At 46.3% G+C, this 1,087,364-nt stretch overlaps 373 protein-coding genes across 373 annotated transcripts in view, besides 3 other annotated features; 198 read left to right on the top strand and 175 right to left on the bottom strand.

The window, feature by feature from the left end:
* Positions 1 to 751: 751 nt before the first annotated feature.
* N7479_010151 (uncharacterized protein) lies at positions 752 to 2,219 on the bottom strand (the record flags this gene model as incomplete). The annotated part of the gene is made up of 3 exons (XM_057257844.1): positions 752 to 1,903; positions 1,970 to 2,077; positions 2,136 to 2,219. 3 exons carry the CDS (start codon positions 2,217 to 2,219, stop codon positions 752 to 754), a joined length of 1,344 nt encoding a protein of 447 aa, XP_057105302.1.
* Positions 2,220 to 4,983: 2,764 nt separating this feature from the next.
* On the top strand, positions 4,984 to 6,506 carry N7479_010152 (PPIL4 family peptidylprolyl isomerase; the record flags this gene model as incomplete). Its single annotated transcript, XM_057257845.1, has 3 exons — positions 4,984 to 5,063; positions 5,137 to 5,837; positions 5,890 to 6,506. The coding sequence occupies 3 exons, from the start codon at positions 4,984 to 4,986 to the stop codon at positions 6,504 to 6,506; spliced, it is 1,398 nt and encodes a 465-aa protein (XP_057105303.1).
* Positions 6,507 to 6,977: 471 nt separating this feature from the next.
* N7479_010153 (UDP-N-acetylglucosamine diphosphorylase) lies at positions 6,978 to 8,615 on the top strand (the record flags this gene model as incomplete). The annotated part of the gene is made up of 3 exons (XM_057257846.1): positions 6,978 to 7,691; positions 7,758 to 8,492; positions 8,544 to 8,615. The coding sequence occupies 3 exons, from the start codon at positions 6,978 to 6,980 to the stop codon at positions 8,613 to 8,615; spliced, it is 1,521 nt and encodes a 506-aa protein (XP_057105304.1).
* Positions 8,616 to 9,552: 937 nt separating this feature from the next.
* Positions 9,553 to 10,596, top strand: gisB (putative zinc knuckle nucleic acid binding protein; the record flags this gene model as incomplete). The annotated part of the gene is made up of 6 exons (XM_057257847.1): positions 9,553 to 9,607; positions 9,660 to 9,695; positions 9,765 to 9,776; positions 9,832 to 9,873; positions 9,929 to 10,047; positions 10,111 to 10,596. 6 exons carry the CDS (start codon positions 9,553 to 9,555, stop codon positions 10,594 to 10,596), a joined length of 750 nt encoding a protein of 249 aa, XP_057105305.1.
* A 756-nt stretch (positions 10,597 to 11,352) lies between these two features.
* Positions 11,353 to 12,756, top strand: N7479_010155 (recombinase DMC1; the record flags this gene model as incomplete). Its single annotated transcript, XM_057257848.1, has 7 exons — positions 11,353 to 11,394; positions 11,469 to 11,561; positions 11,644 to 11,843; positions 11,912 to 12,339; positions 12,401 to 12,423; positions 12,483 to 12,636; positions 12,689 to 12,756. 7 exons carry the CDS (start codon positions 11,353 to 11,355, stop codon positions 12,754 to 12,756), a joined length of 1,008 nt encoding a protein of 335 aa, XP_057105306.1.
* A 154-nt stretch (positions 12,757 to 12,910) lies between these two features.
* Positions 12,911 to 14,049, top strand: N7479_010156 (putative ribosomal small subunit assembly protein; the record flags this gene model as incomplete). Its single annotated transcript, XM_057257849.1, has 2 exons — positions 12,911 to 13,975; positions 14,041 to 14,049. 2 exons carry the CDS (start codon positions 12,911 to 12,913, stop codon positions 14,047 to 14,049), a joined length of 1,074 nt encoding a protein of 357 aa, XP_057105307.1.
* An 803-nt stretch (positions 14,050 to 14,852) lies between these two features.
* N7479_010157 (general transcription factor IIH subunit TFB6 family) lies at positions 14,853 to 15,840 on the top strand (the record flags this gene model as incomplete). Its single annotated transcript, XM_057257850.1, has 2 exons — positions 14,853 to 15,246; positions 15,377 to 15,840. The coding sequence occupies 2 exons, from the start codon at positions 14,853 to 14,855 to the stop codon at positions 15,838 to 15,840; spliced, it is 858 nt and encodes a 285-aa protein (XP_057105308.1).
* A 3,816-nt stretch (positions 15,841 to 19,656) lies between these two features.
* N7479_010158 (RNA-binding protein) lies at positions 19,657 to 20,993 on the top strand (the record flags this gene model as incomplete). Its single annotated transcript, XM_057257851.1, has 3 exons — positions 19,657 to 19,952; positions 20,006 to 20,152; positions 20,207 to 20,993. The coding sequence occupies 3 exons, from the start codon at positions 19,657 to 19,659 to the stop codon at positions 20,991 to 20,993; spliced, it is 1,230 nt and encodes a 409-aa protein (XP_057105309.1).
* A 1,322-nt stretch (positions 20,994 to 22,315) lies between these two features.
* Positions 22,316 to 24,146, top strand: N7479_010159 (uncharacterized protein; the record flags this gene model as incomplete). Its single annotated transcript, XM_057257852.1, has 4 exons — positions 22,316 to 22,656; positions 22,713 to 22,756; positions 22,909 to 22,920; positions 22,972 to 24,146. The coding sequence occupies 4 exons, from the start codon at positions 22,316 to 22,318 to the stop codon at positions 24,144 to 24,146; spliced, it is 1,572 nt and encodes a 523-aa protein (XP_057105310.1).
* A 2,908-nt stretch (positions 24,147 to 27,054) lies between these two features.
* On the bottom strand, positions 27,055 to 29,778 carry somA (putative cAMP-dependent protein kinase pathway protein (Som1); the record flags this gene model as incomplete). The annotated part of the gene is made up of 5 exons (XM_057257853.1): positions 27,055 to 27,386; positions 27,446 to 27,700; positions 27,772 to 29,011; positions 29,090 to 29,241; positions 29,305 to 29,778. The coding sequence occupies 5 exons, from the start codon at positions 29,776 to 29,778 to the stop codon at positions 27,216 to 27,218; spliced, it is 2,292 nt and encodes a 763-aa protein (XP_057105311.1). The 3' UTR covers positions 27,055 to 27,215.
* Positions 29,779 to 30,496: 718 nt separating this feature from the next.
* N7479_010161 (uncharacterized protein) lies at positions 30,497 to 31,197 on the bottom strand (the record flags this gene model as incomplete). Its single annotated transcript, XM_057257854.1, has 4 exons — positions 30,497 to 30,630; positions 30,761 to 30,793; positions 30,847 to 31,012; positions 31,186 to 31,197. Coding segments are annotated over 4 exons (345 nt in total), but the record flags the coding sequence as incomplete, so codon positions are not given.
* Positions 31,198 to 31,742: 545 nt separating this feature from the next.
* On the bottom strand, positions 31,743 to 32,538 carry N7479_010162 (TRAPP complex core subunit BET3; the record flags this gene model as incomplete). The annotated part of the gene is made up of 3 exons (XM_057257855.1): positions 31,743 to 31,862; positions 31,934 to 32,125; positions 32,185 to 32,538. 3 exons carry the CDS (start codon positions 32,536 to 32,538, stop codon positions 31,743 to 31,745), a joined length of 666 nt encoding a protein of 221 aa, XP_057105313.1.
* Positions 32,539 to 34,368: 1,830 nt separating this feature from the next.
* Positions 34,369 to 35,690, bottom strand: N7479_010163 (WD40 repeat domain-containing protein; the record flags this gene model as incomplete). Its single annotated transcript, XM_057257856.1, has 4 exons — positions 34,369 to 34,421; positions 34,476 to 35,231; positions 35,298 to 35,481; positions 35,553 to 35,690. The coding sequence occupies 4 exons, from the start codon at positions 35,688 to 35,690 to the stop codon at positions 34,369 to 34,371; spliced, it is 1,131 nt and encodes a 376-aa protein (XP_057105314.1).
* A 3,155-nt stretch (positions 35,691 to 38,845) lies between these two features.
* N7479_010164 (glycoside hydrolase family 47 protein) lies at positions 38,846 to 42,264 on the top strand (the record flags this gene model as incomplete). Its single annotated transcript, XM_057257857.1, has 4 exons — positions 38,846 to 38,919; positions 38,984 to 39,345; positions 39,433 to 39,974; positions 40,027 to 42,264. 4 exons carry the CDS (start codon positions 38,846 to 38,848, stop codon positions 42,262 to 42,264), a joined length of 3,216 nt encoding a protein of 1,071 aa, XP_057105315.1.
* A 202-nt stretch (positions 42,265 to 42,466) lies between these two features.
* Positions 42,467 to 43,462, bottom strand: N7479_010165 (sugar phosphate isomerase/epimerase family protein; the record flags this gene model as incomplete). The annotated part of the gene is made up of 1 exon (XM_057257858.1): positions 42,467 to 43,462. The coding sequence occupies one exon, from the start codon at positions 43,460 to 43,462 to the stop codon at positions 42,467 to 42,469; it is 996 nt and encodes a 331-aa protein (XP_057105316.1).
* Positions 43,463 to 47,273: 3,811 nt separating this feature from the next.
* N7479_010166 (gamma-glutamylcyclotransferase family protein) lies at positions 47,274 to 47,999 on the top strand (the record flags this gene model as incomplete). Its single annotated transcript, XM_057257859.1, has 1 exon — positions 47,274 to 47,999. The coding sequence occupies one exon, from the start codon at positions 47,274 to 47,276 to the stop codon at positions 47,997 to 47,999; it is 726 nt and encodes a 241-aa protein (XP_057105317.1).
* A 414-nt stretch (positions 48,000 to 48,413) lies between these two features.
* On the bottom strand, positions 48,414 to 49,080 carry N7479_010167 (adenine phosphoribosyltransferase APT1; the record flags this gene model as incomplete). Its single annotated transcript, XM_057257860.1, has 2 exons — positions 48,414 to 48,559; positions 48,615 to 49,080. The coding sequence occupies 2 exons, from the start codon at positions 49,078 to 49,080 to the stop codon at positions 48,414 to 48,416; spliced, it is 612 nt and encodes a 203-aa protein (XP_057105318.1).
* A 2,046-nt stretch (positions 49,081 to 51,126) lies between these two features.
* Positions 51,127 to 53,021, top strand: N7479_010168 (uncharacterized protein; the record flags this gene model as incomplete). The annotated part of the gene is made up of 2 exons (XM_057257861.1): positions 51,127 to 51,279; positions 51,465 to 53,021. 2 exons carry the CDS (start codon positions 51,127 to 51,129, stop codon positions 53,019 to 53,021), a joined length of 1,710 nt encoding a protein of 569 aa, XP_057105319.1.
* Positions 53,022 to 53,412: 391 nt separating this feature from the next.
* Positions 53,413 to 54,171, top strand: N7479_010169 (YjgF/Yer057p/UK114 family; the record flags this gene model as incomplete). The annotated part of the gene is made up of 4 exons (XM_057257862.1): positions 53,413 to 53,458; positions 53,575 to 53,588; positions 53,739 to 53,912; positions 54,025 to 54,171. The coding sequence occupies 4 exons, from the start codon at positions 53,413 to 53,415 to the stop codon at positions 54,169 to 54,171; spliced, it is 381 nt and encodes a 126-aa protein (XP_057105320.1).
* Positions 54,172 to 54,531: 360 nt separating this feature from the next.
* On the bottom strand, positions 54,532 to 58,759 carry N7479_010170 (C2 domain protein; the record flags this gene model as incomplete). The annotated part of the gene is made up of 4 exons (XM_057257863.1): positions 54,532 to 56,016; positions 56,071 to 56,539; positions 56,595 to 56,780; positions 56,862 to 58,759. 4 exons carry the CDS (start codon positions 58,757 to 58,759, stop codon positions 54,532 to 54,534), a joined length of 4,038 nt encoding a protein of 1,345 aa, XP_057105321.1.
* A 791-nt stretch (positions 58,760 to 59,550) lies between these two features.
* Positions 59,551 to 60,147, bottom strand: N7479_010171 (uncharacterized protein; the record flags this gene model as incomplete). Its single annotated transcript, XM_057257864.1, has 3 exons — positions 59,551 to 59,577; positions 59,644 to 59,955; positions 60,025 to 60,147. 3 exons carry the CDS (start codon positions 60,145 to 60,147, stop codon positions 59,551 to 59,553), a joined length of 462 nt encoding a protein of 153 aa, XP_057105322.1.
* A 473-nt stretch (positions 60,148 to 60,620) lies between these two features.
* swr1 (putative SNF2 family helicase/ATPase (Swr1)) lies at positions 60,621 to 65,654 on the top strand (the record flags this gene model as incomplete). The annotated part of the gene is made up of 1 exon (XM_057257865.1): positions 60,621 to 65,654. One exon carries the CDS (start codon positions 60,621 to 60,623, stop codon positions 65,652 to 65,654), a length of 5,034 nt encoding a protein of 1,677 aa, XP_057105323.1.
* A 2,892-nt stretch (positions 65,655 to 68,546) lies between these two features.
* Positions 68,547 to 69,721, top strand: N7479_010173 (Clr5 domain-containing protein; the record flags this gene model as incomplete). Its single annotated transcript, XM_057257866.1, has 2 exons — positions 68,547 to 68,677; positions 68,752 to 69,721. 2 exons carry the CDS (start codon positions 68,547 to 68,549, stop codon positions 69,719 to 69,721), a joined length of 1,101 nt encoding a protein of 366 aa, XP_057105324.1.
* A 468-nt stretch (positions 69,722 to 70,189) lies between these two features.
* Positions 70,190 to 71,266, top strand: N7479_010174 (NADPH:quinone oxidoreductase family protein; the record flags this gene model as incomplete). The annotated part of the gene is made up of 2 exons (XM_057257867.1): positions 70,190 to 70,222; positions 70,274 to 71,266. The coding sequence occupies 2 exons, from the start codon at positions 70,190 to 70,192 to the stop codon at positions 71,264 to 71,266; spliced, it is 1,026 nt and encodes a 341-aa protein (XP_057105325.1).
* Positions 71,267 to 72,552: 1,286 nt separating this feature from the next.
* Positions 72,553 to 75,300, bottom strand: N7479_010175 (uncharacterized protein; the record flags this gene model as incomplete). Its single annotated transcript, XM_057257868.1, has 2 exons — positions 72,553 to 75,156; positions 75,211 to 75,300. The coding sequence occupies 2 exons, from the start codon at positions 75,298 to 75,300 to the stop codon at positions 72,553 to 72,555; spliced, it is 2,694 nt and encodes an 897-aa protein (XP_057105326.1).
* A 751-nt stretch (positions 75,301 to 76,051) lies between these two features.
* On the top strand, positions 76,052 to 76,999 carry N7479_010176 (SSH4 family protein; the record flags this gene model as incomplete). The annotated part of the gene is made up of 1 exon (XM_057257869.1): positions 76,052 to 76,999. The coding sequence occupies one exon, from the start codon at positions 76,052 to 76,054 to the stop codon at positions 76,997 to 76,999; it is 948 nt and encodes a 315-aa protein (XP_057105327.1).
* Positions 77,000 to 81,425: 4,426 nt separating this feature from the next.
* Positions 81,426 to 83,250, top strand: N7479_010177 (glycosyltransferase family 2 protein; the record flags this gene model as incomplete). Its single annotated transcript, XM_057257870.1, has 4 exons — positions 81,426 to 81,463; positions 81,514 to 82,383; positions 82,543 to 82,834; positions 83,137 to 83,250. The coding sequence occupies 4 exons, from the start codon at positions 81,426 to 81,428 to the stop codon at positions 83,248 to 83,250; spliced, it is 1,314 nt and encodes a 437-aa protein (XP_057105328.1).
* Positions 83,251 to 84,330: 1,080 nt separating this feature from the next.
* On the top strand, positions 84,331 to 89,946 carry N7479_010178 (ATP12 ATPase F1F0-assembly protein; the record flags this gene model as incomplete). The annotated part of the gene is made up of 7 exons (XM_057257871.1): positions 84,331 to 84,628; positions 84,722 to 85,494; positions 85,815 to 85,870; positions 86,041 to 87,245; positions 87,319 to 88,703; positions 88,758 to 89,111; positions 89,176 to 89,946. 7 exons carry the CDS (start codon positions 84,331 to 84,333, stop codon positions 89,944 to 89,946), a joined length of 4,842 nt encoding a protein of 1,613 aa, XP_057105329.1.
* A 325-nt stretch (positions 89,947 to 90,271) lies between these two features.
* On the top strand, positions 90,272 to 91,982 carry N7479_010179 (putative mRNA processing protein (Mss51); the record flags this gene model as incomplete). Its single annotated transcript, XM_057257872.1, has 3 exons — positions 90,272 to 91,148; positions 91,240 to 91,897; positions 91,952 to 91,982. The coding sequence occupies 3 exons, from the start codon at positions 90,272 to 90,274 to the stop codon at positions 91,980 to 91,982; spliced, it is 1,566 nt and encodes a 521-aa protein (XP_057105330.1).
* A 717-nt stretch (positions 91,983 to 92,699) lies between these two features.
* N7479_010180 (putative extracellular serine-rich protein) lies at positions 92,700 to 93,113 on the bottom strand (the record flags this gene model as incomplete). The annotated part of the gene is made up of 1 exon (XM_057257873.1): positions 92,700 to 93,113. One exon carries the CDS (start codon positions 93,111 to 93,113, stop codon positions 92,700 to 92,702), a length of 414 nt encoding a protein of 137 aa, XP_057105331.1.
* A 956-nt stretch (positions 93,114 to 94,069) lies between these two features.
* Positions 94,070 to 94,942, bottom strand: N7479_010181 (uncharacterized protein; the record flags this gene model as incomplete). Its single annotated transcript, XM_057257874.1, has 1 exon — positions 94,070 to 94,942. One exon carries the CDS (start codon positions 94,940 to 94,942, stop codon positions 94,070 to 94,072), a length of 873 nt encoding a protein of 290 aa, XP_057105332.1.
* A 1,176-nt stretch (positions 94,943 to 96,118) lies between these two features.
* N7479_010182 (putative Ras family GTPase (Rab4b)) lies at positions 96,119 to 97,348 on the top strand (the record flags this gene model as incomplete). Its single annotated transcript, XM_057257875.1, has 4 exons — positions 96,119 to 96,175; positions 96,228 to 96,292; positions 96,369 to 96,403; positions 96,498 to 97,348. The coding sequence occupies 4 exons, from the start codon at positions 96,119 to 96,121 to the stop codon at positions 97,346 to 97,348; spliced, it is 1,008 nt and encodes a 335-aa protein (XP_057105333.1).
* A 274-nt stretch (positions 97,349 to 97,622) lies between these two features.
* On the bottom strand, positions 97,623 to 98,802 carry N7479_010183 (NAD(P)-dependent alcohol dehydrogenase; the record flags this gene model as incomplete). The annotated part of the gene is made up of 3 exons (XM_057257876.1): positions 97,623 to 98,549; positions 98,608 to 98,730; positions 98,788 to 98,802. The coding sequence occupies 3 exons, from the start codon at positions 98,800 to 98,802 to the stop codon at positions 97,623 to 97,625; spliced, it is 1,065 nt and encodes a 354-aa protein (XP_057105334.1).
* Positions 98,803 to 99,550: 748 nt separating this feature from the next.
* On the top strand, positions 99,551 to 101,563 carry N7479_010184 (FAD-binding oxidoreductase; the record flags this gene model as incomplete). The annotated part of the gene is made up of 4 exons (XM_057257877.1): positions 99,551 to 99,782; positions 99,859 to 101,133; positions 101,197 to 101,372; positions 101,471 to 101,563. 4 exons carry the CDS (start codon positions 99,551 to 99,553, stop codon positions 101,561 to 101,563), a joined length of 1,776 nt encoding a protein of 591 aa, XP_057105335.1.
* A 71-nt stretch (positions 101,564 to 101,634) lies between these two features.
* N7479_010185 (Het-C domain-containing protein) lies at positions 101,635 to 104,428 on the bottom strand (the record flags this gene model as incomplete). Its single annotated transcript, XM_057257878.1, has 4 exons — positions 101,635 to 101,875; positions 101,935 to 103,810; positions 103,867 to 104,039; positions 104,097 to 104,428. The coding sequence occupies 4 exons, from the start codon at positions 104,426 to 104,428 to the stop codon at positions 101,635 to 101,637; spliced, it is 2,622 nt and encodes an 873-aa protein (XP_057105336.1).
* A 1,168-nt stretch (positions 104,429 to 105,596) lies between these two features.
* Positions 105,597 to 106,892, top strand: N7479_010186 (uncharacterized protein; the record flags this gene model as incomplete). The annotated part of the gene is made up of 1 exon (XM_057257879.1): positions 105,597 to 106,892. One exon carries the CDS (start codon positions 105,597 to 105,599, stop codon positions 106,890 to 106,892), a length of 1,296 nt encoding a protein of 431 aa, XP_057105337.1.
* Positions 106,893 to 107,475: 583 nt separating this feature from the next.
* On the top strand, positions 107,476 to 109,331 carry N7479_010187 (Clr5 domain-containing protein; the record flags this gene model as incomplete). The annotated part of the gene is made up of 2 exons (XM_057257880.1): positions 107,476 to 107,591; positions 107,654 to 109,331. The coding sequence occupies 2 exons, from the start codon at positions 107,476 to 107,478 to the stop codon at positions 109,329 to 109,331; spliced, it is 1,794 nt and encodes a 597-aa protein (XP_057105338.1).
* Positions 109,332 to 109,681: 350 nt separating this feature from the next.
* N7479_010188 (WD repeat protein) lies at positions 109,682 to 112,494 on the bottom strand (the record flags this gene model as incomplete). The annotated part of the gene is made up of 3 exons (XM_057257881.1): positions 109,682 to 111,366; positions 111,422 to 112,143; positions 112,202 to 112,494. 3 exons carry the CDS (start codon positions 112,492 to 112,494, stop codon positions 109,682 to 109,684), a joined length of 2,700 nt encoding a protein of 899 aa, XP_057105339.1.
* A 351-nt stretch (positions 112,495 to 112,845) lies between these two features.
* N7479_010189 (DNA-directed RNA polymerase core subunit RPB10) lies at positions 112,846 to 113,231 on the top strand (the record flags this gene model as incomplete). Its single annotated transcript, XM_057257882.1, has 4 exons — positions 112,846 to 112,881; positions 112,936 to 112,994; positions 113,050 to 113,136; positions 113,189 to 113,231. 4 exons carry the CDS (start codon positions 112,846 to 112,848, stop codon positions 113,229 to 113,231), a joined length of 225 nt encoding a protein of 74 aa, XP_057105340.1.
* A 1,521-nt stretch (positions 113,232 to 114,752) lies between these two features.
* On the top strand, positions 114,753 to 117,029 carry N7479_010190 (uncharacterized protein; the record flags this gene model as incomplete). The annotated part of the gene is made up of 7 exons (XM_057257883.1): positions 114,753 to 114,838; positions 114,888 to 115,080; positions 115,133 to 115,234; positions 115,289 to 115,393; positions 115,454 to 115,598; positions 115,667 to 115,678; positions 115,738 to 117,029. The coding sequence occupies 7 exons, from the start codon at positions 114,753 to 114,755 to the stop codon at positions 117,027 to 117,029; spliced, it is 1,935 nt and encodes a 644-aa protein (XP_057105341.1).
* An 18,218-nt stretch (positions 117,030 to 135,247) lies between these two features.
* Positions 135,248 to 135,253: a sequence feature (Short protein (N7479_010191, KAJ5951778.1) was converted to a misc_feature.).
* A 1,641-nt stretch (positions 135,254 to 136,894) lies between these two features.
* Positions 136,895 to 136,954: a sequence feature (Short protein (N7479_010191, KAJ5951778.1) was converted to a misc_feature.).
* Positions 136,955 to 145,433: 8,479 nt separating this feature from the next.
* Positions 145,434 to 147,964, top strand: N7479_010192 (uncharacterized protein; the record flags this gene model as incomplete). The annotated part of the gene is made up of 2 exons (XM_057257884.1): positions 145,434 to 145,437; positions 147,855 to 147,964. 2 exons carry the CDS (start codon positions 145,434 to 145,436, stop codon positions 147,962 to 147,964), a joined length of 114 nt encoding a protein of 37 aa, XP_057105342.1.
* A 4,153-nt stretch (positions 147,965 to 152,117) lies between these two features.
* N7479_010193 (uncharacterized protein) lies at positions 152,118 to 153,115 on the top strand (the record flags this gene model as incomplete). Its single annotated transcript, XM_057257885.1, has 6 exons — positions 152,118 to 152,138; positions 152,237 to 152,401; positions 152,479 to 152,562; positions 152,673 to 152,802; positions 152,845 to 152,939; positions 152,960 to 153,115. 6 exons carry the CDS (start codon positions 152,118 to 152,120, stop codon positions 153,113 to 153,115), a joined length of 651 nt encoding a protein of 216 aa, XP_057105343.1.
* Positions 153,116 to 206,726: 53,611 nt separating this feature from the next.
* N7479_010194 (ubiquitin-specific protease UBP14) lies at positions 206,727 to 209,377 on the bottom strand (the record flags this gene model as incomplete). Its single annotated transcript, XM_057257886.1, has 6 exons — positions 206,727 to 206,871; positions 206,930 to 208,613; positions 208,667 to 208,940; positions 209,014 to 209,154; positions 209,216 to 209,283; positions 209,347 to 209,377. 6 exons carry the CDS (start codon positions 209,375 to 209,377, stop codon positions 206,727 to 206,729), a joined length of 2,343 nt encoding a protein of 780 aa, XP_057105344.1.
* A 149-nt stretch (positions 209,378 to 209,526) lies between these two features.
* Positions 209,527 to 209,580: a sequence feature (Short protein (N7479_010195, KAJ5951782.1) was converted to a misc_feature.).
* A 247-nt stretch (positions 209,581 to 209,827) lies between these two features.
* N7479_010196 (Nucleic acid-binding OB-fold) lies at positions 209,828 to 214,955 on the top strand (the record flags this gene model as incomplete). The annotated part of the gene is made up of 8 exons (XM_057257887.1): positions 209,828 to 209,871; positions 209,936 to 210,087; positions 210,144 to 210,234; positions 210,281 to 210,827; positions 210,879 to 211,777; positions 211,841 to 211,930; positions 213,412 to 214,734; positions 214,799 to 214,955. The coding sequence occupies 8 exons, from the start codon at positions 209,828 to 209,830 to the stop codon at positions 214,953 to 214,955; spliced, it is 3,303 nt and encodes a 1,100-aa protein (XP_057105345.1).
* Positions 214,956 to 215,121: 166 nt separating this feature from the next.
* On the bottom strand, positions 215,122 to 216,876 carry N7479_010197 (uncharacterized protein; the record flags this gene model as incomplete). The annotated part of the gene is made up of 4 exons (XM_057257888.1): positions 215,122 to 215,611; positions 215,647 to 215,967; positions 216,031 to 216,794; positions 216,856 to 216,876. 4 exons carry the CDS (start codon positions 216,874 to 216,876, stop codon positions 215,122 to 215,124), a joined length of 1,596 nt encoding a protein of 531 aa, XP_057105346.1.
* Positions 216,877 to 217,456: 580 nt separating this feature from the next.
* N7479_010198 (OST3/OST6 family protein) lies at positions 217,457 to 218,632 on the bottom strand (the record flags this gene model as incomplete). The annotated part of the gene is made up of 4 exons (XM_057257889.1): positions 217,457 to 217,638; positions 217,719 to 218,074; positions 218,136 to 218,233; positions 218,288 to 218,632. The coding sequence occupies 4 exons, from the start codon at positions 218,630 to 218,632 to the stop codon at positions 217,457 to 217,459; spliced, it is 981 nt and encodes a 326-aa protein (XP_057105347.1).
* A 391-nt stretch (positions 218,633 to 219,023) lies between these two features.
* Positions 219,024 to 220,688, top strand: N7479_010199 (uncharacterized protein; the record flags this gene model as incomplete). Its single annotated transcript, XM_057257890.1, has 3 exons — positions 219,024 to 219,056; positions 219,119 to 219,409; positions 219,468 to 220,688. 3 exons carry the CDS (start codon positions 219,024 to 219,026, stop codon positions 220,686 to 220,688), a joined length of 1,545 nt encoding a protein of 514 aa, XP_057105348.1.
* Positions 220,689 to 230,328: 9,640 nt separating this feature from the next.
* On the top strand, positions 230,329 to 231,515 carry N7479_010200 (RlmE family RNA methyltransferase; the record flags this gene model as incomplete). Its single annotated transcript, XM_057257891.1, has 6 exons — positions 230,329 to 230,502; positions 230,568 to 230,618; positions 230,672 to 230,698; positions 230,782 to 231,198; positions 231,255 to 231,416; positions 231,471 to 231,515. The coding sequence occupies 6 exons, from the start codon at positions 230,329 to 230,331 to the stop codon at positions 231,513 to 231,515; spliced, it is 876 nt and encodes a 291-aa protein (XP_057105349.1).
* Positions 231,516 to 231,586: 71 nt separating this feature from the next.
* On the bottom strand, positions 231,587 to 234,060 carry N7479_010201 (putative autophagy ubiquitin-activating enzyme ApgG; the record flags this gene model as incomplete). Its single annotated transcript, XM_057257892.1, has 7 exons — positions 231,587 to 231,667; positions 231,718 to 232,080; positions 232,134 to 232,601; positions 232,660 to 232,804; positions 232,873 to 233,642; positions 233,712 to 233,820; positions 233,870 to 234,060. 7 exons carry the CDS (start codon positions 234,058 to 234,060, stop codon positions 231,587 to 231,589), a joined length of 2,127 nt encoding a protein of 708 aa, XP_057105350.1.
* A 747-nt stretch (positions 234,061 to 234,807) lies between these two features.
* Positions 234,808 to 236,222, top strand: N7479_010202 (deoxycytidine monophosphate deaminase; the record flags this gene model as incomplete). The annotated part of the gene is made up of 5 exons (XM_057257893.1): positions 234,808 to 235,184; positions 235,265 to 235,664; positions 235,696 to 235,977; positions 236,033 to 236,083; positions 236,145 to 236,222. The coding sequence occupies 5 exons, from the start codon at positions 234,808 to 234,810 to the stop codon at positions 236,220 to 236,222; spliced, it is 1,188 nt and encodes a 395-aa protein (XP_057105351.1).
* Positions 236,223 to 236,715: 493 nt separating this feature from the next.
* On the top strand, positions 236,716 to 238,503 carry N7479_010203 (imidazoleglycerol-phosphate synthase; the record flags this gene model as incomplete). Its single annotated transcript, XM_057257894.1, has 3 exons — positions 236,716 to 236,838; positions 236,913 to 238,355; positions 238,414 to 238,503. The coding sequence occupies 3 exons, from the start codon at positions 236,716 to 236,718 to the stop codon at positions 238,501 to 238,503; spliced, it is 1,656 nt and encodes a 551-aa protein (XP_057105352.1).
* Positions 238,504 to 242,050: 3,547 nt separating this feature from the next.
* Positions 242,051 to 244,126, top strand: N7479_010204 (cleavage polyadenylation factor subunit MPE1; the record flags this gene model as incomplete). Its single annotated transcript, XM_057257895.1, has 4 exons — positions 242,051 to 242,243; positions 242,320 to 242,617; positions 242,672 to 242,772; positions 242,835 to 244,126. The coding sequence occupies exons 1-4, from the start codon at positions 242,072 to 242,074 to the stop codon at positions 244,124 to 244,126; spliced, it is 1,863 nt and encodes a 620-aa protein (XP_057105353.1). The 5' UTR covers positions 242,051 to 242,071.
* Positions 244,127 to 244,845: 719 nt separating this feature from the next.
* Positions 244,846 to 245,786, top strand: N7479_010205 (ornithine decarboxylase antizyme; the record flags this gene model as incomplete). Its single annotated transcript, XM_057257896.1, has 4 exons — positions 244,846 to 245,002; positions 245,060 to 245,069; positions 245,113 to 245,463; positions 245,570 to 245,786. 4 exons carry the CDS (start codon positions 244,846 to 244,848, stop codon positions 245,784 to 245,786), a joined length of 735 nt encoding a protein of 244 aa, XP_057105354.1.
* Positions 245,787 to 246,197: 411 nt separating this feature from the next.
* On the top strand, positions 246,198 to 246,896 carry N7479_010206 (yippee/mis18 family protein; the record flags this gene model as incomplete). The annotated part of the gene is made up of 1 exon (XM_057257897.1): positions 246,198 to 246,896. One exon carries the CDS (start codon positions 246,198 to 246,200, stop codon positions 246,894 to 246,896), a length of 699 nt encoding a protein of 232 aa, XP_057105355.1.
* A 284-nt stretch (positions 246,897 to 247,180) lies between these two features.
* On the bottom strand, positions 247,181 to 248,578 carry N7479_010207 (uncharacterized protein; the record flags this gene model as incomplete). Its single annotated transcript, XM_057257898.1, has 2 exons — positions 247,181 to 247,447; positions 247,514 to 248,578. 2 exons carry the CDS (start codon positions 248,576 to 248,578, stop codon positions 247,181 to 247,183), a joined length of 1,332 nt encoding a protein of 443 aa, XP_057105356.1.
* Positions 248,579 to 248,975: 397 nt separating this feature from the next.
* N7479_010208 (DNA polymerase epsilon noncatalytic subunit) lies at positions 248,976 to 251,249 on the top strand (the record flags this gene model as incomplete). The annotated part of the gene is made up of 1 exon (XM_057257899.1): positions 248,976 to 251,249. One exon carries the CDS (start codon positions 248,976 to 248,978, stop codon positions 251,247 to 251,249), a length of 2,274 nt encoding a protein of 757 aa, XP_057105357.1.
* Positions 251,250 to 251,466: 217 nt separating this feature from the next.
* N7479_010209 (mediator of RNA polymerase II transcription subunit 14) lies at positions 251,467 to 254,761 on the bottom strand (the record flags this gene model as incomplete). Its single annotated transcript, XM_057257900.1, has 2 exons — positions 251,467 to 254,016; positions 254,069 to 254,761. The coding sequence occupies 2 exons, from the start codon at positions 254,759 to 254,761 to the stop codon at positions 251,467 to 251,469; spliced, it is 3,243 nt and encodes a 1,080-aa protein (XP_057105358.1).
* Positions 254,762 to 255,182: 421 nt separating this feature from the next.
* Positions 255,183 to 255,437, top strand: N7479_010210 (uncharacterized protein; the record flags this gene model as incomplete). The annotated part of the gene is made up of 2 exons (XM_057257901.1): positions 255,183 to 255,229; positions 255,296 to 255,437. 2 exons carry the CDS (start codon positions 255,183 to 255,185, stop codon positions 255,435 to 255,437), a joined length of 189 nt encoding a protein of 62 aa, XP_057105359.1.
* Positions 255,438 to 255,800: 363 nt separating this feature from the next.
* atg22-1 (putative autophagy protein Atg22) lies at positions 255,801 to 257,646 on the top strand (the record flags this gene model as incomplete). The annotated part of the gene is made up of 2 exons (XM_057257902.1): positions 255,801 to 255,933; positions 256,007 to 257,646. 2 exons carry the CDS (start codon positions 255,801 to 255,803, stop codon positions 257,644 to 257,646), a joined length of 1,773 nt encoding a protein of 590 aa, XP_057105360.1.
* A 637-nt stretch (positions 257,647 to 258,283) lies between these two features.
* On the top strand, positions 258,284 to 260,011 carry pdiA (protein disulfide isomerase PDI1; the record flags this gene model as incomplete). Its single annotated transcript, XM_057257903.1, has 4 exons — positions 258,284 to 258,660; positions 258,719 to 259,097; positions 259,164 to 259,603; positions 259,660 to 260,011. The coding sequence occupies 4 exons, from the start codon at positions 258,284 to 258,286 to the stop codon at positions 260,009 to 260,011; spliced, it is 1,548 nt and encodes a 515-aa protein (XP_057105361.1).
* A 306-nt stretch (positions 260,012 to 260,317) lies between these two features.
* On the top strand, positions 260,318 to 261,555 carry N7479_010213 (uracil-DNA glycosylase; the record flags this gene model as incomplete). Its single annotated transcript, XM_057257904.1, has 3 exons — positions 260,318 to 260,685; positions 260,739 to 261,198; positions 261,265 to 261,555. 3 exons carry the CDS (start codon positions 260,318 to 260,320, stop codon positions 261,553 to 261,555), a joined length of 1,119 nt encoding a protein of 372 aa, XP_057105362.1.
* A 379-nt stretch (positions 261,556 to 261,934) lies between these two features.
* N7479_010214 (transcription factor domain-containing protein) lies at positions 261,935 to 264,059 on the top strand (the record flags this gene model as incomplete). Its single annotated transcript, XM_057257905.1, has 3 exons — positions 261,935 to 262,021; positions 262,078 to 263,272; positions 263,332 to 264,059. 3 exons carry the CDS (start codon positions 261,935 to 261,937, stop codon positions 264,057 to 264,059), a joined length of 2,010 nt encoding a protein of 669 aa, XP_057105363.1.
* A 206-nt stretch (positions 264,060 to 264,265) lies between these two features.
* On the bottom strand, positions 264,266 to 266,938 carry farB1 (putative C6 transcription factor (Ctf1B); the record flags this gene model as incomplete). Its single annotated transcript, XM_057257906.1, has 3 exons — positions 264,266 to 266,427; positions 266,509 to 266,675; positions 266,733 to 266,938. The coding sequence occupies 3 exons, from the start codon at positions 266,936 to 266,938 to the stop codon at positions 264,266 to 264,268; spliced, it is 2,535 nt and encodes an 844-aa protein (XP_057105364.1).
* A 3,230-nt stretch (positions 266,939 to 270,168) lies between these two features.
* Positions 270,169 to 273,441, bottom strand: N7479_010216 (uncharacterized protein; the record flags this gene model as incomplete). The annotated part of the gene is made up of 1 exon (XM_057257907.1): positions 270,169 to 273,441. The coding sequence occupies one exon, from the start codon at positions 273,439 to 273,441 to the stop codon at positions 270,169 to 270,171; it is 3,273 nt and encodes a 1,090-aa protein (XP_057105365.1).
* A 681-nt stretch (positions 273,442 to 274,122) lies between these two features.
* Positions 274,123 to 274,500, bottom strand: N7479_010217 (uncharacterized protein; the record flags this gene model as incomplete). The annotated part of the gene is made up of 1 exon (XM_057257908.1): positions 274,123 to 274,500. The coding sequence occupies one exon, from the start codon at positions 274,498 to 274,500 to the stop codon at positions 274,123 to 274,125; it is 378 nt and encodes a 125-aa protein (XP_057105366.1).
* Positions 274,501 to 274,723: 223 nt separating this feature from the next.
* On the bottom strand, positions 274,724 to 275,374 carry N7479_010218 (Tetracycline resistance protein TetA/multidrug resistance protein MdtG; the record flags this gene model as incomplete). The annotated part of the gene is made up of 3 exons (XM_057257909.1): positions 274,724 to 274,911; positions 275,121 to 275,177; positions 275,233 to 275,374. 3 exons carry the CDS (start codon positions 275,372 to 275,374, stop codon positions 274,724 to 274,726), a joined length of 387 nt encoding a protein of 128 aa, XP_057105367.1.
* A 74-nt stretch (positions 275,375 to 275,448) lies between these two features.
* Positions 275,449 to 275,723, bottom strand: N7479_010219 (uncharacterized protein; the record flags this gene model as incomplete). Its single annotated transcript, XM_057257910.1, has 2 exons — positions 275,449 to 275,588; positions 275,651 to 275,723. The coding sequence occupies 2 exons, from the start codon at positions 275,721 to 275,723 to the stop codon at positions 275,449 to 275,451; spliced, it is 213 nt and encodes a 70-aa protein (XP_057105368.1).
* A 1,180-nt stretch (positions 275,724 to 276,903) lies between these two features.
* sip5 (Sip5p) lies at positions 276,904 to 279,390 on the bottom strand (the record flags this gene model as incomplete). Its single annotated transcript, XM_057257911.1, has 4 exons — positions 276,904 to 278,720; positions 278,769 to 278,812; positions 278,836 to 278,966; positions 279,022 to 279,390. 4 exons carry the CDS (start codon positions 279,388 to 279,390, stop codon positions 276,904 to 276,906), a joined length of 2,361 nt encoding a protein of 786 aa, XP_057105369.1.
* A 1,095-nt stretch (positions 279,391 to 280,485) lies between these two features.
* On the top strand, positions 280,486 to 282,087 carry N7479_010221 (uncharacterized protein; the record flags this gene model as incomplete). Its single annotated transcript, XM_057257912.1, has 1 exon — positions 280,486 to 282,087. One exon carries the CDS (start codon positions 280,486 to 280,488, stop codon positions 282,085 to 282,087), a length of 1,602 nt encoding a protein of 533 aa, XP_057105370.1.
* A 274-nt stretch (positions 282,088 to 282,361) lies between these two features.
* Positions 282,362 to 283,115, top strand: N7479_010222 (uncharacterized protein; the record flags this gene model as incomplete). The annotated part of the gene is made up of 4 exons (XM_057257913.1): positions 282,362 to 282,452; positions 282,546 to 282,821; positions 282,905 to 283,011; positions 283,068 to 283,115. 4 exons carry the CDS (start codon positions 282,362 to 282,364, stop codon positions 283,113 to 283,115), a joined length of 522 nt encoding a protein of 173 aa, XP_057105371.1.
* Positions 283,116 to 283,933: 818 nt separating this feature from the next.
* Positions 283,934 to 284,773, top strand: N7479_010223 (uncharacterized protein; the record flags this gene model as incomplete). The annotated part of the gene is made up of 1 exon (XM_057257914.1): positions 283,934 to 284,773. The coding sequence occupies one exon, from the start codon at positions 283,934 to 283,936 to the stop codon at positions 284,771 to 284,773; it is 840 nt and encodes a 279-aa protein (XP_057105372.1).
* A 406-nt stretch (positions 284,774 to 285,179) lies between these two features.
* N7479_010224 (putative G-patch domain protein) lies at positions 285,180 to 286,337 on the bottom strand (the record flags this gene model as incomplete). Its single annotated transcript, XM_057257915.1, has 1 exon — positions 285,180 to 286,337. One exon carries the CDS (start codon positions 286,335 to 286,337, stop codon positions 285,180 to 285,182), a length of 1,158 nt encoding a protein of 385 aa, XP_057105373.1.
* Positions 286,338 to 287,252: 915 nt separating this feature from the next.
* Positions 287,253 to 288,974, top strand: N7479_010225 (uncharacterized protein; the record flags this gene model as incomplete). The annotated part of the gene is made up of 3 exons (XM_057257916.1): positions 287,253 to 287,465; positions 287,520 to 287,879; positions 287,934 to 288,974. The coding sequence occupies 3 exons, from the start codon at positions 287,253 to 287,255 to the stop codon at positions 288,972 to 288,974; spliced, it is 1,614 nt and encodes a 537-aa protein (XP_057105374.1).
* A 265-nt stretch (positions 288,975 to 289,239) lies between these two features.
* Positions 289,240 to 292,022, bottom strand: N7479_010226 (snoRNA-binding rRNA-processing protein NOP14; the record flags this gene model as incomplete). Its single annotated transcript, XM_057257917.1, has 2 exons — positions 289,240 to 291,681; positions 291,735 to 292,022. The coding sequence occupies 2 exons, from the start codon at positions 292,020 to 292,022 to the stop codon at positions 289,240 to 289,242; spliced, it is 2,730 nt and encodes a 909-aa protein (XP_057105375.1).
* Positions 292,023 to 292,168: 146 nt separating this feature from the next.
* Positions 292,169 to 293,395, top strand: N7479_010227 (uncharacterized protein; the record flags this gene model as incomplete). Its single annotated transcript, XM_057257918.1, has 5 exons — positions 292,169 to 292,211; positions 292,268 to 292,387; positions 292,438 to 292,498; positions 292,555 to 292,691; positions 292,749 to 293,395. 5 exons carry the CDS (start codon positions 292,169 to 292,171, stop codon positions 293,393 to 293,395), a joined length of 1,008 nt encoding a protein of 335 aa, XP_057105376.1.
* A 142-nt stretch (positions 293,396 to 293,537) lies between these two features.
* Positions 293,538 to 295,994, bottom strand: N7479_010228 (uncharacterized protein; the record flags this gene model as incomplete). The annotated part of the gene is made up of 8 exons (XM_057257919.1): positions 293,538 to 294,513; positions 294,562 to 294,683; positions 294,733 to 295,006; positions 295,059 to 295,198; positions 295,249 to 295,483; positions 295,536 to 295,618; positions 295,666 to 295,878; positions 295,935 to 295,994. 8 exons carry the CDS (start codon positions 295,992 to 295,994, stop codon positions 293,538 to 293,540), a joined length of 2,103 nt encoding a protein of 700 aa, XP_057105377.1.
* Positions 295,995 to 296,162: 168 nt separating this feature from the next.
* N7479_010229 (pentatricopeptide repeat protein) lies at positions 296,163 to 298,742 on the top strand (the record flags this gene model as incomplete). Its single annotated transcript, XM_057257920.1, has 1 exon — positions 296,163 to 298,742. One exon carries the CDS (start codon positions 296,163 to 296,165, stop codon positions 298,740 to 298,742), a length of 2,580 nt encoding a protein of 859 aa, XP_057105378.1.
* Positions 298,743 to 300,273: 1,531 nt separating this feature from the next.
* On the bottom strand, positions 300,274 to 301,264 carry N7479_010230 (Sec63 complex subunit SEC66; the record flags this gene model as incomplete). Its single annotated transcript, XM_057257921.1, has 3 exons — positions 300,274 to 300,648; positions 300,745 to 301,052; positions 301,159 to 301,264. 3 exons carry the CDS (start codon positions 301,262 to 301,264, stop codon positions 300,274 to 300,276), a joined length of 789 nt encoding a protein of 262 aa, XP_057105379.1.
* Positions 301,265 to 301,818: 554 nt separating this feature from the next.
* N7479_010231 (chromatin segregase YTA7) lies at positions 301,819 to 306,810 on the bottom strand (the record flags this gene model as incomplete). The annotated part of the gene is made up of 2 exons (XM_057257922.1): positions 301,819 to 304,721; positions 304,776 to 306,810. 2 exons carry the CDS (start codon positions 306,808 to 306,810, stop codon positions 301,819 to 301,821), a joined length of 4,938 nt encoding a protein of 1,645 aa, XP_057105380.1.
* Positions 306,811 to 308,572: 1,762 nt separating this feature from the next.
* On the top strand, positions 308,573 to 309,014 carry N7479_010232 (uncharacterized protein; the record flags this gene model as incomplete). The annotated part of the gene is made up of 3 exons (XM_057257923.1): positions 308,573 to 308,713; positions 308,774 to 308,900; positions 308,959 to 309,014. The coding sequence occupies 3 exons, from the start codon at positions 308,573 to 308,575 to the stop codon at positions 309,012 to 309,014; spliced, it is 324 nt and encodes a 107-aa protein (XP_057105381.1).
* Positions 309,015 to 309,206: 192 nt separating this feature from the next.
* N7479_010233 (putative C2H2 finger domain protein) lies at positions 309,207 to 311,517 on the bottom strand (the record flags this gene model as incomplete). Its single annotated transcript, XM_057257924.1, has 5 exons — positions 309,207 to 309,741; positions 309,801 to 310,409; positions 310,462 to 310,725; positions 310,782 to 311,452; positions 311,512 to 311,517. The coding sequence occupies 5 exons, from the start codon at positions 311,515 to 311,517 to the stop codon at positions 309,207 to 309,209; spliced, it is 2,085 nt and encodes a 694-aa protein (XP_057105382.1).
* A 1,530-nt stretch (positions 311,518 to 313,047) lies between these two features.
* On the bottom strand, positions 313,048 to 316,593 carry N7479_010234 (putative C2H2 finger domain protein; the record flags this gene model as incomplete). Its single annotated transcript, XM_057257925.1, has 1 exon — positions 313,048 to 316,593. The coding sequence occupies one exon, from the start codon at positions 316,591 to 316,593 to the stop codon at positions 313,048 to 313,050; it is 3,546 nt and encodes a 1,181-aa protein (XP_057105383.1).
* A 2,129-nt stretch (positions 316,594 to 318,722) lies between these two features.
* Positions 318,723 to 320,376, top strand: N7479_010235 (ammonium transporter; the record flags this gene model as incomplete). Its single annotated transcript, XM_057257926.1, has 5 exons — positions 318,723 to 318,734; positions 318,792 to 319,006; positions 319,069 to 319,249; positions 319,307 to 319,627; positions 319,693 to 320,376. 5 exons carry the CDS (start codon positions 318,723 to 318,725, stop codon positions 320,374 to 320,376), a joined length of 1,413 nt encoding a protein of 470 aa, XP_057105384.1.
* A 1,176-nt stretch (positions 320,377 to 321,552) lies between these two features.
* On the top strand, positions 321,553 to 323,869 carry N7479_010236 (putative nucleoside diphosphatase (Ynd1); the record flags this gene model as incomplete). Its single annotated transcript, XM_057257927.1, has 4 exons — positions 321,553 to 321,562; positions 321,614 to 321,648; positions 321,704 to 321,830; positions 321,897 to 323,869. 4 exons carry the CDS (start codon positions 321,553 to 321,555, stop codon positions 323,867 to 323,869), a joined length of 2,145 nt encoding a protein of 714 aa, XP_057105385.1.
* A 752-nt stretch (positions 323,870 to 324,621) lies between these two features.
* On the top strand, positions 324,622 to 325,609 carry lea1 (U2 snRNP complex subunit LEA1; the record flags this gene model as incomplete). Its single annotated transcript, XM_057257928.1, has 4 exons — positions 324,622 to 324,700; positions 324,796 to 324,836; positions 324,886 to 325,146; positions 325,247 to 325,609. The coding sequence occupies 4 exons, from the start codon at positions 324,622 to 324,624 to the stop codon at positions 325,607 to 325,609; spliced, it is 744 nt and encodes a 247-aa protein (XP_057105386.1).
* Positions 325,610 to 327,267: 1,658 nt separating this feature from the next.
* On the top strand, positions 327,268 to 327,740 carry N7479_010238 (uncharacterized protein; the record flags this gene model as incomplete). The annotated part of the gene is made up of 2 exons (XM_057257929.1): positions 327,268 to 327,445; positions 327,631 to 327,740. The coding sequence occupies 2 exons, from the start codon at positions 327,268 to 327,270 to the stop codon at positions 327,738 to 327,740; spliced, it is 288 nt and encodes a 95-aa protein (XP_057105387.1).
* A 697-nt stretch (positions 327,741 to 328,437) lies between these two features.
* N7479_010239 (uncharacterized protein) lies at positions 328,438 to 328,899 on the bottom strand (the record flags this gene model as incomplete). The annotated part of the gene is made up of 2 exons (XM_057257930.1): positions 328,438 to 328,597; positions 328,682 to 328,899. The coding sequence occupies 2 exons, from the start codon at positions 328,897 to 328,899 to the stop codon at positions 328,438 to 328,440; spliced, it is 378 nt and encodes a 125-aa protein (XP_057105388.1).
* Positions 328,900 to 331,003: 2,104 nt separating this feature from the next.
* N7479_010240 (MFS transporter) lies at positions 331,004 to 332,512 on the bottom strand (the record flags this gene model as incomplete). The annotated part of the gene is made up of 1 exon (XM_057257931.1): positions 331,004 to 332,512. The coding sequence occupies one exon, from the start codon at positions 332,510 to 332,512 to the stop codon at positions 331,004 to 331,006; it is 1,509 nt and encodes a 502-aa protein (XP_057105389.1).
* A 1,702-nt stretch (positions 332,513 to 334,214) lies between these two features.
* Positions 334,215 to 335,558, top strand: N7479_010241 (metal-dependent hydrolase family protein; the record flags this gene model as incomplete). The annotated part of the gene is made up of 1 exon (XM_057257932.1): positions 334,215 to 335,558. One exon carries the CDS (start codon positions 334,215 to 334,217, stop codon positions 335,556 to 335,558), a length of 1,344 nt encoding a protein of 447 aa, XP_057105390.1.
* Positions 335,559 to 335,759: 201 nt separating this feature from the next.
* Positions 335,760 to 336,770, bottom strand: N7479_010242 (uncharacterized protein; the record flags this gene model as incomplete). The annotated part of the gene is made up of 2 exons (XM_057257933.1): positions 335,760 to 336,095; positions 336,132 to 336,770. 2 exons carry the CDS (start codon positions 336,768 to 336,770, stop codon positions 335,760 to 335,762), a joined length of 975 nt encoding a protein of 324 aa, XP_057105391.1.
* Positions 336,771 to 338,572: 1,802 nt separating this feature from the next.
* Positions 338,573 to 339,326, bottom strand: N7479_010243 (uncharacterized protein; the record flags this gene model as incomplete). The annotated part of the gene is made up of 3 exons (XM_057257934.1): positions 338,573 to 338,789; positions 338,886 to 339,256; positions 339,318 to 339,326. The coding sequence occupies 3 exons, from the start codon at positions 339,324 to 339,326 to the stop codon at positions 338,573 to 338,575; spliced, it is 597 nt and encodes a 198-aa protein (XP_057105392.1).
* A 383-nt stretch (positions 339,327 to 339,709) lies between these two features.
* Positions 339,710 to 340,280, top strand: N7479_010244 (uncharacterized protein; the record flags this gene model as incomplete). Its single annotated transcript, XM_057257935.1, has 3 exons — positions 339,710 to 339,714; positions 339,762 to 340,094; positions 340,145 to 340,280. 3 exons carry the CDS (start codon positions 339,710 to 339,712, stop codon positions 340,278 to 340,280), a joined length of 474 nt encoding a protein of 157 aa, XP_057105393.1.
* A 1,337-nt stretch (positions 340,281 to 341,617) lies between these two features.
* Positions 341,618 to 342,810, bottom strand: N7479_010245 (uncharacterized protein; the record flags this gene model as incomplete). Its single annotated transcript, XM_057257936.1, has 3 exons — positions 341,618 to 342,032; positions 342,094 to 342,367; positions 342,423 to 342,810. The coding sequence occupies 3 exons, from the start codon at positions 342,808 to 342,810 to the stop codon at positions 341,618 to 341,620; spliced, it is 1,077 nt and encodes a 358-aa protein (XP_057105394.1).
* A 463-nt stretch (positions 342,811 to 343,273) lies between these two features.
* N7479_010246 (uncharacterized protein) lies at positions 343,274 to 344,190 on the top strand (the record flags this gene model as incomplete). The annotated part of the gene is made up of 2 exons (XM_057257937.1): positions 343,274 to 343,820; positions 343,940 to 344,190. 2 exons carry the CDS (start codon positions 343,274 to 343,276, stop codon positions 344,188 to 344,190), a joined length of 798 nt encoding a protein of 265 aa, XP_057105395.1.
* A 543-nt stretch (positions 344,191 to 344,733) lies between these two features.
* On the top strand, positions 344,734 to 345,446 carry N7479_010247 (uncharacterized protein; the record flags this gene model as incomplete). The annotated part of the gene is made up of 2 exons (XM_057257938.1): positions 344,734 to 344,979; positions 345,045 to 345,446. 2 exons carry the CDS (start codon positions 344,734 to 344,736, stop codon positions 345,444 to 345,446), a joined length of 648 nt encoding a protein of 215 aa, XP_057105396.1.
* Positions 345,447 to 348,604: 3,158 nt separating this feature from the next.
* On the top strand, positions 348,605 to 349,645 carry N7479_010248 (uncharacterized protein; the record flags this gene model as incomplete). The annotated part of the gene is made up of 1 exon (XM_057257939.1): positions 348,605 to 349,645. One exon carries the CDS (start codon positions 348,605 to 348,607, stop codon positions 349,643 to 349,645), a length of 1,041 nt encoding a protein of 346 aa, XP_057105397.1.
* A 3,696-nt stretch (positions 349,646 to 353,341) lies between these two features.
* On the top strand, positions 353,342 to 353,812 carry N7479_010249 (uncharacterized protein; the record flags this gene model as incomplete). Its single annotated transcript, XM_057257940.1, has 1 exon — positions 353,342 to 353,812. The coding sequence occupies one exon, from the start codon at positions 353,342 to 353,344 to the stop codon at positions 353,810 to 353,812; it is 471 nt and encodes a 156-aa protein (XP_057105398.1).
* A 1,331-nt stretch (positions 353,813 to 355,143) lies between these two features.
* Positions 355,144 to 358,197, bottom strand: N7479_010250 (MCM DNA helicase complex subunit MCM6; the record flags this gene model as incomplete). The annotated part of the gene is made up of 4 exons (XM_057257941.1): positions 355,144 to 355,266; positions 355,341 to 356,333; positions 356,395 to 356,530; positions 356,585 to 358,197. The coding sequence occupies 4 exons, from the start codon at positions 358,195 to 358,197 to the stop codon at positions 355,144 to 355,146; spliced, it is 2,865 nt and encodes a 954-aa protein (XP_057105399.1).
* Positions 358,198 to 359,537: 1,340 nt separating this feature from the next.
* N7479_010251 (uncharacterized protein) lies at positions 359,538 to 361,326 on the top strand (the record flags this gene model as incomplete). Its single annotated transcript, XM_057257942.1, has 3 exons — positions 359,538 to 359,643; positions 359,724 to 360,046; positions 360,169 to 361,326. The coding sequence occupies 3 exons, from the start codon at positions 359,538 to 359,540 to the stop codon at positions 361,324 to 361,326; spliced, it is 1,587 nt and encodes a 528-aa protein (XP_057105400.1).
* Positions 361,327 to 363,093: 1,767 nt separating this feature from the next.
* Positions 363,094 to 365,887, top strand: N7479_010252 (uncharacterized protein; the record flags this gene model as incomplete). Its single annotated transcript, XM_057257943.1, has 4 exons — positions 363,094 to 363,135; positions 363,185 to 364,982; positions 365,044 to 365,699; positions 365,759 to 365,887. The coding sequence occupies 4 exons, from the start codon at positions 363,094 to 363,096 to the stop codon at positions 365,885 to 365,887; spliced, it is 2,625 nt and encodes an 874-aa protein (XP_057105401.1).
* A 762-nt stretch (positions 365,888 to 366,649) lies between these two features.
* On the bottom strand, positions 366,650 to 370,026 carry N7479_010253 (DEAD/DEAH box helicase; the record flags this gene model as incomplete). Its single annotated transcript, XM_057257944.1, has 13 exons — positions 366,650 to 366,949; positions 367,019 to 367,671; positions 367,726 to 367,903; positions 367,952 to 368,039; positions 368,091 to 368,190; positions 368,257 to 368,414; positions 368,466 to 368,585; positions 368,643 to 368,724; positions 368,780 to 368,864; positions 368,917 to 368,937; positions 369,026 to 369,466; positions 369,487 to 369,534; positions 369,643 to 370,026. Coding segments are annotated over 13 exons (2,658 nt in total), but the record flags the coding sequence as incomplete, so codon positions are not given.
* A 1,245-nt stretch (positions 370,027 to 371,271) lies between these two features.
* On the top strand, positions 371,272 to 375,660 carry N7479_010254 (putative SNF2 family helicase; the record flags this gene model as incomplete). The annotated part of the gene is made up of 14 exons (XM_057257945.1): positions 371,272 to 371,858; positions 371,906 to 372,617; positions 372,675 to 372,695; positions 372,745 to 372,829; positions 372,881 to 372,962; positions 373,018 to 373,137; positions 373,186 to 373,343; positions 373,405 to 373,504; positions 373,562 to 373,649; positions 373,709 to 373,907; positions 374,035 to 374,790; positions 374,851 to 374,996; positions 375,048 to 375,224; positions 375,286 to 375,660. The coding sequence occupies 14 exons, from the start codon at positions 371,272 to 371,274 to the stop codon at positions 375,658 to 375,660; spliced, it is 3,606 nt and encodes a 1,201-aa protein (XP_057105403.1).
* A 904-nt stretch (positions 375,661 to 376,564) lies between these two features.
* On the bottom strand, positions 376,565 to 377,809 carry N7479_010255 (uncharacterized protein; the record flags this gene model as incomplete). Its single annotated transcript, XM_057257946.1, has 3 exons — positions 376,565 to 377,340; positions 377,416 to 377,606; positions 377,805 to 377,809. 3 exons carry the CDS (start codon positions 377,807 to 377,809, stop codon positions 376,565 to 376,567), a joined length of 972 nt encoding a protein of 323 aa, XP_057105404.1.
* Positions 377,810 to 379,726: 1,917 nt separating this feature from the next.
* N7479_010256 (uncharacterized protein) lies at positions 379,727 to 382,266 on the bottom strand (the record flags this gene model as incomplete). Its single annotated transcript, XM_057257947.1, has 3 exons — positions 379,727 to 381,870; positions 382,024 to 382,097; positions 382,172 to 382,266. The coding sequence occupies 3 exons, from the start codon at positions 382,264 to 382,266 to the stop codon at positions 379,727 to 379,729; spliced, it is 2,313 nt and encodes a 770-aa protein (XP_057105405.1).
* Positions 382,267 to 385,083: 2,817 nt separating this feature from the next.
* Positions 385,084 to 386,859, bottom strand: N7479_010257 (putative amino acid permease; the record flags this gene model as incomplete). Its single annotated transcript, XM_057257948.1, has 4 exons — positions 385,084 to 385,871; positions 385,926 to 386,037; positions 386,101 to 386,307; positions 386,368 to 386,859. 4 exons carry the CDS (start codon positions 386,857 to 386,859, stop codon positions 385,084 to 385,086), a joined length of 1,599 nt encoding a protein of 532 aa, XP_057105406.1.
* Positions 386,860 to 387,588: 729 nt separating this feature from the next.
* N7479_010258 (uncharacterized protein) lies at positions 387,589 to 388,873 on the top strand (the record flags this gene model as incomplete). The annotated part of the gene is made up of 2 exons (XM_057257949.1): positions 387,589 to 388,189; positions 388,242 to 388,873. The coding sequence occupies 2 exons, from the start codon at positions 387,589 to 387,591 to the stop codon at positions 388,871 to 388,873; spliced, it is 1,233 nt and encodes a 410-aa protein (XP_057105407.1).
* A 774-nt stretch (positions 388,874 to 389,647) lies between these two features.
* On the bottom strand, positions 389,648 to 391,085 carry N7479_010259 (MFS transporter MCP family solute carrier family 16 member 10; the record flags this gene model as incomplete). The annotated part of the gene is made up of 2 exons (XM_057257950.1): positions 389,648 to 389,795; positions 389,878 to 391,085. 2 exons carry the CDS (start codon positions 391,083 to 391,085, stop codon positions 389,648 to 389,650), a joined length of 1,356 nt encoding a protein of 451 aa, XP_057105408.1.
* A 431-nt stretch (positions 391,086 to 391,516) lies between these two features.
* On the top strand, positions 391,517 to 392,953 carry N7479_010260 (FAD-dependent oxidoreductase; the record flags this gene model as incomplete). The annotated part of the gene is made up of 3 exons (XM_057257951.1): positions 391,517 to 392,214; positions 392,307 to 392,485; positions 392,526 to 392,953. The coding sequence occupies 3 exons, from the start codon at positions 391,517 to 391,519 to the stop codon at positions 392,951 to 392,953; spliced, it is 1,305 nt and encodes a 434-aa protein (XP_057105409.1).
* Positions 392,954 to 393,760: 807 nt separating this feature from the next.
* N7479_010261 (uncharacterized protein) lies at positions 393,761 to 394,337 on the top strand (the record flags this gene model as incomplete). The annotated part of the gene is made up of 4 exons (XM_057257952.1): positions 393,761 to 393,836; positions 393,898 to 394,035; positions 394,101 to 394,248; positions 394,313 to 394,337. The coding sequence occupies 4 exons, from the start codon at positions 393,761 to 393,763 to the stop codon at positions 394,335 to 394,337; spliced, it is 387 nt and encodes a 128-aa protein (XP_057105410.1).
* A 2,355-nt stretch (positions 394,338 to 396,692) lies between these two features.
* On the top strand, positions 396,693 to 397,239 carry N7479_010262 (putative carbonate dehydratase; the record flags this gene model as incomplete). Its single annotated transcript, XM_057257953.1, has 3 exons — positions 396,693 to 396,806; positions 396,867 to 396,952; positions 397,011 to 397,239. The coding sequence occupies 3 exons, from the start codon at positions 396,693 to 396,695 to the stop codon at positions 397,237 to 397,239; spliced, it is 429 nt and encodes a 142-aa protein (XP_057105411.1).
* A 272-nt stretch (positions 397,240 to 397,511) lies between these two features.
* On the bottom strand, positions 397,512 to 398,253 carry N7479_010263 (carbonic anhydrase; the record flags this gene model as incomplete). Its single annotated transcript, XM_057257954.1, has 2 exons — positions 397,512 to 398,052; positions 398,108 to 398,253. 2 exons carry the CDS (start codon positions 398,251 to 398,253, stop codon positions 397,512 to 397,514), a joined length of 687 nt encoding a protein of 228 aa, XP_057105412.1.
* Positions 398,254 to 400,748: 2,495 nt separating this feature from the next.
* On the top strand, positions 400,749 to 401,255 carry N7479_010264 (uncharacterized protein; the record flags this gene model as incomplete). The annotated part of the gene is made up of 1 exon (XM_057257955.1): positions 400,749 to 401,255. One exon carries the CDS (start codon positions 400,749 to 400,751, stop codon positions 401,253 to 401,255), a length of 507 nt encoding a protein of 168 aa, XP_057105413.1.
* A 512-nt stretch (positions 401,256 to 401,767) lies between these two features.
* Positions 401,768 to 402,984, bottom strand: N7479_010265 (uncharacterized protein; the record flags this gene model as incomplete). The annotated part of the gene is made up of 2 exons (XM_057257956.1): positions 401,768 to 402,366; positions 402,429 to 402,984. The coding sequence occupies 2 exons, from the start codon at positions 402,982 to 402,984 to the stop codon at positions 401,768 to 401,770; spliced, it is 1,155 nt and encodes a 384-aa protein (XP_057105414.1).
* Positions 402,985 to 403,590: 606 nt separating this feature from the next.
* On the bottom strand, positions 403,591 to 405,317 carry N7479_010266 (cytochrome P450; the record flags this gene model as incomplete). Its single annotated transcript, XM_057257957.1, has 5 exons — positions 403,591 to 403,695; positions 403,748 to 404,494; positions 404,548 to 404,666; positions 404,725 to 404,968; positions 405,021 to 405,317. 5 exons carry the CDS (start codon positions 405,315 to 405,317, stop codon positions 403,591 to 403,593), a joined length of 1,512 nt encoding a protein of 503 aa, XP_057105415.1.
* Positions 405,318 to 406,894: 1,577 nt separating this feature from the next.
* N7479_010267 (uncharacterized protein) lies at positions 406,895 to 407,200 on the top strand (the record flags this gene model as incomplete). Its single annotated transcript, XM_057257958.1, has 1 exon — positions 406,895 to 407,200. The coding sequence occupies one exon, from the start codon at positions 406,895 to 406,897 to the stop codon at positions 407,198 to 407,200; it is 306 nt and encodes a 101-aa protein (XP_057105416.1).
* Positions 407,201 to 409,025: 1,825 nt separating this feature from the next.
* N7479_010268 (NPA1/URB1 family protein) lies at positions 409,026 to 412,528 on the bottom strand (the record flags this gene model as incomplete). The annotated part of the gene is made up of 3 exons (XM_057257959.1): positions 409,026 to 409,349; positions 409,413 to 412,321; positions 412,375 to 412,528. 3 exons carry the CDS (start codon positions 412,526 to 412,528, stop codon positions 409,026 to 409,028), a joined length of 3,387 nt encoding a protein of 1,128 aa, XP_057105417.1.
* An 846-nt stretch (positions 412,529 to 413,374) lies between these two features.
* On the top strand, positions 413,375 to 414,148 carry N7479_010269 (GNAT family N-acetyltransferase; the record flags this gene model as incomplete). The annotated part of the gene is made up of 2 exons (XM_057257960.1): positions 413,375 to 413,831; positions 413,883 to 414,148. The coding sequence occupies 2 exons, from the start codon at positions 413,375 to 413,377 to the stop codon at positions 414,146 to 414,148; spliced, it is 723 nt and encodes a 240-aa protein (XP_057105418.1).
* A 2,396-nt stretch (positions 414,149 to 416,544) lies between these two features.
* Positions 416,545 to 420,240, bottom strand: N7479_010270 (uncharacterized protein; the record flags this gene model as incomplete). Its single annotated transcript, XM_057257961.1, has 1 exon — positions 416,545 to 420,240. The coding sequence occupies one exon, from the start codon at positions 420,238 to 420,240 to the stop codon at positions 416,545 to 416,547; it is 3,696 nt and encodes a 1,231-aa protein (XP_057105419.1).
* A 17,650-nt stretch (positions 420,241 to 437,890) lies between these two features.
* N7479_010271 (ATP-dependent RNA helicase SUV3) lies at positions 437,891 to 440,284 on the bottom strand (the record flags this gene model as incomplete). Its single annotated transcript, XM_057257962.1, has 2 exons — positions 437,891 to 438,962; positions 439,017 to 440,284. 2 exons carry the CDS (start codon positions 440,282 to 440,284, stop codon positions 437,891 to 437,893), a joined length of 2,340 nt encoding a protein of 779 aa, XP_057105420.1.
* Positions 440,285 to 440,622: 338 nt separating this feature from the next.
* On the top strand, positions 440,623 to 443,079 carry N7479_010272 (Sec1 family protein; the record flags this gene model as incomplete). The annotated part of the gene is made up of 7 exons (XM_057257963.1): positions 440,623 to 440,656; positions 440,721 to 440,758; positions 440,826 to 440,913; positions 440,969 to 441,115; positions 441,175 to 441,377; positions 441,430 to 441,896; positions 441,954 to 443,079. 7 exons carry the CDS (start codon positions 440,623 to 440,625, stop codon positions 443,077 to 443,079), a joined length of 2,103 nt encoding a protein of 700 aa, XP_057105421.1.
* Positions 443,080 to 443,503: 424 nt separating this feature from the next.
* N7479_010273 (putative G-patch domain protein) lies at positions 443,504 to 444,286 on the bottom strand (the record flags this gene model as incomplete). Its single annotated transcript, XM_057257964.1, has 1 exon — positions 443,504 to 444,286. One exon carries the CDS (start codon positions 444,284 to 444,286, stop codon positions 443,504 to 443,506), a length of 783 nt encoding a protein of 260 aa, XP_057105422.1.
* A 178-nt stretch (positions 444,287 to 444,464) lies between these two features.
* N7479_010274 (putative oxidoreductase) lies at positions 444,465 to 445,795 on the top strand (the record flags this gene model as incomplete). Its single annotated transcript, XM_057257965.1, has 2 exons — positions 444,465 to 444,641; positions 444,698 to 445,795. 2 exons carry the CDS (start codon positions 444,465 to 444,467, stop codon positions 445,793 to 445,795), a joined length of 1,275 nt encoding a protein of 424 aa, XP_057105423.1.
* Positions 445,796 to 446,034: 239 nt separating this feature from the next.
* Positions 446,035 to 447,354, bottom strand: N7479_010275 (NAD-dependent epimerase/dehydratase family protein; the record flags this gene model as incomplete). Its single annotated transcript, XM_057257966.1, has 4 exons — positions 446,035 to 446,429; positions 446,497 to 446,953; positions 447,030 to 447,264; positions 447,326 to 447,354. 4 exons carry the CDS (start codon positions 447,352 to 447,354, stop codon positions 446,035 to 446,037), a joined length of 1,116 nt encoding a protein of 371 aa, XP_057105424.1.
* Positions 447,355 to 448,138: 784 nt separating this feature from the next.
* N7479_010276 (deadenylation-dependent mRNA-decapping factor PAT1) lies at positions 448,139 to 450,737 on the bottom strand (the record flags this gene model as incomplete). The annotated part of the gene is made up of 3 exons (XM_057257967.1): positions 448,139 to 448,262; positions 448,324 to 450,552; positions 450,610 to 450,737. 3 exons carry the CDS (start codon positions 450,735 to 450,737, stop codon positions 448,139 to 448,141), a joined length of 2,481 nt encoding a protein of 826 aa, XP_057105425.1.
* A 765-nt stretch (positions 450,738 to 451,502) lies between these two features.
* N7479_010277 (glycosyltransferase family 15 protein) lies at positions 451,503 to 452,828 on the top strand (the record flags this gene model as incomplete). Its single annotated transcript, XM_057257968.1, has 4 exons — positions 451,503 to 451,550; positions 451,600 to 452,361; positions 452,420 to 452,708; positions 452,761 to 452,828. The coding sequence occupies 4 exons, from the start codon at positions 451,503 to 451,505 to the stop codon at positions 452,826 to 452,828; spliced, it is 1,167 nt and encodes a 388-aa protein (XP_057105426.1).
* Positions 452,829 to 453,535: 707 nt separating this feature from the next.
* N7479_010278 (mitochondrial 37S ribosomal protein uS12m) lies at positions 453,536 to 454,346 on the bottom strand (the record flags this gene model as incomplete). The annotated part of the gene is made up of 3 exons (XM_057257969.1): positions 453,536 to 453,601; positions 453,685 to 453,785; positions 453,905 to 454,346. 3 exons carry the CDS (start codon positions 454,344 to 454,346, stop codon positions 453,536 to 453,538), a joined length of 609 nt encoding a protein of 202 aa, XP_057105427.1.
* A 330-nt stretch (positions 454,347 to 454,676) lies between these two features.
* N7479_010279 (proteasome maturation protein) lies at positions 454,677 to 455,498 on the top strand (the record flags this gene model as incomplete). Its single annotated transcript, XM_057257970.1, has 3 exons — positions 454,677 to 454,679; positions 454,832 to 455,279; positions 455,348 to 455,498. The coding sequence occupies 3 exons, from the start codon at positions 454,677 to 454,679 to the stop codon at positions 455,413 to 455,415; spliced, it is 519 nt and encodes a 172-aa protein (XP_057105428.1). The 3' UTR covers positions 455,416 to 455,498.
* Positions 455,499 to 456,542: 1,044 nt separating this feature from the next.
* On the bottom strand, positions 456,543 to 457,549 carry N7479_010280 (uncharacterized protein; the record flags this gene model as incomplete). Its single annotated transcript, XM_057257971.1, has 3 exons — positions 456,543 to 456,700; positions 456,764 to 456,847; positions 456,970 to 457,549. The coding sequence occupies 3 exons, from the start codon at positions 457,547 to 457,549 to the stop codon at positions 456,543 to 456,545; spliced, it is 822 nt and encodes a 273-aa protein (XP_057105429.1).
* A 1,108-nt stretch (positions 457,550 to 458,657) lies between these two features.
* On the bottom strand, positions 458,658 to 460,180 carry erg8 (phosphomevalonate kinase; the record flags this gene model as incomplete). The annotated part of the gene is made up of 2 exons (XM_057257972.1): positions 458,658 to 459,765; positions 459,837 to 460,180. The coding sequence occupies 2 exons, from the start codon at positions 460,178 to 460,180 to the stop codon at positions 458,658 to 458,660; spliced, it is 1,452 nt and encodes a 483-aa protein (XP_057105430.1).
* An 809-nt stretch (positions 460,181 to 460,989) lies between these two features.
* Positions 460,990 to 462,165, bottom strand: N7479_010282 (class I SAM-dependent methyltransferase; the record flags this gene model as incomplete). Its single annotated transcript, XM_057257973.1, has 1 exon — positions 460,990 to 462,165. The coding sequence occupies one exon, from the start codon at positions 462,163 to 462,165 to the stop codon at positions 460,990 to 460,992; it is 1,176 nt and encodes a 391-aa protein (XP_057105431.1).
* A 2,091-nt stretch (positions 462,166 to 464,256) lies between these two features.
* Positions 464,257 to 466,202, bottom strand: N7479_010283 (uncharacterized protein; the record flags this gene model as incomplete). Its single annotated transcript, XM_057257974.1, has 2 exons — positions 464,257 to 465,682; positions 465,763 to 466,202. 2 exons carry the CDS (start codon positions 466,200 to 466,202, stop codon positions 464,257 to 464,259), a joined length of 1,866 nt encoding a protein of 621 aa, XP_057105432.1.
* Positions 466,203 to 467,480: 1,278 nt separating this feature from the next.
* N7479_010284 (uncharacterized protein) lies at positions 467,481 to 468,382 on the bottom strand (the record flags this gene model as incomplete). Its single annotated transcript, XM_057257975.1, has 3 exons — positions 467,481 to 467,669; positions 467,722 to 467,947; positions 468,009 to 468,382. 3 exons carry the CDS (start codon positions 468,380 to 468,382, stop codon positions 467,481 to 467,483), a joined length of 789 nt encoding a protein of 262 aa, XP_057105433.1.
* A 4,013-nt stretch (positions 468,383 to 472,395) lies between these two features.
* On the top strand, positions 472,396 to 476,202 carry N7479_010285 (pentatricopeptide repeat protein; the record flags this gene model as incomplete). Its single annotated transcript, XM_057257976.1, has 1 exon — positions 472,396 to 476,202. The coding sequence occupies one exon, from the start codon at positions 472,396 to 472,398 to the stop codon at positions 476,200 to 476,202; it is 3,807 nt and encodes a 1,268-aa protein (XP_057105434.1).
* Positions 476,203 to 476,574: 372 nt separating this feature from the next.
* On the top strand, positions 476,575 to 478,968 carry N7479_010286 (pyridoxamine-phosphate oxidase PDX3; the record flags this gene model as incomplete). Its single annotated transcript, XM_057257977.1, has 5 exons — positions 476,575 to 476,899; positions 476,982 to 477,984; positions 478,254 to 478,382; positions 478,510 to 478,603; positions 478,732 to 478,968. The coding sequence occupies 5 exons, from the start codon at positions 476,575 to 476,577 to the stop codon at positions 478,966 to 478,968; spliced, it is 1,788 nt and encodes a 595-aa protein (XP_057105435.1).
* Positions 478,969 to 479,730: 762 nt separating this feature from the next.
* Positions 479,731 to 480,138, top strand: N7479_010287 (uncharacterized protein; the record flags this gene model as incomplete). Its single annotated transcript, XM_057257978.1, has 1 exon — positions 479,731 to 480,138. One exon carries the CDS (start codon positions 479,731 to 479,733, stop codon positions 480,136 to 480,138), a length of 408 nt encoding a protein of 135 aa, XP_057105436.1.
* A 1,000-nt stretch (positions 480,139 to 481,138) lies between these two features.
* Positions 481,139 to 482,281, top strand: N7479_010288 (F-box protein; the record flags this gene model as incomplete). Its single annotated transcript, XM_057257979.1, has 1 exon — positions 481,139 to 482,281. One exon carries the CDS (start codon positions 481,139 to 481,141, stop codon positions 482,279 to 482,281), a length of 1,143 nt encoding a protein of 380 aa, XP_057105437.1.
* Positions 482,282 to 482,478: 197 nt separating this feature from the next.
* Positions 482,479 to 483,324, bottom strand: N7479_010289 (uncharacterized protein; the record flags this gene model as incomplete). The annotated part of the gene is made up of 1 exon (XM_057257980.1): positions 482,479 to 483,324. One exon carries the CDS (start codon positions 483,322 to 483,324, stop codon positions 482,479 to 482,481), a length of 846 nt encoding a protein of 281 aa, XP_057105438.1.
* Positions 483,325 to 483,608: 284 nt separating this feature from the next.
* N7479_010290 (amidohydrolase family protein) lies at positions 483,609 to 484,789 on the bottom strand (the record flags this gene model as incomplete). Its single annotated transcript, XM_057257981.1, has 3 exons — positions 483,609 to 483,757; positions 483,820 to 484,297; positions 484,352 to 484,789. 3 exons carry the CDS (start codon positions 484,787 to 484,789, stop codon positions 483,609 to 483,611), a joined length of 1,065 nt encoding a protein of 354 aa, XP_057105439.1.
* Positions 484,790 to 486,192: 1,403 nt separating this feature from the next.
* N7479_010291 (uncharacterized protein) lies at positions 486,193 to 487,475 on the top strand (the record flags this gene model as incomplete). The annotated part of the gene is made up of 6 exons (XM_057257982.1): positions 486,193 to 486,222; positions 486,278 to 486,458; positions 486,511 to 486,578; positions 486,629 to 486,941; positions 486,992 to 487,052; positions 487,112 to 487,475. 6 exons carry the CDS (start codon positions 486,193 to 486,195, stop codon positions 487,473 to 487,475), a joined length of 1,017 nt encoding a protein of 338 aa, XP_057105440.1.
* A 920-nt stretch (positions 487,476 to 488,395) lies between these two features.
* Positions 488,396 to 489,054, top strand: N7479_010292 (uncharacterized protein; the record flags this gene model as incomplete). The annotated part of the gene is made up of 2 exons (XM_057257983.1): positions 488,396 to 488,528; positions 488,603 to 489,054. The coding sequence occupies 2 exons, from the start codon at positions 488,396 to 488,398 to the stop codon at positions 489,052 to 489,054; spliced, it is 585 nt and encodes a 194-aa protein (XP_057105441.1).
* A 545-nt stretch (positions 489,055 to 489,599) lies between these two features.
* Positions 489,600 to 491,835, bottom strand: N7479_010293 (AMP-dependent synthetase/ligase; the record flags this gene model as incomplete). Its single annotated transcript, XM_057257984.1, has 2 exons — positions 489,600 to 491,402; positions 491,458 to 491,835. The coding sequence occupies 2 exons, from the start codon at positions 491,833 to 491,835 to the stop codon at positions 489,600 to 489,602; spliced, it is 2,181 nt and encodes a 726-aa protein (XP_057105442.1).
* Positions 491,836 to 495,022: 3,187 nt separating this feature from the next.
* On the bottom strand, positions 495,023 to 497,934 carry N7479_010294 (chloride channel protein; the record flags this gene model as incomplete). The annotated part of the gene is made up of 7 exons (XM_057257985.1): positions 495,023 to 495,937; positions 495,997 to 496,351; positions 496,403 to 496,728; positions 496,781 to 496,858; positions 496,911 to 497,270; positions 497,332 to 497,399; positions 497,454 to 497,934. 7 exons carry the CDS (start codon positions 497,932 to 497,934, stop codon positions 495,023 to 495,025), a joined length of 2,583 nt encoding a protein of 860 aa, XP_057105443.1.
* A 414-nt stretch (positions 497,935 to 498,348) lies between these two features.
* On the top strand, positions 498,349 to 499,080 carry N7479_010295 (histone-fold domain-containing protein; the record flags this gene model as incomplete). Its single annotated transcript, XM_057257986.1, has 4 exons — positions 498,349 to 498,406; positions 498,462 to 498,547; positions 498,602 to 498,692; positions 498,752 to 499,080. The coding sequence occupies 4 exons, from the start codon at positions 498,349 to 498,351 to the stop codon at positions 499,078 to 499,080; spliced, it is 564 nt and encodes a 187-aa protein (XP_057105444.1).
* Positions 499,081 to 499,377: 297 nt separating this feature from the next.
* On the top strand, positions 499,378 to 500,500 carry rip1 (ubiquinol--cytochrome-c reductase catalytic subunit RIP1; the record flags this gene model as incomplete). Its single annotated transcript, XM_057257987.1, has 4 exons — positions 499,378 to 499,804; positions 499,946 to 500,034; positions 500,107 to 500,257; positions 500,319 to 500,500. 4 exons carry the CDS (start codon positions 499,378 to 499,380, stop codon positions 500,498 to 500,500), a joined length of 849 nt encoding a protein of 282 aa, XP_057105445.1.
* A 735-nt stretch (positions 500,501 to 501,235) lies between these two features.
* On the bottom strand, positions 501,236 to 502,899 carry she9 (putative mitochondrion biogenesis protein (She9); the record flags this gene model as incomplete). Its single annotated transcript, XM_057257988.1, has 2 exons — positions 501,236 to 502,098; positions 502,170 to 502,899. Coding segments are annotated over 2 exons (1,593 nt in total), but the record flags the coding sequence as incomplete, so codon positions are not given.
* Positions 502,900 to 503,371: 472 nt separating this feature from the next.
* On the bottom strand, positions 503,372 to 508,013 carry N7479_010298 (uncharacterized protein; the record flags this gene model as incomplete). The annotated part of the gene is made up of 4 exons (XM_057257989.1): positions 503,372 to 504,083; positions 504,162 to 504,710; positions 504,770 to 507,732; positions 507,804 to 508,013. The coding sequence occupies 4 exons, from the start codon at positions 508,011 to 508,013 to the stop codon at positions 503,372 to 503,374; spliced, it is 4,434 nt and encodes a 1,477-aa protein (XP_057105447.1).
* Positions 508,014 to 510,161: 2,148 nt separating this feature from the next.
* Positions 510,162 to 510,695, bottom strand: N7479_010299 (putative stress response RCI peptide; the record flags this gene model as incomplete). Its single annotated transcript, XM_057257990.1, has 2 exons — positions 510,162 to 510,565; positions 510,638 to 510,695. The coding sequence occupies 2 exons, from the start codon at positions 510,693 to 510,695 to the stop codon at positions 510,162 to 510,164; spliced, it is 462 nt and encodes a 153-aa protein (XP_057105448.1).
* A 1,377-nt stretch (positions 510,696 to 512,072) lies between these two features.
* Positions 512,073 to 513,750, top strand: N7479_010300 (SH3 domain protein; the record flags this gene model as incomplete). Its single annotated transcript, XM_057257991.1, has 3 exons — positions 512,073 to 512,167; positions 512,230 to 512,313; positions 512,367 to 513,750. 3 exons carry the CDS (start codon positions 512,073 to 512,075, stop codon positions 513,748 to 513,750), a joined length of 1,563 nt encoding a protein of 520 aa, XP_057105449.1.
* A 758-nt stretch (positions 513,751 to 514,508) lies between these two features.
* Positions 514,509 to 515,345, top strand: N7479_010301 (glutathione S-transferase family protein; the record flags this gene model as incomplete). The annotated part of the gene is made up of 2 exons (XM_057257992.1): positions 514,509 to 514,661; positions 514,788 to 515,345. 2 exons carry the CDS (start codon positions 514,509 to 514,511, stop codon positions 515,343 to 515,345), a joined length of 711 nt encoding a protein of 236 aa, XP_057105450.1.
* A 1,040-nt stretch (positions 515,346 to 516,385) lies between these two features.
* N7479_010302 (actin-binding ADF family protein) lies at positions 516,386 to 517,088 on the top strand (the record flags this gene model as incomplete). The annotated part of the gene is made up of 5 exons (XM_057257993.1): positions 516,386 to 516,391; positions 516,454 to 516,464; positions 516,543 to 516,788; positions 516,850 to 516,898; positions 516,954 to 517,088. The coding sequence occupies 5 exons, from the start codon at positions 516,386 to 516,388 to the stop codon at positions 517,086 to 517,088; spliced, it is 447 nt and encodes a 148-aa protein (XP_057105451.1).
* Positions 517,089 to 517,637: 549 nt separating this feature from the next.
* N7479_010303 (cytochrome c oxidase subunit IV family protein) lies at positions 517,638 to 518,706 on the top strand (the record flags this gene model as incomplete). Its single annotated transcript, XM_057257994.1, has 4 exons — positions 517,638 to 517,669; positions 517,771 to 518,165; positions 518,334 to 518,527; positions 518,617 to 518,706. 4 exons carry the CDS (start codon positions 517,638 to 517,640, stop codon positions 518,704 to 518,706), a joined length of 711 nt encoding a protein of 236 aa, XP_057105452.1.
* A 1,098-nt stretch (positions 518,707 to 519,804) lies between these two features.
* Positions 519,805 to 521,815, top strand: N7479_010304 (F1F0 ATP synthase subunit beta; the record flags this gene model as incomplete). The annotated part of the gene is made up of 6 exons (XM_057257995.1): positions 519,805 to 519,815; positions 519,878 to 520,047; positions 520,188 to 520,273; positions 520,337 to 520,379; positions 520,503 to 520,819; positions 520,883 to 521,815. 6 exons carry the CDS (start codon positions 519,805 to 519,807, stop codon positions 521,813 to 521,815), a joined length of 1,560 nt encoding a protein of 519 aa, XP_057105453.1.
* A 1,076-nt stretch (positions 521,816 to 522,891) lies between these two features.
* Positions 522,892 to 525,357, bottom strand: N7479_010305 (1,4-alpha-glucan branching enzyme GLC3; the record flags this gene model as incomplete). Its single annotated transcript, XM_057257996.1, has 8 exons — positions 522,892 to 522,918; positions 522,996 to 523,626; positions 523,680 to 524,015; positions 524,071 to 524,762; positions 524,817 to 524,929; positions 524,979 to 525,078; positions 525,129 to 525,253; positions 525,312 to 525,357. The coding sequence occupies 8 exons, from the start codon at positions 525,355 to 525,357 to the stop codon at positions 522,892 to 522,894; spliced, it is 2,070 nt and encodes a 689-aa protein (XP_057105454.1).
* A 1,359-nt stretch (positions 525,358 to 526,716) lies between these two features.
* N7479_010306 (uncharacterized protein) lies at positions 526,717 to 527,211 on the bottom strand (the record flags this gene model as incomplete). Its single annotated transcript, XM_057257997.1, has 1 exon — positions 526,717 to 527,211. One exon carries the CDS (start codon positions 527,209 to 527,211, stop codon positions 526,717 to 526,719), a length of 495 nt encoding a protein of 164 aa, XP_057105455.1.
* A 675-nt stretch (positions 527,212 to 527,886) lies between these two features.
* N7479_010307 (ankyrin repeat domain-containing protein) lies at positions 527,887 to 529,808 on the top strand (the record flags this gene model as incomplete). The annotated part of the gene is made up of 2 exons (XM_057257998.1): positions 527,887 to 528,254; positions 528,308 to 529,808. 2 exons carry the CDS (start codon positions 527,887 to 527,889, stop codon positions 529,806 to 529,808), a joined length of 1,869 nt encoding a protein of 622 aa, XP_057105456.1.
* Positions 529,809 to 531,137: 1,329 nt separating this feature from the next.
* Positions 531,138 to 531,896, top strand: N7479_010308 (LITAF-like zinc ribbon domain-containing protein; the record flags this gene model as incomplete). The annotated part of the gene is made up of 3 exons (XM_057257999.1): positions 531,138 to 531,165; positions 531,224 to 531,668; positions 531,734 to 531,896. 3 exons carry the CDS (start codon positions 531,138 to 531,140, stop codon positions 531,894 to 531,896), a joined length of 636 nt encoding a protein of 211 aa, XP_057105457.1.
* A 325-nt stretch (positions 531,897 to 532,221) lies between these two features.
* On the top strand, positions 532,222 to 532,917 carry N7479_010309 (uncharacterized protein; the record flags this gene model as incomplete). The annotated part of the gene is made up of 1 exon (XM_057258000.1): positions 532,222 to 532,917. The coding sequence occupies one exon, from the start codon at positions 532,222 to 532,224 to the stop codon at positions 532,915 to 532,917; it is 696 nt and encodes a 231-aa protein (XP_057105458.1).
* Positions 532,918 to 533,902: 985 nt separating this feature from the next.
* Positions 533,903 to 536,008, top strand: N7479_010310 (uncharacterized protein; the record flags this gene model as incomplete). The annotated part of the gene is made up of 1 exon (XM_057258001.1): positions 533,903 to 536,008. The coding sequence occupies one exon, from the start codon at positions 533,903 to 533,905 to the stop codon at positions 536,006 to 536,008; it is 2,106 nt and encodes a 701-aa protein (XP_057105459.1).
* Positions 536,009 to 537,010: 1,002 nt separating this feature from the next.
* On the top strand, positions 537,011 to 538,825 carry N7479_010311 (Regulator of G protein signaling superfamily; the record flags this gene model as incomplete). Its single annotated transcript, XM_057258002.1, has 3 exons — positions 537,011 to 537,499; positions 537,564 to 537,898; positions 537,955 to 538,825. 3 exons carry the CDS (start codon positions 537,011 to 537,013, stop codon positions 538,823 to 538,825), a joined length of 1,695 nt encoding a protein of 564 aa, XP_057105460.1.
* Positions 538,826 to 539,282: 457 nt separating this feature from the next.
* On the bottom strand, positions 539,283 to 540,750 carry N7479_010312 (Dehydrogenase multihelical; the record flags this gene model as incomplete). The annotated part of the gene is made up of 3 exons (XM_057258003.1): positions 539,283 to 539,843; positions 539,935 to 540,452; positions 540,495 to 540,750. The coding sequence occupies 3 exons, from the start codon at positions 540,748 to 540,750 to the stop codon at positions 539,283 to 539,285; spliced, it is 1,335 nt and encodes a 444-aa protein (XP_057105461.1).
* An 804-nt stretch (positions 540,751 to 541,554) lies between these two features.
* On the top strand, positions 541,555 to 542,421 carry N7479_010313 (class II fructose-bisphosphate aldolase; the record flags this gene model as incomplete). Its single annotated transcript, XM_057258004.1, has 1 exon — positions 541,555 to 542,421. The coding sequence occupies one exon, from the start codon at positions 541,555 to 541,557 to the stop codon at positions 542,419 to 542,421; it is 867 nt and encodes a 288-aa protein (XP_057105462.1).
* Positions 542,422 to 542,724: 303 nt separating this feature from the next.
* N7479_010314 (uncharacterized protein) lies at positions 542,725 to 543,336 on the bottom strand (the record flags this gene model as incomplete). Its single annotated transcript, XM_057258005.1, has 1 exon — positions 542,725 to 543,336. The coding sequence occupies one exon, from the start codon at positions 543,334 to 543,336 to the stop codon at positions 542,725 to 542,727; it is 612 nt and encodes a 203-aa protein (XP_057105463.1).
* Positions 543,337 to 545,687: 2,351 nt separating this feature from the next.
* Positions 545,688 to 547,488, bottom strand: N7479_010315 (cytochrome P450; the record flags this gene model as incomplete). The annotated part of the gene is made up of 5 exons (XM_057258006.1): positions 545,688 to 545,862; positions 545,916 to 546,082; positions 546,156 to 546,266; positions 546,338 to 547,206; positions 547,281 to 547,488. 5 exons carry the CDS (start codon positions 547,486 to 547,488, stop codon positions 545,688 to 545,690), a joined length of 1,530 nt encoding a protein of 509 aa, XP_057105464.1.
* A 1,176-nt stretch (positions 547,489 to 548,664) lies between these two features.
* On the bottom strand, positions 548,665 to 549,610 carry sdh2 (succinate dehydrogenase iron-sulfur protein subunit SDH2; the record flags this gene model as incomplete). Its single annotated transcript, XM_057258007.1, has 3 exons — positions 548,665 to 548,985; positions 549,036 to 549,187; positions 549,268 to 549,610. The coding sequence occupies 3 exons, from the start codon at positions 549,608 to 549,610 to the stop codon at positions 548,665 to 548,667; spliced, it is 816 nt and encodes a 271-aa protein (XP_057105465.1).
* Positions 549,611 to 550,257: 647 nt separating this feature from the next.
* N7479_010317 (uncharacterized protein) lies at positions 550,258 to 551,286 on the bottom strand (the record flags this gene model as incomplete). Its single annotated transcript, XM_057258008.1, has 1 exon — positions 550,258 to 551,286. One exon carries the CDS (start codon positions 551,284 to 551,286, stop codon positions 550,258 to 550,260), a length of 1,029 nt encoding a protein of 342 aa, XP_057105466.1.
* Positions 551,287 to 552,057: 771 nt separating this feature from the next.
* N7479_010318 (uncharacterized protein) lies at positions 552,058 to 552,606 on the bottom strand (the record flags this gene model as incomplete). The annotated part of the gene is made up of 1 exon (XM_057258009.1): positions 552,058 to 552,606. The coding sequence occupies one exon, from the start codon at positions 552,604 to 552,606 to the stop codon at positions 552,058 to 552,060; it is 549 nt and encodes a 182-aa protein (XP_057105467.1).
* A 504-nt stretch (positions 552,607 to 553,110) lies between these two features.
* N7479_010319 (uncharacterized protein) lies at positions 553,111 to 554,530 on the bottom strand (the record flags this gene model as incomplete). Its single annotated transcript, XM_057258010.1, has 3 exons — positions 553,111 to 553,624; positions 553,680 to 554,188; positions 554,312 to 554,530. 3 exons carry the CDS (start codon positions 554,528 to 554,530, stop codon positions 553,111 to 553,113), a joined length of 1,242 nt encoding a protein of 413 aa, XP_057105468.1.
* A 1,260-nt stretch (positions 554,531 to 555,790) lies between these two features.
* On the top strand, positions 555,791 to 557,604 carry N7479_010320 (putative amidase; the record flags this gene model as incomplete). Its single annotated transcript, XM_057258011.1, has 2 exons — positions 555,791 to 556,086; positions 556,149 to 557,604. 2 exons carry the CDS (start codon positions 555,791 to 555,793, stop codon positions 557,602 to 557,604), a joined length of 1,752 nt encoding a protein of 583 aa, XP_057105469.1.
* Positions 557,605 to 558,781: 1,177 nt separating this feature from the next.
* On the top strand, positions 558,782 to 560,097 carry N7479_010321 (polysaccharide lyase family 1 protein; the record flags this gene model as incomplete). The annotated part of the gene is made up of 4 exons (XM_057258012.1): positions 558,782 to 559,116; positions 559,175 to 559,300; positions 559,368 to 559,698; positions 559,759 to 560,097. 4 exons carry the CDS (start codon positions 558,782 to 558,784, stop codon positions 560,095 to 560,097), a joined length of 1,131 nt encoding a protein of 376 aa, XP_057105470.1.
* A 1,228-nt stretch (positions 560,098 to 561,325) lies between these two features.
* N7479_010322 (uncharacterized protein) lies at positions 561,326 to 561,838 on the bottom strand (the record flags this gene model as incomplete). Its single annotated transcript, XM_057258013.1, has 1 exon — positions 561,326 to 561,838. The coding sequence occupies one exon, from the start codon at positions 561,836 to 561,838 to the stop codon at positions 561,326 to 561,328; it is 513 nt and encodes a 170-aa protein (XP_057105471.1).
* Positions 561,839 to 562,588: 750 nt separating this feature from the next.
* On the top strand, positions 562,589 to 563,511 carry N7479_010323 (ankyrin repeat domain-containing protein; the record flags this gene model as incomplete). The annotated part of the gene is made up of 2 exons (XM_057258014.1): positions 562,589 to 562,974; positions 563,034 to 563,511. The coding sequence occupies 2 exons, from the start codon at positions 562,589 to 562,591 to the stop codon at positions 563,509 to 563,511; spliced, it is 864 nt and encodes a 287-aa protein (XP_057105472.1).
* Positions 563,512 to 564,186: 675 nt separating this feature from the next.
* Positions 564,187 to 564,476, bottom strand: N7479_010324 (uncharacterized protein; the record flags this gene model as incomplete). Its single annotated transcript, XM_057258015.1, has 2 exons — positions 564,187 to 564,362; positions 564,452 to 564,476. The coding sequence occupies 2 exons, from the start codon at positions 564,474 to 564,476 to the stop codon at positions 564,187 to 564,189; spliced, it is 201 nt and encodes a 66-aa protein (XP_057105473.1).
* Positions 564,477 to 564,906: 430 nt separating this feature from the next.
* N7479_010325 (putative sexual development protein (LsdA)) lies at positions 564,907 to 566,018 on the bottom strand (the record flags this gene model as incomplete). Its single annotated transcript, XM_057258016.1, has 2 exons — positions 564,907 to 565,614; positions 565,671 to 566,018. The coding sequence occupies 2 exons, from the start codon at positions 566,016 to 566,018 to the stop codon at positions 564,907 to 564,909; spliced, it is 1,056 nt and encodes a 351-aa protein (XP_057105474.1).
* A 1,180-nt stretch (positions 566,019 to 567,198) lies between these two features.
* Positions 567,199 to 569,210, bottom strand: N7479_010326 (putative MFS hexose transporter; the record flags this gene model as incomplete). Its single annotated transcript, XM_057258017.1, has 9 exons — positions 567,199 to 567,451; positions 567,507 to 567,744; positions 567,802 to 567,904; positions 567,955 to 568,286; positions 568,345 to 568,455; positions 568,508 to 568,654; positions 568,709 to 568,812; positions 568,861 to 568,986; positions 569,044 to 569,210. The coding sequence occupies 9 exons, from the start codon at positions 569,208 to 569,210 to the stop codon at positions 567,199 to 567,201; spliced, it is 1,581 nt and encodes a 526-aa protein (XP_057105475.1).
* A 1,348-nt stretch (positions 569,211 to 570,558) lies between these two features.
* On the top strand, positions 570,559 to 571,585 carry N7479_010327 (uncharacterized protein; the record flags this gene model as incomplete). The annotated part of the gene is made up of 2 exons (XM_057258018.1): positions 570,559 to 571,074; positions 571,130 to 571,585. 2 exons carry the CDS (start codon positions 570,559 to 570,561, stop codon positions 571,583 to 571,585), a joined length of 972 nt encoding a protein of 323 aa, XP_057105476.1.
* A 245-nt stretch (positions 571,586 to 571,830) lies between these two features.
* Positions 571,831 to 573,611, bottom strand: N7479_010328 (uncharacterized protein; the record flags this gene model as incomplete). The annotated part of the gene is made up of 3 exons (XM_057258019.1): positions 571,831 to 572,478; positions 572,533 to 573,282; positions 573,351 to 573,611. 3 exons carry the CDS (start codon positions 573,609 to 573,611, stop codon positions 571,831 to 571,833), a joined length of 1,659 nt encoding a protein of 552 aa, XP_057105477.1.
* A 1,538-nt stretch (positions 573,612 to 575,149) lies between these two features.
* On the bottom strand, positions 575,150 to 576,413 carry N7479_010329 (uncharacterized protein; the record flags this gene model as incomplete). The annotated part of the gene is made up of 2 exons (XM_057258020.1): positions 575,150 to 576,213; positions 576,377 to 576,413. 2 exons carry the CDS (start codon positions 576,411 to 576,413, stop codon positions 575,150 to 575,152), a joined length of 1,101 nt encoding a protein of 366 aa, XP_057105478.1.
* Positions 576,414 to 577,121: 708 nt separating this feature from the next.
* On the bottom strand, positions 577,122 to 578,200 carry N7479_010330 (SDR family NAD(P)-dependent oxidoreductase; the record flags this gene model as incomplete). The annotated part of the gene is made up of 3 exons (XM_057258021.1): positions 577,122 to 577,268; positions 577,335 to 577,657; positions 577,774 to 578,200. 3 exons carry the CDS (start codon positions 578,198 to 578,200, stop codon positions 577,122 to 577,124), a joined length of 897 nt encoding a protein of 298 aa, XP_057105479.1.
* A 284-nt stretch (positions 578,201 to 578,484) lies between these two features.
* N7479_010331 (uncharacterized protein) lies at positions 578,485 to 581,980 on the bottom strand (the record flags this gene model as incomplete). Its single annotated transcript, XM_057258022.1, has 6 exons — positions 578,485 to 578,647; positions 578,716 to 579,075; positions 579,131 to 580,260; positions 580,314 to 581,661; positions 581,721 to 581,753; positions 581,814 to 581,980. 6 exons carry the CDS (start codon positions 581,978 to 581,980, stop codon positions 578,485 to 578,487), a joined length of 3,201 nt encoding a protein of 1,066 aa, XP_057105480.1.
* Positions 581,981 to 583,681: 1,701 nt separating this feature from the next.
* N7479_010332 (RlpA-like double-psi beta-barrel domain-containing protein) lies at positions 583,682 to 584,254 on the top strand (the record flags this gene model as incomplete). Its single annotated transcript, XM_057258023.1, has 2 exons — positions 583,682 to 583,803; positions 583,900 to 584,254. 2 exons carry the CDS (start codon positions 583,682 to 583,684, stop codon positions 584,252 to 584,254), a joined length of 477 nt encoding a protein of 158 aa, XP_057105481.1.
* Positions 584,255 to 584,398: 144 nt separating this feature from the next.
* N7479_010333 (HesA/MoeB/ThiF family protein) lies at positions 584,399 to 586,039 on the bottom strand (the record flags this gene model as incomplete). The annotated part of the gene is made up of 3 exons (XM_057258024.1): positions 584,399 to 585,440; positions 585,498 to 585,711; positions 585,799 to 586,039. The coding sequence occupies 3 exons, from the start codon at positions 586,037 to 586,039 to the stop codon at positions 584,399 to 584,401; spliced, it is 1,497 nt and encodes a 498-aa protein (XP_057105482.1).
* Positions 586,040 to 586,264: 225 nt separating this feature from the next.
* N7479_010334 (sugar porter family MFS transporter) lies at positions 586,265 to 588,026 on the bottom strand (the record flags this gene model as incomplete). Its single annotated transcript, XM_057258025.1, has 4 exons — positions 586,265 to 586,606; positions 586,672 to 586,980; positions 587,065 to 587,894; positions 587,951 to 588,026. 4 exons carry the CDS (start codon positions 588,024 to 588,026, stop codon positions 586,265 to 586,267), a joined length of 1,557 nt encoding a protein of 518 aa, XP_057105483.1.
* A 1,275-nt stretch (positions 588,027 to 589,301) lies between these two features.
* Positions 589,302 to 590,886, bottom strand: N7479_010335 (uncharacterized protein; the record flags this gene model as incomplete). The annotated part of the gene is made up of 3 exons (XM_057258026.1): positions 589,302 to 590,462; positions 590,519 to 590,713; positions 590,785 to 590,886. The coding sequence occupies 3 exons, from the start codon at positions 590,884 to 590,886 to the stop codon at positions 589,302 to 589,304; spliced, it is 1,458 nt and encodes a 485-aa protein (XP_057105484.1).
* Positions 590,887 to 595,001: 4,115 nt separating this feature from the next.
* N7479_010336 (uncharacterized protein) lies at positions 595,002 to 595,886 on the top strand (the record flags this gene model as incomplete). The annotated part of the gene is made up of 1 exon (XM_057258027.1): positions 595,002 to 595,886. The coding sequence occupies one exon, from the start codon at positions 595,002 to 595,004 to the stop codon at positions 595,884 to 595,886; it is 885 nt and encodes a 294-aa protein (XP_057105485.1).
* Positions 595,887 to 596,742: 856 nt separating this feature from the next.
* On the bottom strand, positions 596,743 to 598,863 carry N7479_010337 (uncharacterized protein; the record flags this gene model as incomplete). Its single annotated transcript, XM_057258028.1, has 1 exon — positions 596,743 to 598,863. One exon carries the CDS (start codon positions 598,861 to 598,863, stop codon positions 596,743 to 596,745), a length of 2,121 nt encoding a protein of 706 aa, XP_057105486.1.
* A 1,566-nt stretch (positions 598,864 to 600,429) lies between these two features.
* On the top strand, positions 600,430 to 602,257 carry N7479_010338 (MFS transporter; the record flags this gene model as incomplete). Its single annotated transcript, XM_057258029.1, has 3 exons — positions 600,430 to 601,482; positions 601,533 to 601,939; positions 601,996 to 602,257. 3 exons carry the CDS (start codon positions 600,430 to 600,432, stop codon positions 602,255 to 602,257), a joined length of 1,722 nt encoding a protein of 573 aa, XP_057105487.1.
* A 427-nt stretch (positions 602,258 to 602,684) lies between these two features.
* Positions 602,685 to 603,665, bottom strand: N7479_010339 (serine protein kinase; the record flags this gene model as incomplete). Its single annotated transcript, XM_057258030.1, has 6 exons — positions 602,685 to 602,827; positions 602,880 to 603,016; positions 603,262 to 603,312; positions 603,336 to 603,464; positions 603,535 to 603,556; positions 603,602 to 603,665. Coding segments are annotated over 6 exons (546 nt in total), but the record flags the coding sequence as incomplete, so codon positions are not given.
* A 1,166-nt stretch (positions 603,666 to 604,831) lies between these two features.
* On the top strand, positions 604,832 to 606,706 carry N7479_010340 (NCS2 family permease; the record flags this gene model as incomplete). The annotated part of the gene is made up of 3 exons (XM_057258031.1): positions 604,832 to 604,921; positions 604,992 to 605,906; positions 605,969 to 606,706. 3 exons carry the CDS (start codon positions 604,832 to 604,834, stop codon positions 606,704 to 606,706), a joined length of 1,743 nt encoding a protein of 580 aa, XP_057105489.1.
* Positions 606,707 to 607,330: 624 nt separating this feature from the next.
* On the bottom strand, positions 607,331 to 609,509 carry N7479_010341 (uncharacterized protein; the record flags this gene model as incomplete). Its single annotated transcript, XM_057258032.1, has 8 exons — positions 607,331 to 607,569; positions 607,619 to 607,685; positions 607,737 to 608,217; positions 608,290 to 608,571; positions 608,625 to 608,727; positions 608,793 to 608,970; positions 609,029 to 609,065; positions 609,118 to 609,509. 8 exons carry the CDS (start codon positions 609,507 to 609,509, stop codon positions 607,331 to 607,333), a joined length of 1,779 nt encoding a protein of 592 aa, XP_057105490.1.
* A 2,280-nt stretch (positions 609,510 to 611,789) lies between these two features.
* Positions 611,790 to 612,947, top strand: N7479_010342 (serine hydrolase domain-containing protein; the record flags this gene model as incomplete). The annotated part of the gene is made up of 1 exon (XM_057258033.1): positions 611,790 to 612,947. One exon carries the CDS (start codon positions 611,790 to 611,792, stop codon positions 612,945 to 612,947), a length of 1,158 nt encoding a protein of 385 aa, XP_057105491.1.
* Positions 612,948 to 613,128: 181 nt separating this feature from the next.
* On the bottom strand, positions 613,129 to 614,329 carry N7479_010343 (uncharacterized protein; the record flags this gene model as incomplete). The annotated part of the gene is made up of 2 exons (XM_057258034.1): positions 613,129 to 613,930; positions 613,998 to 614,329. The coding sequence occupies 2 exons, from the start codon at positions 614,327 to 614,329 to the stop codon at positions 613,129 to 613,131; spliced, it is 1,134 nt and encodes a 377-aa protein (XP_057105492.1).
* Positions 614,330 to 614,658: 329 nt separating this feature from the next.
* On the top strand, positions 614,659 to 616,116 carry N7479_010344 (uncharacterized protein; the record flags this gene model as incomplete). Its single annotated transcript, XM_057258035.1, has 2 exons — positions 614,659 to 615,367; positions 615,437 to 616,116. 2 exons carry the CDS (start codon positions 614,659 to 614,661, stop codon positions 616,114 to 616,116), a joined length of 1,389 nt encoding a protein of 462 aa, XP_057105493.1.
* A 203-nt stretch (positions 616,117 to 616,319) lies between these two features.
* Positions 616,320 to 617,529, top strand: N7479_010345 (SDR family oxidoreductase; the record flags this gene model as incomplete). The annotated part of the gene is made up of 2 exons (XM_057258036.1): positions 616,320 to 616,686; positions 616,748 to 617,529. The coding sequence occupies 2 exons, from the start codon at positions 616,320 to 616,322 to the stop codon at positions 617,527 to 617,529; spliced, it is 1,149 nt and encodes a 382-aa protein (XP_057105494.1).
* A 2,229-nt stretch (positions 617,530 to 619,758) lies between these two features.
* On the top strand, positions 619,759 to 620,265 carry N7479_010346 (uncharacterized protein; the record flags this gene model as incomplete). The annotated part of the gene is made up of 2 exons (XM_057258037.1): positions 619,759 to 619,781; positions 619,830 to 620,265. 2 exons carry the CDS (start codon positions 619,759 to 619,761, stop codon positions 620,263 to 620,265), a joined length of 459 nt encoding a protein of 152 aa, XP_057105495.1.
* Positions 620,266 to 620,576: 311 nt separating this feature from the next.
* N7479_010347 (aminoglycoside phosphotransferase family protein) lies at positions 620,577 to 621,200 on the bottom strand (the record flags this gene model as incomplete). Its single annotated transcript, XM_057258038.1, has 1 exon — positions 620,577 to 621,200. The coding sequence occupies one exon, from the start codon at positions 621,198 to 621,200 to the stop codon at positions 620,577 to 620,579; it is 624 nt and encodes a 207-aa protein (XP_057105496.1).
* A 2,593-nt stretch (positions 621,201 to 623,793) lies between these two features.
* N7479_010348 (zinc finger CCCH domain-containing protein) lies at positions 623,794 to 625,617 on the top strand (the record flags this gene model as incomplete). The annotated part of the gene is made up of 5 exons (XM_057258039.1): positions 623,794 to 623,991; positions 624,049 to 624,096; positions 624,153 to 624,453; positions 624,515 to 624,873; positions 624,934 to 625,617. The coding sequence occupies 5 exons, from the start codon at positions 623,794 to 623,796 to the stop codon at positions 625,615 to 625,617; spliced, it is 1,590 nt and encodes a 529-aa protein (XP_057105497.1).
* Positions 625,618 to 628,014: 2,397 nt separating this feature from the next.
* On the top strand, positions 628,015 to 628,242 carry N7479_010349 (uncharacterized protein; the record flags this gene model as incomplete). The annotated part of the gene is made up of 2 exons (XM_057258040.1): positions 628,015 to 628,170; positions 628,213 to 628,242. 2 exons carry the CDS (start codon positions 628,015 to 628,017, stop codon positions 628,240 to 628,242), a joined length of 186 nt encoding a protein of 61 aa, XP_057105498.1.
* A 295-nt stretch (positions 628,243 to 628,537) lies between these two features.
* N7479_010350 (MBL fold metallo-hydrolase) lies at positions 628,538 to 629,452 on the top strand (the record flags this gene model as incomplete). The annotated part of the gene is made up of 1 exon (XM_057258041.1): positions 628,538 to 629,452. One exon carries the CDS (start codon positions 628,538 to 628,540, stop codon positions 629,450 to 629,452), a length of 915 nt encoding a protein of 304 aa, XP_057105499.1.
* A 215-nt stretch (positions 629,453 to 629,667) lies between these two features.
* On the bottom strand, positions 629,668 to 630,396 carry N7479_010351 (glutathione S-transferase family protein; the record flags this gene model as incomplete). The annotated part of the gene is made up of 2 exons (XM_057258042.1): positions 629,668 to 629,950; positions 630,011 to 630,396. 2 exons carry the CDS (start codon positions 630,394 to 630,396, stop codon positions 629,668 to 629,670), a joined length of 669 nt encoding a protein of 222 aa, XP_057105500.1.
* An 813-nt stretch (positions 630,397 to 631,209) lies between these two features.
* N7479_010352 (glycoside hydrolase family 35 protein) lies at positions 631,210 to 634,267 on the top strand (the record flags this gene model as incomplete). The annotated part of the gene is made up of 5 exons (XM_057258043.1): positions 631,210 to 631,753; positions 631,819 to 631,942; positions 631,994 to 632,102; positions 632,162 to 633,962; positions 634,050 to 634,267. 5 exons carry the CDS (start codon positions 631,210 to 631,212, stop codon positions 634,265 to 634,267), a joined length of 2,796 nt encoding a protein of 931 aa, XP_057105501.1.
* Positions 634,268 to 634,414: 147 nt separating this feature from the next.
* Positions 634,415 to 635,658, bottom strand: N7479_010353 (putative glycosyl hydrolase; the record flags this gene model as incomplete). Its single annotated transcript, XM_057258044.1, has 3 exons — positions 634,415 to 634,826; positions 634,882 to 635,138; positions 635,188 to 635,658. The coding sequence occupies 3 exons, from the start codon at positions 635,656 to 635,658 to the stop codon at positions 634,415 to 634,417; spliced, it is 1,140 nt and encodes a 379-aa protein (XP_057105502.1).
* Positions 635,659 to 637,594: 1,936 nt separating this feature from the next.
* Positions 637,595 to 639,739, bottom strand: N7479_010354 (Major facilitator superfamily domain general substrate transporter; the record flags this gene model as incomplete). Its single annotated transcript, XM_057258045.1, has 10 exons — positions 637,595 to 637,795; positions 637,846 to 637,895; positions 637,958 to 638,040; positions 638,096 to 638,163; positions 638,224 to 638,497; positions 638,555 to 638,741; positions 638,798 to 638,829; positions 638,895 to 639,208; positions 639,268 to 639,420; positions 639,482 to 639,739. The coding sequence occupies 10 exons, from the start codon at positions 639,737 to 639,739 to the stop codon at positions 637,595 to 637,597; spliced, it is 1,620 nt and encodes a 539-aa protein (XP_057105503.1).
* A 1,161-nt stretch (positions 639,740 to 640,900) lies between these two features.
* On the top strand, positions 640,901 to 642,076 carry N7479_010355 (DODA-type extradiol aromatic ring-opening family dioxygenase; the record flags this gene model as incomplete). Its single annotated transcript, XM_057258046.1, has 5 exons — positions 640,901 to 641,123; positions 641,192 to 641,220; positions 641,295 to 641,581; positions 641,649 to 641,895; positions 641,963 to 642,076. The coding sequence occupies 5 exons, from the start codon at positions 640,901 to 640,903 to the stop codon at positions 642,074 to 642,076; spliced, it is 900 nt and encodes a 299-aa protein (XP_057105504.1).
* Positions 642,077 to 642,791: 715 nt separating this feature from the next.
* On the bottom strand, positions 642,792 to 644,987 carry N7479_010356 (uncharacterized protein; the record flags this gene model as incomplete). The annotated part of the gene is made up of 4 exons (XM_057258047.1): positions 642,792 to 642,982; positions 643,062 to 643,138; positions 643,208 to 644,229; positions 644,316 to 644,987. The coding sequence occupies 4 exons, from the start codon at positions 644,985 to 644,987 to the stop codon at positions 642,792 to 642,794; spliced, it is 1,962 nt and encodes a 653-aa protein (XP_057105505.1).
* Positions 644,988 to 646,725: 1,738 nt separating this feature from the next.
* On the top strand, positions 646,726 to 648,838 carry N7479_010357 (GMC family oxidoreductase; the record flags this gene model as incomplete). The annotated part of the gene is made up of 7 exons (XM_057258048.1): positions 646,726 to 647,033; positions 647,088 to 647,202; positions 647,261 to 647,340; positions 647,393 to 647,700; positions 647,748 to 647,882; positions 647,932 to 648,691; positions 648,742 to 648,838. 7 exons carry the CDS (start codon positions 646,726 to 646,728, stop codon positions 648,836 to 648,838), a joined length of 1,803 nt encoding a protein of 600 aa, XP_057105506.1.
* Positions 648,839 to 648,889: 51 nt separating this feature from the next.
* On the bottom strand, positions 648,890 to 650,643 carry N7479_010358 (fungal specific transcription factor domain-containing protein; the record flags this gene model as incomplete). The annotated part of the gene is made up of 3 exons (XM_057258049.1): positions 648,890 to 649,529; positions 649,596 to 649,995; positions 650,049 to 650,643. The coding sequence occupies 3 exons, from the start codon at positions 650,641 to 650,643 to the stop codon at positions 648,890 to 648,892; spliced, it is 1,635 nt and encodes a 544-aa protein (XP_057105507.1).
* A 577-nt stretch (positions 650,644 to 651,220) lies between these two features.
* N7479_010359 (polysaccharide deacetylase family protein) lies at positions 651,221 to 652,317 on the top strand (the record flags this gene model as incomplete). Its single annotated transcript, XM_057258050.1, has 4 exons — positions 651,221 to 651,276; positions 651,335 to 651,529; positions 651,613 to 651,793; positions 651,847 to 652,317. The coding sequence occupies 4 exons, from the start codon at positions 651,221 to 651,223 to the stop codon at positions 652,315 to 652,317; spliced, it is 903 nt and encodes a 300-aa protein (XP_057105508.1).
* Positions 652,318 to 652,852: 535 nt separating this feature from the next.
* N7479_010360 (cytochrome P450) lies at positions 652,853 to 654,535 on the bottom strand (the record flags this gene model as incomplete). Its single annotated transcript, XM_057258051.1, has 3 exons — positions 652,853 to 652,992; positions 653,055 to 654,148; positions 654,207 to 654,535. The coding sequence occupies 3 exons, from the start codon at positions 654,533 to 654,535 to the stop codon at positions 652,853 to 652,855; spliced, it is 1,563 nt and encodes a 520-aa protein (XP_057105509.1).
* Positions 654,536 to 655,178: 643 nt separating this feature from the next.
* N7479_010361 (putative GABA permease) lies at positions 655,179 to 657,350 on the bottom strand (the record flags this gene model as incomplete). The annotated part of the gene is made up of 5 exons (XM_057258052.1): positions 655,179 to 655,246; positions 655,337 to 655,457; positions 655,687 to 656,409; positions 656,461 to 656,810; positions 656,876 to 657,350. The coding sequence occupies 5 exons, from the start codon at positions 657,348 to 657,350 to the stop codon at positions 655,179 to 655,181; spliced, it is 1,737 nt and encodes a 578-aa protein (XP_057105510.1).
* Positions 657,351 to 658,118: 768 nt separating this feature from the next.
* N7479_010362 (uncharacterized protein) lies at positions 658,119 to 658,553 on the top strand (the record flags this gene model as incomplete). The annotated part of the gene is made up of 1 exon (XM_057258053.1): positions 658,119 to 658,553. The coding sequence occupies one exon, from the start codon at positions 658,119 to 658,121 to the stop codon at positions 658,551 to 658,553; it is 435 nt and encodes a 144-aa protein (XP_057105511.1).
* A 333-nt stretch (positions 658,554 to 658,886) lies between these two features.
* Positions 658,887 to 660,125, bottom strand: N7479_010363 (Peptidase C45 acyl-coenzyme A:6-aminopenicillanic acid acyl-transferase; the record flags this gene model as incomplete). The annotated part of the gene is made up of 4 exons (XM_057258054.1): positions 658,887 to 659,576; positions 659,628 to 659,773; positions 659,852 to 660,026; positions 660,090 to 660,125. The coding sequence occupies 4 exons, from the start codon at positions 660,123 to 660,125 to the stop codon at positions 658,887 to 658,889; spliced, it is 1,047 nt and encodes a 348-aa protein (XP_057105512.1).
* Positions 660,126 to 660,941: 816 nt separating this feature from the next.
* Positions 660,942 to 661,397, top strand: N7479_010364 (chitinase A1; the record flags this gene model as incomplete). The annotated part of the gene is made up of 1 exon (XM_057258055.1): positions 660,942 to 661,397. One exon carries the CDS (start codon positions 660,942 to 660,944, stop codon positions 661,395 to 661,397), a length of 456 nt encoding a protein of 151 aa, XP_057105513.1.
* Positions 661,398 to 665,936: 4,539 nt separating this feature from the next.
* On the top strand, positions 665,937 to 666,905 carry N7479_010365 (zinc-binding dehydrogenase; the record flags this gene model as incomplete). Its single annotated transcript, XM_057258056.1, has 1 exon — positions 665,937 to 666,905. The coding sequence occupies one exon, from the start codon at positions 665,937 to 665,939 to the stop codon at positions 666,903 to 666,905; it is 969 nt and encodes a 322-aa protein (XP_057105514.1).
* A 736-nt stretch (positions 666,906 to 667,641) lies between these two features.
* Positions 667,642 to 669,507, top strand: N7479_010366 (flavin-containing monooxygenase; the record flags this gene model as incomplete). The annotated part of the gene is given in 4 exon segments (XM_057258057.1): positions 667,642 to 667,852; positions 667,895 to 668,088; positions 668,107 to 668,739; positions 668,788 to 669,507. The coding sequence occupies 4 exon segments, from the start codon at positions 667,642 to 667,644 to the stop codon at positions 669,505 to 669,507; spliced, it is 1,758 nt and encodes a 585-aa protein (XP_057105515.1).
* A 914-nt stretch (positions 669,508 to 670,421) lies between these two features.
* N7479_010367 (uncharacterized protein) lies at positions 670,422 to 671,438 on the top strand (the record flags this gene model as incomplete). The annotated part of the gene is made up of 1 exon (XM_057258058.1): positions 670,422 to 671,438. The coding sequence occupies one exon, from the start codon at positions 670,422 to 670,424 to the stop codon at positions 671,436 to 671,438; it is 1,017 nt and encodes a 338-aa protein (XP_057105516.1).
* A 1,116-nt stretch (positions 671,439 to 672,554) lies between these two features.
* N7479_010368 (uncharacterized protein) lies at positions 672,555 to 672,998 on the bottom strand (the record flags this gene model as incomplete). The annotated part of the gene is made up of 2 exons (XM_057258059.1): positions 672,555 to 672,575; positions 672,633 to 672,998. The coding sequence occupies 2 exons, from the start codon at positions 672,996 to 672,998 to the stop codon at positions 672,555 to 672,557; spliced, it is 387 nt and encodes a 128-aa protein (XP_057105517.1).
* Positions 672,999 to 675,353: 2,355 nt separating this feature from the next.
* N7479_010369 (uncharacterized protein) lies at positions 675,354 to 677,396 on the top strand (the record flags this gene model as incomplete). Its single annotated transcript, XM_057258060.1, has 5 exons — positions 675,354 to 675,428; positions 675,499 to 675,890; positions 675,954 to 676,158; positions 676,231 to 677,157; positions 677,208 to 677,396. 5 exons carry the CDS (start codon positions 675,354 to 675,356, stop codon positions 677,394 to 677,396), a joined length of 1,788 nt encoding a protein of 595 aa, XP_057105518.1.
* Positions 677,397 to 679,410: 2,014 nt separating this feature from the next.
* On the top strand, positions 679,411 to 681,046 carry N7479_010370 (Cytochrome P450; the record flags this gene model as incomplete). The annotated part of the gene is made up of 3 exons (XM_057258061.1): positions 679,411 to 679,689; positions 679,768 to 680,862; positions 680,927 to 681,046. 3 exons carry the CDS (start codon positions 679,411 to 679,413, stop codon positions 681,044 to 681,046), a joined length of 1,494 nt encoding a protein of 497 aa, XP_057105519.1.
* Positions 681,047 to 682,218: 1,172 nt separating this feature from the next.
* On the top strand, positions 682,219 to 682,580 carry N7479_010371 (uncharacterized protein; the record flags this gene model as incomplete). The annotated part of the gene is made up of 2 exons (XM_057258062.1): positions 682,219 to 682,326; positions 682,347 to 682,580. 2 exons carry the CDS (start codon positions 682,219 to 682,221, stop codon positions 682,578 to 682,580), a joined length of 342 nt encoding a protein of 113 aa, XP_057105520.1.
* A 144-nt stretch (positions 682,581 to 682,724) lies between these two features.
* Positions 682,725 to 684,196, bottom strand: N7479_010372 (uncharacterized protein; the record flags this gene model as incomplete). Its single annotated transcript, XM_057258063.1, has 2 exons — positions 682,725 to 683,489; positions 683,561 to 684,196. The coding sequence occupies 2 exons, from the start codon at positions 684,194 to 684,196 to the stop codon at positions 682,725 to 682,727; spliced, it is 1,401 nt and encodes a 466-aa protein (XP_057105521.1).
* Positions 684,197 to 684,586: 390 nt separating this feature from the next.
* Positions 684,587 to 685,741, bottom strand: N7479_010373 (Aldo/keto reductase; the record flags this gene model as incomplete). The annotated part of the gene is made up of 1 exon (XM_057258064.1): positions 684,587 to 685,741. The coding sequence occupies one exon, from the start codon at positions 685,739 to 685,741 to the stop codon at positions 684,587 to 684,589; it is 1,155 nt and encodes a 384-aa protein (XP_057105522.1).
* Positions 685,742 to 687,233: 1,492 nt separating this feature from the next.
* Positions 687,234 to 687,853, top strand: N7479_010374 (uncharacterized protein; the record flags this gene model as incomplete). Its single annotated transcript, XM_057258065.1, has 2 exons — positions 687,234 to 687,324; positions 687,369 to 687,853. The coding sequence occupies 2 exons, from the start codon at positions 687,234 to 687,236 to the stop codon at positions 687,851 to 687,853; spliced, it is 576 nt and encodes a 191-aa protein (XP_057105523.1).
* A 378-nt stretch (positions 687,854 to 688,231) lies between these two features.
* N7479_010375 (GNAT family N-acetyltransferase) lies at positions 688,232 to 688,729 on the top strand (the record flags this gene model as incomplete). The annotated part of the gene is made up of 1 exon (XM_057258066.1): positions 688,232 to 688,729. One exon carries the CDS (start codon positions 688,232 to 688,234, stop codon positions 688,727 to 688,729), a length of 498 nt encoding a protein of 165 aa, XP_057105524.1.
* A 579-nt stretch (positions 688,730 to 689,308) lies between these two features.
* On the bottom strand, positions 689,309 to 690,598 carry gprC (the record flags this gene model as incomplete). Its single annotated transcript, XM_057258067.1, has 1 exon — positions 689,309 to 690,598. One exon carries the CDS (start codon positions 690,596 to 690,598, stop codon positions 689,309 to 689,311), a length of 1,290 nt encoding a protein of 429 aa, XP_057105525.1.
* Positions 690,599 to 693,729: 3,131 nt separating this feature from the next.
* On the bottom strand, positions 693,730 to 694,797 carry N7479_010377 (Gfo/Idh/MocA family protein; the record flags this gene model as incomplete). Its single annotated transcript, XM_057258068.1, has 1 exon — positions 693,730 to 694,797. One exon carries the CDS (start codon positions 694,795 to 694,797, stop codon positions 693,730 to 693,732), a length of 1,068 nt encoding a protein of 355 aa, XP_057105526.1.
* A 587-nt stretch (positions 694,798 to 695,384) lies between these two features.
* On the bottom strand, positions 695,385 to 697,838 carry N7479_010378 (uncharacterized protein; the record flags this gene model as incomplete). The annotated part of the gene is made up of 1 exon (XM_057258069.1): positions 695,385 to 697,838. One exon carries the CDS (start codon positions 697,836 to 697,838, stop codon positions 695,385 to 695,387), a length of 2,454 nt encoding a protein of 817 aa, XP_057105527.1.
* Positions 697,839 to 698,327: 489 nt separating this feature from the next.
* N7479_010379 (putative pre-mRNA splicing factor) lies at positions 698,328 to 699,422 on the bottom strand (the record flags this gene model as incomplete). Its single annotated transcript, XM_057258070.1, has 1 exon — positions 698,328 to 699,422. One exon carries the CDS (start codon positions 699,420 to 699,422, stop codon positions 698,328 to 698,330), a length of 1,095 nt encoding a protein of 364 aa, XP_057105528.1.
* A 101-nt stretch (positions 699,423 to 699,523) lies between these two features.
* N7479_010380 (uncharacterized protein) lies at positions 699,524 to 701,068 on the bottom strand (the record flags this gene model as incomplete). Its single annotated transcript, XM_057258071.1, has 1 exon — positions 699,524 to 701,068. One exon carries the CDS (start codon positions 701,066 to 701,068, stop codon positions 699,524 to 699,526), a length of 1,545 nt encoding a protein of 514 aa, XP_057105529.1.
* A 586-nt stretch (positions 701,069 to 701,654) lies between these two features.
* Positions 701,655 to 703,741, bottom strand: N7479_010381 (gamma-glutamyltransferase; the record flags this gene model as incomplete). The annotated part of the gene is made up of 6 exons (XM_057258072.1): positions 701,655 to 702,103; positions 702,156 to 702,289; positions 702,342 to 702,502; positions 702,560 to 703,353; positions 703,411 to 703,444; positions 703,505 to 703,741. The coding sequence occupies 6 exons, from the start codon at positions 703,739 to 703,741 to the stop codon at positions 701,655 to 701,657; spliced, it is 1,809 nt and encodes a 602-aa protein (XP_057105530.1).
* A 642-nt stretch (positions 703,742 to 704,383) lies between these two features.
* N7479_010382 (uncharacterized protein) lies at positions 704,384 to 705,364 on the bottom strand (the record flags this gene model as incomplete). Its single annotated transcript, XM_057258073.1, has 2 exons — positions 704,384 to 704,774; positions 704,835 to 705,364. The coding sequence occupies 2 exons, from the start codon at positions 705,362 to 705,364 to the stop codon at positions 704,384 to 704,386; spliced, it is 921 nt and encodes a 306-aa protein (XP_057105531.1).
* A 1,297-nt stretch (positions 705,365 to 706,661) lies between these two features.
* On the bottom strand, positions 706,662 to 707,480 carry N7479_010383 (uncharacterized protein; the record flags this gene model as incomplete). The annotated part of the gene is made up of 1 exon (XM_057258074.1): positions 706,662 to 707,480. One exon carries the CDS (start codon positions 707,478 to 707,480, stop codon positions 706,662 to 706,664), a length of 819 nt encoding a protein of 272 aa, XP_057105532.1.
* Positions 707,481 to 708,162: 682 nt separating this feature from the next.
* N7479_010384 (uncharacterized protein) lies at positions 708,163 to 712,313 on the bottom strand (the record flags this gene model as incomplete). The annotated part of the gene is made up of 4 exons (XM_057258075.1): positions 708,163 to 710,112; positions 710,189 to 710,918; positions 710,985 to 711,671; positions 711,778 to 712,313. The coding sequence occupies 4 exons, from the start codon at positions 712,311 to 712,313 to the stop codon at positions 708,163 to 708,165; spliced, it is 3,903 nt and encodes a 1,300-aa protein (XP_057105533.1).
* A 2,808-nt stretch (positions 712,314 to 715,121) lies between these two features.
* On the top strand, positions 715,122 to 715,975 carry N7479_010385 (uncharacterized protein; the record flags this gene model as incomplete). Its single annotated transcript, XM_057258076.1, has 2 exons — positions 715,122 to 715,812; positions 715,896 to 715,975. The coding sequence occupies 2 exons, from the start codon at positions 715,122 to 715,124 to the stop codon at positions 715,973 to 715,975; spliced, it is 771 nt and encodes a 256-aa protein (XP_057105534.1).
* Positions 715,976 to 717,459: 1,484 nt separating this feature from the next.
* N7479_010386 (uncharacterized protein) lies at positions 717,460 to 717,912 on the bottom strand (the record flags this gene model as incomplete). The annotated part of the gene is made up of 1 exon (XM_057258077.1): positions 717,460 to 717,912. One exon carries the CDS (start codon positions 717,910 to 717,912, stop codon positions 717,460 to 717,462), a length of 453 nt encoding a protein of 150 aa, XP_057105535.1.
* Positions 717,913 to 719,085: 1,173 nt separating this feature from the next.
* On the bottom strand, positions 719,086 to 720,918 carry N7479_010387 (MFS transporter; the record flags this gene model as incomplete). The annotated part of the gene is made up of 6 exons (XM_057258078.1): positions 719,086 to 719,340; positions 719,416 to 719,988; positions 720,042 to 720,103; positions 720,162 to 720,564; positions 720,605 to 720,831; positions 720,903 to 720,918. The coding sequence occupies 6 exons, from the start codon at positions 720,916 to 720,918 to the stop codon at positions 719,086 to 719,088; spliced, it is 1,536 nt and encodes a 511-aa protein (XP_057105536.1).
* Positions 720,919 to 722,108: 1,190 nt separating this feature from the next.
* Positions 722,109 to 724,105, bottom strand: sit2 (putative siderochrome-iron transporter; the record flags this gene model as incomplete). Its single annotated transcript, XM_057258079.1, has 3 exons — positions 722,109 to 723,046; positions 723,101 to 723,714; positions 723,780 to 724,105. The coding sequence occupies 3 exons, from the start codon at positions 724,103 to 724,105 to the stop codon at positions 722,109 to 722,111; spliced, it is 1,878 nt and encodes a 625-aa protein (XP_057105537.1).
* A 1,367-nt stretch (positions 724,106 to 725,472) lies between these two features.
* N7479_010389 (uncharacterized protein) lies at positions 725,473 to 726,693 on the bottom strand (the record flags this gene model as incomplete). Its single annotated transcript, XM_057258080.1, has 5 exons — positions 725,473 to 725,768; positions 725,847 to 726,041; positions 726,091 to 726,204; positions 726,252 to 726,398; positions 726,456 to 726,693. The coding sequence occupies 5 exons, from the start codon at positions 726,691 to 726,693 to the stop codon at positions 725,473 to 725,475; spliced, it is 990 nt and encodes a 329-aa protein (XP_057105538.1).
* A 2,715-nt stretch (positions 726,694 to 729,408) lies between these two features.
* N7479_010390 (Alpha-1-2-mannosidase) lies at positions 729,409 to 731,839 on the top strand (the record flags this gene model as incomplete). Its single annotated transcript, XM_057258081.1, has 2 exons — positions 729,409 to 731,183; positions 731,233 to 731,839. 2 exons carry the CDS (start codon positions 729,409 to 729,411, stop codon positions 731,837 to 731,839), a joined length of 2,382 nt encoding a protein of 793 aa, XP_057105539.1.
* Positions 731,840 to 732,401: 562 nt separating this feature from the next.
* N7479_010391 (flavin-linked sulfhydryl oxidase ERV2) lies at positions 732,402 to 733,261 on the top strand (the record flags this gene model as incomplete). Its single annotated transcript, XM_057258082.1, has 4 exons — positions 732,402 to 732,622; positions 732,708 to 732,836; positions 732,914 to 733,183; positions 733,246 to 733,261. 4 exons carry the CDS (start codon positions 732,402 to 732,404, stop codon positions 733,259 to 733,261), a joined length of 636 nt encoding a protein of 211 aa, XP_057105540.1.
* Positions 733,262 to 734,678: 1,417 nt separating this feature from the next.
* On the top strand, positions 734,679 to 736,407 carry N7479_010392 (LYAR-type C2HC zinc finger protein; the record flags this gene model as incomplete). Its single annotated transcript, XM_057258083.1, has 3 exons — positions 734,679 to 734,699; positions 734,769 to 734,891; positions 735,001 to 736,407. 3 exons carry the CDS (start codon positions 734,679 to 734,681, stop codon positions 736,405 to 736,407), a joined length of 1,551 nt encoding a protein of 516 aa, XP_057105541.1.
* Positions 736,408 to 737,278: 871 nt separating this feature from the next.
* On the top strand, positions 737,279 to 740,785 carry N7479_010393 (putative NF-X1 finger transcription factor; the record flags this gene model as incomplete). The annotated part of the gene is made up of 1 exon (XM_057258084.1): positions 737,279 to 740,785. One exon carries the CDS (start codon positions 737,279 to 737,281, stop codon positions 740,783 to 740,785), a length of 3,507 nt encoding a protein of 1,168 aa, XP_057105542.1.
* Positions 740,786 to 741,082: 297 nt separating this feature from the next.
* Positions 741,083 to 741,460, bottom strand: N7479_010394 (uncharacterized protein; the record flags this gene model as incomplete). Its single annotated transcript, XM_057258085.1, has 1 exon — positions 741,083 to 741,460. One exon carries the CDS (start codon positions 741,458 to 741,460, stop codon positions 741,083 to 741,085), a length of 378 nt encoding a protein of 125 aa, XP_057105543.1.
* Positions 741,461 to 742,504: 1,044 nt separating this feature from the next.
* Positions 742,505 to 743,607, top strand: N7479_010395 (ATP11 family protein; the record flags this gene model as incomplete). The annotated part of the gene is made up of 2 exons (XM_057258086.1): positions 742,505 to 742,680; positions 742,737 to 743,607. 2 exons carry the CDS (start codon positions 742,505 to 742,507, stop codon positions 743,605 to 743,607), a joined length of 1,047 nt encoding a protein of 348 aa, XP_057105544.1.
* A 1,522-nt stretch (positions 743,608 to 745,129) lies between these two features.
* Positions 745,130 to 746,221, bottom strand: N7479_010396 (alpha/beta hydrolase; the record flags this gene model as incomplete). The annotated part of the gene is made up of 4 exons (XM_057258087.1): positions 745,130 to 745,289; positions 745,342 to 745,467; positions 745,521 to 746,033; positions 746,085 to 746,221. 4 exons carry the CDS (start codon positions 746,219 to 746,221, stop codon positions 745,130 to 745,132), a joined length of 936 nt encoding a protein of 311 aa, XP_057105545.1.
* A 379-nt stretch (positions 746,222 to 746,600) lies between these two features.
* On the top strand, positions 746,601 to 747,551 carry pre3 (proteasome core particle subunit beta 1; the record flags this gene model as incomplete). Its single annotated transcript, XM_057258088.1, has 5 exons — positions 746,601 to 746,640; positions 746,691 to 746,736; positions 746,811 to 746,825; positions 746,889 to 747,164; positions 747,227 to 747,551. The coding sequence occupies 5 exons, from the start codon at positions 746,601 to 746,603 to the stop codon at positions 747,549 to 747,551; spliced, it is 702 nt and encodes a 233-aa protein (XP_057105546.1).
* Positions 747,552 to 748,750: 1,199 nt separating this feature from the next.
* N7479_010398 (putative cyclin-dependent protein kinase complex component) lies at positions 748,751 to 750,271 on the top strand (the record flags this gene model as incomplete). The annotated part of the gene is made up of 2 exons (XM_057258089.1): positions 748,751 to 749,926; positions 749,984 to 750,271. 2 exons carry the CDS (start codon positions 748,751 to 748,753, stop codon positions 750,269 to 750,271), a joined length of 1,464 nt encoding a protein of 487 aa, XP_057105547.1.
* Positions 750,272 to 753,114: 2,843 nt separating this feature from the next.
* Positions 753,115 to 753,735, bottom strand: N7479_010399 (uncharacterized protein; the record flags this gene model as incomplete). The annotated part of the gene is made up of 4 exons (XM_057258090.1): positions 753,115 to 753,168; positions 753,363 to 753,439; positions 753,526 to 753,602; positions 753,659 to 753,735. The coding sequence occupies 4 exons, from the start codon at positions 753,733 to 753,735 to the stop codon at positions 753,115 to 753,117; spliced, it is 285 nt and encodes a 94-aa protein (XP_057105548.1).
* Positions 753,736 to 753,990: 255 nt separating this feature from the next.
* N7479_010400 (uncharacterized protein) lies at positions 753,991 to 754,794 on the bottom strand (the record flags this gene model as incomplete). Its single annotated transcript, XM_057258091.1, has 1 exon — positions 753,991 to 754,794. One exon carries the CDS (start codon positions 754,792 to 754,794, stop codon positions 753,991 to 753,993), a length of 804 nt encoding a protein of 267 aa, XP_057105549.1.
* Positions 754,795 to 756,461: 1,667 nt separating this feature from the next.
* Positions 756,462 to 761,697, bottom strand: N7479_010401 (nuclear pore complex Nup192/Nup205 family protein; the record flags this gene model as incomplete). Its single annotated transcript, XM_057258092.1, has 5 exons — positions 756,462 to 756,512; positions 756,583 to 756,851; positions 756,900 to 757,055; positions 757,111 to 761,445; positions 761,511 to 761,697. 5 exons carry the CDS (start codon positions 761,695 to 761,697, stop codon positions 756,462 to 756,464), a joined length of 4,998 nt encoding a protein of 1,665 aa, XP_057105550.1.
* A 284-nt stretch (positions 761,698 to 761,981) lies between these two features.
* Positions 761,982 to 771,021, top strand: atmA (DNA-binding protein kinase TEL1; the record flags this gene model as incomplete). The annotated part of the gene is made up of 7 exons (XM_057258093.1): positions 761,982 to 762,060; positions 762,113 to 762,155; positions 762,221 to 768,334; positions 768,391 to 768,781; positions 768,846 to 769,907; positions 769,965 to 770,940; positions 771,002 to 771,021. 7 exons carry the CDS (start codon positions 761,982 to 761,984, stop codon positions 771,019 to 771,021), a joined length of 8,685 nt encoding a protein of 2,894 aa, XP_057105551.1.
* An 851-nt stretch (positions 771,022 to 771,872) lies between these two features.
* Positions 771,873 to 772,416, top strand: N7479_010403 (uncharacterized protein; the record flags this gene model as incomplete). Its single annotated transcript, XM_057258094.1, has 2 exons — positions 771,873 to 772,028; positions 772,195 to 772,416. The coding sequence occupies 2 exons, from the start codon at positions 771,873 to 771,875 to the stop codon at positions 772,414 to 772,416; spliced, it is 378 nt and encodes a 125-aa protein (XP_057105552.1).
* A 1,160-nt stretch (positions 772,417 to 773,576) lies between these two features.
* Positions 773,577 to 774,846, top strand: N7479_010404 (zinc-dependent alcohol dehydrogenase; the record flags this gene model as incomplete). Its single annotated transcript, XM_057258095.1, has 4 exons — positions 773,577 to 773,701; positions 773,750 to 773,798; positions 773,854 to 774,010; positions 774,074 to 774,846. 4 exons carry the CDS (start codon positions 773,577 to 773,579, stop codon positions 774,844 to 774,846), a joined length of 1,104 nt encoding a protein of 367 aa, XP_057105553.1.
* A 798-nt stretch (positions 774,847 to 775,644) lies between these two features.
* Positions 775,645 to 776,580, bottom strand: N7479_010405 (uncharacterized protein; the record flags this gene model as incomplete). The annotated part of the gene is made up of 1 exon (XM_057258096.1): positions 775,645 to 776,580. One exon carries the CDS (start codon positions 776,578 to 776,580, stop codon positions 775,645 to 775,647), a length of 936 nt encoding a protein of 311 aa, XP_057105554.1.
* Positions 776,581 to 779,026: 2,446 nt separating this feature from the next.
* Positions 779,027 to 780,574, bottom strand: N7479_010406 (uncharacterized protein; the record flags this gene model as incomplete). The annotated part of the gene is made up of 2 exons (XM_057258097.1): positions 779,027 to 780,040; positions 780,131 to 780,574. 2 exons carry the CDS (start codon positions 780,572 to 780,574, stop codon positions 779,027 to 779,029), a joined length of 1,458 nt encoding a protein of 485 aa, XP_057105555.1.
* Positions 780,575 to 781,459: 885 nt separating this feature from the next.
* On the bottom strand, positions 781,460 to 781,696 carry N7479_010407 (uncharacterized protein; the record flags this gene model as incomplete). The annotated part of the gene is made up of 1 exon (XM_057258098.1): positions 781,460 to 781,696. One exon carries the CDS (start codon positions 781,694 to 781,696, stop codon positions 781,460 to 781,462), a length of 237 nt encoding a protein of 78 aa, XP_057105556.1.
* A 154-nt stretch (positions 781,697 to 781,850) lies between these two features.
* Positions 781,851 to 782,057, top strand: N7479_010408 (uncharacterized protein; the record flags this gene model as incomplete). The annotated part of the gene is made up of 1 exon (XM_057258099.1): positions 781,851 to 782,057. The coding sequence occupies one exon, from the start codon at positions 781,851 to 781,853 to the stop codon at positions 782,055 to 782,057; it is 207 nt and encodes a 68-aa protein (XP_057105557.1).
* A 1,103-nt stretch (positions 782,058 to 783,160) lies between these two features.
* Positions 783,161 to 786,576, bottom strand: N7479_010409 (uncharacterized protein; the record flags this gene model as incomplete). Its single annotated transcript, XM_057258100.1, has 2 exons — positions 783,161 to 786,301; positions 786,454 to 786,576. 2 exons carry the CDS (start codon positions 786,574 to 786,576, stop codon positions 783,161 to 783,163), a joined length of 3,264 nt encoding a protein of 1,087 aa, XP_057105558.1.
* An 804-nt stretch (positions 786,577 to 787,380) lies between these two features.
* On the top strand, positions 787,381 to 790,353 carry N7479_010410 (uncharacterized protein; the record flags this gene model as incomplete). Its single annotated transcript, XM_057258101.1, has 1 exon — positions 787,381 to 790,353. One exon carries the CDS (start codon positions 787,381 to 787,383, stop codon positions 790,351 to 790,353), a length of 2,973 nt encoding a protein of 990 aa, XP_057105559.1.
* Positions 790,354 to 790,734: 381 nt separating this feature from the next.
* N7479_010411 (aldo/keto reductase) lies at positions 790,735 to 792,223 on the top strand (the record flags this gene model as incomplete). Its single annotated transcript, XM_057258102.1, has 5 exons — positions 790,735 to 790,853; positions 790,916 to 791,002; positions 791,084 to 791,306; positions 791,397 to 791,535; positions 791,640 to 792,223. 5 exons carry the CDS (start codon positions 790,735 to 790,737, stop codon positions 792,221 to 792,223), a joined length of 1,152 nt encoding a protein of 383 aa, XP_057105560.1.
* A 292-nt stretch (positions 792,224 to 792,515) lies between these two features.
* On the bottom strand, positions 792,516 to 794,088 carry N7479_010412 (mitochondrial 37S ribosomal protein mS29; the record flags this gene model as incomplete). Its single annotated transcript, XM_057258103.1, has 2 exons — positions 792,516 to 793,378; positions 793,443 to 794,088. 2 exons carry the CDS (start codon positions 794,086 to 794,088, stop codon positions 792,516 to 792,518), a joined length of 1,509 nt encoding a protein of 502 aa, XP_057105561.1.
* A 272-nt stretch (positions 794,089 to 794,360) lies between these two features.
* Positions 794,361 to 795,125, top strand: N7479_010413 (ribosome biogenesis protein RRS1; the record flags this gene model as incomplete). Its single annotated transcript, XM_057258104.1, has 2 exons — positions 794,361 to 794,425; positions 794,519 to 795,125. The coding sequence occupies 2 exons, from the start codon at positions 794,361 to 794,363 to the stop codon at positions 795,123 to 795,125; spliced, it is 672 nt and encodes a 223-aa protein (XP_057105562.1).
* Positions 795,126 to 796,085: 960 nt separating this feature from the next.
* N7479_010414 (uncharacterized protein) lies at positions 796,086 to 798,125 on the bottom strand (the record flags this gene model as incomplete). Its single annotated transcript, XM_057258105.1, has 2 exons — positions 796,086 to 797,533; positions 797,588 to 798,125. 2 exons carry the CDS (start codon positions 798,123 to 798,125, stop codon positions 796,086 to 796,088), a joined length of 1,986 nt encoding a protein of 661 aa, XP_057105563.1.
* Positions 798,126 to 800,755: 2,630 nt separating this feature from the next.
* N7479_010415 (Rab geranylgeranyltransferase subunit beta BET2) lies at positions 800,756 to 801,972 on the top strand (the record flags this gene model as incomplete). The annotated part of the gene is made up of 5 exons (XM_057258106.1): positions 800,756 to 800,854; positions 800,911 to 801,196; positions 801,256 to 801,704; positions 801,753 to 801,877; positions 801,930 to 801,972. The coding sequence occupies 5 exons, from the start codon at positions 800,756 to 800,758 to the stop codon at positions 801,970 to 801,972; spliced, it is 1,002 nt and encodes a 333-aa protein (XP_057105564.1).
* A 494-nt stretch (positions 801,973 to 802,466) lies between these two features.
* On the top strand, positions 802,467 to 804,200 carry N7479_010416 (uncharacterized protein; the record flags this gene model as incomplete). Its single annotated transcript, XM_057258107.1, has 1 exon — positions 802,467 to 804,200. One exon carries the CDS (start codon positions 802,467 to 802,469, stop codon positions 804,198 to 804,200), a length of 1,734 nt encoding a protein of 577 aa, XP_057105565.1.
* A 1,873-nt stretch (positions 804,201 to 806,073) lies between these two features.
* Positions 806,074 to 806,568, bottom strand: N7479_010417 (uncharacterized protein; the record flags this gene model as incomplete). Its single annotated transcript, XM_057258108.1, has 1 exon — positions 806,074 to 806,568. The coding sequence occupies one exon, from the start codon at positions 806,566 to 806,568 to the stop codon at positions 806,074 to 806,076; it is 495 nt and encodes a 164-aa protein (XP_057105566.1).
* Positions 806,569 to 807,654: 1,086 nt separating this feature from the next.
* Positions 807,655 to 811,155, top strand: msh3 (mismatch repair protein MSH3; the record flags this gene model as incomplete). The annotated part of the gene is made up of 3 exons (XM_057258109.1): positions 807,655 to 808,441; positions 808,501 to 809,594; positions 809,647 to 811,155. The coding sequence occupies 3 exons, from the start codon at positions 807,655 to 807,657 to the stop codon at positions 811,153 to 811,155; spliced, it is 3,390 nt and encodes a 1,129-aa protein (XP_057105567.1).
* Positions 811,156 to 812,665: 1,510 nt separating this feature from the next.
* On the bottom strand, positions 812,666 to 813,776 carry N7479_010419 (40S ribosomal eS28 domain-containing protein; the record flags this gene model as incomplete). Its single annotated transcript, XM_057258110.1, has 4 exons — positions 812,666 to 812,909; positions 813,101 to 813,184; positions 813,338 to 813,481; positions 813,749 to 813,776. The coding sequence occupies 4 exons, from the start codon at positions 813,774 to 813,776 to the stop codon at positions 812,848 to 812,850; spliced, it is 318 nt and encodes a 105-aa protein (XP_057105568.1). The 3' UTR covers positions 812,666 to 812,847.
* Positions 813,777 to 814,052: 276 nt separating this feature from the next.
* On the top strand, positions 814,053 to 815,210 carry N7479_010420 (ATP phosphoribosyltransferase; the record flags this gene model as incomplete). The annotated part of the gene is made up of 4 exons (XM_057258111.1): positions 814,053 to 814,069; positions 814,132 to 814,185; positions 814,252 to 814,769; positions 814,837 to 815,210. The coding sequence occupies 4 exons, from the start codon at positions 814,053 to 814,055 to the stop codon at positions 815,208 to 815,210; spliced, it is 963 nt and encodes a 320-aa protein (XP_057105569.1).
* A 491-nt stretch (positions 815,211 to 815,701) lies between these two features.
* Positions 815,702 to 818,518, bottom strand: N7479_010421 (uncharacterized protein; the record flags this gene model as incomplete). The annotated part of the gene is made up of 1 exon (XM_057258112.1): positions 815,702 to 818,518. The coding sequence occupies one exon, from the start codon at positions 818,516 to 818,518 to the stop codon at positions 815,702 to 815,704; it is 2,817 nt and encodes a 938-aa protein (XP_057105570.1).
* A 533-nt stretch (positions 818,519 to 819,051) lies between these two features.
* On the bottom strand, positions 819,052 to 819,664 carry dprC (the record flags this gene model as incomplete). The annotated part of the gene is made up of 2 exons (XM_057258113.1): positions 819,052 to 819,204; positions 819,272 to 819,664. 2 exons carry the CDS (start codon positions 819,662 to 819,664, stop codon positions 819,052 to 819,054), a joined length of 546 nt encoding a protein of 181 aa, XP_057105571.1.
* Positions 819,665 to 820,112: 448 nt separating this feature from the next.
* Positions 820,113 to 821,236, top strand: N7479_010423 (MDR family NADP-dependent oxidoreductase; the record flags this gene model as incomplete). Its single annotated transcript, XM_057258114.1, has 2 exons — positions 820,113 to 820,931; positions 820,991 to 821,236. The coding sequence occupies 2 exons, from the start codon at positions 820,113 to 820,115 to the stop codon at positions 821,234 to 821,236; spliced, it is 1,065 nt and encodes a 354-aa protein (XP_057105572.1).
* A 648-nt stretch (positions 821,237 to 821,884) lies between these two features.
* N7479_010424 (SDR family NAD(P)-dependent oxidoreductase) lies at positions 821,885 to 822,827 on the top strand (the record flags this gene model as incomplete). Its single annotated transcript, XM_057258115.1, has 2 exons — positions 821,885 to 821,948; positions 822,001 to 822,827. 2 exons carry the CDS (start codon positions 821,885 to 821,887, stop codon positions 822,825 to 822,827), a joined length of 891 nt encoding a protein of 296 aa, XP_057105573.1.
* Positions 822,828 to 822,994: 167 nt separating this feature from the next.
* On the bottom strand, positions 822,995 to 824,365 carry N7479_010425 (uncharacterized protein; the record flags this gene model as incomplete). Its single annotated transcript, XM_057258116.1, has 2 exons — positions 822,995 to 823,123; positions 823,184 to 824,365. The coding sequence occupies 2 exons, from the start codon at positions 824,363 to 824,365 to the stop codon at positions 822,995 to 822,997; spliced, it is 1,311 nt and encodes a 436-aa protein (XP_057105574.1).
* A 1,268-nt stretch (positions 824,366 to 825,633) lies between these two features.
* Positions 825,634 to 828,441, top strand: N7479_010426 (cation-translocating P-type ATPase; the record flags this gene model as incomplete). The annotated part of the gene is made up of 1 exon (XM_057258117.1): positions 825,634 to 828,441. One exon carries the CDS (start codon positions 825,634 to 825,636, stop codon positions 828,439 to 828,441), a length of 2,808 nt encoding a protein of 935 aa, XP_057105575.1.
* A 23-nt stretch (positions 828,442 to 828,464) lies between these two features.
* N7479_010427 (Na/K ATPase alpha 1 subunit) lies at positions 828,465 to 828,923 on the top strand (the record flags this gene model as incomplete). Its single annotated transcript, XM_057258118.1, has 1 exon — positions 828,465 to 828,923. The coding sequence occupies one exon, from the start codon at positions 828,465 to 828,467 to the stop codon at positions 828,921 to 828,923; it is 459 nt and encodes a 152-aa protein (XP_057105576.1).
* Positions 828,924 to 829,767: 844 nt separating this feature from the next.
* On the bottom strand, positions 829,768 to 832,091 carry N7479_010428 (putative TBC domain protein; the record flags this gene model as incomplete). Its single annotated transcript, XM_057258119.1, has 2 exons — positions 829,768 to 830,837; positions 830,894 to 832,091. The coding sequence occupies 2 exons, from the start codon at positions 832,089 to 832,091 to the stop codon at positions 829,768 to 829,770; spliced, it is 2,268 nt and encodes a 755-aa protein (XP_057105577.1).
* Positions 832,092 to 834,535: 2,444 nt separating this feature from the next.
* N7479_010429 (uncharacterized protein) lies at positions 834,536 to 836,047 on the top strand (the record flags this gene model as incomplete). Its single annotated transcript, XM_057258120.1, has 1 exon — positions 834,536 to 836,047. The coding sequence occupies one exon, from the start codon at positions 834,536 to 834,538 to the stop codon at positions 836,045 to 836,047; it is 1,512 nt and encodes a 503-aa protein (XP_057105578.1).
* Positions 836,048 to 836,393: 346 nt separating this feature from the next.
* On the bottom strand, positions 836,394 to 840,365 carry N7479_010430 (telomerase reverse transcriptase; the record flags this gene model as incomplete). Its single annotated transcript, XM_057258121.1, has 7 exons — positions 836,394 to 838,307; positions 838,370 to 838,442; positions 838,484 to 838,812; positions 838,865 to 839,220; positions 839,278 to 839,520; positions 839,585 to 839,858; positions 839,916 to 840,365. The coding sequence occupies 7 exons, from the start codon at positions 840,363 to 840,365 to the stop codon at positions 836,394 to 836,396; spliced, it is 3,639 nt and encodes a 1,212-aa protein (XP_057105579.1).
* A 1,312-nt stretch (positions 840,366 to 841,677) lies between these two features.
* Positions 841,678 to 847,429, top strand: N7479_010431 (putative Rho guanyl nucleotide exchange factor; the record flags this gene model as incomplete). Its single annotated transcript, XM_057258122.1, has 2 exons — positions 841,678 to 846,222; positions 846,275 to 847,429. The coding sequence occupies 2 exons, from the start codon at positions 841,678 to 841,680 to the stop codon at positions 847,427 to 847,429; spliced, it is 5,700 nt and encodes a 1,899-aa protein (XP_057105580.1).
* A 1,367-nt stretch (positions 847,430 to 848,796) lies between these two features.
* Positions 848,797 to 849,944, top strand: N7479_010432 (Ulp1 protease family protein; the record flags this gene model as incomplete). Its single annotated transcript, XM_057258123.1, has 6 exons — positions 848,797 to 848,832; positions 848,883 to 848,910; positions 849,059 to 849,108; positions 849,168 to 849,187; positions 849,263 to 849,814; positions 849,890 to 849,944. The coding sequence occupies 6 exons, from the start codon at positions 848,797 to 848,799 to the stop codon at positions 849,942 to 849,944; spliced, it is 741 nt and encodes a 246-aa protein (XP_057105581.1).
* A 1,946-nt stretch (positions 849,945 to 851,890) lies between these two features.
* Positions 851,891 to 854,767, top strand: N7479_010433 (cullin family protein; the record flags this gene model as incomplete). The annotated part of the gene is made up of 5 exons (XM_057258124.1): positions 851,891 to 852,589; positions 852,649 to 853,729; positions 853,783 to 854,208; positions 854,269 to 854,629; positions 854,704 to 854,767. 5 exons carry the CDS (start codon positions 851,891 to 851,893, stop codon positions 854,765 to 854,767), a joined length of 2,631 nt encoding a protein of 876 aa, XP_057105582.1.
* A 1,747-nt stretch (positions 854,768 to 856,514) lies between these two features.
* Positions 856,515 to 858,486, top strand: N7479_010434 (uncharacterized protein; the record flags this gene model as incomplete). The annotated part of the gene is made up of 4 exons (XM_057258125.1): positions 856,515 to 856,521; positions 856,580 to 857,090; positions 857,174 to 857,802; positions 857,858 to 858,486. 4 exons carry the CDS (start codon positions 856,515 to 856,517, stop codon positions 858,484 to 858,486), a joined length of 1,776 nt encoding a protein of 591 aa, XP_057105583.1.
* Positions 858,487 to 859,276: 790 nt separating this feature from the next.
* N7479_010435 (mRNA splicing protein SMD2) lies at positions 859,277 to 860,010 on the bottom strand (the record flags this gene model as incomplete). Its single annotated transcript, XM_057258126.1, has 4 exons — positions 859,277 to 859,319; positions 859,400 to 859,648; positions 859,886 to 859,918; positions 859,982 to 860,010. 4 exons carry the CDS (start codon positions 860,008 to 860,010, stop codon positions 859,277 to 859,279), a joined length of 354 nt encoding a protein of 117 aa, XP_057105584.1.
* A 758-nt stretch (positions 860,011 to 860,768) lies between these two features.
* Positions 860,769 to 862,633, top strand: N7479_010436 (uncharacterized protein; the record flags this gene model as incomplete). Its single annotated transcript, XM_057258127.1, has 3 exons — positions 860,769 to 860,808; positions 860,874 to 861,027; positions 861,091 to 862,633. The coding sequence occupies 3 exons, from the start codon at positions 860,769 to 860,771 to the stop codon at positions 862,631 to 862,633; spliced, it is 1,737 nt and encodes a 578-aa protein (XP_057105585.1).
* Positions 862,634 to 862,731: 98 nt separating this feature from the next.
* Positions 862,732 to 864,453, top strand: N7479_010437 (uncharacterized protein; the record flags this gene model as incomplete). Its single annotated transcript, XM_057258128.1, has 1 exon — positions 862,732 to 864,453. The coding sequence occupies one exon, from the start codon at positions 862,732 to 862,734 to the stop codon at positions 864,451 to 864,453; it is 1,722 nt and encodes a 573-aa protein (XP_057105586.1).
* Positions 864,454 to 865,478: 1,025 nt separating this feature from the next.
* Positions 865,479 to 866,713, top strand: N7479_010438 (uncharacterized protein; the record flags this gene model as incomplete). Its single annotated transcript, XM_057258129.1, has 6 exons — positions 865,479 to 865,508; positions 865,635 to 865,720; positions 865,773 to 866,044; positions 866,098 to 866,206; positions 866,249 to 866,315; positions 866,369 to 866,713. The coding sequence occupies 6 exons, from the start codon at positions 865,479 to 865,481 to the stop codon at positions 866,711 to 866,713; spliced, it is 909 nt and encodes a 302-aa protein (XP_057105587.1).
* A 402-nt stretch (positions 866,714 to 867,115) lies between these two features.
* N7479_010439 (putative ssDNA binding protein Ssb3) lies at positions 867,116 to 867,665 on the bottom strand (the record flags this gene model as incomplete). The annotated part of the gene is made up of 3 exons (XM_057258130.1): positions 867,116 to 867,180; positions 867,264 to 867,318; positions 867,429 to 867,665. 3 exons carry the CDS (start codon positions 867,663 to 867,665, stop codon positions 867,116 to 867,118), a joined length of 357 nt encoding a protein of 118 aa, XP_057105588.1.
* An 856-nt stretch (positions 867,666 to 868,521) lies between these two features.
* Positions 868,522 to 869,982, top strand: N7479_010440 (microfibrillar-associated 1 family protein; the record flags this gene model as incomplete). The annotated part of the gene is made up of 1 exon (XM_057258131.1): positions 868,522 to 869,982. The coding sequence occupies one exon, from the start codon at positions 868,522 to 868,524 to the stop codon at positions 869,980 to 869,982; it is 1,461 nt and encodes a 486-aa protein (XP_057105589.1).
* A 477-nt stretch (positions 869,983 to 870,459) lies between these two features.
* N7479_010441 (trafficking protein particle complex subunit 5) lies at positions 870,460 to 871,338 on the bottom strand (the record flags this gene model as incomplete). Its single annotated transcript, XM_057258132.1, has 2 exons — positions 870,460 to 870,946; positions 871,067 to 871,338. The coding sequence occupies 2 exons, from the start codon at positions 871,336 to 871,338 to the stop codon at positions 870,460 to 870,462; spliced, it is 759 nt and encodes a 252-aa protein (XP_057105590.1).
* Positions 871,339 to 872,504: 1,166 nt separating this feature from the next.
* N7479_010442 (putative NAD+ kinase) lies at positions 872,505 to 874,282 on the bottom strand (the record flags this gene model as incomplete). Its single annotated transcript, XM_057258133.1, has 5 exons — positions 872,505 to 872,661; positions 872,726 to 873,002; positions 873,106 to 874,108; positions 874,163 to 874,207; positions 874,259 to 874,282. The coding sequence occupies 5 exons, from the start codon at positions 874,280 to 874,282 to the stop codon at positions 872,505 to 872,507; spliced, it is 1,506 nt and encodes a 501-aa protein (XP_057105591.1).
* Positions 874,283 to 874,893: 611 nt separating this feature from the next.
* On the bottom strand, positions 874,894 to 876,188 carry N7479_010443 (uncharacterized protein; the record flags this gene model as incomplete). The annotated part of the gene is made up of 9 exons (XM_057258134.1): positions 874,894 to 874,977; positions 875,033 to 875,059; positions 875,117 to 875,251; positions 875,302 to 875,393; positions 875,467 to 875,677; positions 875,732 to 875,765; positions 875,834 to 875,905; positions 875,972 to 876,059; positions 876,164 to 876,188. 9 exons carry the CDS (start codon positions 876,186 to 876,188, stop codon positions 874,894 to 874,896), a joined length of 768 nt encoding a protein of 255 aa, XP_057105592.1.
* A 315-nt stretch (positions 876,189 to 876,503) lies between these two features.
* Positions 876,504 to 878,024, bottom strand: N7479_010444 (rRNA-processing protein LAS1; the record flags this gene model as incomplete). The annotated part of the gene is made up of 4 exons (XM_057258135.1): positions 876,504 to 876,993; positions 877,100 to 877,537; positions 877,688 to 877,827; positions 877,905 to 878,024. The coding sequence occupies 4 exons, from the start codon at positions 878,022 to 878,024 to the stop codon at positions 876,504 to 876,506; spliced, it is 1,188 nt and encodes a 395-aa protein (XP_057105593.1).
* A 478-nt stretch (positions 878,025 to 878,502) lies between these two features.
* On the bottom strand, positions 878,503 to 879,588 carry N7479_010445 (uncharacterized protein; the record flags this gene model as incomplete). The annotated part of the gene is made up of 1 exon (XM_057258136.1): positions 878,503 to 879,588. One exon carries the CDS (start codon positions 879,586 to 879,588, stop codon positions 878,503 to 878,505), a length of 1,086 nt encoding a protein of 361 aa, XP_057105594.1.
* A 6,271-nt stretch (positions 879,589 to 885,859) lies between these two features.
* On the bottom strand, positions 885,860 to 886,405 carry N7479_010446 (uncharacterized protein; the record flags this gene model as incomplete). The annotated part of the gene is given in 2 exon segments (XM_057258137.1): positions 885,860 to 886,054; positions 886,072 to 886,405. 2 exon segments carry the CDS (start codon positions 886,333 to 886,335, stop codon positions 885,860 to 885,862), a joined length of 459 nt encoding a protein of 152 aa, XP_057105595.1. The 5' UTR covers positions 886,336 to 886,405.
* A 3,227-nt stretch (positions 886,406 to 889,632) lies between these two features.
* N7479_010447 (nuclear transport factor 2 family protein) lies at positions 889,633 to 890,151 on the top strand (the record flags this gene model as incomplete). Its single annotated transcript, XM_057258138.1, has 1 exon — positions 889,633 to 890,151. The coding sequence occupies one exon, from the start codon at positions 889,633 to 889,635 to the stop codon at positions 890,149 to 890,151; it is 519 nt and encodes a 172-aa protein (XP_057105596.1).
* Positions 890,152 to 890,277: 126 nt separating this feature from the next.
* Positions 890,278 to 890,985, bottom strand: N7479_010448 (O-methyltransferase; the record flags this gene model as incomplete). The annotated part of the gene is made up of 1 exon (XM_057258139.1): positions 890,278 to 890,985. The coding sequence occupies one exon, from the start codon at positions 890,983 to 890,985 to the stop codon at positions 890,278 to 890,280; it is 708 nt and encodes a 235-aa protein (XP_057105597.1).
* Positions 890,986 to 891,653: 668 nt separating this feature from the next.
* N7479_010449 (MFS transporter) lies at positions 891,654 to 893,521 on the bottom strand (the record flags this gene model as incomplete). Its single annotated transcript, XM_057258140.1, has 4 exons — positions 891,654 to 892,812; positions 892,884 to 892,986; positions 893,042 to 893,411; positions 893,465 to 893,521. The coding sequence occupies 4 exons, from the start codon at positions 893,519 to 893,521 to the stop codon at positions 891,654 to 891,656; spliced, it is 1,689 nt and encodes a 562-aa protein (XP_057105598.1).
* A 449-nt stretch (positions 893,522 to 893,970) lies between these two features.
* On the top strand, positions 893,971 to 894,672 carry N7479_010450 (Short-chain dehydrogenase/reductase SDR; the record flags this gene model as incomplete). The annotated part of the gene is made up of 1 exon (XM_057258141.1): positions 893,971 to 894,672. The coding sequence occupies one exon, from the start codon at positions 893,971 to 893,973 to the stop codon at positions 894,670 to 894,672; it is 702 nt and encodes a 233-aa protein (XP_057105599.1).
* Positions 894,673 to 894,879: 207 nt separating this feature from the next.
* N7479_010451 (questin oxidase family protein) lies at positions 894,880 to 896,390 on the bottom strand (the record flags this gene model as incomplete). Its single annotated transcript, XM_057258142.1, has 2 exons — positions 894,880 to 896,180; positions 896,231 to 896,390. 2 exons carry the CDS (start codon positions 896,388 to 896,390, stop codon positions 894,880 to 894,882), a joined length of 1,461 nt encoding a protein of 486 aa, XP_057105600.1.
* Positions 896,391 to 896,702: 312 nt separating this feature from the next.
* Positions 896,703 to 897,626, top strand: N7479_010452 (Serine hydrolase FSH; the record flags this gene model as incomplete). The annotated part of the gene is made up of 1 exon (XM_057258143.1): positions 896,703 to 897,626. One exon carries the CDS (start codon positions 896,703 to 896,705, stop codon positions 897,624 to 897,626), a length of 924 nt encoding a protein of 307 aa, XP_057105601.1.
* A 430-nt stretch (positions 897,627 to 898,056) lies between these two features.
* N7479_010453 (Acyl transferase/acyl hydrolase/lysophospholipase) lies at positions 898,057 to 905,070 on the bottom strand (the record flags this gene model as incomplete). The annotated part of the gene is made up of 5 exons (XM_057258144.1): positions 898,057 to 900,102; positions 900,159 to 900,710; positions 900,773 to 902,936; positions 902,987 to 904,452; positions 904,510 to 905,070. 5 exons carry the CDS (start codon positions 905,068 to 905,070, stop codon positions 898,057 to 898,059), a joined length of 6,789 nt encoding a protein of 2,262 aa, XP_057105602.1.
* A 1,101-nt stretch (positions 905,071 to 906,171) lies between these two features.
* On the bottom strand, positions 906,172 to 907,803 carry N7479_010454 (Monooxygenase FAD-binding; the record flags this gene model as incomplete). Its single annotated transcript, XM_057258145.1, has 1 exon — positions 906,172 to 907,803. One exon carries the CDS (start codon positions 907,801 to 907,803, stop codon positions 906,172 to 906,174), a length of 1,632 nt encoding a protein of 543 aa, XP_057105603.1.
* A 475-nt stretch (positions 907,804 to 908,278) lies between these two features.
* On the top strand, positions 908,279 to 909,919 carry N7479_010455 (cytochrome P450; the record flags this gene model as incomplete). The annotated part of the gene is made up of 1 exon (XM_057258146.1): positions 908,279 to 909,919. The coding sequence occupies one exon, from the start codon at positions 908,279 to 908,281 to the stop codon at positions 909,917 to 909,919; it is 1,641 nt and encodes a 546-aa protein (XP_057105604.1).
* Positions 909,920 to 911,145: 1,226 nt separating this feature from the next.
* N7479_010456 (Zn(II)2Cys6 transcription factor) lies at positions 911,146 to 912,387 on the bottom strand (the record flags this gene model as incomplete). Its single annotated transcript, XM_057258147.1, has 1 exon — positions 911,146 to 912,387. The coding sequence occupies one exon, from the start codon at positions 912,385 to 912,387 to the stop codon at positions 911,146 to 911,148; it is 1,242 nt and encodes a 413-aa protein (XP_057105605.1).
* A 2,689-nt stretch (positions 912,388 to 915,076) lies between these two features.
* N7479_010457 (putative ABC multidrug transporter) lies at positions 915,077 to 920,033 on the top strand (the record flags this gene model as incomplete). Its single annotated transcript, XM_057258148.1, has 11 exons — positions 915,077 to 915,298; positions 915,361 to 915,889; positions 915,940 to 916,166; positions 916,228 to 916,372; positions 916,440 to 916,574; positions 916,638 to 916,871; positions 916,928 to 917,634; positions 917,692 to 917,854; positions 917,917 to 919,255; positions 919,329 to 919,806; positions 919,875 to 920,033. The coding sequence occupies 11 exons, from the start codon at positions 915,077 to 915,079 to the stop codon at positions 920,031 to 920,033; spliced, it is 4,338 nt and encodes a 1,445-aa protein (XP_057105606.1).
* A 204-nt stretch (positions 920,034 to 920,237) lies between these two features.
* N7479_010458 (uncharacterized protein) lies at positions 920,238 to 921,971 on the bottom strand (the record flags this gene model as incomplete). Its single annotated transcript, XM_057258149.1, has 1 exon — positions 920,238 to 921,971. One exon carries the CDS (start codon positions 921,969 to 921,971, stop codon positions 920,238 to 920,240), a length of 1,734 nt encoding a protein of 577 aa, XP_057105607.1.
* Positions 921,972 to 922,213: 242 nt separating this feature from the next.
* Positions 922,214 to 923,410, top strand: N7479_010459 (uncharacterized protein; the record flags this gene model as incomplete). Its single annotated transcript, XM_057258150.1, has 1 exon — positions 922,214 to 923,410. The coding sequence occupies one exon, from the start codon at positions 922,214 to 922,216 to the stop codon at positions 923,408 to 923,410; it is 1,197 nt and encodes a 398-aa protein (XP_057105608.1).
* Positions 923,411 to 924,002: 592 nt separating this feature from the next.
* N7479_010460 (uncharacterized protein) lies at positions 924,003 to 924,612 on the top strand (the record flags this gene model as incomplete). The annotated part of the gene is made up of 2 exons (XM_057258151.1): positions 924,003 to 924,082; positions 924,153 to 924,612. 2 exons carry the CDS (start codon positions 924,003 to 924,005, stop codon positions 924,610 to 924,612), a joined length of 540 nt encoding a protein of 179 aa, XP_057105609.1.
* A 387-nt stretch (positions 924,613 to 924,999) lies between these two features.
* Positions 925,000 to 925,827, top strand: N7479_010461 (OBAP family protein; the record flags this gene model as incomplete). Its single annotated transcript, XM_057258152.1, has 3 exons — positions 925,000 to 925,213; positions 925,290 to 925,745; positions 925,802 to 925,827. 3 exons carry the CDS (start codon positions 925,000 to 925,002, stop codon positions 925,825 to 925,827), a joined length of 696 nt encoding a protein of 231 aa, XP_057105610.1.
* A 686-nt stretch (positions 925,828 to 926,513) lies between these two features.
* N7479_010462 (putative mitochondrial inner membrane protease subunit 1) lies at positions 926,514 to 927,120 on the top strand (the record flags this gene model as incomplete). Its single annotated transcript, XM_057258153.1, has 2 exons — positions 926,514 to 926,873; positions 926,935 to 927,120. The coding sequence occupies 2 exons, from the start codon at positions 926,514 to 926,516 to the stop codon at positions 927,118 to 927,120; spliced, it is 546 nt and encodes a 181-aa protein (XP_057105611.1).
* Positions 927,121 to 927,311: 191 nt separating this feature from the next.
* Positions 927,312 to 928,634, bottom strand: N7479_010463 (mitochondrial 54S ribosomal protein mL38; the record flags this gene model as incomplete). The annotated part of the gene is made up of 2 exons (XM_057258154.1): positions 927,312 to 928,036; positions 928,103 to 928,634. The coding sequence occupies 2 exons, from the start codon at positions 928,632 to 928,634 to the stop codon at positions 927,312 to 927,314; spliced, it is 1,257 nt and encodes a 418-aa protein (XP_057105612.1).
* Positions 928,635 to 929,549: 915 nt separating this feature from the next.
* N7479_010464 (mitochondrial 54S ribosomal protein uL4m) lies at positions 929,550 to 930,558 on the top strand (the record flags this gene model as incomplete). The annotated part of the gene is made up of 2 exons (XM_057258155.1): positions 929,550 to 929,633; positions 929,707 to 930,558. The coding sequence occupies 2 exons, from the start codon at positions 929,550 to 929,552 to the stop codon at positions 930,556 to 930,558; spliced, it is 936 nt and encodes a 311-aa protein (XP_057105613.1).
* A 182-nt stretch (positions 930,559 to 930,740) lies between these two features.
* N7479_010465 (mitochondrial 37S ribosomal protein mS47) lies at positions 930,741 to 932,517 on the top strand (the record flags this gene model as incomplete). The annotated part of the gene is given in 5 exon segments (XM_057258156.1): positions 930,741 to 930,978; positions 930,989 to 931,041; positions 931,094 to 931,255; positions 931,313 to 931,840; positions 931,888 to 932,517. 5 exon segments carry the CDS (start codon positions 930,741 to 930,743, stop codon positions 932,515 to 932,517), a joined length of 1,611 nt encoding a protein of 536 aa, XP_057105614.1.
* Positions 932,518 to 932,834: 317 nt separating this feature from the next.
* On the top strand, positions 932,835 to 934,664 carry N7479_010466 (putative iron-regulated transporter; the record flags this gene model as incomplete). The annotated part of the gene is made up of 5 exons (XM_057258157.1): positions 932,835 to 933,189; positions 933,273 to 933,436; positions 933,526 to 933,565; positions 933,623 to 934,317; positions 934,395 to 934,664. The coding sequence occupies 5 exons, from the start codon at positions 932,835 to 932,837 to the stop codon at positions 934,662 to 934,664; spliced, it is 1,524 nt and encodes a 507-aa protein (XP_057105615.1).
* Positions 934,665 to 934,825: 161 nt separating this feature from the next.
* N7479_010467 (Zn(II)2Cys6 transcription factor) lies at positions 934,826 to 936,931 on the bottom strand (the record flags this gene model as incomplete). Its single annotated transcript, XM_057258158.1, has 3 exons — positions 934,826 to 935,818; positions 935,871 to 936,878; positions 936,926 to 936,931. The coding sequence occupies 3 exons, from the start codon at positions 936,929 to 936,931 to the stop codon at positions 934,826 to 934,828; spliced, it is 2,007 nt and encodes a 668-aa protein (XP_057105616.1).
* Positions 936,932 to 937,581: 650 nt separating this feature from the next.
* On the bottom strand, positions 937,582 to 938,979 carry N7479_010468 (uncharacterized protein; the record flags this gene model as incomplete). Its single annotated transcript, XM_057258159.1, has 4 exons — positions 937,582 to 937,621; positions 937,644 to 937,792; positions 937,820 to 938,181; positions 938,208 to 938,979. 4 exons carry the CDS (start codon positions 938,977 to 938,979, stop codon positions 937,582 to 937,584), a joined length of 1,323 nt encoding a protein of 440 aa, XP_057105617.1.
* A 292-nt stretch (positions 938,980 to 939,271) lies between these two features.
* Positions 939,272 to 941,187, bottom strand: N7479_010469 (arylsulfatase; the record flags this gene model as incomplete). The annotated part of the gene is made up of 2 exons (XM_057258160.1): positions 939,272 to 940,973; positions 941,030 to 941,187. 2 exons carry the CDS (start codon positions 941,185 to 941,187, stop codon positions 939,272 to 939,274), a joined length of 1,860 nt encoding a protein of 619 aa, XP_057105618.1.
* A 423-nt stretch (positions 941,188 to 941,610) lies between these two features.
* N7479_010470 (sugar porter family MFS transporter) lies at positions 941,611 to 943,453 on the top strand (the record flags this gene model as incomplete). Its single annotated transcript, XM_057258161.1, has 2 exons — positions 941,611 to 941,884; positions 941,973 to 943,453. The coding sequence occupies 2 exons, from the start codon at positions 941,611 to 941,613 to the stop codon at positions 943,451 to 943,453; spliced, it is 1,755 nt and encodes a 584-aa protein (XP_057105619.1).
* Positions 943,454 to 943,833: 380 nt separating this feature from the next.
* On the bottom strand, positions 943,834 to 944,811 carry atfB (bZIP transcription factor atfB; the record flags this gene model as incomplete). Its single annotated transcript, XM_057258162.1, has 1 exon — positions 943,834 to 944,811. One exon carries the CDS (start codon positions 944,809 to 944,811, stop codon positions 943,834 to 943,836), a length of 978 nt encoding a protein of 325 aa, XP_057105620.1.
* Positions 944,812 to 945,383: 572 nt separating this feature from the next.
* N7479_010472 (uncharacterized protein) lies at positions 945,384 to 947,532 on the bottom strand (the record flags this gene model as incomplete). Its single annotated transcript, XM_057258163.1, has 3 exons — positions 945,384 to 946,081; positions 946,136 to 946,447; positions 946,503 to 947,532. 3 exons carry the CDS (start codon positions 947,530 to 947,532, stop codon positions 945,384 to 945,386), a joined length of 2,040 nt encoding a protein of 679 aa, XP_057105621.1.
* A 679-nt stretch (positions 947,533 to 948,211) lies between these two features.
* Positions 948,212 to 949,708, bottom strand: snf4 (AMP-activated serine/threonine-protein kinase regulatory subunit SNF4; the record flags this gene model as incomplete). Its single annotated transcript, XM_057258164.1, has 6 exons — positions 948,212 to 948,394; positions 948,458 to 948,924; positions 948,984 to 949,133; positions 949,216 to 949,339; positions 949,502 to 949,628; positions 949,659 to 949,708. The coding sequence occupies 6 exons, from the start codon at positions 949,706 to 949,708 to the stop codon at positions 948,212 to 948,214; spliced, it is 1,101 nt and encodes a 366-aa protein (XP_057105622.1).
* A 213-nt stretch (positions 949,709 to 949,921) lies between these two features.
* On the bottom strand, positions 949,922 to 952,755 carry N7479_010474 (uncharacterized protein; the record flags this gene model as incomplete). Its single annotated transcript, XM_057258165.1, has 7 exons — positions 949,922 to 950,072; positions 950,127 to 950,441; positions 950,506 to 950,793; positions 950,852 to 951,191; positions 951,455 to 951,657; positions 951,730 to 952,335; positions 952,406 to 952,755. 7 exons carry the CDS (start codon positions 952,753 to 952,755, stop codon positions 949,922 to 949,924), a joined length of 2,253 nt encoding a protein of 750 aa, XP_057105623.1.
* Positions 952,756 to 954,347: 1,592 nt separating this feature from the next.
* N7479_010475 (uncharacterized protein) lies at positions 954,348 to 956,327 on the bottom strand (the record flags this gene model as incomplete). Its single annotated transcript, XM_057258166.1, has 1 exon — positions 954,348 to 956,327. The coding sequence occupies one exon, from the start codon at positions 956,325 to 956,327 to the stop codon at positions 954,348 to 954,350; it is 1,980 nt and encodes a 659-aa protein (XP_057105624.1).
* A 990-nt stretch (positions 956,328 to 957,317) lies between these two features.
* mdv1 (uncharacterized protein) lies at positions 957,318 to 959,531 on the bottom strand (the record flags this gene model as incomplete). The annotated part of the gene is made up of 4 exons (XM_057258167.1): positions 957,318 to 957,593; positions 957,654 to 958,714; positions 958,775 to 959,369; positions 959,448 to 959,531. The coding sequence occupies 4 exons, from the start codon at positions 959,529 to 959,531 to the stop codon at positions 957,318 to 957,320; spliced, it is 2,016 nt and encodes a 671-aa protein (XP_057105625.1).
* A 538-nt stretch (positions 959,532 to 960,069) lies between these two features.
* On the top strand, positions 960,070 to 961,097 carry N7479_010477 (chorismate mutase ARO7; the record flags this gene model as incomplete). Its single annotated transcript, XM_057258168.1, has 3 exons — positions 960,070 to 960,140; positions 960,301 to 960,952; positions 961,020 to 961,097. 3 exons carry the CDS (start codon positions 960,070 to 960,072, stop codon positions 961,095 to 961,097), a joined length of 801 nt encoding a protein of 266 aa, XP_057105626.1.
* Positions 961,098 to 961,288: 191 nt separating this feature from the next.
* Positions 961,289 to 962,252, bottom strand: N7479_010478 (protein-transporting protein BCP1; the record flags this gene model as incomplete). Its single annotated transcript, XM_057258169.1, has 3 exons — positions 961,289 to 961,834; positions 961,888 to 962,121; positions 962,181 to 962,252. 3 exons carry the CDS (start codon positions 962,250 to 962,252, stop codon positions 961,289 to 961,291), a joined length of 852 nt encoding a protein of 283 aa, XP_057105627.1.
* A 433-nt stretch (positions 962,253 to 962,685) lies between these two features.
* N7479_010479 (uncharacterized protein) lies at positions 962,686 to 963,417 on the bottom strand (the record flags this gene model as incomplete). The annotated part of the gene is made up of 1 exon (XM_057258170.1): positions 962,686 to 963,417. The coding sequence occupies one exon, from the start codon at positions 963,415 to 963,417 to the stop codon at positions 962,686 to 962,688; it is 732 nt and encodes a 243-aa protein (XP_057105628.1).
* An 863-nt stretch (positions 963,418 to 964,280) lies between these two features.
* On the top strand, positions 964,281 to 964,708 carry N7479_010480 (uncharacterized protein; the record flags this gene model as incomplete). Its single annotated transcript, XM_057258171.1, has 2 exons — positions 964,281 to 964,535; positions 964,607 to 964,708. The coding sequence occupies 2 exons, from the start codon at positions 964,281 to 964,283 to the stop codon at positions 964,706 to 964,708; spliced, it is 357 nt and encodes a 118-aa protein (XP_057105629.1).
* Positions 964,709 to 965,540: 832 nt separating this feature from the next.
* Positions 965,541 to 967,031, bottom strand: N7479_010481 (alpha-mannosyltransferase; the record flags this gene model as incomplete). The annotated part of the gene is made up of 1 exon (XM_057258172.1): positions 965,541 to 967,031. The coding sequence occupies one exon, from the start codon at positions 967,029 to 967,031 to the stop codon at positions 965,541 to 965,543; it is 1,491 nt and encodes a 496-aa protein (XP_057105630.1).
* An 879-nt stretch (positions 967,032 to 967,910) lies between these two features.
* N7479_010482 (Zn(II)2Cys6 transcription factor) lies at positions 967,911 to 970,322 on the top strand (the record flags this gene model as incomplete). The annotated part of the gene is made up of 1 exon (XM_057258173.1): positions 967,911 to 970,322. The coding sequence occupies one exon, from the start codon at positions 967,911 to 967,913 to the stop codon at positions 970,320 to 970,322; it is 2,412 nt and encodes an 803-aa protein (XP_057105631.1).
* Positions 970,323 to 974,698: 4,376 nt separating this feature from the next.
* N7479_010483 (uncharacterized protein) lies at positions 974,699 to 975,937 on the top strand (the record flags this gene model as incomplete). Its single annotated transcript, XM_057258174.1, has 1 exon — positions 974,699 to 975,937. One exon carries the CDS (start codon positions 974,699 to 974,701, stop codon positions 975,935 to 975,937), a length of 1,239 nt encoding a protein of 412 aa, XP_057105632.1.
* A 2,860-nt stretch (positions 975,938 to 978,797) lies between these two features.
* N7479_010484 (potassium channel family protein) lies at positions 978,798 to 981,024 on the top strand (the record flags this gene model as incomplete). Its single annotated transcript, XM_057258175.1, has 3 exons — positions 978,798 to 979,087; positions 979,143 to 979,281; positions 979,333 to 981,024. 3 exons carry the CDS (start codon positions 978,798 to 978,800, stop codon positions 981,022 to 981,024), a joined length of 2,121 nt encoding a protein of 706 aa, XP_057105633.1.
* A 1,262-nt stretch (positions 981,025 to 982,286) lies between these two features.
* Positions 982,287 to 982,630, bottom strand: N7479_010485 (uncharacterized protein; the record flags this gene model as incomplete). Its single annotated transcript, XM_057258176.1, has 2 exons — positions 982,287 to 982,314; positions 982,347 to 982,630. The coding sequence occupies 2 exons, from the start codon at positions 982,628 to 982,630 to the stop codon at positions 982,287 to 982,289; spliced, it is 312 nt and encodes a 103-aa protein (XP_057105634.1).
* A 750-nt stretch (positions 982,631 to 983,380) lies between these two features.
* Positions 983,381 to 984,085, top strand: N7479_010486 (uncharacterized protein; the record flags this gene model as incomplete). Its single annotated transcript, XM_057258177.1, has 1 exon — positions 983,381 to 984,085. One exon carries the CDS (start codon positions 983,381 to 983,383, stop codon positions 984,083 to 984,085), a length of 705 nt encoding a protein of 234 aa, XP_057105635.1.
* A 2,369-nt stretch (positions 984,086 to 986,454) lies between these two features.
* On the top strand, positions 986,455 to 987,468 carry N7479_010487 (transcriptional regulator family TF; the record flags this gene model as incomplete). The annotated part of the gene is made up of 2 exons (XM_057258178.1): positions 986,455 to 986,935; positions 987,050 to 987,468. 2 exons carry the CDS (start codon positions 986,455 to 986,457, stop codon positions 987,466 to 987,468), a joined length of 900 nt encoding a protein of 299 aa, XP_057105636.1.
* A 417-nt stretch (positions 987,469 to 987,885) lies between these two features.
* On the bottom strand, positions 987,886 to 995,348 carry N7479_010488 (type I polyketide synthase; the record flags this gene model as incomplete). Its single annotated transcript, XM_057258179.1, has 7 exons — positions 987,886 to 989,604; positions 989,664 to 993,757; positions 993,818 to 994,233; positions 994,292 to 994,600; positions 994,672 to 994,755; positions 994,825 to 995,215; positions 995,276 to 995,348. The coding sequence occupies 7 exons, from the start codon at positions 995,346 to 995,348 to the stop codon at positions 987,886 to 987,888; spliced, it is 7,086 nt and encodes a 2,361-aa protein (XP_057105637.1).
* Positions 995,349 to 995,891: 543 nt separating this feature from the next.
* Positions 995,892 to 997,205, top strand: N7479_010489 (SDR family oxidoreductase; the record flags this gene model as incomplete). The annotated part of the gene is made up of 9 exons (XM_057258180.1): positions 995,892 to 995,935; positions 995,990 to 996,042; positions 996,112 to 996,280; positions 996,338 to 996,345; positions 996,397 to 996,570; positions 996,631 to 996,703; positions 996,760 to 996,896; positions 996,956 to 997,053; positions 997,158 to 997,205. 9 exons carry the CDS (start codon positions 995,892 to 995,894, stop codon positions 997,203 to 997,205), a joined length of 804 nt encoding a protein of 267 aa, XP_057105638.1.
* A 703-nt stretch (positions 997,206 to 997,908) lies between these two features.
* On the bottom strand, positions 997,909 to 998,594 carry N7479_010490 (cupin domain-containing protein; the record flags this gene model as incomplete). Its single annotated transcript, XM_057258181.1, has 3 exons — positions 997,909 to 998,072; positions 998,130 to 998,301; positions 998,367 to 998,594. The coding sequence occupies 3 exons, from the start codon at positions 998,592 to 998,594 to the stop codon at positions 997,909 to 997,911; spliced, it is 564 nt and encodes a 187-aa protein (XP_057105639.1).
* Positions 998,595 to 999,472: 878 nt separating this feature from the next.
* On the bottom strand, positions 999,473 to 1,000,593 carry N7479_010491 (uncharacterized protein; the record flags this gene model as incomplete). The annotated part of the gene is made up of 3 exons (XM_057258182.1): positions 999,473 to 999,602; positions 999,672 to 999,944; positions 1,000,007 to 1,000,593. 3 exons carry the CDS (start codon positions 1,000,591 to 1,000,593, stop codon positions 999,473 to 999,475), a joined length of 990 nt encoding a protein of 329 aa, XP_057105640.1.
* A 553-nt stretch (positions 1,000,594 to 1,001,146) lies between these two features.
* Positions 1,001,147 to 1,002,752, top strand: N7479_010492 (cytochrome P450; the record flags this gene model as incomplete). The annotated part of the gene is made up of 3 exons (XM_057258183.1): positions 1,001,147 to 1,001,579; positions 1,001,646 to 1,002,218; positions 1,002,283 to 1,002,752. The coding sequence occupies 3 exons, from the start codon at positions 1,001,147 to 1,001,149 to the stop codon at positions 1,002,750 to 1,002,752; spliced, it is 1,476 nt and encodes a 491-aa protein (XP_057105641.1).
* Positions 1,002,753 to 1,003,297: 545 nt separating this feature from the next.
* N7479_010493 (SDR family NAD(P)-dependent oxidoreductase) lies at positions 1,003,298 to 1,004,234 on the bottom strand (the record flags this gene model as incomplete). Its single annotated transcript, XM_057258184.1, has 3 exons — positions 1,003,298 to 1,003,557; positions 1,003,615 to 1,004,142; positions 1,004,192 to 1,004,234. The coding sequence occupies 3 exons, from the start codon at positions 1,004,232 to 1,004,234 to the stop codon at positions 1,003,298 to 1,003,300; spliced, it is 831 nt and encodes a 276-aa protein (XP_057105642.1).
* Positions 1,004,235 to 1,005,584: 1,350 nt separating this feature from the next.
* On the top strand, positions 1,005,585 to 1,007,389 carry N7479_010494 (FAD-binding oxidoreductase; the record flags this gene model as incomplete). Its single annotated transcript, XM_057258185.1, has 5 exons — positions 1,005,585 to 1,005,869; positions 1,005,923 to 1,006,136; positions 1,006,212 to 1,006,612; positions 1,006,682 to 1,007,058; positions 1,007,137 to 1,007,389. The coding sequence occupies 5 exons, from the start codon at positions 1,005,585 to 1,005,587 to the stop codon at positions 1,007,387 to 1,007,389; spliced, it is 1,530 nt and encodes a 509-aa protein (XP_057105643.1).
* Positions 1,007,390 to 1,008,009: 620 nt separating this feature from the next.
* N7479_010495 (FAD-dependent oxidoreductase) lies at positions 1,008,010 to 1,010,595 on the bottom strand (the record flags this gene model as incomplete). Its single annotated transcript, XM_057258186.1, has 3 exons — positions 1,008,010 to 1,008,745; positions 1,008,811 to 1,009,909; positions 1,009,977 to 1,010,595. 3 exons carry the CDS (start codon positions 1,010,593 to 1,010,595, stop codon positions 1,008,010 to 1,008,012), a joined length of 2,454 nt encoding a protein of 817 aa, XP_057105644.1.
* A 1,445-nt stretch (positions 1,010,596 to 1,012,040) lies between these two features.
* On the bottom strand, positions 1,012,041 to 1,012,802 carry N7479_010496 (uncharacterized protein; the record flags this gene model as incomplete). Its single annotated transcript, XM_057258187.1, has 1 exon — positions 1,012,041 to 1,012,802. One exon carries the CDS (start codon positions 1,012,800 to 1,012,802, stop codon positions 1,012,041 to 1,012,043), a length of 762 nt encoding a protein of 253 aa, XP_057105645.1.
* A 483-nt stretch (positions 1,012,803 to 1,013,285) lies between these two features.
* Positions 1,013,286 to 1,014,798, top strand: nscD (prenyltransferase nscD; the record flags this gene model as incomplete). The annotated part of the gene is made up of 3 exons (XM_057258188.1): positions 1,013,286 to 1,013,471; positions 1,013,554 to 1,014,092; positions 1,014,165 to 1,014,798. The coding sequence occupies 3 exons, from the start codon at positions 1,013,286 to 1,013,288 to the stop codon at positions 1,014,796 to 1,014,798; spliced, it is 1,359 nt and encodes a 452-aa protein (XP_057105646.1).
* Positions 1,014,799 to 1,016,010: 1,212 nt separating this feature from the next.
* N7479_010498 (uncharacterized protein) lies at positions 1,016,011 to 1,016,401 on the top strand (the record flags this gene model as incomplete). The annotated part of the gene is made up of 2 exons (XM_057258189.1): positions 1,016,011 to 1,016,021; positions 1,016,089 to 1,016,401. 2 exons carry the CDS (start codon positions 1,016,011 to 1,016,013, stop codon positions 1,016,399 to 1,016,401), a joined length of 324 nt encoding a protein of 107 aa, XP_057105647.1.
* A 2,709-nt stretch (positions 1,016,402 to 1,019,110) lies between these two features.
* Positions 1,019,111 to 1,020,026, top strand: N7479_010499 (YoaK family protein; the record flags this gene model as incomplete). The annotated part of the gene is made up of 2 exons (XM_057258190.1): positions 1,019,111 to 1,019,312; positions 1,019,422 to 1,020,026. The coding sequence occupies 2 exons, from the start codon at positions 1,019,111 to 1,019,113 to the stop codon at positions 1,020,024 to 1,020,026; spliced, it is 807 nt and encodes a 268-aa protein (XP_057105648.1).
* A 1,551-nt stretch (positions 1,020,027 to 1,021,577) lies between these two features.
* N7479_010500 (uncharacterized protein) lies at positions 1,021,578 to 1,021,826 on the top strand (the record flags this gene model as incomplete). The annotated part of the gene is made up of 1 exon (XM_057258191.1): positions 1,021,578 to 1,021,826. One exon carries the CDS (start codon positions 1,021,578 to 1,021,580, stop codon positions 1,021,824 to 1,021,826), a length of 249 nt encoding a protein of 82 aa, XP_057105649.1.
* Positions 1,021,827 to 1,022,719: 893 nt separating this feature from the next.
* On the top strand, positions 1,022,720 to 1,023,038 carry N7479_010501 (uncharacterized protein; the record flags this gene model as incomplete). The annotated part of the gene is made up of 2 exons (XM_057258192.1): positions 1,022,720 to 1,022,833; positions 1,022,886 to 1,023,038. 2 exons carry the CDS (start codon positions 1,022,720 to 1,022,722, stop codon positions 1,023,036 to 1,023,038), a joined length of 267 nt encoding a protein of 88 aa, XP_057105650.1.
* A 964-nt stretch (positions 1,023,039 to 1,024,002) lies between these two features.
* On the top strand, positions 1,024,003 to 1,024,299 carry N7479_010502 (uncharacterized protein; the record flags this gene model as incomplete). Its single annotated transcript, XM_057258193.1, has 1 exon — positions 1,024,003 to 1,024,299. One exon carries the CDS (start codon positions 1,024,003 to 1,024,005, stop codon positions 1,024,297 to 1,024,299), a length of 297 nt encoding a protein of 98 aa, XP_057105651.1.
* A 1,152-nt stretch (positions 1,024,300 to 1,025,451) lies between these two features.
* On the top strand, positions 1,025,452 to 1,025,697 carry N7479_010503 (uncharacterized protein; the record flags this gene model as incomplete). Its single annotated transcript, XM_057258194.1, has 1 exon — positions 1,025,452 to 1,025,697. One exon carries the CDS (start codon positions 1,025,452 to 1,025,454, stop codon positions 1,025,695 to 1,025,697), a length of 246 nt encoding a protein of 81 aa, XP_057105652.1.
* Positions 1,025,698 to 1,026,317: 620 nt separating this feature from the next.
* On the top strand, positions 1,026,318 to 1,028,341 carry N7479_010504 (kinesin-3 family protein uncB; the record flags this gene model as incomplete). The annotated part of the gene is made up of 2 exons (XM_057258195.1): positions 1,026,318 to 1,026,597; positions 1,026,672 to 1,028,341. 2 exons carry the CDS (start codon positions 1,026,318 to 1,026,320, stop codon positions 1,028,339 to 1,028,341), a joined length of 1,950 nt encoding a protein of 649 aa, XP_057105653.1.
* Positions 1,028,342 to 1,028,770: 429 nt separating this feature from the next.
* N7479_010505 (translation initiation factor eIF2B subunit delta) lies at positions 1,028,771 to 1,030,570 on the top strand (the record flags this gene model as incomplete). The annotated part of the gene is made up of 3 exons (XM_057258196.1): positions 1,028,771 to 1,028,804; positions 1,028,875 to 1,029,503; positions 1,029,578 to 1,030,570. Coding segments are annotated over 3 exons (1,656 nt in total), but the record flags the coding sequence as incomplete, so codon positions are not given.
* A 666-nt stretch (positions 1,030,571 to 1,031,236) lies between these two features.
* N7479_010506 (uncharacterized protein) lies at positions 1,031,237 to 1,031,476 on the top strand (the record flags this gene model as incomplete). The annotated part of the gene is made up of 1 exon (XM_057258197.1): positions 1,031,237 to 1,031,476. The coding sequence occupies one exon, from the start codon at positions 1,031,237 to 1,031,239 to the stop codon at positions 1,031,474 to 1,031,476; it is 240 nt and encodes a 79-aa protein (XP_057105655.1).
* Positions 1,031,477 to 1,035,265: 3,789 nt separating this feature from the next.
* N7479_010507 (uncharacterized protein) lies at positions 1,035,266 to 1,035,811 on the top strand (the record flags this gene model as incomplete). Its single annotated transcript, XM_057258198.1, has 1 exon — positions 1,035,266 to 1,035,811. One exon carries the CDS (start codon positions 1,035,266 to 1,035,268, stop codon positions 1,035,809 to 1,035,811), a length of 546 nt encoding a protein of 181 aa, XP_057105656.1.
* Positions 1,035,812 to 1,036,132: 321 nt separating this feature from the next.
* N7479_010508 (DNA-directed DNA polymerase alpha subunit POL12) lies at positions 1,036,133 to 1,038,229 on the bottom strand (the record flags this gene model as incomplete). Its single annotated transcript, XM_057258199.1, has 3 exons — positions 1,036,133 to 1,036,306; positions 1,036,377 to 1,037,682; positions 1,037,733 to 1,038,229. 3 exons carry the CDS (start codon positions 1,038,227 to 1,038,229, stop codon positions 1,036,133 to 1,036,135), a joined length of 1,977 nt encoding a protein of 658 aa, XP_057105657.1.
* A 258-nt stretch (positions 1,038,230 to 1,038,487) lies between these two features.
* On the top strand, positions 1,038,488 to 1,039,669 carry N7479_010509 (CRAL/TRIO domain protein; the record flags this gene model as incomplete). Its single annotated transcript, XM_057258200.1, has 2 exons — positions 1,038,488 to 1,039,280; positions 1,039,338 to 1,039,669. The coding sequence occupies 2 exons, from the start codon at positions 1,038,488 to 1,038,490 to the stop codon at positions 1,039,667 to 1,039,669; spliced, it is 1,125 nt and encodes a 374-aa protein (XP_057105658.1).
* A 674-nt stretch (positions 1,039,670 to 1,040,343) lies between these two features.
* Positions 1,040,344 to 1,042,345, bottom strand: N7479_010510 (FAD-binding 8; the record flags this gene model as incomplete). Its single annotated transcript, XM_057258201.1, has 7 exons — positions 1,040,344 to 1,040,358; positions 1,040,411 to 1,040,826; positions 1,040,891 to 1,041,469; positions 1,041,522 to 1,041,814; positions 1,041,880 to 1,041,899; positions 1,041,958 to 1,042,087; positions 1,042,143 to 1,042,345. 7 exons carry the CDS (start codon positions 1,042,343 to 1,042,345, stop codon positions 1,040,344 to 1,040,346), a joined length of 1,656 nt encoding a protein of 551 aa, XP_057105659.1.
* A 1,904-nt stretch (positions 1,042,346 to 1,044,249) lies between these two features.
* On the bottom strand, positions 1,044,250 to 1,045,540 carry N7479_010511 (FTR1 family protein; the record flags this gene model as incomplete). The annotated part of the gene is made up of 4 exons (XM_057258202.1): positions 1,044,250 to 1,044,775; positions 1,044,830 to 1,045,275; positions 1,045,332 to 1,045,453; positions 1,045,510 to 1,045,540. 4 exons carry the CDS (start codon positions 1,045,538 to 1,045,540, stop codon positions 1,044,250 to 1,044,252), a joined length of 1,125 nt encoding a protein of 374 aa, XP_057105660.1.
* Positions 1,045,541 to 1,046,247: 707 nt separating this feature from the next.
* N7479_010512 (multicopper oxidase) lies at positions 1,046,248 to 1,048,077 on the top strand (the record flags this gene model as incomplete). The annotated part of the gene is made up of 1 exon (XM_057258203.1): positions 1,046,248 to 1,048,077. One exon carries the CDS (start codon positions 1,046,248 to 1,046,250, stop codon positions 1,048,075 to 1,048,077), a length of 1,830 nt encoding a protein of 609 aa, XP_057105661.1.
* A 2,382-nt stretch (positions 1,048,078 to 1,050,459) lies between these two features.
* Positions 1,050,460 to 1,055,971, top strand: N7479_010513 (uncharacterized protein; the record flags this gene model as incomplete). Its single annotated transcript, XM_057258204.1, has 4 exons — positions 1,050,460 to 1,050,616; positions 1,050,728 to 1,051,051; positions 1,051,121 to 1,051,311; positions 1,051,376 to 1,055,971. 4 exons carry the CDS (start codon positions 1,050,460 to 1,050,462, stop codon positions 1,055,969 to 1,055,971), a joined length of 5,268 nt encoding a protein of 1,755 aa, XP_057105662.1.
* Positions 1,055,972 to 1,057,245: 1,274 nt separating this feature from the next.
* N7479_010514 (uncharacterized protein) lies at positions 1,057,246 to 1,059,198 on the top strand (the record flags this gene model as incomplete). The annotated part of the gene is made up of 5 exons (XM_057258205.1): positions 1,057,246 to 1,057,317; positions 1,057,366 to 1,057,608; positions 1,057,657 to 1,058,304; positions 1,058,360 to 1,058,576; positions 1,058,645 to 1,059,198. The coding sequence occupies 5 exons, from the start codon at positions 1,057,246 to 1,057,248 to the stop codon at positions 1,059,196 to 1,059,198; spliced, it is 1,734 nt and encodes a 577-aa protein (XP_057105663.1).
* A 681-nt stretch (positions 1,059,199 to 1,059,879) lies between these two features.
* Positions 1,059,880 to 1,061,379, top strand: N7479_010515 (GDP-Man:Man(1)GlcNAc(2)-PP-dolichol alpha-1,3-mannosyltransferase; the record flags this gene model as incomplete). The annotated part of the gene is made up of 2 exons (XM_057258206.1): positions 1,059,880 to 1,060,714; positions 1,060,772 to 1,061,379. 2 exons carry the CDS (start codon positions 1,059,880 to 1,059,882, stop codon positions 1,061,377 to 1,061,379), a joined length of 1,443 nt encoding a protein of 480 aa, XP_057105664.1.
* A 192-nt stretch (positions 1,061,380 to 1,061,571) lies between these two features.
* N7479_010516 (uncharacterized protein) lies at positions 1,061,572 to 1,063,607 on the top strand (the record flags this gene model as incomplete). Its single annotated transcript, XM_057258207.1, has 2 exons — positions 1,061,572 to 1,063,419; positions 1,063,497 to 1,063,607. 2 exons carry the CDS (start codon positions 1,061,572 to 1,061,574, stop codon positions 1,063,605 to 1,063,607), a joined length of 1,959 nt encoding a protein of 652 aa, XP_057105665.1.
* A 539-nt stretch (positions 1,063,608 to 1,064,146) lies between these two features.
* Positions 1,064,147 to 1,066,121, bottom strand: N7479_010517 (MFS transporter; the record flags this gene model as incomplete). The annotated part of the gene is made up of 3 exons (XM_057258208.1): positions 1,064,147 to 1,064,812; positions 1,064,879 to 1,065,785; positions 1,065,874 to 1,066,121. The coding sequence occupies 3 exons, from the start codon at positions 1,066,119 to 1,066,121 to the stop codon at positions 1,064,147 to 1,064,149; spliced, it is 1,821 nt and encodes a 606-aa protein (XP_057105666.1).
* A 1,678-nt stretch (positions 1,066,122 to 1,067,799) lies between these two features.
* N7479_010518 (inositol polyphosphate kinase KCS1) lies at positions 1,067,800 to 1,071,853 on the bottom strand (the record flags this gene model as incomplete). The annotated part of the gene is made up of 2 exons (XM_057258209.1): positions 1,067,800 to 1,069,711; positions 1,069,779 to 1,071,853. 2 exons carry the CDS (start codon positions 1,071,851 to 1,071,853, stop codon positions 1,067,800 to 1,067,802), a joined length of 3,987 nt encoding a protein of 1,328 aa, XP_057105667.1.
* A 1,980-nt stretch (positions 1,071,854 to 1,073,833) lies between these two features.
* On the top strand, positions 1,073,834 to 1,075,318 carry N7479_010519 (DUF614 domain protein; the record flags this gene model as incomplete). The annotated part of the gene is made up of 1 exon (XM_057258210.1): positions 1,073,834 to 1,075,318. One exon carries the CDS (start codon positions 1,073,834 to 1,073,836, stop codon positions 1,075,316 to 1,075,318), a length of 1,485 nt encoding a protein of 494 aa, XP_057105668.1.
* A 1,364-nt stretch (positions 1,075,319 to 1,076,682) lies between these two features.
* On the top strand, positions 1,076,683 to 1,077,987 carry N7479_010520 (uncharacterized protein; the record flags this gene model as incomplete). Its single annotated transcript, XM_057258211.1, has 6 exons — positions 1,076,683 to 1,076,865; positions 1,076,918 to 1,076,954; positions 1,077,006 to 1,077,073; positions 1,077,148 to 1,077,521; positions 1,077,573 to 1,077,643; positions 1,077,701 to 1,077,987. The coding sequence occupies 6 exons, from the start codon at positions 1,076,683 to 1,076,685 to the stop codon at positions 1,077,985 to 1,077,987; spliced, it is 1,020 nt and encodes a 339-aa protein (XP_057105669.1).
* Positions 1,077,988 to 1,079,434: 1,447 nt separating this feature from the next.
* N7479_010521 (uncharacterized protein) lies at positions 1,079,435 to 1,080,033 on the top strand (the record flags this gene model as incomplete). Its single annotated transcript, XM_057258212.1, has 2 exons — positions 1,079,435 to 1,079,443; positions 1,079,500 to 1,080,033. The coding sequence occupies 2 exons, from the start codon at positions 1,079,435 to 1,079,437 to the stop codon at positions 1,080,031 to 1,080,033; spliced, it is 543 nt and encodes a 180-aa protein (XP_057105670.1).
* Positions 1,080,034 to 1,080,668: 635 nt separating this feature from the next.
* On the top strand, positions 1,080,669 to 1,081,809 carry N7479_010522 (uncharacterized protein; the record flags this gene model as incomplete). The annotated part of the gene is made up of 2 exons (XM_057258213.1): positions 1,080,669 to 1,080,918; positions 1,080,968 to 1,081,809. 2 exons carry the CDS (start codon positions 1,080,669 to 1,080,671, stop codon positions 1,081,807 to 1,081,809), a joined length of 1,092 nt encoding a protein of 363 aa, XP_057105671.1.
* A 583-nt stretch (positions 1,081,810 to 1,082,392) lies between these two features.
* On the top strand, positions 1,082,393 to 1,083,189 carry N7479_010523 (MscL family protein; the record flags this gene model as incomplete). The annotated part of the gene is made up of 4 exons (XM_057258214.1): positions 1,082,393 to 1,082,529; positions 1,082,604 to 1,082,804; positions 1,082,873 to 1,083,017; positions 1,083,067 to 1,083,189. The coding sequence occupies 4 exons, from the start codon at positions 1,082,393 to 1,082,395 to the stop codon at positions 1,083,187 to 1,083,189; spliced, it is 606 nt and encodes a 201-aa protein (XP_057105672.1).
* Positions 1,083,190 to 1,083,403: 214 nt separating this feature from the next.
* N7479_010524 (putative ABC transporter) lies at positions 1,083,404 to 1,085,600 on the bottom strand (the record flags this gene model as incomplete). The annotated part of the gene is made up of 2 exons (XM_057258215.1): positions 1,083,404 to 1,084,851; positions 1,084,904 to 1,085,600. The coding sequence occupies 2 exons, from the start codon at positions 1,085,598 to 1,085,600 to the stop codon at positions 1,083,404 to 1,083,406; spliced, it is 2,145 nt and encodes a 714-aa protein (XP_057105673.1).
* Positions 1,085,601 to 1,086,470: 870 nt separating this feature from the next.
* N7479_010525 (CAIB/BAIF family enzyme) overlaps positions 1,086,471 to 1,087,364 on the top strand; it is a gene marked incomplete at both ends in the record, with an annotated part of 1,897 nt that continues 1,003 nt past the window's right edge. Inside the window, 3 exons of the mRNA XM_057258216.1 lie at positions 1,086,471 to 1,086,840; positions 1,086,899 to 1,087,197; positions 1,087,254 to 1,087,364. The exon at positions 1,087,254 to 1,087,364 is cut by the window's right edge and continues 390 nt beyond it. Of these exons, the coding sequence (XP_057105674.1) occupies positions 1,086,471 to 1,086,840; positions 1,086,899 to 1,087,197; positions 1,087,254 to 1,087,364 (780 nt within the window). The remainder of the gene's footprint in view (positions 1,086,841 to 1,086,898; positions 1,087,198 to 1,087,253) is intronic.

The following is a 1,087,364-nucleotide window of genomic DNA, read 5'->3' on the forward strand; positions in this document are numbered from 1 at the left end:
TGGTTGTTGCTGGGAGAGATAAATACTCGAGCGAGGGAAGATGGAGTAAATAGATAAACACATTACTTTCAAATAAGCCAGATAAATAAGGAGCCATTCGCGCTTTGAAGGATAGAAGACAGATCGTTAGAATCAATAAACTCCCCCGGACGTCGGAGCCATCTGTTGATGATGCGGAGATATTATCACCATAGACAGACCAGAGAGCGCTTCATAGTAACAACAGAAAATAAGATATTCCACCAAAGACTAGACACATAGCATGAAAAAAAAAGCATATATTTCAAATAAGACATAAACAGATATGAATCCCTGTATAAAGCCACTCTGGGTATTAGGGAGTAATCTTGGACGGGTGTGCTAGAATGGGCTTCGTCCATTGGATTTCTTTTTCTCTTTTGGATGAACATAAGCAGACAAGAAAAGATGAAAGAATAAATCAAAACCGAGCAGAATAAAAACACAGAAAAGACTAAGATGATGAACAAAAACAGACAGACATGAGAAAGACATTACATTGACAGAACAAAGGCAGATGTAAACGGCCTTGATATGGGTATCTCTTTTGTGCATCTCGTGGGAAAGAAAGAAACCAAGCAAGAGACCGACCGGGGGGGGGGGGGGGGGTGGAAACACGAGAACAGCGAAGACCAGAAAATCAGGATCCAAGAATCCAACCGGCCAAATATTCGATACAACGACACCAAAAGACAGACAGACTTTCAAATGTCAACCCACAACCAAAATGAACTCAATACGCCCCCTGGTGCCCCAAGGGTGAAATGGGAGGACGATGCAAACTATCAACCGAACGCCCATAATCAGACAAGTTATCAGCCAAAAAGCCATACGGCAGACCAACCGCAGAGTCTGCATGGCGCACACGCGTATAAGGCAACCCATTAATAAGAGTAGGCGCCGAGCAGCGCACATCAGCACCCTCGAAAACACCCCTGGACTTCCTGCGCTCACTGCCGGAATACCCATACACATCGGGCGAGCAATCAGAAGTCAGTGCGAGCATACGCTGTCCGGCGCCGCTTTCGCGCGAGAATGTGCGTCCCACACGCGCATCAGACGTGTTGTACTCACCCATGAGAGTAGTCTCTATCGTGTCTAGGGCTGGGTAAGGGGGGTTTGCAGCGGAGGAGGCTATGGAGGATGAGGATGAGGCTGGTGGAAGTGGGGAGGGATCCTTTGTAGTAGACATAGGGATGTATCCGAAGACGAGATCGGGTGTTCCATCGTCCGAGTCTGTTGACTTGATGCGTGCTGATGGGCTGAGATTGTAGATACCGTTGCTTGGGACGGTGGCCATTGGAACTGTCCTGTTCCAGTAGCCCTTTGCATCGGGGGCTAGGGTCATGCCTGAGAGGCCATCTGGGAGGGTTGAGAGGTTGATGTTTTGCTGGGGCTGGGGTTGGCTTCGCCAGGTTGGGGGTGTAGGGAGGGTGCGGTCTACGGCGTCGGTATATGGCGTTGTCATGGCTCCTGTTGACTGGGGAATTTCGGCGGACATGCCTTGGCCTGGGAGAACAAAGCCATATGTACCTTGGCTCATGTTGCTGTTTTGTTCTTCGAAGAACTCACCATTGGGTCTGCCGTTGAGATCCCAGGCTCGGTTGCCCCATGTAGTGCCATAGTCGAGCATTGCTCCAGGATTGCTGGACAGCATGTACCCTGGCGATGTCTGGCCGTGGTAGTTGGCTGACTGGTCATCATAGGAGTGGTCTATGCCAACGGGTTGCCGTGAGAAGTTGGACTGGATATCCAGCTCGTACTCCTCTCGCTGATATGGAGCCCGCATTTGAGGAGAGCCCATGAGGATTGATCTTCCCTGGCCCTTATTTGCATAAAGTCTGGCTGCTTCTCTAGCAGCGTCTTCGGGGGCCAAAGAGTTGACCTGAGCAAAAGGAATCTAGGTTAGTGTGACTCTTCCACGCTGTAGATATTATAGACTCAGACTTACTCGTATGTACTGACATTCGGTGGCTCCAACACTACGGCAGCTGGAGCAAGCCAGGCCAGTGTTAAGATCACCATTACACTTGATTTTTCTCTTCCGGCATCGATTGCACTAGTGGAGGTTAGAAATCGCCGCGTGACCAAGATGTCACGATGAAGAGTGTACTTACTGCGACTAGGGCTCGCTTTCTCTGTTTCCGCGGCTTTTCATCTCGCTCTACAACAAGACTGCGCTCTTGCTTGACCACGCGCATTGAACGAGCCATAGAAATGGTTGAATTATGCCTGGCTTGATCTAGTCCAGACAGATTGTCGTATTGATCCATGATAGTTGCAAAGAACAACCGGATAGTTTCACTCAGCAAAGTAGAAATCCAAAAGGAAGCTATGAATGGCTATAAGTCAATGTTCATGAGAAGAAGAAAGTAGAAGATGAAAGATGTCTCTGGGAAATAGGGCTAGATTTAAGCCATGTTTTGGTAACAATCGGTGTGATTGATTGCCTTCCTTTTTTTTTATAAAAATATATAGAGATGATGCGATATTTTTGCCCCCTGCTTTTTTTTGTTTTCTATCTTTTTATTATATGTGTTTAGATCTGGGGAGAGAAGACATACACAGTACATAGGCTAAAAGTAGCCTGGACCTGGCTTTCCTTTCTTTTTTTTTTTGGCCCTCTTCTTTTTATTTCTTATTTCTTATTTGTATTCTTATTTTTTACTGTTTCGTAATTATTTTCTAGTTTTTTTTTTTCCAAGGGGAAATGATATGCAATGTTCCGCATACCCAAATTCCCCCAGTTGCCCCCCCCCCCCCCCCCCCCCCCAATACTGTATATATGAAAGACAGAAAATGCATTTTTTTTAATAAAAAAGATGTTTCACAACGTAACGTCACACGGACACCTTATAGCCATGACGAGAACAGGAGAGAGAGAGGGAGTCTCTGGTAGGTAGTGTTTCAGCCGATTTGAAGGCAGTTTTTTCCTTTTTATGAAGCAATATCAAGAACTTGGTGTATCTCAAGATCTAGATAGAGAAAACGGGCAACTGCCGACCTACTGTTTGCAGACGATCCGCGGGGGAGTATGTCCGACGTCCGTGAACAATGTTTGCTCGATAGTGTATAGTTGTGTCAAAATAGTCCGAACTTCCTCGAGGTCTGGAACATAAGTCATCTTGCAAACGCACGGTCTTCCAAAGAGATGGAGAAAAGAAGAAAAAAAATAAAACAAACGCCTGTCTCAGGATGCTTCAAATGTCTCAATAGAGAAAGAGAAGAGAAAAAAAAGAAAATATAGGAAATTCTCTCATGACACCTGTCACTTTGACAAGCGCACGAGTTAACTTCCCCAAGCCAAGCGCGCTCTACGGAAAGCCCTAAAAAGCCCTCCAGGGATCAACGGTCTAAAGGGCTGATCAGCGACATGGGTGTGTTCTTTAGCGCTTCCGATAAGCAGCTAGATCGAAATGGAAAAAAAAGCAAAATCATGTCCATAAAATGAGAGAGGGATATTCACTACTTACGCAATGTACTCTTGTGACGTCTTATACCAGATCTTGATCATCGACGCTAGAGGCTAAAAGGGGAAACTTAGAGGCGACCGAGATGCATGAACTTCTGGGATACTTACAAGGTTCACACATTGCTTGAGGCTAATGTGAAGTGGTTTCGCGTTACATTATGATATAGGGCAAAATAATTAGAAGAGTTTCTCCAATATTAGTATAATTCTCATTCCAATATACTCATCATGGTTTAAGATATCCAGTGTCAGGATACGAGACACATAGAAAGAGAGATAAAGAAAAAAGAGACCAGCACAGTGGGGAAGGCAATCAAAGTCCGGGTTTCAAATAAAAATCTAGACCCCATGGAGTCTCTAACAGTTATTTAGACAAGTCTCCGTGCAATTCAAGGTTTGACGATGCACGACATCCGGGGGGAAGTAGGAATTGAGAAGAGTCAGGAGAAACAAGCCCTGAAGGCTACGCCAGCTGACTCTGAGTTGACTCGCCAGGAACACATGTTGAGATTGAGACTGGCTTTTGTTGCAGACGATACGGTGGAGGCATCCCCTGGTTGCTGACCAGAGCTTACCCAGATTGAGAAGCCGGGAGGTCAACCTTGGAGGCAAGAGGCTGATCCAGGATCGATCATCTCCCATCCCACGTGTGTGGCTCTTTTCCAAGAAGTTAAGGTGTGGTGGTGATGATACCCGTTGGATCCTGCTGCAGGAGGCCGCCCGTTTCCCCTTCCCAACGTCTCTGCTGTGGAACAGCTCACGGGGAAAGATTGTGTTCTAGCATAGGAGGACCGTGTACTTCCCGTGGAAGCGATACGGTTGACATGATCTTTAGTGGGGAAGGAGAGAAAAGGCGAAACAGTACAACAGAGTGTGGCTTGGGCAAGGATTGACAGCAACAATCACTCTCGAACTGTCTGCTAAGAAGAGATACTTCTTTTGGCTGGGGCCGCGGCTGCATGAGGGATATAAGCACACAAACAGTTCAAACTTGGAATCCCAGGGTCGATCAAGGCCCTTAATAAGATCCGCTGCATATTGATCTCAAAAGCGTAAGGTTATGTCCATATTATGTCCAACGGGGACATTCGGAAGATATGCCGCTCGATTGACAAGCACCGTTTCACAAGTCTCCCGGGTCGATCATCCGGAGCTAGAGCTGTTGCGCAGCACGTACCCATCGGATTCGTGGGAGAATAAAAAAAGTGTGTAAAAATAGGGGGACATACTAGTAAGGAAAATAAAAGGAAAGAAGAAAGAAAACACTGCGAGAGGCTCAGATTCTCTCCGGTTGGAGATCCCCGCGGGCGGTCATTGGTCGAAGCTCCGGCGATCTTCTTCTGCATTTCGCATTTCTCGGACTTTTTACATTCACACTCTCTCTGTCTCTGTCTCAGTCTCTACAGAGTACTCACCTATTACCAAATTAGTTTCTCTTCCAAGGTCGTCCAAGCGCCTAATTCGGCGTCTTTCCCGCGACCCGATTCCCCGCCATGAGCGCGCTTTTAGAGACCTCCCTGGGCGACATTGTAATTGACTTGTTGGTCGACGATGCACCCAAGGCGTGTGACAAGTGAGTGGCTCCATTCCTTGGCTTTCCCCAGTCTGCTGAAACCTGAAACTAAGCTCATTTTGTGTGCTTCTAGCTTCTTGAAGCTATGCAAGCTCAAGTACTACAATTTCTCGCCCATCCACAGTGTCCAAAAGAACTTCACCTTCCAGACTGGCGACCCGCTCGGCCCTGATGTACCCGAGAGCGATGGAGGATCTTCAGTATGGGGTCTGCTGGACGGACCGTCGAAACGAACATTTCCCCTCCAGGTATCGCACAAGTTGAAACACTTGGAACGCGGCACGGTGAGCATGGCGACGGTACCGGCTAAGAACGATCCCGACCAACGATTAGCCGCCAGTCAATTCATCATTACACTTGGAGACAATCTGGATTATTTAGATGGAAAGGCCGTGATTTTCGGCAAGGTCGTTGAGGGCTTCGATGTCCTGGAGAAAATCAATGATTCCTTTATTGACGACCGAGGTCGACCACTGAAGGATATTCGCATTCGTCATACGACTGTCCTTGACGATCCCTTCGATGACCCGCCAAATTTGGTTGAACCACCTGAAAGCCCGGTACCCTCCAAAGCCCAATTGGCCACGGTCAGAATCGCGGACGATGAGGACTTGGATGATGATATGGATGAAGAGGCTATGGACAAGCTGCGTCGCGAGCGTGAGGCTCGCGCGCAGGCGCTAACATTGGAAATGGTGGGAGACCTGCCGTTCGCTGACGTCAAGCCGCCAGAGAATATTCTTTTCGTTTGCAAGCTCAACCCGGTCACACAAGGTTTGTCGCGCATTCCCCCACGAAACTGTGAGATTGTGCTAACCAATGCTAGATGAGGATCTAAATCTTATTTTCAGCCGCTTTGGAACGATCTTGTCTTGCGAAGTCATTCGAGACAAGCGCACCGGTGACAGTCTACAATATGCATTTATTGAATTCGAGGAACAGAAGGACTGTGAGCAGGCCTATTTCAAGATGCAAGGTGTCTTAATCGATGACCATCGGATCCATGTAGATTTCTCACAGAGTGTAGGAGCTTCTTGTCCCTATTGTCTAGACCAATATGCTAATCCATCTCAGGTATCCAAGTTATCTGAAAGCTGGCGCAATTCCACTGTCACCAAGCGCCGACAGAGAGGCGGATTTGGTGGTGTTGCAGATCTTGAAGCGAAACGCCAGTACCGAGAGCTGGACGACGCGCCTCCAAGTGAGGATGATTCTAGGTACCGGATGATGTTTGACAAGAACAAGAAAAGGGGCGCTCCAGCTCCAATCCGCGAGGCTCCGCGGGGGCCTCCGTCGGATCGTACTCGCGTTCCTGGTCGAGATCGAGGGAGCCGAAGCCCCCGTCGAGATGAACGGGATCGATACCGTCGTCGATCGTATAGTCGGAGTCCACGAAGAGATTCACGCAAGGAAGGCCGTTACAATAATCGTGATCGAAGATAGAATTCAAAATACTATCCCCTATTCTACAAATAAATACGAAGTCCGTGAATAACCTTGGAAATATCCACTCAACTTCGCCCCCCTGGCAACAGGCCAAGGCCCCGCTATGACTAGCGTAATAATTTTCCAAGTGGGCAGGTCTCAGATGGCGCTCGCTAGCGACTTTCTTGTATGGACAGCTCGCTATTATTCGCCTCTGCAGATCCCTAAAAATAAACTGGAGCCCACTAGATTCCAAATAGTGTGAGATATATTAGCAAACTGGAGCACTTTTACCGTCCACGGGGTGTTATAAGGCCGGGGTACGGTGCCCAGTGTACCTAAGTACTTACCTACTTAATCAGCTTGAGCTTCACCCCACGCTTCCTTTTTTTTTATTTACTTTTTCTCCTTCCTCTCTACTTTTCTTCTCCTCCTCCCAATTTATCTCTCTTCTTTTCTTTCTCGTCTCAAGAAATATCCACATCCAAAATGGCAAGCGTTATCAAAGATGCTGTCTCCAACGTTCTTGGAAAACTCCAGGGCACCACGTCAGAGGTTCCCCGTGAACCCTCAGCTGAGGAGTTCCAAACACTACAAAAGAAATACACAGACGCCGGACAAGGACATGTCTTCGCCTTCGTTGACCAATTGACCACCGTGGAGAAGTCACAGCTCTTCCACCAGCTGTCCAACTTTGACCCCACTCGGATCAACGAGCTGGCAGACAAGGCTCTCAACCCTCCTCCAGCTGAGCAAGGGACTGTGACTCTCGAGCCCCTCCCCGAAGCCGCCACAGCCTCCATCCTTGACTCCGACCCATCAGATATCCAGAAATGGTATGAAGCTGGCCTGAAGGAAGTGGCAGCAAATAAGGTGGCCGTTGTCTTGATGGCTGGTGGGCAGGGTACCCGGCTCGGCAGTTCTGCTCCCAAGGGCTGCTTTGACATTGGCCTATTGAGCGAGAAATCGCTATTCCAGCTGCAGGCTCAGCGTATCGCCAAGCTACAGTCTCTCATCGGTGATCAGAACGTAGCCATTCCCTGGTACGTCATGACGAGTGGGCCTACACGCAAACCCACGGAGGAGTTCTTTGAGAAGAACAACTACTTCGGTCTCGACAAGAACAATGTTATGGTCTTCGAGCAGGGTGTTCTGCCTTGTATCTCCAACGATGGCAAGATTCTGCTCGAGAGCAAGGGCAAGGTATGTAATATATACGGGCGTAGCTCAAAACACATGTAGAAAGAGCTTTGTTGACCCTGAACATAGGCCGCCGTGGCTCCTGATGGAAACGGTGGCATCTACCAGGCCCTCGTGGTCTCCGGTGTGCGAGAGGACATGCGTCGCCGTGGCATCAAGCACATCCACCTCTACGGGGTGGACAACTGCCTTGTCAAGGTAGCTGACCCGGTCTTTATTGGCTTTGCAGCCTCAAAGAATGTCGACATCGCGACCAAGGTGGTGCGCAAGCGCAACGCCACCGAGTCCGTAGGCCTGATCCTGTTGAAGAACGGCAAGCCCGACGTGGTCGAATACTCTGAGATTGACCAAGAGACTGCCGAGGCTAAGGATCCCAAGCAGCCCGATGTCCTCAAGTACCGTGCCGCCAACATCGTCAACCACTATTACTCCTTCCAGTTCCTTGAGTCGATCGAGAATTGGGCTCACCAGCTCCCCCACCACGTGGCGCGCAAGAAGATCGCCTGTGTCGATATCGAGACTGGTAACATTGTCAAGCCTGAGAAGCCTAACGGCATCAAGCTGGAGCAGTTCGTCTTCGATGTGTTCCCGATGACTCCCCTAGAGAAGTTCGCTACCCTTGAGGTGCACCGTCACGACGAGTTCTCGCCTTTGAAGAACGCCCGCGGTACTGGTGAGGACGATCCTGATACCAGCCGTGCGGATATCATGGCCCAAGGTCAGCGATGGGTTGAGGCTGCTGGTGGTATTGTTATTACTGATGGCGAGGCCGTTGGGGTCGAAGTTTCTCCTCTGATCAGCTACGTATGTCTCTCACTATCTCGTCCCGTCGATCTCAACTAACATGTATGACAGGGCGGTGAAAACCTGGAATTCCTCAAGGGACGGGAAATTAAGGCCCCGGCCATCCTGGAGCGGGAAGAGTAGATTAAGATGGGCTAACCAGTCGGATCTCGCGGAGATCTCTTTGGAACGAAGAAATGAATTGCATTGTGACACTTTCTTTTTTTTTTTTTTTGGAGAATGGATCTACTTGTAAGAATGTAGGGGTCGTGGAATTCTAGTAGAGTATTCAAAATATTGAGAATACTCAAGAATTGAAGCATATATAAATTATACCACGTAGAATACAGAATACAGAATATAATATATATAATATATACACTCCGTACTACCTATGTTGTATAGGTACTCTGCATACAAGATATTATAAGTAAATAAACGCCTTACGCAATACGGAAAAGCCCGGGAGCTAAAGCCGTTTGACGAGTTTGTCCTTTTTCTACCTTTTCCTCCCTTCTTTGTGTGCATTCTCTTATTAAAAAGAAGTTGGAGCTGTTGAGAAGAGGTTATTGAAGTTGTTGAGAGTTGTAAGTTCTATTTCTTCTTTCGTTCTTTTTTTGCTTTTTTTTTTTCTGTGTGGTTCCCCCTCGTGTGTCCCACTTTTTTTTTCTCGAGTGGGCTGTCAGAACGTGCCTTTTCTCCAAAGGTTCTCAAGCTGACCAAAAGGATAGAATTTGACAAGGATTTGAAGAATTACTGTGAGGGTGAGTGAGAAAGGGTGTTTCGTGTTTCGCCGTTCGAGCTCGTGCTCCTCCCCCCGCCGATCTACGTCTTCCCCTCTTTCGCTTGCAATTTTTGGGACCCCAACGAATGCAACGAATGCAACGAATGCGATTGTGCTCGACTCGGATAACGTCGGATATATACACCAGATCTGCAAAAAAGACCAGATGAAGCATGATTATCATACAATTCCAATTCGACAATCCCAGCAATGGAGGGGAAGACGCTGCTTATCGACGGAGCTATACACCATAACCCCAGCACCGGGCTGACTCGCGATGAATAGATTACCGCCAGAATGATGTTGTCTCGTCGCGCATGCTACAAGTGTGGCACTATCGGCCACTATGCTGGTTAGTATAGCTGGAAGCTTGGTTACCCGGGGTCAAACTAATTCCTCGGTAGAGGTCTGCTCTTCCACTGAGCGTCTCTGCTACAACTGTGCGTAAACATCTCCCCGAGAGCTCATACTCTTGTTTTTTCACAATGCTAATTTATCTCGTCTTACAGGCAAGCAACCCGGTATGTTCGATCTTGAGTCATAGTACTTAGAGCAAGCTTCTAACTTATCATATAGGCCACGAGTCCAGCGCCTGCCCTCTGCCCCGTACCACTGAAAGTAAGCGATCACTCAATATCATCTCTCGCCATTCTAGGCCGCTAACCTCATCCAGCCAAGCAGTGCTACAACTGCCAGGGTCTCGGCCACGTCCAGGCTGACTGCCCCACCCTGCGCCTGAACGGTGGTGCCAACGGCCGCTGCTACAACTGCAGCCAGCCCGGCCACCTTGCCGTAAGTTCTAACCCTCAAGCCCAGGACTTGACCCTTCGAAGTAGTCACTAAACCCTACTATAGCGTAATTGCACCAACCCCCCTGCTGCCGGAGCTGGTGCTCCCCCTACCGGTCCCGCCGCTGGCCGCGGCGCCGGTGGTGCTCGCGGTGGTTTCCAGGGTGGTTTCCGCGGTGGATTCAGCGGTTACCCCCGTGCTGCTACTTGCTACAAGTGTGGTGGCCCTAACCACTTCGCTCGTGACTGCCAGGCTCAGGCTATGAAGTGCTACGCCTGCGGCAAGCTCGGCCACATCTCGCGTGACTGCACCGCGCCCAACGGCGGTCCCCTCAGCTCCGCCGGTAAGGTCTGCTACAAGTGCGCCCAGGCTGGCCACATTTCCCGCGACTGTCCTACCAACGATGGTGCTGCTGCTCCTGTTGCTGCTGTCGAGGCTGTTCCCGTTACCACCGCCCCCGTTGTCGCGGCTGCCCCTACTGTCGTCGCTGTTGAGACTGCCACTGAGGCTAACACTGTCCCTGCTGCGGCTCCTACTACCGCCGTCGCTTAAGTGTGTTCGGGCCCTGTCTCTCTCCACCGTGCATCCGCCCTTGGAGGAATGCCTGGAGTTCCTTTTCTTCCTTGATTCTATACGGTCACTTTTCCCTAAACCTCTCCGCCATTTCTTCCTTTGCATATATTTAAATCACGCCCTCCGATTTGGGGAACGGGTCTGGTTCTAGACCTGAAAAAACAAAACAACTTTTGATTTCCCTTTTTTCCCTCCCATTTTTGAACTTGTTCTTTTTTTTTTTTTTATCTTATTTCTTTTATCCCCCCTATCATGTATACGACGAACAAACAGAAAAAGTTCTTTTCGGTCTTGTTTTTCGCTGAGTGACCCTCGACTTGACTTTCTCAAGTACGATTGATTGGCGTCTGTCTATTCTCATGGATTATCTTTCTTGGTTTTCAATCGACTCTTGGTTGCGGTTTTCCCGAATGGGACCAAGGAGAGAACGAGATGAAGTGTGGCAATGAGAGGATATGTTGAAGCTGAGTGGAATTGGATTCGGGGACCGTTGCAACTGGAAAGAAGGACTTCCAGATGGAGTCCTGAGAAAATTTCGAGAGTCTAAAAAAGAAATATCTCAATCATCTTGTTTCTTGTAGTCCACTGCACGTACAGATGTGGTGTGCTTAGTAGCAGTCTGAACCCGTGACCTTGAACACTCAGGTCGAGTCTCCCCTTCACATCTCTTGTTCACTCTACAGCTCTCCCCCATCATTCACCTTCACGTAGCCATCTCCAATTGATCCCACCAAGATGCCAGGTTCGGTTGGAAGTGGTGAATTCGGCGATGAAGAGGTACAGTAGACCCCCATCCCCATGCCCATCTTGGAACTACCAATCTAATCAGAGTAAATATTCTATAATTGCAGAATTTCATTCTGGACATCGACGGCATCCAAGCCCATGGCATTGGCGCAGCAGACATCACCAAGCTGAAAGCCAATGGATTCTACACTATTGCTGTCAGTGCCTCAACACCCGACCTCATCTCCGAACATACTCTAAGCCCATGCCATCTCCCACCAAAACTAACCACTCACCCAGTCTGTCCACGGCGCCACCCGAAAGACCCTCTTGAAAATCAAAGGATTCAGCGAAGTTAAGGTGGAAAAGGTCAAAGAAGCGATTCAGAAATGCCTCCCTACAGCCTCGGGCTTTATCACAGCCATGGAACTCCACCACCAACGCAAGAAAGTTGTCCGTATATCTACCGGTAGCAAGCAGTTCGACTCGATCCTCAACGGGTAAGTACACAATATAACCGATTCCAAACACCAAAGTCACCAGTAGAAACCATTTAACACCGCGTCAGCGGCTTCCAAAGCATGAGCATCAGCGAAGTCTTCGGCGAATTCCGCTGTGGCAAAACACAACTTTCACACACGATGTCAGTAGTTGCTCAACTACCCAAAGAAGCAGGCGGGGCAGCTGGCAGAGTCGCCTACATCGACACAGAGGGTACGTTCCGGCCCGAACGCATTGCTCAAATCGCCGAACGGTTCGGAATTGAACCCGACACGGCACAGGAGAATATCTCCTACGCGCGCGCGCTGAACAGCGAGCACCAGCTCGAGCTGCTGAATACACTTTCTCAGGCTTTTGCGGGTGGCGAGTATCGGTTGCTTGTTATCGACAGTATCATGAACTGTTTTCGGGTTGATTATTGTGGGCGTGGGGAGTTGGCGGATCGGCAGCAGAAGTTGAATCAGTTTTTGATGAAGCTGGCACATATGGCTGAAGGTGAGATTTATTGTCCTGTGTATTTTTCTAGTTGCTTTGGCTAATTTTATTGGACTTGCAGAGTTCAATGTCTGTGTCTTGATGGTGAGTGCCATCTTGTGTTTCGAGGTGTTGTAGCTCACGCTTTGGTTTAGACAAACCAGGTTCAGAGTGATCCTGGTGCCAGTGCGCTATTTTCCGGAGCTGATGGCCGCAAGCCAGTTGGTGGACATGTGCTTGCTCATGCTTCCACTACTCGTGTGCTCCTTCGGAAGGGTCGTGGTGATGAGCGTGTTGCGAAGATCCAGGATTCTCCTGGTGAGTACTGAGATATATCTCGGGCTTTATCACTGTTCTAACTTATTTTAAGACTGCGCTGAACGAGAAGCAATCTATGTTATTACCAATGGCGGGATCAATGATCCTGATAAGGCTTGAAGATGGTGGTGCGGTTGAGACGGTCCATCGATGTCGAGGGAAATGCTCTGCAATCACGATATTCATGATGCATCAGGTCCATGCTGCGATAGTTTTATACCATTAATCAATTTATATCATAGATAATAGGTTAGAATGCTAAAGAGTTCATGTTATGTACATAGTCGAAGCCCTAACTAGGGAGTTCACCGCTTACACCGCCGCTCTGACACCCCCGGCAAAATTCTGTGCCAAGAGCAAATCTGCAGAAAAAGTTGAGCTCGATCAACGCAACAATCCAGGAATCAAACCTCCATTCAAAATGAAGGTCGAGTCCGTGCAGGTAGAAGGGTACGCCATCCTACCGGTGCAACTCCCAACAACACCCCTCTTCCCAACTCCCGCGACACATTACCTCTACCTCCGACCACACGAGCCCAGAATCCCAGACCCAGATTCTACCCGCTCCCTCTTCATCGTCAACGTCCCAATCGACACCACAGAAGCCCACCTCCGCCACCTCTTCGGCACCCAACTTGCCTCTGGCCGTGTGGAAAGAGTCCAATTCGAAGATGTGCAAAACAAAAAGCGCGCGGCGGCAACAACCACAGAAACAAACCTAAGTCAATCCAAAAAGAAGCGCAAGCGCGTAACCGCCGACGACTTCGAACGCCACCTAGATGAAATCACTCTTCCATCAACCTGGGACCGCAAACTTCAAAAGAGTGGCGCCCACGCAATCGTCATCTTCGCCGACAAGCCCAGCATGGAATCTAGTCTGAAAGCTGCCACCAAGGCCTCCAAGCGCGGCACCACCATTGTATGGGGCGAGGGCCTGCCGACAGACCGCATCCCTGTACTTGGGCTGAACCGATACGTCGCACACGAGCGCATGCAGTACCCTGATCGGGGGACATTGCTGCGCACGGTGAATGAATTCATGACTACGTTCACACAGGTGGCTGAGACGCGCAAGCGCGAGGATCATAAGCGTCTTGCTGTGCCGGATGAGGATGGATTCGTTACCGTTTCGCATGGACCGAAGTTGAATTCTGTGGCGCGTGAGGATGAGATGAGGGAGCTTGTCGAGAAGCAGAAGAAGAAGGGTGTTGGATTAGAGGACTTCTACCGATTCCAGTCTAGGGAGAAGAGGAAGGAGAGACAGAATCAAATGCTTAGACGCTTTGATGAGGATAAGAAGAAGTTGGCGGAGATTAAGGCTCGGAAGGGCAAGATTCGAGTAGGTTTTCTATGTTTTACTTGTTCGACTGGTCTTTGAGAGTGGTATACTGACTTTTTACACAGCCTGAGTGATCTAGCGCATGATAGCATGGCGTTCTGGGTGTATTTTTTTTCGATGACAGGACAAAAGGTTCGAGGTGTCGTATGTACATGTGAGTTTTCCGTTTGCTTTCCTTCTTTTTATTCTGTTCGCTCCGAGGATGAACACGCTGGGGCCATAGTAGCAAAACGCGTTTTGCCCGCTGTTATGCTATGCCTGCAAACACCAGCATATTTATATCTTCTCGCCTTCTGAACTGGAGTTTATGTCTTATCGGGATTTATTGTTTCTTCTTGTGCCAATGTGCTAATCGTGGTTCAAAATAGGTCAGATACATACATACATGTTATCTCAATATCAATAGGTTATGATCCAATTGTATATATATATATATGTAGTTCACATGTAGTTCAAATTTCCGTATCATCCATAGCCAATCTTGGAACCCATCGATATCTCTAATTCCGGATCTCCCGCACAGACCAACGCTTGGCGTGACATCCCACCTCTGGAGAAACGAAACGCATTTCTATGGATAGGGTTGATAGCTCTGCCAAAGTATAGAACAATTTGAAGGGACCAGGGACAAATAACTACAGTTGGATGTATCATGTGATATTACCCTCGGCTAAACCGCATTCTCTAAGCACAGCCTGACGCAAAAGCTTCAACGATATATCCAGCAAAAGCAACCCTATCCCACTGGCATAGAGCACCTTTTAGGGTATTTTTTTACTCTTCCTTTCTATTGAACTTGGTTCAAGATTGAGCATTTTGATCATTGGACCCAGCCCCATTCTATCCCTATCAAAAGAAATCAAACCAACCCCCCAAGATGTCCCCCGCCTCAATCCAAAATGATCAAGACATCGACTCCGACTCCAACGTGGAGTTTGAGGATGTCCCGATCTCCCTTCCAAACAGATACAGAAATAGGGAAGATGCAGAAATTCCGATAGTCATCCCCTCAACCCGACAACCACAATGGACTCCAACTCTATCACTCCCGCAACAACGGAGCCAACCCATCACCTCGGGCTCCGAGGAAGAAACCCAGCTCCGAGGCCAAATCAGTACCGGCATAGAGAGAGTCAGTTACCGCAAAATGAAGTCCGACATGGGCATGGATGCACCGGGTACACCTGTTTCGGCACGCAAGTATGAGAGCTTCAAAGAGCTTGCTGCGGATGTGGAGGGTCTTGTTGATACGCTCTGGATTTCGGCAACACGTGAGTCTCATATTTTATATTTCATACATACGTAAACTATGTTGTAGAAGGGAGGATCATATATGCTGTATACATATACTATGTTCATTATCTTCCTGTGTTTTCTTACATTCTAACCAACTCCATCTAGCGGCAATCCAAACAGAAGCCCTCATAACCCTAGCAGGCCTAACCCAAACCTCTCTCCCAGCCTTCCCCTTCGATGCCCTACCGACCCTAAACATCCTACATAAGTTCGACTCCATCTTCGCAGCACTGTGTACAGGTACACACCCGCTCACCGGCACCGTTCTCCCGGGCGGACAGCCAGGCCAGTCCCTCGCGACAGAGACACAGAAAGTGCGGATCCGGAGTTTGGCAGAGAGGACTAGATATGAAGTTTTTTCTTGTTTGGGGAAGTCGAACAGAGGTAATCTTGCTGCTACTGTTGCTAATGGTCATGGTCATGATTATGGATATGGGGATGAGGATAGTGGTGATGAAGTCGATGAGCCATGGATGTTGGAGGCTACGCGAGTTTATGAGAAGAGTCTTATGTTGCTTGCAGAGCAGGATCCCGAGGTGGAGGAGATGGATGAGTTTAATTGTTTGTAGTAGTATGTATATTAGATCCTGAGGCCTGACGCATATTGCCTATGTGGCTCCAACTATTTAAATGAGGATATTTTTAGAATCTCGATTATCTCCGTTGGATGTTGTAGGTAGTATATAGGCAGACGCTCAGGCCACACACAAAATAGTGACATACCGTTCCGGAGAACCTTGGAAGTCCCACTCTATTTTTGCATTACTAATAATATATATCTAGGTAACTAGTTAACTAGCCCTGGAGGTGTACATAATATATGTACATAGTACTCCGTAGATATTTTATATATTAGTAGATATTTATCTATGGATCTAGATATTTCTTCTAGAAACTTCTAGCTCATAATAGAAAGAAAAAAAAAAAAAAAAAAAAAAAAAAAGAGTCTTAGCAGCCAGTGGGGTCGAGGCGAAAAAAAAAAAGTGGTCGATATATTATTAACTCCCATACAAATGCCGACTTGAATCGGTAATGAAGTAATGGAGTATACAGGTAAACATTCCCGTACATCGAATTCAGGTATCAGTCACAGCCAGAGCTGACATTCTCTTTGGCCAGAACGTAGTGAACTAAGTGGATGTGAGCCCTGAAAGTGGGGGGCCATTGGGGCCAGCTAGTGGCCTGGGGTGCGCAGCTCGGGGGCTGCAATGACCAGTAGTATGTCCGAGGGCCTAAAGTTTAGATGTACTTTGTACATCATATACGGATGTGTAGTTCACTATGCTTTGGTTTATTTCTTCCATGTGAAAGTGAAGAATGTAGTGTGATATGACAGGAGATATATATGTTAGATGTTATTCCGATAGAAAGGTGTTGCGTTTGTTTCTATGGTGGTACTGAAATATAAGTTTGGACTAACTATTATAGCATGTTAGAAATGACCTCAGAAGTTGCATATATTCCTGTAGATATAGAATGATTTATGTTGTACGGAGTCCATTATATATAACAGTCTATACACCATATATAATTGTTTAGGGCTAACGAAGTACTATACCTTCAAATGTTAATTAACTCCAAAGTACTCCGTACTCCGTTACTCTTTACAAAGATCCTCAGCTGTGTCTCACCACGCAAGGGTTGGATTAGCTTATTTTCATAAAGCAAAGAGGGCTTAGATCTGAAACCTACATCCCACATGAATAAAATCTATCCCTTGCACACCCCCCTTCCATATAATATATAAGTAGAAACATTGAACCGTATGTCATAAATATGGATAATTCTTAAAAACGCGTCGCGTACCGCGTAGAATAAAATAAAGCCAAGTAGCAAAATGAAAAAAATCTCTGTTGGTAAAGCAGTAATTCTAATACGAGCGGCCCCCCAAGCCCGGCCAATAAGAACAGAATTTCGCATAAGAAGGCTTCCATGGTTCAGATGGAGCTTTTTGTGTTTTTTTTTTTGTGTTTTTCTTCAAAAGTCTTTTTCTGGTATTTCTTTCATGACCGGACATGCGCGGGTGATGTATTATGGACTAAGGGACCTAAATCCTTGCTTGAGGGTAGTTACATGGATTAGAGAACCTTGCTTCGAGAAGATTGAGAGCTTATACTACCTTTCAGCTTTCAGGGCTGCAGGTTATACGCACTATAGACGGGGTATCTGGGTGACCTTGCTGTATTGTGGAAATATAATTACCGTATGGGGCTGTTGCCTTCCATGGTTCTGTGGCGTCTGTTTCTCTTCCAAGGTTTCTCTTGCTTACTATCATGTATGATATTACATATGTACATAGATACAACATAGTTATATATACATCTATGTACTTACCTAGACTCGTGGAGGTAGATATAATAACCGTAGAACATCCATTTATATAGATATTCTTAGGAATAATAGCCTGAGTTTCATATATAATATGAGATATCAGATTTACTAACCACCGCCTACAGGAGTACATGTGAATATGTACCCAACAGGTACCTGATCCTGCTTCGCCTACTATTAGGCTCCAGGGCTGTGAACAAACAGATTACCTCAGCATATGACGATGATGGCCCACGGACCTAGTCAGTTGACAAGTCACATTTCGAGGATCGCGACAGATCCTTGCAGATTTCATGCATTGGGGCTTCCTGCCCCTTGTTCTTCTGTATTTTATCGATATTTATATAGATGTATAATTTGTTTTGGTTCCTTTACATGTTTGCTGTTGATTTTGAGCATACGGACAGAAGGAAGAACCGACGCTAAAAAAAAAAAACTAGGGTCGATCATTGGAGAACTTGGACGTAGACCTCGGGTCATAGGCTATGATGTATCAACTTCGATTCTCCCGGCTTCCCGGGATCCTGGAACCATGAAGAATCTAGCAAGCCCCCCGCATGATTGATATCATGCAGTATTGACAGGAATCTGGGGACAACCTGGGTACATAGTAGTATAAGTACTATGTAGGTAGTTTATAGATTATAGTTATTCTGTACCTGCTTTAGGTAAATAAAGAAGGAAGTTCTGATCGACAAGAGGCAAGGCACTCTGCACTACCGGGTTAAGATGTACGACTAGTAGATGCTATATACTATTGATACATAGATATACACAGAAAGAGGCTCAAATGTTTAATATATCTTAGATACATTCCTATATACTATGTACTAGTTATCTAGTTATATAGTAATATGTTGTTGATGCTACATACTTGGAACGGAACATACCAATACCTTGTAATACGCATACCATACATCGACTCACGTAATGCGTTTTCCCACTTCCCCTCTCTCTTCATCTCGCGAGATTTCCAATTCTTCATTTTCTTCTTTTCCCCCTCTTACCTTCCCCTCCCTTTTCTTATTGTTCGAAGATCTCGGTTTCAATTTTCTGTTTAGTTATCGGGAGTTCTGCTTTTCCTCCCTTGTTGCCGATTACTCTTTTTTTGCCTCGCGCATTTCCAGTGTTTTCCCAGGTTTTCCTCTAGGTGAGTTTGTCTTTTTCGCATATCGCTTGGCCCAAGCCTCTTTCATCATTCGAACTCCAAATGCCTTTCCCCCATATATATCAGCAATCTGGCGCAGCACTGCGCAAATTGGCCTTGGATCGCAGGGTTCTTTGCAGGGTTTTCTACGATTTTAGTATGGTGATTCGCCTACGCTTCAACGACTTCGCCTTGACCAGCGCTTTCGGGAAATTGAGCCAATTATCTACCGGTCGCACGTACCCCAACCTCAAAATCATCGCCAATATGAGGAATCGGTCAGATATGAATGCTTGAATTACCCGCAAACCGTGCTGGATCGAGAGGGTGGACGGTCGCATTGGGACATGAAACCGGGACGACGGAAACGGTCGACGCATGATGATCGCCCAGCATCCGAGTGGAAGCATGCCTATTTTCATCTCGCGCATTCGATTTTGCTCTTTGCATTGTTCGTCTTCGGCCGATCCACTTTCCAATCATTACTACCATCTTATTAAGATGAGATGCTACCCAAAGCACTGGTCTTGGCGATTTCCGGCACCTATTTTTGAGGCTCAGAATCATATATGCGCCTGAAGAAACCAGCTGCAAAATGCTGCCTACCCGCCTTTCCCCCCTTCTTCCGCATCGTTTTATTCACTTGCATGGATTGATTGCTTTGTCTGCTTTTCCCTTTTTTTCACTTCCTTTTCTTTACTTGCGCATGTCCGGATCTTCTTGGATTTCAGTCAAAATTGATAAAAATCTAACTTTATATCTGGAGCAGCCTTTCACGCCCGTCCTTTGCTTGGCTTCGTTACGACTTGATCTTACGCCGGTCTTTCTTTAACGACTCCACGAAGTTCTAGTCGCTCAGCTATCTTATATTCTTACATCGACTTTCCGGACTTTGATTCTTGCAACCATGTCTTACAACAACGGCTACGAAAACTTCCCTCAGCAGGACCCTGCCGCCGCTGGCGCCCCGGCCCCTGTTGACACCAACATGACCGGCCAGGTCGACCCCTCCGCCGCTCAGTTCCAGGGCCCCCCTCCTGGTGAACCCAACTCTGCTTCCGTCCCCCAGCAGGGTGCCGATGGCAAGACCACCCTCTGGATGGGTGAACTCGAGCCCTGGATCGACGAGAACTTCATTCGCAACCTTTGGTTCCAGATGGGTGAACAGGTCAACGTCAAGATGATCCGTGACAAGTTCTCTGGGTAAGACACTATACTTGTCATTTGATTTCCAAGATTGTTTCTAATGTGGGTAGTAGGAGCAATGCTGGATACTGCTTCGTCGACTTCGCTTCCCCTGCCGCCGCTGCCAAGGCCCTTTCTCTGAACGGTACTCCCATGCCCAACACCAACCGGGTCTTCAAGCTCAACTGGGCTACTGGCGGCGGCCTTGCTGATCGCAGGTAAGCGATAATCCCATTGGTTTCCTCCCGGCCCTGAAACTGACTCCGTCCCAGCCGTGATGACCGTGGCCCCGAGTTCTCCATCTTCGTTGGTGACCTTGGCCCTGAGGTGAACGAGTACGTCCTCGTCTCTCTCTTCCAGAGCCGCTTCCCTTCTTGCAAGTCTGCCAAGATCATGACCGATCCCATCAGCGGCATGTCCCGCGGCTACGGTTTCGTTCGCTTCTCTGACGAGAACGACCAGCAGCGTGCTCTCACCGAGATGCAGGGTGTCTACTGTGGCAACCGCCCTATGCGTATCTCTACCGCTACTCCCAAGAACAAGGGCCCCGGTGTTGGCGGCAATGGTGGTCCTGCCATGGGTATGCCCGGTCCCGCTGGGATGTATCCTCCCATGGGTGGCCCTCCCATGCCCTTCTACGGTGCTCCCCAGCCCATGAACCAGTTCACAGACCCCAACAACACCACTGTCTTCGTCGGTGGTCTGTCTGGCTACGTCACCGAGGATGAGCTCCGCTCTTTCTTCCAGGGCTTCGGAGAAATCACCTACGTCAAGATTCCCCCCGGAAAGGGCTGTGGTTTCGTTCAGTTCGTCCAGCGCCACGCTGCTGAGATGGCCATCAACCAGATGCAGGGCTACCCCATTGGCAACTCCCGCGTTCGTCTGAGCTGGGGCCGCTCCCAGAATAACTCCGGCCCCGCCGGCAGCCCCTACCGCCCTGCTCCCCCGCCGCCTCCCATGTACCCCTCCATGGGCATGCCCCCGGCCCACCAGTATGGCGGGTTTGCCCCCATGAAGGTGAGCGATCACCCTGGCAGCCCGATCCCGGATCAAATGTGAAGCAGGCGGTCGGCTGACACTCTTCCAGTAAGCGTTTCCCTTTGATTGAAAGCACCAGCAGGAGTTATTTGTGTCATTCCAATGATGATTTTATTGTGTCATAACAAATTCGTTCCCCTGGTTTCTGGCCAAGGCTATAGCTCTTGATGAGCATTTGTCTCCTGTGCTACGCATTTCCTTTTTACGTGAGCGCTATTACCTTAGCAAGATCTGAGGTTTCTCCCCTTTCTGATCTGTCTTGTTCTTATGTATCTTTCCTTTTTTTTTCACCCCCTCTCCTTTTTCCTCTCTCTCTCTTCCCCCTCCTTTGCACCCTTCGTATTTTATTATGTTTCTTTATCTTATTTTCGATGTCTCTCTGCCCTTATGCTATCGGGTCTTTCCCGCCACTGGGTCTTTGTCTGCGTGTAATGGAAGTCCGAATTGTCATGCGCTTCTTTTTCCCTTATACTCCTTGGGCAGGCATTCTGCGAAAAGTTCCATTTCCCCCACGTTACCACCTTATTTTCCTTTGTTCCTTTTTTTTTCTTTTTTTTCTCTTTTCTTCGAGCAGCTAAATTGAATTATGTTCGCTTTGAGAAGTTTTGCGTGCTTTCTTTTCCCATTCCTTTCCTGTTAAGACTGATTGCCGGCTTGTACAACACGCTTTGTTTCGTGCGCCTCAGCGTTTGTCGATTCTAAACTCCTTTGATCGTATGCCATAATGTCCTGTACGCTCGTTTGGTGTTTGCATTGCACTACTGCCATCAAGCTTTCTATTTCCCTGGTATTGTATTGTCGGCCATTTGCTTCTGGGTCTTCTACCTATATAAACATCACGCCCTGTGGCTGGTCCCATAGGTGGAGGTTTGGGTGGATTTGAGCATATCTGGTTGCTCTGGTAGTTGGTTCCTGGGTTGGTTGTCTTGCTGTATTACTGTCTGATGTCTTGATGTCTTGAGAGAGGTCTTCTGCTTGGTTAGGGCTGGACTTGAAACTGGGCAGATTCTGAGACAATTCTTCTGGATCATTGTAAACTCATTAATTCCTGGATAGAATCTATTTAGGTACGGCTCTTCATCTTAATGTGGATAGATCAAGAGTGGTTCTTCTAAGATGAGGGCTAACTGCAGAGTCACTGCATCAACAAGTGAAGTACAAGTGATGTACAATATGCTATCCATACCGCCTACCCTTATTGATTATACTACTTGGGGAAACAACGATGTTCGTGATATACCGCCTACATGACTTCCATTCCTGTCCGGTCGATACCACCCAAGTAACTTCGACATGAGAAATTCATCATCCTACTCCTTCTCCTTTATACACTCAACGGCATCATGCGCTACAGAAACTGGGATGTCCTTCTTTTTCCTGGAGGTTCGAAGGTTCCTATACAAGAGTTTAAGACGCAATGCTTTGTGACCAAGGACAAAGACTCGCCCTATCTCCACAATGAAGTCTTCCTCGGCCCTCATGCACACCATCCAAATCCAGGTATCTTTAACCAGCTGCCAGTCCTCACGACATTTATCCCAAGTCTGCCCAAAGACACTCCGTTCCAAGTCTCTGTTCATAGTTGGGAGAAACCACGCCCTAGTGTCCAGATCGAGTCAAACATGGAACCAGAAGATGTCTTACTTTTCGAGGTGCGGATCTTCATTGACGGGGTCTTCGTTGCGTGAGTAACTTGTAATCTATGCCCTCCGTTAGGTGGATTGAGCTGATTCCTTGCAGTGGTAGTATCTATGGACAGAGAACTAGTTGGCCACAGATTATGGGTACGTTGCGCACACGATTACATCGTTGTAATGCTTACATAGGCATAACACGATTCCAACATGCCCCCCCTCGGCTGCTTGTTTTTTCTTTCCTATATATTCCCTTGCCTTGTTTATTATTGCATAGCCATGTACTGACATTGATTTGGCAGATCTGGGTTCTAGTATGTCATTCCTTCTTTTTCTTTGATTCCAAATTCTCACAGCCCGAGCAGATCTTGATCGAGATGGAAACCAAGATACCCTTCGATTTCCTCCATTTCATTCTGAGATACTACAGCAGAGGCATTGGGATGCCGGAGATTCTCAAGGTAGAATCAAGACTGTCATTGCTGAAGGTTTCTCTCGTCCCAATCGCACGCCCCCTTTCGAGCGATACAAGCATGTCACTGTTTTCTCTTTCCAGCATGCACCACTAGATGTGTTGGAATTCTCCGACATTGCTTGGCCCAATCCCAATATGTGGCTTGCTATGCCCAATGGATCCCGGTACGGATCGGCAGCGAGATACAGTGCCTCCAAGGTGGTTGCTGATGGCGATGGCACCCATGGACATTCGCCAAGCAAGACTAGCAGACCCGAACATCGAATCACGATCACGGCGAACACGAGTAGTCAATCTAGCAGCAATGCAGCTACTTACAGCGGTAGTACTCCGTCAACCTACAATGCCTGGACCCCTCACCGTGGGCTTCCTATCCCTTCCACACAATGGAACGGCTATTCGCAGGAACCTCGATGGGAGCCACAGGATGCATACATCGTGGAACCTGGAATGGATTCTTTCATTGATGATACAGCATGGCGGCAGCGTGGTGCTCGATCATCTCGTGAGGATGTTCCAATGCCAGACTATGCCTCCACTGGATCGACGACCAGCAGCCGGGCCATCTCCAGCATGACTGGGATGAGCTATGAACACAGCAAGCAGCCCAGCATCAATTCCTGTCTTGACGATGAGCAATACAATGAGTTGATCCAAGCTCTGACTCCAACTAAGGCGCCTCCAGTGGGTACTCGTGCTCCCTCTAATACTCCATCCACTGCCGCCACCACAATGTCTGCCTCAAAGCCTTCTGCTGCAGCCGAAGCTCGATCTGCAAGTTACAAGTCTCGAAATCGCCGTTCATCCGCTCTCCGGGAGATATCGCAACCAAGCACCCGCGATGTTTCGGGATCGAGTGAGCCCAAGGACTTGACTACATCCAAAGTAGGGGCGAGTCCAAGCGAAAAGGTCCGGAGCAAAAAGGAGAATCAGAAAGAGGCCAGTCAGGAGACCCCCAAAGCGAAGTCCAAAGGTAAGGGCGTTGCAAAGGAAAACTGCAACTTCAAGGAAGCTGGAAATGCGCTGGACGAGAATTTGCAGGACGAGAATGAGTCAATGTTGTAGGATTGAACTGGCCATGATCATGCTTTTCAACTTATACTTACCTACCTCATTCACTTGTTTCAGTCTTGGTATGAAGTCAGCATGTATTCTTTATACATGCTTCAATCAATACACTTTTTACTCTATCAAGTCGACAAAAGTACTATTGTATACAAACTAAGGACTTTTGAACTTGTTTCCTCTGCAGGGATTATGAATCTTCCCAACAATGTCAACTCATGTATGTATGATATAGCTGGATGTAAAAAAAAAAAAGTCGTGAATGAAAAAGCCCAGTTAAAAGTGTTACACATTGAAATGTTATTGTTCATATTGTGGATATGTGGAAATGCCTTAGACCAGGTCAACACCAGAATCTCTACAAGAATGCATCCTGTTACAAAAGAAAATATGGAAAATCCAAAAAAAAAAAAAAAAAAAAGATTCAGATATTATCAAAGGCTAGGGGGCTATCCCCAGCGAAAAGGTTCAAGAAATGTTTCATGAGATAGAATACACAAGTGAAGTCCTACTTGCACAGTGCAAGTTCCGTCTCATGACAAGCGAGATTCAAAGTGCAATGAATCAAGCTTTTTAAAATGCCCTCAGAATTCTCTTCATTGGACAATTTTTTTTTTTAAAAAAAAAGGTTACCAGAGTGCTGTCTCCGGTGAAAAAGTTCCAAAAATTTGGAGTTGGATGGCGTGGCCCCCCATGGGTTCAGAGAATCCATGATGCCCTCATAATTGCTTCTTCGGGTCCCCCTTGCTATCCTCCGCCTCCCATCTCGTAGAACATAGTCATAGCCCCGGTGGGTGACTTTGTCAATAACCCCGGTGGGCGACCGTCCTATATCCTCCCCCTGTCTACCATCGGAGTCCTCCTCCTCTGGGACGAGGCCACGCCGGGTCTCAGTTAGCCCATCCTCCACCTTCCCGAAGGCGTGATACGCTTGCGCGCAGTCAGACGTCAAGGAAGCCCTCAGAATGATCTTCACTGGGCAATGCACTCCTCTGGGTCGAGGCCACAGTGGGGCTCAGATAGCCCATCTCTCCCTTTCCTATAGACGTGATGTGCTTACGCATAGTCATACGTCGAGTAATGCCCTCAGAATTCTCTTCACGGGGCAAACCCATATTTCTACTCAAATGTCTGAGGATTGGTGGATGGGTGTACCTGTGAAAGGAACAATGTCAGCCATATGTCGTCTTGTGAGTGCAAGACTTGCCAATGATTCTTTAGGTGGTAGAAAAAGACTTATAGTTCCACCAGAGCATGCAAACATCATTGGAAAATGCCATCAGTGGCAGACCCCAGAACATGAATCTCACAGTGACGATGTGCCCTCGAGGGTTATCTCGGAAGCTGTCTCCAACCAAAGGCCAGAAGACCAAGATGAGTGTACCTGGTGAACCCAGTGTGAGCAAGTTAGCATCTTATGTGCAGAAGGAATGTACCATAGATATCCTAGATGCATGCAAATAGACTGATATCTCACACAAATCCAGTGTTTGAAGAAGATGGCAGAGTATCTAAACATCAGGGCAAGGCTGACAGGAAAGTCTCCATTACCCCGAAGATCATCAAATTCTAGGAATGGGAGAAAATGGCGAGACATGCGTGTTTCGATCTTTGTGGGAGTAGCGAGCTGCTATATGGCCTGCAGAGAAGAATGGAACAGACAACGAGGGGAATAAACAAAGAGTATTCTTTATAGGACGGATGGAGGATGGAGGATGGAGAGGGATGTGGTATGAATAAAGAGGAAGAGGATTGGAGTGGAAGAGGATGCAAGAGGGAAGATGAAAAGGGAGAGAAAAAGAAAAAGGAGGGAATTTATATGTGAAGCTGGACCCTTCCCAATTAGGAAAAGTAGTATTTTACCCAGTCCGACTCCCAATATAATGTCTGGGACTATTAACAATTATACTAATTGTTACAAGACTCTTATTGGTTATAATTCTATAGTTCATGGTCTATATTTGACTCCAAGGTCAATAGACAGTTCCAGATCCATATGGATATAGATATATGCTATAATGACTCTATACCGTCATGAAGACTGTCTACATGTACTCCCACTATAGACGAAAAAACCGAGAACTGAACCCAGAAAACTGTCCATATATGAATTCGGATCCATATTTTAAGAAATAACATGAAACGCATAACCATAACGACATCGAAACTCCTGGAATCTGCTAGGGGAATATCCAAATCCAATAATCCGGTCACATCCCATCAACATACCAACACCAACAGCCACAATCATCCAAGTGGTGCGAAATTCCTGGTTCTTTTGAGTTCCTTTTTGTGTCCCCATTTCCGATCGGCTCACCCCTGTCTCCGGTTTCAGTGATGACACGGGCTGATCGGGGTATCCGGGACTGATCCGAGAATACAGGTAAAGTATAGAAGAAAAAGAGAAGAGAGAGGGGAAGAAAACCACAGGCTATACGCATAGCCTATGGTGATAGAAGTGGGGAGGTGTAAGAGTCGACTACCAGTAACACTGGTAACAAAAGAAAAAGAAAAGAAAAGAAACGGCCGGCATTTGTTGAAAAGGTTGTGCGAGATCAAAAGAGGGGTGACAAAAAAAAGGAAAAGGAAATCGTTGAAAATGAAAGGATAAAAGTGCACTGGAGCAGCCGTAGGGAATTGGACTTCATACTGAGAGTATCAACGTTGCCCATACAATCAAGGCAAAAGCAAAAGGAATTAAGTAACCACATCCACAAGTAATAATAGTAATAATAGAAAGAAAGGAAGAGAAGCCAAGAAAACTCGTAGGTCACAGTGCACTAATCTCGAATACAGAAGAGCCTCGGTCAATCCAAGCAGTCCCTAGTATCAGTTCAAGAATGCTGGCTTCCTAAGGACGAGCAATGGGAGAGAGAGGATGCGACAAGGTACACCAACGCCAATTCTCACAGCACACGCGCAGAACACACATATCCAGGTAATTGGGAGACAAGAAGAAAACAGAACAGGTCGAGTATCCGCGAAAACGCACTAGAGCAATGATCAAATGTACAAACAAGGGTATATCGGAGGTGAAGCACCTTAAGGACCGTTAAGACTTTTACACGTTCACAGGCCGTCACCGGCACCTGTCTCAACACCATCAGCCGAATAGGATATGCTGGGATCAAACCCAAAGGTAGTGGCGTCGGCATCCGTGTTGAGGAATGTGTCAAAGTCAAAGTTCTCCAGAATGTCTGGATTTTCCAGTGCGCTGAAGTCAAGGTTGAATGCGGAAGCCTTTTGATATAAACGGTCAATAAATGCATACTGTAGAAGAAGAGATGGAATAAACATACATCAGGAATGCTGAGGTCAGTGAAGGATTGCTGTTGGTCAGGAGGCGGCTGCACCATGGTCTGAGGAGCAGGTACCGAGGTAGGCTGCGCCGTTTGAGCTGGCCCGGTCACTCCATTTACTCCATTCTTGTTATTGAAAGAGTTGGGATGTTGCGGCGTGACGGGGGTCGATGGTGTCGGTGGCTCTGCGGCTTCGGTAGATGGAGTCGTCCCTGCGGCCGCAGCAGCAGCAGCAGCTTGCTTCTTGTTGGGTCGCTTGAATTCAAGTTAGCAGATACCCCCCAAAAAAATAAATAATTACAAACAGCATTTGAGAGTATACAAACCTTGCGGGTGTCCTTGGTATCCTTCTTGCCCTTTGGTCCAGCCTTGGTAGCCTGCTGGGGTGTTGGTGGCGCGTTGCCAGCCGTCTGAGGTGACGCCGGCTGGCCACGACCAACGTTAGGGCCCGTGACGGGTGGCGCCGAGGGCGGAGGCATCGCGCTTCGTTCCTGTGGGGTTCCAGCCTGGGGCTGGTTCGCAGGCGAATGCTGCGGAGGCATCTGCGGTTGTCCTGGCTGCCATTGTGCACTAGCCATACGCTGGCCGGCATTTGCTGGAATCGGCTGACCCATTTGAGCTCCAGTGAAAGCAGGGTTGGAGCTAGGAGGTCGCATATTCGGCCCAGGGAAGAACTGAGCCTGCATCTCTGGCGGTATCGGACCATTGAGGTTCATGGATCCGGGTGATCCACGCTGGGACATGTCGCCGGCGCTTGGCGAACCGGGAAGTCCAGTCGGAGGCATTTTGGGCGTGCCTCGTTTCATTTGGTCGCTAGGATTGGGGGATGCGCCCGCCCTGCTGCCCGGGGATGTACCTGGCGGTAAAACTCCTTGGCCGGGCATCGGGGGCTGGCCGTCAGCGCGGGCCATGCTATCCTGCTCTTGACGAGCCATCATCAAGCGCCGCTTATTCTGTTGTTCAAGCAGCATAAGCTGCATCTGATAATCTTGAAGAGCATGGTTACCATGCTGAGTGCCAGGTGTCTGTAAACCACCGGGTCGGACCTGGGCGAGTTGGCCGTTTGCACCGTAGTACTCAGGACCGCCAGCCATAGGATACATTCCTTGGCCATCCGGCATCGGCACCAGATCCGCCTGATTCGCCATAACACCGGGATTCATCATGCCACCATTCGGGATACCCTGGGAATTCGATGCTGAGCGAGAGTGATGAAGGGCCAAGTTTTGAGCATATACCTGCATAGATTTCTGTTGCGCAGCTTGTCCCTGGAACTGCTGGAATTGAGCCGGAGTCATTCCCCTCTGCATTCCATTCTGCATCATTATAGCCTGCTGGTTGGGCTGTCCAGGCATTCCTTGTCCCTGTACACGGCCATTTGGTGCCAGCTGTTGTCCGTTGACAGCGCCTTCAAGGCGTGGGCGTTTCGACGGCGAGGGGGCGTTGTCGGCAGACGCTGGTGACTGTGGTCGATGTCCACCCATCTCCATGTCTGGATCCCGTTGCATTTGCATCATTTGCATGTGCTGGTTCTTTTGGTACTGCGCAATTTGCTGCTGTTGGGAGCTAGAAAGAATCTCATCAGCACGTCCACCCCCAAGTCAACACTCCGCATGGGGAAGAAGATATTCAGATAGAGCATACAGTCCAGTGGTGTTGTTCTGCAGCACTGTTTTCTGCAGGTTAGGAGGCACCATGCCGCCATTCTGTCTTCGGAGCTGATTCATCTGGCCGGGCATCATGGGTTGCTGCCTCATAAATTGATTGTGTTGCTGTTCTCGCAAACGCATGAAGTTCTAGATTTCAGGATTAGTCTATGATCCACATCCTCGATGAAGATGAGATGATCGTCCACGCACCTGGTTGTGCTGAAGGTATTGCCTAATATCATTGCTATTTCCCTTCTTGCGCTGAGCCCAGAAGAACTCCCAGAAAAGGCTGAACCAATCGAGGAGGAATGACGAGGGACTTTCGTTGGGAATGTTTGGACGAGGGAGATCATCTGGAATCTTGATCTTCTCACCATCCTTCCCATCGGTCATCATAGCATCAGGGTCCATACCATTGACATCGCCATCACGTCGATTTCCGGGACTTGTCTTGTTATCGGTGTTGAGTTTGATGTTTTCATCTTGCAAGAGAGCGCGGGCGCAGTCATGGTACCCACGCTTCAAAAAGTAATCATAGATATACGTGTTGAGGTTGTTGATCATGATCTCGGGGTTGTTCATAGTGCCGTCGTTACGAGAAGCTGTGGATCCGTTGTTGATCATAGGAACACCACCCACAGGGCCCCCAGCCCCGGGGTTCATCCCGATATTCATTTGGTTCATGGTGGCGAACGGTGGGACTGCAGCCACCCTTGCCTGTGGTATGTGAGATTTCCAAATCGGATATGTGAGGCTTGCGACGCGCGACCTCCGTTTCAGGCTATCAAGCCTAACGCGGGGTGATAGAAGCGACGCGTGGGAATGGATGCGGAGGTAAAGCGGTCAGCACTTTCGAAGGAATATCGAAGGCTTGCAGCAACACGTGTGCGTAACAGCGCAAATCAAACGGGTATATGATCGCGAAGTATGAGGAATTTCAGAATTGCTGATGGCACCTTCTTCCGGAGAAACCACGCGACGGGGTAGAAACGAGAGGGTGGAGGCTCGAAGGCGCAGATGAAGTACGCTCGGTGTCTTTTGACTGGAGAAATTGGTGAGCGGTTGCTTAGAGAATTAAACACTTCCAATGACCAAGTGTAGGAGCAAGTGCGCAGTCTATATGGGGTGGGCGATGCTGGAAAGTACAAGGAGGCGGAAAAAGCGCACAAGTGAGGTGGTTGGTATTTGGGGGGGGGGGGCGGCGCCAGACACCCGATCGGGCAGAATCGCGGACAGGAGAGCACCAAGCCCGTGTACAAGGAAATAGAAAACCCAAGGACAAGAAACAGGGAGGGGGGAAGAACAGATTAAGAATAAGAAAGGGGAGCTTAAGAGATGTGGATCTCACAGTAGGAAGAGGAGGACGGGATTCAGTGAGAGAGAGCCTGGGGGGGGACGTACAGCGACAGGCGCTGCGCTCTGCGGGAGAATCGCTTGTTCGGAGCGGATCAACTTGGTCGGAGGTCGGGGCTGGGGATGGCGCTGTCAGGCGTATTTCTGGGAATGCACCGATCTGATAACCATTGAATTTGCGGTCTGCGACAAAAGAGTAACAAGAGTTAGAGAATTAGAGAAGAAGAATGGAGAGAAAGATGTTGAAATATGATGTGGTTTGAACAGATAGTAGGAAAAGAATCAAAGGAAAGCCAGAAGGATGATATGATACCTGATGGGCCCTGCGATGGATCCCAGCGGGAGTCTAAAAAGTAGGGTAAGCCACTATTCTGCGACCACCACGAAGGTTTGATATACTGAAGATGGATGGATCTAATAGAATTGACCAAATTGAGAGGAGGATCAATTGCTGTGGAAAAGGGCAGTCTAGGTTGGAGGTTGAGAAAAAGATGGAAAGGAGGGAAATTCGATCTGTAAAAGAGTTGAGGGGCGGCGGAGATAGTGGTACAGAACCAGTATGGCTCTATGTTTATGACATACAGTACTTGACAAATACAATAACTTAAGACGTTGTATTGACCGCTTAGTTTTACCTACAAGGTGTCTAGAGTAGAGGTTAGTACTGATTAGAACATATGTACGGAGTACATAGCCATTATATATATATCTTGCTATTGACCAAACTTTCACATTTACCTTATAATACATGTTTGGTTATTACCATACAGATCAAGCCGAGCGGCAGATTCACCGAAGATCTACACGTATAAAAAAGGGAAAAAAGGGAAAAAAAAAAAAGGGAGATCATGCAATTTTCAAGTACATACTATGTATATATACATACATTGTACTAACTGGAGGTACCTACCTACATATATAATAGGTACATAAGTACATAGGTACCTAGATTGATTACTTGATCCAACCTTGCCCTAATTTCCAGTTCTTATAGATCTAATTTCTTATAAAATGTATTGGTCCCCTATGCCAGTGATAAATCGCGTGGTTTAACGCAGGATACATCACAAAGCCTAATTTACTAAAAGACAGGTGTACAAATACCTATGTTGTACTCCGTACTCCGTACTCCGTAGAGTGATTATCAGAAATAACAAGGACATAAAAAAAAATATAATAATAAAGAGAAAATCCATCCCCCTAAGAAAGAAAGGAAAAAAAAAAAAAACATAACCAATAAGGAGCCCCAGAACGCCCATTCTTCAAGTAGTGTAAATGCACAAGATCTCAGATCATTACTCTTCCTCCGGTGGCATCTCATCCTCTATGTATCGTACGAGGGAGACCCGCATCTCAGTGGTATCATCTCCGCGCAATACATCACTGACAAAGTGTGCCTCAATCTGCATTTGAACCTGAAAATCGGGTCAGTGAATAGAACCCAGAACAAGGGAAACCCAATCTTATTGACTAGCTAGTAACTTACCATCTCTAGGGACCCTCGGAGGACACCACACAGAATATTGGAAAACCATAGCTCATCCTGGGCCCGCCCATCATCAGGAAGCTCCACGAAGTCTGCCAGGGGGTTGTCTTCAAAGATAAGAGAGAACTGGGTGTTGTCACTCGTCCAGTTTGTGACCATGGGTGTGACGTTCAGGAAGATCTTAAAGCCAACCTGATCGGAATGTCAGCCATCATAACATTATTATCTCTGCATCCTAAAATGAGGCCCACCTTTGCAATCATATCAGCTGTCTCCCGGAAGTTGGCGCATCGGCCAACGCCTGACTTGGCTAGGAAGTCTTCAACGAGTCGCATTCCGATATTGTATCCCATCTTGTCCAATTGCTTGTTGACATCCTGGTAGTTGCTATCGTAGTCTTGACATAATTGTGCAACAATGGTTCCGTAGGTTAATGTGACCAGCTCCGCGTTGACTTTATCGACTCTTGTTCTGCGCATGTGAATAAAGCCGATTAGTCTGAGATTCAACAGCGATGCAGCCGCGAAGTCAATCGGTCTTCGCTTCTCGGTACCAGTAAATGGGCACTGGGGCTTACTGACTTCCATATTCTGTTCGAAGTCCATTGATTAGTAGAAGATCCACTGGCTAAGGCATCCGATCTCGGGAGTCCACCTACTCTTCCCCTATTCTTGAGGTTTTCGTGGATGACATCTTTGGGATTATGCTCTGATAGCTCTGGTTGTTGGTAAAATAGAAAAAAGTAATAGTATCCAGACAAACGCAGCTAAATGTGAGAGTCAACTGTTGATCAGGGTGTGATTGTGGGGAGTCCGTGATTGTTTGAGTTGCTGATTGTACACAGTTTACGGCCGACGAAACCGACCATGTTGGACTTGGATTTTATTGGTTGGTTTTATTTGCCGCTTTTTTCTCCGCCTTTCGATCGATGCCACTCATCACTCATGGGTGAATAGTTAACGGTTGCAGAGTTTGCTATTCTTTATGGTGCTTATACCGCCTTTGTGGGCTTTTGTGGTACTTCATTGGTTGAAATCCACCTTACCGTCTACGGGTAGTTCTGCCAGCCATACCCCATCAAACTTATCTGTTGTATTTTATCATGTGTTGGGACCAGCGTGGACGGTCAGGTGACCACTAGTGTCACGTGATCTAGACCCCCATAACTAGACTACTAGACGTGTAACTAAGTCTATATACATATAACTATGTATATATAAAATAACTATATACTCCGTACTTATATAATCACATATCGGTACGTAAAGCTTGATTGGAGGAAGATGATGGATTCAATAATAACCATGTTGTATTTCTGATTGTATTTCTTATTGTATTTATTTAAACTCTCACATTATGTATGCTTTCTGGTGTACAGGTGATGAAGTATGCCATTTGAGACTTAATTTTCACTGGTTTATGCTGCTTGGCCAAATTTATCCTAGTCCCCTCGAAGCATCGCCTATACGTCTATTGCTATCGCAAGGCCTTATAAAGCGGTCGACTATTCAAGGCGATTCTTATATTTAGGGGATTGGTAATTTAAACACACCTAAAAATAGCAGTTTTAACGCGTTTGTACGAGTATTTTAGTAGGATATCTCTACATACTATATAATATCGTTACTAATTAACTTTATCTCTCTATTAGGGACCTCGTTTTCCAGGCCTATCAGGATTAGAGACCTGATACACTTGCTAATCGTGCAACTGGTACACAGCGCTCTCGTGGTGTGTACTCCTACCCTAGGCCTAATTTTTTCTGAGGCATTTGACCTTTGGATGATTAAAATACTGCCTGGCAATATTATCCAATGAGAGAGTTCAGTTTCGATGGCATACTTAGTCGCCCCTAAGGTGAGCACTAAAACGGAAAGGGAAGGAAAGGTCTCGAGTGCCAGGCATTATCCGGTACATATGTATGTACTTCTCACTGAATTCTACAGTCTGCCAATTATTTAGGTACTTGAAAAATTATTGGAAAAGGCGTCGTAGTAGTTCATGGGTATTTAATATTATCTCGAATATATATTTAGGTTATCTAACTCCTATATTTTCCTGAGGCCAGCCTACATTGTATAAGCCCCTCTAGATTGATGAACTAAGTGTATCTAGAGAGAAGTAATGTCTACTAGAAATCCAGAAAGTAAAACAAAAGTACTGTGGAAGAGACGTTAAAAGGTGGCTAGATTGTAGCATAAAACTGTTCTTGAAGATAATCAGAAATATTCAAGAGCAAGATTACTTTTGAAATTAGTTCTTATTGTACAATTCATAGATCCGGATATATAGCCGGACAACTCACGACTTCTGAAAGTCGGGAAAATGCTCTGACTTGGTAGCACAAGCCACGTCTAGATCGGGGATGGCATGTTTGAAAAAATGAATTTGACGCCCGCTGATCTTCATTAAAAAATTAATACCTATCTTTATGCTTATTTGCCCAACTCTCCAAGCATCAGATTGCGATCGGAGGAGCAAGAAACGACTGTGACGATGTTAGCAATTGTGGGCTTGCTTGGAAGACGGGGTATCAACTCACTGATTGGCTCATCATTGGGAGAGAAGCGCACGTCATTGACAGTGCCCTTGTGGCCAGGAAGTTTGTACAACAGTTTACCAGTCTTGGTATCCCAAACAACCACACTTCGATCACCACTGCCTGCAGCGATCTTCTCACCCTTGGGATCCCAGCTGGCACGGATGAGATTCTTCTCCAGTCCGACAGGAGCGCCATCGTAGGTCTTTACTTGCCGATTGGTAGGGGCGAAGGGACGAATGTCCCATGTGCGAACAGTAGAGTCATGGGAGTTTGACAGCAAGGTCTGTGAGTCTGGCGAGATTTGTAGCGATGTGATGGTATCTGTGTGTCCGGCCATGGAGTAGACTATGGCCTTCTTCCGAAGATCCCAGACGTGGATTGTGTTGTCAATACCCCCACTGTAGATTTCGTTGCCCGCTTCAGACAATGCCACTGCAGTGATGGGGAGCTCAGTCTGGAGGTAGTCCAGAGCATCCTTTTGCCGAGGATCCCAGATGCCAATACAGCCATCGTCGCTACCACTGACCAGAAGTTCTTGTCCTCTTTTGCTAATATCAAGACAGTTGATAACCTCCTCATGGCCCACATGACGGCGTACTCGTTCTCCAGTCTCGACATCCCAGCTACCGAGGGTCATATCCGCGGATGCTGAGAACAGTGCCCGTGAATCGCGTGACCATTGAAGGTCCAACACAGCTCCTCGGTGACCTGTCAATTGGCCGTAGTTTTCGCATTGCCCGTATGTATTCCACAGTGCTATCCAATAAATCCCAGTCAGTTACATATTCGGCGGCCGCATTACCGGATAAAGACAAGACATACAGATGGAACGATCCATGGATCCAGATGCGATATGTTGCGCGGTAGGGTCGAATCGAACTGCAAAGACTTCACCAGAATGGCCTAGTAGGTTCCTTCTATTAGTGCGTGTATAGTAATAGACCGACGATAGTTTCTCACCTGTGAGCTCCATGATAGGAGCATTCAAACCACTCGTGCGAGGAACCTGTAGACTCGAATTAGCTGGCTATATTCTGCAAAAGCGTCTTGGGCTTCGAGGGTAAACTTGGCGCGTACAGATTGAATGAGAGCTCCATTTTGGGACGAGCCCTTCACAAGCTCGGTCCCTGCGTTTTCGGCAGCTTTATTCCGCTTGACCACGAGCTGGTGCGAGGTTCCAAAGCCCTCTGGAGCAGGGCGCTTTTCACCAGACATTGTCACAGCAAGAACCTCGGTAAATTTAGAGAAGTAAAATAATTGATTGGGGACCAATCGCGACTTATGGCGAAAGTAGTGGAAAGCAAAAGTTCAGGGCGAGAAGCTGCCGGGAAGAACGATAATCCCACCTAGGCTCGGCGGTGAACAGGCTGTGTCCAGTCGACGAAAGCGACCATCAAGGCTTGATCGTATTGGGCTGTCTTTTGTCGGGCAGAAAATAACATGGTCGCTCACCCCACTCACACATAAGAATCACCTCGAATAGTCGACCGCTTTATACGGCCTTGCGATAGCAATAGACGTATAGGCGATGCTTCGAGGGGACTAGGATAAATTTGGCCAAGCAGCATTAACCAGTGAAAATCAAGTCTCAAATGGCATACTTCATCACCTGTACACCAGAAAGCATACATAATATGAGGATTTAAATAAATATAGGGGATTGTTGATGGGACCTCCATGCCTGATTTTTCAGGTTAAATACACCTCCTTCTACACCGCCATCGTAACAAACTAACCATACAATAGTAGTAAGACAGTAGATACCTGCAATTTGTATATGAAACCCATACAAAATTAAGTCACTTTCGTCCTATACACTAGATAGATCAAATAAATTGATACTCTAATTCCAGTTTGCACCCATTAATCTCCCTGCTTCCAACCCATTTATCCATCACGTGGACGTGAGGAAAGCGCGCGGGGAAATGCCTGAGAAGTCCCTGAGAAGTAGCATAATTAATTTGTAGAGTAGCTCAATACAGAAATAAATGAATTGTACGATCTTTCCTGATTACAATTGTGTATTTTTTTACTATGTAAACCAGAATTACTATGGTGGTGGCAGAATATATGGCAGTATAAAAATGGAGCGGCAGAAATTATGGCAGAATTATTGATCGCGCCTAATTGGGAAGACGGTATTAAAAAATCAGGCAGGGGTCCCATTAACAATCCCGTATATATATCAATATCTCACTACTACTACTAATACTACTACATACCACTACTACAAAAACTACTGCAAACATTACCTTATTTCCTACTTGTTTTATGGGATTTATATAGTAAACAGTATAAATAAGAAGCAAATCATAACATAGTAATAGTAATTACTAATGAAAGGTGAGAAATTGAAGTAATAAATTTCTGTAATTCTGACTAGGTAGTATATATCTTTATATATTACTATTTTATCCACCTAAAATAGGAAATTTAATAGGTACAATATTGAGGTAATACAAATCGCGTAAAGTGTAATACCTAGATTTGGAGAATATGCTGGTTCGTTAAAGAGAGATAATCTTATATTTATAAGGGTTAAGATCAATGGTTGGTCGCACATTACGAAGTATATAGGTATACAAATTAAAGAATAAGTTGAAATTAAAATTACTATTGTATACATATACCTAGGCTTTAATGGGGCGGTGAGGCAGAAATGCCGATGGCGTACTTAGGTAGTCGCCCGTAGGGGGGTGGTACGTGCGTCGAGGTCTTGGCCCCACTTTTGTTGTTTACACTCGTGCTCGAACTTCAAAGCTGGGAATTCCTTCCTGGGAAGAAGGTTAATACTAACTCAGTATTAGGTCAACGTATTAAGAGAAAGGCGCCGAGAAGGCGCGTGAACAATTAGTATGCTAAGGCTAGGACATGGTTCGCTTTTATATTTGAGATTTCGAGCTCGAGCCACAATGAGAATTCAGAAAGAACTCTTGACCGCGACATTATGAAACAGATGAAGCCCCCCACTTTCTCCTCGCCCCATCACTCTACCACCAGTGGACCGTGGTCTGGATGTTGATGTACATTTCGTTGCTCCTGGGTAAGCCAACCTTCCTGGGTATGAAGAAAAGATTTCTGATGAATGAAGGAATGGTGAGTTATAATGGCTCTATGTTTTCAATGGATGTTCTGTCACTGATATATGAGCTTACAGCTTCCAAGATTTCTCGGTTGTTAAGTGTCAAGCAAGGAATATTTTGAAGGCATCTGGTTGTATTTCAATTTTATACATGTATCTATAGGGCATCGGCAAGTCAGATTGATGGTAGTCCCGAAGTGACCTCTCATGTTAACCCCCTTCCTCAATCCCAAGTGTACTTTTTAGATTTCTTCTTGAAAGTGTAATCTCGCCTTTCCTTCAAAATGAGTAATGGTCTTGATATTTATCATAAGGTCAGTGATGTTAGGATAGCGGCAAAAGCAATATTCTTCTTCTTCTTCTTCTTCTTCTTCCTCCTCCTCCTCCTCCTCGGTCCAAGGAATGGCAAACGACATCAAAGAAAGCCCTGCAAGAATTCAAAAAAAAAAACCAAAAAAACATTGCCAATCCTTTTTCATCAATTGACTAGGATAGCATATAATTCGTTGCTCTATCGTAGGCTAGCTAACCTTGGAGATGACTAGGCCCCTAGAGTACCTAGAAGAATAGAAGAAACAAATATCTCCAGCTCTATGTCTTTCAATCCAAGATATTACGTTTAATGGACTTCACCGTGGAATTTAAGACTTTTGATATTACATATGTATTACTGCGTAGCTTTTGTGGCTAACTGTCTAGCCATAACGAGTTGTATGAGTATCGTGGATTCCAAGAACTTTTACGGCGAATTATGGAGCGCTGTGTAGATAAGGGGCGTTTCATTGATTGAGCATAGCAATCCACCTCTTTTCTAATTCTTCTTACTCGTTCTCACCAGGATGATCCTGTAGGAAATGCCGAGCATATGGCAGGGTATATATAACCAAAATGGCCAAATTTGACCACTTCTCATATGGCATTTTACCCAATAGATCATATATGTGTGTTATGAAATTTCAATATAAAAAACAAATGGTATAAGTATTACTTATAAGCCTCGTTAAAACTCCTATAAATATAATTATACAGCCTTGAAGTATATGGAATGATGCAATAAGCGGAAAAAAAAAACCTTAGAAAGATTCCCCAGAGGCTTATCTGGCCGAATCCCCCCCCCAATTTCTCACTCCACTCGAACATGCCCGAGTGCCGAGAGTTCACCTCATTAAAATAGTCTCTTTTCAGAGGTCTTGAATAAAAGGCCATCTGGCGCCCATGACCCCCACCGCGCTCAGATCTGCTCGAAGCGCACGCGACGGAGGTGATGTTCAACCTCCGTTCCGCCTGGATGGTGGTTTGGACCATCTTCTTATGGATCACAATCGCTTATGGCATGCGAGACAGTCAAGTCAAAGAACTAAGGTACAGTTACGCCCGTTCCCATTCAAAAGCCCAAATCGACTAATGCACCTTTGTCCTCCTGCAGACAAGAAACTGAGCGCATGTTCTTCCATGGCTTCGAGAACTACCTCCAATACGCATTCCCCGAAGACGAATTACGCGCCCTGACATGTGGCCCTCTTGTTCGCGACGAGAAGAATCCGGAGAATAATGATGTGCTGGGTAATTATTCTCTAACCTTGATTGACAGCTTATCGACGCTAGCCATCCTATCCTCGAGCCCAGACGGTGGGGAGCGAGCCTTGGCGCATTTCCAGGATGGCATCGAGAGTTTTATTAGGCTGTATGGCGATGGCTCAGATGGTCCTGCTGGTCAGGGTGAGAGGTCAAGGGGATTTGATCTGGATAGCAAGGTACAATTGTTTGAAACTGTGATTCGGGGACTGGGTATGGTTTCTTCCCCTTCGTGGCTTATCAATCTGTCATATGTGCTCGGTTTCTGGCTTCTCGTGTCCTACTGCTAATTTGTTTCAGGTGGATTGCTCAGTGCTCATCTTTTCGCCGTCGGCGAGCTACCCATTACCGGATACGAGCCATCAGAAGCGGAAGCTGCATTTGCCAGCGCATGGGATAAAAGTATGTTTACAAAAAGTGACCATGGCATTCAATGGGGCAATGGCTTTGTCTATGATGGCCAACTGCTTCGACTTGCTGTGGATCTGGCCCACCGTTTGCTTCCCGCATTCTATACAGAGACTGGCCTTCCCTACCCTCGGGTCAACCTGCGCCATGGGATCCCATTCTACGAGAATGCACCTTTGAACCTTAACGCCCGAGATGCTGACGGCAATCGCAAATCCAAAACTGCGGCATCTGAGCCCGCTGAGACTTGTAGCGCCGGTGCAGGCAGTCTAGTCCTTGAACTGACCGTCTTGAGCCGACTCACCGGAGATGGGCGGTATGAGGACTTGGGTAAGAGGGCATTCTGGGCTGTCTGGAACCGCCGGAGTGATATTGGGCTACTTGGGTTTAACATTGATGTCGAATCAGGGAAATGGGTGGGACCATGGGCCGGAGTAAGCATGATTGCCATTTTGTCAATTCCAAGCGTAGACTAATTTTCAATAGATCGGTGCCGGCATCGACAGCTTCTATGAGTATGCCGTCAAAGCTTATGTTCTCTTGTCCGAGGGCGAGCGTGTGCCTTTCGACCCCGACAGCCCTTGGGCAGTATTGGATTCGTACTATGCTCCTCTAGCGGACTACCAGCATACTGCTAAGGCATTCAGACAAGTTTGGGAAGAATCACATGCCGCAATTAATCGCCACCTATTCCGAGGTGAAGGTTATCAACACCCCCACCTTATTGTAGGGGATGTAATCACCGGTGCCACGCGAGCTTTCTGGATCGATAGCCTGAGCGCTTTCTATCCGGGAGTTCTTGCCCTGGATGGAAAGCTAGATGAAGCTATCCAGATTCATCTACTGACTACCGCCATCTGGACACGCTACTCGGGCATCCCTGAGCGATGGAACGTGGCTACTGGTGACATCGAAAATGGCATGCCGTGGTATGGAGGTCGGCCTGAGTTCATTGAGTCCAACTACTACATTTATCGTGCAACTCAGGACCCTTGGTATCTGCATGTCGGAGAAATGGTTCTCAGCGATCTCAAGCGGCGTTGCTGGACTAAGTGTGGCTGGGCTGGTATTCGAAATGTTCTGACTGGCGAGCTCATTGACCGCATGGAAAGTTTCTTCATTGGAGAGACAGCCAAATACCTCTATCTGCTGTTTGACCAGGGCCATCCATTGAACAAGATCGATGCCCCCTGGGTTTTTAACACCGAAGGTCATCCTCTCATAATCCCGAGAAAAACGGCATCTGCGCCTCGCCAGCAGCAAAACACCCCACCTCAGGGCCAAGACATCACCGGGGGAGTATGTCAAATTATTCCGTCGCCATTCTTCGGTGTGTCTTCCACTGCGTCCCGTTCGGATATCTTCCATGCTGCCACCTTGGCACGCCTGGATCTGATGCCTGATCGAGGAGTGGCTGCAAGTCCTATTTTGGAAGACTCGACTGGACATCAAAGTGTCTTTGTGTCTGACCTTTCATCACCAACCAATTACACATTCTACCCATGGACACTGCCACCTCAGCTGGTCCCATTCGATGCCACCAGCGCGCCTATGGCCGTTCGGCCCACGTTCGATATTTCATTCCCGTCACTCCCAGGCGGTGTAAATATGGGACCTGGAGCGCTAGAGCGCGTCCGAGACGGGGTACTTGTAAAAACAATTGGAGGACTCCGGTTGAGTATGGTTCAGGATGTACGGTTGGAAAACCCAACACCTACGACAGGGGATGAGGAAGACGGATACCGGGTGCAGGTGATCAACAATGTGCCATTAGGCAAAGATGAGAAGGTATATCTCTCTCGTCAAATCACCTTTGATGTCGTTGATCCGTACGATCCGAATTTCACCCGTGTTCGCGACAATGCCATGCTTGACCTCGTCATTGACGTTCTCCCAGAGCCCTCTCGCCGACATAATGATTCGGCTCATCCACGAGATGAACAACCTCAATCAGAAAATCCACATGCGCCAGAGCCCCGTCTCGCAGGCCACAGCCCCGCCTCATCTGTCGACGATGCCGCCATCGTTGACTCCCCGGACTCAACCGTAAGGGCCATACTATCGTCTCTGATGAACTCGGTGTCGTCTTTGCTTCATACCGAGCGGACTGAACCTGCTGCTCCACTCAGGTTGAGTCTCCCTGCTGCTATTTCTACAGGCATTGGGGCCAGCCCGCTTCCAGATCTTGAAGATGCAATTACCATGTCCTTGTTCGGCACCCCATCCACAGACCGCCTGTCGTGGTCAAGTACATACTTCGCCGGCGAGCTCTGCAACGAGCGAATTCTCCGTGAAGTCGCCCATAACCACGAAGTCCTTGTCATCAAACGCGGCGGTTGCACCTTCTCAGAAAAGCTCCGCAACATCCCCGCATATCGACCAACGCGATCCGCACTGAAGCTAATTGTCGTCGTTTCATACGATGACATGCCACCGCACGGCTTCCACGGGCAGAAGAAAGAGAAGAAAGAATCGCCGAATCAACCCAGGTCTCGCTCTGCTCTCGCCGCCGTCCGCGCCGAGTCCACTCTCATCCGTCCACACCTCGACGAAGCTCAAATGACAGCTAGCGGCATTCCACGAAATTACCTCATTAGCATGGTCATGGTCGGTGGTGGAGATGAAACATACGAGCTCCTACGCCATGCAAGCGGCATCGGAGTCAAGAGACGATATAGCATGCGCTCTCGCGGCGTGCCAATCACGAATTTACACATTATCTGAATATTCACACAGATATACTATACCCTTTTGGAATACTCTCGGATCATTTGTGGCCAGTTTGTCTTATATTTTTGCAGATGTACATAGTTAGACTTGAATATAGTCAAACCTTCCAGCTCACAAATAATCGGACTGGATTTATTTAACAATCTACATTCACCATACAATATAGTTCTATGTACATACAACCCAACCACGCCCCTCAAAGCCTCGACTTACTCTCTATCTCAACCTGAACCTTCCTCCAAGACTCAACCGCCCTCTTAGCCGCCATCTCTGGGGTGACCTGCCCATTCACCATTCTCCGATCGAAAGTCTCCATAGAAATCCACCCCTCAAATCCAACGTCAACAATCCACGCCCTGGCAATATCTACAACAGGCAAATACGCCCCAAACTCAACCTCCAAAGGGAAAGGTCTCGCATGCTTCGACCAAGTAAACTCCTTGGCCTCACCGGGCAACGCCCACGGATGCGCCAAAGAATAAGGCGTCTCAAAGCGTTCCGCGTCAGAAAGCTGCACATAGAATATCTTATCCCGTGGACAATCCCGCACAAACCTGCGCAGCGAATCCCGCAACTTTACTTCCGCATCCATCTGCATCCCGCTCGGAGAAGCATTATCACCCCACAACTTAGTCCCTTCATGGAAGGTATCCAGACACAGTCCGAAATTCGCACGCTCAACCCGCTGCACGATCGAAAGGGCGCCTTCCCAGGTTGAGCAGTTCGTTCCCCATGACAGGGGTTCGTAGGCGATTGATACTACTGGCTTTGCGGAGCTGGCTAGGTCAGATAGCCGTTGAAGGTCGGATATGATTGTTTTCTCATCACGGCTACAGTCCGTTGTGTAGATTGATGGGATTTGTAAGTATGGTGCGTGTAACAGACGGGCTATTTCGAGCCAATGTTGGCCGAGCGCGAGTCTTTCTTTTAGCGGGGTTGTTGCGCCTTCATAGTTTTCGAAGGGGGCGAGGGAGAGGACTTGGAGGTTTGTTTCCAGGCAGAGAGTGTGAATCTTTTGGGCTGCGGCTTGGATGGAGATGTTTTGAGTCTTGCTGTAAGTAAGGAGATCGGAGTAGACGATTTCGATTCCTGCGATGCCAGCTTGGGATGCGGCGCGGATTTTGTGGTCGAGGATGTGGCCTGGGTACTGGCTTAGGGAGACACTGGCGATTGCTAGTTTGTTGGGTGCCATTTTGAGGTTTTGAGGTTTTGTCTTGGATTTTGTTTTGGAATTGAACATTGAATCCTTCTAGGGGACTTGATATATCCAATTAGAGCGGAAGTCGGTTTCCGGTATGTGGATGATTCACGAACAACCCCGCAATTGGCGATTTATTCCTGTCGATGAATATATTTATCGGTCATTGATGACCGAAGAGCGTGAACTGTGGTTGATCATGACCTTTACAGGGGCTATATGTTGTATATTGGAACTATAAATCCGGGGTACTTAAGCCTCAGGTAAGGATACGATATGATAGCTTCAAATACTCCAAGCATATAGATAGACATATAACATATAAATTACAAGGCACGGTTAGCACATTAGAATATAGCAGATTCATCGACGTCCAAAAATCCTTTAATATATCAGTGTCTTGTAATTTTGTTACGATTATGACTTGTGCACAAAAGTTGGCTGGTGACTTCACACTGGTGTGGTATTTTGTTTCCGGACAACTCATGAGGAATTGAAATTCTTTGGGAAATATATGCTTCCGAGCTTTAATAGGAGGATATCATAGCTGCCGGGAGTTGCCACTCCATGAATACGATGCTAAGACAGGGACAGATCCATGTCTACTAACCCCCCATGGGGTGTATACCCTTTTTTTTCCGGCTTCTGACCCATAAATATTGTGCAATAAGAGAGGGCTTGGATAATCCGGGAGAAAGACATTATTGCTTCTATTTGTGTAGCTGTTTTCCCTCTAATTGAAATATAGATGGATTTACTTGGAAGCAATAAATTCATATTCTTTATTATACCGTGATAGTTGGTATGATGCCCAGGTGGGTCGATCTTGATAGCAAACTATCCATATACCGGGTATATCAAACCGTATCTTCCAAGCCATGTATTTCGATGTTTTTATAGCCAGCAAACATGAGTGGAGACCATATAGCTTTAGCAAGCCCATCAACTTATTCATTCGTGATCATTGCAGTAGGAGTTCCAGTCATCTTGCTGATGACCCAAAAATCTGTGAACTTGGACTTCAAAGAAGTAGGGCTCTGTATGTTTTAGAGAGAACAATGAGTTCTCATGTTTATCCCACCCTACAAATGCCATTCCAGCATCGCTAAAGAACTACTTGGGTCATTTCCTGGGGTTGCCAAGTGAATAGGTAGGAAATCCCGTCTTCCTCTTATCCATTTCCATGGGAAAATGGAACTTGTAGACGTTCTGCACGCATCAATCGGGTGATTGTTGGCTTAACCCAAGGAAAGTCACAATTTCAACTTTAGCATGGTGACTAATGACTTCGCACTGGTGCGACAATTGGTAGCCACTACCCTATCGAAGCCCATACCAAAAAAAGCCATCCGGTGGTGAATTTTGGTTTAATCTGAGATCTTCCGCGATGCGGGCTCGGTCTTAAAACGAGATTCTGCAGCAAGGACAAATATCAACAAGACCAGCGTAAGATATATATTGCATTTTAAACAATCTTCGGCATTCAGAGCATTCGTGGGCGGCCTGCTCCCATGCTGAGTGTGGATGAAGGTTCAAGCACTCGATGCAACATTTCCAACGACGGTTTTCTAAACGACGGAGTAACTGGGTTCGATCTCTCAAAACGAGATCGATCTTGCGGCATAGGATATGGTTTTGCCTTGGGAGCAAGTGTTTAGGAAGACTCCGATCCATAGGTTTGGTTTTGAGAGATATGATGAAATGGGCATAGAGACTTTTGCAAGTCAGTGCAAAGCAGACCCGGTCTACTGCTAGTAGACGGTCGAAAATAATCAACAATATCTCTGATGAAAATACCCAGATGGCAAATTCAGGCTCATAGATGGTCGAGGCTGAGAAAGGCTCTTGCAGGGTGGTCATATTGGAGATGTGGAAGGGGAAGAGAGATGTGAGAATTATGAGTGAAGCTATACATATGCACATTGAGGTATAGTACTTCATACTTCCCTAGATATGAATTAGCGGTGGGTACCATGCGTATATTAGCGTCTCGGCTCCCCGAGCTATTATCAAGAATGTTTAGCTGGAGAGAAATAAGGTCTGGTTGGTCACACCGAAGGCTGAAGGCTATGGACGAGGTCTCTCAGAGTAAAAATCGCACTCGTACATGGACTCCTTTCTATGCTCAGACATTCTAGACCCACTAACCCCGATATTTCAAAAATAATACTCTGGTCAAATAGTCAAATATTGTCATTAATTAACAAGAGGCATGCAGAGACTCATAGGGAATTAGTACATGTTTAGTTCGATAGTATTAGACTTGGTTTATTACTGCATCAGTGTATTGTCTTGATTGTATTCAGGTGGAAACCCAATCCCAAGGACAGGGATATCTAATACTAGACCAAGTTAAACCTGTGCTCGTAGATAGCTTTGGATACCGATCACTGAAGTATATTCCATATTCATTATTTATCTAAGCTTGCGCATCACCTACAAGGGGTTAAAAACCGAGCATTTCTCAAGCAAATTATCGTGAATCAGAATTGATAAGCCAATATCTAGAAGCTATTACTCAAATCGAACAAACCCCTAGGTAAATGTGTCAAGTCCTCTATATAACCTTGAAAAAAAAAGCAAATAAAATAAAATATATAAATAAATATATTATACATCAAAATCAAACTTCACTAAATTGTTATCTACCATAGAAAATTTTGGTGTACACATGCATTGGTTAGCATAGAATGCCAGCAGCATCCTTTGTTGGATCGGACGAATAGCCGTGACATGGTCAAATTCAGGCATGGCGGCCCGGCTTAATATCGCTCAGACCCCAAAAGCTGCTGTCGGCTATATATTAGTTCCTTGCGCCCTAAATTGTGTGGATACCACTATTATACGTTGATTCCCTGAAATCACTTTCCCCGGACAGTATGTTGACCATACTGGATCGCTCATTTTAACTCTCCTGATCTCAATGTTATTGGCTATGTTTCCAATACGATGCGCGTCCCCCCTCTTCTTGGCGTTTTGCCTATTGCAACCATCAGTATTATCGAGTTCTGATTGTTTGTTCCAAAGATGATCAAGCTGAGTATATTGCGAGCAAGGAGATATTAGTAGTAAGGTTTATCTTTAGTAATAATTTCGCCATCGCATCGGCCACGGCCATAATCTCTGCCTAAAAAGCTCCATTGGGCTGATCATTTATTAGGTGAATGTTTACACTTCATTCTAGAGAGGTATCACATGTATAACTACAAGACAATGAATGCCCCGCAGGCTAGGACTTTTTGATCAACGGTAGAAGTAATATGTCAAGGCTGGTTCTCGATACATGCCTATGGAGCCATTCGTACTTTGTATAGAGTCAACTCTTAGATCATTTACACGGAGACCTCTGCTATCTCATCGCATAGATGATCATTACGAAACCTCTATATCGCCATCTAACACAGATGATTATCTCTATATGCCAGTTATACGGTGATATCTACAGAACGAATAATAGAGAATATTAATTCACTGGTATAGGACTAGAGTGACTGCCCATGTGGTATACAGGGTTAGCTTATTAGCTCACTAATAACCAAAGTGGCATATATGTATAGCTTCTTATCTTATAATCAAGTATCCAAAAGGGCTTCATTTTCAATATCTGGATAGGATTCTTAGCTAATAGTTCACAAAATACCTTGGAAGAGATATGTAGAACTTGATGGTGCAATCGAAGCTAGACTTCTCCTTACTTCCCTTTACTTCTGACTCATTCCCTTCGACGGGGTACCTCTCATCTCTTTCATCCAAATCCTTTCGTAATTCCACAATGCATATAACCCAATCATCACCATCGGAAACAATGCTTTCCAACGCAACCACCCTCGAACCAGCAGAAAGACACACCAATGCCCTCCCGACACCCACCCCGCCAACCACAAACCCACCCCAATACCCAAAATATCTCTATTTTGCCTACGGCTCCAACCTCTCCCCATCCCAAATGAAATTACGCTGCCGCATAAACCCCGCCCACTCCGCCATCCCACTAGCAATCGCAACCCTCCCAAACTGGCGCTGGCTAATCTGCGAAGCGGGCTACGCAAACGTCCTTCCACGACCGGGTCTGCGCGTCGCGAACCAGGATTCCGAGACAGCACATAAAATTCCCATTTCCGGGTCCGAGGACGCGGTCTACGGTGTTCTTTACCAGATGGATGTTGGTGATGAGGGGATTCTGGATGGCTATGAGGGTGTTGATACATGTGCTGCTGTTGCGAAGCCTGGGGATGGTGTGCCGGTTTCTGTTAGACCTAAGGTGCAGGGAAATGGATCTTATAATAAGTGGTTTGTTGAGGCGGAGGTTGTAAAGTGGTTGGATGGGGCTGAGGGGGTTGGGGCGGGGCTTAGGGATGGAGAGGGGAAGGTGCCGGTTCTAGTTTATGTTGATGAGAACTGTGTTAGGATTGCGGAACCGAAGTGTGAGTATATTGCGAGGATGAACCGGGCTATTCGGGAGTCTGTAAATTTGGGGGTTCCCGTGGGATGGGTCGAGGAGGTTATAAGGAAGTTCATTCCTAAGGAGTAGAATACTGAAATTGAGGCAGATTGATAAGATGGATGCGTTTGTAGGTATATCAAGAATTCCAAGGTTGGTCACGTCAGGTTCAATTGATAGGAAGCTACTCTATTAAGATAAGTAAATGTGATTAGCCAGTCTATACACATATCAAGTTGCATTGATAAAAGCTATTTGTCTATATTGGATATTATCCGGGCAGCTCTGCGCCAACTGTGGCGCGGGTGCCGTCGACCAGCGAAACGAGGCCCCAGACTCGAAGTTCGAGTGAATTGTTTGATTGGGCCCGGGAGGAGCGGGTGACGCTCACCGCAATATCGGGTGTGGTCGGGCTTTTGAAAGGATGGGGTCATTATAATCGGCAGTTGAGATCGTCGCAGAAAGAATGATTTTTTTTTAGAAGGGGGGAAGCGGTGTGTATAATTAAGCCTGGCCAGTCAGGAGAGTGTAAACCGGTGCGGGGAGCTTGTCGCGTCCGTGAAGGAACTCAAGCTCGAGGAGGAAGATGAAACCAAGGAGCTCGCCGCCCATCTTCTGGATCAGCTCACCACCAGCCTTGGCAGAGCCACCTAAAAAATAGTTTATCAGTATGAAGTATCCACCGAGAGATTCTTTATCACATACCAGTAGCAATAATGTCATCAATGACGAGGACCTTCTGGCCGGGCTTAATGGAACCGGCCTGCATCTGGAAGAAATCCTGGCCATACTCCTTCTCGTAGCCCTGGGTCTCACAAGGACCGGGGAGCTTGCCCTGCTTGCGCACAGGGACGAAGCTGGCACCCAGACGCAGCGCCAAGCTGGGGCCCATCAGAAAGCCACGGGCCTCGAGGCCGACAATGACATCGGGCTTCTGGCCACCATAGTTGGCGATGATGTGAAGTTCCAGGGAGCGGATCAGAGCCTCGTGCAAAGTAGGGTCGGCGAAGATGGGCAGGATATCCTCGAACAAAATTCCCGGGGAGGGGAAATCCGGGAACTGGCGCAGAGCGCCGCGCAATCTTACCTTAAGACTGGCGAGTTCGGCGGCGCTGGTGGCATCGGAGGCGGGGAGTCCGACTTTGGAGGCATCTGGGAGAGTGGAGGACATGATGAGGAGGGAAGAAAAGAAGAGAAGAGAGGGGGGGGGGGAGAGGCTTAGAAGTAAAAGGTAAAAGGTAAAAATGAAAAAAAAAGACCAGAAAATCTTTAGGAGAGGGGGGGGGGGAAAATAGGAAAATGGTAAAATTACAGATAAGCAGATAATGGGTTTTTTGCCCCTCAGGTCTAGATTTGTTACTGTTTTGGTTTTTTTTGGGGGTTTTTTTACCTATGTAGTTACTATATATTGTAAGTATATATTCTACATATCATATATTATATTATATTTATGTATATTAAGTGATACATTATGTGCTCATTATCATATGTTATCACATATCAGAATATGATAAATATACTCCATAAGTCTATATCAGGTTCTATACAAAAATCAGCGGTCAGATCACAATTAAAATACTATATAATACTGTGTCACGCAATATTCTTCTAGAAGACAAAACTACATACTATGTACTCTACTAGTAGTATACTAGTATACTATACTCCGTACTCATACAGAATAGTTCTTAGATATGACCCAACCCGGTTCAGATGAGACCCTAATTGATTCCGTAAACTTAGTGCTCAGTCCCCCTCAATCGTCAGGGACAAATTGTGTCGCAAACTGATACTTCTTCGTCATCCCTTCCCAAAAGCCTAGACCGTTGAATTACCTGAAGTGTATGGTTACTTTATAGAGACCCAGAGGATAAGCAGAACCCGAGAAACTAAGAACTACACTATTAAGGGATCCTCATAAATGACTCACCCTGGATTTAGCATCGCATTGGATCAGACCATTTCAACGGATATACACCGGACCTGTAGCTTTGACACATCGTACAGCCAGTACACCTAACCCCGACCAATGGAATGTCTCAAGCCACGACGTGATCTGAAACTCATCACAGTCGCTTTACTGGAAACAGACATGCGTGCTGCATACCGGGATGTCTGTTGTGCAGATAGTGGGGGGCATTTGTCCGTTGTCCGTGTACTCGCATAATAATCCGCCCCTCGTTTTAAAGGGGGAGAGCAAAAGTACGAGGATTAAAAATATTTAAAATAAAAAAAACACTAGAAAAACATCATCAAAATTATATACATCACGTCTGTACTCCGTACTCCGTATTTCAATAGGAAACTAAATAAATTAATTTAATAAAAAAGAAAAAGAAATCTCAGGTTGGGTTTTTAGGAATAGCCGAACGCGGGGGTCGAACCCGCAGCCTTAAGATTAAGAGTCTTACGCTCTACCGATTGAGCTAGCCCGGCTGGGCTGTTGAAGGGGTTTCTTTTTAGCGAGACATAATCCTAAAACAATCACCTGGAGTTGAATTAAAAATTACTCAGAAGTGAGACTAAAATTATTGTGTAGGAATTATATTTTAATGTTTCTGGTTAATTTTATCATCTATCTTTGTTACCGATGTCATTTTTCCTTTTCATTATATGCCTTGCCTTGGCCCTATACAAGTATATATATAGATGATAATATATATACACACACCAATCGACAGGCGTCGGCTTTACGATTTCCTTTCAAGTTATAATCGTACTCGCTCGCCTATACTATGCATCACATATAAACATGAGTAAATACTGAAAAGCATCAAATCAATAACATGTTCATTTGAAGTAATATCCCCTGGATACCTCTCAAGTGGGCAGGTTGACTGTACTGACTCATTGTCTTACAATTATACTCTACCCGACACTACAAACTCTCATCATTCATAACCCTAGTCAACTGTCATCTGAATGTACCTGCATCTAGATACTCTATTATATGTTGAACAAGGGAGAATCGATGTATTTCCAAGCCCCCTAGGTGTGTTGTACATCAAAGTATACTCGGCCTCGGCCCAAGCCTAAAACGGATAGTCCCTCACATGATCCGCACAGACCATCTCGCTTCAAGTTTTTCCGGTGTCGACCCATCGCTATAAATCTGCCTGTTTTCTTCTTTCCCATCTCTCATGCTTTTGAAGTTTGAGCCTCCACAGGCCACTTCCATCTCAGATGAATTCTTTCTGATACTGTAATACATTTGCTCATGTCACCTGCCGTGATTGCCGAGATGCAGCCGGATCATCATGACCAGCTCGAGGCCGTCGGCAAAGCCTTCGATGCACTCCTACTAACCGTGTACCAGCTGACACATAGACAAAATGAGCTGTTACAGCACATGGATAATGTCTTCAAAGAGGTAAATAGCACACTACATCCTCCCTTCTGCCCCCGCATCCTGGTCTCGCATGACGAAGAAAAGCTCTAGATCAGGAGTCACTTTTGTGGCGATGACGGATTAACATGTATTATCTGATTGAGACTATGACTGCCTTGCTGTTATGCATTTGACAAGATGAACATTGCTAACTTTGTATCTTGTAGTACACAAATGTGATAGAAATTCTGCCTCCTCAAGATAGACATCATGCACAAGACGTTCAATTCAAGCTGTTCGCTCAGCAAGAAGAATATCGTCAGGGCCTCGTACACAGCAAGCCTCGAGTGGAGGAACAACCGTTGAATTCCATGGATGTAATCAAGACTCTCGTTTCACATCAAAATGTAGACGAAAATACTTTATCGGCCATCAAGAATGGAGTTAAAGGGTGCAAACATCTGCTCCGTTCTCAAGATAGCCCCTCCCAAATATCCTCCAACTCGTGCATCCTCGCGCAAGCACCGGCTCCAGTAATCGCGCTGGAGAAGGACTTCACAACGAATGGCACCCAGGGAAATCTTCATTGCCCCTTCTCCAAACCGAATAAGATGCAGAGCACAAATGGCAGCGAGGCCCCCAGTGGGAGAAACTCTGCCCCGAAGATCCAGATCGAAGCTACCTGTGGCCACGAGCATCTGGATCCTATCAAGGCTGAACAAGACGAACGACGCTCTAGCCACACCCCATCAGCTCCGTCATCAAAAGGAGCGTGCCCCGTCTCCCGATGCCCAATCCGATTTCTAGATCAACACTCCCCAGAAGAAATCGCCGAATACGTTGAACGACACAAACATGAGATCCCCCGCAGCCACGCAATTTGCGTCAATCGCTATCAGCGAAACCCACGGGATATGAGACAATTGGATGCAAAATACGGCGGCCTGACCAGTATGATCGCTGGCCTAGGCGTCAAGCACCAAGCCTTCCTGCCTGACCGTCAGACCAACGGCGAAGGCCACTCCTCGCATTCTGTGTCGACTGAACGTGTTGAGAAATGGGCCGACAACGTGGATCCCAATACGCCCAGTGCCGAGATCGAGAAGGAGAACGAGAACGAAGAGGATAACGAGGATGATAACCGCCAGAGTCACTTCGACCGTCCCCTCCGTGAAGTCCGCGTGGGTGAATCCCCAAGCAGGCCTTGGGGAATTTCAGTGCCTGTCACACATCTACCTCTCGCCTCAGCGCCTTTATCTGGCTCGGCGTCTATTCCTACTATATTCTCTGACCCTCAAACCGACAAACCTAATAAAGCCGCCAATACAAACTTCCTCGATGATAAACCTGCTCACGGCTGTCCATTCGGCCACGGTAAACCAAAGCCCGAAGTCCCAAAGCCTGAAACGGAAACAACTGGGGGCGGTGAAAGTCCCAAGGACAAAAATGTTATTACCCAAGAGAAACCTGGTTGTCCATTCGGCTACAGCAAATCAAAGGCTGAAGTTTCAAAGCCTGAAACCGAGCCCCCCTGGACTGGTGACTGGCCTAAGACCTGGCCTAAGGATCAGGACGTCATAGCTAAAGCACCTGCTCCTGCTCCCCAGGTCGCTTCTCACGCTCCAACTGCTCCTGTGAGCAAGGACTCGACTACGAAACCCGGCATCCCCTCAATATTCTCAACCCCTTCCCACATCACTTTCAATGGTCCCCTCTTCTTCGGGTATTCCGCCGAGGAGACTGCCAATTTATTACAGCAGTTCGGCAACCTGGGCAAATCATGACCACGAAGAATCTTCTTTTGTACAGTATGTTCATGGAAGGCGCAAGACATCTAACGCATCACGACGAAACGACATGAATTTTTTTTTAAGCAAGTATTGTCACTATATTAGCCCAATTGAATCCCATTTTCATACAAATTTCAATGTGAGATCTATAACATTTCGACGCTAGAATAACAAAATTTCGAATGTAAAGTAAGAAAAAGAACCACTCCATCGGGGAGCATTGACACTCTCCGAGGGAAACTCGCAGAGCGGGGCACCTTCGTTATCATCACGACCTTCCCATATATAACTTCCTCTTTCCCCGATGCTGCGAACTACTTCTCGTCTTCTATCTCTATCCAGAACCTTTCATCCTTCAATTCAACCCCAATCCCATTCCCCCATAATGTCTGCCAACATGTCCATCATCTCCGCTAAGGATGCCTGCCCTCGTAAGTCAACTCCCGCCATGAGTCCTCCTCTGCTTCTTAGACAACGAAAGCACATTCAATCCAGGAAAATGAACCAAAACAAACAAAGAATAATAGCTAACTCGCATCTATTATAGCTGCCGGCCCCTACGTACGTCGTCCTTCCCTCAATCTACATCTACAGCTTAATTTACCTCGATAGCGACCCCTCCACCCCGGAACAATCCACTCCGAGACACCCATTCCACACTTACACACATCGTACAAACTGTAAAAGAATCAGCTAACAAACCAATTACAGTCTCAGGCCATCCGCGCCAACGGCCAGATCTTCGTCTCCGGCCAGATCCCTGCCGACGCCTCCGCGAACTTGATCGAGGGTAACATCGGCGAGAAGACCCAGGTTTGCTGCGATAACATCAAGGCTATTCTGACCGCCGCTGGCTCCGATGTGAGTAAGATTGTGAAGGTCAATGTAAGTGTCCCCTCCCGGCTTTGCTATTGTGGTGTTTCTGGTTTTGGCCTTGCCAGGGAGAAGTATACGCAAGTTATGAGAAGGGCTTTGCTGATATTGATTTCTTTCTCAGGTCTTCCTGACTGATATGGCCAACTTCGCCGAGATGAACGCTACTTACGAGAAGTTCTTCGTTCACAAGCCTGCTCGTAGCTGTGTTGCTGTTCACCAGCTGCCTAAGGGTGTGCCTGTTGAGATTGAGTGCATTGCTCTGGAATAGATTAAGGAATCTATTTAATTTCGGTATTACTTCTATTTGAGGCAATAAAAACAATGTAATATTTTACAATAATAATGAGAATGAATTCGGATTATTTTGTGAAATCCTCGCGGAGACCTTCATCTTGATTAGTTCCATTTCTGATCTCATTTCCCTCAAGAAACATACATGCGCGAGTACAAGCAGATGCCAAATTGGGAATCATAAGAGTTGAGGGTCCATGCGTAATGAGACAGGATGCAGGAGACGAAGGAAATAGAGAACAGAGAAAAAAACACAACATTGCTGACTTGATGTATAAAGGAAAATAGGAAACATAAAGAGTCAACAGGTAGAAGAGATTGCTCGACAGGTGCATATTCACCTACCGCGGGGGATGGTACCGCTCATGCGGCTTCCAGCACCGGCCATCAGACTCTGTTTCACGATAGCGTCGGCAGCAGCAGCAGCGGCAAGTCTTTCCTTCTGACGGCTACGGTCGCGGAGATAACCGGCCGCTTCGGGGCGCATGCGAAGAATGCGCAGGATCATATCATCGTTGGGATCAGCCTGCGCCTCCCGCCGCTTCTCTTCCTTGGCCTTCTTCATAGTGCCTAGGTTGCGGGAAAGCATGATACTCTTGGCGCGACGGGCAGCGGGAAGACCCAAGCCGCCGTGGCTGGCACCTGTGGCACCGAGGTGGGCAGGTGCGGAAGTGCGATTGCGGTTCGCTTGTTGGCGGTTGACAGTCGCCGAGGCCATGCGTTCGGAGGTGCGAATGAGGTGCTCCGTTGGTTCGAAGTAGAAGAAATTCAGAGACTGGATTTCGTGATATTTGGGTGATTTCAGGATATCGATTGGGACACCGTTTGCTTCACCGGTTTCGTCGTCAATCGCATGGAAGAAGCTCAATAGTAGCACGAGCCAGCGTGATACGATGTCGACTTCCTGGATGGTTAATGGCTTCTGATGGGACGGCTTATCCGACAGAGGTGGTACGAGTAGGCTCTCGATAGTAGCGAGCACTTCCTTCCATAGACGGGCCATCACCATCTTCATAGCTTCGGGTGTGAGGGTTTTGTTCATGATGGCGAAGTTGTCATTGAAGTAATTAAACAGAGGAGTCAGTGCATTTTCGACGTCTGCCGGTGTGGGTCCGGCAGGGGCTGGCTGCGCTCGGTTGCGATTCAAGAAGCTCGAGACACTAGATATACTGAGTCCGCGAGAGAGTAGAGATTTTAGTGTGCGCCGGGAAAGGCAGTGACTGATGTACGCCGAAAGCTTCTCTGTGATCTTCCGAGTCATATCCCTTTCAGTTCGTTTGAGCGTACGGAAAGCCTTGCCGAAGTAGAACTGGATGTCATCTCGCTCGCCTTCCATACTAACTCGGAGTAGAAGCCGACCCTGAGTATCCAGGTCGAGCCAATATTCTCTTGGCAAAAAGTCACTGAAGTGAACAGGATCTAACTTGATCGACGTGCGACCAACGTAGTCGTGATCGCCCACCGCATCCCAGTCCCAGATGGTAGCAATGATATTCAGAGGGCCTTGTGTAGTTAGATCCACTGCATCCTCCCACCGCGGATTAAGATTATTGTAGATGATGCGAGTTTTAGCGATTCTTTTCTGATATTCGTCCGTCAAGACGACATATGGATCGCTACCACCACCAATATCGCATGCTTTCAAGTCCTCTGCTTCCACTACCTTGATTGTAAAGACATAGGTGGTAGACTTGCGGACCTTCTTGAGCTGCGGTGGGGTATTTCTTGCAATGACTTCGGCGCACGCATCAACGTTGATATCATTTTCGAGTTTGTCGAGTTGAGCAAGTGCATACTCAATATTGTTCAGTTTCACCAGTGACTATGGGAAATGTTAGCTGCAATATGTACCCAGTTGAAATACATAAGAACATACCTCAGAAGAGAATTGGAAGGGCTCAATTTTATCCTTATTTGTCCAGGTGTCTTTGGCGAACTGCATTAGTTTTTCCTGGGTGGTTTGATTCAATGCTGCCTCCTGCTCAGGTGTGAGACGATCCATCTCCCGCGCGAACATCTTCTCTAAGGAGTCGCAGTACGTTGCCACACCTTTCCCAATTGAATTAGAGAGATGCGTCATGAACTTCGCATATTGAAGATCATCATCCCACTCTAGTTGTACCATATTTTCAACAACTTGGTTGAAAGATCGGAAAATATCAATAACCGATACACTGTGACGATCGTCCTCAGGCGCGAGCTCTGTCGCTCCATCTGCACGAACGGTGAATGCATCTTGCCTTGTAGCTTGGTTGACCCAATCCATGACCTTTTGGTCAGTCAGGCGAAGCCATCTCCAGACAAAGTCCTGAAGGAGACTCTCCACATGGAATGGGAATGGAGCACTAAGATAAGTTAGCTGATTTCATAGGAACAGCAGGGGAGTCTAGGAGAGCTTACTCCTCATGAGTGTTATGGAATACCCGTCTGATAGTTGCAAGCTGCTTATATAGGTCGAAGCCATCTTCAATAGCGATCTCCTCGCCTCTCGCTTTTGCCTGCTCGAGAATCCTAATGATCATTTCATGTGCATCCTCAGCGAACATAGGAAGAACGTTGTGGCACAAGGTGGTATAGGGATTTACACTATTTGTAAGTTAGGGACTAATCGACTAGATAGACGAGAAGAGAAAAACAAAGAAAAAAAAAAAGAGAAAAAAAACTCACCCCATGATCTCCGGGTTATTGCGGTAGCGTTTCTGGATCTTTAGTGCAAGCTTCGAGATTGCATCTCCAAGCTGAATGACATGGTCGGGATCCCAAGCCTCTTGTTCCACGGGGATTAGCTGGCTAAGGAGGGTTTGATACTTCATTGTTGCTTTTTGGGCAAGTCCTTCTTGCACATACGTGCTGAATCGGTCGATGTCTTCAGGGTCCTCAATATAGTTGGGATCCATCTGGACGTGGGTATCAAGAACGTACATAACTGGGCCGAGAGGGCGTGGCTTTGCCTCAAAGCAGTCCATCATAGCCTCATATAGCTCCCGGAGCAAAGCTTCATGAAGTTTAGACAGCAGAATTTGCATCACTTCATGATCATGTACGGTCCATCGTTGCCGATCAAAGACCGTGGAAGCCACAAAACTACTGCGTTTGCGGTTCTCGCCCGAAGGCATTTCTTTCACAAAAGTAAACGCCGAGTCAAGAGTAGTTAGATCAATTTCATTGTCGACAAATTTAGTCTGAGCCACCTCAAGGAACAGCACGACCCGAGAGAAGGTTGGAATCCGCCAGCGGAGACATATCTCATTAAGCATTTCCGTAGACTGCTTTGAAAGCAGTTTCATTGAAGGCACGTCAGATGTGGCCTGCGTAGCTTCAAGCTCCCGGTCTCGCAGATCATGGCTCAAGGTCTGGGACAAGATGTATTTGTACAAAGACCTAGGGTCAGACGGTATGAATGTATATGTATCGGATTCATCTGACTCTTCTAGAGAAAGCCCACTTAAATCAACAGGCTGATCAATGACATAAGATGTCCTTGACAAGTCGGGATTCTCATGTGGACTAGAATTAAACTGAGGAAGAGACCCAGGAGTGCTTTTAGCCAGTTCGGGATTGGACTGCACGATTGCGAGCATCATCTGTGAAAGATCAGGACCTTCGCTCTTTTTCCAGCCATCATAACTCTCATCCGACTCAAAATCATCTCTTGACAATGTTTTATGTGTCTGGAGATTTAGGTGGGCTTGATAGGTCTTTAGGTCCTGCAGAGCCGCCTTTTCGGTCCATATGGATTTGTGTTTATCGATTTCGGATTGTGCTTGGGATGTGGTCATCCCAAAGATCTTGGCCACATGTTGTACCAGGGGCATATCCTTCACATTATAACTCAATGCACCAACACTCTCTGTCGCAGACGTAGGCCCATTCGTCTGCATGAGGTCCTGATCTTGTAGGAGAAGCTTGTTTTCTAGCACCGTCAATCGATTGGCTAATTCTGGGCGATCCTTGGACCACTCGTGATCTTTCAAGGTCAGCGCAAGGAGTCGGACAAAAAGCGCAACGTGCCGATCCACCATAAGTTTCCAGCTGTCATCGTCGTGCTCTTTGCCCTTGCCCAGCTCTTTGACTGCATTGGAGTAGAAAATCAAGAGCAGATCTTCAGCTCGTCGGTCCTTCTCCATGCGTTTCCGGAACGAGTCCTCCTTCAGAACATTGAGGAAGACAGCAAATGTGCGTACCACTAGGTGATCTTGGTATTCCTTTCTTTTCTCCTTTCCCATCAACACAGCCGTCAACCGCTTCTCCAGCTCGGACAAGAAGCCATGGGGAACCCTGGTGCTTTTAGAGTCCCTGACTAAGGAGAAATCGCTCATCAAGTCATGAATGGAGGTGGATGATCGTTTTGGCCGCGCCAGCGCGACAGGGGCATTTTGGATGCGACGAGAACGAGGGTGGAGGAGATAGGCGAGGTAGGCGACCCGAATGGCATGGCTGTATGCAACGTTGGCGTTCAAAGGGCGGCGGCGCGATGTAGAGGGGTTGCGCGAATGGCGACCCTCATTTTGGAGGCTGTTAATCCGTCGGTTGACTCCTCGGGATTGGCTAGATGCTGTCGACATGGAGTTCTCAATTAAATTCGTGTAGCGTTAGGAGGTGACAGATAGCGCGGGAACATGGAGAAAAATGGGGAAGTCCAGCACCTGGAAGAAGCTTTTCAAATGACTTTTCTTCTTCTTTAAGACCGAAGTGGAAAGCCGTCACAAAGCTGGAGGGGTGTGGATTGTTTATTGAAGGGGATAGGGAGGGGGGAGGTGAAACAAAAGCTACCGAACCAACTGACGTATAGGCATCCCGCCTAAAAATAATGCTATGTACTATTTACTGTCTGACTGTGATCTGGAGTTGTTATCAAGATTTTTCCCCCTCTAATTTTCCTTCTATATACCAAGTGCTTATTGTATAGTGTTAGCAGGGAGACCTGCTACTTGTTTTTCCTGAAGTAAAGCGGCAAGGGTGTCGTGGTTAGTATTTGGGATGATAATACCGACATTCAGTCAAAGCATACATCAACAAAGGCATCTAAAAGAATATCTCAAAGACACCCAAAAGGATATCTAAGAGGATCCCCAAAAGGCATCTAAAAGGACAACTCAAACGGGCATCATAGTGTTGTCCCAAATATAAAACGTCCATAGGTACGTGATATAAACGGATCAATGCGATATATATCGCATGGCACATACGACAAACACAAAAGTATTTTTAATCCAAATTCATTCCGAACATGCGATCGGGCTTTTTCGGGTTCTGATGAAACATAGGGCTGGTGAATCGATCACCAGTCCTCAAAGACGCCGAATATAGAAAATCGTACTGATATTTACACAAACAAAAAGAAGCTAGATGTCAATCACCATTTGTCTCCCGACTTGCGAGCCTAAAGTAAGTAGTTAGCTCTTTGCCCTTGTAGGAGGTTCCTGCGAATGTCATGTCCAATACATACCGGCAAAGCATTGGGACCTCCCAACTCCTTCTCCAGACCATCGACGTAGGTCTTAGGAGCACTGGGCTTGTCAGGGTAGTTGAGACTGACAACCCCAACCAGGCCAAGGAAAGCAACAATGAAGCATCCGAGGTGGAAGAAACCCTTGCCGGCCGTGACGTGGGTATATTGCTCGGGACTGAAGACACCGAGGATTTCGTTATCCTCGTGCACAGGCTCGCCAAAGTTGCGCTTCTCTTGCGCATCCCACCAGCCGCCGTGAGGATCTCTGTGTGCCCGCTTCACTCGGGGAGGGTTGGGGTAGTTGTTGTTCTGTCTGGGGGGTTAGGTCCCGGATGCCATGTAGGGAGACGGCCTCTGTGCCATGTGTGGATGCTATACCTGTAGAGGATCTTCAATCTCAGCAGCACGGAGAGCTGGGATCTGCGAGAAGGATGCGCGGGGAGCAATGACTCGGGCGGCAACCTGGGGAAGGCGCCGGGCCAAGATCCGTTGAGACAGCATCTGGAGGAGGAATTGAAGGTCAGAAAGAGTTGGAGAGTATTTGAAGATAGAATAGAGCTAAAGAAATGGACTCACGGTTATGCTGAAAGATAAGCAGTAAATGAGTTGTCAAAGGAAGGCAAGAGAGCCAATTGGGTAGAGGGGGTTGAATATCGATGATGAACGGATGGAGGTTTGCGGAATGTTTGGCCTGAGGCATACAGTCACAAGACTTCAGGCATCCACGCGCCGGCGCGACACAGGTAATCGCTCGCCTGAACGAAAAAAACCACTCTCCACGTATTCTCATCATCTCCGTTGTTTTTCGTCCCCATCCACGCTACAACGCCGATAAGCATGTTAAACTTCTTGTAGTATCTCTACTTGATATTCCCTATTTGCTGATGCCAAAATCTTCTACCCCGACTGCGTCATTGTTGGGATAACTGGGGTCACCTGCCGCCAACGGCCCCTGTCGTCTGCGGCTACAAGTCATGCAAAACGGCACCCCCAATGGCCCATCACCCCAAGATGAACGTATAACACCTGTGGCCGATTATATACCCCTCAGCGGATCTGTGATCGAAAATCCATCGGATTCTGCCCCCCATGAGTCGATTCCTTCCGAACCGAAAGACATCGAAGCTGTACATCAACCCGAAGAACCCCCATCGAAGAAAAGAAGACTCACAGATTCCTCCTTGTCGCAACGTTCCACCCCCAGACCACCATCGCCGCCATGGAAAAAGGCTGGCTTTGAGGGACCCACATCGTTCCTCTCTGAAGGCAAGCGCAGGTCTTCGCGGACAAACGCCGTCCCGATCGAATTTCAAACTGGGTCTGACAAGAGACACACGCGGGGGGCCCAGAACAAAAATGTAGGCAAATCCGCTCGTGATGGAAGCAAGCCGGCCACATCCTCGCCGCTATCGGTGACGCAGTCACGCGCCGACATCAATGGAAAACTGGGTGGGAAGGCCATTGCCAATGGATCGCCTAGGGCGTCGTCGCGCGGGGCCAACAAGCCCCAGCGTATCTCACAGACTCCAACATCAAAACCTAGCTATTCACGCGCCAAATCTCGCAGCTCCGCTACCCCTCGTGCATCTAGTGCCAACGCGAACGGCACTAGTTCTCGTTCGCTTCGTGATCGCCCATCCCTTTCGAATCTGTCACAGGAGGTCAATGGAGCTTCAGATGATGTCAATATGGACGACAAGGAACTTGAACAAGGATTACTGAAAATTCCAAAATTGCGCATTAAATTGAGCAAGCCTGTCCTTCCTATTCGACACCCTGGCCACATACCGCAGAAGAAACACACGTCTTTCAGAGAATGGGTATACCAAAACGATAATTCAAATATATTGTCGGAGGATGAGGCTGCGGTAGAGGCACGCAAACGGATTGAAGTTATGACTGCCGCTGAGCCTGGTGGACCATTGAGTTCGCAAGTCTGCTCGGCATATATCACAGAGCAGCAAGAGGAACCTCCACCACAGTACTCGCACCAGGATCACTTGGTTTCCCACGCGCTCTATTTCCAGAAACTCCTCGACAAAGAGCACAAACGCCACCGGCAAACAGCCAAACTGTTTGCGCAGTGGTGTGCTGACGCTTATCGAAAACGCCACAAGAATCCCGAAGATATTCTACGTGAACAGCAGGAGGAAATGCGTGGGAAACGCAAACAGCTGTCAAAGGATCTTCAGAAGATGTTCGACCTGACACGTGCCGATATTGATCGGGTCCGCCTAGCACGTTGGGAAGAAGAGCGGAAAATGGAAGACCAGCAGGCTCTTGATCGCGCTATCAAAAAGTCTACTATGCTCTTCGAGAAGCGTCGATCAGAGATTTTGGGTGAATTGCCCAGCGATGCTCCGGTGACGAGTGATGATGAGGACGGTGCATCGGACCTATCATCTGGATCAGGCGAAGAAGACGAGAGTAATATGTCGGATTCTGAATCCGGAACAGACGACGAGGCTAATGTGGATGACGATGCCACATTGACCGCAGAAGAGCTCCGGCTGAAGTACGCCAACCTACCGGCTGGGGACTACACCGACCGGATGTCTATAGCCTCAGATAGCACGGCAATGACCGACCCCAACGAATCCTTGGATCCTGAAGCTGTTTTAGATGACCTCGGTTCACACGCCACTCCCCAAGATAATCAGCTAGATGATGTCGATTCAGTGTTGATGGATGATAGTGATGCCTCCACAGACATGGATGATGATATGGGTGATAGTGACGAAGAGGAAGAATACTCAGGTGAGGAGGAAGAGTCAGATGAAGATGAGAGCGGATCTGGCTTGCTGGGTTTCTTCTCAAAGAATGAACTCCCTATACTAAAAGTTGGCGAAGAAGGCGATGGAGCTTCTGCTGTGGACCACGAGCAAGACATCGATATCAAATCGTTATCGGAGGGTGAAGATGACATGGAATTCGAAGATCCCGATGAAGTCTCCCTAGTTCCAATTGGACCAACGACCGGCGTGGGCACTTTAACAGAAGGCATGCCCTTGCATATCGTCGATGCCCCCGAAGCCTCTCCTCCCTCTAGAGGAGAAATACCTGCCATTGATACCCCAATGGAAGAAGAGCTCGCCGAAACTGAAGCTGATGCCCAGGATGCACCTTCTGCTGGTGTCGTATATGACATCGACCAACTTCATGACTCAGAGTCCGCTAAACCAGAGACCGAGGCTGCAACTTCTGCCGACATCGTAGATGACATTGATCGCCCCCAATCTATGGAAGTAGATAATGTTCATGCAAGCCGAGCAAGCGGGGATATGTCCAGTGAGCCATCGCCGGAAACCTTTGCAACCAAGCCATCCGAGCCTGATTCAGTCTCATCGCTTGAGCCTGCAATCGAAAAGGCACTGCAAATAAGCCACTTGCCCGCCCCAGGTCTGCAGACACCCATTCCATCGATCTTGCGTGGTACGCTACGTGAATATCAGCACTACGGATTGGATTGGCTTGCGGGCCTCTACAATAACCGCATCAATGGTATCCTGGCAGACGAGATGGGTCTGGGCAAAACGATCCAAACCATTGCTCTTCTTGCTCACCTTGCCGTGGACCATGGTATCTGGGGGCCGCATTTGGTAGTTGTTCCCACCAGTGTTATGCTCAACTGGGAAATGGAGTTCAAGAAATGGTGCCCAGGGTTCAAGATCATGACTTATTATGGCAATCAGGAAGAACGAAAACAGAAACGCCGAGGCTGGACAGATAACAACTCTTGGAACGTGTTGATTACATCGTACCAACTCGTTCTGCAGGACCAAATGTCGCTCAAGAGAAAGGACTGGCACTACATGATCCTTGACGAGGCACACAACATCAAGAACTTCCGCTCACAGAGGTGGCAAGCTCTTCTTACGTTCAAGTCCCGTGCTAGGCTCCTTCTTACGGGCACACCACTCCAGAACAATCTCACGGAACTGTGGTCTCTTCTGTTCTTCTTGATGCCTTCGGATGGTACAAATGGTGGCGTCGAAGGGTTTGCTGATTTGAAGGATTTCTCTGAATGGTTCCGGCGCCCCGTTGAACAAATTCTGGAGCATGGCAGGGAGACTATGGACGAGGAGGCCAAGGGCGTGATCACCAAACTTCACACCGTTCTCCGCCCGTACCTTCTTCGTCGCCTGAAGGCCGATGTCGAGAAGCAGATGCCTGGCAAGTACGAACATGTGGTCTACTGTAGGCTATCAAAGCGTCAGCGATTCCTTTACGACGGCTTCATGTCGATGGCCCAGACCAAGGAGACGCTCGCGTCCGGAAACTTCCTTTCCATTATCCACTGTCTGATGCAACTTCGTAAAGTGTGCAATCACCCCGATCTCTTCGAAACCCGTCCAATCTCCACCTCCTTTGCGATGCCGCGGTCTGTGGCTATGGACTTCAATACCAAGGAATCCCTCGTTCGAAGACGACTCCTCTTTGAACACCCACTCACCAAGATCGACTTAGATTTCCTCAATCTCGCACCTATATCACGGGAAGATATCTCACGGCGGCTGGCCGACGACAGTATCAGGCTGATGGCTATTGGCCCGTTCAAGACTCTCCGAGAACGCCAGTACAACCGGACTAACTGGGAGATGGGCTTTGATGGGTCTAACATGCAGACTATCTTAGAATCATTAGAGAACGCCTGTCGGAAGAGACGAATGGCCGAATTAGAGCGGTGTCTCTATTTCGAATCAAAGCGGCACGGCCGGCGGCCCGTATACGGTAGCAGCCTTATCGAATTCCTCCGAGCTGGGACCAAGGAACACGCGCTATCCAATGCACCACTGCGGAAGCGCTCAATGGCCGACTGGTTGTCAAGCCGGTCCTCCGTCCTCGCGTCGATGATTCTGACCGTTGAGGAGCGGGCCCTCGAGATGCATGGCTATGTCCAGAGATTCGCCTGTGTCACCCCCGCCGCCGTCGCTGCAGGCATGAACGAAGCCGCCTTGACTCCCATCGAGACCCGGCTTTTAACCAATAATCGCCCAAACCCGCCATACGACCCTTTCCATGAAGCCCGGATGCGCCTCTCTATTGCGTTCCCGGATAAGAGATTGCTTCAATACGACTGCGGCAAACTGCAGCGCCTTGATAAACTTTTACGTGACCTCAAAGCCGGCGGTCATCGGGCCCTGATCTTCACTCAGATGACCAAGATGCTCGATATCCTCGAACAGTTCCTCAATATTCATGGCCATCGCTATCTCCGACTCGACGGAACTACGAAAGTCGAGTCCCGACAGATGCTCACGGAACGATTCAATAGTGACCCACGCATCCTCGCTTTCATCCTATCGAGTCGATCCGGTGGTCTTGGTATCAATCTCACGGGCGCTGACACGGTCATCTTCTACGATCTAGACTGGAACCCTGCCATGGACAAGCAATGCCAGGATCGTTGCCACCGCATCGGTCAGACACGAGATGTCCATATCTACCGCTTCGTATCCGAGTATACCATTGAATCCAATATCCTCCGCAAAGCCAATCAGAAGCGGATGCTCGACGACGTTATCATCCAAGAAGGAGAGTTCACCACAGAATACTTCACCAAACTCAACGAGCCAGTGATAGCCGAAACCGATGAACGCGACGGCCAAGACGAAGCCAGTGCTGCCATGGACCGAGTCCTCGGCAACCGCATCGGAGGCGGAACCCGGGTCTTCGAAGCAGCCGAGGACAAGGAGGACCTGGATGCGGCAAAGAATGCCCAGAAAGAACAGGAGCACGCCGACGATGGCGACTTTGAGGAGCACAGCGCTTCGCATGGAACACCGGCCCAGGCTGGAACGCCCTTAGCCATGGAGGATGGGACTGACACTCCAGTTCCGCACGTGCCTGGTGACCCCGAAGCAGAATTGGAGCCCGGTCACATCGATGACTATCTCTTGCGCTTTATGGAGTGGAACATGAAGGATGAACCCCTAGTGTTGCCGGCAGATAAAAGCAAGAAGAAGTCTAAAAAGGGCAAGGAGCATCATCTCAAGAGGCGTCGTTAGAGTGATCAATGCTTCAATGCCCTCATTTTTGACTCCGACCGTTTTACGTTTTAATATTTCCCCTCTCAATTGACTTGTTTCGTTCTTGGCTATCAGCTTGTTGTAATAATTTCTATTAAATGTGTATACTCTAGGCGTTGAGAGATGTTATAATGTTTTGTCTTGTTTTTTTGTTTTTTTTTGTCTTCTTTCTTTTCCTGTGTTAATCCTATATTAACAAAAGACCAATAGAAATCAATTAGCAGAAATAGACCTGTTTTCAAATCAATAGTTGATTGCCCGGAGATTATGCCCAACTAGTTAAGTGGATCGGAATCCATCCGGGGTTTATAGCAGAGATCATCTTTTACTCCAAGCCGTCAGAAAATAGAATGGATCTCAAACTATTGGGATTTACAGTGTTTTATATTAATATCAATAGTGTGAGAGAACCAGGGAATTATCTATTGTTATTGATGAAGGCAAGGGATGTTATATATGTTGTATATAGCCAATAGTCTATTTACCTTGAGGAATGAGTGCATAGGATGTAGATGGAAAGAATGTACTACGGAATACTCCGTACTTTGAGAAATATATATGTATCCCAGGAACTTGTACTCCGAAAAGTATCAAGTGGAAGAAGGAAGATCATCTCGGGAGGCTTTTCCCCCCTATTTCCGTCTGTTAGAAGTCTCCAATGAGGATCCATATGGCGATCCAAGCCAATTCCCACTTATTTAGTGTACCTCGGCCAAGTTTTGTGAACAATATTCAAGGGTAATAGGAGCAGGTAGAATCTCATCCCATAGTTCTATATGATTTGGAGAATAATTTCAAAAAGAAAGCATAGAGAATGAGCATGCTAGTATTCCCCGATATGTTGACTTTGATTTGGCCGGGCTCCACTGTTCTCTCCAAATGTTCCCCGAAGGACCGGAGATGCGAAAGGAGATACTCCGTGTTCTATTAAGCTTTGTAAGAGGGCTTCGGAGAAGATCCATGGTGATCCGGGGATGTCTATGTCTACGGACTTGATATATCCTTGTTAACCGGGATCATGTTTTTGAAATATTGTGTCATTGGACCGGGGGAAAATGTAAATGAAAGAAAAAAGAAAACATGCCATGCTTTTTTTTTTTAACAGTCCAGAGCACAGAGAAGTTTTTCACTCTTTATAACGAGCGGCTGTAGATACGTCAAAGAAGTCATCCTTTTAGAATAGAGGCGCGCGGGTGAAAATGCCGATGCGATATGTGTTATGTATACGCTTTGGATATGGCCTCAATGCCTCGTTTGGAAAATTTGTACAGAATATATTATAAAAGGATCAGATTTCTGGTGTCTGCACCCGCATAATAGGTGTCATTTCTCTAAATTCTCATTCCTAGATAAGACGATATAGAAACCCCCATGGGTCAAGGTGAAGTTATCCAGACATCTGCAGTTCAAGAGATGTGACATATGCAGGTCGAAGAACGCAAATGATGATTGGCAGAAAGCAGAAGCTCGTGGGCACTCTTCATGCAGCGTGCAGTGTCGGGCCCGTGCTTTTTTTTTGTTTGTTTGATCCTCAGTTAAACTGATGTCTCTCAGGTCTTTCTCGACGATTAGAGGCAATGGTGCTGGTATGAGAAATCCCGTTTAAGGGGGCAAGTCAACGTGGAGCCCAATAAATCCACTATTGAGGACCCGGGCAGATCGTCGCCGATCAATTTACCAGATCGATTGGCGCTCGCACGAACTAGTACTCCATGGGCCTCACGCTATTGGTGTGAGTTGAGAGGGGGCTTTACACTAGTTCTGACACCATGTGCCTTAGCGGATTCACCTCCAGCCGTAAGAGAAAAAAAAAAGCATTGGTGCCTTGGGGTCCGGGGGAGAGATACTGGTTTCCCAATTCAGGGCTCCATTCAAATAGTGTTGGATCTGAGCACATGATGTGACGATACTGCTCTGTCAAAATTTGCAGCAGTTGTTTCCAAGGCTTCCCATCCATAGAACATTCACATCTCTACTTCTGGATAGACGTCCGGTACAGAACCTTCAGAACTGTGCTCCATACCGTCAAAACCGGTCCCCTGAGGATACCTGAGATGGCGATGATCGGCGACCATGAGGTCCAGGACGCCATCAGGTGAGAGGAGGGCTTATCTGGCGTTGGAGTATGACCGTATTGGGATAGAACTGGGGCCCTAGCCGGGCCCCAATGCACAGTAAATCACTGCTGGGGAACTATAGGCCGTGTGTCTCGGTATAACCGTTGTGCTGGGAATTCCCACCGCCCTCTCCCCCGATTTTCGTCGGATTTGATCGGGTCCGTCCAAAGGGAATTACACACATGGGTCTGGATATCTCGATAGGTCGAATGTTGGAAGAAAGAAAATGAAACAGCTAAACCCCGTAAAGAGATGATCAATCGAATTCCGATATCCGCTTTGTTCAAACGCGCCAAGCACTCAACTGGGGATAGTAAGACTTAGTAGATGAGCTGTTCCGCTTGGATGATGTGATCTACTTGGAGTAATGACATCGCACCTAGGTAGCCTTGATGATCGTCACCCATATCCAATGAGGGTTCCCCAGCGAATCTCGTTCATGATCGCCGCGTGCTGAACGCCACGGACGCTAGGACCCAATGGATCCTAATGAGAGATTGTGCGACTGGAGGGTCCATAATGACAGAACCAAGACAATGGAGATCTGTGGGAGAATTTTGGAACTGGGAGAGATGGCTAGGTGGGAATGGCCCTAACAAACCACTCTTATTATTCTTATTCTTATTTTTCCCCCCCCTAAGCTATTTCCCTATTTCTACATATAATTATTGTCTCGCCCGTTTCCTGTCTCTTTCCTGTTGATCACCTTGATCTTCATACTACCTCCTATTTCCACTCCCTGGACTGTGCGTTGATGATGAAGACTTCGATTTCCTCCGATGTATGGGAGAAGAAGAAGGCGTTGATCTCCAAGTTGTATATGGAAGAGGAATGGCCCTTGAAGCAGGTCATTAAGCAGATACGTACCGATGATTTCAATCCTAGGTAAGTGCATTCATATTTATGTCCGATACTGGACTCTATCATGAATATCATGGACTATCGACTAACACCTCCAGTGAAACCCAACTACGAAGCAGACTGAAGAAATGGCGTGTAACCAAACCATCCCGCCAGACTCGAAAGAAGAGTCTGGCTTCGGCCTCTGGAGAAGAACCAGACGCAGACAAGGATGTGCACAAAGCATCCATCCAAAGACCACTGCCATCATTACCGACAAAAGAGACACTGACACCTCACCATGAATGGCCCATGATACAACCCATCTATGGACAAGCGTCCATTACCCATCACCCAGTCCCAGAGCAGGAGCGAAAATGGAGCTCTCCCATGATCCAACGACTCACCCCGAGCCCTTCCGACGAGCACATCCTCGTCCCAGGCCGCACAAAAGCCGTCTCTTACCCAGATACTAGCCCAACAACAAAATCATTCGACCACACCTCCCCAGTGGGCGAGGGTCTCATGGTGAACACAACCTCCGCCATAGTTCCATCTTACCCAGCCTACCCACTCTCACCCGAATCGTGCCTGCCAAGCCCAGGCACGACAACGACCCCCGGCGGTATTGGCTGGTCGCCCCGCGCTGTCTCAGTAGACTACGGCCTCAACCCAGCTCAGTGGTACTCCCTGCCCTTTGAAGCCATCACCCCCCCAGCCGCCACCCCCCAGTCCACGGCTGCTCCCATGGCGCCTTCAATCAACGGCTACCTCCCCCAAGCCCAGCTCTATCATTCCCACTACCAACAACACTATAGCGAAGCACCGGAGTACCCCAACTGCTATGATGCCAAGAACTGGAAGCGCGCTATGTCATTACAGTATGATATGGCCGGTCATCTGGCTGCCCGGCCCGAGCATGATATGAAGCAGATGCTCCCGCATACACAGCCTCATGAACAGTCGCATACTATGGCGTCACCCTCACATGCTCAGTCCGGTGGGCCTCATTCGGTGATGTGTGCTCCCATCATGTCTTATATGGGCCATGACCATCATGTGCAGAAGCCTCCAGGCATTGGATATTAGGTAGTAACTTGCACACACGCTCTTCTTTCTTTTAACTACCTGTTGTACCTTGATACCTTGATACCTTTTTGTGCGAAATATGGGTGGGTTGTTTGTGTTGCCATACCCGATATGTTTGGTTTTTGGGAGTTTGGATGGAAAGGAAACTGTATATGTTGATACCTATTGATTAATTGAGCTTGACACATCTATACTATGTATATTTATAGTATATATAAATATATATATCAAATATATGTACGGAGTACCGAGTACCGAGTACGGAGTACAAGTAGAAGTGTAATAATAGATGCCAAGACTCGTCAGTTACCCGAAGAGGAACCTCGGCATCTTGCGGGGAAACCCCATATCTCAGCCCTTCCAAAGTTCCTTTTATTTGAACGAACCCTGATCACTTTTATCTCTTCATCCTACAAGCTCAAAAGATATCACCTCAATCCAAATCTACATCCCCCCACCACCGCTACGATGCGTGCCGTCCAAGTTAGCGAATACGTCGAAGTACTTACAACCCCAAACCTCAACCCGAACTCAAACTAAGCACTTCTACAGGGCCCCTTAGACCTAAAAGTTACAACAGTCCCAACGCCAGCGCCAACGCCTGATAAGTACCTAATCGAAATCCACTCTGCCGGCACAAACTTCTTCGATATCCTCCAAATCCAAGGCAAATACCAAAACCAACCACCGCTCCCCTGGATTGGCGGCGCTGAATTCGCCGGCACAATCATCTCTGTTCCAACCTCCTCAAACAACCGCTACAAACTTGGCGACCGCGTCTTCGGCGCCACACAGGGCGCCTACGCAACACATGTCCTAGCCACAGAACAAACGCTCCTCCCCGTGCCAGAGGGGTGGAGCTTCGAAGACGCGGCGGGGCTCTTCGTCACGGCGCCGACCTCATATGGTGGTCTTGTTCAACGCGCTGGCGTAAAGGCTGGCGACTGGGTTCTTGTTCATGCTGCTGCGGGCGGAGTCGGACTTGCTGCTGTGCAGATTGCCAAGGCCATGGGGGCGACTGTTATTGCTACTGCGGGCACGGAGAGGAAGAGGGAGATTGCTAGGGAGTTTGGGGCGGACTATGTGGTTGATTATATGGATAAGGCGTGGCCGGAGGTTGTGAAGAATATTTGCAAGGAGAAGAGACAGGGGAACGGGGCTGCTGGGGTGGATATTGTTTATGATCCTGTTGGGATGATTGAAGCGAGTTTGAAGTGTGTGGCGTGGAATGCGCGGTTATTGGTTATTGGATTTGCGGCAGGGAAGATTGAGAAGGTTGCCCTTAATCGAGTGCTGTTGAAAAATGTGAGTATTGTTGGCTTGCATTGGGGACAGTATGCCAAGTTTGAGACGGAGACTGTGGGCCAGGTTTGGCAGGGGATCTTTGACCTTGTTAAACAAGGGAAGTTCAAGGGGACGGCGTTCAGCGATGAGATCTTTGTTGGGTTGGAGAGTGTGCCCAGGGCTTTGCAGGCGTTGGGTGGGAGGGAAACTTGGGGTAAGGTTGTTGTGAATATTGTTGGTGACGTGAAGAGCAAGCTGTAATCTTGAAAGAAATATTGATACATGTGAAAGCAATAGATTCGATTCGATATTAAACTGATAAATGTAGATGCGCAAGGAGTCATGCTCTCGTAGACAAAGTGAAATCCCCGAAGGGAAAGACTCGAGCAAGTATAACATGAACTATGAAGGCCCTTTTCTTACTCTGGCAACTTTTGTATTTCAAAAGTGAGCATGAGCACCCGAAGGTACCCAGCTCGCAATCCAGCTCCAGTCGGTCACGGCTACAAGACGTAGCGCTGTGGTGACTGTTCTCCAGAAAGAGAGCCCTTGAGGATGTCCACATGGACTGAGGCAGCTGGATTGAGGAGTTGCGGACAGAATGTGCTTGGGGTTTGTTACATAATATGTGATTCGGTTAGTGTAAATACTGGTAAGGAGTATAGATACCATAAATCAGAATAGCATTGAATTCTGAAGAATGAATTGAGGGTGAAGGGATTATTGTCCAGAAGAATAGAATGTTCAGAGGAAGACGTCAATGCAAAAAGAAAAAAAAAAAAAAAAAAGGCACGGGAGCTCCTTAAAGGATGACTCAGCAAATATATACCGCCGAGTTTCTGCCACTTGGAAGATATAACATTTATGTACATACCGTGTATGGATATATATGTACGTTGGTGCTCCGCACGGAATACTACTGGAGCAAATAGACGAGTCCAAAGTCGAACTTGTTGCATTTCGATTTGATATAGCCTGCCATCTATAGTTTAGAGAAATTGACACCCATAAATCCCCTCATCTTTTATCTTTTTTTTCCATATCATACCTCAACTTTCTTGATCTGATAAGCTTTTATCACTGAATATACTAAACGAATATCACAATCAACGGGTGCTATTGCTCAATCTAGAAGCAAAATTCTTTGTGACTTCCAAGGAGCTCGGGTCTATAGCTAGTTGACGAGTCCACGGAATACATTCAAAGTGGGGGGTGGAGGAGAGGCGTTTGTTTAATCTTAACCACACCTCTTTTTCATTGTACAGTTAGTACTAGTCACCTAGCTGAATACGTTTACAGTCGAATAGATGTAGGTTTAATCTAAGTCATTTTCAACCCACATACATTTAATTCAATTAATTGATGGGAAACTGTCTGTAAGAGAGCCCAAGGATCGTAACATCAAGGACGCAGACGCAGATGCATATGCATATGTATATGCAGAAATCCCAAACATTAGACATGAAACTGAGAAAACGAAGAAGGAAATCATAACATCATGGTGATCGTTCATATCAATCATTTATATCATAGGCACGTCTTTTCAATCAATGATGACGCTCACGCATCTCAACAACAGCAGTCCAACCCTCGCAACAAGATCGGCTCATATTATGTCCACACCAGCAGCAGGTGACCTTGCGGGGTAGAAGAGGCGCAGGTCGTAGATCGGGTGCGCCCTGGGCAGTGTGGGGGGCTGGGAATTGACCGAATGGCAGCGATCGTGAACCTGTAAGCTTGCGGGTACCACTATCGGGTTGTTTCTTGGAGCGAGATCCACCCAGCTTGGAATCCGACCCTAAGCGCTCGGGGCAGGCGAGACGCGCGTAGACTTCGGAGGGTAGGTCGTGCCAGTACTTGCAGCGGCAACAGATTACGAAGATCTTGGCGATAGTTTGTGGATTGCGGGTTGCTTTCGCTTTTTGGGATCTTCTTTTGAGAATACTCATGGGACCTGGTCGGGTTTGAGGGCTGTCGGGATGGAAACTCGGTTGAGTGCTGGGCTGTATGCTGGTATGAATGTCAGGCTGAGTGCCAAGTTGAGGGCTGTATTGTATGCCACGATAGGTATCGGGATGAGAGCCAAGCTGCAGGGTATGCTGCAAGACAGGCTGAATACTGGGTTGGATTCCAGGTTGAATGCTAGGCTGGGCGCTGGGTTGAATGAGTGGGCTAACGGGAACTCCCTGTACAACCGGCACTTCAACAGTGGGAATCGAGCGGCTGGTATCCACTCGAGTCAGTGAGTTTCGTTTCAATCCAGGTGATTCAGGTGTATCTTCATCGGCAGTGTCATAATTCGAATGACCATCGTGGGAGGAGGCGTGTGAAGAAGTACGGCTATGTCCTGGTATGAACCCCCCAGGTCCTCCAATGGCAAGGATATTCCCTGGGAGTTTGGTGGAAGTGCGAGAGGCTCGACGGGGAGATCTCGCAGGAACATTGTAAGTGCCATCCGACAGGTCTTTTGACGTTCGGCTGTTTCTCTCGCTGGGCGAAACACTTCCTGTGTGGAATGGAGATCTGACAGCTACCTGGAAAGGAGAGACAGGGATATCTCTGAGCGTATCGGTTGACGCAATTGGCATTCTCCGATTCTCTTGACTCCGTCTTTCGCTCTTGACTGGGATCTGTGGCAGTTCGGTCGACTGTGGGGTCTCTTGGAAGTTTTCCTTGAAACGACTTCCGGTTCGTTTGGGGGTATGCGACGAACCGATAAGCAATCGGCTTCTTCCTCGATCCTCGGGCTGCGGTTGAGCGGGGGAGTGCTGTGGTTGGGGTGGGTCTGCATGGGTAAGATTCTGTGCTGTCAGTGCCCTTGGAATCCTAGAATCATTCTGGGACGATTCATCTGTATTTGCAGGGTTCAGCGCGAGGGGAGACGACTTGTATGCTCGTGGGAAGGGCTCCACCCAATTCTTCCTGGCAAGGTTCCCCATGGAGCTTGTTTGTGCTGGGCTGAGTGGTTGGTAAGACCCGGCGCTGGCTGGACTTTCTGGGGTTTCCGGGGGTGTTATCTCTTGCAACTGACGAGCCGTGGTGACTTGAGTAGGCGAATCAAGATGACCAGGTGGATAAAAGTTAGGCTGGCTCAAGTTTTGCGGCATTGGCATGCTAGTAGCCCTAACGGAACGGTCATGGCGAGTCACACGATCAAGAGGGTTTTCTGTTGCAGGGACACTCTTCCTGTCATGTTTCAGAGCTGCGGAAAACAGCTCTCTATCCAGATCGCCCGAGGATGCTGGTGTCTCGTTGTTTCGAGCATTGTTTCCAACAATGGACCGACTACCGTTGGGAACCTGCTCCGACACTGATCGATTGGACTCACGTCCGTCCTTTGTCTTCCATGCTTCAGCCATCTTCCAGTTCTCACGAAGATCATCAGACTTTGCCGAAGCGTGCAACGAACGGCTATGCTGGGTTGGGTTGGGCATTCTGTGCGAAGCGGATAGGTTCAACGCGGTACCATGCTTGGACTGTAGCTCGCGGGTGATGGCCGTTCCAAATCTTTCTGGTAGAGTCAAAGGTAGAGAGGGTGGATTTGTATCTGTCCTGAGCTGGCTAAACTCGGCAGATGGAAAGTCTAGGTCACTCGAATTTGAATTCCGACGTGATCGCCGGAATATCGAGGAAAACCCACTTGACGATCTCGGACGTTCTGCATTCGCACTGGAGCTTCTACTTGAACTACCCACCGGTTGTTTCTTGGTCAGACGGCGAGAGGATCGTTCATAGATTCCGAGGTTGGCCTTGGATTGGGCAGCCTCAAGTGCTAGCAAGCGCTTCTCGAGTTCCTTTCTCTCGGCTTCAAGGCGTTTTGTGACACGCTTTTCTTTCTTTTTGGTTTTGTCCCAGGTTGGCGATTTGCAGATATTGTCTCCATCTTTATTGGGATGGTTAGGCAAGGGCGTCATCTGTTGGGTTGGAGTATTATCCTCCATAGGGGCCCCATTTGCGACTGATAGACTTGAGCCAGGTGTACCGGTAGAGGGCAAACGAGAGTTGGAGGAGTAAGAGAGTGAGCTGGGCCCAGTCTTATCGTACAAGGAGTGCCTCGCATAGGAATCATTGTCGGCTGCCTCATGTGCGAGAGCTTCTCGGGCGAGAAATGGAACTGGGGGAATAAACTCGGCATTTTGGCTGTGCCGTTTCTTCGAAGGGTCAAATCAAGTTCCTCCTTTTTCTTTTGGCTATAGTTAACTTACATCCATAGATTTGTTAAATACGCGGTGGATGTGCTCCGAGATGGATGATCGACGGGCCTTGCGGGGCTGATCGGCAGAAAAGGCCTCCATTGGAGTTTGTAAACTGATTTAACGAACTTCTGATCCAGAGAAAAAAAGAAGAAAACAGCGAGTGACATTGAAGGAAACAAATTCAGAGATTGAGAGATCGTGAGATGTGAAACATGAGAGGTGAGTTGTGAGCCGAGTCGTAAGTCATAAGGCAAGAGAAACAAAACAAAACAAAAAACGAGAGACAAAGGCCAAAGACCAAAGGAAAATACAAAACAAAAAGAGAAGAAGAAACAGAAGAAACAGAAGAAAAAGTAAAAAGCGTTAAACAGTCGAGAATCGAAGAATTTCCGAATCTGCTTAGTATTGGCTGCATCTGAAACCTCAGGGCTATTCTTAGTTTAGTGTTGTTTTTTTTTGTTAGTGTGTCTAGGATTTGATAGATTTGTATACTCCCAATATACGGAGTATACTGTTTTACTATGTAGATCTATAATTTGTACAATTTATATAGATATGAACAAGACTCGAAAGGAAAAAAAAAATCTCAACTAATTAACTATACAAAAAGAAGCTGGACCTTAGTTCAATTCCAAACTCATCAATTTGTGAAACACTGTCAGAATGAGAGAATCATCCGGAGCCCAAAGAAAGCGCGGAGTCATCCCTCGCTTGGCATCAAAATCAAAATCTCACCTTTACATCTCCCCAATTCAAAACTACACTGACCAGCCTTAAAAACCTGTTACTTTGTGATACAAATATACAAGGTACTACAGGGTACTACAGGGTACTACTCCATGCAGACACAATGTCCAACCAACCCCACGACTCACCGCCAAGTTATGATGCATCACAGCAATCCTGGGGGAACTACGACATCCAGCCACACACTTCAGCCTCCGATCCACCCCCATATCACAACTGGCAAGAAGCAGTCCCAGACACAGCCACATTCCCACCACCCCCAATCGCCGGCTACCTAATCTCAGGTACAGGAAACGCTTCCGAAGATGACGCCCAACGTGCCCACGATTTCTGCAACTCCGTACCTCTCTGGCTCCCAACCGAGCCCTCATCTGCCGTCTATCATGACGTGCAGAACCACGATCTTCGACCCGTGCAACCAACCGAGCTGCGTGGCCATGTCTCGGCTGTTGCGCCCGGCCACTGGCGCGGACACAGCGTCGACAGGAATGGGGATTGTGTCGTGTTGACCCAACTTCCCCTGTATTTCCCCACTCTAGACTCGCCGTTTGTACGCGAGCAGAAGAAGACTATCTACTTTGAGGTGAAATTGTTGGCGCTGAGGGCCGGACCGACACCGCAGGATTGTAGTGGGATTTCCATTGGGTTTGCTGCGCAGCCTTATCCGTCGTGGAGATCACCTGGTTGGGAAAGAGGTGGGCTGGGAGTGTTTTCAGATGATGGGTGTCGGTTTGTGAATGATTCGTTTGGGGGTCGGGATTTTACCACGGCGTTCAAGGTGGGTGAGACGGTAGGCCTGGGAATGGAGTTCAAGCTGCCAGAGAATATCTGCAGTGGGGAGAATAAAAGTAAGAGATGCAAGGTGCATATCTTCTTCACGCGGGATGGATGCCGATCTGGGGGATGGGATCTGCATGAGGAGGTCGATGCGGATTCTGGGGGTGTTGAGGGCCTGGAAGGGAACTATGACCTTTATGGGGCGATTGGGCTGTTCGGTGGCGTCGATTTCGAGTCTTGTTTTGAGCCTGCAGGCTGGTTATGGAAGCCTTGAGTGAAACCTGTGATGTCTTTTCGAATATGCTAAGTAAGGAGGGCCAGGTCATAGGGCTGAACCTTTTTATTTTTTATTTTTTATTTTTTTAACGCGATGGCTTAATGGCTTTATAGCTTTTATATGTTGGTTTAGCTTCTAGCTTGGTAACTATAGATATAGCTTTGATATGAGCATAGAGAGCGGAAACACCTAAGAAAAAAAAAACCCATATAAAAGCCAAGCTTGGAAGAGAAAACAGTCAACATATCTATGCCCATGGACTAATTTGCACAGCCTATTTCAACGGCCAACGCCGAGGCTACCCTGCATGGCCATAAATGGGATTCTGCACATTTGTTCTGGAAAGGGTATTTTTTTAAAAAAAATTTACATTTATTATTTACGGCCACCATATTCCTGGTAACTGCAGCGCATTAGTGTCCGGGGGGATGCACGAGGTGCATTTCCGTTACGACTGTCCTTCCGACGTCTGATGAGCAGGTGCATCTCTGCTGCTTTTCCGTATGGTCCCCGGTCTATCCCAGCTGCATGAACGGCAGGAAATCGTTCTATTTGACGTCAGGATGTGCCGAGCGCATTGCGATCTTTGTCCTTTTGCATATTGATGTAGATTTGGGCGTTTGGATACGAGAAAGGAATTGGTTTCGGGGGAGTTCTTTGTTGGAGTCTTTGATATCTATAACATGTGTACGTATAACAGTAAGAATAGAGATAGATAAAGATGGACCAGGTTGATATAACGAGCAGAATATGGAGTACAAATGAGGCTGATACTTGAAATAATATATGGTTACAGGGTACTATACTTGAGCTCGGGACTTCGGTACTCCGTACCTATGTAGGAAATGTAGAAAAGAGTAAGGCGCATTGACAGCAATAAGGAGATAAGCCTGCGCTCGGTGCTCCCATAAATGACCGTGCTGGTACGCGACCATGTGTCTATCTAAGTCGTGCTTGTATCTGTATATCAATGAAAGTCGGCTTCCACATGGGACGATTAGTATGATTGAAAGAGGACATATAACGATGTTAAGGTCTGAGAATTGGCCATTTCAAACGTTTGAAAAGCCAAAATCAAATATAGGAATATAGATAATATGATTGCGACATATGTATACTCAGATAGTTGGATAGATACATATATCTATATAGAATTAGGCTCTAAACGGAGAAGCCGTGGATTTCCAAGCTAAAACATTAAAATACATCGTAAATGAAATACCCCATAAAAAGTTAGTGGAGAACCGAAGTCGGTGGTAATCCCGAGACTATCAGCGATGGTTGCAGCAAAATGTCAGCCACCAAGCCCATATTTGCTGCAGCTAACCCACCAGAGAGCGGTTAGAATGGCACGGATGTTTTTTTACGATCAGACCAATTATACTCCGACATATTTGCAATTCTCATATTTGCCAGTTAAATATGGAATACCATATTACATCCATAGATAGATATATAGGTTTAAATCCAGTAAAGAGAAAAACAAATTCACTATAGGTTTGTATTTTTTTTTAAAAAAAAAGGTACATATTCCCCACAGCCGATCTAAATTTCTGAATAATATGCATGGAGTACGGAGTACGGAAGTAAAGAGTAACTGACTACGGAGTAGAGCTGGACTAGAGCTGGACTAGAGCTGACTAGAACCGACTAGAACTGACTAGGTAAGAGTGTCGGCTGTATTCATCTTGTTGAAAAGGAAATTCTGATCGACTGCATGTCATCGCCCCTTTTTCCCGTGACAGACGATCCCGTTTGGCCCCCATTTGATATCCCGGAGTCATTTCGGGTCTATGCGCAAAAACCCACACAAATCATATTGAACGTGAAATAGAAATCCGGCCATTCCCGGTAGTGGAGTTGGAGTTCTCAAATTTAATAAACTGTCCGTGCAGCCGAGATACGCGTCTGTTTCACTCTCAAGACGTGATCTGGGCTCGGTCGGACACCGTGGTACTTTTCAAAGTAGACCTTTTCGGCTCGGCCGGGAGAGGGGAAAATAGTGCTAAATATACAAGGTACGAAATATATGTGCATATGCAAAGAACCCAGATAGAACTGTTGCAGATAAGAGAAATCCCTCCAAAAAAAAAAAACTATGGATTGCCACTTGTAGAACCCTATAAAGAGAAAAGAGAGGTCCTAGCCATTCCCCCCCCCCCCCCCCCCCAAAAGTACCAGATTGCGAGTCTGGACGATCACGACCAAGAGATATCCATATTGGGCCTTCTGCAGATGCATTAATCCCATCCTCTCCGGCCGTGCCCCCATTCCGTTAAGGCTGGAACATCTTTAGACGCCAAAGCGACACTGGCGCGAAAGCCAGCGGTTGTCCATCTGTGAAAGGAAGGAGTGGGTTAATGATAAGACCAATCATAATCCTAGTTTCATTAGGGGATGTGTCTGAATGGAGGATATGCTACATATATACTCCGTAGATGTATAGAGTATGAAGTACGGAGTAGTATAAGAGAGAGAGAGAGATATATACATATATCTAGTTAGGGTATACATTCGATATCAGATTCTTATGCTAATATGAGCCACTATACTAAGATAGATAATACGCCTGGCTTTTAGTTACTCTTTTCCTTCACTTTTAATTCCACATTCCAACAGCTAATATACTCGTGATCGGGGTTTTTTTTACCTTCACGCCACCAAGGCAGCTGGTTGCCCTTTAGTATTAAACGCGCAATCAGGCGATCTGTATTCGCTTTCTTCCCCTCCCTTTTCCTCTCATTCTCTAATTTCCTATATTGTATATTCCGAACTTTTAGTATAAAAATCCAACTCCATACCGGTTATTTTGCCCCACCTTTTGTCAAGACAGGCTGTTACATGGGCACTTTAGCGATCGCCACTAGGATTACTCCGTATTTCTTTTTCTTTTCTGTTTTTCCCACTGCGAGGCTATTTGACATATTTTGTAGAATATGAATATAATAAGCATTTGTCTTCAAGTTACACCTAGTTTGTTCCGATCAATATGCAAAACGTTTTTCTCTTCAAATCGGTCCAATCTTTCGAGATAGGAAATAAAATCAAAGGTCTTTATAAAGGTACTTTTGGAATTTATCATCCCGAATGGACTTCGGACCACGCTAATTAGTACATGTATTGTCAGAAAAGTCGCAATTGTTCCACAAATCACCATTTTATCAAAGCTATAGAAGTACATAATTATCATAGGCAATATATAAATAGAGATATTTCATGTCTATGCAGAGTTCCGGTCATTGCCTGGGCACCAATGAATCTTTCGAGTTTCAAGGCGAAAGGTATGATCGTGCATGTCGGATATGTTCTCCATTTGCTTTCCTGTTGCCTTTTTGCCGACAATATCAAAACAAAGGGATTTGATTGTACCTGGGACCAAAGTACCTCCCGTTGGGTTGCATTGCTTGGAAGAACTTGACTACCAGGTATCTAGATATGCATCCGACCTAAACGGTTGCCTATTATCCATACAACATATCTTATTTTTACAAACTAAACGAGTGAATATAATCAGAAGCCAAATATCTCTTCCTAAAAAAAAAAAAACCACAAAAAAATAAGAAAGGTACATGCATATGTATAGGTTGAGTATGCTGAATAGACTGAACAGGCATTACCATTTGACTCGATTCTACTATAGAATATATAAATCCCTATGTCCACATGATAATATATCACATCAAAGGTAAAGATACGTAAAAAAAAAAAAAAAGAGGATAATATACACACATATACACACACATACACACACATACACACACATACACACACATACGCATATATACGCACATATACGCACATATACACCAAATATCCACACACATATACGCACATATACACCAAATATCCACACACATATATACACAACCAAATATCCACTCGCATGGGCCGCCAATCCTCTCTCCACCTTTGGACTGCCTCTAGATCCAGGGTCTCTGACGCACGAGGCAAAAACTACACCTGCAGCACACTCAAAACGACAACGAAGACTGGGGCATAGCTTTTTTAGTTCGGTCTTTTATTTTATTTGGTTTTTTTGTTTATCGGGGTTTTATTTCATTTAATTCCATTAATATTATAATTCTTGATGGAATATATATTATTATATTATTCTATTTATTGTTTAGTTCGCATGTGCTGCCTTTCTTCCTACTTTAATCTCTGCTCCCCTTCAATCAAAGTACCAATCTCTTTTTTCTTTTTCCCTCTTGTCTTTTCCTTTTGAATTGAAGGAAGCATTGTCTCCTTGGACATTCGTTTTGACTTGGATTGCCTAACCCTAGGCAATTGACCACTTGGACTTGGTCAGGTATAGAACGCATTGAGTGCTTATACCTCCCTGTCTCTCGAAGAGAACGCCCCCTCCCCCCCCAAAAAAGAAGGAATTAGTCAGGGTTCCGTGAGGACAATCGAGTTTCACACCATGGCATTCCCGTTTCTGCGAGCATTCGTCACACTCTTGTAAGTACATGTTTGGAGTTCAATCCGAACACTAGCTAACCAGTAACAAGTCTCTATCGCTATACCCGGCTTGTGTTCAACTTGTTCTCCTTTTGGACCTTCAAGCCAATCCCACCCCCGGAGAACCCCAAATTGACCTCACAAGATGTGACGGTGATCATTCCATCCTTGGAGGGCTGTGGCACTGAGCTGGTGGAGACGATCCGGACAATTCTCGATAATCAACCCTTCGAATTGCTCCTGGTGACAATCGAGGCCAATCGCATGAAGGCTGAGCAGATGCTGAACGCTATGCCAGCATCGCAATCTCGAATCCGATTGTTCACAGTCGAGCATCCCAACAAGCGTCGTCAAATGACTCAAGCTATTCCCGAGGTCCGAACGGCCATTACCCTTCTGGCCGATGACGACGTGAGCTGGCCACGTACTCTCCTCCCCTGGATTCTGGCCCCCTTTGAAAAGGACGAGAAATACGGCGGGGTGGTCACCTGCCAACGATTGCGCCGGGCCATTAAGCCGAGCCTCTCACAGCGAGTCTGGGGATTCTTGGGCGCTTTGTACCTAGAACGACGCAACTTCGACTGCGGCGCAACTACCCATGTAGATGGCGGACTTCCCTGCATGTCAGGGCGGACGGTTGCGTATCGGACGCAAATTTTGCAGAATGAGACCTTCACTTATGCGTTCACCAATGAGGAGTGGTGGTGGGGGAAATATCAACTTAACGCCGACGATGATAACTTTATCACCCGTTGGATGGTCTCGCACGGATGGGAAACTTACATGCAGTACCACCCAGAGGCAGAGGTGCTGACTACTCTTGAGGACAACCCTCGTTTCTTGAAGCAATGCGCCCGCTGGTCAAGAAGTAATTGGCGGAGCAACCTGACTTCCATGTTCCACGAGAAGCACATTTGGTAGTAAGTGCAACTTTTCTCTCACCCCATCTCGGCGAAAGAGTCAAAAAAGAATTTTGACTCTTTTTTGACTCTAGGTCTCTCCGAGTCTAGGTGCGACCTTTTAAGAAAAAAAAACAAGGAAACTACTTTCTTTTAGAATAGAGCTAACGTTTTCTATAGTCGTCAGCCTTGGAGCGCTTATGCCGTTCACCTGACTACTTTGTCGCCGCCTGCCTTTTTAGGCGACATTTTACTTTTCTGGCTGTGCCACAAGGCCACTGGAACGTGGGGAGAGCCATTGCACGATCAATCCATGACTATGCTCTGCATCTGGATCTTCACTAGCAAGTGGATTAAGCTGTTGGGTCATTATCTTCGCTATCCAGTCGATGTGCTGTTGCTACCAATCTCCATCCTCTTCGGTTATTTCCACGGCGCAATCAAGATGTATGCCGTATTGACATTGAATGTGGTATGTATAATTCTCTTGTCCTTTTTCTTTTGCATATTTTGCATTTCTTGTTTTTTTCTTCCCTTCCTGTCTTATCTGGTGCATATATGCCGTGTGTATCAAAGCGCAACTCCCTCCTATGGCAGCCCAGCATCACAACGCTTTGATCCTCGTCTCCTCCCGCTTGCAGCGGTGTTTATCCACTATTTCCCCCGATTGTTTTAGATCGTGCAAGTCTCTGCCGTTCTAATTTGATTTACCTTTTTTTTTCGTATTGACTCTCGAGCTGGACTGACTTCGAGCCCTTTTTTTTATTTTTACAGACAACATGGGGTAGCCGTGATGGCGCCGATGATTATGATGCTGAGCGGATGAAGAAGCGGACGGATGCTGATCGAATGAAGCAACCATACTATCCGCAATATCTCATTAAATGAGTTCTTCGATTTTTTGATTTTTTTACCGAATACCCATTTCCTGTTCTCTTTTCCTTGGAGATCGGTCCTCGCTACCATACTCCCTTGGATTTTACTGGGAACAAGGGGGATGGGAAGGTGAACTTCTAGCCCATTGAGTTGGTCCTTTATATCATTCATGATGAAACGCCGTGACGACACCCACTCTGCTTTGATTCTAGATCTGCCATCGTTTTATCCTTTTTTTTTTTTCCAAACCTTCCACCTGTGTCGCCAAGTTGTCGAGAGTGATAGCAACTTCGAAGTGACAATCTTCATTCCTCTCCAACGTCAATCCCTCACGAGTGATACTATTTCGTTGCTGCCTTTTTCTTCTGCCCTTGTTTTTATTTTCTCTGCACATTGCCTGGTTATCAAAAACAAAATGGCCGGTCTCGATCGAGGCCTTATTCCCCTCCCTTCCCTTCCCTTCTTGTAAATTACAAAAGCATGGGTGGATGTCGTTGTTTTGCGATTGTTCTGCGCTTGACTCTTTGCATCTCAGTTTGCTTTTCGGCTTTTGATTCCCCCGAGTTTTCTGTGAGAGCCTTTGTCCTTTTTTTGCTCTTAGATGCAAGGTGGTATTCTGAAATTTTAGTCGTTCTTTCCCCGTTTTGCTTTCCCCAAGCTGCAGATAATTTCTAATTGATTGGAATATACGCACAATATGACCATTGGCCTATATAGAGAGAGAGAAATACGGAGTGGAGCCCTAAAGCTACCTAGATATATGTACCTAGGAGTAATGGATCCTATCATAGGTAGTTTATGACTCTGATGCCATGCAGATGATTTGGTCTAGAACCAGTCCACAGAGACTTGAATTCCAGAAAATAGCAATTCTGATCATCAATATATATTTAATTTATGCGAAACAATGTATTCACGTATTTTGTACATGTAGATCCCATTGGGGGGGGATTAAGATGTGGCGCGTGTGGCGAGCCAAGACTTCGGGAAATGTTCGAGTTCCAACCCTCCAACTTTGGATCCAGGAACCAAAATTATCCCCCAACTCTCTAATATAATCCATTGATTAGGGCCTGGTCCTTCGTCTAAGAAATGGTCGCTTTTGCTCGCGCTGCGCTTCCATCGCAGCTATCCGCCATCGCCCGTCACTCTGTTTCGCTATGTCGGCGCATCCACTCGTCTCCCTTCAGATCAGCTGTTGCACATCCAGTCACTGCACATGGCCCTCCCCCTACAGCTCCGGCTACCCCTTCAGTGGAGTTCAAGGATACCTCAAAATTGAACGATGTGGAGCTCCCAGCTTCCGAGGGTGAAGCATCATCGCGATACAATCTTACTGCTGCGCTGAAGAAGCGGTTTTGGAAAGATGTCCATGTGCATGGAAAGTCAGGTATGAGCAGAAAGGGAATTGACGATCTCTCTTATTGATTGATCTAGTCCTCCGGTAATATGCACGAGCTAACTCATCCACTTCTCTGTCCAGACGAATATCAAGTCCTGCTTGACAAGCGACCTGTCAGAACTCCGGCGAAAGAAGTCCTAACCATTCCCTCTACAAAGCCTCATCTCGCCCACGCTGTTGCACTGGAGTGGGATGTGATGACTTCCGCCCAGCAGGCTCTTAAAGGCCATCTGATCCCCATGACTTCCCTCGCAGCTCGCGCCACCGATATCGCCCGCGAAGATGCCGAGGGCAAAAGCACCACTAGAAAACAGATCATCACAACTGCCATGCGTTACCTAGACACCGATACTCTACTCTGCTGGGAGCCCGAGCGACAAATGCACGTGTTGGAACGAACGGCGGCTGACGGAAAGCCCATCGAGAGTCTTCGCCAGATTCAAATGAGAATCGCGGGGAACATCATGAGCTTTTTGTCTACTAAGGTCTGGCCTGGCCTTGAAATCGTCCCTATTCTTGACACAAATAGTATCCTCCCTCTCTCTCAGCCGAAGGGTACGAAAGACAGTATCTGCACCTGGGTCTCAGAACTGTCTGCATATGACCTGGCCGGTCTTGAGCGCGCAATTCTTGCTTCTAAGAGTCTTCTTATTGCGGTCCGCTTGGTGGTGGAATGGAGTGAGAATTTCCGCCACGTTCAGCGACCCGAGACCAAGAAGTTTGGTATCGAGGAGGCTGCTGAGGCGTCGAGCCTGGAGGTGACCTGGCAGACTAATATGTGGGGCGAGGTTGAAGATACTCACGATGTTGGCAAGGAAGATCTGAAGCGACAATTGGGCAGTGTCGTCATCTTGGTTAGTGGGGAGACTCGATAAGCTACGTCTGTATATTGGGTATACTGTATGATAGATATGGCCTGGATGGCCTCTGTATAAATGTGATTACAATGAATACTACCATCTTAACTTCATCATATCGACATACTTTGTAATAAAAATAACTCGAAGGGAACACCCTCATGCCAAGGCGGAGATCAGCGTCATTTCTTCCCCCCCCCCAACAAGGGCCCGAGGCCCCCCAATTTCATCCCAAGTACTCTCTCAGTCTTGAGACCACATTTGATGTATATTGGATATAGTCTGGTATACTATAAGGATGTCTGACAAACCTGAAGGGTAAGAGTGCGCTTGTTCTCTTCCCAAGGATGGTACTAGGATCTCTCGATCCATGGTTCATTGTGCACCATGACGCTGTGAGGCCCCGGGGAATACCTTAGGCTGCCTTTGATATATCTGCCATGAGCCTGTGACCTTCGAAATAGTCCCATGTGAATGGTGTACATGGTGTACATGGTGTACACGGTGTACGGACTTTTGTACTGACATACCACTGTCTTTCAGGCACAAACGCTCTCGAAGTGCAATAGCACTCGCCCTTCTCCATCGCGACAAGTCCAAAGGGGAAGACAAAGACCCCGATGACAACGGAGACAACAACTCGATCGCCTCTACCTCCTCAAGCCCCGGCTCATTGAAACACACCCGCAGCAGCAGCCGCCACAGCCGTCGCAAACAAGCCCAGGACCCGAGTCCGCCGCCGGCCATTCAAGAATCCGCCGAAGATATAGACAAATTTGAAGATCTGCCTTCCTTGAACCAAATGGAGACTGGTAGCATGTCGCTCGAACAGTCCGTTCGCACCTTTCGTCTCTTCGAGATCTTACGCAGCGGCGATACCACTGCCATCTCCAACGCCATTAAGGATACTGTCGACCCGCACGGTGTGAGCAGTCTCAACGGCACGACCGTCCTCCATTTGGCTTTGCAGTGCGCCGAACCCCAGGTAGTGGAATATGTGCTATCCACCGCAGACCTCGATATCAACTCACGAGATCGTGATGGAAACACGCCACTTCACATTGCTGCCCAGCTGGGCCGAGGTCCGCTCGTTCGCGAATTGCTGAACCGACCGTCTATCAACGATTCTATTGTCAACTATCGGGGTCAGACGGCTCTTGATTTGGCCCGTACCCCTGAAATCTTCCAGCAACTTCAGCTGGCGCGGTCTCTCTTCATCGATAGCAAGAACCAAGAAATCCAGGCTTTGATTGCAAGTGCCGATTATAGGGGGTTGGAAGCTTTGCTGGAGGAGCCTAGAGTGGAGGGTATTATGGATGTGAACAGCTATGATTTGGTCACTGACCCGACGACAGTCCATTCTGGTGGTACGCTTCTGCATGAGGGTGCTAGAAATAAAGATGCGCAGCTCATTGAGATCCTTCTAACACATGGCGCGGATCCTTTCCGTCGTGATAAGAAGGGGAAGCTGCCCCAGGATGTGACCAAAGATGATAAAACCCGCGCTCTCTTGAAGAAATCGCCGGCTGCTGTTATCGCTCAGCGTGGTATTCAGGAAAGGGCTATTCTCGGAAATAGTAATGCTCAAGGTCTTGCAGGGCGCGTTTCGGTTGGTGACGCCCCGCTAGCAGGCAAGGATGCCCGTGAGATGAGAGGCTATCTCAAGAAATGGACGAATTACACAACAGGATACAAGTTGCGCTGGTTCGTTCTGGAGGATGGGGTTTTGAGTTATTACAAGCACCAGGGTAAGTATCAAGGTGCATCCTCAGTCTTGCTATCGCCTCTCGTGCCGTCAACCCGTGCTAACTCTCTATGCAGATGATGCAGGCTCTGCCTGTCGCGGTGCGATCAACATGAAGATAGCTAGACTGAGCATGGATGCGCAAGATAAGACACGCTTTGAAATTCACGGCAAGTCATCGGTCAAATACCACCTTAAGGCCAACCATGTTGTGGAGGCAAAGCGTTGGTTCTGGTCCCTCAACAATGCTATTCAGTGGGCAAAAGATGAAGCGAAGGAGGAGGAGCGTCAGCGTTCGAAGAATGCAGAGGTGCTTCGCCAGGCTAAGATCGGCCAGGCAGAAGGACGCCCTGCGGATACACCATCAGAGTCTGGCCTTTCCCACAAGCCCAGCACAAAGGGTCTTGCTCCTCCGTCTTTGGGTGGTGGCAGCAGCAGTGGCACACGGCTCAGCACATATGCATCCCGCACCACCCTGGATATTCCAGCTGGTGACGAGGATAGCTCCGCTTATGGTGGTTCTTACGACCAGATCATTGCCCCAAACGACATGAACCGAGTAATCAGTCATGTCACAACCGCGCCGGACGGAGAGGGCGAAGATGAAGAGTTTGTCGACTATGGTTCAAGCCATGAGAATGAGATGCCAGCCGCTGATAAGGATGCTCTCAATATCACCGCTCAATCTGCGAAGCTTCAGTTGGATCTTCTTGCAAATGTGGCTGCCTCGATACAGAGCGAGAGATCCAGGAATCCAGAAATTACCATCGCGGATCCGGCCCTCGAAGAGGCCCTCGGTGCATATGAAGCTGCAGTCAGCAGCCTCAAGGGTCTAGTGCAAAATCTGCTCAAGATCTCACGGGACCGAGACTCTTATTGGCAGTCTCGTCTCAGTAGAGAGGAGTCCATTCGCCAGATGTGGGAAGAAAGCATGGCCCGCGTGGCCCGTGAGCACGAGGAGCTGCAATCCAAAATGGGTGAGTCTGAAGAGAAGAGAAAACGGACCAAGCGGGCTCTGAAGGAAGCCCTGGAGAGCCAAACAGGCAGTAGCCGTTCTCTCGTCGGTGTTCAACCCCGTTTGGCAACAGAGAACCAGAATCTCGAGGTTAGCCAAACTGAAGGTAGGGCTGCCGAGACAATGGATGAAGCAGACCAACCTACACAGAAACTATCCACGAAACCTGGGCTCTCTCGCAATCCATCGACCTATTCCAAGCTCAGCAGTCTCTGTGGTTCGGAATCGGACGGAGAAGAATTCTTTGATGCCATTGATGCCGGTGAAATCGAGGTAGAGGATTTCAACAACGCCGAGGAGAACAATATGGAACCACCTAAAGATGAAAGTGCTGAGCTTCGGGCTGTGAAGAGTACCATCATTGCACCCTCTTTTAAGGGCTATGAAGATCCCATTAGAGAGCGACTTAAAATGGATGCTGATGATCGACCAAAGATCTCTTTATGGGTAAGATGTGGTTTTCGCTTCTTCCTTTCTCTGCCAATGCTAACTACTGTTTAGAGTATCCTGAAATCTATGATTGGAAAGGACATGACAAAGATGACGCTTCCAGTGTCCTTCAACGAACCAACTTCACTGCTCCAGCGAGTGGCTGAGGATCTTGAGTACACCGATCTTCTTGACATCGCTGCTGGTCGGACCGATTCAATGGAACGCCTGGTCTATGTCGCCTCGTATGCTGCAAGTGAGTATGCCTCGACTATCGGCCGTGTCGCAAAGCCCTTCAACCCTCTTCTGGGTGAAACATTCGAGTACGTGCGTCCGGACAAGGGCTATCGATTCTTTGTAGAACAAGTCAGCCACCACCCACCAATTGGTGCTGCGTGGGCCGAGTCGCCCAAATGGGACTACTGGGTAAGTGCCTTTGATTTCGTAACCAAACGTCTGTTAGCAGTGCTAACCAAAACTACGTGCGCAGGGTGAATCCTCCCTCAAGTCCAAGTTCTACGGTAAATCCTTCGACATTAACCTGCTGGGCACGTGGTTTCTGAAGCTGCGACCCTCCTCCGGTGGCGAGGAGCTTTACACGTGGAAGAAGGTGACCTCTTCGGTCATTGGCATCATCACTGGTAACCCCACAGTGGACAATTACGGTCTGATGGAAATCAAAAACTGGACCACCGGCGAAGTTTGTTATCTCGACTTCAAGCCCCGTGGCTGGAAGGCCTCATCGGCCTACCAGGTGACAGGAAAGGTCGTTGACAGCGAAGGCTCCCCTAAGTGGAGCATTGGTGGCCGCTGGAACGATAAGATCTACGCGCGTCACACCCCCGGCTTTGAAGCACCTGTCTCCGGCCAGGATCCCGAGTCTGCCAAGACCTTTTTGGTCTGGCAGGCTCATGAGCGTCCTACCGGTATTCCTTTCAACCTTACTCCGTTCGTCATCACGCTCAATGCTCTCCCTGAGAGCTTGAAGGGCTGGTTACCTCCCACCGATACCAGACTGCGACCCGATCAGCGTGCCATGGAAGATGGTGAATATACTTTAGCTGCTGATGAGAAACACCGTGTTGAAGAAAAGCAGCGTGCTAAGCGCAGAGATCGCGATACTAACGGCCTTGTCTACGCGCCGCAATGGTTCACCCGTGACAAGTGTCCTATTACCGGAGAAGAGTTCTGGGCTCATAATGGAAAATATTGGGAGTCCAGAGATGTGCATGATTGGAGTCGATCTGAAGATATCTTCTGAGCGGTCCTTGGCTTGTTTTTTTTTTTGACTTGGTTGTTTCCAATGTACAAGACTCGCGATTGTCATAAATAAACGAATCAATTCTAAATAGCTTTTGTGTTGACATGAGGCTCATTTGAGTGAAATCTGGTATTGAATGGTATACATATAATTAGGTGAAATCCACCTAATTAATATTAATACAAAAAAAAAACAACAATTCAAAGCGAAAGCTGAAGATACCTTCGTTCATAAATGGTGGTTATCAGTCACGTGTCGCCGTAAAAACATCCCCAGAGCTATCCGTGGTTTGATCAATTCTCCTCCACAACCAATTGATATTGCAATGGCAGGATACACTTGTGTCCAATGCCTTCAGGTCCTCCGTCAAGGAGCCCGTGCTTTAGCCCCTCAGGCTCGCCTACAGAGCTTCTCAACCGCGCGAAGAAGAAGCCCCATCTCCCCGTCTTTCATCCGCAGTTTCGGCTCGCAACGCAATAGTCGATCGCTGGGCAGCTCCCCTGAGCAGCCCAAACATACACACAGCCAGTCCTGCTGTGTCCCCAAGTCCTCACCTTTGCCCCTTGCCCAGCGAGCAGCTCACACGGCAAGCAGGTCCTCCATCAAAACTCGGGTCAACCCTCAGGCCATCCTAAAACCTGATAACCTATTCCATTCCTTCTCGGACTCGCCTTCGCCGGCAATCCGCAAACGCGCCGAGTTTATCAAGCAGAATGCTTTCTGCCCCCACCCAAGCCATCAGCAGACCCGCGCGCCCGTCTCGCCGCACGACCCCGAAGCCAGAAAAACTACCGATGATGCAAACCTGCCCCCGGCCCATTCGCACTTCGAGTGCCCCGACTGCGGTGTGCCAGTCTACTGCTCCGAGGGCCACTGGATGGATGACTTCGAGGCTCACCTTGAGATCTGTGACACTATGCGCCAAATCAATGAGGACGACCACGACCTGAACTCCGGCCGTTTCTTCCCTGAATTCCATTACCCCGGTCCTCAGGATGATAACTTCGTTATCAACATGACCAACTGGGATACTTACCTCTACACCCGTGAATTTGCGGCTATCAACGACGACCGCTCCATGCGTCAGGTTACCCGCATGCTCACCTACCCCCAGACAATCGGCAGCGTCCTGCACGAACTTAGCCCGTACAGTGTCCGTTCCGGTGGACGACTCACACCGGAGGGATTGAAGAGTATGAGTGGTAAGTTCCCGGCCCTACACAGCAGTAGAGGACTGCTAGCAGTATCCTTCCCCGCTTCAATCCCCCAGATAGCAAACTAACCCATCCCCAGCCCTCCGCTACACTCTCCACCCCCCTAAATCCGGCGAAGGCATCGACGCTAAAGGCCTCCGCCTGCACGCGCCCCCAGTGCGAATCTTCATCCTTGGTGCCCGCGCCGAGTCCTCCCTCCCCCGCGACGTCTGGCTGCAGCTGCAGTACATGTACCCGCGCGCCCTGCTGCACATAATCTTCATCGGACCGGAGAGCATGGCGAATCGAGATGGGGAGTATCCTCTTCCCGAGCGCACGCCCGAAAACCCCTTCGGCGGCATCGTCGAGGACAGACTCGGTGGCCAAATGAAAATCACTACTTATGTGGACTACTTCCACACTATGAACAAAGCCCAGTATTTTGGTCCCTTCGATCCTTACCTCGATTGCTTTATGCTATTCCATCCTGGCCTGGGTCACCCAGCTAGCTCTCATGAGTGGGAAGAGACACTGCCTCAGTTGCTTGAGACTAAGGTTCCTATCATCTGCACTGGATACACACAGTGGGATCTAGAGCGTGATATCAACTGGGTGGGTGAAAAGTGTCGTGGGGAGTTTGATGTGCTTCTTGAACCCGGAGAGAATATCTTCCGCAGTCTACGCTGGGATCTGAATGACCAGGATCCTCATGATGTTTCTTGTGGAAACTGGGGATTGTGGGCCTTCCGAGGCAAGAGGTATGTCATGTATTCTTTGCGAAGTAGAGGGATGTTGGCTAACTTTCTCGACAGATACGAGGCTTCTTTCTCCAAGGAAGAGTAGGCTAGTTGTAGCGCTTCTGCCTGTACGATATTTTTTTGGGTACCCGTTCTTGGGGTCGTTGTAGTAGATAAGATCAGTTTCAGTCCTATCCCAAGTTATTCGCGATTATCGATGTGCTTGATTCAGCCAACCTTTTTCTTCAAGGTCAAGCATACGTACATGAAGCCATAGTTAAGCTCTCATTTAAAGCTAGGAATCCATACTATGTTTATACATAAGAGTGATGGAGGATTACAGATTCAGCCAAGGTCAAATGTATGTAGCCACAATGAATTGTATGAATTGCACAAAAAGTAAATCTTCCAAGTCTTACACTCGTTAAGTAACAGTAGTATGACATCCAAGAACAAAGATGCAAGCATCAATGAGAAAGAATCCAAAGTCAACCAAGACAGAAAGGAAGGAGCATTAACATCAGAAAATGCTTTGATGAGATCAAACGGGGAGTTGAGGCTCCGAAAAAAAAAGGGGGGGGGGGGTATAAACATCAGGCAATCGGCGAACACACAAAAAGTCACCGTAACCAAAAAAGCAAGAAGGTTTAAAAAACGGTATGTCAAGAAAGAATATGTAAAGAAAAGCATATCCCAAAAAAAAAAAAAAAAAAACCATAGGCAGGACCAAGGCTGAGACTGGATGCAATGCGACAAACGTCAGGACCAAAATCGGGGGATGTAGCTCAGTATTAACTCGTTTAAACGAGTCAAGGAATGGAGTTTAGACCATGAGAAGGCCCCCAATGGCAGCTGCACCAGCAACCATGAAACCAGAGAGGTGGATTGAAGCAGCACCGGCGGTAACAGGGGTGGAAGGAGTAGCCGAGGCAGTCTCACCGGCGTGGGAGCTGGTAGTGGTAGACTTGATCAGGCGGGTGGAGGAGCTGGCGATGCGGCTCACGGAAGGGATAGCACTGGAGGAGGAGGGAGTGCTAGTAATAATAGGGGTCCAGGTCGACGAGGGCTCAGTCGAGGTTGTGGTCGGGATAGGAGTCGCGGTGGACGACGGGGGAGGAGTGTAGCCGGATGGCACCAGAGTGATGGTCTTTGTGATACATTCGGCAGAGGCAGCTTCAGTGGCGAATGCCATGGGCGCGAGGGCCGAGAGGAAGAGGAGAGCCTTGATGAAGTGCATTGTTGATGTTGGTTTCAAAGTTGGGATATTGAGAATTGCCAACTGCAAATTGCAAATTGTGAATGGCAAATTGCAGAGAAAGGGTAATTCGAGCTAAAGGAGTGAATACAGTTGAATTGATAAAAGAATGTGAGAACGAAAGAGTGACACTGTTTAGAACAGGAGAAGTCGCAAGTTGGAGAGAGGAAAAAGGGAATTCCAAGGCGCTTGTATTGTTTGGGTAACTATGGGACGGGATAGACCAAGGTATCAAGGCACTAAGGCACCAAAGTCATCAAGCACCTTCCTAATTGGAACCTTGGAATGTCATTCCATACCTATGTAGGTAGATTCATATAGATAAGAGACCATACCTCGATATCTCTTCCTTTTCCTTTTTTTTTTAAGACACCTGATTCCTCTTATTCTATTCCTCGCTCTGTTATTTAAAAATGGTACTCGTTTCTAGCAGTACAACTACATATGTAGCTAGTCCAATTTAGGAATATCCTGGCGTCCTGTTTGTTATACTTCTCAAAGTATTCGCCTTCCTTTTCTTCCTATCTGAGAAAGAAACTCATTATGACTACAGAGTAGACTCTTTGAAGATGAACACAAAAGCGTACTCACGTGGTAGCTTAGCGAAGAACTTAGCATAATAACGATCTCATTCAGTAAAAGTTATGCCCGAAACTCTCCTTGTGTAGCCAATGTATAAAGTAGCTTTACAATCTACAATTTCAATGTTCAATTCACACACCCCTTAACATTATCAGAAGCAAAACGCTTATGGATATAAACAATACTGTTGTACAGGCCAAGGGCAAGTTCCCAAATCAGGGTATCAAAGTTGCAAGCAAACATCCATCCCAATCATCTCTTATTATAGCATTAAGGCCCATCATCAACACCAGCCGGGTTGACCCAGGTTGAGCCATCAGTTAAAAAGCAGAAAGCAAAGATCATATCGTCAGCATTTAGAATCCCCAGACGGCGGCCACTACCACAGCAAGAGTCACCCAGTACCCGCTGGCATGCAGGACTATTGCAATAGGCCCGGACGCCGAGGAAGTATTAGTCGAGTTTCCGTCAGCGGCAGTGGTACCGTTGGGCAAGGTGCCATTGATGTAGATGGTCTTAGTGCCGTTCACATCAGCCACGCGCACAATACTGGAGTTCTTGGGCACGGTGCCGTTGAAGAGAGACTCGTAGTAGGTGCTGTTATTGTTGTTGTCGCAGCCACACTCCGAGTACTCCTGGCACACACAGACAATGGGAAGCGACTCGTTCTTGTGGGCATTCTCATTGTAGTAGTTGTAGTGGTGACTGTAGGGGTAGGCGTAGGCGCTGTACAGCCAAAGACCTGGGAAGACGCCTAGTGCAGCTCCGCCGAGTACATATGGGGCGATGCCTCCAACGGACCGGGAGCCAGCCTTGTAGGGAGTACGCGCGCCGCCGGCATAGTAGTTGCCTCCACCATAGGTTGCTCGAGTGCCAGAACCGGCACTGGTTGTACCACCAACATTGCTTCCCGAACCACTGCGACTGCTTCCACTTGAGCCCGAAGAACCAGAGGAACCAGAGGAACCAGAAGAACCAGAAGAACCAGAGGAACCGGTGCGGCCTCCACTGCTTCCTCCGCTACTGGATGAACTGCCACCACCCCGGCCTCCACCACCACCACGCCGTTTCTCGAGAGTCATAATATCTTTGGTATCCTCGGTATACTCCAGGGAGTCCAAAGAGTCTACATCTCGTTCAATGAGATAGGTAGACTCGGTTTGAGGGATAGTCAGGGATGTGACCCTGGTAGAGAGTAGAAGGAGCGCTGTCGCCCAAGTGAGCTTCATGCTGAATCCGAGTATTGAGTAATAAAATAGGAGAATAGGAGAGTAAAAGGTGTTGAATGGTGTAAAGTTGTAAGAATCAAAGTGAATCAAAGTGAAGGGTGGGATGACGAAATTCTGATGAACTCCAGATGTCCCGATTCTCCAGGAGATTTCGGGCTTTTAGATTAAAAAAAAATCTCAAAATCTTCACTCCGTAGAGGGTTTTTTTAGATTTAAGCAAAGGAAATGAGATCATATCAGAAAGAATTTTTTATTTAAAAAGTCAAAAACAGCCTCGGGCAACTGGACCCCCCTTAGCGGGCTTATGAATACGAATGGGAGTATACTGCTTATACTATGTATACTCTTTATTACTATGTATATATATATATATATATACACGAAGTACTCCGTACTATAGACTATATGGACTAGTATGTACAAAGAGGCACATCTCATTTCTTCCATTCCTTCTAGAAAAATTGCCACCTTAAAAAGTGATGAGATAATGATATGTACACTGTAGATCTTTCAATCCCTGTTTCCCACATGGATATGATCTGTATAAAGATCTAAGGCTTCAAGTATGTACTCCGTACTCCATACTTTCTCTCCACCTGCTTAGCCTCAGTCTGTACCCAAACCCTATATATCATTCGATAATATACCAATCACAAACACCAACGGCGCTATTACCCCAACCTGCGCCCCGTATTATTATATTATTGTTATATTTCTTTGTATTCCAGCCCCGGACTAGTAAAATGAGCCTCACTCCAAAATCCCCGAAGTTGTAACTATACATATACGGAGTAGATCCTCTATGTTCCTATAGATTATCTAGGAATTTATATTTATATTATATACAACAATTTAAACGCTAAGGCAAAATGTGCTTTGTTTTAAATACTAAAATAGAGTGAGGTCTTAAAGAACTGGGTAAATATGCACTTAAGTGGTCATTAGCCATTCTCTTTTCCCAAGTTCTATATTTTGTCCAGAAATATGATGCTATACATTTGAAATGTAATAGTTAAATAATAACCCCATTTTTAATAAAACTAGTTAGTTAATAGGTAATAGTTAATAGGGGAGAGCACTCCCGGTCGGGCACCCAACAGCTTTCCTCCCCCCAGTTAAAGCTACCTTTCTCTCATATCTCCCCTAAATAACTCATTCCCCTACAGCCTCTCTCTCATGGCACGTCAAAGAGGTCTTTCAAATGCCTCTTCCACTTCCTCGGTCCCAGACCAGGTATATGAATCTCCCCATTCCCAGCCCCCGGAAGATGCTAATTCAGTCATAGGAACTGGGGAGCATGTACGATTACCTCGCCAAAGTCATCCTCCTAGGACCAAGCGGTGCTGGAAAGTATGTACATACTACTATATCTTATATAGTACATACCAAGCTTAGATCATCTGCTGACATCGGATCCTTGAATCAGGTCTTGTGTACTACACCGCTTCGTGAAAGATGAATGTACAACCACCTCCAAACCTCACCTGGCGCTCTCTCTCTCTCTCTCTCCCTCTATCTCTCACGCACACGCGCTAACATATCTTTTCTCCGTTAGGGCGAGTATTATCCTCCCAGACCATTGGTGTAGAATTCGCCTCGCGTATCGTGAAACTCGGCACGGGGTCACGTCGGAGACGCATTAAACTCCAACTCTGGGATACAGCAGGCACAGAACGCTTTCGATCCGTTTCAAGATCATACTATCGTGGCGCAGCAGGTGCAATCCTCATCTACGATGTCGCTTCCTATGCTTCCTTCACCTCCCTCCCGACTTTCCTCATGGACGCCCGCGCCCTCGCTTCCCCGAACTTGTCCATCATCCTGGCCGGGAATAAAGCTGACCTGACCTTCGACGCTCAGTCCGATTTCGAAGATAACTCCCGCCCGCCTCCGACCCCGTCCAGTACTTCCAGCAGACAGTCGTCTATCCCCTGGGATGTGAATGGGTCGATTCGCTCGACCAGCATGATGGGGACGGGAACTAGGTTGACTGCTACTCGTGCCTCGGAAGGTAGAGAGGTTAGCTCCGAAGAGACATCCAACTGGGCTGCTAAGTCGAATATACCCGTCGCTGTGGAGATCTCGGCTCTGACGGGGGATGGTGTGGAGGAAGTGTTTAATCGGCTGGCGCGTATTATCTTGACCAAGATCGAGCTCGGTGAGATCGACCCCGATGACCCGCAGAGTGGGATCCAGTATGGGGATGGAGGTATATATGGCGGCAGTGATGCTTCGAGTATCAGAAGTCGGGCAACGTTGGACGATAATTCCGTGCCCCTCCAGCGCAGGACTCGTCGAAGAGGCAAAGCTCCTGGCACGGGACATAATTGGAAGAGTGGGATGAGGGAATGGGAGGATGTCTTCCGCTTGGGCTCTGGAAGTCACCCAAATCAAGGGTGTTGTTAGCATTATTGTATCACCTTTGGTACATCTGGGGGTCTTTTATTTTTTTTATTTTTTTCTTTTGACACTTGGTCTTTCGTTTACTACATTGCACGATACCCCCCACTGTTGACCTTTCTCATTTCTACATATCTTTGTTTACTCAACAGCTCAGAACCCCAGGAGTTATTGCATATCAACTTTTTTAATTCATCTCTCGTTCAAAATTTGCCAAAAATATAAAAAATAAAAAATAAACGCCCCGTCTATCCCCAATAGTTCGTTTTTATAACGAAATTTACACATCAATACCAGCAATCAAGGTCTTAATGCCCTTGCCAGCCTTGACCTCAATAAAGGCCTGCTCAGCTTGGTCGAACTTGACCGTGCCGGTGATCAACTTCTTAACATCGACCTTGCCAGACGAAACCAACCCAACGGCAAGCTTGTAGTCTCCGCTACCATACCGGAAGCTACCTTTGATGGTCAGTTCCTTGGAGCAAGCCGCCATGATAGGGAACTGGATCTCGCTGCGGCCCATGCCACCCTGCACGTAAGTGCCTCCGTTTCGCAGGACATGGATTCCCGTGTGCACAGAAGGCTCAGCGCCTGAAGCATCAATCGCCACATCAGCACCAGCACCGAGCTCATTCTCTTGTCTCAGACGCTCGGCGTTCTCAGTAGCTGGGGCCTTGCCGGGCATGAATGTCGAGGTCGTGGCATAGTTCTTGGCAAAGTCAAGACGCTGCTGCTGGATATCGACGGCGATGACCTTGGAGGCACCGAACGCAGTCGCCACGGCGCAGCACAGCAAGCCCACGGGGCCGGCGCCGAATACAACCACCGACTGGCCCGGGTTAACGCCGGCTTGGCGCACGATGTGCACAGCAACACTGAGAGGCTCCATGAGCGCTCCCTCCTGCAAGGAGATATGCTCGGGGAGCTTGTAGCAGAAGTCCTCGGGGAGAATGTAGTATCTGGCGAGGGTGCCGTCATAGGGTGGGGTCGCGGCAAAGCGCATGTCCTCGCACAGGTTATACTTTCCAGCCTTGCAGGGCTCGCATCGGCGACAGGAGGTGCCGGGCTCCATGGCGACCCGGTCGCCAACCTTTAGTGTCTTGACGGCTGATCCGACTTGGCTGATGATGCCTGCTGATTCGTGTCCGAGGACCATGGGATCTTTGACAACGAATGAACCGATCGAGCCGTGTTCCCAGTAGTGCACCTATTGCGGTGATTCATCAGTCTTGTGGGTCATACTGTTTCTGGAGAATGATACGTACATCACTGCCGCAGATACCGGTGTACTTGACGTTGATGATGACATCGTGGGGGTTCTTCAGCTCGGGAACCGGGCGGTCTTCAAACTTGACTTTGTGGATGCCCTGAAGGACGAAGGAGAGGTTCTACATGACTGTTAGACTTGCCCTGTGCGTCATTTTAAGCGGTGAATTGAGTACTACCTGAGCTGTGGCCATTCTGTATGTGTTTAAAGGGGAAATGGTGGGAATCCTGGGAAATCGGCAACAATACGGGGATGGATAGGAGAGTATGAGGAGAGAAAGAGGGAATTTACAAGACAGGCGGGAATATATAGTAACTCTTAGTAGACGAAAAGGATGAACCGGGAGAATCCAGTCGAAGTGAATTGAACCGAACAACGCAGAGCTCCCCGCAGGTCCAGACAAGTTCCACTTCGGATGAGATCAAATGTGATGTGGATCGGTGTTTTTCTCTTTTTTAGCCGCGATATTAACCGGACATTCTTTTGCCCCCTTTGGCGGGAATATCTTTCCTCTGAGAGGTCACAAGAGGCAATTTAAATAAAAAATATCGGACATGTGACCCGTTATAAGGTCAAGTGACATGTTTGGAAGGAGTGGGGTTTTTTAGTATAATTTCAGCTATCTACTTAACTACTCCGTAGCATATATATATATATATATATTAACTTATATAAGAAATAGGATATTTAGAACATAGTAAACCTATATCCAGAGTAGATCCATATAATACATATAATATACTACTTTTTACCCTGTATATCTATATCTAATAGTATAGCGAATCAAGCCGGTTCAAACCCCCCCCCCCCCCCCCCCCCCCCCCAAAAAAAGTACATATCGGCCCGGAACGCCAAGATCGCGGAATTCGGTCCCGACCTCCTCTCTCCCTCTTTCTCTCTGATAGCTTTAAAAGAGCTTTAAGAGCTTCGCCTCCTGTACAATGGTCTTCAACATTCTCGCCCTAGGAGCGCGTAGTCTTCGTACTCGATCGTCACCCCGTATCCTACGCCATTTCGCAACTTCGGCCAAACAAGCCAAGGAAAACCAATCATTCAAGAGTCAACTATACGAAAGCACCCAGCAGCGTCTGAAGCGCGAGCGTGCCGAGCAGGAGAAATTCGCCCAATATCAGACCCAATCCCCCGGGGGTCGCTCTGCCGCCTTGGTCTTCGGTATGCGATGCCGAGATAACCTTGCATTTTTCTCTGGATAAATCATTGGCTAACTAAATTTGTAATCGCGTTGTAGCTTTGGTCTTCTTCTCAACTGGTGCTTACTACCTCGGATCCATCAAGCCCGCGGCTTTGCCCTCCTCATCTACGACTCCCCTCTCCGAGATCGAACCTCCGAAACACAACGTCTCTCCCTCCAACCTCCAGGCAGCATGGGCTGATTTCGTCGAGATCTTGGGCAAGGAGAATGTGTCGACTGCAAGTAATGACTTGGAATCACATTCCGGATCCGATTGGTCCTCCTACTCGCAGAAAGAAAATGAGAAGCCCTTCTTGATCCTCTACCCGTCAAGTACCGAGGAGGTCTCGCGCATCATGAAGGTCTGCCACCAGCGCGTTATCCCCGTCACCCCGTACTCCGGCGGCACGAGCTTGGAGGGTCATTTTGCGTCTACAAGAGGTGGCGTGTGCGTGGATTTCTGTCGCATGGACCGCATCTTGAAGCTCCACAAACGTGATTTGGATGTTGTTGTTCAGCCTGCTGTTGGATGGGAGGAGTTGAACGAGGAGATCGCTAAAGATGGGCTTTTCTTCCCCCCGGACCCTGGTCCCGGTGCAATGATTGGCGGTATGGTTGGAACAGGATGCTCGGGAACTAATGCCTACCGGTACGGGACAATGCGTGAGTGGGTGCTGTCGCTCACTGTTGTCCTCGCTGATGGCACCATTATCAAGACTCGGCAGCGACCGAGGAAGTCTAGTGCTGGTTATGACCTGACCAAGCTCTTTATTGGCAGCGAAGGCACTCTTGGTTTGGTAACAGAGGCGACCTTGAAGCTGACGGTCAAGCCCCAGAGTGAGAATGTTGCTGTCGCAAGCTTTGGCTCTATTCAGAATGCTGCCGAGTGTGTAACCAATGTGGTGGAGGCCGGTATCCCTGTCGCTGGTGTTGAGATTCTGGATGACATCCAGATGAAGTGCATCAATGCCAGCAAGACTACTAGCCGCCAGTGGAAGGAGTCCCCTACCCTGTTCTTTAAGTTCACTGGCACCCCAAATGCGGTTAAAGAGCAGATTAGTATGGTGCAGAAAATTGTGTCTAGCACTTCGGGCAATACTTTCGAGTTTGCTCGTGGCAAGGCTGAAATGGCAGAACTCTGGAGTGCTCGCAAACAGGCGCTGTGGAGTGTCATGGCGATGAAGAGAAGCCCAGATGACCACGTATGGACAACCGATGTCGCGGTCCCAATGAGCAAGCTGCCCCATATTATGGAGGCAACTAAGGAGGATATGACTAAGAATGGCTTGTTGGCCGGAATATGTGGCCATGTTGGAGATGGCAACTTCCACGGTAAGCTATTACCCTGATTTCGACATACCCCAAAATCATTCGACATGTACTAACAGCCGACAGCAATCATCCTCTTCAGCGACAATGAGAAGGAGATAGCAGAGGGAGTCGTGCACCGTATGGTGAAACGCGCCGTGGAGATGGAAGGCACTGTCACTGGGGAGCACGGTGTTGGTCTCGTCAAGCGAGACTATCTCGAGCACGAGTTGGGTGAAACTACAGTTGACACAATGCGCCGGGTAAGTCTTGACATGCATTCTCATTTAACTTCCAAATCCAAATATACCTTGTCTACGCCAATGGAACACACCACTAATACTCATATCTGCATTTCTAGCTGAAATTGGCTCTTGATCCACTCCGCCTGCTCAACTGCGACAAGGTTGTTCGCACTGAACAACCGGTTCCCGGGGAGATTAAGGAATGGTAGATGTCGTCGCCGGCACTGCGACAGGATCTATCACCAGCCCAAGCCTATATCCGGGGCATTGCTGAGGCTACCTAATCCGAATCCGAACCAGACCGTTCATGGTGTCGGTGGTGTCGGTGGTGTCGGTGAGAATGTTCCTCCTCATCGCTGCCACTGCGAGAATCCGAACGGTACCTGGTGCGCTCTTCACTCTCATATTGTCGCTCAGGGCGGTATCCATCGCCGCCCTCTCGCTGACCATATCCTTCCTTATAGTCAGAATTCTCAAATTCATTGTAGCCAGGCTGAGATCTACCATATCCAGAGGACTCCCTGTATATTGTTGTCAATATAAGAGACTAGCAAATAACAAAATAATCAAGTGAACTTACTGTCCATATTCCTGACGGGAAGGCGGGCTTCCGTATCCATACTGTGTCTCTGTACGCTGATATTCCGATTGGCCACTTTGGTAGGTCTCCCGTGTCTGTTCCTGATAGTAACCCTGGCTTTCCGACTGGTATTGATAGTGCTCCTCGCGCCGGAAATTCTCCCCTGGGGGTGCGTAGCCAGAGTACTCATCGCGACGCGCAGGTGGCTGCCCATAGACAGTTTCACTCTGGTATTCATATCCGTCGGGCCGGGGACGGTATTCTTCGTGATGAATCGGAGGCTGACCGTAGCCTCCGTAGCTTGATTCGCTTGGCTGTCCATATCCACTCTGGTGAGGAGGCTGCATTTGATTGTATGAATCTCCTCCGTATTGCCCCTGGCTCTCATATTGGGGTCGACTCTGGTAGGAATTCCCACTGTCGTAGATTTGAGGCTCTGGGCTCTCCCGGTCAGGCTTTGAGCCGCTGTTGTTGAGAAGTAAAGAGCCCATGCCCCCTACGAGTCCACCGAGTATACCGCCAAATGCGCCTCCTCCCAGAGCCTCGGAGGCAAGGTTCTCAATGCCAGCATCACCAGAGCCACCGGACACTTGGTCTTCGCCAGAGCTGCTGTGAGATTTGGGAAGAGCGAGCGGCTTGCCACATCCATGTCCGCAATCCTGCACGCCATCTTTATGGTTTCTGCCTTCAAGGACACCATCGCGGCTCAGTTGCTCGCGGAGGATGTCACGCTCCTCGTCATCCTTTTCGCTCCACCATTTCTCAACCGTGGAGAACATGACTTGACGCATATCGGCAGCTCCATCATGTCCAGACTCACGGAGAGCAGGGTGGTGGAAAACACCAGAAATAATTCTATCAAGAGTTCGGTTGATATCGATATTTTCATCGTCCCAGCATGACATAATCTGAGGAACCGACCATTTAACAACAGCCGATGCAATACGGCCAGCGGGCTCATTGAGAATGTTTGAAAAGTGGTCCTTTGAGAGCATTGAGTGAGTCGGATTTGAGCAGTCATCATCGTTGAATACAATGTGCTGCTGCTCGCGGCTGCTCTGAATCACTTCGGATGAACCGGTTTCGAGCTCGGACTTGACCTGCTTGATAATAGGAAGAACATATGGAGCTAGAATAGAAAAGACAAAAAGAGTGATTTGATCCTGAATTTGCTCGATCAGGTCGGGTAAGATTGGGATCTTTTCGATGGCTTCACTGATTTGTTTCAGCAGAGTGTCATGCCACTCAAGGACTGGGTAAATCTGCTTCTGAACATTGTCCAGGTAGAGAGCCCAATCTTCAGGCTCACGAGGATTGACGTTCTCGCCGTCATGTTTGGCATCATCTGCCTTTGATTTGAAGTCGTCCATCTTGCCGGTCTGATCGTTGCTATCCCCAAGCAGTCCATCGGGAACCTTGCTCAACAGAGTCTGCAGGAAGCTCTCGGATGAATCCTGGTTCTCCGATTGGGCAACGACATTCTCCAAGCCCTCAATTTCAGACTGCATTGTCTTATCAGATAACTCTCCCAGTACAGAATGGAAGAAATCAACTCCGCCAAAGGTACCGGTCACGATTGGATAGACCTCGTCATCAACACCGCGAACCTGCAGTTTGGTGTCGCGTCCGACGTGAGGAAAGACCTCCGTTTCTCCCATTTCAATTAGACTGAGCTCGGTGTAATTAGAGTGAGCAGCATAATCTTCCAGGCAGTGCAATCCCGTGCCCAACAGTCGTAGAGCTTCATATAGGTCGTCCTTGTTCCCGGATTGCCTGTAACGACGACCCATCTGAATGGAGCGGCCGAACACACGGCGAATCAGTGCAGCCGATGTATCGATACCCAAGTCCTCCGTTGCGATGTAGTGTTTCAAGCCTGGGTTTCGGTTTTGGTTAGTCCAATATCGACCACCCCATGATCAGACTTCATACCGGTGCGGGGGTCCACTGAAAGCTCTCGCTCTTCGTCGACGGGGCCACGCAGTCGACGATCATAGTCACGCGCATCCTCGCCCGTGGCATAACCTAGGGGGTTATCGATATGCTCGGTAGGTTGATAACATCCCAGCCGTTCTGTCGTAACCTCAAATTCTTTGGTTCCATATCTTCCGTAGATCTCAGCGAAATGGCCAATAGTATGTACATCCACTCTCACAACTCACCCAAAGCTCATGAAACCCAGTACCCAGAGTAGGATACGGATGGCTTCAGCACTAACATACTTGACGGTGCCCACATCGACTGCTTGGCTGTAATCACGCAACCAGTTACCGAAGTAGACCCGCTTCACGTCCAGCTTGCCAAATTTTTTACCACCAGCGACTCTCGCCATATAGAGAGTCAGAAGCGTATCCTCAATATCTCCATGGCGCCAGTTTTGACCTTCGAGACGGGAAAGAGAGGCGATATTACCAGCGCCAAATGCATATGCCTGACCGGAGAAAGCGACCAGTATCAACAGTGACAACCCCAGGTTCTGCAAAGACACACCCATGGTTGAGAATATGGGTACGACTTCGGGGGTATATGTATATTTTTTTAAGAAAAAAATGTGCAAGAAAGAATAGAAGAGAAGAGAGAGAGAAAGAAAAAAAGAAGGAAAAAAAACATCAAACAAGTCCACCCCCCACCAAATGTACAACACAGAATGTCAAACACACCTTGGTGGGGGAAGATCATTTGTGCATGGGCTTGGCGTGTACATACATGTAGGTCATGGTAGAGGTATCAATTATGAGTATTTACATATGTAAGGACATTATAGTTATATTATTGTATACCTATATGTCGGTAGACACATTGCTGAGTAGAATATGATCAATAAGTACTCTGTACAATAGTCGGCTTATGTGATCTCGTGATATCTTCCTGGTATTCTTTATTTGTCACCTTTCTCGGCTTTATAGGTAGACGACGGAAAAAGGCGGACACAAAAGACTTTATATGTAAAATCAGGGATTGAAGGGATTATCACAGTACAGAGTATAAGTATATCGTAGACAACATGGACGGAATTAGATGAACAATAATAGGGGATCCATACTCCGTATGTATTATTGTATTAGGGGGGAGAAGGGGGGGACGGTATAGGAAAATATATTAAAACAAGATGAGAGAAGAACAAACCAATCAAACCAATTGAACTAATTGAACTAAACCAATTGAACTAGAAGGATTCAAAGATCCAATAATAGGAGAAAAGGGATGTAATACGGAGTACGGAGTATAGGGGAAAGGAGAGAGAATAGGAGAGTCAAAGCCGCATGCGGTCTCGATTTCCGTCTGTCTCCGGCTTCACCGCCGACTCCTTTTTTTCCTTCAACTTGAAATATATCTACTCTACACTCTCTTTATTCTCTCTACCCTTTCTGCTACTTGGTTTCTTCTGTTCTACCTCCACCCGCCTTCTACCCCGTCGACATGTGAATGTCAGATCCTTTATCTCTCCTTATCTTAGTCTTCACTTTCCCCGCTGATGCGCTGATGCGCCCCCTCAAACTCGATCACTGAATACTATCGGGATCTCTTACGATCTCTTCCTTTCTCAATCTTCCTCGATCTTGAATTTTACTCCCATACTCTGGTTTCCATTCAGCTGGTGTTGACAATCATGCATCACACGGTTCACTACTAAAAAGCTGTGACTTAAAAGAGGCCTGACTATGGCGCACGCCGGCGATTCATACTCTCGTGAGTCGGCCTTTCCCGTGAAAAACCGACCGGGGGAATCCAGTGGATCTCAGCGCACGAAGGCGAGACCAGGCATTGAAACTGGACGGACTGCCTCCTATCATATCTTTCCGTCTCAAGATCTTAACAATCCCCATGACCAATTCCCCTTTCCCGATGCTTCCGACAGCTCGCGTTATCCTATCAATCTGAAAAAGCGCAGCTCTATAGCTTCAAGAACGACTAAACATGGTACTACACCAGGCGAGCAACCGTGGAACTCGGAACAGCAGTCGATGAACGCTATTGAACACAATATATCTTCTGAAGCTCTCGACTCTCGTTCTCACAAAAGCAAATCAATGAAACCCAAGGTCCATATCAAGCCCATTTTGCGAAAAATCTCCCGTGATGATGCGCCGTCGACCTCAATTGATCTGTCCCGATCGTCCACTGACCAAGAAGGGTTGGGAATTTACATGAACTTTGAGCGGGAGCGCTCAGGCAGCGCATCCCTCACGGGCGTGACATACAAGAGAACACCTTCCGGTCTTCACAATAGATCTACCAGTGGAACATCTCAGTTCTCAAATGGCTCAGGCTCCAGTGCGAGCAAGCCCGGATCACAGTACGTGCATCCCATGCGACAGACACCTCGAGCGTACACCCCACCACTGGGCCAGTCCTACGAGGAGTCGAGCCATGACAGTGAGGAACTGGCCGAAAGCCCCGAATCGGATCCTGCATTTATCCAAGAAACTCGTCCAGGCCCAGCCCTACCTCGGCTGTCATTGCAGATCCAGGATGATTCTTTCACCCGTCTCCCCGGAATTTCACAGACCAATGTGACCAGTCGACCGTCCTTTGGATACTCGCGAGAGACTGATGGTACTGCATCTCCGATGTCCAGAACGTCTCTCGACTTCGTTTTCCGGTCCCGAACTCGAACTAGCACAGATCCCATTTCTCGTGCAGCCACAGTTCAGGCTGCCCGTCAGGCATTTGAGGATAAAGAGGCTGCCAAGAACCGCCGGCTTGAAAAACAACAGATCAAAGCCGAAGAGAGGGGCTCCCGGCGTCGCTTGAAACGACATATGTCGGAAGAACATGAATCTCCTGTGCAGTCTAGAGAGGAGATCTCTGAAAAGCCCCGAAGTTTCCCCGTGCATGGGAGTGTAGAGGCGTCGGCCTCATGGAAATCACAATCCAAAAGCACATGGGTTCTCTTCATGACCTGGCTTCGAACTCGAGTGTTCAAACTGCGACGAAAGATCAAGAAACTTCATTGATTCCAAAATCTTTCGTCCTTTAATTTCCTTTGTTATTTTCCTTTGTTTCACCCCATTGTGCTTTTGTTCCAAGTTCATACTTCAAATGAGCGAGCGATTTATCTGTTCCCCTGATGTTTCATTTGAGAGTCCTTTTTTTTGCACCTTTATGGGAATATCGCTCAATATGAGCAGGATACACGGCGTCTGGATTGCTGTCTTTGCAACGCATGCGTCGGACATCTCTAGGCAATCGCAGGTCGAGTGTCCTAGAGATACGGACATAGCATTTCCGAGGGCATTTCATTATGCATTGGGAAACGACAAATATGGAATATGATTCCCCAATGGTGCCAGACCAAATCATGAAATGAAATCCATAACATTCTTCAATTGTGCTCTGTAAATGTAAATGTTGTGTTGTCAAGGGGTATATCCCGGTAGTCACGTGTCAAAACTGCGCTGTCCGCGTCTTCTCCAAATTTCCCCCGAAGGGCTACGGCGCACAGCAGCGACAACAACCGCCTGATAAGCTCCACATCTTCTAGCTCTATCTATTTCTTCCAACAGACGCGCCTCCACAGAGGGGAGCGTCTGCTTCATCATGGTGTACGATTGGTCTGGCAAGCGGGAAATCTGCTTCCAGATGTACATCGAGGAAAAGAAGGCGTTGGAGGAGATCATGGACTACATGCGGACTGTCTGTCAGTTTGCGCCAAGGTAAGTATATATATCCTTGCTTCTATCTGTTGGATATCAATTGATTTTCGTCACTTCTCTAGCAAACGTGCCTTTCAGACTCAGTTCAAACGATGGGGTTTTCCGTCGAAACAAAATCCAGCGCACAAGAATATGGAGCTCGTCGCCCGAGTCAAACAGCTTTGGGAACGGAACACAAGCCAGCGGGATATGCTTCGCATCTTGAATGATGAAGGGTTTGAGATTAAAGAGAGGGAATTAATGCGAGTGCGCGCAAAGAATCGCTGGCTCCTACGGGTCCCCAACGGAATGAAGTCACAGTCAAATGTCGAAGAACAAGCTGTCCAACCGGAGGATGAGGGGCTCCTCGCTTTGCAACAGGAGGTATACAAGGTCGAAAGCGCACTAGATGATCCACACCATCTCCCTACACAACCAGATGCTGAACGCCCAATCACTGAGTCCCCCGCTCTCTCGCCAGAGATCATCGCAAAACGCCAAGAGCGACTGGACCGCCTAAAAACCGAAAGTGCAGAACGTTGGGCATCGCGAAAACGTCGCCGTCGAACTCGAGGATGGGCTGGGCTGCCGGCCGACCCTCCGGGGCCTCCACGTTTTCCGTCGGAGACAACTATTGATGAGAGCAAGCAGTATCTTAACCTAGACAACACTATGTACCGCCAGACCAGGGACCATTTCCAGCGAATCTGCGAAGAAGCAGGCTTCATCAAGAAAACTGCAGCTGGTCCTGAGAGATGGCAAGCCGCGAAAGACAAATTGATTCAAGAATCCGCCCACCTCCAACAGGTGTTTAATACAGACCCTACTCAACGCGACGCAAAAGCACTTGCACTCGACGTTGTGTGCACCGATGTCACCAAACGAATGCGGACCCTGGAGAGACGCATGACAATCGCAGAGGCGAAGAATGCCCTGGGGATCAACCCGGAAGAAAGTCGACAGATTCGAAATGCGTTCTATGACACCTTGAAGGTGGATCATTTCACAAGCAAATTAGAGGCTGGCGACGAACACTGGAGAGAGCTCAAAGAGCAATGGATTGCGAACTCAGAGCTGCTTCAGCAAATCCTCGCACCTGGGCCAGCCGATCCGGATCACGGCAACAAACTCAAGGCCCTGGAAGTACTATGTCGCGATGTCATGAAGAGACTTCGAGACGACCAGACAAAGCGAGATCCGGCACGTAAGAGATCATCGACACGTACCGAGTCTCGAAACCAAACCCCAACAACCTCCTCCATGGGCGGCATGTTGGGCAACGAGATCAGCAATGGAATTAGCACTTTGGCCTCCCAGGCGCTGGCCAGTGCACCCATTACTGCTACTGAGATTAGCGACATGCAAATTGACCCTTCACTACTCCAGGCTGCGAATGACCCATCCTTCTCAGCCAATCCGCACCACGACGCAGGCAATGGCTTCGAATATGTGGATCCTATGCTAAGTTCTGCACTACTACATACCCCCGTCTGGTTCCAGATTGGTTCGAAGGAGCAATCGCAAGAAATAACCCAAAAACCCTGGCTCGAAAAGCTAGCCACACGAACAGTGGAAGAGCTCCGGCAATTAATCGGCTCCAGGTATCCCTATTCAATCATCACCCGAATCGAGGGCATTGACAGGGATGAGGAAGCAAATGAGATTCCATTCTCAATCGACGATGATCACGAATTAGATGCATACTTGACTCATGTCCACGGGAGGAAGGCATTGCTTGATTTTACATTGGGACAGATCTGAAAACTGTCTGCCCTGGTGGCAAGGCATAGATTCGATTTAGCCAAACAGCGTTATTACAAACCCTTCCCCTTTCAAAATTATATCTATGATCACAAATGAAGTTTTACTGTAAGGAATAACATTATTAAGAATATTGTTTCTTTTAGGTGGTTACAAAATGGTCGATACCACTGTGTAGGCCTTGTGTAGTAAAAGATTTTGGGGGGATGGGGGGAGGGCCGTTACCTAAGGTGACCATATACATATACATTGTTCGCTGTTCACAATTCCAATGTTCAAAACAGAAAATCCCTGTCAACCGCTACACCTGTGCACCGAATAAGAAACCTCCGTGGACCAAAACCATCAGCCTAGTTGTTGGCGCTGAGGGTTTGGACCACGTTCCTGAACAGTACCCCAATAGCAGGCAAAGAGAATGATGGAGTCTCACCAAAGACACTAGCCAGTCCCTTGGTTTGAGCAGAAAACTCTTCTTCCATCTCGTCAGATTGAGCGAGGGACCTCTCCGGTCCCCGGTTGAAGAGAGTTGCCAATCCATTATCGATTTGACCGGTCACATCATGAGACTGGTTGTTCTGGCTCTTCTGGGAAGCCTTGTCCAGACAACCAAGTCGCTGCACAGTTGCTAATGCATCAACGACGATGTAATCACCGGAATAAGCATCGGATAGCAATGCAACCGGGGAGGTCTGCAGGATTTCCTCGAAGACCACCTCGAAGGATGGGACGTCGTAGATCTTGATTTGGAATCGAATTTTACGTCGTTTCTTGTGTGACGAACTCGTAACAATTGCCAATGAATTTGTTCTAGCATTCACAGCAATGAACTGTGAGTTCCCGGCAGGCGAATCCACAGACTCTGACGACTGGATAGTCCTGATGACATCATCAACTGTGTCCCAGACAGTCACGGAGTGAGTGGAAGCAACTATCAAATAGCTTCCGAGAAAACTCGTTGAGCAGGGGTTTCCAAGGAAAACACCAGTGCGTCGGTAGTGCACAGAGCAGTTTCGTGCATCGATCAGGAGAACAAGACCCTCATTTGCAGCCGACGTCAACGGCAGGCAGACGGCCAGTACTGAGCCATCCTCGGAGAAACTCATACAAGCCGTATCCAGAGGAGAATCTTCGGTGGAATTGAGATATCCCTCCAGGTCAACAGTACCACGGCACTTCCACGTGTTCAGAGGCTGCTCTGGTTGATCTTTGGCCTTCAGACCGCTTCGATATTTTGCAGTTGGACACCAGAAGCGGAGAACAGAGTCGGAGCCTAGGGTTACAAACTCATGGGCACCGGGCCGAGACACTAGGCTAAGTACAGCTGAGTGGTGATTCTTGGAGAAATGAGGACCGTCAACACGTGTGACCAGTTCCCATTTATCAGAGGAAGCGTCCCACTTCCAGAACTTCAAAAAGACCTCTGGGCGGAGGGTGGCAGTGGATTTAGTATCAGAAGGGCGATCTAGGGCTCCAACATCCTGAGGATGAGGGGCCCAGGTATCAACCGTAGCCAGCCACTTCGCATCATGCACTAAATCTAAGTGCTTGACATCGGGTGCGACAATCTGAGACCCTTCTGGACTAACGCTCAAAGTGGTCGCATTGGTTCGTGCAAGAGCTTGGCGGGAGATATTAGCGTTGGCACGGATATCATATGTTTGAAGCACAGCCGCATTTGTAGGCTGAGAGCCATGCTGGTTTTGAATAAGCTGGTGGGAAGCTGGGACGGCCATAATTAACCGCTCTGGTTGCTGTGGGTGCAATTTCGCCACAACACATCCCTTTGAGGGTTCCACAGATCCTGGCATGCCTGGACACAACTGCAATCCTGTGATGGTAGTGAGAGGTTGCAATTCTCTCGTCGACAAGATCATCACAGAGTTATCAGCCAATTTAACCACATATGAGCTGCCACGGGTGGAGACTACGATGTTGCAGATAGGAGAGGAAAGATGGGGAAGGAATTGCTTCCGGCCAGTGTCCAATTGCCAGAGAACCATGACCGATTCCTGGCCACCAGAGATAATGTAGTTTCCTGATGAATGTGAGCAATCCCGCTCTCGAGAACATGTGTATACAAGTGGACATACCGTCTTTAGACCAACGCACGGTGTTCACAGAGCCTCGGTGCCAATGCAACTTCCTGGGCGAAGATCTCTTATCACTGAGATCCTTGCCGAAGAGGGTATTCAAGACATTCTGGTAGATCAGGATAGAACCGCAGATCTCTCCTACTGCTAGATCAATAGATTCCGAGCCTTGGATCTGCATATCAAAGCAAGTCGCATTGACAGGAAGGGCCGCCTCGCGCCAGGTGTACTGGACAGTTTCAAGGTTTTCAAGCTCTGCGTTGGTTGTAGTACCCATAAAGAGATGCTTACCATCACTAGCGATGATCACTCGGCCGTCGTGCGTGACCTTGACGCTATTGATCTTCTGGTTGGTCTCAAGGACAGTGGTACCTTGGATCTTCTTATCCCCCAGCATGTTGATCAAAATTTGTCTTTTTCCATCCTTTTGCGAGACGATAGAGAAGGAAATAGCAGATTTGCTTCCTTCTTTACCCACTGAGGCTAGGCTCATTGAAATAGTTGTGCAGGTAGTCTCCCAGCGTGCAATGCGCTTTCCGGAACTCCAATTCCATTTGCTGATAGAGCCTGAAGACGTGAAGATATAGAGGCTTTCCTGGTCCTCAGGGCAGATGCTAAACCCAATGATCTGTTGGCCAGACTCCATTTGCAATGTACGTGACAGGCGAGAGGTTGATGCTGCGAATACTTGAACGGCTGTGTCGAGTCCAACGAGGAGATATCTGTAATTAAAAAAGGTCAGAATACGTCTCACCGTCTATCGACAGAAATAGTCCTCACGCTTCATCGTCGGTCAGAATTGGATCTAAATTGTTGTAACGACCACCAACAGGGCGCGAGAAAGACCATGGCGCGGGGCTTTTTTGCTTAGTCTCAGCATCTTGTGTCTGGACATCGTTGGAACGCCCCTTCACGCCGTCGGTTGGCTTGATTTTCTGCAGATTTTGGTTTTCATTGGCTCCGGAGACTCTGCGCCTTTTGGGTCGTTCTTCGTTGGACCGGGCAGGCTTCTCGGAGGCCGCATCGCTAAGCCGAGATCGTTTTTGCTGTCGTGCCGACTGATTGGCCACCATTTTTGCGGGTGATGCAGGATCGAGAAAGAGAAGAGAGAGAGAAAAAAAAAGAAGGTTCAAATGTGAGTTATGTGACTCAGATAATCATGGCTCTTGCAAATTGGTGGCACGGCTGTAAAGACTTTGACTCTTGAGGATATCCATGGCAGATCCATCTACTTTTTTTTTCCCAAGAGAAAAATAAAGCGGGAATCTTTGGCAGAAAACTGTAGTTCTCCTGATTGGGTTAGTTCGACCTTCGATCTTCGCGGGAAAAAAAAAGTCTGGCTCAAAGCGACATCATTCACCTCCAATCGACATTGCTTATTCATTTTTAATTATCTGAACCGTCTGCTAACTCAAATTGCCGAAATGATTATCCCTGTCCGTTGCTTCTCCTGTGGCAAGGTAAGCAGCTGTTTTTGAGTGATGTATGATTCTTCACTAAACTCTTGATTGTAGGTTGTCGGTGACCTCTGGGAGCGTTACCTGCAGCTTTTGGACGACGGTGTTCCAGACGGGTATGGCAGCCTTCAGTCTATCCCATCTGTCTGTGGCTGACAAAATCTTCTACAGCGACGCTATGGACCAGCTTGGCTGCAGACGGTACTGCTGCCGACGAATGATTATGACCCATGTTGATCTGATCGAGAAACTTCTTCGGTATGTCTTTTGAAAACTTGTTGTTTCAGGAATCGTTGCTCATTTTGCACAGGTACAATTCCGCCGAGAAAGATCGCTCTAAGGCTCAAGTATAAGCCAGTCAGTTTCTCGAGTCAACCTGTTGTCGACTTGGATAGAGCCAAGGCTTTCCTGTCCCCCTCCCCTCCCCCGCCCAAAAAAAACACAAATACCCTATCCTCCACTACTTCCCGGTCATGCTGGGCCGATCATCCGCATTTCTACGTTCTGTTGGGGAGGAGACATTGGGAGCATATTGAAGTTTGCAAAAGAAGAAACTCCAGCATCTTAGGCTTAAATGGCACGGCCATTGGTCTTGGCTGGTCTCTACATTCGAATACCGCCAGTTTGGGATTTCTCTGGGGTCAGTGAAGTGGTGGTTTGAGATGCGACGGGTGATCCAGGCTCTGGAAATGGGACGATGTTCCTTACAGGTGTTTCCTTACAGTATTTGCATCTAGGGCAGCGTTGCGCTCTACACATATGGCGTCAAGGGAGGTGTTTGCGTTTTTGGTTATTATTATCAATGAATTTTACAGCTCAGCTGTTTGCAGTCTGACCCACCACCAACATTGGGCAAGCATCATTTGTAGCCCAACTCGGTTTTTACCCAAACGCCACTTCTTGGTTCTTTGTCTCTCAAGGAACTTTGGGTCGTCGATTTCTCTCATTTATAGTGGCCCTCTTACTAGGAGTACAGTCGTTGTCAAGGCTTACATGGTTTTGATTCCCTGGCATACTTAGAATGTTAAAAAGGCATTGCCGTGTTCCTAGCAATAACCGAGTCGATTCACACCCATAGAGAAAGAATGGGGGGAAAGGCATATGCAACATCTGTGTACGTAGTACTTACTCCGCACAGGGTATACATTAGATGAGTTTTTCCCAATAGTCTAGCCCGATATAAGCGGGCAAATTCCCCGCTTGAACGCCTCCGACGATCTTAAAAAAGCTCAAGACCCATTCTATATTTGCAATACACCCAATAAACATGGATCTATCTCGGTTTTTTGGGCACGCACTGTTAATTTCTACTATTAGATTTATTTTATAGGATCCGCAAAACCCAACGCATTTACTCCATATGCAATCCGAAGAACAAAACCAATCCTTGAATTCTTGAATATTTTCCCCTACCCGAGGGGTCAAATAAGCGCCGTGATGAGCATGCATCTTGACCTTGATCAGCCACTCATATCGAGGGGAACTGCATCCAACTATACCGCATCTAGGACAAAAGCGCTTCCATCAGTTTCAGCCAATCGGAGAGTAAAGATGTATTACAACAATAGCTATACAATTGCTTCACAGTACAATTTTCTCAAGGCCTTTCTTGCTGCAATTGGCCCTCGATTTACATATTAGAACATTGTCAATATCAGATATGGTCTCCACATTCAGCGCCATATCTGATATGCCCTCTTCATGTCCTAACCATCTAAGTACGAAGATGTATTGAAGAAACATATATCACGTGTAGTATGCACTAAGTAAGCGATAAGGGACCGGGCTCAGCTCCCTCAAGTGTTGCTCCCCCCAACTTTTTTTTTTCCCTTTCACTTGAGCTTCATTTTCTTATATTCCATATACATTGGGCCATGGCCGTCAGGTCACCGCTATCTGTCCTATCATATCGCGTCAACTCCACAACTCCGGCTTACTATTCTCCGCGCTCGGGTTCAATGTAAGACAGTCACTGGTTTCTCATAAGAGTATGGCTGATGCGTAAACAGGTCTCTTGACGGTGTGCTCAAGGGGAATGAGAGTTCCCGCTTCTCCGCTTCCGAGCCGATAAGCAAATTATCAGGGGCCTCGGCCAATGAAGAGGACTGCGATGACTGTGATGATTGCGATGATTCAAATGGAGATGATAGCTCTCCTGAACCTATACGTGGATCCGGGGTTCCTTCTCAGCCAGAGCTTACAGTATGTACAATTTTTGCGGGCCATACACTTCAGTTGAGCTCACATTATATAGATTCAAACCGAATACCCAAATCAGATGGGCAACAGCACAAAACCGGACGACGATGAACCTCCGCAATCGGTGATACATGCTCCTCCAGGATTCGGTGATTTTGTACGGATCCCATCGGGACTGTTGCCGCGTTAACTAATGGTGAAATTTACCTAGGCGCTAATGGAGCACACTTTCGAAGTCACAGCAAAGTCACAGTCGCCATCAGTCAGTTCAGATGAGCAGACTGGTATAATAAATGTACCTACAAGGACGAAAAAGGTGTTTTCATGACAGTTCTCTCCCGTTTATATATGGTGTTAATGAATTTGATCTATACAGTTTGGTAATAGTCCAATATCGCCGCCTCCATTGACAACATCACTCAGTTTCGCCAACGATGGTACCGAACGAGCAACGCCACGTGCACAAACAAGACATGAGTTTGAAGAATTTGAGAGACGCACTCGTTCGAGCAGCTTGCAAGGTACTACAGCCGATTTCTTTCAAGTCACGCTTTGATCCATGAATAGCCCTTGCTGACCCTATTTCAAGATATCCCTGAAGGTATAACTATGAATGCAGATGCATCTGAGCTTTAGCAAATAATACTAATTATAATACAGGACTAACCAGCAAAGAGGCCGAAATCAATGCCCTAAGGGCTGCTCTCGACGAATGTTGGACACTATGCAATACGCTGGCCAATCTTAGTTATATCCATCGAGAACGTCTCCTTAAATCACACAATGATGATATGCAAGAGGATGCATGGCGGTCATGTTGGAGACTTTGCCAGAAGCTTTATGACACACGCGACGACGACTATGCATTGCAAATTCATCCGACTCTCGACCTCTGTCGAGACTTTTGCCAGGCGCTATTTGAAGCCCGTATTCGCGACACTGACCTATCTGACTCGGTCTTACGGGTGAGTTTTGAATTGAATAATCATCTCTACAACACTCACGATCGAAACCTGCCCGATGCCTTCCGCGAAAGGACCTTGGATTTTTATATTACCTTGTGCCACCGTCTTATGAAGCAGCGAACCCGCATCACGGAGACGGACTCTCTACTAAGTGCATGTTGGACATTAGCCGAGATGCTGTTCAGCATTCGCCAGAGCAAGAGGGAAGAGAAGGCACTGGATGAGGAGTTGTTAGGGTCTGCGGTTCAAGCCTGCTGGGAGCTTTGTGATCTCTTCCGCGAGGGCTGGACCCTCCATAATTTGCGCAACTCGGATCGAGGAACACCTCGGCCGAGCCAAACCACGTTCTCACAGGCGTTTCATCAAACTTCGCAGCAGTCGGAGCTGGATTTCGGTGATGACCCAATGAACCAACTCGGCAACCCGGAGACTCCAACCACCATATTTGAGGACATTGCAACAACCTCGCCCGACGAGGCTCCGATTCCCAATATACTCGTATTGGGTTATGGGAATGGACATAATAACCCTCATACCAAGTGGTCATCTAATGCATCCAGTATTTCGGAACAATCCCGGTCTTCGAGTCATACGGCATCCTCGGCCAACACCGTGACCACTATCTCGGAAGACCCGAACCTCACGCGACTAAAGATTCTGATCACCAAAGCTGCTATCATCAGTGGCTACCAACGGGGCGGGAACCAGAACCTGTCGTCTTTTGTGAAATCACTTCCCTCGGATGCATTTGGCTCCGCGGCGTGGCAGACGTCGTTATTGAAAAATTACAGAAAGGTAGTGGCTTTTGACCCAACGTTCAGAAGCGTTGGTCTGCAAGCTCGGGTGGGTGCCATTGATGTCGCGCATGCATGTCAGGCAATGCTGCAAAGCGGCCAGTATTCCTGGCTCCGTGACCTCTACCGACTTGTTTTTGGGTTCCATATTGAAGAAGCGATGGGCCGCAAAGGTGTGATTATCCAAACTTAGCGTCTATGCCCGTCATAGGTTGTCATTTTGCACTCTTTCCTATGGAAGGTGCTCGGTTCCCGTTGAAAGGATGAGCTAGAAGCAATTCAATGTCGAGATTCGAATTGGGGACTGGGAGCGAGGTTTCTCTCACGCTCGCTCCTATTCTGTACAGGACCAGTGATTTTATTATACTTATTATTCCTTATTTTGGGGGTATTCTCGCTCTATGGAGTTTTGTCGGTGTTTAGGCTTGTGTTATGGTTATGTCCATAGCTCTGGGGTGGAATCTCGATCTGGTTTTCAACCTCTTTCAAGATAAAAAGGCATACTTCGTATGTTGTATATATTTTTCACATCATTATTTTGCCAAGACTTCTAGTAGAGATATTATATCAGATTTAATCAATTTCACATGATTACTTACTTCCATCATACCTACCTACCTAGGTACATAAGTGTCGGAATATAACATAGAATAATCGTGCCAAGCACCCAACACACCTATAAGAGGTAATAGGGGTGGAATGGTGGGAAGGTACATTGAAAGGTAAAAATACAAGTACATAATTAGAATTGAAGAATATAAGCACTTTAGCAGATGATTTGCGGAGCGAAGCGAAGCAATACTACTATTTGACAGCCCCCAGGGGTGTGGTCCCTAACGGAAGTTAGGACCTAAATATAACGTATTTCACATACGAGCGGCGCACCCCACCCAACCCATTGGATTTAAATGTAAATATCTCAACCAAAACGCCATTAAATTAAATCCACTAAAATCATCTATCTAGCTGGACACCTATTAAATCTATGTCCAGTCTCTCTGCATCCACTATATGTCGGGTCACGTGAGTGTCACATACTGGATCATATGACCGTTCCAACCCAGACTCGAATATCAAAATAGTTAGTATTCTCGATCCTAGTTAGTCTGAAGCAATCAATCGATTATTATCAAGATCTACTGTGTAGCAGGATCACCGCACCAATAGATATATCTGATTCTATTGTATCCGCTGATAGGTTATAAGCCCTTTCTAGCTCTCACTGAGCAGTGTGACTCGTATTTTTTAATCGCTAAGACCCAGAGTGGACCAGTCTAGACTGCGACATCGCCCGTCCATGGGCACTAGAAAGTGTCCACGGCCCGTGGGCCTTTTGAAATTTGACGCCCATCGCCCACCGTTATGCAAAATTAATGCAAAAATTACCCTATTAGGCTATTTTATATACATAACTAGTTCTTGGCAGTATCCACCTTGCCAAGAGTGCCCGCATATGTCTTGGCGACGCTAAAAGTGTCTCCACTTTGGTGGGCGTTGTCGCAGTCTAGACCAGTCTATAGGACGGCCCGAGCCCTACCTATAGTCCCCACAGGTCTACAGGACGTTTTTGCGACGTTACCAGTTATCTAGAAAACCCTCTGATCCGTACCCGAGAGCTTAGAGACTTATAGGATCTCTGTGGTCCTAAGTATCCAGTGTACAGGAACCCCCTTATCGATAGGAAGCCACTAAGGTTTTCAACAGACAATATTCTTAGACTGCTTCTTCTGTATATTACCTTTACGTAGATAGGAGATTCAGCTAACTATAAGCTATAGAGCTATTTAGACGATACAGTGTTACCTTTACACTGTGTTTTTGGCCTACTTAGTGTAGAATTTTCAGATCACGTGATCTAGGTGCAGAGTTTTCGCCTAGTTACGTAACGTAAATATTGTAAATATCAGAGTTTTATCAACGGGAGGGAGTAGATCCGATCTTCTCTTCTCTACAATTCTTTTATTAACCAATCCAATCAAAATTCTTAAATCTTTTTATCCTTTTTGATACTTTTCTATTATCTTTTCTTTAAAGACTCGTAGAAAACGTAAGAATTTATCTAAATTTTAACAAGACAGTTTCGAAGTCCCTATTATATTTTTTAAGATATCGTTACACTAGGGCGATAACGATACTACTTTAGGTGCTAAAGATTAAGGAATACGTGATATTATCTTACGGTCCCGTGATTAGCTAAGTGGATCTCGAAGATCTCGCCGATAAAGTCGATCTCTAGAATATACTGACTAGGAACCCTACGCTAACCCTACCGACCGAGCGAATTCCGCTGACTAAGCGAATCCTACTAACCGAGCAAAAAGAGTATACCGGTCCTCGTTACACTACAATATAATATCTAAAGAAAATAATTCGGAACAAGAAATTCCTAACAAAGACCTAACGTAGGCCTCTTTTCTTCTATAAACCCAGAAAATTAAGCTACTCCGAATTCAGAAGCTTAAGCTAGATAGTTCAAACCTTATCCGATAGCGTAGATTTATTTATAACGCGCTGGAAATCAACAGTATTGAAGTAGTAATTAACTCTTCGATATCCTATCCGAAGAAATCAGATAAAAGATACCTAAGATAGAAATATTGGTCTTTACTTATTTATAGCTGGATCTAGGCCTAAGTGGATAATTGTATTATCGATATTCTTAAGGGAGGAGATTCCGACTTTCCTACTCGCACCGATAATCTAATAAGGGAGATTAAATTGTCTATTTGTAGCGAGAATATCACCGAAAATATTCGCCGAGAAGTTATCAAATTTTATTTAATTAAGAGAGAAAACTATATAACTATAGAAAGCTTTATCTTAGCTTATTAGAATCAATATAATAAACTTTCTCGCTTTAATATAGAAGTTCTACTATTCGATATACTTTTCTAGCTACTTAGCTAACTCGAAGATAAATTCCGCTCGGTTAAACACTACTATAAAAATATAAAGAATATCGTTCCGAAGACTTATACTAAGGACGAATTTAAAAGAACAGTTACGAAACTAGCTCTCGAGTCTTATAATAAACTGACTTCGATAGTAAAGCCTACTTAAGACTCGAAGAAATCTAAAATATAAGAAGAGAAATCAGCGAAGGGGAAGAGTAAGAAAGAAGATTAAAAGGATAAGTCTACTAAAGATAAGTCGAAACCTCGCTGGAAAGATACTCCTCTAAAAGGTACTTCTACTAAAGACTAGGCCGAAGAATAATATAAGTAGAACCTATAGTATAAAAAGGGTAAATATTCTTACTGCGGTGTTACTAGTTATATAGTAAGGAGATATTTCTACCTTATAGAGGAATTAAATTAAGGTTTTAAACCTTATAAAGGAATTTAGTGTTTTACACTAGTAAAGAAGCGCTCTTAAGATAGGGGAAAAGTAATAGTCGCTTATATAACCACTGCTAAGAAGATATAGGATTAGCTAAATCTAGAATACTTCTAGATAATTAATTATAGCTATAGTAAGCTAATTACTCCTTATAGGACAGATTTCTACGAAATTTATATATATAAAAAGGGAGAATAAGTATATACCTATACTAGAGTGGATAGAAAATCTACTAAAGCTAAGGGTATTAGAAAACTCCCGATTAATTTCTACAATTTAGAAGGTAGTATCTCGACTGTTATTATCGAAGGGTACTACTCTCCTAAAGCTAATTTAAGATTAATAGTACCGGAGATACTAATTAAGAACTTCGGTTATTACCTAGATATAATCCTTTATACGCTTATAAATAAGGAACGTAAGATTATTAGATATATAGTGAAAATTAATAGTCTTTACTACCTTAATAGACCTCTATATAATAGAGATAATGATTCGGAAGCCGATTTTTCGGATAAAAACAAACCGGATATTAAAAGCGAACTAGATAACACTAACGGGATTGCGAATTATACAATTTCGGTATATAAGATTTATCGAAGACTAGGATATTCTAGGAAGCCGAAAGTTAAATTAACTCTAAAGAATATAGTTCTAGTAGACCTAAACGATAAAATTACTAACTAGGAATTTACCTATAAACCTTATAAACTAGGGAAGTCGAAAAGACAGATTTTACAAACTCCCTAGAAGAGATATAGTTAACTAGGAGTTAAGTTCTACTATAATACTTAAGAAATTTAACTAGTTAGTATTAGTAGTAAGCGCTACTATATTCTAATTATTAACGATACAACTAGATATATTAATACAATCACTCTTTAGATAAAATATTAAGTCTCTAAAGCTCTAATTAAGTACGCTAAACGATAGCGTTTACTAAGATAGAGATTACCTACCTTTTTCCGCTGCGATAGTAGAATAGAATTCTTTATTTTTAAGAAATAGGGTAAAAGTGAAGGTATAGCTATAGAGATTTCTCTACTATATACTCCCTAGGTAAATAGAAGATCAGAGAGAATAGGTAGTGTAATTAATAAGATATAAAGGACAATAGGTCTAGACGCTAAGCTTCCGGATAAACTGTAGCCCCTCCGAGTGGAAACAGCAGCCTATATCTATAATAGATTAGCGAATCTATACACTGGACTAATTCCGATCACTGAGTTTCGGAAGGGATAGGATCCACTTTACGATATAATAGAGCCTATTAATCTCTCTTTTCTTCGCGCTTAGGGTAAAATAGCTTTTATATATATTCTAGAGGAAAGACAAATTAAATCCTAGAAATCGGAACTATAAGTAACTAAGTGCTACCTTATCGGTTATAAAGGAGACAATAACTATATCTACTAGGTATAGGACCTAGAGATAAATAGGATTTATCGATCGAGGGATATTACTTTTCCTTTTATAGATTATAGAGACAATAATCTAAAGGGGGATACTCCGAGAATAAAACCGAAACCTAAGGATCTAGATTCCGATAATTAGGGTATAGAAGCTATAGTTTTTAATACTTTTAAAGAAAAGAAGCGATATCCTTTTAGGATACTATAACCCCGACCTAGGATATAGGAGATTGAAACTGATTCCGACTTAGAAGAGGAAGTAACCTAGAAGAAGCTCCTAGAGCGGACTTCGATTGGCCTAGACACTCTAGGAACAGTATAGACCCTTAACCCGACTCTATAGGTTCCGAAAAGGTACTTTACTATTTAGACTAGTTCTCCTTTAAGATAACTAATTTTCTAGCCTTATTAGTTAAATATCGAGGTAGTTATTCTAAAGAGACTAGTCCTAAATAGCTAACTAACTAGATCTTAGATAACGTACTTCACCACCGAGTGGTCCACACCCCCGAGTGGTCCATCGCAGAATATATAGTAAATACAACATATTCAACATTTATATCTTAACAACCATATTTGTATTTTGGCTCTTTGTTTGTCGATAGTCATTGATAAGACTTATTAGTATTTTATATCAATTTTAAAGAAAGTGGAAAGTTATGTACCTATCATTTCAAAATTTACCGATAATTACGTTGCAAAAAGCCCAAAATATATATACCTCAATCAACAAGTTATATAGATTCCTAAAACTCCGTAAAGAGACAATATATTACTTCAAAAGCATAAAGATATAAGTAAATTGCTATATAGACTACTGTTGTTGAGATATGATGTTGTAATTTATCGCATTTACTATGTGTTTTGTGGTGGACCACTCGGGGGTGTGGACCACTCGGTGGTGAAATACGTTAGCTAGTTCTCTTAAAGAATTAACTAAAGACCTTAGAGAGAGAGTTAAAGTAAACAGGAAGCTTTATAAATAAGTTTATAGACCGAATCCGGTGAACCCTCCGGAGATATATCTACAATATAAACAGTCGAAAATTAATCCTTTACCGAAAATTCCCCCTTAGCCTAGGAAAAGACAACAGAAAGAGATATAGGTTCTTTCTCTAATTCTTAAGGACCCTCCTAATATCCCAATCCCTTCTATTAAACGGTTAGAGATACCTAATTTTAAAATTGTTAGGGTTTCTAAGACCCTATAACTAATTCAGAAATAGTTCTTAAATCGATAGTATCCTAAGGAAGTGATATTATTTTAACCTACTAGGACTTCTTATACCTAGAAGAGGAAGAATATATAGGATTCTAGTCTAAAAAGACCCCGCTAATTCCTAAATAAACCTAGGAAATTCCTAAATAAGTATAGGTGATTCAGCCTATATAAATTTAACACTAACTAGAGAAATAGAACAAAGAAGGATTAAATAAGGGAGGAGAAGAACTAGAGAGTTCGCTATCTTTAGTTCTAATAATAAGAGATTCTTTAGCTCTCTCGATAGAATCTTCCTAAACAATTCTATATTGTTTATCCTATATTCGCTGTTCTCTAGAGCGCTATATAGATCTAAACCTACCTTCTCTACTAATAGAACGTCGAAAGAGAGAAAGTGCGGAGAGGAGACTATCTAGGAGCAGAGAAATATCTATCTAGGTAAAGGAAGAAGAGGAGGAATCTATCCCTTCTTTCTCTGCAAAACGAGCGGTATCTAGATAGACTTATAATAATCCTTTTATCTACGATAGAAAACCACTTCTAGTCAAAGATATATAGATCCTAAAATCTATTGTATAAGTAATAAAATATAAATTCTCCGATAGATAGACTGCAGCAATAGCAGATTAAATTAATAATATTACTATAAAGGCGACTTATAAATTTATAAGAAAACCTAAGGGAGTAAAGGCTCTACTAAGCTAGTGGGTTTTTAATCTTAAGGTAAACTATAAAAATAAGGTTTACGGATTCAAAGTAAGATAGGTTATCTATAGAAACTATTAATAAAAGAAGGAAGACTCAATCTTCTATTCGCCGGTTATCTCGAATACTCTTATTAAGATTATTTTTACAGTTATTACGCAGCGAAACTATACCTAGAAGCAATTTAACGCAGTTATAGTATACCTTAATACGTCAAGGGAATATAAGGAAGTTATTTACGTTATATAACTACCTAGTTTTAAATACAGTGAGCTAGAAATTAGTCCTAAAGGCTAGGTTTATTAGCTAAACTAGGCGCTTTACAGACTATATAATTCGGCGAAGCTATAGAATAAAGACTTAAATATAAAACTTAACAATATAGGTTTTGTACCTCTTAACAACGACCCCTATATATATATAAAAGGTTCGGGTAAGACAGCCTAGTACCTAATTGTATATATTAACGATTTTATTGCTGCTGCTCTAACTAAGGAAGAAGTAGACTAAATCTTTAAGGAAGTTTAATCTAAATTCGATATTAAGGATATAGGTGAACTATTACGTTTCCTTAGAAGTGCAGTTATAAGAGATTATAAAAATAGAATAATCACTCTTTCCTAATAAGTATATATTGAAGAAATTCTTCGACTCGTAGAAATACAGAATTATAAGGAAGTAGAAATCCTACTTTTATCCTCCTAGATCTAGGATAATAAAAATAAAGACCCGGAGACACTTCTTTACGGAAAAGAATACACTAGATATAGATCAATAGTAGGACGTCTTAATTAGTTAGCAGTGGAGATAAGACTAGATATTAAGTTTGTAGTTATAAAACTTTAATATCGGGCTACTAATCCCACCGAAAGAGATCTCTAGGCTGCTCGATAGGTCTACTGTTATCTAAAAAGAATAAAGGAGTTTATAATTACTCTAGGATATATTAAGGACTAACGCTTTTACGCCTATACAGATACTTCCTACAGAGACTAGCTAGACAAAAAGTTAACTAAAGGGACAATTTAGTTCTTTACTAGTGCTCCGATTATCTAGAATTCAAGGAAACAGACTATTAATATACCTTTATTAACTACCTCTGAGTGGTATATACTTAATAGACCCGTAAGAGATATACAATAGCTAAAGAAAATTGCGGAGTCTCTTTAACTAGAAGATACTAAAAAGCCAATTATTATCCTAACTAACAATATCAATACGCAGATTCTGATAATAAAGAAGGGTGCTAAGAACTCTACTCGTTAGATAGATCTTAAATGGTTTTTCGTTAAAGATACGGTTTATCTCGGAAAGATTAATATTCTACGAGTTAACACAAAGAGGAATATAGCTGATAGACTGATAAAGCCACTGGAGAGAGAGCAATTCGAAATATTTATTAATATACTCTATCTCTGTATTTGAAGTATACAATAAAAAAAAAAAAAAAAAAAACAACAATAAAAGGAGACAACTGGATTTTTATAGAGAATTGTCTTAATAAGATTAGAGTCTGAAGGGGGATATTGGGTTACGTGAGTGTTATATACTGGATTATATGACTGGTCCAACCCAGACTCGAATATCAAAATAGTTAGTTAGCATTCTCGATCCTAGTTAGTCTGAAGCAATCAATCAATTATTATCAAGATCTACTGTGTAGCAGGATCACCGCACCAATAGATACATCTGATTCTATTGTATCCGCTGATACTATACCTTGGTGTAGCCCGCGTACGTGGTTCTAAAGCCGGTTCTTTATATATACCGGTACTAGGTAGAGGTGCTTTATCTGCTTCTACCGGCGTAGTAGGTAATTGAGAAGCTTCCTATACTGATAGGCCTACTTCCGCCTATATCTGCCTCTAGGACCTAGTTCGCTTTTACTTCTTCTTCTCGTTTTCTGTGTGTAATTCCTTATTTTCTTTCGCTAGTAAGATAGCGCCTTATATTGTAAGACAGAAGCCTTTTATAAGCTGGTTTAATATACGATCCGATAGGCTAGGCGGACTTCGAGATCTTATACGAAGTAAAGCTTTAATTGACAAAGCTTATCGGTATAGTTCTTTCTCTGTAAATAGAGTTTTTAGGGTAAAATTCCGGCTTAATTCGCTCCCCCGGCTTAGGGGGGGGGGGGGGGGGGGGTATTCGAAGACGAATATTTAGCTTTAAGATAACTCGGTCGGGTATAAAGGGTATTAAACCAGCTGCTCCGAAGCTATTTTTAATAGTCTCCGATTTAAAAGCTTTAATTCGTGAAAGGGGGTATACTTCTAGGAAGTTAAGTTTATTAATATAGTTGATCCCACTCCGTATTTTTGTCTTAACTCTCCGGCCGTAAGAGCGTTTTAACACTGTAAAATAACTAATATTAAGAGGTTATAAAAGATAAGATAAATACGCTGGTATATAAATTGGTATTATATTATTTTACTCGCAAATTTCGTTAAATTTCGGTGTTAAAGAACTTCCGTAGCCGTTAAGAATTAAAAGCCGGTATACTCCTTTTGTATACGAAGAAGTTAAAGGAATAAAGAGCTTTTAAAGCTAGCGAAGTCTAATTTTATCAGAAGTCTAGCCGTTAGGACTAACTTTAAAGCGCTAATCCTCCGGGAGGTTATCGAACTAAGATTCAATAAAGACTTTACCTTTAAAAATTATATACAGAGGAAGAACCTAACTAGAAGTATTTATACACTTAATAATAGTTACCTACTCTCGATTTCTAGGTTATAAAAGTAATCGCCGACCGTAGTATTCACTCCTTATAATAACCTTTATAGTTACAATTACTCCTATTGCAAAACCAGTCTTATCGAAGTTATAGATATTATCGGGGTCGATTCCGAATTAAAGGATCGTTTTTTTAACTAAATTAAACCACTCCCTAATGATTTTAGGATCTTTATATTTCGCGCGCTCGTAGTTATATCGTTTAGAGAATCGAGAGGAGATAGAAGGATATCTTTTTATAAAGTTTGTAACCCAGTTATAGCCGACCGAAGGAACTAGTATAGTTCTACGCTTTTCGAGAAGAAGATTCGCTATTTCTCGTACAGTAGTAGACCGGGGAGCCGCTCTATAAGAATCAAGAGAGAAAATCTATTTTTGAAGAGATTACTCTTTAATTTCTGTCAATTTATACGAATTAGCGCGAGAAATCGCGCAGTGTTGAACACCCCGGAGGCGGCGGCGTAATATAGTATCGGATATATTAAAACGGCGCGCTGCCTTACGAATTAAAGAGATTTCTTTATTCTTAAAAGCCTAGATAGCTAGTAAGATCCTACCCTCTTGCTCTATTGAATTTATAGAGCTTCGGGAGCGAATTGGTGGTATAGTGGGTGGTTGAAATAATAAAGTGCTAATTCCTAGACGCGTTTTAGGTGGGGTGCGCCGCTCGCTTATATACGCCGCTCGTATATAAAATACGTTAGTTATATAATATAAATATTGTAAATATCAGAAGTTTTATTAATAGGAGGGAGTGGATCCGATCTTCTCTTCTCTATAATTCTTTTATTAACCAATCCAATTAAAATTCTTAAATCCTTTTATCCTTTTTAATATTTTTCTATTATCTTTTTATTAAAGACTCGTAGAAAAAGTGAGAATTTATCCAATCTTTTAATAAGAGGATAGTTTCGAAGTCCCTATTACACTTTTTAAGATATTGTTACACTAGGGTAATAATAATACCACTTTAGGTACTAAAGATTAAGAAGTACGTGATATTGTCTTACGTTCCCGTAATTAACTAAGTAGATATCGAAGATCTCGCTAATAAAGTCGATCTCTAGAATATACTAACTAGGAACCCTACGCTGATCCTACTGACTAAGTAAACTCCGCCGACCGAGCGAATTCCGCCGACCGAGCGAATCCTACTAACCGAGTAAAAAAAGTACACCAGTCCTTATTACACTATAATACAATATCTAAAGAAAACAATTCGGAATAAGAAATTCCTAATAAAGACCTAACGTAGGCCTCTTTTCTTCTACGAACCTAGAAAATTAAACTACTCCGAATATAGAAGCTTAAGCTAGATAGTTCGAACCTTATCTAATAGTGTAGATTTATTTATAACACGCTAGAAATTAATAGTATTAAAGTAGTAATTAACTCTTCGATACCTAAGATAGAAATATTAGTCTTTACTTATTTATAGCTAGATCTAGGCCTAAGTGGATAATTGTATTATCGATATTCTTAAGGGAGGAGATTCTGTTTTTCCTACTTAAGCTAATAACCTAATAAGGGAGATTGAATTGTCTATTCGCGGCGAGAATATCACCGAAAATATTCGCCGAGAAGTTATTAAATTTATTTGATTAAGAGAGAAAACTATATAACTATAGAAAGCTTTATCTTAGCTTATTAGAATTAATATAATAAACTTTCTCGCTTTAATATAGAAGTTCTACTATTCGATATACTTTTCTAGCTACTTAGCTAACTCGAATATAAATTCCGCTCGGTTAAATACTACTATAAAAATATAAAGAATATTGTTCCGAAGACTTATACTAAGGATAAGTTTAAAAGAATAGTTATAAAGCTAGCTCTCGAGTTATATAATAAACTATCTTCGATAGTAAAGCCTACTTAAGACTCGAAGAAATCTAAAATATAAGAAGATAAATCAGCGAAGGGGAAGAGTAAGAAAGAAGATTAAAAGGATAAGTCTACTAAAGATAAATCGAAACCTCGCTAGAAAAGCGCTCCTCTAAAAGGTACTTCTACTAAAGACTAGGCCGAAGAACAATATAAGTAGAACCTATAGTACGAAAAGGGTAAATATTCTTACTGCGGTGTTACTAGTTATATAGTAAGGAGATATTTCTACCTTATAGAGGAATTAAATAAAGGTTTTAAACCTTATAAAGGAATATAGTATTATATACTAGTAAAGAAGCGCTCTTAAGATAGGGGAAAAGTAATAGTCGCTTATATAACCACTACTAAGAGGATATAGGGTTAGCTAAATCTAGAATACTTCTAGATAATTAATTATAGCTACAGTAAGCTAATCACTCCTTATAGGATAGATTTCTACGAAATTTATATATATAAAAAGGGAGAATAAGTATATATCTATACTGGAGTAGATAGAAAATCTACTAAAGCTAAGGGTAGGAGAAAACTCCTAATCAATTTCTATAATTTAGGTAGTATCTCGACTGTTATTATCGAAGGGTACTACTCTCCTAAAGCTAATTTAAGATTAATAGTACCGGAGATACTAATTAAGAACTTCGGTTATTACCTAGATATAATCCTTTATACGCTTATAAATAAGGATCGCGAGATTATTAGATATATAGTGAAAATTGATAGTCTTTACTACCTTAATAGACCTCTGTATAACAGCGATATTAATTCGGAAGCTGATTTTTCGGATAATAAACTAGATATTAAAAGCGAACCGGATAATACCGATAGGATTATAAACTATATAATTTCGGTATACGAGATTTATCGAAGACTAGGATATACCGGGAAGCTAAAAGTTAAATTAACTCTAAAGGATATAGTTCTTATAGATTTAAACGATAAGATTACTAACTAGGAATTTATCTATAAACCTTATAAATTAGGGAAGTCGAAAAGATAGATTTTATAAACTCCCTAAAAGAGATATAGTTAACTAGGAGTTAAGTTCTACTATAATACTTAAGAAATTTAACTAGTTAGTATTGGTAGTAAGCGCTACTATATTCTAATTATTAACGATATAACTAGATATATTGATATAATTACTCTTTAGATAAAAGATTAAGTCTCTAAAGCTCTAATTAAGTATACTAAATAACAGTGTTTACTAAGATAGAGATTACCTACCTTTTTCCGCTGCGATAGTAGAATAGAATTCTTTATTTTTAAGAAATGGGGTAAAAGTAAAGGTATAGTTATAGAGATTTCTCCACTATATACTCCCTAGGTAAATAGAAGATTAGAGAGAATAGGTAGTGTAATTAATAAGATATAAAGGATAATAGGTCTAGATACTAAGCTTCCGGATAAACTGTAGCCTCTCCGAGTAGATATAGTAGCCTATATCTATAATTAATTAGCGAATCTATACACTAGACTAATTCTAATCACTAAGTTTCGGAAGAGATAGGATCCACTTTATAATATAATAGAGCCTATTAATCTCTCTTTTCTTCTCGCTTAGGGTAAAATAGCTTTTATATATATTCTAAAGGAAAGACAAATTAAATCCTAGAAATCGGAACTATAAGTAACTAAGTGCTACTTTATTAGTTACGAAGGAGACAATAGCTATATCTACTAGGTATAGGACCTAGAGATAAATAGGATTTATCGATCGAGGGATATTACTATTCCTTTTATAGATTATAGAGACAATAATCTAAAGGGGGATACTCCGAGAATTAAACCGAAACTTAAGGACCTAGATTCCGATAATTAGGCTATAGAAGCTATAGTTTTTAATATCTTTAAAGAAAAGAAGCGTTATCCTTTTAGGATACTACAACCCCGACCTAGGATATAGGAGATTAGAACTGATTCCGACTTAGAAGAGAAGTAACCTAGAAGAAGCTCCCGGAATAGACTTCGATTAGTCCGGATACTCTAGGAACAGTATAGACCCTTAAACTAACTCTATAGGCTCCGAAAAGGTACTTTACTATTTAGACTAGTTCTCCTTTAAGATAACTAATTTTCTAGCCTTATTAGTTAAATATCGAGGTAGTTATTCTAAAGAGACTAGTCCTAAATAATAGCTAACTAACTAGATCTTAGATAACTAGTTCTCAAAGAATTAACTAAAGATCTTAGAGAGAGAGTTAAAGTAAATAGGAAGCTTTATAAATAAGTTTATAGACCTAATCCGGTGAATCCTCCGGAGATATATCTACAATATAAACAGTTAAAAATCAATCCTTTACTGAAAATTCTACCTTAGCCTAGGAAAAGATAACAGAAGGAGATATAGGTTCTTTCTCTAATTCTTAAGGACCCTCCTAATATCCTAATCCCTTCTATTAAACAGTCGGAGATACCTGATTTTAAAATTGTTAGGGTTTCTAAGACCCTATAACTATACCTTTTAAGGGATAGTCTTTCTCCTTTATTAAGAATAAATTAGAAGTAGAATATTTCTTTGGTAAACACTGTTGGCACAGTCGAAAACACTACTGGCACAGACAGCTAACCCTTTTAGGATAAGTCCTTCTTGGCGCTAGATTTTCGACACGAGTGCCATTTACTATGGTATCACCACTGTAAAAAACACAGCCCCCGAACCACTCCAGCCACATAGTACTTCAATGATCTGCTCTATACCTGGCCCCACATTAATTCTCTGCATTAATGCTTCTATCTTATGTCTCCATAAAATCACATGACCTGTATAGGGCTAATTTACTAGGGCTACCCCCCCAAAAAAAAATCACCTGATCTCTCTACACCAGCCCCCTCCCCCCAACCCACCAATTAAATCACATGACCTGGAGGAGTAATTTGTTTGCTAACTAATTCATCTGATAATTCCAGTCCCCCTATATAAAAGCTGCCATCTTCTTCATCTATCTTCTTCATCTATCTTCTTCATCCATCTTCATCTATCTCTGCCTGCCTGCCTGCCTGCCGAAATACCTGCCGAACTACCTGCCGAACTGCCTGTCGAACTACCTGTCGAACTACCTGTCGAACTGCCTAGGCAAATGCTTCCACCACCAGTGAATGGACGAGAATTCGAAACAATTGCTGCAGTATAGGACTGGATAGGTGATTGGGCAGCTATACAGGGGTATACAATTTCAAAAAAACGCTCATACACTGATCGCAATAGTGTAGTCCCTAAGGTATAGTTTCATTGCCAGCGAAGCCAGGCCTATAGGGACCGGAGAAAAAGACCAGTTAATAGTATTAAGCCCTATCAGACTACTTATCTTACGACCAGCTGTCTATTTACCGGTACAATTTGTCTCTCTAGGCACAAATTTATTATCGATATTGCCGATAGGAGTTATAATTATCCCCCTACACCAAAGGAAGCTTAGACTACCTATCGCCAGCGAGAATTAAGGGACTGTAAAGCACAGGTTACTGGTCAGACAAACTAGTACCTTACTAATCGAGCGATTCTTGATTTTTGCCGTATAAATAACCAATCCTCCTGTCTCTTAGACAAGGATCTAGAGAATCTAAAGCAGCGTTTTCAATAAGAAAAGCTTAGTGGTAATACCCCTCTATAGACCCTTCTCGATCAGCTTCCACAATATAGTGATTAGATTATTCGCTATACAATAAAACCCGGTACAGATACCCTTATATTACTATTTCTGATATATAGAAGTAGCCTAGCTTTACTACAATTGTATCTATATATTCTATAGATAGATTGTATATATAAGACAAATTACTTCCGTATACCAGTTCTAGATATTGTTAGGTTAACTGCAACGAGGAGGACTTTTAACGCTGGGTTTTACTTTATATATAAAGAAAAAACTAAGGTGTATATTGATACGCTTCGGTTTTTATAGGGTATCTACTAGTCTTTTACTAGTAGTATTCCTAGTCCCCTAACTATCCTTACGGATAAAGAGAAGGCGCTTATAGCGGCGATTAAAGAGGTTATTCTTCTACCCCCTTTAACTATATAATTTATCTATTATTTACTAATAACTTATAATTTTTAAAGGTCTTCCCCGATACTAAGAATATACTTTGTCTCTAGTATATTTCTAACTATATTGAGAAGTATATAAGACCGGCTATCTATAACTTTGTCGGTCGGACTATCTACAAAGGCGAGCCTAGATACTAGGATAAGGTCAATAAAGTATAGGAGACTATAAAGGAAAATTGGTATAGCTTAGTTTATTCCTACTCTAAAGATACCCCTAAGCTCTAAGGTAAATTCAAAGCTCTATACCCTAGGTCTAACTTCTAAGTATTCCTACGCTATATTAAAAAAGAGTAGCTATCCGAAAGTATAGATTATACTAAGCACTTCTTACACCGTTATACCTAGTACTACTTCTACCTTAACGAGATAACTACTTTATATATTAAAGGTACCTACAATAGTCTAAAAATCAACCTATATACACCAAAATATAACCTTTTTACCTCAGCCTAGATTATTGGTACAGCGATCCTACGACAAAATATAAATATTATATAAGAGATAGAGCGGTAGAGAACCTAGCGCTATTCTACACCAATATATATTTTTTTAGATATCGAACGGGTGGTTTTAAGATAAGCAGTGAATAAAGCAATTCGTATCTTCGAATCAGCTTTAATATCACTAGCTTCAATATCAACAAATTCAAGATCACCAGCTTCAATATCAACAAATTCAATATCACCAGCTTCAATATCAACAAATTTAATATCACTAGCTTTAATATCAACAAATTCAATATCACCTGAATATATAGGCCTCTCTCTAGCAGGGAGAGGCCTACTATATAGGTATACAATATCTAAGGCTTAGGAGAGGGGGTAAAGCCTCTCCCTAGCTAATTTCTATCCCTAGTGGTATCTCTAGGTACTAGATATTCAACAACCAGTACTATTCTACCTTAGGATTTAAGATCCAGATATTGTACGGGCCTGTGGCTGTCTACCCACAGCACTATTATCCCAAGAAACCACTCGGCGAGACCTAATATTACTTGAAAGGTACTATCGATTAGAGACAGCAGCAGTACAGCGATCGCAGCGAGAAAGCTAGGCGAGACAGTTCCACAGCGATAAAATAACACAGGGGGAGACTACCGATAACGAACTTAGTCAGTAGGTACCAAGAAGGGTAGCCCCGTATACTGTACGGCGGGGGAGGGGGAGGGGGAGGGGACACTGATATCTGCTTTTATATTTGCTTTGTATAGTCGAAATACACTTTGAATTTGTATAAAATATATTGTAAACTGGAGTAAAAACTGGAGCAAAAACTGTAGGAGACATAAATTCATCTGAGGATTTACACCTACAGATTTTTTATTTGTGGGGTGGGGGGTGGTGTAGAGAGAGATTAGGTGATTTCTTTTTGTAGGGGGGTAGCCCTAGTAAATTAGCCCTATACAGGTCATGTGATTTTATAGAGACATAAGATAGAAGCATTAATGCAGAGAATTAATGTGGGGCCAGGTATAGAGCAGATCATTGAAGTACTATGTGGCTGGAGTGGTTCGGGGGCTGTGTTTTTTACAGTGGTGATACCATAGTAAATGGCACTCGTATCGAAAATTGACTGCCAAGGTGTACTATACTAAATGCGGTTAGCTGTCTGTGCCAGTAGTGTTTTTGACTGTGCCAACAGTGTTTACCTATTTCTTTACCTTAACCTAAGGAAGGTTAACAGTTTCTTTAATAAGAAAAGCCTATACTTTAAGTTATAAAATAGATAGTAGATATTAAAGTTCTAGACTAGCGAGCCTCTTACGATAAGGAAGATCCTTATATAGAACCTATAACTAATTTAGAAATAGTTCCTAAATCCACAGTATCCTAGGGAAGCGATATTATTTTAACCTACTAGGATTTCTTATACCTAGAAGAGGAAGAATATATAGGAGTCTAGTCTAAAAAGACCCCGCCGATTCCTAAATAAACCTAGGAGATTCCTAAATAAGCTCGGGTAATTCAGCCTATATAAATTTAACACTAACTAGAGAAATAGACCTGAGAAGGATTGAATAAGGGAGGAGGAGAACTAGAGAGTTCGCTATCTTTAGTTCTAACAATAAGAGATTCTTTAGCTCTCTTAATAGAATCTTCCTAAATAATCCTACGTAGACTGCGGCACGATCCACAATATCTGCGGATATGGATATTTTTTGATATCCAAGATCCGCAGCCTTGCGGATTTGGATATAGACCTTATATCTATTGGATATTTGCGGATATCCAATGGATATCAAACAATACAAATATACCTAGACTCGTGACCTCGAGGGGTGTACATTAATTTTATGTTTTCCTCTGTATTTTTCGTGTAATAGTATATTATATCAAATAATCAAAATCTGGATCTTTTAGGGGTTATATAAATTTAAATCTTCTTATTTATTTATATATACTATTTATAGATCTAACTGTGAAGGGCTACGGTCGAATTAAGTTAATTAAACGGCGCCTATATACTGTTTAGCTAAAGTTTAGGAGTTTTACTATATAGGAACTCCACGATAGTGTTATATATTCTTAAAGTTGTAGGGTAGTGAGCGCCGGTAGTTCCTAGGCCCAGCGCCTATTCTCTGACCTCAGTTAGAAATCCTCTTATAGTAGGGGTCTCTCTCTCTTTTATAACCGTGTTCAGAAACTTAGGCTGGGGGGAGACTAGCAGTGTGTATAGGTAAAGCCCGAGCTCTAATACTAGTACTATCCTATTATACTAACTAGAAGCTATCTAGTAGCCTTAGCTATTTTCGAATCTACCCTGAACGGCCTAGTATACTCCTATCTACCGGTATCTCTAGAAGCTTATTATCCTCTTTAATAGCGTCGTATAGTTATTTTTGAGGTTATTTTCCTTTTACCCGTCTACGTCGCTCGGCACTATTATTATCCGAGTTATTATTACCGCTCTCAGTGTGCTAGGTAGCCTCGAGTCTAGTCTCTTAATCCTCCTCCTCGTTATCACTAATAGGCTCTAAGACCTTAAGCTGTGGTAATAATCTCCGGGTTTAATCTAGTAAAGTAGCTTTACCTTAGGATAGATACTCTTTGATAATCCCTAGCTCCTTATATCTAAGATCAAAGTTAGTAGCAAACTAATACAGTATTAGGCTACAGATTGTACTCGGCTTTAATTGACCACGACGGTAATAATAGATATCACGAGTACAATTAAATAGTCGTTTAACACCAGTACTACTAGTAGGGATAGATAGAATATCCCTTACTATCCTTACTAGGGTCGGGAAGCTCTACTTATATTCCTTCTAGAAAAGTCGAGGTTTCTATCGCTTAGTTCCACGAGTAAGATATTGTGCAATCTTGTTATTATCTGGTTTTATAAGCTCTTCTAATAGCTGGTTTTACGATATATAAGCAGTATCAAGATCACAGTTATTATTCTTATTAATAGCTACTCTAGAAGTCTCTAGTGCCGCTAGGTTATTGGTATTATAGGTAAGTATCTTCCTATATCGATTAAACTCTCGGTTTAGGACCTCTTAATAACGATTTATATAATCAATATCGCCCTACTAATCAGTCGAGGAAAAGTACCGGACCTTCTTTAATAGAGAGAAGATTGTTACTAGAGCGTAGATATCACTATAAGGCTTATATTCGGTGGTAGTGTAGTACTTAGAGAGCTTTTTCTTTACTGTTTAGAGTACCCGCAATATCCGTTTCTTCTAGATTATACCTTTATTCTTAAGCTTCGCCTCGGCTATATCGAGATAGGAGAAAAGCTTATTATAGATACTGTAGATATTGTATGCGGTAATATCCTTAGTCTTTAACAGTATTATTGTGAAATCAAAGAAGGGCTTTGTTAGAAGAAGATATTCGACTTAACGCAACTCTTCTTAATCGAGTTTGAAATAAAGATATTGATAATTAGTATAATACTAATTATAGAATAGCTAGAGCTTCTTAGCCCGGTTAAGTATTAGAAATATTGAGTTCTATTATATCCGAATATCTTAGATTAGAATCAATATAGGCTCCGGCTGTAGGGCTATAAATACCTCCCGACGTTGTAGGCTTATATTAATAAAGACTGCTAGTCCTCGGATCTTCTATACTTTTATTAGTCTAGCTATTATAAGGATCTAGGGGTAGAAGATATACCTTTTTCAATATATCTGTGATCTAGATACCGCTGGAGATATTGCGCTTATTCTGGAAGGAGTGGGTTTTTTCGTTAGACCACTCTAACTCGATCTCCTTATTACTTAGCACTGCCTTAAGCTTCCTCAGAAGCTTATTGAGACTCAGTTGGATTATATACGCGATATATAGGACGTGGAAGATCGAGATATCTGATAAATACTGAGACTGAAGGTTCTCCTAGATACTCTGTATCAAAGTATTGTTATTGGTTGCGTTATCTATAGTCACTGAGAGGATACGATCCGAGATACTATATTCTGTTTGGATCTAGGTCACGGTTTTACTGAGATTTTCACTAGTGTGGGAGCTATAGAGAGGCTTAAAGCCTAGAAGAACCTTACAGTAATCCTAGTTATAATCGATAAATGTAACGGATAAAGATCCTTATAACCTGGAGACTGACAATACAGGAGTCAGCTGATATAGGACCAATATATAATCAGCCAAGTATCGTGACCTGATCGTGAGGGGTTCGTCATATGACGGCCACGTCAGTCGATCAGATGGTTTACCCTATAGTCTGGGATCCCCCTGGATTCCACTTACTCCTGTAAGAATTAGTCTTGAGACAGCTCCACACAATACATTGTATTCGTCTCCTCTCATAGAGTCCTTGTATCTTACCCGGTTGACAGGCCTTACACCTAAGACCAGTATACCTTTACAATAAAGTAACCAGTGATAGCTATAAAGGCCTACTGGAAAGGAGAAGTCTAGCAATCTAAGGCTATCGATAGCCGGTACCCCTCTAGAAGTCTCTATAGGATCCCCTTCTAGTTATTCTGGACTGTAATATCGAGATAATATCGAATAGTTCGTGCTAATAGAATCGTAAGTTTAGTGGATAATTGCTGAGCAACCTCTAATATACGGTGGAATTGGGGGTGTTCGATCACTCGAAAGGGTAGATATACAGTTGAAATAAATCTTAGAATAGTATCGGAGAGACAGTCTTAGGTGAATAATATACTAGTAGTACCTAGCTAGATTGTAGTACTTAATATTAGCTACTAAATTATAAAGAACTTACCTACTGTAGTAACGCCAGTTAAGTAACCCGGTTAATATACTATTCTTTTGATAAGCTAGTCGATTCTCGGGCCACTTTTCTTTAAATATACTCCAGTTTTAAGGTACGCTATTATAGGCGAAGAACCAGCACACCGGAATCTTAGATAGCTAATTATATAGAGGTATACCTTATATATAACCTTCGGCTTTCTATTTTTGTTATTCGTAACCTAGTAGAAGCTGTCCTAGATATCCGATTTACTTTTTAATTCCTATCGAATTGTATTCTTTATATCAGACTAAGATCTATACTCAGTTGTAAGCTACTAACTAACGAATTTATTCCGTAAGTCCTCTATATTATTATATATAGAATCAGATAGATATAAAACCCAGTGCTTTTGAAGGGGAGGTCCGACGCGAGTAAGGGATAAGGGTGTAAAGATTAAACGAGTTAAACGAGTCGGCGATATCGATAGGACCGGTGTTTAGATACCCAAAAAATCAGAGAAGTTGTTAGGATAAATCCGATCAGAAGCTAAATCTATATCCGAATTGGTGAATAAGAACTATAATTGAGATATTGAGAAGTTAACAATTATAATATATAATATAGTAGGGTGCTTAAAAGAATAGAGAGGCTTATATCTAAACTAGTAGAGGTTTTCAGGGGTAAAGTAAACGTACTAGGATATTCTAACTTAGACTTACTTTTAATATAGTTTACCTAGATAATTAGCTGTGTTATATATTAGTACAGATAATTAGAGGATATTGCGGATATCTTACGGATATTTTGTGGATATTTTGTGGATATTTTGTGGATATTTTGTGGATATTTTGTGGATATTTTGTGGATATTTTGTGGATATTTTGTGGATATTTTGTGGATATTTTGTGGATATTTTGTGGATATTTTGTGGATATTTTGTGGATATTTTGTGGATATTTTGTGGATATTTTGTGGATATTTTGTGGATATTTTGTGGATATTTTGTGGATATTTTGTGGATATTTTGTGGATATCTTATAGATATCCGTAAGACCTCGAAACTCGTTAAGTCCGTATTTCGAGAACTTCTATCTCGGATTTCTTAAGTTCTAGTAGTCGGAACAAATTAAAAAAATAATTAGTAGATAGATAGGACTTTTAGCTTTTATTTGAGCCTAAAACTAAAAGAATTTATCTAATAATAACAGTTTTGATTTTCTATATTCTGTTTCCTACGAAGTTTATTATAGTTAACAGTAGGTAAATATATATTTCTACGTGTAACTTACCACAAAATCGTTAATCTACGGCCACCTTTACAATATAACGTCGGACTAAGAAAACTATAAGACCACCTGCAAATGCTGTATAAGGAGACCTTCGATATATATCTATTTCCTAAAATTTTAAAGTACCGACCGTCGATTTAAGGGGTTGGTTCTGTCAGGACTAAATATACGTTTATTTCAGTGGTAAGGAAATATTGGTAAGCTGTATTAAGATCATATGATAGGCTATAAGGGGGAAAGTAAGCGAGAGTTATGCTAGTGCGGATATAAGGATCAATCTGATATCCATTGGAGCGGATATACCGCAGTCTAATCCTACGTTATTTATCCTATATTCACCGTTTTCTAGAACGTTATATAGATCTAAATCTACCTTCTCTACTAACAGAACGTCGAAAAAGAGAAAGTACAGAGAGGAGACTATCTAGGAGTAGAGAAATATCTATCTAGGTAAAGGAAGAAGTGGAGGAATCTATCCCTTCTTTCTCCGTAAAACGAGCGGTATCTAGACAGACCTATAATAATCCTTTTGTCTATAATAGGAAACTACTTCTAGTTAAGGATATATAGATCCCAAAATCTATTGTATAAGCAATAAAATATAAATTCTCCGATAGATAGACTGCAGCAATAGTAGACTAGATTGATGATATTACTGCAAAAGCGACTTACGAAGTTATAAGAAAACCTAAGGGAGTAAAGGCTCTACTAAGCTGGTGGGTTTTTGATCTTAAGGTAAACTATAAAAATAAGGTTTATAGATTTAAAGTAAGATAGGTTATCTATAGAAACTATCAATAAAAGAAGGAAGACTCAATCTTCTTGATAGAGATATGAGATCTACAATGAAAGTGTAGATATAACTGGAAATCTCTGAATTGCGTGTAGAGAGAAGGAAAGAAACTATCTATATACTAAGACTAAAGTACTGGGAGCAATAAGTGGCAGGTCACGTGACCTCCCTATCAACACCCCCTACGACTAGTATCTATGGTCGACAGTATAGTTTAAACAAACCTAACTATCAAGAGATAAAAACCAGTATTTAACTTCTTTATCAACCCCCTATTTGTAGTATACAAATCGTAAATCAATGACCTAGCGCTTCTTTATAGGCCGTAAGACCTATCTGTGTAATCCAGCGCTTAAATAACGTTTTCGCAAGGGGTTTTGTAAGTCTATCAGCTGCTATATCAGCGGTCGCAATCTTAATAAACTTAATATTTCCTACAGCAACCTCTTCTCGTAGCCTATAAAATCGAATAGCGATATATTTTGTTACCGTATAAAATTCTGGATTCGAAGCAAGAGCAATAGCTCTATTATTATCTGTATAAATCGGAATTAGCTTTTTAAGAAAACCTTCAATTCCGAGTTCCGTAAGGAGTTATATTAACTAAATTGCTTCTTAAACTGTAAGAGCTTCAGCAATATATTCGGATTCAGTCGTAGAGAGAGCGATATAGGGCTACTTTTTTGATATCTAGGAGATAGCTCCGCTAGCTATCTTAAATAAAAATCTAGAAGTAGATAAGCCCTTTTCACTATATAGTCCCGCCCAATCGGTATCGTAGTATCCGTATATCGCTGTATTCTCTATACTAGGATAGAAAGAAATTGTAAGAGATTTAGTGCCAGTAAGATATCGGAAGACACGTTTTAAAGCTTAAAAATATAACTCGCTAGGATCCTTAGCTTATTTAGCTAGCTTGATTACAGCAAAGGAGATATCCGGCCTAGTCGATACTATTAACCAGATCAATATACCAATTTTTATCTGAAATTTATATATCTGTCCCTTTATCGCTATACCTTTAAAAGGAATTAGTGCCTATTTCTTATCTATAGGCGTAGTAATAGATTTGCAGTTCTTAAGACCGAATCGAGTAAGGATCTTATCGGTATAATCAGCTTATAATAAGTGTATTATACTATTAGTATATTGAATATTGATCGATAGATATCGTTAAAGTTTACCTTTATTAGAAGTATCGAAGTGCTTTGAAATAGTCTCTTTGAACTATTAAATAGCCTCTTCTGATAGAGAGAGAACTAGTAAATTATCTACGTAAGCTATAACGTAGAGAGGTGAACCACTGTATTATCTCTTAACAAAAATAGAGTGGTCTGATTGAGTACAACTAAAATCTATTGATACTAGTATACAAGGGATCTCGGTGGCCTTAGGCCTCCGGATAGTCATCGCGGAGCGAAGCAACTAGTTCTAATTTCAAAGGTCACGTAGTAATAAGTAATAGTAAGCGATCCTCTCTGGGAAGGCTCTTATAGGGGGAGAGAGGAATACGTTAGGCCACGTAATAAATAGCCTTCTCCTCTATATATTATTTATTTTCCTCTCCTTTATATATCTTCTATACTTCCCCTCTACTACTTCTTTCTGTATACCTACTTCAGCGCCTCCTATACACTTCCCTTAAGGTAAGAAATATATCCCTACTACTCCGCCGCTAAGCGAGGTTCTTAACGAAATTTCTAGCTAACTTAAAAGCGGGGCTCTTAGCTAATTAAAAAATAAGGCTTATACCTAAATTCCTAGCTAAATCAGAAGCAAGGTTTCTTATTAAATTTCTAGCTAACTAAAAAGCGTTGCTAGCTGATTAAAAAGTAAGCCTCTTAGTTTAATTCCTAGCTAAATAAACAGCGAGGCTCTTAGCTAAATTTCTAGCTAATTTAAAACCGAGGCTTCTAGCTAAATTTTAAGCTAACTAAAAAGCGAGGATTATAGCTAATTTAAAAGCGGGGTTCCTAGTTAAATTTCTAGCTAACTAAAAAGCGAGGCTCCTAGCTGAATTCCTAGCTAATTGAAAGCGGGGTTCCTAGTTAAATTTCTAGCTAACTAAAAAGTGAGGTTCCTAGCTAGACCTAAGCTGGATTCTAAGCTAGATTATTTACTAATTAAAACTAAGGTCTATAGATCTATTCCTAGCTAGGATTCTAGCTAGTTATATAGAACGGTATATAGTACGTAATAGTTAAGTACCTAAGGCCCCCTCTACGAAAATAGTAGTTACGTAACCCCTACTAAATTCGGAGTAGAACGGTATATATCACGTGATATATACTGTTAAAACGTCTGTAGTAAGTCCCGAGGGGGGTCACGTAGTAGTATAGATTAGGTATAGTGTATATTTATTCTGCTGGCTATTTTATTCTGCCGTTTCTCACCGATGACATTTTCACCGCATTAGAACTCTATGGATTTGAGACCTATTAGGGATCCCTAGTCACGTGACACCCGACCCCTTATGATTTAATTGCTTCCTCCGCAATTAAATAAGGAGATATCTCTCGCAGTCTATTATCTACTCCTTCTTCCTCTTTATTATTACTAATTAGGCTAAGCTCAGTATCCTCTGTATATTTATTGTTCTGCTCCTTCGCTGACTCAATCTTAGCTAGTGTAAAGAACTACTTAAGCTCCTTTACCTCAGAATCCTTAATATTAAATCTTATTATATATAGAAACAATATAAGCTCCTCGATTGTTTCGGACTTTAGATAACTACAGCGGTAGTAATAAATATCCCGAGTAGTATTAAAGAGCTGTTCGACACTAGCACTAGTTACTGGGATAGAGAGAATATCGCGAGTAAGTAATATAATCGTAGGGAAATAAGATTGGTTCTCCCGCTAGAATTAAAGAGATTTAATATTAATTAGATCTAGTAGTATAAATATATTAGTATTATCCTATATAGGGAAGAAATAGATTATAAATATACTACTATCGAGATATTAAGTTATCTTATCACTAGCTGGTTTTACGGATATCTTATTACTCTTTAGTATTATATTTAGCCTAGAACTAGATAATACTATTATTAGAGTATTAGTCGATCCTTGATTTATTATAAGGCGCTCTTAATATAGAATTAATAATTCCTAGAATAATTTCCGGTAGGTATTACGCTAGTGAGGCTCCTAACTATTAGATAGAAAGAACTAAAATCTGCTATTAGGTACTAGTATTGTCCTAACTATATAGATATATCCTTTAAGATTATCGGTTTAAGAGTAGTACTTATTAAGTTTTAAGCGACTAGCTATAAGTACTTTAAGTATATCTGATTTCTATAGAATACGCTTACGTTTAAGCAGCGCTTCTACTTCAAAAAAGTAATCAAAGAGGGTATTGTAAATCTTAAAGACAAGATATATAGTGACCTCCTTTGTCTTCGAGAGCTCTGTTATATAGTTAAAGAATAGCCGAGTGATTTATAGAAGATAGTTAATTTAACGCTATTCTTAAGTATTAAGTAATATCTCCTTACAGTTATACTCCTTATAGAAGGGCTAGAAGAAACTACGTAGTCTCTTTGTATAACGAAGTATTAAGAAGGTAGAATTCTACCGAGTCTTTATATTCTAGATTGGAATAAGCTAGGATCCCTTTTCTTAAAGTCGGAGAAAGGCCGCCTAGCGTTACGGACTTATATAGATATATATAGCTTACTAAGATAACGGACCTTATTTAAGGTATATAAGATCCTCTATATCTAGTACTAAGTATTTACCTTTACTGTAGATAACTTCTAGTTAGTCTACTTTGTTTCTGTATTCTTATTTAGAGGGATAGCCTTTAAACGATTAAGGAGCTAGTTTAAACAAAGCTAGATAATATAGGTAAAATAGGGTATTCGGATTACTGTTATATCGCTAGAGAGCGCCTACTAAATAGCCTTGACTATTGTCTTATTATTAATTATATTATTAGTTATAACTCTAAATACCCGATCCTAGATCTTATACTTAACTAGAGTTTTGAGGAGTATACTACTTAGATTTAAACCGGTATAGGAGCTATAAAGTAGTTTAAATCTAAGTAGAACCTCTTAGTATACCTAGTTACTGTTAATAAAATAGCTAGTGATAGCTATAAATACCTAGTTATATAGAGAAGTCTAGCAATCTAATATAATCGAGATTTTTATATCGTTAGGTAGTGTTTAGAGGATAGATTTCTATCGTTCTATAATTATATTACGTAAACAACGATATATTGTGGTAGCAGAGGGTATCGGAGGGAGAGATAGTGTAGAGCGGGCTAATCGGAATAGCTTATAAAATATTGGATATTCGATAAGGTAGAATAGAAGTCGATTGAGGGTAAGAAATTGGAGAAGATACTCTTCCTATACCGATTATAAAAAAGGAGCCTCTAGTAAACCGTGATCCTATATATCTAGGAGTGTTAGGGAAATTAGATAGCTAAATAAAGAGGTAAGGAGATACTACTTTTTAAAGGAACTAGGTAATTTCTCCTTTCCCTCCCTATTAAGCTTTACAATAGCCTACTGTCTTTAAATACTTTAATATTATTAATATACTATAACAGCCCTTTCCGCTAGGTAATAGAGAATAAGGATACTCTAGGATCTTTAAGCAGCGCTTATATATTACCTTTAGCGCACTATCTTTAGTATAGGTAACTTAGTTAAAGTTACTCTATATATTTAAATTACAATTTAAATCCTAGGAAATCTTACTTTTCTACCTATAGTCGGTTTATAGCCACTACTTAACCTATTCTTTATATACTATATTGTTATAAAGTATATATACCTTTCTCCGATCGGGGCTAACGCGAGTAAGAGAGTGTAGAATTAGTAGAAGGTTAGAGGGCCGAAGGAAGTCAGTATCAATAGTATTAAAAGGCTTAATTATAAGCTAGCTACTAGATAGGGTTAGAACTTAAGAAGAGAGTATAAGATAGCTAAGGTTATCTATATCTATATTATAAAGAGTAGGTAAAAAGTCAGAATACTAGCTTTAGGATATTATAACCGAAAAGGGGAATACTATAAAGGTAAGGGGGAAAGGCAGAGAGAGTATATACTTATAAGAGAAGGGTATATAAATAGTAAACACCTTAGTCCTATAGTAAAGTAGATAGATTAAAAGGTATAAGCTATAATATTATTTGATTGGCTATATAAGCTCTATTTAAATAGGTCTAACCTAAGAGAACCTAAGAGAACCTATTTATAACCTATTAAAACCTAAGAGGACCTATTTATAACCTACTCCCCTAGAAGATCCCTCAAAAATATTTTATTTACCCTCCTAGAAGAGCTTTTCTAACCGCGGTTAGAGATAATAATATATATATCTACCCCCCCAGAAGAGCTTTTCTGACCGCAGTCAGAGATAATAATATATATACCTACCTACCTCCTAGAAGGGCTTTTCTGACCGCGGTCAGAAATAGTAATATATATACCTACCTCCTAGAAGTGATTTTCCGACCGCGGTCAGAAAATACAATTCGGAGTATATATAATAAGTTAAATATAAGAGAAGAGAAATATAGCTTTAATATAATATTAATTGTATATAAAATCAAATAAGAATAAGATATTTCTATTTATATTTATAGTTATCCTATAATATATATATATACTCCCCTCTACTATAAATATATAATTTTAATAGTCTACAGTCAATAAATACTTAAATTAATAGAACACCACTATACTATAATTAATATAAATTTTTATCGGTAATCAATATAATATAAAGCCTATTAGCTTCAAATTCAGGGTAATTATATAAATTTTCTAACTTAATATTGTGATAATATAGCAATATTCGATGAATAAACCAGAACAGCTGTAAAAAACAGTAATTTATTTAAATGACTTAGTATTGTTATAAACGCTAAGACCTATATTTTATATAAAAATAGGTTCAAATGGGTTATTATTGGGTTATTGGGTTTAACCTATTGGGTTTTGGGTTGGGTTGGGTTTTGGGTCAGAGGTTCCGACCCAAAATGGGTTCTGCCGAAGTCTAGGGGGGTGAGAATAGACAAAGGGGGGTGAGAATAGGCTGGGGGGGGGGGGGGGGGGGGGGGGGGGTGAGATTAGCAACTCCCTTTAAATATAAAGTTATTTTGAAGAGATCTCAGTGTCCCCTTCCCTATCTCCTTCCCCTTCCCCGTCGTATAGTGTAAGAGATCACTCTTCGTAGTACCTACTGACTAAGTTTATTATCAGTAGTCTACCTTCCTCTATATTGTTTTATCCTTGTAGAGCTACCTTATACGCCTTTCCCGCTACGATCGCTGTATAGACACTACCTCCTACAGCCGGTATTTCTTAATTTCTAAGAGATCTCGCCGAGTAGATTGTTAAGAAGACAATTAAGCAGAAGATAATTAAGAAGAAGATAATAGACTATTCTAAGATAATAATAGACTATTCTGAGATAATAATAGACTATTCTGAGATAATAATACAGCTATTAGATAACCACGCGCCTATACAATAGCTGGATCCTAGAACCTAGAGATCCCACTAGGGATAGAAGTTAGCTTAGGAGAGGCTTTACCCCCTTTCCTAAGCTTTAGAAATAGTATATTTATATAGTAGACCTCTCCCTACTAGAGAGAGTCCTATATATAGCGATATATTAGCTTATTAGAGAATAGCCGATTTATAGATATTAACTGATTTATTGATTGCTTACTGTGAAACAATACGTTTAACGTCCTTAAAAATAGATATTGGGGTAGATCGGCGCTGGGTTCTCTGTCGCTTAATATCCTATATTGTATTAGTATTTTACCGCTAAATTGCTGTACTAAGGATCTAAGTAACAGTCAATAGATTATACTTTGCTGTATAAAGATTAATCTTAATACTATAATAGGTACCTTTAATATAGGAGGTTATTATCTAATTAAGATAAAAGTAATACTTTATATACCGGTATAGGAAGTACTCAGCGCAGCCTATATTCTTAGATAGCTATTCCTTTTCGATATACTGTAAGAAAACCTAGAATTTAGGTATAGAATATTACGCTTTAAATTTATCCTAGAGCTCCTCGGTATTATCGGAATAGGTATAAATAAGTATATACTAATCGTTCTTTAAAGTATCCTATACTTTATTGACCTTATCTTAGTATCCGGGCTTACCTTTATAGATAGTCCGACCGATAAGGTTATAGATAGCTAGTTTTATATACTTCTTAATACAGTTAGCAATATACTAGAGACAAAGTATATTCTTAGTATTAGGGAAGACCTTTTAAATCTATAATTTGTTAGTAAATATCCTATAGGAACTAAAGCGTATCAATATACACCTTAGTGGTCTCCTTATATATAAAACAAAACCTAGCGTTAAAAGACCTCTTTATTATAGTTACCCTAACAATATCTAGAACTAGTATACAGAAGTAGTTTATCTTATACGTACAGTCTATCTATAATATATATAGATAGGCCTATAGTAAAGCTATACTACTTCTATATATCAGAAATAGTAATATAAGGGTATCCGAGCCGGGTTTAATTGTATAGCGTATTACCTAATCTCTATCTTACGGAAGCTGGTCGAGAAGCGCCTGCAAAGGGGTATTTCTACCTAGTTTCTCTCGCTGATACCGCTGCTTTAGATTCTCTATATCTCTCTCAGAGATATAGCAATTTTGATTTATCGTACAGCAGTGGTTAAGAATAACCCGATCAGTAAGATACTGGCTTATCTAACTAGTGATCTCCGCCTAGCGCTCTCTTAATTCCCGCTAGCGATAGGTAGTCTAAGTTACTATTAGACTAGTAGGATAGTTATAACCACTATCGGTAATATTAACAATAAATTTACTAGCGCTATTGGTATAAATTATACCAGCAAATTAGTAATTAGTAGCAAGGTACGTAGTCTAACGGGGCTTAACACTATAAACTAGTCTCTTACACCGATCCCTATAGGCCTAGCTTCGCTGGTAGTGAAACTAGACCTTAGGGATCTTACTACTATATAGACTGCGACATCGCCCATAGACGGGCGGGTGGGCAGTGCCCACGGGCCTTATATAAGCGGGCGATAGGCACTATTGTTGGATGCCTCAGGCATCACATGTAAGATAGAACCCACAGATAGTTTCTCCTCTCTCTCTCCCTCTCTTCTCTCCTCTTTGTCCGCTTCAATACATACAGTTTTCTCTAAAAGATCTACTTGTATCGTATCAGGTTATGAGCCCTCTCTGCTAGTTGGACCACTAGCAACTCTTTTCTCTGAAGCTATTTTTATCTAAAGAATTTTGACGATTCGACTCCACAGTGTATCCACCCCAATACGTAGGACAACATACGGACCCGAATCCAGCCAATAACATTCAGGAAATCCTTCGAGACCCCGCCGGTAAAAGCTCCGTCTAGCTTTATATTAACCAATTATAACAGACGTCGACACAGGAAATGTGGGGGACAACAACCCGCAACCTTCTCCTCCCGATATATCGATTGATCCCAACGAAATCCCGTCCTTGAACAATCCGATTTATTTCGCCTAAGATAATAGCGATAGTGAGGATAAGAACAAGCCGTCCTATTAAGGATATAGTCTGCCTGCGATTGCGATAACCAAAATTTAGAAAGTTAGGATACTGGAGTACAATAACACTGATCTAAGTGGTTAGAAATAGGTATTGGCTTACCAGTTGATCCTATACGCCTTGGAATAGTTGCTAGAAAGCGATATTCCTCGACCTTATAAGTTATATACTTCGTTCGAAAGGTGGAAGTACTAGTCGCGCCTAGTTATAAGCTGGATATATAACCAAATTGATATAACACTATAAAATAAGCTACAAAATCTGTTAAAAATACCTAAGTATACCGATAATCTATACGATGAGCTTATAGTAATAACACAGGGCAGTGATCTGATACAAACGGTATTTCTCGAGATACGAAAGTTTGATAAAATAAAACGATCAGACTATAACTCGGTAAGCGAGTATATAGAGGAATACCAACGCCAATATTATATACTTACCAGATTTAAAGCGGCACTATATCCGGCACACGGCTTATCGTAAGTCCTTTAAAACCTCGAATTGGAAGTTAAGAAGGTTCAGTTTATCAGAGAAGAAGTCGTAAATCTGGAACCTAAGAAACTTAATCTTAATAAAGTAGAGGAGTATTAGAGAGCACTCCGTGCGGTAGCTGATATAGAAGGTGTTACTAATACTGTCTATAACAATAATAATTCCGGCTGAGGACGAGGCAATAGAAGAGGTAGTCGTAAAGGAAACCGAGGTGGTAGAGGTGGTCACAATAGCGGTTACAATAACGACAATATATAGACAGAAAAGGACGTTAACGCTATCGAAGATAAAGCAGCCACTGCTAAGAAGAAGAAGAAGAAGGGTCTTCGTAAGCAGCCTACGGATAGTAAAGATATTTATAAATACGTAAAGGAAATACGCAATAGTACACAAAAAGATAACAACGATATATACTTATTCTGTGGATTTAGACTATACACTGCTAAGAGATACACCTATCTCAGTAATAACCCTCCAGCTTTATAGGAGCTATCTAGGAATTTATAGGCCTATTCAAAGGCTATTTAAAGAGCTTAACGTTAAGACGGACAGAACAATATAGTTATCGCTGCTGTCAATTCGCTTAACAGGAAGAACGATTGGTTGCTAGATACCGGTTCGGACAAGATATTAACGTATAATCCCGAAGACTTTTATATATATATTTAGGATCACCCTAATACTGTATATATATACAAAGACTACTCTAGGAATAGAGTCGTTACGCTAGGCTATAGTGAAGTTATCGTGAGAACAGCCTTACTAGGACTAGATAGAAAGACGTACTCGTTTATAATAACTAGCTACTACACTCTAGGAGGACACAGTAAGCTGTTTGGTATATAGAAACTTCTTAAAGAGTAAGATATTTCTTACAATACACGCACTAAGTATCTTACAAATAGAAAGGGTGATATCCTAGGATACGTAGACACTTTAACTAGTGTTCCGTACCTAGTTAGTCCAAAGGATAAAGATAAAGACGATCCTAATAAGGATAAGACTAACGCAAATTCTGATAATAATAAAACCGGATTCGTGAGCAAAGTGACAGCTTACGAGGTTTATAGACGTCTAGGATATACTAGAAAAGCTCGAATCGCTTCTACACTATAGTACACCGAATAACTAGGTGATAATAAGTAGTATAGTACAGAGAACTTCGACTGTGATACCTATTTTCAAGGTAAATCAAAGCTCAAAATTTCACGACAACCTTAGGTAAGGGTATAAGATATAGCGTGGAAGTTTTACGTTGATATACAGCCAATAAAGCCTATAGGACTAAATAGGGAGAATTACTAGCTACTAATTGTTAATAACGCTTCTCGATTTATCGAAGGGAGTATACTAAAGAATAAGTCTGATACTTACTATAAGCTTACCGCGTTCTGTGAGAAGATTAAGTTACTCACTGGTAGATACCTAGGTGTCTGGCGAATAGATAGAGGAACAGAGTTCAAAGAGTTTATTAAATAGGGTAAGAAACGTAGTATAACTTTCGAAATAACACCTCTATACACTGCTGAGCCGAATAGAGCAGTTAAGCGTTTCGGTGGATATATCAATAATATTTAAAGAACGATAATTATCGATACGAAAGTGTCGGAAGAGATATAGCCGTATACAACAGACACGGCTATTTATATCTATAACAGACTAGTCAACCCGAAGACTAAGAAATCGCCACTGACTTACTGGCGCGAAGAACTCGGGATTCCTAATCTATAACCTTCTCTGAAGTACCTTAAGCTATAGGGGATAACTGTATACGTTTATATTCCAAAGTCTAAGAGAACGTAGGCTAGGAAAGCAGCCCCTAGAGTATAGAGAGGAATACTTATCGGCTATAAGGGGGACGGTAGTTACGTCTATAAGATATAGGATCTAAATAATAGGAAATTGGTAGTATCGCGTGATATAGGCTTCCCTTAACCCGGAGATAATAATAATAGGAGACCGATATCGATCGATAAAGTACCTGTAGATCTATAGGACCTAGATAACGACGATATTGTTGGATTTATACCTGTCTTATTAATATAAGATAATAAGATCTCTAAGACACAGTTAAAACAGCAGTAGGTAGTGTATCTATTGCAGCTATAGATACCTATATAAGAGACAATACAAATACCTATTACACCGTCTACAATCTATCTTCCGACAGTTCACAGCAGTGCGTTAATAATACCTAGGACACTATAGAAGACAATTGCTCTACCAATAAAATAGCGTAAGCTCTTCTAAAGCTTTCTACCAGCTGTAAGTGAGGAGCCGATAATATTAGGTACTAGGATCACTGAGATCACAAATTCTTCTACTGAGAATACTTTATAAGCTTTAGAGGATATAGCTCGGAGGAGAGAAGATCTTAGAAGGAGACTTTAACAGTTAATAAGCTAGGTATCTCAGCTATCAGAGAGTATAAATAATATTCGACGAGATACAGACAGTATCGAGTCGAATATTGCTAGAGAATCAGATAAAACGGTTAATTCTTTAGAGAGACAGAGAACACTCTACGAATACCTATTCTTATCTCTAGTGCAACGAGCCAGTATATTACCTAGTCGTAAGATTACACAGGATATCTCAGTCAGATAGGTCAGTGTGTCACTAAGTCGTAAGAATATATAGACTGCTAAACCAAACTCTAAAAATATATCGGTTACAATAAGATCCGGGGTGTTACCTAGTCGAGAGATTATCTTAATCGAATCGTCACTAGATCCTATTAGTTAAGACGTAACAGAGCCGTCTGCACCGCTACTACGACGATCGAGACGCGCGAATATCGGGATTCTACCCGAAAGATACCACAACCCAAAACAAAAACACCTCGCAGTCGAGTACAAGAAATAAGACCGAGATATTCAACGCGCAGCTATAAGGGTAAAGGCGAAGGATTTAGGCGGTAATAATCTAGAGGAGGGTGTTAGATAGGGGTCTACGGGACCTAGTGCGATATCTACAACGAGTGATATATCGATAACAAAGGTTAATATTGACGAACCGTTTCTCTACAACGAAAAGCTATTATATACAAAGGACGTTGACTTACTATCTATATTCAAATAAGTATAGAAAAGCCCTTTCTGGCCTCAATAGATAGAAGCTATACAAAAACAACTAGATAATTTAATAGCTAAGAATATATAGAGTCTAATTCCTAAGCCACCAAAGGTAAAGATACTGCCAGGACAATAGAGGCTTACTGTTAAGTCTAACACCAGAGATAAAGTCTATAAATTCAAGGTACGATAGGTTATATACGGAAACTTTCAGGATAAGAATAACGGAGAAATATATACTCCGGTTGTCGCTGAATGTATAATTAAGATTGTCTTTACGCTGATTGCGGTGTACGGTCTAAGATAGAGATAAGTTGACTTTACGGCTATATATCTCAATACCTCACGTGAAGATATAGAGACAGTCTATATAAGATAACCGACTAGCTTCGAGTATACAGATACGTAAGGTGATAAGAACTAGTGGGTATATACAATCAATCAAGCACTCTTCGGGCTATATAACTCGGCTTTTCTATAGAATGAAGAGATAGACTGCAGGCTACACCAGATTGGCTTTTATCTATTGGATAATAACCCTTATGTTTATATCAAAGGAAAAGGTATGAATTTAACGATTATAATAATATATATCGATGATTTTATTATTGCAGCACCCACAGACAAAGATATCGAGGATATTATCAATAAACTACGATAGTTCTACGATATAAAAGACCTCGGTGAACCGAAGCAGTATTTGAACTGTGCGCTACACAGGGACTACGATAAGCGTACAATCACTATATCACAGAAGGTATATATACAAAAAGTCCTACGGACTATAAGTGCAGTATCTAGCTGGAAAGATACTCTATTGCCAGCAGTATAGAGGGAGTCACCTATCAATATATCTAATGTACTGGACGATAATATATTCGATCAATATTAATCTGTTGTTAGTATATTAAACTGGCTCGCAGTCAAAACCAGACCGGATATTTACTTTACAGTTACTTATCTACAATATCGTTTAGCGAAACCTACGTTTAAGGACCTTTAAGCTATACAATACGTTGTTAAATACCTAAGATATAAGCCTAATATTGGTATCACGCTCGGTCGCACTTAAGAACTCCGGTTTTATATATATATAGATATATCGTATACGGACTGGGAGGACAGCAAATCGACTGAGGGAAGTATATAGTACCTCGCTGGATCACCTGTTATATAGTTTACGAGGAAGCAGACAATTACGGCCAATTCGACAACTGTCGCTGAGTGGTGTGCTCTAGATCAACCTACTCGAGATACGATATAGTTGAGTAAAGTGGCTCACTCGTTTATACTACCAGAACAACGTCCTATTGAAATCTATACGGATAATATCAATTCGCAACTCCTACTCACTAAGAAAGGAGGTAAATCCGCGAACAGATAGCTTGATCTACAATGGTTTTTCGTTAAGGATACCGTTGCACAAGGATATATAGATATACGACGTGTGGACACGAAAAGAAATGCAGCAGATAGATTCACAAAGGCACTGCCGAGGGAGCAATTTGAGATATTTGTTGTCTTGATTGGTATGATTTAAATGTATAATTGTGGTGTATGATTTACAGAGTTTTACTATGTGTGTTAGAATTGGAGACCTTGATTAGACCTTGCCAACTCCCATGGACCCACTCCCATGAGAAAGTCTTGGCGGTCAAAATTAATGCCAAGCCCGACTATCACTGCCTATTTAGGTAATATAATTCCCTAAATAGGCTTAGCCTAGTCCCATGGGAGTGATTTTACTCCCATGGGACCAGGATATGGGACCAAAATTTTCTTAGTCCCATGGGAGTTGGCAAGGTCTAACCTTGATAGAGAGTGCTGGCAGGATTCTATGAGGGGGATATTGGATGCCTCAGGTATCACATATAAGATAGAACCCACAGATAGTTTCTCCTCTCTCTCTCCCTCTCTTCTCTCCTCTTTGTCCGCTTCAATACATACAGTTTTCTCTAAAAGATCTACTTGTATCGTATCAACTATCTATACGCCTATAGACGGGCCCTACCCTTAGGGCCTATTGTCTATAGACACCGTGGGCGCCTATAGGCCTTTTTAGTAAGCAGAATTTCTTGACCTCGTGACCTATATTATTTGTGCATTTTTTCTCTGTATTTTTGAGTAATTCGATTATATATACAATAACTTAATACTACTGTCAATTTTCTGACCTCGCTTAGAAAAATAAACTGTGGAAGCCTTTATACAATAACTCAATACTATAGTCAATTTTCTAACCGAGGTCAGAAATAAGCTTTAGAAGCCTTTATACAATAACTTAATATATTTTCACTTTTTGGACCGGGGTTAGAAATAAGCCTTAGAAGCCTTTATATAACAGCTTAGGTATTTATTATATTTATATATTCACACTAATACGATATAAATTGATTATTATTAGGTTTACTATACTTCCTTACTTCTCTTAAACCAGGGCGCTTTTAAGTGCTACCCTTATCTCTATAATAAGGGAGATAAGGACTACTCTTATCTTCGCTGTTGACTAGCTTACTTCTCTATCGCTTCCGTATACTTAGCACTATAAAAGGATAAGGAAGCTAACTCTCTATTATAAACTTACACTCGATTGGTCTAATAGGATTATTATCCTCGGAATCCTCACTATCGCTAATTGGTTTAGTTATACTAGTAGTAAGCTAAGCCTCTCTCTGTTTATCTGCTTCTTATATTAAATCTAAGGATATATCCTTATTGGGTAGTTCTTCTATTTTAATATCGAACTAGGTTTTACACCGGAATATTATAATATCCTAGACTGTCTTTATACTTAGCCGCCTATATCGGTAGTAGTAGATATCCTATACTAAATTAAAAAGATATTTAACTCCAGCGTCTATTATAGGAATAGAGAGAATATCGCGAGTAACACTTAAAAGAATTAGGAATTTATTCTTATATTCCTTCTAGAATTATAAAGGATCGACCTTTCTCCTTGCTATTATAGGTATTAGTATTCCCGCTTATAATAATAGTGAATATAACGTACACTTTTTAAGGTATCTAGTAAGTTTATACTCCGACGTTAATAGATTAAAGTGGATATAAGGTAGAAGGTTAAGGAGGGTATCTAGGTTACTTATACTGGCTGAGTGATACTTAGGGGGTTACTCTTCTTATAGGGACTATATCTAAGTGTATCTTTAGGCGTAAAGAGCTATAAACTAGCGAAGCGTTTCCTTATACTAATTACTCCAGTTTATATTATTCTCCGATATACCCTACGCCTTACTTAAGAAGAAGTAAAGCTTATACTAGGGTATAAGAATTGTTCTAATTATATAGAGACTACTATAGATCTCTTTCGTCTTTATATAGTAAGAGGTAAGCTTTACTATCCTAGTATTAAGGGCTTATAGTATCGCCTTCTTCTAAGGTATAGTTCTCGGGGTAAGTTATACAATTAATTCCTCGAAGTACTTAAAGAGGGTGTTATAAATACTAAAAATATAATATACTGTTATCTCTTTAGTCTTTAAAAGTACTGTAGTAAAGCGATAGAACGGCTCTATAATATATAGAATATAGTCGACCTACCGCTATTCTACTTTACTCAGTTTATATCTCTAAGTCCCAATATTATCACAGTATTTATTGTAGGGCTTACTAAGGCGTTTCGTATAACAAAGTATTAAGAAGGTAGAATTCCAGCGGGTACAGATATCTTAGATAGGTATAAGTTTTACTCTATTATTCTAGAGATAAAAGAAATTATCGCGACGTTAGGGGCTTATATTAATAAATACAGTAAGCCCTCGAATCTAGATAGTTATTAGATATATTAAGTGATAAATAAAGTGATATATTTACCTTAATAAGGGTTTATACAATAACTTATTCACTCTGTAAAGTACAGAGCGATCGAGCTTAGGCTTAGGCTTAGATATTAGAAATATTCCGATTTATAGTATTATTCTAGGGATCGGCCTTCACCGATCTAAGTAGCTTACAAAGGCTTAGCTAGATAATATATATAAGATAAGGGATTCGAATAACTACCGGGCTATTCGGTAGTTTAAGGGAGTTAATAGAGTCTTAAACTACCTATACTAAAGTTATATTATTTAACGCGTTATCTAATATAATCGCTAATATACGATTAGTAATATTAAGCTTCTTAAAGATCTCTATAAGCACTTCACTTAGATTTACACTAGAATATACCCTATTAAGTGGTTCGAAACTAAGTAGGAGCTTATAGTAATTCTAGTCTCGGTCGATAAAGTACCCTATAATTGCTATAAATACCTACTGAAAAGGCGATATCTAGCAGTCGAGGGCGATTAAGAGCTTCGTATCTTATAGTAAGGTAGCGAGAATTATATATTACTCCTTATCGACTAATTTCTTAAGCCGGTATTAAGTAGTGCGAGGATAAAGTAAACTAGGTTTAGCTAGAGCCTTTTATACTATTTAAATTAAGGAAGTAAATTACTTCCTCTTAAGTATCCGGAAAGGGAGGTTTAGACTAGTAAGATATTTAATCTACTCTCTTTCCTATTTATTATTCGAGAATTTTAAGTTATAAGATAACTCCAGTACCTAATATATAATATATTAGCTATCTTAAAGGGTATAATTATATAAGACTTACCGGTATATACTGTATAGTCTCCTTAATCGACTATTATATAGACTTACTTTTACTACCCTTTTAGTATTTACCTAAGGCTAGATACCGCTTAAGTGTATTGGTACCGCTTTGCTTTATACTTAGATAAGGTAATATAACCCTATACGTCCGATATATAACCAAAGGTTCGCCTATAATATAATATACTACCTAGTCGAAGTTCTCCTAGATATCTAATATATATTTTATATCCTACCGTAGCCTTTGTTATATCTTAGTACTGCTGCCGCGTACTGTAGTATACTACTACTCGATAAACTTTACTTTAGACGCGTTATTTACCGCGTTATAGAGGATAAACTACTTTCTCCGATTAGGGCCGATACGTTTAAGAGAGTAATTAAGAATAGCCGGTTAAGTAAACTCGGACTCTATTAGTAAGATAGAAGTCTATTAGCTATTAAAGAGACTAGGATTAATATTTAGATTAAGGTTAGGATTAAATATATCGGCGATATAGGAGAGGTCTAGTTAGTAGCTCGGAGGAAGTAAAGAAGGCCCTACGGTATAGGCACTAGGTTAGGATATAGTTAATATAATATAAGGGATAATATAACGACTATAGGAGAGTGAGTGATCTAAACTTACAATAGGTAACTTACGACTGTATAAAATAAGGATTACTAGTAAAAGGGGTGCTTTATATAGATCTAATAGATCGTAAATTAAGTGTAGACCCACTATATATTATAAGCTGATTGGCTATAAGTATCTTTATCTATAGGTATACCCGTAGGTACACCTATAGGAATATACCTAAACGCCTATCTTAAGTTATAATCGAAGGATTTAAAACTCCTAGAATAATAATATAAGTCTTTAAGTGATATAATTGACAGAATTTAGTGATATAAGCTTATAAAATAAGAATTATACTAATTATCTTTCGATCTACCTATAAGAAATATACCAGAGTGAGAGATAAAGTAGAATCTATAAATAGTATTTCACTTATAGAAAATACCAGATATAGACCACTGACTTGAATATATATCTTCAAGCTGTTACAGTATAATTTGATAAGTTAATAAAAATACCACACAATATAATATATTTCGATTAAAATTTTATTCTAAGTCGTATTAGATATATACTAGTTTCTTATATATATAGATATTTCAGTAAAATTTATAGATATTGTAGATTAAAACTGCTATTTTATATAGAGTTAGCAAAACAGGTGTAAATAACAGTTATTTATTATACAAAGTCAGCGAGTTATACGTCTATTTTGGGTGACTTTATACAATAGTGGGTATTGTGGGTATACCCGTGGGCCTTGGGCGTTATAGACGGGCACTCGAAAATCCAAACAGCCCAAGGCCCACTGTGGACGGGCCTTGGGTACCTCCTAGGTGCCCATGGACGGGCGATGTCGCAGTCTACTACTATAGGTAGTAAACGAGCGCTTTTTTGAGACCGTATACCCCTATACTGTAGCCCAATCGCGTATCCAGTCCTAGGCCTCAGCAATTGTCTCGAATTCTCGCAAATCCCTCAGCGGGGGGAGTATTTGACCGGGGGTAGGCGGCTCGGTAGGTAGGGTGGTAGGCAGCTCGGTAGGCAGGAGGGTAGGTATAGCGGTAGGCAGGGTGGTAGATGAAGAAGATAGAAGGAGATGGATGAAGAAGATAGATGAAGAAGATGGCAGCTTTTATATAGGGGGACTGGAATTATCAGATAATATTGTTAGCAAACAAATTAGTTAGCAAACAAATTACTCCTCTAGGTAATATGATTTAATTGGGGGGAGGGGGGGGGGCTGGTGTAGAGAGAGAGAGAGATCAGGTGATTTTTTGGGGGGGGGGAGGTGGTAGCCCTAGTAAATTAGCCCTATATAGGTCATGTGATTTTAATGGAGGCATAAAATACAGCATCAATGTAGAGAATTAATGTGGGGCCAAGTATAGAGCAGATCATGGAAGTACTACGTGGCTGGGGTGGTTTGGGGGCTGTGTTTTTTACAGTGGTGATACCATAGTAAATGGCACGTGTATTGAAAATTGACTGCCAAGAGAGACCTATCCTAAATAGGCTAGACCGCTGTGCCAGTAGTGATTCGAGCTGTGCCAACAGTGTTTACCGATTTTTAATTATCTTAAAAATTCAATCTATTAACTCCGATAAAAGAAGGTACCTTAGAAGTAGTTAATACTTTCCTCGCTTAAGGCTATATAATTTAATTGCTTCGCTTCGCTCCGCAATAAGAGAAGCTATTAAAGTACTACGCTATAATAGATAGTATCGAAGGCGATCTCTACGTAATTAGTATAATCCTAGCGCTAGTAAATAAGCTCTAATTCTTCTTAACTAAGGACTAGGAGTCCGATAATCTAGAGAAGGACTATAAAAGCATCTACTGTAATAGTCTTAGGTCTCTCTTTACCTTATATAAGAAGAAACGTCTAGAAGAAAGGCTACGATTAGATATAGTATTATTGATAACGATAATAATAGACGCTAATCTACTATTTAAAAACTCGTAAGCGTCGCTACCTCTATAATAGGATAAGCTTATAAGGTACCTTAAAAGTTATATATACTCTCTTCTCTTCTTACTATATAATACTAACTCTTTCTTTTAGCGACTGTATAAGGCTCCCCTCGGGTCTTTTAGAAAGACTATAAGTTTTCTATACTTATAAGCTTTACCTAGGATATCATATCAATCCTAGTAACTAGAGTAGAAGTAGAGTGTCTCTTTAACTCCGCTCGGGATATCTATTATTATCGATAAGGGTCTTTAAAGCTAAAGATTATCCGGGATATTATACTATAGATATATATAATAAGATTTAACCTCTAAGTAGAAATAGCTTATACTATAGAAGTATCTTTTATACTAAGAGATCGTAGCTATAATAGAGGCTAATAAAATATAGAATAAATTATTTAATCCTATCAGCGATACCGAGGAGGAGATAGAGGATATAGTGTATAAGACGGAGTGTATATAGCTACCTAATATATATCAGCGGATACAATAGAATCATATATATCTATTCGTGTGGTGATCCTGCTATACAGTAGATATTGATAATAATGATTGATTGGTTGAGACTAACTAGAATTGAGAATACTAACTACTTGATATTCGAGTCTGCACTAGAACGGTTATATAACTCAGTATATAATACTCACGTGATCCAATATCCCCCTTCAGACTCTAATCTTATCAAGACAATTCTCTATAAAAATCCAGTTATCTCCTTTCGTTGTTTTTATTTTTATTTTTTATTTTTATTCTATTGTATACTTTAATTGCAGAGATAGAGTATATTAATAAATATTTCGAATTACTCTCTCTCTCCAGTGGCTTAGTCAGTCCGTTAGCTATATTCCTTTTCGTATTAACTCGTAGAATATTAATCTTTCCGAGATAAACTGTATCCTTAACGAAAAACTATTTAAGATCTATCTAACGAGTAGAGTTCTTAGTACCCTTCTTTATTATAAAAATCTGCGTATTAATATTGTTAGTTAGGATAACAATTGGCTTTTCAATATCTTCTAGTTAAAGAGACTCCGCGATTTTCTTTACCTACTGTACGTCTCTTATAGGTCTATTAAGTATATACCACTCCGAGGTAGTTAATAAAGGTATATTAATAGTCTACTTTCTTAAATTCTAGACAATCGGAGTACTAGTAAAGAACTAAATTATACCTTCTGTTAACTTCTTATCTAGCTAGTCTCCGTAGGAAGTATCTATATACGCGTCAAAACGTTAGTCCTTAATATATCCCAGAGTAATCGCAAAGTCCTTTATTCTTTTTAGATAATAGTAGACCTATCGAGTAGTCTAGAGATCTCTTTCGGTAGGATTAGTAGCCCGATATTAAAGTTTTATTTTTGAGAAGAAGATTCGCTATTTCTCGTATAGTAGTAGGCCGGGGAGCCGTTCCACGAGAATCAAGAGAGAAAATCTATTTTTGAAGAGATTGCTCTTCAATTTTAGTCAATTTAGAGCAATTGGCGCGTGAAATCACGCGGTGTTATATCCTATTAAGTCGGCGGCGGAGAGTTGTACGTGGGACATTGAATGTACGTGCAGCAAGAGCAATAGAGCCGATATCTCTATTTTTAAAAGCCTGGATAGCTAATGAAAGCCTACCCTCTTGCTCTATTGAATTACTAGAGCTTTTAGAGCGAATTGGTGGTATAGTAGGTGGTTGAAGAGGAAGTGCTTTAATTAATTGACGCGTTTTTTGGTGGGGTGGCCACTCGCTTGTGGTGGCCGCTCGTATGTGAAATACGTTATATAGATTCGCTAATCTATTATAGATATAGGCTGCTGTTTCCACTCGGAGAGGCTAATAAGTTTATCCGGAAGCTTAGCGTCTAGACCTATTATCCTTTATATCTTATTGATTACACTACCTATTCTCTCTGATCTTCTATTTACCTAGGGAGTGTACAGCGGAGAAATCTCTATAACTATACCTTTATTTTCACCCTATTTCTTAAAAATAAAGAACTCCGATCCGCTATCGCAGCGGAAAAAAGTAGGCAATCTCTAAGTAGACGCTATCGTTTAGTGTACCTAATCAGAGCTTTAGAGATTTAATCTTTTATCTGAAGAGTAATTGTATCAATATATCTAGTCGTATCGTCAATAATTAGAATATAGTAGCGTTTACTACCAATACTAACTAGTTAAATTTCTTGTGTTACAGTGGAACTTAACTCCTAGTTAAAGTAATCACTAATAGCACAGAATACTATACCCTTTTAGCATAGTGTCTCTTGGTATATGATTATATAATTATTTACAGTATAGTATAGTAAATATTGTTACGTGATAAGATATACTCTTTCAATTTTTGGGTAAAGTCAAGATTATCACGTGATCTCGGTTTTAAATCAAGTGATTCCAAATAATAAGTATAGTATAGATTATAGCCCTATTACGACGTATATACTTCCCAAAAGAGTTTTAGGGCTTTAATTTATATAAAAAAAGCCCTATATACAGCCCTAAATACTCAAAGCTAGATTCTGCAATAATATCACGTGATTGTTATATTTTGTCACGTGACCTATTACTTCTATACTTCGAACTTATTTTTGACGAGAAATATTTATCACGTGTTATATCATACTATACTATACCGTAAAAAATTAGGTAATTATATACCAAGATAAACTTTCCCAAAAGGGTTAGGACTTCTGTGCCATTAGTGATTACCCTATACCAATAGGGTTTACCCCTGGTTAACTATATCTCTTTTAGGGAGTTCGTGAAATCTATCTTTTCGACTTCCCTAATTTATAAGGTTTATAGGTAAATTCCTGTTTAGTAATTTCGTCGTTTGGGTCCACTAGAACTATATTCTTTAGAGTTAATTTAACTTTCGGCTTCCTAGTATATCCTAGTCCTCGATAAATCTCGTATACCGAAATTGCACGGTTCGTAATCCTATTAATATCGTCCGGTTCGCTTTTAATATCTAGTTCGTTTTTATCCGAAAAATCGGCTTCCAAATTATTATCGCTGTTATACAGAGGTCTATTAAGGTAGTAAAGACTATTAATTTTCACTATATATCTAATGATCTTACGTTCCTTATTTATAAGCGCGTAAAGGATTATATCTAGGTAATAACCGAAGTTCTTAATTAACGTCTCTGGTACTATCAATCTTGAATTAGCTTTAGGAGAGTAGTACCCCTTAATAATAATAGTTAAGATACTACCTTCTAAATTGTAGAAATTAATCGGGAGTTTTCTAATACCCTTAGCTTTAGTAGATTTCCTATCTACCCTGGTATAGGTATATACTTCCTCTCCCTTTTTATATATCCGGATTTCGTAGAAGTCTATCCTATAAGGAGTAATTAGCTTACTATAGCTATAATTAATTATCTAGAAGTACTCCGGATTTATCTAACCCTATATTTTATTAGTAGTAGTTATATAAGCGACTAATACTTTTCCCCTATCCTAAGAGCGCTTCTTTACCAGTGTATAATACTATATTCCTTTATAAGGTTTAAAAACCTTATTTAATTCCTCTATAAGATAGAAATATCTCCTTACTATATATCTAAATATCGCAGTGAGAATATTTACCCTTCTTATACTATATATTCTATTTACGTTGTTCTTCGGCCTAGTCTTTAGTAGAAGTACCTTTTAGAGGTATATTTTTCTAGCGAGGTTTCGACTTATCTTTAGTAGACTTATCCTTTTAATCTTCTTTCTTACTCTTCCTTTTCGCTGATTTATCTTCTTACGTTTTAGATTTCTTTAAGCCTTAAGTAGACTTTACTATTAAAGATAGTTTATTATATAAGTCGAGAGCTAGTTTTATAACTATCCTTTTAAACTTATCCTTAGTATAAGTATTTAGAACTAAATTCTTTATATTCTCGTAGTAGTATTTAACCGAGCGAAATTTATCTTTAAGTTAGCTAAGTAGCTAGAAAAGTATATCGAATAGAGGAGCTTCTATATTAAAATAAGAAAGTTTATTATATTAATTCTAGTAAGCTAGAATAAAACTCTCTATAGGTATATAGTCTTCTCTCCTAATTATATACTATTTAACAATCTCTCGGCGGATATTTTCGGTAATATTCTCACCGCGAATAGACGATTTAATCTCCCTTATTAGGTTATCAGCGCGAGTAGGAAAGTCAGAATCTCCTCCCTTAAGAATATCGATAATATAATTATCTACTTAGGCCTAGATCTAGCTATAGATAAGTAAAGACTAATATATCTTTTATCTAATTTCTTCGGATAGGGTATCGAAGAGTTAATTACTACTTTAATACTATTAATTTCTAGCGCGTTATAAATAAATCTACGCTATCGGATAAAGTTCGAGCTATCTAGTTTAAGCTTCTAAATTCGGAGTAGCTTAATTTTCTAGGTTTATAGAAGAAAAGAGGCCTATATTAGGTCTTTATTAGGAATTTCTTATTCCGAATTGTCTTCTTTAGATATTATATTGTAGTGTAACGAGGACCGGTGTACTCCTTTTACTCGGTTAGTAGGATTCTCCCGGTCGGTGGAATTCGCTCGGTCAGCGGAGTTTACTTAGTCGGTAGGGTTGGCGCGGGTTCCTAGTTAGTATATTCTAAAGATCGACTTTATCGGCGAGATCTTCGAGATCTACTTAGTTAATTACAGGAACGTAAGATAATTGTTGACAGGTCATGTGACTTGCATATGATCTCCCAGTACTTTAGTCTTAGTATATAGATATTTTCTGCTCTTCTTTTCTCTCTTTACGCGCAATACAGAGATTTCCAGTTACCCCTATATCTTCATTGTAGTTACTGTATATCTCTCTCAATAATATTATATACTCCTTAATCTTGAGTACCTAAAGTGGTATTGTTATCGCCCTAGTGTAACAATATCTTGAAAAGTGTAATAGAGACTTCGAAACTATCCTCTTATTAAAGATGAGATAAATTCTCACTTTTTCTGCGAGTCTTCAATAATATCATATTTTATCAAAAAAAATTTATATATCATATTTATAGTTTTAGATTTTTACTATAAAATTTTGTAAATAAATAAACAATACAAAAAGAGAAATAAATAAACAATACTAAAAAGAGAAATAAATCAGCAAATAAATAAACATAAAAACAAATAAACAAAAACATAACATTAAAATAATACTATTATAAATATAAAGACATTGTTACTATAATGCTATTATTCTCATAATACCATTATTGAAACAATGCTATTATGAAATAACAATGCTATTATGAAATAACAATACTATTATAAAATAAAAATACTATTATAAAATAAAAATACTATTATAACTATAATGCCATTATAAGATGAAATATAATTATAAACTATATATAACGATTACATCTTAATAAATGTAACTATAACTATATATAATGATTATATATCATGATCTAATAAATGCAACTATAAAAGTTACATTCAAAATTATAAAGGTTACATTTAATCTGAAATAATGATTCATTAAACCAATACGATAAAGAGATAAAAGGATAAAAAATCCCAGTAGTTTAAAAAATTATTAAGATTTTCATAATATCTTTTACTATAATTCAATTTACTCTTTATCTTGATATCTTTACTTCTACTTCATTTTTACTTTTATAGTTACATGTTTTTCTACTTTAGTTTACCTTTCACTATTTTACTCCTATAACCTCTCACAGAAGAAGGGAAACTATACCGATTCGATAACGAATCAGTTCCAATCTAATACCTTATTATTAGTAAACTCTAAGCCCTATAGGGGATATAGGGGCTTTAGAAGTACAAACCCGAGAGAAAGAGGCTAATCTAGAGGCCGGGGTAGGGGTCGTAGAGGATTAAAATCCTACGCCTCCGGTATAAACACTACCCCCACCGAAAGAGGAAATAGTCCCGATTCGATATAGGCTGGCGCTTATTACCTCTGTAGAGATAAGGGTCAATAGGCGAACGAATACCCCTAAAAAGTAACAGTACAATCACTTATCAAAGTATTACACTCTAATACCCTAAGGCAGTCGGGAAAAGTAGAAGAGCTAGGGTAGACCCCGACGCACTAGCTCTGTACCCACTAATTAGGACCGTAATACACCTATATACACTAATTACTCTCGATAACGGTGTCGAAACCTATACAGACCTAGATACTAGTACTGAATATAACGTAGTTAGTAAAGAATTCGCTTATAAGAATCGATTACTCGCCGCTCTATTTTTGTCCCTATCTCTAAAGGGTATCTATCGCTCCTAAAAGACTCTGTACCTATAGAGTATTCTAGGTCTCCTTTTTAATAAAAAACTCTAGAGGAACTAAGAAAATAGTTAAAAGGCCCTATATAGGTATTAAAAGGGACCCCTATATAGAAGGGAGCCTAGTACTATTATCCTATACCTTTATTAATAGATTTGATATAATCCTCCGTCTTAGTATAGATAAGTGGTAGTTCGGAATCAAAACTTTTGAACTTATAAAACCCTACTGTTTCGCAAAAATATTAAGGAATACAGCTATTGTTTACGCCCTTATAAAAATACCGGCGTAAGTCTAGCTTCTAAACGAGAACGGGGATTACCCCTACCTTAACCTATTACGAGTACCCCCCGAATTAGAGGTATATCTCGATATATTCGACTACGAAAAAGTAGGGGAACTACTAATTATAAAAGCTTGCGATTATACAATCGAACTTAAAAAAGGGAAAACCCTACCTTATAGTCTAATCTATCCCCTTTCGCGCGTAGAACTAAAAGAGCTATAGGCCTACCTTATAGATAATATTAAGAAAAAGAGGATCCGACCGTTAAAGAGTCCCGCCGGAGCACTAATCCTCTTTATTCTAAAAAAGGACAGCGGATTACGCTTATATATAGACTACTAGGGCCTTAACCGCGTTTCGGTTAAGAATCGCTACCTATTACCTCTTATCTCTAAAATCCTAGATAGACTCTTAGGTACACAACACTTTAGTAAGGTTAATATTAAAGATATCTACTATTGTATTTGTATATAAGAAGGTAACGAATAGAAAACCGCTTTCCGAATAAAATATAGCTATTTTAAATATATAGTTATACCTTTTAGTCTATCTAATACACTAGCTACCTTTTAGAGTTATATCTATACAGCACTAAGTAGGCTAGTCGATATTGTTTATATAGTATATCTAGATAATATCTTAATCTTTATACCCGACCGGGAATCCTATATAAAAGTAGGTAAACCCTATTGGCACAGAGTAATCACTAATAGCACAGAATACTATACCCTTTTAGGATAGTGTCTCTTGGTATATAATTATATAATTATTTACAGTATAGTATAGTAAATATTGTCACGTGATAAAATATACTCGTTCAATTTTGGGTATAAATATCCAAGTCAAAATTATCACGTGATTCCAAATAACAAGTATAGTATATAATATAGCCCTATTACGGGGTATATACTTCCCAAAAGAGTTTTAGGGCTATTTCTAACCCTCAAACTATCTATACATTGGGGCTTTAATTTATATAAAAAAGCCCTATATACAGCCCTAAATACGGAGTGCTTAAAGTAGATTCTGCTAGAATATCACGTGACCTACTACTTCTATACTTTAAACTTATTTTTGAAGAGAAATATTTATCACGTGATATATTATACCATACTATACCGTAAATAATTAGGTAATTATATACCAAGATAAACTTTCCTAAAAGGGTTAGGACTTCTGTGCCATTAGTGATTACTCTGTGCCAATAGGGTTTACTATAAAAGTACTATACTAAGTCTTCGAATAACTATAAAAAGCAGAGCTTTACGTAAAACCTTTAAAATATACCTACTAAAAAGAGGTTAAATTTCTAGGATTTATTGTCAATAGCGATAGAGTATAGATAGATTAAGACTGTATTCGTGTTATCTAGGAATAGGAGGAACCGAAAAGTTACTACAATATCTAGGTATTCTTAGGGTTCTATAATTTCTACTATCGATTTATTAAAGGATACTTATATATCTCTTTACCCCCTACAGCAATACTAAAGGGGTTAAAAAATAGAAAGAAACCTAGAAAAGTAGTACTTAGCGACCGCGAATCGATAGTGTTCCTATAACTAAAATAGACCTTTTAGTCGGCGGACCTATTATACTACTTTAATCCTAAAAAATAGATTAAACTAGAAACTAACGCCTTAAATAAAGGAATAGGAGGGGTGATATCGTAGCCTAACACCGAAGGAAGAAATTCTCCGGTATAGAGCTAGACTATATAATACCGGATTAGGAGCTATTCGCTATCGTCTACTCGTTTCAATATTAGAGGCACTATCTTAATAGTAGTAAATACCCAATAGAAGTACTATCCGACTATATAAATCTATATACTTTTATAATATAGTAGAAACTTAATAGCCGCTAGGTATATTAGTATATATTTCTAACGCCTTTTAACTTTATAATAAAGTATAGGCCTAGAAAGATAAATCCTATAGATAGGCTTTCTAGAATTCTAAACTCCGAGTAAGCAGCTTCTAGAGCGGAATTAATAACCCCGATTTAAGATCGAATTATAGGCGAAGAGCTCCCGCCTTAAAATCGAGATAAGGATATATCGACCCTTACAATACAGAGTATTATAGGGATAAATAATCTAGACGTAGATTATAAGTATAATTTATAGGAATATAACTCGAAATTCCAATTTAGATAATAGGAAAAACCTAGATCTAGTGTACCTATAGGTATAGATATAAGAAGTACTAGTACAGAATTAGATAATTAGTCTAAATAGAGAGAACTATATAACGAATTAAATATACTATTCGACGTCGGGGATACTACTATAGTGGTAATCCAGTCTATTAGTATAGACACTAAAGATATTCTTAAATAGGTAGAGAGGCTATAAGCCGAAGACCTAGAGACTATCCGCCGAAAAGGGGATATCTCGGTATAGAAACTTAGTAGTAAGGGCTGGTTAGTCGACGACCTCGGTGTACTAAGGTACCGGGGATATATATATATCCCGAAAAAGGAAGGGATTCGTACTAAGCTACTACAAATATATTATAATAACCCTATAGCCGGCTATTTCGGCCGCGCTAGAACGGAGGAATTACTAAAACGTAATTACTATTAGGTATATATATAAGAAGACGTAAAGAAATATATTAAGTTTTATAGGATCTACTAAATAGTGTAGACACTAAGGTATCGGCCTTTCGGTAAGCTCGAATCACTACCGATCCTATCTCGACCCTTTACCGAATTGTTAATAGATTTTATCATAGGATTACCGCAATCGATCTAGAAAGGAAGGATAGTTAATACTATTTTAGTGGTTATAGACTGTTTTTCGAAATAGTGCCTTTTCTTCCTAGTTTTAACTATAATAGACACTGTAGAATTAGCTAAACTATTCTATTAAGAAGTTAAACTAAAGTATAGACCACTAAATAGTATTATATCCGACCGGGGATCTATCTTTATAAGTAGATTTTGGTTAAAACTATAGAATTTATCCTAGGTAAAACTAAGGTATTCGACCGCGTTTTACCCTTAAACCGACGGGTAAACGGAATAAATAAACTAGACCCTAGAGTACTACTTATAATACTTTATCGATAAACAATAAAAAATATAGCCTTTATTACTAAGAATAGCTAAATTCGCTTATAATAATACTATTAGTGCTATAATAGGAATATTACTATTCTAGGTACTATTAGGCTTTAACCTAAATTTTTAAATATACACCGAAGATAGTAGTGTAGAAAGGGAGGTACTAGTAGTATTAACTTATATCTAAAAGCTTATAGAGCTATAAGAAAAGCTATAGGATTTATAGCGAAAAGCTACTAAGTTATAAGCGACTAACTATAATAAGAGATATAAGGAAATATTACTTAAAAAGAACGACCTTATAGTCCTATCTATAAAGAATCTATACCTAAAAGGTATAATAAAGAAGCTATCCCTATAATAGATCGGCCTATTTAGAATCCTTAAATATATCGGAAAGTAGGTATATCGCCTCCTACTCCTAGACCAATATACTGCGATTTATAATATATTCCCTATCTAGCTCCTATAACTATAGTAGTAAAGAGAAGGGGAACTAGAGAAATTACCCCTACCGGAATTAGCTAATAATAATAAATAGGAGGTTAAAGAAATAAAAGATAACTGGATAATCGAAGGAGGACTACACTATCTTATAAAGTAGATAGGATAGCCCTCGGAATATAACTAATAGGTCCCTAAAGACACTATAGCGAATACCCCGAAAGTTATTATAAGATATAAGAAATCTTAGAAGAAATAATAACCTTAATTAGAAAAGAGGGCTACCGAATATACTAAGTATCGGTACCGAATAGACAGCGAAATAAAGGGAATCTAGAGATACCTCACTACACTAGGAACCGGAATATAAGAAAAACAAAGTATATATAGAGACTACACCGAATCGGTATCCGAACAGCCCCGTTATAAACTCTAAGAGAAAGGAAAATCCTATATTAAGGAATCTAACTAGGCGCGAATACCCCTAGTAGCCTTAGACTCGGTAATAGTAGTCTTACAGCGGGAACGGAGAATTATAACAGCACTGTACTAGATAGAGACCGACTCCTTATCGTTAATTAGCCGAACCTAAGTCGAGGCCTCCGTATAAGAAGAAACTATAAAGTAATATTAGACCGGCACCGACTCGGTATAAGAATAATAGCCTTACTAGTATAAGAAGAACACGTTACTATTAACGAAGTAAGACTATGAATAAAAGTAAGAGATATATAGGAGGGAAAGTAGAAAGTTAAAAACTCTTGAATTAAAAACAAAACTCTACGCGTAAAGATACTAAACAGTAAGAGTATACAAAATATAGTAACTACCTAAACCGGAAGTTATACCTTCCTATCGGGACTAGATATCGAAACTACTACCAATCCTTAATATATCGACACCGCCTTATCTAACTCCTTTATAACTCCGGTATTGGAAGAGAGAACGTATTTATATACGCGTCTAATATAGTCTAAAGGACTAAGGGCCCTCCGACAATAAATAACGCCCGGATAGTATTATAGTATTCCCGTAATAAATCACTCTTCGAGACTGACTATTATATATATCCCTTATCTCCTTCCTAGAGATACTAGCCGGACTCTATACGATATCGGTGCTAAGCTAATATAGGAGTACCCTAGGTAGGCTGCGTTAAAGGATTAGGATAGACTATACTCCGGCCCTCTATATATCTATAGTATCGGAATAAGGCTTTCTAGGATTAGTTAGCGAGTCGCTAGCGAACTAGTATTAACTCTAACGTATTTCACCACCGAGTGGTCCATACCACCGAGTGGTCCATACCACCGAGTGGTCCACCCCACCCAGCCTACCAATTTTAAATACATTCATCTCAACCAAAACGCCATTAAATTAATTCAACTAACTAAGTGGTCTATCTGGATATGTTTCTCTTCTATACCCTGGCAATCTGTATATTCCACACCCCCGGGGGGGCCGCGTACGTGGCTGAATAGCCGATTCTCTAGGTATACCGGGGCCGGGGAGAGGTGCTTCAGTTGCTTCCTGTTGCTGTATAATTAATACAGAGGCTTCTTAAACTGAAAGGCCTTCTGCGGCGGGTATCTACCTTCGGGATCGAGTACGCTTTTGCTTCTGCTTCTCGTTGGCGGTGCGTAATTCCTTGTTTTCTTTGGCGAGTAAGATAGCACTTTGTATTGTAAGACGGAAGCCTTTTATAAGCTGGTCTAATACACGATCTGATAGACTTAGTGGGCTTCGAGATCTTGTACGAAGTAAAGCCTTGATTGATAAAGCTTAACGACGTAGTTCTTTCTCTGTAGCTAGTGTTTTTAGTGTAAAATTCCGGCTTAATTCACTCCCCCGGCTTAGAGAGGGGGTAGGTATACGAAGTCGAATATTAAGCTTTGAAATCACTCGGTCGGGTGTAAATAGTACTAAACCGGCTGCTCCGAAGCTATTTTTGATAGTCTCCGATTTAAAAGCTTCGATTTGTGTAAGGGGGTATACTTCGAGGAAGTTAAGCTTATCGATGTGGCTGATCCTATTCCGTATTTTGGTTTTAACTATCCGACTGTACGATCGTTTTAACACCGTAAAACAGCCAATATCTAGAGGTTATAAAAGGTAAGAAGAGTGCGCTGGTATATAAATTGGTATTACCTTGTTTTACTTATAAATCAAATCAAATTTAGGCGTTAAATAACTTCTGTGGCCGTCGAGTATTAAGAGCCGGTATAACCCCTTCGTACACAAAGAAGTACTCGGAATAAAGAGCTTTTTAAGCTAACGAAGTCTAATTTTATCGGAGGTCTAGCCGTTAGGACTAACTTCGAAACGCTAATCCTCCGGAAGGCCTTCGAACTATAATTTAAGAAAGACTTTACCTTTAAAAATTATACACAGAGGGAGGGCCTAACCCGAAGTATTTGTACACTTAATTGTAGTCACCTATTCACAATTTCTAGGTTGTAAAAGTGGTCGCCGACCGTAGAATTCACTTCTTATAATAACCTTCGCTGTAGCTATTAACCCTATAGCAAAACCGGTCTTATCAAAGTTATAGATATTATTAGGATCGATTCCGAATTGAAGGATTGTCTTTTAAACCAAATCAAACCACTCCCCAATGATTTTAGGGTCTTTATATTTCGTACGCTCGTAGTTATACCGTTTCGAGAATCGGGAGGAGAGGAGAGGACGTCGTTTAACGAATTTCGTAACCCAATTTTGGCCGACCGAAAGAACCGGGGTAGTTCTACGCTTTTCGAGGAGAAGATCCGCTATTTCTCGTACAGTAGAGGGCGGGGGGCTACTCTACGTAGATCTATAGAGAGGATCTATTTTTTAAGAGATTGCTCTTCAATATCTGTCAATTTAGAGCTATAATTAAAATCCTAAACTATCTTTATTATTGAGAGAGATATACAGTAACTACAATGAATATATAGGGGTGACTGGAAATCTCTGTATTGCGCGTAAAGAGAGAAAAGAAGAGAAGAAACTATCTATATACTAAGACTAAAGTACTGGGAGATCATATACAAGTCATATGACCTATCAACACCCCCCACGACTAGTATCAATAGTCGCCAGTATAGTTTAAACAACCATAACTCTTAAGACATAAAAACCAGTTTTTGACTTCTTCAATAACCCCCCATTTGTAGTATATAAGATATAAATCAATGCGCTTCCTTATAGGCTATAAGACCTCTTTGAGTAATCCAGCGCTTGAATAACGTTTTTGTAAGAGGTTTTGTAAGTCTATCAGCCGCTATTTCAGCGGTCGCAATTTTTATAAATTTAATATTTCCTGCAGTAACCTCCTCGCGTAGCCTATAAAATCGAATAGCGATATACTTTGTCGCCGTATAAAATTCCGGATTCGAGGTAAGGGCAATCGCTCTATTGTTGTCTATATAAATCGGTATTGGCTTTAAAAGAAATCCTTTAACTCCGAGTTCCGTAAGCAGTTAAGTTAGCTAGATCGCTTCTTAAACTGCTAGAGCTTCGGTAATATATTCTGATTCCGTAGTAGATAGAGCGATATAGGGCTGCTTTTTTGATATCTAGGAGATAGCTCCGCTAGCTATTTTGAATAAGAAACCAGAGGTAGATAGGCCTTTTTCACTATATAGCCCCGCCTAATCGGTATCGTAGTGTCTATATATTGCTGTATTTTCTATACTAGGATAGAACGAAATCGTGAGAGACCTACTGCTAGTAAGATATCGAAATATACGTTTTAAGGCTTAAAAATATACCTCGCTAGGATTCTTAGCGTATCTTGCTAGCTTAATCACGGTAAATAAGATATTAGGCCTAGTTAAAACTATCAGCTAGATTAATATACCGATTTTTGTTTAAAATTCTTTGATCTAAAGCTTAGTCCTATCGAATAGTATTAAAGCCTACTTTTTATCTATAGGAGTGTATATAGGCTTGCAATTTTCTAGACTAAAGCGGGTAAGAATCTTAATAACGTAGTCATATTGAGATAAGTGAATTGTATTGTCTTCTTTATTGTAAAAGATATTGATCGTAAGGTATCTTTTAAGAAGACCTTTATCTGTTATATCGAAATACTTCGAAATCGCTTCTTTAAACACCTAAATCTCTTATTCACTGGACAAAAGGACTAGTAAATCATCAATATAGACTATAACGTACAGTGAATTGGTCCTATATTTAACAAAAATTGAATAATCAGATTGTGTTCTAACAAAGCCTATTAAGACCAGTATATCGTGTAGTAGTAAATATCACTTACAAGGACTCTGCTTTAGTCTATAAATTGTCTTTATAAGAAGACTAATTTAATTAGGGTATTCTTCCTTCTGTCCTTTAGGGAGTTCGATCTCAATTGGTTCCTTTAATTCAGCGTAAAGAAAAGCTGTTATAATATCAATATAATATAGGAACCAGCTTTTCGCCGCTGCAATTGCAATAAAGATCTTAAATAATATTGGTTTTATAACTACTGTATATACCTCGTGGAAATTAAGGTCTTTAACCTAGCGGAATCCTCTAGCTACTAGTCTAGCCTTATAGTACCGTTATATTTGATTTTAAAGACCCAGCGTAGAGTTAGAGGCTTTTTTTTGCTACGTTTAGACTCTCTTAGAATTATCCTCTAAGTACCGTTAATAATCTATCTTAATAGCTCCTTATATACAGTAACTAGCCACTTATCTTTCTTAACGTAAGATATAGCTTCTTTCTAGCTATTGGGTTCGAAACCGATATCTTTGGCTGTTAGTTTTGAAGGTATATACTTCTCTTCGAATCTAGAAGTAGCTATTGTATAGTAAGTAACTAGGATATCTAGAAAATCCTAGAAGAGTTAAAGTATATTACTGTCGAAAAAGGACTTACTAGTACTAGTAAGGCTTTCGATATATACCTAGCTAGGTTTTCTAGTCCTAGTAGAGCGTCTCAATTGTCCACTGTCTTATATAGGTTGAGAAGAAATATAGCTCCGATCTTATCTATTATCTAGAATAGGGTCTAGGTACGAAAAGTCTAATTAAAACCCCTCCTAATCACTTTGTCGAGGTGTCTCCTAGGTAATATCCTTATTAATAACCTAGTGGGAAGTAGGCTGTGGCTCGATAGGAGCCCCTCGCCTACCTACTTTAAAGTGGGCACTAGAATCCTCCCGTTGTACCTCTATACTAATACTAATACTACCCTCTATTTTAGCTTCGTTCAGTAGTTCGAAGAAATCGGGATTAGGTAGCCGCTCGGATTCGAAGTCTTAGATTTATTTAAGAACAAAAGGGTATAAGGAATCGAGAGGTAGACTCGCCTATACAAAAAGGCTTTTATTAAGCTTATCTTTAACTATCGGTGGTAGAGGTATCTATAAGCGATATCGGTAAGGGGATAAAGATCGAATTGGGACCTATTCCTGATTATCGAAGCTAAAGCTCGTATTTTTATAATACTATATAGGCACTATATATTGATCGTAAATATTGAGAAAATCAATTAGGATATAACGATCAGAGGGAGAAGAAGAACCTTATTCCTATAGGTGACTATCGATAATATCGAGGTTATAGTCTAGATTCGGTAGCGCAGTTAGACTAGGATTCTTATTAAAAATAATATTCCTAGAGCGTTCAATCTTCTTTGTATATATATTGTATAGTATATAATTATCGCCTTTATTGCAAGCAATCAGTCTAGCTTCCTCTATATATAGATTAAGCTTTATATTTCGCTTCTCCTTTAGAATCAGGAACCAGCACTGATAACTAAGAGCTCGAAGATTGTTGAGATTGGGCTTCTTTCCGAAGAGAGCTTTATAGGGAGATATTCCTATTTTTGAAGCGTAAAGCCGATTTATCGTGTAGTTAATACCTCTAAGAAGTAAACCCTAGAGATACTTTAGAAGCTGATACTCCGATATAACAGTAACTAATAGTTTAATAAGGTATCTATTTTTAATCTTAGCTACACCGTTTAGCTGTTTAGTGTAGGGAGGAGTTAGATCCTAGACTACCCCTTTAGACGAGAGATAGGTAGCTAGCGGCTTATATTCTAGAGTATTGTCTCTGTGAACCCTTTTTACTGTATAGCTAAACTAGGTCCTAAGATAATTCTCTAGTTAAATATAGACTTTAGTTACTTAAGAGCGTGACTTTAACAAATAAAGCTAAGTAAAACGTATCGTATTGTCCGTGAATATTATAAAGTAATACTCTCCACTATAAGATACAACAGAGATTGGTCCCTAGATATCTAGATAAATAAATTTACCTAGTCTTGATCTAATTGATCTTACTTTTCCGAAAGGTAGAGTATAACCCTTACCCTTAATATAAGGAATATAAGGAAAGGGGATATCTACTCCCTTTTTCAATTTACCACCTTCGGTAAAAATCTCTATCTTTCGTATACGATCTTCTCCTATATAATAAGTACAGCGATATATAAGATTAATTAAGATCGGTGTAATTACAAATAAAGAAGATAAAATAGAAGAACGTATAGTAAGAACTGAATTAGGAGAACCAGTTACTAGATTGCAATTAAGTATCTAATCGATCTTACTAATACTAGCACAATTTAGCCAGTAATATTCTCCTTTATATATAGTAAAACCAATAGTAGATTCTAGACTATATAGATCCTGATATTTAAAAGTTATTATACTATTCTTAGTCTATATACCGATATCTGTCTTATCGAGGGCTGATATCGAGATCAGACTAGAGTGTAGATCTAGAGCTAGCTATACCTTATATAGGACTAGTAGAGTAGCAATCTGCTCTGTAGAGTCTTTATTTAGAAGATATAGAATAATATCTCTATATTCCTCAGTGTAAAAAATATCTCTAGTAGCAGTAGATACTAGTAAGATACACTGTCTAAAATTAACAAAGATAGGTCTATATAGTGTTATATACGTACTAGTGCCTAAATCGATTATCTAGCGTGTAGTATTATTGTTATTATTAGCCAGTTAACCCTATTGAGATAGTAAGTGATAAGCCTAGATAGCAGAAATATTTACCTAGAACAGTGTATTTGTAAAAAGTGTATTGTATCTAGTAAGGGGATCGCTAGAGGGAGGACCTTACTGTGGTATAGATACAAAAGATACCGGTGTATACACTGTATTTATACCCTATCGAGGCTATTAATACTAATATTAATACTATTGAGATTACTGTGAATACTGTTATTATAGTAACGACAGTATTCGTCCCTAACTATTAACCTATCTAATAATCTGTCCTAGCTGAGGGACAGAAACTTATTAAAAATACTGCTGAGGTTACTGTATTGTAGTAGTATTGATAGAATTGTTTAAGTAAAGGATATCTATTGGAATAGTGATTTCCTAGTGTCCTATAATATTTGCAAAGTATAACGTTTTCCTCTCTTACGAAGTCGGTCTTCTTTTTCGAGGATTCATCTTTACTATTACTCTGATTTAACTGCTTATTATTCTTCTTCGAGTCCTTCTTATTATTAGATAAATAAGAATCCTTCGAATTTATGGAGGTTATAGTTGTATTTACAGAGGAAGTTAGATTCGATCTAGCTATAATCCTTAAGGAACCTTCTGTAAGAATAAATTCTCGATAAACCTCTACTATAAAGTTAGAGTCTCGGAGGTTAGGTTTTAAAGCTTAGATAAAAATATAATAGCGAGGGTTATTTTAAATAGTACGTATAAAGAAGTTATGAGTAGTATTAGTATTAAGCTTCGAACTACGTTAGTGTATCTTAAAAAGAGCTTCTTTAAAGCTATATATAAAATCCTAGGGATTGTTCCCTTTATACTGAAGTACACAAAGGTTTTCAAACCGTTTAAAATTCCACTGCTAGGAGGGGGTACTGTATTCAGCGTAAAGAATCCTGTATATATCTCTTACTATTTCGACTTTGTCAATCAGCGAAGTAGGAACTAGATTAAGAGTGCTGAATATTATATTATACACTCTGGTGTTATATTACTCCTATTTATCTAGCTCTTTCTACTAGTCGGAGCGTAGATAAGTGTTTTGAAGTTATCTATCCTTTCTTATTTCTCGGACGACAATATCGGTAATAAGTTAAGGATTTTCTCCAGCACTGATTAGAAGAAGTTAACGAATAGTGCTTTCTGAAGTATTAAAGTAATTAGGCTGTATAGGACGAGTGTTATCCTCTCTAATCACTCTGATATAAGCTTTGTTGTTTTCTTTAAGGGCTATATAGAATCGGTGTTCCCAATTGGCCCAATTAGACTCTCCCTTTAGTTTTAGAACGATCTTTTCGATATCGGTTTTACTGCGGCGATCAAAATTGAACTCAAACGTAGTAGGGAGAGAGGGTCTCGAATATCTCGCCGGAGCGGGAGCTAGAGTAGGTTCTGGTGCGGGTGTAGGTTCCGGAGCCGGAAACACCGGCGGTGATCCTTCTGGAGTGTCTAATATTGTGTATTAAACAGTATCAGTAAGGGTTATTAAGGTATAAATCTTGATAGGATAATTGGTAGAGAAAACTATATTGTGGAGTCTTGTAGAGACACCAGCAGAAATCAACACCTAGGCGGGACGCGATCCGCCAATCAGCTAAAAGCCGGGGAACTCAAGACTTGCAGTTATACAGAGAGCTTGAGAAGACCGGGCTTATAACCTGAGAGAGATATACAGTAACTACAATGAATATATAGGGGTAACTGGAAATCTCTGTATTGCGCGTAAAGAGAGAAAAGAAGAGAAGAAACTATCTACATGCTAAGACTAAAGTACTGGGAGATCATATGCAAGTCACATGACCTGTCAACAATTATAGTATAATTAAGACTAGTGATAAATACTAGGTTAGCACTGAAGTATCTATTCGCGGGGTATATATCTAGGCGACCTATTCGAGTATCGCTTCTAAATCGGTAGTATTACCCTATATCCCCTCAGTAGGACAGTCGTAATTTACCTTTCGCTATATACACTGTTAGTATTTCTTAGTACCTTCCTTATTTAAGTAACACTCGATCTTAAGGACCGCTGTCGCTGTAGTTAGATCGAAGTCACTTATTAAAGTACGTAGGCACTTTATATACTAAGTGTATTTTAACTAGATACAGTTAGCACAAATAATAGGCGCTATAATAAGGATAATAAAGATAAAGTTAAGAGTCTATTCTGTATAAGAAATAGGGTGGCTAAATAGTTCCTATAGAATAAAGAAGTTTTACCTATAAGATTTTCTTTAAAGGGCGGCCTTATCCTAATTATATCTCTTTACTAGAATCCGCCACTGTTTTAACAGTAAAACGTCTTTAATTGCAGAGACTCGCGGATAGGGATATCCACCTTAAGAGGAGATAATTATGACGGATAAAGATCCTTATAGCCTAGAGACTAACAATACGGGAGTTAGCTGATATAGGACTAATATATAATCAGCTAAGTATCGTAATCTGATCGTAAGGGGTTCGTTATATAACGGCTACGTCAGTCGATCAGATGGTTTACCCTATAGTCTGGGATCCCCCTAGATCCCACTTACTCCTATAAGAATTAGTCTTGAGACAGCTCCACACAATATATTGAATTTGTCTCCTCTTACAGAGTCCTTATATCTTACCCGGTTGACAGGCTTTATACCTGAGACCAGTATACCTTTACAGTTTACCCTTTCTCTAGGCTATATATATATCCAACGATATATAGATTAACGCTTATACTTCTTATATCTCTCGCGACCTCTATCCTATAGTCGGTGAGTAGGACCGGCTTACTATAGAGGCCTCGACTCGGGTTCGGCTAATTGACAATAAGGAGTCGGTCTCTGCCTAGTATAGTGCTGTTATAATTCTCTATTCCCGCTATAAGACTGCTATAACTAAGTCTAGGGTTACTAGGGGTATTTATACCTAGTTAGATACCTTAATATAGGATTTTCCTTTCTCTTAGAGTTTATAACGGGGCTGTTTAGATACCGATTCGGTGTAGTCTCTATATATACTTTATTTTTCTTACGTTCTAGTTCCTAGTGTAGTGAGGTATCTCTAGATTCCCTTTGTTTCGCTGTCTGTTCGGCGCCGATACTTAGTATATTCAGTAGCCCCCTTTTTTAATTAAAGTTATTATTTCTTCTGAGATTTCTTATATCTTACAATAACTTTTAGGGTATTCGCTATAGTGTCTTTAGGAACCTATTAGTTATAGGGAATTGATTCTCGCAACCCCCCCTGCCTGATTTTTCAGTACCGCCTTCCTAATTGGGTACCGCTTTGGCCTCGCCGCCTAGACCTACCTACCGCCCTCCACACCGCCTTCTAAATTTATCCACCGCCTTCCTGGTAAACTCCCTATACAATAGTAGTAGACAGTAGGTACCTGCAATTTATATATAAACCCCACACAAAATTAAGTCACTTTTGTTATATAGACTAGATCAAACAAATTGATACTCCAATTCTGGTTTACACCTATTAACCTTTATCAATCTCTTTATTATTAACACTATCAATTCTATCAATTCTATCAATTCAATATCAATTCCATCAAAATCACTATACAAAATGGCCTCTTTAGGCCTCGATTACCTACTCTCGTCTAACTCCGAGCCAGAAATAGTTCCCGAGTCTCCACCGGGTACTGTACCAATCAGCGAGACTCCTATAGTACCTAGTACCGAGTACAGCCAGCGAATCAGCGAGTCCCCTATCGCCGAGCTAATCAACGTATCTCCTATAACCGAGTCTGTACCCACGGAGCGATTCAATATCCCCCCCCCCCCCCCCCCCCCCCCCCCCTTCCCTCTCGATTTGTACAATACAGCCGAAGCCGGGATAGCTGCTATTGATACCTATAGCCGAGTGTATAGCTATATATTGGTGAGCCGGCGTTCAAAAAGCACTAAAAGGGGGATTAAGAAGACCGTTCGGCTCCGCTGCGATCGGTATAGCGCGCTACTAATTGAAATCGACGAGAATCCTATCTCTAATACGAACCGTACACGGAATACCACAACAGTCGGTAATACGTACCTATTTGCAATCTCCCTTCGGCTCCAATATAACACCTAGATCTAGTACACTGTAATTGAGAATATATCCTATAACTATCGACTGTCCCCTACAGAGACCTATATTATTTACCGCTAACGCGACTGTATAAGTAACTCAGATCAGATAAAACAGCAGCTTCAGTAAGGCCTCCTAACCCGTTAAATCCTTACTACAATTCGAGAGAATAACCCTAATACCGCTATAATACCCCGTGATATCTATAACTACAGGAAGAAGCTGAATATTGAATTTCTCGCCGGACGTACTCCCCTTTAAGCGCTACTTATAGAACTTCCGAAGGACAGTAACTGGATATTTAAATACGAAGTTGACGATAATAACTATATAACTACCCTCTTCTGTGTATACAAAACTAGTATTGCTATACTAAGGTCAAACCCTTAGGTGATTTCTATAGACTGTATATATAAGACTAATCGCTATAGACTACCCCTTCTTGATATTGTCGGATCCGCGGCTACTGGTTCAACCTTTTACCTTAGATTCGTATTTATTAAGGACGAAAAAGAAGATACGTACTAGTTTATTTTAAGCTGCCTAGCTGATATTTATAAATCCCTTAGACTCGAACCCCCCCCGTACGATTCTGACCGATAAAGAGAAAGCGCTGATGGCTGCTATTGAAGCTATCTTTCCTGACACAAAGAATATGATCTGTATCTGGTACATCAATATATATCTCTTGAAAAAAGCCCGTCCACTACTCAAAGAACAAATCCTCAAGGCCTAAAGAGAAGAAGCTTCCCAGCAAACCAGTACCCAGTAAACCAGCACCCAGTCAAAGACAAAGGCGCAGCGAGATAGGGAGCTCCTCGAGAAGGTTGATAAAGGCTGGAAGTATATACTTCGACACTGGAATCGTGTTGTTTATACAGTAGACACCGATAAATACCACTGTCTCTGGGAAGTATTTAAAGAGCGGTATAAGGATCCAATCTCCCAGCCGCTAATTAATTATATTCAAAAGGAGTGGCCAGACGACTGCCCTAAAAGGTTTCTTTATATTTATACAGCCCAATATCTCCACCTCGGTAAGATAGCTACCTCTCGTACTAAAGGTACTTATACGATTCTGAAGAATAAGCTTTAAGTATCAATCAGTGATCTCCTCCTTATTCTTCAGACGTTTAATCGTATAGTTAAAATCAGGCAGGGGGGTGCGAGTATCCAAGGGGGGGGGGTGCGAGAATCAATTCCCTAGTTATATTCCGAGGGCTATCCTATCTACTTTATAAGATAGTGTAGTCCTCCTTCGATTATCTAGTTATCTTTTATTTCTTTAACCTCCTATTTATTATTTATTAGCGGATACAATAGAATCAGATATATCTATTGGTGCGGTGATCCTGCTATACAGTAGATATTGATAATAATTGATTGATTGCTTATAACTAACTAGGATCGAGAATACTAACTATTTTGATATTCGAGTCTGGGTCGGAACGGTTATATAATCCAGTATATAACACTCACGTAACCCAATATCCCCCTTCAGACTCTAATCCTATTAAGACAATTCTCTATAAAAATCCAGTTATCTCCTTTCGTTATTGTTATTGTTTTTTTTTTTTTTCTATTGTATACTTCAAATACAGAGATAGAGTATATTGATAAATATTTCGAATTGCTCTCTCTCTAGTGGCTTAGTTAGTCCGTTAGCTATATTCCTTTTCGTATTAACTCGTAGAATATTAATCTTTCCGAGATAAACTGTATCCTTAACGAAAAACTATTTGAGATCTATCTAACGAGTAGAGTTCTTAGTACCCTTCTTTGTTATAAGAATCTGCGTATTAATATTGTTAGTTAGGATAATAATTAGCTTTTTAGTATCTTCTAGTTAAAGAGACTCCGCAATTTTCTTTAGCTATTGTATATCTCTTATAGGTCTATTAAGTATACACTACTCAGAGGTAGTTAATAAAGGTATATTAATAGTCTACTTTCTTAAATTCTAGATAATCGGAGCGCTAGTAAAGAACTAAATTGTACCTTCTATTAACTTCTTATCTAGCTAGTCTCCGTAGGAAGTATCTATATAGGCGTAAAAGCGTTAGCCCTTAATATATCCTAGAGTAATCGTAAAATCCTTTATTCTTTTTAGATAACAGTAGACCTATCGAGTAGCCTAGAGATCTCTTTCGGTAGGATTAGCAGCCCAATATTAAAGTTTTATAACTGTAAACTTAATATCCGGTCTTATCTCTACTACTAATTAAGACGTCCCACTATTAATCTATATCTAGTGTATTCTTTTCTATAAAGAAGTGTCTCTAGGTCTTCGTTTTTATTATCCTAGATCTAGGAGGATAAAAGTAGGATTACTGCTTCCTTATAATTCTATATTTCTACGAGTCGAAGAATTTCCTCAATATATACTTATTAGGAAAGAGTGATTGTTCTATTTTTATAATCTCTTATAACTACACTTCTAAGGAAACGTAATAGTTTACCTATATCCTTAATATCGAATTTAGATTAAACTTCCTTAAAGATTTAGTCTACTTCTTCCTTAGTTAGAGCAGTAGTTATAAAATCGTTAACGTATACAATTAGGTACTAGGCTGTCTTACCCGAACCTTTTATATATATATAGGGGTCGTTGTTAAGAGGTATAGAACCTATATTATTAAGTTTTATATTTAAGTCTTTACTCTATAGCTTCGCCGAATTATATAGTCTATAAAGCGCCTAGTTTAGCTAATAAACCTAGCCTTTAGGACTAATTTCTAGCTTACTGTATTTAAAACTAGGTAGTTATATAACGTAAATAACTCCCTCGTGTTCCCTCGATATATTGAGGTATACTATAACTGCGTTAAACTACTTCTAGGTATAGTTTTATTGCGTAATAATTATAAAAATAATCTTAATAAGAGTATTCGAGATAACCGGCGAATAGAAGATTGAGTCTTCCTTTTTTTATTAATAGTTTCTATAGATAAACTCTTATACTTTAAATCTGTAAACCTTATTTTTATGGTTTACCTTAAGATCAAAAACCTACTAGCTTAGCAGAGCCTTTACTCCCTTAGGTTTTCTTATAACTTCGGAAGTCGCCTTTATAGTAATATTATCAATTTAATCTACTATTACTGCAGTCTATCTATCGGAAAATTTGTATTTTATTACTTATATAACAGATTTTGGGATCTATATATCTTTAACTAGAACTGGTTTTCTATCGTAGACAAAAGGATTATTATAAGTCTGTCTAGATACCGCTCGTTTTATAGAGAAAGAAGGGATAGATTCCTCCTCTTCTTCCTTTACCTAGACAGATATTTCTCTGCTCCTAGATAGTCTCCTCTCTGCACTTTCTCTTTTTCGATATTCTATTAGTAGAGAAGGTGGGTTTAGATCTATATAGCGCTCTAGAGAACAGCGAATATAGAACGAACGGTATAGGATAGTTTAGGAAGATTCTATCGAAAGAACTAAAGAATCTCTTATAGTCGGAACTAAAGATAATAAACTCTCTAGTTCTTCTCTTCCCTTTTACAATCCTTCTTAGGTCTATTTCTCTAGTTAGTGTTAAGTTTATATAGGCTAAATTACCTATACTTATTTAGGAATTTCCTAGGTTTACTTAGGAATTAGCGGGGTCTTTTTAGACTAGAATCCTATATGGTAAACACTGTTGGCACAGTCGAAAACACTACTGGCACAGACAGCTAACCGCATTTAGTATAGTACACCTTGGCAGTCAATTTTCGATACGAGTGCCATTTACTATGGTATCACCACTGTAAAAAACACAGCCCCCGAACCACTCCAGCCACATAGTACTTCAATGATCTGCTCTATACCTGGCCCCACATTAATTCTCTGCATTAATGCTTCCATCTTATATCTCCATAAAATCACATGACCTGTATAGGGCTAATTTACTAGGGCTACCCCCCCCCCCCCCCAAAAAAGAAATCACCTGATCTCTCTCTACACCAGCCCCCCTCCCCCCAACCCACCAATTAAATCACATGACCTGGAGGAGTAATTTGTTTGCTAACTAATTTGTTTGCTAACAAATTCATCTGATAATTCCAGTCCCCCTATATAAAAGCTGCCATCTTCTTCATCTATCTTCATCTATCTTTATCTTCATCTATCTATCTTCATCTTGATCTATCTCTGCCTGCCTGCCTGCCTATCGAACTGCCTATCGAACTGCCTGCCGAACTACCTGTCGAACTACCTGGGTAAATGCTTCTACCACCAGTGAATAGACGAGAATTCGAAACAATTGCTGCAGTATAGGACTGGATAGGTGATTGGGCAGCTATACAGGGGTATACAATTTCAAAAAAACGCTTATACACTGATCGCAATAGTGTAGTCCCTAAGGTATAGTTTCATTACCAGCGAAGCTAGGCCTATAGGGACCGGAGAAAAAGACCAGTTGATAGTATTAAGCCCTGTCAGACTACTTATCTTACGACTAGCTATTAGACCTGGCAGTGACCCTCCATTTGGACCCGCCAAGGCGCTAAGGAGGGTCTAAAGTCAGGAGACCCGCCAAGAAAATTATGTATACATAACCTATCCTAAATAGGAAATATCATGCTTATAAACCATGTTTTATGTATATTTATGTAGAACTCCAGGTCTTGGCGGGTCGCTGGACCACCCGGAGGGTCACTGCCAGGTCTACTAGCCATCTATTTACCGGTACAATTTGTCTCTCTGGGCACAAATTTATTATCGATATTGCCGATAGGAGTTATAATTATCCCCCTGCACTAAAGGAAGCTTAGACTGCCTATCGCCAGCGAGAATTAAGGGACTGTAAGGTATAGATTACTAGTTAGATAAACTAGTACCTTACTAATCGAGCGATTCTTGATTTTTGCTGTATAAATAACTAATCCTCCTATCTCTTAGATAAGGATCTAGAGAACCTAAAGCAGCGTTTTTAATAAGAAAAGCTTAGTAGTAATACCCCTCTATAGGCCCTCCTCGATTAGCTTCTACAATATAGTGATTAGATTATTCGCTATACAATAAAACCCGGTATAGATACCCTTATATTACTATTTCTGATATATAGAAGTAGCCTAGCTTTACTACAATTGTATCTATATATTCTATAGATAGATTGTACGTATAAGACAAATTACTTCCGTATACTAGTTCTAGATATTATTAGGTTAACTACAACGAGGAGGAGTTTTAACGCTAGGTTTTACTTTATATACGAAGAAAAAACTGAGGTATATATTAATACACTTCGGTTTTTATAGGGTATCTACTAGTCTTTTACTAGTAGTATTCCTAGTCCCCTAACTATCCTTACAGATAAAGAGAAGGCGCTTATAGCGGCGATTAAAGAGGTTATTCTTCTACCCCCTTTAACTATATAATTTATCTATTATTTACTAATAACTTATAATTTTAAAGGTCTTCCCCGATACTAAGAATATACTTTGTCTCTAGTATATTTCTAACTGTATTAAGAAGTATATAAGACCGGCTATCTATAACTTTGTCGGTCGGACTATCTATAAAGGCGAGCCTAGATACTAGGATAAGGTCAATAAAGTGTAGGAGACTATAAAGGAAAATTGGTATAGCTTAGTTTATTCCTACTCTAAAGATACTCCTAAGCTCTAGGGTAAATTTAAAGCTCTATACCCTAGGCCTAACTTCTAAGTATTCCTACACTATATTAAAAAAGAGTGGCTATCCGAAAGTATAGGTTATACTAAGTACTTCTTATACCGTTATACCTAGTACTACTTCTACCTTAACGAGATAACTACTTTACGTATTAAAGGTACCTATAATAGTCTGAAAATCAACCTATATACACTAAAATATAACATTTTTACCTTATAGTACAGCGATTCTACGATAAAACACAAATATTATATAAGAGATAGAGCGGTAGAGAACCCAGCGCCGTTCTACACCAATATCTATTTTTTTAGATATTGAACGGGTGGTTTTAAGATAAGCAGTGAATAAAGCAATTTGTATCTTCGAATCAGCTTTAATATCACTAGCTTTAATATCAACAAATTTAATATCACCTGAATATATAGGCCTCTCTCTAGCAGGGAGAGGCCTACTATATAGGTATACAATGTCTAAGGCTTAGGAGAGGGGGTAAAGCCTCTCCCTAGCTAATTTCTATCCCTAGTGGTATCTCTAGGTACTAGATATTCAACAACTAGTACTATTCTACCTTAGGATCTAAGATCTAGATATTGTACGGGCCTATAGCCGTCTACCTATAGCACTATTATCCTAGTAAACCACTCGGCGAGACCTAATATTACTAGAAAGGTACTATCGATTAGAGACAGCAGCAGTACAGTGATCGCAGCGAGAAAGGTAGGCGAGACAGTTCTACAGCGATAAAACAATATAGGGGGAGACTACCGATAACGAACTTAGTCAGTAGGCACTAAGAAGGGTAGCCCTGTATACTGTACAGCGGGGGAGAGGGAGGGGGAGGGGACACTGATATCTACTTTTATATTTACTTTGTATAGTCGAAATACACTTTGAATTTGTATAAAATATATTGTAAACTGGAGTAAAAACTGGAGCAAAAACTAGAGTAAAAACTGTAGGAGATATAAATTTATCTGAGAATTTACACCTACAGATTTTTTATTTGTAGGGTGGGGGGTGGTGTAGAGAGAGATCAGGTGATTTCTTTTGGGGGGGGGGGGGAGTAGCCCTAGTAAATTAGCCCTATACAGGTTATATGATTTTATAGAGATATAAGATAGAAGTATTAATACAGAGAATTAATGTGGGGCCAGGTATAGAGTAGATCATTGAAGTACTATATGGCTGGAGTGGTTCGGGGGCTGTGTTTTTTACAGTGGTGATACCATAGTAAATGGCACTCGTATCGAAAATTGACTGCCAAGGTGTACTATACTAAATGCGGTTAGCTGTCTGTGCCAGTAGTGTTTTCGACTGTGCCAACAGTGTTTACCATCCTATATATTCTTCCTCTTCTAGATATAAGAAATCCTAGTAAGTTAAAATAATATCGCTTCCCTAGGATACTATCGATTTAGGAACTATTTCTAAATCAGTTATAGGTTCTATATAAGGATCTTCCTTATCGTAAGAGGCTCGCTGGTCTAGAACTTCAATATCTACTATCTATTTTATATCTTAAAGAGTAGGCTTTTCTTACTAAAGAATCTATTAGCCTCCCTTAGGTTAAGGTAAAGAAATATTCTACTTTTAACTTATCCTTAATAAAGGAGAAAGACTATCACTTAAAAGATATAGTCGGGGAGTCAAAAACCCTAATAATTTTAAAATTAGGTATCTCCGACCGTTCGATAGAAGGGATCGGGATATTAGGTAGGTCCTTAAGAATTAGAGGTAGAACCTATATCTCCTTTCTGTTATCTTTTCCTAGGCTAGGGTAGAATTTTCGGTAAAGGATTAATTTTCGACTATTTATATTGTAGATATATCTCCGGAGGATTAACCGGATTCGGTCTATAAACTTATTTATAAAGCTTCCTATTAGCTTTAACTCTCTAAGATCTTTAGTTAATTCTTTAAGAGAACTAGCTATCTAAGATCTAGTTAGTTAGCTATTTAGGACCAGTCTCTTTGGAATAACTACCTCGATATTTAACTAACGAGTCTAGAAAATTAGTTATCTTAAAGGAGAACTAGTCTAAATAGTAAAGTACCTTTTCGGAACCTATAGAGTTAGGTTAAGGGTCTATACTATTCCTAGAGTATCTAGGCCGATCGAAGTCCGCTCTAGGAGCTTCTTCTAGATCTCTTCCTCTTCTAAATCGGAATTAGTTTCAATCTTAGATCCTAGGTCGGGATTATAGCTTCCTAAAAGGGTAACGCTTCTTTTTATTAAAAGTATTAAAAACTATAGCTTATATACCCTAATTATTGGAATCTAGATCCTTAGGTTTCGGTTTAATTCTCGGAGTATCCCCCTTTAGATTATTATCTCTATAATCTATAGAAGGAAAAGTAATATCTCTCGATCGATAAATCCTATTTATCTCCGGGTCCTATACCTAGTAGATATAGCTATTATCTCCTTTATAACCGATAAACTATACTTAGTTACTTATAGTTCCGATTTCTAGGATTTAATACGTCTTTCCTCTAGAATATATATAAAAGCTATTTTACCCTAAGTGTAACGGATAAAGATCCTTATAACCTGGAGACTGACAATACGGGAGTCAGCTGATATAGGACCAATATATAATCAGCCAAGTATCGTGACCTGATCGTGAGGGGTTCGTCACATGACGGCCACGTCAGTCGATCAGATGGTTTACCCTATAGTCTGGGATCCCCCTGGATCCCACTTACTCCTGTAAAAATTAGTCTTGAGACAGCTCTACACAATACATTGTATTTGTCTCCTCTCACAGAGTCCTTGTATCTTACCCGGTTGACAGGCTTTACACCTGAGACCAGTATACCTTTACAAGGGGCTGTGTTTTTTACAGTGGTGATACCATAGTAAATAGCACGTGTATTGAAAATTGACTGCCAAGAGAGACCTATCCTAAATAGGCTAGACCGCTGTGCCAGTAGTGATTCGAGCTGTGCCAACAGTGTTTACCTTAAAAATCCTATTATAGAAACTAAAGACTAGATAAATACTTAACGTATTTCACCACCGGGTGGTCCACCCCACCCAGCCTACCAATTTTAAATATATTTAGGGGATTGATCCAGACACACCCCCCTTGGATAACCACACACCCCTTTGGATAGTGGCACACCCCTGTACCTGAAATTTAAGGCCCTATACACCGCCCTATACACCGCCTTAGTGTCACACTCCTATACAAATCTAGTAAGACAGTATATACCTGTAGTTTGTATATAAACCACTAACAAATTTAAGTCACTTTTGTTATATAACACCGCTTGTAGATAGGATCGAACAAATTTATATTCCAATTCTAGTTTATATATATTAACCTACTATCTTCCTACCTATTTCTTTATCACTTTCTTTATCAAATTTATTATTACTATCGTCAATAGAGCCTCTTTAGACCTTATATATCTAGACTCAGATCTAGATTCCGATTCGGAGATTATTCCGGAGTCTCTACCCGCCCTACTGAGCTATCCTAACGAACTAAGCTATCCTACAATTTTAATACCCCTTCCTCCCCTCGAGTAGCTATATAATTCCTTAGATAAAGGAATAGCGGCAATTAATTCGTTCGCGCTTCTATATAGCTATACAGTTATAACCCGACGCTTAAAGAGTAGGAAAGGAGTAAAGAAGACAGTTTACCTTAGCTGTAACTGTAGCGGTACAATTAAGGAATATACTGAGGAAGAATCCTATATTCCTAAGAAGCGATAGATAACTATATATACGAATAATTACCCCTTTTCTATAACACTTCGCCTCGATCAGTAAGTAAATCTTTAGCGTCTAACTGTTAAGAACCCTTCCTACAATTATAAGCTATCGCTACTATCTACCTATACTACTTAGCGGGCGCTCAAGCTTACCTATAAGAAGGATAAGATTGAGAATACACTTCGATAAGGCTGTATAACCCGCTAGATTCTCACTAAAATACGTAAGGCTAATCCTAAGAGTACTCTTATTACGCGCGATATTTATAATACCCGGAGAAGGTTAAACTAGATATTTCTTACTAGAAGAATACCCCTTTAGGCCCTACTATAAGAACTCCTAAAGGATAGGGATTAGATCTTTAAGTATAAACTAGACAATCAAAATTATATATCTGTATTATTCTATATATATAAGTCTAGTGTTAAAATACTATAAATAAACCCCTAGGTTATTTCTTTAGACTATACCTACAAAACTAATTAATATAGGCTGTCTTTACTCGATATTATTAGCTTTTCCTCGATAGGATCTACTTTCTATCTTAGATTTATATTTATACGAGATAAGAAAGAGGGTATATATAAAGTTATACTTTCCTACCTCTCAGAAATATATAAATCCCTCGGCCTCGATACTCCCTATACAATTCTTACCGATAAGGAGTAAGCCTTAATAAATACTATTAAAACGATCTTCCCTACTACTAAAAATATGATTTATATATAGTATATTAATATAACTATTATAAAAGTTACCTACCTACTTCTTACTAATTAGCTCGCTCAATTATATCCTAATTAACGCTGTACTTCCGCCCAACGTAAAGAAGACTATAAGAAAGTAGAGGAAGGTTAGAAGAAGATACTTAAGCGATAGAACCGAGTTATCTACGCTCCTATACTTAATAAACTTAATATATAATAGGAGGTATTCAGAGAGAAATACACCGATCCGATTTTCTAACCGCTTATTGAATATATATAGAGCGAATAGCTAGATAACTACTCTAAAAGGTTCCTTTATTTCTACATTAAGCAATATCTTTATCTCTACGAAATTGCTACTTCTTATATAGAGGGAGCCTACTAGTTACTTAAGTATAATCTTTAAGTCTTAATAAACGATTTACTACTAATACTTCGCGCCTTTATATATAGTAAACCGTTGGTTCTCAAAAATTCAATATAGGATTGCTAATTAGAAGATTTTATAGCCTATAAGAGTAGTCCTACAGCTTTACTAGCTACTTACTAGGTATATCTCAGTGCGGGTAATTACCCTTATAAGGGAGGTTTACGATAGATACCTTCCTAAAGGAGCCGAAGGTAAATAACCAATTCCCCTTTATTATACCTATAACTCGAAGAATACCTCTAGAATTCTATATATTTATATCTAACAGCGGTACGATAATAATTATAAGTAGCTTAAACCCGACCTTTTCTATTAGTATTAGCACTTATATAGTGTTAAAGATACCCTACTAATCGATCCTACCCTTCTCATCTTGGATCCACTTTATACTTATCGATAAGGATAAACCCGAGGTACTAGGAACTAACTAAGCACCTAAGATACCTAGTCTTCCCCCGATCTATTGATATAAGATAGCTCTATTTACCGGGATCTATTATTATAGGAAGTAAGCTGAGGCCGGGTACGTGGTATAGGACGAGGATAAGTACAGAGATAGGGACAGGGACGAGGATAAGGACGAGACTGTGGCTGTAGCGAGGTATAGGAAGCCGAGTAAGTATTGTAGAGAGAAGAGAATTGTTATATAGAAGTAAAATATATAAAATCAACCGAAATAAGTATTTAATTCTGACCAGAACGGTGTATTTTTTTACTATATAAACTAGAATTCACAAGTGTAGAATTAAGTCTGGCAGAATATATTGATACCTAAGAAGACAGGCAGAATCAGGTAGAATCAGGCAGAAATCAGGCACAGGGGTGTGCCACTATCCAAAAGGGTGTGTGGTTATCCAAGGGGGGTGTGTCTGGATCAATCCCCTATATTTATCTCAACCAAAACGCTATTAAATCAATTTAACTAACTAAGTGGTCTATCTAGATATATTTCTCTTCTATACCCTGGCAATCTGTATATTCTACACCCCTGGGGGGGGGGGGGCGCGTACGTGGCTGAATAGCCGATTCTCTAGGTATACCGGGGCCGGGGAGAGGTGCTTCAGTTGCTTCCTGTTGCTGTATAATTAATGAGCACGACTACCGATACAGTGTTTTTACTACCGACACACAATGACTAGCTACTTTGAGTAAGTCCGCTAGTGGTCACTAATCTCAACCAGCCTGTGTAAATTAATATAGTACCCCTATAGTATTTTACATAACTATTATATAACTTATAACCCTATAATAACACCACCTAAGTACTCTGAAAAATCTCAATCAGCGTTATATTAGTAAACTGGTGATAGATAACGCTATCAATCCTACCACCATTATTATTAAATTTGAAGTAGTAAAATTACAAAATCAGTACTATCGGAAAGAGTATTTAATTCCAGCCAGTATACTATTTTTTAAATATCAATTAGAGCTATATTTATAGAGTAATAGGTGGTTAAAAACTATAGGATAAAGAAGTGTAAGGGGGTACAGAGTTATAGGGTAATTTTCACCCTACTAGTCCGATTCGGTTAATTTTGTCTGGTTTTTACACCACTAAAAGTGTAGTTTTTGAAGATCTAAAAACGGGATATTAAATATAGAGGGCTAATTTATATAGATTAATTATCTCCGATTAATTTATCGAGTTTTTAATAGATAAAAAGTGAAGTTAAAAAGTCGAATTTAGTAGTGTAGAATAAAAAGGCGGTATATAGAGTTTTTATCCCGAGTCCCTATATAAAACAGCCTCTGCTTTCAATAATAGTACTAATCGACAGATCTTTCTCTCTCTCTCTCTCTACTCTGTATATAAATTTTCTGATACTTTTATTATCAATATAGAGCACCTCCCACCGAGTATACCCCCGTTCGAAACTATCAGCGCGACTACTAATAACGAAGAGGCTATAGACTTTCTTAATAACTAGTCTATACCCCTTAGTTTTATTATTTTAACCAAAATATCTAATCCCACAGCGCTATATTTTTAATACTTAAAGGGCTATAATTACTGTATAGACCGCGCCCCGGTAATTCGGCAGCGGAGGTCTTAGGACCGATATACTAATTGCTAATTCTAGGGTATCCTCCGGTATTCTCGGGTTAAAATATCGACGTTAATTATCGCCCACCGGCGCGAGATACAGCTTATTGTACTAGCTATTACCGCTTAGTTTATAGAGGGTACTGCTAACCGGTTTATCCTAAGCGGTATACAATAGATAGTAGTAGCCTAAGGGGAGGAATCAGTGCTCCGACTAAGGGATATCTCGAATTACCGGTTAAAGCTAGTACACTAATATCTTAAAGGCTATACCCTAGCTTAAGCTCTTCTTATAGATCTCCTAAAGGATAGTTCTTAGGTTATTCGGTATAAGGTTAATATATATAATAACTCTCTGAGTTATCCTTTTCTTATATATGTCTAGTATCGAATTACTACGGGCCTATCTATATATCTTATAGATAGACTGTATATATAAGCTCAATAAGTAGAAGATACCACTTCTTAATATTATAGGATTGTCCTCGGTTAGTAGGATATTCTACGCTGCGCAGGCTTTTCTCAGCAATAAAAAGGAGCTCTTATACCGTAAGGTACTTACCTAGCTTTATAATATCTATATTGTAATTGGTACTGATACTAATATTCTACCTATCCTCCGTTTAACTACCGATTTTATCCCGGTAATACCTATATATATCGATTTTAACGCTGAGGTTGACCTAGAGGCTAAGACCGATAATCCTCGAATATCGCAGGATAGTATACTATTATCGCAGGATAGTATATAATAGAGTAACCTCGAGACTTTATACTAGAATCGCTTTCCTAGAAGTACAGATACAGCCCTATTACCAGTGAATACAGCTCGCTTTAGCCTATAGACAATCTTAATAGATAAAGAGTAGGTACTTCGGAATACTATCGAGAAGGTAAAAACAGCCTCTATTTTTTAAAAATATCACTAATCGATATATCTCTCTCCTAGGTCTTCCCTAATACCAATACTATACTCTATATCTAGTATATTACCTACAATATTGAGTACCGCGCCCGGCCTACTATCCGCCGTTATTTAAACCGAAACCTACCTTAGCCCCTATAAATTTATACAGTAGATAACCTCCGCGAGGAAATCAATATATATTAGTTAGAGATAAGAGATACCTAGCACTTAGTTATATACGTAAGAACCGGGGATAACGATAATATTAGCGCTTTTATAGAGGAACAATAGGCTGCTTTTAAAAAGTATATATACTACCCTAATTTACTCCGGTATATCAATAGGGAGTGGGTATAGGGTTATAGTAAGTATTTCCTACACTGCTATACTAGTAAATTCTTCTATTTAGATAAGACCTTAACCTCCTGTATTAAAGCAGCCTATACCTCTCTTAAGCGCGATCTCGATATATCTATAAAGGATCTCCTTACCCTAATTACTACCTTCGAGCTTACAATTAAGCGCTAGGTTATCGAGATTAATCGTAAGATTAATAATCAGCGGGGCCGGAGAGAGCGGGGTAGTTTATTCCTTTTTACTGGAGTTAAAACCCTAGTTTCCGAAGAAGTAATTTATCGAGTAAGGTAGGTATTTAATTACTATCTACCACTAGGTAAAGGTAAACCAGCTATATAAGATAGATACTTAGGTCAATTAGTGAATACTAAAGGTATCTAATATATTTATCGTATTAACTATATATAGGAGAGGGGTTAGAGTCTTACCTAGGTAGATTTTTATCCTTATTAATGGATTCGCCTAGTAGAAACCCGAGCACTTGAAATTTAGGTATAAAATCCCTATATTGTATAACCCTATAGGCACCCACTAGTATTATCGTAGAATAGTCTAGTATTATCGCAGTAAGTTCCAATAGCTTTATCGCGAGCTTCCTAGCGTTTTAAGAACTCTGTTCATCGAGAGTTATCGTAGTTCGAGTATACTTAATAGGAGGAAGCGGTCTATATATAACAATCGGGGAGGGTACCGGCGAAACAGCGTTATTAAGAAGACTATATAATATAAGGGGAGATAACTAAATTATCTATAGATAAAATTGCGGTTAGCTAGAGTATAACTAGGAGGGGGAGGGGGGGAGGGGGAGAGAGCGAGATCTAGCGATTGGAAGTATCTCTAGGAACAGAGGCTATTTTGATTTATATAGTAAAAATACAGTTAAATTTATAAATTTAAAGTATAGCTGAATTATATAAAGAGTAGATAGTGATTTTTACTGTAGGAGATCGGAAAGAGAGAGTAAGATCTATCGATTGGTACTATCTTTGAAAACAGAGGCTGTTTTATATAGGGACTCGGGATAAAAACTCTGTATACCGCCTTTCTATTCTACACTACTAAACTCGACTTTTTAACTTCACTTTTTACCCGTTAAAAACTCGATAAATCGATCGGAGATAATTAATCTCTATAAATTAGCCCTCTATATTTAATATCCCGTTCTCAGATCTTTAAAAACTACACTTTTAGTGGTGTAAAAACTATACAAAATTAACCGAACCGGACTTTAGTAGGGTAAATACCCCGCTTTTAAAAACTCTGCACCCCCTTATACTTCTTTATCCTATAGTTTTTAACTACCTATTACTCTCTGAATATAGCTCTGATTGATATTTAAAAAATATATACCGGCTAGAATTAAATACTCTTTCCGATAGTACTGATTTTATAATTTTACTACTTCAAATTTAATAATAGTGGTGGTGGGATTGATAGCGTTATCTATTACCAGTTTACTGATATAGCGCTGATTGAGATTTTTCGTACAGAGTACTTGGGTGGTGTTATTATAGGGTTATAAGTCATATAATAGTTGTGTAAAATACTATAGGGGTACTATATTAATTTATATAGGTTGGTTGAGATTAGTGACCACTAGCGGACTTACTTAAAGTAGCTAGTCATTGTGTGTCGGTAGTAAAAACACTGTGTCGGTAGTCGTTCTTATAATTAATATAGAGGCTTCTTAAACTAAAAGGCCTTCTGCGGCGGGTATCTACCTTCGGGATCGAGTACGCTTTTACTTCTGCTTCTCGTTAGCGGCGCGTAATTCCTTATTTTCTTTGGTAAGTAAGATAGCACCTTATATTGTAAGACAGAAGCCTTTTATAAGCTGGTCTAATATACAATCTAATAGACTTAGTAGGCTTCGAGATCTCGTACGAAGTAAAGCATTAATTGATAAAGCTTAACGATATAGCTCTTTCTCTATAGCTAGTGTTTTTAGTGTAAAATTCCCGCTTAATTCACTCCCCCGGCTTAGAGGGGGGGGGGGGTAGGTATTCGAAGTCGAATATTAAGCTTTGAAATCACTCGGTCGGGTATAGATATATTGAGGGTGGTCATATGACCGCCCCACTCTCCTAGCTTTAGCTATCCTCCCATTAGATAGTTTCTTTTCTTCTCTTCTCTCTCTACGCGAATAAGAGTTTTCCAGTTACACCTACATCTTCATTGTAGACACTGCTACTCTTCTCAGGTTATAAGCCCTTTCTTCTCAAGCTCTCTGTATAACTACAAGTCTTAAGTTCCCCGGCTTTTAGCTGATTGGCGGATCGCGTCCCGCCTAGGTGTTAATTTCTGCTAGTATCTCTATAAGACCCCACAATATAGTTTTCTCCACTAATTATCCTATTAAGATTTATACCTTAATAACCCTTACTGATACTGTTTAATACACAATATCAGACACTCTAGAAGGATCACCACCGGTGACTCCGGATCTAGCTCCGGAACCTACGCCCGTACCAGAACCTACTCTAGCTCCCGCTCCGGCGAGATATTCGAGACCTACTCTTCCTACTACGTTCGAGTTCAATTTCGATCGCCGCAATAAAACCGACATCGAAAAAATCGTTCCAAAACTAAAGGGAGAGTCTAATTAGGCTAATTAGGAACACCGATTCTATATAGCCCTTAAAGAAAACAATAAAGCTTATATCAGAGTGATTAGAAAGGATAACACTCGTCCTATACAGCCTAATTACTTTGATACTTCAGAAAGCACTATTCGCTAACTTCTTTTGATCAGTACTGGAGAAAATCCTTAACTTGTTACCGATATTATCGTCCGAGAGACAAGAAAGGATCGATAACTTCAAAACACTTGTCTACGCTCCGACTGGTAGAAAGAGCTAGATAAATAGGAGTAATATAACACTAGAGTGTGCAATATAATATTCAGCACTCTTGATCTAGTTCCTGCTTCGCTGATTAACAAAGTCGAAATAGTAAGAGATATATATAGGATTCTTTATACTAAATACGGTACCCCTTCCTAGCAGTCGAATTTTAAACGTTTTGAAAACCTCTGTACTCTTTAGTATAAAGGGAACAATCCCTAGGATTTTATACACCGTTTTAAAGAAGCTCTTTTCGAGATACACTAACGTGGTTCGAAGCTTAACGCTAACACTACTCTTAACTTCTTTATACGAGCTATTCAAAACAACCCTCGCTGTTATATTTTTATTTAGGCTTTAAAACCTAATCTTCGAGACTCTAACTTTATAGTAGAGGTTTATCGAGAATTTATTCTCACAGAAGGTTCCTTAAGGATTGCAGCTGGATCGAATTTAACCTCCTCTGTAAATATAACTACAACCTCGACGAATTCGAAGGATTCTTATTCGTCTAATAATAAGAAGAAGGACTCTAAGAAAAATAATAAGCAGTCTAACAATTCGAATCAGAATAATAAGGATAAATCCTCGAAAAAGAAGACTAACTTCGTAAGAGAGGAAAACGTTATCCTTTGCAAATATTATAGAATACTAGGAAATCACTACTCCAATAGATATCCTTTGCTTAAAAACAATTCCGCTAATACTGCTACGATACAGCAGCAATATCCTCAGCAGCTTTTTTAATAAGTTTCTGTCCTACAGCTAGGACAGATTATTAGATAGGTTAACAGTTAAGGACGAATCCTATTGTTACCTTAGCAATAAAATTCACAGTATCAATAGTATTAACAGCCTCGATAAGGTACGAATACAATGTATACACTAGTATCCTTTACACCTACACCGCAGTAAGGTCCCTCTTCTAGAGATCCTCTTACTAGGTACAATACACTCTTTACGAATACACTCTTCTAGGCCGCTAAAGGCTATTATACAGTATCTTAACAGGGCTAACTAGCCAATAACAATAACAACACTATACGCTGGATAATCGATTTAGGTACTAGTACGTATATAACACTACACAGATCTGTCTTTGTTAATTTTAGAAAGTGTATTTTACTAGTATCTACTGCTACTAGAGATATTTTCTACACTAAAGGATATAGAGATATTATTCTATATCTTCTCAATAAAGATTCTACAGAGTAAATCGCTACACTATTGATTCTTTATAAGGTATAGCTCGCTCTAGATCTTCGCTCTAGTCTAATCTCGATATTAGCTCTCGATAAGACAGATATCGGTACATAGACTAAGAATAGTATAATAACTTTCAAATATTAGGATCTATATAGTCCAGAATCTACTATTAGTTTTACTATATATAAAGGAGAATATTACTAGCTAAATTGTGCTAGTATTAGTAAGATCGATCAGATACTTAATTGTAATCTGGTTACTAGTTCTCCCAACTCAGCCCTTTTATTTGCAATTATACCGATCTCAATTAATCTTATATATCGCTGTGCTTATTATATAGGAGAAGATTGTATACGAAAAATAGAGATTTTTACTAAAGGTATCAAATTAAAGAAGGGAGTAGGTGTCCCCTTTCCTTATATTCCTTATATTAAGGGTAAGGGTTATACTCTACCTTTCGGAAAAGCAAGATCAATCAGATTAAAACTAGGTAAATTTATTTATCTAGATATCTAGGGACCAATCTCTATCGTATCTTATAGTGGAGAGTATTACTTTATGATATTCACGGACGATATAATACAATTTACCTAGCTTTACTTACTGAAATTACGTTCTTAGGTAACTGAGGTCTATATTTAACTAGAGAATTATCTTAAGACCTAGTTTAGCTATACAGTGAAGAGGGTTTATAGAGACGACGCTCTAGAATATAAGCCGTTAGCTACCTATCTTTCGACTAAAGGGATAGTCTAGGATCTAACTCCTCCCTACACTAAGCAGCTAAATAGTGTAGCTAAGATTAAAAATAGATACCTTATCGAACTATTAGTTACTGTTATATCGGAGTATTAGCTTCTAAAGTATCTCTAGGGTCTACTTCTTAGAGGTATTAACTATACAATAAATCGGCTTTCCGCTTCAAAAATAGGAATATCTCCCTATAAAGCTCTCTTCGGAAAGAAGCCCAATCTTAACAATCTTCGAGCTCTTAGTTATCAATACTGGTTCCTAATTCTAAAAGAGAAGCGCAATATAAAGCTTAATCCTTATATAGAGGAAGTAAGGCTGATTGCTTACGATAAAGGTGATAATTATATACTGTACAATATACGTACAAAGAAGATTGAGCGCTCTAGGAATATTATTTTTAATAAGAATCCTAGTCTAACTACGCTACTAAATCCAGACTATAATCTTAATATTATTGAGAATCACAATCTTCTACAAGAATAAGGTTCTTCTTAAGGATCTACTTCTCCTTCTAATCGCTATATTCCACTTGATTTTCTCAATATTTACGATCAATATACAGTGCCTATACAGTATTATGAAAATACGAGGTTTAGCTTCGATAATAAGGAACAGATTCTAATTCGGTCTCCTTCTCCTTTTCGATACCGATAACGCCTTTAGATACCTCCACCGATAGTTAAAGAAGAGCTTAACGAAAGCCTTTTTACACCGGTGAGTCTACCTCTCGATTCCTTATACCCTTTTGTTCTTAAATAAATCGAAGATTTCGAATCCGAGCCGCTGCCTAATCCCGATTTCTTCGAACTACCGAACGAAGCTAAAATAGAGGGTAGTATTGGTACTAGTGTAGAGGTATAACAGGAGGATTCTAGTACCTACTTTGAAGTAGGTAGGTAAGGGGCTCCTATCGAGCTACAGCCTACTTCCCGGTAGGTTATTAATAAGGATATTACCTAGGAGATACCTCGATAAAGTGATTAGGAGGGGTTTTAGTTAGATTTTTCGCACCTAGACCCTATTCTAGATAATAGGAGATAAGATCGGAGCTATATTTCTTCTTAACCTATATAAGATAGTGGACAATTGAGACACTCTACTAGGACCAGAAAACCTAGTTAGGCGTATATCTATAGCCTTACTAGTAAGTCCTTTTTCGACAGTAATATACTTTAACTCTTTTAGGTTTTTCTAGATATCCTAGTAGCTTACTATATATCAGCTACTTCTACTTCTAGATTCTAAGAAGAGAAGTATATACCTTCAAAGCTAACAGCTAAAGATATTAGCTTCGAACCCAATAGCTAGAAAGAAGCTATATCTTATATTAAGAAAGATAAGTGGCTAGTTACTATATATAAGGAGCTATTAAGATAGATTATCAACGGTACCTAGAGGATAATTCCACGATCAAAAGGTAAAAAGAAACCTCTAACTCTACACTAGGTCTTTAAAATTAAATATAACGGTACCTATAAGGCTAGACTGGTAGCCAGAGGATTCCGCTAGGTTAAAGACCTTGATTTCTACGAAGTATATACAGTAGTTATAAAACCAATATTATTTAAGATCTTTATCGCAATTACAGCAGCTAAAGGCTGGTTCCTATATTATATTGATATTATAATAGCTTTTCTTTATACTAAATTGAAGGAACCGATTGAGATCGAACTTCCTAAAGGACAGAAGGAAGAACACCCTAATTAGATTGGTCTACTTATAAAGACAATTTACAGATTAAAGTAGAGTCCCTGTGAGTGGTATTTACTACTACACGATATACTGATTTTAATAGGTTTTGTTAGAATACAATCTGATTATTCGATTTTTATTAAATATAGGACTAATAGAGTATATTTATTGTATATTATAGTCTATATTGATAATTTACTTATTCTTTTGTCCAGTGAAGAAGAGATTTAGGTATTTAAAGACGCTATTTTAAAGCACTTTGATATAATAGATAAAGGTGTTCTTAAGAGATACCTTACGATCAATATCTTCTATAATAATAAGAATAAAAACGGTTCAATTTATTTATCTCAATCCGACTATATTGTTAAAATTCTCACCCGCTTTAGTCTTGAAAATTGTAAGCCTATATACACTCCTATAGATAAAAAGTAGGCTTTGATCCTATTCGATAGGACTGCGACTAAGCTTCAGATCAAAGAATTCTAGATAAAAATCGGTACTTTAATCTGGCTAATAGTTTTAACCAGGTTGGATATCTTATTTATCGTGATTAAGCTAGCAAGATATACTAAGAATCCTAGTGAAGTATATTTTTAAGCGTTAAAACGTGTATTCCGCTATCTAGTAGGATCAAAATACCTTACAATTAGCTTTAGCCGCAATACAGCTCTGTCCTCTCTAGACAATATTTTATCTATATCTCTTTACGGATACTACGATATAGACTGGGCTGGTCCCTACAGCGAGAAAGGACTTTCTACCTCTGGATTTATATTTAAGATAGGGGGTAGACTAATCTCGTAGACTTCGAAGAAACAGCCCTATATAGTATTGTCTACTACAGAGAGTGAGTATATTGCAGAAGCACTAGCCACTTAGGAGGCTATTTAGCTTTTTTAACTGCTCACTAAACTTAGGATTGAAGGCTTTCTCGTGAAGCCTATTCCAATCTATATAGATAACAATAGTGCTATCGCTTTAGTATTAAATCCAGAATTTTATACAGCCACAAAGTATATCGCGATACGATTTCACCGGCTCAGGGATAAAGTGGTAGCTGGAAACGTGAAATTTGTGAAGATCCCCACTGCTGAAATAGCAGCTGATAGTTTAACTAAACCACTCGGCAAAGTGCTCTTTAAAAGGTGGATAGGCCAGATAGGTCTACACGAATATCGGAAGAACTGATTTCTGATTTACACCGAAAAAGGCAGACATTCATGGGATTTAAAAACTGGTTTTTTACATAGGGGATTTTTACTATATATACAGGATACTCGCTACTCGTGGGGGGTGTTGAGGGTGGTCATGTGACCGCCCCACTCTCCTAGCTTTAGCTATCCTCCCATTAGGTAGTTTCTTTTCTTCTCTTCTCTCTCTACGCGAATAAGAGTTTTCCAGTTACACCTATATCTTCATTGTAGACACTGCTACTCTTCTCAGGTATACTATCGTTCCTTTATTGTATCCTATATTTTATTGACTTTATCTTACTATCTAGGCTCGCTTTTGCGGATCTTAGTGCAGTTAACGAAGGTATAGATAGCCGGTTTTATATACTTCTCGATATAATTAGCAATATACCAGAGGTAAAGTATATTCTTAGTATCGGGGAAGACCTATTTAATAAGCAATATATTAGTAAATAATAGACAAAGGGGGATAAAACTGGAAGAGTAACCTCCTTAATCGCTGCTATAAGTACCTTCTCTTTATCCGTAAGGATAGTCAGGGGGGCAGAGATATTACTAGGAAAAGACTAGTAGATATCCTGTAAGAGCTGAAGTGTATCGATATACGCCTCGGTCTTCTCTTTATATATAAAGCAAAACCTAGCGTTAAAAGTCCTCTTGTTACAGTTACCCTAACAATATCTAGAACTAGTATACGGAAGTAATTAGTCTTATACGTACAGTCTATCTATAGGATATATAGATAAGACTGTAGTAAAGCTAGGCTACTCCGATATATCAGAAATAGTAAAGTAAGGGTATCTGTACTAGGTTTTATCGTATAGCGAATAATCCAATCACTATCCCTTAGAAGTTAATCAAGAAGTGCCTATAAAGGGGTGTTTCTACTAAGCTTCTCTCGCTGGTATTGTTACTTAAGATTCTCGAGATCTTTCCCTAAGAAAGACACCTATTTAGTTATACAGCAGTTATTAAGAATAACGCGATTCGCAAGGTATTAGCTTATCTAATAGGTAACCTCTGGTTAAAGCTTCTTTAAATCGCGCCGGCGATAGGTAGACTAGGCCTCTTTTAGCGCACCTAGATAGTTATAAGTACTATCTTCGATACTAATATAGTACCCCCTAGCACCCGAATTAAGATAGATCGTACCTGCAAACTGACAACCAGTAGAAAGGTAGACAGTCTAGCGGGGCTTAATACTACTATCAATCAATTGGTCTTTTTCGCCGATCCCTATATACCTAGCTTCGTTAGCAGTGAAACCAAACATTAGGAACAATACCGTTTAGAGCGGTATATAACTTTTTCTTCGAGACACTATACCCCTGTATAGCTGCCCAGTTATATAGCCAGTCCTATATATTATCGATTGTCTCGAAGGCTCGCCTATTAACTGGTGGTAGGAGCATCAACTATTAACACTCCGTGGAAGGCGCGGTGGCGGTATCGTAGAGGTGCTCGGTGGCAGGTATATTGTATACAAAGATAGAGTATAAAAAAGTAAAGTAAAAAATACAGCTTTACTATAGGAGATCAAAATTAATCAATATATAATAATTGATATACAGAGTTTTCATTGTGGATACTCGGTGAACCCTAGCAAATTAGCCCTATACAGATTAGGTGATTTTATAGAGGCATAAGATAGAAGCATCAATGTAGAGAATTAATGTGGGGCCAAGTATAGAGCAGATCATTGAAGTACTATGTGGCTGGGGTGGTTCGGGGGCTGTGTTTTTTACTATAGTGATACCATAATAAATGGCACGTATATTAAAAATTGAGTGCCAAGAGAGGCCTTGCCTAAAGGGGCTAGCCACTGTGCCATTAGTGATTCCTGCTGTGCCAATAGTGTTTACCAATAGATATTTATTAATCCGGCTAGGTTTAATCCGCTAAAGGTTTTCTAGTACTAGGAGCACTAGCTATAGAGGAATAGAGGAATTATTAAGTATTATATTAAGTAAAGGTTAACTTAATAGAAATAGACTTAAGAAAAAAGTATTATCTAGGATAAGATATAAGAGATCTTCTATTTCTACCCCCTTAGCTATTAAAGAAGGATATCTATCCGAGAGTTAAGATATAATTTATAGATAGTTTATAGGGAATCTAAAGAATAGGACTTATAGAAAGTAAATAGAAAAAAGCTATTATACAGTAGGAATTAGTTTACCCTAGTCGCGAGAGGATATAAAGTTAATAGACTATTATCTTATCCGATTAGCTAGTATAGAGGGTATATATAGGTAAAGAGGGTCGCTCTAAGGGTTACCCTAAGGGTTAGTAAAGGTTACCCTTATCGACTCTCTAATTATATTATTTTTTTTTTAATAATAGAAATTGTTAAAGTCTAACAATCGATTTCTTTAGTCTTCTTTTGTATAAGATCTAGGGTAATTAGAGGTAAGCTAAATTAGTGGAAAATTTAATAAGACTCTAATTAGTTAATTACCTAAGATAACTTAATATTTAATATTTATTTATATTAAAACTAAAAAGACACTTTCTTATTATATAATATAACGTATTCCACTACCGAGTGGGCCACCACTACCGAGTGGGCCACCCTATCTAACCTACCAATTTTAAATACATTTATCTCAACCATAACGCTATTAAATTAATTGAACTAACTAAGTGGTCTATCTGGATATATTTCTCTTCTATACCCTGGCAATCTATATATTCCACACCCCCGGGGGGGCCGCGTACGTGGCTGAATAGTCGATTCTCTAGGTATACCGGGGCCGGGGAGAGGTACTTCAGTTGCTTCCTGTTGCTGTATAATTAATACAGAGGCTTCTTAAACTGAAAGGCCTTCTTCGGCGGGTATCTACCTTCGAGATCGAGTACGCTTTTGCTTCTGCTTCTCGTTAGCGGCGCGTAATTCCTTATTTTCTTTGGCGAGTAAGATAGTACCTTGTATTGTAAGACGGAAGCCTTTCACAAGCTAGTTTAATATATAATCTAATAGGCTAGGCGGGCTTCGAGATCTTATACGAAGTAAAGCTTTGATTGATAAAGCCTAACGATATAGATCTTTCTCTGTAAAAGGGGTTTTTAGTGTAAAATTCCGGCTTAATTTACTACCCCGGCTAGCTAGGGGGGTTAGAGTTCGAAGCCGAATATTAAGCTTTGAAATCACTCTCTCCGGTAAAAAGGGGACTAAACCGGCTGCTCCGAAGCTATTTTTAATAGTCTCCGATTTAAAGGCTTCAATTTATACGAGGGGGTATACTTCGAGGAAGTTAAGCTTATCGATATAGTTAATCCTGTTCCGTATTTTGGTTTTAACTATCCGACCGTACGATTATTTTAATACCGCAAAACAGCTAATATCTAGAGGTTGTAAAAGATAAGATAAATATACTGGTATATAGATTGGTATTACCTTATTTTACTTATAAATTTCGTTAAATTTAGGCGTTAAATAACTTCTGTAGCCGTTAAGTACTAGAAGCCGATACCCCCCCTTTGTACACGAAGAAGTACTAGGAATAAAGAGCTTTTCTAGCTAACAGAGTCTAATTTTATTAGAGGTCCAGCCGTTAGGGCTTACTTCGAAACGCTAGTTCTCCGGAAGGCCTTCGAACTATAATTTAAGAAAGACTTTACCTTTGAAAATTATATATAGAGGGAGGGCCTAACCCGAAGTATTCGTACACTTAATTATAGTCACCTATTCACGATTTCTAGGTTATAAAACTCCTCTTCGACTAGGTAAATCACTTCTCGTAATAACCTTTATAGTTAAAATCACTCCTATAGCGAAACCAGTCTTATCGAAGTTATAGATATTATCGGGATCGATTCCAAATTAAAGGATTGTCTTTTGAACCAGATTAAACTACCCTTAAATAATTTTTAGGTCTTCGTATTTCGCACGCTCGTAGTTATACCGTTTTAAGAATCGGGAGGAGAGGAGAGGATACCGTTGTACGAATTTCGTAACCCAGTTTTCGCCGACCGAAGGAACCGGGGTAGTTCTACACTTTTAAAGAAGAAGATCCGCTATTTCTCGTACTATAGAGTACCGGGGGGCCCCTCCACGAGAATCTATAGAGAGTATCTATTTTTGAAGAGATTCCTCCTCGAGTTCTGTTAATATATAACTATTGGCGCGTGTTTCAGGACGAAAGGTATCACTAGCGAGGCGGCGTTGTAAGGTAGAGCGGGGGACTTCGAAACGGCGCGCTACTTCACGAATTGAAGAGATTTCTTGATTCTTAAAAGCCTAGATAGCTAGTAAGATCCTACCCTCTTACTCTATTAAATTTCTAGAGCGTTGAGAGCGAATTGGTGGTATAGTGGGTGGTTGAAGAAGAAGGGGTTAAATTAATTGACGCGTTTTGGATAGGTGGCCCACTCGGTAGTGGAATACGTTATACTACTATTAGTCTACTTTAAAAATATATTTTAACTACTATACTATAAATATTTTATATTATCTATTAAAACTAACCTTTAATAAGATTTTTCTACTCGATACTAAGAAACCTAAGGTAACAATATATAAGGTATTAGCTTACAATTTAATTTCTTTATATTTCGAAAGTCTTTATAGTAAAATATAAGAAAAATTTAGAGGTACACTAGAATAGCTGTAAATAACAGTATTTTAAGAAGCTAAATTATCTAATTTATATGTCCGAAATAGGAAAGGCGGGGAGAAATTATATATTTGAGGGTCGATAAGGGTCGATATAGGTGACCCTTAAGGGACCCTTAGAGGGTCAGGGTTAGGGTCAGGGTCGGTAAGGTTAGACCCTAACCCTCTGAGGTGTAGGTAGAGGTTCCTAATCTCGGACCTACGGGGCGGGTGAGTGCTAGGTCTACTTCTACCCTAGTCTCGCTTAGGAAGAACCGGACGAACGGGGTATATAGGCAGATATAGGCTCACTCCTGCCCTACCTGTACAGGGACTCCCTGTGTCAGTCACCACTGAGAACACAATATAACAACAAGGCTACCTAGGTTCAACTTGAGTACGAGGCTTATATAGGTTTAACAGGGTCTTTAACTGGTAATAACAATTCAATTAAAAAAATCTCCTAGAATTAAGAATACTACTGGTGATCTGGATTTAAATATGCTCCAGATTCTGTCAGCTTTTCCCGCCTTTCCGGGTTAGATAATCCTTCCACCTTTCACCCCGTGACATTGGCGAGGACCGGGTACTCCTCTCACTCTGATTGATATATATGAGACCCTACATGGTGGGGTCTTCACACGTTGCTCCCCTCTATCGCTGTTCAACTTGCCTAACTAACAGGAACCAGCCTGCAAGCTATCATATATGTAGTATTATTTACAGTATCAGAGAATACATGATTCTCAACATACCAAAAATACGTAGAGTAGAATGGAGACGAACGTAAGATAAATTTATCCGCATATTCTAATATCTCAATAGAACATGAGTGCACCGTTATGTACCATCCGTAGACCCTTACCACTAGACCCGTGTGAAGAAGTAAAGATATGCGGTTTTCTTCATCGCTTCGATATCTTCAAACTTGACAACCTTTTCATCATTGAACATCACCCATGACAGGCCACTTTGACCTGACAATGCTTTGCGAATCAAGGCAACATAATGTCTAACATGTGTTAGTCTAACACAAGGAAATGGGAACAGAGACATATCAGGCAACTCACCCTGCATGGACGGATGTGCCTTTATGGCATACAATCGACCTTAATTCATAGCGAGCAGGTAGGCTGGTGAGTCCAACCAAGCCACCATGAGACTGTGTGTTGTGGTCGTCGACACTCAAGTTTTCCTTTTTCTCCGCATCATCCGGGTGAGTAAAAACCCAATCTAGTGCCCTGTTAACATCGCCGTCGGTCGCCGCCAAGGCTCGCTGGGCACGAGACGCCTCAATACCCATATCTCCTAGCTGGGCAATTTTTGTGGCGTCTTGCTCACTAGTACTAGAGATACCGACTCGATCAAGGGCCAGCGGTTCATCAATGCCTGGATCCTCCATGTGGGCAAACAGCCAATTCATAGCAGTTTCCGGATCCAAGTTACCAGTGGCATGCAAGGCTTTCTCACATCTCACAGCAGGGAATCCCATGCCCATGAGTTGGTTGAGAGCTTCCGGATTCGGGACAAATGTGGTGGATTCTTCGATATCCGGAAGTAGCTCCTCACCTGAATCGTGCTCACCAGCAAGGTAAGAGCTGAAATCCAGTGGCTTATCGTCGACCAGCACAGGGATATCCAACTTTGTAGGAACCCAGTTGATGAGCTCAAAGCGACGAGCATTGACCACCAATTCCCGAGGCAATGTTTTGAAAGATGACTGTTTCGAAAAGCCACCTTGGCTGCCACAAGCAGGACATGTAAGCTCCACAACCTCTGCTGAAGTAAAGATATCCAGACACTCTGACAAATTCACCGGCTCGTATTCCTTTCTTGTTTCGTCAGAAGTGGTAGTACGACGTGCGGGAACAGCAACCGAAATGTTATCTTGCTCATCCACTTTATAGCGGACTTTCTTGCAATGCAAACACTGAAGACGCTGCTCAACCTGGAAGCGAAAGTGCTCTACCGGGTTAATCTGCGGACTTATGTGTTTTGACAGGGCGACCGACTTGAACAGATGAAGAAGAAATTCAAATGCATCTTGTTGCCTCATGGTTGCAAACTCCTCATGACCTTGTCCAATAAGATACTTGAACATTGCTGGTGCTAAACCTTTCTGATGAGCGACTTCCGGAATGTCCGTGGACAACATAACACGAGAATCAGGTCGAGAGTACCGGCCTGAGAGTAGTCCATCGGCAAGCTTTTGCAATTGTGTCTCAAGGTCCCGTGCTGGTTCTTGGCAGAGCGGTGGTTCTCCTGACAGCTGATAGTATCGCTCACGAAATCCACTCACCGAAAATATGCATTGCATAATACTGGAGAGATAGCAGCTGTTTCCGAGATTTGCTAGGCCTGTGAATGCAGGTCCAAAGACTGGAGCTAGCTCTCGACCATCTTCGGTCGTCATAGAAAATTCCCATTTTAAATTGTGCTCAACCTGCATCTCCATCAAACTCTTCTCTGTCTTCTCACGTCCAGCCAAGTAGATTCCCCAGTGTGCAAGGTGCGTCGCCAGTTCTGGATCTACCCTTTCCTCGTTGCACTTATAGCAGTAGACATCAGCGGAGCCTTCTGCTGTGATGGAGCCCAGCTTGACAGCAACACCATGTGATGTTGAGTCTGCGTGAGTAAGCCCATGTGAGTTTCCCTTGCTTCCACCAAATTGGTTTCGCCCACAACCTTTGTTCCCACATTCCAAGCACAGCCAGAGGTTTTCTCCCATGTCACATTCTGAACAATGGTTTAAATCTGCAATTTTTGGTTAGCACAGAGCCTAGTTGAGCATTGCAGGCAATGAATACCCATTGACGCAGCTTGCGTGTTATCCTGTTGAACCAAACAGAGTGTATGCTCGCAAGGAACAAACTCTTGCTCCCAGGCTTTGACCTCTTCCTTTTTTGAGAAAGTCATTGCAGTCATGACACCTTTGATGACAGCGGGAAGCTTGCCACTGGCTTTGTCCACATTGTCCTGAGAGCATGAATAGCACACCACTGATGTAGAAATGTCATATCTATCTTCTTCTGTTTCGGCTGCAATAGAAAGTTTTGAAATCTTTGGTGGAGGCTCGTCGCGCTATAAACCAGAGGTGTGAAAATCATTGGTCATAAGTTCAGGAAGGGGGTTCAGGAAGGGGTTGAGGCTGTACCTGCACTTTCTTAGGGGTCCTTCGAATGTTCAAAGCCAGTGAATGACCAAATCTCTTATAGTGAAGTAGTGCATGGTCTCTATTTCCAGCACATCCACCATTAAAGCAATAGAGACAAACATTTAGACCGGCATCATCATCCTTGCAATGTCAGAGTCAGACCAGATATGGAGCAGTATAGGAACCAAGGTGGGTAGCATACAATAGAATCAAAGCACTGAGTGCAGTCTTCTCGATAAACAGCTTGCGAAGATCCTGGTGGATTCAGATCTATAAAGGAGTGTTGTCTATTAGCTCCATTTGTCCTTCAGCTATTAGGATGATGTCACAAACCCGCAGCACCGGTATGGACACAAGAGGCCATATCCAGAGAAGAAATCTTGGGGACTCAGCAAAGTGTCAACAAATTCCGCTTGGCTTTTAACAGAGGCTGTAGAAGGTGTGATAGTATCCCATTGAAGGCAAAGATGTGAAAAGATAATATCAGACACCGTAGATTGAGCCAAAGCTACAATGCGTGGGGTTACTCTTCACCGCCTGCACGTGCTTTTATCAATGTTGTCCTGAGGCATCAAGAAAGTCATGTGGTGGGGGAAGTTGTGCCACTTAACGCGTTATTTTTCTTAACACGCGTTCCCAACCTTGTACCTATCACCTACTTTGCAACTACATCTGGACTTGCTCTGTCAAGTTCAGTCTTCTTTGCTTCCTTTTTTTCCCCACCCCATTTATCCCTCCACTCCATATTTTTTAGATTTTCCCCTGTGCTTCTTTCTCAACCGTGTCAATTATCGAAAATTGAAGTCATCATATTATGGCTTCTGAAGCAGCATCCCAAGTCACCATTGGGGCTTTAAGGTTTGTATCTATTTGATATGAAGATTCTGTATAGCAGTATATATGTTAATCGCTTGTTTAACAGTGCCATCTTTGATGAAACCAAGCCCCAAGTACGGGAGCCGATTGTTCAATGCGTTCAGATCAAGGCATTGCCAGCTCAGCCGAACCAACCAGAACGATACCGTGCTGTTTTCAGTGATATTGCGAATTATGTTCAAACTATGCTTGCTACTCGTATGTATTGTCCTTCTGGTACTCGTAACTCATTGGAACTGACTGACCGCTTTAAGAAGCCAACTCGGTGGTGACGGATGGATCTCTCCGGAAGGGTTCTTTCGTGCGACTCAAGTCATTTCAATCAAACTCAGTCAAGGGCAAGAAGTATGTAAGGCAATTCTATTGATTTTGATTGTGCTAATTATCACAGGATCCTCATCATCTTGGACCTTGAAGTTCTAAAGGAACTGGGCGAGGCTGAAAAAATTGGTGAACCCAGACCACTTGAAGTCAAAGCCGAGGAACAGGAAGTCAGCCAACCGACAACAATATCCAGCAATGGGTTTTACGGCTCCAAGATGGAGGGTGCACAGGTTCAGCAGAATAACCGAGCCCAGGCAATGTCTGCCCCTATTTCTACTTCTTCTGCTCATGCCACGATCTACCCGATTGAAGCCATCTCCCCCTATTCTAACAAATGGACGATAAAAGCGCGATGCACGACCAAGTCTAGCATTAAAACATGGCACAACAAGAATGGTGAGGGTAAACTGTTCAGTGTGAATTTACTGGACGACAGTGGTGAAATTCGTGCAACTGGTTTCAATGAGCAGTGTGATATGCTCTATGAACTCTTCCAGGAGGGAAGTGTTTATTACATTTCGAGTCCCTGTCGGGTTCAAATTGCCAAGAAACAGTTCACAAATCTCAATAATGATTATGAGCTCACATTTGAGAGAGATACCGTCGTCGAGAAGGTAATATCTCTTTCTTTATACATCAGATGCGTTGCTCACATTCTATGATAGGCCGAAGAGCAGAATGATGTTCCTCAGATCAGATTCAACTTCACAACCGTTGCTGATTTGCAGACGGTTGAAAAAGACACAACTACTGATGTTATTGGCGTGCTGAAGGACGTTGGGGAGACATCCCAGATTACATCAAAAAGCACTGGCAAACCCTATGACAAACGCGAGCTTACGCTGGTCGATAACACAGGATTTTCTGTCCGCTTGACAATTTGGGGTGCATCTGCCAAAAATTTTAGTGTGGCGCCTGAGTCTGTTGTTGCCTTCAAGGGAGTCAAAGTCTCTGACTTCGGCGGAAGAAGTCTGAGTCTTCTAAGCTCAGGCTCAATGACTGTTGACCCTGACATCGGGGAGGCTCACCGACTCAGAGGTTGGTATGATGCTCAAGGCAGGTCAGAGAACTTTACATCTCATGCTTCATTGTCAAATGCGATCAACTCCACAGGCAAAAGGGATCCCTACAAAACTGTTGCGCAAGTTCGCGAAGAGCAGCTTGGCATGTCTGAAACTCCTGATTACTTCTCTCTGAAAGCAACTGTGATCTACATCAAGCAGGATTCCACGTGGTGCTACCCTGCCTGCCTTTCTGAAAACTGCAACAAAAAGGTAACACAACTTGATTCAGGACGGTGGCAGTGCGAAATGTGCGACAAGACCCACCTGAAGCCAGAGTACCGTTTCATTATGCCTATTAGCGTCAGCGACCATACCGGGCAACTTTGGCTCAGCTGTTTTGACGACACCGGAAGAAGCATTATGGGTATGTCTGCTGATGAACTGATGCAACTTTGTGAAGACGATCCGGGTGCTTTTGGTGAAGTCTTCCAGGGAGCCAATTGCCAGACCTGGAGCTTCAGGTGCCGAGCCAAGATGGACAATTTCGGCGACCAGCAGCGGTAAGAGTGATCGAATGACTACAATTCTAATAACGTGAACATGATGCTAATTGTGCCATCCAGTGTGCGATATCAAGTCTCATCCTCTCAGGCAATCAATTACTCGGATGAAGCCTCTCGCCTTGCTGATATCATTAACTCTTACAGCATTGAGTAGACAAATTGAGAAGTTTTTTTTTGTTCTTCTTTGCACTAGTTTCAATATTTCCACATGCGCTCAGAGGCTCTTTTTTTTACCAACATTCATATGTACTCTTATGCTGCGTATGCCACACTATGATCATCTCATTCACAGCCTCTCATCTTGACCTTTGTTCTTTTTCTCCTATTTAGTATTTAGTACTCTAAGAAACAACAACTAGTCATTTTCCGATATTATCTTCTCGTCATCAATCTACAATATGGGTTATCCCTCCATCTGGGCAGGGCATCACTACGGACTATATATACCTGGTGCGAAGTAAGGTATGGTATGGTCAATAAATATGTAGGATATGACAAAATCCGCCTTTCGGACAATCCATAGATCCATCTGCGCGGACATCGTTGACTAATTGTAAATACACTTTGTACATAACGTATTTCACATGCGAGCTGCGCACACAAGCGAGCTGCGCAGTCGAAACACCATAGTAAAATCGATGTATGCTACACTTATATCTCCACAACCAAACGTTTTTTATTAACAGTAGTTTGCCGATAGAGATTGATAAGAATTTTTAGTGGTATACATCAATTTCGAGTGGATTAAAAACCTGCATTATTATGGTATCGAAAATTACGTCTCTAACTCCTGTGAATTTATATATCTCAGTCATGAATTTCTTAACCTTGCTTAAATTCCCCCAAACTCCTAAAAGGAGCAAGATATTACATGAAAAGCATTAGGCTATAAGGAAAAGTTCGCAAAGACAAGCATTGTTGAGATATCTAGTTGTAATTTATCGCATTTACTATGGGTATCGGACTGCGCAGCTCGCTTGTGTGCGCAGCTCGCATGTGAAATACGTTAACTACTAGTAACTTTGGTATGCCGGGTACTGGTTGTCACCTGGCATTCTCAGCTACAATACCCTGTTTTCATTTAGTATTACATGTTACAGTAGGACCTCCGAAATATTGGGCCAAACTAATGTACCCTTATACACCGCCTTTTTATATTCTGCCGGTTTAAACCCTCCATATATTAAATGAACTAATTCAGGACGCCGCCGGCTCCGGCGAGGTAGAATTTTAATGTGAGGTATAACTGGCATTTAAATAAAGAGAAATTAATAGAGGAACGAGCGAAAACGCGGAGGGGACGCGGTATATACTTGGCATGGTAGAGGCTGGCAGTATATCTAATAGGCAGGCGGTATATAAAGGCGGTCTATATGGTACTTGAGTTTGGCCCAATATCTCGGAGGTCCCACTGTACTCCGTATATTCCGACATGTTATGAGGCGGTAAACCAACCAAGGCGGAAATAAATGGCAATACACTATAATTGGTTTCCCTTTTCCCTTTTTTTTCCCTTTTTTTTTTCTGCTGGAACAATCCAGGCAGAGAATTCAGTCCTCTTTATCTTTTGATTCCAATAATATTCTGTTATATCCTATTTCTAAAAAAATTCTCATCATGGGTAAGCGAAGCCATCTGGAGCCAACTGAGCAGCGACCGAAGAAAAAGTCCAAATCCGAGAAGCCCGAAAAAGCTTCTAAAGATAAGCAGAAAAATGGAGATGAGAAGACTGCATCTTATTCTGATGCCTTTGCTCTATCCGAGATCCCTCAGTCAGAGATTGACAGTTTCTTGACCGAGAACGTGATTAAAATCGTTGATCCCTCCTCACCCGACGCCTCCCAATTCCGCCCAATCCTTTCGTTTGATCACCTACCTGAATGTGATGCTGGTCTGTATACTCAATTGAAGTCTTTCCCTAAGCCAACGCCGATTCAATCCACTACCTGGCCGCTTCTTTTTGCTGGTCGTGATGTGATCGGCATTGCAGAGACTGGAAGTGGCAAGACCCTGGGTTTTGGCTTGCCATGTCTGAAGAAATTGATTGACTCCAAGTCAAGCAAGAAGCCTTGCCAACCCAAGGCAGTCATTATCTCACCAACACGAGAGCTTGCAATGCAAATTTATGACCAGCTTGTTAAATTCGGCGGCACCGAGAAGACTCAGGTGACATGCATTTACGGAGGTGTCGGTAAAGATGAACAGCGTCGAGCCCTTCAAAGGGCCGCTATTGTGGTTGCTACCCCTGGCCGTCTCAAGGATCTCCAGAGTGATGGTTCCATTGATCTTGGAAAGGTCCAATATCTCGTCTTAGATGAGGCCGATCGCATGCTTGATAAAGGATTTGAGCAGGATATCAAGGATATTGTCAAGCCAATGCCCGTCTCCAGGAGACAGACTGTCATGTTTACGGCAACATGGCCCCGGTCGGTTCGAGATCTTGCAGCAACCTTTATGAAGACCCCGGTGACTGTTACCATTGGCGGAGACCCATCTGCGGATCCCCGAGCCAACTTAAGGATCAAGCAAGTCGTCGAGGTTGTTGATGGCCGAGACAAGGAGGGCCGACTCATACAACTACTCGCTAAATCCCAGCGTGGTCATCAATTGCCCGAGAAAGTCCTGGTATTCTGCCTCTACAAGAAGGAGGCTATGCGCATTGAGAATCTCATCAGAAACAAGGGATTCTTAGTCGCCGGCATCCACGGTGATTTGAACCAATCAGATAGATTCCGTAATCTTGATGCTTTCAAGAAGGGCACTGCTACTGTTCTTGTCGCAACAGATGTGGCAGCGCGTGGCCTGGATATCCCGAACGTGAAACTGGTGATTAATGTCACCTTCCCTCTTACCGTTGAGGACTACGTGCACCGGATTGGAAGAACCGGACGTGCTGGAGCTGATGGTATTGCCATTACCATGTTTACTGAGACTGACAAAGGACTGTCCGGCGGGTATGTCACTCATATCTCTAATATTCTTGACAGAGATGATCATAGCAATGCTAATTGTGAATAGATTAATCAATGTTCTCAAGGCAGCTAAGCAAGATGTGCCAGAGGCATTGTTGAAGTTTGGCACAACAGTGAAGAAGAAGCAGCATGATGTGTACGGTGCCTTTTACAAGGACGTTGATATGGACAAAACAGCGACAAAGATCACATTCGATGATTAATTGGTTCATACCGACTTGGTGTCTTTGCTGGAGGATCTGGAGGATAACATGTGACGAAGCCTTGTCAATTGACCCATCAAATATTCCCTTTCTATATAGACTCTGTTGTTTTTATCGGTTAGGCGTTAAGAACAAATTAACATCATATCAGATCAGATTCAGGTGCTCACATTAGCAGAGTGTAGGTGCCACCTAAGGCACATGCTTCGATAATTCCCAGTTTCAGGCCAAATCCGCGACGCAAGAGCAAACTTGCCAGAGCACACAGAAAGAAGCTAGCAGGTCGAATGGCCACTTCACTCGTATTCAGGCTACATCCATTTCGATGGAAGTACGATTTGATAAAACTGTAACTCCAACAGGTTCGAACCATCATGTTCACAATGTTGGCCAGGACCAATCCATATGCACCCAGGTCTCCAACTTCTAGGAACATATAGGCCGCTAGGGCATAACAGGCGGAAAAGACACCCATCCACGCCGTTTGCTTCCGTATCTGTTGCGAACTTGCTGCAGATGATACGAACGCTTCGGTGATCCCATTAAATGCCAAAAATGGAATGTAGTAGCAATAGACAGAGAGCAGGTCCCCGATCTTGGGGAAGCCCATTGACGGCCTCCCAAGATATACAGCAATTGAGGAACCATCAATGGGCCTAATGGAAATATCAGAATTGACAACAACTGGTACGCGCGTAGAATATCTATGAGGTGGTCTCTGGTAGTGCTGATATGGACACTCTTCGGCTTTCCATTCTCATCGGAGATGAGTAGGGCTGAGAATAAGTTTCGGCTGCTCTCCTCCAGCGGCTGGAAGATGATCCGTGCAATGAGCCCACCATAGTTTGATGCAAGAGAATATATGCCTTGATCTTCTAGCCCTGAAAGGGCTGCAAGCATCATAGTGTCGCCCTGCGTGAGCAAATGCTTCACCAGAGATTGAAAAAAGACATTTGCAGCAAGTGACATTAACTGGCGCGAGAATCGTCCTAGCAAGTAGTTGGAGGGGTCTCTATAAATTGTTACCATGTCATTCTTTTATCCTGTATCTCGGGCGAGATAAGGACACTCTTACCTGAATTGTATACGTGTCAATAAGAAAGAGAACCGGGATGCGTTGGTTCCTCTGAGTAGGGCTAGCGAGTAGCCACAAATGAGGGCCAACGAGTAACTGAGATGACCGAGAGCAAATGGTAACACACCGAGGTCATAGTTGACTTGAGAGGCGTATATAAAGGCAGAGGATGTCACCGCACTTCTCAAAAATGCCGCTGGCATTTCAACAGCAGCGCGTTTCTCATAAAGCATATGTTGCTGTACTACCGAAAAAAAAGGCTCGATACTGAGTTCCATGAGAGATGCAGCCCCGATCAAGACCATACTGTGGTAGAAGAAGGCGGTGTTTGATGCTTCCTCGGGGACAAAACGCTGGTACAACATACTAAATATAAGGCTGGAAGGAAACCCAAGTGCGAAGCTCAAGTAAGACATGTTCACTACTGTCTGAGATGCCACAGAGTGCGAATCGAACGTTGCAGTATCTGCATCAGGAGAAGGATTTTTGCAGTCGGGCGAAGATGGAATAGGCTGCCTTTGGATGGCCATCCGAATACTTTCCCTCGAGAAATACAGGATCGAAACTTGGAAGAGCTCCAATTGTGCCGCTATTCCCAGCACGACCGGCGAAAGGGTGCGCAAAATCAATTGATTCGAGGCAAAGGTAAAGATCCTAGACGCCAATTGAATCAAGATCAAAAAGCTTGTTCCCGTGGCTGACGACGCCAGAATCTTGCCCATGCGGGCATCGTCAGATTTGCTCATGTCCATGAATGGACCCAACTATGGTAGTGAGTGCAAGTGGTATGTCAAATCAAGGAGATCAAGAATATCTCAAGCTGACCATGGGAGGTGTAGGGTTCATGGGAAGGGGTTGTAAATGAAAGGATGTGGTGCCTAGGTGGGGCCTACTCTAGGGACCTGACACTTTTTTCCCTCTTTATCTTAATTCCTTGAATGGGAGATACATATTTGCTAGATGAAATCAAGAACTGTCTTGAGCCTGTGAAATAGATGAAGGCATAGCATATATTTATGGGGGATCAACAATCTCCTTCGATGTTAGGATTCCATTTGGCCAGGATACTTGCTTACGGTCAGCCCTCCAGGTCCCTCCAGGGCTGAAACCCTACGTATATACCTCTAGGGATAGGTAAGGCTAGGCATGGTTGCAGGCTAATTGTGAATTTTCTTTCAAAAGAACCCTCTGTGATGTCTTTGGTATGCAAAATTTTCATGGTAAAGAGAAAGAATTACTATGGGTCAAAATCCGCAAAGCATGATGCTTCTTCCCAAGGTCCTGATCCATGTCAACTTTTGTCAATCATTATATGCAGGAATTTCTGGAGAGGTCTAGCCACTAGAATGTCAATGATAGTTTGAGATCAATCTGTTTCCAGGTGTTGCCACCTTCAGGCTGTTGATCAAGTAGGCTCTTGAGCGCGCTAGAATGGAGGCAGATAGAATGGATAGCCACCATTCTTGGTTTTGAAGACACTGAGAAGGAAGCTGTACATTGCAAAAAGAACAGTTGCCCAGATCAAGACAGCCAGTTGTTGACCCTTCACATCTTCCATCCGGGGAACCTTTAGTGCGAGTGCGATCGTAGCAAAGGAGAGGACAGCATCTGGGAGAGCAAAACGTTAACCTAGGAACTCGGCATGGAAACGACGCTCAGTATCAATAAGCTTCACGATTATCACTTACAGATGGCAGCCACAATTTGAGTCTCCATACCGAATTGATTCTGGAATCCACCGGCAAAATAGCTAATGCCACCTTGGCCATCACCAGCAACATATGGAACCTTTCGGATGTGATTGAACATTTGACCACTGGTGAATAGAAGAATAGCGATAAGGCTAATTGCAGCCCAAAGGTTTCGGTTCTGGACAATTGGCAGCAGGTAGGGGGAAAGGACCGCAATTACAGTCACAACTGCCATCAGAATGGTGATCGCTGATACAATTCGCATGTAATTGATGGGTCGAACTAGTTGCGGCTTGGGGCCTTCGGGCAAGTTACGTCCAATCCAAGAGTAGACCTGCTCGGCTGAGATCGGGCTGTTTGGGATGAAGGCGTTAGTTCGGGGCTGGTCGCATGAGCTTTGGTAGAAAGACATACCCTGTGAAATCGAACCGGATGGGACTCCCTTCAACCTTGGCAAACGGACCGATGGTAGGAGGGAAAACAAGGAGTACGGGTGCAGTTTGAAGCATGAGCTGCTTAGGTTAGTCGCATGACATAAAGTTCAGTCTCAAGTAAAAATGCCCTACCTTTTGGAAAATGGCCTTGCCATTATCAAAGTCGAGTGTTCCAAAGACTACCTTGAGGTCATCAGACTTCGTACCTTTGATCCAGCTTCGGGCGATCAGGTCCCATTCAGATTCAAAGTCACGGCATAGAAGGCAGCCAAAGCGAGGGTCCGTGGCAGTCAGGATAACCACAGCATAGTAATCTCGAGGCGTTGAGGTGAGTTCTTCATATGATGCACTGTCTAGATCAACAAGCCCCGAACGAGACAGGGATTGATATCTTGCAAACTTGTCTGGTGTTGAACTCGCAGACAGGACACCAGACACGAACGAGAAAAAGAGAAAAAGGGCCGTCCAGGGCTTCATTTTGGCATGACAAGGAGCTTTGCAGCTTTGAAGAGGTTAGTTATAAAGCGCAATTGATTAAAAAAACTACCAATTGCAATCGAAGATGTTTGAACACGTTTGTGATAAAGTCCAGGTGTCCACTATCAACGTAATCGCCCCGGGCCCGGGGCCCGTTATATCAGCTTACTTAATATATTCGGGTCAACCTTCCTTTCCCGACACCCCAAACACTGGCGCGTCTTCCTTTGTAACCATTTATGTCATACTTTGAACTAGCATTGGATACAGCACCACATATTTTACCTAGGTATTTGTTTTGCTCTAGACAGGCATAATTTAATCTATAGGCTTTTTCGTTTATTTTCTTATATCGAAGGACTCCCGTCTTCTTGTCGTGGACACTGTCGTCATGGCAATGGCCGAAGAAGCATACGCCTTGGATGTATGTGGCTTCCCCGGTGGGATCGATGGAGATATGCTCAAAATGCTAACTTGATTATGTAGTTTGAAATGACCATTAGGACTATGCGCCTAGAGAAGGAGTATGAGAAGACTCTTTCGGATTCCGCTCGTCTTCTGGATGGCGAGAGGGACCGGGTACAACGCATGGAGCTCTTGCTCTCGAAATTTGAGAATGAAGCTCTCCGATTCCAATTAGAGGAAGCAAATAGGCATCTTTTGGGATTCACAGGTGCTGATTCAGAGGCATGTGTTCAACTTCAGGAGGCTTGCCAGGAAATCGATCATTTGGAGCTTCAAGCACAGGCATTCGCGAGTGAGATTGACCGACTCAAAGTAAGCTTTAACTCAATATGGAGGCTGGATGCATAACCCGTTATGTTGACAGCAACAGGAGGCACTCTCGACCCAAAAAAATAATTCGACTAGTTACAATGCTGTCCTTGCAGAGAAACTCCATCTCTCTAGAGATATTTCAACTCTACAGTCAGAGCTTGAGCAGTTCAGATCGCAGAGCGCATCATATCAAGCCATCATTTCCGAGAAACACGAGATGGAACGGCAAATAAACTCGCTGGAGCTTCAACTTGACAATGAAAAACATGCCCATGAACGCACTCAGGCTAAGGGATCACATCAAATAACAGAGATCACCCGGCTTTCTGCTCGGGTTGAAGGGTTAAGGAATGAGCTAGCGGAGGAATTGCGAGCTAAACAGCAGCAGGAACGGGACCACCACCATCAGAACTCGGCATGGGCTAATCAGCGAGCGACGTTTGAAGGAAAGATTGATTCGCTCAAACAACAATTGCGGTCAACCAAGGACAAGCTCCAGGAAGCCCAGGTTGAAGTTCAGCAGCAACGCAGCCTCAAATCACACGCAGGGAATGGCTCTGAATCCGGTTCTCGAACAGTCCCGCTTCAGCGTCCTGGCCCGAGTTGTCCTACCGGCGTGACGATTGCAACACCTGGGGCTGTGCGTGTACACGAAAAACTGAAGAGGGATTCGGCTATGCCTGGTGATAAGTCGGCATTTTCCATCACTCCATTCTTGAACCGTACAGGCGCAGCTTCGGATTCGCCAATGGGCTCAGTTGGAGACGAAGACGACATTCTTGGAGATATTGACACTCCTCGTGGACCACTTGGCAAGCAGGGCACTTTTGTCGAATCAAAGCGTATCGGTTCTGCCCTCGGGCGTCAACCATCTCCAACAGAAGACCGCATTCCAATTACGAACCTCACCAAACCAAGGGTATGTGAGGGAAAAATGCCTGTCTCGTCACCAGAAAATGAGACAAAGAACCCAACGTATCGCCTAGATCGCAGATTGCCACCCACTGAGACCAATGAGTCACGTGAACAGTCTCAGCATGAACAGGCTAAGCCGAAGAAACGCAAACTTGGTGGCCAGCGTGATCGGAGTTTATTCGAGGAGGATGAAGAAGAAGAGCTGAACCCAAACAAGAAATTTGGACGAAAATTTGCGATAGGAAACGGTCGGGCTTCAACGCTGGGGAGTAAAACACAACCTAGTAGTCTGCCACGGGCGCTCGGGCTTGGGGCAGCACCTGTGGGATTTTCTCCCTTGAAAAAAGACCGCAAACGATTTTAATGGATATGATAGAAGATGCGACAATTTATTTTGATTGACCAGACTCCACACGGTGCATTTAATAGGCATAGTACATATACAGTAACTACGCATAAGTCTTAACACCTCTGTCCCACTAGAGTAGTTATATAATGTTCTGCCGGTATAATTATCTGCCCAAAATTCACTAGGTAGCTATTACGGCCGCCTTGTCATGCCAAAATTTGCCTTAATAAATAGAAACTAATATTAAAATTCTAGAGGCAATTTCTAACAGGTGCTTCAGATAGTTATAGTGATTGGGTGTCTTATGATATAAATTGTACTCCGTATAGGCGTTTGGTATGTAGGCGGTAGAGGACGGGTAGAGGACGGGTAGAGGACGGGTCGCAAATTGGTGTTAACACTTATAGCCGTCCTACCGCCCCTATACCTAGTATAGGTCCGTCCCACTATCCAGAATTTTCCCACAAAACGGAATTTTTTCAAAAAAAAATATGTATTCAATATCAATTATCTCGGCACCCCAGTAGTATCAATAAACCAATTTCCGTATAGGCTATCTCTAGCCGCTAATCTAGCTTGATACTTATTTTCTTCAGTATCCCTTACCAATTGAGCGCGCTGTTCTATCTTAAGATTCTTAGTATATTTTACCTATAGCCTTAACAGCTTCTTATAATCGGAATCCTACCTTTTCCGTATTAATCTATTAGCTCTAGCCGGTAACAATACTAAAGTGCCTATATTGAGAATCGACTTACGATTTATAGGAGTATTAGCAGTAGATTTGTTGTATTAGGACTTCTTTAAAGATACTTTATAAATTTCTAGGCGCTGAGATAAAAGTTGATTTACAGATATACTCCGATAAATATACTTCCGTATACTGTTAGAGAGCTTACCTAGCTCCTCTAGTTTACTGAGCAGCTTATTATTAAGCTTATTGACCTATATAATTGAATTGGGAGGCGAATTGATAGCTGAGCTTAGGATCTCCGGGGGGGGGGGGAGTATTAATAATCCTAAGATTATCGATATCGTTGAATTTCTCCTATAAAGGTGTAAGAATAATCTCTAGATCTAAAGGGTATATACCCCGAGAGCTGAAGGATAATTTAATAGTCCTTTATATAGGGGGTTGCTAATCTGACCCCCCCCCAGCCTATTCTGACCCCCCCCCCTGCCTGAAATTTCAGTCACCGCCTTACAAATTAGGTACCGCTCTCCACACCGCCTTCCTGGTAACCTCCCTATACAATAGTAGTAGACAATAGGTACCTACAATTTGTATACAAACCCTATACAAAATCAAGTCACTTTTGTTATATAGACTAGATCAAACAAATTGATACTCCAATTCTGGTTTACACCCATTAAGTATCATCAATCTCTTTATTATCAACACCATCAATTCTATCAATTCAATATCAATTCCATTAATTCAACACCAATTCTATCAATTCAATACCAATTCTATCAAAATCACTATACAAAATAGCCTCTTTAGGCCTCGATTACCTACTCTCGTCTGACTCCGAGCCAGAAATAGTTCCCGAGTCTCCACCGGGTACTGTACCAATCAGCGAGACTCCTATGGGACCTAGTACCGAGTACAGCCAGCGAATCAGCGAGACTCCTATAGTACCCAGTACCGAGTACAGCTAGCGAACCAGCGAGACTCCTATAGTACCCACTGAGACCGAGTCTTTTACCTTTCCGCTACCCCCGTTAAACCAGCAATACCGTATATATAGACCTTGCCAACTCCCATGGACCCACTCCCATGAGAAAGTCTTGGCGGTCAAAATTAATGCCAAGCCCGACTATCACTGCCTATTTAGGTAATATAATTCCCTAAATAGGCTTAGCCTAGTCCCATGGGAGTTGGCAAGGTCTACGTATATATAAGGAAGGGAGGGAAGCAGTGAATACCTTCGCTCGGCCCTATAGCTATACGATCACAAGTATATATTTAAAATTCACTAAGAAGGGGGTAAAGAAAACTGTACGGCTAATTTGCGACTGTAGCTGTATACTGGATAAGATAGAGGGCGATAAGCCTACACCTCAAAAACGCTAGAGCACTACACTTAGGCTTAGATATCCCTTCCAGATAGCTCTTCGACTGGATCTACAGATAGGTCTTTGGTATCTTACCGTTGAGAACCCGATATATAACTATAAATCCTCACCGGTATCAACCTATCCTATCCAACGGGCCCTTGCCTTTATATATAAGAAGGACGAGGTCGAGAACGCGCTTCGACAAGGACGTATAACAAAATAGATTATAACTGAGCTACATGAAGCCGATCCCGGTACAATTCTGATTCCTAAGGATATTTACAATATACGTTAAAGGCTAAGCCTAGAATTCCTAGCTGGCTGTACCCCCCTCTAAGCTCTGTTAATAGAGCTTCCTAAGGATAGTCGCTGGATCTTTAAGTATAAGCTAGATAACGAATCCTATATATCTGCTCTATTTTGTATATATAAGATAAGTGTTATATTGCTTTAGGTTAACCCTTAGGTGATTTCGATAGACTGTACCTACAAAACCAATCGATATAGTCTTCCGCTGCTTGATATCGTAGGCTTTTCTACCACTAGTTCGACTTTCTATATAGGATTTGTATTTATAAGAGATGAAAAGGATAAGTTATACAAGGTATTTGGAACCCTAATAACCCGATAATCCTATAATCCGATAATCCTATAATCCGATGATCCTAATACTAATCTATATAATAGAATTACTAGGTAATTCTTAACTACCTTACCGAAGTCTATAAGTCACTTAGCCTTCTACCCCTGTGTACGATTCTTACGGATAAGGAAAAAGTATTGATAGGAGTAATTAAGGTTGTTTTTCCGTATACAAAGTATATGATTTATATCTAGTATATTAATATAAATATCTTGAAGAAAGTATACCCCCTCCTTACTGATTAAGTCGTATAAGCCCGTCGAGAAGCCCGTGGAGATAAGCCCCCCCGCCGCCTTACCCCCGCTGAAGCCGAGGAAGACCGTTAGAAAGCCGACGAGGGCTAGAAGAAGATACTCTACCGGTGGAACCTAGACCTTGCCAACTCCCATGGACCCACTCCCATGAGAAAGTCTTGGCGGTCAAAATTAATGCCAAGCCCGACTATCACTGCCTATTTAGGTAATATAATTCCCTAAATAGGCTTAGCCTAGTCCCATGTAGACTGCGACATCGCCCGTCCATGGGCACCTAGGAGGTGCCCAAGGCCCGTCCACGGTGGGCCTTGGGCTATTTGGATTTTCGAGTGCCCGTCCATAACGCCCAAGGCCCACGGGTATACCCACGGCGGGTATACCCACGATACCCACCATTGTATAAAGTCACCCAAAATAGACGTATAACTCGCTGACTTTGTATAATAAATAACTGTTATTTACACCTGTTTTGCTAACTCTATATAAAATAGCAGTTTTAATCTACAATATCTATAAATTTTACTGAAATATCTATATATATAAGAAACTAGTATATATATAATACGAATTGGAATAAAATTTTAATCGAAATATATTATATTGTGTGGTATTTTTATTAACTTATCAAATTATACTGTAACAGCTTGAAGATATATATTCAAGTCAGTGGTATATACCTAGTATTTTCTATAAGTAAAATACTACTTATAGATTCTACTTTATCTCTTACTCTGGTATATTTCTTATAGGTAGATCGAAAGATAATTAGTATAATTCTTATTTTATAAGCTTATATCACTAAATTCTGTCAATTATATCACTTAAAGACTTATATTATTATTCTGGGAGTTTTAAATCCTTCGATTGTAACTCAAGATAGGCGTTTAGGTATATTCCTATAGGTGTGCCCACGGGCGTACCTACGGGTATACCTATAGACAAAGACACTTATAGCTAATCAGCTTATAATATATAGTGGGTCTACACTCAATTTACGATCTATCAGATCTATATAAAGCACCCCTTTTACTAGTAATCCTCGTTTTACACGGTCGTAAGTTACCTATTGTAAGTTTAGATCACTTACTCTCCTATAGTCGTTATATTATCCCTTATATTATATTAACTATATCCCAACCTAGTGCCTATACCGCAGGGCCTTCTTTACTTCCTCCGAGCTCCTAACTAGACCTCTCCTACGTCGCCGATATATTTGATCCTAACCTTAATCTAAATATTGATCCTAGTCTCTTTAACAGCTAATAGACTTCTATCTCACTAATAGAGTCCGAGTTCACTTAACCGGCTATTCTTAATTGCTCTCTTAAACGCGTCGGCCCCGATCGGAGAAAGCAGTTTATCCTCTACAACGCGATAAACAACGCGTCTAAAGTAAAGTTTATCGAGTAGTGGTGTACTATAGTACGCGGTAGTAGTACTGAGATATAATAAAGGCTACGATAGGATACAAAATATATATTAGATATCTAGGAGAACTTCGACTAGGTAGTATATTATATTATAGGCGAACCTTTGGTTATATATCGGATATATAGGGTTATATTGCCTTATCTAAGTACAAAGCAAAGCGGTACCAATACACTTAAGCGGTATCTAGCCTTAGGTAAATACTAAAAGGGTGGTAAAAGTAAGGCTATATAACAGTCGATTGAGGAGACTATATAGTATATACCGGTAAGTCTTATATTATTATACCCTTTAAGATAGCTAATATATTATATATTAGGTACTAGAGTTATCTTATAACTTAAAATTCTCGAATAATAAATAGGAAAGAGAGTAGATTGAATATCTTACCAGTCTGAACCTCCCTTTCCGGATACTTAAGAGGAAGTAATTTACTTCCTTAATTCGAATAGTATAAAAGGCTCCAGCTGAACCTACTTTACTCTATCCTTATACTACTTAACACCGGCTTAAGAAATTGGTCGACGAGGAGTAATATTTAATTCTCGCTACCTTACTATAAGATACAAAGCTCTCAATTACCCTCGACTGCTGGATATCGCCTTTTCAGTAGGTATTTATAGCAATTATAGGGTACTTTATCGACCGAGACTAGAATTACCGTAAGCTCCTACTTAGTTTCGAACCACTTAATAGGGTATATTCTAGTGTGAATCTAAGTAAAGTACTTATAGAGATCTTTAAGAAGCTTAATATTACTGATCGTATATTAGCGATTATATTAGATAATACGTTAAATAACACAACTTTAGTATAGGTAGTTTAAGACTCTATTGACTCCCTTAAACTACCGAATAGCCCGGTGGTTATTCGAATCCCTTATCTTATATATATTATCCAGCTAAGCCTTCGCGAGCTACTTAGATCGGTAAAGGCCGATCCCTAGAACGATACCACAGATCGGAATATTTCTAATATCTAAGCCTAAGCCTAAGCTCGATCACTCTGTGCTTCACAGAGTAAATAAGTTATTATATAAACCCTTATTAAGGTAAGTGTATCACTTTATTTATCACTTAATATATCTAATAACTATCTAGATTCGAGGGCTTACTGTGTTTATTAATATAAGCCCCTAACGTCGCGATAATTTCTTCCGTCTCTAGACTAATAGAGCAAAACTTACGCCTATCTAAGATATCTATACCCGCTGGAATTCTACCTTCTTAATACTTCGTTGTACAAAACGCCTCAGTAAGCCCTACGATAAATACTGTGATAATATTGGGACTTAGAAATACAAACTCAGTAAGGTAGAATAGCGGTAGGTCGACTACCTTCTGTATATTACAGAGCCGTTCTATCGCTTTACTATAGTGCTTTCAAAGACTAAAGAGATAACGGTATATTATATTTTTGGTATTTATAACGCCCTCTTTAAGCACTTCGAGGAATCGATTACACAACTTACTCCGAAAACTATACCTTAGAAGAAGGCGATACTATAAGCCCTTAATACTGGGATAGTAAAGCTTACCTCTTACTATACAAAGACGAAAGAGATCTATAGTAGTCTCTACGTAATTAGAATAATTCTTACACCCCAGTATAAGCTTCACTTCTTCTTAAGTAAGGCGTAGGGTATATCGGAGAACAATATAAACTAGAGTGATCAGTATAAGGAAACGCTTCGCTAGTTTATAGCTCCTTACGCCTAAAGATACACTCAGATATAGTCCCTACGAGAAGAGTAACCCCCTAAGCGTCACTCAGCTAGTATAAGTGACCTAGACGCCCTCCTTAACCTTCTGCCTTATATCCACTCTGATCTATCAACGTCGGAGCACAAACTTACTAGATACCTTAAAAAGCGTACGTTATATTTACTGTTATTACGAGCAGGAATACTAATACCTATAATAGTAAGGAGAAAGGTCGATCCTTTATAATTCTAGAAGGAATATAAGAATAAATTCCTAATTCTTTTAAGTGTTACTCGCGATATTCTCTCTATTCCTATAATAGGCGCTGGAGTTAAACGTCTTTTCAATTCAGTATAGGATATCTACCACTACCGATATAGGCGGCTAAGTGCGAAGACAGTCTAGGATATTATAATATTCCGGTGTAAAACCCAGTTCGATATTGAAATAGAAGAACTACCCGATAAGGATACGTCCTTAGATTCAATATAAGAAGCAGACGAACAGAGAGAGGCTGAGCTTACCACTGATATACCTAAACCAATCAGCGATAGTGAGGATTCCGAGGATAATAATCCTATTAGACTGATCGAGTATAAGTTTATAATAGAGAGTCAGCTTCCTTGTCCTTCTATAGTGCTAAGTACGCGGAAGCGACAGAGAAGTGAGCTAGTCGACAGCGAAGATAAGAGCAGTCCTTATCTTCCTTATTATAGAGATAAGGGTAGCACTTAAAAGCGCCCTGGTTTAAGAGAAGTAAGGAAGCGTAGTAAACCCAATAATAATCAATTTATATCGTATTAGTGTGAATATATAAATATAATAAATACCTAAGTTATTATATAAAGGCTTCTAAGGCTTATTTCTAACCCCGGTCAAAAAAGTGACAATATATCAAGTTATTATATAAAGGCTTCTAAAGCTTATTTCTGACCTCGGTTAGAAAATTGACTGTGGTGTTAAGTTATTGTATAAAGGCTTCTATAGTTTATTTTTCTGACCGAGGTCAGAAAATTGACAGTAGTATCAAGTTATTGTATATATAATCGAATTACTCAAAAATACAGAGAAAAAATGCACAAATAATGTAGGTCACGAGGTCAAGAAATTCTGCTTACTAAAAAGGCCTATAGGCGCCCACGGTGTCTATAGACAATAGGCCCTAAGGGTAGGGCCCGTCTATAGGCGTATAGATAGTGCCCATCGCCCGCTTATATAAGGCCCGTGGGCACTGCCCACCCGCCCGTCCATGGGCGATGTCGCAGTCTAGTCCCATGGGAGTGATTTTACTCCCATGGGACCAGGATATGGGACCAAAATTTTCTTAGTCCCATGGGAGTTGGCAAGGTCTAGTGGAACCGAGTTATATATACTGTTACGTTTGAGGAAAAGGATTAACAATAGAGTAATTTTAGAGAGCGATATACGGATCCCCTCTTTGCGCTATTACTAGATTATATCCAGGATAACTGGATAAATAACTGCCTAGAGCGCTTCCTTTATTGCTACACCTCGCAATACCTTTACCTTAGTGAGATCGCTACTTCCCGTATAGAGGGTGCGTATTAGCTACTTAAGAGTGGCCTCTAGACTTTAAACAATGATTTACTAGTAGTACTTCGCAGTTTCGACCGGTCGGTTAAGTATTAATTCGCTAAGGTCCAGTATAGAATTGAGAATCAGAAGGTCCGGAGGCCAGCGTATATTCTACAGCTTTATAAGCTCCTTTATACCCGGATCTCTATATAGGTAATTTAACTTACAAAGGAGGTATACGCTAGGTATCTTCCTAAAGGGGAAGGTAAGCGAGAGATTCCTCCTGTATATACTTGTAACTCAAAGGAAACCGCCGGCTTCCCGTGTATCTATATACTCCAGCAATACAAGGGTGAAGGGAGATCTCTTAAACCAGAACTATACTACCAGCACTGGTATTTATACAGTGTTAACGCCCCCCTATCGATCTATTACTCCTAGTATAGGACCCCCTTCCTATACGATAACGAGGGCGCCCTCGAGGTGCTAGAAACCTCCTAAGTAGACTGCGACATCGCCCGTCCATGGGCACTAGAAAGTGTCCACGGCCCGTGGGCCTTTTGAAATTTGACGCCCATCGCCCACCGTTATGCAAAATTAATGCAAAAATTACCCTATTAGGCTATTTTATGTACATAACTAGTTCTTGGCAGTATCCACCTTGCCAAGAGTGCCCGCATATGTCTTGGCGACGCTAAAAGTGTCTCCACTTTGGTGGGCGTTGTCGCAGTCTAGAAAGAAGTAGTAGAGGGGAAGTATAGAAGATATATAAAGGAGAGGAAAATAAATAATATATAGAGAAGGCTATTTATTACGTGGCCTAACGTATTCCTCTCTCCCCCTATAAGAGCCTTCCCAGAGAGGATCGCTTACTATTACTTATTACTACGTGACCTTTGAAATTAGAACTAGTTGCTTCGCTCCGCGATGACTATCCGGAGGCCTAAGGCCACCGAGATCCCTTGTACCTTTTATACCCGACCGAGTGATCTTAAAGCTGAATATTTATCTTGGAATACCTACCCCCCCCTAAGCCGGGGGAGCGAATTAAGCCGGAATTTCACCCCAAAAACTCTATTTACAGAGAAAGAACTACGTCGATAAGCTTCGTCAATGTAAAGGATATGCCTGGGCGCACATCCTCCAACTCGGCCAAAAGACCATTATGTCAGAGCTCACGCTCTGATATGCCCAGGACCAATATATATAGTAGCGCACATAGTTTATCCGTGACAGTCAATCAAAGCTTCACTTCGTATAAGATCTCAAAATCCGCCTAGCCTATCGGATCGTGCATTAAACCAGCTTATAAAAGGCTTCCGTCTTACAATATAAGGCGCTATCTTACTAGCGAAAGAAAACAAGGAATTACGCGCGGAAAACGAGAAGAAGAAGAAGTAAAAACGAGCTAGATCCCGGAAGTAGATATAGGCAGAAGTAGGCCTATCAGTATAGGAAGCTTCTCAATTGCTTAACAGGCCGGTGGAAGCAGATAAAGCACCTCCACCCAGTACCGGTATGTATAAAGCACCGGCTTTGGAACCACGTACGCGGGCCACACCAAGTTGTAGTGGATGCAGAGAGACTGGGTATAGATTTAATAGATGTCCAGCTAGATAGATGATTTTAGCGGATTTAATTTAATGGCGTTTTGGTTGAGATATTTATATTTAAATTCAATAGGTTGGGTGGGGTGCGCAGCTCGCTTGTGTGCGCAGCTCGCTTGTGAAATACGTTAGGTAACTAGATTGTGAAAACCTCGGATTTTGTCACTTTTAGTTATGTACATAGTTAGAGTACAAAGTTACAAGTACATAGTATTTATTGATCTTACCATACCTTGCAATACATCTTAATTCTTGTCATATATGTATACATACTCCGTACATAGATATCCATTGGATGCCAAGGTTAGGCCAGTCAGAGCTGTCCGACGTGAGTCCTTTCTGTTTTGCCGGCAGAAAATAAAAAGCTTCCCATTGTTCTCAAGACCTTACTACTATTTCCCCTGACGTTATTCAATTTGCATTATGTTTGCTTTACATTCAACTCGATTTTGGCGGAATGCCTGTCATCAACAAGCAATTGGTCAAGCAAGACATGCATCATCCAAGCGCTGGCAAGCCCGGCAGCAAAAGGATCAATTCACCAGAGAGGCAGCTGTCCAAGGGCTGAAAAGCCGTGCTGCTTTCAAATTGCTCCAGGTAATCCAGCACCAACATTACCATGTTTCCCTAGATTTATCTAATACACTAGTACCTATGGTTAGATTGATGAGAAATATCGAATCTTCAAGGGTGGGCAGACAGTTGTTGACTTGGTATGCTAGTCGTTCAACATGAACTCGGATCATTGTCTAATTGTTGCATTTAGGGTTATGCTCCAGGATCGTGGTCGCAGGTGTGTTGGTCATTCTTCTCTTACCTTTGACTTATCTTCTCCCCTTTTGTTGTGAAATGGGCCGTAATTAACTGCCAGAGAAGGTTGCTGCAAGCCGTACCCAACCACATGGTCGAGTTCTCGGTGTCGATATCATCCCAGCCCAACCACCGAAAGGAGTGTCTACAATCCAAGGCAATTTTCTCGCACCCGAAATTCAAACATACATCCGAGACTTTCTCCGCAGTCCAGACAGAGGCAGGCCGCGTCAACCCGGCTTTCTAAACGATTCCAATGCCAGTATATTGGAGCCAATCTCGGATACTGGACACAATATTGAGGCCGAGAAAACGGATATGAGGGGTGATAAAATACTTGAAAGAACGGTAGATGTGGTTCTTAGCGATATGTCTGCTCCCTGGCACCAGACCTCAGGTTTCTGGAAACGAAGTCTAAGTGCTCCTTATAATAGGATGATGAACACCAGCGGTGTTAGTTTCAGAGATCATGCTGGAAGCATGGTATGAATTCTTCTTACTAAAACTGATAGGTGTGATACGCTTCTGACTTTACGCAGGATCTCTGTTATGCGGCTTTGCGCTTCAGTTCGGACGTTTTGAAGGCAGGTGGCCATTTTGTCTGCAAATTCTACCAAGGCGCCGAAGATAAAGAACTGGAGCAACAGCTGAAGGAATTGTTCAAAAAGGTTCATCGTTTGAAACCCGAATCGTCTCGCAGTGTATGGTCTGCCTTGCCCAGTTTATACACACCCATCAACTAAAACAATTGGCAGGAATCCAAGGAAGCCTTTTTCATTGGCCTGGAGCGAAAATCGTGAGAATAAAGCTATTTCGGACTTACATATCGGCAGATCACAGTGCAGTCGAACAGCCGAATCATGCTGTGTGTCTAAATGATCTCGATCTCCTCGTCGTCAGATGCCTCATCCCACTCAATATCAGCTAGTGCTGCTTCTGCCTTCTCATGAACCTTCCTATGTGTCAGTTTAGGATTGAGTAGTTTTATAGGTGCTGGCTGACCTCTTTCAGTCCACTCAATTCTTCGACATATCCATCTTCATTCAAGGCTCTTCGCACGAAGTCCCAACCCTGTTCGCGGTATGCACTGACGATTTTAGTCGAGCATGCACTGCAACTCGAATAACTTTTGCCGGTGACAGACAAGTTCTCGAATTTAGAGAGAAATCCTCGTATTTGATGGGGCACAATGCCTAAAGGATGATCATCACGCTCGGTATTGCGGGAAATGGGGGCCGGTGCAGCAGCGCCTTGGGGGTGCTGAAGGAGTGACACAAAAAGCTCCACCAAAAGTGCAGAGGCTATAGGAGCCACTCCAGGACGTGTTACTGTGCATTGCTGGTCGAGAGTTTGATCTTTGATGGACTATCCCGCAGTCAGTTCTGTATAAAGCACGTCCCTCCTTTGGATAATCTTACATTAGCTGGTGCTACTACATCGTTGCAGAAATAGCACCCAAGCTCAGCTGGCATATTTCCATTCTCCATAATGCCATGGCGCATCACCACAAAGGAATCAAACCCTAGGGCTGCATTCATCACGATTTTCCCTGCCGCCTTCCCCATCACTGTAGGCAGCCATCGTGATTCTCTGGTATCCATAAGGAGGAAGATGGCATCATGTTCATCAATCAATATTTTGAGATGATCAAAATCGGCCCTTATCGCCTTTTCGTCCATAATAGGGTGTCCTGCCATGGGCACAGAGAGCACATGACCTGTAGTCTCTACTCCTGGGTAAATTTGGGTTAGGGCTTCGGATGCCCGATGTGCTTTTCGAACGCCACCATTCAAGCAGTCTTCAAAATTGAATAGTGGTTGCCGAACAGGGTTGGAAAATGAAACGGTTCCGTTGTCAACGAAAGTGATATTCTTCACGCCCCAGCCCTATACAGTCGATGATCAGAACAATCTTTTCCGAGTGCAGAGGTTGACGTCCACATACGAGCAGATTTCGGGAAACATAGCTACCTAATGTACCAGCTCCTAGCAAGAGACATTTGGTGTGCTTGATTTTCTCAAGATCGAGCGTTGGGCTGATCCGCCATTTGATGAGTTTGAGGTTGAGATCAACCGACTGATCTGCTAATCTTTAGGGGAAAAAATAAGCTTCCTTGATCAAGTCTTTGGGACGGATATCTCCAAATTAACGTCATACCTCTTGGGATCCATGTACTCTGTAAGATTGACAATCCTCCCTGCCAATTTCCCAGTCGAGTTACGTTCCCAGCCGGTCACCTTTGGCAACGGCGACGGCCCTTGGTTCTGCCGTGATTCCGGGGTCTTGGGCTCTTGTTTTGAGCTTGACTCTAGCTGAATCACTGTACTGCGCCCTTGATCACGCTTCGCGTGCACGTCGCGATAGCGTATCAACTGTACCCGTTTGAGGCCCCATCGCTGCTTTATCAGGACGAGTAGGTTCCTCAACATCCACCCTGGGGCCTGTTCATAATTTGATGGGTCTGAGAAACAGAAATAGCGGTCTTTAGCAGCGGCATCCTTGAAAAACCCATTTTCGTATTCGGAAAGTGACGCTATCTGCCAGTTGCTATTTGATGTATCATCTTCTTGGCTGCTCTTTGTCTCGGGGTCGTTATCGGGGCGCTGTCTGGTTTTTCGAGCCAAAAAGAAGCCTCGTTGCCGATGGTCCACAATATATGACCATGTTTGCACTGCTTCCACTAAGGCAGTGCTCTCATGCGGATGTAAGTGTGTTCCCTTCAGACTGTTAATATCAAGATCCTGGTTTGGGTGGGATACTTGATTTATTGGTTGCATGGGGATCCATTGAGTATCCGAATGGATTGCCGGAAAAGCAAACCAGTAGTAGAAGTTGTATTTTTTGAGGTCGGCAAAAGATACAATAAAGAAACTGCAGAGTAAGGAAGGGCATGAAAGTATTGTTCCATCGTTGATGGCATCCCATATCTTGGAGTTTTCATTAGTACACCTCTTTCTCTTCAGGCAGTGAGTTGGTTATGGGTTGGTTATTCCTACCATTTGTCCGGCTTGATGGAGCAGTTTGGATCTGTCCATGTTTCGATATTCTTCAACGGTATTGACGTTTTTGATCATGCCTTCTGCTCTGTAATAACCAGCTGGTGCCCTAATTTGCTGTTAGAACGGCTTTTAGAACCATTTCATTTTTATCTTACTCGTTGCCGGCGAGGGCGTTCCCATGAATTTGGATTCGACATGACGCAGCCTCGGGATCAGAGGGACGGATCTCGTATAATCCCAGAACGGGCCGGGTGGAGTCATCTAGTTTGTCATGGTTGATCTTATGGGACGCCAGTGAAGTATAGAAAGGTAATTCGATGTCGGAAGCAAAAGGGGTGTACTGCATCTTGGAGGAATAGGGGGAGAAAGAGAAGAAGAAATTATCAAGACTCCGATAGTGATACAGACTTGGAACTTTGTAGCCGTTAAGAGGGGTAGAAGAGGATGTAAATGTGTAAAGGTGTAAAGGAAGGTGAGAGGAGGTGAAAGGTCCTCTGACTGAGATGTCACGAGAGAAGAGGGGTGAAGGCTTATCTATCATTTACCTCTTGTGTCTTCTTTGCTTTCTTCCAAGGTTATTTCTTGACTTCAAAACATTTATACAAGACTTTTACCACTATATGTAATATATATATTATATCTAGTACTACCTACTACTTTGTAACCATGTGGGTATATTCTTGGATCATCAAGGTATAATCGCTAGTTATCTTGTGAGATTAACAGCCGACTCGCGCTGACCATGCGACATCTTTAAATATGTAGCCTTCTAGGGCTATATTATACATACTAGGAAAATTGTAATTGTTTTACAATTATGTTTGTAGTTAGTTACCTACCCGTAGGGCTACCAGGGCTGCCCAACATTCCACATATGTGTACATACCCAGCCAGGTGGATTTGGAAGCTTGGACATCCTATCAGGCCGATAAGATCAGGCCGATAAGATCGCGTCGCGACTTTCCCGTTTACTCTGCCCCGCTGCTTCTTTCTTCTCTTCTTTTCCACTCTACAATCATTAAACACCTGAAAATGCTTATCGGCTTATGTGGAGGTCAGCAGATATTGTCGCAAACCAAACCCTGGCCCCTTAATGCATAAACTAACGAGGATATACGTCAAAAAAGGCATTTGCGCTGGCAAACATGCAATTGCCGAGTACCTGATTCAGCAAGGATTTCAGCTTCTTGAACTCGCTGGAAAATCCCAATCCAACATCACCGAGCTGGGGGATGAACTGCGACTACAAGCATCAGAGATCAGAAAGAAAGAGGACCCCAAGTCGTCAGAGCTTGCATTTCAAGATGCCGACTCTCTACTTGACTTTGCAACCAAAAGATGGCAGGAACGCTGGGTTACCACAGACATCGCAGATGCCACTACTTTAGATCGATTCCTCTTGCGCCCTTTTTTCCTCCTTGTGAGTGTCGATGCACCAGTTAGCCTCCGATGGAAGCGATTTGCCGACAGGTTCGTGATCATACTTGTGACCATACTTGTGACTGAAGCCCGAGAGCTGACAATTTTTTTGCTTCTTTCATTTATAAAAGATGTTGGAGAAGACAGCTGGATCCTCCCGAGCTTGAAAAGTTCGTAATGTGGAACGACCATAATCTCTATGATAAAGAGATTGGACGCGTATACTTGACCGATAAAGCCCAAGTGCGCCTATTCAACTCTTCATCGTCCCTCAAGGAGCTACACTCAGCTTTGCAAACACTTGACCTGGCCGACGAACAACGGTTGAGGCCAAATTGGGACCAGTATTTCATGCAGCTGGCTTCTCTTGCCGCCCAAAGAAGTAACTGCATGAAAAGGAGAGTGGGATGTGTGCTCGTTCAAGATAGTCGTGTCATCAGCACAGGGTATAATGGGACACCACGGCATCTCCAGAACTGCAACCAAGGTGGATGTACGATGCAGACCAGAACCCACCCCAATGCTTCTATTGTTCATTTTGCTCACCAGAAATCATTTATAGGCCCACGGTGTAATCGTGGGGATGGAGGGGGAGTCGGTCTCTCAACCTGTCTTTGCCTTCATGCTGAAGAAAACGCATTATTGGAAGCAGGGAGAGAGCGGATTCGAGAGGGGGCGATTCTATATTGTGATACGCAAGTCCACTCGATCCTTCAATGAACTGTGCCAAAGACAAAATCTTACTGTGGATCCCAGATGCCCTTGTTTGACTTGCACTGTCAAGATAGCCCAAGTTGGAATTTCGGAGGTTGTGTACTCTCAAGGATACAATATGGATAGTGACGTAAGCCAATGCTTGTCAGATCCAGAGGTTCTAATAATCTAATTTGAATATACAGAGTGCAGCTATCTTACAAGCAGCAGGCGTGCGGCTACGGCAATTCCATCCGGTACCTAATCTTCCTTTGAAATCCTTACCTATTTTATACATAACTGACTGCAAGCTTACAGCCTTCGAATGGACTCATCTATCTCCAGGAGTCCGAGAGAGCGGTCACAACTGAAAATCAAGAGCCTACAATACGATAGTGAAGGCGTGGGGTAACCTAAGCTTGTGAAGAGAAATATGCATCTGCATTAGTACACATTTGCATCACCCCGGAGCTATATCAGTTATTGTACAAAGTAACACGTCCAGATAACATTGCAATTCAAGAGGGGATCCATGATGGAAACTAAATGCTCTCAGGGCTATGTGGTATGCCACAGGGGTACTACAAAATACATATGATATAACTCAAAATGTATTTATAAAGTACAAAAAAACTCGTAAATCGCATAGTAATCACTCCGTATACGTTATAAAGAAGTAGGGTAATGTGCCTTCTTTCTCCGCATTTTATCTGGCAGAAAAAAAAGGTATGACTCAGCGCGCGAATTTTGGCGGGGTCCTCAAGGAACCCCTCGACGGTCTTTATAGCTGGATCCAATACCGTTTTGGTAGCTCAACGTCGATAATCCACTACATTGCCCGCTGCCAGCTGCAATTTGTATTGTGTCTCTGGCCTAAGTCCCTACAGCCATGCCTACTGTCCATTTGCTAGACTACGTTGCGGGGAACATCCGTTCCTTAGTCAATGCGATCAACCAAGTCGGATATGATGTCGAATGGGTTAAATGTCCCGAGGATGTGAAAAATGCTGACGTTAGTCAAATACCCAGGACCAATTCTACTATGGCTGGCTCACAATGATGCCATTGCTAACAATAAATCCCCAGAAACTGATACTCCCTGGCGTTGGCCATTTTGGCCATTGTCTATCCCAACTGGACAAAGGAGGATTCTTGGAGCCTATCCGGCAGCATATCGAAGCAGGGAAGCCTTTTATGGGGATCTGTGTTGGTCTCCAAGCCCTTTTTCAGGGCTCGGAGGAGGATAGCGATGTTCCAGGGCTTGGAGTGATTCCTATGCGCATTCAAAAATTCAACGACACCTCGAAGAGTGTACCGCACATTGGATGGAATTCGGCAATCGACACTAGATCTGATGGCACAAAGAATCAAAGCTTTTATGGCCTGAGGCCGACCAGCAAGTATTATTACGTCCACTCCTATGCGGCCCCCTACAACCCAGGTGTATTGGAAAGTGACGGCTGGTCTGTGGCTACAGCTACGTATGGCGAGGAAGAGTTTATTGGTGCTATCAGTCGAGGTAACATCTTTGGCGCCCAATTTCACCCAGAGAAGAGTGGCGTGGCTGGGCTGCGAGCCATACGCGCATTCCTGAATGGCGATCAATTCCAGTCACTCTCACAGGACCTGGTCACTGGCAAAGAAAATGGGCTCACTCGTCGCATTATTGCTTGCCTTGATGTTCGGACAAACGACTCCGGTGACTTGGTTGTCACCAAGGGTGATCAATATGACGTCCGAGAGAAGAGTGGAGCAGACGCCGGCGGCAGCGTTCGAAATCTCGGTAAACCTGTTGACATGGCTAAGAAGTATTACGAGCAAGGAGCAGATGAAGTGACCTTTTTGAACATCACCTCTTTCCGAAATTGCCCCATTGCTGATACGCCCATGCTTGAAATTCTGCGACGCACATCAGAGACGGTCTTTGTGCCTTTGACCATTGGCGGAGGAATCAAAGACACTGTCGACACTGATGGCACCAAGGTCCCTGCTCTGGACGTGGCAACGATGTATTTCAAGTCTGGGGCCGATAAAGTCAGCATTGGCTCTGATTCTGTCTTTGCCGCTGAGGACTATTACCATGCCGGCGAGAAGTTGAGTGGCCAAACCGCAATCGAGACGATATCAAAAGCCTATGGAAAGCAGGCTGTTGTGGTGAGCGTCGATCCCAAGCGGGTATATGTGGATAAGCCAGAAGACACCCACCACCATACAATTAAGACCCAGTTCCCCAACACAGATGGGCAAAACTTTTGCTGGTACCAGTGCACTGTCAAAGGTGGCAGGGAAACTCGCGACATCGATGTGCGGCAACTTGTGCGGGCTGTTGAGGCCATGGGAGCTGGTGAAATTCTTCTGAATTGCATTGATAAAGATGGAAGCAACAGTGGATTTGATCTGGAATTGATCAAAGATGTCAAAGCTGCGATCAAGATTCCGGTCATCGCTTCAAGTGGGGCTGGCGTACCTGCCCACTTTGCAGAGGTCTTCAACAAGACCACCACTGATGCAGCATTGGGAGCAGGAATGGTAAGCTTGCATTCTTCCAAATAGTTTTCTCACAACAGAGTCTCTGACAATGTCCCAGTTCCACCGCAGTGAATATACCGTAACGGAAGTGAAAGACTACCTTCAAACCAAGGGATTCCTGGTCCGCCAATTTGAAGCTGAAATCTGAAGGGCTGTGTCAAAGGTGTGATATTTTATCATGGGCATCTTTTGCAATTTTTATGTTTTTATACGAGAATAGAGAATAGAGATCATGAGGGCCAACCCCATTAACTAAGATACATATACAGTTAAAATGAAGCAACCTTGGAAGTGAAAAAAGGGGATAAAAAACAGTTTAATATACACAAGGTAGACAGTCTCTGTCCTTAATGACGTAGAACTTTGATGTTTTAGATTTATCTGGCTCAAGATGGTGCCAGGGTCGTTATATTAAAATACCACTCAAATGTCATTTTTCGGATATTTTTTTTCCTTCACGGTGGTCCAGCTGGAAGGATAATCATTAGCTATAGAAGACATATCGGGCTTGAGATGGTAGAATTCTATACCCTGAATAGTCGAAGGGCCCTAGTGCCTCACAGAGTACGGAGTAGTATGCAGCGAACACAGCCATGGATATAATGATGATTAAATAATCAATATACCTGTGAACAATTTTATTTCAATTGTATATTCAATAATAATACATATATCGAGTATGTAATACGGTAGATGCGGATTCCTGGTGTGGTCCCTAATGAATATTAGGGCCTGGTATAACGTATTTCATATGCGAGCGGCGCACCCCACCCAACCCATTGAATTTAAATGTAAATATCTCAACCAAAACGTCATTAAATTAAATCCACTAAAATCATCTATCTAGCTGGACACCTATTAAGTCTATGTCCAGTCTCTCTGCATCCACTACACCTTGGTGTAGCCCGCGTACGTGGTTCCAAAGCCGGTTCTTTATATATACCGGTACTAGGTAGAGGTACTTTATCTGCTTCTACCGGTGTAGTAAGCAATTAAGAAGCTTCCTGTACTGACAGGCCTACTTCCGCCTATATCTACCTCTGGGACCTAGTTCGCTTTTGCTTCTTCTTCTCGTTTTCCGCGCGTAATTCCTTGTTTTCTTTCGCTAGTAAGATAGCGCCTTGTATTGTAAGACAGAAGCCTTTTATAAGCTGGTTTAATATACAATCCGATAGGCTAGGCGGACTTCGAGATCTTATACAAAGTAAAGCTTTAATTGACGAAGCTTATCGGTGTAGTTCTTTCTCTGTAAATAGAGTTTTTAGGGTAAAATTTCGGCTTAATTCGCTCCCCCGGCTTAGGGGGGGGGGGTAGGTATTCGAAGACGAATATTCAGCTTTAAGATCACTCGGTCGGGTACAAAGGGTATTAAACCAGCTGCTCCGAAGCTATTTTTAATAGTCTCCGATTTAAAAGCTTCAATTTATAAAAGGGGGTATACTTCTAGGAAGTTAAGTTTATTAATATAGTTAATCCCACTCTGTATTTTTATCTTAACTCTCCGGCTGTAAGAGCGTTTTAACACCGTAAAATAACTAATATTAAGAGGTTATAAAAGATAAGATAAATACGCTGGTATATAAATTGGTATTATATTATTTTACTCGCAAACTTCGTTAAATTTCGGTGTTAAATAACTTCTGTAGCTATTAAGAATTAAAAGCCGGTATACTCCTTTTATACGCGAAGAAGTTAAAGGAATAAAGAGCTTTTAAAGCTAGCGAAGTCCAATTTTATTAGAAGTCTAGCCGTTAGGACTAACTTTAAAGCGCTAATCCTCCGGGAGGTTATCGAACTAAGATTCAATAAAGACTTTGCCTTTAAAAATTATATACGGAGGAAGAACCTAACCAGAAGTATTTATACTGTAAAGGTATACTGGTCTCAGGTGTAAGGCCTGTCAACCGGGTAAGATACAAGGACTCTGTGAGAGCAGACGAATACAATGTATTGTGTGGAACTGTCTCAAGACTAATTTTTACAGGAGTAAGTGGGATCCAGGGGGATCCCAGACTATAGGGTAAACCATCTGATCGACTGACGTGACCGTCATGTGACGAACCCCTCACGATCAGGTCACGATACTTGGCTGATTATATATTGGTCCTATATCAGCTGACTCCCGTATTGTCAGTCTCCAGGTTGTAAGGATCTTTATCCGTTACAAGAGGCTAGATATTATCTAGAAAGGATTAAGCTATAAGGAACACCCCTTACAACCAACCGTTGTTGAGAAGTGAAGTTGTAATCTATTATATTTACTATATGTTTTTGGGATGGCCACTCGGTTGTGGTGGCCGCTCGCTTGTGAAATACGTTAACGTATTTCACATGCGAGCTGCGCACACAAGCGAGCTGCGCAGTCCGATACCCATAGTAAATGCGATAAATTACAACTAGATATCTCAACGATGCTTGTCTTTGCGAACTTTTCCTTATAGCCTAATGCTTTTCATGTAATATCTTGCTCCTTTTAGGAGTTTGGCGGAATTTAAGCAAGGTTAAGAAATTCATGACTGAGATATATAAATTCACAGGATTTAGAGACGTAATTTTCGATACCATAATAATGTAGGTTTTTAATCCACTCGAAATTGATGTATACTACTAAAAATTCTTATCAATCTCTATCGGCAAACTACTGTTAATAAAAAACGTTTGGTTGTGGAGATATAAGTGTAGCATACATCGATTTTACTATGGTGTTTCGACTGCGCAGCTCGCTTGTGTGCGCAGCTCGCATGTGAAATACGTTAACCTCTTTGTGGGATTACTAAGCCCTGCCTTTAGTAATCCCTCTTGCTGAGAGCACTTCCTTGGCGCGACCAAGTAATCGGCCTCAGGCACCAAACAGTAAGCAAACCCTGCAAACTGCTTGGGAGCACAGTACGCCTCGCCTGTGGCCACGTGATATACTGGATATAGGTATAATCCTACTCATAAAAGCGGTCTAGAAGGCGGTGGAACCAGAAGCAAATCATCTGACTTTTCCTCACTTGCCACTTCTTCACCTTCTCCTCTCCGCAGACGACACATCCGGTGCTACGAAACTTACATCCTCACCATACACGGACATTATTTCTCCTACTTCTTTCCGTCTTTTGTCTCCCTCTTTTTTGATACCCTGTCCAACCGTGATTATCAAATCACATTACCGCGACGCTTCGGTCTCGTTTGATAGTGAATTTGCTCATTCCTAACAGGTGTCTCTATAACTGGATTTGGTGTGTGCAAGGATCTCCAGACAGGTCTGATCACAAGTCAGGGTGCTAGGGTGGTTGCAAATCACTTGAAGGACGGGGCAGACCATCAAATCTCTCTTGAATACACCTTTTTTTAATATTCATCACCAGTGTTCCTTCGATCATCGTATTCATCCATTCTTTGATCTCCATTTGTATGCAGTGACCTGAACACTCACCATTCAGCATTCAAAAAGATTCATTCACACATTCTATTGTTCAGTGGTCTATTGATCCCTGCTTTTTTTTCTAAAATATCTTGTGCTTTCTCTGTTATTTGAACAGATACCATCTGTTGCCCGAGTTTCTTTGTTGTTACTGGTGATACACCAGTTTCACATCATCCCACGATTTTTTCTTTGCTCTCTATTATCCCCTATTGCTCATTGTACACAGCGGCGGTGCCCCTAAATTTGGGTCTTAATACACCCACAGCCATCTTTGTTGCATCATCCCCCTTCCAAATTGAATACAATGTCATCGTCCGTTCATTTCAAGTTCAAGTCCCAGAAAGAACCCTCACGGGTCACATTCGATGGCACTGGTATTTCGGTCTTTGAGCTCAAAAGAGAGATTATCAGCCAGAGTAGATTGGGCGATGGGAGTGACTTCGAGCTGTCGATCTACAATGAGGACACCAGAGAGGGTAAGTTACCTAGTTACCCAATTCCAATATGCTCCATTTGTTCCTGATTAACATGAACCTCTCTGACTTCCAACAGAATACGACGATGACACCACTATAATCCCTCGGTCGACTTCTGTGATCGCCCGTCGATTGCCTGCAGCGCGCCCTGGTAAGGGCGGTGCCGCTCGTTATGTTTCAGGCAAGATGCCAGTCAACGCTCGCAGTACCCCTCGCAATGAACCATCGATGAGCCGAGCAACACCCGGCACGGGGCAATCCGTGAACAACAATGTTCTCGAACTCAATAACGCCCAGACGGAAGAAGAGAAGATCAATGCTCTGTTCAACCTGCAGGCTAGCCAATGGCAGGAGCAACAGCAAGAAATGGCAAAGTAAGAGCATCCCAGCCAGACTTTAATTATGTTGGAGATATTGATTCAATTTAGCGCAACACCAGTACCATTTGGTCGTGGTAGAGGGAAACCTGTCAATGTACCCGACCACCCTCCGCCTCCAGGGTATCTTTGCTATCGTTGCCGGGAAAAAGGTATGTTCCTCTGGCTAAATCACATACTTTACCTACTACAGACCACTAAACTTCGTATGCAGGTCACTGGATCCAAGCCTGCCCTACTAATAATGACCCCAAGTTCGACGGCAAATATAGAGTCAAGCGATCAACTGGCATACCACGTTCACTTCAAACCAAAGTCGACAAACCAGAATCCCTAGCCCCCGATGGCTCCACTGAAGACTCAAGGAATACAGGGGTCATGGTGAATGCTGATGGCGACTTTGTCATTGCAAAGCCAGACAAGGCAGCCTGGGAATTGTACCAAGAGAAGGCGAGGGCATCGGCGGCAGCAGCTGCCGAAGCAGCAGCTGCCGAGGAGAGCAAAGCATTGCAAGCTCGAGGTCTGGAGTGCCCAATTGACAAAAGGATGTTTTTAGAGCCAACAAAGACACCATGTTGTCAGAGGACATATTGCAATGATTGTATTTCAAATGCTTTGATTGAAAGTGACTTTGTTTGCCCGGGATGTGCTACAGAAGGGGTTTTACTTGATAATCTCATTCCCGATGATGAATCTGCGTCAAAAATTAAAGTATATGAAGCTGACAAGGTCGAAGCCAAGAAAGAGAAGGAAAAAATCGCCGCAGGCCCGGATGGTATTCCTGTACCCGAAGTCTCCCAAACTGAACCCAAGGAGCCTTCCGCCAACAAAGAGCAAAGTCCGCCCAATCAAGTCCAGGAGACCGCGCCCACACAATCCAAGAAAAGATCTGCCGAGGACGAGACTACCAGCCTGGGTGAAACTGCAACCCCCGAGGCGGGTAACGTGCCAAAGAAACAGAAGGCAGATGATGGTCACTCCGACGTTTCGACCCAAGCTAATAACGTCCAAGATGGCGCGCCTGGTGTTGCCCCAACAAATTTTAATAATCAGGATATGCCCTTCAACGGCTTTGGACCAATGCAAGGCATGCCTATGATGCCCTTCTCGGCTCCTGGATTCGGCAATGAAACCATGGGGCTTATGAACCCGATGGCGATGGCGTCTGCCAATGGCTTTCCTAGTGGCATGGCCCTGGGATGGAATCCCATGAATATGCCCTTCAATCCTCTTCAAGCTGGAATGTTCGATCAAAGCAATGGTGGCATGTCGAACGGATTTTCCAATATGTTCAATGGAGACCCTTCAATGATGTTCCCCATGGCTCAAAATGGGTTCCAAGGACCGAGCTCTGGAACGAACAATTTCTCAAATCAGCAGCGGACAGCTTTCAGCACACCATACTCACGGGAAGAAGATTCACCATATTTCCGTCAGCCTGTGAATCCGCAACGTCATCAGGCTAGAAACCGACGAGTTCGACCTAGCGATTACAGGGAGCTTTGAATAGATAAGTGCTGGCTATGGCTTAGATGGATTTGCATTATGGTTTTATCGGTACATTGTGTATATGCATGCATACCATTTAGAGCGGCTTTTTTTTTTTGCCCCTTTTCTCATTCGCTCGTGTCATCCTGAGGAGTTCTTTTTTTCGCCTCCTTCAGAATGTGTACTACTACCATAGCTGCAATAGGAATAATCTAATTCTTATTATTTCTCACCTCTCTGAATACTTTTGGGCAGGGATTAGGCATTAATAGCATTGGCTGCCTATGATGGCCTTGAGGTCTGTTCAATTAGTAAAAGCCTTACTGTTAGAAATTAATACCTCTTATCACCTATAAATTGATTTGGTTAGCAACTAGTAAAAATCATGTATAAGAGAGATAAAAAAAAGAGCTCAAGGGAGAAAGGTGAGGATATATAACAATAGTTATATTTCCATATACATACAACATAGAGATAGAAGGTCAGGTGACTGGGGGAAATTGCTCACCCCCTCCCATTCACACCGTCTCTACTTTGGACTTCCACAACGCCCACATCATCACTGTCCATTTCCTGTTCAACATCTGACTCGCTTTCTTCCTCGCCAAAATATCAACCGTCTTCATCGTGTCTTCTCTACTCACTTCAATTTTCAATTTTCGATTTAGGTCCATATCTTGACCTACGTTGTTCATCAAATACCTCACAGAAATTACCTGAAAGATCCGCCGGCTATCATGGCGAAATATATGAATAACCACAGTAGTAATTGCAATCAAACGCAGCGGTTCCTCGACCAAAACTCCCAGAGCACCGTTCTCGCTACTTGCTACAGTGTTGACCCGTCGACCTCCAAGGTCCACGGCTTCCACTACTGCACTACCCTGGGCGCCGGTATGTAACTTGTAACCCCAAATCGAGTTTTGCTTGAGATCTAATCTTCAAATTTAGGGGTACAGTGGTATCCCTGAGGTCCCTTCGGGGACTAAATCGTCTCTTAAAAGTCCTCCCCATGACATCCTCGATTCCCGCGCGGAACGAACTTGGCCTGAAAACAATTGGCCAGAGCACAAGGGGGAGGCAACGCATAACATCCCGGAAGAGTGTGAGAGACTCTTCTGTGACAGACTGTCTGCGACATTCCTGGGTGAGAGGAATTTCGTAGGACAGGAGTCACTGGGGATGGATGCGTTCCAAAATATCCAGTCAAATCAAATCGGAATCCAGCGATGGATAGAAGTGTGGGATTATTCAGGCGATGCTATCTACCGCGGATTTGTAGCTGAACACAATAAGGAGCGGACTTTGTTCGTCTTCTTCGAGGACCGTGCGCTTGAACATGGTCTCAAGTCAGGGTATGTACGCCCCTTGTGTTTCCTAGACCAGTCAAGGCTTTCCCCTTTTGTTTAGTGACAATCCTTCATGTCTTTTTTATACATCTGCTGATCTTTGCCCCTTCAGCCTGATCGCACTGTTTGAACTTGCCGATATTGCCACCTTTGGGTGCTCGCAGATAGTTGCCTGTGTCAATCGCTCCCAGCGCACAGATGAAATGGAGCTTGTGCGAAGTCTAGGATGGTGTGGATTCGGCCTCACCACCTTGGCACCCTGGGTCTCATGCGATGACCAAGGGCCTTGCCTTAGTAATAAATGGCTTTTCTTGGTTGCTGAGGTCTAACAATACCACACATCATCACATTCATTCATTTTGTTTGGATTGGAGTTACATGTATTTCTTTTATGTCTTGGTGCTTCAACTGTCTTGTTTATTTAGAGTATCGAGTGTGTCGAGTATTTCTTTACATATATATATACGGAGCACATGTATGTACGGAGTATGTACTGTTCTGATGAGAAGGACCAGTTCCCCCCACTTTAACAGAAAAAAAAGGCTGCGATGGTAAGATAAGAGATAAGCCATGTACACAGCGCCCTACCTATGTAGGTAGAGAGCTGCCTACATAGGTACATGTAGGTATGACCTCATATTCAGCTTTCACTTAGGCATATCCCTTCCAACCTTAGAAAGCCCTTCAAGATCTTTCCAGAGTGAAGCAACCTGAAGACACCTGTTTAAATCTCTCCCAGAATGTCCAAGGAGCGTGTCAAAAACCTCCAGTTCCCCAAATTCCTCCTTCCCTCCGTGTTTTCTACGAAACGCAGTGCGGGGCTTTCTCCAACGGACCATAGACCACAAAATACGAAAATCGAGAAGTATCTCGACGGCCATGTTTCCTATCTGCGCTGTGCAGGCTGTGCCTCCCATCTTTGTTGGACTTCCCAAATTATTAGCAAAGGGTTTACAGGTCGCCATGGCCGTGCCTATCTTGTGTCGGCGGAGCCAGTAGCCACTGCTGTGTCGGTCAGTGCGTCGTCTTCGCCTACAGCCTCACTCCCCAATACGATATTGCAGCGTCCAGTTCCTCGCCAGCTTGTTACAGGAGCGCACACAGTTAGCGACGTTAGCTGCTTATTCTGCGATAGTGTCCTGGGCTGGAAGTATGTTGCAGCCGAAGAAGAATCACAGCGGTACAAGGTTGGCAAGTTCATCCTGGAAACTAAGAAAATCGCCACCTCTTCATGCTGGGAATCTCCATCCGGTATGGATCATGCTATGCAAGCCAATCACCAATATGAAATCGAGTCTAGGCCAGTAAATACAGAATTCGACAGCCAGGACGAAGATGAATGTGAGGACCTGTTCGCTGGGATCTGGAGCCCTGGACTTGCTGCACGTCGAAGAAACCGTGAGATTAAACGTCGACCCGCAATTTGGGGAATCTCATAAGCCGCAGGAAATCCTGGGGATGGACCTTGTGGGATGAGGCCAATGCATAATGTGACATGATACCCTTTTTAACAAGATCCTTACTTTTTCTCTACTACATGAATCAACTATAATACATATAGCTCGCGATTCATGATTAATTTTTTTTGGGTGTGAAGTCCGGCATTTCGCACAAGACCTGGTTCGTTGAATTCATCAACACCCCGGTAACTTAGATGGGTTCTATGTAGGGTGGATAAAAAAAGGAGGGGATGGGGCCCGGGGGAAGTAAAATTCCGATTCGTTCAAACACGAGACCGTTTGGAGTTATTCTCTGTGGATTCCTCGGCAGGTCTTTTTGAGGCAGTTTCGGCTTGCTGGGTTGGCTGCTTGGCAGGCTTGCGTTTGACAAGGGCAGACAGATCTGTTGCTCCCTTGCTAGCTGCATCAAGCTGAGCTTTTTGGTCCGTTGCTGATTGACCGATAATCTGACCCAGAACTCCTTTTAGCATAGCCTGATTGGCTTGGTCGTTCTGCTCAATTGAGATAGGTGGTCGGCGCAGATCACGTAGCTGATTTATTTTATTATTGATGAGTTCAGGCAATACAAAAGGAAAGACAGAAGAAGAAATACCTACCCTTTGCTCCATCTCAGTCACGATCTCCTTGACATTTGTGATCTTCCGCTTTGTTGCAGTTGCTTTGTCTTCATCCCCATCCTTCTCAGCCTCAAATTTCTTCTCCTCTTGGGCCATTCGGAGTTTACAGCTCGCGATGGCATGTTCCATCTGGGTGGCAGCTTCTTTCCTCATCTTTTCATCAACTCTGGTTTTAGTGTTGCCATCCTCCTCATCACCTTGCTGGGCCGATGCAAATTCCAGGGCGAGGGAGAGCTTGTAATGGCACTCAGCAACAGAGGGGTCTTCTAGAGAATATAGCGAGTATCTCAACTCGAGAACAGTTCTCAAGTCGGAAACCGCATCATTGAATCTCTCTGCTTCTAGCGAGATTTCAGCTTGAAGATCATGTGTGTCTGCGATTCTTTCCTTGATGTGCTTTGTGTCCGATGATACCACAGTCGATTTTCCTTTGTCGTCATTTTCCTCTGCAGCACTTAGCTTCTTGAGGTATAGCACACGGGCAAGATCTAGGACCTCAAAGGCATTGGCAAAATCGTCGTCCTCTTCATCGTCCTCCGCTTGCTCAGCAGTTTCCTCATCCTCGTCTTCAGAGTCAACAAAGTTCTCGTCTCCTGAAAACTGGAAGAATGGCTTAGATTCGGTGGATTCTGGTTCTTTGTCTGCGCGCTGGGTGGAAGGTGGCTTTCCGGCCATCGAATTCGCAATCGCGTCTTGAACAAGGGAATCACTAGTGGGGTTCGACCCAGCGGAAGATATATTTGTTGAAGATGCGGTGCAGGATTGTGACTGTTGCTCGCCGGCTACCTTGGAGCCAAGGACATCACTTTTACTCACAGCCACATTGTATAATGACTTTCCGTACGCATAGAGTAAATCAGCATTCTCGGATGACAATTCGCCGTTGAGTTCGGCCTGAAGCTCAGTAGCTTGGGAGTACAGCTCGGAGGCAGAATCGTGGTCTTTGATTGCATCTTTTGCAGCTGCGCGTGTGATCAAGTCATCGAGTTGGGTTCGTTTTTCCTGCTTCGAGGCGGGAGATTGAACATCTTGTGGGTCAGCCATAGTGGATGCAATTTTAGTGAAGAGTAAGTAGTGAAAGAAGGAAGAAACAAATCGAAAAATCGGAAGGATAGCTTTTCCTAAGAAGTCAGAATAAGACTAAAGTATGAGAGTCGAGTGAAGTGGGAAAGAGAGAGAGAGAGAGAGAGAGAGAGAGAGAGAGAGAGAGAGATTTGAAGAAGCTTTAGCTCCGGCGCGCGTGTCACGCGTCTTCGATTTAATTGAATTCTTGTATCTCTCCCTCTCTTTTTCTCTGTCTCTCCACATCTCCTCTATTTCTGTGCATTTACTCTATTTTTTTACTAGAGCCTTTTCTATTCTCAATTGATTTCCGCTTGAGCTTCTGAACCGAGACCCAATTTATAAGGCTTTGTCGCGTTCCTTGAAGTCCTGAGACAATATGGACGCCTCAACACCGCGACACCCTGATCGTTTCAGAATGTTGACAGAAGACCCTATTCCATCATCCTCCCCTGCATTTGGGACACCAGCACGTCCATTTCGAATACCCAAGGGAAATGTGCCTCCCCCCAAAACTTCAATTTTACCAATCTTACTACCTCCATCAACTTTACGCCCAGTAGCCTTTCGAACCTTTACCCGCAAACATAATCTCACAATATCATCATCTGCGCTTCAAACATTAGCAGTGTTTGTGGGCAAAAACTGTGGCTCGGGATGGCGCGAGGAAGGCCTAGCAGAGCGAGTCCTAGATGAGGTTGCGAAGATATGGAAAAGAGCCGGCGGAGGTGTGATTGTCGAGGAAGGGAAAGGAGCATCCCTAAAGACAATACTGCAAACTCTCGAGGGCAGTATGAGTGGTGGTAGGGTTGTTGTTGGGAAAATGACTTCCCAGGATGGTACCTTAAAGGCATCCACCCTGGGTGTAGACGATGGGCGGATTGAAACAGCAGTTGTTACCTCAAACCAAGGGACCGCTGAGGAAGATGACACACAGCTGTCACTTCACCCGAGATATTGGCTCAAAGTAATTGACGCCTTTGATCTTCCGCGTTTGACGTATAACGTTGACAAGAAACACTTCGAAGCCATGAAGTCAAAGCCATCCTTGTTTCCATCACCATCTCACAAAACTGCACTATTCCGAGATCGGTACAATCTTGTCTATCAGCGATTGCTCCGCAATGAATCTTTTCAGAGCTCATTGGGTGTCGCTGGTATTCCTTCACTGCAACGTTCATCGTCCAATTTTGCCCACCGACAATCCTATAAACTGACACCAATCGCAAATCTGTTGGGCAGAAGTGGGACCTCACATCTACTACTAGGGCTGCTTGCAATTTCTCCTACTGGAGATCTGTCTATGGTGGACTTGACTGGGAGTGTAGCATTAGACTTGAGCCATGCCCGGATGATACCAGAAGATGGCGCATGGTTTGCGCCGGGTATGGTTGTGCTCGTCGATGGCATCTACGAAGAGGAAGAGGTGGTAAAGGGTGCTGCATTGGGAGGGAATACAGGAGTTGGTGGTGCAATTGGAGGTCAGTTTGTCGGCATATCAATCTGCGGACCTCCCTGTGAGCGACGTGATATCTCGCTAGGAACAAGCAACCGCCACGACAGCGGACAGATAAGTTCCAGTGGTGGGTTTGGGTGGGTGGACTTTCTCGGATTGGGAAGTGAACGTGCCCAGGGTGCACGAATGAGAAGAATCGAGGAAAAATGCCTACGAGGAGACCAGGACGCCCCAGAAACGACCAGGCTCAAAGTTGCTATCATGAGTGAAGTCAATCTAGACAACATGAAGACACTGGACGCTCTGAAGAAGATCTTCACTACCTACAATGATCTGTGTCTTCCTGCACGTCCACAAGCCTTTGTTTTGATCGGCAATTTTGCGCAGAAAGCTATCATTAGTGGAGGTGGCCGAGCTGGGAGTATTGAATACAAGGAATACTTCGACTCATTGGCACTTGTTTTGTCCGATTTCCCGGCGTTGCTACAGCACTCCACCTTTGTCTTTGTGCCTGGTGATAATGATCCTTGGGCATCGGCATTCTCTGCTGGTGCGGCCTCAACAGTACCACGCCAACCAATTCCCGAATTGTTCACCTCTCGAGTCAGACGTGCATTTGCAGCAGCAAACTCGGAGTTGAATAAGTCACAAACTCCTGAACCCGCGGGTGATGCAATTTGGACCTCAAATCCGGCACGTCTTTCATGGTTTGGGCCAGTGCATGACATCGTCATCTTTCGAGATGATATCTCAGGAAGACTGAGACGTAGCGCTGTCAACACCACCCTTGACAATGAGTCATCGAACAGTGCTACTGGTGATGCAGTCTTCGCCACGGGTGAGAGCCAGATCGAAGACATGAGCCAGCAACAGGGCACTAAGGCAGAAACCGCATTATCTGGAGCGTCAATGGCTCGTAGACTCGTCAAAACCATACTGGACCAAGGAACAATCTCCCCATTTCCGTTGCCATTGCGGCCCGTTTTATGGGACCATGCCTCAGCCCTACAGTTGTATCCGCTGCCAACCGCATTAGTACTTGCAGACCCCGATGCTGCACCGTTTTGCATGACCTATGAGGGCTGTCATGTCATGAACCCCGGCCGCTTGCTACCGGAAGGTGGTACTCCCATGGCCAGATGGGTCGAGTACGATGTGTTACGCAACAGAGGAAAGATCAGAGAAGAGCGTTGTTAACCTAGCTGTAGGAACGATTTAATTAGAATTTCACGTATCATGAACAGAAATACATTTAGATGCTATGTCATATCGAGACCTAAGAATACACCGTGAAGAGAACATTGTAGTTGCTCTTGCATTGAAACGGAAAAGGCTCAAAAAAGGTATTGAGCTACACCGAAGCCCTGGAGAGGACGGAGATAGAAATCTTTGGATAAATAATCACAATGCTCACTTAGTCAATGGTGATGACATCAGTACTTCCCCTGGCTTGTGGAGGGGCAGATGTCGAGCTTTGGATATGCAATTGTTTTGGGATTTGCTCAGATTTGGCTTCCACTCCTTTATCGAGTTGAAGATGGGGAGCGTTAAGGTACTCATGCAGCTCGAGTATGAGGTTTCCAACCTTGTTGATACTCGCTACTGCTCCATCCCCAAGGCCGTTCCAACCATCGCCTTTTGACTGATAGAGTTTCTCTTGTATAAAAGCTGCGACCTGAGCCCGACCAGACTGGTCCATTCCGTTGGCATCCCTTAACATCCAGACCAAGCGGTCCTGGTGCATCACTGCACTCAAGTGGAAACGAGACCTTAGTTGAGGATAATGAATTAGGTATACAGTCGGTTTACGCACGATGATCTGCACAATTGACAGATCTGTCTGGCTTGACTGAGGAGTGATCTGATCTAATGATCGTAGCAGAGGAAGCGTGGTAGCCAAGAGTTGGAGGGTTGATTCAACACCGGCTTCAGTGAACCGCTGGTTCAAAGCCACAGTGAGGGGCTCCTGAATCCTGCGATGAGGGCTGGAGCTTTCGAATTTGATGCCCAGTTTCAGTTGGAAAAGAGGCTTATTCTTTGAAATAGCATCGGCGACGTCAACATAGTCAGACAAAGAAGGTCCCTCGGCGCTGATATCAAAGAAAGCAGAAAATTTGTTCTCCGGCCCGTAAGCAAAATCGATTCTTGACAAGGACAAAGACTGGGGCTCCATTCCCTTCCGTATGAGGGACTGAAGAATAGAGAGAACACACTCGAGTCGCTGCAAGAGTTCGAACAGACAAGCAACAACGGAATGTCCAGCTGGCACAAGCAAACGAAGTGCGAAGCCAGCACCCTTGTCTTCAATAATTAACGAAGAATCCATCTTTGAGACGAGGGGCACCAAGGATTTGATGCGGGTTTTCAAAGTGCCATGAGCCATCATTATGACAGAGCGGCTCTGGCTGTCAATTCCATGGAAAGCTAGCCGAATCATTTCTTTGAATTGCGACTGCTTCTTTACCCCGAAGGGCAAGGTGACCCGGAAAACAGGTGGAAGTGTGGACGAGCTGTAGTTGAATAAGAGATCCGGAACTGTGAGATCCTTTTCTAACTGCAATTCCTTTAACGATGGCCAGAAATGCATGGCTGGCAAGTCTGCTAGATAACGCGCATTGGCATGGATCGTTAGTATTCCAGTGAGACCATGGACTAGCTCGGCACATGTTGTGTAATTGAGCCGTCTCTGCGGAGAAACGAGAGCTTCGCTGACGACGTGGACCTGCGGAACACTCACACCATGATCGCCAATACTATAAAATGGTCCCATTTTCGCTGCTTCGGTTGGCCGAAGTTGAACAAGCCACCAGCGGTCACCATCCATGCTGCTGGTCGCTGCAGCGACCCAGTGTCGGTTCCAAAGCCGATGGGTGAAGAAAGCAGTCCGCATTACACCAGGAGGGAACAGCTTGCGGGGATCAACCCCAAGAACTCTTTGATTCACAGATTCGAGACCGAGTGCCTTTGTGGCGGAATCAATCTCATCCACCGCAATGATACACCGCAGTCGGGCAACACGAGATAATATCTCTTCTATCGATGATTTATAGAGCCCTCGATCACCGTCGAGGCGCTCCAACACATGTGGGGTCCCGCACAGGGTAATGGATCCTGACATAGGCTCAATAGAAACCCGAAGAGAACGTGAGCCTGTAAGTTGCACATCAAGGCGACAGTCTCCGGGTTCTGTCGGTGATAGCTGAGCCTGTAGTGATAGTGTGTGGTTTGAGAAAAGAGTATGCTTTTTGAGGGTGGTAAATGCGGTAGAGAGAAGATGTGACACGTGTAATGCGATGACGCTTCTCAAAATAAGCTCCATAGATAGATCACCTGGGCTGAACCTGATCGGATCACTGCTGACCTGCTGGCCGTCACGCATCCATCGGAAGCCAATATGAGATATCCCAGGCTTCGGGTCGCTACAACTGCCACCATAGTGACCACTCTTCACTCCGATTTCGAGCCAGCTCTTCGGTCCCGATCTCTGAGGCCAATACTGGACAACAAGTGTTCGATGTAATAGCTCAATACGCAACGCATCTGCCCAGAGGCCCCGAGAAAGGTCCACGGCTTGCTTGAAGAGAATGTTAATTTTGTTCGTAAGAACGAGACCGTGGAGAAATTGGAAACATCCCATCAAGCCATCATCACGAAGTAGATCGTTGATTTTACCGTCAAGTTCATTGAATATTCGACCTTTTGGTATAGGTGATGATGGCGAGAAAAGAAAGCGAATGTCCACGAAAAAAAACTGCGATGCCTTTGACTCTTCGGCAACTGAGAGATCAAGTTCAAATTCACCAGAAATTGTGAATGTTACCCGGCCATCATGGACCCGGTAATTGCGCAGTGGGGGCGGCACTGAATCATGTAATGCCAATCGCACGCTGATGATTCGGTTGAGTTTAAGTAGCTTTTTGAGCGTTAACCGTGCTGTCAATGGTGTGGGCGGTTTGTAACCGAGCTGATAAATATGTTAGAGTATTACATGTTGCCAAACAATTCGGGAAACTCACGTCTGGCAAAGAGGCTACTCGCCCCTTTGATAATACCTCCACCGCTGTTTTTAAATCTGGGTTGGCGACTTGCGCTCGAACAAGATCTCGCTTCACTTCACCGACATACTGGAGAGCTGCGTCGTATGATTGGTGTCGTGTGCGAATGAACCCTTGAATATCAATGAGTCTGCTGACATCTGCAGCTTGTCGACTCCATTGCGAGAGGACCAAAAGTTTGATGAACTCAGCTCTCTTGGCATGAGCGAAATCCAAGAACCGTAACTTCTTATGCACATTCTCAGATGACTGGTTGCCGGTTGGTTTTCCATTGGTTGGCATCGAACCACCCGAAGCTGGCACTTGTATCGTAGCCAATTCTGTAATCAACTCCGACAGCTCATTCCAACATTCCTGTACTGATCGATTGACCAATGTCCCGAACGGAAAGAACCCCTGTGTGATATGTGGCAGTATGAATGGCGTTGTCGGCACAGTTTCCTCTGCCTTATCTACGAGCGTGCTTGGATGTTGATTCGAAGCAGCAATCCCGCTCGATGCGCCGTTGAGATAAACCGATCCATTCATGCCGGAGGACTGAACAGACTTGTCGGTAGTACCAAAGACATTAGGCGCACCATTTCTGGCCTCATTGAGGCCTGGCCGCCGGACAGATCCCTCAATGTTGACATTGTCCATGACGACACCGGGCATTTCTGGAAGTACAGGCTAGCTGCGTTATGATTTTCCGTCCAAGCTTTCCTCCCCCTCGGCCCTCTGCACGGCGCAGAACAAGCGACACAGCACAGGCACTGTTCCGGGTCCGGTCCAGTCAGCGCTGGGGTAGGAAGGGAAACCGAAATCAAAGATAACGCCACAGATAGGTCCTCGATCTGTTGCCACGTGTTTCACGGACCGTGCAAACAAAAGGCCACGCTCATAATCGGAGGAGCTTAGCGCACGGCTTGGGATTCAAATGGGCCTCAAACGGTCGATCGAGGCTCGGGCGAGGATGGCAACGGATCGGGATCGGAATCAGTGTAAAAATTGCTCCGTATCGCACAGGTTTCAACTTCGATATGTCTAGTAGCTAGGTGTGACGAGGGTTGCCATGGAGTATCTAGATATTTCAAGGATGATAGCAGGGTTGTCGCAATGCGAGGAACGCAGCAAACCAGTCCGGTGGGCAAGAAACGAAGGGCAGAATAACTGTCAAAGTAACTAAGGTGAATTTGAAGCTTTTTTTAGAGAGTCTGGAAAAGAAGCACCTGAGAATAAAATGAGTGCCCAGAAGAGGACTGGGTTAACAATATCTCAAGCCCAAGATGATTTGATCAAAGCGCGATGCGCTGCATGCATTTACCCTACCGCCTTCCAGTGGGTGCCTTGATGCCTGGTATATGATGTATGCCTTTACATAGTACATATAGGTACATACAAAGTAATATATTTCGTATTATTAGAAGTACCAGTACAACCATTACGGCACAATTTAACACTGACCTGAGGTTCTCAGTGACTTCTTAGATACCATACCTTGTAATTGAAGAACCTCTGGGGTTCTCCCCAGACATGTCAACATTGGTCCTCATATGACCTCACCTCTTTGATACCACCTGGGCATCACCCAACACTACCACCTATGAAACCGCTAGCCCAAGTGAATTTTAACTGGGATTTATTACCTTGCAATACTATATGCTTCCATATTTGATTCATTTCTGGCCATGAAATTGGCTTTCCCATACTAGCCATGAGTATACAGGAGAATGTCGAGTCTCTTCCTCAATATCCTGGCGATGACACTCGGCCGACCAGCAAGAGGGAGCTTGCCGGCTGGTATTGTTATGGCTGGGCTGCCGAGGTTTTTGTGGTATGTGCCATGGGTACGTGTGATTCTACTTTCATGGATCCTCTTTTTTGGATCTTCACCACAGACTTTATCTGACCTGAGAAAAGGTTCATTTCTTCCGATAACGCTAGAGCAGATGGCTCGAGATCGGGGCGTGCTGCTGTCTGACAAAACTACGCCATGCAGCGCAACTTGGAGCCCCTCGCCGCCATCACCAGGCTCAGATACACCGGTACCCCAGGTATCAAATGGTGGCCAGTGCATCATTTACTTCCTCGGCGCTGAAATCAACACAGCAAGCTTTGCCTTGTATACCTTTTCATTGAGCGTCTTAGTCCAGGCAGTCCTGATAATTTCAATGTCAGGAGCCGCTGACCACGGAACCTATCGCAAAACACTGTTGATTATTTTTGCTTTCATTGGCTCAATTGCGACTATGTTGTTTTTGATTGTGGTCCCTAGAATTTACCTCCTAGGTGGATTGCTTGCAATAATTTCAAATACTTGCTTTGGTGCATCTTTTGTTCTTTTGAATTCGTTTCTGCCTGTTCTGGTCCGCCACCACCCCTCGCTCAAGGAAAGTGAAGAGGCGACACCGTCGGGTGATAATGTTGCAAGCCTCAGCGGTGACTCTTTGTTTTCTTCAGCCGGAAATAATGACTCAACGAACGTGGATGACCTCACGCCGTTACTCGGGCCTGACAGGGAAGTCACAAAGGCGTCTGCTGCCACTACCACTTCCCTGGAGCTCAAACTTTCCACCAGAATCTCGTCCAATGGCATTGGTATAGGATACATTGGTGCAGTAATTCTGCAGATGTTTTCTATCTTAGTTGTTGTGGTCGTGCGTCCATCAACATTCTCATTACGCCTTGTGCTCTTTTTAATTGGGTTATGGTGGTTTGTTTTTACTATCCCGGCAGCCTTCTGGCTGCGCACTCGACCAGGTCCACCTTTATTGGGCAGTGATGGCAAACCACTTCATTCATGGATCGGATACATGGCATATGCCTGGAAATCTCTTGGAAAAACCGTGACGCGGGCACGGCAACTGAAAGATATCGTGATCTTCCTTGCCGCATGGCTCCTTCTCAGTGATGGAATTGCCACTGTCAGTGGTACTGCTGTACTGTTTGCAAAAACCCAACTGAATATGAAGCCTGCTGCCCTAGGATTGATCAATGTGATCGTCATGCTTGCAGGAGTGTTCGGTGCGTTCTCTTGGAGATACATATCAAATTTCTTCAATCTACGAGCCTCGCAGACAATCATTTCCTGCATCATCCTGTTTGAGGTCATCCCGCTATATGGTCTTCTTGGGTTCATCCCGGCCGTGCAACGCGTAGGACTTGGTCTCCATCAGCCTTGGGAGATGTATCCTTTGGGGGCCGTTTATGGCCTTGTCATGGGTGGACTGTCATCATACTGTCGAAGTTTCTTCGGGCAACTTATTCCCCCAGGTTACGAAGCGGCTTTCTACGCACTTTATGCAATCACCGACAAAGGGTCTAGCATTTTTGGGCCAGCCATTGTTGGCGCTATTACGGATCGCTACGGTGAGATTCGACCGGCGTTTGTATTCTTGGCAGTTTTAATCATTGTGCCACTGCCACTTATGCTTTTGGTGGATGTTGACCGTGGGAAACGAGATGCTTTAGCATTGGGAGCCGAATTGGATGGCTTACAACAGGGACCTGAGTATGGGATCATATCTGACGGTCAAACGGAAGATCCGATTGAAGACTAAAGTATGTGACTGTGATTGTGATGTATGAAGTAGGAGAATTGCTTTTTTTTTTCTCCTTCAGTCTTCCTTTTCTCCTTTTCTTTTCTCTTTTTTCTTTCTTTTCGGGGTATATTAGTAGACCAGCGCTCTTCGTCTTGGGCTATACAGAAGCAAATATAGGGGTTTAAAGGAAATAAGGGTACTCTCATAGATTCTGTGGTTTTTAGTAGGGGAGTGTGTTGTATAGTCAATAAATATAAATAAAGGCCACTTGTCAACAATGCGTACATTATATACCACATGTACCGAATATCAAGGGCATATGTCCGTTACTATTATAGAAGTATTTGTATGAAGTACCACATTATATATTATAGTAGGGAATAAGTGCCCAGTACTTGAATTTCCATATAAACTGGGCTAGTCGTGGAGGTACCAGGTACCTGATGGAACCAGGTCCGCCCTTGCAGCCCTGCATAGCCCAGTCACAAAGCTCCACCTTTAGTGAACAAACTGTCCTCAAGTTCATTCTCCCCCCATTAAATAAAACCTTCCCTCTCTGGATATTTTAAGCTTGCCTCTAATTCATTCTTCACAACTTTCGACCTTGAGAGAGAGATATTCGGGTTTTTGTTTGATTTAACATCTCTTCATAATTATGCGGTCTTTCGCCCCCCTAGTCCTGAGCCTCCTTGGAGCTACTGCGGCAGTTCACGCTGCGGAGCCTGAAGTTGTCGACGCTGACGCCAATGTCGTCACCTTGACAACCGATACCTTTGATGACTTCGTCAAGGAGCACCCTTTGGTGCTTGCTGAGTTCTATGCGCCGTGGTGCGGTCACTGCAAGGCCCTTGCCCCCAAATATGAAGAGGCTGCCACAGAGCTGAAGGCTAAGGATATCCCCGTCGTCAAGGTGGATTGCACCGAGGAGGAGGAGCTGTGCCGAACCTACGAAGTTGATGGTTACCCTACTCTGAAGGTCTTCCGTGGCCCTGATTCACACAAGCCCTACGCTGGTGCTCGCAAGGCTGACGCGTAAGTCATTATGGGTTCCAGATTCTTGTACTTGATAATTAACGCATGTGTTCGATAGAATCATCTCGTACATGACCAAGCAGTCCATGCCTGCTGTCTCAAGTGTGAACGAGGAGAACCTGGAGGAATTCAAGGCCTTGGACAAGATTGTGATTATCGGATACGTGGCTTCTGATGACAAGACCGCCAACACGAGCTTCACTTCGTTCGCTGAATCCCAGCGTGATAACTTCCTCTTCGCTGCCTCCAATGATGCCGCTCTCGCCAAGGCGGAGGGTGCCAAGCAGCCCTCGATTGTTCTCTACAAGGACTTCGATGAGAAAAAGGCAGTGTACGACGGAAAGCTAGAGGAGGAGGCAATCCTCGAATGGGTCAAGACCGCTAGCACCCCTCTTGTTGGCGAGCTTGGTCCCGAGACTTACTCGAAGTACATGGCGGTATGTCTAGCTTTGTCTGTTCCGTATGTTGTGCAAGAAAGAAACTGACTGTCTACAACGACTTAGGCTGGTATTCCCCTGGCTTACATCTTCGCCGAGACCCCCGAGGAGCGCGAGCAGTTCGCTGCTGATTTCCGTCCCATCGCCGAGAACTACCGTGGAGCTATCAACATTGTTACACTTGATGCTAAGCTCTTTGGCGCTCACGCTGGCAACCTCAACCTTGAGCCCGAGAAGTTCCCTGCTTTTGCTATCCAGGACACCACCAAGAATGCCAAGTACCCTTACGACCAGAACAAGAAGGTCGATGCCAAGGATGTCGGAAAGTTCATCAAAGACGTCCTTGACGGCAAGGTTGAGCCTAGCCTCAAGTCGGAGCCGATTCCCGAGACCCAGGAGGGATCTGTTACCGTTGTTGTTGGCCGCAACTACCAGGAGGTTGTTATTGACAACGAGAAGGACGTCCTAGTTGAGTTTTACGCTCCCTGGTGCGGACACTGCAAGTCGTAAGTTTTCTACAGCTCATCTATCTTTTGTCGCATCTCTAACTCATTATCACCAGTCTCGCTCCTAAGTACGAAGAGCTTGCCGCGCTGTACGCCGATGTTCCCGAGTGGAATGAGAAGGTCACTGTCGCTAAGGTTGACGCGACTGCCAACGATGTGCCCGATTCCATCACTGGCTTCCCCACTATCAAGCTTTACCCCGCTGGTGCTAAGGACTCCCCTATTGAGTATGCCGGTTCCCGTACCGTTGAGGACCTGGTCACCTTCATCAAGGAGAACGGCAAGTATCAGGTGGACGGCCTTGCCGATGGCGCCAAGAAGCCTGAGGAGCGTGCTGAGGTCACTGCTGCCCCAAAGGCTACTGAAGCTCCTGCATCCGATGAGAAGGATGTTCACGATGAGCTTTAAGCCCTGCTCGTTTTTTTGAATCTGTAACTCAATATGTTGTATTCTTTGAACTCGAACTATATTCGATATCACGTTATTCCCTGTATTAAAATCAAGACTCGTAGTGGCTGGTAGGAGTCAATTATTCAATTATTCTCTAAATTCTACTCCGTACTCTCTACAGAGTATTTCATCACTAAATCCCAGCCTTGCAGATCAGTCGCGTCGCGTGAAACGCGTCGATCGCTTATCGCCCCGGGTCCTCCAACAACTTTGGAACTTCTGGGGTACAATCCTTCAATTTTCCTATGTATTTGCCCATCCATCATGGTCAGCCCTGCCATAAAACGAAAATCGGATAATCTCTCCACCCCTGACTCGAAAAAACCCAAAGGTAGAAGCATCACTGCATTCTTTGGAGCCCCAAAGCCGAAAACCCCGAGCAACCAGTCAACTTCAACTTCAACCGGAACCCCACGGTCAAGCAGCTTTGATAAAGTAAAATGGGTTGCCTCCCTGACACTGGAACAAAAGGAACTATTGCAGCTGGAAATTGATACCTTGGATGAGAGCTGGCTCGCGCACTTGAAAGATGAAGTTGTCAGCACTGAGTTCTTGAACTTGAAGCGATTCCTGAAGAAGGAGAAAGATTCCAATGTCAAGGTTTTTCCACCAGAGGAGGATATCTATTCTTGGTAAATTGGATTGCCTTACTTGGGCCAAACCTGTTGTGCTGATCAGACCGTAGGTCCCGGTATACACCCTTGCACAACGTCAAAGTGGTCATCATCGGCCAGGATCCGTATCACAATCACAACCAAGCTCATGGGCTATGTTTCTCCGTCCGCACTCCTGTGCGAGCTCCGCCATCATTGCTCAATATCTACAAGGGTATCAAGATTGACTATCCTGACTTCGAGTCACCGCCCGATAAGGGAGGGCTACTCACACCATGGGCTGAGCGTGGCATCCTGATGCTTAATACTTGCCTTACTGTTCGTGCCCACCAGGCAAACAGTCATTCCAACAAGGGCTGGGAGAAATTCACACAGAAGGTTATCGACCTCGTTGCTCGGGCACGAACCAACGGCGTCGTCTTCCTTGCTTGGGGCCGGCCTGCTGGAATCAGGGTGGCGAAAATCAACAAAGAGAAGCATTGCATTCTACAATCCGTGCATCCAAGTCCTCTGAGTGCGCATAATGGCTTTGTGAGTATATCAATCGCTAGAGATTTGTCCTTGAAACAGTTCTTTGCTAATAGGATGGATATACAGTTCAAAAATGGACACTTCAAGAAGTGCAATGATTGGCTTGCTTTGCGGTACGGAGAAGACGAAATCATTGACTGGAGCTTGGTGCCATCTAAAAAGTCTCCGTTGGCTCCTTGCGTTTCTGACAAAGAGAATTCGACCGCTTCGGCCAACAACCTGCCAGTTGAGCCTCAATCTACCAAGACCGAGAATGTCAAAGTCCAGCCTGGAAATGTGGATGAGTTTGATGATGATGACGCCGTTGAAGCCCTAGTGGCGGCTGAAGCAGCGGAAACTTCTTCAGATCCAGTTTAGACTTGTCACATGTATATCCCGATGTCACTTTGCTGGCTTAGAAAAGTCCTGTGTTGGCTATGTTTGTTTCCGTATTGTTTCGGTCGGATATTTAAGGAGTTGAGAAGCCGGGCGCATTTATGGATGGAATTTTAGATTGATTTCGGACACATTCGCATACACACACTAGTTAATTGTCATTTTAATTGATATGTGTAGAAAAATGCATACACGATGTACATACTCCGTAAGCTTAAGCTCACTACTTGGTCTCGGGACTGACTCCAGGTGGGCAACCTTTCTTGGAAGCTCCTTATCGATAAGCCTATCTCCCAAGGTCCGTTTCTTTCTCTACTGAAATCTCCCCTATAAAAACTTATAATATAAATAGTTTTCCTAGATGGAATTCACTTGGCTTCCGGATATCCCTCAGTCCCGGAATCGCACTCGAGCCTTGCGGGCTTGTCCCAAGTGCCAACGATCAAAGGTGCGTATACGATGGGAACATTAAACCCAGCAATCATCCATCTAACATCACAATAGAAACGGTGCCGACATTTGATCCCCAAATGGGAACCCTCCGATGATCCAAATCGACAGTCATCACCTCAACCGAGCAATGACCCTGCGAGGCCCATTCACAGAGAAGTCTCGAATCGCGAACAGTTTCCTACATCCGCGCACAGAAACCGAGCGCGGACAACACCCGACAGTCCAGCTTTGTTGCCGGTTCCTGTCACTGAGAGATTCGTGGGAGATCTCAATCCAGAATCTTTGATTCGCGAAAGATTAGATGAGCCAACTGGGAGCCCTCTGCGTGATCGTATCGGGCTTTGGATCAGCTCCTCAGCTGCGCAGAAAGCGAAGCTTCGAAAGCTCCAGGGGGTACAGAGAGGACAAACCACAACCGAGGAATATGTAGCCAATTCTCCGGCACAAACGGCAATCAATGGTCAAGCCATTGCATCGTTACTTCACCAACGGTTTGCCGCGGGGATGCAAGCATGTGAACAACTGCCCCTCAGGACAAGGCAGTCTTTGTCGGCTATCTACTTCTCCAAGGTTAATCATATTGTGCCAATAGTCGACCGGGATTTTATTCAAGCTCAAGCAGAAGGTTTGGCGTCGGTGTTTCTAGAAAACGCCATATGCCTCGCCGCAGCAAAGACCCACGCGAGCAACCCGTACTTACGCCTTGTATCTGGCGGCCCAATTCTACCGTCACGTCAATTCTGTTCTCAGATTTATAAGGGGCTTGTTGTCGCTATGGACACAGAGCTAGAGCCGGATCGGTTGACACGGATCCGTATTCTTGCACTAATGTCCTTGCACTGCGAGGGCCTTGAAGGGGCTGAGGCGGCATCTCTACACCTCTGCCAAGCCATCCACCAGGCCCAGACGGTAGGATTGCATCTCGGCCGGCCAAATCAAACCTCCACAGATTCCCTGACTAAACTATTCTGGTGTTTATGGACATTAGACAAGATGCATGCAAGTATCGGTGGCCGGCCGGTTCTTCTAGCTGACCGCGATATCGGGGTCGTAAAGCCCAGTGTCGGCACTCAGACTTCAAGAGGGGCATTTGAGGTGTGGCTTGCTGTGTCGGATCTACTGGCAACTGTGATATCATTTTATCGACCATCCGCAGAAACCACAAGCGGGTGGGAAGAGGGGTTCCCTGCATTTGAGGATATTGTGGGGGAAGATACTCAAGACGATCTAGACTTTGCTACTCTAGGTATGGAGATCTCTGCTAAATCATCCGGGCTTTATACTAACCACGAGAAGGCTTCTTAGAGCTTTATTATCATTCTGTTGCTATTTTGTCCTGTCGATATAAACCTACCGAGAACATCGATAACACCAGGCTCTCGTCTGTCAGACAAGGACTAGCAGCTGTTCGCATTCACTCCATCGTCGCATCCGAATGTGGGAATGAACTACCACCTCTCCCAATTGTGCCATACTCTGTCACCTTGTCGATGGGTGTCTCATACCGACAACTCCGCTCGAGCCGACTTATCACGCACCTCAACCGAGCGAAGGCTAGTCTTGAGGCGTGCCGCTCTGTTTTAGATAATCTTAGTCCATACTGGTACTCCGCCGAGGCCATGGCCCGGCTAGGCCAAAAAGCCCTGTACCAGATCCAAGGCAAGCCACAATCCTCTCGGACAAACCCTACGAGTCTACCGTATGTGGCAGAGCCCTCGCAGAAACAAGTCAATGCCGACAGCTCGGTAGCAGAAGGGCTAGAGATAGTTGATTCCGCGCCCCAAGGCAATGATGCCCCCCGAGCCAAGAGGCAGCGCAACAACGGCCATGGAATTGCAGCTATGTCTCCGGTGCCAGAACTTGCAACGAACATCATCCAACCCCCGGTGGGCGATCCGGATACATCTATACAAGACGGGTTTACAGACATTGACACACTGTTTGGAGAGTTCCTAGATATCTCTCTACCCACTAATTTCTGGGATCCTATTTTTATAGAGACTCAAGGACAAACGAATGATCCGCAGTCATAATCATCATCATTATAAGTATATACTGTGTATAAAAAAAAATGAAAAGAAACTATACATGATGCAACATGGATTTTGGTGCCGGGCCATTCGCCTGTGCAACTGTCCAATAGGTAAAATATACCTGGAGCACGCGAAAAACTGTTAATTGTATTTACAGGCTAGATACTGACTGTATCCAAGCCCGAGTTACCTTTGGAATATGGTATTCAGTCTGAAATCTTCATAGGCTCATGCTCGGACATGCCGTTGTCCGCCAGATGGGCGAAATCAACGGCCTTGTTATCAGTATCAAAGCCCATCATGTTCACATTATCCACGTCAAAATCAAACCCCTTCTCCCGAGCCGGGGCACCACCGTTTTGTGGGGTATTGTCATCAACAAAGAAATCGGTATTTGCCGGATCGTCGAAGTTAATGAGGGCATCGAAATCATTCTGGGTAACCTCGGCATCATTCGCCAAATCCATGAGTTCGGTGAGACTCATTTCAGAGGGCATAGCAAAGGCATCATGATCCTTGTTGCGATTTGCATTGAGATTGAGGTTATTGGTGCTACCATTTTCACTTGCATCGGAATGCGGCGGCGTCGAAGCGAAAAGATCTCCGGTGGGCCGTCCGCCTGCGGAAGGACCGGAGAGTTTGGGGTATGTAAGGTCCGGGATCTTTTGGGCGAGGGAATCTGGTGGTGGCGTCAAGGTGTGTAAGCGGGAGGCGATGGTGGAATCGAAGGAGTCTGAGGATGTGGTAGGTTGATCGCGGGGATATGATGAGGCAGAAGAAGACTGGACGTCTTGTGGGGAGACGGTGAGCTGGATGCCTGCTTTTCGGATGGCGGCTTCGAGGAAAGAGGTGGCAAAATCCGCAGAGGCGTAGATCTCACGCAGGCGCTGAAGGATGCGCATGCATTGATAGAAGCGATGGAGGCTTGTCATGCGGATGCTTGGGTCAGTCGACTTGATGTCGAGGAGATGGATGATGACTGCTGGTAGGAGGACTGTGACACCGGTGGTGGGGTAGTACCGAGTCAGGTCGAGGCAATGCAGGTCTTGGGCGATGGCAGTGATCTCGACTGCGGCGAATCGCACCTTGTTCCGGGACATGTCTTGAAGTTCGGCATCTGTGGATGGGTAGGGGATGGCGGGGAGGACTTGTGGGCGGTGCAGAGCGCTAGATGTGGTAAGATAAACCATCTTCAACAAGGCACGGTGGGAGTGCAGCACTTCGTCTGCTTCGGATAGCTTCGATCCACTAGAGGCTGCATATTGGGCTTCGACAGGGAGATTGGCCAGCCAGTCCTCTAATTCCTGGTCACAACTTCGTACCTCGAAGGTCTCTGCGGTGGATTTCTTCGGGACGAGCATCATCGTGGTCTCCATGGTGCCGCCAAACTTGTGGCTGAGAACTGAGTACTGGGCAGATAATACATGGCTGACGCAGAGACAGAGCTTCGCCTTCTCGATGAACATCAACGCGAGCTCACGTTGATGGCTGACACTCTGGAGAATCTCCGAGTTGCCAACGATAGCCACAACCTCGGGGGAGTAAGGATGGAATTCAAAGTCATCGAGACTCAGCATGGGCACATCACAATCGTCATCCTTGACACGCATGGGCCGTCGCATACCCAGGGCGATCAGCCGGTCACGGGTGTAGGTGCTCCACCAGATCCGCTTCCACATCCGTTGGCGACGCACATCCATCCGCGAGTTTCCGGGATCCCGATGCAAGCCGATCGTGTGGGCCAAGGACAGGCTGACACCCATCCAATGCCAGGTATCCTTTTGATCATCGGGGGTCTCGTACCAGTAGGTCATGAGCAGAAGCGACTGCACGAGCGAGATGCGATCCACCTCGTAGTCAAAATCATACAGAAGGCGAGCACGTTGGAAGAAGACCTTCCGGGCGACCTTGCGGGTCTGGTAGCCAGCGACCTGTAGATGCTTCATATCAATGAAGGCCACACCGGCGAACATGACGGCCTGGAAGAGTAGCAGACTGATGCGGTGGATTCCATCGTTCTGGACGATATTCTGCAAGAACTCCTCCAGGTCGAGCAAGGGCATATAGGTGTGAACATAGTGGATGTAGCTCTTCAATAGTTCGTTCCGTAATGTCACGTCGGGGATAGTTAAGGCACCCTTGACGGCCAAGTAGTCAATATCCTCTTTCTGGAGTCGTGCGGGGAGTCCTCGGATGTAATCCGGGAGGAAGCCACTGGCGGATCGTGTATTGCCAAAATTGGGATCTAATAGTTGTTGGATTTGCGAGGTCACATTGGCTAATGGCATAGAAGCGGGAACTGCTGGGTTCGGGGCCATGCGGCGTCGATAGTTGTCATCAGGGCCGATGCGTTGAGCCTGGTTTTGATCTATTATCATTATTATCATCATTAGTTTGCTTGTCGGTCAAAATGGAGTAGTTCGTGGGAGTTCCGAGGGAATTGACGAACATAGCAGATGAGGCATATGTTGGCTCTGATCCAAATCCACCGAGGCCTGCGAGGGAGATGTCGGCACCAAATCAGCCAACCCTGAAAGGTCACTGAGTTGGTGGAAAGGATTCTCCTCCGAGGCCTCCGGGGATTCGGAGTGGTTCTCTATCTCCACGCGAGATTTCCTAAATCACATGTCAGTTGACAAGTTTATATATAGATTAATTTTCGATTCCACAAACTTTCTGCGTTTACTCTCCGTGACCACACATTCAACCTGATCTAAACGGCAGTTCGTGCATGGAGAGCCATTCTCAACCACATCACAGCGCACTTTGCGGGCACGACAACAGCAACAGGCTTTCGAGGCGCGTCTCTTTACAGGTCGATTATGACCGGAGATTCCAGCCGTGGAGGCCTTTCGTTTTCCAGATTCGGTATCAGTCATGTTGTGTTATTGCGTCCGGGGGCGAACGGGGAACATTCGAGTTATATAGAGATACTGAGCATGTGACAAAAAGCCGAAAAGGGAAGAATGTCACGATATGTGAACATGTGAAAAAGGGGAAGGAAATAGAAAAAGGACCAAAAATCAGAGAATTAAGGGAAGAGAGAAAGTAAGAGAGGAAGAGAAAGAGAGATCCTTTTTTTTATTTTGAAATCCTGTGAAGGTTTTTTTACATAAGTATGCCCCAGGTTCCCACAGTTTCACTTACCATGGTTTAACCCGCAAATAGCCAAGGTTTTGAGGGGAGTAGATCAAAATAAATTACTGGTTCTACACCTAGTTATTACCAAACTATACCTAGTTATACCTAGCCTTGTATATGCAAATGATAATTACTTAATTAGGTAATATGCCACTACGGTCCCTCGGCCCCCGTGAATGTGAAAGATGATATCATTCTCTTCAACACATAACTATGTACTCCGTATACATAATATATATACCCAAGTCGGCTATATACTTCTCATTATATGAGTTTGAGAATTCATATTAAATCTCTTAAAAACTTCTTTCAATCCCCTGTTATTGCTCTTTTTCATTCCTTTTACAAAGTGGACCTCCGTCCCTCCGAGAAACACCGACAAAAAAGACTAAACTTGAAAAAAATAAAAATAACAAAAGAGTACTCCGTACGGAGTAGTGAAGATCCTAAATTGCGGGTCGTTGAAAAAAAAAAAAAAAAAAAAAAGGGAGTTTCCAGGATTTTCCCACATTCCCCCGACTATCCCGGACTGTTCAGCCAAGACAGTTCTCCAGTCTCCGACAAGCGGAGCCCATGTGGAGGAGATTTTTTGGCCTTTTGAGGCGCATGCCTGGACGTCTGGACCGATGAGTAATACGATCAGCACTATTGGTTTCAGCATTTTCAGTGAATGTCGATATATTTATCCAAATTATGTACAAAGTACAGAACAGAGTACATTCCAGTTGACTATATACTTTATCATATTTGTACAAAGCTGTACTCTATACTCTGCGCAATTATAGATCAAGGCGTTGATGTTTGAAACTGTATAGAACGTCAATTGATTCCTTACATGGTAATATCATAACCCGGTTATACGTCGTAATAGCACGGTCCTACATCTATCCATAATATGTTATTATTAATCTTCCGTGGCTAGGCCTAGGGCTCAGTGGAACGCCGTTATGCTTGAGACAATTGCACAAAAATGTACTCTGTACTACTACATATATCCAAAAATCAAAATAAATGATATACAATATACAATACACAGTATACAATATAATAGCCCGGAATCATGGAGTACCCCCTGAATGGACCAAAATACTATACATTTCATATGCCTCGTTTCATCCGAGTTCGTCCCCACGTGGACAAGAAGTGCCGATTTCCGGAAGAATGCTCAAAGTACTACCTATTACTCCGCGTATACTACGGAGTATACGGAGTATACGATCTATTCATCTCTTTCTTTGTTTCATTTTCAAATGCACATGACGCCATACCCCACAGTCGCAAACTGGAATTTAAGAGAAGAATATTCTGTTTTCTACCAATCATGGACATGGCAAAGGTCAAATTTTGTGATTTTGCATTGGAAATTATCTTCCCGGCATATCCCGTGAATCCTGGGGTAGAGGCTAAAATCACCATCACCAGATCTACTACGGAGTACTTATATTTCAAAAAAAGACTCAAAAGTGAAAAAGCTTATATAAATTACCCTATGAAGTCCCAACGGAAGATGAGGTTATATATATACTTGATCTTTCTAATCTATCCCCACGAGTACTCCGTAGCGTGGTAGGATAGATCTGGTCTCCATCTAAATCTGATCCGGCGCTTAAACTAGGCGTCTAGAGTGGCTTGCATCTCGGTCCAATGCCGATGGATTCGAATATTCGCTTGCGGGAAATCGAAATAAAAGCTCATATAAATTAGATATGTTACTCTCACGAAGCTTTACGCAAATGCAAATTATTAGGATCATGGATTGCGATTGCGGAGCATAATCCCCTCGGGCAGGTCATCGGCAATAATAATGATTGACCAGATTAAAATAACTCAAGTCTAGTAATCAAATTGCCAAGAAATACCCCAGTGGAGGGGGAAAAAAAACCACGGCAGTCCGGCATGAGTTCACCCCACGTTTTGCCAGTCCGGGGAGAAAGCCGAGGCCACAGCCAAGATAACATGTCAGCATAGCCCTCTTTTCTTTTTCTTTTTCCAATGGGAGACAGTTCGGTCATGGCGTACCCCTCTTAAGGGGAATAATAAATGGACAAAGTGGTAGTTATACAAAGGTATACAAAATATAATATAGTTATATGGTGTACATAATTGAATACGGAGTACCTACATGTGTAATTATAATGTACAGCCCTGGAGATATATATATATATATTTTGGAATCGGGCTAAAGTACATCCGCATTCCGACATTAGTAACTATGTACATATATGCGGTGTATTACTTCCACTCTTCACGTAGTAGATAACATAACTAAATAACTACATATGTATCCATGGATGTTGTAGTCCATGGGGGAAATGAACTTTGGTCTCGTATTATTTTGGGGTTTCAAAGAATTCCATTAAACGTTGTATCTTGTATTACATTACTGCCGAGGTATAGGAACGGAGTAAGCTCGGAAACCCATCCTGAGGTTGCCACTTACACTACGGCAACACACATTGCAAAAAACCAGACAGATGTAGCTGTCTCAGCCATGCATGAGGCTGTATTTCTATGCTTGATTATGTATATATATATATATATATGTCAAAAGTAGGGAACGGGAGGCTGAAAATACCTAGAGTTACTTCAAAATGAGCATACTTTGTAGGGACTGGACTTGGCATCCAAGATTCCTCTGATGCTCCAACCACACGGCGACACTAAAATTCCTTACATATGTACACACTGCCTAGGATGACCTTGAAAAGTATACAATGGACCTATTGAATCGTCACATCATTTCATATCACTGTTCAGTGATCCAATTAAAACCCCCCTTTGTGTGAACCAATCCTAGCAGACGCCGAGAAATAGAAGTAGACATAAACATCATAAACCAATTTTAGGTAGACCACATTTGCCGGGGAATCGAGATGGGGAGTACCCATGAAGAAAAACAAAACACAAAACACAACGAATCGAATCGAAAAATTCGAGAAGGATAAACCCAAGTCAAATCCCAGAAAACCTAAACACCACCTCGGCCCATCCTCTCGATTGAACTCATGATCCCACCTCGGCCGGGAGTAGGCATTGCAATACCAGATCTGCCACCGCTATTACCACGAGAATGGCCGGCGGGAGCACCGAATCTAGGGATTCTCTTTTCCATAGTGGCAGGGGGGCGGATGCTTCCAGACATAGAGCGACTGACACTGCGACGGAAGTCATCCGGGGTGGCCTCGCGAGATGGCTGAGCTGGCTCATCAATGTGGTCATTGTGCACAGAAGATACCACAGAGGGCTCGCGGTCTCGAGGCTGATATGGGGCGGGTGCCTGCTGCATGGCTAGCCACTCGTCAACAGCAGCAACAAGTTCACCCTTCTCGGCGCGTTCAGACTCTAGATTTGCATGAATCCGCTCGGTCTCGTCCTTCAGAGCAGCCATTTCTCGCTGCAGACCTTTGATCTGCGCCTCCATGGCACGCTTCTCGGTCTCGTGCTCCTCATTCTCGCGAGCGAATAGACTGGCGTTAGCCGCAGCCATTGAATCGGATTGCGCAGTATCACGTTCGACACGAAGATGTTCGTTTTCTTCAAGTGCGGCAGTGAGCTTCTTCTCCACCTCACGCAAACGCTTCTCCCAGCGAGACTCGTAGCTCTTTTTCAAGGCCGCAACCTTGGTCTCATGCTTGTTCTTGTAGAGCACATGAAGCTCACGAGCGACCTTTTCAACGGCATCCTGAACTTCTCGGGCAGTATCTTCAGTCGAGTTGGAAGACTGGTGAGATGAGCTAGCTTTACTAGTGTTAGATACAGCCGCAGCGCGTGCAGCGGAAAGCTTGCTTTTGAGCTCAACAACTTTTCCTTCCAAATTCTCCTTGTTTTTTTCAGCCTCTTCTGTCTTTCGAGACAGACGTTCACGCTCGCGCTCTCCCTCCACTAATTCGGAGCGGGCGGACCGCAGAACAGTTTCCATCTCATTGGCTCGACGTTCCCACTCGGCCTGTTCCATCTCCAGCACCTCTTTTCCGGCAGCTTCGTTACGTACCTCTTCCAGAGCTTCACCGACACGTCTCTCCGCGTCCGCCACTGCTTGTTTTAGGCTGGCGACCTCGGCCTCTTTGCCACTGAGAGTGGCTTTGAGCGAAGATATGTCAGACAAGAAGCCGGACTTCAGTGACTCTAATTCACGAGGAGTGACCGTGGGAATGGATCGAGGGGTAGGCGCAGCCGGAATATCAAAGTCCAACAACGACGACATCTTCCCGGGAGATCGAATAGATTGTCGGGTCGATCGCATAGGCGAACGCCGCGAGGGGGAAAAACGGGCACCTTGCATGGACTGACGAGGGAAAAAGTTCATTTGATCAGTGAAATCAAGCAGATTGGCAGAGTCAACTGGATGAGCCATGTCCCGAGGGCCTCTGGGTCTCGGCGTAGGCGATCCCATAGGCGAATTTCCATCTAGATAGACGCTCGCTCTGTATGTCCTGCGCCCTGTGCCCGGCGTGGCCGGATCGACATTTTGTCGATGCCCATCCATAATCGGAGCTGGGCTGGGGCCGACACTACCTCGCATTGACTTCATCAGTGACTGGGCGCGGGGCTTTGCAAATGTAGTCATATCAGGCATGGCGGAAAATGTGCTCAAGCAAGTGTCATCCATTGAGTCGTCGACCATCGAGTTCTCGTGTGAATTATTCTCTTTGTCGCCGTCTTCATGAAGTACTGTGCTCATCCCTTCGTTGTGTCTTTCCTCTATCATGCTGTTGCCAATTGCTGATCGGTTGTGCTTGGCACTTGTAGCAGAAAGGATGCTCTGGTCATGGAGTACGCTAGGCTCCTCTTCGGCATCAATGCGAATCTTTGGTGCGTCTGATCGGCTCACCATGCCCTTCTTACGGCGCTCCTTCATCTGCAAATCGTCCTCCACGTCCTGGGGTGTTTCATCGTAAGATCTTTTACGGGGAGTTGCTGCAACCGAACGCTGGTCACTCAGTCCAACTGATGCACAAGAAATCCGGCGCGACTTATGAAGATCAAGGGTGGTTTCTTTGGGATTCTGCCGGAAGGACGAAGTAGGAACTGGAATAGGGGAAGAGGATTTGGATGCTATCGGTGACTCTGTATGCGCATGTACCTTGGGAGAATCAACTCTCCCTAGTGCTTCGTCGCGGATGGGCAAGTTCGACTCCGCAGCAAAGGATGCACGCTTAGTTACGACAAGTGGGTCTTGCTTCAACTCACGCAGCTTTGGTGAATCAGCCGTCTCTTGTGCTTCAGGGCGGATAGGCAAATCCGGTACCATAACGGGCGAAGGATACTTAGACACCATTGGTGTATTTTGTTGCATCTCATGTAGTTCCAATGGATCGGCTGTCACGTTTCTTGCTTCATGGCGAAAAGGCGAACTAGCGGGATCCGGCAATGGCCGCGCTTTAGGAATTGGCGAGTCATTCTGCATTTCGCGCAAGCGATCAAAGTCTACCATCTCTTCCCGTGCATCAAGGCGGAATGGAGAGCTCGTTGGCTCCTCTAAAGCTAACCGCCTTGCCATTCCAGGGGACATAGGCTGTACCTCGCGCAGTCTTAGGACCCCCGCTGTCCCTTCTCGGACATGAGGTCGGAACAGGGAACTTCCCGGGCTCTCCTCCTCCAATGACTCAAGTTGTGGGTATGGCAGAGGAGACGACTCTTGCTCTTCGTGTCTATTTTGGAAATCAACTGTATCCTCACTAGCGTTAGGACAGAAGGGAGAGCTCATTGGCTCCCTCAGAGCCAGCCGCTTGTCCAAGCCAGGTGACATAGGCTGCACTTCACGCAGCCCTTGGAAATCCACTGTCCCCTCTGTCACATGTGGACGGAAAGGAGAGCTTACAGGGCTCTCATCCTCTAGCGGTTCAAGTTGTGGGTGTGATTGGGACGAGGTCTGTCGCATTTCGCGCAGCTTCTGGAAATCCACAGTGTCTTCGCGTCCATCGAACTGAAACGGTGAGCTAGCACCGTGCTTATATGATTCGACATCATTGAAATCATCATTCTCGTGTTCATTCTCATGTTCGTTCTCGTGTTCATTCTCGTTCTCATGTTCGTTAGGGTAGTAGGTTTCATTTTCATCATAGGCATTCGGGCTCGGCACGGCGTGATCTGCCCATCTCTTCTTTAATGGCCTTGGGAGAGCGTCATTTTCTGAGGGCTGATAAAGAGTCTTGTGAAGAAGGGGCGAAGAATTCGCCATTTGAGATTGTGCGCGCGCGTTTTGGTAAGAGGACGAGAGGGGCAAGAGTGGAGTTGACATAATTAACGCAAGAGAAGAAGAAGAGAGGAAAAGAGTTGGTCGTAAGATATCGTCTCTGGTTTATTTTCAGAACCTGTTCAGTTGAATGAGAAACAAGAAATCAGATTAAGGCAGAGTTTGTGTATACAAAAACGAGTTACTGTGTCGACGTTGCTGGGTAAACAAAACTAGTCCCAATTGGGAAAGGTGCATCCAACCTATCTAATTGGACTATGTTTATATTCAATTCATCCTTTACAATTGTCTTTGTGGATATCTCTTTTTAGATGTTTTATCAAATATACATATGTATTCAAAGATAATACATACCCTGTATTATTGATGTTTAGCCACTTGTGTGGTGAAAAATGGGGAATATATATATATATAAGCTTTTATATAGTGCTCTAGACAATGCCATTGTCGATCACCTTATAGAATCTATGATTATATGAGTATAGAACTTGACATAGGAAAAATAAAAAACAAACAAACCAATCCAGCTTTCGTCTCCTAGTCAGACAAGATTACTGCTTCTATGTGCGCATTATCTCTCTATTAATAATGATATGAACGACTTCGTCATGTGGCTGCTCTGGAAGAGCAATATGATGACAAGCATCTGCTGGTTCCACGGTTGCCGATGAATGTTTATCGTACTGGATAAACCACAGCTGTAAAGCGCCGAATAATGCAACACGACTACTCCCCTACCACGCAGCCAATCCTAGCCCTAGAACTGTAAAGCAAGCCAGCAATCGGAGGAGCGAGAGCTCGAGACGCAGCCCCAGCGGAAGCAGCGAGGCCATTGATTTTACCCATGATAGAATCCGAGGGACTGGCTTGCTTGATGAGGACCAAGAGGATAGGATAGTCGATAATGGACAGGATATTGCGAACGATCAAACAAGCATAGATACCGACATAGATGAGTTGGCCTGGTAAGAAGACCAAGAGAGGAACCCTGAAGTATGCGATTGGATGGAGTACTGTAACGATGATGAAGAGCCGCCAGATTCGTAGATAATAAGCCAACACGGGGGAAATGATGCTTTGGATCACGAGGGCGATGATGGACATCATCGGTGGACATGATCACACCCACAGCTCAAGTCGAAAGACCGATCCCACCTGGGATATCAAAGGGAGAATCGTGCGGACGTGATAACCCTCGGGGGTCTTTATCTTGCAAGAAGATGGGCAAGATATGGCTATATGTCATCGAGTGATAGGTAAAGATAGCCAAGGCAACCACAAGCATAGCGGCTCGCCAGGTAAAAGCCTTCAGTTTTTTTAACTTCTTCTAAGTGCACGAGGAGCCATCAGCTTGCACATTCCAACTCTTATCATTATGCAGATGAACCCGATTAAAAGTCCCGTAAGACTCCGCTCGCAGGTTCACACCAGCACTGGCAGCTGCGCCAGATGTAACCAGGAGCGACTGCTCAAATGCCTGGTCAAACTGTCTATGGGCCTTGCCGGGTTGCATATCTGGATGAGGAGAAGCCAGCTACCGACAACGCTAAGGAGAAGTAAGATACAGCAAACGAGATTGGGAAAAAGGTAAGGGAACTATCCAAAGAGACCATCGGCTGGGAACAAGGAAGAATATCCTTCAGTGGGCTTTGCTAGCAAACCTTGAATAGCTGAATGGAATTAGTATTTACAGTAGAATTCCGTTTTGGAAAGACTATACATACTTGGACCGATAATCGTTCCAATTGACCAAACAAAAGGTATGATGGCATATGCTCGAGCTAGATATAAGATTAATACCCAACATTAGATATGACAGAATGATGACAAACTCACGTTCATGTTCAGGTCGCCCGATGAGCTCACTAACCATTGTTTGAATTGCTCCAATATTCCTATTCAGGGCTCCACCAAGAGCTCTACAGGCGAGCGCGACCCAGTAGTTCCAGGTTATCCCCACCAGGATCAAAGAGGCCATAGTGCCTATGCAGCCAGATAGGAGGATATGATTCCGACCCAGGCGATCCGAAAGAGCACCCCAGAACATACTGGTCAAGGCCTCTGCGAGTGAATCAGAATGCCGGCATAGAAGGAGGCATTGTTGCCATTATCCATGTGAAAGTCTTTGATCATCACCCACGAGTAGGGGAATATGGAAGTCAAAGCAGTGGGCTCTGCAACTCGACAAATTGCTGTTTTCTTGTGTTAGCCATTGCCAAGTACTTGGAACCTTGAAAACTCGGGACATGCATACCTAGGAAGAAAAGCTGTGCTGTGGAAAATTTGTCAGGCGATGAATGTGATATTGCCTGTGGTATCAATAGCATAACTCTTCAGAACTAAGTAATATCTTATGACAATCTATCCGACAGTTGTTGAGTTGATCTTGTCTATTACACTGCCCGTACCTTAGGAGCGGAGAGCGAGGTTTGCTTTCTGTTTCTGTTTCTTTCCCTCCCCCTCTAGACTGTCAAAGTATATGTTTGTCTCAAATTATAGCGTGAGTATCAAGACTGAACAAGAAGGGAGGTTGAAAGGTTGGAGGAAAGAACCTTGGAAAGAGGGTTTTTATTTTCCACGTCCCAGAACGAACAATATCTGGCCCTGATACCCTACCTAAAGGAATTGAAGACTCTTGATACTATCATAAATAGCCTTGTCAATAGTATAGATAGCACATATAGATCTATATAGCTTAGTTTTGGGAATATTGTTTATACACCTTTCATAGCCCTTCATATGATAAAACATCAAAAACCTTCGGGTGGCGAACGATATTCGGATATCTCGGTAATAGTCTATATCTACGATATCGGATATTTCATATACAAGTTAATAATATAACATAATATAATGTACCTATATAATAATCCAAAATTATACACCATGATGACCTTGGATGAAATAAACAACATGGAAGTTCTCCAAGGTTCCCCACTATGTTTTCTTAAATCATTCTCAACCAATCAAAGACCACAAAATCATTTGAGTTGGACCCGCAGATCAGCCTAGGTATTTCACGATGTTATACAGCATGCATTTTGTAATGAGAGATATTGGAGAAAATTTGTAGAAAATTTGGTTATAATGTCCGTTATATGATCTTAAACCGCCTGGGCATAAGCGGCCAACTATGCAAGGTTATACTTATTTACATAGTTGTAGTAGCTACATATGTACCTGCCCGTGGGAATCTTACGGTATGTAAGTCGAAGAAATCAGAAATCTCACCATTCACCGATCTGAATGCTAAACACAAAGAATTTCTATCCTTAAACCAGAAAGTAAGAAATGATGATATGGAAGGCCCAATGTGACAGAAAAGGGAGGGGGAAAAAACAATGAGCATAAAAAAGATAAGCAGCCCTGGAGAGATGCCTTCACCAGTGACTAATCCCCTACGCCGGCTAATCCACACATGCCATGCGGACCGGATTGTATCTAAATACCAAACAAAGAATGCCAAACTGAAAGAAAAGAAACAGAAAAGAAACAAAACCAAGAGTTTCACGAAGTAGGTTCCGGATGCGTAGGGGAACTGGTGATCTCGATAGAGCGAGTCTCAAGTTCCTTGGGAAGGGTACCAGAGTCACCACGAGCCTCCAAACGAGACTCAACAATAAGCGCCGATTCAGGGCTCACATCCATGAAAGGCTGGTGGACTGACGGAGTGGCACTCGAGGAAGATCCCTCGGTCTGTGGTTTTTTGGAGGTAACCTCAACATGTTCCGCAGAGTCATCCACTTTCTCCTCGTCTCCAATTACAGCAGCTAGACTGCGGAAATTGAACATTGGCTCAAGAGAGTTGGTGGTGCCCTCTCCAGCAGCGGGACCGCCTGTGCTATCCTCCGGGGTTGTTTCCATGACAGAGGAGAATGATGAAGAGGCGCTGGAGACCTGCCGCAGGTGAGATGGTCGTGATGGTTCGGACTGATCTGCCATTTGGCTTGCTGCTACTGCTGGATTAAGCAGCATAGGGGGGTTCCTCTCTTCTGCGGTCGATGGCCATGCACGGTCAACTCCCTTACCTTTATTACCAGCAGCGATTTCTTCACCGATGACATCCTCGCCCATGACAGAGGATGAGCTACTAGTCCCCCTACCTAAATTGAACTCGCCAAGGACATCCAAAGCGGAGGCGCTAGCATTATTGCTATACAAGCCAGTCTTGCGAGCCGCCTTATCCGCCTTCTTAGCCTCCTTCTCTTTCTCCTTCTCCCTCTTCTTGGCGTCCTTTCTTGCCTCTTTCTCCTCTCGTCTGAGGCGCTCGTCTTCACTAGCCAAGCTCAGTCGGATAGCTTCCATCATCATCATTTCCTCAAGATCGTCAATTCGATTGCGCCTCGAGCTCGATCGAGGGGCAGTTGGGTTACCTGCTCCTTCTTCAGCAGAAGCAGAATCGGTGTCTTGTCCAGTTACTCGAGGCGTCCGATCAGCACCGGTACGCTCTGTCAAGAAAGCCAATGCGTTGAGGGCAGGTGAAGCGGTCCGGCCGCCATACCCTTCTCCGCCGGTGGCTCTTCGCATTCCTCGTCGTCCGATGCCAAATCCACGCGACTCACCCCCAGTTGCACTGGGGTTGATTAAATAGGCCGCAGTGTGAAGGGCGGTTGCGGCTGCAGATCGACGTGCCGCGTGGGCTCGTGCATTCGATAATTTGGTGGCCCAGTCCGGCCGAATCCTATCCGTAGTCACCACTGTGGGATCAGCGGCGGATAGTGAGGTCGCACGGCGGCGACCTGGCACGGGTGCAGTGGCAGATGATAAGGAGGAGGTGGAGGATACGGGGGAAGTAAAGTTAGGTGAGAGTCGAGCGCTGGGTTCTGCAGCATAACTCAAACCCCGACGGAACGAGGGCGATGAATAGGTGACTCCGAACTCTGGCTGGACACAGAAGGGGCATGCCGAGGGCTCGGAGACCAATTGTGACTCAGTCGACTCCGTCTGCCCACCCTCGGCTGAAGAAGCATTCGCACCAGGCTCTCCGTGTTCTGGGGGGTGCGGGTCCGGGCGCTTAATTTGCACGAAGCACTCGGAGCAAATAGGCTGGTCGCAGCATCGGGTACGGTTTAAGTAAGGCGGATAGTAGAGAAAACAGATAGGACATTCGCTTGCGTCTTTGTACAAATTGACTTCGATCGGCTGTCCATTGACAAATGGGTCCTTGGGAAGCTGCAATTCCCGGGGCGTGAGATCTGTTTGTGAATTATGTTTGGAGGTGGTCAAAGCAGCTAAGGTCTTTGCTCTTGTTCGGAAAAGAGGGGAGGTGGATGTCCCGGATGGGATCGGAGATGCAGAGGGTAATGATTGAGGGGGTTGGATGACTGCGAAACATCTGAATTATAAGATTGCGATCTGGATGTGATCGGCACTGTCAGATGCTGGATATATGTCGGATCGGCAGAGGCTTTGTTGTCTGTGATCTTGGATAATTTGTACTCCAACTCAGGTGGGATCTCATCGGGACGGGGGATGGGCATGCCGCGTGCAGCTGCCATAATCTGATGCTCAGCCCACGATTCCGAGAAGTCATTAAGACCTCTCCAGAAGGGAGCCAGTCGACGTTCAATCTAGCCCGCTTGTCAGTCTCTAATTTGCATGCAGGGAGATCTTATGCAAACCTACCATCAGTTGGCGCACCACTACCTTATTGTAGTCTTCTGTCCCCACATAGACGCCCTGTGTTACGAGATAGCCTCCATCGACATGCTCCTCCTTCATACTACGCTCCCTTTCTTTGAGACGAGCCACCCGTTCTTTCTCCAAGCGACGGACCTCGCGTTCTTGTTTTGTCTCCCGCCGATGTTCTAATGTGGCCACCTCTCGATCATGACTGCTGCCAATTCCAAGAATCGAAAGGTCAGGCCTACTGCCTCTTGCTGACCGAGAACCTTGATACGGCCGACTTGATGCATCGGAAGCGCCCGGAGATAATTGACTTCGATGACTTGACGGAGCTGTGGAGCGTGACTCCTTGGTCTGGGAGTTTCCCATGTTGGAGCCCAGATGGATATGGTGAGGGGAAGGATGGTGTGATGTTGAGTTAATCCACGACAGTCCCAGTCACAGTCCAGTCACGGTGATTAACTCCGAACGGATAAGGCGGAAAGGGCCCCCAAAGGGGGTATGGAGTGGTGCAGTAGAAATGATAAAGAAGATGGAGAGTTAAGGCCAGAGAGTGGAGGTAAGAGGAGTAACTTGAGAGCGGGGGGGGGCGGTTGTGATCTGTCCGGAGTAACTGGGGAAAAGAGATCGGTGAGGAATTTCTGGGACACCAACCCCCGCGAAGCCGAAAGAACTTTTTTTTTTTCTTTTCAAGAAAGAACTGTGTACAGATTCAAAAAATACCTATAAAGATAGAAAGAGAGAATTATCGGATATGGCGGATGTTATTTTTTGTTTCTTTTTTCTCTTAAAATTTAAAGGTAAGTATACCTGTTTATCTCATTCCTGAAAGGCCTGGACTATGTGGTTTTACTATATACATTTATTCCTAACAAGAGTACAGAGTACTGAGTACTATATGTACATAGTAATAACAGTTATTAATAAATTATATATATTGTCAGACCTTTTACTACAAAGTAGTCCTTAAACCAGGGTCATCGTCATCGTCAAGTCATGGGCAGATTTAATATATACAATACGTATATATATATATATATATATATATGTATACATCATAGGTAGGTTTTTCTTTTGGTCCTCTGCAGATCTCCCCAAAGTATTGAGTACTTAATTGACTGTGGTATCGAGTACAGGAAGTGAAGTCATTAGGTACATGTGCAACATTATTAGGACTTTCAGGCAGACACAGGCAACAAGGCAAATCCAGGCCAATTCAGGCTAACGTTTAAGGCCAACTTATGATCAACCTCGGAACCATCCCAGCCAATAGATACCCCTTTTCAAAAGGCGGTGGCATTAAATCAGTCTGTGCATTATTTTTGCTCCCCAAAAAAAAAGATTCGAGCGGAGTTGAAGCTTTGGAATCTTCTCTAAATTTACCGTGAAACTTTAACATCCTTCATAGGTCATGCATTAGTGATAGCCCTAATTGCTAGCGCGCCTACCAATAATCTTCTGGCAATGACTGAAACGACCAGACTGCATATCACGCCTTTCACCCAGGACATCCTTCCATCGGTGCTGCCAGCATCTATTCGCAACTTGGCCACAGAGATATCTTTTCACGAGATTTCCACCTTCCCTGAGAATAACTACGGCTACGTGACTCTGCCAAATATGGAAGCAGAGAAGATCAAGAAGAAATTGAACGGCTCGATTCTCAAGGGCAAGAAGTTCAAGGTCGAGGCCGCTCGCCCTCAAAAGAGACACCGGGAGGAAGAGGATGTGGTGCCTGAAGCCCCCTTCAGTGCCAAGAAGAAGTCCAAGAATTCCAAGAAGCAAGCGCCCGAGGATGGTGTAATGGACGGCTTTGAACTTCCAGCAGACCGCAAAGTGAAACGAGGCTGGACTGAGTCCAGTGATGCCAAGCAGGAAAGACGAAAGTCGGAAAAATCCGAGAAGAGAGAGAAGAAGGGCAAGGAGGAGAAGTTGCAACCCAAGTCCAAGTACACCGACAAATCCGAATGCCTGTTCCGAGCAACAATCCCACCCAACCGAGCATCCGACGCAACTTCCGACGATAAGAAAGCAAAGAAGAAGAAGAAGTCCAAAGACAATGTCATTCATGAATTTGAGAAAACGGTGGCGCAGCCAAGCTTCCTGCGCACCGCGGAGGAAAGCGCAGCGCCTACGGCTACATTTGAAGATGGAAAAGGCTGGGTGGATTCGACGGGAAACATGAAAGAACCAGTCAGCATGAAGATTTCGAAGGATAACTATCAGCCTGGTCAGATTCCAGGGGCCAAGGAGAAGCGCCGAGCTGTCAAATCAGCTGCCAAAGACATGAAAAAGCGTCCGCGTAAAGAAAAGACTCCAGAGGTATCTTCCGAATCTGAAGATTATACCTCATCGAGCGGCTCATCTTCAGATGATAGCAGTGATTCAGAGAGCGAGGTGGATAAGAAAAAGGCGGATAATACCCCTGAAGATCCACCTGCATCTTCTGACGAGGAGGATGTCCAGCCACAAACCCAAGAAGAGACCACCAAGTCTACAGAAGCTAATAATGCTGATGCTGGTACATCGAGCGAGTCAAACTCGGATGAGATACCCACGGAGGCTGCGCAAAAGGTGAAGCAAGATTCATCTGCCAAGGAAATTCACCCCCTTGAAGCCCTTTTCAAGCGGGCCGCCCCGACATCATCCGATAACCAGCCAGTTCCAGAGGCTGAGGCTGGATTCAGCTTCTTTGGTAATGACATTGAATCTGAGGACGAATCTGAAATGGCTGAGCCACAGACACCTTTCACACCCTTCACGAAGAACGAGCTACAAAACCGAGGTCAGCGCAGTGCAGCTCCCACCCCCGACACTACTGCGGCCACCCGGCACATGACATTCAACGAAAGTGAGGACTCGGATGATGAGGGCGTTTCAATAGACAGCCCTGTCACAAAAGCTCGCCCGGAAGCCGGTGCAAGCATGGAAGAAACTGAATTCGCAAAGTGGTTCTGGGAGAATCGCGGTGACAACAATCGTGCTTGGAAGAAGAGGCGACGTGATGCTGCTAAGGAGCAGAGACAGAGAGATAACCGGAAGAAGGGATTCAAGGGAAAGTCATAGATTCGAGACCCAGTTTTCCGGGAAGCTGAGTGATATGTATCTAGACTCCGATATGGGTGCTTCTACATAAACGAGGCTGCCAATAGCCTTTCAACGACACAGATACCAAGTAATTCAAGCTAACTGTCTTTGATCGAATATAAATCTAAAAATACATATCAACCACCCGTCTTTTGCTGGTCTTTGTATTGCGTATACGGTCATGTGACCCGCGTCTATCATCATTAAACCCAGCCAAACCAGGACTTGTCGCATCGTCCACTGCACGCCCAGGATGCTTTCTATCTGGTCCTTACAGCGAAACATGCGGCTGCTGTTGCTTCTCTTTACATTTCTATCTCTCACATCATTGGTAGCGGCTACTAGTAAGTGCTAGCCTCTTTTCTCCGATGCCGCCAGGTGGGAAATGGAAATGTCACACCATCCTCTTTGTTGATACTAATACTCAATGATTACAGCACCGACATCTTTCTGCAAATGCACTTGTTTCTCCAATAGTACGATCATCCCTCTCAACCCCGCCAAGTCCGAAACCTCCTCCGGCATCGACCACGTCCGATTTTACGAGCGCGACACTGTCAGCTCCAAGCTTGAGCATACCGAAGAATACAGCAAACGAGCTCCGAAATACCGATCCCTGAATTGTAATGATTGCAATCGCAAATTCTGTCTCGACTATGAGCTACCAACATGCAAAGGCGCTAAGGAGGAAGATGTGTACACGACTTGCTTCCGTAAGTGATTTGTCGGGGGACCCGTGAACTAGCCCAAACCGAATTGGATGATATAAAAGATGTGCTGATGAGGTCTACAATAGAGCGTGATTCACGGAAAGACGAAGCGGTGGTATTTATTTTTATTTTTGCTACAGGTGGACTACTAGCCTGGGCAGCCTGCAAGCCATGGATTGAGCGATATGTTGAGGTAGGCCAATACTAGTGGGTATACATATCTCGTGGGAGCCCGACTAACTGATTTAGGCTGCACGAGAACGCAGGTCGTATATCCCCGTTGCTGAAGATCATTAAATGTGAAATGATTTGAAATGATTTGGAATATCTGAAATATCTGAAATATCCAAGACTATCATTACTCCGTACTATTAACACCTTAGCAAAAGGCCTAAAAAAGAAAAATCCCAGACTAAATCCATCCACTTATTAGAAATGCTGACATTGGGAATTTGAGAGATCGACATAGATAAAAGTGACTAAGTATGCACCTGGGCAAGAATACTAAGGCGGATATGATATCTGTGGAATGTATACGGAGTACGGAGTACAGAGTATAAGACTAGTATAATACATATATGTAAGTCCAGGGGTAGCACATATAAACTATGGATAGTTAATGGATCTATGCATCTATTATTAATCTACAATATACCTACGGAGTACTCCGTAGTTAGATAGATCTATTTTCTTAGCGCTTTCAAATTACCATAGATCCAATACTCATCTGAAACATAGTAGATTAGAGGAGTTAGGTCGGCCATGGATAGCCAATAGATCAGAGAGGAATGCGTATTATAATATGTTTAATAGGAACAGGAATCCCCCCAATACTCCATATATATATATATATTCACTGAATCGGCTCTATTGGCTGGATTCAGAGAGAAAACTTGTAAATTAATTTTTTTTTTTTTTTTTTCTCTTTTTTTCGGTTTTAATTTCCTCAATTTCCCTGGACTTTCCCTGGACTTTTCCTCTTATTCTTCCCAAGATTCTCTCTTCTTGAATTACTCTTCCGTCTTCAAGAGGCTTGATCCCTTGCTCATATTGCCCCTGGTGGCGTTGATTTTCCTATACCGAGATAGTATATACTCCGTACTGGAATTCGCAATATGGCAATCTTCGATTCAGAGAAGCGCCCTCGCGGTCTTCGCGTGCCTTCTCTTGCAGCATTGAAGTCTTCCGCAACCGCGAAATCGCAATTCTCCTTCCAAAAGAAACCGTCTGACTCTGCGCCATCTGACGAGTCAATCTCACCCGAAGCCTTTTCTGCCCCTCCACCACCAAAGCCGGCGCCTCCGTCGAACAAGGAACTCCCATCCCCCCCGAAAGTGGAGTTACCAGCACTCCCGGCCTTATCCAACAACCCATACTTTCCTCCAATCTCCCAACATGCAGTTCCGGAAAGGCGCCCAATTGAGCGAGTCCCTGTCCCAACGCAGTCTCCTACCTCTCGGACGACGGGAATGCGAAGCAAGAAATCACAGCCCGATTTCCACGCACCTCAACAACAACCACCTCCAGTGACCATCTTTCCCCCACCGCAAGTTCCAACCCTAGTCCAGGCTCCAGCTCCAGCTCCGGCCGACGAGGCCAACTCCCCACAGCCGGAAGACTTCATCCCGACCCCAGACAGCGCCGAACCGCCACTAGCAGTAGCAGAACTGTCACGTGAAGAGATGGGCCCCTCGCCCTTCATCCCTCCGGATGTTGAACCCGTGGCACCAAGTTTGAACGAGATCCACCTAACATGCTACCAGCAGCACCGCGCCATGCCCGTGGCGCAGAACACGTGGTGTCCGATGCCGTGCATGACCTGTCAGAAATTTGACATTGAGATCCGGCACCGCTGTGTGTTCTGCTGCCTGCGCATCTGCGAGTCGTGCTATCAGACCCTACAGAAATGCAAGAATCGTTCGGTGGAGGAGTTGGTGGATCGAATCGCCGTCTGATTTGTTGATATCCTTCTCATTTCGAGGTGTTGATATAATTGTGCGTTGGGTACGAATGATCTCAGCATATATTGCATGATCTTTGCGCAGGCAGTATACTTCCTGTTAAGGTTATTAGTTACGTTTTTTTCTTTCTTTTCTTATCTGTGTGCCTTTTTTTCTCTTCATATGATACCAGGGACCTCGTGTATATTATGGTTTAACCAGGAGGACCGAAGCTGCATGTTTCTAATGAATACCTTTTATACTCCGTGTATATATATATATATATATATATATTTACGTTCGTGACATAAGTGTAGCATTTCGTATTCGTAAACGCTGGAGGCCTATGTGCTAGGTATGCCAAATCGTCAGCTCATTGCTGTGTCAAGAAGACTCCCATATGGTACAAACGGCTCATAGATCAATCATGATCCTCCTCGGTCAGGCCAGGACACCCTCCCAGCTCAAGATCCGTTTCGTAGGCATATTTACACCAGAAACAATAGCGATATTTCTCGCGCAAAAATAGAACCAGCTTGCGTAACCGCTCAGCTGGCTCTAATGCATTAAAGGCATCGAGCTCCTCGTCGTCTTCTTCCAGCTCTATCTCCAGTGTGGAGGTATTCTGATCAAATTCACTGCCAATGGCTTTTTTATCCTCGCGGTCCATAGTCGGGTCATCGTACTCTGGTAGCCGTGCTTTGGGGAAAAAAGATGAAGGGAGTGATGATTGGAAAGCATGGCGTGTCTGGCGGTCACTGTCATTCCGTTCGCGCTCACGGATGAGACCGCGGTAGAGGACGTTGATGTGGGAGGTGAGCTTAATTGGCTTCTTATTTGTGGCTATATCGGGTCCGTCGCGTGGTTGACTAGGATCTGTGGAGTCATCACCTTCTTTGTTGCACTTGACCAAGGACCCTGTTCCTTGTTCTTTGTCTTTGTCAGTGGTGGCCCCACACTCTGATTCTGCATCCAGCCTCTCTGCAACTTTCTGTGCAGCGCGCACTTGCGCTTCGATGCGTCTCAACTCGCGCTCTTCACGAACGCGATCTCGGTAACTCCCCTCCTCATTTTTAAGTCTCTTTGCTGCTTCTTCTGCTTTCTCGCGGAGCTTGCGCTTTTTCTCGGTGTCCAATCCAATTCCGCCACGGTTTTCTTTCAGGGTTAGGCTTAGCGGTTCAACGCACGCCTTCGGGAAAGAGTCGGTAGTATCGGAGTCGCTGGCTGCAACAGGTTTGCCAAGTACACCACCAGGTTTGAACCCAAGTTTTGCCATCATTTGGAATCCTTTGTTGGTGGGGTTGAGGGTGCTCGTGGCCAAGGCTTCCTCTCGGCGGGCGGCTTCTCGAGCGGCGCGTTCGGCTTTGGACGGGACTCGACCCCGGGCTTCGGCCTGCATACGGAATAAAATGTTAGAATGGGGTTGAAATTTAGCCGAAGACAGATGTGGTGTTGGGTTAGAATGTGGAAGACAGGGTACCTCTCGTAGCTCGCGGCGCTTTTTTTGTGCGAAGGTCTCCTTTTGAGTGGGCTCCTCAATCACCATATTCATGTAATCATCTTCATCCTCGGAAGCCATTATCTCGGTTGTCAAGAAACAAGTTATGGCGTAGAAGCTAAGAAAGAGCAAGGGGAAGAGAGAGGGGTCCGCAGATGGACAAGAAAACGCATTAGGTTTTGCGGGGAACTACGGTGGGGCTTGCCTAGGCAGATGGATTCTAGGGCGGGCTAACTACCTAAGTATTAGTTAATCAAGGCTTGATTATTATGTATTAGGTACACTATAATACATATTTAAAACATACAATAAGTTGTTAGATGCTAGAATTATATCATTCAAGTGTACAGAGTGGTCTTTTCTAGGGTTATTGGGGAATGAATGTGGAAGATTGGTTATCATGTAAATATGTAACTATATGCTGAAGCACCAAACAAAGAAGCTATATATGCCGACCCCTAGAATTTGTCTCTCTTTGTCCAGGGCTTTAGATTTGACGGTTTCAGATATCTCTCCATGTCTCACTACACCTCGTACAAAAATGTGTGGTACAGAGAGTGTATTTGACCACATGGTTGCGTTTATAGCACAAGCATTTCCGAGGCCGATCAATCATGAACTGTTGTTCCTATTAGCTGCTTCTGATCGCTAAAACATGCAGTTTTGTTTCTGCTGACTATCTCTGAACCTAAATAGCTCACTGTCGGGTAAAAATACCCATCTATTATGTCTTTCATGGATGTTGTTCTTCCCGGTAGAGCTAGCTCCCTTGCAGTACATGTGACACAACCCTGCAAGCGTCTAGTGAGCACATCTCAATAAAGAAACAGCTGCGCAAGGGTTTTGTCCCCGTGGCACTCCCCAGCGGGTGATTGCGGTGTTGTTACCATAACTTCGATGGACAAGGATCGGCTTTTTTTTTTTTTTTTTTTTTTTTTGTCCCGGCCCTTTATAAGCCATGGCATCGACCGGTTCACAATCAGACTGTGGGTTATCATGGCTATTTTCTTGTACATCTGCTCTTTGCTATCCCTATCAACAGCTTCTACAGTGGTGGATCTAGGCTATGCGAGCTATGAGGGCCGCACATTATCCAGCGGAGTCACACAGTGGCTCGGTATGCGGTTTGCTGCTCCTCCTGTAGGAGATCTACGATTTGCTGCCCCGCAGGATCCTTTGTCTGTCAAGGGAATACAGCAAGCAATCGAGGTATGAATCTATTGTTGTTCATCTCCCTATATGTGGCCATTGACCATCCAACAGCATGGAAGTATATGTATCCCCACCGCAAGAAGTGAAGGCAATGCAGTCCCAGCAAGAAGTTCGGAAGACTGTCTGTTCCTTGATATCTACGCTCCTACAGCTGCACTCAAGGACTCGAAGAAATTACCTGTCTACTTTTTCATACAAGGAGGAGGTTTTGCGGGAAATTCAAATGCCAACTATAACGGCACTGGGTTGATCAATGCATCTGGAAACAATATGGTGGTGGTTACTTTCAACTATCGAGTTGGTCCCTACGGATTTCTTGCTGGAAGAGAGATCGAAAAAGGAGCCAGTCTGAACAATGGTCTAAAAGACCAACGCAAGGCACTCAAGTGGGTTCAGAGGCATATCAGCAAGGTAGGTCGAGTTGTCATTCCTCGTTCTTCTGACTTCGTTTGACACTGTCTCTAGTTTGGCGGAGACCCCAAACATGTTGTCCTTGGTGGTGATAGCGCAGGTGCTGCCTCAATAACTCTCATGCTCTCATCATATGGCGGCAAAGATGAGGGCCTTTTTGTTGCCGCTGCTGCAGAGTCACAGAGCTTTGGTCCGGTGCTTAATGTCACCGAAAGTCAATTTGCATATGACGAACTGGTAACTGCGACTGGATGTGGTGGTAGTCAAAATACCCTGGCATGTCTGCGCAGCCTCGACGTCAATGCTTTGCAGCTGAAAAATGTCAACAGACCCTACCCAGGAGCAACAGGGAAACCCTTATTCCTGTACGGCCCCACAATCGACGAGGACCTGGTGATAGACTACACGTATCGCCTCTTTCATGAAGGTAAATTCATCAAGGTACCAGTGATATTCGGCGATGTCACCAATGAAGGCACGAATTTCGTTCCCAAGACCACCTTTAGTGTTGGCGGGGCTGATACATTTATTCGGAACCAATTCCCATCAATAAAAGAGGCACATATTTCTTGGATCAACAGTATGTATCTGAATGCAAACCAGACGGAGAAATTCTTTGGCACTGGGTCCTACTGGAGACCAGCAAGCACGGCTTATGGAGAAATGCGCTACATCTGTCCTGGAATTGACATGTCTTCAGTCTACGCTGCGGCAGGTGTCCCAAGCTGGAACTTCCACTACGCAGTTCAGGACCCCGCCAACGAGAAATCGGGGGTGGGCACATATCACACCGTCGAACTGAATGCGATCTGGGGTCCGACCAATACTCGTAACAAGGCTCCAGCTTCGTACTATACCACCAACGCAGATATAGTGCCTCTGATGCAAGGCTACTGGACGAGCTTCATTACCTCCCTGGATCCGAACACCAAACGTCTTCCTTCGAGCCCGAAATGGGAGACTTGGGGTCAAGATGGTGATGGATATCGGCGGATATTCATTCGAAGTAAGGAGACTAAGATGGAGACAGTGCCACAGGGACAGAGGAGTCGATGTAAATATTTGACTAGTATTGGTGTTGATTTGCAGCAGTAGCATGTATATATTATAATATACCCATTGGAAGTACATAAATAGAGTGATAGTCTTGATCTACTCAAGCTTCTGACTAGGTAGTCGGTTCATTACTAAAGAGGGACAAGTGGATTGTGTAGATCTGATCTTAATAAACTTGACTTTTATTCCCAGCCTTACGCCAGATAAACAATGATGTATATACCAGCCCAACGACGTAAAAACAAGTGTGACACATGAAAAACAGACAAATAGAAGTTGAAATGCAGATTGTAAAAATGCAAGATTACCGCCTGCCACGCGCTCGTTCGTACTCGTTGGCGGCCCGGCCCTCCTGGCTCTGAATCTCCGCAACAAGGCGCTTGTACTTCTTCTCGTACTCGGAGTCGCGCTCTTTCTTCTCGCGCAGTTGCTCGCGAGCAACGAAGCTGGCATCCTTGCGGAGTTCGCGCATCGCGCCCTTGCGCTCGCGCTTGAACTCCTTCTTGAGGCGGTTGGATTCGGCACGCTCGCGGTCTGGATCGTAGTGCTTGTCTGGGTTGAAGTTCTCCTCGAATTTTGGGATGGCTGTCTTGATGGCCAGGGGTTTGTGGTCGTGCAGGAACAGCGGGCGACGAATGAGACGAGCCTGTGCGAGCTGGGAATCGATTTTGTCCAGGGTGCTCTCGATGGGTTCTCGAGCTGCTGAGTATACCTTGCCCTTGAGGGATTGGCGGAGGTACTGTAGAACGGCACAGACCGGTGTGAAAATCTCGGTGAAAGCAGATTTTTCGGACCAGATGTCGGAAGCAGAACCAAGGAGAGACACGAGAGTAATGAGGAGGGAGAGCTTGAGTTCCTCTTGCGCCTGAGGATCGGAAGGAGAGGTAGTTACATCGCGGAATTGCAGCTTGCGAGGTGTGACCTTCTTGCAGGGCACGAGCTGCATAGGTTCCTGTGACTTTCTGTAGGGGAAGGCTCCAAACTTGACAGTCGGCTCCGTAGGGGCAAGATTGCAGAGAGCATTTAGAGTGTAGTTGACAAACTCGGGCATATATCTCTTCGAGGCCTGTTGATATTGGAGGCAAAGACTTGCGGCAAATGTACCACTTGCAAGGTCTGCGAGCGATGTGGTGGTGCACTGGCCCAGGTACCGTGCCAGGCAGAGATGAGCGGGTGTAACCGTCGTATGGAAGTGATCTGATGTGGGGAAGAAGGTTGAAAGGCCGGTAAGCAAGATGAGGTCGCCGGGTAGCAGATTGAGTGGGCGTTCCTTGCCAATCTCACGAAGTTGCGCTCGGCACGCGATTGTCACGTTCAAAGGATGGGTCTTGGCCAGAGAATGGATGTGACGAATGATATTCTCCAGAATGGCAAATGGAGGTTGTTCAGTCTTGTTACCCATGTAAGAAACATGTTCAACAAGAACTTCAGCAAATCGACCGAGCTTGTCCTTGTTGCCAGGTTTAAGTCGGGGATGATGCAATGCTCGAATACGCTGGATAACTGTCGGGATTTCCTCGACAGGCACGTTCTTGGTGATACTCAGGAAGTTTTCGTGGTCTTTTGGACAAGGATACGTGAATGCAAGCTTTCCGTTTGCTTCCTTGTTCACCTCGGCAGCAGTCGAAGCGGCAGCAGAATACTCTGTCGGGAGTGTCATTCCGTTGATGAGCTCGTCCTCCCCATCTGGCCCGTCGGACTCATCGCTCGACAAGTCCTCCTCCTCTTCAATGTCACTGTCACTGTCACCCATGTCAAGGCTGGCATTTGAATCCGTCTCGACCAGATCTTCGTCGATGATGAAATCATCTTCATCTTCAACGCCGAGTTCAGGACGTGTTTCAGTAGGGTAAGCTGGAAGGCCGAAATGCATAGCATCATCAATTTCCGACTCATCATCCTCGGGCATTTCGTCCTGGTCCATATTTTCCTCCTCGTCGTCAGTGAGCTGCTCTCCACGCATTCGTCGAAGGCGATCGTTCTCGAGTTTCTTGAGCCGCTCAGCCTCCTCCTCCACCTTCTCCTCTTCGGTCTTTGTGCGATCTGTGGGTCTTGATCGCTGATCGAATGTCATCTGCCTGAGGCGCTGATCATATTCCTTCTCTGGATCTTTGCTATTTTGCAACTCTTCCATCATGGCAGCGCGCTCTGGGTTCATCTCTGAGAAATCGTGTTGCGGTGCCTCTGGCTTGGTCGCCTTGGCTGCAGGCTTAATGCTCCGCAGAGCGTCGAAAAGATCAGGAAGTTCCTTATCCAACGCTTCCCGTAGATCTTCATCTTCATCCTTAGCCTGCTGCCGTTCCGCTTTGTAGAACTTAGACTTAGCAATGACTTCTTTCATAACCTCCGCCTTAGTCTTTTTGCGCCCTGGTTGCTCTTCGTCTCCATAATCGATGAAATCCTCTTGGTCCTGGCCCTGATTTTCATCGCCATCGGGGAAGCGTTTCCGTTTCCGCGACGCTTCCTCGTCGGATTCCGCGGCATCCAAGTCTCCGGCCTCGAAGTCGTCTTGGTTCGTTCCGTCGAATGACAAAGATTGACCCATGTGAGTAAGCTGCATTTCATCATCATCGTCCTCGAGGTTGAACATGGACTCCTTCCGCATCTTTCTCTGGCTCTCTCTCGCAAATCTCTCCGCGGCCCGTTCCTCGGGTGTCATGGTGGGATCATTCTCACCGAACCGGCGATCGACGAGTCCACCGATCTTGTTTCGGCTATTCATCTCTTTCAAGAGAGTGGCGCGTCGCTATTTAGGTCAGCTTTTTACTCGTAATACTTGAGGAAAGCAAATAAAAGTACTCTTTCTTCACCCAGTGATTTGGTAACACCTGGGCGAGCACCACCTCCAGCGGTTGTGTTGCCGTCTCTGGTTGTGACATCGAATTTGCTGGATTTGTTTATCGTTTTGATCTCGAAAGGGTTGAAACGATCTCGAATGGCTTGCAAGGCGATCTCGCGCTGGTTGCGATTCTTCGCACCAACTCCGGTCTTCGCATTTTGTCGTTTTTCTTTCTTGGACTTCTGAGGACCAAGGACTCCGTTTTCACGGAGTGAAGCTTTCAGCTGTTTGAGCTGAGAAGGCGGCATTGTGTGTGGTTAGGTTTGAATTCGAGAGTTGGAGGTTTTTCCGGTCGTGATTCTCATCAAAAAAATCAGGTATACCGCCTCCGCGGCCTGCGCCGATCAAGATTCTGCCGACTGTGTTCTCCACATCTCCAGCTCTCATAACCATTATGGCTCCCTTTTCTGGGGATGGTGTGCTATGGCTATGTCTAGGTATCAACGAATCTGCCTGACGAATCAAGTTTGACTCATATGATTAATTTATATAGGGGTCTCGTTGTTCTTTGCTATCCGCGGTATCGCCACAGACCTCCGCCAAGTCGTTCATCTGACAGAAATCAAACATGTTGAGAAGGAAGACAAGATAATTAGCGAGGGAACAGAAGAAGGTGTGTAGATAAATATATCCAGCATGCCACTGTACTAATGAATCCTATAGCTCTCAAGTTAGATACCCTCTTGAAGCTTTCTCAAAGCACAAGCCATGACCTCCGAGCTGCGTACGCCAAAATAACGACCTCTCAAACCATTTTGTGCGTCATTTAATTATTTCTAGGGCCTTGCGCATCATTTCAGAACGATCTACCAAGGGAGATACTCGTGACTTGCTATTGGAGGAACTTGCATCCAGGAACAAAGTTTACCAACGGCGAGCTCTGAATGCATTGAACTTCCTAGTTTCCAACCGAGCCCGTATGCTACCCATTCTGCCTCATTTGGACATATAGGAATGCTCATACTATTCTGCAGTCACTCGAACGTTGATTTGCACTCGACTCGCCGACGTGCCCACCTTTACCGCAATCATCAACTGCCTTTGCAACTTACTAGAAGAACACGTGGAGAAGACATCTACGACCAATTCGCCCATTTTGCCAAAGACACGGCCGATGGGAGAAAAAAAGGCGCTGAACATTCTGAATGTCTTGTTGCCAGAGAACATACCTGGCGCACTGGAGGCGGGGATCATCAGCCGATGGCTTTCTAGATATCCATTCCCGTGTGCAATAGCCGAACCTTCTCGCCGGCGGGATGTGGTAATCCTCATGAAAACATGGTGGTCGGATGACATAGTCATGAGCTCGATTTTCAGCTCGCTTTCTTCGCACCCAGATGGGATCAAGCAGCTGCGGAAACATGGACTGATGGGCAGCATGATTGAAGAAAATGACCACGACGATGAGGATGACGCAGACAGCGATGTTTGGATGGTAGATGCGGATGACGCAGGGGGTACTTTTGGACGAACCCCTTCGCGTAGGCTTCAGGAGGGGAGTACCGAAGAGCAAGCGCTTCGCCGACGCAGGAGAGAAGCTATGGTTTTGAGCGACGGTGGACGGCCAATTGGAAATGATGACATAATCCAACGATCTATGGATGGATCCATGATTGATTGATCGTGGTGCTCTTTATGATCTTCAACTTGTCTGTAATACCAGATAACCAAGTTTCAAAACTAGCTACTGTATTTTTATGTTTATGATACCCCACGCCAGAAATATGATATGCCATGAATTTTGTTTGAATCCTAATGAAAAACTAAAGCCCCATCCATGCTGATTTGGCCAAGTGGTCAGTCTTCTTCCGACTATTCTTGATCACACCAAACGCCTTCAATTCTGAGAGAGCGCCATAGAACAGAGACATTACGACTCGGTCATCACAGCCACCAGCCTCTTCAGTTTCAAATACACCATAGAAAGCCTGCCAGAGATCATGAACGTTCACGAGAGCGCCCGAATCAAGGTACAATTGATAAAGAACCGCGGTGGCAGGTTGCTTGGCCGAGACCCCGGTCATAGTGATATCCGACGAGGAAAGTAGGTAATCAAAGGGAGTAGCCAGGGCACGCTCGGTTGCAAAGCGCGGTCGAGGGGCGAATGTTTCTTTTAGTGGATTCCGTAGATCAAACAAGAAGGCTTCATGCAAAAACAGATTTTGTGGGTTGATAAGGGTTTCTGTGAGATGAACTTGTAAAAGAGCAATCACTCGATCGACGATGTTGGTATATTCCACGGCTTGTTCCGAGAGATCAGCCTGGCCTTTGCTTAGCCGGATACGTTGCTGGACGACAGTGGTTTTTGTGACAGTGCTGTTGATATTGTATCCACTGCGCAGTGGGCCAGACTCTGAGCACCTGTCCAATAAAGTACTAAGTTCTTCTTGAATCGCATCGACTTCTGGACTGATCATAATCCCCTGAAGACGCACGAGGAGTTTATCCAGCTTGTCAGAATCGAGAGTCTTCGCCGTGGCGAACATTTCTTCCACGATAGTAGACTCAGGCAGTTCGCCAGAGAGTGCGCGAACGGAAAGGTCTGACACATTGGGTTTTTTTGCGCTCTGTGTGTATTGAAGGCAAGCATGCACAACACGGACTGCCTGGAACATTTTTTGCATTCTTTGTTGGTTTGCATCCAAGTACTTGGGCGTCTCTTGAATAAGATATTCGTCGTCTTCTAGCATATCCCGCGCTTGCTTGGTGAATCCTTCTTCGATTAAATCCTCGCAGAGCCTTGGATCATATTAGCTGAGACATAACTTCAAAATTGGAGTCCCTTACATTCGGAATGATGGCAGGTTTCTGATGGCCTTGCAAAGCTTGCTTTGGGTGAGAACCGTAGAATCTGGGTTGGCTAATAGTACTGCCAGAGGATTTGCGAAGAAATGAGACATATATGCATACTGAATGAATTAGAATTCTGTTTTTAATGCAATTGGGGGCAGTTCTGACCTTGACCATGCGACTGAACGCCTCCGGACTTTGGAAATAGTCACTTGTGTTTTCAAACAGAGTGCTGGTAACGTTGCGACCCAGCCAAAGACTGGTGTTTAGGTCGGCCTGGATAGTCTCATAAATGCGGTTGACACAGTTCCCGGCCTCTTGGACCTCGAAATGCTTTCCTTGAAGAAGAGCAACACACGAGCGAGGTAGTCTACCTTCAAACAGCTCTACGGAGGTAGAAATGCCTAGTAAGACTGTGAATGGTATACGGTCAAGCCAAGATCTAGTAGAAGGTCAGTTGGGAGATCGACTAAAGTCTGGAATGTCAATCGCACTTGAATAGAGACAAAAGATCGGTCAAAAGGCCAGGGTCAAAAGCCTCGCTATCTCGAAGAGCTAGGACCAATTTCTTGGTCCCCTTTCTCTGCACATAGTCGTGAAGAAGGTCCAGATCGTAACCGAGAAGTCGAGGTCCCTGGTGAACTGTTAGTACAATAATCCGATGTTTTTGATACCAGCACATACAGCACGATCTATAAGGAACTTTTGATATCCATCATTGCCATCCGTATTTGTCACGGTAGCTCGGATAATGTTCTTTAACGTTGTTTTCAAATTGGGAGCATCGCCTGATTCCAATACCACGACACTGCCTTCTTCGGTCGATATCAATTGACCATTAAGCCGTGATAGCAACCTGCTGAGTGAGGACACATTTGAGCCAACTGTTACCAAAGCCGTAGGAATACATCCATTACATCTAACTTCCTAGTTAGAGCAAGTTCTTAGATCGCATTGGGATATGAACGTACGTTTGAGGTGAGGTGCTTCTGATAAAGGACAACACATCCATCAAAACCCCAGAATCGACATCCTCCAGGATATCCTTGAGACCCTGTGAGCGATGTATCACTATGATCGTCCAATAATTGCCTGACTAACCTGGATCTTGTTTTCTTGCTTCGACCAGAGCTCCTGATAGGTATCGTATCGCAGTTGAACGGACTCAGCCTTCTCATCTCCGTTCAAAAGAGGTACAAAGTGCTGTCGATCAGCTCGCTTATCCCTGCTGGTGGTTGACAAGACTTTGCGGCGCTTTGAGGGTCGCTCGCCTGTTGATTTTCCATGTTTGGGAGGTTGATAGATGTACGCACCCTGCGATAATTTGTTAGAGCACAACCCCAAGGATCATACCAGATCTCATCACAAACCAGAGTTTGGGACTTGTCATTTGACAAGCCCAAAGCATCGTTCAATCCATCAGTATCCATGCTACTGCTCGAGAGGACTTGGTGAACGCAATGGGGATGACTTCCAAGGGCGGAAGCGCGACAGGCGCTAAACCCAATCAGGCGATAATTGGTTCTCTTCCGAACTTGGACTTGTTCACTTCTCCAACTTTTCTGGTCGCATTCGATGACCGTTTGACTTCAGACTTCATGCTGCGCCAGGCTATTCAAGGAGCCCGATGGTGTCAGCATGTGGCCCGCAGCCCATCGACACGCGCTTCGCGCCGGGCCTTCTCCGCCGTAACTCCGCGGCGTCTTAATTTTGGTGGACCGAACGACAAAGTCTCATTCTACGAACAAGAATCCCTCGATAGCAAAACGCGACGCAAAATCGATCCCGAAGCCGAAGAAAACGAGGAGCGAGATGAGGTCAAAAAGGAGCTCATCAAGCTCCAGGATGAATTAAAGATTTTGGCGGAGGGGCCTTTCACCCCCAACAGCCCTTTTATCAAGAGTTTACCAGAAGAAGACCGGAAGATTGCCCTAGAAGCTCTGAAAAAATTTGACGAGGAAAATCCTGAGCCTGCAGACGATCCCGGGCTGGATCAAGTTTTTGACAAAGAGCTTGATGATATGCTACGAGAGGAGTTTGAAGGCCTTGCGATGGAAGAAGAGAATTGGGAGGATGGTGTCAAGAGTCGGCGAAGAATCGCTGCCAGAAGATCTGCTGCAGCAAAGCGTGCAGGGGCAGACTCTCATCCTTACGCTATAAAATTCAACAATTCCCTACGACAACTCCAAGAAAATATGTCAGACGAGCGGGCTCGACAAGACTTATGGAAGTGGTACCGACGATGCAAGCAGAACGTCCCAAGCTTTTTGGCAACAATTGCCGGGGACGCAATCGAGACAATATGGAATTCACAAGCTATAGGCGAGTCCGACCAGGCTACACGCTCAACACATTTACAAATCCTGGTCCGGGACGCTACATCTATCGGCCAAGAACTTGCTACTCCTCAAATCCTGTTTTACATCACATCTCTACATGACAGTGGCGCGACCAACCTTGCACTGGAACAATGGGAGGCATACCAAGCAGAGTTGTCCCAAAAGAAGGAGGATTTGGAAGAATACTGGAAGCTTGGAGTGCGATTATTTGCTGCAGACAACAATCCACAACGAGCTCAAGATATTGCTTTAGCTTTCCTGGCAAACGATCGAACTCGACAGCCGCGTGTACTCATTCCTGTCATCATAGCATGGGGAAGACTGCCTGGAAAGGAAGCCGAAGTGAAAGCTTGGGCACTTTATTTGCAGTTGAAGACATTATTGGGCTCAGATATGACCATGGAAGACTATGATCAGATTAGCATTGCTCTTCTCACGGCTGGTCGATTGGATACTGCAGTTGCAATATTCAAGGATATGATGGTGACCGGAAAAGACCCGGCCAGTGATTCGACTGCCTTATATAAAGCTGCGTTGGGTCTGGCGGGTAACCTTCATGCGTCGAGTATCAATGAAAATGAAGTGAACAAGGTCTCTTTATCAGCACTCAAGGTGTTGCCTCGCCAGTTCCAGAATCGGTTCTTCTATGCAAGTTGGATGAAGAAGCTCATTGGTATGGGCGAGGTCGACTCTGCTGCTCTGGTCATTGAACTTATGTATGAGCGGTGTGTCAGGCCTGATAGCAAGCACTTGAATGGAATCATTGCGGGTTGGCTCCGTGACGGAAACACAAGTGCGCGCAACAAGGCAGAGCGACTTGGGTGGGCCATGATCCAGAAGCGTATTGATGTTGTATGGAGGCGATACCAACCAGTTGAGAGCTCTCCTCAAATTCAAGTCAAGCGTGAGGAGACAGAATCTGTACGCATGCCTCGGTTTATGCAGAGAGAGGTCCCTCCTGCGAGCATCGAGACATTCTCTATCCTTCTTCTTCATTACACACGCCGAGGCGACGACGATATGGTCAAATACTTGGTGAAGTGTCTTGGGGATGCACATGTCAGGCCGAACTCTTACTTCATGAACCACCTTCTATATGCAGAGCTCCGAAAGCAAAATGTGAAAAAACTCTGGATCAAGTTCCAAACAATGTCTACCACCATCCGGCCCGACGTGGAAACATATGCTTGCCTCTGGGACTGTGCCAAGCTCCAATATGACCGTGGGCGCACTGCCTTCGATGCGGGCTTTCCATCCGCACGTCAGCTCTATGCTAACATGATATCCTGGTACTCTGAGCTATCTCCTCGCACCCAGAAAAACATTCAAGTACAGTTTCCTAGAGCTCTCTTTGATCAGATTGTGCGATGTTTCTGTCTCTCCAAAGACTTGCCCGGCACATTGGTCGTCATACACTCGATGCATTCAGCCTTTGGCTTCACACCTGATGATACCACCGCCCGCATGATAGTACTTCAAATTGCGCGACTGGCTGGTGTACCGGCCAATACTCCGAAACAGCGTCTCCGCCGCTTGTCTTCGACGCCACGAAGCAAAGAGAATATCGGCCAAGTCAGCCGTTTGCTGGAACTTTTAGGTGACCGCAAAGCCGAGAACCTGCGATTGCAAGGATTGAGTCTTGAACAGCTAGATCCACGTGAGATGGAACAGTACCAACTGGAGATCATGGCCAGTCTACTACGGATTGTGATGAGCCGAGCAGATGCCTTGGACCCAGTTCAAGTCGAAAATAAACTCGAGACAGCGGCAAAGGAAATGTTAGCTGAACATATCGACTTAGGGACGCCCTTGGGGGTAGACGATAGCAAGCTTCTGTGATTGAGTCAGATATTTGGCATCTCCATTGCATTGGATTTACTCAGAAATCCTGGTGTTTCGCGGCTTGCTTCACGGTTGGTTTTATTCCCAAATTAGGGCTATGTATATTATTGTCCGTTGTATTTAAACATAATGCACTTACATCGATGTAGGTCTACTTTTTTCCTGGATTATCTATCTAAGCCGCTTTCATTGGGGTGCATAGGCTCAGTACATTTGTTCAGCCTTGCTACTTCTGCTCCTCTCTCTTTCTCTCTCTCTCTAACTTAGCTCGATCGATACATATGTATTGTTCTTCCCCTTTCCCCTTCTCTGGAAATTTCCAACCCTTGGCGATTGTCGCACTAAACTGTCCGCTAGCCGGTCTACCCAAACCTCTACAGTCAGACGATGGATATACAGGCTTCCCTCCCATAATTTTTCGGTTCGATTAAACTAATGCGGCATAACGAATTTTGCCCGCAGTGGTAATATCTGCCATATGCGTATTCTGTCGGAGTATAATATGTCATACTAGATGAAAACAGGGTACCCGAGAATATCAGGTGACAACCAGTATGTAATATGTATATAACTCAATACTACACATACCCGTGGACTCTCTATATATAATGAATCCACCTTTATAACGAACTTGCCTAGTCTTGTTAGTCACATATAGGCCCTATACGACTAGGGAAGGTATCTAGAGAGGGTAAATAAAAGAAATTATACCTTCTTTGGCAGCTGAAAGACTTCAATTGCCTAGATTCCCAATCATTTGACAAATCCGATAAGTCTATCCCATACATCCATGTCTGTTGCACCATGCTGATATTGCGAGCTGTAACCTTGGAATCCCCTTTACAGTATTAATTCTCTAGCTTGCGGCTACTTATTTTCATCCTTCTAACCATAGTAATGAAAAAGGAAACGAAGACATACAAAAAAAAAAAAAAAAAAAAAGGCTACAGCGTCGGTTAAAAAAGTTAATGTACCCAATCTAAGCTTAAAGCTATGAATAGTAAAGTAAGCCTCTGAGCTGCATTACTCGCAAAAATCTGACATGGTTGTCATGACAAAATATGATTTAGGGGAGCCGTTGTAACGAGATCTGGAAAGTGTTTTTTTTTTTTTGATCAGTTGCTAGAGGAAGGGCAGGGTTCGAATTGCAATTTGCCATCTGACATACTCATGGAAGGCTTTGACCCCAAGTCTTTGAAGACAGTCGGGATAGAGAAAAATTGATTTGCAGTCCTTGGTAAAGAGACCTGAGGGCGCCATCGCCTCCTTGTTTTTCGGCATCTGTGGCAAAAGGAGAGCCAGGAAATAAGGAAAACAGAGTAGGGATATGAAAAATAGCGAATGACTAAATGGGGGTTCGAGCATAATTTCAACATCATTTGACCAAAACCGGAGTAGTACTTTGTCATCGATAAGTCAAGTGGTATAATAATTCTTCATGCAAGACCCGTAGCCCAAAAACACCTAACAATGAGAGTGTATTTTGAACCCCAGATAAACGTACAACTAACACCAAAACAATTCATATCTATTTCTTGCCCTTGCCCTTCTTCTTCGCACTCGGCGGAGAAGCAGGCATACTCGAGGTTTCCGCCTCCACAAGAACAGCATCATCATCGCTGCCCTGGACAGAAACAGGGCCAGCAGGGGTCGTGGATGTAGCCTCCAAGGGTTTGGCTGTGTTATTGGTAGTCTTAGCTGCGTCGGTAGAAGCCACTGAGCCCTCATTCAGCTCCTTCATAAATCCCTCCTGGATACTCGTCTTCTTCTTGCTCCACCACTGGCGCTCCTCTTCCAATTTCTTTTGTTGATCATCCATGCGCTTGCGGTAAATATCGTTATTCATCATTTCGTTGGCGGACTGGAAGATAGTCTGGCCCCAGCCAGGGACATATGCGTTTGCCTGTTTGGATTTTGGTTAGAAAAGCACAAAACATACATTCATTTGTTCACCGAGAACAAAGGTTTCTAGATAACGAGAGAACGGAACTTATCATACCTCTGAAACTACATCCTTAACCTCGTCTTCCATCTCCTTCTCTGCGCGCTGGAATCGCTGCCAGAGATCATCACCGACACTACCACGTTGGACGAGGGTTGTGAGAGCTTGCTTCTGGCTACGCAGCGCCATAATGCGACGGATATCCTCCGCTGCGCGACGGAGAAGAGAAGCCTTGAAGATAGAATCTGGGATGGCAGGGGCCTTCTCTTTTGTGGAGGCTATTGAGGGTTCAAGGTGAAGAAGCGAGAAGTAGATATCGCGCTGGAGGTGGGCGGGGAACCATGGCTCTAGAGATGCTGCCTTGTCTAGAATGATTCAGAAATCATATATTAGCGTTGAAGGACAATTGGACACATTGGCGCATGAATGGTTGGATTGTGAAAGGAGGTTTTCTGGGGATATTTCACATACGGGACTTGCGCTTGCGATATAGGGAGGAGAATGTGGCAAGCGATCCCAAGAGAATGCCTAGGTAGGCGATTGGGACGGCAAGACTGAGCCAGTCTACGTCGAACATTACAGCGATGCAGTTTTTGGGGGCAGGGGTATATGAAGGGATTGAAGGTCCGGGGAGAATAGAAGATAGAATTAATCAAACTATCATTAGCGGTGAGGTAAGATGAAGAAAAGAAGGTCTTGAAATGCGAATGGTGGAAGTCAACAAGCTGGAAAGGCCAGGGTGTTTAGTGGGTCACGTCACATGTTCACTCCCAAGTATAAAACAAAGTGTAGATCTTTTGAGAGTTACAGTTGCGAAGAGAAAGAAACACTTTAGACCATTGTTCTCATAGTCTACATACATTTCCTATGTCAAATGACCCGCTGAAACTAATTTTTGCATAAAACAATTAAAGGGTAATTGACACATTTGCTCCCCCCTCCCCCAATCCATCCATCTCGCCGCAAAAAAAAAAAAAAAAAAAAAAAAAAGAGAAAGAGAAAGGAAAAAAGCCATCGCCAGATCAGAGGGGAATATGAACCAAGCCAACATATTGACAAAGTAAGAAAAGGAACAAAGAGACAATGAAAAAAAGAAAACAATGAAAGTATGGAACCCCCATCAGACAGCTCTCACTGGAAACTCAGGTTGGCCAAGATAGCCTTGGTCTGTTGGCTGATGGGCCCGATCTCCTGCATCTCCTGCATGTCTTCCAGCACTGCATTGTATGCTTTGCCGAGACCATCGGCGACGCCAGTTCGGTTCCATTCTCCACGCATGTGCCACACGTAGTCCATCAGATTGGTGTTGATTTGTTCCAGTTGCTCCACTGAAAAGCCGCTCGTTGACAAGGTTAGCTGCGTGTGCAAACGCTCAACAACCTCAAGATCGAGGACAAATGGCTCATGAGGTTCTTCATTCAGAATTGATTGCAGGTTAGCCGAAGCATTGGTTGCTGGCATGTTGGGTGCATCGAAGAGCGGAGGTTGTGGCTTTGACTGCGACTGCGACTGGCTTCCATTCAAACCACTGTTCTCTTGGGTGTCCGTATTGCTAAGCAGCGAGTCCCGGGGACGGGGGGAAGGTTGACTACTGTCGTTTTGCTGGGTATCGGGTAGGTGGTCTTCCTGTGACACGCGATCGGGGTATTGAGTAAGGTCAGGGTATTCGGTTCTTGAGACATGAGGACTTTGAGTGTGGTAGTTTTGGTTCGACAGATGTTCAGAGGATTTCTTATCAGAAGTCGTCTGAGTGGTAGATGCTTCATTGATGTAATCAGCTGGCTGGGATCCGGGGGCCATTGGAGTCATGGGGCCTCGCTGAGAGAAGCTGGAAATACCAGATTCTTGACGAATCTGTTGGGAAGGTGCAGTGTGGGAATAAGGAGGCTTGGGCTGTGCAGATGGCCCGAATGAGCTTCCCTGGGTGTCCTTGCTACCCGAGTGATCATCAGAATTGGACATGAAAATGTCGCCGTCCCCATCTCCATGAGTACCATTGCTCGCGCCGACAATATGGGAACCAAACTCGTTGAGATCCGAACCACCGCCATGATGATCTCCGTTGACGAAACTCAAGTTGAACTGGGATTTGGGCGTAACGGGGCGCGAGGCTTCTTTTTTATCATCCCCATCGTCGGGGAACACCTCGCCGAGTTGAACTGGGCCAGTCGATAGGCCCGATTCAGTGTTGCCGCGTGATACATTGGTGGGCCGAGGGGATGTATTCTCCACCTGGGCATGCGCACGTTTCTCACGCTCCGCTGCCTCCTTTTCGCGGGCCATCTCACGCAGATAGATCTGTTCACATTCCGCCATGAGAGCTGGTTCGGCTACCAGAACACCGGCGATATCAACTTCGACATTAGTCAAAAGTTCACTAGACCGCAATATACGTTCCGGGTCACCAGTTTGACGAGCATCTTTGACCATTCGCTTGATATCCGCCACAAAGTCGATGGCGCGTTTGTAGTATCCGTTTGCAAGGCGTTTTTCAATTGTCACAATCTCCAGGTTATAGTAGAACTTTCCAGTGGCAGTTTCACGGAGACCCAACACGCCGTGTTTGTCGTATGCTTTCTCATAAGGCCGGAAAGTATTTTGTTGATCCGGGGGAAGATCACTTGTGACAATGTTGGGGTCTTCTTCTTCCCATAAGTATCGGATTTGGGATTCATCGACCACGCCCGACCTGAAACGCTTGTACCTCTTGACTTGATCCATGATAGGTTGAATTCGAGTTTTCAAAAGATTCAAGGATATGTAATCTTTCTTCCTCTGAGCCTTGATCTCCTCTTTGGTGAGTTCTGCCTCAGGCTTGGGAGGCGGAGGTGGCGCGACTTCCAATTGTTCCAGTTCACGAAGTTTGCGATTTTCTGGGTTCGGGAATCCTTTCGGAGGAGTTTTGACGAATTCAATGATCTTTCCAAAATATTCACGACGAGCGTCATGATTTGGAGCAGATAGATCATACAAATTCTTCTTGGAAAAACCAAACATGTTCTTCAGTAGACTATCATCTACTTCCTCTTCTTGTGATTCAACGATACCAAGCAAAAGAACTGGATCAGAAGGTGGCACCGACCGCAGAAGGCTCATGAAAGTAGAAATCACAGTAGGTCCGACAGTTTGGAGCCACAGTTGAATGTTGGGAATGTAAATTACACTCGGCTTGTGTCGCTTGACCTCCGTAAACAGCTGGATGACAGCTGCCTCGGGGGAGCGGGTTGAGTCACTCAGCAAAGTGGGGAGATCGAAGGCTTGCACATGCAGACCCTCAAACACATGCAGTAGCGCGGCCGCGAGGTATTGCTGACCCATGCCGTGGGGCCCCCGAAGGAGCAGTCGGGGTCGGAAGACACGCGAGCGATCAAACTCCTGCAAAAGGAGCTCTCGGGTGAAGCCTGCACCATCATCAGGCTCCTCGTATTGAGCCTCCTCGAGAGCAGTAAGTTTCTTTCGCTGTGGAAGAATTTCGGATAGCAAAGATTTGATTTCGGACAATGGATGACGAAGCAGGGGTTCAATGTTCGGAGGGAGGGCAGTTGCACCAGATGAGGTAGATCGCTCTGAAGAGGGAACCATCTTCTTGATTGCCAGCATAAAATCCTTGGGGGCGACATCGATTGACTTCGGATCAATCACGAGCTTTTGGTCTGATTTGTAGATCTGCGGGTATCTTCTTTGTACGGCATTGATTGCAGCCTCAGTACAAAGCGCCCGTAAGTCAGCACCGCCATAACCCTTGGTCATATCCGCCAGTTCATCTTTGATCTTGTCTGGAAGAGGAGGATCCCATTCCTTGGTGTGAATATCGAGAATAGCACGGCGTGCCTCGATATTAGGCAGCGAGAAATAAAATTCGCGGTCAAAACGACCAGGGCGACGAAGAGCAGGATCAACAGAGTCAGGTCGATTGGTAGCACCGATGACAACCACTTGACCACGACCATCCATGCCGTCCATCAATGCAAGTAGAGTTGAGACAATCGAGGCATGGATTTGTTCTTGTTTGCTCGATCTCACGGGAGCCAAGCCTGATATAGAATATTAGCGACTACAAACAATGCGTTCAAAGGGGCCCGTCTTACCGTCAATTTCATCAAAGAAGATGATACTAGGCTGGTTCTTGCGAGCTTCTTCAAAAAGAAGCCGAAGCTGACGCTCAGCCTCACCGACCCATTTACTCAATGCATCCGCGCCCTTTCTCATGTAGAATGTGACTTTGCGTCCTTCCGAGCTGACACTGTTAGCTAGAGCCCGAGCCATAAGCGTCTTTCCGGTACCAGGAGGACCGTGGAATAAAACACCACGAGGAGGAGTAATTTTGAAACGCTGGAAGATTTCTGGGTACAGCAGCGGCAAAGAAACCATTTCTTTCAACTGGTCAATGTGCCCTTGCAAACCACCAACATGGTCAAAGTTAACATTCATATCAACCCCCAGGGGATCCGCATCAGCCAAAGCCTGCTTGTTATTGAACTTGCCGAGGTTTGCAGGCGTGCCAGAAGAGTTCTGAGCAGGGTCAGCCGACTGGTTGTGAGTGGCTGCAACTCCAACACCAGGAACAAGACCAGTGCGATTTAGCTGTTGGGCACCTTCATCGTCACTGCTATCGCTGTCCGCTCCTCCGACCGCAGTAGGACCCCCAGGAACCCCGAGAATTGCTGAATTACCACCACCACCGAATGGGCCCAATGTGGAGAACAAAGTACGCTGCCAACCTCCGCCTCCACCTCCACGACCACGTCGGGATGGAGATCCGGTCACTTCGTTGTCGGTGTCTTCATTAGGTTGAAGTATTTCAGGTCGAATAATACGATAATCAACGTCCTTGCGGTTGCGACGCGGTTTCTCGTACACGACTGCTTGTTTCGCACGACGACGGGCACGGCCAGTAAGGTCTTCCAATTCTTCAGCGAGTTCTTCAGCTTCCTCTGAGGGGGCACGGGTTCGAGAAGGCCGTTGGCGCAGGCCAGGGCGCCGACTGGCAGAACTATCCTCGGCTTCCTCGCGAGCTTGCATTTCTTTGCGAGGAGAGGCACGACGCGATTCAGACTCCGAGTCTTCCTCCTCGTCATTCGACGGCTCTTCCTCTGGCTCAAAATCACTTTCTTCATTTTTGCTTTTGCGCTGTGAGCTTCGAGACGGCTGCTTACGACTGGATCGACGTAGCTGCGACTCTTCATTCGTCTCCACGTCTTCCGTGACATTCTCTTCCATAGGTTGCCCGCGGGAGAGCCTGCCTCGTTGTCGAGATGTTAGGACTTCATCGGGATGTTCGGAATGGTCATTCTTCGCATCGCCATTTTCCGATTCAGGGACAACGTCTTCATCCGGCATTTCTTCGTCAATTGGATCGTGGTCTCCATCATTCGCTGGCAATGTAAAACCTTCAGCGTCGCCTTGAGGCAAGTCACTTTCAACTATCTCCATCTGCGAGCCCTGAATAGTCGTTTCGTTGATGACCTCCTCGGTATCCTCATGTTCTTCGGCGTGTTCAGCGTCTTCATCTTCTTCATCAACGATCGTACGCTTGGCCATGCGGTCGACTCTAGCAATGCGGCGAGACGGGGTTGGAATCTCGGCTTCTGGAGTATGTGTACCTCGCTCAACGGTCTGTATATGACGACCGGAGTTGGTAAGGGCATAGATATCCTCAGAAGCGTCACGGGTACGACGGGTTACACGTTTGGAGAAAGCCAAGTAATTAGGCGGGAGTTTCAACTTGAGAACGGTGTTCTTGCGTGGAGGAGCTCGAGTCTCATTCTCGCCATCATCATCGACTAGCCCGTCATCCGAGTCGGGTTCCTCGTAGTGCGGGCGACGGCTCTGGGTGGTTCGTCGACGCGCTGTTCCTCTAACATTGCGTTCAACTTCCTCCTCCGATTCTTCTTCCACCTCGTCGAAGTCAAAATCCTCAGACAGTTCTTCCTCGTCCGAGGTGAGACCGTCGTCTGAGCTGCGCCGTCTCTTCTTTGGGGCGGACCGCGACTTTTTCTTGGGGCTGGGCTTCGACTTTCGGCCAGTCGAACGTGAGTAGCGAGCGTGGTCACTGTAGTCCTCGTCGTCGGAGTCGGACTTGTTGGCGGCCTCGTCCAGGGTACGCTTTGCGCCACGAGCCATGGCGCAGTATTGGGAATTAGGGGATCACTTTGAAAGCCCAAGGTCAGCACAAACCATTTCAATCTGGGGTATACAATGATGACACAGTGAATGGGGTCAAAGGCAAAGATGACGAGCATGATACAAAGAGGTGAAAAGACGGGTCGTCGACGTTTCGCAATGCGGGTAGGAGGGACAACACTTACGAATGGTTCAGTTGTCGCCAGCAACAGCTGGACCACTCGATCAAAGGAAAAAAAACCTGCCTGTTACGGCAACAGCCTTGACACTTTCTTCCCGACAATTGCTGATCAATATGTTAGCGGAGACGGCACGGTGGTGGAGCGCAATTGGGGGAGAGGTGGAAGGGTCTCACGGACTCGGGAACGCGTGAGAAAACAAAAGTGTTGGAAAGCTATCAGCCACCAGGACAAATGCGCAATACACGGAAGGAATTGTTGAAAGTAAAAGAAAATAGAAGACGATGGGAACTCGAGGAACAAAGACTTCAGGGAAGAAGGGCGGAAAGGACTCGCGCTCATTGGGGCTGACTGGCTTGAATGGGTCAGCCACTTATTGTGGCGCACCCATTAGTCAAGAAGGCGCACGTGCCACCCATCTCTCAATGGGGGGAATTGCTTCAATAGCCATTGTCACCCTTCAGCCCATGAACCAAGCTGCCATGACAAGATATTGTAGGGCTTCATTCTCCTCCTAGATAGATTAAATAGATTCTTTTAATCATTTTGATGCCCCGATACGGCAACATTCAGGATTGATGGAGATGGGGAAATGACATGATACAATGATGATAGGAGGTTGTCAGAGAGTAATTAGGGACAAGAAGACGAGAATAGGGCCCATTGTTTTTTCCTTTTGGTTGACCTTTTTTTCTGCGATGCTTTCGACTGGACCTGATATCATGTGCCGCTGACTCAGCAGTGGCTCGTGCTGCCCAGACTAGTACTTAGTTAGTTATGTAGTTAGTTAGATATCCCGAGTTCTCACCATCTCTAAAGCGCCCCTCCCGCCAGACACACTCACATGAGGATTCAAATGAATCCCGTGAATCGAATATCAGCTTCCAGGGGGAGGATGACGTTGAGATGATAGGATAGGCTGGATGAGATTGCCCTGACCACCAATAATTAGCCGCACAACCAGATTGAAGGGACAACGAGCTTTTCAGGTGCCTTTGATGTACACAGGTTTGATTTCGCACACATATTTCCCTCGTTTTGAGACTTGATAGGGTTTAATCCCCAAAGACTCCATCTCGCAGAAGATACTGGAGGATAGGTTTTTGGAGATGAATGAACCCAAAATGAAGTTAATCTGGAACCATACATTATCTACATCATGGACTTTGTAAATACCACATCATTCAGTGGTCAAGCGTCGATGCCCAAAACAATAAACTCGATCATAAGTATACATGATCAGACGCCCAGACTTGAACCCATATTTACATATGTAATGCCGCGAGAATCACTCGAGAGTAAAGTACAGATTCTTTCCACCCCATTTCTAGCAAATATGTGCCAGCTAAAAGCTATTTAATTGGCTTTGAGATCGACTAAATAGCTTGTAGCTCGACTTACTTTTGATATAGCCTATATAATTACGAGAGAAAGAGAAGGAGACGATATAATGGTGATGGATTGACACCTGAGGAATCAACGCCAAGACCGTACCCGAAATGGAACACGAACTTCGACATCACCCTGGCTTGTCACCTCGATCAACAACGAGAAAGAAAGCAACCACTTCTTAAAATCAGAATATGTTTTCACAAATAGCTCATCGGGTTACACCGGCCCTGATGACTTTCCAATCCGCTCGAGCTCCAATGGGCCGGCGTACCTTCACCTCCACACAAGCCATATTCAACTCATCTCAGAAGCCAAGTGCATATAAGGAAGGGGTCTGTATATATTTTAACAGACAGCAGTATTAAATTGAAATGTTCTGATTTTCTATCTAGATGAATCAATATCGAACCTTTACTGGTCCCTTTGCCAAGGTCTTCTTGGGGGGCGTGTTCGTCTATCAAGTTCTTTATTGGACCTGGTTGAAGTTAGAGATGGATGAGATTAAGGTGGCAAAGAATGGTGAGATCAACGAAAATTAATGCATCGCCCCATTCCATCTTGCTCACCCTTCCTGCAGAGAAAGTGGCTGTGCTAGAGAAGGAGGCTCGAGAGATAACCAGCACCCAGAAATGAAATGCATCTTGAGAAAATCTTGGAGAAAAAAACATGTACCATATTATATTGCGGCTTTGAATAATGCCATGGCACTTTCAAAATTGGAGATACATTCATTGTCTTGTCTTGATGGTCCCAATAAACCAAACATTGCAGAATATTCCGATTATATTACGGCATTGGGATGCCGATATCCAAAAACCCAACATGTCATGCTGCAGCATACTTGCGCTTCCGCTCTCCAGTCGTTGCAGCCTTCCGGCTATAGTCAAACCTCTGTATGGCAGTAGCCTTGGTCTGGTCCATCTCGTCCCCATCGAGCGATGAAGACGGGAACCGCCAGTCCTGACCCCTCTCTCCTTTCTTGAAATGCTCAATATCAATATGATTGAATCTCTCATCCAGGGCTTCAGAGCCATGGTTCGTTAGTGGGACTCTGCGATTACAGAATCCACACCAGAAATGCGACTGACCCTCCAGATCAAGCCGGTTATGGCTAGCCGAAGCTGCGACTTCATATTCATGAATTCCATGCTGGCGCAGGTGCTGCATATATATCTCGGGTCGATCGAACAGTCGTTCGCACGAGGCACCTGTTTGCACATCGTGTTTTGTGCAGAACCAACTTGGCACACCAAGATGTTGGGAGGTCTCATGTCGCTTCCAATCGGCTTTGCTACCAAAGGACTTGGCGCAGTGAGGGAACGTACAGCCGTAGGGTCTTTCATGACGTTTCTGATGCTTCCTGATGACGGATATAGTTAATACCCTGATAAGAATACAAAATAGTTCGGGGTGGCTTACTTCATTTCACAGCGAAGCCGGGTCTGCTTTGGGCACACGTCACATTGGAACCAACCACGTTTTTCGCTATCTGGATCTTGTACAGTGGTTTCGTTGTCGTCGGATAACCTTTCCAAAGCCACCGAAAGCACCTTCTGCAGCATTTGCCGCTGGGGCTGGGAGAGGCGAGTAGCGTCGGTTTCGAGGTCAACCCCCTCGTCGATATTTTGACTTAATCTCCGCCCGCGGTTGTTCATCATTTTCGTCATGGCGTTAATTAAGTTATCAGCCACGTCTATAACTGATCCATCGGGCTTTGCGATTCCGCGTTCAGCGGAAACATCTTGACTAGTTTTTGACAGACCCAGATAGCCAAAAGCGGGAAACTGAGACGGTGAGTCTGCAAGAGAGGGTGTACCATACTGAGGGGGTCTCGGCGTGGCAACACCAAACGTGAAGATATCAGACTTTTGTTGCGACATTGCACCATATTCCAGTTCGAGCTCGGTGGTCGGCTGGACGGACGCCTCGTCTTCTTGCGCTTCGAATACTGACTCATCTCTTGAGCTATGGTCGTCGCAGCTCTGCTCTGGTTGGCGGCGGATGACTCTCTCATACCAATCCATGGACCTGCTCATAAATTAATGGTTGGAAAATTGAATTACCTTATTTTAAAACTCACTTTTTCAAGAGGGCCTCCCCATCCTCTTCATTATGCATGCGGTTCAGGTGTTGCTTGAAATTATCTAGGCGCGGCCACCTTTTGTTCGGGCGCGGGCAGTTTGTCCCGAAACACATGTACATCATCTTGGGCCCACGCTCGGGCTCTTTATTGTGAACGCATTTCTTATGACGGGCAAGATCATTAATGGTACCAAACCCGTCCTTGCGCGGGCAATTTGGAACGTCACATTTAAAGAGCTTCTTGTGGCGAGCCTCGTGTTTCCTGCGTGAGTTAGTTTCTGCCATCACAAGGCTCAATTCGGAGCTACAAGGACGTACCTTTTGTCCGATGGGCATTTCCCAACCCACTTGCACGACGGATGTTCGCATCGCATCGAGACATCAACCAGCTGCGACGGGGAGTCTATAAACTCTGATGTGTACGATGCCTCAGACACAGAGCCATACTGGGGACGATCAAACAGAGGCCTTGACTCGGCGGACATGTTGTCTGTTATGTCGATCTGGGGGCTCGATGAATCCACGCTGTATGAAGAAGCAACAACAGATTGTGTTGTACAGCTGGTACCACCGTATCCAGAATCAGCAGAGTAGCTATCCATGTACTGACTCCCGTTTTCAGAGGGCTCGCTATAGTGATGTTGCGAGAAGCAGCAATCCTGGTCGGATATCTGGGCAGGCATGTTCATATGCGAGATGGACGAGGTGGGCGGGACACCGGTGGCCTGCAGCGGATTCCAGGCATCTTGGTTGTCTATCAGACGGGAGTGAGTGTATTGGGAGTAGTATGGGTCTCGTGGGTGTGAAGGCCATTGGCTTAGAGAGTGGGTAAGTGTTGGATCGAGCGATCCGAGTTGAAGGTCTAGTAGTGGGTTTGCGGCGTCAAAGGGAAGATTTGAGGATTTAGGATCGGACGGATCGTGTCCTTCATGTCGGCCCATGATGCCTTGGAGAACATCTGTGGAGTCATTCCAGCCCAGCTGTGTTTCCTAGGGCAGAGTTAGATTATTGATTATGGAGAGCCGAGTAGAATAAGCAGAACACGAACCTCCATTATAAAGAAAAAGGTCAATTTCGTAAGGTCAAGAGAGAATAAGCCAGTCAAATGGGAGGGGCACAGTATTAAAAGGTTCACGATGCATGCAAATGCCAAATCCTACACGCGAGAGAGACACGCAAGCTCCACACTCTCGCCCCGAGCCGGTTGACTTCACCACGCGATAGGCGATTCAAGGGTTGGAATGTGTTAACCGAAACTGCATGATTGGGAATATGCCCCAAAAGATGATATATAAAAGAAAAAGAAAGGAAAAAAAGCAATACGGAAATTTGAGAGATAAAAGCTAAGACAAAATTCACCCTCGCGTGTTGCCAGCGTGGAATGCAACATGTCATCCCTTGATTGCACAGCCCACAGCCCCCTCCCCAACACCTTTACCCGGGCAAATACTATAATTTGTACGGAGTACTCCGTATGGAGTATAGGGCTACGGAGTAAATTGTGTGATGATAATCTTACACAATATGGGGCTGATAGTTAACCTCCAATTACGGCCCTAGATCAAATCACCTTAATCCCAAGCCTCGTCGGGTTCATGATCGGCCACCGATACTCATCTCCCGGGGTTGGTTCGGCCCGCTTCTGCCATTATTTCAGATATATAAGGAGTGCGGAGTAGTAGAAAACGTATCACACACCCACCACCACGCTCACAGATAATGTCGTTAGTCCCCCTGCACGAGGCATGCAAGACAACCTCAGCCCCTCATGAAGATCTTACGATATGCCCCCAAAGGGGAGGAGGGGGCTGCAAGGAAGCAAGGACCAGATTGGGCTGTGACAGGACAGACGATCGACATGCCTGATCGGCAGCGATATTCGCTTGCCATGTCGCGGCGCAAGGGATAAATAAGATGAATGTGCACGTTTATATAAGATATGAGCATGTTATGCAGTTTCGGGTTTCGGGTTCGGGTTTAGGAGTTAGGGGTATGTTTGACGATAAAACGAGTTGGATATATTGGATCTTTATAGACTTAACTTCATAGCTAAATACTATTCCCAAAGGTGTATGTCTCGGATTACTACCTAGGTACTCCGTACTCTATAGTGTACTATTGATCTCGGGATATAGCGGGTACTTTATGTTATGGGCCGTGGAACCATATGTCCAAGTGGGAACGGCCCTAGTACAGAAGAGGAAAAGCCAAAACATAAATCTGATCTCTCATATGCCATGCACATCGCCGTTTAGCAACGCTACTCTGAAACAGAATTCCCCCTCGAAACCCCCCCCGAAATATGTACAGAGATTGCACATGTTAAAAAAAAGAAAATCAGGTTAAATCATTATCATAACCATCATTCCGGAAATGCATAAGATTGGGACCTGCTTGCATAGCATCTGTTTGATGCTAGGAAAAGAAAAAAGGTACAGCAATTACTAATGATCACGAATCCTTTATTACAATACAGCTGATATGGAAGAACTGGCAGCAGAATAGATGAGGGGAATAGGCAGTAAAGAAAGGGGAGAAAAAAGAAGTTGAAGGGGGGGATATCAAGGGAGAATAGTATCTATAGTCACATTCGGGAGGGACATCCAGAAGAGTAGGTTGCCGAAGTGTAGGGAATGTTAGACTCCATAGTTTGGTAAGCCGGGTAATTCCCATCTGCGGGGTACAGAGAGGAATGAGGGAGAAACTGGGCGAGAGGATACGAGTGCTGCAGCATGGCATCTACCTCCGGGGATCTCGATCTCGGAACTGCGTTATAAGGCGGTGGGTACGTCACCGAGTTCTGATGTAGGGTATAGGCCTGGGCCTGAGCGGGGTGGAGCGTAGTTTGACCAAATTGACCCGTCGCGTGTGTATATGCTGGGAACTGATCAGAGGCAAGAGAGTCCGAGATGGACTCTGGCTCCATAGAAAGTTCGCCGCCAGATATAGTGGAGTAATTAGCCAGCGGAACGTTGTTGATTGAGAACACAGGGTTAGCGGGCGTGCTAGTGTTTCGGATCGCATACTGTGGCTGCAGATGTGTGGAGGCCAATTCGGGACCTTCGTGTCCATGGTGATATGGCGCGACAGAAGGATAGGTTGCGGCGGATGATCTACGAGTCGGCTCCACTTGGCTGGGATTGGCGACATGGGTTGCGGTATTGCTCGGCTTCGCTAACCGTAAAACGGGCAAGGCTAATTGCTCCAGGTGTTTGCCAAGGTGGACTGACAACTTTCTCCACTCGTTACAGACATTCCCACAGAAGCGACATGGCTCCTCCTGGGGAGCTTGGGCGGTGTCATGCCGACATTCTTCGACCATTTGCCATAATCGCTCAAGCTCCTGCTCCCTTCGGCTAGTCGGCACAGTCTCAGCATCCCCAGTACTAGAGGCTTTCCCCATCTTTTTGATCTTGGGCTCTGGCATTTTGTGTTCCCGGACCAAATGCTGAACGAAATTGTCCTTACGATAGCATCTGTGGTTGCACTCGAGGAATGTACAGGTCCACCACTCTAGGTGCCGGTGCTTCTCGTTCTCATGGCGAACCCAGTCTGCTTTACGCTTGAATGACTTGGGCTCGGTGCAGTGAGGGAATGTGCAAGTAAATGGCTGCACATCTTCCTGTACGTGTTTGGACCAGTCGGATGGTTTTTGGAACGTTTTTACTTCGAAGCAAATGGGACATTCAAACCGAGCGGGAAGACGACTGACTGGCGGAAGGGGCACACCAGAAGGGAACTGTGCTGCGGCCCCCGTACCATCGCCTGAAGTGTACTGTTGCTCGTGCGCATAACTGAAATTTGTCACTTGGAATTGGATCTGTCCTTCCTCGGGCTCGTTGGGGCCTTTGAGGTCATGCAACAGAGTAGGTTGCCCTCCCTGAACAGTACAAAAGTTGCCAGATTTACACGTGTGGTTGGCAGTTGCAATAGAATGCTTCTGCTGCAAACCAACCAAGATCTTGTATCGACGATTCTGCTCGTGTGCCAGGCGGTGAATCAAAGCTGGCTCAAGCCTTGGATTCAATTGCATGATCTGCGATCTGAACCCTTCGATTGTTGGCACTGGGAGACTCTGAACAGCAGGGAAATCCATAACCACGCCTTTGTTATTGCCGGTGTCAACATCGTTCTCATCTTCAGCGCCTCCGGTTTCAGGGCCCATCGGTGTGCTTCTGGGCGTTTGGTCGGCGTCTGAACTGACTCGAGGCGATGTGATGTTTGGAACTGGCGGTCCACCATGAGCGGTCATGAGATTTATTAGCCCGGGACTACTTGGTCGGGGGATCTCGCTTCTGCTTCGACCTCGGCCCTTAAATTGGATGTTCAAGGAACTCCTCTCCGGATTCGATAAGGGTGCAGGCGACACTGCTCGGACAGGCTGGCTGCCCCCGACAGCCGCCATTTGGCTGGTCATTGAAAGAAGTGCGTCACTTAAGCTTGGCGACCGCGAATGACGACGGTGTAAGAACCCATTCCGTGGTGAGTAACTCGGCTTTGCCGGTGGGTCCACTGTATCACGCTGCGAAGGGCCGGGATAGCTATTAGATTGACCGATAGAAAGGTCAGATGCTTGACGCTTTAGAATTGAGGATGCCTGCAAAAATTGACGCTTAAAGAGACTAGTGCGTTTCTTGGGTTGTTCGGTAAAGGAAAGGTTCTCGAGAGATGTGGCAACATTGATAATACTATTAGTATCAATTGTTGCTGCGAGCGATGCCGTTTCAAGATCCCGTACACGTCTATTAAAAGCTATCATGGCGTCGGTAGAGCTATCCGGCTGCATCGCTTGCAATCTGGGCGTCGCATCGCGAGGGGGATCATGCCAGGGGTAAAGACGGATACTTTCATCAGCTTTCGTCGGCGAGAGAGATGAGTAGACCTCGGGGGTGCTGCGATCATATCTGCCAGGTTCATCTACATTGGCTGAGGGTTCGTCAGAGTAAGTGCCAATGCTTGCTTCATCTTCGCTGAGACTGTCGCTGCTTTCATGAACCAATACTCCGGGCCCAGGGAATGATCCATCTCCGGTCCGAGATTTTAAGTTGAAATAATCTTCTTGTTTCAAAGGGTGATCACCAGTACTCCTCGCTCGAAGTCTCCTGGAAATATGGTGTGGGCGTGGACGCGGTGGACTGGGCGAGTCCCCGTCAGCATCACTGTTGGCTGCACTCACAGAGACAGACCAGTAGGAAATGTCCTCATTTTTCTCGTTCCTTTCTCGTTGGACATAGACGTCATTAGGACTTGGCACGAATTCGTTTCCGCGAGACCTTGGGTCAATGCCAGCTAATTGGGTCGATGGATTTGGAATCCATCCGCCATCCTTAGATCGCTTCACGGGAATAGACGAGACCGACTGATGATCGCTATCATCCTCGTCTTCCAGCTCGCTTGGATTAGCAGATAGATGTGCAAAGGAGCTGGGACGTCTTTGGGGCGACGTGCTGCGTTCCTTGGGCGAATCGCCTCGAGAGAAGGTTGTAATCTTGAAGACAGGGCTTCTTCCCCTGGTTGCGCTCGATGCCAGCTCGGTGGTCAACTCCTCGTTAGCCAAGACACCAAGTCTAGATGGCTCGGTGCCTACACTAAAGACACCAAGCCTAGACTGGTACGAGGTGGGGATTGATTGCTGCGTGCTAGAATTGCCTTGAGGCTCTAGACCTGCCAGCGTGGATGGTGGACTTGTATTCGAATTGTGAACTGAGCTCGTCCACTGAAAGACATTGGGTGCCATGGATGAAGCCCATGCCGGATTGACGGGCACATTGTACGATGGCAGGTCTCCATTCCGCCAGGTCGAACCACTACCCAGTTCGATATATTTTGGCTCCACGAAGACACTTGTATCAGAAATAGGGGAGGTACAAGTGCTGGGGTCGGTATACTCATTTGCTCTCGGGTCCAAATAGCCCTGGATTGTGGAGTCGATCCGAGCGTCCTCATGAGGGGACGAACCAGGTCCCGCACTGTTCCCAGGACTCCCCCGCGGCGTTAGTCGAATGGCACTGGCTTGAAAGAAGATTTCCTCTGGATCGGACGCGGCTGAAAGGTAAGGATCTGGAGCATATCGATCTTGGATGGCATCTGGGGATTGCCCCTGAGTGCTGGGTGGGGAGGCGCGCGACATCTTCAAATGGCGGTCAATTAGCCTAAGATTGACCGCGAAAACGAGAGGTATCAAATGGTTAAGCCGATTAAAAAAGCATCGAGTGAGGTGATTGTATAATCTATGCAAGCAGGTCTGCGATTATATTGGAGATGCCCAGGTGGTTTCCCAGGTATGTTTGCTGTCCTGTTCTGATCACCTTGATGTCCCGTAGTCTGTGACGGCCCCCAACCTTGAAATACACAAGGTAAAGCTTGGATGGAATCCCAAATAATAGAGTTAAAAGTTGAGAATCAGGGATCAAAGAGTAAATGAAAGAGAAGATTTCAATTTTTTTTTAAAAAAAAAGCGATGGGGGCCGGAAGATCAGTCGGAGATGAGGGGGGAACAGCTGAACAAGCGCCGGGCGCATCCCTCCACTTATGATTTTATGCAAGACTAATAAGAACACCAATAAGACAATCTTAGACTATGACAGTAATCCCGGCCTGTCAGCCTTGTTCAAAGAAGAAACAGGATGAAAAATGCTCCGCTTTTCACGGAGCCTCACTAGGGACGGCTCGCAGCAAGACCTTGTGGCTGTGCAAGTTTCCCTCTTTGTATCAAGTACATGTAAGGACGACTTATGAATTATGGAGTAACTATTCCATATGAAGTATAAGTACATAGGCTTATTGTATATAGGCGCCCTAGCCACATCATTCCATTTCTATTCTTATCTTCTCTGGACTCAGCCTCACATGGGGTCCATCAGAGCATGATAGGGCTGAAATTGGATCGTCTGGCTAAATCCAGTGGATTTACCATTGAACAATGGCTTAAGAGAAAGAAATTGCTCAATATGAAACCAGTTTATGCAACATTCAGATTCCCAGGTTCTATCTATGTATTTAACCAATGTCGATACGCAAGGCCTAATAATAGACCCCTCGCTACGCGCCCACTAATATAAATATAAACCACAGGCCTATAAATCTTCCCCTTGATAAGCTTGTCAAGGTCGCTTCAATGTCGGAATCCTACATGGTTACGAACAAAAAGGCAATAATGTCAGGCCTTTTGACGTTAAAGCAAAACCAGTGCACTTTACCAGACTGCACATGGCCCATTCCTCCCGTAATACACATATTTCATGACCATTGAGGTAGATCTTGTATCATCTGAGAATACTCCATAGGGTATGGAACTTGTGGTTAGAATAAAAGCTGTGGGGCTTTCTTATTATTGAGGCTGAGAGGTTACTGCGGGGCACGGATCTAAGACAATAGACAGCCAGGAGCCCAAGTCGAGAATTGAATCATTCCAACATGTCATTTGGTGCCTAATGGTGTAATCATGATTTGATCGTTGTATCTTTGCCTGAAGGAGTTTCAATATTCATTATGAAATCTTAGCAGGAAGGGTGTAAATATATGCAAGGAATGTTATTTATAATCACGATGTTTGTTTTGGCCGTGGCATAATTCGCAGTTCATTTGCTGTGATCACCAAGGGCTAAAGAGAATAGAACTATTAGAGCCGCAAGGAATATGGGGCTATGGAGGCATTTATGCAACATACATACATATACTACAACCTCGGCCCCCGTTTGACACCCCACCCTGTTTATAATCAAACACTCCCTTTAATACTCTGTGTAAGAGAGACTACTCCGTATCATTTCCACGAATAGCTATAGTATAAGTATTCCCGAGGTCATATTCTAAGACATGTGTAAGCCGTATGCCAAGACCATTCCCCAGATAAGATAGGTGATAACAAGAGCCTAAGCCCTAGAGGGATGTAAGATCCGGGGTCAACAGGAGAACAAGACGTCATTGGATGATTGAAACGCTATTAAACTCATTTTCTCGGATCGTTATCTTAGATCAGATGGAATCAAGTTCCCTTATCGTAAAAAAACTAATCTGACAGTCATAGAAATTCAGGGGAGTTGGGTATTTCCCATGAACTGTGAGCGACTACTATAGATCCAAAGCTCCCCATTGATACAACGGAGTCTTGGCTGCTGTCATGACATAGATAAGAGGCTTGGGAATCTTTGCTCTGGCTACTATGAGCTATGTGAAGGTCCACTCTACCAGAGAATATATGTGCTGTGGACCCTGAACCAAAGAAGGATCTAGGAGCGATCCATTCTAGTTCTCATTATGGCCGACTCTGTAAGTCTAGTATGATTGGAATTACATGAAAATAGCTAACGCAATCATATAATATAGCCAGTATACAATGCGTCTACCCCAACAGGTGGAGATCCACTCAAGGTCGATGTAAATGCTCAATATGCAGGCGTCGAGTGGAACTATACCTATATCATCCTTTGCTCGTTCATTGTTTGGTTGATCATCCCCGGAATTGGTCTTCTTTACAGTGGCCTTGCACGGAGAAAATCAGCACTGGCTTTACTCTTCCAGGCGTTCATGATTGTGGCTGTGTATGTTGATGTCTTCTTCAAAACACTAGCGTACGTCGTGCTGACACAAAGGATCCCACTAGAACAACGTTCCAATGGATATTCTGGGGTTACTCATTGGCCTATGCACGGGATGCAAGTCCATTCATCGGAACCCTTAAGAACTTTGGTCTGAGAGGTGTGATGGTAGCACCATCGCCTGGCTCGGCCGATCTCCCTGAGATTGTATTCTGCTTTTATCAACTTCTATTCTGCGCGTGCACGGTAAGTAACACTTGACAACACAATGTCGCGGAATTAAAGCTAATGGAATCTTGATAGGTTATGATTGTCGTTGGCGGGGCATTCGAACGAGGTAATATGATTCCCTCGCTGATCTTTAGTTTCTGCTGGGCGACTGTCGTCTATTGCCCCCTGGCCTGTTGGACCTGGAATAGCAACGGGTGGCTGTACAACCTCCCGTCGCTTGATTTCGCCGGTGGCGGCCCGGTTCACATCGCATCTGGCTGGTCCGCATTGGCTTATGCATTTGTTCTGGGAAAACGTAAGAATATCGACCAGCCTTCACATGCGAAGCCCCACAACACCACCTTGGTCTTCTTGGGGACGAGCCTGATCTGGTTTGGATGGTTTGGGTTCAATGTATGTCACACATGTGACTTTTCCCCACGCCTCTCTTAACTCATCCTGACAGATATTCTTTTTAGGGCGGCTCGACTCTCAATGCTAGCGTGCGGGCAATGCTAGCGGCATTTAACACCAACACTGCGGCTTGCACGGGAGTACTAGGATGGGTGCTGGTCGACTATATCAAGCACCGTGGGAGGTTCTCTATAGTAGGAGCGTGCGAAGGCGCAATCGCCGGGCTCGTTGGCATCACGCCAGCCGCCGGATTTGTGTCCGTATGGCTTGCTGCCCTTATCGGGTTCTTCACGAGCATCGTTTGCGCTCTCCTCCAAGACATCAACGAGTGGTTACACATAGACGAGGGGATGGATGTATTCAAGCTACACGGTATCGGCGGGATGGTGGGGGCATTCCTCACGGGGATCTTTGCGTCGCAGTCTATTGCGGCGTTGGATGGCGTGACCGAAGCCAGAGGGGGGATTGATGGCAATGGAGTGCAAGTTGGAAAACAATTGGCTGAGGTGTGTGCTATCTCGGCATATTCTTTCATTGTTTCGTGTGTCCTACTCTACATTCTCAAGTTCTTGCCGGGGATGCAATTGCGCGTGCATGAGGAGGTGGAAATGATTGGCTTGGACCGTTCGCACTTTATCGATGAGCAGATTGGTGAGCGGGCGCTCCGAGATATCTGTGGGTCTTCATCCCCGAGCGTGCTTAATGGACAGGTTCCTGTAGTGGTTAGTCCTCAGGAAACGAAGAAGTGATCGGGTTACCCCGTAATTTGTACAGCCTCGTGACTTGAAACCCCATAATTGTATGTTGTATGTGTAGAACATGCAACTTGTCTCGGATCCACATTGTTTTATTACTTCAACATTTCTATTTTAATTTCTAAGCTTTTATTATTATTATTTATTTTCTACCAATATCTTAATGAGAGATATCTAAGAAGAAAACTTGTGACTTGGAATTTGAACAGAATCTGAGTTGATACATATGTGCATGTATATGTACCAACCGGTAGTCATTTCTCTACACATATTACTGGGAATATTGGGGAAAACATAAAAAGTCTTGGCCAAGACATACAAAGTACCCTTGTTCACCCATAGTGACGCAACACTCCGGCTTCCAAGGCCGGGGAAGGGGGTGACGTATACTCTCCCCTCAGTGTTTTAGTGTAAGCCCTGTAGGGTCAATTTTTTTTTTCTATGACGAGGCTGGAATACATATCCGATTGCCAATGTACTATATACTCTGTACGTACAACTTATATATATTATCATACAATACTATAATAAATGAAGTTGAGATAGTCAAGATCTTCAGTGGAACTGTCCCTGTCAAGATCAAAACAACGTGATCTGCATGCCGCAGACGTGTACATATCTGCAAGAAAATAAGTGTACACTAGAATATAGTACGGAGTACAATATAGAGAGATTTTAATATATTGTACAATATTGTAGACATTCGACTGTATATATATATATATATATATATATATATATACTATTACTCCGTTCATATTGTATGGAGTGTACATTGAAATAATCCTATAATTCCAAGTTTGGAAATAAGCTAAAAAGTTCAAAAAAAAAAAAAAAAAAAAAAGAAACTTTGTTACATACAGTTATATTACCAATAAATTACCACACTTTTCCTAATGCAGACCGAACTGGGCCCACTTTACCGTTGAAGAAGTTCCAGTCTGGCCTGTCATGTTTCGTATCGCCCCGGAGTCGTCGCGTCCAGGCCGCTTTTGGAACTCTCCCTTATCTTTCTTGGCTTCGGCCCTCCCTCTCTTCTCTCTCTTCTCTCTTCTCTCTCAAGTCTTCTATTACTTCCTGTCATTCGTTTACATATTCTTGAATAAATTGTCCTCTTTCCTTTGACAAGTCTGTCATGATCTCATGATCTGCGAATAATCAAAAGTCCAAATGGGCAAATGTAGTGTCCCACCTCAACTTTCATTATGCGGTAAATTAACTTTTCTATTAGGGCGTTATGGTGTAGTCCTAGACGCGGGCTCGTCTGTATGTCAACCTGGTTTCGGAGACATGGGAGTCATGCAACTAATCAACCACATAGGGGACTCGCGTACATGTTTACCGATGGCTACGAAATTCTGCTGCACGAAAGAACGCCCATGTGGAGGAGTTGAAATCGCTGCCGGAAATCAAAACTAAGGAGGAATGGACGAAGAAGATTCGCCCTGGTGAGCTTTGCTTGAGTCAATAATCAACCTACCAACAACCTGACACTAACCCACCTGCGCAAAAAGGTGTTTCTTCATTCGCCAACAGACCCGAATTGGTTGGATCAGACCATCTCGCTCAACTATTAGACCATGCCAAGGGTATCGTCCCTGCCGAGGATGCCAAGCACACTCCCATCTTTCTTCTCGCCACTGCGGGCATGCGGCTGCTTGGAAACCTTGAGCGACAATTACTTCTGGATCAGATATGTTCTTATGCCCGTAAAAACTCAGAGTTTCTGCTTCCGGATTGTGGTGTTCACATCCAGGTGATTCCAGGTGTGACCGAGGGGCTATACGGATGGATTGCGACAAACTACCTGATGGGATCCTTTGATGCCCCGGAAAAGCATGACCATGGAAAGGGACACAGCACCTACGGATTCCTCGATATGGGTGGCGCGTCGGCCCAAATTGCGTTCGCTCCCAATGTTACGGAGACAGAAAAGCACGCCGAAGACCTTAAATTGTTGCGATTGCGGAACATCGATGGATCAGTTCAAGAGCACAGGGTGTTTGTCACTTCATGGTTGGAATTCGGCGTGCATGAAGCCCGACGACGCTATCTGGATGCTTTGCAGACGGCAACTGGGCCAGGTATCAAAGAGTTGCCTGACCCTTGTCTCCCTAGTGGATTGCGTACTACACTTGACGGCAAAGTCGCACCGGCGAGCGAGACGGAAACCTATCTACTAGGTACAGGGAAATTTGATGAATGTCTTCGTCAGACGTTCCCATTGCTGGACAAGGATGCTCCGTGTGCGGATGAACCGTGTCTGCTCAACGGTATCCACGTTCCAGCTATCGACTTCGATGTTAACCATTTTATCGGAATCAGCGAGTACTGGCACACCACTCACGAGATTTTCGAAATGGGATACAAGGACAAAGCATACGACTTCAACACATATCAGGAACGGGTCCAAACGTTCTGCTCTCAAGATTGGGACTCCATTGAGCATGGTATTGAGCAGCACAAATGGGGAAAGAAAGTCGATCACCAAAAGGCCTACGAAGTATGCTTCAAGGCATCATGGATCATCAATATGCTGCACGATGGCATTGGAGTGCCTCGCGTGGGGTTGGAAGATACAACTGGCTCTTCTCACAACGGCACTAAAGAAGTCTTGGCTCATGGAAAAGAAAAGGGATATCTTGATGCTTTCCAAGCGGTTAATAAGATTGACGCGACCGAAGTGAGTTGGACTTTGGGCAAGATCGTCTTGTACGCATCTTCTCAGGTTCCTCTAGAGATCGAAGACCAAGGTCTTCCAGTGGGCTTTGGCAGCAATGTTCCTGGTGTCCCGGCCGACTTCCAGTATCCCAGTGTTCAGCTATTACCAGACTCAGATGGCTTCCACAGTGAGCACTGGCATGACGCATTATTTGACGGTGATTCTCCGCGCCGGATTCCAGGCTTCATCCTCTTCATGCTCATTGTTGTCGTGGCTGCCTTCTTCTTGTGCGGACGCAGTCGTCGATCGCGGGTTTTTAACCGTATAACCAACGTGTTACGCCGTGGTGGGCCATCGCACCCCAATCATCCGAAGAAACGAAAGGCACTTAAGTCGATGTTGCCATTCATCGGTCGAAGTACCCCCTCTTACGAGCGAGTCCTCGAGGACGGTGCTCAAGATTACGAACTTGATGCCGTTGAGTCCGACGGGAGTGAGGATGGTGGACGTCTTTCTGAGATAGACTCAGATAGACTGGGACCCCCAAAGCGAGCATCAAGCTGGGGCAGCAACAGCAATCCTCCCAGTTTCAAATACGCGTTAGACAACAGTTCGACCGGGACGATTGGTCTTGGGATCAGCGGCGGCGGCGGTGGCTCGGGCATCGCTATGGACCGAGCAGGCTTGGTAGTCAGGACGGAGAGCAGGGACCACCTGTCTCCCATTGCTCTAGGCCCTACAACCAACGGCCGTCGATCAAGAGCCGGCAGTCCGACAAGATCCCACCAAAAATCACCTAGCATGACGCCCCTGGCCGACGACTAATGCGACATATCCACCTGATCTGAATTTTGCATAATCACTCACACTGCATCGCATTTTCACTTGGAGTTTGATTTCTTGACATGCATCGACTCATGTCGGCGCTGTTTTGTTTTTCATATGCAAAGGGAGTTCACATCTTTTTATTGAGGCTTTTTATCGAGTCGCGTGCTTCGTGGCAGCCTGCCTTCGATTCTTCATATCATATTTCAACCCTGTACTCTGGAGTACCTTTTTGTTTGTTGGTTGCGGTGCTTTGGGTCTCAGGGAGGTGGTTTACACGTAATAAGGTGTGTACTATTAGAAGATGTCGTTCCTGAATATAGATTAATACATTGCCAAGGCCTACTCTACGTTTAAACTACATATCGATAGGTACATACATCCTAGTACTGATAAGCATAGCCTCATCAAATGCTACCTACCTACCTAGTAGCCCCGATAGTTACCTAATACTGTTTGCATGTTAAATCACTAGCTACACATGGATGGATGAGTTGGTTAAATATGTACTCTGGAACAGTTATGGATATTTGTACCATATTTGCAAGGCAACAAAGTGTCATGTGATAGTGGTGTCACCGCCTGGCAAAAATGATGTAGAGAGAAACCGGCGCATCGAGCTTCTGATTCATTCGTTGCATTGATTCACCAAGCTTGTTCAACATACTTCCACAGCACTCCATCCATGTCGGCACAATAAAACTTACATTCTCATACACATCCTACCCCCAGAAACAGCCACCACCGCCACTATGCGCTTGACTGCTGAGCTTATCCAAAGTTCCCTAACATACATCAATCCGCTCACAGATCGCGAGCTGGATCTCCGAGGTGCGTTCACCCACTACACACCTACCTGAAAAGAACAGGTACTACACTTTTGATTAAGAGCTGGATTGATATCGTCTTTTTGTGTGGTCGTGTAGGTCACAAGATCCCCACAATCGAGAACTTGGGTGTCGCCAAAGTAAGTACTGTTTCTTCCAACCAATTGATCTGATGTTGACAGTTCGTAGGATCAAGATGCAATCGACTTCACCGATAATGACATCTCCTCCCTTGGAAACTTCCCTCACTTTCCTCGCCTCCGCACCCTCCTCCTCGCCCGCAATCGTATCAATCACATCCAACCAGCACTCGCAACTTCAGTGCCTAACCTAACCACTCTGGTTCTGACTGCAAACAATGTGTCCGAGCTTGCCGACCTAGATCCGCTGCGGACATTGGGACGGTTGACGCACTTGACCCTTTTGCAAAACCCGGTGACACGCAAAGAGGTTTGTCTAGCCCTCAGCCCATAATATACTAGTCAGACCTGGCTCATATGTGGTATGGCCTGGACTCTGTTGGAAGATAAGCTAACTGGTTTTCTTGTAGAACTACCGCTACTGGACTATCTGGCGCATTCCCTCCGTCCGATTCCTTGACTTCCAGAAAGTGACCGACGCCGAGCGCGCTACAGCTAAAGAGCTCCTCGGTACCTACGAGGAACCGTCATCCCTCGCATCCAAGATTATGGGTGTCAAGTCCCGCACTTTCGACGTCTCCACCCCAGCTGGACGTACCCCCGCCGAAAAGGGTGTTCGAGTACAACTCACCGACAAGGAGCGCAAGCGTGTTGAGCAGCTGATTCGCGACGCAAAGAGTCTGCAGGAGATTACGAAGTTGGAGAAGGAGCTTAACGAGGGACGTATACCCGGTGGAGCTGATTTCGATGGTGACGAGGCCATGCAGATGTGAGAGGTGAGGTTTGGCTTTTTCTCACGGATTGTATCGCGGATCATGAACTTAAAATCACGTTTTATTGTCTTCCTCTTCTTCTCGTCTGCGGCTTAGTTTTCTGGGGGTTCTTTTCTGGCCGGGTGGTGTTTACTGTGTATCGTGTATAGGTAATCAGTTATTCATGGGCTCCTAGTTTGGGATTAGAAAAAAAAAGATCCTTGCTATGAATTGTGCGCATGTCGAATCCAAAAGTCCATTCCTTGGTCTTTTTCCAACAGAAAATATGCAGTTAGTCTATCGGGCTGTGTCTGGAGTAGCAATAATCAACGTACTCTACACAGCATTAAGCCTAAATGTTCACTTGCTAGCTATTCTTTGCTTGACGGCCTCGCGACGCATCCATCGGCCAATGGTTACAGATACCATTGATCGGCGTACGGATAGACATCGTCTGGGTTAGTCCATAGCGTGCGCCATAAGGGGGCATTGGACAAGTCTAGCTATCTTTAAGGATCTTACATTTTTATACATTTATTATATATTGAATTTCGCATTTCGCATTTCACGTATCACGCTATTGAGTCCGAGGAGAAAGTAGGATTGTCTTTGCTCTCTATAGCTTCACCACTACTGTCTTGTATCACTTTAATCCCTGTGACATCCCTGTGAAGTATTGAGTTTGAATTGATTAACTAGAGACGTAGTTTCAACGCAAAAATTAAACGATACATGCCAAATCCTACAATTTTGCTTCAGCTCCAAATACATAGGCCATTATGATACTCCGGGATCATTCATACTTAGGATCTTCGATCCTAGCCTTGTAGAATTCGGCATCATTCCACCCTCTCTTGTCCATCACTGTCTCGGGTGTGCTTACATCACTAAACGACACATACTGTCCCATATCACCTTTTGCCCCTCGTACCCAGGCATACTCCCCAGAAGGATGTTTATCAACCCGCATGAGGCCATCAAAGTCCCCACTATTTGTGTTGTATTGATACGTAGCGGCTGTATAGCAGAATGTCATCATCCTTGTAACTAGTAGAAAGATCGTGACCATTTCTCGCCCTGTATTTCACTTTAGATAAAGGGATTGGCTTTCCATCCTTCCTCAGTTCGATTTCCTTCCCTTTTCCCACCCCCATTATACTTGCGCAAGTAATCTCCTCGATAGCCCACACCTTGTCACCATACCAGAGCACCCCATAAGCCTTCAGAACAGTATATTCATGGCTCTTTTTGATTTTTTTAGGTTTTTGACATCTGACGCATTGGTTGGAACGTACAACATTAACTTATGGGAGGCCGAGCTTGCGGCAACAGATGCTGGGAGATAGGAGATTTGTTCGAGAGAATGCGGGTTGCCATCGGGTATTGCTGACCAGACGAAGTCGTCTATCGTTGTGATTTCTGCCCTGATTTGATATCTATCATGCGAAATTTGCCTCCTGGTGCGGCAAATAGAGCAACTAGGCCCCGGTCAGCTGTCTTCCGGATTTTTATTTCAGAAAGGTCGGCCAGAACGTCCTTTTGCTAGGGCTATATGGGTGTTCTGTGTCTGTTTTAAGCTGATCGGAGAAAATGGTAGCTTGGTAATCGCCCGTATTCGATTACCTCGGCATCCTGACACTCTGCAAAATGTAATTGAGGCCGACGACCATTACTCTAGTATGTGCAAGGTTTCGGCCATGCGTTTTGTGCAGCAGCAGCTTCCGGCGGTAGTTGTACCTCAAGTGTATGCTTATGAGGGACCCGGATCATCACTGGCTATCGATGCTGGCGCAAGCTATATGCTTTTAGAGAGTTTCTACGGGAATACCTTACAGGATACTGCTTTTGATATTTGCAGTCTGTCTGTAAGTGAAAAACTTCTTGCCGTGTTTTGCAATTTATCATATTATTCCCTTGGTAATATACTTCCCAAGTCTGTTATAAGATACAAAAAAGGCTCTAGACTGAAATTCAAGAGCATATCACTATTCAGTGGACAAGTGTCCAGGTCTAACTAGCAAGTTTGACATATCCACTGATAGGCTCCATCCCTTCCATCACTGAGGCCGGAGAGCCTGTTACTGAGAAGTTGTCTATCGCGGCCTCCGAGGGACTTGTCCCTCCCGGGCCTTTCTTTGATACCAGCGAGTAATTTACCGCTATGGGACAGGCTGTACTCCGCAGAGCGGATTGTCCTGATATGAGCCATAAAAAAGGCTCTAGTTATGCACTTTGTCAAACTTGGGGCCTTGGTCTTCCTTGACATAGTTCGAACCACCCATTTGTTCAAGACATCTCTTACCAAAATATCCACTTAACTATATGGATATGGAGACACAGAATATCCTCGTTGACGATGATTTCAACTGAATGGCCCTAATTGACTGGAAATTCGCGCAAACTGCCCCTTGGGAAGTCAACCATTACAACATGCCTTTCCCACTGCTGGATCTAGACGAAGACATTCGAAACATTTTGAATGACCTAACGTATCCCGCGTGTGGCAATGTATCGCGACAGGATTTGACCCGCAGACTGTACTGCCGAAAATTCCAGGATGCCAAAACGACACTTGAAGGGGAGGGACGGTTCCTTGATTCCTTGACAAGGAATTTGGCGAGGTATTGGAAAGTTCAGCATCAAGGATTTACGCTTGTTTCACAACCCTCCGGGGGTCTCCAGAGAGTGATAAAATCTATGTTCGTGTGATGGTGCAGCTGGCATTTGGGGTTGATAATGAAAAAAAAAAAAAAAAAAAAAAACTGATCAGTACCTGAAAGATATGGAGTGCATTTTGGAATGAGCAGAGCAAAAAGTGGGTACATGACGATGACAAGATCCTGATACAATTAAATGATAAAGGCCAGGAGTCTTTCCTTGTTGAGAATTTCTCCTTCCACTAATCTGCCCGTCTCAGTGACCTCGCCATTGACTTGCTGATAGCGTACCAGGGCGGGAATATTTTTAGTGTCCCACGTTGTTCGATAGAAATTATGAGGGTCCTTCCATCTGATAAATATTAGCTTAACGTACCAGAGAACATGTTTTCAATGTAATTTGGAAATAAGATATTGTTTAGATGGTAAAACTTACTCGGGCTTTTGTCCAACCTCGACAATAGCTAATGCCGGCGCATCATCTCCAGCAAATGCGTTATTGATATGTGGCAGAGCATCCCGTACATCTGGACACCAAGGTTGTTTGGTAATTGGATCTGGTGAAGATATGAAAGCAATGAATAATTTTGAGTTCGGGCTTAATGCCAGCTTCTTCGCCGAGCTTGGCAGTGTGAAATTCTTGATGATTGGCATTCTTGCTTTGGCGTATTTAGTTCGAACTTGGGTCCAGAGCGTGCAAGAAGTAGACAATAAAGATTTGTTCAAGATATGAAGTCGAGGTATTTACAATCAGATAGGCAATTGTGGCTTTTGCTGACTTTATGACTAAGCAAATCACAACTGGTGCGTGAGGCTTTCCTTTTGCAACCTATGCACTTAGTACAACTGTCAATCTAACCTCTTCATATAGTCAAGCCTTAGGGTTCAGTTGCCTCTAGCTATGAAATCTATTTCCTGATTTTTATTGGACTATGATCTACATATAATGCATGTGCTGAAATATGGATATGCTCGTATTCTGGAAGACCTTGGGTTCAGTCCCAGCCCCTAGCGTGTTTTCCGCCCTCATTTAGATATTGGATCAAAATTGTCAGCCGTAGCATTCAACTTGTCCACCCTGGATGAAGTCACCGGTTTCTGTGCACAATCAATCCATCAGACTTATTCTCAATTCTCTTGATTATGGGTAGGGAGATCATTGGGCTTTGGATTTTTCACGAAGGGACAACTTCGGCACTTTCTTGAATCGACACTTGAGGCTCGTGGCAACGTTGTGTATTTTGTTTCGCCTCAATAATATCCTTAATAGGGCCACCCTTACCTTTGAAATATCCGTCAGTTTGAGTCTCCATCATTGCATTCTTTTTGAATTCGGCCTTCGGCGCTCTCTTATGTGGATTTCAATGGCCGTGGGTCGAGGAATGCTTCTCGGTGCTGGACGTAAGGAAAAATACCAGACACTTATGTACGGACTTCTCGTCAACCAGGCCATCCCAATAAAAAATACGAAGTAGCCGATGGTTTGTACAGGGGAAGGTCGCCAGGATAGTGGAGTGAAAGCTTAATCGGATTGCTTGCCTTTTTCGGTGGTAGGTTTTTGTAGATGGGAAGTTGTGGCTCAATCTTGATCGTTCCACTCGAGTCCCGTGGTGAGGGACATGTTGTGCTGCGAGTATAAAATGCTGTGCATACTAGGATCGTCTAGGCGAAGTGATATGATAGGACGGTAGTTAATGCCACGAAGGCACTCAGCCCTGACATAGCTGCGTTCGCGGTCCACTTGACGAAAAGATCATGTCTTCGAGGCTGTGGTTGTGTCCATGTGGGAGACACTAGAAACCAGATTACCGTTGTACTACCGTTGAAATACTAAAATTCGTAATACTATGGTAGTAAGTGCATTGTTTATGGAATACTAAAGTTATACGGTATAAATATTAATACTATATGCTCTTCCTAAATACCCTTCAAATACAAATGTCAACGGCAAAATACCCTATAAATGCGTATTTTCTATCAACTCGTAAAGTATGATGCTAAAATACTAAAATTTAGTGAATTAAATACTATAAACTAATAAAATACTACTCAAATACCTTGGGGAGTATGAATACTATTAGTCATCCCATACAACAGCTCCTTCCTCCAGAGTAGTAGATCAACAACATCAGCTCTCACCTTCGCAAATTAGGGACAGATAGCTCAGTTAGTTAGATAGCCAATATTAATTCCGCAGCACGCGGGTTCGAGTCCAGCCATTACCAAAAAAAAATAAAAAATAGAAGTAGTCTGTAGTAGTAAATAGAGAGTAACAAATATAAAGTACACTTGATATTAGACCCCCATAGTAAAAGTACGTACGTAAAGTATACGTAGTAGTAATCTAAAATTAGAATACATCCATACATTATGTAGGTATGTATTATTTTTGAAAATCTAATACTAGTAGAATACTAGTAGAATGCCAGTAGAATGCCAGTAGAATGCCGTCGTACTACCGCATTGTAGGTAGAATACGTATTTATCTAGGCAATATATAATCTATAAAATACCGTGTTTACCGCATTCTTAAAAGATTACTGTATTAAACTAAATACCAGATTACCACTATCACTATACTGGTATTTCGTTTTTTAGTGTCTCCCGCATGGGTCAAAGTAATGTGAAGACTTACATATATACGAACAGGGGAGGAGCGATAAGCCGACTTCCACACCTGGGCAGAAAAGTGAGGCTGATATTCCATTTATTTTCGATAGAATTGGATATTTGAGTATATCTAGATCATAACTTATTTTCAAGCTTCCTCACTCTTGACATTCACTGACTGTCTCTCGGCTTGCCAACCATTAAATGCGTAGATCGCACTCAGGAACATCCCCAGCCCACCAAGACCAACGGCTAAATATAACGCGCCCCTGTATCCTTTCAGAACATTGTCCGGAGTGTGGCCTCCATTGTTGACATGGACTTCCACAGTTCCGGCGAGTCCCAAACTCAGCGATATACTGTAGTTGACAACAGTAGTCACCAGTGATGCAGCGACACCCTGATGCTTGCGCTCAACTGCATTCGACAACATCAGAGTCGCCGCAGGGAAAGACATATCCATACCCCAAGGGGTAACCAACAAGCAAACAAATGTCAGTGCCCAATAGGTTTGGTGCACTGGTGCTATCGCTATCAAAACATTGCCTAATGTGAATGCACTCATCGACAACACCATGATCAGGGCGGGGCGCATCCGGCCCATCAGCCACCCGGTAACAACACATGCGGCGATACCCACAGGGCCAACGGGAACGAAATGGGCAGATGCTACGAGAGGAGTCACCTGGCGGAACACCTCTTCAAATCGCCAGAAGTAGTAGATCCAAATCCCAAATGAGCCCCAACCGCAGGCGACACAGCCAAGGACAAACGAGACATCGCGACTGAATGCGTGGAACGGAATGAGGGGATGTTCAGCCACTCGGAATTCGACATAGAAGAAGGCGGCAATCAGCAAAATTCCAATGATCAGAAGGATGTAGATGTAAGGCTCGCTCCATCCCACGATAGGCGCCTGGTTCCATGCAATGTTTACAAGCACTAGGCCACCGATACCGCAAGCTCCACCGAGTAAATCGAGAGCTTTGAGTAGCCCCATGAATGATTTGTTAAAGGGGGTGCCATGGTGAGTGGACGGGATCACAAGCAGGCCTAATGCTGCGCAACAGAGGGCAACAATAGCCTGTGTCCAATATGTCCAGGGCCACCAAGCCAACTGAGAGAATATGGCACCGAAGAGAGCCCCCAAAAGGGCACTGTTTGGGGCAGTGGCCCCAAAGACGGCGAAAACCATATTCTTTCTCTTCCCTGGTTGGTATGTAGCTCCAAGAAGAGCCAATGCGTTGGGCATCAGCAATGCGCCACCGATGCCTTGGAAAACACGTGCAAAGATGAACAGGATATAGTTCGAATAGACGCTGAGACCTGCGACAAGAGACCAGAGCGCAACCCAACAAAATCCAATGATAAAAATTCGACGATAACCGAAGAGATCGCCGCACCGGCCAGACACCAAGATGAATGTGCCAACAGTCAACGAGTACCCAGCCATGAACCAGCTCAAAACGCCAGGGTCATCGATACCAAAGCTCTCGCCGATAATATCAAGTGGCGAAAGACATACTCCGATATTGGTTTGGGTCATAAATTGACCCATGCAAACAATGGCAATGAATAAGACCTCGTGTATGGGCGAGAAGGTTGAAGCGAGGGATTGCGCCGACTCGACTGGGTTTAAATTCATGTCGTTCCCCATGATGAATCACAAAGATAAATATAACCTCTCGAGGTGTTGGGAAAAAGAGTGAATAGTGATGAAGGGGAAGAGGATTTGAGTCACGGTAGTTCTTTCTTGAATCAATCTCGTATTTTGTTGGGTTGCCACCAGCCCTATGGCGTTTGAAAAAAAAAAAAAAAAAAAAAAAGGGTCTCCCAAGGAGATGAAGATAATAATATTGCTGATTAGTAGTCCTGTCAAAAATCACAACCAACACCCTTTTGTGGGCCACATGGTCAATTTGCTCCACCGTTGACCGCGAAAGATGTTCGGCTTCGGAGTTAAGTTGAATCATATCAGCAAGATCAATTCCGAGACTCCCAAACACCACAATGAGGTTATTCTGGTTACTCAGTAAGTATATCCGCATGTTGGAGAAATGGAGAAAGTTAGAAAAGTCATCCTTCATTGGATGGCGTTGGGTGCCGATATTTCACGGAATCTATGGTATCCGATGCTTCGGAAATCCACGTTCGTTTACGCGACAGTAATACCCAAATGCTTCTCTAGACTTTGATTCTATCACATATTTAAAAAGCATTGTAAATTTACATCTATGAAATCACCTGACCTATTTGCAATCCGACAGGGGACCTCAGGAGTTCCTGATTAATAACGAGAATATCACCTGGGCAAGGGTGACTTCTCGTAGCTTTCAAGGTAAGTTCTAAAAAAAATCAGCTAGGTTGGAAATGGACGTATCTGATCTCTCTAGTGCCCTAGACACGTTCAATCTATGGAGAAGATTCATATTTTACACCTTTTTCGCCTATCTTCTATATTTTCCTCTAGCTATAAGAAGGGAGAATATTTTTTTAAAAAAAAAGAAGAGAAAAGAAAAGAAGAAGAAAACACGACAGTCCTAAGCCGTATAGATGAATTACTATAATTATGCTTTGATATTAAGGATGTATGTTGGAAAACATTTGTATCTATAGACCTGAAGTATAAAACAGCCTATAGAAGGTGAAACACGGGCCAGGATCTTACATTTTGTATTTTAGGCATGCTGAAGGATTCGACACCTATGCCGACCTCGGGAAAGAATAATCTTGGAAGGATCGGTAGGCAAAATGAGTACTACTTGTCACCTTCCGGAGATTGAGAACGTCTAGGGATGCTAACTGAAACCATCTTCTTCTCATTTTGGCCAGTCCGAGGTTGAGATAAATGGGATATCAAGTGGTAGACAGTAGGTTCTTTTCCCTAAGTACATTATTCTGATCTGACACAAAGGGCAAAATGACCAAGTTAATTTTGAGTAGGACGACTTTCTCTTGATGTATAATTCCCACGAAACTCTTACATTTGGCCGTTCGTCTGATCGGCATTGTCGGTGCTCGCAGCAAGCTCCTCTAAGTGTGCACCTGATGCCCCTAGATATACCAATGAGATCTTTTATTTAGGCAAGTTCAGATTTCAACAAAATAATAAAGACAAGAAGGTTCAAGTAAGGGAAAAGAGCTAGCTTGCCTCCGGATTTCCCATCTATAAAAGAATATTAGAGGATTTATCTCTGATATGCGGAGAAGTGCATCGATGGTGTCGGCAATCTGGCGACCAATTTTCCGACTGTGAGAGAGCTTCCCCGCAACTTGCCCTTGTTTCTCTATTTAAACTCGATATCTTAGCTTACTGTTCCTTACACCTCATTCTCTCATCCTATTATATCCTAGAAACAATGTCGCAAACCACTCTTCCCGGCTCGGACATTAAGCCATGGATGCGCCCCGCACCGCAGGGATATAAGTTCATCAACGCCAACATCGTCGATGTCGAATCAGGCACAATCAAAGAAAACGCAACCATCATAACTACTGAAGGGAAAATCACCTACGTCGGCTCAGAATTATCTATCCTAGTCTCACAAACCAACCTCAAAATAGTAGACTGCGAAGGTAAATACCTCTGCCCGGGCCTGTTCGACGCCCACGTACATCTATGCGCAGTGCCAGGTTTTACCGACTTATCCAAAGCCTTTGGAAACCCAAATGACGTTCATCTGTTGCGGCAGCCATACACAGCCTCGCAGATGCTGCATCGCGGCTTCACCAGCGTCCGTGACTGTGGCGGTGCCCAGCTCGCCCTGAAAGAGGCAATCGAAGACGGTGTCTTCCCCGGCCCACGCCTCTTTATCGCATGTCATGCCCTCTCGCAATTCGGTGGACATGGCGATCTGCGCGGCCCACATGAACCTACAGTATGCTGCGGCGGCACACACAGCAATAACCGCTTGGGCCTCATGTGTAATGGCGTGCCGGAGTGCATTGCTGCCGTTCGTGAGGATATTCGCTGCGGCGCTGACTTTATCAAAATTATGGGCTCGGGTGGTGTGGCTTCACCAACGGATAAACTGGAACATCTGCAGTTCACAGTGGCCGAGATTCAGGCTATGGTGGAATGTGCCACTAATGCTGGGACTTTTGTCACAGCCCATGCCTATACCGCCAAGGCTATCCGGCATTGTATTGATAATGGAGTCCGCGGTATTGAGCACGGGAACTTTGTTGATCTACCCACTGCCAAGCTGATGGCCGAGAAGGGGGTCTACTTGACGCCTACGCTTATCGCATATGATCAAATGGCTTCCGAGCGGTGGAAGAACTATCTGCCAATAGAGTCCCAGAAAAAGAATGAGATCGTGCTAAAGTCTGGTCTTGAGGCTTTGAGGGTCGCCTCAGAGGCTGGTGTGACTATGTGCTACGGCTCCGATTTGCTAGGTCCGCTGGGCTCTGCGCAGACCCATGAATTTGCACTGCGGGCGCAGATTTTGTCATCGCCCGAGGTCTTGCGCAGTGCAACTTTTAATCCGGCGAAGATGATGGGATGCGCGGATGAGCTGGGTCAAATCAAGGAGGGCTTCCATGCTGACGTTGTGATTCTAAATAAGAATCCGCTTGAGGATGTGACCGTCTTTGATAGGCCCGATGTACATGTGCTTGGGGTAATGAAGGATGGCCGTGTCTATAAAAGTAGGTGGGATGCATTGCTAGAGGATGCTCAAATTCCTGTGAGAGTACAATGATTATGTTTTTGTGTACTGCATTGCATTGCATATTGCTATAAGAGTTGCCGGTTTTTTAAGTGAATATAGAAATAGAATAGTAGAGAACAAGAATAGTCGGCCACTTATGCGGCCTTGTCATACCTTTTTAACGGTTGTTTTGGTAGTCCTAAGAGAACTGCCTAGGAGCTAGAAGCTAACAAGAAACACAAAGCAATAGAATTAAGGAAGGTGTAGAGATACCGAGTCATCAAGTCTCGGCTTCATGGAATCTATGATATCAGGCATAGTCAAGGCTACCGCAACAAGGCTGCACCCGTCCCAAACATCCGCGAATAACAGGCCCGCAACAGCTCCGTGTTCGTCTAGCACGAATGATCCGGAGTCATCTTTCTCATCAAATGGACCATTGACAACAATAATAACGTATTCCTCGGTTTGATGACTTTTCATGTCAACGCCATTGCCGCCAATATCGTGCCGAAGTTGACTAGCCCAGTTGCAGACAGCCTTCACACCGTTGCACACTCCACCTATCACATCAGCGGTGCCGCCTTTCTTGATACAGTACGTATCTGACTGTCAAGTCCCAACCTCCATGATAGGGCTGTCGGCTGGAAGGAAAATTCTCGCAAATTGATCAGAGGAACGACTGCTTGGCTTTTGGTTACGCGGAATTTCTGGCATCCGATTGGCTCGAAAGTATCCTTCCTCGGCTTCTGGTGTGAGCTTGATGAACGCCAAACCCAGGAGTCGTTTACCATGAATTAAGAGCCCCGATGCGAAAAGGACTTCGCCTAGAACGTGTGGCATTGGTTTCATGACTTCTCGTGTTGCGATGAGACTAAATTTGCAGGTTTCCAAGATTTCCAGCTGCCGATGGGAGAGGCACCACGTGCATTCTCCCAACAGCAGCCGATTCTGGATAGAAGATGTGAGGCTAGCCTTCCGTGAGTCGAGGCTGTCGAGTTGAGAGTCAATATTGACTAGTGCAAAGTCCCGGTCCTTTCTAGCCAACGACTCTATACCGATTGCCCTTTGATAGGCGACAGGCGAACGAGGGGAAATGTCATGAGGATCGATGACTTCGACTAATTGATGGAGGGGTGAAGGCCTAACGACATGATAGTTTGTCAGGAGCCCACGATGAGTGCCGCCATGATGTCGTAGCTCCATATAGCCACCCAAAGTGCCGGCGTTCTTGCCGCCGCAAATCCCGATAGAATGATGCATCTTTATATCACCCGCGCTATTCATTCGGTCTCCAAATGAGACAGCATCATTTCTCCCTAGTAGATTGAGGTTACCAGGTAGAAATTCGACATCAGCAGGAATAGGAGAGTCATGTGATGCAAATTTATATCCAATTTGAGCATGAATTCGAACCCGATTTGCTTTTATTGATGGCTTAACGAAAATAAAAAGATCTGGCTGGGTTGAGCACAAATCGCGCCCGATATTAAACGGACATAGTAGTTGCCAGTTTATACCAAGAGATTGGTGAAGAAGCCGTCCAATTTCTTCTTTGGGAATCTCGTACGCTGCGACTAGCCCATTTTCTGCAGAAATTAAGAATAAGGAGGGATGGTAGAAGTGGCCTGAATCAATAATCTCCACGTGCATCTGAGAGAGGCTATGTTGGCGAAGGAGCCGGATGATGTCGTCTTTAATGGGCCCTAAGCGCACCGAAGACGAACCATCCCCTGAAACCATAACACATAGCAAATGAAATTGGTCCCCACTGAGACTTGCTTTTACCACAGGGAGAATCGAATCTGAAGGCAGATTATGCCGATCGAGGACGGCGTGGATCTCATGGTGGAGATCCTCAGTCGGGTCTTCCTGAATAGAGAGATATTCTTTTTTAAGTGACTTTGGATCGGGATTTGAAAAACTGATGCTTCGAAACGGATTGGTGCGGCAAATTTACTGTTCAATGCTCATTTCCCCTTCTGTGTCAGAGGCGGCGTTGTTTCCGGGGACTTGATGGGCCTCGAGATGGGGAAGGATTTCGAAACAGCCTAGGCCATAAATCGAAACATTTCTGTGAGATTTAGTGAAGGTAGAAAGAAGGAAACAGATCGAAAGGAATTGGATAGATGTAATATGAATCACATTCGTCGACATTATCGAATAGGAATTAAGGCGAGCACCTAGAAACCGTCCACTGGAACCATCCATTAGTAATATAAGGAAGGCTCCAGGGCTATCCGGAAGAATTTACCATTTATATCTTGACATCATGAAAACATATAAAAAGGATATCCGAGAAGACTACTAAAGGCTGCATAAGCGACTATTCCTGTCCTCATATAGATTGAGAACAATGGCACGTTCGCTGAAGAGGTTAGTTTGGATGGTATCGAATCAGACATCAGCACAAAGCAGCATCTTGAACAGAAGCTGATCTATTCCTGTATCATATTAGAAACACTTTTTTCGCAAAGCCCGTAGACTAACTACCTTCCAAACATGTAGGGCAAGTTCCTCGCAAAGCACCGTTGACATCTTATCGGTGTTGACTCTCCACACTTGCTTTTCTTGGCCTTGCAGCGATCGCATCTGGGCCCATTAACTGGATACGCCTCATCACGAATAGATTATGCATACGCCCAGGGTGCCCTTTTACGATTCTCGTCGGCAAAACGCTTTCTCCGTCGTCGGCTTGAGACAAATTCAATTCGAATTAATTTGGAAGGCTATCTGAAGGGGCTATAGAGGAGGGGAGAAGCAAAGGATAGGAAAAGGACAATTTACCGAAACTCGGCAATTTGGCCGCTTTATCTACCCCTACACTCCTAAGCATTGGCGGAAGGTTAAGAGGTTAAGAGATTAAGAGATTAAGGATACAAGAGAAGTGGGAAATTATATTACAGTGATCTGGCTAATAGGTGAATCGTGAAGACGATGGTAACGTTGTATTTGCTTGGAAGTATTCATCTTTGAGATATCCTTTTCCCTTTGGATGCTTCAAGAATAGAATTGCAAATTACGATACTGTTCAAATTGGCCCTTTTACCATTGCTGCCTCCTTCTCAGCTTCTAATTGAGTAGGAGTACTGTGTATTGTCATCCTTCTGGATTCCGCTGATCCCCATGAAGTCCTGATACCATAGCCAGAGCATATCCTGTTGCTCCTGGTTCAACATAAAGAATTGCTTACGCAGTTGAATCTCAGCCGAGCTGCGTAGTTTCAACAGCCGCAGTTCTTCATCTCGATTTTCTCGCATCAGCTGTTGGATGGACGGTAGCCTGCAAAAGACATCGGTGATGTTCGCTTCCACTCCACGTACCCGGGCAAGTGCACGGTGGGAATTTTCAATGTCAAATAGTAAAACCTGGAATTACTTGAAAGGAGTAGTGGGAGCATGCGATATTTCTGGAGGAATGGCAATTTCGAGATAGAAACGGAGGTCTTCCTCATAGTACTGCAGCAAGCCGTGTTGGTGTTCAGGAGAAAGAGCTTCGAATGTCGCTTGGGCTTTTTGCACGGCCTGACCAGCGTTCTTTTTCTGATCTTGTAAAAACCGAGCCACCTTTTCAATAGCTCTCTGTATTTCCGAGTGTTGGGTACTCTCCGACCGTTGGGTACTGAGGTGTGGGAACGAGTCCAGAAAGCGAGCAGTAGTTAAGCAGCAATTTGAAGAATGAACGGCGGTTCTTAGGACATCAAGAGCCTGGCAAAGCTCTGGAGCCAAGCATCGCTCATCAGTTATCGACTATATCGGAAAACATGTTAGTGTAAGTTGCCTAGGTGGTTACCTAGATAAAGGTACACACTCCAGCCATCTGTATGGAAGTTTGAAAGATAGTTCTGAGTTAGATGGAGAATGAAGATGAAGTTCTCAGGGACTAGATTTTGAGACAAGTTTTTTGCCCTTGGAAATTAGATTTATCTCAAAATATTCAGTAAAGTGTAAAACCGCTCATCCTCAATGGCTAGACATTCAATTCTCTTTCCTATTTTCCTAGTACTTTTGAAAATAGAATGACAATTTATCGTCAACGTCTGGTATAAGTTCAAATGTTCCCCTGTACTCCGTAGATGCAGATACCCGTGCAGGTGACTTATAAGGTTTCAAGGTTGCGGCTGCCTAACTTCACCTCTTCCAACGAGGTCTCTTAATTTCCTTTCTTCCACCTTGATCCCTTCTCTCAACACATCTTCAGCTATGGGGTCAGTCTAGCCATCGGTCAAAAAGCAACTTGCTAATAAGAACATAGTTACACACACTACTACGCCATTATTGGCTGGGATACACCTGAATGGCAAAAGGCCTGGGCCCAACTCATCAAAGATGTCCCCAACATCATCAAAGAAGCCCGGGTTCCTCTCAGCGGCCCAACCGAGGATGACGACAAGATCACACCGGTGGTCACGGACCTTGAGGATGGCATATACCTGAACGGCATTAGAGGAAATGCGCATGAACTATTCAGGCTTTGCCAGCCGGGTACATGGACTTTCTGCAAGACTGCTCAAAAACCGTACGATGTGGTCGTTTCATCCATCCTTCTTAGGATTTGGATGCTGGCACCGAAAAATCTCGATCTTGGGTATGTTACATTTTACATCCCTCTAGAGAATCCATTCTAACGATTTATAGCTCTGATGGAGGCTATGAAGACTGGGCTGATGCGCGTGACCTTTGTGCCACCTTGTGGCCCGGGGAGCCTACCGATGGCCTGTGGGTGAAAAATGACGAGGGAGATGACATCGAGGCCAAAGACGAAAGCGACTAGGTCAATTAAATGCGCGGGTTTTGCTTTTAGGGGCCATTAAGTTCTTTTATGTTTTATTTGGCGCCACATATGGCTCAGGTTGATGACCTTCACTTGTGTACGCACGAAGTTGGGAATTTATTATTTTCTTTTTCTTTTTCGGGCTTACATTAAAATTTATTTTACGCCTATAATATTAGGTCTACCGATTACTTCCCCTGGATTACCCTCGCTAGACAAATTTAGCCAATCTCGGCTCTTGGACACTGTCGACGGTGTAGGCTGTGTTGCCTGCGCGGATGCGATATATTACACCGTTTGGGTCCTTGTATTGACAGCCCCTTGTGACGTTCACTTTTGTTTATTTTTAACACTCTACACGCTACTTTGACAAGCGTCACAGCTTGAGGGAAAATGGATCTTCAACACTTGCATCGTTATTGAGCACCCCAATAACCTGCGCTTATTCCCAGCTTATACCAATTTTTATTCTGTTGATGACAGGAAGTTGCGCTGCAGTCTTAGCGATTACACTCCCAATAACCTTGTCACAGAATGTGGTCAAAAATGGCTGCCGTTTGCCAGATACAAGTAAGATGTTTGATTCATGTCTGCTTGTCCCAAGAATACCACAATTCAAACGGCCGTCGTCTCCTTTCTCATAAATCTTCGTGTGATTCTACTAGATTCAAAAAGATGTGCTGCGGTCGAGACGCAGCTTGTGAGTCCATGCTTTATACTCTACAATTGGTGTGGATGCCCAGACCTAAACCCGCAACAATACAGCCAATATACTCTATAAACTCCGCCAACTTCCAAAACGCCCTAGCGGGGATCGATATATATGACAGTCATTTGACGGCCCTATTAAGTTCTTAAAAAGTCCATGGGGTCCAATCTGGAGGTGTTCCAGTTGAATGACCACTGTTCTTTCTCCTCGTCCTCTTTCCTCAACCAAGTTGGATTTTAGGGTATACAATTTGTACACGGTATGCCTATCACAATATACTAACAAAAGTCCTATCAAGACTGTCAGCCGTAATGGTCCAACTGCGCGCACGACATATTGTCCGCAAAGCTCTCCCTCCCACCCTCATCTGTCTTGCATAATATTACCTTTGCTGGACCCTTGCGAGAGTTGCCAACATTCCTACGTGATATTCAAAGTGTCGACAAAAGTCAGTTACCCACTAGAAACCTTCTTTTCCAGAGCACCACTCGCCCTTCTTGGTACATTGTTAGAAGCGATAGATGACTTTGTCAATCTCTTATTCAAACAAATAGACGCGAAAGGACCGATTACTAATAGAGCCCGCTTCCCGAGGTCAAGATAGATCTGATCCAGAAAATAAGAGGTTTTATTGTCGATATCGTGGAGTCCACTGACTCCACAGTTCAACACCACACATGAAATATCCCAGACCTTTGCTGTACATCTCCAGCTCGTGTGTCAAGCCTTCCGTACTATTGTGGCGAATTTCATCGTGGGATTGCTTGAGAGTGAGCTCCAATTCCCGACAGTAGCTATACATTAGCCTCTTGCAAGCTGTATACGACAGTCCTGTCTCGTTGGCTAGAATGTAGATGGCAGAGAACGGCTGCGCACCATCGGTTGGGTTCGCCTGGTATATTCTCCATTCCCGCTCCCAGCTATAGATATCATTTATAACGCTGAAGTGCCGAAAAGCGATGCTTTCCAAGGTGGCGGTCTTTTTGAGTTCAGCGGAAGTGAAATAGAGCTTGGCACCGAATCTAATGAGAGCTGTGTAGAGTCTAAATAGCCGTCAGTACTCAACAATAATATCCAAAAATGAACAGAAACGACACCACCTACGGTCTTCCCACATCTATTTCCCTGAATTTGAGATAGGATCCGAGAGTTTTGATTGTGGTCCTCTCCTGAGATGTCTGGGCCTGCAGAAGTTGACAAAATCCCTGGGCAACATCATTTGCCAAAACCTCGTCCATACTTCGCATGGCCATGACAGTATCATGCAGCATCCATTCAAGACAGATACTTTTATCGGGTCTTGCTGTTCCGAGGGCAACTTTCATGACCCGGTCTTGATATGACAGCATCTGTGTAAAACTCATTTCTTCAAGTTGGTCTATCTCGAAGGTCAATAAGTTTCCAAAACCTGACCTCAGGCCATGAGAACTCACCATCAATGAGTAAAGACAAGTAAAGCATCTTGCATGTCACATTGATGCGATCATCTAGCGTCAATGGGAAAAAGTGACTAAAGGCGCGGGATAATCCAAGACTAAGGAACCCCTTTTTCTCCTTGTCGCTGGCAAACTCCCAATTGTTACTGAAATAAGGCTCAACCTGAGTTTGAATTGTTTCCCAACCTAGTGGATGGGTTTTGGACTCCAGTTGGCTCGCTGGAATATCGCAAGGGACATTTTGTGCTCTTGAGTACTGCCTGACCCATTTGTTTGTGGAGTAGATATAGGATGAAAACATCGGCTGATTGACAATCAATCTCATCTGAAATCGGCGTCCATTTTCCAATTGCTTCCAGACGCATACCCTTTGAAATTGATGCATTGCAATTTCTGTTAATTGAATACCATGTGGCCGGGAGCTTTTTAGTTGGCAATTGTGAGTCTTCACAGATGCTGCAAACAATTACGCACGGACCATCGAAACGTGATGTCACCGACGTCAACCGTGGTCCATGTCACACTTCTTTTTACGCTTATCTCTAATTCTACTCCAGGTTTGCTTCGTACAACATATGTGCGCAATACCCACGTTTTCTCCTTCTCAAGCTCCCATCTTTCAGGCTATTAGAAATCAATTGTGTCCCTACCAATCCGATCGTCGGTGTGCGAGAGAGAGAGAGAGAGGCCAAGCAAGGCCTTTATACTAAGAACATATGGTTCCAGCTTCCGCTTCTATCGGCCATCAAAGTTCTCTGCAGGTGGCCCTACGGCGCCTCGGTGCAATCAAAGCAAACAGTGGGATATCTACCAGCAATTCTTTAGGTCTCTCAACAAAGGCTGTCACGATGAGCACACCGTCAAACAACCCACAGCGTGCTCCCTGGCGCGATCTCCTTGACTCTCATCTCCAACAAACACCTGGATATGAATTCACAATTGCAACAGTTGGCTACGATGCTCAGCAACGTCCTGTACCTCGCCTACGGACTTGCGGCTGTCGTGGTTTCTTCCCAGAACTCGAGCTCCATGCTAAAGGCCAGGAAGCTATGGATCAGCAGGTAGAAGGTGGCGGTAATCCACCCATATTTGAGAGTGACATGCTGTCCTTTACCACTGATGCTCGAATGGACAAGCTTCCTCAACTGGAGTCCTCGGGGCATGCGATTGAAGCCGTGTTCTGGCTGAAGGATCTTATGACTCAGTGGCGCATCAAGGGGACGGCATATGCAATTGGCAACCCAAGCGGAGAAGATGCACCGGAAGAGAAGACATCCAGAACTGAGATAACAAAGGCACTGAGGGTAAAAGGGGATACTGACAGCGATATTGCAAAGTGGACATGGCAAAATGCTGTCACAAAGTACTTTGCAAACCACTCCCCTGTCGCAAGAGGTACGTTGTCTATTTCTTGGTTCTTGGGTACAAGTTTTTTTATTACTACATTGCTCTTATGCTAGATCGTAAAGCCCTGTTTGTCTGTCATCGCCAGCTTATGCTGACGAGGAATCTAGGTTCTTTTCGAAATCCTCCCCCTGGACAACCTAGATCCTCGAATCCCAACCAATCGGATCTCAAACTGGGCCAAAGTGTTTTTGACCTCCATGACCCTGTTGCACGAGCCAATTTCCGAGTTGTCGTCATTCGACCTGAGGAGGTTGAGTGCTTAGATCTTACTGATCAAGAGGACGGCAAACGATGGAACTGGACATTGATTGGGGGAAACGATGGTTCCCAGTGGAATGAAGTTGAGGTATGGCCGTGATTCTATCAATACTGCAAAAACGTATGTTTTCGACGCATCTGGATCAACGTATATCCAAATAATGTCTTTCATCTCTACCTTGTTTTGATATTTCCACAAAACGGGCTACCTATCTATGTTAGATGTTCTCACCCTATAGTATAAGGTTTTGTATCTATAAGCTTCAATAGAACACTGAATATCTTCAAAATAAAACCAAGCAAACTGTTAGTAGTTACCGTGGAGTCCGGGTTCACAGATGTGCTGAGTGACCGGGCCTTCCAAATTTGCTCAGTTTGTCGTTTTGCTGTTTTGCCTTATGGTTGTCCCCTGCTTAAAAGAACCTTCACTTCTGCCAACTCGTCGCATCTCGCCCACTGCGCTCAAGTCGCGTCATACGCACGACAGATAACCTTCACTTATCATCTCATCCTATCTGTTTTGACTTCTCATTTCATCTCATCTCATTACCAAAAGTGACTTTCCTCAAACCGCCTCTTCTTACCCACCTTACCTCAACATAATACTAACAACCGGCACGTGAAAACAGTGTCTGACACCGAGATGCCTAGCGATAATCCTGCCTGTGCTGACTGTAAGGCCAAGAAGAAACGGTGCATGCACCGTAACCAACCTGTGAAGGTCGCCGAAGCTGAAGTCACCTCAGCCAACATGTCTGACCCCTGCGCTGCCACTCCCGCTCCCACCCCTTCTCTCACCCCTGCTGCTACTCCGGTCCCTGCCACTGTTCCCGGTGCTGCCACGAGGGGTCGCCGCAAGGCTGCTGAGGCTGCTGAGGCCAAGCCCAAGGTACATAACATGACATCCTTCTCACTTCTCACTAGCTTTATCACCAAACTAATCCTTGGATATAGGAGATGAGCCCCGCTCCCGCTGACTCCAGTGACGAGCTTTCTTCCGTGCCCTCTGAGGCTGAGCAGAAGCCGGTGGTCAAATCCACCAAGCGTAGTCGCCGCGCCAAGACCTCCGCCGCCGCCGCCAGTACCACCACCGCCAAGGCCCAGGATGAGGTGCCTGACCTTCCCGCCGAGTCCCAGAGCGAGGTTCCTGACGACCTCCCCGCCGACCTTGTCAATGCCGCTTGCACCATGTCTGTGCACAGCATCTGGGCCCGCAAGCTTCAAGCCAACCTCCAGGAACTGGAGGCCAATATGCAGGCCGCCAATGAAGCTCACCGGGTTACTATGGCCACCGCCCAGGAAATTCAGCGCACCGTTGACGGCTGGATTCAGACTTGGACCGCTACTGGCCGTTAGGTATTCGTCGTTGTGCTAAGAGCGTTGGGAGGTTTATCTTTTTTTTTCTTGTACTTCAATCCTGCCAATTGAACTGATGACTATGAATTCTTAAACCTGTGTTTACACCTCGAATGTGAGAACCTGTAGAATTGACGCCGAAAATGACCGCTTTTGAAGCCAGAAACGGCTGCCTTTCCACGCGTAACTTTGATAGCTGTCCGTTGACCGCCTACGGTCCTGTAACACCACTATTCTGCACCCGCCTAGCACTCTTGGTGATAGGGTTATTTCCCTTGGTGGATACGGAACAGAGAAGGAGGTAGGTTGTAGATGTAACGGTTCAGGACGGCACTGATGCCAATCCCAATGTACATTCGAGCCACTGACCGACGTTTAACGCATCTCACTAGATAGATATATTGGATCTTCGTTGGTTTTCAAGAATGCAGTCCCTTGTTGAAGCACATCAAGAAAGGTGAGAGCTCAGGCCATGACCCAGAGGGTGATGACGGAGCCCGACTGCAACGCGACGGAGAGTCGCTGTGTATACGTGAGATAGTCCAATTGGAAGGGCTTATTTCTATCCATGGATATGTCGACGGGTACCTAGATAGGTTGCCTACATACCCTGTCTTACCTCAGCTAGTTCATCCATATGGATCCAGTAAAACCACCCCAATGTCCACCTGACTAGAAAAATGTCGGTTTGGTTTCTGTTGCCAACTCATTTCCTTGAACGAAAACGGCCTCTGCTTACCGTTTGTGCGTCCAACCATGCTCTAGACTTTATCGCAGACCACGTCATTCAGTATATGGGAAAGAACGATTCCCTCGTCATAGGCTTAAGTACTGTACCGTACTCACTCGCAAAATCAACCTTCAAAGCTCACCGAGAAACATGATAGTCAGACAATCCGAACTGTCTCTCAAGGAGATTCCTTCTAAACACGAAGTCTAGTGCCTTGCACGGCATCAAGTATATCGCCCACACAGAGACAGCTTCTATCTGCGAGATGATGGTTTATAACGGGCGACCTCACATGGAATCAAATGTGCAGCGCTGAATAACAGGCGACATTTGCAAGCATGTGAGTGAGCAGTATCGTGATGGTCGCCTGAGTTGGCCCCAGTCTAGACGTTTACATTGACCTCCTTTGCGAAATGGTGGGAGATAGGAATGCCTGAAAACCTGCGCAATGCAATGAGGATCGAGTTCTCTAAGGAAATGGTAGAACTCTTCCACTGTACTCCTAAGACATCGTTTTTCTTCTCAGTCGCAAGGAGATAACATCACTTCTAAATACAGAATAAGTTAACTTCATTTTTAACTAGGTTATGGCAGCTTAAGCACCCCAGACGCACGAGGCTGGACTACCGCGAAACGGGAGAAGAATACCCCGGCGGAGTACACGGAGTACGAATATAGTAATCCCCCACCATCCAAAACAGTTCCAACGCCTTGGTCCTAATTTCTTTGGTTCTAAAGCTTTAAAGGTGCAAGCAAAATATACTTGCAGCCAGTGAATTTGTTCTTTGGGGAGGGAATCCTTTGATCTCGATATGGGACGTGTCTGGTCGACACTCATGGATTGGCTTTGTTTTATTCTTTTGTTCTCGAGCAACCCCGAGGTGTCCCTCGACACCTCCTTAATCCATAGATTTTTGAGATCGAATTGGACCTTGTAAGCATGTAAATTCAAGTATCTTGTTAGACTGTAATGATTTGCATCCAATCTTAGACATAAGAGTCATTCTGTTCTTCTATGTCACGTGTGAATCCTAGACCTAGAAACTTCAGTGGATACTCCGTAGCAAAGTGTTTAAAATGTTTATTTGAGAGGGGAAGTCTGGAGGATCGGGGACCTGATATTAGTACAAGGAAGTACCCAGTACCATCTATTGTATTGACGAATAGAGTAGCAGTTTTTAATACCGCCCCTAATAGATTCTCGATTTACACCGATCAACCAACCATAGCTACCCATCAAGCGGTGGGACCTTCCACTGCCCTTCTGCCAACCCCTGTCAACTCCCCAACCACGGAGTCTCCTGGGTCTTCCGAAGGGATCGCCCGGCTCCCAAATAGCTTCCCTCCAGGGGTCTTTCTCTTTGGTATTTGATTTTCCACTTCATATTCCCTGTGATCCCCGAATCCCCGACTTTTGGTCCCCGAAGGGAACAAGCGGCCGTTACATGTCAGACCTCTCTTAGGAAAGGTACCCGTTTGATATCTAGATTTCTTGAATTAGACTCTTTTCTGTTCGACCTGGAGAATAATTTCCAAGAATCTCCCCATATCTTTCGGTTGCTGGGAGACTCGACCTTCCGAGGAATGAGTGGCTTGGGGCGTTTCTTTAGGATCTCCTGTCACATTGATCATCAAGGGGGTTTTTTTTTTTGGGCACTTGTTCCCACGTACAGTTAACTAGAGCAAGCTAAAGTAGTGTTGTACGGAGTCCCTTATGGCAACTCTTCGCTTTGCGTAAACTGACACATGCAGCAATCCTAACTCACCGCTCTTCAAGTGATTATAGTGCAAGTGATCCAATCATATATGAAGACAAGTTGCAGATGCACCTGGTCCTAGGAAGTGGAATTTTATCAAATACATCACACAGGATCTTTTTTCGTACCAAACCTGCCTCAGTGCTACTAGCTCCATATAAGTTCATACCATTTGATACCATTTGGTACAATATGTATGGTACAATATGGTACAATCCGGTACGGACCTAATAAAGACTATTTACCATAACGGTACCATAACAATACCATACTTGCTCTTGGATTTACTCAATTCCAAAGGATCACTTTTTTTTTCAAATGTCTTTTTTGTGCTTCACTTCCCCTCCTAAGACTCTGCTTCACCGTCACTTGCATTGTCAACTGCAGATCCTATTCAACGGCTTATCATTGAAGGGGTTACTAAAGAAACCCCCGTCTTCTCTTCCAACCCGCACCCGTACCCGCACCGCGATCCCGTCTTCTCCGTGGCGCATGCCTTTTTGTCTCTTCGCCAACCCTTCACGATTCTGGTCGAACTCACGATTAACGACGAAACGAACACCGGGAATACACCCTCAGAGATAATACTTTGACCTTTGATTCTTTGATTTCGACCAGCGCAAGCGTGGAAAGCCCAGGGGGACTCAACAGTCGAATCTTTGTTTTTGGCCATGGCATCAATGGATGCTCTAGGGGCCTTCACCCACATGAAAGACAATATTCCCAGATGGATCACTCGTGTTTCAGAGCTTGCTACGCACACTCATCAGAAGCACAATGAATACTCGGAAGCTTACAGACGACACGCCAATTTCAAGCCCCGCCGACAGAAAAATAGTTCCGTTTGCTCCATTCATATCGATGATCTCGTTCCGATCGCACAAAGAAAGGGCCCCAGCCCAGAACCTGCAGTAGTGGAAACACCACTGGATGCGCCCGGGCAAGGTCAGCGTTCAGATCGCAAGCGCACTACAGATGAAGCCCCATCAGTCAAGTCCAATGAAGAATACGCGTGGGTAAGCACACGGCACAAGGTCATCATCGAGTATGATGGCCATACACAGCAGACCCTCGAGGCAATTGTGCGGGATATCGGGATGGCTAGGAACAACATCCGACGAGGACAGATGGCATTGATGCCGCGTACAGGGTTGCGCGCAGGCTTGTTGAGCAAAGGCATGAACTTGAACTTGAATATGAATATGTCCAGTGGACTAGGACAGACAGGACCACTCTCTTGTGTTCGCAGCACCCGGACCACAGCTGGACTTGTCGGTGTCTCTGGAACTAGCACACTTCGGAAAGACTCCCCTTTCGACTTTGCAGACAAGCAACTGGAACTTGCCCATTCGCTTTGCGAGACTGCAGCTTACCAAGTCCTTCGATCTGGCGACTGTGGAACAGAACTGGATGGCGTAGAAGAGAAGTTCAAGATGCTACTTGAGGCGGCTATCAACGAGGTTGACCGTCTTGTGGCAGAAAAGAAAATGCAAGAAGAGCACAAGCAAAAACAGCAAGATGGGACCGCGGAAGAAGGACCTCCCAAACCGCCACCTACCCCTTCCGCGGCGCGACTCGCAAGGGTTGCTGCCATTGCGGCCAACAAGCCCTCAATGACCACCTCAGGCGCCATTGAAGTTGATGATAACTCGTCTCTCTCGGCTGAGTCGATTGACCTATCTGCATTCCGAGCCTCCCGGATCCGAGTGTAAACATTGGCATAGCCAACACTTGACCTCATATTAGCGATTTAGCGTGTGTTGCAATCCTTCCAGCAAGACCTTACAGCCCATTGATACCTTTTGATCTGTTGAGGAAACCATTTCTTTCTCTCTGATTGGCCTCTTATTTATCTCGTTTTTTTTTGGCCATTCTGCATCTTTGATCCCGATCTAATTTGCAGTTATGGGGCCACGCATATACCAATGACACCATTCATTCCCTTATTTGCGATATTTTACTCCTTCTTACTGTCTTTGATCACATCTTTCAATGTTGTTATTGTTTGAGATACCTATCTCCTGCCTGTCTCTTGCATCAGCTCCTGACTCATTCCCAAGGGAGCACGGCGTTGGAATCGGCGTTTTTATTTTTATTATGTTTCTACTTGGGTCTTTGCCGATGGAGTTTTCTAGGTCCCTTTGCGTTCATTACAACCATTCTTAGTAAATATCTATGGCAGGAATTTGACTTTTTTTTTTCGTGGATTTTCGGCTTCATTGTCAGAATCGCCTCCATACGGGGTCATTTACAACCTACAGAAGAATTACTATGTTGTACTAAATTAAAGGCATAACGGCCCCGTTATTTTATGGCCGATTGAGTCAAGCTCTGCCAATATGTGAAATGTACAACTGAATTTTGGTTCATATTGGTCTTCACTTCCTGTAATCCCAGACATATGTAGCTTGCCAATATCCCAATGCATGACCGTTACCGTTCCCTGTCGGCACGGCAAGGCAACGGGTTGCATTTTTCTTTCACTGATTTGTCAAGCAAGCGAAGCCACCAGGATCAAGGGCAGCTCCATTGTGGGGTCCGAGAGCCATTTGGGGGGATTGATACCCAAAATCTTCCTAATTAAGTAAACAGTCTCTGGTAATGTAGTTAGTAGTTATATAGCGTGGAGACAATTACAAGTGGGGGGTCCATTAAAACCCCCCGCCTTCCCCCTTTAAGGGGGGCAAAGGGGGGGACTTCAACCCTACAATATAATTTTATACTCTATATGGAGTACAGCTGACGAAGCACTCATTTGAGTGAATTCCAGATCAAATCATCTTCATTATTGCCCACGGTTGGTATGGTATGGTTGGTGAGGTCAGCATCCATAGTGGCTGTTGAGGTAGAAATTTCCTGCTGTGTTTCGCATTCAAAGTGTGGGTACGTGTCCTGTCTACTACATATCACCAAGAAATGATATGCGCAGTATGCATGGCACATACTACGGGGTATGAAATACCTTCCACAATACATTTATTACTCTGTGCTTAGTAGAAGCCATGTTTTTCTGCAAAGTGTGAATTACCATGGATGTATTGTTCTATATGCATTAAAGACACTTTCACCAAGGTATAGTAACCATAGGATACAGGGCGTCGGAAGCTAAAATGGGAGGCGTTTTTTAGTACAGATAATATGAGGTGTGGAGATGAGATTACCCTAGACATTCCTTTGGTCGATCGTGGATATGGGATAATTTAATATGGTGGCTTCCACCTGGCAAGCTGCAGGTGCAGGGTTCTTGCTTCTCGAATATACAGAGTACAAAATACATTGAATACAGACTCTGATTAGTATTACATGTGTATTATATTCCTTCTTCATGGACTTATCACTCCCTAGAAGACAAGTTCTATATTAGAAGACCTCAATCCAACCAATCTAGTAGAAATATATAATATATTAAGAAATATGAAGATACTTAATATCAAAGCAGACACTCTCTCTATTATGATATTAATACATACAGTACAGTAAATCAATACTATGTAAGTAATGAATGTTAAAATCGGTATGCACTACTCCGTACTAACCCCCAGTTCTCCCCTCAGATGCCGATCAACTCACTGTGGCCTTTTCTGTTCCCTTTTAGGTGGCGCGGAAAATTATTCCAGTTGTTGTTTTTTTTTTAGAAAAAAAAAAAAAGACAAAAGTACGATGCAGGAGGGGGTAGAACCAAGAACGACAAATTTGAGTCTTTCTACATTATAAAATTTGGGGGGGGTTTACAAAATTCAACATATACGTATACTACGGAGTACAAAGTATATATATATATATATACACATCCTATCCCTTAATAGAAAATGCGAATTTACAGTCTACTCCGTACATAAGGTAAACAAGCACAAGGCACCCTTTTGTATTTTAATTTGATATTATGGACCCCACTTCTCCTAGCCAGAAGTGACAGGTGTCAAAAACGCAGCAAGCCACAGTATCCTGGTGCCAAATAATCTTAGAAAACAAGGATCCATGACACTCAACGGAAGTGGTTCTTTCTTGATTACCTAGCGTGAAATTCACAGGGATGTGAACAAGGCGCATATAATATAGTAGACTCCTACCCTTCTAGGCAAGATGGCCGCAGTATTGAAGGATGCTAACAGGGAAGATTCCTCCCATATTCATTATTATAATTGTTTCATATTGGTATTTCTGGGAATGTCTGAATTATAGCAGAATCAAATCTGATAAATATACTGTGAGATACACATAGAATACAAAATATTTAAATACGACGTAACAGATTAGAACAAATATATGTATTAATGACCTGGTCTTAGCAAAAGTACCTATTGTACCGAAGGTCATTGGTCGTATCTATGATCGTCTATGATACTCCGTACCCTGCAGCATAGTTCAGGGATGCTTCAGTAATATAGAGTCGGATCGTTGATACTTCTCAATCCGATGGCCGTATTCATTTAGTTTGCAATAGGCTTCTCAGTCTTCTTGGTCATATACAATATATAGAGTAAAGTAAGAATAGAAAGATAACTAGGTAGTTACCTTCCAAGGTTGGAAATTAACAACCTCACTAAGCCAAGTTCCTATCGGTACGAGGTACTTTTTGTACAAATGAGATTGAATTGAGCTTGCGTTCCATAGTAATTAAAAAAAGAATGATTCTTTGTACTCCGTAAAAAATATAGGTTTTAATGCATTGACGGGGAATCGAACCCCGGCCACTACTTAACAACACTTCAGAAAAGTGATATGGAAGAGTAGTATTCTACCACTGAACTACCAAAGCGATTTTGTTGATTGTGCTTCCTTGTAACGTATTATGACCTCTTAAAATATGAAGCATTATCCCCTCATTTGGTCTGGTTCCCCTGGCTTTAACATTGTAGGTGTTGGAGCTTGAACCTCCAAATGAACAACCATCTACTACCCTTCCCATACAACCTGTCAGGACCACCAAAATGGCTGGAACGTGTAGTACAGCCGCTCTGGGATGTCCTAGTGGGAGGACCCACGCAGTCCGCACCACGAAAACCATCGACAACGTCGATTCCTCTTCAAAATAACCAAAGCCTCCCTCCAATCTGCATAATATACATCTCAGACACGCACAATGCAACCCCTCTTCTGCCACCCGGTGACATCCTAGTCCACCCGGGCGATTTAACGGCCCATGGCACCTTTGACGAGGTGCAAATGCAGCTCTGCTGGCTGTCTTCTCAACCACATACCCATAAGATTGTCATTGCGGGAAATCATGACCTTATTTCTTGATGAAGCAAGCGAGATGAAGTTTCTTACGCGCGAGGGAATTAGTGCGGAAGGAACTAGATTGGACTGGAATTCATTATTTGCAAGACGAAGCAGTGACACTGGAATTACCAGTCAACGCTGCCAGGGAGCAGCAAGTGCGCAGGGTGAAAATATACGGGTCTCCAATGACTCCGGAGTTTGGCCTTTGGGCCTTTCAGTATCCTTTGATCCGCGACGTGTGGACTGGGCAGATCCCCGATGATACTGATATTCTGGTGGTGCACGGCCCTCCGGCTCTATATGGTGACTGCGATAGCGAGAAGGGACCGGATGGAAAGATCAAGGTTAAAGGGGATGGGTATCTATTGCGTGAGATACAAAGAGTGAGGCCCAAAATGGTTGTCTGTGGGCATATCCATGGGGCATTCGGTGTTGCTGTCATCCGGCACGATGGAATCGAGGACATTATGAACGGGCTGCAGATGCGATGGGAAGGTTACAGTATCGTTGGAGCTCTCAAACAGACTCTATGGAGCAAGATCACTATGGGGAGAAATTTCGAGCGCCTAGAAGAAACACTCGTCATCAACGCCGCTGTTGCACCAAGTGGGTTGAGAAGCGAGGATAAAAGCGCAATTGCTATCGATTTTCACTGAGGGCAAATATTTATGAGGGCAACAATCCACCACGTCATAATTCATTGGAAAACAAAAGCCGACAGCTCCAGCCTTCAAATAAAATGGATATGCGGTTGCCAATGTAGGATGTTTTTCGTTGCCAGCTGCTCACTGGCCCTTTGGTCCTCGAACGACCCAAGAACCTCTTAGTTATCATGTGGAATTACTAAGGAATCTTCTAGCCGTGCCACCTGGTTTGTCCACTCTGGGGTCAACTCGATATTCTCTCCTCCTTTTGGTACTGCCCCATTTCTTCGCGCGACATGATGGGGTCGGCTTTGCGTGGCAGACCCAGCTCAATACGCTGGTTGAATGACTCGACTAACAAGGCTGGGATAGCAGAAAGAACTGCGTAGCGAGATTCAGAGGGACCCTGTGAATCATGAATAGAGGCAATTGGCCACTTTGTGTACCAAAAATATCCCACTTGGTTTCGCAAACCGATGTTATCGCTTAGAGCCAAGTGCTCATAGAGTCGATATAGTGAAAACAGTGGGGTGTAAAGCAGAAGAAACTGAACGTCAGTTTTACTAGACTCCCACCGGTTCACCAAAACTTCCAGCTTTTCATCTCTAGTGCCAGAACGCGCAAGGAAATCGTGACTGATCCCCGAACTGACAGATGTTTCGACCTTTCCTCCAAGAGGTCTTTTTGTATGTCCTTTGTTCCCATTATTATAAATCCAGGTAGGCCACTGCCTCGAATGAATGAAGTTATGGTGCAATTGGAGCAACTAGGGAAGAATTTGGCCAAACACCCGACTATGTATATGTAACCTGAGAAGGTTAGGGATGAGACAGCTGCGGAAGTACAGAACGACAGCGCGGTGCGATGGATGCGACCTCAAGACGCTATCTGGATGATTGGCTTGATTCGACTTCAATCATTTCTACGAATTCGACTTTTTCAGAACGTCTGATTTTTCTCAAACTCTGAAACAAGGAGATAAATGCCTCTATGGGGTTGTAGATGCCAAACTAAAAAAAAAAAAAAACAGATGCTGGAACAAGACAGCGCATCCCCTCGCAACTGCAACGCCGGTCACGATCACCAGCAGGAATGGAAGACAAAAGAACAGGCATTGACAAAATTATTTCTTTTTGGAATATAATTTGGACTCGTTTGAATTCAGTCAGTATGTTTATGTCCTATCAAACAAACGCAACTAAACGGATATCATCACTCGTAACCCCTTGCTCCTTTTATTTAACCCATTGAAAATGCTTAACATAGCCCAGCCCTGGAAGACAGACAGTATGAAATAAGAAAAAAAAAACACATAATCGAGAAACAAAAAGCACAATCTCGTCTCACATCTCCTCAAATGCACAATCCGGATGCAAGACGAAAAGGACCTTTCCATCATTTTGCTGGGCGTCACTGTCATTGCTATCTGTGAGGCCGGACCCAGAGATACGCAGCAGCATTTTGTCCTACAGAATGAGTTTGTCAGTGATATGCGCTTGGTAGAAATTTACAGATATTGCCATATCAAAGAGCGACTAACCTTGACCATGCGTTTCAAGACCTTGCCTGCCAACTCGCGCTCGCGCTCGTAATCTTCTTGGGTGTTGAGTTCACCCTCAATTTGCTCCAAGTACCAGAGTACAAGATCTTCTTGTTCGACACCTTCACCCGAGTTCACCTCGTCCTCGTGTACCCGCCTGACGATCTGGTTCAGGATCTTGGCGTACTTGTCATAGGTGATCTTGGTCTTCTGGCGTTCTGGCTGGGCAGGAGCTTGAACAGGCTCTGCAACATCGCGCATAGGGCTGTCACCCTCGTTGTCGCCATCGCCCATTTCATGATCTTCGTCGACGTGAGTGGTGTGAGTAGGCATATCGTCATCTTCAATCTCGACATCGTCTTTCTCAACAGTTACGATACTCTGGCGCAGAAGATCGTATGCCTCAATGACGAACTTGGGAATGACCTCCTCGACACAGTTGGCCTTGGCGACAGCTTCAGACAAACGGATCAAAGATTCCAGCTGACGAACGGTGATACGGTATGAAGAGCGGCCAACACCTCCCTGGGCGTCGTTGGCGCGTAGCTCCTTGTATTTCTCAACCAACAGTGTTTTCGCCTCGTCAGTGAAGACGGGGCGGAATGTGCGTGCGAACCGGATGTAGCGCTGCAGTTGTTCAGTGCTCAGCTCAGGCTCAACAGCCTCGTCGCGGTTCATGTGTACGTTGACGATGTGTTCAGCTAAACTGCGGTCAACCGACTCCTTTGGATCATCACGGATAACAAAGAAGACATCGAAACGACTCATAATGGGAGCGCTGAAGTTCAAATTGTTCCGAAGGGTTTGCTTCGGGTCGTAGCGACCGTTAACGGGGTTGGCAGCAGCGAGAATGGATGCGCGGGCATTGAGAGTAGTATGAATACCGGCTTTGGCAATGGAGATAGTCTGCTGTTCCATGGCTTCGTGAATAGCGACCTGATCGGCGATATCCATTTTGTCGAACTCGTCAATAGCACAAATACCACCACCGTTCTAAGGGAAAGATATCAGTACTGAGCCCATGCTCTGAATCGGAGCCAAGTTTGGAACATACCGCAAGCATCAGTGCACCGGCTTCAATGGTGAACTCGCCTGTCTCGGGATCCTTCACCACCGAGGCAGTCAAACCAGCTGCAGAAGAGGCTTTACCACTGGTGTATACTGCACGAGGGTGTAATGAGCAGACGTATCTGAGAAGCACTGTCAGTAAGTAATGTCTATGTGTATGAGTTGTCAAAACTTACTTTAAGAACTGACTCTTACTGGTCGACGGATCGCCAACAATACAGATGTTGATATCACCACGAAGCTTCATGCTCTCAATCGATGTCGACTTGCCAACACCACCAATCAACTGCAAAAGCAGACCCTTCTTGATCTGGCGATGACCCCAGATCATGGGGGCAATCGAGTCCACAAGCCGGGCGTAAATATATTCGGAGTGCACCAGTCGCTTGAGATCCTGGACTTCGGCCGGGGTAAGACTTTGTAAGAAAGCTTCTTGGGCCGATTCATCTCCAAGATCATCCTCCTGATTTTGATTCAAGGAAGCCAGGATATTATTTGACTGGCCACTAAGCTGCTGCTCCGGCTTCTGGCCAGGAGTCGTTGTGTCTGGAGTAACCATGCAAGAAAGGAAGGCCAGTCTGTAAGTCAGATCACGCACACCCAGAGCCTTCAATCCAGAGATTCCGCTACCACCGGCCTCGTTACCCCGGAAGGAATTGTTATCGCGGACAGCTTCAGGGCGCACACCAGGAAGACCCAACTGACTGACATCAGGAACGACAATCAAGGTGCCCGTAAAGACACAGCGTTCACCAGCTTTGGCGCGATCAACCATCTCACCACGCAAGATGACATCCATTGTGCGTGGCATACTACCAGTCGGGATTTCGTGTGACGATTCCTGGAGCTTGACTTTTTGCCAATCGACAAATGTACTCTTTCCGATATCTAAGCGCCATCCCACGCGGTTGCCGCACGTATTATTGGGGCACTCCGTTGGCTCCGTATATTTGAAAGTCTGCTCAACATTCGGGACGACCGTCTTGCAACCTTCGCAGATAAAAGTTCCTAGCGACAATTCTGGTCTGACCTCTGAAGTCCTCGTCACAGTTCCAGAGACAGAAAGTAATTTTCCGATCTGATTTGTCCGAAGTTGTCGCAGTCTGGAAACCAAAGGTAGGTTGTAAAATGCAAGGGCAAACAATTTGTCCGTTTGCTGGTGACGAGTCTTCTCGCGGATTTGACGCTCGAGGTCGGGGTTATCTGAAACGCCCGCATATGCCGAGGCAACTGAGGTACTGGCTCGTGAAGAGGCGCTGGCAGTCATTCGGTGAGAGACGAAGTATTCTGGTTCGTACTTGGCGATGAGATTGTGCAGTCCCTTAGTGAGGAAAGGTTGGAATCGATAGTATTGGCCGGCAATCGCATCTGCCAAGACGGGATTATGGATGTGTGTGAAATCAACGTAGAGAGTCGAGAGCTCGAATTTTTTCATCCCCTTGATCTGAGCGATATAATACTTGTCACTAAGAAACTCCCCTGATGAGGGAGGCGCAGAAGACGAGGGTTCATCGATGTATGACTCAAGTAGCTCTTCAAATGCCTGTTGAACTTTCTCTGCCGCCTCATCGACCACCGGCGGGGGGCCAGGAGCATATGGATTCCGCATACGACTGACTGCTGAGCTTCCCCCTCCGACGACTTGGTCATCTGGGAAGGCATTCATATCACTCATAGGGCCATTGCTCTCTGAGCGTCGGGAACTGGGCAGATTGTCGGATCGGAGGTTCTCACGAGAAGGCGCAGAGCCCAACTCGGACTGAATCACGGCATCGAAAAGGGAAGACATGGTGAAGAGCTAATGGCCTAAAAATGGCCAGTGCAAAAAAAAAAGGGTATTAAGCTCTCACACGTCTTGAGAGGGGGGGGGTAAAAAAGGAAATGTGGAGAGATGATATCTGTAGTCTCAATTTGCTATCTTAGTTTTTCGTGGGTCTCCTTCGCGGGTCTCCTTGGGCAACTAAAGCGCGACGCGAACGCGTATTCGGAAAAACAGTTGATCCTGTAACGACGCGTTAAGTGGTTTACTTATGTAATTATCTAGGCTAACCCGTATAGGTTGTAGGTCCCCTTCATCTTCACTGCAAATAACATTGAGCGTTCTCCTTAGCGCCCCCACTATCGTTCATACGAGGCACACAAATGTTAGTCCCCGGGTTTCCCGAGGTTGTGGCTTGGCTTTTGGATTTTAAATCCCGATACTCCGTACATGTTCATCTTATAACATACAAGCCTACGATCAAAGAACGAACAAGGTAACATATACTTGAAAATTGCATATTTGGTCAGTTTGGCCCCTTTGACCTGAATTATTTGTCAATCCTAATATTAAGAGCTGTAAATTCTAAGCGGGCTTCTGGCTGAGGGAGCTCCGGGTCTTATATCCTTATTTGTCACTTATTGGCGAGTGAAAAGGGGTCTTGTGATTTGATATATCCCAAATCCTGGATACTACTTTACAGTCCGGAGTACAACGTAATATATAACTAAAATGAAGTACATATACACCTCCATACAGATGTAAATGCGACGTTATTTTAAGCACACCGTATGGAGTATATTTATAAACAAGATATTCAAAATCATGCATCTTTCTACGCAGTATGTACACGGTAAAAGTTAGGAAGTCCTAATTATATCACAAGTTGACGGAGATAGGAAGCAATACCACCTCAAGGACAGCGAACAGGTCAATAAAGTATGTTTATGCTTGTTCGGACATACCTATGTATGCTTACTCCGTATAGGCAAATTAATTAAATTGCGCCGGGGCCGGTGTATCCCATTTGGTAAATGGTTGATACTTGGCGCTTATATAAGGCTTCTCCTCCTCCCCCGGGGTGCCCGCACTCGACCATCTGAAACCATCCCATTATTCCCTCGCTGGGAATTAGATTTCCCTCGCGTTGTATTGCTTCGTAAGTTGAAATATTCCGTGCAGGTATGCTTTCTTTGACATCTTTTCTTCCGGGCATCTCCTTCCTGAGTTTCTGACACTGTTCATGACATAGGACTTGTGTGTCTTGCGATGGTTTCTTCCAAATCCCGAGTCCTTGGCTGGAGGAATCTTGGTGACCATCGGTTGGCTATGCAGTTTTGACTGCTTTATTGTGTCGACAAAGGAAATCTATGTTTCCGCAGCTCGACATGTCTGAGAACGAACGACGGTTAGTATCGACACTAACCAGGCCAAGCGCTATCCCGCCGTCGGGCCCGCCTGACACGGATGCATCGGGTATGCCCCTTCCTGCCTTTATCGGACAACCTCCAGGGCTCTTAAGTTGCATGAACACATTAGCTAAAGCTTCCTCGTAGTACCATCTGCCTCGGGCCATGGGCCTCAAACCACCAAACCCGGAAGGCGACGACGCGCCGCCGAATCAAAGAACAAATCTCCCAAGAATCAACACTTCTACTTTGTTGATCAGAATTCGTCATCCAAAGAAAAACGTGCTCATGTTATGCGCCACCATGTACAAGAAAAAAAGAAACAGCGCAAAATGTCGGGCACACTCTCGACAGAGCAAATACCAGACCACACCTCATATCCGGCAAAGAAAGAGACAGGAACTGTCGAAGAGACTCGACTGGGGTCACCCTCGACAGCTGCGCAAAACTTCCCCAGCGGAGAAACTTCGGTACGGGAATCACTTTCCTCTAGTCAAGTATCTAGGTCACAGCCAAAGCTAGACAATCTCTAGGTGTAGGCTTAGTTGCAAAGGATGTTGGATCTAGGTGCTAACACTATGTTGTGCTACAGCTTCAAATTAGATTCTCAAATATGAGATCACAACCTTATACTTCTACACTACCATACATTGGCTCGCCAATCACGATACTCGATGCTTCGCGAAGGGATCCGTTTGCGAGTCTGCCAATGCAATATGACAACAGCGATATTCAATTGGCTGACTATTGGAGGGATAAGTTGATGTACTGGTCTGGACAGAACCTTCATGTGAAGAACCAGATTTTCCGCACGGCTATGGGAAACCCTCTTTCATTCAAAGCAGTAGTCCTGTCATACTGTGCGCGGTGGAAAGCGCAGCTGTACAACATGCCCGATAGCAGCGACATTCAGCGTCATGTTGGTCAAGCCGTGAAACTCATCGATGATGTTAGCTCAGGATCGGCATTGATCAGAGCGGATGATCTGACAATGGCCTTGAGTGGAATGGCCTTGCACGAAGGGCGCTTTGGGAACAAGCAACTGGCCCAGGTATATGTTGACCGCGCGGTCCAGGTCATGCGACCGCGAACAGGAACCAACAGACCGGTGGAAGTGTTCCTTCACTACGTCCGATATCTTATGACCCCAGAAGGCTCCTGGATCGGTTTGGTCGAGCAGCAATGGCTGGTCAGTTTTCTCCGCGGAGCTGAAGATCTCATGCGGCAACACAGCTCCCCCGACTACCTCCTCCAAGCACCCCATAGGCTCAAGGCTTTCCAGATGGAAAGTCCTCTATTTTCCTTACTGTCTAGTGGACCCCGGCCCTCCCAAGTGCCGCATGCGTCACGTGTATATGTGGTTCGCGATGCGCATACCCAAGAGGTCAGCCAAACGGCTTCACTCATTTATATTACGGCTGCACTGTGGACTTTCAATGAGTCCCCAGATAAAACCGACCGGTTCCTTCAGTTTTTGTGTACCACGGTAAAACAGCACCATCTCGATCGGGATCCAGCTTGTGAAACCCTTTTGTGGTTACTGTTGGAGGAAGGATATGATTCCGATTTACAAGACCCTGAACGTGCATGGTCCACTGGTGAGCTACTCAAGGCGCACAAACAGCTACGGCCGGATCTCCAGTTCCAGTTCAATGAGATTCTCATGAGTTTCTTATCTTTTCAGACACCTATCCGTGGAGTCACCGCATTTGAAGAAGATCTTCGACAAAGTCCACATAGTTCTCAATGACATATTTTATTATTTTAATTCAACACATCTACTCTGTACTCCGTAGTCTATACAGGAATATAAATACGGAGTAAGGTATCGACACACAAAATTCAGGCACGAGTGGAATGTCTTGGCAGCGCTGGACCCGAGTACCAGGATAAGTCTAGTCATTCCCAGTGGAGAAGACAAAGGGGGAAGTTCCAGGGCTGCCTTTTATATATATATTTTTTTCCATATTTTCAGACCATTTGATATGGATTCTTTGCATACTTTGTATACTTTATATACTCTGTACATAGTACTATACAATATAAAAGAAAAATAGAAAACATCCTTTGCCACAACACTTGGCAAATCTCCATTTGAGTAGCACTACGTAACGCCGAAGTATCTCCACAGCAAAACCGACCAGATTACCCGTACCGCGTCACACCTCCACTTATGAGATCAGATCCATACAGTAATTTGCTGACTCTTAACATGTATACGAATGTTGTAGGTATGTTGTAGTAGATCGTCGGTGCTAGGATAGACCCTAACCTTTACATGAAAATGAATTTTCCCCCCCTCTGGAATATATTATTATTAGTATTAGTCTTATTTTAGTAAATGCCTTTATCTGGGGGCGCAGCTGAAGTTCAAGTAAAAGCGTCAACTCATTTTTGCTCGCTAACTTTACCTACACTTCTATATGGATACATATTCCGCACTGATTTGACTCGCAAAGGGGGTTTCATGCAAATCTGGACCCACCGAACACACGGATCCTGGTCAATAGTGCAACTAGCTACGCTTTAGCGCCTATTCGGTGGCCAAAAAAAAATCCCGATCTACAGGAGTTATTGGGTTACAACTCATGAGATTATCATTTGATCGCCTCATGACTGGGAATTAGTATGCAACCGCAATCATGTTGATCGGAAAACAAAGCAAGAAGTACTCCGTATTTCGTAAAATAAAAATAAGCAATACAAACTTGTGTCCTTCCAGACTGGGACTCTGACCTGTGGAGACACAATATACATATATACCCCTGGATTCCCTAAGGGCCGAATATTTGCGAGGATTCTGTACGGAGTACGGAGTACTTTCGTACAGAGCACGGAATATTTTGAAGTTTTTTTTTTTTGTCTCACAGTATCCCTTGCACGGTTAATTAACATCCCTGTTAAATGCCCAGGTAAGCGTCATGATCGTCATGGGGTGAAGGAGCTCATGTTCGAAGATGTGGCTGGGGATGTGTGGCGGACATCTCCGAGTCGGAAAGGCTGGAGAAAAAAACAAAAAGCATCGTCCCATGTGATTTCAAAAGAAAAGAGGGTCATTGAAGGCGAGGAAGAATTGGATCTTTGGTTCGAATCTGGACCATTGCGAGAGAAAGACTGGAAAAGCCCCCCACTTATACTTGCCACCCATGGATTGCCTAACGCTAGATATCATATTAAGTTCAGCAGAAAAAAGAAAAATAAATTGAAAATTAGAAAATCCCAAAATCGGAAATTTATCCAAATAACACGAAAAATGTAATCTAAAGATACTCCAATTACGTCGCCAGATCGCAGATCCTAGCCCCTCTTCTCGCTGTTGTCCCATGGGTCTCTTTACTAAACTTTAAGCTTTCTCTTTTTTTGTTTTTTCTTAATCTTTTCTTTTCTTTTCTTTTTTCCCTCTTCTCACAGACATTCGGGGAAGACTTAACTTCCCTTCCCCTTCCCCTCAACACTTCACATATGCATTTGTATCGTGATTTGGACATTTGAATATACCATCGCAAATACCACAACGATGGCTAACGATGCCGTTCACTGGCTGGGTGCCAGGGATGAGGTAAGCTCTACACATCTGTGTAGTTGGTTGTTTACTAATACCGATTTAGATCTCCGAGGAGGACAACTCGCCGTCGCTCTCTTCCCTGCTCACTGTCCTGATCCCCGCCCTCATCTCCTTTGCTGTGATGGTGTGTCTATTCATCATCCTGCGCGGGAGCAATCGCAGAATGTACATGCCTCGAACCTATATTGGATATCTCCGTCCCTGGCAGCGCACCCCCGCTTCTCCGACTGGACCCTGGAATTGGATCAAGGCCATGTATCAGCTTCCCGACACCTACGTTCTGCAGCACCACTCAATGGATGCCTATCTCATGCTTCGTTTCCTGAAATTGTGCTCCATGATTCTGTTTGTGGGTTGCTGTATCACTTTCCCTATCTTGTGGCCCGTCAATGCCACAGGTGGTGGTAGACAGATTCAACTGAACCAGGTGACCATTTCAAATATTCACGAATCTCAATACGGACGATACTACGCGCATTGCTTCATTGCCTGGATCTTTATCGCCTTTATCTTTTTCACGGTGACCCGGGAGCATCTATTCTATATTAACCTACGCCAGGCGTACCTTTACTCGCCCGCCTACGCTAGCCGAATCTCATCTCGCACCGTTTTGTTCACCGCCGTTACCCAGGACCTCCTGAACAAGGACAAGCTTCGTACCATGTTCGGCCGCGAGAAGGTCAAGAATGTCTGGATTGCCACTGATACCAAGGAACTCGAGGATAAGGTCAAGGAACGTGATTCTGCTGCGATGAAGCTCGAGGGTGCCGAGACCAAGCTCATTATGCTGGCGAACAAGGCGCGCAACAAGGCTCTCAAGAAGCAGGGCTCCACCGAGAACCCAGAGATCGAGATTGGCGATGGTCAGTTTGATGATGAGTCTGGCTCCGTCGCTGCTCGTTGGGTGGAGGCTAAAGACCGTCCCACCCACCGCCTGAAGATGCTTATTGGTGAGAAGGTCGACACTATCAATTGGGCTCGTTCGGAAATCGAGCGTCTCTCTCCCGAAATCGAGGAATTGCAGGCTAAGCACCGTGCCGGTGAAACCAAGCTGGTCTCCTCGGTCTTTGTCGAGTTCTACCACCAGGCCGATGCCCAGTCTTCCTACCAGTCCGTCGCCCATAACCTTCCCCTGCACATGAGCCCTCGCTACATTGGTTTGGACCCTACTCAGGTTATCTGGTCCAACCTCCGCATCAAGTGGTGGGAACGCCTCGGTCGCCACACTGCTACCGTTGCCTTTGTTTGTGCTATGATCATCTTCTGGGCCATCCCTACTGCAGTTGTTGGTGCGATTTCCAATATTGACTCTTTGACCAACATGGTTCCTTTCCTGAAGTTCATCGACAGTGTTCCCTCATGGATTAAGGGTGTCATTACAGGTCTTTTGCCCACTATTATGATGGCTGTCCTTATGGCACTGGTACCTATCATCCTTCGCCTAATGGCTAAGTTGGGAGGTGATCCTTCTCTCGCCGCTGTTGAACTTACCGTCCAAAACTGGTTCTTCGCTTTCCAAATCGTTCAGGTTTTCCTCGTGGTTACCATTGCCTCAGCGGCAACTAGTGTCGTGACCGCTATTATTAACAACCCCGCCTCAGCTGCCTCGCTGCTGGCCGAGAAAATCCCTAAAGCGTCCAACTTTTACATCTCCTACATCGTTCTCCAGGGGTTGTCTTTCAGCGCCGGCGCTCTTCTCCAAATCACCGGTCTGATCCTCGGCAAGGTCTTGGGTCGGTTGCTGGATAGCACCCCTCGCAAAATATATACTCGTTGGTCAAGCTTGGCTGGTCTCGGATGGGGCACGGTCTACCCATCCTTCACATTGCTGACTGTTGTCGGTATGTTGAAAAACCCCCATGAGCGATTTATTTTGATTTTGATACTAACTTTTGTCAATAGCAATCGTTTACTCTTGCATTGCGCCGCTTGTCATGGGCTTTGGTACCATTGGTCTCTACCTGTTCTATTTCGCCTACCGCTACAACATGCTGTACGTGTCGAACGCAACCATCGACACCCAGGGTAGGTGTTACACCCGTGGTCTGCAACATCTCACTGTCGGCTGCTACCTTTCCATGGTTTGTCTGATTGGTCTGTTCGCCATGGGCTCCGGTGCCAATAGGATGGCTCTCGGTCCTCTGATCCTGATGATCATCTTCCTGATCTTTGTCATCCTGTACCACCTTGCGATGAACAGTGCCATGGAGCCCCTCCTCAACTACTTGCCCAAGAACCTTGAGGCAGAGGAGGAGAATCTACTCGCCGCTGAGAGGGCCAACGTCGCTATCTTGAACGAAAAGTCCAAGTCCGACGATCAGACCAGCCCCAGTGACTCTACCTCAGCCCCTCGCGACAGCGGCCTCGGAAACGTGGACTCTGCCGAAAAAGGTCTCACCGAGACCTCATTGCCAGCGCCCAAGCCAAATATTATTACCAAGTTCCTGCGCCCGGACCTGTATAGCAACTACCACGAGATGCGCAAGCTGGTCCCCAGTGCCGCAGACATCGTCGTTTACCCCGCTGAGGCTGAGCGTGATGCCTACTGCCACCCAGCCGTTAACTCGCAGCCCCCCTTCTTTGGATTCCCCGCGATCCGCTCGGCGTCAGCTCCCAGGAAGTCGCACACACCTCGCGCGTTATCCCCATCACCGATGAGGATGCTTATCTTGACGAGAACTGCAAGATCCAATGGAACGAGGAGAAGGGCGAGCCTCCCATCTACGAAGAGAAGATTGCCTACTAAATTTCCTTTCTCTTTACACGCTTGACCTCGACCTAGTTCTCGTTCGAGTGTCTAGTCAACTCTATGTCTCACCGGCCGGCGAATGTATTCTGTCTATATACCCTGTATACAGACATGTCATTGCCGACCCGGTTTCTTTTGGTCTACTGTGATACCCAGCCGGCTAGTCCAAGTGACTGGCTGGCTCCAACCTGGGCATTTTGTTTTTTTTTTTTTTGTTTTTTGTTTTGTCCATCTACGATTAGTCTGGAACTTACACACCTTCCGGGCCTTTCGCTTCTCTTTTCTATAATCTTTTAAAGTAATCAATTGGTGGTGTTTGTTCCCGCCTCATGTCGATGATGTTATGCGAGGATCTTGACCATGAAATTGGAAATCTTGACCATGCTTGATGATTCTTTTGGAGTATTTATTGTATTATATTCACCCGGCCACTTTTGATTTGCGTTGTGAATGATATGGATGATTTTTTTCTTCTTTTATCTTTCTGTCCCACGTACTTAGTTCCTTACTCTATCTATACTATAAGTTTTATTCTAAAATTCCAAGTCTCGTCTAATCTAGTGCGATATTATGCTCTATGCAGACCATTGACTAAAAAAGAGCGTCGCTTTTCGTAAAATGAGTGTAGATGTCTCCCAGGAAAATCATCTGGGCAGTACAACCATAAGAATAAATACCCTTCGCAACTGAATCAAGCCACCGGTCAAATCCATTGTTCTGCACGCTTTCCCTGTTCTTTCCCAGTCCATCCCTGTCCACCTACGCTTCTTCCGAAGGATCCACCTCTTCAATAATTCCTGATTCAACGAACTGTGCCCATGAATGGACATACTTGTTTCCTTTGCTAGAGATGATCGAAAATCCACCATTTGGCTCCTCGCGGATATCCCCGGAGAGACCCAGTATCTCCTTGAGCGAGTCTGTACTAAGCACCTGGCGAATGTTCTGGGACTTTTCTTCCTGTAGACTGATCATCCATCTGTCAATGGATGCCTTGGCTACAATTTGGACGTACTCAACTGAGCGCGGTTGTCCAATGCGGTATAGACGACAGTACGCCTAACAATTTATGGTTAGCCTGCCAATGGCCTTTTATTCCTTCTGAGATCTGGATCTCGACTCTCTTACCTGGTCTTGAACAGCTTCATTCCACCAAGGATCCACGAGGATGCACTTGTTTGCCATAGTCAAATTGAGACCAACGCCGCCAGTCTTTAGTGAAGAAATCATAACCTTGATATCGTTGTCTTTGCCGAATTTCTCAATCTCTTTCTCGGAGTATCCGGCCTCTTCGATGGGTTTGGTACATTTGCTGCAGATGCGGGTGACAGCCTCAGTTTTTCCATCTTGGTCGGGAAGTTCATCAAAGCAACCTTTGCAATAAACGTGTTCACAGGATGTGACCACAAATGCCTTCTTTCCTGATACGAGTTCCTCGCAACGAGGGCATTTCCTGCGGAGAAATTCGGCAAAAGATCCCTCTTCTTGACGGATGTCCACGATTAATTTGTTGTATATACCAAGAAGATCATCAAAATCTCCTGGAGGCTTTGGTCGGAGAGCAATCCTATCTCCAAGTTCGAGAATCGAGTTGATGATGACTGTTGATGGGGTCTTGGCCACACCTTCTTGTGCCATGGCTTTGAGCTCTTCAACGACACGTCGATTGAGCACGGTCTCGAGGAACTTTTGGGTGAGGAGCGGGTGGCTCACAAACATTCTCAGCATTGTTATCACTGCCAAGATGCATTTGCATTGCTTGTGCTTTGTGTCGGCCAAGCCTGATAGACAGGGTTAGTGCTTAGTTTCTTCCTCACTGGTATTGCCAGACCTACCATTGATCATTGCAATACCAAGCTCCTGAATTTCCCTGTAAAGAAGCTGTTCAGCTGAGCACAGTTCGACCTCCATGACTCGGTTGTGAATGCCCGGAAGCGTGACGATTGGCTTGCCAAGTATCCAGGTACTGTATGTACTGCGATGCAGTACGGTCTCGAGAATGTGATCCAATCCCTGAGAGGTTAGTTTTGGATTTTAAAATAAAGGCCACACGCGACTAACATTGGAGAATTTTCTCATGAAGGTCTCGTATTCCATTCTTTCTGATGTGTAGATGAAATGCAAGTACGGGTAAAGTTCTTCAACGCCGCTAGAATATATAGTCAGTACGAAGAATTCCGGTCATTTCAAAGCTGCTTACTTGTGCAAAGGTGTTCCGCTCATAACCCATTTGAATTTGCCCTTCAAGGCTCGGACAGCGATAGAGGTCGCGCAATCTTTGTTCTTGATCGAATGAGCTTCTACAAAGCGGAATTAGTACCAACAGCCATGTATGTGTTTATAGCAATGCCATGTCATGGGCATACCGTCAAGAATAATCCGGCGCCACTCAACCTTGTGAAAAGGTCCAGCTCTGCGATCGTATTCCATTTCTCTCCAAGCCTCAAGCTCTTCAGTAGACTTGAGGTCTACCGGGGGCTTCAACTTCGGATGTGAACTGCAGACTTCGTCATATGTGGTGATACTAAAAGGTCAGTGAACATGAGACAGTGACTGGCTTTAAATGTTAGCTTACACAATGAGGTTTTTTTGCATCGCTTTCGCAATATCATTCGCGCCTATTCGTGAACCAGCGTAATACTGAAGAACCCCTTTGCTTATCTTTTCCACGCAATGCACAGAGATTTGGTCGATCCTATAACATTCGAGTTAAAACACACCTCTTATTTTGGAGTCGAGGGATGAGACATACCACTGTGTAATCAAACTTCTCGGAGCAATGATCAGTGTCGGGGCCTTTGAACGACCTGAGAACTTCTCATGCGCGATAGTTGCTTGCGAAAAAGGGTGAGCTTTCTGACAATATGAGTGTAAATTCTTTGTTCTTACTGAGAACTGTAAGGGTTTTCCCAAGACCCATCTCGTCGCAGAGTAAGCCTCCATTTGGCTCCTCTTTCGAACTTTCCCGAACACGCTATGCAGATCAGCTAAATATGATACCATAAAACCTGGAGTATAAAGCTTACCATCCACGCAGCGGCTTTGAGCTTTTTCAATGGTTAGTCACATATCAAAAGTTGGGCTTGATAGATTTCGAACCTGATGGTGCTTCAAAAGGGTTGTAAGACCTCTAACCTTCCAGTCCATGTTGACAATTGACGCCGAGGGGTTGAACTTCTTTGAATCCTCAATCAACGCCGTTGCATCTTTTCTGGCCTGTGGCTGGTCATCAATTGGGAGCTTTGCAACTTCCTCCGCGAGTGCCTTTGCCTTGTCCTTTTTTTGCGACACTGGGATAGCCTGCTCAAAATTGCTAGCATTTTCCTTCGCAACACTGAGAATATTGCTGGTCATCAAGCTCTTGACTTTCTCTTCTAGGGTCGATGTGGTCGTCGCCTTGTTCCCCTTGGCGCGTTTCTTTGACCGTGCTGCCCTTGCTGGCTTGGGAGAATACTCCATTGGCTCAAAGTCGCTATCATTGTCAGAAGAAGGGTCCGAAGTCTCGGAATCACTTGATGTCTGGTCGTCGGAGGCCTTGAACTCGTCGTCAGAAGGCTGCCCATCATCGAGGCTTTCCTTCGAGTTTTTTTATCCACTAATTTCTCGTCGGGTGACTTGGGCAAATCCTCTGGGTCGAAGTAATCCTGGCCCTGAACTATTTTTGAATCGGAATCTGCTATGCGCAGTTCCTGGCTTGGACTGCAAGCTAGGATGCCACCATCAAGGCTTTCTTTCGAGTTAGATTCATCTACCATTGTTTCCTCAGGTACCTTGGGCACATATTCCAGTTCGAGGTCATCATGGCGATGGTCATTCTTTGAATCGAGACAAGCCATGTGCAGTTCCTGGTTTGGCTTGCAAACTGAGATGCAGACTTCCAGGCTTGCCTCCTTCTCCACATTGCTCACCAGATTCTCTGGTTCCGTCTTCAAATTATGGATAGGAGTTGGGATGTCTTTTGGAGCCTCGTCAACTGGATTCGTGATGTTTTCAGTGGGTCCATCCATTTTGGACTGAGTTTGCATGTTCAAAGCACAAGATAGATCAGGCATGATGCTGTAATATCGAGTGACAAGGTCAAGATAAGACCCAAGCACAAACAGGGACCGTTCTTCTTTGTGCTTCTGCTTGGGGGCCTTTGGGTGGAATTGCAATGAGAAAATTGGAAGATTGAGCGATCAAAGTTAGGTAGAGAGGTTGGATGGGTGCGAACTTAAAATGGAGGATGAGGAAAATGAACCCAGTGAGCTGTTTTAGAGATGAAGCAAGGATTCAAATATAGCAATGAATATGGTCCTGAAGGCTGATTTGAAGAAGATATTTAGAACGGAAGCGCGAAAAGAATTGAGTTGAATGGGTTAAAATGAGACAGAGGGAGACAGAGGACGGTGAGAGAATGGTGGTTGGGTATCATAAAGGTGGAAGAATCAATTAGCATATATGGAGAAAGGTTGCCGGTGACGAAGAGAGTGAAGGAATAAGAGGCAAAGGTTGAGAAAATGAAGAACAAGGAGGTATGGGTTGGGTATAGAGTAGAAGGATACTGAGTGATGGAATGGATGCTGTGAGTCTGACAGAGATGGAATAGATGTTGATGGAATAACTTACAAGGAAGATAATAAAAAGAAAGATGGTTAGAGAATGAAGGAGACGAGAAGAGATAGTTCGAAAGCAAATTATATGCGCCAAGATGTTCGGATTTGGTTAAGTAGAGTGAAGACAGCGAAGATTAAGGATGTTAAAAGAGATGAAGTTGGCAAATAAACGTCTTGCCTGATTCGGTTTATGACTATTCATGAACGATTGAGTGGCAGCTTTTTAGGCAACTCAGGTTTGAAGTTATATATGTTAACTACATTATGTAGAGATAATCAGATTATGAGTTGAAGTATAACATCTCTGATATCCCCTTTTTTATATTCAATGTCTTTTTGGACATCTTCCTCGATGTCCTGTTTGATATCTTATTTAATATGTTGGAAGGCGTCCTTTTGGATATCTTTTTCGATATTATTTTCCACATTTCTTTTTTAAATACTTTCTTCAACATCTTTCTGGGTGTCCTTTTGATATCCTGGACAATGTACATACTATATATTCCCCCTCCTTCACACCATCCATCCTTCATATTTCCTGTTTTAGTTCTTATTGCTAGCTATACTGTCCTCTACAGCACAGCTTATGCTTGTATTTTTTGTTCTCCAATTAATCTCATTACCTAGGGTGAGGGTTATAAAAGATTCTTGCTTCCTTCGCACCATTCATCCTTCACATCCCCTACTGCTGCACTATTCTCCACAACCCCGCTTGTACTTTTTCTTTCTCCAATTACCCTCTCCATATACTCGTCCTTGTTTATCCGCGTTCTTGACACTCCCAAAATGCAATCGTCTGAAAAGGAGAAACGACTCTATCATGATAGGGCCCCTGAAAGTGCTAAGTCCGAGCTCAATGTAAGCGACGGAAACCTCACTTTTGGGCCGGCCAAGGAGATGTATAACGTGTCCAAGCCCCCAATTTACCCAGTACTACAAAGCTCGGGTAATGATCAATCTACCTCCGGTGGACTGGATTGTCCGCGGATCAAGAAAGAGGTTCCTGATGAGAATGGCCAGGCGATCAAAACCTGGGAAATATTCAAGCCAGTGACAATCAAACAAGAACCGGGCATCAAACATGAACGATTCATTAAGATGGAGCCACAGGAGTCCAACAATTCCCAGCGAGTTCAAGACCGTTTCATCATTGATCTCACAGAAGAAGAGGATTCATCCCAAAAACGACCAAGGCCGCGTGCGGAATTATTGGCGGCCATTTACCAGCACCGGAAGGCCGCCGCGACCAAGCCAATTGAAATAGTTGAACAACCAGTTGAAAGTTTGTTCGTGCAAGACCATGATTCCTCACGCTCTATCACACCCAAGGCTAGCGAGTTGTTCCTTGAGCTAGCCGAAGATGGCATTTCAAGGTAAGTGTCAAGAAAGCCTCATGGGGATGATGATCTAATGAGCCTAGATTCAATGAATATCAGAAATGGTTCCAAAGCCTGCAATCCCCTTCAATCGAGCAGCAGGTTGAGTTCGAAAAGCGGAGAGAGGAAGAGCTCGAACGAAGGAGAAAAGTCAAGAACGACAAGCTTTGTGGCCTGCATGTCCAAGTGGAATCGGAAGGGGAAACAGAGAGCGAGAATATTTCTTCTTCTGGCTTGAAAGAACAGCCTCAGCCCGAAAGGAAGACTGAGGCAGACTTGAAAAAGACTGCTATAGTAAAGCCACCGGGTACACGACTATCAAAATTGCGGATCAAAAAGGCCAAAGAAATCGGCCTTGCTCAGCTGCTTTCGAAGGAAGGGGCTCGAAAGCGTGCTAAAGCTAATGAAACCGAGCCTGAAACGGAGCAAGCATCTGGCCCAACAGAAAAGGAGGGAAAGGTTCGACGTCCACCCACGGTATTGTCAAAGGAAGAAGTCCGAAGCATTTTCGAAAATGATGGTGGTCGCAGAGATGGCAAAGATCCATTACCGCCTGGGTTCGTCTCCACAGAGAAAAACAAGCAAAAGGCATTTAGAGAGATGCTTGCTAGTATCCCAGTTTCAGAGAAAGCCGGAGCACGTGCAGACATATCCGTCCTGGATGAAGCAACACGGACTTTCAATCCATCCGCAAAATCAGACGGACAAGGCAAATGGAAGGTCAGAGGGGTGAAAACGAGCCTCATGGTGAACCAGGTTTGTGTCCACTTCCACATTCACATTTATAAAATGCAGCACTAACTTTGAGGGTAGATTCTGGCTACTTCATGGATGGTGAGTGAGGATTTCTTTCTTCGAACCTCAAATTTACTAAGCAATATAGTGCAAACGTGAAACCTCTTCGAGCAAGCCGAATGGCGGCTTACTCTGCGATGTGATGGGCTTTGGCAAGACGCTGTCAGCACTAGGTGCGAAATAAAACTGTGTGACTGTGGCAATACAGAGCTAAACATTTCTAGCCTGCGTTGTGAACCGAAGGGTGCCATCTGAGCCCGAAGGTCCGACTCTGATTGTTGCCCCCAGAAATTTGATACAAACCTGGTATGGCCTCTTATTCGGGCATATTAAACATTACACTTTAACACTGATGTCGCAGGATGTCGCAGATTCGGCAACATTGTGAGCCCGGGGCAGCCGGAAGCGTTATTGCATATTACTCTGGTGCACGTCTGGAAACCGACAACCTCACCTACTATCTAAAAAATCACGGCATTGTGTACGTATTCCTTTTAACCCGAGATAACGTAAAGCTAACAATGGCTAGTGTGACAACATACCAGGAGATATCCTCCTCCTATCCTGATCTCAAAGCGCCCACCGGACTCAAGACAGATGCCGCTGTCAAAGAGTGGTGGGAGAGTGAATATGATAAGAAAGTTGGAGCCTTTCATCAAATCAACTGGCACCGAATCATTCTCGATGGTAAGGAAATAATGATTGAAACATGGTACCTAATAAGACAGAGACTAAGTAAAGTCTATAGAAGGGCACATTATCAGGAACAGGACGACCAGAACGTCGATTGCGGTTCGTGCTTTGAGTGGGAATTTTAAATGGGCTTTAACCGGAACACCTTTGCACAAGTGAGTACAAGTGTTGTCTAAATCCGAAAAGGAATCGAAGCTAACTTTTAAGAATAGCTCTGTTGATGAACTTTATGCTCTCTTTTCATTTGTTGAGGTGCCCAACAGCCATCCTTACCACATTTTCATGCACAACTTTTGCGACGTAAGTTGTTTTGTTCCAGTGCAGAGAAGTGTATATTTAACAATACTCGGTCAATCTAGGGGACGGAAGTTGCTAAAAAACGTTTGATCAATACGCTTCGCGCCATAATTCACCGCAAGACCCACGAAAGCCGTTATATGGGAAGACCCTTTATCGAACTCAAAAGGTTCGATCTCAAGGAAGTCAAGCTTGAGTTTTATCCAGCCGAAAAACAAATCTATTCCGCAATCGCAGAGAGATTCATCGCGAAAGTCAATAGTGAGTTTTGAAGCCCTCCGATGTTGTAATCAATCGAATTCACTACTAATGTGGCTATAGCTATTCAACGGAAAACACAGAACAAATGCATTTTGACGATGATTCTAAAGCTGCAGATGTTCACCAGTCATCCATCCACTTGCCGCAGAAGATTACCTCAAGCGAGTCTGCAACTTCAACAAGGGCCTGGATGCAAAGCTAAAGAGTTGGGTGAAAGATGAAACGAGTCCAGGAAAACCGTCTCCTTCAAGCCAAATTGCCAGATGCTGTATTTCAGGGACATACCAAACCAATATGCCTATAGCTCCTCTGCGATCTAGAGCAGAGAGCGAAAATCTTCGACCACGTCCGGCTGGAAATTGCGCGAAGCTTGTTTCCAAGTTCAAGTATAAAATTGGGGCACTCTTTAAAAATGGGGGCTGGTATGAGGGTGATCATCGCACCTGGTTCTGTCCTGGCTGTGAGGGACTCCCAACAAGGGCAATTATCACGGACTGTCAGCATCTTTATTGTGAAGAATGCTTTGATGCACTGGGGGACGAAAATGGAAACACCGATGGTATCGCTCGATCGTGCTGCTCTTGCAAAATTCCCATCAAAAAGGCTGCGTTCTATGGACTCTACGATGACTTTGATAAACCTCAAATGGAGAATACCGAGTCTTCTCTTGAACCGGCGAGCCAGCAAAAGCGACCGGCCGCACCAGGGATAAGACCAGCAAATAAGACTCAAACCAAAAAACGTCGAAAGGGTAAATATCCTGGTCCCACTTTCTCGGAATGGCTTTTGGACGATGAAAATCAAACTCCATTTGACGACGAAAGCGAACATGAAAGCCAAGACGAGGCGGAAGACGAAACCTCTGATGAAGGCGATGTTCCCTGTGAGGAATAGATTGACCAAGGACAGGATTGGATATCGACATTTGGGAGAACCATGCCAGGCGCCAAATTTGATGCAATCACGTCTCAAGTCAAAGATTGGTTTGAAAAAGACAGCACAGCCAAAATCGTAATTTTCACACAGTATGTCAACAGCACCAGGCTTTTGCGTTACTTGTGTGAAGAGAAGGGCTGGAAATACTCCCAAGTAAGTTCTTCAAGACAATGAATCACCACAGCGCATACCTAATTTCGCCAGATTACCGGTCGAATGGCTAATAGGTCACGAGAAATTCATCTGGACAGATTCCGTGACGACGATGAAACCAAGATTATGATTGCTTCAATCAAAACGGGTGGCCTAGGTCTTGATTTGTCCGTGGCCAACAAATGCATCCTAGTTGATCTATGGTGGAATGAGGCTGTCCAAGACCAGGTATGTGGACATGGGTGAATGAAAACCTAAAGACTCCAGTGTTCTAACCATGCAATGGTAGGCATTCTTTCGTCTTTGGCGTCTTGGCCAACAGCGAAATGTCGAATGTATCATGCTCATAGTCAAAAGTTCCATTGACGAATGGATGGATAGTATCCAGAAGCGAAAAGCTAAAGAGATCGGCGAGATCATGAGTCAGAATGTACTCATGGACCGAAACACGCTCAAAGAACTACTTGAGATGTTTGGTGAAGTTACTGAGGACCCAACTACGGGATACAGGGTCAGCTTAGCCAAAAGTGCTCCCGAAGTCACGCCCAAAGGCACATTCAAAGGCACATCCAAAGACACATCCAAAGGCCCTTCCAAAGGCCCTTCCAAAGGCACTACCAAGGGAAAAGCTGCTCGGTCTGCGCCTCCTAAGAAACGGAATTAGCTTACTAAAGTCTTCACAGGCATGGGCAAGAAGATGAGAAAAGAATGACCAAAAAAAAAAAGAATGAAAAACGAAAACCATCAAAAAAAAACCCCCCCCGATGATACGGCCAATGGCATTATGCGTCGCAGGGTGGATTTGAGATGAACTGCTTATGGCTGGAATGGGTATTCATTTTAGTGGGGGGACATTTTCCAGATTCCAGGGCTCTACTCAGTGTAATTACCATAGCAGAAGCGACGCCCATTTTTCGCCGGTCAACATGAATGCCAATATCACATTAAGCCTAGGAAACCTACACAAGTAGAATAAAATATTTCAAGTTCCCAGCTGTGGCTATCTTGTTCTCCGGATTTACCCTGTAAAATGACATATATGTAGATATTTCAAAAGACATTTCAAAAGATGTCATCCTTGTCTAAATAAGTATTATATACCTACCTCAGTGGCTCAGTGGATGGAGCATACCTTAACATCTGGTGTGGGGGATATAGGATATTCCCAACCCTGTGTGACTGGTAACCTGCACCCTGGAAATAAATTTGCGTGCTCTCCTATTTGTCTTTTTTGAATATAACCCGTGGGGATCAGAATTTGCTAAATTTGGCACATCTTTTTCCACCATTGTAGATATACAGTGTCTTAGATCTACAAGAATGTTTACACAGAATAAATTTTCTGCTTGAAAAAGAATAGAAAAGATTCATCGACTATCAATAAGCTAGTCATACATGCCGTGAATCTTGAAAACATATTCGAAGTAAAAACACAAATCCGAAGATAACAGATTGTGTCGAACAGGCTAGAGTCTAGAGATTTTCACAAGATAGAGTGGATATCATGTGAGGCCATCATAATGTTAGATCGCAAACAATCTCAGATCAAGAAGTAACTCTTCCCCAGACTACTGGCCCTGTTCCTCCTGCTCCTCGTCCACATTGTCCTCGGGGGTGATAATGGTAACCTCAGGGGAAACACCTCGGCCCTCGTGTCGTTGGAATTGGAGGACGCGGCGAACATCAGTGTTGAAGTTTGTGTGAGCCTGAACGGTAGTATCATCGCGCAAAGCCTGGTGGCGGCTAGAGCGTGCCCTGCTAAGTTGTCCTCGCTGGTAGCTTGCTTCAATTTCCTCAATCTCGCGAATCTGGGTATCAGACAGCCTGCCATCATGCAGAAAACGATCCTCTTCCTCAGTTTCCTGTGTCTCATCAACCCAGATGGTTCGCAGAATCTCTCGACCGCGGCGCATGTGACGCTCGTGAGATGGGCTATCGTGAGGTTGGACGAAATCAGACATATCGCGGTTGAGTGGCAGACCGAAAGCATCGCGAGGGCCGGTGGAAGCTTCATTCCAAGCCAAGTTGTGATCATCATCTTCCTCTTCATCAGAGGAGCTATCAAAGTCTGAGCGACTGACATAGATGTTCTCCTTATCCTCTTCCACGGTGTGGAAACCTTCCTGCAGAGGGCTGGGCTTGGGTGTCTCCTTGTCCGGTGGGTCTTCATAAATGGTAAAGTTCAAGTTCGAGGGTCGGTGAGACTCCCAAACGCGCAAGCTGGTCTTTCCTTTGCTGTCAGGCAGCTCGAGGGGCTCCATGGGAGCCATCGCAGCAGGAAGAGCCGGAGGGCTGGGAGTCACAACAGGCTTAGCGTCTTCAACCTCTTCGGGTAGATCGGTTCCTAGATTTGGAATAATGAGCGGCTCGTCCAATATTTGGGAATAAACACAAAAAGGAATGAGATAGAGAGACTTACCAGATGGATTCATGCGAGACATCTCATCCTCAGGAGCCATGCTAGATTCGTCGATGGCAGGAGTTGATTCCAGTGAGTTGTTTTCATAGTAAGAAGGATCGAGGTACCAAGGGAGGGGAGGTTCACTGATCTCCCGACGTCTCTGCGTGCGTGGTGATGTCACAGAGTCGCGCTTATGCTTGTGATTCAATCTGATGGAAGGGGACGAAATGAAAGCACCGGCTTCAATGTCCTCTTCTATCGAGGGTAGCACGAATGGGAATGGAGGATTAGTGCAGATGTGGGCGAGCTAGGTGGTGAACGCGGAAGAGCGTCAAGTGTTAGCTTGATGGGAAAACAGATGGATAGCGCGCACCCAAACGGGGAGAAACGCCGAGAGAATTACTTACCCCATCCTCGTTCACTTCAAGACTTACCTCCACTTCTACAGGTTCCGTTTTTCAAAGTCTGCATAGCCATTCGATTAGCTTACAATGCCATTCGTGAACGTTGCAAGTCTTTCTGTCGCGAATGTCTCCAGCCGACCAATTTGTCTGACTTATACCTCTTTTGAAGGGAAATTGTACCTTGGAGAAAGATATGTAGCAATGTCGTTGATTCGCGTGGCCGGTTGGTTCAAGCACTTCGGTCGTGTCTCGAAGATGTTAGCATGGGACCAAACGATAGTTCAAAGGCCGGGGTCAACACAGGGAATATACTTGGCTGCTTGAATTACAAGATGATACAGCTCAAAGCTGTGTTAGTATCTGTCCTTGATACTCGATAGCCTAACCTAGTACAAGGTATTTTCGGCGTTCTCTCGGGTAACAATGAAGACGAGACAAGATCGGAGACACGAATTGGATTATATAGGCATCGGTTTTCTAAGGTTCTCATAAGAGCTGTTTGTTACGCTTAGTCGTCCGCTGCTTAGTCGTTATTCGACTCGCGGGGCCGGAAGGTTAGTCCTCACTCGAACTGGCTGCTGACCAGGGCTGGAGATGAGTAACTTGACGATCTTAGAATTTGCATTTGGATTCCATCCTGTCTAGACTCTAACATAGTAGGGCATCCAAACTTAAACGTTCTTTCATCAATTTTATAGCTATTAAATATATTTGAATTGCTTGGATTTTGATCTGTGCTCTAGGAGAACAAGTGGTCATTTATAGTTCATTTTTATAGATCGATGGGGGCAAAGCCTATCACGTGTAATCACGTGATCCACATATCAGCATTTGCTATAGGGAAACAGATCGCTATTACACTTCACAAGTTATGCCGCATAGTAGACTTGCATGTGGTGCATGTGTAGTGGCCGTCCGACCCAACGATACCATGGGATATTCACACAAGTCTACGACTGAATACAAACAAATTAATAAAGACTCCGAAGAACGCAGCGAAAGCACGAGCGAGACCAGAGGAGATTACTGGACATATATGATATGTCATTAAAAAGGGAACATGTTAGAATTACTGTGAATTATTACAGTCCAGAGGAGAGTGATACGTTGGCTTGCTCATAACCGAGAAAAGGAGTAGATAGTATGTATGTAGTAAGGTGTGGCTTTTAGAAAAGGATATGGTCAACTGTCGGGTTCATATAGTAGTTCATGACAGAAATTGTTGAGATCGGGACGAGACACATTAATTACCCTACCTACCAAGCCCTTCATATATTTGATCATGAAACAAACATTTTACAAAAATCCCAGTCCCGAACAAGTGATGAATAGATTGAGGCTGGTCAGCTATCTATGGAAACAAAACGAATCTACTGGCAACCAGCGGAGAACAGAGATCCAATAAAGTCATAGTTAAAGACCGACCATCCATCACCTTATCGAGGTATATTGTCAACCCCCAGTTACAGTCATCACGACATACTCATCGGATCCAGTACCAGGAGACGCGGAACGAACGCATCGCCCCTTGAGAGATTTCAAGAACACCAGCAAAAAATATGAAGTGGAGAGGGAAATAAAAGGCCCGGTGATAGATGCAGCAGAATCACACCAGAGAGGCCAAAGCCAACGCAGCAAAGGCTCAAACGCTGAGTTATCGAACACCGGCATCACTTTCCCGAAAGAGCATGAGCAAATACATTGAGGAAAGAAAAAAACAAGAAAATGGGTATTTTGTTCTCTCAAAAGGAATTGCGACATTGCTGTGTGATCTGGTTGGATAGAAAATGAAAAACGAAGATCACGAGCCCCTATACATCGACTTCACCAAGCTAGCGTAAATAATCATAAATGGTCATTGAGCAGTGGTAAATAGTGCGTAAATGTAAGCGAGGCGATAAAAATCCATCTCCAATATTTTTCGTCTATCTGAACTGACCGGGACCGACCATACCACCACGGACGTCGCCGCCGTTGGACTGGCCGAACATCTCCAGGAGGTGTCTAGACGAGGGGGGAGGGCCCTGTGGGCCAGGGTTTCCAGGTCCAAAGGGACCCTGAGCACCGGGACCAAGTCCCATCATGGCCTCAGGGTTTGGAGGCATGGGAGGGAAGCCTGGGGGAGGGCCATTCATATAACCCGGAGGTGGCATCATGCCTGGAGGTAGGCCGCGAGGAAATCCTTGACGCTCATTCATTGGAGGCGCGTTGCCGGGCATAGGAAGCATGCCAGGGGGGAAGTTGGGGTTCATGCCGCGGCCCGGAGTAGATATTCCAGGAGGGCCCATAGGGCTTGGTAAATTTCCCTGCTGCGGGACAGGCTGGCCGGCCCATCCAGGGGGTGGTAGATGCTCAAGACCCGGGGGTCGCTGGAGCGGCATGGGAGGCTGGTTCGCGCCTTGTGGAGGTCGCGAGCCACCCGGAGTCATGGGACCTTGATTACCCTGAGGGAACGGCATATCGTCAAAGAATCCCATAGGCGGACCATTTGCAGGTCGCCGGCGGAGATGCTCACTATCCGGTCGCTGCATGTTTGCAATTGCCGGGTCATCAAGGAAAGCCGGTGTCTTTTGGGCAGAAAGCCCCGGTGGAGGACGTGGCATGCCTTCTGGCATCAGACCTGGAGGAGGGGCAATACCCGGGTTGGGAGACTGCTGGGATAGATGACCTGCAGACGGTGGACCGACTCGAACTTGCTGCATCAAACGAAGCAAGTGGGCCCTCTCTAGCGCCTGGGGATCCTTGGGGCCAACTTGGGCCATGGGATTCTCGGGACCAGGGCCCATGTAATCGGATCGATGAAGGTGTTCCCTGGAGGGAGATGGCAGAGATAGGGCGGCATGTTGCTGCTCCGCGTGCATCATGGACATCGTCCGTTGCTGATGGGGCAAGCCCATATCGTGAGGCGTAGCATTCTCCGAACGTTGTCCGCCAAGCATCTGCAGAATACGTTGAAAGCCTTCTTGGTCCGCACTGTGGGATGGGAAAGGCATACTCTCAGGTGCTGGCTGGGGCTGTTGATAATGCTGGGGCTGGGGTAGCGGGGCACTAAAATAAGGCATCGGCTCGGGCTCTCTGGCAGGGCTCTCCGGCATGGGGCTAAAGAGACCTGCAAAACGAGATGATTTTCCAGGCTTTCCGGGAAAGGGGGAGGGTTCCTTCTTGGCAACTGGATCAACAGCCATAGGAGAACTGACTTCCGGAGTCTGAGGCTGAGCCTTCGAGTCGCCCAGGAGCCCGAAGAATCTTTCCATCGAATCATCGGACATGAACTGAGCACCGGAATTGCTGAAGATCTCACCATCGGTACGGCGGGTCTCCGCCTTCTGATATTCAACATGTGGCTCTTTCTTCTCCTCAGCATGTGCCGGGGGCTGTGCGGATGGCCCAGATCCAGCCTTCATACGCTCTTTCCAACGTTCAAAGTCCTCCTGGGTATGTGCTCGTCGTGGTTCATCTCGTTCATTGGCATCCATCCATTCAGGGTCTTGTTCAAATTTGGCGCCGCGGTTCCATTCACGCTCGGTGCCGTGTCGGGTCTGGTTTTGGCGCCATTCTCGGTTGCGCAACGGCGGTTTATCATCATCAGCAGCATCAGCGCCCTCCTGAGCCTGTTCATCCCGGAACCAGCTTCCTTCATATTTGGATCGTGGGGGCTGTCCTTCTTTCCGAGCGGGGAATCGGCCATCTTTGTTGTCACGGGGAACCCGTTCAGCGTTGGGATCGCGAGGTCCTTCCTTGTTTTCCCATCTGTCAAACTCGCCGTTTCGTCTAGGCTTACGCTCCTGCTCCTCCGGGCCGAATGTGCGACGTGGGCGCCCGGCATTCCAGTCTTCTCTCTCACCACGCCGGGCACTCAGTGGCCCTGGCTTGGCCTCCCGTCGATCTAACTCTTTATCCGGTGCATCACGGTCCTTGAATAACCTATCTCTGAAGTTGAATCGATCGTTCTTAGTCTCATCCGAATCATTCGGCCGCGCTGCTGGTCGGTCTGTCAGGTCGAGCGAGCCTTTACCACCAATGCGAGATGAGGCGAAGGCGGTTTTTGGGGGACCGAGTACAATGTCCTCTGGAAATATAATGAATCCACATTAGCAAGTGCGTTCATTGCAGATTGATCAAGATACTTGATGATTGACAGAAAGGGAGATAATAATACCAGAATTGGAACCCCGAGAGATATGTTTGGCCTCAAAAAAGCTAGGCCTTCTGTTCGTAGTACCAGTCTCAGCTGGATTGTTGGCATCACGGGTGTTGTGGGGTTTTCGTTGTGTGGTTGTCGGGTCAGGTTGAGGCCTAGAGGTTGCGGTCAGTCTTGACGTTAATAGTGCGGGACAGCCGAAGAATTGAGAGTATTGGAGCTAACATACATCCATTCTTCAATTGGAGGCAGGCCAGGAGGCTTTGCGACGAGGGGCGAGCCGCGGAGCCATATCAGCTCATCGATCTCGTACCGTCGCGCCATGGCGGCTCGGTCTGTGAGGTTGTGTGTGCGTGTGGTCTTCTTCACGGTAATGATTGGTTCATTGGTCGAAGGAGTAACAAAACTGGACAGAGGATTCAAATAGGGTATATGAAGATATGGGATGTTTCAAGCAGAATATGGTGAATAGGAAGCAGGCAGTGTTGGGTGGTTATGGAAAAGAGGTTGGATGAGGAGAAGCACACAAGCCACCTTGTGGCGATGGCGGTGACCAGTGTCTCTCTCGGGAGCCAACTTTCTACTCGCCAGTTGCTGTTCAACAATGCGACCAGTACATTTAGATCACATTTTATATTCACACCTAGACATTAATTTTGAGCATCAAACGTGATCTAAAAATGTGTGTCTTACATAAAATTAGATCCCTTTTCGTCTTTTCACCTAAAAACCATTGCAGAATAGTAAATGCGACCTATAACGGTGCGAGCGCTATCCAAGGAGCTCACTTCTTATCTTCGTGTCTCAGATATATATATTTCCTTCAGTCTTACCGGGTGTGATTTTGATGTTCTAAACGCAGCACCGTCATACAATAGCCCAAGCCACAGATAGTCACACTGCCCGCTATTTTCATGTGCAATAAGTAACTAGGTGCCATAAACCTATAAGACAAACGAACCCAGATAATGAAAGAAGTGTAGATGTAGCCTCCCCTCACTAGGACAATTTTCTGGTGCGAACTATACTTATAAATGTGTGAAAAAACCAATATTGAGTCGTAGGACACCCTCCATATTGCACAGACCGGAGCTGTATGTGTTAAGAAAGTACTACGAGGGATATGAAACGCGGTATAGGCGTTGGCGGTGACTGTTTTATTGCAACTCAAAGTAAAAATCTCTTAGGGCTCTAGGCGTGTGCCTTGAAGGTAGTAATAGATTACTGGATAGGACTAGCCTCCCCTTGAGGCAAAACTAGAATATTCGACGGGTAATAATGAATATCGGAGAAATTTATATTGATAAAATGGACATCGGTCTCAGTAGAGGGTATATGTGTGAGGAGTAGCATGATATGGTAGGGCCGAGAGCTGGATCTTGATAGGGGTCAATATATGTACCGGGGGAGTAAATCTCAAGACTGTTCATCCTTATATATCGGAAATAAATATATCACTTGGACGAACTTGTGATGTTAGAAACCTGACTACAATCTAAGACAGCACAAATCACATATAATCAGATCGCTCATCAGATTCATATTCAAGGATCACAAGTATCTTTAAATTTGATTAGATATAAAATTGATTATCAAACGTGATAGCAATCTGGAAAAGTGAGCCATTCAGACTTTACATATTGTATCTGAAAACCCATCCGAAAAGACTTCTGGAAATGGTGTTTGCTGGTAGACCTTTGCGGCTTTGATAAGGACATCATCAAGGATTCTTCCCATCACTGACCTGGACAGCCCTAGAGATAGGAGGTCATCTTATGCCTCGCCAGTGACACCAAATATTTCTCAGCTATCGTGCTCCTTCTGCTGCTCCAAGAAGTCCACAACTTGATACTGGAATCAAACACAAAGTCAGAATGAGCGAGAACACGAGCCGCATTTTACGCCAAGTTCGATTAGGAAAATTTAGAGAAAATTTAGAGATTCAGATGAAGAGAAGAAACCAGTCATGCGTAAGGAGCTGGTAAGTTTTGCTATATCGCATGTAAAGAACAGTATGCGAAAACTGGGTACTAGTCTGCTTTTATGAAGTGTTCGCTGATGAGAGCAAGCTGCCAGTTCTGTTGGTCTATAGGGCAATATATTTTTTTCGCCGCCCTCCTTTTATTTTTTATTTTATGATGTTTATTCTTTTTTATTTTCGAACATATATTCTGAGCTCTGTATAGATCTCTGCAGTTCAACATATAACTATACACACTGGGCTCTTTTGTGCGCAACATCGTGTAAAATATCTGGTCAATCCATAGCGATATTCAAATCCTGCTCATTACTCTTCATATAAGTCAAGACATGACTAGCCAGCTATTTGTGCAGCTTGGGCTTTTTCAGTTCCTTTATATCTTCATAAAAATCTTCAAGGGCTCCTTTACTCATGGCGATATCCCTCGTGAATTGACCGGTAAGCTCTATCTATCCCAATATAAGCGAGGAATATCTTAAACTTCAGTAGCAGTCGAGAACTAAACGGTACACCTGGCAATTGCCATTAACAAATAGAACGATTTTGATGAAGATAAGTGTATACTGATGGGTTCAATTGTCCTATTTACTGTAGCTCTTTTTAGATCGCTCATAGAGCGTGGACTTCATTTTATAGTTAAGTAACTTCTTCATCACCACCAATGCATTTACATGGGTAATATAATTTCCTCTTATACAAATCCTAATACATACGACCATAGGGTGTGGAAAACAGGGCTTCCCGTCCGCTCAGCCGTACTTAAGCCACACGCCGGTGAGTTAGTAGTTGGGTGGGTGACCACCAGCGAATCCTCACTGTTGTATGTTTTTGTTTTTGTATATTTATTAGATACTAGATAGAGTATGTTTGGATAGGAAGGGACCACAACGTGGCCATGACACTCGGAAGCAAGGTTGCTACAAGGGGAAATTGATATAGTATACCTATTTCCAACTCGTGTGGTCAACTATTGCGCCTCCTACCACTGATTGAATGCTGGCACATAATCATTTCGGTGCGTGTGAAGCCTTATTTCTACAATCATATGTACATGATTCGCTATTGAAAGGAAGATGATACATAATCAGTTGGCTAATTACTGAGAAATGCAAGAGTGTGAAAAACTGGGATCTAATCTTCATTTCGAGACCTATTATACCTCAATCAAACTTCTTCGGTTCCACAATATACTGCCCCTGGCCCGTGACATCTTCCTCCGGACCGTTCCTGGCAGAGAGATGCTGGGTAACGCCAATATAAGTCTTGCGGCCGTATGCGAACCATGCGATTGTAGGAAGAAACACAGATCCAAAGACCAAGACGGCCGGAGCGTAGTTAGCATTGAGGGCTGTTGCAGGCATCATGGTCGGCAAACACATGAACACGACCAGGAATACGCACAAAACCAGCGAAATAATGGCTAATGGTTTGCTGAAGCGCCCCAGAGTGAAAGGTCCTTTCTTCAGGTGGCTTTGCTCCATTCCCCAAATAACCCTAACTCCAAGAGGAAAGCAGTAGCCCACAATATAAACCACAGCACCACTAGATGCAAAACAATAGTAGGCCGTCTCATTGCCGATGTATATCAGGGGGATAGTGGCCATCAAGCCATACGAAACGAGAATGGCATAGATCGGCACATTCCATGTCGCATTAACCTTGGCGAAAATTGGAGGAAATGCACCCTCTCTTGCGAGGGAGTAGATAATTCGAGAGGTTGCCGAGATACATCCCGGTCCAGCGATGGTGAATCCCATCACAGGAACAAATACTGTCATTCCCACGGTTGCTGAAAAGCTTCCCCCTGATACGTTGTACATCAATTGGACCAGCGGGCTTAATCTGGCAACGGGGCCCCCGAGGAAAGCCGTGATATCAGGGATGCAGAACATCAACGCAATGACCCATGGGAATGTAACAACGCCAGTCACTAACACTGTGATCCACACTGCAGGCATTGTTAGTTACTGGTGTTTTATAACCTCCTTCACTGCGCGCTTACTTGTCTTCGGGAGATCACGGGCGGCATTCTTCATTTCCTCGGCCATATGTGTCGAGCTATCCCATCCAACGACGGCGGCAGCAGGGGCAAGAAGTCCGATGCACCATGCAACCTTTCTCATATGATGCATGTTAGCACGTGTTATTTGGGGGAGGGAGTATCATTAGGAGCTTACGCCATCGCTCTCCCATCCAGTGAGGTTGGAATGGTTGGTAAAGACATATGTTGCGGAGGATCTGGGATTGGTGTGGACAAGCAGGTAAATTATAATTGCGAGGAATCCGACAGTATGGGCGGCCATAGCAATAAAAGAAGTGTGGTGAAGGTATTTTATACCAAAGATGGACGCGAATAAGTAGAGGGTCATCAATATGAGCATAGTCTGTGCTTTGTGTTAGGAATAGTTTGGGAAGAGAGAGAACATTTTCAGGCTAGTACTCACCACAGCAGTGTGCCATCGTTCATATACATAGCCCTCGCGGAATAGAATCATATAGGATGATATTTGCATGCAAGTAGCAAAGTTTCCTGCAACACTTGACAAAACCCAAGCCCAAGTCGTGATCCATCCGGCGTACCAGGAAAATATTCTCCGAAATCGCGGTGGCGACATATATGCAACGTAGTGATACTGGCCTCCGGCGGTGGGGATCATGCTTGCATATTCGCTGATACAGAGAGAGATAATCAAAGCACCAATGGACATGAGAAGGTAGCCATATACCATGCTAGAGCTACCACCTGATGTCAGAGCTTGAGCCGAAGAGGCCGTAAATGCTTCCCAGACTCCATTGTTGCAAAAACACATGAAGGCCAAAGACCAGGCATTGAAGTTACGTTTCAACTCCTGCTTCTCAACACCCAACCTGGCAAGATCAGCTGCATCCTCATCGAAGTCGGATGGAAGCGGCTTCCGAGTTTCATCCAGAGACATGCTTGGAAGATGGAGAATAAGCGTGCTAATGTCAGGCTGGAGGGAATTGGTAATAATTCTGGCTGGACCATCTATGCTTTCTTTATATATCTGTCTTTCCAACGTGATGCTTTCCCCATACTCCAGGGGGCTCCACAACCTCTTACAACATAGCAACTAAACTCGGGCCTGTTATGATAGCCGTATATTGATAGAGTAGATTTGCTTTTTCTAGCCTATTATACCCCTAGCATGCGGGAAAAGATCTCAATGGCCACAGTGAGACGTGAAGGGCGGGGTAGGCTGAACGATCCAATCTCCGCGATATCCGGAATCATCTAGTGAGAAGGCGTTTTCCACACAAAAATATATAATATCAGGGGACAATCTAAGCGGCATGGTTGGTCTCCGTAAGCCTTAATTTGCCAAATCCGGTAGAGATTGGCGAAAAGGCGATAGGTGCCAAGTCCGGGGAATATACATACGTAGTCCGGGGAAAACGATCCATGCATGTGCCAATTGCTTAATTATCCGGTTATCATGAGCTCAGCTCCGTTACTTGTCGAAGAGCTTGGCTCCATATCTCGGTGCTGGAGGGTAAATGAATTATCTATATACCAGGTCCCAACTTATCGCAAGCCCCTAAACTGTGTCTTCTATTCCCGCTAGTCCCAGTTCGCCTCCAAGATTAAACCCAACGATCCCATTTTGGCTTATTCAGCGGCCCAACTTCTAATAAAATCCGACAAGATGCACGTCATAGTGGTTGGTGCAGGCTTTGGTGGACTGGCCTGTGCAGTTACCTGTGCCCAGCAAGGGTTAAAGGTCACTTTGCTCGACCAAGTACCGGAGTTCCTACCAGTGGGGGAATTGATTGGCCTCGGCTCAAATGTGGCCCAGATCTTCAAGCTCTGGGGCATTTTACCTGCCATGAAGGCAATCCGCCAGGATGCACCGTTTATGACATTGCACAACTACGATGGGAAAGTCCTCGCGGTGGACAACACCCTTGGCGAGGCGGAAGAAAAATTCGGTGCGCCCAACCTCAGCGTGTTTCGAGGGGAAATGCACGCCATTCTTGTGGAATACGGTAAAAGCTTGGGTATCATATTCAGGAACGGCTGTAAAGTTGTTGATTATGATGCTAATAAGCCAAGTGTTATCCTGGCTTCCGGGGAGGAGGTTGAGGGCGACGCCGTCATTGCATCGGATGGAATCAAAAGTATCGCCCGGGGCAAGGTGTTAGGGGATTATGAAGAGCCCCTTGATACTGGATATACTGCACTCCGAGCATATGGTGATGCAAGTTTGATAGCCGCTGATCCAATCGCGAAACATCTTGTCGAAAACGGTAAGTCTTGTCGGTTATTTCTTTCGGTCAGCATGCTGACTATGACTCACAGGAGACTCTGTGTCTTTATGGGTTGGCCCTGATCTTCATGGCATTGCTCTTGCACTCCGCGGTGGCAAGGAGCTGTTCACGACTATAACCTACAAGCGGACGCCAGGTCAGCCCGAGATAGAAAGCTCGGCGCAGGTTTTGGAGCTTATCAAAGACTGGGATGTGGTCTTCAAGCGAACGTGGGAGCTCTTGCCTGACGAGCTCAATATTTGGCCCCTGGTCTACCGGAATTGCTCTGAAAAATGGGTATCGGATTCGGGCCTGATTGCTTTGATCGGAGACGCTGTACATCCTTTCCTGCCTTCTTCGATGCAGGGCGCCGGCCAGGCAATGGAGGATGGTGCAGTACTCGGTCTTTGTCTTGCTAAGGCTGGTAAGGGGTCTGTGCCTCTGGCATTGAACACATTCTTCCGACTCAGACACGATCATGTTGTGGAAGTTCAAGAAATGGGTATCGAGCAACGGGAATACTGGCATAATAACCACGACGAGTCGGGAGAAATGGTCAAAAAACCCGATGATACTCATGGTGCTGTGAAAACCCAGAAGTTCTGGTCGTACGATTGTGTGAAGGTTGTTGAGGAAAGCTGGGAGACTGTCTCAGCCCAAGTGGCTGCAGAATTGGGGCTCTAAAAGCCAAATATATGAACCGGTGTCCTGGGTGTTGTTTTGTGGGATATAGAATGTTAGAAAAAGCAGAATATTGAATAGCAAGTCTCATGGTGCCTACAACTTTCCTACAACCCTTTCACCTTCCTTATATTACCTAGTTAGGGTGGATAGCCACATTATCAAGGGGATATGTTGATAATTCTGAGAGCCATGAAGGCTACCAGAAACTCCAGCATCCCCATCTAGCAGGGAACCACGGCGAATAGACCCTCCACAAAGGAGCTTTTATTGATAAAGAGGCTGTTGTATCTCATAAATATGTCGCCAATGTGAACTGAACTGGTAGTGGGGGGCGGAGTGATGAGCAAAAATGGAAGGCGAGTCGAGGGTTCCTCGGTGGAATTCAACATGACTCTGATTCAAACAAGAGCAGCTGAATCCTGGAGTGCAGAACGTGTGGAGCGGGGAGCGTGGTCACTTCAGGAAGTTTAAGAGCGGTTAAGAGGATGATGGCCTATCCTGCCGCTGGAGATTTCTAGTTAGTCATTGGGAGGTGCTGGGAGTCTGGCTAGTTGACTATGAAAAGAGGCGCCAGTGGGGCGCGGGAAGTTCAGAGAGCTACGAAGAGCCCATTTCTGATCGAAAGGTGCGTGCAGAAATGGCCACGCAGAATCGCATAGTAGAATGCGAGAAATGAGAGAATCAAGAGCTGTGAGAGAGAATAAAAGATAGGATATTGAAGAAACTATCTGTAAGACAGGGAACTGGGCATGTAACCCCAGTATTTTAAGCAAATCAAGAACTCAGAGTTTTGTTCTCAAGTTCCACCCACCCCGAAGAATCCTCAAACTTGTCCAGCATAGCAAAGCTAGGCCATACGATAGTCCAGCAAGGATTATCAATGGCCTGTACGATGCATTTGGTAGCTGAAGAAGCAGACCACCTACAGGAATACCGATAAGAGACCTGAGGTGAGCAGTAAATTAGCAAAAGTAACAAAATTTCAATTAGAGATCCAGTCATACCCAATGCTAGAAAATGCAAACAATGTCCCAGAAACCTTTCCATAGTTTTCTGTCTTGCACAGTCGGGACATACAGACAGGTGCTAGGCTTATTGATGACCCACTGCAGAAACCAAACAGGATGACAAATAACCAAAGGAAATTAGGATTGGCCTCTGCAGGAAGCCAAATACCAAGGATTGAGGTAGTGGATAAACCGAAAATGATTATTTGCGTGTTAAACCATCCAATATGATCACCAATAAACCCAGCCATACAGCGGCCTAGCAATGAACCACAACTCATGGAAGTGATAAGATAATAGGCAATTGATAGTGACATATCCTGCTTCAAGGCGTACGAAGTAACATATGTCATTGGGATGAACATGCCGAGTTCTCCGAAAAGAAGTCCGAGAGCCATGAGAAAGGGCTGAAGGTCAAGTAAGAGTCGAAGACTAGGCATGGCTTTCCAACCATCCGCTCTCAGACTTTGGCGACGCTTGGCGCTCAGAGCCGGAGTTTTCATGAGAACGACAGCAGCAATTTCAAATGGCAGAAGAACGACTGATACTGCCAGGGTCATCTTCTGAAAGCCGATCTTCGGCAATATCGAGCTGATTATAAGGGGTAGAACAATTCCGCTAGCACTTCCACCGGATATCGCAAGCCCCATGGCAAACCCACGTCTATGGAAGAACCAGTGCTGGATAGTACCAATGGCGCAAGTGAAAAGAACACAGGTACCTATACCTCCGAGGATACTGATGCAGAAGAAAAACTGCCAGTAAGTCTTGCAAAAGCCTAGAAGGATATATTGGGCCAGTAGAAAGACAGGCCCAACAGCAGACAGTGGGCGAGGGCCGTAAGAATCAAAAATTGGCCCAATGAAGAGGCTTGCCACAAATGTTAGAAAATTATAGAAGCCAAAGATCCATCCAATATTTCCCGCTCCTTCGGCCTGTAACTGATGCGAAGCTATCCAGGAATGGTATACACTGATTGAATTCATGAAGGACAGGGCAGAAAAGAAGGCACAGAAACAACCAAAGACCACAAGCCACGCTTTCAGCCCACCATCGGGATAAGATTCGTATTCCGACACATCTTCAGAGCAAGCTGCCCCAATCTGGGATTCAGGTGATTGAGGAAGGAGAGTATCGCTTAGTGATTGAGAGTCTATTGTTCCATAGCCATGAGTTTTTTTTCCATGGTGTTGACTGTCTTCCATTCCTGTTCTCTGAGGGTCGCAAAAATAGGTCAAGATAACTGGTAATCTTTCCGTGGTATATATCCAAAATTCTTTAGTCTTTTCAAAGTTAGACCATAGTCACATGATGGACCTGTATTTTCGTCAATCACACGGGAAAAAAAAAATTCATCATGCCATTTGATTGCGAAAAGAATTTTGAATTGAGGGTTGATATTTATCCTATCACGAATTATTCCGTTGGATGGATCTGAGGGCGGAACAGCAGTGATATCGCGGAATCGCCCCGCATCAGATAGAAGAATTATCTCAATAGTTTCAGGATAGATAACTGTTTCACATTTAAAGATATGAACAACGAAAGAATCGGATAGATTTACAATATTTTTTTTGTGTGTTCTCTCTTCCTCTTCGCTACATGGTTTTCCCTTAGGAAATTGCCATCGTCCACCATGTCCTCAGACAATCTTCGCATTATTGTTGTCGGCGGCGGCTTCTGTGGCCTCACGGCGGCCATTGAATGCAAACTTCGTGGTATGCATTCTATTCTTGTCGAGGCATACTCCGGTGCAAGCTCTCATGGCGACCTCCTCGATTTCACCCCAAACGGCGGCAACGTGTTTGAGTCTTGGGCAAACGGACGGATCGGTGCTGCTCTCAATGCCTCTGGAGTGAATGCGGCAAAGTCCTTGGATTATTATAACTCCCAGAATGAGTACCTGCGTTCAGGCCCCTGGCCTCAGACAAAGTTCTCCAAGGGTGTCTTCGCGGGACACCGTGGAGCTATGCACGAGATTATTTACAACTATGCGATTGAAATTGGTGTCGAAATGCAGTTTAATAAGCGTGTTGTATCCTATTTGGATACAGACCAGGAGCGTGGAGTAGTCCTCGCAGACGGCTCAAAGATTCTAGGAGATGTGGTCCTGGCCTGCGATGGGCCTAAATCGCTGGCTCGTGAGCAACTCTTGAACTTGCCGGAGAGTCGTGTCAACAGTGGCTATGCCATTTTCCGTGCTTTCTTTGAGATCTCGGATGAAATACGCCAGAACCCTCACCTCAAGGAACTTGTGGACCCGGAGGAGGATAAGACACGCTTTTGGGTTGGACGTGATTTGCATGGATTTATCTACACCTGGAATAAGGGACGGTATGTCACATTTCTTTCTAGCTGATCACCTCTTGTCATAAAACATAAGGCGGTTTTCTTTTTCGGACTCAGCTAATTGGAACCATTATTAGCGATTGTGCTTGGGTCCTTACCCATTTGGATGATGCAGATATTGGGGAATCCTGGTCGTTGCCTGGCAATAAGGAAGACGTGGCCAAGTATTTGGAAAAAGCAGGATTCCCTACGACCTGGAGCGAGCTCCTTAAAGTCACTCCAGCGAGCCGCTTGACAGATTATAAGCTGGTGTGGCGTGATGCTATCGATACCTGGCTGTCACCTTCCAACTTCAGGTCAAGGTGCTTGCCAAGCTGTTGAGGATGCTGTGACTGTTGCAATCTGTTTGCAGAAGTCTGGAGGAGATGTTGAACTTGCATTGCAGGTCTTTGAACGAATTCGGTTCAACCGATCCCACGTGATTCACCAGGGATCAATTTCTACTCGCGACATCTACCACAAAAATGACTGGACAGTGGATTTTGTTCGCGAACACCCGAACTCTCTGATTATGCCTTTCTTTTCATGGATCGTCTGCCATGATGCTATCAAGAATGCCGAGGATAACTTCGATCATTTGGCAGCGGACGTCAAATGCGGCAAGCAAGGAACTATTCAGGAGCTGGCCTTACCGGCGGGTAGCAATTATGATGCTATGAGCATTGAAAATGCTGGGTCTGCCGAGGATGGATTAGTGGGATTGGGGGCTATTGGTTCGGTCTGAGGCTAGCTATGCCCTAATTTAGGATGGCTATATATATCTATATCACAAGAAAAGAAATTGAAGCACAAATGGACTTTATTCGCACGATACAAGTTAGGTATTATAATTCCACCTACGTATGTAATAAGATAAATAATCCTAGGTACAGTCAGTGGACACAAATAATCCCCCCCCCCCCCCCCCCCCCCCCCACCTCCCCAACAACCTTGGAATACTCCGTAGATCTCGACTATACCAAAAATGACTGTGTGCATACATTCAAGCATCTCATTACTTATCCCGCAGACTAATAACAGCCAAATCATCTTTTGTACATATGAAACCCAACTTTTGATTTATTAAACCGTTGTCTAGCTCTCCAATCATTGCTCTTACCCCGCAAATCCGTCCAAGCAGAACAGATTCTCCAATGAAAAATTAATCCGTCTATTCTCTTCCCACACTTGTAAAGTAGATCATTAGTTCTTCCATAAAGTGAGATCTTATTGTATTTCCCTTGGATCCGGAGAACTGACGGATGTAGGTCGCATTGGCTGAAAGGTGGAGCTTATAAATCGAGCTCACAAAAGTCATTGGTGCACATTCAACGTTGTGAAAACAGGGATATTTGCGGAATAGCATCAATAATCTGCCTACTCTGATCTAGCGCTGGCGTGACACGCACAGTCTGATAAATAGAGCTGGTGATATGATGTTACGACTTCGGGCTATATAAGTAGCCCCATCTTCCATTCTACCTAGCTAGGAAGACCACATCAATTGAATCACTTTTTCTATCCCATATTTACTCGTTGTATTCTTTTCAAAATGGTTTTCGAGCACCTCAGCGAAGGGAAATTCTTCAAGATTCCGAAGATTCCGTTTAATGACCACGTCCTCTACGGTGCGAACCCATCCTGGTAAAATACCGCTTCAGCTCACATCTAATCTGGACCTATACGTAGATGACGTTTACACCTCAAAGGAAGGCACTAGTCCCGAAAACTCACTCACTGGATCTTTCTTTTTCATTGAAAAGACTGATGTCCCCGAGGGAAAACTTCCTGCGTATATTGCAGATGAAACCGGCATTGTCGTGCGAGGTCAGGCCATATCCACAATTTAATTCAATACCCATTAATATGGCTCAAAATTAATTTTGATCTAGGAACTGTGAATCTGGAGGATGAGACGGGTAAGAAGGTCACCTTGAAAGCTGGTGACACTTTCTTCATTCACCGAGGCTCCCAAGTTGCTTGGAGTAGTGATGACTATGCCGTATGCTTTAAGGCTGGTAACAGAGCGAAGTTTGATATGTAAGTAATGTTCAAAGTTTGGATCATGAGTAGTTCCTAGGATATGACTGATGAATCATGGCAGGAATGAGGACCCCCACAAGAATTAAACGCTGGTTTTACAGAGTGATGAGCACAGCGACCTGATACACCTTCTTCCCTTGGAATAGTTATAGTTTACAACAATATATCTTCAGCCGAATCTTTTTTATCGGCATATCCTTGATTCTCGAAGAAGCATGGAGTATGAAATCTAAAAAGAAAGCGTGGTTTTATCTCAAATATAACCTCTTCAATATCAGCTCGAACCAATTAGATATTCGAATGATCCAAGCGTTGCATCTTTAAATACAATGGCCGAATAAGCAACGATACTCTGGAAAAGGCTCTGTGTTGCATGAAAAGAAGAAGAAACTATCTACTGGCCATTGGAAATAGGTGCGCGGGAGAAAACGGAGGAGTCACAGTACCATTGACCAGCGGGGAAGAGACATCAAATGAAGGGCATCGTATGAAGGATTGTGATGGCTGAGGGTCTGAGGGACGATCTCGAGGTCGGAATTGGAGAGCAGATACTCTAGTTTCAAAGAAGCCATCGAAGTTATTTTGATCGTTCAAAGAAAGCTCAAAACCTCAGCCCAAGGAAATCACAACCCTAATTAGATTTCCTCTTTATGTTTTTGTCCCATCTCACAATACAAATGCAAAGTAAAAGTTCATCGCATCTCCGTAGGGACGGCTGCTACATAAACCAGTTCCGCGTTTAAACGTTGTGCTTGGATTATCGCGAGACAGAAAATCTTAGGTGGATGAGGCACCTTCCAAGGTTGCTTCTACGGGTCTGTATCGTGAGTGCCGTGGCCACATCAACCATGTCTCTCCAATACAGGCTGTACCTCAGCATAGACGAAGCTCAATTTATTAGAAACTAAAACATAGGTTTCCCTCCAAGGGATAAAGCTCCAGGGTATTATAACCTTTTATCTCCGCGATACATCATCAATTGCAGTGGTAACTCAACGGTAGAGTGTGAGATTTGGGGACAACGGCTAGATCACTGATTACGCTCTAGCAAGGCTGTGCATAGGTGCTAAGAGATAAATATTCCAGAGTTGCAGGCATACCCAACGATATATCACTGTAGTATAGCGGCCTGAGCTGCCAATGCGCTGACAGAGGATTATGGCCCCTCCCACGTACCCCACGTGCGGAACTATACAGAGCGGACACTTTCACAACCTCGAAGCTATGAATAAGTGACTTTGATTGAGTGTATGAGTTGCTGGATATAGGCTTCCACCCCATATTATTTTCAAGGATAAAATCTTGAATTTGGTGAGCATAGGCGGAAGGTCTCCTGCGTGATTAGATCGTTAATATTAGTCCATCCATGGCCCCAGGGCTAAACGAGATGTGTATTCCGAATATATCGCTCTCGAAAGGCAGTGATTGCCTTCTCGTGCTCGACAGACACAGTAGCCATATAACACCAAAATTCGACGGATTGTGCAGCGAATAACATTATTTCAATCTACATGCTTCCACATTTTTCAAATATAGTGAGTGATCCCATCCCCATTGATCGTTTGCAAATGGAGCAGTTGTTTGATAGCCTATCATGGTATAAATCTCCAGCTCCTATATACATAAATTGGATATTAGAGAGATATTCCTTCGGATAACCCGTGGATGTACTTCCCGAGCTGCGCAGTCTAGCTCCTTTGGGGAGTTTTAGAAAATTGAATAAATGAATGACTCTGAGATCTATCTATTTCTAGACCTTAACGATGTAACTCTCGATACCGTGATAATGCAGGGTTTCGATTTACTCAAAACTGATATACAGTACTGAGAAAGCCTATCGAAAGCTATCGGCTCACAATAAAATAAATAAAGTCGTCGTTGTTGAGATATCAAGTTGTAATTTAGTGCATTTACTATGTGTTCTGGACTGCGCAGCTCGGGAAATACATCCACGGGTTATCCGTTTTATTATATAAGCGGACATCACATCCATTGGATTGCAAACTTTGCAAACCTCCAGGGCTGCACATGTGCCCAAGTTGTGTACATAAGGTACGTATCACCTGACCTGGTTCAACTTCCACGTGCTTTCGGCCGAACCGGCATTGTCTCGGATTACCCGGGTCCGGCTCAGCATATCTATAGATACGATCGGCAAGTGGCATTATTCCCTTCCTTTTAAAAAGTCTATGCTTTGTCATACATCTATCTTTTTGCTCTTCTTTTTTCCCCCTTTGTTTTTCACACATCTCTTCCCATAGTCCTCTGGAGCATTTCCCCAAGATTCAATCACTTGAGCATATCACTGCTTACTCCTTTCAGGCATGACTGTAGAGCTGTTGACAGAACCCCTCCAGGCAAACTATATACATAGCCTACAACAGGTAACCCCACAGATTTTGTGGATTGGGTGCTGTGATAGTAATTCCAAGGAATCCACTATGCTTGATATTCTCGACGACGAGTTGCTTGTGCTCCGAAACCTTGGCAATATGATCATTGATGGCGACCTATCCTGCGAGATTACTATAAAATATGCAGTCGTTGGCCTTCAGGTCTGCCCTTGATCCTTGATCCTCAATCTATTGGTAAGTTACCTGTCTTACTTTTTTTAGGTAAAACATATCGTCGTTTGCGGCCATTATGGATGTCACACTGTAAAAGCAGTTTCGAGAGATGGATTAAATGGTCCATGGTTGAGGTAAGTCCCCCCTGGCTTAAGCCCTTGAACTTCCCCGAAGTTACTAATGGTTATATAGCAAACTCAACGCTCTTCATTCAGCGTACGAAGAAGATATTAATCAACTGCCATTGTGCGAGCGAGATCGCTCTTTTGTTGAATTGAATATTCTTGACCAGATGCGTTCGCTTCGCAAATATCCCGAAGTGACTGATGCAATCACGCAAGGGCGCTTATATATCCATGGACTAGTGTATGACTCCCAGACCGAGAAGATCTCTCGATTGTTGGGGCAGCAGAACCACTAGAACAGGCATTGAGGTATCAATTTATTCCATGCTTTCTTTTCTTTCCCATTTTTGACTTCACTATACGGAGATTTTATCAATTCCGCATGGGCTAATTTGGTGTTATATATATATTTACTATGTGGTGCACATGATGTCTACTGCCTGCAAGGAAAAAGAAAAAGCAAAAATGTTTGATAAAAAGGGAAAAAAAACCCCCAACACAGCCGGAGCAACAAAAAAACTGCACATCTGAGCCGTGACTGGCATTTGACAACTATGGTCTTGATCACTCAATGTTCAGAATTGGCACCAGACGACAGACAATATATCTTCTTCACATCCTCCAACTCAGCCTCGAAATCGATCTTGAGGTCTTTCAGTAGGCCATCGCCGAGATCGAAAACCCATCCATGAACAATGGGATAATGGTTATCCTCATAGCTTTGCTGGACAGCCGCAGTCTTGATGACATTCCTACAGGATTCCATCACGTTGAGTTCAATCAAACGATTGTATCTCGCGTGCTCATCGGGGATTTCGTCAAGTTCCTTCTCATGCAAGCGATACACATCGCGAATGTTTCGGAGCCATGGGTTGAGTAGACCCAAGTCAGCAGGAGTCAATGCCGCCTTGACTCCCCCACAATTGTAGTGGCCGCAGACAATGATATGCTTGACCTTCAAGTGGCGCACAGCATAGTTGATCACGGACATGACGTTGAGGTCGACATTGGGCACTAGGTTGGCGATATTACGGTGGACAAAGACCTCGCCAGCCTCCAGACCCATGATTTCGTTGGCGGGGACACGGCTATCGCTACAGCCTATGTACCTGTTCCCGGTATGAATATTTTTGACGAGAATGAGGCCACAGTGGTGTTACTTACAGATAGTCGGGCGATTGACCAGCAGAAAGCTTCTCAAAAAAGGAGGCATCTGTCTCTTTCTTCGACGAGACCCATTTCTTGTTGTTTTGGAATATATGGTCGAGCGACTGTTTGAGATATTGATGCATTTCGGTTTTGGAGGCCATTTTGTCACGTTGTACAAAGACTTGGCGAAATTGACTAGCGATTCGAGGGTTTGGTAGTCTCATGAGAAGGCAGAGTAAGCAGATATTCCGAATTCGTTGGGATCTGACAGGAGATCCACCGGTCGAGGGGTTGGGTTTATGTAAGCACGTGCCAAGACCAAGGTAACTACGGAGTATGCAGGTCTAATGCGAACATTGGAAGTGATATCCCTGCAGGTTTCTTATCTTACTTATTCTACCAGATGATTATCTACCTACTCTTGAGATTTTGCCATTTGGTGATACTGACTATAATTTCCTAATTGTCTTTCAAGGAAGTTTTGTGCGACCCCACGAAAGCCGACAAGGGCGGTACCAGCAGTAGCTAAAAGTGATGTCCGCACCACTAACAGCACAATCTAGGCTCTATGTTCTATGGATATGACCCCCTCAGGACCTCAATCTCACCATAATTGCATCGGCCTCGTCTACCCCGACACATCGAGCGGTATCATTGCCACTTAAGCTTCCACTGACTACTCATGGTTGTCCAGTTGCATGGTGTCCTCCTTCATTAAGCACATTATACACCGTGACTACCCCATTGAACATCCAAAAGCCAGCATCATACTGTTACCGCCATTGAAGCCTGTCACAGTCGCGAACCCGGTCCCCCCCACCCTTCCATCTCGCGCCGCCCAGGCACCGGCCTGCCAGCAGATCGCACACCTCGACCACCATACCAGAGAGGCGGACAATCAGGCGGCAGTTTGGTGAAATGGTAAGCAGGAACAGACCGGCGCCAGGACGCGCAGATCAGAGGTCGTAGCTCTTCTCGAGCGGGCCCGAGCCCGAGTGTGCTAGAGCATAACGAGCCGAACCCACAAATATGCCACGCGGCCACCGTCCGAGGAGATCTGTAGAATAATGGTCGGGTAGTGGTGGGAAGATGGCACGCAGAAGGTCTTAAACATGTTCCCTATGCTTGTAGGGGATGTGCGCCCTGGAGACTAACAATACGGGAGTCAGCTGATATAGGACCAATATATAATCAGCCAAGTATCGTGATCTAATCGTGAGGGGTTCGTTATATAACGGCTACGTTAGTCGATCAGATAGTTTATCCTATAGTCTAGGATCCCCCAAGATCCCACTTACTCCTGTAAGAATTAGTCGTAAGATAGTTCTATATAATCCATTGTATTCGCCTCCTCTCACACAGTCTTTGTATCTTACCCGGTTGATAGGCTTTACACCTGAGACCAGTATACCTTTACACCGTGGGAGTTAGTAAGGTCTATATATGCTGAAGGTGGTGATGCTTCTATCGCCCTAATATCTAGTGTGTATGAAGATACCGTGGCTAACTATAACAGACGCTAGTGTGCGGTTTTATGTGTATATAGTTATCCACATGATATATATATATATAGTTATTAAAGACAACTTTCAGCCATTAAGCAAAAACAATTGAGGTTTAGGGCTTTCAGGTAACTTGTTGCATTAAGAAACTATGAGCATTTCCAAATTCATGGATATAATATAAAATCACGCAATTAACTAGCTTCTTACCTAGTTTATACCCGCTCTTTTCAACACCCAAATATCTCAGTCGGTACCTATTTACTACCCAATTATTTACAGTATATCTTTTTTTCCCGTGCATCTTTAAGAACATACGACCATAGGGTGTGGAAAACAGGGCTTCCCGTCCGCTCAGCCGTACTTAAGCCACACGCCGGTGAGTTAGTAGTTGGGTGGGTGACCACCAGCGAATCCTCACTGTTGTATGTTTTTGAATTTTAGATTCGTCGAGAATCCCCTTGCCGCCCTACTTCAGTCCCTTCCGTTCACCGGAATACTGAACACCACTCTTTTACACCTGAAGGAGGCCTTCCGACCTCGAGACCATGCCTCCCCAACATCATAGATGAAAGCTGCGGCTTAAGTCCGCTGTAAAATGTAGTGATCTAGCTCCGAATTGCCGAGGGTGGAGGACGTTAATAGCAACCTAAGCCATTCTTCGGGCTATAATCGTAGTCCCCGCGATTTAGGCTTGATATCGCGCTGTGATTCTATTCCTTTGAGTCGCCGACTCAGAGTTGCATGAAGTAGATATTTGCGGTAGCTTAGACTTAATGTTGGTGATCGCGTTGCGGCGATTTGGTGTCTCACCCGGTTATCACGCACGTTATTTGATCACTAATTGACAAATATTCATTTCCCCTTTATGTAGGATGCCTATAATAGTATACTGCATCTAGTCCTCTGTCTTATAATAGAAGCTGGCTTTTTGTTTGGGCATCATTGCAATTTCAAGCCGGTATACTAGTAATGAGATAGTAGTTGGCGTTGGACCACGCACGTCCTTCGCTGTACACTAACCTAGTTAGCGCTATTTGCCTCATTCAATTCACATGAGTGTGCTCCGTAGGTTTCTTTCATGACTTTTGGCAAGTCACAAATAAATAAAGAATCAATATCTCCTCATTTAACAATCTTCAACTCACATAATCATGCTTACCCGTTTTAAAAACCCATTCACTCCCTCCACCACTCCTTCTGCACTCCTTATCATTGGCAAGGTTGGGGCCACAATCCATGTTCTTTATCTGCTACCCGAGAACGACACCATCGAACGCTTCAGCCTCATAACCCCTACTTCTACCACCACCTTCCGACACGGCGGAGCCACAGAGCAGGCGCGCGAGCAGATCGGCGCGGTCACACTTCACATTGCAGATGGCGAGACTGCCGACAGCTTCCCCGACGACGTTGAGGCACGAATCCGTAAGCTACGGAATGATTCCCTAAGCTCGAGCCCGGCACAGCTACAGATAGGTAGTGTTGAGGTAACTCAGCTAGTGCAAAACTTCCTTCAGCCCGCGGCGCTCGATGCAATTCACGAAAGAGAGGAGCGAGCCCGCTCTATACACGCGACGCAGACGTACCCTGTTTTTATTGTTCACATTATGCGCTCGAGGGCAAGAATGATCCCGACTGAGCCGACAAGCTTTCCTTAATGTGTTGCTATTAGTTCTTGCGCTCAAGATATGAATAGTAGTTGTCATTTGTTAGGAACATGCGGTGAGCTCCTTGAGAACACACTTTTGGGGCGAGGGTGCGGTGAAGATAACTTCTGTGCCCAAGTAAAGCTCAGAGTACATACCCGAGAATAGACATTGTGCTATGTTGAAAAGAAAAGAAGGATGTGAGTAAATAGGAAAATGGACAAGAAGTGATAAAAAGATTAAATTACAGATGAGCCCTTCCTTCGGGTTCTCTTGGCCTGGTATACCAGGTTTGGTGTAATATCTGAAAATCAGGAGAAAGAGAAAAAAGAAAACACAGTGAATAAGAACACTATCATGTAAATTGTCACTTTGTGACACTAAAATGATAAGATTGATACCTACATGTATCTAGTCATAGCAACAATTAGCCCGGTGACAAGACAACCTTGAAACATTGATATATCACAATTAAATAATCCAAAATTATAAACATCCTCCCACCTGTTGTCATCTGGGTCCTTTCAGAAAAGGTTTAGATCATTTTCTTCCTGCCGTCTCACAGTGAATCCGTTTGGAATATACGGATCAACGCCTTCAAAAACCTTCAGTCCTGGCAGTTTCGCATCTTTTTCGTGCGCCAGTTGCGTAAGTTGGGCATCAACATCCAGATCAGGTTCGTAATCCAGAAAAGGAGCACCTGCATTCACGGCTTGTCCGTGCTCGTAAATACGGAGAGACTCTAGGGTAGACGGGATATGATCAACCAGATTGAAAGGTTTTGAGTCAATTGGGCCCTTGCCATCTCCTGCACCACGAGCTAAATAGCATAATGCATGGGCTCCAATACTGAGATGCTTGAGTTGTGGAAAGTCTTTCAAGGAGGCGCGCTGTGGTGTGATTTCTGGGGTAGCTATCTCCCGCAGCTCGTCCGCCCATTGCTCCTCATATTCTTTCTGCGCGTCCTCGGTCATCCCTTCTCCTTTACTAGCTGAATATTCCTCGTCATAGAGTTCCTGTCGAGGTGAATGGCCCTCCATATCCAGATTCAGTTGTTCTAGGGTCTGGCGATGGATCAAAAGGGACTTGAATATCGGGGTTACGCATAACGTGGGTATGCCCCCTTCAGGATAACAACGAACCCCCACAGTGGAAGTAAAACTGATCAAAATCTTGGCGGATTACGGCAAAGGTCCCAAGTGTTCATCGCAGAGTGTGTAAAACTAATATTGGTGTAGTTCGCGGAGCGGGGAGGAGGCGGTATTCCGGCTTCATTACTCCAAGTTGCTAGCTTGAAAGCTACCGATTCAACGGCTGATAGCTTGCGAATCATGTTGAGCCGATGATAATATGGATCTTCCTCATACTCGTTCCATTCGTTGAGTGCATCGTCTGGGCGGAAGCTAATATTCCGTAAATTCTGGCAGTATGGTATCGACTCTGGAAAATTGGAAGCATGAGATAGCAATCTTTCGAGAAGATTTACGCCTTCATGAGTCTTAGAGGATGGAAATAGAGAATATCCTAGTAATGGATACATCGAAATAGATTCAAGATTCGGGGCAGCTGCAACTAGCAGCATAACAAGGGCATCCTTGAACTCAAGTGCCTCCGGAACTTCCGGAGTTACAATCAAACTGAATAATAGCAGTCCCGTAGAGGTCCAAACGATGAAGATAATTTCCAAGGGTGGGTGTACGTAAAATCGCAAGCAATGTGTCCAGGCCAGCTTGGAGTCCATCCTCTGAGCTCTGAGGGTACTTCTCTTGACCAAACTGCAATTAGTGATATTCCTGACGATTTTTCATATCACGATGATCATGTATTCCACGGCTTTGTTGCGACAGGTTGTTGTATACGAAAGGTCTATTGGTCACGTTGAGCAGCACTATATAGGGAATGTTCCGAAGGGCCCGCATTTGTATCATAGCGAGGCCGCGTTGCATCATGGGGGAACACAAAGCTCGGGACATCTTTGCGCAAGTCAAGTATAGGAGAAGATGAAAAAGGCCTGAAATTCAGGTCTTGGTGCGATAATTGGCCCCAGAAATCAGGCCACTCTATAACTAGTGCAATCGTATAAAATTCGATGTTGGTAGAAGAAATTCTCAATTAACCTACCTCAACGTGTGGTATTTGTTGGACGAGAACTGAGATACGTCACTATATCACCGGCTACACATAGGAAAGTTCTTCTCACCTTTCTAGCTATGAAACCGATAAGAAAATATATGGAGAAGGAAAGGTGGGAAAGAAATCGTGTGGTCAATTGAGCAAATTGCTGATGTCAAGAAGGAAGACCAATCCAATAATTTGAAGTAGTTCGCAAATCCAGAAAGATCTAAAATCAAAGGGTATATGCCCGCTCCTCCAGGCAGACAGGAATGTTTTTCTGTCGAATGAACCACGAGTTTGTGAGCTGCCACTCATGGTCGCCACTCGGGAGCTTCATCTGTGCCAATTAGTCAATATGATTTCAATCCAAAATATAAATGTTAACTTACGTCAAATGTGTTGAAAAGTGTCGCAATCAGCTTGAAACTTTCTAGCTGTGAGAGGTACCGTCCCAAACATGCACGTGAACCAGCACCGAATGTGAAATCGGTGCTTTTCATCTTAGAAAAGCGCGCCTGGAACTTCTCTTCAGGCTCCCCGGGGGTTTGAAGCCAGCGCTCGGGAATAAATTCTTGTGTTTTGGCACCGAAAACCCCCTCGTTTCTATTGATCACCCATGGATTCATGCCCACAGTGGTCCCCTCGGACACGAAGCGTCCGTCCGGCAGAGTGAGACCATCTTTCGGAACAATACGCTCAATCATGAGGCCAACCCCAGGATTAATGCGCATTGCCTCACGCATCACGGCTTCAAGGTATTTCAGTCCCTGGATTTCTTTCCACTGAACGGGAAAAGAGAGGTTAGCGGTGCGGAGTTCTTCGCAAAGTCTCTTACCAACGGCAGGGTTCTTTAGGACGTGGTAAATTGCCGCGCACATAGTGCTTGCTGTCGAGTCACTACCTGCAAGTACGTTGGATAGTAGCCAGAGGACAAGAATGTTGTCGTCGACAAGTTCGGGATTCTTTTTCTTAACCTGGAGGAACTTAGAAAGGAAATCGCCGTCGCGGTTTCCTTCTTGGTAGCGTTTGTGGAGTTGCTCAAGACTGAAGATAGTAGCCCAGAGAGAAGTCGGGGGTCCAATGCGCTTAATTGGGTTCTTGTCGAATAGATTGTCCAGAAGAGGAATTTGGCAGATCTGTACAAATGTTAGAATGGCTCTCTTATTATGCAACAATTATTTCACTGAACTGCAGCAAAGTAATCAAGCGTCTTAGTTGACTTTCTAAGGAAACCCTTATGGTCACTACCAGCCTCGAGGATACCAAGATCTTGCGAGAATGTGACTTGGCTCATAGTATCCCATGCAACTAAATTGCGGATCAGTAGGTTTCTATCACATTCTCTGAATCAAATATCAATACTCACAGAAGTTGATCCAATCAGACATCTCGCAGTTCTTACCTAGGCCGACAAACCGCGCCCGGAGCTTGTCAACTAAGAGCTTGATAGTAATATCTATATTATTCTCGACGTCTTGAACTTTGCTCATAGAGTATAAGTTCTTGACTGGACGTATATAAGTTGAGTGCCAACTCTCATTCTGATTCGAGAAGAGATTTTTCAGTCGAACACCACCGATGACAATGTCGCTGACATTGTACATATCACTCTATATAGTATATTAAAACGCATGTTCCTCTGTTCTTGACATGGAATTTTACCTTAAGCCAGGGGTTCTTAGTATTATAAACAAGGCTGATTAAGTTGGGATCGGAGAGACTGAGGATGTTCGGTCCCATACGAACAGCGGGCCCGTACCTGCGGTGCAGCTCGCTATGCGTGACATGACAGCTACCCTTGGATACATTTCGCATGCGCCATATGTTCGTGAAACTCGCTAGACTAGGACCGGGAAAAGTCTTCAGTGGGGACCGAAGATAATTCCATAGGAAACGAGAAGCGAAGAGAAGTGCAACGAATAGCGTGAGCTTTGCTATGAGTTCTAGAAGAGAAATCATGATTCTTCAACGTTATCTACAAAGAGTGTATAGAAATATCGAGTAGGCGTTCCTCCATCCCGTTCCTTCAACGATCTTAATAACCCAATGCATTCCACGCTCAGCTCATCTTCCCCGCTTCAAAGCCGCATAATAGCCATCGAAGAAAACGCCACGACAGTAGGCAAGGAGGCAATCACATGAGTAAGATAGTGGACAACGGTGTAAGGCCCAATTGCCAGACCTCAAGGTGCATTGAAAATGGACTCGCACTAGACTGAAAGAGTAGGAAGCCAACTGCGCCCAGCAATACGTGTCCACGAACTATGTGACAGTTGACAACATGTAGATATCTAACATTCTTGGTGTCCGAGTAATCACCAATTCTAGTATATCAAACTGGATCTGGTTATATAGTTTACAAAGTAGATTCGGAGGCTTGGCACGATTATCCGAATGACTATTTATTTGATGCAAGCCCCCGAGATAATTGAATTTCAGTGTGGATTTCTCAATTCGCACCATTTCCTGTTCGATAACTGGATATACCCGATTGAAATTATCAAGGGTGAACTAATTTAGGTACAGATATGCCTTTGATTGAATGTGGGAGTGCCCTTCCTAGTGTGGCAAGGGGTATTTGAGCTCTGCGCACGGGCAGTAGCACCAGCCAGAGCCTTCGTGTGATAGGAGGGAGGCGATTAGCGGTAACACTACCAAGTACTCTGTATCAGCATTGTGACGCATTGTGATGCGAGAAGATATGTACGGAGTACAATTCCCAACTATTGGCCTGCACAGCACGGACCAAATGCCAATAAACAGGAATTTTCAGCCGTTACGACGTATAAAGTAGGTATACGCCCAATGTGATATTTGGGATTTTATATTTATAATAAGGACATAAAAACTAACTATACACTAGATAGATTAATTTTCTATGTATGACCTTTAATGAATGGCCCGATCAGCGCAAGCACGACCTGTCCAGTCTACTTCTCGACTTGTTCGCCAACTCATAACAGAGACCGCCTTTTAGTTGGATTGATTTGTTTCATTAAAACCACTAGCAAGAAAAATAATTGATAGTGACTCAAGCATTATTACCTTGATATCGCTCAGCTGCCCATAGCTATACCCGTGGCGAGACCTTCCTCTTGATCTCAATTCTGCTGTGCTTACGGCCTAGAAAATGGAAAGACTGGTCTTATAAAAATTTCGGAACAGAATTTACTCTTATATTTGTATATAACTAGTTGTGGTCACTGCCAATATACATCGAAAATACACAAATCCAATACCCATACATTCTCATTCTATTAAGTTAGCAATTCTACACCTCGCTATTATTCATAGATATATTTACAAGTATATTGGGAGGTTCTACTGTACCGTAGCTATCATATCATATACCGTACACGTATTCGATGTAACTGCAGTTAAACGACACGGAATGGTACTGCTTCCCAATAAGCAGCAGTACGATCTTCCTTCTATACGAAAACTCGGAAAAGCCAGACTCGGAATATCGGCCCTTCATCAGCCGCAAGTTTACTCCCTCCTTGGAAGGATCATGCGCCATCAACGCTAGGCGAATAATGCTTGAGCTCGGCATCATTCTACTCGAGCTATGGCAGGCACAGACATTTGGCTCATACGTAGGAAAATTCCAAAAACCCTATGAGACCCTGGGACCTCGGTATGATACGGCACGCAACTGGCTGGAGGCCAGTATAGGCGAGATTCTCCTAACCTACGCCGAAGTGGTTACCAGGTGCATCGAGTGTACCTTTGCGATGAGTACTGTAGATATGAAATGGAATGACAAAGAATTACGGAAATCGGTCTATCGCTATGTCGTTAAACCACTTGGAAGCCTTGTTCACCCAAATCTCGGAGAATAGAGACTGAATATACGGAGATAGAGATGAAGATCTTATTATACACATTTCTACTATGGCGCTTCTGTGTTCAGGAATTTGATAACATCGCAGTGGTCTAGGGGTGGTTTTAAAACAATTCTGATAACTGGGCAGCAGCTACATTCAGCCCATACCTCTTCAATTCCAGTTAATCTTTTCTTATCTATTTACCTCTTCAGTACTATATCAACCACATACGACCATAGGGTGTGGAAAACAGGGCTTCCCGTCCGCTCAGCCGTACTTAAGCCACACGCCGGTGAGTTAGTAGTTGGGTGGGTGACCACCAGCGAATCCTCACTGTTGTATGTTTTTTGTTCTTGTTTTTCGTCCCGCCGCCCTACCTCACTCAGTTCAGCCATTCAACCTCTCTTCACCTGACCTCAACACCATTATTTTGCACCTGAATTTCCTATATAGCGCTGAAGCACTTATATGGCATTCCCCTTCTTTGCTGACTTTTCCCTATTGCCTTGTTTCGGTTACAACTCTTTAGTCTGATTTTGGTACATCTTCCACAGGTCTATTACCATCATATCCCCGTTTGGGTTAGCCGGTAGGTGATGTCAGTAGTGAAATGTTTGAGATAAAATTCAATCCTTTACCTAGCAACTTCCATTGCATGTAAAACAATACTACCACATACAGAAGGGAAAGAAAAAAAAAAAGCGTTACCGAGAAGTTTCGGACTCAGCATATTGTAGTTAAATTATCGTCAAATTATCGTCGGGAAAGCTTTCAGGGTAATCACTTCCTGAGGAATAGCATGAGGTGAATGTCAAGATATTGGCCTCAGGCATCAGACATGATGCAAACCCTAGAAACCGCCCGGTTAGTACCTAGCTCGGACACCTGCGTTGCTCTGAATTAACCGTGTCAAAAATCACTTCGACTACCTCTTACTTGACGTTATCCATTACTATAGTCGTGAATACCGTTTATCGATTGATTCTGCTTCAGGAAATCACAATGTGAACTCCAGATCCGAGGAAAGAGGCGTAGCACCTACTCCGCGGTTCACATCTGAAACTTATCTCGACCAAACAGTCAACTACTCCATCTCTTTAACACTACCTCCAGACATGCAATCAGATGTTCTATTTTCAGAAAGAATACTCAGCGAGTCAGAACTCTGGGTCCCAGAGAATGCAGAACAGTTCTATACCTGCAGCATACCTCAAGCGCGGAAGAAGATTGCTCGTATTCAAGCAATCCTTGACACGAATGTCAACACATGCGATCAGATGTTCTATTTTCAGAAAAAATACCCAGCTATTCAGACTTATGGGTTCCAGAAATACCGAAGAGTTTTATACCTACAGCCTACCCCAAGCGCTGAAGAAAAGTGCTCGTATTCAGGAAATTGCCGATACGAATGTCAACACGTATGATCACAGCCTCCTAATCTCTATTCTCGGAAAGCAAGCAATTCGCCAACTTCTACAAAAAAGCCATAGTGACACTCGGGCTACTTTCACCGACAAGAAAATTTTATTCCAAATCATGTCAGGAAATGCGCATGAGCAGGTTATCGTGTTCTGGTATGAACATCAAATGCCATGCATAAAAAGACGTTTGAAAAGAACATCCAAAAACACATCGGATTATTCATATGTACATACATCCCAAATATACCTATGTCCTCCAGGACAGAGGCCACATAAGTAACCGACTGTTCTTGTAGTACTATATTAGAAAAACAAACGGGAGCATGTTTGGTTGAGTTAATTTTGGTTAACTACACATGCCCAGAAAGGCAAGAACGCCAATGATCTAATCGATCTGCTATTGTACAAATTTCAATACCTCAAACTTGCGCCTGAATCTCATCAACGACCCGCCCAAGAGTCCCATTACTCCAGCCATCAACCCGATCACGATCACATGTCTCATACAAAGCACGTGCAAGCGCTGCAAGCTGAGCAGCCTCCCTGGCATCAGCCTCTGCAGCTTGGATCTGTATCCAACTGATGATACCAGAACGGGTGATCAAGGTAGTACTACCACCGACCTGGGCGGCGCGGTAGACAATGTGCAGGATCTTTTGTCGAGCTCCTAGGCCGAGAGTTGGGGATTGGTAGAGGGAAAGAATACGCTCGAAGACATTGGCTCGACGGTAGACCTCCATATCCTAGAGTCAATGTATTAGAAATCGGGACTTGAGAGTGTAGAAAACAAAAGGGTAGCAACTTACAGCCTCGGTGCGGAGTGCCTTGATAAACAGGTTCAGGAGCCAGTCGATCTCATCGAAATATCCATCATCCAACTCAGGCTCGTGCAGGAGGATTTTGTCGACCCAGTATGTTGGGATCTTCTCAACTTCCCAGGATGGTGCCTTCTGCAGGAACTTGTTGACTTTGCCGTAGACCTTGTGGAGGGGGTCTGTGAGAACCTCCAGGCAGTTTGCGGCGCACTCGCCAACAATCCGAGGAACGGGCTTCTCCATGCCAATGTTGTTGACTGTTTCGAGGAGCTCTCCGGCTAGAGTAAACACTGTGCGCCATTCTGCGTAGGTAGATTCCTTGACTTTGGCCATGAAGCGAATAATGTTGGCGAATGCCTGTCTTCGGACCTCTTCATGCTGAGAACAAAGGCAGAGCATCAACTCGGCGACATGACCCTGGTCCACTGCTTCTGCGATGTCTTCTCTTTCCCATTTGTTGAGGGCATTGTGGGTCGTGCCTTCGGTGGGCAGGAATCCAAAGATCTCATCGAGATCAACGGTAGAGGCTTTGTTAGACGAACGAGGCACGTTAGAGCCAGAGTCAATGTCCATTTTATCTTCATCATCGACATCATCTGCCTCCTTCAGGGACTTCTTAAGAAGAGACTTGGCTTTCTTGGTCTCAGTTGCTTCAACAAACGCATCCCGAGCAGCTTTGAGTACCTTGATGCTCTCACCGGCCTGCTTCAGATTACCCAGAAGGCTTGCAATCCAGGATCCAACGGCAACTTCCGTGGATGCATCTCCACCCTTGACGACAAATGGCCATTGCTCAACAATGGCAGCAACGAGCGCACTGGTAGTTCTGGACACATCCTCGGATAATGATAGTAGCAAATCCTGGTAGTGAACTGGCTTCTTGGCGACACGTGAGACACAGTTATCGAAGAAAACTAGCTGTTGATGCAAAGCATCGGCGTCAGAGTTCTCAAGGCTTGACAAGACAGATGCGAATGCATGTGGGGAGCTTTGCAGAACAGAGTTATCAACCAGAACGGTTTTGAGCAGGGTAGAGATACGTCGCGAAGAGTCCTTATCTGAAGTATCCATGAGAACCTTGAGAATCGAGGTGAAGGGTGAGTATTGCATGGATGCTGGCTTTTGCCACCAACGCAACGAGGCAGACTGTTGTGCAATCTGGAGGATGCTCTGAAGTTGACTCAAAAGCGATTCGGAATCGTCAGCGCTAACGTCTGGGGCTTCCAGTCGTTTGAGAACATCCACCAAGACTAGTGAGACGTCAAAGTTTTCCTCTAGAGCAATGTCCGGCATCACTTCATAGTAACAGGTCAAGAGCTCTGCAACAGCCTCCTGCTGGGTCAGATCATCCTTGTCTGTTCTTCGGAAGAGGACAACTACATCCTTGACAGCAGGGCACCGACGAGAGAACTCTGCCAACAACTTTGCAGAAGCCTGGTTCCAGAATAGCTGACCTTGGTCGTGATCGGCCTGGAATATTTTGAGGACAGCTCGCAGCTTGGTGAACGCGAGAGTCAGAATCCGCACGGCAAACAAAGTGATGATCTCCGCATTCTGGTTGAGACAGCGGGTCATAATCTTCTGGCCAAGAGGACGAGGGAGAATACTTTCAATGACGATAGAAACCGGTGGTGGCAGGATAGGCTGCTTATCCTTCCAGCCACAGTTTGCAGGGACGGGTAACTGCACAGTTGAGAAAAGGAAAGCCGACTCTGCCATCCATGAAGGGGTAACTTTAGGATCTGAGATGAACATAGTTTTCCTCGAGAAGTAATCAGCAACCAGCTCTGGTGCTACCCTGAAGATTGACACCAGCAGTTCAATCTGGAGACTATCCACATCAGGCCGGAGACACTGGATGAGGAATGAAAGGGAACCATTTCGCACGGGGACAGAGTCACGGTATTTGTCGACATAGATGGGGGAATCAAGGCCCAATTCAATGCATGCATCATCATCAACAGCCAAGGTCTCTGGGTCGGTTCCGACAGGATACCAGCCAGTCTCGGGCAAGAGAACGCCGAGACCGGCGGTCTTGCAGACATTCATCATGACTCGGTGGATCTCGTTAGCGATGATAATTCCTCCGGCATTGGGTTCATCTGATTCCCGATCGTAGCCATAAAGCGTCACCAGTCGTTCGAGGTTGTGTCTGTTGAAAAACTTGCTCTTCGATTTGCGAGGCAGAGCCGAATCTTGTACCACGTCCCTCTCAATAGCCTTGATAATTTCTAGTACAGTATCCCGCGAATCCTTCCGGATATATTCGAGGAAAGACCTGGTGATCTTGTGCTGTTCGATGATATCGCCTTTCTCAGAAGCAGCCTGAACTCTCAGGTTCGCTAGCAGGTATCGCTGAGCATTGCGTCTGAGGGTCGACTTCTGGGCCTCGCCCTCTAATATTTCCTGTGCTTTGTTGGGAGTCAAGAAGACCTCCAGTCGCTTAAATGTAATGTATCGCCGAAGGTACAATTGTCGGGCTACTGCTCCTCCGTCAAAAGTCACAATCTCCGTAAGCAAACGCAGACATGGTGAGATCAAGTGCTCTTTGGATTTGGTTGCCGTCAGACCGCGGTTGAATAATCTCAGCTGGTCTTTCTGCAGCAAATGCTTGCACAGGGCAATTCCGAATTCTCGGAACTCCAGTTCCGACGAAATTGTCTTCAGGAAGATCGCAAGAACAGAAGGCACACTTGTCAATAAAGGTTCATTGTTATTGGCATCGCCAAATGACCAAGATTGGATGAGGTCTGCAAAGCAAACTGAGGTCTCATCCTCCTTTCCGGAGTTGGTGATTTGCTTATCGCAATATTCCTTGAGGACACGCAATTTCTCTGCTTTGTTGCTTTCTTCCTCCGTGTGTGCAATCGACACTAAGAACTCTTTAAATTTGATTATACCTATTTGGCAGTCAGTTTTGGCGTAGCTTTAGATGCCTTCCGATCTGCCTCACCTTGCTTTGCCAACGGGGCATTTTGCTGGACAGCCAACAGTTCGCGTAACGAAGCAGCAGACTTGATATTAGATGTGACGACCTGTTTCTCTGGCTTAGGATCATCAATCTTTCTTCTCTTCGCCCGAGAGGGATGTTCTGTGATGTGCGACATAATTTGATGGAGTGGTGTTGTAACTTATTTTTTTTTTATCTTGAGATCCGATACCATCGACATTTCCAGCTCGTTGATTGGCCGAAGGCTCCCCGCCCGGGACAAAAGTGTGGATACACCGCCTCTTTCTGCTGGATTAATATATAGGCGGTGTGCTATTAGCCTGCAATAAGTGGAGACAACATCATTTACATCATTCGCTATAGTTAGTTAACTAGTTAACTAGTTAACTAGTCAACTATAACTAACTACCAAGTAGAATCTATAAGGGTCAATTCTCTCTGTCATTCGTATGATATCTTTGAAATGATAGCTTAACCGGGTTGGCAGCGATGTTCATGTACGGGAACGATACTTAACCCTCTATTGACGGTGATATGAATGCCCCAATATGTACAACCTCATACGACATTACCAAAGCTGACGGGTTGTTTTAACTCCGTGTCTAATGCCGAGCCGAGCTTATATACTAGTCGTAGATACAATTCCCAGGCAACTAAGTCAGCCACGCTACCTAAAAGGGGCTAGGTCGAGGGATTGTGCAATGTTTGACTGCTACCTAGAGCCCCCTGCACATTATTGCCCACGCTGAAACGTGTTAAAATACTTGCTGTATGGCTTTAGGCCCCCAATTTGGTCAGGACTTTTCATGTAGTCATATAGCTCCCCCTTCCATTCTTCTTCTTCCTTACTCTCTCCGTTATTTTTGATAGTGAATGCCACCATTCTTTCCATCGAAGTCCATTATTAGGTAGCATTTCCTTAGAACACTTTCTCTTTACATCCACCAGCTCATCCTCTCAGTCAGAATTTAACGGCCATCAAACTTTCTCCTTATTCTTCATAATGGCATTTGTCATTCAGCCCTGCTCCCCGGAAGATGCGCCGGGCCTTGCAGCGTCTATGATGCGTGCTCGACTCACCGATCCTCACTGGAAGTGTCTGTGGGAGGACCCATCTGCCGAAAATATTATTCCTAGAGCTATCAAGCGCCTTCCTTGGACTTTGACGACTAATAGAGAAATCAAGCGGCACCAGAAGGCTATCGATATCGAGTCTGGTCAAGTGGTGGGGTATGCTCGATGGTCCCTCCCTCCAACCCTGGCAAAGAAGGGCGACGTCTGGCTTGAGGCACAGGTAACTGAAGGCACTCCCGCAGATCGTGCAGTGTATGAAAAACAGTACCAAGAGAACACCCGGGATGGACAGCCTATAGGCATAAAGGGCGGGGAGATGATGCGTTATCGCAGTGCGCCTCTGGAAGAAGCAGATGCTCGAATTATGCTAGATGGACCCTTTCTGAGTAAGATGCACACCGATCACATAGAGGTGGATGGCTGATAACACTCTCCAGCTCTTGATTATTTGACGACAGACCCTTCTTTCTGGCGCCGGGGTATCGGGAAAATGCTTGTACAAAGCGGACTGCAGATCGCAGATCAACAAGGAATAAAGTCCTATGTTATGGCAGAGCTGCCCGGATTAAAGTTATATCTCAGCCTTGGCTTTCAACTAGTAGAGACAGTGTCAGTGGATTACACCCAGTATGGCGGAACGGAGCCCATGGTGGTGTATTTCCTTGTTCGCCAGCCATGTCAGCTAGAGTCCGCGAGTGCGTGATGATAACGCAGAATATCTACTCTTTTTCGTATTGTTTTCTCATTTCATATCCGCTTCTCCCTTTAACAATACTAAAGGCTACCCTATGCTACAATGGCCTCGAGAATTTAGACCTCTTAAATACTTTTCTTGGCTTGACAAGCAAACGATTCCCGTCGGTTCTCATGATTATGGTCACCAATGGTGGCAGTGGAGTTGTTTGCACTCGTTGGCTGTGTAAAAATTCAAGTTACGAGAAGTTGGCGAGCAACATGTGTTATGATGCTGAGTACTACGAATGAAGCTTTGTCACAATTCTGTATATTCTCTCGTCTTTATCTACCTAACACTTGTGCATCGCTTATCTTCTGTTGCCACATATTAACCATATCACAGCTGTATCTCTATGATATCGATGTGAATTTCATTTCTATATTTCCGAAGTCTCACGTTTCATCCCATCCCACAAACCAGAAAACAAATTTGATGGGCTGTTCATACCATCTCATTCTTCGATATATTCCTTTCCACTCTCGCTCCCCAACTTCTTTATCACGAATTACCACAACAGCGATGTCATCCAAAGCCAAATGGTCGAGCTGAACAACCCCATAAAGGATGTTACAGTCCTCGATACCAAGATGATTAGCACTGCTCTTCGTTAACGGATTGGATTATGCCAGGAGAGGATGGGCAAGACCTCGAATGGAGACTCCTATGGAACACATTCAGCGCAAGATCAATAAAATGTACTTCCATCACAAAAAGACCCAGATTCGCCAGCCTTACTAAATTGCAAAAGCCAGAGGCTGTACAATGGATGGGTGCAATATTAAGCACACTACAATAGCCGCTGCTGGCACGACAATTAAAGTCCCCAAGCACAGAGATGATAGACCTGTAAGCGACAAGAACATTTGACAACCCTACTACTCCGTAGAATCTACTGACATGACTAGATGAATTCCGCTTTGGGCGATGAGTAGGTTTTTGCTGCGAAGTATATGGACTCATCTATCTAGGAGTATTCATTGGGCTTCCATCTATTCTATAGTCTGATTTCAATACATTTTGGCTATTTGTCATTCACCCTCTTCTGTGGAAAAGACTATCCTGTATTGGCTCTGAGTTGACTTAACAGAAGACTCAAGCAAAATTTCCCTTCTATCCAACAAGAGTAGTCGGCCGTGTATGTGGTCTCTTCCCTCAAGGATGTATGAATTGAATAGTCCGATTGGCTGAAAATGATATAACTGACATTGTATGTAAAATAATACTCCAATCCCTGTTTTGTATGTTCTCTTTGGACGCCTTTTTAGATTTCTTTTTTTTCTTTTCTTTCTACATTTTCCCCCTCGGCTTATCATTAAAATTATAATGAATAATACTAGTACGGAAGAGCGCCGGAGGCATGCCGGGCTTATTACTCTACAATATGCATACAAAAGACAGTGAGACTGCTGCCTGAAGCTGCCTACATAAATGAGTTAGATACCTAGTAACCTAGGCAGATAACTTCCCTTTAAGACATAACCTGATGCCTAGTGAGGCTCCTTCCATTTTGGGCCACTCGTCCCCTACCCCCATCATCTTAAGCCACTGAGAAATTATAAATACCTTCCTCCTCCCCACTTTCTTCCTTCTTCCTTTCTTTCCCCATAGCTCCGGGTTCTATTGCCTGCCCCCAACGTGGTTCCTGTTGTCCTGTGAAGAATTCCACACCTCTGAGGGCACTGGGCGTCTTTGCCGCGGCTTGGGTACCGACTGCCAGACTAGGGGCAACCCTAGTCTAAATGACACGAAGTATGTTGTGGCCCGGAACAGTCCCGTATGGGACTTAGTACCCCCACGACCTCTGCGGATACATTACGTCACTTCCCACTCTCTCCATCGCGTATCTGGGAGCTTCCCCCCCGTGTTCAAAGAGCTTGGTCATTGAACCAATTTTTGGAACCTGTCTTAACAGAGATAGCCCTCTGTTTCCCTATGAAGAGTACTCTGAGGGTATTTCTAAGGTTCCTTTCTATGGTTCCTTGTCTTTGAAATCGTCTACAGAGATAGTCCTCTGTTTCCCCATGAAGAGAATTCCGAGGGTATTCTTCTCTTCTTTTGAAGGTTCCTTCCAAGGTTCTTTCATGGTTCCTTCATGACTGTGCTGCACTAGATAGGGAGGAGGGCTTGATGTATTTACGATGAAGGCTTTGTACTACTATTGTCTACGAATCATATGTGTTGAATGGAACAGACATTTGATTGTTCCCATCTAGATATCATACAAGAACTAGGTTCAGAACAAATAACTCCGATATTTTAAGCTAAGTGATTCATGCAGAAGTGCAATGGTAGAGAGACATAAGACGCAAAAAGGAAAAAAAAAGCACCATTGCAACCATAGCTGGTATCTTGGAAAACAAAAATCAACCCCAAGTTCCACCACCACCGCCTCTGCCCTGTCGGCGCTGGGCAGAGATACGCCAATCGTCTTCGCCAGCAAAGCGGTTGTGCAGAGGCTGGATGCGCTCGGCCTTCTTACGCTTCGACAATCGATCCGTAGGCGCAACCTTGAAGAAAGTGGGCGCCGCCTCGACAAGCCATTTCGGCTCAATAGCAGTAGTACAGTGCATATACTCCTTGCTTGTAAGGACCAAGGTGTGGTAGATAACGTGCTCGGCCGGTTTGCCAAACATCGCGGAACTGGGATGCATATACACAGGTGTTCCTTCCACCAGGGTCTTGTATCCTTCCTGGGGGTCTTTGCGCGCTGCGTTGCGGAAGAAGCCGGTGCACAGGGACTGTCGCACTTTCATGGTATCCCGGCCACACGAGACGATGCGGTGCTTGTAGCGGTTCATGATTCCCAGCAGCTGCTGGCGCACATCTTGGGCACGCTTGATCTGTCGTGCTTGGATGAAGTTCTCGAAGCACCAGGAGTTGTTGAAGCCAGCCTGTTTCCAGCCGTTGTAGACGTTGAGGAGGGTTAGATGATCGCCATGCGGATCGTGGAATTTGGACTTCTTCTGGTCTGCTTGTTGCTGCTTTTCTTTAGGGCGGTAGAACACAGACTGGATTGACAGCATGGCGACAATGCTGAGCATTTCATCGGAGCAGCCCGAATCCACGGATGCAATGAGCACCTTGGCAAGCGCAGGCTCCATGGGGAAATCAGCCATCTTTCGTCCGAGCCGAGTCAAAAGACCCTCATCATCAAGTGCTGACAAGGCATACAGTTCTTCAAGCGCTGTCAACATGGTGTTGGTTGGTGGTGGGTCCATGAAATCGAAGTGGAGGAGGTCGTTGATACCCATTGCCTTGAGCATCAAAATGGTATGTGAGAGGTTCTGACGCTGAATTTCGGGAATGGATGTTGGAAGCATTTCGGACTGATAGGCAGCCTCCGTATACAATCGGAAGCACTTTCCTGGTCCTGTTCTTCCGGCACGGCCAGCTCTTTGCTTAGCTTGCGCTTGGGAAATTGGAGTCACCACAAGGGAATCCATGCCGAGCTTCGGATCGTAGGCGTTCTGCTTCACGAAACCGGGATCAATGACGTAGTAAATCTGATCAATTGTGATCGAAGTCTCCGCAATATTGGTGGCAATGACGACTTTACGTCCACCTGGGGGTGCCGGATCGAAAATCCTACTCTGCATCTCACTGGGTAGTGCAGAGTAGACAGGTAGGATAACCAGTTCAGGGACAGAAGGCCCCAAAGCTTTCATGCGCTCGAATAAGATCTCGCATGCTGTATCAATCTCTTCTTGGCCAGTTAAGAAGACCAGAATGTCACCTTGTGGTTCTGTCAAATGAATTTGCATGACAGTGATAAGTGCAGCATCCAGATAATCAGATTCAGGCTCCTTGGAGTACATGACTTCGACAGGGAAAGTTCGGCCGGGGATGGAGAAAATGGGACAGTCGTTGAAATATACGGAGAACTTTTCAGCGTCCAGTGTGGCGGACGTGATGATCAATCTGAGATCAGGTCTTCGTTTGACTGTCTTTTTTAACAATCCGAATAGGATATCAGTCGCGATTGTCCGCTCGTGCGCTTCGTCGAGCATGATAACGGAATATCTCTTGAGATCTGGATCCAGAAGAATTTCTCTCTGGAGCATTCCATCGGTCATGTACTTGATTTTGGTCTCTGGGCTGGTACAATCCTCGAAACGGATGGTATATCCAACCTCTGCTCCGAGCTTGCAGCCAACTTCCTCGGCCACACGTTTAGCCACTGACATGGCAGCAACACGACGAGGCTGGGTGCAACCAATGATTCCGTTGTTTCCGTATCCGCCCTCGGCTAGGTACTGTGTCAACTGGGTGGTTTTTCCAGAACCTGTATCTCCGACGACAATCATCATTTGATTGTCCTTCACTGCGTCCAGCAATTGTTTCCGGAACTTGTAGACTGGCAGACTTTCGCGTTGTTGTTTTATGGACATGTTTGTCCGCTTTCCAAATGATGCGTTCTTGCCCATCGTCGATCTCTTCCACTCCGGTACAGCCTCGTCCTGTTTGGGCTGCTGAGCAGTTCGAAGATCAGAAGCAAACTTTCTTTCTTCCGGTGCAACCATGGGGTCCTGCCATTGAGCATTAAGATCGACGTCCGCCGCCTTTTCGGCCGCTCTGTCTTGTGCTTCCTGCTGCTTCAATTCACGTCGCTCCTTGGCAAGGTTAGTGCCTGCCATTGCAGAACGGTTCATTGAACCATCGGGAGCCTTGACAACACGGATAGGAGAAAGTTCAAGGGATTGTTTCGTTTGGCCAGCCAGGAAAGGAGGCTCCTCATCTCTGACCTCAATGTCGATATCTTCCTCCTCTTCGAAAGTGCCCTCGCCGGTGAGCGTTGCATTATATTCATCATCGATGTCGGGATAATCTGCTGCAGAGGCAACGCCGGAGGCAATCAATTGTCTAATCTCCCACCGCTCTGGCGAAGTCATGCGCTTTCGGTTCCTCATTGGCCGACCTACGGACCCTTCAATGACGGGCACATCGGAGGCGAGGCTACCGTAATTCTCATCCGCGAATCCACCATCGAGACGTTCCATATTTGCACCAGAGGCAAGGCGCTTCTGGGGAACAAGATCCCTGCCCGTCACCTGATCCACCTCCTTCATAGACAGTCCAATGCGAGTGCCTTCGATACTAGCCACTTTGACTTTAACTGGTTGTCCGCGCGAGACCAAATCAGATGGATGATTCACGCGTGCTCCTTCTTGCATTGCTGAAACGTGCACAAGACCGTCCACCTTCCCCTTGACGCCCCGTAGATTTACGAAAGCACCGAAGTCCTTCACACCTGTCACAGTTCCATCATAGACCTTGAAAAGAACGGGGTGGTCATCCAGCTCGACAGGGGGAGGACGGCGGAAATCATCGTCGTCGTCGCGATCACGGTGTCTCCGACGGTCACTATGGCCATTGCGACGGCTGTCTTCCCGATTATTGTATTTTCCAATCGATCTACCAAACTCGTCCACGAGGTCATCGTTTTTGTTATACCGCGTGGCACTTCGAGACCTTGATCGCGAGCGGTATTTGTCTCTGCGTCGTCCGCGGCCGTAATCGTTGTTCTCGGGGCTGCGGCTCCGCTTCCTCGTCCCGCGATCGTTTCTTGATGCATGTGGTTTGTCCTCCTTCGCTTTTCCTGCCAGACCCTCGAGCATGGCAAAAGTGTCATCCATCGCCCCTGCTTGTGCATCGGCCTCGTCTACCACTTGGCGATCTGTGTAGTCTTCTTCCTCCCAGCGCTTTTCCGTATCTGGAACCGCAAGGCCTTTGAACACGCGGGACTTTTGCTCCAGAGAATCAAGCAAATCCATGTCTTCGTTGCCATGAGAAGTTCCCTTGTCGTTCTCCGGTTTCTTCCCTTTGTACTTGGGGTGCATCGTGAGCACCATGCGGTCGACACTCTCCAGGAGACTCTGCGGGAATTCGCCGCCCATGTCGTCGAAAAATTTCTTGAAATCGGAAAACTTGCCATTGCATTTGAGGTGCTGATCGATCACGAACTCTGCGAGGGTCTTGTCGGCGATTCCCAGGTGATTCTCAAACTCGTTCGTCACGCGCGAGACGAGCGAAAACAGCTCAAGAGACTCTAGGTCATCCATGATGGGCGGTGGGACAAAAGAGATCCAACCGGTTAAAAGTTAGGGCCAGCAGAACTGGACAAGTAACGTGTAAATCGGCGAGCGCGCAAAACACTGCTACCCTGTTCGGAGTCGCAGCTCGGGATCTTGAAGGCGGAAAATTAGTACAGCCGAAGTTGCCACCGATAAGATAAGGCGGTATACACCGGGATTCATACATTGTGACTACAGCTCGGTTCATCGATGACCTGAGAGCTCAGTTCACCAGATGACTAATAATGTCACGTGACTTTGTTTGTTATATGACGCCTGGTGAACTGAGCTCTGGATTTTTAATACCCTTTCAAAACATTACCCTCACCGCTTCCTTTACTAGTTCATACCCAGTTCATATATTGACACCGCCTTATTTCTGCCTGGTTTTTAATATATCTACGCTCAGATCTTATGTAAGTGATACCTCTTGATAGAATTAGATAAAAAGGGGTCAAAAACTGATGAATTTCCCTTGTGGGCAGCCTACTTATAAGTGGTACCTTACACAGTCTAAGAGGACTGCTGAGGGCGCGTGGACTGATATAACACGTAATATAAGTGGCTTAACTAGTTCTGGACTAGTTCTCTGCGATCAAATCACTAATTAATATAGCTATAGGCTAGTAACGAATAGGTTATCTATCCTAGTGAGAGGTAGTGCCGTTACCCGGGTTGTTTACACCCTGTGAGTTCTATCTGAGAGATATAGGGCCTTCTGAACTAGTTTAGAACTAATTCTGGTTTCTATTAGACTACCTTCGGTGATACGAATAAGCTTAAACACTATATTAATAAGAAGTATATAGTTACTGGTACTGATACTATAGCGCGGAGTGCTGGTAGTTCCCCCTCACTGGCTTTACTTCGGGAGGTAAATAGTAAGTGCGGTAAGCTTTATATTTTTGTCTAAACTAATTACTAACTAATTCAGATAACTTCTATAAGGTTATACAGATTCGGTTTAAGCAAATTTATACTAGGGAAACTGAACACCGACCTATCCTTCCCTTAAAGCGAAATAGTGAAGTAAGTATCTATCAAAACTAGTCCTAAACTAGTTCCTAACCTTAAATAGGTGAATATAACCGAAATACGTATAAAACTCCGTAAGATAGGTTATACTGGTACCTATATATTATATAAAGCTGATTCCGCTTCGAAAGGTAAGTTTCCCTTAGTTTTGACCTACTTAAACTAGTTTATAACTAGTCTTCCGCACGACCCAGTAAAACCCAGACCCAACCCAGACCCAACCCAGTCTGGGTTGGGTTTTGGGTCGAACCCTTCGACCTAGTACTGGGTCTGGGTCGGACTGGGTGACCCAGTACTGGGTCTGGGGCCCCAAACTAGGTTACAAACTAAACAAATATGCTAAGGATTCTAAATATATAACTTATGCATTTATTCGCGGTAATTTTGAGTATTTGCTTTACTTGATTATATCTAATTTTATTTGTAAAAAGGGTAAAAGAGATACGTATAATTGAGGATTCTTTGTCAAGCAAGCTAATGGTATTCAAATAAATCATCTTCCCTGCTTTTACGTTTTCTCCCTGATGCTCGTATCTGTGTACAGGTTGGTGGTAATGATAGCGAGCAAGGACGACTATATTCACTTGTAGGTAAGGGCCTCTCCTCCGGTATATCCTCTGGTCTATCCTCAATTACAACCTCAATTGTATCCCCTGGTTTATCTTCCGGTTTATCCTCCTGCTCCTCTGTATCACTAATTGGATCAACCTCAATCTCACTAAGCTTCTCTTCCCTCTCCTCTTTTACCGCCTTAAGCTCATCCTAGGAGAAGAATTTCTTAAGAAGTGTTGCTTCCTGCTCCTCTATATCAAATTTCGTTGTACAAAGAAATATCATTAATACCTCGACAGTCTCACTCTTTATTCTACCACGACGATAGTGACAAATATCTCGAGCGGTATTAAAGAGGCGTTTAACTCCTGCGCCAGTTGCTGGAAATAAGAGTGTATCTCGCGCAAGGGCAGCAATAGCCGGAAAGCGAGCCTAGTGCTCTTTCCAGAAAGTAAGCGGCCTAACAGAAACAGTATCTATATATATATTAGTATTATTATTGTATATACTCTTTGTATTTACTTACCGCTATCAAGATATTGACTGATTTTATCAGTAATAGCTCGTGGTTGTATATCCCTTCTATTAAGTATCTCCTCTAGCCTTGAGCTTAGATAGGCTATCGTTAGATAGCTTTGTAGATCACGACTACTTGTTCTAACTTATACTTAATATAGAATAAGGGCTTGTTCAAAAGTAAGTCGATAGGTATCTCGCTATTTCTGATCCCAATCACTGGAGAGGAAGAATTTGAATTTGTTTACCGGTGCAAGTATTGTACTGATTGTATAGATATTCCCTCGAAGATCATCAGCTTAGGAGTAATACTTATCAAGCTTAGACCGACCAGCTTTAAGGGCCTCTAGTATCTGTTTCTTCTATAGGACACGCTTTCGGCGTAGCTGTGCCTGTAATCGCTCAAGATAATCGAATAGTTTGTTGTAGATCTTGAATATATAGTGGGCAGTGATATCTCGAGTCTTTAATAGCTGTGTTATATAATCAAAGAAGGGCTCGGTGATACAAAGAAGATAGTCGATCTGACACCACTCTTGCTCGCTGAGTAGTATCTCCTCACAATCATACTCTGTACAGAATAAAGAGAAGATAGCACGTAGCCTCTTTACCCGGCGAAGTATAAGGAACGTAGAATTCTATCGTGTCTTTATATCTTGGATTGGAACGATCTTGATATTAGTTGTCTGAAGATTGTAAAAGGTCTCTCTGCGCTGGGGACTTATATTGACGTAAATCGCAAGATAACGGACTTTGTTCAGTGTAGAGGAGATCTGACTTTACTTCGTATTTTCTTGGGCTAGCCTTGACTGCTTCTCTGTCTACCTTGTCTCGGCTGATTCATTTAATAGAACTGCCTTAATCCGAGTAAGAAGCTGATTTAGGCTGAGCTAGATAACGTAGGTAAGATATAGTATTCGGGTGATAATAGTATTATCTGACAAAGCCTGTTAGAGAGCAGTAGCTAATATCTTATTGTTTGATACATTATCTGTTGTTAACCCGAATACTTTATCTTTAATATTGTGCTCCACTAGGGTTTCTATAAGAACACTACTTAGGTAAGAGCCGGTATATATACTATAAAGCGGCTTAAACCCAAGTAGTACCTCACGATATACCCAATCACTGTCAATGAAATAGCCAGTAATAGCTATAAATACCTGCGAGAATAGAGATATCCAGTAGTTAAGCGCAATAGATATCTTTGAGCCAGAAGGCAGCGTACGAAGGATACGCTGCTACCGGTCTTTAACTAGACTACCCAATCGGCGACGGATGGTATCGGTAGATAGGATCACTAGAGGGGATAGGGCGGAACGAGCTTTATTGATAATACGTTTGAATGATAGATACTCGATCAGATAGAATAGGAGCCGGTTGAGAGTAAGAAATTGGAGGAGATCCTCCTCCCAATCTTCTTGTAAGAAGGGTATACTTACTGAAACCTCTCCCTAGAATAATAATAAATTAGTATAGTTACTTAGTTTTATAATATAAAATATACCTCTCTTTGTAGGAAGTTTGTAATCTCTGCTTTCTTCCCCTTTTCCGACCGTAAACAACCAGCCGTTTTCCGATGTTTCTGGATGGTTAATGTGCCATAATACTGCGCTTTACCTGTACTGTTCGGGCTTAGTGTATAAGGATGCTCTAGGATCTTCCCACAGCGCTTGTATATAACCTTTGGTGCGCCATCAATACCCTAAGCTACCTAATAGTAGCTATTCCAGATCTCTGTATAGCGGTTCGAATCCTATTTAAGCTTACTTTTCCTCCCGTAGTCAGTCTCTAACCACCAGTCTATAAAATCGTTATATAACATTGTATCGTATAGAATAAACCCTTTCCTACGGTCGGGTCCAACGCATTTCAATAAAGGGGGGATTAGGAGGGGATTATCTAGTCTTCGGAAGTTTGAGTCGATTGTGTGTTGACTTGCGGATAGTGTGACTTGTCCAGTTAAAATATATAAGAGATCGTTAAGATCACCACTATAGAGCGACGATACAAAGTCGGAAAGTTAGCTTTGAGACATAATATAAGAATGATATATAATATATACAAAGGGATATAAGGGGAGAAATTCTTTAACGTACAAAGGAAGAAATACACTAAAGTTATAGAAGTGTCTAGGAATATTGATATATCAAATATAGTAAATCATCCTACTCTTGTTGATTGGTCTATTATACTAAAATTATATAGGTCTAAAGAAATACCCCTGAGATAACCCAGTCAAGACCCAGTTATAACCCATTTAACCCAGTAAGAACCCAGTAAGAACCCATTTAACCCAGTAAGAACCCAGTAAACCTAGTAAAACCCCAGTCAAACCCCAATTCCCACCCTAGTTCTATTAATCCTTCTCAAAATATTTCTTCCTACCCTCCCTTCAAGTCGTATATACCAAGTAGATTAAGAGGTAGTAAGTAGTTTTGAATGTAAAGGTTTACTAGATATCTATCCATAGTTATATAAGCTCTAAAATTAAACAGAAGAAGAGAAATAAATGAATTCAAAAATTATTTTACTCTATAGATAAAAATATATATTATATTGATATATATTGAATATATATATCTACAACTTAGGGTATACTTTGTATTTTAAATGGAATGCTATCGTACGCTTAAGAAAACCAGCAGCCAACATATACCACCTTTCTATATGAAATAAAGCATTTGAAGAAGTAATTAATCTTGAACCAGATATATTGCTTTGAAGAACGAGGTAATTTCTTAAAATTTCCTTTCCCTTGTTGGTAGAGAGTGTAGCATTTCGATGTAGAAACCATAACAGGGGAAAATGACAGTATGTTATTTAAATATTTATGCCATAATTTATGCAGAAACTGGGTCGAACTGGGGCTATACTGGGTTTTCTGGGGCCCCAGTCACTGGGTCTGGGTTGGGCCTGGGTTATGAGGTTTCGACCCAGACCCAGACTGGGTTGGGTTCTGGGTCGAGACCTTCGACCCAAACTGGGTCGTGCGGAAGTCTATTTATAACTAATTTATTATTAACTTAGCTTAATGTACTTATACTCGTCAGTATAAGTGTGATTACTGTAATGGTATACTGGTCTCAGGTGTAGGGCCTGTCAACCGGGTAAGATACAAGGACTCTGTGAGAGGAGACGAATACAATGTATTGTGTGGAACTGTCTCAAGACTAATTCTTACAGGAGTAAGTGGGATCCAGGGGGATCCCAGACTATAGGGTAAACCATCTGATCGACTGACGTGGCCGTCATGTGACGAACCCCTCACGATCAGGTCACGATACTTGGCTGATTATATATTGGTCCTATATCAGCTGACTCCCGTATTGTCGGTCTCCAGGTTGTAAGGATCTTTATCCGTTACAATTACTTTAAGTATTTTTCTAATAATAAACCTAAGGAAGATATTGAGGAAGGCAGTAGTTATAGTGGAGATAGTGACACTGCGGAGTAGTTAAAAACGGCCTCTAGTAACTAGTCTTAAACTAGTTCTCGCCCTAATTTATAAGCCTAACGAAATAAATACTACTTTATTACAATAAAAAGTCTATAAGACTCTAAAATAACACTAGAAATAGTTCTGAACTAATTCACAAACACTATTAAATACACTTTAACCTATATATTTAGCCTATAATAACTAGTATAGAACTAGTTTAAAGTAATACTTTATAGCTCCTCGCCCTCTATTTCCTCACTTGTTTCTTCCTTAGTTGTTTCCTTAGTTATTTCCTCGGTTATTACCTCAGTTACTGCCTTAGTTCTTACCTCTTTAACGGGTTCACTGGTTTATATTCCTTATATATAAAAAGTATAAGGATTAATCGGCTTAAAATACTTAAAGTTATTGCAACAATCGCGATTCTGCTCTTAGCAGCAACCTATTCGATCGTTCGTATCTTTGCAAGGTTTATAAGGTACCTTACTACCTTACTCCTTCGCAATAGTACGTATACGAGTAAGATAGATCTAAGAGAACTAGTTAGAGACTAGTTATAGACTAGTATAATAGTAGTTACTCACTGTCTGATCCCGCTTACGCGGGATCTCTAGGATATTATCACTATATTCTGCCTAGTATCTATTTTGAATCCTAGTATAAAATACTAAAGGGTAAGATTGTTAGTTAGATCTATTTTACTAGTTTATAACTAGTTAACTTACTAATTGCAGCTTAATCTTCTGCTAGACTAGGCGCACTACCTACACCTACAATCTTAAACTTATTTGGCTGTTATATACTAGGGGTTATAGGGCGATATTTCTAGCGGTAGTGGTGTCTAAGATTGTTAGTATTGCTTAACGGTTTCTAGGAGTACTAGTTAGTAACTAGTAAATAACTAGTTTAGTATACTTATAACTTTAGGATATCTAGGAACGCGGTAAAAGAGCTCGCTAAGGTATAGACGGCTTATTCTATCTACCTAAACAGTAAAAGGGGGGAGATTAAGTCTCTCCTTACTCTTAAGACTAGCGTACCAGATAAAAGTATCGTAGCTTTTGTATCGTAGAGCTATTTTAGAACTAGTACCGAACTAGATCTAGAATTAAAAGAGAACTAGAATAATATCCTTTACAGAGGTATTAATATAGTTTATATATCTAAGTTCTTAGGGATTCGGCTTCTATCGGGGGTTAAGCTTTCTTTGAGCTCTTCGGGAGGCTTTCTTTAAGCCCTTCGGGGATTCGGCTACTATCGGGGTTTATTTCTTTAATATATAAAACGACTAAAATATAGTTTTTTCAAAGAATCTATAACTAGTTACAGCCTAGTTTAAGACTAATTTTAGGCTTATAATATATACTAAGTAACGTATACTATACCAAGCAATATATACTAAGTAAAGCTGAACTTCTATTTTAGGAATTTATTGAAATATTACCTCCTATAGTATTTAAGGTAGTTATAGGTAAAGATAATAATAGTATAGGAAGAACTAGTTATATATTAGTTAACTACTAGTTCAGAGCTCTAGAAATACAGTTAAATAGAAGTTATCTACTTATAAAAATATATATCGAAGTTAGATATATATTTGCAAAAATATATATATTGTTATACTGTATATATATATATTAAATATAACGAAACTTAATTGAAAAATAAATAAAAACTAGATATAAACTAATTCAGCTTATCTAAATTAAGTCTTATACGCAACTGTCTATTTTCTAACTCTATACACTTAGTTTCAGCCCGAAATCGTCGTTCTTACTCAGCTATACTAATACTAACTCCTCCGCTAGGGTAAGCCTACGTATATTGATTATTACTAGCAGTACGTCGGAGATCTCTGTATAAATATTATTAGTATTAGACTAATTTAGAACTAGTTTACTTACCTATTCCGCGAGAACGATCTTAAACCTCTACCCCGACCTCTACCCCGAACTAGAGACAATACCTAAGAGCTAGGGGGTGTAGCAGTACGTTGAATATAGCCCGATAAACTTAACCCAATAAGGATCACGTTATCTAGATTATCCGTAGTTTCAATCTCTCTTAGGCGTTTTTTTTAGGATATTATAACTATTAAACTAGTAAGTAACTAGTTCAAACCTATAAGGAAAAAACTTACGCTCGCGGGCTAGATAGTTATAATACCGTGTAGTAACTCTATTAGATCGGTATTGACCAATTACGCCAAAACTGGTCCGTAGATTATATTGTTTACAATCCTAAATATTAAGGACTTTAGAACTAAGAAGGATTAGCTGATAACTAGTTAAGAACTAGTTTAATAACTTACCTATTAATTACCCTAAGTAACGATATATAAGTCCCTATCCAATAGGACTTATAATAGGATTATTCTACCGTATTTGTCGATATACGTACTTAATCGAAGAAGTTGGGTTTTATAAGAGAGTAAGCCTTACAAAGCCCTACTGCAATAATAGGGTACCTTTTATAGACTGCCCAATTCCGGAGGTAAGGCTCAAATTCTAATAATAAGTTAGAAAGGAACTAGTAATAGACTAAATAAGAACTAGTTCACTTACTAATAATCAGCTAAATTAGCTGAAAATAGTTATCCTCTGTCTCACAGTCTAAAAGACTAAGTATTCTTATACGCGCAGATACAAATCTTTCACCCTAGCGAGTAGGAATAAGCCTAGAGACTGTTCGTATAAAATAAACACAGTAAAATATAAGAATATTTTTACAATACTATCTCTAGTTATACTCCGTATAGCCTTGCTCCTAAAGGTATAAACTAAGCCCTAATATTAGTCTATAATTAGTTTATAACTAGTTTATAGTTATCGATTATTTATATACCTTTTATCTGTAAATAGTCTATATCAACAACGATTGCCCGAAAGCCTATATTATAAAGATAATAGAATTTTGTCGGTGTCTCCAATATATCTGCTAGAAGCTAGAAAACGTAGGTAAATATTATCTTATAGGCGATTGGGTTCTCTTGATCTATAAAGACACAGAGGAGTGTTATAACTAGTAGAGAATTAGTATTATACTAGTCAAGAACTAGTTTATACTTACTTTTACTATAGGTAGGTAGAAATATAGCGAAAATAACTTCGTTAAAGTTACCTTTTACCCGCTTATACGATATATCGACTTCAAAAGAGGTTAATATACTGAAAATACGGATCTACTTATCTAAACCACAGACAATAATAGTCCTAAAGGTTAGATCTATATAGATTCGATAGGTATAATCCTAGATAACTAGTTAGTAACTAGCTCAGAACTAGTTTATAAGAACCTTACCGTGAATTTTAGTGTGTTTTCGTATACAAATATAACCCTATTAAACTACCTCCCTTAAGGAAATTCGAGAGCTCGCTGTTTTACAATAATAGCTGAGACTCGATCGAGATTCACAAAGCTACTATATATATTAGAAAGAGATCTCTATCTATACTCCTTAAGGAACTCCTTTAGCGCGGGGCTATTAAGGAATATACCTAAACAAAATTAGTAACGAACTAATTTATAATTAGTTTACTTACTCCGTATAAGATTTGTCCCTTATATACTTTGTATAAGCTTAGTTATCTTATCTAGGTAAAGCTAAGGTAGTTTGTTTAGTAGTGGTGGAGGATATATATACTTTCCCTTAGAGTAAAATATTGTATATAGATATACTGTAAAATCGATAGGGATAAAGCAATATATATATAAACTATATAGAATATTAACAATATCTCTAAACCCCTACGGGTAGGTAACCACTAGAAGTAGTTAGTAACTAGTATAGAATATATAGAACTAGTATAGAACTACTTACTGTATTTCTTACGACGTAATATTTGTTACTCTATAGCTATATAAGTCTCGCTTTGTATATACAGTACTTAGTTAACTAAGTCCTTAAGAAATTGGAGATCTAAAGTCTGTCTCTTCCCTACTAAGTTATAAAAGAAATAATATGGCCTTATAGAGCTTAAATTTGAATATATAAGGTAGGGGGAAAAAACCCCAGCGATATTCTAAACTAGTTAGTAACTAGATTAATATTAATATAGAGGACTTATACTTACCGGTTTAGGGAAGATACGCTATACTAAAGAGTATAAGTCTTCCTACCTACTATAAGCTTTCTTCTCTTAAAACCTTCGAGATACTGAGTTATAGAGACTAGTAAAGTATTCCTTAGTTAACTATAAACCAGTTTAGAACTAGTTCACTTACCCTAGACTGTATCTTAAATATTATATATTAACCTCCCGAGTTTAGAACTCTCTCCTTTTAGCCTCAATTTATACCTATAATAGTATATCAGCCTTATAGTGAGATATATCCCTAAGTTCGGGATTAAGAAACTCGTATACTTTAATACCGCTGCAATAAAATATTCTTTTCTCTGTCTCGCAATTAAGGAGAGAATTAAAAACTTTTGTAACTAAGCCGACTATTGAAGTAGAGTATTGTATCTAAAAATTAGTATTAAACTAGTTCAGAAGTAGTTCTGAACTTAACTTATATCTCTTATTATATTAACTACGTTCTCTCGAGTAACAGAATAGAGATCTTTGAAATTGATAATATAGGTATATCCTTTTTTATAGGACTTAGGATAATTAGGTAGCCAATATATATATTCAACCGAGAAAGTATCTACCCACCCGTTTAACACAAGAGGTGTCAATATACGCTTTAAACTAGTTAGTAACTAGTCAAAAGCTAGTTTAGAATCGAACTATACCTCTTTATCTCCTACACCGGGAATAGCACGGTTCCGATTATATAGAATTTTAATCGGTTTAAGCGTCTAGCTCTGGGGAGTGCCTCCTATTATCAGGAGGATTAAATTCGATCAATTTATCAAGAAAATACAAATCAAGATCAAGCTCAAACTCGGAAGGGGCGGGGATACTTATATTGTTGATAAAGTAGTTGTGAACTAGTTCTAATAGAGGGGTAGAGAAAGAGGCAGAATTTTCTTTTACTAAAGAAGTAGTTTCGAACTAGTTCAAATTCAATGGTAATTGGCAAAACAAAACAAAAACCTTTTAATACAGGAGCCAGTGAGCCGAGCCCTTAAGTCACATAACATTATTAGTCATCTGGTGAACTGAGCTCTCAGGTCATCGATGAACCGAGCTGTCTTCTGTCATACATTACGGGAGGAATGGGGTTTCAGAAAACGGTTGGTCGAGCACTGTTCTCGACCAACCTCGAATAACCTTGCGAAACCAAATAATGACAGTTGCTTTTTAAAACTATTGGTAATAAATTGAGGTTTTTTTAAAATAACATTGTTTTTAAAATGAAGGTTTTTCTCTTAAGACGTCGTCTTTTATTTTTACTATTGTGACAACTTGGATGTTTTATACGACGCTTCTTAGAAACAACAAGCGACCAACCATTATTTGTATAAAAACTGGAAAAGTTCGGTTAGGGTAAAAGAGGAAATTGGAATAAAGTCTGTATACCTTTATTTCCATTTATATCTTGGGTTACTGTCTTTTGTATTTTAAATAGACGTTTATACGCCAGCTTTAGAATACGAAATTAGAAAAATATTTCACGTTTATTGTTTTGGAGTCGGTAATATATCCTATATTTTGTAATATTAGTACGACAAATAATATATATTTTATTTATATTTTATTTATATTGTTACAATACTTTGGCTGTTTTATAGTATTCCAGGTATTAGCTGTTTTTTTACGGTTATTCAATAGTTGTTTGATAGTTAGGTGTATATTGGTATACAGTTTACAGTATATTGACTCAATATTAGTAGAATAATATTAGTTGGTCGCTAGTTTTATTGCTTCTAACCTTATAAGAGGGTCTCTTACTAGCTAGTTAGTAGTTTATTATAAGTTAGGCTTATATTACTATAGAGTGTGTATACATTTATATACTTAGAATATAATATTTCAATTATATATCGGTAAAATATATTCTAAGAGTATATAAATAACACTTACAGTTATCCAGACTATAATCTATTAAGAGATATTAACTAATAATACGTGTTCTTCTTAGGGTAACCTAAGCTTTCTGTTAGAAAATCAAGTTTAGGTAGCTATATTGCACTAATGTCCCTCAGAGCTCCTAGAGTCGGTAGAGATATCCGTATTATCAAGGTACTTATATATCTCTCGTCCAATACGTACCTAACCCTTATGTGACTTAGGATCCCACTCTACAGTTAGGATTATAGCGGGTCTGCTAAGTGAGGCTAGATACTGGAAGAGTATCTTGATATCAGAGTCGTCTTTGAGTTATACACTATAAGTTACAGTCTCGAGCCAGCAAAGTATACGTTCGTTGATCTCTTATACTGTGCAGCTCACAGTCTAGTCCCGAAGACTGTGAAAAGGCGCCCAGTAATCTTCTATATAGTGACTATCAAACACTGCGTCGATAATGCGATATCTTAGGTCATCTTCAGTAAAGAACTCGTCTCTATCGAAAGATATTGGAGTTAGGGCGTAGGCGGACGGGGAGATAATCAATTGGTTGCGAAGGAAAACACGGGAGTCCGAGATAGTATCCGGAGGTAAAGAGGAGGCCACTTCTTAATTACATTGTTCGTAAGTAGAGAGGTTTACTGCTGTCTATTTAAAGATAATCTTGTTAGTCTTATTACCAATAAAGTTCTAGTTATAGGAATCTTACTAACATATTGGAACAATTCCTGTCTGGCTGTGGCGGGGGGGGGGGGGGGGGGGGGGGGGGGGGGGGGGAGCTTATAGAGGTGTTTCCCCTAAACGGCGCGAGGACCGTAGATAGACTGCGCCAAAACCCGCAAACCCGCAAACCCGAAAAACCCCAACCCGCAAATGGGTCGGGTTTCGGGTCGACTTTCATAACCCGCAATGGGTTTCGGGTTTACTTGGGTAACCCGCGCGGGTTTTCGGGTTACCTATACGGGTTACTAAACAGTGCAAATATAGGAAGAGTCGTATCTATATAAATTATGCATCTCTTACCTATATCTTATTGTATTTCCTTTTTACCTTAAGGGGGTAAAAGCTCCTACAGCCCGCTCTAATTCCAATACACCACTACTATTTCTAACGGCTATCAGAAATTACTTATACGTGAAAAGCCACTTTAGCCTATACTATTTCTGACCGCGGTTAGAAATAGTGCCTAAAACCTTCTTCGACTGCTACTATTATACTATATTTCCTATATATACTTAGATTGTAAATAATATAGTTATCAATTTAAAGCTAATAGTATTCCTATTTATCGTTATCCTGCCTTATATATTTCCGGGATCTAATAAATCTACGTACCTAAGTATTCCCTTCCTTAGGTATAGGTAGTGGGATATTACACTCTGGAACGTGATCCTCGTTACTAGTTAATAGAGTAGGCTGCTCGTCCTCCCTTCTATTACTGATCTCTACTATTATCCTATCTTCCTCGTTATCGCTAATCGGATTAAACTCGTATATATAAAGACTATTATTCTGCTCTTCGTTGGCTGTCTCGACCTTATCGCGAGAGAAGAATTCCTTCAGAAACGTATACTCGGCTTCTTCGAAGTCAAACCTCGACGTACAAAGATATATTATAAGATCCTGAATAGTGTCGGTGTTAAGTCTACCTCGGCGGTAGTGATAGATATCCCGAGCAGAGTTAAATAGCCTTTCGACGCCCGCCCCGGTTACTAGAATCGAAAGTATATCTCGGGCTAGGCTTAAAAGAGCTAGGAATCGATATTGGTTATCCTTCTAGAACAGAAGGGGGGATATATTGATAGTATCTATTATATATTAGTACTATATTTTATAATTCTAGTGGTCACACTTTATATATACCACTTTCAAGATATTGTAAGAGCTTATTACGCGATAGGTTATTAGGTTACTGACTTCCGAGTATTATATCGAGGCGAGACCCTAACCTTTTCGAAGACTGGGACAGTAGAGACGTCTGTATACTTCTAAGACGTATCTTATATAGTATAAGGTAGTCTTAAAAGCTACGTCGATACCTCTGAGCCTATTGCTCTTCCTATTTATCGGTTTAAAAGAACCGAAGCTTATTGGTAGGAGTAAGTATAGTTCCAATTGTATAAAGATTACCTCGGATATTATCTATTTCGGTATAATAGTCCTTAAGTTTCTGCTGTGCAGCTTTAAGAGCCTATAGTATATTTATTTTCTAAGGGACCCTTTTACGTCGGAGCTATATAACAGATTGCTTAAGGTACTCGAAGAGCTTATTGTAGATCTTAAATATATAATAGGTAGTGGTATCCTTTGTCTTTAATAGTTTAAGGGTGAATTCAAAGAAAGGCTGGGTAATCCAAAGAAGGTACTTAATCTGTCGCTATTTATCGTTATCTAACGTAAGGTCCGATCGCTTATACTTATTATAAAATAGCGTAAAATAAGGGCGAAGCCGCTTTATACACCGGAGTATAAGAAAAGTAGAGTTCTATCGCGTTTTGATATCTTGTATTAGCGCGAGTTTAGCTGATTCAGTCTAAAGGGTATAAAATATATCCCGTCGCTAGGGGCTTATATTCACGTATATAGCGAGGTTTCGAACCTAGTGAAATAGTTAGTAAGGTATAAGAAACGGTATCAATATTATAAAATTAGATATAACTGACCTTACTTAAAGTGTTAACAATCTCTCGCTTATACTACCTCGCGTTCGTTTAGGCGGACTGAGACCGCTGTTCTATCTACCGAGTCTCTGTTAACTTATTTACTGGGCTCGCTTTTATATATCTAAGTAACTTATTGAGATATAGCTGGAGGATATAGGCAATATATAGAACTCTAACAATAGTGGTATCTTCTGGTATTGCTTACTGGAGACTTTCGACTAATATTTTATTGTTCGAAGTATTGTCGGTTATAATCGTAAGTACCTTATATTTAATATTATACCTCTCAAGAATATCTATAAGTATAACACTAAGGTTTACACTAGAGTAGGTTCCGTAGAGAGGTTCGAATCTAAGAAGGATCTTACAGTACTACTAGTCCTCGTTAATAAAATAGCCAGTAATTACTATAAAGGCCTATACAAACGGTAAGGTCCAGCAATTAAGTGCAACGGAGAGTTTTGCACTAGGAGGTAGCCTCTGTAGTATACTCTGCTGGCGCTCTTATATAGTACTTTGAAGACAGTGTCTGATTGTTTTCGCGGAGGGGATTTTAGGTAGGGAATCCGCTGCTTATATAAGTGCGACTAATATATAAAATTCAGGGTGCTTAATCAACCGGAATAGGAGGCGAGCGACTGTAAGAAATCGTAGTAGCTGGTCCTCCTAGGCTGTCTAGTTAAACGTTATCTGTGCTAAGGAATCCTAGTTCTAGAAGGTAGATATATTAGTAATAGTAAAGTACTAAATAAGAAAGGTATAAGTATACTATAGCCTTTATAAATCGAGTGATCCCCGACTTCTGTGTACAGTGTCGAGCTGCCTTAGTACAGCTAGTACCTTTAAGGTGCTTTCCTATTGTAGAGGTACCTTAGTGTACTGTTATCCCTGATAATAGGGATTGAGGATACTCTAAGATTGCTCTATATCGCTTATATATTACCTTTGGTACGCTATCGGAGCTATATACGACCTAATCGAATTTATCCTAGGATTTTAACTGATACTTCGAGTCCTATTTAATCTTAGTATTACCAGGACCCCTATATTATATTCTAATCCACCAATCTATAAATTCTTTATCAACTATTTCGTTATAAAGAATAAATACCTTTCTACGGTCCGGTCCTATACGTATAAGACCTTTAGGGACTAGGAGTGGAATTAGTGGGTGTAGAAACTCAGGGTTAAATAAGTCAATTGTAAGCTGGCTGGTAGAGAGTTCGGAAATAGTAGCGAGCTACTCGTTCTTAGGCGTAAGGTAGGTAAGGTTGATATCACTATTATATAGAGATAATAAAAACGCGTTAGAATATTGGCTTTGAGATATAGTATCGAGGAAGGGTAGAGTTAAAGATTTTAGTAGAAGGGCCTTACGTATAGGAAGAATCTTAAAGACCCTAGCAATCTATCCTAGGGTACTATATCGCGTTTAAATACGGGTTGATATATCGTAGTACTAAACCTCTACACAATAATAATTGGCTTATCTGATTCAGCTTTAGTGGGTAGAGCCCGCAGAAACCTATATAAAACCGCAGAAACCCGCGTTAATACCTATAATAACCCGTAAACCCCGCAGTATAACCCGAATAACCCGCGAAATAACCCGCAGAAACCCGTATAAAAACCCGTAAGAACTAAGAAAATCACGAAAACTACAATACCCTGTCAAAATATATATCTACAAAATATATATCTCTAACTCCACCTATAGTTTCTTACTTACAGTACAATAACCCTAATAAAGACGTAATTTCTGACCGCGGTCAAAAATAGTAGTATTCTTAAGGGATCTTCAATATATAGATAGTTTGTGACCGCGGTCAAAGATAGTAGTATTCTTAAGGGATCTTTTAATATATAGATAGTTTCTGACCGCGGTTAGAGATAGCAGTAGTCTCAAGGGAGCTTACAATATATAGATAATTTCTGACCGCGGTCAGAAATAGCAGTAGTCGAAGGGTACCTTAGACGTATAAACAAAACCGCCGTAGATTACTGTATTTTATTAGTATAAATCAGCATTTTTATACACTTCGCTATAGCTTAATTGGGAAAATTATACAGCCGCGGGTTTTTGCGGGAACCCGCGCGGGTTGCGGGGCGGGTTGCGGGTCGACTTCTCTTACCCATTCTCGGGTTTTGGCGCAGTCTAACCGTAGATTGTAGACTAGACTTATTTCTGTCCTAGTGTCGATTTCAGGTATTTAGCGGAGTACTAGGCGATAAAAGGTCTGAGAATAGTAGATAGGGTTTTGATATAAATATAGTTCGTTGGATAGTTATAGGAATTGTGTGATAGGAAATTTTAATTCTATATATTATTTAGGTTTATATATATCTCTAGTCTACTTTTTTTCTAATTATAGGGTTACCTACACTTTATTAATAAGTTCAGTTAAAATAAAAACGTAATAGCCTATTTATAGCTATATAGTAAAGCGGTCTTGGTTAGACTGCGACAACGCCCACCAAAGTGGAGACACTTTTAGCGTCGCCAAGACATATGCGGGCACTCTTGGCAAGGTGGATACTGCCAAGAACTAGTTATGTACATAAAATAGCCTAATAGAGTAATTTTGGCATTAATTTTGCATAACGGTGGGCGATGGGCGTCAAATTTCAAAAGGCCCACGGGCCGTGGACACTTTCTAGTGCCCATGGACGGGCGATGTCGCAGTCTAAGTGTAAGTCTCGCCAATATACAAATGACATTCAAATAATATACAGGTAAGGTTATGTAAAGGTTCGTAGACAGTTTGTTACTATTATATATAGTGCGTACGTTGAGGAAATAGTGACTCGACTATACAACAATTGCACAGCAACTGTATAGCAACTGTATAGCAACTGTACAGCAACTATATAGCAACTGTATAGCAACTGCACAACAACCTCTCCCTAACCTCTAGGTATAATAGGTCAGGCGTCAATTCTCAAAGAGCAGTTGATGAGATAGTGTCACAATATTATTCACATAAAAAATGTCTACTATGACACAATGTTTTATCCAAAAACAATGTTCTACTATTGTAAATATTGTTACAAAAAGCGAGGTCATCAACAACCTCGCTTTTCAAAACGAGGTTTTTTTCAAAAACAAGGTATTGGTAAAACAACGGTTGAGGGTGTATCGATTTAGTACAACGTTTATTGTAAAAAACGATCGGTCATCGGATTTACAACCGTTTTTTAGTTCCCTATTCCTCTCGTAATGTATATAATAAAAAAAAGCCCCTCGGTATGGTCAAGTGAGACTTGATCATGGATTTATGGTGACAATATAATGTTAGATGTTGGAAATATACAAACATGCTCAATTGAGAAGTAAACGCAAGCCGGAAAAATCGCACAGTAGATCAAAAAGCAATAAAGAACATTGAAATATACAGGTATTAGGTATTGAGTATTGGAGATCGGTTTTATACATCTAATATACATAACTACATATTCTTTGGTTTACATATTCATCACTCTCTGGGGACTTCTGTGTCATAGTAAGACTCTGTTGGGTCAGGCTCAGAGTCGTCCAAGTCAGGGGATGAGCCCTCTTCATCGCCCTCTGCCTCCGGTGTTGGCTCAAATAATGAGAGTTCGGCGTCGGACGGTTCACCCTCTGCAGTCTGCGCAATCTCCGAAGCAGCGTCTTCAGGCAGATTGATTTCCATCTGATCTCCTTCGCCAGAGGGTTTCATCCAGTCTCCAGAAACTCCCATACGTTCCTGCTCCAACAACTGTTTCTGCAGCGCAATCTGGCGCTTGAGAGAAGCACCCTTCCGCAGCCTCTTGTTTGCGGAGAATTCAGTCAATGCCCGAACCATCCGCTCTTCGACAAGTTCCTTGACATGACTTGCCAGAGTTCGGTCAGTGAAGACACCACCGAATCGGAAACTGAGCCATAGGTACAAGATAACTGCTCTATGGAGGCTCTCCAGATCATGTAAGTAGTCGTTGCTGCCAGAAACAGGCTGCTCGATAACTTCCAGGTTGAGATAGGCGATGTCCAACAGTCTTCCTTCATGGTGTTCGGCTACGCAGTCCGCCATAGCACCAGTAACATCACGCGAGCCGGCACTTTTACGGTCCATTGGAGAAACCATAAACTTTAACTGGTCTTCAAACGGCAGTCCTTTCACGGTGTCGATAATCTCGGCATTTTCCAACTGACTGGTAGGGTCACACAAGAAGAACAAAGGGCTGACCTTGGCAATTTCCAAAACTCGCTTGATCAGATACTCGAAAGGTACACCTGGTGGGAAGTAGGCGGCGAATTTCCGGAAAACAGATTCTGGAGGGAAGATACCAGCCGCACTCAGCGGTGGGGGCTCCAACTTCAAAGCCTGCTGGATATACGGAAGGTCAACCTCTTCGAGACAGGAGATCAGGCCCACGTTGGGCTCCTCGCTTGTGCTTTCCGTTGCATTAGCTGGGCGATATCGACCAGCACGTCCACCAATTTGTTTGATCTCAGGGACAGTAAGCCGTTGAAGTCCAGTCGGGACACGCTTGACGAGGGTGTCAAAGATAACACGCTTGCAGCTCCTTGTAGTGGGTTAGTATGAAAGCGCAAATACAACCAGGGAGGACAGAACTCACAGGTTAAGACCCATGCCAATCGCATCACTTGCCACGAGGAAGTCATAGTCATTGTCTGGGTCATTAAACAGATTCGCCTGTTGCGTCCGAATCTCTGCTGGCAGACCGCCGTAAACGATAGCTGCGCGTCTTCCGGTGGTCTTCTCGATATCTGCCTTCATAGCGTGTATACCTTTCCGGGAGAAAACGACTACACAGTCACCCTTTTCAAGGCTATTGAGATTACCCTTTAAACTGTGCGGCATCACTTCCAGGGCGTTCAGGCGTTCATAGCGGTGGACCTCCAAATTATCTCCCGTGAGTGCACATAACTCCCGAATCAATGGTATTGAGCGGGTTTCACCGCACAGGTGCAGTTCGGCTACCTGAGCACCAAGGAAAGCTCGAGTCCATGCCCACCCTCTTGATGAGTTAGCAATCATTTGAATCTCATCAATCACACCAACATCGTATTCCTGCCCCAGGCTGACCATTTCCACGGTATTGCTGGTAATACGCGCCACTTCATCGCCCTCGGGAAATTTGACATCGTCGCCAGTGACGAGACTGCATGGAACCCCATCTGCCTTGAATCGATGATATACTTCTTGCGCGAGCAATCTTAGCGGACCTGCGTAGAATCCATTTTTGCTTTTCGCCAACCGTTGTAATGCATGGTAGGTCTTTCCGGAATTCGTCGGCCCGACGTGGAGATGAATTGTTCGCTGCATCGATCGTGCGCGCGGATACCACTCAGCTGGCCATCGAAGATCGGCCACTTGTTGTTGTGCTTCCAGGATGGGTGCGGAAAATCTGGTAGTGATGCTTTCCGAATACTGCATATATTCCACCTCCTCCCGCAGACCCCGAAGTCCGGAGGCGAGGTAGGCTTTTTGCAGCGCTACCTTGACTTGCCGAAGGGGTCCCCATTGTGCAGACGCCTTCTTGTCATCTGATTTGCAGGCGTTTTTGATTTGACGCTCGAATTGGGTCCATCCTTCTAGCGATTCGCCAGATTTTTTCAATTTGGCGTATACATCGCGCAGGGTTGCTTCCACCAGTTCGTTGAAATCTCGGGCGGCTGCAATATCCTGTCGGACGGACCTCGAAGAGGAACCACCGACGAGTGTTTTGCCTTTTTTTGAGTCTGCTTTTCTTTCCTTTGTAACATCTGGTTTGACCTTTTTTGATCGTTGAAGAACCGAGGTTGTCGTGAAAGGCCGTACAGCGAAACAAGTCAAGGGTCGCAAAGCACGGAGGGAACGACTACCGCCAGTCCATGGCTGCATTCCTGAATGACGGGTTCCAATCCCGTATAGAGGACCGGAACAAAGAAAATCTAACAGTTGAAAGTTGAAGTTAACAAAGAGGGAGAGAATATGGGAGTCCCTGCATAGGAGAGAAACCAAAAAGTTCCCTTATCGACCAGATCCACTTTAAAGCTCCAATGGTGGGGAAAACCATCTTCCCTTCATATACCTCAGACGGCCACCTAACACCTCTCTTTCCCAGGGTGTCTTCCAAGCTTGTGATATCTCGCCAATCTTCTTTACTATCTGTGTCTTCTTCCTTTCTTCCTTTTTCTCTCACTCACCCCGAAGCCCCAAGTTGTGGGCTGCCCACCATCATGGGCTCCTCGATAATTAACATCCAACGCGACTGTGAGTTACTACCTTCTACGACCTCTTACATGAACCCTAGCTGACCTTGAACTGTCTGGAATAGTTATACTGAACACAATTCGCAATGCCGGTGGCCACGAGGTGAGCCCGACCCCTCCGATCAACCCCTCTACCCGCGGATATTAACGGCGCCCCTCCCCCCTAATAGTGGAAAGTCTTGGTGGTGGATGAGACCAGCAAGAAATTAGTCAACGGTGCTGTGAAGGAGGAGGAAATTCTCAATCTCAATGTTTCCAGTGAGCTCGTCTTATGCTTTGCGACTCGAGCAATTCCACTAATACCATACCACAGACGTCGAGCAGCTCGAACATCGACGACCGACCAATCCCGATATGGATGCGTTGTACATATTGTCACCGGAATCGTACGTGGTGGATTGTCTGATGGCAGATTTTGAGGTGGGCCGATACAGAAAGGCACACTTGGTGTGGACTTCATGTTAGTGAGATGGTGAACCCGAGGCCTTCGCGACGTCATTCCGCTCACACAGCTTATAGCCCTCGATCCGCAGCTGCGATCTAGGATTGACCGGTCTCAAATGGCCCGCGAGCGCATTGCGGACTTTCATATCATGAAAATCAATTTCTATCCCAGAGAATCGCGCTTGATTACATTCCGGGATCCGTGGAGCTTCCCGATACTCTTCCACCCGGGTTGCAACAATTTGATCCGGCGCCATTTGGAAGAATTGGCCCAGAAGGTGATATATATTCTCCGAGTATGCCAATTGAGCTTTCTGACGTTGAAACAAGGTGGTCTCTCTTTGCGCTTCCCTAGGCGAGTACCCTGTTATTCGGTACTATCGACCTCGATCTCCGACTCACGAGGCCGGAGTTATGTGTTCTCATTTGGCGCGTTTCATTCAAAATGAACTAGATCAGTTCGCGCAGTATCAGCGTGACTTCCCGCCTCAAACAAATCGCCCCCGAGGCGTACTGCTCGTAGTAGACCGTTCTATGGACTTGTTCGCCCCCCTCATCCACGAGTTTACATACCAAGCCATGGTCCACGATCTTCTTCCTGTCTCAGATGGAGACAAGGTTGTCTACAAAACAGTTTTAAATAAGGGCGCCAACAATGAGGAAGTCAAGGAGATGGAGATTGGTGAGCACGATCGAGTCTGGGTGGACTACCGCCATATGCATATGAAGGATGTGCTTGGGAAACTGGGCGAGGACTTTGCCAAATTCCGAGCAGCAAACCCTCAGTTTGCAGATGAGTGAGTTTCAACAGGCCTTCTCTATACTGGACTCAGACCACTAACTTAGGATTTCAGTAACGACAAATCTAACGTGAACACCATCAAGGATATGTTGGGCGGACTGACAGAATTCCAAGAAGGCAAGGATGCCTACACTCTACACCTCAACATGGCACAAGAGTGTATGAACTATTTTCAGTCCCGCAAACTCTTGGAAGTGAGCTCCACCGAGCAGTCATTCGCCACGGGTCTGGATGAGAACTACAAAAAGGCAAAGAACCTAGCAGCGCAGCTCGTTCAGCTCCTCGATGACGACGCGGTCGTACAACCAGATCGGCTTCGACTCATACTTCTGTACATCATCTATCGTGGTGGGCTACTAGGTGGTGACATTCGCAAACTCATGGCGCACGCTGGACTCCCACCAAAAGATGGCGGGGTGATTGCGAACATCGAACTCCTCGGAGTTCGTGTCGAGAAGCCTCTCAAGGATGATAAGCCTCCAGCCCAACCACTTTTCAACAGGCGAAACCCACAACCCGAATCAGAGGAGCTCAGCCTGAGCCGGTACGAGCTAGCTATCAAGCAGATGCTCGAAGACCAGATCCAGGGCAACTTGGACGCGACTTCCTTCCCCTTCACACGCCCTCACACCGAGACGGATGGCGCCATAGCTGCCCAAGAAATGCAGTCACAGCAAGCTTCTTTACGCAGTGCAAAACCGACCTGGGCGCGCACAAGATCCGTCGACCAGCCTCGACAGCGCATAATCGTCTTCATGGCCGGTGGTGCCACCTACGGAGAGTCACGAGCCTGTTACGAAGTCTCAGCAGCATACAACCGGGATGTCTATCTTGCCACAACGCACATGCTGACTCCGGGTCTCTTCCTCCGCCAAGTAGGGGACCTTGGTGTTGACCGGCGTCGACTCGACCTTCCATCCGAGCGCCCCAAACCTACCGCTCCAGCCCATCTCTTCGAGCGTGAGGCCCCTCCAGCTCCCAATCCGCCGCCGCAGAAGAAACCTGTCTCAACGGCACACCTCAACCCTCCAGCTCCACCAGAGGCGCTGATGGCTGGCATGTCAATAAAATCAAACGGAAGCGGGAGCAGCCCTGCCTCATCTGGCAGCGGGAAGCACGACAAGAAAGATAAAGAGAAAAAGGAAAAGAAGGAGAAGAAGTACCGTTTCTTCAAGTAACTTTCTTCATTTTCATTCATCTTGATCTCATCTTGTCTCCAATTTCCTGCTGTTCCCGTCCAGCGCTTTTGTGATACCATTCTTTTCCTTATCTTTCTGTTGGTCTGGTCTGGTCCCGAGCATTCAAGGCGCTATTCTCAGCGGTTTTTATTTCTTTCCTAAGATCTGTCCTATAAACACCCAAGTCATGGGAATATTCTCACTGCACTACAATTTATGCTAGGTAGAATCTAAACATTAGTTTCAAATTGCAATACCTCACAGTAAACATTCAAGAAAGAAAGACAAATACTGCAGCTCCATTTGAAACTGATTCCCACATGAAACCAACATGATAAAAAAACGAATAGGGGTATCATCAAACACAAAACAAACAAAAAATAGCATATCAAACCCTCCACCATCCATCCACCGAATCCACCACCTAAACCCCCTCCCCAAGATACTTCAAAACATCATCATTCTGATAAAAAGCCTTCCTAATCCTCTCTGCCCTCTTCTTATCCTCCGCAACCTTAATCCGCATCTGTTTAGAATTGAGCTTCTGCACTTTCGTGGGCGCCGGTCTAGGTGGCAACGGATCTCCATCTCGATCAAGCCCAGTCCCCAGTCCAGCAGTACCAAGTTTGACACGAGGTTTGATAGGTTCACGAATACCCTCACGGCCGGGTGCACCGAGACCAAGCCTGCTATCAGGATCCCAGCCATAGGTAGAGAGGTATCGGAGACCTTGGCGCGTGCGGTCGAGGTGCGATGGCGGGTGTGAATGAGTGAGACAGATTTGATGCACGAGAGATGCTTCGTGTGGGCGGTGTTTTTTGCCTGTTGCATCTTCTATGTCTTGTGGTGGAAGAGGTATATTACACACGTCGCAGAATTCTGGGGCCGCGGGCACTGTCACTGTTGGTGGAGGCGGGATTATAGCTTGAGCTGGCGGCGCGGACTGTGTGCGGATTGGTGGCGATGGTGCACACTGTGTTGGTGAACTTGGTGAACTTGGTGAACTTGGTGAACTTGGTGCTTGCTTCATCACAATAGAGAGGTATGTATCCGCGATGCTGGTGCCGGAGGATGAGGCGGGAGTTGGAGTTGCTGTTGTGTCTAGATCTGAGGAGCGCACGAACTGCACACGTTTGCGACGGACACCGGAGCTGAACGGGCGCACTTGCTCCAGTGGGAGGAAGTAGTCTTCATCTTCGGAGGCCATGGTTGAGAATGGTAGAGCTATGAAGGGGAATGAAAGAAAGGAAAGAGGGTTTGGGAGGGGCGGAGCGGAATTTAGAGGGTGGCGATAAGAGATAAGCGGAGATACGTGTACGTTGGAGAAATCCCTTTGGAAATAAACACCCTATCCTCCCTCTCTTTCCCATCCATCTCAATTAAATATGCCCATCCCTATCATTTCCCAGGCTCTCCGGGAGGGCGTCTCGTCCATCCCGCATGCCTGGACAATCCTCCGCATAGCCCCATGGGTGCTAGTCCTCATGGCACTGAAATACTATTTCGAAGGAGCCCGCAACGGCTCTGAGAGAATGATGCGATCAAAAGTGGTAATGGTTACGGTATGAGCCCCCTCCTGCAGTATATCACTGCCCAAGCTAACAAACCCAAACTCCAGGGTGGCACCTCTGGGATAGGCGCAGAAGTAGCCCGCGAGCTCGCAACACGCGGCGCCCAAGTAATCCTCCTAACCCGCCAACCCCCCTCCGATATCTTCCTCTCCGAATACATCGAGGACCTGCGCACGAGCACAAAAAACAATCTTATCCATGCCGAACAAGTCGACCTCTCCTCCCTACACTCCATCCGTACCTTTGCAACAAAATGGATTGACAACCTCCCACCCCGCCGACTAGACTGCATAATCCTCGCCGGTGGAACAGCTGAACCATCAGGACCCCGCCCCCTAACGGTGGAGGGCATCGACATCGAATGGCAAACAAACTACCTCTCAAACTTCCACCTCCTCAGCATCCTCAGCCCAGCTCTACGCGCACAACCCGCACACCGCGACGTACGCGTCATCTTCGCTACATGCACTAGCTACATCGGCGGTGACTTCAGCAAACTGGATTCCGTGACACGCGGGAAGCAGAAGGTGGTGGTGAAGCGGACGAAGACTTCTCCGGCATTGTACGCGCAGCCTAAGGGCGTGTACGCGCTCAGCAAGCTTGCTCTTACAATATTTGCACACTCATTCCAGCGGCATTTGAATGCTTACGAGAGGCCTGATAGTCTGCCGCCGTGTACGCGTGTTATTGTGTGTGATCCCGGGTTGACGCGGACTCCGGGGATGCGGCGGTGGCTGACTGGTGGGTCTTTGTGGGGTCTTGCGGTGTACCTGATCACTTGGCCTATTTGGTGGCTGTTTTTCAAGTCGCCTGTGCAGGGTGCGCAGAGTATTCTGTATGCGGCGATGGAGCAGCAGTATGGACGAGGTGGGGGTGGTTGGCTGATTAAGGAGTGTCGGGAAATGGATTATGCGCGGACTGATGTGCGGAATGATGAGGTTGGGAAGAAGCTTTGGGAGTTTAGTGAGAAGATGGTTGAGGAGGCGGAGAAGGAGGGTGCTGTTATGAGGGCTTTGGAGAAGAAGGAGATTGAGGTTGAGAAGCAGAAGGCCGAGGCTGAGAAGGGGAAGAAGGAGAGGGAGGAGGCGTCTTCGAAGAAGGGGAAGGCTGATGGGTCGAGGAGGAGTCGGAAGGGCCAGAAATAAGTGAGAATATGTATACCTGTTTTTTTTTTTTAGGTACATATGGTATGTTATGATATATATAGACCGTGTTAAGAGGGCTGTTACTCTACAGTGCTGAGAAAAGCTCAACATTCATAGACCAAGCATCACAAAAAAGGAAATTCGTTTCATGTATACCAACAAGATCGAGGTCTTCTATATCAACACACGCAAGATCATTTTAAACCACAAGACACGCCTGACAAATCAATGAAGTAAATTTACTTCTTAAGCTGAGCGAGCAGCTCAGCAGGAGGCTGCTGGCGGTAACCCTGGGGGTTGTTCTTAGTCCAGAGCCAGAGATCCTCACAAGCCTGCTCGAGGGTACGCTCAGCCTTCCAGCCGAGCTCGGTGTTAGCACGGGTGGGGTTGGCAGTGAGGTTGAGGACATCGCCAGCGCGGCGGGGAGCAACCTCGTAGGGCTGGTCCTTTCCGACGGCGGTGGAGAAAGCGCGGATCATCTCGTAGACGGTGCTGCCCTTGCCGGTACCCAAGTTCCAGGCGCGCACGCCGGGGTTGTTGGCGCGCAGGTAGTTCAGGGCCTTGAGGTGGCCGTCTGCAAGATCCAGGATGTGAATGTAATCGCGGATGGCGGTACCGTCGTGGGAGGCGTAGTCTAGGGTGCGAGTTAGATTGGGAGCTTTGGTAACGGGGAAAGGAGATGCGGAGAAGGGTTTGCATACCATCACCGAAGACCATCAACTTCTCGCGCTTGCCGGTAGCAACCTGAGCGAGCAAAGGAAGCAGGTTGTAGGGGACACCCTGGGGGTCCTCGCCCATAATACCGCTGGGGTGGGCACCGGCGGGGTTGAAGTAGCGGAGCAGAGCGCCGTTCCACTTCTTGGCCTCGGCCTCATTGCCGGCCTTGATGGCGTTGTTGCGCTGGGCGTTGATCACGTCGGTGATAGCGGTCTCGACGGCGAACTTGGTGTTTCCGTAGGGGTTGGTGGGGCCGAGAGGGCAGTCCTCGGGGATAGGGATCATGTTGGGGAAGCGGGTGGCATCGCCGTAGACGGTGGCGGAGCTGGAGAAGACAATGTTGGTGACATTGTGCTTAACCATGGAGCGGAGGAGGTTGATGGTGCCGTAGACGTTGACAAGGTAGTAGTCGAGGGGCTTCTCGCCGGACTCGCCAACAGCCTGAATTGAGACAATTGGGTTAGCTGCTGAATCATACTATACAGCTTTATGCTTTCTTGTTTCATCAGATGCACACCTTCAGGGCAGCGAAGTGGATAACGGAGTCAATGTCGGGGTGAGCCTCGAACACCTTGTCGAAGCTGTTCTCCTCTGTGACATCGAGCTGAATGAATTCGGCCTTCTTGCCGCAAATAAGCTCAACACGGTTGAGGGCTTCGGGGGAAGAGTTGTAGAGGTTATCGGCAACAACGACCTTGTAGCCAGCCTCAAGAAGGGCAAGGGTGGTGAAGGAGCCAATGTAGCCCGTGCCACTAGCGGGGCATTAGCTGTAATCCCAATATAAAATCCCAAATAGGGAATTTCACCACTTACCCAGCAACAAGAACTGAACCAGAAGGCATGATTATATTCCGTCTGAGATAATTGAGGGAAAATAGGGGGGAGAATACGGAGAGTTCGGAGAGTATGGAGTAAAAAGCGGACGAGGGGCAGCTTTTAAGGGGAAAATGGAGGTGGGGGGGCGAGGGGATAAATGGCCCGGTGTCTTTCCAGGGCTCAACACGTGGATATGTTATGATGCGTATGGGTTGGTAGATATTCTTTATATTGATATATATGTATATATAGATAGATGTTTACAATTCATATTAATCTATTTGACCTTGAATTTCCCCCCCAATTAAGTCTATTAGACTACGGAAGATTATGTACATGCACATACGGAGAGTACAGTGTGTTATGACGTGGCGAAAACAGTCATATCGAAAGAGGTAAAGATGTGCAAAGATGCAATGCAGAAGCCCCTTGAATCTCCCCCTTCTGAAACTCCGTTTTCAAACAACTTCGGTTATGTGCCGAACAGACAATAAGCCGCAACGGGTATACCGGGCCGAGTCCGTTTCCCGGGGAATGTTCGGCAAAAAAATTATTTACTGTGTTCATTGAAGGATGTGAAATTGGAAAAAAAAGTAAAATAAACCGGGTTCAGGTACAATAATATAACCTGATTTGAACCAGGGCCCGGATTCCCTGTGTAGAAAGTGTGTTGCATTCAGCAACGCCATGAGACCATTACTCAAGGCCTTAGGGCTAATTCAGGTCTGGGTGAGCTCGAGAAGTGATGTAAATATCCAAGGCTGAAAATCAAAATAGCCCAGAAAATAACTGTTGACTATTTCCTTTTCTTTAACCAAGGAGCTCAACATCCAGACCAATGGCCCGCATGAAAAGGTTGACATTGTTCAGGCGTTGACTGCCCATGTCGGCAGGAAGGGTCTTGCTGTAACCCACAGTTTCCATGACACGGTCCCTGTAGGGAAAAAAATGGATTAGCACTGTTTCTCTATACTAGATCGAAATGGAAGACTTACTTAACGGCAATAACTAGGCGCTGCTGCTGCTCAGGGCTGGCGCCAATGCCCACGGCAGCAAGGAACTGCCACACATACATATCGTCGCCGGAGCTGATCGATCCGGGGAAAATCTCATTCAATCCGAGTTCCAAAGTATCGAATAGCACGTTGAACTTCTCAACCCACTGTTGCCAATCGTGCTCGGAAGCCTGACCAGCCTCCTTAACGATCTCGGCACGACTGAGCAGCATAGTCAAAATGCCCAATCCAACCTTAGTGCGAGCCACTGTCTGCACATGGGTTTGGTTGATAACCAATCCCAAAAGACCAATAATGATGTTGAATGGGGCCTCGTTCACGTATCCCAAAAGGCAGGGCATGACGGCTAGTGAGAACAGGTCAATGGCTTCACGCACACCGAGCGATGGCTGGGCCTCGCCTGGCACGGGCTGAGCAAGACGGACCACATCAAGGCTATCTAGATGGACGACAATCATGGTGAGGATAGTGACACGCTGTTCCTGGTCAATGTGACGGAAGATGCGAGGAATGGCCTTCTTGCCCTTAGGGTATGACAAGAATGCGATGAAGGGGTGTGGCGTAGTCGAGTTGGGCACAATTGGTTCCATCACCTTCAATGACCTCCACAACTTCTGGTTGAGCGAGTGAAGTTTTTGTCTCCATTCCATGTGTTCTTGGATTGCCTCGGCGTCGCCTTCCTCGGGGGGTGGTGGCATCGTGCGCTCCATATCTTCCATTGCCATCAATGCACTGTAAACACCTTCGAGATTCGTAAGAATCGATTTGCGGTCACTGAGACTCAGATCCGACTGCTTTTTGGGCTTAGGTCCCTCTGAGCTATCAGGGCGCTTAATATTCAACATCGGTTTGGGGGCCTTGGCATTGCTAAATGAGATCTTGCCCAAACTTCCCTCAATGATGAGCTGCTTATTCTTAGGCTTGGCCTTTGCTGCCTCGACAGCACGCTGGACCTGCTGCTGCATTCGCTGCATGTGGTTATCCGCACTCTGGAAGTTTCCCCGACGATGCCCGCCGAGCCGGTTACCAGTCTGGAGCAGATAAGTCTGGGCAAAGTGGCCAAGGGGCTGGTGGGGGTGCTGGCGCGGTGCGCCACGAATCTGGCTATAAACCTGATAGTAGAAGTCTTCCGCCAGCACGGCCTCGGGATCCGCATCTGCGATATTTCCAGCAGCCGCGACCAGCTGTTGCAACTGGATACGGGTGATGAAATTCTTGTCCTGAGGTGTCATCAGGCCATTGCCTCGAGAGAGGAGGAAGATCTTGTGGTTGCGCTTTGCCCGCTTAGCATCCTCTACCAAATAAGTGTTACGCTGCTCTTCTGTGAGATGCATGAGTTGCTGCGGGTTGGTGATCACCGGCATTCCATTGTTGGAGCTTCGGGTAGGTGGCAGCACTTGCTGGTGTTGAAGAGGTTGCTGAGGCTGCTGGGGTTGCTGAGGGCGCTGGGGGCGCTGGGCCTGGTGTGGACCATGGCGCGGGCCAGGAGGCGGCAGGTTTTGCGGGGGGAGGTTGGTATTCTGCATCATATGCAACGGCCCACTAGGTGGCATATGTCCGGGGCCGCCATAGAGCTCTGGCATACCAGGAGGTGGGTGTGGCATTTGCGGGGGGAGGTGGCCCTGTTTCATCTGCGCCTGGATGAACTCTGGAGGCACCAGAGGGAACCCATCAGGAAGCGTCTGGAGGTGCTGGAGCTGAGATGGGAATTGAGGCTGCTCCACCATGGATCGCAAAAAGGCTTCTGCGGCTGGAGTCGCGGTATTATGACCATGATAACGCATCTGTGCCTCAACCTCTTCCAAGCTCATCATCTTCCGGCTGGGGGCAGCGGCAGCGACAGCAGAGGCGGGTTCGGGTTTCTTCTGCGAGACACCCCAAACACTAGATTTGGCTTGCAGGTCTGGAATATAGCCGGGATCCGAGTACTTCTCATAGCCTGAGCGCTTGGTGGTCTGGGGGGCGGTCGGCTGAACAGGAACTTGGGCGGGCTGGGGAGCGACTCGGCCTGCATTGGGATTTTGTAGGCTAAAGCGAACCTGCTCCTCGCCAATGGCGTCGGAAACCTGCGCGGTTTTCCCAAAGAAGTCGAAGTCTCTGCCAACGGATTTATCGGCGCTGGATGTGCCAAACGTGTCATCGTTGAACTCGTCTTGGTCGTCGGGGAGCTGGTCTCCAAGACCATCGTAGGTATCCTCGAAATCAATCCTAAATTATGATGAGCATAATGGCCCATTCCAAGCTACTAAAAAAAGTGAAGCTCACACGTCGTCATCTCCCAGCGCATTAGCTCGAGCAATATCGGCAAAGGGATCTGGGTTTTCGAAGAACCCTCTTGCCCCTGGACCATTACGGTCCCTGGGTAGGGTTGTATCAAAACCAAAGAAAGCCATCCTCTGGATGAGGAAGAACAGGAAAGAGGTGGGGAGGTGAATGACTTAGGTGGGGGGGCGAAGTTGAGGAAAGGTGCGATCGATAGACGGGAAGTTCTGGAGTGCGGATGCCTCAGGCATAAATGTACTTTTCTGCCAAGCCACAGTGTCGATCTTCTCTCTGATGTACAGCTTTCGGCCTTCAATATAGGTAAAGAGATATCAAGAAAGATAAAGAAGAGAAAGTATGTTATAGGGCTATTTTGAGGCTTTGGAGTCTATGTTGCACACTATGACCCTATAACGACATGTATATATACTCGGATAATAACAACGAGTCAACAAGTCAACAAGAGATATTACACCTGGAACTTTTATATGAACGAGAATCCTTTCCCTTTTTTTTTTCTCTTTTTTATAGGTGGAATTGACATCATCGCCTCCAGGATCAGTGATGGATTTTTCAAACCCACCCTTCGTACCTAATAATATCCCCTGAGTACTAGAATGTCTCAAGTTGGGTAACACCCCCAAGTGGCTGAAAGCGGTTATCATTGTCTTGCGCGGCCTTTCGTCTTTTCAACCTTTAATCTCCCCCCTCCCCCTAAAACACCTTTGGGATTTCCAGTGGAGGCTTCTTACTGCTTATTTTCGCTCGTATCTCATTTTCTATTAATGTCGCTCGCTTTTTAAGCTGGATTGGTTCCAACCACCCCGGTCTGACATCTGTTGTTTCCTTCCAAGGTTGCCACTTAACGGGGAATCATCATTACCCCCCACATCACCATGTCTATCTCCATTCGATATGCGCGCTACCTAATCTTTGCGGTCGTGGTAAGACTTTCTTCCATGCTCACGAATATTTGTTGCTAACGTTGACTAGGCGTTGGCGGTCTTCTTCTTCGTCTCAAAATCCTCCCTCCCGATTCCTACCACCGGGTTAACCGCTCCTGCACCCAAGACCCCACCCACATACGACTCAGTCAAGTCGCAAAAACCACAAGTGACCGGCTCACATCATGGCGAACGTGTAAATGCCACCTTTGTCACCCTCGCGCGCAACTCCGACCTTTGGGACATGGTCCGGTCCATTCGAACAATCGAAGACCGTTTCAACCACAACTACAACTATGATTGGGTGTTCCTGAATGACGATGAGTTCAATGAAGAGTTCAAGAAATTGACCACCGCATTGGTCTCAGGCACCACTCATTATGGTGTCATCCCCGAGGAACACTGGTCTTACCCAGAGTGGATCGACCAGGACAAGGCTAAAGAGGCGCGACTGGAGATGGACCGCAAGAAGATCATTTACGGCGGTTCGGAGAGTTACCGCCATATGTGCCGTTATGAGTCCGGGTTCTTCTTCCGCCACCCGCTTATGCTGAACTATGAGTACTACTGGCGCGTTGAGCCTAGCGTTGAGCTCTTCTGTGACATCGACTCCGATCCGTTCCGCTTCATGAAGGAGAACAAGAAGAAGTACAGCTTTGTCATCAGTCTGTACGAGTATGTGGCGACCATTCCTACTTTGTGGGACAGCGTGAAGAAGTTCACAGGCAATCACCCCGAGTATGTCTCTGAGGGGAATGCCATGGAATTCATCAGCAATGACGGCGGAGAAACTTATAACAACTGCCACTTCGTAAGGACTTCCAATTTCGAATTGGGTTAAACTACAACCTCGCTAACCTTTCTACCAGTGGTCAAACTTTGAGATTGGAAGCTTAGAGTGGCTGCGATCCGACGCATACATTGACTATTTCACGTCTTTGGACAAGGACGGTGGTTTCTTCTATGAGCGATGGGGCGATGCACCGGTTCACTCTATCGCCGCTTCTCTGATGTTAAAGAAAGACGAAATCCACTTCTGGGATGACATCGCTTACTACCATGTCCCATTCACGCATTGTCCCACAGAAGAAAAGAAACGCTTGGACTTGAGATGTTCTTGCCAACCGAAAGATAACTTCGATTGGAAGGATTATTCTTGTATGTCCATAACCCTATCTATACCTCTAGTGCAAAACTAATTGTGATACAGGCACCAAACATTGGTTCGATATCACCAAGATGGAGAAGCCGAACGGATGGGAGAAGAAATACGACTGATTTACGTTATCTTGTCCAATCCCTCTGGGTCTATCCACAGATGACCCAATTGTTTCCTTATTAGCGACAATGGACAATGCGCGGGTCGGTTGTCTTGTCTTGATGCCAAGCGCTGTGCATTTTGGGGGCTGACAGTGTCACCCATTTGCGCGGTAACTGCAAAACCTCAGTCAAATCGCATGCACTTTACCCACTACTCTGTTCGTGGTGAATATACACCTGGATGAAGCAATATTCTATTCGACTCCGCCCTGCTTGGGCGAAAAAAAGCTGCAGAGTTACCTTCTAACTATTTCATTTTGATTCCCATTATCGCGTTACCCCCAGGATGTTTTAATCCAATGTCTGAGATGTCTTACTATGGGTTTTCGGGCGTCGATCCTTGTTTGGGGTTTGTTTCGTTGCCCAGGTCCGGAGTAAAGTGGTATTCCTGGAACCATTTTCTATACCTCTTAAAAAAAGGTCAAAGATGTCAATCCAGTTGACTTAAGAGTTTGAATATCGAAAGAGATGATATGAAAATAAACAATCGCAATCCGTAGTGTTACATGCAAATATGAACAGAAAGAGCATGCTCAGCGAAGAGCACAAAAAGCCAAATCCAAAGTACCCAGGTTATCTCTTATACAGCAGTTGATCAAACAAAGCCAAAATTGTATAATCTCACAGCAGGTCAATCATGATCAACCTGTATCCCCGAATCCATCTTAGTTGGTCTTCGGCTTCTTCGCACCGTACTTCGAGCGACTCGTCATGCGGCTTCCAACACCACCCTAGTGACATACAATCAGTAAAAGATCTAGACCTACACCCCGACAGTGGGTATATAAAAACAGAAGCAAAAAAAAGGACTTACCAAATCCATAGCACCACGAACAAGGGTATACTTCACACCAGGACAATCTTGAGCACGTCCACCACGGACCTGGACAACACTGTGCTGCTGGATGTTGTGGCCTGTACAAGGAAATTAGCCAATAATCCCAGGAATAGAAGCACTAGCACCTGAACAGAATCCTGATTCTAGTTCCAATGCCAATAGAATCCAATCCAAATCAATTGCAAGTAAATCTTACCTTCACCAGGAATATAAGCAGTAATAACCTTCCCAGAACTCAACCGCACTCTTGCAACCTTCCTCTCGCCAGAGTTGGGCTTCTTGGGCTTGGTAACACCAGTCTTCAGACAAACACCCTTCAAACCAGGCGTACCCTTCAGCGCAGGCGATCCACCACGGCGAGCCCGCTGTCCAGTTCGGATCCCGCGCCGGACCTGGTTGTACGTAGCTTGGATGATAGGCGAGCTGGAGAATTGCCGCTTTGGCACAGTGGAGAGGCCGAGGGCAGCTGTGCGGAAGACGGGGTGGAAGTTGAGGCGGGAGGTGATGGGAGATTGTTTCGAGGCGAAGGAGGTAGCGGGTGATGTGGTGATGGTGCGGCAGAGGGGTGAGGAGACCGCAGGACGGTGGATCAGAGTCCGTAGGGTCCGGAGGGCTATCGGGGAAATTAATTGGGACATTTTGGATGGTGTGTTGAGAGCGATTTGTTTCCCCTTCCGGTAGGTCAAGAATATCGCGCTAGAATTGAGTTGGCCCGGCGGAGTGGGTGGCACGTGATTGTATGTTGGGACTGGATTGTTGCGTTGTTGGTTTTTCTCGGCTGTCGTAGGAGCTGGCCGCGCTGCTTCTCTCTGCCTGAAGCATCATCGGCGGTGTCATCTACATCGTCCCCTTTGCTCTTGTTTTTACTTTTTTTATCTCCTTTCCGAGCTTTGAATCCACACCCAGACTTGCCAAATTTGTAATTTCGACCCTTAAACCCCAAGTCTTAGCATTATCCATCCGTCATCATGGTACGTTATCAAGCTACGGACCTCACCCTAGAGTCCAGCCCATAAGCAAGCATCTGGAACCACCATCACTATCTCAGAGCCTCATCCTCTACACACTCGATCCCACTCCAACCCCCAATCCTAAAGGCACAAAACTGACCAAAAAACTCCAGTCCCTCCGCATCGCCCCCCCAAGCGGCAACGCAACACAAACTAGCAACCTCACAACCCGGCAAGGAGCAGGCATCCAAGCACCCCGCCCATCCAAAGGCGCTCCCTCCGCCCCCGGCCTACCGGATACGCTCCGCAACAAGCTCACGCAGACCGCCACCGCGCACGCGTCGTCCACTAACTCCAGCGGCGATGTGCCGTCATCTACGCACCCCCTCGAGGCACGACTTATCGCGTGGCGGGCGACACAGGATGCCTTGAAGATGGAGGGACTGCGTCGGGCGTACGGAATTGCTGAGCCTGTTCGTCGTGGTATGGAGCTGAAGATTGTTCGGGATGGGACTTTCCGGCCTGCTGTGCTTGGCGGTGTGCGGGGTGGGAATGTTCATGAGGATATTCTCGTTATTGGAGGTCGGGATACTGAGGTTCAGTGGGAGGATATTTACCATGGTATGTTGGGTTCTTATTTTAGGGCGGTCTTTGGTTGGATGTGTTTTTGGCTGACTTGGTTGCTTTAGGTGATGACCTCCGTGAGCCGCCTGCTTTCCATGATGAGATGGAGAAGAGGCTCAAGATGGATTTCTAATGGCTTTGATGATATGGTGTTCTTTTGTTTGCCTGCTTTTCTATGTCGATGTGTTCGACTATTCTCCTCTTACGTCCCTCGCCATACTCCCACCTTACGTCGTCAAATAGAATGATAGATCACTGGACTTGATGAATTTCGGATTTATCTGTCTGTCTGTGATCAGGGCAGTGCAGTACTCTTGATATATTGAATCAATCCATGATCTATCTCTAAGCAATTTGGCGGAACCACCTCCAACAGTAATATTATTCAGGATTCTACAGTACTTCCAAGGTTATCTCTACAGTACTTATCAATCAATAACATACTACTCCGAATTAATCGTCGACCTCGAGTGCCTTACAGCCAAGACCGTGGAGATATATAGGCACTTTAGAAGTTATTTAATATATGGCAAAGAACATGTCAACCTTCTCCAAAACACCCTATACACTACGACTAACCACCGTAGGCGGTTTAAAAAAGCAAGCACAAGGAGAGAAACGCAAGAAAATGAGGGATAGCAAGAAAGAAGGGGAGTCAAAGTCGTAAGTACACAGAAATCCATGAGAAAAGGAACCATACAGGGAAAATGATAGAGCACAAAGAAAAGGAAAGTCGGATTGGAGGGGGTATATATCGAGAAATCGGGCAGTCGAGTAAGAATAATGGTGACAGCAGCAATGCGAAAAGCAAAGAATAAATCTCAGATCGAGCCCTCGGAAGACACGAAAAGGAAACATAAAGCACTCCGATCGAGGAGATCCATGGGTAGATGAATTGAGGCCGGCATGCAGACGATATGGCGATGAGAGAACAAGCGGACGGGCCAGAACATGGCACAGAAATAAGAGAAACAAGTCGAAACCCATGCTCCCAGGATGGAAGTCCAGCCAGAAGAAAGAAATGTCCAAACGCCGCTTCCGGAGCGCTCATGGCTCGGCAAAACAGAAATGTTGATTCTGCGTCCAGGCAGAATGAGGCATATCGCTGCAATGGCAGGTAGATGGTGGTTGGAGGGGTTGGCGGAAGATGGACAAGGAAGGAAAGGTTGGGTATCAAGTTTGAAGGATGTAAGCAACAACAGCATTGCCTGGAGCAGACCGTTCACACTTCAGACCCGTAGCTGGGGCAGCGAGATTAGATTATAGAATCACGCATCGACATCCAGGACTACGCTCGCTAGCTTCGCGCTCCCGGGTGTACTGTGCCTTCGCTCCCTTTGCATCTTCCTCGTCAACGACTTCTTGCGGCTTGACAGTCATATGGACGACATTTGGATGTTCTTTGCTGAACTTGGAGTCTAGTCGGTTTGTTAGTATAGTGTTTATAACCATATTAACCATGAAAATATGAGGAAACATACCAGAAACAGGCGCCTTATCATCCAACAACTTCCCGAACGAAATAAGACGGATCGAGCTTGGTGAGGAAGGACGGGTCTCCCAATCTGCGTCGACAATAGCGTTAGCTTAGCTATTCTTATCTCACAGGATTTCATATCAAGATGAATTCTGCCCATCCAATACCCATGTAGAAGTCTGGGTCGGGGTAAACTCTGTAAACTCTTACCGGATCTCCATTCGCGCCAGATCAACTCCTTAAGCGTGTAGACGCTCATCAGGAATGGATCGGAGTTCTCGACATTCACTGATCGCTTCTTTAGATATTTTCCATCGATAGTAAACGGGTGCCGCGATCCTGTTGTCAACAGCAAAGTGATCACCAGCGACGGGCCAGCATCATCCTCAAGTTCCTTCCCAGAGCCGTCATCGGAGTGCTCTGTCGAGGTCTCGGGGACAGTCTTTAACTCGTCGGTCTCCATTGAAGGCGGTGTAGTGTCTTGTGCCAGCGGGACAGCTGATGTGTTGTCAGTGACGGTTTGAGGAGAGTTGGCTGTGGTCGGTGGTGTTGTCACGGGGGCGGATTCGGTTTCGCCACTGGGACCAGTTGCGGGGTGGGTTTGGGTCTGGTTCGCGGGTGTTTGATCATGGACGGATGAGATGGACGTATCAGCGACGAGGTCTTGTTGGGCTTGGAGCTCCGTGGTTGGTGCTGGCGTCTGTTGGTCCTGCGGAGATGTAGTGATTGGGGGTTGGCTAGTATCTCTGTTGGTGTTTAGCCCCGACTCCGGGTGATCGGTTGTAGACATTTTTAGGATGCCCCGATGGCAGACAATTGACTTTTCCCCGTGGGAAAAGGGGCACTGTCAACGGGGGGGTTTTTTGGAAATGGGTGTTCTTGAGAGCTGGAATGGGAGGAGGTAGAGGGAGAGAGAATGATGTGAGGAGTCAAGAGCGGGAGGCGCAGTGATAATACCTCAACTAGTGTGGATGAAATGGCTGTACATATATGTACCTCCGAAATGATATTCAGTTTATATTGAGTAAGTTGAAGAGGGAGAAAGAAGGCAAAAGGGGATCTGCAAGCCTAACAGACTTCTTGACTGGTTGAAACTGCACCCAAAATATTTCCCCTATTTTTGGGTGAAAGAAAAAAAAAAACCCCTCTTAATAATTTAGTACTTAGATGTCATTATAAAACATATTCAGTAAAGAATATCAATTGAAGATCCGGGGAAATTAGTTAGAAGACCATTGAGCTTGTTTGTATGCTACGTTTAATAGTGTATGTAGATCTAGACATCTGGATAGTTGCATGGACAGGTCATTTTCTCCACATATGTATCTCTGTACTATGTACTCCGTACGACGGTTAAGATCTCATGACTACAATATACATGCAGTAGTCACTGTTTCACTCTCCGTTTCACTGTCACCATAAAATGCAAAGTGAATTCTATATATATTCAATATCTCATATACTAGGTATCATGAAGCCGAAGAATATTAACCGCAGTTCGTTGCCTTGAAAGCAGTCCAGCCTAAATCGAAATACCCGGCAAACAGGCCACAGTAACACATAGGAGGACATCGGGAAAAAAAAAGAGAACTCTCGGCCAAGCATGGGACTCGTGGTGCATATGCAGGGGGATAAGTCTGAAGATGAAAGGACGCAGATAGGTGGGTACTGACGGAGCACACAGATAGGAGTGTAAAAGATAGGAACATCCATCCGAAGTCGATGTTTCAGCCATGATTCATGCAATTAATTATCCTACAGGCCTGTATATTTTCTGGAGGGTCCGGCCCAAGATGCAATAGGGGAGGCTAAGGTGGTAGCCGAGACACGTTGTTGATAAGTCATGGTCACGATGTGGGACACCGGTTGCCTTGTTTTAAAACCAGAGAGAGAGCAACCTAGACCCAACCGGCATATTGCTCCAGCATTTCGTTCTTCGCACCTTCGGAGCCGTGCTGCACGCCTAACAGTCGTACGTTGCCGATCTTCCCTCCAAAGTCATCCTCGATTGTGCTCGTCCAGTTCGCAAGATGATCTCTCAGACGCGCAATTACAGTAGGATCATCCTGGATCAGGAGCGCGATGGCATCGTATCCTCCAGCCCCCGGGACGACACCGCCGATGACACCTTCGATCTCCGAAACACTGTCTAACAGCTCGGTTTGTACACTCGGCTCAATGGGGACGCCCGTCCGGCGGGTCAATGTGCGAATATGCTGGCGTGTCCGCTGAATAAGGGTGCGAATATCAGAAAAGTCGCCTTCGGGATTAGCATCGGGGTGTTGAGCCTGGCGCTTGAGCTCTTGACGCAGTCGCTCGTTGTTATTCTGGAGGCTAGCCCAGAGAATATCCGCTTCCTTGCGATTATTATTCCGCCATTCGAGAACCTTCTTGACCATCGAGGGCGTCTGGGAACCACAATCCACGTCGCACAGAACCAGCTGCATCCCGCGGGGGAGCTGCATGCCAAAGTCAACACACTCGGTGTCCCATGGATGCTCAGGATCAGAGTCTTCCACGATGGGGAACAGACGCTCCTCGAAACCAGCCGAGCCTACATCGCCGAGAGATTCCAGGATTGACGGCGAGAACCGTCGATAGAGGCAAGAACCGTAGACCGCGCTAGCAACATCGAATCCAGATCCGACTTTACCCTGGGCTGCGCAGTGGGCCGCTTGAGCGAGGTTATGGAGTTTATCCCGACCAGCACCGAGGTCTTCTGGCTGCATGGTGCGGTGAATGACCAAGGCGGAGACAAGCGCAGTAACCAGAGCAGCCGAAGAGCCCAATCCTGTCTTGTGGGCTTCGAAAAGAGGAACGCCGAAATTGACAAAGCGCCCGCCACGCCCTTGCGAGGCCGAGCTCTTGGAGGCAGTGGTTTCCGAGTAATAGTCGCTGTCAGCCATGATGGTGACAGACAGGGAGCCGAAGTCCTTAGAATCAGCAACGTAGCTGATATAAGTCAATGCATAACTGAGAGAGGTCTCCACAAAGGGGTTTCGCGGTCTAAAGAAAAACAATGTGATATTAGTCAATTAATCTCGCGCAAAGAGAGAGTGTGTTTTAGCCAAGCATACCCATCTCCCTTCTGGATGACCTTGACACCCCCACCATTCCCACATCGCTGCACACCATATTCCCACACCGCATCGACAAACTGCGGGGAACGCACAACAACGGTATGCTCCCCGTCCAGGTCCTCAGCGCCCGAGTTGGATAGCGTGTCGACGCCAGGAGCAGGCCCAGATCCTGAGGCCCCGCGGCGGTGACCCCTCCTCAACTGCTGGACAATAACATGGATGCGGGCATCGAGCGCAAACACAGTGCCCGTGTAGCCGCGGTCTAGCACGAGATAGCCACCAGTTAAGAGGACTTTTCCCGGCGCAGACAGCGCCGTGACAGAAGACGGTAAAGGAGACATGGGAGTACTGGTAGATTGGAGATATGTTTGTGGGGAAGAAAAAGCCGGGAACTACGGGGGCGCTTGGAGAGTAAGGAGGGACTGGCCCGCGGTCACGGGGGTTGGGGAGGGAGCAGGTTGGAATGGTGCAGATAAGATGTGCTGAGTTTACGCTGCCATGCAGATGCAGCTCAAAGGAGACCTGAGCATTTCCAGGTTATAGAGAGGGGCAAAGGTGTATGGGATTATCCTAAAAGGGACTAGCTGGGTGTACCTAGTCTATAAATTGAAGGACAACCTCCTCTAGCTAAAAGCGGCAACTCCTTGCATCAATTGGTTGTGTAGTGTAATGGCTATCACTCTGGTTTCTGATACCAGCAATCCCGGTTCGATCCCGGGCACGACCTTTCCTTTTTCTCTGTTTCCTTTTTTTGGTTGGACTATGACTTGATCTTTTTATTTGTCTATTTATTGTTGATATTCATCCAGAACAAAGTAGTATATCTTCGAATGTAGTATGTAATTGTGAACTATTAGACGTATAGTTATGCGGTTCCCTTGATACTCCATATTGCTCAAGAAACGCATATGAAAAATATATAAATAGTGAAATGAATAACCAAAACTCCCCATGCATCAAATCCCAAAGCTTTCAAATCCGTTAATTATAAATGTACAGGGTATGGTCTGTCGAGATGTCCAATTCATGAAGGGCAATAGCGTTGGGGCGGCAGCGTGGGCTCTGGATATAGATTGATCCAACTTGATCACCACAGCTTTTGGTATCTTTCTCACGTCTCGAGCGCTGGTCACAGAAAACTTGTTCAAGCCTAAGCCTTAGGCTTCTGCGCAATGATACTATAGCTCGTCGTAGCCAGACGCATACGATCCATCTTAACGAAAGCCTGACCATCCAAACAAAGACGGTTGATCAAGGTCTTGAAGTGTCGCGGCAGCACATGGACCTTGACGAGTGCAAGGATAGCCTGGCGCAGGGTGCGGAAGTACACATCGACAGTATCGATAAGCGGGGCCTGGAGACCGTCGATACTAGCATTCCCTGACCGCACAACCTCAAACCCAGCTTCCTTCAACGCCGACTCGAGACTTTCCTGCGTGGGTGTACCAACAGCACCGATGAGCGGCTTGACGCGGCGCATAAGCTCCGCGTGCTCCGGATTACTAGGGTCATAATTCGGCAGGCTGATCCAGTCCAACAGGGAGATCTTCGAGCCCGGCTTGACGACACGGAAGATCTCACGGAATAGAGCGGGAAGGTCCTTGCACAGACTCAGTGCTTGGATCTGATAGAATGCGTCGAAGCTCTCGTCGGCGAAGGGCAGAGGGAGTTCATTGAAATCTTGGGTGACGAACTTATTCTGGAGCCCATGTTCCTGGTTGAAGGTTGTTGCCTGCTCGACCTGGTTCGGGTCGATGTTGAGGCCCGTTACCTGGGCACCGGTGTGTTGCGCCATGTGGGCAGCGACGCGCCCACGGCCGCAGCCCAGATCCAGCACCTTCATTCCTGCCCCCAGGCCGATGTCTTGTGCGATTGAGCGCTCGTATATGATTTGGTTCTCTAGCACGCTAGACTTGGGGCTCATCCATGGTGGGATGTACATTTTTTCGACATCGCCGAGTGCGCAAAGGTGGTTCAGGACTCCGTAATAGGACTTCAAGCAATCGCCGACTTTTTCTTGGTAGTTGGGGCCCAGAGACTCGGTCATTTGTTTTTCGTCGGACCAGTCAAGGTTATAGATAACGTATGACGCCATGAAATCGTCGACTTGTTTCGGGGTTAAGTGCGCCAAGTGTCGGAATGCCGACCAGAAACTCTTCCATCGCTTCGGGGATGCTGAACTGTCGAGGTCCTTTCCATGATGGCCGAGTGTTGTCACCAGCGCATTCTGCTTCTCCTGCGCGATCTCATCGAGTGAGCTATCACTCTCCGAGCCTCGTCCAGTGCGCCCAGGATGGTGTGGTGTCTCCAAGAGTGTTTGCGTCATGATGAGAGAGCTTTGTACAAGCTATTACTAATATAAAAGAGATGTCCAGAATGTATTAGGTATTGTTTGAGGAAGGCAATGTGTATAGTAAACAGCGACCACAACCCTGAAGGGGATCTAGCGCAGTTTATAAGCAACGCGGTTTCGGGCGAAATTCTATCCCTTGTCCACGATCAAGACCAACAATCATTCGCCAAAGCTGTATGGCTAGTAGCCACATAGTGGATTTCGTCACCAGACATGGAAGCTCTTACCGGTTATCCCGGCAATGCTTCGAGCCGTTTAGAGCGGCAAAGACCCAAAGAATGGAGGTTTTCGTCCGGATATACCATATTTCCTAATTTCTTCACTTTTCTTCACTTTTTGCCATCTTTGGCGCTTTCCGTTCCCTCTCCGAATTCCGAGATCTAGTTGTGGCGGAGGAGGTTTGGGTGGTTGTACGCTACTACGACATTTCTAACCACGGATGACACGGGTCTTAAAAGGAAATGAATATCGTCATATGAATGCCGATCTAGGGCCCACTCCTATAGTTTGAATACTGTACCCTATACTATATGGGTATATGGACACATGATAACCGGTAAGCCACCATTATCGTAAATGTTGATCGCCCAATACGGGATGTGGGATGTACAATATAAAAAGTACGTTATACCCTCGGTCCTAAATTCCGAGCTTTCTAGTATACATATGTACATGTCTCGTGGCCCTGGAACTTTGTTCCGAGTCAAAGTTCCAAATATTCTAGAGCATCTTTGACATGAATATTCAAAGTAGTTTTAATTTTAATTTCGATTTCTTAAGTTTTAAAAATCAAGTGAAAACGGCCAAAGTAGAAGTGATTGAAGGGGACTTGATATTGAAAAGACCCACATAAAATACCAAGCTCTTAAGACCCGTATTTCCGCGGTCACGTGAAGTCCAAATGGAGTATTATACTCCTATGGAAGTACACTTGGCATTGATTTTTATCTCCGACTCACCCGAATTATACATATCCTCATGTAGAGGTAGCATAAGGATGGTTGGAATATATGGTAATAGTCTATGCTATGAGTAATAATACATATATATATATATATATATATACAACTAGTCTCACGTCATTCAAAGCCATGGCTACATATGTACACTAGCGAGTGGAGTTAATTTGTGTCAGCAATAGAGATTAACAGATAGAAGTACCAAGAGAAGACTGAATTAAATTACATTTTTTTTTTTTAAAAAAAAAGCGAGCAGTTCTCAGCTAGATATTGAATATTCTCAAGCAAAGATCAAACAAGCATTCTTTTCTTGAAGATTTGGAGAAATCACTTTCTTACTATGAATTTCCTTTGCTCTGGAACTGCCTTTTTCGGTAGGTGACGCCGAAAGTAGTGTCAGCCCATTTGATTCCCACCAACGCCTATGGCTTGTGCACCCTGTTTCTGACATGTGAAACCCCCGACTAACCTGACTGTCCTATTACCATCATTCTAGACCAGGAGTTTAGCGGTGCCGTTCCCGTGCCGTTTTGTAGAATATGAAACTCCCGGGGAGAGAGAGGAGCAGGAAAATCTCTTGAAATCGATTTATCATGAGAAAGGAGCTAGGAAGATCCTCGAAGAGATTAAATTAAATGTAAATGCGCTTTAAGAGTCTATGCAGACTGCAGTGAATCATATTTGGGCCATTATGGAGGTCTGCCCACCCGGCCAAGCTCAAGATCATATTGTGCACTAACTAGTGTGGGGTTGCTGATGCGGTTATAGAGGCTTTACCACACCTTGCTTCACTCCATATTTTCCGTCAATCTACTTCGAGTCCCGCGATATTCATTGGAAGAGGTCGTGACATTACCTCCCTTCTTTTATGTATGTCGCTCTCGGCATGCTCTAAGCCAATCAAACCACCATAAATCCAGATACCTGGCAGGTATTTGTCCTGAAATAGAGTCAGCACTGGCAACGGTGTCAGGGCCATTCTGATAATGCTGACATTTGGGGGGGAGGGATACTAAAAGATCACATGATAATTTGTTGAGGGTCAATCACCTGTTTCCTTTTATAGAAGGCAATAGTGTAGAGTAGGTTTTAACTTCGAGGCTGTTTAATGTTCTGGCCAAACAGTTGGTATCTCAAGGACATTCCCCTCCTTCTCACTCACACAAACACACTCCCCTGTATGCCCATTCTGCAAGAATACCTGAAGAGTCTTTAGCCTCCCACCCCATCCATCCCTCCCAAAGAAGTCATTACTACAAGGGACTTTCTTCCTCTCTATCACAGCCCTGCCAAAAACTTTCTCAGAAACAGGCTGCAGTCCCCACACAGCAGCCACCACTCTGATATCTGATGTGACTTCTATACTCTTCGAAAAGAAGAAATTTCGTCTCATTCGATCTCCCGGGTCGATCGTGGCATAGCTAGAGTCTTCACCTGTAACCAGCATTTGCATCGGTTCCAAAGAACCATACTGATACAGTATCGAAATTGTCTTTTGCCATCCAGGTAGCGGATCGGGAGACGCAAAGGCCCAGACATTCTTCGTGTCAAAGTGTAATGTCTGCTGAGCTGTGATCTTCGCTCGAACAAGATTCGTAATGTCCAGCCCACCCCAGTTCGCACAAATAATATCCAGGAATGGAGGGATTTGGGTCGAATAATTCTCAGTTACAGTCCTCACCTCGCAATGTGATAGTGCCGCAGCGGTATCCGAGTACGTCCATGTCACGGACATGACCTTCTTGTGTCCGTAGCGCGGATCCATTGCGAAGAACTCATGAGTTGATGCCATGATATCCGGTCGAGGATCATTCGCCGTTATCGATGCGACATGTTCCGTTACGTCGAAGTTGTGCCAGCTTGCATTCAAAATATAGATCGAACCCCGTTTATTCGTTTCCGAACTCTCATGGGGAGGCAGTGGAACTGAGAGATCGATGGTAAGCACTTCACCTTCCTCAGCGAATAGTTTCTGAGGAGCTGAATAAAGGTTTCCATAATCGAGACGAATCACTTTTCGCCAGACCATTGAGAAAGCCTTAATGCAGTTCGGCCAAGGATCTCCACCGAATGTCTCGTTCGTGGCCGAGAAAGGCACTCTGGTCAGCTTTAGACCCAAGTGCGCATTCATAATGTGTCTCATAATGTCTGTGACAATTTTGGGTCCGTATACGGCTGAGATGACTTCAATTTCTTCTTTGTGCGCTCCTAAACCCAAGTCGGCACCTATACTTCCCGTAAGAGAGTTGGTAGTTGGTGGTTGCTTGAGAGGAGGTGAACTCGCGGGTCTAGATGCACGAGCTGTCCATTTCAGAATGAGATCTTGATTCTGCTTTGCTTCTGCTTCGGATATACCGTATTCGGTCATTCGGCGGACTAGCTTGGGCCATTCTGGGTTCACCTCGTTTTCGGTTTCAGGAAGGGTTGGGACGCTCGAATCGGCCATGGAGATAGTAGATGAGAGGCTATTATTGTTGAGACTCAGAAGGAAGGTATCTAACTTATCCAATATTTCTTGTTGTTTGTCGATCCTACTTTCAGTCAGTAATTCATCGTCAAAAGGGAAATGCTTTCAGCACACTGCAGTTGATATGACTACGATGAGACTCACACGGGGACTCTCGACGCAATATTAGGAAGCGCCAAACCACTATTGAATGCTCCAATGATCGCACAAAGAGACGTAATTCTCGACCTCACAGAGTCCACTTCCCCCTGCGACCACCTAAATCGATTCAATCCTCTTGGAGCTGATGCATATCCTTGTTTCTGCTGCAACTCTTCTAACATATTTCCAGCTTGTTTGACAAGCTGTTCCAAGCCCGCAGCTTCATCAGACGATAATAAAGTCTCTTGAGAATTTTCTTGGCCGGTAGTATCCACTTGTTGGAGGGCAAGTCTGTTCCCAAGTTTCCGGAGGAGAATCTCAAGTCCTTTGATGTCCCCTGTGAGATCTTTGAATCTTTTTGGAGCGCCTTTGTACGTGTCATAGACTTGGTAGGCGAATGTTGCCAGGGCTAAGACATCTGGGGAGCCTGGTGGAGCGAACATGTCTCAGTCATTCGACGTGAACCTTTTGTTCTGTTCACGATGGTAGCTTATTCGGCCGCTGCGGACCAAGTAGTAGATCTAATTGTACTTCTATTGGCGACCGCGATAAGATCAATTTGGATAAATACGAAGTCGAAACTTGTTCATATGCTTGCGGGGTTCACGGTCAGGTGACTCTGTCTCTATATTGTAAGGATCTTTATCCGTTACAATCGGAAGGCCTTCTTGCACCAACTCATCTCGACTGTAGGTGAGACAGTGCCAGCTACCAGGTATCACTAGTTGGTGAGAAAGACTAGTCAAACAGTAGGTGCTTGTCTTGAAAGAGTTCTATTGATAAAGAAGAGGTTAGGCCTGTAGACTAGCTACATATATGTATTGCTCTTCTCCGTTTGCCGGCGGGAGTCGATACCCAAACGGACCGAATCAGGCTATTGCTCTATTCTATCGGAGCCCCGGAGGGATCCCTCCGGAACTGTGCTGAGCCCGGCTCCTCTACCTCTATCCTATAGACTGGCGAGAATAGTCTTCCGCAGAACCCAGTAAGACCCAGACTGGGTTGGGTTTTGGGTCGAAGGATGCGACCCAGTACTGGCTCTGGGGCTCCAAATTGGGTTACAAAATAAGCAAACACGCTGATTATGTGTATAATTCTGCTAATTTAACTGGTTTATAACTGCCAAGACCCCCTTTTATATAGAGACTGGGTCGAACTGGGCCTATACTGGGTTTTCTGGGGCCCAGTCACTGGGTCTGGGTTGGGTTCTGGGTTGAGACCTTCGACCCAAAATGGGTTATGCTGAATACTAAGGATGTACCAATATATACGCACAAAAGAAGGTGATGCACAAGAGTTAGTATGATACTTTTAAATTGTAGGGTATACAGACATTAAGGTATAGCCAAATTATATCTGGAGCGAGTGACACTTCTAGATAGCATTTTATTACCATCTTCCTATACATTTTCTATCCGTTTTTCTAACAGTCTTTTTTGGTATACTTTATAGCCTCTTTCAGACTCTTTTTGCAGTGGGCCCGCATTCCACACAACAGATCCGAGCTCAGTAGCTATCAATTCACTACATTTGGTATCCTATATACAGTCTCCGTTAGATTTAGTTGAAACCCATTCATTAGCTATCCAGATTGTAGACGTCGTTTCCAGAACGACGTCCATGAGATAGCAATCTCATTATCATACATCCAAAAGCCCGCATTCCTATTACCAGATAGGACCATGTCGCAGTTTCCAGCCTAAACAAAAATGTCCGCCGAACTAGGAGGGTTTCATTATAGTCTGACCACACGCATCACCAAGCCCATACCGCGTCAGCAATTGCACAGCATCCGTGTTCCTTTGCGTGAAATTGTACAGCTTAGAGACCCGAATGTTGAGAATCTCTCCGTCAAGATCAGCCTCTAGGACGCGAGCATGACGAGGACCCATGAGAGACAAGACCATCATCTAATAGAGCAAAGTTAGTAGATCATTTAGAATCAACCATAGGAAGTCTTACTGGGGCAATAATATGCTGATGCAGCGATTTGGTCCTCAAACGAGCAGCCATGATGTCGGTGATGGTGATGATTTCCCCACGAAGCAGTCGATCGTCCGCGATCACTTCACTTTCTAGGACGACCTTGAAGTGTGGATAATTTCTCGCTGGATAATCAGTTACTGATACAGCATACCAGTTGAACCCTATACACTCCAGTAATTGGCCAAATTTGTAATCTCCAATTCTGTTATAAACGGCCAGGAGCCTAATTTCAAAAGATAAAATAGCTGTGAGAGGCAACGTACTCTCGATATACACCAGAGGGCGGGGGGTTATGGGGGTGCTCCCGCGATGCATATTTCCAGCACTCACGAAACTGTTGGGTAAGAAAGATTTTCATCTCGCGAGTATCCCACATGATGTGATCTGGATCTGGATCAAATTCCAGCAGTTTGTTCTCCTCCTCCTTCTGCGGGAGAGGCAGTTCTTCTTGGTATGGCTTGAAGAAGCGTGGATAATGTTGGGTATTCTCCTCAAGGGATAACGAGAGGCGGCAGATACCAGCCACCTTCAGGTCGGAGGATTCAACATGATGACTCTGAGTTTTCTTGATCAGGTTCTCAATCCCAGTCAGCGTGTGGCGACGAGCAGCCCGCTCTCGCACGAGAGCGTCCTCCATCTTGAGTTTGAGAAGACTGATGAGGATATAGACCCGCTTAAATTATCAGCAAAAAGAAAAAAAGAGAGTAATAGATTAACAAGGTTGATAGCTGGATGGAAGAAAACCTTGGAAGATGGGAAAGTTATCTGGATAAGGGCGGGCGTTGCGGCTTCATACATCATACTATATAAGGAACTGACAGTTGCTCGGCAACCCTGGAACGTCGAGTGACGCTTCCCCTCAGCTTGCCGCCGTCATCTAGTATTATCTAACCCAACGAGATGCGTTGTAATACCAATTTTTATCTTATTGAGTAGACCTTATGATTCCCCATTTGTCATCAGGCTTCTGGCCGTTGTCCTCGCTCTATTTGGCTTCAATACCTGGCTTTGTTCCAAAGTTACTTACAAGTCTTCGTCGTATACACGTATTGCAGGACCGTCACCAGATATTCATCACCTTCGCGGAGTATGATGGCAGTTACATCCAATATCTTAACAATACACTGCCCCCAAATGCGCCCCGTCCGTCTCTCAGAATGCATGAATTCGGAACTTGGAATACAATGAATCAAGGTGATATGGAGAACATTGGTAGCATTCCGCTGGCAATTGCCTTGCGCGTGTATTCTGATGCCAACCCGGGCAAACCCTCCGCTAGTGGGAAGAAGTGTGGTTGAGCGGCGTAGAACAGCGGTTGGTGAGTGAGGTAGTGTTCCTAGAAGCCGCTATGAAATGCCTCCATTGCTGACGCCTCAATTGTTTAAGAATTTAAGAGGTTAATAGAATCTGACATACACTTTATAAGACTGGAAGAGTATCAGTCTGCAATATTAGATATATAGTAGATGATAGGTAGCTAAGAGAAGTAAAAAAAGGCATCACCTGGATTGACCAGCGATCAGAACTGCACCGGGTCCAGGCGATACGGAAGACAAGGATAAGAAATACACCATACTATCAAACCGCTAGACCAAGGTGTCCACCGTGCCTTAGAGAGTTAGGGCAAGTAATGATCTACAACGCCCACAGAGCCACAGTTATAGTCCCCGAGGTGAAGTCCCCTTGACCATACCATCATATTTGACCAAATCCATCCTTCTGTTTTCACACGGATGGTCCATATCTTCTACTTTTCTTCTCCGTCAAACTCGCCCTCATGGCATACATACAGGCAAGGGAACAACGAACAGCGAGTCTTTGCCACCACATAGTCAAGGCAAAGCAACAGATCGGAAATATTTTTATGGTGCAAAATACCATAAGCCACCCGATGACGGTCCTTCCTATCTGTCTATCTTAATGCAGGTTGAGGAGATGCTGATCTCCTATGTGCATATGACCATTGAAATAATCTAGGTGCGGTTAGTAGTACTTTTACCTTTTTTGATCAATATACAAGATATATGATCGAACAACCTGCTCTATCCGGTATTATGTGACTCTCCTCGCAGTTCCAAAGTTTCAAAGAGAACAGAGTTTGCTACGTGGTCACCCGAATTCCAGTCTACTGGCAGACGTGATGCAGATCCCATACATCGTCTGGTGTGCTAGGCATATACATCCGCCGACGAGAAAGCTCCCCCAGAGCACCTGGTCGTCAAGCTTGATGAGACTGGGAGGTGATCGCCACATGTGCGAACTGCCAATGGAGAGGAGATAACGGATGATGTAGTCCGAACCACGCTCAAATCTAAGTCATCGAAGATGGGCATGTACAGCATAAAAAACCCAGACAGAGCCACTTATGATGTTCATTTCGTTGCACTGCTTTGGGCTATGAATCTACACCAACCGTAGTACCCGCTGCCTTTGATTGCTTGCTACAGCGCCAGAGTGTATCCGGTGCCATGTAATTCTATCTTAGCGACGGAAGTATGAAATCAGGTAAACGATATGAGAGAAGTTATGAAGTGAATACATACTCGATAGAGCCCTCGCTTGTTATGGTTGATCGAAATTGCCAGATAGCTGTAAGACTGGATTTGACCTGTAACACATTTGTGATAGGTTTGTATATGTACGCACTGTGATGCTCCTGGTTTGTATAAATACCAAAAAAGAAAAAAGATTCGTCGGCAAGCTCATTCGAAAGTCAGCCGTTACAATACCACACGTGACTATATCACCACATAACCAATCACACGCTATATGAAAATACCCACCCTATATCCTCAATATAAAACGGCGGAAAAAAAATAGTGCTTCTCTTTGATTAAGCATGTCATCCTTAGTGCAGGGGCCAAATCTTCTCTGTATATTTTCATTTGACCATATGCCCCGAAGGGCGAAATAGTTGTTCGTTCTGTGCTATATAACCTCACTTTCTGGCAGAATTATACCGCCTATTTATACACCATGAAGCATATTTCATCCTCTCAACCACGCTATGCCACTGCCAAAATGAGTTGTCAACCCTCATGCAGTCCTGCTCAGTGAATTGCAGCACCGTAACAAGGCCTCGCACACTTTTTCAATGACGACGCTGGATGTTCAAACCCCCTTAGTCACCCGACGTGGACAATTATATCAAACCTTGTTGCCTGGGGAAGAGCCAATGATGTTCTTGAATATATGGATGTAAACCCCACGGTGTTCTTCATTGAATTATTCTTAGGGAATCATACTTGGGACGTGCTCTCAAATACTTCAAGTTTCTATCACGAAGGATAAGCACTATACCAAAGACATCAAACGTTCAGAGCTAGGTAGATTAGCTTGTCGTTTGAGCCTGAAAATCACCCAAAATCAGCCTACCAGGACTGGCGTTACACCCGGAGAATACCCCATTGGGAACCGGGCACCTTTCAAACCATACTAAAGACTATAGTCTCATTTGCAGTTGGATATAGTAGGTGCTCGGCCGTAGGTGTAAGATCCCGGTGAGATCTCGAGAGTCAAAGAAGTCCGATTTTGGGCATTTTCAGACCCAAACAACAAGCCAATCTACCTCGATATGACGTCGACTATATCGAATCAAAGATAATGATCAGAAAGCCGATATGGTCAATAGGTCATGCGGGACAGTGACAGAGCAAAAATCCCGCGAAAAATCGACGGGTTGCAAGAAGGATTCAAAAGACAAATCAAATCCAACGTCATGGCTGACCGCCTTGGATTATTCATAAATTTAATTCTGCCACAGTAGATCCGCGGATATCCGTTAAATCCGCATCGGGAAGTCGGCGACCGAAATGACCGGGGAAGAGAAGATGGAAGTTCCGAGAAAAGGAAGAAAAAGAACCGGAGGAAAAACGTGACTCACGTTCAGGGACCCCCCTTTTTTTCAGGGTTTCAAGGGATTTCAAGGAATTTTAAGGAATTTCAAGGGATTGTCTTGAAGTTGATTGGTTATTCTTCTTTTTTTGCTTACTATGGAGTAGTACTTTTTCAGCCACCTGACCTGTTCGACGCTTAAAACCCAATATTTCTCAGCTTATGGCCAATACGAAGTATAAGGTACTTGTCATCAATGTATCTTCAAGGTGACTCGTTGAAAAACCCCCACGCTGCAGGTAAGATCTGATATGCCATATACAATCTATCAATGTACACAGTACAACTATCTCGTAAAGGTACACGTAAGAACCTTGAGAAATGGAAGAGTAATCACAAAATGCTATAGTTACGTAGAGATCTACGGAGTAAAGCCTACGGAGTATAAGAGGATTCTCCGGAGAAGATCGGCCCTAATAGACTGGTCCACTGGGAAACTCCATCTCCTTCCAGAAGACGCCCGTAATATTACACTTGGCTTCCCCCTCGTTCCTTTTTTTCCTCCTTCCAGGCTACCATCATTTTCTTTCTTTTACACACAATTTCTGGCCCTGTCATCCACAGGTCCTTTTAATATTCCTATCCTAATCTTGCATTTGCGCGTTCATTGGCGACAGACAGTCGTCAAATGAACCTGCACTCTAGCTATAACCTTGAGTGCAAGGTAATAAAAAAGCACGTGAAAATCATTCCAACATCCACTGACTTTCGTTCCAGCATCGCCTCTTTGCTCTGAAGAGGTTGTCAATCAGATAAATGGTTTTCAAACCATTCACCCACCTCGCGCGCCAGAGTTTCACCAAAGCCTTTACTCACGGCTATGCTCAATCCGTAGTCGCTGCCTCGCAGACGTACGCGTCGACAACCCCCTTTAATGCCCTCGCCCAACCCGCCAAATTCTCCCGCACAACCCAATTGCAGAATGCTTTCTCTAATGCGTCCAGTTCGTCCGGCGCTGGTGCCAAGGCCAGCCAGGGAGGATCTGGAAATGGAGATCTCGGTCTAGCTGCCTATTATGCCGCATGGCAGAACGCTCAGCAGACCGGTGATGACAGTGATTGGACCCAGTTCGAGTTCAAGCGTCGTATTGGGTGGAAGCCCTCGGCGGAGGAAGCTGACAATGTTCACGAAGACCGGGTCACTGCTGATCTAGTTCCCCCCCACCCTACCAAGGCTGCTGTGAACGAGGATGTTAGTGCCCAAGTGGAGGAGGCTGTGGCCCGGGAGATTCAGATACAGGAGGAACAGGCACAGGCCGAGGAGGCTGCGCTGGGGGCAGATGCGGGCGTTGAAGCAATTGTTGAGGAAGTCGCCGTTTTGGAAGCGGTGTCTGAAGCCAACCAAGTTGCTTCGGATCGCGTTGTACAACTGGCCAAGTCCAACAGCTTTGCAGAAATCCCTGCTGCGTTTGAATCTCTGCTCCGAGAGGGATTTACTCCGACTGTCGAGGCATATAATGCCCTGCTGGTCGCTGCTATTCGTCTTCACCCAGATGCAGCTCAGGCGATCCCCAAGGCTCTCGATGTTTACTCTGATATGCTTCGTCGAAGGGTAATTCCCGATGAAGATACCTATGAGACTCTTGTTCAGCTTTTGGTCACCCGAGCTCACGATATCATCAAGGCCAAGGAAATCTTGGAGCAGGAACGCGTTCGATTCGGTGGTATGGAAGAGCCTGGCAAGTTCATGCTTCAGTCGAGTGAACTGGAGCGGGATCTGCTTGCCGAGGATACTTCCCTGTCCATCGCTGTCAAGCTCTTTGATACCGCCACGGCGCGACACAATCGACTTGTGTTCCCGCTCGATATGTACCGTCACCTTATCATTGCCTGTGCCAAGGAAGGTAAGGTGGAGGATATGATCCGGATCTACGCCCATATGGAGTCCCAGAAGATGACCCCGCATGCTACTATCTTCCCTTCTATGATCACCGCATTTGCTTCCACTGGTGATCTCAGGAGTGCCGTTGAATGTTATAACGAGTACCGAGGACTCGCTGTCTCGGATGACAGCGGCGTCTTCAGTATTGTTCAGCGTCAAGACGGTCAGGTCTATGCTGCTTTAATCCGTGCATACCTGTCCTGTGGTAAAGAGGAGGGTGCTACACAGTTCCTTGATCGCATTCGTTCTTCGTTCGACGAGGTAACCGAAGGTCGCCAGGACCGATGGTCTGCAGTGGAAACTGTGATTGTCGACGATGCACTTGTGCAACACTCGCTCAACATGGGAGACTACAGCAAGGCATTGGACCAGGCCAAGAATCAATTGCATGATGAAACTCGGGATCAGGCCATTTCTCGCATCTGCATTGCTGCAGCTGATGCGGGCGATCTCCCCACCGCCTCAGAGGCTTACGATAGTCTGCCCACCGCCCCTGACGTACGTCAGAACCCAGCCATTTCACTGCTGGCCCTTCAAGTCCGCCGGGGCAATGTTTCAGCGGCCCGTTCCTTGTGGATCATGCTGAACACCGTGGGTCAGGCAACCCCGGATCTGGTCCAGCCGACAGCTATGTATGCGGTCGCTCTGCTCAAGAGTGGAAATGTCGAGGAAGGTCTTCACCAGGCCCGAACTATGTTCAAGCGTATCCGCACCGTCACTCAAGATCAACACGCTGCCGTTGCCAACCCCGTCAGAGAACAGATTACCGAGTCACTCCATCTCTTTGGTCGCGTCCTTATGCAGTCGACTGCGGTGCTATCCCCTCAATCATCTATGACACTGTTGTGGTCTATGCTAGAGAACGGTGGTCTAGTGTCTCCTCTGGCTGAGCACGCTGTCGCCAACCTTGGTCCCATCGGTATCTCCCAGCTCAAGGCTGCGGATCTGACCCTTGCCCTCCAAGTCCAGGCTGGCATGCTCGTCAGCAGCGGCTCCATGTTATTCGATGTCGCTCATCCTGTTCGCTTCGCGCACATGCTTGACGTCGCTCTGTCTTCTGCCCTCCCTCTAGATCTCTACACCACTAGCCTCGTCGACCAGGCCGTTGGCAAGCTCTTTGTCAGTCGTCCCGATGTTGTCAAGAGGTGGCAGGATTATCTGGAGGCAGGATCCCAGACCTCCGTTTCGCCTTCTCAGATGTTCCTTTCGTCCGATCGTCAAAGCCCCGTCTCTATGGCGGAGACCTCGATCACCACTCCATCTTTGGCTCCCGAATCGTTTGATCCTTATGCTCACGCGACCGACTTCCGTGGATCTGCTATCATTGCAGAGGAGCTTGAGAAGACCAGTGGACGCACCGAGACCCACCTCAATGAGGCTCTGACTCGTTTGAACAATATGCGCCGTATTGGTCGTCACCCGCGCTACATCACCTATGCCAAGCTGATTACTGCCGCGGCCAAGGCTGGCCGCATGACCCTGGCCCACGACATCCATAACATGGCACGCACCGACATTCCCCTTGATATGAACTTCAGCGTTGTCAAATACGGCTGGGTTTCCATTCTTGATGCCATGGTTGCTGCTTGTCTCACACTTGGTGACCGCAAGCTGGCTGCTCAGTACCACCAGGAGCTTCTCACTCTCGGTTCCGCGCCCTCAGCCAACACTTTCGGCTTGTACATCACCACCCTCAAGGAGTCTACCAAGACCTTCGACGAGGCTACTGAGGCTCTTAAGGTCTTCCACCGTGCTGTTGCTGAAGGTGTGGAGCCCACTTCGTTCCTGTACAATGCGCTGATCGGCAAGCTGGGCAAGGCCCGTCGCATTGACGACTGCCTTTCGTACTTCGCCGAGATGCGTTCCAACAACGTGCGCCCGACAAGTGTTACATACGGAACCATTGTGAATGCTCTCTGCCGTGTTAGCGACGAGCGCTTTGCCGAGGAGATGTTCGAAGAGATGGAATCCATGCCCAACTACAAGCCGCGCCCTGCGCCTTACAACTCCATGATCCAGTACTTCCTCAACACCAAGCGTGACATCAGCAAAGTCCTAGCCTATTATGAGCGCATGCAGACACGCAACATCCAGCCTACCCTACACACCTACAAGCTTCTCATTGATGCACACGCCTCCCTGGAGCCAGTGAACATGGCTGCCGCCGAAGCTGTGCTGGAATCCATGAAGGCTGCCGGTCACCAACCAGACGCTGTGCACTACGCCTCGCTAGTGCATGCTAGGGGCTGCGTCCTTCACGACCTCGATGGTGCTCGCAAAGTCTTCGACGCCGTCGTCTCCGACCGCCGTGTGCGCCTTCAGCCCTGTCTCTACCAAGCCCTCTTCGAGTCCATGGTTGCCAACCACCGCGTCACCGACACCGAGGAAGTCGTTCAGAACATGCTCGCACGCAAGGTTGAGATGACCGCCTACATTGCCAATACCCTGATTCACGGCTGGGCCGCCGAGAGTAACATCTCCAAGGCCAAAGCCATCTACGATAGTATTGGCATTCAAATGCGAGAGCCCAGCACATACGAAGCGATGACCCGTGCGTTCCTCAGCGTTGACGATCGCGCCAGTGCTGCCACCATCGTCCAGGAGATGATGTCACGCGGATACCCTTCTGCAGTGGCTGGCAAGATCATCGATCTCATCGGTGGAGCTTCCGCCTCTCTCTAAGTTCTCTTGCCTATATTTGTGACCAGGTGATACCCATTTAATCTACAATCTCTCTGCCAGGGCTGGATCCCTGTGTTGGGATATTTCCGGTTCGGCGTCTGCAGGGCGGCAGGTGGATACAATATACCTGGTGGGATATCTGTTATCTGTTTTTTTGATCTACACATTTTCATGCATCCAGCGAAGGTTCGGCGTTTATTCTGGCGAACAAAAAGGGCGTGCATTGAAGCACTGTATACCATTGTGATTTTTTTTGTCCAATAGACACATCTCAACTCTCCCGCGTCATAGACGCAAGAATCAAAATGAAAAAAAGTGAATGAGTCAATATCTTTTCTATCTGGGTAATCTAATCTTTATATATTATCTCCAATGATATGGCGTGACGTCTCGGAACTTCCCGTCCAAAAGCATACATTTTGTAGGACTTCTACGGAACTAACAGCTTCTGGGGATTTTTACTTCTTCAAATCACAAGGTCTCGGGCAATTGAGGTATTATACTTATTCCACATCCGCTATTTTAATGCAGACTCGTTTACCCTTCACTTTCCGTTCAGTCGTTGAGTCATTCCTCCGTGTTCCCCGCCAACCCCGCCAACTTCGATATTCCTCAACCAACCACCCCAGCAATCACATACCAACAATGGATCAAAACGAACACCAGACAGACGCTCGGCGTCCAAAGAAGCTAATCTGTACGTAATGTCAATCGATCCTCCACATACAGATCCAACCCCCTCCCCATACAAACCTTAAGCTAACATACCAACCCCTCAGTCGCACCCGGCGACATCGCACCAACCTCCGAGGAGGCCACCCCAGAACCCCAACCACAAGCAGCTCCCGCGACGATCGCCGAGGCCCGGCGCGCCTCAACCTCAATCTCAACCCCAAACTCGACCACCGAAACCGAAGTCCTCTCGAACGCCGCGCGCGCCCACCAGTTCGGCACAAACCCACCTCTAACCATCTCGCAAATCCACGGCACAAACCCACTCCACCAATTCAACACCTGGTTCCGGGACCCACGACTCCCCGCGTCCTCCGCCCCAGAAACATGCACGCTATCAACCGCCTCGATGCCCTCGGGCCGCGTCAGCGCCCGCGTCGTCTACCTAAAAGAACTCGACGAGCGCGGCTGGGTCGTCTACAGCAACTGGGGTAGTCGGGAAGGTAAAGGCGGGCAAGTCTTCGGGCTTGGCGATAGCGCCGATACACTCGGCGCCATGCCGGAGCCTACTACCATCACCTCTGAGGTTGGGACAGGAAATAAATGGGGCGCTTTGACATTCAGCTGGTCGAATGTTGAGCGCCAGGTCCGTGTTGAGGGACTGCTTGAGCCGCTTAGTCGTGAAGAGAGCGAGCTGTATTGGCGGACGCGCGAGCGCGGGAGTCGGATTGGTGGATGGGCGAGTTGGCAGAGTCGGGTTTTGTGGTCTGCGGAGCCGGAGCAGATGGAGGAGAATCAGCGACGGAAGAGTGTAGCGAAGTTGCAGGGGGCGTTTGATGGGGGTTCGGTTGTTCCAGCGGATATTGATCAGACAGATGATGAGGATGGACGGGCGCTGCTGGAGGCGAAGGTTAAGGAGATGGAGGAGAGATTTAAGGGCGTTGAGGATATTCCTCTGCCGCCATTTTGGGGTGGTGTGAGGCTTGTACCGGAGTCTGTGGAATTCTGGCAGGGGCGTCGCAGTCGTTTGCATGATCGGTTCCGGTATGTGCGTGTTGGGGGTGAGGTAGAGGGTGAGGGTGCCAAGTGGCAGGTTCAGAGGCTGTCGCCGTAGATAAGGTCATAGATGTAGATCGGTTGCATATCTACTGGTAATAATTTATACTTAGCTTTCAATTAAAAAGGTGCTACTTGAGCTACGATGTATGTGAATTTCTCATGTCGATCATCCATATCAGCCTATCTTATCCGTCACTATCAGTCTTGGCACGCGGACGACTCCAACGTCACTCCAAGACGCCAGCCCTTGAGTCCTCCGTAACTTGGGTATAGCCTGCAATTCTATAAAAAGGACACCCGATATACCGCAGTATATACAGTTATATTTTAGCCACAGCCATGTCCACTTCAACGCCCCAATCAACCGCTCAATCCTCCAAATCCCCCTGGATCATCCTCGCAATAACGAGCGGCGCGTTCGCTGCATTGAATGGTGTTTTCGCGAAATTGTACGTTCAGAATCGAAGCAATGCTGGATATTTATATAAGCTATAATAAGCTATAAGCTATAAGCTCTATGATCCACAAACCCATTACCCGTGTAACCACACCAGAACCAATGTTAACGTTCCACAGAACCACGGACGACCACACGACGGCTTTCGCGACAGCTATCGCCCACCTATTCGGCTTGGAGTCTTCGCCTGTGATTGAAATGCTTACTCGAGGTGTATGTTTACCTTTTTCTTATATCTGGACTACCCCCAAGTCCAAAGATTATCTACCAACTACAAGATGTGTAACTCCATGTTATAATAACTCTATTTTCCCACACTAACCCAATATTTATTTCCACAGGCCTGTCTCGGCCTTAACGTCGTCTGCAACATTATAATGTGGGCACTTTTCACACGCGCGCTAACAGCCGGCCCGTCGACGGTTAAAGTCTCCATCACGAATACGGCGTCAAATTTCTTGGCAACGGCGCTGTTTGGTATGATTGTGTTTCAGGAGGCTGTTGGTGGACTGTGGTGGTTGGGGGCTGGCATGATGGGTGCTGGGTGTATTTTGGTTGGAATGAGAGAAGGAGCTTAGATTTTTGGTATCTGGATTTAGATTTGAGGAGGTAGATGGATTTATAGTTGGTCTATAATTGGCAGACGCTTTTGGTAAGCATTTATATCTCCTCCAGTGCTGGTGCGAGGGTGGTGTATGAATAACCGCGGGGATTCCCTGTAATATAGGCAGTTGGATTAATAAAATAAAAGAAAATTCGAGGAATTGAACTGAGTAGATATGTCCCAACTAGGAAAGAGGTCCTATATAGACACCTGAAGAAAAAAACCAAATGCGCAAATCTGTCTCAGTTACCCAGTAGATGGCCCTCTGCGATGGGAGCACGTCAAAGCTCTGGTAGCGGGGAAATTGTACGCTCTGGCCCTTAAGCTGGAGCTGCGGGTGGAACTCTCACACCACGAGGCTCCAATGCTGGGTGTTGGCTTGACTTGAACTCTTGGAGGTGGATTTGCGCACCCTGTTTTTTTTCTTTTTGCTTATACTTCCTTTATTACTTACTACTCCCTCTATCCCCAGATGCCATATATTTTTGATGAAGTTGTGGATCTTTGGCAAGGATACCTCCCGAGGTCCAGCCACAGGTAATGTTCAAGGCAACACGACCTTCCGGGGACATCAAGCGAACAGCTGAACCAAAGATGTTCCAAGTACAATGTGCTTTTTCTTAGAAAGAGATAGTAGAATGTGACAACACATGACTGAGTGATTTCCTTCCCAGCAGCCTACCTCGAGTTCTTTCACCGGACTAACTCTTCTCACCAATATCTTGAAAAACACACAATGCAGCTATTCTCTTGGCCTCGATCACACCTTCTCGAAATTGGCGACCGAATCTGGTGTCCCCCATGGCTTCACCGGCACGAGCAACTGCTTCTCACCCAACTGTGGAATCTTCGAACTCCCGGGTGGAGCCGTGGAAGTCTCGCGACACAGGCATGTGCAGGGTTCAAGGAGCACCTGAAAGATATTTCCTCATACACAGTTCTGGACATCTGCGCCGGCGCCGGTAGACCTACCCCAGTCCTTGAATCAGAGCTGAATAAAGAACTCGGGTCTGAGGGCAAGGGCCCTGTTCCATTTGTTTTGACCGATCTTTACCCCCATATCGAAGAGTGCGAGCGAATCTCGAAGAAGCAGCAGAATATCATCTACATTGAGAGCCCCGTGGATGCTCGAGCTGTTTCTTGATTTGCCGCAAGTTCGAAAAAAGAGTGTCGGATATTCAACATCTGTTTTCCACCACTTCGAAGATGAAGATGCAGTGGGAGTTTTGAGCAATGCAATTGAGTCTGCTGACTCATTTATGCAAGTCCTCATTCCATTACTATCATTTGTTCTATGAGCTAATTCGATTCCCACCAGCATATTCGAAATCACATCTCGCAATCTTTGGACTTGTCTATGTTCACCTTTGGTTTTCTTTTATACTTTCTTTGAACACTTGTTTGGTACTCTGACTCACCGATCCATGCCCTTTTTACATTCATCCTACCCGTGGCACCTCTGACTATCTGGATTGATGGGGTTATCTCCAGTCTCCGAATCCGCACGGCAAAGGAAACCTGGAGACTGCTAGATCAGTCAGAACTTGACCTCACCAACCGGACATTTCACAGTGGACAAAAAGCCGTCCAGTTTCCGTTCATCACTTTGTGTTACCACATTGGTATCAAATTATAATAGGGCTATTCCCATTTAGCTTGTTTATATGTTTGTTTACACATCTGCCTGACAACCAGACGTTCATTCATACCACCCTATATAGGGCGGCTTAAGATAACCTCGATTTTTGCCTTCTGCTCTACCATCTATTATATCGTTATACATTATTGATCCCCTATTTTATAATTTTATAATGAAGCTATATGCACCCGAACAGTTAAATCCATGTGAGGATGTTCTATACTAAAAGCGGGAGCGGCCTTGATGTGTGTCCGACGAGCGGTGGCGAGTTGGTCATGTTTCGATTAAACTTCCTACATACATACTTTCCCAATAGGGAATCGGAGCTTCAACTTTGTTGTTCTTCCATCTGTTCAACCGTTCAACTTGTTCTTCTTTTCCTCCAACTCCATCATTCTCTTTTATCCAACTCACCATATTTCTTCTTTCCAACTCTTATCGTACTCACTCTCTACGAGTCTTACACCAGTATCTTTTGTCTGGCTCTATTTCTTCCATCCTTATTATGTCCCCTGCTTCTCATTTCAGTAGGGGTATCCACGGTCTCCCAGTGGAACTACTAGCTCACATCGCTACATTTACCGATCCTTCTGATTTATGCATGCTTCGGCTCACCTGCCGAGCAATGTACCAGAGTAGCCTTCGCCACTTTGCAAAAACCTGTGTACACACATTGAAGACCGATCTTTCACCAACGTCACTTGCCCGAATCGAGGAAGCAGCCAACGATGAAGCTTTTCGTCCATATATCCGCAATTTACAGATCGTCGGGAATTCAAAAGCTTCAACGGAGGAATTACCCCCTCGTACCACAAACGAAGTACATATTCAAGCGTGGTGCAATGTACTGAAACGCCTGGTGAACTGCCAATCTGTCGAGCTACACTATTCAGCATACACAACTACGTATTCCGGCGGCGACGGCATCACACTTGACGAGACCACTGGTCTTGTTCTCAAAGCCATAGCCACTGAACATATTCCAAAGGAATTTTTCTCGCTAGAGATTATGAAATACCGAGACAGACACCTCAAAGATAGTCTACCTCAGTTCCCTCTCACTACTCTTGACATCCCGGCCTTCTCTCACCTCAAGGAACTGACCCTTGCGATCCCGGATGCCAACACCGAGACTATTAATTGGATGGCGAAAATGATCCAAGGTGCCAAGTCTCTCAAAAAGCTAGCCATCATCTTTAACTGGGCATGCAAATCAACCTCACTTCTCTCTCAGATTTCATCGGTTGGTTGCTTGCCGGAACTACAAGAAGTGACGTTTTCGCGGATGACATTCGGATCATCTGCTGCTTTGGGGATATTCCTTTACAATATTCGAGACTCTGTTCGCTCTCTCACTTTTTCTACTGTGCAAGTGGAGATTGGAGGCTGGCGATCTATTCTCCGCGAGTTGGGTGGAGGTATGTACCAACTGGACAGTTTGACTCTGCATCGTGTAATGGAGAGTGAGGAGTTTCTGAGCTTTCGGCGGATTCCGGAATACGCACTGGCGGAACAATCTCTAGATAAGAGATTATATCGTCCGTTCAGCCTTTGCTTGTTTGGTCGGGGGGATGTGAGCTTCAGTTACTCAGGTCCCCGTTTCAACCAGGTTATGCAGAAAGTAGTCGCCCTCGCAGAGCTATCTTGAGTTTGAACAGGTTGTCTTATGTGTTTAACTTTTGATTTCGTCTTATGTCAATTTCAACAACTACAGTGAAATCAACTTTATCATTACGACTTGATCATCGTGTATCATAGTCTACGGTTAGAAAAGGAGAAGAGGGGATGGAGAAAAGAAGATGGATGTAAGAGAGCAATCTAAAAAGTCCACTTTTGGTGGACGATCTACCAGCCCTGGCTTTCCCAAATCATATCTGCAATTTCCCCAAGTTGTCCCTGGGAGAACTCAATATCTTTCTCTCTAGGGCAAGTCGGTTGGCGACCGAAGAGGCTTTCGAACGGGATGGTGAAGGGATGATGGATGACGTTGAAGTGATCCCCATTTTTTGTGATGTAAGTGACCTGGGAGCGGTACTTTCGGTCCTGTTGCCTTTCCCATTTTTCAATGCGAATTTCCGGGCGCGACTTGTGAATTTGGAGTGTCAGACATAGTTTGGCTTTGCCCTCGTTAGGGTTAAGCCAAAATCGAACATCTGAATTCAATTTTGAGTCTGATTCTGAGTATGCAACCTCCAGAGTAACAGAAGGCGAATCAGGTTCACCACGCGCTCTCCTTTTCGGGCCCCAGCCATAGTCAGGCTGTTTGCCCCGGCTAACGCCTCTAGTGGTTGCGTTTGGGTATCCCTGGAGAGAAAAAGATAGTCCCATTGATGTCAAGGAGTCCTTAATCACAGTGCTAAAAGCGTCAACTGCTGCGCTATGTGGGTTTGAAGGCATTGTGATTAGAAAGAGCTGCTCGATGGTATCAAATGAGGTGCAAAGTTTAGAGATAGGAGATTCTTCGTTTGGCGGATTGAAAAGGGTTTCGATGGTTTCTTTGCTTGCATGAAAAAGGATGAATTCGCTGCCAGTTGATGAGGCTTCGAAGAGAGCGGATTCGGATTTGAGGATATCAAAAAATTGCTGCTCTCCTTGGTATGTATATCTTCTAATGGAAGGAGGCAGATTTTTGAGGAAAGCGTCATCGACCTCAAGGTAGCTATCACACTCCATGTTGTTTTGCTCCGCCATGGTGATACTGAGATAAGCCAAAAGTCGGAGATGATTAAGAAATTGTTCAAAAGCAAGTGATACAGAAGCGATAAAAAGGAATCCATCCTCTGTGGAGTATATACCTGGTACTTCATAATGACACCATCGCGAAGTACCTACAAGGCCGTATAAGCGGATGATTACTCTTGTGAATTCTAGTATAAAAAAAAAGTTCGCTAATCAAGAACACGGTGATTAAAAAGGCTCTTCGTGTTCCTTTTTAGGGATATTCTATTTACACGCCATGCCTCATATCATACATCTCAGTTGCTCTCCAAAGCTTTCACGATCCGCGGGAAAATTGTCAAGGCATTCTGATTATTGATGTTACCCATCTCCGCTATGGTAAAGTTGCCATTACCTTGGATCGCGGACAATCCCGGTATCGCCTGCGAAGAAGGAACATACGGATCTGCAGATTTTAGTATACTGCAACTGCACGTTCCAGAGTCGTTACTAGCACTGTCCACTTACAGTCAGTTCCAGTCACAATCTGATCGGCGCCAACAAAGCTCTTCAGAGCTGTCAGCTGAATAGCAGAAGTTGAGGCAGCGGTGTCGAAATAATATCCGGCGAGTTGCGCCAGGGAGTCAGGGATTGACAGCCCACCCAACAAGGGAAGGGAAGCCATGCCGGCGATTCGGGTGGCTAGAAAGGGAATTGCACCACCACCGTGGGCAAAGATCATCTTGATATCCGGATATTTCGCACGTTGACCCGTCAGCAGCATGTTCTCAATGGCACGCACGGTATCGAAAGGATACTCGGTCATCGGGATGGGCCAGTCCAGGGCGACAGATGAGCAGTCCGGGGAGGCCGGGTGGACAAACACGCTGGCATTGCGCTCGTCCAAGGCTGTGAAGATAGGGTCAAGGGAAGAGTCACCCAAATAGGTCCCATTGGAGTTGGTGAATAGTCCCACTCCAGCAAACCCGAGAGTATCTAGGCAAAACTACAAATCCTAAAGTTAGATTTGACCAGGTGATCTACTAGGCGGGAAAGGTACCTTTAACTCATCAACTGCCTCGGCAACATAAGGTAGAGGGAGAAGACAGAGGGCTCCAAGTCGAGTCGGGTAAGCTTGAGTGTAGTTATGAAGCGCGAGGTTGATGCTGCGGGCTAAGGATTTGGCCTTTTGGGCCTCTTTTAAGAAAAAGACGCCAGGGGCGCTGACACTCATTGTCGAATAATTAACCCCAAGACTGTCCATGGTGCTAATGTGTAAATCCAATGTCCAATCCGGGACAGCGAAGCCATCTGTATACAAGGTACCATTCTTAACTGGGTACCCTGCAGATATCAGTTCCTTCTTCCAAATCGGCGGGATGACATGGGAATGAACATCGATCTTATAGTTCGAGGGGAGGGAACCATTAATAACATGACCGCTAGCCAGACATGCCAGGGGGATTCCCAGCAGGAACTTCTGCAAAAGAGAAGGCATCAGTGTAATTGTCGAAATTTGAGAAATGTTTGTTGTAAACAGTGAGTCCAATTGTAGTGTACCCGAAGACAAGGCAGTTTTTTTTTGTTTTTTGTTTTTTTGTTTTTTTTTTTTTTTTTTCAAAAAGCACTAGGGTATTTAACAGAAAGATTAGAACATCCCTTTTATTATTGCGTGGGAACTCTGTACGGAGTAGGTATATAGGGGTGGAATGCAATATGGGGCCTAGATGGGACTGAGGCATACTTCCGTTTGGCCGTCAAACTTGCCAGGGTTAATTAAATTATAGCGTGATAATTAATTAAATAAAAAGCTCTGTTGTGTATTGTAATTTTCACCTGCATACTTGCAGCTCAGATTTATAGGCATCTAAAAGACACAAGGAATCGTAAGACGACATTCAGAAAAGAAATCATAGTGAAGTATTAATTGAGGCGTCTCTAATAAACGGGATATCCAGATTATCCAATACCTATATCGTTTGTATAGGAGGTAGTATAAGCCGAATATTCTGCTATACAAATATGCTGATATAAAAGTCGGACATACAAGCTATTGGAACTCTAAAAGCCAATAGAACCCAAGTCCCCAGACCATTTGTAAGTTTGAACCCGTGTTTCATACTAGAAAATCACGTACTGTACCTAGACGGCCAATTTTCTGTTGGCCTCCCCACTGCAATTTGGATTGCCTCGGTTAAGCTCTCCCACTCCCGCAGATTTTCCCGTTCGGTCGAATTTTCCATTTATATGTGTCGCTTGTGTTATTATCCAAGATTGTTATTCATTTTTTTTTTTTTTTCATTCAGTACCTACAGGGTAGAGCAGACGCTTATGTTAATACGTATTCAGAATTAGCACGATTCCTAGGTTCTCTTTATGACTAAGTGGTGTAAGGAACCTTGGAATAAAGAAGTACTTGAATAAGCGCTACACATAACTACTGCATGAACAGGCGCTACTGCTAGGTACACGCGAGAACGATCTTGGACTCTACATCATTGGTAAGCCATTCAGTCTAACCGAACTTCATTCTTCACGGTCCGGTATGCTCCACTTAGGTAATCCCACAAGCGCATTTAATACGAGGCTATGAGTATGTATCCAATCATGCCATATCATATTGCCCTTTTTTTAATATAGCTCGGTCACAGATGCCTCAAAAGAGTTAAGGTAATTTAGCCAGAAGGGTATAGAATACCAAGTTCAATTTACCGTTAAGGTTAGATATCCCAAAACGTCATAGAACGAGTCATCCATTGGAGCTTTAAATACTATATACCCGGGCCACTTGGAAAAAAAAAAGTCCTTACCAAGTTCCAAATCTTTATATACTATGGAGCTTTTATAGCAATTTGGTTCATGCGTGACCCTTCCTCATTCTAAGTCGGCCATCGACATATCATGGAGACATTTCTCCAGCCACGATCCGAGGTAAGTGGAGGTCCGAAGGCACAGTCTCTCCCAAGGGCTCTCTCTAACTGTCTAGGTCGAGAACCGTGGGCCTGTATTGCTGATCGTCAATGGAACGGTGACAGGCATCGCGGCGATCATTGTGGGTCTTCGCGCGATTTCGAGGATCTTCATTGTGAAAAAATTTGGTCTGGACGACTGGACAATGGTGGCTGCGATGATTTTTGCAATTGGGAACGTGGTGGTTGCGGGATTTGGTACGCCTTCTGCTCTTTTTATGATCAATCCCATCTCTTATGTCCCGAATAGGAGTCAAGTACGGAACAGGAAAGCACAAATGGGACCTCGACGAAGCAGACGTATTGCCCACAGCGAAGGTATAGGAGAATGATAACATAAATCGAGGAGGGCTAATGTGACGATATAGCTTCGATATGTGACTCACATCATTTATACCGTGATCACCGGTCTAACCAAGGTATCAATCTGCCTGCTATACCTACGCCTATTCCCTAACATCCGAATAATTTCACTTGGAACGATCGCATTTGTCACGGCCATGAGTATCGCATTTGTCTTCGCAACTATCTTTCAGTGCTCCCCGGTCGATGCTATCTTCGACGAAAAAAAATACAAACATTATAGTTGCTTTGACTCCATTCCGTTTTGGTACGCGACCGCCGCGCTGTCTCTGGCGACGGATATTTGGATTCTTCTCTTGCCACTGAAAACAGTTCTAGGTTTGTGGTTTCTATCGAGTCGCTTTAATTATTACGCTAATCAATTGCAGAGCTTCATCTTAGAACTAGGAAAAGACTTATTATCGCCAGTTTGCTATCATTGGGCGCCTTGTATGTGCAGGTGTGGTTGTTATCGAGTTCATATGCATCAGTGCTAACTAGACGAAAAGCGCATGTATAGCCAGCATCATGCGGATGGTCTACATTGTGAAATTATATAAAAGCCCAGACCCCTCCTGGGATACCTTTGGGGTTTCTGTTTGCTCCGGAATCGAAGTGGCTGTCGCCATCACCGCTGCCAGCATCCCGGCAATCAAGCCGATCGTGAACAGGCTATTTCCAAGGCTGTTTCCCAGTAGCGCTGGCGTATCACAATCAGCCAGTCACCAAGTTTATCCTTCAGGCAGTCGAATTGAAAGTGCTCGACGCCGCTTCCAGCCGAGAGATATTATTCCGCTCTCACTTTTCACGATGAAAGAAGGAAGTGATACGGGTGATGATGAGTCTACAAAAGCAATAAGACATGCGAACTGACCATGATATCAAAAAACTTAAAGGAGACAAGCAGGAGAAATATCAATATAATTGCATCATCTCAATCGACATGACTCTAGAAAAGAAGAGAAGAAAGGAAGGATTACACCACAACGCCAGGTGGCGGTGAACTAATTGGGCGCCGAGAGCGACTATAACGCCATTTCAAACGTCCTATATACCAAGTATAGTATATGTCGGGATAACCGCCTCTTTAGATTCTTCGATTCCGTAATACCTTTCAAGTATCTACCTATTCAAAAGGCTCATAGGCTAATAACTTCAGATAGCTTTCCATCTTCCTGAAATGTGAGCGTCTCAAATAGTCTGCCCAATTTATGCGGCAATCACCTTCATCGTCTTACTCCCAATGTATGGCGTGGCGGTGTACTTTGTGCCTGAATGGACATTGAATCTAGCAATCGTTCGCATTCCATCAGATACCGTCTGCTTTAGGGAAGGTTCCCGTCGTGGAATTATACTCACATATTGGCGGTAGATTTGACTAGGTGCTTGAAAATAAGTAGACGGTACGAATGAGGTAGATGGAGTCTGAAGAAATTCTAATATTAGGGTAAATGAACACAGTTTTAGACCTGGACTGCTATATACTTAATGGGCACTTACTAGGTACTTCAAATGTTATTAAGCACATATGTATAATGAAGTACTCATTAAGTACTCACCTACTGTGAAATACTTCATAAAGCGGCGCCCCAGGAAAATCGCGACGGCCTAGAATCTGATATACATATAAGAGTATGTCTGTACTCTGCACTCTGTAGTTCTTGATTCAATTCAGCTGTTCTGCTTGGCAGATGACTTACTGTATTAGGTAGCCTCATTTCAGGGCTATATCAATTCCCGAGCTTTACCTTTCAACACTCAACGGAACTCACGTCTGCTTGGTTTTTGAGCTGATGGGCGAGACGCTACGCAGCTTTGGCGCCTGGTTCATTCAAAGCAGACTTCCGAACTCGGTAATGCGGGGGTTCACTATTCAACTCTTACTAGCGCTTGATTTTGCTCACGAACATAATGTTATCCATACTGGTATGATATGCTCTCTAATCCTTTTGGGTCCATTTGTAGCTAGTATTATATGCTAATATCTTTCCTCTTTTCAGATATAAAACCGGACAACATTTTCGTCAAATTTAGAGACCTTTCCCTCATAGAATCCGGTTATCTAGTCAATGTTGCCATTCCCCAACAGGATCGGTCTGAGGAACAGTACGCAGTCATCACCTCGACACCCTTACGCCTCTATTACTTCAACAAAACCGACAGTACACGTGTTGCTGAGTTTGATATCGCCCTCGGAGACTGGGGCGTCTCCAGCTGGGTAGATCGACATCTCAGCGAGACGATCCAGCCCGTGGCCCTCCAATATCCCGAGGTCCTGATCGAGGCGCCGTGGAATGCAAGCACTGACGGGTGGAATCTCGGGTACGTCGTGCTCGAAGTCTTCCGGGCAGTTCGCATGTTCAGCGGATCTGTCCCGCCCGACGGCCATTACGAGCTCAAAGAACATTTGAGGGAAATTCCGAACCTGTTTTGGCCGTTCCCCAAGTTTTAGAGAGAGGAAATAATGACCTTGTTCGGGGTCTCTTTGACGATGATGGCCGGATCAGGGACTCGCCGCCAATGGATCGACCAGAGCTAGCATCCGAAGCATTCCTACCAGGCCTCGATCAAAGTGTCAGGGATGAGTTTACCTCTTTTTTGCACGCAATGATGAGAATTAACCCCACTGATCGGATTTCGGCTGAGGATCTCTTGCGACATCCCTGGTTAGATGCACTCTAGCAAAATGATCGTTGGAGATTAGTGAGCGATGGACTCTTGTGGGATTTGTTTTGATCTGGTTTCAAATTATATCATGATCAGCAATATCACATACTATCTGTATATACTCAAGATGGTATTGTTTTTTCTCTAGTGTTCTGAGGCTCAGCTGATGCATTTTTCTTTGGTGATTCTTCTAAGAAGCTTCTCTAGTGTTGTGGAACTAAACAGCGACCATATATCCTTTAAGGGTGAGTGAATTTCGAGCTTAAGTCTTTGTCCGAAGACCATATTGATTTAACTAAGATCTCAGTTCAACACGAGAGCTATCTAATACTACTGTGATGCATACCACTCCTCACCTGCCATATGCAATTTCTTCCGATTAGTCTTATTAGACGTGGTTTTGGGAATCCTGTTCACCAACAAATATAATGTGGGACGTAAATCGCTGGGTAGTGTCTCCTCAATCGTCTTTTTCATCCGCTGTACCAAGTTATGCTTTGGGTGCGACTCGTTAACAGCTTCAAAAGTAATGGGATCTGTTGCTTGAGCTTGGCTTGTAGACAGATTGATGTATGCGGTCAAGGCTGCTCCTCTGCTTTTGTTTTCAGAGTTTACTCCCCCGAGGACATCTGCGATGACTACATCTTGTGACCCAAGACTGGGGTGAAGGAAAGACTCGACTTCCTGGGGCTCGATTCGAACACCCTCCAGTTTGAGCATCATATCCTTGCGGCCCAGAATTTCCAGTTGACCATCGTGATTGATTCGGGCCAAATCACCAGAGCAAATAATCCTCGTGTTGCGCTGATGCAGGTCGACTAGCCATTGAGGCCGGGGCTCGAGAATGTTTGTGGAGGGTGTATCTAGATATCCTCGAGTGATATTGTGTCCTTCGACCAAAAGCTCCCCCACTGCGCCGACGGGCATCAACTGTGCCGGTGAGCGAGGATTGACTACCCAATGGGCGCAGACGACCGTACTGCCCACAACTGTGCCACGGCCCGCACGTAGAGCCGCATTCATGGCAATGGCAGTCGCCACTTCGCTCATGCCATACTTCTGAACTATTGTAGCATACCCAGACCACCTGGATATCACTCTCTCGGCCATGGGCTCCCCGCCAATCTGAACAAATTGCAACGACGGCATAGTTTCCGGCAAGAATTCAAGTGCAGCCGTCGGAGTGAAGAAACAGTGCGTTGCCTGGGTGCTATTGATATCCTCAACCCATTCGCGGGGACTACCGTTGGGCCGTGGGATACAGCAACACGCACCAACAACGAGGGAAGTAATGTAGTCCAGGTCCCCAGCCGTGAATGTCATTGCAGCAGATTGGAACTGGCGTGAACCCCTCGTGATCTTATACTGTTCTGCATCGGCCACAGCTCCAGCCGTGTAGGCGCGATGCTCTTGCACAACGCCTTTGGGATTCCCAGTGCTGCCTGAGGTGAAGACCAAGATAGCGACATTGCTTGGTTTTACCTCCTCGCAAGGGATTCCCGGGACAGAAGGGAGAGAGTTGACAAACGATGGGCTAATTTCGATGATTCTATCAACTGAAAGATGCTGTAGTTGGGCTACATGGTCCGAACACGAAATTACAAGGCGGACATTTGCACGCCTCATTATCGCGTTGAGGTAGGAGACAGGGTCTTTGGCATCAATGCAGAGATATGCACCGCCTGCTTTTAGGATGGCTAGACGGACAACAATGGCCCAGGTTGACTTAGGAAAGGAACATGCGACAAAAGTCTCTGGTTGGATACCCTGGCGGACAAGATAGTGCGCCAGCCGCGAGGTCAGATCATCAAGTTCGCCGTAGGTGAGATTTCCATCATAGGAAGCCACAGCAAGATCGTTGGGATAAGTCTTTGCATGTTTGAAACAGAGATCGTGGATTAATTCATCGCCAGGCGGTTGAATATTTAAGGTGAAATCCTTTAACAACCCGAGGTCATGCTGCGAGCAGAGATTAAGATCACCAATGGGGATAGAGGGGGTTGTGATGAGCGAAGTCAATGCCTGATTGAAACTGCGGAGGAGAGTGTCTGCGAGGGCCTGCTCAATCGTTGAAAATGTCAAATTTGCGACAAGTTTCTCGCCCTGAATTGTGACATTCAGACACAAGCCAGCCTACAATCGTCAGTTTCGAGCCCCAGGCAGCCAATATTCATGTAGAGAGACTCACCGTGACCTGCATATGATTGCTGAAAGTAATGATCGTATCGAACGCATGTGTCTTCTCTTCAGCCAAGGAGTGCTTTATAGGTGTATTTTGGGCAATTTGTTGCTGCAGACTCATTGCATTGTCATTTGGATCGATGTCGATCCAAGCTATGGGGATTTTCGCTGTTTCTCCTTCACCAACATAGCTTACACCAGAAATAGCATCATATCCCACATATAATGATGTTGATGTCACAAAAGCACGCACGGTTACAATCCATACGATTGTCAGGGCTTGTTCAATGGCATCTCTACCTGTCGTATTGATCCCCAGTGAAGGTAACAGCTTTAGAAAATTGGAATGGCTTTGATCAAGGATAAGCTCAGTTGAGGCTGCCATGTTGGTTGGTTTGCAAATGAAGAATCAGACAGGAGGGGTCGGCCATTATATTCTATCTACTCCGTATATACTGTTGTTTTGTACTCCGTACAGGTAGAAATTTATGCAGGTAGTCAGCCAGCCACATGTTACTAGCACATTATCACACTGCAGCATCTACGCGTATGATTGCTAGTCGTAATTTATCATTAAAAAGAGGGGCCTGATCGGATAGGTCATTTTCGTGGCCTTTTGAGGTATTGGAATACCATCGCGATTCTGAGACCAGGAGGATTCTCCAAACATTAGTATATGTACAGAGTACAAAAAACAATTGTATATCCTGCACCTCCAAGTATTTCTCTTACATTCAGCGACTATCCACCCCACTATTAGCCTGCACCTGTCACATCTCCGTCAGATGGTTCAATTCCAAACGGATCTTCCCCGAGGATCTGTTGAAACGGTCCAGTGGCCATCAACGTGTTACAACATTCCAGTGTTATCTGAATTATACAAAGCATATGTCGATGTAATAACCAAATCCGACAATGTAATGTGGGGAATAGTTGAAGGGCTGAGTATGCTCAACTTTGGAGTGGCTGAATCACGGAAGTTCATATTCGGGAAAGATTCACTCCATATCCTCACAAACATTAAGATGATTTGAGATTTAGATCAACTGTATGAAAGATTTCACTCAGGGGGAGACCAAGAGAGGGGCCTCATTTCCCAAGATCCTTCTTGGAGACAAGTTACAGTTCTCAACCATTTATTGCCTACCTAGCCCGCAAACAGTGGTTGACATAATAATTCCATTATATCCACGGGTGGTTGATTGTGTATTCTTCAAGGGATGAAATTAGAATCCATAAGCTCTAGATACCATATTATCGATTCACTATGTATGGGAGTAGTAAATTACCAGGATCACGTCCCACACACAAATAATCAAACGCCAGTGCTGTGTTTGTAGTTCTAGGTAGCCGCTTCTAGCAGTCCTTGATCTGATGGCTGGCTATTTAGAGATTTAAATACCGCCAGGAAACAAGGATTCTATATAGTGATCCAGGATAAAGAGTTCTTACCGTCTTCTCGGATCTTGACGTAGAGAACACAGGCTACTGGCCATCTTCAATCGCTTAGGCCAACAACGCCAATCATTCTCTTCCATTTGGTTTCGGATATGGGTAGCTTATTTGGATGAACCAAGACTTTGTGTACCTCAAGCTTCCCCACTGGATTCACTTGGGAAAGTGGTGATCAATCCAATAACACCGGGGAAACTTGGATGAGCCTTCGTATCGCAGCGAGGGCAAGAACGTCTCCATAGTTACTACCATGGGGTCCAAGTTTTACTGAAGACATCTTCACGTTCGCTAGTATGTAGGAAGACATGAGGGACTCAAGCTCTGTTGTTTGGTACAGCCCAATCCCATCCATGGAGGCTTGGTAGGGGTTGGAAATGCAGCGATCGATGAATGAGCTGTTATCGACTTCTTTTTTCCAGGCTCCCGTCTGCAGCTATTGCAGTTTTTTCTGTGTGGTCTTTCTTGGCCGACTGTTTAGCAGACTTGAAGCTCGTGGTTTTGTCTTTTAGTGATCCGAAGAGCATGGTATTTAGGGTGCTGATGGTTGTCCGACTGAGCTTCGCAGCCGAAGCTAGCCAGCACTACTCATCTTGGCCTAGTATGAAGAAGCCAGGCACGGCGCCTGGGCTGAGACAGATTTGGAGGTGACGGGGGTGAAAAGTATGGTATGTTGGAGAACAGGACCGTGCTAAGAGCAAGTCGTAAAAGAGGAAGCTTCCTTGGGATAAAATTCACGTGCCCAAGACAACTTTTTGTAAAATCCAACGCAGACGGTGTTTCCTCCTCTCATTGGAATCCTATATACTCTTTCCCCCGAGATACCACCATCTCTGTACGAGCTAACCTGAGACTCACGATGATGCGTGACATGCCCGATGCGGGGAGGCATGGGGAAAAGATTTATCCAGTGAGTGAAGCAATGGTAATTATTGGATTATTTTCTTACTTCTTGCGATTACAGCTACAGGTTTCCTATTATCTGTGTCGCTCCCGGTAATACTCCAGATATCCCGTGTTTATGGATCTCGCTGGACATATTTTGAGAAGACATCCCACGATAATTCTCGAATGGAAGGACATATCGATGCCAAAAAAAAACGCGGTCTCTTTGGAATTATTCCAACCAAGTGTGACATATGGATATGGAACGATTTTCAAATGATATGGCAAGTGACTGCTGAAATGGTTTCCTGGATATTGGACGACCTCAGTCATTCGAGTGCGCAACATGCAACCTTGATTCGGCGAGAGGTAATCGCAGAAGACCAATGATATGGTCTACTTTTTCCTGCTCATATCCTCGCCAATTCTTGTATTGAGCTTTGGATACCCTGCGATACTAGTGTTCAGGTTTTCCTCGCTTGTTTCACAACCCAGACGAAGAAATAGGCCTACGCTGCCGGAAGATGCAAGGATATCGCCATAACAATCTCAAATCTCGGCCACATGATGCTTGGGGATTTTGGAACTCATTTCTCGGTATGATTTTGATCTTAATGGATCCTACTGAGGAATCTACACAATCACTGAGGGAAATCTATCGCCACATGCCACAATCTTAACTCTGGCCCACAAGAACTGTCACGTCTCATTAGGGGTTGCAACACATCCGGATGGATCATGAGCAATAAACCTGGAAAAGCCACATGGTTCTACGGCGGCGGAGTACTAGCCACCATAAGACAACCCAAGTCTCATACTGCGTCGTCCAATCAGCCTAGCACGACCCACCGGTAACGGTGACTCCCAACAGAATTAGTTGGAGTCCGAGCTTGGCAAACGCACTATTTTTTTCATAGAACATGTTTCATAGAGCCATCAAAGATTCCAAGATAAATGATTCTAGTAGTTCCGATAACCGCTACGTCGTAGTACATTATGGAAGGCCGTATCAAAAGAGGCTGACATGGGCAAAGTCCGATAGAGCCAGTGAAGATTCAACCGGGCGCTTGTTACTCTGATTAGATATGGAGAAATACAAGTATTGCCTCCATTGGCTTGAACGCATTAGAGCTTGTAACAGATAGGAAGATGGACAGGCAAGCAACAATTGGTATGTAGCAAATATCTCTTTATCAACGTAACATATAAACATGGCAACATAGCAATCCGACTTTTCATGGGATCATCGGCCGATCTTCCCTGTCCTCCAATTCCACCGCCGCGTCATCATCCCTCCCTTCTAGGATATCAGACGGCTCTGATTGTCTAGGTACAGTGCGGTCACGCAGCCGGACCGGCCGGCGAGAGATCTTACCAGATACAAACCCAGCCACGTTCTGAATGAGTCGCCACAAGCGGTCTTCCAGTGTTTCGGGAGCAGGGGTGTTCAGGTGCCCACCAAGTGCAGAAAATTGAGATGAACTCGTTGCTGCTAGTGTATGTTCCTCAGCTTCGACCTTGAACTGATACTTCAAGCAATCCTTGACGGTAACCAAGCCAGTGAGTTTACCGCGGTGCTCGACGAGAATAACTCGCGGGCCCATCTTCTTGAAAATTTCCATGACCGTTTCAAGAGGATGACGCGGGTGGACAGTCAGCGGTGTATGGTCGACATATCGCGAGAAATCGACGAAAGAAGCCCCTGCACTCCTTTGGATTTCATCGAATGTATCTGATGTCCTAGAGCTTTGCGAGACAGATGCCCTGCGCGCAACGGCTGCCTCGGCTGCTTCTTTAGTAAACACGCACCGGGCGTTTGGAGCGACCATTCCCTGGTTGCGGGCGCGGTCAATAGCGTATCGGAGCTCGGCTCGTCCGATATATCCGACCAAGATCTTGGAGGTGCGGTCCTCCACGACAGGGAAGCCTTGGAATTTGTTGTCATTTAGGAGATGCTCTGCTTCGCGCACCGGGAAATCCGATGCTGGGAGCGAGAGTGGACCGGTGGTCATTGCATGGGATACAGGTACGTTGAAGACGTGATCCTCCTTGTTGTCTAGGAATGGGAACCCATTGAACCAAATCATTCGATCGGCGATACCGCCACTGCCGAATCGATCGCCAACGGCTTTGGTAATGCCTACCACAATCTATACAAGAACAGTCAATATGAGTAAATGAAATAACGCCACTTGGAATGAAGACTTACCATGGTCGGTAGAATGTAGGTCAGTGCGCCAGTCAACTCGAACATGATGACCGTTACAGAAATAGTCAGATGCATGATTCCACTGAGGGCTGCCGCAGCTCCCAGGAACGCATATGTTCCCGGTGTAATACAAGGAACGTCTGGTTCACATGAAGCGAAGAATGCTGATTGGGGAAACGATTCATGTAATGCTTGTACCATGATCCCAATCATGCGGCCGAATGAAGCCCCGACGGCCATCGAAGGCACGAAGATACCAGCTGGCACCTTGCACCCGTATGAAATAATCACTAAACAAGTGCGCAGAACAGTTGCAATAGCTAGTGACAAGACCATCGGCCATCGATTCGTGGATCTGCAATGAGTTAATAGTGTCCTTACATGTAACGGAGAGATGTATTCATACTCGCATAGTCCGTGATAGTCATGGCCCCCCTCGCATTCGCGGAATAAGATCTCCATCATTGCGGTCATGTTGATCTTTAGAAACATGTTGGGGTAGCACAGTATCGCAGTGAGTCCCGCGAGAACAACTGACTCAGTTATAGGCCACTGTGAGAGATGTTTCTTGCGGAATGCGGCCATTCGAAGGTTCCATTTCATTACAAATGCACCATAAAGTCCACCGAAGATACCAAGGCCAATAAAGAAGATGAACTCGAAAAAGTGCCATGTGCGGTTATATTCCACTTGGAACATGACCAATTGTCCAGTTCGGAAAGGATTGACAGCCTAGCATGGATTAGATATGGTCCAAAATCAATTTAAAATACGGGAAACATACCGCCAACACACTAGTTGCCACCAAGGCACAGAAATAGCTGCGCCAAAGAGTCTTGAGGGGGAAATAGCTTGCCATTTCCTATTGGCGGTATCAGCTTTCATCCTATGAGGTAGTGCGCCATTGAACTCACCTCCAGGGAGAACAGTACGCCTCCAATTGGACTGCCAAAAGCGACAGCCACACCAGCTGCGGCTGAGGCAGTCAAGATTTCTCGTGTTTTCGATGCATTTTGTTTGTATTTACCAAAGAAGCGCGATATCACGTTTCCGGTACACACAGCAAAATGTACACTGGGTCCCTCTTTTCCAACAGACAAACCCGACGCAATAGCTAGTGGAAGGGCAATTGACTTGATTAAAAGAGTCCAGGCACCTAGGAAGCCCTTCATAACGAAGCCAGCAATAATGCATTTGATCTCTGAGATACCAGAGCCGGCAGCATACGGCGCAAATGATTTGACCAAGACTGCGGCGATGGATGAAAGTAGCAACTATCTCCAAAATTAGCCTAGGAATTCATATTTTCAAGTATTAACCTGGCACGCGTCTTACCGCGCCAAAGAAATAGAAAACATAATTTATCAGCCACCATGAGGTCCAATGTTTCCACTCGGGGCAGCCTATCAAGGAAAAGGGTTAGTTTATAAGAATTTTGTACAACCTGCTGAACATACCATTCTCGGCGCCCCAACAGCAGAAAGACTCATTGAGGTAGAATGCGGTGGTACAGTGGCCCAGCTTAATATCAGACAGCCATTCAGTGATGATATTAAGCACAGCTGAATTTAATCCAATTGCCACACCCACAAGTGTAACAACAAGCCATGCCTGGCCTGCATCGTATGACTCGTACACTTTCCGTCTCCAGCCAAATATGCCTTCCTGATCCCAGAATCCAGTGCCACTGCGCCGTTTCGCGCGCCGCCGTGACTGCTCATAAACTGCATCTTGAACCCAGTCTATTGTGGTAAAATCTTCATATCGTTTGACCTCACTGATCTCTTCTGGGATGGCGGGGGCCTCTTGATTGTCGGAATCGGCTCGTGGGTCGTAGGAGGAGCGAATAGAACGATCAGATGGCCTTCGCGAGATGCGCCGCTCTCTTGGAACTGAAAGGGACCTATCAAAGGTCGGGGAGGGGCGTGGAGAGGTCATAACATTGATCGAGGAGGTAGAGTCAGCATAGTCGATTTAGAGTTGACTCGATGATCTGTCCGTGTCCGCAATGGACACCGCACTTCACTGTGAGAAGAGGACCTCTCGAACTCTCGGATTCTCGAATTCGAAGTCAGATGCCCCTGGAGTACTTCTATTCAGCCCCCTATAAGCGATAGTCAGAAGACAGGGGTGAATGAAGCTCTTAAAGGTAGATGATGTGACAAAGCGAAGTCGCCAAGTATCCATGGATCGATAACGGAGAGCCTCCTGAGATAACGCGGCCACGCGTTTTACTCTTCCTCGACTCCACGCTCGCGCCAACTTGCTTTTACAACGGGAATATTTTATCAGTGCACGCTGAAATTGTAATCTGTGTTCTACCAATATTCTATCTCACCAGAATTAGCCACCATGCCCCCCAAGACTGTGGGAGAGCCGGATGAGATCACCGGACAGAGCGCACTTCCGAGTAAGTCCCAAACATTACTTTTACTTTAGATTGACATGCTAACATGTCTGTACAGTTGCTCGAATTAAGAAGATTATCCAGTTGGACGAGGATATCGTACAATGCTCTAACAACGCAACCTTCGTCATCGCAATGGCTACCGTACGCCACACCCTCTACCTTAATACCTCGAACACCGACTAATGCTAGATCTAGGAGATGTTCATTCAATATCTTGCTGAGCAAGGGCATAATGTGGTCAAATCCGAGCGAAAACCGCGCAAGACTGTCCAATACAAAGATCTCGGTTAGTTACGCCTATCCTACGGTTAGCAAGAGGACGGACAGCATTCTAACAGGGAATAGCTTCGGCGGTATCACACACCGACAATCTCGAGTTCCTTTCCGACGTTATCCCTAAGACTACAACCTACAAACAATTCAAGGAGAAGAAGGCGAAAGATGCGGCGAACCAAGGTGCTATGGAGAAGGGCCAGCGTACTCTCAACGGTACCGGTGCACCTCCGACACCAGCAAATGGCACAGCTATGGGAGATGGTACCCCACAAAGAGAAGATTCAAAGATGACATCCCCGTCGGGTCCTCGGCCTATGGTCCCTGTAAGCGCGTTGATTGCTGACCGGACAGTCGAGCCCATTGCAACTCATGACCATGATGTGGAAATGCAAGATTGATTGCGATATATTGTCTCCGTTTTTCTTTGAATCTTGTTATTTGCATAGGAGTTTTCTGAAGGGTTTCATTGGTTTTGGATTTGTATGGTCGCATTGGGTCGGATTAGATATTAACACAAAAGAAAACGAGATAGTATACAATTTACGAGTCAAATTTGAGCAGAAAAATGAATAGTTAATCATTATCAAAGAAAATAACTAAAATATACTCCCATACTCTCATACTCGAATAGTATACTCAGTATACTTGAAGTTGTAGAATGTTTTCTTAGGGAGTGAACGGGAACGGATCAGCCAATGACAGGCCCCGTGATTCCGATCGCTAGCGAAAGCTCTGGCTCCAACTTCAACTTCCGACTTCATCCACTCTCTATCCTCACCTCGCTCTCCACAACTCGCGGCTCAATTCCCCCGTGGTCAATTGCCCTCACAATGTCGCTCTCCTCCGCTTCCAGCACCCTGCTGCGCACCGTCGCTCGGCAGCAGCTGCCCACCTCCCGCGCCGCCGTCACCTCCTGCCAGCAGCGGAGGGGAGTTGCCGATGCGAAGTCGTCCTTCGAATCTCCCTTCGCCAGCGCTAACGAGCGTGGCTCGACCCTGAAGATCCCCAACTTCAGCAAGTACAAGTCCAACAACTCGCCCCGCTCCAACCAGGTCTTCTCCTACTTCATGGCCGGCTCCCTCGGTCTGGCGAGTGCTGTCGGTGCCAAGGCTACTGTCCAGGGTAGGTTTTTGTCAAATCTTCGAAGCAGAAAGAGATAAGAACAGCATTGGCATGGAATAAAGCGATTGAACAAGATTATTGAAGAATCGGGGAAATTCGGACGACCTTGAACAAACGACTGACGTTATCCTTTCTTTCCAGATTTCCTGGTCAACATGTCCGCCTCCGCCGATGTCCTGGCCCAGGCCAAGGTCGAGATCGCTCTCGGTGCTATCCCCGAGGGCAAGAACGTACGTGTTTATTCACACCTCATTCCACAGATTCTAGTCCCCACGATCCCTATCTAACACCCTCTCCAACAGGTCATCATCAAGTGGCGTGGTAAGCCCGTCTTCATCCGTCACCGCACCCAGGCCGAGATCGATGAGGCTCGTGAGTCCAAGTGGGAGGGTCTCCGTGACCCCCAGCCCGATGAGGACCGCGTCCAGCGTCCCGAGTGGCTCGTCATGCTCGGTAAGTGAATATGCGACTCGCGAGCAACCCGCAATTTTCTAACTCTCCTCTCCCCCTATAGGTGTCTGCACCCACTTGGGTTGTGTTCCCATCGGTGAGGCCGGTGACTACGGCGGCTGGTTCTGCCCCTGCCACGGTTCCCACTACGATATCTCCGGCCGTATTCGGAAGGGCCCTGCCCCTCTGAACTTGGAGGTTCCCGCCTACACCTTCCCCGAGGAGGATACCCTGGTTATCGGTTAAGCGTTTGAATACACCCTTTTTTGATCGCCGCCAACAGGCGGATTTCTCATTAGAAGTGTGGATGAGATAAAGATGGAGGGATTGTGTATCCTATCTATCTGTGTATGTGCTTGTGTGTGTTTTTCTTCCCTTTTTTAGACAGAGCGGCCGTGTGTCTTGTCAAGATTAAGAGACCTGTGTTTTAATATGGACAAAAAATGAGCCTCTTTCTTCCTTTGTTCCTATCTTCCTGGATCTTGGTCTTACCCCATGGCAAACACCCGAACTGTTTGGAGATGCTCAAGCCAGGGGTTTGTCTGGCAGTGCAGAGGATTGTCCTATGGTCTCCTTAAGTACATATGTCCTTTATTTAGTGTATCACCTACTCATGTTATTTCCTTTGTTTTAGATCAACGGTTTATGCTTTCTATCGCTTTTTCATCGTCCTAGCTATAAAACTGAGATATAAAAAAAAGATATCTTAAGAAATCATAAGACATCATAAGGCCGCATAAGCGGTCGACTATTCTTGTTTGACATATACTCGCTTTCCAGATGGTCAAGTAGTCATACACTATATTCGATTCCAGAGTTATATCCAACTGCTTATCTATTTTTCTCAATTGTATGTACAAGTATAACCACCCCCGACCAAAAGGGCAAGTTAATATCAAAATAACAAAACCGGACATGAGCCAGAACATGTTGAGTTTTCGCTGACAATGCAATGACATGCTCGAATGAAATGTTTTTTTTTTACCGAGATCTGATCAGGGCGAAGAGTAGGCCCGTCACAGCTGCACCAGCTGCGGCACTCTTGAGAACCGCAGTGGTGAGATCGTATTGGGAGACAGCAATGCTGCGATTACTGAAGAACTCGCCAGTCACCTGCTTCCAGTACTCGAGTGACAGAACTGGAGAAGAAATGTTTGACAGACGGGTCTGGAGAGACTGGGGGGCATCAGCATCGGTCACTGAGACAATGGACCCTGTGATGGGCGCATCTGTCTCCGTCGTAGCAAGCTTTGGCTCAATCAAAAGAGAAGGAGTAGTCTCAAGTGTGTCCTCGGAGGTAGAGTCAATAACCTCGGGGACGATAGAGGTATTCGGCAGCGCCGAGATCGAAACGGCGTTCTCGGCAAACATAGCCCGGTTCAGGACCTTCTCTTTCTCCAACGCTTCAACGACCTTATCCTCGAAGCCCTTGACGAGTCGCTTCCGACGCCACGGCTCCACGAGGATCTGGAAGACAAGGAATAGCAGGACGTTCATGCCCATCAAACCCCAGGTTCCCCATGTCGACATGCGGCGGATCTTGTCGGACCAGACTTGCTCCTCGTGGTATCGCGAGAGGATGCTCTTGCTCAGTTGCGCAGCAGCCTCTTCAGCTTCGCGCTCGCAGGCCGATAGAGCGTGGGAGGTCTCAGTCTCAGCAACCTCGTTTGTGTGGTCGTTGCGGTAGAGGAGGGTGAATCGCTCCAGGTCTGTTGAGGACCAGGCGTGCTTGCGTTGGAGGAGTTCGTTTACTTCGCGTTGGGAGGTTGAGCGGCGGTTAATCGCTTTGGCGTACTCTTCTTTCGCTTTCTTGACGTTCACTCGGGCAGTGCGGAGTCGGCCCTCTGGATAATTTGGTGGGATTAGCGCCCGGGATTTTCGCGGCGGGGTTGAAACGGTGTTATGCTACACATACCGTGGAACTGGATATCGTTCTTCAATGCTTCAATGCTGGAGTATCCAGTCAAGTCGTTCAAACGCTGGCCCGCAACGAACACATTCGATTGCAAATTGTCCATCATTGTGGTGAACTGCTTGGATAATTTTGACCGACGGTTTTCCAAGTACGAGGGCAGGCCTCCTTTCCTCACGCTAGCTGCACTAACATCTTCCTCCTGTGGAACTGACTGTTCCTTATCACTCTGGTTTGTTTGTGGTTGTGCGGTGGTCTGATCGGTCTCTGTAGCAGGAGGGACTGAATCGACAGAACTACCAGCCTCCACACCCGGGATCGGGACCGGGTCGCGCGAAGCGAGCTCCTGCTCGGCGAGTTCTTTCTCCTTTTCCCTGATTAGCCTCTCGGTATCAGCGGAGAACTTTTCTCGGTCACTATAGGCCAAATATGTGCTCGGCGATCGGCGGAATTGGCATTGTATGCAGGCGGAGAAGCTCCGCGGAGTCGGTCTGTTGACGGAGAATGCAGGGCGGAAGTGCGCTCGCACTGGGGAGGAGGTGGTTGTGAATTGGAGGCTTGATCGGAGTGATTGCCTAAGCAGTTGTGGCATAGACTGCATGGCCAAAACAAGGGCCACAGGTTTGTGGCAGGAAGTGGTGGTGGTGCGAAGAGAGTACGGGTGAGGGTCATCTCGGGACGGAACTTGGCCTCGGATAGTCTTATCAGATTGTTGAGGGTCATTGTAGCAAGTTTCTACGAATATAACCTTCAGATGTTCTATTCTTTACTATATATGTGGCCAATGCCATTCAATATTCTGACTTATTCCCCATGTAGTCATACATAGAAAATCCGTCTGCACGGATTATGCTTTTTATCCGCCAGCGTATAGGTACATCCATCTAAAAGAACGTCTGAAAGAACATCCAAAAACAAACAAATTGGAGTGTTCTTACATAGAAAGTCCCAAATATACCTATTTTGTCAAGAACAGAGGCTGTATAGGTGGCCGACTATTCTTGTTTGCAGTGAAACGATCCTGATTTCTTCTCACTTCCTCGAACTGGTCTGCCACCAACATACAAAGTACATAGCTCCGACTCAAAAACACATATGTACGTTGTATACGAATACCATATCTTAATTACAAGTAGCTTTATTATATACTTTGTGAAACAGCCTGAGACTAAAAAGCACAACTCCCATGCCCTCTGAACAACGACCTACTTGGATGTCGAGATTTCATGCTTTCCGACCATCCATAGGTCTCTAAACCGACTCCCTACCTCCTTACTCAATTTCATCGGCGAGCCCTCTTCCACAAGCTTGCCTTCGTCCATAACCAAAACCTTGTCAAAATCCATAACCATGTCGAGTCCATGGCTGACCATAACAACAGTGTATCCTGCAAATTCGCACCTTATAATGTCCTGCATGGTGTTCTGTGTCTCGATATCTACACCACGGTTGACCTCGTCAAGAATAATGATACCAGTATCACCTGGTACCTGAGTTGCGGAAGGAAGCGACTTGATGTAAGCATCCCCGATCTCGGCATCTAGACAGTGGGCCCGAACTCGCCGGCGTAGGACCGCTCTTGCCAGACTAAACAACTGCTTCTGGCCATGGCTAAGCCCATCGGCACTTAGCCCGGTCATGAGACCCCCACGATCAGACACCAAGGACCATAAACCTGCCATCTCGAGCACCGCCTGGCACTCCTCCTCGTTCGCGGTGTCGAATGGATCGAGATTTTTTCGGAAGGAAGTGCCGTCGGGGAACAATGTTGAATCCTGGGGTACTGCGATAATGCGCCGGCGCAATGTAGAGCGGTCAATCGTCAGGAGTGAAACATCGTCAATGGTGAGCTCGCCGGTGCATGAAGCAAGTGGGTCTAAAAGGCGTAGCAGGAGGAGAATGATGGAGGATTTACCACTATTTAAAATAGATGTGAGCTTTGAGCACTAGGATACACTGATGTAAAGATCTACTCAATGGTCTGTTCAGACTTACCTTCCTGTTCTTCCGCATATTGCTACTTTCTGCCCCGCTTCAATCGTGAATGTGAGGTCTCGAAGTGCAAGAGTGTCCGAGTTCCCGGTTGACTCTGCACCACCGTATGCTGCAGACATATTTTTGACTTCGATCCTACCACGTAATGGCCATGTAGTGGGGGGCTGGTTAGTCTCGCCAGGTAGATCTTCCGGAACAGTCTTGTCACTAAAAGACTTCAAGCGGGAGACAGCCCCAATTGAAGTCTCCAGCAACGTGTACATCTGCACCAGACTAGCCAAAGTTTTGCCAAGTGTCATAATTGACACCAAACTCGCACCAGTAAAACCAGTGCTGGGACGAAGTTGGGTAATAAGAGTGACCACTAGCAATGCAATAATCGCTACGATCATGTCGAGTACGAATGCCAGCCATCGCTGTATCATGCTCAACTGATAGGCAGGGCGTTGCGAGGTATCTAAATGGTCATTGTTTACAGAGACGGAGTTCTCTATCCAACCAAAAGCTCGCAGAGTGGCTGCGCCTTTGATCGTATCCAAAAAGTGTGTACTAGAGCCAATAAATATTAGTAAAGGATGCGACACAATACAGTGGTAGGAGAGAAATACTAGAGCGGGCTCTTTGCCTCTAGATCCAAGAGCCGAAGCTGGCGAGATGTGCGAAGATAGAATCTCTGGACTCCGTAAAGAATTGATAGAATGAAGGGATATGTGATAACAATATAAGGAGATGATGTTGCAACTACTGCTGCTCCTCCTACTGCGATCCATGTTTGTAGGGACGTGTTGATCAAAGCCTGTGGAAGCTCCCCATCAATAAATGTCATATCCTGGGAGAAAAGGTTGGTGATTGTGCCCGTGTCTGTCTGAGAGAAGAAACTCAGCGGTGCAGAAATAACTGTTCGCAGAGCTTTCTCGTGTAGACGTGATCCAGAGTTGCGAATAATCAATAGCATGCCGATGGCCGCCTCGCTAAGTATTGTAGCTAAGGCCAGACATTGGAAAAGACCGTATATACCAATGTAGAAAGACTTCGATCGATTGAAAGAATCGGTACTCCAATAACTTAACCAGATTGCAGGGAAGTTAGAAAGAAATCCACAAAGAATACCAATCAAGACGAAGCTGGTGAGCCAAAAAGCACCAATGCTACGGCAGTAGTATGCGAAGACGGAAAAGTCACCCAGGTTTCTGCTCGATTTGCTACCATTGGTTTCAGCAATGGATACTTCACTTTCAGTAGTGCTAGCTTGAATAGACTCCATTTGAATCTCAATATCAGACTGGGGTATCCTGGGTGTTGTTGTTGGATGAGATATACTGTTGTCGTCAGCCTGGAATCCGAGGCTATGGACATATCCGTGATTCGCAACAAGATCCTCAAAACGACCTTGCTCCACGACGGTGCCGTCAGTTCCTAGTGCAACAATATAGTCGGCTGATGGAAGATGCCGGATAGCGTTTGTGCAAAGTATCACGACTGTCTCTCTTTGCTTGAGGATTCCTGAAGGACCAAAAACATTATTGAAAATGTGTTCTTCTGTGGTTGCATCCAGTCCTCCAAGTGCATCATCGAGAATAAGCAAATCGCATTGCAGATACAACGCTCTAGCAAGTGAGATTCGCTGTTTCTGCCCACCACTAAGGGCGAGTCCATCACTGCCGATCATGGTTTGATCTCCTTTAGGAAGAAGGGGTAGGTCCTGGGCGAGCAGTGTTGCTTCAATAACGTTGGCATATCTTTTCTCATCAAAGGTTGAGAAGCCTATGATAGTGTCCATAATACTTTCGTTAGGAAGAAAGGGAACTTGATCGCAATATCCAACCCTGTGATATTTTGTTCGTATGAAGATTTCTCCACGCGCAATCGGAGTTTCTCCAAGTAATGCTTTGCAGAATGTCGACTTCCCAGAGGCAACCGGGCCAATAATCATATTCAAGCCCTGGGACATGGAAATATTGATGTTCTTCAGAGTCAAGGTATCCTTTTCCCACCCAAAGTCTGCGTCCTTGATTTCTACAATCGATGGCAAGTTCTCACTCGAATGCTCTTTCTCAGATGTATCTGTTCTCACAATCTGGCGACAGTCGTGCCTAGGTTCTTTCTCGAGGAACAGCTGTACTCGTGATAGGCATGAGAATGCCGCAAGCAGCTGGGGAACAACTTGGAATAGCTGTGATAGTGGCCCTGAGAGAAGCTGGAGATAGGAGAGTGAAGTAAAAATAGTCGTAACATCCACTTCTCGAGATGTGAGAGCAAATGCAAAGACAGGGCCCAGGAGAACTGGTGTGAAACCAATTCCGACAGAGCCCACCAGAAAAGCACGAAACTTGCCCCCGGCCTTTAACTCTTCAAGACGCAGCTTTTGGATTGAATCTTCAACAGGTGCGGTGAGCCCGGATATCTTTAAATGCTTCATATTCCCAATGACATTCGCTGTATGACCGATCCGCTTTTGAATCCCTTTCATCCAAGCCATTTGTCTTGGGCCAATGAAATGCATTAGAATACTTGAGGAAACGATGCAAATAAGGACGACCACCATGGGAGCCACAAACGCTGCGCCAAGCTGGCGCTGGAGTAGCCAGCACACAATAGCTACCTGGACGGGGTTTGCCCAGAACTCGTGAAGCTGCATGAGACCCATCCTAATTCTTTCGACATCGACGCTCATAAGCGTAACAGCCGCCGAGTCATCTGCAGCCGAAATCTGTGCCTTAATCGTCTTGTTATATATCGCAGAAACCAAAAGTGCTCGTGTCATAAACAAGGCTCGTTCATGTAGATACCAGTAAAGAGCAGTAGCAATTGGCATTCCTGTGTAGACCAGTATGGTAGCACCGATTAAACCGTAACCCTTATTGGTAGTCAAGTAGGTGTTGGGCTCCTCGAGAAAGTTCAAAATAGCATCAATAAGCAAAGGTTGACACAGTGTCAATCCAACCAGGGCGATGCGAGGAGCCACCGGCAACAAAATTGGGACTGCTAATGCGCGAGTAAGTGCTTTTGTCAAGCCATTGGTATCTCCGTGGAAGCCAGTGTCCTTGATATACAAAGATGCTTTGAGGGCTTCCACAGACACACTCTTGTCAAGTGGAAATAGATCTGATAAGCTCAGAACTTTTTTGTATCCTGACAAGAAGAGAGGAGTGAGCCAGAAGAAGCTGGCTAGTCCATACAATCCGGTGGTTTCTTCGGGGCTATGTGTTTTCCGGTCCCATATTAGCGATCCCTGGTGGTGCAGTGATTGTAATAAGACTAGAACAGCCTTCCAGGCGATGGCCGCAGTGAAGAGTTTCACATAGGTAAACTCGTTGTAGCTCCGAGCCAGCAGCCAGAGAGATCGCACTTGTGCAATATCAAAGAGGACAGTCAGGGAGAGAAATGCGCTAAGCAAGATAGAGGGCCGGGGCGAGCGAGAATGCTCTAAGGAACTCAGGACAGATATACTTATTGCCGTGAGAAAGCTAAGCACGTCGGCTGTAATGGACAAGTCACGCAGTTTGGATGGTTCAATGCTGCTGATAATAAGGAGAACAAGGCGCAAGACTGCGTAAATTACTGTTGCTGCCTTTATAGTTGCCAAACATATTAGCCAGGATGCTTCGAAATGGATCCAGCAGGGGTCGAGGGAAGACACACAAGCTTAGTAAATCGAAATGTTGCGCCGCGCACTGTTACCGGTCTTCGAGCGAGGTAAATGCCTCTAGGAACTGATAATGCAATAAATAAAGCGGATGGCAGTATCGAGAGAATTATTTTCTCAAACTTCAGAGTAAAGTCGAAGTTTCCGCGGCAACCTTTGACTGTAGGGCCAAAGGAAACGTCGTCCACGCATCCTGACAAATCCATGCCAGGCAAAGGATCAAGTTCGATGGCGGGCTCTTTGGTCAGAAGAGGGTACCAGTACAAAATGCCAAGCACAATAATTCAAAGGTGTTCTACCACTCAATGTCAACACGACGAGGTAAATGGAGTTCTTATTGTTTATGTTTTGACAGTTTATTTATCTGGCTAAACAATGTGACCTTCTGTAAGCTGGTGGTGATTCGTGGGAGATAACAGTGCGTGCGTATACCCCTGCGAATTTGCGGTGTTAAGTGAAGCCTCCATGGTCAAAGCAGCATCTGAGCATCCCATACTAACAAATATGTACGAAGAACTCCGTGGCTAACTAGATTAATGGAAGCTAGTGCATTTTTTGGCATTTGAAAATGGTAATTCATTCTGCCAGGTAGACTATCATGATACCCTCTAAGGTAGCTGCTAGTTTGGATATTATACCAGCGACCTTGCTACTACCAAAATCCGCTCGGACATAAAGCCCATTTTAGGCCTAGTACTCTTCGGTCCTGGTTTTCATTCGTTTTAAAACAGGATATCACCCAAATATAACTAATCCAAGCGTGATGCCCAGGTGTCGAAGCTACTGAAGGCATATCCTACTGGATAGCTGCAAATGAGGGATCAAACAAAAGCAAGTCGAGCTATTAAAAAGCCCTCAAAACTGCATAGTCTCACTCCGCCACACCAAGCCTAAGAGTCGGCAGCTGGACAGCAAACAAAAGGAAACCCTCCTCACTTTTTTTGCGATGATACCAGTAAATTCAAGGCTTCCACAGAAAGCACTGCTGTTCAAGCTCACAGCCCTAGAAGCTGATATCCGAAATCCGGTACGAATCTAATCTGCAGTGTGAGCCAAATTACCCAGAGAAGTATCCAGGATAATCCGCATTTTATTGCCCAGTAATTTATGATTCGATGTGACCTCTCCTAAAGTCGGGTGCTCAAGGACATCTTCGAAGCTAGCGACTTCTGATTCCGATTCAAATTCCAGAGTCGATGTTCACCAAATAGACAGAAGGTCGCGTGGATCTGAGGCTCTCACAATGGAGGCAGGTTGGATATGGTTGAGCTACGTGCGGTCTTCGCTAACTTCTGCACATAGCTCTACGCACATGGATTTCGCAACACTTTATAGATCATCTCCTTACAACATCTCCACTTTGCAGCAAACCTAATTGCACCCAATGTCTCTCTTTATTGCCAAGTAAAAGATCAGAGTGCCAGCAGTGGCTCCTATTCTCAAGAGCCAACCATCCGCAGACCAGACAGAAGAAACATGGCAAAAGCAACATGCATCCCTTCGGACGAGCTTTTCGCCGGAATAGCTAGAAATCGAAGGCCGAAAGGCGAACTTTCAGAAATCAAACTCTTCGCTATTGTTTACGCGGTAGAAAAGGACAAACAACTCACCCAAATTGCACACAAATTCAAAATCAATAAGAGTACCGTAAGTTAGCGAAGAAAAAAGAAAAAAGAAAAAAGAAAAAGAGACAAGAGTTGTCCTACAAAATCGCCCTACCAAAATCAAGTCCATAGGCATATCAAAACAAGAAACATCTGAGGTAAAAGATAAGTAGGAATGAGGCACCCTACTTCATCCCTATAGGGGATGAGTGCTACGCTTAGTGTCCAAGCTTAGCCATGCTAACCATCTCCAGATGTCAAGGCTTAATACTAGGTAGCTAGGAAGAGCTAGTATAGTCAGGCAGCACTTCTAGAGATACCAGGAAGTCAGCCATGTATGGCGTTACACTTTCGGCTCTAGAACAAGCGATATATCGATCGTCGAGAATTATTTATATCTAGGACTTGTCAAACCAAAGGCCCAGTTAGTGCTCAACGCCTTCAAGGCTAGGATAAAAAGTATTGGGTAGTATCGTGGCACGCATCGAGAACCTTATAATGAACATACAACCGAAGGAGAAGAGACACAACCAGAAATCAGTGAGCAAAATCAAAAATTCAGAATTACATAGAACATTCCTTCGTGAAAATCATAGCATAAGGATGCAGCTGTCAAAAAGTGCGTTTACAAGAACAGCAAAGCGGAAGAGGTATGGATAGTACAATGAGGTCGGAATCAAAGTGACCGATGAGACAATGGCGAGCCGAGGACGCCACCCACGAGCACAGCCAACGAGTCCAGTCTCATTCTCAATCCTGACTCTGCATCTTATTGTCACCCTTCACAGCCTCGGCATAAGTCGGTGGAGGGGGGGCGCTGCTGCTCCCAGCATTCTCACTGCCTTCGGTGTGGTTTTGTTGTTTGTTCGCCGGGCCAGGCGCCTGCTGGCTGTGAGTGTCGACTGTGCCATATCCACGCTGGGGAGGGTGTTGCTGTTGGTGTGAGACATAGTAGTAGGTAACGTTTCCGTTCTCCAGATCGCGGCGCCGACTCCCGCCACCGGGGATGGGCTCGTAGGCTACGTCGTCGTCGTTGGGGTCCGGATACTTCAGGATGATGTACCATGCATGGATGAGACCTGGGAAGAAGCAGAGTAGAGTGAGGGTTATGTTGATGAGCGAGTCTGCACTGCAGAACCCGGCCTTGATCCAGACTGTTGACGCAGGAGTTTGGTTAGCATTGTGGGACTACCGAATGTAGGGGTGTTGGTTTGATTTGGGCTTACCTGCAATAGGTGGGAAGAAGACGGCGAGTACCGCTAGGAAAATGTCGGAGCTGCACATGGCTCACGGTGTGTCTGAGATCTGACAGAAATTATGAGTTGTCTCTAGTATACTAGAAATTTGCGGGAATGGTTTATGCAGAGGTTTTCCACAGTTTAGACGAGTCGCAGATTGTCTGACGGCAGCCTGCGCAGCCCTGTCCAGATCAGATGATGTCAGTGGTCACATGACTTTCTATAATTTGCCAGAGCCCTACATGGTACATTACACATTGTATATTGTATGGCTTTCTACCTACATATATACTTTAATATATTCAAAGTAAGGTAAACGTGTATATACTGATTTGATGATCTATAAAGAGTAAAAAACAGACTTGTCAGATGTCCACCGAAGCGGGGGGGTTGGTAGCTTCGACCAACACGTAGTATTCTTGTAAGTAGCTGGTACATGCGATTACCCGGTACCTGCAGCTTGTGATCAGGTACCCTGTACTCGGTATGCTCTACTGATTGCAACTCAACCCCTCGCATTCGCAACCGATAGCTCACATACAACGTTGAAATTTGCTATATCTATTGCCCAAATTTTGTGCAGGAAGTAAGGAAACTCGGAAAATAATCTCAAGCTCCTGGATAATATTCTAGTATTCCCGAGTTTTTCCAGACGGCAAGAGGTGATAGCGATCGTCTAGCCTTAGCCGCTAACGGGCTAGGGAGAGGGACAGAAATTAATAGGAATTACCATTTTGCCAATCATAACTGACTTTGATATTGTCATTGTTGTATTTTGTACGAAGTATGATAATATACGGAGTACTCCGTACTCCGTCGAAAGTTCCCAATTGAATATTTTGATACCCGAAAGACCCCGGAGAATAAAAGCGAAAACAAAAGGGTAAACGCGGAACACCTGGGGCACAACCTTCCCCACCCCCTTTTATCATATTTATTGTCTCTCTATAACTCCCGCCCAGGGCTATATGTATAGGTAACAAGATTGAGTTTAGCGTACTTGTATAGCCGATTTGTGCCTGATGTGTTTCATAATATGCCCTTTTTCACCAAGCCCCTGTTATCCACAAGCCCAGACCATCTTGAAGGCCCAATCTCGTCTTTCCAATCTTAGAAACTTCGTCTTGTCATCTTCACTTCCCTTCCCTCTTTTTGAATTCTGTCGAATTCAGAGCGCCTACGGGGCTCAGTTGACCTTTCCTTCCGGGCACTGAGAACCCGAGTCACTCTTTTACCTCGCTTTGACGCGTTCTTTTTTGTAACTTGAGCTTCGACCCGGGGTCGACCATTTTGTTCAGTTCTCTCATTCGAATATCCGTACGATCAGCATCACACCTGGGACATTCTCGATCGCAATTGACACATTCCGCGATATAACCCGAAGGGATCCAGTTATAAGGCCAGACCGCCAGTATTGGCTAACATGTCCAACTCTTGCTTTCCCCTCAAGGGATCAACTGTCTGTCCTGCCTGGAGTAGCTCGTCCATTTCAACCAGTGCCAGTTTATATACGAACTTGTGAGTGGAAACGCGCCCAATTGGGCATGAAAAAAAATCGTTAGCTGACAGTACACTGCTAGCCCTTTCCTAAGAAACGTATCGAATGTGACGGATTTCGATAATTCATTAAAGGACTATGTCCGTGGCTCATATATCTCGACAAAGTATGTGCTAGCACCAATAGATCGGGAGAAGAGTCACTAACAGGCGCTCTCAGATATGATGACTTACTGGGGTGTCAAGGCCTCAATTCAAGCGCGCCCAGCAATTACTATGCCCAGTATACACTCAGTGTTTTGTGCAGCAGTGTTGTGCAAAGCTCCATATCCGACTGCAAACTTTCCACAAACGACTCGCTACCAATTTGCGTCGACACATGTGCCTTTTGGGCCCGGAGTGAGCAGGAGACCATGGCAAATACAGACTTATGCGTCAAGAGCGACAAAGACTACACGGACCTAATCTACGCCGAATTAACCATCTGCGAGAAACCATCCGACGCTCTCTCCGGCGATTGTGTTAAAGGAGCTGCGAATGAGCCTGAAAACTGTGGCTTTGCGACAAATACCATTGGTCTCTGCACCTTTTGTGCGAACGGCACCGATAGCTGCTGCACGAAATCCAACGCCACAAGTCGCTGTGACGGCGTCGCAGTACCAACATTTACTCTACCACCTCTAACGCCCTCACCTTCCGCCACTGGACATTCTAGCCATGGCTTGTCGGGCGGTGCAATTGCTGGAACCGTAATTGGCGCCGTTGTAGGAGCCTGCATTCTAGCTGCTCTCCTCGCCTTTCTTTGCATTTCCACGCGCCGCCGTCGTAGGAAGCAGAACGAAGCTTCTCTCAATCAACCAAATCCACAAAGGAAGGGTGGATCGCCATCGATGCAGCAGCCCCCAAGCCCAACGTCATACAACTTGATCCCAGGAGGCCGAGTCACACGAATGTCTGCTCTGCGCGAAATGCCCAGTTCTTCATCACCTGCCTATTCGCGTACCTCTGCAGCGATGTACGGCGGCGGAGCCAAGTACAGCGACGGGTCAGACTCAGAAGGCATGGGCGCTAGTCCAGGAGCTATGTCCAAGAGAATCCCACCAGTGACAGGGAAACGTCATGGCTCACTCTCGAGCAACTCAATTCTGGCTGGACTAGATAGCGACAGCTCGCCTCTCTCCGGCCCGACGAACCAATACTCTTCCCCCGAAGCAGTAACCAGTGGTCGATCTGAGCAGCTGTCATATTTCCGCGACTACTACTCCCAAGATGAGATTCATCCTGGTGACAAGGTTGCCGTCCTTTGGGCCTACTCGCCACGAGCGGGCGACGAATTCGAACTTGATCGAGGTGAGATGTTGAGGGTGATTGGCATTTGGGACGATGGTTGGGCGACAGGTGTACGACTCCCCGAACGGGCTGAGGACCAAGACATAAATTATCGCGAACAGCGCGACAGTGGTGTCTCAAGTGGCTCGCGTATGCATGGTGCCTCGTCGCCCATGCCATCGGGCGAGATCAAGGCCTTCCCCTTGGTATGTATCTGTCTACCGCAGCACTGGAACAAGATCATCGACGGTGGCCAGGAAGACGAGGAAGTTTGAGCACGGTTCTCAATTCTCAGTTTTCATGCAAAATTACGTCTTGACGACAGCGTGTTGATTCTTCTGTTCCGTCTTCCGGTGCTTTTTACCTGGCTGGCCATCCCCCTCCCCTCGAACGATCTCAACGATCGGCTCAATGCTTATTTCATACTCGTATTCGATATACCCCCCCCATTTTATGACGGTCATCTCGTCTTTTCCTTGTTTTGACTTATTTTGATTTATCTTCTTCCACTTGATCTGTGTGAACCCGGTCGCTGGCGGATCGGACTCGGTGTGCCCTCTACGCCTAGAGAGCACACCCCCAGTCTTCTTACGTACTACACATCGGTTTGTCACTTGAGACCACTTCTATACTGCGATAGGATGAGCGCCGCCGAAGGTTGATCAGATATCGGACATATATAGTGCACGCTTTAATGTATGTACATAATTAGATCAATTTTATCCAAAGCACCTTAATTAAGGTACAAAAGTCGTCTTCCCTAATATGTTATTAATACCTAGATACTGCCCTAGACAATTCGGATATATTCTGTTCTATTCCCTTCGAAAAACCCCACACTTGATTTTTATCCGTAGGGAACTCGGAGAGATTACGGAGTACTGAATTAAGTTGATTAACAATTACCACTTTACTAATCCAACCTGCAACCCCTCAATTCCGCAATGTTCTATATAATGGCGTGTCTTTTTCTATATAACTTGTACTTCCTTTCCCAACCTCCACTCCAATACAATCAACAAATCAATTCATAATGTCTGCCCCAAAGATCATCCTGTACACCAACCGCATCTGCCCTTGGGCTCACCGCGCACACATCGCTCTCAAGGAGCTTGGCCTCGACTATGAAGAAGTCACAATCGACTTGAGCAAGCCGCGTGAGCAGTGGTATCTGGATATTAACCCAGTAAGTGGCAATTTCCCTTGCAACACCCAACGCCCACTCTCTTATCTATGTATACACCACCTACACACTTCATGCTACATATCATGCACTGTTACACTGTAAAGTATATACTAATCTTCCCAACAGCGCGGCCTTGTTCCCACAATCTCCTACAATGGAACCATCATCCCCGAATCCGGCATCGTAGCCCAATTCCTCGCGGACGCACATCAATCCCACCTCCTGCCCCCATCCTCACCAGCCTCAAACGCCATCTACCGCGCTCAGCTTTCCTTCTTCGTTGACGCCTTCTTCAGCAAGGCTCTGCCTTCTTTCTTTGCCAGTCTGCGTGCCACCGATGACGCAGAGCGCGATGTCGCAGCTGAGCAGCTCGTCGCTGCTATCGCGAAGGAGGTTGAGCCCCTCCTCGCAGATACCGAGGGCAAGGGTCCCTTCTTTGGTGGTAGTGAGAAATTGACCCTGGCTGAGGTTCAGTCGGGATCATTCTTGTTGCGCATTTTGGGCTTTGCGAAGCCAGAGCATGGGCTTGTTTCTGCCAAGTTGCCTACTTTGCTAGAGCAGGTTCCGAGATTCAAGCGTTGGGCGGAGGCGACGGTTGCGCATGATAGTGTTAATTTCATCTTTGATGAGAAGCTTTGTGCGGATAAGATGAGGGCTAAGTTTGCGCCTGCGGCAAAGGTTTAGGTTTGGGTTTCGTTGTATGCACCTAGGCTTTGGGACTGGGGGTAATACATACATTCTATATACATATACAGGATATTTTTTTTCATGTTGTTTATGGATTGAGGAATGAGAAATGAATTCATCAAGTAGGATGTTTGGGTGCTATTCTATGTGTTTTGACCAAATATATATTTTGGTTGTAAAATATACACACTCGCCGAGTTATATATTTTCAAGGATATGTTGGCTGTTAATTAAGCAATAGAATATTAGTACATAATTAACTATGCTGTAACAGGCAGATGTAATAAATCCTGCTTCTGCCAATATATATAAGCCACACACCAGTCAACAATAATATCGGACATATCTATTGCATCAAGCACAGAACAACATGGTGGGCCAAGACAAAAATAGCCACTGACGTGTCCCATGGTTGACGGCCGGCCATTTTTAGCCTCGCAGCCACCCACATAGGAGAGGCTCACATCTAACATGGAGGTACATGTTATGCAGCTATAGGCTAAGATGTGATTTAGAACCACTAATGTACTTCATATATGTACCTGGTACTTCGAGGACGTAAAAGGAAAAAAAAAAAAAAAACTCGTGAGAACAGAAATATCATTCAATACTAACATGGATACTCCAGACACTACATATATGCATGTCATTTTCTACTCAAAAACCCCAACAGCCTCGGAATTCCTAGAAACATTAAAAACAACCCATATTAGATCAATCCCAAACACGCCACTCAGGTTATAAACAAGTACCGAGCACTTTAATCATCAAAAGTCTGATATCACGTGCAGCCACCCCCACTATGGCCATGGCAACACCTGGGAAACAATTCACCCCTCAAACTCCATCTTCCCCGTTTCATCCGTCTCCGTTGCTTGATCTTCGTCTCCTTCAATCCCCGTAAGTCATTGGAGTGTATACTACTCTGACTTCTCATGCCAACCCGAGAAGCTCGAGGGATCCCCTAAGTTTTGCCATCTTAACCACTGACATAGTGCTCGACAGCCCGTCCTTTTTTTTTGTCTACATAAGCCATAATGTCGGTTCGTATTGACCCCAAAACCCATGGTATACAACACTCAGTACTGACTATGATATCGCGCAGCTCGCATCCGGGTAAGTCGTCGTCGGTTCCCGCGCTCGCAACCGGTTTCCCCTCACTTTCCACCATTTATTGACATCTGCCCCCTACAGTGTCCAGATTCAGGATGACTGCATCACTGCCTTCCAAGACTTCAGCCGGAGCCACGGCAAGACCAAGTACATCATCTACAAGATCGCCGACGACAAGAAGTCCGTGGTCGTAGACTCAGTCGGCAAGGACCAGGACTACGAAGTCTTCCGCAACGAGCTCGCCGATGCCAAGGACAGCCAGGGCCGCGCCTCCCCCCGTTACGCCGTCTACGATGTCGAGTATGAGATTCCCGGTGAGGGAAAGAGGTGCGCATTCTACTTTTCGCAATTGTTCTCAGGTCCCACGCTGACTTGATTGTTCTCACAGAAGCAAGATTATCTTCATCTCCTGGGTGCCTAGCGAGACCCCCACTCTCGTAAGTCTCTTAACCAGGCCCCAGGCTCTGACTCAATACCTAATTTCGTTTTTAGTGGTCCATGATCTACGCCAGCACCCGCGAGGTTCTCAAGAACGCTCTCAACGTCGTCACTTCCATCCACGCCGATGACAAGTCCGATATCGAGTGGAAGACAGTCCTGAAGGAGGCCAGCGGTGGCAAGGCATAGATGATAGCGCCGGCTGGATCCGGGCTGCGCGACTGATAGGGGTGCGCCCTTGACGGCGCCGCGGAACGATCAATTCATTACCTTCTCTGCACACCGTTCTCCCATTTTTTTTTCTTAGTTGCAATGCAAGACCGTTACGACTTGGCCCGTGTTTGTTTCATCTCGCCAGAGGCCTGAAGAGTCTGGATTTCCCTTTCAGCTTGTTCCAATTGATCTGAATGATTCCCACCTCAGGTTGAGGATATTTGGTTCCCTAGGCGCACAAAATCTTGCTCCCTGTTGGTTATATTGCACATGGCGAAGATATCCTGGGCTACATGCTGTTGGATGTAGAATATTTAAGCAACTGGACAGCTCCTGGCTTTTCCTGCGAAGTTATTGCTGGACTGGGTTGATTTAGAGGCGGCTAAAGATTCCGACGACAACAAAAAAACTTGAGCGACTGGTTGAAACCGGGGAAATTTGCGAATAGAGGCATAATAATAGTTGACATTTTTAAAAAAAGTCCGTAAAGATCAAAAATATCAACATCATGCCATATGGCTGAAAATGATGATGATGCTCACTGGCAGGAAGTGCCGGTTTGGGCGAAGAGCCAATGAGAAGACGGCCAAACCCAAACCGCACTAGTCCCGACCGGCTCCTCGCCTTTCCACCTCAAACCACAAGAAACGTCTTCAAGTCATATCTCCATCCACGATCCCCCTCCACTCTCCTCTAAGCCGTGCCCTGGCGTGCTCTCTGGCTGTCGAACTTCCGACCCCACTCTAATTACCTCAATTGAACCTGATTTCGACGTGGTGCTGCCACCTCCCGCCTGCCGCACAATGTTTCTTCGCACCGTCTCTCGCGCTGTTCCTCGCAGCACCGCGGCCATCCGTGCTGCCCCGACTGCCTCTGTGAACGCTTTGCAGACCCGCGCTGCCTCGGACCATGCCATCCCCAACCCTACCCTCGCCAACATCGAGAAGCGCTGGGAGGTTATGCCCCCTCAGGAGCAGGCCGAGCTCTGGATGCAGCTCCGTGACCGCATGAAGGTTGACTGGCACCAGATGACCCTGCAGGAGAAGAAGGCTGGTACGTGATATCCCTAGAATGAGTGGGTTTGAAAGATAGCTTCCTAGTTCGACTACCCTGAGGCTTCCGAGGTTATCTGTCTCGGGATTCTCTTGACCCCTCGAACCTCCACAATTGGCTTTGCAAGATAACCGTTTTTTTTGGCTGACATCAAATCTTCCTCTGCAGCTTACTACATCGCCTTCGGTGCCCACGGCCCCCGTGCCCAGTCCCCCAAGGGTGAGGGCTTGCGCGTGTTTGCCAAGGTGGCCCAGCTCACTGTCGTCTCCGTTGCCATCTTCTATGGTATCCACGCCTTTGCCGGCAAGCAGCCTGGCACCATGTCCAAGGAGTGGCAGGAGGCCTCCAACGAATATGCCCTGGTACATATACCCTCCCCCCGTCCCCGACTGCAGTCGGGAGAAGTCTCTGCCCCAGGCAAATTGGACGATGCTAACCCATCCGACTACAGAAAGAGAAGATCAACCCCATCCACGGCATCAGCAAAGAGGGTTACGAAGGTAAGGGCTTCGTCCAGAGCCCCCCTCTCGAGAAGTCATAGATGTACCGACCGCCCGACCGGGAATGATTTGATATCTACGCAGGACGGACGGCGGTACTCATCGCACGACCTAGAAGTCGTTTTATTTACAAGCTACTCTTTCCATAGTCATGCACAGCATGTCTTTGTATCCGAGGATGGGCCTCCGCCCGTGCGCGCGGCTGTCGACTGTTCCCTATCTCTATCTTTTTTGGCAAGCATTGGAAAATGCGTGTATTCCGTACTGTGCTATAATCAATGTATCTCTTTTGTAGCCATAGAGAGTGTTTTTTTTTGGTGATTGGATATTACTATAAAATATGTAGGCGTACTTTGTATGTGTCTACGCTCCGAGATGGCGTGGTCTACGGAGTGATTCGGAACCGTAAGTGCGGAGAATCCCTGCGGGACACGTTGGTGAGAACATAAATAATAGGGATTGGTTTCTCTGTACTCCGTAGTTTCTATGGAGATGTGAAATATAAAATGAAATGATAGAAAATGTATATAAAACAACATTATTATGAATATAATGAACATACTAGCTTCAAATATAATTTAGTATAAGTTTTTATATATGTGTATAAGTTTAGAACTAATATCCGGAGTTGACCCCCAACATGTCAGAGATTTTCCGATATATATTCGGACCAAAGGGCCATTGAGCTCCATATATTTCATTCCCACACTTTCACAACTAGCTTCACTTAAAAATATCATAGATGTTTATCCGAACGATGTCATTCAGAGAAAAACCGCTGTGGCTCCCCTGCACCCGGACGCCAAGCCCCGGTGTGTGTGCGCGAATTCCAGGGCAACGGGCTGAGCTTTCCTCGGCCACCACCTCACCACACGATATTAGTGACAATGGAGATTTTAAAATGATAGTGATGAAGAATTATATATAAAAAACCATCTTATATAAGAAAAACAAGCTCCCTTCCTTGTAGAAAGCTCATGTTGGTGCTCGGTTCATCACGGGATCTGTCGGCAAAACCGCCCCGGAAAGGCTAAGGGCGACCAGTCCCCATCCACCAACCTCTTCCCTTCCTCTTCTTCCCTCTTTTCCCGTTCCAACCTCAACCTCTCCCTTCATCACTTCTCTTCAACACCGTCATAATGTTCAAGAGGTATGATTTAATAATTAAATCTTGCCCTCTTTTTCATGCTGAAACTAATTATTTTATCCTAGCGGTCTCGCCCGGTCCTTTGGGAGGGCTGCTTTTGCCCGGACGACCCCCGTCGCCCGCGCCTTCCAGCCCATCCGCTCCAATGCTCTCCCGGCTCTCACTGCCCGTTTCGCTAGCTCCGATGCTTCCTTGACCGGCAAGGTTTACCAGGTCATTGGTGCCGTCGTTGACGGTACGTGTTGTCGACTCCTTGACGGAATGGGGACCTCGCGAAAATCTTTTCCCTGGACCCAATCCATCACCGAAACCATCGCAATCAACCCCAAAATCATCAACAAAACCGTATCTGACTTGTTATTCGCCATTTTACAGTGAAGTTCAGTGGCGAGAAGCTCCCTGCCATTTACAACGCCATTACCACCACCAACAACGGCCAGAAGCTCGTTCTGGAGGTTGCTGTACGTGATCTGATTGGCTGAACCTTGATTCAAATCGAATCCAAGCTAACAATTACTCTACAGCAACACTTGGGTGAGAATGTCGTTCGTACTATTGCCATGGACGGTAAGCTTCATCTCCCTTTCTCATCCCCCTTTCTTGGCCACCGTGTCGTTCCCTACCCAATCGGGCGACCACACTGAGTGTGGCCCTACTGTATATGAGAGCTTCAACTAACGCTATGTGAAGGTACCGAGGGTCTCTCCCGCGGTGTCATTGCCACTGACACTGGTGCTCCCATCACCATCCCCGTCGGCCCCGCTACTCTCGGCCGTATCATCAACGTCACTGGTGACCCCATTGATGAGCGTGGTCCCGTCAAGGCCACCAAGTTCCTTCCCATCCACGCCGATCCCCCTGCTTTCGTCGACCAGTCCACCTCTGCCGAGATTCTTGTCACCGGTATCAAGGTCGTCGACTTGCTCGCCCCCTACGCCCGTGGTGGTAAGATTGGTCTGTTCGGTGGTGCCGGTGTCGGTAAGACCGTGTTCATTCAGGAGCTGATTGTAAGGATTTCCCCTTTTCCCATTGGAAAAATTGGATACAATGCTTATATTTTGACCTTTTAGAACAACATTGCCAAGGCCCACGGTGGTTACTCCGTGTTCTGTGGTGTCGGTGAGCGTACCCGTGAGGGTAACGATCTGTACCACGAGATGCAGGAGACCGGTGTCATCCAGCTTGAGGGTGAATCCAAGGTCGCCCTTGTCTTCGGTCAGATGAACGAGCCCCCCGGTGCCCGTGCCCGTGTTGCCCTGACTGGTCTGACCATTGCCGAGTACTTCCGTGATGAGGAGGGTCAGGATGTGTTGCTCTTCATTGACAACATTTTCCGTTTCACCCAGGCCGGTTCCGAGGTGTCTGCCCTTCTGGGTCGTATCCCCTCTGCCGTCGGTTACCAGCCTACCCTGGCTGTTGACATGGGTGTCATGCAGGAGCGTATTACCACCACCCACAAGGGTTCTATCACCTCCGTCCAGGCCGTCTACGTGCCCGCTGACGATCTGACTGATCCTGCCCCCGCTACCACCTTCGCTCACTTGGACGCCACCACTGTGTTGTCTCGTGGTATCTCCGAGTTGGGTATCTACCCCGCTGTCGATCCCCTCGACTCCAAGTCCCGTATGCTTGACCCCCGTATCATCGGTGACGAGCACTACCACACCGCCACCCGTGTTCAGCAGATGCTCCAGGAGTACAAGTCCCTCCAGGATATCATTGCTATTCTCGGTATGGATGAGTTGTCTGAGGCTGATAAGCTCACCGTCGAGCGTGCCCGTAAGCTCCAGCGTTTCCTGTCCCAGCCCTTCGCTGTCGCCCAGGTCTTCACTGGTATCGAGGGTACCCTTGTTGACTTGAAGGATACCATTTCCTCCTTCAAGGCCATCATTGCTGGTGAGGGTGACGACCTCCCCGAGGCCGCCTTCTACATGGTTGGTGACATCAACGCTGCTCGCGCCAAGGGAGAGAAGATTCTCGCTGAGCTTGAGAACAAGGCCTAAATGTAATTTTGTCATTTGCTAGCTAGCGCCGTCTTAACTTCCCCCTTCCATCTTCCAAGTTCTTTCCTCTCCTTTTCTCTCTCTTCCCCCACCTATTCTCTCTTGTCTCTCACAGTTCTATTTAATTCCCTTTGTCAGAACACCCAAAATGTTCCCCCGTTGTACGCGACAACATCATTTCCCTTTTCAAGGCGTGTATATTACCACAGTGTACATTACCCTTAAGGGAGAAAAACCAATGCAACAATAAAGGGATTTGATTTTACTTCTCTTTTCTGCTGCTATGGTCGTCGCGTCAACGTCGGAATTCTTGGGTTGTTCTTTCTAGACTCGATCCGAAAGGAATCCGAGCAAGGGAATATGAAATGACTGGGACTGAACGAGGGCTGAATCGTGGTGTTGGGGATTTGGGGTTGAAGGTGTTTGGAGAGTTTCTTGTTGGTGGTTGAGGAGGTTCTTGCGTTCTATCTTAGCGAGTTGATGGGATTTTAAAGCCGGTCTGGATTGGAGATACCTTACACAACACCCCCCCCTCGACCGGCCTGTTTCATTATTTTGTGTATTTAGAGTTCAAAACCTGATTCTCGACATTTCCTTTGTCACTGCGTCCCGGGTTTGCGTAGATTGCTGTAGATGTAAATGTAGATCGTAGGTGTGATGGTTAGGGAGCAATGCGCATATTCGTCCCTTACCGAGACTGGTCTTGTCTGCATGTAGCATGTAGTTCTTTTCGATCACTCCCCTTGCCTAGGTTATATGATGTCTCTGAGCTGAAACCACACATGTAATTTCCCTCAAGATGATCTTCATTGTACACTACATATTACTCAACAATCCCTCTACCTAAGCTGAAATGCAAGATGCGTTAAAAACAATATATGTATCAGACTTTGCTAAATATAGATAACTACAGATATGATTAAAAACAAAATGCAGGACATTACACGACGAAGAAGGCCAGGTCAAACCACGCCCATACTAGCGAAGAAACAACACCAAATGCTCAAGACTAACAAGAACGAGATGTTCAGTCTCCGAGGCTGGGTGTAAGATGCAGACATGGACTGGCGTTCACGTTACAGAGTACTTTCCAGAGCCAGGACCTGCAGAACACAGAAAGGTTAGCAAACCGCAGCAGAGGATAGACGAAGCATGATCGAGAAAAAGGGAAGACACATACCAAAGCAGTCCTCGTAGGAATATAAACCTGCACGAAATTCGCCCTCCCATTCCACTCCATATCAGTAGTAAAGAAGCGCGTCTCCTTAACATTCCTTCCAAGCCCACCAAAGCCCGTATCATCTGTATCAAGAACAATGCGATAGGTACCAGCAACATCAACACCAACACGGTAATCGGTAAAGCTCTTCGTGGAATTGAAATTGAAGATCCAAAGCAGTCCAGCCCGCTCAAAGACAAGGACCTTGTCGCTCTCGTTCTTCAGACTGATATACGCCTGCGGCGAAGAAAGCCATCCGTACTTCTGCTCGGTGAGCTGCATGCCCCGGTCGAACTCGTTCAGAGCGCGGTACCGCAGAAGAGGGTCTTCGGTTAGGTTTAGCTGGCGTCGAGCGTACCAGAATGAATTGTCGTTGCCAGCGCGAGGGAAGTCTAGCCATTCGGGGTGTCCGAATTCATTACCTTCGAAGTTTAGGTAGCCTTCGCCGCCGAGGGCGTGTGTTAATAGACGGATCATTTTGTGGAGGGCCATGCCACGCTCGATTACGGGGGTGAATTCGCTTAGAGTGGACATGTGGGTGTACATCTCTTTGTCGCAGAGCCACATCATTAGGGTCTTGTCGCCGACAAGGCTGTGGGATTGTGTTAGTTGGTTGGTTGGGGATGGCGGGGAGATTGGGCTTACGCTTGGTCGTGGCTCTCAGCGTAGGCAATGGTCTTCTCGCCATGGCGTCGGTTTGTGAGCGTGTGAGAGATGTTGGCCATGTCCCACTTGTCGTCTGTGCTTTCCTTCAAGAGCTTGATCCACATGTCTGGGACGGCCATTGCAAGGCGGTAATCGAAGCCAGCACCGCCTAGTTTGTGGGGTAGACAGAGTGCGGGCATGCCAGAGACATCTTCTGCGACTGTGATGCATTCTGAGTAGATTTCGTGCAGCATCTCGTTGGCGAGGGTAAGGTATGTGATTCCCTCCTCGTCAACGGATGGCCCGAAGTACTCGTGGTATCCACCCGAGAAGCCACTGTTTCTTTCAGTTAGCAGGTTTCTTCTAAATTATAATAGAAGGATGCACGTACGTTCCGATACCATGGTGCGAATAGAGCATGCTAGTCACACCATCGAAGCGGTATCCATCGAATTTATACTCTTCCATCCAGAAGCGCAGATTACTCAAAAGGAAACGCAGGACCTCGTGGTTTCCATAATTGAACAGACGGCTGTCCCATAGCTCATGACGGCCCTTCGCACCGCCATGGAAGTATTGGTGGTCCGTTCCATCAAACTCATTGAGTCCATCAATAACGTTCTTGGAGGCATGGCTATGAACCACATCAAGCAGCACAACCAGTCCCATGCTATGGGCGGTATCAACAAGCTCTTTCAGATCCTCTGGGGATCCATAGCGACTGCTCGCTGCGAAGAAGTTGTTCACCTGGTATCCAAAGCTAGCGTAGTATGCATGCTCCATGATGGCCATTAGCTGGATTGCGTTGTATCCAAGATACTTGATACGGGGGAGCATGTTCTTCGTGAACTCCTTGTATGTAGCAACTCTAGTCTCTGGCGACGAGATGCCGACGTGCGCCTCGTAGATGCGCAGGCTTGTCGGTTTCTTGGGCCGCGGGTGCTGGAACTTGTGTACCTCTTCCGCGGGCGGGTTCCAGAAGACGGCATCGTATGCAGGCGATACGCTTAGGTCCTGCACCACGCGCTTGATCCAAGCGGGGAGTCGGTAGATGCGCTCGCCGCTGGGAAGCACCATCGTGATCTATCAGGGTTCTTAGTGGGGTTGCTCCATTATGCGCCGAATCGGTGTGCTTACTTTGATCTTGCTATCGTGGGGAATAGCGGGAGCACCATCCTTAGCTGGTACCGTTACATTCCAGACGCCGAAGTTGTTCTTCGTCATAGGGTTGGCATTGACGTCCCAGTTGTCTGCCAGTCTCAGTTCAAGCTCCTTAAATATGGCCAGTACACAACGTACTAAACTCGCCGACCAAAGAGGCCTCCTTTGCGTTGGGTGCCCATTCTTGGTATTTAATCTCTCCGTTGGGTTGCGCATGGAGTCCGAAGGTTTCGTAGCCCTGATAAGCGCATTAGTACGGAGGACACCAATCAATAAAGATCAATTCACCTTGCTGAACTTGTCCAAGCCACCCTCTGTTTCATTGATGGTCTTGGCCCATGTCTCGACGACTTGGTATCTGTGTTTCAAGACATCGCGATGGGGTTCCAGCCAAGGATCCAGCTGGATAACACCTAATTTTTTTGTTAGAATTAGAAATAGATTTTAAAGCGCTAGTAATTGCAAGCTCACCTGTGCCATCGGTCGGAATACTCGAGCTGTCAATGGTAGAAGACATATCTGGTGGGGAGAGCTTGGGGGAGGTGGAGAGAAGATTGGGGGGAGGTCCAGATCAAGGAAATCCAGCGGGGACTCAACATGTGACATCAACCCCTCAACGCTTTGTCCCTCTGGATTTTTCGCTTGTATTTTACTTGGTTTTTATTTTGGTTATTTCAGTCATTTTTTTTCAATAAATGCATAGCAATGTATAGCAATGGACTTTGGACTTCTTCGAGCTCTAGTGGGGATGTGGAGCGGGAACGGATCCGCCAGGTACAGAGCTTTTGTCAGGCACATTAACATATATATCTATAATATGCTATGCTCATCGCCTTTATTGATATATCATCGAACGAAGACATCTTCAAAGACCTTTCGTTTTAGATCCAGTTTTGTGCTACAATACAAAACTAAAGCTTCATGACGTAGTGGCGAAGTTCGAAATGCCCTAGAAGCTAGTATATAGTATGTATCTACTCGGAGCGCACCGTGCATTTGATCGTATTTGCTCACCGCAAAAGTCCTGAATGTATATAAAAAAGTTACACAATTATCGTGCAGGTACCCGTTTAGGCTCGAGACCAGTTCTAATTGATAGCCTGTCCATGTTGGACAACCACTACTTGGCTAGGACTGTGATTTTTTGGTGCCAAAGTGAGGATTGAGGCATGTCTATGGACTTTGGTCTTGATACATTCAGTATCATTTGAAAGTCAGAAGCTACACACTAGGATATTGTATCTCCAAGGACTGTTTTAAGGCCATTCTAAGACTATTTAGGCTATTTGCGAAGTATGCCAGGAGTGAGTTATGAGAATTCTCAATATAGAGCTTTCCTTTTACAGCATCATATAGAGGCATTACCAATTGAGCCTCTGGAATCCTCCGGAATTTATGCCAATAAGCCTATGCGTCGAAAATATGAAGCTTGTTGGAGCTGGGTAATGACTTGTGTGGGGGCAAGGTTGAGGAAGATAATACACACTGAAAACCCTTCTATCAAGCTTCTATTCCTTGGCTTTTTTTTGTAAAGTTCTAGATCAAAATCTACTCTTTTAGGCGAAGTCAAAATATCATGGCAACGTTCTTACTACCATCAATGTATTCCTTGATCATTACTTAGGATCTTGACTTCATTATCAACGTGTGGTAAACACCAGAACTATCTGATGCTATATAGAGTAACTGGAAAACACTGATTTGGAGGTCTGATTTGGTATAGACTCTAGTGAGCGGCTATTCGAATGAGAAATGAAAACGCTACATCTACTTGATGCTACCTGGTGGTCTACAATGGAAGATAAATCAAACAGACGCACTCGTTTTATTCAACAGCAACGAAGAAATTAAAGAAACTAAAGAAACTAAAAGAGTCTCACGGACGAGAAAGATTCTTAAGTGGAACATAGAAACCCATACTAAGAGGCAGGGGCTTACTAGAGAGCAAGATAGTGCTGGGACGAATATCATCCAAATCCGAAGCGACAATAAAATCAACGCTCGTTTTCGGTTCTGCCGACATCTCATCAGCTTCAAGGTCACAAATGGCTTTCGCCAAGGGGGACATAATGCGCTCGCGACACATGTGCTCGAACTGAGCCAAGAAGTGGTCCTGGGGTCTATTGCGTACAGTGAGACAGTCGGGACATGATTTTGCCATCTCCTCACCAAGGAAAAAGATGGCCTCCAGCAGTTTCACCAGCTTGTGGAGGACTGGAAGGACGTCTATGCGGATACCGTCTGCAAGACCTAGGAACCGGAACTCCTCCCATAGGCAGGACTTGAAGCAGGCGCATGCGATGAGGAATCGCTTCTCGTAGTCCATCTTGTCAACCTCTTTTGTATCTGGGTATCTATTTGAGGAGCTCATAGTGACTGTCTGTGGCGAGGAATAGACTGGGGGCTTGATTAGTAGGGTGAATGACTATAGGCCTGTTTGCCTTGAGTCTTTGGCGCTGCAGAGGTTGGGAAGGACAACTTGAATGGATGGAAAATTCTATCTATTTATGACTTTTCATTGAAAGTTGACTGGGCTCATTGGATAAAGGCTTTGTTCATGGATTCAACAAAGGAACAAGCGTCTGTTTTTTTAAAGGGTTTTGCCGAGGCTTTGGATAAGGAGACAAAGGCGGGCTTTACCTTGGTGAAGGTTAACAATGAGGCGAAAAAGCAGCCAGACTGATAAGTAGGCATGCTAATTTAGGTAAAGGTTCTTGGATGCTGAGAATAAATATGGAGGGTATAGTCACATTTCCTTGCTACGCATATATGTATCTAATTAAATCGGATTCCAGCCATTCCTACTATCTTCTTATGTCCTGGGGAATCCTACTAAATTGAATCTAATTAACTCCTTTTCACTTTTTATTTCCTTTGAAAATACACGCTCACATCCACCTGGGCATCTAGTTATCCCACTTCTCCTATGACATAATCAGCAGAGGCCAAAAAGCGATGCTGCACGGGCCCTCTTCAATGTGGATGTCACCCTCACCCTCGAGGACTACATAGTCTCATTGGTTATCCCATTGGTTATCCTAAAGCCATGTCTCTACAAGCAGCGGCAGGTAATCAGCCATGCCATCAAGCCACCACAGTCCGACTGCTAGTCAACTCCCTTTATGAGTCAACGCGCGGGTCAACGGCCCTAACGAACCAGGCCCAAACCGAGCTTCGGCTGCTTCTGCCCCTGCTCAGTACGACCGAGACATATACTTCCGCTCTAGGCCCGGAATATACCCACCTCGCAATCCTGAAAAAAATACTACAAAACTGCTATGCCGTACTGCGGGAATTGCAGGAGCTTCTGCTACATCCAGATGCGCTTGGGGCTCAGAGTCTGATTTCTGACATTCGCGCGCGCCTCTCGTCGATTATTTACGAGCTTAGTGATATGAATTGCAATATGATGATGTGTGTTCGCGCTGATATTTTATGCGTTGATCTGGGGCTTAACATTGATATAGTTCATCACAGAAGTCTATTGAGCATGCGCTGAGATGTTTTGTCGATGAAATTCGCGCTGGCAAAAGGGGAACATCGGTTGTTTCTGATGTTTTGAAGGACTTATCAAATCTCCAGAGAGATGAAGCTTGGGCTCGCCTGCAAGGAGAGTTGGTAGCTACTGGGATTGCTTCGGATTTGTTGACTCTAAACCATGGCCTCGTTATCTCGACTCTTCGCAAGATAATAACGACGGGTGGTCCACTGCCTGTTGATAAAGAGAACACAGCTCCAGTAGAGGAAGTCCCTGTGCCGATGGCAGCAGCACCAGCCCTGAAACTGGAACCCCAGAGAAGCTGGGATGACAAGGACTGGCTAGCGGACGAACCGACCGACATTCCATTTCTCCCGCTCCCGCCAAAAGGCTTCTCATTCTCATATAAGGGCAGTTCATACCCAATGCCACAGCAGCCCTATGCAGAAAAAGAGGCCATACAGAATGAAGACTTCCCAATACCAGTGATGTTGGACATGCATGATTCCACAGATACACAGAAACAAGCGCTGCCAGTTGGGAACTTCCTCATTCCAGTTCTTACAGAGACAGACCCAGAAGTCAACAATATGAACTATCCCATCCCAGTTCTCACCGACAGAACTCGACAAAATAACGATATGAACCTCCCAATACCCGTGAAAGCACCTATGGGGCGCAGGCCCTTCAACGCCTCGGCAGACATTCGCCCCTTCAAAGTTCCAACGCACTCAAAAAGGCCCAACCGAATGAGCCGAATGCTTGGGGGAATCACCAGCTCCAAAGATGCCCTTATAGCCGCCATAAAATTTGGCCAGTCCCAAGCTGTGCAAACCCTCCTTTCCAAAGGCGCGGGCGTCAACACCCAAAATGCCGACGACCAAACCCCACTAATGGCTGCCGTCTCCTTGAACCACGAAGCCATAACCCGCCTCCTAATCGAATACGGCGCGGACATAAATGTCCAGGCAATAAAAGGGGAGACAGCACTCGTTATTGCTGCAGCGCACGGCTACGACCGCATAGTGCGGATTCTGATCGCGTCGGGTGCGAACCTGGAAGCTGGTCATAGGAATGGCAAGACGGCGCTGTCGCAGGCTGCCGCGTACGGAGAGGACCAGATTGTGGAGCTGCTGCTGAATTGCGGGGCTAATATTGATGCCGTTAATATTACAGGGGATACAGCGTTGGCGCTGGCGGCGTCACATGGGAATATGAGGGTTGCGAGACTGTTAGTTGATCGGGGCGCGGCTATTGATCATATGCAGTATCCTTGGCAGACGCCACTATATAAGGCTGTTGTGGCGGACGAAGTGGAGATGGTTAGGCTTTTGATTGAGCGCGGGGCGGATCCGTTTGTTAAGGGGGGAATTGGTCGGACGGAGACGGTTTACGCTCTTGCGACGAACACGAACAGGGGACGGATTTTGGAGATTTTTACGGAGAATGGGTATTATGCTGGAGGACGGGGTCGATATCAGTTTTTCTGATGACTTTGAGTCTATGGAGTATGTATGTATATAATATCTAGCATCTAGCATCTAGCATCAAACCATTTTGTTTCTTCTTTTGCCGGGTTGACTTCTGATCTTTGGTAGGCCATGTTTGGAGTTGTTCTAAATGTAGCTTACAATCTTCGAAGAACGAAAGTGGTATCCCTAGAGCCCAACAAAGACTCATTAGATATGGAGTGACCGTGGGCATTAGACTGGCGTCCACGAATTCGGTTCCGGAGCCGATCAGATGAAACGTTGAAATCACGGGTCAATTTAGCGATATTGGGGTTAGTAGCTTGGTGGAAGGCTTTGACGGCTTCCTGGATTCGATCCTCGATATTTTCAGTTGAATTTGACATCGTGGTGTAATGTAAAAATATATGCGAAGTTGATGCAAATGAGGAAATCTGGTAGGGTGCACGAACATACAGCGGTGTGTTGGGCGCTTGGCACGGTTAGTGTCATCACATTTTATGTTTCATGGCTACAATAATATGCTATGGTATGGAACATTCCAAGCCATATGTATGATGCAAATAGATAGGAATCCGTACTCCGGCTTAATGCATCGTATTCTGGATATTATTAGGGGGGCAGATATCCCGAAGCCTACCCCCCTCAGCCCTGAAAGGCTCACAGGGCAAACACCCAGACGGGCATTGATCGGCTGCAGAGCCGCCACCCGCCTTGTGATTTGATTGGATTGGCGTTCAGGATCATCGCAGGCGTTGGGTGTAATAATCTTAAAACAGGGGCTAAATGGGTTGGAGCTTGATTTCGATCTAATTGTTGGGGTTTGTACTCTGTACTCCCTATGTGATATAATAAGTATGCCTTGGAGTGAACTGAACTGCAAGATATCAATCTCAACAGGCTTATATTACAGTACGCAGATATACATACTCCCTACATTGTTGCCTACTAGTATGTACAAATATTCAGACTGTACTCCGCATATAGATATACAAATGGAAATTGGTCGCAAAATATTCCTGCCTAAAGCCTAGAACATGCACGGAATGCTTCATGTAGCTTTTCTGTAGATGATCGTCGTGTTTTATATGGCTATGACAACCTTTGAAACCTGTGGCTTAGACTTATCTCCCACACCTGTCCAAGGCAGCCCAATAGAATCCCCAGGTATGCACTACATTTTACATATTACATAGCCCTTGACGATCCTATTTTTATCACTTGACATATCTTCCGTAAGCTTTGTCAGATTTTACTTAAAATCGTCGTTCCAGTCCAAAAGTGAGACACCTCACATCCCTACAAAACCACCTTTCTCCGGTTCCCCAGATTCTAAATTTAATAGCAACAATGCCATTACACCCCGACCAAACGCCTAGTAAGCTATCACCCCGCTCACCACCCCCATCAAGTACGCCGTAACTAAAAACCCCCAGAACCAGCGCCCATATACAGCGACGACCCAGAAGTCGTCTTTCCAAACCAACCAAGTCAAGGCCCCGTGAGCCCAAGCTCTGACACTTATTCACACACCACGCAATCCCTCCTAGATGCCCTCCGTTCCAGTTACGCCACAACACCAATAAACAGACCCCCAGAAAGACAATACCCCAACCAACCCGACTCAATCGGCCAAGAACTAGCCTGCGACACTCCACAATCAATGCCTGCTCCATCTGAGAAGGCATACCCAGGCCAACCCCTACCCCAGCAAGGACAGGGCTACCTGCAGCCGTTTTACACGCCTTCCTGCCATCCCAGTGGATATTCCTCAGCTGTACCGCTCCATAGTCTCCAGTCTGCGTCGTGTCCAGTTGACTGTCCTGTTTGTGAACAGCGGGAGATGACTCGTATTGAGCCTGTGAGCGGTGGGACTACGCAGTAAGTTGGATTTCCGTGTTGAAACATTGGATTACTGATTGACCCTTTTTTCGTTTTTGAAATAGTGGGTGGGCTACGGTTCTTTGCTGCTGTTGCTGTCTCGGATGTATCCCTTATTTGATGTCATCGCTTAAGGATGTTGTGCATTCCTGTGGTAAGTGTGGTGCTAAGCTTGCAAAATGGCATAATAGCGGCCGTGTAGATGTCTTGCAGAATCCGAGAAAGTGAGGCTTTGTTTAATTCTCTTTGATTTCAATGTTGTTTGAGACCACTTTGTGTTTGACGTTATTGGTTGGGGTTCGGTTGGCGTTGCGCAGGCTTTCTCAACTTATTTATTTTACGATGGGCACAGATTTGGCCTTACGATTTAGATGCAGAATTTATATGAGAAAAATATTCCAACTGGCAGATACTATGAGGGTAGACGTAGGAACAGGCAGATGACTTGCCAAGCCAACCTCGTATCCGATGATGCGAATCACTTGACATGCATTCTTCTCAACATCCCCAAATATCACAATTCACGCACCTCGCAGTCTTCCGCAAAACCAACATGATCCGCTTTATTGTCACAGCAACAGCGATAATAACCAGTTCCTCGGCAATCTACTTCTACATCTTCCATGAGCGCCTATCAAAGCGCATAACACACAAATCCCACCTCGGAACTCTTTCCGCAGCCCCAAAACCAACAAGTATAAAATCAATCCCAGAGACTGTTTTTAGCAATGAGTACTTTACGATCTACGACCACGCCTCAAAGTCTGTGCCGCGGGCCTCCCTCCCTAGCAATGAGGCTACAGACCTGCTCTTCAAAAGACTCGTGTGCCGCAACATGATGGCTTTCTCGCGATTCCCGCAGGCACTTGTGCTTGCTATGGCTAGTAAAACACCGGAACAGAAGCAGAGCTTCAAGACGGGATATCTTGCCGCGCTGGATTTTGAGGTCGGCGATTTGGTTTGTGGGGTTTATCGTGTTGTGGTGCGGAGGAGGGATCGGGTTGAATTTGAGATCAAGATGGAGGCAATAGATTTTGTGCAGGGGAGGTTGGCGATTAGTTATGAGGAAAGTAGCAGTCAGGGGGAAGAGGGGATGGTCATGTTTTCTAGTGAGACTGTTATGTGGAAGAGAGCGGACGAGGTTAGGAGGATGCCGATGGAGAGGCCTTGGTTGAAGTGGATGCATGAGACTGCTGCTTGGTGGTTGATGGACTCTGGAGTTAGGTACGTGGTGGAATTGGAGGGTTGAGTGGTTTGTTGTATTGCTTCTTTTGTCTTGTCACCAGGAGCGACATGGATGTGTTTGAGATAATGTGTTCGTGTCCTAGGTAAAATCCCAGGGTTGAAGCTACAAGTGAAAACCGTCTGGCATGATAGCTTTCTTTGCACTGTGTCGACATGAGAGGCGACCGGGGTTGAACATGGCCACAGTCTAGCACTTGGACTCAATCTCGCTGGTGAAAAAGATGGAATTAAAGAAAATAATACATTTCGGTAATTATCTCCGCCAAATTGATATACCATATGTGAGATTGTGTCTTGTTCTATCTATAGAGGTCCCGTCTGAGGTATCAACAAAATAGATGCTTCTTCAAAGCAAAGTATGCCGAGGAGGTCGAGAAAGCAAAAAAAAAGAAAAGAAAAGAAAAGAAATAGAAAAAGAAAAAGAAAAAAAGAAAAAGACTGCAATTTCCTCGATTCATTCCGCTAACATATTGTGACTCATAGTTGTATTAGATCAAAGGCCAAAGAAGTTCGATCGTCTTAGGTATCAGAGCGTATTTCATTTCCTCCTCTCTACCCCTTTTGGTTCCATTTCATTCACGTAATCTTAGATTGTGTTAAGACGTATAAGAAAATAGTTCATAGTTATTTGGATTAAAAATGTTTTAAATTTCTCATCTGATTTGGATATAATAGTCATTGTCAGATGAATTGATACAATGAAAAGGTACGAATGTCTTTGAGTATATCTGGAACAGGGCATCTAATGGGCAGAAGATATTATAAACAAAGAGTTTCATGATGACACCAAAACAATGCCTTTAATCCTATCTTTGTCATATCGTCTTTGTTCAACGACCGACTCGGCTTTGTACTCGCCCATCGGAGACTCCCTCAACCTCCAAACTGAGTTATATAAACCCTGATCCTCACGCACATCTGATATGACAGCAGAGCATTCCTTTACTCTTTTCTCATCTAATATCATCTATTCTATCTCTTTCCTAAAAATGTGTAACTACACCTACCACCACTACCCTAGCTGCGGGCACATCTCCAACTGGAGTCTGACGAGTTGCCAAGAATACACCAATAAGCTTCGCCTGGCTGGTCCAGAGCGCAGCGTATCTTGCACCGAGAACAAAACCTCCCATGATCTACTCCTCTCCACCCAGCCCAGTATGTGTGTGCAGTGCGAGAACGAGTGGGCTGAGAACCTCTCCTCTCACGGAGACAACCAGACCCAAATATCAAACTATTACCGGACAATCGAGGGCCTAGATGTTACTGGCGATATCATTAAAGTTAATGTAGTGAGTGATTCCACTTCCGACGACAGGGACACAAGCAGTGCTGACCACAGCGACAATGGTCAGATCTTCTTGGGTGCTGTCGTTGATTCGGGCAATGGTAACGCAGACAGTGCTGGCCACAGCGACAATGGTCAGATCCGTTCGCGTGCTGTTGCAGTCGAATCGGAGTCTTCTCACGGATGCCTGGCGCATTCTGAAAAGTCGTCTACGACGGTCTTTAACTTTGCTCGTACTAATCCTAGTTCGCCTAAGACAACTGGAGATCTTGACTCTTTTGTGTCTACAATCGTCAAGACCAGTCCGGGTCATCTCACCCACAGCGGCAATGAGAGCGACTATGCAGAGGGCGGTATTGAGACCGAATCGCTAGATGCTGAGGAGGCTAGATGTGTATCTCCCAGCGATAACAGCAGCTGCGAAACAGACAGTTCTGGCTCGTCGCTTTGTGGATCTTCTTTGATAAGGTATAACGTACTTAAACTGAGAGTTGACGAATATCTTGAGAAGCGGCAGCGACAGCGGGAGGCCGATGCTGGCCAGAAACAGTATGAAGCTGACGTAGATAATCTCCGGGTTGCTCTGAAGAATATACTCCCTCCGGATCCAGTTGATAGCCCTGAAATTGACAATGCCTCGTATGACCAGCCCTCTATTGATATTGACCTTGTGCAGCAGCGTATTGAAGCGACCGTTCTGAAGCGCATTGAAGAAAACAATGAAAAAGAAGCCCGACAGGAAGCTATGTCTAAGCTACTAGACACTGCACTTCTAAAGAAGGACCAAGACGAGCGGCGCGAGCGGAATGCCGAGCTGGGAATCGAAGAGGACCCCCATCTCTGGGATATAGAGCCCCTCTCCCAGATGTGGGAAGCAAAGTCCATCACTCCAACCCCCGCTAATGACAGCACACCCATCTCCCCACTCCATTGCACATCCCCCAAGAGTCAACAGGCCTCATCGACTCTAGACTCCCAGCCACAGAAGCACATGTACATGGGAAGCATGTTCGTAGACGAAGAATCTGCCTATCGACGCGGGCTGCGCGAGGTCCGACCGTACGGTAATTACTCAGGTGAGTGGGAAGGGTTCATGATGGCATTGTCTGAAGACGACGCGAACCGCCAGGGTCTATTGGATCCTCTCCATGTGCGGGGTTGTTGCGCCGAGCGACCAGTTGATTTCCACCTCTACTATGGGGTGATGCACGCACCATCAGAGGAAGAGGCCGAGAGACGCTGGTTGGAGGATATCCGGCGGATTCCTGGGGAGAACGGGAAATTCTGCGGGTTGCTGCGGGCGGACGACTTGCATCACGCGCGCGCGATGGGTCTTACGGATATCAGGCATCCATGGGGGTGTTGCAAGGATGCACTTTTTACCATGCCGGAGCGGGTGTATCATAAGTACACTGGGTTCATGTGTGCGATCTCCCTGGAGGAGGTTGAACACATGGGACTCTGTGATGCGGAGCCAGTTCCAGGGGAATGTGGTGACTACTATGGTGGGACTTATTACGGTTATGTTGAGGCTTACTCTGAGTTGGAGGCTTTTCAGATGGGCTTGATGGAGCCTGGACATGGTGGAGATTGTTGTGCCAAGGCTGAGGACGTGTCGATCTCGGAGGGGCAGTACACGTATTACGGTTATATGTATGCGAGTTCCGAGGAAGAGGTTGTGAACAGGGGCCTGAAAGATGTTCTACTCGTCCCTGGGTTTGATATTAAGTATTCTGGGAATTTACGAGCGGACTCTGAGGAGGAGGCTAAGGCCATGGGTCTTTTTGAGCCTTCACGTATCGAGTGATGTGTGATTTACAAGATTTCTTTCCTTTCCCTTATTTATTTCTTTTGGACGGAATACATAGCAGAGAATATATTGTCATTCCTTTCGTTTCATTCTTTGTTTCCAAGAATAAAATCACTGGCCTCAAATTTGATCTTCGATTCGTAAAATCGTAAAATCGTAAAACGATAGTCTCGGGGTTATATCTAGCCTATAATTGGATGTTGGTCATAGCTGGCCTATTTTGGCTCTAGTTGACTCTTTTTTGAACTCACTAAGTCCAAGCTGATCGGGCTATCATCTTATATCCCAGCTAGTGTTGCAATTCTGAGGCCCGAGAATTCTCCAATAGTAGAAGATGTCTCTCTAATTTTTGACATGGGTATGAGATCTGAAGAGTTGCCCCTGGAATTTTAAGCGTTAATATGAAGAAATTGTAAGAATATTGTACGTTGCACTTATCATAGCTGCAGGGAAACGTCCAAGCGTACAACATAAGAAATTAAGGCCTGCCTCTTAGGGCTACGATCGCCCTTCAGGAACATAGTTTTGGGAAATCAATAGTCTCACGGGCGGATTCAATAAAAAAGAGGAGGCTTCGTACTGCCAAGAGATCTTGATCTTAATTTCATCTTATCCAACCAATTATATACTCATATCATTTGACAAATACGACCTGTGGATATTCCCCCATTTTTGAACGGGACCTAGGAGCCACCGGAACTCAGGCGAGACCATAACGCACTTTTATACTCATCTGAAAGACTCCACAAAATAATGTCTCCTAGCAGAACTATGGAGTGAAAATGGAGTATCTCAGCCATATTGATCAACATCCTGACGCCAAAAAGACTTGGTTTTGGCCCCACTTACTCGTGCAGGCGCTTACCCCGTGCCCCCAGATCCCGTCGATGCACGATGTACATGGCACTTTGTACATAAGAAGATGTATGACCCGCCATTTTTGTTTTGCTTCAATTGCGCTACCCAACTTCACTCACATTCCTTAAGCACTCATTTGATATGGGGTCCGAATATGGTGTCACGGCTGCCTCTAAGCCCCAGGTTGATCTCCGCCCTGTCGCTATCTGGTGGGCTGTCTGGGCATTTGTCTGGACTTCTACCCTCCTGGCTGGTATGATCTATCTGATAGTCAATCGTGATATGCCGGCCCTTCGTATTCGAGGTCTTGCTTTGTCCCTAACCTCTATCGTCATCCTTCATTTATATTGGCTCCCGACCCAGCTCGCAGTTATGCTTGGTCCCGTCATGCCCGGTGATGCCGCCTATTGGCTTATGGGGACGTTACTGCCCTGTGGCATTGCCCTCTTCCATGGATCTAACACTCGCTTTCAACATGTCGCAAAGCTTCAGAGAAAATATGCCCTGGACGGATATCGTTTCACTGAACCACCTACTTTGGAACACAAGGCTGGGTTGATCAATCGTTTCCGTGCGCTCAGATATACGACTAAGATCCTTATTTACGTCGCTATTGCAATGTTTGCTCAGGTATGGTTACCTTGGGCTTTTCATGTCTGTGAGAGAGTCTTATCTAATTCGATATTTCATGTAGGTATTCCTCACTATTCTCATGTGGTTGATCTCCCGCAAGTACCACAGCTCATGGGGTATTCCTGGCACCGAGGTAACTGGTACCCCCGCGGAGGTGCTCGAAGCACAAGGCACAGGATGGGAATGGTGGCCTGGTGTTGTCTCGCAGTTCTTCTGGTCTTGGATCGTTGCCCCCATCGTCCTCTGGAAGTCTCGTAACATCCACGATAGCCACGGCTGGCGAGTCCAGACCATTGGCTGCGCTGTTTCCAGTCTTCACGCTACCCCGATGTGGCTCATTGCCCTCTACGTTCCCGCCATGGCCCCAGTAAATGCGGTCTTCGTTCCTCCTCAGTGGTAGGCTCTAAACTAACACCACAAAGCTATACTTCTCTAACGCAACTATAATATAGGATCGGCCTTTCCATTTTAGTGATAGAAATCCTCACAGTCTTCCTCCCCTGCTGGGAAGTAATGCGCCACCAATCTCTCCGACAAGAAACCCTCGAGTCGATTGCGCGCTGGGAACTGAAAGTTAAATCCACCGGCTCGGAGGAAAAGTCCCTTAACTCCGACATGACAGTGGTAGCATCGATGATGTCAGGATGGAAATCGAACAGCTCGGCAAGCACATTCAGCTCGCGCGACAGCATCCTAACAATGGGCGCACTCGAGCATGTCCTTGAGCGCAACCCTGCCCCACTCCAAGAATTCTCCGCATTACGCGAATTCTCAGGCGAGAACATCATCTTCCTGACTAGTGTCGCAGAATGGCGCAGTCGACTCCCCTCCTGTATTAAGGACGGCAGTGCGAAACAAGAAAGGAGCAAGCGCAGCCTCGTCCGCGAACACTTCAATCGCGCGCTGCACATCTATGCGGAGTTTATCAGCGTGCGCCATGCCGAGTTCCCCGTCAACATCTCGCACCAAGAGCTGCGAAAGCTGGAAGATGTCTTCGAGCAGCCGACCCGTCTTGTGTATGGTGAGAAGCGCGATTGTGATATCATTAATCCGTTTGATAAATTCACTTTTGATCTGCCGCAGCCGTCGTCAGTTTCTACGGACTCCGGGAAGACTATGCAGGCTGGGACGGCTCGGTCGATTAAGGAAAATGTGCAGTACTGGGGTGACATTCCTGTGGACTTTGAAGCTTCGATCTTTGATGATGCTGAGGCTAGTATTAAGTATCTTGTGCTTACGAATACTTGGCCGAAGTTTATTAGGGATCGTAGGACTTTGCCTTCGATTGATTCGATTGAGAATCTCAAGGGAATCGAGGTTTAGATGCTTTTTGTGAGGCATGCGAAATGAGTTTAAGTCGTTTTAAGATATGGGTCGGGACCTTTGGTATACTTGATGCTTTTCGTGATTTTTTTTTCTTTGGCTTTTGGATACCCCTGCGCGCGCTGGAGGTCTTCTGAGCTGTAAATATCGGTCTTATGGTTGGATATAATATTCTGGATACCCACACAATGCTTTTTTTTTATTCTTATTGATAATATTATCAAGACATTCTTTTATCAACATGTGGAGAGATCGGGAAAGACGTAGCTGTAAATAGTATTCCTTCTACCTAATAAGGTCAGCAAGCTAGAGTGGCATGCGGTCAAGTCTATACCTAGCTGGCTGTCCTTGAAGTACGAAAAAGCAAACAGTTCAAGCTTCATGGTAGAATTTGGCTGTACATAAAATTGATATTTGGACTATAAATCTTCATGTCTCATCACTCTCCGCAATTGCACTATTGTTCAAAAGCCTTCACCACACTGGCACTCCCCTCAGCACCTAATCCAGTCTTCTTAGCCATGTACAGCACAGCCAAAGCAGCATTGCCAAGGTTCAAAGGGCAGTGAAGATCCCGCGCCTTCTGCACTGCCTTCTCTAGACGAGAACTAGCGGCATCAATAGTCTCAGAGCTCTCATTCGCACCCTGTCCAAGCCCCTCGATAATCTCCAATCCCTTAGTCATGAATTGCCGACTAGCACCAGCAGCATCAGCAACAAGGGTATAAAATTGCTTCAGATCGACCTTGAGATAGCGTGCAAAAGAAATAGCCTCAGCAGCCGCAACAAGGTTAGTCACCTCCATCAGATCTAGTACCAGTTGCAGCGCCTCCGCCGTCTCCTCCTCAGACTTGGTACAGGCGACCTTGGTGATCGGCTCAGCAAAGTACTGTCGTACCATAGACGAATCATCAACAGCCCCATATCCCTGCAACAAAGCAGACAAATAGACCTGCTCAGCAGTGGAGCTGAGCGGAGTCGGGAATTGACTTTGGCGCGCAGATGTCGTGATAATCCCCTGATCAAACCCAAATTAGCCCAACTCAGCCCCTAAGCCCAAAATTCCCAAAATCCCCAAAATTCAAAAGAGAAATGCAAAAATTCCTTACCACATCCTTAAGAATAATAGTCAAAGCACTAGCACCGGGATGCCAATCCTCATCTAGCATCCGCTGCAATCGATTCTCATGCATCCAAGTCCAAGATGCACTGGATTTAATTGCCTCGGCCGTCTTGACCGCATCCAATCCTAGCTGCGCTGCAAATCCTTGAGCCTCACTAGCACCCAGAATATGAATACCCGCCAGCACCTGGTGCACCATCTTCATATTGCTACCAGCGCCAATCCCGCCAGGGACAAGGTACAGCTTATTAGCATCCGACATCTCCTGCAGCAGGAAACGGCCTTTCTCCAGCGCGGCATCAGGAGCACCAGCCATAATTGACAATGTGCCAGCAGCGGCGCGGAGCGCACCGCCGGAGACGGGTGCATCAATGAAGGATATATCGCTCCTGCCGACGGAGATGAGCTCTGCGGCGACGGATTGGGCGTATGATGCTGGGACTGTGGAGCAAAGGAGAAGGGTTGCGTTTTGTGGGAGGGCTGAAAGGATTTCGTGGGTTAATTCTAGTTCTAATTATATATTTCTGGTTGGGTTGGGTGGTTTACCTGCGACTATGCCATCATCGCCGAAAAGGACACTCTGAACCTGCGGCGCTGAGGCTACCATGCAAACATAGAAATCATTTCCCTTTGCTGAGTCCTGGAGTGATGATGCTGGGATTCCGCCTGCGGCCTTGAAACGCTCTACTGAGGCTGGGAACACGTCGAAGCCGTGTACTGGGTAGCCCTCTTTCACGAGGTTTGTGGCCATTCCGAAGCCCATGGCGCCTAGGCCGACGAAGCCGATGGAGGGTTTGGACATAGTTGTAATTGTAATAGTTGCTAGGACGAGGAAATGATGTATACAAATAAGATAGTCACTAGAGAATTGTCGATGTATAAAATAAGAAAAAAACTGGCTCGACCTGCGTGGGGGGCTTTTATGAGGGGAAGATGTTTGGGGAAACGCGGGATGCTTCGGCACAAGTCCGAGGGGTTTACCCTGGGCTTTTACCGAAATATAATAGCTTTGCTAGAGTCGTATTTTGAAATTTGATTGTTTCTTAGTTTCCGGTGATTAGATGTGAGTCTGGTTCTTCTTGTGCTTGTTAGAAGTGGTACTCGGTGGGCGTTCGGAAGTTTGCCGACCACAGGCCAAATCACTTTTATACTCTTTGAATGGCTAAGGGACCTCAATTCTCCGATTTGATTTGATAGAACCATCGACCTCTATGCTTAACGTCTAAACTAAACCTAATAAGAAACCCCAATTCCATCTACTTTCCGCGTGACCAACTCGGTTGTAGTCTTACTCAACAAGGTGGTGAAAGTACCGCATAGTTGACGAGCATATGGGCCATAGATACTGAAGATCTGACTTTTTCTCCGGTATAATCTCTCATATTTTTTTATGCTAATGGGCTGTGTAGGCACAGAGGAGCCCGCTGCCCTAGCGAATAGCTCAAAGTGACGTAGCCCGGAACAAGTCCGACACTCGGAAGTGAAGCGACCAACTCGGACAACACAACAACCCCGACTATATAACACTACAGGGTCCAGTTTATAGTAAAGCTCAAAAATACAAACTTTCCTTTCTCTCACCCTCACACCCACCAAAAACCCAAGAATGACCCTCCAAGAAAACCGCGCCCTGCGCATCCTAGACCATGCCTCCGCAAACCACTACGCCATCCCCGCAATGTGCTGCTACAACCTGGAAGGCATCCTGGCAACCGTTCGCGCCGCCGAAGCCAAGCGCTCCGCAGCAATGATCCTCCTCTTCCCATGGGCTATTCACTACGCCGACGGGCTACTCGTGCACGCAGCTGCCGAAGCCGCGCGCAAAGCTTCCGTGCCCATAACCGTGCACATGGACCACGCACAAACGCCCGAGATTATCCGGTATGCTGCGGATCTAGGTGGATTCGACAGCATCATGGTCGACATGTCGCACTACGAAAAGGCGGAGAACCTTTCTCTGACGCGCGAGCTGGTGGAGTACTGCCATGCGCGGGGGATCGCGACTGAGGCAGAGCCTGGTCGGATTGAGGGTGGGGAGGATGGAGTTGCTGATACAGCTGATCTTGAGGGATTGCTTACGACGCCTGAGGAGAGTCGGGAGTTTGTGGATACGGGGATTGATTGGCTTGCGCCTGCTTTTGGAAATGTCCATGGCGAGTATGGGCCGAGAGGTATTCAGTTGGAGTATGAGCGGTTGCAGTCAATTAATGAGGCTGTTGGCGCGGAGGTGAAGCTTGTGCTTCATGGGGCGGATCCGTTTACTGAGGAGATATTTAAGAAGTGCATTGATTGTGGGGTTAGCAAGGTCAATATCAATAAGGTGTTGAATAATGAGTATGTGAGGGTGCAGGCGGAGATGGCTGGGAAGGTGCCTTTGACGACGCTGTTGGAGGAGGCGACCAATGCTATGCAGAAGGCTGTTGAGGGATGCATTGATCGATTGGGATCTGGGGGGAAATACCCATCGAGTTAGAGAGATGAGTTTGGGGTGTTTTATGTTTCATTTGTTGAGATAAATTCTATGTGATAGTGTTATAGATTTAAGAATTTATGAAGATGAGCAAAAAAGCGGCTCTTGGATTATATAAATTAAAGAAAGTCATTGGATATATGGATGATTGCGAGAAATCAAAACAAAAGAAAAGGCGCCATCAATCCATTGGCAGAGGTATCAAAATACCAAGAAAAAAAAAGAGTGGAAGTGACCAACATAGACACCTGATACATAAAGATGATAATCCACACCACACCGAACCACACTAGGTAGACACTGGTCTCAATGACGGAGACCGAGGCCAGCCATGGGACCGCTAACGAGACCCCCAACAACGGGAATATCCTTGACAAGGCTACCAAGGGCGCCACCGGAAGCAGTTGCGCTAGGGGGGTGAGCCGCACTGGAGGAAGGAGAAGCAGAACCACTCTTAGCAGAACCGCTCTTAGAGGGAGTGGGAATGACGGCGCGGGTCGGAGTGGGGACGGCGGTGGTAGGGGCAGCCTTGGAAACTGTAGGAGCCTGTGAGGCGACAGGGACAGCGTGGGAGGTAGTTGGAACCTGGGAGACGACTGGAGTTGGGATGGAGACTGCGGATGCGGAAGTAGGCTCAATCTGGTGCGCGCTGGGTGCCGCGGTGGAGGAAGCTGTGGGCTGAGCGGCTATATGGGCGGACATCTTAGCAGACTGCTTGGCAACCTCGGCCTTCTCCATTGCGTCGAGGGCGGAGGCCAAGGAGTCGCCGAATCCCTCCTCACCATCCTCGACGCTGGAGTAGCCGGTTGGGTTGAAGGGGAAGCCGCTAGTGATGTCTCCCATGCCGGGCTTGGGAGCGGCGGGCGCGGCGATGGCGCCGATAGCGAAGAACGCTAGGGAGATGTATGAGATGTGCATTTTGTTGGTCGAGTGGCCTGGTATTGGGAGTAAATGAGAGTATTGAGGGTCAGAGAAACAAATGAATGACTGGCTAGCGATCAGGAGCAGGGGTTACAATGGCGTTTATGTAGGCAATATAGGGCCCTAGATGAAATGTTGTTGATTGCTGTTTCGCGTCTTCCATGCCTCGCGCTCTTACTGACAGGGATCTACATCGCTGGGCTGCGATGATGCCCACATAACAGGGCGCCTACGCCTATGGGAGGGCTGCAGAGTGTTCCAATTGCTGCGTATGCGCGGGTTCCTGTGGAATGAGCGCATAGTGACCTGCCCAGGAAAGAGGAAAGCTTGTTAGATGCTAGATGTTAAATGTTAAATCCAATAATCAACATTTCATATAAAGAAAGAGTGCAAACTTGAGCGTTTCGGAGATAGTGGGTGAGGTTGATTGGCACACATGAAGCTCTTTTCAAACCTCTCGCGGGTGTGAGTCGAAAATATGTAGATCTTAAAATCTCACGCAATACGTGTCTTCATTTTTCCTAACCAGGTTGTTGCTTGAGTTTCATTTTATTGGGTTGATGATGGCTCTCTTGAAAAACAGACTACGTCGTATACCAGCACTACACTAGTTATTGTATAAAATCTTTCTTCGGGGAGTAAAAGTCTACCATAATGCATAGAGAGTAATAAGACCCCGTTAACGCTTCATTCAGGGGGGGGGGGGGGGGGGGATGAATGTGTGAGGGATATTCTGGCACGCAGGAAGTACCCCCTAACAACCCTAGCAACCCCTTGCATTGCCAGTCAGTCCGTCCATATGTACAAGTCTGCTTTGCGTCGAGGCTGATTATATTTCTTTTATTCCTGCGTTTTAGTCACATGTGTTCAGGATCGCATTAGATCTGATATGTGCCTTTGGATTTGATAGTACAGTACGGAGTACACACCTTGTTGTGGTCTGTTGATTGCACCGAGCCATGATCTGCCTAGTCCTGGTTTTATGGTTTGCTTAATATGGACAGAGGCTGGTTGGTATTTGATCTAATATCTTGATCTACCGTTCAGTTCATTTATGTTTGGTTCAATAAATCTTCGCTTGGAGGGAGTCAGTAGTAGGTCATCTCGAGTTAATTTTAGACAATGCCACAGTGGGAACCTTATAATGTGAGATAAAGCGCTCCGTATATACCTGTGGACCTCTGTAAATATTATGAGTGAGTAATCCAATATTCTTCAATCTATTCGATGTGAAAATCTAGAAATTCATTATATCGAATAATGCTTCCAAGATTGGAAGCACATCATACAAGAAAACATTTTTATATTTATATTATACGGCTAGATATGTCGTTTGTCAATTTGAATTAATCTCCATTAGAATTAAGTAGATAAATACAGTCACACTTAATTTGTACTATCTCCCGAGGTCATCCTTGATACTTAATAAGGACTGGTTTCACTGAATAAAGCTGGTTTAGCTCCATTCTAGGCAATGGTGCTATGTATTGGCTTCAGCTGTTCTAGTCAGTGGTTTTATATACCTACCTTCCACCTGTTCAGGTTAGGGATGCCAGGTCTAACTGTCTTGCGGACATAAATATCAAGATAAAAATCATATTTAAAGGACATCCTTAGCATGCCAATTCCATTGTTTATCATTCCCTGTTTAATAAATATTCGTCCTTTGTTTGAGGTTTTAGCTCATCTTGCCATCTTGGTGAGTGGTCTCGGTGTTAGTTGGCACCACCTGGTCAAGCCACGCGCTCACTCAGTTCCTTCTCCCTCGGAATTTGCTGTACCTATCCCTACCGAAAATGTTGGGAAGGTCGAGCAATGCTCCGGGTACTTTGGTTGCACCTCAAGACAATGGCAGAATTGGTGGGATCTTACTGAGGATGGTCGCCGAGAATAGACCTGTTATGGGAAATACCCTGGTAGTGGTGATGGTAGCTATATTGTAAGTTTTTTGAAAGTGCATTCTGTCACTCCAATCCACGACTAATGCAGACAATAATATATATCTATGTTGAACATTACATCATGGCTCGCATCGGTGATCAGGGAAGTTATTGTGTAGCTCGAGATATATAAAAGAGCTCTCCAGTTCATTTGACACACAGGGGAAACTTCTTCGTAATTGTATTCATTAAATCATAACTAAACACATTCAAATCTACCGAAATCAAAACCGCCATCATCAAGCCATGGAGTAGCTCGAGTACACCCCACAACACGGTTACTTGCATAACTAACACGCACATCAAAAAGTACCATTGAAAACCAATATCGACAGTAGTACAAGCTCAAGTCTTATAAATCGTCATCATCACCAAAGAGGAAAACTACAAACTTACACTAACTCAACCTTACTCCCCGACAAGACCCTCCACCGTAGCCCTAACACCAAACAAACCAACCTTCGGACATCCAATTCCCATATCACGATAAACACAGATGTTATCAGTAGTAGTTTGGTACAGTGCAAAGTCGATACGACGAGCGATATGTGCCAAGGATAAGTAAATCTCCGCATAGGCAAGACTAGAGAATGCCTTAGTACAAATAGTGCGAGGTGATGCATAGGAACAACTCACCTCATTCCCAGACACTGTCTGCTCCCCTTGGTAAACGAAACAATATACCGACTCAGATACTCCCCTTTCTCCGCCGCGCGGATCCAACGCTCCGGGTCAAATTTCTCCGGTTCAGGGAAGATCGTGGAGTCCATATGAACGAAGTAGTTCGACTGACTGACCGGAGTCTGCAATGCAAAATTATCAGCAAAATTATCAGCAAAATCATTTAGAAACGATAAGCCAGTGTCATTTACTTACACCTGCAGGGATGACCCAGTCCTGGTAGAGCATAGGTTGGGTTGGTGAAATACGAGCCAGCCGGGATGTCATGCCATGACTGAGACGTAGGCCTTCATTGACGACACCCGTCTAATTCAAGGAACGAAAAAAATCAGCAATCCACAACGGAAGTAAGAACGGACCCAGAAACAATAACCCACCAAGTATGGTAATTTCTCCAAATCCACCCACGAAGCCTTGGACAGCGGTGTCGGCAGCACAGTCTTCAACTCCGCCCGCAGCTTTGCCATAATCTCCTTATTGTTGATGAGATGAAACATCGAGACAGTAATAGCCCTAGCCGTAGTCTCCGTACCGGCGCCAAGCAACAGCGCGGACTCATCCTCTAGCCGATCTAGCGTCCTTTCATCCGCAGGCAACTCCAAACTCGTCAATGCATCAAAGATAGTCGGCCTCGCCTCAGTGTCAACCTTCCGGAGACCCTGCTTCTGCAAAGTATCACTCGCCTGTTGTCTAAGTCGAGCTTTCAAATCAAACAAATCGGCCATCTGCGGCTGCAGCCTGCGCAGCACCTTGGGCGATACATTTCGGAACACAGTAATAAGGAACGGGAAGAACCGGTTGATGTGGAACATAACCATCAGCCCGTTAACAGCGTCAACGAGGTCGTTGCTCCGTGACCCCTTCTCACCGTCTAGGTAGCCGTAGCTCCAGCCGTAGCAGTAGTCAGTAATGACATCCGCAGTCAGCGCGGCGAAGTCTAGTTGCAGGTGCAGCACGTCGCCGGCTTGGTGGGCTTGCTCGAAGCGAGCGATTAGCTTCTCGACTTTGTCTTCGATGGACGGGCCAAGCTCTACCACCGACCGCTTGGAGAAGTAGTTGTTCAACAGGCCCCGACGGAAGCGGTGATGGTCTTGGGTTATTGTTCCTACGAGGGAGTTGGGCGCCCCAAAGGCTATGGCGTATTTAGGGTCTTTGGAGCGTTTGTGCGAGGCGCCGGCGTGGATTTCATCGTAGTAGTTTGAGTCTTTGATGTGAATTTCCCGAGGATTAATGCGGACGATTGGGCCTGTTTGTGTTAGTTGTGAGTGACTTGTGTATTTAATTGGATGGTTGATGTTGACATCGGATCTATATACTCACCATATTTCTCGTGCATGCGCTCTATCTCCCAGATGTACATGCCGCTTTTAATCACATCATAGTAGAACTCATAGAGAAAGGTCGCAGCAGCGAGTTTTGGACCTGGGAACTTGGACAGCGGATGGAAGTACAGATGGTAAACGGTGCGCAAGGCCAGCAGGACCAGCGACAACGGCACCAAGGATAGATATAGTGCCGAGGAATCCATTATAGTCCAAGTAATTCACTGATAGCGAGGAAGAGCAGCGAGGACCATCTATTATATAGGAAGGGCGTGAATATAGGTAGAGAGGGATAAAACAGCCCCACGAGTAAGATAGTGCATATAGATAGTGCATCGTGCATACTCCGTAGTGCATATGTAGTTAGTGTAGGATTTATCTCTTTCCTGATTCAACACGCTTATTTAAACAATACATCCATTCCAGGATACTCTCACTTCCGGAGGAGGCCCCTAAGGTATTATATAGCTCTATTATTCGTTCGAGTACTATCCGATTTTGCCCACCATGCAGCTGCAGACGCATCAACCGCTAGGATTGGTCCCAGCACAATCGTGTTGTCCATAGGCCTGGAAACAATGGGCCACCCCTGGTTCGAACAAATGTGATGTGATATGTAGACGACAAGATACGGCATGCGTGGCTGATATATATCCACCCTTTTTGCTGGGCTGACGCTGGAGCGGCCCAATGGAATGCTGATTTTGGATGTTGGATCTCATAACCCGCTTTTACTGCAGCCGGACAAGAGGACAAAGCTAAAAAAAAGTTTGAAAACGTACGAGCTTTAGCCCAAAAAAGTAAGAGACAATGGACTATCTGGTAATCGAAACCAGGACCTCCCGCACGCTCGCAATTATGCGAAGCGGGCGCACTACCAACTGTGCTAACAGCCCAGCTGAGTGAACGCTCGTGACCCTATGACGATTTGTGGAGGAAATGGGCTTTTTAGCGTGGCAGCGGTGTTAGTGTGGGCATAGCCGAGTGAACCTAGCCCATACAGGGATAAGTGTATTGGGATTCGCTTAGCTATCTGTTATTGGGGGGAGGGGGAGGTATTACGGAGTAATCCGGTGTTGACCAATATAGATTTGCAGATATATGTATATGGATTTATACGGAAATATCAGACATCTAGATTGATAGATTGATACAATACAAAGCAAAGGTATAGGTTGCGCTATCATCAACAGCCGAATGGACTACCAGTGCATTCCTGTAAGAAACAAAGGTCCACAATTTACACCTATAGAAACATCCGTGAAATAGTCAGGGGAAAAAAGTAAAACGAAAATAGGAAATAGAGAAACAGAGGAAAGGCGACTGGAAAGGCAATGGACAGAGAAGAAAATCCCGCGGTACTCCGTTTTATATCCACAAATCTAGACAGCCAACATCTTTTTGATCTCGGCAATTGCGCGACCTGGGTTCAGACCCTTGGGGCAAGTCCGTGTGCAGTTGAGAATGGTGTGGCAACGGTAGACGCTCATGCTGTTGTCGAGAGCGGCCTTGCGCTCGGCGGTCTTCTCGTCACGGGAATCGGCCAACCAACGGAAGGACTGGAGCAGAATGGCGGGTCCGAGGTACTCCTCGCTGTTCCACCAGTAAGAGGGGCAGGATGTTGAGCAGCAGGCGCAGAGAATGCATTCGTAGAGACCGTCGAGCTTCTTGCGGTCCTCGGGGGATTGACGGTTTTCGAGGCCCTGGGAATTGTTAGTTTTTGTAGGTGATATTGGAATATAAGACAACTCACGTCTGCGGTGGGAGTATCGCGCTGGAGATATGGCTTGATGGACTTGTATTGCTTGTAGAAGTGGGTCATATCAGGGACCAGGTCCTTAACGACGTAAGTGTGAGGCAAAGGATAGATGCGAGACTCGGTCTTGGTATCGGTGGGAATGCGACCTATACAGATAAAGGGTTAGCTTCCAGTCGGGAGCCGTCGGATGCTTCGACACAGCGTGTGTGCGGGTCCGGGTACATACACAAGCAGGCGAGAGTGTTAACACCGTCAATGTTCATCGCGCAAGAACCGCAGATACCCTCACGGCAGGATCGGCGGAAAGTCAGGGTAGGGTCAAGTTCGTTCTTTATCCGGATGAGGGCATCGAGCATCATAGGTCCGGTCTTGTTCAGGTCGAGGTCGTAGGACTGCATCTGGGGCTTCTCGCTAGGTGTGTCCGGGTTCCAGCGGTAGACCTTGAAGGTCTTCATCTTGGGCTGCTCGGAGGGAGTAGGCTCGACGGTCGCATAGGTGCGAGCGAAGGCAGGGCGGAACATTGGCCGCGATGCAGCGAGCAATCGCGAAGTGGTACGGAGGGAGGCCATGGCGGGTGATCGGAAATGTGAAAAACACTAAGGTGGACGGTAAAGAGAGGATGGAGAGGTTGGAGAAAATAGGATTGATAGCAGAGAGAGACGAAAGCAGAGAGGAGAGTTTTCAAAAGTGTGAAGGTAGCGACGACGAAGTCGAGTTTCACAAACCAACAGAGATCCTCAACAGTAAAATGAAGTCCAAGGAGTCTCTTCGCTAGTAACCTCGGGTTTGACGGGTCGGGTGTGTAGATGCTGACATCAGCGGGTCTTAACCAATAAGCGCGAGGGTGTTTACAAGCCTCGGGCGGACACGGCGTTCACTCGAATCTACTGCCGATACACCTACTGGTCAATTGAACATAACTGTGTTAGAATACTGATCAATTAGAAATACCAGCGTGTGGTTTAATTGATAGATTATATCAATCTCCCCATCTTATCTACTCCAACTCTCCATTGATCAGCCCTGGAGTGATCCCCCAGTCAAAACCCACAATATGTAGGGCCTCAGGCTCCAAGGCCATTCCCGGTCTAGTTGCCGAGACAGGGTAACGGCTATTCCGGACGACTCACATGCCAACCATTGGAACCATTGGAACTGCCACATTGTCATATTATTGATTAGAGTCAAATGGCTGCTCGACTAACCAACCAACTAACTAACCACGATTGACATAGTTCTGATGCCATTCATAGTCCCGATTCTCCGTCAAGAAGGCCCGAAGAGCCTCACGCGGCGGCACGGGTTGCCGGCCCAGCAAGTCTGCCATGAGCGGATCAATCGTGCACGTCTCCCCCTTTGAAATACTATCATACCACGACAACAGCGCCCGGAAGAACCCTTCCGGCTTCCCGCCCTCGTCGGCCGTTTTCAACCGCAAAAACTCCTCTGGCGAGACCAGCTCGAACTTAACATCTCGGCCAGTCGTCTCGTTGATCAGATCTACGATCTCTGAAAATGTGACAGTTTGCTGCGCAGTGAGCAGCACGATCTCTCGATCATACCCACCCCGAATCATCAGTCGCGCATTCGCTTCGCCTAGCTCCGACCGCAGTGTAAAGGCAATCGGCCCGTCAGAGGGGAGGTAGACGGTCGATGTGCTTGGATACCAGCCCATGAAGACTGGGAAGGCGTCTGTGTACAGACCCTCACGGATGGAGGTGAAGTTGATACCAGCTCTGGCTGGTGTTAGTGAAGCTGGGTGGATTGTCACAGTCGGGGCTTGGCTTACTGTTTCATCATTTCCTCTGTCACCAGATGGGCTTGTTGGACATCCGCCTTGGAGTCGGAACCATATCCGCCGAATGCGAGAGATGTATACCATACCTGTGGCTTCCATGTTAGCGGGGATGGTTGTGTTGGGAGATTGGTGACTTGCGTGTTTCACGTTCATCTTTTTCGCTGCTGTTACGAAATTTTGGTGCTGCTTGCGCCGCTTCTCGACATCGAAGGTGGCAGTGCTTACGAAGAAGAGGTTCTCCACGTCTTCGAATGCCGTCTCTAATGTCTGGGGGTCATCATAGCTCGCTACTCGGAATGCGATCCCTTGGTCTTCAAATCGTTTGCGATTCTCCTCTTTCGACGACGCTGCAGCATATTCCGATGCTGGGACGTTCGCAACAAGGTAGGATAGGACTCCGGCACCAAGGCCACCAGTCGCTCCTGTAATGAGGTATTTGAGTGTCATTCTGAATAGTCGTAGAAATTATGGGCGTTTCTAGCCAAGGATCACCGGGACAAGTCAATGTAGTAAATGAAATGGATATTGTGTTCCCTAGAACACCGAGTGTTCCAAGTTCTTTTATACATCAAATGTTCATTGCGTCACAGTCGTTGATCGTCAGCGGCTTCGCATTATAAGCGGTCTCGATTATTTGATCAGGTTGGTAAGCACTAGAATTGATAATCAGCAACTTGAACTACGGCCTAAAGGAGTTGACTCATGCATCTTGGCAAATGAGAACGTAACACCTGGGGCCTTGGGGTCAACATTGGGGGCTAGTTTTGGGGGCCAGCGTTATAACATGTGCTGGGTAACACCCAACAGACCGAGGCGGGTTTTGCTCTGAAGTCGACCGTTTTGATATTCATATATGAAGCTCACTTGACATCGCGAGATAACATTGAAAGCTTAACCTCGGAATCCGGCACTGTGGATATGTTTGGGTTAATATTTATGGAGTATATTTTCCACATATGTACAGCATAAAAGGCAGGTAAAAGCCGAGCAGATAAGACTTCATCCTTCAATATTTGAATTTTATATCCACCCCAAACTCAACTTCACATATATTGATCTCCACAGTAACTTGAATGAAGAGAGGTTTTAAGTGCCGGATAATAATCCAAGTTGAGAAAATAACCCCCGTTTCATGTCTCACTAACAAACTAAGCGCCACACTATTTAACGCCCCCAACAGCCTGCCCCTCCCAAAAGGAAATTACCAATGCCATCTATTTACCAGAACAGTGCCCAGAACCCCTTCTTTGGTTTATCACGGCTTTGTGCATGCACAATACCTGCATTTGACGGTGCTATACCGGAGGGTTTTGGCGGGGGTTTCGGTTTTTGCGCCGGCTTGTCAAGCGATGCATGATATCTCCGCGGATTAGGGAGACTGGGATCCACGAGCTCGCCAGTCAATCCGATGAACACGCCGAATATGCAGCGCTTGGTTTCTATATCGATTGTCCTTTGAAGCCACCTGCTCTCTTTGTAGTCCCACTTGAGCCATGTATCAGCAATCCTGGGATACGATGTAGTTTCTGTGGCTCGGGGAAGGAATTGCTCAAAAAACACCATCAGACTGTCGAGTTTATCTGAATCGAGCTCATAATATTGTTTGATGGTTTTTGGGAAGTCCTGGTGTTCTTCCCCATCGCAGGACCAAAATGGATATATGCGTGCGTCGGAGTCGATTTCGATTTTGAGATGTGGGTGTGGAGGATTGGGTGGAGGTGCTAGGCTGATTTCAAAACCAGCGGTGGAATGAGCTCTTGAAGTCATGGTATTAGTAACAAGGTAGATATTGAAGTTAAAAGGTTTGATAACTTGAAGTGGGCTCGGATGAGCATCTATGAGACTGAAGATAGTGAGGTTGATAACTGTCGAGATAGAACATACTGTATATATATAAATGAACCAAGATACTGTTATGCCAACTATTAATTGTCTATATCGCATTGCTGTTATTGAAACGTCCCTAAAATAGGGCTTATGTGTTGGGAAGCGGCAAACGAGTTATCACGGGTTTCATTCTCTTTCCAACGAATGGAAAACATTGGCTTAGTCTATACTGCTTCAGTTATTTGTTTCATGTCTAACGCTCTAAAACCCCGGCGACAAAGGACTTGATGATCGGGTTGTTCATATGGCATGTCTGCCATTGTCCGTTGATAGAAGCAAGTTCTCACCATATAGAGAGGGCGCGTAGGATCTATTAACAAGGAGAGACCTGTATTATATTATAAGTGGTCTTATATATCTATTACAGCAAAGAATGCAACACCTCTAACTCTCTCTAGACCCCGGCTTCTCAACAATAATCCTCTCCTCCCCACGACTGATATTAACCTCATTCGTAACCCGAATCCCGGGACTCTTCGAACCATTCTTCTCCGCCTTCCCACCACTACGATCACTCCCGCTCGAGGCACCTCTAATATCCCTCGAAACCGAGACCTCAGAAGGCATCATCTCATAATCATCTTTGCCGAGCTTAGACCAATTAATGAGACGCTTGCTATCCCGATTGCTTGAGACCGCAGCACTGCCTATGGTCTTGGTATGGCCGAGGCTGTGCAGCTTTGTCGAACGCGAACGCGTGTGGCTGGAAGTATACTCGGTCAAGTGTGCGAACAGGTTTCCAAAGACGGGTTTCAGCGCTGGAACGGAGAGCGCGACCAGAGTTCCGGCGATCTCAGCGTTCTCAACGCACATCATCGGATTGTAGGCCCAACTGCCGTCGGAATTCCATTGGCCTACTGCTACGAGCCAGACGCGGACTGCGGAGATCACGATTACGCTGTGTGGTGTTAGTTTTGTGGGATTTATCTAAGAATTGAAGAGCTGTTACTCACAAGATACCAGGGAACATAACAATCGATAGCTTGATCTTCTTTTCGAAAGAGACGTGTAGTCCCTTGATGAGCGCCGCGGGGATCGCGAACATCAGCAGATCGCAGGCGAGAGATAGTCCTGAGTTCACCGAGTACACCAGTCCCCATGAGAGACAATTGTAAGTCTTTGGCTCGACTTGCCACTCATAGGGCCACAATCCTGTTACCTCTCTGCAGTGGAAGATCAGGAGGAAGAGTTGGGGCAGGTAAGCGGCGAGGAGGAGCGGTGCGGCGATGATAATGCTTAGGTGGAGTTTCGTTGAGCGGGCTGTCAGCCGGTAGTAAAAGGCTAGACCGGAGAGACGACATAGAAATAGAGCGGTGGTGTAGATAATGTGGGCGGTGAAGTCCAAAACTTCGGTGTCGCGGACTGTATCAGGTGATAACACATATTCGATATATTCGATGTGGCGACCACTTCCTAAGTTGATCAGGATGATGGAGAGAACGACAAAGGTGATGTACAGGGCCTGCAATGGGAGACATTGTTAGTGACGATAGTTTTTTTTGTTATGCGCCAATTCTGTCGTGCATGAGGCGAATGTCGTGCATGTTTAGTTTGCAGATCTGGGGTGAAAAGTGGATGATCATACCAATGTCACGACAGCCAATGCGTCGTCCAAACCAATCTTCTTCACAATGCATGCTCGGGCATATAGTCGTACAATCATCAACAGGCCAGTAAAACATATCATGAAAATGATTCCCACAATGGCAGATTTATCACGGGTCTCTGCCAGGTATTCAAGCGAGACACTGCTGGGGATTCTCCCTGCTGCATCTGCAGCAAGGATATCGTCGGGAATAGCCATTGGAATCAAACGAGCGACATGATCAAAAGGAATATAGTGTAAAGGTATACAAGATCAAAGGATACATCAGAAAGGAAAATGACGATATAGACGCCCCAGTGGGACAAGACTGACTATATCCCAAGGAACCAGTCGAAGGCAAATTCCAAGATTATTTTAGCCGTGATTTTCCCATTTTCAAGTATTTTCGGTACAATTTTTTGTTAAGGAAAGTGGAAGCGGGGCTTGTTTCCAATAATTCCATGGACATTTCATGCGAGTGGCCAACGAGACATCAGTACCAGATATACTAGATATACTAGACCTTTCATAACCATGGATTTGAAGAATCAAATCTGGAGAAAGTCTCAAACTCTACTTTGTAGCATATTGGAACTTCTATAAGTATATATATACATACATATATATATATATAAGTATACATATACTAGGGCTTTATATATTAGATTATCAACTGTCAGAATATGCACCTAAATTAAAGACAAGCCCTAAGTCTGCAGAACTAAAATCTTATTTGTTTATCCCACGTGGGTGAAAGAATCGGTTAGCACACATCTTTTGACTTTAAGCGGCTGGTCTTTCCACACTTCCTGCATATTATGGGATTTCATAGGTCCCCTCGCTATATTAAACCCTTGTCAATATCAAAAATCTACCGCGTATTGCCCGAGCTAAGCCGAGTTAGTCACAGGAATTTTGGTAGGGGGGATTCTTCGCGCAAGTCAGCCAATCAAGACTTCTTACAGTGGATCGGGATCGATCGAACGGAGCACAACTCGGTTCCGATGCTACTTAATTGGAAGCCGAAGATTCTTCGGATCCAGTTAACGTACGATTTTAGGAAGGTGTGTTGCTTCCGTAGCCGACGACCAAGGTTCTTTTTTGGCAGGGTAGATTAATTAATATCCAAAGTAAATTAAATGGCTCTTTTGATCAATTTGAACATTTTTCACGGAGACTTCGAACAACGCCACAAATCCCAATAGTTCAGCGGATATAGTGGACCGAATGAGATTCAATCCAATAGAAAAGCTCTTTAAAACAGCTAGAAGTGAATCAAAGGAGCCTAAAACAGGTGGGAGATACGAAAATAGTGAAAATGTCCTGGGAATGCGGGTTGGTTATGCGTGCAGATTAGTCACCGAACGAACGGGCCGGGTGCGTTGTAAAAAAGAGTATAACAACGCGAACTCCCCCGAAATAATTTAACGTTTCTGCCACATGGTTTTTTGGCGGGGATTTTCAATCTAATTTCCCATAATGGCACCTTTAATTCACACATTGGTGAGCGGTCTCGCCTTGGTGAGCTCCGTTATTGCTCAAGAGGCCGACTGCTTGGTCGAATCCCAGATCCTCACTGATCCCTACCTCTATGACTTCCCTCGTCTGGGTGGTGAAGGTGCTGCGCAATTCCCCATGCGCATGTGTCATGGCTTCAAGCTGGAGGAGGCTACTATCGATCAGATCCAGGCCGAGCTGGAGAACGGCACTTTCACTGGCGTTCAGTTGCTGGAATGCTACATGGACCGTGTCCACCAGACCCAGCCTTACTTGAAGTATGTTACATATTGACTCTTTTTTTTTACAATTGGTTATGCTGTACTAACAGCCTCTCTAGCTCTATCCTGCAAGTGAACCCGGATGCTTTCGCCATTGCCACGAAGCTCGATGCTGAGCGTGCTGAAGGCAAGGTCCGTGGCCCTCTCCATGGTATCCCATTCATTGTCAAGGACAACATCGCCAGTAAGGATCGTATGGAGACCACTGCTGGCAGCTGGGCTCTGCTCGGCAATGTTGTGCCCCGTGATTCTTACGTCGTCAACGGCATGCGTAAAGCTGGTGCTCTGCTTCTCGGCAAGGCTGCTCTGAGCGAGTGGGCCGACATGCGCTCTAACATCTACTCCGAAGGCTTTAGCGCCCGTGGTGGCCAGTGTCGCAGTGCTTACAACTTCACCGTCAACCCCGGTGGCAGCAGCACTGGCTGTGGTGTCGCTGTCGGTGCTAACGTGGTGCCTATTGCTCTTGGAACCGAGACCGATGGCAGTGTCATCAACCCTGCTCAGCGCAATTCCATTGTTGGTATTAAGCCCACTGTTGGTCTGACCTCCCGTGCTGGTGTCATCCCCGAGTCGGCCCACCAGGACACCGTCGGCACCTTCGGCAAGACCGTCCGTGATGCCGTCTACGCCCTCGATGCCATCTACGGCATTGACTCCCGCGACAACTACACTTCCGCCCAGGAGGGTCTCACCCCCGTTGGTGGCTACGCCCAGTTCCTGAGCAACCAGACTGCTCTTAAGGGTGCCGTCTTTGGTATCCCCTGGGAGTCCTTCTGGGCCCTCGGCGACCCCGACCAGATCGCACAGCTGCTCGACCTGGTTGACCTGATCGAGTCTGCCGGTGCTACCATCATTAACGGCACCGAGCTGCCCCACTACAAGGAGATTGTCTCCCCTGACGGCTGGAACTGGGACTATGGCACCACCCGCGGCTACACCAACGAGTCCTCATACTCCTACATTAAAGTTGACTTCTACAACAACCTGCGCGACTACCTGTCCGAGGTCGAGAACACTAATGTCCGCTCCGTTGAGGACCTCGTCCAGTACAACATCGATAACTCCGGCTCCGAGGGTGGTCTGCCCGGTATCCACCCTGCCTTCGCTTCTGGCCAGGATGGTCTCCTCGCTTCCCTCGAGAGCAAGGGTGTCATGGATGAGACCTACTTCCAGGCTTTGGAGTTCTGCCAGCGCACCACCCGTGAGGAGGGTATCGATGCTGTTCTGAAGCAGGGCAATGTTACTCTTGACGGTCTCCTTGTGCCTCCCGATGTCGCTCAGAGCATTCAGATCGCTGCCCAGGCTGGATACCCTGTTATCACTCTACCTGGTGGCGTCAGCGAGGAATCGGGAATGCCCTTTGGCCTTGCTATTATGAACACTGCTTTCTCCGAGGCCACCTTGATCAAGTACGCTAGTGCTATCGAGGATCTGAAGAAGAGCCAAGGTGCCGGTGGCGAACGCGCACTCCCCAAGTGGCGTGGTTACTTGGAGCGTCCTATTCCCGTCGCTTAGAAGGGATTGGAGTGTATCTTTGAAAATGGTTAAAGCCGATCATTTTTTGCTTGTTGTATACCACACATGATTATATGTATAGACTACACGTTATTAATGGACAGAATGCATTCAAGAGTTTTCCATCCCCTTTCCCTTTTTTTTTTCTCTTTCTACTTTTAGATGAAACACGCCTCGTATATTTTTTTCCTTAAATTTTTCCAGCAAATCGCCGAAATTATTCTCGAACAAAAGAGCTTCCAGTGGATCCCATCTGACAGCTCTGGTGGGTAAAATTAAGCCCCAGGGGCTGGACCACCTGCAGGACCATCACTACAGAGTATGGAGTACAGCTATCTGATCTTCACACATTTACAATTTAGACTATGATTGATGCGATAATAATGAACTCTCCGTTAGAGATTGACGGAAAATCACTTCTACATTAGTCAAAACGGAGAAAATTCCCCTCGAACCTCACAACTTTACCCCCGTGACTAGTATAGAAAATAGAGAAACTTACTCCGTAGAAAAGCGAACATAGACCACCTGAGCATAGCCTTAACCCGAAGAAGGGAGGTCAGACCGAACCTCGGAGATCATCCGAGTAAAGTCCGGCCATAGACTGTGAGACCCTTCATGGAGTTGTACGCGTGGGGAACATCCCAGATGTGAAACATCTTCATACGCCCGAGCGATCCTTAATCGCTGGCCCTGGTTACGACTCTCAACTTTAATTCCTGGAATTGTTTTGCAAGATACCCTTTCGCCACGGAGAACCTTGTATACGAATTATCCAAAAGTTACCCTATTGGTGTATCTACTATCCTCCATGTCACGCGTCTGCAATTCTTCCGCTCTTCGCCAAATCTAACCCCTGCATGGTATGACCGACTCATTTTCTCCGCAAAATTGTGGATTATGGATAATCCACTCAAATACCCGGCCAGCCCTAGGGCCTATATTCTATGCCAGAACCAAAGGCCTAGCTAGGGAATCGTTTCGGCACGGGCTGGGTCAAACGGTGGCTTCACCAATAGGGATATTTTAGCCCCGGAGGCTAAATTCTCAAACATGCTTGTCTTAGCTCGGAGCTCTACCTGTATTTGACGGATCGCCTATATAAGATCACGTCCACCGCGCCCAACATGTTTTCTTCAGCTCTTCATCTCAACCAACTCCAACTTCCTCAACCACCATGAAGATCACAGCCATCTTTGCAGCGCTCGCTGTGCGAGCTGCCGCCGTCGGTGTCACCGGTGCAGCAGAGGGTTTCGCCAAGGGCGTCACTGGTGGTGGCTCTGCCACACCTGTCTACCCAAGCACCACATCCGAGCTGGTCTCGTACCTTGGTGACTCTTCACCACGTGTGATCATCCTGACCAAGACCTTCGACTTCACCGGCACAGAGGGAACTACCACCGGTACCGGCTGCGCTCCTTGGGGTACTGCCGCTGCTTGCCAGGTTGCCATCAACCAAGACAACTGGTGCAAGAACTACGAGCCGAACGCACCCTCTGCCCCTGTCAGCTAGTACGCAACCCCCATCATTCTAATCAACTCATTCCTTCATACTGACCGATCCTCCCAGTGACAACGCCGGTGTGCTCGCCATCACCGTCAAGTCCAACAAGTCCATTGTTGGTGAGGGCAGCAAGGGTATCATCAAGGGCAAGGGTCTTCGGATCGTCAGCGGTGCGAACAACATCATCATCCAGTAAGAGACAGCCTGCAAATACTATCCAAAAACTCCCAAACCAAACCCCAAAACTAACACCATCTAGGAACGTCGCTATCACCGACATCAACCCCAAGTACGTCTGGGGCGGTGATGCCATCACCATCAACAACGCCGACATGGTCTGGATCGACCACGTCACAACCGCTCGCATCTCCCGCCAGCACATTGTCCTCGGCACCGATGCCTCCAAGCGCGTCACCATCTCCAACAGCGTGATCGACGGCACCAGCCAGTACTCCGCCACCTGCAACGGCTACCACTACTGGGGAATGTACTTCACCGGATCCAGCGATATGATCACCTTGAAGGGCAACTACATCTTCCACACCAGTGGACGTGCGCCCAAGGTGCAGGGAAATACTCTTCTGCATGCTGTAAGTGCATATCTCTCTTTCTTTCTTTGGACTATGAATACAGACTAATATATGCGCTAGGTTAACAACTACTGGTACCAGAACGTCGGCCACGCGTTCGAGATCGGTGCGGGTGGAAATGTTCTCGCTGAGGGCAACGTGTTCCAGAACATTGCGGCTGTCGTTGAGTCGCCGATTTCCGGACAGTTGTTCACCTCCCCTGATACCAACACCAATGCTGCTTGCACCGCGTCTCTTGGCCGCGCGTGTGTGCTTAACGGATTTGGATCTTCCGGAGCGTTCAAGCAGGCGGATACTGCGTTCTTGGTCAACTTCGCTGGCAAGAACATTGCGTCCGCGACGGCTTATACTTCCGTTGTTGCGAGCGTTAATGCCAATGCTGGTCAGGGCAAGCTGTAAGGTGGCATAATCCAACCTTTTGAGGTTTCCATGGTAGGGTCCGCCACCCGGTGGACAACCTTGGCAGCTTGGAAGCTTATCTTCAGTGTTAAACACTTCCCAAGTTGTACATATAATCATGTATAACCAACTTGCCACTGGCAGGCTCGAAACTCTTAATTACCTACATAATAACATGCATATAAGTCAAGACATGACTAGCCAGCTATTTGTATAGCTTGGGCTTTTTCCATTCCTTTGTATCTTCATAAAAATTTTCAAGAGCTCCTTTACTCCTGGCGATATCCCTGTGAATTGACCGGTAAGCTCTATCTATCCCAATACAAGCAAGGAATGTCCTAAAGTTCAGTAGCAGTCGAGAACTAAACGGTATACCCAGCAATTACAATCAATAAATGGAACGTTTTTGATAAAGATAAGTCCATACTGATAGGGTCGATTGTCCTATTTACTGTAGCTCCTTTTACATCGCTCATGGAACACGGACTTCATTTTGTAGTTAGGCAACTTCTTCCATCGCCACCTATGCATTTACATGGGTAATATGATTCTCTCCATTACTATCCCAAGCACATACGACCATAGGGTGTGGAAAACAGGGCTCCCTGTCCGCTCAGCCGTACTTAAGCAATATATAGTACGCGGCCAGTTATCAACGAGCCCCGAGCACTAAAATGGCGTGGGATTCGATCTTAGGGCGAGTGTGGGTGATGCAGGAGGCGCTGGGGTTACGCCCCAATAAAGCGGGGAAGGGCCCTTGCGCTGCAAGCATTTTTCATTCAGTTGTTCGCCCTGAGGGATATATTTTTTTTTCGATAGTTAGTTTGGACAGGACGAGTAGATGAAAAGGGCGGCAATAGACCACGGTGAGTTGCCAAGAGTTTACAGTATTCCCTGAAGTCCGCGACAATCAAATACACATCGCCAGAGGACTAATGACGCCATCGGTGTCTATGTTTTATCTCCCAGGCGACAAGTTCCAAGAGGTGAAACAAAAAAGGAATGCATTCTGCAAAAGCTCAGAGTCGTGTGCCAGTCCGAGGCAACTCTCATCTTCCGTCACAGCTCCCGTTTGATCCAAGCCTTATTCCGAGTCCACTTTCGACTTCAACTTGCATTGTTTGGCTTAACCCAAATCGCATGAATAAAAATAAATTGACATCAGGTCGCACGTCCACCTTGCCAGACTCAATAATCCACTTTTCGTTCACTTGCTAGTACAGACATTTTAGATCGGACGATCCTCGACGTATATTTGAGGCCTAGGCTGGTTGGCACCCTTGATGGCAATAACAGTTCCCTGGCCAGGAATATTCCGATTCCCAGGCACGTGATATGTTCTGATAACTGGATTGAGTCCTAATTGCCGAAGGGACGAGGTCATTATTTCCATTTGATCGGGCAAAGCCACAGCTCCGTTGAACCATGCACAAACGACAACAGTGTCCGCCGAAGGAAAGTACCCGCTATTCTGTTGGTAAAGAGCAGCCACTCGACCCATCATAGAACGAGTGTTGTTATCACCAGCAAAAGGATCAGGCGATGGTTGCAAAGGTTGTGGAGGGATATGAGCAAGAATAGCACCATGTGCGGATACTATGAGAACGACAGAGCATGATCTAAGGTCGCCGGTACCAATTGCCGCTAGTTGTTGGAAAGAAAGAAACTGGACGTCGCCTATTGGTACCACAAGAACAGCACGAGAGGCTTGCCATTGAGCGAGGATTCCAGATCCGGACATTGTGGGGATCTTATAGAAAATAGCAGTGTATGGTATATTTGTTCAGAAAAGTTAGAAGGGCCATGCCTATCAAGAGTAATCTTCTACTACTTATAGCCTCTCAATGAAGCTGCTAAGTATGGTTAAGGCCCTGATCATGAGTTTCATGTCCCTGGCTGCTTTCTGATTCCAATTGATAGACTGCGTACGGTGCACCTTTTTCCCAAGCTAGCCGCCCATCCTAAAACACGTAGTAAATGAAAGCCTCTGATTAGTGGTTTAAGGCCCCACTCATGCTGGTGTCCCGAAAGTGGAATGCTCCTATGTACCTACAGAACCAATTGGTTGACTCCCTGCGCTGTACGGAGTCGGCTTGGACCAACTAGGGACTCAATTTACCAGGGACATTCAACCTGTCCCCGGTCGCACGGTCGCACAGATCCGTCTATCTTTTCTCTCGTCAATAAACCAATACTTCCTGTAAGAGTGGTTCCTATCTGTTCTAGTTCGCAGCCATATTATATTAGCGGCTACCTGCTCATCTGGAACCAACCAGAAGACATTATTTTGCTGCGAAACACCGCCTATTGGACACACCTTCTAATTGGCTAGCCCCGTGCATGGGAATGCGGATTCAGCGTCTGATGACTTCGCCTTGACTTAAATACCTATACCTCACCACCCAATGCCTAGAATATAAATTTTCCGCTTCATTCAGCCCCTAAGTACGCGTGACAAAGAAATTGTGAAAATATCCTATTAGAATCCGCTATGGATGTCCTGCCGCCGCCCGACTATCCTCCGGTCCAGCCGAGCGATTACCCTCAAATTCCAACTCGGACGCCACCCGCGACCCTTGAGGTATTGCGTGCTTCTTGCGTTAGCGGTGATATTCAGAAATTTCGGGAGATTCTTGAATCACAAATTTCTTCATCGGAGGGCTTTGACATATGCGACTTCTATGCGATAATCATCGAAGCCATCAAACGAAACGACGTACAGTTCATCAAAGAGCTCCTTGATCACGGCTTGCCTATGGATCCGCTGTATACTCTGGAAGCCGTTAATATGAAGGCAAAGGATGCGCTGGAAGTATTCCTTGAAAATGGATGGAATATCAACCAACCTATGAGCGAACTCAAACCCCCCGTACTAGGGTGAGACTCGTCCCAATAATCTCAACTATGTTATCGATAGCATTATAACATTTGTTCAGTTATGCTATTGCAGATGAGGAGATGGTAGCTTGGCTCCTTGATCATGGAGCTGATCCTAATCGACAATGTGTTATTGATCTCACCCCACTTTCCCTTGCCGTCGAGAGCGCACCAGTATCAGTCATCCAGCTCATGCTCAGTCGTGGCGGAGATGTTCGAAAAGGCCAACTTCTCTATCACGCAATTGAACGGCATTCGGATAACATTGCAGTCTTAAGCCTTCTTGTAGGAAAAGGGGCAGCTATCAATTCAACTATGTACGAGGACCATTATCCTTCTCGGGCGCTATTCTCGTTCATGGATCTCGGAACGCCTCTGCATAAAGCGACTGAACTCGGCAAAGCGGATGTGGTTCGCTACTTGGTCAGCAATGGAGCGGACTTGAATAATAAAGATGCAAAAGGTCGCACAGCTCTGGAGTATGCGCGAATGTTAAATCAGCGGGAGGTTACCAATGCACTCGAGAAAGGCAAGTAGCTTATCCTTTTCCTTCATGATACGCTTGTTCATATACCAGTTGGATGGTCTGGTCCACGATTTTAAATTACCGTTCGCCGACATTTGAGATTAGTGTTATCTTAAGCGCGGTTTCCTGTACTATCTTGCAATTTACACAATCATCTTCAAGGCCTGCAAAACAATAGCCAGCAAGAGCTTGACCATGCTGATACTGCAATCGAAGTTCTTGACGGTAAATACACAGTACATGACAAGTACTATCCGAAGTTATCTCTCCTCTTCAAGAGTCCACTGCTTGTTTCCCCACTCCAGAGGTACATACGGCCGTTGAGCCGCACCCTTTCCAAATTGTGGCCTGAGTAGTAGGCCCTGGTATGTGTTAAAGTACCCTTAACTAGTAGCTAAGGTAGATGGGAAATTGTTGCGACTAAATATAGTTGCAGCTTGCCAGTTCGCTTAATGTTATTGTTTTCGGGTGCCTGTCTTGTAGGCTTCTAGACGATCTGGTTGGTACACCCATTGTGGTCCTTTTGCACCAATGTACTATGTTACCCAAACCGAAGGACTACAATGTCAATCAATCGTATCTAAGCGCGGCAATACATATGGATTATCTTATATTTTATGCAAGAGTACGTATGTTTATCCTCGAGGACCATATACAATAGCCACAAGCTTGACCATGGTAACACTTCAACTGTACCCCTGTTGCGTGACATCTGCGCCTATACCAGATCCATCCGAAGGCGGTTGGTTCACTTGACGTTGTAGTTCAAACAACTTCCTCTTTGTTGCATTCGACTGTCTCTTTTTCAAACCAGGGCTCAATGCCACGTCATAGAAGTCAGTGATAAGAATTCGCTTCAGCTCTGTATATTTTATTCATTAGATCTAGACTTGTCTGATGGAGGAGAAAGAGGAGGTTTTTTTCTATTAATGAAACTAAAAATTTGCATACTGTGGAGATTAGTGCCCAAGGTCATTACAGGATAACAAAAAACAGTACGTAGTACGTAGAATGGTATGAAATATAGTATATGTACATTATTATATGGGTGTGCTATGTCAATTTCCCCTTGTAGCAACCTTTCGTTTTCGCTTTGTGCATCACAAAATCACTGCTCCTGGTCCCTGTTACATCTCTTGCCTTGTTGTGGAAATGAAGTGCTTAGGTGTATTTGAATCTTGTGAATTTCTAGGTAGTTAGTGTAAGCAATACGGGTGCTATGGAATCCACTAGTTTTCATATTGAAGATATCATGAGCAATATACTATATCAACAATAACAATAAGAGTAGAACTAATCCACGTCGATGGGATGTACAAGTTGCGTTCAAGTCATAGGGCTGCTAATGATAGTGATGTGGATTTTTCGCTAGTAATCTGCCAGAGGCGATTGAAGATGTAGTCTAATCAGTTGATGATAAAAAGGCCAGGTCCAGCGAGAGTTGCGTTCGCCACACTCCATGCATTTGGGAATGGGCCCTGGGTTGCGGTCACCGCAGCGATGGTCAACCCGTTCATCTCATGTGCGTCATAGGGGAACAAAGCCCTTGCAGTAATGGTGCCCTTCTCATTCGAGATCACCTGGAGAGGTTCCACAATTGGCAGATTCTGCTGGTTGATATAGACAATCCACAGTGCGCCTTCATCAATCTCGTCGCTATAGTCGAAAGAAACCTTGATGTTTCCGGTCTCATCGGTCGGGGCTTTGATGACATCGAGAGCTTCAAAGGTTCTGAGCGGAATGGAGTCAATATTGGGGCAAGTGCCGCGCACGACGAAGTTCTGAATGGCAGTGAAGGCAAAATTGAGATCACTGGTCGTCAAGAACGGCAGTTCACTACGGACCTTGCCCTGCATGACGCGGAACCAGCCCTGTTGTTCTCCCTCCTGGCCAATCACCGAAGAAATTGTGCGTGACAGCCCAAAGTCGCCGCCGAGAGCAAATCTCTCTACAACGTCCTGCAGGGTTCCCAAAACCACATCTGTGAATGTGGTGGCGAGCGCAACGGCCGAATCGAAGTCCTCAACGGGGAAAGTATAGTGGCAAGGCTCAATTGGGTCAACTCCAACGTGAGTCAAGGCGTTGTTGGCATCCAGGGCATGCAGCTCCTCTTGCTGTGTCAAATTAGTAAATATCACCACGCGTCACTAACGGGAATGTCATCTCATACAGCCAGAATCACCTTCAAGCTCTTCAAAACAAGGTTATAATCATCTTCATCAGAGAAACGATACCCCACGACCTTGTCGGTAATATTTGTGATCAGTTGATCGAAAAAGGCAACTTCAAAGAGTTCGTTGAATGCGATAAGCTTGAGATTGGTGATTCCTCCTTCGCTGATACCATTTGGAGGAGGTCCGTTTGGCAGAGTTCCGTGCGCATTCTGCTCAATCTCCTCTAGCTCACTGGGGCTTGGATTAGGCATGCCGTCCGGAAGAGGGTGATGCGACACGTTCAAGAATGGAGCAGCCAAAGTCAAGTGGGCCACGCCCAGAAGGACAGCAATGTGGAAGTGCATATTGATGTTAAGAAATTTAGAATGAGAGATGCTAGTATCAATGGGTTATGATAACGGGGTTGATGATGTATGAAAGAGTGGAAGATGAAGTTATGAAGTCGGGGAATTGGGGGATATTGGAAAGTATAGTGATCATCTATAAGAGGGAAGGAACATCCTTCGAAAGTGGTCATATACCTACATATCTCTACATATAGGTACTTTTTATTTGAACTTGCCCTTCTACACTTCAATCCTTTCCATGTCCCACAAATAATTCTTTCCTATTCACAATAGCCCTGTCTGCTTCGGTCACGATACCAGCTTTCACTTCGAGGTGTTCACTGCAAATCCGAAATGGAAGAATTACAAGCTCATCCAAAATGAAGAACATCGTGCTGCGCTTTCTTGCCATAGCTTTCCTCGTAAGTGGAAACTCCCCGAGAGGCATGAGAACGATACTACCATCTACATATGAGGGCTGATACTGACTAGATCTGATAGTTCGAACTTGTTGTTAGTAACGATTCTGAAGATATTCGTAATATATTTATTTAATGTATTACGGATAGAAACCCAAGTCGCCGCATTGACTATTGATATGCACTAACATGTATGTCTACAATTTGAAGAGCAAACATTAATACATGCCTCTATCAGAACCATTGCCTCTAGTCTTCCTCAGCTGCAAAGGGAATGGAAAGCATAAGTGGCTATCCGACCACAAGAACTAGGAGGGGGCCTAGAAATTGCTGACAAGTCTGTAGAGTCAACGCTTGTGGAATGAAAAATCCAATACTGTTCCTGATTGATTAGTTTTACGAAAGGAATAGACATAAGTATGTCAAGACATCAAAATAATGGAGACATCGAAATAATGAACATGGACCAGGATATATTGACGATCGCATACCACCAGTGGGCAAACTTCTTGAATACATTTTGGATTATGCCAGGGTAACGGCACGAACAAATAATTGGGAAGTTCCTATATTAAAATGACATCAAAAAGACATTAGAAAGGCTTCTCAGTATACCGTTCTTAATATCATTTTAGATTAAATAGATCAGATTATAACATAGAATCAAATAAAGTATTATCAACTTAATTCAAGCTGAGTAAAGCAAATAGATTTTGTCTGACGACAATCGGCACCAAGCTATGCCCTGCAAATGGGTATATTTTGACACTAACACACAATCAAGCATGTTCCCTATACTCAGGTGATTCCTTCTCAGTGATTGCAATCTCCTTCTCAACCTGCTGGAGATCAACATGTGCCACAGCGGCATCATCACCATCGAAGATCTTAGCCAGCTCCTCGAGAGTGGGACCCCGGGTCTCAACATAGAAGAAGTAGACGAAGCAAAGCTCAATGAAAATCCAAATAGTGTAGATCAGCGATAGATTCCAGTGGTGAGGAAGGTTCTCCCACGCAATTGGGTTGGTGTAACTAAGACGATCAGTTTTCGTCCAAATAGCAGGTAGCTATATTGAATACAACTTACTTTCCGAGAACCAGAGATGCCTGCACTGTCAAGTTCATAATCATAACGCCCTTGGCGCGCAGGCGGTAGGGCAAGATCTCGATTGAGTAGGCGACGAGGAGCCCCGACCAGGCAATGGCGTAGAAAACAGAGAAGAGCCAGACAAAGACGACTTGTGGGTAGCCGGCAGACTTGACATCTTGGGTTCTTTCGTAGACGGAGGAAACGACGGTCCATGCGAGGAACATGAGAACCATTCCTAAGAGGAAAAGGTCAGTAACTCGGTAAAATTATCATCGAGGATGATGGCACATACCAACTGTGGAAATCAAGAAAAGAGGTCGCCGTCCGACTCGGTCAACGAAGAATGCACTAGAAACACTGACAACCAGACTGAGTAGGGTTTGTCCACCATTGAGCTATCAAACGTCAGCAGGGGTCATTCGACAGAGGGCAAAGGGAAACGAACGGGAATCTTCTTGGTTTGTTCAGTAATACCCATACTGTTGTAGATCAGATTGGTGTAGTTGCTGAACAAGGCATTGCCACTGTATTGGGAAATGATTCCAAGAGAAACCAAAATTGCCAAACGGTAACGGTTACCCTTAGTTCTCATGAAGTCCAAGTAGCTGCTGTTCTTTTGGAACCGCATCTCCAAGCTGATAGTCTCCTTAATCTCACGGTACTCGAACTGAACGGTGGCGTTATTTTTATCTCCATTTCCGTGGTAATAGGCAAGTGTGTCCAATGCTTCCTCGTACCGCTCCTTTGAGACGAGCCAACGGGGAGATTCCGGGACCCCTAATCACGGTCAGCCACCTGGACCCAGTCCAGCACAAGAAAGGAAATGGAAACTTACACCAGATGAAGACGATCTGAATGGCAGCAGGGAAGATTTGAAGGATAGTCAAACTGCGCCATGACCAATCGTTGGGGATATACATCGTTCCCCATGCAATCCATGCCACAACTAGACTCAGTCAGCATACCAGTGTCGGGAGGCTGGCCAGAAAGATGCGTACCTAGTGCACCAAGATTCCACAAACAGTTATAGATAGCGGTGACCTTTCCACGGTGTTGGGGGTGGCAGATTTCACTGAGTAGGACTGGGGATGCCATTTGGGCTAGACTGTTGCCGAAACCGAGGAGCAATCGACCGGCGACATACACTGGGTACGATTAGTAAATGTAATGATCCGAGCATGTAGAATGGTCAAGCTTACTTCCGTAGTTTGTGCAGAATGCACCAAGCAAGCCACCCAAAATCATCAAAACACATCCGATCATGATGGGAATCTTGCGACCCCATCGATCAGCGATGAAGGGACTATTCGAGTCAGCGACCTTCCATTGTATTCAGTACAGAATAACTTACACGAAAGGGAAACTGGCAAGACTTCCAATTTGATAGATTGCATTCATCAACCCGAGCTCAGCGCCATTGGGATGGTTGAAGTATTCTTGCCATGTATCCAAATTCTGGGAGGTGTTAAGCATCATTCTGCGCAAGGCTGTGTCAGCTCAAATACATAGTCAACCAAAGAACGATGATGCTCACCCATCGTATCCAGTAGTGGCAGAAGCGACACAAAGCACGGCAGCCCAGAAATAGAGCTTGCGCATACCAGGATCTTGCCACCAGTTGACCTGCTCTAGCTCAGGGCTTTGAGCATTAGTCGCGTCCAAGTCGGACTTAAGAGTCGACGCTCCAACAGCGATACCCATGTTGGCTGTGGAGTCTGCTTAGACGAATGCAGTGTACAGTTAAAGTATCTAGGTAGAAAATTGAGATGTCCACCAAGCTTGTGACACAAAAAACAGAGGAATGCAGAGATAGGGGGAGAGGGGGGCTCCCCAGACTTTTTAAGCAATTCAAATTTGCCATCCTCGGGAGATTACATTGTGATATTAACCGGTTAATACGGTAGTTGGTGTCTCGGCTGACCTGTGTAAGCCGACAGCTTTCCCCAGGTTAGCGTTTGCGATAGAGACGCATATCGGGAGAAACAGAACTGAAGAAGAAACGCGAGTGTTTCTCGAGACGCTAGGACCGATCGTGCCCAGCGCCGAAACTAGAGATGTTGATTTATGCACGGACTAGCCAGATTAGGGGCTTGTTAGACCAAGCTTGCCTTATAGGGGACGCTAGTCGAGTGACAAGGGTCCATCCCCGGCTTTTAGGTCCACGGGGTATCAGGCCCAGGCTAATATCGCCTGGGCACGGGTTCCACATCCTGACGCAGCGTTGTGATTGGTAACAAGTGGTCTATATACCCGGTGTGATCCAAATCCCTTTGCTTACTTGGGTACCCCCATTTTAGGAGTATTTCTTTGGATAGTCGAAAGTTGTTCTTCCCCACAGTCTTGTGGGTTGGACGGGCCGAGGCCCGCAAATAGATAAACCTGGAGAAAGTCAAGGGCATAAATATAATTGACAGATATTGCTCCATGTTCACTTAAGGTGTAAGCTTCTGTTCCCGATCAAGATTTTGGATACTTCGTGTTGGGCGCTTCTCTGCATACCAAACACGTTTAGGGTCCGGGTGAAATTCCCCGTACCCAATTGAGTAATCAAATTAGCCTGGACGCCACATGGAGACAAGTGAGGTGGTATGAGCTGTGATGCCAAGAAGTGCAGGGGCAGTTGGGAGGGGAAGGGGAGCAATTCTTGATTTGCGGGGAAAAGACGTACTAGGCCGGGCTGAACATTTTAACCGGAGAATTAATAAATTGGCAACGCCGTTTATTAGATATTTTCTCAGAAATCTTGTTCAGGTCCAAGCAACGCCATCTTTTGAAGAAGCAGTACAAAATATCAATAATAGTTCAAAGCTTATAGCCCGAGTTCACCGCTTCCTACTTTCAGTCTCATACTAGTGACTGTCTCAAATTAAGGACAGAAGGAATCACATATCATTGGTCAAATCTAAATTATCGGCAGAAAGGAACCCATTCACTCGCTTAAAAACAAGGCATCTTCCCAAAGTAAGTAATTGATCACTTGCAGGTATCATATCTCATTATTAAAACTATGGGCTAATACTAAAGCTCCACTTCGGAAGACCTAGACACTATGGCAGCCAAACCCAACTACAAACTCTCACAAGAGCAAATCGATCACTTCATGAAACATGGGTACTTGCGTCTACCGGAGTGTTTCTCTCAGGAGAAAGCAACCGAATGGGCAGGCGATGTGTGGACTAGGCTCGGTGTGTCACCGGTGGACAAGTCAACATGGACAACTGAAGTTACCCACATGGGCGACACCAAGGAAGAGCCAGCCAGGACCTTCGCCCCCAAGGCATGGGCCGCCATCTGCGAGCTTCTCGGGGGCGAAGACCGTGTAGCCCCAAATTCAGCCGCCTGGAACGATGCACTGATTGTCAATCTCGGCTCGCCTGAATCCGAGGGTACATGGCCCCATCCTGCTGACCTGAAGGGGTGGCATGTCGATGGCGACTTCTTTACCCATTATCTTGATTCGCCTGAACAGGGTCTACTCGTTATACCCCTATTTACAGATATCCAGGAACGTGCGGGTGGCACTATGATCTGCCCTGAGGCGATGAAATATGCTGCTCAGCATTTGGTATGTGGCCAAACCTCTTGTTCTACTTCTACGTCTTTCTGACTCGGCTTTCTAGTACGATAACCCTGAGGGTGTGTCACCATATATGTACCCCCGCGGCCAAGAGCCTGCTGGAAAACAAACGGATACGCCCTTTTATACGGATGTTGTAAAGAATTGCAGCGAATTCCACCAGGCGACCGGTAAGGTGGGCGATGTCATTCTTCTCCATCCTTTGATGTTTCATTCTATCTCTGTCAACAGCTTGAGACATCCACGCGTGATTACCAACCCACCAGTGGCCTTGAAACAGCCTTTTAATTTTGACCGGGATGAGCCCTCCGAATACAGTCTTGTCGAGAAGAAGACACTAGAGCTGCTTGGCAAAGACAGGCTGCCTGGTTGGAAAATAACAGGGAAGCGAGAGTTTGTTCTTCCGGAGAGGCTGAAAGATGCAAAAAATGGATGGAGTGAGAGTGAGGTAGAGAGGCTCGTGAACATCACCGGACAACCCATGCCCATGTCAGCCTAATTGCCGACCTTTATCCTAGCCGAGTGAACGCACTTCATTCGTATGTCAAATTAGCCTTTAGCCTGAAATCCGACTTACTCTTACCAGAGTTTGATAGCGTTGTCTTCCTAGCCTTGCATTGTCTGTCATTGCCTTATACGCTATTAGGTTAGCTGGCCGTGTTACTTTGAGACATCCGCGACGCGACAAATATAGTAATAATCGCCAATGTCCTCCATTTCTGACACATTTACTATTCACATGATTTATTTTCGCCATAGGAAAGCAGACGAAATCCCCCCGACTATCGCCACGCCCGTGATGAGATCCCATACCGCTTGAAATGCCGCGACCGACAGAATTGTAACAGCCTCTTTCTGTTTACTGCTCATGCTGACATCTTTCATCAGAATGAGGTATCCGTTGGCAGAGTTTACTATATCTCGATTCAGTCCAACATTTGCAAGTCCATTGCCGAATACGTTCAATAATACAACTCCCCCGACAGGGACCGCGACTGCCATACCCCAAGCTTGCATGTAGTATGCCATGGTTGTTGGCAGAGTCGACAGGGAAGAATCCTCATCTTTGGGCAGATTCTGGATGCGAACATTATAACTCGAAAGCAACAGACCGTGTCCAAGGCCTACTGTGAATAACAAAAATACCCACGCAACGGTCGGCGTGGAGCTATCCAAGAGGATGGAGCATCCACTTGAAAGGGCAGTCAAGACCCAACCACCAGATATGATCCACTGGGTACATCTTGACTCTTTTGCGAGAATCACACCAACGACTGTAGCTGGTGCAATCGCAATCCCAATCATAGCTAGCAAGGTGATGCTTGATAAGGTGGGAGACATATAATGAGTGGAAATGAAAAATAATGGGAAGAATTGCAAATGAGCAAAGACCTAAACTGGTATGTCAGACAATATGAACCAAATGTAAAGGAAATGTGTACTAACCACAAATCCATGCAAAAAGCACCCTAGATGTGTCATAATCATCATCCTCGACCGAAATACCCTCCTCCCAAACTGCGGGTGCAGAGCCCACTTGGACTCATAAATGAGAAGTGCAAGAAGAATCACAGCGCCCACCGCAAAAGGCACAATCGTCTGCCAGTCTCTCCAGCGACGAGAGCTCCCGCCCCAAGAAAGACCAACTAGTATAGACCCGAGACCTAGAAAGGCCAACGTAATCCCCGACCAATCTAAAATGCGCAATTTGCGCAGCGGGATATGTTTCAATGCGCGAAGATCCAGAGCAAACGGAATAGCCAGCAAACCTAGCGCGCAGAAAATGAAGTTGAAATAAAACGCCCACCTCCAATTAGCATTATCGACAAATAAGCTTCCGACAATGGGACCCAGAATTCCGCCACACATGCGCGTCAGCAGGATATAGCATGAATACCGTGAGTGGATGGATTCGGGCGCTGTCTCGGTCATTATCACGAAGCATAGACTCATTGCGCCGCCGCCGCCGATGCCCTGGATCATGCGGCCAATTATTAGTTCCACAAGACTCATAGAGCCGCAGCAGATCCCTGTGCCGATTGTCGCGAGGACTACGGCGATGATCCATACGGGTCCATGGCTGAAGACTTCGCTCATCATTGTGAAGTAAAGTTGGCTGCTTGCGCCGAAAAGAAGGTATACCGTGTTAACCCAGAATGTGCTTGCTAGTGGTTTTGCGAATTTGTTTGCCAGGTCCTGGATTGAGGAACTAGTCAGCTTTCTTATGTATAGAAAATAGCACTCTGAGATATTACATGACATACGGGTAAGGCTGGGATCAAAATGGTTGCATTGAACGAATCCATCATTGTCAGGATAACGATAGAGATAAAGACAAGCCATTCTCGCACTTCGAATCGTCTTCGTTGTTCTTCAGGTGATGGTTCGCGTTCAAATAGTTGGATTGAGCTCCCAAGTGCCGGGTTCTGCGACATATCGTCCACGCTTCGGACGCTGTCCGGTACACCAAAGTTGATTTTAGACTCATTATCGTAAATTTCTTCGGATATTGAATGTCGTCCCATTTGTGTTGATTCTGGCCACAGAAAGCCGTCTCGTGGTATATATACTTGTCGATGAACTGTCGTTCCTCATGGGAATCGGGATACTATGATATCCGAGATCGATTGAGGCATCAATCGAAACTTAACAATGATTCTCGGGGCAGATTTCATAGCTAGCATGACAAAGTCACCTACACAAACGTGGGATAGAAGCGCTACAGTCATTGGGGTAATACGAGCTCCCCATCCACCCCTTGGTCATCGGGAAACCTACGAAGGAGCGTTTAGACGGATTCCACAAAAGAAGGGATACATAGTAACTGCGTTGCAATTAATCCGAAATATGACATATTCTTATTTAAACCTTCTATCCCGGGGGAATATTAGAGCTAGTCCCCGAGGAATGACGGGCTAAAGGGCGCCAGGGCCTTACCATAGTTGACATTCCAGGCTCTTCACCCCTTGTGAGTTGTCGATGATGTATGTGCAACGAGCATTCCGTGCATGATATGACGTAAGGAGCTTTGCTGTGTGGACTTGACTAACTTAGCTTGTGATGGTGTCTTGAAGAAGGTTGTACCCTAGAATCTATATATAAATGACATGAATGGAAAACATGTAGCATAACATACATTCTGGTTGAAACGGTAGTTAATACTTTGAACTTTGAATTTTAGGGTTGAAAGTGTAGATTCACAGATCTAACATAGCAACTAATGAGTTAATCGTAATTCAACAATAGACAAAGAAGTGAAGCCGTTCAAAACATCTTGATCAGCAGCATATAGGTATTGGCAGCACGTAGATAGATGCCTACGGCTGATCGTGCTACTTCTACGCTCGTCTCGCATTGACTATTTATTCGCTGTAGGGGTGACTACCTGAGTATCAATAATAAATGAAATAACTAACCGATTTTGGTTACCCCTGTACGGAGTATAATGTGATATATATTGTAAACCCACTGTCCGGAGTAGAGGTGGGGTAATCCGGAGAAACACGCAATATGTACTAGCGACCTTGGCAATTGGGGGCTGAGAAACAGTCAAAGGAGCTAGTATAGAAGAGGGTCGCGTCCTACGGAGTAGAGACGGTGATTTTACGGGATTCTAGCCTCACGTGGGTTAACTGACACGGCCACAAGCTCAAATCCCACGCATAAGCATACTTTCTAGTTTATCCTTCCTCAGTCTCCCAGCTTCTCCCTCTTACTATGTAAACAATAAATCGGGCTACTAATCAAATTCATATCCAAGACCTGAAAACACCCCACCGAAGAATATTGTGTAGTCGGCATTTCGTGGAGGAGGCTGGCGGAGGTTTCGGATTCGCTGTAATTCTGGCCTCCTAGAGGATGGCTTGGAAAATCGCAACAGAAAATCCTTTGTTTTGTCACCATGAACTACACTGCATGCCTTCCGTTTCCGCGTTTCACGGTAATTTTGGTGAATGCCACCCATGTCAAGAGCAGTACAAGGCCTGTTCTCTTGACAATCAGAACATATATATCTATTAGTGTCAGAGGGCATATGGGAGGACAGCTGTGCACATTCCTTATGTTACCAAGCATAGCAGATCGAGCAGAAAACCCCAAGGGCACCCGATGTATTTCGCTTGCCGCAACATGGTATTGAGAGGGCAAAGTCGCGGATACTGAGGCCGTGAATTTGTGGAATAGAAGAGTAATACCATTTCTCAACCAAAATAGACGACTGCGCCATTGAGACCAGATCTCTCGGCGTGGATGCATTAATTATCATGTCGAATAGCTCTGTGGGTATTGTAACTCCCCAATACTCTTCAGACTGCGCTGAATATCCAGCCCGGTGATTTGAAGTGAATATATACGTTAATATCTTGAATCCGGGGGAGCAAGACATTGCGGAAGTATTGGTAACAAGAGGAATAGGGGGAGAATGAAGTAGATCGCCATTGCGAATCTCAAAAAGTGCGATATGACGTATTGGAATGACTATTCCGTGAACAGTCCCTGCGCGGTTGTTATTGCGGGATGCAAAATCAGTTGCTTTCTTAGCCAGCGAAGCACTAATTTGGTCGGTGGTGCAGCACACGATCAAATATTTGTGGAACCAGAATACATTGTCGGCAGGTGCTTTCCATTCTGGAAGGGTTGAAAATGTGATCGGCAGGTCCTCAGTGTCCATGTTTCGAACTTCAAAGTCCCATGCTGCGATACGTAATAGTCCAATAGCAAAGGCGGCGAAAATGGGAAACGAGCTTTCCCAGGTAGAAGTGGCGTCGAAATAAAATCGCCATGTGAAAATAAAGTCTGTAAAGAGCTGAAATTGTAGCTCGTTTAGCCGCGCGGGGACACTGGGCTTAATGTGGAATGAATTCAATAGATGTTGCACATCGGTTTCGTCACTTAAATCACCCAGTGAGTAATTCTTGTACCTAGGCACTTCCAGCACATCATCAAGCAGCGTGTCTATTGTACTGAGCGATGTCTCTCGAATGCTGGCCAACGTCGCACGTCGGATTCTTGGGTATAGAGCCTCATTCACGCTTTCCCAATGGGTGACTGTAAAATGACCGGCATCTTCATCAATGGTATAGACATAATCGAGTTGAAAATGAAGCGGTGTCGGAAATGGGACAGGATCTAATTTGAATTTGTTGGATCTTGAAAGAATTTGGTGGATAGCATTTAGTGTTGTTGGCGTGTCTGGGGATGAAGACTGTCCACGGGGAGGGTGGAAGTAACGGTACCATTTCCCTACAATGGCGTTAACCACCAGGGTTTGGTCAGTGGGGAAAGTACATACCATTGACATGCAAGTTCCAGAGTCCCCTGGTCACCATTGTGGAGCTGTCGAGCCATATTATGAGATAGGGGTTGTTGGTGACCCAGAAACTCCCGAGATAGTAGTCACGTGGACCTGTTTGATAGTTTAGGGCTGTAGAGAGATAGCTTGCTCTCTCTCTTTTTTCTTTTCCCCAAGTCTTGTCGATACTACGGGGTAGTAACCAACACGATTAAGTTGTATAGGTATCTTTGTTTCCTCCCTTTTACTCCGTTAAGACCCGCAAGTTCGGTGGATCCAGGATTCTCGGCTCGCTTCGCTTTGCCTTAAGTGGATCAACAAAATGCTATGTACATACTACTAGTAAGGCCAAGTAAGATACCAAGTAAGACAGTAAAGATACCATGACGCTCCAGACTGTGGAATTGGGAGTTCCCATTATTTTCTCCCAAGTTTTCCTAGTCGGATTTTCGACATGCTAGCCACGTGACTATAAACTACATTGGTCCTGCTGGCTGAGTTCGCATGGGCACAACAACAGAACCCATACGGATTTTCTACCTGGAACCTAGCAATTGTGATCCTTCTCATATGAACATACTAGTTACATACTAGATGTGCTGCCAAGTTCCTCTGCAACCCTGACATCGTACAAAATGTTCGTTGTTGGGGAATCCCACTCGACTAAGACGTTTACGCGCAGGGGTCATGGGACTTCTAGCAATTTCAATACACATAACTCGAGGTTCAGCGGATGTAAGAGATTCTAATACTTCTTCGGCAAGACATATCCCCCGATACTAACAAAGAACTGCATCGCCCGACTCATAAAATCCGTAAGATCTTCCCCCAACCACAAAGGCAAAAGCCCAGCCCTAGGCTCCTCAAGCTCTCGGAGATACTTACCAGCAACCTAACCATATGAAAAGATCATTAGCTTCATACCAACTAGGTATTCCTTACAATATATATCTCTCACCAAAACACTCTCCCCATGCCGCTTTTCATCCAAAGACACAAAGGCAATAGCGTCTGCCACTCCATCCGGAGTATTCTTTTCAAGACCCGCCTCAGACCATCTATCCACAAAGCCCGCAGTGATGTGAGTTGGTGTCAAAAACGGTGCGACAGCATTGACCCGGACACCGTATCCGTGCGCAACACTCTGACAAGCACGCAGAAGACCTAGCACACCGTGCTTCGATGCGATATAGGCGGCTACACCCGTTCCACCAAAATAACTGGATGTGGATGCAACTAGCAAGATTGACTTTGTCAGTTGGGGGCCTGGAGTGGTCGATGCTGAAGATTTCATATAGTGTAATCCCAAGCGAAGAGCTGCAAATTGTCAGTATGCAAGCAAGCTGAAATCCGGACTCAACTTGAGATTAACGATTGAAGATCATGGGAAAATTTACTGTTCAATGTTCCTTTCAGATTGACATCAATGACCCGTCCCGCCTCCAAACTCTCCAGAAGATGTCCATTCTCATCCACATTATCCATGTCCAGGACGGACTCGGACTCCATGATACCTGCGTTAGCTACGACAATGTCGATCCTACCAAAGGTGGTGATTGCCGTTTCGAAACATGCTGTTAGCTCTGCCCAGTTGACGATATTGGTAGGGACGAATATCGCGCGGTTTGAGAATTTCATCTGTTTCTGAATGACTTCTTCGGCGCTGTCTCGTAATTGAGGAAGGTCGGCGAGGACGACATTGGCACCGTGAGAGTTGAATAGGATGGCGGTTGCGGCTCCGATGCCGCGCGCAGCACCTGTTATCAGGACCGTTTTACCTGAGGATTGGGAGAAGATAGCTTGGTCTATTTTGACTTCGGTCATACTAGTCGGTTTATACTAAGTAGATGCGAATGGATAGGAAGGAGGAAGACCGGGGATGGTTGTGAGAATGGTTATGTAGATCGACCGATTGCGGAGAAGTATATTGCGGGGTATTGTTGATGGCGAAATCGACCGTGAGTTGTACAACTTTCCGCCGATGAAGGTAATGATAACATGATCTCCGTTATCTGGTTATGTACAAGTCATGTCAAAATACACATATATATACATATATATATACACCGAAACGCTGCCTCCGAACAGAGCAAACAGAAAGATAGCAATCAATCGTTCTTGTCCCGATCACCAGGTCTCGATGATGATGCATACTCGGTCAAATCAGCTCTTGATCCAGCCCGGGACGGCATTCGCGATTCAGCCATTGACTCCCCTGTGGTTACAGCGTGGAAGGAGAAGTCTAATTCGCCGACTAAGTCTTTGACGAGCCTAGAATAAAATAACCGTATTAGCAAGCTTGACCAGGTTGAACAAGAAAGTTTTTCCCAAAAGCCTACCGCAGTAATCTGTCCATATCACCGACAATGCAGCGGGTCGAGATCTGTAAAACTGCAAACGCCGCGAATCCTGGTTCGGCAATATACCGGAGACTAAGTAGATCACTGTCAAGATCCTGCAGGCGCTTTGCGAAGCTGTATGGACGGGGTGCTTTGAGATATGGCGGCAGAGGTTGTCGGTTCGTAATGCTAGCAGAGAGAAGGCAGAGCAAAGACGTGACCTCGTGAGTCGTCACTTTGGCAGTGTTGATTAACCGCCGGAAATCAACCATCCAGGAGTTATCTGTCTCATCTTCGCCTTCCCCTAGATACACAAGCGTATCAGATGCGTAGCCCAGCAAGCTGAGATAGTTCACAATGCTATATAGATAGGTATTGTTAGTGCCTGAAATGGAAGTGGAATGACATGACGTACTTTTCTACACAAACAATAATCGCATCATACTGCTTCTTAGGGAACCGACCGCCAACCGGGACCTCCCAACGAAGGAAGCCCGAGTATGTCCGTAAACCAGCTAGCATAAGCATCTGCTTTGAGAAAACTTTGTGTCGCGCCTTTTCAAGTTTGCGACCCGCAGAAGTCCTTTTGAGTAGGTATTCGCCCTCGTCACCACGCATGCGACCGGAGATGGTCTCGTGGATAATAGAGTAGTAGTTTGCCAAAAGATACAACGATGCCCCTAGACTTTGACGTAGGACTGAGTGCTCAGAGATTGGATATGGGAAGAACGTCCAAATGAACGCGACAGCGATTCCGCCCGCAACAACAGCCAGCCGATAAGGCGCCAAGAGGTAGATGGGGTAGAAGAGCTGTCCATTAGATGTCGCGACTGCCTCACCGACTCGGCGAACTTGGAGCTCATAACCGATGATCATGCTTACAGTGATGATGCTGATGATCCCGACAGCTCGGAAGCGGAACATCTTGATGGGGATATAGGAGGCCATGGAGATGAAGATAAACATGAAAACGATAATTCCCGGTGTCCTTTCAGCTGGGATATACCACATCAGAAGACTTGCCACCATTGCAAGGAATGTACCCAGAATTCGCAACACGAAACTGAAAATGCTCTGTCCTGAAGTGGGGGACATGCTGAGATTGATCATGATCATGGCCCACACCAATCTTTGTGCAGTGAAGAAGGTCTGTGTCTGGCGTAGAAACGCGATGATCGCAATAGTCATGGTGGCACAGGCGACACGAAAGCCGTAAGTCGACTCGAACGAGCGCAAAAACCACGGGATGACCCGAACTTTGTCCCCCATCCTTTCAAAGAAAGTAGTAGGTGGGAGATGCTCGGGGTCTTTGCGAAGTTTATACGCCTCGCCAAGCTGAAGAATGTTGTTTTGTGTATGGATATCACCCATATTATCATCATCGTGATCCTCCGCGCTCAAGAAGGACTTGATCCACTTCCACAATCGCTTACTGCCAGGAATGACGAGTCGAGTCTTCAATAGCTTCCCTTTGGCCTCAACATGATCGGCATAACGAACAAAGTCGAGCACGGTTTGACCAGTCGAGTACAGCAATTGTTCCATCTGAGTTTATGTTAGTTTCAAATATACTGAGTATCTGGTAGAAGAAGGCTTACATAGAGAAATAGATAGAGCTGGCGTCGGCTTCGCTCTTTTTGCGTAGCGGAGGTATCCAAAAAATCGGAGTTCAACATTTCAGGAGAAGTAGGATGATCAAAAAAGTCGGGCGGGAGCGTGACACCCTTCTCCTCAGCCCATGTCCGCAAAGCGAGGCGCTTTGCGCTTTTAAATTCTCTAAGTTTCTCTTCATAATGCTCCACAAATGCCTTTTCTCCAGGGGCAGAGTTTGCGGCTGTGGCCTCCACATCGTTGCCTTCCTCCATTGAATTGTCATTTGAAGTTTTCGCTTTAGCTGTGCGTTTGGGTGGCTTGGTTAGCCTAAAAACATAAGACGTATGTAGTAACCCCTCATCAATAGTTTGAATCATCACCGCGAATGGATCGTGTACCGCCCTCATGATATCATTCCACTCGTGCACAACGCGCTGTCGAATATCCTCTGGGACCACGGGCTCGTTTAGATCAATGGGTTGGTTCCATCTGTTATAGTCTGACAGTCGCTGGAAGATATCCACCACGAAGCTCAACCCCACAACCGGGATCATAATCTGGCGAAGATGACGGAAGATGGCCTGAATATCGTCCGGTCCCAGTTTTCCTAATGCGATCTCACGCTTCGCAAATGTCAGATCACCATGGAGTTTGGCATGGATGTCTGTGATCTGTCGGATGGCACCACGGATGGCTTCTGCCTCGGGACTGTAGATCTTTCCCTTCTTGCCAAACTTCTCACGGCCTTCATCGTAGGTCTCCGTGCGACCAAACATGTCGTCTCTTTCCAGTGATTGAAAATATAGAGCATGGGCATTCAAGGCTGAGCGAAGCCCACCAATGTAGCTCGCCATTTGTTTGAAGACGACCTGACGTGAAGTCATGGGAAGGATGAATAGTGACGTTGCTGTTGCAATGCCGAGACCACTAAGGAATGCGGCAAGCAATTGCTTCACCATAGTAAACGCAGCTGTCATGCTCTGCATTTGCGCAGCGTATACTGAAGAAACATTGGCGAAGATTGCGTAAATAATCACGGGAAATTGCAGCTGCGGGTATTTAGCGCGGAAGGTGTGAACCATCCAGATTTGAAAGAACAGCCAAATACCACTGACAGCAGATGCGGAGGAATTGTATTTATCAGTAGGGTCAATGGCGGTGTGTTGGCGTGCCCTGACACTGGAGAACATTGTCAACAGAGCGAAAGATGCTGCTATGCAGACAGCCAAAATGTCAAAGATGATCATCTGGATAAACTTTGCGCGAGGCATGATCGCAAAGCCTAAGATAGAGACAACGGGTACGAGATAGCCCAAGGTCTTGTACTCGTGTGCAACAACATTAGATTGGCAGCTGGAGCAAGGGTCAGCCTCATTCTGATAGACCAGGCATTTACAAGGTGAGTAACTCACATGGAAATGGCTATAGTGGGTGCAAGACCGCCCCTATCGTAACTGTTAGGGATATTTTACTGTTCCGCATTGGAAGTTTGGTCCTGAACTCACTTCATCATCAAGAGAACGGTGGGTCTGTCCAAGCCCAATTTCTGCCATGTCTTTTTGACGGAGCCGAAGAGCGATGTTTTCTCCTTGCTAGAGTTATCTTCTGTATCCTGGCGCGATGGTGATGAACCGAAGGATGAGCCCGATTGATGAGATCGAACTTGCGCCATATTGACTGGGGTCACACAGTGATGCGCCTTGGCTCAGCCACAAAAGATCAGATTCTTCAGGAACGCGATTCCAACGACATCACTCACGTGATCTTTCAATGATCTGGAGATAAGAATGTAACAAATTTAGAGAAACCTGAATAATATGCAAGGGCAAAGAATTTCAAGGAGTCGGATTGAAGTCCCGATCGTGGACGTTTGCAGTACACCCCGCCCTCGGTGATTGGCTACCCATATATGGGGAAAGATGTACTCCGCATATAAAATTGGTGCCTTGTTGTTCAGGCCAACTACCCATTGACATGATGGGCTCAATAGAATTCCTATATTTGATGACCTTTCGAGCATTTAAACTACGCTGCTAGCTTATGAAATCTCCTAGTAATATTTCCATTGAATAATACGCTCAATGAGACAAAATTACTCTGAAACGAGACAATCAGATAGGTTATAACACCGGCTATTCCATGGTAAGCAACTGGTTGGTGTAGTATTTATCAAATGTCATGTTCCTGATGAATGACACAAGCTATAATGCTGCTAACTACATCTATTCATGCATGCGAAGGTGGGTTAGGCAGATTTGCCAGATTTGGCAGTTCTTGCTTTAGTTGTTTTGTTTCCACTCTTACGAGTAGTTGAGGAAGGAACGAAGAAAAATATCAAAAGGCGATGAGATAGACATGCAAGAAAAATCGAGTAAGAATGTCAACGGAATTTCTGAAAACTTGAACGGATTACTTTGAGGGGGACAGCCTGGACGATGTATACTACGAAGATACTACGAAGCTAGTCATATGGCCATAACGGGTATTTCATTTCATCAGAATATATAATATACATAAAACCGTCTGCATATAGTGATAAAGCGCGAAAAATTAATTGATATATTACTGGAGGTAGAGAGCACATACTGCCTGGTTCACCTGAAAGATAGAGGACTGGCATGGAATTGGCTAAGAAAATCTCCTAAAAAAAGGCAATTAGACAATGTGTCATTTGAGGGAGAGGTCTATACGGCTCTAGATCTTTGATTTCACCCTTATAGAGCCAAAGTCCTGTATAAAGCGGTACACAAGACATGAAGAAATACAGCAACCTAGGTCTAGGTGATGAATATACATAAGTACATAGTAGTACCTAGGTAGTCCCGAACAACTTATTAATATGGGATCAAGGCCGGTGGGTAAGCCATCCATGAGTAGTTGGAAGTACAATTGAAGGTCTATTATACGCCGACGTCCTTCCTGTTAGGGTTATGTTACGTTCTCCGACCTTCCGATTTTCGTACATTTCAAGGCTAATAGTGTTCTAAAGTATACACTACAGTCTGTCTCCGCAATTGATTTCCAACATAAGTTTCTGGCAAAATATGGATATAATTGAATCAATAATGGTGGCCCAAATGGGAGTTGTCCTTTGCCTATGGCTTCTAATGTACAGGCAGCAGCAGCCCGACAATTCTATCGACACAATTGCTTCACTCCGACCATTTCAGATACTCCGATTTATTTGTTAATTCTCGCTTCTGATACTCCGTAGCGTTGCGATGGGTGTAAACAAACACATGCTTCACAAACAAGAACTGTTCCCGGAAAGATGATATAAAGAGGTCACGAATTCGAGATCATAATTCAAACTTATTCCCCAACTTCACCCTTCTCTCACTGGACACAAAGACCAAGAAGAAGACTTCACAAAATGAATCCCAACGTAATCTTCGCGCGCAAGGCCATCGCTATGATCGTATTGCTCTTCATGGGGTTGGCCGTTGGTGCTCCCATGGATTCTAACGAAGCCATCACTTCCCATGATCCCAGCAAGTAAGCAACAGGACTCTGACATGCCAATCCTTTTCGTTTGTCTTCCTATTTGCACATCGACCATCTATTAAGGCCCATGCTAACTCTGATCCCAAGTCCCAGCCAGGGGAACAACACTTACAGTCCCATCGTGGGCCAGGCCTATGGCGGTGATCTAACCTGGTATGAAACCGGGCTGGGAGCATGCGGCTGGTACAATAACGGGGGAGACTACGTCTGTGCCGTGTCTCGTATTGTCTTTGACCATGCGAATGTCGATGGCAACCCAAACCACAATCCCCTTTGTGGTCGACGGATCCACATCCAGCGAGGTGGCAACGGCATAGATGTCACTCTCGTGGATCGTTGTGAGGGATGTGCAGAGTTTGACATCGATGTTACCCGTAGTGTTTTCCAACAACTCGGTAACCTCGATGAGGGCCGGGTGCACACTGAGTGGTGGTGGATCTAGATGGAGGCATGATTTGGTAATCCTCCCTCACCAGGTTATTGAATGTGAGGTGGTCGCTGGAGGCTGGCTGGTGGATACAAACAGGAGAAGGCAGGGCGAAAGTTTGGACAGTCATTTCATGCAAGAATCTAAGGTCTGATGCATTTAGTATTCGGGCCAGGATGAATCAACTTGTTCTTTCCATGACCGTAGTCCTCCGCGAATATCACCAATGAATCTCTTCCCATTCTTGTCTAGTCCTAGCTCTTTCATTTTCTTGACAACAATCTGCGAGTCGTTCCCTAGACGGCAGACGACATAAATGGGATTCGTAGACTCTGACGAAGCAACCTCGGATGGTAACCAAGAGGGTAGTTGTGCAGCTTGTTGCCCATCATCGGCCTTCTGTAACCCAGCAGAATGACCCGACGAAAGGATGTTTGAGATAGGGATGTTGATGCTGTTCTCCAGGCTGCAGATTCCAAACTGAGTTTCGTCTCGGACGTCAATTATCGTATGGGGTTGTGACGACTCGGACGTGACATTTGTATGTCTCTGGTCATATTCTCGAGCAGAGATACGTTCCTCCGGACCGAGTAATGAGGGCAAATTTGTGGATCCACAAAAGAAGACATAGTCCATTGAGCCTGATTTGATTGTGTCCAGTGTAACAGTTGCCTCAGCAGAGCATACAGCACAATTAGCCCGGCGCGAACGAAGACGGATTGTGCGGACTAGTGGCGACGAGTAGGCAGAAAAGATATGCAGAGATGGGGGATCCCGTGGACGAGCTGTGGCCACATCTGAATCTCCATCAATCCCAGGTGCAGTGATGACCTTGATCGCCTCTAGGGCTTGCAAGACGCCCATGGTCCCAACGACCGGCCCCAGAATACCCCCGTCCGCACAACTGACCACACTATCAGCCGGTGGTGGCTTCGGGAACACACAGCGATAGCAAGGCCCTCCAGTCTTGTCGCCCGGAGCTCGGGGCGGGTTGTTCAACACCATCAGCTGGCCCTCGGTCCGCAGGGCGGACGCAGAGACCAATGGCTTTCCTAGAAGCACTGCAGTATCCGAGATCAGATAACGACTTGCCGGATTATCGGTGCAATCGAGAATGATATCATAATCCTGGAAGATTGTGGGCGCTTCCTCGGGCGTAAGGTGTGTGCGATGCGCAATGTATGTGGGATGCGGATTCAGTCTATGTCATAAGTAATCGTCAGCGCCCAACTCGGTACTCCTATCCTGATCCACTCACTCTCGCAAAGACTCGATTGCACTGTCCACCTTGTACTTCCCCACATTCTTCGTTCGGTGTAGCACTTGGCGATGGAGATTCGATACCTCGACTGTATCCCCATCGATGAGCCCAATAGTGCCAACGCCAGCACCGGCAAGATACTGCGCAGCTGGACACCCCAGTCCTCCGGCTCCAACAAGCAAAACTTTTGCCGATCGGAGTTTCAGTTGACCTGTGGATTCAGAACCAAACGCGATCAGTCCCACTGCTCAAGGGGGAACCATTTCCCAACTTTTGCCAAAACGAAGCCGTGGCTCACCTTTTAGGCCAACCTGTGAAACAATCATCTGGCGTCCATATCGCTTATATTCTTCCTGAATCAACGGCCATCTTTTTCCTTCGCCATTGTGATCCTCGTGTTGGATTTCCTGAATCGTTGCGGTCTCCGATTGCGCCGCTTGTTCAGCGTTTGCAAGGTCGCGTTTCAGCCCTGCAAGCTGTGTTTCCGTGGCGATAATCTGGGCGCGCAAAGAAGCGCAAATTTCCTCGGGAGATCCCATTTAGATTGTCGTCGACGCGTGCAGGAAAGAAAAATTGACGCGTGAGGGGGAAATCTCGAAGTTCCCCGCGGTATTTATTGTGGGGCCCGGCGATGAGGTATACGAGCTTAGATTGTATTCCAACGTCAAAATCCCTGTCAAATGCTGATATAGATTGTTCATCTTCATCAATGGATATATAATGTAACATCATTGGATCCATGTATGTCTCTATGATCCAATTCACTATTTGTGCTCCGTAGTCTCCGTAGTCTCCGTAGTCTCAGCATGCTCTTCATGCATAATTTGAGTCTTTTGCAAAGTGTGTTCCACATCAGCGCGTCTCTGTTCCTCATCAACAGCGCCGAAAACGAGATCCATCTCCTCCAGAGTCAGGCCCTTGGTCTCTTTGAAGAATACGATGACAAAGATACACATGGCAGAGCAGAAAATGCCAAACATGAGGAAAGTCCTCCAGCCAATCTTATTGATAGCACGAGGGGTGATCTCAGTGATAACAAAGTTGAATAGCCATTGTGTGGCGGCACCGAAACCAACACCGTAAGCCCGAAGATGAGTTGGGAAGATCTGTCGGAACAAGGCATGTTAGCGACTACAATGCGTAGGGATATATATTAGAATGAATAACATACCTCGCCAAGATACACCCAGGGAACCGGCCCCCATGATGCTGAGTATCCGATGACATATAGATAAATCATCGCAACCATAGCGATGGAAGCCGATGAGACGGATGTGGAATTCTTAACTGGGGGGTGGGTAGCCAAGACTGATCCAATGATGAACATCATGCTAGCCATCCAAGCAGCACCACCAATCAAACTCTTCTTTCTACCCCAGCGATCTATACCGATGATCAGGAACACAGCTGTTGCAACAACCTTGACTGTTCCGTAGATACCAGTGGCAAACAGTGAGGTGTTTGTCGCACTCAATCCGACCTGTAATTGTGGAAAAGTTAGCATCTCCCGAGTTCAGAGGATGTGCAATGATGTTATAATATAGAATCACTGTGGTGTACTCACACTTGCAAATATCTGAGGAGCATAGTATCCAATGCTGTTTGTTCCGGAAAACTGCTGCCAGAACATCAGCAGGAAGGCCAGGAAGAATCGGTATCGATTGCTTGGCTTCAGGCATTCCCTCCACGTCAGACCCTCAGTGGCTTGCGCTTCTTCGTGGATAGCAGCTGAGATCTCAGCCAACTCGAGTTGAACAGCCTCGCTGGTCTCAGACTCATTGCGAATATAAGCAAGGGACTTGAGTGCGTCATCCTGGCGTCCCTTCGACAGTAGCCAACGAGGAGACTCTTTGAGGAAGAATAGACCGATGAACATCAGACCACCCGGGATAAGCTGGATGGCAACAGGGATACGCCATTGGGTTGTACCCTCGGGGATATGACGCGCAACACCATAGTTCAGCCAGTAGGCGAAAGTACTACCAATAACCAGGAACTCTTGAAAGAGACCGGCAATACGGCCACGGTTTGCCGGAGGGCAGTTCTCACTGACAAAGACGGGGGTGATACTGGACATACCACCAATACCAAAACCGGCGATGACACGTCCGCCATAGATCATGCCAATCTCATGGTGAGCTGCAACTTGGACCGCGGCTCCAACCAGGAAGATCAGGGCAAAGATCATCAGTGAGTATCTGCGACCTATTCTGTCATTTATATAAGCAGCAAAGATTGCCCCGAAGAAACATCCTGCTGTGAGTAGTGACACTACATTGGAAGCGACATAGGCGTTTTTCGCGTCACTGAATCCGGATGAGTCAACAGGGAGACCGAAGTCCTTTTTGAAACTCGAAAGAGCCAGGACTGAGCCCATAACACCCGTGTCATAACCTAGGAAAAGTATGCGTCAGTAACATACTATGCCTAGGTTGACCAAATCAACTAACCAAAGAGCAAGGAGCCCAGGTAGGCCACCGAGGTCAGGATGTAGACCCGATAGTTCTTGAAGTTGACGAAACCCATCTTGAATAAGAGTGGAATGTTTTCCCAGTCAATATATAAACAGGACGAGGATAGGGAAGAATTAAACCTAGAAGAAGGCTGCCGTAACAGGAAAAGATGGAAAAGAAATGGAAAAGAGTCATGGACGTCGGATGACGCTGGATTTATACTAAATCTAGAGATAACCGGGAACAATGACAAGCGATGATAGAAGCATTCTAAGCAATCAAGTGGCTTGTTTGTCGTCTCGGCATACTGATAGCCCATCAAGAGCTGCTGGGCTAGATAGTCTGGGGTGCGGGTGTGGAACCTGGGGAACGCCTTGGGGAAATTGATGGCAGGGAATACGGTGATCCCACTGGACAGGAATCTTGCCTGAAAGCTTTTCCATCCACTCAGGAATGGTCTGGGGTCTGGGTAAAGGCTTGATGTATTTTTAGTGGAGAAAGAAGACTTAGGCCGGTATAGACAGGATGGCATTTGGAGCCGTGACGGCTATGAAAGTGCGGGGATCGGTGATTGATGATCGGTTTATATCCACGTCTTTTTCTTGATTCTCCACAGGATCGACTTATATAGTGATCATAAGATCTGGGGCCCGCTATATCTAATGTGGACTGATTTTGTCATGTTTTATGTATTGCTAGTATCTACTAATGTCTCGATTATCGAATAGTTGCAACTACAAATTCTAGAAATTTACCCTCAAATGCCGTCGGTGATTGGCCTCATTTGCCGATGACAGAGTAAGCTTTGATTTCTAAACATCTACAACGGACAAACGACCTCGGGAGGGTCGGAGAAGTTAATTATCTAAGCCAGTCTGACTATAGGCAAGCGTTCACGCCACATCCTATAGCTATTGGTTGGACACTCATTGAACCAAGAATCGATTTTATTACCAGGTGCCGAGCTACTGTAGCAAACCTTTTCACTTGTGCAAACCATAAAGCGCCTTTAATTCGCCCACGTTATGGTGGCGAGCGCATTAATATCTGCCGCTAGGACACTAGGGAAGTATGATTGTTGAAAAGTCATGTTATATGATTCCGAGTACAGGAGCTAGTGGGCGAAAAGAATATAGATTTGTTTGGTAATAACAATATGATCAGGTATGCAGCCTTCCGATTATATCTCGGAGGTGTGCAAATCCCATCGGTCATGGAAAGAAAAATGACAGCGAAACAAAAAGAAAGTCAAAATTAAGGCAAAAGGATACCGAGAACTTTCGTTGAAGATATCTTGAGAAAAGCCATCCCTACACGTTGACGTGTGATTGGTATCCAAACGTAGTATTCAATACACCGGTGGTAGCTCAGTTGTTTCATAGATCTCGCCATTCCGGTAATCATGAACCTCCAGAAGCACCTGAATCACAAAGTCCGAATTATCCCGGTCTGAAAATACCCCATGTAGTATCTTCCACTGGGATCGGAAAGCATTAATCTGATAATAGCAGTTATCTGTCTCCACCCGATACGACAAGATCAGGTCATCCAAGTTCAATCCATACCCACCACAAGACATCATATGTCGAATGATGTCCCGGAATGAAGCACCTGTCCTGCATAATCGGGGATCTTGTGTCATCATCTGATCTGTTCGGGGTAGCACTTTCCCGTCGTGGGCGATACCCGTGAGAACGTGGCACAAATTTATGCTCTTGCGTAAGTTTCGGTCCCTGTCCCAGTTTACCTTCACCTGAATTGGAGGAAGAGACTGGGTCCTTTTCTCTACGGATAATGAGGAGCATTGTTGAGCGAGCCCAAGGTGATTGGGTCTTGGGATTGTCTCTGTCGGCATCTTGCTATCGTATATGATAGCCTGGTTTTTCGAAGAGACGAAAAAGCCCAGGGCCTTTTCCCAAGACTTCATATAGGGAATCCATGAAACATAACCCAAGATTGCCCAGCAGCGATCAAGCCGCTCGTTTAGGTCGTTCCTCCACGATGTAAGTTGGGGACGCGGGTGGCTAACATTATCTAGCGGGATATCGAGGTCCAACATCGCGCTTAGTTCACCGCGATATCTTCGTGTCAGGTGAAAATTATGCATATCACTGGACATGGTGTACTCCTCTATATCCTTAGACATCCGTATCAGATACCATGCCATGATATGTATAGTTCTCAATGAAGCATGGTCCTCTGACTCTCGGGGGCGTTGCGGCCAAATTTCGTGAGGATTCTCGATGCAGGATAATTCTTTACCATCCTGGATGAGATGATTTATCTCAACTTTTAGTGAGACAGTCTGCTTATGTGGTGCCTTGATCCAGGTCTTGATGACAGGCCAGGACAAAGCGAAATGTCTGAGGTCGTGTTTGTGCTCTAGACCAAGATACATGGCAAGCTCTGCCTCATCACGAGAGTCACGTAGAAAGTTCTTGAAGTTGCCCTGGTCATCGAACGTGCGATCAAGATAATCGGCCGTACTTGTCTCACTAGCCCACGGTGACTTTTCCCTCCGAAATTAGCCGTTGTAAAATGGGGACAGTTTCGATGTTTTCTCACCGCACCATGAGGCTTCCCGGAGACCTGTTGATATTGAGACAAAATCTTCTTAGGGGACGTTTTGCCATGATCTAGGGAATGATCATTTTCCTGCTTCCTGGGGTAAATTTGAGGAATGCTGGCAGTCGCAAATCGTCTTACCTTGATTGAGTCGATCCCGACTGACTGCCTCTGGGGGAGTTTCCTATCCCTGGACTATTAAGTCATGAATTAATGGAACAATCTCAAAAAAAAAAAAAAAAACAGGCGATCTTTAGAGAACAAACCTTCTTAGAAGTTGGATCTTGAGAGGGCGAATCGGGCCGTTTTCTCTTGCCCTTGTCATCGCTTGAACGAACACTAGACGATGGGCCTGCCTCTGAGCTCATAATTCCCCTTTAACAATCAGGAGCAATGGGACAAATAAACGGTGAATTGTTCCAGAAAGTCTTTAGAAGAGGATAATATTTTAGTGTATATGAGGAATGTCCCTGAGAAGGTGAGAAGAATAATTGGCCGACACTATGAGAGGCAAAAAGCTGGTTTTGTACAAGGTGCAGGTGTACACAGGAACCGGAGAAACCATACTTGTTTCTCATATAATCTCACGTAGTTTTGTTAATTACGTGGTCTTTTTGGAATAACACTTCCGTTTTTCAATTCTTTTCTTTGTTGCGATTAGCCAAGTCATAGAATATATCGCTCTCGCGTGAGAGGCGGCATTGACAGACTAACTATAGCCCTATATTACTCTTCCTTCCGTTTGCACAGGACAAGTCCGGATCTCTACAGCATCTGGTATCTAATGAACGTAAAATATCTTTTTTTTCAGCCATCTAACACGCCTCTCACTAGATAAGTCAATTCAAAATAAAGAGCCCCGCCACAGAACGCGACGAGTATATGATATTGCGCACAGAGATCACAAAAGTAATTCAGTTGAAACTACCTAAGGCCACAACCTTCCCCTTGTGCAAACACTTCCTTCAGATTTTGAGCCCAAGACAGGAAATGGCGCATAGTATTGCACAGAGTAGCGGAATATATATGAACCAGACAAATCCAACATTTGGAGCCACTAATTGAATAGTAGGATGTATGACTATACCACCCACATTACCAGCTAGCTGCAGACAGAGCCTTGTTAGAATGACCACGATGTTGATCAAAGACATGCCGATGGTTGAATCAGCAGACTTCAATGGGATATTTATATCGAAAGTTTAGATACTGTTGCACTGGGACGATTGCTGCCTGCAGATACTTTGCCGGTCATCTTTTTACCTTTTTGTGGTGGCTTTTCTCGTTTCTTTCTCTTTGGCATATTCTTTGTGGCAAGTTACGCAGTTTTCTCTGGCTTCACGGCACTAAAGTGAGTACGCAGTTTGAGAATGCTGAGGCGGGGAAACCATAGTGTGTTTGGACCCTGGGAGTTTCCTTACCATAATGTATCGCTATTTTCGTTCTCCAAAAAGCTACGACCTTCAGATTTTCCAATTTAGCAACAAATTGGATGGTTCAGAGCAAATACTAGTCCAGAATAATTCCTTCAGATGAGACTCGTTGGCCACAAAGGCAATGAAGACGCGCATCTCAGAGGTCAGCAATCTAAACCAAGGTATTATTGATTACTATTGATCCTTAACATTAATTAGATCATATTCTTCCCACTTGGACATCGGTCATACCATGCTCTTACAGTTGAAGTGCCAATACGCATTCATCGCCAATGGCCAGACAAATACACGAAGTCGAATCCCAGCGCGCAAACACAAACACAAACACAAACACAGACACAAAATACCACTGGCTCTGAGCAGCCAGACTCACCAGCCTTTAAGACACAGATCTAGGCCATAGCGAGGTCATCCGCATCTAATGGTACTATGTGTGTCCAGAGCCCAGAGCCTCGAATGAACTAATCCTGTGTTGTCTCATAGGACTCCTTTTCGGCCTTCCGCCTCAGCATTCGTCGGTACGCGAAGAGTGCCATGATTCCGACCACAACGAGGAAGACGATGCAAAAAACAAGCACTACGCCTCGGTTTCTGTTTGCCCAGTTGCCCGTCTTTTTCCTTGCGACAATCGAATGGAGAGACATCGATACGAAGTTGGTGTGATGGAGTATTTTGATCGGCGCCATGCTATCGGAACGTGTATTTTCACTGGAAACTGTGTCGTTGTAGTGATATCAACTGGGGACTCGACTATACGGATCAAATTTCAGCAACCGTTCAGACCCCGTCATATCAGAACTGCATCAACCAAATGCCACTCGTCGCCATTGACCAAGGTGCGCTCCTGATGAAACCAACGATAGAGAGGAATGTTTCAATGGCTTGAGGGAAAATACGTACTGGCAAGGGCAATCTCAGATCACAATGGGATCCAGTCTGGCTGATTGCGCTCGAAGCTCAACGACTACTCCTGTAAACGGTGGTGACCTTGTTGGGGGAATTTTGAGACAGATTATCGGGCTTGCCAGAGTGGGCTTCGTTCATCAGGGGAACCTCCGGCACGCGACGGACAGGAAACATTGCCAATCGATGATGCCAACTGCCCTGGTACCTTGCATTGTGCCTAGTTGACCTCCAAGCTGAGGCAGGCTACTGGTTTGATTGGATCCCTAACAATTCTCTACCGTGGCTATTCTATTTGGAAAGCTACTGATACCAAGAGTGAAGCTCCGTAGAGCTCCGCAGAGCTCCAATGTCAACGCACGAGATATACCCATACTGAGCTGTAATATCGACCTATGCTTTGACCACACGCTATTTACACGGCTTGCCCACGCAATATGTCTGGGCTCAAATATGTTTATTGAAATATCTCAATGTGGCAGAAAGAAAGCTACCCACAAAAGAATAAGTCTGGACACCCGTCCCGGTACCGCTGCGTCACCTATCAATCATGTTTTAGCTCAGCTCGTCGCATGCCTGGTGACAACCCGATTCGTGACTAGGAGTTTGTCGAGAATGGGGGCCACAGTTTATCAGAAATATGTATACCCAGTAAACGTTCGACCTTGCAGTTGACTTCAATATAGTCCTTTAGATCCATGATGATCGAATGTATCGTTTCCAGCAATGGCTTTGTGCGCATCATACCTTGGAAACTGTGCTTTGACGTCATATCTAGTAGCAAGAAGTAGTAAACAAACTTGTTCAACTTACTAAACAACTTTCAAATTCGACCATTCTCCTTTTGTTAATCGCCGAAGAAATTGCGGAACCTACGCACAGTCACATGTTGCTGCTGATTCACACGTCCACATACAACGGTCTATTTAATGTAGTGCCTGGGGCGTCCAAGTCTTCGCTTTAACCGAAGAGGAAAAAGAACCCCTCTCACATCCACAAATACTAGAGTACGATTTCAATTTTGTCTCGCAGTTATCATGAACCCTGCAATGTCATATCCGCTGGCCGGTATTACAACAAATCAAATATTTTCTAGAAGTAGCCAGTAGACGGTCACTATAGGGCCCATTAGTAGGATCCTTCAAGGGGTCATTTTGGGTTATAATAATGACTCCAAAGAGGAGTATTCTAGATGTAAAGTGGAAATTAGGCTATACCCCTGTCAGCAAGCCACCAAGCATGCTCGCCCCGCAACTCTTGGCAGCCCCTGTTTTTCTCTACTCAATCTTGCCCTGACCTGTGAAAGACGAAAGAAAGAGACCAACAGACACCTCATGCTCTACCATACAGATATTATCGTTCATCTATCTTCATCTTCCTCCACAATACAGCAGACAATCTGATGGTTTACAGTTTAAATTTTTCGAACGTTAATCACCTCGTATTCGGCCCATAGGGCACCAATCACCATTCCCGACGGACAAGATACCTGCAAGCCGAGACTTTGACTTACACTTTTCGCAACATCTCTACAGAAGTAGCTAAATTATTCGGATTTAGACTATGATTTTGAGAGGGTCGATACGAAGTATTCTTGCACGACTGCTGCACCCCGTATTCTCCAAAATGGCCCGCCTACAACCACCAGCTGGCAGATGTTGAGTTGCATGGTACATACAGCCCATGCATTGAAGATTATTAGCATATCCTGGAATTGAATCGGTGTTGGGCTCTGACAATGCGATGAAGCAGTTTGATTCTCCTACAGCCCTCACGACTAATCAATAATGGAGCGATCTCCCATCCTTGAGATGCGCTAGAGGTCGTGTTAATCTGCTTCTGAATTAGCTCTTTCGTCTTCACCCGTCTATTGCCCCACCGGGTATAGATCGACTACTGCACTCATCTTAAAGTCTGAAACGAGGGGCTTTGACTGGCCCCGGGCACAGGCTAGCACACCCCCACTACGAACGAGGCTCATTTCAATACGAGGTGTATTCTCTTCAAATTTGAACAAGTGATCAGGGTGCTTCCGCCCTGTATATTGCTAACATGTTTCCCTCTCGCATGTTTTACAGCTGAGAATCTAGTCCTAACGCGCTCTTCCTTTCCTTGGATTCATTTTTCAAGAGACGCAGGTTGCCATGATGTTACCATTATACGCACTTTTCCTAATACCTCTGGTAGATGCATGGACGTTCCGCACCACCAACGCAACTGGTGCTACTGAAATTTCCCGCGGTGAAGAGGAACAACAGTGCACAAATGCTACCATCGGTAACGGAAAGCTTTTTACTTGGGATCCTGAGGGATCCAAGCTATGTGTCTCAATATACCGCGACACCGACTGTGATTCAAGAGCGGGATATTCGTGCACGCTGTGGAGGAAGAATGCCAGTGACGAGTTTTTGGCTTTCGATGTTCTACTTGAGGGCGAGATTGAGGCCAAACACAAGACCTCTACGCTTGCTGTAACATCGACGTCTACATCTGCAACGGAATCCACACCCACATCCACATCCACATCAACATCAAAATCCTCTTCCTCATCTACATCTACACCCGCCTCCACATCTGCATCCACCTCTTCAACTGTATCCCCGGCATCCGCATCCGCAACCCCCACCGAGTCCACCGCAGTCTCTGTGGGAAATGCCAACAATTCCTCCCTGTCCGGGGGTGCTATTGCAGGGATTGTGGTTGGCGTAGTAGCAGCAGTCGCCATTGTCGTTGCCTTCATTTTTGTCTTCCTCAGAAAAAAGAACAAGAAGAATACCGCTGTTTCTAATCAGCATGGTGGTTACGGGCCCCTTGAGGTAGATGCTACTGGGTCTTCGAGAAGCGGTACTATGGTCGCAGAGAATGCATCAAACCCAATTGTGGAGAAGGAAGCAGACTCTGTACACCCATTCAGATCTTCGCCTCGATCTCACGTTGTTGAATTGATTGGTGATGGAGGGAGTGCCGAGCTGGGCAGCCACCAAATCAGTGAGATGGATGGGACCAGCGCTAACCGGACTTTTAATTAATTCTAAATTTTCCTACGTGAATATGTTGATTTCTGTTGGCTAAAGCTATTTTCTGTGTTGAGGTATATTTGATCTAGTCTTTTTGGCAGCGAGCGAGCTTTTGGGCGTCTTTTCTTCGTTGGGGGTTGATGTTGGTATACCAGCGCCATTTAGGGAATCAGTAATATAAATCGATGTGCTTAATCTATGAATACATGAAAAGCTACATTATAACGAGCGATATGCACAATATATGTATCTCATAGCATATACAATAACGTGTTCCACAACCAAGTGGTCCATCCCAGAATACATAGTAAATGCGATAACTTACAGCCTAGTATCTCAAAAACAGTGGTCAATATATAGTTTTCCTAATGGCTCACTGGTTTTTAGGTGATATCTAGCCTTTCTTGGGAGTTGAGAAAATATCTGCGATTTTGTTGCCGTGATATATATTTCTCGCCTTGGGCAGGGCGATCTTGAATGCCACAGTGATGCAGCCTTTTGATTGTTGAAATTGATATACATATTACTCAAACGCCATATAAGGGTTTGGAATGAAAATGAAATAATACAACAACAAGTTTGTAAAATATCGCATTTGATTATTATGTGTTTTGGGATGGATCACTCGTTTGTGGAATACGTGGTTGCTTTTCTGGATGATCCAACAGGGTGAGTTAGGAGATCAGCAGGGTTATCTAGTTTCTCCCACCCTTATCCAAAGGGATACAACGTAGCGATGTATCATAAAACAATTATTCTAAAAATATTTCAAACAATGTCTCATACCTAATCTTAGCTCGGGACACATGAATGCCCGCTGAGAATGCCGTTCTCAATTAGCTGCAACAAATAAATTCATTGTTTTTTCTCATTTATATAGTCTTCCTTTTATCGAACCAGGAGGAACATCTTGTGCCACAGTGGTTATGGCAAGACACCCAAAATCGGCTTCAGGTTGTACATCTCCAAGCCATAGTTTCGTGTCTCGCAGATTCTTCGACCATTCATCTGAAGACCATGTGGAAGAGCCAACGATGTCTTCCGTTTTATTTTGCAACAAGGCAACGGAGATCGATCCTAGAAGATCGGGGCCGATGGTTATAATGTGTAGATAGGCGCCCACTAGTGCAAAGCAAAAGATGACCACCGAGGAAACAATAAGGACGGCGAGCCACGAACGGTTACACCTCACAACTTTTTGCAGATGTATATTTTGGGCTGCCAATTTTATTGGGATATCCTTGATTTGGCTCTGTTTCCTTGTGATTTGCGTCATGTTGACGGAGCCTGTGAATGCTGAGGGGCTGATTCCTAGGTAGAGCACAGAATTGAAGAGCTGCGATAGACGCGTTCCAAAAATTTTCGGGGTCGTGGTCTCGGGTGACATGAGATTTTCCCCAAAAAAGTTTCCGACGGCGTGATAAGGGTCGATAAAATATCCAATTATGGGCTCTAGGCCACCATTCTGCTCAGCGTGCGGAAACAATGTTGTGAGGATATACATGAATCCTTGGTTATAGCGTACGGGAAGTTTAGGATCTCCTGGAAGGTTCACATCGAAAATAGTCCAGTTTTTGTGGAAATGAGTTGTATCCACCGACCGGCGAGTGGAAGAGAGGTTGCAAGTATTCGTTGACTGACTTCCGGCTAAGCTTTCGCATGTCACATTGACATCGACATAGGTTGTGGTGAGGTCGCATATAGCTCGCGTGATGGGGGACCGATTTGTGACGGAGTTTGCATAACCACGATCCCATGATTCCCATACAAGTTTGCGAGCATTCCGAGTCCTTGTCATTGATGCATTGAGTGAACCTGAACATGGCTCCGAGAGGGCGAGCGAGAACTGATGTCCTCCCCATGCGTTGCTCCAGCTGCAATCGTTTCCATTGCCGGGAGATGGTGCATCTGGCCCAGTGAAATTGGTAAAATTCAATTGGTGTAGTGTGTCGAATATAGGACAGGATATGGATAAATACGCGCCTGGGAGGGTAAATGATGTGTTGCCGGAGCTTGGCAAGCCAATCACCGGCACACCGACGAGAGATGAGTACGTCATGTTGTCATTTCGAGGTATATCCATCCAACCTGTATTGTTTTTCTCGAGATTCTCGATCACAGGGAAGCGGATGTTGCCCCAGAGATCTTGGTTACGAGTTGCAAGTAATGAGGCCGCAGATAGGGAAGCAATCATGGGGTTAGCGACTGCTGTCACGGCTTCCGTTACCCCTTGCCCATAGCCATACTGGTACGGGGTGAAGGTGTCCAAAGTGGTCAATTCGATCGGGTTACCTGGGTAACTCGGGACGATGGAAATTACGCGGAGAGATGCTTGACTGCCCAACGGAGAGAGGCACCACAACACAACGGTAAATATAGCGAGGAAATTGACAGCACGCAGCCTGATCTGAGTGAGAATGGCTCCTGTGATAGTCTGACTGCCGAGGCATTGTTCTACCAGCCCGATAGTTGCTCCTGCGGTGGTCTGTATGCGCCATGATGCGATACTTTTGATGCTGCTACCTGCAATGGCGGCGAAAAGAACCGGAAATACAGTGGGAGCCTTTAAAAGGAATTTGGTGTTAGCCAGATTTAATACTATTGTGCAGGATGGGTGTAGGACGGGGCAGCTAACATATTGAGAGACCTCGAATAGCTTAGAACCCACAGAGTCTGGGCCGGCAGGTTTTCCATCGATACAAGAAATCCATATACCAAACACGGCGAAGAGCGAGGCTATAACGGCAAGAATTAAGTCCCATAGTAGGCGAGAAATTCTATCCAGATGAGAGACCCTGAGGGGCTGTGGTTGAGGCTTCTGTTCGTCAATCTCAGCAGGCTCTATTGTTGTATAATATTGGGACTCTGATGATGGTCTTGGATTCGGTTGGTTTTCCTCGCCTGGTACAGCCCCGTAGGGGGTGCGTTTGGATTGTCTCACATCGTGGGATTTGGATTTCTTAACCCGCAGTTTTCGTAACAGCGACATGGTGAGGATCTTCTTGATCCAACTGGTATCTACGGAGGAGTACAAATCCCGTCTCTATACAGGAGAAATAAGCACTTATATATATTTGCAAAGCTGTCAGTAAGCATCTAGACCTTCGTGGGTGGACATGATGCAAAGCATTAGGTGGTTCGCAATTGGGCGCTGGGGAATCTTCTCCAGGTCGTACGAGGCTAAGCATGCCATTTGCCCATCCTTGCCGCTTACTGGTGCTAGTCCGGCGCTTCAATGCTGCTGATTGGGTATGAGACTTGAAACCAGCCCCTCAAATCGGGGGCCGCCCTTGCCTGGATACGTCAATTCCTTCAGACCTTGTCACACTACAGTTACTCAGGGCTTGGCGAAGGGTAAATCATCTGGTTTTGGTATCCCGCGGTGCACTACTCCGTGCACAGACATGGAGCGAAACTGATGTGTACATGTAGATCAAAAGGCTGGATGGAAATCGCGCACTATTTATCTAGAAATGTTGATTTTATGTTGATTGATATTCGCACTCAGATTATTTCGGACCATTGGTAACATTTCAAGTGAGCCCAAGTGAATCTAGGGGCTTGAAAAGGATACCCCCACTGTAATCCAGTGACGATCGAGATGATCATGTTTATCGAACACATTCCAGCATCATTTGACATGGTGCCATATTAATTTTTTTTCTTTTCCAGGGCCCAAATTGCCAAATTCCAACGAATTTATCCCTGCCTCGGGAGAGCCGCATCTCTTTCCCATCAGTGACGATACACTACTACAATTAAGGGTTGGGGCGCTTTTCGTCAGACCCGGGGTGCATGGGATATGGTGGGAGATGCAAGCCATGACAATCAAGAAAAATTAGGAAACGCCATCGCCGTTTTTGTGTCTGCCATTAAGCATTGTTAGTTTACATGATTGGTTAAGATGCACAGCTTCCCTTTCATTCTCTGTAGTTGTTATACAAGGCTTCAATTTTACTCCAATGCCTTCTGAAATGTCCGAACACTATCAGTACATTTTCAAAGACCTCTCACTAGCAATGCTCAAAAATGCCCAGACTGACCGGGAACTAACTATAAGCTTTATTGCTGACATCCTATTGATAGTATACTTTGTAGTCTGTACCAAACTCAGGGACGCTGCTGGCGTTTCCCCTGGCACGGCCCCTGTTGAGCGCTAAATCAATGATCTATAGTCTTATTCCTAATACTTATATAGTTTTACAATATATATCACTAGGATATAAACTAGCTACATATATATTTGTAGTTTATGACTGTGGTCACATGTCTCCACAGAAAACCGTGGTTTGCGACCGGGATGTATTACCTTATTGGGACGTCAGGGTAGTCCATAGCGGGACTGGCTTTATAGTCCGCCATAGCACTTTCAATGGGTCAACCGGGGAAAGCAACCGTCGATGACGCTACCATCAAAGTGATGAAAATGGCTGATCCGTAGGAACGGTATGTTCCAGATTTCCTAGCTTTGTCAATTGCTGTCTATGTTGTCCTTATTCCATACATAAGATCAGTACTAGAAACCAGTGCTTTGCATATCATATCTTGCATCAGAATGTCTTACACCCCACGCGATACTGGCACCAGTGGAAGAAATGGCCTCAGTACTATTACGACAAGACCCGATCGCAGCCGGTCAGAAATTGGGTCCATGCGCTCAGGGAACACTCGCGAAAGCACCCTGAGTGAGGTTGAACTACAGCGAATCAACACTTCTCGACTGCAACATCGCTCAACAGTAGGCTCCGGTGCAGGAGTCACGCCGCGCGACCAGTGGCTCCCCCTTGGAGCTGGGAAGCCTCATCCCCCACCTCTCCCAGACCCAGAAGAATACATTGTCGAATTCAACGATGAAAACGATCCTATGCACCCCCAAAACTGGCCGTTCAGACGCAAAATGATTATATCCATGATCCTAGCATATGCAACCTTCGTTTCGTCTTTTGCTAGTGCCATATTCTCCTCAACGGTCCAAGAAATCAGTGCTCAATTTCACATTAGCACGGAGGTCGCTATCCTTGGTATTACACTGTATGTTTTGGGATTTGCTTCGGGGCCGACGATATGGGCACCGGCAAGTGAGCTATTTGGGAGGAGATGGCCAATCTGCATTGGCATGTTCGGGTATTCCCTTTTCACCATTGCGACAGCGACTAGCAAGGATGTCCAGACCTTGATGTTGACGCGATTCTTTGCCGGCTTTTTCTCTGCTAGCCCGCTCGCTATTGTGCCGGCTATATATGCCGACATATGGAAGACTGAGAGTCGGGGTGTGGCTATTGCTATATTCGCCATGGCTGTATTCGTGGGGCCTTTCGCGTCTCCGTTCACCGGTGGTTTCATCACCATGTCCTATCTAGGGTGGAGGTGGACTATGTACATTTCGTCCATCATGGGGTGGCTGGCCACTGTTCTTTGTGTTCTTTTCTTCAAAGAGAGCTATGCACCCACTGTGCTTGTGGGAAAAGCGGCCATCCTGCGACGACAGACACACAATTGGGGAATCCGTGCCAGACAAGAACAGATCGAGCTTGATTGGAACCAGTTGATCACGAACAATTTTAGTCGGCCATTCAGTATACTTTTTACCGAACCAATTGTGTTCCTGGTACGTCGTGTGTGAAAATCTCTAATTGGTTCCAGCTAACCTTCTTTTAGATCTCTCTCTGGATGAGTTTTGTATATGGCTTGATGTACGCACTTCTCGGTGCCTACCCCGTGGTGTTCGAAGGTATCCACAGAATGAACATTGGTGTTGGAGGTCTGCCATTTATCGGGTTGATTGTTGGCGAGTTCCTAGCCGGTGCCTATGTCCTTATTAATCAGAAGTCATATAATAAGAAGTTAGCCGCCAACAATAACATCCCGGTCCCAGAATGGAGACTGCCTCCCGCCATCCTCGGAGGTATTTGCTTCTCTGTCGGGATGTTCTGGTATGGCTGGACTGGATGGAAAGAGTCGATCCATTGGATGGCTCCTACTGCTAGCGGTGTTGTGACTGGATTTGGCATCTATGTCATCTTCCTGCAGTGCTTCAATTACTTGATTGATTCATATTTGATGTTGTAAGTTTACTTATTTCCGTTTGCCCGCAGAACGATATACTGACCTTGAAATCAAGTGCCGCATCGGTATTTGCTGCGAATACAATTATTCGATCTGCAGTGGGAGCTGCATTTCCCCTGTTCTCGAGGCAGATGTTTGTCAATATGCATGTGCAATGGGCTGGCACACTACTTGGGTGTCTCGCACTCATCATGGTTCCGATTCCTTTGGCATTCATGAAATGGGGACCTGCATTGCGCAGGAAGTCTAAATTTGCTCCAGTCATCGATCTTTCGCCTGAAAAAAATTCAGAGAAAGGGTTGGCTGGGTCTGTCTAGGCATGGCATCTGTGTGTTGCATTTCCATACATAATATTGGCCTGTTACCGATCCTCAAGTCCATAGACGTCTCAAATTTGGAACTTTCAAGCACTGGGCAATTCTTTTCCTATGTGAGTTTTTCATTCAAAAATGAATGGAGTAGAAGATCGGTCATAGAGCTGCGATCTTGTGGCTTTGGTTGTAGCATTGACCAAAGGAAACTCAACAGTTTTTCCGAATTCCTTTCGCCAAAGTCATGAGGTAGCCTCTCGCCTAAATAAAAAAACTAACTGATCTCTCCCATTCTCGAGGAAGTTGAGTATGAGGAATTTCAAATTTCCATTTAACTAATCTCGTGTGCAACCAAAAGCGATCAGAGGAAAGCGTGCTTCATTTGTGGCAATTTAGAATAGCTATATATATGTCAATCGAAAATAACACCCAGCTAGTGAATATTAACAAAATATATCAAGCAACCTAGAGACCAGACATCGATTTTGAAATCCCAAGGAAGATTCTCGACCAGCCCAGGGGCCCGCAAGCCCAAAGGAGTGACGGGAACAGAGGAATTGTCGCCATTGCGGACGGCTACGCAGAGTCTTAGCATCACGGAATTTACCTCCAAGAAGAAATGCTGCACCTCCACCTAAGTCACAAATTTTGACAAGCAATGTGGAAATGTCGGCATCGTCCAGCAGACCATAAAGGCGTTGAGAGACCATCAGATACTTGGGAGCACTCTGGTCAATCTCAACTCCAGGGAGCCAACGGACAGGGCTGTATTCGGGAGACATGAGCATATCACTGATCGAATCACATCCCACAAAGAAGAGTATATTGGCCGGTTGCAGATATGTAGATAATATCAGTATTACTCACACCCAGTGGTTAACTGTCAGTACCCTACCAGTATGGACAAACCCTTCGAGGTGGAGAAATTCCAAAGCCACGATGATTTGGCGAGAGATAGCTCGTACGTAGTCAGCGGAGCGTGGTTTTTGCCCGTTCACTCATTCTTTCACCGTCGGATAGCATAGCCGGGAAGACGAGCACAAGATGAAGACCATTCGGCCCTCTGTGTTCAAAATGATCTAACAGATTGATGATATAATCTTTCCCGGGATGAGATATTTCTGGTTTTGATAGATGAAGCAGGATAGAAAACTCTATGCTAGTCTTCGAGGCGTCTGCTTTGACAATTTTCAAGGTGACGTCTTTTTGTAGCCTAGGAAGGACTATATAAGACCGAAAACCGACGTTGTGTTGACTTCGTGAGGAAATGGCTGTGAACAGACCTTTGGTCTCTTGCGAGCCATACTGTAGAAAACGTGCCATACCCCCCATTTCCCAATAATTTGATACCGTTCGTGGAAGACGTCGCCCAGGTGCACTGGATGATAGCCCCCCGCGCGGTATTCCTCAACGGACTCGACAACCTCGTAGATTCTTTCAAAGCGGCGCATAGTGGATAGATGAGAAATGATACGCGATATCTCGAGATTGAAAAAGAAACAAAAACCAATTGAACAAAACTTCAGTAAGGATTAATCTTTGAGCACGCGCCATGTAGCAAAGAGCGGTGAATACAACGCGTGAGTACAATGCAAGGTTTACAACATATTTGTTTGTTGATCTACATTCCAAAGTTCCGATGTTGTTTCGGTATACTCCGTACTCTGCATGTATGCAAACCAATGCATGACGATCGAAAGAATTATAGTTGTTCCCGATCGAACATCCACGTGGCATAGTGCATCGATGAGTTTAGTCTGACCTAGCCCCTTATTTGTCCATATTAGGAAGTACTACCAGGTAGTGTAAGCAGCTTGATGGACAAAGTAAGCCTTTCAGACTGATCAAAACTGATATCTGCGGGCGAGATTCGTGGATAGCCCACCGGATATGGCCGATACCCCAGATATCCTAGAGCCATACCACTGGAGAATATTCTGATCTGATGATTCCCCCCATACTACTTATGTCATCGGGCTCCTCCGGTTATCGACATCCCTGCTGATTTTCATCACGACACACAAATTTATGATAAGATAGAACATACGAGGACTGAGCGCACCGGGGTCTTGGCATTGCAGGGATTATTCCGTATAGGATATGGATTACAGTTCATAACATGTCAAAGCCAATAGCTTTGGACTATTTCTTATTCCAAGTGTCTACTAGGTCAGAATAACACGATCTATGTAGTTTCAATTCTCCTACGGCGACTTACCGAGGTTTGACCCATAGATGGAATCTTCGAAGTATCCATGTCGGCAAACGTTGAACCAATTAGGGCTTCTATGCGGCATCTTACGGATGTGACAAGACTCCGCCAAGCCGCTAAATGGCCAAAGACCCGGAGAACAGCTGGAAATGGGAAGAGGCGAATTTCTAATTAATTTTTTTTTTGATCTCTTATCAGCAGGATGTGGTTGGCCGAGGGATCTGATTGAGATTTGCCAATTTATTTTCTTCAACCTATATTCTATCCCTACCTCTACTGCAGGAACATCTTTAAATACTGCGTCTCGCCGACGACAGCGTCTTCGGAATCCGCTGTATCCACTGCATAGGACCTGACACTATATCGAAATGGCTTTCGGTGCCTGGGTCCACAACACCAACGCGCGAGTCGCGCGCAGTCCCGTAGGGAAATGGTTTCGTCTGGAGGGCTGCGGCCATGTAAGTAATACTGAGTTATATGCGTGCGATAGCACTGTACCACCGCAATGTGAGACTGACAATCTCCTAGCCTAAAGAGAGGAAGGGTAGCTTCTTCTTCACTGAAATCCGCGCCGGTCTCGCCACCTTCTTCGCCATGGCATACATCATCTCTGTCAACGCTGGTATAACCTCTGTCACTGGTGGAACCTGCTACTGTCCCCCGGAAGATATGGGTGATTTCTGTAAAACCAATGCCGAGTACGCCATGTGCACACAAGAAATCAACCGCGACATCATCACCGCCACCGCCGCCATCGCTGCTCTCTCGACTTTCTGCATGGGTCTCTTCGCCAACCTGCCTATCGCGCTCGCGCCTGGAATGGGACTGAACGCCTACTTTACCTACACCGTTGTTGGACCCCGTGGTTCCGGCATGGTCTCATACTCGACTGCTCTGACGGCTGTCTTCGTGGAAGGATGGGTGTTCCTGGGCTTGACCGTGATCGGTATGCGACAATGGCTGGCGCGTGCGCTGCCAAAGTCCATCAAACTCGCAACTGGTGTTGGTATTGGTCTCTACCTTGCATTGATCGGTTTGACCTACAGTGCTGGTATTGGATTGATTCAGGGTGGCTCTGACACCCCCATTGAGTTGGCCGGGTGTTCGAGCTTCGACGAACTAACCGGCATGTGCGCTAGCAGCACCAAAATGCGCAATCCTTCCATGTGGATTGGTATCTTCTGTGGTGGTATTCTAACGGTTTGGCTCATGATGTACCGTATCAAGGGTGCTATCATTATTGGCATTTTGCTGGTTTCTATCATCTCTTGGCCTCGCACTACACCTGTCACTTACTTCCCCTACGACGACCTCGGCACCGGCAGGTTTGATTTCTTCAAGAAAGTTGTCACTTTCCATCCCATCCAGCATACTCTAGCCGTTCAGGATTGGAGCCTATCCGGCAAGGGCAGCCAGTTTGGACTGGCTTTCATCACATTCTTGGTATGTTGCAATCTCTCTATTCAGCGAGAGGTTTAACACTAACTTTTTTTTTTTTATTGCAGTATGTCGATATTCTGGATACCACAGGCACAATGTACTCTATGGCCCGATTCGCCGGCGTGATCAACGAAGAGACCCAGGATTTCGAGGGCAGCGCCATAGCCTACATGGTTGATGCGATTTCCATCTCGATCGGATCCCTTCTCGGCAGTCCTCCCGTCACAGCATTCGTCGAGTCTGGCGCCGGTATTTCCGAAGGCGGCAAAACAGGCCTGACATCCTGCGTGACTGGCATTGCATTCTTCATCGCGGTGTTCTTCGCCCCAATTTTTGCTTCCATTCCACCTTGGGCTACTGGTTGCACGCTCGTGATTGTCGGTGCTATGATGGCCAAGGCTGCCGCCGATATCAACTGGCGGTACTACGGTGATGCGATCCCCGCATTCCTCACTATCGCCATTATGCCGTTCACATACAGCATTGCCTACGGTCTGATCGCAGGTATTCTCAGCTACATCACCCTCAATGGCTTTGCCTGGTCCCTTGACAAGATCTCCGGTGGTCGCATTGTTCCACCCAACAAGGATGAGTCTGATCCTTGGACTTGGAAGATCAAGGGCGGTTTGCTCCCTCCCTGGGTTAAACGTGCTCTTCATGGAAAGGCAGACTTCTGGAAAGCCGATGAGGAGTATGCCCAGGAGCGGGTTGTAGCTGGTGAGGCTGTGTCTTACTCTTCCTCGTCAGACGTGCCTCTTGAGAAACGCCATGAGCCTACCACTGCGCCAGTGAAGTCGGAATAAATATATGATGGATGAAGGAGGGAATCGCGGTATAGTTGTGATTTTTATTTGCACGACATTGCAGCGGATGTGTTCATTTTGTATACTTTTTTCTATGTATTTATTGACTTACTATTTACACCTTGTGCCTTTGACAGGTGTTGTACATGCCACGGAATGAACATATTACTTAATACCACACAACTTGTTTCTCCATGTAGTTGAACATCATATACATATATCTGGAGTGAACCCCAAAGACTAGTATTGCTAGGGGATCGAGATAGGCCTCAATTATAGCCATGTCTCTATGCAACAATCTTGCCATTGGCCAACCACACCCCCTGTAAGGACCATAGAGGATGAAGTAAGCAAGCCGGAGATAAAATACAGTCGATTACCTACAGTAGCTAGTAAAAAAAGGCCGTAGGAAGGAGTAGATAGGGAAAGGGGCACACTATCTCTATCAAAGTCATACGACATAAAACGCATGAGATCACACGACTAACCACCGATCTTTACAATGATCACCACATGGTCGACCAGCACTTAGACACGTCAATTGGAAAGTGGCGGAATCAAATGTTGAATGAATTTTAATCAAACCTTGATCCCATATATCGATCCACATTTTGACCCACCGTCTCATGACGGACCATATGGGTTGTCGACAAGGTCAGTTGTGCTCGTCGCGGCACTACAGCACTGGCTGTACTCCCCGCTGCGATCCCTGAGACAGTTATCGGTGAAGTCCAGATCACCATAGTCGCGAGGCCATGTTGCCTCGAGCTTGCAATCAGGACGCACTTGACCAAGAGTATTGCCACCGTTGAACATGGCATAAATAATCGCGGTGCTATTAGCAGTATTTTGATCCGCAACGTCTAGTACTATCAGCTTAGCTCCCCAATGAAGGGAACCCATGCGACTTACTGTATGCTCCACCCCAGGTCTCGCAGCGCTTTGATTCATTGATCACAATACAGCCGCTGCTAACATGCTATTGTCTGAATTAGTCGCGGAACGAAGTGACAGCAGGCAGCACACTTACAATATTGGTACCAGTGCTAGTGTATCCATCAGGGTTGGGACAGGGCCAATATGGTGAGTTACCATCACCATTAGACATGATGTCGGCGATAACGCTTGCATTTTCACAAACAGGCAAATTGAAGAACCCAGGAGTTCGAACACTTGGGACATCATCCCCGCCGAAGCTAGCCACGATGGCCTGGGAATCAGGACGCGGGTAGCCATTCTGCTTGTTGTTGTTGGTCCATCCATCCACGCTACTTGCAACAATGTCCTCGATGGTGATTCCACCCCATTTTGTTCCATCCAGAGTATCATGGTCTCCACCAGGAAGAGTGCTAGCACGGAAACCACTCCCCTTGATTTCTTTAGCGTTCAGCAAATAATGCATCTTGCCTTTATAACAGACATTGATCTTGACCGCTTGCCCGTCGGGAACGAAGAGTCTGGAATCCTGGGGAACGGACTGGGTGTTCTCGTCACAGTCGTCTGGGCTCTGCCTTTAGTCGCCGGTGTGAATCAGCTTTTTCTGAAGCCAGGCAAAAATAAATTCACTTTTTGAACTAACTTACCAGATGAAAGGACGCGTCTCGTCCTGAGAAACACTCCATGCGTACGGGATCATCTGACCATAGAGGATCTTTTCAACATCGGTGCTCGTGTGGGTGAGATCAATAGTATCCATTACTGCACCCATAGCACCATTGTTAATCATGGTATAAAGAGTATGGGTGTCAGTGTTGTTTGCAGAGAATATGGAGGTAAGATAATCCGACTCAATGTTCTTCCAGGCGGTCATGGTCTGACCTAGGAAAGAATCGATAGTGTTTTGGGCTTGGAGTCCCTCTATCGCACTTTTCAATTTGTCAGGCTAAGCTGTATTTGAAGCGAGGAGAAGGAGTCTTACCCTTTCATATTCGTCTTGTAAAAGGAACCGGTTGAACTCACGGAAATGGCCACCGCGTCGGTTATCAGGGCTTTAGCAATTACATTCTCCATCTGCTGGAGGGCTAGTGGATGAAGGTTAGATCTCAGATGGTATTAGATTTGGGGCTGAAGGGAGTAATTAACAGACCGACATTGAATACCACAGATGCACCAATACTAATCACCAACGTGACAGAATCGATAATGTTTTTGATGAGGGCCCCATCATCTTTAGGCTGAGGGGAGAAGGTGGAAGTGAAGGTGCCAATATCGTTCGACGCACCAGCCTGGACATTCCCGATAGCCTGGAAAGCCGATGCGTGGAGCTAGACAAGTAATCAGTACGTTTAACTGGAAGCAATGGCCAAAGGAGTGGTGGCATACTTGATGGAGACCCGTAAAACCATTCAAAATCAGGGCCCTGTCTCGTCATTAGCGATAATGTAGGACAGGAAACATATGATGTGACTTACCCGGCTGGAATGTCAGCATCATTGCATTGCACAGGTTGGGAGCAACGGTTTTCAGTGCCGATGTCGGTGCATCGCATGCCGCTAGGCCCTTGAAGATATGTGCTGAAATACAAGGATAGGCTCATATTGCCCGGTTTCTGCTCCTCCCAAGCGGCAATGGTGGTATTCCAGGCAGCCTCTGCATTTGCGTCTTCCCATTCAGTCTCCCAGTCACCCTGGACTTGGGAGCATTGCATAGTCTTCCAAGCATCTCCAGTAGGGGCAGACGAAGGGGGTGCCGAGGCAGAAGGAAGCGGTTCAGCTCGAGGCTTGACCAAGGAGTTCCGGCCCACAGTCAGACTGCTCACCGAGATGGCAAGATGAGCCAAAATGCCAAATTCTAGGACTCTCATCTTGAAGTGAAGATGGACCGAAAGAACCAATATTCCAACAGAAGATATGAATGTTAAAAAAGATTGTCATGGTCAAGATGTGCTTGATATATGATTCTAATCTTCATATCGATGATCCCAATATAGTTGGATATGAGACCACTCACTAGAATAGGTGAAAAATCAACAGATGGTTTGCAGTACTATCATGGCAGGCATGCTATCACCTACCTGAACAAGTAAATGGTAAGCCTGAAAATCACTTCAGCAGTACGATGATCATGTCAGCGCTAGATGTTTCGAAGTTTCCAACTCCCCACATCACCAGCCGCGCGGGAACGGCATAGCCACATCCATCCTTATATTACCAACCAGTGCGGTTCTAAAAATATGTGCCTTCAGCCGGGCCGGTCAGATACGCGATACACTTGATTGTAAAAAGCGACGTGCATTATATGAGCTTTCCATCCTATAATATACCCAGTGGTTTTGAGAATTATGAAAGATGCTGTTCAGCTCAGATAGAATAATTTTCTCTACAGAGAAGATTTATAAGCTGGTCACGCGATCACTAGTCCGTCCTACTGTAGGGTCCATTGAGAAGATAGTCCCTAGGTTATCATGTTTGGTTCGTCAAATGACGGGATATGAGACCTGATATCGCATTGCTGTTGACCAAAGCGGAAACTGCACCCAGAAACCCGGGGGCACCGATACAATTATTTCCACTATCGGAGTTTCAGGATTTCAAGAAAACGAATATCGTTACTTGATCCGGCACCAGTTGGTGGAAATGAAGTACACCCCTCCACATTTAGGAGCCAAAATTTCCCCATAATCAGGAGTGATCTTATTAGTGGACATGATGGGGATATTTTTCCAGGCGGCTTGGGCCGGAGCACGGCCGTTCTGAGGTTGCTTTGGCGCGCCCTCTATATAAGGTTGACGGCAGGGTAGTTCCACCACACTAGACCCGAAATTGTCTAGACGCATTGCCAAGGGGAATTCTTTCAGAGCTACTAGACAAGCCTCGTATGTCATACGAGACAACCAGTGATTTTTGGATTAACATATCGCGCGTGATACGAAAGATCAACGGGATAGGAATTTCCCGACTGGTATACATTTTTTGAGATATCCAGAAAGCTTCCGATTGCCATGCATATGCTTGATGCAGAGTTAGGGGGTTTGAGGAAGTGACCGGGCCGGTTGACTACATCGAAGCGCGCTAGTGGTCAAGTCACGTTGCATTTATTTTGATCCTTATATAAGTGAGGGCATCTTCTACCCTGGGATAGCTCTATATGGATATTCCTGTAGGAGAAAGAAGCGAGACCGACGCGGGTACCCAGCTTGGGCCCTAGGAGTGAGTGCCACCATGCATCCTCGAGAATTGAAAAGCTGGATCTAGAAGGGGTAATTGAGATTAGGAATAACTAAAAGTTCAAGCGTACGTAATATGTGTGCAGATGATAATGTTTATGTAGGGTAAATTATGGTGTAAACACACCGTTTGTACAGAGGGAGGATGTTGATGAATGATGAGAGTCGACTAGATATGCATTTTGCACAGTATTTTCCACCATATTAACACGATAAAAGAGAACAGATACATAATCCGAGAAACATTCCAAGTCGACAAGTGGTATGGGCCCTATAGTAGCGACAGTATAGGGGCAAAGTTCCACGGCGATTGTATTAATGAGCTACCTCCAGAATATAAGTTGAGAGGAATGTTACACCTAGGAATCCATTCATTTTCGTATTAAATCTTGTGAAAAGGATATTCTGTTTTATTTACTCAAACAAAAACAGTCAACCACTCAGGTGATCTCTGTCCTTCGCGATATAGGTCCATTTTGCCCAGGGTGATGTTTGGGACGATATATACAAGACCACTCCAGCGCTTTCTTGAGTTCTTTTTAGAAATTCATTTAGATATATGCGAACATAGAAAATAGCATCAATTGCAGAGTTTTGACGTATAATTTTAGTGCATAGATATGCAGGGTGAAGATATATATATTTTGAGTGGGTGTCGATCACGTTCTCTACTCCCAGTGACAAAATCACTGACTCAATCTTTGATGTCCCGAGGTCCACACAGTAAGCAAGCTGAAGATCACACAAACGACTTATAACCTTACATGCGCCTTACATGCAGGCGCCAGCTTTTTTTTTTTTTTTTGGAAACCCCCTCACCGCTATATTGATTGTGCATAGTAGTTGAAACTGACGAGAAAGCTCCGAATACATACGTCCTTTCACTATACACCAAGAACCAAAGTCGTGACTGTTAAAATGGCTGTCACAAATGGCCCCTGTGACCCCGCATTCAACCGTGTTCGTGATCTTCTCCAAGAAAGACTGAGCTCGGGAGAAGAAGTTGGTGCCTCAATTTGTGTCAACATCGACGGAAAGAGCGTGCTTGATATCTGGGGCGGTCATGCAGACGCCGCCAAGTCGCGCCCATGGGAAGAGGACACCCTAGTTGTCGTTTTCTCATGCAGCAAGATAGTCAGTGCACTGGCGGCGCTGATCCTCGTTGACCGCGGCCTGCTAGACGTCGAAGAGAAAGTGTCAAAGTACTGGCCAGAGTTTGCAGCCAACGGCAAAGAAGATACAAGAGTGTGGCACATCCTCAGCCACTCCTCTGGTCTACCCCACTGGGATAAGCGGCTCCCCATGGAGTCTATTTACGACACAAAAAGTTCAACCGAGATGCTCGCTGAGCAGGCTCCGTGGTACAAGGCTGGAGAGGTGTCAGCATACCAGCTTATAAGCCATGGACATTTGATTGGTGAGCTGGTGCGACGCATTAGTGGCAAGTCATTAAAGCAAGTTATCGTCGATGAGATCACGGGTCCGTTGGGTGCGGATTTCGGTCTCGGTGTTGCTGAAGAGGACTGGCCGCGTACGGCAGATATCATTCCCTGTGCTCTTCCAGATTTGCCAAAGATTGACCCGCAAAGCGTTGTTGGTAAAACTTTTGGCAACATTACATTCACGACCGAAGTCACCAAGACCCCCGGGTTTAGGGGTGCTGAGATTGGTGCCTTGAATGGGTTTGGAAATGCGCGTGCACTGGCGCGGATTGGTTCCATTGTGAGCTTAAAAGGAACGGTCGATGGGAAGAAGTATCTTGGGCTGAAGACTATCGACCAAATGATGCATGAACGGATTAACGGTATCGATTTGGTCTTGTTCATGAATGTCAGATTTGGGCTTGGGATTGATTTACCGACGCCGGAGGCTGTCGCCTTTATCCCCGAAGGAAATATTTGTTTCTGGGGAGGTTGGGGTGGATCCTTCCTGGTCATGGACCTGGATCGTCGCATGACGATTGCTTATACCATGAACAAAATGGGATCCCGAATCTTGGGTAATGAGAATGTCGAGGCTTACATCAATGCGATCTATGAAATTATGGGGGACAAGAAGCCCTCCGCGTCTTTGTGATTTATGAAGGTGTGAATTATATTCGCATGAAATTAATACCCGTGGGTATGATTTTGAAACTGTGATACAACGAAGACTTCATCCCCATATACCCTAAAACACTGTATGAATTCGGCAATATTTCGTCAACATTGATAGTTTCAAACGATAATAGTTCCATCACTGCTCAATCAATACTTGATCAAGTGGACTTCTTGGCCTTCGAAACCTGCTGCTTACTACCGCCGGTCTCGCTAAACACTAGCTCATCTCTCTCCCAGATCAATTCCACTGCAGCACCTGCAGGACCGGCAAGAACAGTCAACAGCGCAATTTTGAGTAAAAGATTGGGCCAAGAAACAGTGCTCAGGAGTTGCTTGTGAGCAATGGTGTACAGCGAGGTAGCCCAAATCAAAACACCTGCAGACCCAATCATATAGTCCCATCGGAGAAAGACATGAACACCGTCACCAACATTATCAACCGTCAAGCCAGACCAAGGGAGAGGAACCGAAAAAACATGCGACGGGTGGAGGGAGTCCAGGTAACGGTCTTCAAACAGAACTGGCACTACAACGGTTGCCAAAGAGACAACCCATGACACAATGTGCGACAGAGATGCATTGGCAAACGCAAAAGCATAGACCCAGCGCAAGCTAGACATAGATGCCCGGTGGTTGTTCGAGAAGAAAGGAGATAGAGCAAAGTAGGCAACCGTGGTCAAAATAGACACGTACGCGGGCCAGGGATGCCAGATGGCAATCGCGATCTGCTTCAGGTCCACGGAAATCACAGATGGAGCGGGCAGCGCCATCGCCGCGGTCGGCACCATGTATCCGACGACAATGATCAATGGCAAAACTGCGAGAACTGATCGCGGAATACGGATATTATCGGCGTGAGGACGGCGCGCAGTGACTGAGCAGCCTAGCTGAAGACCGCATGCCAGTGGGATGCCAAAGGCAAAAGTCAATACTTGAGCAATGAGGCCAAATATCGTCGGACTAAGTCGACCAGTCAGCCTGTTCCTTCATTCAATATCCAGGATGAGGGTTAGTGGGCATGACGTACTAAGCGGCTATTGTCCCCGCATTTCCCTTTCTCCAAGATTCCAAGACAATCAGGGTCCAGCTTGCGCCGAATGTACCACTAAATGCAACTCCGTGAAGCAGCAGCCCAGGGTTGTGGCCATCGAGAGTCGGGTAGAAGAATACGGTCAAAAGGGATAGTACGCGATCGACTCCCTCGATGCCCGTGTAGGTTGTGCGCAAAGGTGCATCAATGCTCGGGAGCTGGCCGGATTCAATGCATTTGCGACCTAACACATCGAGGCCGTTGATCGACGCGAAATAAAATATGGCATAGAAGACCAACGCGCTCAAAGAAAAGAGGACATATCTCATTGTGAATGTAGTACGCTGGGCAGTCAGGACGAACTCTGGGGGAAACAGGTGCTTAAATAAACATGGGGGCCACCCGAGGTAAGTCCCACATTGTAAGACCGAGGTTTCCAAGTTTATGTACTACGAACCAAAAGCTGTACAACCTTTTTCTTGGCGATCTTTAATTCTTTGCTTCACATTCACATGCCCATGGGGTTCCCAGACACGGTGTCAACTCAACATCTTGCATACCAAAATTGGCTTAGCGTTCCCCACATCTTCGTTTTCTGCCTGAAGTCTTGGGCATTAGCCCAAACTTGTCTTGGCGATATTAACATTTATCATTCACCATGGCTAGGTCATTGCCACTTGAAATTCTTGAGCAGATATTTTCCTACCATCCAGAAAGTCTAACAGCATATGCTTGTGTCTGTCGACAATGGCAGGTCGCCGCTGAGGCATTTACCTTCGCCGACCTACATATCGATTCGGCGAGTCTTGAAGACTTCCGTCGGATTGTTGCCTCCCCCCACTCTGTCAGTCGATATTTCTACATCCGATCTCTGTATTTCAAGATCATTCTCCCAGACTACAGCGTTGCCGCTCGCAGTCAATATGAAAATCAAGATGATCGGGATGGCAACAACAAGGTATTCACGCAAGCCATAAAAGGTCTGTTTGAAAGTCTGAGCTCATGGCCAAACTATGATGGGTACGAGGTACTACTCCAGATCTATGCCAAATCTCCAAGTGACTGGCAATCGGAGGAGGACTGGGTTACGCGCCGTGCTCGGCAACAACGAGGCCATGCTTTCCCAGAGCAGGAGCTGCTACACCGAAGGTACGAAAGTTCCTATCTGCAGCTGATGGAAAAGGTAGCATTGCCTGATGTCAAGTGCATTACTTCACTCAAGGTGATGGGTTGTGATGCTCTCCGCAATATTGCACCGGGTGCTGTATCTGTGATGGTAATCCATCTACCGCGACTGGAAACTATCAACGCGAAGCTCCGTGACAAAGAGAAAAAGGCTACTGAGATGACTGATAGCCTTGGAAGTGGTTCGTGATACCAACATCTTTATTGCGCTTTCGTGCTTTCAAAAAAAGAGGTTTTGACAAAGAGACTAGATTTTTCCGTTATTAGCTGGCCTCGCTCCCTGCGACATTTACAACTAAGATACGAGGCAAAGCCACCATATTCCGAGAACTGCTCCACGCCATTAACGACAGGCCCTAATTCTGTGTGTCTTTCTTTGTACCAGCTGACCCAGCAGCTGGAAAGTGTTGACTTGTTTCAAATTATGATCAGTCCTGAATCATTCTGGCCGGTAGATGCTAGCAACACTACCCCGTTCTGGCCAACCCTTAGGAAATTTGTTGCGAGCTGTACATATGCCCCTGCCGATGGGTACAGTCCCTTGAATGGATGTCTAAAATTGGACAAAGACTCCTCTCCCGTCTCACAACATGACTCTGTGGAAGCCTCTGACAACCAAGAGCAAAGTCAGTTCCGCCAACTACTGATAAAAAACATGGATGAGGTATTTCTTGCTGCTGGGCGGGCTGCCCAACATATGCCTAAGCTGAGTCTGATGGAAATTGATATTGGCACATTTTTCTTGCCGGACTCCCGGTATTCTTTCATGTACGATGCAAGTTCAGGCACAGCAACATGGACGACCTCCTCAGAGTTCTGCATATCAAATGAGGTTCGAGATGCCTGGGATATTGCGGCACAGGGCCATGGGCATGGACATTGCCAGATATGTATGGAGGTTCTTTCTGCTGATTCGAGTTTGTCCCCATGAAAATGGAAATTTCAAGAGAATTTCAAGGGAGATTGAGAGTATTGAAAGGTGAAAGTAAAATCACAGTTGATTAGAAATCATCGAAGAAGGGATTAGAAATCATGGAACAAGGGTAATGGTATTGCCTATAAGTAGTGAGGGGAAACGGCCAACTTGCATGATAAGCCACATCCACCCTTAGTACAAACTTGCAGCAACTCAGCATGTCAGAAATTCAGTCTAGAGATATATACCATGGCCTCCCAGTAATTTCTAAAGATATCAAACGCCTTACAGCCATTGTAACGGGAGCCAATGGTATTTCTGGCAATCATCAGCTCAAAGTCCTGTGTGAAAACCCTCGTCGGTGGCAGAAGATTTACGCTCTGTCAAGAAGGCCGCCGCATGGCTCATGGCCCGAGCATGTCGAGCATATCTCACTTGATTTATTACAGTCACCGGAAAATATCGCAGCAGAATTGGCTAAGAGAGGGGTTCGCGCAGATTACGTCTTCTTTTTTGCCTATGCCCAACCGACTCCGAAGGACGGGGAAGCGGTTTGGAGTACAGACGAGTTGGTAGTTGTGAACAGTAAGTGACTATCCATGCGACATGATTCAAAGTCATTCTTAGCCAAACAAAACTCGACTAGAAAAACTGCTCTTCAACTTCCTTGACGGCCTGGAATTGAACAACACAATCCCAAAGCGTGTGTTGTTACAGCTAGGCGGCAAGTATTATGGTATGCATCTCGGTCCTACGAGCAGCCCACAAGAGGAATCAGATCCTCGCGTCCCGGGCGGGCTCAACTTCTACTACGAGCAGGAAGACTATCTGAAAGCCTTCGCCGAGAAACATCAAATCGGCTGGAACACTACCCGACCGTCGCACATTGCCGGAGCAGTGCCAGATGCCGCCATGAACCTGTGTTACCCCTTGGCGATCTACGCCACGGTCCAGAAATATCTCAACCAGCCTCTGGAATACCCCAGCGACATCAAGGCGTGGGAGGCAGTTGTGGCCATCTCAAGCGCACGGGCGAATGGATACCTCGCAGAGTGGATCGTGCTGACGGAGCAGGCCAAAGACGAGAGCTTCAATGCGTCCGACGATTGCCTCTTCACATGGGAGAAGTTTTGGCCAAAGCTCGCTGAGCGGTTCCAAATGCCTTGGACGGGTCCCGATACAAGCGACGAAGCTTCATATGAGACCGTGATCATGCCACATGATCCACCGCGTGGTTATGGTCCGCCCGGCGCGTTCCGGTACCGTTTTAGACTTGCGAGTTGGGCGAAGAGGCCAGAGGTTCAAAAGGCGTGGGCGGAGATTGCGGAGAAGAGTGGGCTGGACGAAAAGGAGTTTCGGGATATTGACCGCGTCTTTGGCTTTACTGACATTGCTATCGCTATGAATTATTCGGTTTGTTTGAGGTAAGTGAGAAACCTATCTTGAAATGTCAACAGGGCTGACTGGGAGTCAACACACAGCACGACCAAAGCCAAAAAGATGGGATATTTTGGATTTGTTGATTCGACTGAATCGATTCTACGCGTTGTGGAAGAATTTGTGGGTCTGCGGATGCTTCCGCCTTTGCCTTGATATTTGTCATGTGATTGGTCTATTCAGCAAACCCCTATACTATATATAGGTAATCGTGCCACAGCCTACCCGGTGTTGGTAGGCCCCAGCCGATAACAAATTCTCACCTGATCACAAATAGCAAAATTAAGTATAAAAGATACTTATAGACCAAAAATCGTAACCTCAATTTTTTCAACCCTTAGACCAGTTTAAGTAAAAAAAGAAAATAAGTAACATCTTATATAGTTAAGCCAGTTTCTATTCATCTAATACTAGGATTAGTTCTACAAATTCTACGTAAATGTGTAAAGAGCGTCTTAAAAACCACCATATATTAAATATTGTGTTTAAAAATTTAATCATTCTCTTACTTTAAACATAATTAATAAGTCTTTACTTACACTTTATATACCTTATATTCTCCCTGACTGGTCTAAGGCTTGAGAAAATTGAGGTTACGATTTTTTGGCCTGTAAGTATCTTTCGTATGGAGTTACCATACAAAAGATACTTGATTTTGCTATTTATGATCAGGTGAGAATTTGTTATCGGCTGGGGCCCACCAACACCGGGTAGGCTGTGGCACGATTAACTTGAAACTCAGTTGTTGGATATGTGTTGCTCATAGACTAGGTGGCACAGTGGGGGTCTCAGTTCCCTGTGACTATATCGATGTATGCACCCGTGGACGATCCTGTGTGGTGGTATATGGTATATAGTTATCTATATCAGTGTATAATTGACAAATTGTTGGCTATAGAACCCCGTCCATGGATAGACAGCCTCGTATTGATATATCCCAACAAGCTTCGGCCGCTGGTTGAAACAAAAGTTGTCAGGTTAAAAGAAGCTCGGGAAGTGGGCAAAGGGCAAACCTTCCTGTGTAAGACAATGATTTAGGGATTCTCTGGTTTCCATTGAGCTATAGCTAAGGTTCTGGTGCTATAGATATCCGGTTTTTCGTGGGGCTAAACCTGTGGCCTCGGAGGATGCATATAGGGTTCGTAGAGTGATTGGACTACTTGTGAAAATCCTCAATTATATCATGCGGAATTCCCCATAGCTAACTAACCATACTTTTCTTTGAATGAAAACTATTATATTAGGTAAAATTTCTTTTGCGGGTAGATTTAGGAGACGTTCACCTTTTACCCAGTGGAAATCCAACCCCCTGGTGCTAGCCGCAAATACGTTCCATATAACCAACGCCTCATCCAATAAGTTTGTTTTCTTCTTTCTTCAAAATTTCACTACCAAATCAATGAAATTCTGAGATGGCAGAAGGGGGTTATTGTTTGTGATTACACGTACATCTTGAGGAAAGCTGGGTTTTGCAGCGACATTTTCAACTAAAATTACATCCTTGATATCACCAACAGCGCTACTTCGACAATTTATGTCCTGATAAATGGGCTCGACATTGTGCCCAATGGATTATAGTTGATAAGACCGACTCAAGGTGCCAGTCATATGGGAAACACCGCATCCAATCAATTGTGATTTAGACATAGAGCCGAGCCTTAATTAGTTCAGATATAAGATCTAAGTGTTTGTTAAAGCGCCGAAGTATATATACATCGGTGAGTGATACATGTATGATTAATTTTGGTCTCACTACATTCCTGTGTAGTATAATAAAAAACATCACGGAAGGTGCTAGCATGAACGAATAGCACCTGTGTTGGATAATACACTGACTTGAATGGGGAGTTCACTGCCCCTCTGGTTTCAAACCCAACCTGTATGCTGTCTCTATAGGGCCTCACGTAGCCCTTAGATTTGCTTGGAAGATTGCAGCTTCCAGCTTATGCTTTCCTTTTCATCACATTAAGACACACCTATGGTGATGTGAGATGGGCAACAAGGTCGCTCCTAGGCAGTCGCTCTCTTTCGTCTATAAAAGAGACCCGAGTCCTGCATCATTCCTGCCTCCCAGGTTCTTCAATTCTATCCTTTTCCCCCTAGCCTTTCTCGTGGTATCCAAGCTCTAAAGCCTCCTCTTTTGACCCATCGCATATTCCCTCTACCAGATCACTCTACACTCAGCACCCTTGTAAGACACATTTGCCTTCATTCTCTAGAATGCCTCATCCACCAAGCTCCGAGTTTGCGGCCCAGTAGGAGAAATATTCAATCTATGTCCTGGTCAGCAGCCGAGGCGCGGGCGTCGGCTTCCACTGGGGCTTGTTCATTCCGACCCCCACTCCGTTGGGAGATGTTTGGCATGCGACCAACGAAAGCGGCGGCTGGAACGTCAAGCCCAACTCATCGAACAAAGTCCCCTTCTCCATGAGCCTCATCTTGGCTTACAAGATCAGTTCCATCAGCCCTAGCACCTTTGGAGCCTGCAAAGGTATCCTGGACGTGGTCCCCTACGACTACTCCCACTCCCCCAACACCGGCGAGCCATTTTCCTGCCGAGTCTGGGTCAAGGATGCTATCATTGCGCTCCAAAAAAAGGGAATAATCGTGCTTCCGCAGGAAATTTCCTTGATCGAAGTGGAGTTGGTCAAGCGGGCTAGTCTTCACAAGTTGAGTGTCGAACAGGGTCGCAAGAGCGCCCAGGTGGAGAACTCTGGAATGAATTGAAGACTCTATGGATGGGGTTTCAGTTGAGGTCACAAGAGATGAATTGTTTGCTTGCCACAGGTGAATTTTAGTGATCAGAGGGCCGTTTAGTAACTACATCAAATTGAATTCTAGAGGGGGTATATCGTTGCTATGTTTTCTCCTCCGGTCACCTTCGTGTTGTAATTGGGCTCGTAGACTTTCTCTTTGGTACTCTGATACTCTCTCTACCTAAGTTATGATCCTCTCACGCTGTGGATCCTACATGTATCCCAAGAGAATTGAAAACCTGATATCTGCTATCTAGGAGAGTCGGGAGATTTATTTCAGCCTTAGAAGGGACCTGCTAAATCAGACAGCATATTATCCACATACAGCTCGTCCCGGTAACCCTCAAAAGTTTGGTCTACCACGTCAGCCAGCCATCGAATCACATGTCGAACTGTGTAATGCGTCTTGGTATACTCCCAGTACTCCGGGAAAAAGCCTGCATTCTCCCAATCGACAATGCCAGTAATCCTGCCATTTTCAGCGAGAATGTTTCTAGGATTTAAGTCGCTATGCGTAAAGACAATTGCATGTGGAATGGTATGCGACTTGGCCGCTTGCCTTCGAGTATCGTCAGTCATCTTTCGAGTTAGATGGTTGTGGAAGTCGGTCTCTGTTTCGAAGCGCAATTCCTCTGATTGGCTGTCACGGATGCGCCAGTCCAAGATCCCGCCACCTTCAGAGTTGCATATTTGAAACTTGCTGACTTGGTTGGGGATCGCTCGCAGCTCGGCAACATAACGTTTGAGGTCAGCTACAACGTTGTGCACTTGCTTGTCGGTCATTGTATCGAGCAACTGGCCTATTGGGCGGCCTGGGACTCGTGTCATGAGCAAGTACGCAGCATCAGAGGTTTCCAAGACATCAATTGCCCTCGGCGCTGGTATTTGAGTGAATCTTTCCACCATGCCAAGCGCGTGAGCTTCAGTCCGACATTGAATTGCTCCTTATGGTTGTTCCTTTCGCAAGTAAAGCCCCAAAGGCAACCGTTGGACTGTTGGGGATCGAGATTTTCCATAGATATAGGAACCAGCAGAGAGAAGCCTTTCATAAGCTGTGGCTCGAAAAAAAGAAGGCAGAGTGATCTATATTGGTTTGATAGTGCAAAATAGTAGTTGGGACAGTGACGGGAATCCAAAACTTTGTGCGCCTGAGAGCTATCAGAAATTATTCTGGAAAAACAAGGTTCAAACCTACTAGGCCGATCCGACTGTTGTATCATCTCCCTCTTTACCTCTATCCAAGCTAGTGAGTTGGAAAACAGAGCATGAAGCCCAAAAAGATCCTTGTGGGGGACTGGGGTTTGATTATTGGTCTTATCCTCAATAAGCATCATCTCAGCTGATGAAGCAATGGGCATTTCGCTCAGAGTTGTGTACCTGTATGGGTTGGTGTTGATGATATACTTGCGCCTAAGTCAGTATTCACTTGTATAAATTGTTTGATAGAGACTTACACTCTGTCTGTGGGGTGAGTTGCGCTGATCCCAGCTCATAGTTTCAAACCATACCTCGCCGGCCTCTACAAGCTTGAACGCAGGGACCGATAACAGGCAGAGGTTATCAAGTCTCTCCGTTTTCTGTGTGTCCAAGGAAAGGATCGACCGGAAAGACTCTATAGAATCCTTGGACAAAAAAGCGTAGAGCATTTCAGATAGGCGGCCCTTGTATGCTAGTGTTAAAAAAGCCCCTGTGATATGGAATGGACATACGTACCCCCTCAACTAGATCGGGATTCATGAACACCCGCGGCAAAACGATGTGCACAAAGCGCAGGTCAGAATCCGCTGGCGAATTGAAGCAGGCTTGTGTGACACAACAGCGCCCGCCGTCTCTGTCATACACCAGCCGCTCGGTCTCAGCACACAGTCCTGTTGCTGTGATAGGCCGAACTAAGCGCCCACAGGTCAGGAACAGAAGTGAGAGGGGCTTGGTTGGATATAATCACGTAATACTTACATAGGCTGACCAAATTTTTCCAATCTGAGAGAAACTCCCAAATCGTCCTTGTTCGGACGGATCGTGAGGTGCCATCGATTAATGTTTCCCGCAAAAAATAGCGCGCTGCTTTCCGAGGATCCTTCGCATCTATAAGAAATGCGCCCAGAATGGAGCGGTCTGGATGTGGTAGCTCGGTGATGGCTAGGAGGGCTTGGTATTGAGCAGATTGATGGTCCTGGTAGAAGAGCTGGGAAGCTGAGCCCCGGATATTGCATGGAACCGCCATGTTCAAAGATCCGGGAAATTGGCTCGGATGTGGATGATCGAGTCTTGACAGAAATTGGGAAGGTAAAAAAGCAAAAAGAAAGCAAAAAAAAAGAACCAAGGTGGGAGAATAGTAAAATGCCCCAGCAGGGTTTGTCTAGTTTGGTATCATCCAACACGTCGACAAGGAGTCACATGACCGTGAAGCTGCACATGTTGTCTACAAGTTACTTGAAATAGTTGCCTGAATTTTCTCTTGTCCTTGTCGTGTGTTTGCTTCTCCTATCTCCTCACATTGAAAAAGGAACTCATCTCTACTGGCATCGCTTCCCCTTCCCGTTTCTTCTTTATCTACTTTGAACAAGTGCCTTCTACTTCCGAATACTAGAGGCAAGAAAAATATATTTCAAGGAGCAACGCCCAGAATAGGAGATTGTTTTAAAACATGATGTTCACTTCCGTTTGCGACTTATGTACATAGATATGGCGCTTGATTAGGGATTGTTTGTAATAAATGGGTAAGTGTTTCACATATGGGGGCTATTCTATGTACTGCGGCATGTGTATTTAATGTATGGAAGCTATACTGCTTGGTACATTAGCGCTATCACACCTGGCTACACAAAGTTACTGCTATTTTGGTGCACTGCCTGCAAAGCATCCTTTGGCATATCATGGCAATTAACGTTGTACTCTTTTTCAGAGTTGAATTAAATAGGTGCTCACTACTAGGGGGTGCTCACTATTAGGGACTCTAAGCGTCGAAAGTTCTGGACAACTTAAATTTGACAATAATAATCGCAGAATGACGGGGGATAGTTTTTTTCATCTAGTCTACGCCTAACTAAAGAGAGTTAATGCTTGCCTTTTTGTGCTCATATATATAATATGATCTATCCACAATTCTTTTCAGTGCGTCAACAGGGTCTCACTCAATATTTGAAACTTCACATATGCTCCCAAAAGAGTTCTGCAACATACTACATAGCCAAAATAGATGGGTCGCGTTAACGCTAGTCCACTTTTGGTATCTTTATGGGGAAAGTTCGCACGTGACACGACTAGCGTGTTGTATTGTCCCGTTCAGCCCTGGAGGGATCACCTGATGCCTAACGGCCATTGACCGCCCAACAAGCCAAACAGACAAACAAATTTCCCCACCATAGCTCTTCATCTCACCTCACAGCTTGGAAAATTGGTTTCTTCTTCTTCCAAATCCCAATCGAATGCTGGCAGCTGGCGTTGAATCAACTTGGCTTGTGGGACTGGCACATGCCGTCCCGGTACCTCCGACAAGATGCTGAGGGATTCTGATATAGATTCCTTGAACGGGCATCTAGTGTCCTTATCGCGAGAGCAACAAAAGCAACATGACAATCTGCAGGATCTACTTAGCCAGTTTAAGAACTTGTTGGACGACTACAGCTCGCTCAAAAGTGACTACGAAGAGGTTAAAGAAGGCCGAGAGAAATACAAAAGACAGGCTAGAGGCCAGGTAGGAGTTAACAAACTTACTGAAAGCCCGAGAGCTAGAAAACTAACAATCGACCAGGACCGTAACCCTTTTGTTCTTGTCCTTGTAGACGGAGACGGATATCTGGTGAGACTGTTTTGCTTTCCTCGGTTTCAAATCGGTCGACTAACTCCCCTCTTCAGTTTAAAGAGCATTTCCTGAGGCATGGCAGCGAAGGTGGCATTAATGCAGCCCGCGAGCTGAGCGACTCTGTCAAAGAGCTTATGCATTCGACAATGGGAATGCAGGCAGAACAGTGTCGGATCATGGTTCGTGTCTATGCGAACGTTCTCGGTTTGTCAAAGGCGCTAGCTCGAGCTGGACTTATGGGCCACGAGGCTCGATCTATGTCACCATTCACTTCATCGTTTACCCGTGCTCAGGAGCTCTTCGACTATGTCGATGCTGCAGAGAAGAAGGAAGGCAGTGATTTCAAAATCAGAGGTAATGACCAATTTGGAATGAATAGTCTTATTATTATACTGATATGTGCTGCGAAATCAAGAAATGTTCCGTCTCTTCGTGGATCTCAACCAATGCCGCCATATCTATTTCGCTGGTTGCCACGATACTGGATACGGCTCCCTGCTGACGCCCTATAGAGGCAGAAGTGACCGTATCACCCTCATCAAAGCTGCCGGTTTCCATCGTGAATTCGAGGCCTTGGATCTACCTATCAAAGAATTGCCCTCGGTATTCATGTCTACTCCTCTACTTAACAGCAAGCCGCCCACTGGCCCGGCTGCGTCTTCTCCGACTACGGCCAAATTCAATGGTGGAAACGGTGCACACCACTTTTATAATGGTTCAAATGGCACAAATGGTTCAAATATCGCCAAACCAGTCTGCAAGCACTTCCAAAAGGTATTTATCCTAAGACTCACAATGGTCTTGTGAACAAGTAGTTGACTGACACTGACCTAGGGTATCTGCAAGTTCGGCAACACCTGCAATAAGCAACATGTTATGCCGAACCAGTCACTGAATCATCAGCTGTCGCCTAAACACTCAGGTGCAGGCTCAGGTGCAGGCTCAGGTGCAAGTGATTCGCCTAAACAGATGTGGTCTTCTCCCACAGTTGTCGGTCGCTCCGAGGATTTCCTTAGATCAATGCTCCCCTTGCCGAGTATCAAAACAGAAGAATTCATTCCAGTCAATAAAGATGGGGACCGTATCGACCCATACTATCCTCACCCGTCACCCGAAGCTTTTGATGAATACCATGCACGAACCAAGGAACACAAAGTTTGCAATAGCTACCATCTGTCGGGAGAATGTGGTGACATGAGCTGCATATATGACCACAGCGATGTCTCTAACGTGATCATTGAGGTGCTGCGATACATGCTCCTCCAACACCCTTGCACTCGGGCCGGCGCTTGTCGATCAATCAAATGCTACATGGGCCACCTATGCCAGAAGCCCGGATGCAAGGCCGTGAAGAGCTTGCAATGCCGATTCAACCAAACTGCCCATACCCTTGATCTACAAACCGCTCGATGGGACGTCCCAAGTGACCAGAGCGAAATTGATCAATGGTCTGTCAGCGACGGTTCTATTGGAAAACGCTCACCGCATATGTCGTCACTATCGCCTATGTATTTCTAATCAGTCAGAATGCTCGCGAAGCAAAACTTCGCAATCCATACCTATGGACAATCTCTCTTACCTGGGATGTCTTTGTATGTGTGAAGAAGTTTGCGACTGCAAGAACGGTTGCATAACAAAACAATGGGAATTGCTAGCACTAAACAGGCAGATTTGAAAGACATTTCCATGGGCTAGAAAGAAAGTCCAAGACATCATTTTGCAGACAAAGTTTCAAGTCCCTGGTATCTATGTACGACTATTTGCCGGTCTATTTTCATACCTGGAAATCTTATGTGGTAGATAGCTTAGAAAGCACCAAGGTCGTATTTTCACTGTCCTTACCACTCATTTATTCAATTTTATCTTCGCATAAATTCTCTCCGTGACCAATTTGATAGATCTATATATGGACGTAAAGTGATGATGAATCATGTCGATCTTTGTGATGTCTGTTGCTTAGGCAAGGTGCAAGCCAGGTGCCCACTTTAGGTCAGTACATAGGTCGAGGGGGTACAAGCCCCGGCCATCTTTCTTCCTCCTCTCTCTTCCTCCTCTCCACGACCCCCTCGACCACTATATCCCATAGCCCACATGGCATAGCGTAAGGAGAAGCCCGCGCCTCACCTATGCACCGGAAAGATATCAACATTACCGAGTTGTCGAAGTCTCCACAGGTCCGCACTCAAATCAAACAAAGACCTCATGTGTAAACTCACCAACAAAGTCATGGCTGGGCTTGGGGCTCCGTGGCGAGTCCCGCGGAATATATGGGGGTGAGTAAGAACATCTTCTCTTCATCATTTCAAACAAGAACTAAAAAAGCGTCCCTAGATCGGTACCAAGAACATCTCAGTTTGTTGTTGCTCGGTGTTCTGGGTAAGTCCCAGCATCCCCGCTAGACACTCTCTTCACAATTCAGAGAATATCCCAGAATCCGAAATCCTCATCTATCCTCCCTGCATGCGGACACATCAAACTCTGAGTATGGTCGAAATTACGAGCATTCTGATGAAGCTTATAAGGGGTGTCTCATGGACTAGCAGAGCTGATGTAGTGCAGTGACCTAGCCCGATTAGAAGTGGACGCCACTTTCACCTACCCGGGCTGTGCTGAAAACTAACTAAAGCATCACAGGTTTCGCAATGAGCTCGGAGAGCTTGAGTGACATCTTTCCCAGGGCAGTATTCTAAAGCGTGTCATATTGGCTTCACCACGAGCTAGATCGTTGAACGATAAGCTGGTGGCTTCAATGCTTTTTGTCTTTTGTTGCGCCTCAAATCACCTCTAGTGATCTGCACCCCCAACCCCCTTTTCCCGACTGACGGCTTTCTGGTTTGGTCTACTGCTCAACTCTGTCCTACATTTCCAAGAGCTTCAAGGAATAATTGCGTCAGGGCAATGCTTCGGATACCCGCACGCACTACATCGATCGATCACGCCACAGTTGACGGGATAGCGCGACATGGCTTGTGGACGATTGGATCAAGGAATAAAGGTAAGCGTTGGACAGGAAGGATGAGCAACAGAGGCTAGCAGTGCTTACACATTGGGGGACAAAATGGATGAGGAGGTTCTGTCGCTAAAATACGATGCTGGGCGGAGAATACCTATTAACGAAGGTGGCGTCAGTTTTCTTACGGAAATGCGCGAAATTCGTGCAGAGATGGCAAAAATGAACAACAAGATCAATAAAATCGCATATTATCGATAGAGCCATCTAGATCGCAGGCAAAGGGCCATGTTCACATAGGTGTGAGATGCGTTCAACAAAGACACAGAGCACCAGGAGGAGGAAATCCACGGACTGAACAAGGACATTATTTATGGCGGTGATATGTAGTCAGATGCTATTATGGCAGTCACTGGGAGCTATAGGACTACAGCTCTCTAGTTGGTCTATGTAGTGAATCAGTAGTTGAATATAGAGTATTTGTTTAACAAAAATAGTGTAACAACCAGATAACCGAATTTTACGACAACGTAGTTGACCACCTATGCAGCCTTGTTGAGTCATTTGTATGTTCTTCTCAGATCTCTTCTTGGTTAGAAACTTGTTTCGGATATTTCCTCTCTCTTGATAGGTGCAAAAGCTAAAGTTATAAAAATGCGCCGTAAGGTATAGGATAGGATATTTTGGCATTAGAAATAGCTTAAAATGTGAATCGTTTCTTGCTCGGTGTTTGATCCGAATATGGAGATTACCTCAAGTTCGTATGTCCTGTTGGGCATCCGAATTTACGGCTGTTCTTATACGAGGGTCTTCTGGAGTAGTGCGATTATCCCAAGATATCTATCCCCCACTTCCTTTTGCTTGTGAATGTGAGAGGGGCGTTAACACCTAAACCCAGCAATTCCATTTCCGGTTGGTAGTTGCGGTTTCCCGCGGGGGAATCTGGATTATTTCATCATCTGACAATGGATCAACATCATGAGCGAAAAGATACTGTTGGCCTTGAAGTAGGAACGGGTTTGAAAGAGTATGGAGATGGTGTTGGGTTCGGCACTGGAGCACCGGTAGTCGCCGTGATTGAACCACTATTTCGGCCTATTTCTTGGAAGAGTCCTATCCGAGTACGTTGTTTGAGACGTAATTATTCCAGTAAGCCACACTAGGGTGCCAAGATGAACCCATATCTGAGCTAGAAGATATTAACGCAGCAGCCAAAAGGCTTGTCTCCAAGAGAGATACTATTGCAGAATAACATTATGTGCGGGCCGGAGGACAATAGCATTGACACTAAAACAATCGCGAATCTTTCTGTCGAATTGTGAATTGGAGTTGTCTGTGAATACAAAAGTACCGGACCTATGTTTGGTGGCACTGATGATCTATAAATACGTAATTCTCACCAGCCACCTGGGCACACTCACCACAGTATAGGAAACATAATTAAAATTTCATCCAAGTTGCAAGCCATCCCTTCAACTCATCTTCGACATGGCCAACGGAATTCAACCAAATATTCACCCCTTCTTCGAGCCCAACACATGTTCTTGGCAGTATGTGGTAGCCTGTCCTAAAACAAAGGAGGCAGCCATCATCGACCCAACTCTGAATTACAAACCTGAAGGCTTTCTCATCACCACCGAGGCTGCGGATAAACTCATCAAATGTGTTCTCGATAACGGATATACGGTCACGATGTTGCTAGAGACGCATATCCACGGAGGCCATCTCTCGGCTGTCTACTACATCCAACAAACTCTCTGGTCCCGCGGACACACACACGCACAGATCTGCATGGGTGAGAATGTCAAAGTCATGCAAAGTCATTTTGCACACAAATTTCACATCCCGAAAGAAGAACTTTACAACGCTTTCGACCACCTCTTCGAGCAAGACGAAACATTCAACATCGGTGAGCTTACTGGCATTGCCATCTACCTCCCAGGACATACACAGGACCATATTCTGTATAAAATAGAGGGCAATATCTTCACCGGAGACAGTATAGCCCGCCCAGATGTCCACAGTGAACGATGCGATTTCCCAGGTGGCAATCATCGGGAACTTTTCCGCTCGATGAAGCAGATCCTTGATTTCCCCCCGCCTACAAAGCTCTACGCCGGGCATGATTATCCGCCTCCCAATGAAGAGGTGACACGCAACCCATTTCCGTATGTAACAATCAGCGAGCGGGAGGAGCAAAAAAAGGAGGCTAGGGACGACGTGGCAGAGGACGAGTTTGTGAAGTGGAGGACTGAGCGGGACAAGGTGATGCCTGAGCCTACACTTGTGCATCAGGCTCCGCAGATCAACGTGCGTGGAGGGAAGCTGCCAGGCAAATCGCACGAGGGAAAGGGGTATCTGTTATACGTTATTAACGTTCCAAAAGTTTTATTGGGTGGATAGTAAATATATATAGCCACCTAGGATGCAATGAGAATTTGAAAATTTAGATATGTGGGCCGATGTATAATGAGTGAAACAAATGAGATACAAACATGATATTGCTGTACAATTGATTGTTCTATTTAATTTTGGATTTGTTATAACCTCCTCAGATGGCTAACCGATTATAGTCCTCAATTCAAGTACATCCCAAGCATGCTCTCAGTTTGCACTGTCTATTTCTTGCCTTGAACCTTGATGTACGCTTCCTGGACTTCTTCACGTGTCGCCATGAGCCCGAGCCACTTCTTGATCAAAGGATAGTTGTCAAGCGAAAGACCAGCGAAGGAGTACAAGCGAAGCCAAGGCTCGAAATGATAATCAACGGCAGTGACACGACCAGGCAAAATGCTCTCACCACCAGTCTTCTTCAACTGTCCCTCGAGAACATCATAGCAGCGATAGGTCTGCGCCGTGTACCGCTGTAGCGCATCTTCATTCTTCTGGGCGTTGAAGTGTCTGAAGAAATAAATAGTCAGCATCATCGGAGCATTTCATTCAAATCCGCGAGCGACTAACTTGAACCAATTTGTCTGTCCACTCATGGGACCAAGCGTCGACAACAGGAAATATTCCCACTTTTCAAAATCTACCAGATCTTGCGCCGACTCGCCTGGCGGACCGATGGTATTACCCGTGTCATAAACGCGGCGGACGTAGTTCATGCATGCCCCAGATTCCCAAGAGACGACACCGGTGTTATGATCTTCGAGGGCCGGAACGCGCCCGTTCTCGTTGATTTTGAGAAACTCTGTACCCTTCACGCCGGTCTTGGGGTTGTCGCTAAAATCCCACTGCTTTACTTCAAATGGGACATTGAGTGCCTCAAGTGCCATGGCGATCTTGACCGGATTCGGACCCGAGGCGTGGGCGTGCAGGACGAGCGGCTTGAAGTGGGCGGCCATTTTTTTGATCCGATATTTGACAATTGATATTTACCGGAGTGTGTCGAAGAGGAATTTCATGTCGAGTGGCTCGAAATAAGGCATAGGATGGCGATTGGAATGATATAGTCATGATGTAATACATATGCCCGGTAAAACCTGGGGTAATCCACCGATCTGATTTAGCCTGATTTTCGTTAGCGTGAGGAATTCGGAGGGGAAGGAATTTTGTAGTTCATATCGTCTAGCATGTAATTGCTGAAAAGATCTGCAGGTCGCATTTTTGCCTATGCGCCGGTTAATTGGCGAGATCTTCCTTCAATGGGATCAAAGCTGGCACCTGCTTGCTGCATGGGGTCTGCGGAGTTGGTTTTGTCAATGCGGGGGAAATGAATGAGAACCTCAAACTACAAAATCAGAGAAAATGGTCCCCTTAAGAATTTTGTTTGCTTTGTTGTCGCGCTTGGTTATTCCGTGAGGTGCCCATCAGCAAGAATTCTAACTCATAGTATTCTAAGACGGGTCAGATCACCACCTCTGAAAAGATGTTTTTCAAGACGTCAATATATTTTACCCTACTCTCTGTAGTTACAACATTGGTGTTGGCCTCTATCAACAGCCAGAGTCAACCCGAAAACAATGGGCTACAAGATCTAGTGGGCCTAGCATCACCCTAGTCGTACTATTTTGCTGACGCCCTGCGGATAGGTGACATGGGACCAGCATTCCATTATAGTACGCGGAGAGCGGCTGATGATTTTTTCTGGGGAATTCCACCCATTTCGCCTCCCAGTCCCAGGGCTTTGGCTTGATGTGTTCCAAAAAATAAAGAGTATGGGCTTCACTGGAGTATCATTCTACGTCGACTGGAGCCTTGTTGAAGGGAACCCGGGACACGTTATTACCGATGGAATATGGAGCTTGGACGAATTTTTTGACGCAGCAAGCCAAGCTGGCTTATACCTCATCGCTCGACCGGGACCGTATATCAATGCTGAAACCACTGCTGGCGGGATACCTGGGTGGGTTTTACGAGGGCAAGCGGTTATTCGGTCCGACGACCCCGAATACTTGAATGCGACAGCCAAGTACATGTCAAAGCTGGGTCAAATTATTGAAAGGGCACAGATCACACATGGTGGCCCGGTTATCATCGTCCAGCCAGAGAACGAGTACTCCACTTGGCCTGGAGTAACTGACTTCCCGAATGATATGAATCGAAATTATATGGAACAAGTTGAAGAACAGCTTCTTGCTGTAGGTATTACTGTCCCTTCCATCGTAAATGATAACTTGGTTATGGGATACTTCGCACCGGGGTCAGGCCAAGGGGCAGTCGATATATACGCCATTGATGCATATCCAATGCGCTATGATTGTGAGTTTGGCTTCAATATCCCTGGTGCTATATATGCTTCAAGGCTAATGTGCTTCTTTCCGTAGGCGCAAATCCTAGTGTTTGGCCTACTTACAGATTTCCATATGATTGGCAAGTGACGCACAGACAACAGAGTCCAACGACACCCTTCGCTATTGCTGAGTTCCAGGGGGGTTCTGGCGAGGGATGGTACGCCAATCCCTGGCTTTTACTAAATGAAGAGAACTAAAATTATTGAAGGGGAGGAGTGACTCAGGACATGTGCGGCCAGTTGGTAAACGAAGAGGCTGTCAGAGTTGTCTACAAGAACAACTACAGCTTTGGCGTAAAAATATTCAACATTTACATGGTGAGTCCATACAATTGCTTGACCTCACATAGCAGTACTTAATGTGAAATTCTGGCCAGACTTTTGGGGGTACCAACTGGGGGAACCTCGGCTATATGGGTGGGCATACGTCATACGATTATGGTGCAGCCATCACAGAAGAACGGGCAATCTGGCGCGAGAAATATAGTGAACAGAAACTCGAGGCTAACTTCCTCAAAGTTTCTCCTGCTTATCTGACAGCAACTCCTCATCTTGGAGCAAATGGCACATACGGTGCACCCTCCTCGATAGCTGTTACTGCTCTTCTCGGAAATGGGACGCGAACAAATCTCTATGTTGTTAGACATGCCGACTTTACTTCAACCGACAATATTCAGTACACCGTCGAATTGTCCACAAGTATTGGCGATATCAAAATCCCTCAGCTAGAAGGCCACCTGACGCTAAATGGACGTGATTCCAAATTCCACGTCACTGATTACGATGTTGGCGGTATCAATTTGATATACTCTTCCGCAGAGATATTCACATGGGCGCGCGGGTCAGGGTCGACTCGTGTGTTAATTCTCTACGGAGGTGCCGGAGAAACACATGAGTTTGCTCTTCCTAGTCAACTTGGAAAGCCGACCGTCGTCGAAGGAGCTGGCATCGAAATAAAACAATGTAGATCTACTTGGGCTGTGAAGTGGCATGTTACACCAGACCGACGCATCATCCGGGTCGCAGATCTTGAGGTATACCTGCTCTGGCGGAACGAGGCATACAACTACTGGGTTATGGAGTTGCCGGCATCAGGTCCGATTGCAAACTACTCATCGCCATCGAAGAGCTTGGTAGTTGTCAAGGCCGGATATCTTATCCGCACAGCCGATCTGACAAACAAGCAGCTGCGACTGACAGGTGATGTAAATGGCACGACAGAAATCGAGGTCATCTCCAGTCCGGCAACAAGTTTGAAAGGTATTACCTTCAATGGAGAAGTACTACAGACTTCGACAACTTCCAATGGGAAACTCAAGGGAACTGTCAGATACAACCCTCCCAAGTTGGACATTCCCGATTTGTCCAACCTAGAGTGGAAGTTCCTTGATTCTCTCCCTGAGATTCAGGACTCGTACAACGACTCAGCTTGGACACCTTGTACACAAAATTCAACTCATAATCCAAGACCACTGGACACTCCTAGTAGTCTGTACTCCATGGATTACGGATACCACACAGGATCTTTGTTATACCGTGGCCATTTTAATGCCAATGGCCAAGAATCTAATCTTTGGTTGAATGTATCTGGCGGTGCAGGATTTGGACATTCTGTGTGGTTGAACAACACCTTTCTTGGGTCATGGTTCGGGTCGAGTGCCAACTCCACTACTGTCCACAACATATCGTTGCCATCCACCTTAACGCAGGGAAGCCCGTATGTGGTCACAGTGTTGATTGATCACATGGGCCAAGATGAAGAGGCCCCTGGCACTGATGCAATTAAGTTTCCCCGAGGAATTTTGAACTACGGGGTTTCAGGTCACGCCCAATCCGACGTCTCGTGGAAGATGACAGGTAATCTTGGAGGAGAGCAGTATCAGGATCTCATCCGTGGTCCTCTCAATGAAGGTGGGATGTATGCCGAGAGACAAGGATATCATTATCCTAACCCACCAAGTTCAAAATGGAAGTTGTCAAACCCAGTCAAAGACGGCTTGTCGCACGCAGGTGTTGGATTTTATGCTGCATCTTTTCAGTTGAATATCCCTAGTGGATGGGATACCCCAATGAGCGTCGTATTCAACAACTCCATCAATGATAGTCCTCAAGAGCATACCCGAGGCAACAATTACAGATGCCAGCTTTTTGTCAATGGATATCAATTTGGAAGATATAGTATGTATCTCTTCCAAAGTTTGGTTGATTGGACATGGTTCCACGGCTCCACCCCACAATCCGCCCACTCTAATTATTCTAATTTAGTCAACAACCTTGGCCCCCAAATAGCGTTCCCCGTTCCAGAGGGTATCCTAAATCATGAGAGGGACAATTATATAGCCTTGACAGTGTGGGCACAGGACAAGCAGGGCGCAAAATTGGGAAGGCTGGAATTAGTTCCCACATCCCTCATTCGGTCCGGGTACAACAGACCCCAGGCCGCCCAGCAGCCTGTCTGGACAAAGCGAGCACATCCATACTAGAAACTGAGAAAGAAATGTTATTAAATCAAACGTCGGACTAGCCGATGGCATATATGAGGAAAGAAGAATCTATGTGCACCAAATCTGTTGAAATGCCGTGAACTTGAATGGCCGAAAGAAAATATTAAATAGCCCTGTACTCTGTCGCTAGTTAACCAATGCAGCAACAGCTGCGACCAGTGCATCAAGAGCCGAGCTATGCGTGGATGCATCCACCACTCCCTGGATAGGCCCAGCCCAATTGACGCCGAACTGTCCCTTTGCATTGCGATCATTATTCCAGATACTGGTCGCACAGCTGCTAATCACCTTCCGGTAAATATCATTCGGGGATGCTTTCTGCAAGATCCGCAAGTTGCGAATGAATATTCCCTTGAACTGCGTGCCATCCGGAAGGCACTGTGGCTCGCAGAAATCGTGGATAACATTGATATTATCTGCTAATGTTGCAATGGCTGCTACTGCAATCTTGTTGGCCCAAGATATATGTGTATCATTGGGTGCCGCTCTGTTCAATTCGACTAATCCGCCGAGGATAACTCCTTGGTTATACGACCATCTCCGGCAAGTTAGCAGAGAGAAGAAAACAGATGATCGGAAACTAAAGTGCTTACAGAGTGGCTCCGTTATTCTGGCAGTTTTCCAAAAGGCCGTCGTTGATGGTGCCGTTTGTACCAATGAAGCCTTGGGCGAAGAACCACTCCCATTCCTTCTCTGCCCAGCCGACATAATATTCCTTTCGCTCAGGGACTCGGTTTGCAAGGTGTGCTGCGACGGAGAGAAAGAGTTCGTTTGTTATTGCATTGACGTATGTGCTGTTCGGACTCCAAGGAAGACCACCACCACCACAGTTGGTTCCCCATGCGTCCGCCTAGGAAGAATTAGCACACGTCGAAATACAAATGCGAGTCTATGCATACCAAGCTCTCAAAAATTCCCTCAGCCAGCTCCAAGTATGTCCCCTTATTGGTGACATCGTAAGCAGCAATCCATGCAAGGGCCCACCATGCATCATCATCATATGCCTGATCGAGCCACTTGCTCGCGTTGACCGAAGTCGATGGTTGGTTGTCGCGAGTAAAAACGGTTTTCTTTTCAGGTCCTGGGCTCGGATTGGACACCGGCCCCACGTGGAATGTGGTATTGAAGACATATGTCGCCGTATCCATCACTGATGGGTCCAGGGCAGCTAAATCTGCAATGGTATTCATACAGTTCGCGCCATCCCACCAACCACAAGTGTCCCAAATGCCACTTTGGGGGTTATACCAGCCCTGAAGGATCTGGAGCGCAGTGCGGGCTCTGGTCCATGCGTCATCGGCTACCGCGTTTCCTACCAGAAGCAGTAAAACAAGCAAGGGGGCCAGAAGACCGTGGCGAGAGAGCAACATAGTCGCGGGATGTCAAAGGACAAGGGACCTGTTCATCCGAAGGCACGAATTGACCGCAGATATATTCACTTTAAATATGTTAGCTCTGATCTTCAGGCCCGGCTCCTGGACACATAACTGCATATCCTAAACAGATACATATTCGTTGTACATTCTTGCGGCTGCGGCGCCTTGATTGGCGATGACAATTAATCTGGCCCACTGTAGCGGATCGCCAGGCCCCTGATCTGCAACGATCGCCTCGTTGTGAGATTGAAACTCGCCCAAAACCGCGAGTATGTATGGAGGTTGGCGGTAATTTAAGGAACCAGCCTTGCAGCAAGAGGAGGTCCGACCTCAGTCAATTTGTCAATCTTCCGATTTCACTCCATCAAGGGGGATATATATTCTAGCGTTGCATAGGCGCTGTTGTTAGCGCTCACCCCTTGCAACGCGACCGTCGCGCTTTTTTCCCTCGCTAATTTAGAGTCGGCTGAACAAGAAATTTGAGATTCATTGTGAATAACTCATCGATCTCTTGGACCCGCTATGAGTTCATCTCTTCGGGAAGGTCGGGAGTCATCGTCCGAAGAAGCCCACTCAAGGGCCGTTGATCTAGTTTGCATTGAGTGATTCAACCTTATTAAATTTAATTGGTTAATTGAAGTCATCATCGCCAAATCGCGTGAGCTTTAATCAATCAGTCCGATCGAGCTTGAATCCGACTGGGCAATGCAATGGGCATCTGGGGCTGCATCAGATTTAGTAAATTAGTTTATCTTGTGCTTAGGCACAATCAGCCTCGAGCGTAGCTATATGAGACACGCATTGTCTGAGATGCATAACATTCAAATCAGACTATTCCTGTACTGACGTCAGCACCAGCTCTATTCCAAGGTTGTTGTCCCCCGTAGGGAACCGGTGTCTTGGCATGTTTCTTTCGTGTTGGCAGCCAACTGTCAGCGAAATGCACAATTGAATCTTCTTGTAATTAGTTCCATTCGTTCAAGAAGCTCATTTTAGGAGAATTGGAATGAAGGAAACTCTCCTTTCTCTCTATATCAATATCTTGATGTCGGCTTAGCACTGTTCCCTACCCTGTCAAGGCACACATACCCAAATTCAAACAATAAATATTTCAAGTCCTGTTCGCTTAATCGTACTAACAGGAGCCACTCTTTGCTAACTGCACTGGGGATGAGTAATGAAATCATAGACACGCACTGTGCAACCGCGCAGTTATTCAATTAACTAACGGACTCAGCATCTCTTCTTTTGCTTCTTTACAAGACTCGATCGAAAGAGATCTCACCAGGCGATTCGACAATCATGGACTGAGAATATAGTCCACGTGAAAAGTAAGAGTGTAACATAAGAATCCCTTTTTCATTGTGCCTTGGGCCAAATTTCTCAACTTTCACTTGGGTAAATTCATTCGCACGGGAGCCGACGGTTATGGAAATGCGGGAACGTATTCAAAAGAGGTTGCGGGATGATCTGCTGGTCGGCGATGATGATGAAAGATTTTGCAAAAACTGATGTGGGCTAGTGAGCTGCAAGGCCGACGAAATGCAATGTTTAAATTTCGAGCGATACAATCTTCATTTCTGTTGTTGAGTTTTCTGTGATATTTTAGCCGCAAGCGGAGATCATTTCGATAATCAGAGATCACCTTTGAAATCCCCGGTGAAGAACCTGGGAAAAGCTACTGGGTGGAGATCCTAGATAGTTAGGCAGATCCTTATTTCTTCTTCCTTCCTCAGTCTTCATCACCTTCTAATGTATCACGGTGAATGTACACAAATTGGAGGAAAGATATATATCTTGCATGAAGAGTGATTCTAACTATGATGGCAGTCCTTAGACAACCATGGTATGCCACCGAGCATAATAGTAACTAGTAGTATGGAGACTATCTTTCTATATCTGTCCTCGGGCCGGTAATCGGACCCTACTTTTACCAATAGTAGCGATACTTTCGCCCATTTCTGTCCTTATGTGTGACCTCTGATTCCAGCGCCGGGTCATTCGCTAGCTTCTTTGCAAAAAGTTGGTTGGCCCATTGGAAACTAAATTCCTGTATGATAATTCCAGCGAGCCACACTGCTCCCAAGGATATGCAAGCAATCCACGCAGTGTGATAGAGAGGGGCGTCGCTCTACATTCAATGTCAGTTGGTCGTCTTCCGCTGAATTAAACTTCACGTACCGCTCTAAATACTTGGTTGCCGTATGTGCCGCCTAGGTTAGAACATCCGACTATGGTATCATCTGTCAGTAATCATCCTCCCTTGAAGTCATCAAGTGTAGTGGTTCCTTACTGTATACTGCATATGCAATGGCACGTTTCTGGGGCGTCTTAAAGTTCAAGGACAACCAGGTTACATTGATTGGCTGCCAGTTTCTGCCGGGCATGAGTTAGTTCAACTGTTTGACTGTTAGTCTCAAATATCACTTACGGCGCTGATTGTGTCACGAGGTACGCTGCATAGAACGACCACGAAGCTTTCGATGTGATTGGAAGACACTGCCATATGAAAATCAGTATGCAGATCCTCCATACGATGGCGAAGCACATCTGTCTTACATAAAGTGCAATTAGACCCGAGAGAGACCACACAGCCGAAAAGATGATTGCATACCCAAATCGACTATACCGGTCCACAAATGCCGACAGTGCAATGCCAAATATTGCTGAAAATAGGTTCCCGGGCGCATTGAGTAAATTAGCACGAATTTCACTAAAACCGAGTGACTTTATGATGGATGCACCCCAGGTGCCAAGCCCATTGGTGGATTGTAGGCCCGCCAGGCACACGATGAGGTACGGCCAGGTGGCCCAATGCAAGAACACATCAGTTCTATGTTCAGAACATTAGTAGATATTTTTGCAGCGGCGAAGCAAGGGAATTACACACATGTCCTTCCAGTGAACTTTGAGAGTCGACCCGGCTACTTGATTGTCTTCTCTTCGGGCTTGACGTGCAACGAGAATGTCAGCTTCGTGCTCATTAAGCCAGCCCCTCACCCGAACCAGACCACCGAAGAGATGACCCGTATGGTAGGGAGACTTGGGCATAACGGCGAAAGCCACGAGCCCTGCGGCTGAATCGGACTTGTGTTAGCTGGGCAGGCAACATGGGGTATTCGTAACTGCCTACATATTGTAGAGACGCCACAGATGAGAAATATCCTATACAATTTACATTCACGTTAATAACAATCACAAGAAGATGGAACAGCAATATAAGGACTAACCATTGCCACCCACTCAACCCCCCATTCTGGTGTAACGTCAATGCTCCGGCCGAGATCAGGGACCCAAAAGCTCCAGCCAATGCCGGTCCAAGGAAAAACACTGCAGTGCGCTGCGTGAGCTCATTTGGTGCATACCATCTGGACAAGATGTATAGGCCGCCGGGGATGAATCCGCTCTCCGCAAGCCCTAGAAACAGCCGTGCTGCGTACCAACCACTAGCATTAGTGACAAACATTTGCAATACCTCCACTAAGCCCCAGAGAACAACCTGTGCCGGAATCCAGTAGTGGGGACCCACGCGGTGGAGGACGATCTGATCAAAAAGTTAGACAGGCGTGCAATATTCCCCAAAAAGGGAGATTTCATAAGTACGTTTGAGGGAATCTCAAGCAAGACAATGCCCAACCAGAGTAGGGAAACGCCTGTGTTGGCCTGATCCCCGGTCATAGATGTGTCAGAAAGGAAAGTGGAGGTCAGAACACTCGACACATTCGTCCGATCAATGGCCATCCAAGTAAACATCAGCTGAGTTAGAAGTTTAGCGGGGAAGGAAAACGAGAGATATCGGGATTATAGGGAGACGGACCGAAAATATGGGAAGGAAAAGGAAGTCGAGTTTCCGAACGATGGCAGATTCTTCTTCCAGGGTCCAAGTGACGAGAACTTGGTGGCCATTTTTGACGATAAGGTGAGACAGCGTGTCTTGCGGTGCTTCTGGGTCGAGCTTTTCAATGTCTGAAGGGGTATTTGTACCATTGTCAAGCCGCTGAACGTTTAAATTGACTGAATTTTGTTTCTCGTCGAAACGGTCCTCGGCAGGGGAATGGCGTTGCTCCTCTGCCATTTTGTACTGTAGCTGATCGAGCTAGGTCTGCTGGTAGGCAGGGTGGCAACTTTGGACGCGGTAACAGAATCAATACTATGCCGGTTGCAATGAGGGACTGGGTATATATAAGTGCGGACGACCAATGGATTATAGGGATATATAAACTGTCTACTGAATTTTTTTTTTCTGGGCGCTGGCGGTGTCCAGCACAAGTTATAGAATTTTGAATCTGTATGGAAGTTGCCGTAAATTTCATGAGTATATTTTATCGGTCTGGAAGTTAGCGGAGGATGTCGCCTTACATCTGATTATGTCGTGACTTACACTAAGTGCAACCGACTCATAGCGGAATCAAAACATCTTCCTATTGTACAATTAAACCTTGAAAGACGCGAGTCAATACAAGAAAGCTGACCAATTTTCATCACTGCCCATTGAAGCAATGAAATCACTTGGATATGTTTAACATAGGATTATGGGACTAGAATCTCAAATTTTACATGGGAAATATCAAGGCACATGTACAATAGCGCAGGTTGTTCTATTCAGGCCCTTATCTGCACATAGATCTCAATTGGACCCTGACTAGTCCTCATTTGCAATCCGAGTATATCGTTTGGTCCATTTACCCGCCAAGTTTCCCTTAGCCGAACCCCTCTGCTGACGCCATATATAAACAATACACGACATCCATTCTAGATCTATTGTTTGAATCCCGGGTATGCGGGATATAGAAAGAAAATACACAATGGGGAAATTTCCCGACCTCGCTATTCCGCACATAATGTTTTCCTAGGTCCGTTGACGCCATAGCCAGCCAAATCCGCGCCATCCCAGGGTTATACAACTAGCTTATAAATCTTGGGGATGCGGTATGTCGCAATACAAATATAATGAATGGATTTATTCCGCACTTTATCTATGTTCCGCACCTCTCTTTGGTCCCTGCGGTTGTTGACCCGCATGGAATCGTGTACATGAGGCAGCGATCTATATCCTATTCCGCGCTATCCTAGCACTATAGAAATAGCGTCTGAATCTCGGATCCATGGCACACGATATGACACATGCTACATATAAAATAAGCAAAGTTATTCCCCACTTCATATGTTTTCATAAAGTCTTTAAGACATACAGGAGACCACACCCACTCTCCTTCCACAACGCCTTCATTTTACCATGTCTTCTAACATCGAGCCTACTCAATCTCTTCCTACCTATTTCATTGGTCATGCCGGTGTGGGCCTTCTCTTTGATGAGCGACCTCGAAATAAAATTGCTCAGGCCAACTTGAAGGAGATTGGGGAAGAGATCCTGTCACTGTCACCACGTCCCAAAGCTGTCGTTGTTTTCAGCGGGCATTTCGAAGCAGGCGAGATTCATGGGCCTGGAGTAATTGAAGGTGAGATTGTGCGATAGCATGAGTCCTGATATGTGGACAAATAGAAGGTCCAACTGACATATATGTAGTGAATGTCAAAAATGGGACACATATTCAAGTGAGAAATCCTATCCATCCTACCCTGATTCACAGGATAAGCTGTGATGCAAACAATATTGACCATCCATCAAGCATGACTTTGTCAACGATTTTCATGACTCTAAGCCGTTCGTCTATGAGTACGACTGGCCGCATCAAGATGCACCCGCGCTAGCGGCACAACTATGGGAACTCCTACGCAAAGCAGGATTTAAGGCCAAACGTGTGGAGCGAGGAGTCGATCACGGTGTCTGGGTGCCTTTCAAGGTCATGTTTCCAGATGAGACGCCACTCGATATACCCGTAATCCAAATCTCTACATTCCATGGCACTGATCTTGAGATTCAAATCCGGTTGGGTCAGGCTTTACAGTCACTACGGTTAGTTTGAGAGAAAATTATTAATGCACAACGTGCATGAGACCACTAATGACTAACAAATACATAGGCATGAGGGCTACCTCATCATAGGTTCAGGCATGGCTGTCCACTCATTCAACTCCATTGATGAGATCATAGATGCTCCGACGGAGGAGGAGAGAGAAGCCACCCGGGCCAAGGTCCTCACCGAATCGAGAGTTTTTGATACCAAGCTGAGAGCAGCAGTGACAAAGAAGAATGCAAAGGAGAGAAATGAAGCTTTGCTACAGTTGGAGACCTTGTACGAGTTCAAGCGCTCACATCCCACTGTCGAGGTACGTTCCTGAATTTTAGACAATTCTACCAAGGGCCATCCTAATACTTACTTACCTTTGCTATTAGCACTTTACGCCACTTCTGGTTGCTGCGGCGGCGGCTGGAGATGCAGAAGTGGAAGCTCTAGGCGTGGACTTGGTCGACCCAGGCTTTTCTTATCTGAATCTACGTTTTGCATAGGATATAGCACGGCATCGGTCTTCATATCAAAGGACAGGATGCAGCTCATACGACTTCGAGTGGTAATGTTGGGTACCTGACCGTGCTTGCTAGGACTGTGGTGCAAGGCAACTAGTTTTCTCTTTTCTTCATTCCGCTCCGAACGGATTCTTTCGGCCTCGCTACCCCGGGCACCCCTGGCACAGGGTCGGAAATGGCAGTGGAGTGAGAAGCACGCTTGAGAGCGCAAGTCAAATCATGAAAAATGTATATGAGATCGAAATATTAGGACATAATGCCATATGATGAAGTCTTTCCTGGCGTATATTTCTCTTATACTTTCATGGTTCACGCCAAAGTTTTGCGATAGGAAGTAACTGGGCAAACACTCTAGCGAATAAATCCTGACCTGAAGACTTCCATCCACACCTAATGCGTCGGATCTTGTCGAGAAAATGAGGTTGAAACAACTACCTTGTGATAGGCATCAAACAGAATTGAGAAATGTCCATGGTTCGGAACTTCTGGGCCGCAATGGTTCTATCTCAAGGTCCTACAAGGATCGGGGATATATATCGTAAAATGTTCAATGTAGAAACTCCCTAAATCTGGAATATAAAATAGTTGCGGGAAAATCTTGACTTTGCGAAAAAAATAAATCTTTATACACTAAATATAAATATACATGAATGAACAATGATACCCCCTTCTAACATCTATATAATAATTTCCTTACTCAATAATAAGTCACACCATCTCCGTACATGCTGGATCCGGCGCTGGGCTCCTTCACAATACCAGCCTCAACCAACTCATTGACAAGGTTGAAGACCATCAGATCACAGCCGTGTGGTGCCAAGAAGTTGACCGAGACAGGTAGGTATTCCTGCTGGAGGGTGACAGTGGAGTTGTAGAGCGCCTCGCCGACTAAATCATGATTTATATTAGTTGTAGTTCTAAATGAAACCTCCTGGAGGGTTATTAGATAATAGAGAGTTGAACGTACTGGGAACGACCATATCGGGGACACCAGCGAAGTTGGCAATGCGGGATGTAGAGAATCCGACAGGGACACCAGGCACGCTATATGATTCCAGTAGATTAGCAAAAAGTCTCTCAAAGTTCCTGGAATAGGGAAGCACAAGCACATACCTTCGGTAAGCATTGCGGTAGGTGGGGTTGGCTTGAGATCCAACATAAAGAATCAAACTGTCAGCGCAAGTCTCGTCGTCGAAGACCTGGGCAGTTGAGTTCCACCAGCTGGTGAATGTGTTCTTGTTCTGGATTTCAGTGTCCAGTTGGGAGTCAGGGTATCCAAGTCCCCAACCCCAGCGGGACAGAGGAACAGGGTTGATGAAAGGCTTACGACCTCCATTGGCAGCGGCATAGTCAGCGTATAGTGGCTCGGCGATGAGGGGGTACTGCTGTTTCGAGATGAGGATAGGGTAAGTGAGGCTCAGCAGGCTGGAGAGAGTCGTGTTGGGGGCAACAGTTGAAGGCTTAGTGGATTCCCAGAGAGCATTGTAATCCAACGGAGAAACCTTGGCACCACCCAAGAAGGAAGATAGCTTGTCGACGAAGCCAACCAAAAGCTCTTCAGATGGGGTCGACGCAGTAGTTGGGTACTGGATGGTCTTGATAGACTTGGGGTACTTGGTGTAGGACTTGAGGCCGGCTTCCTTGTACAGCACCTCCGAAGCAGTGCGCCACAATTGCACATCTCTTGTCAGGAATCCGGCAGTGTCCAAAAGCGGAGACATGGGCATAACCTTATCCAATGAGACCAGGTTCCAGGAGGGTCGGTTGCCGAAACATCCGTTAACCTGCGAAGGGTTGCGAATGGAGCCTCCGGTGTCACTTCCAACTGCCAAATCCAACCACTCATAAGCTCCAATACCAGAACCAGGACCGGAAGATGAGGAGCTAGGATCCTGGTAACCGTCACCGCGGGCGTTGAATGGAGAGTGGTAATCGACCCAATCAGCAGTTGCGGTCTCACCGTTGGCAAATTGACTGGTCTTCATCTTTCCAACAATGATGGCACCCGCATCAATGAGGGATTGGATGGCAGGGCCGGTAGCATCAGCCTCTGGGTAGGTTTCATAGTAAGCGCGGTTTCCACAGCCGGTCTTGACACCCTTGATATCATAAATATCCTTCACACCGAGACGAACCTATGAGGGAAGGAATAGTCAGTATTCTATGTCTTTTGCAGAACGAGCCCTTCTTCTTAAAAGAGCGGAGAAGAGAGAACACATACACCAGCCAAAGGCTTCTTGGCTGTCTTGGTGTAGTATAGACGCGAAGGAACACCAATAGTCAACGAGGCATAGCCCTGCAAGTTTGCGGGCATAACATCGTACTTGGATTCACCAGCAGAGATCAATCCCTGAGTGAAAGAGCCCATCACATCGGAGTACAACAGATAGGCTTCAAAGACGGATCCAGTGGACGGATCCAAGAAATATGGACCGGCAGGCAGGGGCGCTGACGTGGTCACTGTCTTTGATTTCTTGGTACCATATGCAGGTGCATATCCCAACATCTTTGGGCCCCATGCGGAATGGGTTGACACATTCTGGGAGGGTTTCTTAGAAGTACCGTTATACTGGACGTAAACGTTGTCAAGGAAGCCAGCGTTGAAGACATCGTCAGCAGCTTCATAGTTGCTTGCTATGGTATCAAGGATCGAAGCTGTCAGCTTCACAGCATCGCTGTGGATGACTGTCAGGGGTTGCAAGCCATCGAGTTTGTTGAAGATGTGCTGATCGGCTTTGAGGGTTGCAACTACTTTAGGAGGAATGTAGTAGTTGCTTCCATTGAGCTCGACGGTTTGACCCTTGGGGTTGATTGCTGCGATGGCGGTGGCGGAGAGTGATAGCAGAGCTGCTACAAGAGCTGGTAGCCCATAGGAAGTAGTAGAGGATACCATGATGATTGACTGTTTGTGAATGGGGTACTCTTATCAAATGCCCGGCCATCAACTAGCTATATATATACGTTCTACCTCCTCATAGTACATACTTATCTCAGTTGCATTGGACTATCTGAGACTTCATTCGATAAGGAGAAGATATCAATGACATTATTAAAATTATTAATTTCGCTTCTGATGAGATGCATGAATATGGGGTACTTCATATGAGTGAAAGGAGACTAGTCAGGGGAATAGTTCTTGTTAGCATCGTCGAAGATTAGTGGCATGTCTCTTATCTTTCCCCAATGTTATGTTGGCGGATGAATTTCGGCAATTCTCCGATAACCCGAGTCCCCCTATTGGCTCGGGGAAATAGACTTAACCAGATAAGGTTAGATGAACTCTAAACCACGTTTCATTGAACCCGCTAGTCCTCTTTAGGACAAACCCGAGATCCGTTCGTCGTCCATTTTGAGAGTCCGATGTCATCCGGTGCTATCTATCTGCCTATTATGCACAATTCAGCCACTATTATCGCTGTTAGTCTTCTAGAAACCGATTATGACATTCGATGTCCGAAGTTTATAGTGTAGTTATCCACCAACATTATGTTTCTAGCGTAGTAAGCGCTAATTCGCGGTAGTAGATAATCTTATCTTCGTATTCCCGAGGTCCTTGTCATTTTAATAACCACAAAGGGAATTGCCTAAACTTATGAGAGTCGTCAGGCTTATCACACTTGAAAAACACAGGCGTCCTAAGAACCAGTGCGGTTTTTGAAATTGGCCCCAAACCCCGAACTAATTTAGTGTTAGTCTAGTTCTATTTCTCGGGTTTGTGATTTCCGCCGCGTTCTACCGAGGCACTTTATTTTGAGTAATGTTGAGAAGAGCAAGTATGTAGCTGGAGGAGAGCATTTATAAATTCTTGTAACTAAGGCCAATGTGGGATCAAATTAGACTATCCAAGTTTAAGAGCTGGAATCTGGGAAGCATGAGCTTAAGTGTTCGCTAAAGATCATCCTGGGTGTAAGACTTATCATCCCATTCTCCTCTTTCTTGGCCTTTCGCTCGTATAATCCTCGCTCACTCTAGAGTACCGCTTAGGTTGAGGGCGCGTTGCAAAATTTTGCAAAGCAATGAGCTCAGATACAGGTAGTTGGATAGGAAGTCCACTTTTCTATTTCCATACTTCATGGCCGCAAGTATCCATTATTTGTGGGAGGGAACCATAGATGTAGGTAGCTTAATGAGGTAAGTTGAGGCTGAGAAACATAAGTCCTATAGATACTGTGGGGATGAGGATCGGCCTGGGTCTCCAAAATCCAGCTAGCTGCATTTCAGTTGAACTAGGAACACTGACAGGGGTAGATGAGGAGATGGCTGCAGGATAAGTGTTTGATCGCACACTGACTGTGGGGCGGGATCGCTGTTGTGGATTTCTGGATTTGCTTGTTGGCTCTCCTTGTTTGGTAGGTTTTTGGCTGGACTTCGCCGCGATGATCAGCATAGATCACCTGATGAAAGGCTTCGAACTGCCTTGTCAAGTCAAAGATTGAGTAAAATGTTCTGCCAAGACATAGGCTCAGGCCTGAGTAGTGCGTATCGTTGCTTATCCAACTTCCTAATATGGAAATCCGATGAGATACCAGAATAAACCAACGTACAGTTGAAAGCTGTACCCCAGACTCACGATCCATAATAAATTAGTGGTATTCCATAATTTGAAAGTTATTGAGCGACTCTAATTCAAGATGAAGCCCACAGAGACCATGGACACCAAAGCCATTGCGGGTCAAACATTTGACTACATTGTGTGTGGTGGAGGGAATTCAGGCTGTGTAATTGCAGCAGAACTCGCCTCTATCCCCAACACATCTGTGCTTCTTGTAGAAGCAGGCAGAGATTCTGGTATTGTGCCAGACGTTCTCGTGCCAGGTAAATATGTCAAGCAACTACAGGAAGACAAAGAAGGATTATGGGAGTTGGAGACAGTACCACAGGCACACTTGGGTGGTAGGAAGCTAGTATTCCTGAGAGGCAGGCAGCTCGGAGGCAGCTCGTGAGTGCCTCACCATTGACAGGGCAAGATGACAAGGCTAAGAACTTAATCCAGGGCTGTCAACTATATGGCACTTGCTCGAGGGCCGGCGGCCGATTATGACGATTGGGCTACAATTGTTGGCGATGATGGGTGGAAGTGGAAAAATATACTACCCCTGATGAAAGAGGTTGGTCATTCTGCAGAAGGTCCATTTGCCGATAGAAGAATTTAACGAACTGTGGTAGCTTGAGGACTTCGACCCAAAATTGCCTGAGGATATGCAACGCTTTGCTGCACCGCGGCCCTCAAATCATGGAACCTCGGGGTAATTCTTCAAGGTTCTTCTTCTCCTCGAAGATTTGCTGATGTTATCACAGCCCTCTCAAGATTGGATTTGGTGACCAGATGGTTCCCGGTATTGAGACATTCGTGAAGGCATGCGTGGAGACCGGGATACCACTGTGTCCAGATATCAACTCTGGAAACCCAGTGGGTGTGGGGTTGGCCCAGTTCAACGTTCAGGATGGAGAAAGATCATATGCAGCCAATGCTTTCCTGAGCCAGACAACTCGTGCATCGCTGAAGAATTTGACTATTATGACGGAAACTGAATGCGACCGACTCCGCTCTAAAGATGGGGTGGTTAGTGGGATAGATTTGTATCACCGACCTACCCGGGAGAAGGGTATGTTTTGAAAATCATTGTCTTATTACGAAACTGATGGAGATTAGTCCACGTTTACTGTCGCGAGGAGGTTGTACTATCTGCTGGCACGTTTGGGTCTCCCAAACTCTTGATGCTGTCTGGTCTCGGACCCAGAGATACATTGGCGCAGCACGGCATTCCAGTCCAAGCTGACTTACCAGGTGCGTTGATACGGAACTATTTATGCTCATATTGTTAACCCCTTTTTAGGATGTGGACAAAACATGCTTGACCATTCAATCATCACCTGTGAATACAAGGTGGACAATTCAATTCCAGCGCACAATCAGCTGTTTCTCAACCCTGGCCTTCTCGCAGAAGCGGAGGCACAATATGCCAAAGATCATACTGGGCCCCTTGCCATGTATGGCTCCAGTGGTACTTTAGCATTCCCCAGAATCAAGCGCCTGTTTGACTCGAAGGAGTTTTCCGACCTTGACAGCAAGGCACAACGGTTTTTGCTGGAGCCCACGAGACCATCAGCTGAAATTTGGCTTGGATCAGGACCTTCCGTGTACCAGCCCGATGGACCAGACCAGAGTTACATGACGCATGAGCTTCTACTGCAAAACAATTTGTCGCGAGGAACTATCACAATTAGTTCCAGAGATCCAAGAAGACCCCCGATTCTCGACCCGAACTTCCTGGCTCATCCATTCGATCAGCGCATCGCTATCGAAAGTGTTCGCCTGGAGTTAAAGATTACTCGCACCAAAGCCTATGAAGGAACCATTGAGCGAATGGTCCATGGTCCAGATATTGAATTTGCAACGGCAAACCTTGATGCGATCAGTGATGAGGTGATGTTAAATTTCATTCGAAAGAACTTGGACCAAGGCTATCACAGTGTGGGTACTTGTCGCATGGGCAAGGCCAATGATCCAGAGGCTGTGGTAAACTCCCGGTTCCAAGTAAAGGGAATGAAAAATCTCCGGGTAGCAGACCTGAGCGTATGCCCCATTCTAACTTGGTAAGCTATTGTGCTTGAAAAGCTTGCGGCTCATTGACTAACGATAACAGCAATCACACTCAGATCAATGCTTACTTGATTGGTCTTCGATGTGCAAAAGAGATGGTCGAGCATTGCAAGGCCCGTACACACCTTGCGAAGTTGTAACCTTGGAGAGTTTGTCGATATTGAGAAATAGCTTGCGCAGCCTCCATGGCATTAAATTAAGAGTACAGATCCGTTTCCACTTCCCTGCATCAGATTGATATATTTTGACGGTCGCTTTCCTCTCCAAGCGTCCTCTAATAACACAAGTGCGCTTTGTACGTTTCCGAATCCTCCCGAGCTCTGCATACACCGAGCTCGTTCCCGAACCCATTCCTGGCGCCGAGCATCTTTGACCTCCAGGCCAGCATGAAATAAGGGCCACAGTAACTGATCCGACCATCCGGAGGCTGGTGGTGTGGCTCTGGCATGATAGAGTACACTGCTGACTAGCCAATCCAGCTCAAACTCATCAATATTGCAAGAGAATAATCGAAGTAAATAAAGAATGATCGCAAAGCGATATGCTTCTGTCATGTGAAGCCAGTTCTGACCCCTATCGCAATGTGCGGGCTTTTGCAACAGCCGTTGCTTGATCTCCTGGACCTGATTGGAAGTCTCGATTGAGGGACTGTCGGCGTCAACTTGACTTTTATACAATGCGACGATCTCACAGATAATTTGAAACTGATCCGAAGGACAGGGTATTACATCGAAGCTCCACCGGTCTCCAGATTCGACCAACAGGGAGCTAATCTCCTGTGATGAAAATACCGTGGGTTTAGAATGCGAAGCGGCGGCCATAACGTCTAGCCTAAAGTCACGAAGAGAGCCAAATTATTAGCCAGCCGTCAAGCCAGATGAAGGCGTGAAAACTCACCACACGAGGTATTGCTCTACAAAATTGCCAGCAGTCCTTTCTTGGCGTAGTTCGATAAGTTTCTTAGCCCCCTGGAAATGCGACTGAAAGTCCGATATCCCCCCATGAGAAAGATCGCACAAGCACAACATGAGTATTGTCGCGAGCGTGCCTGGGTGACTGGCTCGAGTTTGAGAATATAGATCCTCCTGGAGTCGCTTCATTGCTTTCCCTTTGAACCGGAAAAACTCGCGCTCGAATTGTTTTGTAGACAGTCGGACATCGTAATGACATGCTGCCAAAGCCGCACACGCGTATAGCAATGATGGTACTTCGATTGCAAGAGGAAGGATGTAATCGCGATAAGGATTTCGAGGCGATAAGTTGTCCACACACAATTTTGGCACAACTTCAGAAATATCTGCAAGTTATTAGCGGGTTTTAGCGATTTGTCATTGATAATTCAGCACTGACGGTATTGCATGATAAATTTTAGTTCATCGGGTATGCTCAAAACATCAAGTCCTGGGCCTAATACGTAACGATAGTCCATAGCACGTCCAAGCTCCTGGCAATGATCCTGCGGAGGAGACGCTGTGCAGAGATTTGGCTGAGGGGCGAGAAGATCATCGTCATAATTGTTCAGGAGAGAGGCATCGTTGGACCACACCAGAAGCTCAGGTGGAGTGTGAATCTCTGGAATCTCCATGAAGAACTGCATGGGGTCAACCAGGTCCTCGAATGGATTCTCTTGTGTTTCATTCTGGTCATTATTGTTGTCGGTATTTTGGGGTGATTGTGTAGTGGGTGATTGTGGAACTATGGGCAAAGGTGGACTTGGAATTGCCGATTGCTGGACTCGGCGCGTTCGTCGTCGCTTTGTTGTCACTGGGATGCTTTTGCCCACAAGTTGGCCGCGACTTGCCAAACCGGGCCACTGCAGCAGATAACCCTCGCATGTCAAGCCATTGGTTTCGCATGTATTGCAGGAAGGCATACGTCGGTCACATCCTCGTCCTCGACGGCGACATGTCTTGCACGCCCTTCCAAAGTATCGCTCGTTTGCCATGGTATGAAAGGGTAAACATATCCAAGCCGCAGACCCCGAGAGCGGAGTTGACTAGCGCAGCTGTTATCTGGAGATAGCCTGCGGGGAAGCACAAGCCATGTGTCATCGTTATCTTCAACTCTAAAATTTCGTCTGTTCAGATTTTGATGCCCATGTATGCACACTCATATATGTTAGAAATATATATCTTGCTTGAGAGCCCACTACACTATTCAGACTCTCCTCCCAAGGGACTACGATGAAACTCAGGATTCCTTGTAGCAATCCATGAAGCTGATTCGCTGCTTCTTTCCCCCGCATGATCAGCAAGATAATTGAAGCGCCGTGGGGAACCCTGGTCCTTCCAAACACTCACAACCTCGGAGAGAGATTTGTCACACTTTGGCCTGAGGCCGAAGCAGCGCACGGGCCAACTATTGTGGAGATCTCATCTATTGACCGTTTTAGGAAGGTCGATAAAGAGATGGTAACAAGCCCTAACAAATGCGCTTCTAATATGAGCTGAAATCCGTTGGTCTTTTTTTTTTTTTTTAAGAATAGGTCTATTTGATATAACACCGAAACTAACGTAGACGACATGGGAAAGCGTGTACTTGTAGGATATGGCATCGACGTCGATGCGGTCAGTGGCTGGTGGGTCACATCTTTTACTTTATTTAGATACACGAAAGGCTAATAAGAACCTGCACAGGATCAACACTGAAGATGGCCATATCCCTGATTTTACCGACATATCGCGTGGCATCTTTGGCGCCACCGTGGGAATCGATCGGCTTCTGAAATTATGGGACAAATACAACATCAAAACCTCATGGTTTATTCCGGCTCATTCAATTGAATCCTTTCAGTCTCAGATGATAAAGATTCGCGATGCTGGACATGAAGTGTAAGCGTTCACTCCTTACTCAAACCTATATATTTCAGCATATAACAGCAACCAAAAAAAGAACAAAGACTGACACCATTCAGCGGTCTGCATGGATATACACATGAACACGTGGATATGTTAACGGAGCAACAAGAACGCGATGTTCTTGTCAAGTCAATCCAAGTGGTTACAGCACTCACCGGAAAGCACCCGAAAGGATGGACTGCACCGTCTTGGAGAACTTCGAGCCGCAGCATCAAACTGCTGGAAGAGTTTGGTCTGGTACGCAAAGTTGGCATGATATCGCAAATCACAAAATCTAACCCCTCGGCCAGGAATATGACCATTCGTTTATGCACCATGACTCCCAGCTCTACTATGTTCCATATTGTTTAGATGGGCTGGTTGCCACCGACCTTTCAAAGTCCGCTGAACATTGGATGAAGCCGATGGGAAAGCTCAAGGCCAGTACAATCGTCGAGGTACCCGCCAATTGGCACTTAGATGACTGGCCACCATTTCAACTTGAGGAGGGCCCGTCTCATGGATATGTGGATCCAGATGTCATCGAGCGACTTTGGAAATCCCAGTTTGATTTCCTGTACCGAGAGTATGACACTTTTGTTTTTCCGATATCTATTCATCCTCAAGTCAGCGGAAAGCCTCAAGTTATTATGCTTCATGAGAGGATGATTGAATATATAAATTCACATGAAGGTGTGGAGTGGTGTACATTTGAACAGATGGTTGATGAGTTCAAAGAGGGGAGGATTGGAGGCGTCGAAGTCGCTGGTGGAGCTGAATGATACCAAAGTCGCTTGATAATGTACAATACCGTGCGTCATAGAAGATGGTAATAAAACATTTCATTGAGTGAAACATCCAGTATCTTCAATAGTGACTGTTTCTCACAAGACATAGAGCAAGTAAAAATTGGGATCTCAATTTACCTAAAGCACAATATAAAATCCCATACCCTGGAGGAACCTGCAGAGCTGGGAAACTAAGTTCCCCGAAGAGACCAAACCATAAGAGGGGCTGTCAATTATGTAGAAGGTATTCCGTACTATTTTCAGTCTGAAGGAGTGCTCCAACGTTACAAAATGCACAAAATGCACGTCGTTCGAAGAAAGGTTATGATTCTACGGAACTGGCCGAGAGAAGGTCATATATCAGGTAGAATAACCATTTGTAATAATTCTCCAACTGAAGCAATCTATAATTCGAAAATGTAGACTATTCTGTACGATAAAAGTAGAAAAAGAAGAAATGAAGGTTATTGATCCGCAGTTTCTAAAAATTCCCCAGAGTCTCTCGTTGATACCTAGCATGTGTCATAATTCATTCCAAAAGATGAAATTTCAGTTCTAAACGGTGACCTGTTGGACCTGAAAGATAACCATCGCTCGGCTCCATATCTCCGTGGTCGTGAACAGTGGAAGTAAAATTGGAATAAATGCCCGCGAAGAAGAATTTCATCGCTAGATTGTGCGTTAGCATAGAGTCGAAATGTCACTTGCTAGAAGAGATGAGCTGGACTCACAATAATACGCAAAATGAAGTCCGAGACACATTCGTCCACCACTGCCGAATCCCCAGAACCATTTCCGCATCACGGCCAACTCTTCCGGCGATGCATCGAGCCATCTTTCCGGCTTCCACTCAAAAGGATCAGGGAACACATTGGGCATGCGATGTAGAACGGATGCGTATGATTGCACAGTCGTTCCAGCGGGGATGTTGTGGTAACCGCCCAGGGTACATGGCCGCGGCACTACCCGGGGTTGACCACCAGGCACCGAGGGCCAAAGTCGAAGGGTTTCCATTATTACAGCATGCGAAATTGGCAGCTTGTCAATATCCTGAGGGTTCGTGATGTCGTCAATTTCAACACGTTTTCCGGGTACATGTTTCAAGGGTGGATTGAGACCGAGCAGTTCTTCTCGCAGCTTCGTTTGCCATTCTGGACGTCGACTCAACTCCCAAAACAGATAGGTAGAGGTGTTGCCACTTGTTTCGAAAGCTCCAGAATTCAAGGAGAACATGTCACTTGCCAATGGCAACCGTTGGGGATACTCTTTGGGTTTTGCATCAACCTCGCTCATTCCCTTCAGTGCCGGTTCAAATGCAACTGGTTGGTCTTCCGCAGATAACTGTTTCCCACTTGCCAGGAGCTGCTGCGCTTTATCGCACTTTTCCAGATTCCAATTTTCGACCAACTCGAAAGCACTTACCACGCTTTTAGGAATAAGGTGAATCCCAATCTTTTGGAGCGTGCTGATGAGGCCGGGAAAGTGGTATTGCCAAAATGTGTATTCAGATACCCCAAGAAATCCATCGAGGTACATTCTTCTTTCTTTTTCGTCCTCGACTAGGTTGCTACCCAGGGACCGCCCGAATTGCCACTGTACAAAGGTGTCCAGTAAGCAGGAGTAACTGAGTTCGATGACCTCGATTGCTTTGTTCTCAGTCGCAGCCTTGTAAACAAGGGGAAGAACACGGTTGAACAAGACATCTCGTGATGCGGCGCGGGCAGTCTCGGATGACAGGATGGACGACTTTGAGAAGCAGGCCGACAGGGCTTTTTTATGTGCGGCATGTGTTTTATTATCTTTGATCGTGAATAGATTGCCAGTCCTATTGGTAGAAATTAACCTGTGCTCTTTCGTTCATGAATTGAACGAGTCATCCATACCCGTACACAGCAAAGCCATTAAAATAAAGGTCCGGTTTCGGGAAACCTCCAAGGTAGATTCTCTTCAGCCCGTCTTCATAACAGTTCACACTGACCAGGCTCGGACCAAGCCGCACTGCGGGACCTTTCTCCATATGGAGATTGTAAATTTGACGGTTCTCCTGCTTCGTCCATTTCATCCAGAAGATCCAGAAGGGACTAAAACTGCAGGACCAGTGTGCATTTGGGATTTTCGCCAGGGGAGAGAAGAATGCCGGGTATAACAAGAACTTGAAAATTCCAGATGCAATGGCGATTAAAGCGATGACGTAGTATAAATGAGGTTCCATTTTGTTGGGATGGTATGAAGACCTCGATTTTGTAAATGTGTCGAACGCTCGATGGAGATAGTCTGAAAGACTTTATCGCCGGCTTTATAAGTATGCGATTTTTCCTTGCCGCAAAACAGTTCGACCCGCCATAAACAGAATCTATCCTGCAGTTTGCGCTTCTTCCAGTTGTATTACGTGGGGGGCAAACGTGATTTGCAAAAATGTGATTTGCAAGGCAGCATGAAACTCCAGTAAGGCAGTCTGAAATCACATTATGACTATTCTGGGTAATTTTCAAGCCAACCAGAACTTTCTTTGATCTTTTAGTAGGATCAACATCTTGTCAGGTAGAATTCCACGATACGCACTGGATCGTGGATCTTGACCGAATAGGGTGAATATCTGAGCTCGGGGGTCCGAACGCCCCGCTCTCGGCGGTCATTGGCACGGGTGGCCCTGAGGTTTCGGCGTCGACTCTTATCTTCCTATCGTCTCTCATGTTGAGATATATTATTCGCTCGCCTTTTGCTGCTTTCCCCTACGTCTAATATGTATCAGTAAATTCTATCCTGTCCCCTTTGTTTGTATGATCAGATAAAACTGCATTTTTTTCTACATATGATCTCCTCCCCACCTTGACAACATGAATAAGAACCAGATCCTATACGTCTGTAATCCATTTCTCACAGCCGTTCTGACCATTGAACACTTCGGCGGTCACAAACAGCTCTGTTTACCGAACGACCCATAATTTAGACCCGAATACCCTAAACTAGAGACCAAAGGCTAGATTACTTCTGTTTAGGAAAGCTCTCGTACTAAACGTTACAGGGTGGTAAAGTACGAGATCATATGGCACCGGATTCGTAGGGTTTGTTTCTGAATCTAAGCGGCCAGGAATGAGATCTGAACTGATGACTTCAACCTTTGCACGCTCTATCTAAATAATTCAGTTAGAGCATATTGAAACAGGCGATTTTCCTCGGTAGTTGCTCCTGTTAGATGTTGGTGGTGTGCTTGAAGAGAAATCATTATCCTGCGGTACAACCTCGACGCCCTCTATCTCAATTCTCTGATTTGGTCAGCATGGTAAAAGGAGGACGAGAATAATTGGTAAAAGCAAGCAAACGAGGTGGGAAATATATCAGCAATATGCATGGGAATCTTACCAGGCCGGAGAAAGTCTTTCTTTTGCCTCCCCACCAGGAAACCATAATCAATAATGAAATCCCCGTAATGACGACACTGACGTAGTTCATACTAACGGTTGTAGTCGGAATGGATGTAGGGAAGCAGAATAGAATGGTGATAAAAACCACCCAGAGGATTGAAAACGCGTTGCAAATCGGTCCAAGATGTCGACCCAAGTCGAAAGGGCGTTTTGGGAGAATGTGTTCTCTGCCTCGGAACAAAAGGATAGCCTGCGGCAAAGCGTAGGTCAAATTGAGCGAGAGAATTGACATGGATATGAAGCTATTGAATGCCGTCACCGACGCGATATAGATCAGCCCGTAAAGTATTATCACGCCTGCACATGCTCCAGTTGCATTGACGGGAGCCTGATGCTTAGAATTAATCCGGGCAAAGAAAGTCGAGTATGGAAGACCTCCATCGCGGGCAAAGGCGTATGCAAGCCGTCCAGTAGTCACAATACATGACACCAACGCGCCAAAATAAACGAATAGGATCCAGACGGTGAGCACAGTGGCCGCAGATTGACTTTGCGTGGCTTGTAAGTAAATCGTATACACCGGAATCGACGATGAGGTAACATCGTCTACGTCTGTAATGGAGAATAGGAACACAAGTGTCCATGGGATGACTGTCGTCATGCCAATAAGCATGGTAAGCCCCATAGCGCGAGGAACGTCGGATCTGGGGTTTGGAAGTTCCTTTTTTCAAGTGAGTAATCTCCACACTTAAGGAGGCCGGGGTTTCCTTACTTCCGCAATATGGCACGCTCCATCGATGGCCAAGTATGCATACATACATGTTCCAAGACCAATAATGAAAGATGTACTGTCACTCCAGCCACTGTTGTTCTCAAAGTCGACAAATACTGTTTTCGCTGACTGTGTATGCTTCCGCGTTGCCAGAACAGCGATGAAACTGGCGACGAATCCCAAGAAGCTGCTAACAAACATCACCATCTCAGCTCGGGGGAGGGCCGCTGGTAGTAAACAGACAATTGTTGTTGCAATCAAAACCAATAGAACATATATCATCCATGTCTGCCAAGCCTGTCCAATATAAGATGGGTTGTATATGCCAGCTAAGCTGCCGATCATCTGGGCTGCCAACAGATGTCAATACAACGTAACCACTTTGGTCTTTCAACTTTCTTCAATAAGGACTCACCACAAACCAAGGCGGTAGACGCACTGGTAAGGGCCCACGCCACCACACTCAGCCATCCCATGACAAATGCTACCAAAGCCCGATATTTCGGAGAGGTGACCATATAGGCAAAGTGATACTGGCCGCCGCTAGATGGGTATGCCGAGGCGAGTTCTGCCAGACCAGCCGCTAGGAAATGATGGCGTGTCAGAAGGCCTTTGGGACAGGAGCCAGGGATGGTAATCTTACTGATAAAGCAACATGCGACAGATGCAGCAAGAAGACCAAAAAATACCGTCGGACTACCACCCAGCAAGAGTGGCGTGATGAAGGTTGCCGAGTAACCAAGCCAGGAGTTTGTCATACTAAACCCAAATGCGAGAGTGGAGAAAAGGGAGAATTGTCGAGGAAGCTCATCTGGCTCGTAACTTGTGGGAGGTGTGACATGATCGCCATCATCACTCGTGGTGTCAATCTGGTCCCCTGATTTAGACATGGAATCGGTCGTATAGCGTTGGACCAGAATGTATAGTCAAACTTCAGAACATAAATATGAACAAGAGGGGGGGGAAAATTGAAATATCAAGTCAACACGAATATTCCTGACTCATGACATTGTTATATGTTATATCTCTTCTATACCACTCCCGCATACATAGCTTGATTCCCCGCGAATTGACTACTGATAGGGGCTCACTGCCAATGAGGGTTTGACGATTTGTGCCTCAAAACCTTCCCGAAAACAAATCGAATTCAATGGAACAAGAAAATCGGGTCTATTATCCTCTCGGCCAGTCTTAGATGTTCCTCTAATCTCAAATCTTCATTGGGGGACAAATTTGTTATTTTTCAAGTCTGACTTCGGATCTCATTTATATGCCCGATTAAGAATAGCCGATCCGTGTCTTTCCCCACTGGCTTCAAATTGGTCTGATGAACACAATGATCTCCCCTGGTGATGATAACCAGTTTTATATTCTCGAGGCTGTACATATTATATCTTGTATGTCGATACTCATGTCTTGTGATCTCCCAGGCGGATCTTTGTACCATCACCGGGATCTCATTTACCTACTTAATGGAGTATACTCCTAAATCTATCTGCTTTCTAACTCCACTGATTTCCAGTGGCAACCGCGTGTCTTGAATGTCTCACAATATTTAAGGGGACAGACATCTTCGAAAAAGCTGATCAGCAAGGAGCTTGAAACTCGATTCTATATTTCCCAGCCTCTCCCACTACCTCTCACACGCGATACTCAACATGTCCGCAGTCAGTGGATACGACTATCCGGGCTATGAAAAGCTCGGAAATGTTTTCAATATCTCAGCCGCCGTGTCAATTCCTGCCGATGCTCGTATTGTCGCCACCTCTGGCCAAATTGCCGATAACCACGACCCTTTGTGGGGAACCCATGCTGAGCAATTCGAAAAGTCAATGATCAATATCGAGAGGTCATTGGCCGTGGCATCTCCTCACATTACCGATTCAAGACAACTGTGGGAGGGGATCTTCAATATCACGTCATTCCACGTTGGCGTTTTGACGAAGGAAGAACAGTTGCAGATCGCCGCGATTGCCAGACGATACTTGGGGAAAAACAAGCCGGCATGGGCAGCTATCTGCGTCAATGCACTCTTTCCACCAGAGGCATTGGTGGAGATTCAGGTCCAGGCGGCATATCGGGATGGAAAATAAATACAATATATGCGAGGACAGCGTTCTGGTGGAAAAGGGCGGGGGGGGGGGGCATGTATCTACTCTGCCATGCTACTATGATATAACGATCTTGTAGGATCGAACTATTTTCAAAATAGGACATCACCCTTTAGTATTCAACAAGTTTTGAATTTAAAAACCGCACCTTTTAAAGGCCCGGGCCGCCTCTACCTTTCTAGTGTGAGAACTGACGTATATCCGCTCTCTTTTCGTCTCCACACCCAAAGATCGCTGCACCTTTATAAGATGATGTAAAACATTAAAGTGTGTAGAATAAGCCTGGCTGCTAGTGTGCTTGCATGAATTTGAGATTTAACATTTGAAATCTAATTCTATTATCTCTTCAGCGTGACAAGGCCTTCCGAGGTATACAGTGGCTTTTGGCCCGTGAAGATCCATGACAATGCTAAATAGCGTAGCATCCATCCCTAGAGGACCCTTCTCGTAACGACAAATCGAATGCGGAAATCCGTCATGGTCATCCAACATGCGTGTAATATCCGTCGCATCTGGCACACGACCTGTAGACAAACCATATTCCAACGCCAATTTCTGGATTCGCTGTTGTCGGGAAGGAGAATCAGCCAGCCATCCAGAATCGACAACATCATCATGAGATAGAAGCAAGTGATTTGCGTGGAAAACCCAATTCTGCTCATCCATATCGATGCACTGGATTGTTTTGGTAGTTGATTCCAGTCCGATGCCTTTTCCTTTGTCACCGATGAGAATATGTGCTGATGCGGCTATTCCAACCTCTTTCAGCTGTCGAACAGCAGCATCAGCCGATGAGCACTCCAACACCGATCGAAGCGCCATATGAACTGGAAGGCGGGAAGAATCGCATCCGGGCACTTTGATTGCATTCAGACAGACACCAACACCAAATTCGTTCAATCCTATCTTTCCGATGATACCTGCTTCGGTGATCATCTTGATCCGAGGTCCATTATCGCTGATTATATCCAGGATGATAAGGTTCTGCTTTTGCCCTTCCATCCACTATCGAAATATAAGAAGGTGGTCATTTTAAATCAAGCCACATAAACTTACATCCCAATTCTGAGCTAAAAAGGAATGGTTGTCGGTTTTGCAATACAAGCTTGTACACCCATCATTGAACATCCCAAACGCAATTTCGGTGCGAATGTTGAGAATTAAAATGTCAATAAATGGTAACTGTGCACCATCGGCAATTCCTGGATTGTTTACAATTGTTAGCAACATACTGGTCGGGTGGAGATCAAACTAAATTGAGGTCAGTTGGACAAACGTACCCTGCATTTCACTGTAGTATTTTGGCCACTTCTGTTCTATTTCCTTCTGCCAATCTTCGGCAATTCTGCGCACAGCGGGCCACTCCATTTTGCAAGTGTGGACAAACATCTTTTGATAAAATACAATGCTGCCGCGAATAAGTTCTTTCGCTCCCACTCCATGTGCCCGTCCAATCTGTTGCTAGTAAGGATATTTTTCTAGATCGGTTGAGATCAATTGCAAAGCTAGCTGACTCACCTCGTGCGGCGTCGCAAAGCATTGTATAGTTTTCATGGTGAATGTGCTGTAAGATGCCTAAGAATTTCCGACTTCAACAGACTGATCTAAAGATGCTCGCGGTTAAAAGTCGAAACCCGGGTGCTCATCAAGAAATACTGAATTTATAAGCTAGGAGTATATTAAGAGCAGTCCGGGGTATATAAAATTGGGTTGTTACTTTTGGCACTTAGTCGGAGACTCGATTTTTATCCGTTTTAGGAAGGTGATTGAGCATGCACGCTACTGGGTAAGGTAGATGAGCGAGCCCGTCTAGGTGCATTTGCTCTTTTCTGACCATTCATATCCATTTTTAGATCGTAACGTTATATCGCCTCTATTTGGGAATCCCAAATAGAGATAGCCTGTGATGAAATCGTCAATCTTGGAAATTGCAGTGCGATAGTGTCGGTGTACGGGATCGGGCGCCCGACCTCACTTAAACGCGCGGGTACAGTGTGACCGGCTCGTCTCAAAAATGGTATGCCAAGTTCAATGCACTTCCGATGAGGTGCCAGTAGTATGAGGGTGTGTCCTATAGCTAAGGCACACTGCTCAACCAGAAAGACCCCTCATTTCGAACGTAATGTTCCGGCTCTTTGACAGCTGCTACATGATTGTAAAGATTAACAGCACCTAAACCAAAGATTCATTTCGGAAAAGTGCGAGTGTGCTGGGCAAGATCTGTTGGAGAAATCAACCAAGTCAAGTAATCCCTTTCTAATAGAATCAGGTGGCGCAGACAAGTTCATTCCGATATACAATACGACGCTTCTGGAGGAAGGTGACTGGTTTGAAGCCACTGGAATCTCCCCCAATTTAGCTAAGAGAAGCATGCTTGAAGATATGGCTGCCTTCGGCGCAAATAATAGTTTCTTCGCGTGCAATGATAGAGGCCAATGTTCCAGCGGCGCTTGTGCCGGCCAGTCTTGCGAATGGAACCCTGCTAAGCCTGACTCAAAGAGCAAACGAGCCGACGATGATGACGGTGACCCTATGGATGTTGATTCAAGCCAAAACTGTATCAGTGCCATCCCCGCCATGATGTACAACTGCAAATACTTCCCCGACATGACGCTGAGTGGAAGATCACTTCCTGGTGTTTGCCAGAATATTATGAAGTATTTCACTCAAGCAGGTCTTGGCTCCGGTCCATTCAGCGCCACTTTCAGTCTCGAAGGCCAAAGTGAGAATGGCACAAATCGACAGGCGGTTTGCGGTCGCAAGTCTGGGCACAAATACTCTATCACGGATGAAAGTGGTAAGCAGGTGGAATATGAAGGCACGTGAGCTGATAAGTGTGTTAAACAATCGGCTGTTCTTGGTGTGTTGGCAGGAAAGGCGAACGGACCTGCAGGAAATAATAACTGGCTCAGCTGTGACGAGTTTCCATTCAATTCTCTATGGATGAAGGTGGCAATCCGACTATGAACAGCCGAAGCTGTGTCCCCGGACCCAACAGTTTACCCAGGGCTCGATAAATTCGCTACCTAGACAGGTAGAGCAAGAGGTCTCATGGGTGGACAGCAAACGGAACACCAAAACTGTATGGAAAAAATGGCTCGATGACTGGGGTAAAAATGGACACACTGGAAATGGAAGAAACCCTAACCTTGACACCGCATGGAATCATGCCGGTAACAATAGGTGTTGAGATAAAGTACTTGTAAGGAAGATCGAGAAGTAAAGGATTGTTGATTGTAAAACTAGTAAAAGCAGGTTTAAATACCCTGTAAATAGAAAAACATCTAAAGACTGCTCAGTCTGACAAACATAGTAGATGCTAATATCTTCAACAATAGGAAAAGCTATACTTTCCATCTTTTCAATTCCGATTCGGCCACTGGACCCACTGGTACTGCTTATGAGGTATTCAATCACAAACTTCTTTCGGGGGATGGTACTCAAGACAAGATCGATCAGATTGTTGGGGCTATCAAACTCATGGGCAACTCGAATTATAGAGTTATCTCATACAATGCGTGGTGTCTGAATGATGCAAGTACGCGACCACACCCGCTTTGGGGTGGATTGATGAGAGTCTCAAAGTAAGTTTCAAATAACCCCTTTGTGAATTGCTCTGCTAACATACTTTTCCCAATAGGTGCACGGTCGTCTTCGACAATGGGATTGCCAGTGCCAAAATTCAGAGGAGCAAGCAACCGACCCAAGAAGAGATATTCAACATCACGAGTAAGTCCCTTTACTTTGCTCTCTTTCCTTTCAAAAATTGACATATTCCGAAGGCGTGAAAATTCCAGAGGATGCGGAGGTTGTCGAGATTGAACTGCCATTACGATGAGCCATCAAGTATATATAGGTCAAGGAAAAATAGAGCACTCATTTTGGTGAAATGGAAAGTACCTCCGACGTACGGCTATTGAAAGCAGTGACGTCGTGCCATGGCGCTTATATTATGTAGCCTACATGTAGTCTTCCCTGCCTTTTTCCATCTTTCATGCTTTCATTCTTTCTTTCTCATATTTCCTAAACCTCCCCTCCCCCTATTTCTCACATTTTGTGCGAGTTCTCGATCAACCTGAAACAAGTCCTTTCAATTCACAGAATGGAAAAAATCGAGATCGTCCCATTCGGCCACCTGCCTTTCGATTATCATGTTATGGTAAATCTCTCAGAGCGAATGAAAGAATTCGATGTTAGATCGCTAATATCGTAACAAGGAAAAATGAGATCCCCTCTTTCAAAAACCCAGAGAATACTGTGGACTCTGATCAGGATATGGAATTTTATATGCGGGAAAACCCCGATGGCTGGGCTCCTGATAATGTTCCCTGAATATATGTTCACTTGCTAGTAGAATTACGATGATATATCTTAGGCCTCTGCAAAGCCCATAAGGCCCCCATCAAAGCCCATTTTGCCGCATAAATATCATCTTGGCATACATAAAGTAGCTGATTAATGACTGTATCTTACGTATATTCAAACCTGTATACATACTCAGTAACATTTAATTATCCTGGTAAGAAGTAGGAATTATATGAATATAACACTAATTCTAGTATCTTATTAATCGAATCAAATCACTTGAATTATGTCTTTCTATAACTTTACTTGTAAACTTGTAAAGAAATTAAAGGAACAGGAAGGTGAAGAAGAGGAAGAATATATATAAGAACTCACGTATAGCTTCAAAATGTTTATATACAGCCTGGATAGTAATCTCAATACCTAAAAAAACCAGCAAAAAATATAGTAATTATGCAGTTGCGATAGATTGGTATATTTGTATTGTCTGATAAATAATGGGGGCCCAGTATAGGCCTAAATGGTCCCCATAGGCTCAAGGTATAAGCCCATAACCCATCGATGGGCCCGAAGGATAAGCCCAAAGCCCAACCCATTAGTGGGCTGGGTTGGGCTGGGCTTGGGGCTTTGTGGGCTTTGCAGAGGCCTACTTATGGGCCTAGGGCGGGGGCTCATTTGTGGGCTTTGCGGAAGTGAATGTGCAACTATATAACGCCAAGGCATATTATACCTACTCCAGGATGTTCGCTCACACGTGAGCAATGGGATATCGCAGGTTTTTGGGTGCTAATTATCCTGGTTGTATCCTATAGGTGTGTTTGAGCTGAATAAAGATGGAATTTCTATACTTAACTGTTGAACAGCACTTTGAGTTCCCAGCCTTATCTCTCGGTTATACAGTGGCAGCTTAGAATCGCCAAATACTTACTCCAATGAACTGAAGAGAAAATAGTACTCCGTACTCATACTCCGTACTCGTACTCAGTTTGGTTGCTTCGGCTAGCTGTCTTGGCCCTCAATCCTAGTCCATTTTATCAGGTTTATGGAACTTCACCAAAAAAAAAGTGAAGGCCCAAGAGCAAAAGGATGTTCATTGATCATTGAGAAAAATATCTACCAAGTGGGCATCCTTTACACCAGACATCACTCTGATACCATGTTAGCGGGGAATCTTGCAGAGGACGTTAGGAGATTAGAAGCTTCGGAAGAAATATATGGGGTGGGGCAGATATGTGGGTCCAGGAGTGGATCCTCCTGAATCCCGCGAGTAATGCAACATATGCAACATATGCAAACAGAACAAACAAGCGGAACAAACAAGCGGAACAAACATGAGGAGAGTAGCAGTATCTACAATAAAGATGTAGGTGTAACTGGAAAACTCTTATTCGCGTAGAGAGAGAAGAGAAGAAAAGAAACTATCTAATAGGAGGATAGCTAAAGCTAGGAGAGTGGGGCGGTCATAGACTGCGGCATATCCGCAAAATTTTATCCGCAAGAGGCTTGAGGATAATTTGTGGATATCCGCACTAGTGTATTAATGTAAGGTATTTTTAGTATTTAAATTTTGTTCTTTATCTGTATTCTCCTTAATATATTAGGTAATTTTATGTTTTTAAGTGGAAAGCTCTATTAAACTAGGGTAAGTATATTATTCTAATAATAGTTAGTATAAAAAATTAGGTTTATAGAGATATAAAAGCTTTTTAGATAGTAAATGTGAAGATATATTTTCTTATTAGGTTGGAATGCCATATTTAAGTCGGGAACATCAAAATAAATTACATAGAAAGTCTTCCTTAATTTACAACTTTTATTAAGCAAATATATTATTTATAGTCTATTATTACTAAATGATTAAGTAAATACAAAAGTTTCATCAGTTTAGTTAATAATTACCAAGATTAACATAATAAATACTGCCAAGACTATAAATTACTTACGTAATGCGGATATTTTGCGGATATGGTATGAAAGTGATATCCAATATCCGCAATTTGCCGCAGTCTAATTGAGGATATACAACGGATAGGGAGCTATAAGAATAATTTAGATAGTGGGAAAGCTGATCGAAGTAGGTAGCTATAACGTAAACAATTAAGGAAACGATTATCTAAGGCTTTCGATAAGGAAGACGATAACCTTCTAGAAATACTAGTAGATAAGGGTATATAAGGACGATCAGGGCGGATTCGGAAGTAACCAAGGTTACCTGTAAAGGTATACTGGTCTCAGGTGTAAAGCCTGTCAACCGGGTAAGATACAAGGACTCTGTGAGAGGAGACAAATACAATGTATTGTGTGGAGCTGTCTCAAGACTAATTCTTACAGGAGTAAGTGGGATCTAGGGGGATCCCAGACTATAGGGTAAACCATCTGATCGACTGACGTGGCCGTCATGTGACGAACCCCTCACGATCAGATCACGATACTTGGCTGGTTATATATTGGTCCTATATCAGCTGACTCCCGTATTGTCAGTCTCCAGGTTGTAAAGATATTTATCCATTACACAGATATACCTTTCACTGGTTAAGTGGGTCGACCAGGTCACCAGGTCACAAAAAGAAAATATAATTCCACTATTTTCTAGTAATTCCTAGTAATTACTGGGCTACTAGTAATAACCAGGGGATTTTGGACGTAGAATCTGGGAAAGGACTTAGGTATGACCTGGTGACCTGGTGAGAAGCTCACCAGGTCCGACAATTTTATCCCCCCAAAACCCTCCTATAGTAACCTCTATAAACTACCATAAATTACTAGTAATTACTGGTAAATGCTTACCAGTGATTACCACGACCTGGTGACCTGGTGAGAAGCTCACCAGGTCAGACAAATTTCTCTCCCCCCAAAACCCTCACATAGTAACCTCTATAAACTACCATAAACTACTAGTAATTACTGGTAAATGCTTACCAGTGATTACCACGACCTGGTGACCTGGTAACCTGGCGAGCCCCCTATTCATAAATACCCATCCAATTCCCCTAACATGGAAACTCATCACTTCCAACATTTCTCAAAACCTCAAGCCCGCATCATCATTCCGAGTTCGCCATGAAAGCATATCGATTCCACAACGTCGAGGCTGGTCTCCAGTTGGAAGACATTGATGTGCCAGAAGTTTCAAGCAGCGAGGTATTAATCGCTGTTAAGGCCGCTGGATTGTGTCATTCAGACTGCCATACCTTGAAAGGAAGCAACTGGGGCGGCAAATTTCCGATTACCCTTGGCCACGAAGTAGCTGGAACCGTTGTCACACTGGGAAAGAATGTTTCCAACGTTAAGGTTGGCGACAGAGTTGCCGTTGCCCTCCCCGGTCAGCCAATTGAAGAGATGGAATTTTCCAGTGTGATCGGAGTCGGCTTCGATGGAGGATATGCCGAATACGCCGCAGTTCCAGCTAAATTTCTTGTTCCGATTCCAGATAATGTCACTTTTGAGCAAGCTGCTGTTGCCACTGACTCCATCTCGACCGCGTACCACGCTATTCTCGCCGAAGGCAAAATTACCACGTCCACCACAGTTGCAGTCGTCGGACTGGGTGGGGTGGGAATGAATGGTCTTCACTTTGCGATCCTTCAGGGCGCCCGTGTGTATGGGTTCGACATCGATCCCGCCAAGCGTGACGCAGCCAAAAGATTGGGAGCCATTGAATGTTTCGATAGCCTTGACTGCATCAAGGATGTCTCGATTGACGTGATTGTGGATTTCGTTGGTTTGACCGCCACATTATCCAAAGCCGTCACAGCGGTCAAGCTGGGAGGCCGCATTGTGGCCGTCGGTTTAGGTGATCCCGAAATCACCCTGCCGACTTTCAGCCTGGTCTCTCGTGCTATTGAACTGAAAGGTTCAATTGGGGCATCGTTGGAGGATTTCCATGCTGTCTTGCAACTTATTTCATCCGGAGACATCCGACCTGTCTTAGAATGTATCCCCTTCAGTGACGTGGTCGATGGTCTTCATCGCCTAGAGCGAGGTGGGGTCCCTGGACGACTTTACACAATACCCGTTGCGATTGCATAGAATGCCTCAAAATCAGCTTGATTAGGGTCACTTACATTCCATGAATTGAGACGATTTAATTCTAACGATATCTGCTCATTGAATGAATAGCCTAATGCTTGCATCTTGACGATTCTAATATGTGTTGCACGTGTCTTCTATCACATCTAATGGTTACATGTAGGAGAACAATCAATTCCGATGCCCAGTTGCTATCACTAGTATTAGAAAAAGTACAAAGCTAGTACCGATGGGGATTGGTCTCGACATACTGAGCCAGCTGTATGAGAGAGCTTATACTAACAATTTTATGCCAAATGAGCAGGACTATTCGATGGCCTGAGATTTGGATGAGGTCAGGACCATAGACACATTGGGATTCTCTCTGGCTATAGCTGCGGGGTAATGTAAGATAGCTCAGCCATTTCCTAGGCCTTGGCGTAAAATCGACTTGATGCCTATTTACCCGACATATAGACACGCGTGAAGAACCAATAAGAGCTTGCATATCGTGATTCTTGCTTCGATATCTGTCGACTCGAACGGGCCAGTTCATACGGATTACGATAACCTGTTCTTCCTGTATTGTGTCTGACATCTCAAGTAGTACCAGGCATCTCTCGACAAGGACTACACAATCCCTGCAAAATTGGAATGGAAAATAATATAAATAAACGGTCCCAGCCGACCCCTTGTATATTACACTATACACTGTTCCCTACTCATCACCCCTTCCAAATCCACCGTCAGCAACGACATGGGCTGCATTGGCCCCAACGAAAGCAAACTGGGCTTTGATCCCAAAGTGCTCCAGGACAAGTATCGAGCAGAACGCGACAAACGTCTGCGCAGTGATGGTACCAATCAATACGTGCCGTTGGATCAAGATAGTCTGCCAGATCCCTATATTGAGTCACCAATTACCCGCGGCCCCATCCAGGAAGATATCGACTTTCTCACCATGGGAGGTGGATGATGTGGTCAACTCATTGCTGTGAGATTGATTCAAGCTGGAATCACTAACATCAGGATTGTCGAAAAGGCTGGGGACTTTGGTGGGATATGGTACTGGAACCGGTATCCTGGGGCGGGCTGTGATACCGAAGCGCATATCTACATGCCGTTGCGGGAAGAGTTAGGTCCCATCCCAGCCGAAAAGTACGCAAAGGCGCCTGAATTGAGGAAGCATGCTCACAACATCGGGGTCAAATTCGGCCTCTAGGACAAAGCCCTCTTCCAGACTGAACTCCAGGCTCTTGGTTGGAATGAGGATTCTGGGCGATGGATTGGAACCACGAGTCGTAACGATCAAATCCGGGCGAAGTTCGTGGCAACTGCAAGCGGTCCGCTGCAAAATGCTAAGATTCTGCGTTTCCCGAGGTCTGAGACATTTAAAGAGCATTCATTCCATACCAATCGCTGGGACTATGGTTATACTGGAGGAGATACCACCGGGAACTTGGACAAGATATCAGATAAGCGCATTGGTATTATCGGAACAGGCACAACAGCAGTCCAGGCAGTTCCCCACCTTGCTGAAGGTGCCAAACATCTTTACTTATTCCAGCGCACTCCATCCTCTGTTGATGCTCAAAACAACCAACTGACCGATCCGGCATGGGTGGCCAGTTTAACACCAGGATGGCAAAACCAAAAGATGGAGAACTTCAACACCATTGTTTCAGGCGGTCAGGCTAACGAAGACCTGGTCAATGATGGTTGGACTCACATCATCCGTAGACTATCGGTTTTGGGGGGTAAGGATCAGCCGTCAGCTTCAGCGGACAATGCATTGAACCGACAGCTTGCGGATTTCGAGAAGATGGAACAAATTCGTGCTCGGGTAGACAGCACTGTTCGCGATTGATCAACCGCTGAGAAACTGAAGTCATGGTACAATCAGTTCTGCGGGCGACCCTGCTTTTATCTTCCAACGTTCAATCGCCCTAATGTGATCTTGGTTGACACCGACGGTCAAGGTATCGACAAAATTACCGAGGAGGGCATAGTTGCCGGTGGCAAGTCCTATAAGCTCGATTGTATTATCTATGCTACGGGATTCGAGTATTCCGTCAACCATACCAACAGGTCTAGCCTTGTCATTCGAGGTCGTGGGGGACTTACGCTTTCGGAGAAGTGGAAGAACGGCGCATCCACACTCCATGGCATGCACCGCAGAGGCTTCCCCAATCTCTATATTATCAGCCTTCTACAATCAGGGGTTACGCCCAATTTGACCCACATGCTCGATGAACAGGCAATCCACATTGCCTATATCACTTTATATTGCATGAACAGGCACATCAATGTCTTGTATACTGCAGCGGACGACGAAAGCAAATGGGTTCAGACTATTGTTGAACTCGGAAAGCTGCAACAAGACTTTGTGAAAGAATGCACGCCTGGCTATTACAACAATGAAGGGAAGGAATCAGAATTGGTGCTTCGGAACTCCATATATGGACTTGGATCTCCCGCCTTCATTCAGGTACTGAAAAAGTGGCGAAAGGCAGGGAAACTCGATGGGCTTGAATATGTCAGAAGGGCGCATAGGCTCCGAAACATTTGGCAAGCACATTTTGCATATGTTCTTCGCCTCGCTTTTTTTCCGCTACAGTATTAATCGGTTCAGAGGCACAGACCGTGCAGCGAGCCTTTTGAAGTAGAAACATTATCGGGTATTGAGTGAACTATAAATACGTCTGGCTTTACACGTCGTGCTGTTTGACTTCAATCAATCAATCAATCAATCAAAGTTCATTGAACTTGTTACAGTCTGACTAGTTGCGCATGACTATGCGGGCAGTTCATCCAACTGAAGCAAGAATTCGAAACCAAACGTTGAGTTATACAACGGCTGATTGTAAAGAGTATTGAATCAGCCCATTCTGCATCTCGTAAACCCACAGACCTAAAAACCCACACATAGCGAAAATATATATATGATGAATGCAATGGTTTCTTCTTCCCCAGCTTCATTTTTCTCCATTGGCTAATACACATCGTCTTCCACACCTAGATCGATGGCCGCTACGCCTGTCAGTTTGTCATAATTACCTTTATGCTCGACTCCCACGTTTTGAGACTGCTGGATGAGATCTGCACGGTGCATCAAGTTGACCAAGTAACACGTGGCCTCAGGGTTCGTGTTTAACCACTTCCTTCGTCAATAACTCTCAATATAAGAACGGGATTACGGATGATGTGATATAAAATAGAGAAATGGTTAACGGTGGTTTAGTGGCATCATATAATACTAATATATTAACAAGGCCGGCGATGAGTTGATACCTGAGCTCTACTTCAGATAGCTCGGATGAAGAACATTGGAACTTTTGAAAGTGGAACCCTCACCTGACCAATCGGATCAATAGGACCAAAATGGTTCCGTGATTAACCTACCCCGCGTTTTAGGTTTACTGGTGTGCAGAAGGCCTAGGTCCTCGGTGCTAAATGGCTACATACATCTTTTCATCTTATCGACTGCAACCATCCTTCTTGTCCTGCAATTTGCCAAGCCGGGTTACTACTTTCAAGATGAATGCGAATAAAGAAGAAACGAAATCGAGCACTTTGACTCCGGACCAACGAGCACGGAAAAGATTGGCTGATCGGAAGTTTCGCAAAAGCTCTCGCGAGAAGACAAAAACTTATATTTCTCACTTGGAAAAGTTGGTTGAGGCTAGCCGTGCTCCTTCCAATGACCCCGAAAAGGTCCAACGCCTCATGCAGCAGGCTGACGAAAATTACAACGATTCCCAGCAGCTCCGGTCTACCTTAACAAATATAGCCGAGCTAGCTCAGTCATCTCTTCGAAACTACAATGAACGCGCTAATAGGTCGCCCGTCAATCCTACATCTGTTGCGACTACTTTAGATGAGGTCAATGGCCAGGAGAAGAACTTTCGATCACCGACCAACAACAACGATAAAGAACCGATAAGGACTGCTGAACATCATATGGATAAAGATCAATTCGCTTGGGGCTCATATAGCACAGACCTCGACGAGCTGCTTGAAGCTGTGGAACCGTTCCAGCAAAAAGGTGGTGAATTTGCAACGCTTGTCTCTGTGCCGCACAACCCAGAGCAAATAGAACCAAATTTTGCCAATACCACGGATCCTTGTCTGTTGATCACGAATATGACCCTTCCGCAAGACCCATACTTTCTCCATGCAGGATATTCTCACAAATCAGCCCTCGCCAAAACCTTTGAACCGCTAGCACCGGCTATCTTGCAGTCTTCTACAATGAATGATTCGCAATCTATTTGGAACTCAATGGGGAATATTACATATACAGCGCTGAATTCATCAAGAGATAGCGGTCCACTCCTCTCGGGCCAACTACAGAAGGCTCATGATGAAAACGTCATGATCACGGCGGTCATGCACGGTTGGCATTCAGTACTAGAGAAAGATTTGCTCGATCCCACCTGGCAAGCTATTCGTCGTATGGATGAGCAAGTCTTTCGGACTTATGGAGCGGCCGACAGACTTGCCATGCTATATGTATCAAGATTGCAACTCTTGGTAGGTTGTTGCCTAATATGAGCGCGTGTTAGGATACCGGTATTCATATTTTCTATATTGGTAGTACTTGGTTAGGGGAGAATATACGTATGAGGTCCCTACATTCCTGCGTCAAAGATATGTGGAGCATATGACCCTGCATTGCGTTCCGGGACTAATATATCAACACTGCAGACCTTCTCAAATGGTCATCGATCATGTCCCTCATGCGGAGTATTATGTATGGTGAGGATTCGCTCTTGGTCTTGGCTCTACAATTTCCAAAGTATCTCATCACATGATCCCATTTCTCTTTATAGGCCTGGATTTCGTGAACATTTGTTGGTGTGGCCACAGAAGTATGCCCAGGACAGATGTCTTGCCTACATGCGGTCTTGCTTTCGATTTTCATGGCCCTCGGGACCACAAAGCCTATACACCTGGAATACGCATACCGAATTATATGCCTTCTCAGCCGAATTTAGCAAACGGGTGAACGATTTGCGATGCTGGACAGTCGAACCCCGTTTTTTTCAAGCTTATCCAGAACTTCTAGGGGAAATACCGAGCTACAAGGCTGGGCTAATCTCTCGCGTACCATGCCACATGGATCACCAAGAGCCACGCGATCAATGTCATGAAAATGAACTACCCTTCGAAGCTCAACATAATTTCCTGGTTGACTGACAACCAGTACTTACGAAGTGAGCCTAGCAATCACCATCGTACTTTCGGGGTAGAGGCCCCAATTGGCAGTGCTCGGCTGACGTCTGGTGTCATGCTCCACCCCTGGGACTGTAATTGTGTGGTCCACGAGCTTCCAGGAGAGCATTGTTGTAAAAAAATTCTAGAACACAAGAATTTGGTGACACAAAACCAATCTTCGAGCGCTTCGATGGAGATCAAGTTAGCCTATCAGGGCGCATTAGATAAATGTCACGATGGGCCGTGCCTCCATGTTTCTTTCCCGGTATAATCGCAATCCTACAGCCGAACTCGTCGTCCAATCCCTCTCCACGAAAGACTTCCGTAGTGTTTTTGGTTTTTGGTTTTTGGTCGCACTATTGCTGAAGTTGTGAAATTGAACTTTTTTTTGATGATTGTCCTTCGACATCCCAAGTCATATAGTATCCCACCTAGATATCACCAAATAGAAAATTACTTCGAGGCAACCACGCTCTATAGGCCGAACATTAGCTCTGAATATGTACCCCAGGTCACTCAAGAATAACTCACAAATTCCTGCACCATTTTGATTTCAAGGTCCATCCTTCGCGGCCTATCTTTCGGGTTGTTTGGGTGTCCGCCAACCTGGCCTCCGTTAATATGCACGGCTTGCGGTGTATGCATCTCAAAATCTAGGTTGTGGTAATCCTGCACGGGCAACGGAACCTCGCTCCAATTTGTTGTAGTGGGACGGAGTTTGCCGTGCGGCGAAATAGGGTGGGAAGCCGAATTGCCACTCGAAAACCCGTAGCGGTACTGGATACTGCTTGGCCCTTTCGAAATTATAGCCCGGAATGGGGGGAGGCATCCGACGATTATAGCTTTACTAAAATTAGCATACTTCCATGGTAGTTCCAAGATGGGAGTCACTTGCATATTGACGACTCAGCAATACTCCATATAGCAAGGGCGGCTTGATCCGAGTATGCTTTACCGGTGATCTTTATAGCGCGAACAATTGCGGCCGCGATAATAACAAATCCGAAACTGAAAACAATCGCTAACCCGATCTTTTGCTGGACGTTGACTCTCGTACCCCAAATGAGACTTAAGGGAAGAGACATGACTAGTACATGGCTTTGTCAATTTTATTTTCTCTAAACATCGCGGCGGTAGGAACTCATACTTAACAAATCTGTCATTATATCAACCGTTGTACTATAGGATATAGAGATGACGGATCCCTTCTGGTCAATTGGCTTGGTGCATTTTCCTGTGAAATGTGAGAAACTGCCCTCCCAAAGCCATTGCCATATAGTGAATACCATACCAAATTTAAAGTAGTCTGACGGCGGATGGCAGTTTAGTATTGAAGCTAACCAGCATCCGATATATGCCAATACCGCGAAGATTGTAATGATCCACCATACCCGGCGATACCGAGGCAGTCCATCAGACAACATCCAAAAGAGTGCCAGAAAGGCTCCTTTGACACTCCATAGTACGGACCAAAATATACCAATGATAAAAAATTCCAAGCGTGTATAGTGCACCGCGTGGTAAACGAGATCAGGCTCTGTACGGCGAAGTATCATATAATACAGATGAGGCGCCTGTATGGTTTGTAGGATTGCGTTGGTAATGAGGAAAGCCAAGGCAAGAAGCATGAAGTAGTCATCGGCTAGGAGGGACTTCATATATTTTATCCGAACTGTGATGCGAGCAACTGTGAAGACAACACCCAGTGCTACTCCAACCCAAGTGACGGCTATGAGGCCAGTTACCGAGAGCTGGGTGGCCACTCCCTGGGGGGCAGGTGCACTGATCATGGCCACAGCAGTCAGGATGTGCAAGTTTTAACAATTCCTGTTGTGAAGGAACAACCAGAATATGGTGATTCCAAATGACCTTAGACGTCCATCATGTGGAAGGCTGAGGGAAAAGAAAGACCCAGCAGTGTTTGCATAATTGTATAGAAAGCAAATTCTATATGTGGAAGTAAAAGAATAATATTCCGAATGCAACAGATCCTTGTCGACTAATGACCGACAAAGCTCCGGCCGAGAATAGTAATATGCAGCATGACGGAATACGCATTGACTGGGGAAAAAGTAAATACAACATATCCTGGTCAACCAAAGTACCAAAATACGAATTGACAGCTGAAAAAATATATACTCTGGTCGAAAGTACCGGAATACGAATTGGTTGCTGAAAAGAATATATATTATGGTCAACCAAAGTACCACAAGCGGGTTGTAGAACCCGCATTTTAGCCCATGCTCTGCGGGTAATCGAGACCGGCCCCCAATTAAATGAGACCAACAGTCATCCGTCAATTCATCTATCGAGGGGCTAGTTTGTGGATATTGGAATGTACAAAGAGGCAAGATCTGCAGCAGTGCGTCAAAAAATTAATGAACAATTTCATAATCCCTGTCGTTAGATTAACAATTTCACCCCTTACATTCACCCTTTTTAAAATAGTCGAGGGGAATCATTGGGATCCTTTTCAGATAGAATTTCAATATTGATATCAGTTAAAGAAATTAAAAAAATGGGACCAATCTTCGATAGTCTCTGCTCCCCAGGTGATCGGAAGTATCCGGGGTTTACGGGCAAAAGATCAAGTGGGAGCAGATCATAGTTTAATCTATGTATTTTGTTGGGGACTAGTAGGCTAAAATCTCCAAGCGAGGTCGGTTATAATTATCCTTGATTAGTGTGATTGGTGGTAATATATATCTAGCGGCCCCGCGGTTTAGCCACAACGGCTTAGCCCTCTAACGGTAGTTTCAAGCCCAGTGTGCTTCATGGCTGCATTGTTTGTGACATGGCTTTCATTGTCACATCGTGAAGAAATAAAAAGGCGTCTTCTATCACATGACTCTGACGCTCAATTTCTTCATCAAATAACCTTATGTTCTTTACTCTAACCTAGGAAGAATTGTTTTCCCCCCCATGTTCTTCAAAGTCAAAGATAATTGAGAATATATCAACTTCATGAACCCTGACCCACACAGACCACACAGACCACAACATAGAATGGACTTCAACAACGCTAAGAGTTTCCACTCTTCAATTAGACCGGAAATTGTCGCAAGATGAGCTGATGCGACACTGAACCTGTGCTGGCTACATTCGTACGCTCAACGGTGCTCGGAAGTTATTCGATCCGCGCGCCCTGCCGCCAACCGCCCCTTAAATATTCGACTGAGCAGCTCGTCTGCTTTGGATCTGTTAGAAGTTTTTTTCCGATCCGCTACTCCCTTGGGACAGCTGAATTTCGCCATGGTGCCGAGAGTTTTCTCCCTTCTAGCTTTCGCCGGCATCGGCTATGCGAGTGCTCAGGCCTCGTGCAAATGCGTAAGTCATATATTTGAGACCGACAGCGAGTAGTGGCTTATCTGTGTGCCTATATTGACTTTCTCCGAAGACTCCAGGCGACTCATGCTGGCCTTCTGTTGACACTTGGACTGCGCTCAATAAAACAGTATCCGGGAAACTTATCCACAATCTCCCAGTCGCTATTTCGTGCTACCCCGGTACTTACCAGGACACCGAGGAGTGCGCCCACGTCTACTCGCAATGGTCCAATTCTACATTCCAAGAGCTTTCCCCGGTCGGATACGTTTATCCTACAGCCGACCCATGCCCTGCTGTTGACCTGAGCTCAGGCACAGAGCCTGGAACATGTACCCTGGGGCCCGCCCCGATTTACACAATCAATGCAACAGAGCCCGCAGAGCTAGCAGCTGGCATAGCATTTGCGAAAAAGAACAACGTTCGCCTGGTTATAAGAAATACGGGACATGATATGTTGGGAAAGTCAGTTCTACCCATCAAATCATCCATAAATAATCTATCCACTGACTTTTAAGTCGATGATAGGAGCGAAGGTTATGGAGCACTCCAAATTTGGATCAAATATATCCAGAAGGGAATCACTTTCCATGAGACCTACGCTGCTTCCGATAAGTGCACACACAGCGGTTGGAAAGGCTCTGCAATTACCATTGCCGGAGGGTATGTTTGGGGAGATGTATACAATGTGGCATTCAAGCGCAATGTCATAATTGTCGGTGGAGGTGATCCGGTATGAAAGCCCATATTATATCCACAATTGCGTGATGATAAATGGACGATGCTAATATCTCCTTACGTGAAGACCGTTGGCTGCATTGGCGGTTACACATCAGGAGGTGGTCACTCGCCGGCTAGCCGTGACTATGGTCTTGCTGCAGACCAAGTGCTAGAAGCTCAGGTTGTACTAGCGAATGGCTCTATCGTTACAGCTAATGCATGCCAGAATTCGGATCTCTACTTTGCCATTCGTGGTGGTGGAGGCGGCAGCTATGGCGTCGTTATCTCCATGACGTTTAAAGTCTACCCCAGCAAGACTGTTGTGGGACAGGCCCTCACGATCAGTCTGATTGACAAGGATACCGATTCACTATTGGAGGCTATCACCGATATCTACGAGCAATATCCTAGTATCATGGATGGCGGATTCTCTGGGTACGGATCCTGGTCTATTAACAGCCCTATGCAGCTGTTTTCCAACAAGACCGTTGGTTATACTCATGCCATTGCAATTATGGGCAAGTCGCTGGCTAATGCCCAGAAAATCTTTGACCCAGTTCTGAAGAAGCTGCAGAAGTACAATGGTACTTCCCTCGATGTATCCGTTTCATGGTATGAGTTCCCAACATACGCAGCCTATTACCAGGCTATGTCGGGTGTGAAGCAGAATGTTGGATCATCACACTCAGCTCTCACTTCGCGGATGATGGGAAAAGCTGCTTTGGCTTCTAACCACACTCGACTGCGCAACATGATCGGAGTTACGGCAGGTGAACCGAACGAATATGCAATCACCAATATGGAGCTTATTGCCGGTGGCAAGGTCCTCACTGATGGGGCTGATAAGCACTCCGGTCTCAACCCTGCGTGGCGCTCTACCTACATGGTGAACGTTGTCGCTAGAGGCTGGGCAGACGACTCCACTTCCCAATCCGTCAAGGACGATATCACCTACAACAAGGGAGCAGCCATGACTCAGTTGACCCCAACCCTAGGTAGCTACATGAATGAGGTATGTATTCCATCAATCATTGCCGAAGTCTTATACTAACAACTAAAAAGGCCGACCGCAACGACCCCTTGTGGCTTACTAATTTCTATGGTACCAACTATCCTCGCCTTGCAGCAATCAAGAAGAAGTACGATCCGACGGGTCTGTTTTACTGCCCGACTTGTGTGGGCAGTCCTTCGTGGTACCAGCGAGCTCTATCTGGGACAAAATACGGTCCACTTTGTCCAACGGGTGTTTGATTTCCACACTCTTACGCACAGTACTGTGGATTATCCTATTTTGTTTCCAAAGTTTTGCTTTGGCAGTTTCATTTGTCAATGTGATTGACGTGCCAATCAGGACATACCTAGTCACAAGGGCTTGCGCATGCGCCTTTCATCATTGTACCGCATACCGCATTTGTCTATCCCTTCTGATAGATCTCAATATTATAGTGCGGTAAGGATTTTATTTATGGATATGATGATATACGTGTAATCTAAACTAGCCGCACCCCAGACCAGACCCTAGTTATTTTTCTCGGCGAACGAGTCACCTTGGAGGCTGTTTGATATCCAGTATTGTAACATAAATGAAGATTTTTTTTTTTCTTGTGTAGTAGGTCACATATTCGCACAGGAAGTAGAAACGAGCGTTAAAACGATAGTACAATTCCTCTAGAAAGTTATGGTATCCCAGCAAGTGACTATAAATTAGCATTTCTGGATCATTCGATCTCGAATACCCCGTACTCCATATATATATATGTATGCATCCCGCCCCACACCCCTAGGATTACCTAATATTCTGCCTGTCAAAAGAATCTCCATAAAGTATAATCATCTCTACTATTACTGCATCTATAAGAGCACTAGCTTTAAGAGTCAAGAAGAAAATAACACAGTAATCTGTCTACAAAAACCGCTGCTTCCTATACTGTTTCCAGGTAGTTCTATCCATACATGTTATACATTTTAGGAAGGCGGTATCAGCGGTGTGCAATTACTACTGTACTCTGTACTCCATACATATATGTATGCATCCTGTCATGCCAGCCCGGCCAAGAGATCCCACTTTATGCAGGCCATAATGGTATGTAATGATCTTACTAGATAGGCAAGAAATGGGTTCTATCAGAAACCGTTTCGAATCGTAACCATTCAATATGAAGAGTGTCAACATTTGAAGTTAGGTAGTGACTATGTGTAATTGGTAACGTATCTTGCCCTGTGCCGTAAAAGAACAAAATGTATTACTAGTGTCTCCAATATCACTAGTAGTTGGTGCCCTTCTCGGCCAGGTGTTGCGGGGTATTCTGCGTAAGCCCTTGATCGTCTAACAAATCCGATCGGCGAACGGACGCCTCGTGCGGAGTTCATCGCTTTGGTTTACGCTAGCACTAAATTTTGCCCGTCTTGTGACGTGTCTAGTATGTGAAGCTGAAGCCAGATTCACTAGTGCGATCGGAAAGGCCAATTAGGATGGGATACTTTGATCCTTGAGGAATGATATTTTTATTTTCATACTTTGTACATGTTCAAAAAGGGTTAGATAGACTAAATATTGAGGCAAATCGACCGGAAGGATTTATAGTTCTACAGAAGCAACAGATACGGGAAGCCTGCTGATTTGTGGCGTCTAGGTTGAGTATCATTGGCTGAATAGATATCACTAGAGATATAGAGACTTATTCTCAAACCTGTATCTTCAGCACGGCTACAGCGGGGTAGATAATTTGCAGTAACTCACCACAGGCCTTATGTACGCACCTCTAGGACAGAATATTGTAGATACTTGCTGAGGGTAAGGCTGATCATGGAAACTGTCTGTCTGTGCCTTGTGTCCTTCTCTACTTTGTAGGTCATCGAAAAAGAAAAATTTTACTCATTCGCCAGTCATATGGAGGGCATAGACAGCGCATGGCCTCCGCAATCCGTATATTTTTTGGTTGTCAAACAGTCAAACAGACTATAAAATTGGATATATTAATAGTGGTGCCGTTGGTTTGGTTGCACATTGATATTTGGCCACTGGACTTTGCTCCTTTAGTCTCTATGCAGATAATATTTTGAGTAATTTCATGATGGTGTGTAGACTAAGGTGTTTTTCTTAGCAACTCTGCAAGCATCCAAAAGAAGAAGCAGTACCAACAGCCACTATGCGATATGAGTTGGGCATACAAATTGCTTGGCAGCTACTTTCTGTGTATATATACATACCAAAAAGCCATTTCTCGAACTAACACGCCATCTCTAATACTGGATTATCACTACCATGACCATGCTTCCGGTTGCTGCGGCATGTTTGGGAATAACTATTGTTGTCCAGATTATTATCATTGAACGAAGACTCGCTGCCATCCCAGGACCATTTCTGGCCAAATTTACCGATTATTGGAAAGTATACCATTTGCTGAAAGGCGACTATGGCGAGACTATTTACTCGTGGCATCAGCGCCATGGTCCCATGATCCGCACGGGTCCTCGTCATATTAGTGTGGGGGACCCGAATGAAGTCTCTAGGGTTTACCAAATTAAGCCTCTGTTACACAAGGTAAAGCATTCCCCCATGGCCGTCTATGCACAAAAATGTCATAGTAGAAACAAAATCGACTAACATGTTGTTCTTAAGGGAAATATGTACAAGGGTGTTGTTGGCTGGGTTAAAGGAAAGAACGTTGCCGGACTTGAGGGAATGGTTGATGAAGTGGAACATACAAATGTCAAGAGAGTGATTGCACCAGCCTTTTCTTGGAGGTCTGTTCTGAACTACGAATCTCATATTAACAACAGCGCGGAAGAACTGGTAAAAAACCTTGAAAATCGCGACTTTGTTGATATAAATGAATGGTTTCCATACTGGGCTATTGATAGTATGAACAACATTGCCTTTTCTACTGATATGGGGTTCATGAAACAAGCCACGGATATCGGGGGGACCATGAAAACAATTCGCGCTTTCACCTCAGTTTGGATGTATATATTTGCATTTCCCACCGTTTTCATGTGGTTTGCATGGGCGCTGAGCTTCTTTGTTGGACCTAGCGGAAAATTGGTCGCCATGTGCTTGGAGCGCGTCAGTAGTCGGATGGAAGAGAAGAAGAAGGAGGACAAGGTCGCGACAGAGGTGGACCTTCTGGATTTCTATATCAAAGCAAGACAGGAGCATCCAGACATCATTGCACATGAGAGAGTCATCGGAATGACGTTCACGACACTGCTTGCTGGAGCTGATACCACAGCTTTCAACCTGGCGTGGACAGTATACTACTTGCTCAAAAATCCAGCCGCTCTCCGATGTCTCCAGGAAGAGCTTGACAAAGCTGTTCTAGAAGACAGTATGTCTTACCCACCAACCCTTCAGGAGTTGTCAAAGCTTCCATACCTCGATGCTGTCTTCAAGGAAGGTATGCGATACGCATTGATACTTCAGCTGAACATGGATCGAGTTGTGCCAAAGGGCGGAATGGAGATATGTGGCCACCATATTCCAGCAGGAACCACCGTCGGATGCCTGTCACGGGTGATTCACTTCGACAAGGGTGTTTATGGCGCAGATGCCGAGAGCTTCCGGCCCGAACGATGGCTAGAAGCAAGTGAAGAGCAACGAAAGGTCATGGAGCGATGCGCAATTTGGTTTGGAAGTGGAAAGCACACTTGCATTGGTCAGCATTTTGCTCGGGCAAAGACGATCAAGGCATTGTCCATGATGTTGATGAAGCTGGAGGTAAGCTGGGAGATTCTATTCAACGCCCTTTCTCTTTCAATACTGACAACTGCTGACCTCTTAGATCTCTGATGCTGATAAAGACGCGAAAATGGTTTCCGGAGCTATCAGTTCGACACGTGCGCCGACACATCCTTACTACATCAAAGTCAAGAAAAGGGACGTGTATCTAGCAGAAGCGTAGATAAACAGAGTGTTCAGAATGTCGAAGATATCAATGCAACATTTCCTATTTTTTCTTCGTTTCAGTTCAGTTCGCGGTATTTCGAATATAACTACTGGTACGTCAAGTGCTCTCCAACGAACATAGTAATGGCAGGTAGCAGCTTCCTAAAGCATCTGGAAATCACCAGTCAATATCGGGGCTATGACCATTTCGTCTGTACGGGCTGAATGACCATTTTCATGACCGACCCACTTTGGGTCCACGCCTTTGTTCGTACTTTCATCCAAGAAAGGAGACATATAAGTAGTTGGCGGACGTTCAGCTACAACGTGGATAGGGTCATTTTTCTTTTCAAAAGCTGATCTGCGAGGTCCGAAACTTGATCGTACATGTGCTAGCCCGCTTTGAGATCGGGAATATTTCTTTGTATAACGAAATACCATGATTACAGTCGAGGAAGTAACTAAGTCACATAAAATGATCATACTATTCTGGTGTATACAGTCCATTGGGACTCCCTTCTTCACTTCTGAAATTATCATCGAGTTTTCAAAGTATCTTGTTCCACTGTTTTACATCAATATCCTCCCATCCATTGCAAGCACGATGATATAGTATGATGCGTAATTAGGAGTGGGCTGGTTTTGACCAGCTTTACAGCGCATTTAGTCTTCTTGTTTCCAAAACCAACCTTTCTGGATGGATCGGAGCTGCCTACCTCACACAGCGGGCTGTCACGAAGAAAAGTTCAAGAATCGACTCCCAATGTAATAAAGAAGCAGTACGAAGCTTTAATTAATAATTTCTTGCAAGACGCTGGTGTGAAAACAAACCATGAGCCGAAGTCTACCGAGATCCTTGAGGTAGCCATATTCGCCCGCATCGAGGGCGTTACCCCGGATATGCGTTTACTGGATCTACTATTGGCAGCTGTGGCTATATGTCAGTTTCTATATGGGATGGTGGGATATCTTCGCTCTTGTCGCGGGCCTATTCCTTGTAGAGCGACAGGTCGTCTCGGAAACACCCGAAGTAGAGTGCAAGATTCAGTTAGCCCCCCATGTCTTTACTCGGAAAGACTATCACAGGGGCCTACACAAGGTTCACAGAGTTAGTTTCCTTCCCCTAGATCCGGATGGGTATCTGTTTTATACTGGGGATATAGTTCCTCTGTGTAACATACCAAGAAAATGAGGATTGATTCTTGCTTCTGCTTCAGCCTTTTAACTGCGATGGCCCTGAGACACTGTTTAGGCGCTGGAGAAGTTTTAGAGCTGTGCTTTCTATCCATGCTGTCAGTAAATCTTTTTATCTGCAGACGCCACTCAACTTACGGCTAGCACAATACTTGGGCAAAGTCTCCTTCTCTCTATCTGCTCCATCCAACTGTGCATCTTATTTCCAAACGGCCAGTGAGAGAGCGCTTATGGTTTCTGGCTGCACAAGCCGCTTGGCCCGGTACAATCGATGCTACCAAGCATGTTCTACCGTTTGGTGGGGCTTGGATGGGATTCATATCTACTTGCGGAGTAATCATAGTTTTACTATCTAGGTAAGTAGCAGACATTTAGAATCGGTTCGTGGATGAGAAATGTGTAGAGATCGTGAGACTATTTGCAAGGCTGGCCATATGATAGGGCCTGCGAGTTAACTGTAATTATCATCTTGGAAGGCGCATCTCATATTGATCATTCTTTTAGATTGTCGGCACGACAGTTCCAGCCAGCATGGTATTTCCGACGCATTCCATTTCGGCAGCCAGCGCTGGATCCTTTTGAGCAGAATTCGCAATATACGTCATGTACTGCTCCCTGCTGATAGAAGGAGGGTTGTAAGACACTTTAATGCCGTGGGGCCGTAAATCAGCTCCCATAGCATCCATTCTATCCCACGGATACACATCTCCAGCGCCTTGCCAGTCGCAGGGGGTAAATTTGATTTTAATCCTCTGAAGTGGACATCGGCACTCAATTGCCTTGCGTGCAAATAGTCGTAGCCAGTCTTCTTCCTCTTGGTCGAAGTCGGACAAACTCTCACCAAGTTGCTGATCCAGCAGAGTCAAATCCCAGTGGAAGACACGAAGGCGCGATGCGAAAAGACCGTCAGGGGGTTGGTAAATTGTCCTCTCTCTGGGGCCTTGATGACCTGATATTTGCGATGAGAGGCTGAGTTCCTCTAGGTTGTCAAACTGGCGCAAATCAAAGCCATCGAACCCAGGGCTGCCAATGCCGTATAATGTGATCGACCGCAGGGTTTTTCGATGAACAGAAAGAATTGGCTGCAATTTTGCCAGCCTCCAATCGCTATAAAATCCATCGGTAGCATAGTCATCACCAAATGTGTATTTAAGCTCAAATTCTTCTAGACGGCTCGACCAACGGACAAGTCCTTCGAGAGATTTTGGAGTTAGGAGAAAACTGCAGAGCTGAAGTTTCGTGAACGGGGCCATTCCCGCTTTTTCCTAAACATTATTCTGTTAGTATATCGATAGAAGCTCAATAGAATCTGGGGGTCCGAAACGCATGCACGTACCCTAAGTGCTGCCTGGGACATTTGATCTCCGTAAAAGGAAACCCCGTCTAGGTTTAGTTTTTTGAGATTGGGGAGAAACCCAGACGTAAAATCACCTAATACGTCTATCACAAATGGTAGGTGGAGGTCGTAATTGTAGTTGGAGGAGAGTGACAGAGTATCACAAGCCGACTTTTGTTCGGTAGCTAATCGGAGCAGCTCCCATGCCTTCTTGCCATTCAAATCCCAGAAGGTCAAGGTCTTAGCGGCAGTGAGCCAGGTAAGACAATCTGCTGCAATATAGAGATTCCTGTCGTTTGATTTGCTCCAGATCACTGTGAGATTTCGGCAAAGTTTCCAAAGTGATGGATTCTCTCGGAAGCTTCGATGAAGGTTCTTGAAAACTTTCTTCGGTTGTCTCCAGGCGTCATCGTTGGTGTTGATCCCTAAATCCATATACATGTATGGCACAGTAATTCGATGAAAGCGTTTGCACACAAGAGAAAGCGCAATGGCCATCTCGTAAACTTTAGAATGCTCGGGTAAACACCTGTGGCTACGCAACACCGGCGCCGTTAAACTGATAATCGCATCCAAAATCTCGTCTGGCAATTTGAGGATGAAGGCCTGGTGTTCTAAACACATGTTATTGTCCATGGTCGATAGCTTGATGTGAGATATGTTGCGAGTAAACTGCTTTCCAGGCTGAAGAATGAGGGGAACCCGTGACTTTGTTGAGCCTCACCGTAACTTCCAAGGGTTTTTTGAGCCCCTCGTTTCACTTTCAACATAGCAGCCTCAAGCCCCTTGCGCGACAGTGCTACCTATAGGTTTAACCAGAGAGACCTTCTTGGTGGAGATGCTCGCCAGCCCTTTATGAGCGCATGTTGGTACTCCGAAGGACCTCGACGCGTCATCTCTCTCCTTTCTAGGCCTTTTTTTCAACTACTTAAGTGGACAATCAACCAAGGATAACTCGCGTACTATTTCTCTCATGCTTTTTTTGCTGGTTAATTCTTAACGTACAGATGGCCGGCATTACCAATTCTATTCTGGGCTGGTAATAGATTTGGATGACCGTACAAAGGCATACGGAGCATTAGCGGCCAAGAGGAAGACTGCTTTCCCAGTCACTTTGGGATCCGGCCCAATAAAGTTGCTTGGGAAGCCGACATCAAACTGCTTTTGGCTCTCGAGGTATTCGATTTGTTCCGCTGTCAACCGCAGGGTGAGAGCCTGGATGTTATCCTTGAGATGCTCGATTTTGCGGCCGCCTACAAGAGGGAAAACATTTGGTGCTTTCGCCATCACATATGCCAGGGCAACCGCGGTGAGGGATTTAATCCCATGCTCGTTGGCTACCTTTTCAAGTGCTGCACTCATTGCAGCTTCCTCTTCGCTTTGTTCCGAACTCAAAATGCTCCGGAGACCCTCTCCCTGAGATTTGCGTCGTTCAATTTCCTCCTTTGTTTTGAATTTTCCGCCGCCCATGACATCCCAAGGGGCGAGCGCCATTCCAAAATGGCGCGCCATGGGGATGATTTCGCGTTCGAAGTCACGCAGCATGACATTCCATCTACCCTGGTAGATGCTGAAGGGTGTCTTCCCGTGGGCTCGAGCATATGTATTTGCCGCTGCCACAACCCACGCCGGTGTGTCTGAAATACCCAGATACAGAACCTTACCCTGCTCAACCAGGATGTGAAGACTGTCCATGACCTCTTCGATTGACGTCGTTTGATCCCACCAATGGAGATACAGGATGTCAATCCAGTCGGTTTGCAGCTTCTTCAATGAATCCCGAAAACTCATGTGGAGGCTTCGCTTGTGATTGCCGCAATGGTTTGGGGCCTTCCCCTTGCCTAGCTTGTGTGATCGAAAGTCTGTGGTGAATTTGGTAGCGACCACCAATTGATCGCGGTTCTGGCGTTTGGCCATCCATTCCCCAATCCAAGTCTCCGACTGTTCGTCCTGGTAATTGTTTGCGGTATCGATGAAATTCCCGCCGGCTTCGTGAAATGCATCTAGAAGCTTGAAGGACTCCTCCTTACTCATCGAGCCCATTGTGTCTTTCCACGCATCTCCAATTGACATGGCTCCGAGCTGAAGAGGTGAGACGCGAATTCCAGCCGTCGAAGAGAGAACGCGGTAACGTCCCAATTCGGTAGTCGGTTCAGGAGCGGGAGCCCAAAGATCAGCCATGATGAGTCTAGGTATCGGGATACCGGTAGATAGAGAGGAATGAAAACAAAAGTCGGGATTTGAAACAGATCAAACTTGCGTTTGCGAAAGTGGAATATTTATGTATTTTTGAAAAGAATCCGACATGGTGACGTCACAGCCGTTATATTTTTCCTGGTAGTTTCCAGCAGTCAAAGAGTCATTGAACAATTCCCACGCAAAAGCTAAGACAATACTTTGGAAAGCTTATAGTGGGGCCATTGTCATCAATCTGCATTAGTCTCCTTTCCGGGGAGCCGAGAATCCCTAGAGCCGATCTCGGGAGCCCTCCGCTTTTTTGTCTAGATTTTGGACCCATTTCCGATTTAGTATGTTACAAGTCATTAGTATGTCCAAAATTCAAAATTAAAAGAGTTGTTCAGCCGTAGATTATTATTTATCTAGATATTGTTGGACGTAGATTAGCCAGCTATACACATTAGAGCTACATGTGACAACTTAATTGTTCATCGGCCTAGTCACAGTTAGAGTGACCAATAAGAACGATTTTGTCATCAATAGTGGGGGACATTCTCAAGGTAATTTAGCATTGAAGTTCGGATTTTGGATATACTATCGCCGAATGCCTGCGGGTGTGAGATATTCCACGCCTACATAAGTATTCAATCGGTTGAGAAGTGTCATCACAGCTTCCAAGTCAAGCAAAGTCTGCAGAAAAAATCTTCATGCACGAGGGATTATAGAAGAACGTTCTGCCTGTAGTAGAGAAGAGGGGACGTAGGCCTCAGGCAGTCATACCGCAATATATAAAAGATTTTCGAAGGAGCAGTCCTGTTCCGTTCTTCTTTTCCGTTGCCTAATAATTTGAATTTGGATCAATACAAAAGCGTACCATCCTCTGAGCCCAAATATTGCCTTATGATCAAGAAGCAGTATATACGAATTGCTGCGATAGCCTGAAGTCATATAGTTATAAATATATATATATATATATATTGCATTCCAAGTGGCAGGTGCCAAAATTCCAGCAATAAAGTGCTATACTAGCGACGTGTGGCGGTTCTAGCGCATATAAATAGATAAATATGTTCACTTGAGGTAGGAGATATGTGACGAAGAAGCAAAATATATACAAACTTGAGGAGCAGATCCTCCACTGAGGAGGTAGAAATAGGAATGCCTTTCAAGTCTATGAGGGCAAGCAATCTCACATAACAGCATCTATGGACCTACCATATTCAGCCAGCGAACTGATACAATTTCTTGGTCATCATGACACTATCTTCACCTCCAGGGTCGCTCTCCTTCTTTCCTTATTGTATATCACTCCCATCTCTCCAAGTTATCTTATCTGTCCATGCAATCCGTTATTCAAAAAAGCTTTGCTTCGCTGTCAGTGCCTTCTAAAAACACGTACCCATTTACTGACGAGACCTTTCACTAGCCACTACTCTAGCTCTTACGATATTCACTCAGTCTACGACCATCCGAGCCACGCGACATTTCACCTCAAATGAAAACATTTCTCACTCTCCCCGTGGAAATCCATGAGATCATTCTCGAAGACGCTATCGTGACTGGGCGTGAAAACCCCAGATACCCGAGTGAGGTAAACAGACTTCGTTGGTCAGACCCATCGTACCTTTAGCTGAGCAATTCCCTACTAGAGAAAGCGGGGCCAAATTCAATCACAACGTCCCTTCCATTACTTCTCACATGTCGACAAATTTTCATCGAAACTCAAGGTGTCCTGGAAGACGCATGAAGATACCTTATAAGCTCGATATCATGATGAAATTCAATGGCGATTACTATCCAACTTGGCTCCGCATCCCAAAGATTACAACCCATATCCCAATACTGGACGTCAATGTGCGTGCCTTTGGGTCGCCATTGAAGTTAACACAGTATGGTTTGGTCCCTACTTTTTCATACAGAGATCCTGCTTCTCTAGTCATCAGTTGTATTCTGAAACTATTCTCTCGGTTTTCTCGGTTGCCATCAGTCACGGGCAAGAAAGGGCGGTCACAACAAACCCGGAGAGAGTTATCCTTTCTCGTCGCCATTCTCATTTTTAACATTTCTTCGCCTACGCTCAGGGTCTCAGCAGCACTCGGTGGACTGCCATACTAAGAGATTGACCTCGGAGATCAGTCGGCGTAGTTAAATTGACGAATCTCATAATGCGACTTGTGTCTATGTGGACATTGGATGATGCCCAAGCATGGAAGAGCAAAATGATCAGATCAAATTTCCAAATTCCGCATAGAAATTCTGTTCGAGCTATGAATGAGTGTCAAATTGAAGGTTATCTGGGCTTATCTCCCTGGCATTGCATTTATTTTGAGAATCATATCGTCTCGGCCGAGCAAAGAAATTCATATATAGTTGTCGGTTGTATGTGGGGTAGTTCTGACTCACAATGCGAGCGATAGTATTCTTAAATATCACATCGCCCAATTGCCTGCTTAAAAAATATTGAAACATCCTGTCCTCTCCCCATCATCTATTATGGCCACAATTTCCACCTCAACGTCCCTATCGGACAGCAATCGGACACTTCAAAAAGCCACACTCGAAGATATACCCGCCATTAAAGCCATGGTCGACGCCGCCTATTCAAAATACATCGAGCGGATTGGCAAACCCCCAGCCCCCATGACAGAAAACTGGGTCGAGACGATCCGCGCGCACGAAGTTCTCGTCCTGAGGGACAATGAGCAGATCGTGGGCTCGATCACATTCTACGAGGACAAGCAGACAAACTCGCTGAAAATCGACAATGTGGTGGTCGACCCGACAGCGCAATCTCGGGGATATGGATATTATATGATCAGACACGCAGAAATGGAGGGCCGAAAACAAGGGCTGTCTAGTGTAACATTATTCACCAATGTGAAGATGTTCGAGAATCTTGGATACTATCCGAAACTGGGATTTGTGGAAACGGAGCGAAAAGTGGAGGATGGATTTGAACGTGTATATTTCTATAAGAAGCTTGGTAAATAAGAGTATCATATGACTGCAGGAGATCGTTCGTATCAATACAGGCATCTTGGATTTCTAAGGTACGTGGGGGTCCGGACGCCACTGTTGGGGTTGGGGGCTATTATGGCCACTAAATTTGAGCGATAATTACCGATCGTATTCAGGGTGGAACCATTTAGACCGTGCAATGCGTCAGATTACGTGGGAATCCTGTCAATCAATACCAAGTCATGGGTTTTCATTCAAAAACATTGTAGCAGATGTGGATCACCGTGTTTCACATGAGGAACGAGCTCGCCCTTTTTGAAAATATATACATATAAGGTTCTGTCATAGAAGAAGAGTAAGGGTGAGAGGATAGCGAGATAGAAGTAGAAGACAAGAAGAAGGGGGGAAAAAAACGAGGAGGAAGGAAAGAGGCGGAAGAAGGGTATGAAAAGGAGACATGAAGTGGTAGTGACAAGATTGTGGGCGAAGGAAGATGAAGTATAGCGACAGCAAAAGTCTATCAAGGGCATCATACCATAGGAAAAAATTAGTGGCAATGATCTAGATAGCGTGGGAATATAAATGAGAAGTGCAAAAAGTCAAAAGAAAAATTCATCTCCGCCACCCTTTACCAGCTGGCCTATTGGAGGAGAAGTCCTCTTTGCTAGAGTTTGAGGCACTAGCGACTGCCACAGGATATGCAGGCTCATGCGTGATCTCGATGGTGGTTTCTTGGTATACCTTGCCGATCGGTGTCATTTCAAGATCATGCCCGTGGCCGTGTCCGTTTGCTGAGACCATCTTATCCATTGAGCCATCGCGGTCGATTTCATCGGTAAAAGTATCCCGGTTGCGCTTTGGATCGGCAGTGATGGTGGTAACGTTGTTCTCACCACGCTTGCCCCTGCTGCTGGTGAATTTGTTGTAGGAGCGGTCTGCGCTAGGTTCTGAGTCGATGATCAGATTGCGGCGGGTGAGCGTGTACAGAATGACATCGACCAGCCCGGAGCTGGTGATTAAGGCACCGGCACAGCAGAAGAATACCAGGTTGGGTTCATTGCCGTGTGCTGTGGCCATGCGGCCTGCAGCCAGGGGTAAGGATAGGACAATGTAGACGATTGGGTAGATCGTCATGTAGCCTACAACGCGGCGCAAGCGCTGAAGGCTTGCCAGTTGATTATTGCCGAGAATGGAGGAGGCGGCAATCTGTCGGCGCAACTGGAAGTACATCACGGCGTATAGAAGGACTGTGCCGAACTCGGCGAGGAAAATCCAAATGTAGTGAGTCCATAACCGGGTGGTCTCGTATTCCTCCTTGATCCAGCACCAGGCTCCGGAAGGCACGAAGATGTCGGCGCCGTACATTCCTATCGGAATGGCTACAAGTAACGCCAGGAAAATCCAGATACCAACGACAAAACCGACGAAGAACTTGTAAGACATTTTCCGTCCCCAGACGACTAAAAGAAATGTGTGAACGGCAATGGCAAGCACGAACAGGCCACTACCGGGGTCTCCAATTTGCAGCAACAGGCCTTGGAGAAAGCATGCGACGGTGCCCGATTGGATTTTGTCCGTCATAATCCATCGCAGACAAATAATGAATGCAAGTGACTGTTGAAAATCCGCCAGAATAAGGTTGTAAATAAGAATGATGTACTGGTTGTAACCAATGTATCGCGCATAGCTGCCGCGCCAGAAAATAAGTCGATAGGTGATGAAACCGAGGAGTAATGATGTTGCAACGAGGGACATGAGGGCCATTGCTGAAATTGCTATTAAACCTTGTCGATGCGATGCTGGAAGAGGGTCGATATCAAGCTCCACAGAGCCGGTCAATCGAGCTGCTAATGAGTGCTCGTTGTTTCTGGGCATTAAGCCCATGAGGATAAGCGAATACATGGTGGAATGCGCTTTCGGTTGATATCACTTCGAATGTTCCGCTATCATTGTCTGATTCAAAGAAGTGGGAACTGAAGGCTGCAAGATGGCGTTTTTGTGATCACTGTCTGAAATCTGGTCGAGGCAGTAAAAGGTGATATATAAAGCCGATGCGAGTGCTGAAAGATGAGAGGTTGGCTGTAGTAACACGGTAGCTGCCTTATAGGCTGCCGGCAGTGGAGGACAAAGGATAGCTCAACGCGGGGAACAAGCAACAGAGGTGAAAAATGAATGCAAGCTGCAATAAGAGAGAAAGAAACAGCAACACTACTGGGAGTGATTGAACTCAAAATTTGATAGACTAGGACAGAAGAATGAGTGTTATACCCATTGGGCCTTTTCGTGTATCAATAGCTAGGCTATGCACGATATGTTCGAGTGAAGTGTAGAATTATCTGTGGGAAATATGGACATCTGAGGGAGGGAGTCCGATCTCCATAATACCTCAAGGTCCAGAGCTGCAAATCCCTGTATACAACGTACTGTACTCCACTTTAGCCCACTCTTAGCCCATCGGTGCCCATCAAGTGGGTAAGGGGGGGGGGCAACTTCACTACAAGATGTCGAATAAAACGGCCGCAAACTTTAGCTTGGCCGGTCTCCTCCGTACTAACCACACGACGGACAAGCCGAACTAGGTATCTGCCTACAAAAGTACATACTACAGAAAATGCGCCAGTTGAAAACTGTTCTGCTATGCAAAACGAAACATCCCCAATTTTCAGAACCACTAAGATGGCGCAAAATTCATTCAGATGCTTCGGGCTCCGTGCTCTCCGTCTCAAGGCCAAAGCGTACATTGGCCCATTGACAGGGGGCTCGGATCCCTAGTACCCTACGTTCGCTGCAGGGGAAAGGCTTCTGGAACACTAGCGGAGGGGCACTGAGTTCAGCGTTATTTTTTGAACTTCATGATTTTGATGATTTTGAAAACATCACCATATTCTACTATAACAGTTATCAGCAGACTCTTTCCTGAACTGATCAGAGGCGTTTACAATATAAAGTCGATCGGCGCTATATCATGTCAAGATCATCTGGGTCACAAAGAAAAAGAACACAAAGGACAATGTGGGTGACCAGGGGTGTGGGCCGGGGGACCCTGGCAGGTAACGAGAAAGGGATTTCAAGTGTAATAACCCCCGCACGAGAGGAAACCTGGATTCGGACATAGGGAACGTGGTCAATGTTCAATGTCAACGCTCAACAAAAGGATTATTTAGCCGTGGACATTGAACCTCTTAGCCGTACGATGGGCCCAGTTAAGCTTCGGTGCGCCTCTAACTCTACAACCGCAGGTTGACCAACACCTTGCAATGGAGTCCACGGGACCAAACAGTTTTTCTCTTTGAAACTTAGTTGTATTGTAGTCGTCCTGGTCCCCGGGGAAGTGATATCCAGTATTAAGCCATCTGCATAAAAGAATACCGGCTATAGAGGTCATACGGATGGCAGCTCTTTGTTAGACCCCCTTTTGGCGGTTGAATTTACCAGGAATATGAGAAATTGGAAAAAATCAGATTCTGGAGGCTGCTTATCTTTGTACGGTTTGACCCTGGCACGGACTAGTGAAGATTTGGATAAAATCAGTTTAAAAGCAAAAGGATGATTACGCACCATGTAACTCAGAGCCGCAGCGATCGTGGAGTTAGCAATGGCCCGCTCATAAGGAATCTTAGCCCCGAGTTAGAGCGGGATGTTGCGGGATGTCCACAACCTAATGCGTAGAAATTGCGATATGTCTCAGATATTATTCCGTGCCTCAGGGGTAAATCGGGAACATCCGAGTTTATATTCCACCATTCTCCTTGACAGCTCAAACTGTCAACCTGGATAAAACAATCCAACCTTGATACAACCGACAGCTATGCTATACATATATTTGCTTGAATATAAGCTTCCCAGTGTTAAAAGGCCCATAAACGCCATGTTTCATTCGCCTTTCCCTTCGCCCCGCTCGTTGCCGATCCAAATTCCAGTCACGCAGCGTCCACAGCAAGAACAAGGCTTTGAGCTTGAAAGATTCGCACGTACTAGAATGAGACGGAAGCTTAAGCGGCCCACCAAAACCTTATGGGTTGTGTTTCTATCAACCTCCCCCGGTGGCATTCAACCTTATGCCCCTCAACTTTCATTTACCCCTTAACATTCTAGGAACCCAGAAGCCGTATTTCGATACATAGCCTGGGTCCACACGCTCAAATTGCTGAAGATTCGAAAAACAGGCCGACTTTCCTGTTTTCCGTGCCGATATCAAAAATAACTATCGATCTTTAGCGTCCGTCTTTTAATCTCACATCACCCAGATCATACCCTGAGACTTCAATAATCAATAGCGTATGATTATGTCTAGGATTTCAACTTGCTAGGCTGATGATCTGCATTGAAGTGCAAAAATTTCCCAATTTAGCGGTAGACTAGTACTGTCTGGCTACATGGTGCCCTCGCCCCTAGACTGTGTGCCATGTGATCGCCATATAGTCATTTTTCCAAGTCTTAAATCTGGTGAGTTAGGCTGAAATACCATCAACGGATCTACCTGCGCAAAAACAAGAACCATGTGGGTCGCGACGCAAATGGTAAATGCTATGGATTCTTCACAAATCTCACTGCAGTAGTACGTGAATTTTCCTACCCAAGTTAGTCCCGACTCGTCACTTTCGTATGTACCGGTGCGGAGTTTCCGTCGTGGATAGCATGGGCTGAAGTGGGTGGCGGTGGAACTTGCTTATGCAGGTTGCCCCATCGACGGGAATAGACCAGCAGGATATGAAAAAGGAAGCTGAGATCCCTAATGGGGTCAAGAATGATTTCTAATCCAGTTCAGAGCGGGCTAGGTAAATCCACAGAAGGTTTCTGCGTTGGCGATTCTTTACTCACGATACATATAAATAGGAAGTATGAATTGCCTGTTACGGTTACTGTGTAGTTTCACAGCCTCACATTATGAAACACCTAACCATCGCATGCCTACATGGCCGCTCATCCACCACTCTGGTACTTCTGGGCTGCAAGCTGCGGTTGATCCCATGCTGCTATCAGGACTTTCAACTCTTAGGATTAAAACTAGTTCGCAGGCATATGAAGAGTAATCACACGTCAATTGCACGTTTTTCGCGCATAGAGCGATCCACCGCGGAAACAATGGTAAGTGACCGGATAGCATCCATCATATGCTGCGTAAGATCTTGATTCTCCCGAATAGCATCCAGTAGAAACTGCTGTTCCCGAGCACAAAGCTCATAGTGACTCGGCTCGCCCTCCATGTAAATCATACGATCATTTGGGCGTCCATCAACCACAGTGCTCACACGTAAGCCGGACATCTTCGTATGGCTATCAATATCGGCTGAGCCACCGGCCTTCTCATTATCGCCCATCACAATCGACACAGAGCCACGAGGCCCCATCACATCTTTTACGAAATGCGCCGTCTCCGACATCATCGGCCCCCATCCAGCTTCATACCAGCCAACCGATCCATCCTCAAAGATCACCTGCAGATGTCCATAATTCACCTGTCCGTCGGACGGGAGTTCATCGCTAAGACTGAGACCCATGCCGCGCACTTGAACGGGCTTACTATCGGTGATTTGCAACATAACGTCGATATAGTGCACGCCACAGTCAATGATTGGGTTCTTTACATCCTGTAGTATGCGCTTATGGATATCCCAGGCATCGCCGCTGGATCGCTGGTTCAGGTTCATCCGCATAACGAACGGTGGGCCGAGCTGTCGCGCCTGGCGGATGAACTCCACCCAGCTGGGATGGTGCCGTAGGATGTAGCCAATGACGAGCTTGCGATTCGTTCGTTGTGCTGTTTCCACGACACGCTGTGCGTCGGCTATTGTTGCTGCTAGTGGCTTTTCGACGAAAACGTGGGCTCCGGCTTCCATTGCGGCTATAGCGTAGGTTGCGTGGGTAGCTGTGTGTGTGTTGATCGACACGATGTCGGGCTTCAGTAGGAGGGCTTCTTCAAAGCTAGGCAAAATCGGGTACTTCTTTAGTATATCTGTGAGTTTCTTTGGCGCACTCCGGCTAACTAGGCCGATGATCTGAAAGCCTGGGTTGTTGTGGTAGGCAAGCGCATGGCTGTGGCCCATCTGACCGATCCCGACCACAACAACTGTCAGGGGTTGATTCTGGGGATTTTCCATGTTGAAGATGGGCCTGAGTAGTAGAAGTTATATAGAGAATGCCGCAGCACGACGCGATCGTACAGAATATATAATATGTTGGTATATTGATAGTTGCATTCACTTTTGGGCTCACCAGGCGGGGTTTACGCGAGACACACTAGTCTATATCTACCTGGGCAAGTTTGTGTTTACCGATCACGTTCTAGAGCGGCTGAAAATGTTGTAATATATTATTGCAATAAGATCCAGTTCTCTAATACTGCACAACACTAACAATTGAACCGCTGAGGTGCTAAATCAAACTTGTATCATGGCCCAGGCGCAAAGGCAGGCGTCAGGTCGGGGGAAGCTCATAGCATTCATCAATCATCAAAAACCAAAATAAAAAGCGGCGAGGGAGGCATGAGGCCAAGCTCGGAAAAACAGAGCACAAGGAAAAGTGGGAAAAACATAAAAAAAAGCCAGGACAAGAAAGTAGGGAGGGGTATCATGAGTCCGTCAAGCCCATTGCAAAAGCAAGTATCCAGCGAATAGTCCCGAACGATTCCAACTCTATACGTAGGTCGAAAAGAATTACTCCCATTACATTCCATCCCAGTGCCGATCTATCTCCGCCTCGAGCTTCGCGTATCGCGACGACCAAGACCGTCATCTTCCTCGTCCTCCTCCTCGACAGGAGCAGGCGTGCGTCGCTCCGTGCGTCTCTTAGGCCGACGACGTCGGTTCGAACTGATATTACTCGCCGAGTCATCGGGCGCAAGAGAGCGGTCGTCATCGAGGAATTCATCTTCGCCGCCGCTTTCCCATGTGCCGATGCCCGAGAAGGGCGTGCCCATGCGTGCTTCGACGAACGAGCCCCGGCGGCTTTGGTTTGCTACCGAGAGACCCGCGCCACGTTCGCGCAGTGCGCGCCGCACGGCTTCGGCTTTACAGTGGAGGGCTTCAAAGGCGTCTTCGAGGGCTTCCATTCCAAGGAAAATGTCGCGCTCGACTTCTGCTAACGCGGCAATTTCGGTTTCCTCGTCTAGGGCAATCGGGCCGCCAAATGTGGCAGGGAATACTTGTCCGCCAGCTTGGCTAGAGGGCCGGAAGCTGCTGTCCATATAATTGGGCGTCGGTCCTCGAGATATACTGCCACCTAGGGGCGTGTTAGAGCGACTGCCGTAGCGAGATCCGGCGGCAGTTGCGGCGGGGCCTGTGTCTTCCGCGCCGCTGCGGAGGAATCCGTCGAAGCGGCCGGAAATCAGGATTTCCCACTCATCATCGCTGATGGCAGACAGAGTGGCGAGGACATGGTGGAGTGTAGGGTTATTCAACATGTACATAGCAGTTTCAGGGTCGCGAGGGAGGGAGGGTAGTCGGTAAAGACGCTGGATTGCCGAGGCTGACGAGATAAGCGCCGAAGGTTTTGGTCTGGGCTTTTCGTCGTCGGATCGTGGGACAGGAGTAGAAGAGTTGATCCCAAGCAAAGAGCAGAACAACGAGCGCTGGTTGGGTTCGAGGTGCGTAAGCATGGCGAAGGTCAACGTTTCATCGTCGACCTCGTTAGGAGCGCTGGTGCCTGGATCATTCTGCTCATAAAGCCATTTGTCGACAGCGACCTTTGTCTTTCGAGATTGTCGGATGAAGTGGTCGCGGTACTCTTCAGGAACATCAACGTCAAGCTTCTGCATTGGAACATGCTCATCGCCTGGCGCTCCTGTATCCACGGTAGTTGGTGCCATCGTGAATGGAGGCCACATGGGAAGTTCCCTGCGGCCAGACACAAGCTCCAAAACCTCGCCCCAGCTCACCCCGTCTGGTTGATCATCTGAATCAGCTTGGTCGCATATATGGCAGTTACATGGCTCGGATGAGATGTCACGCGCGAACACAGCTTCGAGGCGATCCAATAAACGTCGGGCGACGGACCGATATCCTGTTGCGACGGCGAGAGATCCATTCTTACTCATGACCTTTTGGTAGTCGTCTAACAAACGGTTATATGGATCAAAAATTTTGCCAGCGATACCCCGGGAGTGAGGTTGTCCTTGCGATAACGGATCCTTCTGCCCGAGGCTAGCCAGTAGTGCTCTCGAGACCTTATTTTCCAGACCACCATTTTTCAGCAAGTAATCTACTCGCGGAATAGTGGCAGGCATTTCGGGCGGAGGTGGGGGCGGCGGGGGTGCCCCAAACGAATGCGGATTTGCTGGTTTCACAAAATCGACCGATTCGTCGCTGACACTGCGGTGATGGGACATGGCCGATCGATTCTGGGTGCGAGAAGGGGGTTTTAGAGGTGGGGTCATAGGTTTCCGTGGCACAGACTGTTGCTGGTTGGGGGCAATAGATGTCGCATCCGAACCGTTAGCTGACTCTGCGCCAATATCGCGAAGCGTGATGTTCGACTGTGAGGCAGACATGGTCGAGCGGCTCGACCGTTTAGGCAGTTTCCTGTCATCGGAAACCTTCGTCGTCTTGGGCTTGTGGCTCGATGACCGAGGCGCAAGTTCACTCTCATCTTTGGGTATTCTGGATTTTGAGGGCGTCTCTGTCTCTGTTCGTGAGGTCTTGCTAGACTTGGACTTCGTGCTATCATCTCGTTTTGACCGAAGACTTGAGGTGGACCTGTTGACTTGAGCTCTGATTTTGATATTTGTTTTCTTAGGTTTGTCCGTTTCCTTCTCATCTTCGTTGACGATACTGCCCTTCCTCGAATCTTGATCGAGGCCGGTCAGGGGTGGACTAGGAGGAGCATGGTGATTCTCGCGGTGGGTATTTTTCCCGTCGTCATTTGTTAAATCGGTCGGGTCCGGTGTGGGGATATTCGGTTTTCGAACACCTTCCTTGCTGTGAGCTTTGGAGAAAGTCGGATATGGTAAACTCGTTCTCGACTCGAGGAACGAGGCGGCCTCCGATCTATCTAATCCAGGCATGGAGGACCGGCGGGAAGTCGATGATCGAGCCGTGGGAGGATCTTCTGGGTCCTTGGTTGATGTCTTCCTGTTTGTTTTGTTTGTCTTGGCCTTGACAGTCTTCGACTTCCTATCGTCGCGGTTTAGTCTAACAGGAAACATGGCGAAATCCGATCGAGTTGTAAACCCGCGAAAGGGTCAGTCGTCGGTTACCTTGGACTCGCAATGAGGGGGAATGTGCTCCTATTTTTGTTCCCAAGGTTATCCTGGCGCTTAGGTCAGGCCGTTTGTTACTGGTCGCTTAAGTGCGGGAACCAATTCAGCATTCCGCGTGTGTTTGTGAGAAAGGGATGAGAGTAAAAAAAAGAAATGAATACCCTCATTCAGGTACGGCGCATGAAACTGTTGGAAGATGAAAGAAATGCACTATGCGACTATGCGGTGAACAATTTCGGGCCCCGCTCTTGACGTGGATTTGCTGCATGGAAGCCTGATCTCAGATATATAAAGAGTCATTCTCAGCTGACTTTCTGAGGGAACACCGCAAGTTTCTACTGCCTGAGGCAACTACATTCTTTTAAACCTATACAGTTGTTTGAAACATTGGGATTCAAGCTACCATGTACATCGAGAGAGAACTACCTATTCAAATTAATCTGACTCATGCAATCCATTCACAGCCTTGACAGGGGAGGTCTCTAGTACCCAATTCCCCTCTTCTTCACGAGCAACCCCTCCACTCTGCGCAGCTCTCATCATCTTCTCGCTCGCAAGTGTCAAATCGCCCGTGTTGTAATCCCAAACCCATCCTTCTTTCAGCCACATCCATGTAAGATACGCACGGAGTTCCTTGTCGTGTGGTAGAACGCACTTCCATTCAGGCACGAATCCGATCTCTGTCGCATCCTTGCCGATCCAGTCCGAGGCTTTTCCACGCAACTCATCGCGACAGAAGATCCTCCAGCTATCAAGGGAATACGCTCCAACTCCAGGTAGATGTGCAATTTCCCAGGCGACTCGCAAGTCTTCTTCGTCAATGCATTCTTCACGACCGACATTTCGACCGTCCAGTTTTTGTGGGTAGTGGAGCTTCCGATATCTTTTGCTTTTGTTAGGGGGATCTGATAGCCATGTTTGGGCCAATGTGATGCATTTCCTGGCACGTTGGTTTTGAAAGCCCAAGCAGTTTATCATCGATACGAATTCGGATAGGTCTGCTTCTGCCATCGCCTCGATCGTAGGGTATCGTTCAAAGACCTTGAACAAGACCGGCAGGGCAACGCCACCGCGGGTTCGATTGAGAAAAATGGTTGCAATGAGTAAACGAAAGGGATCATGTGCAAGCTGTTCCTGGATGAGTCCGAAAGAGGGCGCATCAATAGGGGGAAACGGGAGGCAAGATCCAGGATCAACTAGCACACGTGGGAAATATGGAGAAAGCTTCTGGACTTTGGGTTGAGGGGGTTTGATGGGTTCTGGGTGAATAAAAGGGGTAGATTTCACAGGCGTTCTAGGGTCGGGGTTTGTGGATTGGGATGCAAGACTGGGGCTCTTCGGAGGTGATACCGTGATGTGAATATGCGATAGAGGATCACGCACATCATCCCAATCAAAATCAAAATCAAAATCACTAGGCACATCACTCAAGGAAGAATCTGATGACAGGAAGTCCTGGGGCAGATTCAAATCTTCTAACAGCCGTCGGGTTTCAGGGGGAATAGAGAAATCATACAGCAAGGAAGCCATTTCCCGCTTGCTTTTCGAGCCAACTTTGGAATTGTCGGCTCTCAAGAAATACTTAGACTTAACCTCATCACTTGGAGTCGCACCTGGCAAATCACTGGTCTTCAAAAATCCGTGTCCCACAGAGTTGGATCGGCGGGTAGTGGAAGATGAGCGGAGCTCCGTCTGCTTCCGTTGGAGCTCCCGAAAGAGGTTTGTCGCGGAATGGAAGGCGAAATTCGGCCTTGATCTGCTCCATCAATGGAGGTATCTTGAGGTTGAGTCTTTGATACATTGGTGGAGTCGCCTTGGGGCTGTTCCTGTCCACCCAAGGTCATTCGATGTTTGTTGCGCAACTTCCTCCGTTGGCGCTTGCGCTTGTTTTTTTCTTTATTTCGAGTTTTATCTGAGCGACGTTTCGTTGACTCTGCTTCTGATCTTTCAGTCGGAGGGCTCTGAGGAATAATCCCGATGGCCTGAAGACCTTCGTTTTGTGGAGTAACTGCCGTAGCTTCAGGGACGAGCTTGTCATCGGGCGCAGAGTCTGTCAGGTCGATGATTATGCTGGTTTTATCCCGAGTGAGATTTGTGGGCATCTTGGGCAGATCTGGCATGTTGACCTCTTGTTTCGGTTCATCCGGTTCAACACAGGCCTTGTCCTGGTCTTCAATTGGAGCACCAGCCGTGACATGCGCTTCCGTTACCTTGATCGGCTCATCACGCTGTACAGAATCGTGGCTGTGCCGTTTTGCCTTATCCGAGTGGTGTCTCTTGCTTTTCTTGTTCTCGTTTCCCTCGGAGTGATCCGAGCTGCTCTTGCGCCGCTTTCGGCGCGGGATTTTGGTGTGTTTTTCTTGCTCGTCATCCACTTCCTCCCCGAATGCAGAACTGGCATCTTCTGTTGCTGTAATTTCACGGTCCTCGAGGTAGATCTTTCGAACGTGGTCAATCAAAGCATCGATAGCTGTGTTGTTCATTCCAGCCTCCATAGCGAATTCACGCACTTGGCCAGTAAATTGTCGCCTAGTTGCACGTCGAACAGGTTGAACTTGTTCCATCATGAAAGACTGTGATGCAATGAACTTCAACACCTCCATCTGCTTCTCTAGGCTCACCGAAGCAAATATCTTCTCTTCTGCCGTAGTTTCGGCATCATCAGTCGGCATTTCAGATGAATCAGTAATTTGAGGAAGCGCAGCAGCGTGACTATCCCCCTGGGGGACGGGGTGAGGTTCAACTTCCAAGGCTTTCTTCTCAGGCTGGGGCTGTGTGATGTCTCCGGAGTTCACAGGCGCTTTATCATCGCCATTGAGATCCTCCACTGTCACGCTCTTCCTGATTCGAGAAGATCTTCTCGACTTTGGTTTCTTAGATGTGGTAGATGTAGGTGAGGAGGAGGTCGAGGGAGTAGGAAAATGCGGCGACTTGGCTTCGATCCTTGGGCTACGACGAACGTTGAGCTTTGGAGAGTCAAATGTGCCATCATACCCAAATGGACTCGAAACACCAACGCTGCTGTCCATCATCTCATCCCGGGATTCAATGCTCGCCTCCTCGGACAAGATGTTGTCGACAGCACGGTCAAAGAAGCCGTCGTCGAAGGTCTTGAGGGGGTCGATGTCGAAGGAGGGAAGGGGAACAACAACGGAGATGTTACTGAGTCGAGCCATTGTATTATTGATGTCACAGCGGATAGCAGGCTGTCTAGAGTGGGAAGTTGGGGAAGTTCGAGGGGTTCGTAGACATGTCGCGGTAGTTGTTTGTTGGGTGTGAACTGTTTGGATGGAACTTGTCTGGTTAATACAAGGTAAAAGATAAACACCGACCAAAAAACCTACTTTCAAGCCCCCTATGCAAGTCAAATGCGTGGTGTTCTCGGGAAATCGCGAGGAAAGGTCCCTTTCATGCGGGGAGATAAATTCACGTGTAAATCTGATAAGGTGACGCGATTTCGTGTCAATGGAACTCGAAAGCAAAAACTAAGAAAGAGACAAGTTCACAGCAGCTTTTCACACCACTAGAGACTGTTTAAGGGATGAGAAAAGGCCAACGTGTCGAGCTCTCTACATCATAAAAAAGGAATCTTGAAACGCACAGACCGTCCGATAAAGAAACGCCAATCTACCAGGCGCAGGGGTGTTCCAAGAATTTGCAACAAAGAAACAATCGCGAAAAATTTGAACTTGTTAGATCCATTTATCTATTTATAGTCACAATGTATGTACTTTGACTTCCACACCGGGACCATATCCCGTTCTATACAGAATACCCAGCCGAGTTGAGTTGTCTCGGCTCACCAGCAGCATCGAATGTCCCATTGGGCAAGACCCGAATCAACTGGGCAGTACTCTGTCCTGGAGCAACCCAAGTAACATTATGACCGCGCGCCTTCATAGAGGCAACTGTTGCGTTGTCATAAGAGTATTCGAAGCTGACCTGGTTTGGCACCAGCTGATCATGCAGACGGGGTTGGGCCAACGCTTTGGCGGCGGAGAGTCCCTGATCAATGGAATGTATGATACTTTGTACAGTGGCAGTGATGATACGGCTACCTCCTGCGGATCCCGCGATCAAAAATAGCTTGCCATTGGGTCGCTCAACTATCGCGGGTGTGATGGAGGAAAGAGGGCGTTTTCCAGGGCGAACGTAGTTGGACACAGAGGGGATGTATCCAAATGAGTTTGATGATCCAGGAATGGAGAAGTCTGCGAACATGTTAGTTAACTCCGTGATATACGGCTAGCTGTCTCGACGTACCATTCATCTCATTATTCATGATGATACCAGTCTCTGGGACCATGACATGGCTACCGAAGAGCAGGTTGATTGTAGTGATTACCGAGATTGCGAGGCCAGTATGGTCAGCTGCTGCGATATGCGAAGTTCCAGGGCTGATATGGAGTCAGCTCAATGTCAGAGAATCATGCAAGAAGTATGACCTACGTGTCCAGGCTTTCCAGTCCAGCTGGATCATAAGCAGATACGTTTTGAGTTCGCACATCCGAGATCTTGGATCGAATGTCATCAATCGTAGCCTGCTCCAAAATCTCCTTCTGATACTTGGCCATCCCGTCAACAAACAAGGGATCACCCAAATTAGATCTCTGCATTTCGTGTAAGCGATCGTTAACCAGAGTGAAAACAAAGTCATTCCTTCATACCTCGCCGTATCCAAATCGCATCGCCTCATCCAACCGATGTGTGCTCAAATTCACGGATGCTTCAGTCGAGAATAAATCTTTGTATGTACCAAGAATCTTCAAAATACTCATAGCGATAATACCACTCGATGGGGCCGATGTACTCGTGATCTTATAGCCACGGTAGTCAATCTGAGCGATATCCCGAATAGCGACTGTGTAATTTTTAAGATCTTCCAGCGTCATTGTGCCGTTTTCCCTCTGCAGCGCATTGATCATAGTCTCCGCAATAGGGCCCGAGTACAATGCATCTGGGCCACGCTCTGCAATAGCCTCGAGAGTATCCGCATACCGGCGTCGAGTAATGGTATCACCCAGCCCAAGTCTGGTTCCATTCGGAGCAAAGTCAATTGCCCACGTGGGATTCTTAGATAAGAAGTCCTCTCCACTACCAACAGCGGATGCCATATATCTAACAAGATCTTCTGTGACAGGGAACCCGTCACGGGCTGTGCGGATAGCGGGCTGAATAACGGTCGACCACGGAAGAGAGCCATATTTCTTGTGGATGTACTCGAGACCTCGCACTTCTCCCGGTACTCCACTGGTATAGATGTTAGCTTGACCCCCATTGTTCTGCGTGTATTTGTCTGACCTTGCCAGTCCGCCAAGGATGGAAGCATTCTCGTTGTTTTTGTACATATCCTCGAATGCCGCAGCTGGGGCTGTCTCTCGGAAATCGATGAATTCATAATCACCATCTGCTGATCTTACGAGCATGAAGCCACCTCCGCCGATTCCACTGTGGTACATGCCTGGTCTCCGTTAGCTATGCTCAGATACAATTACTGACTGAATAAATGTAGCCTTACCTACGACGCCAATACAAAATTCGGTTGCAACCAACTATATCGCTGTTGTCAGCACCGATATTCACTCCGGATCCACCTGGATAAGAATACTCACGGCATCGGCAGCGTTTCCGCCTTTCTTCAGGATATCAGATCCATGGCGGGAGCAGATTGAGCTCTCGCTAGCAACAGCGCCCAGCTTTCCCAGGCCAATTTTACCATGTGACCCATGACCGCCATTCGGATCTCGCCCGGAGAACTCCAAGGGTGAAGTGTTTGCACTGGGCAGGTGAATTGCAACCAATAGCAGCGACAGTACCGCCAAAAATCCCAGTCTTATCGGTTTCAACATGTTGACAAGAGTTTGTCTACAATTTCTCCGTGGTATAGAATGTTGCACAACAGTCGGCCCGGGGGAAGAAGAGGCTGGCAAGGCCAAGTCTAGCTATGGCACCATCCGGTATTTTAGTATTTTGAACAGGGGGGAAACTTGTTGTCAAGAGGGGAATAGGGAAAGATAGCGGTACCTGTTTCTCCACATCTCCGCTGATCTGGCAGGGTTGTTGCATGTCACGATTGGAGGCCTCCGCACGCTTTAGTATAGGATCAGCGGGCTCCATGTGTGCCCGGCGAATATAACCAGCATCGATAGACGGATATTAAGGGATGGAAATTAAGGACCGAACGTTTTGACGGTTGGCATCTACCAAGGGGGTTAAATCTACTGGATAGCGGTGTGATAATTGCTTTTTGGTTGTAGAGAATCCTGATTCGACCCCGCTGATAAGCGGGTAGCTTTGGGGGGAAAACCAATGTCCGGGGGACTTTTGGGGTCATTCGATAAATATTGCATACTCCGAGGTCAAAATGTACCTAGGTAACTTATCTCCGGATATATATGATTGGGTTCGATAGTTTGTTATCAAAAATATATTTAAATGCTCCAATCTATAAGAACCCCAGTACTTTAGGTATATCTCCGATCAACGTGGTATCATTTTTGCAAGTCATCCCTTGCAGCGGCTCGTCTTATCCAAGAGATAGTCTCCTCCCACTCCTGAGGAATCTCCTCCAATGGTTCTAGTGTGGCCAATACGAGCCGACAACCCCAGTCGCGCACGTACCATCGATGACACAGGAGACGCATAGCTATGCCATAATGTAGGAGCAGAACTCGGGCGATCCAGTCGCCATGTTGTAAAAGTGAGGAAAACTTGTCACAGAGGAATAATGGCCATGCAAGGGGTCCTCCATGTGGCCCAATTTTGGGCCACGGTTCAACGGCCTGATGCAGCTGCTGCCATGTGGCTTGGTAGATTGGTTGATCCGATCCTTTACTCTTGTCAATGACCAAATGAATTTGAGCCAGCGACATCAGTATGTCCCTGGTTTGATATCAGCTTCGTAGGCCCTAGATAGTCACTTCATACGTCACTGGAACATACTTCTGGAGGCTGAATAAAACGTGTGTGTTTTCGACCGGGCTGCCACTATTGCTTGGTGTTATCATCCAGCTTTCCCGAATGAGGTAGGGAGAAGGAATTCCGTACTGATTATTTTCCCCAGTTCCAAGCCTTTCTATTGTTTCAGACATGCACAGCCAGCCATCCAGTTGTGCGTCGGCCCCGCCTTCACGTATCCGGGAAAAAAGCATGGCGGGGCCAGACATCAATGTGCGAGCTTCGAGAATTACCGAAAGGGGGTCCAGTGGTCGGTTTTCAAGAGATAATACTCGAGATCCAATGGCGAAAAGCATAATAATGATGGAAGAGACAAATGCTGGTTCATAATCTGGTGGTGAGATCTCTGGAAGAACCTTACTCAGTCCAGCGCATGCCTGGCTCTGATACCGCACGGCATGATTTAGCCATGAAGCCCGATTATCAATTTCAAGCGATGCCAAGTGTAAGGCTGAAAATGCATGGATACTGTCGAGCAGGTAAGGACAAGATGCGGCCATGCGAGGAATAGTCATGGAGAGATGGTGCGCTGACAGCCCATCCTGTGACAGAGTGTGGTACGTTGAAGTCATATACTGGTGGAATAACCTTGTCTCAAGCAAGCGGGTTGCCTGTGGAAAATCCCTTGGTGGGGTCAAAGTGCCACTCTCTGTTTCATCCTGGGCGCTGGATGATGTTCTAGGGCTGTCCTCGTCTTCATTTGGGGGAGGATATCTGCAATCCAATTTTCGCTTCATGCACAGAGTACATTTTGGCATTCCCTCATCGCACTGAGCATTACGTTAGAATATAAATCTTAACTGGTGGATTACTGCCGTTCGCCAAGGCTAGCTGGATCTCGATCGATCCAGGCAGGCTCCTGGGGCGGCACATGCAGCACCCCATCGGGTTCGGGGGAGTATATTTGTTGGCACTGACCTTGACATGTCTTCTTTTACACTCCAAGCAGCCCTTCCTGGACTTCGTATGGCTGCGACGCGATGGCATTGATGGCTGCCATTCAGGAACGAACTCAGGGTGACCAAAGAAATTAAAATTAAAAAAAAGCAACAAGCCTCAGCCCCGATTCATATTCTATATCTCGGACAAATTAGATCCGTACCCCCGACCTCGGTCTCGGTCCCTTTCTGGGGGATCTGCATATGACAATGCCTGATTGGCAGAGACAGGACACGGGACCCTGGGGCCAGCACCAAACATCCAGTGAGTTTACACCCTTCATGATCCTAACCTTAACTACGTTGGAAGATATGGATGGCTACGTCGTATATGAACATATATCCATTCCATGTGATCTCGGGATGTCCCGCGGTTGACTACATACAAAGCGCCAAGATGACACCCCATCCAGGATGGACAATGGATCCTGAAGAGCTTGACTATGATGGCAAATGGCCCGCAAAGGATATCTTAGGTTGTACTCTCGCTGTTCATTTTGAGCTCAGAAGATACACTCTTTAATGTACTGCAGCAATGACAAACGCGGCGAAGTCATTTACAAGGTTGGCGGACGAGATCAGTCTACATCTTCGTCAAATTACTTCACCGACAATACTTGACGATCTTATCACTCTCTAACAGGGTGATAATTCTACGGAATAAAAACCGAAATGCAAAGAGATATCTTCGTAGTGGGATTGTTCGTACCCGATTCAGTTATCAAATTTATGTGTAAGGAATCACGCCGGTTTAATTTATTGTATTGAATTTTACTCATCCCTCTAATGCTAAATTTAAGATACGTTTCTCTTTGCGTATATCCCTGGATAAGTATTATCCCGTACATACATACAGTCATGTATAACATTTGGATTATTTCCGCGAAGTCTTCTTCCCAATCTCGACGACAAACTTGCTTGTTCTTCCCTTTACATGTAGTGTATAGAGTCTAATTGCAGTAACAATAACCATAAGAGTCCAGCGCTCTCCCAAGGCGCACGACTGACCGTCCACCAGATCAAGCGAGAAGGCATGTGTCATACTAGGGAGGGCCATAACCCATCCAAGAAAGGCGACAGTCTCACTGTCTCCTGGCAATGGAGGCGAGGATGAGGCGGATTGTTGGAAACTGCCGCTGCCACTCAGCTGGGTTGTTTGTTTGCTAGACGAGAGCCAAACCAACTTAAACCCATTTCTCTTGGCTTGGTCGACACCCTTCTTCACCTTTCTCCACGCAAACTCCTCCCGCTGCTCCTTCTCGTCTACTTCGATGGAGAAGTGGAAAGCGATATCGTTGTTTGTACCAGGTTCAGCGCGCAGGACCTCCTTCTCCATACGGTCAGACTTCGGGTTTGGATCAGGTGACGGCAAGAAAACGATACCGTCGGGATTGAACGCATGGAGACCCTCCGACTCATCGCCAGCGGCGACAAGTAGTGGATCCTTGGTGCTCATTCCATTTCGCAGAAGGAATCCTGTTCTCATCCCTAGTGGAGCTTTGCCGCTATAGCCAGCTTGCATTTCAATCAGACATAGACGGTCCTTGGCACTCGCGCCACAGAGATTCATAGACTTCCATTTTGTCCACTGGCCATGTACATTCATGGTTGATGGTAGCGAGCCATAGCGAGATGATGTCACCAATGCCTTGTCATGTTCAGGCGGGGCTTCAATTTCCTGGTGTTTGGACATGATGTGACTCGGAGAAAAAGTTGAGAAGAAAAGGATGCTGATTGTTGACTCTAGCTCAGAGGCATAGATTTCACTGGCTTTACATAGTGTACTCCTTAATAACTCCGCCACCCTCTAACTGCAGAATATTAATGTTTTCAGTGGGTCAATTATCGAGTTGGATCAATGATTGGTCTTGTCGAACTCGCAAAGCTACGTAGATCGCTGTTCCTGGGGCCAAAAGCACAAAGCCTTTGTCTTGGCCCATTAATTCAATTGACTTCAAATTAACTGAAAAACTTTGCCTCAAAGGCAACTTACACGTTGAAATTTGTCTGAGACACGCAGAATTTTTATTGCATCCCCGGAATAATACGAGGTCGCATGGCTCTACTATATATATCATCCCTAAAGTTGATTCTCATTTGCCGTTATTGTGGGATAAAGCCCAAACCATGGATATCCCTCAGTTGAATATTAGTTTCAATTTACCCCGTTCAAGCCCAGTCATGTAGCCATATTCTATATCATGTTGGGATAGGGAACATTTGAGTTGTTATGATCGGCGGCTTCTCCATTCCGACTGAGCCCGTGCTATTCGCCGATATTTATCTCGAACTTATCAGAACTAGTTCCAACATTTACATGCAGTCTGTTTAGCCTTCATCCACCTCGAGGAAGTGAAAATATCTGCCACGAGTCCTTATATCCGTTCAATACGGTACTTCCACGTGTCAATCACAAGTTCCAGCCACACGCTCCAGGGGATTTCGTTCTCTCCGAATCTGATTACTCCCTTCCTAACCCCAAGCCATCCGTCAACGGGAGTTTCTACGTATTCGTGCTTCGCCCAGCAACATCTGTACCAAAATGCCTTTCGAGATTTTTCGTACAGCTCCACCTGCTTTTTATGACAGTCTCTGCAGAAATACACATCCGGACAAACCAAGCAGACAAGACCCTTGTCACTACTCGGCCCAAACTCCATGATTTTCTTGCCGCATGTGCCATTGCACCACATCAATCGATCTGGTACCAGGTCCTGTTTGGGTGATGGATTGTCTGGTGGCGTAGATAGTGGTAGCTCCTTTGCAGCATGAAGATCGGGGGTTTTATCCATCTTGGCTGCGTCTGGATCTGCTGACTCGTTCAAAATGCTCTCCAGCCCCTCGTTATTTTCAATACCAGAGGAAAGTTCTTTCGCGTTGATTATAATATGAGGCTGGGAGTTGTTGGGATCTAATTCCGATTGTTCAATTCCAGGATCGATCTGGGCACCAGTTTCACCCGTCTCACTGGTACCATTGGGTGGTCCATCCCCCGAAGAATCGGAATCGGAATCGGAATCATAGTTGGGATCATGATAAAGTCTGGAGAATATAAGAGAGTGTGCCACTTTAGCATGAACGTCCATGTCAACACACATGAGGAGCTTGGCCAATAATACAAGGGCATCCATGTCGTTGGCTTCCATTGAATCTTCAAGGTCGTTGATGCAGAGCCGGAAAGCTTTGCCTAAAAGCCTTTTGTAGCTTTCTTTGTCTCCCATCTCCCTGTGCATATTTGCTAAGCTGAGCATCGCAGTGGCCAGATGCTCTCGTTCTAGACCAGGACTGTCTCTATAGTCATGGAGAAGGATTTGAAGGCGCTCAACAGCCTGTTTCCTGACCTTTTCTACGTGACTCACAGTGAAGGTCTCGTGGATGACATCGACTAGCTCCGTAAATGCATCTCCCACTGCTCTTGGTTGGACCAAAAGCTTTTTGTTCTTGAAGTCATCCAGAATTGTCTGAAGGATGCGATCTGCCATCTTGGTGGCATTTGCGAGTCGCCGATACACCCATGCAATACTGAGCTGAATATTGAAATGCTTTTCTGGATCCGCGACCCAATATTCAGCAGCGTCCTCATAGACCTGAATAGTGAAATCAAGCCGTCCAGTCTCAACTGCAGACTGGTCAAATAGGTCAGGCTCTTCATCTCTATTTTCAAGCCGGTGCCATACCCACTGGGACCTCATCTTCCAAGAAAGGTTGCTGACAGCGGAGAGAGCCTCATCATATTGACTTTCCTTTGAATACAACTCGATCAACATCGATAAAATATCCATGAATCTCGGTGTACTTTCTCTGCTTTCACGCAGAGCTACCTTGCATGTCTCGATTGCTTCCTTGGTTCTGGCACACATGCTCGAAGCCTTGGCCTTCAAGTAAAACCCCTCAATGCATCGTTCCTTTCTCAGCACATCCGATCTGAACTCCTTCCCTCTCTCCCAGATCTCCATGGCGGCACTTGAGTGCTCGAGGACATTGGCCCAAGTATCGATGAAATCACTACTTCCACCACTCTCTGGCTTCAGCTTGATATAGGTCTCTGCCAGACCGAGGTGAGAATAGAACATTTCAGGGCTATCTGCTTTGGCCCATTTGTCAATGTTCTCCTGGTAGAGCTTTTGGGCCCCCTCCCAATCCTCGCTCCGCCAACTGGAGTTAGTCAATCCTAGAGCAGCTGCAATACGGCATCGCGCTTGTGTAACGAAATTGCGACTGTTTAGTATGGAGTGTTGGTCACCAAATTGAATGATTTTATGAGCCCTCGAAACAGATGTTTTCGTCCAGAAAAGCCAGGTTCCCTCATCTGAAAACTGACCAAGCTATGTGGGATGTCAGTCAAGTGGGGTCCGTCAGAGATATATTAGAATAATCGGATATAGAGGATATTCTACTTACGGACCACAAAGTTGCACTCAAAAGCAAGTAAGGACTCTCAGCTTCAGTGGCCGTCCTCGCCTCCATCCAACTAATCATATGTCCTCGAGCTATATTCTCAAGAATAGGGGTGCGTTCTTCAAGTGCTTCCTTGATCCATTTCAGTGCTCCATCCGACGGCCTTTCCTCACTATGGAATTGCATCCAAGCAGCCCATTTAAGAAAAAGGTCTCGGTGCTCATCAGCATCGTCACGGTCTGTTGCGTAAAGATCCAAGGCCACGGTATAGTTGTCCAGGGAATTTTGCACGGATTCGAACACTCGACAGACATTATTAGTGTTTGTGAGTACCTGCATCATGGCTTCCACTACACGGCGAGCCTGTTGGGAGCTGACTTCTCGCACATTAATATCTTTCAGATGTCCCATCAGCCATTTTGCCGCATATACTCGCAGTGGCTGCAAATCTTCAACCATGTTGTCTTTGCCACACAGAATATCCACGAGCTTGACAAATATGTCAACTTTCGCCTGGATTGGATCCGGAATTAGGCTTTCAGTACTTGATTGTTTCGAATTTTCAGAACGTTGTAGGCGATCCTTGAAAACAGACTGCCGAAAGGTGACCACCTCAAATCTGTTGTTCTTGAGTGAGAATCGCTCTGATTGTGTCTCTGCGGTCATTCCACCCTGCATGCCTCCATGATGATCCACCGTGGCATTAGATTGGTAGTCATGTATGATAAGTAATCTAGAAGAGTAACCCAGCCATCAATCAGTATTCTTCATTGATTACTTCTATCGGGGAAGTACTGACTCCGGGGATGCCTCGTATATTTGCCTGCTTAGGTCCGAAGACTTTGGGAGTTGGCTTTCCGCGCTGATCAAATACTCAAGTTGGTAAACGGTCAATGGCTCCTTGGCAAATGTGCAGTATTTGAAGATCAGTTGGGCAAACTTCCTGTCTACTGGATTTTTCCCTTCCAGCACTTTCTTCATAATCTCAGTGAGCATCCCTGTTTCATTGAAGAGCTCTCTGATCTTTTCCTTAATATATTCGTCTTGCGACCTGTTGCTCGAGGCAGTATCTTTTAAGGTCATGATCGCGAGCTCTATGACAGATAACGTCTCTAAGAAGTGATACATGTTAGCGTAGCGAAATTTGGGACTGGCAATTTCGGGCTTACTGTCGGGCACATTCTTTAATTCTGTGCGTACGATGGATTGGCTTTTTTTGTCCAACTGGCTATTTTTTAGGTGATAATCCACGATGCGTTCAAGATCGCCGTGAACTTTGGTTGCCTCGACCATGTCAACTTCCCAACACCATGGAGTATCATTCAATTTCGGGATACTGCCTCGATTGTCTCCTGTCATCAGAATTTGAATCCGGTTCTGGTATGGGTGAAGATCTTGGAAAAATTTCAGCATGTGCTTAAGGTCTTGGCTTTTCATGAAGTGGATATCATCTAACAAAACGTAAACCTTTCGAAAGGTGGTTGAGCTGCTTGCGCACGTCTCCATCAAAGCAGTCCATAAATGGGATTTTTCTGCATCAATCTTGGTTCTCTCAGTCCCCTGGTTGCCTTTTTTTCTGAGTCTGATCCAACCTCTTGGCAAGAGCACTGCAACACTTGGCGTCTTGTTCTGCGATTTGCCAGATGACCGAGCTCAGCATATGAGACACTGATTGGGACTTTTGCTGGTTGGGCATGAATTGAAAGAATGCGGCCAGAGTGTCTCTGCTATCGCGATGATTCATTTCCGCGTACAGCTTCGCGCAGAAGGAGGTCTTTCCTGTTCCAAGTTCCCCGAAAACATATAGACAAGAATTTTTGTGCCCTTGTAGCCATTGACGATATTGCAAGGTTGCCTCCTTTTCATCGGTGTTCAGCCCCCAATCAAAGGTATTTTCAACGATGCGCTTGAGGATAGGTTGCAGGGATCTGTCCACGTTGAGATTGAGATCCTTGAGTGCCAGCAAGTTCTTGACTTTGGCCAATGCATCCCGTCCAAACAACTCCTGTATCTCGCTCGGGTCCATAGCACGGAAATTTTGCACAAGATCCGGCACTATATGGTCTATACCCCGTCTAATCTGCGCGGTGTCATTTTCAGTATTATTAACGTGGTCAAAGGTGCGCATTGGGATCCTCCCTTGAAGTCGTTATAGTGCTAATTGCACTTTCGTACATTCTTTATCGATCTTCTCATTTCTCCCCTTTAGCGCCTTAGCATACAGACCTACATAAATAGGTAACCAATCAGCAAGAATTTTTACCTTTTGTGTTCATTCCTGGGGAAGGATAGCTGAACTTACGCCACCTATTAGTCTTTTGAAACAACGTTCCAGCAAAATTGAAAAAGCTCGCCATCGCAATATAAATATTTATCAGACTCAATCTGAAGTCTCGCGTAAACGACTCTCGATTTTTGATGTCGCTTATGTCCTCGAGGGTCTTTTCAATCTCTGTGAAAACATTCTCAATCTGATCCAAGTCTGCAGTCACGTTCTGGGCGCCCTTTTCAAGCAGAGTGGTCTGGGTCAGTTCCAAGCTAACACAGCTCATTGAAAAGCATAGACAAAAGAAATATGAAGGCTAGACAGGAGTTGCAGTAGCAATAACTCCTCTCAACTTACCTTGATCATGAAACAGATTGAGCCGGTGAGTATTTGCGCTGGAGTTGCGTACTATATTACTTGTCAGGTGCTTTTCCCTATAACCCCACACACAGCCACCCAGGATGAACAAAACGAAACAATACTCACAGTGCCAGACACATTGTTCTTTACAATTTCTGCCCCCCAATCAATCCAATCTAAACATTTTCCAACTTTCTCATTGAGTTTTGTGAGCCGATTGTCATCGGGATGGCGCATCGTTTTAAAATGCTCTCGAGTCGTTTTGAATAGTCCTTCCGCACTTCCAGCCTCTTCGAAGTAACTTAGTAGCTCCTTAGTGGTTGCCCCGTTCTTCTGAATAGTCTCCTGGCCTTCTTCCCACTGTGACTTGGATTTTTGGAGTTCCTGGGCCAACATATCTTGGGTATGAGAACGAGAAGAGGAGGAAGATGAGGGACGGCTTTCGATCTCTTTGTTCCTGGTCTTTATTTTTCCCACCTGCCTCTTCATCACATCCTGGAACTGATTCATGGCTTGGCTTTGCCTTTGAAGGAAGGTTGATGAAAATGGGAATGTGGTTGGCGAGAGGGACGTCGAGAAGGCTGGGTTTGAATTCGAGGTGGGCTATCAGTTGGTGGCTTACATGAAGGTGACAGCGCTTATGCATGCAGTCGCAAACCATCAGCCCCTCCCCCCTCCTCCTCCTCCCTTAAGCTGGCGACTCGTATTATATATAGCACTCTGATGTAAGCACTACCGGAAAGCCATGTCTTGCGGCCTAAAATCCAGTGTATATGTAAGAACATGCATTCATACACCTAGTTAGCCCTTCGTGGTCAGTGCCACACATTGTTACTTGTTCCAATCACACCGTACTAACCAGCATAAAATTTCCTTTCTCGAATCAAAGTCGTGTTGAAGTAAGCTAGCTATTCATGGCAGGAATTGAGGCTCAATTCCATATCGATGGCAATCTAAGAAGTTTCCCCTTCATGATGGAGATCTGACCCACAATTCTATTTAGTCCCGGGAATTTTGAGATCCAATCAAGGTTCACATATTCCTATATCATTTTCTGAGGGGTGTGTAGCCTCTAACAAACCCGAGAATCTGGCTACGGGGCAATGATCTTGGCCGTCAGGATACATCGAACGTATCATGGATGAGGTTTTTGTCCCCCTTTGCCAATATGAGCCAGATATAGTCGAAATGAGCACACTGCAAGAAGACAACGAGCCTTATAGTGCTTATGTCAAATTTGAGTTGTTTTGCTCTTTTTACAACACCCGAAGCACCCTAAAAATTATTGGGAACGAATAACTTTTCTCCTGGGGCGAACGCGGGAAACATGCACTCAGTGGTGACTGCCATCACCGGGTAAGACGTACCAGCCCAAAGCAAAAGGGCCTTCCGGGCCGTGAAACGGGTGATGATATTCTGCACTATGCAAGGATCCCGTTCACAGCAGGCTGCATAAATTTATAGATTTTGGTGTACACACTAAGGAGCGCGTTAGCTAAATCTAGCTGCAACAGCTCCAGTGCTCTTCCAAAATTTACGATCAATTTGTTATACCTTTTAGGTAACCAATAGTATTAGGTAGACTTCGGGATTTCTTATTGTTTTTTTTTTTTCACCCTCTAGTTAGTCACTACTATTTTGGACTAATAATCCGATTTTTTGGGGGTCAGGGTGTTGCTCCTGGCAAAGGATATTAACCTTGATGGCGGCCCACAGCCACAGCCGCCAAATAACTCCACTCAAAGCTGAGATGAAATATCGCTGGCTTGGCATGACTATCGCGGGGCTCATTGCTTTATGAACTTCCAATGTTGAGCTTTGCCTAAATTGGGCTTTTCGCGGCTCATCCCGCCCCCGCCCCCAAACTTGGCGCATCCATCTCTTATGATCATCGCAGGGACCTCATATGAAGAGAGCCAAAAAAAAAAAAAAAAGGCTCATAAGACTGTCTTCCATGTCTGCGGACTGTTCAGGCAAGTTAGCTTGACGCCAGGTTGCGATAATGGGATATGTGGGCGGCCCCCCGGGGGCCAAATTTATGCAACTTATTTTATCGCCCGGCACCACATGGACAGGCGCCCACCTGGGCAAGTGCATATGTGGGTAACCCGGGCGCGGTTTACGGGTCTCAATTTTGGGCGGTGTATCCTTGGAACACTCTACTACAGCCTATCATAACAAAATGTACTACCTACCACTCTCTATATCTATTGTTGAACACACATATCTTGCGCATTCGCGGTCAGATATTCACATACTGAATTGCTACAAAGTCTTCAGAGATCCAAACCGAACCCAATGCACAAAAAAATGGATTCGGACTCTGAATCATACGACAAGACAGACAGAAACCTCTCAAAGGACGTTCTTGAGCCCGCCATCCTCTTTTTGTCAGGTCGAGTTGTCCACGTCCAGGCTGCAATTCCAATCCCACTTTACCAACTAAACAGTGATATCAGCTCAACCTCGAACAAGGACTCATCCGTGGCATTCGAAAGAATCGAGCATGATGTACCTGGGCTCAAGATTGACGTCGAGGGCGACACTGCCAGCACACCGCGAAAGCGCCATCTTTTCTACCTCGCACACCCTGTCAATGGTCAATACCGGACCGATATACCTGCTAGATATTACCTCACTTGTGCGGTACCCGAGATGATGGGCAATATTCGCCTCCAGTCTTCTGACTCGCGGTTCCAAAGGACGTCCTTCAAGGCGATGTTAAGCGCGAAAAGAACAGCCGCAACCAAGCCATTGTTTGACGAGGGTACACAACAAAGACTATTGTTTGACGTCCAACCAAATTGGAAAGTTGGTCGCAATTGCTATAGATGGAGCGATTCCAATGGCAGAGAGGTGGCTGTTGAAGAAAAGGAGAATGACAGATATAAATTATCCGTTATGAGAAGTATGTCGCAGGAGTTGAGGGATGCACTAGTCGCTACGTGGCTTCTGAGGCTGTGGCATGACGCAGCCGAGAGTAAACAAGCTAAAAGGGAATGTGAGTTAACTTGAGCTCTATTACTGTCGAATGTCTTGTAATAGTTACCATGGCCTTGTCTTTTGGCTAACTTCTCTTTCCAGTTTTCGAAAGCATGACATCACCAGAAGCATATAAGGAAAGCATGGATCCATATATTGGTAGGCAGTGCCTAATGATGTGATCTTAGTTAGGTAGTAGCCGTGCCTACAAACTGCATCTCCAGCTACTCGTCTGACCTTGACAGAAACGTCGGCTCGTACAGGTACTGCGGCTGTCTCGCGCATTCAATGTCAGCAATATTTTTCTTCCTCGTCGTCACGATCATCGTCGGATTACTCCAACTCTTTTAAAATACCACGGTACAAGTATCGCTCCAGCTATCCAATACCTCTACCTAACATGAAATCTTCGGTCCGCCAGTGGACACATTTGCCTGTTTTACGCACCCAGCCCCCACGGAGCAACAGCAACTTGAAGTAAACATGCTCATAGTGGTGCGAGATCTCATCATTCCACTCCTCATTATGCAGCAAGTCACTGCTATCAGAAATTTATCCGTCGATATTGTACATTGTTGAGGCGGGCCTTTCTGTTTAATGTGGATACCACTTCTGCTACTCGCCAGGGTTGATCTTCCTTCCTCTCTCCTTTTCTTTTAGCAGCGGAGCTCAATCCACGGCTTTCTTCCCCTCTTATATTCTCTACATAAATCTCAAACTGTATACGACAATACTCTATTACAAAACATGCAGCCTGCCCACTATTAGATTAGTGTAAGAGTGGGGCTTAGAATAACTAGCAATATGAGCTGTTAGGAATTTAGACATCAAGTAGGTACTTTTTGTATGGGACCCTATACAAACTGTACTTATAACACGAATTTGCGTTGAGCTCGTGCGCCCCAACCCCACTCCGGGAGTTAAGCCATGTATTATACCGCGAAGCTTCCCCTCTTCTCCCTTCCTCCTCTCCTTTCTTCTTCTATTCCTTATGAGTGCAATCAGGTCCAATGCGACTCTATTGATCTCTATCCAGCTTCCTCCTTAAGATATCTGGACTTGTATGTTAGATCTTCTCGTCTTGGAAAACTGTGGGTCGGAAAATGGCTGTCTAAGCTTGGAGCTGACCGAAAACGAACTTCCTCGAACTTTTCTTCGTGATCTTTGCGCTAGTAAATTCCTCAAGAAAACAAGTTGCTAACATTCAGTTCTTCAAGTTCAATATCCTGCATAACTCCCAAATCCTTCCCATCCTAAAACCGCGACCACAGACGAAACCCATGACCGTTCAGTCCTTCGAGATCAATACGCTGCATAACTCCCAAATCCTTCCAATGCTAAAACCACGACCACATACGGCACGGATGACCAGCACCAGCACCAAGAAACCCAAATATCAATGCCGATAGCTCGAATCTGAGATGTATTCCCGATGAATTCTTCCCAGATGTTCCTCCATGTTATCTTGGCGATTGAAGAACCTGTCACATCTAGGGCATTCGATGGAGCGCGGGCTGATATGCAGGGTTTTTATATGGCGTATCAACGCGCTTTTGCAGCTGAAGATGCGGCGCTTCTCGCAGCCTATCCAGTTACATTCGAAATCGCCGTTTCTATCCCTGCAAACACCCTGTCAACCCAGATTTTCAATTTGAGGGCAGATGTCTTACTCTTTCTTGTTGGCGCGGCGAGGACGGTTTCCCCGAGTAGTGGGAATTTTTCCAACCTTGCGTGGAGTTGGCTGTTGTGCAATGGATGTAGGCTCCAGAGGCGGGCCCCTAACAGTGTTCTCGGCTAGATGGTGAGAGTCTGCAGCTGGGTCTTCGATGGTACTATTCCACGTGGTCGAAAAGTCTGGCATAGCGCCCTGGTCCATATACCCCGAGTTGAGAGGACCCATGGTGGAAGGGAAAGGGAAGTCAGGGTAAAGCAGTGTCGAATCATGTTGTAAAAGAGAACCCCAAAAGCTATACTCCGTAGAAAATAGCTCTGCAACTGTAGCAATAGGTGGCTGAGTAGCAGATTCGCCGTTAAAAAAGGTAGGATCTTCATCAATCGACTGATATTGCTGAGGTGGGCTTGAAAAGTCCATGTGGTTGTGGCTCGATGACCATGCCATGGTGAAATGTAAAAGCGTACAGAAATACAACTTGGATATCCGAGGACGGCCAAAAAATGCCTGTGTCAATCTCAGGCTGAGAAATAGAATGGCACTTAAAAAATGCCTTCAAGGTCTAGTCAGGTTCAAATTTAAGGTATCTTGTTATAGAACATCAGCCGAACTTCGTATACTATGTAAACCCCATATACTCTACTAAGGGAGATGACGCAGATTCATTGGACGCGTTGATTGGTGGGCGCCCAAAAGAAGCCGACATCGGGGTCCACCCGTGGACCTGTCGACTGGGCAGGTCCACGTGTGAAAACTAGGATTACATAATTATCATGCGCCGCAAATGCAGATTTTTGGAACAAAACCCAGGCTCCAGGGCTCCAGCAACTTTCCAATGTGATGGACTCGGGATCGTACAAAGGTTGCTGAGTAAATTACTTGCAGCTCCAGGGCTACCTACCTATGTAAGTAGGTAGGTAGCTACAATAAGTAGATATGTATAAGTACGTTCATTTCTCTATTGGATAACGGTCGATCGAGCACTTGATGAATACTTTGTGTATACGATAGCCCAGGAGATCGATTTCCATTGCAGCAAAGAATATTTCGGAATGCAGCCAAGCTTGTTAACGATAGCCATCCTTTCGGTGAATTATTATGAAAGATGTACGTTTGAAATATATATATTTTTATGTCCGTTTTAGTGTTTCTATACCCTCTATGGCTAATAGGCTAATGGATAGCCTTTTTACTAAAAACCCTCAAACCCCAGTTGCTGTGATCGATAGACCTCAAGAATTGCCGTAGCAGACGGGGTTAAAGCTTGGTGCAGCATACAACGGATCTACCGTGGAACTCCTCTAGCCGTGCGGTTACACCAATATCCGTGCGTTCCACTCCGAGCACTCCAGGGCTGGAAGCCCAACCATGCGCAGGTGGGGATCTCAGGAGCTAAAATTAACGTACTTCCCGGGACAAGCTGCCATCTTCAGAGCTGACGTGCAAGATTTGTCGATAGACGCATGGTTTTGCTATTGTTTCAATGCCATTGCACCAGCCCACTCTCTCGAATAACATTTATCTTCAACATCTCCTCCATCTGTAGTCCGAATTATAATGTGTAAAAGCAAAAATAGACGCAATAACCCAACAGTTCCCGAAGCGAGTGCTTCCAACCGATCAGAGAGTCACCTGGAATTTTGCACTCGTCCGTATACGCTCGCCATATATCCAAAAGACGACTGGCAATGCGCAAAATGCTAGAGCAATGAACCCAAGCAGCGAGTTACCCCAACCAAGCCCAAGAACATCATACATCTTGGGGCCGGCAAGTGGAAGCAAGGCACCAGCCAGTGAGCGGAATACCGTGTTGGCCGCCATAACGGACGCCGCGTACTCCGTGAATGCATCTACCAAGTACGTACTCACACACATCTAAGCCGCAATTCCAAGTGTCAGTCAATCAATTCGCGGCAAAACAGAGTCATGGATAAGGGAAAGGTAACTCACGAAGGTGATCATCATGCCAGCACCAAGGAAAGAGGTTCCAATGATAGGCACAATCCAGTGTGTTTTGTAATAGGCACTCCACCCATACATGAACAGCGAGATAGGAACTAGGACAGCTCCAGGGATCATAGGCGTAAGACGATATTCGGGCTTTTTATCGCCACTCCTGGCGGCTAGATAGTTGAGTAGTCTGTCGGATGTTGCTCCTAGAAGGAACACTCCTAGTAAAGAGCCGATGCCCATACCCAGGTAGGTGAGGCCGACTGCTCCCTGGGAGAAATTGTACTGTTCTTCAAATACGGAGGTGATGGTTGTAAACAACAGATATAGGTATCCGTAGATCACGCCGACGTAAAGCGAAAGGAGGAATACGATCGGGGAGCGGAAGAGTATATTCGTCGGTCGCACAATGGAGTACAGGAAGAGTTCTTTCGGTGTACGGCCCGTGTCGAGTGCAGAGCGCAAGTTCATATTCCCAGTCTCTTTCTGGAGTTTCTTGGTCTTCTGAGCTAGGAGCGTTGGGGCATAGGACTCACGAATGGTCAAGATCGAACTGATTGTGATAGCACCGCTCTACCAAATATATTAGAATGTGTTTCGCATTGGGTGTGATATTTCCTACTTACAGCCATAGCCAGCACATAGAAGTTCCATCGCCAACCCATTGCCTGTGACAGATATGCACCAGCTAGACAAAGTTAGCAATCGGGCTATCGATTAATGAAAAATGAGGGAGATAAATATACCAACCGGACCAATGACAGGCCCAATCAAAGGACCAAGAGCCCACCATGCCATCGCGCCGCCTCTCTTCTCTTGTACAAACATATCCGCAATCGATCCGACGCCAATAGTCAGCAGACAGCTACCGGCAAAGCCAGCGAGGAACCGGAAAACAATAAGACTGCCCATATCGGGTGCAAAACCGCAGGCAATGATCCAGACCACGTAGAGGCTGTTGCATACATGGTAGATGTACTGCCGACCGTATAACTCCGATAGAGGTGCGATGAGCAGGGGACCGAAACAGTATCCCACCAGGTATACCGATACCACGAATGATGACAGTTCAATGCTGGTGACATTGAACTCTTTTAGTAGTTCGCCTACCCCGGGGGCGAACATAGATGATCGATTTCCAGAGGTTAGCTTTGATCAACTGGATGGTATAGGAGAGGATCTTTCATACGTCAGAAGCGTAATCAGTGCGATAGAGCCTGTCGCTGTCATCTTCTTTCCAGATGTCCAGTTGCGGGGATTCAGGATCATCTGGTCCATCCCAATCGACGATGTTCGGATCTTGCACATTTTCTTCTTTCATTGCGTTTTTCAGCTCGGCGGAGCCGTTTTCAACATCTGTTCCGTGTTTGGCGTTGGCTTTTGCGCTGAGTGTCGATCCATCGACGGAAGTGGTTTCTGTATGAATTCATTAGATGTTCCTTTCTTCATAGATCATTTTGAAATAGAAAAATTAGAGAACTAGTTACCCTCGCTATCCCTCATTTTAGAAGATGTGTCGCTGTCGGCAATACCTAGAATTATTAGAGCCCCCCAAGGGCTTCGGGTACCTACTTGTTATAAAGAAGCCCTTCTTTCGAGCACCTGCTACACAAATTCGCCATTTTGCAGACTACATCTTGCAACTTGCCCCTATTCCCCGATAGTCCATTAATCGGGCCGAAGATACTTGGTCCCTAATGGTCGGATGGTTAATTGGGCCGAACAAGCATAGGGTTACACTGCACACTGTACATTTCTTATTACACATGGCTACGATGCGCGATCCCGCAGAGCCCCAGATCAAAAGAAGCTCTTGTAAGGATCGGGGGAAATCCGAATCAGAAACCCATTTCAAATGTTGAGATGGAAAGTTCTTTGAAGCTTTATCCCCACAAGTCTCAGGGTCCACCGGAGTCCACTTTGAAGAGATGGTGAGTTCGTACATAAAAGTTATGCACCGGCAAGCTTCATAGCTCAATTTCCTGAATATCTATGGAACTGTTAGGGATAGGATACTCGGCTCGACTCGCTTCGGCTTGATACGGTTTAGTCAATTTATGCATGAGGAAGACGGAAGAACAATTCACTATCCATTCCATATTTCTTAGCATTATGAGCATGTCACTAATTGCTCCGGGCATTGGCAAACCGAAGCGAGGCGAGGCGAGCATTTATCCTCGCTATGTGGCGTACATTATGTCCAATCATGTAATGCCAGTCTAGTCACGTGTTGTGGTTAGTCCCAGTTCTCGTTTAAGCACTGATATACTTCAACTTTTTTTCATTTTAGGGAAATCATCGATAAATTCTTGCTGTGGGGATCTCATCTAGTTAACTGGTTTTATTCATAGTAGTGGCGTGAAAAAAAGCAGTGTGGTACTAGTTTTTGTTTTCAATTCAACGTAGCAATATACAATTAAGCCATTGGAATGAGAAAGTGAATCATTATAGATTATTTGATTCTAATTATTCTATTGATTAAAAGAATGAACAGTCACCTTGACGGTAGCACAAAATGTACATAAGACATTGGTATCCACGCCCAGCGTGATAACTACAATAGACGTACATTAAACGTAATGCCTTGTCTCTGCACAGCAGAGAATACAGCACACCCGAAATAACGTGAAACGTGAACAGGACTTTCCAACCTGTGCGTCATAACCAGGTATACTGTGCAACAGAAAGCCTTTCTAAAAGATCATTTTACCCTTGTTCTGTTTCCGGTTAACATCATAATTCTTCCAGACCAGAATGCAAGGAATAGTCAAAGCCAAGATAGCAGTGGAAGCAATGCAGTTCAGCCGCTGGGCATAGCCCCACGTATAGGCGACAGCTTCGCGAAGCGGGGTTCCCCAGGGATAAGTCGACTGCACGGGGATACCGTCGAGGTAGATCTGGGTGGCATTGGCCTTCAAGTTGTCTGGCAATTGTGTCATGAGGGTATTGACGAAGACATTGTTGTAGATAGCAGCGCCAACAGCCAGGCCAATTCCGCCACCGATGTTTGAGAACAATCCAATGAGGGCCAGCATCATTGGAGTGCCCTCGCGGCCACCTGCCGCCATAACAGCCATGTCTTCGCCAATGACGAGGGTGCCACCGGCGAAGGCAATGAAGATCTGACACATGACAACGTAGCCAATGCCGTGGTCTGAGCCTCGGAAGTAGATCATCAGCCCGGAGCCGAGAATCATCAGCGGGGCTCCGAAGAACAGGCAAATGTATTTGAAGCGCGCGGTGACCCAGATGATGGCACCAATGATGGGAGAAAAGAAGCAGGAGCCGACGTTGTAAATCTGCAGCATGTAATTTGCGTTGACGGCGGAAATGTCGTAGGAGATCAGGATGTAGTTGTAGAAGTACTGATCCCAGAGTTCAAAGCTGAAAAATAGCACGGCGGATAATAGACATGCACCTAGGATTGTTGGCCGCTTGATCAACTCGTAGCGGATGAAGTGGGTTCGTGCACCCCATTTCTCCCATGCTGCGAAGACACCCAAGGTGAAGACACCGACAATGATGAGAGCAATAAAACTTGCACTTGAATACTCGGAGCGGCCGTACTGCAACAAACTAAATGGCAAGAGGAACAATACCCAACCGGTCATGAGCAAGAAAGCACCAACAACTAGTAATAGAATGTTAGTATTAATGTCCTGAGCTTTGTATTAGGTATTCTCACCATCGAATTCATGGAGATAGTGGACGATAGACTGTTTAACAGTGCGACCACTAGGCTGTCGACGGAAGATGCCATTTTTCTCTGCCTTCTTTTCGAAGTACTTGAAGGCCATCGCGAGGGGCAAGAACACAAACGGCATCACAATGCAGAAGATGCCATAGCCCCAGCGCCACCCATACTTAGCATATATCGAGTTTGCGGCAAGTCCGCCCGTGAATGCAGTACAGATGAAAGGAGTCTGAATAAAGCCAAAAGCGAACGCTCGGTTTCTCAAACCCGAGGTATCAGCAACAAAAATATTCAAGATCATGTATATACAGTAGTAACCAATCCAGTAGAACACGTAGCCCGCCGCGTATTCATTGGGGCCGTTGCTCGCGGCGAGAATGATCATGCCGAGGAGGTAGATGCCAGTCGAGACCACCAGGGCCTCAGCACGACCCCACAAGTTCAAGGTCTTACCGAGCGGTAGCTTCAGAACGCCACCCACAATATTTGCGAGGATATAGGCTGTCGAGACTTGCGGTGCGGATCGGAAACCACCCTGGATGTAGTTGATCAGGAAGCCGCTTATATTCGAGTGAAATGCCAACATAAATGTGCAGACCCAGATCCTGAAAGTTCACTTATCGTCAGAAATTTTATTTCTTCTGGAACCAGTGAGCCACGATCTACTTACCAAGCATATATTCCAACCAACGCTGGCCAGCTCCATACAAGCGCTGCTGCTTCCGCCTTCTGCTGACCCAACTCAGCACCGTCCGTGACACTGTCGGGGTGCTGTTCCAATTCCTTCTCGTCGTCAAACATGTCGCCCGCATGTTCAGAGCCGTCCGATGTGGGCGGTGACTCGAGATCATATGACGAGGAACTGTCGGTGGCGGCCCCAAGTGCCTCTGGCTTCTCTGATTTCTCATTTTGTGAAATGTATGATTCCTCCCCTACTATAGTCCGGTCGATGCTTTTGCTGTCATCCTGACCGTGGGCGGTCGCGGGGAGTCCCATGACTGTGACTTCCTTTATTCCGATCTCAAGAAGTTCAGAAAGGATGCTAGATCCTCTGTTGCTTCTGAGGAGGCTCTATGAGGATAGGCAAGAATCGAGGATTAGGCGATGGGAGGATGGCAAGGAGCGAGGAGAGATCTGCAACGCTGGCAGATTTCGTTTTCTATAATCTGCAAGTGCAGAGGCCCGAGAGCTTCTAGACCAGAAAGTCCCGCAGTGGTCCGGAACATCGTCTCCAATTTTCTCCCCCTCGACCTCAACGACCTCGAATGCAACGAGGATCAGATAATCGAGTGGGCTGACTGGGTCAATCTGATCATCCAACCAATCAGGAGTTGTGGTGGCGGGCGATCATCATCACTTATCCCTGGATGGCGTGGGGTACACAGATCTGATTGGTCGACACTGAAGGTTCCTCTCCTATTTTAGACTAGCGTTGTTCTGCCAAAGTCTCTAGGGTCACAGTTTCTCTCTTTTCCCCTGTACCTCTTCTCTCTCCAGAGGGTTAAGGCACCCTTCTTGATGCGGCAACCCGTTTGCGTCAACGATATGAACATTACACTATCTAATATTGTTATATTCATGTCGTGCCGTCATCTACTTCACTATTTTCTTTTTTCCTCTTACTACCCTCTGGCAAAGTCTATCCCCGTCCCTTACATTTCCACGCGGTGTACAGTGTACAAAGTACGGAGTACAGTGCAAGGTTCACGGGTAAGAAGCTTAAAAAAGCAAAAAAAAAAAAAGTTCAAGATCTTTTCCAGCCCCCTAATTAGTACACAAAGGAACAAGCAATTCTTAGTCTCGTGCGTGAATCATTCCGTCTCGGATTCTCCCAGATTGCTATGTCAACTCAATTCAACATCCGTCGTGGGACCAGATCGCCTTCGGTGGTAGAATTTGACTTTTACGCCATCTTATCTAATTCCGATCAGATAGCGCAACCAGAATTTACCTATGGCGCTGTTAATCTTCTATGATCCCCCTTGCTTTACCCAAACTCGAACCTCTTCAGAGTCGTGTTTTCTCCAAGCGCTCGAAGCGCTTCGCAATACTTCGTACTAGTTATTATTATCAATCAGTCCACACCGTATTTCTTTTCTATGAGATTCCAGCCGCCTACTCACTTGGCCGCTTCGACACCCTTGCAACCCTGTGCAACCGCGCAGCGAATCAGACCAAAACTCTGTGTTGGCTATAACCAACAACACAACAATTTTTTTAGTCCGCAGGATTTAGATTAATCAATCATATCAATCACCGGGTGTCATCTAATCTGATCTTGGATTTCTCTTATGCAATAATTTCCAGAAATATCCCCATCGATAATGTCCTCCTGAATGAAGGTACAATTAAATATCCCTCACTTAATGCCCAACCATTGCCTGATGCGCGGGGCCATATCTGTTTCCGTGTGGCTTGGCAGCATCGATAATTCGGCGCATTGCTTGCTTTTCCTCCTCGGTCAATTCAATATCACGAGAAGCCCAGTTCTCCTCTAGGCGGGTTGCCTTGGTTGTTCCCGGAATGGGGATAAATCCTTGGGAGGCAACCCAAGCAAGCGCGATTTGACTAACTTTGCATCCCTTACGGACAGCGAGCTTCTTTATTTCCTCGACGATGGCCTTATTCTTGTAGAAGTTCTCACCTTGGAATTTGGGAGCTATCGAGAAGGATTATGTTAGCGATTCTGTTCCGTCTAGGATTAGGATGATTAGGATGCTTGGGACTGGGTACATACAATTTTTGCGGAAATCATTAGGGGAAAAGTCATCCGGGGAGTTGTAATCGAAGTTATCGACGAGCCAGCCGTGTCCTAGTGGACTGTATGCGACGTAGGCCACGCCCAGCTCCTTTGCTGTCTCGATCAAGCCGTCTGTCTCATGAAGTGTCTCAAAGGCTGAGTATTCGGCTTGGATAGCATCGATCTTGGCGACTATAGATAGTCAGTAAAATATTCGCGAGCTAGCTGGGAGGAAACGCACTTGAGTTTGCTTTGCGTAGTGTAGCAGCTGAACATTCCGAAATTCCAATGTACTTGGTCTTCCCCGCCTTGCGAATTCCATCAAGAGCCGGAATGGACTCTGTGAGGGGGGTATCTATTTACATCAGTAATGGTAAATCAGAAGATAAAAATTTGACTCACTAGGGTCAATCCGATGCAAATAGTATAAATCAGGCGTAAAGCCGAGTCTCTCAATGGTTCCTTCAATGTATTCCTTGATATGCGAAGCGGAGTTCGTAACGGAGCCATCTCCCCCTCCCATAACACTGAGACCACACTTAGAGGCAACTATAAATGACAGTAGTTAGTTTCGAATAAATATTGCGTGGTGAGATAAGGTCTTACTGAAAACCTTGTCGCGGACGTTGTGCTTCCTGATGAAGTCTCCCAAAAGCTTTTCGTTCACGCCGGCTTGGTATACAACGGCAGTATCCCAGAATGTGCATCCCAGTTCAATGGCCTTTAGCAAGACTGGCTCGGCTTCTTCGAGGCTCAGATTGGAACCCAAACCATGGCTCAAGCCCATGGCACCAAAGCCTGGTGTTGGGACCTGGATATCGCCGAAAGGAAGAGTCTTGACCATTTTGACTGAGCTGGATAATTTAGAAGATTCGTAGTTTCTGTTGCTTTACAGAAAGTGACAATATGTGGCAATGAGTTTGAATTTAAGTAAATTTAGTGCCCGGAATTAAGGCTTTTAGTTCAGCAAGTGGGTCATGCTGGTAAGTGTTAACTCCGTTTGGATTGAGCTCTAAGAAATGTGCTACTATCCTATTATCTACCTACAGAGTAGTTAATTCTCTGATGCACATTAATCTGTAGAATGCAAATGAGTTTGATGTACCAATATAGAGGAAAACAGACGGGGTCGCGATTTTCTCCTGGCAACCTCGAGCATAGATGAACTGAAGAAAAAAATAAAAAAATTCCACCTTGCTCCATGGGTGCTGTAATAGCCAAATCGACTTTAATTTTCTATCCTTACAACATACATGCTGCCTACCCCGTAGTTTTTCTCGGCTTCAACTATGGTCAATACATGTACTTTGTAGTTATGGGTGTCCCCTTAACTCCGAACATTTTATAGGTGGGGCGTAATCAACCCCACTAAACCACAATGACATCATGCCATATGCTAGATAGGAGGTGGAAGCACTTGTTGAGTGCAATGCTACCTGCCTCTAACATATGCCTCATTTGGTAGATCTTACCTGCAAATTGAACGATTCGGACTAACAGTCAGCATTCAAGTCACTATTGGCCTTCTGATGTTATATCACCGGCGGCCAGGTGGGGCTTGTAAGCAGGATGCATTAGCGTCGAGTTGATTTACATACTTTGTATGATACAATGTATATTATACAACATAGACAATCGATACTACCCAGTCAATTGACTACACAGCGGTGTACTCTGCTAGCCTAGTAATAATACGTCACTGGCCCTGGCTATGCCATCGCTCTCATATGTATGTGTATAGACCGAGCTTCCAGGAACAAGGCTGTTATATTTCCCGACATCCCAATGACCAGAGCGCCTTGTGCGGTGGAAGGGCAAACTTCAAGTCTAATAAGCCCAGCATATACTCAGAAATGCAAATTTATCTCTAGAGTACTGAATAGGACTATGCCAGGACACGATTGTGACCAACATTCAAAAAGGCCGAGGAGCTCTCTAGCCACGGACCACCTGTATGAGTAAATGCCAGAAAATCTTCAAGTCAAATATCACTAGTGTCAATAAACTTAGCTGCTTTAAGCCCGAGTATTCTCTACGGGGGAGCCTAATAACTGGCCCTCCCTCGGTATATATTGGTGAGACTTCCCATATAATTAATCAAATCAAGACCGTCTAAAGTATAATTCGACATGGGCCAAATTGAGCTTTTGACAATTATTTCTAGATCCCGTCTCTTTTAGAGGAGCCTTCTGGGATATCATTGTCAGGGGCTCAATTTCGCCTATGTCGAGTTATGCTCTAGGTCTCCTTGACTTGCTCGATTGCACAGAAATGTAAATCTATTGCTGACGTGCTGAATAAAGCCCTAGGGCTGTGAGCGGCATCTAAAGAAGGCGAAAGCCCATTCGAGGATGTTCCACGGTTCATATGCATGAGTAAATGTCAGAACCTGTTCAAATTTCACTATCAATGAACTCAACTGTTTTACACTGGCTGGAACTTTGAATTCGGGACCTGGTAGATCCACTTCTTGCCAAAGATGAAGTCGTAGACAAGCGTGACAGAGATGTTACTGTGGTAAATCACGAGCAAAACATGTCAAAAGATCTATCCGCAGCCCATCCTCAGGCCCTCCAGTGCGGCGGCCCTTCGGTATGTTGTAGCATGCAGATCACAAGGGAAGCAACTATCGGCCGTTGCATAAGGCGAGACAAACAACGTCGACCGGTGACAAGTGCTCGGATATCATGAGCAACAGCTCGAGAGGAAGATTGGGTAGGGTTATAGGCCTTTTCTCGTCCATCTTGAAGTGGCAAGCCATGAAAGCTTGGTGCGCCAGTGCTCTACTCAACTCAAATTGGGTATATTGTAGTCTGGGGAATACTGGGGTACAGTAAATTTCCGGATAGATGGCAGAACTAACTATAAGATAAATTGTAGGCTATGTCTTTAGGGATGGAGTCTCAAACATATTCACAAAAAGTATTGAGAAAACGATATTGTGACCCAGTGATGATAATGCCAAGTGGACGCTATAATTAAGGTTAGATAGAGAGTGGATCATGTTGAAGTGATATAGTATTCAATTACCAGGCCATAGCAGACAACAAGGTATATATACATCTCTCTTTATTTATGGCCTACCTCAGGCCATAGTCTTGTTTGACAAATAACATGATTACCGAATTAGATAGTATTCCTCGCTTAATCGGTGATTCAATCTAATGAAGTCTCCAAGAAGAGGCTGTGTTTATAGAGAATCTTGATATAAAGTATCGACTACCGATAACTACAACATAACTCGAGTCAATACCTTAAAATACTCTCGAATGCCCTTGTTGACTTTCATATGGCAATGCGGAACTTCAAAACACGCTTCGACGGGGCGCATTGACTTGAGAATACACCAACCCCGCACGTAAATGTCTTCTAGACCTAACACTGTTTAGGCTGTCGATCGCGTGAAAAATGCGACGTTACAACACGGCGACATGAAAAACACCCTCCTTGCAGGAGAGGAAACTCGCTCTTTCTTCCCGCGTTCTATTGTGCTCACAAGCCAGAACTACAAACCAAACGCGTCATTACGCGTGGTCGACTCTTCAAATTCCAGAGCACCATGACGATTTTGCAGAAAAGCACCCTTTACAGCCTCCTACTTCTCCAATATGCCCTGAGCACAGTAGCAACCCAGGATGATCTCCGCTACGTCAATCCCCTAATCGGGTCAACTAATGGCGGGAACGTCTTCGCGGGTGCAAGCCTTCCCTATGGCATGGCAAAACCCGTCGCCGACGTCGATGGCCAGAATACTGGAGGTTTCTCGACCGATGGGAGCAAGATTACCGGCTTCTCGCATATGCACGACAGTGGCACAGGCGGGAACCCGTCTATGGGAAATTTCCCTCTGTTCCCGCAGTACTGCAAAGACAATATCGTGGATAATTGCAAATTCCCTAAAGCTGCCCGCGCAGTCCATTACAAGAATGACTCTGTCGTTGCACAGCCTGGCTATTTTTCCCTGACGCTCGAGAGTGGCATCAAGGCTGAGATGACTGCAGCGCGACGCACGGCGTTGTACCGTTTCACTTTCCCAAAGGGACAGGCCGCCGATGGAAATGATCTCAATCCGTTAATCTCGGTGGATCTTACTGATCTGTGGGATAGTCGACAGAATGCTTCTATTAGCCTTGACGCAGATAAAGCTCGAATCAAAGGCAATGGTACTTTCTTGCCGAGCTTTGGGGCTGGCTCTTACAAGTCATATTTCTGTGCTGATTTCGGTGACACGATCGATGTTGACGACAGTGGAATCTGGGTCAATGATCGAGCTGGATCAGTGCAGGAGTTATTTGTCACTCGCGGCTTTAACAACTTCTACCTCCAAGCCGGAGGTTACATGGCATTTGATCGGCCGGACAATGGAATCGTGACTGTGAGGGTAGGCGTCAGCTTTGTTAGCTCTGATCAAGCCTGCAGAAATGCCGAAGCGGAAGTTCCTGAGCCGGAAAATGCCTTTGATAATCTGCGCAAAAGAGCAGAGGCTGCATGGAAGGAGAAGCTCAGTCCTATCAAGGTCACGGCGGGTGGTGCTAGTCATGATATGATCAGCAGTTTCTGGAGTGGTATCTACCGAACGATGTTATCGCCTCAAGATCTAACTGGGGAGAATCCACTATGGAAAAGCGATGAGCCATACTTCGACTCTTTCTACTGTCTGTGGGATGCTTTCAGGTCACAGCATCCATTCCTCACAATCATCGACCCAAAATCACAGTCAAAGATGGTTCGTAGCCTGCTGGACACCTTCAAGCACGAAGGATGGCTGCCCGATTGCCGCATGAGTCTCTGCAAAGGCTGGACGCAGGGAGGTTCCAATGCCGACATTGTTCTCGCAGATGCCTACGTGAAGAATCTCACGGGTATTGACTGGGAACTCGCCTACAAAGCTATGCTCAATGATGCAGAGAATGAACCGCTCGAATGGTCATATCAAGGGCGAGGAGGCCTGCAGAGCTGGAAACACCTCCACTACATCCCATATCTGGACTTCGACTATATTGGCTTTGGAACCAATTCACGGAGTATCTCACGAACTCTAGAGTACGCATACAATGACTACGCCCTATCAGTCGTAGCAAAGGGCCTCGGCAAAAAGGATTACACTACATATTTGTCTAGGTCTGGCAACTGGCAGAACTTGTACAAAGAAGACCAAAAGTCGTTGCTAGGGAATGGGACAGATACTGGATTTACTGGGTTCTTCCAGCCAAGGTATAATAACGGAACTTGGGGCTATCAGGATCCTATCGCCTGCAGTGCTCTGGCGTCGTGGTGCTCTCTCACCTCGAATCCTTCAGAGACATTCGAGTCCAGCATCTGGGAATACCTATTGTGCGTGTACCTTTCTCCCCATTAAACCCCCAACGCTAATTCTAAACAGTTTTGTCCCTCATGACATGGCAAATTTAGTCAAGATGGTCGGCGGTCCGAAGTCCTTCGTGTCTCGGTTGGACTATTTCCACACCTCTGGCTTAGCAGACATAGGCAATGAACCTGTCTTCTTGACCGTGTACGATTATCACTACGCCGGACGCCCTGGTCTGTCCGCCAAACGAGCCCACGCTTACATCCCATCTTCGTTCAACGCCTCGCATAACGGGCTACCTGGCAACGACGACTCAGGGGCTATGGGCTCATTCCTGGCATGGAGCTTGATGGGCCTGTTCCCGAATCCCGGCCAGAATGTTTATCTAATTATTCCTCCGTTCTTTGAAGCCGTTGCGATCACTCACCCTGAAACCAAACAAACTGCGACCATTCGAAACGTCAACTTTGACAAAACCTACAAGAAGATCTATATCCAGAGTGCCAAGCTTAATGGGAAACCATACAACAAGAGCTGGATTGGACATGAGTTCTTCACTCAGGGTATGACTCTAGAGCTGACACTCGGGGACAAGGAGAGCAACTGGGGTACACGGAAGGAGGACTTGCCCCCGAGTTTGAGCGACTTGGTTGCTGCTGCTGGAAATCACGATGGGATGTAGATAAGCTTGGACTTGAACACAATGATGTATTAGTCGGGTGTCCAATCTCAATGACCGAGAGTGCTTCGTGGCAGTCTGTCAACCCTTCTGTGCATCCAGGCTTAACCCTGCAACATTAGAAGCGAAACCCCGGAACATATCCGATGTGGGTCTGGTCTATATAGGATGGTCTATGATTCGGAGAACCATAGTACGGTCAGCAGACAACGCTCATCTAGTAGGGATATATATTCTCCGAATCATGTTGTCTCATACTGATCAATCGTATGATAGACATTTTTAGATCTCTTCCAAGGCTCCCTATACTGCGGCCCCGCATTGTGGGAGGCCCAGCGAATCAATGACTAAGCTGTAAGTGCCCCCCGGGCCGGGGCCTAAGTAGGCAACACGTGGAATCCCTTTCGTAGAAAGCTCGCTTTAACAAATATTCTCAAACCCTCAGCTGAAATATTCTGTCTCGTCTTCAGCACGGGACTATACCCTATCTACAAGTCCCAGGTGCTCCCGCGACCGGACGCTTGGCGACGTTATTACTTTTCCCCAACCATCGCCACCTCCGAACATGGCGAGCCGACAAATCACACGGCGCATTGTCACCAGCGCAGCGATCGCACTATGCCTCATATTCTTCCTCTTCATTCGACCGCAGGGGCCACCGAGCCCGGCCGTCCGCGCCCCAGGCCACATCGACCACTCGGCACCGCCAGTGCCGGGGATCAACATTCAAGATAGCACGCTAAAGGGCGCTGTGGTGATGCCGAAGCTAGGCAACGAGACGGTCAAGTAAGGCACCCCAGGGAGGAATTCATTGACAATACACGGGCGTGGTGGGAAAAATTGCTGATTACGGCTTTTGCGGCTTTTCCAGGGCTGAATTAGGTCGTGCGACTTGGAAGTACTTCCACACTGTCATGGCGCGGTTCCCCGAGGAACCCACAGAAGACCAGAAGGAGGCGCTGCACTCTTATATCTACCTCTTTGCGAGGTTATATCCTTGGTATGAGATTCCTCTTCCCTACGTACTCCAGTGCAATGTTCTGTGCCAGATCGGGAGCTAATGGTCGATGACATCAGTGGGGAATGTGCGGAGCATTTCATGCAGCATTTGAGTAAGTATCCGCCTCAAGTTTCGTCGCGAAATGCGGCTTCGGGCTGGGCTTGCTTTATTCATAATGAGGTCAATGCCATGCTTGGTAAGCCTGAGTTTGACTGCGCCAATCTGGGGGAGTTCTATGATTGTGGCTGCGGTGGGGACGAGGAAGGGTCGGCTGCTTCTCCGCCTGATGCTGGGAAGGAGGGCACGGGGCAGCACGATGGCCCTGCGGTGGAGATCTCGAAGGAAGAGTTAGTGGTTTCCCGTTGTGGCGTATTGATTATGGCTGTTTGGTTGCTAACGTGCGATTTAGGACGACCCGTGGTTGATGGGATGAAACTTTGACTGTTCTTTCGACTCCATAGGACTCATTCCGTCTGGTTTATACGCAGCGTTTGGGTGCTTTTTAGGCACCTTGTTGTTCACGCTTATGGAGCTGGTCTCCCTTGTACAATAATAGATCATCAGTTGTCTGTCAATATCAATATACCCTTGTCGTGTACTGCATGTGGCTCGTGATATAAAGAGGGGTCTCTCCCTACTTAGATTATCATCATATCATTGTACTGATTATAGATATCTGAGCGCATCTTGATTTCTGGCTCTCTTTCCCAAGCATATCTTTTGGGGGTTTTGCTCAATAGAATTCCCACATGACAGACAACACAGATACGTCGAGAGACTAACCTAATCCTATGAAAATGCGAATGACAGCAAGTTGTGAGTTGGTCAACGATCAGTAGTACACAAGTCCACGCATAGATTGTCGATCTCTATAAAGTGCATGGCCCGGGCAGCAAAGATCATCCTATCTGGTGATCAAGTGTGGAAGATGGCGCGCATGACCAAAGAGGGCTAGCCAGTATATCCCTGAACAACAAAGCACACCAAAAAAGCGCATTCCGTCCTACCAAGCTCATGCCTCTTAGCAGAAAGCACCGATTAAACTTTTATCTCATTCTTCACTGTGAGCAACAGCGATGATGTCCTCAGGTTGCACCCTCGTGATACCAACCCTCCAACAGATCAACTAGTTTCATGTGGCATAACGGAATTCTCAAACTGGCAGTAAATCACGGATTCTAGTATAGATGAAAGGATAGTCTGGGGAGTATGTTTCAGCTTAGACCAAAAATAGCAATAAAGCCATCAAGATGGAATATTTCAAGCGGCCAATCTGACTGCTGCCTCGGATTATCCTCGGATTATCCTCGGATTCTCCCCGTGTCTGCCCGTTCAACTGGGAAGAAGCGACAAATGAAAGCATGGGGTCTCCTGACAGACCTGACATCCATGTCCACATGGGATCTTCATCTGTTCAGTTACCCTGAAACAAGTACTCAAGAGATGATAAATCAGGAGGCTTTCTCACTTTATTTCTATTATTTTATTCAATGAATGTTCCCAAAGTACTTGGCAAAGAGAGTACGACTTCATGCATTTCATGCACTTCATCTCCCTCGACGCGCCCAGGCCATTCATATTACCCAAAATAGTCTAGTGTGGTTCCAGATCTGGACTAGCTTGGATCTGCGCGCCAAACTTGTCGACGCGAAAAAGAAAAAAGGGAAAAAAGGAAAAAAAAAAAAGGGAAAAAGGAAAAGCCGATCGAGAAATTCGTATCAAAGCAAATTCCCCGCCTAGTCGCCTTCTACTGGAACTCTCCAAGGGATACATAATCCCCTCTTGAAAACTCTTTTCGAACTCGTGTTTGCACACCCAATAGGGTCATATTGAGTGTCAACAATGGTGTCCTTCTCTTGCGAGGTGAGTCTTATCTGGTGTCTTGAGGTACATGCTTTGCGCTTGTATCGCTGCTAACAATCCGTCTGATAGGCTTGTGGTGATGTCCTCACGAAGAAAAAGCTCGATCCTCATCGCGGCCAATGTCGCGGCGCCTCCTTCACCTGTATCGATTGCATGGTGCATTTCTACGGAATGGAGTATAGAGCTCATACGGTACGTCGCATCCGCGTCGCATGTTTGCATAACGGTTGCGGGACTACTTTACTGGAGTCCCAGTTGGATCAACAATGGAAACATCCGCTAACAAGACCGGCCACTACAGTCATGCATGAGTGAGGCGCAAAAATACCAGGGTGCTCTATATAAAGAGAAGCCCCAGAAGAACAAGAAAGGACAAAACAACCAAAAGCAGAATGCGAATCAAAACCCCAACGGCCGCTACCAGCAAGCTCTGGAGAATGCTCCCCCTCCCCCTGCTCCTACACCCCCGCCTCCCGGTGAGGTGAGAACTCCTGCTCCTGCCCCGGCCAACAACGACAAGCCTGTCAATGTGTTTGACTACCTCGTCGCTGAGGAGAGCCCGAACGCATCCAAGGCCTCTGTTGCTGAGCCCAAGCAACAGATGCAGATGCACCCCAATGCCAAATCGGTCTTCGAGCCCAGCCAGTCCCTCACTCGTGTCGAAACCAACCCCAACACCGATGACGAGGGTAAGAATTACGACATCGCCTACGAGGAGAATGGCTTCTCATATGGCGCCGGCAATATCCCGCACTCAGCCTCGCCCCCGAACGCGTCAACAACCGAGTTCGTCACACCCGCACCCAAGAAGAAGGAGCGTCGGGAGAAAGCCCCCGGCACTGTCAGCGAGAAGAAGCGCAAGCGCGGCCAAGCAGAGGTTCTCAGCACCCCGGGCGGAGATGTTGACACTTCAATGATGGAGGCCCCCTCTAGCATAATCAACAACGCCGGCACACCCATGCTGAACCACTCCGGTCTGACAGGCGGCCTGAACCGGATGATGCGTTCGCAGTCTCCCGACGGCGACGACAGCCCAGAAACCAGCCGTCGCGCCTACCAAGACACCTCATCCCCGATCAAGCGCAGCCGCCGCAACGGCAAAGAATCCAACGGCAACAGCGACGCAGGTCTCGGTATTTCAATGAAGAACCGCGCCGGCCGCCTCGTCTCCTCCATGTTCGGTGGCTCAGCCGTCTCCGGTTCTAGCACAGACCCTAGCGCTAAGGCCCGCCGCGGCAGCTCCTCCAGCGGCGACGGCCAACTCGAAGTGCGCAAGAGCAAGAAGTCGCACCGCTCGCGCGCAGACGATCAGGATGAATCTCGCAAGTCTAAGCGCAAGAGCTCAAACCCCACAGATGGCGATAGACCTTCTCGTCGTCTTAAGCAAATTGATGAGCGCCACGGATCCGTCGACTCCTCCTCCCACGGCCACCATCAGGTTGCTGTCTACAAGCAGTCACGGCCGCCGGCACGCACGGGTGATGATCTGCAGCGCGAGCTGGCCTATCACTTCCTCTCGCTGGTCCCGAAGGATAGCGAGCGTGGAAGTTCGGTCAACAAGGCACTTAAGCGCTTCCACCGTGAGCTCTCGACTGAGTATGATGCTGGTCATGATAATGGACAGCGCAGAGCTGATGATGAGAAGGATCTTTTCCGTGCTTTGAGACTGAGACGGAATGATCGTGGCGAGATTGTTGTGTTCATTTAGACATTGGACTTGGTGTGTATGATTTCACTCAAACTGTAGGATTGGGATGAGTAGTTTGGTTCTTTGTTACGAGGTGAATGGGCTGGTTTTTTTGCATAGCGCCATGTTTCTTTTGATGCGCCGGCTTCGATATTGCATTTTTGTCTATATTAATTCGGGATCGGAACTAAATTGCATTGATAATGTTCTTTGACCGTCTTTTCTCGTGTACCCCACTTAACGGCATGGAATCGAAGGATCTATGTACCTTGTTTCAGCCAAGATCGAGCATAGTCCGATTGTGCTTTGATATCCTGCAAGATGGTGTTTTAGATACAAGCCCTCCTGCATTGAGTCTTTGTTTGATGTCTTGGCACAAAAAGGAGTTAAACACCCCTCTTTTCCATGACTTTTTTATTGCACGCATCAGCTAAAATCCAATTGATTGCATCAGTTCATTCTATCTCTCAGTCATACGAAGCATGACTCGAATTCATAGATCGCCGACCCGCATTTCGGATCTCCGTCGGGAGCCACAATGAGTCATGTTATGTAATTCCTGACTCACACCAACCGCTTGCCACTCTGCCACCGCTTATTGCACCGCCAAATTCTGCCATGAGAGCTTTTATCGCCTTCTAGATAATTCACTGTGCTACGATTTTCTTCTTCATTCTATAAGCAGGCTTTTGCCTTTGATTTACTCTTTGTTTCGTTATTCGTTGTCTAGATTCCGCTCGTTTTACACTGCCATACTGTTTCAGCCTACATAGATCAACACACCCAGTCAACCACCAATTACTCTCTTCAAACAAAACACGAGTGTGAAATCTACCGGAAATATATGAGTACGCCAGGAGTCTTAAATCAAATCTCCACCACATTTCCAGTCATGGCAACACCACAGCCAGAGACTTCAATCCCAGCCGGGCCACGACCCCCACGTTCTTCCAGGCCATCTAGACGCAGAGGGCGGGGTTCTGCGAAGCAACAACAAACACCTGCGGGTGAGCCTCAAAACCAAGCTGCGCCGCAAGCTGTGCCGCAAGTACAGCCTACACAGTCCCAACCACAGCCGAATACAACACCCCAGTCTAGTCAACAGGACGGACCGTCCAGCTCGCGCAGAGGTGGAAACAGAGAAGGAAGAGGCCGGAGACAAAGAAACAATGGGCCTCCGCGGCCGGGACAGAGTCGGAATGAAGGACCTGAAAGCCAAGCAACACGACCAGAGGCGCGAACCCGTGGTATGCGAGCGCGTGGCTTCGAAGCCCAGTTAACAAGACCAGACCAGGCCGAAAATGGCCCTCTATTGGACGGTGCGGGGCATGCACACGACCATGATCACTCACTGCGACCCGATGTGCCGGATTTTGTACCAGGCATGCCGTCATCTCAACAAGAACAGCCTTCTGATTCAGCGCCACCTTCAAAAGGGAAAGGGAAAGCAAGGCAGCCTAGGGTACCGCCACCACCTAAAGCGAAGTCCACAGCCGACGACCTAGCTACCCGCATCCACGAAGACATTGCGCATAACCTGTACGAATGCCCCATCTGCTGTAGCGAGCTGGGTCGTAGGTCTAAGGTCTGGTCTTGTGAGCTATGCTGGACTGTTTTCCATCTAAGCTGTGTCAAGAAATGGTCCACGAATGAGGGTGCAGCTGCACAGAGGGCTTCTGCTCGAGAAGACGGGCAAGAAGACCTCACTCCTCGCGCTTGGCGTTGTCCAGGTTGTAACCTTTCTCAACAAAACTTCCCAACGAGCTACTCTTGCTGGTGTGAGAAAGAGATTGATCCTAGGCCGCTGCCCGGCTTGCCTCCGCACTCGTGTGGTCAGACTTGTTCGCGGCCTCGCAAGGGTTGTCCCCATCCTTGTGATAGGACTTGTCATGCTGGTCCGTGTACACCTTGTACGGCTATGGGACCGATGCAGGATTGTTTCTGTGGCCTTAATTCGTCGCAGAAGCGTTGTCAGGATACAGATTATGAGAATGGATGGAGCTGTGGCGAAATCTGTGGTGAGTTGCTGCCCTGCGGGGAGCATACATGTCCGCTTCCATGTCATGAGGGATTATGTGGTGGCTGCGAGGTTAGCATTGACGCTCGTTGCTACTGTGGAAAATTGCAGACGGAGATGTTGTGTAAGTCTAAAGATGATGAGAAGGACAGTCGGATCGTCCGCGAGGATGGCTCAGAAGATGAGTGGACCGGCTGCTTTGGTTGTGGAGAGACTTGTAATCGTCCGTTTGATTGCGGTATACATTCATGCAAGAAGAACTGTCACCCGCAAGATCCACACCCTGCGCACTGCCCACAGTCACCAGACGTCATTGTCAATTGCGCCTGTGGCAAGACACCATTATCTGAGATCCCGGGTTATACACCTCGTACCTCCTGCGAAGACCCCATTTTGAATTGTCAAAAGCCTTGTGGGAAGACACTGCCATGTGGTCATCCTTGCGAGAAGCTGTGTCATGTTGGATCATGTGGCGCTTGTTTGCGCAATGTTTACATCAAGTGCAACTGCGGTCGTACTAATAATCTGACAATCTGTCACCAAGGCCAAAATGAGCCTCCCCAATGCCCACGCATGTGCAAGGCGACTCTACACTGTGGTCGACACACATGCACTGAAAGGTGCTGTCCGGGAGAGCAAAGGGCTAACGAGCGCCAGGCTGCGCGTCGTAAACTCAGGCCCCATCTCCGCCCTGCTGAGGAGGACATCGAAGCTGAGCATATTTGCACTCGCATATGTGGCCGGATGCTGAAATGCGGAAGACACACATGCCCAGAACTTTGCCACAAGGGCGCTTGCAATACCTGCAGGGAGGCAGTGTTTGAAGAGATCTCGTGTAATTGCGGAAGATCTATTCTGTATCCACCGCAGCCATGTGGCGCAAAGCCACCCGCTTGCAATTTCCCCTGTGAGCGTCCGAAGCGATGCGGCCACCCTCAAGCCGCACATAGCTGCCATACCGACGAGGAGAACTGTCCCAAGTGTCCATTCTTGACTGAGAAACCGTGTCTGTGCGGAAAGCGGGTGTTGAAAAACATACCCTGCTGGCTGACAGATGCGCGCTGCGGTCAAGTATGTGGACAGTTGCTCAAGTGTGGCTCTCACTTCTGCCGGAAGGACTGCCATCGCCCGGAGGATTGCGAAGACGCAACCAAACCTTGCAGCCAGCCCTGTGGAAAGAACAAGACGATGTGCGGCCATCCTTGCACAGAGCAATGCCATGCGCCGTACGCATGTCCCGAGAAGACACCATGTTCCTCCAAGATCGCAGTGACATGTGCCTGTGGACGACTACGACAAGAAAGACGCTGCAACGCCGCGAAGGCCGTGACCTCCAAGGGCCAGCTGCAGTCGCCCCAGCGCCAGCCAGAGTTGACCCCGTTGACCTGTGACGACGAGTGCGCACGTCTAGAGCGGAATCGCACCCTGGCAGGTGCCCTCGGCGTCGACATCAACCAGACAACCACGCTTCAAACCATCACAGCCGAGAACCTTCCCTACTCGGAAGAGACTCTGAACCAATACGTCCAGCTCGCATGCTCGGTACCTCTATCAACTCTCCAGACCTACGAATCCAACCTCCACTCCCTGGCAGCAGCAGACAAACCCACCCGTTCATTCCGCTTCCAGCCAGCGAAATCCACTCTCCGCGCATACGCCCACTCCCTCGCCGCAGACTGGGGCTTCGTGACAGAAAGCCACGATCCAGAACCCCACCGCCACGTTTTCGTCTTGAAACCCGTTGCCTGGACACCTCCTTCCTTCGGCATGGGCAGTGGCTCGACCATCGGTATCGGCGGCATGAGCGTGCGCGAGTGCGTTAAGCTCCGCGAGCGCGAGCGCAGCAAAGAACAAGAAGCGCGTCGTGTTGCTGCACTAGAGGCTAAGGCCACCCGTGAAGCTGCTAAGGCTCAGGCTAGTACTGGAGGCGGTGACGGTGGGTGGGCTCAGGTTGCCTCGAAGAGTAAGGGTGGTAGCGGGGCTAGTTCGAGGACTGGAACGCCCGTTCAGAACTCGTGGGTCAGCAAGTCTATTTATGCTGCTCTTGATGGTGATGGGGCGAAGAAGGAGCGCGAGCGCTTGGTTCTGAGATCTGGTGTTGGCGTGGGGAAGTCTTTGCGTGCGAAGACCCCTGCGCCTGAGGTTGTTGATGATTGGGAAGAGGCTGAGGAGAAGGAGGAGAAAGAGGAAGCGGGGGAACTGGAACAGGACCAGGATCGGGACCAGGAAATGGCTGTCAGTGAGGACCCTGAGGGAAAACCTGAACTTGCTCCTGAGGCTGCTCCTAAGACCGAAGCCCCTACGGAAGCCCCTATGGGAGCCCCTATGGAAGATCGCCCCACTCAGGCTGAGGCATCTGTTACAAATGATGTACCAGTCTAAATTCTTGGACAGGATTTGATGATTGATGACCTGAGAAACAAAAAAGATGTTTCAAAAGCGTTGTACATGTCTCATTCTTTGCGAAGTCACTTGCATTCACCTTGGAGTTTCATCATACACGATACAATATCGCTTATCAAAAGCGTTACACGCATCATGCATCATGTTTTGGGATAGAACGTAAACCAAAAAATAGCTAAAAAAAAAACTCGAAATTCATCCTTTCAAAAATAGCCAAGTAGGTCACAGATAGCCAAATCAGTAGCCATTAAACTCTATAGATCCCATCTCCAATCCCTACTTCTTCACCGGCACAACCTTAACAAACTGCAGACATCCCTCCTTGGCCGCCCGGTACGGTCCATGCACCATCCCAGGATCCCGGTAGGCATACGAACCAATACCCCACGACTGTCCGAGCGTAACATCTTCCAGCCCGCCGCGCAGCGTACACACTTCTTCGATGTAGGTATGTGTTATTGGCTCTGTCTGCGGAGACACAGTATTTGGCTCCCACCACTGCAGTACGGCCTTGTGTTCTTCATTGCCATTTAACAGGAATTCCCATACCCCCGGCGCGATAGAGTACCAGGGCAGTGCGGATGGGGAGTCCTTGGGTGTACCCACTGGTGGATGGGGTGGCGGGGTGGAGAATTCTTTTTGACGGATTGGCATTTTTGTTGTTTTTTGGTTTCTTTTTTCTCTTGGATGGTGATAGATGGAGATGTTGGGGAAATAGAGATTATTTGGAGATGAGGGGTTTGTTTTTGAGGAGATGGATTTACAGGACGGTGTTTTTAAGGTTATACTTCAGGGCCTATTCCACTTCGGTAACCTTGGTTGGGCAGGGATTTGCTGACTAAGATATATGGGTGGCGGAATGATTTAGTTATCGATGTATGGAAATGCAAAATATTAGATATTGGAAAAGGTAGTTTGCAAATTGCTAGCGCACTTCTATGTTGCTTGGATCTTAGATAATATAGATGGATCCACCCGCTGGGATACATACATATGTGCAATGGAGAAGCAGAGATGGCGTATTGGAGGCAATTGAGGAATGGATGGACTATGGTATGTTGAGGGTGGTTTGTTTTTGCTATTGTTCGAGTATTAATTTCGAGTCAAGTCAGATTTGTCCAGAGGCAAAAATTAAAAGTAGCCTTGGTACTGCTATTCCCAGATAAAAGGATCCAAAGGGACAGTTTGTAGATCTCAACTCGTAGATTTGACGAATTAACATCATAGTAGAAAAACAGATCTTTCTTGGTTCAATTTGTGCTACTATATGATCTTCTCGCCTTTGATTTTGTTGTTTATTTCAGATGGTAGTAGGTACATGTGCTTATTGAGTACTGAAGTCCAGAGTTAAAAAAAGCAAGAATCCTCTCGACCCTGTATTACATGCCGACATCGGTCTGACCGATACAGCCCAGTATGACAATTCTACTCACTCTACTATAGGCTCATAGAAAACATAGCAGCTCACAGCTGGTCTCCAATTCAGAAAAGGGCTACTCTTAGTGAAATATAGGAAGCCATATATCCTAACTAGGGAATATTGATGCCTGGCATTCTCCACATTATGCCTCAATTCTATGGAGCCACCGGGGCAACAATATGAGCGCTTATGTCAGTGATTATGTCATCATATAGTCCGGCATTTCTTATCTGCAGATTACCTTCGGGGATTCGTTGTATTTACTCTTCAAACTCAAAATGCCATCATTTCGACTGCAGGGATTCCAATCGGTGATCCGTGGCAACTCCCACCTGCTGCGTTATCAGCAGCGCCGGTGGGCCCAGGTCCACGACGTCCGCTTCCTCGCCTCACACCACGACCCCAAGTATGTCTTGGAAAGATATCGGTCCAAGCTGGACCAGAAGGCCAAGGAGTGAGCAAACCTTCCCCAACAGTTATTTCTGCTTCAATACTGATTATATAATCCAGAGAGGGACACGAGTCAGTTGAGTCCTTGAAGGAAGCCTACGACGAAAAAATCAAAGAACTCCGCCGCAAAGCATCCACTGTAGCTACCCCAGAGCCCGAGACTCCCACACCTACATCCACCACTGCCATCCCAGGCACATCCGCAGCATTCCAACCTCCCCCTCCCCCTCCTCCTCCTCCCCAGGAATCGCGCACCACCAAAGCCGCGCGCTCCGTCTCCGGCGACTCCAGCCCCGTCAAGCCCCTCAGCTCCTACCTGGACGTCGAGAAGATCCGTGAACTCCCAGCCAAGGAGATCGAAGCGCTCTGGCGTCTCCGCTTCGCTGAGAATCCTAATGTTATCACCGCCGCGATCCCCATCAACACATACAACCGCATGATCCAGTCCGCACGCGAGAACCCGCAGTTCATCCTGCCCCTCCCGCGTCCGCAGACCCCCGAAGAGGCAGAGCAAACACCCGAGGGTGTCACTGGCACCGCAGCTGATATTCACTTCCTCCAATGGGCTTTCCACCCGCCTGCTGAGGGGTCGACCCCGTCGCCTTCGAATACCCACACCTCGACTGTGATCTTCACAAATCTGGGTGTTTATAAGATGCACGGCGCATTTGCCCAGCCTCACACTACTGTTACTCACCACCTTGATCTGGCGGATGATAAGGGTCTGGTCCTTATGCATGGCCAGATTATTCCTGAGGGCGGTGTTTCGGCCCCCGAGGCGACTTGGCTTGTTAGCTGTGTGCAGCGATTCTATGACTTTGAGGGACTGGCTTCTGGTCGGAAGAGTGAGCTTGTCCGCATGTTCACCCGTGGTGATGTTGAGAACTTCAAGGTTGAGGAACTGTTGATTGAGGCTGAGAAACTTCCGTAGTTTGTTTCTGTTGTACTAAATCCTGTGGCTTGTATTATATGTATCTCTCCATTACATTTTGTCGGGTGGTTTTATATATCTTTGGGACTTGGGCTCTCATGGTTGCAGGGATCTTCAAAGAATTTGCCGTTGATCATGGAACGGATGTAAAAAAATGAAAAAGAATAAGCTGGTTTCCGATATATTGCCTTCCTGTTTGCCAACCTCTTATGGATTGCACCCTAAATGCACATGCTAGTAAAGTCCAAGGCATTTGGAATGGAGATGGAGTACCCTCCCAATGTAGGTATAATGCCTGCAGGCCATCCAAGCCCATCTTGGCGCCATCTGAATAAATTCTCATATGCAAATATAAACTGACTGATGTCACTTCTTATTACATGCTTGATCATTGATGCACGGTCTATATTAGATTGGGGGCTCAAATTGAACTAGTAGATGTAGCTTGTGATATATATCATGTTGCGGGATATCGAAATATATTTTTCTTCAGCTTGTCTTGAAATATAAAAACAGAACTATCTCCTCCTGATATATATTCAACAATCAATAAGGTCTTCACTTTAGGATTTACTTATGACGAAGCCTGCTTGGACTTGGTCAAAGGAGTTTCTACTTTTAGATGTATGCACCGAGGCTGAGAACAGATTTCTTCCTCCTGCAATGCAGGGCAAGGGAAAAGGGACTTGAGAATGTATTTGGATGACTGGTGCAGATGACTCGCTGAGTCTACGGCCACCCGAGCCTTGAGATGATGGGCTTATTGTTTAGTGCCCTCGCTATTTAGGTCTTGGGGTTTAGGCTGCCCCTTTGCCATAGAAAGACCACGGATAACGTCAACATAAGATCTGTCTTTGATAGGCATCCTAGGATTGCACAGCGAAAGATTTAGAAATCAAATTATTCCATTTGTACCGACTGCAAATGGTTCCCTCCGTTTAGAATTCTCAAAGAAGGAAGATTGTCGGAGCGCGTATGTAAGGCGAAAGGAAAACCTTGGAAGTTCCGCAGAGAAATAAGCAGAGAAGAAGACACGCCCAGCGCCTGATATTGGGTCAATATTGTAAACACCACGAATATGATACCAATGAATAAGAATGAATCAAACATATATTAGACAAGAAGAGGTAGAAAGGAGAAAATACCCATTTTCAATCAAATGGGAGGTATGGCCCTTTACTCCAAGTGCTTGGGGGGTGAATAAAGGAAATGATCAGGGCCATGTATAGACCATAAGAGGCAGGCCGTGGTGTGGTCATTTGAACGGATGCAAAGTGAAATTCGTGTCTTGGTTGCGTGGCAGGGGTATCATGGTCATAATCAACAGTTCTTGTCAGTTGATTCTTGTATTGTAGGGGCCGAAACCAGACGTCCAGATTGGCCGTTAAAAGGGATTCGACAGCCAAGCATTGGAGCAAAGCTTGTGCACTTCTTGGCGGGGAAAAAACCTAGGAGAGACCGTGCAAAGGGTTTGCCAGAGGGGATCCGAAACCCCCAAGCAAGAGAAATAAGTCGCATCGGTTTATTGTTTATTAGATAGTACTTCTTCCGTAATAAAGGAAAGAATGTGCTCGAAGTAACCTGGCTCGGCAACAGAGTCATTGTGGCCGCCATTCGGGAGTGTGCGCCAGATCTTGCATTCAGCCTTGCAAACAGCAAATAATTGGGTCATATTCGACGGGCTGAAGGTGGGGTTAGCAATGAAGATTCCATGCTTGAAGTAGACAAACTTACGGAACAAGTTCGTCCTTGAGTCCACTCAGGAAAAGAACTGGAGTTTTGGTGATCTTAGGCAACACATCTTCACTGATCCAATATTGGTGACAGAAACGTGCCAGATACCGTGCTGGAGGGAAGACACTGATTCCAAGTTAGTAATACTCGTGAGTCTTGCTAATATTTCAGAAACATACTTTGGGATCAACTTGCGAATACTCAGGAAAGTGTTCTCCAAGATCAATCCTGCGATATCACCTTGCTCCTCATTGGTAGCAACCAGATTGATAGCCACGGCACCACCTAAACTTTGTCCGTAGACAACGATATCGGTATCCCTTGTCTCTGGGCGCTGTCGTAGGTAATCAAGGCCTGTTTGAGCATCGATCTTAAGGCCAGCTTCGTCCGGTGTACCTGTCGACATACCGTATCCACGGTATTCTAACAGGAAAACATTGCATTGAAGCGTATCCTGTAAAGCTTTGGCGATGGGGACACGGTGGCCGATGTTGCCTGCATTTCCGTGGAACATCAGGACTGTCACATTGCGAGAGTAGCGGGTTGGTCGTTGCCGGAGGAAAAGGGCGTGCAATGACTCCCCGTCGGGTGTGGGGATCTGAAGGTCTTCAAAGTCGCTTATGCCAAATTGGCGAGGACTGGGGACATTTGTCCGTGCATCCACAGGGACATTGCGGGGGTAGATTAGTTCACTGGGGAAAATTATTAGCTTCGTAAACAAATGGTCTAGATGCTAAGCGTACTTTTGCTTGAAATAGAGTAGTCCACTTGCAACAACAGCTAGGCCAGATGACGCAAGAACAGGAAGTCGCATCCACTGCGCAGCACTGTTGGCCATGTTGCTGATGCTCCAAGACGGAGGCGGAGGGGAGTCGGACATGGTCAAGTTGGGACTTTAAAGAGTGGGGACCAGATAGAGGATGCGACAAAACAAGGTCTGGGAGATTCTGGTATTGCAAAATTATCGACTAGCAGATGTGGCCAATGCGACCAGAGATGAATACACTAAACCAAGATGGATAATCCTCGAGGGAATGAACAAATTGAGCTTCAGGAGTCTCGCGGGGGAGGAGATGGTAAGTCGATCGCAGGGGCTGGGGGCTCACCGCCCGAGCTGCCGCGTTGTGAGCTTCTGCCTGTGTTCATGATAGCATCACCTCTACTTCTTCCCTTAACCTCCTTCTTCTCATTGCTATTTTATCTGGTCTATTCAAGTCATCTTTCTGCTTTTTTTCATTTCTCCTCAAGCACAGCACAAAATGGTCGCCCCTCATGGAACAACAGGAATGCTCGGTGAAGGTGAGCAGAGCTATCGTCATCCGCCGACAGCAACCAGCTAACATCTCCAGATGGCATTCACGTCGACATGAACCACCTGAAGTCTGGCGAGGTCAAGTAAGCTAAGCCCCTGATGATACTACTTCCTATGGAGCTACACAACATATACTAACCTTTCGTTCTTCATTCAGCTTGGGTACCTCGATGTGAGTTGAGCTGGAGCTCTCGAACATTACCATCTGCAAACATCCCCATTAACGTTCCAACAGCATGGCTATCAACTTCAAAGACGGAGTCATTCTTGGTGCAGATAGTCGAACAACCACCGGTGCCTACATTGCCAACCGAGTCACCGACAAATTGACACAGGTGCACGACACCATCTGGTGCTGCCGATCCGGTTCCGCCGCAGACACCCAGGCCGTGGCCGACATTGTCTCCTACCATCTCAACATGTACGGCGTAACGAACGCCGAGGCCCCAACCACACAGGTTGCTGCATCACTCTTCCAGGAATTGTGTTATGAGAACAAGGATGCCCTGAGGTCTGTACCCGAATCTTTGGACCATTGGTATTCACTCAAAATCCATGCTAACTCAACAATAGTGCGGGTATCATTCTTGCCGGATGGGATGCACGACACGGAGGTCAGGTTTTCTCGATACCGCTGGGAGGATCCCTTCACAAGCAGTCGTTCGCTATCGGTGGTTCAGGCTCAACCTACATCTACGGTTATACCGATGCCCACTGGCGGGAACAGATGACGGAGGAAGAGGGCATCGATTTCGTGCGGAGTGCTTTGCAGGAGGCGATTAAGTGGGATGGCAGCTCCGGTGGTGTCATTCGCCTGGTGGTCCTGACCAAGGCCGGTGCCGTGAGACATCTCTACCTTCCAGACAATGGCTACACTGGGCCGGGAGTGACGAATTAATAAGTGTTCTAATATTGCGTCAATCTCCAAATGAAATGGTTTCATGATCCCAGTTCTCCGGTGTTCGCATTTTGCTATGCGCCCCTGCTGGGGATATGCTGTGTCCGAGTGCCAATCTGACAAGTTTTGACACTAGTTCACGGGTGCTGCCATACCCCCCACCACCCTTAATATCGGGCTATGTAGGGAGAAAAGGACCGAGCAGTTCAAGAACTAGATCGGAAGTGCCCGGTCAGTGAGCTATTGGGTCATAAGTGCCGAGTGTTATTCTACCAGAAGGAACACCGGAATTATACCCTGTCTATTGCAACATGGAGTGATTTGAGTCTTGTAGTACTGCCCGTTTGTAGAACACCTAGATCTGTAGTTTCCATTAGTACTGCCCAGACCTTGGGAGATCCATAGGGAGAACATGTCACATCCCACATGCACGCAAAATGCCATGCTCTTCAATCTTTTTTTTTTGATGCAAGTCTATACCCAAGGGACACGCAAGGTTATTCTAGGAAATATCCACAATGGAATTCCAACATAGAACATAGAACATAGATCCCCAGATTAAATAACTCGACTCCCTCTCAAGGCTACTCCGTAAACAGACGCTCAGACCAGATATCTGAATCATCAGTTGTCCACGGGCGCCCATATCCTTCTATCATTCGTCAATATAAGACCGAAACAGCCTTGTATATATAATCTACACCGTCTTTTATATAACTATGGAGAGTATTAATGACAGGTAATCCCTAAAAGATATGTTTCATTTTTCTCTACTCCGTTCATTTCATTGTAGTCCAAACAAGAATACATAAAAAGTTCAATATCTGAATCTTGTTTCATCGGGAGCCACTCTGACCTCACCTTGACCAGACTCACTTCATATTATCATACGCGTCATTTCCCCCTGTATTCCTGTTCTCTTCTCCTTTGTCTTTTTTCTTTTCAAATGGATTCGATTGGCAGTTGCTGATTCTCCAAAAGATCTTATCTGTCTTTTAAGCTTGGGAGTTTTCCTTGATCTGATTGTTCTAGCCCTTGAGGGTAATCAAACACGTATGTAAACCCCTCATTATTTGTTTCCCTTGTATTTCGTATATTTCTATTTCTCTTGTCCCCATGTTTATAGTGGCAAGATAGCCCGAAGCTGCGACCGCCTTGCTGACCCGTGCTCCCGCAGAAAAACAGACCATAGCCTTGACATGGGCTCTGTCGTCCTCAACCACGTGCCGTCGGATCACATCGACATGTTGGGAGGAGCCATCAATTCGGATTCTTATTCTTGCGTGTCTATGGACACCCACTCAACGTCTTCCTCCAACACCCCCACCTCTGCCCCACCGTCCGTAGGCTCTGCTCGGCTTCCTGTGCATGCGAATGATGTACCGGCTTACATCAACTCATACACACCTTCACAAGCTTCCACAGGCTCCTCTTCCGATACTCCCACTTTCACCCCACGTCCGCCTTCAATGACGTCTCATCCGGGCGCTTTTCCTCACGACTCTTATTCTTCAACACGTACCCCACCAACCCAGAGCGGAAGCAACCCATACTCTTCTAATCAGTCGGCGCCGGATTCACCGCGTCTCCAACCCACATACCAGTCCATGCAGTCTGTACCAGGCTCAGAAGCCAATTCACCGAGTCGCATTCGCGTCCAAAGCTTATCCCATATCCAGAGTCTCGCTAATGAGGACTTGGTGGGATCGCGGAGCTCACACAATCCCGGAAATGGATCGCACCAACGACAGTATGAGATCAGCTCCATGCCGGTCACGGAGATCATCGAGATGGTCGCTGGGCTATTGACCAAGATCACAACTACAAACGATGTACATCACGAACATGTACATCGCCATATTCCCCCGCCCGAAGGTACCTCCAACCTCAGCCCGCAGGCTACCAGCGTGCTTGCATTCCATGGCAAGAATGTCCCGACCATCACAATTTTGAGTTATTTGACTCGCATCCACAAATATTGTCCTACAACATACGAGGTTTTTCTAAGCTTGCTGGTCTACTTCGACCGCATGACTGAGCTAGTCAACCGCAACCAGCTCGACCACCTACACCAACGCTGGGACTCCGCGGAAGGATCCGAAACTTCGTCCACAGCTACCGAATCTCCAGGATCTCACCAGATGCAGGATTCTTTAATGGCAACACCACCCCACTCATCAGATTTTACTGCGCAGGACTCGCAAGGGTCGAATTCTTCAAATTCGCCCGGCCTTTCACCTCAGTCGGATACTGAGGCACTTTCACATTTCTTCGTCGTTGATAGTTTTAATATCCATCGACTGGTCATCGCTGCCGTGACCTGTGCGAGCAAGTTCTTCTCTGATGTTTTCTACACCAATTCACGTTATGCAAAGGTATGTAATTCTTACATCTAACTCGCAGATCATAACTAATCATAATTGAATACGCAGGTTGGTGGCCTTCCACTGGTGGAGCTCAACCACCTGGAACTACAATTCCTCCTTCTCAATGACTTCCGACTCGCCATCACCGTCGAAGAACTAGAGTCGTATGGGACAATGCTCGTAGAGTTCTACGCACGCGAGGTTGTGACGCAACAACAACAGCAACAGCACAGAAGCCTCCCCCGGGAGATCGCTCCCCCAGCACCCGACGCATACTCTGATGCCATGTATATGCGATCTCAGAATAAGCCTCGCGGCCACGTCGAGTTCGGACAAACTCCGACGCCACCGTAGTCCATTCGTCGGATACCTGAGTTTGCCATTTCTACATGGCACATCTCCTTTTCTTCCCCCTCAGATGATCCACCCATCTTATCTTTTCATCTTTTTTATTATCCTTCGATACGTTGAGCGCCTGCCTATCTCACATCTCTCGCACTCGACCTTGTATCCATTCTGGTTTCTGGCGTCTCATACCCTTCCCCCGTCACCTCGTACACACGCCCCATTTACACCTATCTGGATCTGTTTCAGCGCATTTACACGTCACGACTTGTATAGAGTTTTTGTTCTCAGCTGGCCGGGCTTTGCGGGTTGTCTCTTTACAACTATTCCCCCTTTTTGCAACATACATAAACATCTACTTGATCTTGTTATTGGTCTTGCAAGTTTATGCGGTGTTCTCTTATCTTTTTTCATGGGTTGGTGTTATGCTGGCGCTTTGTTGCATTACAAGTTTGTTTACAGATTAACTTTTCGCCTGTTTTAGGGGTAGTCTCGAATATCTTTTTTTAATATGCCTTGCCTTCATTCTCTCAATTCTTTTTTCTTGTAGCTGTAGTCCCTTACATTCGTAGAGTAGTCCAAGTATATCAATCCTCGACCTTCTAGTTTCGAGACCTAGGTATTATGAACAGAAACATGAGGCAATGATCGATATTGATACCAAGTATCTGGTTTAAGCTCGACAATAGCAAAGGCCAACTGAATGCATAAACGGACTTAGTAAACTAATGTCGACCGCGAAATCAAAACCCAATGCCACATGACAGATTCCTGGCCTCGGACTCGGACTTTGCGGCAATTAGCCCTAAGTCACATGGAATTCTTAATGTAGTTTTAGCTCCAGATTAAATAACATCTGATTATCATAGGAACTCTACATCTATGACATGCCTCAGAGCGCCTCTGCTTGGATTATATCATGTATTAACTGTTGGAAAATGCTGTCATGTCTAGACAAAAAATGAAATATCATTCCCTTCCAAGATATCACTCTTGTCTCCTGATTTTGAGAGGGCGTTGATTTGAGTTTCGAAGATTAGTCCCGTTGCCTTTTCATACATGCCCTGTGGCTGTTCAAGTCCTCCTTCTGTAGGGGGTTCATGCAATGCTCACATCTCTGATAACTCTACTGGCTGAGTTTGAGCCTATCCTGTGAGGAAACGGGAACATCAACAACCAGTTCCCATTCCCCTGTCCATGGCAGAGGCTGCTCTAGCGACAACCACTCAAACCAGAAATTCACAGACAACACTAGCAGCACGACAGTCACTAATACGGACTGGTAAATCTGGCAATACTCAAGAGCGGGTCAAGAGATGACGAGGATTATATAGTTTTACTCACTCTACATCAACCGTCACCATCAATGGGACAGCCAGCGTGTGTATCACGCTGACCACAGACACCGCAACTATAACTAGAGATATTCCAACAGTACACTCGGCGGGGCAGATCCTTCTCCATTCACGATTCGTGACAATAACCGAGAGGGCCAGCACTCTTGCGCACAGCGAGAGCGTAACCAAAGCAGACACCGAAATACAGGCTGTCATTCTAGGCGATTATAGGACTTGCCGGGACTAAACCATTATACGGATAGAGATTCTTAATGGTTTGGACGAAGGCTTGTGCGGGAGAAATACTAAAGCTGCTTTCGCATTTAGGTGGTTACCAATTATTTTAAGTGTCACTGATCTCGCTGTGAATCATATGTACAGCCCGTGTAGTGTGCCACAGGCTACGCTATACAACGCAGGGTACTGTTGGGGCGCTGTCTAGGGAGAATAGTGCCCACACTCGAATGAGCTGATGGCTTGCAATTCGTAGTATTAAATGTGAAAGATATGTGGTTAATTGTATTGAACCTTTCTTGGCTGTGCCTTGTACTTATGTAGCAACCCTATGTAATTCTTTTCTGAAACATTGTAGTCGATGCCTTGGGGTTGTGAATACATTTCAGAATTTTCAAATTGTGTATCTGAACAGTCCCCTCACTTTGCGTTGGGAAAGTCCATTGTGCCTCCAAGTGATGCATGAATGCACTTGGTTCATCCTCACTCCAGGCAGCTGCTTAATAATATACTCTGCTTCAACTTCATCCTTTCTTCTCCATACCCCTCGCACTGCGAGAACACATGATGAAAAAGAAGAAGGAAAAAGGTAGAAGGATGCCATCGGGCACTAGTAAGGCAGTCAGTACAGCCACAGAAATTGTGAGCAAAGGCATGAACGTACTCCCTTCGCCAAAAAGGCGAGCCACCACACGCCCTGCTGCCTTCCGCATGATCACAGACAGAGACGTTCGCCGAAGATCCTTCCCTGGAGGAGCTACAGTCAGCATAAAATGATAAGGAGAGAAGGAGTGGAATTATATTTACCTTGGTATAAAAAGTACGAAGCCACCATACGCTCTGCTGCCTTCCTCGCTATCACAGACAGAGACGTTCGCCGCCCTTCCCTGGAAGACAAGAGGTCAGCATAAAATGATAGGTAGAGAAGGAATGGATTAATATTTACCCTCGAAGCCAAAAGATAAAGCCACCACACGTCCTGCTGCCTTCCGCATGTTCACAGCCAGAGACGTTCCCGACCCCATCCACCGGAAGATATACGGTTAGTATGCAGCCAAAAGGAGGGAGGGGCTGGAAACTATTTACCTTGAAAGAAAAAAGAAAATGAAGCCACCATACGCCTGTTGTCTTCCACGTGTTTACAGACAGACGTTTGACCGATCTATAGAATATCAGCACACGAAGCAGGAAGGCCTTGCGGCTCAACCATGCTGTTTCAAAAGGATCGAAGCAAGGGTGGGGGGGAGATAGCTACCATACGTCCTGCTGCCTTCCGCGTGTTCACAGACAGAGACGTTCCGTTCGATCAGTTCGATTCATGGCGACGATACCCACCTGCCAACTGTGAATGTTAGTCCATAGAACCATCAGAGGTCTGGAGTATACTCACCCCCGTCACCGCTCCAATTGAGCCACCACACGCTCTGCTGCCTTCCGCATATTCACAAACAGAGACGTACCCAATACCCTCCTCCGGAAGACATGCGGTTAGTATGTATTCAAAAGGAGAGGAATGGAATCATACTTACCTTCAAGGAGGAAAACATGAAGTCAACACACGCTCTGCCGCCTTCCGCAAGTTCACAGACAGACAAGTTTGACCGATCTATAAGATGTCAACACACAAAGCAGGAAGGTCTTGCGGCTCAACCATGCTGTTTTCAAAGGACCGGGGAAATATAGTTACCACACGCCCTGCTGCCTTCCGCGCGTTCACAGACAGAGACGTTCGATCAATTCGACTCGCAGGGACAGCGTCCACGAGCCGCCTGAAATTATCGTTGCGTTAGCTCTTGAAACCATCAGATGATTGGCAAGGACTTACCCTCGTGGCCATCCCATTGAACCACCACATGTCTCTGCTGTCTTCCGCGTGCTCACAGACAGAGACGTTACCCCCATATCCCCAAAGGCAAAACAAAACAAAAGAGGAAAACAAAAATCAAACAGCAAAAGCCTCAGCAGAGAAGAACAAAACAACATGCAGAACAAGAAAGCCAATTTTTTTTGTAGTTTTTTCTTTTCACAAAAAGCAAACGGCAAAAGCCTCAGCAGAACAAAACAAAACAACAAAAACAAAATGAGAGCAGCGGAGGAGGAAGAAAGAGTCAAGCCAGCCGGGATGGGCTCTAAGGACACCGAATGCAGACGGCAGCATCAAGAGAAGCACGTCCCATAGATAAACTGGAGTACAAGTGCCGCATAAAATGCTGGTAGAAGCTGTGGGAAGATCGGCCCCAACACAAGCAAGACCCCACAAAGGCTGAAGAAGCAGGTGGTAGAGAACGGACCGACCTGGACGTAGGTCTGAACCACACGTGTACGGCGAGCCTTTGGAGGTAGTTCGCGAGACTTGCGAGCGCGGGGAGCAATCACGGGCTTGGGCACATGCACAAGGGACGATACATCAGAGGAAGCATCGGGGTTAGGAAGTGCACGCATAAGGGAGGACATGTCAGAGGCAAACCCACGTGGCTTGGGGGCAGACTCAGACAGGGCATCACTCAGCGAGCGCATATTGAATGCGCCATTCGGGTCCGGGAGGGCATCCATTAGAGGGCCCATGTCGAAGGTCGGGTCAGGATCAGGCAGTGCATGAAGCATCGAGGACATGTCGAAGGCAGACCCATGCAGTGAGCCAGGGGAGGCAGGCTCAGGAAGGGCATCCTTCAGCGAAGACATATCGAAGACAGATCCATGCAGGGAACCGTCGAAGGCAGGTTCAGGCACTGATCCATTGGAGGAAGGTGCGAACCGAGGAGAACGGGGCTCAGAAAGATAGGCAGCGGCGATATGACGGGCACGTACAATACTCACCCATTGGGAATGAGATGGGTACTGACGTCCGTAGCCTCTAGGAAGCTTGCGAAGGAACCGCTGGTTGGAGCCCATGGAATCAGAAGTGTACATGATGAACATCTTCTTCTCCCCGATCCGACCTTGCTTGAAGATAGCCTTCATCTTGGGCCGATTTTCGCGAGGCGGGATTGACCTGACTCTCACGAGAAACTTGTCGTCAGGGAAGTGTACTGACTTCCGGACGCAAGGCTCTCCGGAGTGGGAGGAATCCCGATCAGAGGACGAAGCGGCAAGGCATGACTTGGCAGGAGGAGGCCTGGTTTTGGAACGCAGGCTGCGAGAAGACGAAGCGGCAAGGCATGACTTGGCAGGAGGAGGCCTGGTTTTGGAACGCAGGCTGCGAGAGGGGGGGGCGAATCGGTTTGCCAAAGGAAGAGGGGTGCATGATGAAAAGCTTTGAAAGCAATGAGAAATGGGTTTGAGAAATGGGTTTGGTAATCAAGAGCAGTATGCAAATGAAAAAAAGCCAGTGGCATGGGGGGAGGAGAAAGGAGAGAAGAAGAAGAGGACTGGGGGGAAATAAATAACAACTCGGATACTCCATGGCAACGGTAAACAGCAACCGGCAATAGCAACAGGAAGGTGCGATGGTTTGATAAACAGAATATGAAGCTATACAGGAAGGAACGATGGTGGATGGTGGCCATGGAAACCAATTAGGGTAAGGAAATTACATACAACCTCAGGGCGGTGATATCACTACTACATGCTATATACTACATAGCTAGTACATGTATGTTGTATCCAAAGATCCAAGTTGATACCAGTTGACAGCTAAGATCTATCAAATTGGCGAGAGTTAGGGCTTGGTTACGTATGGGGTTGAACCATCCTTCCAATGCTGCTTTGTATCTGTTATTTTTCCTGTGCTCTTTAGAAGCCGAAAAAAGACATGAAAAAAGACATGAAAAAAGACATGAAAAAAGACATGAAAAAAGACATCTCAAATATAACACAAAAGACGCCCGAAAAGACAGCAGAAAAGACAGCAGAAAAGACACACTGACTGCACCAAAGCATAGGGGTAAAGCGTCCCTGATGTCCCTAGGACACTTTGCATTCTTCAAGCTTAGCGTAAGACTGATTAAATGAGTCAAAACTGTTACACGTGTGGCATTTGGTTCTATTCGAAACTACTATCGGGGCTCTAAGGGTATTAAAAAGATAATGTGAGGACCCAGTTAGGGCCATGGAGTTATACTTGTATAGATATCAGCTTTCGGCTTTTTCTTCGATTCTCAATCTCATCTAATATAAAATATGACTCCAACATCCATGGTCCCTTAAATCAGTAATATGGACCTTTCAAAGATGGGCCTGGACAGTATCATGGATTGTATCATGAGTTGCAGGACGAGTAGATTCCTAGGGAAAAGACCGCATTGTCGTGGTAGTCCTAAAGAACTGCCATATATGACCTTCGACGATGCACTCAAAGTTTCATAGTGAGTTACGGGTGTGCATTTTCTGGGTATGCATCGGACGGACCAGCTATCCATTAGGGAAACATAGCCTTTCGGCCCAGGAACTTGATTATTGACTGTCACTTTACTTTGACAAAAGCAAGCATGGTACTCATTTCTACAAAAGATAGCCCTAACAACGCCTGGAAGGTCTAAAGGGCGGGTGTCTTACAAACGACGGATTTAATGTCATACAAATGAATTCATAGTAAAATCGCTCAACCTGGGAACCGCCCACACTCCACCTAGTCATAATGATACATGCATTTCCTCCCAATTTTCCAGTGAGTATCAGTAGACAAAGGCTCACGAAAACAACGCTGGTCGTGCGATATGGTGGACCTCCTGATCCTCGAACTACACTCAGTTAGTTACATGATCATTATTTACCAATAAATTGAGGGGAAGAGAAAGAAAGAAAGCATACCTCCATGAAATCTGTGGCAGTAATAAGAGCCATGAATGCCTTGACTAGTTCACATAGAGTCTCGTCGTGGGCGGTTGATGTATTTCCGATCTTGGCGGATCGTTTGAAGATACCCACCATGCATGGCCGATTTTTAGCCAAAAACATCCGTGTCTGCTGCTTAAGTTGTTCGTTTTGGATACCTCGCGAGAAAACCGCGTAAACGATGACCTGGAGAACTGAAAGGAGAAGATCGTAATACCTCTGAAGGGCATCAGGATTTTCAATATCTAGGAGGGTTAGCAACGCATACTTGGGCCAGGATATGATGTACTAACCAATACCGATATCTGGATCAGCAGCAAAAAGCCGTGATTCGTGCACGGCTTGGAAAAGACCAGAGTTGAGCACACAATTCGCTCCGCCTTTGGTTTGAGATAGCCGCTGAAGTAATGACAAAAGCGACTGGTAGTATGCCAGTAGTGCTGGGGTGTCTGAAGGTTTGGTTAGTTGAAATAACGTGAGTGTTTCAAAGGGAAAATGACTTACCGCTTCCCTGGGCATTGTGAAATTCGATGGGAAGAGACCGTAATGCGTCTAGGAAGAGACTTAAATAATTTGAGCGTGAGATTAGCTCAGCCAAAACACAGTCGGTTTGACGATCAAGAACAGCTAAGTTATTCAATAGCACAAGAGCGGATGCACGGCACGACTCCTGCCCAGTGTAGGCGTCGTCGCACATTGTCTCAATCAAGTTAGAACCCGCCGATTTGATAACATGTTGGCTAAGACGTCGTAGGTTTTCGTGGCCCTTGTTCGATGATGTGATGCGTGTGATGTAGTGGGAGCAAATACTGTAAAGCGTTTCTCTCAACAACACATTTCCTGTTGCCAGGTTGGTACCTCGGATGCAGAGTTGGAAGAGCTGGTGGAGCTTCTCATCGATGACATCTCCGCTTCGAGACGCATCTATTGGCGATGCTTCGGATGCAAGTCCACCGATCAAGAATTCAGCCAATCGTGCCAGTTCGAGCGCTTCGGGAAGATCAGCCTCGATTGCCGTTGTGAGCTTAGGGAGAATCAATTGGACAGAGTGTAGAATGAAAGCCGGCCTGCTTCCTTCATCGATAGCAGAGCAAGTGACCATCGTAGCAACGAGCTCTACCCAGGAACGAAGGGCTTGGTAGCGACTGGTCTGAATCACATGGCTCTGATTTATTGCGCCGATGAACAACCTCAGGTTATTGGCCTCAGTTACCCACTGGTCCTCATCCTGCGGCCGGAGCGGTCCATTGGCCATGAGCTCCGCTTTCCGCACTTGTAACATCTCCTCCACCCCTTCTATGGGGTACATGCCCTTTTTCCGTTTGCTTTCTAATTGGAGAGCAATATCATGGAGCAAGGAGAACTGGGGCATGTTGAACTCGCGTCCAACATCAAGATCTGCGAAATCAAAAAGGTCAAACACAGACGGATTGGACATAGGTTCGCCGTTGTCCGCAAGCGTGTTTCCGAGCAACACCGACAGAATTTGGGTGTGTAGAGCGGGTGATCTAGCCTTTGCTGTCGAGCGAACTTCGGTCGCCGCATAGGTGAACAAGTGACTTCGGTAAAGCAGGAATTCCGCCATGGCATCTGCACCGCCTTCAATCCAAAATTCATCTGCATCAACAGGGAGTCCATCCCAGGTAGTGTTCGGCCCAATGATGGGTTGGTAGGCAAACATGTCGCGTAGGAATTCCTGGGCACGCATTTCACCAAGGGTGTAGTAGCTTGCGAGCTTCGATGACCACAAATGTTTCAGCACTTCGAAAGCCATACGTTTGAGGTACACTACCCAAGATGTGATTTCGCCAACGACGATCTCCAGATCAGTCTTCAGGAACTTCACGATAGCATGTAGCAAGGAATTTTGATTTGCGAATAGCCCTTCCGATGACAAATCGAGAATATTGCCCACGCAGTCGAAGCCAAGCAGTAAATGGGCTACGGTCGGGCGATCTGTAATTGTTCCCAGGCAGCTGTTCAAAAGAGCAAGAATGCGTTCCCGAATGAGATAACCGGCAGCCTCAGGGCCGAAATCAAGTTCTCTCACGTCAGGCTGCATTTGTAATACAAGAGGTAGTGATATGCTGTCCACGTCGACCTCGGATGCAAGCACCTCCACAATCTTATTCGAGGATTGCCACTTGACGAGTTCCGGGGAGCTCATCTTGTTGAGCTTTCTGGAACTAGTAAGCTTTTCCAGTAAAACCATGGAAACGACAGTAAGTTCTGCATGCCCTGTGCTGCAATAGAGACAAAGTGACGGGATGAGTGTCAGATTGTTTAGCACGGTGTCCTCAAATGATGCAAGCGATGAGTTTGCCACGATGGTCCGGGATGGCACGGGCTGGGAGTGTACCAGAGGCTTGACAATGTTAAAGTATGTCGATTGAAGGTCGACAAGCAAGTTCATGACGCTCAGACTCCTGTGTAAGGTTAGGACCAGAACAGAGTCGGACGATGCACTAGCAACCTCCGAAACATCTTGTTTAGAAGTTGCAAAAAGAGCTTTGAGGACATCTTCATTGAAAAGCCAGTCTACCACGCGGGCAAACGGATGAGAGCGAACGTAGGTAAGCAGCGATGAAGTTTGCGTCGGGGAATCGGACACGGAGGGCTGGCTCAGAAGTAACACTAGGTCTTCATTGAAGGATTCCAGGCTCGCCACAACAAAGTCCAGGCAGTTAAAGGTCAACAGGCGGGATTGATACTCGTTAAGGTCTTGGATTTTCCGTGAGAAGGCATGGCCCAGGATGAAATCGATGTAGGGTTCAATCCCGGACATGCGATAAGTTCCACCTAGGGTCTCCGGGAAAGGCAATGACATTGGGTCGTCAATTGTGTCTGACGAGGGAGCAGCAAGTGCATTGACAAGAATGACAAATGCATTTGTCTGGTCAAAGCTCTCTCCGATCTTTTGCAAGGCTTGTTGCTGGTGCCACACGGCAGGGTTGGAAACCAAAGGCACTTTGCCAATGCCCGACGCACCGGATCCTCCCGATAACCACCCATCGAGGCGAGTCCACGTTTCATTCCCAACGGCGGAAACTTTGTCAGTCATCAGTGCTGAGAGAGTTGAAAAGACGGTTGACCGAAGATGCGATGGAATAGGCCCACTGCACAGGTCTAACAGTGTGTTGACTACATTAAAAGATTCGTTCTGCAGCATCCACTCTCGGATAGGTCGACTCTGCTTGCATAGATGACCCATCAGCCGAAGATAGCATGTCAGCATCACGGGGCTCTCAGGTTCATTCATTTCTACGGGCTCAGGTTTCCGTGGACGGAACATCCCTGGCACTCCTTGGGGGCTTGTTGTAGTGGCAGGCTTCTCAGTGACTCGAGATGCGTAAAGCTTTAGTTCAGCGAACATTTGCGACCAGTTCATTGTTGTGGATCGCTTGAACTTGGAGGGCATAAATTTGTCTTCCTCTGACAAGAACCGATCCGCCGCGGCTGCATTTTCTTCACCTTCGGAGATCGAACAGAGCATTTCGCAAAAAGCGCTGACCCGAGGCACAGTCTGTCGTTTGGATGCCCACTGAAGAAAGCCGTAAAGGTTACCATCGGGATCAGCCCAAAATTCTTCAGCGGCATCTTGCCGGTGTTCAAAGGCGAATGAGATGATCATAAGGAAGGATTCAAGATGAGTCCGCACCTCTACCAAGCCACGGTGGAGGTTAGAGGTGAGGCCATCCCTAAGTGCAGTGATCTGATCCAGCCGTTGTGAGTCCTCTTCCGACTTCAGTTGTCGGACCGCGTCAGGCATATTTGCAACGCATGATTCCACAAATACCTCGAGGTTTTCCATTAAAAGCTCCTTCATAAAGACTGAGCATGGCTCGGGATCAGGCAATGATACGACGCTTTCCCTAAGCAGCAATGTGACTAACTCGCTGCGCGCAGGGTCCGCCCATTCCTCAGTGTTAACGCTGGAGCAGATCGCAAGCATGAAATCAAGAGCGCCATCGTCAAGAGAGGACATGAACATCTTCGTACGCTCTTCGGATTCCTTCTCCGCGTCGACTGATGGGGAGGAAATACCATCAAAGTACCATCCACTGTAGACTGAGAGCCATAGAGCAACAATAGCGGCATGAAAATTTGACAGCCTCCAACCTTGGCCATCTTTAGATGTAGTGATTAATTTGTGTAGATCCCGTGCCTCCGTCTCGGATCCAGAGCCTTCGGGGGAACCATGCTGCACAAAAGACACAATTGTGACTGGAATATAGTGAAACAAGAGTCCGTCAAATCGATCAATGTTCCTCAACTGACTCACAAGTATGCGGAAATCTTCGCAGCTTGTGTATGTCCCTTTGAACAGATAGAATAGGATCGCTCCAAGTGACTCATGTTGCTGTTGCAGGCTTAAGCGTTGGAAAGTAATGGCTTCCATAATATCGCGGTCATCTTCCTGGCCGACTACGGAGGCCTTTTGCACCTGATCTCCAAGAAGTGACAGCCATTTCTCGATGTCGGCCATGGAACTCAAGGCTTTCCGTGCGAAAAGGGAGGCATTCCGCAAAGAGTTGTTTTTGATTTCCAGAACATGGGCGAGCGTTTCATGCATAATAGGGGCGGTCCTTTCACGATCAACGACGCGCGATTCTCGGAAGATGAGACGTAGACACTCGAGGGTAAAAAGGCGGCGCTCGTGGAAGCTTATTATCGCAGTTATCAGCGGAGGTCTGTCTAACACATGTGAATCTTCCTGGGCCGCTAAAAACATAACCGCTGCTTCAATTTCATCGATGTCGAGCGCATCCGCAAGCTGCAGTACGCCTTGCTGGAAGTCCTGGTTCACCGAGTATTCAACATCGGCTATGGTGACCTTCCCTATGATATCGCATTCGACATTAGTAGCTTATCAGAGCGGTCGAGCGGAGCAAGCGACCACTTACCCGAGAGAACAGCTTGGCGACTGGCATTGTTCTTTGCTGGCTTGTCTAGGAGTTTGTGGAAGTCTTGAATATGAGTCTCCAATTCGAAACACAAGCGGTCGACGTTGGGGAGTTGACAGTTCGAAAGAGCAGATAGATCCTGGTACAGACCATGGAGGCTATCCCGTTTGCTGTGGAGCTCTTCCATGACGGCGGGGTGAAGTTGGAAAGTGAAGCTCGAGCTCTCTCTGTTTGTTCCGAGAGTTTAGGAAGGCGGAACGCGACAAAAATCGGGCGGTAACGCAGCTTCCGCAAGTACTGCCACTCCACTTTCTATTAAACACAATCACCTCGCGCTTATCAACTCGATTGGCTCGCAGACTGGCTGATTTTTATCTGAGATGTCTTTTTTTTTCCAGGTGAAGAAGATTTGCTGAGGTTCAAGGTGTCAAGCTGTTTTGTACATTAAAAAAAGACCCCAAAACAGACGCGATGGGGGAGGTCTTTCTCGACAAGACGATTAGCCTGCTCTCGTCGGACAAGCAGAAGGCTCGCTCAGATGGTTTGGCAGGTTTGATAGTTTCTATCTTGTCTCATCGCAGAAATTTTGCTAACTCAAGTAGACTTGAAGCATATATTCCAGCAGAACAAGAAGAGCTCCAAGCTGTAGGAAATCAACAAATGACCCTGCAGGCTATCAAAGTAACTAACTAATCTTTCACCTTTTCTAGACAAACACTCAATGACAAAGCTTGCCACAAGATCTTTGAATCACTATTCCGTTTCGTTGCAGCCGAAAGGTCAATATATAATCGAGCCCAAAAGTCCTCAAAAACACCTTCCGCATCCCGGCTCTCGACATGTGCTTCCGTACTCCGAATGGCTGTTGACCTCTTTCTGAGAAATTTGAGAATCAAAACAGTCCGCGCTATCGTTGATCACATCACTGAGACCATACCAGTCCCTGGGGAAGGTCTGTGGGAACCCCTGAGCCTGGACTATACCAAGTGTTTGGCATCGCTTCTACGCTACCATCCTCATACTGAGCACCTTGACGGAGAAGACTGGGAAAATCTCATAAGCTTTTGTCTTGCGAGTATTAGCCTCCGGGAGAACGATGAGAGTCAATTGAGTATTCGGAGCGGTCGATCCGTTCCCGAAGATCAAGATGCCAGCGACAGCCGTTCTACCCCCTCAAGGATGACCATCGCTCCCACCCCAGTTAGGGAAAGGCACAGTGGCAATAGAAATGTCATTGAAGAAGTTGTAATCTGTATTCAACTCTTAACAACGAGTCCGAATCCTCCTCTTCAAACGACGGCCCAAAGCATACTTTACGGGCTTTCTGAGTTTGTCGAGTCATCTGTGACTGGGAATGCACACCAGTTCGCGTTCAATAGCATCAATGCAGTCGTTACAAAAGTCATATTTGATCAATCTGAGCTTGTTCGCTCGGTTCTCTTGGGCCTGGTTCCAGTAATCCGACGCCTATGGGCCACTAAGTTACAGATTCTCAAGGAGGAGTTACTTGCCACTTTGATGCTATCGATGATCGTTCTCGTTGACACTGCTCAAAAAGACCCATCTGAATCTCTAGCACGTGATATCGAAGGATTAGCCAGTACACTTCATTCGGAATATGTGAGACGGTCAGAAAAGGAGATCCTACAAATCGACGAGGCAACACTCTATCAAAACGAAGCATGCCAGAGCAGGCCAGTATATGGGCCTCGCCTCGGAACATTTAAATCAGAGTATAACTGGACAATCCTCTGGTTGATTGCGGAGCTCCTCAAGCTCTCGGAGGGTATTCATACCCAAATCAAGTCTGGGGAGTCAGCACGCGAAAGCTCAAACAAAAGGCAGCGCCTCGGTTCGGAGATCCAGGACATATTTCGAGATTCAGTCTCGGCCACAGGCACAAGGAGAATATGCGCATTGCAACTCATTCCATTTTTGGAGTCCGAAGTTGACATTGAGACCAAGGAGCCTTTCTTAAAGCAGCTTGCTCTAAATATCTCTGACAGTAATGGCGCTGTGTCATCATGGGCAATGGTTGCCCTTACGAGTATTGCGAACGGGGCTGCTGCCAGATCGCCTGAAATTAGGGCCCACTGGCCACGAGTAGTCGAATTTACTACGCGTGCATTCTCATCTCCGCTGACATCCAGAGCTGCATGTAACCTATTGAGCATGATTTTGCAGTCAGACTTATTGGATTATTCAGTGGCTATGGAGACAATGCGGTCACTCTTGACTTCTGCCAATGGACCGTCTGCTATCTCAGACTCGTCTTTAAGGCTATGGGCATCAATTGCACGAATGAAGACACAGCTTGATCCTGGATCAGCTCAGCAGGCCTCGACGCAGATATGTGGCTGGCTAAGAGAAGTTTGGGCTGGCTCAGTGACTGATCGAATCCAGACAGCTCGAGTAGCTGCGTATGCCCGTCCTTTGGACTTACTGGACCTATTTTTGTCATGCACTAGTCGGTCCTTTGCCATCCCCCGTTATCAAGTCACAGGACCAGTGGGGCATATAGCCCGCACTTGGTTCTTTCTTCATGAAAACTGTGAATTGTTGAAGTATGGTTTTCATACGAGCTCGGCCGCAGCAAACCCCTGGAGTCTGCAGGAAGTATGGTCCTTAGAGCAATTCTCTAGGCAAGACCCTGATGATACAGTGATATTGGATCTGCTTCGAGTGAGATCAGAGTCGTTTTTACATGCATGGCACGCTATGAATGAAGAAAGATCACATATCACCCCGGATAACTTGCAGATTCTGTCATCATTTTGTATTGTGGCTTCCCTCTTCGTGGCATGTCTTCCCCGCGCATTGCAATCTCAATCTCGATCACAAGACCTACATCAGAATTGCAAGAGTTTGTGGGACGCTATATGCGATTTTCTGGCATCTCATACTCATGAATCCACCTTTGTGCAATCTTGCTTGGACTTGCTGCCGCCGCTCCTCGGTCCTTTAACGAGTTCTAACACCCCTCCTACCATCCAGGCTAGTCTTAAAGAGCTTGTTGCTCCACTCTCCAAAACGCTCGAGAATTTTCGCCAGAGCTCAAAGAATCCATCTGCGGCTGAAGATCCGATGGATTTGGACGACAGGTTCATGGCCGAAACCTCATTAGCGACTGATGAGACTATTCTTGACTTAAACCGAAATTCTCTATCTATTTTCCTTGACTCTGTCACATATCAACGCTGTGTAACCATCCAACTGTCATTATTTCTCAGAACCCACGCAAATTCAGACTCGCCATCTATCGTTGAATACCTGACAAGTTTAGATGAAGCCGATATCCTGGCAGCCCAGGCTATTTTACCTGGAATTTTCCAGCACTGCTCGGAATCAGAACCCTCGGAACTACTCTCCATCCTGGAAGATTTGGGTGAAAAGTGTCTACAGTCTTATGAAATGGAGCGGTGTGAGGCCTCACATTGCGTTTGCATCCGCATGATGACCAGCTTTATTGACTCTTGGACAAACGGGCCCGACGACACCTTGAAAGAGTCGGCTATGGACTTGTATAATTGGTTTATGGAAGTGCTGTTGGTCCGGAAAAGAGCTAGCCCGAAGGTCTACATTGCGTTAGCCAAACTCATTCAAGAGGTGATTGGCACCTGCCCTTCATACGGCAATGAGCAGTCTCTTCCGTCACCACGAACAAGTTTATTCACTATTCTTCGAGAAGGTGATGTTCAGGTCAAATTCAGCGTTGCAAAATTCATCCCTTCCTTATTTGAGCGGTTCCTTCTCAAAGACCACGATGCCATCTTCGATGATGTATTAGACAGTTTGCCGCGAGACCCGGAATGGATCGAGGGAATTGCAGTCCGCCTCTTTGTGCTTTCACAGTTGGCTTCCAGATGGCACACTTTGCTGCGAAGAAGCATCTACCATCTATTTGAAACCCCAGCTCAAGTGCCACTATCCCTGTGGTACGCTGAAAGATGTATGATTTCTGTTTCTCAGACGCTTGGTCTGCAAGACGCCAAAGAACTTTTCCAGCTTTTCTCTTCTCAAATACTCTACACATGGACCGAGACACAGAGTATCATGTCTATGCCATTTAGTATATTTGGGTATGACAGCCTTCAAAACATGCTGGTGGATGTCAAAGATGAAATCGTCGGGCAAATGATGATGCGTGCCAAGGAACAGGAGACAATTGAGCTTGCGAAGCACCTCCAAATCCCACATCTCGAGCTCTTGGCGACCTCTTTCCACAAGGCCGAGGCATACAGCATTGCACGAGATATCAGTACTCCTCCAGGGCAAGGCAGTCAGCCCAAGGGTGTTGAGATCCGTCTGCGGAAAATTCTTGGGGCAGACCAGTTCATGACACAAATCGAGAGCCAGTTTCCTCTAATTATTGCTGCGTTTTTCAAATCCCTCGACTACTATGACCAGATCGAACGAGCATTCTCGAAGCGTGAAAACTTTGGTTATGCGCTCGACATTCAGACGCAAATAGCTAACAAAAGCACGTCTCAAAATGCACTGCCAGCAAATCAACAACCCTCCTTTCGGGCACGTTATCTCCTGGATGAGATTGAGTTTCTTTGCAAACGCACTGGGTTCGAATTTGAATCAATATGGACGCCATCACTGGTGTCTTTTGTCTGCCGTTCGCTGCTTGAGTCAATACATCCCGCCCTTGGTTCACTCCATGCTTGTTCTGTGATCCGCAAAATAAGAATCTTGGTTTGTGTGGCCGGTCCTATCATACTTCAACAGTATCCTCTAGAGATGACACTCAGCTCTCTGCGGCCTTTCCTCAGTGATATTCATTGCTCAGAAGACGCTCTGGGGGTTTTCTGGTATCTACTCGAGGCAGGGAAACCGTATCTTGAGGTGGCACCAGGATTTACTGCAGGTATTGCTGTGTCAACACTAGTTACTCTCCGCAGAATATTTTTGTCGTTACCTGAGAACACGACTCAGGAAAGTCAGTTCAGAAAAGTGCAGTCAAATGCAAAAGAATTCTACCACTGGCTGGTCGATCTCCTTGGAGAACTCCGTTCCTCTGATTGGGAGACAGAAACGAAAATATCATTCGATCGACTTGTCTCACTAGCTGAGAAATTCTCAACATCTGAGGGCTCTGAGGGCGGACAGTTTGGGAAGGATTTGGTCTTTGAAGTTCTCAAAGACCGCGATTCAGTGACTTCGCTGTTGAGCAGGCCTGTGGCAGATCTTGTTCTTTCGCTCTTGTGTCCCGAATTCGAGCAGACATCCGACACTGAGGATTGGGTCTCGAATGAAGATGTGGATCCCACTTCCCATGTTATTTCTCTATGGCACACGCTTCAAAACTCTAACGGAGGACCCCAGTATCGACTTTGGGCCGCTCGGGTCATCGGAAGATCTTTTGCTGCCACTGGGAAAATTGATCAATTGCTCCTACGGGAACAGGATCTCTCACTGTTCCAACATCCCGAGCCTTCTTTGTCGTCTGATATTTTCTGCCACTCTAAGGCTAGAATCCTTCGAGTGCTTTGCGATATGCTACACGTGCAAAAGCAGTTTGAAGCTGGCCTGGTTGAGCGTACTTTGCAGCTAGTCGTCAGCAACATTGCCAACTATCCAGACTTCCAAGGTTGCAGTGAGGTGATTCCCGAATCTCTGATTAATGCTCTCACCTGGAACACATATACATGTCCTGCCATTTTACTCTCAGATTTAGAGCAAAAGAGATGCGAAAATGCGGCAACCAGCGCTTCCGGGCTGTCAGTTGCTGACTGGGCTCGCAGTGTTTCCCTTTTTTTATCGAATGCCTCTTTGGAAGACCCAGTCATTGGCTCTCTTCGCAAAATTCTCAACGTGACCCCTGGTTTAGCAGTGCAGCTGTTGCCATACGTGGTTCATGATGTTTTGCTGTCAGAAAGGGATAACAAAGGCGAAAGGGGGCAGGTCCGAGAAGATATCTCTGCTGCTTTTCGACAGGTACTGTGTGAGGTTGGCGAGGAAACCTTGCCTCACGCTCAGCTTGTGATTAACTGCATTCTCTACCTTCGCAACCAGCCTGTGCCAGATGAGTCAACTATTGTCCAGCGCGATACGTGGCTTGACATTGAATATGGAGAGGCATCTCTGGCTGCACATCGCTGCGGTATGCATAAAACTTCGCTGCTTTTCCTAGAAATACAAACATCCCGAGTGATTACGACATCTCGTCGGTCATCTGTTGTCAGATACGAGCCACCGCCTGCTTTACTACATGATGTTTTCAAGAATATTGATGACCCGGACTTGTTCTATGGCATTCAGCAGAGCTCATCTTTGACTAGCGTCATGGAACGGCTAGAGTACGAAAGCTCCGGATTCAAAAATCTCCTGTTTCAGAGTGCAAAATATGACAGTGAAATCCAGATTTCTGATGACGCAGAATCATACGGTGTATTGAAGGCTTTGAATGCTACCAACCTTCAGGGCATTGCCAATACGATGCTGTCTGTCTCCACCAGTGCGAACGATACCCCTGTCGTATTTGACAGCATGTTACAAGCTGCAACTAGTCTTCAAAAATGGGATATTCCAGTATCACCTTTGGATTCCTCCCCGTCCGCCACTGTATTCCGTACATTCCAAAGTCTCAATACCTCAGGTTCTCTGCTCGAGGTCACTGACTCAATCGAAAGCGGTCTATTGACAACCCTGGCCTCTCTTCTCGAAACCAGTGGATCTGCTATTCAGCTGCGAAGGTCAATGCGCGCGTTGGGAATTTTGACTGAGATCAGCGACACTTTGCACTCTGCATCTTCTGGAGATATGAAGGAAGGGTGGCAGAATATTATGGCGAGAAGCAGCTGGTTGAAGACTGAAAGGTGGGTGTTTTCCCTTTCTAGAACTGTGTGTACAGGATCCATACTGACTAGAACAGCTATCATGAAGTTGGGGAAATCTTGTCTTGGCACGAGGCGTTATTTTCATCAATTAGGAAAAGTGACATCCTCAAATCACGGGCGAAACTGAGTCTCGAGGATTCGAGAATTCTAGAAGCGAAAGTCATTCGACAATCCTTGGAAATCACAAGAACTCATGGTATCTCCCAAGCATCGCTCAAATCCGCAATGAGCCTTTCGAAGCTTGCCGAACCGTGCGCAGCTTTAGGAATGAACATTGACGGAGCTGCCAAATTCGATCTTGCCAATGTGCTGTGGGATCAAGGAGAGATGACCGCGTCCATTCGCATGCTCCAGCAACTGAAAGGCCAGAATGACCTTCATAAACAGATAATACCCCTCAGTCGGGCTGAACTTCTCGTGACTCTGGTAAGTTGTCCTAAAGAAAATATTCCCAAAAGAAGTTTATACAACGTGCTAATATCGTATTCAGGGTCATCACGTTGCTGAAGCGCGCTTGGAAAAGCCCGACTCGATTCTTCAAGAGTACCTATATCCCGCAGTCAAGGAATTGAAAGGAAGCTCCGACGGAGAAGAGGCTGGACGAGTCTATCACGGGTTTGCAGCCTTTTGTGATCAGCAGCTACTGAACCCTGATGGACTCGAAGACTTCAAGCGAGTTGAACAACTGCGTGATCGCAAGGAGAAAGAAGTCCTTGGACTCGAAGACATGATGAAGAATGCTACCGGCAAGGAGAGGGAATACTTAAAGAACTATCGGGCCAAAGCAAAGCAATGGTTCGATCTTGACGACCGCGAATACCAGCGTTTGCTGCGAAGTCGGGAGGCTTTCCTGCAGCAGTGCCTCGAGAATTACCTTCTCAGTTTGAGGGAAAGTGACACCTACAACAATGATGCTCTACGTTTCTGTGCACTCTGGCTTGACAAGTCAGACAGTGAGACTGCAAACACAGCTGTTGCTCGACATCTCAACGAGGTACCCAGCCGGAAATTTGCACCATTAATGAATCAGCTATCATCTCGCCTACTCGATGTCTCCGATGACTTCCAGACATTACTCACTCAATTAGTATTCAGGATATGTGTTGAGCATCCTTTCCATGGCATGTACCAAATTTTCGCCAGCAGCAAGTCCAAGGGAGGGAAAGATCAGTCATCTCACTCGCGTTTCCGTGCTGCAAACCAGCTTGTGGATCGTCTAAAGAACGACAGTCACATCGGTCAGACGTGGATTGCTGTGCACAATGTGAACATCAGCTATGTGCGATTTGCAATTGACAAACCAGACAGCAAATACAAAAGTGGTGCCAAAGTTCCACTGAAGAGCTTGACTACTGGCCAGCGGCTTGGACAGGATGCCATCACTTACAAATTACCACCACCGACGATGAAAATCGATCTCCGCGCAGATTGCAACTACAGTGATGTTCCTACGGTTACGAAATTCCACCATGAGTTCACGATTGCTTCTGGCGTTAGCGCACCAAAGATCGTGACCGCTGTTGCATCCAACGGCGAGCGCTATAAGCAACTGGTAAGCTCTATCTTTATTTGTCGACGTTCTCAACTAACCAAAAAAAAAACCAAACAGTACAAGGGAGGAAATGATGATCTGCGTCAAGATGCGATCATGGAGCAAGTATTCGAGCAAGTCAGCAGTCTTCTGAAAGACCACCAGCCCACACGCCAACGGAGCTTAGGTATCCGAACATACAAGGTTCTCCCATTAACACCAAGCGCTGGAATCATTGAGTTCGTTCCAAATACGATTCCTTTACATGACTACCTAATGCCCGCACATCAAAAATATTTCCCCAAGGACATGAAACCCAACTCTTGCCGGAAACACATCGCCGAAGTGCAGAACAAATCATTTGAGCAACGCGTCAGAACCTACCGACAGGTGACTGAGCATTTCCATCCAGTCTTGAAATACTTCTTCATGGAAAAGTTCAATAACCCCGACGATTGGTTTAGTAAGCGTCTAGCCTACACTCGAAGCACAGCTGCCATCTCCATTCTCGGTCATGTGCTCGGACTCGGCGATCGACATGGACATAATATCCTGCTAGATGAGGAAACTGGGGAAGTGGTTCATATTGATCTCGGTGTAGCGTTTGAGCAAGGACGTGTGCTACCTGTTCCTGAGGTAGTACCGTTCCGTTTAACCCGCGATTTAGTTGACGGATTCGGCATCACTAAAACTGAAGGTGTTTTCCGACGCTGCTGCGAATTCACACTTGAAGCACTTCGGCAAGAATCGTATAGTATAATGACAATTCTTGACGTGCTGCGGTACGATCCACTGTATAGTTGGACTGTCTCTCCGCTTCGCATCAAGAAGATGCAGATGCAGGACAATCAAGCCGGTGATGCGCCCCCAGCTCTGCCTGGCGCAGCTGATGATCTCCCTTCGAAGCGTGAGAATGAGAATGAGCCCAGTGAGGCTGATCGTGCGTTGACTGTGGTGGCGAAAAAACTGAGCAAAACACTCAGTGTGACTGCTACTGTGAATGAGTTAGTCCAGCAGGCAAGTGATGAGAGGAACCTTGCTATGTTGTATTGCGGTATGTCTCCTATTTTCTTTCACCCGGCCTGGCCATCGACTGATTTACTGACTTTCAATAGGCTGGGCGTCTTATGCATAAGTTTTGTAACATTTCATGTACGAGTTTTGTAGCGAGAGTATTGATATCCTCTGGCGTTTTTGTCATGTGCATATAAGTAAATCAGGGCTAGCAACTTAGCTCAATCTTGGAATGGACATAGTATCTCTAATTGTTATTACCCCAGTAGAGAACAGTCTAAAAAGATACGTTAAGGCAGCCTTTCTGTAGATAGGACCTCTACTCCTTCCCGAGTTACCTAGATTCCTCAGAATTGCCAAAGGCCAAACTTGATTTGCCATAATTCTCATGTCTCAGGTCACAATTCTATCTCATCCTTCTATTTGAAATGACTATCTTCCAATGTGAGGCGATTCCTCTTTCTCTCGCCCAGTCAACAAACAGTTCAGCTAAATCAAGTTTCTACAAGGCATCCAAAAAGATATTGAAAAGAAAACATGTTTTCCGATGGTGTGAATTCACCCTCGAGGGACTTCGGCAAAAGTTGTACAGCTAGACTTTCGCTCCCCTTCTACTCAAAGGAATGCAGATTTGGATGCAGGAGAACTAGCCCGTCAATGAGTTAGTTCAGCATGCCATAGATGAAAATAATCTCGGTATGCTGTGTCCTAGTATGTCTCTTTCCCCAGTTTGATAATCCACCCTTTGCTGACTTTCGATAGGTTGGGCAGTTTATGTATGAGCTTTTTTTCTCATGCACCAACCGATCCTTTGCCATTCCTCGTTATCAGTACTAACGAGGCAAATATTCCACACTTAGTTATTTATCCATGAGAACCATGAGTTGCCTGTCTATACTTTCCCCCTCAATTAGACCTTAACAATACCGCCGATTATTCATTCCCGGCCCGGTTATTGCAAAGGAACAAAACATGCCCTCAAGCGTACCGTTCTCAAACAAGAAAGTGAAGATGGGGAAACAATATCCCACACCACTTATGAGCACTTCATTCGTCCACAGCGTGGCCCTAAATTTTCCTCCGGCAACTCCGGCTCGCTTGCCCTCACAAAAACTCATGTACTCATTAGTATGCTTTTCGCCAGCAAGCCAAGTCATAATATATTCTTTTTTTATGGACATCGAAATCCTCATTCAAGACATCAATGTTATGGTGGTATTGACATTGACATCTTCCGGGTTTGGTCAGAAATACTAAAGAAGACATCAATAACCCAGACAACTAATTTGGCAAGTGGTTGGCCTTCGCTCGCAGTACCACAATAATATCCACCTTCGGCCGGGCCCTCGAGCTTGGTTATCGACATAGAGGGCACATTTTACTAGATGAAAAAATAGGAGAGATGGTGCACATCTATCACCAACTAACTGAAGCCTGGAGCCTAGCCATCCCGACTTCACTCATTGATATCACGAAGCATGCATTAATGACTACTCACCTAACTATGAGATTGTAGACAGTCCACAACAAGGTCCCTTCCCTGTCACATACTGTAGTGTTTTTTGGCAATTGGTACGCAGCCTGATCATGCTGGTATAAAATGCTCCATGCTAAAATCATATGGTTTTGGGATTAGGGTCCCCCACTCAAGCTGCACCGAGTCGAATTGCTGTGGAGGGGAGATTTCCTGTATTCGCTACAACTGCCAAGTCAATCTCAGTACCTTTTGTTAAAGCACTTGTTATATAAGAGCTGCGGCAGAATGTAAAAACAAGACTTTTATGGTGGTACATTGAAGATATATAGTTATGTACCTGAGCAGCAAGTTTATAACTGGAGCTGGATCATGTAGGATGAAACGCTGGTTTTCGTCAACTGAAGATCAATTTCCCTTTTGCGATTGTGATCTATCTATATAATTCAGGTTATTTATCAAACTTCTCCACTCGCCAGCACCCAGTCTTTTCATTCTGCAATGAATATCCTTTGACATAAAACCCAAATGCACAAGTCGTCTGTACTAGGGCCTTTTCAGTTAAATCGTAACAAAGTGACAATGAATAATAAATCAGAAAGGGGAAATATCCACTTCGCACGGAGTATATAGTACACATGTATGTTATAAAATGTACATGATATGCAATCATCCACAAGGGGACTTTGGAGGTTCTCCATAACGTACATAAACCCATTTTCGAATTTGTACCTGACTTTTTTCTATAATATACCATACAATATATTCCTCCGACTCTGGTTTTCATTCTAGTATTCCAAATAAGAATACACGTATGCCGCTTAATAGAACCGAGGTCGTCCCACGACTCCGCATCTCACCCCTCAATTCTCATCCAGACAGAAAGAGGCACATTAATATAATGCATAACTGAATAGCCAGCTTCCGAGGTTTCATAGCGTGTCTCCGGGTGTAAATGATCCGTCGATCCGATCTTTACTTTGTAAACCCCGCGATACGACCCTAAAGCCCTCCCGCATCTGATGTAGTTCTCCTCTTTTGAATGCTTGGCGCGAGAGCGTATAATGTATTTAAGACGCATCCCGGCATTCGATTAAACGTTTACTCTGCAGGAATATTTCTGGCGCTAAAATACCTTTTGAGATTGACTCCATATTTCAATATCCAACCTCTTTTCGATCTATCTCCATTAATCAGTCATTATGGCCGCTCCTGAAATCCCCGCCAAGCAGAAGGCCGTCATTTACGACCAGCCTGGAACGGTTTCGACAAAGGTTGTGGAACTAGATGTTCCAGAGCCTGGTGCTGGCGAGGTTCTGATTAATCTGTACATGTCGTCGCAATTTAAATACTAGACTAGTACTGACAATGATAGAACACACTCGGGCGTGTGTCACTCGGACTTCAGTATCATGGCCAATAAAGTATGCACACATCCTATTCTCGTCATCTCTTGGGAACTAACAACTGCCCCCCTAGTGGAGCCTGTTCCCACACCCATGTCAGGCAGGCCAAGTAGGCGGCCACGAAGGCGTCGGTAAGGTAGTCAAGCTCGGTGCAGGCACCGAATCCTCGAACCTGAAGATCGGCGATCGAGTCGGCGTCAAATGGATTTCCAGCGTATGCGGGAACTGCCGTAAGTATACCATTTACTGTCCTCAACAACCAAGACTTCGAACCTAACATAAACCCCATCCAGCACCCTGCCAAGCCAACACCGAAGCACTGTGCGTTAACCAGAAAGTCTCTGGCTACTACACGCCAGGAACATTCCAGCAATACACACTAGGACCCGCAAACTATGTGACCCCGATCCCAGATGGTCTTGACTCCGCCGCAGCAGCACCACTCCTCTGCGCCGGCGTAACCGTCTACTCCGCACTAAAGCGCAGCAATGCGCGGCCCGGGCAATGGGTGGTAATCTCCGGCGCCGGCGGCGGCCTGGGCCACCTCGCAGTGCAGCTCGCGAGCCGTGGAATGGGCCTGCGGGTAATCGGTATTGACCATGGCAGTAAAGAAGGACTAGCCAAGGAATCTGGGGCGGAGCATTTCGTGGACATCACACAGTTCCCGAGAGATGATAATGGCGCCGCGCTGACGAAACACGTTCACTCGCTGGCGGATGGACTGGGCGCTCACGCAGCGATTGTCTGTACTGCTGTAAATGCGGCTTATGCACAGGCGCTGCCATTGCTGCGTTTCAACGGTACGTTGGTCTGCGTGGGCCTTCCGGAAAATGACCCGCAGGCTATTGCAACGGCATTCCCGGCTGCGATAGTTAGCAAGCATTGGACTATTACTGGGTCGGCGGTTGGGAATCGTAAGGAGGCTATTGAGACTATGGAGTTTGCTGCGAGGGGTGTTATTAAGGCGCATTATCGGCTTGAGAAGATGGAGGCTTTGACTGAGGTGTTTAAGGAGATTGAGGAGGGGAAGCTACAGGGTCGGGTTGTATTGGATCTTTCTGGGTGAATACTGTGTATGCAGAATATCAGTATAATTTCTTCTTATTTGGAACTATGGGCCTTTTTTTTTCATTATCGGTAAAAATAACGAGGTTGTCGTTCGAAATGCGACGTCATGGGGAAAATATATAAATCTTGTTACGGTAACTGCCACATGATAATTTTGACGCTTCGAACCAATTGAGTAGGTTTTCCTGTCGGAAACACCGAGAATGATTACATTCCGCTAGGAATCGTTTTCACACCCAAAAATAAAAAGGTAAAGAACAGGCAAAAAAAGATACTTTCAATTGGAAGAATTAAATAGAATAAAAAAAAAACAAGTGACCGACGCAGGGATCGAACCTGCAATCTCTTGATTCCATGAAGTCGTAGTCAAGCGCCTTGCCATTGGGCCAGCCGGCCGTAGTATACCTGATTTTGTCAAACTGTGCGCTATAAGCTAAAACATGCTTGATAGAGCACACACCTGCCCTGGAGAAAATACTTGTAGACTAATCCACGCAAAATCATGTCCATATGTGCATCCAAGGTATTCATAGAGGGAAGTCCTGTTGAAAAATGTTATGCTCTTTATTCCTTGATTCTGTGTAAAGATGGTCGTGGTAAACAACTAGGCCGTGTGATCCAATGGCCTTGTCAAGCAATGGTAGCAAACCCACGCACAAAAGCTCTCTCAACTTTCATCTCTCAAGGGCTACTAATAATATCCTATGAAAAGGAAAATAAATTATTCCACCTCAAGCACCAAAACTAACACATGAAGTACATCATAGCCAGTCACCGTTCATCCAAACCATTGCAGTTAGATTTTGCTGTCTTGTGTCTGGCACAGTGTCAATCGTCGTGTAAAATCCGACCCAAACTCGCCCCCAAATGTCTCTTCACGTTTATTCAACATATCCTTGTAGTCGCCGACACAGTACTGAGAATCGATAGACTCCCGTCTGATCGGTGAACGAGGTTGAGCGCGAACACCCCAGTGGTTTATCGATTCAATATGATCGGGGGGTTTAATCCAGCTCTGGGAAGCGGGAGATTCCTGCCTAGCCGGCGAACGAGATTGCGCGGAATCGTTCCAATTGGCCGCCGACTCAACATGATCGGGTTTTTCAATCCAGTCCTGGGCAGTGAGAGGCAGCCAGTTCCCCGAGACGTCTCCCCCCATATCAACACATTCCCAAAAGGCATCCTGTCTTCGGGCATCACAAGATTGATACCTATTGCAGTCTGTGAAAAAGAGATTCCAGAGTTCAAATAGCTCTTGTACCTCCGGTGCACTAGCCAGTCTTTGTATAAGCTCCCATCTTGGCTGCAGATCTTCCAGGCGAGGTTTCTTGAATTTAGCAGATAGCAGCATCATCTGGTCCAGTGGTGTTTCTGCATGCTCAATGAGATCGAAGTATTCGGCATCGACATGGTATTTTATAAGGTTAAAGACGACCCCCAGTCCCGCTTGAATCTTGTCGTATACTTGCATTTTCTTCCAGTATCGGTCTACGATCGAGGATAATTCGATGAAGTCATCTTCTCCAAGATCAACGATGGATTGTGCTTCGGGCCGGACTGTAGAAATGCGTGGTTTCTCGGGTTCGTGGAGTTCGGGGTGGCATTTATCTAGGGCGTCGGGGTCGCAGAACTTCCAGACTCCTTGATTTCGGGCGTGTTTCTCGATTTCATTCTTCCATGATTTCCAGTTTGTGCGAGTGAGAATCTCGGGGGGTGCTAGTAGACCTGACATGTTCGTTTTTCGCTTTGAATATTCTCTTGTTGATGATAGGTTAGTTTTGAGTGGTGAGTTTGTAGATGCTAGAAGAGCTAACAGGGTGTGCTGAATTATTTAGTTGCGAGTCGAAATCCCTGGGGGTGTCGGAGGTCGTCCGTAGTCTCAATTGGATAGATACAACACTCCAAACCTTGGGATGAACATACGCAAACCTTGTAAAGCTTGCCGTTCTTTCCAAGGTTTTTCTTCCGCAGAACATCTTAATGAAGTATAACAAGAATACTGTCAGCCATTTATGCATCTTTTATTAGTCTATGATATATGATCTATGATATAAAAGATGGGAAAGATATACCAAATTAACAAGATCTTGTCCACACAGGTATAAAGCATAGACAGTCAGTCAGTCAGTATTCTGAGTATTAAGCAAAAAGAAAAAAAAAAAAAGAGGGTGCGCAAATCCACCTCCAAGAGTTCAAGTCAAGCCAACACCAGTATTGGGGCCTCGTGGTGTGAGAGTTCCACCCGCAGCTCCAGCTTAAGGGCCAGAGCGTACAATTTCCCCGCTACCAGAGCTTTGACGTGCTCTCATCGCAGAGGGCCATCTACTGGGTAACTGAGACAGATTTGCGCATTTGGTTTTTTTTTTCAGGTGTCTATATAGGACCTCTTTCCTAATTGGGACGAACCTCCTCAGAGTTCGATTCCTCCTCGTGGATTGCTTTTATTTTACTGACCCTGCAGTCCCTGGCAATTATTTAGAAAGCTACCCTCGTATCAGGAAAATTGCAAACCATGAGATATAGATTTGAGGCCAGCAAAGGGCCTCCATGTATCTCTGGCATAGAAAACAGTATCATGGCTGCGATTTAGTTGGATAATGGGACGAACCAATATTGTTTGCTATATCTAAGTCAGATATAGAACCCGGGGTAGCTACTGCCTTGTATAAGGAATAAACACGAGGACCTTTACCATCCTTCAATAAAGAGTTCGTAGTTTCAGAGCATGGTCGTTATATTGTACAGACCCAGAGCTCTTTTATCCATGGGCACGCACTACCTATACATAAGTCTGCCCAGGCAGCTTAGTAACTTACTAATGTATGTAGACTTTTGACTAGTTAGTTATCATATAATACATTTTAGCTAAGCTATCACGCAGAAAGCTTACAACATAACTTGCCAGTTCGCCAGCAGAACAATGCTGGGCAATATACAAGCCATTGGTTGGACATTTACTTTTAACACGAACTACACAGATTGGAGATCATGCATACTATACAATGACATTGCAAATATATAAAACACAACTGTAGGCGTTCAAGACAAGCATAAGTTAAACACAACACTAAGCACACTAGCCCCCAAAGACACAGCCATGTGCACGTCCCAAAATGGTCGACTTCCGCACAAACTCGGCTAGGCTTCGAATCCCAAATTTATGGGGCGAGAAATCCCTGCCGAAAACGTGGCCATACAATGTCCACTTTTTATTCTTCACGTGGAATCCTAGACCTACTTGGTAATTAAGTCCGCAGTCTAGTATCCTATAGATACCTAATATATCTACGGAGTACAATATATGCAGTTCGTATCATGTATGCCTAATCACACGACTAGCATGCCGTGTTTTCGAGACGCGTTATTGGTGAGCGTTATCAAAGTTAACTTGTGCATTGGGCGTGGAGGGGCAGATTGAAATTGAAATTGAAATTGAGATGCCGTGTGGCCCCGATAGATATATCGCGTGCCTAAAATTTAGATTATCGGATGTGCGAGATCGGACGGATTTGAAATTTAGATCTGTGGATTGGATCTCGACCTAGATCCGCACTAGAAATTCATCCATGGATGACTCCCGGTCTTTTTGGGATTATATTTTCGATCTTGCTGATTCGTGTGCTTGTTGGGCGCCAAAATAAATAAAAAGAAAAAGAAAACCCACGAGGCATTTTCAAAGTGTGGACGACCCACATCCGTGGACTCTACCGAGAGTTGGTTCCATGGTTCACACTCGTAAATGCGTGAACTAATCCATGGACGGGCAGCGGTGACACCCCGGCTCAGGAAGCCGGACCGTGGACCCGGGGTCCCAAGACCGGAGTGCTGGGCTTTTGGGGATGACGACATGTTCTTCATGGGAATTGCGTTGTAGTTGTTTTTTTTTGTACGTGATTATGGATTAATGGTTCTAGTGGATTTGAGGCTTGATCTTGCTGCCTGTAATAGTGATTGTATGTGAAAATGGCTATTGCAATACTCACAGCTCTTATGATCGTATATAGTAGACATCAAAACATATCCAGGGGTAAACGAATGACATGACCAAGAAGCAAAATAGAACTGGAGCGATTTGTCGCTGACGAAACGCAAAGACACGATGCAGCGGGGTATTGCAATGAATGAACAAGATGGCCTCCCAGAACAAGATAACATATGTATAAAAAAAAGACAACAATTCAACGGGTTCGTTTTGAGTATCCCCCGGAATTTCCATTCCCAGCCGCCGGTCGCTTTTGTCCAGAACCCATAGCAGTGGCGGCAGCAGATTCAGCGATACGGATCAATGATCCCAGGTGGAGCAGGTATGGCTTCGGAGCACGGTTGACTTCGATCTTGCGGAGAATGTCGCGCAGGCGGTTGGCGCACTGGTGGAGGTCCACCGGCGGCAGGGCATCAAGCGCGTTCAGAACAAAGTGCCGCGCGTCTGTTTCGGAGTCTGTTTCGACCGACCCGATGAGCAAGTGATATAGATTGCGCTGGTCCTCGTCTTCGCCGTGGAAGGACTGGCGGCCCAGGGCATTTCCTTCGAGGGGATCATTATTGCGTGCCACCACTGACTCCAGGAGAGACACCAGGGCTTCGGCGGCGCCTTCCGAGCCGTGCGGGGCGCGTGCTGCGATGTTGACTGCAATCCGGGATACAGAACGCTGAAGCTGCGTTACGACGTCGTTGACCTCTATGCCAAAGTCTGGGCTCACGGGGTCCGCGGGCAACTCGCCCGTTTTGCAGTATCGGTCGAAGTCGTTTAGTAGTCGGCATGTCTGTTCTTGTAGTTTGTCGAAGTAGATGGCCGCACAGGCGCCTGCGGGCATCGCCTTGCAGAGGCTGTTGAAAACTGCGTCGTCGTGCACTGCAAGTCGGAACATCGTCGCCTCGAAATCCCCCTGGACCACGCACTGCTCTGCCGTTCGTGCTTGCTCGATTGTCTCTGTCAAGTCCCGGCGGGTGTCTTCTGGGAGAGTCCGTTTGCTGAACGCAGAGAAGATATCCCGGACCTTCTCTGTCCGTGTCATCCCATCCTCCTCATCCCCCAAGCACTGCCACTTGAGTTGCGTTGCAACCGACTTCAACTTACCCTTCAGAAGATCCTCAATGGGAGGGAGGCGGTCCGGCCGTCCGTCTGGAGTCAGTGTCACCTCCGTTGACTGAGGCGTGGGGAGGAAGCAGCCGTGCAATTGATCGACGAGCCACTGTTCAGGGGATGGGGGTTAGTATTGGCAGTTTTCAACCCCTCCAGCCTTTTCACGCTTCCTTCCCCCCCCAAAAAAAGGTATACTCACAAAGATGTGCTGGCACGCCCCGTCTGGTCGATCTTGAAAGACCGAGCACGTGCAGGTAGATGATTCCGAGCCAATGTGCACCTGTGGCCGATCCAACAGTTGGAAGGCATACCCGGCGGGAGTAGAGCGACAGTTGACCACATCAAAACATCCGGATAAGCCCACAAGTGCTCTGGCTTCAGACTCGGAATCTAGTTGGCTAAGGTCATAGGTAATGCCGGAGGGTGCGAGCACGGAGGCGCTAGTCGACTCGGACTGCTCATCGCTGCTTTCCTCTTCCTCCTCTTCGCCAGTACTAGAGCTCTCCGACGAGCTATCGTCTTCACGATCACTGTCGTCGGAAGAGTCCGGCCGCCCCGCGCGGGCCGCTCTAGAGGGCAAGGCTGTATGTGGCATATTTTGACCAATGGACAGCCTATGAAATTGCCCTGTTGGAGCGGACATGGCGAGAGGGAAAAAGAGAGGAAGACAGGCTTCCCCTAAGGAAATTCAAAGAGGGGCTACGGATTGCGAAGAACAGACGTATTTTCCCACAAAACGGTGGACTTTCGTAGACTCACAGAGTTCTCCCGACCCATGGACGGAAGCGGGTACACTGAACCATGGAACGGGCTTCCCTGGCGCCCGCTTTAAATAATTAGGGGCCATTGAAGAGACATGATTTTCATTTTGTCATTTTCACCTGCGCAAAATAAATGGTATCTCTGAACATTCAAGGAAGATTTCCTTTCGGAATTTTCAAGGGGGCTTTTTTTTTTTCCTACCCAACAGCGCTTAGTGAAAGCTGAGTTGTTCAGGTGGCAAAGAGGGGGGAAATCCGGAGGCTCAATGGTGCCGCAGGAGACGAAGGAGTGGCGTCTAAACAAAGCTGCGCCGTTTAATCCCTACCTAGTATCATCTCATGGATCAGCATCATCACGCAGCGCACAGACAATCCACTAATGGGGGATCTTGTGGAAAGATCTGGGGAGTGGCTGGTACCCGAAAACAGACTGTGGCCCGGGATATGGTTACGGCTCTCCGGGGCCACCAAAAGCCATGTCTCACAAAGATGCGCAGGTTCTGCCTGAGAGCAATGCATGCAGCTGGCAAAGAATGTAACTGGAATAGAAAGTTAAATCTTGGTATGTTGTATGTTGATCCCTGAGAATTGCAAGGTTGCTGATTCTACAGTTGGCCAATGCAAAGCTTGGATCTCGTATTTGCATAGGTAGACGCTGTTGGCGAGATATTGACCCTAGCGCAGGGAGAAATGACAGGGACAACGCCACGGAAGTCGGCAAGATAACGGGGGATACTCCCTGTACAAGATAACACTCAGCCTGAACCTTACAACGTAGATGCATAGCGACGCTGCGATCGCCGCCCGAGCAACCGAAAGGGAACCGGAAATCCTTTTCGAAAGCTTTCCAGAACAGCAACACTCGGACCTGGCATTCGAATTAGTTCCTTTTCCTTGGCCCATGATTGCACATCCTGGTATTTTCCGTAGTGGAGAATTGTTAGGACGCCATAGCTTTCGGATAGGTCGGGGACCCGAGGCTCTTCTTTGCGCAGGTACCACATAGTCCACATCACAAGCATACCTCAAAGGGGAAAAAAAACAAAAAAGCGCAGTGAAACCCCTGTTCGTCAGCGTGGGTTGAATGTGACAGATTCCAAACGAGGATGGTGACTGGCTTCTTAGTTCCGATCAGAAATCCGATGCTCCGATCCAAGGATGGCGAGCGCAGCCGAGGAGGAGCAGGCCATAGACGGAATGTACCGCAATGAGTTTATTTCTCCGGCACCATACGATGTCTCTAACCTCATCCAAGATGGGTTGGTGATAGCAAGTGCCTGCCTTGCATATCGCGCAGAACAAATGCATTGGAAAGTGGATCACCAAACTGTAACCGAACAAGAGCGACATGTCGAGTGGTCTTAAAAATCCTGGCGCAGGAGACATGTTTTATGCGGCGTTATTTCGGCCGCAAGTTGTCCGGGGTGATCTATATCCATCGTATAGTGCGAGGGCGCAGCGAATCCGAGAGCGGCGCCCAGGGAGTTGTGCGGCCCAGCAAGACCCGCCAAATTGGGTATTGGAATCCTCTATCCCTGCAAGTTGATGCGGCCTAAGCACCGGGGCAACTCGAGACAGGGCTGCGGCAGGCACTTTTGACTGCGCAACACAGTTGATCGGCAGCAATGGCGTTTAGCTAACTGGCTTGGCTGTCGCCTGCCAATCGCCATCCCTAGGCGCCTAAAAATTGTGCCCCGGTCTGCACTGCGATCATATTCGATTCACATATGGCGTAGGTGATGGTTAACTTCCTGGAACTTGGTGCTTGAGGGTTCGAACATATCGTCTGTGCGCTGTTTTTTTTTCTCTTCCTGCACGTTGAATCACTTGACTGAATTTGGCCCCTGTCCATGACGCAGCCACTGTGGCGCGAAGGAAGGATCAAGTAAAATCAGCATGTCCTCAAAATGCATCGGAGTCTTACGGGTCTTCTGGGAGGGAGAGGGGGAAATGTATGATTTCAACCATTAGGTCTATTATCAAAGTCATCCAGAGAGTCCTGGAGGTATTTAAGACAGATTGCTATGGCGTTGATGTTTATAGCCAACACAAAAGAACAGAATTCTCAGCGAGAGACAATCTTCGTGTGACATCGGGAAAAAGACTCCGTTAAATTTTGTGCTGTCGACTCGAACTAGGCATATGCTTATCCATATATTCTTTGTTTAGAATATTTTACAAAACTTGACTACAGCAAGAAGAAATGAGACAAGTCTAGGGGTCCACATAGTATGAATTGGTTGCTAACTTAAGTGTGCGAGACAAAATGATCAAAATAGGTAATTTACCCTAGTCTTCATTTAACTAGTAAATTGCATAAAGTGGGTATCACCTTTGAAAATACGAAACACGAGCATGTGAAGAACAGGATAAGAGAAAAGACAAAAGGGTATAATAGTGAGATGCAAGAAAATTCGTCACAATTCATCACGTCATGGATGCTCCATGCGGCCTGCTTCAAACCCAGGTCAATGGTGGCCCCTGGCAGCGTTGCGCTGCTTGGCTGCCTCTAACGCTCTAAGAAGCCTCTGCTTATGTTCCAAGTCTTCATCCGTCTTTTGGCCCACGGGCGCTGGGCTGGGAGATGGACCCGGGCTAGTCGTTGAAGGGCGAAGACTTGGAGGTAGAGACACATCACCAGATGATCTCATTGGGAAAGAGTCTTGGACTGGAGAGACCGGGGCAGCGGTATGGGGATCGTTGTGCAAGCCAACGAGAAGGCGTTGAATTGTGGCCTCAATCTGCACAGGCCCCTTCTGAATGCTCTGCAACTTTGAATTCAGGTCATCCTGGATTTTCTCATCCTCTTTTTGCTTCTCATCCGCCAGCCGATTGAAAATATCCGGATCTGAGTTGGCATATCGCGCTTCAGCGACGGAGACTTCATAGTCGGCGTCATTGAGGGCCATATCTGCAACCCCAGCGCTGCGGATGATGGCTTCCGAATCGGCTCGGAGAGACGCCGCAAAGGTTGCTGCAGATTTGAGAATCTGCTCAATTTCAGAATCCGGTAGACCGGAGGCTCGGAGGGTGGTGGTATCTAGACGGGCTGCTTTAGAGGCAACCTCGTCCAGGAGGGTCTGGTTTATACCTAGTCCGTTCAAGATTGCATCGTCAAAGGAATCCATGAGTCGGTTAGCTCGGTCATCACGATCCTTGCATGCTTCTAGAACATTTCGCCGTTCCATCTGGTCAAATTCGGCGTCAAGTTTTCGCAGACCAACCACATCCCCCATCACCACAAGTGGTCGTCGCTCAGCCTTCTTCCGTCGTCGCTCACAGTCGAGGGCCAACTCAAGACGTTTCTGGAATCGGATTTCAAGCTTGTTGTGAATATTATTGACCATTTTCATGGTCACGGACGGGCTGTTTCGCTCGCTTTGTGAGCCTTTGCCCTGTTGATCACGGTCGAGTTGACTGAGAGCAGAGTCGTAGGACTTGCGAAGCCCCGAGATTTCATTTTTCAGGCGTTCATCCAAGGGGTTGAAGACATTTGTCATGAAATCGTCGACTTCGTGTCGTTCCTCCTCTAACTGAGCCCGAGCTTCAGTTTGCCGGAAGTCTTCTTCTAGGGTATTGATATCCGCATATCCAATCTCTTTCCCATTGAAAAGATCATCGATATGCGCCTCAGATTCATCCTGACGAGCCATGCGCTCGTGCTCCACCTTTCGCCGTTTTGCTTGCGCTGTTTCTTCCCATTGATCGGCAGTCCATCGGATGTATGAGAAATCATCAGGGAAATTTTCGAGTCCTTCCCGAGTCGTGATGTGCCATGAGCTTTCAGACTGCTTGTCCAAAGGTTTCCATACTATGGTGCGTAGTTCTTCCACGAGGGTCCTCGGCCGGCCTTGACGAAGAGTTCCTGGCAACGATGGAAGCGGCGGAGATTTTCGTTCAGCCGGCTTAGAATAAGCGACGCTCTTGTGACGGATGAGACCGAGAAAAGTCTCATCATGTTCGTTCTGGGTTGGAGAAGCAAGTGCAGTGCTTGACCTCGATCGAGATGTAGGTGGCGGTGCATTTGACATGACTCGTCCACTGACAGCCGCGTGCCGCAGATCCGAATAGGCTTGGTAGGCCGGGCGAGCAAAGGTGAGGTTATCTGAGCCGCGCTGAGGACCCTCCGTATACTGGAATGGCGTGTATATGGGTCGAGGAGGATTCGTAGTCAGGGGCTCCAAGACTTGCTTCTGCGTATCTACTGACATGATCGAGATGGGCCTTGAGAGATAGGTCGACTCTGCATCCGAGGGCACAGCAGATAAACTAGGGAGAAACTGCGAGGCCCGGCCCGCTTGCTTAGCGAGTAGGGGTCGACCACCTGAACTATACTCACTGGCAACATCATCGAGATCTTGATCCTCTGTTGCTGTTGCCGACAAGGGAGGCGAGATTTCTTCTGACAAAACAGGTATCAGTCCTGACTCAACAGGTGGTTTGTTTTCGTTGGAAGCAGATGGTGGATGATGAGGAGCGGGGTCAGGAGCTCGCGGAGTCAGCGGTTTAATTTCAGGCTCATGCTCAATATTATAGAGAATCTCCCGGAGCTTAGTCTCCTTAGCCATGAAAGCCGTGAAGATCTTATATCGCTCTTCGTCCGAGTCAGCCACTGCCTCTTTACGTAGTGTGGCGACAAATCTTTCCAACGATGATTTAGACCAGGGGTCCAGATCCTCGAAGGGATCTTGGATTTTCGGCGTAGCCGCCCTTCTGGGTTCTTCGACCATTCGTGCAGAACTATTTGAATTCGATCGTAAATGGTCGACAAATGAGGAGCTGATTTGCGCTGACTGTGAGCGCTCTACTGGGCTATTTTGATAGAATGCGCCGGGGCGATCCTGATGTTCCAGTTGAGCTGGTTTAGGCGCAGGAGATAATGGGCGAACCCATGCATCTATTACATTATCAATGCTTTCCGAGCGTCCCATAGATAAGGCAGAGCTAGTGGTATCCGCGCGGGCCAGTGGAGGCGGTGTTGGTAGCCGATGTGCTGTGCATGGACTGACGGGCGAATTTGAGGTACCCTGTCCCGACTGTGTCACTCCAGAGACAGTACTTGAAAGCGTTTCATTTGTATCTGTTCTCGGGCGAGCGACGATGTCAGACTCGCTTCCCACAGAAACGTTGAAAATATCGCCCGGGGGCCTTGGTGGTGGTTGAAACCCTTCGTGCTGTGCAGGGGGTGTCCTACGCGGTGGGAACCACGCTGCATCATCGAAGTGTCCAGGGGTTGGGCTAAGATGCTCCCAATCCGATGGTGTTCCAAGGCCCAGAGCCGATGCGCCGGTATATGTTGTGTTTGTATTGAGGATAGGCGGGCGGTATTCGTAAGATCCAGTCATCGCCGCCGGTCCCGCGCCCTGAGCAAGCAGCGGAGTTTGCCCCGTCTGATCACTTTGTTGGGTTGGTACATTTTGAAGTCCCTGTGGGATCTTTGGGGGCGGTTGTGGAACACCGGGTGGTGGTGGTGCTGGGGGTGTTGGTGTATATGGAGGTGGAGGCGGGGGCGGAGAGGGTTGGATCCCGTGAAAGGGGGCTGCGACAGGCGGATGGGACTGAGGTTGCCCGTAGGCATATCGTTGCTCATTGGTACTTGGAGGTCGGGGCTATGCAACTGTTAGTTATTTACATTTGACGTTTGAAGCACGGACTTGCTGGTAATGGGGGACCGGAGTTCTGGTTGAACCGTACTCCCCACGTGGATGTATCTGCCGTACTCGGTGAGGGTAGCCTCTGGGGATTTGAAATCAGTCCATACGTGGCCGGCGAATACGGAGCCGCTGGCGAATATTGGACCGGGAGTCGTGGAGGAGGAGGAGGCCCTGGCTGCGGCGAGTGTGACGGCTGCGACGGCGAGGGGAGACGCTGAGGAAGTCGCCATTCCGGCTGCGATGGAGGACCAGGATGACTCGACTGTCCGTTCATGGTGAATTAGAATTTCACAAAGACATGAAAATCTTAAAATTCTTAGGCAGTCTTTTTAAAAGTGTCCAGGGACCCCCCCAGGGCTGTGTTGTTGGGGTTGGGGGTCAGCACGGTTCACCCCCTCCAGTACTTCCTAAATACGAAAACGCACTACTCCGTACCTGCTGGACACATGCATGTATATTGGGACAGATGCACCGACGGCGTGATCCAACGCATAGGATTACAAGCCTTCGAGAAATTTCCATGGACGATGGCGTTTCACCCTTTGTTTTGCTATTTCTCGTATACTCCAAGGCTGTTGTTTCCCACTAAAAAGTGGATTCAAAGACCCCCAAGGATCCCGACCTCTCCGGTACAAGCTGATGTTGATATGAAGGTACCCAAGAGGACTGTTGGTTTTCTTTGTCACAGAAGCAAGTTCATTTCATAAGAACACATCTTTTTTTTTTTCGCTTTTCTTTGTTGAACTATACTCAAGTCGACTGTGTTCGTCTCCAAAAATAAACCAGCATGATCTTATCTTTTCTTTGTTCCCCGGGAGTCTTTGATATGACGGATTCCTTTCAACCGTAACCTATGACAGGTATGAGACTGATCTATCATTTATACTCTCATAGTAACTCCGTGGGTCTGTGTTGGACTCGCAGTCTCACGCGATATAAGAAGATCGAAGGCCTGAGACCTGCCATACTCTTTCCCGTGCTCATATACCTATTTTTGCACCTTTTGTGCATTACTTGATACACCAGAGATCAAAATGGATCCGATGCAAAAATTATACGAAGTCTTACCCGGGGGAGACATCGTCCACCCGCCTCCGTTTCCAAAGCGGCCAGATCTCTTCAATCAAGCGCCACTAGCCCCGGTATTGACCGAAGACGATGCATTTCTTGCCCGTCGCTTTTGGCAACAGCCCGATGAATCCCTCGGGCGTGCATGGAAGGCACATGCCAATCGACCTTATACACGAGCAATCGAAGAAGAAGAATCGGTAATTCATGCGCTCGCTCACAATGTCTATGAGCATTTGATGAGCAATCCACTTCTGCCCATCTCGCGCGAGGATGCACGAGCCAGATTCGCAGCCGAGGGCTTGGACGAGACCTATAACGGCGTGCAGGGACTAGACGCAATGGAAGAAAAAGTGTTCATACATGGCCTGAATGTCAGAGACCCGGATCTTTGGACGAAAGATGCACTCACGGAAGAACTGAGATCAAGGGGTCTAAGCACAGATGGAAGAAAAACAGACCTACAATGTCGTCTATGGGAATACGAATGCGATGAGCGCTTTGGGTTCTCGAGACAAAGCAACCTAAGTCACTGGGGTATCCATCGTGAGTCAAGGCCTGTAATGAGCCCTGCTACGAGAACAGATATGTCTGCACTCGAAATGTACACCGCAGCAATCAAACTGAGCCCGTACAATCCAACTTACTGGAACAGCCGTGCGTATTGTCATTATCTGCTGGGATATTTTGATCTCGCCATTGGAGACGCCTATCGCGGAGAACTTCTCTGCGAAGTTTTGACGACAGCAACACAAAGAAACAAGCGCCCCGGAATGTATACCCGGGTTTGGGACGCTATTCAGCACCACCTGATGATAGAATTGAAGATCAAGGGAGTCCCAATGACAAGAGAGATCTTACAAATGAGGAAGGCAAATGGTGTCAACTATTTCATTCCAACCTTGAGAAATGCCCTTCACAGCATTACCAGTCTCAGTCTCGCAGCACTAAATTGCTGGGATGACTTCGAAGACCATATGCAGAGCCAGTTCGAAAGACCGTTGCCATACCGCGATGCGTCGGTCCCCAAAAAGCGGATGGCAGTGAGTGCTCATGTGAAAGCAGAGATCGAACAAAGGCGAGATAATCCCTCAGCGCTTCACCCATCTCTTTATGGACACGAGTGGAGCAGAGGATGGATTTCAGGTGCTGGTAGATATCCATATGACCAAGCGGATGTGAGACGCGACTCACCACATTTTATCAATGCACTTAACGCAAATATTTTCCAGGTTAATGCCAGTACCGGGAAGTACCCCAAGCGGAGATGCCAGGTGCAGTCTACACTCACAGAGGACGATACTTTCAATGGATTGGGAGTCTTTGCCACTGCAAACATCAAAGCAGGAAGCATTATTCAATACGAGGAACCCGTTATTCGCGGAAATCTCATCCCCAACAGGTTGCTTGATGATGAAAGCAAAGACCCTTTCCATGCCCCACGATGCGACAACTGTCAAACGGTAATTGACCAACAAGAGATTGAACATCTCGAAGACAGATGGGACTCCATTCGTAATCCGACGCCTGTTCCCGGGTGGGAACACCCGGATAATTGCGCGTGTCTTGACATGGTTTGCAAATGTACGGATGTAGGATATTTCAGAGCTACAAAGGGCGGTCTGCTGTTCTGTTCTTCCAACGATGCGTTATCAGACGGCACGGCTCCCCCTTGCTTGGCCATTGCGCGGGAAACATACCATTTCCAAGAATTCTGTGGTCTCGATTGGGGTTGGTTGCATGATGCTATGCGACCTAATAAAGTGACCTGGGGCGGATCGCAGTATTTCACCCACACCAACGAACGCCACGGGACTATTTTGAGTCTACTCTTGAAGAGCGTACTCGAGCTCACGCTCCACCGCCGCCAAGAGGACCCCAATCTTCTCGCGCATGAAATTAATGAACTCCTCGTCCTCGAGGCAGGTACCGACACGAACGCGCCGTGGAAAGACAGCTGGTTTCCTTTCACTCTGGCTGGTAATATCCAGATACCTTTCGATATCCTGTTCAATCTTGGAGTGGACATCTTCTCCGACCTCTCATTCGATACTTGGGTTATTCAGACTGTGCTGCGGAAGTTACTAGTCAATGCTGTACCCTGGGAACATGAACGACGAGGTGCGAACCCAACGTTCAATGACCGGGATGGCCCCAAGCCGGTGCTACACCCAACCCTACAATCTAGAATGAGAGATAGAAACGAAGACCTTTCGGTTATGGAACCATCCTTTGGGAACTTCTACCTCTTCCCTGGATTAAGCATGTTCAACCATTCCTGTCGCCCTTTTGAGAACGCACTGTGGGGATACGATGACAAGGTCCCCAACCGTGTAGTCGTCTGGGCAAACAAGGATATCAAAGCTGGGGAAGAGATCAGAATTCCGTATCAACGTTATAGGATCGCTGATGCCATTGGCGAAGACACCGATCTCAATATGCACGCCGTGCAGCTGTTTGGAAAGAATTGCGAGTGTGGCAGGTGTCAAGGCAGAGGAATTGTTCCTCCTGTTGATAAAGGGGAGGCTAAATCCGTGTCTGGTAGTGATACTGCCCAGGACAATGGGACTGTTGATTGGACACCTGGTCCAGTGACGATTCCCCCAAAGCAGGAAATTTGGAGCGGTGTTCTTGGAGAGAACGGTTCTGAGATTGATGAATATTTGAGCGAGTATCGGGATATTGTGGATGACATATATGATAAATACTATGACCTCAATCAACCAGAATCTGAGAGTGACGAGGAGGAGGACAAGGAAGAGCATAACGGGGATGAGGCCAAGGGGGATAGGATTGATATTGTTGAAGCTGATACTGTCGAGGCTAATGATGGTGATGACGGTGCTGCTAATGATGCCGAGGCTGATGATGTTAGGGCTGATGATATCAAGGCCGAGGGTGCGGACGGGAATAGCCACGGACATACAGCTAGTAAATAGAAGTCTTGCGAATTCTGAGCCTTAATTAGAAGAATGATACTACTTGAACATTCCAGAAAGCCCCAAAAAACATGCATATATTGTATCCAACCGGAGTTAACCCTAACCCGCCTACCCTAAACTCAGATTCGGGCGGACTTAGGAATTAAAGAACCCAAGAGCGAATCAACGCGATGTGCGGAGAATAATTCTATGCAACATAGGTACCTACAGCATGATGCTATCCTGCATAACAAGCCTGATTATTCAACACCCCTGTTTATCCACACATTAATAAACACGTTTGACCCCGCATATGGACTATAAAAGAACTCCGAGAAAGCCTATCCTCCCAATCCCTATTTCCATACCAATTCTACTTGAAACCCCTCAATTCCCACCATGTTCCCCCGAGCTGCACCCCCCAAGTCCCACCTCGGCCGCTACCGTCTGTTGGCACCCACTGCCGGCGTCAAAGTGAGCCCACTATGCCTAGGAGCGATGAACTTCGGTGAGGGCTGGTACGTAGAATGCCTACATAATGCTTATAGATCTCAATTACCAACAACTAAAAATATGACAGGAAAGAACGCCTCGGCGAGTGCGACAAAGAGACATCTTTCCAGATCCTGGATACATTCTACGAGAACGGAGGCAACTTCATTGATACGTACGTATAGCGCCAGCCTCTTTCTATCCATTGAATGAGGCTTGCAATTGATGTGAGCCCAATTACTAATAAGCCCCAAAGAGCAAATAACTACCAAGCCGAGGAATCCGAAAAATGGCTTGGCGAGTGGATGGAAGTCCGCGGTGTGCGCGATGAAATCGTCCTCGCAACGAAGTATACCTCGCCCTACCGCACCCACAACAAGTCCGAGATCCAGGCGAACTTCGTTGGCAACAATGCCAAGAGCATGAGGCTGTCTGTGGATGCGAGTCTGAAGAAATTGAAGACGGATTATATTGATCTGGTACGTGGCTAGCTTCAAGGGCTTCTTTCAACTTTCAACATACTTCTCAGAGTATATTCTTGCTAACAAATGTAATTTTTGAATATACAGCTCTATGTCCACTGGTGGGATTTCAGCACTTCCATCGAGGAGGTCATGACCTCGCTCAACCAGCTCGTCGTATCCGGCAAGGTTCTGTACCTGGGTATCAGTGATACACCAGCGTGGATCGTGAGCAAGGCGAACCAATGTAAGTTTTACAGCTATCTACAGTACCGCCACTCCCACCATCATCTTCCTCTGGCGTTATTTATCCCCCAACTACATGTATATCCATATTAACCCAAACGCCAGACGCCCGCGACCACGGCCTCCGCCCCTTCTCCGTGTACCAAGGCAAATGGAACGCCGCCGCACGCGATTTCGAGCGCGACATAATCCCCATGGCGGCGTCCGAAGGAATGGGTCTCGCACCATGGGCCTCTCTCGGCGGCGGGGCATTCAAAACCACCGCGCAGCGAGAAGCGATTGCGCAGAGTGGTAACAAACCTGGACGACAGAACCCGGCGTCAGAGCGGGACATTGCCGTGTCGAAGGTGTTGGAGGTTATTGCTGCGCGACACGGGACTGCGCTTACCAGCGTTGCGATGGCGTATGTGATGCGCAAGGCGCCGTATGTTGTTCCGATTGTTGGTGGGCGTACGGTTGAGCATTTGCTGGGTAATATTGAGGGGCTGAAGGTTGATTTGTCAGATGAGGATGTCAGGGAGATTGAGGGGGCTTATGAGTTTGATATTGGGTTCCCGATGGACTTTTTGTTCCGGGGGAATGATGTGGCTGAGGCACATCCTGGGAATTGCTCTTTTTTGAATGTTGCGGCTACCTTTGATTATCCTGATTTGGTGCGCGCGGTTAGGCCGAAGAAGTTGGATGATTGAGTTGGATGTGGACTAGAGCATCGAGTTGACATCGAGACAAGGGTGGTTCTGCTTGGATTAATATTGAATTAGTCGTGGAAGAGATAGATTCAATGGCTCAATGATAGAGGATCTAAAATTTTTCCAAAAACAAATCCATTATATGCATACAGACACGAGGACCAAGTGAGATTTGTAAAGTACATGGGCGAAGAACACACAAGGAAAACCCCAGCATCCGATATACAGTGGTAAACGTTCAACACAAAAAAGCCGGAGATAAGACAAGATAAAGAAATGCAAGATATAACCCTTATTTCGAGGCGGAAACAGTGGCGCGAACACGACGGCCGAACTTCTCCAGCTCGCCGATGATACCGCCGCCAGACAAGGTCCACTTCTCGCTCACCCACTGGTCATTGACGACCTCACGCAGCAGGCCGCTGCGAGCAAAGTACTCCATGAAACCACGAGCCTCGTCGCGAGTGAGGCCGCCCAGCGTCTGCAACTCGAGTGGGCTGACAGCCTTCTCTGCGGGCTGGAGCAGCTCCAGAACGCGAGTATCAGCCTTGCTGTAGGGCTCTGGCTGTGGGTATTCCGGCGAGGAGGCGCTGATACCGGCCTGGCGGGCGGCCAGGCGGTCCAGGGCAATTTTGAGGGCCAAGGGGTTGGGGTTGTTGGAGGATGAGGTGGCGTAAAGGACGAGACCGCCATTCTTCAGGGAATCGCCATCCTTCAGCAATGAGAGGAAGTGGTGGACGAAGGCGAGGTCGTGGGCGTGAATCGGCTTGTATTCAGCGGAGCGATAGGCACTCTCGACCATCCAGTGAGCCAGACCATCCACAGCAACAAGCATGGGAGGACGGGGCTTGAAGCCCTTCTCAAATCCTGCGGCGGGAGCAGTAGCAGTAAGCTCAGTCCAGAGAGCCTGGAAGACCTTCCAGGAGACAGCGGGATCACTGAAGCCAAGCTTGGCGAGGTCTTCGAGGGTCGAGGAAGGCTTCAGCATCTTCAGAGCCGGGTGGTTCTGGGAAACCTTCAGGCTAGCCAGGAGCTCGCGGTTGGCATCGACGGTGCGAGTCAACAGAGCCGAGGTCGCGCCAGGCTGGACATACTGCAGCGGGTTGCTACCTTCGATAGCGGCGTAGGCGGTGTCACCGGACACAAGCTCTCGGGCTGTAAGATTGACAGGTCAGCAGCTGCAAAATTGCAATACACACCAGAAAATAGTCCCACTTACCATCGGGGATAGTAATCACAGTCCACTTCTTCAAGAAGCCCATGGCCATAGCCTGCAGCAGGTGCACGGTCTTTCCAGACCCCTTCATACCCGTAACAATTTTCTTAACGACCTTGCCCTTCTGAGCCTCGTCGGCATCCCCAGAGATCTGCTCAAACAAACGACCCATCTCAATGGTGTCACGTCGGAGGATCGTTCCAGGTCGGCGGAATATCGACCAGCCCTGCTTAGGCTTGAAAGCTTGCACTGCTCTCAATTGATCGATCATAGGCACAGGCAACGCCAGAACGGTACCACGGAGACGCGAATCCACCATGGTCTCCGGTGATAGCTCCTGCATTCCCTCAATCTCGAGGGCATTGGGGTTGCTCAGGACAATGCGTTTCCGCAAAGCCTTGCGCTCACCCACAGCCGGGGGACGTCCACCGCGATCAGCGACCTTCTTCTTCTTCCTTCTCAAGCTAGTTGACTGTCTGTGCTTCACGACAGTCAAGCTGTTTCCCTTCTTCTTGGCCGGCTGGGCATAGTGCACGGCGGTGGAGTGGAAGGGGGCGCTCGAAATCCGGGGCGTTGCGGACGGCGGGAGGAGTGCTCGCGGTGTCGGTCGAAGCCTCGAGAGGCAATTCCAGCACCACGAGGAGGCCATTGTTGTCAGACACACCGGCGCAGCCAGTGAGAGGACAACCGGTGCTAAGATGGAGAGGTGGGTGGGAATTGAGTTGGGAGAACAACAGCAGTTAACACTTCGGTCAATAATTTGATGCGAAATCCGCCCGCCCTGAGAATGGAAAGGCGGTCGGGATGTCTTAGTCATGGCAGAAAAGTAAAAGCGGCTGTATCTGATAACCACTTTTTTTTCTCTTCGGGCTGATACCAACCTTCGAACATCAACAGTCTACCAATACTACGAGTATCGCAATGCCTGATATCGAGATGTCAGACTCCGCGCCTGCCGCTGCGGCTGGTTCCAAGACCGAGAGACTGTAAGAACCCTTCTTCCCGAACCGGATATACGACCAAAAAAAGCCCGAAAAAACCCAATAAAAAAAATATAGAAACTAACATCTTATGTTCAGTCCTATCACTGTCTCAAAGCCCACCCCCTACACATTCGACCTGGGCCACCTGCTCGTCAATGACCCCAACCCCCTCGAGCTCCCCGAGGGCGAAACCGTGAACAACTCGCTGAAAGCGACAGCCCGCGACGGCGTGCAGGTCCTCCTCAACCAGCTCCTGACGACCTGCGAGATCAAGACCTCTGTCTCCGACGGCGTTCTCCTCACCCTCCCCGCCCCTAACATCCACCTCCCGCGCCACAAGCCGCTTCCCGTCCCCAAGGCGCCCACGAAATGGGAGCTGTTCGCTCGCAAGAAGGGTATCGGCAAGTTCAGCCAGAGGCCCGGTGCCGCAGGCCAGGACAAGGAGCGCCGCAAGAAGCTTCAGTACGACGAGGCTTCTGGCGAGTGGGTGCCGCGCTGGGGTTACAAGGGCAAGAACAAGGACGACGAGAACCAGTGGCTTGTTGAGGTTGATGAGAAGAAGTGGAAGAAGGAGGCTGAGGCCAGTGCTGAGGGTGGTAACATTCGTGGTATCTCGCGGACTGAGCGCAAGGAACGTATTAAGCGTAATGAGCGTAAGCAGCGCTCAAATGAGAAGCGGTCGAACCCTGCTCGTGCGAAGTGAGTGGTCGGTGATTGAGCTGGTTTTATCGTGCTCTCTTTTTCTCTTTTTTTTTTCTTCTTTTTGTCATGCTCATCTTATGGCCTCTGGCTTTTCCTGTGATTCTCTCTTTACATCTCTGGCGTTGGGGTTGGGAGTCGAATTGGATTCTTCATGTATTGTGGACATACCGTGATTCACCAAAAGCACTCTTATTGCATCTGTCGATATTTGCGATGGCCTTTACTCGATAGCTCGATAGCCTTTGTTTATCTGTGAGGCTACGGGGATTATTGTACGAGAAATGATCTTGCTCGAACCGAAAATTGCCTTTCCCACTTTCTTTATTGTACAATCCTCGAAAGGAAACGCCAGATACATAGTTCAAACAAAAAAAAAAAGCAAAGGGGAAATGTGAACCCCCATTGCAAAACGCATCAAACATACATGAAGCAAAAAGCGATGATGGAAATCAATGTCAACCGCAGAGGGGAATCTGGAGATGTTGCAATATCAAGCAAAGCACGGAATGAGATTTGTTGCGCTTCCGAATAGACAAGAGAGAGTAAAATGAGAGAGGTACAATGCAAGTCAAGCAAAATGGCATGAGTGAACGAAACGGCCGGCCATTCGCCAATGTCAGAGTAGATGTCAAAGGAGCAAAGGATGTACATATGAAAAGAGAAATATTCATAGGGAATCTGATCCCAGTATGCGGTTGAGACGAAATGATAATAGAGATATCGGTCATATGGCTAGCGGGCGATGGAGGTATCGTATCAGAGGTATGGAGAGAGGAGAAGGTGGCGGTGGTCGAGGAGGAAAGGAGTGCTATCCTGAAACAACTTGTCCAGTCCTATCTGGTCCTGCAGATAGAGCGGATATCGGGCCAGCGAAATTGGAAGCAGGTCACGAAAGGTAGATAGCGACGTGAAACTGTTTTCATCCAAGACAAGTTTGTTCTAGGAAAGAGGTGTTTGTGATTTAGATCTTGATAGGAGAGAGCGGCGGGCCAAGCTCGGGAAGCTGAGAGATGCTCCGGTTGTGCGCCGTGTCGATATGCTTCGGCGGAGCCTTTCGGGTGCGAGCGGTTGCTGGACGAGCAGTTTCTGGGCGAACGGCGGTCGCTGGGCGTGAGGTTGGCGGGCGAGTTGGCTCCTCAGGAGACGCACGAGGTTCTTCCCCAGCGCTGCTGCTGGAAGACGAGATAGCGCGTTCATGGCTGGCCTGTTCCTTTGCCTTGGCAACCTCCTGCTCTACCGAGACCCGCTTGTCGCGCTCGTCCATCTTCCTCTCAATCTCAAGGTATTCCTTCTCGGTCCAGCATCCCTGCCAGCAGTTCTTCCAGTCACACACCAAGAATTGGAAGCAGAATGCGTCGATCTTCATACAGGGCTGGAAGCAGATGCACAAGTTGCGGTAGTCCATTTTGTTCTGGTCCACGTATGAGTGAAGGAGGTTGAGGTGGCAGGTGATGGCGAAGAGGAGATAGTAATGGTATGGGGGTAACTTGGAGAGCTCGTCTTTGAGTAGCTGTGGTGCGGTCGTAGCGCCTTCACACTTCATAGCGATCATCGTTTGCGTTGACTTGGGGAAAAGCTCATCTGGAAGCTCGCGAAGCCAGGCTTTGAAGAGAGATCCAACCGTATTAATGTCGTAAAGATCGGGGACGTCGAAGAGATCGATGTCGAGCTCTGTGTCAAATCGTCGTTGCCAGTGCTTGACCTCTCTGCCGCTACCGGGGACACGGTAAAGGCCCTCTTCCTCACAACCCTTGAAGTTGAGATAATCGATTGAGCGGTATGGCAAGGCCGGCATCCAGAACTCGGTCTTGTCTCTGCAGTCTTCGAGTTTCTTCGCAATACGGGTCTTTCTCGCCTGCTCAATGAGCGGGAGGTTGATGACCGAGCACGTGTACGAGTCATCGGTGATCATCTCTCTCTCGTTGGTGCTGCCACTGCGTGTGATCTTGCCGAAGAATCCTTTCCCAGCCTTTCCAATACGATCTGCAGTGCTGCTTCCTGAGGACTTGAGATTGCTGAAAATGGTAGCCGAGGCGCCGGAAACTTGACTCAACGAGCCCGACGCAACCATGTTGCCGTGGCTGCGCTCTTTTCGCAAAGAAATGGCGTCAGCTTGGCGCTCAGGAGGTTGCAAGCCTCCTCGGGTGGTACGTTCGGGGACCGCAGTCGCACAACGGGGTGGATTCGCGGGCGTTGTTGCGGCTTGGCTGAACTCTTCAAGTTTCGCCAGACCAGTAGACGGACGTCGGCGTGGGGGTCTGGGTCCGGAGGAGTCGTCAACTCGAATGGAGCGAGATCGGGTCAAAAGGTTTGCGAATCGTTGTTTGTTTTTCTTCGGCGCGGCGGACTCCAGATCTGTAGGGACTTTCTTGACTGGTTGCTGTGTATTCTTGTTGCCAGAGAGTGCATCTGTAGATTATTCTGTTAGATGCGATCCCCACACAGGTGGAGAGCGAAACTCACTAGTCTTTTCAGCTGCCGTCGCACGTGCAAGTGCCCCTGGAAGATCAGGCGTTGACTCGTACGGTTTCGGAGTCACTGCTCTCTTCCGCTCTCTGGAACTGCCTCTGCTCTTGGGATGTTCGGTGGAGTTCTCCGAGCTATCGGAGCGTTGTGACCTGTGTGATGATTTCGGCGCTTTAAGGTTGCCGAAAAACGATTTTGAGACATCGCGCCCATGTCGGGAGTCTTTGGGAGAAGGGAAATGCTGAGGAATGGCTGTGATACCGGGTGTCATAGGCTCGGGGGGCCCTGCGCCAGGAGAAAGTGGGAGAGTAGGACTGGTTGACTTGCTGTCGGAGTCTTGCGTGACCGGGCGGATTGTTGCGCCTTTGAACAGTGGAGAGCTGGATGCAGATTTGGGCGAACGAGGTGTTAAGGGGGTTGGGACGTTAGAGCTGTGGTCATTTGGTGTCAAAGGCGATGAGACATTCTCCTTTCTCGACTCGATCCTGAAGGAGCTCAGATCGAGGTTAGGCACTATTGAATGTCGGTTCGGCATAGTGGGCGGTAATTGGACCCGAGTCCAGGATGTAGGTGAAGGTTTCGGGGATCAAGTTTCTGTGGATTCTAGGTCCCGTCGCGACTTCAAATAGATTGATGACTGAATCCTCGAGCTGCTAGATATGACTTGACCAGCGCTGAAACCCGAGTCACGTATGCGGCTGAGATTCTCGTATGGGTATCAATGCTCGAGGTCTGACCGTGTCGAGGCGAAGCGACTTTGAATCTGAGTAATGCTGGGAGATAGGCACATGCAATGTCTACCTAAACGTCAAGTGTGACGAAAGGAGTGTGGATCAAACGGAAGTATCGAGGACGCGAGATCTGAAGCGCCAGTTATAGGGTCAGCGCGAAATCGGAGACACGTGAAAGGAAGCAGAAGAGCAATAAAAAAAGACAGGTGAGACTGCATATGCCACCATATGCAGGCAAACGCCGAGTGAAAGAAGCCACACCTCGACTCTTTGTTGATAGACAAGGCCAGGAACGGGATCGCAGAAACAATGGGTTCGCTGCCGGATTCAGCCGATCACTCACCGATATCCTCATATTATGGTTTTCAATTGTTACCGATGTCTCCAGGGTTGTGAGACTGAAACTTGTTCAGTGCAAGTTCACTTTTCCCCCTCTTTTTGGGCGCTTCGAAGTCGGGGATCGGCAGGGCAGAAGGGGGGGGGCGAGATAGGAGTCGTATGTGGATCAAGGTTCCAAGTTGAAAATCATTCAAATCATTCAACGTTGTATTTGTGTTATTAGGAAATGAAGATTATGAAAGGTGAAGAATTGTTGAAGAACTGTAAACAAAAAAAAAAAGTCGCCAATGTCCAAGGTCTCCTAATAGACTTAGCGGTACACTAGTCCGAGGAGAGACTATCAAACAAGCCACAATTATTATAAGAAGTCATAATTATTAGATCATCCTAAAATGATAATTGTTATAATTATACTATGTACGGAGTACGGAGTACATATTGTTCTTTGGGTCTTTGAACTTGAAACCGTTCCACATATCTCTTTAACTTAGGCACCTAAATAATATCTATAAACCTTGGGAAAAAGGACTCCTTTTTTTTTTTTTTTAGATTAGTGATCCCCCTGAAGGTGCTCAAATGCCGAAACGTCAGTTTGATAGAACCCAAGGGACACCCTCTCGAGGTCGCTTGGATGATCCGATAGTGTGACGGTATAAGAACATCATAAATGTCCATATCTATCTTTATATTCAACTTCCAAGGATCACTGCTTACTCAATTTGGCTGACGTTACCCAAAAAAAAAAAACCTCTGGAGGTTTACAGGATTAGATTCTATTTGCCGCTGAATGGGCTTTGTACCAAGTATACGAATGATCAGAGCTCTCCACTTTTAGGTCAGAGCCATGATGCTCTCTTACGTTGACAGTGTGAGATATCATTGGTCAATCGAGTCATTTACTATTAAATCAGTACCTGATTTCCATTGCCGGAAGATCCATGGTTGTGATTTGAATCTGTTTATGGTCACATGAGCAGTTAGAGTATACTACTTTGTACCTACATCTATACATATGCATATTCGATATAGTCTATAATAGTCTATACTTCATATATAACATACAACCAGGCTAGTATCTCTCTAACAGAAACACATATCAGGGGTAAGCTAAATGCACAAACGTGTCCGTGTCCGAAGTGCCACTTTTATAAATTAATCCCGGGTCCACGGGTCTCGGGTTCAACCTTGGAACCCGATAAACACTCAGACCAAGACTGTCTCTAGTGGGGATATCCTGTTTTTAGAGACATTTTTAGAAGGTTCCTTACAATAACCGTGCAAGGTGAGCAAAAGAAACCTTTGTATAACATGGGAAGACTCGGAGAGCTACAACGCTGACAATACTCCGGCTAGCTCTAGTAGAATATGGATACTGTATAACCGTTGATTTAGATTGTTTTCATAATAATGACTAATACTTTATTCTGTACAAGATAAGGAGAGCGGAGAACGGAGTACGGAGTACGGAGTATATGCGTACAATTCCTTTTATGTACGTTGTAGTACTCCGTACTATATATACACTTTCTAACCCTTTTTCTCTTGGATACTCCTGTACACCGCCCTCCTATTTCGCATCCCTCGGAAGCAGCTTGGAGTTCCAATCTGAAACATGGCTGGATATGTCAAACTAGCGCTCGGGGATGACAGTGTTTTGGGCGTGGTGCACGGGGCTTGTTGAGTGGATAGTACAGGGTTTCTACCAATCAACAAATACAATAATGTAGCAGAAGGTACTTTGTAGTCCAGAGTACGGAGTACGACTTTGTACACAGTGCCGTTTATCAATCTACATGGTCAATTTTGCCCCTAAAAACCCACCTGGGCATATATAAAATAATTAATTAGGCGAAACTGGCGCCTAGCACGTGCTCTGTGCATCACGTGAATCAAATTGCGCACGGACCTCTATTCTCCGGTTTGAAAACAAAGGAGGTCCACAATGTCATGCATACCTAGATCTACCGGCTTCACCGCTTTCAGTGATAGGTTTCACAAGCTCTCAGATCTTCAATCTACTAACCTGCACATCTCCATCCAATCAGTGGTTATCTTTTCATCAGCCACTTCCATCATTCCAGGATATCTCCAGGATATGGCTCTTGTTTCAGGCCCTGGGAGAGCTATGGCTAGCCCCGCAGACTCTGAATTACACACTTTAAAGCATGTGGCTTACATTAAGAAGCTAGATACTGTACGTCCCTCCTTCAAAGAGAATGCCAAGGGAATGATGGTGATTAACCAACATAGAGAAAAGATGAGCTTGAATATTGGCTGACAGAGCACCTTCGACTAAATGGTGTTTACTGGGGTCTCACAGCCCTGCATATTCTAGGTCATCCAAATACATTACCTCGAGATCAGACCATCGACTTCGTCCTTTCGTGCCAAAATGATAATGGAGGCTTCGGGGCTGCCCCAGGTCATGATGCCCATATGTTGTATACCGTCTCTGCGATTCAGATCCTCGTAACCATTGATGCTGTCGATGAACTCGAGAAGCGGGGCAGAGGCGGCAAGCAGAAAGTTGGGTCTTGTATGAAAGAGTTCCCTCATATCGACTTCTATCAATGACTGTTTACTAAACCGTTATAGTCATTGCAAACCTACAGAATGCAGATGGATCCTTCATGGGAGACCAGTGGGGCGAAACAGATACTCGATTCTTATATGGTGCCCTCAATGCATTGTCACTGTTACGCCTGTTGGACCTAGTCGATGTCCCCAAAGCCGTTTCTCATATCCAAAGTTGTGAGAACTTGGATGGAGCATATGGTATTCGCCCTGGTGCCGAGTCCCACGCTGGCCAGGTGTTTACTTGCATTGGCGCATTGGCCATCGCTGGCCGTTTGGACTTGGTGAATAAGGATCGCCTCGGAGCTTGGCTCAGTGAGCGCCAAATCGAAAGCGGTGGTTTCAATGGTCGACCAGAGAAGCTTGCTGATGCCTGTTACAGCTGGTGGGTTGGATCAAGTCTTGCCATGATCGACCGTCTGCACTGGATTGATGGCGAGAAGCTTGCTGCATTTGTCCTACAATGCCAGGTAACTTAATTGTCTATTGTGTGGAATCTATTGCTAACCCTTATTTAGGACCCTGATGCCGGTGGCTTTGCTGATCGACCAGGAAATATGGTTGATGTGTATCACACACACTTCAGCCTTGCAGGGTTAAGTTTATTGAAGTTCAATGGCCTTGAAGAGATTGATGCTGTTTAGTGAGATATGATCTGATCTTCTCTGGTATAATTTGCTAACTTGAATGAACAGTTGTATGCCTAAGTCAATCACAGCAAGATGTCTTGCGGGGTAGCTAATTCAGATTGAATTATGCATTGAACCCTCCTGCAATCTAATAACCCAACGTTCGCCTCTCTATGGACTTTGGGATACAATGCGGGAGGAGAATAATGTCCACTTTGGCTTATTCCGCTTCATGTTTCCCTACAATAGCCAAAGAGCTGTTAAGACATCGTGGCACATACATTGTGTACATAGTAATAATCCCCAACATATGTGGATGAATGAAAGATATTTAGGTTCAATCACATCCCGTGACCTACCCGTGGACCAGGTACCCGTCATCCAGAAAGACGCTCCTTCCCATGTGAATAGCCGATCGATAAGGCATTCTCTTCCAGGGTTGCTCAAACACGTCCGCCTTATCGATGTGTTTATCTTCCAGATCGCTCCTTCGTCTCTTTAACTCACCACCCACACTTGCTTTCTTGGCTGACCGTTGGTTGTTTTGCCCTTTCCATTTGCATTTCATTCTATCTGTTTAGTTGCTTCCTCCAGTCTTGGATCATGGATGAAACTACCCTCATGTGCAGCATCTGCCCTGGGGAGCCCCAGTTCAGCGATGTTTCCCACCTGTTGACCCATGCCGCCTCCAAGGCTCATCTGGCCAACCACTTCAAGCTCAAGCTCCGCACCGACGATTCCAACTCGATCGAGCTTCTCAAACAATACGACGATTGGTTTGAGGCGAATGGCTTTGCCAAGCAGCTAGCTGCTCGCATGGCGAAGAAAGAAATTCGTAAGAAAAGAACATCGGATGGAGAATTATCTTCCAATGCTGCCAAACGCACAAGAAGCCAAGCTCCCAAAGTCGATTCTGAGGAATCCAGCACACCTGCAACCACAGTTGCCTCAGTCCCTGACTACCTCGATCCTCGTCTAGCTGATTCTCACGATGACAACCATCAACATGTGAATACAATCCTCACGCCAACTACGCCAAACCGCTTGATTGTGGCGAACGGCGATGCGAAATCTCGAACTGGTCCGATCCTGCGCTCTATGCGATCGTTGACTGGCACAAAGTCAAACGTGTTGCAGCCGATGGATGCTTCTGGACTCGGCGATGAAAACCGATCATTGGCTTTGCCTATTACACCGGCACATCGCAAAAACAAACCCATCCCCTTGGACAGAACCTGGAATATCGGAAGAGATACCCCTGATCCTTTTATCGACTCTGGTGATCAGACTCAGTCATCTGGTGATTCTGAGATTGACAAAGCCCGAGCTGAAGAAATTGCAAGACTCAAGGGAGTTCTCTGGCCAGGCATGGACATTTTTGATTCCGCTACGCTGCAGATGCGTCGTCGGCGCAACCAGAAGAAGGATGGTGCTGCTTTGCAAATGATGATACAATCTTCTTCGCTTGTGGAGCCAAACGAAATGGTCTTTTCCCCAGATGGAACTCTGCTGACGGAGCGTGTGATCACTGGTAATGTGGAGGAATACACTCCACTGAAGGGAGAGACTCCAATTCCCAAGCGAGGCCTCACTCGTCTCAGGGCCCCACGTTTGACTAAAGCTGATCCCAACGTCCCCCGTGCTGCGGACAGAAAGCGACAGAAAATCGACAATGACCGCAAGAACATTGAAGAAGAATCAGTCAAAGAAGAGCAAACTCCTCCCCACCGCGCCCACCATGCGGTAGACCGTACTCAATCCTATGTTGGCGGCGATGAAGAGTTTGGTCTTACTGTCAACGCCTTTGGCAAACGGCCGAAAGGTGGCTTCAACATTTTTGTTGATGAGCAACAGGGAAAAGAGGAGAGTAAGGCATCTTATCAGGAACCGGGATTCACGCAGTTTGACTCATTGACCCCCACTCGCCTCGTTTTGAACGGAAAGACCAACACTGGCATTCATGTCCCGAAAATTGGTCACGCATCTGTTGATAAGGAGAACATCGAGCCTATTCTGAACCCTCAAGGCCGAATTGGCTCACACAATTGGCCTTCTCCATTCGCCAAACACACCGACTCTAATGACATTGGATACGGCCTTCCATACCCTTCTGATCTTGGTGATCCATACGGCAGCAACTTTGACAAGGCTGGATACCGATCCAACCCTCTCCAGGCCCCCTTGAAGCACTCTTTTTATGACAACCAGTACGAAGAGCCGCATGTTCCAATCCAGAATAACTGGCTTTCAATGGAGCAGGCAGCTCCCTCCGATGAAACCATCCCGGAAGACGACCACATGTTTTCCTCATACTATCTGACTACCGATACAAACTAAATCTCACGAATTTGTTGACCAATTCCTGGGCTGCCTTGCTGCTCGAATTGGCCAACCCTGCGACACGACTGACGTTACACGATGTTCCCCGAAGTGACCGAAGATGCTATGGATATCCAGAACCAATCCCCCCAACAGTGACAGTGCTAGCTTTACTGTTTTGCCCTCGACGACCCTGACTTGTTCGCACCCAGTCCAATTGATAGCTTCTACAATTGTGATTACCCGTGGGTGTTCACTTGTATTTCCCGTCCTTGTTGGGCTGTTTGATATGATGTACAATATTATGATTAGCCAGTATCAATACGAAATGTTTATGAATGCTTCCCGTGCCATAATGTATACTTGGAACAATATTCTCTTAGTCTATTTCCCTAATGTTGACAGTAACATTGCCGCATCGGGAACCCTGATCGACTCACTAAGTAACCTGTTTGCCCACCTTGCCCTCCTGAACTCTACGTTCCCTCGTGTGCTCCCTAGCTATTTCCGCCAACTTCATCTAGGACCTACTTCTTCTTTATAAGAAAACCACCGAAATACTCTCCCTTACCCTCACCACTCCTATCCTATCCTGCACCAATTTGATCCTAGCAACAGTATTCGCTTCAACCTTCAACATGTTTTCAGCACGCTGTACCATACATCTTAAACCTATCGCCGTGCCATATAACGCAAAACTGACTGTAACATCGGCTTAACAGATCTAGTTTTTTATGAATGAATCAAGCTGATTCTCCTAGGAACAAAATTATAGGGCGAAATTACATCGCAATGAGCCCTTGGAATATTAAATAGCTATAATAATACATTATCAGCTTGCAACAGCCAGCCGCTATAGCAAATCTTCAAGCCAAGCAAGAAAAGAAAAGAAAGACAGCCTTTTGTCGTCATCCACTCGGAAAACCCCATAGCAAATCATATGAAGACCCCAAGACAATGTGATATACCGCGTTATCGACGGTATTCTCATAGCTAGCGCAGGGTCCAAAGTAACATATCCTGAGTTATCACAACGTCAGAGCTCATAGTTAACACTCACCAAGCCCTGCCTTTGCAGGAAGCATCAAATCGCTGTACATTCGCTGTTTGAAATTAGAATCTTTACAAGACGCAGCCTATTAAGCAGACACACCCCTCCAAGCGTTTTGCTTCAGGGTTGATGATTATCAGGCAAGAATTAGCTCTACAACCCAACTTGCTTGGAGAAGGTGAGTCTGTGTTCTAACTTCAACTCCACGCATCCTTCGGGGGTTGGCCTTCACAGATTATACATAGAAAATTAGCTACACAGTTTATGCTTTTTCTTGCCCTTTTCCGCCGTCTAGGTGTAAAACTCAGGAGAAGAAAACACCCATTAAAAAAAACATCTAAAAAAAACATCTACAAAGACCACAAACAAGAATGCTAAAAGGCATCGTAAGGCCGCATAAGCAGCCGACTATTCTTGTTTACAATGATAATGTAGCCTTTACTCGAGCTCAATATGGTCGAGTATTTTGAAGATGTAGGTCCTAGGGACTTTACTGAAGAGTCCTTTAGAGTGAAAATTGTCAAAGAGCAAAGAGGCTATGCTCTGTACTTGGATTCAGAGGAGACTTGATGAATCGAACTCTCTGTAATCACACAGATACTGTAGTTAATGTTAGTGCATATGCAGATAACATCAATTAGTATCATATATTCTGACGTGATTGAAATGCCCTCCATATGCATACACAACAAAAAGGGACCGCTGCCTTCCCAGGTGAAGCTGTCTACATACATACACAAGTTAAATTTACGGTCGTCTAGGCAGGTGCCTTCCTTCCCTTTTAAACAGAACGCGATGTTTAGTGAGGCGCCTTCCCTTTTAGGCTCCTTCCCTCTCAGATCACAACTCGTCGCCACCCCCCATCGCCTTAAGCCAGTAGTAAATTATAAATACCTGCCCCTTCCCCAATTTTCTCTCTTTCCTCTTCTCTTTCCCCTCCAGCTCCGGGTTCCTGTACTGCCCCTCGACGTTACCCGTTGTCCGAATGAAGAACTTCACACCTCTGAGGACACCAGATGGAGTCTTTGCTGCGGCCTGGGTCCTGACTGCCTGGCGGCGCCTCTGAGCTCCTAGCCAAGACGACACGAAGTACGCCGCGGTGTGGGTTGAATCCTTCGGGACGGAAACCCCCTGCGCCCTCTGCGGATACGTTACGTCCGACTCATTCTCTCCATCGCACATCTGGGAGCTTCCACTACTCTCTCGCCTCCTGTATCCCTCTCTCGCCTCATGTATCCCCTCCCCCCCCTTCCTGTTCCCCGTCATGGCCCCATGCTGTATCCTTCGTCTTATGTACCCCTGTCCCATCCCTAACGTGCTCTTTGACGTGGTCATTGAGCCAATTTTTGGAACCTTTCTTACAGAGACAGCGCTCTGTTTCCCTATGAAGAGAACTCTGAGGGTAATATTTTCTTTTCATGAAGGTTCCTACTTTCATAGTCACTTTGTGACAGCTTTCTTTTTCTCCTATCGACAGAGAAGGTCCTCTGTCTCCCTATGAAGAGAATTCCGAGGGTATCTTTTCTCTTCTCGGGGGTTTCTTCATGGTTCCTTCATGACTGTACTTTGTGTCTCTTCTAACCTCGGAAGGTTGCTCTGGATACATATATGTACTTATAAATGTTGCAATGGATGCAGATGGATGGTTTGTTGCTCAGTATCTTTGTTGTCTTCACTTGTTTGTCCTTGCGAGGCTATAATAGTTTCATGGCTGTCAGTTCTTTCAACTATACTTATACATCACCTACTATTCACTTCCTCTTTCTCTTGGTTTATCCTCACTAGTAGCAATACAAATTCATGCAAATCGAAATCATAATAAGCCCCACTTAGCTAAACTTGCATAATAGCTGAACTTGCATAAATACATGTAGATTCTCTTTGTTGGAAGACAAATTTGACCCAGTTGTTTTCCGTATAATGCAAAATACCTATTGAACTAGGGCTACTCCGTACATAGTATGACTGGGCACGGGCCCCTTCCAAGGTTGGGTATCTTTACAATGGGATTGTCATAGAAACATATCCTAATGCTAAAGTCAACGCTTCTGGTTGTAATTAGGCATAGTCTTGATAGCACATTTGTGTCCGATATCTGACAGCCCGGAAGATCAAGCATGATGATCTCCAGACCTCATCTGGCAGATCACCGCCTGCCCAGGTGGATGTAAAGTGATGAGTCAGCAACCAATTAACGCCCCAGCGCGTTCTGTACGCGTCGAGCTACAAGTAAATGCGGAGAACTCACATGAGATTCAATTAGAGACGTTCCTAGTTTGAGATCAAGCTGAGATGAAATACCGCTACATCCGATCTCATTGAATCCCGTCTCTTACTACCACAACCTAGAACCCCTACGTCCAACTCCACTGCCACTCCGCATGCTTGCGGTGGGAACAGTTGGAACCATCCTTCGTCAAAATGGCACCTCATTCTTCGCAGTCCTCCGCACCCTCTTCATCGTTGAAACGAAAGCAAGCAAGCATCTCCAGCTTCTTCACCCAGAAACCCGCCTCCTCGGCCACGCCGAAAGACTCCGAGCCGACCCCGGCCAAAACACCCAAGAAAAGACAAGCGTCGCCAGCCGACAAGATCAAGCCGAAGCAAGATAATGTCACCCCAACAGATGATGACGAGGACGACGAAGATATCGTGGCACCAGCATCAAAGCGAGCTAAAACCACTGGCAGGGTCGCGGAGGAGCCAATCCGAGTTGCGACAAGCGTGGACTTTGAGCACACATCTCAGGCAAGCAGCAGTCAACGCACCGATATCTTCAAATTCCAAAGCTCCCCTGCCGTTGCGCCGGTCCCCGCAGAGGAAGAAGACCCAGAGCAGGAAAAGCGGAAGAAAGAGAAGGAGAAATTGCACCAGCAATTCGTCCGGAAGCTCGGTGGGCCAGACTGTCAGGTTGGGATTGGGAGAATCGCAGTGAACGATGCAGCCAGCGCGGAGGCAGAAGCTGCAGAGGCCGAGGAAGACGACGAGCCCGCACCACCACCTCCGACTAAAGGCAAGGGTGCGAAGAAGGGCACGAGCAAGCTCACGCCTATGGAGAAGCAGGTCATTGAGATAAAGCGTCAGAATATGAACACAGTGTTGGTTATTGAAGTGGGATATAAATTCCGGTTCTTCGGAGAGGATGCGCGCATTGCGGCCAAGGAGCTGGGCATCGTGTGTATCCCCGGGAAGTTCAGATTTGACGAACGTAAGTATTCTCTGCGTGTCAGAATACCAAAAATACGCTAATGCCAGGATCTACTGCAGATCCATCTGAGGCACACATTGGTCGCTTTGCTTCGGCTAGTATCCCCGTGCACCGATTACACGTGCATGTGAAGCGACTCGTTACAGCCGGCCACAAGGTCGGCGTCGTGCGACAGATCGAGACGGCTGCACTCAAGGCTGCGGGCGATAATCGAAATGCGCCATTTGTTCGTAAATTAACCAATCTCTACACGAAAGGAACCTATATCGATGATGCCGAAGGTCTGCAGGGTCCTGCGCCGGCGGCGGGAGGCGCCTCCCCTGCTACTGGATACATGCTCTGTATGACGGAGACTAATGCCAAGGGCCCTGGGAATGACGAGCGAGTTCATGTCGGGATTGTCGCTGTCCAGCCGGCTACGGGTGATGTTATCTACGATGACTTCGAGGATGGCTTCATGCGGAGCGAGATTGAGACACGACTGTTGCATATCGCTCCCTGCGAGATCTTGATTGTTGGAGAGATGTCTCGCGCTAGCGAAAAGCTCGTCCAGCATTTATCTGGAAGCAAGATGAATGTTTTTGGGGACGCCGTGCGCCTCGAACGGGCCCAGAAGAAGAAAACCTCTGCCGCTGAGGCACACAGCCATGTATCGGGATTCTATGCAGGAAAAATGAAGGCTACCAGTACCGAGGAGGATACCCAAGCTGCGAAGTTGCTTCAAAACGTCCTCGGTCTCCCAGAGCAGGTGACTATCTGTCTGTCTGCTATGATCGAACATATGACTGAGTATGGTCTGGAACATGTGTTTGATCTCACGAAATATTTCCAGCCCTTCTCGGCTCGTTCGCATATGCTTCTGAACGGAAATACGCTGGTCAGTCTAGAAATATACCAAAACCAGACGGATCTCTCGACAAAGGGTAGTTTATTTTGGACCTTGGATCGGACGCAAACACGGTTCGGACAACGCATGTTACGGCAATGGGTTGGAAGACCCTTGTTAGACAAAGTACGCCTCGAAGAGCGGACGAATGCCGTGGAAGAGATTATTGATCCTGCGCGAGCGGTTCCGGTGGAGAGAGTACGAGGATTACTACACAAAGTCAAGAGTGATCTTGAGAAGAGTTTGATCCGCATCTACTACGGAAAGGTAGGTGATACTTCTGCAATGATGACCACACCTTTACTAATGTTGAGCCAAGTGCGAACGACCTGAACTTCTCACTGTTCTTCAAGCTATGCAGATGATTGCAATGGAATTTGCAGATATCAAATCACCTACCCAGACGGGCTTTCAATCACCGCTAGTGAGCGAAGCCATTGCCTCTCTGCCCACGATCCGAGCTTCAGTTGTCAAGTTTTTAGACAAGATCAACATGCACGCTGCACGAACCAATGACAAATATACCTTCTTTCGCGAGGCAGAGGAGACAGAGGAGATCGGTGAACTGAAGCTCCAAATTGGAAACACTGAACACGGGTTATTAGAACACCGCAAAGAGGCAGCATCAACAATTGGGAGAGGCAAAGTCGAATACTCTACCGTCTCCGGCATCGAGTACTTGATCGAGATCGAAAACATTTCCCCAGCACTCAAGCGAGTGCCAGCATCGTGGGTCAAAGTCAGCGGCACAAAAAGAGTGTCCCGCTTCCACACGCCAGAAGTCATCCAGCTCATCCGCGAGCGAGATCAGCACAAGGAAGCCCTAGCAGCAGCCTGCGACCAAGCATACAAAGTCCTCCTAGCCGATATTGCAGCACAGTACCAGTCCTTCCGAGATTGCATACAATCCCTCGCAACCCTCGACTGCCTATTATCCCTCGCTGACATAGCCCAGCAACCCGGCTACGTCAAGCCCGAATACACCGAAGAAGCAGGCCTGCACATCGAACAAGGCCGACACCCAATGGTCGAGCAACTCCTCACAGACACATACGTACCCAACGACACAAACCTGCAACACGACGGCACGCGCGCGCTCCTCGTCACCGGCCCGAACATGGGCGGTAAATCCAGCTACGTGCGACAGGTAGCACTGATCGCAATCATGGGCCAAATCGGATCCTACGTCCCAGCGGCTTCTGCCCGACTCGGTCTCCTGGATGCGGTCTTCACGCGCATGGGCGCCTTCGACAACATGCTCGCCGGCGAATCAACCTTCATGGTCGAGCTCTCTGAAACAGCAGATATCCTCAAGCAAGCAACGCCTCGATCCTTGGTTATCCTCGACGAGCTGGGCCGCGGTACATCGACGCATGATGGTGTCGCTATTGCGCAGGCGGTGCTTGACTATATGGTTCGCTCGATCCAATCACTCACCCTTTTCATTACGCACTACCAGCATCTCTCGCGGATGGTGCATTCCTTCCCGGACCAGACTCTCCGTAATGTCCATATGCGGTTCACGGAGACGGGTGATAAGGACAAGGGTGGGGATGCCGAGATTACGTTCCTCTATGAGGTTACTGAGGGAGTTGCGCATCGTAGTTACGGATTGAACGTTGCACGGCTGGCGAACTTGCCCTCAGCTGTTATTGATGTCGCTCGCCAGAAGAGTGCTGAGCTGGAGGAGTCTATCCGGCGGAAGCGCTTGGCTGGGCTTTTGGGGGCGGTTGGTCGCGTACTTGATGATAAGAGTGGTCTTGATGGAGAGGCTGCTGGTGACGATGGCCTGCTTAATAGGCTCATGGCTAGTGCGGAGCAGTTGTAGTTTTACATTTTATGCGGGCATTGAGCATTTTCGGTTGTACAGTTACATATATATGAGTTTAGCACCTAAACATGATCTTCAAATTTTTGATAGATTGATTTTGAATAAATGTCTATTTTGAATCTCCATCGGCAACAAAAGTTAGCTGCTTGTACGGAAGTCCTGTCCTTGATATATATATTCAGGATGAATACATGTGTACAGAGTAGTCAAATAAGACATACCTCACACCATTTAATAGCATTATTTGGCACAGGTCCTTAACGACCCGTTTACCTTCAGCCAAGTAAACAGGGTAATCCCCGAGTTGACGCGGACAAAGCCCACCATTTTCATACATCCCAATCAGAGCTTCCACGCTCACACGCTAGATCTAACCGATTTCCGTTAGAAGATAATTTTTGAGCTCTTGTGTTCTTTCAGCCGGTTGTAGGATGAAGGGAATCGGGCAGACTGGGCTAAATATAGGCTGTTCAGCCATTTTAAAAGGAAAAAAGACCGCACATGAGAAGGTGGAAATGTGAGCATAGTTATATACACAAGAACAGTCGGCCTCTTATGTGGCCTTGTGATGTCGTTTTGGCAGTCTTGGTGGTTTTCTTAGATGTCGTTTTTGGGATATTTGCTTCCCCTTCTCAGTTTCATAGCTAGAGAGCAGGAAAAGGCGACATAAACTGCGCAGACAACTTTTTATAACTATATGATCTTTGAGGTAGACTTGGGCCCACGTGATACCGACATATGAGCATTAGGAATTTTCGGCATAGTGATATACGAGTTAGTATGATCTCTGAGCCAATTTGAATATATATCAATCTTGAATCAATATTGACACAAAAAGGCAGTAAAAATCCACGCATACAGACCACTTTCCTATGTATAGAAACATGGCATAATTACTGCCTACCCGTACTTGGTAGACATATTGGGAACAGTCAGGCTCCGCAATATCTCTACAAACTCACATACACTACACTGGCCAGATGCTCTACGAACGCTTTCAAAACCTCGACCTCGACAAGGCTGAACTGGAAGTTTTCAAACTTTTTTTTGGATTCCATTGTTCTTTTTGTCGATCGGGGCCTGGTTCGAATCGGCGTTTGTCCTTTCTAAGTACCAGTGATGGGGGGAAAGCTGGTACGAGGAAGAAAAGAAAGGAAACAACATCACAACCTCGTTTGTCGCATTGAGCCCATGCAAGCACGCCTAAATGGACGTGTGTATGTAGTAAAACACCAAGATCGAAACCAGACCAGACCGTACCACAAGTCCGCAAACCAGCCCTCAGCGCAAGAACTTGATTTCGTTTTCTCGTATCAATAAAAAAAAAGGCTTTCTATTATCTTTTTTGCGCTCTCTGCTCCTCTCTCTCACGATCGGTTCTCCATAATCGACCTTCCGGGACTTTCGGCGTTATAAAAACCAAAAAGTCAATCCACCCAAACCATCACCTCCAGTTGAAACGTCGGAAATCGTAGAAACGGCCCCTTGAGAATCGGCAGGCGAGAATGATTGGGGCAGCGCGGCGGCTTAGGGTTGAGGAAGATAGGAGGTTGAAGGTACGGCAAGAAAGAAAGGCGGGGGACTCGATTTTGGCCGAAGAGTAATCATGAAAAGTCGGTCGTAAGGGATATGCGAGAGAAGAAGAGAGACAAAATAGACGACGCGAGCGAAATTTCGTTTTGGTTGATTTTAACGGAGACGGCGGGCCTCGCGCTCGGACTCGAGCAGGCAGAGGATGTCATCAACGCGGACTGGTGCGGATTAGATGTTAGCTATGTGGTTCGGCAGAGTTTTTCGTCTTTTGGGTCGATCATTGAAAATTCAATATTTCAACATGGGGTTTCTGTTCATTGTAGAATGTACAGGTACACCCCAAGTTTTTAATTTCCTCCTCTTGTGATCCCAAAAGACGACCGGATTGAAGGAAATCAATATCGCATACCTGGGCCCTTGACGTTGCGGATGATGGAGCGGGAGGTATCGTCCATGAACTCGACGCGGACCTGGGTGACACCACCACGGGATCCTAAATAAACCAGAAATTAGCGATTGCTATTCCTCCAAGTGTCTGGTTTTCATCGGTTGTTTCGGGCGATCCGGGGCGCAATTGGTGCACCCCGCGAATATCGAATATCGAATTGTGGGTTTTGGAGCTGTAAAAAGCTGGGAAAGCACATACCGGTGCGGCCGAGGACACGGGTCACCTTGACGAGCTTAACGGGCTGCTTGCTGGAATCCATCTTGGAGGATAGGAGAGGGCGTTGAGCTCGAGGGTTGGAGTTGGTTGGACTGAAGGTGAGGGTGTGTTGAAGTGGAATTTGGCCTGTGTGGGTTCTTGCAAATTACGCGAGGGCTCAGGGCCAGCTTGACACCTGAGCCGTCAGGCATAAGATGAGTCAGCGGATAAAAGTTGACACCTGACGGATGAGGCAGCTTCAGGCAGCACATTTTTTCTTGGAACTCCGATATCGTTCAGCATCACTATTAGACAATTTCGGCTTCCACAACCAATTATCCTGTCAAATCAATTAAAAACCTCATTGATGACTCTTACCAAGTATATGTACATAGTTATTTTAAATAGCCATACACCACAGAATCATATCACGTGGGCTCATCCTGTGCAACCAACACGGTACACTCTCTTCGGGTCCCCGATCCCGTCACTAGTCTACCGGAGTAATCTGCCCCTCCAATTTCTGCCGCAAGAAGCTCCGGTCTCCCTCTTCCTCTGACTCCTCCAGACTATATTAACTGTTCTATCTTGTCTTTGAGATATATTCACAATCTCTGAATTGCAATTGACTTGGCCTCCTTGCCGATTGATCCTCAGTCAGCTTATTCCCCCACCTCAAAAAACCCGTGAACGCCCCGCGCCGCACCGCTCTATCGCCATGGATCTCGTCAACCAGTGAGTCACTGTCAATTACAAACCTACATTGGGATCCCTACTAACATAGCGATTCTAAACAGCCTTGAAGGCCGTCTCCTCTTCGCCGTGCCCAAAAGCAAGTTCCCTCCCAAATCGTGACTCATAGACCACTGCGAGCAGCGATACCCATATGAACAAGAGACAAAGATAAAGAACTTAAGACTGACGACGCAAACCCACTATACAGAAGGACGTCTGCAACAAGCAACCCTCGACCTCCTCGCCGGCTGTGATGTCCAGTTCCGCCGCGAAACCCGCCTCGACATCGCGCTGGTCAAGAACCTTCCCATTGCGCTGATCTTCCTGCCCGCCGCCGACATCCCGACCTTCGTCGGCGAAGGCCGTGTCGATCTGGGTATCACTGGCCGCGATCAAGTCGCCGAGCACGATGCTACCCTCCCCGCCGGCGAGATCTCCAACGTCGAGGAGATCCTCGACCTGGGCTTTGGCGGCTGCAAGCTGCAGGTGCAGGTCCCCGAGAAGGGCAATCTCAAAGAGGCCAAGGACCTTGTTGGCTCCAACGTCGTGACCAGCTTCACTGCCCTTACCGAGGCTTTCTTCCGTAACCTGGAGGGCCTCGCGGCCGGCGAGAAGCTCGCCACGAAGATCAAGTATGTTGGTGGTAGTGTTGAGGCTGCTTGCGCTCTTGGCGTTGCTGATGGTATCGTTGATCTTGTTGGTATGTTGAAATCTCACCAGTCAAATTGAAGTATGAACCCGTTGCTAACACTCAATCTTCTCATCAGAGTCCGGTGAGACCATGAAGGCCGCTGGCCTGAAGGCCATTGACACTGTTGTCTCCAGCACCGCCGTGCTGGTCAAGTCCCGCAAGGCCAACAGCGACATCCTCACTCTCCTCACCTCCCGTCTGCGCGGTGTTATCACCGCCCAGAAGTTCGTCCTGTGCCAATACAACATTCCGCGTGAGCAGCTGCCCGTTGCGTCAAAGATTACCCCCGGCAAGCGCGCGCCTACTATCACCGCGCTCGAGGAGGAGGGATGGGTTGCTGTTAGCTCGATGGTGGAGAAGAAGCGCATTGCTACGGTAATGGATGAACTTATTAAGGTCGGCGCGAGTGATATCTTGGTCATGAACATTGCCAACTCGCGCACGGATTAAACACTTGATGATGGTACTTTGTTTTCTTTTTGGGGTTTTATAGCATCCTTCTTCATTTTTTTTTCTCTACATACTTTATATCCCGTGATGGGTTCTCGGATACTGTTTCCTTTTTCTTCTGTTTGGTCTTGATAAAGACTGTCTGCTCTATTCCGGTGGGTATTGGAGAGGACGAAAAGCACATATTAGAATGGTATAGGGGTACATAGCGTGTGTGCAAGGAGATCTATTCATGTTTCGTATATTGAGCTCTGCTCTAATCTTCTCTATCTTTCTATTTCTACATGAATAGCCTCATATCCTCCCCTGCTATAGAAACAATATATACCAGACCAAATCCTGGAGTATGATACAGTCACATCCAAACATGCCATATCCAAACCGTGTCCAAAAACCACATAACCCAAAATCATCAAAGCGCATGGCCAATGGTATCATCAAAAGATCATCAAAACAAAAAAGAAAAAACATCCCCAAATCACTTAAATCATTCACAATTCCTTCTCCCCCAATCCAACTCCCTCCGCCCTCCCCCTCAGAACAGCCCGAAGACACTGCCCAACCCCCTCAAGATCCCCAAGCAACCCGACATGTCCCCGATCACTCTTCACCAACCCATGCTTGATAATCCTATATCCAGGCGGCAACATAGCAGCTGAGGCAAGACAGACTCCATCCCCAGCCGCGAACGCAAGATCATCATACGCATCAACCTGCTTAATACTCTCCTGCGAGACAACCCGCGCCCCGTATACAGTAGGCACACTCTTCCCGTACAGCACCGCTGCAGGCGGGTATCTGTTCTCAGAATGGTGCTCAGGTCGGAATGCGAGGTTCGCCTTGAACCGCTTGGTATCTGCCAGCGTGCGCTCTAGGTACTTCTTCGCAGCAGCGCGCGGGAGGGTGCTCGTCGTGGCGATTTTGGAGGTTGCCGCGCTACTGCGCGGGTGTGCGCCTGGTCCCACTAAGCCGTCTGCTGGGTTTCGGGCTTTTTCAGATGCGTATGCGGCATAGGAAGCGGGGTTGTGCGGGGTATTTGCATTTCGGGCTTGGATGTCTTTTTCAGTTGCCGATAGGGCGTGGTGACTGTCTTGGGGGAGGTTGTGGATATCCTGGGTGGGGAGGAGTTCGTCATAGTCATCGCGAGGACCGATGGAGAACCGCTTGCCGAGGATAGGGATGTCCTTGAAGCCGAGGATTGTGTTGTTGTTTGTTGCTGGGGGTACGGGGAGAGCGGGGCCGATGCAAGGGGAGAGACGGTGGTCATCCCATGTCTTAGCGTCGAAGAAGTCGATTCGGAATTCTTTCTTGCTTTGCTTGTCGATGAAGCAGTGGCCGTCTTCTGGGAGGAGGGCGAAGCTCGTGCGGAAGGTGAAGTTTACTTGCGCTGTTAGAACGCGCGAGCTGAGGAGGACGTCGTCGCCGCTGCGGAGTGGCCCGAGGATATTCACGCAGTGCTGTGGTACGCCTGCGTACACAACTCCGGCGAAGAGGTCTGGTCGCTCGTTGACTGCGTGTCGGGTTATGAGACCGCCCAGGCTGTGGGCGATGACCATAGCGCCGCGTCGGGGCTCACCTGGTGAAGGCTCCTGGTTGCAAGGGAGGCTTTCTAGGAAGGCGATGAGTCTGCGTGAGAGCAGCTCGGGGCTTAGACGCCAGTCGTATCCATAATCGTGGACACGCAGTTCGCCGCGCATGGCATTTTCGCTCTTGCGCAACCGCTTCATCAATCGTCGACAGATGTCCACTGGGCCAACGTGGGAGAGAACCCCGGATGGAATGATGGTTTCCTCCATGCGTTCCTCGTCCTCTGGGTTCAGCCCGACCTCCAAGTCCACTTTCCGCAGATTCAAGCCAACCTTCATCGGCACCCAAAGTTGACGATGGGGTGGCTTAGCAGACCGCAAGATTGATCCTCGGTATCCTCCGAGAATCACGACATCGCCCGTGAGATCTGCCATTGCTTCTTCCAAGATTGGATGTGTTATGTTCGGATTGTTCTGCGGAGATTGCGGCATGGTTGCAGCCCGCGGCAATTGCTCCTTTTTAGCAGTACCACTGCCACCATTGCTGTTACTTGATGGGCCATTTCCAAGGTCTGGCAGGAATTGACGAGAGCCCCAATCAGTACGGATATCCTGCAGATGGAGAGTCGGCCTGGTGAGCAGCCTGCTACTCGAGTCTTGGAAACTATCCTTGATTGCCTTGAACCGGCTGTTTACCTGGCTATGCACATTCTCGTACAATGGTCGCTGCTCTAAGGATGATGCCGTGGACGAGGCACGCAGATACAGCGATTGATCCGACGAAGACCTTCGCAGGCTTGACGGCCGACCCGACATCACCGCGCTAGGCCTCCGCACGAAGGAATGCTTCGCGGCCGAGTTTCCGTCTGGTGAGCGCAGCTCAGGTATAGGCTGAACAGCTTCTCCGTCATCTTCGATGCTAGAAGCACTTGGTGTTGCAAGAGGCGATGGCGGCGGACGCCGATCCAGCGATGAAGTTCGTTTCAATCCCGAGCTCTTTTTGACCGAGGGTGCTACCGTCTGACTGCGGGCTCGGTTTTGGCCATTGGGCACACGGAAGGGGAGAGAGGGCCGTTTCCTCAAATTGGTCAGGTCAGGTAGGAATTTCTTCAGCTCACCAGACCAGCTGCGTTGTCGACGAGGCAATGTATTTTTCAACAAGGCCCCGACAAAGCCAGTCCGCTGAGTCACAGCTGTATTTTTCGACCCGGTCTTTTCAGACGTAAACAGATCGCTGCGAGGACCATGCGCAAGGTGACCTGGCCCGGGCTGGTTATACCGCGGAGAGGGGTGCGACACCTGAGGCTTATTTCCGGACTTCCGTTCGCACGGTGCTGGCTCTGGCGCTGGCGCCGGTGCTTCTTTAGCCTTTGGCTCCAATGACTCTGGCTCAGCCGTGATTTCCGACGCGAATAGACCATCCTCTCCTATAGTATCCGGTATGGGCTTGAAGTATGTCCCTTGATGTTCTAATACCCGGTTCTTCTCTTCTAGAGGAGTAGCTCGGGCCTTCATGCGGCTCTGCTCGCGCCCAATGCTAACCCCCACCACGTCGCCGGCGTCATCTTCATCGGTAAGCTCGATTGCGTGCGGGAGGGGATCGTCGCTATCGGAACTGGAGAAAGACGAATAATGGGAGGGAGAGTCTGAGACGACCAGATTCGAGGATGACTCCGAAGAACACACAGACTGTTTCAGTGGCTCTATTGAAGCGGCGGCCGTCGCGACGGTTTCTGGGGCCAGACGTGAGGAATCGCGTCGTTTAGCGGGAATTGAGGCCATGGCGATTTATGCCGGGGAATGATAAAACTTTGAAACTGGTTCAAAACATGTGGTACGAGTGTGCGACACTATCCCAAAACTTGGGGATTGGCTCATGTATGATGCAAATGCAGGCAAATGCGGGCGCAAAATGTATAAGACTGTAGAAAGCTTTGACGGTGTCAATTTGTATATTTTTTACAAAGTTGTATACTTGAAGGTTGTTGATTTATTTGGAGAGATGCGTTCATAAAAGACCGGAAACAGGTGGGTTTCCCAGCACAGCCTTCTCGGGACAGTCGGATGCTGATAAAAAGTCAAACACCTGTTTTTTTTATTATTAAGAACAAGAACTACTAAGAACTTTTAAGAAACATTTAAGCAAATTCAACCTCTTGGCCTGACAAGGTACTGTATTTGTCTCCAGTTATCCCCCCTATCTCTTTTTTATGCATTATATGATCGACATCCACAAAGCTGGGGCAAGACCTTGACGTTGTTCTTTTGCATGTGATGACATTTTAATATATTTTTAATTAAAACAAGCCATCGATCTACTTGGCATATCTCTTTCCCGATAACTGACCAGACCGAATCTCCTCCGCGCCTTTATTCGCAATCTCCTCATTCCTCTCAACACCCTCAGTGGATCCAAAAGCCCGATCAACAGCCGTATTCAGCGCTCCACGCAATGACTCTCCAGCACCCTATAATCACACTCACAATCAGCCCGCTATTCCAATTTCCATTTCCCAAAACAAGATTCCAACTTACATGAACCGATGCCGCAGCGCCCTTGACTTTATCTCCAAATCCCTCACCAAACTGTGCAGCTCTAGAGCTAGAAGCCGATCGATCCTCCGTTTCCGCCCGTTGCGCCGTACTCGCCGTGTGTGGGAGTGGCGCTTCCCCGATCAACCGGTCATCGCTGCGAGACGGCGACGGCGAGAGCGGTCGCTGGCTGGTCTGGCTTGGTCCACCCGCTGATGATTTCGAATAACTGGCTCCTGTGGCGGGGTTGTAGCCCCTGGTTTCGTCGTACTGGGACAGTGTATCGTGGACACCTGTTGGGAGACCTGGGGCGCCTGTCGAGGATCCGCCACCCACTGCGCCCCGGGCGGTTTGGGTTGGATCGGCGTGTTCGTAGCTTTGGTAGGTTTGCGACATGATTTTATATATGGATATTTGATAATATAATATCAATAGTTGTTTATTGTTGGTCTGGTGTTAGGAGAAAATATGGTTGTGCTTGTTAGTTCCCACAGTTCATCCTGTTATACTTCCTGGGTAGTGACGTCACTATGAGGGTAGAGCATAACCTTGGAAATTGACCAATTCATCTTTCTTTGTATATCACTACTTTGTGAGCTCTTCTACCCTCAAATGGATGTATATCTCATTTTGTGTACAAAAAGCAAATAATGCATCAAGCTGATTACTCAACAACTGAAAGGTTTAAGAAACCGAGCCTCGGTCCAAGGAGCTGTTTTCCTAATATGGAGTTTCTCCGATCCTACATACTAACTAGTATTTGTATTTCTATCTCTACCTCCTCTTCCCTCTTTACAACGTAGCTCCTCCTTTCACTCATACAAACCCCCACAAACACTCCAAAATGTCCAACAAACAAATAATCTACACCACCCCTCCAGCCCCAGCAATCAACCCCTCTCTCACCAACGGCACCTTCCGTCTAAACACCCTCCCCATCCCCAAAGATGTACCAACAGACAAACTCCTCGTCCGAGTCCACTATCTCTCCCTAGACCCGGCCATGCGCCAATGGCTCACCGCCAAACGCTCGTACATCGCGCCCGTCGAACAAGGCGCCGTGATGCGCGGGCAAAGCATCGCCCAAGTGCTCACTGTCGGCAGCGACCTGACATCCAAGTACAGTAAAGGCGACTGGGTCGTCGCGGGTTCCGGCTGGCAGGAGTACGCTCTAGTCAGCGCGAAAGAAGCACAAAAGATAACCGTGCCTGCTGGCGGACGGCCCACAGACGCAATGTCCGTACTCGGCATGACCGGGCTCACAGCCTACTTCGGCATGATCGAGATCGCGCAGGTGAAGAAGGGAGACACGGTTGTTGTTTCTGGGGCTGCGGGTGCCACGGGCATGGTGGCTGGCCAGATTGCGCGGATTAAGGGCGCTAAGCGTGTTGTGGGGCTTGCGGGGAGTCAGGAGAAGTGTGATTTCTTGGTTCGGGAGCTTGGGTTTGATTTCGCAGTCAATTATAAGGATGCCGATTGGAAGAAGCAGCTTAAGATTGCTACGCCGGAGTATATTGATGTCTTCTTTGATAATACCGGGGGTGAGATTCTTGAAGTTTGTTTGGCGAGGGCGGCGACTCAGTCTCGCTTTGCGATCTGTGGGGCTATCAGTCAGTATAATTCTGCTAAGCCGCAGGGTCCGGCCAGTTTTATGAATGTGATTGTGAGTTTCTCTTGGGGTTGGGTGGGATTCTCGGGGAATTGAGGGCTAATTTATGACAGTCGCAACGGGTCACCTTGAAGGGTTTCATTGTTTTTGATTTTGTGAAGCAATACCCGGCTGCGCTCAAGGAGCTCGGCTCTTGGTTGGCAGAGGGTAAGCTCAAGCGCAAAGAACATATCGTGCCTGGTGGCTTGGAGGCGGCACCTCAGGGTCTCATTGACCTCTACGATGGTGCTAACACTGGTAAGATGATGGTTGAGATAGCGCCGGTAAGCGAGGCGTTAGCTGTAAAGGCCAAGCTGTGAATGTATATATGGATAGCGTGCATTCATGTTTCAGGTCTTTTATAGCAACAGATCATAGCACATGATGGTATATTTTTTTATGCAGATCATGTTAAATATCGCTTTTCATCTTGTAAATACGTTTTCATGAGCAAACTCAATCACAAATATATATAACCAACGCCACTCCTATATTCAACAGGGTCTTCCATGAAACTCAATTACAGGTAGTTGGACTCACTAGTTCTTTTACTGTAGAGCCTCAAATGAGGTTTATTTTTCGATGTGTTTTCTGTCTGCTTGAGTCTTGCTTTGTTCGAGTACACAAGTGACGTCATTCTGATATATATGAGCCCCTGTTACCCCAAGATTCAATGATTCAACCTTGGAAGATTTAAATCCCAGGAGTTGGAAGATAGTTAGACAGTTGGAGCAATGACCTACAAATGATGCATGGCCGAAACAGGAAAGATATGACCAGAACAAGTTCTGGTCCTTCGAGTCATGACTTATCCCCATTTTAATCGTCTATAAGTATAATTTGATAGCTTAGCAGCCATGCCGCGACCCTACATACCAACCCGAATACCCAAGCTCTCTCCTCTCTTACCTTTTCGTCAATTCGAAGTAAATTCTACAAGAAAACCTCTCATTTCAGACAAAACGAAAATGGCAGCCAACGAAAGTAACCAAAGCTTCAAGCTTGAAAACCTGTTCAATGTGAAGGACAAAGGTGAGCTATACACACTCAATCTAATCCAACAACTCCATTCTAACAAACCCAGTGGCTCTCATCACAGGCGGCGGCTCAGGAATAGGCCTAATGGCCGCACAAGCCCTAGCCGTGAACGGCGCCAAAGTCTACATAACCGGCCGGACCGCAGAGAAGCTCGACCGAGTCGCCTCACTCTACGGCAAAAACATAAGCGGACAAATCATCCCCCTCCCAGCAGATGTAACCAACAAAGACTCAATCCGCAAACTAGTCTCGGAGATCTCCACCCGCGAAGGCCACCTCTCAATCCTAATGAACAATGCGGGAATATCAAGCCACAAAGAAGAAACCACACCCGAAGATGCCTCCAAACTCCAAGAAACCCTCTTCGACGACTCATCCGCCACATTCGACGAATGGGACACTGTATTCCGCACGAACGTCTCCCAGATCTTCTTCATGACAACAGCATTCCTGCCACTTCTCCAGCGCGGCTCGGAAATCGAACATGGTTGGTCGAGTACTGTTCTCAACACGACATCCATTTCGGGGATTGTGAAGGTCTCGCAGCAGCATTTTGCGTATAATGCCTCCAAGGCGGCGGCGATTCATTTGACCAAGATGCTGGCGCATGAGGTTACTTCGTCGAAACTGAGGGTTAGGGTTAATAATATTGCGCCGGGCGTTTTCCCTAGTGAGATGACTGCTGGGGAGAGTGATGAGGGGCAGAAGAGTTTCATTCCGGCTGAGAGGTATCGTGAGAAGGTTCCTGCTGCTAGACCCGGGAGGGATGAGGATATGGGTGGTGCGGTGCTTTTTGCGGTTTGTAATCAGTACTTGAATGGGCAAAGTGTTGTTGTTGATGGGGGGTATGTTCTTGCTGCTGGGTCTGTTTGATTGAGATGGGTATTATATTTGTTATTTTTGGGTGTATGAAAGAACGCTAAGAACATATCAAAAAAAAGCACGACTCGGCTGAGTCTCAGTGGTGCTTTTGGAGCGATTTGTGTAATACAACATCTTCAAGCAAGCACGTATTGTAAGGGGGTATCATTTTCCAACTTTCAATATCCATTCTCTCCCGCGTCGCAAATGGCCACACCATTTATCCATTCTGATCGCAGCAACGTCGTGGCTGTGATACGCTTCCAAGAATAGGGGTGCAACATCGCATAGATAGCATTTCCTCGTCTCTAAAGACTAGATATTAGTGATTTGTTTGCGCCAGAACTCAAGAATATGCTGTAACATACCTGTCCCAGAGTCTCGATTGGTGGGTATCCATGCTCGCTGCGCCGAGCATCAAGGTAATCCAAATACCGCGCATCCTCCTGATTGGGACGTGCACTGCGCCACAAGATCTTGTCTGTGACAAGTGCCATGTAAACCATCGCAGTGGCCCATACATCCGCAGGACGAGAATCACACTCATCAAGACTGCCATGTTTATCATCACGATGCATATGCGATTGAAAATGAAGTTTGAATTCTTCCGGAGGAATATACGGAAGCCTCATACCGACAAACGAAGCGGTAGGCGAGTTTGCAATAACATGCTTACTACCATTGTTAGAAGAAGAAGACTCAGAGTCAGAATTCTGACGACGTAATGAATTCAACGGCCACGGTAGCGTGAACGACCATGCACTATGTGTGGATATCTGTGGTCTCGAAGGAAGCCTTCCACCTCCCGACTCCTCCCAAATCCGCTGAATATGGCCATCACCAAACCCAGCCAGCTTCACTGCTCCATTGGCAGTGAGCAGAACAGTTTCTAGACGGACGTCGCGATGTGCCAAGCCATAGTCGTGTAGGAAGGCCAGGGCGCGCAGGATCTGGGCTATGATACAGTCTGCTTCTTGGATTGGGAGGGCGCCTTTTCGGGTTAGGAGAGTGTTTAGGTCTCCACCGGCGCAGTAGGGCATTACCAGACAGAGCTCGTCGCGTTCGTTGTGGAGGATGTCTAGGATTGGGAGGATGTTTGGGTGGTTTGGATGAAGGGATGTTGAGTGGGATGAGCTGGGGGGACCTCTTAGGATGGAGCGTCGGTAGACTTTTATGGCGACGAGTTGGTTGTCGAGGTGAGGGTTGCTTGTTTTGGTTGGTTTGCTTTCGTGGAGACGGGTTGTGCTGTTCGTGCCATAGTGGACCATCTGGCGGTATCGGCCATATTTGTCTAAGAAGGGGAGATTGGGGGATGGGAATATAGATAATTGGGTTGAATGTGATGACAGCGATTGAATTGATTGGGTTGATTGTGTAGATATTGACGGTGTTGAGTCTTGTCTTAACAAGGGTTGCTGGTCTGTTGGTACTGATTCTAACAGGGGTAGATTGTTGATTTTGATGGCGGAATCCTTGGATGGACGTTCAGCTGAGCTTTTCCCTCGTATTAGGCTGTGATGGTGATCGATGGCTTGGTGTGGGGGTCGCATGGCGATCGTTGTATAAGTAAGTTTGGTGGTGTCGTTCGCGTTATGTGACTACTGAGGTGGTTACAGCGTGGAAGGACACAAAAACATTGAACAAAGAGAAACATCATGTTTGAACGAGGCATTAAACCAATGCCCTTTTATAGATTGCGAGAGTGAATTTATTTCCTATAGATCTAAAGAAACAATTAGAGTATGGAAGATAGCTCAACTCCAATGCTATCACAGTTTCCCGATCGAATTTCGAGTCAATTCCCTGGACGAGTCAATTCACTGGGATATTCTGCGATTGGACGGGACAAACTGCTCAATTAAAGAGCGATTTAAAAATTTTCTCGATCCTTTAAAGCCGCTCTTAGCGAGAGTAAGAAAAATTTCAAATGTGGAAGCCTGTAGTATGGAGTTGGATTAGTGTGAGGTCTGAATTGAGTCTGCTTTGGTTGAATTCTGTGGAGAGGAATAATCGCTCACGGCCGGGGAATATCACCTCAACTCTTTGTGTGGCTGAAAATTTCTTTTTTTTCCCACTGAACGTTTACCTTTTTCAGGAAGTCTGCGGCATTTGTTTTTGCCTTTTTACCAGTTACATATATATAGAAATCTCTTAGTCCTTCCAGTATGTAATATCCCAGGGAAACTGGTAGCTGAGCAAAAAGTTAGGGCTGTGGCTGTGTTCCGTATTGTCATCTTGCTTATAGTGGCTAGTTATATGTAGTTAATGATTGGCTATGTGAGCTTTCTTAAGGGTAATATTACACTAGATCTTGTATATGTATGTAATATAGTGATGAGTGTCATATATGCGTACATTATGTTATGGAAAGTACCATGATCATTCGTGGTACCTGGATTTAATATGTAGATCTCCATAATTAACATATGTACCTGTCAAGGTATCATTTTCAGTGGACCCTTATGGATCTACTCCGTGTGGATGTTATTCTTCTCTTTTATTCCCTCAATTCTTTTTTTCCCAGAATCGGCAGTTCCCTCGTGGAATCGCGTGGGATGAGTGATACGACATTACTTGCGTCAGGGAGAACCTTCCCAATTCATCTAAGCTTAGCCAGGGTTTAGACAGCCTCTGACCTTGGTTGCCTACATAAAAGGATGATGGTCGCACACTCTTGACTCTCTCTATCTTTGTTTGACTCTTCTCTACGGCTACTCTCTGGCTACTCTGGGCTCTTGCAGTGTGATCCAGTCTCTGCTTTCCCTTCTCTTCTTTCATCCTTCCTATCTTCCCTCCATCCTCTCCTCCACCTCACAGCATGAATCCAGAAAACAACAAGAACGACGTCGACGTCGAGTCAGAGGGTGATAAGCTCAGAGATGATGAACGCACTGGACGCTCTACGAGGATCACCTTCGAGGAGTCCTCTTCTGCAGAGGGATTTCGATCTATCTACCAGCCAACTCAAGTCACTCGCCCCCGCTCGAAAAGCCGTGATACCATCCATAGCACAAGAAGCAGTGTTCAGGGAATGCCCGAACTGCCAATTGAGTTCCGAACCCTTTCTATCCAGATCTCAGAATCTCAGAACGCCCCCAAGGAAGTTGTCGTCGATCCCCCGAAGGAGAAGCAGCCACACCAAGATTACTTCGAGAGCTTGGACTACCACATTATCTCCACCGATAAGCTGTGTCAAGAATTCAATGTCGACCAGCGTACTGGACTAAGCTCTTCCTCTGCTGCCACACGTTTACAGCGAGACGGCAAAAATGTCATCGCCCACCATGGCGAGAACTATCTCAAGAAGATCTTCTTCTATATCTTTGGTGGATTCTGCTCAGTGCTTTGGGTCGGAGTCGTCATCTTCTTCATCTGCTGGAAGCCTCTTAGTGACCCACCCTCGCCTCAAAACCTTGCCATGGCTGTTCTCATCCTCATTGTCATTGCTTTACAGGCAGGCTTCTCGGCTTTCCAAGATTGGTCCACTGCGCGTGTCATGAACTCGATCTTGGATCTTCTCCCCGCAGAAGCCATGGTAATGCGAGATGGGAAACTCACTCATCTCCCTGCCTCGGAGTTGGTTGCTGGTGACATTGTTCAAATTGGAATCGGAAACAAGGTCCCAGCCGACATGCGTCTCTTGTCCAGCTCGGGCGATGTCCGCTTTGACCGTGCTATTCTGACAGGCGAGTCGGACGAAGTTGAAGGCGCCATTGAAGCCACCGAGCACAACTTTTTGGAAACTCGCAACATTGCCCTCATGGGAACTGGTGTCACTAATGGCAATGCTATTGGTATTGTCGTTTTGACCGGCTCTAACTCCGTCATGGGCCGTATTGCATCGATGACAGCTGGTGTCAAGCAAAAGACAACATTGATCCAACGCGAGATCAATCGCTTCGTCACAATTATTGTCATTCTCACAGTCATCCTGGCTTTGCTGATCCTTTTCACCTGGCTAGGATGGCTGCACAAGGACCACCCTACCTACATGAGTGTGGTGGCCATGTTGAACAATGTCATGGGGTGTGTTGTTGCCTTCATCCCCGAAGGTGTACCTGTCGCTGTCGCATTGACTCTCATGATGATCGCCAAGCGGATGAAACAAACCAACATTTTGCCCAAGGGCCTGGCAACCGTTGAGACTCTGGGCTGTGTGGATGTGCTCTGCTCCGATAAAACTGGCACACTCACTCAAAACCGCATGTTTGTCAAGTCTCTCGGAATGGTCGACTGGGAATACAGTCTCGAGGATCTTGTGCCTGGCGAGTTTGGAAGCGTTGACCTTCCCGAAGGTTTACGAAATATGCTGCGAGCCTCAGTTTTGTGCAATGATGCCGTGTTCGACCCGACTACGATGAACCTGCCCATTCATGAACGTGCTGTCAATGGCAATGCTACAGATGCAGCAGTTTTGAGATTTGGTGACAGTGTTGGATTGACCAACCCGACTGCCCTGGCTCCATACGAACGTGTGCACCAGATTCCTTTCAACTCGAAGAACAAGTGGATGCTCACCCTGCACCGTGACCCAAAATCTACCAAGGAATTCATTATCTATGTCAAGGGAGCACCGGATGTGCTGTTGGACCGTTGCGCCACTTATTGGTCTGCTACCCACGATGCAGTTCGTCCACTCGATGCCCAGGCGCGGGAAAAATTCTCGAACTACCAGGCTAAACTATCCCGCCGTGCAGAGCGAGTGATTGTCATCTGCCAACGTCGTTACATTCCCTTATCTGCCCCTGGCTCTAACGATTTCAGCAACGAGATGATTGAACATGGTGTACAGGATCTCACAGTTCTTGGTATCTTTGGTATTGTTGATCCACCACGTCCGGAGACTGCCTCGACTGTCGCAGCTTGTCGCAAGGCTGGTATCCGTTTCTTCATGGTTACCGGTGACTTTGGATTGACCGCAGCTGCTATCGCTCGTGAGATTGGAATTTTCGACGGACAAGCTGAGGCAGACACCATCGACGATCTAAGGGATGGCCTCGATCCATCAATGGAAATCAAAGTTCCCAAGTCACGACACAGCCTGCTTCTTGAAGGACCGAACCTGTCATCATTGACTGCAGAGGACTGGGAAACAGTCTGCGGTTACGAAGAGATTGTCTTTGCCCGCACCACACCTGAGCAAAAACTTCGCATTGTGACAGAACTCCAAAATCGTGGTTGTGTTGTTGCTGTGACAGGTGACGGTGTCAACGATGCCCCAGCTCTACGTGCCGCAGATGTTGGTATCGCAGTCGGATCTGGCAGTGATGTTGCCATCGAGGCAGCTGATCTGGTCCTCCTCGACAAGTTCGACTCCATCATTGAGGCTATCCGCCTTGGTCGTCTAGTCTTCCAGAATCTACAAAAGGTCATCGCTTACCTCCTCCCAGCCGGTAGTTGGTCCGAGATCTGGCCCGTGATCATGAACGTCTTCTTCGGTTGCCCTGCACCACTCAGCACCTTCCTCATGATCATCGTCTGTGTCTTCACCGATCTATTCGTATCCCTCGCACTCATCATGGAAAAAGAAGAATTCGACCTCCTCAGCCTTCCCCCCGCCGTCCCAAAAAGGACCACCTCATCAACCTCCGCATCTACGGCCAATCCTACCTCTTCGTCGGTGTAATGGAAGCCTTTAGCGCCCACGCAATGTTCTTCCTATACATGTGGCGCCACGCCGGCATCCCCTTCTCCGATCTAATCTTCGCCTTCGAGAACTACGGCGAGGGTTTCCACGGATACACCGCAGCCGAATTAAACCACTTCGTCGCCGTAGGCCAGTCCGTCTACTTCGTCACCCTGGTCATCATGCAATGGGGCAACGTCTTGTCTGTCCGCAGCAAGCGCATGTCCCTCCTCCAAGCCGACCCCATCCGTCCAGCCCGTCGGAACGTCTGGCTCCCTCTGTCTATCCTCATTTCCCTGGTCATCGCTATCTTCGTCACGGAAGTACCAGGTATCCAAAATATCTTCTCTACAGCCTCAGTGCCCATTGAGTTCTGGTGCATCCCGCTTGGTCTGGGAATGGGTGTGCTATGTATGGATGAGCTCCGCAAGGTCCTCGTCAGATTGTTCCCCAAGGGACCTATCGCCTGGATTTCATGGTAAATGGCTGGAAATGATTGTCGCATGAAAAAAATACCCGAAAAAAGTGTGCATGGGCTCGCTTTGTTGCCTTATTTCGTTTAATCGTTTATGCAATATTTCAATGTTAGAACTCCATTGTAATGATTGTTTCATAGCTTTACTGAACATATCTTCCAATCAAAAAATGTGATATAGGACTATCTTTTTCCTAATTGTAACTTTCAAAGACATACCTCTATCCTCTCCCGGGATTTACTCCTTAAGGAATGTAGATGTGGTCAGTATACCAACATTATCTCCCCAGCTATGGAACGACAGTACATATTTCCTCTAGTTTTCTTTTTAAAAAAGAAAAAAAAATAGAAAGAGTGTAAAAGACCTGGATTGTTTGCAATACCACTAAACAAGTACGTATCAACGATGAAAAACAGCGATGCATAAGGACATGAAAGCCAGGGCTAAAATACAAGACAGAGAAAAGTATGGGAGAAAAGCAGGAAGACCAATCAATGAGCTAAGAATACTTGTATTCCTGGAGAAAAAGAAGAAGATAATATAATGAGAAGAGAGAAACGAGTGGTTCTCATCTAGTCCATGATATAGAAAATGAATAGACGAAACGGCTGTGCAGCGAGTGACATATGTGTATACGGGATAGAAAGTGGATAGTAAGACAAGCAAGCACGGTGAATATGCTGTGATGTCGTACAATGCGTTCTCTGGGGTAGCGAGTGGATATCAAGATTGATAAGACATCGTTGGAATGGGGTTGTGACGGAAGAAGAAAAGGTAGGGGTAAAAGCAAGGGGTAAAAGCAAGGGCCTTGAAAACGCAACCAACACAGCCCATGTCATATCCAACAAGCCTATTGAACTGGCTGGCGCACTTTCCCAGCCTCTCGTACAGCATGCATAAACCCATCTTCGTCGCCTGCAGCAGTAAGAACCCAATAATCAGCAACACCGGGGTTCTCGATCTGCCCACCGCCAAAGCCAGCTGCGGCAGGGGCGCTGTGGCGTTCTTTAGGTTTCTGGGTATTTACTCCGATATTGCGGGGACCCCAGCCCAGCACGTCGCGCACAGCAAGACGGGACTGTTCATCATTTTGGTGGAAGGAGAAGAGCTGGGCGCGGAGACAGCCCAGAACAGCGACGGCGGAGCGGATCATGATGCGATCGCCCTCGAAGACCCAGCAGTCCCAGACGCGGGAGATGCGCTCGAGGTCCAGGCCGTTTGTCAGCAGCGAGCGGAAGATCGGCTCCCAGATCTCTGCCTCGGAGAGGTTGAGAGTTTCGGCCAGGTGAGTGTGTAGGCGGGGGAACTTGTAGCGCAAGGTGTCTGTGGCCAATATGTAGGAGCGGGCCATGGCGCCGCGGTCCCAAGTGAGGAAGGCGACGGGTAAAGGACGGTTGAGGGCGTTGGCCATGGCGAGGAAGGCGGAAGCGGGGGTGGGGAATTGCAGAACGAGGAGGGCGGCGATGGTGTGCAGGCCGTGGATGTAGCCTACGTCGCTGCGGTACATGCAGTATGCTTGCAGGACGTCAACGAGGGTTTCCCGCAGTGGACCGCCTTCTTGGAAGAGGTTCAAATCCGGGAAGGCCTTGGACACGTCTGTTTCGATTGCCTCGAAGCAGTCCAGTAGTCGTTTGTTAGCCTCGCTTTCTGCATCTTTCTTGCTTTTAAGATCCTTTGCTCGGTGCAGCGCTTTGGTAAAGGTTTCCTCGGTTAATGATAGTTCGTTGCCGATGGCTTGTTTCCATATGGTGCCCCGATTGCGAGGGGGAATTCCACGCCACCATAACTCGCGAATTCGGGGCTCGCGGAGAGCACGGTCCCAATTCGGACACACGTATTCATCCCAGATGTTCTGCAGTGTTACTCGGGTATTGTCCTTTTCACACTGCTCATTTGCAACCTGGGCAGCTTTTCGTTTCTCTGATATACCAGTTAGAAGGCTGAGAATACTCCAGAGATCTTTTCTTAGCACATACCGGTTTCTCGAGCTTGGATCATCATTTGCTGATACTGCTTCAGGTGTTTTTTCTCCTCTTTTTGGTCCTTAGGCGGAAGCCAGCTTGGGCGTGTCCGCGACAAAACCTTTTCCTTCTCCTTGCTAATTGGCAACGGATCGATCATAATGTTTGATTTCTGCAGAGGCGGTAAAGCAACAGCATCACGGGATATGCGATGCGAGTCCTCGCTGGACTTTCGCTGAGCACCAGTTTGAACGTGCTCCTCCCGCTTGCGATCTCTATCATCAGCATGCAGCTCCAGAGCTTCAGTGATGATTTTTGCCTCCTCGGACAAGTCAGATAGAAAACTGTTATACGAGTAGGTTCGAGGGTTGCGTGGCGAGATCTGTCCACGCTCCGGTCCTGCGGAGCTCGATCGCTGTATACGTTTCATGCGGGATGCCTTGGCTGTGTTTCCGGGTGATGCTGGCTTATCGGTTTCCGCTACAGTGTGCTGGATAGGTAATGGTCGCCGTCCGGGGCTGCGACCATTCGGACTGGCAGGCCGTGATGGGGTCCGATCTTGGACTGGGCGCGGAGAAATAGGAATGTTCCACAGACTTGCATCGTCCGGTAGCTCGTCGTCCGAGTCATGGTATTCTTCCTCCAGGTCTTTAAGCGACTTGCGATTCGGTTGCCAGGTTTGTTTCTGAATGGGCACTCGTGCGGATAGCGGCGACAGAGCTAGACTGGTGCTCGAGGCGGTGCGACTGGATGTCGGCCGTAGTGGTGAGACAGATCGTGAACGGCGAGGTTGCGATGGTGTCAAACCGGATGATTGCAGTGTGTTGCTTGAACCTCTCCGGTTTCCAGTTGTCACCATGAGAGAGCCAGCCAATTGAGGCGTCTTGGCCGATCCACCGTGAATCGGGGGTAGGGGGCTTCGCTGGCGAGACTTCATCGCGGTCAAGTCGCGAGTTGAGGCCGCAGGGATTTTGCTTGACATTCTGGCGGCGGGCGACCGTGCCATTACCCCAGGGCGGCCGTACGAGCCTGGTTGATCAGCATATGACAAATCGGCATCATCTTCCAAGCCAATGTCTTCGAAATTTGAGATATCCGTAAAGATACTGTCCTGGCCGTCCGGGTGTGAGGAGGAATGAAACGAGGAGGATTTGGAGGATTTGGACCCGGAGAGCTCGGGGGGAGAATTGGGTGTCGGGTAAACGGTGGTCATGATCTCATGTATTTATTCAGACGTAGTGATCCCCCACAATTCTAATCTACCCGGAGAAAAACAAAGGGAGGAAATCACGGGATGGCCGGAAGAGGTCGAGAACAGACGCGAGGATCGGGGTGTTTGGAGAGTGATCGAGGGGGTTCGACAGGAAACAATAAGATCGCAATAGAAGTCGAGTAATGTAGAAATGAATTGCAGGCACAGCCGCAGCCTGATAAAGTCCAGATCAGGTGTAGTCGTGTAAAGAGGGATCAGGAGAGATTACGGGGTGACCATTGGGGGGTCAGGGGTTGAGTGTAAACAAAAAAAGGTGGGAAATGAATGTGGGGGGAGTGAGGAGGTAGAGAAGAAGCAGAAGATTCAAACGAGAGACATGAAGACAAGAAATCCCAGAAGAGTGAAAAGAAGAAACGGCGATATGTTCAAGACTGCAAGCGGAGGAGCCTCAGGCAGTCGTGCCGCACTCGGGCTGGCCGAAAACAGGGGTACCTTGATGATACCTTATGCCACTAGTACAGAAAGGGGCAATCATGAAGTATCGATCAAGTATTCAATACATTTCCAGAAGACGAACCAATCTCTACCCAGATGGGAAGGGATAGACCTACACAGCCTTCAATGTTAGAAGTCTACGGAGTAGACAAAAAGTAAACACAGATATCTTGGATTTGAACCCCTGAACCATGATCTCTCCTAGTCCGGATCCAGTCGGATTTATACCCAATGGCTGTCTGAAGATGTGGCACAATACGCATTATTTGATTGGCGGTATTTGTATAATTGTACAACTTGAGATCATACAATTACTACAACGTAGAATATAAGGACCTGTGGAATTGACGAAAATGACTTCCACGCCAGAAACTGGTGGAAAGGAGCCCGTTTGGACTTCGAGTCGCTTGACCACCCACAGCTGTGTGCTGCCCGGGCAGGCCCCGTACCAGCCTGTTAGTCAGCTTCCCTGAGCTGCTCCCCTAACGTAGAAATGGCTATTCAGGACTGTAATGAGCATTGGACAGTGAGTTAAGCTTTATTTACTATCTCCAGCGATTATAGTACTAATGTGGGTCTCGGTAAAAAAGTAACGGAAAGTGTTCTAGACTATAGGCAATTTGGAGACACAGTTTATCCCTGCTATCAAGGAGCTCATGGATAATTTTTCCTAACATATCGAGGAGAATGACGATTTGCCTAAGAGGAGGCCTTATCCCAGGAGAAGAGGGTGAGCTATGCTAAAAACTTTAGCCGAGAGAAGATATTCATCCCTTCATCCAAGTGCACCGGACAACCCTATGAGACAGATGTGGGGCTTGTGACAGCGCCAATAATTTGTAGATCATATCGCCAGCCTGTTCCGTAGATGGCCTACTCCATAAAAAGCACAACAATATGATAGGCTTGTTTTGTCTTCATAGTGATCTTCTCATTGAAGATTGCTATTTTGATCTTGAAAGTCTCTCAAATGGAATTCATCGGAGTGAGTTGCATGGACAATATGCTCTCCTTCCTCTATTTATCTAGACGGTGTCTTATGGGCTTACTCTCCTGGAAAGCCAAGGCATCCAGACCCGAGAAGTAAAGGTATACGGAAATGTGGCAAACACGGAAAACTCAAGGTAATACCACTATGCTATATCGAATCCCTAAAACTCATGAAATATTAGTGTACCGGCGTCATCTAGCTTTGTCAATGGATTCCCAATCCAGCTGCTGTAAGATTCCTCGAGTTTACTGGTACATTTGATATTCGGAGATAGTAATAACATAAACTGGTATTTAATTTGGAGTAAGCGTCTCAAATCCAAAATTTCATTTGATCCTTTGCCGCTCGGTATAAATCCCAAGCCCTAAATTTCCGAAGAAGGCTTGAGCACTCACTCACTTATGACTCAACTAATACAGCTTCCTAGTTAGCTAGAGAGAATTGTTTATCATATCCCCGCTTTAACTGGCAGCTAACTATCCCCGAGTGTATAATAGTCTGCCTCACCACATTACAAGGGTATAAATAAATGTATATATCCCGCGGGGATGAAAGAGAAAGTCACAGCGGAGAAGCGGGCGTATCTTGAGGCATTCCCCCTTAAACAAACTACGTGTATCTGCTCTTTCAATTCTATTGCCGGGCGTTCTGGCCTTCTACCTTCATCTATCGGCTCTACAACTGTACATCGCGAGACGCACTCGCATTCTAGTAGACTTCACCCGGCCGAGTATTGGCCGTGTGGTATCTCGATAGTCAAAGGCAAACCGTTCTTGTTGTTGCCTGACACGCCGCAAGGTCCTAAGTCAATCACCAGCTATCTTTCCCAGTCTTCGATATTCTACCACGTGACGCCAAGCACCCACGTTTGAACCTTGAGCTGTAAGGTTTGAAGCTTGGCATATCTACCCGCATCCCACCCGTGGAACCCGCCGTGATCAACATTCCAAGGTTCCAAATGTCACGCACAGGCCAAGATCAGCTCTCGCAGCTACCCACTGAACTCCTGGTTCAGATCTTCGAGGAATGTACCGACTTTAGTTCACTCTGGAGCCTTATTCATGTATCCTCGCGTATGTCATCCGTGTTCAATGGACGGGCCTGTGACATCGCCAATGCCATTTTAAACACGAAAGTTCCGGCTCAAACTCGGGCTTTCATGCAAGCCGTCTTGTCAATGCACAATAATACTTACCAATACGGTCCTGCGAAAAAGCCCATGAGCGGCAACGACATGTGGGACAATGCTCCGTTATTCGAGAGCGTGTCTGGAACGCCGTCACAGATAAAGTGGTTGATCAGGCTCGCCCATCATGTCCACGTTTTGTCTCACATGAACATCGAAACCTGCATCCAGAGATGTCTTCAAGGTACGCTCGGTCAACGACAGTACCCTGAGGGATTTGAAGTTCCAACGTGGACTGAAGAGCAACGTAGTCTACTGTCGTTCTGGCACGTGGTATATCTCAACGAACTCAGAATAGAAGGGCGCAAAGGCTCACTAGGGTGGCCATCTGGTGTATTGAAACAGTCAGGCTCTCTTTATGCATATGTTTCCAAGGGGTTATTGCCTTGGAAGAAGCTTCTGACAGCGGTTGACTACATTGTAGGGATACTCTTGCTATCGCCAGAAGAAAGGGTGCTAGCTTATTCAGACATGTCCCAATTACCTCCAATACCTAAGGGGAGGGAATTCGGCTGGGTTTGTCAGCCGCCTCCCTCGTGTCAGGCGGTTACCCAAGGCTGGAAACCTGAGGATAACCCCTGTGGACTAACGCCAGATTCCAACCCAGAGGTTGGCCAGATAAGCACTATGGCAGCACATAGGACCAGTGGCCAGGTTGAAACTCAAGTTCAAGAGTCAACCCAAGCCCCGCGTCCTGCAAGGCTGTATTTTTACGGATCGTCTTCCTCGTCAACTGACGGTGAATCCGAATCGAGCGAGGAAGACGACGAAGGTGACGAAGATGACGAAGATGACGAAGATGACGAAGATGACGAAGATGACGAAGATGACGAAGATGATGAAGATGATGAAGACTGCGAAGACGAAGGATCAAGCTCAGATTCGAGCTCCGGCAATAACTACTACTGCGGAAATTATTTTAGAGCGCGGGCCATACGAAGAATGCAGGTCAGACGAGGTCTACTCGTCCGATGGAGGCCACAACCGATTGACTTTGGCCCAGCGTTCAAGAGAGAGGAGGAGTATTTGAACCTGGATAGGGACTCAGTCGGCCTGCAGTTCTGGATGAACATGATACACAGCCCCAAGGCGGGACCTGGAAAGTACGTTAGTTTCGATGCTTATGTCCGGTACGGTTTCGCACTATGGGAAGAGCAGCGAATGATTAAACTTGGGTTGTGGTCAAATGATTTAATTGAGGACATGTCAGAGTATTATCATAGATGGCACAGGTTTCTTACCCCGGAGGATATTGTTCGCTACAAGGCCAGATACCGATTTTAGGACGATGAGGATTATGAATGAAATCAACGTGGGCTTCTAATATATACATTGGCACTCTAGATTAGCTTTCTAGGTATTGTCGTTGGTAGCCTCGTAAGTCGAATATCATCGCTTTGGCTTCTAAATATCAGGCTGTTGCTCTTGGATTTTCGATTCGATTTTATGAGGGGAACTGGGAAGACATAAAATAATCCGGGGGTTACGGGATAAGTAAACTACATATAATGAGTGGGCATTTTACATAAGGATAACCTACATTGAAGTTGAGAGGAGGGGAGGTAGTCCGCCGTTTACACCTATTATTTGGATTTGCGGACACTCCACAGTCCAGCACAGTAGAACTAATCTAGAACCGCCATTCCTCAAACATTGCATTCCCCTTCTTCACCACCTGCGCCATCCTCAAAGCCTCAGAATCCGACGCGGGTCGAGCATCTTTAGTCATCGAATCTAACCAGCGCAACACCACCACATACCGCGTCTGCTTGCGCTTCAAAACAAATCGAAATGCCGCAGAAGCCAGATACTGCAGACGCGACTGCTGGACAAAACACGAGAACGAAGATTCCGAATTAGCAGCCCGCCGAGCCTGGATCGTGCCGGCCGTCTGCAGAATCAGATCGCGGATAGTCTTTGTTATGATGGCGGGGCCGGGGTGCGCACGGCCCCGAAGCGACTTCATATAGTAGTACATCTTCATAGCAGAAGTGACGAAGCTGCAGTAGAGGTTCGCCAGCACGACTGCGCGCGAGTTGTGTCCGTCGTCGATGTACATGGGGTGTAGCTGCAGGCGGAATGAGGAGAGCACTTTGCGGTGGAAGGTGCGGCCGGGGAGGCGGGTGGCTTCAACGGTTAGGGTATTAGAGAGAGTAGCAGCGGCTGATTCGCCGCCTTCTAGGATGCGGTCTTGGTCGCGGTGGAATTCGAGCGTGTAGGTGTCGATGAGGCTGCCGCAATAAGGGAATAATGGGGAGCCTTCTAGTCTGGGGAGCAAGATGCCATCAATCGTTGCGCTGAAATTGGCCATGCTTTTGGCTGGATTGACTTGTACACCGTACAATGGTTGGCCCTGGATCATTACTTCCAGGAACTGCATTGCCACGGCTGCATTCGGTGTGATTAGGAGGAAGTCGTCCACGAGTCGCAGGAGTAGAGAATCCTCTGGTCTGATAAAATTTAGTACTTTTCGCTCTAGCTCGGCGTAGAAGAAATTGCAGAGGATGCTGGATAGCACGGAGCCCTGGGGAATGCCGTTGCGTTGGCGGAAATATTTCTCTCCTATCTTCACGAGATTGTTCCGGACATGTTCATCGAGGATATGCAGGAGACTGTCAGCATCATACTCTTTTGGAGCTTTATTGTCAACAAAAACGGTGTTGGCCTTTTGTGCTGCGCCTCTGCTATTGACGAAGTCCGGTAGGTGTTGCGGTCTCATTGCAGGCCAGGCGCGACCCATATATCTTCGTGTGGGGTTTCCCTGTTGCGCATCGAGAGCGGACGGTTGGAATTCGATGTGGTTTGAGATGCGGTAGCTCTCTTCAGAGACAAGCTCTTCGATGAGATCAACCAATTTTTTCTGGGGGATAGTATCAAAACAAGATTTGATGTCAAGCTTGACAAAGTACAGTTGTGGGAGTTTGGATTGCCAAGATTTAGAACCCGAGGGCACTCGTTTGGACAATTTTTCTTTGTACGCCTTCAATCGGCGGTGCATGTCTCTAACGGAGAGCATTGACGAACCCAGCTTGGCAGGAGCTTTCTGGCGCTCGTAGGTCAACATATTATAGATAGGCTTGATGCTTGAATTGATGCTGGCGCTAGAGTACATGCCCCTGTTTCCCCATGAGGGGTTCTTCTTGGTTTGTTGTCTGCGAAGATTCAAGATGGGACGCAGGCCTGTGGATTTTGGAAGCAAACGGAGAGCACCGAAACCAAGGGAACGCCGATCAAGCACACGTTTGGCCTGATCTGGCTCGAGCTCTTCGAACATCGTTGCCTTCAAGTCCCCGAAAGGTTGATGAGTCAACTGCTGCCACAGACCATGACGGAAATAGAAAAGGCGGTTTCGGTGCGTTTGAGACTCTGTGACATAGAAGTGCGAACGGATAAGAGGGATAAGAATTGAATCAAAAATCCAAAAAATGAATTCATGGAGTAGTTCGGTGCGTTTGTTCAAGTCAGACAGGGCGATCTTCGATCTTGTCTCAGATGGTGAAGTAGTCTGGACCTGGGGTGGCCCCAGCCAAGGAATGCCTGTTATCTAGCGTGTGGATCAGTACGGCTTTGTCTCGGACCATCAGTTCAATGCAAATAATGACCAACCTTGATGCCTTTGCATACTTCGTGCAGACTAAGACTTTCAAATCGGCGCAATTTGATAAACCGATCAACATGTCTGAGAACGAGCTTAAAGTTCGAAATACCATCCGGACCTACCCCCAAAATTGTCGAGGGATCAATTTCTGGATCACCGCTCGACAAAATGCTGAGACAGAAGATGCCGGAGTCGCATAATCAGTTAGACTGACTTGAGCTTTTCGAATCACCGGATTCTTGGCATCAATTTCACAAGATGCATCGATAGCCATATGCGGCTCTAACCTCAAGGCATCATATGAGGTCTGCGTCGAACTGTCACTCGACGACGGGTGGTTAATTTGCACCTGTGTTACAAAATTTGACTTGAGGGAGGAGATAGGCTCGCTTTCTTTGGCATCAGGTGTGGAGATAGAGGCAAATGCACCAAGTCTCCCGGGTCCGGTTTGCTGTCAAAAGTCAGCTAGACAATCCCAGCCATTGTAAACAGAAATGTCTCACTTTGGTTGGACAATAGTATCGCAGCAACTCTCCATAGGAGCATTGTGCGTTGCGGTTCCGAAGCTTCCGGACAAGCTCTATGGTAATTCCACGAAGCCTCTTCGGTACCTTGACACTTCTCTCGCCACAATCTGCATCTGCGAATTGATTCTCGGGCTGGGGCCGCTGAAGTCGTTTTTCTTGATGAGATATCTCACTCTCACGATATATGAAACCCTTCAAGACATCCATCTTCTTGAGTTCATCCAAGTCCGACGTAAACACATTCAGCAGGCCGAATTGCCGGGGAAATATGTACTTCATTACATGGACTGTTTGCGCCATCGAATCAACCGAGGAGAAGCGGCTAAGAACGTCTATGGTGGAAATTAGCATAAACCTAGAATCCAACATTCAAACGACGAAGAACGTACGTGTCTGTCCTAGCCCAAAGGGTACTTTCTTTTTGGACTCGACACGTCCATAGAGGATACGCCGTCGTAAAAACACAATATTGTTTGGACTTTGGTGTGACTTATCGGAGTTCTCTTTGCGTTTGGCCTTCTCTTCAGATTGTCTCTGATCAGTGGTAGGCATTGGGTCCTGTGCTGTGACAGCAGACCCATTAACCCCTGAGAACGCATTGCTCAAAGGTTTGAGGTCTGAAAGTGGTACACCTAGAAAAAGTATTAGTAAATTAGGGCCAACTCTCTCTCTCCCCACACCGCGATAAAATCATACCACTGAGTTGGTAGTAGATGCCCTTTTGGGCGTTGATAGCGGTAAAAACTCCGCAGTCGAAAAGGAGATGCATCATAATCTCCTCCCCATTACTACCAAGTAAGCCAGGGATCGCTGCCCATGCACCCTCTTTGAGAATCTGGACATTCTGATTTGGAATTCGGGACACGACATCCATACCCAGGCGTTGAAAGCCATATTTCAGTACATGCTGGGGCTTTTGGGAGGAGCCTTTGGTATGATTAAAGAGTTTCCAGATCACAAAATCAACCACCTGCAACAAGGGTCAGCGGTCTGGTACGTAAAAATGATTTGGACACCATGGACGCACCTCAGACTGCAGACAGATCGGCCCGGTATCGGTGCTGGTGAGAATCGACCGCGATTGAGACTCACTAAAGGATGAGTATTGCTTTTGTCGTTCCGAATTAAGGGTCGGAGAAGCCTCCTCCAGCACACCCACCAGGGTGGAGTCTAGCAACTCTGCCAATGTCTGGGATTTTTGAAATTCTGCATTGGGGTCTTGGTCTTCACGCGTGCCCAATGCCAGGATGCGGCGTCGACGCGACTTGGAGGTCACGGGCAATTGCTGGAGCAGGTACTCCCGCAAGGGTGCAACATTTCGGTAGTACAGAGATATAACGGGATGGCTTGTTTTTATTTGGGAAATTGGGGAAATTGGGGTATGAGGAGTTCTGAAACGGTGGGGAGATGTGGTGATACCCATGTGAGACGACGTGGGACCGCAGTCCTTGATGGGTCTTTTCCGCTTTTTGCCCATGATGATTAGATAATTTCTTTTTGGGGCTCTGTTGATTCTTTCTTTTTCCAGATGGTTTAGTCCATTGTATGTCAATAGGTTTAGGCGATGAGTTCCCAACACGCGACGCGTCAAGATTCGACAAATAAGAAGTCTAGACGGGCAAGTGGTCTTTTCGGCTTCTCGAAGGGACTTTCCTAATGCATCTCAGTACTTTTTTTTTTGGTCATGGATGAGAGCTTTTGAAGGTCCCTGTATACATGATGCATGCATATGTATGAGATGTATAATGTCCATAAGGGACATAGAAATTACACGTGAACCCACACAGGAACCAATCAAAGCTACCAATTAAACAACAAAATGAACCATGGAACGGGGCGGTCTAGATACCTGGCTATTGCGTCTCCACTGCGTCATTCAGGTCTTCAGGGGATTTCTCTGTTCCTGGATATATGGAAGGTACTCTTAGTACTATGGTTGTATAATGGATATACATCTGTTACTTACAGTATTGTAGATGTTATGATATATGATTAAAGTATATCGCTACTTTACAATGTATATAGAAGTACAACAAAATATATATGAGTTACCAATGTATAATTACACCCTCACAATGAACAAAGAAATCCACTTCCCAAATTTCCGTTTCACTTTTAAACATATCATCTCCGGGGCTGGTCCCAATCTCTTTCTTCTCTCTTTTCTCTTCTTTCATTTCAAATCTTTCCCTCGAACTCATCACAATTCCCCCCATCACAAAAATATTGTTCAAAAATAGATCGACAGTGTGATTTCAACTCCTCATTGGGTAAGTGTAAGTTAACCCGTCAAAACGGATTGGTCCGGAGAGAGAGAGAGCTAACAAACTGGCCCACCGCCAGGATTCGCTTTCAAACCCCCTCAACTACCAGGTTCCATCACCTATCAGCGTCCACCACTGGTAGACAAAACGTCAGGCCCGAGCTCGATCCTCCTAATTCGTGCTTCCCCTCGCTACAGTGTGTAATTTCGGCAACTGGCCGATCTTCGATCTCACCACTCTACCCTTCTCCGATTCCCCCGATCCGAACTCCATTCATCTTTCGATTTAGCTTCCAAGGGGGATATATCCCCTCAATATCGGTTTATTTTATTATTATTTTGTGTGTCTCAAACATGAATGCTGAATGGGTGTGCGCCACCCGAGAGGATTGCTTTGTAGCCTGAATCGACTCATCTGCGACATTCCCGTTGGGCGACCATCCCGGAACAACGCACCAGCTCAAACCGCCCAGAACCGAAAGGCCGCGACCAGTCCACGTCGACCTGTCGGCCTGAAGCATGCAAGATGTCTAGCGGTGACGAGCAGGGTTTTGATGTCCGGTATCGCGACCCGCCTCCGTTTGGGCGACAATCATCCGCCCCGGCATTTGGCCACTCTGTCAATGAGCACACTACCACTTCTTTAGGTGGCTCGCCGACCGTCTCTTTCTCCTCTCAGGAACAATTATCGACCACGTATTACCCTCTACCGTCGGGCTTCCTTGGACCCCATAATACCGCCACTTCCACCAATCATCGGTTGTCGGGCGATCAATTGGATCGTAGAGGGCGGGAGTCTCCAGACCCGGCTGACTATTATCGCCAACGTGGGTCCCTGCCAGGAACATCTAATGTGACAGAGGGGTTCGGCAATGTAAGAACGAGCATGGCTGCGGCCGACTATCCTGCAGTCGGTGACAAAGTGTCGCCCCTGCCCACAAACATGTTAGAGTCATCGCGCACTAGACGTCAACTATATCGTTCAACTTCCGATTCTCCAACATCAGGAGCTCCTTCTACCAACATCATACCGCCGCCATTGAACGCAAACCCAAGGTCACGACAGCCGTCATTCAAGGAGCTCGTCAACAAGTTCAATAAAACCTCTGACCAGGTCCTCCCTTTACCATCTGTTTCTCATCCAACTTCAAGGGCACAAAGCCCCTCCGGAAGTGTTGACGGAGAGCGCAATCGCGTGTTGCCACGGCGTCGTCAATATCGTGATTCTCTACCAGAATCGACCACCAGCAATTCTCAGGCGATAGTTGATTCGACCCCGTCGTCGCCAGAGATTGAAAGATTCGGTCCGCCCCTAGACACAAACGGTGATATTCCGCCGCCTCTGTTTCAACGCATCCCAGGGTCGCATCCTCGCCGGCCATTGTTTGGTGAACTGTTGTCGATCAATACCCAGGTTAACAACGGAGCCATATCGCGTCTGCAACGCCGCGGGTCGGATGGAAGTATTGCAAGCCCAAACCCAGCCTTCTTCGAGCATCCCGATCAATATTTCACAAAATCACCACTCACCCCTACTGCCTGGTATCTCGGACACACAACTTCTTTGGAGGCAGTCCACGCCGGGATAAATAGCACTGGCAAACATCGCCGAATTCAAAGTGACTTGGATCAAAGAAGAGAGCCCCTTGCAGAGCCGTGGAATCCTGAAATGGCGGTACCTGCGCCCTTGCAGCGGACTAAGCCCGGCCGTGTATCGCCCTCGGGCAGTCCAAATTCCAAGTCTCGCATTCCTGTCTCCTCGCACCGTCTTGTCGCTGGTTCCGGTCCCGAAAGCTTATCACCATCCTCCAATCCAACCTTCAGCAGCAGATCCGCGGCCATTACCTCGCCGCCCAAGGGCACTAGCCGCCTTCCTATTCCGTCACCCAAACAAAGTCCTCCCCGCATGCCGGCAGACGATCCCGCTTCGTTCGCGACAAATCCGCGTGGCAAACGGGATCTAACAATTGGCCGAACTCGCAATCAATTATCTGAGTCCAGTCGGCGACTACAGGCCTACATCGCTGAGCCGCTGCCTAAAAAGTCGCCCCCGTTGCGCAGTTCACGACCCCGACAGCCCGTCTCACATGGTTCCTCGATCTCCCCACGCCCCAGACTCGGAGATAGAGTTTTGAATTTACAAAAACAGGCTAGCTACAGTGACCCGCGGTCTCGTCCTCAACGAAAATTACCTGAATTGGGCAAGGTGGATTTTGACGCTCGTCGCCGACACATTCAACAGGCAATCAACCGACACTCAAGCAACCCTGGTATTCAAGGGAATCAGAATGAAAGAGGACCAGACAGATCCGCTGCCGGAAAGGTTCGACCTCACGCTTTGGCGCGAGAGCAGGAGATACATGAAGATTCCAAGCAATCGACGGATGAACCTACAATTACATCCAACCTGCCTGTGACCAACGTCCCGTCGTCTGATGAGATGGCTACGATGGTCAAAGAATTGAACGGCTCGGTTGAATACAACGAAAATCAGGTTCATATCGTTCCTAGACTGCACCTCAATACTGCCCTGCCGGCATCAGATATGGCAGCGCCCCATACTACAATGGACTCCCCCACTCTTGGTCTCCCACAAGGCGTGAATTCAACGACTGCAGGCGAAAGACAACCTACCAATGATGACACGCCACACTCGGCTGCCACGTCAGACTCCGGCGACACCCATGTCACTACTTTCGATCCAGAACCCCAGACTGGGCTGCTCCAACGGGATCCCGGCATTTCCCATGAAACTATTCTGAATCAAATAATGCAAATTCGCGAGTGCAGCACGAGTGACGATTCATGTGACGAACCTGATTGCAGTCTTTCAGAGAATGATGACAGAGAGTCCATCCAGATTATGCTTGGAGATACGACCTACTACAATTCATCTAGTAGCACTAATACTCAAGAACCTCAGCGTGCAACTATGCACCAGGCTCAACATGAGACTCATCTTCACAACCGATGGAGCGTCAGTTCATGGTCCTCTATACAAAACCAACATTCCACTTGTGACGAGCATTGTGACGAGAGTGGGGATGATTCTTTGTTACAAGGACGTGGCACGGAACCACCAACTGAATCTTGTTCAGCCGTCTCGACGAGGCCAGCTTCAATAGCAGACGATGAATTACTAGCTCCAATTCAGGATCACGGTGTAATGGGACCGAACACACTTCATGCATCTGAGCAGTTTCGACCCAATGCATTCTCTACCCCACCAAGCTTGGCTAGATTGGGCAGATGGGATTCGAAGCGCGTCACTCAGCTCTATCTGGAGGAGTTGGCGCGAGGCAGGAGTCACCACCCCGGCTCATCAATTCACACCTCGTCCGAGCCTCGATCTCATCCTATGGATACAGATATAAATGGGCGACCCGACAGTCTGACAGACGATCCAGTCGTCGTGCCAGAGTTCCAGGAATTTCATGCCTCAGATAGAGATAGACTCTCACATACGGCTAGTTTGGTCGGACGTGATGATTGGGAGCACGCATCTCCCTCTATAATGGACTGGATGCAGGTTGCGGCTGAAGATAATCCTATCACCCCCGGGACCGAAACCGATGGCATGCGTACTGAAGGGGTGCTCACACCTCGCTTAGTGACTCCGGCAACTAATGACACTGGCGCGTCGAGTACGAACAGTGGTCTTGGGGTCTCCATTGATATCCAAACTTCCAACGAGCAGATGCAGCGTCATGTTATTTCTCCACCAACACTCATCCCGCCCTCAACGACACACCCGACCGATAATGAACCCCTTGGAGGTCAAAATACGCTGAAGCCATCGGGCCAGATCGGACTTCACCACAGTATACAGGGTGCTCCTAGAGCCATGGGACACAGCCCGGGCAGCAGTCAGGACTCTTCTTTCCGAAATTTGGAGTCTATTCACTCTTTTGCGGCCGCTGACTCCTCCGCTACTTCACTTGTCCCTTCCACTGAGCAAACTATTCGGATTGAGCCACAGAATTCGCCTTCCCCGGAACAACGACGTCTCAAGAAGCGGCGTCACATAATCAAAGAACTTGTTGATACCGAACACACCTTTGGTCATGATATGATAATCATTGAAGACATCTACAAGAGCACCTCGCTCACAGTATTGGATCCCGATGATGTCAAGGTTCTCTTCGGCAATTCCGATCAAGTCGCGGCCTTCTCCGACAAGTTTTTGTACGATCTCAAACAGGCAGCTCAAAGCATCTACGTCATGCCAAAGGCTCTGCGATGGACCAGCAAGCGAAAGCGCAACAATAAGCCAACCGAATCCACTACGCCAGAAACCGATGAAGTAGCCGAGCTTGCAGGCATGTCGGAGCTCGAAAAGGATCGCGCCACCTCTATTGGACAGATCTTTGCCACTCACATGCAGCAGATGGAAAAGGTGTACACTGATTACCTAAAGAACCATGATGCCGCGAATAAGAAACTTCAGGTCGTGCAGCGTAATCCGAAAGTGGGCTTTTGGCTGAACGAATGTCAAAAGGGCGCTATGGATCTCACGACCGCCTGGGATTTGGACTCTTTGCTCGTTAAACCGGTACAAAGAATCTTGAAGTACCCCCTTATTCTCCGTGACCTATTGGAGTCTACGCCCAACGACCACCCGGATCGAGCGGCAATTGCCAGTGCCCTGGAAGAAGTCACAAATGTTTCCCATCGTATCAACGAGCTGAAGAAACGGGTAGACCTTGTTGGTCAAGCTGTCGGTCGAAAGCGCAACCAGTCTGATGTGCGTGCCGGTCTGTCTAAAGCCTTTGGTCGCCGCACAGAGAAGTTCAGACAGCAAGTCGGCCTTTCCGACTTATTCGAAGATAAAACATATGATTCACTGGCGCAGAAACTTGGCGACGGCTATTTCCAGTTGCAGGTAGTCATGCGTGACGCTGAGAGTTACGCCCGGGATGTGCAACTCTATGTGAACCAGTTTAACGAGTATGCCAATTCGATTGAGGATATTATTGGCATGTCGCCTTCTCCATACCCACAGTTGGAGAGCAAGTGGCATCAGTTCAAAATAACAGTCCAGGAGATTGTAACCACTGCTCTCCCAGAACATGTAAATTGTCTCATGTTTATATTGTTGAGCAAAATGCTAACTATTATCGCAGCTTGCTGTCGTCCGCAAAACAGTCATCGATCCCATGGTTGAATTACTAGGGCTTTACAATGCACCCCAGCGAGTCATGCGGAAGCGCGACAAACGACTCCCAGAATATGCACGCTACAAAGCCATCAAAGACCGTGGTGACAAACCTGATAAGAAGACCATTGAGCAGGGCGAGCAATTCCTGGCTTTGAACGATACTTTGAAGGATGAATTACCCAAGCTCTATTCGCTAACTGCCAAACTAATGGGAGCGTGTCTGAAGAACTTTGTCGAAATTCAAACTGTTTGGTACAGTGTTCTACAAAAAAAGATCGGGGCTCATGTGGAATTGTTCCCTAATGACCTCGACAAACTCATCAGCGACTTCAATGGCGACCACGCCCTAATGGAAGCACGAATGTCGGAGCTAAGCTCTTGCAACGGGGCGATGATGGCTCATTCGCTCAATCTGGTCCCACTTTCGCCCAGCGAGCAGCAAAACCCCATGTCACCTCGCCGTCCTTCGACAGTGAACAGCTCCAACGCGCGAGCTGGGTCTTTGAACGGCGATTCACCAAAAATGTCCCGGGATTTCAGCGTCGGCAGCCAATCATTCCAGTCTCCCCAGATGGAAAGCCACTCCAGCCGCAGCAGCCGTTACCGGGCTGATTCCATTCTATCTGGCCGAATCGTCCCAGACACTTCCAACCAACTGCTGCAGCAAGTCACCAACTCCCCCGCTCCTGTGAGGACCAGTGACGTCGAGCCCTTCCCAAGCCTGCCGAGACTCAGCCTAGACACACCTTTCCTGGAGGATGTGATCAACAGCTCCTCGCACTCGAGCAATGCGCCAGCCTCCCCGGCTGATCGATACTCGGGATTCTTCTCGTCTGCTATGCCCATGTCGGATGTGCCAAGTGAGACTATGGTAGATGGGCACTTCGAACGCAGCGCCCCTCCCATTGGCCCTGCGACGTTATTCTGCGCGGCGAGCGTTTATGACTTTGAAATTGACGCTCGCACCGAGGCCGGATATCCCTATCTGACCTACACATCCGGGGATATCTTCGACGTTATAGGCGAGAAGGGCGAGCTCTGGCTTGCCCGCAACCAGGACGATGCCAGCAGGAAGGTTGGGTGGATCTGGAACAAACATTTTGCCAGAATTGGCAGCTGAATCGACAATCTCACGCCATGTATTCGATGTATTCACCAATGTTTTTCAAAAATCTGCAAGAAAAAGACATAATTTCATACTAACTACAGCATATTACAGGATCATATTCCGTGTTTCTTTTGCCTGATTTCTTTTCTGATCTGTCTTCATATTTCTTCAAAATAATATCCCTGGAGACCAGGGTAAAACGAAAGCAACTGTACTTGTTACAATTTGCTCCTTTGTTGCTTTGCTTTGATTTGCTTTGATCTGTTCTGGCTTCATCCGGCGTCATCTCATGTTGATGACTTATGGTCGGTTTCTCTTCTATTCATCTCAGTTGCTTTGATCCTATTCGCGTTTCTTCTATCTGGCCTCAGTTTATTTTGCCCGATTTTACCTTCTTTCCTCCCATCTCAGCGCATGTTCTGAACCTCTTCTTCTACTGGAGCTCTGGGATGCACGTTTAGATACCCCTCTTATGAATTCAATTATTTTTAATAAATCTGCATTTATCCAAATTATTATTATGATTGAATTCCGTGCAGCTGTATCAAAATTACCTCGTCATACTTCCTATCAGCATTGAACAGTATAATGACGATGATGGTCCAATATTATCTCCAGTATAGGGAAGCATCATGTGACCCCACATGTGACGCAGCCTGATCAACCCTGCCTTGGCCTGAGTCCAGTTCTTTTGAGGATTTGTCCCTTGTCTTGTGTTCTCATACATACCCCCTTGTTCCTGTGCTCCAGGTTGCATCATTCTAAAGAAAAGACATAGCCTCGGTCTAACCTCCCCAACTCGGATGATCTTCAACCCTGCACGGCCACTACCAGATCTACTTGCTCTGAAACTTGGCATGCCCCCCCGACTGTTGTCTATAAAGCGCAATTGAAACTAGCATTAGCATTCAACCCGTCGACTCATCCTCCGCCTCCCCGCCACCCATAAGGCTGACGGCCTCCTCCTCCGAAGCGCCGCCCAATCCCGAGCAACCGGTCCCACTTCCACTCCGCCAGTGCAGAAACGGGGGAAACACTCGAGCCTGTTAGTCGGGACAGTGCCTGCGTCTCTTGCCTCCGGCTTTTGCTCGCCACTGCATAAACGAGGTTGCACATTGCATCCCATTTACAGTGTGCACGGAGCATCCCGAACTCTCAAGTTCTGCACAAAGATCCGCCCCGTTTATCATAGCCGCGCTTTGTGGGGGTGTTGCTTGGCTATCTGAGGAACTCGGCACCGGCACGTATCATTGCGCGTTCTCGACTGTGGCGCAGTGTACAGCTTTTCTTGCCACGGCTTTTCAAGGCATTCATATTCTAGCGGTTTGATCTTCTTGACTCTGTGATTAACTTTTCAACGCACATATCATACTGCCATCATGTTGCGCAAGGTACGCGGGCGCTTTGGCGAGAAGGTGAGTTTGGCTCCATTCGACATTAGCGGGGCATGTACTAACTTGCGCAGTTGAACCCAGATGATGCTTTCCTGAGTTGTAAGTTTCTGGAATAACCTGCCGTCTTGGCGATCTGAAGACCGGTATACTTACAAGTTGCCCTTGGGTGCTCATAGATTACGACGTGCGATGTATGGAATCAATCCCCGATGCGAGGAAAGGTTCTAGGCGGCTAACGAACATACAGTGACAAGAGAGGACATGCAAACTCTTAAGAACGACTGGCTCACAGACAACGTGGGTTTGAATAGCGAGCCAATCCTTCTAGCTGGGACATATGAGCTAATTTGTCATAGATCATCTCATTTTGGGAGGAGTAAGTCCCTAGAGTCGAGTCCGAGATACATTACAGTACCGAACAAGGCACTGATCCCCGACTTCCTTGTTCTAGATATCTCGAACATGAATTTCTTACACAATACCAATCCGCCAACATCGTTCTTCTCCGCCCTAGCATGTCATTCATGATCCTCCAAACCCCCGATCCACGCACCCTCCGCGAAGCACTCCCGGACTTCACCCGAGCCACCCATGTCTTCCTCCCCATTAACGACTGCCGCAATGTCTCCCAAGCAGAAGGAGGCACGCACTGGTCTCTCCTGTTGATCTCGGTCGTCGACCGCATCGCATTCCACTATGACTCGCTCTACCAAGGAAACGTCTGGGAAGCAGACACGGTGACTCGCAAATTCGGATACCTTCTAAACATGCCCATTAAGTTCTTGCATCTAAACGATTCACCCCAGCAAGATGGCGGCAGCGACTGCGGCGTCTACGTGTGTATGAACATGCGCTATCTTCTCATGAAGCGCTTGCTGATGGCGAGCGCACATGAGAAGGTAAGTATGAGTCTCGGAGGGCGGAATATTGACGCCAGTGCGTCTCGTAAAGAGATGGCTAAGATCATTGAAGGGTTCCGGAAAGAAGGCGAGCGTAGACGGTCGTATGTTACCCTCAACTTAGCTGCACAGTGTAGTGGTGAAGACAGAAGCAAGAAGCTAATATTGGAATTTCGCAGAACGAGCGCCAGTCCCATGGGAAAGAAATCGAGGAGTCCTCCGCGTGTTGATTGATTGGTCTTTCCTAGGTTATTCTTATGAGTTTACGCCTTTCTTATGGTCCCTTGCACACTCAGACTCTTTTTTTTGTTTCAAAAGATGAAGTTCGTCAAAAACTTATGGACATTACATTGATTACATTGATGATCGTGTGCTTACCAGCGTTGCATTACTTGAATATATTGCATGAATTATACTATTGACCTTCAATGTACGTTGTATTGTATTATTTACCTCAGCTTGTTCCTATTAGTTCTCGGAGGAATTTACGTACCCCGACCTACATCTACCTATATTGTACGTACCCGAATATCCAATCCTATGCCGATCAAATCTTGTTCGATCCATCCTCTAGGAAAGTATGCAATATCTTCCGTCCCAAAGTCAGGCTGTCAGGAGGTTATCGGGATACGCCATCGACACGTAGTTTAACCTTGCAGAAAGCACTATTACCTATAGATAAAAAAAAGCTGTAGCATCACCAGCATCGTACACCTTTGTCATGTCTGGATGATCTGTAGGCAAAAGTACGAACTGCGGTGGAGGACTAGGGGCGTCGGTAATAGTTTAACTCAGATCGGCACCCTGGTTGTCCCATGTTGCGGCATTAGAGTAGCCGGTTGAACATTGGAGAAGAAAGGGCCCAATGAGCCGTGCTTTTTGATCCATCTGTTTGATGAACTCCTAGACAGGGTTCAATATTCGAAGCCTGATTCGATCTCCGACTTCGGTCATTGTTCAAAGCTTTTCAGTAAGCAGCAGGGTCTATCGATGTAGTTAACGCCCGAAAGTCGGTGTAAGGGTGAGATGTGGCAGGGGTCCACGGGTGCGTACAGGGTAAGCATACATATGTACCGGATAATGCCTTGCACTCGAGACCTTTGCCTTTCCATTTTAGTGCTCACCTCTTGCCGCTTTTTGATCACTGAGTGTAGGGATAAGTGGCCTAAGTAAGCTACATCAATAAAATGCGACACGTTCATCCCATCACGTGCAACCATTCCTATATAGATCGCCTATCAAAAGAGGACTGGCGTTGTATGGCAAACAAATAGCATGGCAAATAAACAACATGTACTAAATAAAGCTTCATGACCTTCATGACTTTCATTCTTCTTCTTTCTATAGCCATCTTTCTCTGTCGCGTCCCCTGTCTTCAAGAATCTACACAGCAAAGATTGTGTCATTGAAGAAGCTACCTAAGAGAACTAACAGAGGTACAGAGGTAATAATAAGCTAGAATTCTCGCTCTCCCCCCACACGTGTTTCGAGATCCGTCCCAACTGATCAGGGTATAGTTCAATATTGTGGTTAACTATATAGGCATCACTGAATAATCGGAGAGCATCCATGGATCCAATGAGCACTCACTGAGCATCAGTCATTCTACATGTGAATGACCTGAGCCTTATCACTGATCTAAGCCCATGCTGACATCTACTCAGGTCAGCCTAAGCACCCTCATAAAAGCGGCGGCAGCTCAAATAGGAAACCCCCACCCGCTAGGGAACATCCGGTACGTATAGGCACATATATACGGAGTACTGTAAATACTTATGTACCGAGGATAGGTGATTTATCATACTAGAAAGCCAGCTCCTATGATATATCAGGTAGGATGTTTTAGCCGGTATATATCCATGGACTATAATGTACTGTTTCTGGTAATTGTGAAAAATGTACATTGATTTACATTGCAACATCTAATTAAACATAGAAAGCAAATACTTGTCAACGACACTAAGTAGAAGTTACTGATATAAAAGCCCTTATGAAAGTCCAGTTCATCCCCAGGGCCACCTGCCCAGGTAGTCAGAGTGTAAGCTCCGTATCTTATCGCCGTGCGGAGCCAAAGCCCAAGCGCAACGTCAATTCCCCTCAACGTCTCCCGAATCCACATTCATCCTCCATCGTCTTTAACCGAGAGCGAGTCAAACTCCCAGTCGGGCTGAACCGGGTAGATGCAGCAGAACTCGAGAGGCGACACCGAGCAGAGCGGTAAGCGCCAATCGATCGGCAAGAGGAAGCTTTCTGATCAAGGAGAGCCATTGCAGCCGCGATCGCAACAAACCATCTCCGAGCTTCTGTCCCAGAGGTACTCCCCCGACTGCAACCTTGATCCGCAAACCCATAAGCGTTCTCGTCTGTCGCCGTCTCCCTCACGTCCCTCAACCCAAACGGCCCCGCATAAGATGCATCCGATTTCCGGTTCCCCGCCCAAGAATGGCGTATCTGGTCGGGGAGTGTCTGGGCTAAATAATGCTCCCGTCAGATCCCAAGGCTTGAACGCTAATACCCGCCAAAATAATTTCTCTCCTCATACCGGCGCTAAAAGGCTCGTTGTCAAGAACCTTCGTACCGGACCACGGCTTAATCAGGCATCATATTTCGATAAGGTGTGGTCCCAGTTGGATGCCGCTTTGACGGCCATTTTTGATGGCAGGAAACCGGAGAGCTCGCTGGAAGAGCTATACAAAGGCGGCGAGAATGTGTGCCGCCAGGAGCGGGCAGCCTTGCTGGCTAAGAAGCTTCAGGATCGATGCAGAGAGTTTGTCAGTGGGAAAATGCGCACGAATCTTGCTACCAAAGCTGGTGGTAGCACTGATGTTGGTACATTACGGGCGGTGATCGAAGCATGGTCGGCCTGGCACTCGAAGCTAGTATGTGGTCAGGAAATATCGCGAATGGAAGTTCACGGCTAACCTTTCTTCTCACACAGGTTACTGTTCGTTGGATCTTCTATTATCTCGACCAGTCATTCCTCTTGCACTCCAAAGAACAACCAGTGATCCGTGAAATGGGATTGATCCAATTCCGGTCATACATCTTCTCCGACGCCATTCTGAAGCCAAAGATTCTGAAAGGAGCACATGATTTAATCGAGGCGGATCGCGGCGGATCTACAAAGGCATCAACAGATTCAGCTCTGCTAAGAGAGGCCATTGACCTTTTCCACGACCTGGATGTTTATGGAAGTGACTTTGAGCCTCTGTTCATGGCCAAGTCTGAGGAATTTGTGAAGGAGTGGGCTCAACAACAAGCAGCAGGTTCCCTGGCTGCATATGTCGAGAATACTCACAGGTTGATCGAACGTGAAGTAGAACGGTGTGAGCTGTTCTCCTTTAATCGAAGCACGAAGCTCCAACTGTCTGAGCTCTTGGATGAGACTCTAGTTACAAAACAAACGGACGTGTTGACCAACGAAAACGAAGTGCTTGGTTTGATGCGAGCCGGTAATAAGACTGCCTTGAAACAACTATACGGTTTGCTTGACCGGGGAGACCTTACTCTCGAATTGAAGCCTGCATTTAGGAAGTACATCGTCCAGGAAGGTGAGAGCATCGTGTTTGACCAAGATAAGGGGGTCGATATGGTCGTTCACCTGCTCCAATTCAAGCAAAAGGTTGATGATATGTGGGCCAATGCTTTCGAGTCGAACGAGGAACTGGGCCACACACTTCGTGAAGCCTTTGGTGCCTTCATGAACCATGGGAAGAAGATGGAGTCTACAGGTGGCACCGACAACCCCAAATCGGGTGAAATGATCGCCAAATACGTGGATAGGCTGCTTAAGGGTGGCTATAAGCTGCCGCCCGGCCGTAATCCAGAGGAAATAAGTCTGATGTCCGACGATGCAGAACTTGACCGACAGCTTGATCAAGTTCTCGACCTTTTCCGCTTCGTACATGGAAAGGCTGTCTTCGAAGCCTTTTACAAGAACGACCTTGCCCGACGTCTCTTGATGAAACGAAGTGCGAGCAACGATGCGGAAAAAAGCATGTTGGCTCGTTTGAAGAATGGTTTGTCACACCAGATATCCTACTTTTATGCGCTTCGGCTAATGTTTGATCAGAATGCGGGTCAAGCTTCACTCATAACCTCGAGTCCATGTTCAACGATATGGACACCGCTAACGATGAAATGACGGCCTTCAGACGGTCGCAGCAGGAGGATCGGGACCGGAAGGGTCGGTTCGAATTCGAAGTCGCCGTGCTCTCTGCCGCCTCCTGGCCAACATATCCTGATGTCCCCGTGCGAATCCCATCGAAGATCGCACGCTCAATCAACAATTTCGAAACGTTCTACCACGGCAAACATACAGGGCGCAAGCTCACCTGGAAGCATCAACTAGCCCATTGTCAGCTGACTGCAAACTTCCCTAATGGCAAGAAGAACCTGGTAGTCAGCTCGTTCCAGGCGATTGTATTGCTGCTATTTAACGACATCCCTGACGGCGAGAGCATGTCGTACCCCCAGATCCAAGAAGCGACCGGATTGTGTAAGTGGATCCAGATCTGCAGCGCCCAAGAAATCGAACAAACCCTAACATGATACGTAGCCGACCCGGAATTGAAGCGAACGCTCCAGTCTCTCGCATGCGCCAAGTACCGAGTCTTATCCAAGAACCCTAAGGGTAAGGATGTGAACTCCAGCGACCAATTCTCGTACAACACCAGTTTCAGCGACAAGCAACTGCGTATCAAGATCAACCAGATCCAGCTGAAGGAGACCAAAGAGGAGACCAAGTCGACACACGAGCGGGTTGCGGCCGACCGTCATTTCGAGACACAAGCTGCCATTGTGCGCATTATGAAGAGCCGCAAAGTCCTCAGCCACGCCGAGCTGATCGCCGAGGTTATTAATGCTACCAAGAGCCGGGGTGTTCTTCAGCCTGCCGAGATTAAGGGAGAGATCGAGAAGTACGTATTATATTGCTACCCCGCCGTCCCAGTTATGGTTCTGGTTATTGTGTCTAACAGTGTTTCCCCTCTAGGTTGATCGAGAAAGAATACATCGAGCGCAAAGAAGGCACCAATCAATACAGCTACGTCTCATAGGCATAATTGTTAGTTTTACATGTTGAGAGTAGGTACTTTAGTCACTGAATGCACACATTCGTATTTTGTTTATGTCCCGATTCTATGGGGAGTGGACTATTAACGTGGGGGTTACACTATCCTTTTTAGGTAATCGTGACTTGCCTTTATTATTGTGCATCGGGGCTTTCTATATACCTACTATGTAACAAAGATAGTACAATGAGATTTCGGATATTTCAGTTGGATAACCCGGTGCTAGAGATATCTCCCGGATCCCTAATATTAGAGACGTTTTCTCTTAACTACGGCCCCCGGAGTAGTCCCGGGGGTATCCGGCAATTCTACCTGGGAGAAACAACGGAGTAGCTCCGGTCCCACCAAGCCACTTAAAGTACAAGTGCAGAGATGCCGAGCTTGACCTCGGCCAATGCCGATGGCCCTTAATCAAAACTAAAGTTACTAAAGCCACTAAAATATGGGGAGAGCTAGTGTAGAGGGGTAGACTAAAGAGGCATTCCGTGCCACCATTGTACGTCCTATCTGTACTCACCGAGGATAGTCGGCCTTTGAATATAATATTGAATGAATAGCTATTATCTCAAAGTAGCAGCTGGATGCATCTGATATCCACAGTCATAACCCAATTGAAACCCCATGAGATTAACGATGTGAAGGAACACCCCATGACCTTCAGGACCAGAGCTATACAACATACATACAACTATGTACATAGACCCCACACCACCCCTGGATCTGACAGTAGATCCGAACCCGGATGCCCCTTTCGTATACTGTAGATCTTTTTTTTTTTTTCGAGGTCTCATGATGTCTCCACTTAGGACTTGCGGTATCCCAGTATTTGCCCTAGTGGCAATTAGCATTGGCGTTGGGACTACGGAGTATCTATGTACAGAGTACTCCGTAGTATGGAGTATATTATAGATATTGCAGCAATGGAAATCTTAATTGAAAGCCGAGACCAAGATCTATAAGCTATCATAGTTAACTACCCCAAGAATACCCTTGAACGTCTAGAATGTTTATAACGTGTATCAGCAAACTAAGAGGTGGTAGGTGCACCAGGTATGCCGGCATGCCGTTGAGGTCCAACAAAAGTTCACTCGGGCGAGAGTGGAGAGTACATGGATGCATCAAGTCTGACTGGAAATAGTACTGTAGATAGTTCCAGGAATGTTCTCTGGCGGTGAAATTGTCCATTCGGGCGATAGGAAGCGCCTTTCTGGAATTACCTGGCGGGATATCCCTACAGGGTAACCCGAACCGCAGATCCAGACCTTCGATTATGTTCATGTGAGCTGGAAAAAAGAAGGAAAAAGAAAAGAATACGTACTCCATTGTACAATGTACGTACTCACGATGTTCCATAAAGAAGGAGAGGGTGCCCTCCAGGTGAAAGTTGAACACTATCCCCAACGTGAGTCGTACTACACTTGATTATACCAGGATTCTGACATGATCTCACAGAAATCAAGCCCACTTTTTCCCCACCCTCAAAGACCCTCAAGTCCAATCCGAGAGCTTCTTGCTGGTTTCAACTAAGTCTTATTGAGAATCTCGGAATCTTGGAATCTTGGGAGCCTCCATATCCCCCATTGGCGAAGAGTCCCCTCAATTACTTGGAGCCGATTACGCGGAGAGACATTTATACCTAAAATCCAGGTCAAACTCCTCTATCTTCTTCTTTTTCTTTGAATCTGAAGTCGAATATATCCACTTAATCGAAATTGTCCACTTTTGATCAACAATGCAGAGTACGGTCCACCCTCTGATCACCCCAGATCTTCCCCACAATATCTGACCCTTCCACAGCCAAACATTTCTTTAGCGATCCAAACCACCTGGTTCTCACAGCGCTCAATTCGCTTACACTCACAAACCCATCTCTGGCCTTGGACCGACAGAACAAGATCATTTTCCGCCGTCCAGATGCGCCCCGCAGAGCAAACAAGGTTTCCATCGTGACGGGCGGCGGCTCCGGCCACGAACCCGCTTTCGCAGGCTTCGTCGGCCACGGACTCTGCGATGCCTCGGTCGCCGGTACTATCTTTGCCTCACCGTCTGCCGAACAGATCCGCAGAGCGGTCATCGATCGCGTCCCCACTGAAAGCGGAGTGCTGATCATTCCCATGAATTATACCGGTGATGTGCTGAACTTCGGTATGGCCACGGAGAAATCCCGTGTTGCCGGTATTCAGACGGAATTCTTTGCTATCAATGATGATGTTGGTGTTGGTCGCGAGAAGGGTGGGAAAGTCGGTCGTCGCGGTATTGGCGGTGGTGTATTGATTCTGAAGATGGTTGGTGCTTTGGCTGAGGCTGGGTGAGTTGATATCTGATATCGCATGCTTTTACATGCTACAACTTTTACAGCAATTGGAATTAATACTAACATATCCTCCGCAGCGGCTCCTTGGAAGACGTCTATGCTCTAGCCCAGCTAGCCAACGCAAATCTCGTCTCACTAGGATCATCTCTGGAACACGTCCATGTGCCCGGCCGCGGTGTACCTGAAGACACGATCCCGAACGGCGAGGTCGAAGTCGGCATGGGAATCCATAACGAGCCTGGCTCGCACCGCGTGAAATTCGACCTCGTCGAGCTGGTCGAGAGCATGCTACTCCAGCTACTCGACCATAACGACCCAGACCGCTGCTACGTGACTCGCCAGCCAGAGGACCAGTTCGTGCTGCTAATTAACAACCTTGGCGGCGTCAGCCCGCTCGAGCTGGCTGGTATCACAGACGAAGTCTACCGCCAACTCCAGCGCGACTACCAGGTCAACGTAATCCGCGTGATCCAGGGAACTTTCCTGACTAGTCTGAACGGTCTTGGCTTCAGTGTCTCGCTGATGAAGCTGGTCGACCCTGGTCTAGGCGTGAAAACTACTATGCTTGAGCTTCTCGATGCCCCCGCTGAAGCTGTTGGCTGGTCTGCACCTATCAACACCTCCACCTGGGAAAAATACCGTAACGCGGCCCCCGTCGAGCTGAAGACCACCAATCTAACCGAAGTCGTCCACAGCAACCTCCAGCGTAAGTTTCCATCGCATCAACTTCTCCAATAAACCAAAAACTAACCCAACCCTAGTCGACCCAACCCTGATCCAAAAAGTTCTCAGCGCCGGCCTACAGCGCGTAATCAACGCTGAGGCTGAAGTAACACGCTATGACACAATCGTCGGCGACGGCGACTGCGGCATCGGCCTAAAGCGCGGCGCCGAAGCAATCCAATCCCTCATTAACGACACCTCCTCACCTCTCACAAACGACGTCGTCAGCACAGTCGCGCGAATCGTGACTGTCGTCGAGAATGTAATGGACGGAACCTCTGGCGCGATCTACGCTATCTTCCTGAACGCACTCGCACACGGCTTACTGGCTCAAGACACATCTTCGCCGACGACAGTCACGACGAAGACGTGGGCGGTTGCGTTGAAGTCTTCTTTCGAGGCTCTAGGGAAATACACACCTGCTAAGGTTGGTGATCGGACGCTTATTGATGCGCTCTCGCCGTTTGTGGATTCTTTGCTTGAGAGTGGTGATGTGAAGGTTGCGGCTGCGGCTGCGCAGAAGGGGACGGAGTCGACGAAGGCTATGAAGGCCAGTCTTGGGAGGAGTGTTTATGTCGGTGGGGAGGAGGAGTGGATTGGGAAGGTTCCTGATCCTGGGGCTTTCGGGTTGTCGGAGTTTTTGACCGGGCTTGCTGAGGGTGTTTAGATTGGGGTTGCAGGTTTTTGGGGTGATTTCTTTACATAGCGACATACTTGGCCACCTCCTTTTCTTGTTCATGGTTGTGTCTCGATATAGCTTGATATAGTCATTTGATGATAATGATAGTCTTATTTGTTGATATATTGAGTGCTTGCAGTGTTGAGTGGATGACGACAAATACGCTATACTACCTCTCTTGGCTTAGGGCTCGATGGGCCATGTGCAAGAGTGAGACATCTTAGAATGACAAGCTCAGGAGTATACACAGCACAATATCTATGAAGGTAACACTAGCTTACGAACATCTACCGAGGTCTGATAAAATCTTTCTGATAGATTCATTGCTAACCAGGTCTGCTCCAGGTTGACGCCGCCCGAGGATTCCCTCTACAAAAAAAACAACGGGTCTAGCAGCCCGCGCAAAGAACTGAACGCCAACAGGTTTTTTTTTAGCCCATCCCCGGTTTGGAAGATCAAAAAAACAAGACAAGATCGACAGAACAGTCTTGTACACGCAAGTTACTTTGGGACAAGGAACCTTGCCAATCAAGATAGTCGTAGCATCGGTCAATTGTTCTGGCGAGGACCAGAAGCAAGGGAGAAAAGTGGGATGTGAGGAGAAAAAGAAAGAAAAAGGGTATCGAGATCGATTACATGATAAATCGCCCACGGGTATTCTTCATGGGTTCGAGATGCTGTGCAAATAACAGGACATCGACAATACCGTAGATCGAAGATATCAGGATCATGTCAACGTGGGGATCGAAGTGTGCGAGATATAAGTTGGATAAGTTGCTCAGCTGAGCAGGACGAGGATGACAGAGTCGCCGCGGAGGAACCTAAATGAGAACGTATTGTTAGAGACTGTTTCAAAAAATAGCAGAGAGACGAATATCCGTCCACGGTCTGATGCACGTACATCTTGCTGATGAAACGGTCCTTGTTCACGCCCTTGCCCTTGGCGCCCTTAGGCTTCTCAGTCCACATCTCCTTAACATTCTCGAGAACCATGTTGCAGTGTCGGTCAAAGGCCTTGACGCGGGCCAACAGCTTGCGGTTGTTTCGGCAAGAGATCAGGACCTGGGTGTGAGTGCGGGTGGCGGTCTGCAGGAGAGACAAGGGACCGGCGCTGAGCTCATGCTCCTCGACCTGAGCGACCTCATATTCCCTGTTAAGATGCAAGAAGTAAGATTAGTTTTTTTTTCCTGTATGTGCTTTGCGCAGCTTGCATAAGAATGTGAAGATGTCGGTCGCAAAGATTCCGAGATGCGGGCGTCGTAGGCAAACCCCGCCAGCGCGAGGATTGGGCAGAAACTCCCGAGGTCAAGGGGCCATTGATTACTCAGAACGAGAAAGGTCGCATGGGACGGGAGGGGGTCAAATCCAATGTGACGGGTGTACGTACGTGAGCTCGCTCTTAGGCTTGTTGAGAAGGTCTCTGTTCGGATTGTTAGCTGATTGGTCACAGATGAGGCTATGAGTCATTTGTGTGGTAACATACTGAATCTGGGGTTCGGGAACGGTAGACATGGTGGGTATAAGAAGGTCGTTGAAGTCAAGAGATGCCGTTGATGTAGCAGTGTGACAGTTGAAGTTGACGGAGAGCTCAAGTCACGTGGAAAATCTCGCGAACACCTTAGGAAAAATAGTTGACACCTTATACTTCAGGCAGCAGCTCCCAGCCATTTCCCGAGGTCGCGATTGGCTGCAGTCACGTCGCGTCACGCTTGTTTGGAGATCTTTCGAGATAGCTTGACCCGCGCATGCAAGGCTTCTTAACCTCACCCCTTCCTTAACACACTCTCTCCCACTTCTGTCTGCTCATGCGGAGCTAGTGGAGAGACTATCATTGCTTTTTCTATCTTTTTTCTATCTTTTTTCTTTAATTGGTAAGAATCGGGTTTTTTTCCTTTCAGTGTCTATGCTTTCCTCTGCGAGGGCATGTAAATCAATTGCTAACATTTCAGGCCTGCAGAAAAAATTACCCCTCTACTACCTACTCCTACATAACCTGTTCATTCTCCCGGTCGACCAGATCCCAGATGTGCACTGCTGATCTGCTGGCTCACTAAGACCTTCTGGTTCATTCCTGACCCTGAGTGAAAGGGCTTTCTTTAATCGACAATTTCCTTCCACTATTTCCCCCCTCTTTATACTCGTCAGCATTTTCGAACCTCGAGCCTCATACCTTCGATTATATTTGAATACCGTCGGCCTTCTCTCCTTCATTTCAACCCCAGAGAATTTGATCACACTGTCTTGCATGTGGGCAAACAAAGTCTGATGAGATGGAATCTCAGGACGGTATCGATGTCCGCCCTATGAGGCGTATGTTTTCCACTACCGTTCTGATGAGACAAATTGAGCGGGAACTAAACATGGCTATCCTACAGTGAAAGTTCTTTACACATTCGACAACGAAAACAAGACTAATTGTCTTGCTCGTTGGCCACACGTGCTCGACATCCAAACGGCTTTCCTAGACGAGAACACTCCGGTTGGAGTGATCGAGTTGAAAATATGCATCCAGGCAATCATCTCTGCTAGGTATGACTTCCTTTCATCCGGATGACAAAAATAGTATACTTACTTACACGGTTCTTTGTTTAGCCCAGAGCTTGTGGGTCAATTAGGAAAGGATTATACCGTCTATGCATACGACTATTCCGAATTCGAAACCCCTCTTGTCGGGCAAGGCATGCTTTCTGGGGTGCTGGCCACCTTCTCATCGACATCCGATACACCCAACAACCAGGCGAAGACGATGATTACTGGCCGAGTTTGCAAGAGCCCTCTCAGTGGTCTCTTCTCAAAGGGCGCTCAAGAAACATTGGAGGTTAAATTACGGCTGGTGCCTGTCCCAACCGTCACTCAGAGTGAGTACCTCGCCAACAAGCAGAAGTATCAGAAGTTGATCAATGGCAATTCAGGCGACTTTGACACGCAATCATGGGCAAACTTCGTTCGTCAAAACCCGGCCCTCCTAGAATCCTCGAGAAGCCAGAGCCACAACGACAATGTCGGATCTCCGATACATCAATCTGGGATTGAGAGATTCCACCAGCTCTTGAGCGAAGGCTCAACGCCACGAGAGTTCCCTACATTCCACCACAGTGGATCGGTCCGCTCGGTATCACCTTCACACTCATACGCTGGCAGTCGAGTGTCAACACCCGGTGGATGTCGAACACCAGCTCATCATCAATCTTACCCCAAGCAGAGCATTCCTCATAGTGATATGATTCGCCCGTCCTCGAGTGCCTCTATGCGGGACTGCGACAACCAGACCCAGCTTTCACATATCTCAAGCAACAACCTTCGAAGAGGATCCATTCACTCAGGATATGGCAGTGGTGACGAAGAATCAACGGAGGCCCCGGCCCGGAAGAGGGCCAAGGTGTATCAAGCGAATTGGCCCGGAAAATCAGGTGCAAACATCGAAAGACAACCAAGTTCACTACGAGTTGCAGCCAGCACAGCGGCCTCTGTACGAATCCACCGCCCAACCCCCGTGAACCCCATTCTCACGGTCGAGCATTCCCACGAAGAACCCGTCCGTCCACCCACCCCCATATCTCGACCGTCTGATTTCCCCCGTCGAAGCCGACCTACGGGTAGCTTGTTGCGGGAGTCGTCGAGCCTGAGCATTGCCTCATGCCCTGCTTCGTACAATTCTCCATACTGTATAAGTGATGACGTCCCTAGCACAGACGCTGGCGGTCCCTCTCCTGAGGACACTCGCTACCAAGGTCTCTTTGAGCCATCCTTCAACATGCCATCATCACCTCCAGTTTTCGATAGCCGGTTGGCAAATAGATCAAGCCCTGTCTTGCCTACGATGGCTTTGGACAACGACTCCGGCTTCATGAGTGCAGGACCGGATGAACTCATGGATGACGACACCGCTATGCCCCTAGATGATCGCAGAATGGGAGAGTCTCGTGGGATAACCCGAGACCAGTGCTCTGTTCGCACTACCGTGCAGGCAGGCTCTCCGGTCAGCGTTGTCAGTGCTGCCCAGGGAACCAACAATGATCCTCTCCCCGTCGATGATAATCCAACGGAGCTGGTTGCAAAGCAGGCGCCGCGTCCGATATCTCGTCCTCCCCCTTCTTGCCCAGCTCAGCCCCGTCCTGCATCCCGCCCCCCCTAGCCACCACATCGAGACCTTCTTCGAGCTCTGGCGCACAACGCTTGGCGCCAAAGCCCCTCGCGCCAGCGCCACATATCTTACATAATGAAGTTCCCCAAATGTACCGCGCAATCCCCGCTAGCGATCCCGTTGTTCCTCCTCGCTCTACTGGGCCTGTGGACGTCACTTTTATGCCGTGTGAGACAGCTAGTTCCAGTTCCAAGCAGTCAAAACAAACGTCGAAGTCGAAGGCATGGTCGAGACAGGCATCCAAGCCAGTGCCGAAGAACATAAAGGCACGCTTGGACAATGCTATCCTCAATGGGGAAATTCCGCCGTATTGCGAGAATTGTGGCACCATCGAGACTGCCAGCTGGCGGCGAGCGTGGGTGAAAACGGTCAAGGGCGGCGAGACCCTTGCAGAAGAGATGATGAAGCCTTCCCCCATGCTCTATTGGGAGGCCGTGGATCGAAACGACAAGGGTGAAATGCAGAGTTTCAAGATCTACAGAAAGGCTCTTGAGATGGACGATACTGATTGGGAGCAGATGACCTTCTGCAACCCTTGTGGTTTGTGGCTCCACAAATTCAAACAGATGCGCCCAGAGGACAAGTGGAGCAAGCCAAAAGCAGCGCAGCCGGCCAAAAAGCACAAAAAGCGTCCTTCGAGGAACCGCAGCCAGCTAAATTCCTGCCCTGCTACTAGAACCCGGAGCAAGGCCGCGCCAAAGAAACCTTCAGCTTCTTCCCCAGCACCCACTGAGGCGTCTTCTGTCCACCCCGATGGGGAAACTCCCCAGATGGACCATGACGAAGACGATGATCAGGACGGTGAAGCGGATTATTCCCCCAACGAGTCTCCTGGAGACACTAGTGCCGAGCTGGAGGGGACGTTCGATACTCCAGGACGCCGTTGGTCCAAGCAGGACGCCAGAGAGGCACTTCCGCGTGCCACTAAGTCTAGCCCAGTGAGCCGTACGCAAGCCCGCTCTGCTTCAATGACAGATGCCAACAGTCTCACCCCCAAGCCTTTGAGAAGGTCACTTTTCCAGAATTCCCAGACCGATGGGCCACTGAAGGAGCTTGATTCTTCTATGGTCAACAGCGGCTCTCCACGTCGCAGTCCTCGTATTGCCTCCACGAAAGATGACAAGCCGGGTCATCAGAAGGAGAATCTTGCCCCCACCCCGGGCGATGACCTCGATGATCTGTTCGAAAGCCCCTCCATCGGATTTGATTCGGCAAGCCCTACTCCCCGTCGGCGTAACCCGCGGATCAACGCGATTGACAAGCGTTTGAATTTCCCCGCGAACTCTCCAAGCCTCAACAAACGCAAGGATCTAGGCTCTGTTATGACTCCAGCTCGACTGTCTGCAGAGCGCCTACAGCGTATCCAATCAATCCACGGAAGTCCTCAGTCATCACCACGGCAACAGAAGTCGCCAGCCAAGCAACAGTCTGTGGTACCACAGCCTGCCGATGGCAGTCTTCCGCAAACTTTCGAGTCCCTTGATGACATGATGCTCGATATCTTCGATGACGCTGACAAGGCCGAGGCTTTCTTCGAAATGGAGAATGACAAGTTCGCTGGTGAAAACTGGGCGGAGTGGCTTCCAGCGGACTATGTTTCTCCTGCTGGATCGTGCGAAACTCCTGCCAACGAACTGCTCAACGCTCTCTTCTCAGACAACCCCAATGAGAAAGACAACTTCAACCCCGATCTCCTCCCTTTCAACTTCAACGACGTTGTCATTCCCGACTCCGGCTTCTTCAGCTCGGATGCTCTTACCACCGACGCACCCAAAAGCCAGCTCGCTGGTGAACAATCTGAAGGCCAATAAACTATCTCCCTTGTCTAAGACCGGGAGCGTCTTTCCTACATGTCAGGCCGATCATTTTGCCCCTTTTATCTTTATCTTTTTGCTGTTTTTTAGCGATGGCGTTCGGTTTATGGGTTGATCTTGTTGCATACATGCAACAGATCCTGACTTCCATTTGAGGTTTACGGCCTTTTCCTATTTTTTCAAACTGATGACCCGGGGTACCTTGAAAGGATTCCGATACTCATTTGCTGTACCTTTTGGTGGATGTATTCCCCCTGAAGTGGAAGCGGTGATCTTTGTTAGCTTGATACCCCTCCCTCTCTACATATGTTAGATTTTATGATAGCACGAAGTACTAAATCAATTCAAAAAATCACAATGACTATATCCTGGCTTGCTGTATACTCCGTTGATGAGTATTAAATTATAGAATAGTTGTAGACACCCACTGGTTGGAACTAGTGAACCCGTCTGAGAGGTAAAAGGAGCAAAGGACCGTCCATTTTAGGAAGGTATGTGGTATGTGACAATATAAAAGCCCACCACCTTTCCCCCTCTTCTCTTCCTCAGCCCTCTCGACCACCATCTCTACGTAGCCCACTGGAGACAGCGTAGGCAGAGGGCCGTGCCTCACTTATGCACCAGAAAGATATCAACATTATCAAGTTGTTGAGGTCTTCGCAGGTCCGCACCCAAATCAAACAGGGAGTTCACGTGGATATTCTTTGACAAAGTCATGGCTGGGGCTTGCGGCTCCGTAGCCATCTGACGAGTCCCACGGAATACATGGGGGGTTGGTGTTTAATCACATCATCTTTCATTGTAGCTAGTCACCTATATTGTATGTACCTGATTTCCTCTGCTACATCTTGGCTTTGCCTTTCCATTTGAGTGCTCAAACCTTGCCGCTTTATTGCTCACTAAGTACAACTGAGTCTGGGCTGAGTATGGGGGTGAGCGCCCTGAGTAAACATCGAAATCACACGTGTCTTCCCGAGCAATGAATCCGTAGAACTTACTGCAATTCTCACACTCTGCCTCAAATGTTAGCATTGAAGTCTCCTGCACTTCTAGTGAGCCGCTTTTGCAAAAGCTCAACGTATTTGAACCCTCTCCAGCGCACATCAATATCAGGACCAAAGCCTAGTTTTCATCGTACAATCAGTACAGTGTCAAGCAACTCTCTGCTTTCCACACAGCATACGGGCCTGTCTGGTCGCACCTACACCATTGAACATATTTTACAGGAGGAAGTTTCTCCACCACGTGAAGTCTATCGTGCCTCGTGGGTAGACACCGAACCCTTCCCCCTGTTTACATGCTGATACATTCTTCAGGGTGGACGGTCACAAGTTCATATTAAAGTACTTATATCCAGTCAACTTTGAAGATCTTCAAGAAGTCAATAATCGCCTGCATGGCAATACAAGCCATGTCCGCCTTGCTGTGGACACTATTCCTGACAAGTCTATGTTTGTTTTCGAACACTTCACAGGCCATCTCTTAACTCTTGCCCAAAAGGACTTGCCCCTTATGTTGACCAAGAAAGTCCTCAAGAATGTCCTTACTGGACTTGCTGAGCTTCATGATCAGGATATCGTTCACACCGGTATTGATCCTGCTCTTTTCTTAGAATACTGGACAACAACTTACTCTTCGTAGATATAAAAGCAGACAATATTTTTATTGACTGGCAGAATTGCAATGATGAGATTCTTGTCAACAAAGTTCAACTCGGTGATCTAGAAGACGCAGCTCATATTCCCCCAGGGTGCGATATGGTCGGGAAACAGGCAGGCAACTGAATGTGGAGGAGCCCTGAAGCCCATGCAAGAGGGCCTGTCAACAAACCTTCAGATATTTTCTCATTTGCTCTTGTTGTAAGTCCCACATCCAGAAATTTCCAAAGCGCAGCTGTTAACTAGCTGGCTAGTGCATCTGCGCCGTTCATAGGCGCATCATTTTCGCAGTTCGAGAAGACGAGTTGGAAGAGGGTGTCGATCCACTCGCTGTCGTAATCGAGCGCCAGATCTTTTACTTCGCAGATGAAGATGGGATCAATGGGTTCTTGAACCATCTTGGTGACAATCCATGGGTTCGTGTTTTCGAAGCGACTTGGGAGGGATACAACCAAGAGGCCCCGTGTGAACCATTCGCATTCTGGAATGGTGTTGATGACGACTTTAAAAGCCTTGTATGCCCCATGACATATTTTGATCCCAGGAAACGGGTTTCGGCGCGTCAAGCATTGGGGCAGAAATGGTTCGAGGACGTCTGATCGGGAGTGGTTAAGATTTGACTCGGCTTAATAAAATATTTCTCTACATATGTAGTAATGTAGGCATGTAGTCACCGAATACATCCATTCCACATGTGGACCTTCAGTGCTCAATAATTTTAGTGCAATGTAAAATATTGATTGGAAGAAGCTTTGATCATAACCTCATATGTAAAACGCAAAAGCCGGGGAATCACAGAGGGAGAATCACAGTAACAGAATCGACATCCCAGGCCTGGTCAAACAGACATTGCGCTCTATAGGTTTCACCTAATGGACCACGCTGCCAATGACACAACAACCAGGCTGACCTGTCCTCCTGGTACTCCAGGCTCATGTCAGGTCCGAGACGCCCCTCAGAAAAAAAGGCCATATATTCAAATCCCTCAAACATATGACCCATTACTCGTAAAAGATAGACTTGAATTTATGCGTAGCATTGACAACATTCTCGTAAATCTTATAATCTGTAATAAAAACACACAAGTCAGTCTCAGTCTCTTGGCCAACTTTCATCTCACAGAGGGGAAGGGAAGCATTCAATACATACCGCAATCAGCTGGGTCACCCCACTCTGTCGAGCCGAGTACACGGATTCCGTATCCCTATAAGAATGCAAAGTATTAGCATCCACTACGCATAGCCATTTACCAAATTTTTGATATCAAGTTCCATATCCCTCCGGGATCAAGACCAATGTTGGACATGAACATACCTGTCCGCCCTCTAGATCAGCCACTTTCCCCACAACCTCAACCAGCTTCCCGACTTGCAAGCGTGCATCAGACTTCAATATCAGTGTAACATCGCCATTGGTGCCACAGGTGAGTGTTCCGGTGGCCCCGTGGAGCGCGGTGACGGTGCCGAGTATGCGAACAGTGTTTGAGCTAGCGCTGGATGGGTGGAAGGCGTGGAGGTGGGAGGGGAGGATGCGGGGAGTTTGGAGTGACATGTTTTTGAATATTGGCAGTTTCCCGAATTAGGTTGAGAGTTCGGGGTTTAGAGGTGTTGAAGTGGTGGGTTTTCGTTGTCTGGAATTGATGCTGGAAAACGGCGGGGAACAAGTAAGGTTGATCGACGCGCGCGGAACGCGTGGTCACGTGGTGATTAAATTGTATGGATGAAATAGATGGCTCCAGGGCTAAGTCTAATGCCACAATTAATAACTGAGCTTTGATCTTATTGCATCTGTGTGCAATGAGCATAAGCTCCGGTGCAGTTCCCGATGAGCTTGCGGCTTCTAAACAAAGCCTTTATAGCGGAATCTTTGATCTGGTATATGAGGGGAATGGATAATTTTGAGGAAATCAAGTGGAAATAACGCATTTGGGCATAATTGACACTAGGTTAGGAAGCAGTAGTTTATTAGTATAAAATTCACGATATATCGTTGTATCTGGTTGAAAGAAAGAAGTAAACCTATAGGAAACTGAAGTACGAAGATATATCTCAGTTCTAGATTTGAAAATCTGGCTAAGGTTTCATTGATAAACATTCGAATCCTTCATTTTAGTAAAATGAAAACCCTTGCAACTCAGAGTGCGTCACAGCCTCGCATCTCAAGTACGCGAGCTTCTCAAAATTGAAAAGGCGCATTTTTATATACTTCGGATATCATCACGTGATTCCATATCTCCCGCAAAAGCTTCAGGCCGATACGTCAATTCAACAACTCCACACTACACCACGCTACAGAGCCGACCCGGCGCAATTTACTGGCTTTGACCTACAAGCCAGCCAACAGAGCTCCACACCTCTCTACATAACCGACACCCACTCCCCTTCCACACTCATCACATCCGACCAAAATGCCTCCTCCATTCCCCTCGTCCCACCGGGGAATGACCAAAAACCCCGTCAGGCCTAGTCGCTACCGCCCTGGAAAGGCGATCGCAGAGGAGCACTCATCTGAGGAAGAGGAGGAAGAAGAAGACGAGGAAGCCGAACGGGAGGCGCGAAGAGAACAAGAGCGGCGCAGACGAGCCGAGGCACTGCGCCGTGCAAAGGCGCCCAAAGCGAGCTCATTCCCAGCATCCGCAGTAGCAGCTCAACAGGTTGAGGAGGAGGATGATGATGACGAAGAAGGATTTGTCACCGAAGAAGAAGATGACAAGCCTACACCTGCACCCGCGCCGAAAGCAGTACCGCATCCTACGACTGACGATTTAAAACCTACTGTGTCCACAACCGCCGCAGAGAGTGACGAAGAGGAGGAAGAAGAAGAAGAAGAGAAAGAGGACGAAAGCTCCGAGGAAGAGAGTAGTTCCGAAGACGAAGCCCCTCGCCGCATGCTCATCCGACCAACATTCATCAAAAAAGATATGCGCAAAACCGCACCCACAGCCGCAGGGCAAACACAAGCCCAAGCAGCCGCCGAACGAGAAGCCGAAGCCGAAGCGCAACGCGCCGCCCAGCGCCAAGAAAAAGCCGACCAGCTAATCCGCGACCAACTGGAGAAAGAAGCGATAGCGCGCTCCAAGGCAAACCGCGCCTGGGATGACGACGAGCTCATCGAAGCCGAAGATGAAGAAGCCATTGACGACACAGACGGGCTAGATCCTGAAGCCGAGCGCGCGGCCTGGACCCTCCGCGAACTGAAGCGTGTGCAACGGTCCCGGGAAGCGATCGAAGCGAGCGAGAAAGAGCGCGAAGAGATCGAGCGCCGCCGGAATCTTACCGCCGAAGAACGGGAGCGCGAAGACAGCGAGTTCATCGCGAAACAGAAAGAAGATCGCGAAGCTACGCGCGGACAGACGGGCTATATGCAGCGGTATTTCCACAAGGGTGCTTTCTTCCGTGGGGATCTTGAGGCTGAGGGTCTTGATCGGCGTGAGCTTATGGGTGCGCGTTTCGAGGATGATGTCAATCGCGATACCTTGCCTCAATACATGCAGGTGCGCGATATGACGAAACTTGGAAAGAAGGGTCGCACGCGCTATAAGGATCTTAAGTCTGAGGATACGGGAAGGTTTGGGGATGGATTGGAGAATAGGAGGAGGAGGGATGGGCCGCCTCTGGGTGTTACAGATGAACGGTTTATGCCTGATCATGGTCGTGGTGGGGGTGACGATGGGGATCGTGGACCTACGGGTGCCAATGCTAGTGTTGTTAGACCTCGGCGCAGGTCGAGATCGCGTTCGCCGAGACGGGACAGGCGTGATGATCGAGACGAGCGTCGGGTGGAGCGGAGTCGGTCTAGAGAGAGGCGGAAGCGGAGTCCGTCGCCTTATGATGATCGGGAGAAACGTCGGCGAGTCGATAGTTCATGATCGGCTTGATGGTCAAGGCGGTTTTGATTCCTATCCTACTTTGTTGTCGGCGTTGGGGCGCGAGTCTATCAAAAGGTGCATGTGCATGGTGGGATCTGCTGCTATGATATCTGGAATTTCAAGCAACTAATGTACCAATACTGTTCTGTGTATGTACATGTACGTAATATAGCATATCCTCTCCTGGAGGAATTGTATTGTATGATATCTGTTGGCCGACAATCAAGGACTTTTGTACACCCACAACAGACTGCAAGAACTGTGAAGTTCCTCGGATCGACCGTCCAGAATTGTGCTTGCATGACTTCGTGAATAGAATACCGGTGCCGGAAAAGAGTCACCAAATAGCCACAGACCAAGAGCGCCATAACCACCCCCGAGCATCTCAAACGCCGTAGATCTACCACGCTAACAAGCACACACCGATCTCAGCCCGTAGCGTGCCCAAACACCCTACCCCGAATGCAAGGTCATTCATTATTTAATACCGGCCCTCTCGAGCACCTTCTCCCTCTCCATAACCGGATCCCCAAAGCGAACTAAGAACACCGTCCGACTGGGCCAGAGTTCCGTGGGCTGATTATGCGCCGAGACCTTCGTCTCAAACCCACATCCATCACAGACACCCTCGATGATACCCGCAACATAGGCAGCGCAGTTGAGCATGTTCATATCGCGGGGCGCGCTGATATATGTGTTGACCATTGGGTCGTTATCGGTGATCATGTATTCGTTGGCAGTTTCCGCGGATACGGAGTGCTCTAGGGCATCTGCGGCGCGGCCGAAGAGAAGACGCCAGAGGGGGCCGTGGATCAGGTGCAGCAGGGTTATGATGCGGAGGGGTCGGTTTGGGGGTGAAGATGAGGTGGAGGAACTTGAGAGGGCGGAGGAGGAGGTTGAGGTTGAGCGGTAGAAGAGGAGGTCGAGGAGGCGGAGGCCGAGGGGGTAGCCTTGTTCATTTAACCTGGATGGAATGGTTGTTAGCTACGGGCTGCTGTGCAGGTATATGGCGGTGATTTGCTTATGAGAGGGCCGAGGAGAGGATACCGGGTTTGGTTTGAATTAGTGAATCAGGGGTGTTTACCGTTTCTCCAGGTCTTGGATACCTGTTACTCTTCGTTGAGCATATGTGACCATTTCCCCGAATAGAAAGGCGAAGCTTGCCCGGCTGAGTTCTGCATTACGAGTTCGGTTTAGGTGTCGGTCGTAGATGGTCTTGCGATTGGAAGGTACACGCAGTCCGGGGGACTGTTGTGATTGTTGCTGTGATTGCTGTGTCGGTGGTCTGTCGTTTCCTTGGGCTGTGTTGCCATTGCTGATAGATTGCATCGTAGCGTGTCGAGGTGGTACCGCCATGGGAATGGCGTAGTAATTTGGATCAGAGTCAAGAAATGTTGATTTGAGAGCTTGATCTGGTCAAGTTGAGGTATCTATGGGAGGTTTGAGATATGGGTCAACAGTGGATGCGGTACGGCGGAGCGTAACTCCTTCAGGTGCAAATCCTACGAGATTTTAATCTTGCACTGACGAACTACAAGTTTGGCTATAAAATACGACCAAATGATCTGATTGAAAGATATTTGGAGACAAAAGCTGTCATTCATTTGATACTGATATACTAAATGCTCCTAGCTGTTGAGCTTTCGCTCCCCACAGACACTCGATAATCTTCTCCGAGCTGTGTAAAGCAGCAAAGAGCACCTCTAGCAACAAGCTATAGACCAGGCACTGCAGGTTGCAAGGCGATAGTATATATGATGTCGAAGATCGAACGTTTCAACCAAAAAAGGATCCTATTTCTGAGAGACAATTAGCAACCGTCTCGACTGCAAAGTTTGAAATCCAAAGTTTTCATAAAAAGAACAGCCAAATATTTCTCAGACATCCAAGGAAGATATTCCGCTCAACGCTGCCTTGATTGGGTTCAAGCGACAACTAGCGTGGAAACTGCGAATGTAGGAAGGTTTTCATCATCGAACGGCACAAGGCCGTTGGCTGGGGGGAAAGGAATGCAGTGCAGAAAAGAATAATCGCAAACTTACCAAGTCAATGAATAAGAGTATGTGTGAATCTGTTCACACATCCTCTTTGAATTTGTCGGGCTCAACAACATAGTTTCAAGGCCAACATTAAGACTTCGAAACCGAGTTGGTTGAGGAAGATGAAGAAGAAGAAATTTCGGATCGGGAGATGGCCTTTTATAGGGCCGAGCGGAGCCGCAGCCACTAGCGAAAAAAAAGAGTGTCCACTTGGAAAAAAATAAATGGCTGGGAATTTATAGCTAACACTTATTAGCTAAAAGAATAAACAAGTGATCTTATTCTTATTTCTTTTCAGTTGATCCCAGGCCATTTCGTTTTCGTAGATTTTGATGAAAGTATTTACGCCCAAAAATGAACCACCCAGTGGCTATAACCCAAGCAATTGATCCAAATAGACACCAAATATGCTTATAGAAGAGAAAGGGGAAGAACCAGAAAGAACCAGAGGTCCATTCCAAAAAAGCATTTTCTCCACTCCAGCTACTTGAAGCTTTTCTGCTTTTCTCGCGAGTTCCAATTCAAAGTCTTGGAGATGCTGTGCACCCAACCCTCACCCTGCCCACCGGGAGGTAGGACATTGGCAAAGGGATATCTCGAGGCTGACACGGTAACATAGTCACCGGGATGTAACTCGACTCTGTGGTTTGTTAGTCAAATAACAGACCCAACCAATAGTGATCTGGCATATATCACAAACTCACCTCTCTCGTCCATCAAAGCTAGCCCATGAGCTCGTGCGCGCATCGTACGGCACACCCATGCGCAAGACAATGGTGTCTGGTAGAATAATCGGTCGGAAGGATAGCGTGTGGGCGCAGATGGCGGTGACAAGGATGACGGGGTTCTCGGGGTGTGAAAGAGAGCCGCCAGCGGCAAGATTGTAAGCAGTTGATCCAGTTGGGGTGGCAATGCAGATTCCATCAGCGAGCAGGGTTGTGAAGTGCTCGTCATCTCCGAAGAGTTCAATTTGAGACATGGCTAGGCAAGATTGGTTAGCAGTGTGTCTGTTTCTATCGTGAAACCTGACATGTAACACTGGGGGGAATAATCGCAATCAGGAATCAGGAATCAGGAGGCATACTTGGGTTTGGCCCGCGATCGAGGACTACATCGTTGAGAATCTCATACACCTGGTGTGGGGTGTGCGTTAATGTGTCCTCCCCTTCCTCTCCGATTAGTTCCTCCACTAGGTCACGCTCCGATAGAGAGCGCGCGTGCGGGTCTCTCATGCGCGCTTTGCTGCGCATGATGGTGCATTCGAATCGTAGCCGTAGACTGACAAAAACTCCATCCCGGAAAGCACTATCGAGGCTCTTCTGGTAATCTGCAAAGTCGAAATTGGTCAAAAAGCCTAGTGAGCCCAGTGCAAAAGATAATACGGGTGGCACGATGCGCTGGAACAGCCAGCTAGTGTAGAGAACGGTTCCATCTCCGCCAAGTGTAATCACAAAATCAAATAGATGCGGTTCTTCTTGCGCAAGCTTGGGATCCCAGTACTTGAGTCGGCCCTCGGCGGAGGGCTCGTCTTGTACCAATTGCGAGGCACCGAAGTCCTTATGCGTCTCGAGACGCCGCTCAACGTAGACCACATATAGATAGTCCCGGTCCTTGGAGAGTAGCCATCTTGTAACCTTTCGAGTCAAGCTGACCAGCGACTCGTCCTGCGCCTTGCTTACGACGAAGACATTCTTCACGGTGAGCTTGAGCTTAATGCTGCCCAGCTTTTTAGATAGCTTGCGCACATTCCAAGCCATATCTGATAGCTGTCTTTTTGTAAGATGCCGAGATTCGATGACTGTGGGTATCGGCTTGTTGTCCTTGTCGATCACCGAGACGAATTCCTCCGGCTGGATGCCTTTGGTATTTGCCACCGGTTTAGTCGTCTTGTCCTCATCCAATGTCCGTATTACATCTTCTGTATCTTTTAGGTGGTGTTCGGGTGAAGTCCATTCGCTCGCAATGAGGGAGTGGACGTAGCAAGCAGTCATCTTGTCATCCTGAGCTCGGTAGGGTTGGACCCTCGGCTTATCCATCATAACAAGGGATGACTTGCGACGGTGGTTGGCATCGGGATAAAACACGACCTGGGTAACGACATACACTTAGTATGGAACTATAATGGGAGTCAACTTGCTTACCTCTAGATGATTCTGGACGTCCGTATCGCTCGCCCCCCCATGGTTCTATGATGGCATTGGTCAGTCATTGCAATACCCTAGTCCATCGGCACTTACATCGTCTGTAACTGCCTTATCCATCGTGCCTAAGTACTGAATTTCCCTGTTGATCACTTTGTCATGGTCGAGTTGTCCGGGCCTGGGGTGTTGTTCACGAATGTCGGTGGCATGAAAGAAAGTGGGTAGCTATGCCATGCCCCACCACCCGGTGTTGGTACGCCCCAAACCAAAACTCTAGAGATTAGGTATCTTTAGTATGACTATCCCATATAAAAGATACTTGTAGATACTATCAATTTTCTCCATCTTCGAGCTAGCTAAAGAAAGAGAAACTTCTTTGATATATAATATAAATCCAGCGCAGTTGATTTATTACGAGTATGATTCCTAGATATCCAATGTGGAGGAATAAGGGCCATACAAACAAAATCGCACTATACAAAGATTGGCGAACACCGATGTGGGCTTGGCACGATTATGACGTACATAAAAGCCCAGAACACATGGCCCATTCTATGAAGTGAAATAGCTTGATTTGTTAGAGATCCTGTTTAGATGGGTTTTATATGCTTTTTATTCTTGGCAGTATAGTCTAGCCTCGAAATACCTGGTTCTCACGAAAACATGATTTATAAAGAGATATATTGGGGATGTGATCTGGTAGATTTGCAGGCTAACTTGAGTCCCGTACTTTACATCGCATTCTTCATCTCTCTCAATGCTGCCATCACCTCCACAGGGTCGGTCTTGCCGGTTACCTTTTGGATCTCGGGGTCCTGTTTGTTCTAAATGAGCAACGGCAGATACAAGAGCAAAGGACAAGGAACTTACATTGACGCGCATGAACACATTGTGGAGCTAGAGACTTGTCAGTCTGGACCAGAAATGTTGCTTAGGTTTGGATTTGGCTCTTACCTTCTCGTCACCGATGGTGAATTTTCCTTGTGTCTGCTGGTTCTTGTCCGCAAATGCCTGGAGCTTTTTGATGGGCTCCGCCTGGGAGACTGCAATGCAGAACTTGACATTGGCCTTGGTGTACTCATGACCGGGCTAGAAAGAATCAGCACGAGCCTTGCATTAACACGAAAAGATAGCCTTACATAAACCTTGGTGTCATCAGGCAGAGCTGCAAGGGTCTCGTTCAAGGCCTTGTGCATCTCCTTCGCATTTCCCTCGAAGAATCGGCCACATCCTAATTTCAGATTAGTTCATGACACTCCCATCGACAGACGTGCAGATGAAAATTTTGAGAATGATACACATACCGCCAATGAAGAGAGTATCGCCTGTGAAAACAACACGCTCGTCTCCATCTTGCATATAGTAGCAGATGCTGTCTTGCGTATGACAAGGGGTATGCAATGCCTTCACTGAGATACGATCTCCAATCTTGAACTCTTCGCCATGCGCGGGAGTCTTGGTGACAAACGCGCAGTCCTTGCCACCAATGACCTGGAGGCCCTTGAATTGTTTCAACTGGTGGGAATGTTAGCTCGAGATAACACACAATAGTCGCGAAAGCATGCATACAATTTCATCATTACCGCCGGCATGATCCCAGTGGCTTCAGCAAACGTCAGCAAACCTGGATTTTGTCTTCTTTACCGGCTCATGAGAGTTCTATCTACATACTGGTGAGTGTTAACAATGGCCGTCAGGTCAATCTTGCCAGAATCAATCTGAGACTTGAGCTCCGGCGCAACCCTACATTTTCACAGAATTAGTTCAGCTCGTGCAATAGCTTCAAGCCGATCTGAAGATGCAACTCACTCAGGAGGATTGGCGGGATCAATAATAACCGACTTCTTAGTCGATTCATCTGTCACGAGGTAGGCATAGTTGTTGCCCTTCCCCGTCCCTGTATAAGTGATTTAGAATAAGCAAATATTCCTCTTGCAATATATCAGGTTGCCACTGTTGATTTGTAATATATATCCATTCAGGAATCAGAGGACAACATACACATAGGAATTGATTGGATATGCATGGCTCTGACTTGTGACTTGAATAGACGGGAGCTAGTTCCGAATAATTGCGTCCTTAGAAAGTTCATCACCAACGATGAATCAAAACAGTGCGGGGAGCTCTCGAAGGTACACTGTCCCGGTGGATCTGTCGGATTACCAACGTCATCCGGAATAACTATTTCCCCCTTTTAGCTCGAAAGCTTTTAGTAATGCCACCGCTTTTGATTGGTTGCTCGCTACTAGGTATGTAGCTGCCTATAGTAAAGGGGATTGACTTTGGGGTTCTCATACGCTGCCAGCAGCGTATGAATTCTGTGAATTGGAGATACGCCCATCTAATTACTCGATACCACACCCAAAGGCCGACTGTCCCATTTCTCCAGGAATCCCCATCCATGTTCCAGCAGCTTATCCGAGAGCTGAGTAGGAGCGTATTGCGAGTCATTTCTAACGTGTTTGGGTTTCGAGACTCGGGTCTTAGCAGCAGGTCGGGCAGCAAGAGCTTTAGGCTTGCTAGCATGCTTCCTTAACTGATCTCCCAATATCTTTGTCCAGTGGTGTGGGCTTTCATCGCAAGATCGAAGAACATAACTCTGGGGGCATGATTGCCTGTGGAATTCCCAGGCAGGAGATGTCAAGATATGCGCAATCCAAAGATGCAGTGCCTCGGAAGGCGCATCTTCCGATATATCGGTTGTGTTCTTGAAGGCCAGATCATTAACCAGGTCTTCGGTCAAATGCCTCAAAAATGCAGGATGACTCTCTGCAACCTTTTGCAAAACCGGGTTCCACTCCTTGAATGTATCATTCAGTGACTCCCCAAGTCTAGAATATCACAGTCAGCATGTACTCCCCGACAACAGATGCACCCCTGAGGACAACAGCCGAGACAAAAGCAAAGAGAAAAAAAAAGAGGGGGAAGCAAACTCACTCCCGTCCATTAGGCACCAATAAACCCCGCTCGACCAAAACAGAAGATAAAAGCCTAGGCCCCGTCCCCGAAACATTACAAACCGAGACAAGCCGCATAGCGACCGAAACAGCCTGATCGCGCTTCCGCCTCTTGGGCACAGGATCCGCCGATCCTCCGGATAGAGGCTTCAGAGCGTCGCACAAGGCAGCCCTGACAGATGCATCGTCGTCATGGGTCAATGCAGAGTCATCACCAACACTGGCCCAGTAATTGTCCCAAAGCCACTCGAGCGAGCGCTGTGCAGCTTTACGCAGTACAACGAGCGACGGCGGCTCGCGGTGGGTTGCTTCGTGGCGGAGTTCCACGAATGAGGCTGGGAGGCCTAAGTCTGTGGCGCGCTGGAACATTGTTCGGCGAACGCCGTGGATCTTAGTGTCCACGAGACCGGTTACGAAGCTGAATCGGGAGGTTAGTTTTTGAAAAACGTGATTTGCTATGTGAATGGAGGGGTTTGAATTCGAGACATCACCCCAAGGGAGTCAGAAGGGCTTTGTCTCTCTCCTATAAATATGAAAACAAGAATCAGACATGGCTCAGTAAACTCACCGACAGAAAGCTGCGGAATATGTAGCACGAATTGAAAAGATGGAATTCCTCTCCGCATCATCATGGAGAATAGCGTCCGTCAACAACGCCGTAGCTTCAACATGGTGCGGTACATTGCCGCGTAGCTTCCAAGCTTCGATCTTGAATTTGGAAATCATTAGCAAACCACATATACAGGTGGAAACCGCTAATTTCTGTCCTTATGCATGTAACATACCACTGCACAGCCATGGGAGCGCAAATCCGGCCCAGCGTACGCAGACGGAGGATAAAACTCGTTCCGCACTTCCAGCAACTGAGACTTGGTTTTCCAAGCCGTGAAAATGACCTTCGCCATTTCTCGGTGCTGAGATTTAAATGAGAAATTAGAAATTAAATTCGACGCTGGATGGGTGACCTTTTGCTTGCTTGACTTTTCGTTGATAGCCTGTGAAATATTTTCGGTGGATCGTTGTTCCTTTGGGATAGTTTTGCCGAGGCTTATTCTTTCCGCAGCCAATCAGAGGGCGAATTTGTATACTTCCAGAATTTGAAATAATGCAACAATGACTGATTTTAACTTCAACTGAAAACGGGAATACATGATAGGTAGCAAATATTTCGGATAGATTGTATAATAGATCGTGTACGAGTACACTTAAGTAAATTTAGCTAGATGCGGGTCGCGAGCCGTCTCGCCCAGGGTATCCTTTCCGTGTATCCGACTCCGAAAAAAAAAGATGAAAGATAAACTCCACGCTATGCCGCTGGTACATGAAGAAATGCGAAAAAAAATTTGCAGGCAAAAAAAAAAAAACCTCCGTTAGGCGATCTCTTCAGATCCAGCCATACCCATAATTCATGCAGGGTTGATTGAAACCAGCAAAAGGCTGTGTGGCAGTCATCTGCTGCTGATCCGTATCATCGTGGTCGAAAAAGAAAGACCGCAGATTTAGAGCTTGTCTGGGCTGCTGCTTGGGTGCGAAATGGGACTGGCGAATAGTAGGCGCGTTGTCACTGTAGTTTTGTTGCTGGGGCAATTCATTCTCTTCAATGATCTCGATCTCGTCCGTCTCGCTGTCCTTGTCTTCATCGGATGGGGTGAATGTTTCTTCGAGTTTGAGTCCCTCGCCTAATTTGCTCTGCGGGGCTCGTGCCAGCGTTCCGTTGGGCTGGCTGTAGAGGCCCATGCCGACGAGTTCTTCTTCCTTTCCGGTCTTCTTGAGCTCAGCGGTGAGCTGGAAGGGATCCTCGAATTGTTGAATGGGGAGAAAGTCCGGTGTTGATGGGCCACTCAGTTCACCTGGGGAAGGGACGTTGACATAGCTTGGACATGTTGTTTCTGGTGGGGGAATATTGGTGCCCATTGATAGCATGTCCAGGTTCCAGTTGTCGGAGGCCGGGTGTGACATCGTTGACATATCAGTAGACATGGAGTTGAGATCCCATCCCATGTGGTCGACCTGCGAGCCAGTCATGAGCGTCGGCGTGTTCTGTGGAAGTGGCATATCCTCCTGCATGGTTGAGTAGATAGGGAAGTAGTCGTTAGGAGAGAATGAAGGGTCGGCGGTCATGGGGTATGACATGATGTTTTCAGTGTAGATGGCCGGGTTGAGGTACTGATCAGACATGGTTCCCATACTAGAATAGCTATCCGAAGGGAAATCTGAGAAATACGGGTTGGAAAGACCCCGAGTTCTTGCAGATGAAGGATGCCAGCTCATCGGACGTGAGTTCCGGGCGGCTGAGGCGAGGAGAGCTTCTTCCAGGGATGACTGATATTGAGTGGGCAGTCCATACATCACATTTTGATTCACTGTCGATCGTCTCCTGGTTACCGATGAAGGACTGTTGCCTGCACTACGAGGCTTCATAACGCGAGTGTGCCTCGGTCGAGGAAAAGCACGGTTGAGATCTTGCATATTGGACTGGCTATAAGAAGCATTGTCTTGAAGCCATTGAGAGCCTGTTGAAGGAGGCTGAGGTTGCCAAGAATAATGGGCCATATAAGAAACTGTAAAGAAGTAGATGCTTGAAGAGAGGAAGTTGACTAAGGGGGGAACCAAGTCAGTATATAGTCAATTGTGGTAAGACAGCAAATAGCTTACGTAGGGTGGAGTTGAATAAAGAGTGGATGTGATAATAAAAGAGCCGGTGCTCCCGTTCAGGAACGGGTGAGAGTATTTCTAGTGAAGATCCCGTTACCAGGCAAGGCAGGCTTATAAGGGAATCCAGGGCTAAGGATCTACGATGCCACCGCACATGCTAAGATGACACGACGTTGACACTAACCAACAAAAAAAAAAAAAAATTTAATAAAAGCGCAACCTGGAACCGAATCCATGAATCAGGGCAGTTCCACCGTTTCGACCAGGGCCACATAGGGAATACTCCGGAGTGCAGCAAATAGCAGTGGGGGTGGGATCGGACCTGTGGGAACATGGAACATGCTTTTTGAGGCGAACATGGGGAAAGAAATCATAGATTAAATAGATTAATGTATAGTGTATAGTCTGTATAGTCTGGTATATTATGCTAAAAGTCCAACTAGTCCAATAGATAGTCTCACCACGCCTATAGAATGGGGCTCCCGTTTTCTTACTTTGTAGGCGTGTTTTTTTCTTTCTCTTTCTTTCTTTTCCTTTTTTATTTATTTTATACTTCTATTTCCTCTTTTGGTTAAAAGCAAAAAGCGAAATTAATTTATTCCAACACCCAGGAACCTTTGACCCTTTAGCCGCTGGGAATGTTATTAGATCCCGATCTGCGGCCAATACTTCCCCGACTTCCTAAGGCTTTTTCTCTTTCTATTCTGAATTGAAGTAAGAATGCGACCGGATTTGGATTAGTATACAGGACACCTTGTCCCTTTATTTTATTTTTCTCACCCTTATAACGTTACAGAGCTCGTTACGCAAGGGTTACAATGTGATGGGCTCTTAAAGAGATCGACTACGCACTTCCTTTTTGGATTTCGACAGGGGTGTAAAAAGTGGAGTTAAAAGATAATTACCGTCATCGCGCCCTTCCCAAAGTCTAGATTAAAGAACTGTTGCCGCTCCCTTTGTACCGTGCATACCCGGATGTGAGGTTGCTATTTTGCTGCATATAGGCTGACTTTACACTTCTCTCTTTACCATCCGGAGTACGGAGTACATGATGCAGGAGATGCATCATTGCCACCCGAGATGATCTTTGATGTATTTATTCATTGACTCATTCGCTCTTATTTTTGACTTTTCGTATTTCCTATTGTGATCGCTAAATGTTCCGAGCCCAGAAATAGACTACTTGACTCGGCCAGGTTTACAGCCAATCATCTAGGTCGGCTTGGCTGAATCGAAAACGGAAATTTGGACCATGCGAAGCTTAGGCTACTTGCATTTTTGCAGGATCAACATTTTGAGGTCATTCTCTGGTATCACCTGAGAAAGAAAAAAAAAAGAGGGGCGCTAACTAAAATATAGCTAATACATAGTAGCGTATCGATTGCCTCGACGTTTGTGGGCCTGTTTCATCGGGAGCGTGGCACAAAAATCCATCACAGACGCCACCAAAATGGGAAAACTTCGGTACACTAGACCAACGGAGTAGAAAGCCAGTTAACAGTCTAATTTTTTTAGAAAAAAAAAGGACTCTGAGCGGGAAGCTCGGCTATCCCAAGCGTTGAACTGCCCGTGGAGCTTGACTTTTGAGTTCGGATCAAACGGCGGTTTTTTTTTTCTTTTTCTTTTCATGACGTTTGAAGACTTAGAATGTGACCAGTCTTCATATCATTTTCATATCACCTGCAGCTTACAATGTACCCCGTACAAATATAAGTAAATTGCAGATATACATTAGAATAGGTACAAAGTAGTTCCCAGTCCCAGTCTAAAGATTGCCAATGTCTTGAACTTGGCGTCTTGAACTAACGTGGAACTAAAATGAAAGCCATTAAAAAGTAAATGAACCCGCCAGGAAAAGGAGTGCCATTTACAACGTGGCCAGGTGGATCTGATCGAGCTTAGGGCTCTGCCAAAACCAAAAACGGACCAATCGCCGGTCAAAACCCGGGTCTTTGGTCGGGTCTATGGTCAGGGGCGTTTTTTTTCTTTCTATTTCTAATCTATGTTGTATATTGCTATGTAAATTGCAATATATACAGAAAATAATACATGTTATTAAACATTATACGAAGTACAAGATACGATATACGGAAGATTCGATCCGACAAATAGCCCTAGAAGAGCCGATCTCGATGCAAAACACATCAAGCCCATCACGCGGCGTCCAAGCCTGTAACGGAACGCATTTGCAGACCCACTGCCTGCACTGCAGGGGCCACACAAAAAGGGAAAAGAGAAAAAAGAAAAAAAGCAAAGAGGGAATAATTGGAGACAAATTTCCAGAAGGCCAGATGTGTCTGATTTGTCTTAATCAGAGTTCTCCTCTACTCCGTAGTGGAACCGCTGACACAACCTGAGAAATGCCGATCCTTAATGGTATGCACTGAGCACACCGTAACAGCAGACGGCACAACCGCCGGGATGTCTTCAACCCTTAAAGGATCCAGCCCCGGTCTGATCACCCCCCCTTGAACATACAAAGAGGTATTCCATCTTATATTCGCAGGATTCAGCTTATGTTGTACGGAGTACGGGATAGCAAATACGAGATTCCTAAAACCCTACATGCCGGTATAGACACGAGCCCCAGTACCATGTTTCCTTTCCAATATAATCTACTTTGATATAGTGAACACTAGACTAGTACGAATAAGTATAGAGTACGGAGATGTTGGAAAGCAATAAGCGGTCACGTCCGAGACCAGACGCTAGATTGGGCCCTCACAAATCAGCCTCTTTTTGGGTCCAACAGTAGGAAAAGGGCGGATTGTATATCCACTAAAGATAATCACTAGCGATGAACTTCCCATTTCAACCTTCATAAATCCACCACTCCTCCACTATGGGGGCAACATAGGTGGGCGGAGCCGATCCCAGCTTCCTTCATCCTTCCAGACGTCCCAAGTCGGGGGTTATGATTGCCCGGTTCCCCTTCTTAGCCCCAAAGAATGCAGCGGGAGCTGCGGGCCAAGTCAATTTGGCTTGCTTTAGCGCCATGTCATCAGCTCCTTACGGTGTAGCATCGGATGCAAACGTTCTGTTCACCCTGATCCCCGTGCGTTTCTCCTTTGTTCTTGTTTTGGGGCTGATATGTAAAATGTGATGGGATTCAATAAAAACACGGATATGAAGTACCTTTGTACGGGAGGACGAAGCTACGAAGTTCCAAAGAGAAAAAAAAATAAAAAATTGTGTCGGTAAATAATTAATTTGACCGTTGATTGCCTCGGTCGCTATCCCCCAAATTAGATGTTGGTCGGCGTTGTTGGCGGGGCACCTATCTCGGGACTCGACGATCGGATTATCCTCCGACACCACTCAAATATTGTTATTGTCTTCAAGATTGAAAGTTAAGAGCCATCCTCTGATAGGCTGCAAAATATAGAAATCAGCTGGTTGTGCTTTTGACCTGGGTCCAACAAAAAAAAAGTTGTCTCGATCCCAGTCCAGACCTTTACAAGGGCCCTGTGACACAGCAATATATAGACACGTAAGGTCTAATGCACGATGCACGATGAAGGCTGCAGCCTCACGGTTATCCTTCGTCATCGACACAACTCTGTACGGAGTACGGAGTACCATAATCAGATTCGAAAGTCAAGGTGTATCGGGCGCAATTCACTGCAGGCTGCCTCGGATGTGTTGGGTCCTGACGCCACGTAAGGTCCAGGTCTAGGGGGCAAAACATTCCTTATCCGTGTGAAGTCAAACGTATGACTGGTGGTGGAGCATAAACTTGGAAGAAACCCAGGTTGTTGGGTGATGGGGAGAGGTGTTGGAAAAGAGAGACAAATGACGGCGCCTAGCGGTCAAGCCAAGAGGTTGGGCCAATCACATGTCTCATTCACCCGAATCTATCGAAATTGCTCCAAAACCTTCCATCAGCTCTCAATTTACTTTACTTGCTACGCTTTGCACCTTTTTTTTTTTCATTTCTGTTCGGTACAAGTTCCACATTCTTGGTCTGTGACCCTTTTTCATATGTTGATCTCCTTACGCTGATCTTGTTCCCAATACGGGAAAGTCAGTGAGTTGAGGGATCCATACTCCGTACACATGCAGGGGCTGATCCTGAGGGGCTGCCCCTCGTATACAACTACAAAGTACGTAGCTCCGTTGCCTACTATTTACTATGGGGTATGCCACTACTATTTACGATACTTCGTACAGGAATTGTCCAACAGGACATGCCTTAGTTTATACATAGCTTGAACATACGTCGCTAGAAGAAGTGCGGTGCAGCTGATGGCAGGGGTATATGCAACGAACAGCTGCAGTGAGATGGCACACCATTGCTAGGGTTATATCGGGGGACACAATATCACTGGCTATGATCCTAGCCTTGATTCTCGGCAGTTATCATGTGTTTGTGATAGATATTTTGCGCTTCCGCCCTCCTGAACCACACTAATTTCTAAGCAATCTTGTACTCGAGATTAGAATTTCAAAAAAGACCTACCCTTTGATGCTGGCTAAACGGCACAATACAAATCCCCACTTGTAACTAATTCAACCTTTTCTCTAGATGAGAGGGGCTCAAGCCCATGGAGTCATCTCCCGCGCTCTCCATAATAGTTTAATAAACTAGTCCAGATCAGGAAATGTAATTGCCCGGGCTCGCGTTAAGACCTTTGAGACATCAGAATCCCTATCACACATGCACTCCGATTCGACTCTGTACTTGGGATAAATACATCCGGTTCCTTGTTCACCGCGTTCTCCATCCAGCACACTCGCGATTTTGTCTACGTTCCACAGCCGGGTATGTAGGCCGAGGCATACAGATGTGATATACAGTGCTTCCCTTCCGTATGTACCTCCCCCACACCAACAGGAAGTCTGCGCCTACAGTGTACAACGTAGGTTGTATACTACCATATGTACTCTTGTAATATGCGCCGAGTCCACATTTCTTCTTCATGCCATTTCAACTCCCCTACATATGCACCTACAACACACCAACCCTGATTTTAAGTGGTGTTCCGGGCTCCGTCGAAACTCCATAGTTATTTCCGTAATTCCATTCTAAAGATAATCCAAAAAAAAAAGATCACCCAAAAAGAGAAACACGCCTATGTATATTATTATTGCATAGTGGGAACAGCCCCCCCCCCCCCCCCCCCCCGACAGACCCAGTTTACCGGAGTCACAGCCCCCACCTAAAATGAGTATCATTTCCATATCGGACGAATGGAATCCCTCTCCCGCTCCTTGCCCGCTCTAACGACACACTAGAGGTGGAGACAACATATAGGTGTTACCACGAGAGAGCAATGAGCGCATTATTGATTTCGGGCACTGGCCATTGCAGTAGGCCGGGTTTTTACACTAGGTTTTTACACTTTACGCGAGTGCAATCTCGTAGATCACGGATGGAATGTGGAGTACATAGTCTTGGGTTTTGGATGGAGCTTGCGCATTAATTTTCTAGTTGCGGGTTTGCGGCATTGCGGTGTTGCGCTGGGCTTATGTCGAGAATTATGTTTTTGCCACCCAGATTTGAGAACGGAGAACGGAGTAATACGTAGGTTTATGCTGTGCGGGGAGTTTAATATCGGTTTGCAAGATAGAAACGAGGCCAGTTCGTAGAATTTATATAGCCGGGTCTGTCCTCAGATTCTACTTACGTAGGACGATTTCCTAATGAGGGGACGTGCGATTGAATTTTCATTTGCTTGAATCTTATTGTTCGTCTTATTTGCATAATTTTCGAATTATCTATGTGTGACAGAAGCTCAGTGGAATCAATCAATGGAAATATGCACTTCAAATTAGAAAGGGCAGCCAATAGCTGAACTTAGAATGATCAGGCTAGAACTTGATCCTATCAGCCATCCATAGATTGGCATGGCATCTATCTTCTCCTCTCGTTCGTTTCCCTGCTCTTCCGGTAGTTGCTAAGGCAGAGCGAAGCATCAGCAGCCATCATGCGTGAGCCCGGATCGTCTTCCAAGATGTCTCGGGCACATCTGGCCAACGGCGAGTTTTGTAAACTTTCAAAAACATATCGATAATATAGGAAGTCAATGCCGGGCTTAATCCTCGACTTAATGGGGGTTTTTTTTTGAGAATCAGCCCAATCGAATTATATGAAATTCCCGAAAATCAACGGCTCGATCACGGGTTTCCCCTCAGACATGCTCGGGTGAAGCGAAAATACATTCCCAATCATGATCGTGTTCTTGGGCCGAATCAGGCGTCGATCAGTTCTGAATATCTCTCCATTTGTCATCATCTTTCTCCTTTTGTTGTCAGCGATGAGGAAGAACCCGCCGGCCTCCTTGACCCAATTGAAACGAGCATGAATGCCAGCGACCTGATTGTCCCCCGAGCTGCAGTAGTCCCTCCCTCATCCTCATATATCCATAAGACCCACGCCGAAGGGTTGCCGATGGCTTGGTCTTGACGAGCACTGCAAATCTCCCATCCAAGCTCAACATGTTCAGATAATGTAGTTAGAGAGAGTTCGAAGTATCTTGTTGGCCTGTTTTCGAATGCCGCTCCCTTTGTAAACTTCTTATGGTGCTCAGTGTCGATAGCCAACCTTGCGATGTCATTCATGAGTCTCAATCTTGTGAACCGGCCGCCAGGCTCGATGGGCTCCGAGATATTTGGCTCCGTAGTTGCACCTCTGAAAGTCGGGGAGGTAACATCTCGTTAAGGGACTATGAGTCGCTGTCGTCACCTTAAACCTTTCTCTCACATTAGGAATCAGCAGTTGTTCATTCACGGAATCTTGATACCTGCCATATATCTATTTCTCTCCAGGGCTTGTTTCAGTCTAAAGCTAGACAACCAATCAGACTAACCAGCTAAGCTCCTTGTTACTGTCAGTTTGTGCCAGATGTAAAAACAAACAATAAAGAGCCAGCTCATATGGTGTTTCGAGACTCAACTTGAACTTCAAGAGCCATATCAAGGACCATCTGCTCTTTCATGTTCATAGCGTGTGTGCTTGTAGGGATACTTGCAGAGAGGGTGAGGTAACATGTTTAGATAATATATCGCTTTGCTTGTATTAGGCCTGTTTGCCTCCTCTGTTTGTTAATAAATAGAAGCAGAGTTATTTCCTTCTTCTTTCCCTTCTCCTGCTCCTGTATTTATCTTTCCTCTTCTTCCTTCTTTCCTTTCCACCTTCTTTCCTATTACGTTGTCTTTCTTACTCTGTCCCTTATTTTCTTTTCCAAATTTCACAACCATCACTATACCATCACTGTTGTAGCATGCCTGCTAATATGCTGCTACTCTCATTTTCTTCGTTGGTTCGTCATGGCGGTCCCGAAACTACCGTAAACAGCCCTTGATCCTGATACCACGGAATTTCATCCAGTACCTGTGGTGCCTTCATATCTCGGACCGCAACTGAGAATATAAGGGAAATGAGCTTTGTCATCCTTTTGAGATTGGCTGTTTCTCGGACACAGCTAATAGCAAGTCCTGTGCCCACTGTGTTAGGCAACACAAGCTCTGCGAAGCTGGTGAGTTATTGTTGTTGTCTTGGTGGAGTTGAGGCAGCAATTCGTTCTCATTTTGTCTGCTTTTTCTAGATGCCCTACCAGGGTAGGGCTTGAATCATCGCTCCGTGTGTCCTGGGGCCATGGATGGTTCATCTTATGAATCAGTTGACAAAAAGTCGATGATAGGGCATATATGCATTTCCTTCCAGTAAGTCAACTTTTAGGATTTAGGATCGGTACAAGCTACGCCTATCACGGTATACTAATGAAAATTATATCAGGACTGCCACAAAATGACTCGAGCCAAATGGATCGGACGTTCTCTGTGGTGCTCTCCCTCCCATTCTCCTCAGCCAATATTATACAACCTTACATGCATTGCACACCATCATATTTCTTGGACCATTGTGACAGTGGTTAAAATCAATCCATGACGTCCAAGATGTCGACAAAAATCAACAATGTTCTCGAAATGTGATTGTTCACGCAAGCTAAATGATTCATGCAGTAGCAGGGTATGCGGATGATATCAGCACCCGATCCCATCGAAGACATATCAAGTAGCATTATCCGAGATGATAGCTATGAGATTCTGCGAGAAAAATATATATGCTCTGTCAGCGGAGAAATCTTGCTTGCTATGAAAACTAGCCATAAGCATCCCAGTCAAAAACCTGCACCAAAAGTAATTCCGCTGAAAAAATGGTCCAATTTTTCATCACAAGTTCACCGAGTTGCAAATCTAAGAAATCAGGGCAATTAACTCAAGCATCATCCTCGATTCGCACTTCACGCCTCCTCATTGCTACCACCTCGGATAATGCGACTTGATGGGGCCACACAGTAAAAGCTTCTGATATCGCAAATCCCGGAGATGTTCAAAACATCAATCAAGTCCCACATTAGAAGAATGGTCGATGGCTTGCTATTCTACCTCGAACGCGGAAAACATCCCACAAGATACGGTTACATTTTAGAAAGCAAAAGAAAACTATGCATGACCTAGTTAGGAAGGAATTTCTGGTTTATTGCTAGCCATTTATTTGGCCGAGCAGCCGCATTGAGGGCCTTTTCCATTCATGAGTTTGAAGATAAGTTAAATCCAGTCCAATTTAAAGACAACTAAGGACTGATATATATGACAATTTCTGCTGAACTGGCTCATCGCGATGTTCTATGGATGAATGGACTTGAACCGTACCTTTTACTAAAGATATATACATCCGAAAGCTGGGCAAATTGAAATATATAAATACACAAGTTCAAAGGTTTTTTTTTCCAATGATAGAATTCGATATACCTTGCAGATAATGGATGCCACTTGACACTATCGATGAATGCCCTTTATGCTCGGTACTGAGCTCGTCGGGGATTAACACGGTTAGTTTGTTTTTTTCGGGCCACGTTGAACTCGAACTTGAACGTAAGATTAACCATCGTCATTAACTGAAATCCAAATTCTTGCTTAAAATGAATAGGTTGTTTATAGGGTTTCTATTCATTCAATTTGTCTCCATTATCGATGCTTTCTATGATTGTCCTCGCTCGTCGTGCGAAACATGCCTCTCTGCGCAGATTCACGATGCTCCCGGGATCGGCTTTGACCTGACCCCCTCATATGGGTGAGCGAGTAATGTTCTTTTTTAACGCTCTGATATCTCTAATATTCAAATAGAACAGCCTCAGTACATTACTACAACGGGACTGTCGTTGAAGTAGCCCATATCCAGGGAAATCCCGAATACCTTAAGCTTATGATGCGACTTGCAGGCGAACCCAGGTCATGGTTAGACGGACCCGAAAAATATCTATATGACACTATTCTTTCCCTGTTCTCTCTATCTGATACGACTTCATGGGGCGCTTGGTGGCGTTGGCTCAACAAGAAGCTGGGTCGCCCGATCAAAGCGCACAGCGATGTTGAAATCATCAGCGAATTACTCCATAAGCGCGTTCTTAGAAGTAAGATTGCCCGGGTAGTTTATTGAACTGAAGGATCATATAATCTAAGGTAATTCATATGGATATTCTGTCTGTTGTGAGCAGCCCGTTGAGATTCGAGCCCGTCGGGACCCCATTCGGGTAGTTACGCTTGTAAGAGATACATCATTCGATCTTCACCTAATACACGGAGGTTCTGCAGGTGGAATGTAATTAAGCAGAAAAGGAACAGTGTAACTGCCCGAGTGGCCGAAATATCTACTTTCACACTGTTTTGGGATTCGGCCACCGACTCAATACGAGAATTACCTCGGGGATCAAACTTTCAGTGATGAGGTCGGAAAAAAGAATAGATAGGACTGGGCTATTATATTAGTAGTGTGACGCATGTAATTTTCAATTTAAGTCACTGCCATTCACACTGAACCTGATTCCTCAGAAGCACCTGAAATCTCTCAAGATGGCCGATGCAGCTATGGCAGCCTATGATAGGACTATGGCCCTCCCAGCCGTTCTAACCCCGGCCCTGGATACACGCGAAGCCATTGCCGATTCCCTCCACCGATTTATGCTCGGCATGGACACCAACGATGCCGAGCTTTTCGATTCAGCCTTCACCGAGGACGTGAAATGGGACCTGTTCGGTCGACAGATGAACAGTCTGGAGGAAGTTCACATCGAGTGCTTCGATAAAACCATCATCAAACTCGACACCACTCACTACGTTACAAGTGTCCGTATCAACGTTGCTGAGAGTGGAACAGAGGCAAGCCTTTCGTGCTTGTATAATGCGAAGCACTACCGTCTTGGTACGGGAGTTGACCCGAAAGCCCCTTGGTTTTGGACTGGCGGTACCTATTACCTTGAAATGGTCAAGGTCGAGTCTGAGGGATTGTGGAAGATCAAGTTCTACAAGATGAGGAAGATGTGGATTGAGGGCGATTTTGAGGTGATGGGCCATGGTCCTAAGAAGGACTAGGGGCGTGGTTCACTTTATTTGGAGTTTCTCCAGAGATTTGCAGTTGATAATTGCAATGCTATCACTAGAAATTAACACAAACATGGAATTCACTGGTAAAAACGAGCTTGGAAACCCATTCCTAGATTAACTGATCACAGCCCACAACCAACCATCATACCCTTTCTCACCCACAGTCTGTAGCACAACAGAATCAACCCCGGGTTCTTTTCCTGCCTTCTCCACAACCTCTCGACAACCTCTCAGATACGAATCATTATCACCGAAGCTAACTAGGTGGCCATCACGCACAATATTATCAACACAGATGACGGAGTTCGGTTTGGAAATATCTTTCGCCATCAGGAAATAATTCCAGTTATTTACCTTATCCGCATCGATAAAGGTAAAACCAAACGAAGGCCGCCTCCCGGAGTGAACCTCTTCACTTATACGACCAAGGACATCAAGTGCAGCACCGTTGATGACCTCGATATGATCCGCCAGTCCTGAAAGCTCGATGTTTTTCTGGGCTGTCTTGTAATGGTGTTCATCGTACTCGATGGTTGTTACGTGCAGCTGTGGGTTCTGACTGGCCATCCAGATAGCAGAGTAGCCACCCAGCGTGCCGATCTCAAGTGCATGCGTCACATTGGTAGTCCGACAGTGCAGCGAGAGGAACTTGGCTTGGGAGGCCGAGAGTGCGTGTCTTGGTAAACCCGCTGTATCGGATGCTGAGATCGTATCTTGTAGTACCCGGGCATTGGGTCGGGTGGAAGGATGACCATGCGAAATAGAATACGCGTCCACGGCTTCCCAGCGCGGGTTCCAGGAATTTTTGCTCCAGTGGCTCATTGCTGTTGCTAGAATGGGGATATCGAGGTGTTTTGACTGGTTGTAGGAGAAGAATAGTCTTTGGAATCCGGGCAACATGAAAAAAAGGGTAGTAAACAATATAACGACACTCCAAGTAGATAAACTGGCCATGAAAGGCGAGTGTCAAAGGGAGATGACCCTTTCATTCAAAGTTCAATCGGTATAATGAGGGAGAAGTAGCAAACAAAGATGTCTTAGATCGGGGCTTCTCCCCTATGCTGAGGTAAAATCGGGAATTAACGATAGCCCGTGATTGGCCAAACAATCTAGAAATATTGAACAGATGGCCATTGTTACGGCGGGCTACGCTATAGTGGAGATGGAATATTCGGGCAATGGAATATTCCCATTTTGTGATGCTTAAACAGGACTTCAGGGCTATGCCAGGCAAGGTAAATTATGCAAGAACTCGAGGCTTCCACTTTGACTAGGAGTTTTATGTGCTGCCAGGAAAGTCGATATTTTGCAAAATGATAACAATATTGCTTAATTTGACAGCTATCATCTAGACAGTGGCCATTTTTTGAGTCAAGTAAATGCAACACTCGGTATGCCAATCTATAAGAAGCTATATAAAAAAAAAGAATCAAATGTAACCCCAGAATGACCAGGAATGACCGAGACTGGTCTCCCACCAGCATAAATATTTACAGCTTCGGGGCATTCAATTTCTGATCCATTAGTACCCGCCACTGGGGCCCCCAGATGCGGAGAGAAAGGATGGCCGAAATACCCGTGGCAAACGCGACCAGACCAATCAAAGTGCACATCCATCCGTTGCCGATACCATCGAGCATGGGTTGAGTGACGACGGCTCCCGTGCACGCAAGAACATTTCGCACGAAGTTTGCCACGGCGACACCGCTAGAAGCTTTCTTAGGAGTGAACTCCGTCAGAGCAGTCTGCACCGTACCCATGACGAGCATCATGCCGAGACCAAAGAAGATAGAGGCAACACAGGGGACCGCCCATTGAACACCCTTTTCAGTGGTCCAGCCATACCAAATCAAGGAGGCTGGGTAGAGTGTCAAAGCCAGCCAGATGTTCTCTCTCATACGGTCCTCGGGGAAGAACTTGAGCTTTCCGTTCTCGTCGTAGCGGTTGGCCTTAGTCGCCTCACGGGCCATGATGTAGTCGATCCAGCGACCACCAAAAACCGACGAGATGGCGTATCCAATGGTCGGTGCCAGGTATACAAGACCGACCTCCAAAACGGTGAAGTTGTAGGGAGGCTGGTCAAAAACGGCTTGGATGGAGACGTTCATGATGTACATGGCGAAGAAAGCGATGATACCGGACCAGATTACAACGATGACAGGCTGGAAGCGGAGCAGGGCCAGCGCCTTGAATGGGCCAAAGATGGCCATGAAGATTTTGACAGCGATGCTGGCGTTCTTTTGCTCTTCAGTCTGCGGCTTTGGCTCACGCTTTGGAATCGTCTCCGGCAAACAGAGGAAAATCAGGATCAGCATCACACCACCAAAGACGGTAAGGAACCAGAGCGTACTACGCCAGCCGAAACCTTGAGCCAAAGCGCCACCGATCACGGGCGCCAGACCGGGCCCACAGAGAGGGCCTAGCTGGAAGACTCCCATGGCTTTTCCTCGCACTTTTGGATCCCAGATATCGGCGACGGTTCCCGCGCCCACGGACTGGACCGAAGCTGCGGCTCCACCACTAAGAACTCGGAAAATAATCAACATTGTGATGTTGACACTGACGGCACTGATGCAAGAGAAAATTAAGAAGAGGGAAAAGGAGAGGAGGTAGATTGTTCGCCGTCCATGCTTCTCGGACAGCGCAGACCTATAGTTCGTTAGAAACGCCCCTATACCTCTTGCCTCACAGCAAGTGGTGATCTTGACAGATACACTTACCACCACATAGGGGTGAAAGCCATGGCGAGCAAGTACAACGCCAGCGACAAGTTAGCAACGGTCAGGCTCGTGTCTAGGTCATGCGCCACCTCAGCCAGGGCCGCTGTAATTTGATTAATAGGAAATTCATCCGTAGGAAGAGAAATGATATTACTGACGGAAGAAGATAGAGGATCCCGTGGAGGATGTAATGGCAGCGAAGCTGACAACCACCGTCATCGCCCATTTGATTCCATTGCCATAGTCTCGTGGGTTGGTGATCTCAGGAACTAGGGAGAACCGGCCCAGTAGACCTCGCCGCTCTGAACGAGGAACGACGACAATCTCTGGCTCGATAGCGCTCACATTCGGTTCCGATTTCCCTGAGGACGTAGTGGGCGGAGAGGGCTGAGAGGACGGGGCCTCTGTGCTAGACATCTCAATATCCCGGTCGAGGTTGTTGTTGGCCACACCATGATTCTTCTCGTCTGCCATTTTTCTGGTCAATTCGAGTCGGGGTTCGTGCGCAGCAGAACTTATAGGCGAATGCTACGATGCTTATATCCAGGCATATTGTTCTACACGGGTCCTCGGGGAGATACCAGGTATTTCCAGGTATTTCGCAGTAAAGCCGAGCAAGAAGATGCCAAGGTGGACATCCATTGACAGATCAGACAAGTTTAGGCCTTTAAAATAAAGTGACCATGATTTAGTGAAGCCCATAGCCAATTAGGAGAGACATTAGATCCCCGGGCTCCACTACAATGAGCTTGGTATGGCTGGGCGCCTATCAGTGGGTCGGTGTCAGATTCCCCTGGTATTTTCAGTCCATGACTCCTGAAATCCAATACCTTTTAAGTCGCGATACGCCTGGCAAAGTTGTTTAGACCGTGATACCGAGTCCTGGTAGGATCGACAAGATATAGGAAGCAAAAGTAGTGATTGTGTGGTGAGCGGGAAGATCGTATGGCGGGGCCGAATACGACAAGCATATGCTTAGCCCAAGGAGAACTCGGAGATAAGGATCAGAAAATGCCGAGCCCACTCTGTTGGATTTAAAAAGCACCGCAATCCGCTCATATTGATCAAATCTGAAATAAATTTATGCATGATGTCCATTTCACCTCCCACAATCCTTCTCATTGGCGCTTCGCGTGGCCTTGGTCACGCCATGGCGGCAGAATTCCTAGAAAAGGGATGGAATGTTGTTGGAACAGTTCGCGGCGAATCACGCACATTACTCCATGATCTAGCAGACAAGTACAGCGGGCGTGTTGACATTGAGACCTTGGATATTTGCCAACCCGATCAAATCAAGGCGCTCGATGCGCGCTTGTCGGGCAAGATATTTGATGTCCTCTTTGTGAACTCTGGCACAACAAATCGTGACCAAACCCAAAAAATTGGAGATGTATCAACCGAAGAATTTGTACATGTCATGGTCACGAATGCGCTCAGCCCTATGCGTGTCGTTGAAAGTCTGGCACACCGCGTGGCTCCCAAAGGTCTTATCGGTGTGATGTCATCTGGACAAGGAAGCATTACCAACAATGAGACCGGTCAGCGAGAGGTATATCGTGGCACTAAAGCTGCGCTGAATATGTATATGCGGAGCTTTGCAGCTCGTCAGGTTCCATTGCGTCCGATGGTGGTGATGGCTCCGGGGTGGGTCAAAACTGAGTTGGGAGGTCCAGAGGCTCGGCTTACCATCGAAGAAAGCATTCCCAATTTGGTGAATGTGCTTCTTGCAAAGAGAGAAAGACCGGGACTTGAATACCTCGACTATCTTGGTCGAACTGTCCCTTGGTGAAACAGGATCACGTGGCCAGAGGAGCCCTCATCTTTGTTTCCAGTTTCTTCTTCTCTCTTTTGCTCTTTTGTTTTCCTTCTCCAGCCTGTCTTTCGCTATTCTTGCTTCATTTAGCTTATAAAATTATCAAGATGAATTTCTCAACAAAATAGAATTGTTTCAGAATTCAACAGTGTTTATTTGAATCTACTAATTTAATGGCAAGTATTATACCGCAGGTACGTGTCTCCAGGCGTTAGGAAGCCCACCATAGAATACCCATCGGGTCATGTTCCCGACCACCATTTCGCCTCCACGTCCAACCCGTTGAAGAACCCCAGCAGCGACCTCCTTAGGGACATGATTGCCATTTTCCTCAGCCATGGCGCGCTCAATGGAGTCGATTCCCATGTGCGCAATCTTGAAGAAATCACTCTTAGCGATCGGAAAATCCGGTCCTAGCTCCAGCGATTCTATCGCATACAGCGCGCGAAGCAACTTGACAGCATGGCCCTCATCACGGTAGACGTTTGCGCGGTGGAAAAGCTCAGACCACCCATGCGTCGGATGTTGAGGAATGTAGTGGATCACTCGGTCGGCATACATGGGTGGACACGCAGTGCCACCATACATGACCGCATTGACACGCACCGTGGCTTCGAGAAGTCGCGCTTTGTTCTCGTTGGACAACCAGTCCTGGGCCATAATTGCGGGGAAGAATGCTGCCAGTGTGGCAGCGTGGAGAGTCACAAAGTCCATGGCTTCGCGTTTCCCCGGGCGTTGGGCGGCACCCAGCATGTACGCGGAAGTATGCATCATGTCTGATAGTTTGAGTCTCAGGTCCTCGGGCTCGGGCTTGACCTGGAACTGGCTGAGGTAGGGCACCAGCTGCGTTGGTGTGACGCGCTTGAGGAAGCCATCGGGGATCTTATTGAAAGGGTCGTCCTCTCTCGTTCCAGTGGAAATATGGCTATCCGCTTGGAGGGATTCTAGGACTTGAAGCATCGACTTGGATGGTATGTCCGGGTTTGCACGCACGTAATCTTCTGTAGGGAGCAGGATGCTACTGGGCCAATTCTCGTGAACGCAGGCTCCAGCCAATGCTTCTGCGACGAGACTCGGCTGGTTGAATTCAATGCCACAACCTAGGTGAATAATTGGATGGACAAGATCTAGAATAGATTGTGAGTAAAGCTCTGCCGTCGTATGGGTGGATTTCGGCTCACCCGCAAACATGCGCCCCAGGATGTCATTCGCTCGCTGATCTTCCTTGAAGAGATATTCCTTGACCACTTCCTGCATTCCCTTGCTGCTGATTTCTTCCTCAAAAAACCTGAGGAAGTCGGGGTAGCGGTCGTCAATCCCCAGACATTTTTCAAAAACTTCTGGATCTTGCAGATCGTAGGAAGATGCCTCTGGGTCGAGATTCATGTCATCTTGATAAGGCGTATTGTAATCCCACATATCCTGGATTTCAGCTGGGGTTGCTCCCAGTGCCCACATAGCAAGGAGGTGGTGAGTGAGATGGTCTATATCCAAATTAACCTATCACTCATCTGGGGATCTACTAGATACCTACTATGAAGAGTGTCTTTCCATCGCGTCTTGTATAGAACATGGTTCTTAGTGAGCATTTCAGATACAAGCTCTGCGCTCTCTCTTGTCAGTCCATTAACATGAACATGGCCTGGAGTGGTCTCTGGAGATAAGAGAACGGCTGTTGCTGTCGGCTGGGCCATGTCGCTGGACTACGGAGCCTCTACTTGCGAGAAAACAGAGAAAATGAAAGGAGGTTGAAAACAATCCCAGTGAAAAAAAAATACAATGTTCAAGCATTCAGATATGTATTGAATCTCGGGAGCCGAATATAAAAAGCGAAGATCTCGGGAACCGATCGGGACGATCTCGACATAAGTGGATTAGGACGTCGGGGATGCACTACGTGTATAATTACTAGGGTGAATCTAGTCCCATGCAAAGAGCCATACACTACATGATTATTCCCAATAAAAAAACTCCATCCATACCCCGCAGGCATTTCACCAAACGCTATGCCTCGTATCCTTTGCCTTCATGGGCACGGAACTAGTGCCTCGATCTTCAAATCCCAAACAGCCGCGTTTCGGTCCAAGCTTGATGATAGCTATAACTTCGACTTCATCGACGCTCCATTCACTAGCCAGGGTGCGCCTGGCATAACCACCATCTACAAGACTCAAACATACACATGGTGGCCCCAAGGCACGCCGGAGTCAATCCGCTTCGCCCACAAATGGGTAGCTGACTATGCGCGCGAAAATGGTCCCTACGATGCATTTTGCTGCTTTTCTCAGGGATGTTCGCTCACTGCGACCATGGCACTATACCATGCCATGAACAACAATAAGCCCGACATGGAATCGCTCCCCTTCCGCGCAGCCATCTTTATATGCGGCGGCGTTCCCTTCCCAGCCCTCGAAGATATGGGTCTAGAGATTTCGCCGTATGCGCATGAAGTCAACCAGTACACTGGCGCATTGTTGAATGAAGCGGCTGGGCGGTTGGCAATGCTAGCTCAAAACTTGTATCTGATCAATCGGGGTTCGGGACTGTGGGAATACGCTGCAGATCGCAATGTGCATAACCCTGAGCTGAGGCCCAAGCGTAGCGACGTCTTTGGTCTTGATTTCACAAAGTTTCCTGAGAACGCAAGAATCAAGATACCTACTGTGAATATATATGGTTCAAAGGATCCGAGATGGCCGGCTGGCATCCAGTTGGCGGAATTCTGTGATGATACAGTGGAGTTTGATCATGGCGGCGGGCATGACATCCCTCGCTCCACGGAGGTCTCGAACAAGATTGCCGATATGGTTAGACAGGTTATAGAGAGAGCCCAAATTCCAAGTACAAAAGTCACAGAGGGCGATATGGTATTGAAGGAGGTATCGGATTTGAAGGTTGAATATGCCACCATCAGCGTAAACGAGCTATAGTAACATTGGTAGAAGCAATTGGTATTTGATGAAAAGAAATCTTGATAGTATTCTATATAGCCTTGTTTCCATTTTTCTTCGTTTAACACTGCGTGTATAAAATCGAGCTTGCATTCTTCTTACCAATTTGTAGGAATTATAAGAGAGAAACCCCAGTACCTAGAAATTGAAGTATTCAAAATTCGGACGAGATAAAGAGATGACACTTGGGAACGAATCATCGTTGGCTCATTGCTGAAACCACCATTGCCATTTGATAGAACCGACGAGGGACCAGAGAGCGGTTTCAGTGCAAGATCTTTGATATTGAAACTATAGAGTTCGTAGAGAATAATATATAGCAGATTTGATATGTCGGACAGGTAAATCAGCATGCAAATTCAAACATAAAACATAAAATAAATCAAAACAGTGTATATATCTATTTAGTTCACGAGCTCAAAAAGCCAATCTCTTTCCAGATATGAATATACTTTCTCACAACCTCATCACTCACAGGTCCTACTGCGGCGAGAGTCTTGGAATGCTCAAGTGTGTTCTTAACATCTAGAACAAGTCCACCGCAAGACATGCGAAGGTAATTGCTGTCCAAGAACTCCAACAGGGTGGAAGCGGGGTTGTTGCGCTGAGGTGCAGCCTTCACACGCGCAACCCATTCTTCAAAGGGAATCAAGTCCTTGATGCCCAAAGCATCAGCTAAGACAGCATTAACCTCCTTCCAGGGCTGGCCAACCGGATTTTCAATGTGGTACATCGGATGGGGATTGTTCTCAGCCAAAACAAGGTCAGACAAAGTGCTGGCAATGGCATTCACCGAGGTCCAAAAAACCGTGCCAGGAACGTCGGGCAGGGCGTTGAGAGTCTGAGACGACTTGATCAAGAATCCGAAATGCTCCATGGGGTTCCAGTAGCCGCTGGTACTGGATCCAGCAATCTGTGCTAAACGGACGACCATTGAGCGGAATTGATCGGGGTATTGCTGGAGAGTGCGGTCGAGCATCTGTTCACAGCCCCACTTGGCCTCTCCGTAGCCGTTGGTCAGGACACTGTCGATGTCGACACTCTCCTCTGGAACCATAATTCTTTCCTGTACGTCACCAAGGCGGTAGTGACCCACAACGCCAACAGAGGAAACCATTTGGAAGCTGAACTTGAAGGACGCAGGGCGCTGAGAGCTGCTGTCGCATGCAAAATCGATCAGGTTGCGCATGACTTGGAACTGCGACTCGAACCCAGAAAGCACACGCTTGGCACTCATCGGCCACGCTTGGTGAATTAAGTGAGTGACAGAGCTAGACAGGTTGTCGTACTGACTCTTTGTCAGTCCAAACATTGGCTTAGCACTGTCGGTTTGGAGCACAATGAGCTTGTGTTTAAGAGTCTCTGGGAATCGGATACCCTTTGCCCGCATAGCCTTTTGCTGGCGAATCTCGGGCTCAGCTTTGTTCTCGCGGTTGAGGCAGACAACCTTTGCCACATCTGGAAGCTGGACCAGATGGCAGACGAGGTTGCTTCCTAGGCTACCGGACGCTCCAGTTACCAGGACAACCTTCTCGTTGGCTGATGGTGCGATAGCTGAGGGCGAAGGGCTAGGGACAGAAAAACCAGCAGTATACTTGTCCACATACTCAGAAACTGCTTTTCTGCGAACAGCCAGGGAAATTGGGTCAAGCGCAGGATACTCGGTTTTGGCGATGGGTTCAACGGTCTGCTGAATAGGAGCCACAGGGGCTACTGACAGCTGCTGCACGGGCTCATTGATGGCCGGCTCGCCCACCAACAACTGTCTCAGATCGGCCACAGTAGGGCATTCGAGGAAGAGGGATTCGTGTTGGATATCCAAATCCAGCTCCTCGCGGAACCGACTCACAATAACGAGAGACAAAAGAGAGTCCACACCAGAGTCTGCGAAGTTAGTATCCTCGGTAAGGTCATTCATGGAAATACCACTTTCTTCGGAGATAATCTCCAGCGCACGCTTCATATCAACCTTGTTATCGCATAGAACAGGCGTGGTGGCGCCTGTTCCAATGCTATCGGGTGTGTCCATACCGTCATCGCTAGACCCAGATGAGGATGGGGAGCGATGAATTGTGGGACCGGAGCTGAATCCGCCCAACAGTCTCTTAAGATCACCGACGGTGGGATACTCGAAGAAAAAGGCATTGAAGTCAAGGTCAAGATCAAGCTCCTCCTTGAAGCGAGCTGAGATAGTGAGTCCCAGAAGGGAATCAATACCAACATCACCGAAAACAGTACCATCGGTCAAGTCATCAATAGTGAGCCCACTCTCATCCGCAATGATTGCCAAGGCATCTAAGAACTGAGAAGCCTGGGGTGCAGGGGTGCTAGCTGCAATGGGAGCTAAAGCAGTAATAGAAGCTGATTTTGCCTTGGCTGGCTGTTGCTTCTGTGACTTTGCGCCGCTCTCAAGAGACAGAATAACCTTCAGCACCCGGCGAGGAACGCCTTGGATCTAAATATTGTTAGTATATGTGAACGGTAGATAGCGAGCAAGGATAGAGAGCCTACCGAGATTTTTCCAAAGAAAGCAACAACTTTGTCACCGTCAAAGACGACAACATCACCGTGCCACAACTTATCATCACCTTCCTTCATGTGGGTGTAGGTAGTATACAACTTGTCGAAGTCTAGGGGTTCAAAGATCTGGAATGAGCCCCAGCCATGGTTCATGTAAACCTCGTTATCGAGGTCTGTGCGGTCATTGCAGTTCATGGTGAAACCGCAGGACTGCGTGAGGGAGTCAATCATAGCAGGATGAGTGTGGTATTGACCACCCCTCTTGACAGTGCCATAGCTGAGACGCGAAGAAGCCTCCAAGGTTTTGCTGTTGAGCAAGACCTCATCAATAGCTCGGTAGTCATCGTGGAAGCGAGCAAGAGGACGGATAGCGCGATAAACCATAGGACGGTTGAAACGGGCAACTGTCTCACGAGCAATACCATCGCGCAAAGCTTGCATCTTGGCTTTAACTTCGCCGGCAGCATTCTGGAGAGACTTCTGAAGACTGCGGTCCTTGAATCGAATCATGCAACGGGCGTGCTCCTGAAGCTTACCCTTACTCTATATTTTGGTTAGTATGCTATTAACAGCGAATGAAGTAAAGAAGGAGAAGCAAGACTCACGTCAAATGACATGAATTTGACCAATGCGGACTTAGAAGCCCAATCCACCTCACCATGGGCCTGGAGAAGCTGCTCTGTTGCACCATCCTTCAGGATCAGAGCCTTCGAGATAGTCATATCCGACAAATCGACCAGATTGTCCTCCTGAGTAGGGTGGTAACGCTTGATAAGATAGGTACCCAGGGTCAGGGCAATATCCGCATAGACCGATGGAGTGCAGAGAGGAATTCCATCAACTTCGTGGCCCTGAACCAGGGGACTGAGATCCTTGCGTGCGATATCGGCTTCAACGACTATCTTAGTCTTGATCGAATTGCCAGACTCCTCCACAATGCGGTGGATGGTTGTGCTTTCTAGGCCTGGACCAGCGGTAACTGTCAAAGGTGGATCACCCTTACGCAGTGACCAGTCATTCACATACTGAATCCAGAATTCCTTCAGATCCCAGCTGTATGCGGGCATACGAAGAACATTGTGGAAGCACTTAAAGTCACGCTGGTACTCTGCCCAATTGATATCGGCACCTCCATTATAAAGAGTCTTCAGTGCGGTTGTGAGGACCTGCGAAACCGAGTGGGCACGCTGCGCAGAGGCAAGAGTGATCATCTGTGATCCTAGAACAGCCTTAACCATGCCAGAGATGGCCGGGTGAGGACCAATCTCGATCGTCATAGTTTGCTCCGTCAGAAGACCGCTGTTATAACCAGCCTGGAGCGCTTTGAACATATTGACAGGTTTGCGGGCATGCAGAGAAAGATAGGCAGGGTTGAACTCTTCCGCTGTGGCCACAGTTCCCTCCAATGGACACAGGACTGGGATCTTAGACTTGAAAAATGTGACGCCCTTGGCGACTTTCGCGAAGTCAGCCATAATGGGGTCGATTTGGGAAGAGTGGAAGGCGTAGGGGACCTTTAGGAGGGTGGACTTCATGCCAGCGTCGGTAAGAATTTCCTTGAAGGTAGTGACCTTCTCCTTTGTTCCGGCAAGGACAGTCTCAACAGGGGAGTTAATGCAGGCTATCTCGTAGTCCTGATCTTTGAGAACTCCAGCAATCTGTTCTACCGAGCCTCGGACGACAAGCATGGCATGAGTATCACGCGTGCACTTCTCCTGGAGCATCTCGGCCCGCTTTCCAACGAGGTAGATGGTGTCTGCATCCAAGAGCACGCCTGCGACATTTAGAGCGGCATATTCGCCGAGACTGTGGCCGACAACAGCAGTGGGGAAAATGTTCCACGAGGCCCACAGCTTGCTGAGCGCGATCTGCATGCAGACGCTAGCAAGCTGGACAGCAGTCGGGTCAAAGATGCCAATGTCTGACTCATCGGACTGAATGACAGGAAGGAAAGACGGGAATCCTAGGCTCTGCGCGATCTGATCAAGTCGGGCGATCTCAGTGCGGAAGAGAGAGAACATTTCACACAAGTCCTTGCCCATTCCCGGGTACTGGGCGCCCTGGCCAGTGAAGGTGAACACCACTTTCGGGACACTCTTCGGTCGGGTCATCCCCAGGTTATCCCGCAGTGCAGTCTCAATCTGGGTGCAGATATTGGTCATATTTGAGCTAGCAAACACGACACGGTGTTTATGATGCATCCGACGGGCCGTCGTGGTATATGAGAGCTCACCCAAAGAGACTGCAGGGTTTTGCTTCAAGTAAGCAAGGAGAGAGCGCAGGTTGCCCTGGAGGGAATTTCCAGCTTTAGCCGAAACCGCGATGAGATGCAGAGTTTTGGGATCAACAGTGGCAAGAGGCAGCGAGTTTTTGACTGGGGCATCTTCAATCAAAAGTGCGGAGTTGCCGCCAGCCGCGCTGAAGTTGTTCACGAAGACGCGGCGAGGCTTGGAAGGATCGGTACTTTTCTCCCATACCGTTGGCTCTAGGGCGATATTGACATTGCGCTCTTTGAGATCAGTCGGGAACTTGGAATTGATCTTGGTCTTGATTCCACAGTGTGGGACAATCATATTCTTCTGCATCATCAGAAGCACCTTGATCAGCGCCGACACACCAGAGGCGGCCTCGCCATGCCCAATGTTTGCCTTAGCTGAGCCCAAGTAGAGAGGTTGCTCAACTGTTCGTCCCTTGGGAACCGTCGAGAGCGTTGGGGCAAAAGTGTCTAGCACACTGGTCATTTCGCCGGCATCACCCGCTTGAGTACCTCTGCATTATAGTAAGTATTTTTTTTGTGAGTACGGTTTGAGGTGACTTACGTTCCATGCATTTCCACATAGGTAACGCTATATGGATCCACGGCAGCTTGATTCAGAATCTTCTTAAAGATTTCGCGCTGGGCTCCAGAGTGAGGCCGGGTGATAGACTCCGACTCGGCGGAGTGGTTTGTGTAAGCACCGAGAATGACACCGAGAATAGGGTCGTTGTCGGCGATAGCATCGTCAAGCCGCTTGATTATGACTGTTCCAATACCCTCGCCACGGCAGTAACCATCGGCGCCATCGTCAAATGTCTTGCAGTTTCCAGTTCGCGAAAGGAAGTGACCGCGGTCAAGACCAGTAGTGAAATCTGGGTTGGTCAGAACATTGGTTCCACCGGCGATGGCAGTATCGATGTCTCCTCTCCAAAGTGAGTTACACGCCAGGTGAATACCAGCCAAGCTGGATGAGCAGGCAGTGTCCACTGCATAGCTCGGGCCACTGAATTTAAAACAGTAATTGATCCGGCCGGGGATAAATGCTCGGTTTCCACCGGGAATAAAGTATGTGTCAATATCTTGGGCACTGTTTGTTTCCATCCAGTCATTGCTGGTAACGCCGTAGAACACACCAACACGATCACGTCGGGTCGATGGAGTAGCATCCGGAACAAGTCCAGCTTGTTCGATTGCTTCGTACGCGGTCATAAGGGCCAGTCGCTGGGCAGGATCAATCTGAGGCGCCTCGCGTGGAGAAATGTTGAAGAAACGCGCGTCAAATCCAGCCGGGTCATCAAGCCAGCAGCCAAATGGAGCTGCGCTAGTATTCTTCGTCTTTCCAGTGGGGTCAACGTGAGTGTTGATATCCCAGTGAGAAGCCGGGACGGGCTTGTGCATGTCTAGGCCCTGGTAGAGAACGTCCCAGAATGCCTCGTTGTCTTTAGCACCGGGGAAGCGCCCTGACATGGCAATGATGGCCAGCTTAGACTTGTCTTGGGGGGCATTGAAGTCTGTAGTAGCAGAAGCCGGTGCATTCTGAGCCTGGGCAGATGGTACCAAGGTCCTTAACGATGTCTGCTTCAGTGCAGTGTATATCAGCTGATGCGCTGTACTTCCAATAGGAACAACAGTAAATGAATGTGGGGCTGCGCTCTGAAGACAAGACTGAAGATCCCCAAGCACATCATTCCAGCTAATGGTTTGCAGCAAGATCTGCTTCACAGCAGACTCTAGGAGCGAGCCAAATTTGCGTTCGCTGGCTTTAGTTCCAGTGCTTGAAAAGAGAGGAACTTGTTCTGAGCACTGAGACACCCCATCAGAAGCAAAGTCACCAATAATTTGGGTGACATCAAACATAGAATACAAATGAGGCGCATGGTACGGCGCATAAATGGGGATCTCTTTGTATATCAGGTCTTTGCCCTGGGTTGATTCTTTGAGGTGCACGAGCGACTTGGGCGGCCCACTAACAGTGATACCGTTGGGAGAATAGGCGCTGATATAAGGCTTGCTCGTCAGTGGCAGAGCCTATAGAGATAATATGAGCATTTAAAACTTAAGGTTGGGTTAGGGGAAGTGACTCACGGTTTGCGCACAGAATTCATGAATGGCTTCGGGGCTCTTAGACCCAGGGATCACAACTGACCAGCTCTGGTCTGACTCTTCCGAGGAAGCCACACGGTGGGCAACTTCATTGACAAGCACACCTGTCTTGAAAGCCACAACAACAGCATTGATTGCCAATGGGACGAGATCTACAACGCTGTGGCTGCATGCTACGGCCGCTGCTGCTAGAGATCCGGTGCAAAGACCAAGCGCAAGAGCCTTGCCCGCGAAGAAGTCACCGGGGTCTGATTGGCTAATGAACGTCCCAAGCTGATAGATGGAAGTAACAGCCATGTCGAGAGGGACAAGTCTCTTCCCACGTTGGTTCCACATAATCAAGTCATCGACACATGTAAACCGTGGATAAGTCTCCCTGAGAGCGGGTGGAAGCTTGTAAATCTCGGCACGTACAGCATCGTAGGATTTGACGAGAAAATGATCCAGGACAGGGTTGTGTCTCTTCTGAAGCAGATCTCTCAGGTGTGCTTGAAGATCGTAGGTCTGGTCTCCGAAGAGATATAACTTCAAATGATCGGCCATTGTGGAAATACTTGGACTTAGCACGACCGAAGGAGCATGTGGGTGGGTTAGAAAGAGGTTTGCGCCGCTAGAGAACGACTTGACATGTTTCCTTTAACGATTGAGCCCCTTTAATAAAGACGGTGCATGCCATCAATCATCGTCCAGAAGTATGCATGCGGGAAACGAGAGCACTCCATCTCGGGGTCAAATTGAACATAGCCGGGTACCAAATCGGCATCAAGCACAACAACGATACACCTGTATCGGGGATACTGCGGGTACTTCTGCATTGTATATGCAGATAAGTCAGAAAAGCCATTTGCTGACAATATAAAATGTGGAGGAGAACGAAGCCCGTATCACCAAACAGATATAGATCTTCCAAGGTTGGTTAGGGTAAATTCTATGCCGATCTTCGGGACCAGGGGTCACGTAAGAAATTTGGCAAGACCGAGATCAACCCCGAGATGAAACCCGATTCGCTCCATTTGTCCTTTGTGGTGGTCCATAGAGAGATTGGGTGTCGTAGGAATACGTAGTGGGACCCGAAGGGAGAAGAGGAAGAGAGTTGTACTAGGAAAGAAAACCAAACACCTGAACTCTACAAGGAGCATTCACTCGAGGCATCTTAAATGCCAACTGTCCACAGATATTCGGTCTACTCCTTATATTTGTATTAGGATATTGTTGATGCCGTGCGCTAGGTTCAAAGCATCTGGATAGCTTCACCGTCAACCAAAATTGCCATCCACGCCTTCCTTATAGATTTACAGCACCCAAAATTAGTTGATAATGAAGCTATATATAATCTGTCGCAGAATTAAATGCTATGTACAGAAAAATCTGTTCGGAGATTTTAAGCCGTTTAACCGCCTATATTTTATGTTTTCCGGCTAATTATTCTTATCCTCTACTACAACACTAATTAAGGTAGAAAATATCTAATACGAATATATCTGAGAATGTATCTGAGGAGACATTTAAGAAGATTACCAAAAAGACTTAACAAGGCTACATAAGCGGCCAACCTTGAAACTGCTAGTACCATTCTTGTTTGTGTATGACAGAAAGTACAAACAAGTTTTCAATCCAACAAACAAAACCTCGCCACCTCTGCTTCTACCAGACAACTGAGGAGGCTCCTCTTACATGATTAAGAAGTGCTTGGGAATCATCAGGAAGAGCCTCTCCACGCCAAGCAACCATTCCATCCGGACGAACCAGAATAAGCCGCCGTTCATAGAGCTTTCCAACCTCAGGCTGATTGATAATAACCTTCTCAAGTGGGATACGCAGCTCCCGTGCAAATCGCATAATTTCGCCGTCTGTGTCTGCCTCTTCGCCGAGACAAAGCAGCACAAAGCCACGCCCGAAGAGATCGATTGTCGATTTTTCCTTACTCAGCCAGTAATGTGGTGCACGATGACCTGGGCGAGAGGTTTGGATGTAGATATCCGGGTCATCGAATGGCGCAGGAGACCCATCAGGGATGATGAGCGGCGATTCAGGGTAACTATACCCCAAAGCCAGGCCCAGTGACTGAAACTCCTGGCGCATGTTGGTGGCCATGTTCTTGCCTAGCTTGTCTCTCTGTTCATCTGCCTCTGGTCCTTCCTCAAGGACCTTGTCACGCCCATTTTTGTCGATCCAAATTCCAAAGTTGCGAGAGGATCCCGCTCCATTGCGAATGGCGATAGGTCGTCGTTCAGCAGTGTATGCGTCGAGCAGACCGGGTCCTCCCCATCCTTCGAGTAGGGCTTGCAATACCCAGCTAAGGCCCATCACATCTGCAATGCCTGTGTTTAAGCCGTGGCCACCAGTGGGAGACATTGTATGAGCGGAATCCCCAGCAAGGAAGATCCGTCCTTTGTTGTACGTGCCTGCGGTATACTGACTTCGTCGCCATTGGACCGTTTTGATAATTTCGTATTCAGGCGCATCCCCACCGAGAGCCTTTCGCAAGAGGGCATCCATGTCAATGGTTGAAAGATCGATTTTTCCCTTGCCACCGACAATCGAGAACCGCCAGAGCGACCGACCGTCGATTGTCGTGAAGTTTCCCCAGGTCCCGTCAGGGCCGATGAACATGAAACGTTCTGCAGGAGTCCAGGAGTGGTATTTCGAGAGATCAACTCGCACAATTGAGCTGATCGCATATCCGAGGCTCTTGCCTTCAAAGGGAATATCGAGTTGTTTTCGCACGGCGCTACCAGCCCCATCGCATGCGACAACGTACCGTGCTCGCACATCCTCCAAGGCGCCATCAGCAACGCGCTTGAGATGACCAACAACAAAATCGTCGTTTTGGTCACATCTAACGAGCTCCATGCCGTAGCGAATATCTGTCATTCCTTGACGATGCACAGCTCGCGCAAAGACCGGATCGAACCAGATCTGCGGACAACGCCGTAGCATCTCGGCAGACTGTTCTGGGACCTCGCGTGTCTCAGCGGAGGGCATTTCGAGACGGCCAATATAGTGACCGTTCATCGCTGTACAGAAGACAGTATCGCCGGGAAGGTCACCGGGGTAGCCTGCATTGGCAACATCATCACGAACTCCGAGTAGGCGGCAGAATTCCATGGTACGTTCATCGATCACGCTTGCTTTGGCTTGGAGCGTGTCTTTGGCGCTAGGATTGCGCTCGACGATGGTCGACCGAATACCACGTCGACCTAGGTCTAGGGCCAAGGCGAGTCCGACGGGGCCTGCGCCCACGATGAGGATGCTAGAAGGCTCTAAGCTACCCATAGTTGATTGAAAGAAGACTACTGGTTATACAATATCTTAGTCGAGCAATTTTAACATGAAGTATATGAATACATTTTTAATTCACCGAGGGCGTTGCATGACGATTGATGTCCCGCCGGTGCAGCAGCAATGGATTATCCCGAACTCAGTGTCTTCTTGGAGAGAAAACCGTGGCTAGTACGTTGTTTCTTCGCTTATTCTTATTGCTATCGTTATTATTGACAAGAATATTGTTTCATTTTAGCCTTGCTATCCACCCCGGTATTTGTATTGAAACCCGATTGAAACCCGGTCAGTAAACGGGGGTCAAGCTAGGGTAGAGTAACATCCCTGGAACAAAGAGATCTTTTTATCTATTGAATGACTACTAGCGCCCGTGGATATTTCATGTATGAAGAGCATATAATGGCAATCTATTTGATTTACCACAGATAACGTATCATTTGTCCTCAACTTCACCTGGGCAATAGTGAATATGGACCACGTAATTTTTCTTTACAGCAATCGATTGCTTGTCCTTCCTACTATTTTTGGGATTTTCATCATTTTGATAGCATGGCTCCGTCGTGATCGCAGGCTCAACTCTATCCCAGGCCCGAAAACATACCCACTCATAGGGGTGGGCTACAAACTCCCTGCCAAAGCTCCTGTGTTATTCCGCCAATGGGCTCTGGAACATGGAGATGTGTTCAAAATCCGTGTCGGCTGGTATAACTGGGTCGTGATCAATACGCCTGAGGCGATACGAGAGATTCTCGAGAAGCAAGCTACCAAGACTTCCTCCAAGGCGCCCTCGCCGATGGGCCATGATATTGTCACCGGTGGTAAGCGCATGCCAACTATGCCTTACGGTCCGCATTGGCGCGCACAGCGATCCGTGGTGCGTCAGGTCACGACTGTCCCTATTACAGCAACATTCGTGCCCAGTCAAGAATTCGAGACAAAACAGTTGCTTTTCGACCTTGCCATGGACAACGACAACCAGCAGAACTTTTACCAGCATATGCGGAGATATGCGTTTAGCATTATCATGACCAACACATTTGGCACGCGCGTAAAGAACTGGAATCATCCCGATGCGCAGAATGCAGTGCGAAGTCAAGCGATCCTGCGACGAACATCAAGACCTGGTGCTTTTCTGGTTGATGAGTTTCCACCATTGGCTCTTTTGCCAAACTGGCTTCAGCCTGGACGAAAGGATGCGATCGAAGCAGCCAAGCAAGTACTTGATATCAAGATGGGGCTATGGCATCGACTAGAAAAACAGTTCGAGGCTGGCAAAGCGCCTCACTGTTTTGCACGAAGCATTATCGAAAGCAAAGAGCATTGGTATGCTCAAGGCCTCAATGATGAGGACCTAGCCTGGGTTGCTGGTGGCCTTGTCGAGGCTGGGTTTGAGACATCCGCAGCGACATTGAACAGTCTGGTGCTCCAACTTGCGGCAAATCTACGTGCGCAAAAGGCTGCCCATGATGAGCTGATGAGAGTGGTCGGACCCAACCGTCTTCCCGGATTCGAGGACATGCCTAATCTGCCCTATATTCGCGCTTGTGTGAAAGAGATGCTTCGCATGAACCCCATTCTTTCCCCGGGGATCCGTCACTATGCAGACCAGGACGTCGTGTACAAGAACCATGTCATCCCAAAGGGAACCGTGCTTATTGCGAATACGGCTTTCCTGCACTATGATCCGACACGATTCGAAAAGCCTTTCGAATTCATGCCGGAGCGTTTCCTAGAACATAATCTGTTCAGCTCCGAGTATGCGGCTATGAGCGACCCGTACAAACGAGATAATTTCACCTTCAGCACGGGTAGACGTGTATGCCCCGGTGCTCGTCTCGCAGAGAGCTCGCTCGACATCGCTGTCAGTGGCATGCTGTGGGCCTTCGAGATCCGACCGCCAATGGTAGATGGCGTCGAGGTGGAGATGGATTTGAGCGACAATGCCTATCCCGATGGTGGCTTCACCATTCCTAAGCCTTTTGCTGCCAGGTTCGTACCCAGGAGCGCAGAGAGCCTGGAAATTGTCAAGAAACAGTGGCAGGTTGCGATGCAAGAAGGCTACGAGTTGCGTGGTATTCCGGTTAATGTCGATGGAATGATACAGGAATGAAAGCCCAAATGATGTCTTGGTGGCTTCTGCTGCAGAGGTCTAGAATAGCGGAACGTGCTAGGCATACACACGACATCGACAGTATATAAAATATAGATCATCACATAGGAAATATGCATCGTTATCTGAGTGCTATACTGCTATCCCTCTTCTTAACTTCTCTTTGAACTGCTTCGAAATGCAGGCTTTCGGAAAAACTCTTTCTCGAGGGTAGTAGAGCGAGAGCTGCAAATCTAACCTACTGGCTAAATAGTTAACAAATCATGCTGCCTAAATCTACCATATAAAACATCTATGGATGCTTCTCACGGGATTTAACTTCCGGTCGATCAAAGATTTATGCCTATCTAGGTAAACCTCCGCGGTATCTCTGCGGATCGAAAAATCGGATTCGGATCGCGCTAAACCAAGGTTAGCGGGTAGGCGGATCGGGACGCGTCCGGATATCAGAGTGGATCCTTTCGGGGGTTTACAAAGTTGTATGATTGGTGGAAGTAACCCTGGGAATTTCCTCGTCTTCATATTGCTCCCGATGTCAGCTTCCATCTCCATTTCCCCAGCAGTTTGTACGTGAAAGGCTTATTTGTTTCTGCCAATGTGCTATGTACTTGACATTTTCACTCGCCGCAATATTTCCATCGATATAACTAGGTCGAAATAGTTGCTTTACCCTGCCATGCCAGCCCGAGAAGGGACGCTTATGCATATGTATGAACTTGCTTTTTTGCTAGTAATACCAATACTAATGGTTATGATTAATCCATTGTCCTTATGTAGTTTATAGCCGTTGTTATGTTGTATATTTTATTTGATGTATTCATTTGAAAAAAAAAATACCATATTTATTACTCGTGGCGTGCATGCAGTAGCGTCCCTTCTCGACTGGGCTGGCATGGCAGTGTATAGAGAGCTGCTCGGCAGTAATAGCAGATAGCTTGAGCACTAGGTAAAGACTTTCGAGACCTACACCGGTACCGGGAACCGAGTGCAATTTGGGCATAAGCACTAGGAATGCATGATCGTGCTCGGAACGACAACATTCGCTATCCGAATTCAATTTATATTAAGCGCTTATCTGGAATGCTGATCTACGTCATCATGCTCAACCCTTATAATTTAGCTCCAACTTGCTAGAATATATATGTAGACTTCACTATTGGGACTTACTGATTGAAAGGGTTATGAAATTACATTTAATCAATGTATTGAATTCTAATAGTTCTATTTCAAATGCTTAATTCGTTCAATTCCGACTGCATCATATGCAAAATCCTTAGATAGTCCTGTTTAAGCCATAAGTTAAGACTCAGATAAAGACCTCCGACTTGTCCCGTCGCCGGATTTGAACACCCAGTTTGTGAGGCAATTTGATCGATAACATCCTTGACTCTTTTCATCTCGCCAGATAGTAGGTGTATATTTATCATAGTTTGGAGGCGAGGGTCGTCCACGCTGAATTTCCCAATCATCATTCGTGACGGCGCGACTGATACCTCTGGAGGCTGCATCGGTGGTGAGGATGTACCTCTACCAGAGTCGCTGGATGCCAAGGTACTTCCTGCCGCGCTAGGAAAGCTCGACAGAGAGAAGAGTTGCGTACAGCAGGCAGCCTGCTCGTACCACCCCAGGATGCGGGAGATGATTGATGCATAGAGTAATGCAACAGACGGAATTTGTGCACAGGGGCAAGAAACGAGTAGAAAGAGACGCTCAGTCGCTTCGCGGTTAAGCTGGAGCACCAAGTCTAGTGGTACCCCGTTAACTGTGGTCTCGGATTTTAGGGCGAACCCAGTTGATGGTGGGGGTCCTTCGTCGGCCTCAGGTTTGCTGATGTTGTGAACGGATATACTTTCAAGGATCTCATGAGACTTCCGCTGACAGTCGTGGCCGTTCGCAATATCTGGAGATATTGAACCTTGTTCAACATGTGTATTCGGGTCCCATTGCCACTGGAAAGTCCCGGAGGATAAGTCTTCCCCGTGTATTGGAGACTGATGAGAGGACCGAAGAGGGAAAAGAATATTGACATTGGTCTGATCAGAGATATCCCACTCATTGTAATCAAAGGGCAGATTTGGTATCATCGGTATTGGAATCTCATGATTCAAGCTCCCTCCAGCGCCCAGGACGTCGATGAATGTGTGATTGTTGTTGTCTTCATCCATATGATCCCAGGACTTCATATCATTGTTGAAGGAGAACTCCAGATCCAGTGACATGCCACCACAGCTGGTTTCACTACTACTTTGGGCAGGTGTGACGGTGTCTCTTGTGGATTGAGATAGACTGTGACGACGTGGGGGTTTTCCCATCTTACGCGAAATCCCATACACGCAGGGTACACCATGTGAGATGCACCGCCCACATTCTGGTTGTTCCTTGTCGCATTTCACTTTGGCCGTACCGCATCGATCACAGCTAGATCTTAGCTTTTCCGGCCGATTGGTTCGAACCGAGTCTCCAGCCATTAGGATTTTCCGGAGTATGTTGAATAAATTTATCACGTTGCAAAGGAAAGAAAATGACAAGCTGGACACGATTATCTGCAGGATAGGGGAGCATATGTGCTAAATTTGTTGAAGACTGTATCCAATGGAGGGGCAGGGCGTGTAGGTACTTTTGGAGATTTCCGGCGCCAACTCAATTTAAACACTTAGCCTGATGGGGATGAGGAAGGTTGACTAGTTAATATGCTACGACAGCACGGCCGAAAAAGGATGTTGATGTATATGCAAATGCTGTCTTTTGCCAGTAATACCAATATTAATAATTGCATCATCATCAACTGCCGTTATGTAGCTCCTAACCTTTTTTGTAGTTAATTATTTGTATGCCTCAGAATGAATACCATATTCATTACTGCTGGCGTCCATGCACTAGTCCTCCTTTGGCCAGACTGGCAGGGTAGTACTAACGGAAAGGCTATATTGATTAGGATGTGCATTCTAAAGAAGTCCGATCCCTGTTCTCATTCCGTGTTGCTTTGTTTCACTGGTTTGATTACTATATATTTATGTAGTTCTTCTTTCATTCTAATTAAAAACCTAGAACATATCATGGCATAGTCGGCTTAGATTCTGGCAGTTGATGGAGTATACGCTTGACTAGGTGGCGTTTGAAACCCTTGACGGAAAATACTACCGATCCGAACTTTATAGCCCGTGCTTATGAATTGTGGCACATCGAGTTTTGCTTTAACTATGTCTGACATACGCTGCAATGTTGTGGGGACACTACTATGGAAGTGCCAGCCGACTTTAACCGGCTATTGGAGGGAATACGCAACAGTTTCGCAATCTCGACGCCATCTCGGACTACATATGTCGTCGAACTTTCCACATTAGATAATCTGAAACGATGGTAACCTTATTGGTCAAATTTAGGACGTCCACATGGATGATGTACTGTTAAATATTTGAGCAGATGCACTAGAGACCCAGTGCGGCAGGGCCCCCAAGATGGCGTTGCCAAAAATAAGCCTCGGCGGAATCTCTGTGCCGCATGTCTAACCAATTAGATTGCTGTTCCTAGGTTGTCGATAACCCTGCCCAGGTGCAAGTGGACTGAAACAAGCTCCAGAAGTCATTTCTCCACATGCTTGTCACCTCTCTAACCAATGGATACTACCTAGCCAAGGCATCAGCATTAGTATGTATACTATATGCTCTCCGTGGTAGGTAGAAGTCCTGACAACAATAAATATACATGGTTTCTTTCTCATGCTTAGTGTTAGGCTTAATGGTTTCAATGTTTATATGCAAAGCAATCTTATCAATTCATCTAGAAATTGTTAAACCCGTACCCGGGGTATGATACTATTTTTCACCAAGCAAAAAGCCGGTTATCGTGATATTCCCCGAAGGTCCTCGTATTCATGCAATCAAAATGTAAGCTCGCTTCCAATGTTATCTCACTGGATGCAAGAACGACCAAATTTCCGTGCACTTACTTAATGTGGCCACCAGGATGCGGACCGTGGTGTGGCGTTTTCGGAGTTTCGTGTAATCCCGATATCGGATTTACTTTATTTCGCGAAACACATAATTACAATGCATAATGCTCTTTATGCACCCCTGTTCTAGTATTATCGCCCCATTCTAGGGAGTGATTTCGGTAGAGGTGCATAGTTAACTAACGAGATAGGACTAGGTAAATAGAAAATCGACAGCGAATAATGCATACCGCCATCTAGATATGTAGTAACCTGACGGACATCTATGGCAAATATGAATATCTGGGCCATTTTAATAACCATAGAAGCAAGTTAATGCATACTACTATTGTTCTGTCTTCCCGACTTTGAACCGAGCCTTGGGCATACTATAATGCCACGGTGACTCTTCAATGGATCAAGCGCGACTAGGATCAGAAGTCTTAACTTCTCTGGTAGATTAAGCGCGAAGGGCCCATGTAGAATCCGAAAAAGGTCTTGAGCTAGCTGTAAGAATATACCAACAGGGTAGCTGTCGAGCCTAGTTGAGTGGGTAGGATACGCCCAGGGGCTATCCGTGAGAGTCTTTGCTGCTTCATGGATATAATATATATCATGAGGTTAGAGAGGCACACTATGGGGCTCTTTTCAATGATATCGAGGATTCTATCTCCTGTTCATCCTGACCCTCCATGGCCAAGTTTGGTATTGGACATCAGTGCTATGCCTGGGGCCGCCTGACGTCATCTGTCTGGTGCCTGAATGCCTGCTCTGTGAGGCTTCCACGGAATTTTAGTCTCTAGTGAATACAACAGCCTACTCTCTTCTCAGATCATAGTCATGAATTTGCCTGAATGAAAAATTTTGCGGTTTCATCAGGCTTGGGTAGTCGGCAGACTAAGAAAGGGAAGGAGAAGGGGTGTGTTCTATGCATGGGGATAAAAGGGATCGACGAGGCGGGTTGCGTCCAGTGTAAATAGGTGCGTCCGGCGATCATCCGAACATCCATGAAATGGGCGCGAATCTGATCCGATATGAAGTCGCAGGGATGATAGCTGTATGCTTAGCAAATCAGACGCGCTAGGTAGTCCCCACCATCATAGCCATTTCTAACTAGGCACCATCGCAGTCGTCACCCTTCGAATCCTCTATGTTACGCCTAAATATCGTAGGGAAGGTCTTTACGATCTTACAGTTGTCTCCAGTTCTGCTAAAGTCTAGCAGCAATGGCCTTTAGTTCCACTATCCCATGGGGGAAAAATACCTCTGAGAACGCGTTCGGGCCCGTGAGCTATCTAAGGCCATTTGACTTTACTATCACCTTCGAGCAGGCTATATTGTCGATAATTCCTTCAGCGGTCCTGCTATTGGCCGGACCACCCCGACTACTCCATCTGTCTCGTTGTCAACGTAAGACGCGACCCGAACATAACTACGTTTTGAAGTTGGTTAGACACACTTGATATCTAATATTTCGCGTAAATTGAGCTGTGACTAATGAGCTCAACAGGTTGCTGCTTCAATTAATTTCGTCCTTCAGCTGTCCCTCCTGGTGCTATGGAGTGTATCAGTTGCTTCGCGGACGTCAACTAGCATCCCATCGGCTGCTCTAGGCCTCGCCAATTCTACCATTATAATTGGACTGTCCTACACCGAAGACATCAAATCAACAAGCCCCTCTTCCATATTGACTGTTTATCTGATTTTGTCGATTCTGTTCGATGCGACACAGCTTCGGACGCTATGGCTTACACATCGAGTTGCCATTGCAGCGGTGCAGAGTGCAATCCTTGGGACTAAATTCGCCATGCTCTTATTAGAGACTCGAGAGAAAACGTCGTACCTGAAGTCCCCCTACAAAGAGTATCCGCCCGAGGCAACCAGTGGTATTGTCAATCTGAGCTTTGTCTGGTGGCTGAATCGGCTCTTTTTGACTGGGTATGAGAAGATCATTGGGAGTCGGGATCTTTTCGCTCTTGAGCCAAGCCTTCGCTCCGGTACTACAGGGGGAAAGCTGAAGATAGCGTGGGAGAAGCATGGTCCGAATTCTTCTCTGAGGTTGGATATATCATAAGCTGACACACTCCAGGCAAAGCAGAGAACAGGCTTTCTTTACCTTGGGCCTTTTTCTGCTGTTTCTGGTGGGAATTCCTCGCCGCGGCTTTTCCTCGAGTATGTATGATTGGATTCAACTTCGCCCAACCATTTATGATCACGGCGGTTTTGGCTTACATAGAGGACCCAATTACACCAGAGAGCTGGAGTCGTGGATATGGTCTCATCGGAGCTACTTTCTTGATTTACCTTGGGTTAGCGGTATGATCTGTGTTTTTGGACTTTTACCTTTCATTTATTTCACCGCTAATCAAAATAATAGTTGTCTAATGTTCACTATAGACATCGCTTCTCTAGAGTGAGCACGTTGTTCCGTGGAACAATGATCTCACTGATCCACGACAGGACTTTGACACTTCACTACGACCTCTTTGCGGAAAGTGCAGCTCTTACTTTGATGAGTACAGGTGAGTCAGAGGTGTACTTTGCGAGGACATGAAAGAAAAAGCCCGTGTGCTAATTGGCCCCGAAAAGACATTGAGGGCATTATCGAGCATCTGGAAAACTTTAATGACGTCTGGGCACGCACGATTGAAGTGGCAATTGGTACATGGCTACTTGAAAGACAAGTCGGTGCGATATGCATAGTTCCATTAATTCTGACTCTAGGTAAGCAGCAGGCCTTAAATCAAACTCAAAATGTCTAACTTTCATACTTATGTTCTGAACTAGCATGTCTGGGTGGCCAGAAGCTGGTGGCAAAAACAATTGGAAAGAATCAGCAAAATTGGAATATTCAAATCCAGAAGAGGATCCAGAATACCTCTTCCATACTAGGTTCTATCAAAGCCATCAAGATTTCAGGGCTCTCTGGCAAACTATCTCAGGCCCTCCAGAGACACCGCGAACAGGAACTGTTTATATCTCGTGTCTTTTTCAAGGGAATTATGTGGCTAAACGGTCTAGGTAGAATAATTTGTCTTTGTGTGTTTTTTCTCCGCTAATATGAAGGTTTCAACCAGCAAGTTTGCCACGGATATGGTCACCTGTCATCACCTTCATTGTATACGCTGTACAGGCACAAATCAAGGCCGACGACTCCCTCACTACCGTAAAGGCCTTCACTGCTCTGAGTCTTATCACCCTCATCACTGCACCCGCAGAAAGACTACTCGCTGTCTTGCCGCAGCTAGCGGCTGCTATGGGTTGCTTCCAGAGAATTCACGAATACATGGTATCTGAACCGGTGAAAGATGACCGAATTGCGAAAGAAGTCCCTCCACACTTTACTATAGACAAAACGGAGCCGGATGTTGCCATCGTCTTGGATAGCGTTACTGTCTTACCTTCACAAAAGGCTACATGTGTTGCCCTTAAGGATGTGTCTTTCAAAGTCACCAGCCGCAGCCTGGTGGTTATTATTGGGCCTGTTGGCTCTGGTAAAACCACATTGCTAAAGACTATTTTAGGGGAGCTTGGTTGCCTTTCGGGTGCCGTATCTATTAGACTAAGCAGAGTTTCCTATTGCAGCCAGAATCCATGGTTGCTCAACACGACAATCAAAAAAAGCATAACTGGTATCTCGGACCACGAGGTCGACGAGAAGTGGTACCAAACTGTCATACATTCATGTTGCTTGGATGAAGACATCCGTCGTTGGCCTGATGGTGACCAAAGTGAGATTGGGAGTAAGGGTCTTTCCCTTTCGGGAGGTCAAAAACAGAGAGTAGTACGCAAAGATTCCAGAATTTGTGTCCCCTCAACAGATTCTAATTCCTTTTTGCAGGCGCTGGCTCGTTCCGTATACAGTCGCCACGATGTAGCCTTGCTTGACGATGTCATGAGCGCGTTGGATGCGCAGACTCAAGAAATAATCATTCAACGACTTTTCTCTCCTGGCGGGATATTTTCCCAGCTGGGCACAACTGTGATTTTGACCACCCACAGTTGTGTGTTGCCCTTCAGATCTTTGTGACTAAGGAGTGCTGACTCGAGATATTCCCAAATATAGGTCGACTCCTTGGAATCGCAGATAGTGTCGTCTCGCTCACTTCAGATGGTCGAGTTGAACTTCAAACAACGGGCAGTGAGGCCGTTCGAAATACAAATTTCTGGCAGGCTAGACAACATTCAGATGCACGAATCCTGGATGACCTCAATGACGAACCCAATGATCATTCAAACACAATGACTTCGGACTCGGACCCTATCAGTGACGAAAATATGGATCGAGCTCGGCAAATTGGAGATCTATCAGTATACCATTACTATGCGCGAACATTCGGTCCGGTTCTTTGCGCCGTGTTTATTATTGGACATGTTCTCTTAGCATTCGCCGAAAACTTTCCTCAAGTGTGGTTGAGCAGATGGACCACAGTAGGAGGCGGACAGCTTCCTCTCTATCTATCTGTCTATGTGATCTTGGCGTTGTCAGCATCACTCCTTACGCTTTGCTGTATATGGGTTGTATTCCTTAAGCTGATGCCGAAATCGGCTACTCGTTTGCACTGGTTACTTTTAGATGCGACAATGCGGGCACCGCTGTCCTTCTTCTCGGCCACTGACAATGGTGTGACCCTGAATCGCTTTAGTCAAGATATGACACTGGTAGATTTGGCCCTTCCTGTTGCGTTGATGTCTTCTGCTGAGGCACTTTTTGGATGTATGGCTACCGTTGGTCTAATCGCCATGGGCTCTCCTTTTATGGCGACGACAATACCGGTCACACTGATCGTACTCTATTTCTTGCAAAAGATATATCTTAAGACAAGTCGCCAACTACGATATCTCGATCTAGAGTCTAGAAGCCCATTGTACTCTCATTTTGCCGAAGTCCTTGAAGGTCTGCCAACAATTCGGGCCTTTGGCTGGCAAGATGCCTCATCGAAAATTCTAACTCAGCATCTTGATCACTCCCAAAAGCCGTACTATATGCTACTATGTGCGCAGAGATGGTTAAATCTGGTTTTGGACATTGTGGTGATGGTATTAGCAACCATTGTGGTAACACTGGCCGTCGTGCTACGTAGCGGCACAGATTCAAGCCTGCTCGGCGTCGCGTTGAACAATATCCTTGGGTTCAACCAATTATTGTCATATTTTATTACATCATGGACTACTCTCGAGACCTCACTGGGAGCGATAGCTCGTGTCAAATCATTTGTTGAGACAACGCCATGTGAAGACCAACCGGATACAGCCGCAGAGCTGGCTGCATCATGGCCCGATAGGGGAAATATTGACATACAAGGCCTCTCTCTCCGCTATCCTGACGGAACTTTAGCATTGGATAACATCTCGATGCACATACATCCAGGCGAAAAGATCGGTATATGCGGCCGCACTGGCAGGTACGTCGATTGTCATCTTTGGGATTTCCTATATTCCAATAATCAGGCAGCTGACCAACTCCCCACATTACAGCGGGAAAAGCTCCCTCACGCTAGCCATGTTACGCCTCGTGGACTTCTCGCACGGCAATGTCACAATTGATCAGACTGACATTTCCAAGATCACCCCGAGATCAATCAGAGAGAGGTTGATAGCTGTACCGCAGGATTCATTCGCACTTTTGGGAACTATCCGCTATAATGTGGACATTATGGGACTTTCTGGTGATGATGAGATTATATCTGTATTGAAGCAGATCGGTGTTTGGGCAGCAGTTGAAAGCCGTGGGGGCCTGGACGCACTCTTTGAGGATCATCCACTGTCGCAAGGAGAGCAGCAACTCTTCTGCCTGGCACGAGCAATTCTTAAAAAGAATACCAGTAACTCTGGTTGTCGCGTGCTAATTCTAGACGAAGCCACGAGCAGTCTTGATGCTGAAACAGACCAGCGAGTACAGAAGGTCATGGGAGAGGCTTTCCATGACTGCACTGTTTTCAGTGTCGCCCATAGAGTAGGTCCCTTCTACCTGGGCAGTTTCGTCTAGTATCTTGTTTATTCTAAGAGCTAATTGTTGGACAGCTTGAGACAATCATAGATTTCGATCGAATCGCAGTATTGGATGCTGGAAATCTTGTTGAGTTCGATACTCCACAAAATCTTCTTGCTAGAGAAGGTTTATTCAAGCAGATGTACTTTGGCATAGATTGTGGTAATAACCACATACAAAAAAAGGGGTAATTTCTAGGGGCCACGTTCAAGGAGGGGTATGATAGGTCTAGTCTACCTAGATAGATGCCGGTGATAACCACAGGAGAGAGGAGTATGAGATGGTATTCAAGGTCCAGATATGGCAAACTCTCTTTCTTGGGAATATCGATGCGTCATGAAAACAAGACATAAATGCATACAAATCACGAGAGGGCCATCTATCTATCCATCTCTCTACCCTCTCCGCGTGATGGCAACCCCCTCTCGAAAGTGCTTCAAAAACCTCCCCCAAATGACCCTTCGCTCAACTTCCCCGACAGCAACAAGCCACAAAACTCTCGCAGCACCATCCTCAAACCCAATCGGACATCCCTCCACAGTCCGGCATTCCGGCGCAGCACTCATATATCCTGGATCAACAGAATTCATAGCAACACGCCGTCCCTTCCATGCAGCGTGTGCTTCTGTCTCTGTTATCATATTGATCGCTGCTTTGGACATATTCGTGTGTACGTGGTGTCCGGCTTTGCTGCTTGACTGTGGTGTATCTTCCAGTATCCCTTCGCGGGATGAGACGTTGATTATATATCCTGCCGGCGTGGATGGTGAAGAGGGAGAAGCAGAGGAGGAGGTTGAAGTGCCCATCACTGAGAGGAGTTCGCGGCAGAGTATCAGCGGCACGAAGGCGTTGACAGAGTGGGCGCTTATTAGATCTGCGTAGGGGATTTCGTGGAGGGATTGGACCCAGGATGATTTTGAGGGTTCTTCATCTTCATCGTCGATTGTTCGGAGACCTTTCGTGGCTATTTGGTTTGTAGGTTGAGTACTGCCCGTGTCTTCAATTTGAGGCTGAGTTTTGTTGCTCGTAATGCGTGGGATCCAGGTTGCTTGTTGTCCTCCTCTTACGCGGGGTGTATATCTGTCGTTCTCGGATTCTGCGAGTAGGGAGATGGCCTGTGGATTGTTTTTCAGATTTTCCTCTTTGGAAATGGCCTTCATTTCTCCTTTAATTGGATCAGTGAGGGTTTGCGCGGCGTTGTTGATAAGTATATCCAGGGATTGTGGTGTAGTAGATGGAGTCTCGCCACCCCAGGCACAGAGTAATTGTTTAACAATATGTACCAGCCGGAAAGCATCATTTGCTGTCCTGAAGTCTGCACCGACTACTTTCAATTGTTTCTCCCATTGCGCAAAGTCTGGCTCCGTGGAGTATCGAATTGCAGCATCGGCTGGATACCGAGAGGATACGATGACTCTGGCTCCACAGCGGAGGAGTCTCAATGCAGTAAAGTAACCCAGGTTTATTCTCCCACCAGTAACGAGTGCGATTTTACCAGTGAGGTCTAACTTTTCTGGTAGAGAAATATTTGAGCAGCCGATATTGAACATGCCACATTGGCGACATAGTGACGGGTATAGTTTGTGAGATTCAGTGGGCGAGAAGCGATACCGACAGATATAGCATCTTTTCTTCATGTCTGAGGCTTTTGGTGCGCCGTGTCTTTGAAATCGTTCATGTTGTGTGTGTCGGGTATTCTCGTCCATGGAGAGTTGGCCATGCACCGCTAGAATAACCTCAGACAGAGCCTCTGCTGGAGAAACCACGTTGTGCTTTTGAAAATAGTCCAATACTTTGAGTGTCGTCTCCAACTCATCTGCTGTTGGGACATGCATACTATCCATAGATATATGTTCCTCTGATTTAGTCATCACTTCCAACTGGTTTAGGTAGGCCTTGATGCCTTTGATAATGCTGTTGCATCTAGTCGACCGCAATGCTTTCGAGACTTCGCTGTGGGGAGTGAGATGCCAGGCAATTTCGTCAAAGAGGTTATCTGTCGCAGAAGATAGTTGGATTGCTAGATTACTAGGCACTTTTCTCTCTCTGCAGGCTTGTTGATCTTGACGCAGACGCTGTGCAATTGTCTCTGCGTCTGGCAACTGCGGGGTCAGGGGCTCCTCTTTCATCTTGTTTTTTTGAAAAATAAATTCGAGAGCAAAAAAACAGAACAGGACCTCATAGAAGGACATAGATTAATCCCCCTGAAGGTGACTCAACGGAAATGACTCAGGTATTTCCTTGGAAGTCTTTGGCCCCCACTATGTGTATTGGCTGCATATCTTGTGAGGCTCCATAAAATCCTTTTGTGATATTTTCCATCTTTCAAGTTCCTTTAATCATGTTTTCCAAAAGCAGCAACAGTTACAAAATGGAAAATCGGAAAACACCAATCAGTTCCATAGTGCGCAATATAGCGGTTCTGCCGACAGAGCTCACTCATCAAATCATCGATGACCTGCGAGTATGGGACGTCCTCAAACTCCTGTGCTACGATGATGATCAAGTGGACACTCGCATCATGTCCCATCCAATCTGCCGTAGCATGTTCGGTGCCGACCCAGAAACTCTTGCAAAGTGGAAATTCGCTGCCCACCTCTACAAAGATATATTCATGGCAGTGGGAAAGGCATTTGTGCAACAATACTGCGTTGGAAAAAACTACCTTGGCACACTTATCCACTGGATCAGGCCTCACGAATATAAAGCGATCTCGAATCAGATGAAGGTCCACATTCATGACGAGCTCAATATTCATTGGTGCAAAACAGACCTGACTCGGTTCGGTTCTCCTAATTACTCCAATGGATTTGAGTATGGAACTCTCAAGACCTTCGATTCCTTCGAAGAGCTGCAGAATTGCTGGGATGACATACAGAAAGCAAAGGCCAATTTATTCCAGTTGGGGGCTTCGCAGCTTCGCTGGACTGCTGATATGTTGGAAGCAAATTCAGATATCCTCAAGCGCACACTGGATCCAACACAAGAAAAACGGCCAAATACTGCACACATCGTGTCGAGATTGCGGGGCGTCGCTGGTGAAATCCTGCGGGCTCCTATCCAGAAGTTCATCTTTTCTGAATATTTCCGTTATGACTTCCTAGGGGTCATTCCGTTCGACTCAGCCTTGAAGCAGCTTTTGCATATGATGCAAAAGCATGGTATCGTAGAAGATGGCCGGGTTGTGGCGCGCAACACAATCACAGCTGATGCCGCTTCGCACCCATCTTCTATCATCAGTTCGTTTACAATTGTTATTGAGGGAATGCCGAGATTTTATATCGCACCCCCAGAAGCGGCGGAGCAAAATGCTAAGCTTGCGTGGAGGAATGCAGCGAATGAAGATGGCGACCTTCTTCGAACAGTAAATACTCCATGCTCCGAACCCTTTGCCGCAAATGAAGGGGTTTCTTTAGAAGGGCCCTATTTCATAGCGTTCAAATATGGCGATAACAGAGGTTTCTCGCGGCCAAAACCCCTTTATTTGCATCCTCACAATGCGATCGAGAAAGAATGGCTTGTCAGCTTTGTCGAGGTTTATCGGTACTTGGAGAACTTGGATGCATAGACGTTTTTTTCTTCATGGGGGTTGCTTTAGTGGTTGAACACCTTTGACTGGGATCAGTGTCAACTCCCTAGATTAATTGAGACATAACATCCTAATAAACTCTTGTGTATATGTATATCTTAAGCACCTTACCTCGGTATCTGCCCAACACTTAAGAAGCACACGACGCTAACAACTGATTCGACGCTAGCCGAGCCACTAATTCGCCTGGTTGTTCGAATTTCTATTTTTATGCTGCGCCTAGTCCTTCTCGCAGGGATTTTTTGTTTGGTTGGAATTTCTGCCAATGCAATTGGCCGCTTTTTTCGGGTTTAACGTGCGAGGCACCTATCTGAGAAAAGTGCCCAATTCGATTCTATTTTAAGACAAGCATTGGAAGATCAAATGCAACCCGAATCACATCACATCTTATCCAAGAGCGGCTATAGCTTTGGGCAGAGCTTCTAGCAACCGTTGAGCTACTAAAATATAAAGAGATCCATACACCCCGGTATAGACTAGATTTATAAAAGAACCCCACTACTACCATCCTTTGAGCGATACTCGGCCCAAATAGCAGAATATCTAGCCATCTTGGTCAACGTCGCTTGCAATGCCCTCTAACAAAGATCGAATATATGTTGTTCTCCACGCACGAGGAGGCAGCACAAACATGCCAGACAAGGAAGACACGTGAGATCACCATCCATGATATTGTTTTAGCTTGAAGCAACCAGCAAGATTAATACCAATATCTTGATAGGTACCATTGGTCCCTAATTGTAGGGCCCAAAATTGAAACAGAGAATAGCACTGGTTTCTGCTACCACGCGAACGAGAGTCCAAAATTGGGAGGGGGCTCTGAGTGGCACTTCGAAGAGCTTGAGTGTTCACTTACCGCTACTAGAATGTTACTTGTTCGTATCATGATTGGGAAGGTATTGGATGGATATCATACGGCTGAAATTATGCGCAATACGCCTGTTCGACAAAATCGGCCAGGATGGAACTGTGTTTCGTGGGTAAAGGAGGCCTTGGAAACACTCCAGGCCGATAATAAGGCCTTAGGCACGAGCATGCTTGAGTGGAGTATAGTGCGCAATATGGCAATGGCTTATTGCCAACGGAAGAAGGATGAGCACCGTTTTGATGGTCAGGGTAATTATGATATGAGGAAGGCTCCAACTTATGATTTATTGGAGCAGAGGGAGATTATTGCTTGAGTTATTGAGGCAGATTAAGTCCAATATATCAGACGCGGAATTGACGCAACTGTTCCATGTCTATAATAACAATATCATACAATATCTCCCTACAACATTAACTCAACTCTTGACAGCTCGAAGTACAACATATCAATTTCTCATTCCCACAAATTATATATCTAGATGTCGTCACTTATAAATGTAGCAGTAATAGTAAATAGTCCCAAATAAGAAATCAACAATCATCGTGACGTCAACGTAACGGAAACATTTAAAAAACTTGCCTCATGAATTTATATTCACAAGTACTAACTCCAATGCGTGTCGTCGAAGACTCTATTAACGGGCACTAATTGACAATTTGCGAGTACAACCCATCCTTGAAATCAAGGTATACACAGCAAAATGTCAAACAACAAGAGCTCTTGCTGCAAGGGAAATGAACTCCCAGGGGATCCACGAACAATGAAGAGTCGAGTCCTCGAGAGCGGAGCTTCAATGATCCAGGACTTCACGCCGGTTAAACAAATCTGCGCACATCTCAATGCATTCCACGTTTACGCCAACGATCCAACCCGATGCGTCGAGGCTAATCATTATTGCACCCATTTAACAGAGGGTATGTACCAACAGCCATTTCTATAACTCAAAGAAAACCGAATGGCCTACGAGTTGGACATTAATACTTCACCCAGATGTGCGCCAATGTCTGATCTACGATTCGCCCAACGCAAATGCCCGCCTCATCGGCGTGGAGTACATGATCTCGCCGCGCATTTTCAAGACTCTTCCCACCGAAGAACGTAAGCTATGGCACACGCATGAATTCGAGGTCAAGAGCGGGATGCTGGTCATGCCAGTACCAGCCGGTGTACCGGATGCAGTATGGGAAGCTGCGGAGACAGCCGAGATGCAAGATATTGCGCCCATCTATGGCAAGACCTATCACTTCTGGCAGGTTGATCGTGGAGATCCTGTTCCTCTAGGTGAACCGCAGTTGATGGGCAGCTTTGTATCGAATGAGAGTGCGAAGCTGGCGCATCCTGCGGGATTGGATTCGTTGCTGGAGGATCGGAATAAGAGGTTTGGAGTTGATCATCGACAGAAGGCGAAGAAGAGGGAGGGAATTGAACCGGTTGAGAAGCATCCTGGTATGTATTGTACTTGATAATTTGGCTTGCTTGTATTGGACTGACGTGGTCGTTAGATGCTGATTCGATGTGGAAAAAGTAAACATGACTGACACATGGATACATCACATTGATATTGTCCAAGGAGGCTACAAAGGAGTCTAGAAAAGAGAATAAGAAATTGAGAATGATAATAAATTGTCTAATTGAGATGTCTCCCCGCTACACATGCCTCAAGAACCCAGTCCCATAATGAAATGGGGTCATATTGAGGCACACTGGAGGACAACGTATCTGAAGAGATAGGCTGGTTATTTTCATCTTGCTTCATATTCCACACGTGCTTCGTCCTAGTTATAGGCGACGGCACGCTCTAGCATTGGAGAAGCGAACATCCCTTTCGGAATTGGGGGCAGGGAAAGGGGTAATGGATGTCTATGTACTCCGTAAAGCATATCGACCGTATGAGCATCCCAAGGATGTAGAGATGCTCAGAATAATCGGGGCATGAATGAAAATCCAGGTCCTTCTCAGCCCAGCACCCACACATTAATAGGTAGCTGACATAGCTAGAAGGCGCCTGGATTTCGATATCCAATGCGACGGGGATATTCCATCACTGGTTCAAAACATCGGACATATTGACTGATGATGGTAGAAGAGGAAAAAAGCGGAGCAAAAAAACGAGTTTTAAATGCTTCCTACGGTCACATGACCGTTCCTGACCAACCGCGGAATGGTCGATACAGCTCTACCTGGGCATGACACCATGCTTCCAATTCAGCACACATGGAGCACATAGTCCGGTCTGCAATAAAAGCTACCAATTTTCGAACAATTGGTCGGCTCGCGTTCAATGGCGCTAGCACGTTCTGCGCCTGCGCGCTGATCTGGGAGCACCTGATAACCATCCAGCTCAGCGAGGGTCCGTCGATGTACCCTACCTTCGATGTGCGAGGTGACTGGCTCCTAATATCGCGCATGCACCGCAATGGCAAAGGAATTGAGGTCGGAGATGTCGTGCGATATGGTCACCCGAACTTTCAAGGCGTGCATGTGGCCAAGCGGGTAGTGGGAATGCCTGGGGATTTTGTCTGCCAAGATAAGCCGCTTAGCACGAGTATTGGCGAGGAGGGAAATATGATCCAGGTGGGTTGCGTGTCTTGGTTCCTGGAGGTTCAATTGCTGACTTGTTGTGATGTTTGTGCAGATCCCCGAAGGTCATGTCTTTCTGGCTGGCGACAATCTTCCCTGGTCTAGGGATTCGAGGAATTACGGTCCAGTCCCCATGGGTCTCATTAATGGGAAGATAGTTGCTAGGGTATGGCCTCTGTCGAAGATGGGGTGGGTGACCAATCCGTTGCAACCGGCGCAACTGGACGCCCAGAACATTTGAGGATTACATACAGTGTACATTACCAGAGAGGATGGCAGTTTGTCGATGGGTGGTACTCGGGTTCATTTGTTTAAGCATACACATGGAGTTTGGTTGAAAGGGATTAAAGCAGTGTGCATATTCATACATATATCAAATTGTACAATACAAAACCTAAAGGCTTGAACATGAAACAGGAGAGAAAACCAAGATCAGCGGAACGAAGAGGGGTTACGTCTCTTATATGGCAGAGGCTCGACTCTCTTGCGACGCAGCTCCATGTTAGCACCATCGAATCCAATCTCCTTCATGACCTCCAGGGTCGTGTCGTCCCATTGGGTACGGAACAGGTGAGCACCAATGGCCTTGAGGTGGTAACGGGACTGGAGAGAGCGAAGGAGGGTGGTGTCGCGGTTGTTCTCCTTAGCCTTAACGGCGGCAAAGTCGAGAGGCTGGGAATCCTTCTGCTCCATGATGAAGAGAGAAAGACGGTGGTAGGGACTTCCCTTCTGGGCAACAGGTGGTAGCCAGGGGAGAACGACCTGGGAGTCTTCCAAAAGCGCCGCGAGATCGACCTTGGTGGAAGTGGCCGAGATGGGGACGTTGACGGCCAGGAAATGTGTCTTATAATCGAAGTTGTTGTTCTCAACGTTCGGAACATCGGGATCGACAACTGCAATGGTGACCAACTTTTCACCACCCTCGAACATTTGCACGTCGAGTTTAGGCGCGCTTGTGCTGAGTTTCGCCTCGACGAATTCACCGGCTTGGACTTGTCGCTTACCGAAGTACAATTTTGTTTCGACGATGGGGTCGCAGTGAGGCAGGACATCGGGAACGACGTTCATCTGGGTGATACGCTGGACCAGAATCTTGCGGCGGTATTCGCGCCATTTGCGGTCGGCCAAAAAGCGGTAGATGGGCTTGCTCATGTCACCTGAATTGATAGAAAACGAACCATTAGCCTCAATTCAACCCCTTCAATTGATCTGGAGATGATTACCCTCATTATCTTCGAACTTCCGCTTGACGAAGGGGTCGTTAATATCGGCCAGGACCTTGAGACGCTCCAAGTGTAATTGCATCGCAGTAACGCGGGATTTCTTCGCCTTTGCTCCTCCGGCCTCCTGGTCGGACAAAGCCTCCTGTCTAGCAAGGCGCTGCCTCATCGTCTCAATCTCCTTCAATTTCTCTTCACGGTCCGCGAGCAGAATCTTTCGGGCTTCTTGGAAACATTGGTAGGGCATTTGTTCGAAGGGAAGGTTCTCGGAATCTTGGAGCGCGGCACGGCGACGACGAGATCCAATGGGGGTGATTCCCTCTCGCAGCAAGCGTCTTTCAAGACGGGGACTCGTCACAAGATTGGGATCGGGTGCCTTGTGGAAAGGTTGGCTCGGGGTTTCAGCTTCGGGCTCTCGAATGCTGGCGGTCGACTGGAAGGCTCGCGTTTGGAGCTGGACTCCAGCCACGCCCCTAGAGTAGGTATTGCGAAGGCATTGGAGCAGGGGCTTTGAAGCCCGCTCGCAGTGGGCCATGATTTGGGAATTGGGGGTTATGATGGGCTTGACCTTGAGGATCTGATGTTGTTGTCTTCCCGGGGAACTTTTTCTGTTCGGACCTAACCCATCACGTGATCCCTAGTGGTAGGCCACATTCTGTAGGTCAACCTAGAACCTTTCAAGCCTAAAAGTCCCTGGTTGTGAAAAGAGATATTGTCTGTAAAGTTTAGAATTTTTACTGGCTTTTCATTTTCTAGGTATCAGACTGAGAAACGGGAGAGAATATTGATAAAAAGAGAGTTATAAAAAGACATAATAAGGCCGCATAAACAGTCGATTATTCCTGTAGATATCGAAATTAATTCAAGTATGCTTCAATGTTTCTTTGATTCTTCCTTCCTCACCTTCCTCATCTCTGCTTCCTGTTCTACCAATTCAATGAATTAGAGCGTTCTCTAATTGACTGCAAATGTGATATGAAGTGGGAAACGCCGGGGTGAGTCGCGACGTAGTATGAAGCTTTTATGTTTGTTTTCAGTCGAGGTACGGTTCTACAAGAAGACTTTATGAGGATTGCTAGCGATAATTTCTTGGAAAATCTTTGGCGGACATTATTAGTTCCTAGGAAGAGGTCGTCTTGTAGTATCGAAGATTGGAAGGCGGCATGCATTAGTCATTGTATATTAGAGCTGGAGGTTGTGTCTTTGAGGATATGATTTTGAGGCTGTGGCAGCTTTCAAATGAGAAGAATGACGAAGAGGAGGAAGACCGACTTTATAAATATTCTTGTACATAGGTAGTAGTAAGGTGAGGAAAGAAAGATGGGCTAGTGTATCTATACTTTGTAGCGCCAAGGTTCTGCTAGCCCCCACCGCCCGGGATCAACTTTTGCTCCATTCAACACTCTGGGACATCACCAACTTATACGTCGATCACACAGTGTCCTTCACAATGGCAGGTAACGATATTATTCGGTCGCTGCGGCTGCTCTCACGCAGCTCGGGTGGACTCATGTCAGGCCCGAAGCAAGTGACGGTTAGTGCACTCCATGAATTCTTCTCGGTCCGATTCTAGGACGTATTTACTGACAGCGTGTCGAATCGTACAGCAACGATGCCTTACACGTTCAATGGCAACCGAAGCCAAAATACAACCACCAGTTGCGACTAAGGATGCTGTCCAGGTCGAACAAGCGCAACGACCAGGGGGTCAAACCCCTGTTCAAGTCATGACCTACCGCTGGCCTGACTTGGAACCCCAACGTCTAGTCCACTACTCCCGGAGGCTACTCCAGATGCCCACTCGCCACGATATTCTCCACCGCGCAGTCATCTACGAGGGAGACGGTACCCGACAAGGTTCAGCCAGCACCAAGTGGAGGGACGATGTGCACGGTAGTCACAGGAAGCTGTACGCGCAGAAGGGCTCCGGTCGTGCGCGTGCCGGTGATAAGATGTCGCCAGTTCGACGAGGTGGTGGTGTCGCTTTCGGTCCTCATCCCCGTGATTTCTCGACCGATCTGCCCCGGAAGATCTACGACCAAGCCTGGCGTATTGCTCTCAGCCACCGGCTTTCGCGTGGCGAATTGATTGTTGTTGACAACACGATCGAGATGGATGATGCCGCCAGTCCCTTCTTCATCAGAAATCTCATCAAAGCTCATGGCTGGTATCACAAGGGCCGGTCTACATTCATTACACTGAAGCCGAATGAGGTGCTCTCTGATGCGGTCGAAAAGTTCCAGAACCACGCACGAACTATCAGCGTCGAGGATTTGGATGTGAAGAATGTTCTGGAGACAGCAAGATTGGTTATTGAGAAGAACGCCCTGCACAAGATCCTGCTTTCGCATACGACGGACCTGGCGAAGGTGGACACTCTCTTTTCGCCTTCAGCAGACGGAAAGAAGGTGTATCCGCTGGACTTTAGCCGGATGAGCTCTACATGGAAGAATGTTTAGTCGCATCATTTTCCATTTCCTGTTTTTTCGCATTATCTAGCTATGTACAAATAGACCATGTATACTTCGAACGTTACCACTTCTTCTACTCGGCTTGAGGCTACAACATATGTAGTAACCAACCCGGTTTCTGTGTTATATCCCAGTCACACTATTCGTTTCCATTTGTACTATTTAGAAAAATGACATCAATTGGGGTGATCGCCAAAATATCCAAGGTTGTCGGTTATGGGCGGAGAGTTGACCCTCGGAGCGGAGAGAAAATCCAGCGAAAAAACTCCCGAGGTCGATGTAAAGCGGAGAAAACACCTGATTGTCACCACATAACCCCCATCTCTGGTTCTTGTTCTCGTCATATTCCAATTCCTGATGTTACTTCGACAATTCAATCGCGTCTCCTCGCCGAGCTGGATCTCGCGCGTTCCTTCAGCAATGCCTCTACGCGCTAAGGTGACCAGCCCTGCCTTTCGGGCAACAGCTATGGTATGCACCCTGTTCGGAGAGAAGCCCGATATCCAGTGCTTACTATCGTTAGATGTCGACTTCATCTGATATCCCCAAAGAGCTCCCCGGCGATGAGCGCGATGATGTTCTGTTCAACTCGATCTACGGTCTGCGCAGCGTTGAGCTCAACCGACCCAAGAAGCTCAACTCCCTCAACGGCTCGATGGCTCGCAAGATCCTCCCTCGATTGAAGGTTAGAATATATACCCGGAACTTTAGGAATACACAATACTAAGCGTGGGACGAATAGGAGTGGGAGAAATCTCATCTTGCAAACATGATCCTCATCTCTGGAGCCGGCTCCAAGGCTCTCTGTGCAGGTGGTGATGTTGCTGCGCTCGCGCTACAGAATGAGAGTGGAGTGGAAGGGCAAAAAGAATCAACAGACTTCTTCGGACTCGAATACCGCCTCGACTACCTACTCGCTACATACTCGAAGCCTGTTATCTCATTTATGGATGGAATCACTATGGGTGGTGGTGGTGGCCTTAGCATGCATGCCCCCTTCCGAATTGCGACTGAGCGTACCGTTTTTGCTATGCCCGAGACCACCATTGGATTCTTCCCCGACGTTGGCGGTTCATTCTTCCTCCCGCGTCTCGATGGTGAGACCGGCACATACCTGGCTTTGACCTCGGAGCGCCTGAAGGGTGTCCAGGCCCTGTACGCCGGCATCGCCACACACTACCTGCACTCGAGTGTTTTGAGCAGTGTTGCCCAGCGTCTTTCCGAGCTGACTTTCCCCGACCACGTCGAGCTTCCTGAGCGATTGGAGATTGTGAACAAGACCATGGCTGAGTTCTCCCTCGGCCTCCCCCGCTTGAGGAGGAGCCTATGCTCATGGCCGGTAGCCTGCGCACTGCGATTGACCGCTGCTTCCAATTCAACACCATCGAGGAGATTATCCAGGCTTTGGAGCAGGAAACCGAGCACAAGGAGTGGGCACAAAAGACATTGGAGACTCTGGCAGGCCGCTCCCCGACTTCTTTGAAGGTGACCCTTCGCCAGATGCGTCTCGGAAAGAAGTGGACCATCTCAGAGACTTTCCAGCGCGAGCACGAGATCGCAGCCAACTTCATGCGCCACCCTGATTTCGTCGAGGGTGTTAAGGCCCGTCTGGTGTCCAAGCCTCCCCGCCAGCCCGAGTGGCAGCCCGCTACTCTCAAGGAGGTCTCAAATGAAACTGTAGACAAATTCTTCGAGATCCCTAACGAGGAGTCCCGTCTACCACTTCTGAGCCAGGGAGATTACAAGAACTACCCCCATGCCCACTTCGCTCTTCCCTCTGAGAAAGAGATTGAGAAGGTTGTGCGCCAAGGCCACGCATCGCGGAGACCCGTGGTCGACTACTTCCTCGAGAAATACGCCCACCGCGAGGGTGTGCGCCGAAAGGTCGTTGAGGTGATTGCCCGACGGACGACGACATCAGCTCCCGAAGGACTCAAGTGGAATTAAAAAGAGGGATACCGTCTATAGCTTGTAATTTTTATTGTTGTGTATTAGAATTTATTGGGAATTGGGCCCATATACCATATACTATTTATTGCATTTCCTAAAGATCTGCAATTATCTTGAACTAGACAACTGGGAAAAAAAAAAAACAACTGTAGTATTCAGCCAATCGACTCGAACACAAAATAGCACACTAAAATGGTTCCACGAGGATCCTCAGCCCACCTGCGGGATTGAAGATCCCGACACCCAATTTGATCTCAACAAATCCATAATAATCGGCCATTTCCTTGCGCATTTGTAAATCGCCACATTTCAACATGGATCTGGAGATATCTCCAGAGCCTAGCTGGCGCTCATCAGAAAGCATCGCCAATCCCTCCGACACTCTGTTACCGACATCGGCGGATGATACTTCAACCCCCAAATATATCCCTGCACCAGAAGCCCGCTCAGTATTAACACGCTTATACATTTCACACACTCTCTCAGCATGGAACTCCCGCATGTTCGAATTCGGCGCTGTGCTCTTTCTAGCATCGATATTCCCGGGGACATTACTATACGCTTCGATATACGCTCTAGTACGGGCATTTTCAGCCGTCGCGCTATCGTCCTGGCTGGGGGCGCAAGTTGATCGATCAGACCGGCTCGTAGCTGTGAGACATTCTATTGGTAAGTTTGTGCGACGAGAACATTCCCAAAGCGATATTCCACTGTGTTATCATTCAGCGCCAATGGCTAATCAAAGCGAGTAGTCTGGCAAAGAGTCCCTGTCGCAGTGTCATGTTTATGCTTTGTAGCGACTCTGTCTGTGAACTCGTGGGTGCTTAAGATTGTCTTATTCGCTGTGCAAGGCTTGCTGGCTTGTATAGAGAAATTGGCTGCTACGGCTAATACAGTGGCTGTAGAACGGGACTGGGTATGTGCAGGGAGTCGTATTTTCATTATCCGATTTATTCCATCCGATGTGCATTTTTATTTTAGGAGATTTCGCTGATATTTTGACAGGCAATCGTGATCTCGGATAGTATCAATGTCCCTCGACAAGGTGAGAAACCCGAAGCTACTCCAAACTGTACAATATCTAACATTGATGGAATGACAGACTTGAACGCCTCAATGAGACGGATTGATCTTATCTGCAAGCTCCTGGCACCAGTATTCATCTCCTTGATCGACAGCATATCAACCCGATATGCAATGTGGACAGTATTCACCCTGAACACTGCATCTGTGCTAGTTGAATATATGGCCATTGCCCAGGTCTACCAATCAGTCCCAGCCTTGACTAAGACGCAAACACCAGCTTCAACAACAGAGACAGATGATATAAACAGCGAGTCCTCTCAAAACGACAATACATCTCACAAGACCGCCGACTCCTCGCCAGATTCATCACTGGCACCCTGGAGGGAGTACATAGCCAGCCCTGTCTTCCTAGCATCATTTGCCCTGAGCCTTCTCTACTTAACAGTCCTATCCTTCGGCGCAACAATGGTCACATACCTGCTACACACGGGCTTTTCTTCGTTGCAGGTCAGCTACATGCGCATCGGCTCCGTTGCCGCCGAGCTATCGGGCACATGGACAGCGCCTATGATCATGAACCGTATCGGTCCGATTCGGTCGGGACTGTGGTTCCTGAATTGGCAATTTGTCTGCGTGGCTGGTGCAGCCGTGGCCTTTGTTGCTTGGGACTCGAGCGAGCGGTTCGTAGCGGGGACGCTGATTGCGGGCGTCGCTTTGAGTCGCATTGGGCTTTGGGGATTCGATTTGTCTGTTCAGTTTCTTGTTCAGGAGGTAAGTGGCTGTGGTTTCTCTCTCCTTATCGGTTTGTGGTTGGTTGAATGTACTAAACGAATGGCGGGGTTATGTAGAATATCCAAGAACATGCCCGTGCCCGCTTCTCGGCGACTGAAATGGCGCTGCAGAATGTTTTCGAGATGCTTTCTTTTGCTTCGACGATTGCTTTTCCGCTGCCGGCTCAGTTCAGATATCCCGTGCTGATCAGCTTTGGGGCTGTGGCGGTCGCTGCTGTTTGTTTTGCGGCGTATGTGCGCAAGGAACGGGGTCATCTACTGCATCGATCGCGGTGTATGGGTGGGGATAAATTGTTGTATCGAGAAATTGTGTCTGAGGAGGTTTAGAACATACTACAAAGTGGTTGTAAGTTCCTGTATTATGCTTCGTGGGAAAATATGAACGAGACCATCACAAAATTCAACCAGAAAAGCAAAATCGCTAGAATTATGAGCGCACCGTTGAGCCATTACAGATTCATATATACATTTCATGCGGAACACGAAGTTCAAATTATAACAAAAAAATCTGAAAACATTTCCCGCCTCACACATTTCGAGTCTGCCCATGTGCGCGACACATCCTGCCGCCGAGTCATCTCCTCCACAAGCACGAGGACTCTATCAGCAGACGGGTGGCGAGTGATTGAAGGCGCCGAGTCAGCTTCGTGGGCAGCAGCCATGCGCTGAATCTCGTGGACAATCCACTTGCGCTGGTCATCCGTACCCTCGAGCCCAGCCACGAACAGCGGCCACAGGAAGCTGACTGGTAGATGGTCCGGGCCGATAGAGTCGACGGTAGCCAGTTGAATAATTTGGTCGACTGCACCGTTGACACGGTCTGTCCGAGGGTAGATTGCAAAAGCAACGCGATGCAGATATATAAAGTTCGCCAAGAAGTTGGCGACGTACTGTCTGAATGTGCGGCAGATTTCCAATGCAACAGGCGCGTGCAGGATATCTGTTAGAGCCTCTGGTCGTCCGTAGATGTCAATTGCTGAGGGACGTCTGTGCCAGAGTGTTTCGAGGTCTGCGCCGACTTTGTGGGCGAGCTGGAGGACTTCGAACTCGTCGGTGAGAGTTCCGCGGCTGCGGTGGTGGAGGTCGATGCAGACTATGCGCCGGACGACTTGCTGCGCTTGCACGAAGAATCGGAATGCTGGGCCTACGATTGCTTCGTAGACGAGGTAGCTGGGACTGACGAATGGGTCTTCGATGCTGTCCTCTTCTTTGTAGTCTGGCGCTGTTGGGTGAGGTGATTGGGAAGGTTGTATATCTAGTGGTTTCAGTGGTATGCTATGTTCTGGGATGTTGCCAAGCTCAGCGAGAGGATCGCCATCTCGGCCTGCAATCAGGGACTTGACATCTAGCAGCAAAACCCATGATACCAGAATATGGCCGAGACCAGTCCAATGTTTGGTACGATTGTGAAATCGTTGTATAATATGGTACCCGGAGTGAACATACGAGGTTCCGGTACATATTTCGGGAGATGAGAGAATCTGGGACAATATGAGACAAGTCCGCTCGATATCTAGACTAAGGAGAACATACCTCGGATATCATTAAGAGAAAAATAGAACCAAAAACTCTGATAAGCGTAGAGTCGGTCACCTCGCCGTGAATAGAAGCTTGGATCTCCGAACTGGCCACTCTGTAAAAAGTAGGCGCCCAGCGCCATCTTTTCCCTTCCATCATCGCTTTATGGACATCTGCATAGCAGTACAACGCATTCAAAAGCGAACTGGAATCTCGTGCATGAGCCAGCAGTGCTGGCCGCATATACTTCCACTCGATGTTGACCGGCGCGAAAAGAGCAGCCGGCGGGTCAATAGTCAGAAAGTGCTTCAACAGGTGGTCTTCATACGAAGTACCGCCTGTGTCGGACAAGCTACCTCGCGCAGTTGGCACGTCCGAAGCACTGCTGGTCGAGGTACCATCAATAATTGAAGATGATGTATCTGGAGTAAGCGGAATACGACGGTCTGCTGAAAAATGCCCTTCGTCCATGCCTGGTATGAGTGTTGCGGGTAGCGACTGCGAGGCTGGACTAGCGGTGAAAGCCACCGCAAGGCCTGTTGTCAAGTCCAAATGTTTCTGTTCCAGCTCAGAAGTGATCCCACCCATAAATCCAAGCATGTCAAACTCGGAAGGATAGACGTCCTGGTCTGTAGGGAGCTGCCGAAGTGTGGCTGTCGGCGCTGGTATTGTGTGGTGGCCGTCTGCGCGGAGCACCGTACTAAAGAAGTTTATGTCGGAGGAGCGGGATACACTCGCAGATATAGCGGATGAGCCTGGACCCTCTAAGATCGATGTGCTACTCGGTGATGCAGTTGTATTGTTTGATGGGTGAGTTGGTGATGAACCCCACCCCACACCGGGGGGGATAGGGGGTTTGTACGAACATCGTAGACGGAGTCGATCGCAATTGGAGCAGCTTGGTTTTGCTTCGTCGCACCGGACTTTACGGGCCCTGCATGTTAGGCACCCTGTCCGTCTACGCGGGCCCGACCTGCCTGCTCCCCGGGCTTTTGGCACCTGTGGAGAAGAAATCAAGTTAGTCTGGGTCAGGAACAGCCAGGAACAAGGTAAGCGAATATTCAAATTACCTCCATGATGGATCAAGCCCCGGGTTAAGCCTAAAGCATACTAGATAAAGAGCGTAGTCTGTCTAGTCTGTCGCAAAGAAATTCGACGGGGGTCGATTTCCCCGCAATTTCGCCGGTTCTCGGGGATTGCGGATGGCGAGGATGATCGTGATCGGATGGGATTCATGAAATACTTCAAGGCAAACATTAGAAATAATATAAAGTTAGATCTAGAAGCCCTATGGGTCGTAGGAGATCCTTAGGGCGTTGCCAATATACATCTAGGCAACTGACTCCCTGTGATTGGTGTGTGATCGACACCCAACTACCTCTCTTAGGGATTTGATATTTCTGTAGAAATCAAATATCAAATCCAGGTGCATTTTATGGAGTGAAGAGAACAGAGACATACCAATATTTAGCCATCTTCATTTTGTAACTATGTAGCCCATAAGTAGAGGACATTTCCAGACACAATACCTGTCCATGAACATTTGATACTACAAAACATGATCTATTTGCTTATTTTTATGCCTAGACAGTGTGTGACCTACATAATAAGCCATATTTTTAGCTCAAAATTATGTCGAAGACATGAACAGGCGCAACAACCGCAAGATATTGATCGACAGGCCTCTTACTATATTCATACTAACCCCCAGGACCTATTGCCTATTTCAACCGTTTATATACTCCTGGCGTGGATTTGAGCTTCCCCTATAATGGAATACCATCTTACTGATAAGCCCCCTTTTCAGCCAATTTTCTCTGTACAAACGCCTCCATCCCATCCCTCTCCTCAACAGTCAACAATCCAATCCGGTCTTCTAAACTTCCCTCCCCAAAGAACTTCCGATCAATCCTCTCCCAGTAGACAATATCAAAAGCCTAACTTCGTCTCGCCGCATAACTAACCCAAAAACCCCCATTATCCCAACTCTCGCGCATATGCCCAGAAAGCCGATTTTCCTCACCAATAACGCCACGTTGAATGTCAACGTCCTCTCGCATGCGCAGCTCCTGCAAGAACACCTCCAATCGGGCCTCATACAGCCGCTCCCAACCATTTATCCCGTTCGCCCAGTACTCCGGCCGTTCAAGCAGCAGCCAACACGGCGGACTATACACGAACTTCAACGGTGCAGCATAAGTAAACTCCCAATCAATAGCCCCAGATATCTTATACCCAAAATCTGAGTTAGCAAGCATATTCGCTGGCCGTAGATCATCACAGAATAGCTTGAACACCCCCTCCTGCCCAACCCAACAGAGCGTCCCTCCCTCGCGAGTTTCCGGAACAAACACCGCGCAATATACTTCGTCCTGCAGTCCTGCGCATCGTCAACAGCATCGTTCCTCTGCGACGAAAGATGCGTCATATGCAACTCTGCAAGAGCAAGGAAATACCCCTCCGTCGTCTCGAACGTTTCCATCATCGCCGGTAGATCCTCATTCGTCACACCACCAACCTGCACAAGCTCATTCATATTGATACTCAACGGTCGATGTTTCACAACCCACTCATCATCAAACTCGTCTTCCGCAGCATTAGATATACATCCAATACGCGTAAACGAGCGTTTCGAAACCTGTAGCAACAATCCTGCCATCTGATTATACACGGAGCGCAGCCTATCTTCATTGACGTTTGGGTCGAGAACAGGCCTATCTTCATCCGGTAGTCCGGGTGTATTCAGCTCATCCACCAAATCAGCGTTATGGTCAATATACTCCATGATAATGTATGGGCCTAGAGCGGGATTTTCGATACAGCCGTGGTGCAGGACGTGCGGTATTCGGATGCCCATGTGTCGCTCAAGAAATCGCATCACAGATACTTCGCGGGTGACTTTTTCGTCTGGGAAGACGGAGTACCCCGGTATTGGGAAGCGGATTATCGCTGAGGTGCTGGTGAGGCGTAGTCGGATAACCATGTTGAAAGAGCCTTTTTGCGGTGGGGAGAGGCCTGCATGGTGTAATACGTCTCTGCAGTGGTATTTGATTAATTGGGTTATATCTTTCATGACTGAGTCGTCGAAGAGGATTTTCTTTCCAGGCTGATAGTTGGTCGTCATTTTTGTCCCAGGCTACTTCGTCGAAGAACATTAGTTTGCCTTGAACTATTGGGGGTATGTTGGTATTCATTTTGAAATTTCTCGAGTTCTGGGCTCAAGGGGAATGTACGTCTAATATAAGTAGACGTCTATCCTAGTGACATCTAGAATGGCTTTACCCCGCGGTTGCCCAAAAGTATCGGCCAGTTGCATTTTCTGAAACAAAAGGCTGATGACAAGTCATTTCTACTTGTTTAATCTGTTTGGATGCATGGATTCGGCTATAACAGTTCTACTCTTCCATCAGAAAGGCTTAGAAAGGCTTCACGGTCCGCTGAAATTTCGGCGGCTGACGAGTAAACTTCTCCGGCTCATCTCTAGCCCCGTCTTTCCAATAGTCAAACTCCATCCATGCATTCTCAGGCATCTGTGCCTCCGTCGCCTCCAAAAACTCCCCAAGGTCAGGACAAAGCGGGACAACACCCGTCTCAAGCACATACTGATCCCAGAGCTTAAGCAGCTGCTTCATCTTCTCCGGCTCGACATCTGACAGATCGTGAATCTCTCCAGGATCCTGCACGAGATTATACAACTGCCACTTCTCAGGGCCTTTAGGCTTGGGAATAAAAACGATCTTCCAGTCCGCACAACGCAACGCTGCCCGTCCACACGTCTCCCATCCCTGAATAAACTCAACCGGGTGAATCCGTTCTGCCTCGCCGATTGCCCAGGGGTGGAAGCTCCGTCCTCGCATCTCGACCACCTCACGACCCTGATACATCGGCGCCGGATGCTTGATCCCCGCCATGTCCAGGATCGACGGTGCGAGGTCCATAACGGTAGCGAACTGATCCGTGATCCCGCCCATACTTGACTCAACATCTGCAGGGTTGACATTGAAATTCGCCGGGAAGCGACAGGTGAATGGGACGCGCACGCCGCCCTCGGTGGTGTACGCTTTATACAGACGCGACGGGGCAGTAGCAGCCTGCGCCCAGCGCGGACCGTACCAGATAAACGAGTTCCCGTTCCCGAGGTTCTCGATGCTGTTATCGTAGTATTTCTGCAGATGGGGCATAACGCCGTTCTTCACCATCGGGTAGGCCTCGTAGGCGGCGCCTTCGGCACCATTATCAGACATAAAGCACACGAACGTGTTATCCAGCTCGTCGATAGACCGCAAATACTCAACTACCTTCCCGACATTTGAGTCAATGCACTCAACCATACCAGCAAACACCTCCATCGCAACAGCCGATTTCTTCTTCTCTTCTGGGCTGTACTCCTCCCACTCCTTGACCTCCTCCGCTTGGACGGGATGCGGCTCGACATCGTCGCGCACCATCCCAAGCTCCTTCAGACGCTGTAGTCGCTTCTCGCGGAGCACATCGGGACCTTCATCATACACACCACGATAATGGTCGATGTACTCGCGTGGAGCTTGCAGCGGCCAGTGCGGCGCCGTGAAGGGGAGATAAGCGAAGAACGGCCGGTCTCCGTTTCCATCGGGGCCTTCGCTCCCGCCGCTCGCTTTCCATTCTTTCAGATAATCTACCATCTTATTGCCGTACCCGTCGGACGAATACCAGTCATCTGGGAGATGGCGCACGTAGTCGCCATCTTCCATGTGCAGGGCGATATAGCTGGCCTCGATGAAAGTCGGGAGCTGGTCCTGGTCTTTTAGCTCCGGCTCGAAGGCATAGTGGTTTGAGCAGGCGGGTAAGTGCGCGAATGAACGCTCGAATCCTCGCTTGTGTGGTGATCGCTCTGGTGTCAGACCTAGATGCCACTTGCCAGACATCACGGTGTGGTATCCCCCGTCACGCAGAATCTCTGGGAGTGCTACGACACGCTCGTTGAGGTAGCCCTCGTATCCTGGCATCCCGCGCTGCGGCGCAGTGCTCATCTCTGAGCCTTTTGGTCCGTTCTGACCGGAGATGTTGGTCCATTCGATTAGGTTTCCCAGACCAGCGATGTGGTGGTCTGTACCTGTCATGATCATGGCACGTGTAGGACTAAGTATTGTGAGTTTGGGTGAGAGCTGGTCCGAACAGGGCAAAGGTACACTTACGAGCATGCTGCTGCTGCGTGGAAGTCGGTAAACCGAAGTCCCTCTTTGGCGATTTGGTCGATGTTGGGGGTGCGGATTTCTCCGCCGAAGCAGCCCACATCGGAGAAACCGAGGTCGTCGGCGACTATAACGAGGAAGTTGGGGCGTCTGGATGACATTGTTTAAAAAAAAAAATAACGGAAGTGAGGGGTAATGGGTGCGTCAATGGTTATATCAGATCTCGCAGATCCCTGCAATCATCATACATACGCACGCATTGTATATGATCGCCACTCGGCCATCGGCCATCGGCAGGAATGCGGGGAGGCCCACATAAATCAGGGACTAAGAGAATGAGCCAATGACATTAGAATCACGCAATTAAGAAGTATGGGCGTATATAAGAACAAGAAGTATAGAAGCATACAAAGATGTTGGAATGCAGATCTAATGTCGCGCGCGATTTGTGACATAATCTATCGATCTGCAGGTGTCTAGGGATATCACACTTCATCTCTTTCGAACTATTCCCAATAGTCCCAATAACCGACCTACATTCCTTCTTTCGCTTTGACAAATTTAATTCAATACTTTTCTAGATCATGCCTAATGTCATCCCTATATCCTCCATACCTCTCACCAGTACATATACACATAACCCCACATCCCCGTTCTCCAAATGCTACAACACTCTTCATACATGGTGGAACTCAACCATAACCTCCTACTCACCGCTCCCTCAAACACCACAACCTGATACTCCCAACACAGCTACAATGGAAGAACCACCATCAAAACCTCACTGGCGCATATACTGGTTTGCTCTCGTGCTCTGCAGCGGCGGAGCTTTGTTTGGTTATGACTCGGGGGTAATTGGTGAGCAACACTACATCAACACTACACTACATCCAACCTACCTATCTCTCCAACCCAGCAATCATACCAATCCAACTAACAACCCCAGGCGGCGTCCTAACCTTTCCCTCCTTCACCACCTCCTTCCCCATTCCCCCCTCTTCCAAAACGCACACAAGCGCCCTCGCCGTCGGAATCCAACAATTCGGCGCCTTCACCGGGTGTTTCCTAATATGGCCTCTAACAAACCTCTACGGCCGACGCCTCGCCATGATCCTATGCTCCACCATCTTTTCCCTCGGCGTAATCCTCGAAACCATCGACTCCCATTCCCTCCCCGTCTTCTACCTCGGCCGCGTGATCTGCGGACTCGGCATCGGCGGTTCCGCAACCGTCATACCAATCTACATGACGGAGATGAGTCCAAAGGAAATCCGCGGTCGATTGGGGAGCTGTTATCAGCTCACGTACACGGTCGGGATCCTGATTTCGTACTGGGTTGATTATGGCGTTAAGGGGATGCAGGATAGTGGTGCGCGACAATGGCAGATTCCCGTTGGACTGCAGCTTGTGCCTGGTGTTTTGATGGGTGTGGGGATGGTGGGTGTGAAGGAGAGTGTGCGGTGGTTACTCTCGGTGGGTCGGGAGGGGGAGGCGTGGGATAGTCTTGTTTGGATTCGGGGTGGGGAGGGGGAGGGGGTTAGGACGGAGTTTGAGGGGATGAGACGGGGACTTGAGGAGGAGAGGGATGCGAAGGATGGATTTGGGATGTTGGAGTTAGTTGAGAGGGGTAATTTGAAGAGGATGGGGATTGCGGGTGGGTTATTTCTTGCGCAGCAGTCGACTGGATCGACTGCGTTGGCGTATTTTGGACCACAGTTCTTCGAGTTGCTTGTTGGGGATGGCGATAGGACGCTTTTAATAACGGGGATTTTCGGCGCGATTAAGGTCGTTGCTTGTTTGATTTTTGTGGTGTTTTTGTCGGATCGCTTTGGGAGACGGCCGTTGTTGGCGGGTGGTGCGGCTTGCATGGCGGTTTGTATGATTTCCACTGCGATCGTTATAAAGCTTTATCCGCAGCCTGGGGATGGGACGGTTACTTCCTCGGGGATTGCTACGGTCGCGCTGATATATCTCGATATCATCGCTTATAACTTCAGCTGGGGTCCGTTGCCGTGGCCGTGCGCAAGTGAGATCTTCCCTACGCGCATTCGCGAGCCTGGTGTTGCATTTGCTGTTGGGTCGCAGTGGCTTTTTAATTTTGTTTGGAGTTTCTCGACGCCGTATATCCAGCAAAGCCTTGGGTGGGGTACGTTCTTGCTCTTTGGGCTGCTGGATGTGGCGATTGTCGGCTTTACTTACTTCTGTCTGAAGGAGACGGCGGGCAAGTCTCTCGAGGAGATTAATTGGATGTTCGATGGGGTTAATTCAGATGCTGAGCATGGGAAGGATCCCGCTTTGGATAGTGGTGCTGGATCGCATGTACCTGCTGAAAGGTATCATGCGCAGGTTGATGATACATGTATGGATGCCAAATCGGCGTCCAAGCATCGGACTGCGCATGTCGAGTCGACCACTGGATGGTCTTGAATTTAGGCTATATGAGTAAATCCTAGACTACCACATAAAGTATGAAAACAGCATATCGATAGAAACAATTTCATTTCCATCTGCCATGTTATTGTATAGAAGATACATCCCAGGCAATTGCCTTCAGCAACAAAATCCACCTAGCCAATGGCCCTCGAGGTAGCTAGAATCTCGAGAAAACAGTAATATCAAATAAAAGCTTCCGTTTCCTCGAATCGGAATCACAAACGCCAGACACCCTCCAGTTCCCACACTGGATCGCAATTCAACAGAAAGCTTTCAAAAATCCCACATTTAACGCCAGACAGACCTGCTGCCCCATTACCTCCACGTAAAAAAGAAAAGTCGTTATCGCATAACAATCAACACGCTGTTCACTCTCACACATTGATCAAATCATCAAAGGAAGTATCCTCCGCCGAGAAGGAATACGACCCCTCCGATACAAGCGAAGCCTCACTCTCGCGCCGCATCTGCTGCTCAAAGGCCTCGGCCGCCGCCGCCGCAGCAGGCTCAAGTTGCAGCGGATCATCAAACCCAAACGACATCGCCGTCGGTGCGGGCGCCGAAACAGGCACAGCCGCGGTAACCGGAGGAGCCGGGGTGGGTTCGAGCGGGGAGACGGATGGATTATTATTGGGAATTCTCACAGGCGACTCTTCCGGCACACCCGCAGATGGGGCACCACCATCTTTGTCAGTGATTTTCTTGACCATCTGCGCGAGATGCAGTTTGATTGGCTCGTCGCCACACTGCGCATGTTTCAGCACCTCATTCTTGAGCCCTAGGATCTCAGAGCGCAGCCGTGCGATTTCCGCAACAAGCTGTTCTTTTTTCTCGGACTGTTCCTTGAAATCAAACTCGAGTTTCTGAGTATGTTCTTTCTTTTTTTGGCGACATTTGCTTGCTGCGAGACGGTTTCTCTCTAGGAACTTTGCGCGTTTTGCGCGTTCGTGCGGGGCATCGTCTAGGTCCGGGCTGAGACTTGCGGCTGCGGTTTTGTACTCGCGGACGCGCCTTCGTTTGGAGGCTGTTTCCATCATGTCGAGACCCGATAGATGGTCGCGGGTTTGGTCATCGTATGGAGGTGGTGTTGGTTGGCCATTTCTGACCTGGGCGTTTTTGAGGTCTCGTTCGAGAGCGGAGTTGGCGAAGGCCGCCGAATCTGATTTATCCCAGGCTGTCGCCATTGGTGAGATGGGGCTTAGGGCCCAGAGCTGATCGTCGTCTGGAATAGGGAGGCCTAGGAAATCGCCTGAAAAAGATGTGAATGGTGATGGACCGAGGTTTATATCTGTAAGGCCTGGAGGTAACCCTGATGGTAGACCTGACGGCATTGCAGATTTGAGGTTAGACATGTCAAGAGGAATCTTTGGTGAGAAGCTTTAGAGAGAAAGTTATTTCCCTTAAGAGAAAAGTAGGAAGCTAAGACAAGTCTTGCCCTAATAACCCTAAACAGAAGGGAAAGAAAGGTCTCTTTGTTTCTGATGGATTTGGTCGGTGCCTGAAGAAGGTCCAGATGGAGGTCGACCTGGTTGGAGCCACGGTCGGACAAGACTTCCTGCGGTCCAGAAGATCCGGGCGAATGGCACTGTTAGATGTTTTTCTTTGGTGTCACCATGGAAAAGAGAAGAGAGGAATGTTAGAAAGGGTTGATTAAAAAGAATGATTGGATTTCTAAAAACCCCCCTCTGTTCAGACCCTTCAAGACCTAGACCCCCTCCATACCAAGACAATAATCCCCCCACTAAATAATAAAGACAAAGATAAAAAGTAGGAAAAAAAAAACAAGGAAGAATGGTATCCAACAGGATTCAAAACCGTCAAGGAAATCCTTGGAAAAAAAAAACAGGGTTGGGAAATCCCTGGAAGTATACAGCTTCTAGAATAGTCCAATCAGAGTGGTCTCTAATGAAACACAACTCCTTTGTTATTCCCTACCCATCACATACCGTCCACTTGTCCAGTGTCGCAACTGTCGATGTATGTAATGCCAATTATTGAGCAGTAGTCCCGCCACACGTTGATCATCAATCTCTTGTTCCACTTCTGTTCCATCTCGGTTCTCTTGCCCCCTGGACCCGAGGAGGAGCGGTCCAAACACCCGCACCAACTCGTGGAAGTTTGGACTCGCCACTGGATCACGGAGCTCCATCCCGGGCTGCTCCTGGACATTGGTCTCCGCATTCACCAGTAAGGAAAGTAAGCCAAATACCGCACAGATAAGATCCCGCTGCATTTCGGGCGCAAGGGCAATGAGCGCAAGGCACATAAGCTGCACTCGGACGGCAGTCGTTGGGCTCGCCTCAGAAATACAATCTGGCACACAGAGCAGATGGGATTTATCTGGAATGGAGTGATAGTACATCGCCCTGAGAATTTGGTAGAGCCGGACACTCCCGAGGATCCCGTTTGGAAGACCCGCCAACACGGCCTTTAAGGCCCAGGCCACACTCAACACGGGCGCCGAGTCTTCACGGAGCTGAGGCATGGCAACCACACGCATCGTAAGGGAAATCTTAGTTTCATCTTTCTCGGCATCGAGCACCTGGCTAGCAAAATGGTCATACAAGCGAATGGCAGCTTTCAGATCGCCGGACTGGATAAAGATCTCGGGAGTGTCAAGAGCTGCAGGAACCCGAGTCAGTCATGTCATGACGTAAAAGGAAAGTCGCCACCAACCATATTTATGCAGAAACATTAGCGTCGCTACAATGTACGCGGGCAGCTGCACGGGACAGGGGGCCAAGTCTGTCAACATAAGATAGCCATGTCCTCCAAGACGGGCCAAAGTCTCGATCGATCTTCCTTGCAACAAAGTCATCGGAACAGGACGGCGCAGATTCGCGAATGTTTTCATTCGTCGCAGTTTAGGAGCTGGTGCCAAAGGAGTTGTGTCGGGAGCCAAACTAGATCGCACCTTGCGAACTTTACCCAACAATCCAAGTCCACGACGACTAGCGCTTTGTTCCTCAGCAGGATTGCCCTCTGCTGCTAGGGTCTAGTCAGTGGCAATATATTCACAAGCAAAAACAAAAAAAAAACTTACGTGGAGTGTCATCAACTGGAATGGCAATCGGAATACCAAACTGAGATGCCATCTGGTTGAAGGCCAAGATAGCCTTGGGCGAGTCAAGTGTACTCCAACTGGTTTGGCTGTTCGCCGAGCTTGCCCTTTGAGCGTCCAGACCTTCAGGCTGAGCGGGTTCGGGAGCTGGTTCGATTGTGTCAAAATCAGTCTCAGCAATAGGCTCCAGTGTCCCTTCCGAAGCCCTCGATTCCTCTCGGCTCGTGCCTGCACTATGCCTCGAATTTCCCGGTTTTACTGGTCGGACGTCGGCGGCCTTCCCATCTGAGAACGGGTCCGAAGCCTCTTGAGTATGAGTATGGCTCTGAGTCTGAGTTTGAAGGTGGGTACTCTCGGGGTCATACAACATCAGTCCCGGCCATCCCCATTCCTCCAAAGGTGGTTCTTGAATAGGCATCCCGATGTGCCGGGCAGGGTCTCGACAGACAGTATCCTCAGTCTGGCTGGAATCCTGAGAACGAGTTGTCTGACCGCTGGCCTTCCGCCGGTCTTTCGGGTCATCGAACCTGACAGACTTTCCAGCTGAGGTGGACGGCTCCGCGGCAGTATCTGGCTCAAATGGATTAGAGGACAAAGGTATGGAGCTCGGCCTCGATGTACGGCTACCCTCCCCCGTAGTTTGAGGCTGTGTGTCTGTGACGGGATCATCTTCATGGGATAAGGTACCGCGCAAACGAGCATACATTTTCTTCAGACGTCTGGTGCTATTCTTGGACCGAGGAAGTTCGCCAGTGTCTTGGGTGTGGACATTCGACCCTGTTTCGGCATTGTCAACGGGGGCTGCAGCCGATGAAGGTGGCTTGTTCGCATCAGTGCTGGCAGTTCCCGCTTCGGTAGGCTCATCGCATGGTAATTCATTCGAGGTGGCTGCTGGCTGAGATTTCAATGGGTCTCCTTCGGAGGTTGGACGTCGTCGTTGCCAGACAGCACGAGATGATGAGGGGTCAGGCGTATCAGATCTAGATCGGAACACAGTTTTAAGACGCCGCATTATTACGTTTGGATAATGTATACGAGAGGAAGAGATGATGATGAAGTAAGGACTAGGACAGGGCCCGTGTTGTGAACTTGGACAAGGTCTTGTCCTGGAGGAAGGAGCTGAGATGAGGAAGCTACATCTTAACAACGACCTTTGAAAGCCAAATAATTAAGATAACAAGACTAATTAGCCACGTAGCCTATGTATGTTCTTAACAACGTATATTTGGCGATGATATTTGGGACTTGATATATATGAGGGACGTTATACAAAAGAACACTTGGATGTGTTTTGGATATTCTTGGACACGACGTCCTTTGAGCTATCTATTTAGATATATACGAAGGTAATAAAAAGCAGAAACTGTGCAGACGACCTTTTCTATGTATAACCAAGGATGTATAACCAAGGATTCAAATTGGCATTCAAATCTTCCAAGTCTATTTCTGTGCCAGTGCTCGGCAATAAAAAAACAAGAGCGGTTTTGGAAACCATGTCATTACCTCTGTACATTCGTAAAGCCCAAATAATAGCCTGGAGCAGCCATGGCCTCGCCGGGCCCATGTGCTCTCGGGCAATTCATATGTTATCTTCGTCTTTCGAGGTTTCCCTCGGGACAAGGGCAGATCAAAACGCCGGAACCATGCAAACTGAATATGTATGGGAAAAACCACGAGTTTTAACTCCAACATCATGCTTCCTCATTCTCTCCCTCGAGGAGAATGTAATGCAGGATATCACTCAAAGTCAGAACGCCCTTGAGCTTGAAGTGCTCATCCACGACAACGAGACGGTGCACTCGAGATTTGCGGATAGTATCAAAGATAGTATCCAGTCCATCATTCAATGAACATGTGTAGATACCCGGGAAACCCTGCACAGAACGTAAGTATCGGAATTGATATCACTGATATCACTAGGAAAGGAGGTCCCATACCGGAGAACGTTTCTTCAATGCTTCCCCAACTGTGAGACTCAAATCATCGTAGAAACCACCCTTAATCAACGTAATAACATCTACCGACTCGAATACATTATACACCACGCCTTCCGAGTTCACGATAGGTACACTGGATATGCTGCGCTCGACCAAAATATGGATAACATCAATAACTGGTGTATCCATCGAAGCCGTAGCAACATTGTCATATGATCCAAGCAAAAGTTCACCCAGCGGGCGGCGCAACTGCTGCGTATCGGGAACATTGACGGCGACGAATTTCAAGATACGGTATTGCGTGATGACGCTAAGAACGTGGGGCCGCTCGGTCTGGCTATCGCTAGTAACGAGAGGGATACGGCGGGCGCGCGATTCCAACATGCGGCGACAAGCATCATAAAGAGGGCGCTCTGGGTCGATGGAGACGGTCTCCGGTGGCGCCACACCTAGCGCTTTTTCGACATCTGTATATTCCCGTTAGCCGGGTGTACCTGCAGGAATGCGGCGACATGGTCCAACGCACCTCGCAAACTGTCCAGGCGGAATTGATCGATCTGGTCCAGGGCGGCGGGGTTCTGGAAATAGTATTGGATGACATTGATGTAGTCGGAGGTGGTCAGAAGACCTGCGAATTTGGAGGCTTTGGAGTCCCACAACGGAGCTGAAACGATGCCTGTACCTCCCGATTCACGGGTTCGCAGTCAGCTGGAGTTCAACAATTTTGTAGAAAAAGGAGGATAATCGCGAAAACGTACCGTTTTGAATCAGAATGTTCAGACTCTCCTTGACGGAAAGCGAGGTATCGAAGATGATGAGTCGGAAGCTGAGCGGCAGGACATCGTAGGAGTTTCGGGCCTTGAGGAAATCGCGAATGGCACGCTGTTTGCGTTAGTCAAGATCTGGATATTCCCAGGTGATCTGGTGACTGGTGAACCCATGCCGAAACACGTTCACAATTCCGATCCCCATAGTGTCCAACGTCAGATATAAAGAGGGGTTGGGTTCCCCCCTCCTTGAAAAAGCAAAAGTGAAAAGACTTACAAGGCCCTGTCGCTCTTCCCGATCGATCGCTCGCTCGGAGGCCATTGGGGGGGGGCGTAGGTACGAGGATGGGCTGCACGAAAGGCGCGTGACCAGAGATGAAGGTCCCGAGTCGAGGGTCTTCCGCCTTTCGATATGTGGGGGGTGGATATCCTACGCAACTTTGAAATTAAGGAGATTAGAGATCAAAAAGGAGATTAAAGTCATGGAATAATTTATTTCTTAGTTTTTCCATTTCATATCAGATTATCCTATTCTATTAATTAATTTCTCTCTAAATGAGGGGGAGCTGCAAGTACGCGGACTATACGGGAACATTCAAATAATCCTTGTTTGATTGTATACGATATGGATATATACCCGGGATGACACCTAGTTCTTCGGGCAGAAATCAGGCATGAATTTTGTATACCCTCGCCTCTAGGAAAATCTTCCATCTGAGGGAATTGGGGCTGCAACTGAATTCCGAATATAGAGCACGATATCCGAGAACATCTCATCATCAGCGCCAAATTCATGTAGCTCATATCCCTCTAACATTGCTCTGATCCGGGAGGAATCAGGATCAGTTCTAATGAGGTTAGCATATTGAATGGATGAATGTAGAAGATGATCTGATACTCACAACCTCTCATCAAGTCCATCGTTGAACTTCACTCGATCCCAAATAATAACTGCCGGTCGAGCAATGTCCGTAATAATCTCCTTGGTAGGCACATTCGGTGCTATCGAGAGTACAATCGATTGCTCGTCTACCTCGAGCCAACCACGTGGATCTTCAATCACCTCGATACCGGCCTCGTCCAGAATCCTCTTGTCTACTTCGGTGTAAACTGGGTCCTGTGAGTAACTTAAGACTTTCTGTTTGTGGTCTCTTCCATTAAGCCATTCTGTCATGGTAACGAGGAGCGCATGCTGAGATGCAGATCGCCACCCAGCCCTACCTAGTATTCAGACTGCCATCCTCATTGAAACATTCGCAGGACATCGTGCCAAGAGCAAACCCGATGACCTTATCAATTTCATGATTCTTTGCAGACGATGACAGAATCGTCGTGAGCTTTTCACAGGCTGGGCTGTCTTTCCATTTTTGTGCCTTATCTTGGAAGGTTTTTGTGACCATTTCATGGGCAATAGGAGCACGCTGTGGGATAATTGTCTTGGCCTCACTGTCCCATTCGTATATCCGATGCTGGATGCTAATCGAGCAGGGTTTCCAGTGTTTTAATCTGTGATCATCAATATTGTTCCTGAGAGATGCTCGACACTCGTAATTGAGGACTAGCTCCTTGCTGGATGGTATCAGTTCTCACCATAGCATATGTATAGGCATTAACGGCATCTACCCACCACACATATGCCCATTCCGTATCATCCTCCCATTCTCGAACCTTCTGAACCTTACCCATCTCCACATCGCATTCAACAACCGCGCCGGTTATGTCTTTGGTAAATATTTTGTCGGCTGATTCTCGCTTGATCTGATCCCACATATCCTGTATTAACTTCTTAGTGAAAAATGGCACTCCGGATGCATAGAGTTTGTCGATTATTTGTTTCGCCTTCTCCAGGGTTTGTTTTTCCCTAGGTTCAACCAAGCGACAATGAGTGCAACTGTATGCAAGCCCTAGCCGCGAGATTCCTTCTGTCACGGTGGGCCCTAAACTACTTGTCTCATCCATGTTATCGACTAAGTTCCAAGGTCCACGGGTTAGAAAGAAGTTGATTTATTTTGGGGCAGTCCACGGGTACTTGTAATAGAGTCACCGGGGCTGGCGCCTAATAAGCCAGCGCGTCCATCACGCTTGCGCCTACATATCACATGTGCGGGGCACGGCTACTTGGTCAACAGTAATCCTAATACATATTAATTCGGAGATAAAATACTGAAAGAACAAAAGAAATGACATGTTTCAAGACTAACTAGCTACTAGCACTACCTACATCAGGTACGAATGGGGGTATGCTTGAGGTTTATCGTAAGACCCTTCAGAATAGCACTTTTTCTGGTAGCCAATACACTTTCCGCAACCCTGGCTCTGAGAACAGGCTTCCTGATATAGATCACAGCCTTTCGAAACTGCGGTGCATCACCAAGCTCATACATGTCGTAATCCTTCATCATGTTCATAACACGGGATGAGTCATAGTCAAGGCTAGCGAAAGTTCATGTTAGCTTTGGAATTAACAGCCAAAGGACACATTAAACAGGTGAAGAAAACACTCACAGGCCATCTCCTTGGTGGCGCACCCAAATTACAATAGCAGGTCTAGCGATATCCGCGATGATCTGCTTGGTAGGTGCATCAGATCCTATGGATAGCACAACTGACTTGTCATTGACTTTGAGAAAGCCGGTCGGGTCGTGAACCACATCGAAATCGACACTGTGGAGGATTTCTTTATCGACGTCGGTGTATTCTGGATCCTGCAGATAGCAGGAGGGCTTCTTGCCATTGCCTTGCTCTATCAGCCAGTCCTTTATGGTAACCAGCAACGCGTGCTGGAAGGCAGCTTTGGATCTTCCTGGCAGGGACAGACTACCACAAGAAAAACCGACGATGCTGTTGATCTCGTGACCAAGGGCTCTTGACAAAGTCACTGGAAGTTTCCTGCATGTCTCAGTTTTTTCCCAGGCCTGTCTCTCATTTTTGAAAGCGTCGCCCGCAATCTTACAGCTTGAGGGCTCTTCCAAGTTGTGGCACTCGAACACCTCGTGCGCCATTTGAAAGGGCATGAGATTCATAACTGGAACATCTGCTCCTTCTTTGTATGCTAGCGTAATGCTATCCATCAGCCTTGCTGGATGATTGTACTCTATAACAAAACGCAAGCTACATGGTATCAGCTCTCGTTATAACGAATCCACCAGTAGATAAATCAAACATAGGGTGGATAACTTACTTGATCATTTTCGTTTCAACCTTACTTTCATAAAGTTTCGAGACGAAGCAATGCCCCAAATTCATTTCGCCTTTGAAAATGGTGCCGGTGAGGGCCGCCAGGCTGACTTCACCTGTGTTGACATTAGGGAGATGTAGGGGCTCCAGCTGCTTTTCGAGGTCTTGGAGGGCCTCGATGGTGAAATATGGCAGATCAGCTTTATGCCATTCATCGAGAAGCTTTATTGCAGCTTCCCTTTTCATCGTCACCAATTGACGGCCGGGCTGATTTCCCAGTTCAATCGATGTCTTCAACAAGTCCTTGGTCAAAATGGGTACCAAATCCCAGAGCTCTGCGCGCACTCCAGGCATGATGATATGATGATAGTAGTTGAACTAAGCCTTGAAGGAATTGTGAGTCTGGAATCTGGGTTGAATGACAAGAATCTTCTCAGGATCTAGCTCCATATTTATACACGTCGAAACACATCATCCAGGAAGCACTTCCTTGACATATAATAGTAATTAGTGCATCAAAATTTCTATCACATTTGCGTGGCGAGTTCACATCCACTTTGTCAGTAGTCTAATCCAACTGTTTCGGTTACCTCTGTTTCTAGTGTTGGTTGGACTATAACTTGCGAGATATGATTTTGTAACAAATAGGTGGACGGGAGAAAGCGCTAATACCGAGAACCTACAAGAAAACAGAAATAAGACATGACTCAATGTTCCCAATTATCTGAATATTTCCCATAGGAGCCTGACAAGCAACACACTTTGCCCTATACTAGAAGGATTACAGAGCCTGGAGACTACAGAGTCGTCCTTTACCAGGCGCCACGCACCCAAAAATACCTCTAGGGATATATTATCAGAAATATGTAAGATGTGATTATGAAGAGATCCGCTGTTGTGAATGGAGAAAGTAGGAAGGGGCGACTCTCGGCAAGTTGGTAAGAGCCATCTAGTATTGCCTCGCATTATATTAGCCAACATCATATATAACGCCATTCACTGAGATACTGCCTGGAACTAGTATTACCTTACCCAGATATATATGTACCTATCCATACACCTACCGTGGTGATGGTATGCGAGAATTATTAGGATAGAGTTATTAGACGATGTATTGGACCCTCATTAGTAGAGGTTGGCCTTATGTTAATCAAAGCCATATGTACATGGCCATTCACGCAAGGCAATGCGAACAAATAGACTGTTAAGAATCATTGGACTATAAAGTTCGAGAGGAATTTTCAATGGATATGTTGGATAACGTATTGAATTATCATTAGAAGAGGTTGTTGGTGACGAGAACAGACGAAACTATAGTGACCACCTACTATTCATAAGCCTACAAGGATATGAATCTAAATTGGCAGCCAACAGGGCAGGGCAAAACAGGACTTCCGAGGTGTGATAGTGATTCTAGGTCAACCAACCGTCGGTGGTATATTGAAGACTAAATGGAACAGGCATGCGTGGATACCTACATAGTAATGTAGGAAAGGGGAACTCCCCTAGAGGCCAGTACCATCACCAGTCACACGGAAATAAAAGTGGCAGGTGAGGGATCATCTTCTACCCAGACCAACTGGACGTAAAGGCCTTGCGTAGCTATTGTGCTCCGGCCCACTTACATGACCTGCACAAGAAGCACGGCAAGCGTGCTGTTGGAAAAGCAAAGCGCCAGGAGCGAAGCAATTTGGAATAAAGCCCAATGGTTATGATGTGATGTGACTATAAAAGATAAATATGGAGACAAAAAAAAGTAGACCACTAACCCAAAAAAACCATCCAACGCCGCCGCAGCTATGCAAGGTATCATCGCAAAGCACATTTTGTTCCAAATTCTAGACCAGCCAGAACCTGGTCTCTTTGGAGGTAAATACATGAGAGAATTGTAAGAGACGAATCAAGCTCAACGAAGTGTAACGAGGACCGAATATCCGTAGCCAAGCCTAGATGTGCCCATGTAACTTGAATCGATAGATGCAAGTGTGATTGGCACCCCAATTTGAAGTCACCCTAAAGACGACCTTGTCCACACGGATAGTCGACACGTCGACGATGGTGTTGAGCTTGAATTTCTGCACGTAATCAGGGCTGTGGAGATCATATTCTACTTTCCCGATGCGGTAAAAGTTGGGTCCGAGAATAGGGTCATCTGAGTACGCGCTCGGGGGATCGAAGGGGTTGCTCCGACGCAATAGATCCATCACCAACCCGTGGAGTGAACCGATTCCAGGGATTAGGAATCCTCCAAGTCCTGTTTCGCGGGACGAAGGGGCCTGGGTTGATGGTGGTGGCGGTTGTGACACTGTTGCATCTCCGAAGAGTTTTAGGAAGCCAACGCGGCCAGGTCTAGCCTCCGGCGTTGGTTTCGCTTTGACTGGTATTCTGTGGGGGTTCACTTTGAAGCGAGCCCACACCTCGATTGTTCGTGGTGCCGCCTCGGGTTCGAGAGAAGCGCCCACGGGAATGTGCTCAACTACCAACTCTTCTGCCACAATGTCACGGCCGAGAAGGACAGCTAATTGGGTCGTTCCGTTACGAGGGGCACTGCACCAGCAGTCGCCTACTTCTTCCCACGTGGTCAAGGCAGACATAGGAGATTGCTGTGTTCGAATGGCGCGCCTGGATACAAATGAACTCGCCCAGAGGAGGGCTCGGAAAGGAACGCTCTGCTTAGAGCCCAAAGTTGGTGAGGTTTTCGCTGGGTCGATCATTGCCCCCAATGCCACCGAGAGGAAATTTACTTTGTAGACCGGTTTCCGATGGAGGCTTGGGTCTGTGGGCGTCGAATCATGAACGTTGGAAAGCGACTGTCCTGATTGAAGAGAACTGAGCTCGTTCGACAAGGATGACATCTGAACGTCCATTTTTGACACCTGGCTCCGAAGGCTATGGAAAACTTCCGGTTTAGAGACGCTTATATTCGAAGAGAAATCCCAATCCATAGCACCATGATCTAGATAATCGCGAAGCTTCGCGGCGATCAGGGGCATGAAAATAAAGCTCAGAAACAAGAGCAAATAGAACGCAGCCCTAATCCAGTTCTTGTAGCTGCCCTCCATTGCTGTTTCAAACTTTTGCATCAAGTTTTTTCGGCGTACCTCGGCGGGGGGTTCATTGAGAACCTGGGGCTCCCGACTTCGGGGCCGCACTGCTGCTAGCCATCGACTCAAAAAGCTTTCTTTGGGGACCTGAGGGTCAAAGTCATGATATATTGCTGAGTCAAATTGAATGTCTTCTTCTTCGTCCTCTTCGGGAACATTAGCCAGGCCAGAAACTCGTCGAGGGGGAGCTGTAATGTTGCGTCCATGTTTGCTTGGTCGCGTTCTTTGCAGGTCATCTTCGTTAATATCACGTTCCAGATCCCAAGACACCACAGAGGCATTATCAACAGAGCTGTGGCGGAATGGCGAGCTATCCAGAGGACTATTAATTCGAGGAGACCCCATCCGCTGAAGTGGCGATGGATAAAGCGGAGAGTTTGACAACTGACGTTGCAATGGCGGTTGAGCATCAGGACTAGAGTCTGTAGATACCGAATGTGGAACAGGAGGCGAAGGAGTTTTATCGGAATGTTCATCTGCTGCATTATGCAACGACTGTTGAAGCTGAGCTTCGTCGGGTGTTGGCTCACGCTTGCGTGCTTGAGTGCCATTCTTCTTCTTGGTAGCAGCTGTTCGCCTCCGAGCAACCTCAAGACGGGCATCGACTGCTCCAGCCATCTGGTCAATCCCAATGTTGGGCCGTACCGACATGCGTGTAGGTAATGCTGTAGTAGTAGTAGCACCATAATTGAATGATGCTTGGACTGGAACACTAGGCAAAATAGGTCCTTGTACACGGTCGAGTATGGACTCAAATTCGGGGTCCATATGTGGCCGTGAAGGAGTCGCGCCAGCCCGGCGTGTAGCACGTTTGGCCGGCATCTTTACTTCTGTCCTCTAGAATGGATTTTAGAGATAATACTTTGAGTTTTGTGTCTAGTTGAGATATTAGCTTTGGTTTAGATAAAACAAACACAAAAATGGGACATGGTCAATGTAAAAATTGAAACCTTGAAAATAACAATCAATGATTGAAACAGAACATAATGTATCAAGGCATACATGCAATGCGACATGAAGTGGAAATGGTGTCATGAGAATGGAACATGTGCTAGTATGACGGGACCAGGGCCATTGCCAAAAGTATTGAGCAAGGAAAAAGAAAGCCACAACAATTTCAAACTTACGACTTATCACAGAAGATTAACCATGCAGACCCTGAAAGGCCTTGTGTAGATGTCCGAAGCCTGTAGATCGCGATCCCGGAGAGACGCGCAGACGCGACGGGAACGTGACTTGCAGCTACCAGCTACCAGCTTCCGAGGGTGATGCGCCGATGCACCCAAGAGGTCGTGGAATGCTTGCTTTATTTTAAGAAGAGCGACAATTTGGGTCTGAGTTGCCAGGAATCCGGGGGAGGCTCAGGAGGTTGGGTGAAGTGAGGAAAACCAGATGGGGAAAAAGGGTGGAGGGTGCAAATCTGAAGATCACTGAAGAATCTCAACTCTCGACTTTAGAGCTGTATATGTATGCACATCTTATCCTCCGCATGGAATTTCATGTTCTTTCGTATTTCTATCTTTCTTTATAGCAGTCTCACTTCCATAGTCTTTGTTGGTTAGATCTCTTTGTCAACCCTTACGCCTCGGACTGCTACGATCTTGACACTATTTTTGTTTCAAGAGTACTTTTTACTTCCCTGCCTGAAGGACTTTGTTCCTGCTGTATACGAATAACTAATATGATCCTGCCCCTGATTCGCCCGGTCGCTACTAAGACACAGTTTGAAGATTGAATACTATACAACGGTCGCGAAAAGGCTGAAAGCAAAATGTGACCCCAAGTATGCGCCGTCTAAAAGATCTTACATGTCTAGCACGTCCAGGCAGCCATAGTGCCGTCTTTACGTCCCTCCACAAGGTAGCCATCTTTAAGACGAACCTGCTGGATGGTCGCAGGGAATGGACCATCGTCGCCAAGCCCAACACCTGGACCACAGTCCCAGTGGTTGCCATCTGCCTTATCGTAGACTTTGACCACATTTTCCCCGGCAGCGGCCACAATTCGTTTGGAGTCGAACATCATGTCGGTGATTGGCTTGTCGTAGGCATAAGCGTCGTAAATAGAGCCCATACGTAGATCCCAAATCTATGAACAATTAGAAACAATAGCTAAGAAAGAAGAGAAAAAAAGAGTTGGAGTGCTTACCCGAATGCTCCGATCAAGACTACCCGTGACCAGATGCACATCGTCAAATTGGAGACATGTGACCGGCCCCGTGTGTCCTACAAGACTTCGGTGGACATGGCCACTGCGCAAATCCCAGAGGCGGACCATGCCATCTGCTGTTCCGCATGCCAGCGCAGCATCAAAGCACTGCACGGCGCCAATAAAGTCAGCCGAAGTATCGGGCACGCGACCCGATGGTCGCCAGTCAGAGTCTCCCATCATCGACGAAGATGACTGGGCGGATGCCCACAAAACGTCCAGAGTTTGGACACAGCGACCTTTAACCAGATCCCATTGTCTGAGCGTCTTGTCTGCAGATCCTGAGATGAGGGTGTCACCCTTGAAATGAAGCGCTGTCACCTCGTCGACGTGTGCTTCCAGCGAGAATACATTGCAGTCTTCAAGGTTAGAGGTCGGCGGTACTGGGAAGTTGTGCTCTATAGCTGCCTCTTCTTGATCACGCTCGTGCTTGTTGAGGCGCCCGTCCCGAGTCGTGGGTCGAGCACGGCTCAGATCCCACAGCTTGATAGAAGCATCCATGGATCCTGTGGCCACGATGTTATCCTCCACTTGCAGACAGCGAACTGAGGCATTGTGTCCTTCCAAGAAACCGGAGCATCGTCCGACATTCATGTCCCAAACTCTCACAGTATCATCTAGTGCAGCGCTGACCATAGTACCAAATGGATAGTCAAAGTCAATAGCTGTGACCATGTCGGTGTGCGCTTCTATTTCCTTGATCAAAGACCCAGGGGAGAAGTGTTCGTGTAGGATTGGCATCGACCGTTTCCCTAAATCTGTTGTCAGTTGTGATTCACGTACCAGGTCGGAGGATTCCATACGATTAGATCGATGTCGTAGACTTTTTCGCGAGGTTGAGGGGAGCTTCTCATAAATCGATTCTGACATGAACGAAGCATCCATCGCTGGATCTCCCGATGACCCAGTAGAATCCTGGCTATCTGACCGCGGCGTCGCAACTGGTGTGTCCTGTGAGTCTTCCTCTGGGAGATCTTCCAACTTATTATCGAGGTCCGTCACTGTTCCATCTGGATCAGTTTTCTCTCCATAATCGCGTTTGTCTCAATAGGTTAACCCACGTTCTTGCTCCAATCCCGCTTCGTCCATTTCCAACCCGGCCAATCGATCAAGAACAATCTTGCGCATTTTGTGCAAGTTGGCAACCTTGTTATCGATTTCATGGATCTCCGCGCTGCACATGTTCTTCCGGATTCCCATCAACTCCAATTTGCGACTCAGCGATTTGCGCTGATCCTTTAGCCCGGCCGGGCCGGCAGTCAAGGTACCACCTCTCTCAATGTCCTTGAGAAGCTTTCCCTTAGAGTTGCGCCTTCGGTGTCGTTTCTTCTCTTTCTCATCTTCGGGGATGGAGGCCTGAAAGCCCTGGAAAAGGGAGTAGGAGCTGTTGTCTTCGGGGATGTTGGCGAGAAGATCATCCGGGAGGTAGGATAGGGCACGAGACTGAATCTCGGTAGTCGAAAGCTTTGAGCGGACGAGATCGGTCGGTGTTGTTTGCGTTAGCGAAAACACCTTGCGCTGCGTTGCCGGTCGCCGCATCTCGCGGTGGATATCGGTCATAGCATTATTCAGGTGGGCAGCATTCTGTTCGCCCGGTCCCATCAGGTGTCCCGCGGTCGTTGTGACTTTTCGTCCGAAAGCCTCGATGTGACGAGTCTGCAATCACCGCAGAGGAAATCCAGTCAGCCTGCAGTTTGGTGGAGGGGCGTCATCGGAGGGTTGGAAAAAGCCTACCGTTAAGCCGGTGCCCAGAAGGCCATCGCCCTCGACGATATCCGACAGGCCCGAGGGCGAGTAGTCGCGGCGCTGGTTCTCCATGAGACCAAGAGTATCCTGGGCTCAACCAAAACCCATGTGATACCAGGAGGGGGAAGTTGAAAGCTTGCGCTAGGTTAAAGTAGGAGACTTGGTGTCCCACGCGAGTTTACCGCGTTCCCCGGGTACTGCCGTATCGTACTTTTACAGGCTGAAACAAGCCCAGGTGCTTTCGCTTTTCGACTGTCTGAATTGGGTTGATTTGAATCAATATTTGATGAAATGCAAGGATGTTCAAATTTTGTTGATTTCAGGATTGTGGTGTTCCTGCAAGTGCCTCGGTCGCATATTGTCCAAAGTACCAAATGCAATAGATCATCATATACGAAATCATTGGAAACTTTATGGTTGTTCACCGGCCTTTTTATTAATAAATTGGTGAACTCTGCATATGAGAGCGATGTAGAGCTTCTGACACAGCATATTTTATTTCTTTCTCCCCTCTGCTGCAATGTATAAATCGAGCGGAGTGGACTTGAGGCATCCCGATTTCCGCAGTCCCGCAGACTCTCTCCATCTACACCTCATCACATATCAAGCTATGGATGCCGCCATTGACCTTTCCGATGCCCGTAAGGCATTGGACCTTGCTAATATCCGTTTCCAGTTGATGTGAGCTTCCATCTTTTCTCCGATTGAAATACTTTCCACTTCCCCCGCCCCCGCCATAACCTTCAATGCCACACTATACCCATATGAAAGACTACATTCTTATTGAACACTCAAACCACACCACAATCGAGAGCGGCTAGCTAAAATTCCAGGTCCCCAGTCGACTAGAAGATACAATTACCTTCCATATGATCGAGCGAGTTCAATTCCCACTGAACAAGACCATCTACGTTCCCGGCGGCGTTAAGATCCCCAACAGCGAGCTCAGTCTGCTGGACTACCTACTCCGCGAACAAGAGCGCATTCAGTCCCGAGTACGCCGCTATCAATCACCCGACGAATACCCCTTCTTCCCCGATGTGCTCGAAGAGCCAATCCTGCAGCCACTGGAATACCCGCGCATCCTGCACGAGAATGATGTCTGCGTGAACGACATTATCAAAGAGCGATACATCAAAGAAGTTTTGCCAGCAGTTTGCCCCAAGTTTGGACGGGAGGACCGTGGCGAGACACAGGAGAACTACGGCTCCGCGGCGACCTGCGACGTTGCCTGTTTACAGGCGCTGGCGCGCCGGATTCATTTTGGAAAGTTCGTTGCTGAGTCAAAGTTCCAGAAGGATCCTGAAACTTTTGTGCGTCTGATTAAGGCCGAGGATCGGGAGGGTATCGATGTTGCTATTACCAATGCTGCTGTAGAACAGAAGGTTCTTGAGCGTTTGGCTCTTAAAGCGAAGACTTATGGCACTGATCCGGCTTTGCCTGATGAGAAAGGCCCCAAGATCAACATTGATGCTGTTGTTGCTATGTACAAGGTACGAGGAGAGATTTGGAGTTTTACTCTTGGGTATATAATTACTGACTTATGTGCTACTTTTATAGGAATGTGTCATCCCATTGACCAAGGTTGTCGAGGTCGAGTATCTCATGCAGAGACTCAAGGGCACACAATGGGAATAAGAAGCATCTTTAGCATAGGTAAGGTTCCAATACGATCAGTCCATCGAATCTTAACATTTATGAGGATTATGTGGATTATGTGGCCGACGCAACTCTGAAAATAAAAGCCAAAAGCAAAATAATCTAGAATTGAATGGATTTTGTCGTGAACTAGGCATGAAATGCATCAGACTACAAAGTCTTAACATTAACTACGACATATATTGTGTAAGGGCCTTAACCATAGGCTCGAACTTAGCCGCCTCAATCAAAATCAAGCTACCTTTCGTCCGGATGCCCAGCTCCTGGAACGCACGCTTCGAGTCTGAGTGCCCTTCGTCGGCCTTGTGAGTGTAATCAATAGAGCCAGCACACAGCGCATGACGCTCAATAACCTCATCTTCGGGGTGGAAGAAGAATCGCTCAGCCTGCTCACCACCCTTCTTCTTTTTCTTCTGAGGCCGCGACTCTTCCTGGTCGAGCTTCGACTCAACTTCCTCGTAGTTCTTCGAAAGAACCATGTAGTGCGAGAAAGTATAAGGCTCCTTATCATCAACAGCCCAGGCAATTTCTTCCTGGAGCATGTTGTACATGGGAGGGACAATCTCGGACGGCATATTGATCAGACGCTCAGTCAGAATTAGACCGATGGGAGGGATAGGGGTTTGGGAAAGGAGCTTGGAAGCGACGGAGAGGGATGGGTTGGATGCAGTTTTAGTCTTGAGGTAGTTGATCAGGTCGTGTACGACGGGTTTGTCCTGGGAGCAGGTGGTTAGTACGACGAAAAGATGAAGAGCGGAAGACCACAAACCTTGTGTTCCTGCAGATTGAGAATTGACAAGAATGCGTAAGGGTCTGATTCATGTCCATCAACCTTCACTGTCGATCCCAATGTTGGCTGTGAGAGAATCAAATCGGCCAGTGCGGACATGTCGAAGATCTGAGCATCATTGTCGAATAGCTGGCGCAGGAGGTTCTTCAAGCCATGGAAATCAATCGGCTGAGGATCGAACCATTCAAATTCTACATTGACCATGTCCATGTCCTGAGTCGTCGTTAGCAATCCGACGGCACATGGTACACAGTCTAGGGTGCGAGTCTAACCTCATCGGAGTCGGACTCCTCTGGCTTGGTGCCGCCCATGGTGACATCACTGGGATCTTTGCGCTTGACCATATTGTGCTAATTGAGATATGTTTTGTCTGGTATTGGGTAAAATTGAAGTCCAAAGGTTGATCTTGGCCCCGCGCTCGGCCGCTTGCGAACTTTTTTCCTTATCGGCTGTTATCGCCGATGTAGGTCATTGTTGGTTGCCCAGGCAGTGCCCATCGATTTCGGTTTTCTATGATAAGCTCTATATATCATTTGGGTCTTGAGAGGACTTCGGAGAAGAGTTGTCAATATGTAGGGTTTCATGGATAAACTGTCCCAAGGTGTGTTGGTTGATATACTTGCACCTAACATATATATACAGCAAATAAACAATGCACAACCACAATCCGGGATATTAGAGCATCTAAAGCTTCTTAGGAATATCCATTGATATACAATGTAATGATAACATATCAAATCACGAAAATTACTGATTGTTTAAGCTAAGTTCCTAATTCTAAACATCATACTCAACCGCTTCAACGGTTGGTACTTTATGAAGCTTAACATCAAAGAATTGAGCAACAAGCTGCACACAATCCCAAATTACCTGAACCTCCTCCTTCGAGACACCAATGCGCCTCGTACCACGGATATGCCAATGGGTCTCCTTGGGCAAATTCTGACTCATGATAGCTGGCAGCACAACAAGCTGTGTATCAAGATCATCCAAGATCTGACGATCCGACAAATACAACCCATAGGTAATTTCCTCGGAAAGCCAAGAAAAGTCCTTGTGCGCACTAAACAAATCCAGCGTGCCTGTGGTGTTGCGCGCGTACAGCTTCTGCAACCATTCCGTGCCACGCTCGTGATTGGCCTGGTCGCACTGCCAGCCCTTGCGGGTGAAGGTGTAATCCTTGTCCTCGTCGCGCTCGAGCTCGCTAATAGCCAAAATTGCCTCAATGGGTTTGCATACTCCGACAATAGGCACAGCTTTGATGAGCGCCTCGCGGAGCCGGCGGATCAGGGCTTGCCGGGCTGGTGAGGTCGCATAGTCTGCTTGCTGAGTGAGGTGGAGATAGAGCTGGTCTGCCCGCTCTGGATCTGGGCTAGCGGCTAGCGTGGAAATGGCTAGGATGTACCATTTGTCGTTGCCTAGATTGGTGGTTTTGAAGCGGTTTTCTAGCTCGGTGAAAAGTTGATGGTAGCGGGGCTGGACTTCCGCTGTGGCGGTGGAAAAACTCATTGTTCTTGGCGGTTGGTATGAGAAAAGAATTGAAATTGATTTGGGCTTCAGCTGCAGCTTGCTGGCTCGGATTGGTAATCGAGAAAACATGGCGTATATTGTACAATTACAGCGTTCAATACAACGTAAAGTTGTGATCTCTCCATCAATCGCAGTGCACTCCGACGGCGGAAGTGGGTCACTGCAGGCTTAAAGCATTTTGTATGATGTCCGAAAACTTCGATTTGTTTCCGTTTTCAGGGAATTAAGCTCCTCAGTCTTAAGAGGAAATATCAAAATATAATAAAAGGATATTAGATATGTACTATATTATATTTGTATCCTATGTACCCGTGGACGACAGAGACATATCTAAGCCGATCACAGACCGGATGGATCGCATACATCCACCAAAGAAATACCCAGGATGAAATCAATTGATACAAAGATGTCTGTAATCAATCAATAATGAATGAAAATATGCCATTTACACAAGGATAGGGACTATTATCAAGCTATATTCTTGAAGTATAAAGTGGGGCGGATACTAGCCAGCGGAACCCTAAAAGCATCAACAATGTCATAGAGCACCAATGCCTTGATTGCAACAGTTTTTCAAATTAATCAGAACCCCCAAGAAGGGTCCAGAGCACATGCGATCAGAAAATGAACAGGGATCTTTTGTCATCGCCCTCAAACTGGGCAACGCCCCACTATGATCTCAGTGACTCTAACATGACATCACAGCGAGTATACCAAGTATAAGATCGAGATTTTCCAATAGTAAAAGCAATCAATCAAGCTCCTCATCCATTCCTACCTTTACCTTGCAACCCTCAAAACCCCTTTCAACAAACCCCCAATCCACTTTATACCTACTCAACATGTCAGGCAATTCCAGCGTCGGAAACCGCAGTGTCTACGAGGCCGGTGACCAGCGCAATGTCCCCGTGTCCGAGCTCCAAGAGCGTGCCCGTTACGCCGAGGGCATGCCCCATAGTCACAAGAACCTTGATTCTAAAGATGGCCGCTCCATTGCGAACAAGCTTGCCTCCCAGGAGAACAAGCCCGACTCCTCAAAGCACAAGAGCGAGTACGATGCTGAGGCCGAGTTGAGCAAGCAAGATCCCACCAAGCCCGTAAGTCTATTCGCCCATGGCATATACGATCCTTGAGTGAGATGCATTTACTAACATCTATCTCAATACAGGCTAAGATGCATGGCAATGCTCCTTCTAAAGGTGCTAAGATTGATGCCGAGCTCCAGGCTGAGGATGAGCAGCGTCTGCAGGAAAAGGGCATTAAGCACTAAATTTGTTAATGGTGTTTTTTAATGTTACAAAATACCCCCTCATATCTTCTGATTGGAATTGAATATTCGTCAGCCAGGGATGGAAGGGTTGGTGTTGGAACATGATGTACGATAATAATGATATCTGGTCAACGTTCTCTTGAACGAGTAACGATGCCACTGAATGAATACTACATTGGAGATAAGACAAATTGGTGTGCAACTCTGTACATGTCTAGATTGTATATAGTGCTGCTTTGAATCTTGACATGCAATTGTAGAATACGTTATCGTGACTATTTTTCATACTGGGCCCAACACTTCCATTCTACTTTGTACTTCTTACTCCTTGTCAAGGTAGCGTCGTATATAATTTAAGTCTCCCTAAGTAGAAGCGAGAACCAGTATAAGATGAAACGGTAAAATGTGGTATCCAGGTGTGTCATTGTGAAACGTAGGAATAAATGAGCCATATGTCATGAGATCGCTTTCTAAACACAATTATGCGATATGTATGAGACCCGAGATTTCAAGGGCCGAGCTATTGTACAGGATGAAGTATCCAAAATCTATACAAAGCCGAAGTCACAAGCATTAGATAGATACCTGTAACTTTCCATTAGAGTGACTGGTCTATTCAGCCAGAAAAAAATGGCTTGGGTGATCGAAGACTCCCACTGTCAAAACCAAGCCGCATATACTGCGGCAATGGGAGGCATATACCCGGAGTGCAGTTGGATTGAAGCCAAATACCGGAATCCTGTTCGGAGGTTGGAGGGAACAGGAAGGGAGGCTAGGTAAGCCAAGGGGCGGCCCAAGGCACAGCATGTGCCAGTGAGACCGAGACCTGAGATCAGCCATCCAGAGTAAACTTGGGGTCATCGTCATGCGGCTCAGCAAAGACATGACCCCAGTATTCTTCGACTCTCTTGCAAAGGCCCAGTTTGTTCTCCCACGTCTTGAACGCTGTTTCGAGGTTGCAGCTGACCCATTTAATCTCCTCCCAGTAAGCCTTTTCGACATCGTATCCAAATCGCTTGATGGCCTCTGGGGGTGCCGTCCAGGCGCGTCCATCTGAGCCGTCCTTCTTCAAAGTAGGAGTTGTTTCCCATCCCATGCCGAAAATCCGGTCGCCGGGGTTGAATTTGGGATAGTTTGCGTGGATGAAGAAGATGTGTGGTGCAGGGGCAACAGACTCGTCTTTTACACGTCGCTTATCCTGCTGGATCAAGGCAAAGTCCTCGCGCGGATCTGACTGTGCCATGGCTGATCCAGACAGCTGATCTGCATTCGCGTGTCCGATGGCTTGCACCCTCTCACTGACAGTATAGAAAGGTGCGCCTACAGCAGAGGCAGCTTGAATAAAGGTTTCCTTGTCTCCCTCGCCAGGTCCTCCTTGACTTAACAAGCGGAAATAATGCGAGGGGCCGTAAAAGTTATAATACGCCGCCAGCAAGAGAGCTAGGGAATGGGTTTTCTTGGAGACTAAGAATACCCCGGTTTCTGATGACTGTCTGGCAGCCATGGACGGTGCCTCTTGACGTGAAATTCTGTAGTACAACGGAGATGCGGAGGAAGCCCAGAAGTCGGGCCATGTGATAAGACCATTGGTTTTAAATGGCTCTGAGTCGAGCAGATCCTCGGGTTTACCAAGAGGGAAGCAGTCGGCATCCATCCAGACAATTTCTTCGAAGGATGAGAAAAGAACAGCGAAGATTTTGAGTTGATAGTGTTCAATGATATTTTTACCCACCACATCTGCTAGTATCAAACACCGCGCATCGAGTTTGGGAAGCACATTGTTGCAAATATGTTTCTCGTGTTCGGTAGCATCCTTCATGAAGAGTTCAACCGGCAAATTTGACCCCGCGCGGCGGAGCATGCGCAGCGATGAGACGAAAACAGGGAGATATGTAGCACCAGCTGTCGATACCAGTCCTCGCTTGCCCGGGGTATGAATCGGCTTCAACTTCTTGTCCGAATTCTTGACATCCTCGATGAAGGCCGCATGGGATTCTTCCATTTTGCGTACATCTTCATCACTCAGACCTGTTAGGTCAGGCCGTGGCTGGTCTTTTGTGGGGTCAAAGTGCTGAGCTTGCACATCGCCTCGCTTTTCCGGGGAAGGGCAATTCGGTTTGTGGCGTTCAATTATGGGGCGGAGGACTTTCCAGAAGTCCTTCTGGCGTTCCGTGAGGGGAACCTCGAATGCTGTATTTGGGACCAGAGGAACGGTGGAGGACGCAGTGGTCGGGGACCAGTAAAAGTAGACAGTGCAAACTAAAATCAAAGTGAGCATCGCTAGCAAAAGCGCTTTCGCTCTCGCAGGTCGAAAAGCACCCATTATTGTTAGATAGTCCGGGTAGCTGCGCTTTGATACAGGGGTTCAGGGAGTGGCGCGCGGCCACGTCGATCGGCTTTTGTTCGCCAGGCCAAGGAAGAAAAAAAAAAAGGTTCATATATATCACCCGATTTACATAGCACGAGGGAGTTGTAGAGTTGTGGCGCATCGTTCCAGGGAGTCCGCGCTTTGGGCGGAAAGAAGATTAGCCCAGTGGTCTTGGCAAGTGTCTACCAACAAATACGTACCTGCATCGTGCATCCGCAACTTGGACCAGCATTGTCTACAATATATTGGTATATGTGTATACGAATATCTGATTCTTTGAAAAATCCAATCTCGGCATGAGGCACAAGATCACTTACGAAATACCCCAGTCCCATACCTTGAAAGCCCAGGCTTGCTAACTAGCATACGTTACAACGCCGGCATCAAGGCAAATATGAAACAGGATCGAATCGGACCACATATGAGACCTTGAGCGATTATATTCCAATGAGATTAATGCTTTAATGATTTGCCTTTGGAAAAAGCGCCCCAGTCCACATAGGCAGTTCTTCCTAAACGACTAAAGCGCGGATCAGCCTCCACCGGGAAGATCCCATATCCACCCCCCAACACCTTTCTCTGTCATATTATTCTTTCTTTTTTCAGTCTGCAGAACTCAGAGAGTCTGCTGTTCATATTTAAATACAACTTTACCTCCGAACCCCTGTTCGAATCCGCCGATATTGTGGGATTCAATATTTGCGCCCCCATTACAAATCCTCAACCCCCAAACCGAGTAACCTACGCCCCGTGAACACATATTACTCCAATCAAACAGGTGTTCCAGGTTTGAACGGATGGACTCCGTACGGGCATTGCCCACGCCCGTCCAAGATGGCCTCCGATAATGCAGATCACCCCGCGCGAGACCCCGCGCCCAAGGGAAAATCCCGCAAGACCGATCCGAACGCTCCGATCCGAAAACGCCGCAAGAGAACCGTGGTAAGCGGAGCCCCAGACGACTGCTTTGCCTGCTCCAAGCGAGGAGCACGGTGTGACCGGCGCCGACCGTATTGCTCCCAGTGCCTCGACCTGGGCCGCGAATGTTCCGGATATAAGACAACGTTGACATGGGGTGTTGGAGTCGCAAGTCGAGGGAAACTCCGGGGCCAGAAGCTCCCGGTGATGGAATCGGAAGGAAAGTCGACGGGGAGTTCTGCAAAATCACAACCGAAGGCTGCAAGTAGTGGTGGACCGTCATCTTCAAAGGTTCCTTACAATGCTTCGGTCCCGATGGCTCCGTCAACCGGTCCTGCGATGGCATCGTTTGGCGCAAGTACGCCGAGTGTGAAATTAGAAGGTAGCCCACCGATGATGCCAGCTGCCTTCGACATGTCTTCGAACATGGCTTGGGCAATGGACATGCCAGATCCACAATCGTGGTCGAGCACGCTTGCTGCTCCGCCTGCGATTTCAGGGCTTCCGTTACCCAGTCGGCCGATGATTCCAAACAATACAAGCCAACACATGACCCCAGAGCCGCCATTGCTATATGCTCCCATCCAAAGCCCGACGGCTAATCGCGGCTCTATGGTTTGGCCGGCTGCAGTCCCATTCTCATATCAGGCTGCTACTCCCCCAGCGTCACAAGACACGGACGAGGATGTCAAACGCGATCCTAACTATCATGTGCTCTGGAATGCTGCCCATTCTCCGTCGCTCTCTCAGCATCTGTTGGCACGATCTGTGGGGCGGACCCCGCGTATTCGTTATCTCATTAGCTACTACGCCGAAGTCATTGCTCCCATGATCGTTGCCTTCGATACCCCGAGAAATCCATTCCGAACTCATGTGATACGCTTGGCGATGGAGAGCGAAGCTCTGCAGGAGGCAATTGCGACATTGGCGACGAGCAACTTGCGCCAGAGGCGAGAGCACAACCACCTCTCCACGGAACGAACTCTGCCGGCGCGTATGTCATCAATGGCACATCGTGCCCTCACCGATGAAGATTTCCAAGATCGATATGGCATCTCAATGGTCGAAGGGTATATCAGAGAAGAGAATCACCATCGGGTGATGGCTGTCAAGGCTTTGAATGCTGATTTGGCCGACCCTCGTCGCAGATTGTCAGATTCTGTACTGGCAACTTTATTAATACTTTGTCTTTTCCACGGCTGTGATACTGGCGTTGCCAGCTTCCGTGAACAATTTGCTGGAGTAACAAGACTACTTGCAATCCGAATGCGCCATTCTCGTGTCGTAACAGATGACCTCAAATGGTTCATCCGAATGTTCTCGTGGTTTGATACATTGACGGCAACCACAAACGACCGTGATGTTCAACTTCGCGGAACGTGCTTGGAGATCAGCTCCATAACTGATGGAGAATGGGGCCTGGAGAACTTAGCTGGCTGTGATGGTCGTCTGTTCAAGCTGATTTCTCAGCTAGGACGTTTGAATCTCCTCAGTCAGGACCAGGAGCCTAACTTATCACGCCCAAATGACGCTGCTGTTTCCACTACATCCCTCCCTCCTAATATGCTGTTCCCGGGATGGGAAACAGTTGTGCTCAATCCAGGAATGGGCTCCGTACCGGAATACGGATTCTCTCTTCCCACGCCGCCACAAAGCAGTGACTCGTCCCGTCGTCCTTCCTCTCCAGAATTCTGGACAGAGTGGTACTCGCTCAGGCAGCGACTCGAATCCTGGAGATTCGATCCACCTACTCAGGCTTCTTTCCCTTCTCCGCCATTATCCGCTCCATCTACAATGGCTTGGAACTCTACTACCTATGTGACGCAACTTAATTCCTCATCAGCATACCAAGTGGCACCGGAGAATCTTCAGGACATATACCAGATCTCAGAGTGCTTCCGCCATGCTGCCCTTCTCTACTGCGAACGTCTAGCCGAGCCGACCCTTCCATCATGTCATGGCCGTATCCAGCACCTTGTCCAGCTTGCCATGCACTGCATCATTACCGTGCAATCGGACGTATATCTTCTCTGGCCACTGTTCATTGTCGGCTCGGAGTGTGTTCAGGACGATCACCGTTCGATCATCCGCAATCGCTGCAAGGATATCTCCAAGGACTCTGGCTTTATCAACAATCTTTCCTGCCTAGAGCTGCTGGAACGGATCTGGGCTGAGAATTCTGATGAATCTTCGTTCCCAGTTTATCCTAGTGGGTTTGGTCCCCCGCCCCCGCTGGCTGGCGGCAGGGCACCGGCCTCATCCCAAGCTTTCCGTTGGTCTCGAGTTATGCAGGCCAAGCGGGGAGACGGCGAGTACATGGTCGCGTAGACGATTTATCTTATACTTTTTGTTTTCTAATCTTCGCCCGAGCTATACGCTTGTGGTTTCCAGCTTTACAGCATCTTGGTGGGACTCATCGGATTTTTCTTTGTTCAAGCATTAGCGACTTGCATGTTGGATTTTGACATTATACCATTCATTCTATATGCAGCAATATTGCCTCCAGCCAATACCTTCTACATTGTACATACTGGCTTTTTTTTCTTCGAGCTTGCAGGGGCTTAAATAGACGCATGTCTGTGCACATAGAATCAGGATATATCCAAATATAGATCATGTGCTAATATCACCCATGGAATCCATGAACCAACTTGTTCACCGACTGTTCGTCCATTCCAAGTTATTCATAAGCAATTCCTAATCATGAACAAAAGTCCTTCGTAAATACCACCTTGTACGGAATATAATCCACGCTCTACACCCAGGCCCAAAGGCCAAACAGGGGCTGGCCCAAGCCACTCGGACATAATCAACCCGAGTTGTCCCCAGGTAAAAGCAGTATGCCCAAACGTAAAGGTAAAAAAACTCCAAAAGGCCACACAACAACCCAACTAAAGCCCTCTCACCCTAGGCACATATCACACATCCAACGGCGCGCAACGACAAAAGTACCAACACTTAGCCCCAACCTAGATCTTAGGCGCTTATGGAGTACATACTATTTTATAGGGCACAGGGCAAGGGCAACCATGTAAGCCCTATATGATCAGCACGCACAATGAAAACCTCGAAAGCTCGACAAGGCCAATATCAATAATACAACATACACGTACTAATTACCCTCGAAGATTTTCACCCACCGCTAGTATTCCACCTGGGCCTAGAAAACAGGAAAACACTAAATTGGGTTCAAGGTTTTGTTTTGATTCCCCCGCGGCAACGCCGACGTCCGTTCGTGCAAGGGGCAAATAAATAGGATTCTGTTACAAGCCAATATTCCTGTGAAATGGGGTTATGGATCTCATCCAGACCGTGCGTGTTTAATAAGATGGCTAAGGGGTAAGGAGGTGCTTGTAGGCGTAAGGTGAAGGAAGCTATTATTGCCATATTCCCTGTACTGCGGACTTGGCGGGGCTTGGATATCAAAAAAAAACAAATTTACCAAATCCCACATTGAAATCCCACATTGAAATCCGTAGCCCGCCAGGATTCTGTGATTATCAATAATAACCTGGATGGAGTATGGTGTACCCACAGGGCATCCAGGCGCCCGCCCCTATACCCAAAACCTGATTGCCTAGCAAGAATGTTAAGCCGTAAAACCGTTGCGATATAAATATGAATGATACACCAGATGCCATACTAAGCTTACCATGCGAGTCGTACAATATAAATTAAATAGAGCCAATTATTGCACTCAGGGGAGAACGGTGTACAAAGAATATGTGCGTGTCCCCGTGCGCCAGTTCAAGGTTATGTTCCTACAGCCGAGGGACTATGCTTCCAGCCCGTTGGCCCCCTGCAGCCTTGTTAACGTGGGTTTTTGGGCTTTAAACCTTGTTCCAGAAATTCCATGACTCCGAGGGTTAGTGCGCACTAAATTATATTAAAGATATTTATATTTGGCTTTCTTTTTGGGTGAAATCAGTTTGGGCAAAAGAGGTGAAAAGAAATATTAGGTGTCCTTGAGTAAGATCTGTTAGACGCGCTATTATCTATGGTAAGCAGATACATCTATATTTCTTCTTTTTTTAATATGCTGCCTGCATGTGAGATCTAGCTTCCAAGGTTGCAGATACGATCAAAAATATATACAAAGTAATGTGGGAAATTTAATTTTAATTTGAGAAAAAAAGAAATAAGCCATGTGCAACCCTAGATGATCGGCAGTGCAGCACGGGTTTTTGCCCTTCTCTTGGGCTGGTTGGCTAAGACAGGGGGATTCTCGAAGGGTTGACTCATTCAAAAAAAAAAAAAACCCTCGAATCAGGGGTGAACCTAGAATTCTTTTGTGTGGGCAGCAAGGACGTGCTGAATTCCATCTTTCATCCCTTTATACTCGGTGCGTGAGCGTAAAAAGTATGTTGGTATTTGTGGTATTTGTGGCTGCGCAAAGTCGCGGCGGTTCTGTGCTTTACATTGAACATACAGAGGCATGTGCCCTGTTTTATAGAATAGAGAACTGTAGTCCGTATGTACTTTGTAGATGTAACTATGCAGTCTGGACAGTACAGTCATGACGCACACTGCGCATCTGATAGCGTCGGTTGATGTCAGACCAGTCCCAAAAAGGCAGACTAGGGTTTGGAATTAAATGTAATCACGACGATAGCGAGTCGCCTAATGTTCATCGCCCCACGTTGGAACAATGAAGTGTGGGCAGCCAACGTCAAAAAAAAATGGATACAACATACATAACAGATGATCCAGAAGTAGTGACTTCATTTTGCTTCTGGTTGGACACTGGCCCTTCCATTATGCGGCTTCGATCCCAACGCCTCGTATACAGCCGCTACGCATACTTCGATTTCGTACTTGATAACTACTATTTTTTGCTACTAGGCGGAAGTTTTTTCAGTCCACACAAGGTTATTGATAGTCAGACTGAAGAAGCAAGTTGCGGTCTGCAAATTCTCTATATTCTTGCCCAAAATAGTAGTTGCTGCCCAGCGACGCAGCGGTAAAGCCTATGCATAGCCCGTGATGTCGCCCAACACGGCAGTGCGAAGTGGATGTGCAAGAGATATCTCTGATGGGGCTCATTAGTTGTTTTTGCCATGGCAACGTGTTCACCCATGGGTGTATATGTATGTTACCGATATTGGTAATATAATGTCCGAATTGCCTGGGGTTTTGGTGGAGTCTGAACCACTGGATGAGGCGGGATGGCCCGTTGTAAAATCTGGGATGCCGTCGGTCCAACCATGGAACCGGCATTAGTTTGCTCGATCGAGCACTGCATACATCGAGCACAGCCTATACGGAGTACCAAGTTGGTACTTACATCGGTAATTACGTTTGCCTTTGAGGCTACAAATAGGGAAGATTGTTTCGTGTGATCGATATCAAGGACTATTTTACCGTATCCAGTATTCTCCGTCATGCTGCACCTAATCATGGCGTTCATGCAGATGAGCTGTACGAGGCATGGAAAATGTAGCCTGGTTCTGGAAGTCAAGCACATGGCTTTGCGCTCATCCAACCCAGCTACGACACGCCAGCTGATGGAGGGGTGACCCAACTTAGTTACATAGCCAGGCATCTGTAAGGCAGCCAGTAAGATGTTTTATAGAATCACACTACGTCTGAGTGGCGAGATTCACGCCTGATTTTTTTGCCTTTATCTCAGAGTCAGTCAGTCCACCAAAAGCCGAAAAGGAAATCTCGCTACACAGTTGCCTTGAGACGGGCAAAAGTCAAAGATACCGAGTAAAATGCAGTTGTCCGCTGCGTGATCTAACTGAGGGGCTATCAGCCAAGCGGTTTGCATATAGCGTCCAATGGAAACGTCTCCATCTGGACTAGCTTGAGGGGTAGGGACATCGAGACTTGATGGTACTTTGGTTATAGTAGATTGCCAGACGATAGAGAAAGTACGAGAAAGTACGAATTTCTACTAAAATGGTGACTCGATTGTATCTCTAAACTTTGCCACTTAATCTTGAGTCATAGTATGTAATGGCTGACCTCGAGCGCAAACTATAAGAGAAACGGGATATCACCCAGAAGAAGGAATATAGTTAAATTAAAATAAAAGCGAATTCCAGAGGAAATGAATAGAATACCTTGAAATTCTTGAAATTCAATACATGTACGGAGTAAGAAAGAAGCCAAACGCCACAGCCCACAACGCCAACTCACACGCGCCAGCCACTAGCTGATGCACTGATTGGCCTGTGCCAATATCACCGGCGCTGACATTGGGATCCATCTTTCTTTTCCCTTTCATCGGGTTGAAATTTTTCCCTCTCCACCACACTCCACTGAAATTCAAAGCCATTAAGATCTTTTGGAGCGGAGACTTCTTTGCTCTTTGTTTTCCTCAATCTCCTTTTATCAATACATAGGAGATATTGGGTCTTAGGATCCCCTAAACGCACTCTCTCTCTTTTCCTCGGATTGACCGAAGAACGTTCAAATGCTCTCTCAGCATATTCAGTTTCAATCCTCCTCTCTTCAATCGGAAACCGTACCACGGTGACGGTCCTACTAGCCAAAAAAAAAAAACCTATCTGACCTGCAGTTCTAAAGTCGGCGTCGATTTCTATTTGGGTGCACGATATCCTGTATAATATACTCGGTGTTCTTTTTTTTTTTGTTTTGCTGATTTCATTTAACTGCCTTGGGGATTGTTTGCATTTCCGGCTTGTCGCCTCCCATTTACATTCATCTGTTCGACTGGTGCTCCACATGCTCGTGCGATAATGTATCATTACTCCAGTCCACCGCCCGGGTGGTCAACCTACGACTACACTCAGTCGCCTCCCACTTCACCTCAATACGCCTACTACGCCTCTCAGTTCGCAAACGCTTACACTTCACCACGAGGCGCCCCGCGAAAGCACAACCGCAAGGCCAGCTACTCGGCCACGAAAGAAACTCCATGGTATGCATCGTCGGGTTACCAACAAAGCTACTATGAAGCAACCCCAGACTATAGCATTCCATCGCGAAAGCACGATCATGTAAGTGCTTCTTTTGCGGGAAAGCCCACACACCACCGATACTCCTCGACCGGTCATCCTACGGGGGATGGCTTCGGCAACGGATACTACCCGTCGCAATCGCAGACTCGACCCACCTACAAAGATGGGGTCGACGAAGCATTCGATGTCCCGCGCACACCCGCCCGCGAGTCCAATACCGGTCGTCAAGGTCGTCCCCCGGCCAAAGACCACACCCGAGATGACGATGGCCAACATCGTCGCAACACCTCGACCTCTTACCAAAAATCAAATCCAGCTGATTCTCACTTTTACTTCACTCAGGCTCCTAACACCGAGGATATCGATGCGGCCAGACGCTCCCGCACCAGGCGCCAATCTACATCAACTCGCACTCCCAACAAACCAAAACCACCTCCTGCTACTGCCAAACCGCCACCCACCGCCACCGAAGATGACGCCGAGCGCGCAGGGATCCCACCAGGCTATTCGATCAAAAACTGGGACCCAACCGAAGCGCCAATCATTTTGCTCGGCAGTGTGTTTGATGCGAACTCCCTCGGCAAGTGGATCTACGACTGGACCGTTTTCCATCATGGGGCATCGACGCCCATGGCCGACGTCGCGGGCGACTTGTGGCTATTGTTAATCAAGCTAGCGGGCAAAGTAAAGAGGGCCGACGAATGCCTCCCTCGCATTCAACGCGTGGAGGCGCAGGAAGTCGTCGAAGACTTCCTGGAAAGTGGCGAGCGCCTCTGGTCCCGCTTCAAGAAGCTCCTCAAGGGCTGCGAACTTTACATGTGGAAGGCCGCCAAGCGAGAAGGTGGCAAAGGGCCCGTGTCGATGGGCCGCAATGCAGGTTGCGAATTTGTCGAATCGATTTTCGGTCGCGACCGTGAGCTTGAAAATACAGAGAAGCTCATGAACAGTATTCGTCTCTGGAATATGCGATTCGACGCCAACTGCGAAGACATTCTGCGCCGACCGGCGGCTGCTTAGGATGTCTTCTTCATACGTTTATTATTTTTTTTTATACTACCGACTGCCGAGGGAATGATACCCCCAAAGACACAGAGACTGTTCCTACTACTGCTTTTCCTACCTACACTTGGAGCATTTGACATTTGTTGAATTGCATTTGGAGCGTGTTGCTTTGGCTTCGGCTGGCTTTGCTCGTTGCATTTACTGTCTGTTTTATCAAATCATGGGCAGATGTTTCCTAGGGCGCGACACAAAAGATCATTGTTCTTGCGTTTACTTTGCTTTTATGGTGCCGGCGCCTTGCTTTTGAGCTCGTTTCTATCATAGGACGGCGTCTCGATTCTATTCCATTTCTGGCGTCCTTGTTTAATCTCTTCATTTCTGGCCGTCAAGTCCGTTCTGTCTTGCCTCTTGCCGTTGAAGTCCGTGTCACTCTGCTTCGATGATACCATCTTGCGATTTCCTATATACGTGCTCTGTTTTCTGTTTTATTTTCTTTTGTCTTTAATTTCCTTTGTCTTTTGCATTACACCTGTTATCCTGCTATCTCCTGTTTGCTTGATTTGATGTTGGGTCGGAGGAACTGGGTTGCACATAGAACCAACACGACCCAAGCGTCCGATAGACCAACCCTGACACTCGTTATACCATCATTCTATACTTTCCGATCTCTCCAGTGTATTGTAAAAATCAATACTATTTCCACGTAGTCCAAAACCGACCCCAAAACAGGCAGCGATGTGATGTGATAGCTACCCCTCACCCCGGCGCTTCTTACATGTATGTACGCGGCACGATGCAAGACCTACATCGTACAGTGTGGATCATTTTACCCCGCCCATTAGAACCACAATAAAGCGTCTAGAAACACTCCGGGGGGTGCGTTAGTTACCCAGTTTTAATATCAAATATCTACTTGATCGTTTACTGGCTGTACAGCTTCCAAATCAGGTACTATTTCCCCAATGACGGCAGCTGATGTCAGACTTCATATAAGTGTAGGCCCCAGCGTTGGGTTAATTGGCGTCTTCTCATGCAGGTGATGGTAGCTGTTATTGGTCTATGTTTCCAATTTGGAATGCAGCATGCACGTTGGTTGGGGGTACCTACCCGAGATTGTGGCGAACCTATCACGGCTGAGATGCAGGGGTGCGGGGAGTTGCGTGCATGACTTCTGGCTTTGTCTTGCGTTGCATGGTGATCTGGGATACGAGGCATTATTGAGAAAGAGTGCTGACGGCTATTTAATATAGTTTTGATATTAAGGTGGTTAATTTGGTGTAGATTGAAGCTTTGGGGGATACTCCTGGGTTTGATTAATATATGTTTAGATGGGCGATACGCGCCAGTTATCAGCTTATATATTGATTCAGACGTAGTTTATGAATCACATTTTTTATTTGGGGTCTTGCTGAACTTGTGAGACATTGGCGCCGACGGTTGGGTCGGAGAAAAGAGCCGAGCGGCCAGATGTTAATATATCGCCGACACTGTTGGGAGGCGAGATGAGATGGAAAGCTCAAGACAGTCTGAGCTGAATGTAAAAGCATAAACGTATAAAATTCCCTAACTGAGAGGCCATTACTATTTTATCACCAGGATTCCAAGTCCATGTGGTCATGCAACCTTATTTACCCTATCAGAACTACCTTGGGGGTTCCTCAGGATATATCTACTAAGCTTGCCCAAAGTTCTCATATTAAACAACTTCCAGAGTTAGTGCACCTTTTGGTAAGTAAGCATTCATGTCTCCTGGTGTGAAGGTGACTTTCTGAATGCTCTTAACGAACTGTGGTATCAAGAAAATAAAAATAATCCTGGGGAATGAATCACTCTGAGTAGATGTGTCCCAATTAGGAAGGAGGTCTAGATAGGACATATCAAAGAAGTTTCCAACCTTGAAATGCACAAATCCATATCGGTGGCTCAGTACTCCGTAGATGGAGAGCGCATGCCTTCACACCTGCTGCGGGGGTTCGGCATACTTCGGATGTTCTCACTCCAAACTGCATTGAAGCGTGTGTTCCAGGTCACCCGGACGGGTTGCCGGGAGATCCTGGGCCCGGCGGTCCAGGCGGGCCCAGGAGCCCGAGGCCGTAGCTTAGCGAGGGCGCTAGGAGGTAGCCATTGCAGCTGCGACTGCGATCATTTGCGCCATTATATCTCGCTGTCCTATCGTGAGACTGCCTCTTGCAGACTGCCTGTCGTCGTCACATTTTTCGGCGACAATGAATGCCGGTGCTGTACTGATGATTAGTGGCTGAATGTGGTGTTCTCGAATTTGCACCTGCTCGCGCTGGGATTCCGATTTGGAAGCGCTTTTGCAAGTTGTTTTTTGGATTCAGGACCCGCTGAAAATGAACCACTACATGCTACCAAGTTGGTGCAACGATGGTCTGGAAGCAAGAATAGGTACTAGGCTAAGCTAGTTAAGAATAAGATTCAAATATTCTATATCGTTAACTTGAAGAATTGAAGAATAATGATGACGCATGCGGGACGGTCACGGGACCGCCGGCTCTCAGAGCTGTGTTTGACATCACTTGCTGTGTGATGCTACGTACCTAGCCCTGTAGGTATCTAGTGCTTTGAACCCTCGATTAGCTGAGATATTGCGTATTCGAGTCGATTTTCTTCAGAGACCTGCTCAGGAGTCAACGACTACCAACACTCCTACCCGCCTCATCCGCTGGCCTGATGCAAACTCACCCTACCCGGGACAGACGAGGATGCAACGCTTGAAGTTCCCCTTAACTCAAAAATCTAGTTACTGGCAAGCAGCATGGTGATTTAACATATCTGAATTACTTCAATATCTCCCTTAAGGATCACTTCGCGACAGCCCCCAATCTGGGCACATGGTCATGCTAGGTGAACGATGCATCATGGATCTACGAAACTTAAGACTCCCACAGAGGGCGAGCCTGATGGGCTATCCTCATGGGAATGGATCCGGAGCCAATTTCATATGAGACCAGCTGAAGATGATGAGCCACAGTCGTGGTGGATTGCATCGACGGCCATCCCGCTGATTGCTGCTACAACGGGACCACTCGCAAATATCATGTCAGTCACTGCACTGGTTATGCCATGGCGAACTAGAGTTCTCTCAATTCATAATGGCCCTGGTGGAAACCCCATCCAAGAAGGATATCCGGACCCTCATTGGTGAGTACAAAGCAAGAGCGTACCCTGAGTCAGGTTTCTCTAACACCACATATAGGGCCACTATCCTAAATGCCATTTCACTTTTCTGCGGGATCGTGGGCAATGTGTTTTTACTATTCAATTTTACCCATGTCATACGCTATATCATAGCTTTGCCCGTGACGATTATTTCGTGGTTCATGGCTGCGGGAATCGTGAGTAACGTTCCTAGTTTTGTTGGTCTCAGATCTAACGTTTGCTTGTAGCTCTGCGGAATTACCACAGCCACATCTATCTATGCTCCTCCAGTGGGCATCGATAGGGTCTACTCCCAGGCTTTTTGGAGTGCCGTCATTGCAGCAGTCCTCTACTTTGTCTTGAGCTTCAACTTGATGATCAACATGCTGGGCTATTTCCTGGGTAAATACCCGCAACATTTCGCTCTGACCGACGAGCAACGAACCTTGATTCTGCAAATGACTGCATTGGTGGTTTGGCTATTGATTGGTGCAGCTATTTTCCAGCGAGTGCTCGGGATCTCTTTCGCCGATGCATTGTACTTCTCCGATGTCACTGTTCTCACATTAGGGTACGGCGATATAGTTGCCACCGATGCCGTCGGTCGAGGTCTTATTTGGCCATATTCAGTAATTGGGATTATCATTCTGGGACTGGTCGTGGAAAGCATTTTCAAATTTGCTCGCGAGGTTCACTACGACAATGTCATTCGCAAACACATTGAACAGAAACGGCAATCCACTTTCGAGCGTTCAATCAATTATAAAGAGCTCCAATCTTCTCAAGGGAAACGCCTGGCTAATGGAGATGTTGTCACCCCTCCGGCTCTCACTCGCCAAAAATCCAAAGTTCATCGCCGCCGTCATCGGCCAATTCGCAACACCATCAACACTCTTGCCACGGGCCGCCAATCCAAGATCCTTATCATGCGTGAAGAAAAGGATCGGTTTGACGCTATGCGTCGTATCCAGTATGATACCATGCGCTTCCGTCGCTGGAGCAATTTGATCATCAGCATCATTGCATTTGGAATTGTGTGGTCTTGCGGAGCAGTGGTGTTCTGGAAATTAGAAACAATGACCTACTTCGAATCTCTCTGCTTTTGCTTCACCTCCTTGCTTACCATCGGCTACGGTGATTTCACACCACAGTCGAATGCAGGGAGACCCTTTTTTGTGGTATGGTCTCTAATCGCCATCCCAACCATGACCATGCTCATCTCGGAGATGAGCGACACAGTCGTCGCCAGCTTCAAGCGCGCCACTGAAATAGTCGCCGATTACTCCGTGCTTCCTCAATCCGGTATCTACAAGTCAGGCTTGAGTCGGATTCCCGGCGTTGCCCACCTCATACAGACTCGCCAAGAGAAAAAGCGGCAAAAGCGCGGTTTCCCACTTGAGGGGGCTGATGAATCCAGCGGGGAAAGAAGAGATCCCGAGGAGGCTAGTCGATCTAGTCCTGAAAACGACGAATTGGCCGAGTGTCATCCCCGCCAATCCCTCGAGGAGCTTGCCCGCGATCCAACCCGACTTGAGCTTGCTAGGCAACTTGCCTTCGCTATTCGCCGTGCCACTAAACAGGCACGGGAAGGCAAGCGAAAGCGATACTCCTATGAAGAATGGGTCGAGTTTACCCGACTCATTCAGTTCACTGATCCGCGAGCTCGGCCACAGTCATCAGGGAGGAATCAGCCGGCAGATGAGGATGGCGGGTTTTCTAATTACGAAGATGAATTTGGACTTCTCAATTGGGACTGGATTGGTGAGAGTAGTCCCATGCTGGCAAAACAGACAGAGCCCCAGTGGGTTCTAGATCGACTGTGTGAGAGTTTGATTCGGTACGTGTCGACTCAAGAGGAGAGTCGGGGTGCGGGAGCTGATGCCGATCTGTCGGAAGAAGCAACTCTGAGGAAGGAGAGGGATATAGGGTTGAATGAATGAATATCTTTTTTTTTTAATCCCCTCCACTATACTTACATAGTGTAGGGAATTGATACTTGCACCACCCCTCACCTCCCCTCTCCCCCTACTCTCCCCCTACTCCGCCCACCTCCCAAACCGGTAAATATTTTCGATGATGGAGACATGTGTCTCTAGATTTTCCAGGATCCTGGTAGAAGCAACAAGGCAGTGAATTAGAATGCCCGCAGCATCGAGGCTACTTCTTGAAGAATTGGGCAACACTTTTGTACCCTTGTATACCGTTTTATACCTAGGAGCACAAAATTCTGCCTAACACTTCGGATGTCCTACGATACATGATTTGTTTCTTTTTTTGTTCCAAAGAGGGCCGAACCCATTTTGAGTACACAGGATCAACTGTACGGGGTACTCTAGAAGTCTGGAATAAAAAGCCCACTGCCATCATGGCAGTTTTTGAGCGCTTACGATTCACGAAGATTACACAGATCAGATGTGAGTGTTTAGAGTATGAAGATCATGAACAGGCCAAAGCGTGGGTTAAGAGTTTGCAAACAAGTATAGTCTTGGGTTCAGGTCGCATTGCTGTCATGGCGGTCTTTCTAGCACGATATATGAATTGATTTATGTATAATCATACTGTTGGACCTGGAATCTTTTGGCATCCTTCAATCCATCCTCCGATTAGTGTTCACCAACAGAAATTTCCCCCCTATCTTCCCCTATAGAGAGTATAGGACATAGGGGATAGAGAGGACAGAGAGGACAGTCGACTAAGAAGTGGTAAATCACATTCAGGACCCGACTACAATATTAGGTATATATGTATGGATTGTGTTTCTAACGTCCTTCTCAGAGGTGCCACTGTTTATGGACCTACTGCTCCCGCATTCCTGCTGGCCTGTCACCGAGCAGCTCCACTATAAATCCACATATAAATTTGCATGTTAAGGAAATGCAAACAGCGTAGTGTCAACAGTTCAATCTCTTCAATTCGGCCTGTGAATATAGCTACTTCCGATGCTCTGAGCAATCTTAGTCCGGTATTTCACAATTTAGCTTGACTAAAAGCCTATCCGATATATCCATTGCTACAGGCGACAAAACTGTTCGAGCCCTGTCTTCAAGTAGCCGCGAATCCTACATCTGATAGCGGCAAATTCGGCTTCAGACCACACCCAAATCTCCTTTAAGGCTAGCGATGTCCTTTATTCCCCCATGGGTAAAGGCTTTTAGCTAGTTGGCAATATAGTATTGTTTCTTGATTTGACGGTGCGGTGGGTTCAAAGGTACTGCGACATGTCAATTAGGCTGGAGATGATAAGCAAGGAAAAGTCACTCACAGTTTGCAACTAGCTTTGTAAACTTCAAATTGAATATAGTCAAGGTCAGGAATGCCTTTCTTATAATTCATATCGAGTACAACGTAGAAGTGTCTCCTAGGAGGAATTTGGGGTAGTTCATAATGAACGAAATGCTTGTCCTGCAAAACGTCGTTGTTCCTGTAGCCAAAAAACTCCAAGAAGGCATGGAAAATCTCAATAATGACATCTGGCTTTCCATTATCGAACTCCTTTGAGCGGAGTCTAATGATCACGCATTTCTGTTCGTTATACGACTCTGTCATCATGCATCGAGCGATGAGCAAATGTCAATGACTCCTTGGGGGAAATCCAGGGATCATATAATAATACTATTCCATTAACGCCTAAAGCTAGACTAGAAGTAATAGTGAATTCGCTCTCTATTCATGTAGGAGTCAACAAACTGAACGGAAATTACTACTATAGTAACCACTATCCAATAGACTGTGGTGTCATCACTTTACTTGGCCTATCACCAGACTCCTGAAATCTAGAGCCTCACTCAGTACCTGAATATTTCTCCTAGAAGGCTAGAAGGGTCAAGAATTGGAGCCTAGCAGACTGTCGTGTGACTCGGGCTTATAAAGTGCACCTAGTGACATCGGAAGAGAAGTATAGATCTGTGAGAGACGGGTCCACTCACGGATTATATAATAAAAGAAAGGTGCTGACTACATAACTACGTATGCCCGTCGACTAGACGGGTAGGTACCTATGCATGGTAAATAGAACCTCAAAAATAAACGACGGACATAGGAAAGGTCCTTTCTGGTCAACATACACCCCTATAGTTACCCTCTACTGAGTTAGTGACATCTGTCTTCTTCTAACCGCCAAAGCCACAGTCATCAGGCTTAGCAGACTCCCCAAACAAGGCTGTGTAAATTGCTGATGCCTTGAGGCCCCGTCTACAATCTAACCACGGGAATAGACCCTGAAACCTACCAGCTTCTATCACACAACCTTGGAATATTTCAATATTTCTCCCTTTACCAACAACCCCGCCATCAAACATGACATCCAACATCCCTGAAATCCTCCTGCTCTGCATGGACATCCATTTCATGACAGCCTTCGATGATGCTCTCAAAACAACATGGCCAGACCATGACAGTGAAAAACTGAAGATCACCCCGATAAACGAGCGTCTCAACTCCCTCCCAGAAGGAACAACCTTCGACCTAATCGTCTCACCAGCAAACTCCTACGCTCGCCTCGACGGAGCCTTCGACCACGCCATTTCAATGACCTTCAGTCCACGAAAAGACTACCACGCTCTGACACGCGCAGCGCAGGCAGTCCTCTACGAGAAGTGGCGCGGATTTGCGCCGCCTGGCTCGTGCACGCTTGTCGAGTTCCCAGATGACCTAAAGCAGAATAAATATGGCTGCAGATGGGTGGCTATCTGTCCGACAATGCGTGAGCCTTCAGACGTTCGATGGGACAAGGAGGTTGTCTATGAGTGTGTTTGGAGCACGTTGTGCCAGGTTGAGGGACATAATCGTGCTGCGAAGGGGGAAGGGAGGATTGATAGGATTCTTATGACGCCGTTGGCTGTTGGTGTTGGGAAAGTTAGTAAAAAGCGATGGGCAGTGCAGACGGTACTCGCGCTAAGGCAGTTTGTCGATGCTGTCGAGAGGCCTGAGAGGTGGGGGAATTTGGAGTGGAAGGAGATTGGTCAGGATTGTCTTGAGATTGAGAAGACTTGGGCGTTATGAGTTGTTGTTGGTGGATGGGTGTGGCTGGCCAAGACTGTTTTAAAGTTTTGTGTCGGGGAAGTGGGATACATCCTATCAATAGCCTGGGTATCAATAGCTAGCCTATCAATAGAATAATTAGCTTTAAAAAGAATTAGGAGCTAGATTTTACATCTCCACTGTATGTGCACTCAGTTTGCTTCTGTAATTGGACAATTTATTGGTTTGGGGCTTGAAGGATCGAAACTTGGACCTCCCCTTGGCGCCAAAGGTCCGGTAGAGCTTTTTAGTGTCCGGAAAGGACGAGTAACGGGCGAGTAACGGACGAGATAGTAATCACAAAGCTAGATGAAGGTTCCCGGAGAAGATGCCAGATCTCTACATGAGGCAAATATGGTGAGATGGTATGAATTTCTAAGGCTACAACTTTTTAAAGCGTTCCCGGCTAACTATGCATAGAACGGACTATCGGACCATATTTCCTGCAGAGCATCAAATTCTTCAAACGTGGCTTTTCATGGCTTGTCTCTATATAAATTAAAGCATGCTAGATGTCACATAGCCTCTGCTTGCTCGTAGATTATCTAGACCCTGCAGATAGTTTCTTCTCCAATGATATTTTTCAGACTTTATCTATACAATAGCTCTAGGCCTATCTGTTTTTCAGCCTCCGGAGCTAATACTGACGAAAACGGGCACTTACCCGATAACCTTGGAAGAGACCATGATCACCGACTGGTCAGGTTTCTAATCCATATACCGTCGTACTCCACATCCGGGCCGTTTAGGCAATGCCGATCTCTATATTAGACGGAGGGGGTCCTACCATCTCACGTTATGAGCGCGTTGCTCGGTTGAAGCTTTTACTGAATATTCAGCAACTCATCTTCTCCGAATTTGTTATCTCCGGCCGAGAGCTCCTGCTTACGTAGATGTACGTAACCACACGACTAACGGGTTATAGCAGTGACGCAAACGCGACTTTGTTGAATAATCCTAAATCAATTTTGCAATTCAGCCTTTTATCAAAAATATCTTGAATCTAGCTAACAAAATGAATGGTGAAACGGTATAGAGCCCAATTCATGCAGTGTTCAGTGTCATAATCCGCTGTTCGCGCCGGAATTGGAGTCTATCGGCACCCCACAAGGACCCCATACCTTCGACGCGTGTTTCAAACGTACGTAAATCCTTTCAATCTCCGATTAAGACCATTGTCAGCGGCGAGACCTCCGATTTAGGGGAATGAGCAGGGTTTATATGCCACCCGGGGGCCAAACGTCAGACTATCTGTTCCAGGACAGGAAAATGCTAAAGCGATTGCGGATATAGGTATCCGAATAGGAAAGAAGGCGGGGAAAGGTGAGCAGTTGTATGATAAGTAATCCATTTAAAAATTTGCATAGGTACCTACATATGTAGGTAAGAAGTAAGAAGAATGAAAATCACGTCAGCAAAATGCAGTACCTGGTACGGAGTAACTAAATGGGGCTAAAATGATGGTAGTGTTGTAGGACTGTGGGATTGATCAATATGAACAGTATACAATTCAGTATATACATGTAGTTTTGTTGTACAAAGCACAATCTTTGGTCGAAAAGCTATAAAATATATATATAGGGGATCATGATGTTTTCTTCACGGGTCAGACTCTTCACCCTATGGACAGGCCATTTCGGATTAACACTGTTGCGGTCTCACTATAAATTCCTTCATGCACGTAGAGCACACGATGTAACCTAATATCTAAGTGGTTCTGAGTCGAGATCAATGCATATACCCTATCAACACTTCAACTTGACGGACACGTCACCAATTATGGTTCAGCGTTAAAAACATTTTGTAGACCAAAAAAAAAAGTTGAATCATCTTACAAATGTATACCCGAGGAGAAACATAGTGGCATCATCAATCATAAGCACTTGCAATAACCCCTGTCGTAAGGCTATGCGTAAATAATTACTTCAGCAGTGGGGGCTGAGGTGAGACGATATTTTATTGACGAGTCTCGCACCATATTCTTCAAACCAGAGACTCTTCAGTGTCATGTTGCTCAAGATCACGTAATAATGAGAACTAGTCAAACTACAAGGACGGATGGCAAAGTAGCCCGGCTGCGAGCCTCCTGTGACGCCTGCAACGAATCCAAAGTCAGGTGCAGTCAAGCAAAACCAACATGCGCCCGGTGCGAGAAACAAAACATTACTTGTGTATATGGGTTATCCCGTCGCAGTCACAAAGATGCCCCACGGATCGGAACTCAATCTACGACGGCACCTGAATCCTCCGAATCGACCGCCGAATCAACCGGCGATTCAGCCTCACCACCAGTCGTGTGTCCCCTTTCTCCTTGCCGGACAATAGACGACTCAACATGTCCCCCCTCTACGATGTCTAATGGATTATTCCACAAGGTCAATCTTGATTCGATGGCTGATAGCCTCCTTCAATCCTTTCGACCAAATATGGGTTTGTATAACCCACAACTATTCGACTCGGTCGACAATTCAATGAATCTACATACAGCATTCGACCCAATGGACGAAGACATCCTAGATGGTTACGACTTCCTCAATCAATGCCTCAACATACCCGTCTCCGGTCATGCAGGACATACCGACCCAGACATTGAACTAGACTCAACAAGTTCCCAAAATCACCATCACCCCCACGCAGCATCCGACAAATCTAGCCATCATACGTGTAGCTGCGCATCACACCTGATGAAACAATTGGTATCTATGCCGCTTGCTTTCGAAAATCGAGAACACTCATCATTTGATGTCCAGCTCTCTGAATTAAAAATGGCCGTTAAACTGTCAAAAGCCTGCATGGGCTGCAGTTGCACATTACAAGACGATATGGCTATGTGTAAGACAATCTCAAATTCTTCCACCCTAATATTGTCTCTACATTACCCAGAGCAGAAAAGAAAAGACCCGAAATTGGACTGAGCACTATACTAATGAACTTCTTTTTTTCCAGTGATGATAAGCATTCTCATCGGGCGAGTCATTCAAGGTTTCGAGAAAACCCTTGCAATAATCCGGCCCGTATCAAATGCCTCAAGTTTCAGCACACCGAGTGGCCTAGGCGGACCTGGGCACGCGCCTAAATTGTCATGGGGGACACTAGAAATCGATGCAGACGAAGAAGACGAGCTCAAACAACATATGTGGCTACTACAATTTCGGAAGTTTCGTCTGGTATTAAACCAGTTCAATACATATATCGGCCGGCTGGGAGGTAACCATGGCGTTGGTGATTCTGCTCAAGTTATGGCCTACCAGTGCATACATATGTGGCTGGCGCAGAAGGTGGATAACGTGAACAATTTGTATCAGGCCCAAGAGGGCTATGAGCGAATCGATAGATTAGACTCGGTCGACCAGGTTGAAAGATAAGAGATTGGAAAAACGATTTGGGAGGAATAAACCTGCTAGTCCGATTGGTACAGACTGAACCCAACTTGATATACTACATGTATAGAGTGGACCAGTTAGACAGACTTTAGAGACATCTTAGCACTAGTTCAATTGCTGCATCGTTTGTCGATAAGCACCAAGATATACTATCGACATAAAATGATTGGATGAATGCGTTGTATATAGTTACAGAGATTTCTAGCGAGAGCGACCAGTGAAAAAAGAAATAAGGCTGGTTGCCCGAACAATGATTGGTTCATAGAGAGGTATTCAATAAAAAGAATCAATTTGCGTTGCTCTAGTATAAGACGTATATGATAATGCTAAACTCCAGTCTTGCCAGTGATACAAATCCAATCTTTTTCACAGGCCTCAGACAAATAATCAATCACCCATTCACTCTGTCACTCCCTCCAAGCTGGTCATCGCCAAATCCCTAAGTGACTCGAGCGTGCATGATGAGCCTAGCAACATGACCAATGGCACATCTGTTGCCAAACTCTGATAGAACCATGTACGGAACTCCGCTCCGATCATACTGTCCATGCCGTATTGCAGCAAAGGCTTCTGAACATCAACTGCCTCGTACTTCAACAGGACGAGGTTACCGAATCGTCGTCGGATGTGATCCAGCACAGCCTCAGCGAGCGTGGAGCCTGCCTTCACCAGGGCTGTGACTTCAGCGGGTAGGCTTCCGTGCTGCCCGCTCGACGAGTCCTCCAATCCACCGTCCAAGGCGCTAGCTAGGAGATTGGCACGTGGATCGTCCAGAGCTGGGTGGGATCCTTCGAATCCTCTCTTGCGCAATTCCTTCAGTCCAAAGGCCTCGAGACCGGTCAGAAGGTGGGAAGCGGCCGAGTCATCGTGCGCATGGGGAATTCCCATGGTAGCACTGGATGACAAGGCAAGATCAATGAGCTGCAGAAGCTCATCGGCATCAATGGCCTGGATACCCTTGCGGAGAAGGAGAGCCTCAATTTCTGGGTTGTCGTGGAGGTAGCCGACCTCTGAGATCATACCTAGACCAACCGAAACAGCTGGGCATCCTTGGCTGCGCAGGAAGCGGGAGAACTGATCGAGGAAATGATTGGCAGCACAGTAGTTAGACTCGGTAGCAGTACCAACGCTACCAGAGACGGAAGAAGTGAGCAAGAAGAAATCAAGCTGAGAGCCCCGTGCGCCTTTCTCCAGGCTGTTGTACAGATTCCAACTTCCCTGTACCTTGGGGTCAATACCGGTATGCCAGTACTTGTTGGACATGACAGAGAAAATAGCCTCATTCAGACCCATGGCGGCCTGCACAACACCACCGATCTCACCCATGGCAGCGCCAGCAGTGATAACGGCTTCGACATCGGCAGCGCTGCAAACGTCACCTCGGACTACCTCACAAGTGGCGCCCGAGGCTTCGAGATCTTCAACCAGGTTGCGCGCAGAAGCCTTGTCAATGCCGGATCGGCCCAAGAAAGCAAACTTACGGGCACCTCGGCTGACCATCCAACGTGAAAGGGTACGTCCCAGACCACCCAAGCATCCAACCATCACGTAGCTCTTCTCACTGTCGAACTGTGTGGTGTGTCTGAGTGGCTGGATTGGAATGACGGAATCGCCACGCTCAAGGTTAATGGCAACCTTGCCCATTCTGCTACGCGAGGAGAAGTAACGGAATGCCTGCATAGTCTCGCTGACATCGAAAATGCTCAGGGGCTCGAATGCGGTTATGGTTCCCTCACGGTAGAGTGTCATGACCTGGGAAATCAGGCTCTTCCACAGAGAGTGAAGCTCATCACTATCGGTGTAGTAGAGGTGGCTGAGATCGAAGGCCGTGAAAGTGGTGCTCTTCAGGAATTGATCCATCTCAAGACGGCCAGCGGAGGTAAGATCCAACTTGCCAATCTCCACGAAACGGCCGAACGCCGCACAACATCTCCAAGTAGCGTGGAGCTGATCGCCAGTCAGAGAGTTGAGAACGATGTCTACACCTCGTCCAGCGGTAGCGCTGAGGACACCCTCGAGGAAGGAGGTATCGCGGGAGCTAAAGATGTTAGATGCCTTGACTCCAAGTTTCTCAACCAGGAACTTCTTCTTCTCCTCTGAAGAGACAGTAGTGAACACCTGTAGAAAGTTTTTATTAGTATGCGTTTTGAAAGTTGAGCTGTACTAGTTTGACTTACCTCAGCTCCTGCGTGTAGGGCCAATTGAATTGCCGCAATTCCAACACCACCAGCTCCAGAATGGATCAGGACAGTCTCCCCAGCCTGCATGTGTGCCCGGTATTTCAAGCCGTAAATAGCTGTAGCGTAGACGATGGGCAATGTAGCGCAAACATCAAAGCTCTCAGTATCAGTAAGCTTGTGGCATGCCCACTCAGGAACGGTTTGATAGGTCTGGAAATGGGCCGGCGCCATGGCAACGACACGATCACCGGGAGCGAAGTCAGTCACAGCAGATCCAACTTGCTCAACCGTACCGGCACATTCCAACTGACAGGTGGCATCGGGAGTATCAACTCGTCCAACCAGAACGTAATAATCCTTCGCGTTGAGACCAACGGACGCGACCCGGATGCGCACATCGGTCGCACCAATTGACTTGGGGGCCTCTAGCTGCTGGAAGTAAATTGAATCCAGCTGGCCAGCTTGTCCCATGGCGAGTCTCACGTCCTTTGCATCTTGGACGCTGGACTCCATGGTCTCAAGACCCTGCTTGTTGCGGAAAAGGGTATTGATGCTGTCATCGGGGGTGAACCGAGAGACATGAAGAACGCCCTTGCGCTGGGCGAATTCAAGATCTGGCTTCCTGCTGGTCTGGGTAAGAAGAGAGATGAGGCGCTGCGCAGTCTCATGAACATAGCTCTCAGGCTCGTCAATATCGTAGGTGTACAGCTTGAGAGAGGGCTGTTCAAGCATCAATGCTCGGGACAGACCAGAGATAAGAGCAAAGTCTGGCTTGCCACCATGCATGATGTTACCGCTGGTAACCCAAACCAATGATCCCGCATTGTCGGTCATGACCTTGACGCCGGCCATATCCTCATCAGAGATGAGAGCCAGAAGGGGGGACTTGGCCTCGCAGAGGTTAAAGATCGTTGTTCCGCTCGGGACAAGCTCTGGTGTAAGCTCATTCAGTCGGACACGCTGCACCCAGTGTCCTTGAATGGGTCTCAGGGCATCCGCCAGTGCAGATCCAAGTGTCGTCTTCTCTCGCTCAACGATGAGGAATTTGTTCTTTTGGAGTAACTCCTGTTGCGATTTCTGTGCCTTCCGTGCAACAAGAAGGGTGGAATTATCTCCAGCAAGGTTTACTGGCAGAGACTCCAGGCCACTTGAGGCAAGAGAGCTGACTGAAGATTCAGAGCCTAGGGCCAAGACGGTTGCATCGTCGGCCATCAAGGCAGTAAAGGCGTCCACAGCCCGGCTAATACCCTCATTCAGCGTTGGAATCAGGATGAGGTCAAATTCTTGGTCCAATTTGGTGGGGCTGGAGGAGCGCTCCCCGGTCTCGAGGTCTACGGGACCTCCCAAAATAGTGCCATCTTCAGCAATAGATGCTGTGCTGTATGTGGTCAGTCGCTTGAAGCTTCCCTGTGAGGACAGAAGGTCCAATACGGCCAGCGTGATGTCTTGGATATCGTTTCCAATTTCTAGAACACGCATGCGGGGATTCTTGTGCGCCAGAAGATCCAGCATAGCGCCCAGCTTGAGGAGGGGGCCCGAAACCGGTGAGTGGGCCTCGTCAGCAAACTTCTGGAGATGGTTCTGGGCCTCATCTGCAGTCATAAGCCCCAGTCCGTATACGTCAGGCTTCCAAAGAACTCGAAGAACTGGATGACGCATGTCTTCCGCATCGGCTTGATTGGCGGATTGATACGGGGCGAGTCGCATATCATCGAACTGGGCCAGGATTTGTCCATCGCTGTTGACCATCTCAATACCGGCCTGAGAGTATCCAAATCCAGTCCGCTTGACCACTGAGTGCATTTCGCAAGTATCATCAGTGGGAGTCGCAGTGTGCACGACTGCCGAGGGCAGTCTCGTGGGGATCTGGGCACGCAACTCCTTTGGCTTGCCGTTTGTCGCTGCAACAACAGCCAGTTGGATCATGCCATCCAAAAGGATTGGGTGCACAGGGTATACCGAAAGTGCATCGCCGCTCGATGTCAACAGAGGGGCTTTGGCGCTAGCGAAGGAATCCAACTTCATACGTGGGGTGTAGAATTCGGAAATGACTTGGAAGGTTGGGCCATAGTTCAACCCCTGCTTGACGAATTTTTCGTACCAGGTACGCTTTGCGGTAGACTCAAGTGCATCGCTTGGTGGCTGATACTTTGACTGCAGAACTGCCTTTCGTGCCTGAATAGCGATCGATCCAGAAGCGTGCTGTACAGTGGACTTGTTGTTATCGTAGCTTGAGATGACAAAGTCCCACCAGGTGGCTGACGTAGCGGCGTTGGTAATGGCAGACTTGTGTAGAGAGGTGAAGATCTCTGCATTCACTGAGAATTCAGTGTTCAAGGTCAACGCACTGGTGATGTTGACGTTGGAGAACTCAAATGCGGGCTTCTCCGTGCGGTCGGCGTCTGTGGCTTGCATGACAGCCTCAATTGCCATGGCCAAATAGCCTGCACCAGGGAAAACGACTGTCTCGCCAAGTCTATGGTCCTTGAGCCAGGAGACATCATCCACCTTGAGGACATTGCGGAAGATCATGTCGCGGCCATTTCCACCAGTGAGCAGACTGCCCAGGAGTTCATGGCGTGGATAAGTGCGCTGTCTGTATTCAGAACTGGCGCGGCATTCGTTCCAGAGGAGGTTCTCGTAAGTGAAGCGGTATGGAGGAAGGTCTGTGACCACGCGGTACAAAGAGCGCAAAGTCTTCGCGCCTGTCTGAAGGCCATTGATCTTCGCCCAATTGATCTCATATCCCTTAAGCCAAAGACTTCCAGCAAAGTTTAGGATACTTCCAACGGAGTCCACGTTGCGCTTAATTGGGGCAGCATATTTGAGCTCTGCGCCAGACTTTGCCAAGGTTTGCTTGATTGGCAGCTCCAGAGAAGAGTGAGGGCCAAGCTCAATGAAGCAGTGCTCTGAAATCTCATTGATCTTCTCAATCGCGTGAGCGAATCGCACCTGGCTTTCCAGGTTGCTTCTCCAGTAACTGCCTGTGAATCCAGATGACTTGAGCTCACCGGTCACTGAAGACATCACAGAGGCGCCCAGAGGCAGTCGGATAGAGGCACTCAGAGTGGGAAGGACCCGATCCAACAAGCCCTGGTACTCTTCTCCAATAGCCTCCATATGGTGGGAGTGGTAGGCCTGGCCACCTGTCTTCAGCTTGCGTGCGAAAATGCTTCTCTGTTGCATAGCAGCCAAGAAGGTATCCAATGCACCTTCATCACCTGAGATGGTGACACCCTCCGGAGAGTTGACACACGCCACTCTGATCTGACCTTCCAGTCCAGCTTCAGAGATCTCATCGGCGGCATCGCCTTCAGACAAGCCGGTGGCCATCATGGCACCGATCTTAGTAGACTTCGAGACGCAGTATCCACGGTAGTAGGCAATCACAATTGCCTCAGCAGCAGAGACATGGCCTGCAGCAAAGGCAGCTGCGATTTCACCCGAAGAGTGGCCAACTGTCATTGTGGGGGCAATGTCCCAAGAAGAAAGAAGACGAATAAGGGCAACTTGGATCGCAGTACAGCATGGCTGGGAGCGCTCTGGTAGATGGATCAGGTCTGGGTTGGTTACATCCAAAATAGCCTCCTTCAGCGACCACTCGGGCGCTTCTGGGAGTGCCTTAAGGACTGAGTCCATCTCCGTGATGGTATCCCGGAAAACAGCAAATTCGGCGAAGAGCTCACGGCACATGCCGGCCCACTGAGATCCCTGTCCGGTGAAAACAAAGGCAAACGGAGCAGTTGAAACAGACGTGACTGCGTTGGGTGATGTTACGAAGGTGCGTGTCTGGAAAGTATTGGAAATTTCCTCCGATCGGGGAGCCAGGACAAAGCCTCTCACGGGGAAGTGAGTACGTCTGGAGCCCAGTGTGTACGCGAGGTCGGAAATATCGGTATCACCAAAGTCATACTGTGCAAAATCCGCTACGCGAGCCTCCAGGGAGCCGGTTGTGGCAGCGGATAGAGGTAGGATAACGGTAGACTGGGTGATGGGCAATTGTCTGAGCTGACGAGATGAGCTCAGATGCTGGGCAGGCTCCTCCAGAATAACGTGGGAGTTGGCACCACCGTAACCGAAGGAGTTAATACCTTTAGTGGTGAATTAGCTCATTGATCGTCCCAATTTCCATTAAATAGGTTGTTACTCACCAATACGCTTCGCCCGAGACGAGCGGCTAGGCCAAGCCGTCAACTCAGTTGGGATCTTGATATTTCTCTCCTCGACCTTCAACTTGGGATTGATGTTCCTTAGGCCGTGAGTGGGTGGGATTTGACCGCGTTCAAGGGCCAAGGTGGACTTGATCACGCTGGAAATTCCACTCGCCGCCTCGGAGTGTCCGACATTACTTTTCACTGATCCGATCATAAGTGGGTTCTCTGGCGTGCGGTGGAAGACCCGTGCCAATGCCTCAACCTCGATGGCATCTCCAACTTTGGTGCCTGTTCCATGACATTCGACAAATGTAATGTCGTCGGGAACAATGCCACCCTTAGCCATGGCCTTTCGGATAACAGCCTCCTGACCATCAGCGCTAGGCAGACTGATTCCAGAAGTCTTACCGTTTCTGTAACACAATATCAAGTCAGCACAGAGCCACCTGCCGGCAAAATAATTCCACTTACGCGTTGATCGCTGAACCACGAACCACACTCCGGATTGGGTCACCATCCCGGAGGGCATCTTCGAGTCTTTTGACATACAAAGCTCCAATACCATCCGCACGGCCATAGCCATCAGCAGAGGTATCAAATGTATGACAGGCTGATGTTGGAGAGAGGACACCGGCTTTCATTGTAGCAATGTGTTGCTCGGCGGACTGGATGAGATTGGCGCCAGCGACAATGGCTGCATCACATTCGCGGTTCTCCAGGGCTGCACATGCCATGTGAAGACAGTATAGGGATGAGGAGCAGGCTGTATCAAGAACAAGACTGAAGAAGGGAAACAACCGAATGTGAGCAATTTTCAACTTGCAATGGATATTTTACCGTTTGCGACTCACCTAGGTCCCAGAAGATTGAAGACATGACTGATACGGTTTCCCAAAATGGTGGTACCCAGACCAGTTCCAGAGTAACGGCTCAGACTACGTGGGTTAGTTATAAAACATAATCATAACACCCATGGACCCGTGAGGGTGACGATGTGTACTTACTAGTCAGGGTCCTTCAGCTGCATCACCATATAGTCGACAGTGAAATTGCCGACATAAGATCCTGTGTTTGATCCAGATGCCTGATCCAGAGAGATTCCTGCATTTTCCATGCATTCATATACCACTTCCAACAGCTTTCGTTGTTGGGGGTCCATATATGTGGCTTCGAGGTTGTTGATCCCAAAGAAGCTGTTCTCAAACTCTCGCACATCCTCATCAAGGAAATAGCCACCTTCTGTAATCATGCTTCCAGGGCGGTCCATACCCTGGGGATGATAGAAGCCATCGACATTGAAGCGCGACTTGGGGACCTTGCATTGAGCAGATTTGCCACTGGAAATCAAATCCCAAAATGCACGAGGGTTTGAGGCCTCTCCTGGTAGACGACAGGCTAAAAGGAAAGCAATCAGTATTAAAATTCCCAAAGATAATAGATTGTGTGCATTCATACCAATTCCACAGATGGCAATGGGCTCACCAAGGCCTTCATTGGCAGGTGGCGTATCTAGCACAATAGGCGACATGATGAAGTTGGCCAAAAGGTAAAAGAATTTGAGTTACCAGAAGGTTTGAGTGATAACACAAAGACTTTGAATTGATCGAACGTCTCTAGATCATATACTTTCGTTTGGGGCTGAGATTCGCCATATTTTGTCCCTGTTCCTATCCTATTGAAAGCGATCACCGATGAAACACCAACCTACAATCACTGATATCGGAGTTACCCAGAATTGAACATGAATGCCCATGGCAAATTTTTGCTTACAGTTGAGGTACTCAACGCATAAGTCCCGATTTGCCGAGATTCTGCAGCTTTCGGCCTTGTGGGAATTGAAGAGCGGGCTTCGCGCCTCGGGCACGCGCAATCACCGACGAGCCCCTCCTCTGGACGATCTATTCCCAGAGTGGTCTGACAGGCTTTGATTGCAAAAAATTATACTCTGAATATGGATTTTAGATGATACGAGGCAGCTAATCTATTTTTGGGAGAATTATATTCGCGTGAGCTTGACAGCCCGTCAGTACTCAACTTTTCCAACCACTTTACCAGAGTTTTATTTCTAAAAATGAGTACCAAGGGGCAAATTCGTCCTTCAGTTCTGATAACTGGGTAAAATTGGGCCGGAGTTTACTTCACATGTCGCATTGCTGACAATGATGGCAGTTGTGGCAAAGGGGGAATTGGACATGCTTTGGCACTTGAATTCAAACATCAAGGTATGACTAGTATCAATTTTATCCCACACCACTGCTTGTAGTTACAGATTCTAATCACAAAATCTCTAGGATACGTGGTATACACGACTCTTCTGGCGCATGAGCCACGGGACCATTTGACCGATCTCGGCATACACGCTTTCACGGCAGATGTTACGAAGGACACCGATGTTGAGCAGTTGAAAGATACCATCTCAAGCTTAACAGAGGACAGCCTGAACGTGCTTGTTAATAATGCGTAAGAAAGAGAGATATACCCTTCGCCAGTCAAAATCTAACATTTCATACTAAATAGAGGAATATGCGAGTGACTCAATGCTAAGGAGAGTTTCCCAATTTGGCTAACTCAGGCAGGCTATACAATGACCGCAATCGATACCGATGTGAGGGAGGTGGAGAAGATGTTTGGTGTCAATGTGTTTGGACCGATGCGCATGGTCCACTTCTTCCACCCTCTTCTTATCAAGGCGAAGGGAAAGATTGTCAATATTGGCAGTGTGGGAGGCATTGTTCCTTACATTTATGGATGCAAGTGGACTCTTTGGCTGTCCGGAATGTGCTTGTATTAAACGCTGACCAAATTTGCAGCTAGCTACAATGCCACGAAGGCCGCTCTCCACCACTGGGGCAACACTTTAAGGGTCGAGATGAAGCCATTTGGGTAAGTCCCCTAAAGTTCCTTCTAGAGGTTCCTTGATCTCGTTAACCTCAGTGAAGTGTTGATGTGATCAATATTATCTCCGGAGAAATAGGCACAAACATCCTGAAACGGGATAACAATCGCAAGCTACCAGAGAACTCGTTTTACCGGCCGCTGGAGGAGGAGTTCGCGAACCATGTCAACAGGACACCGCGTTAGTACCTACCCGTTTAGTATTTGGGGTTAGTTAGAGAGGACTTACATATTATCCAGACACGACTACACCCGCAGAATATGCCAAGTCCGTCGTTTCTGAAGTGATGAAGAAAAACCCGAGTGCCTGGTTCTGGACAGGAGCCACCACGGGGATTGTAAGATTTGGCGACCTATTTTTGCCACGTACATTTTGGGTAAAAACTCCATAATCTTGACTTGTCAAATTCAGGTAGAACAACGGCTAACAATCTGTCTCTAGGACTGGATATTCACTCGCCAATTTAACTTGAACAAGTTGAGCATGTGATTTGTATGTTTGTCCACGAGTTCTATCAGTTGGGTTGCAATTTGACATTATGCACATATTATCCAGTGATCCCGATTTAAGTAGCGACACGCACCAGTGTTCGAAATGAATCTAGAGCCTGGCGTAGATGGTCATAAAATTCATTAATAAATGATGCTTCGCGCACGTAGAAATTGAATTGACGAAGAACAGAAGGCTTGCTATTACTTCTATTCGCGCTTACACGCTCAGTCTCTACATGAACTCAACTTCGGATTAGCTAGGTATTCTTTGCCTTCACGACCATCTCAATACAAAATTCTCTTCGCGTTTTTCCTGGCCCGCCAACAACTTCAAAAATAAATCGGATTTGTGACACGCCGAGTTGGGAGGTTATTATGATCGGACGGTCACCTATTTCTAGGCTGACCGAGCTCATTACTATAGAATCAATTTTGCATATAACTTTTTATATTATTTTTTCCATTCCCTCACACCACCCGACCCATATGACTCTTCTTTAAAATCGGTTGAGTAATTCAAGTGATACAAAAGAGGTTGGGAAAAAGAGAATTTATTTCAAAGTGTATTGAAGCTCGCAGCGATTTCTAGTGTGAGACCTGACACTGAAAAGGCAAAGCAGAAATGCGACTATAAACAACTATACTTTGCTCTAGCAAGTACTTTGCATGATTACTGCGGCAAATTCCCCCACTTACTGCAATCAATGCTTCGCATCGGCGTAGTCCTTTTCCAAAATACCCAAGTACTCGCTAATCTCCTCCCCATTCACCTTCGTGGGAGTCACATCCAGTAGGACAAAGAGCATGCGTCCGGCTTTCTCTTCGTCCAAGTTCTTCCACATATGCATGCAGCCTCGGTTCACACCTAGCCAGGGTCAGTCACTATATATTATTGCGATTTGTCGAAAGCGCGAGGACTTACTCATATCACCAGGCAGCATCACCTTCTTCTCACCACTGTCAAGTGTGAGCTGGAACTTTCCCTCAACAACAATGCCGTAATCAATTGACAAGGCACGGTGAATGGGTGACTCCACGCCTGGGCCGAAGTCAATCAGACGAGCAACGCTGCCATTTGCGACATGAATCGAGGGCTAGGGCAGAAAAGTTAATTGAAAATTTCCATAAACAGGCTGATACACCCATCAACCCGTCTTACCTCGTTGTCCCGTGCATAAATCAGGTCCTTATCATCGTTCATGTCCACTGGGTTCCCAGATGTGCTGTAAATGATGTTTGCAACAGCGAGACCATCGACCATGATTCGGTGGTGGTCGCCATCGTCATCAACAACGAATACACCTTTGCCCTCCTTGTTGTGGGATGTAATAAACCTACGCGCATGGCGAAGACCCTCAGCGGGGAACTTGGTAACGGGAGCAGCCATTGTAGTTTTCGTAAAGGTACAGTAAGATGTTTTGGCGTTGATAATGAGACGCTGTAAAAAACTTCTAAAAACTAGAAAGGCTTCTTCTATGTATAACAAACCTGGGAACTGTTTCCCTCTCGTGGGGGATTACAACAGCACCCACATGCATCGGACTACATGTGCCACCCCGCGTCCGCATCACCGGGGAACGTCAAAATAGGATAGGTGTTAGCAGCGGGGATATTTTGAAAGCTCGGGCAAGTTGATAAAAACCGAGACAAATTCGGTCCTTCCGAGCCATCATTGAGAGGAGTTTCGGGGATATCGGGAATTGGAAGGGTGAAGAAACTTGCCAAGCTTTTTTGGATGGCAGTTCTAGGAATCTCGATACGGCCATGGATTACGATGGAGAAATAAGCTGTGTACAATTCCTATGTAAGGGATGGACAGAGGTGAAAGGGAAAGGAGAGAGAGCGCAGGATCTGTCTACTACAAACTACCAAACAACAGGTGTTGTCATATGTTTAGTGCCTCAAGAACCCAACACAAATCTACCATGTAGCTACCAACAATAAAAAAGATGATGAGGTTTATTCTAGGAGTAATATAGTTAGATTCACGTAATATACGTGTTGAAAAGGAAGCAAAAAACGAGTGATCAACTGAATGAACACTCGTCTTATATATATATATCCGTGATACAATGCAAACCAAGCAAGACAGCCAAAAAGCCAGCAATATATTTATGCCTTGCTGCCCAAGTGCAACACATATAAACATGATGGATAAAAGTTTATTTTCGAGTGTCCAATTGATTCAGCTTGCATTTCTAGTATAACTATCCGAAAAAAACCCCAATAATAAAATTAACCAGGACACAAAGTACGTACGTAACATCATGGGATAGGCTCAAGAAGCAAAGCAATTCCAGGTTGCTTTTTCTCTAGAATTCCCATCAATTCCTCCCACAACTTGTCCCTCGCCAACATGCTCTCTTGGCTCCTTACAAACGCAGACAATGATGCTCTAATCACGGAGGAGCTGGGTCAGCTATGACTGGACACAGGGGAATATAAGCTTGAAAGAATCACATACTCGTCAATTTTGCCGTCATTGAGGTACTTCCCGTGACTATCCTCCCCTTGCGCAATAGCCGCGATCAATGTCCGACCTCCAACTTCGGTTGTCCGAGCGGCGACCTTGCTCAGAAACCAGAGTGCAAACCCTGTGACACCGTGCACGTTATCGATAATACCAGAAACGCAGAGGCCTGGAGTGAACGTGTTGACGATTACATCCCTAGCAGACTCGAGTTTCTTCGCCATCACCTTGGTAAGTAGGATCTGTATCAATTTAGAGATGGGATACCTGAGAAAGTTATATCAGTCTATTTTGGTCTCGTGCTTTTAGGAGAATAGGAATTGACTTACCGTTCTGGCATCCTGGCTTTCTGCGGATCACTCAGCACTTCGAAGGTGTTCTGCAATTTCCACTCTGGAAGGGCATACATAACGTGCCTGTCGGATGCCACAAAACTGAGACGCGGCCGAATACCCCATGTTTTGGCTGACTTTTTCAGCGCTGGAACAAGAAGTATAGCCAACAAGAATGTATTAATCACGTTGACGGTCAACGTGCTTTCATAACCCTCAGCCAAATTAAAGTCATGAGTATAGATACCTGCGTTTAACAGCACGGCGTCGATTCGATCAATTGTAGCTATTTTGGTTACAAACTGCTGGACTGAGGCATGATTGGTCATGTCCAGTTCCTCGACTTGGACCACTCCGGATCGCCCCGTAGACTTTTCGAGGTCATCTGCGGCTACCTGGCCTTTCTCGACCGACCGCACAGCCAATATGACTTTACTCGCATTTAATCTAAGTAAATGACGAGCGGCTTCAAACCCAATTCCCCTGTTGGATCCAGTGATGATGACAGTCTGGCCTTGGAAGTCATGTGTAGGCACTGGCGGCTCGATGAAGAGCTGAGAGTAGAGGAAAGAAAGCGCCGACATAGTTGTGATAGAGAGTTCTGGCAGTATAGAATGAAGACCTTGGGGGATGGAGTTTTGAGACTCCGGAGAATTCCGTCGTTAGGCCTGTAAATCTTGGTGGCGCACACATGCAGGGATGCCCGCTTCCCCGATCAGCGATCCTAACAGGTCGGTGATTCCGGATTGTCAGCTTTGCAGAAATCCCGTCACCCATCCCCGTGATTGGTTTGCTAATCAACAGCAGTCTGTTAATTGTGTTTGGGGCAAAATTTGGGGGCGCTCACCAGCTATAATGATGGATATCCCTGCTGTTTTCTCGACTGATAGCCTCCCACGTGTCAATCATGGATGCAATTTACTTCGTTGGACCTTTGATCATTTTGGCCGTATGGCTATTGAGCTCGGCCTTTTCGTCAAAAGAGAGCTTGCCTCCTGGTAAGAGAACAGTGGCTTCAGAATTGCCCGATTGCTTTGAACTCTTCATTGAGATTAGTTTTTAGGGCCTCGGACGCTGCCTCTGATTGGAAACGTACACCAACTTCCCCGATCGGGTATCCACTTGAGGTACTGAAAGATGCTCAACTTTTACCTTGGTGGCATTATTGCTAACAAGAAGACCTACAGGTTCACTCAGTGGGCAAAAGAATATGGTCCAGTCTTCCCAATCAAGATTGGTCGCCGCGGGATGATGGTAGTTCTAACCTCTGCCTACCATGCCACTAATATTATGGATAAGCGCTCGGCGATCTCGAGCAATCGGCCGCCATCCTTCCTGCTGGGCAATCTGGTCTTTTCAGGCGATCATCCAATGTTTATGGATGCCAACGAGCGCTGGAAACTCAGACGCAAGCTGTACTTCCAACTGATGAATGAAGCGCGGTGTAACACAGAGCATATACCTCTTCTCGACGCCGAAGCTACACATTTACTGCGTGACATCTGCCTCGATCCGGATTCCTTCATGCAACATCCTTCTCGATATAGTAACAGCATTGTCATGACCCTAAGTGGGTGTCCTTGTTGCGGAAAATATCTCTTGGAGGCCACCTCGAACTAATTTTGTGTCATTCTAGTCTTCGGCATTCGCACCCCTCACTACACCACTCCCCACCGCATTGAGCTACTACGCATCGTAGGTGAATTGAGTTCTTTGGGCGAAATTGGTGCCAGTCCACCGGTAGATTGGCTGCCGTTTTTCAAGTACCTCCCGGAGCGATTGTGGGGTAATTGGAAGACACGAGCAGCTCGACTTCGTCAGCGAGTTCATGACCTTAATTCACCTTTGGTGGATCGGGTAGTGGAGCGCCGCAAGAATATAGGTCGAGCTTCAACTTTCCTTGATGGAGTTCTTGACCAGCAGGAGAAGCTCAAACTCACCAGGGAAGAAATAAACATCATGTGCGGCAACCTGCTTGAAGGTGGAATAGATACCACCGCTACGATGATACTTGTTTTCTTCCAAGCCATGGTCACATACCCTGATACTCAGATCAAAGCTCAAAAGGAAATTGAAAGTGTTCTCACCAATGGCGAGGCACCATCCTGGAGTGACTATGATCGGCTTCCATATGTGGCCATGCTTGTCAAAGAATTGATGCGTTGGCGGCCTCCGGCTCCAGGATCATTCCCCCATACTTTAGCTCAAGGTATGTTAAAATCCACCTTATGATTGACATTCAACGGGAACTAGCCGCTCATATGTAAGAACAGATGATGAATTTGAAGGGATGAAATTCCCGAAGGGAACAAACTTGGTTCTCAACGTGTGGGGTATTCACAATGATGAGACTCGTTACCCAGACCCCAAGACTTTCAACCCCTCTCGATTTGCTGAACAAACCCAACTTGCTTCGGTTTATGCAAATGCAAGTGATCCACAAAAGCGTGATCATTTCGGCTACGGAATTGGCCGGCGGATTTGCCCTGGCATCCATCTGGCGGAGCGAGCGGTTTTCATAGCTGTCGCCAAGCTTCTATGGGGATTCACTGTTCAACACAAATTGGATAGTGCCGGAAACCCTATTCCTGTTGATGTTAACCCGAATACGGCATACAGCGATGGATTTTTGAACGAGTGTCATCCTTTCCAGGTTGATATCAAGCCCCGACCGGGAAGACAGGAAGTAATCATGGCTGCCGCAGCAAAGGCTGAAGTTGATGTCTTGAACGCTTATAATTAGCCTTGAGCTACTGCATCATGCTTTTCACTCCTTGTTAGTTAGACGTTAGAGGTGGCTAGCTAAGAACGTGATTTTAGTATTCGTCAATATAGGCGCATTGAAAAGGCTTAACACATGCCTGGCCCATATATATGGCTCAATAAGCTAGGCGACATACGAGACTGAGCTACTCAGGCGTGGCAGATAAAATCAAGATCATGTTCTTGGTGCAGTGTTTTCTTAATCAAATTATAGCAAAATAGAATCATCTTTCGGAGAACCAAGGTTTAACTAAAAGTGTTCAATGACTTTGGAACTAATTACCCTTTCTCAACATCCATTGATGTGAAAACATAGATATAATAGTGAAGAAAAGCAATTGAGAAAGCAGAAGGAAACCTGGTGTTTCCTAGTTATCTAACTAGTTATTAAGGGAAAGAAACTATGCGTTATTTGAGCTTGTTTGTCAATGATAAGAAATGGAAAGAAGATCAAACAGGTATGAAGTTAGGATGCTATCTACACGAGGCTGCTCCAACACCAGTCGAGAGAGACACATGATCCTTTCAACAAGTTTGCACCTGCAGAGTTGTTCCGCCATCTACAATCCAACCAACTCCAGTGACATAGCTAGATCGAGGGCTAGTCATGAATAAAACCACATCTGCAACCTCCTCCGGCTCTGCAATTCGGGACATGGGAATAACTGTTTTCATCATGCCAGGGAGATCTGGGTTTCCGTCAATGGCTGCAGTCACCATAGGTGTATTGACCCAGCCAGGGCAAATAGCATTGACGCGTATCCCATGTGGTGCGAGATCGAGGGCTGCAAAATAAGAAACCATGAGCCTGGACTTGGAGTATATTTTGGATTCTGACTTACCGGCACTCTTAGTTAAACCCATCACAGCATGTTTTGTCGTCGTATATGGAACAATATCCGGCGTCGCAATATACGAGTTGCACGATCCCACGTTCAAAATGACACCTCGGCCAACTTCACGTGTTTTCCCCTGGCTGTTCAAGGTGGTGACACTCTGGGATTTCATGACCTTGGTCACGGACTTAATGCAGTTGAGTGATCCTAGCACATTAACCTTCCAGAAGGCGTTCATCTCAGGAATGTCTGCCTCATCAACAGGCTTGTGATGCTTGACGCCGATTCCAGCGCTGTTTACGCTATAATCAATGCGCTCGAATTTCTCTACTGCTGCTGCCACCATGCGGTCGACACTTTCCGCATCGGTCACATCGACAGCCACTGCAAGTGGCTTGTAAATGGGGTTCGTTGCGACCGATTCACTCTCCTTTGCCGTCTGAAGTGCAGCCTCGATGTTCAAATCGGCCATGACGACACCCCGAGCCCCTTCCATGGCATAGGCGAGGGCGACAGCCTTGCCGATACCACTGCCTAGCAATGTCAGAAGCGCTACTATAGATTTGACTGGAAAGGGACCTACCCGCGCCAGTCACAATTGCCACGCCGTTGATCTGGAGCGCCATGTTTACTTGGCTGCGAATAAACTTTGGCAAAAGCTCGAGTCAATAAGCATCATGCCAATTTTAACACTACTGATACTCTTCTCTTTCTATTACAGCTCATCGCCAGAGTTACAAAGTGTACAGAGTACAACACACCCCGACCGATCATCCCTAGCCGTTGCTCTTGGTGAATCCAGTTACCGATATTCCCGACATCCCCGAAATTACCGACATTCCCGATCTCGTCGAGGATAATCATCTTAATTTCTCGTTTTTCGTTTTTCGTTCATCGTTCATCGTTCGTCGTTCGTCGTTCGTCGTTTCTCGTTCGTCGTTCCTCGTTCCTCGTTTACGGGAAACCAAGCCTAAATTAAGCCTTCGCCTCATTTTCTTATGTCCGATTGGTGGCTAATATTGACCCACCAGGCGGGAAAGTGATCGCCAATGAATACACGTCAGACAGATCAGCCTCCATTTCATGTCAAAATTTGCATCGTTTGTTTTTGTGTACATACCTAACAGCACTGTGGCCCATTTTTTTCTCGTTTTTCTTTTGCACAAGAAGATTTCGAATGTTTTAGTTGCGTAGGTTTGAATGAGGCATGATATAGCCTGCAGAGCCGTAGGTACATAGGGATATCTGATAGTTATCTGATAGTTACCTAGGTAGGTAACTATAGGATAATCGTAATCACAAGAATATCAACTAGATACAGCCCCCATTCGAGGGTCTTTGATGAGGCTGAACAGTTTTAAATAGAAATCTTGATCTGTGCCTCGTCGCTCATCTTCTATCCTTACCAGCTCCGCCTTTTCCATGCAGCCCAGATCGTTTCTCTCACTGCATAGATCCATGTAGCGTAGGAGCGCCAAGAGATCAGTTTGCATACTATTCTGTAGAAGCCAAAATAAGAAGTAGATCCTCCCAGGAACAGGCAATCTTTTCGTCGATCCCTCGATCACAATATCCTTCTCTTCGACTGCGTCTCTAGCCATGGTCTATAAAATTGTATATAATGAGATAAATACAGGCCTCCCCTTCTCCACTTCCTTCTCAACATGAAATTAACATCGGCACTCTTACGCCCGGTCTATACGAGTGCGCTGGGGCGGCTTACATTTCCCGGGGCACATCGAGAGCTAAATCATACCACATTTCGTTTGCTTTGGGGGCCATTGTATCCATCTAAGCCTCCTTAATTCGATATCAAAATGAATTCTATTTTTTAGCTTCCAGGAAATGACTGATTCCCGTATTCCCGACGCCCATCCGTAAGGAAGCGCAAAAACATTTGATATAAAGGTTGAAAGTACTTCACTTGAGCGAGTCCAGGTTCTTTTATATCCCCATCTTACAGTGTAGTCAGCATCATGGTCCGATTTTCCATGATTGGGAGCTATGTGCTCGCGACTGTATTGTCTCTGGCAGCCGCCGCACCGAGCGACTGTCTAGATGGACTCTGTCTGAAAACACGCGCCACCCTCAGTCCGCTACAAGTCAGTCGTGAGCTGGGCCCGCTCCTATCAAAAGACTCCAGTGTCTTCGGACCCAGCGACCCGCGTTGGGCAAATGCCACAGCTAGGTATCAGCAGTATGCTGCTCCTCAGTTCACCTTAGTCGTTCAGGTTGCACGTGAATCCGATGTTTCGACCGTTGTACGTCTCCTTTTCTGGACCCCAATATCCAACCGCTCTGACACTTTGAAAAGATTAAATATGCCAACCGCAACAGTTTGCCATTCTTGGCAGTTAATCGAGGCCATGGTCTACCTATTTCTCAGGCCAAATTCCGTGGTTTGGAGATTGATATGCAGCTTCTTACCCAGATCACCATACGCCCTAACGGGGAGTCCGCCCTTTTCCAAGGAGGAACGTACGATCAACAAGTCATGGATACTCTGTGGGATGAGGGCTACGTAGCCAGTAAGTACAGCGCAGAAGACGGACATACCAACAGAATATATCAAATATATCTCTAACATGGAATCTGCAATTCAGCTACTGGTAGCTGTGGTTGTGTTGGAATGCTTGGTCCAGCTTTAGGCGGCGGACATGGACGCCAGCAAGGCTTCTACGGCTTAATTAGCGATAATATTCGCAAGCTGAATGTCGTGCTCGCGAACGGCAAGGCCATTACTGTTTCTAGCACATCTCACCCCGATCTCTTCTGGGCAATGAGAGGCGCCGGTCATAATTTCGGAGTGGTGACGAGCTTTGAAATGAGCATCTACCCGAGCCAAGTTGACTCGTGGTATTACAAGAACTACGTATTCACGCAGGATAAGTTAGAGACTGTCTTTGAGCAGTTGAATAAATTGCAAAACAATGGAACTCAACCAGTCAAAATGGCCGCTCAATACGGTCTTTACTTGATGGACCCAACCGTTAGCAGCACTGAGGTGAGTAGTTTCTCCTATCGTCATCCGTGACTCTTTTTATGGAGACTGGGCTGATCACAAAACAAACAGGCAGTTATCTGGTGGAGTTTCGCCTATGCAGGCTCGCAAAGTGAGGCACAGCAGTATCTGACGCCGTTTGATAACCTCAAGCCGCTCAGTACTATCGATGGAAATGTTCCATTCCCTGAAGTTCCTGATATCCAGGGAACTGGAATTAACAATGCTACTTGTGACAAGGGTCTTGAACGGATAGTCGGTCCCGCTGGACTTCAAGAGTATAACATCACAGCGCAACGCCAAATCTACGAGCTCTTCAATAAGAACATCAAGGCCTACCCAGCACTCATCGCCTCAGCTGTTGTAATGGAAGGTTACTCTGTGGAGGGCGTGCTGAAGGTTGACTCGGATTCATCCGCCTATCCTATGCGTGATGATTACTTGCTCATGTAAGTCTTGTCTTCTACCCAGGTTGTATGGGATACTGTGGGAAAATAAAAGACACTAACAGGGGTGGGTTTGTACAGGCAAACGACCGTCTCATATCCCCCGGATTCTACTCTAGATCAAATTGCCATAGAATGGGTGACCGAGAACCAGAGACTCTGGAATGAGGGCCAGCCAACACGCAAGCCCACTGCGTATGTCAACTATGCATCTGGCAGAGAATCATTGGAAGCTATCTATGGGTATGAACCTTGGCGTCTGGAGAAACTTCGGAAGCTCAAGGCCAAGTATGATCCTCACGGCAAGTTTTCCTACTATAACCCAATCGTCTAATACACCACCTGGGAACCTATGGCGGACACTTCAAATATATAGTTACGGGCCTGTATCGATATAAAAAGGGGCTCAAGGTCTTTTCTTTACCCCGTTCTCAATACAATTCGTTATCTTGGACATTTCTACTAAATTATTCCTCACCGCGTTGCCAGTAAAAATTAAAAATTCAGTCCAAGGCTTATTATGAGATATTTGGACAAAATTGGAAAGGAAAGAATTTTGCTTTATTTGAAATGGAGAAATGGAGCAAAGTCTGACGGAGACAAAATGGGTGAATGTAGTCACCAACTGGCAAATAATATTGACCAGTTGCTGTACTCAACGCTCATTTCTTGGAAGTAATTATCGCGTGTAAGATTATCATCACACAAAAGCCATATCAAACCCCCGATTATCCCTATAAATAACACGAAGCCTCCAATGATCAACAAACAGGGCGTAAATAGATTTAATGGGGTTGTTCAAGCTACCTAGTTCATTCACGCTTCCTACATGCCGAAATACCTAGCTACTACCTTTCAGAGACCCCTGCATATCTAGTCTTTCATCCTCGCTTCCCTTCATATTTCTAATATTTCATCTTACTTTCCCAGCATCTCATATCTTATAGTCTCCACTTAGTCTGACTTTTGGACAACAGCGGTCCGATGCCTCCTCGTAGCCAGAATCTCTTCCCTATACAGCCACATCATCCCGAGCATCGTCCCATTCCCACCAATAATAGTCAAGCCCAGGGCAGACAATATTATTTTGAGCCAACCTGTATGAATCAAGCCAGCGGCACGAAGATCCGCAAACAGCAGCCCGATCCAAAACACATTCGGAATAGCGAAGAATACTTGGTCCCATTTCAAGAACTCAGCAAACAGCTGTTCGAAAGTGTGGCCCTCAACACTACCAAAGATGGGTACGAAAATATTTACCAGCGATTCCCCGCTGCACCAGATGGTATACTGCCAGACTGCAGTCGAAACGGCGCAAAGCCCGAGAATGATCGTTCTGATAGTGGGTAGATCGCGTGTGACATTATCTAGTCGGTCTTGCTTCAGCGTGCTCGGCAGGATGAATCGAGCTAGCCCTGCCTGTGCGAGGCATAGCCAGACAGGGAACAGCTCCCACAAGTAGCCAGCACCCTGGCGGTGGGCCATCACCGGAGAGAAATACGCGTCGATGAAAGTGGCATAGTGGGTAGCCAGCAGCACTGGGAGGATGGATTTCGTATACGAGAGATCCGTCAGGCGTCTGTCGAATGCGTCAAAGGTGGAAGTGGGCGTGAGGATGTAGTAAGCGAAGTAGTAAACGGGAACAAAAATCCCGATTCCCCACATATTGAGCATCCCCCACAGAATGGCACTGGTGAAATAGTTAGTTAGACTGTTTTATCCCTAAAAGTAAGGGCCATTATATCTTGGACTTACCAACTGAGGATGTTGAGTCGGTGAGCTCTCCGCGCAGACTCAATTAACATAATGCCATACCAAACACCGTAGTCGGCAAACAGGGAGAAAGACTGGTAAAAGAAGTGCGCTTCGCTAACAATGAAGCGCAAGACTCCAGATCTCGAAAAATCATCGAGGAAACTAACGTTGTAGAACTTATCTTGGATTGCCACCTCACGGTAGGTAAGATGTGCAAGGGTGTCATAGACATCTTCAATCGGCGCGACAGAGAACATGGACAAAAACCCGGCCACTGCCATGATGAGCAGTGGAATTGCCCACAAGACGCGTGGCCATAAACTCTTTTGCATACCGATACCACGAGTGGGATCAAAGGGCATTAATCCCGTCATAGAGCGCACTGGAATGGGGATGTAGTCAATATGCTCTGCACCAACGGCATCATCGCAAAATTGATCAGCGCGGATGTCACCAAGGTAAGGTAAAAGGAAACGAACAACAAGCCGATGCACAACAGTCTGTAGGGTCTGCATGCGAGCAACCTCCCCAGTAGTCTTGATTTTCGCGGAGGTGCGACGGTGTGCTCTTTCGTCGTCATATTTACTCAGTGCCGTTTCAATTTGAGATGTTGTGAGCGATGATTTGTTTCCCTTGACTGCCAATTGATAGGCTATGTTGGCCAGCACTGCGGCATGCTCAATAGCAAGCATGCCCCCGGTTCCAGTATGGGGTGTCATCTTGTGAGCACTGTCACCAAGACAAGCGATGCGACCAGCCGTCCAATGCGCAAAATCGGCCTCCTCGAGAGGGACCAGTGTTACAGTCTCGCGCCTCTTCCAGAGATCTTGCAGAGTAACACCATTCACACCAGGTCGGACAGGCAAATCGAAATATTGCTCTGCAAATCTTGATGCGTCAGTAGTATCGAATCGTGGGATCTCCTGACTCTGGTATAACCATGGCATACGCTTGAACAGAAACCAAAAGATCTTTCCGCCCTTGCCACTAGCAACTACCATTGAAACATCTTTTGCAAACGTGTCGTCCGTCATACCAGGGTCCAGTCCCGGAATGGGGGTAGAAATACCAAACATGCACTGGTATTCAGCTGTCATGGCTGTTATTCTGTTAGTACACACTTTCAAGTAGATGCGTAAGAGTTTTGTTGAATCTAGTTCACTTACTGCGACGTTCCTTCTGCACATCAAAATTGCCACAGATATTTTGCTCGACAGCTTTCCACATCTCCGAGCGCGTTTTGCTGTGAACTCCATCGGCCCCCACAACCAGATCACCCTCATAGCACGAGCCGTCAGTGCAGATGACCTTGACAGGCTTCTCTTGATCAAGAGAGTGTTCAATTCGATCCATTCGCTTGCTTGTCAACACACAGCTTTTGCGGGAGATGTATTTAAACAACGCTTGCAAGACACTACGGCGCTCAACCCATCCTAACGGGTATGACATGCGGGCAGTAACAACCAATGCGGTGTCACTGCGCTCAGGTAGTAATTGTTTTCCCTGTCTATCAGAGACACCACTGCTTTGCACTGGATAAACCAGCTGTTCTAGATCATCATATACACCCAATTGGTCGAGAATCCGACACCCGCCTGGAGCAAGAGCAATGCCAGCTCCTACTTGAGGTGCAATGGTGTCTCCAGCTTCCAGAATCACATATTCGATCGGGACAGGGGCCTTTTCAAGGGCGCTTGCCAGGGTTAATCCAGCAATCCCACCTCCCACAATGATAACTTTCAGGGGACGGCCTCCGTGAGGACGAGAGAGTGGGGAGTCCGACATGACGAATATGCGCCTAAGGTAAGGTGTTGCAGAGAAGGACCAGGATGTTCAAGAGCTAGAATACTACCACGTGGAAAGCTTGTCTAGCATCAAGGTAGGGATAATACACCCCTGAAGATCTTGAAATGTGACAAGAACTTCCTCCCAGTAACTCGGCAACCCGGCAACTACTGCCCAACGACCTATCGGGCACTCGGCGATTGATATTAATCAAAAATGCCTACTAGATTTTTGTAATAAATGTCATTTAATAGAGTTAGGTCCATCCCATAAGGATGTCAGATTTAATATGTGGAAAATGTGTGGGAAATTTGATTGGATAAATCTCATGTGTCAGATGGTGATGCCGAGATCATCGAGTTCAACATTTTTTTCAAGAATATTCAAAATCTATCAGTAAACTTACGAAGGGGCATAGCGGCCAGTGATAAATAGACTGTATTTTGTCAATTTTCGTCCAAATTAAAAATTATTGCCTGAATTATAGACCGCCTTTTACACCGCCTAATACCACGTACTGTATACCAACTATTCTACCTCTCTGCATTTTCACTACTCTTTACTTTCATCGCTATACCTGCTTATGTTGATATTGATCCTTACAAAGACGAATCCTCGGTCTCCTCATTCAAGGCACTACATATAACGACATTCGCATCTATCTCCGTGATACACACGATGTGGAAATCAGTATTCCCGGCCTCAGGTGTGTACCTCGAGAAGGGCAGTGAGGTAGCAAGTAAGCAGTGGCAAGGCCAGGCGTGCGGTAGTGGTTAACAGTAAGAAGAAGGCGTGGATAGACCGAGAGGAAGAGAGAGAGAGAGGAATTGAAAGTCAACCACCTAAAAAAGTGGTGATGTATAGATTTATATAGCAGGAAAAGCTTTATTTTTGGAGTGATATTTTAGCCTCAGCTGGGGAATTGCCCAGCCCTGGAAGTGCCCAGGTGAGATACCCAGCTTACTAAGGAATTTGTAATAGTAATTCAGGTATTTTAATTTTCTGCCCATCTAAAATCAGGCACCAATGACAAAATACAGTCTATTTATCACTAGCCGCTATGCCCCTTCGTAGTAAACTTGTATGAATAGGTTCAATCTCTAGGGCTCAAGCGTGATTTCCATGATTACCGACGAATGTAAACCGTCCCGTCGAAAGGCCGCAAAGGATGTGTCGGTTTCTTCGCTATCCTGCTTACAAAAAGTTCTACTTGCTCGAATAGTAGCAATTTTTTTGATTCTCCAAGATGAAAAGCCAGTGTGAGTGCGAAAAGTGTTGTATTCTATAAGAGGAGATGACTATATGTTTGCTACCAGGGTTATTGCCAGACCAGCCAGACAACCTTCCACGCACCCATCTCAACAAATTGTATGTCAAGATCTCATATAGCCACCGTTAATCTCCTTCCCATGTCACCAACCGCATGAGCCCATAATTATGCGATTCTACCAACCAAACTCGACCAGTGTCTTTTCGTCGTCCACAAGCGTTCCAAACAGCTCCTTGGGGTTACCCTCAGTGGCAGCGCGCACAAGAGGCCTAGCTCCCTCCTCTGCTGATTTGACACCTTGACCGCCACCGAAGTTAGTGCGACAGTAGCCTGGGGCGGCGAGAACAGCGAGAATGTTCTCTTTTTCGAGAATAGTAGCATCAACAGCATTAATCATATTGATCGCTGACTTGCTGCTGCGGTAGATGGGCAGGTCCCATACTTTAGCGCTGTAATCTGAAGTAGGAGAGAGCGCCATGCCGACCTGGCCTAGGCCGCTCGACACGTTGACAATACGTCGGTCATGGTACTTTGAGGCGCGAATCAGGGGTAGGAAAGTGGAGGTCATCACTACCACACCGAATACATTGGTTTCAAATACAGCTCGGTAGGCCTCACGTAGGGTAGCGTTGGGGTTGGCAGGTCTATTAATGCCAGCGTTGTTGATTAGGATATCCAGTGATCCGAACTTTTCTTCGACGAACTTGGCTGCGGCAGTGATAGATTCGTCTGAGTCGAGATCAATAACAATAGGCGTCAAAGAGCCCTCAACGCTAGACTCTTGCAGTTCCTTGACTGCTCCTTCGGCTTTTTCCTGGGAGCGGGCGGCGATAAGAAGATTGTATTTTCCAGTGCTAGCCAGCTGCTTTGCGGTTGCGAAACCCAGGCCTTGGTTCGCACCGGTGATCAAAATCAAGGGCTTAGTTGTGGCGGCCATGACGGGAATGTTTGATGATTGGTTGGAGAAGGATGAAAGATATCAGAATGTAATAATCGACTTCTTCCGGAAGACAGAGAATAGCATTTCAATTTAATACCTGATATCCGAGACAAAGAAATTCCTTTTGTTAACGGAGTTAAGATAAATACCCTGGAAAGACTCTGGACTTACCGGACTTATAATTTCCGAATGTCACGATCCCTGCGAGTTCTTACGATCCATGTAGGGTATTACCCCAACCCCTAGTACGGAGTACATACCCGAGCTAAGCGTGAGATTCCCGATTGCCCGACACATTTCCCAGGCCGTCGAACCTTGTCATTTCCCCATTCACTAAGCTCCCATTTTGCCAAGATGTGAGATTTGAACCCCGAAATAGACTATACATCCCTACAATGAATAAATTCGTATTATATCCCCTGTCATTGAACTCCATAATCACAGATTTGATAAAAAGGTCATAGCTCTATATATCGAAATATGGCTGAAGTGACAAGACCACCCACCAAGGCATGGGCAACGCTAGCGCACTTGCTGCCCTCGGCGGGCCCTGATTGTGACTATTGGTGGAAGTTGACAGGCCTGCATCTGTCTAAAATGGTCGAAGCAGCAGGGTACACCACAGATCAGCAATATGAGGCACTTCTGTTCCATTATCATTGGATCGTAAGCTTCCCTGTTCATATTCTCCACTTTTTTCATATTCTCCAATAGAAATGCAACAACACTGACATGGTGATTTGCATAGGTTCCCTATATGGGCCCCGCGCCCGGGCCAGATGGCACCTTCAAATGGCAATCCTTGCTTGGAGTAGAAGGGTCTCCGATCGAGTATTCTTGGAAATGGAATACTGCAGGAGGCAAGCCCGATGTCCGCTACACTATGGAGGCAATATGCGCCGCTACAGGGACCCTTCTGGATCCTTTAAATCAGCAAGCCACGCTTGAGATGTTGCACCGCATTGCAGACTTCGTGCCAACAGTTGATCTTACCTGGACAAACCATTTCTTTGCCACGCTCTTCGACCATGACCGGTCTAAGTATATGCAAGAAGCCGCAGCAGGTGCACACTTTACCACTTCGGTGGTAGTGGCCGCGGAGTGGCTCAAGGGCGGCCTGAATCTCAAGACATACTTCGTCCCCCGTCGTCTAGGTCAAGCAGATGGAAAGATGCCCATGGCCCAGTGGGAGGAATCGCTCGTGAAGATTGATCCGAACAGCGCAGCTAGAGCTGCAATGCACGATTTCCTTAACACTAGCCCGGAAGGAAAATTGCTAAGTCCCTTGTGAGTCTACTATATCCGCATCTCAAGAATGAATGCTCGCTGTTTTCGGATATCGCTAACATAACTCTTAAGCATGCTGGCTGTTGATAATGTCGTCCCTGAGAAGTCGAGACTGAAGTTTTACTTCCAGTCTCCGCATACTAGCTTTGCCTCTGTGCGAGAGATTATGACTTTGGGAGGTCGCATTCCGGTCCCCGAAACGCACTTCCAGGAACTCCGCAGTCTCATCTCAGCAGTGACGGGCCTGGACGAGAACTACCCCGAAGAAGTTGAAATCCCCAGCATGTCAGACTACAACCCGGCTGCAAAAGATAACTTCGTCGAGATCGATATCTTGCTAACCGGTTATCTATACTACTTCGATATCGCTCCTGGGGCATCTCTGCCGGATATCAAATTTTATAGTCCCGTGCGTCGGTATGGACCTGACGATGGGGCTCTTGCAAAGGGCATCACTGAGTGGATGACATCTCGCGGACGGGGTGAGTATGGTCAGAGATACAGGGAAATGCTTGAAGATCTCACTGAGCACCGCAAATTGGAAGATGGAAAGGGTATGCAGACATATGTCAGCTGTCTGTTCAAGAAGGGCCAATTGGATATCACTTCCTACATTGGACCGGAGGCATTTGATCCTGTTCGGTTTTCGAAGCCTGAAGTGCATACTCCCACTCGGCGTACCCGTAGACGAAGCGACAGTCAGTGATTGACAGAGCAGCAAATGGAGGATAGCTGTTGCGAAGTATCTTATCTTTTTTTTATAGGAATGCACTATATTTCTTCTCCACAGAACCAGTTCATCATAATTCATATCGCATTTGGATCTTCTATCTCTGCTTCCAATCTAGTTAGGACTGGTTAGTCCTCATTATTTTTCCCTTTTCTCCGTTCTTTTCTCATCAGTTCAATTTCCGAAATCCTCGTCATCCCGGTCAAAATAGAGCTCCCATGAGCCGTCAACTTACACAGCCATGGAGCCCTTCCAACTCTCTGAGGTAATCCTCTTCTCAATTAGAGTGCATTTCCACGGCCCAACGAGATGATCTTCCGAAACTTTTCGTAGGCCGTATCTTACTTCGTTAGTTTCTTCGTCCACGTATATCCAAGTTAATTGCAGAGGCTCATCGCAGATCGTAGAGACCATTCCTTCCCCTTTGCAACCCCTTTTCTTTTTTCGGAATAAGGAAGAAAATATCCTGCGACTGGATGCTGTGATAAATCAGTCCAATCCTCAGCGTTAGGCTATGCAATGTATAGCTGGTTCTCAACTATATTAGTAAACAAGACAGGTTTGTTGAATTAGTCTCTTTGCAGAATACGTATCTTGTTGTTGCGCAACACTACGGAGCAACTATCAATTTACCTGCCTTCACTTGAGGTCCTGGCGCAAGAAACGACGAGGTTCGATTTCATGCCTCTGTGTTTTTCTTTCGCATTGTTCTTTGGGCTTGGAGGACTGCTTCAGTAGTATCAACGATCACAGGAGAAGCCTCTATAGCTGTTAGTAGTCCTAGGACTATCTCTCTTTGATTCTTAATTAGATTTTGAAATTATCTTGAAGAATGTTTTTATTTGCAAACGATCAGAGACGGTGGGAGCTGGTGTTGCCTGATTATTTTTCGTGAGACGCGTCACTGAGGAAAAGTGCAATCAATCTATTCCAATTGCAATCTATTTCATCCATCTCATCCACATCATATGCCATGGTTAGCATTATGATGCATTATGTCGACCCCATAGAGCCTAGTGTGTGTCCATTTTCCACATTTCAGTATGGAGGCGTATATCGTGGCTATCATATGCCGCGTTTTATCTAAGATCTAGCCCGCTTCCAATGTATATAGATTTCCGCCATTTTCGTTGCAAATATATATTTTACTATATCAATTCTCAATAATACCCTCATTGATCCACCATAATGTCCCAAGTGTAAGTCTCCACATCTCCATCCTCAGCTCCTAACCTTCTGTTCATGAAACTAATGATATATCTATAGACACCGGCAAAAAATCAGCAAGGAATCCGAAGAAGCGCAACCACAGCTTCAATCCCCTCCCAATCACACAGGAGGCCGCGAGCCCGCAAAACTTGCACGAAGAGCGCCCGCGCCACAAGAGTATGAGGACGATGTAATGCCAGCTCCTCTTTCTGGTAGGAGGATTAGTCTGATTCGCGGTGCGCGAATCAGGGATCGACCAGCGAAAGTGGACGAGGAGGAAGGCAGTTTGAAGATCAAAATTGACCTGCTGGAAGTTGAGGTAGAGCTCTATACACAAGTTAGGGGCGATGTGACCGTTGGTCTACTGTAAGATATGAGTTTAATTTCAACTTTAAGCAACGGTATATTTGATAACACTTATTACAATACAACTAGCTTGGTTTGATGCTCTCCTCAGAGTGTGCACTCCCAATGTTGCCTCATCGAGCCAATGCGACAAGGTGGCTTCTTGGCACTTGCAAATGCACAGTTGCTAGCAAATTAAGGGCGAAACAACATATATATATTTGGGCATTATTATTGCCACTGGTCATGAAAGAGATTTCACAATGAAACTTGTCATATTTTTTGAGGTTGATCGTTCGTAGATTGTGCTTGTGATCCATGGCGGGCGCCACATGGACCTCGGAGCTTTCCAAGATTCCAAGTCGGAGGTATTTTACGTAAGCTATATCATGAGCCCTCCGGGGCTCCACCTGCCTAGATAGGCAGGGCTAGGCCTTGGGAGGCTTGCTCTGTTTAATAGAGTCAACATTCAACAGCGAAGCCTCGTACACCATCACTATGAGAACCGCTGAGATGAATGATTTAGGTGTAAGTTCTGTCCACGGAAAGGCTCTTTTTCTTCAATAATCAACAAATCGCTTTCGGATACCGAGTCATCTTAGTCAAAACTATATTATCATCATCGTACAAACACTCCGAGATCTCTTCCATATCGATTCGATGAGGTCGTCGCGACCAATGGCTGGGCAATAAGTGATGTGATAAATAAGCGAGATGAGCATTAAGTAAGCCAAGAAAGCAGCCCTGGAGCCCAGGAGCCCTCCCTCCCTGGAGACAAGGAAGAGAAGCTAATTCGAGAGAATAATATAGATCTGGAGAAATAATGTGTGGCATTTACTATCAATCAGATCGTTATCCACAAGTTACGAGTTCTTATCAATTTTTTTTTTCGTGCAAAAGGTATCGGAGGCTAGCCCCGTCTCTGCTGACAGTGTCAACCAGGAAAATAAGGGTCTCCGGCTTGGAGTGTTGTAAATCAAGTATCTTGAACTAACGATAGGCTACGGGGCAAGCGGTCCGTTGTCGGAAGCTTGGCTTTAAGTTCCTCGGTAGCGCAATAAATGCCGATCTCCCGACTTCATTTTTTATCAGCACACGATAATTGGCCTAGGGATCATAGGTGGGGGAAGACTTCTTCAGCGTACTTGGGACATCTACAGCGGGAGGTCCTTTGCTTGGCTACCCCTTTGAGAAGCTACCCCTTTGGGCTCGGTTGTCGGAGTGCTTCTCGTGAATTATTTTGCCAAGGGTGGCTTATCATTCTTCTTGCCTTTATTGTTATCATTGGCGTGCGGACTGGTATATTCATCTTGGGTGTCGTTGTTGTTATGGCTTAGTGGAAGCAGGGGACCTATCCGCCTTGCCTTACGCAGAAAGACTACCTCAACATTGGTAGATAAAAACCAAAAGGCAAATTAATCACAAAGTACAAATGCCGACATCAAGAAAAAGCGATTTAACCAGATGAAAAGCAAACTTTCCTCTACTGCCGAGGAAAATGTAAATACTGCAATGTAACACCTCGAGACGGCTGAGGAAAACACATTGGCCAGATCCCCTCAGTTTCACAGAAGATAACAACAAAAACGTCCGCAAGCCCGAAAACATCTCCTCTGCCAAGCTCCTGGCACTTGGTGGACTGCATATCAATGTTCACCTGGGAACTCATTTCGGCTTACGGCGGCATCTAGCGTCTTGGTATCTTACTGCAGATCATGGCGCTTGGAATTCATCATGTGAATTCGCACCAGATCTGAAGGAGATCGCGCTATCATTATCAGTAACTCCCGGGTTGGAACATGCATTTTATATCAGAGTGAATCGGGATAATGAAGCTGAAATAAAAGGGGCTAGAGGGAGGGGGTGAGGAATGCAGCGGTTTCTTGGCTAAAACGGTGGCTGCATTAGATGTGAGATACTTACTGGGATTGTGCATAGCATGGCCCGGCTTATCGTGATTTACATGACTACTCCTTGGGTAAAAATGAGATTCTCCTCACGGAAACTGAGGCGATGCACTAGTTACATATTACAAAAGCACGAGGCTTACATTTTGCTGGTGATTCGGCAATTTTTGCAACTCTCCACTACATCAATTGACATAGAGCGGGCTTTTAACACGCATCCTTGTCTTCGCTTCTATGCTCTAGGTTAACTCTTGCATACGGGCATATGGATGCAACCATCAAGGAGTGTGGCTTTCTCCGCTAGTTCTTGGCGAAATTCAGGGTTTCAAGGTGATACGGCTGTCTATCATCACTTCTGTCACACGTAGAATAAACTGTAACAGAAGAATCTATATTTGTTTGTATGACTCAAGTGTAACCAGCGATTCTTAGGCTATACTAGTACCTACAGTGTACTATAGAGAGTATGTGGCTATCCTTACCTTAATTCAGCCCTATCCGAGACTACTCGACTAGTTATCCACTATTATTGCGTGCTGAGCTTTCAGGCAGCCAAATTCAAAAAGGGATTAGTTGTAATATTCAAATATTGGCAATATTATATAGACCTGAGGATATCCTGCAGACAATTCTACTCCGTACTAGTTTGTCTACTTGCAGGTGAAAGGGACCGCAATCGGACCAAACCCCGAAAATTAACTTTTCCCTCGGAAGTCGCCTCGTGCCGTTCAGGAACGCGAAAATTCTGTACTACGGCTTTTACCTGTGATCTCGATCTATTTATTACCCTGTACTCCCGGAGTACACTTTCACACTATCCCGCCAAAATGGAGAAAACACCGCCCTCGTCCTCACCAGACCTCGAAGCCCCCGGCATCCCCGCCAAACAGTCCAGCGTCGCCCAACGATGGAAGGAGAATCTGACACCCACACACGCAGACTTGGTCTGTCTGATGCTCACTTTTCTCACCGGTCTATGCGATAGTAGCGCTTATAATGCGTGGTCCTGTTTCCTTGGAATGCAAACTGGTACGAATCCTAGCCATCGCTCCCCCGCAAAGGGGGGTCACCAAAACAAAGCAACAAAAAACCCCGAAACACAAGATCAAAACAAACTAACAACCCCTCCTCAAAACAGGAAACACCATTTTCCTCGGTCTCGGCGCCTCCAATCAACCAAACAACAAGCCATGGGGCTGGCTCAAGTCCTTTGTCTCGATCTCATCCTTCTTTTTCGGCGCGATGATCTTCTCGATCGCAATGCGCAGCGTCGGCGCCCTCCGTCGCGGAACCATGTTTATTTCGTTCTTCGTGCAGACCATCCTCATCATCATCGCCGTCGCATTAATCGAAGCCGACCTCATCCCCCACACCTCCTCTGACGCCACCCTAACCGGCGGCTCGCTTTTCCTCGAGTTGATCCCTATCGGCCTGCTGGCCTTCCAATCCGCTGGCGGAATGACATGCAGTCGTGCGTTGGGCTACAATGAGATCCCGACCGTGGTCTTGACGAGTGTTTACTTTGATATTGCTTCCGACCCGAAGATCATTGATAAGCCGACTGCAAATGCTAAGCGCAACCGTCGTATTGGCGGCGTTGTGTCTCTGCTTATCGGTGCTATTGTCGGTGGTTGGTTGAGTCGTAGCAGTGGTGGTATGCAATCTGCCCTGTGGATGGCTGCTGGTATGAAGTTTGTTGCTGCCATTGCGTGGTTGTTCTGGAAGGCTGCCCCGGCGAAATAGATCCGCGAGGCTGGTCAGTGATGTTGGTTATACCTTGTTCTGGTGTTATAGAGATTGAGTAGATTTAAGATTTAAAGTTAGATATGCATATTGTGCGTATATCAATGTTAATACATGTTTCTAATGCAGGTATTTAAGCCTACGAATATAACTCTATAGGAAGCATCTAACGAAGTTGAAGTGCTTGAAGCATCGGGTCACAAGGAGGTACTAAACTCGGAGAGCTATCCAATTCTTCTAATATAAATGACTAGGGTTTCGAAGCACTACATGGATCTGCCCAGGGTTGGCCTCCACCGAGATCTCACACCCCTGTCGTCCAATTCCACATCGTGCCCTTTGGGTCATTCGATTCATATAATTGCGCACAGCTCCATTCAGAACTCAGACTCTAATTATATTGTATGAGTCATGTTCCTAATGTGTATGATGATTGGCTGTGATAAGCGTCGGACTACTCCGTACAGTGACTGGACATAAGTTTTTAACACCTGGCCCCACACCCCCTTGATTATATAATATAATGCCAGTCAAAAACCTTCATACTATGAATCTAGTATGGTGTATACAGCCCCTGGCTTTCAATAAGAGCTTCCATCCGGTGCAGCATCATCTCACAGAGATAATCTTGATAATATACTTTGATTTACCACATGTCTGCTGCGCAGTAGCCAACAAAATACCCTTTGTAGTGTCGCATATATAGCTTTCCTATACGTTTTAGGTAGGCGGTATATTCTTATACGGGCGGTGAGCTATGTGGGGCAATAGGTGTGTTCAAAACATATGCCCACTGACTGTATATCGGATTTCACCACAATGGGCCCCCACATTGCGTATTATTTGAATAAGAATACGCCATCGAGTTCTTGAGCGTTGCATTAGGGACCTCTCCAGTTGAGAATGTACTTTGCTGGAATGAGGTATCCATGTAACAGGACCAGACTAGGTAGATCTCTTGCTCTCTCTTGTTCTCTACTTTCTTCTACGATCGTATCGCTGTCTGATACGATCTTGGTTGAAATTGATTCCCCTGCGGAACTAATTTGAACGGATTCACATTTTAAGACACTTCATGGCTCTGGAAACTTGTGAGTGCAGGTGCTATGTAAACATTGCTAGGTCTCAGGTGGAACTATGAGAGGCAGTTCAAACAGCCCAGTCCAAATAAGGTTAGCCCGGATATGCAGGCCATATGGTAATCTTTTTTGACCGCCATGATATAGAACTCTCCTGTTTACTTGTGTCTCAACCCATTCATATCCTATCATTTCCATCTTAGTCCAGTCTCACCTTTAGATATATTTCACTTGGTCATTTCTAGTTTCTATACAAACTCCTGCACCTACATTCTATTCTGTCACAATAGATGAAATCAAGCTTAGTATAAATGGAGCTCATGGTAAAGAGACTATATTTGGAATCTTGAATTGAAAAAAGCACTCAATGCATGTAGTGGATAGAAGTTGAATTGAACTGCGCGTATCAGTGAGCACCATAGCCTTCAACTCCTTATTTAAGGAATTCTTCAGCCGCAAGAATACAACTAGTATGGAAGGCCGTAACGGCACCGTGTCACGCGGTGACCGACTCCTCGCCCTCAATAAGAGTTCCAAAGGGGACTCACCTGAGACATGCTGGTTTCAGCAAGATAATGAAGGCGTCGATGGTTTAGTCCGGAAGGAAGGACAAGAATCATATCACCACGGACACCCAGAGTCTCCTCGTCGTTCAACCAAAATTGTTTGGCCCAGCTCAGAAGCGACAACAACTCATCGCGGAGCAATCATGAACACATGAGGACGGCCGAGGTCTTCGATTTTCCACTTCTTGCTATGAGGTAAACTTAGAAGGGTCATGCAGTGACTGACGGTCTCCCTCGCTTTGCTGGGTCTTTTCCGCAAATTGTTCCCAGGTCTTAGCTTTGTGCCATTTCTCAATGACACAGGACCATTCTATTTATTCCCGTTGAGTAACCGCTTTGAAGGTGATTACTCGGGACAGTTTCCGATGCCGGACTACGCTTTTATTCTTCAATGCAGAAGAACATACCCCGAGCGCACACCCAGCTGTAGCCAGGATGTCCGTATGACTCTGTTGCAGGTGTTATGTAGATTTAAGCCCACTGAGCCCACGTCGTAGGTTGTAATGAGAAGTTATCGGGCGAACAATAGTTTCAAATGTTCTACTGATCAGCCTCGAATCCTTCCGGGCCTCGATTTGGCACTCTTCTGGTATTCCTGACAGGGGTTCCTCCAAGTTTTGGCTTTTGGCCCCCGAAAACACATGAGCTACGGGGATATACTCAACTTCGATCAAAATAAACAGTAAAGTCTTCCTGATTCTTGGAATATTTTGATTGAAGTGGGGTATGTCTCCAAGCGAATGTCACCTTGGGTGTTTTCCGGGAGAAGCCAAGTTATGGGGGCTGAACTGAGAGGATGAATGATATCACAGGTATGGGCATAATAGCCCTGGAGGTAGCTCAGGAACTAAGCAGGGCCCCTGGGGCTATGCCAAATTTGTGACATCATTTGAGTAGGGGGCCGGAAAGGAAAGAACGACCTTACAACATGAGCTTCAAGTAACTATATAAGAATTCACCCTCTCACCATTCCAAAATTTCAATCCAGTCTTCTATCTTATTTCTCTTAAGCTATTGCACTTTCAAATCAATTTAGTCAGCAATCAAAATGCTCTCTATACTACTTGCTGTTCTTCCTGCCTTATTGGTAGGCACTTCTGCTGCCGCCGTGGTGCCTCGCGATAGAACCTGCACTCTCGAACTCTGGGAGCGTCTCGGTCAAGTGAGTTGAAACAACCTATCTCTGATTTATAGTTAATTGACTTGTTGAATAGAACCCCGTTGTTGGCGGCGATAACTCGCACACTTGTGGTGTGGAACTTGACTACGGTGACGGCCGAAAGGATACCCTCACTACAGAATGCAATAAGATCTGGCACTCAGGCGATCATTGCTACGATTCACAGTTACCGAACTCCATCTGGTAATACTGCTCTCCATTATCGCCACCCATTTAGGGACAACATGCTAATTATGCTGGCTCTGACTTACAGCACCCATACGAGCGGTAGTACTGATGGATATATGAACTATGGTGATCAACACAAGGACTTCAACGAGGATGACTGCAAGCAGGACGACTCGGCAAACCCTACGGGAAATGGACATAACATTATATGTACCTTTTCGTGTACCTAGATAGGCACCCGTACAAACCGGCCCCTGGTTTAAACGAGGAAAAGAGAAGGAAGACCAAGCACGGATTTAATGGCCATCAATCTCAAGCCTATATAGAATACTGAAACGAAATGACTTTTACATTAGTGGGGAGAACTCGGAGTAGGTAAAATGCAATAGTGTACCTCGAATTCACTATGAACACCCCAGGAGATATGTGGAACCCGACAACATCCATGTTGAAGTTAAAGCCTCTAAATTGACACACAACATCGGCTTATAAAAAAATAAATAGCTACAAGTTCAAAATATCGAGTAACCTCGGAAGTTTCAACAACCTTGATTTTAGCCGGATCGGGCCGCAAGCCATGCCGCAAGCCACTTGGAATATCAGGTACGAACCTCTCAACATAGGCAACAGTAAATAAGTAAATAACCCTTCACTAGGTGAGGCAGCATTTCTTGAATTCATATGCCCACACAAACGTCTGTATCGCATATCTTTCTATATTCGGACGTGATTTTCATTAAACTTGATTTGTGGCGGCCTTGTTTTTGGCGCATTCTTGGGGCGATGAGGTCAACGTTTGGCGCTAAGTAGTTTTAGCCCCCTACTATGAGTTAATACACATAAATAGTTCGTAAGAGTCTCTGCAAAGACAATTCTCTCTCTCTCTACAAAATCACCTCGCCTTCCAACTACAATATTGACACAAGCCCATCTAGTTTCGAAGTCGACTATTATATCACGTCTTATCTGGCTAGACTAAAACTATGTTTGGAAAATCGAAAAAGACCGAATCGCAGTCATCAGCTTTTGAAAAGCCAAAAGAATCCCTACCAGATCCTGCGTTGAAATGGGGAATTACCCCTTCTAAGCCATATGACCCCAATGAAAAACCTGGACCCGATCATCCAGTTCATCAAATTCCTCTCGAGAAGCAAGAAAAGATGCGAAAGAAGGGAATCAACCCTGTACTGAAAGCTGAAATTTATCAGGCCCAAAAAGGAGAAGGTGGCTTTTGGAGCAAAGTTGCACAAACTTCTTTCGGTGGTGGATGGATCAAATAAGGTATGATTCGGTGGCATTGAGAGCCTCAATGACAAGCTTTCTTGAAATTTACCTAATGAACAAAGTAAATGGTTTGCAGATTCAGAGAAGAGGTATCACTATAATTGAGCATATTTTAGGAAATGTACGGTGATTCAATTTGGTTAGATTTCTGATGTGTTTGTATAAAGCCTGTAGGAACTCCCAAATATGAAATACCCAATCTTTAGGGTCAGGCCAGATGAGAAAATTGTCTTAGGCAAACTTGCTTAAAAAAAATTATGGAACAGTTAGCAACATGTAGCATCTTTTATCTCTATAAAAGCTTTTAGAGATAAATTCTTTCATTTTCTCATAGAATTCCCAATGTTACCGCCAAAACAACCGCCCATAGTTTTGCCAGATATATTGCCACATGCAAATACCGGGGCCCCGCAAATATTAGATCGTCGCAAGTGATATCTCGACGTCATATAGTCCGTTCTATAGTTCATTCTAGGGCCTCACTAACCTCGGAAGACATCAAAGGTAATGTTTTCTCAGGAGGCTTGGTGGCTTATTCAGAAGCTTATAGGTTTCAACAGCTCATATGCACTGCTTTCGCCTGCACATAACCGGTTGCAGTTGGTAACACCCTCAACCAGGGTAGTTACTAGGCCAACAGGATCAATGCGCTTCGATCGCCACGAAAAGGATGGATAAAGAAGGTACTATCCGTGGGATATACCAAAAGTGACAATAAAAATAAAGCTGCGTGGCAAAAAAGCTGTGACGGCATGTCCATACAATCAATAACCATAAATTGCCTCAAAATAACCACGGCCCACAACAAGCATCAATTGACTGGCTCAGGCTAAATTAAATTCAGAACATAATAGAATCAGTGGCACAACTAGATGCATCTGAATGGCAAGTGCGGAGAAGAGGACCCAAGGTGGTGGTGAATGTCATCGTCATGATCAAATCATTGCCACCACCTTCAATCTCATAAATAGGAACAGTTCTATGTAGATGCTAAGACACCTTATCATACAAACCAAGCGAAAAACTAAACATAATCAAAGAACAATTGGTATGCTATTTCCTTGGCCTTATGTGTGAGAAGAGCGTCTGGAGATGACGATGGGGGTTGCGACGCTCTATAGAACTCTTGCTAACATTATGAAGACACTATGCCTAAGGATCAAGGCCAAAACCAAAACCGAGGCCAAGAAGCTCCTGGCAACAGAGCTAGGACCCACGCTACACAAAAAGCCTCTCACAGCGACATGGGCCCTTCTGAACTTTTGAGTGAACACATGGACTCCGCTGGCAACCCAGTACCCGACGCAAGCTGGGGCCCTACGAGAAAACAACCTGACGAGGATACCGACTTGTTTGAGGCTATGAACGCAGATACTTCAGAGTTTGAACATTGAAGAATCGTCCATGTGCATTGCGGTTAGTCTATATCGGGGAGAATCGAACAACTTGAATGCGAAAGGGTTTTCCACATGTGTTGAATGAAAATCAAATAATTATAATATTTATTTTTTTTAAATCAAAGCAGTTGAAAAAATGATCTACTGCAGGTTTCAATAATATGTTTCAATAGGTTTCAGTAGAGATAGCAAGTATATATGGTGGAGTTAGCGGGCCATTGCTATGGCAACAGGACGTTATAGACGGTGACAACTTGATGTCGTAGAACCTTGGGAAACCATCACTGTTACTATTATTTTCCTTCAATTTCAATTCCAATTTTCAACTTCGTTCTTTCTTTTTATATATATTACATTCTTTCCTCACAATAATATGCTACAGATTTAAAACTGTTTACAATGAACTGAATTTCCCCAGGGAAACAACGCGCAACAGTACCGACCCCCCTTTCACTCATTCCAGCCTACATATTATTCCCTCTTCCAATCCAATCATTTGTTTCCCTTTTGTCAATCCCGTTGCATGTAAATCCCATTGCATGTACCATTCTCTTCTTGATCGACGACGCGACGCCGTCACCACTTGTGTGCAGCTATTGAGCGATAGTAGTAGGGACATGGCGCTAGATCCGCGCTTCTATCACCACATCGGCCATCCGGGCCCAGGCTCGATATCCTCGGCCGCTTCTTCCGATATATCGGCCGCCACGGGAATCACTTCACCCAGCATTATCTCCACCTCCGCTTCCGCCGCCATCCTCCGATCCACAGCTTCAAGTCCGTCCTTCCGCGCGCGAGAGGGTTTCGCAATATCCAATACCAGAGATGGAATGGCTAGCCCGACACCAGGAGGAAATGTGCGCGTCGTTGTGCGAGTAAGGAAGTTCTTACCTCGAGGTAAGTGTTGTTTGGGGGCGATGCGGGGAGGTGCGGTACTACCGAGGAGAGTGTATTCTGACCTCATATTGCAGAAATCGATCGCAAGGCAGAATGCTTAATTTCTATGAACCCCCGCACACAGGTGACATGTCTTCAAGCTCCGAAACCGAAACCCGGCGACCAGGGAAAGCCAAAGTCACAGGCCCGCGGCAAGATCTTGGAAAATAAATCTTTTACATTCGATAACTCGTTTTGGTCCCACAATGAGGAGGATGAACATTACGCACACCAGGAAGATGTGTACAACTCCCTCGGTGAGGAGTTCCTGGATCACAACTTCGAAGGATACCACACTTGTATCTTCGCATACGGACAGACAGGTTCAGGAAAGAGTTACACGATGATGGGAACACCAGAAAGGCCCGGCTTGATTCCTCGAACGTGCGAGGATCTGTTCCAGCGTATTGAGAACTCTCCTTCTCCCGATATCAGCTACAATGTCCGAGTGTCTTATTTCGAAGTATACAACGAGCATGTTCGTGATCTGTTGGTCCCACGAACAGATCCCCCGCATTACCTCCGCATTCGCGAATCGCCGTCAGAGGGTCCATATGTCAAAGATCTGACGGAGGTTACTGCAAGGAATTACACTGAATTAATGAAGTTTATGCGAAAGGGTGACGTCTCACGAACCACCGCTAGCACAAAGATGAACGACACTTCTTCTCGATCTCACTCGGTCTTTACCATCACTTTAAAACAGATCCATCACGACTTGTCAACAGATGAAACGACTGAGCGCACTGCTCGGATTCGGTTGGTCGATCTCGCAGGTTCCGAACGTGCCAAATCTACCGAAGCAACTGGCGCTAGACTTCGTGAAGGTGCAAATATCAACAAGTCTTTGACTACGCTAGGACGTGTCATTGCAGCGCTCGCAGATACCAAGAAACTCCGCGGCCCACGAAAGGGCAAAGAACTAGTACCATACCGCGACTCGATCCTGACCTGGCTATTGAAGGACAGTCTAGGTGGCAACTCCAAGACTGCGATGATTGCCTGTATCGCACCTGCCGACTATGAAGAGACACTTTCGACCCTTCGTTATGCGGACCAGGCCAAGAATATTCGGACACGGGCACGGGTCAACCAAGATCAAATGTCGGCAGCTGAGCGTGATCAACAAATTGCGGAGATGACAGAGACAATTCGCACCCTTCAACTCAGCGTGAGCCAAGCAGCACTCCACCAGCGTGCAAGCGAGGCTGCCGATGAAAGGCTTGAAGAGTACCAGCAGAAAGTCGAGAAAATGCAACGTCTCATGGAGGAGAATAAGATGGTCAGCGAATGCAAGATTCGACAACTGCAAACAGAAAACGACGCTTTGCGCATGCATCTGAAGCTAGCCGTTGACAGCCTCAAAAACCCAATCCCAGCCATTACCCTCGAGCAGCGAAAGCCTAGCATTATTTCCATGAATGATGAGAATCAACCACCCAGTCATGATCCAGAAGACCGCGAAGGCTCTCCTTTGGTATCAGATGCCGAATCTGACATGGACGTCTGGGAAGATGATTATATTATCACCGATGATGTCAGCGATCAAGAGGCCCAGCAGATGCAAAATTACATGCATGATCTTCTTGGTGATCTGAGTGTCTTCAAGAGGAAGCTAGCCACAGACCATGAACGGTTCCGTCCGGTTGAGGAGCATACGACTCGGAAACGGCGGGCCCTGGGAACCATTTCCAACAATCGTTAATATGTGGATATGTGTTTATTTTTATCTTTTGGGTGTACAGGGACTAAATGGTGTTGGAGGCGATATCTTTGTCTGCGCTTCTGCGACGCCCTTCGGAATGTTTGAAGTCTTTGTTCGGACTTCCTTGTTTGAATTGGGACCAGACTAGTTTTGGCCTGTGTACTTATTTCTGTTATAGCGACCCCCTGCGATGAATAATGAGACACCTGATGTTATGCATGTTTCATGCCAACCGCCCTACTTATTGGGTATCACGGCTTTCTTTCAGGCTGCACTCTTATATGGAGGCCATGTCATTTGATTAGAAGTAGTAAATTATTGCTGTTCCAAGCCAAGTATTCAGCTGAATAGAAGCTGAGAGTTACTTAAGAACAATTCAATAATTATACACATTGTTCATTGTACTCCGCGATGAAATGCATATTAGGGCTAGTGGGCCGCTTATGGCATCATTTCTTTTTCAGTGAGTCAACCCTCCCTCCTCCTCCCCACCACCTTCACGGATCCACCCTCACACGAGAATTAATTCACAGACAAGATGGCGGAACCCTCCGGTCCAGCGCCGATCGCGCAAGCCTCAGCTTCTGCCCCATCGGCACCAGGGCAAGCTCAACCCGCGACCGAAAACTCTCCGAAGGCTCTCCCGATCCGCGACTCAAAACCCACCAAGCCCACTGAAGATGCGCCCGCGTCCACAGACGGCGCCACAGATAAGGCGCTTACCCCGGCCGAGCTGAAGAAGAAAGCCAAGGCCGAGAAGGCTGCCCGACGTATCCGAGAGAAACTTGAGAAGGAAGGAGGTGCCGTCGCCAGTACCACTCCCACTCCTGGTGCCGGAGCCCAGGCTCGTCCACCACCTACACCAAAGAAGGACGCTACCAATGCTGGCTCTGCACAGAAGGGACCGCGAGCGCCGCCCCCGCGCCGTGGCTCAGGTCCCCTCGCGCAGACAGGTTCCGTTCTCGTGGAGCAAAAGAAAAAGAAGGATGATAAGAAGGTTGCGGTCTTTGGACATTTGTACGGACAACAGCGCCGCGTCACGGTCGCCGGTGCTACAAAGGAAGTACACCCTGCCATCCTAGCCTTGGGCATGCAGTTGATGGACTACACTATCTGCGGCAGCAGTGCGCGTTGCGTGGCAACGTTGATTGCTTTTAAACGAGTATGTTTTTCTTTTTGTTTCATCCCGATAAGAGATGGCTATGGCTATGTATGCTGACAAGTCGCTTGCTAAAGGTCATTGAATCTTACACAACCCCCATCGGCACCTCGCTGGCTCGCCACCTGACAACACACCTCTCGTACCAAATCACCTACCTCTCGACATGCCGACCCCTCTCCATCAGCCAGGGAAATGCTATCCGTGCCTTGAAGCTCTTCATTGCCGGCATTGATCCCTCTACCCCCGAGGCGAGCGCAAAGATCTCACTCTGCGAATACATTGACAGCTTTATCCGAGAGAAGATTACCGTCGCCGACCAGGTGATTGCAGACAGCGCAGCACAGAAGGTCCAAGACGGCGACGTGATCGTGACATTTGGCGGTAGCAGCATCGTCAAGCATACACTTTTGCTAGCACACAACCAAGGCAAGCGGTTCCGCGTCTCAATCATCGATTCACGGCCCCTTTTCGAAGGCAAAAGCCTCGCTCGCGATCTCGCCAACAGCGGACTCGATGTCCAATACTCCCTCGTCCACGCTATCACCCACGCCGTCAAGGACGCCACAAAAGTCTTCCTCGGTGCTCACGCCATGACCAGTAATGGCGGTTTGTACTCTCGCGTTGGCACTGCTCTCGTCGCTATGTCCGCCAAGGAGCGCGCCAGCGGTGTCGAAATCCCCGTTATTGTCTGCTGCGAGACCATTAAGTTCACCGACCGCGTTGCCCTCGACAGCATCGTCGTTAACGAGATTGCTGACGCCAACGAGCTCCTGCCCATGGGCACTCCTGTCTCCCTCGTCGTTCGCGACCCAGCGGATGCCTATGTCCCCCCTCCGCCTGAGAATAAGAAGGGCGGAGCCCGCGCCCCGGCTCCCGAGTCCCCTGTTGTCCCACACAAGACCTCGTCGTCGCCTCTTGCGAACTGGCACGACACGCCCAACCTGCAGCTACTTAACATCATGTACGATGTTACACCTGCCGAGTACGTTGATATGGTCATCACTGAGATGGGCAGTCTCCCTCCCAGTGCGGTCCCGATCGTCCACCGTATGGTGACAAATCTCTGATATCAACATTGAATTTCTTCGCTTTTCTGCAACATGGTCATGAATCTGGAGCGTATCACACTGTAATCTTTAAAAGCAATGAAACGGTTTCCGACTGCATAGGCGTCGTGATTTCCAGTGTTTTTCTTTTTCTCTTTCGTTACTTTTTTTTTCTTTTTGCAGTCCTCGTTGGCTTGTTTGCCTGGTTGTGTAGGTGTATACATATTCTGTCGCGTTACACTTGTTTTACTCGTTGGATTTCGGGTTTGCCGTGCATTGGACACCCAACACTTGGTGATATTGGAGCACAATTCAATAGACAATAGATCTCTTATATTTATTCATGGTTTGACAGAAATGACTCCCATTTCCCATCCTTCTGTGGACGTACCTGGCTATTTGTATACACCATCACCAAATGCCATTGGAGTATACCTGTTTGCAACCCTCACTCCTCATCTCGATTAATTTACAATCTTATTTGCTAAAATACCTCCTTCGCCTTAGGTCTTGTCAAGTAGAGGTACCTACATATGTACGATGTAGGTATAAATTGACAACAGGGATGCATCGATATACTAGAGTTGGCGAAGATATGCATAAACTCAAAAAAGCAAACAAAATTGCCGCTACACAACACAACCAATAATTACACCAATAAATCCCCAGTTCCGAGTATAACTAACAATGGCAAAAAGAAATGACAAAAAAGAAATCGACAGCTCAGAGATTCGAACTCTGGTCCCCGAAGGGACTCGCTTAGCAGGCGAGCGCCTTAACCACTCGGCCAAACTGCCGCTTGATGAAAGATTGCCACTCGATAAGAACTACATTGTATTTACAGAAACCAGCTCGTTAATTTTGAAGCAGGTTGAAACACGTACTCGGCTCGATTGGAGTCGGGGCGCGCGTAAAGTCGGGTATTAGGTTTTGTCTACGGAGTAGTGCGTTTAATTAATTATTAGATTTTCCCGGGGAATTACGGAGTAAAGCCACCTGATATGTATATGGTGTCAGATGATGCAGCCAATGAAGATGCAGGATTGTATATATTCCTCTATACAGTCAATTTCGAGCTCTTGTCGAGCCTGCGTGTTGTAGCATTGACAGTACTGGGATCCTATATGATAGAGTCAGTGGGGATAATGGTGGCCAGCTAGGTGTATACATGTATGTGGGCATTTTGCCATAACTACTTCGATGTCACTATAGCAATCCCATTTTATATATGGGAACCTTACTTTGCGCATACGCTTTTTGCACCATGTGACTGAGTTGACTTTTCCTTCTGGCTAGCTATAATGCCGATCGGTGGGGGCATTGTCATCCAAAAAGACATTGTAGGAGAATCTTGAAATAACATCCCTTATATCATCCCAGCCTTGGATCCATCTATCCATTCCAATATTGGAAGTTTGGTGTGTGATATTACTACGCTGCTTGTATATGAATGCTGCATATACGGCCGACTATTCTTACGGCAGATGGTTGAAGATGTGCCATGAGGGTTACTTTTTAAGTTAAATTACTCTGTAGCGAGTGCGTATGGGGAGGAGATATATATATCTCCAAGTCAACAGCATATCCCAACGCATGCAACAAATTAACCACCAATATTGATAGAAATACACAAGACCGAAGTTACAAAAATCATACCCGATACCCCCGCCCACGAAACTCACATACAAAGCGACCTCTGTCCACTTTCTTAATCTTGACGAACGTACTATGTATCTCCTAGCATTTTCTCATCTTTTTGCAGACATCCACTCGGATAAAGTCTCTTCCGATATTTCCTATACCTAATTAGGTATATCTTGTACACGATTCTTCATATAATATAACAATCAAGAAATGATCAGTTTACTACATTTTGACCACACATGTATAGTTATCTTAGCCAGCCTAAGATATATCCTTGATAATACAAACCGACTGTTCATCTTATATCAAATACGGCAGTTTGGCCGAGTGGTTAAGGCGCTCGCCTGCTAAGCGAGTCCCTTCGGGGACCAGAGTTCGAATCTCTGAGCTGTCGATTCATTTTTATTTTTATTTTTTATTTATTAAACTTATATGTATGTATTTCTGAACCTCGAGATAACCCTGGAAGTGAAAAATGTATTATCTACAATAAATGCTCGTGGTGATTCCAGTCTTGCCCTGCAGGGCTGTCTCCAATCGCGATCTTACCAACCTTAGAAGTCTTGGGGCAGCCTCGTGCTTCAGAGCCTCACGATCGGATAAACCCAGAACCCCGGACTATATATATCCCGAGATCTGGGGTACATATCGGTCCCACCTCCTGGAGCAGTCCTTCTCTTTCTTTCTTGCTCCCCAGTGTAGTACCTCCTGGTGGGTGAATTCTTTTTAATTCTTTTCAAATTCACCCCCAAATTTTTGAACCTCGAGGCTAGGCTGTGCTTTTGTACATGTCATGCCTCACTGTGTCATTGGGCCCACACTACCCCCGAAGGACGCGAACCACTTTTCATCAACCGTTCAGCTTGTCTGGGCGTTTTGAGAAGAGCTTCAATTCTTCTTACATAGCAACGTGTCCTGGCTACCTTATCTCCCGATATTTTGAATTACATAATTGTTTCTTCAGATACCATATCACGTGATTATAAGCCTCTTATTGTAAACACATGTTGACAAGGAGCCTAAGGATGCTGGTTGGATGAGGAGACTTGACTGTGCAAAGAATATTGGCTGCTCCATCACCAATAGAAAATGGTTCTGAAATCCCAGACACGGGGGTTCGATAATGTAGATACTACGGGGTACTCCATTCACAGTACCGCACCTAAAAGATGTGGCGTGCCGGACTATATATAATCCGAATCCTGGGGTATAAATTGGGCCCACCACTGCAGCAGGCTCCACTTTTGCTTTTCTTCTGCGGAACAGGCTATATCCCTCGCCTACATAATTTTTGAACCTCGTGGACTGTTAGCTGTGCCTAAGCATATGTCATGCCACACCGTATTTTTAGGCTCACACTACCCCCGAATGATGCGACTAATTTCTTTTTTTCATCAATTGCTCGGCTTGTCCGGGCGCTTGGAGAAGAAAAAATTGTTTACAAGTCCCTGTGTGTAGTGTGGTCCATAGCAACGCGTCCTGTGCTATCATCTTGTTTACATAGCTAGCTTTGTGTTGTGATGAACAGATATTTCTTGGAATATTATGTAGAGATCCATTTGAATCGCGTTTACGTCCACCAAAGGCTTCTCTCCTTGTGCTGGCTCTAATGTTAATGATCTGGCCCTCGACCTTGATGCCCTCGACGTTCAAACTTGACACCTGCTCGGCTACTCACCCTTAGCAATTGGCGCCTGGGTACCACAACTCGACCGATGTCGCTAGAACTAGGCTGGACCGTGGTTGTTTCTTGATACCCCCTAGTTGTTTGCACACCTTCCTTTTGCTTGACAACGATTCTAGATAGTGAATTTGGACACATAAAACGGCTCGAGGACAGAGGATGCGACAGGGGAATAGATACTCGAAGTTCCCAGTTTTATATTGGAAAATTTCATAGGTAATGAGCACTGGAGGTGTATACATTCGATGATTATGTTTAGACTCTGTAGTAAAGCTACCTGGCTACGATATCATACGAACTGTCACCTGGAGAAACAGACATCGACATGAGGACAGTAGGATCCCATGGATCCTACAGTGAGCCCAACATGGTACAGCGTGTGACAGCAGAGGATCGGAGTTCTTACTGTGTCTACAAATGGATGGACATGCATGGCCATTTGCAGGCAGAAGATTTTGTAGGTTGAAAATCTCGAGGGTATTCGGAACCAACGAGGTCAAATGGTTAACAGACAAGGGTCAATAGCAAGCTTAGAGTGAGTACATTGCTGAGAAATTGGCCACAAAAGAAGCTATCAGTCAACCTGACTGCTAGTTAAAATTGATTCCTACTACCCATGGCGATGAGAGTGCGCATAATTCCTTCCCCCCTATGGGTTTGCAAAGGTAATATTTTCAGTCTCGTTCCGTAGCAGTTGTGCAGTTAGACAAATCCTTTAGCCTCAGCCCCCACGAATACCAACCCACCTTCTTAGTGCTCGTCCTCGAAGTATATACATGCTTGAAAACCTTGGAGCTACATCATTTGACATTTTATGAATGTATGTGGAAATGCACAACCAATCAAATACGGCAGTTTGGCCGAGTGGTTAAGGCGCTCGCCTGCTAAGCGAGTCCCTTCGGGGACCAGAGTTCGAATCTCTGAGCTGTCGATTTCTTTTTTGTCTTTTTCTTTTCCCTCTTCTTTTAGCACGAGCCATATATCCTTGCGATATATGGATTTGGTTTTTTTTTAAGAGACGTATGACTGTGATAAGCCCTGAATGGACCCATGGATAGGGTGAATGTCCCGACGTTGGAATCGTGGACATGGGAATGTCGCATCCATGGATACTATACTATGCACGTGATAAGAGCGGTATAGACAATCGATGGTTATTCTGCCCCCAACAATCATCTACATGCCGATAAGCCATAGTGAGCTTTTTCCTTAACAAGTCCATTGACAAAATATTCCCACATCCTCCAAGATCCTGATAAGGGGATCAAAACACCCTCGAAATGGTACATATCCATCTCTAAACCTCCTCCAGGATTTTCCAGACAAATCACCAAACCCCAAGCTAACACCTAAATCAGAGCAAAGACTCCTCCGCCTCATACCTACACATGCACCAACCACGGCTAGCAGACCTCTTCGAAGAATTTACACGCCCCCACACCTCAACAGCCACAAACTCAACAACAGACCCCCATAATGCCAACAGTGCCTCCGCCGCAAACCGTGAAGCAGCAAACACAGCCACAAACGCCATGACATACGGCTCGACCTCTCCCTCCACAATCCCATCTTTCCTACCAATCGAAGACATCTATGTCGCACCGCAGCACCAGCCCCCGAACCCTGAAGACGAGGACGACGTCGTCCCAGACCAGCATGCTGCGTTCGGTATTACCCGCGCCATGGAACGGAGACGGGAGGCTGTGTGGCGCGACCTTGGTCTCGAGGCGCTCGTTAATGGTGAGGGACATGGGCCTGATGCTGGGCCCTTGACTGGCCCTGGAGGTGCTGGTGCTGCTGGGGCTGCGACCTCTGGGCCTGGGGCTACGCTGCGGGGTAGTGGGGGTGGTGCGGCTGCAGCCGGGGCGCCTGTTATTAGGGTCAGGGATTCTGGGCGGAAGATGGGTGGACGTAGGGTTATTGGATTGCGGTAATGGGGATCAGTATTTACTGAGACCTTTGCGTGTTTGCTTTTTCTGGAGCTGGTGCTTTGAATGCCTTCTACCTACTTGTATAAGTAGTAGATGCGTGTCTTGTGTTACTTGCATTTTTTACTGGAGCATATTTTTCGGGCTGGGTAGCCTTGTTATGATACCCACGTTGGATGTATCCTGTTGTTATGATATATCTTGAAGATCATTGATTCGTTTCCATTTGCGATTTTGTTCCAAGAACCGCCAATATCAAATGGCTGCAGACCTAGCTTAGTCTGAGCCTTAAACGCCGCGCGTAATGCGATATGATTATACATGCCCCTAGATACGATTGATGTCGACCCGAGCCCGCTCGTACAAGTTGTGGCTCAGCTGTTTTTGCTCCCGCTCTTCTTCTGCCACTAGTCGGGGGTGGACGGCCATTTGGGCGTATGAGCCTGCAGCGCGACGCTTTGATAGGGTGCCTGGGTTGATGACTAGCACACTGTCGACGACCTGCAGAGATTATAAGGTTAACACCATTACGGAGGTTGAAATTGGAAGTCCTTGGCTACGGGTAACATACCTTTACGAAAGGTGGCAGCATACTAGGCACAATTAAAATATCAGGCCGGACATTCCACCACTCGCCCAGTTTCATGTAGGGCAGATCCAGCATGGCGCCTGTAGCCAGACCACCTTCGGACCCGGGCTTTGGAAGATTCGATCGTGCAGTTGGAGGGAACAAGGGGAAGAAATGGCGTTGTTCGATGAGATACTTGGGCAGACGGGTGAGCAGGTTGCCCTCTGTGGGCCGACCATGCAAGACCTCTTCGCGGCGAAGCTCGGAGAGCACATCGTGTGAACACATTCCAATGACGCATTCGTTGAACGATAATGTGGCGGGATTCGAGACCAGGCGGGCCTGCTTAGGCAGACCCAGGTCCTTCCTGGGGAGTTGCTCTTGGGGCCAGGATACGTGCCGGCTGAGTACATCACGCACAGACGGAATCAGCACGATCGTGATGCTTGGGACGGCAGATGCAAGTCGTGCTAGTGGTGCTGAGATGCAGTGCCGGAACATTATAGACATTGTAGCTGTGTCCGGATCGAGTCCTTTGATATCTGGCAGGTCAAAGTCGCCCGACGCAAGAAGAGGGTGCTCAATGTCCAGGAACGGTCCCATCAGCACCAGACTGTCGGCGTAGCTCTCGGCTGCCTTCTGACATAGCTCCTGCAGTGGCTCGTAGTCTAGGTTGTCATCTGCTGTGTAGGGCCCAGCCGCAACCATGATGTTAAGCGGTGTGTTCGCATCTGCATCAAGTCGCTCATTGATGCTGTCCAGTGCCATAGCCGAAGATACCGCTGGTGGCATAAGGGGAATTGGGAGCACTTCCTTGACAGTGAAATATTCACCAGAAGGGTTGATTCCCCGAAGAGCCACAATTTGGCCTGGGAAGAAGTTCACTGAGGGTACCGAATCCACCTTCAAGGGGACTCGTCTGCCGGCTCCGGTCCGGCGCGAAGTCTCGAGTACGAGGGAAGCTGGGTTCAGTTTTCCCTCGAGACTGTCGGAAGCGATCCGTCCAACTGCAATAATTTCGCTCGTGCTTTGGATGGCTGCACTGCCGAATGTAATATCATCTGAATTGAATTCTGCCTGGAATAAAGTTGCGAACTCGTCGATACGATCATCCAAAATCTCCGATGCTTCTGATAATTTCATGCCCATGGGCTTGTATCCAAGCTTTTTGAGGTCTGTATTCGCCGTAGGCTTAATGCGCGCCTCGGAAAATGGTGCCATTGGGGTCTCTGGCAAGGATAGGTGCGCATTGAGGGTTTCCACCGTCTGGCCAGGATTCGGTCGATCGGAGAACGGAACTGCTCTTTTCCTGATATCAGCACCTTCAATACATAATATACAACCGAAAAAAACACATACTGCATTCCATCGCCAGGTGTTCCAGTTGGTGTTTTTGTGCCCGCTTGTGATCCAAACTTTTCGAACTTGCTGACTCTTGGTGTAGCGGGAGAGGTGAACTCGGCCTTGCGCTTTGCGGATCCAAATCCATTCCCAGTTCGGTTCGAGGCAGTTGGTGTCAATTGATCCAACATCCCAAACATATCACCGCCAGCTGCGCCTGCACCCCGCGGGGTTCCCATGTTTGCGCTTCGTTTTTCTGTGTGTCGGACAGCCTTGTCGCGACTTTCACGCTCCAACGCTTCTTGGACATCTTGTTTGAAGCCTCGCACTGTTTGTATGGTCAATGTCACCCCCTCGCCCATCTTTATGCTGTATGATTCCCATTTGTAGAAGAGCTCCTCCGCGGAGATTGAATGCACCCGCAGCATGGAAAGGAGCTCGGCAAGGATATCCTTGGGGATTCCATCGGGGAATGAGCCCGCAAAATACTCATTGAGCTCTGCCTCGGCGTCCATTGTGGCGAGATGTGTATCGTGGAAGGGCAATGGACATTGAAAGTGCAAACACGCGCAAGACGCGTGAGACCGTGTTGCTGACCTAAGCGGCCTAAAGAAGTAATATTATTCGAGCATTTGATCGGAGTGGACCTGTCCATTGCGAGAATGCGTGATTCACTTGCCCCTTATATTTATTCTTCAACTCTCTAGATTGCCACGTGTCACTGTATAATCTATAAATCTACAAAATTAGATACTTAGATCCTATCCAAGACCATGTCGAACCCAGAACAAGATGCTACAGCGCAAGCGCCCACCAATGGCGATACCGTGCCCGATACCAACGTACCGGCACCGGTCGAATCCGCCCCCGTGAACGTTAAGCCCGAGTCTACTCCATCTGCGAAGCCAATTGATCTCGAGCTACCTACATCCGCCGCAGACGGCCTCATCCAGAAGCCCTTCGCTAAGCCGCTGGACACAGCCAAGCCAACACCCCCCGCGGAGCTTACCCCGGACCAAAAATCCAAGTACGATACTTTGCTTAAGTCTGCTTTATCATGGACCACAGTCGCCACCAAGGCCGAGAAAAATGCCCCGACGTCTCCCATAACTGAGGATGAGAGGATGTGGTTGACCCGCGACTGTCTCCTGCGCTACCTACGCGCGACAAAGTGGAACGTCGCAGAGGCCGAGACACGGCTCCAGAGCACCCTCACATGGCGCCGCGAGTATGACTTGAAGAAATTGACACCCGAGTATATTTCAATTGAGAATGAAACGGGCAAGCAGGTCCTTTTGGGCTATGATATCCACGCCCGGCCATGTCTGTATCTTTTGCCTTCCAACCAGAATACGGAGAAGAGTGACCGCCAGCTCGAACATCTTGTCTTCATGCTGGAGCGGGCCATTGATCTCACGGGACCTGGCCAAGACACTCTTTCCCTAATTGTCAACTTTAAGGAGACAAAGTCTGGCCAAAACGCAAGCCTGGGTCAGGCCAAGCAGACGCTTGGCTTCTTGCAAAACCACTACCCCGAGAGACTTGGTCGGGCTCTGGTGATCAACGGTTAGTGATTTCATATTCCGCGCAATCTAATGATAAGTTACTAATTTTTTATCATAGTGCCGTTCGTCATCTGGGGATTCTTCAAACTGATCACACCCTTGATTGACCCCAATACCCGACAGAAGCTCAAGTTCAATGAAGACCTGCGTCAACACGTCCCACCTAGCCATCTTATGAAGTCTGTGGGTGGTGATGTTGAATTCCGCTACGACCATGCATCCTACTGGCCTACTTTGAACAAGCTGGCTGAACAGCGACGTGAGGCATATCGTGAGCGCTGGGTTCAGGGTGGCAAACAGGTTGGTGAGTTCGAGAACTACCTGAAGGGCGCAGACGTTCCCAGTCTGTCTCAGACTCAGGTTGAGGCCAAGGCTAGCGAACAAGCCTGAATGGGAAAAAATATCATTTTGCGCACATTTTGATATATTTATTATTTTCGGTCGCCATTTCTTTTCCTTTTTTATTGGTTCAAAGCTGGTATTTTCTCACAGCGCTAGGGTGATTTCCTGTTGGCTTTTTTTTAACATATACCGCTCTGTTTCGATATGCCTGTTTATACATAGACATGTCAATCTCTGTCAATACTAGATACCTAATTTTCTTCAGTCTTGTTTCTTGTTTCACACACTCGCCAATTTCGATAGCCCAGGAGCGAATATAAAAAGACAGATATTGATGTTGCAGTAAAGCCTGCACTAAGCTTGGAGGAATAATAAATGCAGAATTTATAGCACCGCAATAAATCTAGAATCGCAAAATCTAATCAATGAAAGATCCATATGAAGTATACCAAACCCCGGGATGCCCCGCGATGGCTGTGGCGCCCTTGCACACATCAGGCACGTGAAAATTTACAGTTCTGTAAGACCTACTAACTACATATCTACATATAGACCGGAGCCAGTTAGAACGCAGAACTGTTGTGGCATAATCGTAAAAGTAATCTCTCTATCTAAATAGCCTCCAATCGCAACATAATTGATCTCTCATCTTTCTTCTCTAACTATAAAATTCATATAAATTCCAACACATCAACGCTATTGTATCGTTCGAACATCATATATCACCATTCAAATTCCTACGTTGGAATGTTAGTCAAGTTTCTTCGTCTGGTTATCTTGTTAACTTACCTCAGTGTAGAGTGTTATGGATAGTCCGTCATTATGCAACTCATTATTAACAGCCTTCCGTGTTGTACCAAGAAGCTCACTAGGGCCACAGGCGCCGACAATGATACGGTCATCTGAGTTGCTTGCAGTGGTAGCGGTCCTGATCAGGTTGCCAATATTCGGGCGCCCTGGTAAGATCTGGTGTATGGAAGAAGAAATATTGTCTGTGGACTGTTGCGCACCACCTTTCTCAGGGTCATTTGTTGAAAAGACTATGATATCCTCTGTTTGAGTTACATCGTTCTTTGTAGACAGTTTTTCTAATGAAGTGTCCGGGGATGATGTGGGTGACGAAATGCCAGTGACGTGAATGAGTACATTCACTTCTAGATGAGACTGAAGTTGTTTGAGTTCTTGGGTATACCACTCGAGGCTCTCTATGAGACAGAGTTAGTTGATGTGGGTAATAAAATATTGTTTCCTCGTGACCCTTTCACATACCTCGATTTCTCACTACCCAAATAAAATCAATCGACTTCACTGTCTTGTTTGATGTTGCGATCAGGTCTAGTGCAATAGCAAACGTGAAGCTAGCACCACTGCCACCGGCGACAAGAACAACTTTGTCAAATACCCTGAAGTTGGGGACTTGGCCATATGCACCGTCCACAGAACAGCGTAGAGATCTCCCTGGGGACTCCACGGCAGCTTTGTACAAGTCCCGTGTGAAGCCATCGTACACTCGAATAACGAACTCAGATGGGTTCGAAGATACTAGAGTGAAGGGATGGCTTTCAATCCAGCGGACGGCAGGAACCCACAAGAAAGCGTGGGAACCCGGACTGCAGTGCATGCGACGGCTGAGTTTTACCCGAAGGGCATTGTTGGGCAAAGCCGTGACAGTGAGGGAATTTCCGAAGAAGTTCCAGACTATCTTTGCACCGCGGATGATGCGGTCCAGGGTCCAAATAGAGGCAGTAAATATCACGATGATCACTGTTGAGGTTGAAAAACTCGGACGGTGCATTCCGACTGTGATCATAATCAAAACGAACATGGCTAAATGCAGCATGTAGAAGACTGTGGATGTTAAGCAGTGGACATGGTAGGGGTATAGGAAGGAATAACTTACGTTCATAATGCCCTCGCATGAGGTATGTGATGGTTGAAAAGCCAATGATAACCATGGCAAGACCTGCAATAGCACCGGCAAAATTCTTTGTCTCTTTCATTTCGTATAGTTCTCCAGCCTCAGACCAGGCAGATAGGTATACTATGCCATGCAAGACGCTTGTGAAGATGCAGGTGTAACCTGCAACCTTGTGTAGCGGGCGGAGCTTTTCGTAGGATGTGGCTGTTAAGGGAGCGAGGGGGGTATTCTTCAAGGCCAGGAAGACCAAAAGTGTCAAGTTTGCGACTGAAATCCTGTTCATAGATGCTTGTCAGTCTCTAGGCGGTAGGAGAGGAATGTATTGAGGCACTGCACTGACCAGCCAAATCGTTTGGCAACCTAGAAGCGTGTCAGTAAAGACGTAAACCAAGACCAGAGAATGAACAGGTCAACTTACAAAGCTGATATTTGTAAGATCGATATTGGTTAAAGCGAGGATCAAGTTGATAGCCCAGTAGATGATGTACAGAATAGACCGATCTGTCCTTAATCCAATCGTTGAGCTAGACAGAAAGCGTCGAGCCTGTCTGTTATATCCAGATAATCAGTATTATCCTTAGCCCACATGAACGACGAACATACCTATACTTCCGAGTCAATGTAGGGTTACTCTTCCTTCGACCATAGTAAAAGTGAATCACACTTGACCAGTGGTATACAGCAAAGAGAACCATAATTGCACCCATAGAGATGGCAAAACACTTGTCAGTCCACTCATTGTTAGACAAACGTAGTGCTCTCGAAGCATCCTTTGCAGCAGCGGCTGCAGGCTCGTGGGCACTCATAGTAACTGTTGCAGATAGGCTCAACCTGAAAGCTTGGAATGAAAATCTCTACGATCCACACAACCTGGCCGGGCAGGTCAATTATTAATTGCACTTTCTCACCTTTGCAATACACCGGTGATAATCACGCCAAGCTGATGAAATGGAGTCTCTATTGTCTCTACGGCTATGCAATTGGCTTAATTATGTCTGCTATAGGGCGAAAACGACGTAAAACGGAGAAGTTCCTATATAGTAACACACCGAGAAGCATCTTCACACGCCCAATTAGGAAATGAAACCGGAACATCACCGGCGTACATACGTATGTAGACTAGGGTTACAGAAACCAACCGAACAAACACTTGTTTCTACCAAAATGAAATGACTATATCAAACGACTTGATGACGATTGTTCAGGGTTCTTTAAGGTTCTTCAGCGGCGTTTTGGTGGAAGTTCGACGGAGGTTTAACGGATTTTTAGCGGATGTTTAGCGGTTGACGTAGACTGGGGTCAATTAATAGATGCTATATATTCAGCTGGCTATTTGCAAGTTGATAAACCCTTTGCTGGAACTTTATTCCTCCTTTCATGGTGTATGTATGTCGATACTATTCTCTTGTTTTGATAGGGCTGGAATGAGAGATAAGCCTCAGCCATCAAGCCTCAAGGCTGAGTATGTAACGCGTTCCTTTTTAGGCTTACGGGAAGATCAGTTAGAGAGACGGAGATATATATCTCAAGGGATCAACATAGATTACGAATCACCTTTAGTGTGAAATCCGTAGAAGGATTTTATCGCACTCTACATAAGGGGAGGATATCCATGGAGATGAAAAGTCAAACCCATCTAATCAATCAGATAAAACTGGATTGGAAAGACCATCCCGAATCTGATAAAATTTTCTTCAATGATCCAGTTTTCAAGGTTTCTACATATGTACATATGTATCTTTCGAAATTTCCAGGGAAAGTTCGGTGGCGTTAGTGAATAAAGACACCAGCAATGGTATATGGAGTTAATAGTGGAACAAAGACGTAAGCAGGTTGCATGTAGCCAAGAATGGCATTTTCATGCAGGACACCCTGGTAGTTGGCGCCGGTAAGCCCACAGATTACAGGGTAAAATAGTTGGGGTAATGCTTTCATTGCTGTTCAATTCGTCCTTCCTATTACCCCTATTATTCCTATTGGTTGGGATACACAATGTCAGATTGACGCGTAATTCTCTATTCTATATGCCGTCAATGAAACCTCAATGTGGACTCCATATCCTGTACATACCGATTTGACAAAATTTTTCCCTTGCTTCCGAATCAGTGGGGAGAAGGTGTTAGGCAGCCACTGTACCACGATTAAGATTACTATCAATCAGTTAATTACTGGCTAGGTGTACTAGTATGATACTAGTGCGAGCCAGAAAGTGCCAGAAAGCGCCAGGATCCATGTCGTTTCTGTAACTCCGTGGGCTCATGCTTCGGATGTCTCACTCGACAAAGCTGACAAGGTATCTGAACAAGGCTGGTCGAGTCGGAGAAAACCAGATTTTCGGAGATTTAGTGAGATTGTCTGCTCCTATTGTACTACTAGAAAAGAAATACCTACATACCTACATATGTACACATGTAGGATATTTAGCCAGGCGACATTTTGAACGGAAGATACGGATTGTCCGGGTGGGGGAGCACGTGCCCCGTACCCTACACCAAGTGAGACTCCGTGGACCCTGCATGAAAGCTTAGTAAATACTATGAGCTTGGCAGTGGTAAAATTACTATTCTATATTTATGTATTTATGTATTTCACATTTGAAAAATACTTTTCGATTTACAACATCGGCTTCCTCGCCCAATATGATTATCTCGCCCACCCTCTCATGTAACCCTGTCCGATATTGGAACTGCTCCGTCTCGACTGATCAAATCTAAAGAGCCAGGACGCCAGTCTCTGCATGCTTCTCCCGAACGGGAACCGGTGTTATCTCAACAGGTGTCACCGGATCTTCATAGGGTCGGCGCAGAACAAAGGCCCTAGCCCTGGCCTTGGCTCTTGCAACGCCGTTTATAGCCGGATCGATGATAGGAATAGCTCCACGCTTCTCACGGTAGAACATCAGCGCGTAACCAACCATGACAGAGATCCAGTAGAAGTTGTATGCAAGCACGGAGCCGTAATCAGCAGAATTGGTCCAACCAAAAAGCGCATTGAAGATGCCCCAACCACCGCCACCTCCTATCAGCGGGTTGCAGCAGTTGACGTGCCAGACACTCTTTCGGATGTCGTAGGACCCTGCACCAGAGCCAGTCTCGGCCGCGTCACCTCCGATGATGTGGTTCCAGGTGTTGTTCTCCAAGAACCAGACACCACGCGAGAAAAGACCGGCAGCAACGAGATAAAGGAAGCAAGTGGAGATAATCAAGAATATCTGCATCGAAGTTTGTCGTCCACCTCTGTCGGGATGTTAGCCCTGTATATTTTCTTAACGGCAATTTGAATTGACATACCGGTAGATAACATAGCCCACTGCGGCACCGGCCAAAAGGCCGCAAAAGACGGCCAAAGGGAAAGAAGTGGCAGGAAGCCCTAACCCAACGCCACCGACATAGACAACGCACTCGAGACCCTCACGGAGGACCGTGATAAATGGAAGGATAAACATAGCGTATTTCTCCATCCATCTCTTAAAGCGACCCTTTCTGGTCTCATTAGGATCACGCTCGTGTGAGAGAGCCTTGGCAAGCTTGACACGCCATTTATCTTGAAGCTTAGACACGCGCAGAAGGGCAGCTCCCATAATAGTGATGATGAGTGCCGCAATAATTCCCAGCACGCCTTCCCAAATATCCTCAGTGCCGGAGAAAGTGTCTGTTCCAAGTCCGTAAAAAGCACCAATCATGCCTGCGCCGACTGCAAGACAAATAAATAGGCCTAAGCCGCACCCTAGCCAGACCTATTATTTCCTTTAGCTTGCGAACTTGTATAAGACTGTGAGAACCGGTCGCATACTTGTTTCACTAGTTTTCTATATGTCGAGCGATCACTCTCATAGAGGGTCTGCTTCAAGAAAGCCAGTAGAACCGACACAACCACTGTTGTCTCGAGACATTCTCGAAAACAAATAAAAAACACTGATTGAACCAAGTTAATAAACTGTGTTTTCCACAAAGCAGTGCTTGAACTGTACCAGTGACAGCGAAAACCCGATTTTCACCCATGTTGGATATATATATTTGGTTCCCAATGTTTAAAGAAGAAGAGATTCAAGAAAGCCCTTGAAAAGCAACCCGATAAGAATCCCCCCTTGTAGGGCGCGGTTACCGAAACATACTCCGTACATATTGTAGGAATTCAATCAAAATTACACAAGCGTTGACGATCCACCTTGTATTTATCAGATTGCTTAGTTTTGTTGAGTTCCCCCGTATCGGAAGCCTTTTTTGGCCCATCTGGCTTTATGATTGGTAGTAGTGGATATCTCTTCAACACGAACTATCACATGTAGGGGTCCAACCATTTGGATTCTCTCTAGGATATGCAAAAATATGCAAAAATAAGCGGCCATAATGCATAACAATCATGCCACATTTCCTAATATAGCAGGTGAACACAACTATTTTGTCCCCGGTCTCCATATGCTATACGAATACGGACCACACCAATGGAAAATTGATAGCCTCCCACGTGAGTACCCTAGAATACCCTTAATAGACTTCCGACTTTTTATCTGATTAGGGCGAAACGAGATTGATTAGAGACCTACAGGCGCTTGTATTTCTCGGGGAGATTAGCTTCCGCTTATCAATCTCGTACTGTTACGTTCCCTTGTTTGTACTGATCTTTTTTCCCCAAGGCTATTCGCCCTCTTTCTTCATTTGAAAGTCGGAAATCCCCCTTGATTTCCTCTCCGGCGAGACCTCAAAGCATGGCGATATATTATGGAATGCTGTTTCGCCTCACGGCAGTACTATTTCTTGTACAGTACTGTCAGGCGAAGACAGTAAATCTTGACTTTAACGTCACCTGGGTCAATGCGAACCCTGATGGTCTCCATGAGCGCAAGGTTGTGGGTATCAACGGCCAGTGGCCGCTACCTGTTATCGAGGTCGACAAGGGAGATCGCCTGATTGTCAATATGTATAATGGACTTGGAGACAAGGAGACTTCTATCCATTGGCACGGCATGTTCCAAAATGGAACTACTAATATGGATGGCGCGTCGATGGTTTCCCAATGCCCAGTCCCTCCTGGTGCCTCGGTTACCTACGACTTCACCATCCCCCAAAATGGTACTTACTGGTATCATTGCCATACCGATGCTTGCTACCCGGATGGCTACCGGCAGGCTTTGATTGTGCATGACGATCAGGCATATTTCAATGATATGTATGACCATGAGCTTACCGTTACCATGAGTGATTGGTACCATGAGCTTATCGAGGATATTCCGTTCATTCGCGTTGGAAACCCGACGGGAGCTGAGCCTGTTCCGGATTCCTTCCTCTTTAATGACACCTTGAACACCAATATTCCTGTCGAAGCTGGAAAGACGTATCTGATGCGATTGATCAATATTGGTGCCTTTGTGGCGCAGTACTTCTACATCGAAGATCACACTTTCCGCATTGTTGAAATCGACGGAGTATACGTTGACGAGCAAGAGGCTGATACTCTTTACATCGCCGTTGCGCAACGTTATTCCATCTTGGTCACCATGAAAAATTCCACGGATAAAAACTATCCGATCGTGACCGTTGCCGACTCGCTTTTACTGGACGTGATCGAGCCTTCTCTCCAGCTTAACCAAACCAATTGGCTCGAGTACAATAGCAATGCGGCGCACCCGCAAGCTGTGATGAAAGTGGACGTTGCTTCCGACCTTGTCCCATACGATGATATGAAGCTTGTTCCTCATGACCGGATGCCGCTCCTCACAGATCCCGATATGACCATTGAGGTCGACGTCGTCATGGACAATCTGAATGACGGTGCAGGTTATGCGTTCTTCAACAACATCTCCTACACGATGCCCAAGGTCCCGACCTTATACTCCGTCCTCACATCCGGGGACTACGCCACAAATGCGGCGGTTTACGGAGAATTTACCCACCCGTTTATTCTTGAGCACAACGCGGTCATCGAGGTTGTTCTCAATAACTTGGACGGCGGTTCCCACCCCTTCCACTTGCACGGGCACAACTTCCAGCTCGTCAGTCGCACTCCCTCATATGGTCCTTCTTTCAATGACTTCGCCGACGGCGACCCAGTCCCTTTCAATGCCACTGAGAATCCCGAAAGTAGCTTCCCGAAATATCCCGCTCGCCGAGATACGTTTGTCGCACCGCCACAGGGCAATTTTGTTGTCCGTTTCGTCGCTGATAACCCTGGTGTTTGGCTATTCCACTGCCACATCGACTGGCACATGTCGCAGGGCTTGGCAATGTCATTCATCGAAGCCCCGAAGCAGATCCAAGAGCAGATGTCATTGACAGAGAGCGAAATTAATGTCTGCAAGGCTGCAAACATCTCCTATGAGGGCAATGCTGCCGCTAATACGGACGACCTGCTCGATCTGACTGGTCAAAACAGACAACGTCCGTGGTTACCTGTCGGGTTTACCGCAAAGGGAATTGTCGCAATGGTGTTCTCTTGTGTGTCTGCTTTTTTGGGCATGGCATTCATTACCGTATACGGTATATCGGGCATCAAACCCAAGGAGGAGACTGTTGTGGTGTCCGAGCGTGATAGTCTGTGAGAGTTTTTTTCCTTAGGGTTCTGCTGTACTTTGAAATATCATATATAATCCCTTATAAATCGCCAGAAATAGGGGTGCAGAAATAAGAGGTCTGGCCGTGTGCTTGGTTATTGGCACACAGGAAAATTGTACGGACGTTTATGTACCTGAGTTGCCCGGGATAGGACTATCCACAAGTGCCGGAGACATTCGTGGGCAAGACCCACCAATTCCGCGACAACTGTCAATGCGGACACTGACCATTTGGGCAATGAATGGAGCGGATCGGCTGGCCAAAGATGCGGGGAATCTAGGTAAAACACCCTCCTTCCACCCTTTGCTCGCAAAGACGAAGGCACTCTTAACCACGTGCCACGTTCGATACTGATACCTCATATAGACATATAGCTCGATTTGGCACTAGCAGAATTAGACATGGTTCTCATGGCCTCAATATCTAGTATGTATATCCCTTAATTGAACAGAAGACTTCTGCCAGCTAATGCATGTAGAGGAAGATAAAGGCCCACGTAAATTGGGCGTCAGCGGTGGTGAAGTCTTTCGAGTGCAAAATGTGGATCTTGGATTGTGAAGACGTCCCGATTAATTCGTATGCCCCCAAATCTGGACTTCAACGCAGCAGATATCTTGAAAAAAAAGTGACTATCACGTCAATGTCCCAGATACGATGATGCTTGTGCTATCAAGCAAATCGAGGAAAGACAACGGTATTCTGATGCACAAGCCCCTTACTTTGCCGATAAACTTAGCATTTTGCGGGTTAGGAGGACTCTTCCTCGTGTTATCTGTCTTGATGGTGATCAGGCTATCATTCTGCCCCTGCTGCAGATCATTAATATGATATATGTGCTTGTGACGGTTATCCATTTCGATAGCCCTCTGTGAGCAATCACTGGGTTGCTGCCCGAGAGATTAGGTTGACTGGTTGATATATGTTAGAGATCTATAGAAGCCCATGAATGAGGTCTTTGGTGGCTGCCCTAGCGATATTGCTGCTAAAAATCATGGGACATCTATACATATTCCTACCATGCTTCTATAGAGGGCTTGCTAAAAAGCGATATCAACATCCACTTATACTTACTCCCATAGTTGAAAGGAATTTAAGAATGGACGAAGGATTTAAAACCATGCACGCCAAGTTGTAAACAATGAAATTCATTTGTAGGTATAAGCTTATCCATGGACAAGTGTTTAGAGTTCGGGTTCTGGCATATTTGTATGCAATGCAATGCACTGGATTTCAAATCGAAGGAAAAAAAAGCCATCGTCGATCCTTCAACGGTTTCTCTGAGTAGTGGAGCGCTTTTCCGATTCAATCCAGGCACCAAACCTTCGACATTTTGCCTAAGTTCAGCGCAATTTCCACGGATAGCTCGGGATGGATTAGGGCCAATTGTAGAGTACTTCGATCCAATGCTTTGGACATACTCCTTTGTATCCAGTACATAATAGACGGAGTAAAATCCGCAGAACATAGTGGAAATCCAGCAATTCCCCGAACCTCTGAACCCGACCCCCAATGGCGGCCAGTTGGAGTGGATCCCAAGTCCAGGAGAACTTGGTGGATTGGTCTGGCTGGCCCGTCCCTGACACAATTAGACTCCATCCGCGACTAAACGCGAAGTGATCGGCATCCAGAATGCCATGAGGTTGGCGATTAAGAGGGTTAATAGGAGAAATGAGCTCGGATGGTTCACTTCAGCCCAAACCCCCGATAAAGCTAAAAGAACAAACCTGAAACGAACGGTCAAAACATGTGGGTTTGACAAGTTTGGCGGTTTTGATTTAATTTAGGTGGAGATAAGAGAATTGAAGTCTAACAGGACATGTGAGGCATAACACCATTACCATGTGCGCGGAGTATTTATACGAAAGGGGTTATTGCTTAATATGCATATACAGTAACCCCCCTACTGTATACATATTTGTACTTTGTAACCAGTATATCAATCCAATAAAGAAAAAAAAAAAAGAAAAGTTGGTGAGTAGAAAGCCCAAATGCCTATTGCCCCTGAACCAAAGAGCTAGCTTTTTTTTCCCCCCGGCCCTTCGCTTGGAAACATAAAATCATCCTTCATCTTAATTAAAACGCTAAACTATTCTAAGCCGTGCACGGTGTTAATTTCTCCAGCATCTTCCTGGTTCATCTTTTGTCTCCTTTCCTCCTGCACAACGTTACGGGGACTAACAGGTACGCGTGTTGATTGTTGATGTATCTGTTCTTATCGGGCAGAAAAATAGACTAATACCTGGACCTCTCTCCACATTCTAGACATCTCCTTATTCTGCGCCCTCATGACTACGACTATTGATTAACAACTTCGAATTCCCTTTTTTCCTACTTCTATTCCACCTGGTGTGGTTCTCTTGGGGAGAGAGATGACAGCTTCACCGCCAGCATCGCCCACTGGCGCACCCCCGCGCCCGATCAGCGGCGTTATGCGCACTCCGCGCAGTACCAGTCGTTTAAGTATGAGCAGCAGGCAAGGTGGGAGTCGTGCATCAGATGAGGATGGCAAGACTGCAGTTAAAGTCGGTATGTGGATCCATTTCTCCATTCTTCCCCCTGATTATTGTTACCCGGTACCTGCAACAAGGAAACACAGCATCAGCCGGTGACCAAATTCATTACTGACTCCTTGCGCAGCTGTCCGTGTGCGACCACCACTGAAACCCACCGATCCCGGTTATGAATTGATTCCTCAGCGATTCCAACGATCCACAGTCCATGTAACTGCGCCAACTAGTCTGTCAGTTGAAGTGTCTGGTGGGCGCAAACTATTTGTGTTTGATCGTGTTTTCCCCGAAACTACCCAACAGGAAGGGGTTTGGGATTATGTTAGTGATAGTGTCGACTCATTTGTTCAGGGATACAATGTCTCGATTATGGCGTATGGCCAGTCCGGCGCCGGAAAGTCGTTCACAATGGGTACTTCGGGTCCCACTGAAATGAATAACATGCAGGATATGGGTGAGTTTGAAAGATGCTTGTTTATCAATTAGCTGGGGACTAACCATGTGTGTGTTCATTTTGATTTAGGTATTATCCCCCGTGCTGCCCAGGTCTTGTTCGATAAATTAGAAGGTGCCCCGAAACATATGCGGAATGGTTCGAACGCGACTACCGGTCTCCGAACACCCCAACGATATTCAATGAGCTCCGCCTCAAGCTTTGGGAAGTTGCACCTGGAAAAAGAAAAGACCTGGCAACTGAAGGCTACATATGTGGAGGTGCGCTTTTATTCAGAAAGGACCTGTTTGCTGGAATTGCATTGTTCTGACTATTGTCCTACAGATCTATAACGAACACCTGCGAGATTTGCTCCTTCCCGAATCGGCCGTCGCAAACGATCGCAGCAACGTAACGATTCGTGAAGACACCAAGGGTCGTATTCTTCTGACCGGTCTACACCAAGTCAACATTAACTCATTCGACGATCTAATCGGCGCCCTGAACTTTGGCTCCACCATTCGTCAAACAGACTCCACGGCAATCAACGCCAAATCATCTCGATCGCATGCCGTCTTCAGCTTGAACCTTGTGCAGCGCAAGTCTTCAATTCACGCGACCCCAAGCCCCATAAAGGAGAAGCGCATGTCGATGCCAGTCGACGCTTTCAACGCCGGAGAAACAGTCACTGTCGATAGCAAACTGCACTTTGTGGATCTGGCAGGTAGCGAACGGCTAAAGAACACAGGTGCCTCCGGAGAACGCGCCAGGGAGGGTATCTCTATTAACGCTGGCCTGGCTGCACTTGGCAAGGTCATCTCGCAGCTCTCCTCGCGCCAACAGGGCTCTCACGTCTCCTACCGTGATTCAAAGCTTACTCGACTCCTCCAGGATTCTCTCGGTGGAAACGCGTACACGTACATGATTGCTTGTGTGACTCCCGCCGAGTTCCACCTGAGCGAGACTTTGAACACAATATCATATGCTCAGCGGGCCCGAGCCATTCAGAGCAAACCTCACATTCAGCATATCGCAGACGACGGCGACAAGCAGGCTTTGATTGAGCGACTCAAGTCCGAGATATCTTTCTTGCGCCTACAGATCCGCAACTCTGAAGGATCCGAGCGACGGGAAGGCGGACCCACCGAACGAAGCGATCGCCAGAACGAACGTGAAAAGCATCTGCAGAACCAGTTGTTGGACGTTCAAGAAAGCTACAATTCTCTCAGCCAGCGCCACGCCAAGCTGATTTCGAATATGGCTAGTGAATCGCAGTCGCCTTCCACCCACAACGAAGTGAACGACGCTACATCCGAAATTGGGAAGAGCTCAGTCGAGAGAATGCAGCGGTCCAAGTCCTTTGCCGAGTCTGTGGAGCAGATGGTTTTGGAGTACGAAAAGACCATCCAAAGCTTGGAGGGTTCACTCTCTGAAACACGCGGCTCCCTAGCTATCACGGAGAGTGATTTACTTGAGCGCGAGAGCAAGTGCGCCTATATCGAGACTGTCAAGGAACAGCTTCAAGCCCGTGTTCAGAAGATGCTGGACCGGGAAGTCAACACCGAGACCTACCTCCACGAATTGGAGTCCAGGCTTGATGGGCACTCCACAGGCGAGGAGAAGCATGCTGCCATTGTTGCCGAACTGCGCAAGGAGTTAAGCAGGGCCCGAGATAACGAAGCCAGCTGCGAGGAATACATCTCGACTCTTGAAGAACGACTTGCGGAGGGTGACCAGGACATGGAACTTATGCAGCGCGAGGTAATGCGTTTAGAACATGTCATTGAACGCCAGCGAGGCCTCGGGCAGCTAGACCGCCTACTCGGCGAGCTAGACGAACAAAACGAACAAGGTCGCGGAGATAGACGCGATAGCGCTAACGGTATTGACTACCCACACTATCACCAGGCCAGGAATTCGCAGATGTCTCATAGACACACGCCCTCTCTAGACGTTCTCAGCGAAGCAGTTGAGACAGCCATTCCAGAATCAGACGAGGATTTTGTCGAGCCGACCATAGAAACCGAGCTCGACTCCATTGGAGAATCCGAGCAGGAGACGGGTGAGGACCTGAAGGTTCTGGAAAACGTGACCAGCAAGCTGGAGGCACGTCGCACGGAGGCTCTTCGTGAGGAACCCATCACAAGTCCCGCCCAGTCCAAGTTCGTTGCCGACAAGCTCGAGACTGTCACCCAGGAGCTCTTCGACCTGCGTCTGCAGCACGAGAACACCATTGGTGAATTTGAGAACCTTGAATCCAAGTACGAGCAGGCTCTCAAAGCCCTGGAAGAGCTTCGCCAGGATAAAATCGATGAAGCCCGCCACCCGGCACCCAGTGTTCAAAACGAAATTTCACCACGCCCGGTGACTTTTTTAGGAAATGGAGGCACTCCGACTTCGAAACCTGGAGCACAACACTCATTCTCGCAGTCACTCTCTTCGGAATTATCCTCGGCCGGGGAGCCATCCACTTTGCGCGCATTGTCTGAGGACGGATCGAAGGCACTTTCGTCCGCGCCCTCAACCCCGCAGGTGCTGTCGGTCGCTCATGTGGACTCTGAAGAAGCTGAGAGCATGCGCAAGATGCTTGCCGAGCACCAGGAGGGTGCTGAGATCATGGCCCAGAAGTATACGGAGTTGCAAGCCGAGCATGAGGAGATTCTTGTACTGGTCGAAAAGCTGAAGGCCGAGGCTCATCGCGCTAAGTCAAGCTCGCCCCCTTCAACCCCCGGTTTCAAAATGATCCGTCGCATGACGAGCCAGAACATTCTGTCAGGAGTTGACCGTGCAACCCGAGCCCTTACTGGTCTTCGGCTCCTTGCGTCCGAGGAGTTTGCTGGTAAGCCTGACGCTATGCACAACTTCGACTATCATCTGGACCAAACCATGCATGAATTGCAAAGCCGTATGGAGCGCCTCCAATCCCTTGAAGCTGAGAACCAGGCCGTTAAGAAAGAAATGGAAATGAAAGCGACTATTATCTCTGGTCTGACCAGAGAACGGTCGAGTTTGCAGGGTGTCTCACCTGTGGACATGGCTCTGGTCTCGCAACTGCGCGATCAGGTCGTCTCCCAGGAAAGACAGATTAACAATCTTAGAGATGCTCATGAATCCCGCCAAAAGGAGCTGTTGACTGAGATTGGCAATTTGAAGGGCCTTCTGAAGTCTCAGGAAAGCGCTACTCGGGCAATGGATGCTGGTGCCGAGGAGCAGGATAAGAAGATCGGTACTCTGCAGGGAGAGCTCACAGAGTGGCAAGACAAGCACAAGAGTGCTTTGGAGTCCTTGCAGTCATCGGAGTCGCAGCTCGCTACTACTCTTGCTGAGCTGGAAGTTGCTTTGGCTTCGGTCGCTGCTATGCGCTCTGAGCGTGCTGCTGCCGATGCCGAGTCCACCGAGAAAGAAGTCGCTGCTCGAGAGCTTGAGGGTGGCCGCGCTGAACAGCAGGAGCTTGTGGATAGTCTGACGAAGAACATCGAAGATCATAAGGCTACTATTACTACTCAGCTTGCAACAATTGCCGCTCTGGAAAAGTCTCACTCCGATGCCCAGGATCAACTGGCTTCGCAGACCACTGTCGAGGAAGGAGCCAATGCCGGCGCTGTTGACTTGACTCTTTCTACTCGAATGGCTGAACTTGAGCAAGAAATTTCTACCCATAAATTGGTTGTTGATTCTCACAATACTGCGCTGGATACCCTTCGGGAATCTCACAAGCGTGAATTGGTCGAGTTGGAGGATCGTACTAAGGCTGCTGCACAGGCCGAGTACGATGCTCGTCTCGTTGAGAAGGACGCTGAGCATGAGAAATCTATGGCGACTTTGCAGAAAGATATTGCAGAGTCTCGTGATGAGTTGGTTAAGCTGCTCAAGGCTGTGTCGACTCTCCTCAACACTGAGGTCTCAGCCGATAACTTGGCAGATCAGATCCAAGATGTTTTGGCTCAGAAGCAGAACTTCTCAGACAAGTATGCTGAGCTTATTGGTACCAATGAAGACCTTCGGAAGCAGCTGGAGGCTAACGCGGCAGCCAACGCGGACTCCGAGAGCCGTCTGGACGAGATGACAAAGAAGAACAACATTCAGGATTCCAAGGTTAATGAGCTGGCTCTCTTGGTGGCTACGTTGGAGGATACTCTTCGCCAGAAGGACGAACAGGTCAAGAAGAAGGAGGCCCTGGTTGAGGAGATCATGATCGAGAAGCAGAAGAGTGTGCGTCTCGTGGAGGAGCTGGAGGAACAAATTACAAACAGCTTCGATCAGCATCACAACCGCCTATCCGTCATTCAGCAAGAGCGTGACCAGGCTCTGGAAGACGCCAAGGTCAAAATTGCTACCTACGAAGGTGACATCGAGACTTATCAAGTGCGGATCGAGCAGCTTGAGCTTCAAATCAAGAACACCGGCAATTCCGAGGGCTCCCACGACCGCAGCAGCTCTCTCACATCTAATCTCCGTAAGAGTGCTTCTGCTGCCTCTCTTCCTTCGCCTCCACCGGCGATCCCTCTCCCCCCCCTCCCTACCATCGCCTCCCACCCCAACGGCAATTCAAGCGCGTCCCCACCCAACTCTCGACACGCCAGCAAAGAGCTATCCAACGTCCAGTTGGTCGAGGACCAGGAAGCCCGAATCCGAACAATCGAGAAGCACCTGTACGCCGAGAAGCAGCTGACTGCTACCTTGGAAGAGGCTCTCGGTGACCTTGAAGCCCAGAGCACCAAGGTTAAGAGCGACTGCGAAGCCTGGAAGAAGAAGGCCTGGTCATTCGAGGATGAACTGACCTCCCTCCGCAAGGAACGCAGCTCCGCCCGTCTATCTCTCCAGGCCGTCGAAGAGGAGCGCAGTGCCCGCCGTGAAGCTGAGGCTGCGCGCGCCCAGCTCGAAGAGCGCATGCTCGCCCTCAATAAGAAAAAGAAGAAGAGCACCCTCAACTGCTTCTAGGCGTTTTTGACTTTGAATTTGCTTGCTTGAGCTTTCCCAGCATCAAAAGCGATCGCATTCTCGTCTGTCTTGATCGTTTTTCTCCGGTTGTACACTTTTTTTTAAACCTTCTCTGTCACTCTTCTTCTCTTCTCTTTTTTATTTCTTCGTCTCTTGTTTCATACCCCTTTATTTTATTCGGTTCCAATCATCTACTTACTCAACCCATTTCCCTGTATTATGAGATTTCACGTTTCTGTCACTTTCCCCCTGTCAATTCCGTCCATACCTTGTCCTATAGCCTCACCCTCCATTTTCCAGCTCCGTTCTTCACATATTCCTTTTTTTTCCCTACTCTCATGAATCCCTCATGACTGGTAGATCTTTTGATTCCTTATCTTACGCTAAAAATCCTCGATATTGTACATTCCATCGGCTGTTTTCCAGATTGATTCGCGTTCAATCTTCGTGTCGCAATCGCGGGGGATATTGTCAGTTCTCGGTCGCTTTTCTTTGAATTTCATATGGATGCTCGCTCGTTCATATCAGGTTGCTTGTTTCGTACATCTGTCAATGAAGTTTTCAATGTCGGCTTATTTCTTATCTTCTCAAGGCTAGGCAGTACAAATTTGATAGGTTTGAAATTCACTACATATGTATGTCTTCTTGGGTTATGTACCAATTGGTGTAAGATGGATGTTACTTGCTATGGGTTATAATCGTGCCAAGCACAACCCTTTTTTCACTGTGCTAGTGCGCCCGAGTCAACGATCATCTTCAGCGAACGATACTTTTTGAAATTAGGTACAATGACACAGCAAATGCTTCAGCACCCCTTCCGCTACCGTCTTATCAACTTTTTATACCGCCCGTTATCCTGGGTACATATGTATCTGATTAGTGAATACCAGACTGGGTGTGAACACCTTTGTTGTGTCACTGTACCTTTTGTATGGGCAGACAGTACAAAAGGTATAACGGCTAAAAAAGCCTGCACTGTGGATATCTGATAGCAAGATGTGGGAAATATATGATGTAACCTATTTGTACATGTATTGATGCTGTTCCTGCCATATATTGATTCCATCTCGCTTCTAGCAACCCCGTAGCTGGTGGGCTGTGCATGGATTTATTTAGAGCTGATCGACACTCTGAGCCGTGTACTTATGCAAGCGTAACCTCCTAAAAGAAAGATCAAAAGGAAGAGAAGAGAGAATATAGCCTTTTTCGCTCCGCATTACTCAAGAGATTAATTCCTACCAAAGGAGCAAGAGTCTCTTTTGGTTTAGGTCGTTATGCCCTCACATTACAACTGCTCGGGACCGCAACATTTTATATCTATTGACACCGACATCACTGGTTATAGGGTATGTTGCTGACTTAATTATCAGTACCATCAACTAATTTAGGCCTAGGTCATTGCAAACTATGTTGCAACGGCAGGGATTGCAGTGCTGCTCATTATCATATACTTCTTCGTGGGTTATGAGCCAGCTCTGGACCCTTTCAGGAAGACAGACCAAGATACTTTGAATCAGTCATTTCGTCCCAACCCAATAGATGAAATTATTTTGCGGACCGTACGGTATATACCCAAGCGGTTGATGGGGGCTCGGAAGGTCCATATCAATGCTCGAGTTGAGAAAGCCTTTATTAAGGTACAGATACCCTTTGGGTTGAGCTGAATACGAACTGACATACTACAGTGCATCCTTGAAATGAGTGACATCCAAATTATAACTGGACTCTCGATACTCATAAGTGGATATGTGCAGCTCCACCAGGGCATTTCATCCTTCCACTGGATAGTTATCGTCGACCTGGCCTGGTTTTCTAGTCTTACTCATTTGGCTTGCCTAACGCTTCTCCGAAACTATCTGTACAACCACTCGCTTCAGCGCACGTGGCGACTGGTTTCTATGGCTGTTCTTGTCATATTCCTGACTATAGCGCTCTCGTTCACAGGCGACTATTATTGGACTTCGTTCAAAATATTGCCAGATACAACCTATTTTGTGAGGAATGATATGATTGATCCCGCGATGTGCCATTTGAGCTTTAGTCCAAGCTCAATGATGGCATACTGCGGAATGATAATCTCGATACTGCTGATTATATTGGGTTTTGTGACCCGTATAATCAAACTGTATAAGACTATCTCCATCGACGGCTGGGGGAAAGCTAGAGCTAGGATTAGCATGCAAGCGCGCCATTTGTTAAGCTTTGCTTTCACTTGGTGTTGCTCAAGTGGTTCCCGCAATAGCCTGAAACGTACCCTTCTGTACCGTCCTTTGCTGACGACATTTCTCGTGGCGCGTCTATTTCTAGATGGGTGGTCTTCGATGTTTCTAGAAGTGAGTGTACCTTAGTTGTCTAATCATCTTTCTCTTTCATCTGACAGTGAACAAGGTGTGCTGGCTAATAGCTGGATTTTTTTGGGGTACAATCCGTCTATTCGGAGTACTGCTCATTATTCAAACTCCCGTGTATCAGGATGATGGGTCATTGGGACCGCTGATACAGGACTCCGATGAGAGAGATAGCGACTGGGGCTTTGGACAGGTTGTGGCTCTCGTTTTACTGTTTGCACCTTTGATCACGGTCATTAAATACTTCTTCACTTACGGTAATCCCTGCATACTCAATGCTCCAAATCGTTGACATAGAGAGATACTAACGACGAGACATGATTAGACGATAAGCAATCTACTGGCGTAGTCATGAGCTGCAGTGATCATACTATTTACGGAACATCCTATCTTAGGTCCCAATCAACTAGCCTAACTGCTTCTCCTTTCGAGCATCAAACATCTAGGAGGCCAGATGATCCCAACAGCAAGTGGGATGATCATTCCCAAACTCTGGGTGGAGCCATACTTTATTTCATTCTCGTGTGCATTGCTATTTTAATCCTCATCTGCATAACCAACGACACAGCCAATCTTCTAGACAACTTGATATTATATTGTCCACCTGCCGTCATTGGATTGATTGGAGTTTGGGAGGTTGTTCTTTTTTCATTGGCAATTGAATTAGATCTGTCCGATATGCCTTTGTGGTTTCAAAGGCTCCTACAAATGGTCAACATTCTATTTTTCATATTGAGTGCGTTCTTCTCCGATTTGAAACCAACACCGCATGTGCATTTTCCATTTGCTTGGATTGGAACTTACTCGTTTTTGTTATCTGGTGTTGCGTTTTATGTCTTGTGGGCTGTTTTATATCGGATTCTGGGATCAACCTCTTGAGAGCAAATAGATAGTGGGCTTCATACTGCTTTTTCTTGGACCATTTAGGTGAAATATCACTTTACATAGTATAGACAGGCGATGTCGCAAGTCTACCAAGCAGTAGGCCAACATTTTGTTTTTTATATTTAGTGCGTTCTTCTCTCATCTACCAACAACAGCGGAAAAGGCATAGTGGCTGGAGATCTGAGACTCATTGGATCAGTACATACTCATTCTTGATATCCGCCGCTTTTTTTGTATCCTGTGTGCTGTCTTCTATCGGATTCTGGTCAACTTCTTGAAAGCAAATAGATAGTGGGCTTCATACTGCTTTTACTGAATCATTCGCGTGAAAAATATTTTCCATTCTCTTCAACTACTTTGCACCGAAGACTATATCCTACAATCATATTAAAATACGTATTTGACATCCAGTCATGATAGTCATGATAGCCCGTTAACTGACACTGAGCCAGCCCACCACGACCTTAAAACACCGGAATCCAAGGGGCTATTTTCTAGGTATTCGCCGTTACACTGAGCCAAAACGTTATTAACATGAAATATTAGACAAATGAATCAATTGAAGTTGCGAGTTAACACTGTGGCATATTTGCATCACATGACGCGTATACCCCACGTGTCTTTAAGCTTGTCGCAACGACAGCTCCAAACTCCAAGCTCTAAAAACAATTCACCATGGGCCTCCAACGGTCCAATGTGACAATAATCCACCCGGATCTGGGTATCGGAGGTGCCGAGCGGCTAATAATTGACGTCGCCCTCGCTCTTCAGAACCGAGGCCACCGCGTAACGATCTACACCTCCCACCGCGATAAGGCGCATTGCTTCGATGAGGCGCGCGATGGCACGCTGGACGTCCGCGTGCGCGGAAATACCCTCTTCCCTGCCCATGTCTGCGGACGACTTCACATCCTCATGGCTGCGCTGCGCCAGCTACATCTTACCGTGTCACTACTAGGTGAGCTTGGAACAAGGGAGACAACTACCACAACCACCGACGACGAGGAGGATCGTGATGATATTTTCATTGTGGACCAGTTGCCAGCATGTGTGCCATTCTTGAAGTCGTTCGGCCGTCCGCGCAAGTCCCGACGTCAGCGCATCCTATTCTATTGTCACTTCCCGGATCAATTGCTCGCGCGCCGAGATGAGGGTGGCTCGCTTCTTCGCTTCGCGAAAGTGCTCTACCGGTTTCCGTTTGATTGGTTTGAAGGCTGGGCGATGAGCGCGTCGGATCGGGTTGTTGCGAACTCTAGGTTCTCCCGCGGGGTCGTGCGTGACGTCTTTGGCTCGGACCGATTAGGTGATGTGGAAGTGGTATATCCGTGTGTCGATATGGATTCCGGGATACCAGTGCCAAAGAAAGCGGAGGAAGACCCTCTCTGGGGTGGGAAGAAGATTCTGCTCAGCATCAATCGCTTTGAGCGTAAGAAGGATATGGGACTGGCAATTCGCGCTTATAATGGACTAGGAGCGGAGAAGAGGAAAGGCACGCGGCTGGTGATTGCTGGTAAGAAATTTTGCATGGATCTGAGATTTGTCTAAATGCTAACATGGTATTTTGCAGGCGGTTACGACAATCGTGTCCATGAGAATGTCCAGTACCACCAAGAGCTGGATGAGCTAGCGACCAGTCTTGGGTTGAAGACTGCAACTTCCAAGACAGTCTTATCTGCACTTTCAATCCCCGATGACATTGATGTCCTTTTCCTTCTTTCTGTTCCCACTGTATTCAAAGATACCCTGTTGGCGCAATCAAAGCTCCTTCTCTACACCCCGATTAACGAACACTTTGGCATTGTGCCGGTCGAAGCAATGCGTGCTGGTCTCCCAGTATTAGCATCTAATACTGGTGGTCCACTGGAGACAATTGTTGAGGGTGAAACGGGCTGGCTCCGGGATGCTCATGCAGATGAAGAGTGGACTGCTGTGATGGACAAGGCACTTTACGGACTGAGTCGGGAGGATCTTCAACGCATGGCTCTTGCTGGCAAGAACAGGGCACAGCAGGAATTCTCACTCACTGCTATGGGAGATAGACTGGAAGAAGAGATCTCCACTATGCTCAAAGCTGAAAGGAGGCCATTCAATGGGTGGCAGCAGGTCTTTGTCATTCTCGCTCTGCTTGGGGCTGTTATTGCAGTTATGGTTGCAATTTTACTTAAAGCGCTATAACCCATAGTTTATGCACTAAATTGTGTACTTTACATTAATATACTCATTCTGAAGTTACCCCAGTTCTCCCCAACTTCACTATGCATATCGGTCACATGACCTCGTGTTTTGTTCGCGGCGACGTCGCGTTCCCTTCTAACAATTAATCTTTATCCTTAATCGCCGGCCCTAGTGGCATTGGGGTCTCTCAATATGCCCGAAATTATAAACCTCCTATCCTCCGATCCTCCTACCCCACCAAAGCACCAGCCGCCAAAGCCGCGACAGCCAGCTGAACCCCCATCGCGACGTCCATCCCACCAACTCAATGCGATTTCGTCAGACCCGTTCGATACGTCCCTATTTGACTTGGAAGATGTCTTCGACAAGCCCGCTAAGAAACGGCGAGTGAGCGACGAAGACACTTCATCTCTGCGACAAAGCAACACGCCAAACGAACCTCGAGCTCCAGCTTCTGCGGCGGAGCCTTGGTTCTCGATCTCCGACGATGATTTTGACTTACCGCCAGTAAATGCGGCGACACAGAAGAAACAATCCCAGTCGCGTGTTGAAGAGTCGGATCCAATTGTCTTTACCTCTTCAGCCCCAGCTCCTTTGCCAAAGCCCCCGCCGCAGAGATCGCAGCTTTCAACCCGGGATATTATTGCGCTTGATGACGATGACGTATTGACGGACCCTATGCCTCCGCCCTCGAGTTTCCGACGGCGTAGTGAAATTGATGAATTCAGCGATCCGTTTGCTCTGCCGGAGTTTTCTGATCTACTGAAGAAACCGACTTCCTCGAATCCTATCTTCTCCGAGTCAACTGCTCGCCTATTGTCTCGCCTTAGCGAAGAACGTAATTCAGGCCCCAAAGAAAAGCCTGGCAGTAGAAAACAGAAAGGCACTAACTTGAAATCTACGGCTGCGGAGGTCCTTCCCGACGACGATGACATTGATGAACCAGCAGCACCCCGGAAGACAGCAAAGAAGACAAGCAAGGTTACTGGCGCCGACAAGGAAGCCAAAGCCAAAGCACGCGAAGAGACAAAGCTACAGCGAGAGCGAGAACGCCAGCTCGAGAAAGAGCGCAAGCTAAAGCTCAAAGAAGAGAAAGCAAAAGAGAAACAACGGGCCGCCGATATCGCGAGCGTCAACAAGCTGAAAGTAAACAAAAAGGAGTCAACCCCAGAGATGATCATCGACATGGCCACATCTTTCGAGGACAGCAGCGTCGGCACTCAAACCATCGAATTTATGAAACGACTCGGCGTCCAACATACATTCTTCACAAGCCCAATTCCCAACGTAGTAAAATGGCGTCGCAAAATGAACGCTACGTACAACAGAACCCTACGCCACTGGGAACCCTGTCCACCCTTCATCCAAAAAGAAGACCACGTGCTGTGTCTGTTACCCGCGCAAGAGTTCATCAACATGGTAACCCCACCACCGGACGACTCAGAAAGAGAAACCCTAGAAATCCACGTCCTCCGAATAAAAAGCGCCTACCCTGACTGCAAACCCATCTACCTAATCGAAGGCCTGACTGCTCTAATGCGCAAAAACACAAACGCACGAAACAGAGCCTTCCAAGCCGAAGTCCTGCGCCAACTCGCCGAAACAACTGCACCAGAACCAGAGGAACAAACCACAGCCCGCAGAGCGCGAAAACCAAAGAAAACTCCCGAGGCGACGACCCTCGTCGACGACGAGACTGTCGAAGACGCTCTTCTCCAACTGCAGGTCACGCACTCGTGTCTCATTCACCACACGACCGCGCCAGCCGACTCCGCAGAGTGGATTAAGAATTTCACCGAGCATATATCGACAGTCCCGTACCGCCGAGAACGGCAGGAAGCACACAATGCTGCTTTCTGTATGGATACGGGGCAGGTGAAGACGGGCGTCGATAAGCAGGATACTTTTATCAAGATGATTCAGGAGGTCAATCGCGTGACGGCTTCTATGGCTTATGGGATTGCAGGGCAGTATCCGTGTGTTGCGGACTTGACTCGTGCAATGCGGATGAATGGTCCTATGATGTTGGAGGATATTAAGGTAGGTTCTTTTCTTTCAATCTTTATGCTGGCTTTGCTTTTTCTATTGGATTACCTTGCTAACTGCTATTGCTATAGAAATCCGCGAACAAAAACGGTTCTTTGACAAATGCCCGCATTGGACCCGCTGCAAGTAAGCGGCTGTACAAAGTGTTCACTGGACTTGATCCGAGTTCAACGGACATTTAGGTTTGTTTTTATCTTGGTTAATTTTGGTTGTTTCTGCCATTTTTAGCATGAGTCTGCTACGCTACTGCAGAGCTAACCTTGCACTGTGGATGCTGCATGCATTCAATTGGTGTATTGGATTATCTTTTGGTTAGTTGTTCGACTAGTTGGACTTTTGAACCCTGCCTCGCCCTCACTTCTGGCTGGAAAATTGGATATTGCCTTCCAAATGAGATGGATTCCTTGTTAGATTGTGGAGGCATATTGGTATCAACTAACTGCCAGTTGGTACAAGGCAGTCTGACATTGTAGTATGTATGTCACCTAAAAATGCAGCGATTGCTTTTTTTTCATGCAGATATTATATTTGATCATCAATATAAGATAGTAGAAAGAAAGTACCGAAATGATAACTGCCTAGCTATATGCAAATGCCAAACCCACACCCATGTACTCCGTATAGAACACCATATAAATGCCCATATAAACGCAGATATCAAGCAGATTAGGCATATTAAACAAATCCCAAAATCAAAAACTCCCGTATTAAGCACCAAAAACTAAACAACAACCTCCCTCTTCTTCCACCCCCTCCAAGCAGCAAGCCAAGCCAAAACAGCAATCCAAACACTAACCGTGCACCCAACAGCCCAGAACCCATAGCACCGCCATCCATGGCACTGACCATCAGACAAGCCATCGCCAAGATCCATAGCATTCTGATAAGCAGCAGAGTAGACAATACCCCACAACGCTGCACCAGCCGCAGGGACCATGGCAACGATGCCCCAGTTCGTGGCGAAGTTCTCGACACCCCAGACGACGGAGATTATAATCGGCGCTAGGGAGAAGGCGCTTCCGTACCCGAAGCCGATTAGCGCGGTTGTCAGGTTGAAGATGCCTGGATGTGCTAGTGGGGCGGGGGAGGCGAGGAGGAGGAAGCCCAGGGAGAGAAGGATGGCCGAGGGGATGAGGAAGATCATGCGGGATAGAGTGAGGCGTGGGGATGGAGAGGGTGTGGGGGTTCTGTGGCGGGATCCTTCGGGGATCGGTGGGAAGAGGTGTGTTGCTGGGGGTGCGAAGAAATCAGAGAGGGAGCCTGTTAGGAGGCGGGCGATGGTTGAGGTTAGGGCTATGGTTGTGACGTGGGTAGAGGGGGATCCGGCTGGGGGTGAGGCGCCGGTGGGATATGATTGAGGTGTGAGAGTTGGGATGATTGTGCCCAGCTGTTTTTGGATAATGGGTTAGCTTGTGGTTTGGAAGTTGGGATTTTAGGTTCAGATAAAACTCACGTTGTTGATGTACGATTCGCCGGGGCCGGTGACCAGGAAGAAGCCCAAGGCTAGCCACCACATGGTCTTGTCTTGTAGGAACTGGCGGGTTTCATAGTTGAGCAGCCAGTTCTTTTTCCGACGCTCTTCCTCCTCACGTTCCTTCTCTAGCCTTTGCTGTTCGCGCTCCTCATCGGACAGGGTTGATTGCTCTTCATCAAGTGCATTAGAGAACGTGCCGTATTCGACTGCTTGTCTGATTTCATTTCGCGGACGGAAGAAATCACTCTCCTCGAGCAGTCCACTGCGCTCTAGTTCTTCAACCGTCTCATCGATATATTTGTCATCATCCTCCACGATGCGCAATGCAAATGTACCGATGATTCCAATCACCAGCAACAGCACCGCTAGAAAGACGAAGTATTTGAAAACATCGAGATCACCACGACTCCCATCCTCGAGACGTTCATAGAACAAATACGTCCCGAGCTGGCTCTGCCACATCCCACTGAGACCGAACGCCGCAATAGGGACAGCAAGCATAATCCCCTTATGTTTTCCCCTGCCGAAGTTCTTGGCGCATGTCGCAACAGCTGCTAGATACATGCAGCTCGTGCCCATACCAATGGCGATAAACGCCACGATCATAACCCAGAACGGCCATCCAGAGCCGCCCAATTCAGCAGGCGGGCCGCTCTTATACGCGAAGGCTGCGAGAAGATATCCCATGCCGAAGATCAGCCCCGAGAACATAGCCAGTGGCGACGGGCTGTACCGATCACAGAGATAGCCGAATAAGGGGACGGGGAGGTACATTGCGATTCCCGCGGAGATAGAAACGGCGTTGACCTGGAGCTGCGAGTAATGGAGTCGGGTAAGGAGTAGATGGCCATATAAAGAGAAAGCAGTGATACTGCCAGCTCCTAAGCTGCAAAACACGAATATAAGAGTCAGCTTTCAGGCTCCCAATTTCGTTTAAATATAAGTACCACAGCAAGGAGAGAGGGTTTCCATACCAAGTAATAACACCCCAGCCAAAGCTAAGCACTCGAATAACCTCCTTCTGCATCTTCCGTCTATCGCGCTCGACAATCTCCTCGACAACATCGCTCAATAGCCCATCCTCACTCCGTAGACCGAATCCATCACTAGTGGAGCTTCGTGAATGTCGCCGTGATGGCTCTGCGCTTGGATCGGCTGAATCTGCATCGATATCCTGGAGGAGTGGGCGATTTGCGTCGAAATCGCGCTTATCGATTGTCATTGTGCCTGGTTTCTCCGCACCGGTTGCGATAGGCTGTGTAACCGACTCTTTGCTCCAGGGCTCACGAGAAGTGGAAGATAAGTTCGTATAGATGGCTATAAAAGACAGGAACGCTTTTGAGATCAAACTAAGCGGCGTTCACGATTTATTGGCTCTGAGATGAGCACGGATTCCTTCTGGGAGCTTCAAGGACAGGGAGCGGTGTCAGGTAGGTGGATCCCGATATCGGGAGGTTGTGTTGTTCAATGTGTTGTTCAATGCTATCTTATTGAAGCTTGGCTTCTGATAATAGAGAGTTATGTTCACCGCAACATTGCCAGGGTATAAGGCAATGTATATGTTGGTTAAAAGCTGTACTCGTCAGAAACCAAGCTGAGGGGGAAGAACTTCACGAGCGGAGATAGTTGGAGTCATTTCACGTGACTCATTTACAACTATACACCACTCACAATTGGTTGGGTCGATGACGCCAGAGGTCTAAGACATGTGGTCGAGAAACGTTACAGCAGTCACTTTGGAGCTGTAGCTCAGGACTCTGACCCTATAGAAGCTGGCGGCACCAGCTCACAGCCTTTTCTGGCTCGAACTGTCATCACGAGAAATCGCCCGAAACCAAATCGAGAACTAATAGGCCGTTGTCCAACGAGATGAGAAAACGAGTGATGCATGATGCAACAGAGTAAGATTGATGTCAACGAGCAATAGATTTGAAGTAGTATAGCCTTTCTTTTATTTTTATCTAGAGTCCCCGGGGGAGATTCCCTGTGATACATGAAACACATTGGAGCCATGATCACAAAGATACCCATTTCAGGGGCATCCATCTACTGTCACAGAGTCTGAGCAATCAACTCTGGCGGGGATGCATTTTATTCTATACCCAGAAACTATAGTCAAGTTGCTGCCAGGTCTCCTTCGCTTAGTTAGTTAACTAGTTATGCAGCGTAAGGCTAAACAATGACCCCTAGCTTTGGGAAGGTAATATGTTAGAAATTGGTTCCCTCCTGTTTCCCTAATCCCTGGGTGTTCCTTACACCTGAAAACTGTATACCGCGAAGACAGGTCTTGTATATCAGCGGCATTGAAGGTAGGTTGTGTGATAGCGTATTGGGGCGCTAACCACCACGAGGCAAAAAAATAACCCGATACAATAATTCATAGGTCCGCCTTTGACAATCTATAAAAATGGGGACGCGATCACTTCATTTTTTTAAAAGGAGGAATATATTGTGAAATAGTCGAGATAAAGGGAGATTCACCGTCTAGAGATATAAAAAAAAAGGGATACTCATGTACAAGTAAGACCATGCAGACCGAAAAGAAAATGATTTGGAGACATTGGGGGTATTATCAATATCAATAAAACAAGACTGAGAAAAGAAACTGAGACACGCCCGAGAAAAAAAAAAGGACAAAAGGCTTCTGTGAAAAAGAAGTGAAAAACAAAAAAAAAAAACCGACTCTCTAAATGCATCCAAGCGTTGACGGGGATCATAGAAGCACTCATTGAAGGGCCCGGGTCGTTATTTCGTAGTGTCGATCAGGTGAGATCAGGCACTGGTGCATATGAATGCTGGCGTTCCAATGCGGAGGGGTCTATCCGAACGCCACGCATCGGCGGTGGGCCGAGAGATGATGATAAAAAAGACAAAAAAAAGCAAAAATAGAAAAAATCGCACTAGAAACTGACTTCCCCCGCGTCACTTTCCATCATGGTCTCATCCCAATACTGAGCAGAAGGTCTCTCACGAGCCGCAGGTTGAGAACCCAGCGCGATCGCTTCCCCTTCACCTCGTTCTACAAATTCATCCAGACTGACCTCCTTCAGGATTCGCTGGAAATACATCCGCAGTGTGCGAAGGCCACGCAAATATCCACGATCGATGTCGTGCGGGGTGTGAGGTGGACATGGTGTATCTGGAGGAAGTTCGTCCTCGCCAGTGACACAATTAGCGAAATCGACAATTTTCAGTTGAACGTTCAGTCTATCCTGGCCATCATTGGAGGTTCCACGTTTGAGTGGCGGGCGTTCGCCAGAACGAGGCTGCTCTTGCTGAGATGGAGATGGAGATGGAGATGGAGATGGTTCTCCGTCATAAAGAATCAAGAGACTGCTAGCGTACAGCCGATAGCTGGTCAGCTGTCGAATCATGTGCTCTAACAAAGCTAATTTCTCCAGAATGACAGGGATCTTTTTGGCAACACTGGTATAGCTGACACCGTCATAGAGGAACCGAGTGAGCGCATCCTGGAACTCACGACCAGATTTCAAATCTCGTCCGAAATACTTGTCCTCGAAGATGTACTCCTGTTTCTTGACGTTCCAAGACTGCATGCCACAGAGCCGTACACCCAACTGCTGCGAAGTAGTGGACTGGCATTTCCGTCGCTGAGACTTCTTCTTCTTCTCATTCGCCTCAATACCATACTGTCGAGTGCCCATCTTCAAATCCAGCACGCATGGTTTATTCATACCCGCCGTCAGATCCTCAAGAAGGAGGAAGAACTGCACTCGTTCGTCCTTCCTCAGCTGTGCCTCTTTAGGGTTGCTGGGTAAGGTTGGGTTGACAGGCTCTTGTGGTTTGAAGCGGGCTGAATCAGAAGTTCTACTAGAAGCAAAAACATCGGTTACATGGCAACCATTTGTCGAGTTATTTTCTGACACTGGCGAAGCTGACCGTTTCGCGGTGGAAGAAGAATTCGACATCGAATTATCAGCTTCCATGGTGAAAATATCATCCTCCTTGTCAGCGACATAATCCTCGTCATCAAAGAACAGGAGCTCTCCATTGTTGCGAGAGTCCATGCTGCCACGTCTCTGGAGACCACTCCCGGAATGCCGCCGTCTTGTGTGAGAAGCCCGAGAGAGCGAGCTTGCTCGGGTAGGCTCCTCTTCGGTCCGGATCTTCTCTAGGCGATTTTGATTGGCCTCTAGGGCAGTTGAGGCCGACGACGAAAGAGCAGGCTCACCAGGGGGCGCCTTAATGTCAATCGCTTCGGTCTTCAGAGCTGTGATTGGTCCAGGGACCGGTAGCCGGTTGCCGGCCGATTGGTCTTCTGATAGGTTCTCTCGGCGGCGTGTGGTGGTGGGCATGTCGGAATTAGCTCTTGGCAGATGGACATGACCGCGAGCATGCCGTCGATGATGATGAATGGCAGGAGGGCTGAATACCTCGCGGAGAACCTGCTCCTGAAGCTTGAGATTGACAGTTGTGGCGCCCCAGATTTTGGCCCGCTTGCTCAGAGCCGACGGATCAGACTCCACTGACATGCCCTCGAGGCCGTCAACGGATCGTGCGCGGTTTATTGAAGCATCTGCTGTCCGTGGTCGCTGCTGGCGGGTAAAAAGATCGGCAGGAATGATGTGGCGATTGTTCTCAAGAATAACCTTGGGGATAACCCCTGTGACTTGGGACTGGCTAACTATTCGCTGCTGCGGCTCTTTTCGCTCTGCTGCCTCGAGAAGCTGTGAGGTGAGCGCTGAAGTTCCATTGGCAGGTGTCACCTCTTGAGATGTTCCATCGGCAGAATCAACCTGATCCTTTCGTTTAGATGTCTTCGAGAAGGTCACATTCAGCACTCCGATGTATCTGACCGGAATATTAGTATTTGATACGCTGATAATCGTTTGCTTTGCATGGCATTGAATTTACATACTTTGGAAGAAATACCAGCATCTCTGGGTGCCTCCGTTCAATGCGTTCGTAGAACTCATTCTCTCGGTTGTTCAGCTGCTTGCATACAGCACGTCTGGAAAAGCGGAAGACAGTGGTGTGCCCGCCAACCTGATGTCGATAGGGCTTCAATTCCACAGCACCAAGAGGCTTTGGGGGCGGGGGTTTAGGGCGGGAGAGAAGCCGGGAACGCTGAGTAGGTGTCGCAGTCGGGGTTTCCGCCTCGTCGGTCAGATTGGACTCCTCATTAGCAGATTGAACACTTTCGTCTGCTGACGGCTGTTCGGCTTCGGAATCGTATGTTGAATCCCAGCTGCATTCAGAGATGGTACTCAAAGGAATTTGCTTTTCTGGCAAAGTCTTTTGTGGAGAATGGATATCGCCATGAAGGATGCTTCTATCATTCTTAGATCGCAAGGATATATCCACATGGCTAATTTCCTCTTCGGGAGAATCGCTACGTTCTTTGGGTACTAACATCAGCTCATGACCTTTCTCCACAGTCGATAGCTGACCCGGCTGTACATCAGGGCTATCGGAGAATTCTTGTAGGTTATCAACGCCATCAGGCACTGTACGCTCGTGGGGGAAGTAAACGGCAGAAGAAATCTGCTCGTTTTCCTCCTCCTCAACTGCAATTCGCCCCGATCCACGCTCCTCTTCCTCAAAAGAGTTCAACGGGGATATCTCGAGATTAGGATCCTCCTGGAAGTAGTCACGGGTGCGCTCTGAGTATTGAGTTGGAATGCTTTTTGAGAACGAAGATCCATGGCCACCACCAGGTGTGAGATGGAAATTTCGGATCTCCTCCAGCAAGCTGCGAGGCAACGCTGTAGGGCGACGCTTAGAGGGCTCATCGTCTTGTGTGATCTGAGAACGCTCATCTAGAGAAGGTTGGAAAGACGGAGGGTCGCCAAGCGCGGAGAGTGAGCTGCTTTTACGAAGCGAAGTTTCATGCTCTGAACGATGTGGTTCTTGTTCATAATCCATGACGCGATCTATCGACTCCAACGTCTCATCTTGTGGTCGGCCGCGATCCTCTCGTGGTTTACGATCCGGTGATGTTGTGGCTGTGTTCTCTTTGAAAAGGCCCAGGTAGTGGCTGGATTTACGGCTGCGCACATGAGAGCCCGGATCCGCATTGGCCAAATTGGCTTCAATGGCGCTGTCAACTCGGCCACGACGGCCTCTGCTGGGACTCCGCTCAACCGCCACCGGGGCTTGATGGGGTTCTTCTCGAGGACTGAAGGATAGGAGATCCCGACTGACCTGAGAGTCCTCGCCAGAGGATACGGTCAAAGGGGAGACATGAGAGACATCATCTAGTGTGGACGGGAAAATATTCCGTTCAGGTAAAGTGCCTTGAAACCGACTGGTTTTCGTACCTGTTTTATCCAATGGCACCTTGTACCGCTGCGATCCCAAATGAGCCTGCACGCCCGTCTCAACCTCGGTTTTCTTTGAGCGATCAGTCGGCGAGGTCGATGCGCGCAGGAGATTCAAACGAGGAACATCGGAGGATGAAAATAGAGAGGAACGCAAAGGATAGTTTCTGTGGACGTCAACTTCCATGTGGGAAGGGTCGACGTTAAAACGGTGGGGAGAGACCTTGGAGAATGCACTTGGAGACACGGATGCATCATCGAGGCTAGGGATCAAGTTGACCTGGCGCTCATTGCCCAAGGCCTTTTCGGGGGGTAATTGTGGAGTAGTTGCGACGCTATCTGATGGGAGATAATGAGTAGCAAAAATGCTGTCACGTTCTGACAGCTGGGGCCTGTAGACAATATCTGGATGCGCAGTATTTTCTGGGGGTGTGGTCGCGGTTCTTTTTAGAGGTAATAATCGGGAGACGGGTTGGGACCAAGAATGGGCGGTGGGAGATTCAGCGCGCGACGGTGATAAAACCTCTCTAGACCCCTGAGAGAGACGGCCCTGCCGCGAGTGTGGGGTACCTTCATGTATCGTATCCTTGGAGCAATCATGTTGGGCAGGTGTAGCAGGTGTCACCAGGGGAGTAGAGAGGGTATCTTCGGAAACGGACGGCGAGTTTGACATGAGGATGACATTGGTCAAGCACAGAACGGGATGGTATAGAAGCGGAAACCGGAGTGGTTAGGCGTAAAAAAAAAAAAAAAAAAACAGGGATTGTTAAGACTAAGATAATTGGACTAGAACCTGAAAGAACGATAGGCGTCAGAGGAATTTCTATGTATTCAAGGGGGGGGAAAAAGGAGAGTTATGGAGGGGGCACGTTTGGGCATAGAGAGATCTTACAGGCTAAGAAAAAGCCGCAAGTCGGAATGCCGGGGATCAAAGAGTAAAAAGAGGAAGAGAAAGTGGAATTGTTGAAGAACTCTGGGGGAAGTTTCCAAGAAGAGGGCCTTTGATCGTCACCGCCCTCGAGTGGATCCGATTTAAGAAGATTAGGGGAAAATGATAGAGATATTAGAGACTTCAAACCACTCAGGAAGAGATAGAAGAGGAAAAGAATACAGAAGAAATATGAAGTTATATGAAGTTATATAAATTTTTGTTCTTAGAAAAATTGAAAAAAATTGAAAAAAAAAAAAAATCGGGGAGTTTGCCTCTTTGCAGGTTTTCTATTGACAACTGACGAGAATGGACATCGTCTATAAGTACAACAGGAGTACTCAGTCTATTGTGCAACGTCTTACAGAGTTGCTCTTTCTCAATACATTTTGGTTATGACTAGGGTTCCTAGAGTATTGAATATTGGTATATATTAAAATATTGGGATCTTGGAATGAAGTGATATAATACTCCGTACTATAGAGGGATATAATTCCACCTAAGCCTAAATAGCCCAGGCTTGCAACATCCCTGAGAATTTTCAGGAACCAATTCTTGGAGCCTGATGTTTTTCAATATATACCTTATGTACTCCGTACATTCAATATATTTCAATTCCTATCTCGCATGATCTACCAATCACCTGTCTCAATGCATGGTTGTGCAGCCATGACGATCGCTAATAGGTGTCCTTGATTCTCCCAAGACTTTCAATGAGCCTCGAACGTATTACCTAGGCAACATCTTCACATTTGAATATCCTTGAAACTTCCCCTAGTCCGAGGTTGAGCTCTCTCGGGCTAACCCAAGCCTTATTAACAATATTGTCCCCATATGGGAACTAAAACCACTAAGAGTGATCTCAGATTAATTGCCCCCACTTTGAAAAGCCACCAAAGTGACCTTATCTCGAGGAGAAAAAACGTGATTTACAAAGATTTGGCCAAGACCAAGCGGTATATCCTGTGAATTAAAATCCTATAAAGTTGCTGCCTGTTTTAGTTTCAACTCTTTACCCATTGGAAGTACAAAATATATAATTTCAACATTATGTATGTAGTAGGTATATGTATCATCCATGGGTAGATTTCATCTAAATTATTCAGAGGGGTACATCAAGCTTATATATTCCAAAGCTTGGACAAAACTAACAAACATATTTAGTGATTATCTAAAAGGACAAAAAATCCAACAGCGGCTAAAATGTGATTGTGATGGGATGAAAAGTGATTGGGAGCCGAGCGGGTCGTAACCCAACCAGAATGCTCAGCGAGGTGAAGTAGATGCTCAAACTGCATTAGGGGCTAAGCCATGGTGACCAGGTTTCATCTCAACGAACCATCTTCCCTGTAAAAACAGCGAGAAGAGGAGATCCCCGCAGATCTCTGACATTTGTACGCCCCGCCGACAAGCCTCCTATGGTCTACGACTCCCTAGTAATGCCGGTTTCCTTCCACCATGCGCCTTCACTCACATCTGAGACTGCTCTGCAGTAGGGCACTAAGAGACCTCATACACCCCATTTTCCCTGGTCGTTTAGCAAGCGCTTCTGCTTTCTCCTATGTCAACCACCGTGGGAAAGCCGTTAAGTCTCATGTCGTACGAGTATCTTACTTCAGTCATCTACCTTGTCAATCTACTATTTTATTGAGGAGCTCCCAATCAGCGTTCTATCCATTTATTTCATAGCAGATTCACCAGCAAACCTACTATCTTGACTTCAATATGAGTCGCTTGAACGTGGATACTACAGTCGGAGGAAACCACCAGAGATATTCATTCATGGAGACACCTCTCGAAATGCACCCATCACCCCACCGTCAGGATCTATCAGCACCTCCTCCAGACTTGAGTGCACCTCAGCATCCCGCAGTGGAAGAACTACCCAAAAAGCGACAGCGAGCATGGTCATATGCACCGAGCGAGAAAGAGCAGCAATTTCAGCATCAGGGAATAATGCCAGACTATACCAATTGTCCACCGCTCGAGCAACACCCAGCCAATTATGCACCTTTGGCTCGAAACCAGCAGGAGCAACACCACACCACTGCAATGTCTCCTCAGACGTACGAAATTGCGCCCGAGCACCAGCAGCATGCCGCTCAACTTTATACCCAATCCTATACCCAGTCATATACAAACATACCCGAACAGCAAACCCGCTCGATGTCTCCTCAGGCTTATTCGAACCAATCACAAATAAATATACCAGAGCAACAGCAACACCACTGGCACCAACAGATTGGGATGAACATAACAACTCAATATGCGAATGTGCCCGAACAATACCAGCACAGCACCCCGCTGTCTCCCCACTCATATGCGAGTCATCCATATGCAAGCCATCCGTATGCGACGCAGCCATACACGCACATCCAGGAACAGCAACGTGACATGGAAACATCAACTAAGCAATATGCCTCGTACCCCGAGACTCCCGGCTCACCCCCGGTCTCGCCAGGTCCACTTCCCCTGAAGGTAAACCATGAATGTCCACCACAAAGCGACACGGTGGCCATTGTTCCGGACGAAAATCCCCTCCAGTCGCCCAAGTCCCCATATTTCCCTCCACCCACTAGAGTGGCGACATCGCACGCCCCCCAACCAGATGACTTGAGCGCATACCACCAGCCCGGCCAAGCCATCCACCCAAGCCAGGAGGGAGGAGGATGGAGCAATGGACTGTGTGAATTTTCTAGTTTCGGGATTTGTTGCCTGGGAATACTCTGTCCGTGCATTCTGTATGGGAGAACACAACATCGACTCTCGATGAAATCAAGAAAGGAGGATCCGACCAACATGCTCGGTTATGAGACATGCAATGCCTCGTGCACGGGGATGGGACTGCTATGCGGATGTCAATGTAAGTCTAACTCCAATTTCAACTTCAGTCCGGTTCTGGGATTGAGCGAGATCTGCAACGCGACCGAGGAACTGAGGGCAAAAAAAGAGCACAATTCTCACAAGATAACAGGGTTACTGGCTACCGTCCAGCACACTAGAACGAGAAAGGCATATGGCATCCAGGGTAGTATCGGGTCGGACTGTGTGCGAGCTACCTGCTGCACATGCTGCACATTGATTCAGGACGAGAAAGAGATCCAGAAGCGCGAGGAGTACCGCACTCGTGCGGCTAGGGAACGCGGGGCTGCTATGCTCTTGCCGTATACTACCCCCGGGCCGATGTCGTATGGCCCGCCACCGCGATAATGCGCTAGGTCTCGCGAGAGAGTAGAGTTCAATGGCACGGAGTCTTGTGTACTCCGCGAATGTATATAGTTTATGCATTGTGACGTAGTAGCGTTTGTTATTTGATTGTTATATGTCAAAATGTTGGATTTAGACCAGTTTTGTAGGGAGTATGAGTACTCCGTAGCTGGTCGGCTCTGTGCACCAATAGATGTGAGAGAGATGCGTTAAATTTTAAGGCCAAGGCTGGCTACACGTAAATTCACTACTCTGCTCAGGTGATTAGATTTGCAGATAATTGCATGCAGCTGGTGAAATATGATTTATCATATTGACACCTACGCTGAACTTCAACAATAGACATAGCGAGGGAGGAAGTTAGGCTAATTAGCTTAGCTGAAGCGCACAGACAAAAGTAGGAGGGAGAATTGGTTCATTCCAGTGGAATCAACAATCTATTCATCGCTAAGCAACTATTTTACCGCAACATGTAATCTCATCGCTAGGTCCAAGCTCCAGTTTTATAGCCAATAAGCTAACCCTTTCGAGGGCTACTACTTATATCCTTTGACAAGTATCACATCATTAGATATTATTAAAGCTTTCCATCAAAGCATCGAGGGTCCCGCCTAAGAGCTAGCGGGTCTTTGTAGGCATGGAATGTAACGGATGCTCCGCAAAGGACGGGGTAATACATGTAGGATGTATCTATCATCTCAACAAGAACAAAACAATCGTGTAAACTAAACTAGCGAGTGGACTCTAACTAGCCCCGATCTCGTGGTCTCACCGGGGAGATGAGTATATGCGCCACGAGATCCACCAGGTAGCTCACCAATCCTCCCTGAAGACATCTGTCTACGGAGTCCTTTGTACTACGGAGTACATAATTACTAATTCAATAACCCTGACTGTCAAACTAGTTACGGGAATATGTAAGGCGTGCATGGAAGAGGCATATGGAGCATAGATATATGCATGTCGCAAGTCCAGATACATAACTGATGCATCGACTGGTAGTGGGCAAGGCGGGACTATTCCTAGAGGCTGGCGCTGGCGTGGAAATATCTCCCCCGGGAAATATTGACAGGGCTAAAGCCCTTGTTTTCGACTAGTTGGAGATCGCTGATGTTAAACACCCGCTAATATGTAAGGGCAAGATATATATCAACCCAATAGCCACTGCTGCGGGACAGCAGTCATTCTGTAAGGCAACCTTATTCATTCAAATTATTAGAATTAAGTAATGTGAGACCTGTTCATTGCCCTCTTTGGGCGTTTTTTGGGTTCTGCATACCTGCTCGTGTATATATTCAACCTGGCGCCTTGATATTGGTGTCTCCACTTATTTGAGAAGGCATTCTCTATACTTTGCTGATTGCCGTATGGCGGATTCAGTGGCTCAAATGGCTTATGGCTATGACCATGATAACTTACGCCATGTGGTTATCACTTCGACTTGCTTTGCCTTCGTGTTGTCTACTACCGCAGTCGGATTCCGGATTATTTCTCGAATAATTAATGGAAGCGGTCTTTTTCTGGATGACTGGCTCATTATAATTGGGTTGGTGAGAAACACGCCTCGAACGCTTATACTTCAAGGCTAACCTTTACAAACAGATCTTCGAATACGGTATATCGATCGCAGGAGTTGTGTGTATGTCGTGATTATTCACATCTAAACTAGCCTCGAACTAACACACGGCAGTACTCTACAATGGACTAGGAACCCATATTGTTGAGCTGTCCCCCGAACAGGTCGCTATCTACCTGAAGGTAAGATACTGCATTCAAATTGCGGTGCATAGCAGTGCATCGAATTTGTAGACTATGTACTGATAGATCCGCAGACACTGTTTACAGGCTCGATCCTCTACACCGGCTGTATTGCAAGCATCAAACTATCTATCCTGATGCTCTATCGCAGACTCTTCCCTGTCAAGACCATGAAATACGCCGTAAATATTGTATCTCTGATCGTGATCATGTGGGCTGCCTGCGGTATTCTCGCAGGCTGCTTCGTTTGTATCCCAACCGAGAAGCTGTGGCACCCCATGATAGAAGGTGGTTGCATGAATCTGTCCAAGTTTTACTACGGTCTTCAGATTCCCAACATCGCAACGGACGCAATAATCCTCTTGATGCCCATGCATATCGTGTGGAACCTTCCCATCTCCAAGATTCAGAAGCTGGGTCTTTCTGGGATTTTTATCCTGGGATTCTTGTATGCTTTACCCACTGTCTCTACACTGAGTACTTTTCTGACATGATACAGGACTCTAATATTCGATATCATTCGTTTAGTCGTCTTGATCAAGCTTTCAACTCAGGGCGAAGACATCACCTGTGCGCATAATCTCCTCTCCGAATCACGCCTATGAGGAGTTGCTAACACCTCAACAGATAACCAAGTCCCAGCAAGCGTGTGGACATGCATCGAGCCCGCTGTTGGAATCGTCGCGGCTTGTCTGTCAAACATGCGGCCTTTGTTCAAGGTTATGCACACCAAGGTCTGGCCTAGACTTCCTAGCCCACATGCTACCAATGCGAGCAGTCCCAGTGATTCACACGTTAAAGAGAAGAATGGCTGGCTGCAACAGAACCACAGATCCACCGGAGGAGGGGGTAATTCTCCTAGTCCTAGGGGTGAATTGAATCAATCGCCAACTCATAACCAGTCCACCGTGTAACTCAAGGGAAAATTATATATCGTAAATTTTTTTTTTCTTTGTTATTTTTTACCTATAACAAGGAAGCTATGGTCGCTTTGTAAGCATCATGTTCATCAGAAGAAAAAGAGCACAAAGAATTCAAGCCATTGACTTAGTGCAACTGGGAGTACCAGAGACATGAAAGAATTGAATGGCTAGCCTGGAGAGAAGTGGATGACAACAAAGGCTTTTATAGCCTTTCCTACGTTTCTTTCTCTACTCAGAGGGTTTCAACACATAACCTAGATGAAAATTAACCAGAATTCATAAATAGCTCTTATTCCGGCACTTTCCTGAGTAATTCAAACAAGCAACCCACATTCAAACCTCCAAGAACAAGGTCCGCAGTGTCTCTCTCTTTCAGACCAGTTGATTCCAAATCGTTAACAACAAGACCTAGGTAAGTCCCAGTTTCACAACCCAGATTAACACTCAAGTTACTCCCCCGACAAAAGGATGCCTAACCCACGCTCACCGTGGCAGATAAGCTTTCAAAACGAGTGTCGTGCTTTCGTGAAAGAGGCAGAAACTCTAGCTGATTATGCCAGGAAATACCCGGGGAGTTATGAAGATAAGCATCGCGACAATATTCATAAAGGGCTTATAAACTTATGGCATCAAATAGCACGAGTGAAGAATACCGGACTTAATATGGTTGCGGAAACCCCGAAATGTTCTCTTATTCTTCAGGAACGCAGTTATTGGTTCATCCGGCCTCTGGTAGATCAGACCGAGTTTGAAGATGAGTGCGATGAAATAGAGGCTAGTATAGAGGGAATGGCGTTGAAGGTTGACCGCCAGGAGATAGAGAACCTTTGGGTTGCTGGATTCCTTGAGTCGACGTCTCTGCAACTCCAGTGCAAATTTTATGTGTAGATGGTGTTTGAACCTTTTATATGTGACATTATCACCATGTAGTCATCAATAATCAGGTAGTGTGACTAAAATTGCTACTCAGCAAATAAACCTGCGTTTGCTTCTATGCAACATACTATATTAGTAGAGTTTTTCTCTTAAATATCAACTCCATTCTCTGCATATATGTAGCTTAACTTTTAACAGTGAATTTTCAGTTATTTGGCGTGGGGGAGGGGGCATCTGTCTTCTAGGATGAGGAGAGCTGCTAAGCAGTGCTTAAAATAATATTCAGGGCTCTAGACAATAGGAGTATCATATCAGAAGCAGAAATAAAAATGTATAGAAAGCAGTAGCGGGTGCATGATCAGCGGGTTATTGACGGATTGAGATATATTCAATTGACCCAGGAGGCAGCCTAATAGGTAGGCTATTCATTGATTTAGATATAATCAATTGATTTTAGTAGCAGCCTAGTAAGCTTAACGGCAACTAGAATACTTAAAGAGCCACTAGATCAATTAATATGAAGCTTTTCCTTTCCTTTTCCCCTTCAAGCACTGCCCCCATTATGTCGCAGGTAAGCCAAATTGAGATGAATCTTCTTACTTTATACGAGTTGTTAACACTTAGTAGCTTTTTAAGATCCATGCCATCGAGATGGAGGCAAAGCGCATTCGTCGGGCTGGTCCTGAGTGCGTTTCGTACGGGGTATGGAATGCCATACTATCTTGGCAATTTCCGGTTGTTGATGGCTATATTACAAGGCCACAGGACCAGCACACCTCGCAATCTGGCCAAAAGGGGTATTCTGACCTTCATACCTTTCACTATCCAGATGGCGAAAACAAGGCCGATAAGTTCCTCATCACCCAGTGTAAGAGGAAGGGTTTAGAAGGCCGGAAGTCTGTCTGGACAGAAGGGGCCGAGCAATTGCGCCAATATCTGAGTGCAACACATAAGACTCATCCTGTGAAATCCCGCAAGCTAGTTTACGGTATTGTTACCGTAGGGAAATATATGCGTGTCTATAAGTACTCCGATGCGCAAAGAGATGTTGTGGATTGGGCTCCGCATGGTGTAAAAAAGGGTGCATTTCTTGATATTCTTAACAAAACAGATCAACCCAAGATTACAAAAATCCTTGATTATATCAGGGATAACCATTGAGCTCTGAAGATGTCATCGTGGCTGGATCCATACTACAAATTTACATACAAATCCTAACAAAAATCCCGGTTCCATTGACATTAAGAATCATTCATTTGAGCTCCCAAGAAAGTATATGAGATGATGGGACGTAAAGGGTAATAGGGTGGTGTTGTGGACAGTATAGGTAGAACTGTGTATGAGGTAAGAAAGAAAGAGGGTAACTAGGAGGCTTTATGTGGTGGAATATTTTGAAAAAAACAGCCCATGACTATTGGCATAATGATTGCAATAGTACCCGCAGTAGAACTGTATTTCTGTCGAAAGTGAGGCTGTATTATTAATTATTATTTTGTAATGAAAATGAACAGAGTGGTAGTCGAGAGACTATGTAAGTATTTGGCAAGCCTGTGCACCAAGCTCTATATCGAAGAGGATAGATCCCATCAACGTAAGGCATCAGCTGCAAATCCTCTAGGGTTCCTTGTTGAATGTTCACCTAACCCCGGTTCCGAAAAGCATACCACACTAATGAAAATGAAAATTGTTGTGCAAGTCAAGCCTTCATTCTTGCATCACTTTATAGAGCTTTCCCTTTCGGCTCTTCGTGTATTATACTCGGCTTCATGATCATACATCAACTCAACAGTACAGTCATGGCCCGCACACACATGGTCTCTGTTTCGGGCGTCAATCCATACCCAAATTGCCTTCTATGCGGAGTGGAGATTTCGAATCTCTGCCCCCGAAATGTGGATCCAACCCGTTCTGACATCTTGTTCAAAGAAAATAAATGGAAACACTACAGGAAAGCCAAACTTGAACATGTGATGGTCCCATCAAAGGAGGTAGAAGAGGCATATCTCGCAAAGTTCCCTGACATGTGGTCATGCATGTGTCGAGCCAGTGAGTTTTATAAAAACATCCTAGATCCAGTTTATCCTAACCGACACAGTACTCAAAGGGCCTGGTACCAAATACTCTCTGAGTGGCATTACTGCAATTGAAACTAGCCCCACTGATCCTTACATTATTCCAAAAAACCCCAGCATGGCACGAATCGGCGGGAAAAGGCGTAATATCAAATACGATGACGATACCTTCACGCAATTCTATGCAGCGTCCATCAAAAAACAACTGAGTCGGTTCAAAGGCGAAAATATCGGATTCGTTGTTCATGCCCACTGCTGGGCTCTTCTCGACCGAATTATATCAACGACATTGGTCGAAAGGAAAATGGAGAAATTCATTCGTGCTGCCCGAAAATACTGGCGTGACCATGAATTGTGGGGAATTTACGATTGTTTGCTCGGCTCATGGAAGTATAGTGGCTCGAAAAGTGCTCATCCAGGGTTCGAGTACGGCTGCGACATATTTATGAATCCTTTCATAGTCCCCGAGGTTCAAAAAGCAATCGACAACGCAAGGAAGACTAAGAAAAAACAAAGCCAACGTCGTGGTAGTAACGTGCCATTGGAAGTTGCGATTATGATCGCCGAGTGGACTTGCCCCATTGACTATACACCGGCCGATGTGATGAATACGCGAAATATGCTGTCTGCATGGCAATGGATATTGCCAGATTGGTTTTGGAAGAGGCGGCTAGAAGAGGCGATATTCGTTGAACTGAAATCACTCAGGGAGGCCAGCGATTCAATCGATTGGCAGGGCCTACGGCTTGATTTGATGGCTCTTGTTTCTGATCAGGAGTGGTATTCCTTCAGCGGGTTGGCGAATCGTGAACGAGTGCTTAGCTTTATGACTGCTATCAAGTCGAATTTCCTCGACATGTCCTGAGGATGGAAAACATCGCTTACGAAATTAGTCCTTGTTTTAGTATACCGGATTCTGATCTCTTTTTATGGAAACAATTATGCTAAGTTTTCTATATCTGAAAAAAGAACGGATATTTAGTGAATATGGTCCTATGGTAACGAACGCTCTTGGTATACTTATTTTTGTCGATTACCAGCCCTGAATGGGGGATCTATACTAATTTTGGACGAGGTACGAAATACTTATTGCAAGGCGGCAATAACTTACTATCATTAGGTACCGGGTACTTAGATGTTCCCCAAGCATACACCCAGCCATTTTGAGGGCCAAGCAATGCCTTCCCAGGCAGGGTATGTTTATTACAACTGCTCCTGAGCTCCTTAACAGGGCACTATGATGCATCAAGTACTACATGTAGTAAGGCGCCGCCAAGATACCTAAATTGAATCCCCGCGCCCTAACCCACATGACCCGAGCGCATAGACGCTAAAGCTCCGATAAAGGCATTCTTTGAGAGGCGTTTCCTCCTTTTTTTTTTTTTTGGCTTTTGCCTGAATATGCTCTCTTGCTTTACGAGCTTCCCAAGCTGCACCGTGAACCCATTATGCGCGGTCTCGACGAAAGCACAGAGGTCTTTTTACGTACTGGCCAGAAAGCCCAGGAGCAAGTGCGACATGCTTGGGGTGGCTTCATAAATTTTGCGGCGCGGGATAATGTTCTTGAGGTTGCGTTGGGTTTGATGTTGGTTCCCCTTCTTGCATAACCCAACAACCAACGTGTCCGAGAACCACACTGCTAACATCTATCTTCTAAAGTATAGCTAATGCGTTCACTAAAGTCGTCACATCTTTCGTATCAGACCTTGTTCTACCGATTGTCTCTCTACTGCCATTTCTGAACCGAAACATGGATGAGAAATTCGCTGTTCTCTCCAAAGGTCCGAATTACGACCAGCAGTATGGGTATAATACCCTCTATCAAGCGAGAGAAGATGGTGCACTCGTTCTGGCTTATGGGTATGTGGATCTTCCTGAGCTACTCATCGAATTTGTCCTGCCAATCAGGTTAACAAATATTTATGCAGATTGTTTATCGAGACAGTCCTCAACTTCCTGGGTGTCAGCCTTACTTTGTACGCAGTCGGACATTTGTACATGCTTATCTTTCATGACAAGGTCATTAAGCCTACTGTTCGGTGTCCATACTGTAAGCAGTATATTGGTAAATCGGTAAGGAGTTTGATCGAATATGTGCTTTGCCTTGGCTAATTGTTCAAAGGCGCTTCGCTGTCGCCATTGCTCATCATGGCAAGACGGGAGAGAAGATGAGCCTCGGAGTGATGAGAGTTCTCGCGAAGAACTGCCTAATGCTGAGGCAAGTTCTGTTAGGGAAGTTATCTAGAGAATACTAGATGACGGTGAATCTTTTCAAGGTACGGAGACGGATTTTATGCACGAGTGGGTACATTGATTCTTTTATTGTTGAGATTGACCGAGAGGCATGAAAAGAGAGAGGCTTGATTTGTCAAAGGTGAATTGGGATTTGAATTAAATGTACAGGAATATCTATAATATTAAGACCAAGGATGCCAGATCAAATATAAATGTCTATAATTTTATATCGACCACCATTCGAATTCACTCATATCCTGTACCGGTAAAGTATGTTGTTGGCGGCGCCAAGTCCTGCGGGCGTGCTTAAGAAACTTCTCCTTAGGAGACCAGGCTGCCTCCCAAGTCGAAGGATGCCTCAGAGTAGTTTTAGACTGCAGAATTCCAAAGCGGAAATCAAGAGGATCCCCAGTGCCTCGAGGAGACGGCAGTCGCATATAATAGCGGACGCTGTCAGGAATCTCCTCAGGTACATGGCTAACCATGATCAAGGCTTGGTCCGGCGTGAGACCAGTGTACCGTATTTCAGGCTCAATTCGGGAACGGATGCGTCTAGTTTTCTCGCCAGTTTCCAAGAATTGCAAGCACAGGTTACGCTGTGCTGCGGACATACCCGAGAAAGCTTCATCGAGGATAACAATGTCCGGCCTGGTGACGAGGGCTCGGAGGAAAAGCACAATGCGTTGTTTTGCGGGGGTGAGCTGGCCAAAGAGAATCTCATCCGCGTACTCAACAATATGATCCAATGGGAAGTATGCCCTGTGGTGAGACATCTTCTTGAAGGTCGGGAGATGGGCAGTCGATATTTCTGGTATTTCGCTCGTGTGGTAATTTGGATCCAGTAGAGGTTTAAAAAATCTCAGGATTACAGATATGTCGAGATCTCGTTCAATGTTCAGCTTCGGCTTTGCCAGGAAGGTCTCGGCGAAGGCGGTCTCAAGCGCTTCACGGATTGATAATTGACGCGGGAAGAATGCATGGATCTCGGGTGATGAGTGTCCAATGCGAGACTGTAATTCAAAGATTGAAATTCCTGGTTTGCCAGGCTCCGGAAGCCTGGATTTTCCGAAAAGCTCAATGGGCTGCGCATACGCCTGCGGATGATCGGATGTGATCATTGATAGCAAGGTTGTTTTGCCTGAACCATTGGGCCCGAGAATCGCCCAGCGTTGCCCCCGACGAACTCGCCAGTGCAGCCCACGGTTTGATGTGCCATTCACATACTGCGACCAATCACCGAGGACCACCTTGTCGCCATACTGGACACGAACTCCTTTCATTTCAATGACTGGCTCTCCGCCCAATGGTGCCTGGACTTCTGAGGACCTTAAATTCTTCGTATGGGCGACCAGATCCCCAAGGAGTTCTTCGTCCAAGATACCGGCCTTCAAGTCTGCTTTACACTTATTCAATATTTCTGCTTCCTGTTTGGGTAGAGAGCCCGGTACAGTCTTTTTTATAACGTGTCTCCAGACGTCGAGCGTGTCTTCGATAACTGGCTTTGGCCCTTGCAAGAGAACCTCATGGGAATTGCCCACCACCATCATGTGGGTGATCCAGTACGGCACCTTGTCCTGAGGGCGCAGAGCCAGAATGAGCCGCGGGGCCTGTTTATTTGCTAGTCTTTCAAGAAGCAGAGAGATTTTCCCCACTCCCACCGGGTCCAATCCCACTAAGTGAGGTTAGAATGTCGCAGTCATCAAATGTGAAATTGAAACACTCACTAAATGGCTCGTCAAGAAGCAATAGCTCTGGTTTGCTTAGAATTGCCTTTGCAATTCGCGCTCGGCGGGTTTGACCATTGCTCAGACTCGAGACTGGCAAGGTAAGTAGTTTTCCTAGCTCAAGACTGCGAACAGTCTGCATGAGAAATTTCTCATCATGCAGCGTGCCTTCCTTTTCGCCGTCCAGCGGATTCAAGGAGGTCTGGCCACGCAAGTATTGCAGCACGGTCCAGTCGGTCTCCTCCCGAAGACTCTCATAGCGAGCACTGAGATATGCGCCACGGATTCCCCCGATGGCCCCCGAGCCTTCGCCACTGAATCCAACATATTGGATCGCATTTTCCACTAAGCGTAACCGTGGGTCCTTTGCCGCGATCTTGTCTGTGAGGAGGTATGGGTATGAACGTGCATTGGGCGGGAGACAGATATGTTGGCCGCGGAGTATATGGAGGAGGTCAGTTCGGTCTGATGAACCAATTATAGCCCAGTGTTGGTGTTGCTCGGGAGTGGATGTGGCGGGTAGAGTGAAGTTCAGGTTCGGGAAGAGAGGTGGATTGGACGAGTCTTCGGCAGTTGGGTATTTCTTGTAAAAAGTTCCATCTTGAATGCGAATGAATGGGGTTGTGGAATTGAAACGGGTTAGGCGATAAGCTGTAGGCCGCAATACCCTGGGCCGCAATTTTGTTCGGAGTAGCATGATGGCCTACTGGAAAAGCCGCAAATGTTCGGAGATTGGAGATTTGGGGTAAACATTTTATAGCTCACGTGATCATATGGGGATATGCTTGTATCTGAGCCTCGGATCTATGAATTGCTGCAATACAGGTGCATTTAGCATTTATAGCAAGATTACGAATGCAGTATTTTTTTTATGATGGCTAATCAATCTGGAACATGATATAATGGACTTGTATATTTATATATATCATGTGACCCGAGCAAAGTCGACCTTTCCGCCTCATCCCACTGTTGAAGCAGTCAAACAACATCAATAACCAACAAGAATAGTTTGAATTTGACATCAATCATCTCTCAAGCACATATGGACATTTTCTCGAAGATTGAAAGGCCTGAATAGTTCCACACGTGACTGTTCCGATCTGATCGCATCCGATCCCGAGGCCGGATACTCTCATGTTTCGGATCTGCATGCGGGAGTGTATCTTGACAGTTTGAGGTGTGTTATAATCGCGATCTATTGTATTAGTCTGCAACTGCAAGTAGTGGATAGGGATACTAGCAAACCAGCATATCCTTTTTTATAATTCTCGCCAAGTAGTAAATTCATAATAGATGTGAGCCGACGGTTACTGGGGCGGGTGTGGCCACCCGACGTCTTAATTATCGGGACCCGATCTGAGGTCGTCATGGATATAATATCCGGTCTAATTCCTGCTTTGTTTCCCCTCAAACTGTCGGCACATCTCGTGCTTTCCAATTGCGGACTCTCACGTGGCAACGACCCCGCGTTGATCGAATATCAAAGAAAGCACCAGCATTTATTCGACCAACCAGTGGACTTTCGAGTGTAGATATCTACCCAGAGAGAACCATTGGAAGAGGCAACATGTCAGCCAGCACGTACTACTCTCCGGTCCTTGAGGCCAGCCGCATCTTCTCCGATCTTTGCGAACAGTCGGAACGCTTCGACTTGCCACCAGAGGTCCTCGCAAACAAAGACCGCGTCTCGTTCTCTACCAGTCATAATGAAATCTATTTTCCCATTCCTTTCAAAGAGACTGAGACCCTTGCCGCGCTGAAGGGTATCGAAGGTTCCGTGGCTGCTGCTATTGCAGACCTGCGCTTTGGTGCTGGTGCGGAACCTCGTGGCATCCAAGTCAATCTCGAAGCTGCCACTGCTTTTGGCTGTCAAGCGTACATGGCAAAGGTGGATGGTCTGTCAAAACTGGACCGGGCGGTGAAATCGAAACTAAAGGGTATGTACTTCTGTGTAGACTGATCTGCAGAGGGATAGGACAATATTGACTGTAACAGATACGGATCTGTTGGCTGCCCAATCCAACGGCTACCGACGTATGTCAGCTAATCTTTACAAGACTAAGAACCTAGATGAATACTTCCATATTCATGGCTCGCTGGAAGCTACGACGACCTTAAAAATGATTGGACTGGAGGGCCAACGACCAGACCTGACAGACTATGAAGACATCATCAAAGTTATTGAAAGTAAGGTACAGCAATACACAACTACAGAGCTTGAACAGATGAACAAGGAGAAACGCCAGGCTGGTGTGACTGCTTACAAGCATGAGGACTTCATCAAGACCCCCCATGTAAGTTTGACGTGGTGTTGTGTTTGACCGCAACCAGCAAACTAATCATTTGACAGGGAAAAATCAACGTCAAAGAGCCTGCATGGAAAGTCAGCAAATTGCCTGGTGATCTTCCTCCAACTCCTTTCCCTGCTAGACGCAACAGCAGCAAGAGGATCCTCGAGGGT

Source organism: Penicillium vulpinum (genome assembly GCF_028829585.1).
Source record: "Penicillium vulpinum strain IBT 29486 chromosome Unknown utg000004l_segment0_segment0, whole genome shotgun sequence".
NCBI classification, from domain to species: Eukaryota; Fungi; Ascomycota; class Eurotiomycetes; order Eurotiales; family Aspergillaceae; genus Penicillium; species Penicillium vulpinum.